Genomic DNA, 1,105,680 nt, shown 5'->3' with positions numbered 1-1,105,680 from the left:
CCTCATCTGTATGCTCCGGCTCAAACAGGTATGGCTCTGGGTCTGTGTCCGCTACAAGAAACTCTTCAAAATTGCGTTCAAAGTCGTCCATTGCAGCTACTATAGTCCAGAGATATTGCTAGGCTAAATAAATAGCTGAGCTCTCTTTACTGGCTACGCTGTCAGTCAGTGTGCGGGCTGGAGATTGGCAGAGCAGAGAGGGGAGGGGGTGCCCGCTAGGTATCATAAACGAGAATGTGTGTATGGAGTGTGTGTGTTACGCTAGAAGAGTCAGAGTTTGGGACGGAGTCTTTTACCCCCCTGGAGTGTTACTGGAGTTTTTGGAGTGCTCAAATAAACTGGCCTTTTTCCCGAACGCTACTCTGGTCTCCTGCTCGTGAGGGATTCATTACAATATCGTAACATGGTTTAGATTTCTAAATAAACATTCACTTCGTCGCTAGATAGACCTACTCCTGAAAAACTCATGTCTGCGCAAGGCTTTTTGTCCCTACGAGGCCACCGTCATTTACCCGACAGGAGGGGTGAGTGAGTGAGCCCTGCAATCTAGAATTTGACCACTGATGTCACTGTTTTCAACGGTTTTCAACCCATTTTACACAGTGGCCCTTTAACCGAGGGGGTGAGCTGCTAAGGGACTCGTGCTGCAGACGTGTCGCGCCGCTGACATGCCCGGTGGAGCCTGGCCGTAACTGCCTCGGACTCGGGACGGGTCGTCTTCGGTCAGGAAAATGCGGTCCGAGCCGTGCTCTAGTGTGCTTACCTGTGTGTGTGCGCTTTGTGTGTGTGTGTGTGTGTGTGTGTGTGCGCGCGCATCGGGGCGAAACTCCGCCGTGCGCGATACAGAGGGCAGAGGAGAATTGTAAACGGCGGTGCGCCGCTGCTAGTTGCATACAGGGGAAACACTGCTCTTTTTGGTATGAGTTCTTCTGGGTCATCGTGTACAGTTGCTTTGCTTTCAGGACTCTCTCCAGCAGCCATTCTCACCTCTAAACTTTTCTATGCTCTCACTCTCACCCGCTCAAGCGTGCCTGTGGTGAGCAGCGGTGAAATGGGTCCCCGCTGAAACACTTTCCCGCCGCGCACGTTCCGGACGTTGTTTGGGCTATTCACCGGTATTGCGGTATATGAAAAATTCATATCATAACGAAAATAAATACCGGTTTTCAGTACAAACCGGTATACCGCCCAGCCCTAGTGTGGCATGGTGCGTTGTGCCTCTGGTGGGGCCACTGCTATCCAGGGGTGCTGTTACCATGAGAGGGTGTACTTAGTCTGTGTTGGTGTTTGGGTCAAGTAGCATCCACATGCATTGCATTTTAACAAGATGATCATTGTGATTTACTTCTTCACCTGTCAGTGGTTTTTATGTTGTGGCCCCTTTTATATAGGAAAAGCCTCAGGTTTCACTGAAATGTCAATACAAGCAGTCATTCAAAGAACAGATCAAAACAGTCTAAAATTTTGATCCAAGTCAGGAATTATGTGATCAACAAATGAATGAACAATACTGTGAATCTTACTAGACACTCAGCGTCAGCTTTTTGTGCTTGACTGTTTTTTATACTAGACAGAATAGACACATTTTAGCTAGTACCAAAAAAGCACTGAGGTTTAGTACCAGCCCTTTCCCCTCCAGAGTAGGTTTACAACCTTTTGAGGATGCTGATAAATTGCAACTATAGATTTTTCTGATTGTGAGACAGATCAGTTGCAGGGAGTGGGCATGTTAAGTGTGTGTGTGTGTGCGTGTGTGCGTGCGTGTGTTGAAGGCTTTCATGCGTTTTAAGAGGCTCAAGGAGGACGATCAAAGGGATCCACTGTGAATGCTGAGCCACCAGCATCTCTGACCTGACTGCCTCCTCTTTGACTGATACTTGAATAAATACACACATGGTCCTCTAAGTTGAAGCCAAAGCCATAGTGTCTTCCAGCAATTCTCTCTCTCACCCATTCACTCTCTCTGTGCTTCACAGAGCGGTCCTCGCTCTCCTCCTCCTCCTCCTCCTCCTCCTCCTCCTCCTCCTCATCCTCCTCCTCCTCCTCCTCCCACCCCCCTTTCACACTCTGTTGATCAGCTCAGGAAAGGGAAAGTGCTCGCGTGAAACCTGAGGATCACTTGCAGACTGAGGAAGCAGAGAGAGCGTGCACATCGTGCTTTATCCTGCAAGGTAAGATGATGCTCAGAGGGACAATTGATAGTGTTAGCGCTCGCACTGGACATCAATTTTTGTGCATTGAAGGATATAAATTTGCGATTTGAGAGCAAACCAAAAGCCCTCCAGTCAGAGCAGCTGATGATCTGTTGATGTTTGGAACTTTTGCTCTTGAAATGGGACCTTCAGGGGGAGTGTAATCATAGTTCTGAAGGAGGTATGGTATCGCTAGGTCATGTTTCATTAATTAATGCCATCAATTTTTTTCCTTTTATTCAGGGATGATTATCTGAAACAATCAGGATATTTATTGGTTTAATTGGTGTGAGTCAGCAAAGGATCATTGCACACCAGTTTGCATTAAAACAATCAACTTGGTATATATGCTCTTACCATCACTAGTCCTGGAATAGTTGGAGGAGTAGCTGGGCTTCTTGAAACAGCTAAGGGTGCATAAGACAAGGATTTTCCGGCTCCAAAAGGGCACGCTGAAATGTCTTGCATTTCATTATGCCCATGCATAACTCGGGGCAAAAAACCACACCAAATTAGCATATGTTCTCAGGTGTATTGCCTGAACTTGACAGTTTGTTTCCGTGGCTGTAGCTATTTGTGTTTTAATGTTTACCAGAGGCCATGAAGGCTAATAATAATCACCTCAACATTCACATCCCTTTGAGAAGTACCCACATAATTAGGCCTGTTTCTGTACAGAATTTACTTCAGCGTAGCAAATAACGACACACTGTATTTAAAAATAGAGAGATTCCAGCCATGTGTTCACCAGCCAAGAGGACCCAGTGGAGGGAGGACCTGCAGCATTTCCGTAAAGACCACGGTTTCTCCAAGAAAGTCCTGCTCAACTGCTGCCTGGTGCGACGCATCATCACCTGGGCCTCCCCAAACCCAAAAGGTACAAAAAACGCAGAGATTTGTGGCTACAGATACCAGCTACGCACAGCTTAGGTGGTGGAATGTGATTTGATTGCCTCTCATTTATAGGATTGTTTGTCAACTTTGTGTTCTAGCCAGAGTGTCAATATTTGTAAGATGAACAAGAAGAAGATGAAAATGAATTGATTTGTCTGGTGAATACAGTGTCTTTTGAAAAAGAAAAAGTAGGGTACCTTGACATTCAGAGTGAAGGACGAATGAACGATTTTTGCATGGAACAGAAGTGGCATTTTAGTGGGCATGGAAGCAGATTTAACTGTTGTTTTGTGCTTGAAACTAATCTGTGAAATTTTAGATTTACTGTATTGTTTGCAGCAAAAAAAAGGGGTGTTTTAAGGGCTGTGTGTTTCCTTTTGCCCAGGTAGTAAAGATGATAAAACCAACCTGAGTAAAATATCAGAGGCAAACAAAATTTTTGTAAGCCTAAGTAGTGAAATTTTGTGCTTATATTTTTCTAAAGACCGAAACAAGAATGCAAGGTTGATATGTATTTATCCCATTGTCACAGCTTTATGTGTCACATTCTGTATCACAAAACCAGTTACCCAAATCATAGTCAAGAGAAAGCTGTCCAAACTGGAGAGCAGTGTGCGGGAAGTCTTAGAAGTACAGTGTGCACTTAAAGAGCACTGCAAAAACCAATGTGTGTAATCTAATTACACATATTTGAGATTAGATTCAACCGTAACACTATACACTCATTAACTGTACTGGAAACCTGAATTCTGACCAGCAGAAATGAAGCAAAAGTCCCAGAGTCCAGAATGTACTTGTCGAAACACTGGTCAGGCTGTCAGCACCATTGAAAACATATTAATGTGTTATTGATCAGTCATCCTTTCACCTTCATAGGAACATCAGAATTTATGATTTTTCTGGAGTGACAAATGATCAGAACGCGTTGCACCACAAGTCACACTAGATGGCTTCAGTAAATTAGTTCTCTTTGAACCTAGATATGTATTGATTACGTCTTGGTTTATGTATTCACACTGGTCTCACAGGATAGGATTTATAGCTATATTTCCTTGCCACTGGAACAGGCAACATGTCAGGCAGTAAAATACAGAATAAGAACCCTTGGCTGTCATTGGCCAAGGCCACTACATCACATTTAGATACACCAGAGCTAGAGTCAAGCCTCTTTTTTGAATAAGGAAAAATTGTATGCTTTTTTTGTCCCTTTTTAAAAGTTTCTTTTAAGTAGCAGACTTTTGAGAACTTTTTCACAAACTGCAGGTATGGTATTTTTCTGAAAGCGTATGTAATGTGAGCAAAGATTTTTTTAGCTTTTGTTTTCTCTTGAGTATTTATTTGGCTGCAGTAAAAGTTATGAGATTGCAGTGTCTTTCCTCATCCGTTGTTGCTGTTCATTAGTGACACTTGCTTAGTTCCCCTGATTGTTTTATCGCTCAGTGACATGTCAAAAGCATTACCATAAAACCTGGAGCTTTTCGTAATTGGCAGGTGTTGTTCCACATTGATATGGCTTGTCAGATAAATGGGTTGTGTTTGGGTATGATTTAGGATGCTATTAAACAGTCATGAAAGTCACCGTAGGGACTAAATGACATCTGCAGTGAAGATTTTTCTGCAGGGGGAAAAACAACAGCAGAAGTACTCCCAAACAGCTGTTCGTCATGAATAAGAGAAGCCAGATTATGCATATTCACCTTTTTGTAGGAAAAGAGAAAACTTTTCTCATTCTGTATTGATTAGATCGGTGTCAATGGGGCAGGTGCAGTCTCTTGATCACATAATCAGTGTAGTCTCTTCTTATGCTTAGCCCTGGGTTGGCCTCTCTCTGGGTTTGTGTGTGTATGTGTGCACCTGCACAGTTGTCATTTGAATCTATCCCTCTTATAACATGCGAGCTGGCGGCCACAGCTGGAGCCACACCGGGACCCAGGTGTTTGTGTCAGGCACATTTGAATTAGACAGAGTGTTGTTTAGACTTTCATTCTATCACTGCTCTGTTTTTATTGGAAACATGCTGCCTTCATCCCAGGACTGGCTGCATTTTCATACCACCTTAAGTTTTACCTCAAGGTAGATGAAACAAGAGCACAGCAGTACTAAAAGAAAGATACGTTTTCAACATTTATTCAGGTCTGAAATTAAACTTTCTCTTGCTGAACTGCTGAGCACTGCTGTCACCTTTTCTTTGCCTGATGTGTGTATTTAACACAGACATCAATAAAACCATGAATTATAGAACACAAATTAACACGGTAATAATAATAATTTAACAGCTACATTGGATTCAAAGCCTTCTCTTGCAACATATGTTTGTTTATAGGTGTTCTCGTCATTAGGCGACATTAAAACTAATAACATAATCCCTTGTGTTGCCCAGAATAACCTCTCAGCACGCAGATGATCACACTATAAACCTGCCAGGTGGCAATCGTACCCTCCGGATGTCGGAGCAGTCTCCAGAAAATGAACATGCTCACTAAAGCAGGTGTTTCTAGAAATACACAGGCCCCATGTTGTGCCTACAGGACAGACTGTTACAAATCCCTGCTGTCTCTGTGATGGAAATAATGACACATAGTACTGGTTGTCCCAAAATTTTTAACGCCTGTTTTGTTGATAATTGACTACATTGACAACATTGAAGAAATATTGCTTTTTATTAAATTTGGGGGACCAAAGCACCACTTACTGTACGCTGCTTATATGTATCATATTCACATACAGCTGTTGCATGTTTAAGCTGAGTTTTATTTTCACTATATTCAGAAAATATGGCAGAATTAGAATCTGAATTTATCACTACTTTTGTCTTGTTAGTAATCCATCGCTGTACCTCATCTTTTCTGCCAGGAGAGGGCAGCAAGCTACAGAATAAATAAATGACTAACATGGTAACAGTGTTTGCTGCATTCAGAGCAGTTCAGTAACAGTGCCTTAAATAACATGTAATTGAGCAAATTTGAATGTAAGATAATTTAAAGTAATCATTTTATTTGCTCATGATAGTAAAACATAAACATGAACACTGAACATGTACATCATTTGCTGCAGCAGTGCCTGAATAAAAAAACAAAAACAACACTGCAGGCCATTTAAAGATGACAATGCTTATTGTCAATAATGCAGCATGCTGCAGTTGTTAACCTGGCTTACGTACAGAGCAGGCACAATATCAACATGAGCGCTGTCCGATATAATCTAATACAACAACCGTTCGTGACAGCATTCCCCCTGAATACATCACGTGTCCCTTTAACACTCAGGTAGTGACACAGTCATAAATTCTGTGAATGTCTGCACTGCAGCAGTCATTCAGTGGCCCCAAATGCACTCACTATAGCTTAGATGTTTCTCTGTGCTGGGCATAGTAGCACAATATTAACATACAATGACAGGTGGATATGAATATTGATGTTCGGCTTGCATTCTGCTTAATGATTGGATGATGAAAGACACATCATAAAACATATCATCAGCAGCAAATGCTACTCGTGGGATTTGCCTACTTGTGTGTTTTGTTTTTTTCTCTCTGGATGCAGTGAGTGTGGATTACAGTAAGGGCTCTTGTATTTTCTGTGGAAGACATGATGGAAAGCTGTTTGACTGGTTTGCTACTTGGCCTCCTTTGTTTGTTTTACTGTTAAAGATGAAGAGAATTTCAACAAAGCAAATTGCTCAATGGAAAATCCACAGTGCAGAGCCATTTCATACCCACCCCAGCCAGTACACCTTTCCACTCTCTGGTTAATACTTTCCTCAGATCTGTATCAGATCAACATAGCTTTAGACATGCAATCTGGACACACTGTTTCCCACTTATGTATACAACATACATATATATATACATTATCGACCTGCATGTCCCAGGTTTCCCCATAGCTTTACCTGGGCAGAATCCTACCACCTTGAGGCTGGCTTTCAGGGTCATGTCCTTTCCAGCAGCCCAGAAATTGCCTGAAAAACCATTCACTTATGTTTTGGCTGAGTCACCAGTATTGAATCCTTATGAGGAAGTTGTAAATTCAAGGTTGCATATGTTCCTCAATCTATTTTTGTGTAAAATGTATTGTGAGAAATCCCGACGCTTCCCTTTACTGATTTGAATTTAATTGCCAAGAGTTAGCTCGCAGTGTGTTGCCATATCCAACAGTGCGACATCATGATGAGAAGCCTTGCTAAAAGTACCCTTAAACCTTGAGAAACAATACCAAACACCGTGATGCACTATTTTGAGGGTAATGTTAAATCTCATTAAGAGAGTCCCGGGGTGTGTGTCCTTGATGAGTGTAATTCTGAACCGTGATATAGCAGGCAGGATTTTTTGAATCAAGTTCACAAATTTGCCAACAGCTTTAGGTCATAGGTCTGCTTTTCGGTAAAGCAACTTGCTTTCCATTTTAATCTGTTTTCCCACTTGGTCAAGAGTGCAGGCCTCAGTGGATCTAAGGTGGAAATGGGAAAAGGCAATGATGGATTAGAGGGGAAGTTGAGGCAGCATGCAGCCTCTCAGATCGGCGGAGAGGGGAAGAAGAGCGATTGCCTGGGGACCGCTGGCTGGCTCAGATGCAGACATGTCCTACTGTTGTCATTCATTTGATTCATATGTTGTGAAAATGGTTGCTGGAGAATAGGGGGGAGGGTTCCAACAGTGATACCTTTCCATGACATTAATCTTATTCATAGCGCTAGCGAGTATCGGTGACAGCCAGAGAGAAAATATTTCACGTTGTTTACAACTAATGGGCTCAGAGATGACGAGAGCAAATTTTTTTGAAATGCAGCGGACAGCGTGTTTCACATCTCTGCATACTTGTAAGCTTGCATGTATTTCACCTGCAGAGCCTCGGATTTATTAGCAGGGTAGTTCTATTCTTTTGGATATAGTGGTTTTTATATTACCCAATCCACACTGGCTATTAGTGCACTTTTGCCTGCATTGAAATTCATGTTTTTTAGAGCGGAAAATAAGTTAATAATCATTGCTTTGTTATGACCAGTTGAAAAGCTTTTTGCTGGTCATTGTGCAATGCAGTTAATACTTTCCCAAACAATTCTATAAATGGCTCAAATATCAACCAGTCGAAAGACACGTGATTCGAGAGGCACTTTCCATTATGTCACACAACACTGAGTCTGGCGTTCTCTTTTTCAGACTTGGCCATGACCTGCACCCCTCTGTTGATAAACAGGGATTTGCTGCTAACAGCCAGGGATTAGTCAGAGAATAGACGACCCTGGCGAACCTTGTTGTTTGTAAAACACCTTAAAGTAGCCTGTTGACAGACAATATCTCTCACACTCCATCCTGTCAATTGGATACAGCTAACTGAGATGCCGAGCAGCGCAACATGTGACCCTGTGCCGGGCATCTTTGTAACCAAGCCGGGTCCTTTTGTCCATGTTATACCGGGAACTCCTTCTACACACGATTAAATATGCATTCGTTGCCACATGCAGGTGTTTTTCCACAGACAGAGGAAGCCACATGTGAGCATATGCACTGCTGTAGAAATGAAACAATGATGTAATCAAACCCCTATCTTTACTCACATTTAAAGTTTCCTTAACTTTAGAAACAGCAGTCGACAGTCTCACATAATGTCTGTGTAGTAGCTGTTGTGGAGCTTTTGAATGTATCATCATATTTTCATCTTTAAAAAAGTACTGAGATTAAAAGAAAAAGTATCTTCCAACAGGTGTCTCTGCTCTGTGGTTAATGGAGCAGGAAACACTATGGAGAAATAAAGGCTCCTAATATAGCTATAGATGACAACATTAGTCTTGAAAAGGTTGGTGTGAAGTTGTCAATGTCATTAATCATCAACTGCTTCTGCATAACTTATCCCCCACCTGGCTAACTTCTTTTCCTCACACGTCCTCCTTTGTCCTCCCGTCTGTCGGTGATACAGGCGTTTGCCGGTAACCTACTTCAGTCAAGTGTTTGTATTCTAGCAGCGGCCTGGGCCCTCTATAAATAGGCCTTCCTGATTGATACTCGGTACAGTGAAACCTCGTAAGCCTTGGGCTGCCGCAGGGCACAAATGACTTTCTTGTGTCTGTGTCACTCGGCTTTAACACACCTGTCCCTGTCACGGTCTAATTTATCTCCCCTGCCTGTTTGTCAGCCAGCATCCAAGCAGCAGGCAAAGGTTCAGTGTCAGGCCTGAAAGACCATGCAAATTCATTCATATCCCCCCACAGAGATGGTGTCTGATAAGGTGTGATGTATTTAATGTTCAACATGAAGGATAAGCATCTCCAAGCTGCTACATTACCGCATTGAGTAAAGGCATTTTAAAGTAACCTGTCGCATGTGTACATGACTGCACACTTTCCTAATCCAAATGTTGCACAGTTCATGACATTTTTACTTCGCTTTTCTAATCTCTTGACTTTGTTCAGGCCTTTTCTGGGAAAAAAACACATGCACACAAAGAAATAACATTTCCTGCAGCAGCAACAGACATAAATTGAAGAACTTTAGTTACCATAAGCAGAAATTCAAAGTTTAATCATCTGGAAATCAAGGTACAGCTCTGAGCTAGAGCCATGGGTTCCTCATTTAAAAAAAAAAATAAAAAAAAGATTGGCAGTGCCCATGCACAAGATTTTTATCGCATTTATTAAAACCCTACTTTAATGGGCAAAACTGCAGACAGAGCAATACTGCTCAGGACATCTCTATCACAGTCTATTATGAAAGATTACTTTGACATTTTTCCATGACAAACGCGCAACATGACATGTTGTTGGCAAGTATAGCACAAGGTGTGGGCACTGTCCCTGATGACTGCATCAACCTGTCACTGTGGGAAGAAGCAGAAATAAGATTGAAGTCCTACTGGGAGCACCCCAGTGAAACTGCCACCTGACAGCGCCAGTGTCTTCAGATTGGTCCCACATGACAAGGTGCTCACTGATATTGTGTCTCCGGAGTGCACGGGAGAAAAATGTTGTCATTTACATGCCATTCTGTGTTGTGAAGTTGCGAGCAGATTGTAATTTTGGTGCAGTTTGGATTGTTTTACCGCAAATTTGATAGGCATGCTGTGTTATTGGCATTTCACTGATAATATATCTTTAAAGGAGGGTGTTTAGTAGCACTTTTACTTCAGTAGTCCCTCAGTTTTCAGTTGTAGACTTTTCAGTTGTAGATTGACTCTCTTCTGATCAGTTTCCATGGTTCACTAGCAACAGGATCCAAATGAAAATACCTTTTTTTTTTTTTTTTGAGGAAAATAAACTCGTTTGGCAAATTTGAATGCACTTTAATAAAGACTACTTAAAGAACTGAAGTTAAACACTTCAGAATTAACTGCCTGACTATCACAGCTGTAATGTGCTTCGTATTTGCTTATGTTAAGATGCTGGATAAAAGCCGTTCTATGGCAGGAAGATATTTGACATTGCTAATTAAGATCATGATTTGCATGATTTGCAACAAGCATCAGTCTTAAAGTAGTAAAAATGATCCATAAGGAAGTAAAAGTTCTGGTTGCAGAAATATTGATTCAGTGTTCAAAACAAGATTCATTTTACAAGAGCCTGACTTAGAGTGGTGCACTTAAGTTTGTTGTATCGTCAATAGGGTGTATTGCTAAAGCTCTAATTGCAGCTCTTTGTTTTTAAGAACACATATTTGCTCTGCACACCTGACTGAAACCAAAATGAATAAATGATGGTAACTTTGCAACCTCATTATGAAGGCAAATTACCACCCAGGTAATAGAAATGATGGGCTGGCCCGAGTATACAGTATGTGCTCACTATCTGATGTACACACGCTTTCTTGTTGCCAGACTTCATTGGTGACGAAATAGCAAGAGCCCACAAACTGCGCAGTAAAGACTTAAAAAATGCAGTTAAAATACAAATAACATTCTGAGAAGCTTTGAGAGAGTAAGTTTTGCCTTCGAGGGGGGTTTTAATGCTATTGCCATTTGAATGCTCTCACAGTTTTATGTGCCAATCCCCTGCAGTTGAGCCTGTGAGTCTAGTGAGCAGAGTTAGATATTGTGTAAGTGGAAGCAACCTCTTACGGCAAGCAATGCAGTCCACTGCAGCCAAGAGGGACCTCTGTGAGCATAGTGGAAGGTGAAGAATAGAACACGGCGAGAGAGACGTTTGAGACAATAGATAATTCGAGAGAGAAAGGATGGAATAATTAGCAGGAGGAATGGTGAGAGGAATAGAAAGGGATGGTGCACATACAGGAATCGAGACAGAGACAGATGGCTGAAGGTGGAAGCTCTGTCCGAAATGCCAAAGAAAAGTTATTTTTTGCTGCTTGAATCTGGCAGCCTGCAACAGAATAAAAACCTGCCCCTCTGAGACACAAGCAGAAATCTGTTGAACAGAGTGGAGCCTGCTGCAGCTGGACCGATAAACCTGGACACGTTTGACTGTAACTAAACCACTGCCAAACCTCTTATATTGGTGTTTACTGAAACATTAAATTAGGAGATGAAAGTTCATATATCGATTACAGTGTGTTTCTGTAACAGAAACTCACTGCAATACAAATGCTTACTCTTATTCATACTATTCACCATGCCAACATATTTACAGTGGCTACATTTACATGCACGCTAATATTCTGCTATTATTCTGAATATGACAGTAGTATGACTTTGATACAACAGCATGTTCGATTTAGATATTCGGGATTAGGCCTTTTTCTGAATGAAGCATTGTGAAATTAAGACACTGGATAGGAGGTTTTAGGAACATCCTTTAGACATATATACAGAACATTAAGAATATTTGTCTCAGTTGGAGTTTTTACAACAGTTTGTGTTCATACATGTGGTGTACATAGACCAACAAGCCAACAGGAGTAGAAATGCATGCCTAAAAGAAGGGCCAACATCTCTGGTTGGAAGAAGAAACTCTATTTTTAACCATTATGAAAGACTTCAACATCAACAGGTTTTGGATATGTGCAATTATCAAAACACAGACCTGTTATATTTGCCATGTTCACCTGTGATTAGCATGTTAACATGCTGACAGCTCGTTAGCACTGAACACACGGTACAGCTGAGGCTGATGGGAAAAAGAAGGGGGTTATACCTGTCAAACCACCCATTCACCTGCCATTGTTTACTGCTTTTAGACTATAGGAGACAAAGTGTTGATAAGAAGCAGTCAATTTATTAAATGCCTCTGATATTTCAAGTATGATTAGTTTTGAATCTGGCTCCAGTGGAATTTTCAGTATATTGAAAAAGAGTCTAAAGGCTTTCAATTTCTGGGCTAAGTACAAAACTGTGGGTCAAAATGGTTTCTTTGGACTGGCAATTGTGTCACTGTGAGAAACATTGGGGAATATTTCATTCAGTTTAGATTTTGAATAGTTTAACCTGTGCAGCACTGAACTGTATCAATCAACGTCTGGCATTTTTAATCAAGTGTGAAGATATTGTAAGCTGTTGTCCCATCTATCATTTGGGAGTTGTTGACCTAGGTCATCTCCTCATGCATACACATTTGTAAACCTCAGATGAAGGGCGTTTGGTAGAACAGTGTAAATTTCAAACATTCACCGAGTTTATCTGAAGTTGCAGTGTTTGAATCCTGCGTGTACATTTTCACCCAGTCCCTAACCTGAAGATATCTGAAAAAATTGTTGGTATTCAAATTGTATTTCTCCCACAGCTCTTAGAAGGAGGAAAAAGTCCCCTTCAAATATAGGTCACTCACAGTGTTGATTCCTTGGTACATCCATTGGGTGAAAACATCTAAACTAGGGGGGTTTGAAGGAGGGGTTGTTTGGAGGGAAAGATATGTCTCTCAATTTGAGACTAAAGTTTAACTATTTCCAGATATGAATTGTACCAAGTATTATAGGATTGTGGTCATGTGTTGATGTACTCAGAGGTACTGGAGACATGACAATTGTGCCTATAAAGAAAGGTAAGCAATCCTCTCTCTCCGTGTTTAGCAAATTGTCTTGCTGGTGTGAGTCGTCTATCCATAAGATTATGGTCTTAATATTCCTTGCCCAGTAGTACAAGAGGAAATTAGCAGTTCAGGTATTTGATCATGCAGGATTCGACTAATTAAAATTTTGACTTGATGCTGTCACTGGATGAAATTGAACATTATTACAATTTCAGCAGAAGGGAACATGAATGTCGACCAAATTTCACGGCAATCCATCAAGTAGTTGTTTATATTTCATTAAAAACCACCCTGATGGCAACCTCATGGTGGTGCGATAGTCAGAAGATGACCAAAGTAGTAGACATAATCCTCTGGGCACAATTGTTCAGAAGTAGCCTGATCGGATTTCAGATATGAGATTGGATCAAATCTCATCACGTAATCTAGTCTTGGTTTCGATCATGATCAGACCTCCAGTATGTGTTGTTTAAAAGTTTTAGTAGGACTGGAATAGTTTATAGTATAGTAATTTGAAAAGTTTATCCTGATCCCAACAGAAGGCTGCATTCAGGGTGGATTTTAGGGACAGAATGTTAGAAAACTTTTAAATTGGTTGAATATATATATACACACATTTATATTTCACACTTGATTTGCTTAACTGTCACAATAACAAAATAGATAAAGTAGATATTAGGCCACTTATTTAGCCTATGTTAAGGATTTTGCCCCATAAAATAATCCCCCAAATAGCTGTCAATAACAAACAAAAATTACGTAATTTTTAAGTTTTAATTAACACAAATTACGTAATTTTTAAGTTTTAATTAATCACAGTGACAGTCAAAAGTCGTTTTTAACAATTGCCTGTCTCTTCAAATAAAGACACTTGTGATTTAAAGTCCAAATAAGAGCATTAGTTATCTGGATCAGGGTGATCCCATCCAATTATGCTTTGAAAAACCGGCACAAAAGTCAGTTGGATTAGTTGGGATTTTGAAATGTGGATCATTCTGAACCAGATAAAACTTTTTGAACAACTGGGCCCTGGGAACCATGAGCGTGTCCATCCAGTAGTTGTTGAGATATTTTGGTGTGGACCAAATTGGTGGACCAACTGACATGACCACCCAAGAGCTATGGTGCTAACATCACTGAAAAGGGCTTTATAGAAAACCTTGCTTAAACTAGTTGGGGGCTGAAAGAAATAATTTGTTGATGCCAGTATAGAAACTAAAGTATGTATTGGCAATACTATTTGAAATTTACAAACGATACTGAGCCTTGTATTGGAAATATTGCATATTTTTTATCAGAGTTGTGCCTTGATTGACCTTGGTGCGTGACTTTGTTATCTCTATGTCCTAGTGAAGGTATTTTTCTTGCTGTTCAGCTGGAAATTGGCATCCTATTAGTTCCCTAGTAGCATTGACCCAGTCCAGGACATTCTTTTTAAATGGCACTTCTAGGTTTTTCTCACTTTCACAGAGAACAAGGTTGGGAATTTCTCACCCATGCAGCTCCACATTAAGGCCAACCTCTATATTTGCTGCTCCACTAATGGCACTAGTCCCATTTGTTCTCACTTGAGGGAAAAACAAGGAGTATCAGTGCTCCCAGAGGACAAGGCCTGTCCTTCTTAAGTAACTGTTGCAGTTTGTGCATGTCGGTCTATCGGCAGACGCGTTGCGCACCCCACAGAAATTGGGTCAACAAACCACACCAGACCTCCTGCAAGAAACCAAACAAAATGAGGTCATGGAAAAGCGAAGGCTCTCAGCTGGCCTGCAGAGCTTTTTAGCATGGCACAATATACGCTTTGTTATGACAGTTAACTCCGTCTTAACACTAACAGAGTCACTCGCAAGAATAAATTGTCTGCATGAGTTCTTGCTGTGTGTTTGTTTGACATTATGGAACTGCTTAAGTAATGGCACCTATTTTGGAGTAATAGTACTAGTTCATTACACTCAGACTGTAGTGTAGTGGCATGGATTGGAGCAAAAAATGTTCAGTATCTAAATTATTTAAAGGATTGTTTAGATTGTCAAATAGATAAGTAACTTTCAGTTCATCATTCATAGATCCAAACTCAAACAGTGCTTGTTTACAAAGACACATTGACTCTTTTTCAGGAAACACTAGTTGGGAAATGGCACCTTTTTGTGAAACAGAGGACATTAGCCCACCACGTAATCCCCTTGTGATGCATTTCCTCGTACTTCTAGGAGTGCTTACTGGCAATCCACTTCTACTGATGAATTTCAAACATGATGGCCTTCCAATAATTACAGTGGTAATGATCATTTGTACTGCATGGTGGTGGGTGTAATTTGCCTATTCCCATAGCAGCGACTGAGTTGTTTTATTTTTCTCATCTTCAGGGCAGTCATTCAGTAAATAGCTTTTTACAAGAGAGAATAGTGCTGTGCCCCCCAGAGTTAAAAGGTTCAAGGGAAGCCTTCATGTGTAGCTGTAGAATAAGTGAATTAAAAGTTTGTAAATAGAATGAACATGTGATATTTTAACCGCAGTATATTCCTGTCCTGTCACAACCTAAGACTGTATTGCATGGTACATTCTTTGTAAGTGTTCAAGTGTTATTCTAGCTGTGGAATAATCTTACTTCCAGGAACACCTTATAGTTGATACATCTATTTGATGACATGTTTTCAAGCTGACACTGCGATGGAATGTATTTCACATCCTCAAAACAAAGAAAACCAGAGCTGCTACCTGTGAGGTATTTTCGGTCAAGAAAAGTCCCAGCTTGGGTTGCAGAGTAAGGTAATTCTCCCACAGTAGTGGGTGGAAGGTACTTTGATTTGCTCAGTGTGTTTTTGCTCTGGGCTGGTTAGTAATATAGGCAAGCATATGCAAAATCCTAATTGTTCCCTGGGGATTCTGAATGACTTGACTTGTGATGTAATGGCAACTGTGATTTGAATATTAAGCAAGGTTATTTCATGCCAAACCTACTGTACATAGCAGCCCCCCATCTGATTACTGTAATGATGTGGAGCATACTAGGAAGATTTTACCCTCGCAATTGCCATTTTGAATGTCATAGACTGTGAAATATTTTCTGGGTGTTGGGACTTGAGTCCAGCAAGGCTGTGAGTCACTGTGAGTAAGGTTTGAAAATTTACACCAACTGAGCACAAATACTGCTAATGAAATTATTAAGATTAATTAACATGTTTTGTTCAGTAATGACAAAGATTTTAAAAGTTTTGAGATAATTAAAAGAACCCTAATCATCCCCTTAAGGTAGCTTCTGCCCCATTCGAAGGATCTCCAATTAAATAGGCCTCATGAGATAACTGTGGGGAATGTACCAAACAATTAGCTCTTTCTCTTTGATCCTAAGCAATTGTTCAAGCACATGTAGGCTTTTTGTGAGTACATTTGTGTTTTTAGGTAGAAGTTAAATAAATCCACCTTTGATGAATTTATCAAATAATAACATCTACTAGATGGTTTGGGGCAAAACATTGTACAGTCATTCATGGTTTCCAGATAATGTATCTTAATGACTTTGGTGATCCTTTTCATGCAGCATCACCACGATGGAGACATTTATGTTTTTATAGGTAAATAAATGTCTGTTCTGAACAGCTACTGTATGGATTGTCATGGAATTTGGTACAGACATTCATGTCCTCCCAAAGACAAAATGTAATACCTTTGGTGATCCCCTGTCTGTCTTACTAGTGCCATCATTGGGTGAAATTCCCATTGCCTCAGCTATACTTTGCATTTTGTTCTAATCAGAAAATGATAGCATACCCACATCCTAAATTTAGACTTTTATCAAGCTCAACCGTTAAACAGCGTTTACCTCAAAGCACTGCTGTGTTACAAAGCTTCTAACATGACACTTAGGCCCAACCGATATCTTATTTATACCCCTTCCCTTCATTTTTGAGTGCCACCTGGCCTTTTGGACTAGTTACAAGGGGTAGTGGCTGAAATATTTCCCTATGAAACCCTTCAATCCCATCCCATCAATGCTGGCATGTACTTAAATAGATGCGATGAGTGTTTCCAAATCTTCGAATAGAGAAGGAATAGCTCAACGTACTCTCCCCATGATTGGCTACTACTTGTTGCCTTTATTGGTTTGACTGGTTAGGTTTAGGCAAGAGGAGTGGGATTGGTTAGGGTTAGGTTGAGAATGTCAGGGTAAGCCAGTCAGAGGCAGAGTAAGGCAAGCCATTCCTTCGTTATCCTAGGATTCACAAATTTGCTTGCTGGACATTGCAAATATGCCGTCTTCTGCTGTGGTGACTTCTCTTGTAATAGGCTTCTTTTGCAGTCGTCCGGGCGCTTGCAATTAGTTTAAAACTTCAGTTTCATACAACCAATTGATAAACAAGTCATCACAACTCATGCGAGATTGGGAAGGCTTGGTTTATTATTTATCATTTTCTTCTAATACCAGAGGAGTCACTATATTAATACACAGGGTCAATCCATTTGTACTTAGCATGTGTTAAAGGAACTCTGAGGGCAGATACATCCTTGTCTATGGTACAATTTAGGTATACAGGTCACTATGATGAACATAAATCCTCCTAATCCAACACCTCCTTCATTTTGGACTGGGGTAGCAGCAGACTTTGAGGAGCACAAAGGCTCTTTTATAGTGCTTTTGTACCACCGCAGATCATAGGACAAGTGATCACATGTGAATAGATGCTACGCTACATCAGTGATCATGCCCCAGTTTATTTAGAAATGATAATGAGAGAAGCTACATCTGGCACACAAGGGTGGCGATTTCCATCAATATTTACTTAAGGACAAGAAATTAAAAAAAAGATGGAGACAGAGATAGAGATATTATTCTTTAATATGAATGGCAACAGTGAAACAACACTGAATTTCTTTGGGCATCTGCAAAGGCTTATATTATAGGATTCATTATACATGTCACACCAAAAGAAAACACTGCTACTAAAGCAAGACTAACTGGAAACAGATCATAAAAAAGCAGAGTTATCTTATAAATCTAATCCAACTAAAACAAATCGTATTAAAATACATAAGAGCAGCGCTATATTCAATTTTGAATGAGAAAGCGTCTAGGTGATTATTTTACCAAAGGCAGCGACTGTATGAATATGAGAACAAACCTAGTAAATATTTGGCACACCTGCTTAATCAGAAACAAAATCATAATACCAAAGCAGAGATTAGGGAATCAGGAGGGGAAAGACATTTTGACAGGAAAAACATTAGTTCTGTTTTTGTATAATTTTACAAATCATTAGATAAATCTGACAGTAACAACACCAAAGAGGATCCCGACAAGTTATTTTCTGAAGTTAAATTACCAACATTAACAGAAGAACATCAACAATCTCTGGGTAGATCTGTCCAGTAGAAGAAAATATTAGAAGCGATAACCCTGATGTGCAGTGGAAAATCCCCAGACCCAGATGGGTTTCTGGTGGAATGGTTTACGGCCTTTGAAAATACGCTCACTCCCTACCTGGTTAATACCAAGACTACCATTTCAACACTCCCCACTATTGTCTTTAGCCAACATCTGCCTGAAGAAAAAAACAACAAAACAAAACAAGGACCTGTATAGGCCTGTATCACTCATTATTGTAGATACAAAGATTATGGCCAAGGTCTTGACTTTCAGACTGGAACCATTAATATCAATAACAGTAAACCCTGATCAAACAGGCTTTATTGAAGGAAGGAGTCCCTTTATTAATATCATAGGCTTCTGAACATAATACAGCTAGCCAGGGATAATGGCTTACAGGATTTTGTGGTATCTCTTGTCCCATTAAAAGCTTTTGAAAGGGTTAAACGGCCCTTTCTTTTTTATATTATGGAAAAATTTTAATTTGGGGCAGATTTCATTGATTGGGTGAAGCTTTTGTATTTGTCCCCCAAAGCAGTGCTTATTACTATTGCCTACTGCTGTGATCCTTTTATACATTAGAGCGTGGAACCCACTAGGGATGCCTGTTGAACCCCCCTTCTGTTCACGTTGGCTATTGAGCCTCTAGCAGAGCTCATTAGAACTATGTCAATGATTAAGGACTTCAGTGTTAAAGGTATGGTGCATATAATTTTGCTATACGTGGATGATGTTTTGCTGTACGTAGTTGACATAGATACTACCTTCCCTTGTCTGCTTGAATGTTTGCAGCAATTTGGACACATATCAGGTTTTTAAGGTGAACTTATCAAAAACTGATGCCATGCCCATTGGTGCCTAGTAGGCTATGCTCCCAGTAGCTTTCCTTTTCATTGGTCACTGAAGGAGATACCTTGGCATAAGAATTGGTCCCTCTCTTAAAAAACTGGTTAAAGTTAAATCTTAAACCAATTATAATGTGTATGAAGGAAGATTTGCGTAGGTGGAGAGCTCTACCGGTCTCTTAGTTAGGCAGGATAAGTATGCTCAAGATGAATATTTTACCTAGGATGTTATACCCCCTAGTGAACTCAATTTTTTTTATGATTTTAGATAAAATGTTTAAAATGGTCAAAATTAAAATGGGTAGAATACAGAGAGGCAAAGAACAAGGGGGACTTGGAGTCCCAGACATGCAACTATACTATTGGGCAGCTAAAATGTGGTATCTTTGTGAATGGGTGAATCCATATATTACAGATACATGGGTATGGAGTCTAGCAATTGTGGTTTACTGACACTAAAGGACTGCCCCTTTTCAAAATCCAAGAAGGTAACACTGGAGGTTGAAAATAACTTCATTGTTCTAAACACATTGAACACATGGAATAAAATTAATATTTGTTTGAAACTTGAGAACCATTTTTCACTTCTTGCTCCTCCACTTCTGGATTTCCCCTTCACTTGCCAAAATGTAGTCTTTAGGGTCTGGTTAGAAAGGGGCCTGGACTGGCTTGTCAAATTCTATGAGAGAGAGACAGTGGATAGACAGCAGGTATTTTTTTTTTTTATTTTTTTTTACAACAGTCACATTTCTTCAGCTATCCTCAAATAAGGCATTATATACCAAAACCATATATGCCCCAAATGTATTTTTCTTTGAGGACATTCTCAAACAACCCCTACCAAAAAGATGTATTTCCTATTTTTATGAACATTTTGGCTCAAATCTTAATCACATTACAGATCACATTGGAAAGTAGTGGCAGATTGACATGGATTGCGAATAGAGGAAAATGTTTGGGCATCAGTTATAGAAAATACACACATTCCGATAGAGTGATGCAATTTAAAATTCTACACAGCCTTCATTGTACACGATTATTGAGGGGCAGGAGCAGGTTTGAGCTCTACTACATTTATTAAATGCAATTTATTAAATTTATTAAATATGTTCTGGAAATGTGCAAAGATACAGAAATTTTGTGGAGAAGTGACAGATGAAGTGGTTGCCTTGATAGGATATTTGGCGCTATCACCTCTTCATTGTATTCTTTACAGCCATAATGCTAAACTGATTGGAATACTCTTACACATAACAAGGAAGACTATTCTCAAATTTTGGATCTTGAAGGACAAGGAGATTCCTCTGGAAAAATTGACTTGCATCCTTCATGACAATATTGAAGGATTTATCAAAATATGGCGACCGGTCTTAGACACGGTGGAACCCTCGGGATTAATAACACACGACTGTAGCATATCCTAGTAATTTGAATGTTATTGTTTCGCCTGGTGGTGATGTGTGTACTTCCATTTACTTATGTACTTATTTCCTCTTGGGTTTTTTTGGTCGTCTTTTGTCTTGTTTTTTGGATTGTAAAAGTAGGGTTGTTACTCCTGCTGTATTTATGTTTGGCTCAGGGTGGTACAAATTATGAAAAAAGGTAGTTCTGTAAATATCCAATAATGGAGGTATATGAAACTGTGGCTGGAACCTAATAACAATAATTATTTCTTTAAAAAAAAGACTAAGATAATATGATGGTTATTGTAATTTTAAGTCTTTGTTAACAAAGAAAATCCATTGTGGGTTTATTTTGTTGCTTGTACAGCCATGTTGCTGATGATTTCTCAAAGCACTTGGTTTAAAGTGTGCCTTTGAAAGACCTCAGTTTGGAGGGTCATGTAACCCTCACACTTCACCCAACCCCTCTATCCCAACACCCCCCGATGTCAACATGCAAGAGGGAGGGGTAAGGGCTAAATGGTAGGGGCAAGGGCTGTATTGGGATTGGGCCATAGTCTTGTTAAAATGGTAAACTGAGATTACAACATACATAGCAGCTGATGCTGTCCCTGACTTGTCCTGTCAGATAGCACTCAGTCTTGTTGAGTTTTGGATTTATCTTCTGCTGTGTCATTTTGCATTCACTTCCTTTTTAAGTGCTCCCTCAGTTGATACAGTCTCTGCATGGTCCATAACAATGGCAGTTAGTGGACCTCTGTGGGTTAGCTCTGAATCATGACATAAAAGGCAGCCACACAGCAGTAAACTCAGTCTCCAGCCTCATATCTTTCCCCCCTCCATCAAAGCTCAGGGCTACCTCTGCCACATTATTAGCGAGCCAAGTAAAGGTGGCCTTGGTGAATTTGCTCCAGCACACTGTGGCTCTTATCAATGATTTAGTGTGTTGGGATTAATGTTCACACCCCATCCAAATGCTCAGTCCATTCTTTGGTTCAGTGACTTCAGGTTTTGTGGGGGAAAAAACTGTTTAAAAGGACTTTAAAGGGGGGAAAAAGTCAAATAAATAGAGACAGAATTTTCCTGGCTGTGCTTGAGGAGATATAAATCCTGTGCATGTACATTGGTCTTTACTGGCTTTCATCAGCATGTTTACAAGGATTCTACCCCCTTATTGGCTCTGCTTAGTCTCACATTCAGTACTCCTGAGAGGCTGAGGAAAGGCCGATTGGCTTCTACTCAGAAAGATTTACATAACCAACTCTCCCATGATTACTATATACAACTAGAGTTGAGCTATTATTTGAAAATGTATCAAAGTAAAAATATTTAAAACAAGCATATTTAAATCGTGAGAGAAAGAGGCATTTGTGTTTCTCTGAGGAAAAGGTGTTTGAATCCTAAACAGACTGATCTGCATGCGGAGTGCCGGGCCAGCATATCAAGATCGATGCCCTAGAAAATCTGTGATTTTTATTCAAACCCAAGATTTGCATCTCATTCCACACTATCAACAACATTTTGAGCGTTTCCAGGCTGGAAATGGAAATACAGAGCTAAAGCTGTGTCCTCATGTGTCACAATTCATCACATTGTGAGTAAAGGGCAAAACAAATGCATCGTTTCTTGTGTCAGTATCTTGTAACTCTAAAGCCAGATTTAGGAGTCAGTCAGACATGCCATGAATTGTTCTGACATTGAAAGTATTCTACAATTCAGTGTTATCCACGTGGTTATGTCCGAATTTTATTCCATTTTGGCTTATAATCATTTCTATAACAGTATTACTGGTTGCTTTATATTCGTAGGGGGGGTTTATAGGGAGGTTTTCTTCGCTAACATAGCATTTTACCATATGAGAGTAAATATTGCAGCTTTAAAATTAATTGCCAGAAGACCTTAACAAGACTCTTTGTTCTTAATATGCTTCATATGTGACAGTACATTTATAGACAGAACAGAGGATTCAGCCCATGTGTCCTTGCAACAGAAATGGTGTTGCTCAGAGACGTAAGCCAATAAAGAAACTGAGGTTCTGAGACATTACCTTAACATTCAACACCAACTCTATTTCAAATAGAAGAAGCAGCACTCTACGGTGTAAAACCATATTTTAAATGTCATTTACATTTCCCTGGTGCCATACTCTGCTCCCTTTTCCCCATTCAGTCACCTCCCAGAATAGAGGTTGAGATTCATGATGTCTGTGACTTTAGTGTGTCACCATATTTAAAGACCCGGCTGGCCTGTAACAGTAAATATGGGGGGGCTGACGCTTTCCAGATCATTATTGTTTTTGCTCTCAGTGAAAACGAACACTGACCCTTCACTCAATCAAACTGAATGATGAGGTTGAGAAGGAGTTCATTACTGTCTCTCGGTATGATGTGTTCATTACTCAGATATATTGTGATTTCCTCCTTCTTTCCTTTTGTCATTTTCTCTTTGCCGTCCTCAGCAACCCTTCAGTGTCAAAAATATACTCAGGCAGATCTCAAATGTCACAAGAAATAAAGATGAGCAAGATCTGTAACATTAGAAGATGGCATTAGTTGTTGGTATCTGAGGTTTTCTGTACCTCTTACATCGACTTTCTAGGAAGCCTCATGGTGTTCTGATCCAGTCATCTCTCTCTGTGCTGCTGTTATGAAGTCCCTCTCCTTCCATTGCAATTTCCAGTTTATTACTGTAAAAGCATGTGCTTTCTTGCTGCATGTATTTCTTGATCTCTAACTAGATTCTCTGCTGTATTCTGGGCTGTTTGGTTTTGGTTTATAACGGAGAAAATGAGACACATTAGACTAGAATAGGAGTGTTATCAGCTCTGCACACATTGTGTGTGTGTGTATATACATTCATGTATACTGTGTGTATGTGATAGTGAAGAGGCCGGTCTTTTCTCTTCTGTATTGTTTCTGCAAACTGATAAAGAGCCAGTTGGAACTTGAAGCTTTTCTTTTGTGGAATAAGAACAAATAAAGAGTGCAGTTTGGGGATGCAGATTATTTTGATGAATTAATTGATTAATTGTTTTGACTAAAAGTCATAAAAAACTACTGAAAAATGCCCTCAGAGTTAGTACTGATATTAAGATTATTTTAGCTGGACCACAGTCCAAAGATAACCATAAAACCTGCAAATGTGAGAATCTATAACAAGACAATGTTTGGCATTATAGCTTGAAATATGACTGAAATGATTAATTAACTTAAAAAAAAAAAATTGCTGTGATCAGCTAATGGATTAATAGACTAATTGCTTCAGCTCCGGTGGACCTTGAAACTTTGTTTGTTTGTTTTGATCATTTGCATTCAATTAATAACCTGAGCTTTTGCCCTCTGTTTGTTTTATAATGTGGAGTTCCTGGTAAATAAAATGGGTTCTGGGAAATTGGGAAGTACACCATTATATGTGGATCACGTAAAGCAGAATGATTTGACAGGCTCTTTTGTTTTTTAAGAATACAGCTGCACTCATTGTTTGGAACTTTTTTTAGTGCTTTAGCCTTGTGCTAACAAGATGCCTCATCTGTTTAAGAGTGCTCACTAATATTAAACGCTGCTCTGTGTTGAGTGAAACTTTACAGAATTGGCATCACCAGTCACTGATGTTCTCAGTCAGGTCACCTGCATGCATTAGCAAGCTACAGGGGCCCCATGAATTAACTTCTTTGCCCTCGCATTATAAGATAGACTGCATGCCTTTCTGTTTGATAAGCCCACCAATTACATAGAAGGTCACCTGCTTTGCTAACAGATGTAGGCAGCGCTGCCTTTGGTGCAGAGCCAGAGGTGAATAGCTGCCTTAATGATGATGCTTGAGATGCACCACGCTTTGTCTCTGTTCAAAATGAAGGTCCAGTTGGCCCAAATCAAATGTTTTCTCCTCTGTATCACACAGGCTTCATTTTTAATGACGGTGAGAAATAAGAACACCATATTGAGTCTGACATTCTCAACTGTGATTTGGTCCACTCTTACATGTGGTAAGAGCGATCTATAAAGTCGTGGAATTCATACACTCCAGGACTTTCATTTCCCCATCGTGGCTGTCTCACATACACACTGTTGGCAGTACCACTGAGCATGAAGGACATTGTTTAAAGGTGGGATAATGAGGTGTTGGACCTCCATAAGGATTTAGAGAAATGCCTCAAGCCAAATTCAAAGCATAACTGGTCTGTGTTTGAAAGCATATCAAAAGAAATGGCAGAGCAGGATCACAGGTGAATGTTGCTGCAATGTCATTGCAAACTTAAGAGCCTTAGGGATCAGTTTCGACATCCAGAGGATATAACAAAAGTAGCATTCATGGTTGATTTGGGGCATGTAACCTTCTTAGATTTGTATTAGATATTGGCTACACTGAAATTATAATGTGTGCGATGGGGGAAAAAAAAAAAATCAAATCTCAACATTACATCCAGAATTGAGCATTAAGGCTTGCAGTGTGAGAGCAGCTTTTGTCAGCAGGCATTAATACAAGATCTAATACCCCTTGAAAAAGAACTGGAAGTCAATATAACCATTTCAGCTTTTCAGCTTGCAATTAAATGCATTTGTCTTTGAAGCAGAGCTGTGCCAAGCTCATTCTGTTAGAAGTTTCTCAGAAAATAAGAGTTTTCCATTACAGGCCCCTTCTCAGTTGTATGTGAATGGACATACAAAGCGAGTCACCCTTATCAGTGTCTTGTTCGAGAGCCTTCATCTCCCCAAATAGCCCCAGCAAGATACCAGAGTGTAGATAAAACACCGCCTGTGCATCCGAGGAGTAATGACAGAGATATACAGTGCTGTGTTCTTACCAGGAGGAAAGTGAGATTGCATTTCAGGTTTGTGCTGTTGTAAGTATCCCATCAGCAGATTTATAATGAAGGGGATTATATCAGTTTTCTGTAATGACCTTTTCAAAACAAGCTCTGCCTGATTCTAAAGAGTGGTAATGAATGCCAATGAAGAGTGACTGCAGTGGGCATCCAGATAAGCATTTGGACAGGGTGCAATTTCAAACCTGCCATATGCTCAGTACCACAATCCATTATTGTGTTGCAATGAACGCAGAGATCTGAGTGGTCTGTAAACTGCAGACATAGCAGGGGAATGGATTTAAATGTGAGGAGGCATCCCATATGCTTTTGAGCAGTGCCCTAAGGGAGCAGTTGTGCTAACATTAGTACACTGATGTCATAAGCAATTCATTACTGTCCTCAGATATCGACCTGGCTCTTATCTGCAGTGACACCTTCCATTGTCACAGCCACTGCTGACGTTATGATTCAGAAAAGCACGGAATTGTTTTACTTCGCTCAAAATGGCAAGCTGCAGCAGTTTTTCCCTAAAAGCACACTGATGGCCTCTTTTATCACTTTGTTAAGGACACGTTTCATTGGCTTGTCAGGGTTTGAAGGTGACGTGTAGAGCATAGTAGAGTACAAGTATGCTTTCATATGTGTGTCACACTGTACTATACATGTACAATGCCAAATCAGAATTAAACAATATGGTATCATCACTAAAATATTTGAACATGTTTAGTTTTGTATTAATTTCTAGTGTTTGTAAATTATTGGATTCCATAAGCATTGCTTTTTTTCCCCCTCCTGCCCTTCAACTCCATTAATCCATCATTCTTCTGCTCTTAAAAATGACCATCAATATTAATATTTGTCTAATTTATATGCATATTTCCTCTGCGCTGTTGACCCCTGCTCCTTCAGAGTTGCTTTTATTTCTCATTTTTCATGTATGTAGCCGCATATTCTGCATTTGTATTAAAACTGAAACGGCTGATCATTCATTGAGAAAATTAAAATTCAATCAAATTCAAATTGAATCATTTATTTATGAAATGAAGTCAAACAAGGCATATCTAGTGAAATGCGATCCCATCTGCTCCTCCAACTTGTTCATTACAGTTTAGCCCTTTTTTGCTTATTCTTGCGTTGTATGTTGCCGCTTTGTCCATGTTTCTGGATGGTTCTGGTAATTTATAGTTTTGGGTGCAGCTGCTTATTGTGTTTAACAGATTAGATCCACCACAGACTCAGTGAAATCAATGATGTCATTGGTGACATCAACAATGGTGCTTTGCACGTTGTTAATATATATTGACCTCTACTAGATGCTGCTTTCCTTTGTCATGTACAATACAAAACATTAAACATTTGGATGGACAAAACAAGCAATTTACAAGTGTCACCTTGGTCTCTAGGAAAACATAATGGTCATTTTTTCAATACTCCCTGTAGGGGTGGGGGAAGTAATCAGTTCTTAGATGCATCGGGATGCGGACATGGATGATTTGGCATTGATTCACAGATGTCAGTAATCGATCATCAAAGTTTTAGAAACAAGAGAGGCAAGGTCAGCGCAGCACTTGGATAGTCTACAGCGAGGCACACGCAAGACTTAACTCATGATTGATCTTCACAAAGGCAGCCGTTACAATCTTGTTTTAATTTAATATCTAAATAATTACATTTGCGAGGTGAACGTGAAGTATGTTGTGGCAGACGAAATACTTTGTATGCCACCACCCAGAGACTAATGTTAACGTAGCGAAGCAGCAATAAACAGTGACGTAAACCAGACTGGCTGACCAACAAGCACCGCAGCATTAACCAACTTCAAACACCTCTGTGAAAAAGAAACTAACTTTCCGCTCAGGCCGTTTTACCTCAAAAATGCCTTCGCCTGGCCTACTCAGTATTTTGGCTTTTTCTTGAGCAGAAGGTGCCTCAGAAAAGCTGCTCTCTGCTGCTGGAGACATTAAAACAACACAATGGAGCATACCGCCTTCCCCCTTATTTTGTTATTATCATACAGGCAGGAAACTAAGATGCTTGCATATGAATTATTCATTTGATTAATACAGTTCACATTTAAGATGAAAAGGCTGTGAATTATTTATTATTCACAGAATGTGAATTGCAAACTATTCCTGGTGAAATATTACAGTATGCAATTACTGGACACTATGCCAGCTGAAATATAAATAGGGTTAGCATGAGCAGCCGCAGATGGCTACAATCCGACCGACACGCCTTAGTTTTAATGCTCGGGTATGGAACCATTTTGGCTATAGGGTTGAAGGGGAAAGGGACCTGGGCAAGAGCCACACTGTATGCAAGTAAATTCATCTGTTTAATTATGGATCACAACACATATAGTATACGCTATGCTTTAAAAGTAGCAAATAGTCACACAGTGAGAAAAATAAATCATGTATGGAAATTAAAAAATGAATCAATTCACCCTGATGCATCAACATTTTATCATTGAATCGTAGCCTTCTAAATTGTAATCTCATCTAATTGTTGGGGTGTCTGGAGATCCCCACCCCAGTGTCTGGACATTTTATCAGAAAAAACAATGAATGAAGACAAAAAAATCAGCACATTTAACAGTATTTAAAAGCTATATTTTATTTTATTTTTTTTTATCTAAAGAAGCATGATAAAACACAAGCTAATAAAAACATAAATAAACATGATAAAATTTCCTTGGGCAAAGTACAAGCTGTTGTCTTTCTGCTGAGTTTGCCTTTGTCAGCAAGGAAAAATGATTATTTATCACTACACATTGATTGGTTGTTGGTACTTCAATAATTTAAAGCCCAGACAGGCTCAAACATGAATCCTACTTTGCTTTGATATGAGTCCAGCCTCTATCTTAATTCCCAGAATGCTAACTTGATCAGCTGAGGAAGATGCAGCATTAATCTTGCGGAGCACTTTATCATCACTAGGGTCAAAGATCCCCTCAGACATTGTTGTTGTTTTTTCCCCTCCTAATATGCTCTTAACAAATCGGCTAACCTTTTTCCTAATGACAGCTTAGCAAAATCGATCAACCTTTTTCCTAATGACGGCATCTGTGTGCTCTATCTCTCCATAAAGGTTGCTATAGCAGCCGTTTGGCTTGATAGCTTTAGAGTGTCTTGCATCTCCTGAGGCAGGGCTTCTCTTTGTTCCCTTTTGGTTGCACAATCCAGACCCACTGTTACATCCCGAAACCCTTACCTTTACATTTCTGACATTTTGAAACCTCAAACAATTCTTTAGTTGACCTGTGAGGTTTTTACAACAATTCAGCTTTTTTAGCACTGCCAGCCTTCGAGCAAAACTATAAACTTCATGTAAGGAAAAGCACTGCACCCATCCCCAGATTTTATTTGGTTCACCCTGACAGAAAGAATAAGCCAGACATAAATGAGAAACCTCACATCTCACTCATCCTTTCCTTTCCAGGAGGATTTTTTTTTTTAAAAGCTGTGCTTAATGTTGATAAAGTATTAAAGTTCTCAAAGGCCAGGTGCTGAAAAATATGTTTAATTTCATTCTGCTGCAGATGGAGGTTTTTACTGCCTCTCATGATATGGTCTCAGAAATCATTGCAAAAGCGTGTTCTGCCCATCTTCCAAGGTTTTTGTTTATATATTTATTATTTGTTTTATGGCTGTCTGCTCCTCTGCTACAAGAATGTCCCATTTTGCTGTCATTGTGCACGTTTGGCAGTGATGCATCACATTACCTCCTCATCTTTGAGTCTCATGAAATTGTGTATTCAGTAAGCAATTCTGGGCCAAGAGCCCAGACTTAAGTGTTCAATCTTAAATTGAATGCACCACGCTTAGTATATAGTATCTCTACTGTTTCCAGTTATTTCTCCCCACAATCTTAAAATCACCTGCAGTAGGAATGTTTATGCAGGCAGTCTCTGTGGATTTATTCCCACATAAATCGGTAAACAGAATTGTTATTGCAGTTATGGTCTTCTCAGCTTTCTATGTACTCAGCAGAATGTCCTGGTGACTCATGTTGAGGAGCTTTTTTTTTATTGCATGTTTTCCTTAAGGAAGCAGTTGTGCTTGGTGGTTGGACCAATGCTCATTTGTGACAAAGGTGGAAGTTTGGCATTTTAAGTATTTAATTTAGCAATGATACAAATCATTAGTGTTTTGTTATTTGACAGAAGACTAAGGCCTCTAGTTTTCCGGCGCGGCACAGGGTGGCGCAGGATGGTGAACCCCGCGCAGAGCTAGTTTCGAGCAGCGCAACCCGAGGCTCAGTTTGGTAGTTTGGCAGAACGAGGTGCGCTGAGATGGGTGTGGCGGCGCAGCAGGGGGAGGTGTCGACAGATCCAGCTTGGCGCAGTGACAGTTTGGTGCCAAAAGGCTTCGCCGAAGGTGTGCTAAAAGCTCGCCAGCTGAAACCAGGTCTACTGTCAGCGCAAGCGGAGTGCAGCCGATGAAGTGGAAGTTTGGCTGACCGGCGGACAGTGCGCACATGTCACCAAAACCTCACAGGCAGGTCTCCAGAATATCAGGCACATCAACGATGTGAATACCCACAAAACCACTATTCAGTGCAACTATCTGCAATCAGCACATAAATGTATCTCTATATCGACTGTCCCGTCACATCTGATGTCAGATCAAAGGGGATTGGCACCGTTTGGCACACGTAATGGAAACCCAACCTGATTTGATTAACACAGCTGCAAACTAATGAGTTCACATCCCTCTCAGCCAATCACAAACAGCCACAGCATCAGATAGGGAATATATATTCAGCATCTGTCATCTTAGAAAAGTCAAAAGAAAAGAAACAGAGTGATACTGCGAGAGAGAAAGAGAGAGCGTGCGCGCACGAGAGAAACGCAACATTGATTTACAATTGTGGTGACCTCTTCCCAGGCTACCTTTGCATCATCAGCCCGTGGAGGTCTGCTCGCAGTTCCGTATATTCGGACACTGCGAGCTTGGACCTCCCGGACCAAAACATCATTTTCCTCCTGGGCGAAGTTTGGCCGTGTGACGCTGCTGCTCTCTTCTGCCATGGCGAATTGAGTAAACTCTCATTACGCCTTCGTGCGGCGCATTTAAGGGCGAGGAGAGGGGCTCATTTGATTGGTGTGATGTATGTAAAACCCACTCCATGCCTTCTCTCCTCCCTCTTTCTGACTTGCGCAGGTAGGAGGGACGGAGGTGGGAAAGAGGAGTAGCTGCGCCATTACATACTTAACATAAAGGTACGTAGCTTAGGTTTAAAAGAACATCGTGACATTAACCTTGAAATTGCTCAAAGGTAACTTGTGTTCACATGCTTCCGACCACTGCCGGAGAGAAAGTCCTGTGCTTGTTTGCCCCATCCGCCTCCCCAACCTGCCTCCTGATGCAGACTTTCACTCTTTATACTACATTCTTCTTTATTTTGGTCAGGCTTTGCTCATGTGATTGCAGCCTGCTAATTTTCATGGGTTATGTATGAATTACTCGCATATAATTACATGGGTTAATTACGATTTCTGGTGCATTATTTTTCCCAGTAATACTTACGAACACTGCATGAGAACAGCCTGTGTGTTAGGAGCTGCAGCTATAGTTTATTACTTGATAAGTCTATTGACAGAATATTAATCTGATCTATACAAATAATTGATTAAGCATTTGTTTATTAAAGAAATATGCCAATCATTTTCTAATTCCAGCTTCTCCTTTGTTAAAGGATTGTACATAGAGAATTAAAATATCTAATCATAAACAACAACAAACTATTTTTTGACATGTCATTGACCAGACAGTTAATTGATTAATGAAGAAAATAATTGATTAATGAAGAAAAAATATTATTAACTGCAGGTCTAGTTGTCTTTTGCAGTTTTACTGGATGTTATAATGTAGTACATAAACACATTAAAGTTCTGTTTCCTTTTAATTCTTTAGTAAAGTTAGTGTTGAGGTTTCCTATTAAATATCTGAATAACAGTGTAGAAGTTCACATTCACTCAATCTCAGCTCACAAGTTAACCTGAAGGAGATTTCATGGAGAAATAAAAAAAAAGGTCTCTTTGTTGTGCATCCACTGGTTGTTTACTTTGACTTCTGTCCCTTTAGAGGTTGTCGTACTGTGCTGACGGCATATTGGCGTTTGCCTTGTTTACCAAAGCTCATCCAAGCTGGCTGTTGGTGCTGAATACTGCAGATATTGCTCATCTCTGTGCACGCTGGTGTTCAGCGATACGTTCAGGTACTGGAGGACATTCCACTCAGCGCTTGTCTAATGAGCCTGCAGATACTGTGCCTGCAGGGTTTGACGAGACAGACTTTTGTAGCCGTGCTGTTAATGAGTTTTCTTGTGTTGTGTATTTGATGGAAACAACAGTTTAATCGTCTCCATTCATTTTTCATGTCTGCTTCTCCCATGGAGCAAATAACAGTAAGTGTTGTTTGATGGAAAACGAATAAATATTAACTAGAAAGTAGAATCAATCCCCCTAAAAATAAAGCGCAATTAATAATTCACGAGTCATCAACAACATATACTATTAAATTGTAGTGGTTGATCAATGAGAGTGAATAAAAGATTGAATTGCCTTACATCCACTCAGTACCTTCATCAGCTATTGGTGCTTCGGTGCATCACCCTACATTAGGAACAAGAAACCCCAAAACAAACAAAGTTAAATCATTTAGAGGCATTCTTTGGTGCATATAGTATGAAACTGATGTGTGTGAGTAGGACTGTGGATGGCCATTTGACAACAGACAGTGTCCTGCTCTTCTCCAACAACTTTCAGAGCCCCTCTCTGGATATTGTCAAGCAGAGTAAGGTGAGTAGGTGGAGCACTTATCCAACTGCAGTGAAGCACACTCCACTGCAGACAGGTGCTTTATAGATTGTGGCTCAGCTCTTGATGTTCAATTTAGTGGCCACATTCCCCGAAGCTCGCAGTTTCTGACCTGCTCTGATGGAGATGTATCACGCACTTTCATTTTAAAGAATCTAAGGTGCTTTTTCCATTTGTCTCTGCAGATGTGCTTTGTGTCACAGTAGAGCTCGCGTCCTTGTAACTTTCTGATTTCCATCCTTGCAGTTTGTTTATCTAATGGCAGACGTTTTACTGCTGTTTAGCATGCATACGTTTTGCAGAGGAAGTCTTTGGTAGTAAATCGCGCCCCCATGTTTGATGACAAGCTGCTCTCTGCGGTTTTACAGCCGATCAAGCTGCTTCCACACAGGAGGAGAAAAAAGCTCTCGGTGGTAATGGTGGCTCCCACCCCCGGGCACATGCAGTTACTGTTTTCGAGATGGATCAATAAATCTGTCAGCTTCTCCCTGAGTGAGGACTATTTCATGTAACTCCTGTCATTGCTGCGGGGTGCAACACAAAAAAGCTTGTGTTCCATCAAAGTCTGGAGAGAAAGAAAAGTTTCTGCGGGACTTTACATTTTCGATGACGGGAAAGGCTTCGAAGAGGTTGCAGGGCCAAATCGACATTGTTAATAATATATGGCACACTACTTTGATTTTCAGCTTCCTCTCTGCTGAAACAGAGGTGAAATCAGTCCAGACTTCACCAAGTAAACTCGTCTGGTAGGTCCCAGGAGTGTCTAGCCAAATCATTCTGCCTCAAGCCTACAAATACTTACATAAGATTCTGATGTTTAAGTTTTTTTGAGTTGGAGTCTGTGTCTTCACATAAACCTTCTTTGTTCTGCAGATATCCCTTGCACGTATCTTTTGTCTTTAAACTTAGTCACACACACCTCAGGATTTCAACATTTGTGTTTGCACGGACCCCAGTTTCCATATCGCTTTACGTTTTGCCTTGACCATACTCAATAAGGTAAACATGACTCATGTTGAGAGATTTTCCTGACTGTATATGGACTTGGAATGTGGTGATTTATTCCACACTTGACACTCAACGGGGGGGTGAGGAGGCCTCGAGAGTGTAGGCTTGTGGGAAAAAATATGACTTTTAGTTAAATGATGTGTTTGCCAGCAACACAGTTCACCTGAATGATGTTGTTTTGGTCAGTGTTTGTTTGTCAATCACTCATGTGAGCAACGGACCATCTGTTCACCTCAGAAATAGTGCGGTGGCAAACCTCATTGAGCTCCGTTTGTCATGGACAGTCGTGTGACCTGTAAATACTCCAGTGTAGCTGCTCCCAGGCGGCTTTATGGAAATCACTGCAGGGGCGTGTTTGTTTATGGGAAACACAGACCGAAATGGAAATCAGTGGTTGGATGACAGGTGATGGGGGTGCACACATGTTGAAATTGAGTGTTCTCAGGGGGTCAGTGTGTGCGTGGGGCTTGTAGAATATGTACCGAATGCAAGTGTGTATGCACAGAAACAAACACGTGTAATTGTTTGTTGGTCTGTAGCGGCAACTGTTGCTGCCATACCCTTAGAAGAAAGGGGCTTAGGTTACTATTTGATTATGGCTTCAGAAGTTCCACTAAAATATCCTTTAACGAAAGCAACAGTCAGACATCAGACATTCCCCTTAACACTGCCATGACTTTGACACCCCCCCCCCCCACAGGTCCAGATGACATTTTTGCTAATCTATAAATGTATATATATATCTGCATATGAATGCAGATTAATTAGAAAAGAGCTCATAAAAATCGAAATCATTGTCAGACGTTAGCCAATGGGTTCCAAGACTGCATCTCCGCCATTGCATTCCACCTCTTCTGCTTTCTACACGGACTGTTAAACTGCAAGCCACCAAAGCCTACTCAAACATGATTGGTCAAAACTAATTGTACTACAATGGAAAACAAAAAGCGTTCAGTCTTCTCCCATTGCCTACAGATTATGACTTTAGTCTTTTAAAGTGATACTGTATATAGCCAATAAGTGCTTAGTTAAGACCCTTTCACAGTGTTTCAAAAGGAGTCGATTGGACAGAGTTTTTAGTAGCTCATTAAGATGGAGATCATCTGATAGTAAGCTAAAATTTAATGTTTGGTGGCTAACATTGAGAAGCTTGTGTCTGTAAATGATCAATTGAAGAAGCAACTTTTCCTTCTCGAACAACAATTGCAAGAGAGTTTAAAAAGTCATTGTCTTTTCAAATTTGTCAGTGATGCTCCCTGCCAAAGTCTATGAAAGCAAGTCATTTCACAAAGGCACTGCTACACCCCACAGATACCTTGTAAATTATTCACCTAATTGAGACACTGTACTAGTTCTCTGCGCCGCTCTGACCCAGTAAGAAGTTTCACACTATATTTCAAGTCCTTGAAATCTTTATTTTTCTCCGAGCACACTTTTTATTCCTGCCTGTGGAACCTCACTGCTCATTCCTGTGTGTGTGTGTGTGTGTGTGTGTGTGTGTGTGTGTGTGTGTGTGTGTGTGTGTGTGTGTGTGTGTGTGCGCGCGCGCATGTGCGTGCTGGCATAACACACCGACAAGAACTCCAAGGTCAGAGTCTGCAAAGACTCTACACAGAGCAGGATTCACCAAAATAGACCTGCCTTTTCTGTCAAGTGACCTGTGGAATATCAACTCCGAGCAAATGTGAGCTCAATATAATTTCATACCAGCGCCTGTCAGCCTGACGGACGTGCAATAATGAGAAAATGTGAACAAATCAGTGTTTTCTCAAGCAAATTCGCTGCAGTTATACGAGCACAGACAGTTAAAGGTTTGAGTTAATGACAGGCGTTTCAGATGGGAGAGCTTGGCATTGATAGATGAGTGCAATTGAGGTACAGTGTGGGCTAATTAGTGGAGAAGATGATGCACTTGGCTGGTCCTAATGTCATCACAGACGCTGGGCGTAGTCTGTCAGTCATTATTAGTACTGACCTTGACATTTGGTCGTAGGAAATCTCTCCAACCTGGGCTCCACAGCTTTTCTCTCTACCCTTCTTCTGTCTCGAGACTTTTTATTTTTGCAGTGTATTCATCACTCCCTCAACCACTTCCCTCTCAAGAGCCCACAATGTACCATTAACGTCGTCCATTACTGTCACTCATTGTTTTAACCTTCAATTACACATGATGCGGCAGGCCCATAATGTACTGTCATTGCTGATTCATTGGTGGACACTTTCCCCTTAATTCTCCTTTATTTCTCTCCTCCTCCTCCTCCTCCTCCTCCTCCTCCTCCTCCTCCTCCTCCTTGGGTGCTTTCTATCTCTCCTCTTCTTCTCCTCCTCCTCCTCTTCTCGGGCCAATCAGGCCACACCTCCATGGCAACCGTCAGTGAGTGTAAAACATCCACAGATGGTGCTGAGTAGAGCGAGCAGCAGGCACACTACGAGATCAAGTGTGGGAGAGTGTGTTTGTTTGTGTGTCTGAGAGAGACAGACACAGAGAGACTTGCTGGATAACCACTGTATTGTGAAGCCAACTGAGTTGTTCTCTAGTAACACAAGAAGAAGAGTAGGAGCGTGTTTGCCTCAGAGGAGTTGCAGGAAAAAAGTCTGAAGAGAAGGAGAGAGTGTTTGGAGGAAGAAATAAAGAAACAAGCCCCTTACCTTCCCCAGAGAGCAGGAGGTAAACCGCCGGTAAGCAAATATTAATGACCTGACAAAAAAAGCACACATCAGACAGCCTTACCCCGGAGCGGTGCAACAGAGGAGCTCGGACACATATACACACAGAGCCACACACGCAAGACGAGCCCCCTTCGCTGCTCTCCACTCACTCATGATCATCACTCCCACAACACGCAGACACAGGGGCCACGCTGACACAACCAGAGGAGTGGAGGAGAGAAGAGGACGCTCACCTTGTCGCGGGACTTTGTCAAACTGAAAGTCTTGGATTGTTTTTATTTTTTATTTTTTACCCTGAGGCAGGAGTCCTCCTTTTTGTGCTGACCTTTCCAAGCCCCCCTCCCCTTCCAGGAACAAAGATGAGCTGCAGGAAAAGATGCAAGCGGGAGATCTTCAAGTTCGCTCAGTACCTGTTCAGACTTGTCACAGGCACGCTCAACACCGGTAAGACTCGTGGTGGACTTTTGAGAGACTCCCCATCTCCATTTGCAGTGATTCTCGTAAATCTGCAGGGATTTTGGTGTTATCCTCTTGGCAGTTTGGTCAAATCTCTCCACTTGATTCACAAAGTTAACATTTGACACACAGGGCTTTGTGAGGACACTTTCATACCACCAATACCTCGCATTATTTAGGCTGTGTGTACAGTAATGCCTGCAAACCCTGCCAGAGCATTATGAGAATTTCCAGAGTGGTGTTGGATTTATTACCCACTTTGCATCATAATTTGAGTGTGTGTAAGTGTGAAAGGACAGACACAGACTGTGTCCAGAGGCAAAGGTGAAATCATTTAAAATGGAAAAAAAGTGATCAAAAAGCTTGTTATGCAGTCTTTTGCCATTGAAAGCCATTTTTAAATGTATTCAAGCATTAGACAAACTCATTGGCTCTGTCAGCTCAGTGTTGCTGTCATCATGCCTCTGCAACCAGAGTAATTTTGAGTAGGCACAGGACGATTGAAAATGCCTGGTCACGATTGTCCTTGCCAAAGTAGTTTTGATTTACGCTAAGCATCAAAATGTTTGTAGAACTCTTTGAATTTTACGCTTTAGCTCAGATGTTTTTGAAAAACAAATATTTTTATTGTATCACAAGTAGGACACATTTTTCTTTATCGAAAAGAGCAATCTTAAAGCCATATCTCATCATCATCATATCATTTTTGAGGCTGGTGTGTATGCAGTCTGTTTTTTATAGAGTTTCTTTTATTGTTGGTTGTCCAGCAGTCTTGGATGCTGCTGGACACGATATTCATGATTATCCCGATAAAGGAAATTCACCACAATCCACTTCCTGTGAGTGCTTTTTACCATGATAAAATCATGTATCGTCCCATTCTTAATTTTGACCACAGTAGGTTTCAGATTTTGGTGAAGGTGTATAGTAAAAAGCACAGCAGTGATGTAAAGCAGTATGCTGAAGCCTAATCCTTCTGAACTCATCCCCAGAAGCAGAAGTTGTTCCATACTTTGTATGCACGCAGCATCATTCATCACTTCTGTACCTGTATCATGCCGCAAAGCATAATGGATTTTGGTTTCCCTTTTGTTCGGCACCCACACACACACACACCAAGAGCTTTTCTAATAAAACAGATAGAATCAATGGTATTAACAAGATTAAATCTCAGATTATAGTGGATTACCAGCAGATTACTCCATGAGGAGTTCAAAACAGGACAAAGGTTAGCAGCAGTGGCATACACTGATACCTGGCACATATTACATCAAACTGGTGCTAAGGGTTAGTTACATGTGTCAGTAAGGCTGCATTGCGATTGCTTATCATCGGACCATACAGTTCACTGTGTGCCTTTTTTTAATACTGGTGAACTCTACAAATGATGCGAAGACACAAGCAGCAAAAACTGACAGCCTTGCTCTCCATGGCTCCTGTTCTGTTCTTGCATTAAGTAAGCTTCGAGCTGTCAAGTAAGTTGTTGATTATCACACTGCATGGGTGAGATGGTGCTATGCCCGAGAGAGGTGCTATATGAACATGCTAATGAATTCCAACATGCTTCTGAACATGCGGGACTTGCAGTGGCTCTTACCTAGTTGTTGTATGTATTGCAGAAAGGGGGGGACTTTCCACATACAGTAGATAGATAAAGCCATGGCCTACTTTCTTCTGTCTCCTTGACCTTAGAGACAGACAAAACCAGTAGGGGGGATGGGAGGGAGCTATGGAAGAGTCTCTCCATCAAGAGGCTGCCCTATTAAAGATGGAGTTGGCTTCAGCTTTCCAATCATACCAATAAATATAGGCTTGTTTCGCCTTAAGGAATCCATCCACTGTATCTGCCCAAAGGAGTACATCGGCTGGTTTCCATAGCTACTGGCAGGTCGTTTAGGTCACATTGCAATACCCATTTGGTGATAGCATGATGAGTATATATTCCGCAGTAATTTCCTTTATTGTCCTCAAAGGTTTGGTTGATTAAAAACATAGCATTGCTTTATACTGACTTAGAGGTTGCCGTGTGTGGGTGCAAAATGGTGGTCCTTAATGTGAGTGTCAGTAGTTATTAATTATTGATCATGTTAAATAAATGGCTGGACATATTTCCCCATGGACAGAGTTCAATTACTGTAGGTGTGCTGAGTAAGAAAAACATTCTTTTTATTGAGTACTTTGTCTAAACAATATTAGTTTGGTTGCTATTTAGGGAACCTCAGAATAAAAAAAAAACTTGAACCACCTGTACCGTAGCTGATTTTCCATCTTTGGAAACCACGAGATGACGATCTCAAAAGTTACGCTGGTTAGACGAGCCTATCAGCTGTCCAGCACATCAAGTAGCTAACCTCTGATGTTGTTATAAAACCTGTTCGACCCTGATCATGCTGAGATGTGCCGCAAAGTTCACTGCCACTTCAAAAACACCTTGGAAAAGCGTGACGCACAAATGAACTCCGTCATCTCTCCAATGCCCCCCTTACATGTGGGATCTCTCTCAAATACAGTAGCCTACTGTACATGAAACTATCATGACATGAGACATGAATTCCCTCTTCCCTCTCACATACTCTGTACCTCTTTGCCAGTCCAACAGCCAACTAGCAAGCTAGTCTATTTATTAGCAAAGTAAACGGCATTGTACTCCTCAGAGAGATTCACCTGGCTGCTCCTGCGTAACTCATACGTGTGTTAGTAGACTAGTCTTTGAATATTGGGGTGACTTTTACGGGACTTACGTAACACTAATGTCAACCTTCCATCTGCATCTGCCATTATCCCACTGTTCCTACCACATCTTATGGCACCAAAATAATAATTAGCCTGCCTTTTGCTTGATTTGATTGGCTGCCTCAGCCAAGTAAGGCATTGATGAGCGATTTGACTCCCTGCCTTGCGCTGAAAAGTTGGGAATATTTTAACTTTAACGCCATGCAAGAGAGGAGCACATGCCAGGTGCTGTATAATTGGAAACAATGCTTTTGCTGAAGAGACACATTTCTACCAATGCGTCTCAGTGTGACTGGGGCCTTCGAAACACATCATACGACTACAAAATAGAGGAGGACATTACCTGTATAAAGTTCTGCAACCCATTATCATGTCATTCATTACACAATTTCCACTTGAGTAGATCCATTTCTCTATAAACACACTATATTAACTTATCCTACACAGCCTGTGCCACAGATTAATATAAATGGAGTTTGACCACAGCTAAGCTGGCTCTGCAATATTTGGGTGACCAGGGGAAGAGAATAATAAATGGAGTCACTTAGCAGACCATGGGGTTTTAATTGAGATGTTCATTGTCCTAGAACGGCCTCACAGTCATTGCTTCATTGATCACTTAGATGCCAAGGCCAGCAAAAACACATATTGTAAGGCAGAGGGTAATAATGTGCGAGATGTAACAGAACAGATTGAGCTCTACATCACATCTGGAATGATTTTTTGTCCACACAGGCTTTTTCTCAATACAGATTTGTGGACCAGAAGTTTGTCAAAGGTCCAGTTTTTACATCATTATCCTTCAGCAGTATTTGTCATACTGATATTAAGTCATAATCTGAAGCAAATTCATTTGATGTCTTCAGTGAACACAGTACAGCAACTGTTTTAGAGATATTGAGACAGTAGGCCGCTATTTGTATTCATGCCACCAGTGCTGCCCAGTAGGCCTTGAATTTTCCAGCTATCGGAGGAAAAAAGGTGAGACACAAAATCACAGATGCACATTCTTCCAGGTTATAACTCCAAACAGCAATGTCAGCACATATCCAGTAAATTGGAAAAGCAGGAACTTGTTTGTTGCTCACACCAGGAGAAATTTTTATCTATTCCAACAATTTCAACCCAGGCTGTGTGACGGACGAGCAGGGAGAGCTACCAGTCCACCAGCGCATCCATCAGGATCATTTAGACGTCCTGAAGATGAACGACTTATGCTGCCTACTTTTAAGTGACAGGTTTTAAGTGTTGTGCAGTGAGACGGCTTTGAACATGTTTTTTCACCTCTATGCAACCACATTACGTTGTATTACACCATTTGTTTTGGATCAGAGCAATACTTTTGGAATCTTGTACCACATCCTCACTGATTGCTTCTTCGCTGAGTGTTTGGCTGTCAGGCGTCTCAGCTTCTGCAATGCATCATCCTCTATTCTCATCAGGACAGGCTCACATGCTCGTAACTGTGTGCAAGCATATCGTAAGACACCACAGCTCCTACCTTCTCACTCTTTTTTTTACCACAGGACTGGTGAAAGTTAGCTTGGTATGACTTTTGATTGTGCTGTCAAAGCTTCGATGAGCCTCTGGGCATTTTAACGTTCTCGTATTGATTTCAGGAAGTTTGATTCAGCTTGTCAATGCAGTAGTTCTTTTCTTCAGTGGTAATGAATATTTTCTTGCTCGTGTTCTTCATAATGGAACAATGCCGAACGACTGCAATGTCTCTGAACTTTCAAATGATTATATATGGGGTGCGCAGGGATGCAGTAAATGCCAAACAAGCATTTCTCTCTCCCTCTCAATGTGTTTACTTTTTGTTGCTAAATCAACTATATTAGATGTTTTGTTTTGTTTTGTTTCTCAACACTGCAAATGATGCTGGTTTCCCACTAATGTTTGTTTCTTGGATTTTGTATATTCCAATTTCATTTTCTGTAAATCCATGCCTTAGTTAGACTGACAGTAAAGTTAGCCCGTTTATCTGGGTCAGGACTGCAAAGGCAACAGGGCAAGCAGATAGACACCTACATCCTTCCCCTTAGAATTTATTCCCAGCTTTCTCCTGCTTTTCTTTAGCACTTAAAGGTCAGCTCAGACATGTTATTGTCTAGCATGTCCCGGGTCAGCCAGGAGTCAACTTTCAAAACAGTCCTTCATCCTAAATGGTTCCTTTTTTGTCTGTGGGAGGGGCTGCTTGAGTTCAAGACGTTGAAGACGTTTTTAGGCTTCTGTCGTTCTTGAGTAATTATAAGTTGAAAGAGGGTCTTATCTGGTGCCAGAGAAACCATAATCAAAGAACATAAAATGCACTCCCGCAAAGAAAAAGTCTGCTCTTTGTGAGATGTGGATGGAGGCACTCATCCAATTCATGGCCACGAGACAACGCTGTGAAAAATGCACTGGGTGACTTTTTCAGCATGCGCTTGGGAGCACATGTGTGGGGGCCTGCCCAATGACGCGAGGACCCGTCTTTGTTTCCCTCTCTTTGGTTTCCTGATGGCTATTAGCAGGTCATGTTCCACCTGTCCCACGAGGACAGCACGTTCAAAGCCCATAATCCCTGACCAAACACTGAATATTTGATACCCGCAGGCAGGTTGGGTTGGCATCACGTCTGCTCAGCGGTGTCCCCGCTCTGAATTGCAAGAGAAGAGTCGCCATTGAACACTGCTTGTTTTTACTGTATCAGCTGCAGTTTAGAGTAGACAGTGTAGTTGTAATGTAAAGTGCAGAGCGGGCATGGCTTTAAAATAGGCGGTGATAAAACATTGCACTGTAGACATTTATTATAAACTAGTGTCTGAGGGCCATAGCTGCTTTCCTAATAGAGAAACCTAATAACCTTTGGACTGTGGATTAACTGCCAGCCTTTGTGCCACTCCTCTAGTAATTTGCTAAACTTTATGGACCTTTGCCACCTCTGCAGAGCTCATAGACATATTGAAGTGGAACAAAATGACCATAAGAGCATCCAATATTTCATTAAAACTTTCATTCTGCGGCTGCTTTATAGCTTTTCTCTTAAATTTAACACAATGTCCAAAAGCAGTTAATGTTTAATGTTCTACAAGGAAGTAGTATGCTTTCTTGTTGTAGGAGATCATTTCTCCCGTGATGTTTGGACAAGCAGAGCAATAACAGATGGCTAACCATGTTGCATAATGTTTCCTTTCACACCCAGTGAGCTAACATGGCATCTGCTTGATTCACCTGACAAACATCAAACTTCAGATGCACACAGATGCCTATGTTCGTAGCATGCAGGACTTGATTGCTTACTGAGATTTGCTTACAATCCCATGATGCGTTTAACTCCATATGAAAATTTTATCTCAAAATCATCCGTACTGCAAGTTTGGGCCAATTATATCTGAGCGCTCCACCTGGTCGGTGAGATTCTTACAGGAGTCTTTGAATCTGGAATCTGAGAAGCCAATACTGCAGCAAGCAGAAGGAGGCTTTAGATGATGGTAGACAGCATTTGACTTTCAAATGCAGAGGAAAAACTTGGATAACAGTACAGTTTAAACACCAGCATCCAAAGGGAGGTGTTTGCTTAACAGTGCAGACTCTTTGTACTCAAAGCATCCTTTGAGAACACTTTGAAAAAAGCTATTTTAGGTACATCCTGCACTGGATTTTCACACTGGTTTCACAAATATGTGAGCGTGAATTGATGAGAATCCACACTGTGTTGTTTTTGTCACTACAGAGTGAGAACATACTGTAATATACGGTAGCTTAACATGTCTTGCGCTAACTTGAAGCAACAGATTAGGATGTTATCATGATCCAGAACATCAAAGCATCCCTGTCGAGGCTTTTGCATAATGGAAAAAAAAGAGCAAGTATCAGTGTCAGTCAGTAACGGCGTTCTTTTAACCTTTCACCGTGACCCCTTTCCCAGGGTTCACTGCCTTTGGCAAGGGCAGAAAGGAGACATCTGACTGTGATATCTGTATCCATATCAGCTCCCTGGCAGGCCCAGCTCAGTGTCTCTTTGTTTCACAGCGTCGCTGCCTTCTTCTGGTTTCTGGTTTCTGCTCCTGTGTTGTAGCACTGATTCTTTGGCTCATTGGGTCAGAACACACGGTGCTTGGCTACACTGCAAGCGTTATCAGAAGTTGCTGTTGATGTGGTACCGTAGCTAAATCCCAGGCTGGTCCACTCAGATTTTCCTTTGCCTGACTTAAAATGAGTGACAGGCTGTCAAGGACTGTTTAAGTACTGCAAGACAATTTGGCCCAAAAGAGAAGAGGGAGTGTGTGCTCAGTGTTGGGGAAAATGATGTTCGGTCTACGACTCTTTGTAAAACCACACTGAAAATATTCTTCGACCTTTCTCTTGTTGAGGTCAGAATTGGGAAGTGGTTGCACATGAATTATGTGTGAATTATTACAAGGTTAAATAAGCCACAGATCCTTCCTTTGTCATTTCTGCTCTGTAGAAGTCCCCCCCCCCCCTCAAAAATACCAATGTCAGTGCAGTCCTTTAATCGCCTTTCTTGCTGTGAAGAAGCAAGTGGAGAATTCCTTCTGTCACTCACCATCCCTGCAATTCCCTACCTTGTTATTAATTACTAGATGTAAATTGAATAATTAGGTAATGATGAGCTTGTCATAGAAATGTCACAGGCATAGTTCATACAAGTGATTACAGCTTTGTGTCAGGGGACTCTATTGCACCACATGGCCTCAAATTTTTACTCCAGCATTCAGCGATGTCTTTAAGTTTCCTGGATTTCCCTTTGTTTTCTGTATTTGCATTCTACATTGGCCCGTCATTATGCGGTGCCACTGTCCATTCAAATTCACCCTCGCCAGCCCATGTAATCAGTTTTCCCATTTGTGCTAATGTTTGTGAACGAGTGTTCTCCTGAGTGGAAAGAATGGCAGGGGTTATTTTTAGTTTGGTCAGCACAGATGAGATACAAAGCGGCTGTGTACGAGGTATTACTTTGTTGAATCCAGTAGGAAACTCACCCCCGTTTGTGTCGGTGAAAAAACAAAACAGAATCATTAGTGCACTTTTTCATGATTAAGTTAGATATTAATAAGAAGAAAGAGGTAGCCTCAGCAGACCAAAGCTAAGCAGCGCAAAAGAACTGCCAAAACAAGACTGTGCCCTTTAAGATGGCAGAGTAGACCATTAAGAGGAGTCTTAACTTGTTTGGTTTGGATTGTTTACTTTGCTCATTGTTGTTATCACCTCAGAGGATTGTTCTATTACTCCAGTGCTTTCGTTATCTGCTCCAACTCTCCCTCAAGTGATCATTACTATTGTTAACTCAAATTAAAAAGTTCCCCCCTTCTGCTTTCACCTTGCTTCCTTTCGCTGGCTCTTTCTCTGTCCATATTATCCTGCTTGCCGTTTCCAGCTTTACATCTCTCCCACTCAACTTTATCTCCTCTCACACTCTGTAATCACTTCATTTAAAGGTTCCGTTGAGGCTATGTGGCCTGCTGTCAGTTGCAGTGGCTGTGTTTTCGCAAAAAGTGAACCCTCTGCCCCAGACGCTGTGCGATACGAGAGACGATGTCCTCTCCACGCTCCGTTAGCTGGCAATTACAGGGACTGCAGCCCTGCTCCTGCTCCCTGCCAACAAAAGAAGAATCAATACACTTCTGAGGGTCGGAGTGGAGAGGTAAACAAGAGGAACTTCATTAATATGCTCTTAAATATTCCCTCATTGCACCAAGCGAGAATCATGCACAACCCATGTTTTGAGCCTTGTCGGTAATGTACAAGAACGTGCTGAAAGTCTGAGTTGAAGCTCTCTCATTGAGCACATCATGTTTTATTGAGACTTTTCTCGCTGCAGTCCCGCAGGAATCTGGGCTTTTGTATTTTTTTTTTTTTTCTTTTTCATATTTCATTTTCCTCGGGCGCCGTGCAGATCCACTGATGAAAAGGGCCGTTCTCAAATGGTTTTCCATGTCTTCTTTGATTGGTTCGAGATTGAAATTTCAAAGAGATCATTCTCCCTCACAGAAAGCGGAGGGCTGCATGAAATGTCAAACGGTTGGATAAACTGAGGCAATGAAAAAAAATGGACAAGGGGCAGGATGTAATTGACAGCCTATGCCTTCAAACTGAAGTTCTGACATTTTTGGTTATAGAGTAATGTGTTGGCATTTTTTTTCTGTGTAACTCAAGACTACATTTGCGGTCAGGATGTGTAGTTTTGATCTAATTATCACATAAAAGACGGTTGCTTTTTATTGCTTTTTAGGAGTTTTGGACAAATGTACAAAACCCAGAGTTTTTGTAACAGCGGCCAAGTTAATGAGGTGCACCGCATCAAGAAGATGTGTGCTTGAGCATCGTGTATCAAGGCAGGTAGCGTAAACAGTGTTTAACTTCTTAATTACACCCTGTTAGCTTCTGTCACTTTGGAGCAGCAACATTTGAGTCTCACTGAGTAAGAGTCAGCTCTTCATCTGCTCAGCTAACCATGTAAAAGCTCCAAATAGAGAGCCTGCACACACACTTACACTTTCACATGCTGTGTATATAGTTCTGTGGAGAGAGTATGGACACATTGCAGCCCTTGTTGTTGCATACACCACAGTGCTATTGGCATCTGAGGCACTGCAGTGTAAAATAGCTGCAGTGTGTTATTGTCAAAAAGGTTGATTTCAGTCAAACAGTGTTGCACTGGTATATTGTGCAAACATTCCCTTGATGCACTGTTTGTTTTTCTACATAGAGATAGACTGTGTGCACTATTATCATATTTTTTTGCAGGATTCCAATTTAATTTGAGTTTCCTGTATGGCCTCAGCTGCCGCAGAGGTCAAGCAGGGAAAATGAAGTCGCTCCATTATAATGGTGTTCTGGTTTTGCTGTGCAGACAGTGGACCCAGCTCAGGTTTGTGGGCGTCGCAGGGTACAGAGGATAAAGTGCTGTTGTGTGACCAGAATATTACTGCCCATCCTCAACACTCAATCCATATATAAGCTCCGAGTCAAGGACGCTACAACCTAGCCACACAGTACAGCTGGGTCTGTGGGAGTCATGACCAAGATTAAGCCCAGATACATTTCCCCCCCCATCAACTCCCCACACCTCTGCCGTAAACCGATGTAATCACTCACTCTGTGCGGCGCAGCTCGTCGTGGACGGCCATGCAGAAAATGGAGCTCCATCGCCATCATTCTGCAGACAGATCCACCCCTGGCCCCATTACTTACCTGGCTAACTCTGTGTCAACAGCGGGCAGGTGTAAACAAGAGGGATGTTGCTCGTCGAACATCACTGTTAGAGCATGGAGCTTAAAATGCCTCCATTAAAAGGCACAAATTAATTGATAAATTGGCCGGAGCGACCCTCATGTGTTGCAGTGTAACTTGTCTGTTTCATTAGTGCTTGTGAGTGTATGAGAGCACCAAGTTAACGCTTTGTATTGTTCTTCAAATAACACTAAAGATAAAGGTGTGGCAGATACAGTATTCATTTTCTAACATTGTCTATATGGATAGATCTGAACTGTGTTTTATTTTGATAGGTGTCAAACTTACAATATTGTATATGTGTTCTATATCAGCTTCGTATGACTTTTTATTGAAGTAATACAATGTTTACACTGAGTGAATATTTAAACTTAAGGCTCCATTGAGCTGAAGAGGTCATTCTTGACCTTGAAAAACAGTTTCACATCAAGGTCTGCTCACTCACTTGCTCTTGGACTTTGAACTGTTTCACACTGTTGGAGAACTTGGAAGAGAGAAAAGAGTGGTCAAAACTAGTGCAACAAAGGGCAAGATATCCTCCCTTGTATGGATCATCTCCAGATACACTCAATCCTACATTTCCCTTATTACAAATACACTGCATCTTTGAGACTTTCCCTGCCTGATAAATGCCCTCAAGTTTTTAAGACTCCAAGCACTGAGTTTATAGTTTAGGCTTTTCTGTTAAATATTTCAAGTCCTGAGCCTAATGCTACATTCACATGCTTATTGTATGGTCAAATTTCCCCAGCTGGGAAGCTCCAGACTTAACGCTGTACTAGGACATCCCCTAAGACTAAAATATTGTTTTACCTGACTAACACCTGGGACACACTGCCTGCGTGAGCAGCACGTGTCCATTGCGAACCCTCTTATATTTTTTTCAGTGCCTGTGTTAACAGGTTAGAGCAGCCACACTGCCCGCGTGAGCAGTGCCGCTCAGGCAAGACATGGCTGCTGCTTATCTGCAGATCATCTAGAGAATAGGAGGCTCACCTTTTTTTTCCAGCAAAAATAGACTGTGAAAGTGGTCTTTTGATAATCATATTGACATTATACCACATTTCGCTCCAGTTTCAATGTCCATATCCATCAAAGACATGAAAAAATATGAGAATTTCTTTTTAACTCGACTGTCAAATAAGTGAAATATTTGCAGGACCGTGTTGTTGACAGTGTAGTTGCTTGCACTGCTCCAGAAATGAGTGGTGATTTGGCTTTTAATTGTAGTAATACAGAAGTTACAGCAGCATGCAGCTCTGCAGCAGCACTGCAGCAGCAACACTGTCCATGTGAACACTTCACATGTGCGAGCCACAGCAGTTCAGGGAGGTAGCTGTCACGAGCTGCTCATGCAGGCAGTATGTTCCAGGTGTACTAGATCACGATATGTAGACAGTCTAACATATAAGAAATAATGTGAGCAAAAAGGTGACACGCAATATGTGAATTAATAAAAAGTTTACTACGATCAGTATCAACCAAATGTTTACTTTCATTTGCCATGTATCTGTATACATGACGTCAACTTGGCAACCTGTGTACCAAAATTTTCGCCCACTGTCTGAGTTGCTCTGACTTGAGGGAGCGTTCACGTGAATTTTCCCAGTCGGAAACCCATTTTTACGATTGTTCCAACACCACATGAACACAGGGTAACACAAGGTAACCCTGGTGATCACTGTAACATTATACATTTTCTTGGACCTAAAAGAGTGCCTTCAGAGACACAGCAGTAATTATGCATCTGTTTTCACAGGCTGAGTATTAACCGTGAAAAGCAAACTTTTGCGGATGAGTTCGAGCAGTGTTTGGCTGCACGGCACTGACTGGCAAAGTCCTTTCTATTCAAGGGGTTAAAAGGAGATGTGTGATCAGGCCTCCTGTTCCTTAACATTTTTACTGAAAGCTCTTCTTTTTGAGAGCCTGAAAAAGCCCAATTCCTGTTATCGCCTTTTTTTTAGTTGAACTTTATTATCCCTTTATTTCTTTTACTCATTTTGAATGGAAATGAACCATTTGCCTGAGAGCAGTGATTCATTAAATCCTTTTATATCCGGTTACACCCATCAAAATCAGCATTTGCATGCTTCTCATCGTCAAATTCTGGGCAGATCTGTCTCCCCTGCATGGCTCACTGAACGATCCCAGCTTGAATAATTAAATTTATTTCCAAACAGCTGTTTTCCCACCAATTAGACATCTAGTACATTTATCTGACCTTGAAATAATATTGCCACACATGTTGCATCTTGAGTCATGGTTTTGTCCGTAAACCTACCTTAAATCTGCGTGGGGTTAGACAGGAGGTTAAACTCAAAGTCCTTGCATGATGAATTAGTCGAAACATTTTGGTGATTTACAGGTTCATAGACAACCAGTAGTGTCTTTATTAATGATTGGTGCTCAATTCCAATCAGTGCTACAATTTAAGCTCAACTTGCACAGCCCTTGGAGAGTACAATACAGATCACATTGTGAAGACAGGTTGTTGATCTGTTTCCTTTAGGAATGACACTGCAAAATACCTCTAGCAGATTAAATGGTTGCAGCTCAATGTGTGAATGTCTCAGAGAGCAAAGGGGGGTGATGTATGACAGACTGAGCAACAGAGCATCCTCCGAGGAAGCAAGGTGTCATTTAGTACGGCTCTTCAGTCTCCTGCATTTTCCACGCACCACCGAAACCGTCGCAAATTCAATTTAAATGCAAAGCAACAGAGGGAAAGGTATTTGTGTTTGCCATTTACAGTACTTCGGCTTCAGCAGTCACTGAGCTATGGCCAGCACAGCTAAGGTCTTCTCTTCGTGGCCGCTGCTCCATGGTTCACACTGACCGTTCTATTGGCTCTGACAGGTTGCTTGATACATTAGATTTATACCTAATGAGGATGGATCACCTTTTTACGTTTGTTCCTCCTTTCAGGTCTTTCGCCCTATTTTTCCTCCTGCTGTCGTTTTTCTTCTCTTCTGTAATTTAACTGTGCCCCCAAAGGATATCTGTGGCCTTTCCTCTCATCTGTTTGTCTTTTTTACCTGATTGTAGTGAACAGATCTTCACTTACATGGCATTATCAAATGATAAAATTGTATTATTGTGCATTAATTAGCGCCATTTATTGTTCAGATAATGGGCTGGTTGGATTCAGTGGTGGCGTTAATTTGATCGATGAATTAGCAGTGATTGACATGGTCTCATGGCATTACCATAAGGATTTCTGTGACTACATGCTACATGTTTTCAGCCCAATGACGAAAGGGCAAATGGTAGTGTATATGATGTTTTTAGTATCTGCCATTGACAGAAGTATTGTTGTAGAGAATGTTGCCAGTCTGCTTCAACCAGGTCATCTGAGGCCAGACCCTGGTCTGTCAGGTCTGACAGCTTTAGGACAGTGCAAACAGGTGGATATTTGTGGTGCTGTCTGTGACAATAAGCCTTGCTGTGGTGTTAGTGGCTAACAATATATCGAATATATGCCACAGGTATCGTCAAGACAATGAAATGCAATCCAGGAAGGCCAGTTTGAGTAATATATCCTTGAGTTTAAAGGCTAATGTGATGCCAAAACACTGCACAACAGCTTGATGAAGGGTTTTACAACTCTGAAAAGTTGTCACAGCAACAGGATGTTCATTAAAAGTCAAACAGAATCTACACGGCAAAAATAGTGCAGTAGCAGATGTGCTCTTTTTGCTTGAATCTCCTCTCGTTCAGCCTGGGGATTCCTGTCCTGTTGTGTACAGTTGTAATATCTTACAAACAGTAAAAACAGTTTCCTGTTTGTGGGGAAAGAGAAAAAGTGTAATCTGAGCTTTGCTGGAGTAAATAGAGTGGAGTCAGTGGAGCGGAGATGGAAACGCTGAGGGAGTAAATAGAGATGCAGACAAAGCAATATTTGCTTCCTGTATTTCCATTCTTGTCCTTTGTGAAATGTATCACTTGATGCCAGGGAATGAGCCGGGAAAACAATCCTCTGAGGTGGCAGTTTCACTGGAGAAGCCAACCGTTTCTCCATGCCAGCGTTAACAAACAAGAAAGAAACTCACCCAAAAACAGTCCTTTTAATTAATTTTTAGCTTTTTAAACTGCTTCTCTTGGCAGTTACCAACAAAGACAGAAAAACAGGAAATATCCATGATAAATGAGAATTACATCTTAATATAGCCACAGTATGAATATCTGTTTGCAGCCCTTTATGTGTATGTGCAGTCATGCACGCTTACTGAATCAAATGATACCAAGAGATACAATCTTGAATATAATGTTGTCAAGCTTTGACAGAGACAAAGAGACATATAAACAAGCAAGGTCACATTATATTCCCCGATCTGCGTGGTCGATGCTTTGATGCACCATTTGCAGTGTATGATTTGAATGTAAATAGTTCCCAAGTGTCCCCATCTTGAGATTAAACTGTTTATCTACTGAGGCAGAAGATAAGTTTGAACTGAGACTTCTGCCTCTGCAAAATTCAGAGCTTTGGCATAAACAGGCCTTCAGGGTCAGTTCAAGAGTTTTGCTTTATAATCATGTTATGTGACCGTGACTATTTACAACTCAAAACCACAGCTGGGAGACTGATGAAATATTCACCTATATTCATTTTCAGTTGACCAATGTTCTTTCTAGACTTAATGAAAATGTTTGAATATGTGTCAGATCATAGAACAAACTCTTCGAATATGGAAGAGAGAACAGTCTCCAGTGGCAGACTTTACTTTTCACATGTTCTTTTTACCACAAACTTTGCATTTTATCAATTTGCATTCACACGCATAATTGGGAATAGGCTTCAGCTCTAGGCAAGGCAAGTGTGGAAGAATTTGAGCAGGTAACTAATCTGCAGTTGTTCTGGAAAGGTTGCTTCTCACACAACACTGATCCACTTATTTCCACTTACAGTCCATAAAAGTGAAATTCAGCTAGCTTTCACAAGTCCCGCAATTTCCCATTCCCCCCTCTTTTCATGCAGCAGTCAGCAAAGGAATGGAGGAGCGATGGTTAGAAGGTATCACAACGCTAATAATGGAGTTAACTTTGGCCTTTGCGAGAAAATCCAGGTTTATGAAAATGCATTCATGAAAGCTTTTCCACCATGTTCTGACACAAAAAAAAGAATCAAACTGTTGACTGGTTTCATTCACTAAGACATTTGCCAACATTAAGTCCTTGGAAAGAGGGAAAAGTCATCAAGCAAACGCCATCACATAGCCATTAAGCTGCTTTTTAACAGTAAATGGCTGGGTATATGCATCAGGCTTACTGAAATGAAACAGAAGATGAATGAGCTTGATGTTGCCATGATAGAAAATGAAGGTCATACAGAGCGCCCTGATGAGTAATTGCATAATTTCAGTAAATACTCACCACTGCAACTTTGCATGTGTCCATAGCAGCATGTGTAGATTTCCTGATTGGCTCTGCATAAAATATATATAACCCCTGGTTTGATCTTAGAGGAGAAGCCAACATGTGGTCTGCTGTGTTGTTTGTATTCTACCATTAAAGAGAAATTTAAAAGACATTTGAATTAGGCTCGAGCAGTGGGGTATCAACCAAGAAGCAAATAGGGTCTTTTTCAAACCAAGTGTATTCCCCATTACGATCACATCACAGCATGTAGATTTAACCATCTATCTTTAAGATTACATTCCGCTTACCATGCAATGCATTATAACTTACCCTTTTTTGAATATAGAACAGCCTGCTGGAGGCTACTTTATAACAAATGTCTAAATTGTAGAGTATTGCATGCATTTATGCATGTGTCTCTATGTAGGTATCGGCCTAGCTGTAATGGCATCAGGATTGGGATAATGTACTATGTCTTATTGTGAAATCCTTAATTGTGTAAGGTGCAATCATAATTCAATCAAATCAGCATACTTGCCCACTCATAACTTCTCCTGCCTCAGATTGGCCTTTATGATTTTTTTTTATCAGAGGTCTGCTTTAACTTTTCATTAGCTTTCTGATTTACAGTCTGTCACTTCACTTAGGCTGTCTGATGAGCGATGACTTCATACGTAAAGGGCAAATATGGTGTTCCAGTGTTCTCTCAGTGGCTGCTAGTGAAGCAGTGTTCTCCACAGTGTGCTGATGGAAAGTGCCATCAAAGACAAGGCTCTCTCTGGGAGGCTGATATTGTCTGTCATGCAGGGGTGGTGGTGTGGGGTTTCACTGTGGTACAGTAGGAGGCTGGATTTCTCTGCCATGTTTCACACTGGTATTGTCTGTGTAATCAGACACTCATTGGTTTTGATAAGGTATTATGAAAAGGATTAGTCGCTAGTGACCAGTTGTTCTCAAATCTCTGATATTACCTGATTTTATATTACACCACATGTTCCCACCATACATAGATTTGGATCTCAGCCAAGTGTTGAATATTTTCTACTGGGATAGGAGACCAGATATCTGTGAATTCTGCTTATTGCAGTCTCATGATTTTACTTAATGTCATTTCCTGGTTTTAAAGACTGTATTATATTTTGGAGACACAATTTTTTGGACTGATTAAACTGTTAAACCTTCATTATTATTGTTATTATTTGAACACAGCACTGACATATTATCACCATACAAAGTTGATGTGGCGAAATGTGTTAGTAAACAGATGCCTATCTACACAGCAAGCAGACACAGGGCAACATTAGCATAGTCATGTTTATGATCACCTTGTGATTGCAATTCTAATATTAACTCCTCCTTGAGCTCTGTTCTAGTCTCTAACCCTGAGAGGTAAAGAAAAAAGCTTATCTCTGTAGCTGCTAAATGCTCCGCTATGCTAGTTGCTAACTTTGTCTGTCTGGTGGTGCAGTGGGGTTATCAAAGCTTTTATTCTGATAAGAATTGCTTGCAGCAGTTGGAAATGGGATTGAGAGCAGTGAAAGTGAACTGGAACAGTAAATCTTCAGGTTGAAAATCCAAAACAAAGATAAAAGGTGCTAAAACAACTCCATAGAGCTGGGGGAGCTGTAGATTTTGGTCACAATTTTTTGCAACATTTTTCTTGTTAAACATAGTAATTTTCTCTCTTGTTTATATCAAAATATTGATAAGGCGAAGCTTTAAAGCCAACTTTAATGGACGCACAAAACCCTTATAACATGCATCACACATTACTGCATTACACATTACTAATCATCATTTTTTAACAATTGCTTGGATAAATTTTTAAAGAAAAATACATACTTAAGTACCAAAGTATCTCCACATTTCAAGAAATTACAGTGCAGAATTTGTTTTGTGAAAGTGCAGATTTTAAACCACTTACCTGTGTGTATAGTATGTTGCACACAGAAATAGGTAAGACACTTAATCCAGTATATGTTTTAGCACTGGCAAATAGTGTGGTACAGAAATTTAGGTCATTAAAGGGACAGTTCATCCCAAAATCAAAAATACATATTATACCTCTTACCTGTATTGCTATTTATTAGTCAAGATTGTTTTGGTATGAGTTGCTGAGTGCTGGCAATATCGGCTATAGAGATGTCTGCCTTCTCTTGAATAAAATGGAACTAGATTGCACTCAGCTTTAGGTGCTCAACGTGACAAAAAATACATTTGAAAAACTCAACAGTGATATCTCTCTCAAGGAACAATGACCCAGTTACTTAAGATAATCCACCAACCTTGTTGTGAGCAGTCTCATGTTGGAACTATTTTCTTGTTACGGAACTACATCTGCCACACACACAGCACAGAAGGAAGGGTGCATCTACTGCTAGCTCACTTAGCATCGCTGAGCTAGCTAATGTTATGGCTCAGCTGAGGACGACACCATTTATGTTTACATCTTGCACTGTCACGTTGGAGTCTCTTGTCCATGAGTAGATGCACTCTTACTTCTTCCTTCTGCGCATTGATACAGTTTGTGGGTGTAGTTCGATAGAAAGAAAATATTCCCTACATGAAACTGCTCACAACAAGGTCTGTGGATTATCTTGAGTATATGAGACACTGCTGTTGAGTTTTAAGATGCATTTTTTTGGCACTTTGAGCACCACAAGCCGAGCGCCATTTAGTTCCATTATATTCTAGAGGAGGCAGACATCTTTACTCCAGATTTAATCCAGATTGATAAAAAGGGGTCCCTTTACAAAGGAGTATTCCTCCCAATTCATCAGACCAAAGGATGCAGAGCATTTTAGGCCTAGAATGAAGTGTGTCCTAGCACCTAACCTTGAGAAAGCCATGGGTGAGAGTAATGAGGTTCCCTTGTGGTAAATTCACCCTTGTAGCTGCAGGAAACCAAAGGTTAAATGTGAACTGCTTTAAATCTGTTCTTTGTTCTGTTTATATTCGTTGTTCTTTTTCCCTCTATAGCTTTACTCTTCAGTGTGTCTCATCTCTTCTAGTATCTGTGGCTGGTTTGTGGAAGTGATGGCGCCAAGCTAAATGATAGTACCTCCAGGTTCATGTGTAATGGAGGACCCCATTACACATGAAAAATGGGCCTTGTTCTGTAATGGCTGGCTAGATCCAGAGCCCGGAGCAACCACAATGAAAATGCTCTAAAGAGGGAAGAAACCGTAGAGGTGATGATTTCTCTGCTAAAGATGCTACGTGATATTTTTTCGTGAGGTTTTCTGAGGATGTGTTTGTAGGTGCTGCCACACAGAAGAATACATTCACAGCATGTCCTTTCTATTGGAGAAAGACTCTGAGGGGATGTGTGAAATTCCATTTAGCTTGACACAGATGGGCTTGTTATAGATCGTTCACGGTGATGCAGTGTTGTTTGAAAGGATAGTATCGGCATATTGAATGATGCTTTCAGGAGGTTATGCTGATTAAGAGATTTGTTTGGCTCAGTCAAGGTGTTAATTCTGGATCATGGAGAGTAAATAAAGCTTTTGCAGGAGAGGATCTATTGATGTTTGTTTTCTTAGTGTTCAAACCGGGAAATCTACCTTTTGATGTGTTCAACTGCACGATAAAAATATCTTCGTCAAACATTCGAAACTCACATTCCCACCTGCAAAATGAATTCACCTGATCATAAAAGAAAAACATATTTGCCTTTGTGAAGCAGGGTGAGTCACATTTGAAATACTTCCTTTAAAGCAACAACATCCAGCCTCGCTACAAACAAAAGGGGCCTCATTATCGACCGTAAGTGTTGGGGTGTCCAGCAGCGCACACACACACAGGAAAACACACTTTCTCTCCAGCAAGCAAACTCGCACAAATGGTCGCAGAGAGAGCAACGACACGTCATATGGAGATCACATTTCCCTTCATGCTCCTTTCCTGCCCCACACTGAGTTCTGAGCCCAGGGCCCTCAAGTGACAACCAGACAAATTGGTCTTGAGGAAGCCCAGAGGCAATCAGAGCACACCGCTTGCCCACAATTACTCGTCATTTAACAAAACGATCAATGTGCTCAGCGAATCTGACCATTGCAAGCTGGGACATGCTAAAATAGACTCTCTGCATGGGTGAGTAAATCTTTGAAATAATGAAAAAGAGAACAGTTCAAAAGGTACAATTCTGTTATGAAAAGGCGTTCAGAGCCCTCAGCTTGAAATATCCTCAGGCTAAGAGCATGGAAGCTGCAGGTAAGGTGTTGTTTCCCCTCCTTTTGCTCATTACCAAAAAACTAGCAGCTCTTATTTCAATCCCTGATGACTAGAATCAAAATCAAAAAGAAACACCAATTACATACATAAGCGGATTAGCTGAATTTGGGCTGTTAGACAATTAAAGCACACCATATATGCAGTGTTAGTCCCATAATGACTGACCGAGACAAGAGTCAAAGAACATTACTTTCCTGCAGCTTCGCTCTGTAGTCACCTCACGTGCTGATTGCCTACCACTGTTTTATAACCCTTGCATGGGCGTAACCTATGCTAATACTGATTGCCCCCACTTTGCAAGTCTGATCATCCAACCATAGTGGTATAATGGGCTATCAAAATAAGTGATTAGAGGGGCTCTGCAAGTTGATTTATATTGCTGTGTCTTTATGTAAACATACAGCACATGCATGTTTGCTGACTTTTAGATGATATCCTCATATGCAGGCTTTCCTCTTTTAACCCAGAACTGCCAGGAGTGTTCTTTCCATAGCAGGTGGTCACTGAGGCTTTAGAGCGCCTGTCACTGGGATTGTGAGTGGGCTCATGTCACAATGGCGAGGCTGCTGCTGCTGCCGGTGGTGGTGCATCTGCTTTGACAGAACAGTGCAAAAAATACTTGTACATTTCAAGGGGGACTTGTGCATGTGTGGGCTGTCACGATGCATCTGCCTGCCATCATCAGCGCTGAAAATGTTGGGCTTTTGTAAACAGATATAATCTGTTGCATGAGGTTCAAGAGGAATATTAGAGAAAAGTTCTTCCTTTATATGAATGAGAAAGTAAGGCATTCAATCTAGGTATGTCGGGGTTAATCGTGGTTACATAACATCACGGTTTCATAACGTCACGGTTTCATAACCGTAAGAGTGGTAGAAGCTACAATATCTAGTGTTGTGATTCCTGCACTGTTGCCTTGTGAAAAAGAATCTCACAAGTCACGTTGTTTGTGTGTGCGGTGAAATCTCCTCTCGCGAGTCACGCAACACGTGTGTGTTTGCTGGTTTGTTTTGTGTGTGAAAAAGTCACGCCGCTCACTCAGTGTTGCGAAGAGGAGCTGTAAAAGAAAATTAAATAAGGGAGCTTACATCCCAGCCTGAAATATGAGTCAAAAAAGAGCCTTAAAGCAGCAGTGTGGAAGCATTTTGGACCAGGAGGGAGTAGTCGACTGTCAAAACCACCAGTTGACACTTTGCATCACTGTCGACCAATTATTCATCTGTGGTTTTAGCACAGTTCAGTAATAAAGCAGATGCATCTGTAGCAGATATGCAGCTGGCGGGGTGCTGTGGGTAGACAAAACACAGGAAGTGTCTCTGGGGAGCTGCAGCATTTATTAGCACAAAAACTGTGAACTCTACTGTATATTCACTTCATATCTTTACTGCTAAACTTAAACTTTCCTCTGCTCTGATCGCTTTCTTTTGTTCGCTGTCACCGTATTCGCTGTCATTGGCTCAGTGTTGCAGGCAATTTCTCCCAGTGGCCACTTGTGGTACTGCAGAAAAAATTCCCCTGTGGTTCAAAAAACATTTTTCCTCATAGGCCACCATTATAAGAGAAACATCTGGAAAACTCTTGCCAGGAAACCTCCAGCTACAAACAAAGTCAATCAAGACTCTATCATGAATTATTGATCTGCGGAGGTTTTATATTTGATAAACTTTCCTCAAGCTGACAAAAGCATTTTAAAAATTCTGTGATATCATCACAATATTAAGTCAATGAGCTGAGAGGGAATTCTCGGGCAGTGCCAGTGGGAGAAATGCTACTGTGCATATTCACTGCACTGCATAGAAGCTGGAAGCTAGAAACGTGTTTTTGGCTTATGCGCCAGACAAGCAACTCCATTAGGAAAAAAAGTGGAATCTGGTATCTAGTTATTATTATAAATCTAAGATGCACACACACAAACACTACATACTGGCTCTGCTGTTCTCCAAATGACCAACACTTCTTTTACATAACCTTTAACTATCATTTTCTATGTTGTACTGTGTTAAATAAACTGAATTTAGGCTTTTTAGAGAAGGAAAGACTCCTCTTATTCTTGCAAGAAAGGTTTAGCCTAATCAGATTGTGGCTAATTTGTAAACAGCCTCTCAGATCTGATCAGGGACTTTGCTATTTCATTACCCCCAGGTGGGTCCTGCTAACATTAGTTAACCCTTACTTGGTTGTATTTGAGAATTGACCATTGTTATTGGGTAAAAACAAATATGATATATCTCCCGAGGTTAATTGACCAGTGGACTACTTTTCATAAGTAGTTGATGGCTACTAAAATGCAGTAGTCATGAATGCCCTACCAATTGTTTTTGAAACAAGATATGCAGTTTGCAAAGCGTGTCAATGAAAAGTGACTGCGAAGGGATCCAACACTTTGAATATGTTCTGATACCTTCAAGATAATCATTCACCGCTGTATGCCAGTGTTAAGTTAAAAAAAAAAAAACTGCTGCTTTCTACGTCCTACATTCTGTATAGCCCAGTGGTTCCCAACTGGTGGGTCGTGGCCCAAAATCGCATCGCGGGGACTCTCAAACTTATCAAGTTTCTAGAAAACACACTTTATTTTGAAGTACAATGAAATTCCAGCACAGAGCTTTTATTTTGAAGTGCCGTTTCCTGCTGTACATTGAGTGACTAATGGACAGCTATTTGACAGAACTAGCTTGATGATGTGGCCAAACGAAAGCATGACGCTGAATGTATTGAACTGTGGACCTTGACCTAATGACCAGGAAGAAATCCAGACCCCATGGCTGAACCTGTTATGAACCACTGGTACAGCCTATTCCCATTTATTATAAATGATTGTAAAGCAGCCAAATGTTTCACCATAAAAACTGACTAACTCATACAATAAAAACTGATTATTAATGGTGAAAACTTTGAAACTGTGATATGTCCTCTGACAGTAATCAAGGTATCAGAATCTCATATTTTGACATCCCTAATTCAGTCGTCCAGTCAGGGTTGCAGCAGTTTTTGCAGTTAGGCTGTTTAAGTCTCCTCACTCTGCAGGTAGGTTGAACTAATACCCATCTATTTATTAGGTTAGATTTATGTATAAGATCACTGAAAGTACCTCTGCTGATCTCTTATTCATAACCTCAGCATGACTCCATTCATCTAACACAGAGCCCAACATCAGTGACGCATACAAAAACACACAGGCTTCATGTTCGCTGTCGAGGCAGTTGTGTTCTCATTGTTATTTTATATTTTGCTTCTCTGTTGTTTTACACCAACAAACAGGAACACGTACAGTAGGAAAACCTGGCCCTCACCTTTTTATACCTACTCTTTACACACTGTAAACTTCATCCGTGAATCACTGATGATTTGTGTTGCGCCATGTTTTTATTGGGTTTAAATTCAATTCCCCTCTTCTGGCAAACAGAGGAATGTGAATAATTGATGTGGAAGCCACGTCTGAGGGCAAGAATAAAAGGAAGCGTGTTCCTGGCAGAGCTTAAAGGTTTAAGATGCTACAGGCGATAGAGTAAATCTTGCTATGAAAGAGCCTTTCCGTGGTGGGATTTTGGTGTAAATCCGTCCTTGTTGTGAAACAGTTTGGCTCTGATGAAACTCACCTGCATTAAGTGAAGTTAAATACGATTCAGAGACCCAAAACTTTGTTGTCAAATTCAGGTGTGAAAGAATTTATATGAGAAAAAAAATAAGCAAATGAGGCATGAATTGTTAATTCTGTACATGTAAAATTAATTTCTAGAGATGGAGAGAACTTCTCAGTGCTGTAACAGAATATATTACTATTAATTTAGCTTTACTGGTTGATTAAAGGGGGTCCAAAACTCATGCGACTCATGTAATTGAGTTTTGTGTGCAGCTGCCACAAACAAAGCTGCACCAAGAAATCCTCAGAAAGCAATATCTGTGCGCACACTTCTTTCTACTTGTTAACAATATTCTCACACATTCAAATGTGCTAATTGAAAAGTTGTCATCTCAAATAACTGGTGCACATTTTTCCATAATCTTAAAATCCTTACCATCGTGCCATGAACTACATCTGCTCAGTTCTCGCATGCCCTCGGGTGAATTGGGTCCATTTCTGTTGCTGAGCTATGAAGATGGGAAATGAAATTCATCGATCGCCTATTGACCCCCGAGCACAGATACAGAAAAGCACTGTGACGCCACAGCTTGACCACGAAATGGGATTTTATGATGGCTGCAGAGCCTGCCCTGTTTGATGCAGACTTTAACCTCTTCTGCGCTGTTTCAGCAAAGGCAGGCGATTGAGAGAAACGTTTGTCACAGTTAAGAATGGGAGTTACTGCGGTACGTTACGGGTGTCAGGACGGCTATAGTACAACATCACCACAGCTGGTAGGGATTCAGTGCTTTCCTAAAGGATATTTCAGCAATGCAGACACCTGCCACAACAGGGACTTCTCCAGCTGAAGGGCTGTCTGCTTACGGCTACAGTATACTAGAAGCACGTTACTGAACTTGTGAAAATTCAAATTGCTGTTGAACTGCTGTCAAACTGCGCTGCGAGCAAATGTCTGTGTGCTCACTGGGACTTGAGGTCTGTGTTTCCTTTTCCTGACACCTCACACCAGATGGGGGGAGTTTGCAGATTGCGGTTTTAAGTATGAAATATGAGGAGACGCTCTATCTTGCTTGTAAGCCTGTGCGCTCATGTAAATACACATACAGTTCTCTCACAAATTCAGCAAGATTATCTCGATGTAATTCATCCTGGAGATGAGCCGAGGGAACGGAAACAAAGAATTAATTGGGAAACCACTGCCCAAAGGAAGTGGATAAAAAAAATCAAGGACACTGTTGACTATTAGCAGGTAGTCTATTTGGTGTCAAGGAGGTCGTCACAGTTGTCCATCATCCATGAACTCATACATGCACTTCCTTCCTGTATCGAAACTTTGGTCATTCCCTCTCCCTCTGGTGATTCCTCGAAAGCAGAGAAGATGATTGGCTATGAGCTCAGACCATGGCAGAGGCTTACAGTGAGCTGCACTGTGTCCTCCACCGGAGATGGATGACATGGTGCAGCAGTCCCTAACTGCATTAAAAGACCCCCACCCCGCCTTTTCCCTCTTCCCTAGAGACCACGCAAGTCTGAGCTCTGGGTGGAAAACTCACCTTGGGTTGGTGTGTATTCGTGTGTAAGTGATGTTCCTCGACATCAGTATGTGTGCGTTTATGTGGTTGCACACCGCCGTGGGAAATTTAGCCTAACTTAATTTTCCTGTTCCCTGAAAATGAACGTATTAACACTCGAGCGCCCTTCGCTTGTACCGCTGTGATGAATGCAGGCTAAACAGCACTCGCTGCAGTTTGAGATAGCCTCGCATTAAAACTGCAATGAGGCTTGTAAACCCGCAGAGTGAGTTACCATAGCCTAATTGACTCCTGCAAACAGCGTAATTGAAATTAGTTGCATAATTGCAGAGAAGCAGGCTGCTTTCTAACATTGTATTCTGATTTAAAACTGAAACCATGAAAAGCAAGTGGTGTCCCACAGTGTTATGGTAGGTGAGTGGAGAAATGCTGGAATGTATTCACCCGCTGTATTTGTCATATACAGTTGGTGGGTGGAAGTAGAGAAGGAATACGTTGAAGCTGAAGCAGAGTACACTGAAGACAGCCCTACTTGTGTATGTATGTGTGGTTTTTGCATTAATTCGATGGCACCACACAAGCAGACCACATGATTCAGAAACTGCACCAGCCTGACAAGCATCAGTGGAGGGGAATTCGGCAGGGGGAGAGATTGGCACGCCTTTAAGAAAATAGTTGACTCCATATACGGATTATTAGACAACTGGCCCCTGGGCAAAGGCAAGGAAAAGGCCCCCAACCCCTCCTACATAGGAGGGACACCCCCTGACTGAAAGAAATGCAAAACAGTCTTGTCTTTTTTTGTGTCTCTTTGTAGTTTTTTTGCATCTCCCTGTTGTTTTGCATGTCTTTATAGTTGTTTTATGTCTTTCTTTGGTCCTTTCATTTCTTTATACAGTTTGTTGACATCTCCGTATAGTTGTTTTGTGTGCCTTTGTAGTCTTTTTGTGTCCTTTTGCTGTACTTTTGCATGTCTTTGTAATTGTTTTATGGCCACATGTTGTTTTGTGGCTCTTTCCAGTCATTTTGAGTCTCTTTGTAGTCATTTTGTATCTCTTTGTAGTCATTTTGTATGTCTGTGTGGTCAATTTGTGTCTCTGTAGTTTTGGGTTTCTTCGTTGTCATTTTGCATGTCATTTTGAGTCTCTTTGCAGTCATTTTTCACATCTTTGTCATCATTTTGTATCTCTTTATAGTCATTTTGAGTCTAATAATTTTGAGTCTCTTTGTAGTCATTTTGAGTCTCTCTGTAGTCATTTTGAGTCTCTAGCAATTCTGAGTCTCTCTAGTCATTTTGAGTCTAGTAATTTTGAGTCTCTCTCTGTAGTCATTTTGAGTACTCTGCAGTCTTTTTGTATCTCTTCATAGGAAATATTTTGTATTTGTAGTTTTATGTCTCTTCATAGTCAATTTGCATGTCTCTGTATTCATTTTGCATGTCCTTGTAGTAACTTTGTGTCTTTGATAGTATCTCTTTGTCATTTTGCATCTTTATAATTATTTTGCATCTCTTTGTAGTCATTTTGCATGCCAATAAGTCATTTGTGTGTCTTTGTAGTCATTTTGAGTCTCTTTCAGTGACATTAACTGGAATTCCCAGTTGCTGTTGTAGCTTAAAAAAACTGCAGCAGAAATTCCGTGTTTAGTTCATGCTGAAGATGAAGAGCAGCTGTCTGTCTGCCTGTGTTTTAATGAAATGTTACTGTAGCCTCAGTACGCTGTGCAGCTGTAATGTGAAGGAAAAAATAAATATTGGATTGGATTTGGTTGGCAGATACTCAATATTAAAAGATTCTGATGGGGGGAAACCAAGCTCTGTGACTGTCCAACAAGAAGTGTTATCATTCATTTCAAACAGATGTTTGAAATGAATGATAACATTATTATTATCCCTCTCACCACATGCTCCCTCACGTCCACATATGTGTTTCCAATGAGCCATTACAGCATTTCTTGAAAATGGGTCTAAATATGCCTTTATCAGCGAGAGCTGCCCGCATCAATATGGCGACTCCGTTGTTCACCTGACTTTTCTCTTCTTCAAATGATTTCTGCACCATTAACTACCATCCCTCAGGGATTCAGAGTGTTTTATGTTCACCTTATAACGAGCTGAAACGTCTCAGGAAGGAGTACACTGTCAGAGCTCAGTATTTACCATGCAATGCATAATTTAGACAGACATTTCTGCATGTCAAGTTAACGCCATGTAATTTTTATGAGTGGGAACTCAACCTTGTTCCTTTAGGTACACCATAGATACACTGGTTCTGGAAATAGCTTGTATAGTGTGAAAGGTCAGTCGCTATAGTATCGTGTGGAGGTGGTTTTAAAGGTTATAAAGTTATCTTGACGTGTCTGTGGCAGATGAGAGTGACTGTGCGTACAGTAGCAGTTACACACAGAGGATTGCTGTGTGATTAATTCATAGATTTGTGCACTAAGTTATGCATGGCTTATGTTGTATGGCGTGCTCACATACGTAGGTGGTTCATCAACTGTATCATCTTACACACCGTAGTGATGTCCGTGGTGTTGTAACTAAATCAAGCATAATGAAATGTAATTGGATTTTCATCCTTTTGTCGTTGCCTAATTGCCTTAATGTGTACACTGAATTGTTACATTTTTCTTTAGTACAACTTTCCCATTACATTAACTGTTTAACAGTTGTCCCCTCTTAGTTTCCTTTAAGTAGCTTTAAGGCTAGAAAAATCATCTTCTTCCACTTTGCCAGTATCTTGTTCTTTATCAGCTTGTTCCAGCTCTGTTGAGGCTGTAGCACACAATACTGATGCGGAGTGAATTATTCGAGACTCAGTATTTTTTTTTTGGCTGCAGCATTTCATCAAATGGAAATATGCAAGATGTCTTGTGCATCATTATATTCACATCTCAAGTTCAGCCTAACACATATGGTATCTTTGGGATATCTGCCAGAATATAAAAGAGCTTCTGGGGGTTCCAACACTGTGGCAACACAACTTGAGTTTGTATAACTGTTTCTAAGCCTGGGGTTGGCAACCCTCAAGGCATGGCAAGACTTGATGTTTTAGGTTGTTGCAAGATATGGGGTGAAAATGAAAAGGCATGTTTCTGTTGCATAAAATTCTACTTATTTTTGTGACCTTTGCCCAGCTTCTTGTCTCCTTTGTTTTGGTGAAATACTGAATAGTTTTGCCTTTTATGGCATCCAAAAAATGATTCAAAAGAAGAGAGCATCACAGCAGCTGGGTATCAAATCTCAACACCCTTTTGCTACTGACTGAAATGGGACTGAACATTATAGTGCCATTCATTCATTTTTTCCCCTGTACCTACTTATCCTGTCAGGGGTTGCAGGGGTGCTGGAGCCGATCCCAGCTGATATTGGGTAAGAGAGGCAGGGTACACCCTGGACAGTTTGCCAGAAAATCACAGGGCTGACACATAGAGACAGACAACCATTCACATTCACATTCACACCTACAGACAATTTAGAGTCACCAATTAACCTGCATGTCTTTGGACTGTGGGAGGAATCCGGAGTACCCAGAGAAAACCCACGCTGACATGGAGAGAACATACAAACTCCACACAGAGGGGCTTCCTCGAACCAGGGTCCCTCTTGCTGCCAATTATGGTGCCAGTTTCAGGCAATTTCATATAGGTAGAATTCTTGTACGGCTGCATTTGTTAAAACATCAGACACCATTTAAAGGTCCCATATTGTTAAAAATCTGATTTCAATGTATTTCTTAATAAAAAGCAGGTATAGATGCTATATAAATACTGTGAGTAGTAGTATCTAAAGTATCAAAACACTGAACCTAAAGAGAAATGGATACAGTGGGTAATCAGAAACTGTGCCTGCAAACGAACCGTTGGGACTTCAGTGAAGTTGTGATGTCACAACTATACTACACTATACAATATAGACTGTGCTGGTACAGTTCGTTACAGTCATGCCCCAGCTGCAGTGACGGTGCAGAGACACCAAGAGCACAGATAAGGAAGACCCAGACACACTAACCAATCAGAGAAAAGTGGGCTTTTTTGGGAGGGAGATTTAAAGTGACAGGCGCTTAAACGTTGCATTTCAGATAAAGGGTGAATAGAAGTATATTCAGGCAGACAGTATGAGAAAAATAAAGCATGTACGTGTTCTGGTAGAAACCCAAGATGCAAGTATGGAAATATTAAATGAAAAACATTCATATTTCTTGAGATAGAATATTGAAAAAATCCCCTTTTTAATATCAGTATTCATGCTTGGGTATTGTATTGACACTGGTAGTAAATAAATTTCAAATGATACTCAGCCCTAAACATCCGTTATTGCTTATGCACAACCTGTGACAAAGGAGCTTTGAATGGTCATAAGCCAAAAGGGTGGGAAACAACCCATCTAAGCCACAGAGGAGTCTGCCATTTTGCTGTTTATTGCCCTCTCCACGTTCGCCTCCACCACTGCTGAGATATCTGCAGTGTATTTGCTAGGGAAGCAATTGTCTTTTCTTTGTCTCAGCATGTGAAGAGACACCAACAGCATTAATCACAGCATTTGTTCCCCGCCGCCAGTGCGAAGTGTGTGCAACTGAATTAGCCTGACAGGATATTTACTGTAGCATTCACTTGGAAGACAATCTGTGGCCAGCAGTGTTCAGCCTATGTCTCTGTCACTGCACAGTAAACACATTAGTGCCATGACAATGGAACATGAAGGTATTAGAAACTAAGAAACTGAACATTTTAGTGGTCCAGTCTTCCAGCATGCATAATGTACTATAGTCCGAGGCCCTTACTGTACATGAAAGTGCATGCTTGTGTGAGTTGGACACTTGGTGTGAGGTTGGTTGATACTTTAGACAGCTTGTAGGTTGTACATATTGATTAGCTTCTAGTTTCAGATCAAAGATTCAGTCACAGACAGTCCACAAGCAGGCGCAAGTATTTTAATGCGAGCAGACATTAGTGATGTGGAGAGGCATGAAACAGGCACAATCTTGTATCCCCTCTCAATCTACGAGGATTAACAACTGAAAGCTTTTGGCTCAAGTTCAGCTTTTAAATTAGATAGTAAACACATCTTTTCAAGGAATGCACCTCTAATCTCATTTTCCACTGCTGCTATTCACATTTTAATCATTTGCTTGCCTTCCTACAGTATATCAGATAAGACTGATAATACCAAAGTAAATCGACTGTTTCCACCAAGCATCGTCATAATTTTTTCTCAGCCCCAGAAAGTGAACTGACTGGCATAACACAATGAAACCAGTGCTGCAGATTCCCAGCACTGACACGTAATCTGGCCTTGATGTGGGAAACATTGCCGCTGGCACAGATATCATTCAGTTTCGGGCTGCAAGCTTGTTTGTGAAGATGGCTTGCACCATGTCTCGCCATTTACCCAGGGAAAAGGGCTTCCCCTCCACTCTCTGGTTTATTAATAGAGAGCTAATGCATGTCGGGCGGGGCTTTAGTGACACTGAAGTGTTGGCATCACTGACACGGTTAGTGTTTCACTTGTCAGTGTTGGTGATGGCCTGTCATCAGAGCCAGCCTAATAGAGTTTAGATGAGATCATGGCCTCAGGCCATGTGTCATTCATGGTACTGTTTGTGACCCAGCACAGCCAAGGGCCGCTCAAAGTTTGTCCATCCAATATGCAGTTGCATTTTTCACCTGGGATTTATACTTGTCTTTGAATGGTACAGTAAAAACATCAGTACACCATACACTCATACATGGGTGGCTCATAAAGCAGTTCCCACATACTTTACTGTATTATGCTACATTAAAAGCATCATCTATCTCTACACTGATTTGCTGAATTCATGCCGGATTGTCACATATAAAACTCAGTTGGCCATGAATAGACTTTAAGTCACTTTAGGTAATTGCTGTAGGTAATTAACTCCTGCATGGGCGTTTGGCACACTGTTTGTGGTGGTGGCTTAAGTCTCCTCAGGACTGAAAAAATATGACTGAAAGAAACTAGGTCTATGACTACAAAGTATTTTTATTTCCTTTAAATATCCTTGCATCATGTGGCGTTCTATCATCCTGTTATTCGGCCCACGACATCCTTTTTCCAATCAGCATGTTTTCCATCACAATGTTTGACAGGTCACCCAGTTCCATGACCTCTCCCCAAAGTGAGACCATTCAAGGTTGCTCAATTTCTGATAAACATGGTTTTGTCTCATACTTGACCTTAAGGTTTGCCACCACATCTGTAGATTTTTTTTTTTAAATTATTAATCAGTTGTCTAATGTATACAGTGTCAGGGAATATTGAAAAAAAGCCCATCACTCATCAACTAATCTACAAATTGTATCAGCACTAAAACAACCACAGAACAGCAAACTTGAATTCTCAAGATCTGTTCATTATGGAACATGGGAACAAGGGAACCTATGTTCCCATGTTCCCATGTTCCATAATGAACATGGGAACAAGGGAACCTATGTTTCCCATAATGCACCCAATGATGACTTCAGACTCTAGCTGTTGGTAAAAGCACATATTGTCCAAATGCCACTAGCTCATAATGCAGGTATTTCTGTAATAAATCCAAGACCAAGCTATGAGCTTAGTAACCCTGATGACATCATCAGGTTCCTGCAGAGCCACATATTACAGGATGTGAAAGACACAACACCACTGCTTTTGCAGGCTGTGCTTCGACAAGTTGCATACTCCCATAATGCCAAGATACCAGTCGATACTTTTAATTAATCAGACCAAAAAGAGAATGTAATTGGTAATTGTTTTTGCTTGTTTTTTTGTTGTCCAGTGGAGCATAAGTACCATAAAAACCTCATTACCAATTCTTTATGTGCTGAGTACACTGCAGTGCTCATTCTCGTGCATGACCTTACTTTCAAGATAAATCCCACTGAAATTTAGCTGAACAAGATATTTGACTGAAACAAAGTAAGCTGATTAAACTGAAAATGTTTCAGTGCCGAGGAGAATTTCTCATGCAGAGGACTAAACTGCTCCCGTACTCTCTCAAGCGGGGCACAATATAGTGCGTCTAGATATGGTGGTGAATGATAATGTACAGTACACAACACTGCTGAAATGAAGTGGAATGAGGAGTAATGCTTATTGCTGTTGGGATTTGGGAGCGCTCACATTCAAAGGAGCATTAAATTATGTTTTCATTTTGCTTCTGGGTTGCTTATTTAGCGATATTTGTGCCCCCAAATGACTGCGGTATGTACAGTACCACAGAAGGTTTTATTGGGTTCATCTTCACACCTCAGGATGAGTTTCATAGTTTTCTTATTCTGAGATGAATCGGTTGTGAGGAGTTATGATTCAGTGAGTGAACGCTGCTCATTACACTGCTGTAATGCAATATCCACTGTGTTAAGAAGTGATGAAGGGGTTCAGTGAGGGAAAACAAAACCAGAATTTTGATGTCCTTGCGACCATCTGTGCACATTCATCATTTTGATTCTGATATGTTTTGGCTTGACCTGATACGTTTCATACCCGATAGAACAGAGAAGCGCCAGTCTTGGAGCTCTATTGTAATTTTTAGATGTCAGTTTGGACACTTTTCGATGTCCTGCATGGCTCAGTGAACACTGATCTGTAACAGTGGGCTCAGTGTCACACGGACAGTGGCTACGTGTCACGGTGTAATAAAAGAATGTGACACAGGCCGTGCCTACAGGGTGCACAATGGCAGCAGGTGGGGCTGCGCTAATGACAGATCGACTCGAGCAGGTGCTATTGAGACTTGTGCCAAACTGTGACTGCCTGGCCTGGCATTCATGTCAGACAGCCTCGTGGTACCGCCGGTGCAGGATGCGAGATAGTTAAAAATCTGTGTGTCGTCTCATCTGCAGTCAAACTGCAGTAAAAAGAAGTTATTAGTTTTCAACTGTTTCTCTGCAATACTGAGTTTGCTGGATGTGCTTCATGGTGCGTCAGAACAACTTGATTTAGATTATGACTCTGGCCAGCTTCTCAGCTTTTATTATGGCTTGAGGAAAGTTCTGTCCTCGAATGCGTCACTAAACGTAGTGCTGAGTCATACTCCTCTTTCTGTTTACAGACGGCAATCGTTCAGAGAAAAAGAGGGAAGAAATAACAGGAAAAATGTGTATCAGTTAAGCACACATACTTTAATACAGTCAAGAGAGTAGTTGCTTGTGTCTTATAAACTAATGGTGCATATCAAAGCCTGTCAAGCTTGCCAGGGATTCGTCATTATTTCTTCTAGTTGTCCTCAAATAGCTGTGGGCAAGGGATAGCAAGGGATATATTTTATTAGCCAAACACATAGTGAATTCACTGGGGTTCAATAAACATAAAAGTGGCTGAGCTGCCGTGCTTGGCCCAGTTGCGGAATTAGGCTTTTGTTTCTGTGCCACCATTCGAAGGGAAACAACCTTTTCACCGGACCATATTTGTGTGTGATTGATGGCAGTTGGATTCGGCGCACACCACGTGGGCCAGTACCCACTGATTCAGACCATCTGGGCAGGTAGTGTAGCCCGTTGTCACTGCAGCAACATATTTTGGTTAAACCAGTCTCAGGATGATAGTGGAGTTGCTTTGCAGATGGAGGTGTAGTGATGGCTGTACAGTAGAAATAAAACGCCGAGTGTGACGATACTGTCAGACTTTTTTTTTTTTTTTTTTGTATTATTGCTGATTGTTTTTGGCTTGCGTCCCAGCCATCCTTCATATATGACTATACAGCACAGAGAGGCTTGCATCTCTCACTCATCATCCCCTGCTGCTGTGGTGTGGCTTTGAAAATCTGCCTCATGACAACCTCTGCGCCCACTGTGTGCCTTATGTCCTCCAAAGACCGTTCTTAATTGATCTCTAATTAGAAACAGCAGGCTGCAGATTCTTTCCAAAGTGAGCATCTGGATGTTGAGCCTTCCCCTGCCAACTGCTGCTTAAATACTCTTGTTTTGGACAGACAAGTGGGTCTTAAAAACTGCTTTCACGTCGGTCTTTTTGAGGTTGCACGTTGCATGTTCTGTGGCTGCTTTCCTGCCAACCATTATTAGCATTCAAGAAGTGCTTATGGCATAATGGAGGATAACCGCAAAGCCATTTGTCTGTTTGGGGTTTTTTTTTCAATGCAGACAAGCAGACAATGCCATTTCCTGTATTGCTGCTTTCAGTATCTTTCTCCCTACGCCGGGGGAAAAAAAGCACTACTCATTAAAAATGTTCACATTTTGTCTCATGTTGATGACTTGCTGCTGAAAAGGCTTAATGTGACCCATTCTCCTACACCCTTTCCATTTCATTTCCTCTTCAAACAGCGCTGCTTTGCTTGCAGTTCGTAGATATTCTCAAGAAAATGTCATAGGAAAGCACTGACTGCAACCCAGAGTTTTCCTCAACTCCCAGCAGCCATCAAACAGACTGGATCATCACATCACTGTGATGTGTACTTTTGCATTTGGATTGCGACCCAAAGCTGACAGAAAAAATTCTAATGTGGGAAATGAAAGATTGATAGTTTGTTTTAGAAAGGGCTCTGACACCTTGCAGTGTGCTTCTGGCAGGCAGCGTGTTACGTCACGGAAAGAAAAAGCACGTCTGCTCTATGTTATTTACATTATTCTTTTTCTTAAGGGCTCCTAATCTTTGTTATAAAAATCTATGTGGCATGTAATGAGCAGTTGTTCAAGGGGAGAGTGATTTTGATCTAAATGGAATCAGAGCATGCTTTTAGCAAGATAGCCCGAGACAGCTCAAAATTAAAGTTGATACCTGGATATGTAGAATGTTGTTGTAGTGCTGCCTTGAGTTGATAAATCAATTGCACCCTCTACTGTCCAAAATGTGACAGTGTATTTTTACATTTCTTACTCACTAATTGCTGCAGTTAATATGCCAAAACAATACACCTAATTTGGGAGATTTTCTTCTTTGCATGCAAGAGTTCAAAACTAGTGAAGGTCAATATTTTAGTGAAAGGGTGTATTTTGCAAACCAAATTTAAAAAATAAATAAATTAATTAATAAATAGCTGTTGGCTGTTGTTGGTGTGTTTGTTGGTGGATAATAAGAGCAGTAAGACCTCACTGCTTTACCTTTTTTACCTTTTTAAGATCATTGTTTTGTACCATGGTATGCTGATCAAGGCACAGGTGGACTCACGCATCTGCTGCAAACCAGAACTACAATCTGACTTTTTCATAGATTACAATTGTGCAGTAGTGGGCTGATGGTATGTAAAGTGAGGGATATGTACACTTTAATACCCACAGCTTGAAGCTTCTCGCTATAACTTCATCACAACAGTAACAGTAATCAGCAATACTCAGCTCTGATTTGGTCTTGTAGCAGCCATAAGCTGGTCATCACTGTCTGCTTGCTGCAGGAGGATAATGTGACACAAATTAATCAAACCCTCTGTGTCAGCTCCTGGCACATAATTTATCAATTTAGAGCTCCTCCTGTCCAAAAAGAACAGGCTCCTACATGAATTTTATTGATCATGTTGGCTCTCTCACTTGTATGTGTCAATCTAACAGCACCGAGGGAGCTGTGGGATACAGTAACTTATGATGTAGTGTGGGGAAATGAGATGGAAGCTCCCATGCCGACTTTTCAGAATTAATTATTTATTGATTTATGTATCTATTTACTGACAGCATCATGACTGTCCACTGCTTAGATACAGATGTAAAGGCTATGCTGTTTGTTTGACTGATAAAGTCAGCAGTGCCTGAGGAAACATGACCATGTTGAGTTGTTTTGCTATGCAAAAGCTGACAGAGATACACATTTCACATTGTTATGCTGCCACTTAGTGGACAATATAAATACTGTTCCTCCAGAGATTAGACTAATCATCCCTGTGGAGAAACTGGGCCATTGCAGAAACAATTACATATTCATAGATTTCTAATAACATAAATAAATATGAAATATATGCCCTGTACCAATAAAATTAAACATTCACAATATGGAAAAAAAGCAAAACTACTTAGGCCTACATTCAGTGCACACAGAATAAGTCTGGAATACAACAACATAAGCTCATTATTAGCTCAAGTTCAATTATTTACTTATTTTAACTTAATAATGACATGCTGAATATTGGGCAGCACGGTGATGCAGTGGTTGGCATTATCGCCTCACAGCAAGAGGGTTCCAGGGTGGAGGGTTCAAACCACCCAGGGTTGGGGAGCCTTTCCTTTCTCTGGGTACTCCAGCTTCCTCCCACAGTCCAAATACATGCAGGTTAATTGGTGAAATTGCCCTTAGGTGTGAATGAGAGCATGAATGGTTGTCTGTCTATATGTTAGTCCTGTGATAGTCTGGCAGCCTGTCCAGGGTGTACCCTGCCGCTCGCCCAAATAGGCTCCAGCCCCTCCAGCGACCCCCAACAGGATAACCAGTTACAGGAAATAAATGATTGAATATGGTATGTGGTTGGGCCCCTAGCATAAATTAAAATTTGTGTGTTGACTTGAACTTTACTTTACCAGATGCAGAGAATGCAAACGCAAATAGTAAATGGCAGTCTAGGGCAAAAAACAACACAGTTTAGGGCTGCAATCGATGATTACTTGCATGACTTACATAATCATTATTCATCTTAAATAGTCTTAAACTCGTGAAAAATGCCATTTAAACTAATTATCTTGTCTCACCAACAGTCCAAAGCCCAAATATATTCAGTATACCATCAAACTGGAGGCAAAATTGGAAGCAATGAATGTTTCTCTTTCTTTTTCCATTAAAATAAACATTTAAACAATTAAAATATCATCAAAGTTGTTGTTGATTAATTTCCTATCAGTCAGCTAATGAGTAAGTCCATTAATGTTTCAGCTCTAGTTCATAAAGATATACACAGAAGACAATGTAAATGTGATTCTGTCTGGCCTCGACATTTGAGGTTGAATCTTTCTGCTCTGCGCTTCACTTATTTGTTTGCTGGTTTCACTTGCTAAAAACATTTGGATTGATTATAATTATTATACACTTTGGATCAGATTAGGCATGTGTCACATGCCATCACTGGTTCACATTTACCATTCAGTAACAGTTCGCTCATGGCACTGGCTTAGTCGGGATTTAATGTAAATGTAGATCTTCAGTTGATTTTAAAGAGCATCTGTGTGCAAATGTTTGTCCACTTACGCACATCCTCACTGCAGCACTCGCTATTTAGAGATTTAACAGGAAAACTCTCGAGAATAAGTCATGTTGATGTACAATGCAGTGGTGAATGCACTTACTGAGAATAAAAGATCTTGCAGTGCTCAGAATAGGATGGTTCCCTTCACTCTTTCCCATGTGTGTCTCTGGTACCTTAGGTATGGCTTTCAAAGGTATAAATATCACTAATGTCTGACACAAACCACTTGTTTTGGTCTTCAGCTAGAGTCACCTCTGGGCACCAAACTTTGTCTGTTTCATCATTCTCCTCTTGCATCAGCTGTTGTTCACAAACTTCCTGTGGTGATGGCTCGACTACATTTCCATTTGCCTTTGCGCACCGTTAGTTCAAAAGACACTGAGGGCACCTACCCACCGATAACTCGTCAGTCTGTGTCTGAGTCACAAACACCTACAGACTACCGAGTTCCTTTTAATGAAGGGCTGTATATGGCATTGCATTGATCACCAGCAAAAAATAGGAGGAAAGGTTTTATGGGGTGAAGCGAAAAAGAGGGCTCGAAGCCCACCACTTAGGATAATGGACAGCTATCTCAAGTATGTAGGTGATCTGTGGGCAGCAGAGCACCTACATACTTGAGATGTAAAAGCATTTACATTGTTAAGCAGATGTTTATGTGGTGTGTTGAACATTAGCCCTTGAAATGACCAGGCCTAATTGTTTTTTTTGCGATGTTATTGGCATATGATTATATTGATGCTCTATATGCACTTAAACTCAACTTCATTTCAATTATGAAACACTTGTGCTGCTATTGCAATTTCTTTTTCGGATCGCAAACAGCTAATCAGATTGTTTTCCTGAAGTGGTGTTGAATAAGCCTCTGTATGTGTGGAGATGATTTACCCCAGAGACATTTGATTATTCCACTCTATTCTCTGGAGTGCCTAATTTAATGAAAACTCATTACTTCTCCAACATAATTAGGCTCCTCTTTGAAAAGCCATGCTTAGCTGATTTGGACCGATCCTCAAACTGGGGTTACATTCCTTAGAGTTCATGCTAAGTGGCTATTCTTTGGTAACCTTCTCACGTTTCTACTTTTGTACGGGTACAACTTAATTTAACTTGCATCTCTCACTGGGATTCCTTTTCATATACATATACACATGAAGACATTTATGTTTATCTGTTGTTTTGCTGGTGCTTTACACCCACAACATATTCTTAATTTACTGTCCAACATGATGTTTAACATGTCGAAAACACAACCTTCTGTTTAAGTCTTAAAATCTGCAGCATTACAGAGGACCACATCCTCTGAGCTCAGTTTTGATCACAAAATTTGTGAATCTTTGAATTGTAGAGAGATGTATTGAGTTTTCACTTCTCATGTTATTGGATGAATTTTAGTCACATTGGTCTTCCCCTGATTTTTAGTCCAACACCATCATCCGGTCAGATTTTGAACTGTCCAGTACTTTGGTTTAAGATAAAATACCTGTAAAACTAACATTGCCATGAGCCTCAGCTTTCTTTTTTTGTTTTGTGCTAAGTAGAAGCAGTGGCATGCTAACACACTAAACTAGAGTGGTAAACATAACCTCATACAAGAGCTTGTATGTGATGTGATGTGGCATGAAGTTGCATACGTACATAACAGCACTGACTTTTACATGGGATGGGAACAACAGTCTCCTGGGTCAAAGTCCTGTGTTTGTTTGACCCATCCACCACCTTGACCATCTCCCTCTGCAGACTTTGTTGCTCTTTATACTCCATCACCTGACTTCCTTTGCCCCTTCATATGAGAGAGCACAACCTGCAGTGCATGGATCACGTGTTCTCAGCCTCACAATTACGTGGGTTATACGGATAATAGTGCATTAAGTTTTGCAGGTATAAGTAGGAACAGCCTGGTATAGTGAATGTGGTGAATGTTTTGAACCTATTAAACATGAGTATGTTAGCATTGTCATTGTGAGCATGTTAGCATTGCATTGCTGTGTCAAAGTACACATGCAGAGAGCCATTAGCATGGCTAAAGACTGTAAAGGTCTGTCCACAACAAGAACAAATACTATAACAATAACTATGAATCAGGGCTGTACAGTGTATCGATATCTGTATTGTGATTTGAGATTAGATGTCTTCTCAGAAGTGTTGTCTTTTCCTGGTTTTAAAGTGATGTAATTTTCTGAACTTACCAGACTATTTCAGCTGTTCTGTTATTTCCCTTTACCAACTTAGTTTTTATTACCACATTATTAATGATTAATTTAATAAATATTTATAAAATTAATTTATAAATATTTTGTGAAAGCACCAATAGTTGACCCTACAATATCTATGTAATGTATGTATGTATGTATAAGTGCTAATATTGTAGGCAACTGGACTTGCTTGTGTTTCTTGAAGACGTTTCGCCTCTCATCCAAGAAGCTTCTTCAGTTCCAAATGACTGGTGCAAAATTTTAGGCTATAAGCTAGTGCTGCACGATTTGATAATGTGTGATAATGTGCGATTGTGATTTGGGTGGACAATATCACGATTTGCGATTGCGATTACAATATAATCAAAAAAAAAATGGTATCAATAGTCTTCTTCCTTGATTCAGTTTTTCCCCTACATTATATGAGGGGGGCACTGACCTGACCTGACATAGTTTATTGTAATGGACAGTGTGTAAATGACCATCAACAGACTGAGCACAGTCAAACACGCTGCTCGCTCAGCAGCGCAGCATGGCACTGTACACACAGCGGAGTGAGCCTGTGTTGCGTTCAGGCGTTGTCACGTAAATGACAAATTCCAGCATGCCATAGCACAGCACAGCAGCATGTCAAGTGGGCTGAAACCGAGCAAAATTGCTCAATTTTTCATTTGTTATTATATAGTTTGTTATGGAGTCCGTGATTTCCCCGTGACACTTACAAATGTTTGCGTAACTGTGCTTTGTTGTTTTATGAGGCTCTGGTGGCTTTCAGTTGCCTCTTTGTCTTCAACGTTACTCTGCTTGGCTTTCTCTCACATGCATGCTTCCTACTTTTCTCTCTGCTGTCTCAAGTGCTGATATAGATTGGTCGTGTTGCCGCGGGACGTGGCAACTTTAACTTTTAAACTTTTACACAGCACATCTTTATGTTCAATGTCGCCGCACCTGAATCCAAAGTATCGCCATGTAATAGACGTTGCGTTTTTTTTCGCCACCAACTCAGCATGTTCTTGGTCGTGCTCAGGCTCTTCTTCAGCGTCTATGTTGGTCACTGCTGCACGCCGGGTGGTCACCTGACCATACGTGCTGCACACCAGGATAGCTTGTGGACATGATGTCAGCAAACTCCACACACTACAGGAGAGGTAGTCACGTCCACAGGCACACACGTTAACATTTATTTACATTAAATCGCAAATCGCAGCCTTTTATATGGTTATGTAATCACACAGCCTGACATCGTGATTGCGATTAGATTACTTGTACAGCACTACTATAAACCCTGTGTGGGTGGGAACCCTTGCAGAGTCATAGGGGTCACGTGAAGAAGCTTCTTAGATGAGAGGCGAAACGTCTTCAAGAAACACAAGCAAGTCCAGTTGCCTACGATATTGGCACTTAAGATTACCATGACCTGGATGACTGAGAATCTTCACCGACAAGTTATGTAATGTGATATTTTATTTTCTCCATATTGCCCAGCCCTACTATAAAGATGTAGTTCTAAAAATTGTTCTAACTCAAGTGGATGGTGGAGTTCACTTTAAGAGGGATTTGATGAGGGGCGACAGCAGCAAAAGTCTGTGGGGACTTGGCTTGGGAACCTGGGGGTCGCCAGTCAAGTCCCTATATGGAACAAATCACAGACTGTAGACTGGTAGCTGGAAAGGTGCCGGTTCATGCTCAAGGGCACTGCTGAGGTGCCCTTGAGTAAGGCACTGAATCACCAACTGCTCGGGGCACCTGTTCATGGGCAGCCCTTTCACTCTGACATCTTTCCATCCCTGTGTATAGGTCCTGTTTGTGCATGTGGTTGCATTTCTGGTCTGTGTGTTTAATCTGCAAATTAACAACAGAGTGAAAAAATTGAATTTCCCCTTGAGGGGACTAACAAAGAAATGCTTTCTCTCTGATTTATCAAAACCCTTTTCTTAAGCTGCCGTCAGCTTTAATGCACAGCGTGTGCTTGGCACTACTGTTCCCAGAACGCTGTCACTTATTGGTCTGGATGCTTACATTGTTATCCTTCTAGTGATCATGTTTGGTGGTAACAGCCCTTAGTCTTGTTTGTTGGCTATTGCAACCACTTAGAGTCACCAAGGAGTTTAAGGGAGGGAGTTTGATATTGTCAGAACAGCTACCACATTTTCCAGTATTACATCTAAGACAAATCACCATCCACTGAGTGGTGTGTTTATCTGATCAGATTTCGGAAAGGTTCGTTTTTATGAACCTCACTGAAGGCAATAAGTGTCAAGGTCGGTATCTACAGTTTTGTACAACCTACTTAATTAAATCTGTCTTTCGTGAATCTGTGTTGAGCCTCGTCTGACCTCAGTGGTGGTGTGAGGACTGATGTCCAAAGTAAGACAAATAGTATCAAGTCAACAGTTGATGCTAAGTGCAGGCAAGACACAAAGCCTGAGTCATTACTTTGAATTGAAACCAAGTTAACATGTTACAGTGAGAAAGCAGCGGTGTGTGGGCAAACAAAGGGATTTTTCCAAGATGGTTGTTAGTATAATAATACAGGCGCCAGTTTACAGAGCCTCCTCTACAGTATGTACCTTACGCTTAGTCTGACATACGTAGGAGGCCTCAGAGCAACAAAGTACACGTAGCCGACAGGAAGCAGGTTAATGGAGGAGGTGCAAATTGGTACTTGATTGCAGTAGTTAGCTTTTGAATTGGACTGCCATCACACAATTCATGAAATGAATTGTTAGTGGGTGGCACGGGGATCTGAAGTATTTTTCATTCTATTTTACTCTTTTGATGTGTCACATCAGACAAGCATCTCTGGTATTTTTCCGTCTGAGCAAAAGGATTAAAAGGGAAAAGATGCGGGCCTTAACATGATTCTGACCTCCAGACCTTCATCATAATCCCGAGGATCTTCCCTAAAGTCGGTCTGAGACCGCCAAATAAGCAGCTGCGGAATGAGCTCTGAAGAGGCAATCACTTTTTTTTATCATGATGAGATGGGAATAACTTCTCTGTGGTTATGAGGACTGAATCAATATTGCATAAGTACACATTCTTACTTTACTTAGTGGATTTTTTTCAGTGAGTGTAGGAGTCAAACTGTCATTCCTCTTTCTGTTTACTGTCTTCTCTCTCTTGGCAACTGCCAGCATTGACATTATAAATCAGAGGGATCCATTATTGTTGAGTTAAATTAAAATGTCTTTTGGGACATCAGTGAAAGCCTGTTGTGAAATAATAGAGCTGTGATTTTATCATCATCTGGTGATTTGAGGACATGTTTCCATTACAGTGGATGGATCAGATAATGTTGATATTACAACAGATATGTCCCTCTTTCATTAATCTGTTTATAAAATGGCTAGTCAGCATCAGTAGGTAGAGGAGAAGCTTGCTTACAAATCTCATCAGTGATTGCTTGTACACAATTTAAATATTTACACCAGCCACTGGCAGCATGAGCTATCAGCTTTTGCTCAGTGTCGTGGACACAGCATGTTTTTTTCCTCCTGCGCCCAGCAGGAGATGTAGTTAAAAGGCAGCTAGTAAGGAATAATGGTTATCTCTCCAGCATGAGCTCTCTCGCCTTACTCCAATCTCTCCCTCCCCGTGTGAGAAGAGATCTGCTGAAAAGGGCGTCAGTACCACTCTCCCCAGCATGTTTCTGGCTCCCTTTCCGAACGCTCAATTAATCTAGGTGCTCAACTGGTACAAAGTAGCTTTTGCAGAGCAGAGATCAGCCAGCAAGCTCGCACTTCAGAGCGGGAAAACAGGGGAAGGGAGGGGGCTGCGCGTCAAAATTCAAAACTCAACGGAGGCACGCATGTGTTACTCCCACTCCTACTGCTTTTCATGCTGCCCACCTATCCGACGTGAATATAAAGGGAAGTTTGGACCGCAGACTTCATTTTTCATGAAAGGCTTGCCAGCACCTCTTTGTTTTTATTTTCTCCATTTTCACTCTCGAGCCATCGTAGTGTGGGAGTGAAAGTCTGTGAAATCTAGCAGGACTTCCAGATCACTAAGCGAGAAAGTCTGGAGGGCATCATGGGGGCTTTAATGGTCATCTTCTCTCTTCAGCCGAAACAAAGGCGCAAGACGACAGGTAGGCTTAACGGGAAGGGGAGGAGGCGGTTTAATTTGATTCATTTTTCATGAATTAATTGCCCAGGAAGAAAAGTAATTGCCTGCTTGAAAAGATTTCTGGTCTTTCTTTGTTGTGCTTCAGCCAGTTGAATTATTGTTAAAATACTCACACAGATAAATTGTTCTTTCTGGGTTTGAGAATGTCCTGCATCAGTCTGTGTGTTTTGTGTTTCAGTGTCCAGAAAGTTCCCCATTTATCGTCTGTTTTCTCTCTAATCCCAACTGAATTCATGTTGCCACACCAGCAGTCCATGAAATTGACTTGAAATCGGCCACCCTTTGGTAAACATTTCAGTCTGAACTTCGCAAACTTGCTTGACTTTTTCCATTTGCCTTTCCCAATATTGATTTTACACTGGCAGCACACGCACGCAGCATGCCACATCGACTCTCTGCCAACGCAGTCACACAAGCTTATGTTACATCTCTGTCTCCCTGCAATAATGTGCTGATCAGCATTACCGTCACAGCTTGTCACTGTAACAAAAGACGAGGAAGTCCGGTCTTTATTAAAGAACAATGAAATATTTAGTGGGTGGCCAGCGGACAATAACCGTTAGAGGTTATATTTAGTGGTGTAGTGGGAGACAGACAGAATGGATGACACTTAAAGTACAGCAAGTCATATTTCACTGGGGTTTTGTGAGAGAGCTTGAAAGCAAAATGAATGAGGGACTCTTTGTAAGTCTCTCAAGCAATAGATCATAGAGCGGGCAGTTGTGTGCACTGTAAGCACATTTCACAGGGACCCAGAAAAGAGAACATGGGATCCAGGTACACGTAACATCTTACAGCAGATAATAGACGTACTTATGTATTGTTTCCAGCTAATATCAAGCAGATGAAGGGACACTGTAACACAGATTGTGTTTGAGAACTGTCGCACAATACAGCAGTTGGTTGATGATTGCCCAAGAATGGTTTGTCCTCAAAAAAGCTGTAGCTGCGCCTGTCAAGCTTTCAGTTCTCACACAAAGCACATTCTGTTTACAATGATAAGAGTGGCAGATTGACTATTGAATGTCATGGTAATTTGGAAGAAAATGTTCCTTGATTTTTTTGCGAGACAGACTAAATCAGACTTTTTATTTCTAGCTGGGGATGTTGGGTTTCAGCAGCTAAAATGGCATCTGTTACTAGCAGGTTTTATCCCTGTAGTTAGGTAACATTAGCTCCATTAGTGCGTTCACACTGACATGTGCGGCAAAATGCAGTGCACTATGAGTACCTGACGATGTATTAAAAGGGTCAAAAAGTTGAGTGTGGAAAGCTGGACACTTCTCACCCTCAATGGTCGCCATATTGGATTTGTAGCACTAGGGGGAAGGACCATCAAGCCTGTGAAAATGGCAGCCAATGAAGCTGCAGCAGTTTCTTCAGTGAGCAAGTAAACAAGCAGATATTTTGGCGAGCAAGAATTGGGGTGAAATGTTGGCAGTAATGCTCAGTCGGGTTGCAATTTGCCATTAAAAAGAAGAGGAAAAAGCAGTGTAGTACTGCGATTGTCATTTCTGTGCAAGTGCACAACAGCCACGTTCAATTTGAAACACTACTCTGTTGAAATTCAAACACTCTGCAAATACTTTTTAATGTTTTCAGCATGAGTATTCTGTAAAAACTCAGACTGTTATTTCATTCCAACATAACTCTGTCTGCAAGAGTTTAGATTTACACTTCAAACTGTATCTTTAACTTTCAACCTTAGAAGAGAATAAGCATTTCAGATCAGGACTAACATAACATAACACTATCCCACAATATAAATATTCCTGATTCAATAAAGAGCTGGGGATCTTTTTTTTTTTTTTACACAACCTGTAGTCCCATAAAATGTAGAAGTCTAAAGAAATGTTCCTTGGACATGATAGCATTTGTTTACATATATTAGAGCAGTTAAACATACAATTTAGTTAATTTCTTATACTTTTGCTCTTGTGTTTTTTACTTTGGAAATGCTATCCCATGCATACTGCTTCAGCATGTTAAGAAATCCAAAGTTTGGCAGGCCAGCTGTTCCTGGTTACAGTTGCTAAGCTGTAATTGGACAATCACAGTTCAAGGTAGGGGTGTAGTAAAGGCTCAATTATCTGAATAACTGATTAGTTCATAGATTAATTAGCTCCGGAGTAATCGACAGACAATTAAGTAAAAAAAAATAAAGTCAAACATTTGCTGCTTAAGTTTCTCACATATGAGCAATCGTCGCTTTTCTCTTTCTTGTATCATTTTAAGATTAATAATTTTTTTTTAGTTTTTAGCTTTGGGTTCATAAAAATGGGATAGACATATCTCACGTTTTGTTTACAAACCAATTGATTTATTGAAGAAAGTACCCAAAAATGAATTGATAATGAGAAAAATTGTTAGCAAGCCTTGTTGATTGTTTCATTTCAGACGCTCGTACACTTACATCCTTGAAGAAGGTCAAATTAAAGTAGTTTATTTTGCAAATCCAGCTCAAAATAGTTCAGTTGAATTTTCTATCATATATTTTGTCAAATCATACTGAATCACACCATGAACAGCTCTTCAGATGAGGACGAAATAATAAAACATGCACTGTCTGAGAGACCTTAGTGCTACTCCACTACCCACTCTAATGCCTTGCATTAATTCTCATAGCTGCACTTATCTGCATGACAAGAGATGAGGGTCCAGCAAGCACCTACAGGAACTTTGCCCTCCAGCTCCTTTTCAAACTCGCCCGGCTCGGCTTTGAGTGTTCCCGCACTGTTCCAAATGTCCCGAGGACAAGAGACGTGCCAGCTACATTATGGTGGTACTCGCTGATGTGTTTAGCCTTGTCGGGCTTTCTGTCAATATTATTTTAAATGTCTTGCCTGTTTGTGTTGTCGGGAGCTGTTTGAGTAGAGTTTGTGTGGGAGTGAGGTAGGTACACTCAGAAGTAGAGCTGTGCGAATGGAAGCAGCAGAACATTAACTGTGACTCAGCTACCAACTGGAAAAATTAATGTTGATGCTGTTTATGGTGGCTTCTAGTCTCTGACAGGAGTACAAAACCTTGATGAAACAGTTGCCTAATTTTCAGAATAAAGGCACTATTGGTTGTTGATGAGATGAACTAACAAGTAATGTAAAGTAAGTTAAATTATGCTGACGTTTGTTTTCTTGAGCTAATTCTTCGTGACATTAACACAAGGGGCGATGGACACATCCAGTGTGTTTCTTGTTGCTGGCCCTGTCTCCTTCCAAGCCTTCTGGTGTTTACAGAACAGAGTGGAGACTTGGGCCGACCACAGGGAGAGCAGCTGTCATGTTTGGGGGTAGCCACGCCACCAATCACCATGCTCGCTCATAGCCAAATCTGATCACATGAAAAACACATTTAGTGCTGACATCCATACTCTTAAAATGAGTAATCTCTGAGCTTTAGATGCCCTAGGTGAGGATAATGGCAGCAAAGAAATGTATTTGAACATAAAGGGTGACGCTTCCTTCTGCACCGTGATACGGTTGGCGGGTGTAGTTCAGTTCGAAAGAAAATACAGTAGTTCCTACATAAAACTGCTTACACCAAGCTCTGTGGATTTCCTTGAGTAACCAGGTTGTGATGTCTGGAAAGACGCATCGCTGCTGAGTTTTTTAAATTTTAGTGCCACAATCCGAGCACCATCTAGTTACGTTATATTTGAGAGAACGCAGAAATCTGTCCATATCTCCAACACTCGGCAACTCACACCCAAACAATCTAGACTGATAAATAGCACTGTAGATAAAAGGAAAAGTAGGTCTTGATGTTGGAGTGGACTGTCCCTTTAAGTCAACTTCCACTCTAGATTCCAGCACCATTTTTAAACCAGTTCAAATAGCAGCATCTTTCAGACACATACTTTGACTGACGCATTTCTTCTTAAGTCTCAATAAAGACCACCCCTAATAGATTTCACTGTATGAACCTTATTCAGAGAAAGTCCCTTTGCCAAAGTCACATAATTACTGTAAAATCGAACCATATGCCCAAACCACTTCAAATTGATTCCATCAATTTTTTTTTCCAAGCCATCTGTCACAAGCAGTATTTTTCACAGACCCACTCATCTTGTTCAGAAGTGCTGGGTGGATGTCACATGTGACAGAGATTTGAGAGAACATTTGGTATGCACATGGTTCCTTAGCACTCTCATCTCACCTCAGGTGCAAGTCTATCGATCCATGTCACACTATTAACTACAAGCCAATGAGAAGTCTTCTAAGGGTTCTGGTAAATGCCCAGTGGTCATTAATATATGGTACATGATGTTCAGAATGAAATTGTCCTTTATGAATTACTCTGAGCCGCTATAGACTGCAGAGCAGCTCTTTGTCGAGGACCAGGTTTATCTTGCATTTTAAAAAGGCATATGGATAAATCTATAGTCTCCCACTGGAAAATTATATTGAAAAAAAGATTTTCTTCTCCCAACAGTTGGAAAATGTCATTGGTGTTATTAAGCCACATGGCATGTAAAAGACTTCAGATATATTCTCTGATATGCAAATGTGAAAAGGCTCCTCTTACATGAGGAGATGAAGAGGGGTCATCTATGCGGCTCCCACTTCCCTCTGGGTTCTCTTTGTGATCAGCAACATGTAATCTCAGCCCTTTTCAAAGTCACTGTGTCATTATACTGTACTGGTTTTTCAGTTCTCTAAATTAGCATTTAAATTGAAAAGAGAAGCCACACCAGTTGGCTTTTTCGGCTGCGAGCTTGTTTTGGGTTTTCAGTCGTGGCGTGGCACTCAGTGCAGCAGTTTGTTCTGTAATATTAATCACTCCACTCCCATAGGGCGCGGTGACCAGAATTAAGAGGGCTCTCTTAGAGCTGGATTAATGACCAGCATCCAGCTCGGAGAAGCTCCGCAGGTGCTGAAAAGTGGGCTTAGTCATGTACAGACAGTGATGTGGCTCACAGTGGGTCATATTGTCATACTGACATCTGTAGAGCAGACACAGATACTTAGAGTCACCCCAGGGTGCAGTCCTGGTTTGCTTTAAAACCTTGTTCCCACCATAACATGGACGGGGTCTGTCTGTAAGACTTTTGTTTCCATTGTCAGCCACATATCCTTATGTTAAAGCTACAGGATGTATGTATGGAAATGTATGTAAAAATACTAAAAAAAGAAATAGGTCCATTTTTTTCTTAAGATTATTAAAAAAATAAGTATTAGTAAAAGTATATATAACTAGGAATATTCATAACCATTAGTTATGATGAAGACAAGGACAGTGTAAATGCTGGTGAAGATTCTCAGTCATTCAGGTCATGGTAATCCTAAATGCTATGTCATAGGCAACTAGACTCAGTATGTTACTGGGTTTGAAGTGCACTTCAAACCCAGTAACACACTGAGGCAAAAGCTTGTTCGCCATAGGGACAAAAGACAAAGAGTATTGTACTGTACGCAGTCCGATGCAGCCAGGAATGCACAGATTTATACATTGGGGAAACTAAAGAACCACTAGAGTGCATGGCGCAGCAGAGGAGAGCCAACTCGTCACATTAAGACTCAGCTGTCCATTTACATCGAAAGGAGAAGGGACACTCCTTCAAGGACAACAATATACACATCTTGGCCAGGGAAGACAGATGGTTTGAAAGAAACATGAAAGAAGCCATCTGTCGAACTGGAACGACCATTGTTTGACAGAGAAGGGGGCCTACGGTGGTTGATAGAACCTATCAACCACCTAAATGCAGTCTTGAGATCCCTCCCCAGATGACTTAACACCCATTTACACCTAACCCTAACGACACACAAGATGGCCGGTTTGGTCAGCGACTCAAATAGGGCCTCAGCGACTCTTTAAGGGTTCACATCCGCACAGGGTGACTGTGTGACTTTGCACCGGTCCGTTTAGCTGAAGAAGCCTCTCCGATGAGAGGTGAAACGTCTTCGAGAAACTCAAGCAAGTCCAGTTGCCTACGACTGTGGTTTTCAAACTTTTTGTGGCCAAGGCCCCCCCAAGCGCAAGTCAAAATCTCAAGGCACACCTGTATGTATATCTGTGCACAATAGCCTTTATAACATGTGTTATCACTCTTATCACGGCATAACACAACAAAAATAAGCAAAAGTAAGAGCTTTCGTGATACTGTTTACTGATTTTTTTTCTCTTTTCTTTTGGTGGTAGGTCGTCTTCGCTAGTGCTTTATTGTATTTGGCTCCGCACAATGAAGCGATCCATTGACCCACTCTCCTTTTAAGTGTTATCATCCCTCACACTGGCTGTCAGTCAGGGTTTTTGATGTGTCACACACTTAAAATTCCCACGTGAATGGCAACAAATATGTTCCCCATATAGACCCGGGTGACTATTGGAATAATAAAAAATCCCATGACACACCTGGATTGGCATCACGGGACACCATTTGAGAAACACTGGCCTACAGTATAGCACTTTAGGACAGTATAATTAATTACTGTGAAAGGAATATGAAGTTAGAAGTCTAATATTACTGAAAATATCAATTCATTTTTTTTAAAGTAAACCTTTAAGTAAATGGTCAAATCTTAGACAGCATATGGCCGATTGTTTTAATCTGCTCTCTATTTGCACCGGAACAGTTCTGGCCTGTTGATCAGACACTTTCTTGAATCTGGTTCAGAGCTTTCAGTTGTTGACTCTTGCAGTTTCCACTTGATGGCAGCAAAATCAAACAATCAAGCTCCTTGCAGTAAGACGAGGTGAAGAAAAAGGAGTGTTTTTAATGGCTGATTGACTGAAATGCAGTGCAGTTCAAACCAACGTTTAAATTATTGCAAAGATCAACATGTGTACATGGTCAGCAAAGAAGCAGGATAGTTCATTTGTCCTGTCAAGATGTAATTTATCAAACCTTATTAAATTCTTTAAGATTATGTGTAATACTTAGCAAGATATCACTCTTCATGAGGGACCTGTCTTTTATAGCAGAGCCCTGAATGGCCTTTAATATTATCCTCTATTAAAACAAAAAGCCTTTGACTTAATTGCATGTGAGTACTCTGTATAAGGTTATGTTCTCTTTCCAAGAAAATGTCTCGCACAACAAATTTGACTGCAAACTCATTGCACTGCGATCCATTACTGGGAATTTAACAAGACCCAGATCACATTAATTTGCAATTAACCGTATTATTTGAAGGTTACAGGCCACCGGGGCCTTCTTGTGTAATTTCTCCAAACAAATGGAAGACATTAATTTGTTTTAATGCCACACTGCAGCACTGTGCTTTCTCTGGAGATGGGCATTCAATTGTAACTTAATTTAAGTGAACGTAAAGACACATATTACTCCTTTTGTGGTGTTTATTCATTTACTTTAAGAGGAGGTTTTACCTGCCATGTTTAATATGAACATCTGACATTGTAACAGAGTTAGCATGTTCTTCTGTGCCAGTGTGGGTTTTCTCTGGGTACTCCGGCTTCCTCCCACAGTCCAAAGACATGGAGGTTAATTGGTAACTCTAAATTGCCCTTGGGTGTGAATGTGAGCGTGAATGGTTCTGTCTCTATGTGTCAGCCCTGTGATAGTCTGGCGACCTGTCCAGGGTGTACCCCGCCTCTCGCCCAGTGTCAGCTGGGATAGGCTCCAGCCCCCCTGCGATCTCCAACATGATAATAGGCTACGGAAAATGAATGAATGAATGAACATTGTAACATTATACATATGGCAGAAAATAAGGAACAGCATCATAAAGTCCCCTGTAAAAAGACCTAAATATAGAAACGAGAGGTATGGCTATTGAAATGGCTAATGGCCCTTGAATACTTGAGGAGTAATTGTAGGAGGAATTGTTCACAACCAGAAAACTCCACTTACAGATATTATAGATGGTTAGCACGGGTAATTTGGCCTTTATAGACATGTAAGCCTCTTGAAAATCAGAGGACTGAATTGTTTGAAGAAAGGAAGTGCTTTCAGCTGCAGACTGAATTTTAGTGAATCGGTACGTTGAGTAAATTAAAGGGTAATGCTGGCAGTGCTCTATAGTTTTATGACTGTCAACGAATCCGATAAAAAGAAAAACCAACAATGCATTAGCGCATCCCTCAGCACTTTACTGCTTACCCATTTTGTGTATGGCTCTCAGCCCCAGTTCGTTCCTACTTAAGATGTAGATCTTTATAAATGGGTGAAACATGTACTTTCATTTTTAAGAAGGTTGAATGATTTGCGAAAACAGCTGGGCACTGTAGTTTTAAGCAAGTGTTACTCACTCAGAAGGGAATAGTGACTTTGGGACTATTGATACAAATTGGTGCGCTAGTGCAACAGGTTGGTGTATGTGGCATTAAGTCAAGAAAATACAGTGGCCATGTTCATGGTAATGACGGATCATTTCAACCAGTAGAACAGTGACTTTCATTTTAATAGTTTTTGGGCAACAATGGCACTCTATGGGATTTGCTCACAATAAGAAAACGAAAAATATCATCAGTCTTACCCTTTAAAAAAGAAATAAAAGTCATCCAGGGACAGCATAAGCAATACTGGATCCAGTTTTCTGTTCAAATATGAATATGTAATAAATTCTTAGCCACTTCATATTGTTTGTTTATTATCATAATCTTCATAATTATCACAATCCCCAGCGGGTATCAGTGACTCACCAACTTATTTTAATTTTGATGCACTACTTTCGTGATATTCTTACAAGCCAGTGTATTTCTCATGCAGTTTGGGGTTGCTGCAGACATTCTCTGTCACCTACAGTACAGTGCATGCTCCCAGCTTTAACCAACACACCACAATGCTCCACACTGGCAATTACCTTCATCACCAATCACACACTGATTGATACAGCATACTGTGTGCTGATGATATGCACAAACCTTGATTATTTCCATTACCATTAGCCAAGGGCCCTTGATTACACCCTATGCAAAGTTGTAAGGTGATTGGAGAGCAAGTGTTGGGAAGTGCAGAAAGTTTCTATGAGATTAGGTCATGCTCTGATATCGGTGTTGAAGAGAAACACATCTCAGGGAATAAAGCAAAGAATAACTTCAAACTGAAACACACCTGGATAGTCTTTTTTTTCCCTCCCCGGTGAAGCTGCATCTCTTACCCTCAAGACTTCTATCTCACCTTATCACTTTTACAAGCTGTGCTCTCTTGGAGCTTCCTACACAGTTGCCTGCCCTGTCATGTCCAGAGACAGCTCACACATACACACACTCACACACATACACTCTTGGGGCTCGGGAGCTATATTTGGTGCTCACTCAGATGCCACAAATAAAGGAAAAGTAACTGATAGTGGGATAAATGAGCTGTCCAATAGCATGCACAGCACAGAGGTTGTTTCCATGGTAAAAAGCTGTGCTAACAATTCCCTTTGAGCTGACGGGCTGTGAAGATGAATGGAGGATCAGCTTCTTGTGTTTTTGTACTGGGCTGTGCTGAATATTACTTTGCATGAAAGACATATTTGGCCTTTTTTGGCTTATTTTGAAAATTTGATAAAAGCTAGAGACTGCTTTCATCTGCTTTTGGCAGCTAGATGTTATAAGTTTATATGGCCCATTTTAAAGACACATCCAGGTCACAGTGTAAAGCAGATGTCTGTTTTAGTATCGATAGGATGTAATGCAGTGATTAAAACGGGCATGTTTTATATGCTGACATGTGAATATACCCTGTAATGTTTAATACAGGATGTTAAAAAACACAAAACAAGCAGTGTTATCTGCTGAGAGAATCAGGAGGCTCCAGATGAATTCTGTTCCTTTGTCTCCAGCAGCCACCTGCTGCTGACCGCAGGCTCATTTCAACTCTCAACCTCCGAGTCCTTTCTTCTCTGCCGTGTTGTCTTTCTCTCTGACCTCTCCCTTGTCATCTCTCCCTTAAGGTTTCCTGCTTTATTTTCAGTCCAGGTGACGGCGAGGTCACATTTGCGGGTTATTTCTCGAGCTGACATTTTGCACTGATCAGTCCGCCTACAGCTTCTTTGTTGAGCCACAGCTCAATCATCCCCGTTATTAGTTCCCTAACAGAGTAAATATAGGAAAGGGGGGAAATCTTTTCACATCAATGGCAAGGCATTTTTTTCTGTAAGTGAAATTACTGCAGCAATTGTGCTATGATTTGCTGCTATTATTCAGGCATAAATCTGTTTGTGATAAGCTGTGTCCAGCCATCTTCAATCTTTCTTTTGTTCTCTTGGGACTATAAAGATAATACGGGGGTTATTATACCTTCAAAGGTTGTCTGTTTTTCATCTGCAGACATTTTATTCGAAATGTGTGTCATGAATTGTGGATGTTTTGTGTAAAACAAAATGGTCTTCTGATTTGTTTTATGAAACACAGAATCCATCATGGATACAATGACAAAATGTCTATAATTAAGCACTGCTTAAACATGTAATTCATACATGTTCTGCCCTCTAATGAGCACAGGGATTTTGTACGCTTCTTTATAATTTTGCAAGGACAAGTTGCCTTTTTGCCCTAATCAAGAGTGAAGCTTCAGGTTGTGGATGATTATCACTAGACAAGGAAAGAAAAAAACAAAGTTATACAGACAGACAGTGCAGAATTGAATTTAAAAAATATTAGGGCTACACACTATGAGGAAGATGCGGGATACATAACGTTGTTGAATATCACAATATTACTTGCAAAATGAACGGATATCAAAGTGAAGTCAGTTCTGCTTTTTTGTTGCTTCTAGTATAATGCTGAAATACAGCAAATTGCTTGTTGAGTGAAAAAAATAAAAGGAACTTATTTTTAACATTATTTTACGAAACAAAATGAACGTTTAACATGGGTCGGCCACCTGCGGCTCTAGAACCACCTGTGGCTCTTTAGCCCCCCCCCCAGTGGCTCCCTGTGGCTGTGACAGAAAATTATTTGTAAATGAATATCATTTATATCTGTTCGTAATGTTGATAGGCTAAATTCGACTTAAAAGGCTGTGTGACCTTTATTATGAGGCTCAGATGTGTTTTATGGCTCCAGACAGATTTGTTTTTCTTTTTGGGCCAAAAACGCTCTTTAGATAGCAAAGGTTGTCGACCCCTGATTTAACGGAACACAAAAAGCACCAATAAAAAATTGAGTGATTACAATTTAAAGTGCAGTTTACTTCTGATACTCTCTTTTAACTAACTCAAAAAAAAAACAAACCTGAGTGCAATATCATACTCTTTCACGACATGTTCAACGTGCAAGTTGACAAAGCAAAAACAATTCAAAAACTATATACCCTGCAGCCCTAGAAAGTATTTTTTAATAGAGATTAATTTGAAAACATTTTTTGTGTACAACAAGATTAAGAGTTGACAGACAGCCAGTAGGTCTCCAGGGTTGTGAGCTAAATGCTAATGTTAGCATGCTAACATGCTAACAAACTAAGATGTCAGGCGATATTGAGAAGACAATGTGATTTAGAACTGCTTCAGTAGCAGCATCTGTCTTGTCTATGGCGATCGCCATTCTTGTTATTACTCCTCACTGGTTCTGGCGCACTGCTTGGCAACGCGTGACAACAGTGTTAGTCTCTCCTGCGCTGACTGGCTAATTGGGTCCCACCAAGGTGCTCATTGGTTGATTTTTATTTCAACTCAGAAACCGCTGGTTCATGTTACAACGCCAGACAAAGCAGTCATGGATTCGAAGGTCAGGACCCAGGCAAGGTCTGATGTTCAATTAGCAGGAAACACAAAGTACAGCTATGGGACTGATATTAGTTTTGCAGGTTTTGGACAAGTTAAAGAATTGACCTGATGATGGCACTAAATGAAAGGCAGTCCATTGAGTAGTTGAGATTTTCCCTCCAAACCACAAATATCAACTTTTTGGACGCATGAGAGGAAAAGTCAGGGGAAGGTTCATGTCTTATCATGTCTGGTCATTTTTGTTCTTATAAAATCTGTGTACTTTTATGCTAATTTTATATTTTACTTGTTGAAACTCTGTGTTGCTGCTATCCCTGGCTAGGTCTTCCTTGTAAAAGAGATCTCAGTGGTACACACCTGGGTAAATAAAGGCTAAATGAATTAAAAAGAAAATCCTCTGGGGACCATGAATATGTTAACAAAATATTATGGAAATCCTTCTAATAGTTGAGGTATTTCAGGCTGGACCAAAACTAAGCTGATAATTATCTTATAAATAAATATCTAAATATCTTCTTTAGGCTCATATATACAAATGTGAGTGAATTTATAATTACCTTGTATTGGTAAATGATGATTTTTGTGACGTTGGTGCTTTTGACCAGTGCACACAACCCAACATCTCTCATTCTGTCCATCATTTGTCACAATGATCAGGTTCATCCCCTGTCTTCCCTCTTTCCTCCTTGCCTCTCTTTTCCATTCTCTCCTCACACCTCCTCGTCTTTATCCTTGCCACTCTGTCTCCCCCCTCCTTCCTCTCTCCATTTCACACACTTCTTCTCCCCCTCCCTCCCTCCCTCCTTCTCTGACTTGTACCGGTCTCTCATCACACCCAGAGATGCAGGGGCTTTTAAGTAGAGTTTAATGGCCTGCAGACTGTGCTGCACGCTGAGCTCTGTGTCTCCGGCCATGGGCAAGCTGTGACCCGTCCGACATGTTGACTATGAACTTGGAGGGACTGGAAATGATTGCTGTGCTGGTGGTTGTGGTCCTCTTTGTTAAGGTGCTGGAGCGATTTGGTTTGTTAGCAGCTGGCTATGACGGTAAGGAAACGGCAAACTCCTTTTATGTTTGGAAGGCGTGGGTTTTTTGCCTCTTTTAGTAGGAGTCAACCACTTGTTGATGCCAAAGTTGAAAGCACAGAGTGTAGTTTGATGGAACTATGTACTGACTGTGAGTTTGTCTGAAGCATCTGCACTGGAGGTTATCATGTGTTGATTGTTTGTATTAAATATGTGATGCAAAGTGCCTGTTAAGATGTTTTAGTTGTGATTCAGACTCATCTTTGTCTATTCCTGATTATAATATTTGATAGATTTGAGTATAAAATAAAGTTTGACTCCGTTTGCTGCAAGCAAGGGATAAGTTTATCCAAACGTCAGTCTTTTCTAGATATGGAGACATTCATATTTTCTCATTTGTATGGTCATCTTTCAGTCTGCCACTCATCAGACTGAAGCTTCTGAGGCTATCAGTCATGCTGTTTTAATTAGATAAGTTGCATCTCTGCATGATTCACCTGACTTTGCTGCTAATTGGCTCAACAGTCACGATGACTCACACAGGCCGAATATTATAATCTGACATTATGCTTTCAATCCTCTGATTTTGACTTTTCACTGTATGTCAACCTCACCTCCAGCTGTCATTTTACATCGAGTCGTCTTCATAGCATCTTGACACTTTGCTTCCACTTTGATGGTTAGTTTATTAAATTTGAATTAAATTAGATTGGATGTGAAAGCTTGCGTCGTCTGTGGGTTGGCTAACGTGTTTATCCAAATGAGAGAGAGACGGTCGAGGGCTGAACGTAATTGTGCAGCAGCTGGAACCTTGACAACCTGGATCATAACCAGGGAGAGCTGGACAGTGCCATGGTGGCATTTGCTTTTCTCTTGTTACCTCAGAATGAAAAGGGGGAAATCAAAATGAGATTAGGTAATGTGTTGCCCCTGTAGGAATTATCTTTGAGAAACCGGACTAATAATGAGTTAGAAAGTAAGAGTGAAGAAATCAGTCTTGTTTTAATGATGAAAAGTTGGCCTAAAGTTGTCACTCTTCAGTAGTGTTGACATAAATGCTGCAAATTGATAGCAGATAATGTGAAAGACGAGTTCTACTGTGTGATTAAACTTTGTTTGTGTTTTCACTTTTCCCCCCATGTTTTCCATGTAGCTTAGCGCAGAACAATGGTTGAAACAGTGCCCACTGGAGATTTGTCAATGTGCCATACGCTAAGATGTCGATTCTTTCCCTTGAAAGTGTGAATCTAATATTCAGTGGTCGGGTCTGTCTGGCACTGGAGACCACCTGTTATTTATATGCTCTACTTAGTGCACAGGCTGCCAAGCTGTTTGCCTTATGCTGGGGCTTTCACAAGTGAGATGCAATTAAATGTCGTCCAACCGGCAAGAGTAAAAACAAAGTTATTTAGATGATTTAATATTTGCTTATGTTACTTGTGTTTCTAAAATGTACTCAGTGCTGTGCCTCCTTACTGGTTTTACTGAAGTGATGTAATGCTGTTTTCATGGTGTCAGATTCCAAGTTTTTGTATGAACGCCCACTTGAAACATGCAAACAACAATCACATTCACAGGTGGGATTGTGAAAATCCCAATAAAGCCATTTCCCTCCATCGTGGTTCCTATATTGTTTGTGTGAGGACAAACTGAGATGTGCAGTTTGTTTGTGGTGGTCTGACATACATAAATCTCCACACATTTTTGAATAAGAATGCTGATTAAAAGACAAATAGATATTTTTGTTCAATAGATAGGTGACTAATCATTTGCACTGCCTAAAATGGACTCAAATGACTGAAAAAAAACTTAATTAAAACCTTAATTGCCCTCAAACTAGTTTCAAAACATTCTGATTGATGTCTGGATTTGTGAGTTGTGCCTTCTAATTTTTTTAATCAGTCCATTATAATTACTATTTTGATTAAGCATGCAGACTATTTTATAAATGAATGTGTCTTGTGCTTATTTGATATATTGATCAATTTTAACTAGAGCTATTAGAGCTATCACTTTGATGGTGGTATTTCTCAAAAGATAGAGAAAGTAGCACGGTATGGCACCTACATGCCACCGTATTGTTTAATACTGTAGTTTGTATGTATGGCTACCGTATGTATTGTGAACACTGCGCTCTTTTGAAGCACGTAGAAAGAGCAGTGACAGTGTTAATGTGGCAGCAAGGATACTCAAATGTAGTCTGATCAGTGGTTTTGATACGGAAGATGAGTGCATTTTCAGAGGTCCAGCTGACCTTGAGATGCTCTTAACTCTATAGTGATGAAAATGGGTCCTTCCGAAAAACGAATCCAACAAGCAAAGAATACAAAATTCGTAGTGCTGCTCATTACTCTGTGGTACTCTCCCACTTGATGGCTTTTGGTTAAAAATAGACCCGCTACACAGCCGGACGCAAATGGCTCCTTTCAGTCTCTGTGCCTCTCGTCAGTGGCGTGACAGTGAGTGACAGTAGTGTGCCACCAGCATGTGTGGACGTGACAGCTGATGAGAGCAGGCTTTGATATGGCAGGGGGGGCTTTTTGCAAATTATTCTCCTGCTGAAGGTGTGTCTTCTATCAGCCAGGAGGGGGTGTAAAAATTGGTTCTAATTACAAATGGACAAAACAGCAATGTGCAGATTGTCACTTACAATTTCAACTCTTTGACTGCAAATTATAGCAGAAGGGGAATTGTTTTAATTTTTTTTCTATGCTCTCTGATTGCCAATTGTTGCATCATCACCTTTTGACCTGTAATTGCACTTTCAGTTCACTTTGAGCAAATATTTGGTAGAACAGAGCAGTGCTTGCGTCCAACTGCTAAACCCAGTGCGCTATCCGTGCCACCAGCTTCACCTGTCACTCCGCTGAGCCCAACCATCTGGACCCCATGCTGTGTGTTGTGTTTGTGGAGCTACAGTACATCTTAAGGCACAGCTGTGACACATTATCCACCCATTGTTGCAGGTTTTACTCTAAATCCTTGCTGTGTGTAGGGATCAGGCTATACGTTCTGTGCGCCCGAGGATGTGTTTTTCTCAGGCAGTATCCGGCACGTTGGTGTGATACAAAGCTGCGATTCAACATGGCAAATGGTTTTCTGTTATTAACTAGAGAACTGTAACTGAATAGTACATCAGTGGATCCACACTGCTCAGGGACACATGTGAGATGATTCAGAAGCCGTGCACGGCTTTAACAATACTCTCAATATCCATGTTCCCCTTTATCACAGAAAGCACATGGTTTAGATTCAGAGAAGAACCTAATATTTTTCACTGTTGATGAACAGTGGAGTAAAGATGAGTTTGTATCATAATAGTATTTGCTTAGAAGATGTCTTGATACATATGGTGCTTTATAACACATGAATTCTTGGAATAAGAGACGCATACAGTACTGTAGCTGAAAGAAATCACATAAGGGGCTTAATCTTTGGCAAGCTGGCTGCCATGGCATGGTTTTTAGATGTGTTTATTTAATACATCCTGTTACTTTTATGGATAATGATAACATATGACAATAGCTTTGTGAGACAGAGAATCTGCCACAATGGTAAAAAACAAGGCTGGGAGATTTTCCTCTGTCAAAACACCAAAAATGTGTATGTCTTCTATTATTTGCGCGAACATTGGCATGAACAGTGTCAGAGTGCATTAAAAGCTCATCGATATAAGCTCATAAGTATATCAAATGTGCTGTTCTTTGAGTTAAAGGGCTGATTTTTAAGTTGGCAATGAAGAAAAGAAAGGTATGAATATGTTTTGGTTTGTGATTGAAGGACGTGTGAGTGTCTGCAAATGTGCCAGCAGAGGGAGCCAAAGTGCACCGTCAGTGTTAGTCCTGTTACACCAGATTCTCGTCTGGTATTGGAGTGGAGAGCTGATGTAAGCAAAGCTGGGTTTCCGCACATACTTTTTTTTTCTTTTTACAATTATGAACAGCATGAATAACTAAATTTAAGAAAAGTCCTGTGCAGATAAATCTGTTTAAATGTCCATAATCCTACAAATAATTTTGACCCCACACAGACATTTGTTTGTTCAGAAGAATATCAACTCAATTTATCTTGCACTTTTAAAAACAATGCAACAAAGCACTTTACAACCAGATAGAAATTAGACAACATTATAATGCATAAAATGTAGTGACATTAACTTGGAAAAAGCATGGCTGCAAGAGGAAATGAGCCGGGCATCTAAAAGCAGGAGAGGGCAAATGTTCCATCTCTGCTCAGAACAGTTAAAAGCAGCATGTCCCCTCCTAATTGCTTGCTTATTATAAATATTTGTAAGCTGAGACTGATGCACCCTTGTGATCTAGCTCGCCACTTTGACATGATTTCAAAGACCTTTTCTTACTTCGGAGGGAAAGGGTGAAATACCCTGCCACAGCACAAACACAGTTTAAACTAATTTGATAAAAGTTCCAACACTGCAGTGATGCTGTGACAGTTAAATACACTTTAGCAGCCATTAGTGTCTAAAATATAGAAATGGGAAGGAATCAGGAAAGTCAGTGGTTGAATAGAGCAATCTTGGCACTGCTCTTTTATTAAATAGTTCATTCATCTCTTGAGTTAGAAATCAAACCCATCTGTCTCTTTTTTAATATTTGTACTAAAAATACTATTCATGCCAGCATCACTAATGTGCTCTTTATTGCCTTCTTTTGACATTCTAAACAAATTAGTTCAGTAAGAGTATTAAAAATTCTCCCAATTTATTATGATTTTTGATAATAGCCCGGAGTCTCAGACAGGTATTACAGGCATAATGTTGTGCCTCATAGCTTTCCACTGAATTAAACAGCGTTCGTAGTGTTTCCACAGGCATTAGCTGTACTCTGTCATTAATCACAGGATACGATAAGGGAGCAACTAGTGACTGATTTTCAGAATCCACGTGTACAGTGCCGTAATCAGTTTGAGGCTCTCTCTGCAGGCAGACCAGATTGTTTTCTGCCTTGATTGAAAAACACTTGAGTTGTTGAGCTGTTTGTTGTAAAGCGTTGTTGATTGTGCATCTGTACAATCAGTGCTGTTATGAGTGCGAGCTACTTTGCTTTGCATTTGGTGAAGCTGATTTCCGAAGGCCACTGAATACAATAGCTAATGAAAAAAGCTAACAGGCTTTAAATCATGTGCATCTTTGAAGTGAGCACTTGAAACCAAAAGCGAACAGCTTTAAATCCTCTGTTTTGGTGACCTTAACCTGTTTACATATGGAGTAGAGTAAGTATTGAGCCTCTTGTCTGGGGGAACTGATCTCTCCTTGTTTCTGCTGGCTTGGAAATGCTCCCTAAACATCCCATCTCTTTCAGCGTGAACTCTTTTAATGGTAGTAAGTATTTGCTAGTTACAATTCTTTGCTTTAGGACCCTTTTATTGGTCTAAATAATAAGAGCTTGTTGGTCGAGAAAAGTTTAATGCCCAAACCAAGATTTTAATGCTATAGTACCAACTCGTCTGTCCTCTGAAATCAATCAAAAACTTCCCCTACTGTTAAAGTTAGAAAAATGTCAGTAAAATATAACGTATTGTATTGTAAATGCATGCAGTTATGGGAAGCATAGTATGAAGAATCCACTTCATTACTTATACTGATATATATTGATAATGGACTGTTTCAAACTTGACACACAAACATTCCCAATGAGTCCCTATCCTGTTAGAATGTTTTGCAGTGTATGTGAATGACATCCGCTGTGAAGATGTTAACATGAACCCAATCTTCTGCCTATCAATGCAATTCCAGTGAAAGAATCTATAGACCAAATCCCAGTCCTATTCACTTCCAGGTAGACAACTGCCGATTGATTAGAATTGCAGGGATATGCAAATTATCTACTCCGTGGTTAAACCTGATAGTCCAACCTATTCGGACGTTTCTGCTGTGCTCATCTTATGTACTGTGTCGCTTGGCCAGCATCTTTGATTAACCCTAATCTACCAGCACAAAGGCGAACATCAAGCAATGTACTTCTGCGGATGGGGACCATAGCAAAATACACTTAAGCCACATAAAAAGACATACTCAGGAGTTATTCTAAGAACCTAATCTTAGAACTTGTTTTGCCCTTTGTTGGTACGAAGCATGAGCTCATGGGAAATGAAGACTTATGCTTTGAGTGTTCTCTCAGTTTCTGCATTTTTGCAAAATTTTCACACATTATTTTGCCACCTCCAAATATAGCACTCCTAGCTTGATTGTGTGCCACACACAAATGTGGTGCTGCTATTTGTTGTTGCATAGTTTGGTGTAACTGGCCCCACTCTCAATAAAGAAGAGAGTACTGCTATTATTTTCAGGATGAACAATGATTAGAAAGGGTTAATTGTGTAATCACCCCCTACTGTATCATTGCCATTAGATTATTTGAAATGTTGCATGTCTTGGACAATGACTGCATATTAAACGTCAATACTTTTCATTTATGTGTGCTTTGGATTTCAGGAAGTTGCTCACCTCTGAACCAGGCTTAGTCACTCATAGTAATATACTGTTTATTTTTTTTAATTCATGTGTTTCTCTTTAGGATCATTAAAACTTGAACTTTATTCTGCCGCCGGCTCTGCTGCTAAGTGATATTTGATCCGCTTCATAGATCAATGAACAAAATGATTCCCGTAATTTATTTTCTCTCATTTGATACTGTTATGGCAAGGGATGTCTCCACACAATTAACTGGAAATGGAATGTTGGAGTATTTAGTAGTGGGAGATTATTAACACCTAGACCAAAGCTTGCCTTAGGAATGCCCCTTGCTTGTAATATTAAGCTTTATGAGTTTACCGTTTATCCTGGCTTTAAGGGTGATCCTAAATTGTTTTAATTCATTCACACTTGTGAGTCAAGATACAATACTAATGCATCATACATAATAATAAGATTATGTTTGTCCCACAGCATGTAGTAGTGTACATTTTAGATGTGAGGGTCGATTTTCAAGAGGTTTATTATCATTTAAATACATTTGAGATCAAGATTGTGACAAGGCAAGAGTCGGATCGGTTGCCTGTTTTTAGTACGTAGCTTTAGTGGACATACTGCACTTCTTGACTCGTAGATGGGAGTAAACACATGCTAATGTACTCACAGAATAGGGTCTAAGAATAATGAAGACTTACCTGTGTCTTTTGCCATTAACCCATTTAATGTATCCTGTTGAGCTTTTGACCATCACCAGTGCTATGGAGCAGTCCTTTACTTCCTGTCAGCTGATGCCATTCACATACACTGCTTAACATTCCAACAGGAAATACAAAGAGACCCATTTAGAAGGTTAATGATTTAACTTTAAAGCAATCTATATAGTATAGTTGTGACATCACAAATTTGCAGAATCCTTAACAGCTCATTTAAAAGCACAGTTTCTGAATATGAACTGTGTGCATTTCTCTGTGGACTGAGAGTTTTGAAACTTTCACAGTATTTATATAGCATTTATACTTGCTCTATAAACAGAAAGACATGGTAATCTGACTTTTTACAATACGGGACCTTTAAAGGAATACTTCACCCACAAAATTACCATTTAGATATCAAGTAGTAATGCAAAATAGCAAACCTTAGCCCCTTTAACACTGCCAGATTTTCGGTGAATGTTGGGCCATTTTGCCGGCTAGCTGCGAGTGTTTAGACACACAGAGCCAGATTGGCAAGTTGATCCGAGGTGCCCATTTTTCCGCCTTGTAGGGTAGACATATTGGTGGAACCTTTTTGATTTAAAAAGAACGAGGCGCCCTTCTGCCACGGGAGGGGCTGTTGATGACGCAGCATGTGCGACCAACTGGCAGTGGATAAACAGGAAACAGCTGATAGCAGGAATGAGCAGCTAGTAGCAAGAGGGAAACGCAAACCTGACAGACACAGTAAAGATGTGGGTAAACTGGGGAGACAAAGAATTGCGCGCCCTCCTTGTCCTCGCAAATCAAGAGGCCATTGACTGTCAAATGATGGGACGATGAAGCATGGGCCAACTTATGAGAGAATCGCCGAAGGACTGACCAGCCGCGGCTTCCCTCGGAGCACGTCACTGTTTACGTCACACGCTGAGCTTCACGTTTTGTTACTTGCTCACGCCCCCCATTGCCCCAAAAAAGGCGCATTCTGTATAAACAAAAGTAGGTAGACGGCATTTCGCTGCACTCCCCGATTTTGTTTTTATACTGCTAATGCTGAAAGAAGATTGGGCTTTCCTGCAAATTTGCACAATTCCTATTTAAAAAGGGCTATTGATTTATGATTGGTTGGGGGCCACTTTTAATAACAGCAACAACAAAACATCTGTTTACAACTTCTCACACAACTCGTGCAGTATAATCCAAGTCTCATTTATCCAGTCGTATGCTTAGAACTTCCCAAACACATGCATTTTCACTAAAACCTTACTATTTAAAACTGAACTGAAAGTAAAACTTACCTATGCTCTCTTTAAAGCCAGCCCCCAAAAGTTTTTTATTAAAATCACATGTGTTTGGGAAATACTGAGCATATGACTAGATAAATAAGACTTGGATTATACTGCATGAGTCCTGTGAGATTGTGTAAACGGTTGTTTTGATATACAAACTTGTTCCTCAAACAATTGATAAATCACTATCTACTATTGCATTTTTATATTGCCAGTGCATATCTTAAACCCTACATGCACATTTTATATTATTGCTTTCATTAATAAACACACTGCTCACGGCTCTGACATACAGCTTCAACAGTTATACGCTCAAATTCATCATTGCTTTTAAATATAACGACCTGTATTGATTTCCTCTCAGTGTTCGTTTCTTGCTGATGAACTACGCTCATTATAACTCATCCCTTGGACAGTGGCTCCAGCCATCCTGTACTCTGTCTGCCATTTTATGTCTCCCTTCTCTTCTGATTTTTTACTGCTCCTGCTAATGCGTAATTCTCCATTTGACCTTTGCACTTGAAGTTTACTTTGACTGGCACTTTGCTGCTGACGGATGGCGCACCGTAAATCCGATGACAGGCTGGCCATGCAAAGGCAATCTGTGTCCTGCTCTTTGCTACGTGTTGTCCACAGTGAGCTGTCAGATAGCCGTGTCAGAGCTAATATGGCTAGACATGGAGAAAAGCAGGTCAATGTTATCAGCTTCAGCACACTGCCCTAAGCTTTGTGGTACTGTCCATTTGCAGACAATGCCATTGACTTTTCTCCTTTACACTAGAACTAATCATCTGGAATGAATTGGGATGTGGATAAAGATCTAGTGGTGTTGCTTGCCAGAGAAGGCTGACGTGTCTTGTGAAAATGACTGGCATTCAGTAAGGGAGGCTAACATTTCCTAAAAGAAGCCATACTGGGCTTTCACTGTAATTTACACAATATACAGCGCAAGACAAAGCATTTAAAGCAAACATCTGAGTGTCATAAAAGCCTCTTGAATATTAATTCATGCTGTTGTATAAGTTTCATTGTGATAAGAATGTGTTTGCTTTCTACACTACGTCCTGGTATGATCACAGCGCACTGTGTAGTTAATTAACCCTGTGTTACACAAAATTAGGGTCTACAGTCTTTTTCCAGTCAAATTTGGCACAGGTACAGTTCTGTCTCCTCTCTGCTTATTTTGCATATGTTTGGTGAATTTTGTTTAACTTGGCAGTGCAGAATGTATTACTTTCAATCATGCAGTTGTTTAAGTGAGTGTGAGTGAATCTAGCAATTACTTTTCCAACTGTTTGCTCTCTAAAATGTCAGAAAATAGTATTAAAAAAAGAGAAAATTAAAGTTTTTTAACAATTTCCCATGGTCACGTCATTTAATTGTTTTGTTAGGCTAACATTCCTAAACCAAAAGATTTTTACTTTTCATACTTTACAAAGAGAAGTATTAAATCTGCACAATTTTAAAACTGGAACCAGATATTTGTTGAAAATGGACTTAAACGATTAAAAATAACAGATAACCAAACAATCAATTGATTAATTGTTTAAGCGCGAACATCACTTTTATGAATTCCGTGAGATAGCTTAGTTAGGGGGGTAAAGAATGAGTGTACATCCTGAATTGTCCCACTGCTTTTGACACACAAAGAGTTACTTTGCTGATCAACCAGCTGTGTGTCATAATAATATGTAGTATGTGTGAAAAATCTGTGGTGCTTGCCTCCCAGTGAAACTCCGCCTGACAACGCGTTTTGTGTTATTTGCGGGATTTTCGCTGACTTGTGGGCTTTTGCTCAAACTCCAGGCTGTTCATAGGCATTTTCGTATTGCCCACCACCCATACTGCCACCACGGACACAAAAACTATAGAAGTGGATCAAGAGACAGACCGGCCCCCTCTGTTTTAAACTCAGAACAAACTCCGATCAGACAGTAAAACTAGGCAGTGCCGATCAAATATAAACGACAGATTCTGTTTCTGAGTTGCTGATTTCTCACTTCAAATATTTTCAGAAACGTGTTTTACCTTCCTGTTTAACTGCGACATTAGATTGTTTGTTAATTGTTTGTTAAAGGGCTAATTGTTTGTTTCCAGCCAGCCACCACTATGTTAGTGGACGGGTTCGCATTACGTCACCGATCAGTGGATGCATGTATTGGTTCAGTGTGGCACTGTGTTTTCTGGTGGTTGAAGCTGTTCTACCTCTTGAGCAAAAGCGAGTACCACAACCCTTTTTCTCTGTTTGCTATGGTCATGTAGCACCCATTTTGAAAGTATTTGAATCCTTCTACTGTACAGACAGCCCAGTTTAACAAAAATACCATCTTTCCACTGGTGAAATAATTCTTTAACTTGCAAATACGTGAACTCGACTTGATAAAACTGATGCAAGTGGAAAAATGATCAGAACAGAGGGGGGAAGATCGTGTTTTTAATACCCATCCAACCCTGAATGATGAGACATCACCACATGATCTGCTTATACATATTTATTGTAATCTTAGTTAACATACAATGGACTGAATGACAGTTGAAGCTGAAATAGTTGAGTCATACTTGTTGATATCTTCTCTTTCGTTTGATCGTGTGGGTTCTGCGTATATTGAGGTTTAAGGGTCGAAAATTGCAAATTCCCATAACTGCATGCATGCTCATGCACCTGGCAGAGTGAGGCTGCGTTATCCAGAGTCCCCAAAGTAAGTCCTCAATATCAGAGTCACCCCATGGCACTCCACGGTTGATTGCACATGCCGCTTCGCTGAGGGTTGCCCCGGTTCACAGCTTATAATTGCCTTCCCCTTCACAGGTGCCGCTTCAGTAAATATGACAGCCTCATTTTAATGTGCCTTGGAAAACACAACCCAAACACTGATGCCACTTTGCATGCCTGAGCAAATCGCTGCAGGTGTCGCCTAATTATATCACCCCCTTGTACCCTAAGCTGATCTGTAAACAGCGGGACAATCTCATCTTCGCCTCTTTGCCCGTCCACCGATTGGCATTGCTTTGATTGATGGCGGTTGCGTCGAAAGCCAGGACCCCTCTCCTGGTCCTGTACTTTCACGGAGACTTACTGCATGCCTGAAAGAAAGATAGCACTTGTCTAATGCTTAATGAAAATTTAGGTCTTGGGGGTTGTTTGGTAGTGCCATTTTTCGCTGTGTCAAAAAAAAAAAAAAAAAAAAAAACTAATAAAAATCCAGAGGAGGTTGTTGCATTCTCAGAAAAAGACTCATTTAAATCACCTCTGGTGTTCATTTTTATTTTAACACAATTTACCTAATAGTCGCAGCATTATGGGAGAAAATTCTTAAAGTTTCTTCACTATCACCTGCAGTGTAGATATCCAACATATTAGGCTTGTTTGCATGTAATAAGTGGATTATCTGTTTATTTCCTTTCCCTATATAACATATGTAACATAACCACTGTTGGTGAGACTGATTCATTGACATCGTAAGGTCGTGTCCTCTGTGTCCACTCTGCCCAGACAAGAAGAGATAAGATCCTCCCCTCGGGAATACTGAGGATAGAAAGTGACAAGACAGGTGGCAGCAATGGGAAAATATGTAATCTTTCCAAAGATCAATGTCTATGAGTCTACAGAGGCAGATGAACAAAAAGGCTGCAGGTTTGTCTCTCAGGCTTATCCTGTTCGTTACAGCGATAAGGACTACAGACATGGTGACATGCCAGACCTCAGTGCAGCTTGACACTTCAGACATGGATCACTGGGAGATGCTGTCCATCAGAGGATAGACGAGGTCTGTGTGAAACCCTTCACTAAACACATGATGGCATGTGGTGATTTGGATGGCGCAAGCTGTCTTGGATGTTTTTTGTGTGGCTGTCAAAAGTTCCAAAAAGAATCGGTTTGTAATTTTAAAAGGCACGAGTCTCATGAGTTTTATATAAAGAGATATTGAGAAATCCAGTAGAGTAATAAAATTAAATTCCAGTCAAAATTGCATCGATTTTTCAATTTCTCATGACAGCTGCTGTGATAGTCCGTACCATCACTTTTCAAATCTCAGCTTCAGTGCCAGGAATATTCAAGTTATTTGTCTGGTGTACATTAGGCCACATGTTCCAGAAGATCACAGTAGACACACGTACTAAAGTCACAGCTCAAAAGAACAAAAACCATTGGTGAAAACTGTCCGTTTGAATCGACATATCATTCGTAGAGTTTGAATCTGGCTTTTCTCCTGACAGTAGGTGAAGGACTGACTCATGCACATATGGCAACAAGGATATGACTGCTATGCTGATTATCATTTTGGACTTAATGTTTCCTGATGTAGTCAGTGACAGCTGGAACCATTGACATCATCTCATACGTTTGATTTTGATGCCTGAAATTGAGACAGTTGACGCAAGTATTGCAGGAGGATGCTAAAAACACAGGCCAAAAGCTCAGTTGAAGTTTGCCTCATAGGAAGCAATGGTTATGTAATTTTGTTTTTGTTTGAGCATTTTGTCCTTAAGTAGAAAACACACATTTTGGATGTAGTTTTTAAGACCCTTAAAACCAAGTTTATTAGTGAAACTTGCTCTGTTAAAGCTGAAATCCATTTAAAGACATCTGAGTAAATCACATGCGAGTAGTTCTGTGTTTAAGTGGTTTATAGTTCTTTTAAAGTTAAATGTTAACCATGGGGTAACTGCAGTAGCGAACACTGAGTCCTCAATGATCTAAATAGTCCACACGTCCTCATTCAAAGGCCTTTTTTTCGTCGAATCTTTGTTGCTCATCTTAGTCAACACTGTTCAGCTTCTGTTTTCTTTTTCCAATTTCAATACAAAATCATTTTAAAATTTCAGTCTTCCAAAAACAAAATAGCCTTGTTAGCTCTGTAAATGCTGGATGTTAAGGTTCTCTATCTGTCAGACCTGCCATGCTGTAACAGTGTTAGAGTGGTGATTGTCCAGAATTTGTGTGACATTAATGGAACAAGATGTGGGGTGTAATATTTACCTGTCAGCAGCGTTGATAGAATCATGGCTCCTCTAATAGTTGGATGGATGCTCCGTGGCATAAAAACCCCATCCCCACTCTTTTTTTTCCTCATATAAATCTCTCACCTCCACCCCCATTGCTTCAATAATTTATTGGGCAGATATAGTATCTCTGTGCAGGAGAAAGGTTATGATTGGTCAATCACTCCTACATGTTTTATTAACCATTGGTCGACCAGGGACTGTTTGGATTGCAAGCCGTGGCAGAGCAAGGCCAGTGGCGATGCATCCCTCTGGCTTTGGGAAACTTGGCTGCATTCAGGAAACTGTGGATTGAATGGCTGTGTGATGTGACCGTGGCTTCATTGATGTAGTGCCAGTGGCCATATGTTGGCAGCACTGCTGTGAGCTGGATGTTGCAGCCCAGAAGTCACTGAAGCATCCGACATTTAGGTCAACTTACACTCAATATACAACACTGTACATGGCAGCTGGGTAAGCTGTTCCTCCTGGGGTTTTGTAAAAGACTTTGATTGACTTGTTTTTGTGCTACAATAGCAGTTTAAATTCATTTTATTCTGTTTTGCATTTTGGCACTAGTGATGCTTTTGAGATGTAACAGAGTGTAGATTTAAAGACATCCTCACCAAATTCAAAATTATTTGTTCTCGAGCTGCTATCACAAAGAGTTTAGCCTGCAGAAACTGATTTTTTCTTTTCTTTTTTTGGCCACTTGGGGCAGCAGAAACAAGCTGTGTGCAACACTTACATATTATCATCTTTAAAGTTGATATGATGAACATGTCAGCAAAACAGTTACTCATTTAAACATCTGGCAATATAGAGCAACATTAGCTTTAATTTGGAGTTTGCTTGCCCCTTGATGAAATACTATTTTGGTCTTTATCAGCTCTGGAGAAAAAAAGCTAACTCTTTAGCTGCTAAATGCTCCAGTGTGTTCCCAAGCTAGGTGCTAACCTTGCTTGCTATTTGGTGCTGGATAGGTAGTGTTTAGTGAGTTTTTGGAAGGTTTTTTTTTTTCTTTTCAAAACAGCTGCCTGCTTCACTTGCAAACGTAGATGAGAACTATGAGAATAAATCAAAAAAATAAAGTTTTGAGCTGGAAAACCAAAAAAGTGCAGCATATCCTCATACAACAGTTCATATGATATCATATGATATAAATGCAGATATAGCAGTTTGCATAATATCTCACAAATTAGCGCAATGCAGATGGCATTGTCACATTGGGGGGTCGTCACTTTGCGTACTTAACATAAACTTCCGACTTGACATGAAATTATGTAGATTAGGTTTGGGAATCGAATCATGGTGACAACAAACCTTAAAATAACTTACTCAAGTTCACTTGGTTTCAGGCCTTTGTTTGTTTGATCCATCCACCACCCCAACCTGCCTCCTTGCACGTAGTTTCACTCTTTATACTACTTACTTCTTTTCCCTCAGTGCATTGTGTACATGATTGCAGCCCTCCTGATTATGTGGGTTAGATACGAATCACTGGCTCAAGATTATTGGTTATTTATGAATTCTGGTGCATTATTTTTTGTAGGTATTCTTACAAACACTGCATGAGAACAGCTTGGACAGTGAGATTAAAGGCGTTAAGATGCTCTGTAGAGGTGATGTTTAATCAAAATCTTCTTTTCTTTCTTTTCACCTGCAGTTTGGACAGTTTGGCAGTTGTTGTAGTGATATAACCTGGAAATGATATCCCTTGATATCCCGTAGACAAAGAGAATTTGGATGGGTTACAATGGAAAGTGCATTAATAGTGGCAACTTAGGGAAAAGAAATTGGCTCTGTAATCACCCTTTACTGGAACAAGTTAATTTCCCCAAACAGGAAGCATACATCACTACACTGTTGTCTGAAGAAGCTTGTTTTTCACTAATTCAATTTCAAGAAAAACCACACACACTCAAACCGTCTTTGGTACAAAATGACCCATAGCCCCCCCCCCCAGCCCCCCATCGTATTTCCCACGAATCCATGCAGTCTCATTCAGTGTGTGTTTTTCACTTTGTATGGATGAGACACGCATAACAAAGTCTCCTCACATGGCCAGGGGCCATCCAGATTAAGTAGGATGTGTCTGCTGAATATTATTTTCTTTTTCAAACAGCATCATGCTAAATTATTCACACACAGATCTTTTTTTTTTAAGCAGGATTATGTCCCTCATTTTCCATTCTGTGTTGTTCAGAAAAGAGCAACAGCTGATGGACCAAATGTAAATGAATGCAAGTGAGTTTTTCCATCACTGGAGTAAGCTGCTACTTATTGACTATGTATCATGGTGAGTCACTGTTTCTGTCGCGGCGCTAAAATGATGCACTCATGATGATTGTAATTAAGGTGGCTTTGCGCATTTGCATCATTGATATACAGCTGACTTTATTATAGCTGGAATTAAAGCACGAACAAACGCAGCAGAGGATGTTTCTGTTGTTAAAATATTCCACTCGAGTTCTAAAAATGTGTTAGAATTGCAAATGAATGAAAAAAATTCATGAGCTTTTACTAGTGTTTTTGGATGCTTTGAGCGTGTACTTAGCGGGGTTAATCATGTGATATTGAGCACAGTCATGGATGGATTAAATGATAATGTTTTTAAGTGAAATCCAGTTATTTCAGAAAGTGTTTTCTGTAAATCTGTGTAGAAACAATTCATGTAGTGCTGGATGATAATGACTATGACTACACAGGGGCAGTAGATGGTGGTGTCTTCACTCATTTGCTACAAACACCGACTGCATGAATCACCCTCACTCTCTCTCGCGCTCACACTCACTCACACTTTGGTTGTTCCCTTCATCACTTCACTGCATCCCGCTGGAATCAAACTCCTTTTGAAAACAAGCGGTTACATTTAATGAAGTGCTGGATCAATGCCATTTTCCCCCCTCACATCAGTGCATGTAAAGACCACTGAGACGTATTGCTCCCCCCAGTTGCCTATTCCCCTTCCCCATCAAACCCGCCTACACTCAGCTTTAGAGGGCTACATTTTTATGTGTGCATTGGGGGGGTTTTTTTTTCGCACCTTTAAGCTTTTTAGAAAAACGTTTTATTATATTACCATATGAGAGAGATTTCCAAAAGCCTATTTTCAACAGTAGTTTGAAGAAAAAGAGATTTATTTTGTCTGTTTGATTAAAGTAGATTATAAAGAACGCCATATAAAAAAGCGATTGTTTTGGCTGTCCATCCTGCTTTTCTGAGTGGAATTATTTTTCCCTCATCATCTTCAACTTTAATCCTTCACATAGACTGGAAATGGTGATTATAATGGTATGGATACAGTAATGTCAAACACTGAATTTTAGGCAACCTTAAGCATTTTAGGATTTGTTTTTAGTATGTTGAAAGTTAATGTAAACACACATAGCTCATGAGAGGTTGTGCATCTCCCATTGTAGCACCACATCTCCCCTGTGCCTCGGTCTTATCTCCCCTCCCTCCTTCCTCGCTCACTCATATCCACTCCCTCTCATCTTCCCTCCCTTTACTTTGCAGTGAGGCAGTCAGTGCGCCTGAAAGAGCGAGAGAGAGCCACAAACTGTCAGAGAAGAGCAGAGTTTGCTCTGCCTGCCTTTCCACTGCTTTCACGTGTCTCCGTATTTGGGAGGAGAGGAAAGAAAAAGAAGAAGGAGGGATTGAGATCAGCTTGTGTGGACTTCCTTTTAGAGTCCGCTTTTCTAAATTCTCAGTGACCCCACGAGATCAGAAACATTTTTAATGACTTCTGGCTCCTCACAAACCTGAGGCAGACACTTCTTGCTCTTAACCTCATCCCATTTTAGCCTAACCCAGACTGGATTTAGGGAGCAAGCGGGCAGTAGGCGGGTGCCAGGAGGCGCCCGGCCCGTGCGTGTGGGCCGGTGTAGCGCTGGAGTTGGTGCAGGGGAACTGGAGCGCAGGGCCGGGTGGCAGCGCTGGTCCTGGTCCTGGTCCTGGCGGCGTTCCCGAGGGCGAGGAGGCCGACTCGGGCTCCGGGTTCGGGTCAGGGAATGGTGGCGTGGAGTGGGCCGAGGGTGGAGCAATGCTGAGCGCTATCTGGGAGACAGAGGGGCTGCAGACGGTGGGCATCGTGGTGCTGGTGTTCGCTTCGATCAAGCTGCTGCACCTCTTGGGGCTCATCAGCTTCTCTGAGGGTAAGACACTAGTGGAGATTGAGTAGGACAGAAATGAGAAGACAGATGACACAGAAATAGAGTTATCACAGCTGAAATAAAAGAATTGCCAATGCATTTTCAATCTGTCATTTACCCACTTTAGTTGCTAGAACTCCTGTGAAATACACTTAAAGTTTCCAAGACAGCCATTCAAAACTTGACAAGTTGATGGAGGTCACCATACCAAAGCAGGACAAAAAACAAATGGACTGCCTCATCTTACGCACTGAAGTTATGAAAATGTGTTATGGAAATGTGACAGAAATATGTGTGAGCTTGTGGTGTGACAGGAGGGAGGAAGATCTCGAGCAGGAAAGATGTCAGTTCAGAAAGAAAATCTTGAGAGGCAAGTTCCAATTGCATTTCCTGAGTTGAAAACTGAGAAATGAGTTGATTTTTTCGTGATTTGTGGGTGTAGTTTCCCTGTTTTTGTGTATATAGTTTAAAAATGTGCTTACAGTCTTGTTAACTCGCCCCAAATTCCCTCGAATAACAACTTTCTCATGTGTAAGCATCACATTGTGCACTCAAGGCAAACCTGTCATACTGTACGGCGCAGTAAGGCTCACGAAGCACAGAATGTCTCCGGCCTAAATAAACTGTTTAGTTTGAACCGGCTGCAGTCATCTCATTAAAATAAAGTAGAGCAGCATAGTAAGCAGTTGGAACTCAAAACCAGCCCATCCATCAGACTACTGTTTAGTAAACACGCCTTATTTTCTAATTAGAATAATCAATCAAAAGTCTCCAAAGCTGAATGCATATTCAGGGGGATGGTAAGAAAAGTGCTTATGTGTATTAGTGAGTAGCTGGAAAAAGCTGACCTGACCCAAGAGATGTTTAGATGGAGCCCCGAGGTGTCAGCGTCTGTGTATTGGCTGTGGTTGTGTTATGTTTTTTAAAGGCACATGGGAGCTGTGTTTTCATGTGGGGGAACTGTGTGGCTCATGCTCAGCGTAACCGTTTACATGCTTCACTAAACAGCAGCGAGTTGAAACTTGCTTCCCCCCCCCCACTCGCTCTGTATTAGCAGATGTAGCCGACATGATATTGATTATCTTCCATGGTGAGATGAAACCAGCGTGTGGAGCGCTGTGTGCCTGATGGTGTGATCTGTATTCCACACAGGTGTCTCAGAGTGTAATTACTTAGAGAATATCTGCTATCTGAGCCCGTGGTATACATGACAAGCAGTCAATACAGGTATTGACGTTGTGCTGAAGTCATGTTCAGGAGAGGGATGGGAGCATGGAATATCAGATGGGGTGGGGGAGGGGTGTTGGGTCTGAAATGTTTTTAGGGAAATAGTCTTGAAAATTAGGGATCATGGAACGTTTCCAACATTTTAACACTGGCATTCACAGCTTTGTGCAGCTTGAAATCATGTGAGTTGCATGTTTTTTTGGGGTGGGAGGAAACTAAACCAGATGCATCGGCATATAAATTATGGACACTAAGGCTGTAACATCCTCAATTTCTTTTTCAATTAATCTGTTGATTACTTCCTCAATGATTCAATTCAAAAGCCTATTTTTATTCCCAAGAGCCTCAGCTGCCATGCATAACTTGTTTTATTCAACCAACAGTGCAAAACTCAATGATATTTATTTGACTATCTTATATGACAAAGGAAGGCATGAAATCTTTACACTGAAGAAGCTGAAACCCGCAAATCTTGGGCATTCTTGCTATAGAATTAAAAACAAAAAACTTGTTCAGTAATTGACTAGTCATTCATGTTACCCAGAGCTGTATTTGACTATAGTTTTCAAGATCGAGTTATATGTGGATTTTCTTTATTCATAAATTCATCCTTGAGTCTATAAAATGTCAGAAAATAGACATCTGAACTGTCCATCACAATTTCCCAGGGCTCAAGATGACATCTTCAGGTTGCTTGTTTTGCTCAACCAACAATTGAAAAACCAAAACCAATTCATTTTATGGTTAAAAAATAAAACAAAAGAGAAACTGCAGATCGTTGTTCAAATGAGCAAGCACTTGTCATTTTTGCTATATGAGACTAAACAATAAATTCTCTGTCCATCTACCATCCATAAATCAACCTGTGTGTAAGATTAGTGGCATCTTGCGGTGAGGTTGCACAACAAAAACTTCTCCCGTGTGTCAAGCGTGTAGGAGGAACCGTGGTTGCCAGCATGAAAACGCAGATGGCAGAAAATCACTATTTGGTTTGTCTGTTCTGGGCTACTGTAGAACAACATGGCGGACTGTGTGGAAGAGGATCCGCTCCGTATGTAGATATAAACAGCTCATTCAAAGGTAACAAAAACACAGCAATTCTTATTTTCAGGGGATTGTACACTAATGAAAACATGGTTATGAATGTTACATTCAATTTCTGCCAATAGATGCCCCTTAATCCCACACACTGGACCTTTTAACTCTAGAAGGAACCACTGCTGAGATCAGAATCAAGGCTTTGCTGTGCAGTGACAGTCCTTAACACTGAGCTACTGCACTGCTTCCCTTTATAATAAAAACCCAGCAGTCACAAGAATTACCTTTGTTGACATTTTTGTAACACAAATCCCCTCATGCAGCTGTCACCTTCTGCAATAACTAAACATGTTTGTTTTTCACCTTTTTATTTTTGGTAAAAACCTTTGGGGAAATGTTTAACTGAGCGTGCACGCTCTGCTTAACATTCATACAGTCAGACATGTCCGCAGCTGGGAGCTGCCCAGTACGATCATGTCCCTCTGCTGCTGGCCACCTGAGCAGCTCCACTGAGGCATCTGAGGATAAAGGTCCCGCTTTAGAGCCTCTGTGTGGTAAATGCAGTTGGAGTTTCTCAGCTGGGCTGCAGATCTGAAGCGGCAACGTCCCCAGTTGCAGAGAGTGAGCTGAGAGCGTGGTCTGGATGCGTTTTACCCTGTCCCATTCTTTCCCGTAGCGTCAGCTGGCAGCAAAGAGACACTGCAAGCTTTGTTACGATCAAGTCGTAGGAGACATCATTGCAAGCAGAGGGGCTCACATCTGACCTGCAGGGACTGTACAACACTCTGATCACTTCTACTGCACATTATAAGGACTTCAGACCTGGAAAAAAAGTTTGTTCACACCCTGTGCCTGCCACTGGCATGCTTCCATGTTGGAAAATATAACATGATCATTGCATCAGCCAGTGTACAATCACCAGAGCATTGTACTGTGAATATGAGCAAGGCCTGGAGAGCAGCATGGGAAGCTGTTCAATGTTGAATTATGAATTTAGTTGGACTGATGTGTGCATGTTTTCCTATCCCAAGGCTAGTATTAGAATTTCCCTGCAGCTGGTTAAGTGTCGGCTCAACTTGGCTACTAAATCTATATAATGAGCCCTGATGTTAGAAATTCTATAGCTTCTGTAGAAATGTGGACCCTCTGTAGTAAAATATCACATTTCCTAGTCTGATTTGTTTAGAGGCATTGCGACATAACAAGGAGCAACTTTCACTCTTTGTTTCTCTCATACACACACTTGTTTTTTCCACACATATGTACATTTCTACGCACAGTCGTGCAATGCAGAGCCATTAGCGCAAAGTGCTGAGCAAAGCCTCATAGGGTGCAGACTAATCAGTGTGTCACACAATGATAAATAATTCTCAGCAACCCCAACCCCATGCCCCCTCAATCACACGCGCATTCACAAGTACACCATTAGTCGAACAGGGATGGAACGCTGTGTCAATTTGGACCCGCCGTCTGCTATTATCGGGCGAGAGCGCAGGGAGTGTCTTAGCGCTGATATCCATCTAACAAACTTCTCGTGTTCTCTGTGTCCTTGATGGGGATTTATGGCTTGGCAGTGGAGAGAGTTAGTGTCAGCACTGACCTGGGACTGTTTTGCTGCCAATTGTGTGTTTTCACTTACAATTATGAGCAGGTCATGGCTGTGGGAGGGTCAACGGGTAGCTGTGTGAGTGTCTGAGTTAAATCACAAAATGCATTTTAAGTATACCCAGATTTAACAACAGTTAAACCAAACCTTATATATAAAAGAGCTGGAGAGTACATCCTCTATGTCACTATAAATTGTCACATTTACTGTAGCATTTTTTTCTTCTGTGTTTCTCCTAATTAATTTCAGTATGACCAACAGATGTTGCTGGACTTCTGGTTGAGACTGCAAGCTGATTAGGTGGTTAAGATTTTTGCTAGATGTCAGTGGTCGCTGTAGCTATTGTTAGTGTACTGACATACAACATGAAATTATACATTTTTACTACTATATGTGTACTTCTCTCAGGGTTTCCCACACATTCGTTTATTTGCGGCAACCCCACCCAGGTGGAGTGTTAATTAGGAGCACTATAGGAATATATATATATAGATAGATAGAGAGATAGATATAGATATCATATATACCATTTAGTTATTTTTGTGTGGTCTAAAAGTTTGCATTCACTCACAGTAGCTGCTCCTCTCATACATCTATCTGATCAGCTCTGAACAGACTGACAGATCTGTTATCCACCCAGTAAGTCACAGACTGCTGCTGGGGGGGAAAGAACCCATGAGGAGTTCCACCCGTGCCGTGTTCATGGACCCACAAAAACCTCAGAATTTAGAGATGGGACACAGAACAGGACACAGCATTTAAAAGAAAAAGAAAAAATGGATCAGAATTAGTGGTGGATGTTTTGTTATTATGATTAACAGAGATAAAGAGACAGTTTTATGTTCAGGTCATCAATACCTGTTTTCTAAATCTGCTAACACAGTTATAGTTAATGGTGTGGATGGCCCCTTAGCCTTGTTTAGTCAAGGCTAAAGCAGATGCAGCTAAGTTGTCATGAGGCATCGTAGGGCCCAGATACACCAAAGCAACTTCAGATAACTTGTGGCAATGAAAGCTGACTGTTTTGTCTCCTCACGTGACCTGTGTCTCGACAAAAAATTGCACGTGAACACACCGCAAAGACTAGAGCCAGCAGCTAACCAGCACATACGTTCTGCACATGTGTGAGAGGAAATAATTCCATAGCAGCAGATGGTGGCAGTCTGCATTTGTCAATCAAAAATGGAAACCTGAAGACCATCTTGATGCTAGTTAGCCAGTTGGCACATTAACAACACAATCCACTGTTGAACGATTAAAGCACATTTACCATGCGCCAGTGAACAATAATGCAAACCATCACGAAACAGTTCTGCTAAAAAAAACTCAGTGGCTAAAGAAAAATATCTTACCTTATGCAACAAGTTTGTTTTGGTCTCACTCCCTCTTGACTTTAGCTGTTTGTTTACTTCCCTCATTTCTGTTTCTCCTCTTGTGTGCTAAGCCGAACTGTCAGCTGAAAAAAAGCCAATGAGGTCCAATGGCGAGGGACACACCAGAGTGACAAGGGCAACAGACGCTCACCGACGGCCCAACATTGACCAATGGCCAACTGCTTGGCGTGTCAGGGCCTTTATTTTGTAGATTTTTCAGCTAGTCGTTAAGATTCAAACCTTGATCAAGCATCATCTTGTTGTCCAGTATCAGATGCAGGAAGTGATCCAGGTTCACTGCCTTCTGTCACTTGAATGGTCACTGTAGGAAGGTGTAAAAAAAAATGCTGGTCTGTGTGAAACAAGTGGCAAAACTTGAGTTTGTAGACTCAGACTTTTGAACATCAACCAAGCCTGTTGAATTTTCATGATTCAAAATTATGAATGACCTTTCTGCTGTTGTTTGGTGGTATTCAGCTGTGATCTAGCAGTTCTGACGTGCCTGTCATTGATAATCACATCATGTGAATATAAAGCTGAAAAGAGAATCACAGTTATGTTTTAGAGTCCAGAGCTCATGCTGTTTGTCAGTTATCTTTATGTCTTCATTTCCTGTTCAGGTATTTATGGTGTTTATAAGCCACCAGTGAGCAATTTGAAACCCTGTGAAATATTAAAGTGTGTGCTTCATTTTGTTAAGTGCAGAAGTGTGTACATTTCCAGTACACACACACTGGTTTATGGGCGTGGTATAAAGTGCATCTTTATTGGATTGTTTTCTTTGTCGAGTCACACATCCATCATCAAAGTTGAGTCAGCAGAAGTGTTTAGCATCTTTTTCATTCTTTCAGATCCAGGCATTTAAGATCTGCCCAGCTAAATTAATTGGCAGTGTCCACTGGGGAAATAAATCTTATTATTACACAAGAAAGCAAGTGGGTTTAAAAGATTAAAATATATAATATAACAATGAGGCGGTTACAGGTATAGTGTAATGTGAGATATTTTGCAAGCAGCACCCCCCTGCTAAATTTAATTGTTTCTCCATGTACCAGTCCATTTAGAGGACAACAATCAACTGACCAATTACCCTTTGGCTATTTTCCATGATGCCTATTGAGAGCGGTGACATGATTGACTTAACCTTTGCCTGAGCGTCCTAAGTTACAGGTCCCTCTGGTGTCTTTAGAGGGGAAGAGGGCACGGCGGAGGAGCTTATTGAAAGTGAGCGGACTCTGCCTGTCAATTTGAATCAGGAAAGCAAGGACGAGTATCACTCAAGCAATCAGTTCCGATGAAAACATCACAGATAATAAATCCTGATAGGAGGCGGATGACAGATGCTTCTTCGCCATGATATGATATGGATGATTGCAGTGCTTAAAGGTTCCCCATGCAGGGGAGCTGGAGGCAGATGATATTCTCAAAGATGTATTTAATTAAATGACCTGTGTGCAGTGCAGGGATGCCGTATGATGTGAAGTGCCTGTAAAGCACCAGCTTATCCTCAGATATTATTAAACGATAACATGAATATGCATACAGTGTGACGTTGTGACGTGAGCCATGGTGCTGTTTGACTGTGCAGATTCTGAGGGCTGTATTAAAGGGAATGTTACATAGTTAAAGCTTAAGTGTTGTTATAAAAAGACAAAAAAAAACTTTAATAAACCTTGAACTTTCTCTTTAGCTTTGAATCTGCCCATGTAGTATTTGTTTTTCAATCAAGGTTACCAAGCAATATGCTCATTCAGCATGATCATGACTTTAATTAGCTAACAGAATGAATAATTATGTTGCCACATGAATCCACCAACAATATTTCCCATAATTAAGCCAAGGACATAGATTCTCATGAATAATGCAGTCAATCCTTGCCAACAGTATAGCTAATTGCATTTTTTTTTTCAGCAGCATTGAATATACCAGGCTTTATAGTCCCTTCTAATTTCCATAAATGGGAAAAAAAAATGTTTGAATGTTTCTTTTGTGAAGCCTGTGCTCTGTCCTCCCAGTTCAGATTGATCTGCTCTGTTTCTGACTCTACCCAGACTGCAAGAGTTCATTCCTGCTGCTGAATGAGAATAACATTTCTGATGAAAGCGAAGTGGTGGAAATTGCGTAGTCTTCCTGCAAACTTGGGTGTGCTAATTTAAAGTGAACTACATATCATACATCATCAGCTGTAAAGCCAGCCAGTCCTAACACACAAAACAATAACATGACTTCTAGAAATACTCAGAATAGATCTACATTGAAAAGGCCACAGCAGCCCAGAAAAAAACATGATACATACAGACCACTTTACTTGTGATACTGATTGCAAATAATATTTCTGATCAAAGTGAAGTGGTGGAAATACCCCAGTCTTCATATAAACCCAGATGGGTGCACTATTGTTAAGAGAGCTGGGACACTGGGATGGAAAGTGCTGACTTTGACCTACAGTGAACCTCATTATAAGTGATTTCTACAGTAAATTGAAAGCATTAACTAGCCTGATATCGCCAGACCAGATCACAAAGTAGTCTGAAACCTCTGAGTTCATTTTTGATTTCCAAGAGGCGTTAACAAGGGGTTATCAACATGTGACATGGCAGTCACACCAGTAGCACCAGCCAGCCACAGCACATTAGGGCAGGTTGGTACAAAGCAATACAAGCATTTGACAATAAGTTCCTTTTTTGGTGTGCACTGTATCCTCTTTTAATGTCAGTGTACCCTGGTTCCAAAGAATCCATGAGCCTCTTAGGTCCTGCATTCTCAATGCTTTGTCTCTCTCCGTCACCCTCATCTCCGGAGCTGTTGTCTGCTCTACTCCCAAAGTAGTCTCCAAGCAGCAGAGGGACCAGGGTGCAAGAGCTAGCTATCCTATTTCATTTAGCTTGTCTCATTTGTGATCTGATAAACGGAGAGAGAGAGCGGGACAAGGAGGGCCAGAGGGAATCAATGTGCTGTGCACAGCTCCACAGTGAAATTAGATTTTCCTTGTTTTAAATAGTAAAAAAAAAAAAAAAAAAAAAAAAAAAATTGTAGCGGTCAATGTTGATATTGTGGCGGGATGTCACAAATAAATCAGTGTATGGGAAACATAGTAATGCAGTTCACACTGACTGATAACGAAACAACAACAACAAAAAAATGAAGTTTTGAAGTCGATTGAGGGGTCACCAACGCATGATTCGACTCATCGCCTTTCATATTTAACATCTTTCTTCCCAAGGAAAAACTTTAAGGGCAGTTGATGGTTCTTCTTTTAGCATCCAGTTCAATGCTAATGTGATGCTAATGTCCTTCGTCTCAAACACGCCTCATATTCAGACAAATGGTTGTCATTGGCTCGGCACGTTTCAGGCCGCTAGAAATCTGTCCAAAGCAGAGGAAGACCAGATGCATCTGCCAGAGCAAATAAAACACAAGCTCGCAGATTTGTCTCGTTCACAGGCAAACAATTAACTGCTCAGAGCTGGTTTTAATCTGATTAAACATCATCAGCTGTAAAGCCAACCAGTCCCCAAAAAACAAAATAGTCAAATAACTTGTCTCAATACTTCTAAATACCCAAGACAAGATCTAGATTGTAAAGTAAAGGAGACACTGATGCACAAAAGATACGCAACAATCCAGAAAAACAATATCATAAATACAGATCACTTGACCTGTTTTAGTGAAATTAGCTGATGTTGCAGACCATAAACCATCCTGTCACAAAACTGGCTAGCACCTTGGTATTGTTGCAGTGAGTAAAAGCTTTATTGTTATAGAAGTAATAAATTAAGTAAAAAAAGTAATCAACCCTCCAAGTCAATTGAGTTCCACTTTTGTTGATTTTCATGGGGAGTTTATCCACTCTCAAATCTCAACAGATGCCATATTGCCTTAGTGTGTGTATTTTGTCTGTGTATTGGCTGAGCCACAGTATATAGAGAAAATTAGATTTTAGTTCAAAAGTGTTATTTTGGGATCGCCGTCTGTTTATGCGCGATACAAACGCTGAATGTCTTGTCAGAATAAAATCCATCAATCCATTGATGTACTTTCTCTCAGTGAGTGGTAGCATCCGTGTTAGTGTACTGTCAGCGACTGGAATACGGATGACTCACTTGGAAGTGAGTCATAGATAATCTCTCCTCTGCAAGTATCTCGAATCCCTTGTCCCCCCTTATAATCTTCAATGTGATTGGAGTAGAAAGGGCAGTGGACCCTTCCTTTCAATGCCGGAGCAAGGTTTTCTTTAAGACAGACACACTTCCAAGTGACAAATGATTGCAATTAAAAGTATAGACTGCTCTTTCCCCCAGATTCCAATAAATGCCTTGGCCCTTGATGGTGTGTCATTATGGCCAGTGTGAGAGCGTGTGCTCCCTCATAAAGAACCTTGACATTCAGTCCCCAGTGCTCCAGTCCATGCAGTCAGTCACGCTTAGTTCAGAACAGCAAATGACAGCATTTTAGTTAACATCCAGACACTGACATTTTATACACTCAAACTGGCTTGTTTAAACTGATTACAACTACTGTAAGTGCATGAGCCAAAACACACTGTAGCAAACTGCACTAATGGCTGACAGCGATGGCTAATGCGTTCCTTTTGCCAGTCAAGAGCTACTGTACTTTGTGCCACTTTATCTTCTGTCTTGCAATTGTTAACCTGAGGGGGAATAATCAAGGCTTCAGTCCATTTGGCTGTTTACACAGATATATTCCCGGTCTGCTTGGATTTATTTGCATCTGCCTTTCATCGTTGGCAGTAAAGCACAAAACTTGGTGTCATGTCCCAGGATAAGTGAATTCATATCTCAGCAGAAAGTTTTAAAATGAGCAATGTTCTTTATTCACGGCTATTGGACAGACAGTTGGTCTTTGAGGTCTCAATAATGTGCCCAATTGGCTTTGGTTTTAAGACAGACCATGCAGTGACCCTGCTTGCCTCTTCCTCTTTTTCCGTAAGTCGATTACACAGCCATTTTTCTTGCCTGCCATAAGGAACTGGCGGCTGTTTTATTAAATAACAGCAATGACATATCGCTCTGCCCGATTCCAATCTTTGGAGCTTATTTGTACTCGGGCCCACCAAATGGGAACAAATGGCAGATCTGTATCCACCTCCCTCATCGTCCATGTGATTTATATGATCTAAAATGAGCCTTTCTCATTACACAGTGGGGACTGTGTTTGAATTACTTTTCTTTTATTGACTTGGATCCTCAGATCTAACACTTGCAAAAGCAGAATTGTAATCAGCAGATGTCCACTGTTGGCAGCTCTGGTATTCTGGATGTCGGCAATAATTTGTTTTGGAGCGTCAGAAAATATTTGGTGCTACAAAGGGGAAATCATTGCACCCCGGGAAAGGCAAAGTCAGCCATTGCAAAAGAGCTAGGTGTTTAATCTTCTGTCCTCAGGCAGATTGGGATATGCATTTATTGTTGCACTTCCCCTCACCTTTTCACAGTTCACTCATTTAATATAAGATGGCATATTTCTGTTGGGATTATTGTTCTGGGGGAAGGGTAAACAGCCAAGTGTCTTCTCCAATGCACATGGTATCACCAGCTTCTTTTAGCAGGCTTAAGTGTAGGTTCACAATATCCCACCAGATCCCACCCATCTCCAGTAACTTTCTGCATGTAAAAACTTCTAAACTTTTTGTGAGCAAGTAAAGCTGAGAACCTGAGGCAAATGATGCTGAACCTACAATATTCCTCGTTGCCAAAACTTCCCATGACAGTAAAGCACTATGAAAGCATTCTTCTGAACTATGGAAGGTAAATGCAGACTAACTGTCTTGCATCACTCCCTTTCCATCATCTCTCCATCGAATTTGGCTTTGCTTCTACTCTTAACATGCTGTAAGTACAACCCTTTCTCATTCCTATGGCATCAAATACGGCAGCTTGGTTGGTGGCCATCAGCGCCTGATTCTGATGCAGGGTAACCTGTAGCATCTATGAGATTCACCAGGCTTTCAGATAACTTAAGTGTAAACCCATCTGCGGCAATAAGGTAGTATAAAGAGTGAGAAAGTCCAAGTAGAGCAGGAGGAAGGGGTGCTAGATGGGTCAAACAAACACAGGACTTTCACCCAAGAGACCAGTGTTCATGTCCCTTGCAAAGCCAAAAGTCAATGTTGAGTTTTTTCCACTAGGTTACATAATTAACATCATGTGACATTCTTCCTAACTTACCTATGTAAATTAAGTTACATAACAAAATGTATTTATTTTAACCCAAACCATGATCGTTTTTCTAAACTTAACCAAGTTTCACGTGAACATGAAAGTTTATTTTGAAAAGACACTATGCCTTTAACGAGCTGAAATTGACATGCCATCCCTGAATGCCCAAAACTGATGCTAGAAGGGCACCTAGAGTATCATAGTTCAAGGTATAGGGTCACTGATCATTTGCTGTATTTGACCAGCTACACGTTAGCATTCCATCATCAGTTCTCCTATGTTTGGAATTTAAAAAAGAGACAGAGGGATCATACGTAAGCAGATGTGTTGACTGAGGCATCACTTGAGCAATACATCAAAATAGCCACTCAACACTGCCAATTTAGTACTGTGCTGGGAGGTGACTCATGCCAGTGGTGTTCATGCAACTTAAAGCGAGCCGGTCAGACTGATATCACACTGGCCTTTTTTTTTTTTCTTCTTCTTCTTGGAATCATGCCAACATGGATAAAATCCACCACTGGCCACGCTGCCAGACACTGCTCATCTGCCGTCCTTGTTTATGTCTCGCTGGGTGTAATTTCAGTTGATTGCTCACTACAAAGTGTCTGTCACATTTGTCCCTGTTTTACTCAAAAACAACACGCAACCTTGGAGTTTAAACACTGGAATGAGGTGTTCAAGTGACCCCGCTGTCTGCACACTGACCCAATAAAAATTTGTCCTAACAGTAAACTCCTATCCCCCTGGCCCTTCCTGATTAGCTTAAATTTAATTTGTCCACAAAGGCTTTTGCCTCTGCATTTGTGTTATTGACCTTATTTGACTTTCTGTGAATGATCCATGTGTACACTGTTACAAATACCAAGTTGACCTTTAGAAAGATGGGTGAGCATAAGTACAGAATCGAAAGAGGTATTGACCAGCCTGCATAGCATGTCAGCAGTCAGCAGTTAAACAACCAGCTATCATCCAGCTGTCATTTTGACTGTGTGATGCCTGTTTGATTTCTCTATCGATGGAATACGATTTCTCTTTAGTTTGAGACACCTGCAAAGGATGAACCTTCAGGAAAGTTGTTATTAACGTTAATTGTTTGACTGTAGTTGCAATGAAATCTCTGTATTATTCATTTAGTGTAAATCCTTAGATGTGAAAGGTAGTGGTTCTCGAATTTTGGCCCAGACACCATCTGTCTCGAGATCTACAGGAGACAGCTTAAGGTGTTAAGAGATTAACACCTGGGAACCACTGACTTTAATACCTGATGCGAGGACAGTAAACATGTCAAAATATTCCTTCCTTGGATAAATCAACTCAGTCGCGTTATCTCACTTTAAATGTTTATGTTGTGTTATTATTCAATGCCATGCGAAAATCTTCCCAAAGAAAACAAAAATATTCAATACAAAGAGGAAGCACTATCAAAAACAGTTTTTCAAATCGTCATTGAAATGAGCTTTAGTTTCTATGTTTATCCAGCAAACAGCGTCAAGTGTTCTTGGTGAGGAACCCCCCATGGAGTAGGATTTTCTCGTGATCCCATTTGAGATTCAGCTCCCTGGTTCTCTCCCAGAATGCAGCAATGAATTACTTCTGAAGCAGAAACCAGTTTGAACGACAACCAATGAGGTGTTTTAAGATGCAGAAAGATGGGAGGGCAGCGCTGGTGACCACTGCAAGATATAATCACTCGCAGAAGGGACTTGAAATGTCCCAGAAAATGACTACTGATTATACTTTGCCTGAGGAAATGATAAAATCAAACTAAAGCCCTAGAATTTCAATTCCAATTTAAATTCCCTTGAGATACTAAATACTAATATCAGCTTAAAGCCCAAAAGTAACTTTTAACATGTCTAACTAAAGCTTTGCAATCATCCATCCGTGTTTACATATTTTGTCCTTAAATGGACAGCTGTAGACACAGAGCAGCCTGTGATGAACTCGATACCCTGAGATTGGTCGGTGATTGTACTTTGTTGTTGTGCCAAGAGTTAGAACAGGCTATATTAGGAGTGAGCTCAGGTTGAGATAAGATCAGTATTGAGTTTGGTTCAGGTGTTAGGTTTGTCAACACTTGGACGTTATTGATGGGAGGCCTGAAATCTGATTCAAGTCAGTTTGATTTGACAGTTCTGCATGTTTTGAGACACAAATCAGGTCATCAGTAACTTAGTGCCTCTGTGGAAACCAGTTTGACACATGTTGCAATGATACACTAACTTAATAACAGTGTTGATTAAGATGATGGTTTATTTACATTAAAATAGTTTGGGCAGAAGTGTCTTGTAACCATAAAACCAATCTGATAGACACAGTGCTACTCTGAAATTCAGCTGCTTATGTTTGGTGTACAATTTCACATGCTTTGCCTTTTACTTGTAAAATGTCTGTACAAACTTTGCACCTTTACCACGTAAAACTTTTGCCTTTGTACCTGCATATATCAGGTGGTGACTGAACATGCAGCTTCTAAAATGATATAAGTCTGATCCGGACTACAAAGTATTTGTGCCATCATTAACTTCTGCAGCAAATCAATGAAATAGGCTGCATTTGACACTGATGATACTTATGTTTTAGTCTGCCATCCTTTTATGTATGTTGTGTGGACATCTAAGACTGTATACATCTGTTACTCATTTTTGATCACAAAGAATGCTAATGATACTGAAGTGTGTTTGAATCAAAGGGTTCATCTAGTCCAACCTCCGGCTACGTTGCTTTCCATCTAGTGTTTCTACTAGTCTGACCGTGTAAATGTTTAATGTCAGGGCTCAACACCAGCATGTTTTAATGCTGATTAGCAAGTGTTAGCGTGCTGACATGTTTATCCAAGCAGTGAACATGGTAATCATTATACCTGCTAAGCACAGATATATTAGCAGTGTCCTTATACATAGCATCACTGACTGTTGTGTCGCCCCATGTCGCCTCTGTCTCAGCCCAAAATGTTCACTAAATAACACTGCAAAGACGACAACCAATCGCCGTCTAGCACATACGCTCTGCGCCTGCATGAGAGGAAATAACTCTCCATACCAGCAGGCAGTGGTTGGTAGTGTATTTGTCATTCAAAAGGGAAACTGTAAGACTGACAACGCAACTTGATATTGAAAGCAAATGATATTTACTGTGCGCTAGCAAACAATAACACAAACAATAATGTTTCTGCTAAAGAGCTGGACTCTGGCGGGTCCAACACTGATGTATCGGCCATAAAGCTGCCGACGAGTGCCAACTGTACAGGACACACTGCAAAAACTAGGGTGACAGACGCTCATCGATGGTGCGATGTTGGCCAACGGCCGACTATGGTTTGGTGTGTCAGGTCTCTTTGGGCGCATTCACACCAGGATAGTCTGGGGAACTCGGTTCAATTGGGCGGGGAATGCTGAAAAATTTCACACCTTCATTCACACTGCACTTTTTAAAATGGATCAAACCACCTGGACAACATCACGCAGTTACAACAGCTGCTCGTTTGGGGGTGGTATTGCCCAAAACGACCACTGATCAGGAAGAAAAAAAAGAAAACCTGGCTCACCGATTGGCCAGGACCGAACAGAAATCAATCCTCTTTAGCCGGCTCGGTCACCACAAAAACACCAAACACCAAAATGCAATGCGCTCTACATCACTTCCTCTCTTTGGTTCACTTTCTCTCTCTGGTTCGCTGGATAGTCCATTTGCATTTCCCTCTGTAAGTGAAGCGTAACAGGGTTCACTTGCAAGTGAAATGAGACCCCCAGTTTTTAAGTGGACCAGGGTTGGCTCGTTTGGTCTGCACCAGAGTTTGAATGAGCGTTCACACCACTCCAAGCAGACCAGGGTTCGTTTTAAGCGGATCAAATAGCACCAGTGTGAATGTGTCCTAAGTCCTCTTGTACTAGAGTTTAAATGTTAAATGTCATGTCTGTCTTACCAAACTTGTAATTCTATAACTTTATTTTGTAATAAGTATAGATTAGTGCTGTTGATTAATTTCCTTGTAGACCAAAGTGAACTACAGTGTCTTTGAAAATAGTGGTATTTGCAATGATTTCAAGTCCAAAAAAACCTATGTTTTAGCTTTTTTTAATTATTTAAAGGGGCTTTCACATCACCTGTGTGGAAACAGGCCTTTCTAGTCAAAGCACTGAGTGAAACAAAGAGAGGTCACTGACACTCATTCAATTAGACTAAGTCAGCCATCAGGTGTAACACAGAGCCTCTCTCCAGGCGTGGTCAAAGCCCTTCAGACCACTACTGAATCTCTACGGGCTCGCATGCTGGGTGCTGCCGCCTGTAACACTATCATGTAAACTGTCAGAAGATAAGTTGTGCTCCCTTGGAGTCATGGCCTACTTTTGCAAGCCCCGCCTTCTTGGCGCCGCGGCACTAAAGGGACAGCGAGGAGCTGGTGCTAAATTGTATAAGTTAAGAGCTCGTCTCAGACACACACACACGCAGGAACACACAGAAGCTTTTGGGAAAAAGACACAATGCCAGTATAACACACAGAGATGGAGCTGTACTTTTTTAGTCTGATAACATTGGGGGAAATGCTTTTAACAACGAAGCAAGTGAGGAAATAAAACGCAAGGTCTGATGAATGCTATCAATCCCTGAAATTAAAAACGATTGCAGCTAATTTCACACAGATTAAACCTAGACTTCCCCCCCATCAGAGATCCATTTACTAATTTTAATTTGAATCTCACACCGAGTAAGGGGCTTTTGCACTTACTGTATTAAATTCATCCGTCCCATGTGGACCCCCAGGGCGTCATTAGCCTCTGTGTAGCACTTACTGTACATACACCCTCATACCACAACAAAGAAGCAGCAAGCTCAGCAGCACCGCTCATCAAACTGCATGCTTCAGCACAAGAACTGACCCAAGATTTATTGATATCAAGCAGCCATTCTCGGTCAACTGAGGACATTTCAGTTTGCACATGATATAGATTTATCAAATATTTATTAGCCACTCTTTTTCACTTCATGGATCCAATTGATTTAGGGCAAAGAGGTTTTACCCTCCAGCTTGACTTTACCTTTAAAATAAATGACTCTTAAATCACAAATCCTGAGGGAGCATAGAGGTTGGACTATGATTGATTAGTGACTCATTTTGGGGGGTAATATTCTCATTCATTATTCAGGGTTTAAGTATTTTTGCAGTTTTGTTGGCTCACTGATGAAGAAGATACCGTGCAATAGACCGTTTTATGGCTCTAGTCTACCAAACTAGTTACGCTGTGGGCCCGTGGTTATTATATTTTGCTGAGGCATTTGTCTTTGTTTATAACCCTTCTAAGGCATTCAATCTCATTCTCTTGTATAGCTGCAGGCAAAAATGGCTAAGGGAGCTTTGTTACTCAGGAGTGGCTATGAATTACATTTCTGATGAGCTGCACAGTCAGCTGCAACCTGCCTTCATAGCAGCCGGCACCCAGACAAGCTGCTGAGGTCAGGTCTTTTCTTTCAAGGAAGGCAAAAGTATGGCATGGCTTATGTGTATGCACGTAATGACTCAATCAGTCAAATGTTTAGACTCTGCAGAATCCTCCATTTCTGCTTGATGAACTTGATTCTTCAGGACAACAACACCCATTTATGTTTTTCTTTTCTTTATCAGCAAAATGGTAACCTTTGACCTTTGCGGGTAAGGGCACCAGAGCACAGCACGAGCCACTCTCTCTACATTATCACACACATACTCAAGCGTCAGATCCATTCTGTCAATACACTAAAAGGGCAAACATTAATCAGACAGCCATGACTGCATGCTCTTTTCCTGCCTGATTAAGCACTGTGTCACTCACACTCTGCTTTATTCCACTTTAAAGATCTTTTTTATTGCCTTCATGTTCGTTCAGCTTTTCACCAACAGTCATGCTTTGAATTCTATTAGCGATAGCGCGGATCGTTTGCTCTTTCAGTCATAATGTTTGAACTCAAACTCACTCATTGTTCAGGTGCTAAAGAATAGACTGAAGCTCACCACATTGTCCTTGAGCTCCAAGCTAGAAAAGATGTCTTTGTGTAATGTTTCCAAATAAAGCCAGCTTGCTGTCAAGACCGATACCGTTTGGAAACAAAGGCAACATCTGTCTAGTTAAAGCTCAGTGAGGGCGCTTAGACGTCTCCTTTTCACTCAGGAAGGAAGGTGTGTGTCAGGCAGGTAACAAGAACAGATGTGGGCTTTACTTTGTCTCTTTATCCTCGACATCTCAAAGTTGTTGTATCATTATAGAGGGCAGTATGGACAGTTCATGAGCTCACAGTGAGTCTTAACAGTGGTCTTTCTTATGAGAGCTTTGTTGTGCACCATTATGTTGGTTACTGTGTACACTTATTGTGCCAGATTTGAGCCGAGAGCTGTAAACCATCTGCTCTGTGTCTGTGCTGTGTTTGACTCTGCCTACTGTAAGGGTGAAAAGGCTGGAGCCTGGTGAGGTTTTAACTTAGCAACCTTCTGCCAGGGGTCCTTGCCAACTTGGTGGACAAGTGTTTGAAAAGATTTCAAAATCTTGCTCTAAGTCAAGTTTGGTCCAGCTGCCTCAATGTTTTTTCTGAGCATTTTCTCAAAGCTTTGGGCAGTTAAATCATAAATAAGGCAGATATCATGTCTATATAAAACAGCTGTTCAAAATAATAGACCAGCACAAGTAACAACAAAAAAAATATTCATTTGGTTTATGTTATATTGTTAGCCACCGAGCGGCTACCATGACTTTTTAGGTTTTTGGTGATATATCTCAACAACTGTTTGGTGGAGTGCCATGAAATTTTGTACAGACATTCAGGGTGGCAAGAGAATGAATTGTGATGACTGTGGCGATCTCCTGAATTTTCCTCCATCACCACCAGGTTGACATTTATGGTTTTGAGGGGAAGTAACTATTAAATGGATTGCCATGAAATTTGGCACAGAAATTCATGCCCCCCACAGGATGAACAGTAATGTTTTGGTGATTCATTTAAGGGACAGTCCGACACAAAATCAAAAATACATATTGTTCCTCTTACCTGTAGCTCTATTTATCAGTCTAGGCTGTTTTGGTGTAGACATGTCTGCCTTTTTTTGAATGTCATGGAACTAGATATCACTACCTGTGGTGCTAAAAGCACCAAAATGTTTTTGTTTGCAAAACTTAACAGCAATTTCTATTTCCAGAAATTGTAACTTGGTTATTTGAGACAATTTACAGACCTTGTTGTAAGCAGTATCATGTAGGAAATGTTTATTTCTACTAAACAACACCCCCAACCATATCACCAGAAGGAAGCATGCATCTACTCATGGACGAGAAGCTCATGCTACTGACAGTGCGAGATGTAAACATTAGTGGTATCCCCTTCGGCTGATCTGTAATGTTAGCTAGCTCAGTGGTGCTAGGTTAGCTAGCAGTAGATCCACATTTCCTTCTGTGGTTGGTAGGTGTAGTTAAGTAGAAAGAAAATAGTTCCTCCATGAAACGCTTAAAACAAACTCTGTGGATTATCTTCAGTAACCAGGTCATGATTTCTGGAAAGAGACATTGCTGTTGAGTTTTTCTAATGTTTTTTTATGTGGCACTTTGAGCACCACAAGCTGAGTGCCATCTAGTTCCACTGTATTGGAGAGAAGGCAGATATCTCTACGGTCAATATCTCCAACACTCATCAACTCACACCAAAACAATGTTAGTTGATACATAGCTCTACAGGTAAGAGGAAAAATATATATTTTTCAATCTTGGGATGAACTGTCCCTTTAAATTGTCATCTGGGGCCATGATCAGGATAGGCTGTAATTTTATCCAATACTTTGTTTTATGGTCAATCCCCTTGAAACTAACATTCTAATTAGATAATGATAGCATGCTAACATGCTAAATTAAGATGGTGACAATGGCATCAGCATTGTCATTGTGAGCATGTTAGCATGCTGGCATTAGCATTTAGCTCAAAGCACTGCTTTTCCAAAACAGACCGCTAGCCTGGCTGTAGACTCTAAGTTATTTGATTTATTGAATCATTTGGAGTATTTTTGACCAGTTTATGTTTTTAGGAAATTCATTTTTAACTTTTGAGAGCAGAGCATCTTCTGGTATTTATAGCCTTGGTACTTGCCTTTTATGATCTGTGTGAACTCACTATACTCACTTCAGTGCACTTTAATGGAGTACAGGCAGGCATATGTGACAAAACCTAAGTCAATATGAAAACAAACAAAAGTATACCCTCAGTTCTGGTATCGATTTTGCGATTTTGCTGAGGACATTCCTACTTCACCGACCAACACTCACAATACAACAACTTTTGTTGGGTATCATTTTTCTCTTGAACAGTATTTTTACACTGAGCCATTCTTCTGCTCACAGCCAATTTTCCACTGGACCTCCATGATGTTGCCGGACCAGGTTGCAGATTTATGACGCAATTTTCACAGCTTCTATTCAATGATGTAATTATTACCACTATGTCCCTTTATAGCCCAGGTTTATAGAGGCCTCTTACAACACCCACTCGCTATCTTGATGTTAGGTTGACTAGCTCTACCTCTGCCGTTACTTTTTACCTGCGATCGAAATTAATTAAGTGTTGCTGTGATTGACAAATGGCTTGCAGTGCTCAAGAGCTCGCCCGAATGCCTACTGCTGCCATCAAACCTCACACTAAATTTTTCAGAATAGCCTGGAGCGGGAGGGGAAATGGGCTTGTGTGCTTTTAGGCAAGGCTGTGAACTTATTACTTAACGAATGTCACGCTCACAGAGTAGTGCTGCATGGGAACATAGGTTTTTTGTGTGTGTGTGTATTGTGGTCATCAGTTCAGTACTTGTATAGACCACTTTAGTTTACTAATCATGCTGCTTTTGATAAACCAACAGGACGGAAAATCTTGTTGGGGAGCCTGTTTGGCTATGTGTGAAAAGAGTTGACACCTGATGAGTTGTCATATTACACCCTGACTGGATGTCACAGGATCCATGTCATATTTAGAGCCTGTCTTTTACACTGATGACCTACAATGTGCTAAGAGACTTGTTAATAAGTAATGTAACCCAGTGAACTCGTTGCTCGTGACTTGCAGTGATGCCATAATTAGACAGCCTTGAACTTGTGCTGCTACTGTATATGTTTACACATAGATACACACAAAAGCAAACGAGAGAACTTCTCTTGCATTTCTTTTCATCTAACTGCATTAGCATATACAGTAGCCCAAAGCACCTCTATGCAACACTATGTGTTCAGATTCACAGAGTCTCTAGCATGACTGGAGTAAGAGTCTACAGCCATCCTAGATGGCAATCAAATAGAGTGGTGCAGGGATGACGTGTTTTTGGAGGCCAACTCAAAAGTTAGGATCACCCTAGTTCCTGTCAACAAAAAGCCAATAGGATTTTTTTTTAAATTCCTGTTAATATATTAGTGAAGAGACACTGACATGTTTTGTACAGCAAGATAATCTTCATAAAAGAATAATAAAATTGTTTCATTTTGGCAACTAAAATATGCGTCAATTGTCTTCAGCCCAGCGCCTTTTGCCAAATGTCATTAGGAGTGGCTATAGTAGTCTTGAGTGTCCCTCACTTCCAAATCCAAAAAAAGAAAAGTATCAGTATGTTTTTGGCATCAGATAGATTTTTGGTCAAAAATGGCTCTTTTGGTAGCAAAGGTTGCCAACTGCCCTGCGTTAGGCTATTAAAAAACTATGACAGGATCCTTTGACTTCAACGTTGCCACCACAACAAGGCTGTAAAGCCGTGGTCAGCAAACAACCCTAGTCTCATTTAACCCCTTGTTAGCAACTGCCTTTTTTAAGACACTTAAAAGGTTCAAGATTCACAAATGGGGTATTTACTGACATATTTTTCCTTGTAGAACAAAACATGAAAATCATTTCTTACAGTCATCTAACCAAAAATCCCTTCCAAACACCCAATGACTTAGGCAAAGGAACCAGAAGTGCTAAAATGCTAACTCATTTCTGGGTTTTAAGACTCATTCCTGCACCACTTTATATCAGCTGCTCACATTTTCTGTAACATAGCATGTTTATTGCAAACCTGTTGTGTGTGCTTGCGTTCGGGTTCATGTTCTTGTTCAATTTACTTAGCATTCATATCATTAGCTAATCTTAACAGTTGTTTTCAAGTCTACCAAATCCTCTCGCTGCCTTTATGAGCTGCATCTTTAAACTAATGGAGTGCAAAAATATGTTGTTGTTGTCCTGAAGAACCAACCACGAGGCAGTCTTGTGCCTATGTGAACTTCTAAAGACCCTCGCCTCTTGCATGTCCAGTTTCCTTGAATGTACTGAGGCTGTTAGTTGCCTGGGTAACCGTAAGACCTGATGTTGTATTTCCCAGGTTACCCTCAGGTTGTCCACAAGCGCGGAGTGAGAGCTCGACTCATGAGGCTCTTTCCATGCTCCACAGCAAAAAAGCCTTCCTCCAGTAATCAAAGCAAGTGGCTCTTCCAAGGCTCTCTGTCTCTCTTTGTGATGATTGTTTTGTTGTTGTCTAAGATGCTTCTCCTTTCTGTGGCTTTTCTTGGTATGAGGGGCACACTCTCAATGTAAGCTTTAGTTGTACATGATTGCTTGAGCTGGGGTTTGGCAACAACATTCATTTTTGAAGAGTTTTTATTTTTCAGCATTTCACATAGAACATTTTGGTTTTACATCAGTAGAAAGAACATCTGTTGAACGTATGATTTGTATGTATACACATTAGATCGTTTAATACTTTTTCCCTAACCTTGTTTGCTGTTAAAATATTCCTGTTTTTCTCCATGAATTTTGTCACAACTGAAAGAATGTATTTGCGTGTTGCAGAATATTCGTCACACTCACACAGTGAACACACAAACAGGACGTCTGATGTTAAACAAGAAAGAAGAAAAGGAAAAAAAACAACTAATTAGCTGATGAGAATGAGATCAAGCAGCTATTTTATTTCCTTATAATAAATTAGTGAACATCACCAATGAATACAAAGCATTAGCTCCACAGCAGCACGTTGATTGTGGTCTGTTAGAAGACGTGGCCTTTTGGCTGTGGGCCACAAGAGTACCCTTGAAGCTAATGAGGCATTTAGACACTGTGTCACACTTCAGGTATACGAGAGGCCCGGCGCCAACAAGACAAGTCAAACGTGGCGCTGCGAGGACAGTGCGGTCGGTGACAGGGCCCAGACAGCATCTGCCATCATTACAGGCCCATTAAAAAGTTTCACAGGGTTCGTGAAGAGGCTCCCTGCCACAAGGACTTTGTTCTGGGGCCTCAATAACACTAATTACCTTCACTGTTGTATTTGGTGTAGAGGAAGAAAAGGGCATTTCGATTTTTTTTGTTTGGTTTTGTGAAGTAACATTTGCAAACAAAAGGACCTGATATAACGAGCAGAAAAGCGGCTTTAGAATGGAATCACTTCAATGGGTTTTCTTTGTTGTCAAGGAGGTTATAGACTTTGAATGTGACATTTTGGAGAGAGGAGTTGTAAATATCTGGGTTGATTTGCTTAGCTTTTGATGATATTTGGAAGTGTAATGGGATATGTCAAATTCTAGCCTCAAACATGTTAATTTGCAAAGACTCACTAGCATCTGTTCACAACTGACCTTCCTCCTCCTCCTCTCCAGACAGCGTCGAAGATGAGCTTGAACTATCTACAGTCCGCCATCGCCCAGAGGGCCTGGAGCAGCTCGAAGCCCAAACACGATTTTCCCGCAAGGAGCTGCAGATCCTGTACCGCGGCTTCAAGAATGTAAGTGATAGGGCCACCATGCATCCTTGGCACCATGCATAATGTACAGCTCAGAGGGCTTTGTTCTCTCTTGGACACTGCTCTCTCTTTGACATCAAAAACATGTTTTCCTTTGATTTTATTTGATTTATTCTTTTTTATACCCTTCTACAGTAAACAGGAAGGTTCAGCTGCTCCATGGTCTTATAGACCTTATCACTGTTCAGCATCCACTACGCTTTATAATAGTGCTAAAAAAATAATCAAGCATCTGATAAATGCTGTTTTGCTGAATCATCCACATCTTGCACTTAATGTTATCATGCCCAGTTGTGCTTACCACAGAAAATTGAATTTTCTGTACATTGTCATTGTGCCAAGAATAATTAGGTCATATCTCCAAGACATTGTGGAAGATTACTGATGAGTAATCAGGTCAAAGTCCTCCAGAGCAGCCCATATAAAACCACCTAACTTCATTGTCACCTCTAGTGTGAGGCGTAATGAGATGACCCAGAATTAACTCAACCCAAATTGTCTGGCTATGAAAGAGAGAGGGAAAAGTGAGAGTTCTGTGACAAAGGAATTCCCATGGGGCTTCAGTTTCCTGTTGAGCCTGCACTCTGCTCCAGCCAAGTCCCTGTAAAGCATGCCCATTAGTCCACTTCCACTTGAGACAGAGTAAGAGGTAAGAAGTGTACTAATGAGGCCTTTAATTTGTGCCGCACAGACTGCCTGGCTTCCTCTAACAGCAAGGGATAGAGTCTTGCATATGTTTATGGACCCCTGTACATATTTCGCATTTTATTTTTAGCTTCTCTAGTGGCATTGCTCAAGGGATGGCAATGTTAGTCGGTAGGTTGATCCACACTTGAGGCCGGCCTGTAATATCTCAACAACAATTGAACTGATTGCCGTGAAACTTGGTGCAGACATTCGTGTTCCCCTCAAGATAAACTGTAATAACTTTGGAGATCCCTCGATTTTTTTATCGAGTCAAGAATTCAGCTTGTCCAGTACTTTTATTTATAACCAAATGCAAAATTGATGACACTCCCATCAACCTCAGCAGTGCTTTGTGTTTAGCGCTAGCTGGCAAATGCTAGCATGCTAACGAACTAAACTGTTGTTCTCAAAGCACCGATGACCATTTGTATATCAATTACTCACCCTGTGTTACGTTGAAAGCATGAAGAAAACTTTGTTTTTCTCGCATGCGTCCAGTCAACGAAGAATCCAAAAATCAAGGAAATTCTTAATGAATTGAAGTAAGGCAGTCAAGGCAGCAGTAGACCAGCAGCTCCTGTCTTCAGTGAAGTAAAATTATTGTTTTTGTCAATGGAGTATGGTTTTGAAGTGAGCACTGGTAAGTTTCACTACCAGTTCAGTCCCCTGTCAGAAAGGGCTGTCTAGTTTGGGAATTACTGAGCATACTGAGTGGATGAATGAGATTTGGATTATACTGTATGAGTTGTGTTTGTGAACAGATGTTTTGATATAGTTTTGCTGTTGTTGAACGTGGACCCCTTTTACTTAAATTCATCAAAATATTTCTTTGTTTTTAGATTTTACTTAAATTCATCAAAATATTTCTTTGTTTTTGGATTCTTTGTTCATCGGAGGAATGCAAGGAAAAATGTTTTCTTTACAAATCAAACACAACATAGGGTGAGTAATTGATACACAAATGGCCATTTAGGGGTGAGGTATTCCTTTAAATACAGAGCTGCTGTAGACTTGTTATTAATAGTTATTTTGTGCTGAGAATAAACCTTGTCATTTTTATTCGTAGTTCATTGCTACTGTTTGGTGACGTTGTGGCAGAGGTCCAAATTAGACCAAGAGAAAGAGTCATGACATTTAAATTGCAGCTACTAAATAGCTTTTGTCTACCGCTAAGTCCGAGGTGTAGCTCATTTTTTAACTGCCAGGGTCAAACAGCTCATCTTTGTCTTACCCCAACCCGGTGACATTGGCAGAGCTTTTAAGGCCAGCCAGACTAATAGAAGCTGGCATGGTTCCCATGATGAGAAATTTGGCCCTTTGTCCTTGTTATCCAGGGTTTCGAAGCAAATCAAATGCCTGTGGGTGGCAGGATGAGGTCATTCGTCTTGACAACAAACTTTACGAGTCATTCACTTGTAGCGCAGATGGTCAAAGTGGAGCTTTGTCTTAGATCCAGCAATATGTCTAACAGGGACCAAAACAAGATCTCTGACTCTGTGTCTTGCTCTTAAGGCAGAATTTGAGCAAAGGTCACCTTAAAGGTATGAGAGAATCCATTGTTTCATAAATCCCTTGACCACAGACTACAGGAAATAACACAATATTGTCCTCACGTCTGGCTAAATCTGCTGGGCTTTCACTGTTCACAGTCCGGGGCACTGCCTCGGGCATTAGATTAAGATCTCACAGTTTCCATCAGCAACGATGCCTCTGTTCACACGTTTATTTCATTCCCCACACCGCTTATTGCCGCATCGCTTCACGAGACTCAGAAAGGAATTTCATGCCTGGCTGCTTTTGCGTTTCACAAATTGTATTTGTGATTTTATTATCATGGATGAGCTAATTTTACAAGCATATCAAATGAATACAAATACATTTTCTGACCTGTCACTTCGGCTAATGAGATTGGCACTGAATAATGTGTAAGATGGAACAGCATGCAAGGGCACGTGGAAAGCACTCTGATTTATCTTTATACACAATGTGCTACTCATTCCAATTGCTCTTTGCCCTTCAATGAGGTTCAATTTGAGGTTAACAAATATACAGATATGAAAACTAATAAAACTCAAATAAATATGTGATATAAGATATTGAAAATAAGGAACTGTAGACACACCTTGCCCATAACTTTGCATGTTAAGAAGTGTATCACAGAATCACTGCTTGTAGAAAAAAAGCAAGTTTGATCTGGGAAAATCCGATTAACATCTATATTATCTGAGACGCTTTACTGAAGTTCTTCAATGTAAATGTAAAAATATCCTAATGTAAATGACATAATGTCCTTAATGGGGTCATTTATTCATCTATCAGTGCCCTACTGATGCAGAGAAAAATGCATTACAAGAAAATAGCTTTTCCAGAAGCTCAATATTAATGACTCATGTAAGGAACAGTGTGTAAATGAGGTCCTGACTTTTAGCTCAGCGATTTATCTGTGTTTATCCTGGCGGGACCTTAAGGAGTTAGGGCTTCAAGTGAGTGTAACTCTTTCACTGAACTTTAAATTGAATTGCAGGGGCAATGTGCTGTACGTGACGATAACTAGATAACACTGTCTTCACTCTCGATCGAAAAACCACCTCCCTCGCCAGTGTCACTATGAGGCTGAAAAGAAAAGATAGAATACAGTCAGATGAATTCTGATGTCAATGTGAGATGCAGTTCAATAATCACAAAGTTTTACTGAACTTTAATTGTCCTTCAGGTTTGTGAGGGTGAGTCAGCGAGGTTAGAAGACGAAGCTCACTTGGAACACAGCCATTTGTATATTACTGTCTCGCCTAATCAGTGTGTTATTAGTGCTGACAGCTGTAATTGCCCATCTGTGTGCAGACACACACACGCAGACACACATGGCGCTGCACAGACGTGAAATTACATGTTTGAAAAATCTCCCTCTCTTCACTATAAGTACTTAATTACATGACATTTCCTTGCACTTCCTCAACAAAAGGTTGACTGTTGACAACCCATTCACCGTAGTGTTGTAGAACATAAACAATGCTCCAATTAACAGAAGCTCGACTAAACAACAAAGAAATACTCTCTGTGTCAAATGTACAAAGATGTTGTGGAGCAACTTCGCTTTCAGGGTGTATATGTTTGATGTCCAACGCTTTCTCCCAAGGCTTAACATCTCTGCAGTGTTTGCTGGAATATGATTTGGAAATTGTCAGTTTTTGGGGAATACTCTTATTCATTTTTATGCTGAGTGTTAGATGAGAAGATTGGTTAGATGAGAAGATTGGTATCATTCTTATATCTGTCTGTTAAAAAATAAACTACAGCCAGGACGAGGTTAGCTTAGCTTAGCAGACGGCAGAGGCTTCAGGAGTCATTAGGCTAAGCCAAGCAAAGAAATTGTTGAGCATGCTAAGGCCCCGATCACACAGAAAGCATTTTAGCTGCTAGTAAATTTTTGTTATTGTCTTTAATGAGAATTAGGCTTTTTGCACGTGTTGCTACGCGACTTGCGTTTCTGCGCTCTAACCCCTGACATTTTTGTCAAACTCCTCAAGTTGAAAAAAACAAACAAACTAAAAGCAGAAAAGCGTCATCTCCACATTTTTCCCATTGTCCAATTGGATGATTAGAGGGGCGGGACTTCTGTGGACATCATCACAACAAGTTCACAGCTGGTAAACAATGTTGGAGAAACTCGTGGTACTTTCTGTGATCCACCCTCTTTTTTAGGGTCTCATGTACCCACACAGATCTCCATTTCTCTGTACCCAACACACTATTTGCTGACAGCCTCTCACCCTCAGCCAGAGCGAGAACAAGTACCCTTTGCCTGAAGGTAACTAGCTACTCATTACTGTGAAAATAAGTAGGTAGTTTTAGCTAACCAAATTAAACCAAAAGGCAGAACATCAACAGAAATGCTTTCTGTGTGATCGGGGCCTAACGCTCTAAACCAGGGGTCTGCGACCTTTGCCATTAAAAGAGCCATTTTTTTTGTTAATTTGAAAAAATCTGTGTGGAGCCGCAAAACATGTTTTAGCCTTATAATCAAGGTAAATAGCCTATTAAATCTAAATTAGCGTATACTTAGGGTTACTAGACTACTAGACTTACTTATGGTCTAAATAAGCATTTTTAATATGTTTTACCACAAGGTGGACACTGTGCAGGGCACTATTTATGATTATTTGGTACTTAAATTTTGCAGATCTGGTAGTGAGAGCAAACAAATCTGTCCACGCACTACTATTTGGCATCCATAGCTAACCAGCCACTGCTATCGAGGTTCAGCAACATTTGGATTCATAGAATGAATTTCCATAGAGTTCTTTTCTCAAAGTCTCAAGGAGCAACCGGACAGGGGCTAAAGAGCCACATGTGGCTCCGGAGCCACAGGTTGCCTACCCCTGCTCTAAACTAAGATGGTGAACAAGTTAAATGTTAGCATGCTAACATGTTAAACATTATACCTGCAAAACTTCAGCATGTTAGCAAAATGTCGTTAGCTAAAAACACTGCCTCAAAGACCAGATAGCATGGCTGCACAGTGTGATTTTGCCAAGTAGGATACCATACTGGATCAACATCCCACATTGCATTCCCGGACCTCAATCAATTTGAAAAACTTAACTTACCTCTAAAGAAGCAAAATGGCACGAAAGACCAGCAGCAATCTGCAGAAATGGTTTTGGAAAGAAAGGGAGGGAACAAGTTGCAGCACACTGATAATGTCAGAAGACTGTGGTTGGTTGATTAAAATTTTGGTCCAGCAGTGCAATGTGGGATGTTGATCCAAGATGGTATTCTACTTTATGTCGTGCTAGCGTGGCTAGCTGTTTCCCGCTGCTTCCAGTTTCTGTGCTATGCTCAGCTAAGCTAACTCTCACCTGCAGCACATTCATGAGAGTGGTACCAATCCTCTTATCGAGAAAACAAAATGTCTGCCTATTCCCTTTAAATTTGTTTGCACCTGCACTTTTCTCCCATAATAATATTCCCCAAAAAGGCTAAATCAAAAATTTCAGCTTGAACAGTTTTTTTTAGTCGGTGCCAAGATCACCAATATAATGCCAGTGTGACTCAGTCTCTCCACTGTGAAGAGTAGTTCTCCACATGCTGCATCATTTGGATTCATATGCTAGTTTACCCTGAGCAGCACCACACACTCCAGACTCTCAGACTTCATTAAAGCAGGTCGCACACTCGCCAATCTACAATATGGAGACAGACATGTGCTCATTCTGTCTCCCTAGCTTCCCCCAAATTCTTGACCTCACCTCACTCCACAAGATAGGCAACTGGGTCTGTGAGACAACAGAAAAGCAGCATCAAGGGATTCATGCAGACAACTTTGCAGCATCCTCTTTGCTTGAAACACAAGGAGCCCGTTTGAAGCGAGACAACAAGGTTTCATCTTTATATTTTCAGCCCCACAGTTCTGTTTCCTGACGTGGCTGATCAAACATGGTCACAGGAAGGAGGAAACCCGGTTTGCCCTGTGATTCTTATGAGGTTGTTCACACTGAGAGAATAGTTGCTGTCTCACATTCTATCATCCAAGAGAAGTGAAGCAAATAACTGGCTGTAGAAACTCTTGTCTTAAGTTTTGCAAACAAAATTGAAATTGATTTTGAGTCAAATCGATTAAATTTTCAGGTGAAGGTCTAGAAAAAAAATAGATGCAGAAGTATATTTCCACTATTTCTCTATTTTCTGGCTGTTTAATTTCTGTTGAAACTGTATCAGAGATGTGTTTGTGTTATTGTTTCCACCCTACATAAAATCTGTTTCTTTGATTTCCTATTTTCTTGTCTAGAAAACCCAGAGACGCATGTGCCTCTCGCTTTGGAAATTGTCTCCATAGGTGGAGCATTTCCTCTCTTCCAAAGATTCAATATCCTGCCAGTGTGTGCTCTGTGCAGCCTCACCAAACAGAAATTGAACCTGCAAAACTAGCTGCCTTTATCATCACGCTGCCCTGAGCAAGGTCATCGTCCGCGTCTTCGGTTGCCCCTTTCTTTTAAAAGAGACAAAAGCATCCTTCTCGAAGGTGTTATGTAAGAGTATTCAGTCGTTTCTACTGAATGCTACCAGGCAGCCACAGGTGGGTGACTCTGAATGGCTGTGGATAAGATATCTATTGAGGCTTGAATGGTTTGCAGCTTGAATACCATCAAACTGAACATAAGAAAAATAAATCGAGATATCCTTGATGTCGCCCTTCTAAATGTATCCTCCCTCAATACTGTTGAATAAAATGATGCAGAGATAAACTGACAACTATTTTATTTATTTAAAGATAAAGACTAACTAAACATCAAACTTAAAGAGTGTTTCATTGTCCTCTCTGTGACAAAATGTAATGTCTGTTGCACCCAACTGTGATGTCACAGTGTACTTGACACACCGCTGGAGTACACTTCTACATCACTGCAGCAATATAACAAGTTTAACCTTGCTTGGGTCCGGACCTTGAAATCCACCCACTCCACTGAGCTGACTTATTGGTTTGGCAGCGTGACATGAAACAGCAGTTTCTCTGTTACAATGAAAAACATCCAATCCTAAGTGCCACAGGCGGCACTGACACTGTTGTCTGGATGTTGTCAAGCAGCGCGCCAGAACCAGTGAGCAGTTATAACAACAATCACAGTGCTACAGACGAGATACTATCAAGGCTGTTGTAAATCGACGTCTTCTAAACATAGCTGACATTGTAGTTTGTTTTACGACCCCTCCACTCTTAAAACCCAGGCAAAGCCAGTATGTTGGCATGGCTACACACCAGTGTGGACTGAAAATGACCTTAGATTCAGGTGGATACATTAGTCTCTAGTAGGGGTGGGAATCACCAGAGGATCGTGATACGATATTATCACGATACTTAAGTCACAATACGATATTACTGCGATTTTAAATATGTTGTGATGTGCTGAGTATTGGGATAAAATATATTAAGATATAGTACGATTTATTTTCTGTTTTCAACTGCCCCCAATGGAAAACTTTGTCAACATCTGTTCTATCTAATAAGATAAAGTCATTGATATTAGTTTGTATCTAAAAAACCTAAAAAGCAATTGATTGTAGTATTGTAGTAGATGACCTAAAGTTTTAATTTGTATTTGTAATATCATGAAGTTATATAATAAAAAAATCTATACTTGGCATTGTGTGACAATACGATATTGCCACACAAAAATATTGTGATACTATGCTGTATCGATTCTTCCCCCCACCCCTAGTCTCTAGTGATTGTTTAAAGAAAATCAAATCAGTTAGAGTTAGACCGAAGATTGAACCGGAGTGCAACATGTTGATAATTCGGTTTGACTACCACGCACAGTTTAACCACTAGAGGTTAGCATAAACAAGATTTTCAGCTGCTGTTAAGTTTCTCTTTAAATATTGTCATCTAATTCATTTTGAAAAAGAAATTTTAAGTAATGTTTGAAAGTTGGCTTTAATTTAGCCTCTTAAATGTTTAAGATCTCCTTTAGACGTATTTTAAGGCTTAAAAAAGAATTTGTCTGAAATGGTTATTAAAAAACAATAAAGGTAAAAAACAAAGATATACTCCCCCGTATTGAAAGAGCTGCAATAACTTTTCATTTTAAAAGTTTAAACGCTGAATGCAAGACGTCTCCTTCCAAACTTAAAACGGGCTTTTCAGTGATGTACTCTGGAGATTTCAAGTTTCAGTCACACATTTAGCTTTAATGCAAGGCTTCTAATATAGGATTGTCTTTAATGTAAATGCTAAATGACCCATGCAGTTCTGTTTTGTCTTCCAGGAATGCCCCAGTGGAGTCGTCAACGAGGAAACTTTTAAAGACATCTACGCTCAGTTCTTCCCACAAGGAGGTCGGTGTCTGCTTTGTTTTTGCAGCTTGTGTTGGCGCCTCTTATCTCCTCTGTGTGCTGGACCGACACAAATTGCCTTTCACTCATGTTTAGAAAAATTGCCCCAGAGTCCGGAGTGCTTTAAGTTAAACCTCCATCCAAGAAAATGTGACAGACAGATAGAGAGGAAGAGGGAGAAAGAAGTTTGTTTGTATTTACGCAGGCTGGAGCTGCTCAGTTTGCGCTCATCATTATGCAAAGATTCTACCCGAGGAACAAGAGAGAAAACATTAGGAGGCTTTGATATATCTGTTCAAAGAGAAAAAAGGCAGAGCAGTACATATAATGGCTCACCACACAGGAAACAATGATAAAACTCTTAGCTCTGAGCATAAAAAAATGCATTCTGATTCTTTGAAGTTGTCCAGAAAAGCTACAAAACTTTGCTTTGAACCATTTTCTTGTTTGCGGTAGGTGAGCTGTAATCACGGCAGATGTTTTTTGATTTCATGTGCATGTTTGTTCTCTCCATAGATGCTTCAACATACGCACATTTCCTGTTCAATGCATTTGACACAGATCACAACGGCTCTGTGAGTTTCGAGGTAAGCCAAGTATTGCCATTGCCAACCTGTCCTTCATATCAGTAACTGATAAACTGTATGTGTTGATAATTTCAACAGTTTCAAAAGAAGTCCACTGAAAGCTCTGACAAAAGTACATCAAACCAAACACTTTTTAAAGTTTCGACACTGAGCCTCTGAGGCTTTACACTGGGGCATTATGTAACCTGCAACCCCGATAATTTTAAATTAGCCCAAGCAAGTCTACTTGAGATGCTATCAAAATGTGATTAATATTTATGAAGGGCATATATTTGCTTATTAGGGCAGAACAGCTGTCATTATGCCAAACCAGAGCTAATGTGCAGTCCATTCAGCTTAAGAGTACAGGGATTCCCCAAGGGCCGCCACACTTTAGGAGATGGTTAATAACTTGAATAATGAGGTATGTTTGATTGATAGCGTCTGCACTATTGCTGTTTCATCATTTGCTTCTAATTAATACCTGACATAACATCCTTGCTGAAGTGTTGTGTGTAACCAGCTGAGATGCTACTTTGACTTTTTTTTAACTTCGTGTTTTTGTTTGTCTCACTGGTTTTTGAGTACTTGTTTATAAAAAGCTTGTTTTTAAATGTGTATATATTATACAGTTCTCAGTGAATCTGGTTTTCTCTGCAGGATTTTGTTATGGGCCTTTCTATCCTCCTGCGAGGCACAATCCAGGAGAAACTAAACTGGGCTTTCAACCTGTATGATATCAATAAAGACGGCTATATCACTAAAGAGGTATGTGCCTTTAAACAGTGTCAACAGTGAATCACTGAAATACGCAAATACCCACTTTTTATATGGAGTAGATTCCAAAGCACGAGTTTTTGTGGAAGGGTCAGTTCACCAACATTACAGCTTTTTCTTGCGAATGTCAGGATGCTAACATGCTCAGAATGACATAGACTGTATAAAAGTAATGGATGAAGCCATCGTGACGTCACTCATTGGTTTGTGGGCTCCCATTTTAAAGCCTCAAAGTTGGCATTTTTGGCTTGTGGAGCCAGAATTGACCATATTTGGACGAGACGGTGGAGCTATAGAGTAGTGAGGGGCACATCTGACAAAAAGCGCTGAGGTAAACCTCGCAGAAAACCTGTCAGTCAGAGCAGCTAACCCTTAATTAATGAGGAAATTAGCTATAGATACCAAAATCTTTTTTTGTACCAGGCTATAAACATGTCTATTTCTGCTGTAATAGTGGGCATTTTAACATAGTGGCCTACAGGGATTGACTCACTTTTGGAGCCAGCCCCATGTGGCCATAAGAGGAACAGCAGTTTTTGGCACTCCTGCATTGGCTTCATTTTTCAGCCCCAGATATTGATGCTTGCACAATGTCAGTGCTTACATGTTGATGTTTAACAAGTCAGAATTCAGAATTTCTTATCTTAGCTTGTTGGCATGCTAACATCAGATTATTAGCACTTAACACAAAGTTCAGGCTGGTGGCAGTATCATGAGTTCTGCAGGTATTTGGTGAAGATGAAAAGTGAAAATTTTGACCTTATGATTTTGCCCTGGATACAAAGTCAGGGGATCACCAAAGTGATTACAATTCATCCAGAGGTGGATCTGAATATTTGTAACACATTTAATCAAAATCCATCCAATAGCTGTGGAGAAGAAGAGGTAATGTCAGGAGGACGCACAGTGATTAGAAAACATCTTCTCAGGATCATCAATATTTGTATAAAAGTTTGTGGCAATCCATCGAATGGTAGTTAAGGTTTTTCAGTTTTGACCAAAAGTTGCAGCCCAACCAACAGGCATTATTACCGTCACTAGAGCTATGCTGCTTGTGCGCCAAAAAAAATCAGTGATAATGAAACAGTGTCCCTGTTACTTTGGATAATCCACAGACCTTACGATAGAGAGAAAAGCCAGCCAGTGGTTGGTATAGCAACAGCAATTTCGCTTTGACCAGTCAAAATTCTTTTTCTCCAGTTTTTTCCTTTACAAGCTGTTTGTGTTTTATGTTGCCTGTTTACAAGGCCAACAGTTTTTAAAAATGGCGGTACCCAGTGCTGCATTGGTTGTGTGCGACCAATCCCTGAACAGTTATGTCACTAATGGTTCCTCTTTTGCTTGGAGAGCACTTACTCTGAATTAGCTGCGGACACACTAAAAGGGGGGTTCTTAGAACTGTGAAAAGTTCCTCCAGTCTGAAAACGCCTAATGAGCAATATCATAGGGAAAGTTTCTAAAAACTGTCGACAGTGAGGTCTGCGGATTAGCCAGAGTTTCTGGGACATTGCTTCAAGTGTCATCTTTCAACGCCATAGTTGAAATTCCAGTCACCTGAGTGATATTATTGCAGAAGTCTGTAAAGCAGACAGTCTCAGGCCATCGGGGTAAACGGCTTTCTTTGTAATTTGGGTGAGCTGACTCTTCTCTGTGTGCGGCAGGAAATGCTAGACATCATGAAGGCCATCTACGACATGATGGGGAAATGCACATACCCTGTCCTCAAAGAGGAGACGCCCCGTCAGCATGTAGAAGTATTCTTTCAGGCAAGTGTGTAATTTGGCAGCACTCACCGCACTGTTATTGTCAGTCACAGTGAAAAGGCTGTTCTTCATCTTTTCCCTCTCTCTCTGTCTCCAACAGAAGATGGATAAGAATAAAGACGGGGTGGTAACCATCGACGAGTTTATCGACTGCTGCCAAAATGTAAGCTGGATATCCCGACACAGCTCTCTCTCTACTGCTGGCACGCTCGCATTTTTCTCATTACATTGTTTTCTTTCTGTGCGCAGGATGAAAACATCATGCGATCAATGCACCTCTTTGAAAATGTTCTTTAACTTTTGGCTGAGTGTGGAGGCTTTGGAAGAGGACATCATCTTAAGCTTGGCCCAATAACTGACTTGGACTCATACTGTGTACAGTGTGCTATGCAGACTTTTGATCATAGATAGAAATATTGTTCATTACTGTGGGCCACAAGTAGGAGTAGGCAATATGGTGCGAACACTCTGGAATACCTTTTGAACATTTTATTGAATAAATTGTAGAACTTTATTACATAAAAAAGAGCTGAATAGAAAATTCAAGGTTGATTTCCAACATTTGTCTCTGGAGTGTCTTTCTGTGTGCCAAACACAGAGTTCTGCAAATTGCATCAGCCTCCAACATTATAAACACGCAGGGAATTCGTGATGAAGGGGGTTTAGACAGGAAGCTTCTATCTCTGTTGCAGCCTCGACTTGTTTTATTTACTGCCAAGTGAAATCACTGTGACTTTTTAAAGCATCAAAAACAAAACCGAACAAAATATCTGAGGTATCTTCAACAGCCCTCTCTGTTTTTACATTCCAGACCGGCTCTCAATTCCAGAGTGTTCTTACCCCCGACTTAGCGAACCATTGTGGTCTGTCGTCTTGCTCTTTGGAGAAAGCATTTAGAGAAAACAAAACACACACATTGTACCATTTTAAACTGTATATATTATAGATAAAGCATTAGATAAGAATTCTGTGAGAACCTTTTCAACTTTGTTCATGTTTACTTGCCAACTAGAATGAGACAACACAAGGATTGTATTGATGTCAAATTCGGACCATACTATCGATGGTTTGTCTACAGAAGCACACAGGTAGCTATATTTACCATGAGTATAACGTTAGACGATGTTATCTTTTGTCATAAGATAAATGCTGCTTTCAGTGTATTTCAGTTAACCCTATGTATTCCCTGTAAAGTAAACCATCTATCAATATGTCTTTAGTTCTGTTTTGGAAGCACTGTTTAGGAGTTTACACTTAGAGCAGTGTTTGAGGTTATTTATATGGTATTACAGTCATTGTACAAAAAACTGTGGGTTGTACAGTATTAAATGAAAGTTTGCTTTCGGGTGAATTTCAGGTCTTTAGATTTGTCCATAGAATTCACTGTTTTTAATCAGTAAGGTCAGGTGGGTTCGGTTGTCGATACAAACACTGTAACTTTGTATTATACTCGTTATTTTTTGGGTTGTTGGCTAATTCGCTTCCTGCTGTTTTCCTCCTCCTCGTCCTGCGGGCCAAAGCCCCAGCTGCCCGCACCTGTCAGCCCTGATTGGTTCCTGCTGTCTGTGATTAAAGCATTGCTTGGCCCCAAATGTGAGCAAACACAAGGCACGCTGGGTGGAAGTCTCACTTACTGACTGCCTGTTGCTCGTTGGAAACTACTGGATCACTGAGAGAAGTGTCTGGACATTATGTAAGTAAGTTACTTAGTGTTTCAATTTGACTTTTTTCTTTTGGGTACTGGGTATAGAAAGTGTCCATCAAACCAGCCGGAAATCTGATATATACTTGAGAATTGGTTGATTTCTGGTGAATGATTTGCAGCATTTGACAGTTTATCATGTTCATTCAAAGTATGTCGCTACACTGTATAGTCACATAAAAATCTCCTCAGTGAGGCATGTTGGTTGTTAGTTTAGTAAAGAAAATGGCACATTTTTCTCAGTTGTGTTCATTTTGCTCATGTTATCAGAGACCATGTGTTTATTTCCATCAAGAAATTGCCATTTTTTTCCTTGATTTGTGTTTGTGTGCCTTACTGTTTGTAAAAATGTTCTCTCTGTTTGGTTGACAACTTTTATTCTCTGAAATATGATCATGAAAAGTAACTGATAAAACAGGGGGGCGGGGAACAAATGTTTGCGACATTACCCATTTCTAAACATATCTACAACAGATCCCAGTGGATGAAGACACTTTCTTTCTGAAAAGCATTTCTACATTTCTTGTGTAAATAATATCCAAAGTCAGCGAGCTCTGACAAAGTGAAATAAACTATACACATCAAACTTTCAAATGTGTGTGAAATGACTTAAGTCACATTAAAGGGTGTAGATATGACATGTGTGCTTATGGTGATGGAAACTACTTTAGTGCACCATACTTCCTTTTAGAAAAAAAATATGTTTAGATTTTGTATTTGGTGTGATGCGATGTCTGTTTGTGTTCCTTTTCAGATAGTAAATTCTAAAATGTACATTACTGGCTCACGTGTATATAATATAATAGGTTTATTAATGCATTTTAGTCTGTGATGTCAACAGAACATGTCCCAAATTACAGATTTTCACACTGTAAGCTTGTAATTTTAGAAAGGACAGTCCCTTTAATTCACTATTAACTACTGTAGTTATATCGTTTTAAGTGTTACATGAGATAGGAGCATATTTTAAAAACCATATTGTGTTCAACATCATGGACCGAAGTATTTTTATTGTCCATTTTATGCAGACCATAGTGTGGATCAAAGAGCAAATGATTCAGTGTTGCCTTTGACTAAAAGTGATCTGGCGCCCCCCTGTGGTGGCAAGAGGAAAACACACTAGCACAAACTAAACCTGGACTGTATTAAATTAATATTGTTTGTTGTGTGTATATTGGTTTTATAGTTTCTTTTGGATATTGTGTCCTTGTAAAAAAAAAAATTTGTGTAATTGTAAATTATCCGAAACTGACTCTTGGATAATGTGTGGTAGATTTCTCACTATATTTGAAAGATGACCACCAATCAGCAGACTGAATGTAAACATTTTGACGACCTTACATATCTTTCCTCTGAAAGCAACATACAGGTCAGAGGGTTTTCGGTGCGGAACATTCACTTAAACTTTCTGTCCTGTACATATCTTTAAGAAACTGAGCAGCAAGAGTTATGTCAAGAATTTAATTTGTTGAGGGTTTGGAATAAAATATACATGGCACGCCAAGACTGTCCACGAGTCAACTCAAGAAACAACCGTCCATATTTCCAGTTCACTTGAAATCACTTCTTCCAACTTAAAATAGTAAGGTACTCAAATTACCTGAGATAAGTTTGCATACAAACCAAAAAAGATAAAAGTCAGCCATAGACCTCGAGGACACATACTTGACATATATACTTGACATATAACAACTATTATATCAACTTAAGGCAGATGGTCATATTTTGAAAACACAAGCTGTGTATTTCATGTACAAAAAGACTTTGTGTAGGCCACACATACACAAAAATATTTATCAGATGCATAACGTCAATTACACAGAGGCGATTACCTCGATAAAAATAAGCAACATGATACAGTATGATGCTTTTGCTGTGCTGAAACCAGGACTGAAAAGTTACGTCACCTTGCAGATTATTAGCGTGACAGTGAGCTTTTTTTTTTTTTTACACAATCTGTTGACAAAATTCAGATGGTCCAATAGTAACTGATGATTTTATTGTCCTGACACTTTGGCACAGGTCAGATTTGTCAGCTGGCACCTTGTTCATAATAATATGGCGTTGTTATTGATTGTTGTGCGACAGTTTTAGTGAAAGGCTTGATATTTGGTCTCTATTTACTCCCTTTGATGCCTCTCGGCACCATCGCCAGTCCATTCCCTTCACCATCCCTTTTTTAGTCCAAATTCTGATTCGTGCAGTGTTGAATAAATCTCATTTTTCATCCACACACGAGTTTGCTCCTCACGTAGAGCAACAGCTGTGTTCATTTCATTGTAATCTCAGAACACCAAAACAAAACGTTTTCTGCGTCACCGCACGCTGCGAAGATCAAGTCTCTGCTATAAATGGTCAAAGAATCTGATTTTTTTTTTTTTTTTTTTTTTTTTTTCCTGGTGTGAACCGACTGCTTTGCATCACTCATGGTGTAATGACAGGGATAATTTTCAGTCCTGGCAGCAGCAGCATTGTTTCTGCTAAATTATGAATAACCTGGTACCGTGGATACGCTACGTGTGTGTGTTTACTTAAGTACATTTTCCACTCGGGCAGCAAAAGTGTGATAAAACGCAGAAGCCTCTAAAAGTCGTTTAAATATTTAAAAATGTATTTGAGCATTTGCTGTTTAAAAAAGAAACTTAAGATTTTAAGATGAGTTGCTGAGACTTGTTACGTATTCAGTCTTCGTGGGAGAAAGTCGTTTACAGCAAAGACTGGCGAACTTTATTGAGTTTCAGAGTGAACGTCGACAGTATTGCCCACAAATAACCCCTTGTCTTGTTCTTGGAAATCTACAAATTGAAATGTAAATCTAAATTGACTGCACCGTGGAGATATATGTATTGCTTATGCCCATGGGCTTAATGCCAAAATACCTTTCAGCCTCAGACGCTGATGTCACTCCAGTCTCTGGGGTCCATCACACAGAGCACCTGTGCGGGAAATGCTGGCTGTGTTGTCCATGTATAACTTACAAGTTCCTAAAGTGACAAGTGGTTATTTGAAGATCATACTGTGTGTACACATTAAAGGGTGACAGAAGCATTTTGGAAAGGCAGCTTTGGATTCTCAGATCTCAGAAGGCTCCTCTTGTTTCCTGGTTTCTTCCTCTGTCTTTGTGATACACCTAAAAAGTGTCTTTCTGTGGACCATCCTTAAGATTCAAATGGAGCCGACTGAGACTGTGAGGTTTGTGCGTGGTCCATTAGATGGCGTGTTTCTCCCAGGCCAGTGATGGCGGGCACACTGAGGCCAAGTGATTGTGGGGGGTGGGGGTGGGGGGTTAAGTGAGGAGCTGCCTGATCTCTCGGTGAACGTAGCAAAGGAAGTCCATGTAGGAAGCGCCACCGTGCAGGCCTTTATCCTCCACCAGGAACTGACGGAACAGCATCTCTGGTTTGTCCTTCTGCCTCACGATTTGGAGCTGAGAAGAGCGGAGGGAAGAAGAAAGCAAAGTGTGATGTGTTTCATGTAAACTTCAATCTGTGTCTGTGCATGTGTTTGTGCTTCATTTGATTGGGATTGCAGCATCAACTATGGATTCATAATAATAAATGTATTCTAACTAAATTGTTTTCTGCAATAAACTGACGCTTACTACTCAGTAGCACTGGGCCTGTAGTACTTGGGGCCACCTTACAGCAATGACATATACCAACAAAATTTCTAATATATCACACAGTTTGTGTTCTTAACTTAAAGTAAACTATTTTAGCCTTTCCATTTTTACAAAAATATGACATGCATTCTTGAGTTGTACTTTGATTTTCTTGTTTATTTAGCAATTTAAAATATTAAATGTGACTGTTGCTGCAGTTGTGGAGGGTGTAGTTACTTAAAAGCTCCACTAGAGGGAGGCAGAGATTGTTTAACAGTTGGCTTTAATTTGTTAATTTTTCTTAGTTTAAAAATGTATTTTAAACAAAAATGCTGCTCCTCTGGTTGACTTACCTTCATAGAGTTCGGCCTCTTTTCAAGCAGGCTGCTGATGATGGATCGGACCTTTTTGGACAACGGGTTGTCTAGTTCTGGCAGCGCACACTGAAAAACACAATTAGAATGGTTAATAATTCACTGGTGCTAGTTCAACATATGTTATACTTGTGTCAGAGAACATTAATATATCATGATGTGTTGATTTGAGGATGTGAAGCAAACAGCTTTGATTTAGTTATAAAATTCAGCTCACTTGAAAACTATTTAACGAGTTTGAGTTTGTTCCTTCTTTGTATGTACCAGTGCCACATGTTAAAGTGTTGTTTAAAACTCTGCTTTGAAAATAAATGTCCATCTTTGAACCCTGTGTGAGGTTTATGTGTTTAATTACAGTATTGTTGACTCAGTTTTGCCCATTTTACAGGTTAAACTTGTGGATTTCATCTTGTATTTGAATGTATCAAATGATTTCCTACTGGATCCAATCAGGATCAGATGTAAGATTTTATTACAGATGTAATCTTCTCTGAGTTATGAAGTGCCTACTTCTCAGAAGTGGACTTGTAATTTCAAGGCGTATTGCCTAACCAAACATCCAGGCATTCTCTCCCCGTACTGTAATGCCTCCAGGCACCGCAGAGGTAAGAAAATGTCTCATCTAATATCTCTACAAACATACTGTTTCATTTAGTTTATGAATGTGTTGAGGGGGAAGTGCTGTTGAGTGAATTCTGACCATGTGTCCTTGCAGGTGGGCGAGGGAGGGCAGGTTAAATATGCTCTGGATGAGTTCCGGAGGGCTCGCTTGGCCCAGCCACAGAAACATAGAGTGTCCGTTCTCCAGCAGGAACATGCCGGAGTCTGTCAGACGCTCCTCTGAGCAGCGCACTTGAGCGGGCAGAGCCTCGCTGCCGACATCAATGTTGTGCTGGGAGAAAAAAGGCAAATTATTACAGCAGTGTCACTTTTTCTTCTATACTGCAGGGAAATTTAGTGAGTTACAGTGCACTCAGTGTGTGGGAGTTTGTCCCGTACCAGTGGGGTGAGGCGTGGGTAGAGCAGCAGCTGTGTGTCCTCCACCCCCATGCCCATGATGGACAGCCTTTGATGGGCTCTGTCATCTGTTGCGAGCTCTGTGCTGCCGACCAAGGGAGCAACTTTCATCAGGCTGTTCATGTAGACGGGGAACACCTTCATGGCATCAGGCAGGATCAGCTACATGCGGACACAGGCGTAAAAACATGACTGTTACTTTCTGAGAGATGGTATCGCATATGCTATGTGCATCAAGGTGTTCTTTGCATCCTAAAAATCAAAGCCTAAATTCAACAAATTTCATTCCAGGTGTTGGCCTGCGCTGACCTGGCTGGCAGCAGAGGGGCTGGCACAGTTCTTCCTGTAGCAGGCCAGCATGTGGGCCGTCTGGTTGACCAGGATCTCTCTCACATTCTTTAGAGGCTGGTTCAGTATGGCGCGGCAGGCTGAGCGGGAACAAGAAAAGGTTAGTTAAAAGACACGAGAGAGAGAGAGAGAGAGGGGGAGGAGAGGAACAGAGGGGCATAACTGGCAGCTAAGGATAAGTAGGGGGATAAAAGACAAAGGATGATAAATGAGAAGAATCAGGGACGGGGAAGAGAGCGCACACAAGGGAGCTGAAGAACAGCTGGACCAATGAAAGAAGGCAAGTGAAGGTCAGTGATACAGCTGTACTTAAGGCTCGCTGTGTGCAGATTACAGAAAGGCTCAGTGACATCTGTATTTTATGTGAAACATGTGGTTCTCATTTCCACCACTTTATTCTTCTTTTACTCATAAGTCAGTGAGTATTAGTAGATTATCAAGTGATGCATGGGGTAACTCCAGCAAAGGTCAAGATGATACCGCAGTACATCAGCAGACTGCGTCTGCACGACACTACAACCCCGGATAAAGAAAGCTGACTCCCTCTTGAAATAATACATTGCTTGTAGATCATGGGAAGAAAAACAACATCAGCTCTGCATCTGTGCTTTAAGTGCAGACTTTAAAGAATGTACAAAGATGGTCACCTGATTTGGCGAAGAAGTTGACGAGTGAGTCGGTCTCGCAGCTCTTGTACAGCTCCGACAACTGCGAGCTGCAGTTCAGACTGAGGTTGTGGATGCGGAGGCGTCGCTGTCCACTGATGGTGGTGTACAGCAAGGCACACTGGGAAACAGAGTCCAAATAGAAGTTAAAACCAATCCTTGGGGATTTAACTCCTAGCAAAACAGCAAACTGATATTGAGGCATATTTTAAAGACACATACCTGTATGAGTGCCCCAGTCTCCTCACTGAGCGTGTCGTCGTGCTTGAACTCTACAGTCACAGCCTTGTCGCAATCCACAGCTGCCATCTCTATATCTGTGGTGTTGTTCATATGGATGGCACCAAAGAACTCGGTGGCTCTGAAACCTGAGGACAGACAGTAGAGTATATTAGAGTAAATTGGGAACTCTTTGCGATGTGTTGGTAGCATACCAAGTGCAAAGTCTTTGGATATTCCTTACCTGTACTGGTACGAACGCGCATGACTGCATCAAATCCGATGCTCTTCTGCACGTCTTTTCTCAGGTCTCTCAGGAAATGCTCCCCGTCAGTCTCCACCTGAATCGGCAGCAAATATTGTATGTGTTATCTTTGAGCAGCAAGTGGCAGTATTGTCACAGTTTGGTCCCATGCCAATGACCATTTGCCCATAAATGCACATTTACACAAGTAATTTAGTCTAATACCAAGAGTGATGATTGACTTAAATGTCAGTTTGAGCCAAAGGAAACAGCAAACAGGATGTTTATGCCACACTAAATTAGATTATTTGTTAATAAGTAATAAAATGCTGGACTGTTGTGTGCCCACATTGTACTGTTATTGTACACTTTATTATAGATTTGTTCCATGTGTGTTCAGCGGCATTGTACAGCCTTTGTATGTGGTGTGTTTGTGCAGTTTCGAGTCATTTCCCATGCTTGTTGCACCATTCCTATGGGACAGGTCCATAATAGACTGTGGGTACTGCGCCAAAGTCATAATGTGGATACAACCAGCTTTTATGAGGCTTCAAATGTCTTTGCCTTTGTGTTAAATTATGAGCGTAATGACAAGAAATAAAAACTGAAGAACTGTGCCTTTTATGTGTCTTGCTTGCAGCGTTTCGTTTGTGTGTGTTTCATTGGTCTTCACATACTGTAAAAAAGAATGCCTGCTAATGTTGTACCTGGAAGTTGTTGTACTTGTAGACGGAGCCTCCGGTGTGCGAGGGCACGTCAGCCATGGTTGCAACGTCTACATACTGGCTAGGAAAGAGGAAGAGATCCACACAGCAGCCCTGCGCCACACAGTCCTTAGACAGCTGCTCGTACACTCCTTTCTGAGGCTGGAACAGGGTCTAAGGAAAAAAACAGAACTTTGGATAAGTCAGCATTCCCCTGTAGCAGCGTCCTCAGATTTCAAAGTTCAAAGATGGCATCCATCGCATCAGACTCCACTCATGCGGATGAGTTCCTGTGCTCACTGCAATTAAGCCCTGGCACTGTGCTTCTGCTCAATCAACAACTGCCTGCAGTCTCTATATTTGGAGTTCAAAATAAGCTGTAGAATTTATTTTAACAAAACATTACTCACTTTCTCTTTCTCTGTGTTGACCAGCTTTTTGTCATCCCTGTTCTTGAGTTTGCCAGGGGCCTCGGCAGTGGGCATGGAGGAGTGGAAGATGAAGAGCTTCCCACTGCATTCTGCTGCCTGGAGTGAAGAAGACGATGATGAGAGAGAGTAAAGATCCGAAAAAGAAAATCAAACTGAGGTGTGTAGTTTAAAGTTTAAAAAGGAATCCATGAGGTCACAAGGTGCAAACATCCACTCCTGCAAAGGATCAGATAATCCTCATAATAACAAACATTATTTACAGAGTACTCCCCTGTGTTGCAAAATAAACTGATAACCAAAGATTGAGATGTAAGCAATACCCAAAATAAAAATATGAACAGGCATGAACAAATACAAAAGCAACAACTGCTTCCAATTAAACTTTAGTGAACTTTTCCTTTACTGTGTGCCAAAAGACTGACCTCATTTTACTGGGAAAGTTTTTTGGACTTGAAAGTAAACACAAACATATCAGGAAGAGAAAAAAAGAAACTTCACTGAGCTGATAGGTTGAATGAGTTCAGACACCGACGCCAAAGTTGGGGGGAAATGTTTTGACAAATTCAAGCAATCTGACTGGGGTGGATTCAGTGCGATTTCTCTTTAGATTATAATTGGTTGACCTTTTCACAAAAACACACAGTTATAAAACACAGCTCCAAAAAATGACAAGTGTGTTAGACGTGCTAACACTGCTGCTAATCAGATGTGGCTTGTCACATAGGATGCTTCCAGCTGTGCTAATGATGTCTGATCTTTCACTTCCTTAAGACAGTAAGACAACAGTCTACATGCAAATTTAAAACCTTTGAAACCTGGAGCGACATCGATTTTTCTTGTAATGCTTTCAGACGCTTTTTGCAAGTATTTAAAGCAGCCACACAAGACTTAGAGACGTTGCAGTCGGCCCTGAGTCTCCCACTTCGTGTTGACAGTTGTCACAGTGTGGCTAACCTTGAATGCCTCCATGCCGGCCTGGATGACAGGAGCAAAGACCGTTTCACTCTCATTGGTGTCTGCAAACATATCAGGGATCTGGTCCAGAAGGCTGGAGAAGAGAAGAATGGGGTTATTCTCACTGCCTTGTCGATTGCCTTCCCACGACAACGTCTGGTTGAAACGTATCCAAGTAAAATACTGTGCATTGATCCAGTATTTTGTCTTTGTCGTATTGTTTTTTTACTTCAAATAGATTGTTCTTTAAATATTTGACTGAAGCCATGTTAATGTCCATTTCAAATTAAACAGTTTCCTGTCCAGTGATACCAAAATATTTTTGTTGTTTAGCTGGATTACTTTAGAGAGTTCTCAGGATAAACATGCCTAATTCTCTCTCCCCTGACAGCATGGGGCATCCAAGATAAACAGCTCCTCCACAAACTCATAACAAGTTGCATCTTACTTGTAGATAACAGCCCTGGAGTCCTGATAGTTGACGAGGAAGCCATCAAGCAGCGGGACAAACATCTCGGCTGTGTCTGAAACCACCATCATCTGGGGCTGGGCCAAAGCGCTCTTCACATTGTAGAAGTGGAGGACCTTGTTGTAGGTGACAAAGCCAACCTTGACGGCAGAGCTCTCCATACCGTCCTCTCTGTTGAGGGAGAGAGAGCAAGCCTCAGTGAATTTGTGGATCTTTCTAGTAAGTCAAACTGTCATCCTGCAGTCATTACTGAGATCTTACTGCATAACTGCTTGCAGGACTGTTTATTAAAAAAATCTAGTTTATTTGGAATGGCCATCCCTCTCAAACTGGAATAACATCCAGTATGGACGTGTTTATTAAGACATACTACATCTCCTTCCTCTCTCTGGGCTGTGCTGCAGAAGGCTCAGCCATTTTAGGACAAACTACATCTTTTGCTTCCCCCTCTTTTAAGACTTACTACATCTCCTTCTTCTCCTCCTAGATATACTACATCTTCTCCCTCTCTCTGGGATGTGCTGTAAAAGACACACTACATCTTCTTCCCCCTCTTTATAAACGTATTTCACTGCTGGGAAGACATTCATTCCATAAAACTGGCCTGTCTTTGCAGCAGAAAGACACAAATGCTTCTAAAGTTGGTGCTACATGACCTGAGGAAACAGAAAAATGGCTATGGCATTTGCTTTCCCTCAAGAGGTAAAAAACCTACAACTACCACAATGCACTGCACCAACAAAACAGTGAGCTAAGGTGAGAAATAGGCAACGCAGTAGTAGAATCTTGGTTCGTATTTTATCAGCACTGCTTAGTTTTACCATTCAATCTCTTTTTTTTCAGCCTCATTTTTACAATGCAGGAAACAGTATGGCGCCCACTTTCTGTTCACAAATTCTTGTATTACAGCCAAACAGTGCACTAAAATATGTTTCTGAAGAACATTTTAGATGAGAAATATGCATTCAATCTGTAATTTGAGCAAGAGCTTCAAACCTAGCAGGGAGATCTGGGCACTGGTAAGATGGAGGGAGGTTTACCACAGTTGATTTACACATACTATCCGCATTGTTGTGGTATAAAGCTGGTTGAGAATCTGCAAGGTATCCCTTTTAAGTTTGAGCTAACATGCTAAGATCCGAAGAGAAATAGATCCAGGTTTACAAAATTCAAGTAAATATTGGTTGCTGAGAAAAACCACTAGATCCATTTACTTGACTGTACTCATGCCTGCTATTTTTTCTCCTTGTCTTTTACTCAGTATTACAATCAAATAGCTTCTAGATTCACACTGAAAAAAAATGAGGGAAATGTTACATATTATATGTCTGTATTTTCCTAATAATTTCCTATTAAGGTGTCTGGAAATAACTATGTAACATATTTGCAAAACCTACAGAGAAGATATGAATTTCCTTGAAAGAACTGCTCAATTTAAACCAAAATGAGTATTCATTTACTTCGAACCCTGAGCAACTTGGTCTGATTTTCTTCAAACAATTATTACTCAAAAAGTAATAAGCAACTTGGCAACAAAAAAAAAATCCTGCAAATTGCACACAAAACCTAGAAGATTCAGGAAACAATAATCATAGAAGTGATAAAAAATAATAATGATGAAAAATAAGCTCAGGAAAAATGTCCAGGAAACAGTTATTTTAAGATAGGTTTTTTTGTACTTTTTTTTTGCTAATTTTCAGGTCATTTTCTTGCATTGTTTTCTTTCCCTTTTTTGCTGTATCTAAGGTAATTTTCTTTCTTTCTTGAACACAAGACCATAAATCAAAACCTTTCACCATCATAGTAATTTAAAAGCATTCTTTGCCGACACTGCCAACTGCAGTTTGTACGTCTCTCTTCTTAAATCATGCCGACACACTAAGGAACATGCAACGTGGGTCAAAACAGTTACTGCAAAACCCTTTGAAATATGCCACTGCTCAACTATGAGCCCACAGCTTCTCTGTGAACATTAGTCACAGGTGCTGTTGGAAATAACAGATTCAGACTGGACTAGTTTATTTGATTACTCTCATACTGTACCAGACAGTGATTAAAAAATACCAGTGATGATTAAAAAAAGTCTACGTCTACATCTGCATTTACTTAAAGTGGGCTCTGGCTTTATCTTGAGTGAATTAAACACACATTTGGCAAAAACTGTAGAACGACATGAACTAAAACGCAGAGTGTCCGAATGCTTTAATTTAGTGCCCGTAAAAACAAAAGTAAAGCTTTAAACACAGAAGAGAGGGCTTATCTTAAATACACTTCTACTAAGTGTTTTAAGGATGATGTCATGGCAGCAGACAAATGGGAACGTACTGCTGCTGGCACTAATGAAGTGGAGAGACTAAAGGACAGTTTTCATGTTATTTTTAGGAGTAACCAGGTGAAGTACATCATCCTCTCCCCCGTGATAAATCAAAAACTCACTTGTGCAGTGATGCTTAGCACAAAACCAGTGTTTTCTGTGCAACAAAGGGTTTTATTTTGGATGGCTTTCAAAGATGAGAGCCTGCACTGTAATATTTTCCATTTCTGGCAGCCTTGGTGCCCTCCCTAACCGATACCACCATCTGCAAACCTTCATGCAAGAATATTCAGCTGATGAGAGCAGATAGTTGGCTTGGTGTTTAAGACTTGAGGGAAGTTCCTTTTTGGGCAAGGCATATGTTTAATGTGAACTGTGGTAGACTGGAGTGTCAGTGTAAAAGATGCATAGCACTTAATGTATCAAGCGTGTATGTGTGTTTTTCTGATATATTGTGTTGTACCTGGGCAGATTCTCCAGCAGAGTCTTCAGCTCATCACAGATCAGTTTGACCAGTCCGCTTTTGATGTTGTTGTAGGACACGTCAATCATAAAGATGTAGGCGGGAGGGTTCGGAGGCTTGTTGTTCTGTGTGAGAAGAAGGCAGCAGGTGTCATGAATAAGTTGCTATTTTAAAATCTTTCCAAGGTCACATGGCTTGTCATGCAGGCATGCAGCATAAAATACCTGATTTCAAAAGGGAAATGAGAAAAAGTGTCTCTTGTGCAAACTTAAGCTCTTGAATAAATGATTCAAGAGCAAACAACTTATTCCTCTTTTCGATCCTGTGTCCTCAAATTTAAGGTCTTAATCATACCATATCAGCAGAGGGCTAAAACCTAGGGGCTGCCTTCCACCTTCCATTTCTGTTATTAGTTCTTGAATACCAGAGATATGATTTCCGTTAGTGCTTGCTTAGAACTTGGGGTAGCTGTGAGAAGACCATGACGGTTATGAATTCCTGCATGGTCGGCAATGGCAATGGAGTGTGTGTGTGTGTGTGTGAGGGGGATTGGTGGTAAGACATTGTTATGTTTCCACAGCTACAAGACAAGACAATCACCTTGCAGGCTTTTGTTTAAGAGCTGCCCAGCAGAGGCTGTTTATACATCTTAATAAACAGAGCAAAAGTAGGCCAGTGGAGTGACTCAGCTTTGCCAGCTTACTCGAACCCTCTAATGTTGTTCTCAACAGCCACGGCCCCCATGGGGATGTGCACCTGATTGGCCTTGCTGTCTTTCCAGTGTTCGCAAAACAACGGAGCTGAACACTGTCTGTTCTGCATTCAGTTTTGAGAAAGCTCATGATGGATAATGTAGGGTGCCAAAAGGTGCCTCAGAAAAAACAGTAATGCAGTATAGATAGCAGTAAAAGATCCTTTAGTAGTTGTGCTGTACCTTGCAGTAGTCAAGGGTGGCTACGAACTCGTAGGATCCCAGTGACAGCTCGGGCTTCTCATAGAAGTCCACCCTCCGGCCCATGTGGTCAAGGTGTTGGAAATAGTTGACTGGCACTAGAGAAAGATAAAGAAATAAATCTGAGTATGGAAGTGTGCCCATTATATAAATAGTTGGCTGCTTAGCCTTTTCTGCATTGTACCTTACCTTCACTGGTGCAGCTACAGAAGCCACACTGGTAGCGACGACCCCCATCAATAAACTGCATGTAGGGACACATGTAGGCCTTGCATCGATTGCAGCGGATTGGGCCTGTCTCGCCGTGGTTCACAACGTATAGAGGAGTCTACACACACAAATAGACATTATGGTCAAGTCTTTAACAGCTGTTCCTAAATAAAGCAGGCTTGTGTGTTGCAATATCAGTGCCTTAAAAGGAAGTTGATGATTATAAGTGTTTAATCCCCTGTGACGTTTCCCATGTTTTCATTAATGCAGTATTTACTGTACTTGGACCGTACTCTTGCTCATCCTACTGTACCATACACACATGTAAATTCTGCTCTGTCTGACACCTCAGTGATTCCATGGCACCCAAACAATACACATGTATATACAGAACATTTGTCTGACGTAGATTGTAAATGCTTAGCATGAAGCTATTTGATAATACACATAGCATAGCACTGTTAGTGAATAACATATGCAGGCCTGCAGATGACGGAAACTGTCTGAACGCTGTTTATTCAAGACTCTCTGCAGGCTGAATTGAAAACTTTTGCTTCAAATGAACTCAACTACCATAAAACACATGCAGACAAGGTAGCAAGTAGGTTTATTTTTAGACTGGAGACTTCCAGGTGGAGAGTAAAAGTGTTTACATTATTTTACAGCTGTTTACTCGTTGCAGAGAACAAAACCTGTTGGATGATAAAGCAATGCATACAGCATCCAAGCACAACAACAGAGCATTAATTAATACGTCTTAGAATTTTGCTTTAATTGTACAGTGTATATGCTCCAAGTCGCACAAGATGGAATCAAATTTGAAAGTGCAAAATACTCAAGTTTGATTGCTTTTGTATAAACTTTCTCCTTTCTTCTTCTGTGGTCCCTGTAGATCTGACATTAGCTAATTAGCCTAAAGCCAGATGAGAGAACGCTAACATTGCCTAAAAAGGCCAATGGGTGCCTGGGACAAGGCGAGTGGAGGGGGGAAATATCTACAGCAGGATTCTTGGACCACATATGATCCAAAAAGGAGGTCATTCACAGGACAGCGTAACTTTTTTAGTGCACGGAGACATCTATCAGAGGAGAGGTAGAGTTGGTGGTTGCTTGCTCTACTGTCCCAAACTGATATTTAGTTTTTTAATAATCTTTTAAAAAAGAAAAGCAGACGTTTCAGTCTCTGTCTTACAAGTAAATGCCACAGTAGGATATCACAAACAAAACCTTGTGTCTCAGTTAAGGCTTTAACTACCTATGAACTGCTGTAACAACTAAAATGAAGATAGACTTCAAAAAATGTGAGATTCGAATAGGAGAATATAAAAACATCCTCCATGGGAAATGCAATCATTTTGTGTAATTGTAATAGTTTTGTGTTACTACTTCTGTCTCCTGTAGTGTAATGAACCTGTTTAGTCTTATGCTTTAGTATCAGTTGACCTTTAAAAATACATGTCCAGGCAGTATACTCTGCTTGATCATAACCAGTCACACCATGGTTTATTGTTTCATGTATCCACATAACGTGCACACACACACTCACTCATTGGCGTATTGTATTGGATGCAGGATCTGATAGGATCTGATGTTCAAGGACTGAAGTGGGAAGTACCTAGGATGTGATAGGATTTGATGTGCATGTCTGACACCATTATGTTCGGGCTTATGTGGGAAGGATTAAAGAGAAGAGCATAAAAGAGAGCACACAGACAGCAAAACTTCAGTCCTGCTCTGGAGCTTGACTCATAGAGTTGTATGTGTTGTTGCCTGCGAACACATTAAACTCAGTTGCACTTGATTCTACATGTCTCCAGTGATTCCTTGACTGCTGAGTATTTCGTTTTAAAGATAGTTATTTTGGACAAGAGCAAAAGTAGTCTAAAAGTTGAAGACGAGGTTGGGACCCACCAGGCCCAATTCCGGGCCCTGAATTCTGCTTCATCACTCCCACAAGTGTTATTGTAAGTTTCATTAGTCATTCTTGAGATGACGGTGTACAGAGTTCAAAAAACCCAACTCACTCTAAGGATGGAAATGCTTTGCTGTGGTGTGAATGTTTTTGCATGCAAAGTTTCCTGTATAGAGAAGTTAGGCCCACCCAAGAAGATTTTTGTCCTTTCAAAAGTCTGCATGGCAGTGCGAAAATACAAACTGATTAAAAATATGTCTGATGCATTGATGAGGAACATACAGAACTGGAGAAAAAAATCAAAATAACTCTTCATCACAGACTCCTCAAGTGATGGGTGCTCCCAACAGAAGTTTGATCAGACTTTATCATAGCAAGTGACGGTGTTGTTTTTAGATAGGGCAACTGACTTTAAGTTAGAAGTAAAACAATGCTTACCTCATTCTTTGGCAAACTGGCAAAGGGTTTAATGATGGAAGCCAGGGGCACTTGGCACTGTTTGGCCAGATCGGCAGTGCAGGGTAGGGAGTAGGTGGTGCAGCGCATGAACCTGGGACTGGCATTGCCTGGGTTTGTCAAAAAGAAGGGTCAGTGACGTAAATATCATGACAAAGCACATTTCTTTTACCACTCCCTTAGAACAAAGTGTAGACTGTTATTATCCATGCATTAATTTACTATCACCAGAAACAGTCAGTAATTACAATTCTGAAGAAAGGTTTGCGCAAAAGTACATTTTGAGCAAGGGCCTCTTAATTATATACTACAAATCACATAGAAATGACTGGATCTGCACAACGTGTACAAGTACACATGCTGTATATATCTGTAGCTGCTCTTTCCAAAGGAAAAAAATGCTTGGAGAGAAGTTTAAATGTTACTACGAGTTACCTTGGTCCTCTGCTGTGAAGTCGGTGGTGACCAGAGGTGGAACTTGTCCTCTGATGTTTGTGCTGTAGACCTGTCCCCCTTGTTTGACTCGGTCATCCTCAATGACTTGAGTCTAAAGCAGACAAGTTATGTATTACAGAACAGTCTATGTCCTTTAGAGTTGTTCAGTAGGTACCGTGTAATTTTAACAAAGAAAAGATTTAAGTTGCCTACATACACCAAGTGGCTGGTTCAAAGTGTGAAATGACGTGTGGTATGTTGATATGTGAAGGTATGCAGTCTCAGGAGGATTAGTCATCTACTCACTATGCTGGGGATAGAGTCAGGGTCCAGTTTCTTCTGAGGTGGTCCCGCCAGTCCTCCTGGTGCTCCAGGGAAGGCTCCTGGCATGCCTGGCTGGGGCCCAGCCATGTGTCCCCCGAACTGACCTGTACATCAAAGCAGGATAGGCTGGCTATTAAATTATATGTATTGGGTACGGTGTAAAGATGGAATTGTACGCAGCATGTTGACTTGATAACTTCTGATCTGACTGCTCCAATACTAGCTATGAGAGCATATTGTTTTGTGTTTATCAAAAGGATAAAGATGGAGATTCAAGCATCACCACATGAAAAGATTAAACATTTTCTGTTGTGAATGGTGATTTTTCTTTTACATATGTTCATTAACTGCCCCTATTTGCTGGTGTTTCTATCTGTCTGTCCAGCAGGTGATGTCTCTTACCACATCATCCATACGCTGAGCTGATGACCACAAATCAGTGTCTCTACCAGTAAGTAACTCAACTGTTTTTGGTTTACAGTGTCACAGTTACCTCCTTGCTGTGGGTATCCTGGTGGACCAGCAGCTCCAGGACCAGGCTGCTGGAAACCTCCAGGGCCCGGAGGCCCAGGGAAGGGTCTACCCATGCCTGCCATAGGTGGGCCTCCCATAGGTGGACCAGCCATCGGTGGGCTTGACATTGGTGGGCCTGCCATCGGTGGGCTTGACATCGGTGGGCCTGCCATTGGCGGGCCTGCCATCTGTGGGCCTGCCATTGACATGCTTGCTGGGGGTGACTGTGGTGGAGACATCTGGGGAGACATGTGAGGTGACTGCGGGCCTGGAGGCATCTGGCCCATTGCAGGAGGAGGGCTCTGCATGGGACCTGGAGCTGCACAATTAAAAAGTGAGGTGAAGAAATGCAATGTGGTGAGAACATTTTCTAATCCCTGTCTTATCCTGTCTACTGATGTAAGATGATTACTTGGCTATGTATGCCACACCCTGCTGTATGATCTGTAGCAAGTATAAATCCTTTAATGGCAAACTTACCGTAGTTGCCCATGTTCATAGCACTCATCTGATTGGTGAGCTGCTGCGTTGGAGGCGGGGCCGGAGAAGCCATATTGTTGTACTGGGACTGTGGAGGTCGTCCATAAGATGCAGAAACAGCTGGTGGAGCAGGATATCTGAGGATTATAAGAACACTTTTTAATACAGCAGGTGCATTGTGGTCTCATGATGTACTTATCACCTGAAGCTGATTTTAACATGCAGTATTAAAGTTTGCTAACATGGTCTGAATAGATATGTTGGGTCTAATCCTTCCTGATTAAAAAACAGTTTTTTACTTGGGCAATCAAGGAGTTTAGCGATTTAGCAACAAGAAAAAACAGACTGCTTTCTTTCTGTATTTTCCCCTACGCATTCTCTTTATGTTGATTTCAAAGAGAAAACTAGCCGTGCCAAACAGTTGCTGTTTAGTGAAGATTGTTACCTTTGTGGATGTGCGCCATTCTGCTGGACATTTGGATTGTACTGAGTGGACACTGGAGGTGGAGGCATACCGGCAGCAGCGGAAACTGGTGATTTCATCATACCTTCAGAAAGAAAACAGACGCCACGTGTAAATGTTATCAGAGGTAAATTCATTCTTGCTTACAATCTTTGATACAGTATAGACTTCTTTCACTGTAAATATATAAGAGAGCTCAGGGTTCTTACAAGGTCAGAGTATAGGCATCAGTGCGGACTGAGACTGCCATTTTAAAGGAATGCTACATACAGCTAAGTGTGTAGTTTGCCTAAACAGATCTCTTAACGTGAAAGGGTTGATCCAAACAGACAACTGATTCCAGTGCTGGCCTGACCTTTCTAAAAAAACGACTGTCAATAGCTCTACAGAAAGTCTAGGGACTGGTTTGCACTTCAGTCATACAGAGCTTGCTTCAGTGTGCTGTGGCATTTAATATAAAGCCAATAAAGTTACTGTATCTTTGCTAGTGCTTCCGGTACCTCACATGTGTGCTACCACAGCGGTATAGCAGCACATTAAATATCTAAAGGCCAGAAAAACAAATTAAATCAATGACAGATAAAACATAATGAACACTATGCTACAAATCATCTTTAGCTGCAAACTAAGCAAACTTAGCAATTGTCAGCTTCTGTTGTGCTACAGAGACAGAGCACTTGCTACAATTGATATAAATCGAACATGAATGAGTTGATCATGCTAGCTAGCACGATTGCACTTGTTAAATGAAAGCCTTCAACAAGAGTTCAAGTCCTTTACCTGCTGGTGGAGCACTGAATGCTTGAGGTGGTCCCCCATAGTGCCCATAGAGAGGCTGAGCAGGACCGGTACCAAATCCACCTTGGTAGCCCCCCATCCCTGGCTGGCCCTGGGAGTATGGGGGTGCAGCAACATAACCCTGTTGACTCATTCTGATGGGATGTTACTGTCTTCTCATGCCAGGATGAATGAGTTTTGACAACCTGTGAAGTTGAAAGAGTGAAATTGGAGATGAAACAGGAGAAAGGGAAACGAGTAATACAGAAATAGAAACTGAAACTTGCTGGTGAAAACATGCCATTTTTGGAAAGTAATGTTTCCATCCTATAATAAGTGTCAATAAATTTAGCATGATTACAAATCCGTACTAACAACAAGTGATATTTGACCTCATGCAATCGTCTACACTCGTGTAACATGGACCTTTGGCATTGCTTATGGAGAGATAAGGCAGGCCTTACCTTGCTAATATTATCTTTGGTGGCTACATGAGTTGTCACTTATTGTTGTGCTGTCAGAACTACAATGCAATGTCCCTAACATCTGCACAATTCCAGTAATAAGGATACCTATATTATACATTACATTTAAACGCACTGGTAGCAAACTGCAGCCTTTCACAATAAAAGTCTCAAAGCAGAGGGCCTATAGACTTCTTCAGGGTGTCAAAGCTTTAAAACAAGTTGAACTTCGGCACAGCTGGGTCAACAGAAATAACAGCTGCGCAGTGACAACTCCGTGAAAGTCCTTTATTACAACATAATAAACCAGTTTAACACATTCTACCCACACTAAACCCACGAAGAAGAAAAATTAACCGTTGTTAATTGCTCAGTTCGACAGTTAATAGTGTCTGCCACTTCCGAGAATTGCCACGTCAAAGACCGTTATGATAGCTAAAACATTTGAGCATCCCTGCCTTCCTTTAAGTCACAGCCAGTTGAAAGGACATACATGTTATCCTCTATCTAATACCATATTTTCTATGACATAAAGCTTAACACTTTGTGGAAAGAGCGCAGTGACATGATAGCACAGCATCTTGTCCAGTGTTAATCACCTTTTGACAGAAAACATCTTGCTAGCTACGCGGAAATTACTACAAAGTTTTCCTTTGCGCCACAAACGCATTCAATTCAAACATACATACCTTCAAATAGAGGATAATATGAAGCAGAATAAGACATTTGTGTTGGCTCCATATGTAAATAATGTCGTAATGGTGTTTACCTGAATATCGGGCAGAGTCCTCTTCACTGTCTATTGCCCTCAGTGGAAGCAGAGTGCCACGTCAAACTCCACTACAGCACCGGTCGCTACGTTGGTAACGCGACGACAAGCACTAGTGTCGACGAGGAGGAAATGACTCACAGTTTCCGGTTGTGCTTTTCAAAATAAAACATTTAATGACGAATAAACGTTCTTACACGATATAAATTACACAAGCACAATACTCGTTTCTGACAATATAGCTATTTAAAGCCAAGGAAAGTAATTTGACGTTCTGTAAGCTTAGTTAGTAATGTTACAGCGTTACATTATGCTTTTATGTTGAAGTGCAAACAGTTACCCTTCTGGCTTTGGTCGCTGTGTTTTCAGCTAACTTGAGAGGGCCCGTCAGTCGTGTCTGGCGTTGTGCGCATGCGTGAAAAAGAGGGACCCCATACACGTCAGCACAGGGGATGTGGACCTGTGCGGCTCTTGTAATGTGAGTTTCATCATTATCTGAAAACTGAATAGTTTTGACTTTCTGTTATGATAAAATCATAACATAAATTCATTTTATAAATAAGGACAACATAAGAAAGTGGTGAGAGATTTTCTTAGCTTTATTGATTAAGCAGAAGAGAGTTCCAGTTGTAGGACCGCAAAACCTGCACATATAGCCTAGTTATATGTATGTACAAGCTGTGAAACAGCCTTTTTTACCTTCTATATTTACACACAAATCATGTCCCGGTGGTTTGTTTTGTTTTTTCTTTTAATTTTTAATTACATCATGGGAGAAAATGTAAAGGATACAGGCTCTATAATTGAACAGTTAAATGAAATTTCTATGGGTGGTTTTATGTGAGTAATTCAGGCTCCAGACCTTGAAAACATTGTCCACGGCTCTGATAGTGAAGTAATGTCACCAGGGGTGTCATAGTAGAGGGGGGAAGTGGGACTTATTACCCAGGGCCTTAATCGGACGGAGGCCCTTGAAAAGTCTGGAATGAAACTTTAGGTTCGTTAACAAGTAATTAAAGCCATTAAAATGGCTGAGAAAATTAGCTGAAAGGCTAAACTTAAACTTGTATTTAAAAAATGGTGGAGGATCTCTGAGACCCCTCTCACCCCTTAAAAACACAAATGCTTACATCCGGCCCTGCATTAGGATTCCTCTCTCAATGCAGACAGAGCCAGGTTGCTGGAGCATGAATGTACACTGTCACATCTTTCCCCACATAAGATAAACAAGGGTCCCAGAGAAGAAAAGAAAGAAAATAAAAGGAAGCAAACTTACTTTAAAAGAAAAAAGTTGCATGAAAGAGATATGGGATCAAGACAGGACAGGCAGGGGGCCCACGTGGACTGCTTTTGCATATGGGTCCAGAATTTGGTGCTACGCCCCTGAATGTTGCTGTAAGAAAGAAATAGGCCTAATTATAAAGCCAAAGCACTCAGATTATGGAGATGATAAACAAGGATGAAATAGGTGTGCCACCCTTCCTGCTGCAAAAGACTATAAATAAGATAAGATCGCGTAATTACAAATACTCTCATGCTGCCATAAGAAATTGCGTTAAAATCTATTTACTGCAGAAGCTTGGTGAGATTTATTTTTCAAAGTATCGTGTCGAAGTTATCCCATGTTTAATAAGATGCCACAGCTGCAGGCAGGCTGTAACATTCAAGTTCAAGAGATCACCATGACAAACCACCAGTTGCATGCAACGCCTGCAGGCGGGTCCGTGCGCCGTGACGTCTCTCGGAGCGGGTTGGACTCAGGGAGAACTCAGATGATGGGGATTATACAGCGGTGTGGTGGAGGTGGTTTTTGCAAAGTGCTGTTGGTCCGGCTGACAGCTCGATGTTCGCGCTGTGGAGGTTTGGCTGAGGAGCTGTGCGCAGCATGGGCACCGGGGATTACATCTGCGTTACGCTGCGTGGTGGTGCACCCTGGGGATTCACTCTGAGAGAGGGAGAGGGGGACACCTACAGACCCTTTTTGGTCTCCAAGGTATCCATCTATGTATCTGTCAGACTGATAGGTGTTCATGTTATTCACATCAAGGTATTAATGTGAGGTGGAACAGCATTATCTGGAAGTTTTACAGAAAACATCCACATTCCTAAATGTGGATTACAAGTTCCATATCTGTGGTATCAGCTCTGATCGAGTTTTGTTTAGGAATTCAGTGACAAAAGTGTGTTCCAAAAGTTGAACATCTCCTGGTGGGAGAGTATTAATTCGGAGCAATGCTTGTCGCTGCATTTTTGTGTGCGTTGGCTGGGTTTTGGTGCGAGATTCCTCGGGACCCTTATATGGTCAAGGCCAAGAGAGAGTGTGAGGCTGAGGGCAGTGGGATCTGTCATCTCTCACACAGACTTCAGCAAAACAGCAAAGCGTTATTCAGACGAGTGAAGAGTGTGAGGAGAGGTATGCAGGGATACCTATGCAAACAAACTAACAAGTAAGCTGAAAGTCATCTGACGTCACTTTAAAAGAACATTAAGATACATGACAGAAAGGAGGGTTGGCAAATTTTGGTTATGCTATTACTACTTTGACTACTTGACATTTGTTTAGGCTGATAATGTGGTAATAAACCTCACAGGTAACAGTAGAGGATTTCAGCTGCCCTCAGATGAAGCCACTTTCCTGATGGTGCTCAACTGGCATGTCAGTTCTTCATACATTTACCCTCATGTCTATGTGAAGTCATCAAATTGTCAGAAATAGAGACAGCTGATATTTTCCTGTGATGTGAACATGCACTGAGAGAGGTACAGCCAGGTGTCTTTACTTTGAAGACCTGCCGAGACACTATATATGGTATAGCAACGCATGTTCACAAGTGCTCAAGCTGACCAGATCCCTCGTCAACTTTTCCTCAACATAGTGAACATGTAAATGTTTTTCTTAAGCTGCATTCCTGCGACATCAAAGCTCCCACCAGAGGAGAGAGAGCACTCTGAAAGCAGCAATAGATCACTCGAATGACAGATGCTTAGCACTTTCAAACAATCAAAGCCATAATTCAGATGTTCATCTGTGACTTTTATTGGGATTTTTGTATGAATATTGTTATTATTTCCACATTTGTTGGCGGGAAATAGTCTTTTGTAATCGTGCAGGTGGATACACATCAACTGAAGCGTCAAACTAGCTCATAAACATCTGGTTAGTTGATTTTAAGAGACTGAAAATAATATTATCATTGATTCTGGCTTTTAATAAATGATAATTGCTCTATACCCTGATACTGCAGGTCGAAATTGTTTCACAAAATCACAAATGTAGACTGCAGACAACTTCAAGATCCAAGCAAATTCTTGTAGATCCACAGCAACCTGCCAAGCCTGTTCATTTTCATATATACAAATACTCCACAAAGTCTTGTACACACAAAATTAGCAGCAACTGTGAGGTTTAGTAAACAAGCCAACACTTAAAGTCGCAGTCCTTTTCCCCATATGGGGGAATGCCCCCTACTTCTAATGTTTCAGTGTTAATTTTCTCTTGAAACTTTACGGTCTAATTCTACACATAAATGGGGTGTTAGAGTATTTTAGCCTGCAAAGAGTCTTGTAAATACACTAAGTGTTGGCCTATTAAAGTGAGGTAGCGACATGATGCTTAGGCCTCAGCGCAGGGTATCTGGAGGTTTTTGTCCCCCTCATCTGGAAGGCATAACTCTAAACATACCTCCAAACTCTTCTTGTGGGAAGGACGGTGAGCCAAGTCTGTTAGTTACAAGTCAAAAAACAAACATACCAAGATCGTGACAGATACTCTCAGTTTAGAGGCTCTCCTGTGTCTGATAAAATGTGTGTGTTTTAAAGCTTCTGTTGAATGTGGTGGAAACTTTTGTTTTGTTTCCTGAGAGAAAGTGATTGTTCAGTGTACTGACAGGCAGTACAGTGTAGGGGCACGGGGTATCCACTCTAAAAAGGTTCTTTCCATATAAGGGAGGCCGTATTTTTCTTCTTCTTCGGAGTGCTGGCCTGAGTACAAAGTGGATGAGGTCACTTTATTTTTAAAGCTACAGAAACTGCACAATGCAAGATTCTTATAAGTCGTGACCCACGAACACACCGACGCACCTTGAGGAAAACATAGAACAGTTTACATCTGATCTTCAGTGCTTGTTTTGAATGACTTTGCATAAGTGAAAAGACTTAGATGCAAAACTCAACCAAAAATCGCTTAACAGGAGACATTTTGGCCTCCTAATTACGAAGGTATGCCATCTTGGTATGTGGAATGTCAACATGCATCAAATCAGTTATGGAGCACTGGATGACAAAACAAATGTAATGAAAGTCTGAGACTTCTCAGAGTATGAACTAATCCAAATGTTATCCCTATTCCATTTAAGTATGTTCATAGCTTGTAATAAAAGTCCTCCTCCTCTGCCTGGGTTATCTTGCCCTTTTCCAGAGCAAAGAGGGCCCTTGTTGCCGATTTCTCACTCCTAATAGTGCACCATAGGAACCTTATTAAGCTGCCAAGCAATCAGCAAAAATGCCACGGCTTCATTCATTCAGCGCCATTTTCCCAGAGTAAACAAAGTGCTTCACAGCTCCTTCCATTACTGGAGTTTTTGGCTTTGTGTTTTCCAGCAAAACATCGACATCCTGGTCCCAGGAGAGAGAGCAGTGACCTCAGCTGATGACTGTGCTAGTTTTTCCCCCTTTTCTGGTTCACATCATCTAAACAGATAAAGACCAAAGCTGCCACTGCTTTATATTTCGATGATATAGTTGTGAGTTGCAGTGTTCCTGGCTGTGGATGCTCCTTGCCAGCTGCAGCCAAAGTGAGGCCCAGATGGACTAAGATGTGACTCACCGACAGTCTTGTTTTCAGCTTTGTGACAAGGGGGTTTTCAGCCAAACCAAAGGTTTTTTTTGTTGTAGTATATTTAGCTTAAGAAACCATAAAGGAGCAGTCCCTCAGTTTATCAAAAAAAATGATACAAACAATAGTAAATGTTGCAAAATGTACCTGTAAGTACATTTAGTTTTATCCCGTTGGTCAAAATCTGTGCTTTCAGTCATTAATTAATCATAATAAAGGTCCAGCGTGAAAGATTTTGGTATACGTATATGTCGGCAGAAATGGAATGCAATGTTCATAAATATGTGTTCATTTGTGTATAATCACCTGAAAATAAGAATCATCGTGTTTTCGTCACCTTAGAATGAGCCGTTTGTATCTACTTTCAATGTCCAACTTCACCACTAGATGCCACTAAATCCTACACACTGCACCTTTAAGTTGTAATTTTATTGACAAGTATTATTTACATAACACCTATGTAGGCTTCTTTCAAAAATAAAAGTACTTCCCAAAACCCAATTTAAGAAACATTTGTGCAAAGTCATCTTAGATCAAATTAAAGTCAAGGATAAATGCTGAGCTCTTGTATAAACACACACGTAATTCAGCATAACACAATGCAGTGCAGTGTGTTAGCAACAAGTTGGAAATTGTTTGCAGGAGAGGGGGATATTGGCTAGAAGCTTAATCTGGCACAATATATATCACTTTTTGTACATGGCCCCTGACAAATGTGATGATGAAATAACTAAACTAACCTCACTGATGCTGGAAATGTTTCTACGCCTCTCCTCTTACGAAGAATACATCCGTGAACAAAGACATTAGATGTAACTATCCTCCCACATGGTGTGAGTCTACCTGTTAGGCAGCTGGAAAATATTTCCCTCAAATGTTAAAAACATAATTACTTAAAGCTGTGAAGGGCAGGAACCGCCAGGAGCTGTGAGGATAACATGATGCAGTCCTGTATTTCCTGTGATTTTCTGTTGTGTCGAAGCCTGTTAAACAGATAATTTGAAAATGGCCAACCCAGGATGGGGGCTTATAATGTTGTCTAATTGGTGGCCCCACATGATGTCGGTAGTAAAATCCGCTGCTGATCACGACAATTTTGGGAAGCACTTTATTGTAAAAACTGGCTATTTATTTGCAATCCTTTCCTGCACCATCACTGGAGACTTTCTCTTTACGCGCAGCATATGACAAACAGGATTAAGACACTAGGTGCTATCTGCCTGCTTTGAACGTTGCCTGACTGCCTGTGTATCTTTGTGTTGTGAGAAGAGACAACGATAAATGTTTCCCCTCCTTTTTTGGAGCAGGAGCGGTTGCTGGGGCCTTGGAGACAAACCTTCTTCCCTGTAATGAGGTGTCCCGATAGACAGGCACACAGGCGGCCTTATAGGGTCTGCTTGCACACTGTTAACTGTTAAAAACTCAGGGATGGAGTCACAGGGGGTTTATCTGAGAGTTAGCAGCCCTATAAAGTAGCTCATAAAATATTTTTGTATATATAGGAAAGTAGGCTCATTTTATTGCCTCAGGCTTTTGTGGTAAAGGTTCTGTCAAAAAAAGGAGGGAAGGTAGTGCTCCTTGTTGATGTTGGCACACTGCAAAAAATAGTTTGCATCTTTCTTTGCAGTACAAGTAATGACACAAAAGTCAACAAGCAACAGAGGCGTGCCAGACAGATGAACTGATTCACTGAGACTGGTTGAAATATGGCTCTGTCTCTGGTGCACAAAACAGGGGGACACAGGGATTCTCCTCGTCCTCCTGCATCAAGAGATGTGTGTGTGTGCGTCGCCATCTAGTGACAAGATTGTTTTACTGCAGGTATCTCAAGTTGGATTCATGTCAATTGAAAAAGGAACGTTTGGTGTGTTATCTCATGTATCCTACCATGTTTCCTCCTTCCTGTCACCTTACCTGCATGACCATAACGTATGAAAACCCAGCAATGCAGGAGAAAGCACCACAGACTGTCTGCGTGTTGTGTTGTTAAACTTAACAGGGTGATGGATGACCACAGTTTTAAGTTCTGAAATGCCTGAGCTGTGAGCTCTTAGCAGTTTCACAATTTATGTGGCTGCTGCTTGCCAGGAAGGTTTTCTTGGTAACGGCAACTCAGATATAAGAAACCTAGACGACTGTTTTTGTTTAGTGCTGATGTGATGGAGTAAACAGTGTTGCCACGGTGGCAGATGCCAAAATAGCATGGTCATTTACACATGTTCAGTGTCAAACATTAACCTGCATTCAATTTGAACTGTGTAGATTTGTATGTAAATTGATTCTTTCAGGGAGAAGTCATAATATGTGACTTCATTATGGTGGATAAATTGAGTTATGGAGTATTATCTTCCAGTGTTTTAGGATTATTTTTATGGCATTTTGCCACTGAGAGGCTGCAACAATTAAACTGGAGATAGTGCACGTGTTAAAACACACAGAAAGCTAGCATTAATATGTTTTGAAGTGGTGAGAAATCTCAAGACACTACAAAGCTGTTTGTTTGTAGTATTTGCTAAATATCTTGACATATTTCCTGAGAGCATATCCCGTAATTGCGCGGTGCTGAAGTCATCATTTATACCCCTCACTGTATAAGTGGCCTTTTGTGCAAAATTTATGGGGTATTTCTCCTTATTAAATCCTCTTATTAATGAACCGTTTTATAGGCCTCAGGAACCAATTACAAGGGAATGAAACCATCAGTCATTAGTTTAACTGTGTAAAGAGGTGCCCTTTAAATGGGTCTGCACAGAGCTGGCCCACAGCAATGATATGCAGCTGCACGGTTAAAATACAAGGTAGAACTGGCACTGTCTGTCTTCATTATCGGTGACACTGTAGTGCATTGTAGTGTGCAATTGAGCAGTAACTTGTTGATCATACACCTCATCTCTAAATATTTTGAATTAATAAAGAAAAAAGGGCCACTACCTCACCTGTCATATCCTTATTTGATATCACTCAAACACTAACGATCCTGTCTGAAAACGTGTATTTGTCTGATTCACCAAGGATGTACTTTATGTAGGATTTCACAGAGAATTGTTGCCCTCTACACACGTTATCAATCATTGCCTGGCTTTAACATAATACTCATGTTAAAGGGGATAACCCATTCAGCATTCCCAGGAAGCCACATTGCATTTGTAGAGGCCGTCAGCATTGCACTTAGCTTAGTGCTAACCACTAACTAGTGTTTAACTGTCTGTTGTGTATACATTATTATTATTATCTTCAGCCTGACTCTTAACCACTGTTGTGCGCTTGCTTTCCCAGATAAAAATGGATTCGTGACACTGACCCAGGGGAGAGGTTTCTGTATTATGACCTTAGTAGCCACTGGCAACATTTCAAAGATGATTTATTTTGACTTCCTGTAAATAGCAGCACTGTCATAGCCAGGCTGTGTGTGAAGGTTAGAGGGCAGTTCTCACACTTGGGGCATCCCCACTTTACAGCTGGTCAGCATGCTTATCTGAGGGAGAACATTTGTTTTTGAGGCCACTGGCAGCTGAGGATACAGTTACCTAATGATGATAGTGAAGCATTTACCCAGGCTGATAATGGACACTGACCTGGTGTGTGATCTGTCTTATACTCTTGCTAAGATAATGTTCTCCACAGGTAGACGAAGACGGTCGCGCCTTCCAAGCTGGAGTGCGGGAAGGTGATGAGGTGGTATCACTCAACGGAGAGCCATGTGCTGATCTCACCCTCCTACGGGCCTTTGCGCTCATCGACACATCGATCGACTGTCTGCAGCTGCTTGTCAAAAGGTAGGGGCGCATTAGATTAATGATAGTGAAGTGGCGCTCTGTGAATTGCAGAAAACACAAGCACAACATGTTTGAAAACGTCTGCGCATGCAGTTACACCACAGCCTCTGACAACTGAGCCGCGCAGTACAACAGCAATGCAAAATAATTATTGCACCACTGTATTAGCATTTAGATAGCATGTTGTTTTATGACCTGTGCCCTTTTGTATTGCTCAACGAACCACTGACTGTCTGTGTATATATAAATGCATTCATGTCTTGCATGTGAATTAACGAGGTAATGTGTGCCAGTCATGCTGACCTTCCAAAGTGGTTCGGCCAAGGTGTTACAGATTTGTGTGTCTGATTGACATGCAGCTGCTCAGCCATTACTCAGTGGGCGTTGCTGTTATCAGAGTGACATGTCCTCAAATATTGTTGCATGTGCTCAGTGTGCCCACGTTTAAACCTCAGAGGGATATATGGTTAACATCAGTATAGTTCTTGAATCTAGAAAATTGTTTCTATGACTGCATGATGATAGAATCCTGTCTCTGAAGACTTGGAAAGCAGATGACCTCAGCTTGTAGCTATCAAAGTGTATTATGATATGTCAGTCTTTCCCATTTGGAGAAAATGAGTAGTCACTGAGGTCCAATCAACTTAAATTCAATAGCTGGAGTCAGAAGTAATGACATTCTGTTATGCTATTCCTCGCTGACCTTGGATGTGGAAATTAGGCAGAGCAATATTGAAATATGATTACTTCCCTCTTCAGTGACCTGACCCTTTCATTTAACTTGCTGCATGAAGATTAGATCTACTTGATTACTTTGAGGATGTCAGCAATGGGAGACGAGCCTTACTTTGTCAACAATCCATTGGCTCTGTTCCTCAGGGATGATGTATTTTTTTATTCAGATATTATAAATGTGTGGAAATCACACCTAGAAAATAGAAGATAATTGATGACAGCAAAAAGTATATGCTTTAAAGGCAACATGGAGATTTTGTATTAATCTCAAAGTGATTGCTCTTATATTGTAGGTTCTTCAAAGAGTAAATTGGGTTTTGGGTCTTGTGCATTAAAAATAAGACATTAGCTCTTATTGATGTTAAAAATTAACAATGGTCACTGAGCGAAGAGAAGTTGCACCACTCACTCATTCCTGTTCTCCCCTCTCCTCCAAAAGATACTGCACCACTCCCTCAGAAGAATCAGAGGAGACATACTGTGGTGAGAGGGATGCCTCTGGTGAGGCTTTAGAAAGCACCACCCTCCACATCTTCTCCCCAAAGCACAGGTCCCAAATCCCAAGGGAACTCTACATATCTGAGTCCCAGGATGAGGCCTGCTATGGGGAATTGGACAATAAGTTACCCAAGGGACCCCAGCTGCTCTACACCGAGCTACACGTTCCCTCATCTGGTGATCAGAGAAGCCGAGAGCTTGTTTATAAGCAAAATGATGAAGGAACACAGCGGTGCTTCTCGCCTGGGGACATGGTGGAGCTCCAGGTGTCCCTGTCTGAGCAAAGCTTGGACGATATGGGCTGCAGCGCCCTCGGGAGTGCTCATGGGATAGAGGGGGAACTCTCAAACAGAGAGGTGGCCGAGACGATTTACACCGCCACCGCGTCACACCACGTACCGCGTCCTGTCAGAGAGCCGCTCGGCCAGCATGGAGTGGTGCTCAGCTCCCCTTCGATGCTGAGGCAGGTGGAGGTCATTCTGCAGCAGCCGGCAGCATCAGGAGCAGGGAGGGGCATCCTGAGTGTGGGTGGCTCCAGGGTCAGTGGAAGTGTTGGATCCCAAAGTGAAGGAGAAGAAGGAGGAGGGCACAGTGAGGGAGTTCCTGGGTCTTTCACGGTCTCATTTGGAATTCCATCAGAAGAGGTGACACCAGCTGAGGAGCAGGACTCTGACTCTGAGGGGGATCAAGACAAACCCAACAAGCACAGGGCAAGACACGCCAGTAAGTACCTATGTACCATTTCCATTTGTACCAGGTAGTGTTATCCTGGTGTGCATTCTTTCTTTATGTGTGTGAGTAATAAAGATCTATTCTTTGAGTTGAGATCTGCATGCTAATAGGTCAGCACCAAATTACATTTGTCTACAACATGTGTGCATTCCAAAGCCTGATGTCAAGTGTGTGTGCTCCTTAAAATAGTGCCTGTCTCTCATTGCCGTTGGAGGAGGGTGTCATTCCTTCAAATGGAAGCATGTACTTCCGGGTCTAACCTGAACTACAGCAGAGTCAAAGGATAGTGCAGAGGCACAGCATAGATAGGGTGGTGATAAACTAAATACAAATAATCAAAAGAAAAAAATGGCTTGATCACATGTGAGAAGCTACTAGACTTTATAAAACGTCTTAAATTATCCATTCAAAGAGGCTTGATAATGAATATGGATACTTTGGCACCCCTCTGAGCTGTGTAGAAGACATAAATATAACACCAGCACGCTGATGATGCCTGCAGAAGTGGCCCTTTGACAGACACCAGCATGTGCTCCCATAGCCGGTTACCTGATCCTTTCAAACTGGGTGCTTTAACTGAGCTAAAAAAGTGAGTCCGTCGCTCACTCCCGCTGTCTCCTCCACCTTCAGGTTAGTCTTGCAGGAATATGAAAAAGGAAGCTTTTGTATTATTTTATTACAGCTTTGTATTGTTGGATGGTTTGAGAGTGGCTTTGTTGTTTGATGTCTGTCATCAGATTGGCCTTAGTGTCAGTAATGTGTTTTGAGAAGAACAGAAGGTTTTCAGTAGAGAGCTTGTGAACCTACAGATAAGGACTGGTAAAGAAGCTCTGGTCTGGGTGAATTTATTGCATGCAGGCTATCTTTAATCTTTCTTAGATCCTATTCCTGGCTACTTTATGGAGAAGAACTACTGATTTAGTGTAGTTCATTGTCTGTGAACAAATGAGGATATTAGACGTGGGTCAGAGGATTTCATGATTGCTTTATGAGTTGATGTTTTATGTCCAACTGAATGAGCAAATGAGAAAAAGCACACAGCTATAGGTGGATAAAGATTATATGCGGTCTAAGAATGTGAAGCGAATAGCTTAGTTCGGATCAGTTCAACCACAGTGCATATCAGTTGTTATTAGTCTTGTTATGTGCCTCTGCTTTTTATGTGAACATTGCATGTACTTTTTAGAGCTTACTTTTTACAGAAGGCTGATATCAATGTGACGTTACATGATGAAATCAATAGCTTTGCATCTTGCTTGACTTTGTTTCGAAACTTAACGTTATCATCTGTCACCATGTTACTTGTGCAAAATCTATTTTTACTCTTCAGATGAGAGCTAAACCAAAATGGGTTCATATGAGGAAAAGAAACTTTATTTTCTGATAGGCATTAAGGATTATGAAAATATGAAGAAAATAGCTATTTACATTCTTACTTTAAAGTAATTAAGTCAATTACAATTACATTATCCTTGTAGATACACTATGTAAGGACAGCCTTGAAGTTGTCCTTGTGATCAAAGAGCTGAAAAGCAAAATTAATGTTTCATATCAAGACATAGAAAAGCAAGCCGTTTCAAGGGAGTTCAATTTGTGTTGATCTGAACTCCACTGTATTTTATTAATACCCATATTGCCAGGTAAAGCATTTATTTTGATTGCCCTATCTATAACCCTTTTTATTCTAAACACTAAACTCTCCTCTCTATACAGGGCTCAGGCGCAGTGAGAGTCTGTCCGAGAAGCAGGTGAAGGAAGCCAAGTCCAAATGTAAACGTATTGCCCTCCTTCTTACGGCTGCTCCGCCCAACCCCAACAACAAGGGGGTGTTGATGTTCAAGAAACATCGGCAAAGGGCCAAGAAATACACACTTGTGAGCTACGGCACAGGAGAAGACGAACCAGAGTTCAGTGACGAAGACGAGGAAAACGAAGACGACAAAGAAGAAACCCACACTGTTGAATTTACCCTTGTGGCTCCAGACGGTTCTGAAATAGACAAGCATTTCCTCACTAATGCCCATAGTAGAAAAGGTGTGCTAACTATCAACTTGGACAGGGGTCTCCTTGAGATTGAGAGGAACCTTAACAACCAAAAAGAGATGGAATGTTTGCCTGAAACCAAGGGCAAAGGTGCCGTAATGTTTGCCCAACGGCGTCAGAGGATGGATGAGATTGCTGCTGAACATGAGGAGCTTAGGCGTCAGGGGATTCCTGTAGAGGCAGTGCAGACTGCTGAAAAGAAGATGGAAGAGCACTCCTACATGCAGTCCACAACAGAAAGCCATGCTTACATGGATGTAAATATGCACCAACAAAGCCAACAACAACCATACCAGCAGTATCAGGAACAGCAGTACTATGAGCAACAGCAGAACTACCAACAGCAACAATATCAACAACAATATCAGCAACAACAGTATGAACAACAGCATTATCAACAACAGCAAGCGTATCAGCAGCAGCAGCAGCAGCAAGAATATCATCAAGCGCAACAGCAAATGCAGCACTATGCTACAAACATCAATGGCACAGTCCAACATCAAACAAGTGAGATGCAGAGTTCTTTCAGCAATCGTACTGCAAAGCCTTTCTCGGCAGACAACATGGTGGCTTATTCTCCCGCAATGAGTGGGACCAATCAAGATTCTGCAGGGCAAGGAGAGCAGATAGCTTCCCGTGATGAGCGCATTTCCACCCCCGCAAGTCGGACTGGCCTTTTGACAGATGCAAAGAGGAGGAATGCTGGCAAGCCTATGTTCACGTTTAAGGAAGCACCAAAAGTGTCTCCTAACCCAGCACTGCTAAATCTCCTCAACAGAAGTGACAAGAAGGGGTTTGAGTCAGGACCTGAGGAAGACTACCTTAGCCTTGGGGCTGAGGCTTGTAATTTCCTGCAGTCTCAAGGAGTTAAACACAAGACTCCTCCACCAGTGGCTCCAAAACCTGTGATCAACCCCATCTCTCCTCCTTGGTCCCCACAGATAGAAATGACCAACCAGGACATGCCTCAACAAGCTGAAAATAGTGTGTCCACACCTGCTGTAGCCCCCACCACAGAGGCTACTCCTGCTCCAGAACTAGAGCCAACCCCTGCACCTGCCCCTGAGCCCTCTCCCCCTCCTACCCCCCAGGAGGCTCTTGCCAGCACCACCACAGAGGAACAGCGCACATGGACTCTTCCGGAGCCTGAACCTCAACAGCAGCCTCTGCAAATGACAGCGCAGGAGGAAAATGGTCACATGAATTCGACCCTGCAGCCTGAGCCTGAGCCTGCTCCTGTGACTAGCTGGGCTCCAGCACAAACACAAGTTCAGCAACAACCATCTACCGATTCTTGGCACCCAGCTCAAGTGCAGCCCCAGGAACCACCTCCAAGTCAGTCACCACCACAGCCACCTTGGGTGACACGTCAACCTGCTCAGACCCAAGCACAGCCTCAACCTCCCACCAGTACTTGGGCCCCTCAAATTCAGCCATCCTGGGCCCAGCCTCAAGGGCAACAACAGGTTCAGCCACCCTGGACACACTCTCACGAGCAACCAAATCTGCAGCAAATGCAACCAACTTGGGGTCAACCTCAAGAACCAGTGGAGCAGCAGCCCCAAGCCCCATGGGCACAGCCATCACAAACAGACTCTCAGCATCAACCACCATGGGTGCAACAACCCCAGCAGAAGCCCCAAGCACAACCTCCTTGGGTTCAGCAGGTTCAGCCAGAATCCCAGCCACAGCCAACATGGGCTCAGCAACCACAGCATCAGGCCCCACAACAAGCATGGCCACAGGCACAAGCACCAGGTCAGCCTCAACCCCCTTGGGTCTCAGCTCAGGCTCAACAGCAACCTTCAATTAATGCATGGCCTCCATCACAAACTCAAGCCCAAGTTCAGCCACCTTGGATCCAAGCAGCTCCAGCTCAACCTCCAGCGCAGCCTCCAGCCGTTTTGAATCCATGGCAGCCAGTACCTGCCCAGCACCCCATGAATTCTTGGGCCCAAGAGCAAAATCAGGCCCAACATCAACCACCTTGGGCTCAACCAGCTCCACCCCAGCCCACACCACAACCAAACTGGCAACAGTCCACTCCAAAGACTCCACCACAACCACCAATGAATACATGGCCTCCACCTCAGGCACAACCGCAGACACCTGTGAATGCCTGGGCACCACAGTCACAACAAACACCCATTTCCACATCAATGGTGAACACTCGTCCTTCTCCAAAACCTTGGCAACCACCACAGCAGACCCCCCAAAACCGGACCCCTCCACCTCCACCACAGCGAATGCACTCTTTCACCATTCGTCAACGAGTTTCATCACCCATCAACCCAATGGCAACTGTCTTAAACCCAGCATCCCAAGGTTCATCTTTCGAGATGCCAGCCGTTCGAGGGAAAGGAGCTGATATGTTCGCCAAGAGGCAGTCTCGTATGGAGAAATTTGTTGTGGACTCTGAGACTGTGCAAGCAAACAAGGCAAGCCGGTCAACATCACCAACTGCTTCCTTACCGAATGAGTGGAAATATACACCAAATGTACGTGCCCCTCCTTCACGGGCATATAATCCTATTCAGTCCCCTTCTTATCCCCCAGCAGCATCAAAGCAGCCCCCTCCAAGTATCCCATCAACAAAAGCCAAGAAAAAAGCCACAGACAAACAGTCTGCCCCTAAACCCCTCAATGTTGTCGATGTTATGAAGCATCAACCCTATCAACTTAATTCCTCACTCTTTACCTATGGCCCAGCAGTAGAGGCTGCCAAGCCACCTGAACCTAAGCCCGACTGTGCACCCCCTAACCCACCTGTTGAAAACCAGCCAATTCAATATGAGCAAATGGCCCCCGTCCAGCCAGGTGGACCATATAATGCCCCATATCCCCAGCAACCATATGGGATGCCCATGCAGCCTATGATGCATGATGGCCACTACCAGCAGAACCCACTTAATGTTTATCCTCCTTCCAATCCTTACCAGCAACCCCCTGTTGGTCCGTACCAGCAAGCATATAACCAACAGTATCAGCAACCTGCCCCACCTGCTTATCATCCCCAAGCTCCCCAGTCTCCAAATGCTCCGTACCAGCAGGCTCCACAGGCCCCTTACCAACCAGCCAGTAGCCCTCCCTACTTGGCAGCTCCCTCAGTACCTTACCAGCCACAGCCTCCCAGTAGCTATGTTGCTCCCAGTTTTCCTTTAGCTGCAAGGCCTGAGTCTGCATCAGGTGGCAATGCCGCAACTGCTCCCAAACCTAAGTTTACAGCTAAAAAGAGCTCAGCCCAGGTGTGGAAGCCTACAGCAGTTGATAAAGAGTGATTCTGGTTGAATCATGACATGGTGTCATGATGTTTGCCTGAGTCAAAGGGTTGGTGCTCTCGCAGTCCACCGCCAAGTGGACTAGTTTGAGCACATAAAACCTGCTTCTGCAGTGACTATCTTCACATCCACCTGCTCTTGTCATTGTCATAGGACAGATTGATGGTTTTCACACTTTTGAGAGCTAATATGAATGGCATAACAAACAAATTGAAAGCATAAGAATAAGAGCGAGATGTAAGTATATCATATCAGACACAGAGGAGCCAGAGTGAACTTAAAATGTTAATAAAGCAGGCACATTTTAACATCGATGTGTATGGATACCTAGAAATCACTATAAATTATTTGAATTTAATGTTAAAGAATCTAAAGTTGTGGTGATATAAGAATGTAGGGGAGCATGATGCTCAGTAAGAATTGAAAGAAAGGAGTGAGAGTGGTAGCAGATAGTGAGAACAGGAATTTGATTTTTGAAAAGAAGAAAATGCTAAATGTGTCAAATCTTATTTGCTTAACAAACAGATAAACAGACAGAAAACTAAAATATAAAAAAAGTCGAACTTAAAAATCCATGAAATGAGTCAAGTAAAAATAGAAATATAGAGTGAGGAAGAAGGGTCAGGTCTGTGGGGTGTAATGACACTAAGCAGAAGGCTAAATTTGCAATGTCAGTGATGTCAGAGTGCAGAGATTATGTAACAACATTGGAGTTTCAAGTAAAGGTCGGAGAATAGAATAGTACTCCTTACTAAAAGTGACTGCTAGCACCGACTTTCTTAAACTTCAAATGTTACATTTGTAAACAACTCATTCTTCAGTGGCCCTCCCTCGTGTCTCTTCCATAGCACCTACTTTAGTGGGTTAGTTTTATTTTAAGCTTTTTGCCAGCTGTTGCATCATGTTAGCTACTATATTTAAACTGCCTCATGAGAGGGAGTGCTGAGGTCCAGAGATAGTAGGCTTAAATTTCAACTTAAGCCAGTGAAAGCTACTATTTCTCAAATCCTAATTGTATTTTTCCAGATAACACAAAGAAATATATATGAATAATATATCTATACATCTTCCCCTGCTTTTGTATCATATAAACAGATGATAAATGACAAATAAAAGAAGAATTATTGAAAGGATAACCAGCCCAGTAATGTTCACAAATATATTTTTGGTACAGGGCTGCTTTTGTTCTTTATATTCTTTTCTTTTTCTTTCCTTTGTGTGTTTCTCTTCGTAGTGCACTTTCTGAATGATTCACTGCAGTGCCATTAAAATGTCTTTTATCCTTGGTTGGCTTTCCTTTCTTTTGTCCTTTGAGCATGCTTTTCTGGGTGTCTTCTATTTCTAGTCACTTTTCTTTTCGTCTTGCTGAATTTCACCACTCATCCACCTGTACTATAAATACTGAGCTATTCTATATATGCCTTGACAAAAAGAAACAAAAAAGCAGCCATGAATAAATCCACTCAAGTACCATCACATTAGAGTAACACTTATACGTACTATCTTTACGCAAAGCCAGTGGTAGGAAACCAGTTTTCAACAATAAAACTAAACACAGTTTGTGCTCCATAAAGAGGTTGTTAACATCAGCCAGAAACACCTCATTATCCAAATCACCTTCTTTTATAGCAGCTGAGGTGAATGCTAGAAAAGCACATTCCTGCAGAGTGACGAACTGATGATGCATTCATGAGGGATATTATTAGACTGGTGACTTCAGTGAATACAGACAACCTCATTGCACAATTCTGGAGGTCAACCGAGTGGGCCCCCTGCTGAAAATATAAATCCATGTTGTGTCATGCAGTTGTAGATAGGGCAGTAATTTGTTAAGTGGAAGTGTGGGTATCTAATGGTGTCTTGAGTTGGCAGGTTTCGATGGCTATATCTGGAGGAATTTGATTCCTACTCAAATGGCTGGAGTTTACCTCCAGCTTTCCTGGTCTTTATCTGAACTACACTTTTTTTTTTTAGTGTTTAATGTTATTATTATTATTATTATTATTATTATTGCTATTGTTATTATTAATACCAGGGTTTACCTGAGATATGATAATCACTAAAATAAAAAGACCAAAAAACAAAAAAAAGAGACAATTTAATTTACAACAAATGAATCAACAAAAAAAATCACAATTGAATGGAATACTGGCATAAGCTGGGTAAAGCATTTTGATAAAAGACGTGGTTCTTAAACTAGATATGCAATGAAATAGAAATGAAACAGAGTAAACAACCAAAAAATACTCTAGGTTCAGAGCCCACACAATAATGGTTTAGGTACTGTGTCAAATAAGCGCTGATACTACTAAACTTTGGAATCTGTTACTGGATATTATCTATGTTTTATTCAGAAAAGGGAAAGCGGATTTTCCACATTTGTTCTTCTCTCAAATGTACTTTTTTTTATAGAAAGAAAACCTTACTTTATGACATTACCATAAATTAACATAAACGGTCTATTTTGACCATCTGTCTCAAAACAAAAGCATCTGTATGCACACCATCCTAGACACCAACCTGCTCAGCTCCATTTCTGAGATATATGTTAAAATGGCAGACATAGTGTAAGGCAAATATATGGTTATTTCCTCAATCCCCATCAGTAGAATAAAAATATACCCGTAGATCATGTACCGATCTACTTATTCCTCCTTGTGTCTGCTCTAATTCAGGATAACACAGCCACGGGTGGTGTAGGCCAACCAGATACCTGAGTCAGCAGGGAGTTTATTCCCCCTTGACTCATTCAGCTACATTTCTCTTTTTTATGACCGCACTCTCTACTCTGTTCTTTCCTTTAGCCATCTCTTGCTGTCTGCTGGTCTTACACACCTTTCACCAGATGATGGCAGCACTGCCTTTTCTGCATGTCTGCCGTAGCCAACAGAATGCGTTACAGATGTGCTCTATCACCCAGCGTGCAGTAAGCCTCGGCTGTAGAGGCACCCTAATACAGATTTTAGCATTGAGCATTTAGAAGTTTCACCATGTCAGTGTCATGCTTTTCAAAGTGTTGCTGCACAGTAAAGCAGATCCAATGAAAACAAGATGAATGAGGCTTATTCTGGGAAGCCAATGCACTCGCGTAAGCCAGTTGTTCTGAGAAACAAGAGAGCAGTCGACTCTGTTTGGACAAATGTTAAAGCACTGGGCTGAGGAGGCTTACTGTGGAATGGACGATTGAGTCCACAATAAGTTTAGAATAATACATTTATGAGAGCTCTTAACAGTTTATTTATTTTGCTGGCTATTTCAGATCTTAACGTGTTTTTACATATTTATACATAGGAATGAAACAGAGAACAAAATTAAACATTTTAGAGTGTTACAACACTTACAAGAAATGTGTTGACAAAGAGCTTCTCTACTTTCCATCATTTTCAAAGTTGATTTAATTTGGCAGACGGGCCAGTCAGCCAAACAAAAATGAACCCTTACTAAAATAAACATGTCTGGATCTTTCTTTACAGGCACTTGGCAGGAGCTACTCGCTTTCCCCACCAGCCAGAGTACCATCAACGGGCCAGAAGTCTGTTTCGGCTTCATCTTCCCCCAAGCCTCTGGCTAAGGCCTCCACAACTACCCCAGTAAGACAGACACCCTGGCTAGAGAAAGGCCGCAAACCCCTTCAGCCCTGGGAGGCCGCCTCTCGGCATCCCCTGGGCCTGGTGGATGAAGCCTTTGCTTTCCAGAGCCTCCAGCAAAGCCTCGCCACAAATGTCCGCTTGGCAGCCCAGCGCAAAATGCTGCCCGAGCCGCCAGCAGAGTGGAAGGCCAGGGTGTCTTATGAAGCCCCACAGAAAACAGGCAGCCAGACTTGGAGCCAAAGCCGGAGTCAGAGTCGAGCTCCTCTGCCGACATTCGGGTCCCTGACAAGGAGCAGTGTCTCGACCCCTGCCGATCGTGCTGGTTACAGCTCCCTGCCCAGACAGTGGCAGCCTCAGAGGTCAGTTACACAGGCAAACCGGGGGCCCTCGGTGTCCCCTTCTGAGTTTAAGAGGCCCTCGGAAAAACAAACTTACAAGTCTGTGTACACCAGCAACACTTGGAGTTGGAGGCAGTAGGACACAACTCGACCTGTCTGACCTTTGATGAGTAAGATCGCAAGTTTCACTGATTCAGTAACACATTCAAGTGCAGTTTCTTTTTAACTCATCACTATCTAAAAGAATAACATTTTTACATTTCTGCTTTTTTTGCTGTCGAATATTTAGTATGAAAAGTTTTAGATGGAATTTTTGCATGCCGTAATCAAATGTGAAAAGAGACGATTACTCTAACAATATGTGGAGACTTAAAAGTGATTTCTGTAACATTAAACTGACAGCTTTGTAGTTTGGTAAATACACTGAAGTGGCTTGTAGATGAGGCAGTGAGTATGTTGTTTGGATATAATGAGTGCAAATGGACGTGTCGAGTATAAAATACGTGGAAAGATTTGAGTGATTGTAAAGTAACAGTACATCTGGAGAAAACTAACTTGACTGTTCAGTTAGGATTTCAGAATATAGTAAACAGGTAATTATGGTGTCCTCAGAAAAGAGATATGTAAGGATGCTAAGAGGGAGGAAGACACAGTGACCCCACCATTCTTGAATTGTTTTGAGCGTATGGATTTGCCATGCATCCTGGTGGATGTACGTATTTAGCATGCAGTGATTGCACACTTTTTTTTTTTTTTGCTGGCTTTGTTTGATTTTTCAATCCATGAAACTTGAGAATGATTACATTTGCAGTGTTTTCCAGATCAGCAAATCATTTTAGTGTCCGAATCCAATTAGCGATGCATTAGAAGTCGGGCTTAAAACTTGGGGGAAAGGTTAGCGCTATAACTCAGCATGTTGTGTGTGTGGACATGTGGTTGCGTAAGCTCCAGTAAGTGAGATTAATTCACTTATTTTCCAGGTGCATTTTAATTAGTGCATTAGCATTTGGCCATAAGACGATGAGATGAGATGAGAGAGCTGAAAATGGGGCATCTGTGCTACCGATAGAGGTTTTCAAAACTCTTTTCTTTGGGCACCTTTAAATTGGCACATGCCAGTTGTTGTTGGGAGTGACCTGATGAGTCCTAATTATGACTACAATAAAAGATTGTTTAGTTTATGATAGATTTACTGGCACTGGGAGAATTGCTTACAGTATGTTAGTGGTTTGTGTGTTTGGTTTGGACTTTTGCTGTAGACTCCAAAGATTAAACTTAGCTTGGTGTTTCCACAGAGTGTACATAATGTCCCAATGTGATTCCCACCGAGCAGTCTCATAAACATAAACAGGATTTATCACACAGCATTGTGTCGTGCCTCGACTGACTCACTCAGCATCCTGACATACTGTAGTGTATCTGTGATAATTACACTGTATTGCTTCCATTCAAACAACGCTTATTATGATCGTAATGCAACACCAGTAATCAATTTCTGTTCCAAACTATTTCAGATATGGATTCACATAAAAGCATTTTGCAAAATAAATACAACCAGATAGCACTATTTCACAAATTGCACTGTGTGTTTGTGCTCTTTGCTCTCTATTCCAAGCATGAAACACTTGGCTCCAGGCCATTTGTTGCTTGCTGTACCATCCCATGAAGCTTTTTGTATGATGTGTTGTCTTGCATAGTCACTCGCTCCGTATCCAGCGGAGGGGGGGGGGTTGGGAGGGGTTGGTAGGGACTTGTTCCCATGGCGACCACCAGTTACATAATAACAGTGGGTACCTACTGTAGCTGAAGCATTAGAGAATGAGAGATAAGGACACAGAGGGGGGATGATAAACAGCAATTATTTTCCTACCAATTTAGATTTTGAAAATGCTGTGCAGGATTGAAATGCTATTAAAAAAGGCGGAGATAGTACAGTATGAGCAATCATCAAGCGCAACACACACAGCTTTAATATATTTCATTTTGAGTATAGGGCTCTTGGTATGGTAGGCAATGTAGTATGCCAATGAACTTGCTGCTTTTAACATCCAACCTTGTGCTTTCCAGCCCCTCTGGGTACTGCAAACTCAACCTGCCTTCCTTTATTTGTCTCTTTTATCAAGTTAAGAATTATATAGGAGCTAAATTAAATTTAGCAAGGTCAATTAAAACACAATGACTGGATTATAAAGCGAGAGTGCACCCTTTTAGGCCTCGGTCCATCCTATATCACATGATGGCATTTAAAACAAATAGTATCTGATTGGCCTGGAGGCCCTGAGGGGGCCATGTTCCCACACTATATGTCACTGAATATATTTATTGTTAGCTGTGCACTGCAGTTCTGGAGTGCTGGTAAAGACAAATCCAGCTGAAACAACTTTATTTTTGATGTTAAAGCATCGTCAGTGGTTTCCAAGAGTGTTGTCAAGCCTTAGGGGGTTTTAAATTCATGTATATTTGCAAAGTTGCAACACTGCAGCAGATTATTGCTTTTTCTATGTGATAAGTGAATTAGTGAAATAATAAAGTTATATTAACCTCTTTTTTTTGCCATAGATAACATACATTCTCGTGTTTCCATAGTCACTGTAGAAGAGATGACCTTAGTGTGTCTGCTTGAGGTCATTTTAAACTGGAGGCTATGTTAGCACATTGTTTCGTAAGAGTTTCATCCATTTTTTCATTACTTTAAGCCATTGCAATCATTATTCTACAGTGGCCAAGCTGTTAAAAAACTTTATATTCAAAACTCTTGCAAATTTGATAAACACAAGTACATTACTGCAAAAAACAAATGCAAAAGCCGTACATCGAAAATGACTCAAAACTCAAAATTTCTGTCTGTTGACATTTATCCATTGTGTTTAGCAACCTACCATAAATTAGCTTCAACAGGCTGTACCTATGTCTCCATCTATAGGTACAGCTGAGGCTGCATTCATCTGTTTGACTTACGTTAGCTACCTGACATAATGCTAATGTTATTGCATAACTAGCTTCGTAATAGCCTAACATTGGAGCACGTAAATATTAAAATATAAAGGTACTGACCAACATAGGGTTGGGTTCCGAACCCCGGGGTGGGGGATGCTCTCCCTGTGTCAGTGAGGGTTTTCTCCAGGTACTCCAGCTTCCTCCCACAGTACAAAGACATGCAGGTTAATTGGTGACTAAATTGTCCGTAGGTGTGAATGTGAGCGTGAATGGTTGTCTGTCTCTATGTTTCAGCCCTGTGATAGTCTGGTGACCTGTCCAGGGTGTACCCACCCCTCGCCCAGTGTCAGCTGGGATAGGCTCCAGCACCCCCACAACCCTTAACAGGGTAAGCGGTTACAGAAAATGAATGAATGAATGATTGAACAACATGGCTCATATGTGTCAATCATGCAGGCCTAGGAATCATAGTTAGCTAGCAAACAATGTTTCATTAATTCTGAACGGGCAAGTTTCATTGTCAGCATCCCTTGACGCTCACTTCCATTGTTGCTTTTGCATTTGTGCTACCAGTTAAAGTGCTTGTGGCTTTCAAATATGCAAAAGCATTTTGGATATGCAGTTTGTTCGAGACACCTCTGCCACCGTATTTGTTCATTACCGTTAGCTGTCTGTTTAAAAAGATTTTACAACCTCTTAATGAACTGCAGAATTAGGCTACAAGTACTCCTGGTTTGAAATCAGTGGTATAGATCCTCTTGCTACTGTAACACTGGCAGGAAGATAGATAACTAGATGGAGGGCAAAGTTGCAGCTCTCTAAATTTAGTCACCCCTCCGCTCGTGGACTACATACCAATGACAACAGTCAGGCTGACACCCACCCACTCATTCAGTCACTCAGTCAGTCAGCCGGGTCAGGCTGCAGCCCCCTGCGCCCACCCTCCCCACGACAAACTCCACTGCTGGGGAGCGCGAGCACCCACACGGGTCGTACTACTCAGCCTGACCCTCTCGCCTCTCACCTTTCTGACTTCCTGCTCTGAGGAGACAGGCACAATTTGAGACTCCGCCCTGAGGGTCCTTCAGGACAGGTAAGCCATTACTCAGGCGTCCCCACAGGTATGCTGTCTAGCTCTAACGTGACACTTGCATTCTGAAGTATGATTCTTTCTACCACCTACTGCTGCTCTCTCTTCATTTTCTTTACACCTTGCCTTATTTTACTGTCACTTTTATTTCAGAATTGTCTTAAATGATATTTAATAAGTATATTTTTAATTAGTTCATGTCCTTGCTTGGTGTTTTTACATGGGGAATATTCTGACTGAACATCAGCATATATGCATAAATCCCCAAAACATGTTTTTGCTTTATATTTACCGATAGGATTCTGAAGTTGACTTCACTGAAATTAAAAGTAAACTTTGCAAACTTGCCTTTTTATTTACAGAGCTAAAACCATTTTGTTCCATTGATTTCCATATGATGAAGTGATTTGCATGGTGAATAGACTTCAGCCACAAAAAGCTCCTTTGCTCCATCAGAAAACTTTGTGAAGAGTATCCTGGATTGGAGTGAAGCATTTGTGTTGTGTTTACTGACACCGTGGTGTAAACTTTCCACTGTGCTATTTCATCCACTGTCTCACGTGTCTGCTGTGACAGCCGCATGTTCTCTATCTGTGTCCTTTCAGCCCACTTGGGTAATTTCAAACATATTGATTCCCAGACCCCTGACACAGCTGGTTGCCATGTCTGAAGAGCATGTGCTCGGCGTTTAACAGCCCAAGGTTATTTAAAGGGATGTGCTAACTTTGCCCTTTTCACTGCCCCGATAAATTCTGTCTGCTTCGGTGGGTCTTTGTGCGTGGTGTGGATGCTCAATGTTGGCCAATCGATGGCCAACATGCAGCCGTGTTGTCTCAGCTTCTGTGTCTCGTTGTACGTTTGAACAGGTTGTACTGATGTGCTTTGTCTCCTGTGACTTTTCGCCTCACCCCCGACTCCCCAGGGGCAGACATGTCACAGTTCTCCACCATGACGACCAGGGAGAGGAAAATGCAGGCTGCAGCAATCTGCAGGGAGGTTCTAGGCCAAGAAGGTAGCCGTATCATTTCCTCTTCACCTACTTGTTTTCTCATCCCTCTGACCTCTCAGTCTTTCTCTCTTTCTCTTGTTGCATCCTTTCTTTGCTTCTGCTTTCACCTCACCTTCTCTTCTTCTCCTCACTTCCTGCTCCTCCCAACCCCCTACCTTGTTTTTTTATCACACATATTAACATAGAAACGGATTTGACACCATCGTACAGTGCACATTTAATTCTCAGACGTATTAACTTTACTGTAAACACCCTGCCAGACTCAGACATGCACCGGACACTGCCACATTCATTTTATACAAGGCATGAGTCCACCATTTGCCAGAGCAGCAGTTGCCAACCCTCCCTTCCGCGACCCTGACTATAAATAAGCAAATGAATACTTTTATGGGCCAAAGTAACGAATCCCTTTGTCGTTGTCCTTTAAACACGCTATTTCAGGGCGAGGACAACTGTGTGGCTGGGTCTGAAGGCTACTGACAGCTGAAAGATATTCTGGCAAATTATGCCCCTCATACTTGGATATAGGCCTGTGACATCTCCATGATCAGCATGCAGTAGCTAGCACGTGGCGCTAACCACAAAACAAGCACTAGACATGAGTGGATTACGAGGGAAGATAATTGCTCATTCATCATATTGGCAGGACTACCAAGTCAGCAGTCCATGTAGAGGGATTTTTTTGCAGCAGGGTTTTATTTCTGTGTGAATATAATTTGTGTTCAATGAGGTTTGATAGGTGGGAGCACAGGAGAAAGGGAAATAAATTTGTCTTGTCAGAGATCAGATCAATTTACAAGTATATAATGTAAAGACAAGCTCTTTAGTCTTTCGTTTGTCTCATTGTGTTGTATAGATGCAGAAATGGATCTGGGGAAGAAAGTGAACGCTCCTAAGGACATCATGCTGGAGGAGCTGTCTCTTGCCTCAAACCGGGGTTCCCGTCTCTTCAAAATGCGCCAGAGACGCTCAGAAAAATACACCTTTGAGAGCATTCAGAATAAAAACAATGAGCAGCTCAATGTAAGCACACACACATGCACGGGGGAAATATAACTCATCAAGTAGTAGGAGTAGTAAGACATTTGGGGTAAGACACAGAACTCCTGTCTTGCCAAGAGTTAGATAAGCAGATCAGGATGTGTGTTAACTATGGAACTAGAGCTTGGTTAGCGTAGCTTAGCACTAGATTGGAAGCAGAGGGAAACGGCTAGCATGGCTCTTTTAATTCCCAGCAAGAAACTCAATAGTTGTATTTCCCTAAATGGCCATTTTGTCAATGCATTTTCACTCCCAAGTTGTCTCATATCAAGGCTTTGTCACACCCCTTGGCACCTGATAGCAACACCCAATAGCATATCTACATGTTTGACACACTGCTGAAACACATTGTAACATGTTTAATGTTGTGAAATGGTTGCAGTTAGGTTTAGGCAACAATACAAGGTGGTTAGTTGGTTAGTTTTAGAAAAGAGGTCATGTTTTGGGTAAAAATAAGTGTTTCTTTATGTAACATAATATGACGTAAATAAGTGAGTGACCTCAGTGTGCCATGAGTGTATGTGAATTGGTTAAAGGGCTGTACACATGCCGTGTCTTTAACCACCTAGAAAACGTGAGGTCGGGCGCTGTGTACAACTCTTGGTGCCTATGCTGTGCCATCTTTCAAGGGCATGGAGACAGGTTTCGTCTGTTACGTTTCGTAACAAGCCTTAACATATTGTCCGTGAGACAGATGTAAAGCTCTAGGTAGCCTTGCACGAAAGTTATCAACTTCTTCTTCATATTTACCACAGACTATTATTTATGGAAGAAAGGAAAGAACCTGTAGGCTGTGATTGGTTGTTCCCCGTCACGTGACATACGGTGCATGCTGCTGCATTCCAAAAGTCAGGGCGCAGCTGTCGCACCCTGAAAAAGAGACGCTCAGGAACACGTCACGACAAGGTTGCTCTGGCGTTTGAGTTCGCCTGCTGTGCGTCTTCATTAAAAACAATGGATTTTAGGGCGCATAAAGACAGCCTGTGTACAGCCCCTAACTCTATGTTTAAACAACGCTGACTTTTGGTTCCATATGGGACGCAAACTGTGATCTCTAAGATGGGACTCTGGTTTTGTTTGACCCATCCAAATCCCCTCCCACACACCCTACGCAGACTTTCTCGCTTGTTATACTTTAGTGTCTCTATTAGTGTCAAATATTGCTGCAGGTGGGTTCCCATTGGGGTTAGCTGTTAGCGTGGTGCATCATTGTCACCCAAAAATAAGAATCCCTGTGCTTTTGTTACATTAGAATGAGCTGTTTATATCTATGGTACATACAGAGCGGGTCTTCTCCATGTAGTCTGCCATGTTGTTCTACAGTAGCCCAGAATGGACAAGCCAAACACTTGCTCTAGATAGGGCCATTTTTGTTTTTGCCTCAGCTACAATAGTTCTCCTACACGTTTGGCACACAGGAGAAGTTTCAGTTCTGGAGCCTGACCTATAGATACCACTAAATCCTACATACTAGACCTTTAATGGGTGCTTTTGGTATCAATATCTCACTGAGGGGCATGACAAAGCAGTGGTATTTTTTCTTAAATACACATACATTTACAATAGATTGATATGGATTACTAAAACACACTTTGATGAAGCGGTTGCTGTAACACTGTCACACTGCCAGAGCGTGTTTTCTATAAGCACAGTCGTCCATTTTCCCCACATCTTTTCTCTCCATCGCTTTAGAAAACATTCGCACAATACCTTACATCCTGACAAAGTGTATGTGGGAAAGATTAGGCACTTGAAGTGTTTATTTGACTCGTGCTACAGACATAGTGTGGGACAGAATAGTTGTTATGAAAGTCTTCCAGCTGGTCATAAGTAGCTTTATTTATGTCCTTTTTGTGTATGGATGGGCAGTGTGCCAAGTCAGCTTTTTTTTTTCCTCCCAGTCGTACTTATCTTAGCCTGACCTGGTCACACATAAAGCAATTAATGTACCAAAGCACTCAGTAAAATTGAATCAAGATAAACTCAGTTTCTCTTTGTTATATCTAATTAATTAGCAACACTAGTTGGATCCTCTTTCATTTAGTTGTGTGGTGGCCTTGTGTACTTTGAATTGCCCTCATGAAGTCCATAGATAAAATAATTATTATGCTCCAGGGAAGTTTTTCGCCTCATCTTTGAAGTGAGAAGAGCTCACATATCTCTTGGTTTGTTTATTGCTCGGGGCAACGGAGGGATTTTGTTTCAAGTTGTCAACATTTCCTGAGGAAGTCCTGGAGTAAATCATCATAAATATCTTTCAGAGGGATGAAAGCTGGATGCTTGTGCTGTGGTACATTTTGTCCCAGCCCACAAAACAATGTTTCTTGAGGAAAAGTGGACATGCAGGCAGTTTCTCTGCCTCGTGTTGTTGTTGGAAAACATGTAGAATCGCGGTTTGAGTCCACATGAAAAAGAGGAGCAATAAAGAAGTGGGGAGTTTGGTTTTGATAAGAATCAGTAAACCTACTGTGCCACTGGTTTACTGTGCATGCAAATTACTTTTTAAAATTTTAATTCAATGAATCTAAATATGCCAGCAAAGTTAAAGCTGTTTATTTTTGCCATGTGCAGTGAGATAGGAAATTGTTGATAAAACAATCTCACCATAGGCTTCACTTAATAGCTGTTCTGGAACTTTCTACCATATTACATGTTCTTCCACAAGATAAATGTTTAAACTGCTCATAAAAATGGCAACTTAGATACTTACACTTCTACAGACTTTAATTTGTGTTTAACTCTTCTCTTAAGCTCAACTCATCTCTTGGATCCTTCTTTTAGAACACAAATGTTTCTCAAACTGAGAATGGGGACGCCACGGACGGCCACAGCGGCGAGAACAACGTGGATGTCGACCAAACACCTACTGTGGTGTCTGACGCACCAGACACAAGCACAGTGCCAAATCCAGACAGCATTGCCCCAGGTAAGGTAATAAATGTCCCCGAAATACAGTATGATATGGTATGTCACAATATGGTCCGATACGATACGATACAATACGATATGATTTAGTATGATACTATCGATAGGTTATCTTAACATACAATACGATACCTTACAGTACGCTATGGTACGATACGATACGATACAATATAATATGATACATTATGTTGGCATACAATATGATATATGATACAACTGTAACTGCCTTACTTTACTTACACTTATAAAGCCCAGTCCTGTATTTTATTTTATCTGTGATTGTCACTGTCATTTCTTCCAAGGTTTTGGCTTCATTAACATGTTTGGTATCGTTTCATTATACTAAACTTCCTCTTCGGTTGTGCATTTGTTTGTTTTTAACTTCACTGAAAGTACAGTACAGCTCATGAGAGATGGTTGTGCTCCTGGTGAATAGACTGTGTGGATGTGCTCTCCACAAAGCACTGGATGTGCCGTGTTTTGATAAGGATTCAACTGTTTCTCATTGTTTGTAGTCACGCAGCCTTTGATCGCGTAGGGAAACATTTTCTTTCTTGCCTGGAATCTGCTGGCCGCAGGCAGAATATGATTACACGTTTTCATTCTCCCTCTCTCCGCCTGTCTCCTTTCTTTCTCCGTCTCTCTATCTTCATCCCACTCCTTTGTTTCACATCCACTCCTCCACATTCCCGCACTTCTCTCCCTCACCTCTTTTTTTTTTTTTTTTTTTTTTTACCCCTCCTCGTTACAATCAGCTTTGACGATCTTCAAAAATTGTTGAGTTTTACCCATGGGAGGTGTTTCCTGTTTGCCTCTCGTGCCACTGATAGCATCAGGTATGTGCTCACATCCTCCCTCGTGTCTTAGTTCTGCCCAGTCGACACAAAACCAATACTGATTTAGGGATGGAGGATGTCTGTGCAGGAGTGGGGTGTTATTTCTGGAGCTTAGGACCAGACACCAACCTTCAGTGTCTCAATGAAGTCACTCCAGCTGTAGCAGAAATCAGGCCAGAGTGCATTAGGTATCAAATGCTAAGAACTCTTAAAATAGCACACTCATCCACCCAGGGGTGCCTGTTCCATGCCCCTGTACTGCAAAATCTCTTAACCAGGCTTCAGTGATACATGTGGTGAACACTTTAGATTTTGATAGAGTTTAAATGAGACAATAATTGGCGGATAATATACTGAAGATGTAGAAAGTCATAACATCAATCTATGGGGTGCATAGCTGTTAAAGCTTTCTAAAAATGTTTGTCTTTAATTACAGGACCATTTTTTAAAAAAATGCTACCACATTTGAATGTTTTTGGAAAAGTAGAAAAAAGATTTAAGAACAAAAGCCAGCCTGCTGTCTCTCTGTCTGGCCTTTCAGGGATTTCCCCAATCGCTCTTTCATCTCCACATAGAGCACATAGAGCTATGTGTGTGACGCTCCTTTCACACACAAAAAAAATAGCAACTCAGCCAAATGTACAACAACAAGAACAATATTCTTTGGCCTCAGAAAATCTTTTACACAATGTTTTGTCATAGGTCCCCCCCCCCCCCCGAAATCTGTAAGCCTCCCCACAGGTCTGTTTGGTCTCTCCTGCTTCCTCCTCAGGGCAAAACATAAACTCAGGAAAGGGGATTGTTCATTGTGAGAGGTTAGGACGTGAGATGACGCCCCGTGTTATGTAATGCCTGAGCTTGCAAGCCCCCCTGAGTGAAGCGCTGGGTTTGAAGGATAGTACTTTGGATAGGCCTCTCCCATCAACACACACAAACTCCGCGGGGAGGCAAACATGCACATACACACACACACACATGGAATTGCAGGGAGGCTGCCCCTTGATTTGTTTTGCTGTGAACTTTAACAAGAAATAAAGGGATGAACAAAGACTAGTGGAAGGTATTGCAGTGTTGCGCAGTCAGACTTGTATTAATGAGTTACATATATGTTTTATGTCACTTATTTAAACAGTGGTTCAGGTTAAATATATTATTCTTATGGATTTTTCCTGTTTTTTCTTTTGTAATTGGAACATTTAATTCTTTTTCCTGACTCATGTTGTCTCTTCTACCTTTGCAATCAATTTTGCAGAAAAGGGTTGCTTAAAATTACTTTAAAGCATAAAATATCATCAGCAGACTGCACTCACTTCTACTCAAGTTTACTCATCATCAGCTAACTGGTCTGTGGTGGTTCACTTCACTGTTTGTGAGGAAATACCCAAAATAGATTGAAGAAATAATGCCTGTTCTTTATTTTCCTTCACTGTCTATGTTGTGAACCCACCCAGGGTACGGAGCTCCTTTGAAAGACGTCCCTCCAGAGAAGTTCAACCTCACAGCTGTGCCAAAGTCCTACCACTCGCCTTGGCAGCAGGCCATCATCAATGACCCGACCCTGGCTGACACTCTCATCACCCATATGCCCGAACCGGAGCCCCGACCAGACCTGCCAGGGTACAAAAGTTTCAACAGGTAAACAACCTTACAGGTGGACAGCAAGTCTTTGAAAGAAAATGTATTTAAAGTGAGCCTATGTGACATTTGGTAGACTGCAGCCAACTTGACCACAAAAAACTCACTCAGTAATGTCTGAAGTTAACATTAGCCACTGTTTATTGCTTATAAATTCAACTTTTCACTCATAAGAGAAACATTGTGATATTTTGTGGTGCAAAACTGACATAGCCTTGCTTTAATTTATCATGCACACAAATGCTGAGTGAGCAAAACAAGTCGTGTCCTTCATCTAACTCACAATGTCCAAAAGTCTAGCTCCTCACTCTCAGCAGTTATCTCTTATGCCCTCCAGTCAAAGCTTGGCTTTAATTAGTTTCATCACTTCAAATGTCACTTGAGCCCCTCTCATTAGCACATGACGATGACTGTTAAAACACTGTCACTCCGTCACCTCCAGGGTGGCGACCCCATTCGGTGGTTTCAGCAAGGCACCCAGACCTGCTCCCGTGAAGCCCCTCCTGGTGGAACCCCTCCCCGACTACCCTGAGCTCCAAGGGGACGCTGTGGTGGATCGACCCTCCTTCAACAGATCTGCTCTGGGGTGGGTGTCAGCAGGCGGTCCAGTCCCACTCCCTGCTGTTTCCCTTGAGCCTGTGCTCCCTGAGTCAGAGGACCTTTGAACCCGTAATGAGGTCACACAGAGATGCTGTCAACTTAGTTGCGGCACCAGAGGTTAATGGTGGACTAGGGGAACGTTTCGGTCAGAACAGAGTCAGGGTTAGAGAAAGTGTAAGGTTATCATGTATGCAGCATCCCGTGGTTTTCCAGGGATGTTAGCTATTGCACTGCTTCATCTTGCTGTACAGTAGGCAGAGACACTACTGGAATAAATGGAATTCATTGTATAATAATGTGCATAAGAGTATTTTATCTTGCAGACACAGGTTTTTGCTCAATAAAATGATGTAGAATGCAACAAGTTCAACTCCTTTTTTATGTTGAATTTCATTTCCTGCCACTAACACTGTTGGGAGAATTATTTCGAGATGCTTCTGTTTTTGGACATGGGTGCAAATCTGTAACATATTCCACAACATTCCTCCCGGTAATGATTTCACAGTGAGTTGATCCGAGCCTCACTGAAGGATCATTTGAGTGAATGATGCTGCGCCTGTGTGTTATAGCCGTATGCAAACCCATCACTTATCGCATCGTGTGAGAGTCCAGAGATACATGTGAGCCACTGTAACATGCCTCAAGGTTACACCGCCTGACAAATCAAATCTGCTTCACTGACACGAGCCGCTCTCACCTTTTGGCGATGCCCAGTCGGAGTAGTGGGGATTGATGGAGGAGCTGCTTGATGAGTTGTGCTCACTTCTTATCTGTCTGTCTGTTTATTACGACAGCACTTAGGAATTTATCACAGACATAACGGGCTAAAGCAAACAGACTTGACTGATTGAAAGTTACCAGCAGGTTTTACAAGAGCTGCACAGCCGATGTGGAGAGAGTTAACTGTATGTTTACTCCACTAGAAGGAGAGCAAAGTCCATTATTTAGCCTTTACTTGAATTTCAAGTTTTTTAATGGTTATATTATATTAAATAATAGCAATATTTTAAATCTAAGTTAATTCATTTTATATTAATTGTGGTTTAATATGATGCAGCATACTTTTAAGGATGTGCTCTAAATGTTTGCATGTACGCACATATTTAGAGTGCAAGAAATATATCAGCACTTTATATTACCGACGTGTCTCTTTACTGTCTTGAACCCTTTTGCACATTTACTACTGCTTCTTAACTGACAATGGTATTAGAAAACCTGAGGCAGTGAAGAAGGTCATATGTTTCACAGCCCTTTTCCAGCTCTTTTATTTTTCTGCAAACCTTGGATATGTAACAATTGTAAGTTATCATGTTGCAGATATATTGAAATTGTGTTTCTTTGTAATTCTTTGTTTCTGTGGCACAATCGTCGCTGGAAATCCACCAATGTCTCTCTAAAAAAAACACACGTTTTGTTGGTTGTTTTTTGTGGACTGCAGCTGGGCAGCTTGGCTGTTTAACATATCAGTGGTTTCTAGAAACATGCAATACCAACATTTTATTCTGGTGACTGGGCTGAAAGAATTGGGCTTGGTGTCAGTCCTCTAAACCAGTTTCTGCTTATTGCTGGTAGATTTTAAACAATTTCTATGAATCAAAGACCTCTTTTGTTATGCTGTTTGTGATACCATGTATTTAAGTTATGTCTACACTTTCACTCAGTGGTTTAATAATAACAGTAGAAGAGTGCGCCACTTATCCTGCAAATAGCTAAAGATTTGGTGAAGTCGCTCACAAAATCTGCATCCTCACGAGAACTGTGTTTGAGCAGGACAAATGTTTTTCTAGGATATGACTTGTCTAGAAGGGAATGTGTTTAATTTTGTTGTTGACATCTTTTCTTTCTCTAACACATGAATTAGGAAATGCCTTTTCAGATTTTCCTCAGAAATGTGACTAAGTCCAGCATCAGCATTCCTCACCTCTGTTGGAGACCCTTTGGAATGTGCAGCTCCCTGCGCCACTCCCATTTCGAGTCCTATTGAATGCCTCCTGCCAGCCTCTCCAGGAGAACGGTGTGTACAGCACACCGACCAGCATCCGACAGTGCCGGTAGCTCTGCCAAGTACCACAGTAAATACTGAGCAGTGTTTATCAAGGGCAGGCATGAACTCTCTTTGAACTTTGATTGTAGCCATTATCAAAATGCAGCAACGGAAATATTATTGGCAGGGACTGTAACATAGGCTGAGGGCTGGGGAGCCAGACGATTCAATTATTAGTCTCAAACTGCAACCAGTTTCCCCTCAGGCGTGTTTGCTTTGGCATGAGATGGCACAGTAGGTAGTGGACACCGGATTATAGGCTGTGAGGTCCACAGTTTGCTGGGGACAATAGGGTGGCCTAGTGTTTAGAGTGACACTCCCATGCTGAAAGGCAGCAATCTAGCACCCTTGAGCAAGAGACTGAACCTGGCATACTTAGTCCTAAATCGCTGTGGATAAGAGCATCAGGGAAAGTGAGGTGATAGCATGGTGGAGCCTTGGTAAGCTCAAATGCAGGGCAGTCCTTTTAGAAAATACTTTTAGAGAGGGAGAAACAGCACATAAACACCTGATATGAATCTAAGACTGGAGTGACCACTTGTTACACAACAACAAGGCTGATAAGATGGGAACATGCCGTGTTTGTTTGTGTGTGTTCAACAGGTGCAAGAAGTGAGAAGGACGTCTAATTCGACTCAGTTTCATCATTCAGTTCTGTGGTTTGTACTCTGTGACCCAGCCCAGTCTGTAACTGAACAGCTGGCCTTCAGCATCTTCCTCAGCAGTTAACAATGGACTCTGCTGCTGTTGCATTCACTGTCATGTCTCAAAGCAAAAGTCCCACGGGCTTCCATCTGCGCACACAGCACCGAACACCGAGTGTGCAGCATGCTGCTGACACAGACGACTGCTAAAAGGTTGAGCCACATGACCAGCCGATAGCTTTTCTCTGAGTATGCACAGGTCGGGTGAGAAAACAAAAGTGGTGTGAGATAAAAACTGCAAGGGCACCGAGCAGTGCCTAGAGGGAGACATACTGTGTGGTTCTCTCAGAGGTTTTAGCACACAGACACACTTTTCAGAAGAGTTAGATTTTAGGTGGAGTTTATGCTCAAATCTTCCACCAGACATGTTGGAAATCTGGGATTAACCTTGTAATATTGTGTTAAAGTGACCTCGTAACATGAAAATCCATAAACAGCTGAAAAGCACACAGCTAATGGTTCGTGAACATTTTCATGACATCTGATGGCACGATGGATTTGTCAAGCATGATGGATGTGTGCAGCAGGTGGTCATTCTCGCAGGATAGTGTAAAGCCAAATGGGATATCTAAAAATATGAGTGAAAATAAAGCATCCCAGGGGTCAGTGGGGTGGTGTTGGGTTGCCACCGAGGTGAGGTGACAGGGTCGGGGCATACATTCCTCTCCTGAAATGACGCAATGGGTTTAACTCATGTTTCACCCTGAGAAAGTTTTCAGTCCGAGGTACCTGCATGCACGTATATCCATAAACAAAGATGACTGTGCTTGTATTTAATTCGAATGCCAGATCTCGTCGTACAAATAATAAATACGGAAAATGATGGTCAAGCAATGTGTACTCATTTTCATCAAGTGCTGATGTTATCCACACACAAAAAAATTTACCGCTGGAGAAACCACTTTATGGAAGAATGCACAATGCTGGGCTAGTAATTAGCCTGTTTGGACAAATGAACATTCAAGATTGTGTTCCTGTTTACTTGCAAAAGCCCCCGAGACCAATTAGAGCTGTGTTCCCTCACAGTAATCCGGCCGCTGACTTTTCACTCTTGGGGCTCATCTATATTCCTGACTGGTCAATATTTGTTAACCTCCTTTCTTTGGTTAATAGTCAGTGAAGAATTATTAACTTACAACTGCTAACACAACCAGTGAGTAAACAAATTGAGGCCTTCAGGTGACAAGTGAAAAGCTCTTTGCTCGACTAATATGGCTGGGAACGAGCAGAAAATACAGCTTTAAATGTCCTTAATGTGCAGATAGAGAGAAAATAGCTCATTCTTGATGATGTTGCCAGGGAGAGAATAATTAATGTACCTTATCTTAGTCAATGAAGGGTATTACTTTCCCTACTAGACAGCACTGAGGCGATAGCATGCTTTTCCTGTGCGCTGCAGCTACCGTGGATACGGCAAACACAGCAGTGAAATATATCACAGTCACTCCTTTGGCTGCACTCCAGAATTAATGTAACATGGTCAACTGCCAAAAAATGATGCTTATGTCATCAACTTTTCTGCAGTAAAACAATGAGCACAGTCCTACTCAGGGGTTAGACTGAAAATGGAAATTACTACAAATGGATAAAGATAAAAATAAATGCATAAAGAAGAGTCTGGGGTGGACAAAATCTCTCACCTGCTCCTACAGTATGAAACACACCCATACTTGGACATCATGTTATGTTTGTGGTAATGCAGTGTCATCACGACAGCACACAAATACCATTCCAGTGAGTAATATACAATGTAGACATGATGAACTAAAGGGAAATGTGTTGTATGCACTGCACTGACATGAATTTTCAGATGTCTCAACCAAGAAGAATACTGAAAAGTGGCTGAACATAAAGTTCTCACCAAGAAACGTTACTTAATTGTACTTGAGAAACGTGAGAAGCGGTTTCGTTCCAAAAAAACCTCATCATTACAGGTTTTTAATCCCCGGTTAAATATAGCAGGAGTTGCTTCAGAGGCGTCGCCTCCCCGTGGCCTCCATTGTGGCGTTGGAGCATGTCTAATCTCTTACGTAACAACGGGGCATTCACTACTGTGTGGTTCCTCATTAGTAGTAATTCAATAGCAACACAACGAATGGTGTTCACAGAAAACATTGCAAGCTTTGCTTTGTTCAGCCATTACACTTTGTGCAGCTTTTGCAGAAAGTGACAAAAGGACATTTTCATTTAAGTTTAGTAACCTTGACTGACACTCTCACAGTCTGAACTCACACACAAATGTATTCTTGACAAATATTCCATATTTGTTTGTGTTTATGCGTGTGGTCAGGAAAACTTGTGTCCTCATATTACTTTTCATTAGTACAAGCTGTTCTATTTGAATTATTTGCATTTCCCATGATACCACACACATCCAGGTTTGCATGCGCGTACACAAACATGCACACAAACTAGGCCATTTATTATTACCCAGGCTGAGACAGGAGCAGATTAAGTTTACATTTTAATTAGACGCTTAAATTTTGCAGCAGCAGATGAGAGCAGCAGCACAAGAAGTTGTAGCTTTACTCATTCAAATTTTTGTGTTTTATGCTACGTGCCCACTGCCCCCTCAGAATGTGTTTAAATAATTCATTATTGCTTTGTGATTAATCAGAATAATTTCTAATACAGTTTAACTCTGCGTGATTAATTCTGTGCCTTGGTCTAAAAAGGACCACCCCAAATGCACAGACTTTTAAAAACAGTTGTATGGTTTTGGCATTGTTGCCCCACTTTCCCTTTGTGTCTCAGGGCTATGGAGTACAGTAAGTATGGATTGAAAAGCCAGACAACAGGGCTAAAAATATCCCACTTCAACTGGCACAGCACATTTGGGGTGAAATGGAATTCAGCTGCTCAGTGACCTAATGGAGTCATCAATGAATCTATCTATCAGACAGAAAAGGGCATTTACAACCTGGTGGCTGTGTAGTGAGAGAAAAGGCAAAATAAAACATGTCACATTAAAAGTAAACTTAATTCTTCAAAATTCATTCATTCATTCATTTTCTAATCGCTTCATCCTCTTGAGGGTCGCGGGGGGGCTGGAGCCTATCCCAGCTGACATCGGGCGAGAGGCAGTTTACACCCTGGACAGGTTGCCGGACTATCGCAGGGCTGACACATAGAGACAGACAACCATTCACTCTCACATTCAATTCAATTCAATTCAATCTGCATGTCTTTGGACTGTGGGAGGAAGCCGGAGTGCCCGGAGAGAACCCACGCTGACACGGGGAGAACATGCAAACTCCGCACAGAAGGGCTCCCACGCCCGAGATCGAACTGGCAACCCTCTTGCTGTGAGGCGAGAGTGCTAACCACCACACCACCGTGCCGCATTCTTCAAAATTGACATGTGCAATAATAAAAATAATAATAATTGTTTATACAGCACTTTAAAAAACAAATTCACGAAGTGCTTTGCATAAACAAAAAAATATTTCAAGAATGACATAGAATCAGAAAATCACAACAATACAAATGGCAAATGAAAATTATAGTGAGAAAAGATCAACTTTTTAAATTGCTTTTGTAATTTGTTTTGCAAAGGAAATGTCGCTGTCAAACAAAACATCCAGGTTTCTGGTTGCAGGTTTAACATTCTGTCTTATCACATAAGACAGAGAGCCAAAGATATTTTGTGGTATAAGGACTGATTTTGGGAGACTGAATGAATTGTTTCTGATTTTTGGATATCCAGCATTTAATTTCTGACAGACAAGAGGTAACTTATAAATATTGTTGCGTATTTCTATAGTTTTAATGGGACATAAAATTGGGTGTCATCTGTACAACAGTGGCACTGAATTTTGCATTTATGTATATGTCCCAGTGGCAACATGTACAGAACAACAAGGGGCCAAGGATGGAACCTTGGGGAACACCACAGGTCCCGGGGATCACAGAAGAGGAGTTCTGTTTAAAGAATAAAGTAAAAATATAAATAAGACTTAAACCAGTCAATGCGGGCGGCACGGTGGTGTGGTGGTTAGCACTCTCGCCTCACAGCAAGAGGGTTGCCGGCATGGGAGCCCTTCTGTGCGGAGTTTGCATGTTCTCCCCGTGTCAGCGTGGGTTCTCTCCAGGTACTCCGGCTTCCTCCCACAGTCCAAAGACATGCAGGTTAATTGGTGACTCTAAATTGTCCGTAGGTGTGAATGTGAGCGTGAATGGTTGTCTGTTTCTATGTGTCAGCCCTGTGATAGTCTGGCGACCTGTCCAGGGTGTACCCTGCCTCTCGCCCGATGTAGCTGGGATAGGCTCCAGCCCCCCGCGACCCTCAAGAGGATGAAGCGGTTAGAAGATGAATGAATGAATGAATGAATGAATGAACCAGTCAATGCCAACCCAGTTTCCAAGAGGATCCAATAGAGTAGCCCACCGAGCATTTTTAGGTCTATTATACGTCTAATATACGTCTAAATGTTCCTTAGACGTCTAGTCTAAAATTGGTCTATCAGGGGTATAGAAATGAAAGTTTTTTAGATGTCTAAATCTTGACTATATCTATACTATACTGTATATCGCTCAACAGCTATCATTATTATTTTAGTTAAGTATTTGGAGATCAGTTATGCACCTTACAGTTGTTTTTTTAATTAATAGTTATCGAATACTGAATTAAAGTGCGACGTCTAAATTCCGTCTAAAAATAGACAGAATCCAGACGGTTGAAATTAGGTCTAAAAAATAACTAAACGTCTAACATCCGTCTATTGCTCAGTGGGAGAATGATCAACAATGTCAAATGTAGAGCTCAAATCAAGAAGAGTCAAATTAAATTGAAAATCACCAGCATCGGCTCTGCATAAAAGATAATTTTTCACTTTAATAAGAGCAGATTTGGTGCTGTGACGTGAGTGAAACTCGAATTGAATTTGACAGAAATCCACTCAAAGTTAAGAACCTTCTCTAAAATGTTTGATAAAACTAGCTATTTACACAGGGGTCAAAGATAGGTCTCTTGAGCAGTGGGTGCATAACTGCATGCTTGAGGCACAAGGGAACACAGTCAGTGGAAGGAGTTATTTAAAATAGGTTAACAAGTGGGAGCAACACTGCTAAAAACCTCCTTCAGAAATCTGGCGGGCAAAACATCTAAAGGGCTCGATGTAGGCTTTAATTTGCCAATTATGTCCTTTCAAGTGCACAGTGAAGGGCCTCACGTTTTTTGAGCAAGTCCGAGGGGCTGCAGTGTGGAGAAGGATCACCGGTGACATGACCAATCTGCTGTTTCATTTCAATTATTTTGTTCACATTGTGGGGGAGGCTTCAGTTTGCTGTTTAGAGTCAGTGGATTTGAAAAGGACTCTGGGGTTATTACTGTTTGTTGTAGTTATGTTGGAAAAATAGGAGGAACCAGCTTTACATAAACACACAAGCTAATTTAACAGAGATCGAGGCTTTCAAGTGAGAAACCAGAGGAGACAAGAATGTCCAGGGTGTGTCCCTGTATGTGAGTGGGACCCTCAAATGAGTGGGCAAGATTTAAAGATTTTACAGTGTCTATTAATTCTTAAGCAAACGAGGAACTTAGAGGGGCAGTATACATGTATGTTAAAATAACCTAAAATTGAGACTCTATTAATTCAAATGGGGAAAAGTTTCAAAAGCTCTATTTAATGTTAAATAAAATGAAATCTACCACTGCTGCTGTTGCTGTTGCTGGTGCTGGTGAAATTATAAAAAGGGCAACACAGGCAAAGAAAGGACACAGGTTTGTCATTTGAGCAGTGTTTATCCACTGTGTTCAGCAGATCTCTTGCTGTTCATCGGGGGCTTTCTCAAGGTGAGAAGTCAGGGCAATGGCACCATCTCTCAGCGGGACGTTTACTGTGTGCACTGTCTCCTTGCAGAGCTGGCAAAGTCTCCCTAATTAATCTTAAATTAAAATGTCCTTCACAATAGCATCACACTTGTGTAGGACCAGGGCTTTGCCAGACTGTTAGATATAAGTTTAATAACAATTTGATCTCACATTCAGATGGTTATACATATAATCCGAAAGTTGCTAACACAAGAAAAGTAGTGAAAACTTTGGACAAGTAGACATATCATGGGGCAGAAATGAATAAATCATACCCAAAAACCAATGAGCCACGATTCTGCAGAAGTCATTCACAGTGCACGCCAGCCAGGCAACGATGTGTCAGTGCAATGATACAGTCATTTTTAGACTTTTGGCTCAGAATACAGGCAGCAATGCTGACAGGGTGCAAATTGTCAGATTCAGCAGCTGGATTGCGAGCTGTCCACCAAGGTCAGAAAAGAAAAGTTTACATTTGTGGAACTTGTTAAAGACCCGATCTGTTTTAGCCGTCTGATCCATAATTTATAGGGGAGTATAAGATATTCAGTGGCAGCACTTCAAAGCAAGGAGGCCCACAGTCAGGGTGGGAATGTCCAACACCATAATGTGAATCTTCTCTATGTGAGCTCAGAGCACCACACTGATACAAAATACTTTTTTGTTAATCCTGTCTAAAAACTTATGAAAAAAAATCTTAACATCAATCCTCCAGAATGCCTACAGGCTGGCTTGGGTTATTTCATCACCGCGTGGGGTTACAAGGTAAATTGAATACTTTCCCACCAAGATCGTTAAAAGCTCACATCACTCAAACTGATTATTACCACACTCTCAAACTTTTTCATATGTCAGGAGGAAGCATTATATGTCCCTCGAGGAAATGTGTGAGGAGGGAAATGCCATTGTCTCCTCAATGGGCCCTTTCAAGTACTTCCTGGGGAAAGGCTGGACCACGCTGATACATTGAGCATGCAGTGAGGGGTCACAATCATTGCATACGGTTTCCTCGGCCTTAATGAGTGACTGTGATGAGTTTTGTTTTGAAGCAGAGGATTTCCTTTAACACAAAGCTTGTTGAATATATGGCCTGATTTTGAGGGGTTTCAAAGAGGGCTTCTAAATCTATATTTCTCATTTATAATCAAGATAACCCAGTCGTTGCATGTTAGAATGTTATCACCGACATTAGAAATGTTTTCAAAATAAATGAATGGAACATCAAAAATATAGTTTATGGCTTTACAGTTATATGCACCGTATAACATGCCCTCTTGTGGAGGCAATCTAAACTACTTATTTTAATTAATATAATCTCCCCAAATTAAAAAAAAAAAAAAAGTGGTCAGCTTGCTGGGGGCCTTGAGCCATGAAACATGATAGGGCTATTACACTCTCGTCCCTTGCTTCAAAAAGGGGAGAAAAGCTTTAATTGCACATCTCTCTCAATGCTTTTCTTTATATAACAGGATCAGGCAGATGGTGTTTGGGTAACAGGAGCCTTACATCACTCTCCTCTGCTCTCAGTTGTTCCCAATCATCAGTGTTATGATTGTATTCACATTGTTGGGGTGTAACTAGGTAGGTAAATGTTTAACACCCCCCACATAAGCATGTTTAATCATTGCCCACCACTCTGCTGCAATGCATACTTTATTTGCAAATGTATGCATGCAGGTTTTCAGGAAGGTGCTGCCTTTGTGACACTTCTGCACCCCTGGATAAAAAAAAATGCATTTTCCAGTTACACTTTTACACAAATTTCCAAGTATGTGATGCATGTTTGCAGTGGGAGAGTTGTAAAGCACGCATTGTAGTGGGCTAACTGCAAACCCCTGCACCATAAAGCAACATTAACGAGCCTGCCAGCAGAGTTGGCGCTCTGCAAATGTTTGAGTGTGTGTGTGTGCTGGAGCTGTGGCAGTGGTGTACAGTAGCATGGCAGACTGCAGTAAATACACTGTTGAAGAGGCGGGGTTTGACATCTCAGCTCTGAAAACATCTCTAATCCAGTATTTCAGGTGCCGAAGTCGACCGAGCGACCACAGCTCACTACCGCCGCGCATCAGCGAACTGCTGCGGAACCGCACGCCTCTGGAAACCGGAATATATCGCAAGTGGACGGACACGGCTGCTGTGTCAAAAGTGGGATTTTTGAGAGACAAGAATTCCCACAAAAGCAAGTGAGAGTGAAGTTTCGTGGTTTTGTGGTTGGTGTGTGAGTTTCCAGCGTGTGGCTGCGTCTTGAAGTGCATTTTCAACCAGGCAGCGACTCCAACGGCTCCTCAGTCCCTCCCCCCGAAACTCAACCAAAATACTTCAACTCTTGCCCTCACTGGAGGATATTACCGCACTTTGGTGTCATTTTGCTTCTCTTAGGTGAGTTGTTCTTTTATTTAACTTTCTCACAAGTGGTCTAGCTCTTCAAACTTTACTAGTTTAAGCTTTGGCAGCTGTGCTTGGGGCGGAAATGTCGCTTTACCTGGAGCTCAGGTAAGTCGGAAACCAGGTAGGCCTAGCATTAGCTGCTTCTACTCGGTTATGTAGCGTTAGTTAGCACACTTGTCAAGTTAAAAAATGCGGTGTGTGAGTGTGTAAAACACTAAAATACTTGTATTGTGATTGTGGCAGCTCATTTTGTATCACTTGTGAACTTATTTGTTGGCATTTTCTTTTGAAAGTCAGCAGTAGTCGCGTTGTTGTTGTCAGCTAGCAGTGTGTCGGTTTATCATTAACTATTTAAAATATGTAGCTAGCTTAACGACAATTAGGCTAAAGTGTCTGCTTGTGTCGTGTTTAATTTGTATTTCAACACACTATTCCCCCAGTTAAGTCAAATATGTATATACAGGCATATAAATATGGTTTTAAGGTAATTTAATAACGAGAAAACACCAGCTTTCCCCTGGTGTTGTGTCACCTCAGGATAAACAAGCACAGTCCAAGCTGGGTGCCAAGTCTCCTGATACGTGCTGGACTCAGAGGTTTCACATTGCGTAATTTCTGCACACCCTTTTCATATTTGGACATAACATCCAGAAGTTCACGGGACCCCCACCCTCCATAGCCTGCTGTGCACCCCTGTGATCTGGTTTCTCCCACTTTAATTCATTCTGGTGATAAGACCCATGAGCAGCAGCAGCAGAAGACCTCAGTCCCATAAGCACAGTGGTGATGAAGCAGTGAGATCATCAGCCCTGTAGATATCATGCACACTCATCCTTTATGTAGAGGGTTATGGAACATTTCCATTAGGATTAACATGGTGAACTAAATGTGGAGGCATGCTGAAGAACCAGTTTTGACAGTGCGCTTTCAGTCACCTCTTTGTTTGCAAGCATGTTGAGCAAGAGTACTTGGGGTAAGTGTACTTTTATTAGGTATTGTTTGCTCAGTTTACTATGTGTGGATCTGCATGTGATAAAGATTGTGACACTTGACTCAGGAGTTTAAGGCTTTTACCTATAAACTGAATTAATCTACTATATATGTATAAAAAGTTGAAGATGAAAAAAGGAAACAGAGTTGTCGGTCATTATCATCATGCTTGATATTTATTGGCAAGCTCCTGAGAAGTGGAGGGGCATTAAGGAAGCAATTACAAGATTAGAGAGGAGGATGTTATATTTCAATCAGATTCGTAGCAGTATGGGATCCTGGAACATGTGCTTTTGTTCTCCCTTTTCCTCTGTAAGGAATAATGGGTGACTCAGTGTGGCGTGGATGACCTGTTCAGTTTCACAGGGTTGAATGCGGTGACCGTGTGCTGGAAAGCGGCAAGCCTTTGAGCAGGAAGCCCACACAGGAAACGACCGCTGCATTGTTGCCTGAAGGCTCAAACCATGTCTGCAGTCTGTAGGGAATGTTCCAGTCAAGTTTCACTGTTTTCAGGGTTGTAGTGTGCAGGGTCATGTTTTATTGCTTCTTCTTGGACACGCAGTGGCGACTTGTACTCAGGCTTTGTGTATTTCAGACTTTTGTGTGTTTGCCCAGCCCTGGCTCTTAATTAAAATAAACAAACCGACAGAAGAGTTGTGGAGACCAAACGCATTAAATCATCGAAAATTAGAACATTGTGTTGACAGTGGAGAGGAAATGTAGAGAAAAATGTTTATGTCCTCCGGTCAGACAGTTAATTCACCACTTTATAAAAAAAAAAGCTAAAGTGGAAGTCTGTGTGGGAGACTGTCATCTGTGAGACTTCTCTGTAAAAATGTGACGTCTTCTCTGTGTTTACCATATGAGTCAGACTCCTAAGAAGTTTGAATGACTACATCTGAAATAGAGAAATCTTTTTTTAACAAGCCGAGCTTTTCCATAGAAAATGGCCACATGCTAATTGTCACTGTGTACCAGTATATGATTTTAAAATTAATAGGGATTAACTCAACAGTTAAGTAAAATTCAGACATGCATATGTAGCAATAGGAGGAGTACAGCCTTTGAAACTGCAGTTTATAACCACAAAAACAGCACAGTCTGTTTCCTTCTTCTGCATTTTTTATTCCATTCATTAGGATACTATTTGTTTTTCCCCCCAGACTTCGGCAGCACACCGCCCAGGTAATTTTCAGATGTAGTTAATGGATCTCACATCATCTGTTCATAGAATAGATTTTGTTTTACATAAAAGTTTGTATCTTGAAACACTTGTTTCCCTGTGACTCTGGCAACAGACTAGCTTTAAATACCATGTAGTTATGTTGTCAGCCTGCAGTTCAAGTTCATTTGTGTTTTGCATAAAAAGTGTGTGTGGAATACTGAAGTGTAGGTGTGGAAAAGATAGAGGAAGATTTTTTCCCCATGTTACACTGTCATAAGACACAAAGTATGATCCAACATAGCTCCAAAATTATTAATCTGAAGGTAACACTGAATTATTCACAAGTTTCTTGTTTAAAATGAGTATAGTTATTATTGCATAAACGCACACACAATTCCATTTTACTAAAAATAGAGGGGGAAAAGATGTGTAGAGGAAAATAGAGGAAAAAAAGATGTGCAGTACTTATGGGAGTTGAAGTTGCTGTTGAACGTAATCCCCCGTAAGGAAAGTCATTCATCAACACCGAGTCAGAGTTGAGGAGTAACAAGAGGGGATGCTCTTAGTTGTCATGCAGATGGATAATGCACCAGTTTGACGGAAAGATATATTGATCTACTTTGAGAAAAAGGTAGAATGTACTCCAGTTTATCTCCTAGTATTTCAGAAGTTGTGGAGAGACTGAGAGTTGTACTGTGCCGTGGGGCATGTTGTGTTTTATATAGGAAACGGAGGATTAAAATTAATTTAAAGGCTATATATGACCCATGAATAACTGTATGGGTTGTAGGTGTTTGAAAGGGAAGAACTGAGAGAGTATTGTCATCTTTTATTGTGGATATTGGGAAGTGAAACTGTGTGCTAAATTGTAAAAGAAAGGTTTCTTTCCATTTCCATGCATCAAATGCTTCTTCAGTCTTTGTTCTGTTCTCGTCATGTCTCTTTATGTTCACATCTTACCGACACTGAATCAGTGTGACTCAATTTACCATGGATTGATTCATCAGCGGCGCTTTGAATTACCATATGAAGGGGATCAATTGAATCATTCTTAATGAGGCTATCCATCAACAGATCACTAATAGATAAATTATAGCATCCGACTCCCCATGCCTTCACACCAGACATGCCCGCATCTCGCTGTCTCCCCGCGCTTGTCAAAGGTGCTGATGCACAACACACTCTTTGGCTGATTGCTCCAAGGTGCTAGCCTTAGCATTTTCCCTATGACAAGGACTTCGCCTGACAAGTGTGCGCGAGCCTTTGTTTATAAAGGAAGACTGGACTTCCTGTGCCGGTGCTGCTGAGAGAAAAGTGAAATTACTTCTTTTGTTTGACTTCCACTCAGATCTGTACAACATTTTTTGGCAACACTGCCATAATGCAGGGAGAGTTATGTTGGTTTTGTTTTTTACCTGTAAATACTCTCAGGTATATCCGTTGATGTCACACTTCTCTTTTTCATAGTTGCCTTAGAAATGATTGCACACAAGCATATATGACAATGACTTTAACAGCTCCTAGCATCATTAGGGTCATTGAATTATTACTATACAGTTATTTAGAGTGATTCAGTTATTATTAGATAACTTTGATATCAGTAAGATTTTTATGTTTGTCACTGTGTTGTGTTGTTGCTTTGTTGTACAGTGTTAAACACACAGGGTCTGTCTCACGAATAGGGCTGCAGCTAATGATTATTTAAATTGTCTTAAATTCTTCTTATTAGTTTCTTGATTAATCAGTAAGTTATTTGGTCTATGTCAGAAAAATGTCGATTAGTGTTTCCCAGAGCCCAATATGATGTCCTCAAATGTCCTGTTTCATCCACAACCCAAAGATATTGAGTTAACTGTCATAGAGGAGTAAAGAAACTGGAAAATAATCACTTGAAATTTTTGACTTTTCTTCCTTCAAACATTACTCAAACCAGTTAATGAAATTAGTTGATGATTAATGAAATAGTTGACAACTTATCAATTAACTGATTTATCATTGCAACCCTAGTCTTGAAGTAGAATTAGTACAACTAGTGTTTTTGCCAGCCATCTTTTGCAAATTAAATGCAGCATTTCGGTCTTAAAAAGACGGTTAAGTACAGTCTGAGTCCCCCAGTTGTAGAAGAAAATTCCACCGACCAAACCTGCAAGTAGCGTTTTTTTGAAACTTGCATTTCAAATTTGATGTATAAAAAAAGAAAATACAATATATAGGAGGACAAATGCCGTGATCGTTCTCATTGAATCACTTTATGAACAAAAATATAACATTAGCATTCAAAATAAAATAAGTAAATAATAGCACAGAAAAAATTGTTACAAACTGGTACAAAGACTCAGCTTTCCATGACAAGTTAATGTTTTGCAAGTATAACAGATGTTTGCAATACAACCAGCTTTCCTCCCTGGTCGTAAAACAGGGTTTCTGATGAATTTTGGGAGGACAGTTTTTCTCAGTATCAGCATTAAATGAAATACACAGTTCTTGTTCAATTTGTGTTTTCATGCTAGTGAAGCCTGTTGTTATCAATCGCTGCAATGATGAAACAGAAGATGTCTCTGTGTTTCACAATAGTCGATCTGTAGATTATATTGGTATGGGGCGTCGGTGGCTTAGTGGTGGAGCAGGCGCCCCATGTACAAGGCTGTTGCCGCAGCGGCCCGGGTTCGACCCCAGCCTGTGGCCCCTTGCTGCATGTCATTCCCTCTCTCTCTCCCCCCTTCACACTTGCTGTCCTATCAATTAAAGGCTTAAAAATGCCCAAAAAATATCTTAAAAAAAAAAAAAAAAAAGATTATAGTGGTACAAAGTGTTCCACTGTGTTGTGATTATCTGGTAATTTAGGATAAATATCTAAACAGTGAAAATTAGTTTTGTTATCCTATTTTCTGCTATTTCAATTGGTTCTTTTTATGATTTAAGTGGTGTGCTTCAATTTGATGTCTTGTACCTCGCTGAATATTACTTTATGCGGCAGTTATGACCTGATTTCCCCAGGGGGATCAATGATTTCATCTCATCTCATATCAAATACAGTGCTCTTGATCCGTCAGTGTTGCATGTAATAGGACTTGGCGTCTTTCCTGTGCTTGAGCTCATAGCTGAATTGAAAGACCAGAGTTGTGTTAGCCATTTGTCCAGGAATCACCAATGTTAGGTTAACTGAAGTCAGGAAAGACACCAGAGTTCATTTTGATTACCCATTGACGTGAACCTAGAGAGTTATATGAAAAAAAAAGTTGTGAGGATCAGGCCGAAGTTAAGGAAATCAGCCTAAAGAAAATGTTCTATTTACCACTAAGACTTGAACCGGAAGGGTGTCAACAGCCGTCTTGGCTTACATTAGGTAATGACGTAAACTTGGCTCCTGGACAAGATTGTGACCTGCCAGTTGAATCATTTTCTCCACCTAGGTTTATAAACAAGGGGGGCTAGTATATCACATGGCTGCATTCACTTGAAGTCAATTATGAGGGATTTGTTTTCAATTTTGAGAATAGTTCTTTTATTAAAAAGTAATAAAACCACAGCATATGAAATACAGCAGGAATGTTCATATCAGCATAACCACCTGTTCAGACAATGTGCATCAGTCTTTCCAACTCTCCAGTCTTTTATCTGTGTCCCTGCTCACAGGTCAGTTGAGCACGCGCCACTTTAACCTCTCTGGATTGTAACTCAGCCAGTCTATGTCTAAAAATGTGCGCCTGTCCTGCAGTGCAAACACTACATGGTGCCAGTCACATGATGTTGTCAGATGAAAGGTGTCATGCTTAATCTAATAAGGCTGGAATGTTTTCTAATTTCTTGTGGGGGGAAAACAGATGTGGTAGAATTGTTAAGGAGTTCTCATAGAAGAAAATTAAATGACAGTGAAAGTGATGTTTGTTATTAAGTGAGGGCAAACATATTAAAGGAAATATAGTATTATATTCCAGAGTTTTAAAATGGTACCTTTTGCCTTAAGGTACCGGAGCATAATCTTTGAAAAACGATGTAATTGAATTGTAGTCAGCAAGTGCCAATTCTGCTCAGGCTAAAAAATAGCTCAACATAAGTGAGCTTGGCAGCTTTCAAGTGGACCACCATAATTTAATCAAATTTCCAGGACCAGAAAGGCAGAGCCATATTTACTCCTGCTGTTGTCAGCAGTGTCACAATACAAAACATGCACTGGCTTCATTCTCGGTGCCATCAAGTGGATGTTGAGGAATGTGGACATGCGGATGTGTGGCTTTGTCTTTGCTTGCTGGCAAATTGACGTGGAGGAGATGCCACACGGTCATGTTGGCCATTGTGCGCTATCTGAACTACACAGGTTTTACTTGGGTGGATGTTCATGTATGTTCCTGAACATGGCTTATGATGCATCACACAACATGTCGGGGCTTGCGATGTCATTGCCCAAGGTGGAGTGCACAGCTTTTTCCTCTTGCACCCCAGCCCTGAAACTAATCCGAAAACAGCAGCTCTTGAGCAACTGTGAGCTGATTGCTCTGGAATGGAATTCAGTCACAAAGCACAGCGGCAGACACATTCGCATGTTCAGTTGAATCATGTAAAGATGGCTGTAAATTCTACATGTAAATACTAAACTCCAGGTTGCACCATTAACCTGCTGTAAGGTTACATTGGTCCAACTTCATCAGCCATTGAAGATTCCTGAAATACCAGGACAGAAATGTTGTCCGACTGGTTTTGGCTGAAACTTTATGTGGTCCTGGAGACTGTCACAAGAGGGAAGTTTCATTGTGCAAAGTAGGGCAGTAGTTTTTTGTCCTCGCTCTGAATAACAAAATGTTTGAGGTTTATTCTTTGGGGTTATTTTTTTTAGGTGTTGGAGACTAAAAGGGTGAATCACCATGTATCACACAAGGAACTATTGCTCATTGTTTCTTTTTTGGTGCTGAAAAAGTACATCTGCTTCAGTTTTCCATAAAGTCACAGGACAAGCTCTGCATCATTTAGAATGACATGAAAGAGTATCCTATGAAAATCACAATAAACACATTAAAACATCCAGGCTGTGACTATACAGTATGTACCTCTTGGAGCATTCACTATTGTAATAACATAGACACGACTTCCACCACCTCACTCAGCACAAACATATTCATCCATCATACCTCTCAAAGTAGTCTGTGTTCGGCGCTGCTGCCATTGGTGCACAGTGCACATTCACTGCAGATTTTCTTGGTCTTTCTCACTATGCTGTTGAAGCTGCATAGACTGCAAGTTTCATAAATTGAACTGCGTCTTCAGTGGTTCGTTGTAATGTCCTCCACCGCTCATCTCGTGTTAAAAATAGGTCAGGCCAGCACTCTTTTGTCGTTGGGTTTAGAAAAGAATGACAGTGCCGGGAAAACTGACAAAACGGGACACAAAAGAAACTTGAGGGAATATTTTTTTTTATATGGAAATTTTTGAAACTCTCGCCACAAATTGCTGACCAACACCTTTTAGTGTGGGCTCTCATCTGGAGCTAAAACTGCAAACTTAAAACACATGGAAACATGGCAGTGTTTACCCAGATGACGTTGCTTTACTTTTGGGATAGGGAACAGGCTGTTGGGCATTTAGTCTTTCAACGGAAGATTAATATAGGTGATTATGATTAAAGCATGTCTCAGGTAGGGTTAGGGTTAGTTCACATGACAGTAAAATGAAGACCTTTGTAGTTTTCTATTTGTTGATCAGCAAAATAAGCACTTTTTAAAACTTAAGTCTAGAATATATCAAAATGTGTGTGAGAGGTAACTGAAGCTAAATTAAGTGGATAAAAAAGAAACAGATTAATCAATAGTGAAAATTATAATTTGTTGCCTTCCAGTCATATGAATATCAAGACGGTGGAAAGACTGTGGTCAGCAGTTACCAATACTTAGAGCTGGGGAAGATGTGTCGGTAGTAACAGTAGAGTTTTACAGCAGTTAATGTTGGATATTATTGCTGCCACCCTTATTTTTGTTTTATTATTTGTGTACAGTTTCAAAATGAATATGAGCTTAATTGTAGTAAACATGTTTATATAAAGTCTGCTCTAGGTCAACATTTTCTTTATTCCTTTTAAATGTCTCCTGGCTGTTGTCACCATTGTTTAGGAAATTGAAATAAATCTGTCTGAATGTTAATATGCAACTGCAGCTGTGGCCAACTTTAGTTTGACACGCCACCAGTGCAAAGGCTGTTTGTAAAAGTTAATGTGTAAACTTTGTTGACATGTCTCAAAAGTCTAATTTGGCTTCTAACCTAGAATGAGCAGTGATATGAAGACTGTAGTCTTAGATGCACTGTGCAGGGTAAGCGATGTTGTTTACTGGCCAAATGGTTAGTGGATGTTCAAATTTCAAAACCCAAAATGGTCTCCAGTGAAAAGAGCAATTAGCATACTAGAAAAACATAGTGATCACACACAAGAAGAAACAGTAGCTGATAGTAAACTCCATAATGTCAAAGAAAATCTCATTTAATCTCATTCTTTCTTTTTCTCCAACAGCCCAGCCTTGTTTGCTGTCCAGCCAGGATAAACCTTCACCATGGATAGATCTCTGAGAGGGACAGTTGGCCACAGCTAAATGCCTTCAATAACATCATGACCATGTGGCAGATTTTGCTCACAGGGGTCCACAGTTCCTTCTAAAACTGTCATGAAGCTTTGTGCAGAGCCGTCAAGACTACATGATGACTGAGGCACATTGCTCCGTAAACAAACCGCATCTCATCAGACGTATCAGACCGCTTATCATCAAAGGCTTCCCAATACAAAGACTTGGGTTGTAATTTCCCGTGTTGATTTTTAATCTTTTTTTTTTTCTTTTTTTTTTAAACTTTTGAAGTAGTGTACACAGTGAAAGCATCTTCTACGTGGGCTGCAGACATGGACTAGAAGCCCATGTGTAGCAGGGCAGCTGCTGCAGCTCGTGGAATAACTTAGCCCCAGACTGTTTGGGAGTCACTCCTTCAGGGGCAGAGGGATTTGATCCCAGCACCACTCTGCCCCGTCGCCGTCTGACTATCCCACCTGTCTAAAGGCAGACCCCACTATCCAATGGCATGGGTCAAGTTCTTCAGGAAGCCGGGGGGCAATCTGGGGAAATCGTACCAGCCGGGGAGCATGCTGTCTCTGGCCCCGACCAAAGGACTGCTGAACGAGCCGGGCCAGAACAGCTGCTTCCTCAACAGTGCTGTGCAGGTAGGTCTGTCCTGTTGCTTTATTGTTTTGTGGCTGGGTTTAATTCAGCATTTCTTTAATGATTAAGCTATCAAATATGTGCATGTTGATGCAGGAAGCAGTTAACTATTTCAGAGTCTCGTGAGCAGGAATCAATGCAGCTTGTGCATCCTCTTATTAAGTTACTGCATTGACTTCTTAAGAGTTAATTTTGGCAAATTATTAAATGTTGGCCTGTTTTTATGAACCATAATATGAGTAGAGTTTCTGTGGATTCTTAAAAAGTCTTTGGGATTTAAAATGTCTTGCAAACCCTTATTTTTTAATATGGTCAGTCTTGAATTTTGAGGTGAGGCCTAGTTGCATGAGAAATACCTCCCCACAGGATTCACTTATTTAAATATGGTTTGGTCTTCAGTTGCGACTCAGTCAAGCTCTTTCTTTTTCTTGTACTGTTTCGAGTGGTTCTCCACAGGCCACATGCTCTCACGAAGGTAACAGGATTAAAGAAATTCACAAATCAGGACAGTACAAATGATGCTAAGCTTAAGACAAATGGCCACGGGGTGTTCAGAGAAGACACAAAGCCCGCTGTTATTTCTGATGGCTGTTAGTGCATAGCTGCAACAGCTAAAATGTGACATGACGAAGAGGAGTGGACTCAAAGCAGAGATAAGGAAGATATACTGTAATGTGTATGTTTTTTAATGTGCAGGACAAACTAAAGCCTACACTGTGAGTGCGAGAACAACAAGAAGAGCTTTATTGTTTTACACTGTTGTCAAAATTTACCGTTCCAAGCAAATTGTAATTAAAATCTATATATTAATTTTTTTTTTAACACAGTTTTATCTAATTTAAAGAAGACAGAATTCTTTGCATGTGTCATGAATTTCACTTTATGAGAAGACACAAAAATAATGAATAGAAAATAAATAAGGGCATAAATAAAAAATATCTCTCTTCTAGGGTTGGGACTCGTTAGGATTTTAACGATTCCTATTCCTTACCGATTCCTTCTTAACGGTCCGATTCCTTACCGATTCCTCTTACCGATTCCTCTTACCGATTCCTACATTATATTCATTATACTTGCTATACTTAAACAAGTATATAATAAACACAAATGCAATCATACAAATACAAAAACTTTATTCTAACTGTTGCACAGTACAATTAGATGAAAATAGACATTTGTCAGATTTAGAGCTTGTATCATCTCCCTGAGAATATATAACAACAAAAAGTGATTCTCTGATTTCTACAGTATTAGTTAAAATTAACCACAACAATGTAATAAAAAATACTTATATGCATTCATGCTTGGGCACTGTTATTTATGTGACAACACCTGAACAGAACACACACACACATTGGCTGTTTGTTTCTACCGCTCCCCTCGCTGGAAGCGGACCTCCCGCCGCCAGCCTCCGCCTTGATTAAACGCTGAAAATTAAATAAAAGAGGGAGACAGGTGTCTCCTATTTTATCTCATTTTGTTATATTTCTCCCTCTCCCCTTGCTGGAAGCGTCGGACCTCCCGTTGCCCACTCCCTTCTCAAACACGGAGGTCTCCCTCTCCGCTGAGCAGGCACGCCCGGCCTTTTAAATAGCCTGTAACCATGACAACTGTGTGACACAAACTCAGTGCTTTAGTAATTAAATAATGTCGGGCTCAGTCGGGTTTGGACAGAAATATGTGGCCCGTGCTGCACTTTTTTAAAAAAGGTCTTAAATGGCATTGAATTTGATTACAAAAAGTGTTAAGCAGCCCTGTGTGATGCAGTTTCTAGTTTGATTTGTTTATTTTTCAATAGATTTCACTTTAAAGATTAATTATCAGGATTTGTCGGAGCAGTTTGCCTTGTGCTGTATTCAAATGCATTATATTGTGTTACCTGTGTTGCTCTAATTTTGTGGAGGTTTTTCAATCTGGACCAAAGTGGTGGACTGACAGATGTTACCATCATTGAAAAGGATTTTAGCTTAAAATTGTGATGTGTAAAATAGTCATATTATGAGGTGCTCTTTACTAAAGTTGCTTTCATTATGGCACATGCTTGTTTAAATTTATTCATTCACTTGTTGCTGTCGTCCCCCACCACATTCCACCCTCTTTCAATTTGACCATCATTTATTTAGAAATATCAAAGCTTAGTCACTCTCTAAATTCATCACAGCTTCCCAGCAGTTTGTTAAAGTATTGAAAGGTTGCTTTTGACTCGCTGGTGAGTTAGTTCATTATTGCAGTCAGCCCTACAGTGAGGTCACTCTCGGAGACTGTGACTCAGAGGGTGAGGCAACCGATGAGCTGGTTGGAGATGATCATTACCTTAGGCTTTGCTTCTGTAAGGGAGTTGTTCCCTGTCGCCCACTCCTCATCCTCATAACCTTGGAGACTCTCTCTTAATGTCTGATTGCCATATGTAACATAAGGCCCAAGGTGTCAGGTTTTTGTACATGAGAGATTTTACACCCAAATGTCATGGTCAGTGTTTGTATTGTAAAGAAGGTAACCTCCTCTTTCCCTTGTGTAGGTACTATGGCAGCTGGACATCTTCAGACGCAGCTTGAGGCAGCTACCTGGACACTTCTGTCTGGGAGAATCCTGCATCTTTTGTGCATTAAAGGTAGAATACAATCAGAAACACATGTAATGGGAGCTAACAAAAAGGTTCTGTTTGTCATTATTAATGTGTCGGCTGTTTGGGTCACACATCCAGACTGTGTATCGAGCAGGGAGGGTGACACAGCTGCTTTTAATAAACAGAATGTCCCATAGTCCATGTGCAAACAAGTTCTTGTTCTCCTCTTCAGGGCATTTTCTCCCAGTTCCAGCACAGTCGGGAGCGCGCCCTGCCCTCTGACAACCTACGTAACGCCTTGGCAGAGACCTTTAAGGACGAGCAGCGCTTCCAGCTGGGCTTCATGGATGATGCCGCAGAGTGCTTTGTAAGTTCCTGTGGCAACGCGGCTGTCCTGAGCGAGGGAGCCTCGCACACGGAGAGAAGGGATGTGTGTTTGTTTGTGTGTTACCCCGCCACACAGTTCGGGTAATGCACTGCAACAAACTGTTTGGCGAGGTCACTGAAAGAGCTTCTGTCCCTCCCTTCCCCTCCCATCAACCCGTGCCACATTGCTGCTAAATATCATCATGACAGGTTATATAAGCGCTGGAGTTGTGTTTGAACCTCTCTGTTTTGTGCTACCATATTATGTCGCATCATTTCTGGGCCTGTTTTAAGTCGATTTTTCTTCCGTCCTTCATCTTTTCTACACATCAGTTCCACGTTTTCTGCTCTTTTTGGCACAACAATGCGTTGTTTGTTCAGAGGTTGTTTTTCCCCTAACTGCAGAGAAATTTTCATCTAGTTGTTGTGTTTCAGTTTTATTTTGACTTGACCCATCAAATATAAAACAGATCCTGCTACATTTTTCATCCTTGGTCTTTCAACCTTGTTTTCCCTCACCCATCAGGATTCATTAGCTTTGTCTCGCGCTTGTGATCAGTTCTTAATAACAGTATACCCAGACAGCACAGATGTATCCTGATTTTATCCCGCAATCATTGTTCACTTATCCACTTAGGAAGTCCAATTACTCAGCAATGGATAAACAAGAGAGAGAATCTTATGTTTATGGAACAGAAGTGGAGAGGACTGTACTATAAGTGAACACTGGGTTCTACAAGTGTGATCATGAAGTCACTTTTCTACTCAGATGAGAAGTTACACACCATATAATGAAGTTACTGTAGATGCAGAGAAAGCAACTTTTGTGCTTTTCTTCTTTCTTCATCTGCCAAGGCATCTTGTGCAAAAACTCAACAGTAACTTTTTTCATCCAAGACTGAAGCTTTGTGCCGAAGTTGTTATCTTTTGTAGACGATCTTAATTCTTAATCCTACGCAGATCTTTGCTTTTGACTGTTCACCATGTAATGCATTGGCAGCAGCGTGCCAGTAGAGAATTTATTTGAGGACTTAGCCAGTGTCAGATTAACAGTCTGTGAAGTTGTGCCTGAAGGCCTACCTTGCAGCCTTAATATTTTATAAACTCACAAGCGCTCCATAGAAACAGGTGGAAGCTAAAATAGAGTATAGCTTGCTCTTTAAACGTGTTCCTTCAGCTTTCAGGTTTACGACGTGACTCCTAAAATTGAACTCTTGATATGTAACGGTGTGTCCCAGCGCACTGCAGTTTTGCTCTCGGAAATAGCTGTATTTTAGTTTAAAGAAAAAATAGCCCGCGGCGCTTGTAAAGACGTAGCTTTACAACAACAGTGTTTGGAAATATTTTGTTTCATTGCTGATGGATGTCCTGTTGTGTCACAGGAGAACATACTGGATAGGATCCACCTGCACATTGTGCCTGAGGAGACAGAAGACGCCTGCACTTCGAAGTCTTGCATCACGCATCAGAAGTTTGCAATGTCACTTTATGAGCAGGTCAGTAGAGCGTTAGAAAGCATAAGAAATGTTATGTATTGCTTGGACAAAAAAAAAGTTGGTGTTAAAATGTGTTAATTTAGGCAGTCTTAATTATATTTTTTTGCTGTTGATATTATTATTTAGTTGTTTGTTAGCACAGCCTCTACAGTAACGTGTGGATGAGCTGAACACACTTGCCAGTGTTAGGATTAAGCAGCAACACACACACACAGACAGGTGCATGAATCACTGTCTGAGACAGTAGAAATCCAATCCGTCATGTTTTGATACTGGGTCGCCCCAGTGGAATAAGGAGGGTGTTTCTGGTCAGATTCCACAGTGCAGCAGCACCAGATAAATCACAGATGGTGTACACATAAATTCCAGCGCTACACACAACACCACCCTTCCCCGCGGCTGTGATGCCCATCACTGACTCTGTCCCTGTCCCAAACCAGTACTATCTCGGAATCAAACAGATAATGCGCCTTTGGACTAAATCCCTCAGGGGCACAGTCAGTGGATTTGGTTCCACCTCAATTTCAGGGCACCCAATCTGGCGAACATTATCAAGGCCTAAATGAGGATTGCCTTGGTCAGAGGGAGATTGATAACTTCACATATTAAACTGGATCACCGATAATGTCAGTCATTTGAATTTGATACCACAGAGTCCACAGTATTTAACTGATAATAAGAATAGCAGCAAGACAGGTCAAAGACAAATTAAGGAGGGTTTTTTGTTGTTTAGTTTTTTCTAGCTGTGACTATTTCTGATCTCACTTTTTTAGAAAACAACCTGCTGACTTGATAATTAGTCCTTGACAGCGGATATGCATGCTGAAGTCACACCTGTGTATCTTTTTTTTGTACTTATCACTCTCCATCTCTCTTCCCCTCTGCAGTCTGTGTGCCGACACTGTGGGGCATCCTCCGACCCACTGCCGTTTACAGAGCTGGTGCATTATGTCTCCATCACCACACTCTGGTAAGGCACAGGCAATATGAGGCTTTCTTTGCCCCCCCCCCACCCCCGTCCAGCTCCACTCTGTTTTCGCCTTTCGTGTCTGTCTTGGCACATTTGTCACAAGGCGATAACTTAACTTTTTAGCTGACTTTTCACACTCAACAGTTTGCTCTCTCCACATGCCTTAGTCTTTATTTGTCTCTGTCTCCCTTCCTCTTACTCACTTGTTTTTCCCAAACGTCTGCTGACAATACTTCTCATCTTTCTCAGTCAACAGACGCTTCAGCGCAAAGATGTGTCATTCGGGGAGCTGTTACAAGTAGCAAGTACAATAGGGGACCTTCGAAACTGTCCAGTAAGTGGTCCACGCAGAGTGTTTTTTATAAGCACACAGTTCATGTCCTTGGAAGAGCAATGTGTAACAAATGCACCTGTGTCCCGCAGAAGCATTTCAGCAGAAATGAAGCTGTTAGCTTTCTTCATTATCTGTTATATGTTATCTGAACAACGTTTCTTTGGGAGTGCAGGGATTCTCAAATAGTTGTTTTCGATATTAACTTTGTTCTTGTACCTCTGAGTGAAACTGTAGTCTCTTTCTGTGTCTTTGTCCTGTTTCTCTAGAGCAACTGTGGCCAGAGGATTAGGATAAGACAGGTCCTCATGAACTCCCCAGAAATAGTTACCATAGGCTTCGTGTGGGACTCTGACCAGTCCGACTTCACAGAGGAGCTTATTCGCTCACTGGGGCCTCATCTCAGTCTTTCTGCGGTGAGTCTGCTTTAACCAACATTTTATACACATTTTACGCTTTGTAGTTTGGTATTTATTTATTTTTATTTTACTTCTTCATAATATTTTGTGGCCAGTATTTCCAGCATAAAAAGAGACTCACAGTTAGAGCATGTCATTGACCTTTTCAGATGAAACAATTAAATATCCAGCAGGATATAATATAACTCTCTAGACATGATTCAGTTTGTCAGTGTCTTTTTGGAATTTGTTCATTCACACAGCTGCCATTTTTTCCCCCATGCTGTTAGAGTCAGTTTATTTTGGTGCAGTCGAACATATGTGGGAAATAAAGTGGGGATTTATTTCTCTGTAAGTCGGGGCTGTTGCGTAAGCAGTCAACGCCCAATGCCCAGTTGGCCAGCGTCACTGATCAAAAAGCCCATGCTGGCCTTGGTCAGCTTGTCAGAAAGCCCCTCCCCTCATTTCTGTGTTTTTCTGAGCGTGTGTGTGTGCATGCCTGTCTCAGGGAACATGTGGGCTGCATAGACGTCACAGAGACGGGAAAAAATAACGTGTTCAAGACTGCTTTTGTTGCAGTGTCTGTATTCAGACATTCTTCATCAAAAGCATGCACATATGTGGGCAAGTGTAACTCCTTTTTCTGTCTTTGAAATCACATCTTCACACACATAAATATGATTAGGGTGTCTGCAGTGTTCACATGAAATATGTATGTTAAAAAGTGGCACATGACTTACTGAATATTCCTTAGCAGCCTGCTCACAGGGGTACACTGTGTCGGATGAGCTTCACAAGCAGTTAAATTGATCGGTGTAGTTCAGATCAGCACAAATGCTCATACGCTTCACACGTTACATAACTTCTTCATTGAAGTCATCAAACCGTTTATTTGACAGCTCCCTCTTAGGCCTTTTCCAAAGCATACCAACAGAAGAATTTGTCAGACCCCACCTCCCACTAGTGTGCCACAAAGGCCTTAATTCATTAAGGAGCGTTTCATGTGACTTTATTGAGTGTTCAAGGGAGCCCTCCACCCCCATCGTTGGCTTTGAAATCTATTGTTTGAGAGAGTGAGAGGGAGACAGAGAACGGGCTATGCAGGAAACATGGGAGTGAGAAACAAGTGATTGTTGCACCAACACTTTCTCCAGATGTTTGCTGAATGCTGTACCCTTTTTTATTTTTTTTTTATTCTTGCTGATATGTTTATATTATTTGTATTAGTATTTCAGCCATCAATAAACCTACTGTCTGAATTAGTCTAAATATCAAGTGCTATTAAGGCACTGATTTAAACCAGCCCTCATTCATATTGATCGTCAAATCAATGCCGGTTCATTCCCTCAGACTTTAATCTATAAACAGATGGAGTAACTGATTCCACTAGCTATCAGCATCACTCACTTGCCTGCCCACTTACTGTAGTGTTGATGCCGAAGAGTAATTGGTGTATATATTTATATGTGTGTGTGTGTGTGTGTGTGTGTGTGTGTGTGTGTGTGTGTGTGTGTGTGTATCTATGGACCCAGCTCTTCTACAGGGTGACAGATGAGCATGCCAAAAAGGGAGAGCTGCAGCTCGTAGGGATGATCTGCTACTCCAGCCGCCACTACTGTGCCTTCGCCTTCCACACCAAGTCCTCCAAATGGGTCTTTTTTGATGATGCCACAGTGAAGGAGGTGAGACAGTGCGCCTCTAGCGATTAAATCATTTATCAGTTAACTACTTTTCATGTGATTAATTGTGTTAGTCATTTATCAAGGAGAATGCCACTCACTGGTTCCAGCTTCTTTAAAAATGGGATTTGCTGCTTTTATTTGTTTTATATCATTGTAAATTAATTGTTTTTTGATTTTGGGCTGTGGGTCAGACAATAGTAGCGAAAGTGTGGAAATCTCTGTGCATGAAAATGTGCCACTCTGAGTTGATAAAATACGTTTGTTTTTTTTTACAAGCAGCAGCAAACAGTAGCAATGTTCAGCTTTCTATCTCTATCACCAAGTCTTTTTATCGCCCAATAAGGGCCACATCGATTGCCCTTCATGAGCCTCTGGCTTGATGAGCCTTTATGGCACTGTAGAGTCAGCTAACCCCCACCCCCCTATTTCTACTGCAGTTTCCCAACTCTGTCAGCCACAAAGTACTGCAGTAGTGAAGTGAAGCTTAACCAGTAAAGATTATTTTACGGATCCCTTCACCGGGTAAAGTTGAGGGGTCACTGAGAATGCTGATTTGCAGGTGCGGGTGGACATACACACCTACACCTTGCAATCTGTGTGAGAAAATATTTGTGTGTCTGTGTTGCCAGTGGTTGTGTGTTTGTGTAAACAGTATAAAGGCTGTGAATCCTTTCATCCATCCCCTCCTCTTTTTGCTAAATATTGGCTTTATTTCCATGGCGTGCACATGTGAGCATGCCTTTTGTTTCACATCCTCACAATTTTCTCGGGGACTGTGGTGCAGCGGCTGGCTGGCTGGCTCTGCGTCAATCCATCAGCAGCTTGTGCTGTGTGTGCAACCCCCCCCCCCCCCCCCAACTGAGATGGAGGAGCCACAGCACTCAGCGCCTGCCAAGTCCGTACCTGGGTCAAAACATGCCAGCATTTCTGTGACTCCCCAAGTCCCAGCCACTAAATGACTACTGTAGCCTGATCACTGCTTTTCCAGTGCATGAGACATTCTTTCTTTAATGAGGATGATTAAATATAGATGAAATACATTTACTTGCATGTAGTTGCAAAAATTGTGTGTTACAGCACTTGTACCTACCAGTATACCATGGCCGAGAACTCTGTGTTGTGAGTACTGGTGGTGTTAAATCATTTCTTGAAATTGATAGTATAACTGGACACCTGACACAGGTGTCATATTTCAAATTATTTAATTCCCGTCACATTAACGTCACATAAATCAGGACAGCGAAACCAGCAACAGTCATATTTTGTTTCCAGCCGGGATGCCCAGAGCAGAGGTTCAGCTGTCTCCTCGCTAGCTTTTTAGTCTTTCAAATACACAGTACAGTAAATGGCAGGAGTAAGAGACTGCAAAGCATTTGCTTCTTTAAATTTTGTACCTATCTCTGCAACATTCCTTTGTTTGCGTTTCCTTTGTTTTGCTTTGCATTCGTTCTCCTTTACCTCATCTCTACTCCTCCTGCTTCCCCCCCCTCCACCGTCATTTGCTTAATTAAGGAGCACATAAGCATCTGTTAGCCTGCAGCCTGCCTTTGTGGTGCCTCTGTGGCGAGACACGCACCTTACACAGCTTAGCTAATGTGATTGTGTGATTTGGCCTCAGTGTGATATATTCACTCACAAATAAGACCATGTACAATGAAGGCAAGGTTCTGTTTTATAGTTTGCCAGTGAATTTGATGAAAGCTGTCAGGGCATTCTCTGTCAGGTTAAGATTGACTTGGCTTGTGACACTTTGGTGATGCCACCAGAGCTGCGCGCATTTTGTAATAAGTTAAAATGCCTTTTATCAGATCAGTTACACAACAAAACTTTTTGATACCCTTTGTCAAATGAAAACAGATGGAGTCACAAGAAGTTATCCTGTTATGTGTACAATCTGTCTGCTCTTTTAAATTGAATTGGACCACGACAGCTTGATTTCCCATTTGGAAAATCCAGCATTTTAAACCCTCTTTAATATATTCAAATTGACTGATTGATCCCCAGGACAATATGTCGATGACATAACATAAAAGAAAGCTTTTTTAAAATTTGTTTCGCTGTGTTTTATCGCACATAAATTTGCAGAATTCCTGTGTCTAACTTGTGAATTGACCACCTTTCCTTTGTCTCTCGCTGTAGATTGGCTCCAGGTGGAAAGATGTGGTCAGCAAATGTATCAAAGGTCACTTCCAGCCTCTCCTCCTCTTTTACTCCAATCCGGATGGGAGTGCTATCACCCCAGATGATGCCTCAAGACAAAACAGCAGCCAGTCTCACTACAAGACCCCTGTCAATGGAGACGTGCAAGGTTTGACCAGTCTCGGTTCTGCATTTGTTAATTTACTATTTTGACTGTGCCAACTTTTACTGGAATTAATTCCTGTCACTGTAGAACTTCTGTTAGCAACATAGTTTTATTATATCAGGGAAGATGAGGTGCTAATTTAGTGTCCTCTTATGGAATAATAACATCAGATTCCTTTGAGAAACATTTATCATGGTTGTTAGTGCTGCTGAGTGTTTTTCTTTGCTTTCACTAACTATAATCCCACCCCAAGTGACCTATTTGATTATAGTGCCCATTAATATGAGGCGTAGGCGTGCAGCTACCTCTTATTTAGTATTTATAGTTGTCAGAATAATGCAGGATGTGGAGGTAATAAAAGAAAAACCCATTTCCCTCCATACACCCAGCTGGAGTTAAGGGTTTGACTAAGAACAAATGTAATTTTAGGAGTAGGTGGAAATTTGAAAAGACATGATGTTTTTACATAAAGTCAAATTCTTGCGAGGGTGGTGCTTTGTTGAAGTCGTGCTTATATTCCCTCGGCGCACATTTAATGAACTGTAAATAAAAAGTTCCTTTCATTTGCAAATCACTGTAAATGGAAATCAAAGACAGACAAACATCAGCAAACCCCCCCCCCCCCCAAACTTTTTAAAGGATGTGTAAAATCCCAGATCATATTAGTTGCCTTTGCAGGCAGTAATGAAAATTTGTTGATGACAACAGCTGAACATCTCCGCTGTTTGGATTATATATCCCTGGATTTGTTTGGTTGGGGAGGTTTTTATCCCCTTTAAAGATCCTCCTCCAACTCTCCATGCTGGCCTCGCCCCAGGTCCAAGCTGTGGCAGGCGCTCACTGCCCATCAGAGCTGACAGGGCGCCGGACCAAACTGGATGATCCTGCAAAAACCAAGGAGAACATTGTGTAGATTTTGTAATTTAAATTCAGTTTCTTAGTTTCAGGTGCAGGCTGTGTGTTTATTGACATGAAATTTATGTTTTATCCTACAACTTAAGTGAGAAGCTTTGGTATGTTTCCTGCATATATGTCTTTAGACTGAAATTTTCATATTTATGTGTTTCCTTTTTTCCTCCTCCGCAGGCATTGAGTCTCCAGTTGTACCCCACAAGAAGCTGGACCTCACCAGGGAGAATCTGAATGCTCTGGCGGGCCAAGGTTCTTTCAAACATAAGACCTCTTCGACCTTTAGCAGGACCAGTGCTCAGACCAGTGGAGGACGGGGACCAGGTAAGAGAGGAAACATGAAAAATGGAATATGTTCACAATGCAATGATAGATAAGAGTCATAACCTAAAATGTTGAGAAACACACTGCAAGTAACTTAATCAAGTGGTGTTTTTTTTTTTTTTTTGAAGAGAATTATTCCAACTTTGCCAGACCAAACAAAACGATGGTTTAAACACACAATATATGCTTGAGGAAATGGAATGACTTGCACACAGTCACACTGTGTGGTGTTTGTAGTTTTTAGCCTTGAAAGTCTGCTTAATTTATAAACATTTTTGTCCGCAGAGAGTGGGACAAGCACAGATCTGGCATAGCAACCAGAGGAAGAGATAATTAAATGTCTTCGCTGTAAAACTAAATCTGGCCATGTTAGTAATACAGGAGGGGATTAGGGACCCTCGTTGAGGCGAGAGGTCACAAAGAGCTGCCGATGCTGCACATACTTAAGTGCATGTAGGGAGAAGAGTGTAAATTGAGAAGAAGAGATTTGCTGAGATAAGTACTGGAAAGACAATGAAGCAAAACCTTGTAAATTGTATCTCCTTTGATATTATTGCACATTCTATGGTTATTATATGGCAGTGTAACATTCTGAAGGTCCTTGAGACGTGTGTGACATTGTTTCCCTTACGCAAAAGTTTGTTGCTGATGATTTGGTGAAAGAAGGGAAGTAAAATGCCTCAGAGCTCTCACAAGCACCACAATTTAAGCTCTGACTCATTATCTTGTGGACTGTTGCACATCTTTCTTTGTTGACGAGAATATGGAGTCCCAAAAATATACTCTCAAAAAGCACCTGGTATGTTTTTTGAAACATCATGTTCTCTTCACAGAGATTCCTGTTGAAATCTCTGACAGTTAACAGAACCACCGTACGATCATGTTTTCCAGTGCCATGACTAATCATTGCCTTTCAAAGTGAAAATCTGCCAGAGACAGAGCAGGGAAGCTTCTGCATGGACATGTTTCCACCCTGCTGCCTTTCCCCTCATGTGGCAGAAAATGTAGCGTATACATCAGCACAATGATGTGCTGTAAAGTTTGCCTCTGTCTGCTCTGCAACTGCTCAGTGCCTTGGGGTGCTGGGGACTAAGAGACTGAAAACAGTGACAAGGAAAAGGATGTAGTGACAATAGGTGACTATACATTGTGCACTAAGATAAAAATAATTTTAATGGAGTCTGCAGTGCGAGTGTATATCCCCACCTGAATCAGCAGAGGTCCAACTGAGATTGGAAAAAAAGTAGTAGGTAATTAATGCTCTGTCCCTCCATTAAGGAAATTGTGGACAATTCCTGATGGTAACACCTGACATCTCTTTTTGTTTGAACAGTGAAAATTGGCACCAACGATCCCAGGAGTCGCTTCAGGGACATTTCTCGAGAAGCCGCCCAGAGAGCAGGAGAGGTGCGTGGGATGCATCCATCCAGAAAAGAGTCTGATAGGAGCGGTCAACGGAGGCCGGAGTCACGCTACAGAGGTTGGTCGCAGCGCGGGGATGTATACATGGGGACTGCACATGCAATTCAACACGTAAACATACACATGGGAATTGTCAGGCTTTAAGATACAAAAGGCTAGCCCTCCACCTCCCTGGCCCTTATGTAACCATCAGTTCGGGAGCAATGTGTCAGAAAGGGGATTAAGTGCTGACGTCTATTGGAGCCTGCCTTCATCCCACTCTCTCATATTCAGAGCCATTGGTTCCCCTTACTGTGGTCTACATGGACATTTACAAATATACATTAGAAAGTAGATCTATCTAAACAGTGATAAATACTGTATGACTTCACTGGAAAGAAATTCACATTCCTACCGCTATTTGTGTGTCCCTTTTGCCTTATAAATTGAGTGTGTGTTGCTTCTCATCAGTTGGCTGATCGGTCGACTCCGTTAATACTCTTTTAGTTCATCACAGCTTCCAATTAAGTATCAGTGAAGGGATTATGGAGCACAATTGTAACACACTCCCAAATCCACCATGTCAACAGCAGTAGCATGTGTTAGCAGCGAGCTCACGTCCCATTATGATTGAATGCAGCAAGCTAAAGGAGGCTAGTGTCGTTGCCGTGATGAATAGCATGGCTGGAGGTGACACTACAGTAATGTAAGTAGTATAAATTTACAGCAGTGGGGCTCATGCCCAGGCTAGCACTTTGCTAAAAAGTCTTCTTCAGAGAAAAAAAAACACTCAAGAAAAGCTTAAGCAACTTCGCTGCTCTGCTCATATCAGACTGTAGGATAACCCCGAGGTATTTATAAATGATTTCTGGCTGTATCGATTCAGACATGTTACCATTCTTTCAAAATCATCCACAGCCTTGTGCACTGTTGACAACACTGCAGAAAAGTCTTTGAAACACACTGGTATCATATAGATGAGCGAAAAATGTGGAGAGCAATGTTTAAAGTGATTTAACTCTGGCACACAGTCAGCAAAATCCAAAGCAATAGGGACTGTATCTCTTGTGGGCTTTCCAAGGACTGACAGTTATATGTAGTATTAAATTCACTTTTTGTACCTTCAAACATGACGTTACCTCAAATCAGATTTTCCAGGTTATTTAGATGACTCCAGTAGAAAGCATGCAGCCTCTAATTCAAGCACTGTCAGCTTTAACTCATGAAAATGCACTGGATAGATGAGCTTTATGATTTAAATTAGGACTCGCACAAGAAAACTATAATGCCACATTTTCCATTTGAAATGACTGATTTTATTTAGAAGACTTAAACACATCTTACACAGACAAGCGAGTGCTGTTCAGAAATGTCTCTGTTGTGTAAAAGAATAAGGGTGTGGGTACATGTATAGCTTGATATAAGTGAACTGGTTTCCAGGAAGGATGTCTGGCCATATATTTTGAAAGTGGCTATTATGGCTGCAAGTGTCCTTGGAATAGCAGACGCACATCCGTTACACACTATCATGTGACGACATGTCACTTTTGGATTCGGAAAGACACACACATGTATGCACATACACACGAAAATACACCCAACATCACTGCTGCCTTTTATTGTGTATCTGCATGAAAGTTTGTAAGAGAGTTGGCTCCCGTCTGTGTACACACCATAGACGAAAGTCGACTGCCGTTGGCTGCAATTCACACCTTCCTGTCATCTGCACCCATAAATGTCAGCAACCCTGTTGTTGTCATGCCCTCCCTTTACTTTCTGCCCAACCTGCACTTAAACACAGTTTTGTGTCTTGGTGTGGAGCTGTCAGTGAAAGTCAGTTTTTGGTCCTATCAACGTTAGAATTTGAATAAATGTTTATATGCTTGAATCTATTTAAAAATGTGTTATGCTGTTCTTATAGTTCAAGCTCTCATGAAACTTCTTGTGTTTAAAACCAGATCCAGGTCAGGACAGGACCTACTCCCGCTCCGTCTCCCCTCCAGAGAATGGCTTCAGAAAACACCTGGAGACTCGTCTGTACAGCAGCCAAGGAAAAGGTCCGACACGGACTGAGAGGACACCCCACCTTGGTGGACGGTCCTCACATGATCCTACTCGCTCTCTCTCGAGGGTCCAAGTGTTGCCCAATGTGCCCAGTATCAGCAGTGGTCATCACAGCCGAAGATTAGAACAACTCTCCAACGGTTATGATACTGACAGCAGCCAAGACTCCAGAGAGCGTCCCGGAAGTCGCAGCAGGTCCAGCCGCCCCTGGAAGCCCATGCGGGAGGCTCTTAATGTGGACAGTGTTATAAGTGGCGTCGGTAATACGGGAAGTCAAGAACGAAGGCAGCATAGCCCCCGGAGGAGACCCAGTAGTCAGTCGCCCACCCGGGACCGAGAGCGAGACAGAGATTTTACGTGGGGAGGCCGAGAAGAGCGCAAACCCAAGAGCCTAATGACCATCTATGAGGATGAGCAGAGACATGAAACAGGTGGCAGCCGAAGCTCGCTGGACTCAGATGGCCGCGGCGGCTACAGTGACAAGGACAGGTCAAAGGGCTCAGCAACTCTAAAAATGCGGAATGACAACTGGAAGATCCAGCGAACTGAATCTGGATATGAAAGTAGTGACAGACTAAGCAATGGCTCAGCAAATCTTGACTCACCTGTGGTAGAGAACCTTTCCTCTAAGGACCTGCGGCCAATCCTTGAGCTGCATCTGACGAGGTAAAATAGATTGTCTGAGTTCCACGTTTTTATCAGCCAGGTACACAAAATGTTGGCGCACAAAGGGCTATCACACAATTTTTGCTGTGTGATGCCAGCGTCAGAATGCTGCTGTGTCATCCCATGCCCCAGTCATATCAGGATTTGAGTCTCAAAAGTGCTGCCATCTTTAAATGATTAAACATTACAAACAAACTGTTCTAAGAATAGCAAGACCCATTTAACATAAATGCACACAAGGCAGATGTGCCAGCCTTATTATGCTGGGCTGTCATTTGTTGGCTTTGTAGTACAGGTCTTGTTTGGAGATAATTATCTCAACTAGCTGACAACTCCTGTACTCAGAGAGGAGAGCCAGCAGATAGCTGACTTCTTCAACCACAAGTGAATTATTCAAGCCCGTCTCTTGACAGTAAATTGGTGAAGCGCTCCTTTGATTATCAATTCTGCAACATACGGTGAAGATGTTCTGGGACGGGGTTAAGGCACTGAAAATGCTTAAAATTTGTACGTTTACTTTGGTGTAATATGGCCTCACTTTTTTTTCCCCCCACCAGTTTTCATTACAATATCTTCATAGTTTAACAGCAGATACTTCAAAAAGAGCTTAAAAAAGGAAACCACATGTGCCCCACAGTAAAAGTCAAGAACAACAATGGATAAATACGTTCAAGAGAAGAATGTTGCAGGAATTGGTATCAGGTTACACTACTGTAAATCAGTCATGATAAAAAAATATTAGTCATTAAGGGTTTATTTCCCCTTTATTGCTGCATGTCTCCATGTTATTCATTTTAAGTGGTTGGTAAAAGATCATGCTCTGGAATATCTTGTGGCATTCCACAATGCATAAATAATTGAATTTATTTTGTATTTTAGGGATCACTTCCTTCCCAGAAGAAGTGATGATTTGAAGGCTGACATGTTGCACTCGACATTTTCCACTGGTAAGTAATTCTCCCACACTTTTATTATTCCATAGCATTTCAAATGTGCAGTGGTTAAATTTTGGGCACATTTAGACTTTTTGTAGGTTTCACCAAAGCAAAAATATGAAATATGTAGCCATTATTTTGTAATTTAAACATGTAAAACCAGAAGAAATATAAGTTTTCAGTGTGTTAGGTAGTGGAAATAAATCACACATTAAAATATCTTTCACAAAGGCTTGGCCATGACATTATACAAATTTCCCCTGCCCGTAGACTTCCGTGTGTTGCAAGGATCTGAAACATTAAGATAGTACTAAGCAATTTCCTTGATTTATTGTTCCATCAGTACTGTAAGGTCACCGCCTGATTGAAGGGATACTGTATGGAAATGAGTGTGCTCTGGTTGCTCACTGACTGGCCTTGACCTTTTTTCCCTGAGTAAAGTTTATGTAATGCAGCACGCAGAGAAATGTACGTGGGCTTAAAGGAAACACCAAGTAGAACACTGGTTTTGGTTGTCTCCTTCTATGCAAAGTCAACACTTTCAACATTATTGGCAGAATAAAAAAACCTGGTTTGTGTCAGGTCCTCTGTCCTTCCTCAAACTTTACATAAAATGTGAAATAGGAAATGGTGAAAAAAAAAAATCTCAAGGACTTAAACCATTAACCACAGTGAATAATGTCCTCTTGCATCAGGAAGAAGACAATTTTAGATCCATGGGGATACAAAATCTGGGGAGGAAATCGGTTTGGACACAACTACTGTTAAAGAAAAAAGTCTGCAAAAAGTGGAATATGATGAGCCTCAAATATGAGTCATGTTGTGCAGTTGCAATAATGGTTATTTTTATCTTCCAGACAGGATGGAGGGAGATTAGATGACATGAATAGCACTCGGGGGTTTGTCGCCTGGACACCCTTCACATTCTTTATCTAGCACATGCTTGCTTGTGACACAGTATCATTTTATCATCATTTTTTTTAAATAAACAGATATCTTGAAAAATACCTGACTAATTCCCTCAACAGGAATTTGCTGTGTTAATCCTGAATAAAAGGAGAAGATGAGTGAGCTTGCAGGGGCCACCCAGCTGTGCCCAGCCGGGCAGAAAATGCCATGACTGGGCCTGTCAGAAGGTGGTATTCAAACACGAGGCAATGAAAATGCCATTTGGTAGCGCTGCAGTTATTTCAAGGTCCCAAAGAGTTCCGACATGCAGCACAAAAACAGCAGCAAGAATCCTATCTGCCTTTAGTTTTATTCAGAGTTGAAAATAGCTTTTACACAAGTGCGCTGAGTTTGGGCAAACGAGCAGAAATGCGTCGTGTTGAATACTGGTCAGTTCGCCTGTGAGCATTTGCACATGCAGAGTGATTCATGTGTAAGAATCCCTGGCAAAAAGACTAACACTTCTATGGCAGGCATGGTTATTTATTCACTGCTGCAGTCTCTCTTTTTTTTTTTTTGCATTTCTCTAAAGGATACCCCCTAAAAATATCACCATTAAGTGTAGTCCTTATCTGATCAAACCTATGTTGTTAATTGACTGCACAAACTTAATTTTTGTACAAAGGTATATGTATTAATACTTTTCTTTACTCACTCAGACTGTTTGCCCCCCAGTGCCTTTAAGGAGATATGACAGTATCAGTATTCAGTACACACTGAAGCAGGTTCATTCGCTAGTCTCCTCTTTGATTGGTATAATTTCACAACTCTTTTGTGTTTGAAAACTATCTACAGCTGTATCTTAGCTTAGTCTTGATTAATTTGATGAATGCTGTAAAATGCTGCATTTTAAAACATCGACCTGGCTGAAAAACTCTCAAAGGGCCTTTGAGTTAAATTCCTGAGGAGCTATTTTCAAATCAGTATGGGATATTTATGCCCCGCTGCCTGCAAATTGTATTGACAAGCTGCAGTTAATGTGTCCTAAGTCAATTTGGCCTGAGTTCAGTGGCCTGAGCTGCAGTTTCAGAGAAGGCTGAGCAGATTTCAGTGTCCCATTAAAGTCCAAAATCCTTTCTAAAAGCACACACATGTGGGCGGGCAGTTGCGAGGAGCTCAGTTGACATTTTGACCACAGGCAGTCATTCTTGTGCTCATTTGTCGCATCAAAGCAGGCTCTTCTTAGTCACCTTATCGACAACCTTTATCCTTGTGAATGAACCTCATTGAGTGACATTACACCAAAACGGAAATGGTAGCAGAACATCCTGTCTGTATCAGCATGAAAGGCCACGGCTGTCAGGAGATAGGGCCAGTTCAACCTGCTATCTTGACAGGAAATCACGCCTTTACTCAATTTGTCCTGATTGGCTCCGGTGTCTCCTGCAGACCTCATTAAGTCCTTAGAAAAGCTCTTATTGCACACGACCACACCATTTTTAAGGTTATGATTACATAAATGGAGGAGATTTTGTTCTTAACTTTGCCCCCATGTACGTATAAAACCTCAAAATTAGGATTCATGTAGAGGATTGCAATCTTAAACAATGCTTATGATGAAAAGTTCAGAAAATGTCCATTGTGATTGAATACATCTTCAACAGTGAATGTGCATCTAAGATTTAGCATGTTGAGAGCTGCAATGCTAGTCACTGTTAATGTGTTAATGCCATGGGGGATGTGTACATATTTCTATTGTGGCATTTGGCTCCCTGTTTCTATCCCCATGCCTTATCAATAGACTCAGAAACAAAGGCTATTCCAAATGTGTGATGACTTTTTTGGACAGATAAAAGTGTCGAAAACTTGACATTTTTTCCAGGGTTCACGTTTCTTCCCCACATAGTTCAGGTCTTAATGAAAAGCCGAACTGCAAATATGCATGCGAGCCTGATTGATGTTCAAGAATTTTAAGTACCCCAGACAGCAGTACGCACAGAACTACAAATCTCAACTTGACAGCCTTAGAACTGAAATGTGTAGAGATTTTTTTTTCTTTTTCCATTTTTTGTCGCATCAACAAAACTTCAAAGGGCTGTCAGGAATTTTTGCATGTACAATTTCTCAAAACCTAGTTTGGGTTTGCTTTCATGATCTGTATAGAGGCACATTTTCTGTTTCCTCTGGGAGCTCCTCACTCTGGCAGTTTGTGTAATTGAAATGATGTCAGATCGGTTCTCTGTTCCCCCTCAGTTAAATGTCCTGAATAACTTTTAGTGGATAACAAACAGGTGCCTCTCTTGAACTTTTCTCAGAGTTATTCCTTCTTTTAGAGTGGAATTAGAGACAAGTCTGTGAGTGATTTACATGAGCAGAGCGTCTCGATACTGACAAGTGTTTAAGGGATGAATATATAGTCGCACACGCAGCGTGGCTCTTAATATGTCAGCCACTGACAGCTCACGCATTTAGCAAGTTCAAGAGAACATGTATGCATATGAGACGGCTTCACTGTCTTTAATCCTGTTGAGCAACTTAACTTTATGCTTTCCAGTTAACATGGGAATGTCAGGGAAATTTTGTTGCACACCACTTGCTTCAGTTTAGATAGCACATTGAATGCCACTGAACCGCAGCCTAATCCATGCAATCACAGTACATGGACGCTTTCCCAGGCAAGTGCAGTAGGCCATGTAAACAGCAGGACACCTTGAGTACATCTGTTTTGCTGGCGTTCACGGTTACATCCCCAAATTCCGCTGAAATAGATGTTTTCTGGAGATTAGCCAGACCCTGAACCAGAAGAATTGATTCACGTTAAATTCAGATGGAATTATAGCGATTGTTTGATGGCTGTTTTCTGAAAAATCTTTTGATTTCCACCGTGACGGACAGGCAACAACAACGCAGCCGCCTTGCCCTTTTGTTATCCAGCTGCTTTCTCCTTCAAGCTTTCTCCTGGCAACAGTGCATGTGACCGTAACGATGAGGGGATTTTCTAGGGACAAAGCATTGTAAACTGCATCCTTTTTTTTTTGCATGTGTGTTTTTGAGAATGATATTGTTGCAGTTGCTTGCCAACATTGCAGATCAGCGTCATCAAATTGTGAATTGCCACATGGACTTACCGGCTTAAAAATGCAATAGTGTTGTGGAAGGGATCTGGAGTCTGGAGTCTGACCCTGGCGTAATTGCATGCCAGCACAAAGGATTTAGCCACTAATGCTTTGAGAGAGCACAGGGGAAAAAAAGAGGGTATGCTGACACATCACAGATGGTCCTCAGCCACTCACTCTCTTCCTTGTACTGTTGTCAGCTGTTGTCTGTCTCAGGCCTTGTAAATCACACCCACCCTGCTAACTTGGCTAAGCTCCACACCAGCCCCCACCTAGGGACCTGTTTATAAACATGTGTTTTTGCAGATCTAATGCGTGAAATCAGCTATTATCTCCAAATTAACACAGCATAATTCTTTGACATCACATTATGACGTTAATCGACTGTTAGAATTTTCCCTCGCTTTCACCAGCGTGCGTATGCTCCAACTTCTAAATCTGCTCGAGTTCATTCAGGGTCCTTATTGTTTCATTAGTGCTGTTAGCTCAAAGCTAACAGGGCCTGGATGTGAACCCAAATTCCCTTTGAGGGGCCACGTTCTTTGGCTGGATCAGACAGTCAGAGTGGTACACAGGGGGCCTGAGGGCGCTCTGCCAGACTAGCTGCTTTGATACTTCCTCTCACAGCACCAGGCAAAGGGCCTCACCATGACCCCAGTTAGATAACATGTCTTTGCTGGAGAGACACAGGAAAAAAAATACTGTAGCCATGTTCGAATAGAAACACATGACAGATGTTACCTAGCTCTGTTTTTTTGACCATCTGGTAGTGATGATGATGAATTTACAAATGAGTGTGTTGTGATATAAAATGCTCAAGAGGCTTTTCTGTTATCTAGGTGAACAAGGAAGACAATCTCCAGATCTGCAAGATGCAGACAGCCTCTCTGGTCAGCCAGTACGAAGGTAAAAAACGACCTCTTTTCTGTAAGTAGTCAGTTGATTTGGAACAAGTAGAATACTGATGTTTTTGTTTATGCTCTGTTTCAGAAGAAGAGCCTTCCGATACACTCCTGGGATCTTGGAAAAGAACAACGGTCTGGACAGTGAACATGAGGAAAACGTGGACGGCAGCCCCGTGAGCCCCGTGCCTCCTTACTTAGCAAAGACCAGCAGTTCTGAGTGGAACAGCTCAGATGACCTCGCTGGACCTTTCTCTGAACAAGAGGAGACTGGCACCGTTGACCCTTTGTTGCACAACTATCCCCCACCTTTACCCCCGAAAACTTTTGGCAACAGTTACGCTGACCCATCTGACGTCCACTCCCAACCACCGGAGGTGCCAACCCGGACACTTTCCAACAGTGAACCCAAAAATGGCTCGTCCCCACTATCGCACACCACCCTCCGTCGGTGGATCGAGACACCTGCCGAGCACAGGCTTTCGTCAGACGCCAGCTCCAAGTCGGGGTCGTCGGACCAGGACAGGAACGATCTGTCGGCCAGCGAGAGTGACGAGAGGTTACCCAGTCCGAAGCCTGGGCACGATGACGGTACAGACTCCCTTGGTCCGGCTGATATAGCTCTTCCCACCACTTACTTCTCTGTGGATAGCTGTATGACTGACACGTACCGGGCCAAATACCACAGGAGGCCTGCCTTGTACATGAAAGCAGAGGACCATACGTCATCAGGGGAGAGTGATGTGGAAGGGAGGGGGCTCCCTTTGCCAGATGTTCAGCCACCAGAGCTTTCCAAAAGCAGATCAGATGCAGGTACCATATGCTAATATAAATGCTATTTATGAGCCTTTTTGTAAATGTTGGCATTGATTACACGTTTCTGCTTTTGTCTTGCAGGCTACCCGACCACAAAGACTACTGCAAAGTGGAACCCAGTTACTCCAAAAGGACTCGATGAGCATGGTTTCCTATGATTTAATCAAAAGACCTTGTCTGATCCGGCGACTGGATGCCAAAAGGAACTGTTAGTATGCAGTATGACGTCTACACAGTTTGACTCCTTCTAACTGGGTTGTGTATTAGCTTATGTACTTGTCATAACAGAGCGTTAGACATGAAACTGGATGCCAAAGAGATTGTAAAAAGAATGGCAGGTGTCCTTAAATGCTATCTTACTGTTTTTGGTATGAGCTACTTAAAGCTTTGAATGAATTGTGAATTTGCACAGTGAAGAGCACCAGAAAGGTACAGAGGAATAAACATGCCTAAAATGCTTAGCTGTTGATCATGTTAGAACTTTCTGAGTTTAAAAGCGAAGGGAAAGGGTTACTAAAGAATGTGTCACAAAAAGCCACTTTACCACACAAGAGATTAAAAGATTTCTTCTACATGAAAAAATAACCAATTTCTTGCAGTTTGACTTCCTCTCACTCTGTGGAGTGCTTTTATTTCTTTATTTAACAACTCCTATTTCAGTGTTATCAGGTGTCTGCCCCAGTTCTTTCTACCAACCTTTCAGGCATTTTTAAAGAACACAAGAGGTTCCAGGAATATTCAGAACACGTTTTTTGGTGTAGATTTTGGAAAATATTGGGCACTCTTTTGGCATGACTTAAAAATGGATCCCAAGGATCCGTGTGAATATGAAGCTTCAGGACGCCCACATAGATTTTTGGCTGATGAGACCTCTTTGCAGGGCTGTTAAGGCAGGGAAATTCTTTTTGGTACATGGAGTTTATTGATCTCTGCGATTAACAGTCGCAATTCTTTCTTTTGTCTCTCAAACTTCAACCAAAGGAGGTCTAATACACCAGTTTATCTCTGACCGCCAGTGTAAGTGTCCAGATCACGGGTAGCTATGTTTAATTGATTGCCGTTTGACTGAGAAGTATGTGGCACATAACTCGAGGCACATCCCTATCTCCTCACATGCACACCTTCACACTTCCTTACATATTTACTGTGTTCTATGTCTTTGCACTGTATTTCTGTATGATTATTTTTCTTCTCACACTCCGTACAGTCATAAGCTTCCATTATTTTTGTCTTTACTCAGCTTTCCTTCCTGTTTCTTAAAACTAGTTCCTATTAGCAGCAAGTCTGCACCGGTAGGACACGGACATTTGAAATTGCCATCAAGAGATAGACGAGGCGTTATTGTTTCTGTCGAGGGGGTTATTAACAGTCACATGTTGTGAATCTAAGTAGTGGACTGCTTTTTGGTTGGAAATGTTTTATATATGCAGCAGACTCTAATGCACAGTGCCTTTTGTACTTTTCTATGTCATGACAAGTTTGAATTGGAGCCATGATTTGTACAATTCTTTGATTTTAAATAATTTTTGTAACATTTAATTTTATTTTTATTGATTAATAATTGTTGAATAAACAATTTTATTTAACCATACCTGTGTCTCAAGCTGTTATATTTAAGAGCACAAAGTTGAGCTTGAACTTTTAGTACTTAGAAGAAACCAGGGGCCATATTCACAAACATCCTGAGAATACTCTAAGAGAACTCCTAACTTAGCCTAATTTTTTTTAGTACGAGTCCTAGGTTAGGAGTGATTTAGGAAAGTTCTCAGAACAACTCTGAACAAGGAAGGGACAGAAACTTTTACCTTAGTGAGCAGGTGTGGTCGACCCCATTGCATGGTGTGATGCGTTCTTTTAACAAATGTGATTGGTTGTCACAGACAGGCCCTTTTGTGACCCTGTAAGGTGTGACAACTCAGTGGAAATGGAATGAACTTTTCCAGTTTTCCAAATATTGTTAGGTGGGAAATGTGTGTGTATCCCTAATGAGATCAACCACACATTATCCCTGCACCATCTAATCTGTGGGATTTCATTTTCTCACTGTCATTTAGCATTTGGAGAATATTTCTCCAACCTCTTTGTGTTTCCACCATTATCTCATCTGTTTAGGAAACTCTCATGCCTCTTAAAAGTCCTCCTCCCTGCTCCGAACACTTTTTCACCTCAGGAGCTCTTTTAAGGTGCGAGATGCTTTGTGAATAACTTTTGGAAAATGTCACAGTTCTAAGAATTTTCTTCGAATTTTGTCGCAACTAGGAAGCTCTATGAATACAGCCCCTGGTCTATGATCAATATAGTCATTTAGAAATTGTAAAGAAGTTCCTGATAATAAACTAAGTCAGTACTGAGTGAATCATTTTTACTGAAAGAAACATGCACAACATTTAAGGCCACAAACGCTGGGAAATATAGTGCTTTGCTGCCCCCTGCTGTCATGTTATCTTAATGCACCTTCTAACTGGCTACCCAACTAAAAATCCCCAGGCTGTAAATCATGCTGTTCTTATGCCACATATACATAAAGCCACCTTTGACTTTAACCAAAAACCTTAATGTTTTCTGCTGTTATATTTCCTGTAGTAAGGGTTGCCCTGCTGGTTTGAGCGATTAAATGGATTTCAGTTGATCCTTTTTTTCCTTTGTTGGCCTTTGAATTGTGTATGTAAAGTATTGCAAATGGCCACCTTTACGAACATGGCCCAGTAACATTCATCCATTCAACATCTAATTTGTCATTCTTGTCCAGATTATTCCTGTTCACTAGATAGTCCCTTCTCTGTAGTGGGGCATCCCAAATTTCACCTCAATACAAGTTCTCTGTTACACCAAAAGGGCGTGACTTATCGAAAACTACCAGTGAGCAATATATTTCTGACTTTAATGTGAGGGAGTGTCCAAGATTGTTAAATTCTCATAAGGGAAGCGAAGAAAGGTCTATCCTAACAAAATGATAACTTGTGGCTCTGTGATTAACTGACAGAGGACAGACTGTATAGATGAGTCTGCCACTGGATCAGAATGTGGCCTGAAAGCGTAAAAGACTTTACATATTTCAAAGAATCACACCAGTTCCTTCCTAAAATACTGTATATACTGTAAAAAAAATCCAAAGTTTGATAAAGGTAGGGTCAAACCTATGTCAACTTTCTTCAAACTGATAGAAAAAAACCATCAAATTTACTTGTGTGATCCTTGAATAATTTGACACAGTGGATTCTACATACTTTCCTTACTCTAATGAGCTATGTAATAATGCTGAAGTACAATCAATACCACAGATTGGGAATTATTATACGATCGGACCATGCTGACACATTTATTAGTTTCTTTCAGAGTAACTTTACAGCCACTTGCACAGCCAATGGATTTAATAATACCATGATCTTGACTGTGAAACAAAGGGATTTAAGGATTATTGTGTTATGTTGGCGGGGTAACATCACATAAACAGGTTTTAATGTCTCCTTAATGATCCGAAGCTCCCTGAAAAGGTCTCCTGATCTTTCTGTTATCCTGACGATTCAGAGCACGAAATAAATGAACATGCTTTTTTCATCCTCAAGAGGGAAGTAGAGGACTTTGCAGCCAAGATAAAAAGATGCAGCTTGATCTAGGCTTTCACATAAATGCACACTATAACTCTTGCTTTATTTCATTGTCACTGCAAGAATCTCTTCATGCGTCTGAATTTTTGTGCACAAAAGTGTTCTAGTCTGCGCGCACTTCATTGACCATTGGTTAAGAAAATAACAGACTGAGGAAACTCATGCCTGTAAAGCTGATATATTTGTTCACTTTTGTACATTTTCATTTTCAAGTATTCGCCCTGAAAATCTTCATTCTCTAGCAGTAACAATAAAGATGATTCACCACAGGTATTTTAGGATTTTACTGACTCTTCAACAGTGCTGGAAATATTCAGAATAAGTTCTTCAGAGAGACGTGAATGTGAATGTGAAACAAAATGGACTTTTATGCTGAAACTAAAATGGCAACCACATAATTGATTTAGAGAAACGGGTCGAGGATGGATTTTCACCCTGCTCATCTGCAACAAATAAACAATTTGTTGCCACTTGTAGGAGCACAACTCACAAATGCAATCAAGAAGGGATAATGATTTTTTTTTTGTAAATGTCAATCCCACACCGGACAAGAACTTCCCTGATGTCCACTGGAGGGAAAACACACAACCATGCAATGTATTCAGAGAATCCTGACAATGTTCTGCCACTCAGTAGGCCTACTCTGCTCCTCACTGCACGGCACGTCTATCATAGTTTTGGTATGCTTAAATCTTAGCTGTCTTCTGGTGTGCGCGTCTTCTCCACCATCCGTCAGAGTGGGACTCAGCCTGTCAGCGTGGGCTCCTCCTCTGCAGCTGCCGTACTTCATTAGGGGCCATCAGCTGAGCTCAGTGCTCCACTGTCAGAGTCAGACTCCTGTTTTCTCATTTCGCCCCTTTTTGCACTCTCTCTCTCCCTCACACACACAAACTGTCCCTCAAGCTCACTCACATCCTTCATCCTCATATGATTTCTCACTCTGTCAACTCACCTCAGTCTTTTCCCTCCTGCTGAATTTCGCCCTGCCCTCACTCTGCACCATCTCCTCTCCCCATGCTCCTTTTTAGCAGACTTATTCCTGCCTTTAAATCAGCATAACCTTTGTGTTTCAGAATCAGCTCACACAGTTGATTTTCCTGCGCAGTGAGAACAGTTTCCATTGTGTCCGCTCCAAAATGTCACATTCAGACTATAGGAATACATGTGTTGTTTCATGCTATGCCTGCTGTGTACATTAGTCTTGTCAAAAAGCCTATGGGATCTTTCCATTGGAGTTTGGAGTAGTGAAGAAAATAAGCTGTGTGGCGAACAAATGTTTATGATACTTACATGTTTTGTTAAATGATCGCCACTTTTATGATCTTTGAAGCCTAAATGCAATCAAGCTACACCACAATCACATGACCCAACATCCCTACCACAATGAGACTGGAAAGTCGTGTTCGGCTGATGAGGTTCTGTAGTCTCATTTAGCCACTTGTTAGCAACTGCCTTTTTTAAGACACATAAAAGCTTCAAAATTTACGAGTGAGGTATTTACTGATGTATTTTATGTTGTAGAACAAAACATGAAAGTCTCTTAAGCTTTTGTTAACCATCTAACTAAAAACCCTTTCACAAAAACCACTGTCTTTTAGACAAGGTAGCTCAGAATGCTAAAATGCTAACTCATTTCTAGGTTTTAGGACTCATTCCTGGAGCACTCTATGAAAAGACAGGGATTGGGGTCCTCTTCCTGGAAAATTTGAGCGCCAAAACCTTAATTTCCTCCATCCTGTTAAATTTTGATGCACTAATCTATGGTGGAAAATCCTTTAATTTAATCTAAATGAAAGTCCTTTCCTACTTTAATGTATTTATGCAGAGGGAGACAAATAATGTGATCCCCTAAAATCAAAGGCTAAAGTTGATAGCCAAATTATGGCCTGTTTTCAATCTTATGTGGGTTGAGGTGAGTTTAATGAAGTTTGATTGCACTAAATTGTGTGCAGGTTGTGTTTTGCTACATACCGTAAAACTTCAATCAAAAGCCTAATCTTAGCTAAACACCCAGTCCCTTTTACTAGCCCGGTGTGGCTACACATTTTGACGCAGCAACGCCTGTCTCAATTAGACGCCTGATCTGGTTGCAAAGCAGTTAATTTTTTTTATAGAAGGTCTTCGGATGTATAAAACCGGGTTGTTGGCTACCTTAAATTATGTGACCATTCCACTATGGAAGTTATTCATATTCCTTTAGTCCGTAAGGGTCCTCAGATCAAAATAATCAAAAGGGTTTCAATATGGTGTTGTCTTACTGTGCCTCGAATAATCCTCATTCTCTCTGATGTGCTGTCTGTCAGAGGTACATCAAAAGAATGATTCATAATTGATATATCCTCAGACCCCATTCACATTTTGGGTTTACTCGACCTTACACTTCATTCTACTTAACTTGGACCTGATGTACTCGTTCGTGGACACCTTTTGTGCCATCTAGTGGTAGTAAGAGCACAATACACTAATCCATATAAAAACAAGATGGCAGTCATCTCTGCCAAGTCAGTCTGCGGCTGATCGCGACATAAAAATGGACAAAGACCAAAACCTGATCACATTTTATGGTTGAAACTTGTTTATTTATGATTAAAAATGTTTGTAGTTTGATATGACAACAGATTTGATCAGTTTTAGCAACAGTAACAAGCTAAGACACTGTTAATGAAGAAGTACTTGTTTGAAGATATTGGGACTTTGATGTTGTCTCCTTTGAGGACTTGGGACTTCATTATCTGTGACAGTTTTTATGTGTTTTATAATTATCTGGTCGTACTGATCCCAAAATAGCTAGTAGAAATTAAAAATGCACACAAAACAAAAGTTTGGGTCTCAGGAGGATATTATCCAAAGCCAAATTTTTAATAAGCAATATTCATAATGGTTCAAATAAACAATTTGATTTTATTTCCCAACTTTGCTGAGCAACTGTTCTGTTTGAAACGAATTAATGGCCTGTCTCATGTAGACACCCATCCCAAATATAGGCCTGTTGATTCCAGTGGGCCATTAATGGAAGTTTTACGGTATTACATATAAAAGTCTGAGGTTCACCGTAATTCTCTTGAAGAGAGAAGTAGAATTCCACCTGCAATGCAGTGGGTCTGTATTCTTGTGACAACCTCTATCTTACCAAATGATTAGAGGCCTCCAACCACGAGAGGAGCATTAGATTATGTCATATCATATTATATTTTGGCAATTTTTATTTTTTCGAATGGAGAAGAAATTGTGTACTCCTACCTACATCATATTCCTAAATGGGACTTTACGAGGAGTACATGAACGCAGCTCACCAACGCACCTGAGTAGCGGTGCCGCTAATTACGAACAGAGTGACTGCGATGGTGTCGAGACCCAGCCGTTAGTCTGTCAATTCGAATACCGAAACCTGTCATTTAAAAGTGACTGTGCGAAACAACTGAAACCAAACGACAATTGGCATTATGAACTTTATCCTGGAGTAATGCTTGGGAATCCCTAGAAGTGTGTTTTAACTGCGGACAAAGTCAAAAAGGCTCCCCAGTTTTCCCAGCACTTCGGCCATGATGAGACACCGACGAAATGGAAGACACCGATAGGACCAGCCCCTGAGTTGGTGAGTCATTGTCTGTTTTGTTTTTGTCCGCTTTTCCTCTGAGAAACCATACCTTTTTATACCTGGAAAAACTTCTAGAACATTCCGGTCTATTTGGTGAAAGTACAATTAGCAATACTCAGCCAACGGTTGTAAAAAAATAGCTATAACGTTACGTTAGATGCAGTGTTGGGGAAGTTAGCTTTGTAAGCTAACAGGGTGTCTACAGGTCCTTACAGAGTCTTAAAATGTCTTAAATTCAGTTTTACAACAATAAGTCCTTAACAGTCATTAAGTAGTCTTAAATTTTAATTTTGTGAGGTCTAAACTACTACATTTCTAATGTTACAAATCTAAAAAAAAAAAAAAAAAAAATCAAAATGCTGTCATTTTACTTAATACTTGCACTTGCCTGTTGGCAAAATGTAGATTGACTTAACTTACTTTAATAACCATATTCCTACATAACACTACTATATTATATATCATACTATATTCCACATAACTTGCCTACAATGCTTACCTGCGATGCTTAAATAAGTAAATCATGATGTGTCCTAAAACTTTTCCTAAATTTGGTTAAAAGGTGTCCTGAGCGGGTCTTTAAAAGCACTAAATTCAGCTGTCTGATACCCGTAGATACCCTGACCTGAATAACAATGTACATGTGATACAAAAATATAACACATATGATACATAAAAGTCACATGCCAGAAAAAAAGGCCACTCTACTGAGATTACTGAAAAGAGTGCCCACTTGTTCACTGGTCATTCATAAACCAAAGTAAATAAAATAAATAGGTGAGGGTACTGCACCAAGCAGGATTACTCAGTTACTCAGGTAACTTCAAAAAAAGCATGCAACAACTTCTCTGAACATTTGTTTGCAAATAGCCATAATCAATACTTCTGACTTACTGTGGTCAGAGAGGGTTCAATTATGGAGATGCAATGGTAAATTACAAAGAATGAATCATTTTTTTTTTTTTTATTGCCTGAAATTGTTTGTAGTTTCAGGAGTTAACCACACAAAAAATGTCAAAGAAAGTAATGTAACTACTTGAATATTGACGCAGATATGAATGTTGTTAAATGCTTAGTAAATGAAAGTACAAACATATTATTATAAACAAAAAACTTTTTAACACTATTTTTTTCTTCAACCATGTGTTCATGGAGGCTGATACCTGTTAGTCGAAAAAAAGAAACTTGCAATAAAGACATATTTAATTATGAGGGAGTAATATGACTTTGTATTTTTTGTATACCTGCAATGAATGTTAACTCTTAATTATAAAAAGCTGAAATCAAAATAATTCTTCTTTGAGAAAATATACAGTCAAAAATATCCTAAGAAGTGGAGGTTTCGATTAGAACTTTATTAATAGTACACATAATCAAAATTTGGTGGCAAGAAATTGAAAACTAGAGGAGAAATTAAGCTTTGGAAATTAAAGATTCTTTGTTCGGGTAATATTTTTTAGAATTTATAATTAATTTGATTTAGGACTGGGCAATATGGAGAAAATCAAATATCACTAATATGGCTAAGTTGGTAAAGGCAAAGCACCAACTATTGTTCAGTAGGGGTGGGAATCACCAGCAGATCCACGATACGATATTATCACGATATTTGAGTCACAATTCAATATTATTGCGATGTTGCGATGTGTTGATTATTGGGACATATTACTTTTGTCAACTGTTAATTATGTCCTGAAAGGAGAACCTTGTCAACACCTGTTTTATCTAATAAGTGAAGTTTTCAGTCTGCTCATCTCTACTCAGCCATCATTGCAGCAGCAGCAAAATGTATTTGGTGGACTGAAAAAGCAAATGATTGTATTATTCTAGTAGGCTGCCTAAAGTTTATTTGATGTATTAGGGCTTATAATACACATACAAAGAATTTCAAGGGTAATGCTTTCTATGTGTATTCTTTGTCATTCTTTTCACTTCTTTGTAAAGGTTGCTCAGAGGGCCAACCTTATAGTCATAGGACTTTGCAAGGTCCCATGAATTTAAAAAGTTTTCACATTATTTTTTTTCCCAACAAAATCCATGACATGAACTGGGAGGTCTTAGGTGAGTTGGTGAAGAATAACCCACAACACAACAAATGAAATAAAGATTATATGACATGTAGGTGAGCTGTCTCCAGAGTCATTGGACTGTATTGTGCATGCTGCCTCACTGGTATAGCTTACTGCAACACTTGATGGAACTTAGCCAAACACAATCCATTTCATTTGTGCTTCTCCTGCTATGACAGGTCAGGATGTCTGCTGTGAAGAATCTATAGCAAACAGTTGAAACGGATTAACCCTTTTAAGTAGTGGTCACAAAATTAAATTTAAAAAAAATGGAACAAGCTACCATTTTAAGTAATAACTGCAGTCTTCTTAAATATGCTGTTGTATTTTCATAGGAATGGAATTGCTCTGCATTCTTGGGTGGCGCCAGCATCTTTGAGGATAGAGGTATGTGGCTTTGTTAGCTGTCATTTTCTGTCACTGTCACCAGTCATTTGTGATCTGTCAGTTGTTCATCATTAGAAATGTATTAAGTACACGTGAAAGACAAATGCCCATATAAAGAGAAGCTCTCGAGGGTGTTTAACAGGGTGGTACAGTGGGGTTCAAACGTCTGAGACCACATTGAAAATGTCTATATTTTGGAAATCGTCAGAAAATTTGAAGATTCAGGAACATCTAAAAAACACGAGGAAATGATGACATGTCAAATTAAGGAGAAATATTTGAGATTCTGCACCATTTCTAGGTCACCAATTAAATTTAAGCAAATTACAAATTTACAAAAGATCAGATCACTTCAAGTTCTGTTCCTTCATTGAAGCATGTGTTCAGATGACACTCAGGTGGATTTAATCTACTCATCTGAGGCTCATTCAAGTTACTCACCTTGCAGCCAGTGTTTGCCTGTTATGTATATGGCTGTGCCTCAAGTTTCCAACACATCATTGCTTACTAGGTGACACTAGTAGTATGGCATCAGAACCAAGTCAAAGTATCAAAGGTCAAAATTTTGTTCTACGTAAAGAGGGGGTTCTCAGAGTCAAACAACAGTTAGACAGAAGGTTTCTATTTGGCCAGTGCATGGAACTCTAAGGGCTCATTTATGCTTTACATCAGATACAGACATGGATGGAGCCTTCTGTCCGTACTCTGCGTTCATTTCGTCCGTATTTGTGTGTGTTGTCTGAAAGCTTACAGATACAGACGAAATGCAGCAGAGATCATGGAGTCAGTGTAGTGTAGTTTAAGTGAGATACGCCCAAATGACATGAGGAAGATATTTTAAAAATGGGGAAATGTGAACAAATTAGTAATATGGTTGAATAAAATTCTCCGTCCACATGTCCTAACGTACTTAATAGCTTCAGAGACCACTGCCATCTACAACACTGCCTCTGTTAGAAGGTACATTATGACAGTCTCCTCCACCGTTGCCGCGTTTGCTGCTGTGTAAATCTTTTGACTCTGCCCACCACTGCCATCTGTAGGCTGTATTTACGCCAACATAAAGAACGCATGGAAGTATGAGGGCAGGGACGTTTACAACCTTTCAAACAGACATTTATTTTTGTACGCAACTGGAGTATAAATGAGCCTCAGAACACTTTGCAAGAACTAGCTACTGGCTGTAGCTCAGGACGTAGAGCAGGTTGTTCTCTAATCAGGAGATCGGCAGGATGAGGCTCCTGACGTCCACCTGTCTGAGTTTCCTTGGGCAAGACATTAAACCCCACATTGCTTCCAATAGCTTTGCCATCACTGTGAGTGCATGTGAATGTTTAAGAGTAACAGGTAGCACCCAGTGTATGAATGTGGGTCAGTGGGTGAATGTGGCATGTAGTGCTAAAAGTGGTCAGAAGACTAGGAAGGTGCTATAAAAATTCAAGTTCCTTCTATTTACCATGAAAACCAAACAAGATCAGGGAGTCCTCACCTTTATAAATGTCATAGATAGCTAGTGAGCTGGCAGTATTGCATAAAGGAATTTTGCTTTCCACTATCTGGTGACTGCATTCTGAGGTGCTTCTCATTGTGAACTCAGGAATTTATTTTTGCCTCGCTTTAATCTTTATAAAATACCATCATTTTAGACATTAACTGCTGGAGTCTTTTTGCAGAACATGGTTCTCACCAAAAATAGATGCTTTGACATTTGTTCTAAAAACAGCCTACACTGACTCAGATGTGTAAATACAATGGATAAGTGCAGATTCTTAAAACTCGAGTCAACAGCGTTATTCCATAGGCTTTGTATGGAATTGCGGCGCCTCTAAATTTTGTTTTGTGTTCAGTCCAGACATACTGGTATTTTTCTTGGAGGCAGCATCTAGTGGCCATTAGAGGAGTTATAGCTGTGGGCATTTTATGTACCTTTTGGTGATAGTGGTTGTTGCTCGGGTGTAACTAGACAGCAATAGAAAATTGTTAAAAAACAAAACAAAACAAGAAATGTATGTTTACCAGTGCTAATGCAGTGCTAAAGCAGTGGCACCCCTGCTTCTGCTGTGTGGTGTGAAGCTTGTTGCCTAGCGTCTATATAAATGTATTTGTTGCTGCAATATATTTTTTTTAATGCTGAACTAACTTGGTTTGTTGCTGTAGGGGGCAACAACATTTGTAAAGTAATGATTTTCTAGCTATAAGCTGCAAGTTTATGATTTTTATTGCTGACTAGATCTCCAGCTGTGAGGAAAAGGATTTCACTGTGTCCCATTTAAGAGGGGGGATTGACAAAGGCTGGAGTGGAGAGTGATAAATTTTAGTTTTGAGATTTAGTGTTGCTTTTTTTGTAAAGAAGTTCTCAATGAATTTGAAGTGCCATATCAATAGTTTAATACAGCTTTTAAAACTGTTAGGTTTAAACTAATTTTTTGTGGCTGTGATTCACTTAACAGCCTTTTTTTCCACTTTTTTTTCAAATGTGCTATTTCCCTCTACCCGCAGTGTGTCTTCCTTTTTCATTTTCCTGTTTTTCCTGACTCGTTGGTAGTTCTTCTTCAGCAGACCACCCTGTGCCCAGTTGTGTACATGTGCGTACACTAACAGGCACACGCAGCCCACGGGCTTCTGTTCTTGTTGTCATCCTGACAAGCAGTAGGCTCAGGATTATGGGTAGAGGCCCTCTTACTTGGGGCAGAAGAAAGTGTGAAATCTGATTGCTTCGGAAGATTTAAAAAATAGGGCCCCGTGAGGTCGGTGGAATCCTAAATACGAGCAGGCTGAAGAAGTATAGCAGTAGGGTGTAGTCTGTTCCGGGGATTTGCCAAATTTTCAGACTTGAGAGGGTGGCTTAATAGAGGACAGAGGGAGGAAGCTGCAGGGTGCATAGGTGGCAATAGCTACTTTTTCCCAGCACCTCTTTTGCAAGTTTAGTTTTGTTAATGCAATTCTGTTAACGTGCTAAAGGATGTTTTTGTGTCAAGATGAATCAAATACTTTGGAGGTAGTTATTGTCTTGGTGTTTTAAAGCTACACATGCAAATGTCATCCCAAATGCATTTCTAATATAAAACAAGCTTTATAAATTACACATGTAAAGTTCAGAGGCAGAATATTTGACACACAGGATGTCTCTTGTGGCATTATCATAATTCATCACTAGGGGGCATTAAAGTATTGTGTGTTTGTTCCACTCTAGCCTGAGACTGTTTGGCAAAACCCACTTGCCAGTTTGCACCATTTCCACTTATGAACCTCTTCCACTTGCCTGCATGAAATGAAATCACTGTAATGACTGCATGGTGCAGAGAAACAGTAGCACAAGAGTGAGAATGAAGAGCTGTCTTTTGGGAAACATATAAACATAGCAGCATGTTTTTTTGTTTTTCTGGCAGTACCAGAGTGGAGGAGGTGTGCCACGCCAGTAGGACACACGCTGAGATTAGCCACATAATGCCAATCTCTTGTCTTACTGGAAGACTTTACAAAGGCTGTCAGAGATCGTACGGCTTTGGTGGTTGAAGGCATCAGCAGCAGCATGGCGTTTTTTGTTGCATGCTCTGCTTCCTGTATGCCTTCCCATCTTTATCTTTTCTGTCCTCACCTTATAATTTAGGTGTCATATTTCCTGATATTTTCCCCTCCGCTATATATAAAATTCAACTCAAGATGGTAGTCTATGACGACATGAGGCTGCTGTTTGTTTTTGTTGCCTTCTCCAGGCGTGTTGTTTCTTTCTCTACACCTGCAACAAACCGCTATCGTCTTTCCTCACCTGCAACAAATCAATATCATAAAAGAAGGAAGCTTAGACTCTATAATACGCCGACAGCAATAACAAGGATTAGAGTGATAGAGAAATGTACAGAGCAAGAGCGAGACAACACTGAACTTGAAATGTGTCTTTCATTAATAAGTGCTCGCTGTTAACTTTTTCTCCCTGTGACTTTTGAGTGTTTTTAATTGCAATTTGAAAATTTTAATCCTTTCTTCAGCTGAGAAAAGTTTTTTCTTTGTGCCTGTGCCATAATCTTCCTGCTTTTCACAGAGGCCACGCTGATTGCATGTTAGTGCTTTGACCCCAGCAGATCGTTTTTGAAAACTAATTTAGGAAACTGTTCACATACTTTTTTTGCTTTGATCACTAAGCCCCCAAAGTTGTTAACATTAAACTGTAAATATTCATGCAAAAATGACATCAACTGTCGAGCCTTTGAAACATGATGGTTCTGTGTGTGTGTGTGTGTGTGTGTGTGTGTGTGTGTGTGTGTGTGTGTGTGTGTGTGTGGTCAGGATTTAGCGATGTTGAGGTAGACAGACCAAATTCTCCTTTGATTAGTTCTGACTACATGTCTTGCTGTCGATTGTTGTTGGTTCATGTGGATTGGCTCAGTTAGGTTTCTATAAATATCTGTGTCAGCAGCTGAATATTACAAAGTTAAATTGATACATCATTGTCCTGCTGTAATAATTTCTTTTAAATCAACCACAGACATGTCTTATCTTTGTTTTTGCCTTGTACTTTTTGCTTTATAAATTAGCCGTTTTAATCAAGTTCCAAGTCTTTATAAAATGTTTACTATTTCGTTTTAAGCGAATTGCCCTTAATATACTTGGGCCTTACTTACCTTTGAAGAACATCAAGGCTGGAAGTTTAACACTTACTTATATATATATATATATATATATATATATATATATATATATATATATATATATATATATATATGTATTCCCTCTTTTGCACTTTAAACCAATCAGTTAAACCTGATGAAAAGAAAGTTGAATATTTTTAAAGGGCACAGCTAATGGGTTGCAGGAGCAGGACTAACAAGTTCTTTGAATTCAAATGCCTCTTAGAATATTATTTTACTGTGAATGTCATATTATAATTACATTATTGGATTATAAAGATCCAGAGTGTTGAGTTAAAGTGGGTTTTTTTTAAGAACACTTTTACAATATTTTTTGCATTGGTCGAAGTTTTACATAATTGCTTGTTTCAAATATATTATACAAGCGAAAGTGAAATATGTTAAAAGGCTGCAAAATGGTCAGAGAAGATGGAATTACTCACACACTCATCAGTGGGTGGCAACAGCATCCTCAGTTCTTAGTGCCTGAGATGATGTGGTAAACACGGGTTCAGGTAGAAGCTTGCTGGATAGAGGACTCAGTGGCTTGTGCCTGGGAGGAGAAATGGGGCGTAACGCATTGTATCCCTGTACATCTAGGAGCGTTGCTTTTGCCGTCTCCCTGGAAACCATTACTGTGCTGCCACTTGCAGCGGTCTGTCACGGATTCAGGTGGAAACACAAGCGTCTTCGTGTGCCAGCGGAAAAGGGAAGGCGAAGTAGAAATGGAGGGGAGCATTTGCAAATGGCTCTGAAGTCTGCAAGCTTAAAAGTGTTGATAACCACGGATTAGCTCTGCCATTTCCCTCGAGCAGCTGTAACTGTGTGGTCTCTTTCTCCTCAACCTTTTCTTTGTCTGCACATGCTGTATGCAGAGTTGCATGTGTGCACAAAGAGTATGTGGGTGATGTGTTTGTGAGACTGGATCGATGAGTTTTATTCAGTTGGATAATTATTTTGTTGTCTTTGTGTGTCATTACCTCCCCCAAGGTTATGTTTTCAGTGCTGTTTGTCAGCAGGTTTACAAAAAAAAAGCTACTGGTTGAATTTCGGTCGCCAAAGAATAACCAGTTAAATTTTGGAGTGGATCTGAGTCATAGGGTGTACTCACGAATTATTTTTCACTTTCCTTAACACTGCAAGATAGGGCACTTATCTTTGGTGGCATCTTAAAATCCAAGTTCCAAGTTAATTCAATCCAAAAGTTAAAATCCAATCTTAAATATAGCCAATTGCAGAAGTATGTTCACTCTTTATCACAATCCACAGGTACCAATATTCCTGGGGGATGGCCTACACAAACGTCATACAGAACGCAGTCATCATGAAGCATTTAGGGATTAGCTTTTGCTATTGATTGCAATTCAGTACATAATAAATGCAAAGCTGAGATGATGAGGTTTCTGGCCGCAAACATTTGCCATAATTCTAATAGTTTTGGAAATATATCCAGGCATATATAGTTCTTGCACTTGCAAGTTTGCATGTCATAGAAGACTAACTATTGGCCTTGGCGGAGGTCGGCCCTCTCTGAGTGCTCTTCTAGTTTTATATGTTCTCTGCATGTTTTGAACCGCTTATTTATATGCAAATACCATAAAGATACTGGGCTGTCTTGTGCTTCAGCATGCTTACCCTGATATTATTTTGCATAACTTGAAGCAGTACAACAAATGTCTTGTGCTCGAGTCCAACCTTGAATATGAGGTCAATAAGGTAATCTATCCCTCAGCCATTTAAAGTATGCTCAGTTTTGCTAAGCATGAAATGGCTTTGCAACTTTGTCATTTGTTTGATGCCAAGGAGGAAAAGCAACCTTATCTTTGACACTTGTTTAAACAGACCATGGATGCATATAATTTGTAATCTCCATCATCCACTCCTCATGTATTTGTGTGAACAGCTTTGGCTGCAAGGATCAGTTGATTGACATTGTGCAAGCAGACACAATTTAATGCTCTCAAAGACTTTTAGTATTCAGAGTGTTTATTGTTCTGTGGTTCCTTTGCATGCTGCAAATTATCAAGCTTGATGCTCCCGTGTTCTTGGATGATCAAAGCACAGAGCTTTATTTACACTATCACTGGGAGTATTGTTGCTAGCACTGCACTTGTTAGGCAGGTATAGTGTGATTGTATTGGCTGAAATGATTGTGATAATCATTAATTATGTCATCCTAAATGGAGTTCACACATGCCATACTAAAAAGAAAAAAGACAATTTCAGTGAGTTTACCACTTGATGTTGAGCTAGTACGTGCAAAAACAAAATACAATACTGCTCCATAGAACTCAGCTTCATGATTTATTGTGCGTATGTACTTTGCTTGAATGCTTTCGGGTGTCAGCTGTGTGGTCAGAGTTGTCCCTTTCCAAAATGGCTCAAATCCCATTGCTCATCTCAAGTGCTTCCAGTAAAGAAGATACCCTTGTAATCATGCACATCATAAACAACTTAATTTTCATTAAGCGTCTTTACACATTATGGTAAATTTAATTTAGACGATCCTATGATTAATGTTCTCAGCTGACTATACTTAAGAGGAGCGGTGGGATAACATGTACCGCTCCTAGCATAGTGGAGGATTACACATTATAGGGGCCAGGTTTGGGCAACAATGCATAAAATGTAATAGGGCTGCAGAGGACCGAATTGTAAATCATTGTTGGGATAAAGACAGGTTAAAGACATTATAGTTGGGGGGAAAAAGCACTGATTATCTGTTGGATGATTTTTTTGGATATTTTTTGTGAAATTTAGATTTTGAGGTTTTTATTTTGATACTTAACTATGCAGCTAGAAGTTTATAGATTATGACTGGAAATCAAAACACTCAAAATGTAAATTAATTACCATTTTTAAGACATAAAAGCCCAAATTTGAATCCTTACAATATTAGGGATTGGCATAATGCAACAAGCCGCTTACAGTGCAGTGCTCTACGCCCTTGTCTTCTTCATCCTACAACGATAATGTCATTCTCATATGCTTATTTCATAGGGAAGAGTACAAGTAAATATTCTTTGACATTTGACAAAACTGTCCACACAAACACATGCATACACAGAGAAAGATCACAACCCCCACTGCTGTCATCAAATTAATTCATTTTGGATTTCACAAATATGACCTGTGATTGCTGGTTGTCAGTAGGGAGGGGGGGCAGTAGGCAGCTGATACATGAAATGATTGGGAGAGTGCAGCGTGTTCCCATTATCTTGTCCCTTGCATTGTAATTATCACTCCTGCTCTTTCTGCACCACTGCTCCCATCTCTCCTCGCCATTGTAATCGTGATTGACTGGTGCGGCGGCCAAAACAGCGCAGTCTGAAAAGGCATCAGACACACATCTCATAACCGCCCTGCCATTTGATCTTCTCCTCCTCCTCCTTCACACTGACTGCTCCTCCATCTCTCCATCCTTCTCGTTTTTTCAGGTTGAAGGGAAGTGGCAGCCAGACGATAAGAAAACATGCTTGTAGATGAGTACAGATTCGACATGCCAGAAGCATGTTGTTCAGTGTTTTCTTATTGGTGTGATTGAATATAATTACAGTTTATGTTCGACCTATGCATGGATTGGTAATACATGCGTTCAATCGTGCTGGGGGTTGTGCTAAGCTATATGGAGTGATGTATATACATAGTTTTGCTTGCAGCCATTCAAGGTACTGGTTGGCGAGAGATCATTTAGAAACACAAATGTGTTGTGGACATAGTTTCAGTAGTGTGGACACTGTCTGCTCAGTTTCCCTTGAGTAAAAAATTTTGGCCTTCAGTTTCATTGGTGCTTTGAAATGCCAGACAGAGTCTTGCTCTGCGACAGGTCTGAATGATACACCTTGTCAGAAGGGGAAGTTCATCAGCAGCCACTGAGAGCACCATCGATTGAGCTGCCCTGAGCCCCGCCAGGTAATGGATTGGATTTATCCCTCTCTGGATAAAGCTTGTGCTCAGATGTGTACACACATGCACGCATGCACCGACACACACATGCCCGCAAATTGCAGTAGTGCTCTCTGCACATTTCTGTGCATTTTACACAATCAAGCACCTAGACATCACACACCACACATACATCTACGCAGCACACACTGACAGCCTGTGTGAAAACTTGTGTGACATTCAGCAGACATTTAGACAGTTGGGATCAAAGGCGGTGATGTATTGTCAGCAGCTGCATGGATAGGGAAAAAACAAGACAAGGAGATAGTACTTTGATAGATATCAGGACATTTGTCAGGCATCTGTCTGCTTATTTTGGGAGTGAGAGATGAGTATCATCAAATCCATATTTTGAGGAGGAAAAACGGCTCAAAGTTGATGGAAGATGTCTTTGATGTGAAGGAGTCACAGCAGCTCAGCTGTTTTCTCGAGTATTTCTTGTGTTTTTGTGGCCAACCTTTCTCAAACAAATATTAAGCAAATCGTCATCAATAAATCGTTTTGAGAGCCATTTAAGCATTTCAAGTCTCATTATGAAGACAAGGGTAAACAGATTGGAAGATGTAAAACACTCGATTAAAGTGGCATTCTACTTGCTTCTCTAAATCTTAAAGAGGCAATGCATCATGAATGTGTCCAACCAAAGATGAGCATAGTTGAAGAGCAAACTAATTAGACTAATCTTTTGCCAGGAGGTTTACCTATAATGGTTATAATCTATGGACTATAATATGATTCAGAAAACACTTAGTGGCAATTCATCTTTCACTGTGCCTCAAGGCAATGGTGTGCGCGTTTGTGTGCATGCATGCATATGCACAGATTTGCAAGGTCTGAATTTATTTGTACTTCCATTGTAACCATCATTGTTAATGCTGAAAACTGCAGAACTGTACTTTCAGAACTCTTTGATTGTGTTTATTGATGAGCAGAGCGATGTGTGTTGATGTTATGAAGTGTAACACTTGTCTGATACATGCTTTTAAAAATTACCTCATCCATCATATATTTTACTCACAGAACGACTACCATGCTTGTATTTCTTGTGTTATATGTTAGAGTTCTTTTTTTAAAAAAAATGGACATTTGAATGTGTCAGTGAACAGAAAATCTGACTTAATAATGCTTTTCAATGGATATGCAATGTTTTTAGAATACAGATGGCTGTGGTCAAAGTTGTAGTTACTGGTTCAAAACCTTGATGGCCCTTGCTAATGAGTCTGTGTGGCTGAAGCATCTGTCTGGATATCTAATATAGCTCGCCATGTGGAGAATGTCATCTACCGTCTGGCCTCTAGCCACAGTCAAGTCTCTACTGGCAGGGTTAACATTATAATTAGTCTACAATCATCATCCTGAGAGGTTTAGTTTACTTTGTGCTGACCATGACCTATCGGAAGTACCATTTTCTTTTCAATGGAAGTTTGTATTATACTGAAACCACAAGAGAGGCAAAAGGGGCTATAGGTGAGATAGATCTGTGCTGCCTTGTTGTAGAATTAAGAAATAATGTATTGCATAGTTTCTGCAGGGATAATTAAAGTGGGGTTATGCAAGGTTTTATGAGTGCGCTAAAGTGTCTGTAATGTCAGAGATGCAGGGTGGTTGTTTATGCTTTACTAAAGTTGTCATACCATTCTCAATAATTCTAACGTGTATTGCGTATCATGCCATTCTCATAATTTCAAAGTGTATTATGTAAAATTATTAGGGCTGAAATGGATGGGTTTTGGTGGGGGAAAAAACATCACTCCTCCATTTCTTGCTTGGAGTGAGACCATGAAACTTGCAATTACTACAGTTTGAGACTTTCTCGGTACCACATAGCCATCATACAGACTTCAAACTGTTACAGTCAAGGGCTCTTTGGGCGCCTTTTCACTCTACGGAAATCAGAAAAACTATGAGCAAATACAGGCAACTCGGCATAAAAGCTAATGAAGCACCCACGTACCCGCTGTCGCAAGGTAATGAGTGTACTTAGCTCTAAGGGAAAGGACATCTCCAAAGGATTTTCAGTGTGTGCCCACTTCCCCAAGTGCTTAATCATGGTGCTTGATTATGAGCAGCCATTAGAAGCCTGTGAGTCAGCCCCACTCATACACTGCAAGGAATTATGGTGTGCTTGATTGAATTCAACATTCTTTGCCCCTGGTCTATGAGAGCTTGCCAAAAGATGGCAAAAAAGCCTACAAAAGCCTCTTTGAATTGGTGTATCACTTCAAGCAAGATGACAAGCCTTGTTTGGACTGCGCTTTTTATTAGCCTCACCTCGTGAAACTGGCTTGCAACCCACCATCTGACTCAGTCACTTTTAGCTCGCTGCGTTTTCTCCACAGGTGGGAGCTGTTCAGTCACTGTCGGTCCAATTCTGAACATTACAGCCCATGGCACCTTTAGGAAAGGAAAGTAATAGCGGCAGCAGATGAGATCTGCAAATAAATGGCCATGTTGCTAGCTACAGAGGAGAAAGGTAATAGCTGCAGCCATTTGAATACTGTCACCACCTGCAGATAGTGTGTATTATAGCAGTATTTTCATATCTGTGTGTGTATTTACAGTTATCTGTGAGCAAAACAAACTGAAATGATCTGGATCTTAAGTACTTGAACAAAAATTAGGGATGCACTAATCCAACTTTTTCTCTCCTGATGCAGACTCTGATACTTTAATTCAGCTTCTCAAATGATACTAAGTACTGACCCAATTCTCTTTCCCCAAATATAATATCTGTATACCTTGTGTGTTGAGCTCATTGGGCCACCCTTACTGAATGAATTTACTGAAAGCATCACAACAAATTTTGTAGTGACAATGACGGTGAAACCGTTAATGGGGCTTAGTTGTATGTAATGAGTTATACTCCATCCCCTTAAGATATTATCTGTGCCGATAATGATCCGGTGCATTTGATTAATAAAGTACAATTCAGCCCCTGGCTATATATCACTAAATGATCAGGCACTTGACCACAACACAAATTAGTGTAACTGATTTTAGTAATACCTAAGTATATAGTTCAAATATTTAACACCAAAGATGAACTTAGTCAATCTTCTCTTACTACTACTACTTCTCCTTTGGCCTCTGCATCCTCTTGCTCTTTTCACTTTGTTTTTTTTCCTTTGAATGGATAAAGTTTGTTTAGGGACCTTCCTCTTTATTATTAGCCTTAAATATATATGCTAAGGAAAGGTAAGACTCTCCCTCTGCCTTTTTTTAATCCATTATCACTCCTGTTTCCTCATCCCATCTCGTGATCTCTCTGTCCCTTTCTCCTTTGTCTCTCTCATCGCGCCACTGTGTCACTGGGCACACCTGCTTCATCCAGCTGTCAATTATAGCACAGAATTACAGACTGGCACACAATTAGGGTCCGCCTCACGCACTGGCCCACGCTGGTAATGAGTTTCCCCAGTCATTGATCAAAGTCACAATCACACTCTAGCCCAGAGTTTCCCAATTAATTTTCCCTTTTTTTTTTTTTTTTTGCGATCCAGAGAGCATCTATGTTGACCCGCCTGAGACTGTTTCTGTATTTACATGCCCAAGCAGCCGAATTTCCCACCCAAGGAAAAAAAGAGATGCTCCAATTCCAAGTCAGTGACTGTTTTTAAGAGAGCATGTGTAGAGGGAGTTTAAATTTGCACGTGAAAATTGTTTCCCACAACTTTGAAGTGTTAAAAGAGGGTGGCTAGCATGCTAACCAAGGAGCCAATGAGGTAGCTGTACAACTGATAAAATTCTTCCACGTTTTAAAAATTGGGTTGTCAACACATGATTTTGAAGGTATTTTTAAAAGCACATAAACTACAGCTGCAGAGGACATATTTGCCATTGCACTGGAGCAAATGTCCATACATTTTACCTCTGTGTATTTTTCCTTATCCAACAAACTCATCAAACTCCTTGGGCTGTTGCTGCAGATCATTTAATAGAGCTCTCATCTGAGAAGGGGCTGCATGTACATCTACTTCTCATTATGCAAGTGTCAAGACTTGAGTAGTGGGCTTCCTTGCAAATAATAGAGGAATGACATTGCTTGTTTGTTTTCCCTTAGATGTGAAATGCGCTGAAGCAGGAGGGAAATAGGTGGCGGGAGGGGCGGAGTGAAGACGAGAGTAAAAGAACAAGCCGAGCATGGTCGCACACAGTGTTCAAAGCCGCCAGGCACAGGTTTCTGTGACTGACAACCTGCTGTAGATGGGAACCCCCCAGTCACACTTTGCTGTCTCAATGAAATTGCCTCAGTGATACCGAGACAGTCTGTAGTCTTATTCTTCTTTGCCATATTCACTCGAGCAGTTATATTGTGCCCTGTCTCTTCTCTGTTTCAGCTAAGTTATTCTAATTAATCTCGCAAGGTTTTGTGAGAAAATATAGAAAACGTCAAATGTTTGAGTTTGAAATGAGGACTCAAATCCAGCTAAGATAGCAATCTTGTGGTGAAGACAAGGTAATGAATTAATTTTGGTTCATGGCTCAGTAGTGAGGAGAACTAGGTTGAGTAATGAGAAGAGGAAGCTGTGATAATGGAAATCTAAATGATTAAAGTGTGTGTTTGCGTGTGGGGGGTGGGGTGGGGGCTGGGGCTTGCAAGAGAGTTGGGGTGGTGTGATTGTCTGCAGAAGCAGTCCTGTGTTGGAGTTTATATACTGTCGTTGTTTGCTGTCCTGCTTGTAAGCATTGACCCATGCTGCGGAAAAAGACATTAATTTACTTTCAAATGCTTGAGATATACGCTGCTTATGTAAAAAGCTGACATTTCAAGTTTAGGTTTAACACATGAAAATGGCAGCTTGAAATATTTGGCCAGCTAAATTTACAGAGATGCACAAGTCTTAATATTGTCTGCCATTATTACAGAGGCAAAACATAAAGACAAATAAAGAACAGTAAAGTACAAGGGAAATGTGTCACACAATAAAAGGGACAACATACTTTAAATTGAAATGTGCTCAAACAAATGATCTTTATCTTATAGTTCAACAGCCAGTGTTTATTTAGGCCATATCCAAGAAATTTTTGATTGTGTACTATGTAAAACATTTGTTTAAGCATTGTGGGGCGCAGAGACAGCATAGCATAAAGGCAATAAACCAGTTTGTCAAGAGTGCATATAATGTTATGTATTATTTTTAATCTCAGAGCTTTAAGACCTCCCATTATAGGTTGCCTCACATTGCACTGATTTAGTATTCTACGCTACTGGAGCCATAACGCTTGAGATTAGTGGGTTAGCAAGGTATCTAGACCTTAATGCCAGAGTTTTCCATGTTACAAATGTGTCTCGCTTTTGACCTGACTGGATCACCATGGTAACTTATGCTGCACAGCTATACTGGTCTGGACCAGGGGCGTCATTCAGCACGGTTACATGCGCACAATAATCAGATAACTGGGAATAATCAGGCAATGGTAATAATCCGATTTGACGCGTTTACGTGCACTTCAATAATCTGAAAATCAGAAAAACCTGGTTTACATGATTCAGTCCTTCAGTTGGATTTCTCCCCAAGCACATGACATAAAACTCAAACTTCCTGTTACAGTAGGTACTCATATCCTTGAAAAACCTTGAAAAGTACGCAAGTCATATTTGCAAAATAAAGCACTCATCATGCTGACAGCTTATATTCTTACAGTACTGCTTGTTTTTATCATTAACAAATACATGTGAGAGCATTCTAATGTGTAGTTTATCAATGTTGAGCCAGTTTTACATACTTTGGGTAGATTCGGAGTAAAAGTATTGCAAAGTGCAATATACAAGTGTATATAAACTTGTCACACAAAGTGCATAACATATAAGTAAGATAAAATTAAAGTGATAATTTAAACACTGAGAATATAAAAATATTTTATGTAAAATCTTTATCTGAAAGGAAACAGAAGCTGTCAGATTAACGTAGTGGAGTAGAAAGTACAATATTTCGCTCTAAAATGTAGTGGAATGGGAGTATAAAATAGCAAAACCCGAAAGAAACCAGATTAAAGGGTATACATGCACCGAATAATCTGACTATTGGGGAGAAAGTTAGACGTGTTTATCTGATTTCTTATAATCAGATAATGACTTTTATCTGATAAAGCCTATCGGATTATGCTGTTTACATGACCACTTGAATAATCAGGTAACTCCAGAAATCAGATAATGATCGGTTTATTAATGTGCATGTAAATGCGCTCATTCATAGACCATTGTGTAGGATCCATACTAAAAGTCCATGTGTGGACAACAGCAAAAAATGGCGTGCGCCAAAACATATTCTGATTTATGAAACCGTGCATACGCCTGCCAGAGCACATTTTCCTGTTATAAATCATAAATCAACTTGGAATTGTCTGCACGTGGATCGGTCTCATATCCTGCACTCGACACGCCCACATTCAACCACAAATGGTTAATGCAAAGCACCTCATGAATGCTGATGCATAGAGATGACCCTTCTCATCAGCGGGTCTTTACGGTGAATCATGGCAATCAGACTGATTGCTTCACGTCGTGCCAAAATGATCACAACAGTGATACCAGTGATATCGTTTGAAGATGAAAGTTTGATAGGTGAACGCAATTTATTTATGCATTTTTGTTATGGCCATCTTGGCCTGCATTGTGATAAGGACTCATATTGAGGATATAGAGTTTAATAATTGTGCAAGAGCTGTCACTGGCTTTATTTCCAGACTTTGCTAATCTACACAATCCGTATGTGCAAGTGGTGAAGATGAATATAGTGATTGGATAACGCAGAGTGTTTGTAGCAGCCACCGCAATGTCTCTACTGTGCTCTGTGTGCGCGCACAGTCGTGTTCACTGCAGCGATTTTACAGACAAAAACCATATGAAACATTGAGTTGAACTTGGTGATATATACTTACATTATTGGAAGATACTGAAAACTGTTGACACTTTGTTTTGTGATATTTGATGTGCATATGTCAACAGTTGTGGTGTGCCCCACAGCTGACCAAGAGTGTCAGCAGCATACAGTCTAACCCTCTGCTCTGCGCTCTGGGAGGAGAATGTGATGGTGAGACAGCACTGATGAAATTTCAAACGGAATTGGATTTGAGATTTGAGTTGGCGTATCATTTTTAAAATGAAAGGTGCTTATGGAAAAGATATGGTTCACCATCACAAGCACAACTTACACTGCTGGATTAAATGTTTATGATAATGTGGGTCTATAAGTAACGTGTGCTATGAAGCGAAATGAAATGTGTGAGGTGCATCATTATACGTACAATGATTCCTCTCACATTTTATTTCTACAATCTAGTTTCAGTTCACTACCTCACCATCTGCATCTGCAATTTTTTCCTGTTTCCAAAATGTTAGTACGCATGGGTCAGAATTCTGCTGTCAAGTTTGTTTTTATAGATAACTTTTGTGCAGGAAATGGTGTACACCTCTTTTAGGCTTTGTTCTGTGCATATGCAACGGTTATAAATGAGACCCCAAGGTTATTTTCAGAGTTACAGAATGAAATCAGCTTAAAAGCACCTTTCACTAATCAGCTCCTTTGGAATTAGAGTCACTCTATAGTCAACAGTCAGTGTATGAGTGATACAGATTCCCAGCTGATTATCATTTATATACGCAAACTTGTTGAGCTGTAACTTTACATTAGAAATCAGAACAAAGCTGTGCAATTACAGTAATGCTTACTTAATGTATTACTTTCCATTTTTTTTCGCCATGGGAACCTACATCAGTGGCCCTTTTTAATGCAGAGATCACGATTACACAGAACTAAACATTGGTGGCATCATGCCATGTAACTCAACACGTGTTGGACAGCACTTTCTAAACAATAATAACGGCATAACGTGGCAATAACAATCCGTTACCATCCCTGTTGTATGGCAGCTGGTCTGGTCCTCTGCTCGGATGGCAAGGAGCTTCAACATTGGTTCTGCGCTGTTACTACCTCCGCTGCTGGCTTAAAGGCGAGACAACTCTGTCCCCTGCTCGCACAGTCATACCTTTTTATAAAGTATGGCGAGATGGAATCACCAGCGTGACATTTCCGCCTTGAACAGGCTGCGTAAAAGGGATAAGAGATGCAGAAAATCTGAGCAAGAATATTGTTTTATTATATTTGCGAGGTTGTTCTTGCTCTGACTGAACTACTGGTTGTATTTGTAGTGTTCCCTGGCTATTTGCCCCCACTGGCTCTAAAATAAGCCTTCTATAAAATCACATACAACATACAATCATAGTTCACTGCATTATTAACCAGTATGACGTTTACTTGCATATGAAATGTGGTGTAATTCCTTCAAACCATACCATTACGTTTCCACTTTGGATCATGTTTTTAATGCTTGATCCTGATTTGCTAAAGTCTATTATACACTGCTGGTATATTGCATCTAATACAACACCGATTAGAAAATTGATTGGTCTATTGGTATTTATAACAGCTGTAATTCAATCACTAAAAATCTATCTATTGTTTATACTATACAATTTACATCTACTGTTTAAAGTTTAAGAGCTCCATAATGTGGAGCTGTCATGTATTGTAAGTATTGAGAGTGCACTGAAATAGATATCTAACTTATGAATTCATACAATTAGTCATTTTCTGCCAGTGTTCCTCTCTTGCCTGATTCACAGTAACAATGTTTAACAGTTTTTATTTGTCATATTCTAAACAGGCAGCAGTAGGCGGCATGCCATAGATCTATTTTGTGCTGCAGCAGTAGAGTCAAATAATGCGCTGAGTGCTCTCCTTTATGGGAACGTGCATGGAGCCTCAGGAAGAAAGCCTGGGTTTACAAAGACACTTGGTGACAACTGTCTTGGTACTGTTATCTCTGACTGGGGTTTTAGGCTTTGTCAAGCCAGCTAACCAAAAGAAAGCCTGGCTCTGTTAAACTTGATTTGTAGTATCCCCCTCTGAAGGTAGTAAATCATAACAGTAGATACATACGAATGATTCCTTGCATAGAAAGTAACCCTATCTTGGCTTTATGGAGGTTTATTGGAATAATATGTAGTGTTCAGGCCAAATATGTCTTTATTTGCAGAATATTATTTGTTTGTCATAACACTGTGTGACTCTGACAAAGGCTTTGGCATTTCATCAGAGCTCCATGGGTGCCTGTAAGGTGCCGGGTGATGTGATTCAACACACATGGTCATTAAAAAGAAGATTTTCTGATAGCATTTATTTGCCTTTAAAGTGCAATTCATCACTATTATGTAGTTCGTCCTGGTGACACAATGAGTTATGACTTATTAAACTAAATGGGTACGGTGGCACTTGTTTAACTTCAAATGACCTCACCCACCACACTTGCTTCCTCTCTGTTGCTGCTGTGATGTATGCAGACACACGTACACATGCATTTATACGTGCACGTACATAAATGCACGCAGTGCACACACACACACACATCCAGCACCTCTGTGGAGGTGTAGACTCAGAGTAGATATTTCCCTAATGGAAAAGCTCATTGCAAAAAAATAACTGTAAAACCAGCCTGCGCTCTGTCAAACTATTTTACAGTGTCAGCACAAATGCGGCAGTCTCTCTTCACTCGGCAATGAAATTTATGGCCATTGATGACTGATTGCATTTCTCCCCCTCACAGTACTCTGAGCCTTTTGAAAGTAACCCAGCAGCACATTAATTTCTCCAAAGTCATCATTTCAAGTGCAGTGACTTGCTGGAAAAATAAAAACTCAGATGAAGAGAGAGCCTAATTTTAGTAGTTCTTATCAGTGCTAGCAATAAAAATGTCCCTAAGTCATAATTCAGACATTTAAAAGTGAGTGTTTTCTATCGATGTGCGGAAGTGTGAGCATGTGTAGTCTTTAATTTCTCTGTAGACACTACATCCGTGACGTCTACATCTGACCACTTTCCTCATTATTGAATCAACCACTGTCATCTCAAATTAAAGGTCCAGTTATGTCATTATGCTCGGAGGACCAAGAACAATCTAAGTGCCTCAGAGCATTCTCAGGAACATCAATATGCAGCATGCATTTAGTGGACCCAGTGAGGTAGACACAGTGGCTCGAAAGTGTGGCTCTAATTAAAGGTCTAATGTCTCATCTTTTGCATGTCTTTTCCATTTCTTCTCTTGCCATTCCCGTTGAATGCAAGGAACGCTCAAGCAGAGATGGACAAAAAGCTTCATGAAAAGACACTGATTAACCTGTCAACTTCCAGACAGGTATCCATTAGGCTCTTTAATCAAAGTCTATATGGCATGAAATTGACATTTTCAACCCACCATAATGCCTCAGGAGAAGCACTGAACTGAACTGATATTGCCCTATACGTCAGTGCACATGTTGCTGTTCCAACCTGTACTTTCATTTGCCATTTTCACGCATTGAAGCTTATGAAACATTTTTTGTTTTGCTAGTCTACATTGAAAAGAAGAAAGGATTTGGGGGGGAGACACATCATAGTGTCAACAGACAGGTTTCACGGAGTGTCAACCAAACTGGTAGCCTAATTGTTAGACATTAGCAAGACTGGGGCACTGTCCTTTCTTCTCTTATTTCTTGTAAGCTCAATGTGTGTATATACTTTACAGACCATACAGTTCACTGAACTAATCCTATTACAATTGGAAAATAATATATACAGCTTAAATTGTGTGAAACAGAATGATTGTAGTGCCACTGTGCTCAACATGACGTAACAGGCAACATGCTGTCTGCCCCATCCAACACCAAAGTGAAACATTCTACTCCAGTGAGACATGCTTGGAGGCAAGCTACGCTAAACTAGCTCATTGCAAGACGGTTAATGACACCATTATCAGACTGGAAATTACGGATCCAATAAACTTACAGGTCTGGTGTTTGGATCCACTTTGATTTCACTGTGAATTATGAGGGCAATGGCAAGAGAGTGGTGGATAAAAAACAATAGTATGTTGCATCTGTGACACAATAGAAAGTTAGGTTACATTCATGGGAATACTTCAAACATGGTAACTCATTAATGCCGTCATCATCCTGCTGTGTTAATTGGTGGAACTAGATAATAATAATAATAATAATAGATTTTATTTATAACGCACTTTACATTTGAATACAAATCTCAAAGTGCACAGTACAAAGGCAACAATAACAATAAAAGCAACGATAACAGTAAAATCGAGCAACAGAACAAAACAATAAAAACAGTCAGCAGATAAAATCAGATAAGATTAGTCAGGATAGGCTTTCTGAAAAAGGAAGGTTTTGAGTCCTTTTTTAAAAGCATCGACCGCCTGTGGAGCCCTGAGGTGGTTGGGGAGGGCGTTCCACAGACGGGGAGCAGCAGCCTCGAAGGCCCTGTCGCCCATGGTCTTGAGCCGAGTCCTGGGCGGGCGCAGACGGTGCAGTTGGCCTGACCGGGTTCTGGCTGAGGTATGTGGGTTGAGGAGTTCGGTGAGGTAGGTGGGGGCTGCACCGTGCAGACAGTGATGGGTGTGAAGGAGGATTTTGAATTCGATGCGGAGGTGAATGGGGAGCCAGTGCAAAGTGTGAAGGATGGGGGTGATGTGCTCATGTTTACGCACTCTCATCAGGACCCGAGCAGCGCTGTTTTGGACATATTGGAGCCTTTGTAGGCTCTTGCCCGGGATCCCGATGAAGAGCGCGTTACAGTAGTCCAGCCTGGAGGAGACAAAGGCATGGACGAGCCTCTCTGCTGCAGGACGAGAGAGAGATGGCCGGAGTTTGGCGATATTACGGAGGTGAAAGAAGGAAGTCTTGCAGATATGGTTGATATGATCGTCAAAGCTAAGATGGGGGTCTAGATGGGGGAACTAGATGAAAACAAGGAGCAACATGCACGCTATAAGCTAATGTTATCCCTGCAGCGTGTAGGCAGCCATTAGCTAAAAAGTTGCGTTTATAGCCCTGCTCTGTAGTAGAAAACATAGACTTTAAGAAAACATGCTTAATGTAATTAATCCCTGTTACAGCCCATTTCAGACTAGCCAAAATTATGATGTTAGTTTTAAAGCTACACTTACCTTGGACTTTTTACGCTTTTCTTTGTGTAGGTTAAAATGCTATTAATAAGCTGATGGCATACTAAAATGTAAGTGAATTCCACCAGAGATAAAAACTCATAGTTATACCATTCTCATATGGTTCTAAGAAAACTCCGGCCAATCATTGCATATAGCCGAGCGTCCTGTCCTGTCTTCCCCATGTGGAGGCCTCTGGCTGACATAACCGCTGATGTACGAAATAAATTAAAAAAAAAACAAAAAACAAAAAAAAAACAAACAAGGAAATTTCTCTCAGAAACATAATTGTTTATTTTGTTTGTATTTGCCTAACTGCAATAACCTACTAGTCAAAAAAGATCATACTTTACAATGTTAGTTTTAAGAAATTCAAAATTTAAAAAAATCAGAATATGTCTCTGGCATTTCTCCTTTGTGCTGTATCGAAAATGCTGACGTGTTGACTGTGAATTTTGTGAACCATTCCACCCCTACTGGATACAGCCATTCATTTTCTAGCCCTTCACGTTGACTGTTTTTTCCTCACTCGAGAGGAATGTGTCAGTGTATAAGACATGATCCTAGGAGCACTAATTTGCTCTCACTGGTCAAATAGAGTTTGCAGTTATCCAGGATTGGAGCCAAAGGGCTTCCTTGCTGAGGGCTTTCCTGGAGTCAGCAGGTTGGGTCATACATCCAATAGTGTCCTGACTTTCCCTTCTTTCCTTCACCACCACTTCTTCTTCTCCTCCCTCACTTCTCTCTTCTGCTATGTCTGTGTCCTTAAGTCACAGGGAGAGAGAGCACGGTTGTTTTGATGTAGGATTTGATAGATTTGTTTGCTGCTGCATTCATTTGCTCTGTATCAGGGAGCTGACGGGCCGTAAAATGAAAATTTGCCTTAGATTTTCAGCATGACTGTTTGGGGGCAAATGTGAAAGAACTCCCCATGCATTCCAGATACATATTTTTCTATATCTTAAAGTGTGTGCGTGCATGCTATGCATGGCAATTAATAGTAAAGATTGTGAGGTTCTTTACTGAATGGAAATGATGGGATTCATACACGTTAAAGGCACTTTTTTTTCACACATCCCCAAAACAGCATTGATATTGCTCAAGAGCTGGTGATACTGTGATAAGAAACTCTTCCAGTTTCACTTATTTTGTTGCTCTTGTAAAGGAACCTCGTGATTAAAAAGTGACAGTTATGGATAGAGTCCTGCTTTTCAGGTAATTAGATTAAATTAAAATGCATGTGCCTCTTGCGATGCCCACAATCTCTAATTAAAATGAATGTGATGCAAACAACGGGAAGCATTTTCCTGTTAGAAAACAAGTTGAAGGAGAGAAAGTCAAACAGCAGGCTCGCCTGTTGTTCGCTTAAACAAGAAACCAGTTGCAGTAATGTCTTGTTACCACAGTGAAATTATGTTATTAATGCAAGTGCTGGTGCACACTATGAAACTTCCCAATATCTTGGCCAGAAAAGTGAAACCTGGACATATGTTTAATTTGGTGTAAACTTTACAATGCCCAGAGGACAAAACACTTCAGCTTGATTACTATGGACTATGGTAATGGCCTTGATCACCAAGGTCTTCCTCTATGTGCTTGTGCTGCTCATGTGCGAGGTGAAACCAAAGCAGACCTGGTTGAGCCACAAGGAAGGTGCTTGTGGAGAGCGCGACACCCCATTGCTCTTTCCCCCCGTGTACCCAGCCTGTGTCACAGAGCACGTTGGATGATGGAGCACTCTCATTCCGAGTTGAGAGAGCGCTGAAGGTGAGAGTCGGCCAGAGACCCAGTTCTTTAATCCTGGCCGGCTTCTGCCACCTTGTTCAGCAAGATAAATGGACTTTTGACACACAGTCAGATCACACACTGGCCCGGCTTTGATAAACAAACACTTGTTTGTTTGCACTTTCCCATCTCCTGGAAGCATCTTGAGCCCATTGGTGAGAGTCTCAACCAGTACTGGAAATGGACTTTTTCTTCCACCAGCCAAAGAGGCTGGTGGATTCTAAACTCTACCAGCCACCATTCACCATTCTGCAATCTAATACACGTTTTCGACAAAAAGTATAAATACAATTTGATTTGTGTTCACTAATGCTTATCCATTTTTAATTCTCTCTCCCTCACACCACACACACACACTCTTCAAATGCAAAAAAGCAAAATACAGATACCCAAACTGCGGTGCACTGTAGATCCATGTTATTGTTTACTCCTGATCCCTCCTTCCCTTCATGAATATAAAGCCGCCTGGTTTGAATGCTGTCCTTGTGCCGCACCTGGACAGCAGGGGTGTTATGTAGATTAATACACATAATGTGGAGCCGTAAGTCCGAGTTCCACCCAGAAACTTTTAGTGGTACACCATTAGCAACAAAGGTTGAGGTTAGTACAGCAAGTGGATTGGTGTGTGCGTCCGTCACACAAGTCAAGTCAGCTTTATTGATATAGCACTTTAAACACTGAGTTGATCCAAAGTGCTCTTACAGCACTCACAGAGAAAAGCGAAAACGAAAGAAAGAAGACAAACATAGCTGTAACGGCAACAGAGAGAGAGTTGTTTAGAAGAAGATGAGGATCACGTGTCGACTTTACTTCACTGTTGTAGAATATGTGAATGGAAACGCATCGAACATGCTAATGCATTCGAACTGTATCATCAGATGTGCTAATCATCAGGATGAGGAAAAAACAAACCAAAGCCCAACTCCTTATCCCCGCTACTTGCAAGCAGCCTATAGGTAGAGCGATTCAGTTGTTGGCCCCCCTTGTTTACCTCCTTGTGGCTGCTAGGTTGATCTTTGGTAAGCCATGTTTGCGAAAGCACAGAAATGACAGAGAACTACAAAACACATTGTGAATGCACAACTATACATATATTATATATCATTGTGTATGTAACTCTCTTCACTACAGTATCAGAAATACAAACATTGATCATTTCAAAGCAACTATATAGTTAACTGATGTAAAAAGTAAAGTGAATTCTGAGGGTTGTCACAAAACAAATCTGTTCCTTATGACAGGACATGTGCAAACATGCTTTCGTGACAGTCCCAACTGTTGGTGTGCTTTGTTGAAGTCCAGGTGTCCTCAGACAGGAAAACCATGGGGGGCAATTAGAGAGGGTGTCCAACACCTGGGTCCCCAAGTTAGATGGGAGCCTGAGAACATCTCAGATGACATTGCCTGCAAGAATGCTCAGATTCACAAGTATATTTCATACACTCTGCACTTGGAGGTATTTATCAGAGATAAACCACCAATAGTCATATTTTCACAGCTGAAACTAAGGATTAGAAGTCCCATATTAAAGAAAAATTGCCAACACAATGTAGACAAGGCTCTTCATATGCAAAAGCTGACGCAGTGTGACAAAAAGTAAATGATTCAGTCAAAGCACAACTCACAGACTGTGTAATTCTAGAGACCTAAAAAGACTATCAGAGTAACGACAATGTCCAGTCAGGAGGAGGGAGGTAAGAAGTGTTTCACATGAACTCAGTAGGAATGCTAAGAATTAATAAAAAAAATAGTAGTTTATATTATCTGGTGTCCTTTTTGTTTTGGAATATGCTCTGGTAAATACCCACCTCCTACATCTTAAAGGTCTAGTGTGTGGGACTTAGTGGCATCTAGTGGTGGGGTTGCACAGTGCAACCAACTTAAGCTTTTCTCATGTGACAACTGTGTAAGTGAACTACAGTGGCTGACATGAAAATGCAAATGGCCCTATCTAGAGCCAGTGTTTGGTTTGTCTGTTCTGGGCCACTGTAGAGACAACATAGCGAACTCAGTGGAATAGGAGCCTCTCCAACCAGTATGTAGATATAAATGTCCCATTCTAAGGTAACAAAAACACAGCTTTTCTAAGTTTCAAATGATTACACACTAATGAAAATATAGTTATCATATGTGATTTAGGGGGATATTATATCACCCTAAATCTTACACACCTAACCTTTAAAGACAGGTGCTTATTTCAGCTGTGAGTGAAACCACAGAGTTCACTCCGTCTTTGTGTGGGAGGGTGTAGGGGCCGAGTTGGAACTGTGCCTACTTCTCTTAATGTGGCATGGCAGCAAGTAAGTGTATAAAAGTCAATTTTTACTCAAGCACCTTGTGAAAGGTTGTAAGGTCCAATTTATAAAGAGCAGCTCTCACGCCCACGCTCCCCAGGCACTGTGTAAGCACTGAAGACAGATCAGTTCAACGAGAGTCAACACCACCCCTCAGCTTTCCCTCAGTTTCCTTATATGTGGGGTTATTATTATTATCTATTAACCACTATGTAAAATAATTAAGGGTATGTGTGTGATGAGTTCATTGTTGAATTAGAAGCATGGAGTGATGAATGAAATTCAACTTACAACATGAAGCAATTGTTTTCCCACAAAGGGGTTGTCTGTCCCTACATATTCTTTTGTCCATTGTATTGATCTATTATTACAAATGTTTCACCATGTTTTGGTGTTTTTACTGTTTCAAAAACTAGATTAAGGCAACAGGAGACTTGATACAACATCATCATTCTATAACATACGCATAACTTACTTTTGTGACACAAGTCCAGACATGAGGCTATGCCTATAACTAAGTGGAATCAAGAAAGCCGCATACATGTAAATATTTTACATTTCACATTAAAATTACAGCTGGGGCATGTTCTAATTTTCGTACTTGTAGTTTTAATAAATTTGAAAGCAACCCACGTACCATAATTCTAAATAATTAAGTAGTCTTGAGATGGTTCTGTTCTACTGCACTGTCTCTGCTCTCCTAAAGTGGCCTGCCTTAACGACAAGCGCACATGTAACTTTAGATATGTTGTGGTATTTAGTGCTGAAGCAATTTACATTTTGGTTTTCAGCCATTGTTCAGAAAAAACAAGCACTTCAAAGATTTTGGGTCCCTAGGACATGTGATTTTCTGATATTTTGTGGACTTACACCGTGTCTTCACAGGAGGCACAGCATAAAAATACATTTGGGGCTGTGCTTTTGGTGCTTATAGCGTGAGTGAAACGCGAGGTGTTATGCAGCCTATGTAGACAACTGATTGTGAAATTCTGGGCTGGCACCAATGTTTGAAATAACAATTTTGCTGAATACCGATACCAATATAACTATATATATTTTTTGTTGTTTATTTTGTTTTTGTTGTGATATATTCCCTCTTTTTTGCCAGGGAACAAAAGAAATATTCATTTTAAAAATAACGGAACTATATTAGAGTCACTTAGATTCAGTCATACACATTTGTCAAACAACCTTTAAAATAAAGTACTTTTACACGAAAAACACTGCTTCAAAATCCTCTTTACTGTATTATTCCCTCTCTGATATATATTTCATATTGCTGTGTAAACATCAGCAAATTTCTGTCAAACAGCTGTATTTGTCCAGGTTTCTGGCCAAAACTTTTATTTTATAATATTTTTTAAAATGTGAACGCATCATGAGAACATAATTTACCTTCGCTGAATACTCAGTTTTACTGAATCGAGCTTGAACGCATCATAATGTAACTCTATGTAACCTCTGTCAGCAGTTGAAGTCCTCAAAAATGTTGTCTGTGTAAACACTTTAAAACTGTGCCTGTGGCTGAAAAAATAAATTGAATTGAAAACACCTAAATTCTGGGCTAATGTAACAAAATATATCTAACTATTTTAACAGCAGGCTTTGCCATAAAGCTATTATTCATGGTCAGGTTTTACCCATTCAGTCAGTAGAAGATCTAAATGCCAGATACCAAAACTGAATTGTGAAATTTGACTTGCTCAGTGGTACCATTGGTTTTGGCCGTACGAAACCAGTAGAGATGCATCTATTTTGCCATCCATCCTTTGTATCTCTCTCTCCCTCTTTCTCTGCGTCGTCTTCCCTCCCAGCTTGTAGCATAAATGGATTTTCATGCATCATCTGAGCGGGTGTATTGGAGTTGATGGAGTGAGGAGGATGACGCGGATTCCAGTCACATAGCTCCTGTCCTGTACCTTTCTGCCAATTCCCTCCTCTTCTGTCAGCTCACCCCCCTTTTTTTCTGATCCTTTTTCTAACCCCTCCTTGTTTGGACAGTTCCCCCTATGTGGACTAAACACAGTGTTGTTGTAAAGCACGTCTGTACCTAGTGTTGACTGAACTGAGGGAATTTAACGTGTTGTTGTATCTGTATTTGGCTAATATACCACATTTCTAAGAATTTGGTATTTAGATATGTGTACATACCTGCATTTTCTTGCCACAAGATATTTCTGCCCTTGCACTGTATGTACAATAATGTTTTATGTATGTTCTCAAGGCATTGAAGTCTGGTCATGACAGGAAGAAATGTAAAATGGAAGATGTATGCATTTTTCCAAAACATGAGACAGACACTGCAATCAGACACCTCCTTCAAAAGCACATGCAGCCTATGTTATCCCAAAGGCTTTTCACTTATTAATAAATGGTAATAACATAATGTATGTAGCAACCACTGAAGCTTCTACTTTATGTCATGCCTGCTAGCCAAGGCCCCTTTGTCTCAATGTTATTGATTTTAATTAGTTTCAAGTTTGAAGTTTGCTGATATTTTGAAAAGACTTTCTTTTAATCTGGGTTACTCCAGCTATGAAAAGCCCCCCTCCCCCTGTGCCATCAGAAAGAATGAGAACTGATATTGTTCCCTTTACCGCAAGTCAGCTTCCCATTTGATTGCTTATCTCTTTTATTAGCTTGATGCTATTACTGGCATGGCTTCTTGGCTTTCATTATCCATTTTTATGCTGCAATATTCTCTTGGAATTGTTATCGTAGGCGAGTTCATCTTGTCGCGTTGTTTATGCGTGATTGATTTGTGGGTTGCTGATCTCGCCCTCCACCCCTTGCTCAGAGCCGACTTGGCGGGTCGACAAGGTTACTTATTCACAGATGATAGACATCTTTATTAGGAGAAGAGAATGCTTTAAAACCTTAAGCGCAGGCATTTATCTGGAGCACGGCATCTTACGGCCCAACACCCGACATGCCCAAACTCATCCATCACGGGTCGGCCGACGGCCCAAGTTCAGCCCGCTTGCCCTCTCTGTCAGCCTGAAGGACAGACCAGGGCCGAAGATGGCAGCAAGAGACTGAGAAAAGCAAGGAGTGTTTGCCATAGCAGGAATAGGCCGGAGCTAGGTCAGTGCCCCCTTTGTGAGGACCAATACCATTACCATTTTTCTGCCCATCAGCAGGATGCACTAGGTTCTGCTAGACGTCAAAGTTTGCTGGATTCTCAGAATGCTTTTTTTTTCACTGTAACATCTTGGAATCTGTATAAATGAGGTAGTTTTTCTCTGCTAGTTTGTTTTAATGTATCAAGCAAAAGTAGATGACTTTGAAAATACTCATTATGGATTCCATTGGAAAAAGTGCCAGCCTTGTTTACCCAGCGGCCCTAGTTTGAGTCTTTATGGATATATGCCTGTGTAATGAAGTTTTTGCCCAGTAGTGATGGCAAATGTCATTAATGCTTGCAAAGATGATGACTTGGAGTACTCACATTAAGCCAAAAATGTGTATGCCACTTGTTTTCTTTAAGACCTATCATTCTCTCCTCCCGCTGTGTATAATGGCACTTGGCATCAGTGCTCGATGACGAGGCGATTTAATTTATCTCTCACTATTTAGTCTTTTCAAATGTGTGGCTTTACTCTGCCAAGGCTATAGTTATCACAATGATCCTTCTCCAGTCAGACGGAAGTGCACGCATGCACGCACGCACGCACGCACGCACGCACGCACATACACACACACATTCTTGCACACTTGGCTTCTGTAGTTGCTGAGATAGCTTGCTCAGCAAAGGCATAGCCTTTCAGGCTCTGTTTCATTCTGGAGCTCTGTAATCCTGTTGGTACTACAGAGGCTCAATAAAGCTCAAACAAACCCCTAACAAGCCCATGAGTTAAATAAATATTATTAGTTAGAGCAGGTGGCTTACAGTTGAGAACTGCATGTTGTGTGTGCTGTTTTTAGGAACTCCGGGGGGGTCTTGTGCCCCATTACTTAGTGGCTCTGATGGCTTTTAACCTTATTGTCCTAAAAGTGAATCAGTGTAATGTAATATTTTGCAAATGAGGGCTATTCTAGGCCTATTCAGAATTTCAACATTTAACATGGCAGTTCCCTTCATCTTTATTGGCCAGCTAAATGGTCTTTTCCCAGAGCTTTAATTATTCATAGATATTAAAGTTTAAATCCACTGGCTCTTGGGTATGCAGTCGTACTGCTTTGAAATAAAGGTCATTAACATTAGATGATATTAGCTTAACTGTTCAGAGATACTTTGTGTCTTTGTCTTGTGGTGCTTAAAATGTACCCAGTGTTTTTCACAGGATGAAAATCTATTTGTGGTCGGCTTGGAAATCACAACTAACTTCTGATTAGGGGAATTTATTTATCAGGGATTCTACAAATCTGGAAACACATCAGCCATTTTTCATTTAACACAAACAAATTCATAATAATGTATGGAATATTAAGTCAAAATTCCCTTTTTAATTGATAAAATACATCCCAGAATGTGCTAGTTTGTAATTATATAGGATCAAGCATTCCTAATTCTGAAGTTTTATACCCTCTAGGAGAAGAAGTCCTTCTTTCTAGCTCGAGGCAAACTTCTGCACTTGAACCTGCCGCTGTTCTCCATCTTTAAACTCGAGACTGGTAGCGCAGTAAGAGGAGGTCACTGTTGAGGGAATTTATATGTGAAATGAAGGGTGCCAGTGTGAGATGCCCGTTTTTTTCCTGTGGAATTTTTGGCAAATTGATTATTCATGCTTGACTGCCATTTTGCATTAGGGCCCCTGATGCCCCGAAGATGATTGCTTACATGTGCTCAACTGATCTATATTTGAAGTTTAATTAGCATTAGAGAACCATTAGCCTCTTTGACATCATAACAGAATGGGAGCTGGAGTGGCTGTCTTGACAGTAATAATTGGTCATTGTTGATTAGATGCAGTCCAAACATTTGGCCCGACTGTATTTGTGTAAAGATCAGGAAATGGTCAGCACATTGTCCTGCACGTAATAGCCAGTTAACGCCAGTCAAAGGCAAAGATACTATGTCTGTAGCAGGTATAAACCTCTCATAGTAATGTAAAAAAGCACAAAAAAATTGACCAGATCGATACCAGCCAAACAAAAACCAAAGCCTACCACCATGAGCTGATGAGATGAAAAGTTCCACACAACAGGCTCTTGCTGGGCTTGGGTGAGCATCAGACTTGAAGACATAACCACTATCAGCGAGACCTTTTAACCGTGCTGTTCCTGTAGTGTGGAAAAGACTCTGGCTGTCTGCTACATTGTAAGTGTGCTAACAGTATGAAAATCTGGCACATTAGGGGTTACATTAATAAACTGTCAGTACTCCAAAGGAAACATTTGCACGTCTCTCACTTAGGTTCAATATTCCAGTGTGCGTGGGGTTGTTTGAAAACCGCCTGAGTCTTAGGCTACACTTCTCTATCACTGCAGTGAGAAATTATCAATATTGCCACAGCCCTGGAGCAGACTCACTTTATTAGATACAGTATGATGGTTCACACAGTGCTCCATGTGAGTGCAGTCCAAAGATGACTCACAAATCTTTGTGGGTTTTGATTAGTGAAAACCATGATTGACTTTTCAGGGTGTGATCGATGAGAGCCCTCACTGCTGATGGTTCAAAATGGCACGCCTTCAGTATTGATAAGCACTCATTGGGGAGAAAAAAGTCTACTTGTTGGATTGCAGGCAGCATCTGCGACTCTCAGGTAATGGAACTGTCATTCTTCCTCTTTCAGATAAAAATCGTCCCCCCCTTTCCTCTTTCCTTCCTGCCATCTTCTGCCATATTAAAAGGGTTATAAATTCAGCAAGGTGGCGACACCATTACTGAAATAACTTGGCTGTTTCTTTTTTTTATTTTTTTATTGCTCCTGCAGACTAAAACAGACAACAGCATGAACAACTAAGAAAAATAATATATTTGCATGACAATACCAAAATCAACCACAAAAGTGTAATCAAATAGAGATGCCACAGTGAGCACATTTTCCCACTGGTTAATACACTCAGAAAACACCGCTGTTATCGATTACACTGGACATTTTAAAGAAAAGATATTCATTAATGAGGCCCAATACTGGTAAAGTGCTTACATTGATCTCCAGTGTTAGATCTGTTTACATTTTACCCTTACTTTAAACCAAACGGAATAGGAACAGTTGGCATGGCTGTGGCAGTGCCTGCTTTTTCAGGGGGTGCTCTCTGCCTGAGGATGACTGCCTCTTCATATATCATCTTCTTGGTCTCCTCAACATTCAGGTTGAAGTCACACAGGTCTGTTAACCTGGCCTTGTGCATAAGGTCCCAGCCTGCTTCTGGCTTGGCTCACTGTAGTCATGCCATCTGTAATTCAGAGAAAAATGTAGATGGCGCTAGGATTGGGCTGGTGTGAAAATTTTCAAGCCGCTTTGACATTAAGCAAAACACGGGACTGGTATACAGAATTTTACCTGGTGACCCACTTGACTTAGCAGATGCTCCTGAGTGGAGAGTGTAGACTGTACAGCATGTTATTTTTAACTTGGAGGTGTATCATAAACAAATCAACACACAGTTGAACATGTGCTTTCATTTCCCCCCTATTACTGCTAGGCAGGCAGACATTAAAGTGCCATAACAAAGTCATGTCAATTAAAACTATAGTGACAGAATATGAAAATGGAAACATTGAGTATTTTTTAACCTACTCTGAACAAAAGTAGTGTAGTACTATTGCTAGAAAGTCATCTGAATGACATCAAATTATGAGGATAGAGTAGTCTTAATATTCATCAAATATACAGAACTTAGAACAGTCAGACCCTACAACAACAACAAAATTAACAAATTAGAAATAATGTAAACTCAATAACACACAATCCCTCACTCACAGATACAGAGAGAGAGAGAGAGAGAGAGAGAGAGAGAGAGATGTGTAAAAGAAAACCAAAATAAATAAAGCCCAGCCATTTCCCTGTAAGTCATAGAAAAACTCAAAAACACACATTCACTCAGTTTGTTCATGCCAGGTTGACAATCTTGACATCAAGGAGACCCTAACACTTTCTCAGAACAGGAGATGAGGAGAGGAAAGCTCTGCTCCTGCGCTTTCATGTTCTGTGCGAGCCTGCATTTGCGAGTAATCCATCCAAAAGTAATGTGTGTGCAAAGCTGTATGAAAGCTTTGTTATACATTATTTTAGTGTAATTTTATCTTTTTTTTTGCTGTGAAAACATTAGACTACCGACAAGTGCTTGGTCTTTTTGGAAAGCCACGATTCCGCTGTTTCATGCGATATGTTTGGCTTCTCGCGGAGAAAATCCACAGAGAAGAACAATCAATCTCCTTACTTTTATTCGCTGTTTCCTCCGGTCACGCACGGGTTAGAGTCGAGAGGCTGAGCTGCACGAGTCTGCTCTCACCTGCGCGCGCAGTTGCATGCAAAGGATTATGGGGAATGTAGTCGCACAGTCATATTACCGGCTCTGTAGGAGAACGCAGTTATATAACTACCGTGGCATTACCACGACGCTATCGAGAATTTATTATTATTATTGTTATAATTATTATCGCGACACTGCGAAATTCGATATATCATTACATGACTACTTCTGTTACATCATAAAAACAAGCCACATAGTTATCAGCTGTGTGCTGGAGATTGTCATCCTCCTACATTTCTAATGTTACTTTTTAAGCAGAAAACACGCATTTTGTATTGTGGTCTTTACTGAAAATAACATACAACACAGCCAATAGCCAGTAGCCTAGCTTAACATTAGCCATGGTCATTTACCTTAACAGGAATGTTAGGCTTTGAACGATTCCTTGTCCATTGTGACACTGTTAAAGCAAGTGACGGGAATAAATAGAAACATAGGATCCAACGAAAGTTGAGCTCAAAACGACAACGCTGCATTTCCTGCAGCCAGGAAGGACATCTCTTGTCAGCTTGAAATTCAAAATCTCACATTGGTGCAGATTTAGTTTTCTTGAGAGACTAACTCTGCCATGTCTTGTCTCCTCACCCCAAAAAAGACATGAACTTTAAAGTAAACAAACAGCACCACTCTCCCTCTCATCTAAAATTTGGTGTCCTTCATGCTGCCAGCCTCGGCTCAGCAGTAAATTGCACACAGCCTGTCAGACACTAGTGGCTCCGTTGGTTCGTTTTTACACATACTATTATGTTAATCATGTTGTCATATTGCTCATTACTAATGCGATATCAGTTGGATTTAGTGCTGTGATGCAGCACAGGTTGCTGATGTAGGCTACTTTTTAATTTGTCAGAGCATGTCAAAATGACAAATGCCAACATAACATTCTACAGATTAGAGTTTTTTTTTTAATTTGATGAACATGGACACTGATATGGGAAAATGAACTTTATGGTGTTATTTCTAGAAAAAAAAACAAACCCACAAGTGTGGGGGCAAGTAATAGATTTGTAATCGGTATATACTGGAACATTGTAACACTGGTAACAACGACCACTGCTGCAAGCCTATAATCAACCAGTGTTTGTTTTACTGCTTTGTGGCATCTTGTCCTGCTTCCCAATGAAAAAAGCCTCCAATGCCAGTGTCTCTGTCCTGCAGTTGACTTAATGTGCTTTTACGATGCGTGTTGAACATATAAGAGAACAGGTTAGACCTTGCACTAATGCTTTTATTGCTAAGTCTTGCTTTTAAAATTAGCAACAATAAAAAAGGTTGACACTCAATTCAACAGTGTTAAATATGTGCAGTATACTGTAATTGCCTGAATGATTGACTTGTGGAAGTGGACACCGTTTCCTGTAAAGAACATGCTTGCTTCTTGCTGCATTGAAAGTTATTATGGAGTTGAAAAGGCTTTTCTATCATCCTCATCATTGTAGCTGTAATTGGATTTAAAGGGTGAGAGGTGTAGGTGACTAACTGCTGTGATTCCCTTGTGTTGTTTTGCAGAGGGGTCAGCGGGACATGTCACGTGACTCATACTGTATTTCTGCGTTCCTCCCTACAGTCATTCTATTTCAAGATGTGTGGGATTATTCAGCCAGTTGACTGTGTGCATGTGTCAGAGAGACATAAGAGAAGGGAAGGAAGGTAAAAACAAGAAGTAAAGTAGGAAGGGAAACAGAGAGTTAGGAGGAGAAGTCTGCAGAGATTCTATTAGGACTGCTATGTACTCTGGGATGTCTGCCAGGTATACAGTTGATAGAGACAGAACGAAGGAGGGAAAGTGAATGGATATTGCAGGCAATAGAGAAGAGCATATGGTCATGGAGTCGACCCGAAACCAGCAGTGTCCCAGTGGACTGACAGTGTGTGCTTTTGCTCTGAGCCCATCAAGTATTGTGGCAAGATATGATGCAAGTCTGCAATTTCAGTATTTTATGTCTCATAATTTTGGAGCATCTGCGATCATATACCAAGAGTTTAATAAGTTGTAAAGGCTACAGGCTGCAAGCCTCTAATTAGTTTCCCATGACTAAATGTGATTTTTATTAACTGCGCATTCAGTTTCCCAAAAAGTCCTGGGTCAAGTCACCACATTGTGATTGTCAGCGCTCCATATTCAGGTGGGTGCTTGTTAGAACAGTTTTCATCAATCAGGTTGTTATCTGATTTGGCACCTGGCTTGATCAGTTGGTACAACATGCTGCCGACATCCCTGATAAATAAACCTGGAAGAGCTATCCATCCCATCTGCCCCTACATATGTCATCTGATGTAACTCGCTGGGATGGGAGCTTACACCTTACTGAGTCAGAATCAGCACATGCTTGGCTGCCAGGTGGTTGTAATACATTCACTCAGAGGCTAATGTATGAATCCTTTTATTAAAAGAGAACGCCAATTAATTTGAGGTTTTAGAGCTCCAATGCACTCTTCAATAGCAGGACTGGATGGACTCTGCCTGTGTGATAGAACTGACGTTCACTTTGTTGGCTGAGAGGATATTTCATTTTGTAAACTTTACTGCTTTTGCTCTTCACTACGTGTCTGTATATACACAAAATGCACCTGGATACAGAAGAAGCCTTTCCTCTCTGTCACACAGCTGCTGCATTTTCAATTTTGCTCTGCAAATAGTGCTTTCTGTATTTCAGTGTGGCATCAATGATTAAAATTGAGGACGCTCACTTATTGGCTGAAGAAATTGGACAGTAGTTATTCTTTTCTGAAGCCCTGTTAGAAGACTTTGCTTTAACTAACTTTGTGCGGGTAATATAGTCATGTCTATTCAGTCCTGATAGCCCAATAAAACATTTTAATACCTTTTGTAAAACATGCAGTTAAAACAAATCTATTCCTGTCTGAAGTGATTTCCCTCAGATTTGCAAGAAGTCGCTGTCATGGTACGCACTTCAAAAGAGGACTCAAATGCAGCACACCAGGCAGGCAGGTTTGAAACAATAAAAAGCGAGCTTTAATGACATAAAGCTAATTCCTAAAGACAAAAACAAGCAGGGAACAAAACTGAGGGAGCAGGCTTAAATAAAACAAAGTACAAATGAGAAACACAAAAACTAAACTGTGAACAAACCGGTAATCGAGGAACACAGGGAAGGAGTCCAGCAAGGAGCGAAGAAAAACAACACAGACGAACTGACAGAAGAGGAGGGAGGCACAAAGACTTAATAAACAAGGAAATTAGGGTGATATTAAGGCTGGGCAATATAACAACGATGTTCAATATATCTATCTTTTCAAGCAAGATATAGATTTAGACAAAACTGTTTATATCGATACAGGGTCAAGTGGCATAAACAGTTCTTCCAAAGAGCCACACTCTCTCACACTCTCTGCCCCACTCACAGGTTCTCCAGCAACACTAAGAGAGACACAGAGCTGTTACTCTAATTATAGACAGATTAAACAGTCTACAGTGTGACATTGGTCTATATGTTGCACAACCTACGCTAAATCAGTCTGTGAGAATGAAATTAGTGCAGTAACATACGTGCAGTACAGCGATGCGCTTCATGTATGGGAGACTGTTGGAAAACATGTTGCCCATTTAGTAGAATATACTGAAATATATATATATATCGCCATTCAGCCTGAAAATACCAAGATATGAATGTTTGTCCATAATGATGGTGCAGACAATCACTAGGGTGGGAAAACACAAAAGCAGCAATTAAAACCAGACATTACACGTAAGGCGTGAACCTATAAAATAAAACAGGAAACAGACTAAACATGAATGAATAACACAAAACATGGAAAATATAACAGAAAACCCCAAACCTAGAAAACAAAGTCCTAAAGGTAAATAATAATCCGCAACACAGCCCAGTCTTGATTAAAAAAAATCAGAGGGCAAGAGGACACAGAGCTAGACTGTGACAGTTTCATTTGAACGTGTCAGAAATCCAAACTGAAGTCTGTAGTCGGATCATTCTGCTGTTGTTCTGTTTAACAGAAGTATACAGACAATGGTTGACTTGTGAGCAATAAGGTACAGCTGTATGTGCATAATTATCAAAAGGAAAGATGTAACTGAATAAACATCATGAGCTGTTTGGATTGTCCTCATGACTAAGCAACTACTATGAATGCCTTAAATGTTTAACAGAACTTTATAAGTTTTTAAATTTTGGTCCAACACTCAGATCCTTCAGTCTCCAGCCAAACAAGTAATCAAAAATATAAAGAAAAAGCACTTTTGTAAAAAAATAACAAATGCATGAACTGAAATTTGTTACTTACTACGCATATTTATGTCATTAAATCAGATAGATCAATCAATAGAGATATTATACAACAAGACTGCATTAAAAATGTAAGCAGTTTAGGACAAGAAGTTCTACCAACAAGTGCTGACCTACGAAAAAAAAAAGTATATAAATAGTGACTTTATAGTGAGCTTAACACGCTATACATTCTTTTGTAATGTGCAGTGATACTTTCATACATTTAAATATTCTAACTTGTGATATTTTTCATACATTCTATTGCAGCTACTCAGCAGTGGCTTTATATCAATATCAAAAAGATAAGGATGCACTGATGTGACCCTGTTTATCATGTGATAAATGCCATAGCCTTATGAGCCTCTTTGGTTTTGAAGGTTGGTTACAATTTATAATGTCTTAATTATCACTTGATTATGGAACTGACAATGTGATCATGAATGACTACTTTAAAGCGGGAATTTAGTAACATTCTGTATGTTTTGTCATACCTGTTCTTGGTGACATTTTTAAGACTACAGTATAAGCACATTGTTTTACAAGTTTTAACCATTCCACACTGAGACTCGGAGTCAGAGTACATTTCTTGCTAACAGCTTAACACAAATAGCTGACTATAAAGTATAAAATGTTCTCAGCGTTTAATATTTCTGATTCAGTTTAGTTTACATATCTCCTCCCCAGCTTCGATTCTATTTAATGCCAGCTGACATGACTTTCTTTATAGGTAAATTCAGATATTCCTTTTTTTAATGTTCATGCACTGCTTTTCAATTACATCCCCATTTTCCACTTCACCTCAGGGGATGGGGAGGACTCCATTATGTGTCCTCTCACACAAAGAAACTTCCATTTTCCTCCAGACTTTCAATACGTCTTAAGCTATGATGGCCTACACATCCTTATTTCTTTTCTGTATGGAAAATGGGGATGATAAAAGTGCAGAGGAAATCCTTTCCTTTTTCATTATTTATTTCCACAATATGTGCTCATTACTTATTATCTACAGTACTGGCAGTTATTATTATATATATTTTTGAATAAACAAGAGATAACTGAAATCCCCCATCTCTTTCCGCAACCTTGGCCCAGACCTGGAGCTTTAGATAATGAATGCAATTAAGGGCTTGCTGCATTAAACCTGCTGGTAAACAGTGGGTTTAGAGCTGCACAATGTTAGACTTATTGTCTGTTTTTAGGGCAGAAAAAGGGGAGATAGCAGACTGTATCCATAAAGGAGACGACATTTTGACAGAATAGAAATTACTCCCACATACAGCAGTTGAGGCAAGTTTTAGAAAAAGGACCTGGCTGACTGTCACTGTAAAAGAGTAAGTACGTTAATTATATTTGTATGGTTATATTAATTATACAAAACAGGGCACATGTAAAGAGTTTCAGCAATTAATTTTCATTAATTAAGGATGCATAGCAGTAAATTTGTCACTTATATCCGATAACTAGTGATTTATCATATTCTTGTGCAGAGTTGTCATTTCATTTGAAAACCACCTTGTGTCTAGTTTGTATCAGGACACTTTTGCTGGTGATGCTTTGGTTAGATGTACATGTCAAAAACGACACTGCTTTAGTTTTACTTGTCCCAATTGTCCTGATTTTGCACAAGGAAATTGTGACCCAAATGATTTTAATTCAAAGGCACAGCGCAATGTAACATTTATTCAAATTAGTTCAAATACCTTAATTGTTAAGCTTTTGTATATAGCAAGTGGATCCAAAAAAGCTCACATGTGATACACTAATGGCCACAGTTGCCAGCACAAACAGTTTTGAATACCAAAAAGATGGACAACAGTTTTCAGAAATACACAGAAAATCCAAGACTATACATTCATGAACTTTTAAAAAAAAAAATCAGAATGGACTGCTTCCTTAAAATTGCACACAGACCATCTATTTCAGGCGGAGGTTGGGTACAGTTCGTTGGTTTGCACCCATGTTCGAAAAGGTATCTTATCAGATTTTGATGTGGACTGCACTGAACTGTCAGTGTGAAAGCCCCCCAAGGTATCCTTTCTGTCTCCAAAACTGTGCAGCCACTAAAGGTGCTCCACAAATCTTTACTTTATGACATGCCTCCTGCCTCCTTGACAGCAAATAACTTAACTTGTATGTGAACATTTTCAGAAGAAGACAAATAACACACCGGTTTAAGCCTCGGGCTAGACAGACCGAGCTAAACCATCATAGCTGGATAGCAGCAGGAAAGCAAAGTTTGTGTTTTTGAGATTGCAGTGCAGCTTTAGAAAGGTGCGTGAAGTCGATATGGTTGACATGTGACTGTAGTGGCACACTGCGAGGCCATTTTATCTGCCGTGGATAGAGGCAGTCCTGTGGCATTTTTCTAATCTGTTTTCATTTTCTAATTTCCTGAGTGTACCAACAAGGTCCCCAGAGAGTGAGTACTTGTCAATCACAGAGTGTGCAGATATTGTGCTCCACTAGAGTCCAGCAGTAATGCTATAATGCACTGCCATGCACAATAGAGATAGTCTTACATGCTCGTCAGATTGATGCAAGGTAGGGTCGTAGTGCGAGGGAAAGTGGGACTCATTACTCACCATAGCATATACCTTGAGTGCATCTTGAAACATACCACCAAGTAGTTATTCAGACTTAGTGTAATAGCAGCTGCAGTCTCATGTTGAAAATGGCCAATCGTTTCTTGCGATGTGCGCGCACACAAACACATGCACACTGTCTCATTCCCAGCCATTTGAGTTAAAATGGAAGTTAAAAGAACTGCTCTGTAACCCATGACACACCAGGAAGTGATAATTGGCCAGCACTATTATGACATTAGATTATGACACCACTCGGAAACCTCCCCCCTAACAAGAATTATAGTGCAGGCAGGGAGCAGTCAGACCTTATTAAAATAAGCGGTTGTAGCTATGAATTCTACGTGTCAGAAGGGGGTACTGACAGTTGTAAGAGCTAAGCTGTCCTAAATCACGGCACAGTTTGCTACTGTAACTTACTACCTGCTGCAAGCCATTTGGTGGACACTGATGCAGAAAGGGATAGATGGAAATGTTTTTACAGTAGCCATGATAGTTATTCAGAATGGCCGGACCCATAAACCCCAGTCATCAGTAGCAGAAGGAACAACTTCCTTGCACATGTGTCAGAAGGGAAATGAATTTGGAATTAAAGATATGGAGCACTGATATAAAATGGAGTCGGTGTAGCAAGGTTTTACCTGCTTCACAGTACACAGTGCAAGACATCAACATGTCTCCTGACATTTTTTCACACACTAAAAAAGTTACAATGGTTACAGCCCAAATTCACTGTGGCCATTTCTGTGTGTTTATGTAAATATTGTACTGTAAAAAGCCTTGCCTTAAACTGTGAGGTAAAGTCTACTTAGTAAGTATGTAAAATAAAAAATAAAACTTAGGTAAAAGGTATCTCTGCTCAAAATCCAGATTCACATTCTTCTCTGTATAGACGCTAAAACTGGAGATGATCATTATAGCTCTGAAAATGTTGCATATAAATACAGTGCTCTCAAATATCCCTGAATAGTAAATAGTCTAAAAGGATCTGCATGCAGGTACACATAAGCCTATTTGCCGAAGGGCAGACTGAGGAAGATCCGCAGGTGGGCTAAATAAAAGCCATATTATTGGCCACCAAAAAACAATCAAATTAAAGCAAATGACACCTTTTCAGAAAGCCGGCGAGGGGTCTGTCAGCCTGATGGAATCCTCATTTCTCTGGACCATTTGGCAGCGAGTTGCACCCCTCTCTCCCTCGTTCTGCCTTAATGGCCATGCTGACAGTGACATGATATTCCACATAAAAGGAGCCAAGAGGAGCGAGACGGGGTGCAAAACTTCCATTAACGTGATCAGAAGTTGTGTTGCTTCAAGGCCTTGTCAGGGTTGCCCATTATCGCCTTGTCTGTTTTCCTCAGTTTAAATTGTGCTAATGCTGTTACTGAGATTTTGTGTTGAAGTGCTCAGTGCATGTTGCTGAGAGGTGTGCCTGCTTTTTTTTTTAAATGTATCAAAAAAAGTTTGTGTTGTGTTCAAACTGCATTAATGATTATGAAACTTGAGCAAACGAGCATGTTTTTACTAATGACACCCTATCATGGAGTACATGATTATATTCATATCAACATCTCATGTCTTTAATCAATTTGGATTCTTCACAAGTAGGAAAAAGTTAGGGAAACTCATTGCCTCCCCAAAAAATGTGTGGGCTTACGTGTACTGTGTTTTTCCAGGCGTGGTATATTGAAATGCACTGCAGGAGGGCATATATCTATGCCCATACATCGTGACACTTGTTTGCATAAAACCGTGCGAGTTTGTGTGTATCCAAGTGTACTAGATGCTCTCCAAACACCCCAGCTCCTCCTCTCGGCCTCGTTCCGTCGGCACAACTTCAGCAGGCTAATTATAGCCGTCAATCACTGCTGTCTCCCCACAGTTTTTTTACCCAGCAGCCCCTTTGTGCCCTTGCCCGCTGCCGCCCACACTGCTTAGAGCCAGATTAGCTACAGCCAGGCGCAACGAGTTGAGCTGCATATGAGAGACAGAGTGAAAAGAAGAGAGGGGATTCAAGGGCTGTTGATGGGCTCACTGCTTGCTTTGATGGAGATAGTTGTCTAGTTCCAATTTGGAGCATTGATGATATTCTGTTGAGCTTGACTAAATTAATGAAAGGTACAGAGTGCCTTAACTATAAAGATACAGACCGAGAGGAAGCTGTGGTAATGTAAGAACATTTTTAAAAGTCATTCCATCCTGTCTTTGCCACCTTTTCCCATCAGTTGCCCATTTCATTTCCCTCTCGCAGTTTCACTCACACACACGTCACAATCTGTATGCCTTATAAGATTGTTTATTTTTTCTATTAAACATTTTTCCCTTGTTATGCTGCCAAAGTGAATATTTAAATGTTAGACCAAGTTAGGAGAAGACCTCAAGAACATTAATCAACATTAATTAAACCCTTTGATTGCACAACCAAGGCAACAGAAGTGGCTTATTATAGGCTGCTGCAGGTATGAGCCTATACTTGCCTGATGAAATGGCATCTCCTCCCTCTTACCCCCTTACACTGCCTTCTTGGATATTATTACATTTTCTGTACCTAGGGGGCAGTGTTGTCTTTCCTTGTCTCAAGTCACAACTACTGTTGCAGTAATATACAAGGATAGGGCTGGATTTCATGTCCCTCTGACCATCTTTGTTGCCCCTCTCTGTTGGGGTGAGTTTTCCCTCGGGCCAACAGCCTTTGGAAGATGTGGGAAGAAGGGGGTCTTCACCCCACTGAGGTGAGATATGACAACAGACAGGACAAGAGGAGTGGTAGGCAAAAAACATGCATATTTAGTGTGTATACCCACTCTTTACTGCTGTGATGAGGGTATGCATAGCATGGGTATGACATAAACTCTTAGAAGGCTGAGATAACCCTCTAGTAATTTGTGTTTAAGGGGTCCAGAAAAAAAGAAAACTTTGGAAAACGTATTTGTAGACCTCCAAAGGAAAACTGTGCCTTGCAGGTTGGGGAATAAGGGGTGGACATAATTACACGGAACTGTCTGAAAATTCTAAAAACACAATCACATTTGTGGTCATGTCATTGGACGATGAATCGCCTCAGTCCTGACTTGCCCTAGAAAAGTGCAAGATGAAGGTCCAACAACTGTCTCTCCATCTTTAATCATAGCAGCAACCATTATGACTGCTGGAACAGAACTGATCTGAAAACAGCAGCTTGCTATCTGCGCCCTGCAGTGGCTCCACTGTGGATACCATTACATGATAAACACCTTTCACTATCAGAGCCGAGTGCAGTGCAGTACTTGGAGTCCAAGAAAGTTGGATTCAGAAATGGCAACAGTAAACTTGTTGGACTGATTCTGTAACTAACTCAGATGTGCTCTGTAAATTTTTTTTAGTCATAAAATGCAGAGATCTAAGACCAGACTTACTTCATTTAACACTCTGATTGTGAATGCATTGAACACATTATACTTCTCCTGCCTGTCCCACAGTTTATAAATTCACTCCTCCAAGCCAAATACCAGTCAGGCATTTTACTGATAGAGGGGCTCTAATGATCGGATCAGGCCAATTTGGTGGGGCAACATATAAAAGCCCCGAGATTATTGGCCTGAAATATACAATAGGCCATTTCCAAATATGGCTTTTACATGACATGCATATCTCATTACTCCCTGAGAGAAGCCAGCTCTTAAGTGTGATTGGTTCTTCAACTTTGCCCACCAAGGAGACCATTTTACTATTCCGACTGGCTAGCTCACAGCAGGGCCGAGACCTTGTGTGAATGAATAGAGGCACATGTCAGTGATGTGTTGCTTACCTGCTGGGCAAACAACTTCCACCATCAGCAATTCTACTTGGCTCTACTTGTACCTGCTGTGAAATTAACTATGCATTCAATTTCTATCAGACAAGAAAATGATCCCCGCTGTCCACGTGTTTTGAGTGCAGGAAACTCGCAAAGGTGTGCAAAGAAGCAAACTATTCAACTGGACATAATATTTGCCTTTCTGCGAAGTATAATATTCATTCTCCGCTTGATGAATGCAATATATCACAGTTGATTATGTCAGAGAGGGGGCATAGCAGCTAATACACAGCGTTTATTTTGTGTATTATCAAATCCTTGTATGAAAATTTGGATTCACCACCACCCTCTGCTTTACCTGCCTGGGGTGGCATCAAGCTTTTTAATCCTAGCCTGCGTCGCCTTCAGCCATATGACTCACATATCTTGCACTCTTTGAGGCTCAAAGCCTTTCTACGTACTGATGATGTCACCATACAGCAGATATTTTACACAGTGACTTTGTAGGTGTGTGCACATGCTTTTCCAAGATATTGTCAGAAACCTGTCATATGGACCACACCACACAGAAATAGAGGCTTTTTTTTAAAGTGTTACTCCACCCAAGATCTATCTTGCACTTGAAACACTCACCCCGCGTAGGGCTAACAAGTAGCCCGAGCTGATTCTTTCATCGTCAATATCCAGATGTTTTCCTCTTATTTAGCTATTTTTGGGATGTTTCTGGGCATGTATCCCCACAGTGCACAGGTGAGGTCAAGACTTCATAAAAAAAACAGTGACCAGGTACCAGACTTTAAGTAACAGGCATCCAAAGGAAGATTGGAAAATCATTGGACACAGTGCCAGACAAAGCTCAATCCAAAACGAGAGTGAATCTCCGGTTGTTGTTTTGCTGGCGAGCACTGATGAAGAGTTGGCCTGTTTTCTGTTGGGTAGGATGGTTCTGCTGGTTAGCTTAGTTAGCTTGCTAAAGTATCGGCTTTTCCAGTAAAACAAATGCAAGGTTCCTACAACAGTACTTTGCAGTGTACAGAACATAAAGGCAGTGTAGGGACGAGGGGCCAAGTTTGAATGCTTCTTACCAACAGTAAGCGTCAATTCCTGCGTGGTATACCTTTTACTTTTGTTCTTAAAGTCAAGTTTGTTGTAGTGTATTTTGTTCTAAATCATAGATTATCCCAGCCAGGTCTTTTTTTTGAATGCAAAATGTAAAGGAGCATTTAGACTGCATTTATGAAATGATATGTTTGAAGTTGTAGCTTTGTGTTAGATGTGTCCTGGTGATTGAAGTTGCTGTATTGATGCTCTGTTGTGCTCTAAGGTTGATGCATATATCACAGCTCAGAGTAGATCAGAAAGACGTTAGGCTACCTTTGAAAGACAATCAATTTACAGGAAGTAAAAACTGATCATTTATAACTTGTGTGTGCTTAGTAACTTGTAAGACCCTATACCACTTGATCCATAGCGTTAGTCAGCTTTGGCCTTTCTGTCCCCTAACTTTGAACATAGTGTTAACATTGTATTTTATTGGCTCTTCAGATTTTGTGACAGTTGTGTGCAGAGAGCGAGCCTGCAAATGTATCCAGAGTGGCTCATAATGTGTATAACTGATGCCCCTGTTAGGCTTGATCTCCTGGGCAGGCAGGTAGGTAGGCAGAGGAGCTGACATTTAGGAGAGACACCACAATGTTGTCTTGTTGTCGGACTTGTGTGACACTTTTATGGATCTACAGGCTAATGAAGGAGCCAGGGTTGAGCCCCCAAAGGTAAAACGGCGGTTTTACCCAGATGAACTATAAAGAAGCTCAGCCATGGGCTGTGTACCGTTGCAAAAAGTGACATTTTTCTGTAGAGGGTTTGTTCTTCAGCTTTTCTTACATCTCTCTCTCCTTTCTCTGTCTTTGTCTCAGTGTTTTTTTCTGTCTGTCCCTCTTGCAGGCTCTAGTGAACACAAACAGCTTTTGCCAAGGGATTTGTGGATGTGTATGAATCGAGACTGAGACTTGGGAGCACTGGGCGTGCCTTTTGTTAATAGAATACGCATGGTTGGGTCTCCCTGGGGCTGTTAGCGATGAGAGGAGAATGAAAATGTTAATGTTTGTGAAACTGTCGTGGATTCTCAAAGACCTCTTCAATTTACTAACATACCCCACAACAGTCCGTAGGAGGAAGAACTAATTTCTTCAGGGGTAGAATACCTGCATTTCATTTCACAACTGCAAGACTGAGTTACATCATCTCCAGAAGTTGGGCTTTGACATTGCAGGTTATCTTAAACTTTTTTTAACATCTGTTTACCTCCACCATGGAAGCCATTTATTTGGCTTTGTCTGTGTGTTTGTTTGTTTGTGCATTTGTCCATTTGTCAGCAGAATTATGGAAAAACCACTGGCCTGATTTTCATGAAACTTGATGGAAGGGTGTAGTATAGACCAAAGAGGTAGCCCCTGAATTTTGGAGCAGGTCTTCATCATGTGGCAAATACACAAATAATTTACTTTGCAATAGACAACATTCATAGTCTTGTTCAGGATTGCACAAGGCTGCCACCTCGCCAAATGATGGCGGCTAACAGTTTAATGCTAACAACAGCAACAGTGCTGACAGAGCCTGGATAGTGCACAGTGCAGAGTGGTGGCAATTGGATAGCTAGTGGGGACATGAAAAATAGAAGTTGGCTGATAAATTAAAGTTCTGAATGTTGTATATTGCACCTTGCTCATTGTAAAATTAGGCATGTGGCCTTGGCAGAGGTCTATACTCTATTAATGATTAAAATAGTGGTGTAATAGAATAGCAGTTATGTATACATATGCTTCATTTCCTCTGTACAGATGTAGGATAACAACTTTATTCCAGAGAGTGTTTGGTGAGTGCAGATACTCCTATTCAGCAATGCCATTTCACACTCAGTTACCCACAACTTGGATCTGACCAGCTTCACCGGAGCAGCTGAGGCATGAGGACATTTGGGAGGGGCAGTAGTCTCTGAGCGAGGGGAGCATGCTGCCAGGTCAATCTTTTTCACCAGGTTATCCATGGCGGTCAGTTGTCTTGTCGTGTCTTGTCCTCCGCTTCTAAATAAGCTTGCATGGACACACAGTGGACTTCTGCCATCATAATTTTACCTTGTGTTTATGATGTAATAAACTTTATCAAAAGTGGCCCGGGCAGATAAGCAAGCAGCGTCGGGTTCCTCCAATATTTAGTACTTGCTGTAAATAAACATGTCACATCAGGAAGATATTATTACCTTTGACCACCATGGTGGGGTAGCGTGGTAAACATTGGCCACTGTTTAATGACCATGTCAGGCTGCCAGAAACCACAAATCAGCACAAGGCCAAAACTGACAGTTGTTTTCACAGGGGTTCACTGGCGCTGCATCATTATATTTTTTTTCTGGCCGAGCTGGTTGTGCGCTAGCCCTCTTTTATTTTCTTTACTGAGGCAAGTTGGGAGGCCGACAAGGGCAGCCACCGTGATGCAATTTAGTTTGAAGAAGCTGGAGGTCCATATTTGGTTCCAGAAGCAGACGCTAGCCACGAGATTATCTCTGTATTTTTGCTGAGTGGAACAAATAGAAAAACAAAGTGAGAGACTTGTTGTTGAAGAATGTGAGGTCACCCACATGTGTCCTTTCCACAGGGCAAGCTCCCTACACCGGATCCTGCCTGTGAATAATCCCAGGCCTAAATTGGAGTCAAAATGTCAAGGTTTGGACCACGATGCTGTTGGGTCAATCTACAGTATGAATCATCTCTCCGAATACAAAACTCCAGAAACAACAAAACCTGTATTTGGACACACACACACACACACACCACCATATGTCGTCACTGACGTCCAATTGATGTATTTCCCATACTTCAGTTTTTGATTTAAGCATACTCACCAAGGCTTTAATTTATACACATTGGAAAAAAGAGGTGTCCTATGGTTTCTCTAAACTCCCCCTTTCCTTCAGCTAGTGTCAGAGGCAGTTCATATTGGCGCGGCAGAAATGGGATAAAGTATTTCAGCAAATATCCATCTTGACAGTCCATAGATCAGAGAGGGAGGGAGCACTTCAATGCGTGTTCACCAGAGTGAGCGGCAGTGTCACAAAGGACGTTTTCCATGCCCCCTCCTGTTTTCACCTCAATTTATTATAGTTGGACAGGTTTTTTCTATCAGCAAACGTCCTGACATGTAGCATTGTGCTTCTTATAAGTAGTCTTTAAAGTTTTTTGCCCCCTAACAATCTACTTTTACTTCTTTTGTGAAGACGGTATGTTTTTTTTTTTTTTTTTTATTCAAGCTTTAACATGTGAAACCAAGAAAATTCCTTTGCTGTCCACTGAACATGTTGTTGATACATGCATGCATGCTCACTGTGGCTAAAATTACATTCAGAGGGAATAATTTATTATAGTACATACAAAGCTAATTTTTCTTTGGCAAAGTCACTGCATGATTAAGAATATGATCTTACATATGAGTTGGCACCTCTAAATATCACTCGAGGACATTATTAGTTTTTTCTTTGTCAGTCAGTCTGGCCTCCAGTTGCCAACTTGACAATTTTGTTGCAATTTAACAGCTGAACAGACACCTTGGCAGCCTTACTTTACAATAGCTATAGTGACGAATCAAATACTTTATTGCCCACCATCAATATGAAACTATTTTGAATCCCAAGGCAACTGCTTACATTTTTGTTGCTGTTGTTGTTGCTACGTGTACATTATTTATTGTCTAATCCACAGAAATCTGGTCAGTGTTGATGCCTCTGTAGTGACTGCACAGACCTGATCATTGTTTTCCCTATTATATAGGACTTGGAAAATTGGAAAATTATTTTTATTTCCATTGAGTCGGTGTTTTTGTACCAATGTAATCAGTTTATTTAGGTAGTCTGATTTCTATTTGTACACAGCCATTAGCACATTTTCTTGAAGACAGTTGGCAAATCTCTAGTTTCTGTCATTGCCAGTCATACACATTTCACTTTCACCATCCACAGAACTAACAAACCAATACAATACATGTTTCTGTTAATATACATTTGCCAAATTGAAACACATTAACTGACACTTAAACTTTATATAGATGCTAGCTTTTGTTTTCATATTTCTCAGGTAGTGTGTCCCTTTGTGCCTGCAGTAAAAAATATGTTTTATTGTGAGTTTATTTTTTCTTTAACCAAACTTGAATCAAATGTTCTCTTTTTGTATTCATTTGAAGACTATTTTTTGATTGTCATATCACAAAGACAAGTAATAATAATTAAGAAGGCAATTCTATTAAGTTAATCCGTGGAAAAACTGAAATTCACAGTATGAATAACCTTGAACACTCTGCACTTGTCAATTTAATGTGCAGTATTGGTCAAAAGACTGCCTTCAAACACAGTTGAGACAAGCAACGACGTTAGACAGTATATTTAACTTATGATTATGCATGTATGTATGCATCATTTTTTGACTTTCAGTGGACTTGTGATTTTATTTATACAGCTCATTGCTGTTACAAGCATATGCATTATATAATATGTAAATATCCACATTTGAGATCAGTTTCTTAAAATGTAAATTTTTAATAAAGGCCTAGTAAGAAATAAAAAACAAAACAGTTGGTAAAGATGATAGTTTCCTATTGTCTCAAAGATTAGCAGCTATGGTCTGCACAAAATCCTGTCAGTTGAAATTTAACCCAACGGTAACTTTCCCTACATTTCCAGGCTTATCTTGTAAAAGTGTTGTTTTTGTTTAAAGAACACACTTTGAGTCTGCGGGCAGTGGAGCAGTCGAACTCTGAGCTGCCAGATATATCTGACCTGCTGACCACATACACCATGGCAGCTTCCAAACCTCAGGGCGTACTTGCCAAGCAACCCACACAAACATCTTGACTGCTCTCTAATGACCGAACGGACCTGTTATTTATCATACATGCAAGCAGTTCCCACGATCATGATCAAACATCCGTAATTACATTAACTATGTGTGGGGTTTATGTGAAGAGTTGGATTTCAGTCCTCTTGTTCGGTGTGTGTTTTTTGTCGATGCTGTGCTTTGTCAAGTGGTAAAACGTGTCTGTCATTCCAGTCAATACAGAGCACTGTGTTTTGACATAAAAAGCCCATACACGTGATGTGTGGAGATTTTTTTTTTATTCTGTTGGTCTGGAGGAGATGGTGAATCTCTCCATAGTTGATGGCTAAGACAAGGTGGTATCAGCCTGACCACTCCAAGTGATCAATATGTGATGGTGCTGTGTGATAACTAATGACTGTCATGGGCCACTCATTCAAGAAAATGGAAACCCATCCTCCAACTCTGAAACAACAGAATTCAATCATTTTTCTGCCCTGAGCAGACATCCACAGTTTTAAAGAGTAGGAGCATAAGAAGGAGTTATACTGAGTTCCAAACAATAAGCTCTCAATCTAAACGCCTTTTAAAGAAGCACATAAAAGGTCATACCTAGATAGACTTGGTTCAAGGCAAACCATTTTGAATATGCACCTTTTTGAAGTGCTTGCAGAGCTTCAATAGGACAACACTACAACAGTGTATTCAGGCAAAGACTGAATTTTTCTTTAGTTTGGAAATTTCTGTGAATGTTTTGGTCCTTTTCCTGCCATGAAAATTTGTAGCCAGCTTACAGTGGACTTCATCACGTTTAGGTGATGAAGTAAATCATCATGTTCCCTCGTCCTTTAGCTAACTCAACAAAGTAAATGTTTTCCTCGTGTAGTTCCATAAACAATAAATCACTGGGGGTGGGCTGATGTTACTTGGCCTCTCTTTTCTCTCACTCATGCTCTCATATATTCTCACACACACACACACACACACACACACACACACACACACACACACACACACACAGCACAGACAACAGTGCTCTTTAACTGTTTTTTAAGCAACCATTTGTCATCCAGCTGTTGCAACGTGGGAAAATTGCAGCCCTACAGGAGGAGGAGATGTGGAGAATGATTGAGAGGTGGCAAACACAGTCACGTAGCCACCTTCTGTAAATGGCCACTTTTCAGAGTCATTAAAGAGAATCCAATAGTCCAGGACTCATAATGGCAGCCAGCGTCTCCCCATGCATCTTTCTTCCTAATCGTCTCTGTTTTTGGTATGGAATCTCTTTAAACTATTGATATCTGGAGGGCTAAGGTGTACCTAACCCAGCATATAATTATCATAATCATCATCATCCTTTGATCAGAAGAAATGAGCATTGGTCGACAAGAAAGATTAATGTGAAATCTTAAATTATTGTCTGGAATACCAGCTGTAGTTGTTTTGACCTTGCATACTGCTGGAAATGGATTTTGCTATAAGTGACTACAGTATTAAATGTATCTCTCAGATTTATGTAGCTACGAGTAGGTTTTGAGAATTTTTGACATTGCTGTCTTGTCTTACTACAAACAAAAACTGATGCTATCATAATTGTTTCTGAGAGACAATTTTCACACCAATGTATTAAATACATTTTTTGAACTACTATTGCTACCAAGTATGAAGAAAATATGTCAAACTTGAGCATATTTGTAGCTACATAAGCGGCACAGCTCTAGGAATGGCAACGTTGGCTAGTCTGTTCTTCAGTCGGTCAACCACTATGGTCCAGGCTGAAATACCTCAACAACCATTAGAATGATTGCAAAGAAATTTGGCACAAATGTGCCTGTCCCCTTCAGGATAAGTTTTATTAACTTGGGCTATCTCGACTTTTTTTGAATGTCATTAGGTCAAACTTTTAATGGATTTATGATCAAATATCTGTGAAACTGACATTCTCGTCAGCCTCAGCTGTACTTTGTGTTTAGTTAAGTTAACATACTAAAATGCTGAACTAAGATATTCAGTGTTATTGTAAGAGTGGTTGCGTGACATTAGCCTTTAGCTCAGTGTAGAGATTACCCTTTGTGAGTGGAAAAATCTACATGTCCAAATGCAGCTTCCTTAATACTCTAGAAAGCATTATGTGGCATAATAACTTCAGTTAAAGGACATTCACCCAACTAACCTGGTTAGTAATACTGTTGATGCATCCCACAGAAGGAAAGGCACTTTTGTCCTTGTTTTAATGCATTGTCAACAATGTTCCTTTTTTAAATCACCCAACTTCTTTACTGATAAGACTGAATAATCTTAAGAAACAGCGGAGTGAGTTGTGACTTAACTCAATTTATATGTAAATGTAATATTTCCTGTGTAATGAGCTTATTGTATTATGTCAGCATCGGCTGGTTTTGTTTTGTGTCATTCAGAATGGCAACTGCAATCAGTATCATTATATTGTGTTCATTTTATTGAGGACGAACAGAGATTTGCATTGTTCGCATTGTGTTGGCCTTAAATCTGTGACAAACTAAACATCTCCAAACAAAAGGACATTGTGAGCATGAAGGGGGACGTCTTTTGTTAACATTGACTTCACATAACAAGCCACTTCAGTGGATGTAAAACGCAATCATTTGTGCGTACATGTATACTTTAATAGCCCTTTATTTTTATTGTCATACAGCTTATTGTACATTCAGCTGAATGTTGTGTGTGTGTGTGATACCATTGCACAATGCCTAAATGGTCCAAGATGTGTGCTGAAGCCTTGTGTGTCAGACACTTAGTGTATAGTAGTAAATATTCTATTAAATAAGTCCCAGTATGTGGTTGTGCATGTATGGGTTTGTGTGTGGTCTCTAGTTATTCATTAAGGCAATCATAAAAAATTGATATGTTTTCAGCACCAGTCCTGTGATACAGTACAGTGCTGTCAGTACTGTATCCTCTGGTGTTTAAATAAGCATTTTAGTGTGTTAACTAGCCTGATCTTGGTAAGTTGTCTTTCATGAGAGGAGCTTCACTCAGGCAATGCCGTAAATGTTTTTAATCCAGCAGCCTGGCAGCACAGCTTCATGTTAGCTCTGAAGCAAAGCAATTAAGCTCATTACTGTGTCTGCATTTTTCTTGCCAACGCAGAAAATGCCACAGAGCTGTGTCATTTTATGTGGCAATTTCTTCACTTTGTACCAAAGTTAAAATGCAGATTGGCGGTGTCAGCAAAATGCTGCGACACAATAACCACTTACAACTTTGCTAGTAGCGGCAATGCTACTAAACTCTTCACGTAGAGAACTGCTACCTGGGTCCAGTATGCATTGGATTCAATTTCATTTTGAATTCTTTTACTGCATAGAGGAACAGGCTAGGGTCAGGTGTGGTTTGGTTCTTCTCAGATTTACTTATTTTCCCTCTCTGATTGCACAAAATGTCAGCATTTGTGTCTGTTGCTAGTAGACACGCAGTGTCTAGCAGGAAAAAAACAAAAGCATAGAGCGTAGCCTTTGCAATGGATTAGCCTAGCAAACTAACCAGAAAGAGAGGAAATAATTCCAAACCTTGGCAAAGGGGCCTTGTCAAAATCCCCAATTATTTTACTGTGGAAAGGTTATAATGCTGTGTGACCTGCAGTTATGCTTGGACAGTTTACCTCTGTATTCTGTGGTTTAGCTGGGAAGGGCTTCATGTGCTGGTACTTTGTGTGGTGTTATTGCTGTTTAACAGAGTAATAGTTTATTGGCCATCACAAGCTTTGTGTGCTTTGTGCTCATGACTGTCCCCTGTACCGTTTAGACCAGGAGTTTTTTGAAATCTGACACCGTGGGTCCCCCAAAAGGCAAAATTAAGACAGCAAATTAGGTGTCAGCAGTTCCTATTTGCAATGGATCAGGGTTATGGGAGCACGGACACCTATCACTGTATTTGTCACCAAAGAAAACCTCTTACTTTCACGTTACACTGTATCTTTGTCTCATATGCCTCTCTTCTCGCCCTCCCCTACAACCCTCCTGCACCCCACTGGAGCCCGGCTTGGGTCTCATTCAGACAATGTTGCATGTGAGCAACTGTCACAGTTGAGTTGGTAAATGTGAAGGCTGGGTGATGTACACAAGCAGTGCCCAGATGGCACCACTTACAGTTGTATAGATGTGTCTACATGTACTTGGGAACTTTTACAAACTCCCATAAATAAAGGATCCTGTCCAGTCCTTCCAGTGATATATTGCAAGAAACAAAGTATTTTGCCATCCCCTTCGTGAGAGATTTTTGAGAGCAGTGCAGAGCTTGTGTGAGTGAACCGGAGCATTATGTCATAGCATGGCTCCATTTCACCCCCAAACCACTTTGTGAATCTTTGAACCCAACCACTCCAGAAGCTGTGATTCACTCCTTCCTTGAGCTGTTGCTTTTGTAACTCCAGTCACGAAACAATAAACATCCCTGACAAAAACTGGCATGTTGGGTTACAAAATGCAAACAAGATCAGTTTACAGAGCCTCATTTAGTTGTTTTCAACAGCAGTGACACATTAGAGGTTTGGTTCTGTGTCTGCCAACAACACTGTAAACAATTGGTACTGATTTAAGAAGGACATTTTGAGATTTATTTTGTAGAAACTTTAGTGTGGCATTTAAGGAAGCCTTGCTGAAAGCGGTAGAGGAAGACAGAGAGAGGCTAAAATAGTGCTGGAGAGTGAGAATGAGTCAGGGAGAGAGGTGGACAGACAGACCTGGTCAACAAACCCTTAGTTGCCTCTTCACCTGACACCGTGTCAAGATACAGACAGCATGGAGGAGGCAGTAGATGGAGGGGTGGAGGGATAGCAGTCAGAGGAAAGGAAAGGAAGCCCAGGCCAGGCCCTGATAACGGAGAGCTGTCGGGGCTCAGGAGAGGAGTGGGAGACATTAGCCAAATCCGGACGGATCACAAGCCTCTGGATGCAATCCAGTTTTGCGGGGCTGCGATAAGGAGGCTGATTATGTGTCACCCATCAATTCGCCCGCCTCCCGCCGCTGTCTCCCTAGCCATAAATCCACTCATGACAAGCTCTGCTCTTCGGCAATCACCCCACTCTGCTTCCTCCCTCTCGCCTTCCCTCTGCTCACTTCTGTCTGCACTATCCTCTCAGTGGTTTGCTGCAGAGAGAAAGTGAAGAAGGGGGATTAAGCAAGTCTCGAAGTGACTGCAAGGATTGGTCCCAAGTAATAGAGATTTAATTGATAGATCCCTTCTGAGAGAGTCAATCTTTTTGATAGGCTGGAGTGCAGTGTGAGGATGTGTCGATAACCATTTATTCAAGGCAACTTAAAAGTAAAGCAATTAATAAAAACATCATGATCAGGAAAGTTGCGTTCAAAATCTCATCTAGGGCAGATTACGGATTATAAGGTCAACATGAAAATAAAGATATCTATTTGTTTATGAACTCTATCTGTTTGTAAATCTTAGAATCTAATCCAGTACTATCATGGGAAAATAAATTGCAACCAGTATTTGGCCTACTGGAAAATTTAAGGGTGTCCTTCTTGCATCTTAACTATAATGGATTACAAATGTTCTATCAGATAATCTGTTATTTTCCAACACTGATAAGGCAAATGTTGATGGATCTTGATGAAGCCAAACAGTTTTTCAGTTTTCACTGGAAGTTTCCAATTATATACTGTAGATAAGTACGTGGGTTATGCTGGCATTGCATGCTATTGCATACAACTTCTTGCAAAGATATCAGTGCCAACATAATATTTTCTTCCACGCGCACACAAAGTTTTCCTTAAATAGTCACTTCAAAGTGGCATCCGCAAATTATGGCCAGTTAAATGCTTTTAGCACTTATTAATTACATTAGGAAACCAAATTGGGCAGCCGAGGTTTGATTTATTACTCAGCTAACTAGTTTTGTCACTCTGGGAATATGCAGATGGGGGTGGATGTTAGGATGTTCACAGAGAGAAAGATGGAGAGAGACAGCATGGCCAAACTTGGCCTGACCCTTCCACACATCTCCGTGCTAACCTGCATCTAAAGTAACAGAGTCCTCTTGACCCCCTCAGGGTGACGACGAACGCATTCTAGAGATGAATAAGCGCAGAACGATGAATAACACACACTTTGGTGCTCATGGGTCAGTCATTTAATCGCTCCTCTCTCATAGTATAAAAGGTCTTGCAGTGTGACATTCTTGACAGTTTGAAATGTAAAATGGCAGTAATTATTTGCAGTAAATTAGTGCAAGAGCTTTAGGCTACAGTTTGAGTTTGTTGTAACGCTGATTTGCAGCAAACTTATTTAAATCTAGGCAACATTCTAACCAACAAAGCAGTGATGGCACTGCTAAAAAATGTATTTACATGAACATTTATTAAATAACCTTTTCTTTCATTAAACCCTAGTTCGAGTCATTTAAATTCAAAGTGGCTTGTTTCACAAATCTTTGCAAAACACTTACTGTTACCTTGGAACTAGTAGTATTAAGTGGTGTGTCAAGTCAATTTTATTTATGTAGCCCAGCATTGCTTCAAGGGGCTTTCAAAATGGTGTCACCCAAAGAACATTTATTAACCTGGGGAAATTGTGGTAGTATAGACTAAATTCTTCCACTCCCTTTATGTGGTCTTTTATTTGTACTTTTCAGTTTATATTAAGGAAATGGCAGTTTTACCTTACATTACCAGACTGACTTATACAGATACATGTTTTGCAGTTTATTTGGTAAAATCAGGGAGTAAAATTCACCCAACTCCTACACGTTTTCTATCACTAGCTGTGCCTTTTAGCCAGTGACTGACAGATGAGCATGTCGTATAAACAAGAGCGTTATTTGATGTGTCCTTGAAGTCACAGTATTGTCAGAAGAGCCATTTTGTATTTAGTCAGGCAAAGTTGTGCCTTAGGTTTTGCTTTTGTTTAACCATTTAATTCAACAGAGGTGGTTTACAAGAACATTGCAGACTTTTTGTGATTTGTCAGAAGAGCCAGAATACTAATTTAATCTTGTGTTACCAAATGTCCTAAAGCCCAAGTTTTGAGACACTGTCTCAAAGACAATATGAGTGACCATCTTAGTAGACAGACATATAAGGTCCTGTATGCATTGTCTGTGAAATGCCGTATCATTTGCCAAAGCTAGTTGTTCCTGTGACCTGTGATGCATATAAATGATTTTGGTAACACTTGAAGGTATTTATAAGGGTGACATGACACTGTCATGAACTTGTTATAAACATTATGTACATGTCATAAACGTTATGACTGATGCCATTAAGTGTCATTCGGTTTTTGTAATGACAAGTTGACATTGTTTGGGTTGTCTTGATTATGACAACTTGACATTAATCAAAGTGACATTACCAGAAGTTGTCTTTGTCATGACAAGTTGACATTAACCAGGATGACATTACCAGAAGATGTCTTTGTCATGACAAGTTGACATTAACCAGGATGACATTACCAGAAGTTGTCTTTGTCATGACAAGTTGACATTAACCAGGATGACATTACCAGAAGATGTCTTTGTCATAACAACTTGACATTAACAAGAAATGCACCTCTTTTTGTGTTTATGACAAGTTGACATAATGATTATTACTGCTATGACAAAGACATCCTCTGGTAATGTCATCCTGGTTAATGTCAAGTTGTCATAATAAGGACATCCCAAACAAGTTTAATGTCAAATTGTCATGACAAAGACATCTTCTGGTCATGTCACTTTAATTAATGTCAAGTTGTCATAATCAAGACAACCCAATGTCAGCTTGTCATTACAAATACCAAATGACACTTAATGACATCAGTCATAAACGTTTATGACATACACATAATGTTCATGACAGGTTCATGACCATGTCATGTCATAGTTGTGACAGTGTCATGTCACTCTTACTTAGATACTCTTACTTAGATACCTTCAAGTAAAGTGTTACCATGATTTTTAGGGCAAACAGCTTATAGCAATAAGCTTTATCATTAGCAATATAGCTAATGATAACATTATGAATGTCCATCAGGGCTTACCCCAAAACATTGCATGTTCAGGACTATAATTAGCAGACACATAACACTATTATTGGTGCCACATTGAGACAGATTTTTCCTTTTTTGTTTTTCATTTTTTGCTGCCTCTTTCTACAGCTAGTTAAAGCATGAGGTTGGTATGAAGGAGTTGTATAGGGCAAGAGGCTGTGAGCATGCTCAGTGGCAGTCACTTTGTTGTCAAAGACTCGAGAGCATTTTACTAACTTTTATCAGTAGCTGCAGGAGTGGGAAGTGAAAAATCAATCATCAAATGTAGAATGTGAAAGCATGTTTATGTAGTTTGTAAAGCGATTTATTTGAGCTACACGAAAAACACAACAATATTATTTAGTTCCTATAACTTGTATGTGAATCATAAAGTAACATTTCTTTATTGTCTTGTCTAATTTGTTTCCATAGTAGTACAGCCAACATGTTGGGGCACCCTTATAATACTTAAGTGAACATGCTTCACCTGTGAAAGTCTTTCTCAGGTTTTCACTGGTCCTATGCCAGCGATGCTCAAAAATCCATTCATGTGAAGACCAAGAAAATCCAGTAAAGTCAAACTGATGTGATTATCATAAGTGCTGTGCCCATTCAATGACTGTCCGTCTGCTGACCCATTCATCCTGTGTTGCGGTTGGTGGTTCACTACAGATCCAGCTTCAGACAGGACTGTGCAAAACATCTGAAATTAAATTAGACATAGTATAGTCTGCACCAGACATTTTTTTGTATTTATATATTTAAATGTTTTTCATATTATATCATATGCAGCAAACCTGGACATATCAGAGAATATTTCAATCAGGAGAGACGACTCCTGTGACAAAAGAATATTTATTTACATGTGCACAAGTATGAGAAATGTAACGAGTGTTTGGCAATTAGACCCCATCACGATGTCATCCATTCCAGGAGGGTGGTAAAGACTAAGATTAGGAAACGCTGACTATGCATTCTAGATGCACGTGGTGGTAATGGTGGTGATGTGATACGATGAAGAGGGAGCGGAGGATCTGGATGTGAAGAGGAATGGGCTTTTGATGAGCTCGTCCTGGGCTCTGGATAAGGTGACTGGAGGTGAACGGGATGGAGGAGGGCGCAACAATTCTGCCTAAAATGACAGCTGACAGGAGCAGATAGGAGAACAGATTTATAGTTTGGCAGCAGCAGCATGAATGGCTGAAGGAGACTGTGGCAAAGTTTGATTGGCTAATGGAGAGAAGGAACACCCATAGTCAGCTGATAGGTGGAAGAGGTGGGAGTGGGATAGAGAGAGAATTGTGAATGGACATAGCATAAAGAAAGTCTTCCCGATTGAACCAACGCTGAGCTTCTTTGGTGTAAAGGTGTGTGCTCGAGGTATTGAAAATTGAGTTTGTGAACATAAAGCTCAGAAAGAAGGCAATGGTGTCAATGGTGGTGATGAATCTGTTTATTCCTTTTAAAATGGCAGGAAATTGTGAACATCTCTGATTAGTGTTAAGAACCAGGTGTAATGTCTTTATATGGCTTGTATTGTCCCACCAACAGCTCAGAAACATAATCAGGCTGAACCTTTATATTTGTCACACTTTCTCTTACTAAGGATTCTCGCATCCTTTTTCCAGATTTGCTCTGATAAATTGCCGTCAAGCCCTGCCCACATGCGTTTCTCTCTTCAACTGCTGCCTTTTGCGCAGCCCCCAGTCATTGCTGCCCCGTCTAATAACTCTTCCCATGTTTAAGCAAAGTGTGTGCCTAATAGACTGCTTTCAAATCACACATCAGGGGACGCTGGAGTGAGCTGAATGTCACAGTGCATTTATCTCCTTCTTGCCCCCCGACCAACCCATCTACGCTGGGACCATTATTTAACCTAAGAGAGGTCAAATCCTCCCTGTAAGGCTTGAACAGAGCATGAATTAAGTTAAATAGTGTATCCATCCATTAAAGTAGCCATTGGCTGCTTTAAAAGCTCTTGGAGCACTACCATCCTGCATCGCTTTATGGGTGTCACACACCAAATGGGCTGACGGCGGGTGTGCCTGACGGCATGTGACTCCCTCACCTGCTGGAGGAGGGGATTGAAGGGCAAGAGGAGGATATGGGGCTGGGATGCTGCTAGGTCAGCACTTGGCATGCCATGAGGGGAGTAATGAGCCTTAGAGAGAGATCTTCCCCTCTTTCCCTCTGCAGTCTGTCCCTCATTTTAGATTTGGGAGAGTTCAACCGCTTGTGCCGAATCTCTTGATTTGTCTTTCTCTTTATTTCACTCACTGAAATTTTAATAACAGATTTTCTCATGGTTTCTATGTTGGCAACAAGAAGGGAGTTTCATAACTTTTGGCATTTAGCTGATGATATTGTACAAAGGACAGTCTAAAATGAGTGAAACAGCAGCACGAACATAGCTCCGAGCACTGAAATCTTTCAATAGCAGTCTCTTGACAACAGACGTGACAGTGTTTTGTAATAACCTTTTAAAAAGGCTCACTTTTACCAGAAGATTGAAATTGAAAAGGAGTGCATTAAAAAGGATATCATTTTTTATGATAAGACTAAAGACATTAGATCGATTTGAGCAGTGAAGACAACAGGGAAAATTACTTGCCTTTTGCATTCTGACTGTAATGTTCAGTCAACTAGCACGAGTTGACGTCACGTGGAGCAATGCAGCAGCCTGAGAAACCAAAGGGTTGCATCTCATTGTTCCATTATCAACGTTAAACTGGATTTCATTGTTAAAAATTCAACAGGCTTCTAAGATAATCTATGTAGAACATTCTTGTGCATTTTGGCTTTGCAGTGAAAGAATTATGCTGCAGGCTAGCTGTTTGCAGCCAACTGGACAGCTAAATTTGGATTTACCCAACAATGGAACCAAGATCCACAGCTGTGTGACCATATTGCATAGAAGACATGGCAAGGCAGGGCTTATTTCATTTTCCCTCAGCCATCTGTGATGTATAAATAAAGCTTCAGTTTTCTGACATTTAAACAACCAAGAACTTAGTTTGTGAAGACAAATTGATAAAATGTTCTACACTACATATTAAGTGACCTTGATAGCTGTGATAGTCTGATCCTATGTGGGGCATTAAAATTGATTTTATTGATTTATTTCTCTTTTTTTATGTGCTTCAACTTTTTCAGAGTTGAAGTAGTGCATCATATTGCACTCATGCCTTTATCTAGGTCTGTGTAGTGTAACAATATTGTGTTGTTTGTCTATCTCTTACAGACAATGGTCTCTACAGCAGAACTCAACAGTAAGGATCGCCTAGTTGTCCGGGGTGAGTAAAATACTATGTTTAGTTTAGTTTATTAAGGATCCCCATTAGCTGGTACCATAGTGACCAACTAGTCTTCCCGGGGCCAGTAAATCCAACAACTCGCTTGTCCAATCTGGCCAGTGGTGAAAAATAGGCATTAGCCACGTTCTGTATGTAAGGTTAGACTGTGGAAAGAGGTACAAAGTTGTGGTACCTCTGAGCCAGGAATGGAGGTAGTAACAGCTCTGAAATAAGGTCTGTGTAAAATGTAAAGCTGCAAAGACTTGACCATGGCTGCAGCGGTTTAGATGTGTTGATTACGTATTATGTTGGCGACCCACTGCAGGAGATGTAAAAGCCAGTGTTAGCAGTTAGCGGGTAACTCAAAGTAGTAGAATAGCTACTGTAAAGGTCCGCAAATTCAATGAGATTCGTAAGGTCCTTACCCTCCCAGCAGAGGATGAGATCAGGCGCTATGTAACAGAGAAGGTAAATGATTGTGATTGACATTTTCATTGTTTTTTTTTTTTGTTTTTTTTTTAAAGATATTTTTTAGGGCATTTTGCCTTTATTGGACAGGACAGGTAAGTGTGAAAGGGGCAGAGAGAGAGGGGGGATGACATGCAGCAAAGGGCCACGGGCTGGATTTGAACCCGGGCCGCTGCGGCAACAGCCTTGTACATGGGGCGCCTGCTCTACCACTAAGCCACCGACATTTTCATTGTTGATAAAGTGCTGCAGCCACATATGTTATATGTCACGGTAGCATTATGTCACGGTTGCATTACATGTCACACCCGTCATGCCTCTTTTGATGAAGGATGCAGGGATGCAGTGTATAATCACACACTAGAGCAGAGTGATGCTGTCGTCATTTAGTTCTGTGTAAAAATGCAAAGAAGGCATAGAGAAAGGACTTTGCAGCGGCCCCATAGCACAATGTCTGTGTTAAAAGGGCTATCATTTTTTTCCAGAGCTGACAACGTAAGTAGCTAAGGAGTGAGCCATCCTGCTTCCTTGCGCACTGCTGATCAGGCACTCAAAAAAAAAAAAAAAATGGCAGCAGGAAAAGACGAAGTTAATGAGGTGAAGCACAAGGGAACATTTCAGTTATCCTGGAAACAGTAGTTTAGTTGGCGTCACTGGATGTGGGTGAAACTTAAACTATGTCTTGTGCAGTTTGCCTCAAGTTTGAGCGCAAGGCGGATAAAACGGTCGTTTTTTAATGAAAATTAACTTTAGTCTTTGCTGTGATTTAATATCCACTTAAAAATAAAACAACGTATATTGGGGCAAGTAAACATTGACTTGGGGCAAGTGAAAAGAAACATGAACTTCTTAAACACCATTGCTAACAATTTAAAAAGTTATTGTTCAGCTTTTCGTTGGATTACAAGCAATAACTGAGCCAGTGACATGAAGGCATCATCCATTTAGATCTGCCAGAGTAAGCCGTCACAATGGGTCTTGGCTCTGTCAACCAGAAGCCCAGCTAATGTCTGGGGATAAAATAAAGCAGCAAGTAACACAACTGCCTCACAATGGTCAAACCAGATTATGCCCCTATAATCAGCACCTCTACCACTACCAGTTTAAAAGCAGGTCTTGGCCAACGACATGTTTTCAAACCTGACATATGAGGCTGTTAACAGTGGTTCAAGGGGATCTTCTTGGACCCTTTGGTGTGATGGATTTTTATGAGGGTCCTTTGCAGGGATATTATTTCATATATATCTTCGTCAGTGACCTATGAAGGTCCAGCTTGACTTAACAATGATCTACGCATGATTTGATTCACATGCAATTTGAGAAAGGTGTGGGTATAGAGGTGTACGTGAATCAATAACATCACCAGGGAAATCAATCATAAACGGTGGCTGAACAGAGGGGAATGTATAGATTTATTGATTGCTTTGCGACAGCACAACTCTTTGAATGCACAGTAAAAGAACCTGGTTAGATGCTTTGTGTCAACACTGTAAGCCAGAGTGAAAAAAAAAGGAATAAAAATGGAATAAATGCCATATTGCCAATGCATTTTTGGCTTTGCATCTGCTCAACAACAGAGTAAGATCTGGCAAGCTTCCATCCCGCAAATGGCCCTATTATTTTTGCTTTGCACCCTCCGGTTACTCTGAATAAGCAGAATTTATCTATGTCAAACAGCCTTGTCTGTGTTGTTCCCTATTTTACCTCTTCGCTTGTTGTAGCTATACGACCACTGCCACCCACGTAAACACACATCCCAGCCCCACCACATCCAGTCAGCCCAGGCTCTTCAAAACTTTCCTCTTGTCAAATGTCTTCCTTGACTCTGCAATTTAGATTTTTGTTGTCTTTAACCTCTGCCCTAAGTTTTGGACATATTTATCTTGTTTGAGACATAACTGAAAATACAGGGATATTTATCTGAATCTGGGGCTGTTGATGTGGTCTGGCTTTATTTCCAAGGATTATCTCTAAGGCAAGGCTCTGTATGGTGTGGGAGTTTAGCAAATAGAGTTGTTTTATTTGTGTTGGTAACTTATGATGTGGCTGCAATCTATTACCCTTCTGTGCAGCTTTCTTTGCTCTCAAAAACAATTTTGAATAGTAGTCCATGTGGATAACATGCAAATGAATGTGCACAGAATTTAAGCGTAACCCTTTAAAATCGCTCTTATCCAGCTTTCAAAAGCAGTGCATAAACATTGCAACTGCATTATGTACACAGTTATCTGCAACACAACTTATAATGCAGCAAATTCATAGAGCATATCTCACTGGCAAAGCTCAATACGGATTGACTGATTTTTGGCCTGGATGATTTTTGGCCACGATAGTCAGCATTTATAAGATTATCAGAATTGTTACTCCTTTCATCCAAAAGCCAATAAAATAAATAAATTGAACAAAGCGCTACTTTGGTTTTGCCCGTCTCTGTTTGCAGTCACTACTGTGTTGCCTCCCTTAATTTCATGTCCACAACACTGATTGGTTGAATCTGCAAAACCACCCAGTGTTTCTGCTTGTAACATTCTGATGTTAGTCTAGTAGTAGTTTCTGGATGTGACCTCAGCTGTTTGATTACAAGATCTGCAAGGAGATAAAAAGGCGATAGATGTAACAAGTTTATCATAGTTTATAAAATCTAAGCACAGATGATCACTGACAATACAGATGTTGTAAGATGGACTTATGTGCATTCAGCTCATGATGGGCCTGTTTATATGAGTCAGCATCACATTTTTACTCTTAGGAAACTCTGCTAACCGCTAGGCTAATTTATGCAATGTAAAATGTCATAGTGCATATCCTCATAATGTTAGCATGTTGTATTTGTGGGGCAAACGCATCTAGCAAAAGACAGTTGTTTGGTCTGTGAACGATATGAGTTATAGTGCAGCCAAATTTTGCACCGTTGTTTTATGTTGTCACAAATACACCATAAACGATTTGAGAGACAAGTTCTACCACCTGGTAATTAGGAAGACGCATCAAGTTAAATGTACCAATAATTTCACTTCAAAGCAACCAAAAAAAAAATAAAAAAAACTCTGCAGACATATAAAAGTGCACAAACTGTTGTGTTGGCCATTTTCGAATAACCTACCCAACAATTACTTTGGCTTTATTTTCCCAGTATGGCTCAACAGTTTCTATCCACAAACTGACCACGAAGAAGTGATTCAACATGTGATTGCTAAGTAATCACAATGCTTTTATATTATTATACTTTGCTGGTGTGTGCACGCCTTGAGTTGAGTGTCTCGATTTCAGTTTTTACCGATGCATTGCCTGTGACGGCACAGATGGATCACAGCTAATGTCTCTTCCATAAACACTCTCTGAGTAATGTTCCACTTGAAATTTTTATGTTTTCAGACAAGAAAAGTATTTTCCCTACGCTTGGTTGGGTTGATGTATAACCATTATGAAGAAGAGCAAAGCCACCCAGTGTAGTCAACCACCAATCAAAACTATCATGCACATATGACTCATTCATTCTCCCTCCCACACAGTTCAGATGGGGTGAAGACAAATAAGGTCAAGTGGCTGACTCAGGTCACGCACTCACACAGAAAACCCCAAAATTAAACACAGGATGATTCTCTTTGTTTTCCCCTCTTTCAGCCTGGTTCAAATGTGCACACAAACACTCAACAGGAGCTGTGTAGGAACTCAAACTGCATTTCTCACTCATCACTGAAACAGTGAAACCACATTCACTTGAGTAAAAGTTGAGATCACAGGATCAAAGAATTTGACCAAGGGATTGATTTTTATTTTTCACGTATGAGGATGATTGCTGATAATATATTAATTAGTGTATTTTTAGTGAGGGGTACACAAGGTGGGGTCTTCTTGAACTTGAGAAGTATTTAGTTAAATTTTAAAAATCATAGTAGAGACTTAATTACTTCATGAACCTTGGCATGCATGTTTTTGGAAGCTTTGCAAAGCCTCATTAAACCTTGTGAGAGTTGAAGTGGACGGTATTGATGCAACCATGCACATGTAGTTTTATAGTGCAATATTGATATGACCAATTGAGAAACTGACAGGAATGTCTGATCTTGGATCAGCCAGCCAATTAAATGCCTGTCAAATCAAGATACGTCATTACATCGATGCAAAAATCAAATAAAAAATGTTCATTGCAACACAGCAGTTATGCTCATTGACAGTCAACATTATGGCCTGATACACTTACAGATTTTAAAGGGATAGCCACCAGAGCATAAACATTGCACTAGACAATATATATTGTCATATTGCCAAATGCTACTAGTGTGATTGCTTTTGCTATTAGATTTACAGTATGTTGAGAAAAGATCTACTGAGAATCATTCAAGTTCCTATGCACTCCAAACCCTCACAAATAGCCACTGTATATTTACTCTGCATTATGCATGAGACATAATTTTGTGCTTTTGAAATATATTTCTCAAAATAGCTGCCATATGCTTAGCATTTAAAAGTCTTGGAAAAGTTCATGTTGATGTTACAGCACTGTACTTCGGCTATAAATCCTTATGAACAAAGAGACAGACGCCGGACAAAGAAAAGGACCTACATGGGATTTGAATCCAGGGCCTTCTTTTTACACTGATTTAGCCGATCAAGTCCTGATAATACTTGGGCTGTAATTTGAATCCAGCAACTGAATGAGGCTGTGAGACAAGACCGCTGACAAATAAGTCACTTTTATTTGGCTGTACCTGACTGAGCATTATGTCAGTTGAATCAGGTTTGGCTGTTCATACAAATAGAAGACAATTCTGTTTTGTTTTTTGTGGGGTTTTTTTTGTGTTTTTATTTTTTCATTTTAAGTAGTAGTGCTCAGTGGGATGCATGGGAAGTGACAGAAACATTCACGTAAAACAAGCTAACTGCGCTAATATCGGAATGTAAATGTGCATCATAATTTTTTGCCGATACTAGATATCAGACAAAAGCCAGAGAGTGTGTGATTTTAAGTTGCTCTGAGCTTTATATCCACCACTTCTAAGCAGAAGAAAGAAGATAATGTTATCTTAGAGCCTTACTGTGCAGAATCTCCCTTCCCCCGTGCCACTGTATCATGTCTCAACAGCTGTATGTGCTATAAGGAACAGCGTGAAAGTCACGAGTGCTCACTCTGTGTCAAAATCTGGGGACCAAAACATCCCTGCACACTGCACAGCCCAGTGACTAGCTAAAAAAAGCAAATTTTGCACATTAATTTGCATGAAGTACTAAAAAGTTTTAGCTTTGGTCAGTGATCTGGAAAAAACATGCAGTCGATGTTACAACATTAGTTAAAGGTATACTATGCAGGAACTGTTGGTTACTGTTCATCAGCGTAAATAAAGGCATATCCAGAATTCACTCTCATTTAGGAACCAGCTTTGGCGTTTCGTCTCTCTATATATTTTATGTATTACTGCTTATGATCTAGCACCTGGTCGCTACCTTTGTACAAAGAGAGCAGGATCTCTGCGGATTTATATAGCATCTCACACTTCTAGTGGGTCATAAATAATGATTGACGGGGGTTACTTTTGAATGAGTCTACATTTCTTCGTAGGAAATTCCTACATAGTATACTTTTAATACCACAAACACGGAATTACTGTCTATTTTACCTTTGAAAAATGTGGAGAACATCTTAACTCATTGCTTTCATGTCTAGACATGGTGTCTACAGCTCCTTTCTTGAGGCTTTCAAACAAAACAAGCTGATCCCCACAAAACAAAGGACTTCTTCAAATGTTTAGCAATTTAAATCAGGTTATTTTCTTCAGTATTATCCCACAGTGATGGTCCTGTCTTCACAGTGTAGTGATGAAATTAAACTCCGCTTTTATCACAACTAAATGAGAGATTTTTGGGACCTGTAGGTTGGTTTATCCTTATCTGTGCTCCTTCAAGGCGAGCATAGACGCCTGAATTTTTCATGGGTGGTGAGAAAAGGAACTTTGATGAGAACTGAGGGTTGTCAGTCTCACATGGGTGTTTCTATATAGGCACAGGTCCCTAGGGTGTCAGGGGTACTGATGTCTGCTGCTGGAAAGCAACAAAAGCTGCATGATGTGGATAAAGAAGTACTGAGCTGAGATGGTTAGATGGTCAGAGCTGGCATTAAACATCCTGGAACAGAGAAAGTCATTGGCCTCCAACTTGTAAACTCTCGGGCTTCGGTTGTAACTCTGGAGGAATTTCTTCAGCAACTTTCCAGTCGGAGCTGAAAGTTTGTACTGCTTACTCTTTCTGGTTTCCTTTACCCATTCTCCCTCACATTCTGCTGAAGTAAATATTATGTGAGGGCTTCAGCTGCCCTTTTGACTGTTCCCTGTGATTATGAATCTAATCTGCAAAGTGAGGGATCTGCAGATCAATGTAATGTTTGAGAACCTCAGTGTGGACATGCTCCAGTTTCTCCAGGATGAAGAATGATTTATTAACATCTCAACAGTGACACTGGCCTTCATGGAGACTTATTGCACTGTTGCACTAGGCTGCTCAGCCATTTGATGACCCTAATCTTTACAGCTTTTATGGTGTTCTTCAAATTCACTCTTAAAATGAAACAAAAAATCTTCACCAAGGTTTTCATGGTCATCCAGCAGATCCAGGTTATGCCAAAACCCATTAGCTCTCATTCCAGGAGATACTCGTCTTGCATTTTTTCTCACATTTTACTAATATATTGAATTGTAAGTTTTGTGCGTTGGAACTATCATGTTGCATCCACTGCTGTGCAATGTAACCCTTCATTATTAGTCACTTCTGTATACCACAGCTGAAATGGAGTCTGCCCACCTTTTGTGGAGATGCTATTATTATTATTCCTTTAGTCAGTTAGTGAACTCAGTGGTAGCACTAGGTTCCCAGCATGTGCTGTAGATGTAATGAAGACGAAATACAGTCAGTGAAGCTTGTCTAGTGAATTAAAATTAGAGCGCAAGGGCATAATGACCAATAAAGCAGCTCTGCTTAATATCTTTCAGAGTACTGATTGTGCACTTAAAAACCTGTGAAAACACAGAATGTTTGTTCCCCTTCATTCCAGCATAAATGACGATTTATTAAAATTATGTGTATGTACATAGGCTACACAGTTGATTGTAAGCCAAATACACTCCTGCCACTGTGTAGTGACAGGACACTAGAGGCTGTGGTATTATATATATATGCTGTGTAGTTCTGTAGAGCCAGTGAATAGTATCTTTGGACAGCATTATTCATCGTAATGCTGATATGGAATTAAAATACCTCATCACTTAAGAGGTTGTAGCAGAACAATGTCACAGAGCAGCCCTGTGTCAGTTGGAAAGAATCACTCTGAATAGCAGTTTCACTAAACTGTGCTTTTTAGCCATTAGCCTCTGCCCTGTTTTAGAAAAGTGAATACAATGTCATTAGTTTTGAGGACTAATGCTTATTGTATTCGTTTTGAGAAAATCTAATATATCATTTGCTAACCTTAGCTAGCTCGGGTGCTCCAAAGGAATTAGCTTAAGTAAAAGCATTTTATCGTTTCTCTTGACTTTATTTAATGTTTGCCTCTGTACTTTCAGTTGGTGAGTTTTTTTGAGGTTAGATACAGTAGTTCAGAGCAGTGGGTAATATCTGACTTTATGCACGTCTTATGTGCATATTTTAAATTGCACTCATGCAGTTCCTCATCACGCTAATCACAGCCATTACATTAGTCTTCACAATTGGGGATGTATCCGATCAAGTTGCTCCAATAAAGCTCTCATCTAACATGACATAGGCTAGTCATAAAGTATTCATCTGATGAGGATGTGAGATAGTCATTTTTCTGCCTTTTTTGTATTTCACCCTACTGAACATAAGCTTGCAAAGGTGTAATTTAGATTAAACGATTGGTCTGCTGCAGTGTTATTGGTTTTTGGTAACGTTGAGCCACTTATTCTTCATTAAGTTCATTCTGCTCATGTGTACATGTAATAATAGTCACATTCTGGAGACTCAATGTCCAGTTATAAACAAAAAAGATTTTATTTCAAAGCTAGACTATAAAATTTCACATTGGTTTGTGGTTATGGTCAGAGTTGGAGGTATGCATGTGGTGGCGATGGTTAAGGTTAGGCTAAGTCTCCACTGAATGGATGTTTTCAATGGAAAAAAGTAGTAAATTGGGATTTGTAAAATATTGAACACAAATCTGTCAACCAGAAATTGATGCCTTAGATCACAGTTTGATGCCAAAGTCATGCATCCGACATCCCCACAAGATGCAGAAGCACACTATGGAGTTCACTATGTGTGAAAACCCATTTAGTTGCCATGACATGTATGCATTTCTTTCGTCTGAACCACCTTTCCCTCGGGTGAATCCTCCTTCAAAAAACTTACAGTAGTACTGGAGGATTGATAGCCAATACCACACTCTGTGACCACTTTCCCAGGACTCCACTCTTTTTTTGCATGGTTGCCCTGCTTCCAGTGAGCGGGTTGAGAGGAGTTTGCAATTATTTTAGGAAAACTGACAATTTGTGACCCTTGGAAGAGACCATAAATAATGTGAGCATACCTCACTTTCTTTTCTACAACTCTAGCCTCAAATAGTATTACTTGAACCAAGTGGCCACGGGATTGGGAGTTCCTTATGGCTGTATTTGCCATAATGAATAGGTCTTGTTTGCATTGGATTTCTTTTTAATTGTTGAAACCGCCTTTCATTGGTTTCTTTAACGCATTCATTGCTCCCATTGGGCTGCGGGCTTATTCTAAATCTGCAAACGATTCTTAAGCATATTTATCTCTGGCTTTTTGGTTTGGAAGAAGGAGAGGATACAGAAATATGATTACTCAGGAGATATTACACATACCTCAATAAAATAGGGTAATAAAAGGATGATGAATTCCTGGCCTTAGGTGGAGCACAGGATTTTGATCCTTTTACATTACATCACTTAACACAACCTCAGCCTGAAATATCTGATAGCTCCTTTATAAAACCCTCAGTTCTCAAAGGAAGGGAAGTATAACATTTGGAAAAGTGGATGTGCATTTGGCAAATGCAGTGTGAAGACTCCCTATAGTCATGTCGGTAGTACCACACACTGAAAGGTAACATTTCAGATGAATTGAGATGGATGTGAAGGGCAGGAGCAAAAAATTGTCCTCCTGTAAAAGGACACTGGTTAGAGCAGTTCACAGTAAGCAGTGTTTTGTTGTGATGAAAATGGATCAAAATATTCCTCACTAGCAGAAAATAAACAAAAAGAGAAAATAAGTACCAATGTGGTGCCCTTTTTTCATCTGATGGTCTGCTGCTGGTCTTGTGAAAGAACATGAGGGTGATTGCAGAGACTCACCTGATTGTGCGTCCCCCACACGAACTCGGCTAAATTCACCCTTTTCAATATCTTATAAATTTTTGGAAGAGATTCTATTAAAATTGCAAGTATTGTGTGATTGTATACCTCCGTAGAATGCGGTAAACTGTGGATTATTACTTTGAGGAGCCTGCTGTGGCAACCACCTACATTGGGTGGATGTGAGGCCTATCTTTGGATGTCACCCTGGAGATTACATTGTTTCTGTTTCCCAGAGAGTTAATGATATGCTTATGCTATGCAAATTTTTCTCACTGTTTTTAATTGTAGTGTTTGCAAGAGCCCACCTGACGTTCCTCCCCCACTGAACTATAAAAAGCTGAAAATTCAATACCATAAACATGTCCACTTCAATATGAGTAAATGATCTCTTCAAAAGTAGAGAGAACGTGGAGAACTTTTAAAGCCTTTATTTTCTGGACTGTGGGCTTGCATTGCATACATATAAGTTGTTGGTTTGTCTCGCTGTTTATGTCGTTACATGCTAATATTTTCTGTGTCTCTTGGTCCTTCTTGAATTCATCATCTTCCAAAAGTTACATTGTTCTTTTTCTGCAGATCCACAGTAAAAGACAGATACTGTAAAGTCCAGTATTTTTAATAGTAATAGTCATAGCACGCCTTGGTGGCATGATGGCTCAGTGGCCAGGCTGGATTAACACAGTGTGTTTCCAAAGAATGTCCTTACCAAAATTGCTGCTGTCTCACTGTGCTATTCCCTTGCTTATGCATACTGCATATAACATAAAAAACAGTCATGAACGTGTGCTGTAAAAGCTTTCCAACTACTGCATGAGTAACTTTTCACATTTAACTGACAATTCTGTGTTGATACCTACATTCAGGTATACGTTCGCACTTAAAATGTTTGGGCAGCAGCTTGCAGGAGACAGCCAAGTGAAATCTTGCGGTGTAGTGTTATTATTTTTAGACCTGGCAATGCAACAAATAATTGATAAGCAAACACATTTTGCCTCAAATACCAATGTCACTCAATGATGCTGTATTTTTGTGATTCGTATTTTAGAAAGCTGTCACAAATTACCCCTGACCTGTGTTGTTCTGGCGCCCCATAGTTCAGGGTCTGTGGAAATACTGCAGCCCTGTTTATGTTAATCACCAGTCTCAAACTCATGGATTGTTCCATTTCTGACTGCTGCTACACAGCTAAAACATAAGGAGAGAAGGAGAGAGTGTAGAAATTATTTTACAAAAAAAGAAAAAGCAACAGCCCACAGTTTCGTTTCAGCTGCATGTCCACTGAGCCTCTAAAATTCTGCTTTTATCGTCCAAAACTGCATTTGTATGTCAGTATTTTGTTCATGCTGAGGATGAAGAGAGGCCGTCAAAGAACTGTCAGAAACTTCCGTCCACACACCGGCACTCCCCTCCACATAAAAACCACTATAACACATTATTCAGAATATTATAGGACGCTATTAAAACAAAGTTGTGATCCAGGCTATATACTTTTACGAGGACGTATTCAGGTTTATATCTCTGATTCATTCTGAACACACATTTGAGCTCAGTCTAACTCACATCCTTTGTGGTGACAACAAATTCCTTAAACATTCACCATATGACCAAACAGTTTGAATGCAGTTCACATAATAATATTTCCACTGGTGCTTTGTTTCCTTACGGTCACACAACCAGAGAACCATTCCCACTCTCTCACATAAACAGTCCCTTTTTCATTCATCGTTGTTATGGATGCCAGTGATTTTTATCTGTATCCTATAATTACTGTTTCTATGGAGAAAATGTTTGAACTTTAGTGTTTATATATGTAATTCAAGTAACTTTCTTGGATGGTTTAAAGCATGCTATTGTGGTGCATCATTGTTACCGCAATGACCGCAACAGTCTTTAAGAGTTGATTCATGGTGACTTTTATAAGAATCATAACAATCCTGTGACCAGTGGTCATAATGTTAATGAATCACTGGTGACACTACTGTGAGATCCATGCTGAGGTGCAGTATGTACAGTCACACATACATGCAAAACCAGCCAACCTTCCACAAATTTTGAGACTGTACATCTTAGCTCAAATTTGAATTTTCTAGACTCAAAACAGATCATTCATTGGTTGATTACACACCATTTGTAACAGCATGCTACTTTGAGATGACCTTCTCTCCACTCCTCTGAACTGATGTTTTAATGATGCATGAAATGTGCAGATTAGCAGTGTTAGTTTTATTTCAGTGCTCCGTGCCAGCCTCAAAATTGGTCATAGGTGCTTCTATGTCATATTTATGAGACTCAAGCTGTCTATTCAAAGAGAGAGGACCTTTTATACTCTTCACATGGGAACAGGTCAGCAAATGTCAATTCCAGTGATTCATATTTCATGTCAGAATTGAAATGTCTCACCCATCCATCATCCCGGCTCACACCAATATGTTTTAGGTATTTTTTTCTGTGAGAAAATTGAAACTTGCATCAGTTGTAGTTATGTCGAACAAATTTTATGTGGCATCAATTGTCTAAGGAAATAAGTGTCTCCACACCTGACTTCCTAGGGGTGGGGACAAAAGTGAAAATCATTTTCACTCATTTACGTAAATTAGAAATCCAACAAAGAAAAGTGCCTTCAGGCAATATCAACAATTAGAAAGAAAAAATGAGTTCTGAGTTAAGTCATAAATTACATTTTCCTTAGAATTCAAATGAGGTGAGCTGTTACTTGGAAGTCGTCGGCGATCGTATCTTTAATATTTCATTGGGGCCAAGAGGGTTCATATTGTTATGGTCTCTTGCTCATCAAGAAAAAAAAAATTGCAAATTAACTTTACATGTTATGCTATTGCTGTGTTTTGATTAGACTTTTTAATGAGCTTTAACTAGAGCCCTGAGCAAGAGCTTTGAAAGGGATTTGAAGTCTGTGATCTTTCTTGCGTCCTCCATAGAAAACGGTGTGTGAGGCAATCCTGAAAGTCTTCCCCGGGCATTTTGACAAAAACCGAACAACGTGTGGCCTGTTGGTTTGATCTGTGTCTCATGTAGGAGGGAAACACCAAAAGTTCTGGGAGTGATCTTGGGATGAACCATTGTCATTTTAATCTCAGCAAAGTGCTCGATGAATGGGTGGATCGATAAAACTGAACTACTGTTTTTTTAGAAGATAAAATGCATGTTTTACTGATTGCTATTAATATTTGTGAATGCGTGAATTCAACAAACTTAAACAACTGTTAGATTTCACGTTGGGCAGCTGGATGCAAACGTGACCATGTGAGTGAGAGACGTCTCTGCTTGCCAGTGGAGTATTGGCACCTGCTTAATGGATGTGTAGTAAATGACCCTCGCTCTCCAGTGTTTGTCAGCATTAACAGCGTTCCTCTCTGCTGAGAGTAATGCCACAAAACTGCCTGTGTGACAGCCTGCAGTGATTTGTCGCGTTCCAAACACACAGCGTCATGACACTCCAATAATGGACCTGTGTGTTTTACTCAACAAATGGCACAATGACTGCCACGATGGGAGAAATTGGCTTCATTTTTATTCAAGCAGAGCAACAGGGCAAGGAAGGTGCAAGTGTGCCACCATCAACAAAAGATGGATCCATATTGATGATGAATTAATGGTGAGGAATGGAGCACTATTGGAGTGTATGCACCTGAAGGGCCTTACTCCTCTGAACAGCTGCCAATACCTGCTCAATAAGACGCAGAGAGGACAAGAGCCTGGAAGTAGAGTTATCGCTCAGAGTTTAAGAAGTTCTGTTATAGCCTCAGGGTCCCTGACATCTAAGCTTTTTTAAGGACAACCACACAGTGTGATAAAGTAATTTTACAGCTGATACTGCCAGTGTAGTTAATGTGATATAAAAAGCCATAACCACTAAATGCATATAAGATTATGCTAGAGTTTTATCCCCTACATGCTTATAACTCTTTAAGTGCACTGTTGCATACAGTTTTAGTCACATGTTGGTAAGATTACTTATTTCAGACATAAGTAAGGCTTCTGTGGGTTTTACTGTCCGACCAACATTATTAACAAGCTAATCATGTGTTTATTTTGATGAGACCAAAGCCATTGTGAGCTCTGACGACGTCCACGCGTCTATAAACCCGCTAATCGTCTTGCAGATGGACTCATAATATATGGCAGGGTGGCGTGTCTTCCTCATGGTGAGCTTAATCAATGAAATGGAGTGGAAACTTTGTCGACATCAGCGGATCTCTGTTCTGTGAATCCAACTGTGGGCGAGTCAGAAGGACACACATGCCGTCCCCGGTGCCACTCCTACAGACATTCCTCCTGACATTATGTCACACGTCCGCCTTCGCACATACACCGTTGCTCATGGCAACTGCACAGTCTTTGTAGACTTGGGGCCACAGAAAAAGCAAAGTTATTTAATTAAATAATCACAGTAATGATTAACAGCCTGTGAAATGAACAAGTAAGAGGGTGAATAGCAGAATGGAAAGGTGCCTTTCACATGTCTCCCTGCTCTGCTCTGACCAATTTCAATGATGTGTGAGCAGTTTTAACATACGCAAAACCAAGGATAGTCGAAAACATCCTTTTGATTGTTTGAATGAGACACAAATACTTTGTATTATACATGTTTTCACACTAAACCGAAACTAAAATGATATGTAACTTTTACTCAATATTATTGTGAAGTGTCTCCTTTAAAGTGAACCTGCTCTAATGCATTTACCTTATTGTTTATCTAATAATAAGATGACCAAATTTGGCACAAAAAAGGCATTTTTCATTTGGCCAAACAACCATAGACTGCTAAAACTGTTCAAGCCTTATGTACTACAAGATACTGCTCACATGATCTACAATGTACTTAAACAACTCTAAATGACTCAAAAACCCCATTTAGTGAAGGGTAGTTGACCATGAAAACACCCATTTAGAAATTTAGTTTTTCCTCAAGGACACATTTCACTGGCTAAAGCCCAGTATATACAATACATGCATGCAATATTGCGGCTTTATATCCTCAGCACTGCCTGTTTGGGGACTGCTTGTGTGACCAGATACAGGGTTTGACAAAGAGGATCGCTTCCTCTGATTTGTGTTTTACAAGATGGTCTTTCATTAACACAAGCTCGTCTTGATAAGTAGTTCAGGTTTTCGAAAAGTTGTTTTAACTTCCTCGCTAAGTGTTTCAAGAATTAAGATATACAGTGATGGGTTGGGTTATGTGGCCAAATCTTCTATCACAGTGTATGCAATTTTATTTCACTGGTATGATGTGTATCATGATATGTAAATGTTCTGTAAACTCGATCAAGAAATGGTTTAAATCAGTGGTTCCCAAGTGGTCCAGCCACGGGGTTCAGATTTATCCTTAGTCATTAGTTCAAGGTCCAAACAGTTTAATATATCCAGTGTCATACTTGGCCATGTTGTCGAGCGAGTTTGCGGTCACTGACAAGCAGCTGGCTGTTTATCCATCTCTCTACAGCAGGAAACCATACTTAAAAATAAAAGTTCTCTGCCAGAAATGAACTGCACTAAAAAAAATAAAAAAAAAGTGTTTTTACAAAATCCATTCAGAATGTACCCATGACCCACTTTTGGACCACAACGGAGCAGTTTGGAACCACTGGTTTAAATAGCTATACCATATCTTATAATACATGATTATTTTCTTCTTTTATTTGGAACTTCCATACAAACAAAAAAAAAAGACCTGCCTCACAAGAGACAACACTTTAGTTAAAAACAGTAAAACTAAACTTCTTTCAAAATGGAAGCTTTATGGTTCCCAACAGTTTTAAGAATGACAGGTTTCTGCATTTAAAACTTCGCTCTCCTCCGTAGCTGGATTCACAAGGTCAGGAGATCACGTTAGAATCGATGCCCTGATTTGCTTCACAGCCAGCCCCAAATAGCTCCCACAGTAGAACTGGTATTGCCAAATCTCTACCAGTGCACAGTGTATACCGTCATGTTGCCTTAAAATCAATACTAATATCAATACCCATGTCTTTTAAACCACAAGGATTTGTTATACAGGACAGTCAATTTCTCACAAGCTGTCAGTGCTGATTATTTTATGCAACTAAATAAATAACATCATTGCATATTGCTGTTGTGCCTGAAGGTAGGCTTATCTGCTGTAGTAGAATAGCTGCTGTTGCTGCTTCTTTTTTCAGCAGGTCACACCCAGTGTTATATAGTTATACAAATATTGACACAATTGACAGGGTATTTGTCAGTAGGTGGAATCAGACAAACTTTGTATTGTTTTTGATACCCAAGCCATTGTTTTTGGCTGGTGTTGGACAATACGGATTCTGACTAGTGGTGCATTTCCAAAAAATGCAAAAGTGAATATACAAACAGGATATAAAATTAGCAAAATAAATTGCTATTGGCAAACAAAAGAGTCCAAGTTAGCATCTGCAGTATTCCACCAAAAGAGATTCACTCATTACATGTTGGAACAAATAGTTTAAGGCACCATTTCTGTATCCTTCAATGCCCAAAAAGATCTTCCCCACTTTCTAAGTTGTCAGCTCAAACTGTTTAACAGGTTGTATTCTTCTCTTCTCCGACTATGTCTTGTAAACAAAATAAAGCCACGGAAATGAGGTTTTTAGAACTGCAAAGAAGCTCAGACTCCCGCTGGCCAGTAATTTGTATTTGACAACTCAAGCAAGCAGTCATAAGTGTACTTTGTGTACAGACAATGTAGGAGTAAACATATTGGCCGGCTGGATGTATGGGCTTGGAAGCCAGATGTTTAGCAAGCATCCAGAACATTGTGCTTATGTGCCCTCTGTGGAGGCAAGATAGTGAGAGTGCAAGGAAAAAAAGGGACAGGAGGAAAGGGTAAGACAGAGGAAAGGGAGCGAATTAAACAAGGTCGAGGAGCAACATATGAACTGTAGCTGAGGGATAAAAGAGGGATCAGTCAAGAGAACAAAAGTCAAGTTAACAAGGTGGGAGTAGAAGAAAATGATAAAAAACCAGGCCAATAGCACATCGGCTTCTTAAAAAGCTATAGTACTCATTACGACTGGAAAGCAAAAGTTCTCTTGTGCAACTCTGCAATAAGTTTTCCAAATGTATTGTGTAAAGTAAATTACTTAAATTGATTATTATACACTTAAGTCCCACAAGTACATACTGTATTAGTCTGATTTAAATGCTCTGATGAGGCGTGCAAGCCCTTCCATTTAAAAACAAAACACAATATTTGTTGCTCAATTTCAGCACAGAGACAGTATGTCATACAGTAGGACTAAAGTCTGTCTCAAGTGTTTCCATGTATTTACCCAGCATATGTTAAAGTGGAGTGGTGGTGGGTGTTGGAGTGTTGGTGCCTCATTTACAAACAGTTTCGCATGCAGAAATTTGTGTTTAAACTGTGTGTACAAACGTTTTAGAAATCTGGGATTTATCAATATTTTCTTACCTGAATTTGTTTGTGCTCTTTGAACAAATTTAGAACCGCCTCAGACCATACTTACACACAAATGATAAAGGCCTGGCTGTCTCAGAAAATGTAAACGCACATCTTTTAACTAAATCTCTTACATACTAAAACTGCAGTTATTTAAAAGCAGACAATATTTGTGTCCCAGTGTCCCAGTTTTTATTTTGTAGAAATTGTACATATAGTCATTTTTGCCCACTGGTTAATTGGTAGCCTTTTAGTAGGCGTGTAATGTTTATAAAAGATTCTGATCTACCTCCCAGCAGGTGTTAAGATGTCATATCTAACCTTGCTGGAAGATTTTGCAGTCCGTTGAAGAGGGTGACGAATGGCTTATCAGCTGTTTCCGACTGCCTTCACCCTCACAGACGCTCACTGACGGTCCGACACTGGTGTGTCAGGGCCTTAATATGTACATAGAAGCACCTTAACCGCTTTTTCCATGGTGAAACTCTGTGCAAACATATTACCTTGTATAAAGAAATAGGGGCGTTTTCACTTTTTTTCAAGGAGTAATTAGGCTAACGTCTAACTAGGTTTGTAAATCGGAAGAGAGTCTATATATTATTGTCTTGTGATGGCAACATAAGAGGAGGACTTAATATATTGCAGTAGGCCTGACAAAAAATATGTAGATTTACTCACCAAAAGATAGCTGGTGTCTCAATAGGCAACTTAATATTGTGGTTTTATTGAGGCAAAACCAGAGGCAGTTTGTAATTTAGTACCAAACATTATATGGAGAGCAATGAAATATACACAGAAAATGATGTATAAAAAGATTGGAACATTTTATTATCGTGGACTACTTAAAGTAATTGACCTTTTCTATCCCTAAATAATATTTCTATTTGTATGATGAGTCATATTGACATCAATTTGCCTCAGTGTGTTTTTTCATGATGTTGCTATCTAGTGACATCATGACACGTATCATTTACATGCTAATTTTTCGCATTTTTTTGTTGCATCATACTATTTTACTCCTACTGTATGGCATTTGTTGGAGAAATTGTTTGATTTCTGTATGAGTTTTTATCCCTGGCATTTTTGCATTCACTCCACCAGAATGTGTCTCTTATCCTGTGCTTGTGTAAGACGGAAGATATTTGTTATATTATTCAAAACACATCTCCTTAAAAAATGCAAAAGTGAAGGTACAAACAGGATATTGTAAGCGCTGCACAGTGCTCTGTTATCAGCCAAAAATTCCATTATACCATCTTCAAGCCTTCAAGAAGCTTTATTTTTATTTTTAGCCACTAATAAAACACGGTGTTAACAGTTTACTGGGATAATACTATTAATAATTTATCAGCATGGTGTGAAAAAACAGTCTTTTGGACATAAATCTGATCTATGAATAAATGACTTGGCGTGCAAGCAATTAGACTTGTTTCTCTTTACTTGCCCAAAGATACAGATGTTAATTTCACATTTCAGAGGGCATCGACAATGTCTCCGAGCAAGTCAGTTCACTTTAACAAGCTTTGAGATAGGAAGACAGTGCGGCATCTGATGTTCTTTAGTGCCTTAAATTAGATTTTTTTTTAATATGAAGCTATAAAAATAAACTGTTCTCCTCATTCTTTCACACTCTTAATTCACTTGACAAATATTTTTAGGGGCTTCTTCATTTTAAAGATGGTATTGCTCACATAAAAAATATTGTTGGTGACATGGTTTTCCGTCACAGTAACTGCATTGTTTATACATTTAATGTGGTTGAGGTACAGCAAGTACAGAGAGTAATAGATGTCAGTGCTCCTTGCTCCTCTATGGAATTGACCCTTTACTGAGTCTTGCCCCTTGAACAGAGACTGGTCATTCATGGCGTAGCATCGGCCAGCTCTGGCCGGGGTCCGACAGCTACATAGCTTTGCTCCATAGACTCTCATGTAATTGCTTCAGATTTTTTAGGCTGGTTGTGTGAATTTCAAGCTAGTCGCGGTCAAACACTGTGTTTCAGGCACGTGTAATAGTAATGCTCATTACCTAGAGAGGTTGGAGGGTGATATTTGACTTTTCCTCCCCATTTCAAAACCAAAATCAAATCAAATCCTGCAAAGCATATGGTTAGTTAGCTAGCAACTGAAGGTATAGTGAATGTATACACATGCTTTTGTTTTTCAATGATTGTAACAGTGGAAAAAAGACCTACCCTGTTTTACAGGAAGAGTGGAGGGAAACTTTCAACCAGCTTTGTGTCAGTGCAGTGTGCGCAGATGTACAATGTGTGGCTTTCCTGGAGCTCCCTGCCTGTCCACCAACGAGGTCTGGGTGCTGGTGCAGTATGGAGGGAAGCCAAACACTGCTCATCCTCACACACTGCAATGACTGCATAGCTGGTGAAAATCAACAATGTTTCCCTTAGTTTCAGGCCCTGTTTAGACGACAACAGTTTCTCTAAAAACGGAAAAGTCTGTCCTTTGCGCTTTAAAAAACTTCTGCGTTTATATGACGACGTTATCGAAACACGGAGCAGCAAAATCTACTGGAAACGCTGTAGTATGCATGCCAGGCCAATGGGTGGCAGTGTAAATGTGCAAAGCAACACCACGGCATGATGCCATGCACCTTCGCTGAAGCGCCTTCCTCTACAACGCGGTGATTACAAACCAAAACAAAGAAGACACAATGGCGAAAGCATGCACAGGTAACTTAAGGAGGTGGAGTTGCTACAGTAATAGATCTACACTTCACTTCAAATCAACAGGGTGAGCAACACAAACAGAGCTCGGCATTGTTGTTGTGACGGTCGATTTTGTCACGCATGCCTAGTGACTGGAACCGTAATGCGCATGTGCGGAAGGTCTCCGTTTTCAGAGGAACTGCATATTGTAAGTTTACATGACAACCCTGGCTGGCCCTGTTGTTTATAGAAAATGAACCTGAATCAGAATAATGGAGATTTGGAATATTCCATGTGTTGCTATCCAGTATCAACTGATCCATCTAACATTTGTGCCGGTTTTTCAAATCAACATGAATTTGGATCACACTGATTTAGAGACAAACTTTTCAAGATTACCATATCTGGATAACCAGTGCTGTAAATGGAACTAGATATCACAATGTAGGCAACACAACAATCACACTTCAGGTACCACTTATTGCCATAGGTGCTGTCAAAGAGACTAAAGCAGAGATATTTGAGATTATAACTTTAAATAGCTATCTGGGGGATTATTTTATGGGGACAACATCCTTTTTATTTTTACTTTAGTTCTACTTTTCACCCTGAACCCACCCCTCTACTGAGCTCAGGATAATCCAGATTTTTTTTAATCAAAGGTATCCCAGTCCTGCTAAAAAGTTTTGAACATCACATACCGGAGATTTGATCCAGATAAAATCCAAGACTGGATTACAAGATCTAACCCTTTTTCAGAATCGTTTTTTTCTTTCTTTTGAACAACCCATTTTCAAGATGTAATTCTATCTGATAGCCAGAATCCAATCAGATTACTCAACTGGGCCCAGGTTCACTTTTACACTGTGAACTGTAGGCTGTATGAGTAGCTTCTGTCTTAAATTTTTTTAACCTGCTGAGTGAGTCTGACATGATGTACATATCCTTCAAACACATATTGTAGACCCTTGGGCTCCATGCTAGCTCCGACAGCTTGACAGATGATCACAAAGGGGCGGGGCTTAGCAAAGGGTCAGATACAGTAGAGCTTGTATACAGTTGACCCCTAATGTAGACCGATAAAATCAACAATCTCCAACATTTCCTGGGATTAATCAACAGCTCTCTGACTTCATGATGCCTATTGGCTATTTGTATTGTTCTGCATAAATATTTAGTATACAGCACACAACTATGACGTAATCTAAAATGTAACAGTGGTTTAAAAATCATTGATCATTTAAAAACATAAAAAATATACTGCAGACTGTGAATACTATTTATACCTACACTTAGGCTTCCATTCCAAAAGATAATCTAACACTATTCATTCTTTATGACGGCAGTCAGATCTTGTGTCCTTCCACTCAAATCCTAATGATTCACTGACTGATTATTCTTCATTAGAATCTCATACCTGGCTGGAGCCTGTCCCATCATCTTTTTTTTTCTTTAATGGCAATTCATATGATTAATTGAATCTATTTTTGTTTTACACCGTGGGTGACATGGTATGGCCGCTTATCAGTTTCCCGTCATTAGGTGGTGGGGCTTGACAGTGGGTCTGCTGGCTTGGGTCGACACGATTTATCGGGATAATGTATGGCCTCCGGGTTTAAGGTTCAGAATCCTTCCCCTCAGGTAATATTTCTTCATTTCTGCAGCCATGGTCCGTCCGTCAGTCTGACGGATCTCCACTCTTAATTGTAATGCTAACCCGCTGGGCCACGAGGCTGCTAAAGACCCAATCAGTTCATTTTTGACCATATAAATTACAGTTTTATTCACAGATATCATTGAAAAGTTCGCCTTGGATGAAATATATGAATTTTTTTGTGTCAAGGAATTTACTGTGATTGAAAATATAGGCCTGGTTGATTCCTGAAAAGAAAAGCTGTAAAGTCCATATTTAATAGCCTCTCAAACACTTATCAATGTTGTCTTCATGTTAGTATGTATGTTTATAGACCCTTATATCAGTTTGAGAATGACAGAATGTGCCGCTCCTGTAATTTCTATCTATGTGGTTTAGTGACGCTTTTGTTTGTTTGAAGTGTTGATTGTGGGACCTCTTTTAAAGTCACACTTCTCCTGTGGATAGAATTTGGATACAGTAACAATTCTGACATTAATTTCCCTTTCAGCAGGCAAGTCATTGTCAGTGTTGTGAAAAGGATGTACAGCCTGTCTTAAAGTAGAGATACTTGAGCTGTGCGCTTTTTACCTGGAATGAATAAACCTGACAGCAGGATCAGACTCTACACTCCTTTTGTACTCCCTCTGATGGCACAGAAGTTGTCCTCGCACTCGCTCAAAGACCTCATGACGAGCCTTGTCCAAGCCAAGATACAAACTGACTGTGAGATTAGCCAGACATGACGTGCCAGGGAAGGTGGGGAAGCTGGTGATAATGCCGTCGGCAGCAGTCTGGGTCAGCTCAGTGCCAGGATAGAGGTTGGCAGGACTGGCATCCCTTACATTCTGCACAGCAATGCAAAGTACCCGGGGGACAAGTGATGTGCAACCAATAACACTTCCAGTGTTGAAATTTGCATTTAGGAAGGGCTGTCTAATGTAATGCAACATAACAAAGTAATGCATGGCAGGAGGCAACCTTACGTTGGCGTCGCTCATTGCTTGGCATAAGTCAGAAACAGTAATTGGTTAAAAGGAAGAGATAATTTCTTGCCATCCCACCTGTTTTTGATTTAATTTTACCCTGTTTGTGTGAAGAGAGATGCAGCTTGAGTCATAGCATGCTCTCTTATGTTTGCCTGTAAGCCAGGGTTGAGAACTCCTACACAGTTTCCCAGTGTTACACCTCTTTACATTCAGAAACTGCAAGCTCTACCAAGTGCTAGCAATTTATTTTCCAAGAATTCCTCCAAACAAAACCGTCACATGTGACAGTCCTTGTCATGTAACAGGTGAAAAATGACAGCGTGTGTACACCTCACACTCGCCAGCTCACATAATGCGCTGAGGTTTTTGAGAGCTTTCACATGAACAGTGCATGCCACATAAGGTGTGTTTACCAGACCGCAGATAATTCAAATGGATGTTGCACTGCATGACAAAGCTCAAGTGAGCAGGACTTAATTTTGTGAGCCATTTCACCACATCACTCACCATTATTCTCTACATTGCCTGCATGTGTAGTCATGTGACAGGTACCTTTCAGATGTCTTGCTGTGAGATAAATACAGGTATTAGTGATGAGATGGACGATACAAAGAACATGTTTTTTTTTCCTGCTTGCTGACCAGCTGCATTTTTTTTCTTTTCTACCCCCTACAGATCCAATTATGCTCACCCTAAATGTGTAGCCTCATTATGATAATAATGAGTTATGCCATGTCAGGTTTTTGTAGCTTTCTTGAAATATATGCATTTTCTTTCTCTGTAGAACTTCAAATTCTCAAGAACACAAAATCATATGTGATTCCTTAGTAAAAATTCAGGAGTTCATCTGTTAGTATGACATAATACAAATAAGTTCAAATTAAATTTACAAAATCAAAAACAGAAAAATAAAGATGCATGCAGAGCAATTACTTTATTAATTGTTGCCTTTTTATCAGATATGGAATTCAGGTGTTTCTCTCTCTCACTCACTCTCAAAAGCACACACACACACACACACACACACACACACACACACACACACACACACACACACACTCACACATTGTAGTTTCCCCTTGTAGTCAGTAGCCCATGACTGTACATTTTAAGGGCAGTGATTTTATCTTTTCCTTTTCTTCCTCTCTCCACTGCTGCAAACAGTTTAACTCGATCTGCTTTAGAGTTAAAGGGTCATATGATACATAATGTTCTGTGCACTCCAACTACAGCTCACCCTCCTCTGTCCCATGTAAAGGTTTAGCCACAAACAAGATACAAGCTTCAGGGTCAGTGTTTCAGGAAGTGAGGGCAGAAAACCACACAGACCATACATTATGCATTAAGACCTTACAGACTTCTCGGAGTGAAACAGCCAAAAACAGAGTAGAAATCCCCCCACAGCTGCAATTCTGCAGACACCAGATCTGCCTTTCTCTACGTGTGGAGTGCGTTAGGTGGTTGGTTGGGTAATGAGACAGATGGACAACACAGATTGCTGACATTAGCCTGCTCTTGATCTAGATCATGATTCCTCATCAAGCTAATCATTTATCAGAAGACTCCATCTTGTTTTTTGGAGGGGGGAGAGGACAAGCTGTGCAGCCCTGGCTGCTTCAACACTTGACCGCGTGAAAAAATGGCGTCATGGAGTGTGTTGAAATGACAAAACATTAGGGGTCTGTTGCAAATGCTGTTTTGACTGAACACATCCTCACACACTTTGGAACTCAAGAGATTTGGCTTCTTATGAAATGTTTTCCAAATTTCTAGCCGTACCTTTTTGCACGGATAAGTGCGCTGATGCTCTTGTGTCGGGCCCACACACACGGCTTCAACCATAGAGGGAGATCTGAAGCTTTACAGACATGCTGTGTCGAGAAATGACTGCTAAGCTATGATGAGACGATCGCTGTCGGGAGGAGGGATTTAGCAAAGGGTCAATTATGTTTATTTTAGTACTTAACGAACTAAAAAAAATGCAAAAAGTACTCAGATGTTAAGAGATAGCTTGCTTCTATGAATACTGCTTGTATGGATGTTGTGGCATGAAACCTGAAAATACTCCAGATGCAATGGCATTGAAACAATCAACTTTGACAGTTTTGGTTCATCATCGTGATGTGATTTCTTTTGTTAATTTTATAACTTTCTGTAGCATTCTTTCGGGAACAGTTGTTCCCATCAAGTATTTACCAGTTTCCTGTGACTCAGAATGGGTTATGTATCACCGTCACCTAAAAGAGCTCTTTCCTTCCCCTCAGAAAAAGCAATATGATTCTGTCAGTCAAAGTATGTTTTGTCAGGTATGAAATGACAACAGTTTTTGTTAAAATTTTCTGCTAAAAATGATAGACTGCACATAGCATGAGCACATGTACAGTTTAATGAATAGGAGTGCAAATATAATAAAAACAAAACTGTGAGCTGATTTTCAAGACCGATACAGCTGTAATATCAGTATTCAGCATTTTGTGTCATTAATGAACACTAAGTTATTAAAGTGGTTTGAATAGACTACATTCACTGGATACTCACACTGTATCTTGCAGAGCTCACATCTCATATCTTTACTGCATTTGCTGAATCTGAACTGAGTATGCCACAGAGCAAATCTTCATATTTCTTGTAATACACCATCAGGTCTGACATATTGGCCTGCTCTATGCCACCCATCTGTTCACAGCTGGGCATAGTGGCAGCAGCCAGCCCAGGCCATAGTCAGTGCCACAGGGGTAGGGGCTGGAAAGGAGGGGGACTGCTCTAATGAGAGGCATCCACACAGCCTCCCCATCTACAGAAATATAACGGAAAGCGCACCAGTGTTTCCCCTCTGAGTTTCCCATCTCTTTTCATGACCTAGTGGGAGATGAATGGCTTCATTTTCTTTTGCCCTCGGTTAAAGTGGCATCTTGTCCACTCATTGCCCCTCGCGCCAACTGATGTTGAGAGAATAAAGAGAAACATGCTGGTCACATGCCAGGGATGGAAAGAGATAGCTTTTTATATGTCAACAGAAAGACGCATGAGCAAAGCAGGCAACATAAAGGCTTGCAGGCAAATTGGATTTGAGTAATGACTCATCCTGTCACAGCAGACAGAGACGTGAAATGAGCACCCAGGACTTTACCAGACTGTGGCAAACTAAAGCAGAACAGAGTAGTCAAAACAAAGCTGGGTTATTTAGTTTGGCATTTGTCTGAGTTTCTGGAGCCTCAGGCTTGTGAGTAAATGTCTTTTTGGTCCTGTGTGTTGCACACTGCAAAGACTAATTAGTCGCTCAAATGATGCAATAGCTCCCTGACTCCATGAGCATCTACAGCAAATGCGTTTTAAGGTAATGTGGGCAAAATGTGTGTCAGTCTCTTTTATATATACTTCATTAGGTTTTTGTTCTTTAATGATCATCCGTTAAAAAAAAGACTATTTTGGTTGTAAACTTGTCATTAAAAGCATTTTTTTCTTCTTTTTAAATGGCACAAGATTTAACACCAGCACAGTCTATAGCAACTACTGCTAAAGCTTCAATTTCAAAGCATAGTCTTGCTTAAACGTGTACTAGGCAGGATTTTGCATGTAGCCCCTAGCCAAATCCAACACGCAGGTGAGGTTGGGACTTCATAAAAAGATAGCGACCAGGTAGTGGCAGTATGCACCCAAGAGGAAGCTTCAACAATTGTAGACACAGTGCTTAAAAAGGGGGGAACATACCAAAGCGGACAAAGCTACTTTCAAAGCGAGAGTGAATCTGGCTTTCACTTTTTCTGGCAAGCGCTGAAGGAGGGGATGAAGAGTTGCACAGAATTAGCCAGTTCTGTTATACAGATAGGTGCCAACGGTTAGTTAGCTTACTTAAGTATCTGCTTTTCCATTACAACAAATTTAACATTCTTACAATATTAGCTTGCATTGTATGTACAAGCAGTGTAGAGAGGGGTTGCCAGGTTTGAATGTTGATTCCAAACAAGAACCTACAATTTCGGCATGGTATACCTTTATGTGATTGTACAGTATGACTTGACACTTTTTCTGGCATATGTCTGACTTTCGTGGATGGTTTGGCCAAACGACACTCGCCCCTGACCACTGAGCCACCAACAACTGTAACTGCATTTGTGTATAAATCACTATTACAGTGCCTGTATCATATTAATTTTGATTTTTGAAGTGATTGCGAGAAATATGGGAAATTATTCATTTGACAAGTGGTATATGCCTGCAGGAATGTGGGTACACAAATAAAATATCCTGAAACTGACTAAGTGTCACTGACCGCTTACTAAAACCAAACCAGTTCCCGGCAGGGCCTTCATAAGATATTGGCAGGAAAATTTTAAGTATAATTTCCTCATAGAAGGTATATTATTGAGTGTAACTGAAAAACTAAATGTTGCAGGGTACAATCTGTAATGATTCCCAACACTGTACCAATGGGAATGTTCAGTAAATATACTCTTTCCATAGGCTAAAGGACTGCATACATCTCATTTGCATGATCTCATATTATACACTCAAATCAAGAACCCTAACCTAACCTCTTTCACTGGAGTAGGGCTGGCTGAGAGCTGATGAAGTGGTGGCCATGATCATGTAACAAAGAGAAAATGGGGAACCTCCTCAGATACTATCATGGACTGGGTTATTAAGTGTGTTGGCACTCTAGAGGAAAGATGAAGATTAATTTTCACATTGAGGGTGGTGTAACTTAGATAGTTGGATAAGTAATAGGAATCCAAGTATACACTGACAAATTGTTTTGGCATTTCGAGTTACATGAGGAGGACACATGATTCCTTGATCTACCCTAACAAAATACTGTAGACTCACATAGCATTATCAGTAACTTCTCTTAGACTCTTGTTCCCTTGGTACTTTGGAAACTATACATTCTTAAACAATATACTGAATATACTTGAGCACTTACCTTTAAAGAAGTCTGGAAAAGACATTTGATCAGTCAAGTCTGATCGCGAGTCACATTGTGCTAAAACATTTTAGACTGAGTAGATACATTTTCATTGGCAGCTCCCTGAAACTTGCCAGCACTGATTAGTCATAATCACCTCCAACCACACAAAAGAGAATAAATGGCAAAAGCTCCTTACTCCATCTCTCCTACTCTATCGGTAGCAACCAGCCTTCTCATCCAATAATGGTCACACTGTGTTCAAGGAATCTTGCCTGAAATCAGTTTTTGTTGATTCATCCTTATGGGGGCTGCATTCACTCAATCAGTGTTGGTACAAAATTTTTCATGTCCCTAAACTTGGTTGGATGAATCATTTTGTTAGATTGTACTGCAATTTGGTTGCAGATAGACTGTAGATGGAGTACAGGCCGTTCTGAGTTGGAGGCTCACTGGCTGCCAGACGGCCATGTCCAGTTTCCAGCTATTATTCAGCCACTGGGAGTCCCCCCTGCCCTGCCTCCTGTCGTCTGACAAGGCGTGTCTAGAACCTAGAGTAAACACGCCCTTTCAAGCACCATTCCTTTAGTTGCAAGGTGTCACCATGAGATGGCACTTTGAAAAATACACTTACACATGAACCAGTGTTTGCCATCCATCTAGTTGTCCATCGTTATAATTCACAAATTTGAAACATGTCTCCACTCATTGTAGCTGTGTTTATGAGTGTTTTCAAAATGGTCTCTCTTTGGCACTGTGTTTGCCTCCCAAGTAAATCTGCTACTTTGAGGTATGCACTGATTTAATTCAGTATAATTTTGTTTCCATAAGATGTAAATGTTAAATCTCAAACAAGGTCTCAAACAATTGAAAATGACGAGACTTTGAGAGCTGTATGTAGGAATGTCTTGTGATTAATTTAAACAGAGATTTGCAAATTTAGTGAGATTACTGTTATCAAAATTGATAATTTATGTATTTTTTTGATATAATGTGTGAATAATGAGGAAAAGGTACAGCAGAGTTCATTTTACTTTTAGCCCACAGAAAAAGATACGTTATGCTTTTAGACATTTACTTTTCTTTCTTTAAGGGATGTGTATTTTACGACAGTGTATTAGACCATTGTACGTTTAAATAAAACAAAAAGAAAATATCTGAGAGGGATAATTCTGATTCTGATACACAAAACTAAGAAAATTAAAAATTATCATTGTATATGTATGAGATAAAAACTTAGATGATATCCAAGATTAAAGTGGTAAATGTATCACACGAAAAAACAAACAAACATGAATTTACAATAAAAAAAAAAATAAAAAATTCTCAGATAGTTTTTTTTTCTGGTCGCTTCATGACCTTATATGACTTTTTTTTTTTTTTTTTCCTTTTGAATTTTTTTAATCCAGATATTACCCCTTTCACCAGCTCTGGATTTCTTTGTTGTAGTAATAATTACATGTTTTGGCCCAAAGTGGAATTACTGTGCAATGTCTATGGCACTCTGCCAAAATCAATATTAAGTGTGACAAAAAACTGTTTCCAACCTTTCCATTAGACATAAGAGTTTATCAGATCCAGCTGCCATTAGTTATGAAGTAAATCTGGCTAAGATTGTTGTATATTAATAAGGCCTATTGGGATCCCATATGCTACTTTCTCTTTGGTGCTAAATAAAGAAAGATTCGACATTTCCTTTGTAGGACACTGCTCCGTCCTTCTCAGTCTCTCTCGCTGCTCGTGTTTTATCTTCACTGTCTCTGCTTACAGTCTGCTCACAGAAGAAAACATCAGTGTTGAGCTCGTCACTAGGGAAGAAGTTTGACTCGAGGGAAGAAAGGAAATCATCAGATTGTCAGTTCATATTTCACTTTGAGGTATAGTTGAGAGAAAAAACATTTCCGTCAAGTGCAATAAGAAGTTGTCTATATGACTAACGGTGGTCTAATAATGAAGACAACACGGACCAATGGAAAGTTGCATAGATCAAACAAATAGTTGATTAGCTGCTGGCACTTCTTCAGGTTTATTTTTTGAGAAGTGCCAATCTAGTTTAAGTTTTGGATAACAAGATCTTAAAGCCACAACATATTGCAACATGGACTATGACGACTTGTGAAAATGGTATCTCATGGCTTTCTGCATCAGAATTCTCCAGTGCTGTCTTCAAACATTTCATCTCTCATCAATATTTACGCTAATTCACAGTAAGTTTCCTCCTAAACTAGTGTTCAACTCTTGAATATACTGATGTGACACCCCGTCACTCTTTATCCAAAAACTATAAGAAAATGCTGCAACAAACGCACAATGGACCCAGTAGCACACTGTTAGTAAATTAGGGTATATTTTCTCTCTGTGTTCTTCCTGAGATGGAATGTCGAATTAGTCAATAAAAAGTGTTGACATTAATCTCATCCATCACTCAAGTTTAAATATAATCTACAAGGTACAAGTTTAAATATCATCTAAAGGGTAAAACAGTCCCATACATAGAAATCCCAGCTGAGGCTCCATCCATTTTTAGATCACTGAAGATTGACTTCAGTTGAACGGCAAGGTGCAAGTGCAGATTTTCAGTATTTGCTTATCTCAAAGTGATTGCCTGCAGTTGCCGATGGGAAATAATGTCATTTTGACAAACACATACAGAAATAAACAGAAACATTTAATGCAAGAATAAACTGAGTAAAGCTGCTGCTCGTCCTCCTATCTTCCTCCTCCAATGCATTTTTTCCTCTTATAGTATGAAATTTCTGCCTGCTCAAAGCTGAATGTTAGTTAATTATTTTTGTATCTTTCACTATGGCTAGAGGCCCTATCAGACTTATATGCATGCAGTACAGATAAGGGCTTATTGGCAGAGAGAAGCGGACGATTTTTAATCATAAATACAGGCAGCTCTGCTCATCAAAGTACCACTGTCTGTAGTTTGTCTAATCTGGTCTTTCCAAACTCACCCCACTTCTTATGTTTTACCAACATGATTTTATTTCTTTCCTACTCTCCCCCTCCCCTTGTCACTTTTTTCTTTTCGCCTCCCCAGTATTTGGATGTTTGTGTGTTACTACCAGCACAGACATTTTTAAATGACTTACCTCACATGCATGGTAGCTCCCCAGAAATGTCTGGTGTAATTTAGTGCCAGTTAAGAGTTATTTACCCCACCCTGTGAAACTGTTTGTGTAGCTGGCATACAATCAAAGCATGCACAGAAACCATTTGGACTCATACATCGTGGACAGTGAGTTAAAACATTTAAAGCACAAGCCAAAATGTAAAAAAAGTTTTATCCAGGCTTTTTTGTCGCATTGGAGGTCAGATTAAGTTGCTCTTGTTCTTGTGTATCTTTGATGTATGTCAAAGCATGTCTGGGAGAGATTGCAAAAGACAGCGTGAAAGCATGCTTAAGGAAAAACAAAAAAAGCCGCTCAACTTTGATTGAACTTTCAGCCGCCATTGCATGCTGTAAATATTAAAGACAGAATCACACTAACAGGAACAGTTGTGTTTGCAACCAGCTGGCATCCTGCAGGCCTTGTTTGGCTGCTTGTTAAAGCCACCATAGCTTCTGTGCATAGAGCCGCAGACCCTCTCAGATGTTAGATGTCTTGCTAGTACTGCAAAAGGCATGACCAAGTTGTTGGCTATTGGCAGGTCATGACCCCTGTTGGGTCCATGCCACATTCAAGGCATTGTTAAACCTTGGAGAAACTCAGTGGTGGCCTTTAACATTCTCATTGAGTTAAAGGCATTTATAAAATTGACCCGGTAATGCACCTAATAAGCTCATTTGTAAGGTGTCACTGGAATACAAGTTGTGCTGTAAGTATTAAACTAATGAACGTCTTATCTTTCAAAATGTCCTTTCTTGGTTATTACATAATACTGAACTATATATGGTGTATCCCTGATTACACAAATGAATGACTGATGGTATTTGCAATCCTTTTTCCCCCTCACCTAAATGTAATCAACTGGAGGGAATGCCTTCTCTTCCTTATTAGAAATAAAGACATCTCAGCTCAAATGTACATTCTCTACTGGATATTGACTCTTGGTAGAAGAGATTATTTCTCAGTTAAGCCATTAAAGTGATGACAGTATTTTATTTACTTTCTCTTTCTTCCCTTTATAGCTGCTTTTTCTTGTCCCTGGAGGGTATAGGCATCAAACCTAATTATTGGTTTTATTAGAATATCTAAATATGTTGCAGCTACACACATGTAGATTGTTCAAAGTGTGATCTGTTGTGTTACTTGCATACAGTAATTGGTATGGTGGTTTTGTTGTTTGTGTGTTTGTTCCCAATGCAGCATACATATTTTGCTTTATTGCTCATCCAGTAAATTAATGAATACAAGATACGGGATTAATGATAAAGGGATAGAAGGGGGCATCATTTATGGTCTGTTATCATTAGTATTATAAGCCTAATTATTCCACAATTTTGAAACAAATATTTTAATTATTTTTAAATTGATTGCACCACAGGCAGTTTGGAGACACACGGGGTGAGCAATCCTAGTTTTGGGAAAGAAGTACAGTGTCAAAAATGCACAATATGTTCACCATATTGTATGTTGTAGACTGAAATTCCTCGCATACTCTTTATGCATACTCTCCCGCAAAATTTGAGGCATGAGAATAACATGTTCCTCTTGTCATTATCTTGGGGAAGGTTAGGTGTTGGCATCTAGAACAACTTTGGTTTAAGATTGGATTAGTCAGTTCCTCCACAGGTTAAGTTTGGACATCTTTACTTATTATCTTAAAGTAAGAATGAAGTTTTGGTCTTCACAGATATTGTATCCATGTGACTACAGCAACTCCAAGTGTGTCGTCCGTGGGATTTTGTTGTATATCTGCATATGTGCATGTGCTGGACATGTACTGGGTCCCCTAATAATGTGTTGGATTTTTGTATACGTAAACCATTTTTGTTACTTTGAGTTCTAGACTTTTGATATTTCATCTTTTTGCCTTGTGTCATTCCATTCAAAGCTCAGCTCACATTTGGGATTGTACCTGCTCGACTCTCTCTGGCCCTGCAAAACAGAGTGGTTGATATTGAAGAATAAAGGCTGAAAGGGTACTCTTATAGCAACAGAGATTTGGTGTATAATTTGAAACCCTGCTGAAATATTTTTATCGTTTCTTTTTGCAGAGACAGTGCACAGTTAAAAATAATTGCACCAGAGTTAGCTAATTTGCATCTGTTGTCCCTGGGTGGGTAGCCAAAAAAATGACCATAGAACAGCAGATATATTATATGAAACAGCACAATACATAAAAGTACATCAGTATGAGATAATGAGTCAAATCATTATAATAATAATATGAAAAACAAATCCAGTAGAGCTCCTACTGTGTGTGGGTATGGAATTTAACTTCCTCACTACTTTAACTGATTGCAGATTGACCCAAGGCTGTGCTTCCAAACTGCGGTACACAGTAACCTCTAGCAGATGCTCTAGTCCTACTGGCGCTGCCACTGCCATGATAGGCCAGGCATCCTCTAAGAGGAAGGGGTGGGAGTTTATGGATAACTTCAAACATCCGGCATGCATCAGAGTAAAATGAGAGGTTATCAAAATTGAGGATTTTATAGTTTTTCAAGATATTACAGTGATAATGATCCCTTGGCTTTTTATCCAGTGCATATGGGACTTGTTTATTGAGTGATCACACAGGCTTGAGTATAGTCACGTCCGCCTGTGACCAGGTTGTTAGGCACTAACACAGATGGGTAAGAATCATAGCGTGTACAGAAAGCTTTGCAGTGGATGGAGACAACTGGTGCCTGATGCTTTTAAAATTATTCACATCAAACCTACAGGGGAACTACACCCATTTTCAAAATATGTGTCTTTCCTATAGTCTGAGACAGTCCCAAATAGATTAGCAAACATGAGCAACTCTCTCCCAAATCAAGAAACATGTTAAAAGTAAATTTGTAATGTCATCAAGATAAAGTCTGAAGCCTCTCCAAAGACAGTAAATTGGGAAAGATGTTAAGCATGACAGTAAGAGCACCAAGGGGAGCATTTTGTGCTTTAGAACTGAGAACACTACAGTATAATAAAGCTCATTTGGATATAAAAAAGAAAACATGCTGCGGGACCGCAAAATCAGGCTCCCATTCATTATCTATGGAGCAGCTCCAGACTTCATACTTGATGGCATCACAGGGTTGCGACTTTATTCTCTGCTCTCAGGCTTTGAGACAGAGTAGGTCATGCTCATAAATATTGACTGAACTTTCCTAGGCCTAGGAATTTTTAATTTAGGTGATGTTACCCTGAACCACTGCTGATGACCCTATTAACTTGTTTTTTGAGAGACAGATTTGTGTCAGTTATAATGCCTTGATATATCATCAGTAATGTTCAGTGATTGATGCTGCCCAAGGTGAGTTGGTATAATTTATTTTATGGGCCTGACACTGTGTTGTCTGTTAGGGAGCAGAGGAGATTTGAGAGGCGTGTAGGTGAAACATTTCTGATATTAACTTTGGTCAGTGGGTGGCATTCAGGTCAGGGGCCTATATATCTTGGTGTAAAAGATGAACAGATGGACAGTGCTGAGAATGCAGACACTCTTTCTTGGCTTGTACGTGTACAGTGTAATTGTTGCCTTGCCAGCTGTCATCAGTGTTGTTGACTATAGTTCTTCAGCATGCTGGCTTTTACAGAGCGGGACAGCTCCTGTCTCATTTTACTCGTGGTTCTGTGCAGACTTGTCTTTTTGGCAATTAGCTTGTTGGCTAGGAAGAGTGATGTAAAGAAATTGTCCATGACGACATTCCTTCCTTTGCCTGTGAAACACGATGTATGAAATGCATCAGCACACAGTCTTTCACTAGTAGAGCAGGGTCTCTGCACGTCAAGGAAATGTGTTCGGCTTGTATTTGGTGTCCAAAGTTTGATGCCAAATTGGTTTTTGCTTGCAGTGTGCTGGGTGACTTGGCATCGACATGTCATTTGGCAGAACTGTTCATCAACTGTTATGTTTCTTCCTGGCTTGAAACAGCCAGTTTACTTCTGCACAATTTATTCCAAGTGAATCTTATGTCATTTGTCTTTGTCACAATACACAAACTACGTGATTTAACTGTAATCATTGTGTGACATTGCCCGCTTTGACAAAAGGCAAATAAAGACAAAGTCGTTTGACAAGTAGCTTTATATTTCCTTATCCAGCACAGTTCGGGAAGGCGGCTGTGTCACGTCACAAAAGTGTGGATGGCTATAGCAAAAGTACAACAGTAGCACAATCTGTGAGCAATGAAAAATGCTGGATCAAATGCATAACCCACATACAATTAGGGGTGTGCGATATGGACAAAAAAAATGTCTTTATTTTGGGGGATTTTGAAGATAACGATAATTAGACAATATTCTTTTAAATATGTGTTTTTAACAGCCTGAGTTATAGCTCATTAATTGTTTCTCATGGATGATATTAATGGAAAAACAACAAACTTAACATTTCTTGCTGCTTTTTTACCTGCTCGCTCTGTTTGACTCTGGTGACGGCGTTTTGTAGCGTCAATTCCGGGTCCATTTGCAACTGTTCAGATAGGCGTTTGTCCCGCAGACTCACCACAAGCCTGTCCCCCACCATCTCATCATTTAGAGCCCCGTAACCGCAGTCCTCCGCCAGGCAGTGCAGCGCCGTAATGAAACTGTCGGCCGTCTCGCCTGTTTCTTGAAGCCGCTGATTAAACTTTACTCTCTCAAAGATCACATTCCTGCGATTCTCTTCTGCTTGCGTCTCCAATCCAGAAGCAATCCGTAGACGGTCTTCCGGTACTGCGAACTTTAGCCCGACAGGCTGGCTGGGACCTATCACTACAGTTGACCCACGTCTTCCGAAGCTGCTGGAGCATCCTTGGGCGGTGTTGCCATGTTGTCTCGCTAATGTTTGTTTAGCAGCAGGCTGACCTGCCGGGAAGGTGCCAGTGAGAGATCATGTGACCACCTAGTCGTACTGTGGCGTGCTGCTGCACACAAGTTACGTAACTCTTGTTCAGTGAATGTGTGGGGTTTCAACCTTTCAACGTGTGTTTTCAGTTGTTTTTGTGAAGTCATTTGCATACTCTAACGTAAATTTGCACATCATTAAAACAACAATGATGATATTATCATTAACGATATATATCGCCCACCCCTACATACAATACGTTATTGTTATGTTCCTGCAATAGCTTTTCACCCACTATATATTACCAAAAAAGTACAATTTCATTACTAATGTGTGGGTCTGACTAACTGTAGATGCTGACCTTTTTTTTCTTATGAAACATGGTGTTTTGTCCTTGGTACTCAACTGAATGAATGAAATTCTTCCCCCACAATAGCATGCTGTGCTATCAGAAAAATGATTGTGTTTTCCCCTTGTTCTATTTCGATCTTTGGTTTCCATTAGTTTATGACTTCTAAATGCAGTGTAAGTGTTGCAGTGAAGTTTGTAAATCCCTCAAAATTGAAATAACTGTTGCAGTTTGGGCGGCAGTAGCTCAGTCCATAGGGACTTGGGTTGGGAACTGGAGGGTTGCCTGTTCGAGTCCCTGTCCGGACCAAATATGGAGCATGGACTGGTGGCTGCAGAGGTGCCAGTTCACCTCCTGGGCACTGCCGAGGTGCCCTTGAGCGAGGCACCGAACCCCCCCCCCAACCGCTCGGGGCTCCTGACCAAGGGCAGCCCCCTCACTCTGACATCTCTCCACTTTGTGCATGTGTGTGTCTTTCGGACCTGTGTGTAATTGACAAGCAAGAGTGAAAACACTGAATTTCCCCTCAGGGAGATTAATAAAGTAAATAAACTTAAATTTTATAAACTTAAACAGTTAATCTGTATGTTCACTTTTCTAATTGTTTATCAAATCACATCCTAAATTTTGTCTCTTTTTTATGAATTTTGCATAATGCCTTCCTTGTTTTCCTATAAGACAAAGCATGATTGTCTTTGTGCTGATGGGGCAACACTGACACCATCAGTATGGGTCTTTGAGTAACCTGTATCTAGGGTTGGGTGACATGGCTTCAAAGTAATATTGCAATATTTTTTTAGGCTGTATTGTGATGAACAATATATATTGCATGTCTTGACATTTTGGAATCTCCTCTAAATTACTCTAGACTATTAGAATACAAAATTATTAAACTACCGCAACAATAAAGTTAAGTAAAGTAGCTACTGTCGTAATAAAGTTAAATAAAGTACTGTTATGATAAGGTTAAATAAAGTATTATTATAATTAAAGAAACCAAAGCAGAACCACTTGTGCTTTTATTTTGAAGCACCGAGCTCCTTTCAGGCTGGAAGTGTTGTGAACCTGAGGCTTCCAGTCTGCAGTTGTTGATCGGAGTTAAAGGAATGTTATGCTGTTACCATGGTACCTTTAAGTGTGAGGACAAACAACTCTCCAGTTCATGTATTACAAGTACTTGCAAGTTGCACTGGTGCTCCAGGGTAGCAAATGAAACTAAATATTCGTGGTTTGGAGCCCTGCAGGTACAAAAACCCATGATTTACCCGCTCACACTATTGTTAAACTCATTAAGTTAAACTGGACCTGCGGCGCTGTTAAATGTGATGATTTATTTACTGTGAGGTGGAAACAAACAAACAGCTCTCTAGTTCATATGTCAGTAGTATTTGCAAGTTGCACTGGTGCTCTATGGTTGCAAAATGCGACTAAATAACAGCGTTGTGGAGGCCTGCAGGTACAAAAACACATGCCTTGCCTGCTCACACACACTATTACTCCGGAGAAATTGGTCTGGATGGGCAGAGGACTGTGTGAGTGTTCTATCATGTTTGTGAGTCTTTCTTTTTGTGTGTGTCATTAAGAGAGGGAGCCATAGAAGAGAGCGATAGAACAAAAACACTGAAGCTATTCTCATGCTCGTGGATTAAGAAAATGACTGTTCAATTTATACTAATTGTTTGTGATATAGAAAAAGACTATATATATATATATATATATACACATCTCATGAGGAACAAGTTGTGATACCTTGAGTATATTCGATATTTCGCCCACCCCTTCCCTGTATCTAGTCTTTCACTTAAAGGGAAATTTCGGTTTATTTCAACCCGTCTCCTATTGTCCTAAATTTGTTTCAAGTCACTAGTGACATAGAAATAATAGTTAGCATGTTAGCCGTTAGCCTAGATACAGCCGTAGCGTCACACCTGTTAAAACGTAATTGAAGGGGCATCCTTTCAAATGCAAAGTTAGTCCACTAAACAAGCTTTTTCTCCACAAAGAGCGCCTCATATCGTTAGGATAAATGTCAGAGAACATATAGAAAGTGACATGTAAACGTGTTGTCTTACCTTACCGGTGTGGTGCCATGTTTGTTGTTTACCATTTAGCTAAGGCTGCAACCAGTCACATTGCTTGCAACAGAGGTATTCCTCTTCTGTGGGCACTGGGGTACAGCATTCACAGGTAACGTTACACCACCGATCTCCAGAGCTAAAGCCTTCCAGCAGCCATTCTGTCGTCGTCCTCTACCTGTTGTGCCTCTCTCTCTCTCTCTCCTCCTCCATTCTTCAATTTCACAAAGCTCTTTGTCAGTGTATTCTGGCTCAAATAAATAAGGGCAGCCATAAAACTCTGCAAAATCAAATTCCTCCTCCACAAAGTCGAAGTCTGGCAAAAAGTCAGCCATTATTTTATAAGTCTTTCATAAAATAAATGAATGAACTTTTCAAGCTACTGTCCGGTTCTGCCTTGCACTTGCTGCTTGTTCTCGCGAGATTTCGGCTGCACTTTGGGAAGCAGAGGTAAATGGTAAACACACCGTAAGGTAAGACAACAACTCTGAAGACCACCTAAATGTGGAATGTTAGTATATAGGCTTTCCACATCGAGAGTCGATGGCCACCCTTATTTATTTGAGCCAGAATACACTGACGAAGAGCTTCGTGGAATGGGACCGGTTGCAGCCTTAGCTAAATGGTAAACAACAAACATGGCAGCACACCGGTAAGGTAAGACAACACGTTTACATGTCGTTTTCTATATGTTCTCTGACATTTATCCTAACGATATGAGGCGGTCTTTGTGGAGAAAAAGCTTGTTGAGTGGACTAACTTTGCACTTGAAAGGATGCCCGTTCAATTACGTTTTAATGGGTCTGACACTACGGCTGTATCTAGGATAATGGCTAACATGCTAACTATTATTTCTATGTCACTAGTGACTTGAAACAAATTTAGGACGATAGGCGACAGATTGAAATAAACCAAAATTTCCCTGTTAAGTTTATAAGGTACCCATCAGCTAATAAGACAAAATAGGCAAGCTAAAAGAATAAAGGCTGAAAATATACTCTTATTACAACTGAGAATTGGGTGTATGGCCTGAAACATAATTTTTTTGTTTAATCAATAATGTTCAGTAACCAATGCTGCCCAGTGTGAGTTGGTATAACCTTTTCATGGTCTTTTAACTTATTTAAGATTCTTTTGTTTGTAACATGTCTACTGAATGGAACATTCGTGGGCGGTCAAGTAAAATATTTAGCAAAGGGGGATTATGGAGGTACAGCAAGCTTGAAAATGGAAGATAAAGACATTAAAAGAAAGAAAGCAGACAGCCTTTTTAATGCTTATATTTTTGGGAGCTGAAATGCATTGTTAATGTTTTGTGGAGGTCAAATAAGGAATTGGTGGGATATTTATTCATTTGTTATGACAGCTGTGTGGAGCTTAATTGCAGGCACAATAAATAGCATTGACAAAAGAGAGGAATGATCACACATTAGTTGTAGTGGTCAGATGAGGCATCTACATCGCATATTCTCTGCTCCATCAGTGATGGGTCACTGATGGAGCAGTATTTTATATCTTAAAAGTACAAGTATTTGACCATCAAAAGTTCTTATAAACAGGCTGTAGTTTACACAGAAAACAAGACAATGTCAGAAATTGTTTAGTTTGCGAACCTCCAATAGCTCTGCATCTCGAGTCAAGCGTATTAACAACTATGATGGTAGTGATAGTGCATGAACTCCTGCTCACCTTCCTGCTTGTCACTAAAGACCTATTCATTGGCAGCGGGTGCAGATAGCACCCACACACACATACACACTCTCACACACTCATCTATGGCTCCCGTGGATCTGCTGGAATTGGTAATGACACGATCCATCTCTAACCCATTTCCAATTCAGCTGTGGGAAATGAGAGAGGATGGTAATGGAATCTCATTGATCTGAGTTTGCTCTCATGTTTATGGTCCATAAGTGTGGAAGTCATTTCTAATGTTCTCTCCCACATTGGATCTTTTTGCATGCTACCATATTTGTGGTGGGCTCCATTCAGCTTTAGAGGTTATGGCAAACTGAATATGGGGAATGTTTTATTTTGAAAAAGTAGCTTTAAGTTTCAAATGGGAATTTTTGCTGACAGACATTTCATTATCTGATAGTATTTGCTGTGTGATAGATGTTAACTTGAAACAGTGTCTACAAGACAATGAGGTTTGCCTCGAGAAAAAAATGAAAGGGAGAGGCAGGGTTTAGACTCTTATTTTGACAGCCGGTATGGCCAATAATATTCCAGAAATCTGGCCATATAGAACAACTACTGGAAATGTGTTTGAAATAGTGATAAAACAGCATACATTGGAATAGACATACAACACTTTGAATTAAAAAACTTGAATATAAGCAAGGGTAAATGAAAAGTGGTGTATTGAAGAGAGTGACTAAGACTGACTATTAAGCATGTATGGTGTTAAGTGTCCCATAACAGTGAGGTTATACTATGGTCTATACTATTGTGGTGTGATATTTTGTGATATAAAATGAGGTTTGAAAACATGCAGTGGTCCAGCCCCTACTTAAGAAACCTGGCCTTGATGGCAGTGTGCTGGCTAATTTTAGGCCCATCTCTAAACTGCCTTTTATCTCCAAAATCTTAGAAAAAGTTGTTCATGCTCAGCTAAAATTGTTTTTAGATGAGCATAATGTCCTGGAGATCTTTCAATCAGGCTTTAAAACTCTGCATAGCACCGAGTCGGCTTTAATAAGAGTTTTTAATGACATTCTCCTGGCAAATGACTCTGGTGACCATGTAATTCTTGTTTTGTTGGACCTAACAGCGGCTTTTGACATCGTGGACCACAATACCCTAGTGGCTCGGTTACGCCACCTAGTGGGCATCTGTGGTACCGCACTGGAGTGGTTCAAATCTTATCTGGCTGACAGAAGCATGAGTGTAAGCCTTGGAAACTCAGAATCCAGCTCTGCTCCACTGCTGTATGGGGTTCCACAGGGGTCGATTTTAGGGCCCCTGCTTTTTTCTTTGTATTTACTACCCCTGGGATCCATCCTGAGAAAGCATGGCATCTCTTTCCACTTTTATGCTGACGATAGTCAGATATATGTGCCGCTAAAAAAAAAAAATGCCTTCTCACTCACACCACTTCTGGCATGTCTTGAAGACATCAAAGAATGGATGGCCTTGAACTTTTTAAATTTTAATGAGAAAAAAAACAGAAGTGATGGTGCTTGGTCCCAGTGGCCTTTGTAAACCTCCCCCTGTTGACTTGGGCCCTTTGGCAGATTTTTTAAAGCCAACAGTCTCAAACTTGGGTTTCAAGATGGACAGTGATTTTAAATTGGATCGGCAAATCAGCTCTGTAGTGAAGTCCAGCTTTTTCCAAATTAGACAGCTGGCTAAGGTGAAACCTTTCCTTGCACAACAGCACTTTGAAACAGTAATCCATGCCTTTATTACATCTCGGCTGGATTACTGTAATGCACTTTATTTTGGAGTCAGCCAGTCCTCCCTCGCACGTCTCCAGTTAGTGCAAAACGCAGCTGCACGCCTGTTAACTGGAGTACGTAAGAGGGAGCACATAACTCCCATCCTGGCCTCCCTCCACTGGCTACCTGTGCACTTCGGAGTCCATTTTAAGATTCTTTTATTAGTTTTTAAATCTTTAAATGGTCTGGCCCCACCTTACCTCTCTGAGCTTCTTCACCCCTACGCTCCTGCTCGGTGCCTCAGGTCAGCTGATCTGCTGCTTCTGGAGGTGCAGAGGTCCAAACGGAAGCTCAGAGGGGACAGAGCTTTTTCCGTTGCCGCTCCTAAATTGTGGAACGAGCTACCCCTCCACATTAGACAAGCCTCCTCACTGTCCATTTTTAAAATTCGTCTAAAAACCCATTTTTATTCCTTGGCTTTCAACTCCGCATGAGACTCTGCTTCTGTTTTAGTGTTTTATGGTTTGTTTTATTTATTGTTTTATTGTTTTTAAATTGTTTTAAAAACAATAAACAATTATTTTAGTATTTATTTCCTGTTAATTATTTTATGTCCCTGTGTTGCTTTGTCTATTTATGTAGAGCACTTTGTTTCAGCCGTGGCTGTTTTAAAGGGCTATATAAATAAAGTTGAGTTGAGTTGAGGTGATACATGTTGTAGAGCTAAAGAGTTGTTTGCCATTTAATCCTATCAATTGGCTATGTGAGCAACACATAGAGGGAGGAGAGCGCTGTAGTGGAGATTTTTGAAAAGTTTGTGTTCTCTCTCCGTCCAAGATAATGAGACAGCTGTGTTTAGATACAAAGCAAAGTGAACTTTTGGCTCCCTTTGATCACTGAAGTGGTTTTTCAGTCTGTGTCTTTTGGCCACAAGCAGTCAATGGATAAGTTTTACCACTGATGTTTGCTGTGACAACAAGCAGCAACTCTGTGTGCAAACTTTTGAAGAACTTAAGCTTGTCTTATTTTTCTCCAGACCTTCTCCTTTCTTTTCCTGTCTCTGTGTATTTGTACTCGTATAATCACGGAAGAGCTGAAATTTTCACCCAAGTCGAAACATTGTGAACCAGAACAGATGTGACTTTACCTCAGTTTTCACCAGCACCACGCCTGTTTCTGCTCTCAGTTCACAAACTTCGTCTGCTGCACTAAATGTGGCGTTATAAAATACAACAGAATGACGCCATTAGACGCCATTTTGACATAAAATCTATCAAAAGACTATTACAAACTAAGTACTTCAACACTTTATTGCAGTTTCTTGAGATGCATGTGGTTTTTGGCATGATCTCCACTGAGTTTTATATATTTAGCAGTCCTTTAAGGATGTGAAATGCCAAATACATAAATGTATATAAGGTAATATAGGTGTGGAGTAGAGCTGAAAAAAGGCAGAATCCCCATGACCTGCTTCAAAGTCAGTGCCTCTAGAAGATGAGCTGGCCTTTCAGTTATAAAATCATGTGACTGTATGATAAGAAAAGCCCTATTACTCTGGATGTTTGGGCCTCGCTCCACATCATCCCAACCACTGTCTTCAGAGACACTCACCCACATACACACACAGAGTGCCCTTAGCTTATCTACCTTACCCTTTACTTGCTGCAGTCCTAAATTCTAACACAATGAAATCCTACAGCGCATTCAGTAATTCCAGCAAGTCTTTTTACATACTCACCCACTTCATATTCTTGGTGAATATGATTGGGCTGACTGTGCAAGACCTCGGCAATATGGCTCCCCATTACATCACAAAGTATCAAGTGAAGTGTGAAATTAACTGATGCGATGATGTGTCAAGATTTCTCCTTGTACATGAGGAGTGAAGAGGATGGTTTGTATCAGTCTATAGACAGGATAGTCTATTTTTTTGCAGCCATTTAAGAAAAAATAAAGTATGACATAAAACCTAGAAAACACTGTGGCCTCTTACAGTTGAGGAAATATGTGAAAACGTCCTGGCAGCCCCTGTGCCATTTGTCTTTTATACAATTAATGAAAAATGCCAGTTGGAAGTCTGCTCCATCTTCTATTGTGGTACAGGGAGTTGGAGTGCATGTGTTTGTACACAGATTTCATTGTTTACTCCACTGTGGCCACCTTTTGGCTGTTTAGTTTGGTGATGTTTGGCTGACTGTATTATATATTTATTCCAACCCAATACTGCAATAACAGCACAACACTTTGCAAACCTACGTAGAAACAGCATTCCTCCGGAGAGCTGCATTAAACATAACAAAACCTAACATGTTGACAATTGTTTTGTTGTGACAAATCAGTTTCGCATTCTGCAGTGCAGTGTAATTTAAAATGGACTAAATCTGCTGGCAGTGTGCGCCTGCCACTCAAATACACACACAGGCACAGCATCCCCAGATAAGTACAATCTGTTGTCCTTTCGTGGTTCAAACCAATTTGTATACAAAGAGATAAGTGTGTTCAAATGGTCTCTATTGGCAGATTTGTGGGGGGAAAATGCTGAGACATACCCCAGAGATTCAAGGGCAGATGAATATTCTCAGACCTTGTGGAAATGTTCATTTACCAAGAGCACAGGGAAAATCTAAAGTTGATGCAGAGCACTGTCATTATCCTACTGGTCACTTTAAGCATTGTTCTGGTGTCAGGTTACCTTGCTTTAGGGTCAAGGCATCCTGGCCCTCTTTAGTGTCTTTGACCAAAAACATCACGACTTCTGCTGCTTTAGTTCTGCCTCACCGCACCGCTTTCTTCTTTTGTGTTACTCCTTTCCCCTCCCTTTTGTCTTCATCTCTGAGGCTGCAGTATTTCCTTATCTTTGTCTCTTGTTTTGTTTATATGAAAACAGCCAAACACTTTGTTTCAGACTCACGCAATGATAGACCACACTTCTTGCATTGACCAGAAACACAAAAGCCACTCTATGCATATGCAACCTGTGCTGTGTGGCAATGACGTGTGCCCAACAGTTATATAGTGACTCACGTCATCGCATAATCAATGGGCTGAATCTAAACACCAGGCAACAATGACACTTTGAAATCATGACGCCTGCGTGACCCCCATCATTTATTTAGTCCTAGTTTAATGAAATGGTAAGACATCCAGATTGTTCACAACTAAGCAACATTGCCACAGTCTTGTGGACTGAGTTAACTGTGTGAGGGTATTGATCCGCTGTGTTGAAGAGCTAAAGGTTAATGTGTTGTCTATCGATCTGAATAAAGCCTTTTACTTAACTCTGCAGACACTGTGTTCAGTAAAGCCCTGCGGGTGCTGTTTGCACCTTTGGCTCCTTTTTAGCTTTTTGGTTTGGGCACATGGCCCAGGGGGAAGCTACTGCTGACTGTATGCATTACATCACATTGTTAGATTAGGTTTAGGACTCCAGAGATTAAGTGCTGATGATACTGTTAAGGTATTTGTAAGAGATGGTTTGAGAATATGTGGAATGGTATTATATAATGATGGGCATGAGTACAGATTTTAAATTAATATGAATTTGTTAAGACAGCAATCATGCTGTAATCTGTCATTAGGTGTCTCCCTTCCCATCATTCTGAGTTAATTCCAGCGATGAAGACCTTGACATTAAAAATAGCCATTGAACAAGTGTGAAACCAGGGCTGTCAAAGAGAGCTGTATAAAGGAGGATTCTATTAGTTGGCATGTGTGGATTTTGACATGGTTAGCAGCTATTCTTGTGTGAAGCATTCAGAAACGTATTTGTATTCATATTTTCTTCCCCAAGGTAAGCCACCGCTACATTGCTTGAGGTCATGGAAAGAGCACGTGGCTTCTCCCTTTGGTGAATATTACTCATACTGTAAATACACAACTTTGTGTGAGCGCTAGATTGCTACTGCGCTGACCTGTGATAATAGATGTTATCCTTGACTCACCAAAGCTGCATATTACATTTTTAATAATTCTTTCAGTGCTGCATTGGAGAAACAGAATGCCAATCGAGATGATTTCTTGGCTGTTGTGGAATACAGAATTGACCAAACCGAAAGATCAAGCTGCAAGAAACTCTATAAAATCAGTAAATCCACTTAATATATGATGGTGCGGGATGTTAAAATTGTTATCACAGAAAAATGTCAAAAATACAGGATTCAGATTGTGTTCTCTGTGGGCCCCTTTTCCCTATTACAGAAATGAATGGTTTCAATATCTGTGCAATGGTGTGTTAAGAACGAACGGAATATCATTAACAGGAAAAGAGGCTATTAAAACATTTTATTTCTCTGAAGGCTTGGAAGTGAATCCTGCCACTGAGCAGAACTACTTTTGTTTACAGAAGTCATGGCATATTCACACCCCAACAATTGATCGTAATTGAGATTATCATATTAAGTACTTGCAGATATGATTTCATTAAGAGGTGTCTTGGATGAAAGAACAATCCAAGTTCTGTTGAATAAGGTACCAGAAATGCAGTTTGATATCAGTTCCCTAGCCCAGGTAGTAATAAGCAAGCCATAAAGACACACACACCAGAAGTGACAATTTCTGAACAGTATACACCACCAACCTGGTCTCATTATGAAGTCGTCTAATAGCGGCGCTTGGGCAGTGAAGTCCACATCAGACACTTATGAAAAAAGCTATCCTTTTACATTGGCATGATAACCTGCCGGTTGCTGTCAGTTTGTAACAGCGCTCGACAGCGTCAGGGAGGAAATGCATCTCGACATCGATGTAAGGTGTTCACTTACGGTATGAATTTAAAGCCAAACCCTGTTATTTTTTTCTAAACGTAACTACTTGTGTTTATTGTTGAAAGGAAAAATAATCAATTTGCGATGTTGTATCGATGTAGTACATTTATTTTGAAAGAGATTGTAAGCAAACTGTACATTTCCTGTGAAAACAGAAGTGTATTTTGAAAAGATACAATGCATGTAACAGGCTGAAGTTGATTTGGCGTCCCAGAACGTCAACAACAGATGCATTGCGGCTACCTTGCGCATTATATCGATGTGAGAAGTCCATGACCAAGGGGTGATATGTGACGAGGTTGGAGTGAGAATGTGTAGACACTACAAATCCAGAGCCACTTTAGAAGAGTTTCGGTCCAGACTTTTGGACTTTCCAGTTTGTTCCGCAGGTGTGAAAACTACCTCCGGACCACTGTCTGGACCAAATGGCCGAAATTTGGTCTGGCCAAAAGAGGTGGTCTCAGTCCGGACCAAATGGAACCATGGTCTGGTCCGTTACTAGTGTGAAAGCATTTTTTTGGATGGTTCGGATTTCGGACCATTCACAGGAAATTCTCATGAACCGGTTGTTCATTTCCACCAGGAGAGAAGTCAAGTCCACCATCAAAAATGAGCCGTCTATGGTCACTCACCTCGACACTGGTCTCTCCCGAGTTGGCAGGGCTTTCAGCATCGCTAACATTGCTAGCTGTCTCCTCCTCCTTTCCTGCCGGGGATGATGACATCTTTGCACAAGGTAGGGCTGGGCGATATGGCCTAAAAAAAAAAATGTGAATAAATGTGAATAAACCCCAGCTTTTCCATGGTTGCCTATATATGGGCACCATATCTCTTGCAATATACATGGCGACTGCATCTGTGATCGCTTTCCACCGGACCCCTTTCTTATCATACGGCTGTGTTTCCCCTACCATCATATTGGATCACAACAGAAGTCATTTAAGGTTACCTTTCCTATAGAACAGGTCTATATCTTGTCCTTTTATTAAACAAACTAAATAGCCTTATGTTACAGGCTGAGCCTGATGTGTGTGGCTTGTGTGTGTGGAGTTGTGTATGTGTGTAGTTGATGTTGGAGGTTGAAATGTTAGTGTGCCAGGGGTGGTGTGTGAAGTCAGACGGATGCGCCCCAGGAAGAAAGTGAGGCATGTGCTATGTTGTTTACATCGAGCAGCCACAGTGAAGAAGCCTGCACAGTTCTGCATGCTGTTTTCGAGTTATTTCCCTCTATGTAAACGTCAGACACTGATGAGAGAGGCTGTGCATCATCCCTGCAGTGCTGAATAAAAATGCTGTTCTTTAACGCAGACGAAGTCCCGTTGTTTATGTGTTGTTGCCACAGCGAGCTAACACAAGCTAAAGGAGCTAATGGTCTTCGGAGGTCCCTTTACTACGGTTCGGGGGTCTGCCAGCTTGGCGTTGTTAACACTTATCACACTTAACACATCTTATTTACACAATGGCATGTCATTTATGTCCCTACACGGTGCGTGTATAAAATCCTCCTCTGCTCTCTGTGTCGCGCATGGCGGAGTTCGGCCACACACACACACACACACACACACACACACACACACACACACAGGTGAGCACACAAAAGCGCTGAAGAACTCGTTCCCTTTCTTGAGAACGAGTTCTTCAGCACTCGCTGCCATGTTCTTTGTGTATCAAGCGCGTGGGGGGGATGGGTGAGCCCACTCTGAACTACGGGAGCCCAGTGTGGAGCGGCGGTGGCAGGTTTTAAATCGAAACTCGATTTTCATTAAAACAAATCGGCCTAAAGTACAAATTCTAATTAATCGATAAAATCGATTTATCGCCCAGCCCTAGCACAAGGTGTAGATTTATATTTAGTTTTTGTACGAGCCTTGAGTATTGTGCTCTATGTTGTTGCTGCAGATGATAGCAATGCCATAATAGTATGAGTAGCGTGGCAATTATTAGAATCGGTTCGTCCATTTTCGTGAGGTAATGTTTGTAAACATTGAGGGGATTTCTACCCGCCTACTTGACGACACGCTGACTTCAGACCCCCGCCAATTTATAAACCAATCGATGTCAAATATGTGGCAAACCCAGGTAGATGAATGTAACTATGTCATGTAAAGTTCTTTAGTCCACTCACAGAATTGCAATGTGACCTTGGTCTGGACTTTCAGGTCTGAAAACGCCCTTAAGTGTTACCTAATTTCCTCAGTGACTACCCAATAACTGGATTGCATAACATGTTAAAACAACCACACATTTTTGCAGAAAGTGCCACAAAACATTAGTAGTGTGGAAAAATGCTAAAATAAAATGCTGCCTGATAGCACTTTAGTACAAACTTGTATTGTAATTCACAGAGTCCCAGTCTCCACCATTTATAAAGAATCATGCTGTGGGTTTGGATGGGGAAACAAGGTTGACTACTCCTACTACTAACAATCTGACAAAAAATAAAATCCTACTGCACTGGAGAAGTAAAACCACCTGTTGAACTTTATGCTAGTTTGGAGAAATTGACCACTGTATAAACAAGAAATCATACCTACTCTGTTCCATATTTACATTTTATTTGTGGCAAAGCATTGTTTATCTTGACCAATGTGAAAAGTCCTGGATATAAGAAATGAAATAAGCTTCTTGTTTAGTCATTCAAAGTTGTAATTGTAAAGCGGATTGGGTGACACTCTAGGTTGCCTTGGTAACAGCAAGTATGGTTTAGGTCCATGTCCTCTGGGGGCACTTATTGAGTCATTGTCAGAAATGCAATAGAAGAGCAAGAGAGATGTATCTGTTTACAGTGCAATGCAACAACTTTTAATAAAGAAGCAGATCAATAATCTGCCTTTTTCCATCGTGCCATGAGCAACCGCGATCTGATTTCATGTTGCACTCAGTGCAGGGAGCTTTCTGCATGATAGCAGGGCACATTGAAGTTGGTTGCCTTGCTGAGGAGTCAGAGGTGTGCGCTTTGTCATCTGCTGCTCCTCATCTAACATCTCAGCTCACAATAGAGGGTGACCCATGTTAGGCCAATTGAACATGTCTAATAAGAAGCAGCAGCAACAGAATGTGTTTGCATCAGCAGCAATTTAAGAACAATACCTCACCGACAAAAAGAGACTTTAAAGAGACTACAGAAAAATTACACTATTAGCTCAGTTTTAAATCGTAAGGTTTTAGTGGAAACACGTGTTTGGGTAATATGACTGGATGATTGAGACTTCATTTATATTGCACGAGTTGTGTGAGAGTTTGTGAGGTATGCAATAAAAAGTTTTCTTTACAAATTTAAGGTAACCCAGTATGATTTAACTGATTTACAAATGGTCATTTTGTGGGTGAGGTATTCCTAATACAGCTCTGACGCTCAGGCCGTCATCAGTGATGAATCATGCAGTCCTTGTCCTCTGTAAATCCTTCATGCATGTGAAGGCAACTTGAATCCTGCGTGGGAATGGCGGACTCCGCCACCAACAATGAAAAAACTTAAATAGTATCAACGTGGGATAATTTCATACAAATCTTAAGGATTATACCGTTAAAGACAATGGGAGAAAGTAAGGAATATTAAAGTGTTGTTGAAGTGCACACATTTAATTTCGTATTCACCCTGTGAAGATTTTCAACTCTCATGATGATCCTCCATGAAGCGTAATTGGTTAAATCTTTTCCTTTTTTTGTTGCATGTGGGAGGGGATTGGTAAACCAAGAGAATCGGTAAACCAGAATACATTATCATCCTGAGTAGGTGGTGAAAACCCCTGTCTCTCATGTTATTATGAGACAGAGAAAAACACCTGTTGCTGAAATCAGCGAGGCTTGCAATTTAATTTTATCAGCCCACAAACAATCACTCATTAGGTAGCTGGAATGATGATGGAACCCAGTCAGCTGTGAAGCTCTGCATTCTAGGGCACAACACATAACAAGAGACCTCTTTTTACATGGGGGAGGAACCTGCTCAGCTGAATCCTCTTTGGCAGGGGGACCCTTGTGGCAGCAGCACTGGTTATTCACAGCTAATGTCATGGTCTTTAATCTTTTTAATACCTACTGAAAAAATAAAGCAAATGTATGTCCAGCATCAGGATTTCCAAATTAATTAAGTCAGCACTTACCTTTTAATCAAACAAACAAGCATTTGAAATTAACTCAGCAGGCCAACTGTTTTGCAGACAGATAGTGTAGAAATGCTTGGCTCTCTATTATAATGCACCTCCCTCACCCAGATGGGGATTTGCCTTTGGCTGATTGGCAGATGTTTAACAACTGGGGACCCAAGTTCAAATCTAATATAGTGGAAACCAACACCGTGTGAATAACAAAGAGCGGGTTGTGTTTTGCAGAGTGGCCCAATGTGAAAGCTTGTTTGTCAACTTTATGTATACATTCATCCAACAACAAAATTCATACATGCTTACTCTGCAGCAAATCAGGTTGTAGGGTCTTCCTTGACTTACAGAACTGCACGTTGGGTTGATAAAACATAATCGCAAGCGAAAACTCTTAAACTTAAAACACAAGATGTCAGTCTGGTTAGGATAGGAGGACTATTAAGCTAAATAGAAGGTATTTGGGACTGTTAACAATGCTGGGGAAGGTAAAGAAAAAAATAAACATGTTTCAGATGTCATCAAAATTACTGATCAATCCGTGCAGTGTTGAAAGCATCCAACCCATGCACAGCCTGTCTGTGTGTAAAATCTCCCTGCACTAGTCTCATCCAACACTCACAAAAAGACATCTGCACGACCTTTGAATCCACTGAAAAACACGAGGCCGCTCAAACACTAAAGCAGAGACTGTCATTTCCCCTTTAGTTACTTGTGGCAGCAAAATAAATACATGAGCTCTCTGTAATCTTAGCAAGTTGACTTGCCTGATTTTTCCCTCAGATACACAAACACACACAACCCTCCCTGGAATGAGTCTGTACTGCCTTTTCAGCAAAAAGTGGAACCAGACAGCAAACTGTCTGGAACATTTAAACTGTTGATGTGGTGTCCTCAAAATGCTTGGGATGCAACTTTTCAAGATATTTATAGATTTATTTTAACATATTGTTTAGCTGAGAAGTGGTCAGTCATACATATAATGAATGTATAATGGATGTGACAAGTGATGTATAAAAGAAGTAGTCAATTAGCAGCAATGTCAGTTCAATAGTATGGAGGCTTAACACAAAAATATGTTCCTTTAATGGTATCAAATGGCGTGAACAATCTTCAGGATTTCAGTGCAGTAAACTGAAGAGTTGCAAAATTAACCGCTCAAAAATATTCTTATCCCGGGTTCAGACTACATGATATTACCCCGATTATAGCCCGATGCAGCTTTGTAAGGTGTCGGCTCGGCTCATGAATTACAATGGGTGTCGTACATGATAATCCATCGTTTTATCTCGTGTAGTGTGTTATAGTAGACGACAACTGATGCCATGTCTGGAACGCCTCACAACGTCTCGACAGAAAGTCTTGCATCTTTGACAACTTTTCCCGTCACAGCTGTCACTTTGACCAATAGAAACACAAAGTGATCTGCTGTCTTGGACAACTGTGTGTCAACAACACCCAGCCTTGTGATTTTTTTCCTCTTGGGATGTTACCACACAGAGTACTGCCATTAGCATCAGGCTACCAAAGAATGTTGTTTCTTTATAATGGAGGAGGATAAAAGGAATAAAATTCACAAATAGTGGCAGGGCTTCTACTTACCACAACTGCAGAGGCTACCAGCTTCATTTGAAACAGACTGCACTGGAAAAAGGCCTTTATTTGTTATTCCCTGTGAATTTTTCTATTTTTACTTTAAATCAACTCCCATTTGCCTTGATAAAGTTAATATATGGCGTCATCATTTCAAACTTAAAACTTCCTGTATCCATTTAGAATTAAAAGCACCTTATAATTTCAGTTGAGAGAATCCCTTCATTTTCTAAAAAGGCTTTTATTGTGAAACATTTGCAGGAACTTGTTGTGGAGGATTCAGTAACTTGCATAGTTTGCATGCGTTACTTCAAATGCAGGTCCTGACATCTGGTGGCACATTTATCGTTACTACAATAACATTCTGACTGGGACATTAACAGCCATAGTAACTAAAATGATCGTAATAATAATACAACTAGGACGACAACAATCTGATGACATCGTGCATGTCGTGAAAGACAACCAGGGATAATTGGTCGTGGACCAGCATTTAGTCTGTCAGGTCTGTCGGCTAAGTCACGGCAAAATTTTGTGACTACACAATAGGGCTGCTTGATTTTTGAAAAAGTCATAAAGTCCCGATTATTTCGGTCAAAACTGAAATCACGATTATGCAAACGATTATGCGGTGCACGTGATGACTTATATTGTTTACACGACGGCATGTCATTTCTGTCTTTACATGGTCGCGCGTTTACAGTTCTCCTCTGCTCTCTGTATCGCGCACGGCGGAGTTCGGCCCCAGTGCGCGCGCACACACACACACACACACACACACACACAGACCAACCTCTCTCGCTCTCCCTCTGCCATTTTCAGCACACTGTTTTTGAAATCTACCGCGATCACCTGCCCCTCGCATTACTCTTAGTTCATCTACTTGATTGGCTCATGGAGTGAATAGAAGAGGGGAGGGGTGGTATTGCGCATGCGCGGCTTCCGTAGAAGTCAAAATAACATCTCCAGGCGTCTGTGACCAAAAGTCATTTACTCTCGATTTCATTAATTTGGAAATCATTTGACCTCAATATTGTAATCGCGATCACCAGACGATTAATTACACAGCCTTACTCCACAATCGCCTAATTTGACAAAGTGACTGTTGGAACAAACAAAAGTAGTCTGAACCTGGTATTAGAGTTTAACTGAAATGCTTAACCATCGTCAATCCCAGTTCATTGCATAAAGATGCCAATGGTTACTCTCTACAATAAATGCCCAAAATTGAAACTAAAAACAACTGGCTTAATTTGAAAACCTTTAATTGATTGCATCAGAGAGGACTTTTATAACTTATTGAGAATGAACTTTAGAAATAGCTAACCAAGACAGTTTCCTTGCCATCATGGACAACAATAATTTGACAACACTAAGGAAGAATAACGAGTGAACTAGACACGGAGTAGCTCCACAGACACACCTTTTAAACACTTTAAACGCTTTTTGTTTTTTCCCTTAGTGAAGTATTATGTCATGATCAGCAAATATATTTCTCATATGGATACATATCTATGTACTGTTCATCTAGTTTCTCCCGTAAAGCAAGGTAATATAGATATTTTATAGAGCAAAGAAATGTAAGTTGTTTTATTGCCCCATTTTCCACACCTGAACCTCTGTAGTCAAAAACTTCCATCAAATTCAGTCTATGATGCCAATCACAACAGTCGCAGCCTGTCCTCCAAAATCCATTGTATTTTCAATTGTCCCCGCTGATCATCACAAAAGAGGCAAGCTACAGTGTGGCGGTGCGGTGGTAAATTGAAAGCGTAATTTCTAACAATATGGGGGCCCAGCGGTAGAGATGCGATTGCCTTGTCTAGATTTCTGAGCAAATGTGAAATAAGAATGGATGTTCCATTCCAAATAAATAAGATGGGAATAATAGTGGGCAAATAACATTCGCCTGAGGTTAGGAAGGCCTCATTGGGCACACTATTTGGAAAAGGACACTTGAACCATTTGGTTTTTATTGCCTCTCCATACTTTTGACAGCATGTGCAATCTCATCTAGAAATTAATTGGAAAATAATGTGCATAATGTGGAAAATAATGTGCATTTGTGTCAATGATGTTAGTTTTACTGTTGGGGCAAGGTACAGGGAACACCTACAGTACAACTTAAGTCTATGTTTAAAGGAATAACAGTGTTATGTATGCATGCTTCAGTATTACATAGATTTCACTATTTCATAGGCACAGCATATATCTTTAGATAGATAGCACATTTAGGTGTACATCAGCGCAGCATTCATGTGTGGGTATAAATAAACGTGAGTGCCGTTTTCTCAGTTTGCCTGCCAAAGAATAGGATTTGTGGAGTTTTTAGTTGCAAGATTAATCTGAACATGCCAAAGTCATTTGCGCACCCAAGTGCCATCTGAAACCCCAAAATGTGGTCTTTGCTGATTTCCCCACAAATAGCTGTTGTCAAAATAATAGCATTCAGATTAAGACTTTCCATTTGTTTCCATGAGTGAGGCTGTGGCTGAGCTAATAAATATCATTGCCATTCAGATAATAGTTTATTTTAGCACAAACACTCGAGAGGGATTTTCCATTCTCTACTTTTTAAAATGCTGCATATGTTTCTGACACTGTCACAAAAGTAGTCCATATGGTGGCATTATTTATCCCAAGTATTAATTCGTAATGTTATAAAAAATGCCATGAAACTCATGACCTCATGCGGTGTACAAGAGATGTGAGCAGCTCTTACAGATACAGCAGCGATTTCTCAAACAGACCAAACAAAAGCAATGCCACAGTAACATCCATCTCTACAATACCCCTTTGACCCCTTGTGGTATTTTCTTTTATAACAGATTGAATCTCTTTCTGCAGCTGGCTCCACACAGACCACAATTGCTCAGGAATTGTATTTCACAGTATGAAAGAGTAATTGATAGCAAATGAAGGGGTCATCTCATTTGAATGATAGAATTAGTTGAGGCCTTAGTGTCCACAGTGGGGGACATCAAGACCAAAGCAATTAGCTCTGGTGGTCAACAGGAGGCAAAGGAGGAAGCTATTAATATGATTATGTAATGGGAACAAAAAAAGGAGAAAAGCAACATTGTCGAGCAGAGAGAAGTACTTTAACATGAAATGGATCATTTTGAAACAAAAGCAGCTGTAAATATTGTTAGCTGGCATTCATTCTATCTCGTTCGGTTTAAAATTAGGCCAACATGTTTAAAACCAGTGTATTAATACTATGAACATGACAACTATGGGCTATTTTAGTGTGTACAGCTGTGTAAACACTTGCAGGTTGCAGAGAGTCTGAAATGTGTCAAAAATATATGTGTGCTAATGGGATAAACGTTTTGCAAAGCAAACCAACTGTTGTCCAAGGCAAGCTTTAATTCAGTGGATTTTTCTTTAAGGAATAGGTATTCATGCAATATATAAATAATATTCTTATTTAGTTCTGAGGTCACTGTAAGACACTCGGAGACTTAAATACAGTATTAATTAAATCCCCAGCTTAGTCTCAGGACACCCGGGGCAGTTACGTTGCATTACTGTAGGAATGTGAACTCTGATTTTCTCATTATAATGTCTTTATTTAATGACAAACCTCTGAAAATCTAATATAACCGTGTGCTTATTTAAAGGCACCCACAGGCGAGACGTTACATGGGAAGTCTGGGAAACAGGAAGTGAACCACTACAATGTCCTGAGGTTATGTGCTTGGATTTATCCCCGAGTCAGTCAGTTTATTTAGCATTTAAGTCACTATTAGTGTAAAGAGTAAGGGACAAATTATATTAAATTATACAGAGCAGGTCTGCAACTATTTTAACCATCAAATTGGGGCTATTAAGACTATTAAATTAAAGTTAATACATAAGTACTGTCGACTTCTTCACTTAAAAGCCTAGTAAAAGTAAGTAAAATATTTTTGAAGTGCATATGAAATCATATTTGTCACAGGGTATTGCTGTTTTTAGTTTGACCTATATATTACAGTGCTGATTTTTATTAGAGATGTTACGATACAATTTTTTCCCTCCCAGTACCAATTCTGTTAACCTGAAATTGTGTATCAGCCGATACTGAGTACAGATCCGATGCAGTTGTGTGAATAGCTGTATACAACGGTTCGTCTGTTCTACTTTGCTTCAATGAACTTGTCGTGCTCTTTTGTGTGATGCGTCTTCAAATGCTTTATGAGATTATTGGTGTTAAAATTGGCAACACTAGTGCCACCCCTTAAAACTAAAGTTTTGCATACTGTACACAAAGGCTATTGACTGGTGGGACCATATTGTCAAATTGCTGACATTTTGCTAACGGCTAGCATTATACTATTTACTAGAAATCAGCTCTTCTTCACTGCACCAAAATGGTAGTTGCCAGTGGCTGTACATTTCCTGTGTGTATTTCCTGTTAATAGTATCAGAAAGGTACACAGACTTGTGCACTTGTCAATACCCGATCCAGCATTTTGGGTAGTATCGGTGCCATTTCTAACACTGGTGCTGGTAGTTGAACAAGTCTAATTTTTAATTTCAATTATATTAGTCAACTAGGATAAATATATTGTTATGTGACAAGAAAGAACTAAACTTCAGGACTTCATATCTTTATATCTTTGTTTCATTTTGCACCTAATGAGCCTATGGAGCATGATATTCTGTTGTGATCCCCCTTAAATTCAAAGGTGCTAGAGATCTAAGAGGACAGCCAGGTTAAAGAAAAGGAGAATGTGATTGCAGCAGGTATGTTTGAATTGATTCATAGAAAAAAACAGTAATATGTGTTATTTTGCGATGCTATTTTTTATAAGCTACCAGCTGGGATTGTGGTGCTGTAGATTGAAAAACATTTTGAAGATTGATAAAGTGCAGTTATTTCCCAGCGCAATGACCCTTTTCAAAAGAACATCTCGGGGTGTCACTCTCAATTAACATTTGTCCCCCTGACGCCAGTGACAAGTTGTCACCCTAGGGAGAAAAAGTTGGTAAAGGGAGAAAATGGTTCTGTAGCATTTTTGATCCTTGAGGGCAAGTGAGGACAGTTTTTTTTTTCCCTGAGCAAACATGCAGTGTTTCCCTCTCCCTGTCCTCTGCCAGATAGCCCTAAGGCTGCCAGAAGGGAAGCCATTGATTATTTAGCTCACAAGATGGACTTTGTGATGTTCAGAGTGAACATATAGCATGGGGAAAGACTATCTGACTAGAAAGATACATGTTTACCTCTTGGGTGTGATCCATTAAATATGGCGCTTTGATGGTGTCAGCTCGACAGCCAACACTCCATTCGTCCTGAAGTCAATCACAGCAGTGCAGAGAAAACAGCAGGGGACATGCATTTCTGTGTTGGCGAGCTGGAGTTGAGATAAATTATAGCTGAATAAAATTAGCAACCTTTAGAATTAGCTTATTTATATTTCAACACGGGTAGTGACACATTTGTTTTTCTGTACAATACTGTGGACACTTGTATTATGGGCCACAAGTCCGACTAGTGGGAACCCTGTTATTACTCTGGAGAAAGTATATATTTTTGAGCTTTTTCTGCTCTCAGCTATTACACAAGGAAGACTAATTGATCCCTACAGATGGCAGACAAGGCAATAGGTCATAAAGCCCAGCCACTTTGCTTTCTCACAACTCGCTATCACTTTCCTCCCAAAGTGCCATCAGCAACAGCTAGGGAAAAAGTCGGCACATAATTTGAGGCCATACGTCTTGGCAGACGGCTACTTTTGTCATCTTAAGTGGACTTCCAAGAAGAAAACACAGAGAGTTTGTTGTGAGGTTCTGACTGAGAACAGCCCTTTTACAGCCAGGGTAAAAAACTGTGGTGGAGAATAAGATGTAACACATGAAAATTAAACCATTTCACCACTATAAAAAGATGATACTCACCTTTTTGAGAGTTATGAGATTGTGACTGTTGTGCCTTAGATTGTGTTACCTTATGTAATTAATACACAGAGCATTCTATCCATTCTTCAGCATTACTCCGTCTTTTTACGTGATAAATGAGCTGCACATCCAAGACATAACACAGTGTGTTTGTAGAATGAAGCTGTGTGAGCAGAGGGAAAAAGAGGACAAAGTCAAAATTTGTTTAATTAATACTTTCCTCACTCCAGCAGATAAAATCAGTAGCTTGTTGCCAGTCAGTCAGCTGACGTGTTATCAACATTTCTTGTGAGAACTCCATTTCATACTTTTACAGGGACCTGCTGATAAGGGTTTGATTTTCAAAAATGATTTAATGGCTTAATGGGATGAGATGATGGGGCAGGATTCTGTCTATATGTATGTATGTATGTAAGTACGTATGTGTGTGTATATATACATATATATGTATAAAAAAAGAGATATATGAATAAACATACACATAGTATTCAAAGTACTAAAATCACTTACTGTTGCTGTGTGTGTGTTATTCATCGCTGCCATGCTTTTCTCCTGGTTATGACACAGAACATTGTAATTGAAATGATGACACAGTGTAAATGTCAGGTTCACAACATGCTACTTTTGCCTCGCTTTTTGTATTCGAGGGCATGTCATGTGAATCCCAACAATTATTTGTCCCAAAATTCATAGAATAGTGAAAAGGATGCCCTGAGCATTTTGTATCTTTACTCATGCTTTATAGCCTACAACCTATACATGAATTGAGCTTGTGTTGTTTGAAGAGGATGGATGAGTGGCATCTGTGTATCAGTTGTTAAGCAACACTTGAAATGTGCAATTGTAACTGTAGAAATCCAAAGGAACTAATACCTCACATTCAGCGCTCTGTTCAGCCTCGCAATGCTAGCATATCTGCCATTACAGTATACAAAAGCATATCCATAGAAACAGAATTCCTTCCATAAAGACCGGAACAATATGACTTAAGGCCAGCCATAATTGCAGGTTGTGGTCGCTAACTGCTCTGGCACACTGTGTGTGATTTTTCAAAGGAAATTGTACCTCTGTGTGCTGTCTGAGGTAAGGACTTGGCTTCATAACAGTAGGAAAAGACGATGCCACACATTTTATAGATATTGACTTGGAGCATCTATACATGGTTACATAAAAACACAAATAGAGGAATCATGTAGGCTGTATATTCTTTCACAGCTTGTAGAGTTTTACCCAGGACAGTCGTTTACTTATTTGAACATTAAAGACGTCTCATTCCAAAACCATAGTGGAGGCCGCATACCTAATATATGGCCTCCACTCTTATGGGAAGGCTTTCCACAAAATTTTTGAACCTGCCAGCAGGAATTTTCTCTCTTACAGCCATAGAGCATTACTAGTATCAGGCAATAATGTTGGGTGATAACGGCAAGCTCACAGTCAGCATTGCAGTTCACTCCAAAGGTGTTTGAAGGCAAGGTTTCTTAACAACAAACTGTTTATTTGTGGGCGTAGAAAGGGATGTTCACATACTTTTGGCCATACAATGAGTATTAGGTACCAGTTTACCTTCATTCAGACACGAGAGGTTAAAATAATCTTTATTATTCGATTTAATGTAACCCTCCTATAACCAATATGTTTACATTAACAGTGGATCAAAGGACTATGAGAAAGGGGTCTCTTTGGAGTGACAACCCACAGAGAATCATTTCCCAACTCTGCAGTTTCTCTAAACTCCTCAGAGTGTTTAAACACTTTCCACACATTCTTTTATGGCTTGCACTGAACTGTTTTGGTTCAGTCTCACCACTGTCATCGACCTCATTTCCAGCCACACCAGGCAGCTGTTTTCAGGCATAAAAACTCAGACAAAGTTAACAACTATCTAGTGAACATAGTGGAACCGTTGGCTGCTTAAGGGTCAGATATTTCCTTGAGGAGAAGAAGGAGCGCGGATATTGGACCTACATTTGTGTGGTTGCCTGAGACATAACTCAATAAATCCTAACGTTGCTCTGAGTCTGCCTAATGTGGAGGAAGCCAACTGTTTGCTAACATGTCTGCCATATTACTAAAGTGATAATTTGGCAATGTTGGGTTTACAGATTGTTGCACTGCCCGCAAATCAAATAATACAGGTCAGTGTTAATTTTGACAAGAATTTTAAATCTAATTTAGTCTTAGGCACTTTCTGAAAATTGTAGTTGGTTTCGTCACATTTTTGTCTGTTTTTGTTTTGTGACATTGTTAGGCCTGGATGTCCTGAATGTTTTATGAACAGCGGCCAACTTCTCAGGCTCTTATGGTGTGTTACCGCTCAGAGGGAACTCATTCAGCAACTCCTCCGGCAGCAGCACAGCGTCACTCCCTCTCCTCTCTCGCCGTGTGCATACGGGAGTCAGTGTCGTCATTTCATTTTGTCATAATCCATTACATTTAAATCACCTGCTGATTTTTATATATATATCGATCCCAGGGTACATTTTTGTATTTGGGAGCTGTTTAAATGTGTAATTTGTGGTAGCTTTTATTTTGTTGTACTATTGATATTGTATACAGAATCTGAGTTTACTTACAAACTAAAGAAATGAGAGATCATTTTTGTTTAGTTTTTACTGAATATTTTACAGCAAACTGTTAGGTTGACATGTAAAACTCTATCACTTATTTTTTTGCAATTGTATGTTCTTAAAGGGCCAGTGTGTAATATTTGGCATGGTTTATTGTCAAATCTGAATCTGAATCTGAATCTGAATCTGAATATTCTACCCATTAATATGTTTATATAAATGTATAATCGCTATAAAATAAAATTCGTTTGCTTTTCATAACCTTATAATTATGCTTTTATATATATATATATCTATATATATATATATAGATATATATATATATCTATATATATATATATATACATATATATAGCAAGGGTCTTGCTTTAGAGAGGTCGCCATCTTACACTGCCATGTATGTACGGCAGACTGAGCGGACAATCCAGCCAGCCAGAGAATACGTTTCGCTTGTATAAATAAACCAACGAAGACAGCGGAAGGAAGGAAGAAGGAGGAGGGAACAGCACAGAGTGTTAATAGTTCGTCGATACAGAGTAGTGAAAGGTTTTTTTAGTTATAAAGTTTGCGAATGGACCACACTTATCACGCAACAGGAGAGAATGAACCCGAACCATCCTCTGCGAGGAAAAGAGGACGCAACTTCACTCCTTGTGATGCACTCTCTGCGGCGCTTTTCCTCCTGATGATATATCTCCCCAACGATGGGAGCACTGAATCCCATTCTGTGCATTCAGCCTCTCTTCTCGCCCGCTCAGCATCCAGGTTCCTCATCTGTATGCTCCGGCTCAAACAGGTATGGCTCTAGGTCTGTGTCCGCTACAAGAAACTCTTCAAAATCGCGTTCAAAGTCGTCCATTGCAGCTACTATAGTCCGGAGATATTGCTAGGCTAAATAAACACCTGAGCTCTGTTTATAGGCTACGCTGTCAGTCAGTGTGCGGGCTGGAGATTGGCAGAGCAGAGAGGGGAGGGGGTGCCTGCTAGGTATTGTAAATGAGTATGTGTGTTTGGAGTGTGTGTGTTACGCTAGAAGAGTCAGAGTTTGGGACGGAGTCTTTTACCCCACTGGAGTGTTACCGGAGTTTTTGGAGTGCTCAAATAAACTGGCCTTTTTCCCGAACGCTACTCTGGTCTCCTGCTCGTGAGGGATTCATTACAATATCGTAACATGGTTTAGATTTCTAAATAAACATTCACCTCGTCATTAGATAGACCTACTCCTGAAAAACTCGTATCTGCACAAGGCGTTTTGTCCCTGCGAGGCCACCGTCATTTACCCGACGAGAGGGGTGAGCGAGTGAGCCCTGCAATCTAGAATTTGACCACTGATGTCACTGTTTCCATTGGTTTTCAACCCATTTTACACACTGGCCCTTGAAATTATTTATTTATTTATTTTTACTAGTTTGTCATATCGTCAATATTGTTATCATAAAAATACCGATATTTCAGTGACATATCACCCACCCCTACCTGGTAATATATATGGAAGAATATACAAAGTATATGCAAAATTATAGTACCTATATAGGAATAGTCCAGTCTTAGTTTTGCCAACAAAAATAAAACCAAGTGATGCTAATAGACATGCTAAGTGAAGCTCCAGGAACACTGAATTTACCTCCATAATCTGGCTGGTGTGCTGCAGATGGCTCTAACCAACTACTATTCTATATAAGTGCGTCAGTGGGCTACCAGTTATCTACGCAGTGTCATCTTTGAAGCAGTGATATATTTTTCTTTGTACTCGCATAAGTAGGCGGGGTTGTGAGAAATGGATAATCACTACAGCCAGGTCTTATAATGGTCGGGAAAACCCTGCTGTTTATTCTGGCATCATGTTGGCTACAATGTTGGTGACACACTTTTGTACACAAACATACATGTAAACATAATGGGCAACATCGAGGTCAGCAAAATGATCCAGGTCATGTCCACATATCGTACGTTAAGTCGATAATGTAGTGCGTGACAGGCCCAATCTAAACAATCATAGCATAGCATTAATATAGAAAGGTAAGCTAATAGGCAACATGATTGGTTATAAAGGAAAACAACCAATGTTTTGAGATGGTTGTTGTGATTTTACTTAGGTTGTCTGTCCAAACAGTGTCAACTTTTTCATCTCGTCGTTTTTCTTCAGGGCATAATGAAAGGAGATTTCACTGTAATTTTATTGGCCAAGTTGTCTTTACAATTTAGTCATGAATTAAAAAGGGTGTCAGTGAATGATTCAACAAAATTTTACAAAATTTGCGTTGATAAAATTAACAATGTTATTATTTTGTTCAACTCTCCACACAGATATCTTTATACTTCTCAGTGTCAGTAAGTGGGCTTCAGGTTTTTGGAATATTATGTGTACAGTATGCTCCATACAGAATATTACAGCAAGTTAGTGCACAACTAGAGATAGTCCCAAGACTAACTAGCCCAGTGTTTCAACTATAACAATATGACATTAAAAGAGAAGCCTGTCTTTCTCAATTTAATTTACACTGTCTGGAAGGGGGTGAAGAAGTATGGCATTTGCGCTTTTTTTCATACTTTCAAAGAACACTATCAAGACCCAGCTCTGAAAAGGAGCTCAGCTGTTTTAACATCAACTACAATTCAGTGCAGCAGTCTCCTGTGCTGTTGAACTCAGATAATTCACTCATTGCATTCTCCTCTCTCTCTCTCTCTCTCTCTCTCCCTCCATCAGTCTCATCCTTTCCCTCTCATGCACGCCTTCTGTCCCCATCCATCTCTCTCCCTCTCACCCTTGCTGCCTCTCTTTCTTTCAGCAAGGCCTTGGAGGGATCTGCAATTACGTTTGGGGCTGATCAGAAAAGGGGATCACTCCAGTGAAATAAATCGCTTCATAACAGCTGCGGTGAAATGGCGCTAATTGCCGATTGATTTGAAGCAGAGGCAGCAGATATCTGCAATGCAGAGCCGCATCTGCCACACTCTCCTCATCATTCCCCTCTCTGATTATCTATTGTTCAGGCTGTTTACTTTGTAGTGATGAGTGGTAAATGGCAGGTTAAGGAAGCTAAGGGGGCCAGACACCAAATTGGGTCCCTCTCAAAAAGACGGAGTGTAAAATTAGACATAATTAACACACCCCTTAGGCAGATTCTCCAAACCTCATGGAGATGGCAGAGATGCAAATTAGCTGTAAAGATACACACTTTATATACAAAAACAGTGATTAAGCCGCCTTTGCTGTACAGAGGCTACAGCCTGTCTTGATTGAGAGCAAATCAACCACTGAAAAACTCATTTTAGTTTTCAGGACTCTGGATGTTTTGTTGCATTAAGCACCATGCCAACAGTGAAGACAGGAAAGCACCACTAAGTTAAAAGCTGCGCCTTTGTAATCACAGAGTAAAAAAATACTCTCTTTATTTGTGACTTTTTGTTTATGCTTCATCATTTAGAATAGATTATTTCCTCTGCCAAAAAACACATCACAGTCCAGTTAGGTGTCTGTATGCTGTTTAAACTGGCTGCAGCGATACAGTAAAGTACTGACTTGACTTGCTTTGACAGGGGGACAAATCCACCCCGTTCTATGTCTGCAACAAACAGCATCTGACATAGACGTGAGCCATCCAAATTAATGGTATGCTGTTCACGTGAAACATCAGACTATGTCAGTGTCAGTCTGTAGTGCTGCAGCTGTTTGTTTGCTTCTCTGCTCAACAAATATTGCTGTCAGATAATTGATTCAAGTGCTTTCTCAGCAAGTGCATTCTGACAACATGGATGTCGCATTCTCTCGGTACTTTATAATGAAGCATCTTGGGTAAAGCCCAAATTTTAGTCCTTGCTACCTGTCATATAGTGAAAAGCTAGTCAGTCTTATCCAATGCTAAGTTGCTCTATGTGGAACTTCAGTTTTGAAGAGCAGAAAACTTTCAAAATTAGGTAGGTTTTGGTTGGAGGGCTAGCTTTGTGTCAGGCCACACTGACTTGCAGCAATACTTAGTCATAAGGCTTATATTGTTGTGTATGATAATGCTAGTAGTAAGTAGCATTAAGGTGTTAAGTAGTACTGTATATCTCAGAGTCGTTGGGTAAAATGCTTGGTACAAATCTGTCAACACTTAAAACGTCCCTTGGAAATAAAACAATACAAGTAGATGGATTATACTGCGACTGAATCAGAGAGCTGCATCAGAGGAATGTGTATAATGTTTCAGTTTACATAAATCAGATTAAGGGTGTGGGAAATATAACTGTTAAGAAGGGGAAAAGTACAGTTTAATCATACTGTCAGCATGTCGCCACATGAGACCATATTTCACGAGGCATATGTTTACGATGAAAAGTTCCGAGTCTACACAATTTATCGTCACTTGTGAAATCGAGTGTGAAGCGAAAGAAAAACACACAGACAAAACTAGGACATAATATTGGTATGTCTGCAGAAATACTGTGCTAAAAAAAAGACAAACAAAACCAAAAAAAAATCCAGATAACTGAAGGAATGCATTGTCAAATTGATTTGTCACTTCAAACTTATGAACCATGGAAAGGCGAAAGAGCTCAACCAGTAATTAGTAATGCTACACACAATGTCTTCCTGCTTGACATTAAATGCATTAAATCTTAAGCTTAACAATGAGGTGGGGAAATACTTGTAAATATATTCTGTTCATCTGCAGTTGATTGGTAAATGCCATCAGTCTCATAAAGTGTTGATTATACATTACCATTTTTATATTGAACTTCCATCATAAAAATGTGTTTTATTAAGTGTGCTCATAACAGAATGCAGTGTGGATCGTGGCCCCCCGCTGAACAGATTGTCTTTTCACAGCAGGTGGACTGCCATTTGCCACAAACTCTTGGAATTGACATCATTACACCTCAATTTTGTGATTCATGTTTGTTCGTAGGCGGCGAGCTATCCCATTTTCAGAGCATCGGATGCTGTTTCCCCAAAAGGGTTTTAGCGATCTTTCTTATGATTCACATTGTCATCAGCATTTCAAGTGTAATGTCGCCTCTGCCTCGACTTAGGCAAAGACAGATTTCTCTAGATGCTCATGTCTGGTTTAACTAAAGAAGTTTATCTGAGAGGAAAAGCAGAGCGACAATGGAGTTCTGCAAAATAGTGTGTTGGCACTTGTCACTGTGACAGACTGTAGGTATACAGCCCACACTAGCTTCAAAAATAGCATAATACATGCAATCCAGGTAGACAATTAGGTAAAATTATGATAATTATAATCAGTGAGGGGTTTCATGTATTGTGTTATACTGTGGGCATGTGTGTTCTCTTACCAGAGAATAACTTTTAAACCAAAACAGCTGCCACACCCTCCCGAATGGCATATCTACAGAGACTAAACATAGTATGCACTCAAACAGCATTTCTCATAATTAGAATAAGACGCATGACACATTTTCCATCTTAAGATTCACTCCAAGTAATCGCCATGATCATTTTGTGAATGTAAGATAATTCAGTTAATGAAGACAGTCAAGTTTTTGTACAAAAGCAACATGAAATCAGAGTAAGAGCCACTTAGAATTCATTTAGAAATAAAGAGTTGTGGTCAGCCCATTACTGTACAGCATTATGCTCAGAATGCAGCCTGTGGGCCAAGAAACATTTTCTGCCACCCCTGAACGTGACATGAAATGCAAGCATTTTATTGTAATCATCAGCATTACATTTTGATACTTTCACTTTCAGTATTTAACGTTTAATGCACTACTTGGCTGTTGCGTCAAACTGCGCCGTCCCAGCAGGCGCCTGTCAGGTTAGGAAAGATCACTTGTAGAATGATACTGGTTGCCTGGCAACTAGTGGTACCTTGGGACTGTTGCCGGATTTGTGTTCAATCATGATTGCCGGTGCTGTTAACTAAAATTAGCAATTTCAGTGGACAACTCTGCAGGTTTATATGAAAGTGAGTTGGAAAAGGCATGGAAAAATGTATGGTTGGGGAGAAAAGGAGGTTTCAGAAATAGTGAATTAATTCTTATTTCAGTGGACCTCGGTGGACTGATGAAGTGATCCATCTTATCTACAAACAGGTTAATTTGTTGCATAAGGTTGCAACTTTTGTGAGAATTAGTAAAGTTGTAACACAGGCAGGTTATATGGTAGCTCACAAAATTGCTAAGCATGTTAAACAGTTCAGTGATGGAGAGTCTGTGCGGGACTGCTTGGTGAAAGGGCCACTGCTGTGTGTCCTGAACCTGTACAACCCTCACTGATACGCTAGTTCCCTAAATAGCACTCACACCCCTTTTCCACCAACATGGAACTGGTTCCGTTCAATTTCCAGCACCTTATTTTGATCAGTTTAGAGCATTTTGACCTAAAATAAGAACCCAAAAAGTTGGTTTTCTGCTGGAACCAAAACTTAGCAGGTTTTTCTTGACCTGAAGTGTGAACTGTGATGACATCAGTGGGCATGTCATATTCTACAGGTTGGAAAGAGAGGATGGAGGAGGCAACAACAACTGAGAAGTCAAGTGAGAAATTGTCAGAAAAAAAGAACATGCAGTGGTCTCTTTACTAGTTGGTCCATGCTTTTTTGGGTTTAAACAAATATCTGTAATGGATCAAAAGTTCACAGTAATCTGCGATTTTGCTTCTACTGTTTATTTCTGTTGTGCACTGTGAAATGGCTTCCGTTGATGGCACATCCTTGATTACAATGTTTCTGCTTAAAACTGGTGGAAACATGGGCTGGTTCAATAGTTAGCATCAAGAATCTAAAATTCCTGAAGAAAGTTCTTTAGGAACCAGGTCTAATTTGGTGGAAAACTTTGATAACCCCTGCTGTATACGATCAGGGGTGTTGTTAAGTAGCAAAACGCACCTATGATACAAAGGTTACATATCCACTGTCTATATATACATCTATGACTTAGCTAGACTATGAAAATGTACCTAAGCAAGCTCTTATTTCTTGCAGGCATTATGGGTGCAAGCTGGCCGACCATGAGAATGGTGTTTGGGTCCTGTGTGAAGCTATAAGTCACGTGAGTTTTTATGTCGTGTTCAGTCAACTGATGGGATTAATGTCAACCATGATCTTTCCTAGCTCTAACAAAGTAGTTCTGTAGCCTAAACCTAACCAGTGACCCCCTTTGTCAAGATACGAAGCAATAGGCATTGGAGTGTAGCGATGAGATCATATTTCACTACAGGTTTTTTTTTCGCTATATCTTTTCTGTAGTTTAAAAACAACATGTAACCTGTTGATAACTGAGCTTTAGAAATTCTGGTAGGTATTGACAGAGCCAGTCTAACTACTACCCCCATTTCCACTCTTTATGCTAAGCATGTTGACGGTTTCTGGGCTGTAGTACCGTATTTAATGTACAAAACAAAATACTCCAAATACTATAAAACAAAATACGAATGTATTTGACATGCTCAATGCACAATAAACTTTGTGCAGCAGGGTCTTTGTTTCTGTGTGCCACCCTGGCACAGAGCGATTCAGTTTTTCCGTGTTGCCAAAGCAGCACTGAATCCAAGTTTGATCCCACACAGCTTCTCCCATTACGTAAGTGTGTCCCCACCACTGGGCCAAGTCGGAGGACAGTGTGGTCAGGCGGTAATAGTCCGTCATATAACCAAAGTGCTATGATGTCAACATAATCACATTGTTTGTACAGTAACCACGATTTGGAGAGCCACACTGTTAGGTCAGTCCTTCCCTATTTCTGGGTCGCTCTATGTGAGAAAATGAATGATGGCACGCTATATCCTTTATGCTGCCAAATGTGTTCTGCTGCTCCACATTCAATAGTTTCACACACACACACACCCTCAACCTATCAACACTAATGACCTCATGCTGAATTTCCTACGTGTTCCATCTCTCACAAATAGGCTAATTTTAGACCACCCACAAAGTGTACACACAGGCACCCACAAAACCAAAATGTTCACCAGACATGATGCAATGCAACTGCAGAACCAAATGCAAGAAATGTGGGAATTCATTCACACAATAGGCCCAAGGCCCAAGTTTCACCCTTTACAATCTCGACTCTGACACTCTTATGGCTCACGAGAGGCAGAGCCACTGAGTTGGCGCACCGCTTATGAGAAAAAGACAAACGTCCTGCGGAGAGCATAGAGATTGGAGCTCCTGTTTTCATTACTTTGGTTTATCGGCTCAATAGTCACCTCCTTTCTCCCAGTGCTAAATGTCCCCTTGATTTGCTCTTCCCGTGCCTGCACCTGAAACAATTCATTAAAAATGAATGAGAAGAAAGCAAAACACTGAGGACTGGGAGATGAGAGGGAGCAGTAGACAGACAGAGTGAAAAAGACTGTAGTCTGAATACAGGTAAAGATTATACGACCATAAGCTATCCAGACTAATATTTCCAAGTGCATAGATGTAGAATTACAACCTGCTCTATCATATATAGGCGTACTTTTGCTTAATCTTTACTGTTAAGTCTTTGCAAATTCCTTGATTTTACTTGAAGTCCAATTTCAAATCTTTTAATACACTTTCCTAATGTATTTATACAGTAATTATACCATGTGTGAATTGATTCAAGACAGTATCTTTGTTGTAATTAGGAGGATATACACCCCTATTTTAGTTTCCTTGCGGAACGGTGAGGCAGTTCACATCTACCCCTGAACCTACCTTATCATTCGCACAGCTGTTTATGTTATTGAATGACTGCTTTTTTCTGAAACGAGAACAAATCTCAAGTACATTCTCAGAGATGTTAGCGGCAATTACAGTCTTCAAGTGACTTAATTTCTCCAGTTACAGTAGTTCATAACTTCCCTTTCGGTTTAAGGGAACCTATACTTAATAGTTCCACAATGAATTTTTGATACTTATGTGCCATTAAGAAATCACTGTGGGTGTTTTGAGAATTTATGGTTGAATATAAGTGCTATTCCACTCTGCTGGGGTATTAAGGTTTACAAGTGGTATTCCAGAAAGGATGATTCATGGAAAAAATCACAGGAAAAAAAAGGGTCATTCTCACTTTGAAGTTGGCTTTCCATGTTGTTGAGCTCCTGAACTTGATGTAGCAGAAAGTGTTTACTTTTGAAACGGCCACTTGTTGATTTTGTGTAATGCTTTCTTCTACATGCCCTTTGTGTTTGTTCCCACTGCGCAACCTTGAAAGCAACCACCAAAGCAGTCATTGCAGTGCCATGAGAGCCCATTTTCATTGCTGTTTAACTTTGATCAAACATAAGTAAATAGTTAAAGAAAACACATATGGACAGTGGTTATTCTAGCGTCCCCTAAGTCAGCCAGAGCAAAACAAGATCCCGTCTTTGCATGAATAAGCCTGCAGTTTCATGTGAGCAACAATGTGCTTCTAGCTCTATCAGATCTGTTTTTGTTTTGTTTATCTTTCCCCATTTGCATCATTATGAGAGGGAAAAAATCTATAGTAGAGTTTGAATAGCTCGGTAATGAGGAGGAGGAATCAATCTTCCCTTCAAAGTAGGCCCGCTGCAGCAATGAGAATATAAATTCACACTCATAAATTCCACACTTTTAGGTCCCCACATCCTTCTTAATGTCTCTAGAGTTTACAGCGGCCTTGTGTGTGATACTCCACAGTAGATGGCCTGGTTGATTTACGGGAGGTTTTCCCCTTCCTATTGGGAGGTAATGGTAGAGATATCCAAGTTAGCCTTCTCTGTGCAAGCTATAAAAATGCTGTAATTGCTGTGTTAATTTTGGGCCAAGCACAAAAAGGATGTTCTGCCGATCCATCCAACTATCAATCTACCTATCATCTCAACATTTGGCGTGTGTGGACCATTATTACATATGCCACATAATTGGGCATAATTAAAAGGAAGCGTAAGTACTGTAATTAATGTCAGTTGTCAAGCTCTAAAAGGCAGGCAGAGGATAATGTTTCCCTGTGGCTTGAGCAAGAAGACCTTTGGAATCAGGAGGCTTGTGATTAATATTACCTGACCTTTCTGCACACACAAATGATGCAGATACTCATTGAAAATCACTCTCACTATCACTTAGAGATAAACACTCATAGGCCAACAATGTTCTTTATTGTCTTTTCTCTCTATCTGTATTATGTTGTTATGTCTGAATTGCAGGTAAAGCAACAGAATAACTAAATACTTTAAAATGTGTCTTTCCATCCAATTGACCATTCGCTTAGCCTCTCCTCTGAAGCGAGATTGCCCAATCATAGCTTAGCAACTGTAACTAGGCACAGCAGGCATCTCTAGCTCTGGATTTCTCCACATGTCAAGTCAGTGAGTGTGATGCTGTGGTAAGAGCGATACTATCGAAAGAGTTGGGAGGATGCCGTCTCTTCCAAAACCAAAAGTGCAAGACCATGAAGATAGATGGATAAAATGTTCCTTTGTTCTGTCATAAGCTACAGATGTATTACATTATCTAGTTTTACTGCCAAGAGGCATATCATTAGAGAAATACATCATTTTGTTGGGTTGCAAGTTACTTTAGGAAAAGTCCCTTTCAGGACTTGTACATCTGCTGTGTGGGAGCAGGACCTGGATGATACTGTATCACATTTTAGTGGCTTTGTCCTGCTCTATATTGTATTTAGACAGGCTGACACCCCAGCAACCCCAGCAGAACTTGTGTTTGGTGTTGTTAGGTATACACATATCTCTCTTTATCCTCAAATCCTTACACTAACTTTAAATGAGCACAAATTTCAATCATGCACATTTATGAAACAACCTTGAAAATAACTTTTCACATGAAAAAGGCCCTTTGAAGCCCGACATACAATGAATCACAATTCCATCTTTAATATCTATTTTATAATACTGTGGAAACATCAACAAATTTCTCCTGCAATTAACTGTATTTGTTCAAATTTCTCATCAAAAACTGTAATTTACAAAGTTACATTGAACACATCATGAACATTAAAATTTACCTTTGCCCAATTCTCATTTTAACTAAATAAAACTTGAACGCATCATAATGTAACTCAATTCAACTGCTGTGAGCTGTTAGTAGCGGCCAATGGATGCTAACAGCTAACATTAACTAGCTCTCCTCCTGCTCATTTCAACATTGATTCTTTGCTCACAATGTAGCATTGCATCCTAGGAAAGATCTCTGTTTATCCCAAACACATTTTCTGCTGTACCCAGAACGACAGGATGCCAGTTGCTTCTTGCCATCTCATCACACAACAGTGAGATCACAGAACCCATTTGCCAAGCAGGCATTGCATTCTTCTTGTACCTGCTCATTAATAGGGATGTCCCGATCCAGCTTTTTCACTTCCGATCCGATACTGATAATACAGCCTTGAGTTTTGGCCGATACCGATCCGATCCAAGCGCGTATTATACATATTCACTTATTTTGTTGTCATGTTAGAAAAGGTTTGATCAAGCCATATTACTCTAACAAGAACAACTACTTAATCAGGTTAGTTAGAATGATTCACAACAGTTGGTATGAGAAACTGACCTGTTTATTGTTAACAGGGGTAAAAAAACAAACTTTAAACTTGAACATTAACATTAAATAAAAAATATAGCTAGTTTGCTTTGGCTGCTTTGGCCCCTTAATAAATAGAAAATAAATCAACACAAGAAATCTTTAAAATGTCTAACATTGAAATTAAAATAGCAGTAAGACTCCACACACTTGTGCTTTGGCCCCCTAATAAATAAAAAATAGATTAACACCACAAGACATTGGCTACGGTTACATGATAGCTTCTCATTCGGAATGAAATAAATCTGAATGAAATCATTCGGAATTAAAGTGTTTCCAGGTAGTTTACATGGGAAATATTCATTCTGAATGAGGGTTTACATGGGAGATCAGTTCAATCGCCTTTATTCAGGTCTGCGCAAGGTTTGGGTCAGGGAAGGTTTCTGATTGGATAGGGGGCGGGGCGGATGTTACGTGTTTACGTTTACTGGAAGAGAACACTGTAGTCCTCGCTCTGGATAACAAGATGTTTGACGACGCCGTTCTTACTTTTAATCGGAATGGCCTTTCATTCCGATTAAAAGTGGAATTAAACTGTGCATGTAAACGTACTGATTGTTGACATTTAACAAACAATGCAGCCTTTCCTTTTCAGTTATTTTAGTAGTGTCAGTGCCAGCCTGGTGCACAGGCACACAATATTGTACAACTGTTTAAACAAGCAATAGTCCATCCACGGCTCCAATTTCACTAATTGTGCCCAAGACAATGCCATCATTGCTCTTTACTTAAACAGTAAGAGTGTAAACCAAATAAAAATATCACTCTCAAAAAACCAGAGCAGAAAACAAATAGTTAGTTAACTAAGTTGACCGCTACTCTTCCTACCCTTTGTGTGTGTCTGCTGTCTGCATGCTGACCTGGTGGATTGATAGTAAGAGCTGGAGCGGATCACTGGACTGCTTGAGTCGCGGAGCACTGGGCTGGTCGGAAAACCTGGATCGGATTCCGTGAAAAACTGGATTTCTTGGATCGGCATTTTTCCATGCAGTCCGATCCGATGCACGTTTTTTGCTAATATTGGTGGCTGATAGGATCGGGACATCCCTACTCATTAATCTCAGTTTGTGGCTGTTAGTCTCTGCTTTTTAGCCTGCACAAAATTGAAGTGACACAACACAAGAACATTAGCCACTGCCATTGGTGAAAATCATCTTATTTGCTGATAGGCCGATGGGGCTAGCAACAAAACATTTTCTAGCCACCTAAAAAAAAGTCTTTCCGACCGGTAACTGCAGCTCTTATATTGCTTTCTTCAAGGCTGCACTGTTGAGTAAAACAGTTTGTTAACATCTCTGAACACAGGAGCTGCTCGTCTATTGCTACCTTTTTCATTTAGTTTGTGTATTGTGTAACGTCGTTTATAACAATAAGATTGGATTTACCAAAGTCACACAACATGACAAACAAACTAATTGAGGCAGCGGTAAACCAGCACCTCCCATGTTCAGTGAACCAAAATGACTGTCTGACAAGAGCATAGATTGGGAACTGAATTCATTAACGGCTTACTGTAGGAATAGAATGTCTGCTGTAAGGTAAAGCCATGAATAACTGTTCAGGATTTTTTTGGGTGGGACTTTTATTAGGTGACTAAAAAAGTTTTTATCTCTGCCCCCCTTCACAGCAGTACATTGCTTAGCTTCCGTGGTGGTGCGACTGTCTGCTTCTCCAAACTGGGGGCGTGACGAGTGACATTGATTGTATGTAATACATTAAATATGGATAAGTACCTCATCTGAACTATCCCTTAATATTAAAACGGGAACATGTTTAAATAACAAAGCCTGTGTAATAAGCAGGGATTGTTGTTTGTTTATGATTCCATATACTGTATACTAGGAGAGAGTGATATGGCCAAAATCTTTATCACAGTATCTGTAGATTCAGTGGAGAAATAGTTTAAAACAAGCATACTGGACTTGATAACATTTGATTATGTTCTTCTTTTGTCTTAACTTCCATACAAACAAAAACCAACTGCTTCACAAGAGACTAAGAACTCAAAGCAGTACATCTAAAATTCTTTCAGAATGGGCATGTTAACGCTCCTAAGAGCAACAATTTTAAATGTTACAGGTTTCTGTCTGACCCAAATCACATCACCTTGCAAGGCAGCTGGATTCGCCAGCTCATGAGATCACTCGAGAATTACATAGCCTGCCCTAAATAACCCCCTTGGTAGAAACCGTATTGCCAAATCTCTACTGTTGGACACATATCTACCATGGCACAGTATTTACCGTACCATCATATTACCTAAACCTACTGTATGCTGTGTGAGAAAAGGAGAGCTCGACACCAGTAACTTTAGGGATAAGTAGAGTACAACATTCAGCAACATCGTTATCTGCAGAATAAACTTATATTAATTACAACAGCTCCATACTTAAGTCTAATGACTGTTGAAGTCACTCATGTCTACTCTGGCACAGATTTTCCAGGGCAGGTTATAGACGGCATGAAATGAAGCTTTGTCCCTATAGATGTCCTTAGCTAAATAACTTAAACGGTGTAAATACAAAGCTACAGGGGAACATATGGTGCCTGTTATTTGTATTCGTGGCCATGACCTGCAGGAGGCCAAAGCAAATAGGAATTCTCGAAATGTGCAATGCCGGGAATAAGTGGGGAACAAGCAGCAGGAAATCAGTTTAATGTGGAACATGCTTTCAGCGCTCTTTTATTTTTTTCTTCTTTAACTCTGTTTGACCCTTGCCACATGAGATGTGAAACGGCATTGATCACGCTGGGTTAACTGGGATCAAGAGTTTCAAGATTTCTTCACTTACAGCTAGAAGCGAGATAATATTATTGATGTACATTTTCCAACAAAAATCTGGGGGTTGTTAATTCCATGTAGGCAATAATATTTTTGGGCCAGTCGAGATGAGACCACATAAAGGAAATCCATGTTGAAAAACATGACTTCAGTTTTGATTTTTGCTATAATAACCTTGTGGTTTATCTGAGCCTTGATGGGTGGCATTTTAATGTATCCAGGTGCAGAGCAACTGAAAAAGAAATCAGGCTTCACCTGCTTTGAAAAGCCCAGTTTTATGGTTTAATGTATGAAATGTATTTCTGTTCACATAAAGCACAATGATTGCTCCCTGAAGAACAAAAGCTATACACGAGCAGTATTCGGAGCACACGTCAGAATGCTGCTTTCAGTGACCGCTCTCCCACACTAGGTTTATTTCCCCAAACCACCTGTCTCATCTACTGTGGGAATACCACACTGTACCACAAAGTAGTAGATCAATTGATGACCTAATGCAGGATGAGAAGAGGCAACATCCTTTTTTTTCCATCATACCACATGGGATCTATTTCCTCTCAACATTAATAATACTCTGGAGCATTAAGGCATGCAGCAAAAGCAGATGTATTCTTCCCCAGGCTGATTCAACTTGTAAGCATTTCCTCTCCCGAAACCCCCTCCCCAGTCCTGAGGCAAAGCATGATTACCCGATTTTAATGAGATTTTTAATGTGATTTTTTTTTTCTCTCTTTCAATTCCTGCAAGACAATCCAACTCTCTCTTATGTACATACAGTGGTTAATGTTTGCCGTCTGATGGTATGCAAAAAGAACACATGTTGACTTCCTCCTTCCCACGCTTCTTTCTTTTGTTTGTGTAGGCCAGAGTTCTGTGTCTTACCTTTTATGTTTGCATGATGTTGATAATCCTCGGGGAGAGGGAATGAAGTAGGTGTGCAGCCGCTTCATTGTCACATCTGAGCACCTTTTACTGTTTTTCTGTTGCAGGGGACTACTCAGTGCCAACTTGAATAGTGTACACGCCACACAGACATGCGTGTGATCATTAATTTGCATCTTTAATATCCAGCGCAATTAATGTATTCAGGGCCAGCGGCGTTGGTGTTAACCAGGTGATACTTAGGAAAATTTTAGTCTCTTTATTGTGCACTTCATTATTTGTTTGCCTGCTTAAAGTCACTGTAGTGTGATAGTCACATTTGCAAATTAATTCATAAACTACTCATGATGCTTAATTTAATTGATAACACCAGAACAGCTAACTAGTATTGCTGCTTATTATTCTGGAGTCTCCTTTTACTTTCAGGAGTATCACAGCTAAGTCATATTTCTGTCGCAGACACTAAATACCAAACATGAATAATTGAGAATGATGTAACTTGACTTTGACCACTTGCTTATAAATGCAGGGGGGTGTTATCTTCACTTATTCAGAGTAGCATTGTACAACAAAACACAGAGTATAACATCAAAGCATGCAATTTAGAAGAAACAAGCACCAACCTGTGTATATCTTATCATTCCTTACACCCATCAATGTAAAGGTGTGGTACTGCAAGTGTTAATACTTACGTTTTGTCATCAAGACTCTGTCCTGCGGTCTGCAGGAAATATTCTCTCAGGTGCAGCTAAAGTAGCAATGCCCACTTGTGTTAACCATAATGGAAAATACATACTTAGGGATAAACATCTCTCAGGTTCATCGATCAGACAAAATCCCTCAGATATATAGCACCTAATGAAGTTGAAAATAGTGGGATTTTGTTGGAAACACTCCACAAAATCCTCTTTATTCTTGACTGCTTTATATCTGCCTAACTGAATCATTGTGCTTGAAAGACCAGGCAAACAGAAGGCCCTCGACAATCCCAACTGCAGTTGGGATATCTTAAGTTTTTAATTTAAGAATTATGCAAACTAATTTTCTTTGTTGTTTTACGCATTGAGTGCCTTTGTGAATTCACAGCAGTGGTGTTTTGTTAATGTTAGTTCTCTGAGAACAGGTGTAAGCCATCATCTTTGTGTTTTGGTGCATTAAATATGTAGGCCTGCCTGTTCAGCTAATCAGGTTGAGCCTAAGCTGTTCTTTTAAGAAAGGCCACAGCTACCATACAGCTTCTTCAGTAGGTTGTACATGAGGAGTACAAACTGCAGGGCTGAAGTGATAACAACGTGATCAAGGTGTCACACTTGTATAATTTGATATGTGCCATGTAAGCAGCATTTTAATCTGAATATTCAGAATGAAGCATTTTACTCAAGGATGTAGGATATGTGGCTATTATTCGTGTTTTAGGAGCAATCTTTAGACATGTATACAGCACATTCAGAACGTGCATCTCAGCTAGGGTTTTTACTGCAGTTTGTGACACACAGCTTGTTGCTTGTTAAGTCAGCTCTGTGCATTGTCATGGATGCATTGTACACAAAGCAACTAATTTGCAGTTTGCAAGTCTGGGGTAGAGGTGCATGCTGAAAAGAAAAGCCCACATTTCTGGTCGGTAGAAGAAACTTAAATATATACCAACTTAAACATTATAAAATACTTTGATATGTGCAAATATCACAATGCCAACCTTTTGAGGAAGGTGGTTTAAGAAATGAAAGAGGGGGGCGATGTTCACATAGTCCAACAGGTCCAAATTCCTATTTTGGAGCAAAGATACAAAATGGTACATACTGTACGGCTCCAGCTGTTCCACTTTTCCATATTGTAACATTATAAACGACATGTTAGGGCATGTTAATCGGAGTATGCACAGCTGCATGTAAACAGGAATATCAGTGGAATTTTTTTTTTTTTTTTTTTTTTTTTTTGCTATGTAAGCAGCTTAGTAGCAATATTGTGTTTTTTGGAGTAAGGGAAAAACCCAAACTATTTTGTGCATGTAAACATAGTCATTGAAAGGGTTCATTGGGTATATACTGGTTTAACATGTACATGCAAGTTAAAAACAACTGCTGTTGTGTTAAAAACAGTTTGTGTAATATAAAGCCCTGTGCATAATTCTGTGTTGGCCTGCCAAGAGTTTGTTTGCCTTGAGTTTAGCCTTTCTGGACTGTACTTGCCCCCACTTATGCTCCCCTCTCTTCCCTCCCCTAGTCTCCATTCCTCGACAATAGGGTCATGGTGCGTTCTTAAGCACGTGTCATCCCAAATAACGGTGAGAGCTGACAGACCCTTGGCTTCCACCTCGCATGCTCGCCTTATATTTGGACGAGACTATGACATCATAGGGCAAAATGCCTGGTTTCCGCGCTGAAATTGTCCTCCCTTTCAGTTTACCTTAACTTTTTCCCACAGCACAGACAGCAGCTGTTCTCACTCCGTTTTTGAATGAAACTCAGGATTTCCTGTATTTCTTTTGAGACTGATGATGACCATATGCCTGTCCAACCAGAGCAAATAAAAGTCACAGGATTTAGATTTATTTCCTTGAGATACTTCATCAGCCAGCTTAAAAGTGGTGGGGTAGAGTCAGCATTGAGCTTGAATAAACACAAGTCCAAGTCATAAACACAGAATTCAGTATCAGCTCATTAGCTGGTAATTTAATATTAATCAAGTAAGCTCAGAGTGTAATAAGCTATTTTGTGCTCACATTAGTATTTTAATTAGGTATTTTATTGAAACTGCTCTGTCATATTATTTACACTGTTTTATCTGTTTTACATTTTCTAATTTGCACACATCTCAATTAAGTTGCAGGTTTGCTTTCACAAAATCAGGCTGCAAGTGGAGCAAAAACAAACAAACAAACAAACAAACAAACAAACAAACAAATAACATTGATAAAATTGCATGCATTCCTCACAAATGCATGCATATAATAGTAAGCTGTTCTAGAAGATAAATATGTAACTTACAGACTCACATTAACAGTCCTTTAACACATATGTGTAAAGAAAAATTGTTACCTGGGGACCTCTTGTCGTGTAGAAATATGCCCCTTATGTCTGTGTTTTGCGGAGTGCCTGTAGACGGGATATAATTCACACAAATTTACCACCCGAATTCCAATATAACCAGTAGGCGATTTGTCAATTTTTAACAAGGGATACAGTCCATGTCGAACTTGCGTTATGAATCAGTGATTCAGTGCCATATAAAAAAAAAATATTTATATATATTTTCTGTGGCTGCAGTTCAGATTTGAGTGAGTATGTCTGCTCAAACATACTCTGTGCTTTGTGTAGTGGCACTTCACATTGCCGCTTTTAATAATCCCCACGGTCTTAAAACATATGATGAGACATTGAGCCGCCTGTGAGAAGAATTAACCTGTAAGAGTCCATTCTTGATTAAAATCTTGCTTTTGATGTCTACCTTGTCTTTCTGAAGAACGCACCATGGAAAATTACTTTTCTCTGACTCTCTTATTTCTCTGACTCGTCTTGCCTCTTCCATGTGTGCGTATCACCCACTCAAGTTGCAGTGCTTATCGGATTGCACAGATTTGATTGGCTGAGTAGCATCATGTGCGATGATTTAACGCGTGCAGTCGGTCGGCAAGTTTCCTGGTTGACTTAACCAGTGCTACAGAGGCAGTATCGGTTAAAACAGAAAGCTTACCCAATAGTAAAAATTAAGCTAATTCGTAGTAGTTCAGTCATAGGTCCGAGTCCAGATAGGATGGCGTCTAGGTCCACACCCAGGGAATGTAGAGGAGATGGTTTTTCCCCCTGGAATTGCATACTAAATAGAACTATAATTATTTCTTAAAAAGCAAACGAATTTGTCCACTCTCTATGGAATTCTCCATTTTCCTCCGAGATGTTTTCTTCTTTGGATTTGAAATCAATAGCTAGCCTCACTAAGGAGACTCAAGACTAGCCATCACAATTGAGATTCAGCAAATTTTGGAAGAAAGCACCAGACTGTAGACGATGACGCACATAGCTGGTAGGTAACTGTTATATTTTACTCAGTGTATAGGCTACACATTGATACAATTGGAAAATGTAAGAGTCACTTTATGGCTAAAACAATGATAAATGAAAATTAAAATGTGAAAAAAATAAAAATAAATAACCAGGGCTAAAGAGCTGCATGTGGCTCCTGTCACCCCTGGCTTAGTATAAGTGATTTAAACTTACATACAGAGCAATATGTTGACGTAGCTGGTAAAATCAATGGCTGGCCACCCAACCAACTGTAGTCGTAAACAAACCAGGGTTATATCTTCCATTGCTTTTGCAGGCGACATAAGCAAAACAAATTGCTGCCAAGACAGCTGAAGAGAGAAGACAATGCACTAGGGAAAAGAGGGGATGGAGGGAGGCATGGTGGAGACAGATTTGAGTAGCAGAAGGAGTGACAAGGCTGCCCATTAAGGCCACTGGTGTATCGAAGGGGTCATTGAGTGTGTGTTGGCGTTTGTATGATTATGACACTTGAAGTAAGCCAGTCTGTGTTACTTCATGAGCAAGTGCCAAACATACATGGACATGTCTGATCAGATTTTAATTGGTAAATATTTTTCTAAATAATCAAAAGGAATGGGACTGAATGAGAATGGAAAATATCCTCAGTAAAAAAAGTACAACCTGGTTAAGTTCTTGAGATATTCCCAAAGTTTCTGAAAGTCAGAGGGAAGGCAGGAATGTGACAAGGATTGTGATGACTCCTGAGCACAGATTTGACATGTTACACAGAGGATGGGTTTCCTTCTCTGGAGCTGGGAGACACTGTAGCAAATGAACTGAGAAGCCTCCATTTATTTTCTCTCTAAATCCTGCTCCCTGTTTCTACTCCACTAACCTCCAATCCCTGCTCATGTAAAAGACATACGCAGCCACATTTTAATAACTGTAAGAATAATTTTTACAGTAAACATTTTTTTTGCAGCATTTAATTGTTGTGATGATGTGGCGTGGGTGCATTATTTTTAAATCTTTGGAATCTGCATACAAAAAGCAGGTTTAGGTGGGTTTCTCAGCCCTATCCCAGGGTGAGGGGCGGGGGGAGACAAGTTTCTTTGCCACAGAGGATTTCCGGGAGCTGTCATTGTAGCTCTGAGACAGCTCTGAATTTATCTGCAGGCTGTCAGTGGAATTAATACAGATAAGGTAAAAAATATGACAAAAGTTTGAAAGTCTGTAGTCGAAAGGGAGCTCTCTCACTGCCTCGTTATATTAAAGAGCAAGCCCAAAAGGGGGGAAATATATCTCTAATGGGTTGCATTTGGAGGCTTACTGTACTGGGTTTGGACGACACCCAAAGCCAATTATATCTGTGCTCTGTCCAAACTTAATCGGCGCCCCGAGCTCTTTAGGCTTTTTACATTTATGTTAGAACCCACTAGAAAAAGTGTTTGTCAAGACACATTGCTGATTTCCCTGCTTCTCTTGTGATGCTAGTGGGCCGCTAGATCTTGGACCTTTTTTTTTTTTTTTGTCTTTGTTTCTGTCATGTTAACAACTTGAGGTTCTTGGGAATTTAATGGGTGCAATAAAGTGACTGTCAAGTTCGGGGGCAAAAGCTTTCCAGTAGCAAAGCCAGTGTCTCATTCCCCAAAACTGTTACTCAAGGTATAACTTGTAGGCTAAATATACACTGCAGCCACAATGCAGATGCTCCAACCATCTGAAGCTTTTGTTTTTAACCTCTGAGAAAGATGACTTGGAATATTTACATTCGATTTTAAGGGGGAGTCGTCCATGCATTGCCTGATCATCCACTCAAATAATTAGCAGAATATTTGAAGACGTAGCTCACAGCAGGGACAGCAGACTGTCAACAAGTCTCCTGGGGGGAATTTCTGATGTGTTTTCCCAAGCACATAGTCCAAACATCCCTGCTAAATTTAGATTGTAGTGTCTGTACCCTCAAATTTTATCTTGAAGATGAGACTTGTTCCAGTTGTTACTACCCTAAATGCCAGTGGTTGCTTTAGTCACCACAAAGGTGAATTAACCTGGTCACTGTGACATCTTTCCTCACAGTTCGTCTCTCATAAATACACAGCCAGACATATTCAAAGCAGCACTTTGTATTAGAAGCTTCAAGATGTACTCTACACAAGAGCAGTTTATTTTTAAATATGGAATAGTTGCCCTAACTCCAAATGTGACAGATGCCACTGGGTATTCAGTGAAACTTTTTTTTTTGGCACAGCTTTACAAACTCTGACTCTTCCTACAGCGACTACGGTACTTCCTTGGATACTTCTGGAAACACTTAACTGGCTCATCTGTTCTGAGAGTAGCATAATCCAATATCTGGGTGGAATTGCTACTGTAATCTTCAGTGTTGCGCTAAGAAGACATGACATCACTTTCAAGTTCTCATTGTTGGCAAAAAATTCACTTCCTACAAAACCATCTGATGGTTCTTTGTATTACTCATCTGGGCATGCATGTTAACATGAGGCTGTTCTCTCTTTTTTTGGCCTTGAACCATACATGCTTTTAACTTAAATATACATCTACTTATAAATACTTTAAAGGCAGGGTAATATCCTCTTGAAGCAAAGCAATGGACACATTTTTCTCAAAGCAGGCATGTTTTAATCCACATTATATATCTCTCAGCCTTCAGATGGCGTGTTTGGAGGAGGAGGAATTGCCAACACAATCTATAAAATCAAATCCTATTAAAGCGCAATAAACAAGAAGACACTAATCCATCCCACGCGTGCCTCTGCCAACTCTGAGCCGGGCTCTCTTCGCAAGACACTGGCTACAGTTGTACTGAGCATTTACCAGTTGCTCGCCCACTCTTTCTCATCAGTGTAAATTAACTGTAATTTAGGTGTTTACCTACTGCAAAGTGGGCTTGATGCTCTCGGATAGGGCTGCAAGATGTACGTCATTTTTCATTAGCTTTGTTATGAATTAGCCATATAACTTCTGTATACTCATGAAAGACATTTTATGTATCTGTTTGGTTTGGGATGTAGGGAGGTGAAGGATAACAGCATGTGTGTGTTTTTATGTTATAGGGCAACATATTTTTCATCTTTAAGTTAAAAAATAAATAGAATATAAATTATGATGGATGAAAAAATATTTTATTTCATGAATAATAGCCATTGAACACCCTGTGCTTGTGTAAATAGCATAATATAGTGATATTTCCATGAGCCTCCGTTTGACAGTGTGATGTGCCGGTATGAGGTCCAGAAGGGCTCGCAGAGGTCTTTACCTTGACAGCTGCACCTTTCAGTGAAATCACTGTTGGTGCCGTATCACTACAGCAGCATTTAAGGCTGACCTCATCCCTAAGATCAAATGACTCAGCAATATTAAACTGCAAGGTGGTCCTACAGTAGGGTAAACCCATAGTGGACACAAGCAAAGCTACCAATCCCATCTCATACACATTAAGTTAATGGACTTTATCAAGAAGAAACATCCATTATTGAATGACATCATAGCTGTACTTGAGTTACAGAACTAAACTAAGAAGGATTCTCGTGAATCTCCATTTTCTGCGTAGTAATCAAACAACTGCTACAAAATGAACACAGTGAATGTTGTGGTATGTTAAATATGTCTTCAAATAGTACTGTTTGGCTATAGATGTTTAATTGAAATGATTCGAACGTTGTGTCTCTCACCCAACTACCTAGCCAGATGCTAACTACCGAACAGAGAATGACTAGACATGACTGGTGAGAGTGTTAAACCAAGAAAATGACTTTGTTTTTGTTTTTTTTGTGGTGTTTCTTTGTCAAATCAACAATTTTTTACCAAGCGTAAATATTACAGACTCTGGCACCACAGAACAAACAACAAAGTTGGCCAACCGAAAGGCATTAATTACAGGAATTTGCCACCGACAGATCTATCAGCTCATGATATCAGCCGTCACCAGCTAGAACTTTCACCTTGTAAAATGTGCTCAGATGACAGGCAAGAGCTAATTAAAATGATCTCTTGCTGTTTAAAATTTCAAAGTGTGCCATCAAATTGCCTGACACAGCAAATAGCTATTAGAGCTGTTTAAACAGTCAAGTGTTTTTGCAGAATGGAGACAAAATGCACAACATTTAGAGCTGAAAGTACCTCCAGGGGGGTTTCTGCTTTAGCCTGGCAAATTGATAGGAATGTAGCGCCTTTGTTGGAAGAATCAGGTGATGAAAAGCTAATCAGTTTCCCACCACAGATAGGTGCCACTTGTGGGTTTTTAGACTGAATTTAGTTGTTTAACAAGGAAAGTGAAAGCTAAGTGTAGTGTGAAATTAGGTATTGGTATTTGTTTCAAAAAAGAGAGCAACTGCTGTCATGCTGCTCAGGATAGTACTAACTCTGTTCCTTCCCTCTGAAAGTCTTGTGAAAGCACTAAAGCCTTCAACATCATCTCCACTGGATACGCTGTGAGCATGGAGAGTGAGACCTGTTTAAGGTAGTCATTTTGGTTCCATGCCTTGACAAGGCAATAATAGCTCTTGTGTATACTTACAACAGGGGAAATGGTGCCGCTCCGTCAGTGTGGCTTCAGTGCGGCTTGTATCATTTTATTTCCCTCTCTTAGGTTGCAGCGTTAATTCACAGTTACCACTGTCACACTGACACATTTCAATTACAGTGACAATTACACTGATAGAAACAGAGAGAGGGAGAGAATGAGAAATATGGGAGCTGTGCAATTCAACTCGCACCACTTTAATGTAGTGTTAGAAAAGGCTAACGTGTGTGTTCATCAGTTTGCTCGCAAGTTTGCACATAAATTTAATTAATCAAGACTACTGCTGTTTTTAATTGTGAATTCTTAATGTAATGGCCCAATGGTGTAAAGTAATTATGTAGCCAACAGCCTCCACCTTGCTGTCTCAGCATCATAAATACACTAGATGGTAGGTTTTACAATTAGCATCACCATGGGGTGGGGTCTACATACACACACACACACACACACACACACGGACGCACACATACAGAATCAAATGAGGCCTGCAATGATAGCCAAATTCCTCATCATCACCGAGATGAGTGAAGCTTCTGCTATACCCAGACATTAACCCGCACGCATCCACAATTTTCTCAGGCTGACACTTCAATTAGGCTAATCCTGCCTGCATACAAAATGCTGCACTCCTTCTCTCTGAACCAACGTTGCTGGAGACATGCCATATTCCTGTGCTTTTTCGCCTGCTCTGCATCACAAGTAGAGGAGCTTTTTCAGCGATGGAGGAATCCAGAACGATCGGTTCCACTTCTAGGCAGAAACACAGAGGAGAGATGCAGGGAAGCAGAGACAGAACGGGCGAGGGGGAGGGAGGAAGGAATAAATGGTGGGCGGTCGAGGGTGGCCAAAAAAACGACAAAGTAGCCCTGCTGTGCGTTTCCTGCTTTTATGTATTCCACAGGCACATATAGAAGACTTGGGGGAAGCCTACAGTGCAAGCTGTTGATATAATAAACAACTCAGTGGTGTTCTTACAGAGGCGTCCACTGTCCTGGTTGGGGGTCTTAATTGTTTCAGTTGCTTTAAGGCACTCAAAAAAGGGCTGTGAAAACAATATAGTGCCAGTTACCAAGGCGGGCAAACTTGGAAATTGTATCAGCCACCCTGCCAGTGGATGATGTCATCACCAATTTGTGTTTTTGCAGTGATTAAAGGGACAGTACACTTCCAAATGTGTTGGAGATATCGACTGTAGAGGTGTCTGCTTTCTCTTGAATGTAATGGTGTAAGAAGGCACTCAGCCTGTGGAGCTCAAGGTGCCAAAAAAAGGAGAAATTCAACAGCATTGTCTGTCTCTAGAAAGCAGTTTCATGTGGGAACTATTTTCTTTTGACCAAACTTCATCCACCAACTGTATCACTGCGCAGAAGGAAGTGTGCATCTACTGCTAGCTCACCTAGCACCACTGAGCTAGCCAAAAGGAAGATGCCAATAATATGTACATCTTACGCTGCCACAAGCACGAGCCTCTCGCCCATAAGTAGATGTACACTTCCTTCTGTGCAGTGATATGATTAGTGGGTGTAGTTAGGCAGAAAAAATAACAGTTTCTTCTTTTATACTTCTTGGAACGAGACGTTGCTGTTGAATTTTTCCAAATGTTTTTTTTTTTTTTTTTTGGCAATTTGAGCACTACAAGCCGAGTGCCATCTAGTTCCATTATGTTGGAGAGAGGGCAGACATCTTTACGGCCGATATCTCCAACACTCGGCAACTCGCACCAGAACAATTTAAATTGTTAAATAGAACTACAGGTATAAGGAAAAATATGTCTTTTTGATTTGTGGGTGACCTGTCCCATTTAACTATAGTCACATTTTGATTGCGTGTTGAATTCCTTGCACTATTGATTATTATGTGTAAACCTATTGTCTTCATAAGGACCACTGAGAAAAACTTACTTAATGTTTTAAATGGCACCTTGTTCCTGTAAAAATACCAGAAGTGCTTGTAAGATATCTTTTTGTACTCCTCAAAAAAGCGTGCAACAGCAGCATTGATTTTCAGAAATAACTTATAGTCAAGTCCAAGTTGGGGAGTGGGATTTTTGTCATTTGACTGGATGACTGATGACTGCACAGCACTGTAACCTAGAGGTAATAGGCTCACCTTGGCATTTGAATTTTCCGTGACTGATTTGAGTGATGCATATAACATACAGTATTTATAACATGGATGCCAGTGGGTATGGCTATGATGTTATGAATGCTAACAAGCAATGGCCTGAGAAAATGTCACAGCCGAATCGGGAGCAATTGCACGAAGTTCCACAAATGTGTCCGTCTGAGTTAGAGTGATTGCTGCCATGTCTAGGTATGGTACATATCAAGACAGCGGGGAAGTGAGAGGCAGTTTTCAGGAGGGAATAAATTGACGAGCGAGCACAGCTGCTGAGTGTTTGTGTTAAAAATGGAATGTAAGTCAAGTTGGAGAGTCCAGGAGAAGTCAATATATTCCACCATTTTCCTTTCCTTTTTTTCTAACGTCCTCGATATACAGAGCAGTTGAACACTTTGCTCCCCAGTACAACCTTATAGTGCAACTCAAACGCTTAAAACAATGGAGCTGGGGAGGCTGTTTTTGTTTTGGATCACCTGTCACTCGATACTCTCAAGTGACCAAAGCTGTCAGCATTACATGGACACTCCACCCCCACCTCCCTTTCCTTTTACTCCCTCCACCGCTCCCTCTCTGGTATCTCTCCTCCCTGAGGCGGTACACTAGGACATCTAGGCCACCAGTGGGAATACAGTAGTTAATCTCTGCTAGTTAAATGCTCTTGTATGGCCCTGAGCAGTAGCAGTCAACCATCCCCTCTTTTCTGCTTTACTTGCTCTCTGGGGAATCTGTTCAGCCCTATTTTAATGTATTACATGAAGAAAAGAAAAGCTTATTTCAAGGTAACAGTTTTGAGCCTGTTTAGTATTACTGTACTGAATTGATTGTTTGATTGTAAGTGTTTGGCACTCTGTTTGTAGCTTGGAAAAAAGAGCAATGATTTTCCAAGTTTCTGTCAGAGGTGCGGTAACAGTGAGAAGACTTCATCTTTTCAGTGTAATTCCATTCTCCATCTGCCACCCATTCTCATTTTAGCAAACTGGACGCAAAATTTCATGGCTCTCCTCGTGCCAAACTGCAAAATCCAGCAGGATTCCCCGCACTCATTAGCACGCACTTAACGAGTTACCACTGTTGATGTCACAATACATTGATCACCCCACAGACAAACCATGGGCTAGTAGATAGAGGTGCCACTAAATGTTTTTTAAATGACAACAATTTCTGCGCTTCAGTAGCTCCAGGTGAGAATCCCCGCCTAGCAGAGAAAATGGAATCTGCCCCCGACTGCGCTGAAGGCCGCCGACTCTTAGCCTTTGCCTTCAATAGTGGATATGCTTTAACAACCTCCCCGGTGTAGGGCCAAAGAACTATTACAACTGTGATAGCAGTTGCAACAAATGAAAGGTTGACTCAGTAGCCTTCTTGAAGCAGTGCCTTAAATTGAATCAATTCTGTCCATTATTCAGAGTGCTCATAACTGATAATGAATTGGTTTAGTGTGAAACATATTAGTAAATTAATGTTTTGATTAGAAGCTCCAGTAAATTTGACTTGACAGTTCCTAATTGTTCCTCAGCGCACAGGTTTCTACAACATTGACTCTCAAAATAGTGTCCTTTTTTCAGCTTCTGTGGTTAAGTATATCATTGCCTGACACTCAAAACCCTAGTAGAGAAGCATGACAGCTTCATGGTATCCCTTATGTAGCTTTATCTAATGTCAAAAGCAAAACTATTGTGAAAAAGACATCAGAACAAAGATGGACAATATGAAAGCCTTGCTGTGTATGAGGAGCCCCCTAAAAGCCCTCTTGCTGTGAAAAAAATGGTGCCTTAGAGCAAAACTGTCTCCACTATCAGCTGAAATTATATACACCCTGACAGTGAAATGACTACCAGCTGGCGAAGAAAAAAAAAAGGGGGGAAAAAAACATTTAATTTCATGACAGCTCATTTTAATTGCATCCCCACCACCACCTCCAACCCCTCCATGAATTGCTTAAGACCACATTAGGCTACAGCATTGCATTAAAGTTTGAACTTACACTTCCTCCACGTCTCTCCCATTATATGCAGGAAGCTGAATTTTCCCATTACAGTGAGTTAGTCACAGCCACTTTCAGTTAGCGGAGCTGCCAAACGCGGAAGAGTTTTATCATCAGAATGTATTATGTAAGATTGACTGCAGGGTGGTGTGCAAGAAAAAAAAAGAAGAAGAAACTCTTGCTATCAGCTCCTGCGTCTAAAATGGAAGAATCCTGTGCAGGGGTGGTCACGGGGCTACAACCATTCAAATGGGCCAAGAGTGCTGATGCGTCCTATTTACCGTGTGGTAATGGATTTGTTTGTGGCCCAAACCCCCCTCCTGTCTCGAAGGAATATTGGGGGCTTAGCTCCATTCACTTTTTGCTGCCCTGGCCATTTATTTTGATTAGGGAATGAAGTCCTCCACAGAGCCATACGCAGAATAATTGACACTGTGTCCTCTGAGGTCACAAAAAATATACCCTTAGTACTTATCCCCTTGGTGAAGTGGCAGTGTATGAAAAGATTGCAGCTGAGCACCGAACTGAAGGTGTATTATTGCTTTAGGTTGCAACAAAAACCTGTCGGGGAGCTCGTAAATTATATTTCCTGTTCTTTTTTTTTTTCAGGCTTGACAGGATAATTGATGTGTGCTGTGAACTTCCCATTGGCTTCAACTAGCCTATATGTTGTATATATTTCTTTTGTTGTCAGTCAGGTCTAAAAGGTCACTGGGGATGCAGGTGGTTTGTTTTTAGGTCATGTTAAAGGGATAGTGCACCCAAAAATGAAAATTCAGCCATTATCTACTCACCCATATGAGGATGGAGGCCCTGGTGAAGTTTTAGAGTCCTCACATCCCTTGCGGAGATCGGTGGGGGGACCGGATAGCACACCTAATGGCAGACGGCGCCCCAGACTAACGTCCAAGAACACAAAATTGAATCCACATAGTCCACATAGTCCATACTGCTCATCCGTAGTGATCCAAGCGTGCTGCAGCCACGGCATAAAAAGTTGTTTCGAAAAACGTCATATGAACTCTGTTTTTAGCCTCACTGTAGCCTGTAGCTCTGACTGCTTCTCTGTGCTCTGCGCTCACATGTGTGCGCAACCAGCGAAAGCATGAGCTTTGCTCACCCGTGTTTACATCATGTGACACATGCACCGCAGGGGGAGACAGTAACAGTAACCACAGAGCTAAAAGATAATTTGCACTACGGTCTTTTAGCAAAGGACAGCCCAACATGTCTGAAGACTTTGAAATTGAGGAGGAACAGCATTTCTTTGTTGAGCCGTATTTGTTTGAGCCCGAGTATATGGACATGGAACTCAGGCTACGGACGAAGCAGCCGCCACAGCTCATGAGCCTAACCCTCAGCCAGCCGCAGAATACCGGAGTCGAGCACTGGAAACCTGGTGGTGTAGTTGTTTCAAATGCAAAGCAATGGCAACGGATGAGGAAAGTCTTAGCTGCTCAGACTGGGAATTGGCGATGCCTGCACTTGAGAATCTGGACATCAGTACTGACGAGACTGCTGCTCTTCAGAGACCGCGCATCACCGATCACCCTGAGCGTGCACACGTGAGCGCAGAGCACAGAGAAGCAGTCAGAGCTACATGCTACAGTGAGGCTAAAAAACAGAGTTCATATGACGTTTTTTGAAACAACTTTTTATGTCAGGGCTGCAGCACACTCGGATCACTACGGATGAGCAGTATGGAGATACTTTGTGGATTCAATTTTGTGTTCTTGGACGTTAGTCTGGAGCGCCATCTGCCATTAGGTGTGCTAGCCGCTCCCCCCGCCGATCTCCGCAAAGGATGTGAGGACTCTAAAACTTCACCAGGGCGAGTAGATAATGGCTGAATTTTCATTTTTGGGTGCACTATCCCTTTAAGAAATAACTTAAGTCCCACTTGTCTATTAAAGAATCTTTAATGTACATATGTTTTTTTTTCCCTAGAAGAAAAGCAGCTGTTTAGAGCTTCTCAAATGTGTTTTCTTAATCCTTCATGCAGCCCAGTCTCCCAGAAATTATGTTTATATACAACTAATTTGAAACAGCGAATATGTTGCCAAGGAAATTTTCTATTATCAAAATGAGGAACTGTTGCTAATTAAGGCAAATGGCAAGTTGCAAAAATGTTGATACTGAAAGTATCAGCAAAATGATAACTTGATAACAATGTGTTTGATTTATTTTTCCTTATTTATTTTTCAAAATATGCATTCTTGCAATCTATTATCCACTTGTACTGACTATAGCCCTTTTTTAATTAACATTTAACTGAAATCACAAACCTTTCCCAATCTTAACCAAAGATTTTGTTGCCTAAAACTTAACCACAGACACAGTGCTGGATGTACTACAATAGGCGCCCTAGGCAAGACTCCCTTGCACCCTCTCTCTTACTTTAATGCTCTTCACATACACTGATCAACAAAAACATTAAAACCACTGGCGGCTGAAGTGAATAACATTGATGATCTTGTTACAATCCAATGTTCTGCTGAGAAAACTTGGGTCCTGGCATTCATGTGGATGCCACTTGTTGCGCTCCATCCACCCAACCACCGTTGCAGACCACCCCCTCATGGCCATGGCACTCCTCAAAGGCAGTGCCCTCCCACAGGATAATGCACCATGCCACACCACAAATACTGCTCAGGAATGACCCGAAGAATGTGACAAAGAGCTAAAGAGATCAACGTAACCTCCAAATTCCCAAGATCCCAACCTGATTGAGCATCCATGGGACGTACTGATAATCTACTGCACAACCCCCAGGACTAAGGTATCCTCCACCAATGCCCTGGTGCCAGACCCCAAAAGATAACCACAGAGGTCCTGTGTCCATGCCTTGACAGGATAGAGCGAAGTCCAATCCAAGGAGGCCCCACAATGGATCGGGGGTACCTCTGGGGCACTAGCACATCCCACGGATGCTCGATTAGATTGTGATTGATAAGTGATATTCAAATGTAATTTCTAGGAAACAGAGTTGCTTTTATGATGTTTGTTTGGGTTTTAGACTGTCGGTCAAACAAAACAAGCCGTTTTAAGATGTCACCATGAAATCTGGCGTGTTGTGATTGCATTTGCTGACATTTGACCAAACTTAATTTAGAAAATCAGTAGTAGGTTAATCAGTGATGGAGAGAATTGTTAGTTGGAGCCCTGGAAGTAACATAGAGGTCAATTTTTTGTTGCACTATCACAGGGAGATGTACTCTATATAGTAATCTGATATTTCAGAATTCAGAATTTTCAGCTACACACCTTTATTGACTCTCTCAACCTACTACAGCCACAACAGTCTGGTTTTCGCCCGGGTCACAGCACCATAACAGCTGCAGCTTCAGTTATCGATAACATTGTCTCCTCCCTGGATAATAAACAATTTTGTGCCGCCCTCTTCATCGACCTCTCAAAAGCTTTTGATACTGTAGATCATAAAATCCTTCTCCATAATTTACAGTCCATAGGTCTTGATGAAGCCACAATTGATTGGTTCCACTCTTACCTTACAGAGAGAACTCAGACTGTGGTCGCTGATGGTTCCCAGTCAAGCCAACTCGTCATCAGAAACGGGTTGCCAGAGGGGTCTATCCTCGGTCCATTGTTGTTCACGTTATACATAAATAATATGGTTATTCCTAATCAATATTCAATCAATTATTTATTTTTAAAGCTCTACTGTTAAAGCTACCAAACTACCTCACATCTCTTCTCTCTTTCAAATCCAGTAACTACAGTACACGATCCAGTAACTACCTTAGATATCCCCTGCATGCGCACAAATGTTTGTAGATCTGGTTTCAGGTACTATGCACCTTTTAAATGGAACGAGTTACAATTGACCCTCAAACTTGAATCTCTTGTTCCTCTTGGAGTTTTTAAAGCTTCTCTATCCGATGTTTTCATGATTCATGTAATTGTTTTTATTAATTCCTTGTTGTTTTGTTCCTGCTTGTGTCTATGTGTTTTTGTTGTTAGGGATGTTGCTTTGTTCTCAGGTCTCTCTTGAAAAAGAGATCTTGATCTCAATGAGACTGCCTGATTAAATAAAGATTAAATAAAATAAAAATAAAAAAAATATTAAACTATATAAATCAATTGATTATTTACGTGTTTACAGCAAACAGCAAACCTAAAATTATCATCTCATTACCTAGGTAGGACCCAGAATTTTTGGTACAAGATCGAATGCTAACACCCCCCCCTCCCCCCCCCCACATCCCATCCACATTCAGAGATTAGTTCCTAAAAGTGCCCTGATGCATGTCCACTCCCAGATGAAGCCAACTAGGAATGAGGAGTGTAGAGGCAGAGAGAGAAGGGGAAGCAGATGGCTGGCCTACAGAGGTTCTGATCACAGGGATATTGGCAAGATGCTGAGCTGGAGAAATTAACCTTCAGAGGTTTTTACACTGCGGCAACTGTTGGCTCATGCTGGATTCCTCTCTAGCCCTCTCTCACTATCTCTGTCGTTTCTCCAGTCACGCTTTTCGCTCAAGTCGTCTCGACCCTATCCTCTTCCATTTTCATCAATTATTACCTCCCTATTTTCTCTCCCTCTTGTTTTACGTGGTCACTCAGTCAAAGAACCCCTCTCTCCTAACCCATTTTCACAGAGCTCGCTGGTAATAATGGGCACTTTAAAGACAAACAAAAATGTATAATCACACTGATAACTGCATTCTTTTACCAGCCGTTTGTGTTTATCTTCCTTTCCTTCCCTTGCAGTAGTTACTAAAAGGTCAAACCCTCATTTTGCTTCTGAAGTAGCTCTAATGTGATGTGCAGACAAAGTCAATGTAGCGTTGGCAGCAGTGTCAGCTCTTATCTGGGTTCTTCATCGTTGAACTGGGAGCCCGCTCGATTGAGGATCCCCATATGGATCATCATCATCAGCCTGCTGCAGGGCATGGTGCCTGTCTTCTCTGCTGCACAACAGCCTTCACCATTCTGCCGGCGAAAGGCCCCTGGGTCGTGCTGCTCGCAGACCCATAGCTGTCCATTTAATTTGCAGCACACAGTCGCTCCAGTTGTTCTGCATTATGCCTTTTGTCCAGTCAAGCCAAGAATCCAGGAAGTGCCATGTCTGTTTACTCAGCTGCTTAGCTCTCAAGTTTAATATTAGCTTTGCTGGCGGTCAGCTGTGACAGTCAATTGGTGACAAGGGTGTGAGCTCTGCCCTTTACAAGTATATGAAATCACTACTAAGGTGTTGCACTTGACATTGTAAAACTCTAAACTGCCACAATACAGTTTATATTAAAGATGGAGCTAAACTGGCTTTAGTTAACCCAATAATTAAGGCTTTAAGAAACCCACTGCACTTGAAAATGTCATCGTGAGGAAAGTGTTTGAATTTAAGTCTAAAATACAGTTCAGCAGGGGAAGCTGTGCTACTTTATCTTCATTGTAGTTATTTTTGGGGTGTGGCAGAAGCTATTTTAAAAATGCAGGAGAAAGGGATTAAAGATGAAACTAGGCCCTCTCCCGTTGTCTTACAGTTTCAAAAGCTGTGACATCAAAGGATTGTAAATAAGGTAACATTTTACAGCCTGTTCTTTGGAAGTGCAATTATGTTGGATACTAAATTGTATAAAGAGGTTATGAATGACAAAAGCAACAATCCAGGAACGCAGAAGAGTGGGGGTGGGAGAAAAAACATTGAATCATGAGCCTCATCTTGTACAATCTTCAATCTTCTTTTGGAAAGCAATTCATATTCTATATATAATAATGTTATATTAAAGAAACAAAAAAAGCAGAACCAAACTGCTACGTTAAAGTGCAACACCCAGACAGTACACAGCGTGGACACACTAGAATTACGATGTAGTTCATCGTCAAAGAAGATGAGTGATTTGCTGTGCAAGACGAAAGTGAATATTTTGACTGCTTGGCATTCAAGCAGTTTACATCACTTTATATACATCACTGTATATAATCAAGCGGCAACCTCCGGAGCTGAGAAATAATGCAAATGCGGACGTGCCAAAACTGCAGTTCCTTGAATGGCCACTTGAGGCTGACTCCAAAATCAAGTCAGTCCCCATAGACCCCCATGTTAAAATGCCCAGCTTTACAGCAGAAATAAACATGTTTACAGCCTGGTACAAAAAAACAGTTTTGGACTCTATAACCAATTTCTACATTCATGACAACTGTACGGGGAGTAAATTTTATATAACTCACCCATTTAAAATGTGTTAAGACTTAAAGTTATGCATAATTAAGGGTGTGGTCACTTTGAGAGATCGTATCCATCAGATCCATCCCTCGCTCTTCTACAGCTTCACCCTCTTGTACACATATGGTCATTTCTGGCTCAAGAAAAAACAAGATGGCCATGGCCAAAATGCTGAACTTCTACTCCAGTACACCAATTGATTTTTCTACAAAAGACATTTAACGAGTGGAGTTAGTCAGGAAATTGTATTTTGATTTTAGTATTCACCTGTTCTGAATTCTTGAATTCCCTGAAACCTCTTAGTTTTTGCACCTAATGTGCACCTGCAGCATTATACATAATTAGAATATTCAAAGCAACGTTAATATGAAGATGGCTGCATGCAGAGCCTAACTGCCAGTAGTGTCTTATTAGTGAAAATGAGTCACAACCTGATACAAGAGTTGGTGAAGTGGGAACAGGTGATTGTTTATCAACACAGGAACGGAGCATCAAGAACACAGTGGGCGGTGGATGCTGTGAGTGTCAGACTTCTTGATCAAAGCAACCTGCCAATATAATTGAGTTCTTTGAATGCATAGTTATGTAATTATATTTGCTGCAGTAGAATCGGGCACAGAAGCTTTTCTTCTTCCAAAACTGAGAAAATAAAAAGAAATGTCTGGTTCTTGAATCCTTTTCGCTACTGTTGACAAAGCCGTCCTGCTCCCTTCGCTTCATTTGGACATGTTTCATCAAATTTAGGGTGTGGAAAATAAAGCACGAGGGGAGGGAGGCAAGCTGTCTTTCTTTTTTTTTTTCGGGGGGGGGGGGATAAATGAGAAATGACTTGTGCGCAGTGTTGTGACTGGCTGGTTGGGTTCGTAATTCTGCAAAAACTGCTGAGAGACGAAGACGGAACATCTGCTTGACACATCTGAAGTGCAGTCTCCGGTGAAAAATAAAAGCTGATGACAGTAGGAGTTCCGTATTTCGTTGTATTGTTGTCGGGTGCGAAGCAGACATCTGCATTGGCGTGATTGCTCAAGAAATCTCGAATCGATTTGGCCGATTTCCATCAAATTGTCAGAAATGAAGATGAAGCAATACTTGTTCTTGCCATGCTGTAATCTGTGAACATTTTCCTACATGTCACATACAATTCTGTATGTGCGGTAATATGTGGTCTAGCATTCAGAGCAGTCTGTTTATTCCAGCTTCCATGTTGATGTCTGAAATCTCAGTGGTCTCTTGATCTGGGTCATCTCCTGAACACAAAAAGGTGTGGGAGGGAAATTGTAAATGAAATGGATGAATCTTGACACAGTTTCGATTAGCATGAAGCTAAAATCATTATACAGCATACAGTATGAGAGGTCCTTCATGAACATTTTCTTTTCAGGGGCACCTTTGTTTGTTTTGGCAGATGCAATACTTGAGTTAAGTTGCATGTTGAGTTTGAGGTGTGATTTAGAAAAACAAACATCAGCAAACAAATAGCAAACAGCTCTTACAGAAAATATCTGTCGTTCTCTCAGTATGTCATTGCTTTTGACACATAATCTCTCCAACAGATTTTTCTGTCAAAGACAGGTACCTCTTGATATTTATTACGTTTCGACACTGCTATGATCTGCTGTTGTGGACTAACATTTTCCGCAGCTTGTTATACATCAAAACTTTTCGGGGTAGACTCAGGAATAATGTCTCTCCAGCTCAGTGTCATCCCTGACAGCATCTGTCATTTGTTGCCATGTGGGATGATATTTTCTAATTGGGTGCATGGATAGTTTTCAGAATCCTGAATAAGTTCTCCAGGCAAGCAGTTATTGACTTCCAAAGTGTTCCCCAGCTGTCAAGCAGTTTAATACTGTTTTTTTTTTTTAAAAAAATCATTTTTTGTTCTTGCAGTTCTCTTGCTTCAGGTTATTGGCACATTATTGTACATCTGTAGGTTTGAGCTGTTGACAAAAATATAGCATGCACTACTGTTATTTTTGGCAACATGTAGCCAGATTGTGAATAGATTTCAGTGGTGACACCTTATGTTTTTTTTCCTTAATGCATGACCAAGTGAGTATTCTGCAGTAGCCTTTGAAAAGGAGCGATTCTGAATATATCATTATAGATAATGTGATGTTAATATTTAAAAGTACTTAGCCCTGGCTATATTCCACTGGCTTGACTTTCAATATAAACATTTTGGAGAGCACAGTAAAACAATGTGTTTCTTTTATATAAGGAAAATGTGCAGGTAGTTCATTTGATTATGCTAAAAGTTAAACCCTTGAGAAGATCAAGCAAGAATCTGGCGATACTATACGTATCACGATACAGGGGTTACATGTCAATATATTGCAATATATTGTGATTAGACTTGGGGGGTTGAAAACGAAAAACTTAGCAGTCATTAACTGGTTATAGGATTCATTGTAGCATGTATGTCATTGTCTAGCCAACAATGTTGTGTTTCTAATATGGAAAGTCCTGCTGGGTTCAAATACTTAAAGTCCATGAAATAATGATTAGATAAGAAAAAAGCGCCCTCCTTGCTGGAGTACCCAGTGACGATGCCTGTTGCCGTGGCAGATAGTGACACATCAGTGGATTGAATGGAGGTGATGTGGTGATAAAACCATGTGGCTAATAAACAGCTTTTGTCATTGGAAAAAGTCATCTCAAGACAAAGTTATATGTGACAATACTCCCAAATAGGGGCAGTGGATAGGGGTGGGCCATGTCATCTTGTTCACGATAATACCATTATATTTATTAATATATGAAAAATTCACATCATGATATTCGCCATATTTGGACTTGTTGACATATTAACGTCATACTGTTACCCACCGCAACAACAAACATGGCTAAAAGCTGAATAATTAGCGACTCTGCGCTGGTTTCAAAAAGAGGAGCAGCTTTAGTACCGTGGAATAAACTGTGGCATCCTGAATGTTTTATGAACAGCCCCGGATTTCTCAGACTCTTTTAGCAAGTTACTGTGAGTTACTCTCCCTGCAGAGGGAACTCATTCAGCGGATCTGCCAACAGCAGCACACCATCTTTCCCTCTCCTCTCTCGTCTTGTGTCGTCAAGTGATGAAACCTTTGGTAATGTAAACCTATATGTTAAAGCGTGATGATTAGAGGAGAAATGGGAAAGCATAAAGGTCCAGGTGGAAAAAAAACACAAAAACAAAACGTCACAACAATTATTTAGGATTTGCTAAAAGAGAAGGAAATCGCCTGATAATTTAGAAATATAGATCCCAGGGTACATTTTTTGTATTTGAGAACTAACTTTAAATATGTATTTAGTAGTAGATTTATTTTGTTGTACTGTTAATATGGTATACAGAATCTCTCTCTGAGTAACTGTTGTTGTTTACAAACAAATCAAAATCTCAATCATTTCTGTTCAGTTTTTACTGAATATTTGAAGGTGAACTGGTTGACATGTGAAACTATATCACTTATTTAATAATAATATATATATAGCTATATATACATTTTTTTTTACTAATTTGTCATATCATTAAGAATATTATTGCAAAAATACCCTGAAATATCGTGATATTATTTTAGGGCCATATCGCCCACCCCTAGCAGAGACATTGTTCTTTTTTATTTGTCCAGTAACATCATCCCCATCACTCGCAGTCACCATCTTTTTTAGCTCAGCCTCCTTTTTCACCAGTGGAGATTGATCTCTGGTGGCATCTGTATTTTTGATGGTATTGTAAATCATACCGTCGGAATCACACAATACTTGATACTGCCAACTGCAATACTGTAAGCAAGAGGATATATTGTTATTTTCAAACCCAATTTTAAGAGAGCTGTTGTCATATAAAGAACGCATCACCATCTGCATACAACTTAACCCTATGGGCCCGAACGACGTATAGTGCGTCCAAATTCACACCTGGTCTTCTCTATTGATTTTCTCCGCGACCGTGCCTCATAGTGAGAAGCCACGCATATCACAACGGAATTGTAGCTTTCCAACAAGGCCAAGCACTTGTCAGTAGTCCAATGTTTTCACAGCGAAAAACAATGATAAATTTAGACTAAAATTATGTATAACAAAGCTTTCATACAGCTTTGCACACACATCACTCTTGGATGGATTACTCATGAATGCATGCACAGAAATGCCACGCATATCACATGAAAGTGCAGGACCAGAGCTTTCCAATGATACCACACACATCATTGTGCTGTCATCCCATCACGCTATAAATACAGATTCATTGTATACAAAATAAAAACCTGACGAATTTCTTTACAATCCATTATACAGATCTTGTTATCAGTCACTTCATATAGTGAGGAATATCGTATCTTACCACGTCTCAGGCTTGTGTGTGTTTCTCCCTGTCTCCCTGCCCCTGACAGGGCTGTAGTTACCCCCCCCCCAAGCCCAAAATGCCCCCCCCATATATAACTGAAACTGAAAAACAACAACAAACTTTGTTTACTGCAAACAAAGTGGCAAATATTATCTTGGAGGACATCATTGCACTTGGTTGACTATTTTCTATGATCTTAGATGTGTATATTGCATGTTTCTTTCAGATAAAACACATTTTTGACTTGTGAATGAGTCAATGGAATTTCTTGCAATAATGAAAAAATACTGGCAATCATGTCCGCCTGGCACAAACCACATGTTTTGGACAGCTGTGAAGTGACAGAATGTCCCACCATCATGGTTCTTATATTGCCAGATTCCAGAGAGTCTCCCCTCTTCAGATATGGCAGAATATGTCATTTTCCAACTTGCTATGGTGAGATACATGTAAAAATGTAAGAATTTAGTAACACAGATTTGTTTTTTTTTTCATTGATATAAAAATTCATATAAAATACAGGCACAGAGAAGGACATGGAATGATGGCAAATCTGGATAGCCCAGATTGTCCTGAAAAAAAAACAAAAACAAGATAAAGCATGTGTATGTAGCCTTTATAATGACTGTGATATGAGCTTAAAAGTAAAGGCAGTAAAAATACCCCAAAAGCGCCTAAAAAAAGTTTACTTTCTATTACAATCAGAATAGTGGGACCTATTTTTCACAGTCCCTGTAACACACAAGCAATATGTTATGTTGAAATATTGTGGTCATGAAACTGGAATTTCTAACTTAATACCTTGAAAAATATCAATCTTCAATACTGTGTTAGACACCAGAAAATTTACATTAAAGACGTAAAATTTCAGATTTTTATTAAAAGATATAACAAAACTATAACATGACAATGATGACCTCCTTTCTTGGGTAGTGGCAATGAACAGCAGAATGACTGTAATAAACTATCAATAAGAGACAGCGAGAAAGCGCAGCTGGTAATGGTGTATATTGATACTGCTGAAAATGAGAATTTAAACTGCTTTAAATATTCAGAATCAATATGTATCAATCAACTGATACTTTTGACAAACACTATGTTGGGGTGGAAGAGTCAAATGGCTGAAGATGCTGTCATCTAGCAGTCGAGGGTTTAAACACAACACAAAATGAACCACTGCTACAAATCTTTGCATGTAAACTGTTAAAAATCAATAATATTTTTGCGAATTGATATAGTATCATAAAACATAATACTGTGATACTCAAGTGTACGGATATTTTCTTGAACCTGCTGTAACACTGTGTCTGTCTGCAACACCTCCTGTGTAGATTTTACCTTTAATAGGAACTGGCACTAAATTTTTAAATTTGTTTGTATTTATGTAAATATATGCATATACAATACACATGATATATATGTATATACTAATATGATATATATCACTTTATATTTGTATTTATATCATTATTTATTTAAAATACAACAATTTATAACTGTACAGCTTTGGCTGTAACTGAAGATGACTCTTCTACCGGTATCAAATCCTGTCCATGTCTAGTTATAATGTTAAATAGTCCATTAACAGTAAATATGATTTAAGATTGGCCATTTATTGTAGCCTGACTTGAGGCTGCTGGTTTGAGTGGTTTCATCCATACATAACAAATAAGCAGGAACAAACAGCAACAGAAAAAGTAGTGTTTAAGTAATGGCACTGAATGCAATGCAATGTGGTTTTAATTCTGAGTTCCAACACTGCACCACTTTGTCGGTATGGTGAACAAAATCTGTGGTAAAAACAAGGCAGCCCTGAAAACATTGCACTTCATCTGTCAAAGGTTCCCCTGATGATTCATTGTGGCTGACATCAGTGACAGAAAAACCAGAGCGATGGAAATCTATTCAAATGTGGTGAGGCTCAATTTCCCCTTTCATGAGAGAACTGTGGATAATATGTTGGACCCAGACCAGTAGGGGGTAAAATAGCTCCATCAGTCTTTTCAAGTCAAAGTGAGGTGGAGGGAAACAAGTGAAACGCCGATGCATAACACTGACATTTTTTAATAGAATTAATTTATAACAAATGGAACTTGTGTCAGCAAAGAACTGATTTTCATACAGACTTCTTTCGCCACCAATGTAACCTAAGTAAGAAAATAAAAAGCACTCCTTTCATTCAGAAAAAGAAACAGTTTACGCTTACAACTAATCAGAGGTAATTGTATGATCTTTTTAACAAGCCATTTTTTTTAATTTTTTTTTTACAATTTCATTATTTAATTTTCAGTCTATGCATCCAGACGAGAGATAGATAGAGAGAGCAGAGAACACAACGTTTATTTCTGTTAATGACACTCCAAGCTTGAATGGCAAAGCCACAAGAACAGATGGTTGGGGGACAGATTTTTCTGAAGTCATCTGCTGGAGTAACCATGGCATCATCAGAATGGATGCTCTTTTTCGCCACAAACTTTTTTTTTTTTTGTCTTTTTCAAGAGTTGATACCTTTTTTGTGTTATTTACATACACACAAAGTGAACGTTTAAGGAGATTTTTTTTTTTTTTTTTTTATAGATGGGTTCAAGTAATATATTATTGGGTTTAGAATCAATAGGGCAGTGCATAGTACAAAGATAGAGAAAGTGCAAATCTTCCTACCAGGCCAGCTTCGGCCATTCTGCAATGTTTCACCCTGCATATGGAAAATCAATTTTTTAAAAACAAGGAAAAACTGAGATGAGAAAATAAACATCCGAGACTTGAACATAATGTAACGTTAGCCACCATGAGGTTAAATAATAGCACTTTTATATCTCAAAAATTATGACAAAAGTAATCAGTTAAGCAGTTGACAAAAGTAAAACACATAGCTGCTTGAGTTAACAAGGGAAAGAAAGCACCTGGAATGCACATCCACAAAGCCATCAAAGAGGGTATGGAGAAGTTAAAGATGCTGCTCAACACGAAGACTGAAACACAACCCAACTAAACCCCAGTCTCTAAGTGTAACGTCGTAAAAAAAGGAACACCATTTAGGATTGTCAGGATAACAGAACTGAAATTTCGTTGCAGATTGTGTTTCTCTATATCTGCTCTCTGTAGTGACACACATGAAGCCTGGGATTCAAACCTAAGGCATGAAGAAGAAACCCTGCGGCGATGACCTGCGCATTAGGCATTCTTTTTGACCAAATCTATTTTTCATTTGACAATTTTAAAATGCGACCATGGTGACAGTTGGTGAAAAGCTCATGACTGTAATGTTTGGGCCTTCATCCTGTTTAGTTCTGAGAGCAGTATTCTGCAATCTCATCCCTGTCTCTATGTCTGGAAATGTTAAATATATGTTTTGTAACTACTGTGTATTGTTGACTGTTTTCTGCCGAGGTCAGTGATATATAAACAGTTGTATTCTAATTCACTCAGCCACAATAAGGCCACTGAAAATGAAAAATATGAGTTTTGAAATGTTCTTATTTGCATATATAATCTCATCGAGTGACAAATGAATACTAAAGGTAAATAAACTATACAGTTACATTTATACTAAATGCCTAGGTTACTCAAAGGATACATTAATATGTTAAATGAAACATTATAAAAACAGGCATAAATATAAGGCACTCTAAATGCAAAATGAAAAAAGAAATGTCATTACCATTGAACGCTTTAAAGAACCACAAGAAAGTGACGTCTTTGTACCTTGCCCTATTGTGTGGAGCGGTGATTGCGGCTGTGTGACCCCTCTGCCTCTAATTACAGACTGTAGGAGAGCTTGGAAAAAAATGCACCAGTGATGCTGTGACTGGCACCTGACATTCCCACTCCCACACCTCAGTTGCGGGGGGAACAACAATGTCATGAGTGAATGACATATCCACATAAAACCCTATCTAAAAACACACATATTTATTGCACAAGAAAAGATGCACTGAATCAGAATACAATTTTGTCCTACTGATGTGCATTCCAGTGAAAAATCTCATTTCATTTCCCCCATAGCACACGACTCTCAATTTGGAAGCTTTCATAGATGATCCATATTTCATATACTTTTTACTCATAAATTATGTACTTTATCAATATATAGAGAATGTTATATTTATGCTTTAATATATATTTCACATATATTTGACAATCTGTACCATATATCTATATATTCATATATCTTATCCAATTCATCAGGTTCTCTCTTGTCATCCTTCTAACATGGAAGAACTAAGATAATCGGTAGCAGCAACTTCATACTTTGCTCATCCCTGTTGATTCCACAAAGCCCCAGTTTATCTTATGGGAGTAATTAAGGTACCATGTATGTGATCATGGACAGAAACAAAACCAAAGAGAAAAATCAAGACCCGAAAATAACTCTTGAACAAACTTACATTTTGGTGGTGTGAATTCTGTTCTGTGCACCAAGTGCAACAAAATGAGGGAAAAATAAAAACAAAATAATAATTAAAAAACAAAACAAAAAAAAAAAAAACAAGCAAAGAGATCCTCTGCAAAATAGCACATACGTCAGAACAGTTCTACAGCTTTAAAAAAAAATAACATTTACGTAAATACGTTTTATCACTTTTTTCCCCAAGCGATAAATTTGTGTAAAAAAAGGAAATTCACACAGTTCAAAAAAAGCACATCAGCTGTATAATAAAGTACTAAAAAACTAAATCAATAATTTTTATTTATTTCATAGATCATTTGAGCTTTACCCTCTCCCAAAATTTAGATGATGAACATTGCGACAGGAAAGGGGTACTTATTCATTATTACTTTAAGTCTGTCCTGCTGTTGTGGACCAAGCATTGTCTTCTTTTTCGATGGGTTGTCTGTGTGTACTTGATTGTGAAACAGATTTTTTTTTTCTTTACAATGTGCATCAAGTTTTTTCCCCCCCGCAATTCTGTGTGCCTCCAATGCCTCTCGTAATGGTTCATAATCACTGATGCATTTCTGACGATGTCATTATTGTTCATTTACTTTTTTGTTGTGTTGGTTTCATTCAGTTTTATGAGCCCCAAAATGAATCCTTGAAGCAAAAGAAAAGGTAATTCCGTACGATGCTTCAACAGTCAGGATTCCCTCGCTTTGTTTCAAGGCGAGGTTTTATCGGGGTTGGGAAATACTTGGTCCTCCGGGAATCATCTTTTTCATTTTTTGACAAGTCATGTCACACATCCAACACTTAATGAGTTGTTAGCAAGGAGTTAAGGAGTACTTTCTCAAGCAGGAATTTATGGCTCAGAAGAGAGGCTCACTGGGTTTTCTTTCCAAAGGGCCCTCTGCTTTTTTCTTCCAATACTGGGTCTTTTACGTTGCATAGTGATCAAAGCTTCCCAGGTACTCCAAGCCAGCTCTGTAGCAGAACTGGTATTGATCCTGGAAACAAAGAAGGAAGGACTTAAGTTCACACACCCTCTCTCTAAGGGATCTTAGGATAGCAAATCCTCTGTACCATTTTTGGTACATTTTGCTTTCATCAGGACTATTGTTATAACTGGATACTAGATTTACATTACATTTGTTAGCTTCCTTTTCCATTGAACCAAAACATTTTTTTGTATTCCAAAGATGCCAAGTAAAATATTGATGAGATGAATTTACAGTGGAGAGCAGCGAAGACTACCACAGAATGGTTCAGATACTGAATTAATCATTGCTTGCTGTTTCCTTTGCAAATATAGTAGGAAAAAACACCTCACCTCTGTCTGCACCATAGCTGGTCTCTGTGTCCGTAACATTTTCACTGTCTGAAAGATGTCTACTACGCCCTCATATCTCATTCGTTCCAAGACAATGCTGAGGGTGATGAAAACTCCAGTTCTACCAACACCCGCGCTGTGTGAGAGAGGGCAGAGAGGTCAGCAGTGAGGCCAGAGAAACCAGACAAATACAGAGGAAGTCATATCAAACAATGAACCATTATGCTAATTGAGTATTTCTGCAAATATTTATCATTTGCAACATGAGAGATATTTGCGCTCAGTTTCATTTTGTACAAATTGGAAGGGATGGCTTGCTGGGTTACACTGACTGAACACTTACCTACAGTGGACAGAGATAGGCCCATCTTGGCCGAACTGCTCTTTTGTTTTATGTACTTGGCCAATGAAATCGATAAAGCCCTCTCCTGATTTTGGCACTCCTTGTTCAGGCCAGTCTGTGAACTGAAACTGCCTTACTGTTCGTGACTGTCCATCCTGGGAACAGAAGGTGGGAAGACAGAGAGAGAATGTACAGACCCGGCTCTTCAGATGCAACAACAGTCAGAAATATGGGCAAAAATGGCAAAGAATAACTGAAGTGAAGTGAAGTGAAGTGAAACTAGGAAGCCAATCTGCGGTGCTTCACACATAGCCAACCCAAGGTAGTTCATTCCATGACCATCTCCGTCATAATGATCCACAGCTTTGTGTGTTTTACAGTGGGAGACAGCATTTTAGAAAAAATCTAGCACAAACACCAAGTTTAAAGCATCAGAGAAAATGTTTTGTTATTAAAGATGCCTGTCATTTTACCTGAATGTATTAAACATGAACACTGAAGATGCTAATTCCTTTGATGTGCTACCCTCGACAGGGTGCTTGGAGAATTGACTTTGAGGGTGTGCATTACTTAAGTGATATTGTATCCCCTTGATAAGGAGAGCAATCCCATTGACGAGACAGTGTAACATGCACTACAAAGGAGGGAGCCTGCGCAATTTATCTGCGTAAGCCTTTGATGGAATTAAAAACTCTGGCAGCTCGCTGCTGCCGGCACCACATTTGTTTTTACACTTTGACATGTGTCATCATTCCCATAAATATATGCTTATGTTACACTTAAGGCCACAGTTTGGTATAAACAAATACTTGATACAATGCCAAAAATTTGAGCTAATGACTAGTGCAATGTTAAAGCTGGTGCTCATGAGCATTCACCATCCAGCATGTTCAATCATTAAGATCTTCATTCCTGGTAAATAAAATCATGTGATTAAGAAATTGCGTAATGGGATTGCAGAAATTATAACAGTCAGTTGTGTGTGTGTGTGTGTGTGTGTGTGTGTGTGTGTGTTTTTTCTAAATTCTTTACAACAGTGACCCACAGTTAAAGTACAGATGCATTCAGTGTCTTCAATGACCCATGGTTAGCTCGTCATCCAGACTCTGAAAACCAATTAACCTGACCAAACTCTAAACAGTAACGATGAATTTAGACCTATGGTTTGACCTTTAAACTTTGTTCTGTGTAACAGTGTCTGCTTACCCTGGCATCAGTCACTTTGAACTCTCTCAGTATATACTGGGGCATGTTATACTCGGCCATGGGGTCCACCACAAAGTACTGGTATCTGGCCGACCTCTCTGCTGGCCAGTACTGGTGGCATTTTTCCTGTAGGGAGCGAAAATAGAATACCACAGTAAGCCACAGCATTCTCCTCATACACTAGCTTCATTGTGTTCATTCCCAGAATTTTTTCAAATCATACTGTTGGAAAGCATTTGTTCTCACGGCTGTATCTATGTATGGTATTTCTTATAAGCGGTGTTGTAACATGCGCTTTTGTGTTCTGTGGCTGGAATATGGAGGTTAATGTGCCAAAAAAATGAGAAGAAAATCAGCATATGCATACCCTGCCCATTTCTCTAAGCTTGGTGAGCATAACGACAATAGTAGAGTTGTGCTCCCAGAGCATTCTCCAGAAGTCCTCTGTGGTCTCTGCCAGTGGTCCCTGTGTGGCAATATAGGCTTTCTGTTGCCTGTGGAAATGCATTAATCACAGGATGGAAAAGGTGTGAGTTAATCAGTAAAAAAATAATGCATTAAAGCTTTCACTGTGAATGGTCTGAAGATGCTTAAAGAGCCTAATTTGTGATGACTGGCTAATACCTGGCAATGGGTCTTGTCTTGTAGAACACCCATTCTTGAGAATTGGGACAAATCATGCCCTACCAAAAAAATACCCTTAAAAGATAACTTATCAACACACTAATTCTGTTTCTGGGATAAAAATATTATTTCTAAAGGATTTATGGATATTTTTTAACTTCCAAACTTCCCAGAAAACCCCCTTGTCCCAAACAAGAATTTACAACTTCAAACAATTCAAAAATGTGTCACAAGCCTTCAAAATATAAAACTAACAGTACGTACTGATAATATTGGTGTAAAAATGTACTGCAACAATCATCTTTCTTTTACAATGTATTTTTTGTGAAAATGTTGTCCCTTTAAAGATGTTTCCCAGATTTTCGTCAGCTCCATCAGATTTCTACAAAAACATAATTTGACCAGGCATAAAAGGGTATAGCTATATCCTAAGGACTCCTTTCTTACTTCTTGGTTTCTGGGAAGGCATGAATGCTGTTCAAGTGCTTGTGAGCTTTGTATTTTTTGATTAATTAATTTCAAAACATTGCTATTAGGTGTGTCTCAACCATATCAGCTCAACTCCGTAGCCCTTCTAATTCAAAACTAAATAAGAATCATGGTTAAGAAAATAAGTAATTTGATTAGCATTGAGAACTTTTAGCTCCTTTGAAAAATAAAATGGCTACTCACTACAGCCTTTGTGAAATTAATAAATCTATAACTTTGTCAACTCTGTAAGATCAGATCTCAGATCTTACCTCTAACATCCGTCATGTATGCTATTCAAGAAAACTGAAATCGCTGGGAGGTTGAACCATTACAAGGTTTAATACTCAATACTTTGATCCTCTAAAATGTATTCCCATAGCCCAATTGAGGAGTAAAATAAAAAGGTTTTGTCCCACTTCTCAAGAATAAGTGATAAATTTGCTGGCTCTTAGATTTCAAAAATGTAGTTGCTTCTATGAAATGCTGAGCCATTTTCGTGTCCAGTGAATTTATGTACTGGTCATCTGATTGGCAATAGATGTCAGAGCACATTGGCACTTACCTGTACCCATCAATGAAACTGGCATTGATGTAGTCAGAGCCCTCAACTCCTCGAATGGGCTGAAGACACACTCGTGTGGACTCGTATGGCATTATGTTAACAAGGCGATTCTTGAACTTGTTGCAGGGGAGATTGGCACTGATGAATCGTGATGTATGGGCTTTAGTGTTAGCTAAACGCTGCATCGAGACAGAGAAAAAGAAATATCTTTGAGCCCTGACATTCTGGTGTTTCTTAATTTCCCTAGTGACTGACTGTGTTTGACATTAAAGGTGGATTGTACATAATAAAGATCTGAGTGCTATGAACAATTGCACACCTTTGGATTCTTGCCAACTCTCGTGAGAGACGGGAAGAATACAAAATAATCTGGTGCACATAGTGGGTGATGAAATCTACACGATAATGGCTGAGAGAGTACCGTGGTTATATACTATTTTGCGTAACCATGAAGTGCGGAAACAACATCAGAGTGATTACTATCATGGCTTGCCTTTGCAGGGAAAAAAATAGCATGTTATGATGAAAAGACAGGGGGAATGGATACCCGGGCGAGCCTGGAGTGGACAGAAGTGCAGTGTAATCTAACCTGTTTATCATCTCTTAGTGAAATCAACATCCATCACAGAGCAAGGAAGTAGATGCGTGACAAGCAAGGCAATGCCATGCGTACAGCATCGCCACAGACTGCAAAGGGCTGGATAAGGATGGTTGAGCCTCTCATTGTAAATGCAGAGAACATTGCATATAGTCCCTCACGCAGCTGTTCTGTGGTGGGAAAACCTGAGTTTGGCGTTTTCATGTAAACCAAGACCCCTGTTAACCAAGGAAGGGGAGCTATGGGAAGGGGAAACCAGAGAAGGAGAATTTATCCAATGCTGGGTTGCACAAGGGAGTCGACTAACTGGAATAAAGAGGAAACCACAGGCCCCATACTGTCTAGCGGGCCTAATGGGAACTGGAAAAGAGTTGGAGAGTTGTACCAAGAGTGGCCAATCAATGACACAGGGGCTTGCATGTGACTAGGAATAAGGGCGCCAATGGGATGCCTGTAAATTCTTGCCACATATGGCAAGTTGTTGGTGTAAAACTTGAGGTCAGGTGAGATGTGCTGTAGGAATCTAAAGCTAAGACACTACTCATTTATAATAATCTCTGACCCCAAAAATGACCCCAATGCTTTTGGCTCAGTAAACTCTTTGTACCTTGAACTCAAGTTCCATGCCGGTGACATTCTCTCCACCTTCTATTTGTGTCAGTTTCTGGATGTAGGCGTATAGGTTTCTGGCGGGCACTTCGGTGGTGCCGCAGTTGACGGCCTCTTGCAGCGCGTCATGTATGAAGACATACTGGTCCTCTGTCTGCACCATGTAGTTGCGCTGGGCACGCATTAGTGTTACGTGCCCATAGATGTCCACAGTCTTCTCGTGCTTGATACGCTCCATCATGGCATCAATCACGATGAAGCAACCTGTGCGTCCCACCCCAGCACTGTAGAAGACAATGAAGAAAGAATGTTAATGGATAGTAGTCTCAGTTGGAGCTATATAAGAAAAGTAAGGTTGAATACATACATTATGGAAAAATTATGTGAATGTCTCTAATGTGACATGTTTGAGGTTCTAGATCATAACTTCTACAAATTAGGGGCAGTCTTTTCTCAACATTTACAAGTGTTTGAAGAACTCCCTTTCTCCCAGCGATGAGGCCAAAAGGTAAACTCTCCGCGCCAAGTTTGCCACTGTAGGATGGACCATTTGGCTTGGAGTGTAATTAAATCTGAAGTGGCACTGTGTGGAGAAGAGGGCTTGGCAGTCACAGCCTTCAGCGGGCTCACTGCTGGCTTTGCAATCTAGTCTCTCCCCTCTGGACCCCACCTGTGCTCTCCAATCCATCAGGACTAATCACTTATGCAACGGCAACATTTAACCTTTATCTCATGGTTCCGAAAAGTGCCACTACAACAAATGCACAGAGAAATGTGGATACGCAGACGCAATTTTGAGGGTATGATTTTTTGAGGGCTTCGCTAATGTGCCGGGCAACTTCTGAGAAGTGCAGCTGACTTCAATTAATGCCATTAGATTAGCACAGTGCACCCAAATAATGTAAGAGCTTTACAAGAGGCACTGAAAGGCAGGTCTCTTCATTAAGATTCACATCGTTACATTAGTGTGTAAAAATGCATGAGTGAAAAAAGCACTCTGACAGAGCGGAAATGTTTTACGGTTTGTCTTTGACCTCTTCTCACAGACCAGCTTGAGACATACTGTACAAATGTGGCCCCCTTCTGCAGACTGCTGACAAATTTAAAACACTCACCCCTGCACATTACATGTTTTAATAGCGCATGCCTCAGCACAGAGGATGTTTTCTGATGACAATTTATTTACCATGGGGCGACATGGTGGTGTTAAATCTTGTTCGTTAACTCTCCTCCCACCTCCTGCAAAGCACGGCATTGACAAGACAGCACCTTGCACTTGGCACTCCAAAGTAAATAGGTTATTCAATCCATTAAGCTGACATGCCTACGAGGTGTGAGCCATGCTCTCGTGCCTCCTCCTTCTGATGGAGCATTTGTTTTTCATTTGCTCTGAGGAGCGGGGAAAGGTTTGAGAAGGAAAACTCAAGAGGGAGTAAAGTTAGTCCCCGGGGGACAAGTCTGGTTAATGTGCCATGCTGCACTGGAACTGTGCTGCGAATGGAATAAAGACACGTATGGGAGTCATTGGCTTTAACAAATGATCTGATGATCACTTTCAAAATGGCTGACATTGGCTGAATGAACTTTTTCCCCCCTTTTTTATTTTTTTCATTTATTTATTTATTTTTTTTTTTTTTAAATAAAACTCTTCACAGCTCTAGGGCGATTACAAAATGTGCATGCAAGTCAAAGAAAGAATCAGGCTGCAAAGAAATGCAAAAGTGTCTCAGGGATATTTGAAGAATGAATCACTTCCAGGTCTGAGAACACCTCAGTCCTTGGGCGAGGGATGCAGAAACTAGACGAGATTTCTCCCTTTACCCCAGCTGTTTCCAATCTGAAAACATTTTGCAGTGCAGACCTGAATGTGGGAGAGTGATGACCTGTGAGAGAGTAAGTGACAAGAGTGACAGCACTGAGCTGGAGAGACGGAGACAGGGGAAGATGAGGAATGGGGGAGGGAGGTGCGGAGACAGAAGGTGGAGTTGTGTTATGCAGGGAGAGATGCTGCCAGTTATCTTAAAGTTGTGTAGTTAGTTTTCTAAAAGACTGCGCAGCAGGAATATATATTAAGCACATTTTTTTCCTAAATGTAAGACCAGGAAATGCTTGGAACATATGCAATATTCCTTTATCGACAAGTGTGTGTGTGGTGGGGTGAGGTGGTGCAGAAAGCCGTCGGTACATTTGGCAGTTGAAGGGGAGCTGGCGGACTGACTGCACTAATGACCTGACACTGCCTTTTCAGCCAGTCAAGACCAGCTGCTTTGGACGTCGACACACATTAAGTGTCAGACTAATATGCTTTCCAGGAGTTTAGGGAATAGGGGATGGGAGAGAGTGCGCAGTTTAAAATACAGCTGCAATGAGTCCCGAGAAGATAAAGCATGAGCAGCAGTGAAAGCAATTACATATGTATTGTTACCAAATCTCTTGCCGTCAGCTAACCTGTCACCATTTCCCCACACTGCCTATTGAACACGCACACATGAACTCAGACTCACCAGGATCACCTCATTGCAGTTAATGGAGTCAATAATAATTTCAGTCCTTGAATATTTTTCAAAATGTGGAAAGTAAATCAAAAAGGTCATTCAGTTTCAACTTGGGGATATGGAATTTTGTTCTGTCAGACAGGCTTTGCCCACTAACTGATTCTTGTCCGTTGTGACAGGCCAGCATCAGTAGGACTGTTTCCCTTGCATGAAACAATGCCATGATGACAGCAAGGTGGAGTTTTGCAATAGTACTCTTGAGTGGTCCCTTTCCTTCCCTGTATTAGAATCACTAAAAACAGGTAAATACACAGCTTCTGTTATAGCTAGCGCTTCAGTTGTTTGCATGTGCCATTTGTAACTGTCCAGTTTAGCTAGGTAGACTACATTCTGCATTATGTGCTGGCTGCCACAGTAATACAGAGAAAGGAAAGAAGACAGGATGAAAATGCAGCCAGGTTGTCAGTTCAATGTTCAGTTTAAATTTGAGTGTTGTTCTATCAAAAGTTTCCATTCTGAGTCACTGGTTGAGGCCAGTGCTCTCCATGACATTCAATCATGACCTTTTGACCTCCTCCGTCACCTCACAACGCATGGGTAGCCCTTCAGCTAGAACAGCAAAACGGTCCCTGACCTGTGGGTTAGTGAAAACAGCAGGAACTCTGAAAGCAGGATATATGCTGTAATGTCCCTGGGAGGCAGATTTCACAAGACATACTGTGTTTTCACCTTATGTTGGAGAAAAGCAGTGGAAACACTTCAGTGCACTTTGCTCATTATTGTTAGAAATGCCTGTGGCAGAGCCATGTATGAAACCTGTAAATACTGTAGAATGTTAAGGGGACCTTTTGTGTTTTTCATTATTTATTTGTATAAATAATGTTACAATGTCAGAACATGGCCAAAGTATCAAATGATGAGGTAAACGTAAATGAAAGTAACCCCTGTGATTTCTCTGTTTCCAGTATTTCTGTAAGGCATGCTACTGCATGTGTTTACATTATGTAGCCTACACTGCTACATGTAGCTACATGCTAACGTCGGGGAAACATAATCTTGGTTGCTGATGTTGTCGATTTCTTCCCCATTTTGGATCACATTACTGCTGGAAATGTTGATTGTCAGGATTTTGGTTTAGATGCCTTTATTAGTGATTTTTCACAATAGACAGTTAGCCACCCTCTGTGGCTGCATCCGATTCGGAAGTTCTCAGTTAATTAAATGGCCATTATCTGGTTTTTAGCCCCGTAGATATCGATTAGAGGGTGCCTGCAATATTACTATTAGGTTCAAAGGCCATTATCAGCTAATTGAATGTCCATTTCATATTGAAAGTTGTGAAACGGTTGGGTTTTTTTTGCCATTTTTAGCAGGGAAAACTACATGGTTAGGTTTAGGAAGATAAACCATGGTAAGTCTGCTAAAACATCCATCTCTGGTTGAAACAAGTCAATGCTGATTTTTGGTTTCAGGTGGGACACAAACCCCACTCTCCTGGGTGAAAGTCCTGTGTTTCTTAAACCCATCTATCACCCCTCCCGCCCGCGCGTTTTACATAGACTGCATGCTCTTTATACTAAGTCACCTGACTTCCTCCTTCGCTTTCGTCATAATTATTATGGCCACAAGATGTCACCACCTATTAGTAAACGTAAATGACCATTTAATGGTCTGATAATGGCCTCCTGAACTTAATAGCAGGTGTGGCAGGCCCCCTCTAACAAATATCCTTGACGCTTATAACCACAAATGACGCAGTCATTTTATTGCCTGATGACAGTCGAAGTGGCTGATTACAGTCATTCTCCCACTTGCAATGACGGTGCAGAGATGCCAAGAGTGCAGATACAGAAGAAACATTAAATCATGTAAACATGTTCCAGTAGAAACCTAAAATACAAGCATGAACCTGAAAATGAGCATAATTGCTCCCCTAAAGACGTAGTGTGTAAAAATGTGTGTAAAAATCTTGTCGAGTCTTGTGGTGTCTATGTGGAGGAATACAGATACTGTAAAATGACTGCGTGGTTATATCTCAGGATCAGTGTGTCCTTAAGTAGTCAGGAGATAATGACAATTATGATAAATGGGCATTTTGCTAATTAGTAATTTACAGAGAATGGAAGCAGCGTGCGGTTTCTTTTAAACAGTTCTAACTTCATACGCCACCAGTGAGAAAAACAAATCCAGAGCCCCTGATTGTTTATTTTTTATGTCTTTATGGTCTTTGCATCAGGGCCCCTCAGCATGTACGTACATAGTAAACTGCAATTTTTGGTGCACCAACTAATTAATCAACTGCTTAAGAGACAGTACGATGTTGTTAATTATAGGGAACAAAGTCTTTTTTTTTTCTTTCAACTGTTGTTTAGTGCTTTTTGCATGTGCATAAACAGTTTTGGCTTATACACTGCAAAATATCTTTATCTGCATTATATCTCTGTTTAACAACAAAACACTCCTAATTTGCAAGCATGTAGATAGAAGAGATGGCTCTGTTTAAAATTGTGGTCAAACATGAAGTGAAGAAATGCCTCTGAAAGGATTTGGAGCTTGGAAAGGACTGCATCTGATAGAGAGCCAGAGGAATTAAAAACTCCCATCTGCAGAGTGACATTAATTCCTGCATTCTGCTTCATTGTAAAAAGTCAGGATTTTCAATTTGAAGCGATTCGGCAACTAGCTCTAATTAACTTCAGCATGTGGTAATTCTAATTCTTCAGTAATCCCCCTTGCCTTTTTGTCACTTTCTGACACAAGTTTGTATCTATTACACTCACTATGGCTGTTTCTTCATTTTTACTGTCTCTTTTCCCCCTTCAGTCACTTGCTTTCTCTGTGCAGAGCCTCTGATGACTTCCTGAGTTGAGAGGAGCCAGAAGTCTGTGTTATATTCCTGTGCCTCTCTGTTGGGAGTCTGGCCGCTTATGTAGCTGAGGGAAGTGAAGTTGGCGTGAAAGTGAAAGTTATTTGTTTCAGATGCAATAACCCAGGGGATAAGCCGAGGACTTGTGGGCTGCTGATGTGCGACATGTTAGTGGTGTAGCAAGGAACGCGACAGGTCTGCGTGTGCTCGTGTGTCAGTGAGTGGGAGGAGATGTTTGAGTTTGCTGAGGGCAATGACACTAGTACTCTTTGTGCTGTTGAAAACACCTTCAGATTTAAAGTGCCTCCTGTGAAAGCTAGTAGGCTGATTTGTTTGGGCTTACGGTGGGCCGCAGTTTACTCCCTGTCAAATATTCGACTTTTAGCAAACATTTTTCGTCTGATTCATGTCTGCTGTCTTTTAAAAATCTCTATCAGTACGCAGAATGATTCAGATATGAAGCTCTAAATAACCATGAATCTATTGTATGCTGTCATATGTATTCATATATTCATTACAGCAAATGGAGAGACCAAAATCGATTTCATGCTTCGGAATGTTTTTGTGAAACCATGTTGTTTCTTACCTGCAGTGTACCACCATGGGCCCTGCATCTGGAGGATTGCAAGCTTTCACCCGTCTCAGGAAGGCCAGGAACGGAGTGGGGTGCTCCGGTACCCCGTGGTCTGGCCAGGCCGTGAACTGAAACTGCCTCACCTCTCTCTTCTCACTGGAGCCATTCTGCATTTTGGAGGTGGAGGAAGGTTAGTGAGTAACACAGCTCACACCAAGTACTTGACAGATGCTGCGGGATCAAGGACAACAAAATCTAAGTGTTCCTTACTTTAAAAAGTGCAAACGTCCTGACACAGTATGTGGCCAGCTCTACTGTGTCTAGTAGTGTCACTTGGATGAGGCCGTATGTCTCTGTCCCTCTTGTAGGCCAATATTGGTCACATTTCACCTGCAGTGGAGAGAAACATCACATTAAACAAGGTCTGGGTAGGAGTATATGAACACTGTCTGCTCTGTAGCTATAACAGATTAGTCTTGACGCATTTCTGTAATTTTTAAATACCATCATCCATTTGGGGCATATTTACTGAGTACGAATGCTCATTTTCAACAGTGCCCTGCTTCACATTCACACGAGTCAAATAATGGTTAAATGAATGAACAAATTCCGCTCATTCCTGCTGACTAGGTTTGATTTCATAATCAATTAAATGGCCTGAGATATTTGTATAGAGCCGACGGAGCTATTAATTGTCCTGACATACTCTATAATTACAAAGGTAACCACAGTTTCCAATCATATCAGCGACTCAGCTTTATTGCCATTCGAGTGTACAGCTTTGTATCCCAGTTAACGGCCAATAAAAAACTGTTCCATTATAGCGTTACTGCTTAGCTGACAAAGGGAAGCACATACTGGTGTTGGGGAGGAAATAACTGGGTTCCAATTCACTTGTTTTTCTTCTTATTGTCCAATAGACCTGATGTGGTTTTAGCAGTATGTTGAACACAATCAAAATGTCATCATGCTCAACAAATGGTGGCCTGGTGGTCTATGGCTGTTAAGATATACGACAAGTGGACACCAGTTGTGCCACTGGAATAGTCAAATATCTTAAAATGTTTACTATCCGCCCATTTCCTAAGCAGCTGTTATAAGATTGACACCAGCAGCAATGAAGCTATTGTGACACCAGGAGAAATGAATTGATTCATAATAGCATTTACTTGCAAATACTCAAGCTTTAGATATGCAGAACATACATACAAAGACAGCTTGAGTGCTTCCCAGCGAATGATACGACTGATTAATATGAAAGACAGAAGCTGTTGGCAGCAACAAAAGCACATTATGCACTACAAATGTCAAACAACATAATAGTATGGAAGCGTCAGGGTGGGGGTTGTCTCGCAGGAATCCTTTACGGCAGAGCCAAGAAGCACTCTTATATCACAAAGCATCTGTAGAGTGAAACGGACACCTGACAGCATGGAGCGCATTTAATTGAGGAATTATGCATTTCACAGTGCCTGTAATGTTGAATATCAGCCAAAGGAGCGTATTTGCTTTGCAGATTGTACAGATACTGCTCTGTGGATTGAGTCAGTGCCCCTGTTAACACTACGCCAGGCTCTTAGAAAAGGCATACAAGTGTGAAGGTCAGTAGCTTATGGAGCCTGTGCGAGCTTTATGTGCTCAGTCAAACACTGTAAGATGTGCAAGACAGAGAGACAAAGTGCCTTTTGACCATGTCAATCGTACAGGAGGAGTGAGTGCATACAGCTCTGCGATGTGGCTTTTTAGGCTGAGCCTTTTAATCACTGATTGTAATCCAGTGCCTTCAGCAGTGCTGGGCTAATGAAGGGAGCCATGCCACTAATCAGTCAGGACTAAACAACAACAGAAAGTGTTGTTGTAAAGAAAGGATTGAGGATATCGGTGGATAACAGGATGGAACTTGGCTTTGCCTAGAGAATTAATACGACAGCATCTAGGGAGGGCCAGAGAACAACACACTGTACAAATTACACAGGAGAAAAAGGACTTCAAAATGACTGTCACTGAAAGAGGGTGATCTAAGTTGGAAGAATCTATTGTGCAAATTTTGATGTCAAAACCAGACCGGAAAAATGATGTAATTGGCTTTGAAATTGCATTTATTTTTGTTTTAGTCAATAACTTGCTTGACTTTGCTCTGACTGTTAAATCATTGGTTATATTTATGAGCATTCCAAAGCTTAAAATAAAACACACTTGCTCCTTTCATTTCATTTGAATATGACTTGGAGAGATGGAGAGCGCTGCAGTGAAATATGGCAGCATCTGTATTTGTGTCTCTTACCCTGGACCTCTCCTCCAGTTTTGTCATCATGACGATGATTGCACTCCTCTGCTCCCAGATCATCCTCCAGAATTCTCCAAACGTCTCTGGCAGAGATCCTTGGGTGGCAATGTAGGCATTCTGCTTCCTGTAGCCATCGATGTAATTGGCATTGATATAATCACTTCCAGGGATACCTGGAGGGGAAAAAAAAGAAGAGGTGTGAGCTATGATTGATTCATAAGAGTACAGGGGTATTTAGATGGTGGTTGTTGGAAACAATTCAACTTTGTTTGTAGAAAAGACAACAGATGTCACAAAGTAGTATTTGCTGCCTCCTAATGTGGTCCAAGTCTTGATTTTCCCTGCAGTTATTTGAGGTAACGTCAGATTCCCTGGCAGATGAAACCACATCAGGCTAGCCTCTGTTTCCTAAAATGAAGTCAGTTAAGCTAGTGTTTCTGTATTAAATTTAAAAATAGCATAAAACAGTGACATTTGGAATCAGTGTTCCAGTCCATGAGGATTTGTATTTGCTATCAACAACACTTTTAAATCCGCAGCTTTTGTGTCCCTCTTCCATATCTGCAACTGACTTGCAGATAAAGCCTGGTCTGTAAAAGTCTATCACCTCACATGGAGAAAAACAAACCAACAAAAAAACTAGCAAAACAATTTCCCCCCCTCCTCCCCTCCTCACTCCTCCTTTCCTTTTGCTTATATTAAATGAAAGGCACAGCAGCCTTTTCGAATCCAGGCGAAAGAGACAGAGCTGACAGCTAGTCAATGCTTCAGGACTGGCAGTTTAGGGGCTTCGTGCACACATGGTCGACCAAGATAAGTCTCATCTGCATGGACGCCACGTATCAGAGGATCCCCTCACTCCAACTGCTCCCCCTCCCCCTCTCTCCCCCAGACTCCCTTTTACTCCCAGGTAACTTATTCAACAGAAAAAGGAAAGAAAATGGAATATGAACACATTCAAAGACCAGCCCACATATTTTTTTTTTTCCAACTGTCCCCCGCCCTCTCTTTTGCTGTTGAAGTTGTCCACACAGCCAGACGGCTGTACATTTCCGTGATGGACAAGGGATAAATGCAATTAAGCCCAGTGCGTTTTCAAATTGAAAAGAAAAAGCAAGAAGAGACATTACTGTGGTTTAATGAGAATGCGGCAAGTTGTTTAATGCACATTTGCAAATGGATTTTGCCTTTGTGCTTTCTGTCACTCAGGATTTGTATAAATTCTACCATTTTCTCTGTCAATATGCTTATTGAGAAATAAACATTGCTCCAGTGTTGTTCAGCACTCAGTAGCCCTCATAGGAAAGCAAAGGAATCTCAAGGGAAACAGAGAGATTTTAGCCTACAACACTGTAATGGTGATAAAGATGATTCTGAGTCGTGGGAATATATACATGTTTAGACATTGTGGATTTGTGAGCAGATGACCACACACACACACAAATTCTGACACTCTTACCATACAGTAGATTAATGAAGATGTCACATTACAAGTTGATTACATTTTATTCACAAATGGCCTCTTTGTAGAATAACAGTAGGCTTGTGACAGCTCCCACACTAAATATAGATCAATGGAAAAAAGACTGAGCTCTTGCTTAACTTTAATGTTCTAAAAAGAACATCGAATTGATGGAAATTGGAGGTAACATGGGATTTACAACAAACTGATACATACTTACTGAAATTAGAAACTGTACAGTTTTGGCAAATGAAGGGTGGACAAAGTTTTTGGGGGATTAACTTTGAATTCCAGTTTAATCCTGCTAAGCGCATGTTTTGTACGGTCAGGCATCTTGGCAAGAGGTGCCTCGTCAGTCGTTGAAAGTACAGCGAATTCAGCGATGTCACGACAGTTAAAGTCCACAAATGTACTCAAGCATCTGAGCGCCTGTATTCTGAAGATTCTGCTGATCCATCCCCACATCAATAAATTCTTAAAGTAGCCGTCTTCAAATTCTGATGTCAAATCCCAAATCCCTTTTTATTCAAAGAACTCAATCAAAGTAAACAATAGACGCATTGCTTGCCAAAAGGCTTTAAGCTTTAGAAGGAAAAGAGGAAGTCCCTCATGTCCCCCTGGCTGAGAACTACTCGCTTGCTACAGCACAAAGGCTCCAATGTGGTTGTGCAGATGTGTTTATATGCCCGGCTAATGGAGTTCCATCAACACTCAAGCTGTGTGTTGTTTCTGAGAGACTGCAAAAAGGGCTCTTTGAGTCTTTATCTATCTGTTTTTGTCACAATAGCCATTTACGTCTTTGTTTATTTTCCTTCGCCCTCCATGGGAGCAGCTCAATGGAAATGGTTAATTAATAGCTGTGTGCGTATGTGCAATTGTGTTTAATCCAATAAACTGGTGAAGGAGCCAGCACTTAACTAGCCATTTCAAAATGGCCTTTCATTCCTTAGAAGCTGTGCTGTACAGTGCAGCACTTTTTAAATGTGCCAGAGACTTACTGGACTGGTTCAAGTTCGGTTTGTGATGGGCTCAAGTGAAATAATGCACTCACATCTTGAGTGAGTCCTGTCCATGTAATGTTACAAGCGATGCTTCGTTGATTGTGTCACTCTGGCTAATGTATTCTTAGCACTTCATTTGTCTTGTGTCTAGCTGTGAGTTTTGTTTGTCAGTTTCAACCCATAACAAATGGGCAAGTGTGTATTTTTGTGTTATTTGAATAGGCACATACCCACAATTAAACAATGTAATGTATATTTCAAATAATAATGTACTCTGCTGTCTAATTATCTTCCGATGTACTTACTGTTCTTGTTTCAAGGTATAAATTATGGTCAAGGAACATGCCATGGCTTCACAAAAAGCAAGTGGGAGGCATTATGAAAACATTACCTCACATCAAGTTAGAGAAACTTAAATCTCTCAGTAAAGGTGCTTGTTTAATCTGGTCTGAATTCCTTTCCTCAGTATTTTTAAGGAAAGTTGCCAGTTTTTAAAGCCACCTCTTTCTCTGCACCTGAGGCATGAAAGTGAATAAGTAGCCTGACGTGCTTGTGTAGGAATATAATTTAAAAGTGCAGCGTAGTTGCGCTCCTGAGGTCTCAAAGATACAGTTGTACTGGCTGTCTGTGGAATCGATACAGCAGTTAGGAGGGAAGATGTTGGTGGGCGGCATACCGTCAATAGCAGAGAGCAAGACTCTGGAGTGGTCGTAGGCAATCACGTTGGCATATCTGTTCTTTGGTTTGTTGACCTCCAGGTTGGAGTGCTCCCATGTGAACTGCTGGCCAGGGTCGATGGACTGTGAAGAAGAAAATTTGTCATTATAATGGAATATTATTAAATGTTCATATGAAATAGTGTATAACAGTGTCGTGCTAAGATTGTATTGCTAAGATTGCATTTAACTGTATGGCTATTGCCCATGAGGTGTTTGTAAAAGATCAATATCAGAAAGCTTACTGAAATATCACCACAGAGCAACTGAAAATGAAGATGCTGTGTTGTATTGCTTACATCTCTTTAAGAGTGTACTTGCAACTCAAGGCCACACCTAGCCTTGTATGTCTTCACAGGTTTACCAGTCCCTTGTTTTTCCAAGGCTAAGAGGAAAGCAGTTTATAAAAGTGAAAGCTGATGATTTCAGTTTTTTGCCTCTGATGTTTCCTTTTTGTCCCACAGTCTTTTTTTCTACACCGATGACACGTGTGGCTGAAAATATTCATTTGTATTAATGCTATGCATGGCATTGATTTCTTGTGTTGCTGTTAGACATGTGTGCACAACAGTGATGCAGAAAGGTTGTAAAATATTGATAAAGTGCTGCTTCATCTCTGGCCCTTTGGCATGAAAGAGTTTGTCTGGCATGAATACTGTTTCCCCTCAAGGTCAAATAATATTTAAGACTGGCCATTTTAAGCTCATGATTCCGTCCAAGTGCAGAGGACTAACACACACTGCATTAACAAGGGCAGGAAAAGCATGAACAAGCAAGAATTTCTAGCCATGCCGGTGAAAAGCTGAAAAAGTTGTGACTATGATATAAAGGTACTTAAGGTTACTGAGTCCAAAGGAAATGATTGTTCTCTGACTGAAGGCTGATTTAGTCCATGAATAGTCCAACCCAGACTTTTATTCTTCTCAGTTAATTTAAGTAGAGTCTATTCTGGCCAAAGAAAATGGGGTGTCAACAGACACTGGAATCTAAGTTGACACTTTAAGTCTGCAAAGCTTAAATTAAAAGTGGAAAAGAGCATTTTGTGGATGGAAGTTTGGATTAAAAAGTGGATAGCTGCCTATTATGAACAATGTGAAGTACACGTTGTCTTTGGCGTGAAATAACCACGACATATAAATGATTAGATTTAAGAAAAGATACATTCTGAATCAGTCACAAAGGAAAAGCTTGTGTTCCGCTGGCTTTCCTCATTTGATTAGTAGAACTTTACGGCACATGCTAGAATACCACACCTGAGACTAGTTCAGCAGAATTTGCTATCCAAGCCCTCTTTCAGCTTTGTAAAGCAGAGATTGATAAGGCTCCCTCATCACCAATAAATGAACTATAAAATATAATATCACAAAGGGAAAATACAAAGACATGAAAGATGGTATTCCATTTCACATTACAGGGGAAATGTTGTGCTTGTGTTTTTAATGACCGCAGACTGCTTTTATGACTCCATCTCCACTGAAAGTAGAAACCCAAGAGCAACAGGACACGCAACAACCACCAGTCACATTAGTGCACTGACCTTGCTTGTAATCTAGAGACAGATCTGAATGTGATCACACTTTCATGACTTCTTTTGGGTAATTTATGGGAGCAATAAATATATAAAGATAAGCTCAATTATTCATTTTTAATGATGGCAAACTTTATAATACCACTATGACCATGGAAGCAGATACATTAAGAGGTATTTAAAAGCACATGAGCTCAATGTGAATACAATAATACATTTTAGCACTGAGTTCTTTATCTGCACAAATCACTTAAAGCAGCAATATGCGGGGGACAAAACCACTGGCTAAGCCTGATATTTTATCAAAATAGGTTGAAACAGTGGGCTGCAACATTGCTCATAATAAAAATCTTTATTTCATTGTGCTTGCAAAATTGCTTTCCACTGCTCTCGAATAAGCACTATGAAATTGGAATTCAGTGTACTTAAGCTGCAGTAATGATTGGGCAGCTTGGCAGCCACCCATGTGGTGACCTCATAGATTCTGGAGCTGTTGCAGGACCCGCAGAGAGAAATGGGCAGAGAAAGGGTGACCATTCCTATCTCACACAATGCCCCTGAACAGACCTCTTGCTCGCATAGTTTTTCTGACTTCGTGAGTATTCGGCAAACAGTAGTTCATCTACAATGCAAAGCCAAAATACAAGAATAACTTACATTGTCTTACTCAAGCTCATGGGGTTTGAGGGGACTGTTCATTTGGAGGTCTAATCAAACGACCCAAAAATATCACCATTGTTCCACGATGCATTTTTATTCTGATAGTGGCCGTACATTCCAGAGTAATGCTGAAGTTTAAGTGTAGATGTGATGATCTGGCTGGACAATTGTAAGTGAATTGTAGCCTTTAAAATCTCCATTATCTAGTAGTACTTTTGTCACTCCCATTGGCATAGCAGTAAAGCATTAGTTTTCTCAAGGATATAGAATACTGAATATCCTTCTATATATGTATTTGCAGTATGTTTACTCCATCTAATACGTTCATATTGTGGGGTGCAGTGCTGCCTTTGATTTTTAGTCCTATTAATTTAATTGGTTGTTTATAATATTGCACAGGGTGATAAAAAATATGAAGTTAGACAGCATTGGGATTGTTATCCAGATTGGATGCAACTTCATACATGTGCTATTTTTAGCGTGATAACATGCTGATATCCAATACAGTGCCTGATGTCACCTTTAAATAGTAAAAATGATGTCATTTAAATGTGCTTTCTCAGTGCAGATATCTCTGTTTTGATATCTTGTGGCTGTCACACTGCTGTTTTTCATGGTTTAGTTATATAGGCCTTTTTCCACATTTTTGACTTGCTTTAAAACAGAAAGCATAGGTGTTATTTATAACATTAATGGTGGCCTTTTTCATCCCGGTTTCTCAGTAAATCATTAGTGAGCCAGCAGGGCCCTGGAACTGGAAATGGAGTGCAGCCATTATTAATGTTAATAATTAGGCTACACCTGTGCGTTTCCTGCTATGACATGTCAAAATGCCTGCTGAGAAAAGGCACACTGACTGATTTGACATCTCTGAAGATATTTCCCATGAAAGCATTTCCCAACTTTATACTGCACTGTTTGGCAGTCATCCACCAATTGTTGACATGTTTGAGCTGCTGTGTGGTTGGCATGGGGATGCAATGAAAGGATTGGGATATAAAAATATTAATAACAGTGTGGGTGTTGACTGAATTGAATTCGGGCTTTGCCCAATGATTGTATATGACGATGGACAGCGTGACAACTCCCCTAAAGTGAAACCAAAACATATCGATTGCCCCCTGGTGGTTGTCTGGGCCAAACTAAAAATTGGAAGTACACATCACGTACAGTTTTTTTTTTCCCCTCAAAGATGGGTTTAAGTCATTTTTAGGTAGTTCTTATCACGCTGATTTGTGTCCAAGTGTTTCATTTTTCTGAAGCTTGGTTTTATTGAGTTATCTGATGCTATAAAAAGGGGGTGTGACATCAGGAGTGACAGCTGTGTGTGTCAGTCAGTGTGCTCCGGATTATTGGCACTGCTCGCGATTGGGTAGGATAGGTTTATGAATGGCAACTTGATAGTGTGGCTCCAATTGCTACCGAGCAGACTGTAGCTCCAAATGACATCAGCAGCACAAGATGGCAGCACCTAAATCCAGGATATTTTGGTTTCATTATTGTACAGCGGGAGGAAGTGGAGACGTGTCATCCATCCTTATATACAGCCCTGTCTGGTTTTGCCCACCGCACTTATAGAGTTGGTAATTTAAGCACCTGGTGCATGCTCCTATGTAACACTCGACAAGTTGTATTTTTGTCTTAATGCCGCTCCACTCTTGGTACAACATTTATAACAACTGTCGAATCAACCTTGGGACTTCCCTGACACTTACCTCATATTCTTGTGAAAACTTGAGGTTGTCGTTGGCTTTCAGGCGCTCTAGATGATCTGCGAGGTCCATAATTGGGATTGGAGGGTGGCTAGCCATACCTGTCAATCAGATGGACTGAAGGTCAGCCAGCAGTCTTTTAAGAGGGAATCACCCAAGCACAAGCCAACAGTGAATCATTAGATAAGCAGCATGTGTGTTTAACAGGGGGAATGGAAGAGTGGATCTTGTTAGGCTAGTTTGTTCACTCAAAGCAGTGGCCATGCTCATAAAGAGAATATGGACACAGAAGCCAATGAGAAGTCACCGAGCACAACTTGCCCCACTGGGACTCTCCCTATTGAGAGAGAAAAACGTTATTCACACGGAAAGCTGCGGTGGATAGTTAGCATGACAGTAAGACACAGACACAAACAAACATCCCAAAAGACAAACAAAAAACATTCAAAATGTTAGGCCAGATGTTGATGTCTGCTTTGAGTGATGACAAGTTTTCAGGCTGTCATTTCAAACTCCGCCTCCTGTGATGACGTAGCATTAACACCAGGTGGATTAGATGTGAATGGGAATACAAGACTAGGCAGAAAAAAGATAAAGAAGGGAATTAAAGCTAAAAAAAAAACAAAAACAAAACAAAACCATGTCAAATGCATAATCGAGACCAACTAACTTGACAAATGGAGGTTACTGGGGTGACTGGACGCACCTGAACCTGTGGAGGAAACGGCGGTGTAATTAAATACATTGCAGATGTCATTAGCAATGTGATGACTACTTTCTTTAACAAACAGAAGGTAAAAAATTGAAATGTGACAAGAAGTAGTTGAATGATTTATGTGTATTCTAAATGGGACATTCATTAGTAACATACAGATCATCATGCTAGAAGCTGGGCTATGCCACCATGCTTATTTCATGGAAATAAGAAAGCGCACAGGGAATAAAAATCCTAGCAGCACGAATCAAAGTTGAGCAACCAAAGGATATTATTTGACATTCACGTTAACCTGAGGATGCTGACATGGTGATATACCACTTGCATAGTCTGCAGTTAAGTGCACTTGACTTTGACTATGTAGAACTGACATTGTTGAATATAGGTGGTAGTCGTGGTGTGTCATCAGCATATTCAAGAGGTGTAGGGAAACAATCAAACATGTAGGGTTTGAACAGCACTGATGCTCACTGAGACACATTTTTGTACATGCTTTCAAAGCCCAGCCTGTGGCCAAAGATCTGCAACTTGAGAATTCAGGTGCCATTTTGACACACCAGATGCATGACAGTCACTCTCTCTCTCTCCACCGAGGTGATGTTTCATTTTGGTTGCCGGCACAAGTGGGCATTAGCTAATGGAAGCTGTGCCTCGTTTTCCCACCCACTCTCACGTCTCTGAAAGACGGTAAAGGGTGTTTCTATTGCAGCCCACTACTCAAAATCCATTTCCACCACTGGGGGACAATGAAAGTACCATTTCCAACACGCCGTCGCTCAAACATCAAGCATCCTTAAGATGAAAATGTCCATTGAGGGGTAAAGAGGTGGAAGAAAGGCTAGAGAGAGTAGGGGAGAGAGGTGGTCTAATGTAGGAGTGCTTCAGGACTTGAGAGAAAGTGGTCACGTGGCTGGGGGGGGGAAATGTTTGGTCCTTTTTGAGCAGCGAGAGAGCCAAGCTCTCAGAAAGGCTGTTGGGGGAAAAAAACTGATGGCTTGAGAGGCGAGTGAAATAGTGGGAGGATGGTTGAGATCACTCTGAGCCAAAAGGAAAAATACCCCTCTGCCAGGTTGAAACAGCCAGTAATGGTCCTAACATCATTGAAGAGCTTTCATAAATATGCATAATCTTTTTTCAAAAATGAGCCTGCAGGGATAATTCATCCTCCTTTCATACGAGCTGACCTGAAAAATATGGCTTTGATATTACTACATTATTGGCAGTCTCTGAACACCTGTCCCCAAAGCAGGCGGTGCCAGAGGAACTCAAACGGCAGTTAAATGTGTCTGTCTCGGTTGGCACAGGGGCAAAGATGCATACCTCCTTTCTGGGTGATAAATGGACTGTGACTCCCATCATTCCCCCAGGCGAGAAAAGGCCACACGACTGGGCCAATACTCGACCACTGACCACCACTCACCTCAGCACTAAAGGTCAGATCGAGTAAACACTAGTGTTTACAGCTTGCCACCACTCTCTCCTTGCTGTCCATACGCATACAAAGTGGAACACAGAGAGCCATGACACATTTCGTATTTCCCTCACCTTCCACAATGCTGCGTCCTGTCTCCTAGCAGCAGGATACCATCCAAGCAGGACTGTGCTATTCTGAGTAAGCATGACAAGTTTTGATGACCTGGATAACCCAGGTGCAGAGGAAGACGACAGCTGCCATGAAACTGTCAAGCTTGCATTTCTGCCTCTTCATTTTCCACTGAGAAGTGTCTCCGGGGAGGAAACTGTCAGTTTTGACCCTCTGTGCCTTCTCTAAGCACCTGTCCACCGTCTACCAGCACCTGCACTGTCTAACTGCTCACTTGTGTAGTGCCAATCTCGCCGCAGAATTGATGGGTACTTTTCAGGACGTCAAGGTATGAGGTTTCAATGTCGGCAGTGGGTGCGAAATCTAATTGTGAATATTAATTATTCCTTTAAGTGAGCAATCAGTAGCATTGGCATCCCTTTCAGTTGTGAATTCACAGTGTATGAGACAGACATCATTTGGAATACATACCAGGCGTTTGGAAGTTGAGGCGTCGAAGTTCAACAGGGTCAGTGGGATGATGCAGTGGCATTTCCTTGCTGTTGGGGAGACTGCCTTTCCTAGCTTCAGATTCTGCTCTTTTTCTGTAGAACAAACAGCAAATTTTTTTTTTTTTTTTTTTTTTTTTGGCTTGGCACTCAAAATTCTTACTGTATAACCTCAGCTTGCCTCGTGGACTAATAAATACTGCAGGCAAATATGTAATTAAGGAGGTGACAGGATTGCAATCTCTCAGTACATAAGGCTACAGGGGGTGGACTAAATAACATCATTACCTCACAGTGTAATGCAATCTAATACAATAGCCCTTAACCCTTAAATGCTACCTTTAGTGCAGCCTAATGTTCAATTGTCAGTGATGGTGTCAGATACAGTGGGGTGTCAAGTCAACTCTATAGTACTCCTGAAACCATTGTTAGGGGTGGTATTTAGATTGCTGTATATTGTAACCCTGTCTTGCTACTGTACAGACAGAAACAAGACAAACAAAAAGCTACATGCTTCACAAAGGTATCATTTACTGCAGGGCTGTGTACTGGATTGTATTATGTTGTAAAGTATCCCTGTTCCAGTCCCCTTTTTCAGTATTTTGAATGCCAGTTATAAGACACATATTTGCAGAGTATCATTTTCATTAGGGATGCACCAATTCTGGGCCTATACGCATACACTGTTTGAAACAACAACTTGGCCGATAGCTGATACCGATGTTTTTTTGTTGTTGTTGTTGCTGTTGTTGTTTATTTTATTTTTGCTGTTATTTATTCCCCATTTTGTGCCAGGGAAACAAAGATATTTTTGTTTAAAGTAACTTTATCGGTCATACAACTGCTTCAAAAGCCTTTTTACTATATACATATCCTCCTGAGACCTGAACTTTTGTTTGGTAGTTTTGTCAAACGACAAACATTATTAATCATATATACGCAAGTTTGAACCATAAAATGTGATCAGGTTTTGGACCTTGGGATCTGCTGCAGACTAACTTTGCAGAGATGGCTGCCATCTTGTTTTCACATGGATTAGTGTATTTTGCTCTAACTACCACTAGATGGGGCAAAAGAGTGTCCACAAATGAGGACAACAGGCCTATGTTTAAGCAAAACAAAGTATAAGGTGCAGGAAACCAAAAATGTGATGTCCTCATCTCTCAGGATCTCAGGAGGATATACATTATCATATATTGCTGTGAAACCTTCAACAAAAATCACCTTCAATAATTTGTTGGAGTTTTTCACCAAAAATAAAACATTAAATGTGAGCACCTGATGATGATGTTAAAATGTACCTTCGCCCAATGCTTATTGTTTCGGAATAGAGCTTGAATGCATCATGGTGTAACTTCTGGTCACCGGCTGCTAACAGCTAAAGCTAACTAACTCTCCTCCTGCCGATTTCAACATGTATTTGTAGCATTATAAGGGAAAAAATTAGGTTGCGTCCCCTGACACATCAATTATAAGTTTACTGCATCCTTTCATCAGGAAGGGTCTCATGGGAAAATCACTGTTCATCCCAAACATGAACCCAAGGTGACGGGATGCCGCTAGTCTGGAGCCCTGCTTTTTCCTGCGTACAACTGATGTGACACAACAGAAAAACATCGGCCACTGCCATCGGTGAATGTCATCTTATTTGCCGGTAGGTGGATGGCAGTCAACAAGGCCAATATCGGCTGATGAATTGGTGCATCCCTATTTTTCATACATTTTCAGTGCACATAATTGTCACCTCTGCTATAAGATGCTATATGTCAGTTTCACAGAAATCAACGTGGCTTGTTCATTTATAAGAATCAACACAGAATTGGCCACTGGCATGGATAATATTTTGGTCACTAGTAATTACAACATACTGTGCGTACAATGGAAAGGTAATACAGTGAATTTTTTGACAAAATGAATGTAAAGATTTATAATGGGAAAAATAAAAAAAATGTGCTTTGATTTCTCAGTAATTGCCTGCTGACAGCTGTTATATATATATAGAATGTCGCTTTGCTAACAGTACGTAACATGTGTTTAACATATGTTCATTTTGATTAAGCACATACTAAGATTTCACGAATGACATCAACTCCACTGGGCAACCAATTTCTGTGTGTTTAGTTATAATTTGTACAATTAGGGAGGAAAGGGGTTTAAAGGGAGTTAGTTATTTTCTACTTCTCTCTCACTCTTACCTGTCTGGTTTGCTGCTCCATTGGTCAGCAAGGAAAGAAATATCGACACAACATTAGGTGGTAAGACCTTTGGCTTATGTAATTGAGAATTCCAGAAACGTTTCTTTAGAATAAGTGAATGACTAACTTTATAGGAGACAAACGATACCAATCATATCTCAGTTTTTCCTTTGCGTGCAAGATTAGTGATGCTTCACTTCAGAGATTATGCTCAATTATGCCGCCTTGGGGCTCTTTGTTTCAAATACTACAGTTTCCCAGGTGCATCCAAGATTCCTACATTGTATCTCTGCTATTTCAAGCAGTTTCAGCTGATTGCTTCTTGTTCAAGCATAAAAGTCTTCTCTTGACTCCTAATTGCTGTGTCTGTCTTTTCCTGCAAATAAGCTTAGCACTGTTAACATTATTGAAATCAAGAATTATGCATACTCAAGACCGATGCATGTGGTATTATAAATGAGAACACGTGCGATCATAATTTTGAATGAATATGTATATATCGAGCATATATCATTAAGTGCGTGCTTCCATTTTAGAACCCTTTTATTTAGGAAATCTATTGGTTTGGTAGCAGACGTGGCTTCAATTATTCTGTGTAGGTGTATGAATGACTCTGATTTATGTCTCTCTCTGATGAAGCTGCACATTGTTATTCCCATGTCCTTTCTCAGAGCTCAACATAACATGGTTGTTGCCCCTTGTTTTGCACAAGAGGAGCATTCTGCCACATAAAAATTGATCTTGACAAGAGAAATATCTCCTGGTTATGCACCGAATGTTCCCTAACGTGGCGGTGACACCAACTTGGTAATCGATGTGTAAATCTGCCTGCCACAAATAGAAAGTCTGAAACCCCCCGCACACACGGTCTTTGTTCACTTTCAATTCACCTTCTGTGTTATCCAAAACTTGATATGAATAGGATCCAAGGACAATAAGGTGTAAGGGAGTAAAGCCGTGTGCAGAAACCTCTAACATTACACTACTATTGATGTATTTTTTTGTCTTCAGCATTGGTGCTGTTACTGATTATATTGTGCTGACTCTTCACTAACTAATCTTACCTTCACCAAATTACTTCTTGAGGACTACTGTGAAATTCTGCTTAGGACTGGACATTTGATTGAATGAACTCTGCAGAAAATTTGCCTCATGGAAAAGGTGAGAAGAGACGAGATAAAGAAGGACAGGGGGAAAATATCAGTGTCTGGACACATGCATGTAAGATATGTGTGTATCCTTGCAAAGCAGGAGGGCATCATAAGGTCAGAGTCGAGATCCAGAGCTAGTCTCCCTCGTGGAATGGGTAGTAGTAAAAGAGGGGGTGGGGCTGGGCTGGCTGGGATGCTTGCCCAGGCCCCAAGGCCTCTCTAAAAGCTGCACACACACATGCAGTGACATGCAGCAGATAGTCAAAGCTCTCCCCTCCTACGCTTGACTGATGAGCAGTGACAGCATGAGGTCTCGCTACCACTAGGGGGTTTCAGACAAAAAAAAAGAAGCTGTTTTGATTCGGTGTGAAAGTGCACTACCGCGAGTGTTCTCCACAGTTTTACATGTGTTTGTTTGTGTGTGTGTGTGTGTGTGTGTGTGTGTGTGTGTTTGTGCGTGCAGGGGGGGTAGATGGATGTGTCTGATTAACTTTCAGTCAACGCACATGTCTGTGTGAAGGATTGTGGGTGTCTGCATTTGATGGCTTAACAGTTTGGGTAGCTGTATGCTTGCATTTACTCATCTGAGATTTAGAGTGTGTGTGTGTGTGTGTGTGTGTGTGTGTGTGTGTGTGTGTGTGTGTGGTGCTGAAAGTGAGGGTCATTGATAGTCTGAAGATCAATGCGCCTCAGGCTTTAAGTTAAAATCTTACATTTAGTGTCTGCATTCCAATGTGCTAATTGAAGATTTGCACGCGTGGCAGTGTATTGGTGTCATGAATCTTCAATATTAAATGATCACACATAAATATTGAGTGGCTCTACATGAATTTTAAGTACACATGTTAAAGTAATAATGTGTACTGTCTGTAGTATTTATGTTAAGTGTTGAGGTAGTTTTCCCATCTGAGCTGGATTCCTGTGCTTTTTGCTCCACTTATGAAACAGTTATGCTTTTCTAATTCTATATTCAGATTATTATTTCATATCCTCACCTTTTGTAGAGTAGGATGGCAATGACGATGCATATGATGAAGACAACGGCTAGCACAGGGCCCACCACCCAGATCAGGCCTTCCTCCTCGTCGATGATCGGCTGGGGGTCGATGTCAGTTGATACAACTGGGTCGGAGTAGGGGCTGGTGGCGTACATGATCTGAGCCAAGGAAAACAAACACTGATCAATATTCAGCATTAGAATCTGTGGTTATTTTTTTCCAACCACCATATGCTGCTTCTGTATACTAAACTTTATCCAGTTCTATGCTCCATCATTTTATCTATAATCTGGTGATTTGGAAAGATATTTTCTTGCTCATGTCATGTTACCACCCAGGACTGAATGCCAAAGGCTACAGTAGATCCAGACATATTTAAGCTCAACATATTCAAAGCACTACTGCGAGACTTCAATTAATTTACCCTCACGACAGAGCATTATCTAACAAGACTCTGACAAAAGCAGCATGACCAACAATACAAATTAAAAGCCAATTCAAAGTTTTGCTGTGTAATTTCTGCTAAGCCTCAGTTTGACCAATCAAAATTATCTTCAGTATCTCTCCTATACAGGAGCCGTGATTGAACTATTTCACATTCTATGAGGAGATAAAAAAAAGGTCTTGTGGGATGAAAATATATGCTTCAGTGGGCAAATTAGAGATTTCCCTCCGTTCGCCATTATCGTTTTGCTCTACCTGAACTCAGGGTTAGTGGAGAGAGCGCGAGGCAGCACTATAGACCCTGCAGCTCATCAAATCCATCATCACGCCTGCGGCTGCCTAATCATGCGGCTTTCGGGTCTTCAGTCCAGACAGACACATGCACACACACACATACACACACACACACACACACACACACACTAGCTGCAGCAGCGGAGATAAGGTGGACCGCACGTAGGACGCAATTAAAGAGGAGCGCTGTTATCGAGGTATTCTTGCGATCAGCTAAGGTCTTAAGGGGTTTCTCCTCCCCAAAGCAGCTAAGGGTCAGCTTCTTGGGCCAGCTGCAGCTTTAAGTTTTTAAGTCAAAGCCTCACAAGGGCTCCGAGTAACACATCTGACCAGAAGCAAACTCCGACCCACTGCTGCGATGCAGTGGGTTTAACCCTCTCTGTCTATTTATGTGTACAGTTTCTAGCACAAAGACCTCAAGATCACAACCACGGGGTATCCAAGAGGCGAACAAGCTCAGGGTTTGAAGCTGAACTCAAGTAATGGATATAATAAATGATAGCAGACTTACGTTTTCAGACATCTCCAAAACAGCGAGCACAAAGAAGATGTACTCCTGGCCATTCTGGAGTTTCTTGTTTTCAAAGCCCCTGTAGGTCTTTCCATCTCCCAGGGTGAAGTCGCTGGGCAGGTCTATGAAGGAAGCAGCGATGTAGGCTTTGGGCTCTGCCTGCCTCCGGAATCGAAGGCCTCTACTTGTACGGTTTATCTCCTTCAGCAGCTACAGCGAGGAGTAAAGAGGCAGACAGTTGATAACACGGCACACACATTAAAACACATCCACGCCAGATCTGTCTATCTAGATTTCTTTCTGATTGCCGAGCTGAAAACGCTGATTGCAATAGGCAGAACATTACAGAAAAGATCAATGACTTATTTCATCTGTTTTTTTTTTTGACTACAAAAGATTGCGAGATTAAAAGATTGTGTGGATTCCCAGCATATAAAACAGTTGAGGATTATCCAACAGCTTCAAACAGTAAAAAAGAGACGGAATTAATTTTTGCTGGATTTGATTAACATTGTTATTTATTTTCCAATTCAGTTTTTCATAAATATGAATGAATGACATGCAAAGCGAGGATGAATTACATTATGTATCAACAAATGGCTTCAAACTACGTTTTGCCAAGCATAACAAACCTTATCTTTCAAAATTTAAACACGAGTATGTTATTGGCAGGGATTATCCAAAAAATTTGGATACCAAGGGACATGTTTCCAATGTCACTGCCAGTTTTCGAAGGGAATTATTACATATCAAACCAATGATTTTTTTTCTTCAACATTCATAGTCTCTAAGATAATTAATATTAAAGCCAAAAATGCCACCTTTGCTCCTTCAATCAACAACAATAATAATAATAATAATAATAATGATAATAATAATAATAATAGGCTGAAAGAAACTGATCAAATGTGCCCTTCATACAAGTCTGTTCCATCTGACTTTAAACTTCCAGTACAAAGCGTGGATCATAATTATGCTAATCAAGCCTGGCTACTTGTTTGGGCGTCTGATTTCATATCTCTCACTTGTGTGCACGAATGAGTGCGTGTGCGCACGCCGTGTGTGGCTGTCATTCACATTGTGTGTGCGTTCTTGTGTGTGTTCTGTTTTGGCTGCGGGGCTGTTGGTGCTGCCCGATAATGTCTTCAATCATCTCTCCTGTCAACACGGCTAAATCTAGCTGCCCTTGGGAAAAGTTGTGAAAAGGTGAGTGCCAATATTGACAAACAAATAAATTCTGACAGAGGGGCGACTTTTGGGCAATCGGTCAAGGCTACAGACAAGGGCCTATAGGCATGAGCTGTAAAGCCAATGCCAGATGAGACATGGTGTGTTTTTTTCTTTTGGCCCCATAGACACGTGATGTATTGTGATGTTTATACAATTGAAATAAATATTTTAAAAGTCACAGTTTCAGAATAAGTTAGAATTTGCCAGAGGATTTGATTTATTGAAGAATGCTTGGCTGAATTTTAATTTTTTGTGACCTGAAGGGGAATAACTTCTGAGAAGTTTTCATTTCTACACATTTCTACGACAGAGACTACAGTATATGCTGCAGCAAATGTGTGGAACCATTAGCTTTCAGTGTTTGACACTGCATCTAAAGGAATACCTAAAATGTAATCACAGCCAACAATACATAGTGATAAAAGCTTTCGTTGGCTAACGCATTAAATCATACCTGCAGTGTGCAGAAACTCCTGAATTATCTCAACCGGCTAAATATAAAAGTTGTCAAGTGTTTTGTGCATACGCAGTAGCCTAGCTTTGCCTGAAATGAGAAGAGACATGAAGGCCTGATGCAGCTCTTCAGGTAATTACCACAGACACAAAGAGGAGGAGGAGGAGGTGGGGATGGGGGTTGAGTTTGCAGTGCACTTGATGGCTACTTCATGTTCTCATTTCCATATGAACAGTGCTCTCTGCAGCTATTTGCGTCAATCAGCGAGGCTCATCTCCTGTTCCTCCTGCCCTCTTAGTGGCCTCAACTTTTTTCCCCCCAATTTTCAGAAAAGAAATGTGAGCTATGTGCACACAGTTATGTCGGCCCTATTAGGAGGCTGTGTACAAAAACTGGATCTTGAAAAAAAGCACTGGAATTTTACATGCCATATTTTCAATTTTCTTTCCTGGTAACCTGAGTCATTCTGACCAGCTCATCCTTTAAACCTACCTCCTCCAAATTCATCTCGTCCGGATTGTCCCAGGGTTTGAAAAACTTGCCAGTACGCTGCTTCTTCAGAGGCACTACCACAATGTAGTATCCCCTGGAAAATAAAATGTAAAGACAGTACATAAATAATCTACATGAGGTCAAAGATCACTGCCACCTTTCAAAAGACACAAGTTCACAGCTTCTATTTGCATGTCAGTGGTCGCTGTTTCTGGCAAAACGGGGTATGACAGCAATAACAAATACAGCATTGCCCAGTGTCTACCATGTCAGCCTGTACTAGGGAGGGGAGTGCTTAGCAGAATCAGATGAAAAATGATGCATAATCATGCCATTAGCAAATTATGCAATTCTTTATCACTTTATTGGGGCTATTTTCCCCTGTTTCCTATTTAATTTAAGCATGTTCAGAGAAGTCAGGCAATACGGTTACACCTCACTGAGGCCCCCCGTGGGCTAATTAGGAGACCTCTGCGAACGCAGAAAAGATACAGAATTAGAGGGATTTTCATCCCTTCATCAGGGTGGCAGGAGAGATAACAGCCTCTGCCAGAGTTTTCTGGGCTTCCTGGTTGGGCACCGCACAAGCTAGCTTTAGCCAGGGAGGCAGTGTGGCAGGCTAATGGGAAACTAATTAGCTTAAGCTCTGGCATGGGAGACACTGGGCCAAGTGCATCCAGCAAGATCAAAAAACCCAAGATGGGTTTGAAGCATCAGTCTACAATCGGATGTGCTCCTTGGCCTTCTGACAACCCTGGGCTTTGTTGAAAGGCTATAAGAGACTTTATAGGGCTTAGAGGAGTGCGCTTAAATGAGTCGGGCTGTTTCAGTGTGTAATGACTGAGGTGAAGTGGATATTACACTGAAATGTAGGGATGAATATAAATGACTCTGTTTTGGAAGAATTACCCCTGACAAGGGCAGCTATCAAGTTATCTTCTTTATTTCCATTCACAGTGCAGCAGTAAGAAATAATAGTTAGTAATGTGGACATCAGCAATGGAAAGAGAAAGTTCAACTGTCTGTGATGTCTTTACAAGTCACATATCCAACAAATTCTAAAATCATATTATGCTTAATGCAAGTTGGCAATTACAAGTCGGGCAGCATCTGGGATCTGGATAATCAAAGTCGACTCGGGGATGGCACTCCTGGAGTTGATTAGGTCTGTTAAAATTTACTGCCTGCCAGTTAGTCTGTGTACAAGACACAGCTAAGAAAAGTGCATTGATTTGACTGACAAGGGCTCAAGGGCGTCTTGACAGATGATTCGAATCATTGACGTTTAGGGGGCTGCAATTAGAAATCACCTTCAGTTTAATCATCTCTACTCACCTTATTTTCTCAGATGTCTGCACTGATGGTAGCTCCACAGTCACCATACCATCTGAGTTGGTTTTACCAATCAGATATGGTTTGGTGCGGAGGATGTCTGGGGCCGTCATGGTGGAAACACGATGCTGCAGACCTCCGGCACTGTTGCCACGATTGGTTAGGAGAAAGGAGTACTGTGTCTCAGGCTGAAGACCCGTGATTAGCTTCTGCGTTAGCTTCCCATCCACCTCCACACTCTGCCCATTATCATAGAGGATCTGTGTGTGAATGAGTTGATGTGTTATGTGAAGTTTCGGTTGTGGATGTTCACTGAATCATTCTCTGTATCATAGTAATACATATGGAAAAGGTTTATTTATCTAGGCAGTGCTCACAGTGAAAGGCTGAGCTGGGTTGTAGGTGTCTGGGATTTCCCAGGTCAGCAACACTGATGTCTTCATGGCAGCTCTCACGTGAAAATTTTTTGCAAACACTGCTAAAAGAAAGGGGGAGCAGGTGATTTAGACACAAAACATCCTCTTTTATCTATCTACTCTACTGGTCCCACACCGGTGCTTACCTGATAATGTCTCCTTCAAAACCAGGCTGAAATCACTACTACACTGAACTCAACACTGTCCTCTTACCTTCTTACCAACACCAACTCTTAAATTAATGACTGACCTTTGCTTGACGAGACACAAAAAGACATACATACTTACTCCATGTGAGTTTATTAAATCATTCTTAGATTAGGGAGACTAAGGGTAGGGCAATATGTTAATACCAAAATCTTGTGGTTGATTCCAGACTTTGTCAACTTCTGCCATTTGAGGCTTTCAGAGGAAGCTGCTGTGGTTGGAAAGGGCTGCGCAGGGAAAGGTTGATTTTAAAAGGGAAAGAGCTAAAAAGGTTCAGGGACTGGTCCTACCTTGATCCAAAGGCTGTGTCCTGAATTGGACACTTGGGCTATAGGGACCAGAGCCCTTGCTGGTGAAGGCACACATTTTAATATCATAAGTGGTATCTGCCTTAAGGCCATCCAGGATGACTGTTGATTCCGGGGCGGTGATGAAGAGTTCCGAGGGACTGCGTGGGCTGTTGATGTCCTTATACTGCAGAGCATATTTCACTATTTGGCCGTTTCGCTCTGCCAGCAAAACAGGTTGCCAGCTAACCTGAATGGTGGAGGTGGTGGCGCCCTCTGCTGTAATGCTCTGAGGGTAGCCGCTTGGGACATCCTCATTTGTGGTGACTTCTTTGACTGTTTCTTCGCCAAAGCCCACCTTGTTGCGTGCAGAAAGGCGAAAAGTGTATGAGGCTCCCTTATGGATCTCTTTGGTAGTGTAGTGGTTCTCTCGCTCGGGGAACTCGATAACAGTCAGTGGATCCACGTCTTTGCGGCCAAAACGGAGGCGGTAGCCTTGCAAGGGACCATGGGTTAATGCTGGGGGATGCCACTGGAGGAGAGCTGTGCCCATGTTGGTTGTACTGACCATTAGCCGTGGTTTTTCAGGAACTAAGACAGTATCAGTGGAGAAAGGGACAACTTAATATGGAGAACCATGTTTCCATCTTATCATTTTTGGTACACAGGCATTCAATATCAGTTAATTATGCTATCTGTCTGTCTGTGAGTACAGCCAAGTACTTTTACCGTGGTATAACACTGTCAAAAGCAGCGAGTGCAAGAGCTGAATTTGGGTGCTTTTTTTTCTTGTCTTTCTTTCAGTTCCTCTCCATTTTTCATTATTTTTGAAAATGCCTACAGCATTGCTGTGTCACACCACTGGGTACGAGTTATTGCAATAAATGAGACAGCAATTAGCTGCATTCACACTTTACACGCTCGATGACAAGAATATTTGCCTCGTGCTTTTTTTCCCCTCATTGGCTGCAGTTTCACAGCTTCACAGAGCAGAAATGCAGTTTCATGTGAAAATGTAGTGTATTAGCAGAGAACCACAAGAGATTTGTCAGCAGTCACAGTTACAATACCTGCGCCAGTGGTGGTGATCAGTTTGGGCTTGCTGCGTGCACCGTCGCCCTTTGTCGTATAGGCTGCCACAGTAACTGAATATGTGGTCTCAGCCTGCAGTTCTGTGATGATCATTTCCTGTAAAGACCCAGGACTTTAGTTGAAGGACACCCACTGGATTATTGCAGATACATGCAAGTACAGAGATATAATGGGATGTGATGTCAGCGTAATCATCACGAAAGACACAACAGACACATTCTCTCAGCATATACTGAAAACTGAGGCATGCTTCAGTGGAAAAGGATAGTGTTAACAAGCGTTCGTAAAAAAACAACTTCGCTGAACTTAATTTAAAATAGCTTTATCAGAGTCAAACCTTTAAGGTCAGTATTAGTGTTAGTCAAGGATTCCATCCGCAGTTTTAAAGGTAAATATCTTAAGAAGATGAAATAGCGCTCAAGCTTAAAACCTTGAGGTCTTGAACTCCTAATGCACAAAAGACACATGCCATTCATGCAGAGGATGACAGCAGGGGAAAACAAGATTGGACTTTTGTCAAGTTTAACTACTCACATGTTCGGTTGAATCATCATATTCCCACTGATTATGATATAAGAATATGGAGAGAAAAGAGACAAGAAATAAGGCCAGGTACAGACACGACTCACTGGTGAGAAAATACACACAGTTTGTCTGCAACCACCAAATAAACTTGTTATTTGATAGAAATAATTGCGGCAAAAATAGCATTAATTACATGTAGACTTCTAGATATAAGAGTGCTCAATGTCTGCATCCAGCAGAATTGTAATTAGTGATAAATCAGTTTAATAGTAATTGTTTTACTGAGTTCAGTTATTGATATGATATGATGAAAAGGAGCTTTTTTCCACTCCAAATAAAAGACTTTGCTGTAAAGGTGAGAAAGAGAATGCGATACTGTGTGTCTGAGAGAAGAGGTGGCTGGCTGAGGAGGCTGTTGTACCTGGGCATCATCAATCAGGATGTCCTTGATGACTGGCTGTCCTGTGGGCTCCCCATTAACCATCCTGACATAGTGCACCTGGTACCCTCGGATCTGACCGTGCTGCTTGGTGGGCATCGGTGAACGCCAGATCACTTTAATTGATGAGGAGTTGACAGCCTCCACCTCAACTTTACGAGGTGGCCCGCTAGGAACTGGAGGAACACCATGGGATAGAAGAAAAAAGGTCAAAATTATAGAGAACCCCGTCACCCTCTTTTTAAATCTTGTCCAAAATCCGTAGCGCAAAATGCTGCAGTGACCAAAAAAAATCACAAAAGTGCAGCAAACTGCAACAAGCACTGCATGACATCAATATTTCAACAATGGTAAGGGGAAAAAACAACAGCAAAAACAGGTCTGACAACTGACCTAATCTTGAAACATTAAAAATGGGTAGTGGATTTTTAAAACATGGAAAAAAAATGTGTTTTGCCAAAATAGAAAAGTGGAGCCAAAGAGGGGCTTCAAGTGTTTCAAATGCTTGAAGCACTGCAAGAATTTTGGCTATGGTGCGAGGAAAAAAATGAATAAAAAATATGATTTTATCACATGAGGGGAGGAAAAAAAAATGGCCTTCAAAAAATTCTTCCACCCTTTGTTTTTCCCACTGTCCAGAACTTGTCCTTTTGCCAAGTTCCTAAAAAATGAGTTATAAAAAATGCTGCCATTCAAAAACACTGCAGAGAATATTTCAAAGTTTCAAAAATGACAGTTGGGATGGAAGTTGGAGGCCTGCAGTTGAAAATGCCATACCATGTGTTGAAATTGAGCAGCGTAGGGGGGAAAAAAAGCCAAAAAAAAAAAAGTGCTTTTGCAAAGTGAATCACAGTTTGTTCGGGTGAAAAAGTGCACAGTCCAAAATGGGCTAAAAGTATCAAGTGGTGACAGTCGTATTAGAAGCAGGCAGAGAGGGTAGAAAAGAAGAGGGAGCTGTAGATATAGGCGAGGTTGTTAGTATTTGACGGGGAAGGTTAAGAGGGGGTGGACTGGATTTGCAGCTGGAGGTTTGTTTTAGCGAAAACATACCATCCTCCTCTGTGCGGATGAGCTGTGGCAGGCTTTCTGGTCCTGCCCCGACATCTGTATGAGCAGTGACCGTCACACGGTACTCTGTCCATTTCTCCAAGTTTTCCAAAAGGTACTGAGAGCTTTCCGGTGGTATGTTGGTGATTTGAAGAGCAGTAGTATTTCCCCCTTCAGTCGCAGCATATTGGATGGTGTACTGTGTTATGATCCCATTTTGTAATTCCACTGGTGGTGGCCGCCAACTTACCAGGACGTTGGTGGAGCTGGGGCTATAGCACTTGACTCCCTGAGGTGGGCCCGAGGGTTCTGGTTGGCGAGTTGGATTTGGTGCAGGTGAAGGGTTTTTTGTTTGGTCAGGCCATTCATTGAGTTGGATTTTTTGTTTTAAAGGAGTTTCAGTTTTTGGTTTGATCGGGGTGATGATGGTAGAATTGACCAAACAAAGGAAAAAAGAAGAGGAAAATAAAATGACACAAATGAGGAAAAAGCACAAGGACTCATGTGGGTAAATAAAACATACTTCAAATCAATGAAACATCACAAATAAAGACGAAACAAAAGGCAAAAACCAACACAAGAGTGTACACACTGAAGATGAATGGAAGGTGTTGATTGGAAAAAGGACAGCTTTAACATATGTAACCTACCTTTGGCAAGAAAAAAAAATTAAAAAAGGGAAACAAAAGTCACAAATCCTAATAATCTACTTATTAGATCCTTTAAATTCTAAAATAAAAACCTAAAATATTTGAAAATACTCAAACAATTTAAGATAAACCATTCCAAAATAAATGTAGTAATAACTAAGACAAATTTGGCAAGCAGTTACCATCAATCCAAAAACATAAAGGTTGATGCTTTAACTATTTAAAACAGAAAAATGTTGTATTTGTCACCAACCTTTCCGAAGCCTGTTGGTTTGTGGTAAAAGCCTGATTGTACAACAGAGAACTTCCCAAGGAGACATGACTGATTTATTAGATTCTGATAACATTGGCATGCACTTTTTGATTTACTTCATCATTTACCTCAGAACATACATCTGGGCAGAGTTTGAACTGTCATACCCACCTGATCCCTGCCCTTGTCTTACACAGACCCCAGATTTATGTCAGATGTGCAAACAGTTCAGTGTTTTTTTCACTTATGGTTGGAGGGGAATTCTGTGACTGCAAATCAGAGTGAGTTCAACTGCACTTCATTTAGCTTTTAATAGAATCCAATTTTTCAGTTTTGACCCGTTACATAAATCTGGGGTCTTTTGGGTGGAAATGTCCCTAACTGTAGAGACAATACTTGCTTTGAGCTTTCTATGATATTGTTACTCCACAACTTTCTTTATTGTAATTTGAATTGAGTGTAAACATCAATGCCGAAAAATGGGAAAATCCCAAGTGGTTCTTGGCAGTGTAGCTACATAGAAAGCTCAGTTTCAAAAATTCTCTACTCTATTATTTCTGGCCGACATGCAATGTCAAGAGACAAGGCTTCCTTAGATGCCCTTTTATTTATGAAAAACAGTAACGCATATGTGGGCATTTCTATAAATAATTCAAGGATTTGTCAGTCATTTCAGTCAGGACTGTTTTTGCACAACAAAGGTAGAGAGGGGTAGTTTTTGTAACCTTGTCTCCTGACTTCACAGGAAAGCCTGGCTACGCTGTCCATGCAACCTTTTCAAAGTGAATACTGCATGGTCAGGTAACACTTATTTACTATTTCAAATGTTTACATCTTTCAAATGCATCAACCCCTTTAAAGAAAAACCATATTCGCTTTATCTGTGCTCAGGACCTTCCTGACATTCTTGTCAATTTTGGGGATTTTGCAGCACACGTAAAATTTGGAATGCATTTGAAAATGTGTTCCTTCCCAAATAGTTTAAACTCTGTCAGATAAGGAAGAAGACCTACGTGTCTGTGGAGTTTCTGCCGAGATCTCATTGGTGTAAGCTCCAACTCCATGTTTACTACGGGCAGCCAGCCGGAAAGTATAAGTAGTGAAGGGCTTCAAGTCCTTCAGCAAGTATGTTGTTGTCGGCTCAAAGCTGATACGTTTCTGCGGGGAGAATTTCATATTGTCAGTTTTTAAATTAAGACAGGGAGTTCCAAATAAAAAAATGAATACAAGTATACTGCCTCCTGATATGAAAATAAAATTCGAAGGTCTACGATTTTGCTGTCAGAAATAAAACAAGGTGTCAGATTATATAAATGAGTTTGACACTCAATTTAGTACACTTCATAGTGACTGACAAATTACATGGTAAAACCCATTCTTCAGAAGTGTCTGATCAAAGTCTTTCTTTATGTTACAGATTTTTCATACTGTATGAACTACTCCTGATTATACAAACATCAGGGATGCAGCCATAGGGCTGTATTTTTTTAGTGTTATGGGGAGACCATGCAAAATTATTGAGAAATGACACCATATAGTTGCGGTATAAATGTACACATTTCTTTGAACATTTAATGCCCATTATCATGTATAGACAAAATAAAACTACTGGACTGAGTCACTCCTACTTTGGTATTGACTAAGACTTGATAATTAGTGCTATTGGTATTAATAAGTTGGAAGCACAAGACAATGATAATGACACGACATAAAAATAAATGCACAAATACATAACACAATCAAACTACTTATATTTTGTATTGTGTTTGTTACAAGAAACTTTTAATGTAGTGACTGGCCAAAAAGACACAAGTCAGGAAATAATTACCTCCTCTTTGTCATCTCTCTTCCTGTATATAAGTTCATATCCTGTGATTTGATTTTCCTGTCCGGTCTGTGCTGGGGCGATCCATGAAAGCAAAATACTTGTTTCTGATTTGGCTTCTCCTTTGAAGTCAGTTGGTTGGGAGGGAACTGCAGTGGAAATGAAGGGATGAATTCATTACTCTCTACATCTCACACTATTCATTATCATTACAGTCATACTTGCACAGATGCCACTTTGTGGTTAGAGGTATTGCTACAAGAACCACATTGTATTTCAGGAGACGCTGTTGTTTCGGACAAACCAGGACAGTGCAGACACACAGTACATGGTTACTTCATGCTGAAAAACTTCTTTTCTAGGCGTTTGAATTTCTTGTTCTTAGTTAACTTTTCAGATACAAAACTATTTTTCCCACTTGAGAAAGCCAATTGAAGTTTTCCCCAACAGCCTGAAGACATTCATGTGTTTACAACTGCAAACCACTAATGAGGATGTGTGACTAAAAAAAACCCCATAGCTTCTAAAATGTTTGTGACACTCAGAGTTTAATTGTGGAGTGTGAACATTTGTTAAACCTTGAATTCGTTCAATTATAGATTCTCTGACAAGGAAAATAAAACAACGCTCACCTCCTGTCTTTGCGATGATTTGAAGGTCTGGGGAAAGAGGTCCGTCACCTACTGAGGTGTAGGCCAAAACCTTGATGTAGTAGGTCTTATTGGGGATGAGGCCCTGGATGGTGACAAAGTTAGACCCCCGAACTATCTGCTTCTCCCAGAGGTTGACGTGCTGGGTGGAATCCATGGTGTAGTAGACTCGATAGCCCATGATCTGCCCGTTAGCCTCCTCAGGTTCATCCCAGTGGATGACAGCTGTGGTGGTGCTCAGCATGTGACCTCTGACCTGCCTTGGTGCCGTGCTGGGTGCCTGCTCAGCTGTTTTGGCCTCGATGCTCTCACTGGGTGGCCCTCGCCCAATGTTGTTCACCGCCACCACCCGAAACTCGTAGTCTGAGTACGGGCTGAGGCCTCCTACGCTGTATCGAGTGGTGGCTACACCATCAATCTCCTTATACGAGTCCTCTGAGTACTTGGACTTGTGTTGGATGATGTAGTAGGACACTGGTTCAGGATTGCCGGAATCCCAAGTCAATGTTATGCTGGTGGCTGTGCGCTCGGTCACCACAGGAATGCCAGGAGCCTTGGGCAATGCTGTGATGATAATCATTACATAAATATTAAGAGAAATGCAAATACACAGCAAGGTTATACCTCTGTAGAATCATTTATTTCATGTTTTGGTCCTTAGAGACTTTATTTTAATTTGCAGATGGTTGAATTATATTGATTACATTCATTTACCAGCCCATTGCACATGATACTGATATTATACAATATATCCTGAGTCATAAGAGACAAATATGTTGTGTGCTTTCTATTAGGTGGGTGGATAGTCTTGATATTGTTTCATTTTTCTGGTTTACATTTGTTAAAAAAACAAAAGTCGCACATGAACTAATGTTTGAGATTAAAGGCTCGCATACCCCATGCTCAGCAGCGAAGAGTGCTGTTGTTGTTAATCTCAGATTTCCCAGTGTTTATCACTTTAATAATTTAACAGGTAAATTTATTGCTTTAATTCCCTACACTGTGGCACATGGCAAAAGATATCAGGGCAATAGATTGTCTTTATATGCCATCTGAAGTATGCTTCTGGGGGAGCTTGCTGCCAGACTGTTATATTGTGACTAATATCTCTATGTTATGTCTAGGAAAAACAAAGCTGAGTGTGTGTATGTGAGTCTGTCCCTTGTGTGCAGGGCGACGCCAATCTGGGATATCTGTCGGGTACGCTGCTGTGTAGATATGATTACACTCAGATAAGTAGCATGCCTACAGAGGACACCAAACAATACCGTGCTCACTACCTTTCACACCACCCCTCAAGCCCCCTCCTCTTCTACCTCTTGCTAACAGAAAATGGTGAGCTTGTGGCTCTGTAGCTTTCTAGCTGAGAGATAAGCACTTCACTATATTCTCAATCTGGCATCTAATGCACTGAGGCCGGTGCCAGGGCTTGTCTGAAGCTTTAAGGAATCCTCCGCAGATGACTTATTGTGGCAGTGAGAGGTAAATAACTTTCTTTAAAGCACCGCCAGTAGTCTCTGCTTAGATAGTTTACTCCTAATATAAAACTGCAAATTGATATATGTATTTTAACTATATGCAGGATTTTGAGTGGGCTATTTTAAAGTCCACTTTTAGCCTTCATATGTCTATTGTCGGAGCTGCTGAAATTTCAGCCTTTAATGATAAAGAAGGAGCAGCTTTACCTTTCACTGTTATCTGTGCCACAGCCTCTATCACCCCCAGGGTTGACATGGCCACACAGGTGTAATTGGCCGACTGCCGGACGTCTGTGAGCTCCAAGACGTTCCGTCCAATGGGCATGTCGTCCTCTGGCGTCAGGTCCTCAGCACCCAACATCCATTTGACATATGGCATGGGCGAGCCCACTGCCACACACGTGATATTGACACTGCCGCCTGGCATGATCTCATTGTCTGTAGGTGGAATGGAGAATCGCGGTGGCACCCGGCGTACTGAATAAAAAAAAACAAAACATGGTGTGAAAACCTAGCAGAAAATGGAGCAGTCCAATACATTTATAGAAAAAATGTTCTGAATTCTCCTTGAATGTTGCCAAAGAAAACAGACTGATTGTTTAACACTTAGACATTATACAATAACAACATAAGGATGATGTTAAAGGTTTAATCATAGCACAAAAATTCAATCTGTGTGATAATTTATGATTGTTTGATGAAGGTTAAGTAAACACATTTGATCCAAGAGATTTCAATGGTGAATGTGTTAACACCAACATGAGCCATGCACAAAACGTTCTCATCATCAGTACAGATATACAGAACTGCACAGTGTACTGGAGAGTTGACAGCACTCCACAGTTGTATGCAAAGAAACAACTTCAAGGCTGCGCACTTCCAGCTGATGTGAGATAATGTGCCGCATCACATCCTCACATCACACAAACAATAATGCTCCTTAGAAGTCACACACGCTCTGTACTTTTCAGGCACAATCCAAAGTAGAAACTAGGGCTGTCAAATGTTATGCATTTACACCTTGGATCAACTTTAGAGTGATAACACAGTCACCCTTAACATGTTTCCCTGTCCTACCTTTACTCTTAAAATTGCCTGTAGACTTTAGAACTCTGCCTGATAGCTCAGAGGATGAAAGTAAAGTTATGCATACTTTCTTTGTACCGGTGAATTCAATGACGAATGAGAGGTCTTTAGCTTATCACAAGAGGACCAATTATGTTGGCGCTTAAAGCATTAACGTGTCTCGCTACACTACGTTCTATGATTGTACAAATCAGTCCGGGCCCGTGAATGAATCAAAATCAAGAACATTAACCGATGCTAATTCAAATTATTTCAACGGGACTGCAGGCCTCAGTACAGTTTCAGATAATGGGTTGAGAGAGCTTATTCAGATTGAAAGTTCTGAGATGTAACTTTACCTTAACTCAGGAACATGTGGCAAAGGTTAAGCACCTAAACAAGCCACGTCTTTATAAAAAAGAGCAAATAAGATGCTTGAAGTATATATACAGTACAATATAATCACTGAAAGAAGCTTTTCAGCTGCGTAAAGTGTGTAGGATTTAGGGGAATCTATTGGCAGCAATGGAATATGATAATTATGTTTTTCTGAGTGTATAATCACCTGGACCCACAAATCGTTGTTTTAGCTTAGAATGAGCCCTTAACTAGCAAAATTGTAACCTAAAATAATTGTTTAATAGTCTAGTCTTTGCTTTAACCCCGAGATTAAACTTACAGGACACCTCATGGCCTAACTTCAAACAAAGATGATTTTTTATTTATTTATTTTATATAGATTTTTCATCTTTGTATTGCTGCTGGCAAGCCTGCAGCCACGACTGGACTTCTTTGCAGATTTTTAAATGACTTTTACCTGACTGCTGACAAACTCTCAACGTGACCATTAAAACGTTATACTGGAAAATATGTACAAATAAATAGTGCTAATATATATATATATATATATATATATATATATATATATATATATATATATATATGTATATATACAGTACAGGCCAAAAGTTTGGACACACCTTCTCATTCAATGCGTTTTCTTTATTTTCATGACTATTTACATTGTAGATTCTCACTGAAGGCATCAAAACTATGAATGAACACATGTGGAGTTATGTACTTAAGAAAAAAAGGTGAAATAACTGAAAACATGTTTTATATTCTAGTTTCTTCAAAATAGCCACCCTTTGCTCTGATTACTGCTTTGCACACTCTTGGCATTCTCTCCATGAGCTTCAAGAGGTAGTCACCTGAAATGGTTTTCCAACAGTCTTGAAGGAGTTCCCAGAGGTGTTTAGCACTTGTTGGCCCCTTTGCCTTCACTCTGCGGTCCAGCTCACCCCAAACCATCTCGATTGGGTTCAGGTCCGGTGACTGTGGAGGCCAGGTCATCTGCCGTAGCACTCCATCACTCTCCTTCTTGGTCAAATAGCCCTTACACAGCCTGGAGGTGTGTTTGGGGTCATTGTCCTGTTGAAAAATAAATGATCGTCCAACTAAACGCAAACTGGATGGGATGGCATGTCGCTGCAGGATGCTGTGGTAGCCATGCTGGTTCAGTGTGCCTTCAATTTTGAATAAATCCCCAACAGTGTCACCAGCAAAACACCCCCACACCATCACACCTCCTCCTCCATGCTTCACAGTGGGAACCAGGCATGTGGAATCCATCCGTTCACCTTTTCTGCGTCTCACAAAGACACGGCGGTTGGAACCAAAGATCTCAAATTTGGATTCATCAGACCAAAGCACAGATTTCCACTGGTCTAATGTCCATTCCTTGTGCTTCTTGGCCCAAACAAATCTCTTCTGCTTGTTGCCTCTCCTTAGCAGTGGTTTCCTAGCAGCTATTTGACCATGAAGGCCTGATTCGCGCAGTCTCCTCTTAACAGTTGTTCTAGAGATGGGTCTGCTGCTAGAACTCTGTGTGGCATTCATCTGGTCTCTGATCTGAGCTGCTGTTAACTTGCGATTTCTGAGGCTGGTGACTCGGATGAACTTATCCTCAGAAGCAGAGGTGACTCTTGGTCTTCCTTTCCTGGGTCGGTCCTCATGTGTGCCAGTTTCGTTGTAGCGCTTGATGGTTTTTGCGATTCCACTTGGGGACACATTTAAAGTTTTTGCAATTTTCCGGACTGACTGACCTTCATTTCTTAAAGTAATGATGGCCACTCGTTTTTCTTTAGTTAGCTGATTGGTTCTTGCCATAATATGAATTTTAACAGTTGTCCAATAGGGCTGTCAGCTGTGTATTAACCTGACTTCTGCACAACACAACTGATGGTCCCAACCCCATTGATAAAGCAAGAAATTCCACTAATTAACCCTGATAAGGCACACCTGTGAAGTGGAAACCATTTCAGGTGACTACCTCTTGAAGCTCATGGAGAGAATGCCAAGAGTGTGCAAAGCAGTAATCAGAGCAAAGGGTGGCTATTTTGAAGAAACTAGAATATAAAACATGTTTTCAGTTATTTCACCTTTTTTTGTTAAGTACATAACTCCACATGTGTTCATTCATAGTTTTGATGCCTTCAGTGAGAATCTACAATGTAAATAGTCATGAAAATAAAGAAAACGCATTGAATGAGAAGATGTGTCCAAACTTTTGGCCTGTACTGTATATATATATATATATATATGTGTGTGTGTGTGTGTGTGTGTGTATATACATATATATATGTATTTGTATTTGTACCAAATTGTATCAAACAACAAATATCCATCTAGTCATATGGGGTTTCTGTATTTTGATGTCAATATAGTGTTATGCATGAATAGCTGACCCCATGGGCTTACAAGGCAGACTCTTAATTTCCATGTACATTGGTGTGAGACCAAATATACAAATTATAGGAAAACATGGATAGTATATTTCTCTTCTCTTTATTTCTCCTTCATACTTGATATGCATCATATAAACTGAACTCATGTGTGTAATATTCAGTCCAGTTTGCCTGATTTTCAAATCTTTACAAATAAAATTAGCCCATATTTTGCCATCAAGCCCAACTTTTCGTTTTCCTCAAACCAAAATCATTCAGGAAGTGGTGCACACAGCTTATCATATGAAGTTTGAACATGCACTTAGAGCACTGGCTGAGACAGTTGCAGGGCTCACCGCAACGTTTGTTGTGCATCGTGCAAAACCACACCTATACAGGTGGAATACCAACTTTTGGGTTGGGTTAGGGTTAATGTTCGGGTCTGCCATGTTACACGGCCATGTTCCTGGAGTAGCCCAGAATGGACAAACCAAACACTGGCACTAGTGAGGGCCTTTGTTTTTACATTATCTTGGAAAGGGAGAATTGAGTTGAGGGGTGTTCAGTTTGTTGTAATCTGCAACCTCATCTCCAGATGCCACTAAATCCCACACACTGCTTTTTTAAAAATGTTTTCACAATTTATGTAGAGTACACAAAGTAATCATTTTGTTACATTAATACAGATGCAGGAAACTATGGTCAGATGTGTTTCTTAGTGCTGAGTCTTAGTTAACCAATGTTTGTGTTATATAAGTTTTCTTGTGATTCATAAGTTTTGCTGATGCTAAACAAAGTATTTTACATTTAATTTCAAAATATAATTGAGTGTGATTCTACAGCACTGTCGATATTAATCTGGATTTAAAAAAACAAACAAACAAAAAAAAAACATATCATTTGACAGCTCTAGCAGATACACATTTTCCCAAAAAAAATTCCAAATAAATAAATAAATAAAAAGCTAAAACTTCAAAGAAAAGGTTACACTTTAAAGTTAACTTAAATGTATAACATTCATAATGCACACGGACGGCTTCAAGGCCTTTTGGAGGGGAGCAAGAGTCCGTCATGCATACAAGAACAATACGTGACTTTGTGAGGCAACCATGTAAGGGAGTTAAGGGGAAGAGGGCTGCTGGGGCAAAATAAGTAGTAAAGGAAGACGTGGTGGCACAGGGTGTGATGGAAGGGTTAGTCTGGTAGCACTACATTGTTGTAAATGTGGCTTGCTCAAGGACCCGGGTGAATTAAGAAACACTTAGAGGAAGGCAACACCATCTTAGGACAAAGGGTAAATGAATGGACATAATAAAAAAGACAATATATTATTCCTCCTCAGGGTTTACTGGGGAGGATTTGTATACAAAAACATTTAAATCCAGATCATGTGGATAACTAAGGGGTTTAGGCATAAGGGAAACACACCAGGTAGTGCTGTTAAACATTTAGGACTGAAATTAAAAGTAAAGTCAGTGTTACTGCTAATGGTATTTGAAGTAGATCACTGTTAGCTAGGGTTAGATCTCGTATTATGTTCTGTAGTGAACCTTAAAGAAAGCTGTTAAGAAATATGTCACCTTTAAGTGTCTGAATACTTATATTTATTGCCCGTTAATAGACCCTGCTTTGTAAACAACCACTATAGTCATTCCTGTGACTGTAAACGAGGTAGATGTGCAGGTATATTTGACTGCAACATAGGCACGCGCTTCCTGCTGCCTGCTACTAATCCACCAAGCCCATTCTGTTGAGCACACTGCAGCTCTCCAGAGAGGAAATCTAGGGGAACTGCTTGCATTATTAAATACAACGTTTCTCTCACTCAATATTTAATTAATATCCAATTGGATCATGCTCCCCACAGACATAATATTATCCCGCTCATTTGAATATCATTACATTTGTCAAGTCTCATGGATAACGCTCTAAATACATCATTCTTTGGCGACTTCCTGCGCGGAAACATCCTCGTCAGAGGAAGTGTATAATCTCTGAGGGCAAGGTTGTTTTTACAGCTTGGCGCTTGACTTTAGTGCCAATTACAACAAAGGATGGATTTTGCTTTAACATATTTTTATCTCGGAGAAACTTCAATTGGAGAGAGCACCACAGGGAAAATTTGAGTGTAGTGATGCTTAAATGGCTCTACGGAGAGAAAGATTCAGCGCTCATATGGAGCAGCTCTGCATCTATGTAAAACAGCAGCTATTAGTTTCAGGAGCCCATAGAAATCAAGGACATTGTTCCCACTGACATTATGTGTGAAATTACTTGTTTTTGTACCATAATTTATGTATTCATTTCTTACCCCTCTTATCCCATCAACCTGCTGTGTAGTCATCAGAGAAACCAAGCAGGAACACTGACAGGGAAAGGGTTTGGGCGAGGGCTGGGGAAAAGGGAATGACTAGCTCAAGCGTAGGAGGCGACCATGCAAATAAACCCTTGGACAGATGCAAATATCGTCCCGACCACCCCACCTCAAGGATGCAAACATGCACCACCTGTTTGACAATCAAGCACTCTGACAAGGACTAGGTGCATTCTCAATGGGAGCATGAACATTGAATGAGCGAAAAGAGTAAAAGAAAAATTGATATCGATAGAAGTTTAAAAAAAAGAGAGAGATTGTCTTTGTGGCAAACAAATGAATGTATTTCTGTTTTGTGTGTTGTGTTCAAAAAGTAAAAACACACCAACCTTCTCGCAGCTCTGAGGGATGTAGGAAATTTGATGCAGAACAAAATGAAATAAGGAAAGGAGAAAAACAAGGGAAACACAGAGAGTAAAAAGGCCATGTTTTAGGTGTTCAAATGCTACTTAAACAATTCGAAGGACCTTCTGTCTCCATGGTGTGGGGGAGTCCCTTGTATCTCCCTGATACCCAGATTACAAAGCGAAAGTCTGACATGGCTGAGCTCAAACACTTTGAATAAAAAAGAGTGTTTACTTTAATACAAACTCTGCCCGAGCCATATGGTTAACTTTTATTTAGATTATAATGAATGCTCTAATATATAATATGTATAATGAGACTTGGGCACTGGATGGTATTTGCTGATTAGAAAAGCTAAACATAGGACTCAATAACATTGTAAAATGGCTATGAAAATTACAAAAAGAATATTTATCTGATACAAATATGTGTATTTAATTAAGAATTAGAATTTAAGAATTTAAATAAGACAATACTTGACAAAACTAAGTTAAACAGTGGGTTTTGTATACATATAAAAGCAAATGAAGCCTTGACTGCTGTGTCCATATAAAAGTGAGAAGTGGTAATATTGTGACTTTAAAAGACTAAAAGATCTTAACCTCTATTAAAAAAAAGATTACTAACAACCAAAAACTGTGACTATGTTTTTACTGTTTTATTTTTACAAAGAGTAGGATTATGAAATACCCTTGATATTAGAATTATTTTATCCCAGTTTTAGCTCTTGAAAATTTTAAATTGAATTTAATTGTCATTAAAACTAGTGAGATTAAAGGCGTCCTTCCAATGTTGATCAATAGGGAGAAAAAAGGCCAGAGAGGATCTGTTCACTGCCGGGGAAAGAGTTGGGACTGATGAAGGAGGGCCGGTCGCCCTTTACCACCTCCGACAGTCAGGTTTGAAAGGCAATTAGTAGATAAACACAGCAAGCAGTCTACTCATTGGTGTTAGACTCAGGATTATCAACAGAAAGGACCAGAAACACATAACAGAGCAGATACTGTAGGTTCAAATCAGTGCAGGTAAGTCAAGTGCAAAAAAAAAACAACGGAAAAAAACAAAACAAAAAAAACATCAAAAACAAAACATACTTACAATGGCCTCACAGGAAATGGCCCCTGCAGACTTTATTGGCTGATTTAAAGGTTCCTCATAAATTTTAAAGAGAAAGTTAACATAATGTTTGACAGGAGCATGCCAGTGTCGTCAACACATGTTTCCTACCTCTGACATAAAGATTCGCTGGGGCAGAGTAGCGGGTTCCATCGTTGTTGGTCGCCACACATTCATACTTCCCCTGGTCAGACTCTTCGCTCTGCTCTATCTGGAGGGCTCCTGGTTGGGAATAGCAAACGAGGTAGCAAGGTATGTTTGGTTAAAATGATGTTGATCGCATCTAGTTCACTTTAAGCAAAAAAGAAAAAAAGAAAAAGAAGTGTTTGACCTCAAGGAGGCCAACATCAGCCACCTTCATTTCTAGTTATGCTTTGTCCTTTCAAGCCTCAGACAGTTTGAGGAAAGTTGTAATTAAACAATGTCCAATAAACTGCACGGATGAAATGCTATGTTCTGCATCTGTTACTATATACTCTATGTTTTAAAGTTTATCCCCCATCATTATCACAGCCTGATCCTCTGGCTGAGGACTGTGTTATCCTACATTAGGTGAGGGATAGCTGCAAATGGTAATCATGCAAGACATTGCAATACAAGTATATTGTTCCACTTAACAGGGCTAAAGTAACAACAAGGGAAGGGAAAATAACACATTGTCAACAAAATCCAAAAGAAATAAAAGGAAAATCACCTAAGTTATCTTCTGTCTATAAAACATTTACCTTGTTGGTGACTTCTTTAGAGAAAAAGCCTGATTACTTATAAGGCTATAGGGTTTTAAAAGACACTCATCCTAACGCCAATGTCCAAAAAATGTCATAATTTCACTTTGAAGAATAGGGGCAAGCCCTTCAATATACAACATGTCACTGGACTGGTCAATATGGGGATGAGTGATACTGCTTCAGGGAAACATGGATCAAACAAAAGAGGTTTACAGTATAAGAAAGCAGCATAACAAGGGAGGACAATTGAAAGAAAGAAATTTAGGTATGAATTTTAGCATATTCAATCACAGATCGAGCGTAACATTCATCTAACTGAATAATTTGGGACTTCATCTAGGTGAAGTAGCTTTCAAAAAATGCAGCCCATACAAAAAAATTGAAAAATGCTGCTCATATATTTGGAAAAATATTAATTGAAGTATTATGTAAGGCAAAACCAACATATAACCCTCTGTAACAAAAGTTTTGACATGCAAATCTTGACAAGAAATGTATGTCGGCACAACTTACAACCTTCTGACAACCCTTAGCTGAAAAATAAAATGCAATTGTATTAGAAGACAAAATTCAAAATATCGACCTGAGCCGACAAGAAGGCAACCAACCACTGCTTTTAGCTTGTGAAAGCTACAAAAGACACCCATAAAAATCCACCAATGGGATCAGCAGTGTGGTGTCACATGACCCAGGGAAAAATGGCTTTATGCATCAACAACTCTCCAGCTTCATGTCACACGGCAAAAATGAGCCAATCAGGTCCTCGCCAGACTCTACTGTTTGCCTTCCCCAAACCCTGAAGAAAAAAAAGTCAAAAAGTAAAATAGTCTCCAAACCCAAGAAAAGTAAGAAAAATAGGTGAAAGAGAAAAAAAGCACCGTAGAAACTTTATCAAAAAAGTGGTTGTTTGGGCTTTTTTGTAGAGGTACAGGAGAGGAAAGCAAATAGAAGAAATGGAAAAAAATAGTTTGCAAAGATAGAAAGAATTCTTTGGGAGAAAAAAGCAGAGGAGAGGCAATGTTGTCTTCAGCATGCCTGCGTGATTCCACAGCATCTGTGCATATTTTTTAGTGCTGAACAAGAACAGCTAAGGGGGAAAAAATGCTTGGTTGTTTTAGTTGGACAAAAAGAGGGACACATGATTCGCTATGGCCAAAAAGAAAACAAAAATGAACGGAAAAAATATAGTTTAAAAAAATAATTGTCATTGGATATGCTTATTTGAGCCAGGGCAAGCATATCGCAACTGAGCTAAACAGGCTCTTGAAACCAGAATACAAAGGAGTAAATAAAGCATAGACAAAAAAAATGGAGTACAAATTTAGTCAACGAAACAGGACAAATAAGAAGGAAGGTCCATATGAACGTAATGGGATTTGGTCTTGGTAAACAGGACAAAAATGGAGGTGATTCAAGTGAATGGATGGGTTGACAGCAAGAATGAATTTGTATTATTTTCATTCTGTGAACGTCAGTTCAGCACTCTTACCTCTTATTGGTGTACCACCTGGGTGGATAATATGAATGCAAATAAGATTAGAAAGAAGAAGCATTAGTACGAGTAGATAGAGGCTGGGGGCTTTGGAAGAAGAATCAAATTAGATTTAACAGGGTACGTAAATAAAGGTACTAGAGGAAAGAGAAAGGAGAGAGAGAGAGAATAAGAACTTTTCTGTACTCTACTGGCAAAGAAAGACAGGATTCATCATAGAAAAATCATAGGTCAGAGAGAAGAACTTGTACATTGATGTACCACGGGGAGGTGCCATTTTGGAAGTGGCAATGGCTTCTGAGGACCATCTACTGAGGGGAAAGACTTTGTGGACTTTGTGTGTGAGATTGAGAGCAGACATATTTAAACAATTTGAGATCCCTTTGCTTCACCTGAGCTAAGCAGAACTGGACACCTCCCTAGAATTCTTGAAATTTACATACCCACTATGCTGGTATTGAAAGATTAAATAAGTGAGTAAGTGGTGGTCAGTGAGTGAGTAACATACATGTGAGGAGAGGTCATTACCCAGGTCAGTATATGACAAAACTAAGATAAGGTTTGGTGATTATAATCTCTAGATAAAGGTGATACTACTGTATATAGCTGGCAGTGGTGGGACACTTGAACACCGTGGGGGTGAGGGAAAAGTGTATGTGCCTCTAGTAGTAGCCCTGCCACTAAACTATCTGTTAGTAAAATGCATGCCATGCATTTTAATAGTTGTTGGAAACATGGAAATTAGTGGGGGGTGATGTGTGCTTTAGAGCTAAGCACTTACCAAAGGATTCTGTAGATTTAAAAATATAGAGAGAAGAAAGACAGCATAAGAATATGATTATATTCTTTAAGTAAGTTTAGTTAACAAAGGTTTCGTTAATGCTTGATCAACTACGTGAATCAAAGTCGCACATTAGAAATGAGGGTTAATTCTACACAGTTCTGTTGAAAACAAGTCAGCAGCAGGTAAGTAAGGTTAACAAGACGGTTTAACAAAGGACAGCTGTGAAATCTGTGAAGACAGGTGGTCAAACATACAAGACTTAAAATTTACAAGTAGTTGCGCTAATGCGTTGTCGTTAGCTGGCACATAAACAACCTGATCTCACAGAAATACGTGAAATGACCACGACCTCTTAACACCACATTCCGTGGTGGCAGCACATAATGGGATGAAATTACATGCCGGTACCACGGAAACAATGCCGATGTAAAGTCAGTTAGGATCCTTTGTTGTGGTTGACACACAAATTCCCTGATTGAACAACGTCACGTCAATCTCGTTTTCCTCAGCGATATCTTTAACATTCCTGTATACACACAAAAACACGGAAGTGTCCTTGATAACTCAACAATATGACAGGTTAATGTCAAGGCCATAAAATAAAATAAATGTATTTTGCCAGCTTTTGATAGCGTAGGGCTTTAAGAGCATTGTTTTGTGGGTGGATGGGGTGCGTTCCACTACTGTTTAGTAGCTGCTGTCTGCAGGCTTCATTCCATTTCTGATTGTCGTCCGTCTGCCGTAACCGAATCCAAACGTCACTAATAAATAAATAAATAAGAAGAAAAAAATAAGGCTGAGTACGGAAGAACCAGAGAGGAAACACCATCACATGGAGCTGTCCGCCCCCGGCCACCCTCCACTCCACCAGGGGAGAGCAGACCCCAAACCAGTGCCACAGAACTGTTATAGAGAGCTCTTGACCTCAACTATCATGTGAGTGTAGTCAACAACTGTGGGTGCTGTCAGATATGGGTAAAATGTGGATAAAATTAATTTTCACCCATTTAGAAATTAGATATTTAAAATCTGATGACACAAGTGTGTTTACCATCCCCTTAAAGTCCACAGTGTACACTCAATTCAGTATTTACAACTTCCAAATCTAGGAAAAACACTTATATTTTTTTTAAAAAAACTACAATTCCCTAGGACCGCGCCATGCAGCTTGATACATATCAGCAACATAGTTGTAATTCTTCTGATTTGCAAAGTAGGGCTCTAAATAGGGCTGAAAAACACACTGCACCTAGATGAATTATGTTAAAAAAAAAAGTAAGGATGATGGCTAATTTTTGATATTTTAGCTAATACGCTAGAAATTGCGTTTTTAGGACGGTAGGTTTTTACGGCTTGTAAAATAGAGTTGTAAAATAGGGTCTTAAAAAGGTACATCTACTGAATATATCTAATATTTAGTAAAGCCGAATTAGCAATGACACTGCACCCAGATGAACTAATGTTAAGTAAAAAAGTAAGGATGTTGGCTAATTTCAGATATTTTAGATAGTATTCTCAAAACGGCATTTTTGGGACGGTACGTTTTTTTGCGGCTTGTTAGAGTCGTAAAAAGATACATCTACTGAATATATCAAATGTCTAGTAAAGCCGAACTAGTAATGACACTGCACCTAGATGAAATATGTTAAGAAGAAGTAAGGATGATGGTTCATTTCAGATATTTTAGCAAGTTCTCTAGAAATGGCGTTTTTGGGACTGAATATTTGAATATATCAAATATCTAGTACAGCCAAACTATCATGTTATTATTGTTATTATTATTATTATTATTATTATTGGTGAGAAATAATAACAGAGGGATATATTTGCCGTTTTAATATCAAGAATCACTTTCGTGTTTTTGTGTGTATACAGGACGTTATTGAATCAGGGAATTCGTGTGTCAACCACGACAAAGGATCCTAATTGACCTTACATTGGCATTGTTTCCGTGGTACCGGCACATAATTTCAACCCATTATGTGCTGTCACCACGGAATGCAATGTTAAGAGGTCATGGTCATTTCACGTATTTCTGTGAGATCAGGTTGCACATAAAGCTGCAAGCTATGTCAACTTTTTGGAAAGTAGAATAATCTCTTTGTATTGAGATACTGAAATCAAACTTGGGGTACTCAGGCGAATGGGTATATTAGGGTATGTCGCAGGCAAATAAAAACAAAGCTGGCATCTACACATTAAAGCAAGGGCTGTAAATCCAAAGAATCAAGGGGTGAGGGAAAAGCCTTATGAAGTTTTACGCACTACTGTGGCTAATTAGTGTCCAGAAACAGGTGTATTTCTTTAACCTAAAGATGCTTATGCTTATGCTTATACAAAGCAAATATTTATTCAGAGGAGGTTAAAGGATCCCTCTTTTGGAAGTAAAATTTCAACAAATGCACAAGGACGATGATTAATTTGCTATTCTACATGTTTTCCTATTTTAAAGTCATGTGCACTCGTTAGCAGATTCTGGATGAAGCCGAATGTTGAATATTAATTGTTTAAAAAAAAAAGGCATAAGAAATGAAGAGAATGGATCCAAAGGAAAAAATACTGCACCAATGCAGTGGAAAGGAAATCAACACAAAACAGCAAAAGAATTCATTGTAAAAAGTCACAGCAGTGAGCAATGAGGGCAGAAGTTAGGGCAGAAGCCAGCAAAACACAGAGGGGGAACAATCCCAACAGCCCATGACAACACTGGAAGACAAAGGGAGACACACATACAGACAGCACACACCGGGGCGTACAGAGAGTAGAGGACAGGAAGTAGTAGAAACAATGCCATTACCTACAAAATTAAAAGCCAAATGAGAAGTTAAATTATGGGAGGAAGAAGAGGATGAAAGAACAGAGGAGACAACAGGGGGAGCAGATCAGATAGAAGGCAACAAGAAAGAAGACTCCCTGTTTTCGTAATTAAGTTTTCAGCAGAGGAAACCTACCTGATCTGAGCTGCTTAATGCGCCCATTGTTGTTGGTGGTGTTGACAGGGAGGAAGTCTTTAAACCAGGAGATGTCTGGATCGGGGTTGCCGCTGGCGGCACAGAGCATGGTGGCAGTGCGTGTTCGCTCCACCACTTTCAACTGTGGGCCCATGTCTATGGTGGGGAAACCAGGGGGCAGCTGGTCCTCTGGAAAAAGATGAGAGACATTGTAGCAGAGGTCAGATTCAAAGAGTCAGTGTTCCTCCTCAAACCATGTGCAGAGCTAATGAGGAGGGAGAGCCAGTGGGAGTCATAGTCATGAGCCTGCAGAGCAACAGAATGAGCGACAGATCTATCTGCAATTGTTGGTCATGTGTCGTGTGTAGTTACAAAGAGACAGTAGAGGAGCAAGATAGAAGATGCTTTATTGTTACAGTGTTAACTCTGTAAGTAAAACATTAATTGTTTCTAAAGTCATGACATTTACAAACTGTTTTCCCTACCCATAATTGGTATTGACAAGGACACAAAATGAACAAAACGTGAAAATGGACGACAGCACAGTTTCATTTCCAAGCAATTAAAAGGAAAGTTCAGGGGTATTTGGGGAAATAAACATAATCACATTCTTGCTCAGAGTTAGATGAGAAGATAAATACCACTCTCGTATCTGTCTGTTTAATTTGAAGCTGCAGCTTTTTTCATACATGTTCACATTCTATGGATCATTTTGTCACATAGATTCTCTGGATTGTAAGTTTATTATGTTCAGGGGCTCTTCCCGAGGTTTTTCCTTATCTGTTACAAGGGTCTGAGGACAGAGGGTGTCGTCTACTGTGCTAGATGTCGACCGATAGTGGATTTTTAAAGGCCGATAAAATGATAGTTTGTAAAAGCCGATAGCTGATTAATTGGCTGATATCACTTTGCTTTGCTCAAGCACGCTAGCACTGGACCCTCTGTTGAAGTGCAGCCAAAAAATCACGAAGAACAATACACTTTGACAAACTCACACGGCAGAGCGGACCTGCTTTCTCTGGACCTTTACCCACTGATCAGCTCCTTTTTGCTCCATTTAACACAACCCTCCCCTCTTCAGCTCCGGGTGAGGATGTACTGGTGGAGGCTACACAGCCATCAGCTACTACTAGAGCCAAGTTCTGCCAATAATAGTTTGTGAAGCGTCTTATCGGCACTGATTAATCGGCCAAATCGATAATTTTGTCAACCTCTATACTGTGCACTACAGATTTTGATTTGTGATATTGGGCTATGTAAATATAATTGACTAACTGAGCTAGGAGTCACCGAAAAAGAATTTTTTGTAGTGTTTTTCTTTAGATAACAGAGAGGAAGAAAGTATATCTACCCTGGCTAAACATGCATTCAGGTGAGGTGGAGCTTTGAAGTTCTTTGATGGTGGCAGGTGGCTTTGCTGTGTTGAATAAGCTGTCTTGTTCCTGCCTGTGTCTCAACTTACCGACTGAACAAGGCGGGCTACATCTTGCTGCCGTTTGAGATGTGAGGAGAAGATAACTCACGTTGCTCCTTGCTCCAAACATGTTCTTTTAGCAAAACAAAGGGAATCAAAGCCGAGAGCAGCTTTGTCTGAAGCTCACGGCTCCAAACAGGAAGTATTTTCGGCTCGCAGCAAGTGATGATCTTTGAGAGGGAGCAGAGTGGAATTTTCCATATGCCACGAGATCTCCGTATGCAGAATGTCTGCCTCTTCGCAAAGTTAGCTGAGTGTAAATCTGCAAAACAAGACCTGCTTATTCTGAATGCCAATGAGGTTTATGTGCACCTTTAAGTTTTCCTTTCCCCGCTGTGATATGGCTAATTAGTGTCTTCCGCTGCTCTTGTAAACGGCACCTTTTTGGAAACACTTTCTTCATTAAATTTTCATGAGGAGACATCAGTCTGGAAACAGCTTTGAGATGCCATAGCCTGCACACAGCCAAACGACAATCATGGCCGCCTTCCAACAATGCTTTTGGGTATCTGGCATGAGAAACCACCTCGATGGATAAATCTTCTCAGAAATAGACTGTATTACAAATGAGTGACTTCAGACTGAACTGCAAAACTTTCCGATGCAACTCTGTGTCCCTGTCTGAACTGACATATGTTTTGTTAGTGATTGAGGGGTGTTTTTTCCTTGCATGTTCTAATGGGCCAATCGCAAAGCAGCATTCTCTTAAGACTTCTCAAACTGGTTTTAATGGATTACTGTCCTCTATAATGTGAATACTGGTCATTTTCTTGGCAGTTGTGCACTGTTAGTTATACTGGGAATCTTGGCCCATGCATCCTCATACATTATGGTTTATCACTGCGTGTCCTTGACATGGTGTGCAATATATATATGTTATCTTTATCCCTTTCAGTATCCATTAAGGTAATGAGAGCTGCCCCGGCTACACTCTTGTTAAAAGTTTGTGGGCATCTGGCACTGTGTTTGCTTGTTGTTTGCACAAAATTGATGTGCTGCTCATTAAAACAATAACCACTTAGTCAATTCACCTCAGTCACACAGTGGCCATATTTAGTTAACATCGTAGTTAAAGTAGGAGAGTGGATAGAACTGATGCCAGGATAACAAAAATTCAGAAATTCCCCAAATGTTCTCTTTTTTATTCTGTCAGCTTGTTTTTTGCCAAGTGTGTATCTGTTTTACAGTCATTAACTGTGATTGCATGGTTATGGATGGTGTGTTCTATTAATTTTAGGTGTTAATGTGATAGGCGTCAAGAACTCTATTAGCTATTAGCTGTGTTTCTAATTTGCAGTGACATAAACACAGGAAATAAAACTGCACTACATTAGGTACTGTGATCGTCATTCATAGAACAGTTTCTCGTACATTTAAAAATATTCACACATACAGTATTTAAATTTAGTGCCTACTCCAGAGGGAACAAAAGCAACAGAAAGAAGGTTGGTCATAACAACGCATCTTCTCTAAAAGCACCACATTAACTATCAAGCAACAGGGAAAAGTCTAATCTGAAAAACTGCGCTGCAGTGCTCATTCAAATGGAGAAAGACATGGAGGAGGGGGAAAGGAATTAATTGTACAAGGTAGCTCCTGTCCAAGCTCCCTTCAGCCTGTTCAAGGTCGAACAGACAATTAGTCGATTCTACAGTGAGTCAAAAGTATACCTGATCAAACACAATAGCCAGAAGCAAGCCTCGGAGCATGGATGCGTGTTGAATATAGTAATTGGATGTGACAATCCATGCGAACTAAAAAGCAAGTCCTGTGAAATTGCAATGTATTCTCAAACAAAGTGCTCAAGAGATCATAATTTAGCTGTCCTTTAAGAAGTCAGAATTGTTCTAGCGCTGCAGTGTGCGATGTCCCTGGTTATTCAGCTCTAAGGAGCAAAGAAGAGGGTGTAGGGTTCGTTTTAAATTGTAAATGATGCAGCTTATGTCAATATGATAGGTTTTCAAAATCAGGATCCTGCAGTAAAACCGTAGTTTGATTTAAACGATTAATTAGCTGCAGCGTGGCTTACTGAAATCATGAAAACATATAAAAAAAGAAGCTGGGTCAGGCATACAAAGGGCACTTTCATCTTCCCTGTCCTATAGAATGTGTGTGTTACATGATGCTAGCCCGTAACTCCAGTGCAGGCAGCTGATATGACTCCAGGCAGTGCATTTAAAATTAATGATCTGTTACAAAGGTTTCTGGCCTTCTCAATGCATTCTTGCTCAGCCCAGAAATGTATTTTACAGCTGCTTTGTGCAATCATGCTCATCTAGAACGGCCACAAAGTCATGACATCAACTGTGAGGTATCTAAAAACTTTTCTTGCATAGGACTTTAGAGTAAGATAAAAAAAGAAAGGAATAATAAACAAGAGTACTTTGACGTTCTCAATCTCACTGCAGCTCTCAGCTATACCCTCATTTACTTCCCAAAGAGAATTACCATTGTGATAATAAATAAAGGGAGGGAAATTGAACACATTTGCTAGCTTGTGCTGTGATTAACAGCTCACGTCAACAGAGCTGCTGCAGCATTTCCCTTACAAGGCAAAGAGACCAGAATGAAATCAGATTAATCACTATGTAATTTGAGCCACGGCGTGTTTGTTGTACGTTTTTGGAGAAGTTGGGTTATTGACAATGTGTTAAAAGTAAAGAATGAAATAATTAATCAACCAGGAGCCAAGCGGCTGGTAGTTTTTCCCATGTGCTATGTTTGCAGTTCCGCTAACAGTCAGGAGGTTGGTTTTCGACTTGTGGTTACATAAATTATCAGCAAGGAGCTACTTCATTACCCCTTTAGGAACCCTGAGCTGCATCCTGATAGGAGTGGAAATTGGACAAGTTTGATTTGCTTGTAGTGCATTTGTTTTTGAATGTGTGTTTTGGGGATAATATACTGTGTGCTGTCTGAACTGAACATACAGCCCCAAGCTAGCTTGTACAATATATGAAAGTCAAAGCTGAAAGGTGAAAATATCAGAGAAAAAAAAGGGTTTTTACAGAGTTTCCTGCTTCCTTCTTCTACCTCGCTGAGAGCTGCAATCTCAAGGACAGCCTAAGACAAGGGCAGTTTCTGCTTTACAGACCCATACTGTATATTCAACAATGGATCTACACACTAAATGAGATGGAAGGGAGAGAAATGCTGAAGTCACCTTCTAGAGAAGTGCTGAGCACTGGTGCTTGATATAAAAAGACTCCCAATGACAATTTGCACACATTAGCCACTGCCAGGCTATCAGGCCATATGAGTGTGCAGTGCCAAGTATGGGAGGAGTATAAAAAGGACATTGGCTCAAAAAGTACCTCAGTGAGCAGATTTCTGCTGAAGACATAAGGCCACTGGACATAAACTCAACCCATTAGCAGATTATATCTATTGATCACTCATACAAAATACGAGCGCACGTGAAATCACATTTTCCTCGTATGAAAACAGCGGCCTTTTTTCTGAAATGGTGCTCGAGTGCAGCATAAATTCAGCACAATGTGTCGCCATATTGCAGTCGGTGCCAAAAAACATACACTCGCAGCCTCAGCTCAAAGTAAACTTCTTACCTGCTGTGGTGTAGTGGCTTGAGTGACAAACTCAAGTAATATCCTCCTTGTTTAGGCTCTAATTAAATAAGCCTAATTGAGTCTCAACAGATAAAGGTACCATTCAAATGTGATCTGTTACTGTTTACATGTTTGCTCAGTTAGCGCTACACCAAGGCACTTGTGTGTATGTGCAGTCGGAGGTGATGTTTACAAGGTATTACAAGACTAATGCAGTTACATCTATGGAGTGGAATTCATTAAAAAGATAGTGCAAGCAGACAGTAAAACTAAGGCCAGGATGTTTGCTTGCGCTTATCTGCTAAGATGTTGACAGCTGTGGGAAACTGTGGCTCCAGAAAACCAAATTAAAAGCATGTTCTTCTCTCCTGCATAACACCTGCAGTGCACCTGCCACTGCATACAGTGGGCGCCGTTTTTTATTTGGTGAATGATGGACTATTCACAGAGCACAGGTTTTGAATGAAGCAATTACTGTACCCAGTGGGTTGGTGTTGCCAAATATTAATAGACTGCTCATATTGCATGTGCTTAAGCTTGTAGGTTTAAAGCTTTAACTGGAGTAGGTTTGGTATTGTATTGTAAATGATGATTAACATTAAAATGCAATGCAACATTAGCATAAAGATGTTGAGAAAACTGTAAATCTGACCTTTCAGTCATTAAGTGAGATGTTTTTTATGTCACTGAAATCACATTTAGCAGCAACATTACTGAATGAGTACAAAGGAATTTAAGAGGAAAATAAACCTTTGTTGCACTGGACGTTCCAAGTGAAGCACTATAAAAACATAAACCTTTCCGGTCACATTCTGGCTTTTGTTCCGTGGTTGCTGCACAAGGATTGGATTTGGTCCCACCCTTTTCTTCCCAGGCGGAACAAGACTTTTCACCCCACAGTTGAGGTTATTCTTCAGGGAAAATCACTGCAAGCCATAATAAGATATATTTGTTGGATGTATTTGAGTGGATACAATCTCCTCAAAGGGGCTGTCACAGGTCACTTGCTGTGGCAGCGCGGTGGAGAAAAGTGTGTGTCAAGACGTATTGTTGTTTGAGGATCTCTCCTCGCCAAAAGATGCTGGATTATGGAAGTGTGGGAATTTGGGGCAGATGTCTTCAAGTCGACACTCTTACATTTTACACTCTCTTTCCCCTGCCCTAAAGATTATCCTTGCCCAGTTTAGGAATCAATCTGATTCTCGCTCCCCCTCCCCAGATAAGATTTCAGGCAGAACAAAAAGACGAGCCACAAAACATTACCCATGGAGTGTGACAGCAGTGCTTATTTTTCTCAGCAGCCCGAGTCAAAACCACCGCACCATAGCATATAATTTCAAGTTGAGGGACACTGATTAAAGCTCTTTCCACGCTCAAAAATCCAAAAGAAGTGAGAAAGAAGATGGGAGAATTTAGCAGGGTTAGGGTGCTAATCATGTTAATCATACAGCACTCTTGCTGCTCACAAGGACATCATTTGGAATTGGCCTGTTTCATGGCCTGCTAATGCATTAGCTGACCTAGATTGAATTAGGACTTGGTGTTTTAGAAACTAGTAAAAGGTAATTAATGAAGAAAATAATTCCATACACAATTAAAGGTTATGGGTGAAAAACTTGTAGTGCATCAGCATCTTAGAAAATCAAATCTTGACAAACATACACACACATACACATAGATAAATTATAAGTATCTCAGAGCAGACATTTTGTGACATGGAGTTTTTTTTTCAAATTGAGGTTGTTGATTTCGAACATATTAACACGGCAACATTGTCCATTATAATTTGTTTACAGTTCTCTAAAAATTTGTTGCAGGGCTGGTTAATACATCCGTTCAGAGACGACCTGAATCCTCTTCAACAAAATGTTCTGTTCGGCTCCTGTTCAACTGACGTATTCAATTATTTTTTTTTCCTTTGGCATGGGAGAGGGAACTGTTAATTATGCTTTTGTTTTCACACAAACAAAATTACTCAACCAAACGTAAGAGCTCTTGATTAACAAAGGCAGACAGCAATTCCATTTTGTGCCAATTCTATGACGGCATCTGTTCTATTTTTCTCTTTCCCTCTCTCTAATGTTTCACCACTTTCACCCACATCGTTGTTGATTTCCTTGCTCTACTTACAAGGTACACTTAATGCTCTGGTTAAAAAGGTGTACTTCTCCAATCTAGTGCCTAATGATTGACAGGTTCTAAATCTGAGCCCACCCTTTGCTTTATCAGCTACCTGCAGCTTGGTTAAACTATCTCAAACTTGGACTCAGACAGAGTTGCTTTACACAACACTCCATCCATCATTCTGCCTATAAACTTTTGCAGAGGTGAAACTTGTCCCCACATCAATTTTTGACCCTGGGACTAGGGCATCCTGATACTTTGTCTAACTTGTGTCCCTTATTTTCAATTTTCACTGAACAACACAGCTGATAAATGGCTACAGTATGTAGACCTTGACCTGGATTAGATGCAACACTTTCTGATAATGATTGTTGCACACATGCTTGGACATTGTTGCCAGCCTTTGATTGTTTTATCACTGCCTCGGGTAGCAAACTTGCAATAGTTAAGATAAAATTGAAAGTGACGACCCATAAAGTATTGTTCATGAGTTGCAGGTATAGACATTCATTTAGAGGGCAACAAGTCTGACAGGCATTCAGAGTATAAAAGCACATGTGCATCTTTGCTGAGCAAAAAGAAGAAATGACGAATTGAAATGCCTGAATTTTCCCTAAATGCCCTCAGAGAATCCAAAGCCTGTATTTATCTCATTGATACATCCCAGTGCTGTCTGGCACATATGTTGTCCAGTCTAAATAAGATTAGGTTTTCCCCCAGAGCTTCCTTTGAGCCAGATTTCCCAAATAAGCCTCCTGGCACCTGCACTGGGTAGATATTGCTTAAGTAATCCAATAATGGGAAAACAAAATGCTCAGCACTTCCATCTAATAAGGCAAACAGTGATGTGTGGTGGGGGACAATTCCGAAATACATCTTCCCCAAGTTGTTTTTTTAAGGGTTCACAGGCTAGTGAACTCCGAGTCAACCTTCAAATTGTTTTAAAACATGGCATGTGTCTGGACTGATGTGGTTTTTATTATTGCGCCGACTGGAAAAGACTCCCGAGAAGCTCGAATGTGAGAGCATGCCCCAATTATATGCTTGGGGCTGCAGTATTTTATGTTCCAAAGCCTTAGATAAACTGATAGGAGAAAACGTTAAGTGGCAAGGCATGACTGCTTTCCAGTTTAGGTTTACAAATGTGCCAGTGCAGGACTCGCAGGTCAAAACTAAGCCTGTTGTATCTAGCAGAGTGCTGGCGAGTTCATGTTTGCTGTAGAAGCCCATGATCCATTTATCTCAACTGAGGATATAAATGTATGTTTCAGTCTTCATAAATAACACTGATAGAGTGGGTACCTCAGAAAAAGGATACTTGGCTTTCCCTCGAAGTTAATGTATGTGTCTGCATGTGTCTAATGTGTAACAAGGCCCTATTTTCACAGAGAAAAATCAGTCATTTATAAACCATATGAGGGAAGGTGAAAACAACAAGAAAACCTACTACATGTTCCACCCACACTAAGTCTGTCAGAAAACTAGAACATCAGTGACATCCACACAGGCGGCATTATGTTTTCAGGTTGTACATCTGTATTTCCATACATTTGTCCCTCCCATTCTCGTGAACATGGTATCTCAAGAACGTTGTGTGAGAATTTCCTCAAATTTGGCACAAACATCCCCTTTGACTCAGCCATAAACTGATTATAAACTGGTGGTAAAAGGTTAACGTGACTGTGACCTCCAGTCTGTCCCATTCTTATGAATGCAGTATCTCAGGAACACCTGGAGGGAATTTCTTCAAATTTGGCACAAACATTCACTTGGACTCAACAATAAACTGATTAGAATTTGATTGTCAAAAGTCACTGGGACCTCACAAACACATTTTTGGCCATAACTCAAGAATTCCTACGCTGATTTTAACAAAATTTCATAAAAAGGTCAAACAGAATAAAATTATGAAGGGATGATATTTTATATCCATGAGACTGTGACATCATCATGTTCTGCAAAAACACTTTTATGGCTACTGATCAATGGCATAACTCAGGAACACAAGGGGAGACATTTGGTCAGATACTGAATTGGTGACACTAATCTTGGGTGCCCACCTTGAAACTGTGCTGATTGTATAGATCTTCCATGCTACCAGGTTGAGGATGTATGCAAAGCATCCTCGTTCACCAAAAAATAAACCTCACTTCACAACGTATGCTATATGAGTCTGGACAGACATGGATACAAACTGCTACTTGACTGGTTGGCGGAGGCATACAACCCCAGGCGGTAATTCTAGTTACAAATGTGCCCCATTATACTGCATTTTGTGTAGTGAAAAACTGGGTTCTTCAGTGCAACAGAAATCAGCAGTAAAAGAGGAGGAGGGGTGGAAAAGCTGGGCTGAGGAAAATATGCTTTAGTTTAGTTCATTAGTTGATTCTACAGGTATGGAGCACACTAATGAATATTACTGTGAATGTGCCACAGTTGGCTCAAACAGCTAATTCCAATTTACTATAATCGAGTTTTAAGAGGAGCAGGCCCACTCCAACACAAAGTGGCATTAAGTCTCTCTGGCTTGGTACCTCTAAAAGGTAGTTCAGTAATTTGCTGAACAAATACAGTCTCTTTGAGAAAACTGCTAATACCCAAGGGCAGACAACGAGGGACCATCTAGTATCCACTAAAATTTTATTTCGCCCTTGTTGCCTAAAGGAGCAAAACAAGAATGGATTGTGAAATACTACCCAGCGTGTTCTGCTGTGATGATGAACGTTGGAACGAAATACAGGAGGGGGAAGGTGAAGGCACAGAAAGCCCTTATAACCCGAGGTTCATGGCACTCTGTCTCGGTGAAAAATAGCATCGCTTCCCCCTTTGCCCTGCACTGATTGTTTCTTCCATAAATCCCCTTTGAGATTGTATAATTAATTGAATGCTGCTTATTTGTCATTAAAAACCCTTGCCTAATGCCTGAGATTATGAGGGAACCATTGTAGAGTCAATCTATTAATCACCAGGCCTTTTTTCTGCTGAAAAACCTTCACAGACGAACAATTCGAGCAGTTGCTCATTCTCAATGACATTGGAAAACTAGTTGTAAAACTCTTAAGTCGACAAACTGGTGTCATGGTACATTATGCCTTTTAAACACTTAAAAATCTCTTCACGAGTATGGTTAAACAAGGCAATTTCATTTGTGGATCACATACTTCACCCTGAAAGACAGAATGCACATTTGCAGTTTTCAGGTATTGCTAGAAAACAGAGTAGACGGTCATGGGATGTCATCTCCCTTTACAGCTGTATTGGGAGGCCTTACACTCACAGGAAACTCGATACAGAAGCAGCTGTTGGGATTTTGGTTGGAATTTGGGTGGAATTTGAAAAACTCAATCCAGGTCAGAAATTCTTGAGAGTTATGCTTCAAAATTACCCTGCCCAGTGTTCCTCCAAGCCTGCCATCCCCCATAGGCGTTTTTTATGGCCATCGCTGCTGGGGCAGATTGGATCAGCCAAGCAGAGGGCATGCAACAGAGATGTACACCACTTTTGGCAAGGCGCCCCTACTCTCCCTAGGCCCCATGTCATTCATAAACATGACGGATTAGCTGTGATATTCCTCCATTTACAACATAAGCGAAGGGAGTTGGAGGAAGAGAATGAAAGCAGAGAGTGAGTGTTAGTGTCGGATGCCCCTTAGGGGTAGTGCTAAAATGGATGGGTAAAGAGGGAGATGAAAAGGAGAGATGAAGCAGGAAGGGCGGAGAGGGGGCCTTTCTCTACAGGCCTGGCTGGGCAAGCAGCAAAGCAGGCAGGAAGCCAGGCACAAAGCTCCATTTACGCTCAGATGCCCCCCCCCCCCACTCCACACCACCCCACACCTCCACCCACCCACCCACCCACCCTCTTCTTGCTTTACAGACTACACGTCAGCTCAGCCAGATGTACTGTTCTGAGTAAAGATCACCTAGGGGGAAGGTGGAGATGGAGAAAGGGAGATTTCAAGACCTTTCCTACCTACAATCATGTCTTTCTCCCACACTGCCATTGTCTTTTGAATTTGCCTTACTCACTGACTTGATATGCCTCGATCCAGCCGAGGCTCATCTGAGACTTTAAAAGATGCTTGATGTTAAAGACTCTCCCTCAATCTGTCTTTGTCTGTCTCCCGCCTTCTTTGCCTTCTGTCTCTCTCCCACCCTCTTCAGGATTTCACTTTGCATATTCCATTTGCTGGTTGTTACCTTGAGCAATGATTCCATTTACTTTAGAAAACAGTGCCCCATTTATTCAGAGTTGGGGAAAGGAAAAAAAAAACTTCTCTTGTTGTCATCTTATCTCCCATCAGCATTTTTTTCTGTTATTATTAGTAATATTCAAAGGAGGAGGAAGAGAACTATTTGACAATGCTTTGAGCTATTTGCCAAACACAAAGCTAAAATGGATGTCGCTTATTTTTCTCAACTCCATGAAACCTACCTTAGGAAGCCTCTTCTTTTTTTTCTAGCTTTTTCTTAACAGTCCATCAACCCTCATTTGATCCTCTTGAGTGCATTAAACATTCACAGATAAAGAGGACGGGGCAGAGAATATATAAACAACCACACACTGCCTTCTCCTTAGAGACACCCCTGTCATGATGAAGCATATACTGCCAGACATCTGTTCTGTTTTCTGTTTCAGGCCTATTCATTGTATATCCGCCCTCTTACCGCCCACTTCCGATGACTATATGATGCTTGATGTGTCAAAGTTAAATAAAATATATGTTTTTGTGTCAATATCGATCAGAAAACAAAATTGAACTATTTAGGTTGATGTATTTGTTTTGTGTTTTCAGGGGAAGCTGATAAAGGCCAGAAGCTGGAGCCAGCAGGGGCTCAAGAGAGTATCAGCAACCAGGTGAGTCTTCCGACCGGGCAGGAAAAAAAGACAGAAGGCAAAACTGTGAGACACTGAGTTGCTTCATTAACCTTCATGTACTATACATTCAGAAGCAGGCAGGTCACTATGATCAAATGGGCGTTTCTAATACCATGGCATATCATTTACCAAAGTCTGTGTATGTCAAGGGAAAAAAAGACGGTGTGAGACTGTTTATGTGTGTATGTGGAGGTGTGTATTACTTTACTAGCAAGAAAGCATCCCATCGGCTGTCAGACTGCTTCCACAAAATCCTCTGAGCTTTAATCACTTTTAGCATTTTGTGCATGACAGTGCCAGATAACTTTATGGGTCACGGCCCGCGACTCTTCAATTTGAACATGGTATCATCAGACTCAGACGAGTACTCTGGGAGTCTTTGCGGTATAAATGTCTCAGGAAACCGACTTCATACAAGTTCACTTCCTCCTCAGAAAAGGAAAACCTAGCACAGGCCATTTCAATAATTGATATAGCTAAAAGCTTGCTACAGGAGAGGGGAGTATAGAGATTATTCATGCTTGCTGACATCCTGCAGAGAAGGACCTCTTGGCTCACAAAGAGCCCTAATGGAAAATGGGGTTATATCAGGCTTTCAAAATTTATCAGATGGGCATTCTCCCCAAAATCGACTGTGGGAGATGATGGGTGTCACAGCAGGCAGTGGGTGGCATTGTTTTATTATGGAAATTACTATATTGAGGCCACATGTTTAACTCTGATGAAACTTGTGATGAGAATATGTAAGGTTCTGTCCCCCTTTTCCATTCATGCAGCAATAAAACATCTAATTAGTCACCCCACTCATCTTTCCTGTACTAATGTAATAATGTATAGACGACTAATTACACCCAAAAAAATCCATTCTTGCCACATCACTTTTTCCTCAGTCCAAAGTTGTTTGGTTGTAATTAGCGAGCAGCTTTACACAGCTTGGAAAGTTTCTCAAGATCATTAGATGCATTAAGGATGACCCTGCAGTACCCAATTAATCTAGTAGAAAATGACTTTTGAGTGCAGCTAAGATCAAAGCTACTAACATTAGCACCCCTCGACTACCTGGCTCAGACTTACACACTATTCATTTTATAACCTTATGTCCCTTCCAGTACAGGCAGTCGAATATTTCTGCTTCATGTTCTGTCTTATAGTCTATCATGTAATGTGCACTAATTCAGATAGTAGTTTATCAAGCTAACTGTCTGATTGGCACAAATACATTTATTTTTGGAGGATGAAGCAAATGTTAGCATGCTAACATGCTAAACGACGATGGTGAATGTATGGCTGTTAAACGGAGGCATGCTGACATGAGCTGGTTCCAAATTGTCCAATCTATCGTAATTGTATGCCATCAAGCTTATTACTTACTTTATTGATGCCCACAGTTGCGCCAAACTCATGCATCTACACTGCTGAAAACAACAAGATTCCTAAATTCTAGGAATGCCATGTATTTGATAGTGTATTCTATGCATGAGTACCACTGCTCCCCAGTGTAAGCAGTATGTCTGTTACTGAGGGTGAATATCCTATGGTATAATGACATTAAGACCACATTAAGACCACCTCGGGAGATTTAAAAACTAGCTGATAGAGACGAGAGGAAGAAAATGTCCACAAATTGGGAAAACAGTGAGATCTGGGAGCTCCTTACCCGCTGAGCAGAGGATCAGGATCAGCCACCACATAACAGGGACGGAAATTATTGTTGTTGCCATACTAATGCTGTTGTTATTGTTAGAGTGTTGCCAACATGTATGATTTATGTCACACTAGAGGCTAACGCTGTTGTTACATGTCACGCTCATCATGCCTCGTGATGTTGGCACGCTGTCTAAAAATCACACACTGGAGCAGCATGATGCCATTGTTGTTTGGTTCTGTGTAAAAATGCAAAGGCTGCACAAAGAAGGGACTTCGTAGAGGCTCTATAGAATGATCTCTGTGTAGAAAGGGCTTTAGTCTTTAAGTTTATTTTATATACCATACGGTATCAAAGATGTTGATTTGCACAGAAATTATTCTTCCAGGCTTTTTACCCTTTCATATTTTGTTATTTACTCTTAAAGTGCAGCACCACAAGATGTGTTTTGCAGTTTGCATTTTAAAATCGCTCATCACCTAATTACTTTGCCAGCACTGTGAGGTCACTGTGGAGAACAGCGGAATCTTAAGGCCAGCGAGGGAAAAAGAAAACAAACAAGAAACACTTTCCTCATTTCTCTGAATCAATAATTATTAATTCAGGAGGCTGTGTTTACTTTTATTAAAACAAATACAGAGCCACAACATGTGCAGAGTTATCTATCATGTTCAGTGTGCGGTCCAAGGGGGGTCTCACATTCATCTTGTTGGCAGCGGTTATGCCTTAAATCATCTCGCATATTATGCAGATACTGATTGGCTTTCACGATTAACCACGCAGTTAGATATAAAGGGGTGTGGGGGGCTGTTTTTTTATTTATTTATTTTTTACCAAGAAGAGATCGATTTCTGTGAGGACAGTCAACTCCATCTTTTTAATTACAATAATGAAGAACTTGTCATCATGTGCTCCATTTTTGTGACGTATGAGAGAGTGAAGCTGGGAATTGAGCGGAGAGTAGCATCAAGTCAGTATTGGCCAAATCCCAAGCAATAACTCTGCCTGTGGATACTTTATGAAACATCTAATGGACGTGAAGATAATTGATGGTCTGTGCAGTTGGTTGCACTCAGTCACTATTTGTCTCAGCATGCTGAGGTGAGAGAGAGGAAAAAGCACGTTGGGTTCTGGGAAAAATGTGCCACAAATAACAATAAATGACTACTTATTCACATGAAAAAGCTGCGAACACCCTAGTAGCTTATGAAACACTAGTATATAATGACAAGGAAAATCATGTCTAACACTTCTACATAGTCTTAGAGGAGGACTCTGTATTGATTGCGCTTCACAGTGGACCAGCCAGTTAGGTTATACAATTCCCTCAGACCTAAAAATGCCAGGAAGTTTACAAATATCAGTGTTTTCTATGTAACAAAAGAGTTAAACTCCTACAGTGAGTCAGCATGTTTCCACAGCACCATTTTTAGAGGAAAAAATGTATTTCTCGAACAAAATTGAGTGTTCCGTGTGGCATCCCAGGTCTCGCCATCTATAGAGCTCCTGCCAGTAAACCGGCGAATTGTATGGTAGCTGCTGGCCCCCTGCAGTAATTTCACAATGGTCACTTGCTTCATCCCCACTGCATCCCTTGCTCCGACAGTCCGAGACAGCTGACACAGCATTTATCTTGCTAAGCAATTTGAGCATGCAGACCAGCTTTTGTTCATCCCTCACTCTGCACTTGTTAGACGGAAAGCATTATACATCGAGAAAACGGTGCAAGAGCATACAGATTAAAAAACGATGGTTAGGGATGAGCATTAAGACACATTTTAAATTATCTTTATCAGTCACCCTTCACAGTATTCTATGGGTTTTTGCAGTGCACGCAGGTCCACACAGTTTACTTTGACCAGCATCTTATGGATATCAGTTAAGTAAGTTTGGAATATAAATTAGGCAGCTTTTGGTGTGTTGTATTAAGTGTGGAGACCATTTCTCTCCAAACAGTGACAAAGAGCCGAACGCATACATTGTCTATGAATAATCACTGATCATGTAGCAGCCCTTTCATTGTATGTGGAAAGATCCGTCTCAGCTACACGGCTTTGACCGTGCCATTGCACCATTCCATACAAATGGAAATGATGCATTCTGTTTTTCCGTCACAGGAGAGCGGCTTCCCATTTTCCGCTCCCACTGTCAAGTTGTGCACAGCTGCATAAGTTTGCACGCTTGTGTGTGGGGCACAGGAAATGGCTGTTGACAGCATAATGGGAGTGTGAGGATGCAATATAAATCCTTAATCATGCCTGAATCATGAACTGCAGCACTCAAATCCACACATCACTCTGCTAGAACTACTGCTGGCAGAGAGTCTAGACCCTGTGAGGCATTTTGGCGACATTTTCAAGTATTTCTTTTGTTTACTTGTGGTTATAAGTGTACAAAGTAGATCCCACTGTACTAACATTTTTTAGTGACAGGTTTTCTTATTAGAGAGTCTCTGTTGATGCATGTGGATACGCAGAAATCTTACAGAGGCATATTCATAAATGAGATCAAACACCACTTCACTGAAATCATATTTCAGCCATGACACCCAAAATGTGCTGTTCCTTCGTTTCTCAATCCCTGCCTGTCATTCTCAATTACAAAGCAAATCAAGACGACCTTAATTCAAAGACACAAGTCGCATATGAGTCGGGTCATCTCGTAGTTAATCAAAACAGAGGGCGCAAAAAAAAAAGTGCACTAAGGAAACCCGTGGCTCGTGCCATGGCCTAGCAGATTTGACTCGGAACATCATTACGTTTCAGGGTTCGCCTTTCATGCAAATCGCTTCCCTAAGCCTGGAAGTTCATTACTAATGGCACTTCCCATCAAGTTAGAGACCCATCCGAATACTAATATCCCCCAGTGCTTTGGATTTGTCACCTCGAGTCCTCTCTCCTCATAGCATGGCAATTACAACAATGTGCTTTTCCTTCATGGAATTAGGCATCACCCCCTGTGGCGAGCTTCCCACAACAGATGCTTTGCAGTCGTTTCCACAGACCATTGGAGCCCAAATGAACTAAACGAACAGTCACTTTATATGTATTAGGCCTGGCGTAGTAGCACTTATCTGTGTTTGCTTATTTATTTATCTCTCCAATCCTGCATCACACACTTGTGTGCAAGTTCAGTGTTTCTCCACTAAAAGGGCCAAAAGGAGGAGAGAAATAATTTCTGCCGGTCATGGTGACAGATCGGACTTAAAAAATGTGCAGTTGCATTTTTCAAACTGCAGTTTATGTCATGTGGAATGATGAGTAGCAAACCAGCAGTGCTGTGTTTATTGTACTGTACGAAGTAGTTTTGGAAGGAGGGAGCTTTTTGGTCTCCTAAATAATATATAATGCCTCCTTGAGGTAACCTTGTGTTACCTCAGGTTGCCCATACAGTAAGATGCCCTCACAGTACAGTGTGTCAGCTTACTCCCAGCTTCCTCGGAGTCATCCCTGTGTTGGGTCTTTGAAGAAGGGAGGGAATCAGTTTGGCTGTGTTGTTGTTGTCTGCAACTGTTGAAGTGGAAACTCAAATAATATGGCAAGCTGGAGTTTATCTTATTACGGTGATGCTTGATATTCTTGTCTGTGGCCGGCACTGTGGCATCATTTTCCTTTTGTTTATGTTTGATTTTCATCTTGCTTCCTTTCCTTTGTCTGCCAAACTATGACTGCTATCACTGCTCATAATTATTATTCTGATTTTTAATTTATTATTTGCACTTCCAGTGTGCATAACAATACATTTCCTCTGTGAGACCTACCAGACACCAGAAGTCTATGAATGTAATGGCACAAACTGTGCAGAGGCTGAATCCCTATTGTGTTGTAGCATGTGGTGACAGAGGGTGGTGAAATAAACATATATAGAAATGTTGCAGATTATTACCTAATTTTGAGGGTTTCTATGTATCCACGGGAGGCAGTGTGAGGACAGGGAGCACACTCTTTTTATTTGCACCAAAACCGAGAAAGAAAGAGCTTTTTCTGTTTTTCTATTTTTTGGGGGGTCCGTGATAGGCCTCTACTCACCTTCAATACATTGATGGGAAAGGAGAGTGAGCAGAAGAGCAAAATGGAAATGGTAATAAACATGCTAATGCTAGGCCGTGGAGCCGGGAAGAGCTGCTTCTATACCCGTCCCTCAGCTATCTATCGGGGTGTGTGTGTGTGTGTGTGTGTGTGTGTGTGTGTGTGTGTGTATGTATGTGTGTATATGTATGTGTGAAGGGGAAAAACAGAGATAGAGACAGAGCAAGAGCGAACGGGAACAGGAAATGTGCACAGTATTGCGTGCGTGAGCGTGCACACACGTGCATACACACACTCACTTTGTGCTCCAGAGTAAACAGGAGAGAGCTGCATGTGAACGTGCCACCTTTCTCTTTCAATCTGCCTCTGGAGACAGTGCAAAGGGCCTTTTGTTGGCTCATTGGTGAGATAAGAAGCAGAGGAGGCTGAGAGTGGGGGGGGGGGCCTTCAGAGACTAGCAGAGCCAGCTTTTTTTCTATAGGATGGAAGCACCCCTCTCAATAGAAACTCATTTGCCATGTTGTGTAATTGTGGTACATAATGGAGCACACCTCATTCAGGCAGCCCAAGGCTTTTTTTCTAAAGCCATTTTCTCCATTCACAGCCAAACAAGTCATGTTTTAGAGAGATATTACTCAGCCTTTTGAGCTCAGGGCCACCACATATTTGCCTTTGAATGGAATGTTGTGTGTAATCAAGATAAAATTTTGCTCAGTGCTTATTATAAAAGAGGCACTGTCAACCAACTTGATATTTGTCATTTGACTTTTATTCTCTCTGGAAGTAAACAAAGTGGCTGACCTTTCCCGCTTGGATTATTACACGTTTGTGTGGAGGAGTGTTGGCTATTAACAGCCAACGGTCACCACAAGATACTGACATTGAGGCAACCTGCGACAAGACTGCGAACCATAAACAATATATGCTTGTTAATCCTATGAGAATACACTGGTTTATTTTCTGCACAGCCAAAAGAATATCAAAGCTGAAGTGCAGAGATGAAAAATGACTGATTTGAAAATTATTGCTGAGCTTTTCCATTAAACCACCGCAGGCTAAGAATGGATGGCTATTTGCATAATTTAACTGGCATCTTAATTATTGTGTCAGGAATCTGTATGCAAATGACTTAAGTCACTTAGAAACGGAAACTTACTTGGCTAAATGGCTAATGGACTAAATCTTATCAAGTTAGAATACACAACGTGAGTGTAACCAGATTCTCTAATTGGGTTTGACTGTACGGTGTGGCAGTGAGAAACAAAGAAAAGAGGACAGGACAGACATAAAACAAGGAAATGTGAGCTTACCTGGGTCAGCTGGGAGAAAAGGGGCATGTTAGTGGTGTGTGCTTTTTTTCTTTTTGGGGTTGCAGAGAAGGACCTACCACGTAAAACAGTGAGTCTGGTGGTAGCGCTCGTCTCTCCAACACTGTTGGAGGCGACACATTCATATATGGCTTCATCTCGGGGCGTGCGCAATGGCTGAATTCTTAGCACTGAACCAGAGCCGTCGTCGAACTCTATCACCTGCAGGTGCGAGAGACAGGATATGTTAAAGGAGATTTTTTGGTTCACAATGGGTGAGGGACCTTCCGCAGAAAAAAAAAAAAGACAACACCATTGAGGACATTTGGCTAACGACACTGATGGTGACTGACACAATGTGCTTCCTATGACAGAAACAAAAGCTGCTGCCTAGCTTACCTTACAATGAACCCTAGTGATTTTGTGTTATAGCGTGAATACTGTGGTTGTATATTGTATATGTACAAAAAGTAACGTCAGGATCTGTGCAGTATTTGCATACATACAGATAATGTGTGGGTAGTGAGCATATTTGATTTGAAAACTTCTTTAGCATCGTCTTTGTAGGTATGTACTAGATCCATTTATTATGTGTTCACACATGCTGTCTCTAAGTAGATGAATTATTCACTGCCTACTACTACTTTGTGCATTGATTGCTAAAATAATCGATGCGGCTGACTAACTTTAAGAATGGGGAAAGTTATCGTGGTCAGAATTTTTGCTCTGATATCGTGTTGTGGAGTGAAATTTTAATCTGAATGTGTCCCACTCTTAAAGTTAACATTCAATCCCTTGAAAATGCATCACACTGGATTGTGTCAATGGGACAGAAACAAGCACAAACAGTTAAAGGTGGCTTGATAAACGGTTACGGACAGTTGTACCATGAGGTGAGGTAGTGGTACAAAAGACAGGACCGACTGTATTAGACGAACGACACATAAAATGCTCACAAACAGGTGTTTGTTGTAGCTTATTCAGCTATTTTTGCATGCTACATGTTGTATACTCACTGATTTTAGAAAGCCCTGTGTCATAACTCAATCTCTTTTAAGCATAGAGGTAGATTCAATAAAGATAGGCCTGAGACCTCCGCTTCATACACACAAACACGCACACGCACACACGCACAAACACACACAGAGGCCTACGAACATTTTTAAAGTTCACAACATATCTGTGCATGTGTTAGTTAACAATACACTTTAACATTTCATTGGCCAAGCTACAGCAGTGTTGACATTCAAGCTGACAGCAGGTGATGGTAAAAAAACAGCCTCCTTTCTTAGTCAAAGCAGAAAATTTAGAAAGGAAGTGAGTGTTCGAAAAGGAAATGGGTTGTTGTTAGAAGATGAGGTGGCAGTGCATGATTGAATGGGCACAGAATGGTGGCAGCCAGCAAGCCCTGTGAGGTAACGAGGGAATGAAAACTAGCGTGTTAGCATTCAGCACAACGTGCAATGCAAACGCGATGAACTCTGATAAGATTAGATTTCTATGGGCATGAGACGCAAAGAAGAGGAGGGAAGAGGTCTCCGAGCTCCGTTAAGCCATCGCTGCTGTGCAGTAGCAAGCAAATATGGCATCTAGAGCAGAGGAGGGGAAAAAGTGACACCATGATAGTCCCGAGGACTGACACAGAAATTAATAGAAATCTTATCAGTGTTCTGCGATGATGTGTTATTTCTCATGGGTATTGAGCCCAAGTGCAGATTAAAGCTGACCAGAAATCAAAGCTTCAGCCAAAATAAGGAGGGTAAGACATGCATTAAGATAAAGATGCCACAAAGCAAAAGGATATTTCGAAGTGAAAGCGCTACTTCCCGTTTCACTTTGCATAAAGCTGGCAAATGTGGCGTGATGCTAATGTAGGTATCTGGGTCACACCACAAGTTGCTTTTTCTTCTGTCCAATTGCTCTTTTCTTGTCTTTTATTTAATTACAAATCTGTCCCCAGATCTTTTGTGTACTTGCTCATTAAAACTCATGCATGTTTAAAAGCCTGGCCAGCATGGTTATTAGAGCCTGCTAATGCGTGGTGGCAAGTCAGGGCGAAATGCAAGTGAGCTGGGCTTGGCGCGATGGATTATGTGCGAGCAGAGCCAAAAGCAGTGCTGAAGCATTCCCATTTTGTCGAGCATTTTACATCAGAACAATAGACCTAATACCTCAAATCTCTGGTTGCTGACTTTCTTCCCCTTCTTGTTCCACACAATCTTCGGCCGTGGATCTCCCGTAGCTTGGCAAATGAAGGACGCCACGCCTCCTTGCACGCCTGTTTGGTCATTGGGGGTTCTTAAAAACTTTGGTGGTGCTGGAGAGAGACAGAAACAGAATAAAAGATAACAAAAATAGTTAGTGAGCATGCTAAGCTTTGCAGACAGAGCAATTAATCTTTCTTATCAAGCCACACGCACTGGAAAGCAACAAAGTTGCAGATTTCAGCATGTGGCTGTTAAGAGGATTGTCTTTGGAGGTCAAGACAAGAGATTGTACTGACTTTATTTTGCGAGTGGAAACAGATGATCAGTGGTTGAGATCAGAAGTTAAAGGACAGAGGGCATTTTATCTCGACTCTGTATTTCCAGTAACTCTTAAATCTCAGCTGTAGGATGACTGACTTAGGGAGCCTTAAGGAGGAATTCTTGGATAAAAGAAACACTATAGAAAGTAAATAAATGATTATAGCCTACTTGATGTTTGATTTTCTCTGTGGCAAGAAATTTGATTTTGGCTGCAAAGCTACATAAAAAAATGCCCCTGTCCTCTTCTTGTGTTTACAACACAGTCTCAGAAACCAAAAGGATCTTCCTCATTAACAAAAAGGTCAGACTCTGTAGGGCTCCCTTCTATTATGTTGTCAGACACAAAGAATAACAATCTGAGCCAAGCAAAAACAAGCTTTTTTTTGTGGATGTACATTGAGAGTGCATATTCCCTGAGTGGTTACATTGCAGCCTGTTTTGCAGCCCTCTCGCTCAATACTAGACCACTTTCAAAAATTGTTGTTCCTATTAGTAAGTTAGGCACAAAACATGGGAAAATAGGATTCAAGTTGAAAATACAAAAGTAACCCTTCAGGTACATTTAATGTAGGGATGTCCCGATCCACCTTGAGTTTTGGCCAATACCGATCTGATCCAAGCGCGTATTATACATATTCACTTATTTTGTTGTCAGTCATGTTAGAAAAGGTTTGATCAAGCGATATTACTCTAACAAGAACAACTACTTAATCGGGTTAGTTACAATGATCTACAACAGTTGGTGTGAGAAACTGACCCGTTTATTGTTAACAGGGTTAAATAAACAAACTTTAAACTTGAACTTAACATTAAATAAAAAATATAGCTGGTTTGCTCTGGCTGCTTTGGCCCCTTAATAAATAGAAAATAAATCAACACAACAAATCTTTAAAATGTCTAACATTGAAATTAAAATAGCAGCAAGAGTCCACACAATTGTGCTTTGGCACCCTAATAAATAAAAAATAGATTAACACCACAAAACATTGTTGACATTTAACAAACAATGCAGCCTTTCCTTTTCAGTTATTTTAGTAGTGTCAGTGCCAGCCTGGTGCTGCTGTTTCCCGGGACCAACAGAGGGGACAAAAAACCACACACAATATTGTACAACTGTTTAAACAAGCAATAGTCCACCCATGGCTCCAATCTCACTAATTGTGCCCAAAACAATGCCATCAGTGCTCTTTACTTAAACAGTAAGAGTGTAAACCAAATAAAAATATCACTCTCAAAAAAACAGAGCAGAAAACAAATAGTCAGTTAACTAAATTGACCGCTACTCTTCCTACCCTTCCCTCCATGTGTCTGCCGTCTGCATGCTGGCCTGGTGGATTGATAGTAAGTGCTGGAGTGGATCACTGGAATGGACTGCTTGAATCGCGGAGCGCTGGGCTGGCCGGAAAACCTGGATTGGACTGCGTGAAAAACGGAGGATCGGAGTTCTGGGATCAGCATTTTTCCATGCAGTCCGATCCGATGCACGTTTTTTGCTAATATCGGTGGCCGATACCGATCCAAATATCGGATCGGGACATTCCTAATTTAATGTCAAATACGAGTAGAATTTGGAAATCAAGACCTCTTGAGCTGGAGTTGGGCTTGAATTGATTAACCACTGGTCAATATAGTAAAAATAATCATGCTTTAAGTGTGTTAAGTGTTGCTCTGGCCTCTTCTTTACAGTTGTTTTCAAAATAATACCATATTATCTGAATGACATGTACTTCATTGTGAATTTGTATGTAATGCATTGTTTCAGCTGCCAGTAATAATTTATAATGCAATTAAAGGGGGACATACATTCTTAAAATTAGGAAAACCCTTAAGTTCAGATCACTTCGCACTTTATTTGTGAAAGGATGATTGTCTGTAGACTTGTACTCTATGTGTCATTCAACAGAAAAGTCGTTTATTTTAACAAGCTGTTGCCCATCACACTGTCCACATACTGTTCCACTGGACATAAATCATGCGGCCACTCAGTGGCTCTAATAACAAGGGCTAACATTTTCCAAACTGTTGCAGAGAAACAGAAGCTTGTCTATCGGTTCAGCAGCAGACAACACTAATCTCTAGAAAACCACCAATTGGAACTGTGGCTGTGCCCTGCACAAATGAGACACGCACCTGATAAGGTCCTTGCAACGTTCTGACCAGCGATGTGAGCATTCTGTTGCTCCTAATTGGTCCCTCAATTCAGCACAACAAGTCAAGTGTAAAGGCAATGAGGATAAAAATGCTAAAAATGCAGGGGAGTGGAGGTGAGAGAATAGCAGAGTGGAACAGTGTTTGCTTTGTGTGGACACGGACATGGATGTTCCCATCTACTGTGGTGGTTTTGCAACACTGTACAATAGCATTTGTTCAGGCTCTGATCTCCATAACAGTGAAGAGAGCTGCAGCCCTGCTACTGCAGTTTGATTTTCAGAATTACAGTTTAAATGATTCTCCAATATAATTGTGGCTTTGTCTGCCATCATAACAATTCTCTGTTTACGTTCAATTCTAAGAATTGAGCTCTGTTTCGCCTTTTTCCCCCTCCAGGACAATAAGTTCCTGCTCATGAGCTGATGTTTCTATTGCATCAAAATCAAAACACATGAAAGTGATTAAAAAAATCAAAGGAACATGTCTCTCCCTGATGAGATTTTGACTTTGAGATTTACATTCCAGTTTTATCATGTTGATCAAGGCTAATTTCAATAGCAATAATGTCATAGCACTAAGTCAGACCCCCCTTGTGTTTTCCTCTGAAGCTCGAGTGCCAGCTTCAGTGGGAGGTGTAGCTCCATCTGTCCCCCTGCGGAGCAACTGTTTGCCTTTTATCAATCACTTCAGCAGGCCATTAGGGGCCACACAGCTGCAGTAATGCCAACCATCTGAATCACCTCATCTGTGTGTGTGAGAATGTGCGATTGTGCTTGTTCGCGTGCCTGTGTGCAGACTGATTTCCCCTCCCAGATTGTACTGCCCAGCAGTGGCTGCAGTGGCGCTGCGAGCGAGGGACAAATTAACCTGCAGGATTCGTGGAGAGGTGACATAAGATGTGTGGTCAGCAATCAAAAGGGCGCACAGATAAACAGGAAAGCAGCTGGGCTTCCACTGGGCAAATGAGTCTGGGAAATCACCTGATTGCCTCATGACATGCGCATGGTCTTGTGTGTGCACACACATTAACAAACCCACACACACACCTCTCAGAGACTCTCCTTCATTCACCGGCTGACAGATCCGACAGGTGGGCAGCAGAGTTGACACTGTGTAATTTGTACACGGCAAAAAGCACCATTATATCTGCATTTGCACCTTATCTCATTGACTTTGCTGGGGTGTGGTGCACATTGGCATCCAGCCAAGAGGGTGCTGATGGGTAATTGATATGCTATTGGGGCTGTTTTCGCTCCGGGGCCATCCATTATGGCTCGGTGCGTCTCCCTACACCGGCTGTGATAGACTGCTAGGACATGTACGGGAGATCAGCACTGGAGGTGAGGGGAAGAGGGTGGGGGGAGAGTCATCGCACAATGGGGAGTGATTGAGGCGTGACATGGAGGTAATGGTGTTTTCACAGACATGGCCGCTGATAGCACCATCATACCCCCATTTTAGGTCTGCCGCTGACAAACATCCATTTTGGTAGACTCCTCGTATGGCTTCGGGTAGACAGAGGCTGATTGAAACCTCTGTTTTCTCCGAACAATGCCATGACGAGCACCTTGACAGCAACCGAAAAGATATGGTCTATGAACATTGTGCAAACTCATGCAGCGCAAAGACACCTTTTACCACAGATTCCTGATTTTTCAGTGCTGGTGTTAGAAAATTACAACACAAAATCGTCTGTAGAATAATAGTGGAAAGATTTATTTGTAATCGTATTAAATTTAATAAAGAATAATTTCATTAACATGGAATATTATCAGGCATCGTGTGTGGACATTGTTTTGCCTGTGATCATATAAGATGAATCTCAATTGAAAGAAGTGCATGCAGTTAAAGCTCCTGTTACCTCTGCTGCATGTTGGCATCTCCTTTGAGAGGTAACCACGAATTAATACCGTGGCTAGGCACCTGTTAATCCAGTGCTAAGCTCTTGCCGGCAAACAAATGAGAAGTGTAAAGCCTGTCACGAGCTAAAAGGTTGGTGACATGGGCCTGTGCCTGCTCTCCCTCGAGGTCATTATGTAACCTTGTTCACATTCGTCGCCATTGGAAAGGAAGAAACTCTTCATAGCATCCCCTTGCTCTATTTTTCATGGATCAACGCCATGTTAATAATTTGGTGGCTGACTGAAAGCCTTTACTGTTCTTAAGAACACCCATGTCCACAGGGCTGAGGGGGCTGGCTGTTGCATGACTGGAAGTATATATTTTTTAATGGGGAGACATAAATGGAAATTGGAAGCCTTCGACAATGTGGGCAGCACATACATAGAACATGAAATCGCATTGCTGTTGCTACTTCTGCATTCCATCCTTAACATTTTGGCCCTGTTTGAGGTCTTTTTAATTACCATTTCTATAAAGTGCTCTGACCAATCAATAAGGGCGTTCTAGGTGATTAGCACCACAATGGGCAGCTTTTCCACGTAACTTCGGGCTAAATGGTTTTCTCTTGAATTCCACAGAAATGTCAGCATTTAACATCAGTGCACTGATTTACCATAAAGCTCTTGGACATGGAACAGTTTATTAAAACTGTGACATGGCAAAAGAAATATACCGTCAAGATCAAGACTATAACCAAGCACATCTCTATGCCAAAGACATAGAGGCAGGAAGGATGTCCCAGACTAAAAATACTAGATGTATGGCAGCACCAAACTACATTGTAAAGGTAGACTACAGAGGTCCTTGACCTTAAATCTAAATGCTAAGAATGTTGTGATCAATTTTCTATCTCCCTGATTAACCCTAACTCTAAAACCAAAAACCAAATGGGATTAGTTTCTTATTTGCAAACTAACTGAAAGTCAGGAAAAGCAAATTATTAAATAAAAATGGTCAGTTAAATAAACAGAGCAGAACATTAAACCAAATCCCGACATGTTACAGAAAGTGAAACTTTTTGAAAAAAGGTGGTACTACATTGACCTTGCATATATTACAGTCTCAGTTTTGCTTTTTGTTGGGTTGAACCCCTCATGAATTACAGGCCTCTACACTGCAGTAGTGTTGTCACCAACCTGGAATTGCTAACTTCAGTACAATACCTTGAAAAATATAAGTGTTTGATACTATTTTCAATGCCACAGAAAAAAAATGACATTGAGGGCATACAATTTTGAATTTGTATGAAAAAATATATATAAGAAGGGTAAAACATGACAACAACTACTTTTCTTTTCTCGGTTAGTGGCAGAGAAAAGCAAAATGACTGTAGTAAACATTAACAATAAGAATAAGCAAGAAAGTCCAGCTGGTACCAACGTATCGATACCACGGAAAATGTTCAAACGGTTTCAGATATTTAGGCCCAATCCTGATACCTCCCCTTGTCCACTACCCCTTAGCCCTTGGCCCTACCCTTAGCCCTTGCCCATTACCCCTTGGCCCTTGAAATGAAGCAACGAGGGGTAGGGGTTGAAATCTTTCCCTAGGAATTGGGACACCACTCACTACATCACCGTGTCGGTTATGTTCACGCATACGTAACTATATTAAACAGGAAGCTGTGAGCCATCTACATTTCCAACCGGCATCTACATTGGAGTCTCCAGTTGAGTTCATCCTACTGATCGCGTTTGCATTATTCATCATGCTTTGTTTGATGAACGACAGACGACAGGGGACTTCTGCTAGCTAGATAGCTAGCTAACCAGCTAACGTGACGAGGCAGCATAGTTATACTAGCTGGCGTGTTATCGTAATGTGAAAAATCCGACAATTTTGCAGATGACAGATGCCAGATAGTGCAAGCTAGCTAGCTAGCTAACAAGCAACCTGGCAACGGTAACGTTAGCAATGTATGAACTTTTTTCCCCCCGTCTCTTGCTCGGTGGTAGCCATGGTGACGTCTGCCCCTCGCTGGCAAGTCAGCATCTGAAATCTCTCACTCTGAAGAGCTAGTTTCATACCCACTACCCCTAAAGTGTAAACATACAACATTACCTCCTTAGCGTTTCCAAGTGGTATTACTGTTGGTGCCACTGGCATGAAGGCAACTATATTGCTTCCTGTTTTCTATAGAGACTAGTAACAAGGCTTTTTTTCTTTTGCTGGCGAGAGTTTCCATAGTTACTTCTGTTGTTCCACTGTCCACCATTTACACTACTTGGGATAGTAACTACTAAGAACTTACTTTGATACTCTTTGGTAACTGGGAATAGCCACTGATAGCTACAGGGTGACACAAAAACGTTATCCAAATCCTGTTTTGGCTGCGTTCAGTTCAAGCCTTCATTTTCCCTGGGAGTTCGTAGCCATTGGCAGACAGAAATGCATAGTCAAAGTGAGGCTTATAGGGAACCTAAAGACGCTAGATGACATCATCTAAATGCGGATGGTGTTATTATTCTGTAGCAGTTACATTGTGCCTTGTCTGTTTCCACTTTAGATACCTGTTGCAGGACCAGGCTATGTGTTGAGTGGACTGTGTCATTGAGGCTAATGATATCATATTTTCTATCATCATGCTCAACTTGGAGGATAGCAGGGTTCAGAGCATCTTGCGGATCTGCATTCATTACAAGTTTGTTTGATATTGGCTTAACTCTCAGCCAAACATTGCATTTAAATACTCAAATAGATCAGAGTCTGGGTTTCATTCATAATGGCCAAAACATTTCAAGTCATCAGGGCTCCGCCATAGACTAAAGTTTGATCTGCCAAGCCATTAAAGAGCATGAATCAAAGAGTGGAGAGAAGAACATTAATAAACCCACTTTCAGTTGGAACCTCTATTCGGCACAGACACCAGTCCAAGACGGCTCGGTTTTCACAATTATACTGACTGACATATTCAATTTCATTTGCATGAAAAGGGCCATTTCCTCTCTGAATCTTTAACTTGCAGGGTGAGGTGGGGTTGTGGAGGGCGATAATTAATCCTAACACATTGGGTGGCAGTCTGAAAATACCCTGCTCCATTTTGGACATACTGGTGGAAGAAAGGAGCATTTAAAGATGCCATTAACCTCATTCGACATCTTTAAGCCGCGGCATATCAGTTCTGTGATATTGATGAATTGTCACAATGGCAGCAAGTGGGACAAATCGGACTGAAAGGGGCTGCTAATGTTGGAAGAGGGTAAAAGTGACGCATGTAGTATATGTGCCTGGAACATTTGACTTAATGTAATCCTTTAAGTATTCTGAAAGTCAATTGTGGCAATATCATTATCATAGTATTTAAATAAAAAAAGGTGCAGAGGGATGGGTTTGTTGGTGATTGTGGATGCAGTTGTGTGGTTCATAAAGCAATACGCTCTCTATGGATTAATTAACTGTCTATACAATGTTTGGAAACATCTGACCGCATGCCAAAAAGAAAACGGACTGTAGTAATGCAAAAACACAAACAGAGAGATAAACAAAAACAAAAAAAAAAGTGGAAAAAAAGAGACGGGAGATAAACCACACATACTAATCAATGGAACGAACACAAGCATAAGCCATTTTCTTGGGGCACTACACAGCTCTCTATCTGCAGCATTATGATAAAAAATGTGTCTTTTGTAATGCTGAGGAAACAAACTCCACATTGTATGTGTTCACAAAGGGTCTGAGCAAAAAGAAAGAAAAGGAATTGGAGCTTAATTAGAACTGTTGGCTGATTTGCATTGCATGCTCATCGGTAATCTTGCCTTAAATGGAAACTGAAATTCTTATTGCAATTAGTGATTACTTGAAAAGGGATATGGCCCCCGAATGATTGTTAATTACTGGATCAGGAATAGTACATTAATTCACTGCAGAGGTTTTAATGCAGTGCAATGATGGGGACCCGCTCTTCCATCAATATTGTGCTGCTTGTCACACATAATGAAGTTCATAATACAAGCCTTCTCCTACACTGCTCCCTCCCCTTCCCAACTGCTTAAATGTGCTCTCTAAGCAAAATTCATAACAGTCATTATGTAAAACTAATTCAATAGAACATACAAGAATGCAGCTTAATGACACATTAATATTGAGACTGCATGTGGATACTAGGGCTGCAGGTCCATTTCGCGACAGGGTCAGGGTCTCTTATTTGGCTCATAAGCCGCCCGAGAATCTCCTGTGAATAAATAAATGCGTATCATCACTTACAACAGGGCTTCAAAGGCAGGGAAAACTACAGCATGCATAATCAGACACAAACTCACCAGCGTATTCTCCTTGCCAAATATTCAGCCCAATGACTAAGGTTGCGAAAATCATATTCCAATGGGACTTTCTTAACCCCAGTGTGTGTTACTCATGCTCAGTGGCACCGCTATGCAAGGTCTCAGCTTCTGGCTAGAGCTCTGCAGGAGTTAGGGCACTTTTGCACACACAACAGCCACAGCTTCAAAAAGAATGGCTAATGCTCTTGTCCCACATTCAGTGCACTGACAGATTCTCTGACAAGACAGGGGAGAGAAGGGCTCTGGAGGTGCACAACCTACCACGCACATGTGCATGCAACACACCGACACACTCTCGCCGGTGTTAGGATATTCTTGCTGGATGGAGCGAGCATTACAAATGGGCAAACGACATTAATAAATTGGGGGTTGTGGGACAATAGAAAATTCTGGAAGGTTCCATTAAATAAATATAAAGGGTTATTTATGGAGCAGTGCTGAGCTTCTTAGTCTGTGTTTCATGGCATAAGATGGAAACAGAAAGGCCCCCTTATTCAATTATCATTGTAGATTCATAAAGGCAAAAACCTTTCAGTTGTGCAATGACAGCTACATCAGTGATGTAGTCTCGTCTGTGGTATATGACAATGTTTGCAGAGGAGAACTTGTACCCTCTCTACCGCTCTCTTCCTCTCTCTCTCTTCCTGTGTCTGTCTCTCTACCAGACACACACACACACACGCTACCGCCATCTCCCACGGGACACATTAGCGAGGTAGAGGGATCCAGTTTGTCACTTAATAAAACGGCCCACTCAAACAGATGGCTTTGTTCAAACGGCCCCCAACGCTTTAAAAGCTGGAACTGAATCGCTGCTGTGGCAAATCAGACACATGAAAGCCCACCTCCCTTTGCGGTGGAAACCAAACAGAAGGAAACATATAAATATTGAATTGCGCCACTGTTGGCGCGAGACCATCCGGCGGAGAGAAAGAGAGAGAGAGCGAGCGAAGCAGGGGGGAGGGAGGTGGAAAACACTAGACCCTGCTGTAGGAAATTCTGAACATCTGGACTGGGGTTGTCAAACGAAGATGCAAAATAATACAGAGGCTTCAATTTCAACAAGACATCTCCCCTCATTCATTACTTGTTCATTTGTGTGTGAATGCACAGATCTGGGGCCAGTTCGTGTGTGACCATTTGAGGGAAAAACAGTCGAGCAAGAAGTATGAAATTTGGATTTGTTTGTCTTGTTTGTTTTTCCTCCAACGTCTGGGGAAAAAAGAGAGAACATAGATAAGTAATTCTAATTGTGCAGGCTTACTCTGTTTGGTAGTCAGCGCAGTCTATTTGCAAAAAGTTAATTATCTGATAGGATAGGCAGTGGCAGCCACTAACACAGAAAGCCATTCGTTCATTCTGTTATCCACTAGGCAATGGAACGATTCATTAAATGGCAGTGCTGCAGCAAAATGGCCAATAGTTATCATGCCGGGGCTGCACAGACTTGAAAAGATGTTAAAAATGGCAAAAGTGATAAACATTGGTCGGCCATGTCAGCTTACTGCCAATGTAATCACGTGTAGATAATAAGAGAGCGTGATTGTGAATGATTCTGATGCTTCTGCCACATGTGATATAAATCTTATGTTAGATTGATAAGAAAATATCACCAGGACGCCATTCGCAGATGACAATCTACAAAGCTGCTGGCTTTACTCTACATGTAGGAGAAATCAGAAGATATGGATGGGAAAAGTGGAATGGAAAATCCAATAAGCAACATATTTGACTGGCTGTATTCAAGAGAGAATTACACTACGCTCGGTCCTGTCCTATTTCTTTATAGCATAAACTTCACATAATTGTCTTTGCCCTCGACCACGGAGCGGAAAAGCTTGCCTCATATTTGTCTCCGTAGGAGCAGGGATGGATTATGTAGCAAATCATTCCAGGGATTCGACATTGTATATTTAAACAGACTCTAATTTTATGGATAAGTAGTGCCAAGCCATTTCCGATGGATGCCAGTTGTCAGGCCATAAGAAGTGACACATTCCCTGCACTGTGTTTTCTCAAGCGCTTACAGGCAAACTAGCTCATGCTCCAGCAATCCCGCTAGATGACAACTGGCTTCCTTTCAGCAGCTCAGATATCCTGCGAATATTCCCAAGTTCAGCGAAAAAAAAGGGTTACACCTTAACCGAGCTTTTTGGGAAAAAATAATAGGCTTTTCAAATCAAATTTTCCCATGTCTACTGTACGTCCAACTATCACAATCTACCGGTTTTCACATTTCCAAAGTTCGGGGAATATTTCACTAATCCATTGAGAATAGATGTAATGGACAATGTGAAAATATGAAACTACAATTAAGGTGCAGTTTCTCAGAAAACCTGAAAAGAGCACTCTTTTTGCACACTGGTCTCTGCAGCCAGTCGTAGTCATGGCTATCCTCGAACCAAAAACCTATTACTGGGACAAAGGATATGAAGGGGAGGTACCACAAACAGTCACTCAAGGACCAAAGTGACCTTTCACAGGCCACTAATTTTATGCAGCAGTGAGGGAAGAGTATTACACATAAAAGAGAGCAAGAAAAATGGCAGTGATTGAAACATTTTTGAGATAAAAAAAAAAAAAAATCACCCTTTTCTCTTTGAAGCCAACAATGAGTGTGATCTGTCACAATACAGTGGTATAAAACCATTCTGAAAACTGCCAGACACCACTATATGATGGAAGTGATTAAATGAGAGCTGTAATACTGTACCTCTGGCTACTAGCTTTACATGCTAGCTCCGAATAGATGCTGATAGAGTTATTGTATGTCTTTATTGACTGGAGCAGCACATTAGCTTCAATTCTTTCAGGGCATGTACAGTATAAGCTTACAGTACTTCACCTCACAATATAATTTTTAGACTTGCTGGCTCCCTGGTTAATGAGATTTTTATCAGAGTTTCATAAAAACATTAATTACTCAGAGTTAAAGTGCTTTTTTATGGTCAAAATATGTCCTCCAAGCTGCTGCATTTGATATAATATACGTCAAAATGCAAACATAATTGTCCAAATTAATTAAATTGAAATGATTATTCTCAATGTTACTTCTTTTATTACATTTTTTAATTAGTTTGTTTTACATTAAATGAGTAACATACACTACTGCGGGATAACACATTAGCTGCGTATTAGCGGGGTTGTTTTTGTCAGCCACACATTATTAATATGTCTCCAACTAAACCGCATGCAGTAAATCTAAGTTGAGGCCTTTGAATTCTTAATTGCGAACCCCTGAAGAAAACGGTGCAGCTCGCGCGCGTGTGTGTGGCTGTGTCTTTGAAGAGCTACAGATGGGAAACAAATGAGGGCGGGTGGTATCAGGGTCAGCCTGGCGGATGGGGGTTTTCACTTGGAAGCAAACAGTGCAGTGTCACCCCAGGAGCAAAAAACAACAACCCCCAGGGGACATAATTAAAATAATCCAGCGAAATTAAGAGCTTCAGATCATTTTTGAAAGGCTCCTTCTTGATGTGTGTGGATGCGGGGATGATTCATCGGGAGATGCGTAGAAGTGTAAAGAGGATGACTCCGTGTGTGTGTGTGTGCATGTGTCTGTTTACAGTGTGTGGGTGTTACTAGACACTCTGCTTTGGAGCCAAAGTTTTAAGGTGCATCCATATTCATTATATTCCTCAACTTGTTAGAAAAGGAAATGTATCATAGTATGTGGTGCTAAACTTTTTAGTTTATTGAAAGGAGTTTTTTTTTTTTTAGTCTGACCAGCAGTTTTATAGCTCGCTCTTTTCGTCGGTTGGTTGGTCGGCTGGTTGGTGGGTCCACAAAAATTTCCCCACACTTTGGCAGCCACTGTGTTTTCCCTAGGAGGCTGAAATTTGGGGATCACATGTATGTGTGCGAAGGTGTGCATTTGTGTCCATGCCAATTGGCTAAAAGGGACCGTGACTGTGGGAGGGGCCTATTGCAAAAAGGTGGATTACTTCCAAATGAATTCACACACTTGCTCAGGATTTTTTGGAAAGATTGGACATGAGCCAGAGGACAGCTGATTAACTGCTCATGCCAGCTGGATGCATGTACGTGGTCACAGCTATAGTATGGCGATTAGCCAAAATACAATTGCATCATACTCGTAAATATTTGCGTCACATTAGCGGTGATTAAAATGAACATGATCAGGGCCTTGAAATGCACCACTCTGGTGATTTTCAGGAAATCTGTCAAAGCAAGTAAAAAGAAACACACGGGCAATTTAAAGTGGTATTTGAGAAGCAACTGACAAAAGAGAAATAAAAAAGGGCGCTAAATACACCAAACCGTTGGCCAAAAAAAATGCCTCTCAGAATTGATGTATACTATATATTTCTAACTGTGTTTCAATTAGTGAATTAATGGAATATTGTGTCATATTTTCTCAGAGGCCGGGTGAAAAAAAGGTTAGATTTCAATAGCTTCCTCAGAGTAAAAGACTGTTGGGGACCGGAGATGTGGCCTTTGGACTGATGAAGTTTGTTGCGCTTCTCTTCTTAGTCTTTTCCACCCTTTGCCAAACTGAGCCTCAGTTGACAGAGCGAAAGGGTACACAAAGGCGCCGGCTTCAAGAGCAAATGTTTGCCAGCAGTAATGGGCTCTAGTCCACTGGATGAGTCAATGTGTGTGGTTTTTGTGAGCATTAAGTGTATGTACATAGAAATACTGTACCGACAATACAGTATATTTAATTGTGGGCCTGAATAATGTGCCTGTGTGTTTGTTAAGGGAGTCATTCTGATCATAAATCAGCCAGATCAGGGTAAGAAAATTCCCCAGTAAAAGTATAAGACCTATCTATCCACAATGCCCTTTTCACAGTTATCTGGATTATTCTAAAAGCACAACTGTGAGTAATGGCTGGGGCTATTGGCTTTTAATGTGGAGTAGTGAAACTGCGAGGAAGAGAGAGTAAAAAGCCAATGACATTGTCACAAAATGCCACAAGGTACTGTGGTCCTCAGTAAGTAATGACTTCATCTGTTTTCTCACATAGATTAAAGGTTAAATAGTAAGACGGCACATTGACTTGGCATGATTGTTAACTTCATGAATATTCTAGGAAATCTAGCACTCTGAAGCACATAAAGGCAACACACAGTCACTGGTTTTTCAGCTTGGAATGAGAGGCAGGTTGTCACAATGTGTGACACTGTGGCATGTATATTAGTTTCCATGTATATGCACATATGTATAAAGTAAGGACATCTCTTCAACATACATCTCACTGAATCGGATATTGGCACTAATGCACTGGCATCCATTCATCTATCCCTGGATGAGATGTTCTTCTCTGATGCTCTTCTTTTTCTGTCCATTTTGTACATTAATATTAGTATTTATATTATCACAATGCAACATATATAAATCATAATGATGGTGGTACATTTTATCATTTAGAAACCATTTGGGGTTTTAATATAGCACAGAAAAACTCAGCCTTATATACTTAAGTGAAAACATAAAAGGTCTGCAATTTTTATTGTTTACTTAAAGGGACTCTAAAACCTACATTTGTGTAATGTACTGGTAAATAGCAGAAGAATTACGTTTATAGCAGGGTTCTCCTTGTTTTTTTTTTGGGAGCAGATATTTTCACTCTGCAGCATGTAAGGCGAGTCCGCTGTCATTAATCATTCCACAGGTGCAGGAGCATTGTCAGAACCCATACGTCCCTTTGCCTTTTCAACCTGGGAGGAAAGTGAAATGGTGTGGGGTGGGGGGGGGTAGCTGAACACGTCCCTAAAAAACAATTTCCCTTCCCCTTCTTCTTCTGCGCCGAATTTGTCAGGAGGGAGAACCAAGTCCAGATTAATTAGATTCCATTTTGTGGTCATCTTCGTTTTTTCCTCCTTCCATGACTCTTTTCTTTTTCTTTGTCTTGCCTACAGTCCTTACAGCCATCCCGGCACCATTTATCACGTTGCCATCTCGACAGTGCCTTCCCCCTTCCTTGCTGGGAAGCCATTAGAGCATCTCTGCATCGCGGCGGCCAGATTGCATTCCGGTCCCCACTCGCGACATTTATCATCTTTTGTCCTAACTTTTTATCTGCCCCTGCCCTGTGTGAAGCCCTATCTGCAATGCCCACTATAATGAAACACTGGGAGGTGAGGCTCAAGTAAATAACCTAATTAAACCTAGCAAACAGGGACAAAGGAGAAAAAAGCACAAAAGGCCTTTGTGAGAATGCCAGAGGAGGAACACTCACAGATGGCAGTGAGGAAGTCGAAGCAGTGATGTGGCACGATGCCCATACCACCTTCTCATCTCAGTATTTATAGTACTCCTAGTGGTGATGTTGTTTGTCCAAAGATGTCCTCTTTATGTGATTTGGACCAACATAGTATGACACCTTATCCTTTTTCCTGACAAAGCATTAATTACACATCAAGAAATGTCGAATGTGAGAAAATAAATGCCTCTGCAAGACAAGGAAATATCTCTGTGAGAAGGCCCAAAGCACTGAATAATGGGCCCTACGAGAAAATCTATCCTTCCTTCTCACTCCCTTTCACTCCTTTCTAATTCTTAGGCAAAAGTCGAGCCAACTCTGATTGGTCTCATTAGGGACAAAATGAAGAATGCCAAGCGTCATAATTATCGGCGTACTGCTGCAAACAGTATCGAGTCAATACAGCAAAATGTCAGGAGGGCATTAGTGGGCAATTATTAATCCATATCAAGCTGGGATGGACAATTTAATTATCACCTAATCAATATTTCCAGATCTTGTACAGATGTAGAGCAGTGACCGGGTGGATTGATCTGCTTTCTGAGAAGCCCTGTGTGAGGGTAGCTGGGGACAGTGGCAGGGCCGCAGTAAACAGGAACCTGCTTCTCTGCATGCATGACCAAGGGCATACGGCATCTTTTGATGATGGACGCCATCTCTGCTGTACCTGAATATGTTAGGGGAGGAAGGAAAACAAGTGGGTATGTCTAAGCTGAAAAAGCTTCCTCTCTCTTGCAGTTGTTGTTGTCGTAGGTTTTTCTGGGGGAGTGCAGTACAGTCTTGGGGAGTCTACAAGTTGTAGCGCACACTTTTACTTATATTTGCTAATTAAAGGGGACCTATTGCGCTCATTTTCAGGATTTTACTTGTATTTTGGGTTTCTACTAGGACGTTTTACATCCTTAAATGTTCAAAAAATACTTCATCTGCCTGTCTTTACTGGAAGACCTGTATTAGCCCACTGTCTGAAACGCTCAATTTCCAGGATTCTTGTCCAGGTCTTTCGTGTCTGTGCTTTTGGCGTCTCTGCACCATCATATCCTCTGTGAAAAATCACCAATAGAAGCTTCCAAACCAAAAATTACACATTCCAACATGCTCTAGCAGGAATCTGATCCAAAATCAGGGAGAAAAACAACATTGATATGAGACCACATATTGTATTAGCTTTTGGATGTAGTAATATCATAAGAGCTGTCTTTTCCTGGTTTTAAAGGCTGCATTACAGTAAAGACATGTAATTTTCTGAACTTACCAGATTGCTCTAGCTGTTTTATTATTTGATTTTACCTACGTTTTCTTGATTTCCACATTAATGACGATTATTTATCAAAAATCTCAAAGTGTACATTTTTTGTGAAAGCACCAATAGACAACCATACAATATCGTCGCAATATTGATATAGAGGTATTTAATCTGAAATATTATATTCGATTTTCTCCATTTTGCCCACCCTAATTGAAAACCACGATAACTGGTTTCCCTGACGTTAGCATGTAGCTACATGTAGCAATATATGTAATGTAAACTCGAGCAGTGATGTGCCTGAAGCAGGTGAGCATATAAAGAAATCCGTCACAAGCTGACGTCGGTTTGTCTTGAAAGTAGAAAAAACGTTCCAACTAAGATTTCAGACAGAGATTACTTTAAAATATATTGACATTATAATTTGAAACTAAGAAAAAACATAATAAGCTCCCTTCAAATGACTCATTAACCCAAATGTTTTTCTCCTGTTCTTCTTGATCCTTGTTCTTCCATTTCTACAAGCATCCCTGACCCAAGACAGGGCTCTGTGTTCATCAGAGTCTGGTGCTACTCAAACATTGTCATTTACTAGCAAAGCTCAAAAAGCCACTGCCTGGTGCAGGAGTCATGTCCTGATGAAATGGGGCTATGAATCATAAAAAAATAGGTAGTTATTTGTGTGGCTTTTATTACCAATTTTCTATAATATTCTATCATTGACAATAATATTGCTTACTTTCTGTTGGTACTCTCTGTTCTCAATGCAGCCTGAATAATTACTCTCATTGTACCTGAAACAAACTATCTCAAATAATGTCAGTCAAGCCTTTGTGCGAGTGATGAAACAAAATGAATGCTGTGTAACAGGCCCTTGTGGATTTCAAAGACACCACACAATGAAGCATGGCAAAACGAAAGTGGCTGTCTTCCACGAGATAGCAGTCATCTTGAGATAAGAATACCGTCTCATGGTTCTGTTTTGCTTTTTTGTTTGCTATTATTGTGACTCCCATCTCCATCCCTGAATCGCTTTAGTCACTATGCAACCAATTGATTACTACTAAGTTGCCTGGACCTGGGTGATTTTCACTGCTTATTGCCTCACTGTCTGTTGCAATGGATTACGATTTTAACATAAGATTGCATTTTCGGCTCACTTTTTCTTACCCGGCGCACATTATAAACCTGCATTATTCTTTCATTTTTTCCCTATAATGCTTCAGTTTCCATTTACTATAATAATACCAAAAGCCAGAGTGCTTCCCTTTGTGCACGCCACTAAAAACTCACTTAATACATGAAGACGTGCAATGTTCACTCCAAGCTTTTATAGAAGTTGCCTGAAGTTGAACTCAACGTCTGATACTTTACAGGCAGAAGTTGACTTTTTTCATTGTGTGTGACAAGAGACTTGAAGTTAGATCAGAAGGGGTGACATTCAATCCAAAATACAATATCTTTAATCTGTTTACCTTTGACTTTCATTACCACATTTAAGATCCTTAAAAAATGGTTGAGATTATTTCATAAGATGTCAGGAACCTTATCATATCTGTAGGATTAAAGTTGTAGACTCCCAGATTACTTTTTGGAAATTATCTTTGAGCTTTGCAGAAGGAGAAGAGTTGTGACTAAGCAGTGAAGGAACATAAAAGAAATCCCCGTAACTCAGATTTGCCTTTCCTTCATTCCTATCACCTTATCTGGTTCGAATGCCTTTGAAAGTCAATCCATCCATTCTTTCAGTTAATCTCCATCTAAGCTCTTTTCTCTCCCGTCTTTCTTTTTCTTTTCTATCTACCTACTCCTAATCTCTGTGTCCCATGATATTTTGAGATTCAATGTCTGTGGCAGGTCTGATTGTTAATCTGACCCTTACCTATACTTTCCTTGTGGCTCACTTATTTTAAATTTAAAGGAACAGTTCAGCCCAAAATCAAAAATACACATTTTCCTTCTTACTTGTCGTGCTTATTATCCGTCTGAATTGTTATGGTACAAGCTGCAGAGTGTTGGAGATATCGGCCATAGAGATGTCTGTCTTGTAACAAAAAAAAATTCATTTGAAAAACTCAACAGCGAAAATTATTTTTACTCAAGGTAATCCACAGACCTTGTCGTGAGCAGTTTTATGTAGGAATTATTTTCTTTCTACCGACCTACACCCGCCAGCTGCATCACTATGCAGAAGAAAGCGTGCTTTTCCTTAACAGAACAGAGGCTCGTGCTTGTGACAGTGCGAGATGTAAACATAATGGCGTCCTCCTCGGCTGGGCTGTAATGTGGACTAGCTCAGTGGGGCTAGGCGAGCTAGCAGCAGTCTGCTGTGAGATGATACTGTTTGTGGGTGTACTTTTTCGAAGGACAATAGGCCCTACATAAAGCTGCTCACAACAAGGTCTGTGGATTACCTTGAGAGACCTGGTCATAATTCCTGGAGAGAGAGATGTTTTTCAAATGTATTTTTTTTTTTTTTTTTTGCCATCTAGTCCTATTATTGGAGAGAAGGTATCTCTGCGACCGAAATCTCCAACACTCGGCAGCTCACATCAAAACAATCTAGATTAATAAATAGCGCGGCAGGTAAGAGGAAAAACACGTATTTTTGATTCTGGGGTGAACTGTTCCTTTAAGGCATCTTACTAAGTACTTTGACTATCTTCTCTGGAAACAAAGTTGTTGTTTGTATATTGTGTCTACAGCACTTAACTACGGCAGACATCACAGAATATGGTTATTTTTAGCATCGGTCGAAGTGGATTATCCAGACCATCTGATCAGTAGTGCTCTTTGGCAGTAATGGAGAATAAAAGCATATTATTACAGATATGCCATATTTTCCATCTCTTGGTTCCATTAGGTACCCAATATGTGTGTGTAGAACACAATACTACTTTTATACATGAATACTGCACAGACTATGAATATATGCAAGACAGTGCATAGCTGCTGGCTGTTGCCATCATATACATACATACTACATGCCCGAGGAATGTGCACATATTGGATGCTGTGTGTGTGGGAGTGTGAACAATAAAAATGAATGTACTTGCATATGCATGCATGGTTGTGCATACTACAGCATGTGTCAAATTGTACCACCTTGTGAAAACCCCCTTAGATCATAATGCCTTTAACTTATTGTCATTATCTTATTTTTGTGTGCATACACATTTAAATGTGCATATAAAGGCAAATAAGTTACACTTATTTTTACACACATGTATTTGATGCACACTGAAAGCAGTTTGCTTACAACACGCATCTCATCGAGGCCTTTCAGTAGCACTTTGCTACCTGCTAACTGACTAATGTCTCCTGGGCGTTCCCAGTCTCCTCCCACCGGAGTTGGTCAAAGACTCCAATAAGGCTGTCCCCGTGGGACTTAATGGCAAAACTACAGCTTATCCTTTCTGTGGACATCTCTCCCTGAATAATCACAACGGGGGGAAAGCACAGCCAATTAAATTGCGCCGTGTAATGAGAGGCAGCAGCTCATGCGGTGTGAAATTTCTGTCAGTGGCAGGAAGGAGACCGAGCAAGTGAAAGGGAATCTCTTCAAGACTCTCTGATCATGTGTTATTTTTTCCTCTCTCCGCGGGGCATGAGCAGGAGAGTGGGAAAATCTTATTTAGATAGTGTACTTAAAGAAATCCATGTAGGCATAAATCCTGACATCATCGAGTCTGCTCAAACAGCCTTCTCCCCTCTTCCCCCACGTACCCCCCAGTACGTGCTCTCTTGTACTAACTATCAGACTGAGGGAGAGATAAAAGTGGGGAGATGAGTGGATTAGAGGATGACTGCATAAGGATTGAGTGAGATCGAACTTGAGAGGCCCAAAAGTTTGTGATGAAATATGTCAGACTGCGTGTTGGCCTTAACTTAATTTGGCGCAAGGTAGGAAAACCAGATGTGGCCCTTTCGAGGCAAATGACCACTCCAAATTCTACTGTCAACCCTCTGTTGTACATTAATTATCTACACTTAACTTGAAATATCCTTCATCATGACTCAAGTGATGGAGGGGATTGTGGTAATTAATTAGTTGATGAGAGAATGATGAATGACATGAAAGACTGCACCAAGGGAGTGTTAAAGCTAAGGGGGAACAGACTTCATGGATGTTATGATGGATGCTGTGTAAACGGCTCATAAATGTCCAGGGACCTTTTGGTAATCGTGTGTGTATGCATGTGTGTGTGAGAATGCATACTCCATGTTCCGAGGCGTGATGGGACGGGCACTTAGAGCGCTGTGCCATTAGAAACAAGACCTTGGCTCAGTTTCAACTGGAAAAGCCTATGGGTCTGGCTGTGGCGTGAGAGCATTTTCGCCTCTCAATGGAGGCTTTCACTCTCATTTGCCATAACTAATAAACCACACTAAAGCTGTGTGTCACAATAAATCTCAGCTCCTCGAATGGCATGACTCACTCGGTGGCGCAGAGAAGCCAAATGGGGAGCAAGCGTAAGTCGGCGAGTGTGTGAATAAGTGCGCAAGAGAGTGAGTTAATGAGTGAGTGAGCAAACAAACAAGTGAGAGGGCGGAGTGACAGAAAAGAGTGACAGATGTAGTGTGTGAGAGAGTATTAGGTGAGAAAGACGGCTCTCCAAAGACGGACTTTGAGCACTCACTCCATCACTCTGCTGAATGTAAATCAACTGTGACAAGAGGAGCTTAGGGCATAAAGATTCCCAATCGGCGTCAAGCATTGGAGAGTGCTGTAGGTAAGAAGGTGGGGATGTAAGCTTTCTGGCTGGGACTGAGAGATTGCCCCGAGGCACTCCATGGAGATGAATGGTTTAGACCATTAACCCCACCGCAGAATCTCAACATACCCCACAGGCACACAAATGTGCTGTGCCGAGATCAGTGCAATGCGTCGCGCTCTACGGACCCCTGGAGTGAGACCAAAGCTCCAGCCTAGGGCCAGGTGTTACCCACACGAGCTCACATGCACGACCACACACACACACACAGACACATGAATTCGGAGGCAGATAATTCAAAAATGCTTTTATAACTGAACTGTTATGTACTATAAAAGTGCAAAAAACACATTCCTTCCCTCCTAACACATAAATCCAAAGAGGCAAGATGTTGGTCTCTTGAACAAAGTGATGCATCCAGTAATATCTGTGGCTCTTTTACTCTGTATTCAAGAATAATTAGTTAATAGAATGACACTTACAGAAGTCATGTAGGCTTTGTCTTCCACTTGGCTCCCTGTAATTTAAGTTCACCTATTTTGCTTATGGCACACAAAAGCCGACTGGTTCTTTGATTGATATTTTAGTTCATGCCACATGTTTAAGATATACGTTTTGATCCCAAACAGTGTTAATAATTGCTGAAATTGTAATAATGGGTCTGCTTTACTTGTACTGAATCAATTAATAAGCCGTGAAGGTACTGCAGGTGAGGTCACGCTTTAGCCAAACCTGCATTAAAAGACAATTTATTCTGGGATACCTCTATGCAGACAGTGCTTAATGAGACAATACAGAGTCGGTAGATAAATCAGCTACCATTAATGCACTCATGCACTTATCCGCCACTTACAGAATATTTTGATCTTGAACGTAATGGACTTGATCCGTAAACACTGTGCCATTTTGACCTATATTTTTGTCTTCAAAGGAGTTGAATGTGAATTTCAAAAAATCAGGCTGTCATCGTCTTCGAGCCCCCGCTCTGTATTTTAGCATGACTTCCCCGTCTTAGATTGCTGCATGTGTACATGACATGTACTCCGGCTCTTCATTGTTCACACTGCACACTGCGGTAAAACATCATCTGTGCAGGCAACGCTGATGTATTTCAGACTTGACTGGTCCAGTAATCCCATTACCGCAGTTACAGCATCAATCTATTAATTGCACTGTCACTGGGGCAATGTCACGAAAACACCTGCATTGTTATACAGTTCACTGGCATAGCGTATGAAGGGTGATCAGATTTAGTATATATGCCAGCAAGGCCAGAATCATGCCAAGTGTAAGCCCAGCAGATGCAAAACAGCTGGCATTGTGCTCAGCTCACCGGCTGATCCCGGCTTCAAAGGCATGCTACAAGGTACCCTTTGTGTGAGAGTGTGTATGTGTGTGAGAGAAAGAGAGTGTGTAAGTATAGACACCTAGTGTGGTGCACTGCGTTAACATGGCCCTCTATTGTTTTTTTTGGCATCTTAAAAGCTCAAAGGACTGAAATCCATACCATTTCACAATATGATAGACCTGGCCATTTCATGTAGAGGTATTCAAATATATAGATTTAGAAAAAGAGATTCTGGGAGTTTGTTCATTGCCACTCAAATGGATTTACAATTTGGATTATGGTGCTTTTGTTCTGTCAATAGTGAATGGTACAGCATGGTTAAATTGCCCCACCATTTTCAAGTCAATGTGTCTTGGAGACATAAGTGCACTTAGATATAGCGTTAGTGGCTGAGGGCTAGCCTTTAATTACCTGCATGTGGGCCTGTACAACATCTCCATATTGTATGTGATTATCTGCTTTTCTTAAGAGTGGGAGGGTCAGGAGTGTGGTGAAAATTGCTTGGCTTTTGTGTGATTCTGTGGTCTAAGTGCGAGGAAAAATGACTGCAATCCATAGATGAGGCTAATGGTCTTAAATAATACACTTGGGTGTACTTGCCAGAGAAATCGGCATTCATGGAGTTAATAATGGGCCTGATACAACCTTAAAACATAATTGCACAGCACATTGTTGACAAGGAGTTGGTACAGGCATTTTCCAGCCAAAGAAAATGATAATGACTTCTTACTCGTTTAGTTCAACCTGCGAGCAAGAAGCATCTTGCATGGCGCTGATAACATTGTTTTATCTCAGATTCCCAGTCTCGTCACAAGGTCTTCATCCAAACAACTAGATGGTAATTAAGTGCTGGCACTCTCAGCGAAGGTGTTTTCACCACTTTTTATTTGAAGTGTGAACGTGATGTGATGTTGATGCTGTTTTTAAAGATGTACTGTGCTAAGACGCGTTTTGAAATGAACGAGTGGAGCCAACAATGAGATTTCCACTTGAGCAGTGTCCGGCAGAATGATGAACGAGGCGGTAGACTCGGGGAATTGCAGTGATTTAAAGTTGGATCAAAACCGTTACAAGTTCACTTCTCCTCCCGCTTTAATGTCATTTAATGCGGACACACGAACATGTAAGCTGTGTGTGTTTACTTGTGTGTCTAATTCAATGTGTTCCAGGCTGTGTGTGTGTGTGTGTGTGTGTGGGGTGAATGTAGGCTGCAGCTCTTAAGAGTACATACTGTGCGTTCATATGTGTGTGTGCTTGAATTAGAGTGTGTGCGTGGTTTGTATGTTAGTGCTGTCTGTGTGGGTATGAGTGTAAAAGGGAATGGAATAGACTCAATTTAAATCAAATTAGCATGCAGGCAAATTAAGCAGAGGGATTTAATTTGAGCTGTTGTAAAAATGCTAATTTCAGTACAGCCCGGAAGCTCATATGCAAATACAACACTATTTTACAATAATTCATATTAGGCCAGGCATGCATAAAGCACACATATTACAGCCTGATGTCATCTGGGGAATTGCGTATCATTAGCTTTCGGACTTGCTACAAGGTGATTCTGTTTAGGGGGGTGCACGTGCATGTAATTAGGACCACTCTATTCATCTGAGACTCTTCGTGTGTGTGCATACTTAGGTATACTTGTCCATCCCAACATGCATCTCCCTGATTTTTTTTTATATGTTCTAACAGATATACAAAACACCACTACAAATCAAAGTAATGATCATCTGCATTCCATCCACAAAACACTACAAGTGACTTTAACACAGGCAGATGCTGTTGGATTGTTACTGCAGAACTACAAAACAAATTACTCCTCACAGAGCAATGGATGCTTCTGGATCATAAATGTGTAGCTTGTGCCTAGATATCTCTTTAGAGAACATATGGGGAACGGGTTTCTTTCACAAAAAGGAGAACACGCCTGAGTCCAATTTTAAGTCGGTGGAGAAGGAGAGAAAAACTTCTATACTGATTATAAAGGGGAACTACAGCCATTTTAAAATTTCATACATGTTATTCCTACGGTCTAAGACTGTCCAAAAATATCAGTAAACATAAACAACTCTCTCAACTGCAGCGCTAAAATAAAATAAGTGATGTCATAGAATAAGCTCATTTAGGTAGGTTTAAAAAAGCTCTGTGACATCACAAGTTTGAGACTTCTCTGGTTTCTGGCTTCAGAGAGAGCAGCTCATGTTCACAAATATTGAATGAACTTTCCTTAGCCATGGAAATAATATATTGGAATTTTTAATTTCAGCTGCTGTTCCCCTTTAAATGTCACTATCTTCATGTTGTTGCATTAAAATGTGACTAACTCTGCCCCCATCCTACCCCTATCTTGCGTTTCCCACACTGCAGTGGCTCAAAAGAAGTGCAGTGTCAATAGACAATTTGCTGTTTTTCATCCCATGTGGTTCACCTTTGATTGCTGGCTCAAAAGGATTTGCACATACATTTGAGGCGCGAGGCATTTGCATGCTTCTGAATACATGGCTGGCTGTAAATAGTGAGAGAGAGATGAGGTTTGGGTGTTAACATCTTAATGTTTAGAGAGGCTGGAGGGGCCTGTCGATACTCATTTGACGTGTTAAAGAGAAGCATGCTGGCTCGCTGGGACTCACCATGCCATCCACCAGCGTGGAGAGGAATCAATTAAAGCACTATTAGGGCCCAGGGTTTGACATGGTCTGACGCAGCATGGGGTAGAAACCGGTGGGTGTTTTCCCTGCCGATGTATCTTGGCATATTTCAATAAGCATATTTATGAAGCTGTATATTTGATGTGAATTTGCTCATTGAGAGAGAGAAAAATAAACAGTCAGCAGTTTTGACTTTTACAGTTCAGCTAATGTAGCTCAATTAGTATAGGTCAATGTGTTGCATACTGTAGTCCAATCACAAAACGATGCCTGGGGGAAACTTTCTACTTCCACGCATTGAATTGAAACACACACTAACTTCTAACACCAGTTTTTTCCTTTCCTCATTTTAGTGTCCGACTCATGAAACAATCTATCGAGTTAATGAACCGCCAAGTTATTTAGTGCCGATGCCCACACCAAAGTTTCAGCCTGATTCATCCCAGCCCAGGTGGACATGCTAAATGCCTCCAGCTCTCCTCTCATTCTCCGACGCTTCCCTTTTTGCATTACTGTTGAGCAAAACGACACAGAGGAATTGTTTGTTGCCTCCCTGCTCTTCCTCTCGCGCGCTCTGTCCCCTTGGCTCACCGGGGACAATTATGCCCTTCTTTCAAGCTATTGCCAAGCCCAATTTGCCACACAAATTAATTGGTCCGCATTTGAAGAGCGAGGGGGACAGGGTGAAGGAGAAAACGAGAGGGAGAGCAACAGAGAGAGATGGCCAAAGACAAAACAATGACGGAGTGAAAACAAACCAACAGACCAAACAGTGAAACATAGCTACACAACCCTCTAAGATCATTTTTGATTCTATCATGTTCTTCCCAGCTACACTCAGGTCTCACTTGGAAACACTCGCAGAAAGAACAAATTTGGTAGCACTCCCATTAACACATTAACAGCTATGTGTGTTTGTTCGGGGGCCTGATTGGCATTTTTCTTGAGAGGGGGCTGCAGTGTCCACTGTGTGGGGTGGCGAGTAGGACTGGCTCCGAGGATCGTGCCATCTGTTGAGCAGGCCGACTCAGCCATTTTCTTGCTCTCACGTGTCTCATATCCTCCACCATGTCCGCAGCCGGAGGCTAGCTCACGCCCAAATGGAACCAGAGCACCAACAGAGGGCAGCTTTCCCTTTGGAAATGCAACCCGAGTTTTGGTGCTGGGGTTTAGTCTGGAGCAGAGTGGAGGTCTTTTTGGTCCTCAGCACACACCACAGATGGGGAGAAAGCCCCAGAGTGTCTGGGCTGGGCATGCAGTAGCACAGTGGAGGAAATTAAGGAGCCGCTCAGTCGCTGGAAGGGGCTATTGCACTGCTTCCAAACAGCAAGGGGACAAGGTGGGGAGAAGACAAAGACGCAGGCGGAAACACATTAGAAAGAAAAAGCCCAAATAAGAAATGAGGAGAAAATTGGCAAGAGAGCGATTAGGAAGAAAAACAATAGAAAGGAGTTAGGAAGGGGAGGAACTAACACGTGCATGTGGGAGATCAGGCAGCGCAGGAACAGAATGGTGCAAATATAAATCCCTGGGCTAATATGCACTGCTTGGAGTGGTTCTGGCTGTGAGCACACACTTGCTCTCTTACCTCGGTTGCAGACAGGACACGCACCTCATCCCTGTGACCTCCCTAACTCCCACACACCCCCTCAGTCATTAACAGACAGCCACTGTGGCTACCTCATGATAAGTTTGTTTTGGCTTTGAAATGATGACCCAGCACAGCTGTTTAAGTAGGGTATGAGGTAGCAGCAGCTGCTCACAGCCAGACGGCTAAAGGAAGGAAATTAATGGGGGGTTCTGGGGGGATGGTGAGCACAGAGGCGTCAAGATTTGGGGCCCGTTGACTGCACTTGTGCAGGGCTCTGTTACATTTGTGCTCAAATGTGTCTGTGGAATGTCTGGACACGCGAGAGTGGAAGTTTTGTCATGACAGTTGTCTGAGGCAAGGTTTTGGCAATAGTGTGGGGGGGGGGTTCTCATCAAATGCTGTTATGTAAATTCACACTAGACTGTGGAAGATGGGAGTTTCTGAAAAGATAACTACTAAAGAGCCCCCTCAGTGGTAACGTTTATCGACTGTTAATGCCGTTTTGGGAAGGTCCCGTAATTAAATTGTGTCAATAAATCCTGGAGCTGCACATAAAACGGGGGATAAACGGAGAATACATTTCTCCGCTTGCCTCTTCCCCGCTGTGAGACATATGTGGCGGGAGGCAGAGAAGAAAAATAAAACACATTTGAACAGATTGCAGGGAACATTTCTCAAGCACAAAGTTGTGAATCTCTCCCATCAATTTCACTTTGCGTGGCTCCGTTGTATATGACCTTGGGTGAATGATCCCTTCAGTCAGAGATATTCAGCTGAACTGAGGGGATTTCAGATGGTGCAAAGGGAGCAATAAAACTTTTATTCATCCCTCTGTGACTCCAGAAGCTAATGATTCATGGATCTTAGTGTAAAAAAAAAAGAGAGAGGGCAGGAGGGGGTGGGGGTGGGGGGTGCTGTGGTGCAGGACCAGAGCTCAATGAGGTTTGAAAACTGTTGTCACACATCAATGGGCAGGTGTCTGATGTCAAGTAACTCAATTCCAATGACTTCTCATGATGAGATTCTTGGCTGAGGTCTGAGCGTTTCTGGTTCACATGGCAGTTTTTGCAGCAGAAAAAAAAAAGTCGTTGGGAAATAGGGACTTGAACACATTTTGATAGTTTGGTGAGATGAACATTAGAGATGGAGAAGCAGAGTTTCATTGACACAGGATTCCTCCAAACTTGTTTCAAGATATATAAAAATACTTTGCTTGGAATAATATTTTGTGTATCACATGGTCCCACCCCCCATTACCTCATTTCATTCATAAAATGTCAAAAGTGAGTTTACTGCATCCTATTGTCCCAAAGGCGTCCTGGGGAATCTCTCTGTTCATCCCAAACATCTTTTCTATTGTCGCTGTGAAAACATGACACCATTCGAGCCAGGCCATGGTTTTGAGCCTGCTCAAAACTGATGTGACACAACAGGAAAACAGCGGCCACTGCCATCAGTGGATGTCATCTTATTTGCTGATAGGCCCGTGGCAGTCAACAAGGCCATGATGTCTGGCCAATAAATCGGTGCATCCCTAGTTGAGATGTCACAGAACTATCTTGTGCGTACGTGAACATTTGAACTCAGATTTAAGGTGAGCACGGACAAAATGTTCCCCCTTCAGCAGTCTTCTAGTGTCAGACTCTGCACATACATTATTCTGCGCAGCGAAGGTCATTTTTGAGTGAAGAGGGACTTTGATATTTTTTATACGATGAATGATAGAGATTCTGTATTTCTCCCACTATTTTCATTATTCACAGAGTGGCCTTAATTTATTAAAATGTAACTGAAATGAATTTTACATTTGGATTTTGAGATTTAAATAAAGAGACTCTCTTATATCTGTAGTAGTGATATCACCCCAGTGTATCAGCAGTCTCATCTTAATGAATACCAGCAAGTGTGTTTGATGAAGATTTCTGCATTTCATAAAGTGTTTCGGTTGCATGTGTGTTACATCAAGTATTGATGTGTCTGATGATGTTCAGTGAGGGGAAAAAACAAAAGCAATCCCACCCTTGCCACCCCACCCCCAACCCAGCAGGACACAACACTTGAGGCCCACGTGAAAGCCAATGGTCCACTTACTTTGAGCGTCGGCGAGGTGGAGGAACAGACCCAGGACAAGCAGCAGCGGCAGCAGCAGCGTGGGTCTGGCTCTGTGCATGGTGGGACAGCTTGGCACCAGCATGCTTTGGCAGCCTCGGTGGCGCTGGCTCACAGAGCCCTGTGAGTCAGTCTGGTCTGATTTCTCAGATGCAGGGTATTCACAGCCTATGCAAGGCAAGGAGGGATGGGGAGAGGAAGAGGGAGAGGGAGGGAGGGAAAAATGGAGAGAAAAAGAGAGAGAGGGACTGAATGAAACAAAGCTGTTTGGCTCCACGGGTTTTATCTATCCCTGCACATTTCTGACATACCCCCACACAGCCTCGGCTGGAGCTGACAGAGGATAGGAAGAGGCTGATGTGCTCACAGGGTATGTTCTGACAGTTCTCTAAATGGAATAGTCACTTCACACAATGCGTGTGCACGTGTGCATGAGAGGGAGAGCGATAGAGAGTGCAAGAGAGAGAGGAAGAAAACCACACAGATGAAAGGGTGGACTAATAAGATTTTGTCTTCACAGCTTTGGTCGCGAGCACCAATTAAACGCGCTGTATAATAAGAGTACATTTTAAGTCCGCCTAAGATCAGTGTTGATATCTGTTTCACATAAAAAGCGCCTCTGTTGCATGTGGGGAAGTACAGGAAATATTCATAAATGCTGAAAGCAATTTCATAGCTCTTCAGTCAGGAGTTAAAGTAAATTCAAGCACTGAGAGACTTTCTTAAAAGACAATACAAGAAATAAATGCTGTCTTTCAGTTACATCATGATAGACGCATTCAATAAACCAACTCATATTTATGCCCCTCACACCACACGTAATCCATAATAGATGCTTTAATAGCTCTAAGTGCTGATACAAAGTGATGGAGCAGCTTAGCTTTAGCACACACTCTTTTTCCAGCGCAGCTCAAACAACAAATGAAATCTATAAGACAGAGTGGCCAAGTGTTGCCATTCATGTTTCAGCCCTTTATCGAAGGGCCACTACATTGGCTGTGAAAATCAATGTGATACAGTGAGCTAGTATTAGCCGCAGACCGGCTCTATCCCTTGTCATCCATTTGCTTAAGTCAGAGCTTGATCCTTAGTGATGGATGCTCTGCGGTAGTCTTCGGCTCGTAACACAGCTCCCAGCTAATCCAAGTGTGTGAGCTTTGATGACACACTGTACTGCTGGTTAGCATGCCGGCTAGTCTGCCCGCATTGTCCTGCAGGATGCTGTTGTTTCAGCTGCGGCGACCGGTTGAAGGCCGACCAGTGCATGGTCTGCGTACCGTGACATTTCTGACACTTTATGTAGCATGAGATCAAACACACGACATGTCAGATCTCTTGAAGTTTTGGAATCTGCAGTTTCAGTAGCTGTCTGTTCTCGAGGCAGCAACTGTGCATATAAATGCTGTTGCTAGAAATAATATTTTATTGGGCTGTTTATCTGCAGATTTGACCACCACCCACTAAAAGAGAGAAAAAAAAAGGGAAAAAAGAAAAACAAGCCCCCCTAAGCCCAATCAGCAGGCCCGATGATGACAAAGTACCTCATTTCCCTGTTACCAATCATCCTCTTTCTTGCCCCTAGCTCTCCCTCTTTCATTTCTGTGGGCTGTAAATGGCAGAAAAGACGGGAAGATAGCGCACCTGTCACACTCGATTTGTGTTGGGGGGAGATAGACACGACTACCTGTCTCCAAGCGCTGCAGGGCTAGCAGCAAGCGCAAGAGCGGGGGACGTGTGGCGAAGGGAATCAATTTGAGGCAATCTCATCCCCCGCTCACACCACCACCGACACACACACACATGCTTTCAAACACAAATGCGTATACATATACATACATTTGAGCACACTAGACAGAATTTTCACATGAGTAGTGTTTGTAGCAACTCTGAATTTGATTAGAATCAACTGAACTGAAAAAAAAAAAAAACAGAAACAGGCGTGAGGGGATAAAGCTGCAGTGTGATCGTATGTAGCGCAGGTACAGCTGTCTGTCTCCTCCGGTTATTGTTTCATGCATCTGCCCCTCCAAATCTAAGTGATAGCCTTTGAGTTAATTAATGTGTGAATTTCCATAATGACATGACATTAGGCTGCGCGCAAGAAACAGCACTCAGCAGCCCTCCCTCTCTCTATTCACGGCCGGCCTGCACACACACCCATTTCCACACACGCGCACACACAGTCAAACACACACGCTGATAGAGGCAAACAAAACCATCTGTATGTTGTGTAACCACCAGTGAGACAACCAAGAGGCCGTGCCATGTGAGTAAATACAAGGAGAAGCTAATGTAAGCACGGCTAAAGCACCCCCCGCTCCCGAAAACCTCGGTTTATACCAAAAATGAAAGCAATTATATTTAGCGTTGATTTGTGGTGTTAATTTTTACAGGAAATTGCACTGCAGATTCCTAACGTGCTATGGGGAGACAAGCCACCTGCCAGACCTGGCAGAGAAGCAGCAACCCAACTGCATTGTTATCTGACAATGGATTTTATCCCAAATACTGCAGCTTTTTTTGTATGAAAGCTTGTTTTTATGCACGCGTAATTACACGTATGAACACACACATGAGTAAAAACGATCCTCGCCATTTATCCGTATAAAAGACTCCCTCAAAGGCGGCGCCACCTTTGCCCATTTTATCCCCAACATGGCCGTTTTGTGTTGCGCTCTGCACCTTCACTTTCATACATTTGGTGGCATTGATGCTTTCCATTGAACATTTATTACAATAGACAGAAAAAACAATCTTGTCTTTCTTCCTGAGCCCCTGGTGGTATTATTGTGTTCCCATTCAGTGGTGCTTCATTCAAAGGATTTTGCTGCTGATAGCAATCATGCATTATTAAACAAAGCCTGACAACATGCACAATGTTAATTAGAAAAGGGGGGAGTGTGTGGCAAGAAAAAGAAAGGGGCTGTTGAGCTGTCTACTCTCTCTCCTTCTCCATGATCCTTATCAGAAATGTGAAAGAGAAGGAGGGTGGGATGTTTATACTCTCCATAATGGCTGGTCTCTATTCTCATTTAAGCGTGTGTGTTTGGTATTCTGGTCTATTTAGAATAGCAATATTATTGAGAAGGAAAAAAACAAAGGAATCAGTCATATTTATCTTATATTCCAGCCATACTGCAATAAACTTGTTATGGGAAAGAATGCAGGCGGAATAGTTATGAGCTCCCCAAAGTAGCAGGTTCACAACATCAGCTTCACGGCAATTTTGTCTTTCCATGTTCTCGCACATACTGTAATATTTTGGCAAACCGAGTACAAAGCAGTGGGGAACAAGTGCTGACACGAGAATGCTATCGATGGTGCCGTTTTTAACAGATCCAACATGGGCTTGAGTGGAGCAGTTGCACCACATTATGCCCATCTCTCGTGCAAGTTGACTAATTTCACTTTGGCCGGCTCCAGGGGCTTTTTAAACGGGGTGTTTTTAATTTCAGGCTCATGCACAAACTGAATTGAACTTAAAGGAAATAGCGGATTCACAGTATGTTATCCTAACAGACCAAAGCAGCCGCAAAAATGCCACCAAATCTATTAAGGCCAATTCCTCTGTAATTAGCTCAACACATGCAAGGACAAAGCAGAGCAGAACTACAGAGGATGTGATCCATACTGCACTGGGTTATAAAAAGTGGCCCAGTATCATGCCCAGCCAGGCACAGCAAATAAGAATTTGTTTCGTTTTATGAGGCAGGACTTTTCTATTTCCCTCCGGACCAGCAGAGTTAAAGAATGCAGTAATTACCCCCCCACACACGCACACTTTCAGACTACAGTGATATGCAGGGCTGTGGCAGTGAGCACACGGGGTAGGCTACTGTGTTGGTACTGCGAAGATCTCTGTGGCATCTCTTTGTCACTTTGCAGTGATGCTGAGAGAGACAGACTCCGCTTCACAAAGAGCTTCTGGAGAGTACTGACACTCTTCCTGTGAAGTTAAGCAGAAGAGTCAGGGCTGCAGTGGGCACAGATTCCACCACCTTCCTTTTGCTGTTGACATGATGTGTAATTACACTATTTTAACTCTGATTAAGGCACAGTGGCTGATGTTTAGGGAATCTGGCATAGTATTTTTAAAGAGTTGCGTATTTACTTTTGATTAACTTGAAAAAACATAGTACATCATTGCCAATATGCTTTAACAGTATTGCACCAGAGCCATTTAACGACTCTTCATTATAGCACTAAATCATAATTGAGACATTATTGCCAACTGAGATGTCATTTTAATCGTATTTTATTGTTGTTTTTCTTGTTTTATTCAGTCTCTGCTTCTTCACTGTATCTTATTTATTTGATATTTTATGCCAAAACCTGCATTAAAAACAGCATTTTAAGAATATTATAGTTATTTGAAAGCTACCAGGAAAATAAATGAGCACCTACCAGCCTTCAATGTGTCATCACACACACTATTTACAGAATACCAACAAGGATACATCATATGTCATTGTATTATTAAGCATATTTGGTTACAATATGGCTGCCTGATGTTCACAAATATTTTACTTTAGATTATTAATGAAATTGTGAAAATTATAGCTAGATTTAGAATTAATTAAATATGAAAATATGTGAAATAATTTAGCGACACACACGTCTCTTTCTCCATCTGTGTAATGGGTGTCAGTGACCTGCACTTGCCTTTTTCTTTGCTCTCTCTTTGAGCCCTTGCCCTGAGATTAATATGTTGTTCTGTGATGGCTCAGGGAATGAGCAGGGACAGGGATACTTAAGGAGTCACTTTTCCTTAAATTAAGGCCTTAAGGTCAAAGGGCATATAAAAGGGCACAGGTTGCTGTGCACTAGCACTTACCCTCATTCAACAGATTTAGTAACAGTGAAACATTGCTGCCTGTGACAGGCACCAACTCACGGTGCCCCTAGCTTTTTTTTTTTTTTTTTTTTAAACATCATATGACCAGATTTATTAAATAAGATCATCAAAGGCAGCTCCCCGACCTCATACATCAACGCCCACCCACTTCCTTTTCCAAGCCCCACTTCCTCATCAAGAGGGGTTAAATTCAGGTTAAGTCACAATGTGTTTTACATGGTCACTGCAGCCATTTCTTTTATCTTTTTTTTTTTTACTGTAGTTCTTTCTTTAATGCCACAGTGTAAAGTCTGTCACTCTCCTCACTGCATTAAGTTTCCTGAGCTTCCTTATGTGTAGTTCTTTTCTTTTCCTAACCGCTCTCCCCTTTTGTTTTTCTCTTCTGTGTGTTTTTTACTCTTTTTTTTTTTTTCATCCACCGCTACTTTCTTCTGCCCGCGATGGTGTGATTTAAGACCGAGTGACAAGGCCGTTTCTCACACATCGCTCCCGATCAGCCGGCATGTGTAATAACATCCCTCAAGCTAAGCTAAGCTATGCCCTCAAGTGCAGCCTCCACATGAAAGACCCTGACAACCACACATCAGAGGAGTTTATTTGCTTTACTTATTTATTTACTCCCCCCCACCCACCACCACCACCACCACCATCACCCCTCCCTCCTCGCCTCCCCTGACCTCCCTCAAACAAGCCTCCCACGGTCATAAACTATCCTTCGGGTGGTACCGCCTGACTTTCTGTGCGAGGAAAAGTCAGGGTTTTACGGTTCCGCCTGCGAGCCTGACTAATTTCTGACAGGCAAATGCTGCCAATGCTGTAACTGATGTCTCTGCTTATATCTTGTTTTCTTATGAATGATCACCCAACATGAAACGCACAGCGGGAAGCTAATTGCATCTGATGACATTTGTCTGTCTAATAATTGGTTTAAAAGCACCTGCTGCGGCTGTAGGACAAGGAAGCTATCACAATCCCATCTCAGATGTGTGTCCGTTGCAAATTAGCGGCAGGAAATTTCAAAGCCATTCCTCCCTTTTTTTTGTTGGCAAAACGATCTGGATTTTGAAATGTCACACCACAAATAGAGTAAAATAGCATTTATTCACCTCGCTCGCGAACACTGTTATTAATCAAATAATATCGTCGAGTCTTTTATGTGTCTCCAATTTCATGCAAAATGCTTGCCGCCGTATATAGACGTTACACATTGTCATAGAGCGCACACTGCTGTAAAAACAAGTTTGTGCCAGAAAACACGGGTCAAGGAGAGGATGTTGCAATTTGAAAACTATTACCTTGTTTGGGTGCAAAGAGCAAGGTTGTGTCCTCATGAGAATTCAGCCCACCCAAACTGACCTTGAGCACACACTTTAGTGACTAAAATCGCCACGTAGCATCAGCTCGCAAACACTCCTCCTCCTCCTCCTTCTCCCACTCATTCTGTGTGTGCTCTTTTTGTTTTCAACAGCCTCTCCTTGACTTTTCTCTCTACCTGGTCTACCTCACCACTTGTTCTCTCTCTCCCTCTCTCCCTCTCTGTTTCTCTCTCTTCACCCATCTTTCTCTCTCGTCCCATTCCTCTCGCTACGTTCCCCAGCAGCTGTTGGGTTCAGATGGATGGTCCCCACAGTGCAAGACCCTGACCTGCAGTCTAGTGACTGATTATCCCAGTGCCCTGTTGTGCTGCTCCCTGAAAGCATACCAACACAGTGCACACACAGGCAGACACAAACAAAAACACACACACACACAAGGTTACATAGCTATTGGGGAAGCTTTGAGGACACTGAGGAGTTTAGAGAGGGAGAAAACACAACATATTTCATCTTTGTCTGCATGTTGGGATCACGTCCTTTGACCTTGATGACACAGGTAAACATATTACCTGTTGAACTCTAATGGGCGCCACTAATGTCTTTTCAATGGGTGGCAGATAAAACCAGTACCCAACACAATCAGCCTTTGGGTGAGCGTGTGAGCTGTGTAAACTATTCAAATGATTGCCTGCTTGTTGAGCGGCCTTCTCTCGTGCTATGTTTGCTTGTCACAGTGTGGGTGGCTACTATAGTACAAGCATGTGCCACTTGGGTCGTGCTTGACCTTGCGCATCAGCATTTAGTACAAGGGAAAAAACTTGTTATCATACAAACAGGCTGAATCTTGGGGAGTCTATTGTTTCAGGAGCAGAGTGTGTGGCAGGATGGGGGGGAAATGAGGAAAAAAATGGTAGACGCAGCAGCAGCAGCAGCAGCAGCCAACCTGGAATGGCTGGGATTAAATTTATGCCGCATGAACAGGGGAGGGCTAAATCATGTTACATATTATGAACCAGAAAGAAAAGGGGGAGTGAGGGGAGGGTGGAGCAGAGGGGTGGAAATATAATGGATAAGGGGAGCAACGAGGCAGAGAGGGAGAGAGGTGGTGAGAGAAAGGGGAATGTGGAGGGGAGAGGAAGGAAGGAGGCGAGGATGTAGGGAGGGAGAGGAGAGCTCGCTGTAGGGTAGAGAGGCAGAGGGAGGGAAGCAAGGGAATGTGCCTCACTGCCAGCTTTTCTCACGCTCCGTCTGTGCTTGTACGCCTAACAGAGGCAGCGCGAGAGAGATGGAAGAGAGGAAAGACAGATCGAGAGAGAAAAAGCAGGCGCTGCTGAAGAGCAGATGATAGTGGCGAGGCCATTCTGACAGTCTAAAGGTATTGTTTCCTGAAGGGAGGGAACTAGAGAGGGGACAGCAGGTGAAGAAATGAGAGAATAAGAAACATGCAAACTCTCCTCACTCTCAAACGCACAAAGCTCAGGTCCGTATCTAATTGTATAGATGCAGCCTAAAACACAAAACTCCTACACATACATGCTCACAAATGTAAACTCAGGAATTCATGTGCACAAATAGACACATACAAGCAGAGAACAGGCACGCATACCCTTTGCACCACATGCTCCTGGCACTTTGACATCTACCCCCAACACAGCAACGGTCTGTGGGAGGATGAATAATCTCACTTCCGTGAGGCAGAGAAAATGAGAGAGAGGAAGGAGGGTGAGAGGGAGGTTGTTCCCAGCCTGAGCTCATGTCGTTTTATGGAAAGTACAGAGCCCTCAAACAGACAAAACAGCATTCCACTGCCACTCGCCGACATGGCAGAAAGCATCACAACAGACTTCTATTGAAAATAACTGAATAATACAGCACTGGGAATTGTGTTGCCCCCTAATACATATGGCATAAGTCAACGACAATATGCCTCCTTATCTTTTCGAAACAATTGAACACCAAGGTACATTGTGCAGCGGTGACATTTTAGTGGCTTTTGTACACAAGCCAAGCCGTTTGGTATGTAAATGCACTACTTAGGCGTACATGAAGGATGTAAGGAGGCGCTTGGGGCATACACGCTACACTCATAGGGCAGCAAAATAATTAAAATGCCAAGTGTCTCCCATTATCTAAATGCTAATTTGCCTTGATATACCCTGAGCTAAAATGTAACGCCACATTATGGTTTGCTGTACTGCGCTAAGGCAATGGCGGGTGAACTTCCCTTCAATTAGCCTAGCATACTGTATGCTATCTGTTGCCTAAGGTGATGCGTCGGATGTTTCAATAACTGCACTCATGATGTGGCCTTAGCAACAGGCCATGTGGATTTCTCATGGGCAGCTGATCTTTAGATATCTAATCTAAGCTAAATTAAAGAGTGAAAATGTTGCTTTGTTTAGGAATGATTTGTGTTGCTATGTCAGTTTTATCAACAGGCTTCAAATGTTGCATAAATGTCATCCTGTCTCACTGTTGTCTGAGTGTCTGCAGCGCTGGTCAAACTGGTGCTCATGAGGACACTGACAGGGATTCTTGTTTTTCAGTGTATTATGGACACTGGTGTTTTTGCCATGACTCAGACTTGATAAGAAAGCCTGAGTCAACAACTGAGAGAACAGACAGGCGGCATTAGAACCCGCAGCTTATCAAAAGCTTTTTGCATGAAAATACATCAGCGCCAACAGGGAGGGCAACGGGACAAAAAAATATTATCACAGATATGAGATGTTTTTGCTGAATACACAGATAGAGGTGAAATTGTGTTGTTTCTGCTTTTCCATCTATATCCTGATAAGACTGTCAAAGGACATGCAGGGTGGGGATGAACAGCATTTTAGAAAGCTGTTTCAATATTTCAGTGGTTCAAGTATCCTTACTAAAGTTTACTGAGCTCTTTGATGTGGCCGCTGCTGATTAATAGGTTTGAAAAGCTGAACTTTTTTTAGTTCTTGGACACCCTTGAAAGGTGTTTTAGCCAAGCTAAGCTATTGTTCTCACGAAAGGCAGAGCAGGCTGCTTGTGCAGCTCGGTCGAGGGAAAGCAATGGTTCACCCCAAGGCAAGAGCAACAATTCCCCCTTTGTCGTTTCACGAAGACAAATGCTTGCCATTGCTACGTTAGCAACCAAACAAGAGCGGTCCCCCCGTCAGTGATGGTATATTGTAGCACTCGAACAAGACATTTTATTATGCTGCTGAAAACGAATGAATAGGTCCTTTTCTCCAGCCCCAGTTTGGAGATTGAAATTCAAATCAAATGCCACCTTCAAACAAATGTCAGTACAGGAAATCAAAACCGTTCTGTCAACGCCTGGCATCAAGCAAAATACACAGTTTGACATTTGGAAGTGATTTTCTCTCCCTCTGTCCTTGTTTCTTGCAAAATTAACTTGGAAATCATTGCAAAAAATGCACATAAGCCCACATCACACGAATAGTCTTTGCTGCTCTCGCTCTACATCTAACATCCTCTTAGAAACCTTTATACAAGCTCCCCCAACCCAATACAATCCACCCCCGAACACTCACAAACATGATTAAGACACTGTCAAGCCTGACATTGCCATCTCCCATGCTGTCAGTGGCCCTCACTGGGAGTCGCTGTTGACTGACTGCCTGGATGTGCCTTATCATTAACAGGGCCGCCTGTGCCACCACGGAGGGGCTTTGATGACAGAAACTAAGGCCCCGGTGCCTGCCCCTCCCATTTCGCCTGCCCAAGTGTCATCTAAATGAGATAGGGCCCAGGAGCTAAGGGATTAGGCACTGCATAATTACCTATTTAAAGACCCTAATTGAGCATTTCATTAAGAGACTGGCACTGAGATTTTGCCAAGGAGGGCACTACAGGGATAGAGACGTATTTGCCTGTGCATGCATGCGTGTATGCATGTGTTTGAGTGTGCGTCGGTGTGTGCGTTGGGGGGGGGGGTGATGATATGAGAATGTGGGTTTGCATATGCCTGTGTGTGCATTTTGGAGCTGCAGCAGACTGTAACCTTGAATTCAAGGGTTACCTTGTTAGCTTGGATGCCTTTCTGTTTACATTGCACTTAGACTGTTTGGTACATGATTGTTCAAGTAAATCCAATATGAATTCACCTTTATAAACTGATTGGCAGTCATGAGTAAACATAGCCCTTTCCGCAGAGGAGTGCTGTGTTATTTCACGTTTAACCTTTGATCATACAAATCAAGTTACATCTTTGCATGAAGGTGGTGTTTTCTGAGATTTTTGTTAGTTCAGATTCTGATGACATTTTTGCTATTGGATCAAAACAAAACAGTTCTTGTCTTATTCGTATTCTGTAATGTACTGATTAATAAGTTACTCTATCTACGCTATGAGTTGGCTGAGTGGACATTTCTCTACTCTCCAATGGTAAGCAAATGCAAAATTAATGAGTTTCTCACTCCGTAGTGCTGATATTTCATATTTCAATGCAGGCTTTTATCATCCTGCTTTATTTACTTGATAAAAAGTGTTGTTACAGGTGAAAGATTACAGCATTCATCCCTTGCTTTCGCCAAAGAAAACTTGTTGGGGAGATATGTACAATCTTTGTGTTAATGTGATGCAAATTCTGCTCCAGTTGTTCCAACTGCTATTTTTGGGCAACATTGTCATTGCCAGACAAATAAAGGTACAAACTCAAGGAGAACATTTGAGAGTACCCGGCTCTGCTGCACATGATGAAAGGAAAACACTACAAAGTTAAAACATTTCCCATCTCCGTGAAGCTAATTGAATCCAATAAAAGGGAAATTTGTGTGCACACATTACTGTTAAGTTTCCTCTAGCCCAACAACAAAAGACGGCAAGTGAGTTAATGCCGCTGACGTTGTCGGCCGTCAAACTCATGCTTTCATTGATGCCACGGAGTGTCAGCCCCTAGGTCTCCAGTGCCACATCTAAAGCAGTTTTGTCAGACAAGAGATGAGATACAAGAGGGATGTGTATCTTTTTATCTGCCTTACAGAAGCTCGGATAATACAATTATTCATTGTGATGTTTACCACTGAAATTGAATTTCTGATGTGGTGAAAGGAAAAAAAAAACGTTACATTTACTTCAAAAGGAGCTCTTATTTGTGCAGTCTTTAAGATCCTCAAAGCTTTTGTGACAAAAAAAACAGTTCAGTGCAGGGAGAATGCTATTCAGTTTCCTACCCCAACATTTTACATTTTTGGGTGGCCACAGATTCCTTTGCAATTCCACAACATGACTGTCTAACTGGCTCATTGACTCTACATATTTCAGTGGTGATTTTTTTGGGAAGGTTTTTAAGTTCAGATCATAATTCTAAACTTAGTTTTTAAATCCACAGTCCTGTGATGGGCTAAAGTCAATGAACAGAGGTGGACTCTGGACGACACCAGAGGCCCCTGATGTTTTGTCATAACAAACAGTTTCAACAGCGACAATTATTAGAGCAGAATGCCAGACCCAGATAGTTTTCTGATGACCAATGTGACCTGATTTCCATGACCCAGCAAGCTGTGACTCTTCTTTGCCCCCTCGTCTCTATATCTGGGATCACAGGGGACGTCGGCAAGTCACTGGCAGTTGGCTCGCGCATGATTGACTTGTTTGCTAAATGACTAGCATCTGAAGTGGCAACGCTAGCTGGGGGCTACTGGAGTCTTTGGGGCAGACACCAGCTGCTAACTGCTACAGATAAACTGTCCCTCCCTCTGGGGATTCATATGAGCACTATGGTGGGAAATGGTGCTGAAGTCTGGCCAAAGATGCTCAGGGCTGTAATGACACTGAAACATCATGAGTCAGTCAGTGCTGTTCTAGCACCAGACCAATTACTCTTCTTTGACATGATGGAGGTTGAAAAGGTTCCTGCGTTAGTGAGGAAATGAACTTGGATCTCATACATGACAGGTGAGAAATCTGTCCGTGAGCCACCAATGATAACAACTCAAAAGTGACTGTTTCAATGTTCATTCATTGTCAGACTGCGGCAAAGGCATCAGGAAATTATACAATATTTCTTTATCACATTGTCAGTGTGAGTATCTAGTCACCTTATGTATCTCAAGCAAAGATGAATCCAAGCAACGTTTTCAGGCTGTCCTCATGCACTATTGATATATTTTCAACAAAGCGTAATGCACCAAAATTTGTGCATGTCCCACATGACAATGAGACAGTAATTCATGCATAACCCACATGTTTGGAAGGCTGCCATCATGTGACCAATAAAGAGGAAAGCAGTCCCGAGCGGACCAGTAAGGAGGAAGGTTAGAGAATACAGGACTTCCATCCCCACCATGTTTCTTTTCGTTAACCATACCACAGTAACTTTATTTGCCTCAACCTAACCTCTGTCACTTTATGTTAATTACGTTAATTTACATCAAGGAAGTAACCTCGTCTGTGGGGCGCCAATTCAGAGAATGTCACAAGAACTGTGTGTGCATTTTTGTAGGATATCATACGAACTTTTGTATCAGAATGTGTTGACTTTTTAACATTGGCACCCTTCGATGTACCTGACTTGAAGACATAGGCACAGAGAGTGACAGGCGTACTAACCGTGTAATCCCAATAAATTAAGATACTAGAACAAATACAACAACACAAGCTTCTGTCAACATATCTGGGACATGAGCCATGGCTTCTAATAATCTTGTTGAGGTAGACTCAGGTGTGCGAGGGGCTGCTGCTGTTGTGATGGCTTTAATGTAAGCATGGGTTGCTGGGTAGGTAAGTTATTGGGTAGGATGCCTTATCCAAATCTCACTTGAAAAATCATCGTCTAACTCCCTCACTCCCTTTGTTGCCTCACAATGAACTTGAACAATGAAGCGCGCAATAAGCTTTGCAGTCTGAAATACATTCACTTGCATAAATGGCAGATTGGCAAAGGGTACACAAGAAAGCAAGACACATAATCTCCGAGAGAAAACCTCTTTGTGTGAGAAAGCGTGCCCATGTGTGCACTCCCTTCCAGCATAAAATTTCGACAGCCTTGTCACCGCTGATTGTTGACTAGAATGTAAGCCTGTATGCTCGATACTGTGAATGCCTGAGATTGAGATGCCTGTGAGTACAAAGACTGTCTTAAGGCTGAGGCTGTACCTTGTGAATGACTGTAATTAGCTATGGGCTTAGACATTTAATTATTGATGAGGCCAGTGTTTGTTCAAATGTTCTATGTTGCCACTGGATTTTGCAAATCCATTTTTCCCCATGACCAGTTCTATATCTTATGTTTATTCTGTCTTGGTTCAAATGCATGACCACGTTTTGACCCCATATGTAGGACCAAACACCAGAATAGATTTAGAAAATATATGCAGAACAGATTTCACACTCTCAGCTGCTGCCCTCTATTGAGACTCTACCATATTCATGGATGATAGGGTAACAGTAAATATGACATAACGTAAGAAAGCCAAATTATTGCATAATGTCACATTTGTGTGTGGTCTTTCCATGCCCAAGTGTGGACCAACCATCTGCTCCCTGTCTGAAAACACCCACGGCAGAATAATCCTCTCAACCAGGTAGTTTTTACTCCAAAGTTCCTCCACAGTTCTGGCAGCAGTGGTGACAGTGGAGCCAATCTAACGGGCGGCAGCCCAATGTGGGCCCTATCAGGTCCCATCTTGGCCTTGCGCATTCCCCTATCTCCCCATCTCAGTTGAGGAGACATCCATCTTGATTTCTGCTGAGTGCCAAAAAGGAATAGCAGGAGAATGAGAGGGAGAGCTGGAGAGGAGGATGGAAGAAAGGGTGTTCACCTGATAAGGCAGCTGGGAATCAGAAGAGGGGATCTTGGGGAGCGTGGCCCCAACGTGCTGGAAAGAGGAACTTCATCTTTATCTAATTACCACAGGGCCGTTTTGCCAGGGTAGATAGCGTGAGCGTTTATGGCGGCCGGTTGGTATCGCAGTACTCACATGCCTTTACAAGCACACGTATTCCCGCGCACAAACTTATGCAGATATGATTAACATTCAAATACACTTCCAGCGTCGCACACAAGTGCAGGCACACACACGCACTCACACATACATGGGGCCCAGGGCTGAGTGCCATAACAGCCCAATGAAATATATTCAGATTAGAAAGGTGTCGCATTACTCTCCAGCCGGATGATAAATACGCGGTTAGCACCATCATTAATCTTGTACCCCTCCCCACCTTCCGCCTCCAGACGCGGTGATGTAAGGGGAGGGGAGCCAGCATACACTGGATGGAGCTAGTGCCTCAGTCAGGGCTGCAGCGGTGCGGCTGGTGCATGCATGGAGCAGCGGCTTGTTCTAGGTCTCGCAAGCACAAGAGGTCAGGGCAGTCTGACTCATTGGGCTCACTTGTAATGTCACTGTTCGGGAAGGCACGCTGCTGGGTTGAATTGAGGTCTTGCTGATTCTTTATTCGGGGATTATCATGAAAAACGCGTAAAACCCCTCCCCATTTGTTGCACACATTCTCTTTTGTTCTTAAGCGGTCCATAGACTCTCCCTGTCATTCTTCTCACATTCACCTCTCTTTCCTTTTGCTCCAGACTCCTCTTTCTTTCCAAGCACACAGCTTTCTACTGCCCCCCCCCCTTCTTTCATCCCAAGGGTTTGCTGACATATTGCCCTGAGCGGCATTTCATCGTAAGTGGCCATTGTCTGGCTAATGAGCAGCATGCATAAAACACTAGAGGGCTGTGGAGACAATGATAGACGTACACACAGAGACAGAAACACATGCTGGGCACAAGGGTGGATTCACCATCAGTGGCTTAAGCAGCATATTTCTCCTGCAAACATCGCCGTGTCCCTCAGGGGAGGCTTCAGACAGACAGTTCAGACGGTGGCACGTTGCCCTTAATACAATCACAGCCCTAGGGATGGGGTCAAAGGTCAAAAGCTGAGGAAATTACGTGTGATAAATTGGCAATGGTGCCACTAGTGTTGTGTATATGTGAGTGGGGTCATCCTCCCCTTCCCCTTCACTGGTGTGTTTGATGAAGTGTATAGTCTTTGAAAGTGCAGCCTGTGTCTCATGCTGAAAGTCAGTTTGAGCAGGATCCTCCCACGTATCCTCATTCAAGTGGTGCCTCTTGGGAAAAACAAGGGAAAGCACTTCATTGGGTTTGGTCCAAAAAGACGACTAAAAATGTTTAACGCTCAGTATGAGTCATTATTGAGTCACCAAATGCTTAAGTAGCATTATATCTTTTTTATCACCTATAGTAACATCTGCTCAGACGCTGATATATGGAAAAATCTGTTGCACGTTCTGTAAATCTCCATTATGAGAAACTTAGAAGACCTGTCGTTGACTAGATTCATTATGTAATTATCAGTGCACCAACATTATGGGAAAGCAGTCAAACCCAAAACAAAACCACTCAACATTACAACAGTTTAATTTAAGCTTAACTAACACTGGCATGGACAAGAATGTTTGTCCTCATCATACATTTTCAACAGAAAACAGATGCAATCCAATGGAGCACTGCAAACTGCGTCCCTGAGAAGTGGTTAGACATCATATTTACAAGATGTTTTGCTGATTCAGAAGTCTAGCAAGAGGAAAGTGGAGTTGATTGAAAATTCACGGCTGATCTCACATTCCAAGGGCAATTTTTTCGAGGGACATTTTCTCATTGTTGTGAGAAACTTCTGTCCACAGTCCAGCCCGCAGTCACCAAAAATACTTTGGACCTAATTTTTGTCCTTTCAGATTCTGGCCTTTTTTCCCCCTCCTCCTGTCTACATTGTGTAATCACCAAGACAGCAACAGGATGAGCTTCATCCTTGCCAAGACCTTTGAGCTCAACAACAAGCGTACACAGGGACTATTGTGTAAGGAGGCCCAATATAAACTCTAGTGTTTCATTGCAAGATGGCTGATTAGCTCTTAAGGGGGCTGTAAAGAATTTGGTGCCCTCGTTTGGGGCTTCACTCAGGAGGCGCTTGTTAAATTAGGGTGATGAAAACTATTGTGCACACGCACGGCATACACTGGTATATAAAATGATACTATAATCGAGCACAAATTCCACACAAAAATTGTCACTCTCGTGCGGTTACCTTGTGTTGAGCCAATTGTGTTACCACTTTTTTATTGAATCTCTCAGTCGCCCCCAATCACTCTGTGCTCCATAAAATGCTGGCAAGTGGATTGGGGCTACTATAATGGTGGCTCAATGCAGAAATAAACTTGTTTTACTGCTGCAAACAAAGTGATGTGACCTGGAAAGGTTGTATTTTTTGCTGGGATAATGACTATATTTTAGAGTCAGGTCTCAGTGTGAACTCTAATTACTTGTCTGGGGCCACTGAGCTACGTTGGTCTTGAGCACTTAGTAATGAAGTCCATATTGGTTCCATGTTTATTAAACACGACATGAATGTGGGGTGAAAATGTCTTTTCTGAGTGCTGATGCTCCAGATTTACCTTCGTTTTTAAAAATTATATATTTCAAGGTCCATTGTGTAGGCTTCATGGGGAGATTTAGCAGATATGAAATATAACACAATAAGTATGTTTTCCTGAGTGAATTATCACCTGAAAATAAGAATAGTCAGGTTTTTGTTACCTTATAATGAGCAATTTATATCTACATAGGGAGCGGGTACTTGTCCACTGAGTTTGCCATGGTGTACCACCATGTTTCTACAGTAGCCCAAAATGGACAAACCAAACACTGGCTCTAGATAGGGCCACGTTCTTGTGTTCAGCCACTGTAGTTAGCAGCCCCTCCAAGATGAGTAGGCAGCATTGGAAAAACAGATTTTTAATGTGAAATTCTTTATTTAGTGTTTTTACCGGATTAAATTACCCAGCCTGTTTACTATGGAGAGAAAAAGACCCCTGCAGATAATTGACGCCTGGTAGAAACCTCATCAGGAATCCTAACCGGGAGTTCATGCTTGGCTCACAGGAGAAGTTTCAGCTGGTTGCAATCTCCAGTTTTCACCGCTAGATGCCACAAAATCTTATACACTGCTCCTTTAAACTAAAATAATCCTGTGCATGGAGTTCAGGTGATTGTCCACTTCTAGAATGAAAAGGTCTACTATATCATGGGGATTTTTACCATCTCCCAACAGTCATAGCAACTGCTGGACCATCTTTTGACATGAATCATATCCACCCATCTTGCTGAAGCCAAATTCCTAACCGAACTTCACCAGCCCTGCCACAAGGTTGAAAGAGATATGTTTTAAGAAAATGTCCTTTGACTTTCACATTTTATATGATTTCATTATCCACACTCTGCAGAACTGGCTCCCAGTTAACTTAATCACTGTGACACCCATTTCTCATAAATATGCAAATACAATACAGACATCTCGAGTACTTTGAGCGCAAGAGGGACTTTAGGCGAAGGCTTGCCGAAGACCCTTTCTCAAATCTCAAGTCAAGTCTTTTGAACACCTCATGTGGGGTGCTTTTTTCCCCCCCCCAGAAATTGTGAAGTTTCTGAGTTCCCGCTGCAACATGTTTTGCCAAAACACAGCATGCTTGCTTGTCACAGTAAATTTAATCATACAAAATGGGAGCACTCTGTGCTGCTCTCATCACTGCCACTTCTTTTGAGTGGTTTTGTTTCCACTGTGGTTAGAATTGAAGCAGATAGAGGGGAGGCACAACAAAGACAGAAAACCAACCCTGCAATCTTAATGAAAATAATATCGTAAAAATGGCACAATGGAGGTCTGGTTATATAGCTAGAAATATAATTTTACACTCAGGTCCTTTGTGTCCCTCCAGACAACTGGCTCACTAGTAAAACAGTCCTCCACAGACTGAAAGGCGGCATGGGTTTGTGAGATGGTAGGGAAAAATAAAAGGGACTCGAGGCAGGAGTGGGGGATTTGTAGGGGTATTAAGGCATTGCACGCCTGCTGGCTTGTGCTTTATCCCACTGTACATTCCAGTGGTGCAGTGTGCAAAACTTTACAGCCCTCAGCCCACAAAAAACGTAAAGAGTTTTGTAGTCCGTGTGCAACTACTATCACCCTTGAGAAGGACCATCTCAATCCATCTACTGTCAGCTGTCTTGTCTCGCCTCTGTGTATGTGCTCGCGTTTCAGCTGATCTACTTCATCTCTGACAGGGGGGCAGAGCTTGTGGACTAACAGCTGGGAAATCTGTGCCCCCCTCTGCCCTTGCGCTCCTCCTCCCACCACCCACTCTTTCTCCCTCTCGCTGCCCTACCAGGTCGGCCTACTGACGGCTAATAAAAGAAGCGGCCCTTGACTGTGAACAGCTGGGTTCCTGTGATCTAACTCTGCAAGCGGCTTGCTGGGGCTTTTTCTCTGTGAGCGGAATAGTAAAACACACAAGAATAGCACAAGAATGAGAGCGACAAATACAGTACACAGAGAGGATTGGAATAAATGGGAAAAAAGGGGCATAAAAGTGGGAGCGAGAGAGAAAAGTGAGAGCACAGACATACTAGCATGCAGCGCTAAGCCAGAGGAAGGGAGCTCAGTGGCTGTCTTGTCCCTAGCTTTTCATGGCCTAACCAGCTAATCAATAGCACAGAGAAACACTATTTCAGCTGGCTCACTGAGCTCTCTGTACAGGAGAAATACTGAGACTGCCAGCTCAGTATCTGTTATTTCTTCCCCCTCTACACTGTGTGACAGCAGTATTTCTTTTAATATATTTAACTGATACACAGGAAGTGATGTATCTTGTAGAGCGGTGAGTGTGCACCTACGCAGGACCCAGACTTGGACGTTAGAGGGAATGCAGTGAGTGGGAGCAGCTGAAGTATGTCATTGAGAAAGCTCTACTGTTGGTATAGCAGAACTACTAAAGTTTTTTTGGCACAGAGAAGAAGTGGGTTTAAAAGGATAAATAATCAAAATGCTGACCATAAAAAAAGCAAAAATAACCATCTCATCTACCATTAATAAAACCAAACACAGAAAGCAGAGTGATTGCAAGAGGCTGTGAGGATTTCTTTAGATATCGGCGCCGCTTTGAAACTACATTCTTTTGGTCCTTTGAGACAGCTTTGATGTGTCTTTAGGAGTGCAGAGACTGTTGGGAATGGATGAGGTCCTCCCCTCTCTGCTGTTGGCATTCCAGTCTCGAGAGAGACGTGAGAGTGGCACCGTTACTCTAAAACAAGGACTCCAGACGGGGCAAGGGTGGGGGCTGTGATGTGAGGCTTAAAATGTGGCAGACTTAAATAGCTGCGCATATGACCCGTCATGCCTGACCTACGCTCTCTTATCACACTGCTGTTCCATAGATATCTTTTCTAATTTTGCGCGTGTGCGCGCGCGTGGACGAGTATGTGTGCAGTGGGGAAGTTGGTGAGTATGAAAGACGACTCCAGATGCTCCCAGCTGGCTGTTGCCCAGTGAGGCTAATACACTTCTGCCTGCCTAATTAGAGCACACACTCACACACACATGCAGAGTCGACCCCTCCTCACCACTCATGTCCCGCTGTTTCAATGGGTTTATGGTAGGAAGAACATATGCCCCCCCTGTGTTTTATACAGGACACACATGCAGACAGCTAAACAAACAACCAGAGGCTTAATTACCTCATAAGGGAGGCCAGGGGTGAGGGCTGCAGATGAGTCACAGTAGCGTAATGTAAAAGGATGTGCAATGCAACTTGGGGAAAATGCAATACACTCTGCTGTAAATGCAACTGATTTGTGGATTTCTGATTAGAGTGGTGACTCAGAGGCAAAAAACTATTCAGCAAAAAAATGATCTGTGATTGCAAGCAGTGTGGGAGTCTAACTAGCTCTTTTAATATCTCAGCTGCTTAGTGAAAACACACAAAATAACAAGACCACCCTTGACGCGCTAAAATGGGGGGGTTTGTGTCGGTTCTCATAGAGAGAAAGGAGCATGAAATAATTAGCTTCTGAATTGGTAGGCTCTCAACGTATGTAAAAGCTGATCAACATATTTTTCTTGTCAGCCGTAACAGAAATTGACTCTGGGTGCCATATGGACATATGTGTGTCTGGATGTGCTTGCCACACTGACCCTTTCTTTAGGCTGTCGAACAGCAACACGGCACTCCGGCGGCAGCAGTACTCCCTCACAACACATCTTGTCAGACATTTCCTGCCAGCCTGTCAACACTGGGCTGTGTGTGGCAGCTTGTCTTTTTTTTCTCCTTTTTTTCTTTTGTCTTGTTGGCGCAAGCACATAAAACAGCAGTATAAAAAACTCATACCATCTGCAGGAAGAAATCAGTACTGAGTTAAACCATGGTTTACATAATTATCTTTAAAAATAAACCCCCTTTTCTTTTTTTCCTTTTTATACTTGCACAACATCTCTGTTATCAGATCTCTCTAAGGACATAATTGTGAAATATATATCTTACATAAATCAATCTTTAATAAACAAACTATTGCCCATACTTATGAGACAAGATATGATAACAACAATAGACATTGCCTACATCTAGCATCAGCATTGCACAGAAGCAGGAATCCAAATAAGGCAGGGGGCTTGTCAGTGCTTGAACATCAGCTTGCAAGTCATGTCTGACCACAAAGCAAGGTCTAAAAGGGTAAATGATAGCCTCAAAACAACACACACAGAAGCAGTGCCAAATGAGGACATAGGGGGAGGGGGAGGGCGGTCCAGGGCAGTGGAGTAACAGAGAAAGAGATCCCAAGGTCAGTGTTCTGGGGCCGGCTACAGACGAGGGAAGAGAGATGGCGTGGACAGATGTCAAAAGTGATAAGCGTCAGGCCTGACAAGCTCCAGCTTGGCTATCAGTTACTACTCCGAGCCTGGGGTCGGGCCGGTGCCAAGACAATGCCAACGCCTCTCTGTGACGATCAGTGCCTCCGGAGGTTGTGCAAAATGGCTGCCGCCATGCCAACGCATTATTTCGAGTCACTGGCTCGGCAGTTTTTTTTTTCTCAAAGGAAGTGCCATCTGTGAGTGACAGCGGGGCCTCGGCCATTTATTTTGAATGCAGTAAACAAAGCTGCCATTTTTGCATTTTGAGGGTCTAGATGCTTGCGTATTACCACCGGCAAGGCTGTTTGTTGTCATGGGAGATATTAAGTGCGGTGTGATGTATATCCTTTCTCCATCTCCATTCATCTAGTCCAATCCATGCTCTCTTATAAGCATCACTCAAGCAGGAGGACAAAATAAATCCTCATTTTCACATTTGAAAGCAGGGTGGACAAAAATCCAATACTCAGGAGAGTGCTTGGTCTTGCTTTAAGCATAACTGCTCATGAGAAGAGAAGGGGGGCATTGGAAAATAAATCAATATCAGGCCATTTACTATGATATTCTGTGGTCATTGACGATCTGTCAAACCATTTATTTCAGAGTCTGAACTGCACACCAAAATCATTTTCCAAAGAACTTTCTCTACATCCAAAACAAATAATGAATAACTCGCAAATCGATACAGTGTGCTTTATTGAGCTCACATGCTTGACTTGAGTCTGGCACCTGGCCAAATTGTTTTTCACTTGCAAGATATCCTCTTCTGTCCCTCCTTTGTTCTGCGTTGTATCAGACTAAATAATAACAAAAAGATGTGGATCTGAAATGATCTGCATGTACAGCGTTTCTGACATGAGCCATAGTAGGAAGACGATATCTCTTTTAGGAACAGCAAGGCTCCGTTGCACCCTGCCAGCTCCATTGAATCACATGTTTCCAGAAGAGAAAAAACAAACCCAAACTTAGCAGACTGATTTGACTGTTGAATATATAGAGGCTCAACAGTGTGAATGAAAAACATCCGGCACCCTTGATCAGCGCCTCTCAAAGGGCCTTGGGTTTCTCAATGGAATCAGCCTTGGCAGTGCCACATCGACCCGGGTCACACCCCGCTGTTCTACTGAGTGGGGCTGAATAAAATCATCGCCGGCAGACTGAGAGCTCGCCAGGGAAGGGTCAACTGCTCTGACCCCCAACGGGAGGCCAGGCCCCATCTTCCTGGAAAAAAAAAAATACTACCCAAAAAAAATAAGCGCCCATGTCAGCAGGATGCTAACAGAATCACTGGGAGAGAGGTTCAGCGATGAAGTTTTGAATGACAGGCAAACTAGCATTTTGTGCAGTATTTGACAGGGCCGCAGACCCAGCTCTTTGAGGAGGTCTGCTTTCAAAGAGAATTGGTCACAAGCCAAAGCAGTTAGCATGGGCTGCAGAATGTATAAGAGATGTAATGTCTTGAGAAAAAATAAGATTCGAGAGGACAAAATAAGAAAAGCAATTTCCTTTTCTTGAAGTGAAGAGAAACATTATGCCTCCCAGTTACAGTAAAAACCGCAGCAACGGGCACCAAGATCCAGCTTCATTCATCACCTGCCTTCATCTCACCTACTAGGGCCTTCCTGTCTGTATAAGCATGACCAAGTGACTACCAATTGTCACTGACCCACTCAACTCCACCATCTAAGGGTCCCTCTGGGGTCACAGCCTCAGTGTCACACATGCCGGTGCACGAGAGAAGGATATTGATTATCAATAAACTCATTAAGAACGAAGAGAAGGACTTTCCGCTCAGACACAACAATTTGTTTCTGTCAAAATAAGAGCTTAGCAGTCAGATTGCTTTCATGGATTCGCTTTATTCTTTTGCCCTTTTGAACTTATTGTTTTCCAAATGAGCACTGGCTCCAAGCCATTTCAGTGATTTTAATATCAGCCATCCCTAGCTATATTTAAACCTAAAAATAGGTACATGTACATGAATGTGCATAATGTAATGGCTTAACAATGAGGGTAATGGAATGACTATATTTCTGATAACACTGAAATTCTGGCAGTTATTCCTGGGTTTGGGACGCTGGCCATTATTTTAGAGAATGAGCAATTGATAGTCATATAGTGTCATATATCTGCTCCTCTTGTGTTGTGCATCTGCTGTCCCTGATGTTCGCTGGCAGCTGACCATATCTGTTTCCATTCCATCTGCATATTATTTTTAATAGGATGTGAAGCTTTCAAGGTTGTCAAATCTGGCACATTAAAATTAACATGCATACTGCCTACAATTATATAAACATATAGGGTCTATAAATATGTGAAGGTTATTTCATTTTCCCTTTACTTATTTTGTAATCATGTCCCCACCACTAAGGTTTCTCGAATGTTCCAACCTTCACTGATGCAGTTCTGTTTCAGGACAGTTTACATCTTTTACTTGGAAGTTAACCTTGCGTTTGCGACCGGAGACGGCCATTTTGTATCTTCCTTTGAACCACTGTTTAGGGAATCCTTCTTGCTGTACTGGGGATGCAGGGAATTAAACTTTCCCAACATATCAATGATAAACTGTCAAGGCATCGTCCCTTTGCACCCGCTATGACGCTTCTGCTCTTCAGGCCCTGGAAAGGATGTGCCTGAAGATCGAGATACCGACTGAGGACGTGGACGACTACTGTTATCGCAGCTCTGCCATTAATAAGATCGCCCGGTGGCTTGTGTCCCGAGGTTTGCTGGTCTGTGTTATCACGCTTCGGGACAATCTAAAATGAAACAGCGCTGGAAATATGGCGCTACTGTGACAGGGGGTAAAAATGGGAAGAAATGTGATGGGCCATGGTGTCAGTGTGGTTAATCGAAAATAATGGCCAGCAATTTATAGTTGCCGTCCTGACCAGCACTGGATGTACTGATGCAGGAGATCGAATTTTAATGTGTACATTCCATCACTTCATACAAGCTACTGATGTTTAGGGCCCCAGCCAAACGGCACATGAATCTACCGGCGGAGGTTATCATAGAGCAGTAATAAACTGGCAAACACTCTAAAAACAGACTCTGCCTGTTGGGTTTGTGTGTGCAAGTGTGTGTGCCAGCATATGTTATAGAACCTTGTTCAACATCAGGCCGATTTGACAGTCATCTGATTTCCACCTGCGGCCGTTGTCATAAATAAACGGAAACGGGAGAGGGAGGAGGTAAGCTCATGGGAGATGCAAATGAAGGACACCTGCTGTGTTGTTGAGACCACAGGGAACCGTGAGACCCATCAGTATTTTTCCTCATTTGACAAGAGTCCATCTAATCTCCCTCTCTCCCTCGTTCCTCTGACTGCACTCCCCTGGTGTTAAACACTTGAAATGGATCCTGGGGAAAAATAATTCCAGATGCTGCACGGTCCCATGGTGCATAGTTATGCAGCATTGGTTTATCCTGTCATATAAGCTACTACAGTCCTGAAATAATCAGAGTAACTGCAGCGTTTGCCAGTATAGCCACTGACAGCAGCAGGAGCAGATCAAACCAACTTAATTACTTATTAATATATGAATTATCCCCTAGTTTTATAAAGAAAAAGTTTGTATTACCATCACTTTTTACAGGTTTAGTACATGCAAATATCTTTTTTTTTTTCGACTGCAGCTGCAAAGTTAATGCAAATTTTTGTGTGAGCAATACTAACACCCCTTTCAGACGAACACAGTGACCCGCGTTAAACCTGCTTTGGATGTGAACCTAAACAGACCGAGCTTTGTGACCCAGGCGACAATTGTGGCTGTTTCATCAAAGGTGTTGGAAAAAAAAAAAAACAAGACAATCAAGTTGAATTGTTGCAGTAATGGAACTGTTAATTACTTTTATTTTAATTACACGCCACTCAATAAACGCAAGATCTCAAATATTGCCTACAAAGCGCCATAAATCCATGTGTGCATTGGTACATAGGGATTGACTGAGTAAATGGATGAATGGCAGACTGGTCTAAATTGGCTCCTAATGCACATGTCTTGTGCTGTGTAGAGAAAAAAAAGGTGGTTATTGGGAAGGAGAGGAGGTCGATGACACTTTCCGCTCCGATCTATGCTGTTAGCAGACTACAAGCGGCACTTAACTAAGACATTACAGAGCCTTTTGCTTTTTTGTGATGATGCCTACCTGGAAGGGACTTGAGCAGTGGCAGACACGTGTTTGCTGGAGGGAGACAGCTACTGACTGTTCTCATTGGTCTGTGGGAACCAGTATCACAGGCCATGGTAAGCATGTGATTCCTGTCGTGTCATATGGAAGTGAGCAAAGCACAGCTTGACTAATCAGGAAAGTGGTTTGGTATGAATGTTATTCAAAGAGCTTCTGATCAGCAGGTCTACACTGAAAGACAGAAATTATACATCAGCTGTGACTCACGCTCCTCAGTATTAGGTAAACTCACTCATCAAGCTCAGACTGTATTGTCGGTTCTCTCGGCTCGGAGCACAAACACTAAATAACCTCCTATCGGGCTGAAGAGGTAGAAATCAGCTGCATACAATTTTTCTTTTACACCGAGTCATTTTCTGCATTTCACTCCTGACGTCAGAGCTCTTAATGAAGACAGCGTAGCTCACCGCTGCCGAGTTCTGCACAGCCAGTCTAAAGATTTTATTTCACTGCTTCCACAGCTTGCCTTATTTCACTATGGCTTAATGAGAGTCGTTTGGAATAATAGGCTTCCATTGAACGGAGGCATCTGCATCCACACAACTCTAAATGAGTGAGCTAATTTCCAAAGATAATCACCTCTCCTGCTGTGTTTTTATGCGGAGATGCTGTAGATTTTTAGCCTCAGATTTAATGAAGTCAAAAATTACCTCCAATCCTCCGGTAAGGTCGACGGAAGCTGAGCACGTCACTAATATTTGTCTTTAAATCGTAAAAGAAAGGGTGTTATTTTCACAAACATGGCCGTTAATGAAATGACTAATGACACTACCCCGGAATATTTGAACATTTTAAAATCTGTAATATTATATTGCCTTTTCTATTGACAAAATATGAATAGTTTTTTCCCCATCAGCACTTTATTGCCTAACAATTGGCTTGTTTTTACAGTTGCGATGAAAGCAGCACCAGGTCACAAGTGAATCAGCCAGTCTGCCATTTAGAGTCCATTAGCATTACTAAACTATGGCCAGATTTAAAGTTTCTTGTCAGACTGTTCAATAAATGTATAGTTAAACCAAACGACTGGCCAAAATTTGAATATATAAAGTTGAATGAGAATGTCCTTCAATTCTGCTGCTGTGAAAGAAATTGGCATAGAGGCCATGCTGAGGGCAGCCATCAGATCCATTAGCTCAGCACATAATCATCAAAACTTTCTTGCTGCAAAGAAATCCTTGGCTTTACTGTCTGCTTGAAATATGCCTCGATCTGTGCTACAGAGAAATTTTGACTGGCCCAACTGAAGCACTTCATGCTGCTGTAGAGACATAAAAAGAACTACAAACGCTTTTTACATGTTTCCAAGAGCAAACAAGTGAGATTTCTTAGGATGCCTGGGTAATGAAGTCCACTGGGACACTCAGAGACACAATTAAAGGATGAAGTGAGCTCTCTTTTTCACTGTATCCTCTATCTCCCTCTTTCTTCCTCTCCACTCTCTCTCTTGTCTTGTCCCTGTGTGTGTGTGAGAGTGTTGTCACTGATGACACAGAAGCTGTGGCGTCATGCAGTCACTGCAGATGGCAAATATGAAGGGGGCAGGAAGGGAGGAATCACTTACAAACAGCGTAGGCCATTTTGACAGAGAGAAACCCTGGCTTGTCAGAACAAATGGGAAAGGTCACAAACTGTGACAATGTAGTAATGTCCCATTCACTGAACTACACTCTCCTTTATTTAACTTCCCACTTTCACGTCAACTAACTTGTCTTTAAAAAAATGTCATGCCCTTTTATTTCTGTAAAGGTTGCACTGGAGGCAGCCACAAGCAAGGGAGACGGAGCTGTTTATCACATTCACTGTGTATTTATGCAGTTAGGCTAGAGAGAAGCTGTCAGTAATTTGGCAACATTTACAGTACTTTTCCCCTCGCGGCTCTGTTGGAGTGGCTGTTGCAACAATTTATACAATATGAAAGAAACAGCAGCAGAGGTTAATTCCCTGGTGCAGTGTTATGCAGGCTGGCAGTCCAAGCGGAGGAGCAAGACAACAATATGGCTAGCAGCTAGCGCAGGACATCCTCCTCACAGCTTTGTGTTTTGCTTATCACAATAGACGGTCGGGAAGGTTTCCAAATAACGGCAGAGGGTGGGAAGATGGGGGAGAGAGAGCAGAAGGAAGGGGAAGGAGGGGGACTGCATTGTAATGTGTTTTCATGGCTACCAAATGAACCTTTCTATAGACTGTGACACAAAGAGCACTGTAAAACACACACACACACAGGCACACACACTCCTCTTGGACTGTCACAGGAATGGAAATCAGCTATGGCAAAAGGAAAATCCACTTGCTGTATTAAAAGCTTGAGGTGTGACGGCCAACATCAACAGCTAAATTGCCATCCGTCCACACATTCTGTATTTTTTTAATGCATATTAGCTTTCTCTCTGAGTTAATACTTTTAAAATAAAACCTGCTGTAATTGACGCCTTTTTTCCTCGTCTAGACCCAAGGCAAGCCATCAACTATGGATGACACTTAAAGCTAGTAAGCCATTTCACAGTCAATCTAAATCTCAGTTTCAACTACAGTCATGGTGGAAAGGTTTCCGTGGAGATTTTTCCCCTGAGTTGCCTTCGAATCATTCATTTGTGTACCAAAGTTACTTTATAGCTAGCGTTTAAATCCATAGAAGAGTGGGTTTTTTGTCCATCCACCTTTCCCTTGATTGTTTCGCTGCCTTGTCTCTACCTTTTACTCTACAACTTTCATTTATGCCTTTCCCAACTCCTAGCTAATCATGTGTATATGTGTGTTAGCATCCTTTTCTCTCGAAACCCCTCATCTAATTCCACCATACCTTTAGGGTATTGACCGAAATAACCCAGTACCAAGTAGTATCCAAACTTCTCCAGTCAAACGCCACCCGCATTCAATGCCTTTTTATACCCAGATCTAAAAAAAAAAGACTATTTGTATGATTTTGCTCATAGCCAATCACCATAAGCATTCTTTGATTTAATACAACGTGTCATTGGCCCACTTCTGCAGCAGCTACAACCCATAAAATTTGTGGTGTGATGAAGTTCAGTGTGCCAAGATGCCATCAAAACATTCAAAATATGGCTACACTACACACCTGTGGCATATGGTGGCATAATACGCAACTGAATGCTTCCATTCAAATGGTGGGTATCGAATGAGGTAGAAAACAAAAGCATCAAATGAAGTACCTGCATTGGTATTGGTCCACTGGTATCAGCATCACTTTAAAGGTACTGGTACCGTCAGTCTTTAAACCTTACTAAGCTCTAATGTCATCCAATTTTTATCCAAGCCTCATATTAGGCCTTTCTACCAAGGGACCTGATCCCAGGCTTATGTGTTACCTGACATCATGTAACCCAAGTAGCATGTTGTGTTAAACTTTCACAGATTGAAGGAGAAAAAAAAGAGAAGGCCGTACCCAGGCATTCCAATTCTCACGTCCAAACTCTCCCTTTCTCACTGTCAAACACACACATAAGGCACGATGGTGTCCGGTTACAGCGACGCTAAAACTCTCCTGGAATGTTTCTTTAGGGTAGATCGACGGGAGAACACATGCAAGGACAAGGTAGGGGTAGGTGGAGGATTAAGTGTGGCAGCTTGGGTTACGCTGCCCTACACCTGACATGGACTTCTCTTGAATAGCGTGAGAAATTTACTGGAAAATCTCTGTGTTAGAGGTCACGGAACTTCTAGTTAACTCTACCCTCTAGGATTTGGGGATGTCATGGCTGGCTGATAGTATTCTCCAAAGTCTGCACCTGGAGAATTTGTATCTGGATGTGAGGTGTGTGATTGGAAATACCTCTCATTGGGCTGGTATAATGTAGCTGTGACTGTGGTGTGACAGCACGACAGGGCCAATTTCTCTTGCTGCAACTCTCATGACTTGATGACTTTCTTCGTCGCATGGCCTATTTCATGCCTGTGCAAATATCTTCATTAAAGTATCATGATGTGGATCTGCCTTACATGTTGAGTCATAAATAACTTAGTGACTTCATGGGGTTTGGTATGTGTAGCTTATTTATGTCTATCTTTAACTCTGAGCTATTTGTGGTATCTTGAGCCATTCTGCATGAACTTCATTTAAGAGTAACCTAAGTCTGCTTAACAGCTCTGGCTAAAACTGCCTTTCTATGTTTAACTGTTGCCATCTCATCTCCCAGTAGATTTGCGTATACACAGGTCCAAATATAGTTAATTGCCAAATGGGTTCATGGGGCTGTAAAAGTGAGTGGATACTGATGCCTTATTTGCTGATTTTATGACTGGTAGTCAGAATGCTTCTCTACTGTGTGGATGCTCGATGTGAGTGAGTAGGAGTGTTTTAATAAACTGCCAGAGCAATCCCTGGTACCCAAGGAAATTTTAACACTGGTATTATTCTATAAATACATAGTTGGGGTCATATGTGCCATAGTTTTCTAGCCTGACTAAATATAAACAAGGCCCGTCTGCGTAGTGTTATCTCCAACGGCGTGATGCAACTCTCCGAAACCCCTCTGAAATAGTTCCTAAAATATACATGAAAAGGGAACGGAAAGATACACCCGTTCTTCTGTGTCGGCTGTTTGAAGACGCAAGCACAACCTTCATCTGTCATCCCTAAAATATCACAACGAGGAAAGAAATAAAGGAAGGAAGGAAGATGGGAAGAAACACTGAATGGAAAAGACAAAGAAGGCTCACGCTTCGGATGGAGTTGTCAGCATTGCTAGCACCACTGAAGCACATCTGTATGAGCAACATCCCTGTTCTAGTATGATGAGAAAAAAAATGACAAAATACCTAAAAGTTTCCTTTCAGGTCTTGGCAGGTTTGAAATAGGCAGGACAAGGAAACGCAGCAACTCACATTAATGTCTAATACTCGCTCATTTTTTTTCCCACACAGAGCTCTGTATTCCCCCCGGGCTACCATTTGCTTTGCAAAATGCATGCATGAAATTCTTGAGACCAGCCTCCCCACGAGAGTCTAAATAATAGATTACCAACACAGCATCCAGCCTGCGCTATAACTTCAGCCCCAACTGTCTGGCCTCATTAGCGAGGGAAGTGTAAAAGATAGCCAGCTGCTAGCCCAGGTGACGGCGCTCAGCTCTGGCCTTTGGCAGTAGTGGCCCACCCTAAAGAGAATATACGGCGTCTCGCTCCGTGCAATTCATCTTGTAATCCGCCTTAAAGCTGCTAAGCTTCCGTTGATGGCAAATGAATGGAGACCAATGGCAGGAAAGATGGAGACGGAGGGACAAGAGGGTGAAAGTTTCAGTGAGCGGCACAGGGAGGGAAGAAAAGGACCAAAATGTGGTAGATTCATCTGAGAGGAATGACAGAGGGAAAGGCGGCTGGTTTGGGCCGTCTGGTCAGAACCAGAGGTGACCTAAGCCATTTTCATCCACTGATTGTCCCCCTTTCTCCCTCCTTCTTCCTCTCCCTCCATCTCTTTTCACTCTCTCCTCTGCTGCTCTATCTCTCTCTCCCCCTCTCTCTCCATGTTCGCTTCCAAATGGCAGTCATTATACCGGACATGAAAAGTCATTTTAGTTCCGCCTGGCTTCTTCAAAGCAGCTAGCTATAATTGCAGATTGAGTAGAGAGAGAATGCTGGGGTTACACAGAATTTAAACATTGACTCCTAACCTTGCAGTGATGCAGGAATTTAACTTTGGATTCAAAAAAAGGGAAGGATAAACGAGGAATAATACAGAATCAATATTTACACAAGGTTGATGTTAGTCAGCCCCAGTACCTTGCCTTTTTCTGTACAATGTTTCTCGCTTTGCTCGTGAGATCCATACGTTTAAACATCTCCCTGTGGACATGTGGGTGCCAGACTCTCTGAGCGGATTGGAGGCACTGGATCCCATTACAACACGTGTCACTTCAAGAATTATGGCACAGATTGGGGAAACACTTCCAAATTATGAAAAATCCATCCACTATTAAATGCATTCCTCATTCGTGAAATTGCTGTGTGGCAATGTCACTGCACTTTTTAATGGAATTTTCTCGTCTTTGCCAATTCCAGTGGGAGTCTGGGAAACGCAAATGGCCAACAAATCTCAATCACCATTGTTCTTAAGCTTAATTTAAGAAAAAAATAAGGTCTTATTTTAGGTTTATTTTATGGAAGTAATTTTATGGAGAGCTGCGGCAGTCACAAACAGTGTGTTGTGTCTGTTCTCAGGATCTATCATTTGTATACAGTCTTTCACATCCCTGTGTGAGTGCGTCTGCTCATATTAGGCGTGTGTGCATGTGCACTAGTGTTTGCAAGCTTGCATGTGTTACAAATTCAGCCCCGAAACAGTTTACAGTCCCAGAGGGTCATATATATATATATGTTGCTCTTTCCCAGTTTACGAGCTAGCCACCAGCCTGAGCTGAGCACCCCTCCCTTGCACTTATCTCTTGCACCCTTCTATTTGGCACAGCAGGTAGCGTAATTGTTCTTGGAAAGAGCCTATCAACTAAAGGCTCCATTTTTGACTTCTCGTCGCAGAGACCTTTATCATAACACCCCATTTTTGCCCGGCTCCAGGCTCTAACCGCAGAGTGCCTCTGAACAAAAGTGTTTCAGCTAAGTCATTCCCTTTTGATGGAAGATGGAGGGGGGCTGAGCGAGGAGGGAGGTGGAAAGATAGAGAATATAGACTGGGAAATATATCTTCTGCAGGAGACCCTCCCCGCTGTCCACTCCCTCAGCCCCCCAACCCATGAAACGCAACCCCTGCTAACTCTCTTGCGAGCAGAAACAAATTCTAAAACTGTCATACTTTAATTGAAATTCCATCACTTGTGTGGCTGCTATTGTGGAATAATTTGATAAAGCTGTGTGACATGAATGCACAGAGCCAACCGCTACTTCTATTTCTTCCTCCAGCTTTTATTTCCTCATTCCGCCGGTTATTCAAATGAACCTCAGTGGATTCTGCTCTCAGCCTTTCCAAAAATTAAGATAAGAGGAAATGAGACAATGGGAAGTGCATAAAAAGAAATAATGTTTTGGGTTGCAACACAATCAGGATGAATGCTCGAAAAATAACACCAAGCTACCTTTTTATACCCCATCACTTTCATTCTGGCAATATTTGAAACCAGAATTATTAGCTTTCACTTGCTCTTCAGTTTTCATCTAATTAGCTTTAACTCTCTCAAAGCACTAATAGTGACAGGCTGTTAGTTGCTAGATGGGGAATGATCCAAAATGGAGGTCAAGGGCAGAATTCCAATCCTCTGCCAGTGCCACTGACCCCGATCCAAATCCATACCAGCATACTCCCTCCCCCTCCATGTCTTCACAACTGGCTACAGGCGTTTGGCATCCATCATATCTCCTGAAACCCAATCTGCAAGCAAAGGACAGCTGCGGTGAAAAGGCAGTCCTCCCTGTTTCTGACACATCGGTACCCCTGCTGAACGCAAAGCCTGGAGGCAGAGCCTCTGGGCAAAGCGTTCGAACTGCGTTGTGCCCAACACTAAATTGAACCATGTTGGAAGTGACACGACGCTTTGCGTGTTAGAATACACACAAGTCAATTTCACTGAGTCAGTTTCACACATCTTGAAATCAGGATGAAAGGATTGGGAAACAGGGCACTTTTTTCATGATTCCTCATGATTTTGATGAGAGTCATCTGAGACACAGAGAAAGAGAGAAGAACATGAGAGAGGACAGAGGGAAAACAAGAGTAACACAAAGAATAGGAGTAAATAGGAAAGAACAAGCTCAGCGATAGCCCTGTGCTCCCTCCACTGCCAAATAATATTTACGCCTCAGCTTTCTGCCCTGACAGGGTGATGGACAGTAGAGGTGATTTTGCCTGGGCGTGAAAATAGGCTTCTTATTATTCCAACCCAGTGGCAACTTGAATATCAATAAAAACTGCTAGCGTTCCCCTATGTGTAAAACCAATGCCCCGTAGCGGTGGTTTTTATCAAGCAACCCACCCTTGACGCTAGTTATGCAGTACTAGAGGTTACGGGAGGAAATGCTTGCCAAGTAAATAAGTGAGTGAAGCGATTGAATAGAGGGGAAAAACACAGCGGGACCGGGGCCAAAGTGAACCAAGGGTAAAGTCATGATCACTTCATTATGCTGGAGTGCAGCTCAGTGTTGTGCGAAATCAAACTGCTTTCTCATTTGTCACAATGCATCAAGCCGGCCTCTGTGAAGCGGGTTCGCATTCGGCTGGAGGCCCCTGGCGCACAGGCGCACACATCGGTTGATGATCATGAGGAAAATAAAATGCAACATATACAGAATGCATACGCCCATGTACAGATACACATATGCAGTGTACAGTACACATACCAACACTGCTATGACACACACTTTACTATCCTCCTGCACTGTTTTCTCCAACATGACCTCGACCAGTCAAACTTCCCCTGCATCCGCCAACCACCCACCCTGCCAGCTAGCCAGCCGGCCTGCCAGTCAGTGGGTAGTTGTTAAGGGCTGTTGCTGGCACAAAATAAGCTAGAATACACCCACTGGATTACAGAGGGCAGGCAGTGAGGGGGGTGATTGCTAACAGACCTATTGGCACTCCATCTCCTCCAGCTCCAACACCACGGCGCCTGATAATTGTGGCCTCTATGTTTACGTATCCATTTTTGTAATGTAAGTGTTGATTTCTCATTCCACACTCGTAATAGGGGCCCTGGCCTTGGAATTCCTGAAGTAGTTCTAACACACACACAGGCATAGGCACACACACACACACACACACACACACACACGTAAACACACATACAAACTTTTTTCTCACTCTTTTTGTCTGCACTTGAAAATAAACCAGTGAGTCAGAGCTACTTGGCTGTGCTAAGACAATGGGACTGTGAGGTGCAGGCACACTTGTTTGTAAGAGGGCTTGGCTTTGTGCCGAAAAAGGACTTGGATAAGGGAATGTTGAAAGCTCCCTTAGTCCTTCAGGATGCCTCAGTTACATTAAATTCACTGCTGTCAAAGAGCTCATATCTTTGAGCTTAACATTTAACCCGCATATGTTGAAGCGCTTGAAAAAACACTTAGCCAGGTCAGTGTAGATTCGAGAAGTCGTACAAGTAAAAAGGACATCTGAAAGACATTGTTGACTTCTCTAACATTCAGTCTTCAAAATACCCCGGTGTCCCTTCCAGACACTGTCAAAAATGTGGGATATGATTTCCGAATGTGCTTCAGGCACAAAAAGCTGGAGAAAAAAGTACATCAGCAGGCACGCAAAAATGGCCCAACTCCCTTATAGGCACTTTCTAAAGCCTTATATCATTTTTCAATTTAATGGCTTGCATGCCATGAACTGTTTGTACCCTTCACACACACGCACGCACACACACAGCTGAAAGCTTGACTCATTTCTCCTTTCATTTCCTTGACACTATAATATAGAATTACCTTTTCACAATTTACCATTTTTTCCCCCCACAAAAAGCTATATGCTATTTTGGAGGATTTAGAAACGCCACTGAGGAAAGGACGAGGGTTTGAGAGAAGATGGCTGCATCAGTGCCGCTTTTCCATGACTAAGACACTTTGCTCCCTTCAGCGACTTTGGACAGCAGCACTTTAAGCGAGCGCCACCTTAATGCATATCCATTTTGCCTCCTCTTTTGAGTGCTGCTGTTGCACCAGCGAAATTGGAAATCGAACGTGTGTGGTGACAGCGTTAATTGCGCCGTGTCAAAATTGGGCAAGTGCTAATTGTTTGAGCTGGGAACTGTAAAACATGAAAGACAGTGGAGGCGCTGGGAAGTACTCTTCCAGGGTGCTTACTGGCTATATTCTGGGAATTGCTTGAGCAAACACACATGCACACTCATTTGCATGCTTGCACACACACACACACCTACTGGCCTCTCCAACACCTCACTAGCCCACACCACCCTCTATCACCGCCTTTTCATTTGGCACAGACAGCAATATATTACACCGCATACGGTCAGGTTGTTTTACACCATAATGCCTCCTTACACATTGCACATTACAAATGCTGAATTTTCAACAAGCTCACTGATACACAGCCAGTTATTTTATGAGCTTTGTAAATGACTATTTCTTTTAAGACTGTTTTCTACATGATGCCTAAAATCCCTTCTTCATGGCTTGTAGCCTCTGTGCTGCATTCCCCTCACTGGCTGAGGAGAATGAGTCCCCTAGTGGCCCAACCGGCACACTGAGCACAGGTGGTGTGTGCACAGCTCTACTGGAAATAAAGGTTCACTTTCACCTGATTGACAGAATATGTTGCGTGACTGACTCTGAGCCTGCCTCACTGATTATTTTTTTTCTCAGCTTTTTGAAACATGTGAGCTCTTTAAAAAGCAAAGTCAACTTTAAACCCCGCGAAAATAAAATAATAATAAAAAAAAAAGTGATCTAAAAATAAGACGGATAAGATGAGAGATCTCTGGAGAGTTGCAGGAATGCACTTTGAAAAATTCCTCACAATCTACTCGCTGAGAAAGGCTTCCACAAGTCTAAAAGGGTCCATTAAATGAACTGTATTTACATGACAGTGGGCTTAAAATAACATTTGAGCTGGCGGCTTTTGTTATTTTTGATCAGATCATCTGCAGCCAAACTCGAAACGCGATATTAAAGCAGTGTAATATATTTACATGAATGTGTGGGGATCATTTAGTAGAAGAAAACACATTTTGTCACAAGCCAAATCTCCACAAACGGCACACCATCACACACATATTCCACCTGCACATTCAAGGATGTAGTTTATGTGCAGATGCATATTAAAACAGATAAATAAGCCATTTAATGTTGCTATTTCATGCCGTCCGGGGCGTTTTACACTGTTATGTGGCTCGGAAAGCGCTGCCTATCCAAGGTTGCGCGCGTTCGTAATAATAAACTCTGCGTAAAACAATTATTGACACATGATTTAAACGGTTATACCCGTCACCACGCCAGCCAGCACATAGCCTGTGTGCGTTAGGAGAATAACGCCAGGCTAAATAGGTGTAACTGCTCACAGCTGATATGTTTGAAGCAACTTCACGAGGCTCTACGCACACCTGAAATCACTGCGGCAGCGACTTCAGTTCCGACTGTCACCATCTCCAAACTCCCAGGCTCGCCAAACACTTACCTTATCACCATTTTGCGGTCAGTTTGAAACTCAGTCTCTCCTTTATTTTCTGTACAAAGAGAGTTCTTGTTTTACATCCAGTTATGACAGTCTAGTCCCGGGGAAAAAAAGAAATCCGTCCTCAGGTTCTTCTTCTTGTTTCCCCCCCAGCGTCTTTCCTCGAGTTGTCCGTCACCAACGCGCTAACGATCTTCGGGGGGCGACAGGACGAAAAACACGCACGTGGAGGCGTGTGTGTGTGATATATTCTCTGGTTTTGGCTCTGTCTGTTTGGTGCTCGTTAGATCTTCATTGGATTGAACGTGGCGAGACTGTGGTTGTGTTTGAAGAGTGCGGTGTGGCTGGGACACACAGCCCCCTCGCTCTCGCTCTCTCTCTCCCCTCTCTCTCTCTCTCTCTCTCTCTCTCTCTCTCTCTCTCTTTCTGTCTCTCCTTCCCTCACTCTGTCTGTCTGTTTGTCTGTCTGTCTCTCTCTCTTTCTTTCTTTCTCTCTCTCCCCCCTCCCCGAGCACGGACTGAAACCCCAGGCAGAGAAAAACGGGAGAATGAGAGAAAGAGAGAGAGAGAGAGAGAGAGAGAGAGAGAGAGGGAGAGAGAGGTGTGTGTGTATGTGTGAGTAGGAGGGGTGACGTCACTCAGCGAGGTCCCACTTTCCCAACTCTCCTGGATCAACTTTCCCCCCCAAGTCCACTGCAGGAATGTGCACTTGGACATGGCTATTTTAGAGGTGTGTGTGTGTGTGTGTGCGCGCGCGCGCGTGGGTGAGTGTTTGGGTCTGACTGCATAATTATTTTCAGTTGGTAAACCATGAGAATATGACTACATGTGTGAGCCCACACGTGTCTGCATGTGTTACAGCTACTGCTATGTTATCATAAGGGAGGGTGAATGCATACTGCATATCATGACACAACTAATAAATTATAAAAAGATTCAATCATTTTCCATATCCTGTTGGGGGTCGCAGGGGGGCCGGAGCCTATACAGGCTGGACACCCTGGACAGGTCGCCAGACTATCACAGGGCTGACACATAGAGACACGCAACCATTCACACTCACATTCACACCTACGGACAATTTAGAGTCACCAATAAACCTGCATGTCTTTGGACTGTGGGAGGAAGCCGGAGTACCTGGAGAAAACCCTCACTGACACTGGGGGAAAAACACAGAGGGGCTCCCCCACCCCAGGTTCGAACCCCTCTTGCTGTGAGGCAACGATGCTAACCACTGTATCACTATCACTGTACCGCCCACATTTTAGGACAGTAAAATAAATAAATAAAAAAATAAATATGGACTTGAACTCTGTCAGACTCAAGCCACAAATTTGATAACTTTAGACTCATCAAAAGTGTGACTCATGACTTCAGTTGGACTTGAGCCTTTTGACTTGAAAATACTTGATACCCTCCCCCAAGCCCAAAGATTAAAAAGTATGCTATTGAAATGTGTGCCACAAATCAATTAATTTCCCTTCATTCCCTGAATCAACTAATGTTAATGTTAATCTTTGTATTTCATCTGGACACAAGACGTAACAATATGCAATATCACTTTGAAGAAAAAGTTTGGAGAAGCTTGAAAACAGAAATATATCGACATTTTTTCCAATGTAAGGTAAGACAAAAATAACAAGACAGGACAGAAACTACTGTTTAAATACAGAGATGGGCATGAGAACTTGAGGATTCGTTTGGACACAAATATTTGTTCAGTGTATAGAGTAATCCTGCCTGACCTCCGACGTGAAGATTTTATTCATTTTCCCCTCTCCCTCTCTCTCTCTCTCTCTCTCTCTCTCTCTCTCTCTCTCTCTATCATGAGACTACTGCTGTGGAAGTGTGAGCTCTGCACCTGGGAACAGTTTGGGAGAGTAGACCTTCAAACACACACACAGTGACAAGGCTAACTGTTAGCATCACAAGGCTAACGTTACCTACCTATTACTAACGGGACAGAGTCGAGCCATTTCAATGTCAGAGTGAACTTGTTGGGACCTTTTAAAGGCTCAGTGTTGGATGCTAGCTGCTGCTGTTGTGTTAGCTCGTGCTAACTGGGCAGATGTTCACTGACCGCAAGGAAAGCGGCTTGGAGATGGCCCCTCAGTGCTGCATCAAACATGTCACGGCAGGGACAGAAAGTTTGCTCATTGTTTTATGTTAACTTTTTGGGAAATAGGCTGATAGGTTGTTCTGTGTCAATTTACATGAAGATTCTTGCATTAGATTTTTTTTGAGAGCACTTGAGTACTCTGTAACAATTTGATGCAAATACTCCAATATGGAAGTTACTTTAAAAGTCCATTCGTAGTTATTAGATCTATACGCTATGAAAGAGCAATGCCAGTACTACTTTTTTATTATTACGTTCAGTCACACTTGTTTTAACAAACTTAATAAATTTTAAAAAGCACTTATGATATTTGTAAATTTAATGTATTGTTACTCTGTTGCTAAAATGGCATTACATTTGGTGAAGAGTGCACAATGACCTGTTAAAGGCTCGACACTCAAAGTTTAGGACTTGGGACTTTTCAGTTTTGACTTGGAACTTGACTAAGGATCTGCCTATCTTGACTTGGGACTTTAGTGCAAAGACTTGAGACTTGGTTGAGAGTTGTAAATCAATGATCTGGTATGATCATGAAGGCAAAATGGCCCTATCTCAATTTTACATTATTAGGCCATATATTGTCCTCTTGGATGATTATTACTGGCGCATTAACATGCAAGCAGCAGCTACCTATGTTTATACTTTAAAATATGCACCAGATTTTAAGTGTTTATTGGAGGTTTTAACATCTTAAGGTGAAAATGACCTTGTAGCTATAGCTGTCGAATACATTTGGTTGAGTAAAAAGTGCAATATTTCCTTCTTAAATGTAGTGAACTATTAATGTAAAGTAAAATTTATTTAATTAAAGTACAGTACTTGAGAAAATCTATGCAGTTAACTTTCCACCACTCGTCCTTAAGCAGGTGAGAGGTGAAGCCTGGCATACACGAGTACCTAGTGGTTGGGGTACTGTCAGCGCAAACTCCATAAAAATGTCATCATGTACAATGAGGCTACTACAACTCATCACTGAGAGCCACAGACACACTATACTGTACGTCCCTGCAGGGATATTGTATTGATTTTGTTGTCGGACTGTGCTTGAATGTGTCTCCATGTCTGTCACCTACCATTTTGTTTATTTTTATCAAAGGCCAGTGCTTCTATACGCAGGAAAGCTGTGTTCACATACCGCATTGTGTACTCCAAGGTCAGCCTGTCGCAGCCAAGTTGAGCAGTAACGGCTGTAATCCATGTGTAATGATCAAACACATTTCATGTAATGATTCCAAGACGTGATTCATTCACGTTCACGTTACTGAATAGACATAATGGTGCACGACAAATGCATAAAGGGACAATATTGCTGCTGATAACACAGTCAAGTGCACGGTCCTCTGATGTAGGGCTACAGAAAAATAACAGCAATGGCCCGGGGAGACAGATGACTATGACCAATTGTGTTTTGAGAAAAGTTGCTTTTGTGGCAGCAACCCAAACCTTCTGATGAACAGCCGAGCCCTGCAGACACCAACATCTAGCATCCAACAATAGTACTCTGAGAGACAGACTACTGCAGTCAGCAGATCTGTTTTCTTACCTGCACTCAGACATGTCATGTATCTGATTGAGTAACTGTGATGGTGATTTATACCTGCAAATTATGCCGAGCTCCATTTTCTAAGGGCAGAATTTGATACAGCCTCCGCATGTAGATTTATAGGCCAAAAAGAAAGTGTTGGTTCTGTGACAATGAACAATAGAGAAACTTGATGAAATTACTGTTATGTGAACTATTGCCCTCGACTGCTGGCTATGAGAAAGCATTGTGGGAGTGATAGCTCATTGTGTCTAGCGGCACGATGTACTGTAGATCACAAATGTCGGATTATCTGACGTTCACTAAAGCAGTTATTCGGAAAATATCCTTATATATCAGGAGTATGGATTCTAGGTTGGAAGGCTGTTGTGGTTGTGAAGAAAATATCTGACACTGAGAAACCTCTGCTCTCATTAATGAAATGATTCCAGTCCTTTAGGTGAGGCATGCTGACATTCACCTACGACGCATGACTGTAAGGGGCTGCTTCTTCTTCTTTTTTTTTTCCCTTTAAATCCCTCGCCCGTATTCGAGTTCTTTGAATATAATTGGATGACACAAGTTATTAGATTTACAATTCTGCTCTGCATCTAACCTTGTGCTTTCATATTCTTGGCACCAGCTTAGCAGTAATACAGCGGCACTTGTTGACAAATGAGGGCAAGGGTAGGATTTATCAAGAGCCTGCCTTGCTAGCCTATCATGGCTGAACTTTGTCGCCCAACAGGACGCGGTAGTCTATAAACCAACTGTCCTTCAACAAGAAGGATCCAAGACAGAGAAACTCGGAGTGCTGAGCTGAGACGCAGCATACCACATGCTGCAAGTTTGCCTATTAATACTGTTGACAGTGGGAAGGCCATTAAACTCGCTTGGCAAATGCTTTCTTTGCTATAGGAAAATGACAACACATTACTATCATGTGAGTCAACAGTGTTTGATATACCGCCCCGGGCATGTTTACATCCATGCGTGTGAGGGTCAGGCAAAGTGTAGCACTGATTGACATTTACTATGTAAATGCGATGCAAATTAAGCTAAGGATTCTAAAGGTTATACAGTATCAATATGCATTTGCTTTGATAAATTATGTAAGCAAATCTTTTGATGTATGTGTTTCACTGTGAGACTGCCCACGCAGTAGATCTGTCTCTCCAGTTATCTTTTTCTTTTCTTTTTTTTGTATCTTAATGCTGAACAATGGCAGTAATAATTTAAATGCCATATTCTATAATGAGTTTCGTTAGGGCTAGTATCGATTAGCAGCTGTCACCATGGATATTTCAGTGTTATGCTGTTTATTATCATGCAAAGTCTCAGATTTGAACTGAAATGTCTTGGCAACTACTGTATAACTTGGCGTTAAATTTTGTACAGACATGCATAGTCCTAACTTAAAGGGACAGTTCATCTCCAAAATGAAAAAATCATATTTTTCCTCTTACCTGCAGTGTTATTTGTCAGTCAAGATCGTTTCAGTTTGAGTTGCAGAGTGTTGGAGATATCGGCTGTAGAGATGTCTGGCTTCTCTCCAATATAATGGAACTAGATGGCACTCAGCGTGTGGTGCTCAAAGCCCCCCAGAAAATACATTTAAAAAACTCAACAGCAGTGTCTCTTTATTGAAATCATGACCTGGTTCATCAAGATAATCTACAGACCTTGTTGTGAGCAGTTTCATGTACGAACTTCGTACTACACCCTCTCACTGTTTCACTGCGCAGAAGGAAGAGTGCATCTATTGCTAGTTCAACTAGCACCACTGAGCTAACTAACATTAAAGCTCAGCTGAGGAGGACACCGTGATTCTTAGCATCTTGCGCTGTCACAAACACGAGCCTCGGTTCCATGAGTTGATGCACACTTCCTTATGCACAGTGATGTGGTTGGCGGGTTTAATTTGGTTGGAAAGACAATAGTTCACATGTACGTTTTTTTGACTTTGAGCACCACAAGCCGAGTGCTATCTCGTTCCATTATAGTTGAGAGAAGGCAGACATCGCGATGGTCAATATCTCCAACACTCTGCAACTTACACCAAAACAGTCTAGATTGATAAATAGCGCTACAAGTAAAAAGGAGATAAGTATTTTTGGTTTGGGCGTGAATTCTTCCTTTAACTTTGTCAACTTTCTTCAAAGTTTCTTCAAGCACAACTAGCAGGTCAAAGCATTTAATTACCTTGTGAAATATCTTAACATCTACCATACCTGTGAAACTTATGACACCTCCATGAGCCTCAAGCTTTGCTTTGTGTTTAGCGCTAGTTAGCAAGTGGTTGCTAAACCACATGTTAGCATGTCAGCTTCTTCACATGCTCACATTAGCATTTAGCTCATAGCACTGCTGTAAGTACAGCCTCACCAAGCCACAGACATGGCTGTCGAGTCTTATTTAAAAATACAGTAAAGTGGTTTTTAATACAAGCCCAGTCCTTGACAGCCCCTTTGTGTCATGCTGCTAGAGCTGGTGGATACCTTGTATTTAATGTTACATTTTCTCTCAGAACTGTCTTTAGTGGTGGCCTTGTGGACTATGCAAGTTACTGTATGAAGCAAATCAATTCATAGATTTGGTAGGATTTAATTTTACAGGGTGCAGTTTTTATCTCCGTGGGGATCAAACAGCTTCTTAAAGTCATACTTTTTCTCTTGTGAATCAGTGTTAAGCTGGCTGGTTCAGAAACAGACAGGCAACACAAGTAGAAAAATCAATCAAGTTGTTCTTTAAGTTGCAAGAAAAGTGGTCTGCTTTTAGTCTGCAAAAAAGGTTTTAAGTGATGCTTGTCAGATGAATTTACACTAAGGACTAGGCTCAGACTGGATTTTGTTGTTCAATAGGCTAAGGTCAGTTCCATTGTAACTCAATCCAATAACTGCCATATCAGTTTAACACTTTAGATTTAGGAGGGCTGACAGCTATTTTAGAGGGATTTTTCTCCTCCATGGACAGCATTTCAATTCTGGATAAATTGCATGGATTTCTGATCATGCAGCCTATTTATAATTCTGCATGCAAAACTGTCAATTTCACATTTAATGTTAGACAGACAGACGTGAAAATACAATATCATTCACTGTCAATCTCGCCATAGCCCGAGGTGCAGGCCTTTTCACCCTTGACAAGTTGCTGGCGAATTACAAATGACTGTCAGTCAAGTCATTACTCTAGTTTCTGCGACCCAAAGACAACACCATGTATAATACTGCGGAGAAGAGGGACAACTTGTCTGAATCAAAAACAAGGACTGTTGTTTTCAGCTCCTCACGCCCCAGAGTTGATACATTTATAGTCCCCACCTCCCCCGCAACCCTGATCAAGTAAACCAGTCATCGTAAAATTAATTTCCCCATCAAGCGAGACTCGCGCTCTTTGGGATAACAATCTATCTTAAGCGGATAAATATAATCCAATGTGTTGAGATTGACTTGTTTATGGCCGCTGCCCAAGCAGTCAAGAGAGGGAGAGAAGGGCGGGGGGGGTGATGAGGGGAGGGAGTGGGGCTAAAAGCGACAAATGCCAAGGTGATATTACACACATCTCGAAGGCACGAAAAATGTAAACCAACACCCAACTGTAGTCCTTGGCTGAGACACCTAATACTTCTCTCCTTCTTAGAATCTGTCAGACATGATGGATGGCTAAGCATACAGCCATGCTTTCATGAGCTTTGATAGCCATAATTATGTACATGATAGGGAAGAAGGGGTTCGTTTATTGGTTCGATGTCAGACAGCTATATACAGAGCCTTACACAATCAGTGAGAACATCTATATAATTCACTTAGTGACCGACGTAAACAGTGACAGTGGAAACAGTGACAGCCGTAAAACATGTCCCCCAGGGCGAAACACTCTTTAACGCCTCCTGCAGCCAGATCATTAAATCAACTCTATTTATGTTTCCAAATTAACCCCCGAGAGAGTTACCTGGACCTATAGTTATATAGATAGTTGTGTTATGACGGAAAGTAAAAGCTGTGCATTATTAATCACATAATAGCAAAAAAATATGTATGACTTCATAAGGAGTTTTTGTGCCACAATCAGGCAGCTCTGCATACTTGGTTTCAATTATTAAGTATTTCTCTGTCACATTAAATATTCATAAGCAACAGTCAAAGTTGGTATTTGGGGAAAACATCTTTGGTTGTTATTTATTGAAAGTTTTACACTCCAAACTCTGCTAATCTGCTTCATCAGGACTTTGTGGATGTAGTTTTGATCAGGTTTGATTGACAGTGCAGGCGACATGAACAAACAACCCCACAACTGTCATCCCATTTCCATTCAAATGCTGCTAACTTTGATAAGTGCGCAGAAATATATGACATCAACATTTTATGTAAAATAAACCAAAGCTGTTTCAAGTTTGGCAGCACCCCATCACTCATTGGAAAAAGCTGATTGAGAAAATAGGTTTTGGACCTGGAGAGAGCTTTGTGGTTATACATTAGCTCTTACTGGTGCTGCCAACAGTTTCACGTTAGATATTAATTTGGAGCAGCTGACTGCAGCCTGGTGTCACAATACCTCCAGACCTGACTGCACGTAGTGTTAAATCCTGGCGAAGCTGACTACATGTTTAGTCTAGTGTGACATTGCCTCAGATTGGAGGAGTTAAGTGTTACATGTGTGATCAGCTCTGATTAGCTTTCAAGCAGCCTTCAACTAGAGTTCCCAAGATGGCACGAGTTCGGCATGCAAAGGCCACAGTAGGGATGCCACAGAAGCAGACATGACTGCAGATTGTTCTGCGCGGAGGCTGCATCTATTCCTCGTGTATATCAGTGTTTATAATCTATTGCTCAGTGTGCAACAATGCATAATATAATGTCTGGCATGGAGAGGGTCACAAGCATATTGTCGATGAAAAACACAATGGACTGCACTCCTAAAGAGGGCAACTTGAACTCTTACATGACCCCAACAGCTCCGCCTGTCACGGGGCACGCTGTGACGAGAGGCGCAAGCTTAGTCATCTGTTCTGGAACTGCTGAGTCATGAGTAGTCAATATCACCTTATTATGATGTCAAGCGGAATCAGATTCGCGACGAGGCTTGTGTATGGGACCTCGGTTTGATTTAGTTTAGCGTTGGCATGGGGTGCAATGAGCTGAAAAGCAATTAGGTCCATTAAGAGATCAACTGGGATAGCGTGAGCAGCCATGGTGTGCAGCAGCCTGCGCGGAGAGACAAAGAGAGATAGAGGTAGCAAGGGAAAGGGGGTTTAGACAGATTGAGTCAACTCCTGCCTGACAGAGTCCCTCTGTGGAACCAAGCTCAGGACACCTGTCCAGTGAAACCATGCAAATTTGAATCTCTGTGTGTATTGCGAGCATATGCAAATGTCTGCCTGATGCAATAAGAACCTAACAAGTCGGCATCAATTCTGCGATTATGAGATAGAGATGGAGAATGAGGAGTCAAGGAAGTGGAAGTGACTGTGGCTGACAGACAGGCTTTTTTCCCAAACTGATCCCGACCCCGCTCGCACTTCACTGCTAATTGTCAGCCTGCATAAAGTCACATTCACAGCTGCGGAGGGCGCCTCCTGTTAAGAACGACGGTATACATAAGCAGATAAACTGTAAAAAGCACTCGCGCACTCTCCTCCATAAGCAGGAAGCATCCGTCACCATGGATACTGGTAGATGCATTAGCCGCTCTGCTTTTGAGTTATATTGTGTGCTGTTTCCTTGCAAATGCAGAACATCCCAAAAGAATGAACATGTGCTCTGTATGCTCTATGGGTATACATATTATAAGCTAGTGCTGCAATGATCAATCAATTTGTTTAATAATCAACAGCAATTTCAATTATCGACTAATCGTTTAAGTTAGTTATTAAGCAGAACTGCTGTTTACAGCTTGTTAAATGTGAAAAATTGCTGCTCTTCCCTGCTTCATATCGATGCAAATTTGGTTTTGGACTGTCGGACTACACAAGCAAGTCTTAGTTAGGTCACCAAGGGTTGTAGACTCTAGATATTTCTTCTATTTTATTATATTGACTATATAACACATGGAAAAGAAGAAACAGATAATGTGATTAAAAGAACATTGCTGGTTTCAGCCCTTTATAGCTAATGGGTTCAAGTCAATTTTGGGAGGAAATGATGGTTTCTCTTTTTTTACTTAGTTCTTAGTTCCTCTATAATTTCTCTGTATTCCCTGAATTCACACGTGTGTTTAAAAAAAAAACTCCTGCTTTTTCCCCTCTGTTGATCTTTTCCCATCTCACTCCACTCCCCTTCATTGTCCTTTCATTTATTTAAATATTCCCTACTCTAAAAGCCTGTCGCTCCCTGTTGCTTCATTTATCTGCCCATTCTCCACCCTCTCTACATCCACTTGTTCTGCTCTCTACCCCTCTGACTTTCCTTCCCCAAACTAATAGTGACACATACCTCATCTCTGTCTATGTCTCTTTCGGCCACTCCCTCTCTCTCCATCCCTTTCCTTTTTCTTTCACCCCCTCTCTCTCTCTCTCTCTCTTTCAGCGTGTGCGGGCTGGCATCGGGTATTTACGAGAAACCTCTCACCATAGCCGATTGATCACGGCCATTGTTTGCACTGGGTCCTCCATTTTACAGTTCAGTGTTCATGAAAAGGAGCTTTTTCCACTCCTATCTGTCACCCCCTCCACCCCAAAATATATTCTCTCCCTCTCTCTTTCTCTCTCTGGCCAGTGATCCCCCACTGACATTTTCACAAGCACACCTTCATCAATTTCACACCCCCGATGCCCTCCTATGCCAGTGAGGAAGGTAGGAGGAGGTGAATTGATGGGTGAGTGCTGACAAAGCTAGCTGGAATTCGAAGTCAAGGAGTGACAAAGTTCTTCAAGTGTAGGACAGATAGGACAAGGAGGGTCATCGGTATGTGTGTCCTCAACAGCTGCATGACACCAAACAAGTGCTCCAATTCAAATATTTCGAGTAGAGTCTATTAAAAGTGCTTTTCATGGTGTTGACCACACTGCCACAGTTTACAGTGCAAAGCGTCTGCATCTCAGCTTACCATTTGCTGCCCCCTGTAGTTTGCATCTTTCTCATTAATTCCTCCAAAGATGAGTCATGCAACTCATGCTATAAATCCAATAACGCAATAAAAGGTGTGATGGAAAAAGCAGTCCAGAAGGTAAACATCCTCTGTGCTCGCTTCCTCCCTTTAGTCTTGGGAAATTAGGCCATTCTATCATCAGCCAACTGGTGCATTTATGAGCTGCTAAAGTAATTGGCGGTAGCAGCGAGATCTCAGCTGAGGCAAAGGTAGCACATTCACCTCAACAGAGCCTTAAGCTAAATGCTTCGATGAAATAACAGAGAGTAGATGGAGGAGGAGGAGGAGGAGGTGAGTGGAGCAAAAGAGAGAAGCAAGGTGCCTCATTCACTGGCTCAGGGGTTTATGGGATTGCTCCCAGCTGTCACTCTGTGTAGTGAATCCGCAGCACCGTAATATCTTAATTGTTTCAAATTAAATGCTCGTAAAATGGCAAAGGAAATGAGTTTTTCTCTCTGGCTAATCCAAAGCAGCCCCTTGACTTACATCTGGGCCCGCTTTAAGTGAGAGGGGGTTTAAAAGGTGGAATGGCTCCCACATGAGGTGGCTATGGATAGGCTGGTGTGGAATTAGTCTTTATAGGTTGTGAACTACGAACCTATCACTGCGCACATGTGAATCACGTGTCTCAGAGCGTCTCTCACCCTTTTTCCTCTCTGTTCTTCGGCTCCCTATCATTTTCCCCGTCTCTACATCTGCTTCTCCCTTTTTCATTCTTTAACATGTGTGCACACGAGTTTATATGTGTACTTATGTATGTTTATGTGGAGGATGTGTGCATGCGGAGGCTTATCATAATAAACAGTCTAAATATCCTGTGGGGATTCACACATTTAGTCTCCCCCCCATCTCCCTCCGGCACTTCTGAGACTCAGCTCATTCCACGGCACACATTCAAATCACTCAACCAGCTAAAGCGCCCTGAATGACATCAGCCTTGCTGTCAAACACACACACATATATACGCTCATGTATGCATGCATGCACACACATAATGCACACACAAATGTTGGCATACATGCAAACACAGACAAGTAGAAAGCCCTTCCCACCTCAGTCACCAAGAATAATCGGTGAATATTGCCTACCGCTCTGTACTCAAAGCATGTACTGTACGTGCGGTTTACACGCCAAACATATGCATTCTGTGAACACAATAAGACGTGCTTCTCATGGTTCTTCTCAACACGATTCCCAGTCTGAATGGTTATCGAAATTTCCCATTTGCCCTCGTTAACTTGACATCTTCCCTTCCATTCTTGTGCAAATACCAGTTCGAAATGAAGCTCCTAACTGGCAGATCCAGCAGACAATTATACGCCATTACATCCGCAAAGTGCTTTAGTGGTGTTGCTGTAGGTGGTGGTGACGGTAGGGGCAGTGAAGTCGATTACCATAAAATGAAACACCAACCGAGAAGGCCTGACACCTCTCCACTTGGAACTAGAGACTGATTGAAAAAAGGGAAAAAAAAAAAAAAAAAAAAGCCTAAGCGTCATTATTGCCTCACAATGCAGGGAGTAGCTTTCATTCTACTCAGCAGATGGTGATACACGAGTGCCGTGGTAAAAGTTAAACTGACAAGTGCTTGAAAAGTTTCTGGCTCCCATCAATATGCCATCTGCAGTTAGTAACATCTAGAGGAAAGCAGAATGTCTACTTTTGACAAAAGTTAGAGTACACTGAGTGTCTTTATGAACTTATCTTTCATTATACAACAGTTAGTTCCGACCAAATTATTTAATCAGGTAAGAGGTTGATAACATCACTGGGACTTTTAACTATATGTATCACTCTGTTGATTACATTAATGGTTGTTCGTTATCTAATATTACCTTAGATTTTAGTAAACTTAGTACCACAAAGATGACGGCCAAACTGCCCTCACCAGGTTGACTGACAGCAGACATGTACTGAACCAAAATATTTTTCATGTCAGCTCCCCAGGAAGAAATCCACAGTGTTTGTATTTATCGACTCGTGGATTTTATTTCCCAGCCCACCATAGCAAGTGAGGGGAATCTGCTGCTCACAGACAGACGGGGAGCAGATCAATCAATGTAGATTTGGTTCAAAAATTAAAAACATATACAGCAGTATAGTTGTTTGATTTAAACAGATGTTTGTGCAGATTACGCTTCACTAATTGTGATAGAAATAGACATGTAGCATAAAAAACGCAGATGTCTCTGCAGGGGGTTATCATGGAGACGACTAAAACCTTTCTCTGAAGCCGAAGATGAAAACAAAGCCAGACTGTTTAATTTCAGTTTTCATAATTCAGGCTTTACCATAGACCTAACTTACACGACGTAGCTAGCTAATGCTAATGTTCAGGAATGTTTATGCGTGCTTGGCATCAGTCAAGTCCCATCAATTGGAGAACTACTTGTGTCGGCTGAACAACATAAATGGTTATTTAACAAACAAATCACCATCTGTTGTCGCTTATTACTGCTAACTTATAAATGACGCTTGTAGAACTGTTGTATAAAAGTAATGTCACACTCACGTGTTGTACTGAATATCATCACGGCTGTGATTCGGTCATAGGCACAAGGTCGCACCTCTCATGTGACATTGTGATATCTGTCAAACTTGTCCCATATGTTTCCTGACTGCTGTATCCTGTACTAGCTATCAGGTTTTTTTTTCATTTGTTTCCAGTAGTTAAACCTGCATTTATTAATATACTTAAATTGCTAATGGATGAAATGATTGTGTATAATGTGAAAGTTAATGCTCACAATGACAGCCCACAGGAGATTATCCCCCAACCTTGCTGTTCCTCTAAGCTATACAACTCAGTTCTTTACTCTCGTTTCCTCTTAGCTCTTTGTTTAGTTCTACGGCCTACAACCTCCACAAGTATCAACCTAGCTTGCAGCAAAAAAAAGTTCAGATAAACCCACTACCTGCCCAGCATGAAGTGATACATAGAGTTTGCCAGTCGTATGTCTGGCAAGCTAAAAGTACAGTTTCTCAGGAGTTGGTGGAGACACAAACAGAGCTAATAAGACAGTAATAATGAATTAGCCAGTGTGGGTTTTCCTCAGGTTCTCTGGCTTCCTCCCACAGTCCAAACACATGCAGGTTAATTGGTGACTCTAAATTGCCCATAGGTGTGAATGTGAGTGTGAATGGTTGTCTGTCTCTATGTGTCAGCCCTGTGATAGTCTGGCGACCTGTCCAGGGTGTACCCTGCCTCTTGCCTAATGGCAGCTGGGATAGGCTCCAGCCCCCTTGTGACCCTTAATAATTTGAACTCTGCAACACAGATGGTCCGTCAGTGCCTACATTGGTTATTTTGCTTATTGTGATGTCATTTCCCTGAGTATCTTCAAATGCTTCATATCCCTACAATCTTTACAACCAAAATTAAAAAGTTATGTTTTCAATAAACTACAGTAATTTTAAAAAAGTATTGAAACTGAGTCGTTTAAGGAATAATACAAAATATGTACACTTTGTTTATCACATTTGCAAAATCAAAAAACAAAACATGTTAATCCAAAGATTTTTATATGTAGAAGCACAAACATATTATTTCTTAATACTCCATAAGTTATTCAAACTATGTACATTATTTACTTTTTGAGATATGGTCTTTTTTTATGAGCAGAGTGCAAAGGCTGTGATAGATTCATCATTCATTCCCCTGGCAACGCCGTGCATGTAGTGCAGTGATGTCATCATGAGCGTACAATGTGATTACAGGGAACTCAGAGGCCTTAGCTTTCTGCTGCATAAAGAATGATTCTTCTTGCTATTGTAGTTATTATTTTAGATCAATATATATACAGGATTATGCAAACAACACTCTCCCAAGGCCATTATGAGGAAAATCTGGCATAATTTAGGTGACATACTACTTTTGTTTGCACATAAGATAGGGTAAAGTAAGGTAATGACATAATGATGGGAAGCCTCATCTTTCTGCTGCAAGAAGAATGAATGCTCTAGCTATTATGGTTCTTATTTTAGATCTCTATAAGCAGGATTATTCAAACAACGATCTCCAGCAGTCGTCCGCTGGATGTCCGTTTTTAAAGGGTTAAAGGATAGGTGGTTACAAAAATAAATGAACATCCTTCAAATGGCAAAAAACCTGACTTTGCTCTGTGTCTGCTGGTTGCTAAAAAGGCAACTTTTTGCAAACACGTCCACGATTACAACTTTGTACGGCGTCTTGTTGTCAGATGTTGTGCTTTCAGCTTGTTGTGCTGCCCCCTTGTGGCCACACAAACTGATTATTGCAGCTTTAAGTGACACAAAGCATAAATGTGATCAGCCAAGCCAATCAAAGAGACAACAAAGCCTGTGCATAAAAGAGGACATGGCATGAAATAGGCATTTCTCACAGCAGACACTTTGACTCATCGTAGAAGCGAAAGCACAGGTGTTACTGGTGACATTAATGATGGCTCCATTCCATTCAAGTGTCCCAGTAAGCCATGACTGTGTGACAGCCAGAATGTCTGTCTTGTGGTTAGACAAATCACACAGAGGCCCAGCCATGATGATGGCAGTATGATTCTGGATACTATAAGAACAGATGTGTTCATCTCACTGTCCCTCATTGAATCCAATCCTCACGTTCTCTCTGTCAAACTCTGCGTTAAGGTCCATCTTCCACTTCTTAGCATCTGTTCCTCGCGCCTGCGAACAGCGTTGTTTTTAATGTACCACAGAGTATTCTCCATCCTCTCCTCCGGTGCTTCACATCCCATCTCTTCCCTCTAATCTCTACTCCTGCTCCTTTCATTTCCATCTCTCCCTGCTCCTCCCCTACCCTCTCTTCCCTTCTCATTCTGTTTTTCTAGCATCCTCATTCCCTTCTCTCTCCCCTCTCATGTCTCTCTCATCACCTCCACTCCTCCCATCCTTTTGGTTTTGTTTCGCCTTTTTTTTTTTCTCTCCCACCTGCACACTACACAACTTCTCCACCTCCTCCCCTCTGCTCCCTCATGTGCCGTTGGATCCTCTCCCACCCTTCCTCTCGCATTTTCTGCTTCCCTCCGTGTCTCTCCCTTTACCATTGTTATTACCTTTTCTGTCCTGTCTGTCTGATTATCTTGTTACCCCTGCTCCAGCAGCAAATTCTCTTGACCCACTCCCTTTTTCTTATCCTTACATCTTCCAGTTCAACATCTCCTTTGTGTCACTTTGACTTCTGTCTTTGCACTACTTAACCAGCCTTTATTTTTCTTCTTTCTCCTCTCCTCTCCTTTAACCTATCTTCCCATTAGCTTTTTCCCTATGCCTCGTGCCAGAATATGCCCTATCACTGCCAGTCTCACACTTTGTCTCACTCTCTCCTCTCCTCTCCTCTCCTCCCTCTCTCTGCCATGTTTGTGGCCTTTCGCTCTGTGCACATCTAATGGCTGGGGTGTAATCCACTGGCTAATCTGCTGACAGCCTGTGTGACAAGGCATTAGCTTTGTGTCACTGCCTACCATGCTGCTTCTCAGCGTGTGTGTGTGTTAGAAAGAGAGAGAGACAGAGAGACAGAGAGACAGACAAAGAGAGAGTCTATGAATGTTGCATGCAAACGGAATATGTTTGTAAAACTTTGCGTATGTGGTGTGAGTAATGGCTTGTGTGTTTGTTGCTCCATGTCAACTGGATGCCCAAGCGTGAAATTGACACTGTAGCTCCTCAGTTTTGTGTGACCTTTCACCCCTTCCATTTTTTCCACTATTTATGTCCACTGCTGCACTTTTTTTCCCCCTCCTCTATGGGTGATAGCAGTTTTAATAAGACGCCAGGTCAGAGTGCTTGTGGATGCAGCAAGCAGACTGGGCAAGACAGGCCAAAGTTGCCTTGTCAGGGTGCCTGCTGCTCTGTCAGGCAACCAGCCATGTCAAATAGGGCTCAGTTTGTAACTAAATATTGGATTTTCTATTATTTCCACTGTAATAGTTGGGACATGATTTCTTTCTTTCTTTCCTTCTGCGGAAGTTTTTATTTTTTGTGAGATTTGGCACCACACTGCTGCACATCTTGATTATAATATTGATTAATCTTTCTTTTTTTAAGTCCATCCAAAGATATTGAATTTACAATAAAACAGAGGGAAGCAGAAAAAAATAAAAAGCTGGAACCAAGGTGGGTGAGTGTGCTTTTGCATGCAGGCATAATCATGTGTGGGCATGTAACTCCCGTGGCTTTGCATATGCTCCACAAAAATCTCCTCCCTCGTCCGATTCGCCAGCTCCACTTCACCGGCGGAGCTCACCTTGCGCTCGCTCACGTTTCTCTCTCTTTTTAGCTTCTGTCCCTTTCTTTAGTGGTCCCCTCCCCTGTCTCCACCTGAGTGATCCTGTTATCACAGCTGACCCTTCGCTAGATCTGTCAACAGCCAAAGAGATTACACCGAAGGCTGCGGAACACATTGGACTCCCCGTTTGAAGTGGGGTGGGGGGGAGATTGCCTGATCCCCTGATGCTGATAAACTGGCCGTGGCTTTGGGGATTCAAGAAGGTCTCGTCGAGAATTGGGTAGGGTGAGGCGTGTGTGTGGGAGGGGGTGCTATAGTCGACTTTAAGTCTACTTCTAATCACTGGGCTTTTCAGAGGGGATAAGGGAAAGGAGAATGGGAGCTTGGTTTGGAATGGAATTAGCCCCTGATGGAGCTGGGGATAAGGTTGTTGGGCTTTGATTTGATCTCACAGTTTGCTTGAAAGCTTTTCAGTAGCATGTTTGATCAAATCTACACTGTGCATTGAACATGCTATACAGCTTGGGTGAAATACAATGATAATAACAAAAAAAAAAAAAAAGCTTTAATAGTCCCTTCAGGGAATTTTTCATTCACTTCACCTTCTACTCCCCTGTGGGTCAGCTACAGAACAGCTGGTAGATTCATTGCCTTTCACAACTCTTCTTTGAAGCTATGTCAACAACAGGCATGTGTCATGCATAGGGTAACCTTGCTTTTCATAGCTGCTCATAATTTATATTATATTAGCTGTATTGGCACAGTAATACCAGTGCCTTCTGCACTGAACATTTTCCAGTTAATGAATCAGAATCCCAGGGGAACTGTGATTCATTTCATTCATGCTAATTTCTGGGTATTCCTTGATCCATCCGTCCAATCTTCCCTTTTTTGACTGTTGCCGCACGGGGGATACTTCTGCCATTCGAGTGAGAACACAGCACAATTATCATTGATTCATGCACCATAAAAGCAGAGCAGAGTGAGACAGACTCTTATGAAATGCGGCTTGCCAAAGTACTGTCAGAGACGGAGGTTTGATGGCTCACTCGTCCGTGGCCTCCGCATCATGTTGTCTTCACCAGCTGTTGTTTGACAGAAAGGGATTCTTCCCGCAGTGTGCAAAGACACAGCTATCAACTTAAGAGGCTTGACAGCAACACACTATGGGGCCGTTTTTCTACTGTATTATATTAGGTATTACTGGCGGAGCATCTGCAAATGCTGTAACGCAAAACAACAGCAACAAATTATGAAGAGAGAAAATATCTGAGAGCAGAGCGGAGCCCTGGCGGTCTTTTTCTCCATAAAATAGCACAGTATTTCTTCACGATTTGGGATTGATATTGCAAAATGTTGTTGTGCTGCTATATGTTTGTTTGTAAAATACACTGTTACCATTTTTTCCCCAGCATTTTATGGTGCTTTTGTGTCATAATATTGTGATTGCAATGGAACCAAGACCTAGAAAAGTGCACCGACCAAATACAGTCCTTGGAAGCAGTGAAAGAAACTGCCTTTTATTGATCTGTCCTAATTACAGGAGTCAATAAAATTTATGGCTTTCAGGCTTGCCAGAAGCCACTTATATGGCATACTGAGTTGAGCAATCACGTCTAATGACAAGTGATCAAATGATATACTGTTCAGCCAAACAAAAACAGTACAGAACAAACATGGAGGGGTATAAAATCCAGTCTGGAGCCACATTGCCAGACAAGGCTGTCAGGGCTGAGCAGTTGTTGTTTTTACACTCTGTGTCTGAACAATTGATAGCAAATCATAAAATAAACCACTACCTACTCTTTTGTGTGGCTTCCCAAAAGTCAACACAGTGCTGTAAATATGACAATAACTGCAACACTTACAAGATCTTTTTTTTTTTTTTTTTTTTTTTTACCAATACCTATTGTATACATGTCAGTATTCAGTCAACTGTGAGCAAAAGGCACAGCATCCTTGCAACTGCACACATCATCATCACTACAAATCAGCATTGTTGAGACTCGGGGCAGTTTGATGAATGCGGTCAAAAACCGCTGTCCGCCTATGTAGACAGTAAAATCCAATGTGCAATACAATGCATGCTGCTGGGCTTGTTGATGCTGATTGTGAGAACAGGGCCGAGCTCCCAACACTTAGTAGATCATCGTAATTAAAACATAAATTGGACGTATTGAGCTGCATGCAGTCGCCAGCGCAGGCTCCAGGGAAGCATTGATTCATGCATGCACTTGGAAACAATTGCTCTGATTTGCACGGAGTAAAATATAGAAGCCTTGTAAATAAAATCAATAGCAAACAAGCTGCCTTGGCTCCTCAAATAGTAGACAGTGAATTACAATCCAGCACATAATGCTGGAGGCATGAGCGAGCATGGGCACATGGGAGAGATGCAAGGTTTACAGTGAAGGCAGGATAAGATACAGTACATTTAAGATACGTGTCTGAGGATAAATCTCTCAACAATACCGAATTATCAGATAAGCGCTGACGGTACGTCATGCGTGTTAGACAGCTGCACAAAAATGTACCCTGCACCTTTCAAGCCAAGAAGTTAGCCAACCCACCCCCACGCAAAGTGCTTTGTGCTGTGTTTCCCATGTTAAGAATCAATCACACCTGCCGACAGCGAACACAAAAGAGGAAAACATGAACCGTAATTTGTCATTTGTTCACAAATTTGTGGAGAAGCAATGACAAGGGAAAGAGTTTTTAAAAGACCAGAGAGACCCCATGAAAAGGCATTTTTGTCAGCCATTTCTCCACTTAATATTGAATCTAAAATGTCCTTGTAACTGTTATATTCATCCACCATCTTTTTTTTTATTTTTTATTTGCTGGCGTGAACAGAACTCGGCAGCGTGGAGTGTTATCTCAGTCAGCCATATTTGTTAGTTTGAAAGCAGTCCTAATTTAGCCTGAATACATAGGAAATTAGTCCTACATAAGATAGTAAAGAAACAAGAAAGCTCTGTGGACTTTGATGTGTATCTGAAGTCTGAATAGTCAAAGTCTTCTGATGAGGGGTAATATAAAGGATAAAGGTCTGGAGTAATAACAGTACTACCGTGATGCAATCTTTACTACATGTAATTTTGTTTGTTGCTGTTTCTAAACTCCAGTGTGTTTCATACTGTCAGATCTACTCAAGAGATTACCTGAGAAATAATCCAATCAAGCAGAGCTGTACAAATCTGGCTATTTTCTGACTTAACTTCAAGTTCAAGGTTCACTTCCAAACTTTTTTTTTCCCCCTCTTGTCTTTGTAGAGCTAATATAGCGTGATGAAAGAACAGAAGCACAAGGGTCGCTATCTGCAGAGGTGCCATGTGCTATGGCTGAAGGAATATTCTCTAAAATGGCTCTGGGCACACACCTGAACCCCGTGCTCCACATTTATAAATTTACATCTCGAAATGAGTCGTGCGTCCGAAGCAACAACGCTGCACTAACTACACAAGTGTGTGGAGTGAATGTTGTTGCAGAAATTGACTTGTATGTAATTTTTGCCTCCTTAATCTTTAGCTAATCACGCTTTGGGCAGTGTCCTTCACTGCTGCTGGCCTCACACTGGGGAAAGGAGAGGGGGTCACAAGTGAATGGGAAAAACTAAAAGAGGGAGGACAGGGAGAGGAGCAGTCGCATGAAGACAGCTACGGTGGGGAAAGAGGCTACAGAGAAGGAGTGGGCTGGATGTATAGGGAAAATTGGATAGGGAAACAACAGAGGGAGGGGAGAGGCAGTCAAGAGGAGATAGCAAGGGTAGAGTGGCAGCAGAATGAGCGAGGGTAGAAAGGAGGGAGATGAAGGAGAGGGGGGAAATTGGAGAAAAGCAAAGGAAGGTGGTGGAGGAAGAGCTTTCCCTCCTAGCCGTATACTGTATCCTCAAAGCGGCTTTCATCCACCCTCACATCAACAGCCTAGGTTGAGAAACCTCTCTGCAAACTCCACGCGCACATATACACACACTCATCATGCCAGAAAGCGTCCTTCGACAGTAATCACCAGTCTACCTTTTGGCATCATACAAAACCTTTTTTTGTGAATTTTGTTGCTACAGACAACTGCTTAAAAAGGAATAGAGAAAGCCCAAAAAGGTTTCCTCTAATTATAGCCCAAATGAGCCTCGTGAGCCAGCTGAGTATTGAAGCCTTTCTAGCTTGAGAGACAAAGCCAAAATGGAATGATTTGCTTTTCTTTTGTTCTACGGGAAATCAAAGGGGCACTCACACAGGTATCTTAGTGCAGGCAGACAGAGAAGACAAACACGTATGCGCAAACATACGTCCCGGTGAAACGTCTCTCCTGTATTACCATAATGCTATTGTATAGGGGCAAATGAAATTTTACCAGGTACATTAAGTATGCACACGCGCTGTAACGCCTCAGCAAAGACACACACGAACATACACACCGCCTGAATAAATTCTAGAAGCAGAGAGGAGACAAAGGAATTAAAGCAAGGCTGACTAACAGAGTATGACATGTCCAAGGCCTATCACTAATTATGCCCCCACTGCTACAAACTGTTCCCTTACCATGATCCACTGAAACGGGAGACAAGGGAAAAGGCTGCAGCAATTACTGCTGAAACCACCCCATAAGTGAAGTGCATGTTAGTCATAAGAAAGTGTCAGGGAGTGGGGGAAATTCTTTATTAATAAAGAGACGGTGCTTTTAGTAAGTTATTAAAGGCTTCTAAAATAATTCTGGAGTTTAAGATTCTGACGGCATTAAAACAATGTGAAAACTTGAAGTTGAAAACAAAAACTGATTGTATTTTTTTAGTTACCCTACTTTGTAAATTGTTCTCAGAAGTGCATGCCGATTGTGCCGGAACTAGGGATGGGCATGAGTACTCAAGTACTTGCTTGGATGTCAGTATTTGTTTAATATATAGAGTAATCGTCTCTAACATGCAGACATGATTTTTATGTATGTTTTTACTACTTAAATGGGTAAAATCGTATTTCATTGTAGAGCTGCGTGCAGTGACAGCTGTGGTGGAGCTCCACGCCTGGGGACCATCGGTAAGAGTGTGTGTGCGCACACACACCCACACACAGGGACAGGGCTAGCTGTTAGCTTCACGTGGCTAACATTACGTAACACTTATGAACAGGTTCAACAACAGTGTCACTATGAGTTTGTTGGGACAGTTTAAAGGCTCTGTGTTGGATGTTAGCCGCTGCTGCTGTGTTAGCTTGGGCAGATGTTGAAGTGACTGGGTGGAAAGTGGCTCCAGACTCCAGAGACAGCACTAAAGTGCTGCTTTTAACCTATGTAATGGCAGCGACATTACGTTTGCTGATTTTTCTAATGTTAACTTTGAATTTTTGGTTTAACAGGCTAATTTAAGCCTTGTTACTCAATTAATTAATTTAAACTTGCACTTGTTTTCCTTTGCAGGCCAATATCTGTTCCTATTATTCCGTTGTTGTTTTTTGTTTTTTTACAAGTAATTAGAACACTAATAATTTAATGCAAGTACTCGAATATGGAAATAACTTAAAATGCTCATTCCTCGCTGTACCTATAGAGTCTCATTCAACAACTTATACAGGCTACTATGGTGGAAATAAATAAGCAAGAATACTTTATGACAGGAGAATTTAAAACACTGTGTGTCACTAATTTCCACATTAATGCAGTAAAAAGATGGAAATCACATCTACTGTTTATCTAGAACAGCTTGCATGTTAATCAGCTTTAGAGAATGTATTTAATGTAAATGTATATCTTACATCCTGACTGATATATTGGTTAGCCGATTTAATCAGCCGATATTGACCTATTATAGATATATTGGTATCGGCTCATATGTTGTCTGATATGCACTGACATGATACATTTATTTTTAATGGAACATAATGCAGAAAAAGATGCTTGGAGTAATTTGTAGTTATTACAGTTCCAATTAATTTTACTGTTTTAGTGGGCTGTCACAATCTTTGTCAAAAATATTTGATAACCAGAATTACATCGTATAAATGCATATATATGTAGTATCGGCTGATATATCAATAACTACTATCGGTTTCAGCAACAGCCCCAAAAATCAAGTATTGGCTATAATATATATTTTAAGCAGGAAGAAATGCAATGTCTATACTGAAGTGGCTTATGTGTCCTTGTTTGGACTGAACTCTGATCAGGTTTCTGGACTCAGCACTGGCTTGCAGGGTGTTCATTGTCATATTGCCTTTATCTGGGAGGTTCACCAGTGGCTATTAACAGCACTAAATGTTCAAAAAAGTTTTGATTAATTTGTGGAGTAGGGGTACAGATCTCTGTTGTAAAACTACTATATGTCTTTTCTATTTCTATTTCACCTTCACCTGTGATGTAATTTTCAATGTAGTTTTGTCCTTTCATGCGTGGTTCTTTCAGGATCACAGGGCATAATTCAACTAAGCAGCAATGGACAAGATGTGGCATCTGGCTCAAGAAACTAGTCAGTTCAGGATGTCGCGTATTCTGTATTCAGTGGAAGCTCCATGTTAATCTAGTCTTTTGCACGGATGAATACCAGTTCCTTTGTTTTAAAGACGGATCAATGTTCAGACACTTTCCCAAAATATGAGCTCTTTTAAGTGATTCTTAAGCTCCAAAATGCTTTCCATGATCAAATCACGGAATGTGATACGTCGCTCTATTAGTCTTTTGTAATTGGCTTACATTGCTACCCAAAAAAACCCCACAAGTTTCCCACCTATTGACCAAACCCAGCCCTAGGATCTCATTTGGGGTAAACAGAGCAGATGAATTGCATCTCAGTTAGAAAATATGGGCCACTCTTCTCTAATGCGGCCCCACTTTGTGGCGACGGCTGATAATACGGCTGTATTTTATCTCAAACTTTCAAGATGTCGAATGTAATCTCAGCAATCACACAACCATGCGTACAATACAAACACAAGCAGCTCCGACTCATTTCGCAAACACACCCACATAGATTTATGTTGTTATCGAATGACCTACATGCCCACTTAGACTTGTGGCACTTCTCTAGTCTTCCCACAATGCACTATTGCATGGGTAACAGAGATGATGGGTGAGGCTGAGATGTTGCGGCATGCCATTTATCTCTGTCAGACGTGGTTGAACACAAGTTCTTATTGGCTGGGCAGGATTCGTGATTGCTAAAGCGGCACCCCAGTCTCTGAGACCATGCTAATTAAACAGTGGGGAGAAAAGAGCAAGAGGCCTTCACTCTCTACCCTCTGAGGCTCCATTCTGCTGCAACCAGCATTAACACACACAGTCCTGAGACTGAGCAGAAAATGGAAACCCAGCTTAAAATGCCATGACCCATCTTTGTTGTGGACTATACAGTGATTTGTGCTTCAGATGAGATTATAAAAGCTTACCTTTCAGCACTCAAGCAACCCTCCCAACAGTTCAAGAGCTGCAGGACAACAACAACAACAATGAAAAAAAAACACACGTTAGCTTACAGTTTATTCACCATCATAAAAGCTGTTATGATAAGAAGTTGATGTCATTTGCGGGAACAAGTTCAAGAGGGTGAAGACAGCAGCAGGTTTTGTTGTTGGGAAATAATTTTAATCACAGCACACAACAGCGCAGTGATCTGCTGCCCTGAGCCTGAGCTCACATTGAGTACTGCCATTGCTTTTTATGGTGTAAAGGGCAAACATTTATTACCCACTGATTACATTTGGCAGGCATATGTGTCTGACACTTAAGCCCTTGTAATTTTCCAAGCCGTTACAAAAACCCCTTCTTCGCCACTGATATTCAATCACTGCTTGATTGTGGTGTATCTAACAGGGATTTCATTGGGGCACAAAAAAGGAATTGTGAGAACAAAGGGGAAATGGGAGTTGGGATGGGGGGCCACTGAGCAGCTTTTTAGTTTAGTAGTAATTAAAATGTGGGCGGCACTCGAAAGGTCAAAGATTGACCAAAAAAAAAAGAGGGCACGTCACTGCTGATTGTGTGCATAAGGCGCTCAAGGTCTTGTAGATTAATACCAAGTTCACTTTCAAAAGGGGAATCCAGAGAGATGGGAGAGAGAATTAGTCATATGACCGATAAACAGCATATCTCCATGCTCTGTTCCCTTACCCCCCCCCCCCCCCCTTTTTTTTTTTTTCCAGCTGGGAGATAAAATTCCGGCTTGGCAATGGTTGCCAGCGCAATTGATTCTGGCTGAGGAATGTGACTGCAGAGTACGAGGGCTAAGTATCTGAATAGCTGCTGTCAAAATGCTGAAGGGGAATTTATTCCTAGTTTATATGCAAGCTATATCATGGAGTTACTGAGACTAAATGGCTACAGTTTGATGTACAGTATGCTGTCATTTCACTGGCGTATAATCACGGAGCTGTTCGAGACACAGGCTTATGGGTGCTGTGCCTGGCTTCGCTGAATGCAGTCAGAGCATACAATCATTTGCTGGGATATGACAAATCCGTTACGTTTCAAAATATAAAAAAAAAAATCTTTGAACTGTTGTTGTAATTGCCAGGGCCGTATTATTGCTCTACGTGTCAGCTTGTTATGTGTGAAAAAGGACATTTTGCAAATCTGATATTCTCAAGCTTAAAAAAATCCATTTTAAATGAATCTTGATAAATGATGCTCGGCATCAGTTGTATTTTGCATTAGAGGGATATAATGCGAGCATCATTTGTAAGGGAGTTAATGAGAAAAAGCAAAACACAACAAAGAGGTAGGAGAGAGGAAATTGGTAGCCCCATTGTGTCTGATCCGTCCCTCCACTAAAAAGGTGTTTTGACCGGTGGGGAATACAGAAAATGATTAATAGGTACACTCCAGCAATCAGCAGGCAATAAGAGAGCCACCTGTCAGAGGTCCCGCCGCCCTTCGTAGATTTATGGCTAATAATTGGCCATGAATGTAGCCAGTCTGGTGCTATCAGAACCTCACAGGGCCAGTTGGTTGGAGATACAAACAGAAGGAAATCAATCTGTTTGTTTTATGCTGAATACTGTGAGAGTATGTGGAGATGAAGAAAATAAATTCCAACTGAAAATCCTTGAGCCTGCTAGAAACCGAGAATAGCTCCAGACAATAAGATTCCCTCCCTAAAATAGACAGACAGTCACATTTAATGGCGCCCAAGCCTGTGTTCATTTTATAGTATGAAAAATGTTAGGATGGCAGACATTACTGCAAGTCACTCCGCAGCGCTGTAAGAGGACACTTAACATTACTAATTGGATAGTTTATTAAAATCATTTGCTGCTCAGCTTACACTCCTTACATCTCACTCTTTAACACTCCACAGAGTCTAATAGATTTAACAAGCGCTGTGTCTTTCCAGCTGCAGTTTGACAACACCTCAACAGGCTCTAGATTATGCTTTAAATATCCCCAAATAATGAAACTAGCACGTGCAACAACTGGGCAAAATCGACATGATGACCTTCTTAAAACACCATCTGTTGCACAGAACAACCACAGCAAGGCAAGATTAGCCAGCGAGGCTGAAAGAGTCACTTTATGTGACACCCACAGTGTTCCGGCGCACTGTAAATGGCAAAACACAGTATCTCCACTTCGCTTAATTTGAACCGCTGTTGTGCGTTCACAATGATTTCATTCAAATGCCAGTGGAAACATTTCTTCGCTATTGTAATTAATAGAACAGTAAGATTTGATGGGCACAAAGGCTGCTGTAAAACACTCTGAAAGGGAGAACGAGAGCACTGTGGACGTTTGACATTTCCATTTGTATCTGTGACAAGCGATCAAGCTTGCAAAGAAAGTGATATTATCCTGCTGTATGTAAACACAGTCTGGGAATATCAGACATGATGAACACTGATGATGTGCCGCCTACCTAAATAACCCTGGTGATGACAGGCCTTGGCGCTCCATTTATTCTTACACTAATGTCACACCCCTCCCCCCTTTACCTTACTACTGCACCTCCCCCTCATCCCACTCAGCATTCAACACTATTTCAATGCCTTCGCTTTATATACTTCTTTTTTTTTTCAGGATTTGAGACATTTCTTTCTCTGCACACCTTGGAGTCAGGGTCACTGTCCTCCCAGCTCAACTCCCCTCCCTCCTGCCCTTCCATCCCTGTCCCCCTCCCTTTCGAAATTCTCTGTCCATTGCCCTCCTGACAGCCACCCATCAACCTGGGTGCAATTTAAAAAGCCCTTCAACAGCTGCCATTCCACAGGGCTGGCTATCAGTCCAGCTGCCAAAGCCCAGACAGGGACTCTGCTTCAGCAAGCAACTTTGAACGTCAGGTTGGTTCCCCCAATTCCAAATAGACTGAAGGTGAAAGACTCTATTTCTCAAAGATTGGTTCAGCTGGAGACAGGGCGACTGAGGCGGAGCTCAGAGGCAGCATTGCTGCTTCCTTCCTGACATGTTACAAGCCAACATCTGGCATGCAGTGTTGTGGTCTGGATGCAAATAGTTTGACTCTGTGACCATGATTTAATAACACCAGCAAAAAACGATGTGTTGAATTGTATTTGTAAACATGATGACGCTTTGAGGGGGGAAAAAAAGAAAGGGAGGATACTGTAAGGGAGGAATATTTGTGGTTCTGCAGAGATTTATCACTTGCTTCTGTGTCTGTGTTAGAGCTAAAGCAGGGTGTGTGCCTGCCAGCCGGCCTGCATGCAAACATTGCATACATTGCTTGTCTAAATGCGCATGTTGCCTGAAACAATCAAGTGAAAACAGCTCACGCTTGAGGCTGGGCAGCCCGCTGCTGTGCACTTCTCTCCACCATATGTCTTTGTCAAAAATATTTGCTGTGCGCCGAATGAGGGATGAAATCAATCCAAGTGCTATTTTCCCAGTTGCTCCTAAAGGCAGCAAAAATTGTACTGATACTTGCCAGATCAGCCCACATTGTCAAATGTAACAACTGGCCACCAGTGACATTCGCAGACAGACCATCTGGTCTCCAGCGTCCCATAGTCGTTTAGGGAAAGAATGGAATGGCTGAAGCCTTTCTCCTGTCTCAATTAGCAACTGGGAGAGATGGATGTGAGAACTACTCTGGTGTTATGGACCAATCAAAGATGTGTGCTATGTGCCAGTTGAAAAATGTGTTGAGGTGGTCCATAGGCACCAGCCGACTAAAAATTTCCACTTAGAAAGACTGAACAGATGTACGTGTTGGCATTCATTTTCCGCGGTTTCACCCACTCAGCTGGACTTGTGGCACTCTATCTCCACTGCCTGAAGATAAAATCAACAGCACAGTGAGGTTGTGTCAAGGCGCTCACTAACACAAAATATAGTCTAATAATAAACTTTGTTAGAGCTGCATTTCGAGGTTGGCAATACTGTGTATGTCATATCTGCTTTATATTTTGATAATCTAATGCAAATACGTTTTCCATATAACTGCTGCTAATGCTGCTGTCTATTTAGCAAAAGGCCAGTTCAGCTGAATTGTGTAAGTGCTGCATATAGCTGAAGGAGTGAAGCTATTTTCAACGGCTGTATCTGGACCGGCTACAGCCATTGTGTCAGGGACTCTTGCTGTCCGCCAAGGCTTTTAGTCCTTTGTGTAGCAGCATCACTTTTGCCCATAGCCACAAGACCACATGAACAAAAGCCTCAGTTGGCTGGGTCACACTGCGATGTACCTGCGGGATGTATGCGTGTTTTGCTAGACCGGGGAGGGTAACTGTTGGGTCCATTAACATGAGAGAGCGCTGCAGCTTCCAAGCTGGAAAAAATTGCCCTAAGCGAGCTGGCATTATGGGGAGGCATCTTCCCTGATCCCATTCAGCAAAGAAAGTTAATGGAGTTGAAGTGGGTCGTCTAGAGTTAAATTGAATCTGCTGCCAATGGAAAGGCTTTGATGTAGCAAAGATTAAGCAATTGTTGTAATTTTATGTGCAAACCCAGAGTACCATCAGCCTCAGAGAGCAACCCTTTTAAAATGTTCTCGGTCCATCAGTGGTTACTTCACTCTGTTGGTAAGAACATGCAGTGGAATACAGTCAGAACTGTACAGCATGTGTTAAATGTATGAGAAATACAAGTTTTACTTTTGATAAGCATAAACTGGAGCTGTACTCGTCTTGTAATCTAAGGATGTTAATGCAGTGTGGAAAAAGGACATGCCATCTATAACGATCATGATAAAATATTTTGTTTGGTCAGCATGTTGTTGAGTGAGGCAAAAACTAAAAAGCTAAGTCAAGGTTCTGAGCATTTGCAGCATCTGTCTCATGGTCCCTTTTTTGTTTTTGAGGAAAACTCGAATAAGGTCACGTGTGTCAGACCTTTTTTACCCCACTTCTCTCAAAAGCTCTAACAGCTCCTCTTTAGCCAACAAGTGTAAGATAAGTCATGGATCTCTGGTGGGATATATCAGTTAATGGTAGAAGTGTCCTTCCCGTGCCCTTCTGTAATAGCCAAGCATCATTAGTGAGAGGGTTAAGAGAGGGCTCAGCCATCCATATGTTTCAATAATTACCTTGCACTTCTGTCAAAGCTCATACAGAAAGACTAAGCTTACATCATTGCACTACAGATAAAATAAACGATGAGGAAAAAGGGTGTCTAAATTGATCTCTCTTCCCGTCAAGTCTCCTTTTCTTGTTGCTTTTCTGTAAGAGCGTTTAAAGCTGCCGAAGGTGAAAGGTACAAATGTTCAGGTCTATCACATGAAAAAGGCTGCGGGTCATGCCTCAGCCCCGGTTGCACAGACAGCAGTCTCTGCACTGTGAATGACACATTATTTCTCCGTAACCCTCACCACTCCCATCCCAACTCCCCCGAATCGCAACCAAATCTATTTTCTGCCTGGCTAGTCTTATGAAACTGCATATATTCTGTCAGATTACTCCCATCATATTCCCATAATGTTTAGTTCTTGGGTGTTTGAGGAGCAGATTTGGAAATGAAGGCCAAAACAACACAGACTGTGTGAGCTGATCAGAGACGGGCTGCACCTCGGAGATTTAACGATGGACCTTTGTGCTTGAAAAATTAAATTCATGGTTTTCTGATCCTGGTATGTGGTGAATACATTCTGAGTTGTGTTTAAGGTCTCAGTGGCACATCTGTATCATAGTATTATGATAATGTACACTTCCTCTAATTCTACCAGATGTCTGCACGGTTACGCAGTAGGAATATAAAACCTCTGTTGCAGATAAACAGATGCATTTTAAGTAGATATTTATTAAAGCTTTCTTTTCATACTTAGAATATGCATCATTTCGAAAGGCAAGCCACCAGTCTTAGGGAAAAACAGCAAATTAAAATGATACTTAATTCAATATTTAGCTTAAATAGATCAATAGGTTGTAATATACCATAAGTGTGATCTCAGGGAGATATTCCTGTCACTGTCTCGTAAAAGAAAAAATATTTTTCCTAAAAGTACATGGGCTATATAACTAACAACAAAAAAGATGATGACAGTTAAAGTTTCATTTGTCGGGAAATTACTTTAATGTCTCTATTCATTCTGAGCCTGAGCTTGAGCCGGTGCTGTGCATAAAAATTGCTGCCTTTGAGACAATAGCTAATAAAGTGAAGAGAATGGTGTATCAGTTCAACAAATCAGAGCTAACGGGGCAAAACTATTTTTATGTGAAACCAAGAGGAAATTACCAAGCCGTTACTACCTTTGACCCATATTAACAGGAGAAGAAATATGTACAAGTGCATTTTTCCTGCCACTCTGGGACAGCAATACAAGCTGCAAATACAACAGTTGCACCCTAATGAAGTTGTAAAAAATGTGTTAACAAGCAGGGAAAAATTTGGCTTTTAAGTTGCTAACCGATCAACTATGTTCACATTCTTGCGCACAGGTAGCATACAAATAGTTAATCAGAGCTTTTTTTGTTGAAAACAGCTTCCTGATTCTGCTTATGGTGAGAGCAATAGTAGACCGGACAAGAAATGTTTTCAACCCAAAACAATGAGCTGATGAAACCCTGAAATGCTCTGTTGACCTGAGCGAAACTGCATGGTTACGTCATAATTCTCTTTCTGGTTCATCACTTTGAGTGACCGTTCCTACATTACATGTAGTAATTTGATCATTTTTTAATCTAAAAATTAGGACTGTCAAAATAGTGGATGAATTCTGATTAGCGGGCGAAAAAATTGACGCTGATTTATTGCATTCTGTGGTGCCCTTTGACCCGGTGTGTTATTGAAGGCCAGGCAGACAAGACGAAGCTGCTTGACCCCGTGAAATGAACATTTACATTTAAAAACACCCAAATGGAACAGCTGACAGGAGCACTGTTCTTTGCAGTTTCTGCAGCAAGGAATTTTGTACCATCGGAGTGCTTCAAGCCTGAAATATCACCTCAACGCAAAGCATTTATTAGCGAACCCAGAGGTCCGAGCTAGCACAGCCTCTGATGCTAGCGCTAGCAGCCATCCACACTCGACCAGGTGTTCAGACGCAAACTGAGCAACTCTACCTGTGATCGACTAACTCCCTTGACAAATGGATTGCAGACCAAGTTTGGTGATAGAGGACAGGGGGACAATTGCGTCCAAAATCCAGCAGCTTTACTACGACACATCTAGCAAAATTCGGTTGAAGTGGAAAAAAAATTAAAGACTTTCACAGCAAACATTGAAGTATGCAATTAATTTAGATAAACTAATCACAGAGCATGTAATTAATTAGACATTTTTTTAATCACTTGACAGCCCAAATAGATATATTAGATTGGTGCAGCTTTGTTTATGTCACCTGAAATGCCTGACTGTGATTATACTGACTTGTATTTGTGCAAAGTTTGTTACTAGTGAGGTGCCTCTTACATTTCTCCACTGAAGGGAGCAATGTGCACTTCCCTAAAATCTGAGATTCAAATGTACCCTGGGCAAGCTAGATTAGGTACATCACTAATAGAAAAGCCAATTGCTGTCTAATACCAGGAACACATATTGACCGGGGGACACACTTCGAGACAACACTGGCAGTAAAGAAACCTGAAACCTCCAGCACAGAGCAGACTTCTCAGTTCAACGAGCGAGAGTTTACAATAGCATAGTTAAAGTTTTGACTGCAAACATGATAGTGTGTGAAGTTTTTGGATGTAAGCCATGTGTAAACCAGACCCAGGAACTTCCTTTCACTATGTACCAAAAACCCCATAATAACCGATATTATTGTATTCTCTGCCAGCCACTGCCAGTTAGCCTACAAGCTAACAGACAACATACCAGTAAACAAGTAAAAAATGCTAACTACACCTATACCAGCCATCTTTATGCATACTGCTCTTTCACCAGTGAACCTGGTGATAGTAGCACTGTAACAACACTGGAGAAAACTGAAAGCAAAACCTAGCACAAGCAGCAGTGGTGGGCGGGGCAATTGCAGAATTCCAGATACTTCTGGACCCTTTTCAGAGTTTTTATTTTTTATGTAGGGAAGCCATGTCAAACTAAATATTAATCATAGCAGAGTATTTTTACAAACTTAAACATGTCTGGAGGGGAACTTTAAATATTCATTGTACACACTTTAAACCTTTGTTTTACCAGTCTTTTACAAAATCTCAACATTTGCTTTTGCAGTGACCTCCTAAACAAGTTAAAAAAGTGAATTCCTGTATACTACAAGATGGAAAAACTAACTCTAATAATTTAATACATTGTTTAACCTGAAAGTGTAATGTCACATAAATGGAAAGGCTTCAGACTGAATAAGAGACATACTTTTGTACTGTTACATTTTTTAAATATCTTACTGTGAAATAAGCTTTGCATTCCAGAAATGCTGACCATTCTGGACCTTTATACAAAGCCCTCTGAAGCATAAAAGGGAAAATGGCAAATGCATCGCTTCAAAAAGTTGGTATTGTACTCACTGTCTTTGGAGAAGCTACAGTGTTTGCAACCAGATGACTACACTGTCCTTGGACACTGCAGTAACATGGGATGCCTTCAACACAGTGTTATGACAAAGAGCTGCATTAGCTTAATGGCCACCCAATAATGGAGAATCTGAATGGGATTTCTTGCTTCACCGATTAATACTGATTGATGCATTTACTATCTCTGTGCTGATGACCATTAAGACCATTTATTGATGTGTTTTGAAAAGAAGCTTCATTCAAAATCAAAAGCAATAAAGATGACAAGATTTGAGCACACAGAGGAAATGTGTTCTTCTTCTGTACAGCACTACTTTCTAAGTGAGGGAAAAAAAATCAGTTACATTGCAATTCAAAGTGTGCTGCGTTCTATCACTTCGATCTTTTTGATATTGTGATACAATTATTCATCAGCCCCAGATTTAGTGTCAGACTTGTTAAAATACGGTCGTTTACTCTAGAACATATCCAATTAATTTCTTCCTCACTTGAACCAACCTAAAAACCTAGAAGATCAGTCTTGAACGGTTTGCAAAATTTTATCCTTGCAAGACTTTGAAAGCAATTTTGCATGAATTTACCACACCACAATGAGTTCTTGCTGTCCTGATCTGAAAAAAAATGTAATGTCAAAAATGTTATCATCATCATCACACTCCAAACGTGAACAGTATTTTCTGCACCACTCTCAAAAAAAGATAACTTTCAAATTGGATATGGACTGAACGCGAGGTACATGGAATGCATCTGTTTGCCCGTGTCAGCATGCTCATATCTGCCTTTACTCTACATGCAGCACACAACTTGTTTCTTGATGCATTCATTCAATCCCCGTCCTATCTTCTCTCCCATGAATGAAAATCTCCTAACGGCACCCCACAAAAGAAGTTGCTAAGCCATTTGGATCAAGAATCTCCCCAGGCAAATCAGCAATTAGAGCCTAAGCTGCCTTGTAAAATCAATTAGGAGTTGTAGTATGTGTTACAGGTACAACACTGGCTGGCACCTCTCTAAATGGACCAAGAAGAGTGGTTTAAATCTGCCATGCAAGAGTATATAATCTGAAGCACTTAGTCACAAAATTTCTATCTTCCTCTCTTCTGAGGAGTGGCTTCCTACTGTAGGTATGAGTTGCTGAAAACTTTTGAGAAGTTTTGACAGCTGGGAGTTGCAATGCAAAGAAAGTATATTCTGACTGCAACGTTGCAAGTTCCTGAGCCCGAAGACTTTATTTTTTTGTCTTTAAGTGAAGTTGTTCACTGATGCAATAAGCTCTCATACATTGCAGTTAACTACAACAGGAACACTGTGGCTTATGTTAATTTGTGTTATCAGTGCAGTGCAATAAAATGTAGAATGAAAATGGCATTGGGGCTAAAAGGCCAGCACCACTGTCTTGCAGCACGAATGGCAGTGGCTAGTTTTCCTTGTGTTTGTGTGGAAGTGTGAAAGTGTTTGTCTCTATGGCAGTAGAAACCTGTCCAATGCATTTCCTTATGTTATGACCCCAAACTTAAGTTAAGCCGACAATACTGGGATATTACATTATTGTAACATTAGCATTCATTCGTGTTTCTGGCTATGTGATGAATGTAAGTCTAAATATTTTCTCTCCTTTTAGCTCTATTTTGGTCTTCACCAACTCCTGAAGGAAATACTCGACTCTTAGGGCCGTTTCATAGTCAAGCAAGCGACGCAAGCGATGCAAGCAATGCACTTCCTTTCATAGTCAACACATTGAACGCAAGTGATGCGGGCGACATTTGAAATGCAATACATCGCTCGCGCAATAGGGGGTAGCAGAGTCACTGGTACATTCTGGCTAGTCAGTACTGCTGTAGCTAGCTAGTACTGCTGCAGGGCACTAGAACTGAAATTTAAAGCGGGGTGTGCCAGTACGAGTTCACAAAGCTTTTCCTCCTCGTGCCCCATATTTCATACCTGCTTCTTCTGTGAATAACAAAAAGTGGTTAATTTCAAGTATGTCGCTTGCGTTATCACCCCTGCTGGCAACGCATGGTTTTACACGCGTCGCTGCGTCATGTATCAATTAAATGGACAACACATTTTGAGACGCAAGCATGCATCATGGCGGCCAGTGCGTCTTGATGCATCCCAATGCGTTTGCGTCTGCGTGCCTTTGCGTTGACTATGAAATGGCCCTCAAGCTGATAAATGATCCAATTTGATCACTAGCTAACCAAGTTCTGTCTGCCATTTGGTGCTGGGCAGATACTGTACAGTGTATATATCAGATGTTTTTTGCAGTAAACAACACTATGGAAGCGATGAAAGTAAAGAAACAGTGTGGTTCTGGGGTGTAAAATCAAAACAATTAGCTGAAAGATGCTATAACGCTGAGCACATTGTCCTCTGTGGCTTTGGTACTACAAGTACTGAAGAAGGCTGAAGAACTGTGCACCTTTTAAAGTAGCTATTTTACGAAATTAGCATGATGTAAGGGATTGTGTGTTCTGCAGAGTACACACAGCATCCCATCAGACATGTTCATTAGCCAGCTGCAGTTTTTTTGCCATGCTCGGTCGAAGCCACTTGCTCTGTGTTTCCCATATGACGCTCAATATTTCAGTAACTCATATAATTGCTCACCCTTGTCTGGTTTGAGTCTCAGACCGACCCTCACTTTCCTCCTAAACAATATTGAGTTACTGTCCTACTCTAAAGATGTTAAAATAGCCTATTACAGTCTGTAACCTCTTTTTCCTCCTCTGTCCTCAGCCTTTTATTAAAGAACACCGTTCCCCTCTTCATTTTGATTCTGTAAATGAAATTTGAAGTTATTGCATTATTCCAGATATATGTGAGGAACAGCTGTGTTTGTTTTTGGGGCTGGTTATAGTTTGAAAATGTTCAGCTATGCCTTTTTGCCACTGTAGTAACCACGGTAACCACAGCAAACAATGCTACTGTATGTGCAGTATGTTTGGCAGAAACATGTTGTGAGCAGTTTTAGAGCAGTACAATGATAGATTTGTTTATTCCAAATATGAACAAAGAATGTATGCATATTATCGTGGTGTATTATTATCATTAGCAGTTGCTGATAAAAGGTACCATAGGTTTGACATTAAAGAAAAAAATCCCTTTGCGTCTTTGTCAGAAGTTTCATCCAAGGTGGCAGCCAATAACACCAATTCAAAGAGAACCCTGACATAGCCATTTGATCCATTGACAGTATAGACACATTGAATGCAGCTTTAAACTTTTGAGATTAAGCATCGGCAAAAAGGTTTTGCCACGGAATATGATTTTGCTTTGTAAGCACCCAGGTCTGAAACTATCAGAACGAGCCATTTATTTCCCAGTGAAAGATGCCTCTTCAACTCTCACCGTGATAATTAATGAGATCGACATTTTCAATTATCTGTTTCCTGCCTTTACTTTGCTGTTGGAGTGCACAGCAAAAGAACAGCTGTTACTTTCGACGGGGTAGGAAGACGGGTGATGGAGAACAAAGAGGGCAGCATCTGCCTCTTTGAAAGATGACGCGCTACTTTTCATCAATATCTTTGTGTGGCATACCACCGCCAGTGCAGATTCTCTCCAGGTGTGTCTAATATAGTTGGACACGACAGTATCGGTTAAGTTATGCAAACAGACATGTGGTTTGTTTAATGCTGCATCCTGGAAGTGAACAGTCGGTAGGGAGGCCTATGCCACAGAAGTAAAAGGCTGTTTGATGCTGTTCAATTTTCCTGTCCTTAGAAATACTGCCATATAGGTAAAGCACTGTTTACTGCATAACTCCTCTATACTCTCCCCAGGGTATGTAGCAGATGTTAACTTCTCTCTGAATGTAATATACAAGCAGCTTTCTTGACATCTTTGCCTGTGTGTTGGCACATTTGGCCATTCACAATAGCCTTTCAGAGTTTTTTTAATGTCTGGCAGAGAATTTTCTGTGACAAAGTGGGTCATGTAGAGGCACGGGGCCCTTTTTTACTTTCACCAAGGTCAGTAGGTCTCTGTTGGCTTATGGCCTATTCAGCTGGGAGCTGCAATTAGGCTGTGAAACCATGTATCATACCGGGTTAGTCACCAGCTTCAGTTGCCCACTAGTACTATACATCACCCCAGTTGCACCATGTTGAGTATTTGGAAGGCCACAGTCAGCCCACAGGGGAATCATTAGTTCATATGTAAATATGAGGAATGGATGCAGATTTCACCTTGCCTGCATGGATCAAGAGCGTAGTAGCTTGGGAATGACGAACAAGGGTCATATAGCCCGGCCACTGCAAATGCCTTTGGTTACTGTTGTTGTTATGATCCTGCATGATAATTGGGGAATGGAAAACAGAGGCGACCCGTGCAGATACCTGCCACAAAGCACAAAGCAATTAAATAAATGACAAAAAGTTGGCATAGAATGAACGACCACCATGTGCTGTTTTTACTCAGAGTAAATGTAAATAGAATTAGGCAGCAAATTTTTGCTTGACTATTTTGCTCATTGTGTCTCGATGAAGTTATTCATATGCTCCTGTGAAAGCTTGGCCCCATTTTCATGTGGTTTTGCATTTGTATAGTTTTTGTGAGAGAAGGCATACCCCGCTGTGGTGAAATAGTTTCACGCTGAGATCAGTGGAGCGCATGTAGTTCAGTGAATGCTGTTGTACATTCTCACTTTTGCACATCAGAGGAGATGCAACAGCTCATTCTTCCTCACTGGGCCAGAGCGAGTCAAAGATGCAAATGTGGGCATTCAAGCATGGAACCCCTGACCTCAGTAGGCAAGTCTGAAATTATAGAACAGCCAGCACTTTCCTTTCTTTTAAAAGAACGTGAAATATGCATTGGCTCATTTATTTATTTATTTACTTTCTCTGCTCCTTTTTTTTTTTACAGGATAAAAAAAAAAACACCCACAGGGCAGATTTTTTTTTATCATCCTGCTTGTAAGAGCAAAAAAAGAGAAATGATCAGAAACATCACAGGGAGTGACAGATTTAGTCTGAATTTCCATGCTGGCATTTTAGACGAGATCATATCTGGTACGCTGAAGTCAGGAGATTTTACAGTCGGGTCAAACCACAGTAGTTCCTCCCAGCAGAAAATGAATAAGAGTTCAGATTCTAACTGTAACATTGGTATACAGGTGTGCACACAAAGTACAGACCCATTTCATATCACGGCAGACAGCAAAGGTTTCAGGCGGTGTGTTTGAGTGTTTGAAGGAAATGTGAAAAATGTATAGCCGGAAAATTCTGCGTGACAAGCAACACAATGACACACTTCTTTTTGACTGCATTGCTGTTCTGCCTCCATGTCAGTGTGTGCTGTTGTCTGTGGCAATTTCTGGTGGCATCACTGTGCACTTTGTGAGTAATAGAAGTATTTGCTTCATATTTTCCGAGCCTTGCAGCATGGTGGGAGGTGGACTACATACAGTAGAATAAAAAAAATCACCCTAAACAGGCAATATAAACAATGATTTTTTTCCTATATATGAATCTACCTGAATATCAACACTGTGCGAGCAACTCCACGGGAAATTTGCTCTGCACAAATCTTATTTGGCTGCGAAAGCGAAGAGCAAGAAAATGCTCCATCAGCTCTCATAAGCATTTCAAAACAGTCAATAGTGTTGAGGGGCTGATGTGTCACACAGCTGGGCTGATATTCAGTGGCCCTTGTGTTGGTTGCTTCTGGGGTAAGAAAAAGAAAAGTAGGGGGGGAGGGGGACTGGGGCGAGTTTGTGCGGCGCGCGCCACGAGCCACCCATGTGGAACGTGCCGAAAAATAATTAGCACAATAACGTGGTGAAAAAGGAAATGCAACTTGAGGAAATCAACTGTTAAGGAACATCTGAGGCCGCAACAAGCTGTGCCTCAGCATATGCTCCTCCGGTGTTTTCAACAATGCTCAATCTTCAGTCCCTGCAGGAGAAAAAGCCTCTATTTATAGTTCAACTCTAATGTTCTCTCAAGATGGACTGGGCTTTGCTTCTTTTCAGTCAGGGCTAATTTCCCAGGTAACGCTGTGTATACTTTCTCAAGTATAGTACATTAACTTCACCATACATATATTATTTTTTTGGTAATTTCCATAGATTACATCAAAAGGAAAAAGCAAACATGTGGTTGCGCCTGTAAAACCGGTTAATGTTATCAAGTTAATTAAAAGCTGGAAACTTTCCGTAGACAAATCACATTTAATTGGAAACACAAACGTGGCCACAAACACAACCATGAGTCTTTGGTTTTTTTAAATAACCTCACTCAGGAAAAAGAGAAATTCAGATGGCAACCTTTAGAAGTCTGTTTTACACATAAACCAGTCTCAAAATTCCACTTACTGTACAGTTTTCAGAACATCTGATAGGGGAAAATCCAGCTCCACCATGCTTCGTCTTACTGTACCACATAACCAGCTGGTACCCTGAGTGACTCTGATTTTATGAAACCTTGAGTCATATACTCTCGGCAGTGTGAAGTGGCAGAACTGCTGTCTTAGTTATCTTGTGTTAACATCATAAAATTGGCCTGGTCAAGCTGAATCCTCAAGATAAAATGAAACAGTCTTGGCCATGTGTGAAGTACTGCTCAGTTTACAGGACACCACTGTCATAGCTGTGATATACTTTAATCTATCACCCCGCTGAGGTTCATTCAGGGGTATTTGGAGACAGTATGTTGGCCACCACCTCATATAATCAGGAGTCCATAACAGCGAGTTGTAATTATCTGTACCTATACAGTCCTCCCACTCAGTCTATTCTGCTGGGGCTTACTGCAGCAGCTCGTCTGAATTGGGGGTATTTATACATGAAATTAAGGTGTAATTAAAATCGGTCTGGTGCTAAAGGGGCTGAAGGTGATTACGCTCATTTGCATAGTACACTGATTTCTTTTTTTAATGCTGCCTTCACAATTACGACCGGTTCTAACACATTTTAGACATCCATCATTTTTAATATTTCAAACAAAACCCAAACTCTGGGATGATTAGAAAAAGTGTTTATGCGCGATAACATTTTGCATTCTTAATGTATCTCCAGGGTAAGGAGGAATGATTGACATGCCACCGATGCTAGTTAGTGCAACAGACTGAATTCTCAGTGTACATCTTTTATTTTTTTATTTATCTAGCAGATGTTTTTTTCCTCCGGAGTGAATTGCTACCACGTTGTTGTAGATGAGATTAGAAAATGTAAGCAATGAAACACGATTCTGGTGAGAATCTGATGAGGAATCACTGAAACCGGACCTCTGAAAATAAACATTAGTATTCAGCTCATTTTTCACAGGCACAACATTATCTAATTTGCTCCATTGGGCTTGTTTTGAAGCAAATGGGGGACTATTATATGGGCTGTAGACCAAGGAGAAACTCATTACTTCTCACATTATCACCGCAAATGTGAGGAGGAAAAACTGAGCTCTGTCGCTTCAGTCTGGTCGCAGGCTAAAGCCTCGGCGCCTCGTCCAGGTTGTAAATGGACCCCTCTCGGCTGATTCGCCATCGCGTCCTAAGCCATCCCTGATATTTGGTGAAGGGATGTCATGACTGCTCCAGCTGTCACAGGCACAGCTGTTCACTTTCCCCTTGAGTGAGCAGAGTTGCCTTCGCCCCGCGGCTTGATGGCGTGTGTACGTATGGGCAAGAGTGTGTCCATGCGCGAGCATGCAGGGATACTGACAAGGTGCACTAGCAACGCAGCTTATTCCAAGACACAGCAATATAAACAACTCTACTCAAGTAAATTGGGAGCCGCCAGCAAGCAGGCTGTATCACTACATGTTTCTCGGCTGTGATGTAAAATTATTTACTCATTGTGGTCAGGGAGGACATGTTTCTTGAAGTGATAGACACATGTTTGCTGTGGATGGGAGTGCTGACGAATAGTGTGCTGCACCCTCCGCTTCTTGTCCAAAGGAACCCGAGGAAAAAAGTGCTGCTGATGTATGCACTGCTACATGATTGATGTTTCTCCCCTTTGGCCTGGGCAAGCATTTACTTTATCACAACACTCTTCACACCATGACTGTGTACCTCTTGAGGTCTAGGTGTCCGAAGTGCTAAAAGGGCCATATTGATTGCATACTGAAACAGTCAGTTATGATGAATGGACACTCGCTAAATCAAATTCGGAGATTAATCGGCCAGCGGCAGTGTCATTAGGGCTTTGTGATGGGTGAATTAATATGGTGATTAAATGAGAGGTTGCTACTATGTCACTGTGTCAGCTTTGACAAGCTGACCCCGGATCAGCTGGCAATGGAGTAAAAGACACTTCATCATCTTGTGCCTATAGAGTGTCTTTGACCTTTGGCATTTACATTTATCATCTGGGGTTTTCCTTACACTTGTACCACAGGATAGTCAATCGTTTATATGAAACAGCTCAGCCATGTGAGGTTTTGAATTTAACCATCAAAAGGAATCCCTGCATAAGCTGAGAAAAGAACCCAGGCGTTTTGTTAAGTCCAACACAGCAGAATGTGAAAAGACTATGAACTGTTTTCTGCATCTATATTGGTAGAGCTAATAAAAGTGTTCTTGGCTGGCAGGAAAATGCAAATGCTGACAAAATCAATGTGCCCCGCTGCCAAATCCGCAGACACTAGCGAGCAGATTTGGCTCATTTCGCAAACAGGCAATACATATACACACGCACATGTATACGCACACTCTCACACACAGAGACAAATCTGTGATACACCGCGTCCCTATGACCCTTATGCTCCATATGGTCAAGAAGAGGGCAGAGAAAATAAGCACACGACTCTGTGGGTGACTGCAGCTTGGCAGCCAGCAAAACCCTGAGGTCCGTGGTGTTGAAGCAACATAGCGATGGTTGGTACAACCCTCTTTTCCGTACCACTGCTCCTGTCCTGCTTCATATACTGTAATGTAGTGTATAAACATTGTGGTTGTGTGGGTACAAAAAAACACCTCCTTTTATCTTTTTTTCTTTTTTTTTTTGGCAGAAAATCACCTCTTAACCAAACCAGATTTGTGCCATCGTAAAAGCAACAGAGCAAACAAAACATACATAAATCATGTATGTGCACAGTGTGTGGCTATAAGCACAGAGCTCCCACAGGGCGCCACATTGACTGTAAAATTAGCTCGCTGAGGAAGGAAGGAGACTGACGTCAATAAAAATGAATGAAAGAATTGCAGATGTTTTACAAATTGACATTTAAAAGATATAATTATGGCAACAAGTGTGCACTGTTAACCAAAATACATATTTTCTCACTTATCTCTACTGAACAAAGACACCTGTCTCTAAGATTTTTGCTGCCATCCCAGTTTGGTGGTGGTGAATGGAATTTCAATGTCTTTAATGGCTGAAATAATATTATTTCAGCATCAGTGTGTCTTTCCAGTAACATTGTCCTGGTCTCTCTGGGTAAATAACAGACTTTGCTGTTAAAGCAACATTATGCAAAACTTGGTAAATTTGCTATTTGATGCCCCTACAGTTTTATATTATACACCATGGTTGTAAATACAAAGTGTTAGACAGCGATGACACGGATAAGGTTACAGCCTTCATTGCAACCTTAATGAATAACAGGGGCGGGGATATACACACACAATAATCGTGGATTTCCTGTTAGCTGAGAGACAGATCACTATGATTACGTCTGGACAGTATACGGTGTGCAACCCTGCATTAGTTTGCTCAGTTACAAATTATACTTTATGCATTGCTAACGGTGTATGAGGTTTGGATTTTTGCGTTTCTTTCAGTGATGTCCTCTTTGCCTCTGCCTCGATATCCGTACTAAGAATATCAAACTAATGGTAGGCTTTTTTGAAACAACTTTACTGAGACAATTATACAACTCATTCACAACACTTTGTGTATATCGCTTGAGTCAAACACACCAGAGGGACTATAGGTTGTAATTAAAGAGATAAAACCGAGCTAGCTTTGTATAGCAAGCTGGTGATGAGTGCTATAGTGCTGTATAGCGCTACGCACTTCTCCTGGGAGATCCTACCTGCTCACCAGAAGTATGTAGTATGTAGAAAATCGATACAGCAAATAATCGCAATATTTTTGTGTGGCAATATTGTATCGTCACAAATCGTCAAAAAATGGCTGAAGTGAGATGAACAGACTAAAAACTTTATCTGATAAGATAAGAGAGATGTTGACAAAGTTTTCCTTTGGGGACATAATTTTCAGTTGAAAAAAGGTAAAAAAAAACAAAAAAAAACAAAAAACGGAATACATCGCACCATAGTTTATCGCAATACTCAGCATATCTCAACATCTTTAAAATCACAATAATATTGTATCGTGACTTAAATATCGTGGCAATATTGTATCATGGATCCTCTGATGATTCCCATCCCTAGTGCACACCGAAGAACAGGCATTTGGGGCATGGAGTGGGAATGAACTAGACTCCATTCTCCTTATTACAAGTCAGTGTTGCATCTAAATGGTGTTGAAACTGATGTTTTAAGGGGAAAAAGTTGCATGGTGTTGCTTCATCACTTTGCATTTTAACTACTTTCTAACAGATAAATACCCCCAATTAAAACTGAGTTGAATTTAAACTGAGGACAACTAGAACTCTGGCTCAAAATATACATAACGCTATTCACATTATCAGGCATGTTTTCAGAGAGGACATGCTGTACAAGCCATGAACAAAGTCACAGCTGTTTCTTTCGCCACTACTGCTACAACTCGTGTTACAAAGATAAATTGCATGACAAATTGTATGTGTGCCATGTTAATATAGTTTCTGTACCACATGGAATTCAGGCAGTCTCTGAGCTCACTTAAGGCGCACTGATGCACTAGAGCAAAGATTGCATGAAAATTCAAACTGAGACTCTAATTAAACCATTACCATCACATCCAAGGCGATGTGACTGGCTTCCTCTTAGCTTATGAATAACTAAGTAGTTGACCACATAAATAAATATCCATTCAAAACCTGTCAACTCAGCTGGCGTGATCAGACAGCTTATATACTATATGTTCCGCCTCCCTGTGTTCACCCCTCTTGCCTTTTCCAGGGGGATGATGATGGGTGATCGGTGTTGGGGTGGTTCAGTGGAGCTGAAAGCACTCTCTCTCCATTATCAATGGGGGAAAAAAAATACGTGCCAATCCCTCCTTTGTCAAAACGCATGCAGCCGGTAGCGAAAGCTTTTATGTCTTTATGTAATTTGTGCCAATGACAGTGCCCCAGAAACATTTTACAGCGTCACTGTTCAGTTTTGCCGATGGAGACCACACAGTGCACTTATCACAAACTACTTTAGTAGATGGGGGCCTGCCCCGACAAATAGATCATCACTCACAAAACAGGAGCACTGGATGACCTCTAGATGTTTTGATGTGTGAAATAATGTTATTGTGGCACAATATTCATAGAGTGTGATAGGCCATTCACATGTGGCCATATCTTCCAAATGGTTTCCTAATTTGAGTGGACAGGTCCACCATTGGGTCACCCGCCAGCAGAGTCATGCATTTGACCAGGAATAAAGCTGAAATCAATTTCCTCTGGTCTCTCTGTGGGGCCTTTTGAATGGCCCTGTGTTTGTGCCTGAGGGAGCACTTACTCCACTTCTGCTGACCTCTTTGTCCTTTCCCCTATGAGCATATCGCTCCCATTGAAATGATAACTGCTTTTCAATCTGTGGTCAAAACAACTGGGCACACTTTTTCAAAAAACCCCAATGGCTTTCAAAGCACTTAACCACAGTTACCAGACAAATGAATTTTAGGCACTTATCAATATGGAGCACAGTGATTGTCAGAAATCAACCTAAATGCGGCCCAAGGGCCATTTCATTTTGACCTCTCTGCTGGTTGGCCACCCGTGTCTTCCTGTAAGCTGAATTACAGGGTTGATGGAATTATATAGCATGTCACAGAGAGCTGCCCTTATTAATCTACCCATATACATACATGTAGCATTGTAAAGCTCCACCTGAAATGAGGCCTCCACTGAAGCAGTGGTGGTCTTGAAGAGGCTGTAGAATGCTCATTTTTTCAGTTGGTGCAAAGGTTCCTAAACTAACAACCAGCCTCCACTTTTGAAGAGCTGCCCTGCCGCTACGTGTGCGCCCTACAACTGCAGCCTGTGAAAAACTCTGTTGAAAATCACCACCCTCAACCATTATCATCTCTTGTTTGGACATAGGAGAGAACAAATTATATGGAAAGAGTGCACTAGACGTGTCTGTGTCGCAAAGCAACACAACTAACTTGGTAAACCACCAGAAAAAAACAACGCAATCTGCAGTACAATGAATGCATGAAGGCCAAGAAGAATAATGTTGCTGAGGTTACCGTATCGTTAATCCCCGTCCTTGTTCAGCATCAACCCAGAATTCAAAACAGTAATCACAATACTGTGATTGCAGTAAAAGAAGATCTTTATGTGTATATAGTGTGTATACAATTTATCCATAGAAGATGTACTGAATTCAGGTGAAGAATAACCTTATTTTAAGTCTTATTTTGATGCAAAGATTTGTACGTCAGCAGGAATGTAGCACAACATGCAGGTAAAAGCAGTGCAATAAAAATATTTTGATCTGAATATTGATCAGAGTAATTCATTCAATCATTATGACCATAATTGTGCGACCCTACTTCAACAGCATAATCAAATACCTGGAATTCAGTAATGGCTTTTGGTTTTCGTGTGCCACCCCAAGATTTTCAGTCTCCCCATCTGGCCACCCCATGACAAATTTCTTGGGGTACCACTGCACTGAAGTTCTCACAACAGACTATGGTCATATTCAGAAGACAACAGAACTAAGCAGCTACATGCTTCAGTGTTTTTAATTGGGCCCGAAGTTGAACTTAGCATGTACTGTAATGTATGTAGTATGTAGAAGGAACAAATGGAAACAAATACAATCATTTCCAAAACTTTGTGTCATATGCAATTGTAATTCAATTACTGTACCACCAAGGAGGCCTGGAATCTGTTGCAGAATGGCTCGTTCCGACTCACTGCTTTGGGTAATGGTGTTTTCTTTGCTCGGGAAATGAAATATAATATCATTAAATAGAGATATGCAGAATGAAGTGTCGACAGATCCATCTTGGGTGCCTGCTCAATCTGTTTGTGGGTGCTGAGTGGCTCCCCAATGACAGATCCAGCTTATCATTGAAACATCCCGCTCATGGAAATCTGGGGATTTGGCTCCTTCGACATTTTCGAGATTTATGGTTGTCAATATGTTGAGGTGGGAACAAAGACAGGCAATTAAGGGAAGATCCTGAAGAATGCTGAACAGTCTATTGCTAAGGATTTGTTGGGAAGATGGGAGGTCTTTTCTAAGGCCACAGATTCACAGATCAGACTACAACCCTCTCCTGGTAATCCACACGCATGCAGGTTCACGTGTTCAATTCGCACCTCTGCAAGGATTAAATCATCCCTGAACACGGCTATCAGCTGTGACTGAAACCATTGACAAGAGACAGCTAGGATTTTCAGTGTTTGCACTAACCCCAAAGATAATATTTGCCGTGGTTACCACTGCTTTTGGCTGCAGATAGCAGTTAAGAAGGGCTGAGGAGGGGAAAAAATGAAGAGGGGAGGCAATAAAGAAAAGCTTTGATGTTGTCATGCATGATTGTGCGGAGGCATCCTCAGGCTTGTGTCAAGTGTGTTGATTTAGTGAGTGCTGCAGAAACGAGAATACAGATGGCTATTTGGGGCTGGGCTCCGAGAATTAGAACCTCTCCGACATCCTTTATCTTCGGTGACACTTCAAATACTTCAGACACGAGCGTCAGATTCTGTTCCACAAGTGTGGCACTATGCCCATTTAATTAATTTACTTTGGGGGTGGGCTGACTGCCATTAGGAGAAGGACTATAGAAAAGGGTACAGGAGCAATTAAGCCTATGTATGGCACTGACCACTCAAGCATTGGAGTCTGTTTGTTTATTCTAAAAATTGTATATAACAAATAAGTGTATCCAGCTCATGTTTATTCATTGGGCACCATTTCCAGTCTTTTAGATAAATAGCTCAAAGGCTGTCTTTAAAAATTCATTTGAGGGAAAGTTTACATTTATAACTTCCCAAACCTGCTCTTAGGACTGATGAATTTTTAATTTCAGCACACCCACGATTGAAATAAAATTCAAAGGAAGGTGTGATGTCACTGAAAAACAAAGGAAAGCCATGTGATGGCTTGGCAATGCCTGCTAATTCTGGTGGCACACAAGAGGTCTCCAGGTGTTTGGGACTTGCCTGCCTCTATTGCAACAGCAGGGCATTCCAAATGCCTAACTGGATTCTGCACCTGAGCTCGGGACTGGAGAGCCAAACAATATGGGGGTGTTTTATTCTGAAACGTAGTCCATGGATCATGCAAGCAGGCACTTAGGCAAAAGGTGACAGATGTTTCCCTATATCAGATCCAGGAAATAAATAAATAACTGCAAAGTGCAACAAATGAGTTGCGTCCACTCCATGTGGTGGACATCTGTGCTACAGACTGCCTCTAGTTGTGGCTTAGGTCCCTTTGTTTTAGTATCAAGGAATGGTTTTGTTCTAAAATATGGAATATATTTTTTTAATATAAAGTGCCTATAAGTGTGTGTGTCTTTATATAATTAACAAAAACCTATAAGAATAAATAAATAAAAAGGAATATGGGAATATATCACTGTGACTGGGCTGGATGGTGGCTCTCTACCTGTTTGCTCTAAAAAATTTCTTTGAGCCTCCAGAATTTAATTTAATATCTGAAACACTGAAATCTTTCAAGGCCACAAGTTAAAATAATATAATTTAAGACATTTCAATATTTCAAGGACCTGCAGTCACTCTGTTGTAACAAGAAACACACGACCTTAACTGAGTTTTTAATTTCCGGTGACGGACAAATTCAACTTGGAGGATTCCATCTGCATGTAAATAGTCTGATGAAAGAGGACCTCTATGTTCTGCCTTCGTTCCATCTTTCTTTTTTTTTTTTTTCTTTCTTTCCTTAATGTGACACACTAGCGGCAGCCTATTGTACATTATACTTGCAAGTCATGCACATTTGGCTAAACACAGCTCCAAGGCATAATGTAATCAGGGAAGCCATATTCTTGTCGCACAGAGTACCCAATATTTTGGAAAATGGGATTCAGCGCATTCTCATCAAACCCCTGGAATGAAATATGAAAATTTTTTATAGCTGTGGTATTTGCTAGAATAATATGCTCGCCAGGTGAATAATCACACTGGCTGGAAGTGACAAACCAGTGTGCTGTGCCATAAATAAGATGGGAATGGGGCATAGGGAAATGATTATTATCCTTTTAGGAGGGTGTTCTGCTGTTACTATTCTAAAATATAATGCTTGTGCTTATACATATAAATTCAAACTCGGGCTGTTTGGCACTATCCAGTGCCCCAACACTCAAAGGGGCTTTAGATGAATCACAACTGTGATGACATGCATCCCCAAACAGTTAAGCCACTGTTTGATGAATGTGATCCACTAAGTACAGTGGATGTGGAATATAGTTGGCAGAGGTTGGCTGACAGAGGATTCTGCTGTAGTAAGCCACAAAATACCCAGTAAATTCAACTGTTTTCTAAAAGCTAGAAAACATGTGTCACTGGTTTTTCCTGCCAATATTATCAATGGAGAACTTCATGGCAACAAGATGAAGAGTCTACAGCCATGCTAACGGCTCTGTTTGGATGCACTTAGGGTATTAGTTTGAGATAAATGCTAACGTCAGCATGCGAATATGCTAATTTTTAGAGGGTATAATATTCAACATGTTAGCATTTTAGTTTAGTTTAGTTTAGTTTGTTAGCATGCTAACACTTACTAATTAGCACCAAAGGACGGTAAGGCCGATGGGAACGTCAACTTTGCAACTATTTTACCTGATGATACGAACTAGACTGTTATTACTTATAACCCTCAGTCTGGGGGAGGGGGAGGTAGAATGTTATACATGTACAGATTTAAAAAATTAATTTGCCCAATTTAAAATCCTGAGAGTGTTTAGCCAGGGCACCCAGTACCTTAGTGGGTAGACTGTGTCCAAAGTCAGCGTCCTTGCTGCAGCAGCCACGGGCTTGATTACAGCCCACAGCCCTTTGCTGCATGTCGTTCACCCCCCCATGCTTGACACTGACCTGTCAAGTCCTAGTTTGGTCCAAATACCAACCCAAGGTCAGAATGAGACTTGGAACAATCAGCTATCTGTCTACAGAATTGCATACTGAACCATTTACATTTATTGGCATGGTAATGACATAAAAATGATTCCTAACCTACAGTTCTGTATGGGTTTGCCAGAACAGTCTGAATAACACTCTGTCATTAAGGTTTGCTATGGTTGTTTATCATTCTGCTCATAAAAAGGCTGCCTCTACAGTAATTGGAAATTCAGCTTCCCATCCTACCAGGGGCGGTGTCAAAACATTTACACCTTGGCTTGCAAATCCGATAAGACCAGATTTATAAAGATAGCGATCTCATCTCTGACTGTTATTCACAGATATCTTCTGACAGTCATGTTTGAAAAGGCCACGACCTTCAGAGTCACTGCTTTGTAATGGAATGAAACCAGTTCGGCTGAATTAGTGAACCACATCCAAGGGTTCAATAACGGACTCCCTCCATCCTGTTACCTTGTCAAGACAACAGATTGATAGGAAACGTATGTTGGTTCAAGTCTTTGAAACGCCACAATGGGGCGGCTTGAAAGAGGATGGATTATGTCCTCTTTGAAACTTGTGATTCCTCAACACTAACCTGAGTCTTAAACTGGTGGATGATTTCTGATATCTCCTTTCAAAGCAAAAAAAAAGGGCAGCTCTGTCACACCAAAGAGGTCAAAGAAATCAAGTGAATCCAAAAGAGCGGTAATACTTTTGGTGGGGTCCATTTCTTAAACTAGATAAAGTGTATCGTTGGAGTAAAAAGAAAAGCCTTGTTTCTCATTTTCTGCTGCTTCCATTCAGCTATGTCGGCCTTATCTTCCATCCACAGCCAACTGTATGGTCCAACACTGCCTTGATACGACAAGTGTAAGATAAACTTGACAGATCAACTTTTTCGATAGTCACCGAGCCCATAAACAACTGGGGCCTCTAATCTGATAATCCACCAATGAAAGATTAGGCGCAGGGAGTATTATTGTGTTGTCACTCTTGCTTACAGGGTCACATGGGCTTTAGCTGCCAGGGTTAGACATCCCTCGGCAAATCCGAGGAAAGTGTCACATCTCAGCAGGTGAGGTGCAGCGATAAGACAGACTGTGGGATATTAAATGGACAAACTGCAATTATCACAGACATTAATGAGAAAGCAAAAATCTACAGGAGGGTGGCAGGGTGGCCTCGTGATTAGAGAGACATTCTGTAGCTGAAAGGTCACAGATTTGATCCCAGAAATAGTCAATGTGTGTCTATCAGCAGCTGTTTGTACTGTGAAGTATCCTCAAGCAAGCGTCTGCGTGTTCTTTTTCTGTATCAGTGGAGTTTCAGCGGGGTTCAAACCTAAATGATAGAAAATGTCTGGTATCAAAAACTTTGATTTATGCTATGAACGACATTAACGCAGCCCACATTGTCCTCTTCTGCTCCTTTCAGTTTGCAATCCTGCTTCTCTGTACATTTCCGAACCTGATATTAACCATCCAGGCAGCTCCTGCATATGCTCACTGCTATCTCGCAAGGAGAGCCGGAGAGTTGGAGTAATTCAAACATTCTTCAAACTGCAATTTATTTTCCCCGAGTTGTAATTATGGTCTATTAAAATGCAAATGATGTCAATGGCAGAGCAGCGCTAATCACTCAATGTCTGTTTATGGGCAGTACAGCCACATTAGAGAGAGACTCGCACAGTGGAGACTGAGATGAACAGAGATCCTCTATCTGTGAAGGATCCAATAAATTAGACCCCTTTCTCAATGTATAGAATGCATTTTTCTCAATGGATGTAAAGATAGTCTTGCCACAAAATAATGTTCAAGTTATATAAAGTTTATGGTTTCATATGTTAGCAGAGTTGCGCCAGCTGTATCTTTAGCAATCTGTAAACATTTCATATGAACATCATGTACCATCTGTGGACTGTTGTCTATTAAGATATGTGACTACATATTACTACATGTTTTGACATTCATTTTGACAGACACACTCTTACTTACAGGCACAGAGGACTAGTAATGTTAATGAATTGATCTGCACACTGTTGTTGGACATTGACATCTGCTGGTATGCAAATTGTAGCTCTATGGATTTAAGAAACCTGTCATAACTACCTGTTACAGCTGGCACAAGGTATCACAACATATGCTGTACAACAATATACAGTAATCATAGTAAGTTAGTCAGTTATTATCTGTGTGTAATGCCAAACATTTGGCTGTCCTTTACGGGAAGACAAGACACCACTATTTATTAAACATCCAAGAAACTGTTAGACTATTGTGTGTACTTCCACATACTTTAAAACAGTCACCCAGTCTTGAGATTTAGGACAAAGCATGTCCTACCAAAAAACAAAAAACACACCCTTACACCCTGTTAAAGGATTTTATATTAAATAAATCTGATTTATAAATTATTTTGAACTGCTTTCATGTATTTAACTTCTAAACTAGCCCCGTGCCAGTACACACCCCTGCTCCACACAATTAAAGAAATGTGTTAAAAGCCTTCAAAATCTAAAACTAACAGCATGTGCTGGCAACATCAATGTAAAAATCTACTGCTATAGTCATGTTTGTTTTAATTTTTATTGTTTATTTTTTTAATTTTTTTTTGTGTCCTTTGAATATGCGTCCCAGATTTTTGTCAGCTCTGTCAGATTTCCACAAAAACATCATTTAATCAGGCATTAAATGGGGAAGTTATACCCAATGGACTTGTACCTCACTTCCGGGTTTCCAAATGCTGCTCAAGTACTGGTTATCTTACTATTTTTTTTTAATAAATTCATTAAATAATACTGCTGTCGGGTGTGTATTAACTATAACTGGTCAATTAAATAAGCTTTAAAGGTTTAGAAATTAGTATTGATTACCATTAAGTGAACTATCTTTGAACAATTAAAATGGCTACTAACCACGAGTGCTGTGAAACTGATAAATATGTAACTTTTTGACATTAACTCTGTCAGTTCTTACCTCCATCCATCATGTATGCTATTCAAGTAAAAACTGAAATCACTGGGAGGTTGGCCCGTTACAGGTTTTTATAGTCAAGACTTTGATCTCTAAAATATATTTTTCCCAGCCTAATTGAAGAGTAAAAATCAAAAACCCAAATAAATATGGTTTTGCCCCAATGAGTACAATGCATTTATGTCAAATAAATAAAGTGTACACTGAATAACACTAGAAAAAAAAGGAAATGCTGCAAGCCTTGATCAAGCCTATCAGATAATTATTCCAACGAAATAACTCTCTGGTCAGCCTGCTTATTTCCACATCAAGTAACCTATTCCATAACGGAGCTACATGTAGGTTTCAGTGAACCTCACAGGATCCTTATGCCATAAACTCAACTGTGAGCAACTTTTGTGCATATTACAATAGCAATAATGTCCAATACTCCATGAGAAAAGCTTGGTATATTGATGTTTTGTATGTCATATTAATATGCGCTAATTCACTGCAACATATAAACACACAAATTAATGTAAATTGAAGTGCTCTGAGTATAATTGGATAATCTCAATAACATTTAGCATTTAACAACACAGCTAATCAGCTATGCACAGTACACAAAAATATTGCTTGCTGATTAAAACTATACGCAGTCGCTGCCTTGGAGTACTGGCACCTTAAAAGAAAAAACAACTGAACAGAGTTTCAGATCAGATTTAATCATTTTGGCCTCTAACACCAAATAATTTGAAACTTCTATCTGAGACATTTTATCTTTGTTTAAACAATCCAGACTGCATGCTATGAAGTCACATGTACACATTCTCTGCTGGGTGGAGGTCCGCGGTTACACATACGAGGCTGATAATTATCCATATTTCAGTGTTTTATTCATGAGTGCATAGCCACGGGTAGAATATGTTCGTGCATGTTAAACTACACATGATTTCCTGTTGGGGGTCATGTGAGTGAAAGCTACACAAGAGCTGCACTTATGGAATAATAATGAAGGTGATGAGCATGAATTACATCTGCATCGTAAGCAACCTATTTCATGTTCTTCCCTCTGCCGTGTGCAATTTCGGCACACTGCTATTTCTTTCCCCCCGTAGTTGATGTTTACACATGTGTATGGTCTGTGCTCCCATCACTTTTGCTATGCATGACATGGAGCCTAGTGGGGATTAATGCTTATCTATAGTACTGTTAACCATATGCCGTGACAACAACCTCATGTCCCCCTTATCACAGGGTTAGCTGACAAGACATGGTGTTATTAATAATCAAAAACCTCTGAACTGGATGCAGCCCAACAATGCAGAACCTCCACTGAAATTATACAAAAAACCCAGAGCTACATAGCAAATGTAAACATGTTTTAAATATTAAGTAAAATTGGGTTTTTGTTTAAATATTAGTCCAGAAAAAGACGTTAATTTGACACTTGAGATATGGATGCTTCGGCACAGCTACATGCGGTCTGATAGGGGATGCCGAACCCTCTGCACATATAAGCATGCTAAGATAACGCTGCATGCATATCAGGCAAATAAACTGTCACCCTGCACACTTTACAAATTGAGAACAAGCCAGCCGCAATAGTGGAGTGCTTTTGTAATCACTGGTGAGAGGATTTGTGAGAATATAAATAGCACTTTCATTAGATCAATACTGTCATCCCTCCTCCGTCGGCTCACATTAAGAGCACAAGCTGGGTAATAATGGAGGACTGGTTGGACACACTCTGTAGCATTCTGTTTGATCATAAGGGGTGGTGTCCCCTAGGGCGCAGTCTCAGGCCTGCTGATAAATTCATCTTTCTGACTGTCCCCCTGGGAGCTCGCCAATGAGTGAGGGACATTGACTTTTCATTAAGGAGATCACTGCATTGGAAATTGAATTTATTTTGGGCTTAAGAACATAACAGAGCTGTTTGTGAGTCAGCCCGAAGGCCACAGAAGAATGCCGATACACCGAGAGCTGATGGAATGTTTTGGTTGACTAATAACGCTCCCCCCTGTTCCCTCTAGTGAAATACATACAGGTGTCAAGAAATAACATGCAAAGTTGAAGACTCTGCTGTTATTATTGGATAGAGTGCGCTATAGTTCTTTTCAGTCGACTGCTCGATGCCTCGTTTAAATGATAAGAAGTGCACGGTTACATAGAAGATGTATTAAAAATTGTTTTCACAGCCATATAGTCCTGAATCTATATAGCATATTTGTGTGGAAAGTGAATTCCATATGGCAGGAGAACAAAGCACACACACGTTCTATTCTCTAACTTTAATATATGTGACACCATTTTTAAAAACAGTTATCATTCAGCAGTTAAGGCAAAATGGACTTACCTACAAAAATGCATGAATTTAATAGGCTCATTAAGTTTATACAGTATATTAGTGTGCATTGCAGGGAATTCAATATTATTTATAGACTGCATTTTACCACCCAAGATCACGAAGGTTCAGCAAAATATCAAGGGTCACTCCCTGGCACTGTACCTTCCACCTATGCAAAGCTTTTACACTTGCTGTAAATTACATCAAGGTGAACTAAAGTGTTTACCCCATTAATTTATTTCAGCTAAAGCCAGAGCGCTGACCCATAAAATGAGCTAAGATAATACTGACCTTAACATGGTCTTCTGCACATGGAGGTAATTGCTAAGGCACCAGATCAATCAATATTGACTTGCCAGTTTTTTTTTTTTAACCCCCTTCCCCACCCAGTATAGCTTGAGCTGAATGTGTAAAATTGGCTTTAGATGGATGGAGAACATATCCCTGATAGTTTAACCTTTATCTAGCTAACATGTTCACTTATCTGTACAATTATAGATTTTGCCAGTCAAGCTGTTTCACAGAAAATCTGTTGAGTGTTAAAAGACTGGAGAGTACAGCCAGGCTAATTGTGGACTGTGTTTAAGTTGAACTCTCTGGAAGAATTAAAACGCATATAACAAGACCGTAGACACTGTACAAGTCGTGTCCGTGCACAAGCTTTACAGTCATATGCAGACTTGTATCTTTTGGCAGAAAATAGCTGATACTGAGCAATAACATTTCAACAATAAATTACTGGGGAAACAGGTAAGCAGGCGCGCACACACACAAACACACACGCATACCTTTACATCACAATCGCTGTGTACTCCAAGGCATTTGATTTCTCTTTAATTTTTCAAGGTAGGGGCACAGACTTAGCAGGCATTTCCATCTTGACTTGATAAATATCACAATCTTCTTTTCCCTGCCACACTGAAGTAATTTATTTTCTATCTCTCCAAGCTATATTTTCCAGTTAATATTTCATTTTTTTTTTCATACAACCTGACAAAGGATGCCACAAGGGATGATAAGAAGTCTGAAACCTTTGCACTCTCGCTCTAGATACAGGATTTACCTTGAGAATTTTTTCGAAGAAATAAGACTTCTAAAATAAGGTAGACACTTAAAACAACACCAGTGTGTTCTTTCTTTGAGCTATATAAGCTATACATCGTCTTCTTCTAATAGCTCATTATGATGAGTTTGGTGTTTGGTGTTGATGTGTGTTTGATCCAAGTTCATAGATGACTGCAGCTAACCACAGGGTTACAACCGGCATTGAGTGTCTGATGAAAACAACAAAACAACATGCTACAAATGTGTTTCCCCTCAGGTGATGCTCACAAAGACTGGCTGACTAGAGTCGCTATTTATAGAGTTTTCAAAACAGCAAATCCTGATTGTGTCACTCAGACCTGTTTTAATACCCAGCAGCTAAACATTCATCATTCATACGCTACAAATGTGCTCTGTTTTGGCTCAGGATTATGAGGAGAGAATTCAAAGTATTAACGTTTTTTTGCATGAAAACTATGATCTCAGTGATTTACAAAGGGGGGCTTGTATTCTTTGCAGCAGAACCAAATTACATGTTCCTTGAGTGATGGGTAGCAGTGTCCTTCTGGCTATTCAACTCGCCCTTAATTTGAATTTGATAAGATTTCTTTTTGAGACATTGTTAGGCTAATGTAAATTTGGAGGGAGGACGTGGGCCTACCGCTGGCTTAACTTTGATGAGGTGTTAATATCTAATATCAAAAGCAGATAAAACCCTTATTAGCCCCAGTGGTCTTGCTAGAGTGGGAACTTATTACACAGAGGAGATGAGACGAAAGCAGATGAAGTAATAAGACTGCCGGGGGCTTTGTTACATGTCCTTAAGCTTTCTGACGGGGTCAACTTAATTTTGTGACTTAAATGCTGAGGGTTTACGGATGCAGACAAGCTGACATTGTTTGAGAGATCTAATTCAGACTCTCATATTTCATAGACTGCAACATCTGGGGGATTACAGTGTCTCGAGCCAGAGGCAGTTTGATAATCGGTTGTCATTTTAGGAGTTGTGCGCCCTTCCCAGCTTTGGCGGTTTCTAAAGGTCTTTGGTTCAATCAAATGTTTGTGAGATTAGTTGGCTGCACTCCTTTCAAGAACTATTTCCATGTGGGTTGGGTTTTAATGTTTGCCTTTAGGCTTTCATGGTAAAACACTCTGAAATATGCTGGAAGACTGATAATTTTGGGCTCTGAAAGTTATTTTGAGAAATATGTAGCCATGCTTTGCCACAATTTAATGGTCAATAAGGAATAATACACATTGTAAACTTAAACCAGTTGTGAAATGCAGTAGTTTGTAACATAAACACATAAATAGGATCATTGGGGCTGGATGTGAACTGAGGATGTGCAGTGAATAAGTAACAAGGCTTAGGAGTATACAGCCATGCTAGTAGCTCTGAGGCTATACTTAGGCACAGCAGTGCTTTGAGCTAAATGCTAATTCAAGTATGCTAACATGCCTATAATGATAATGGTAAGATGCTGATGTTTAGCAGGTGTAATCATAGACTGGATAAAAATGTGGACGTAACCTTGGGTCTAAAAAGTAAAGCCAGTGCCAAAGTGCCTTAAACCTGCATTTGTTCTAATGGCCAGCAGGGGGCAACTCCACTGGTTGCAAAAAGGAGTTAATGGTCTCAGTAGCTAGTTTAAAATCTTTTTCAATACAGCATAATGTTTATTTTGTAAATTATGGCCCCATTTACATCAAAGAGACAATAAACAAAACAAGTCACGTGTGGAAAGTGCTCTTTGGCTCCAAAAATCCAAGATGTCAACAGCCAAAATGCCAAACTTGAGGCTTCAAAACGGTAATCCAATAACCACTGGGTGACTTCACGATGGCTAAGTCCAGTCCTTTCAGACAGTCAATGAGTGTAATGTTTCAACGCTCAACTCTTCAATGTGTTAGCGTGCTAACTTGTGCTAATTAGCGCTCAACACTGAGGGCTCTAGTTTCCCAGCGCAGCGCAGGGTGGTGCAGGGTGGCGAACCCCGCACAGAGCTAGTTTTGAGCAGCGCAACCCGAGGCGCGCTCAGTTTGGCAGTTTGGCAGACCGAGGTGCGCTAAGATGGGTGTGGCAGCGCAGCAGGGGGAGGTGTAGACAGATCCAGCTTGGCGCAGTGACAGTTTCGTTCCAAAAGACTTCGCCGAAGGTGTGCTAAAAGCTCGCTAGCTGAAACCAGGTCTACTGTCAGCGCAGGCAGAGCGCAGCCGGTGTAAGCCGAACTTTGGCTGACCGGCGGACGGTGCGCACACGTCACCAAAACCTCACAGGCAGGTTTCCGGAATATCAGGCACATTAATAATGCAATAAATACCCCAAAAAAACACTATTCAATGCAACTATCTGCAATCAGCACATAAATGTATCTCTATATCGACTGTCCCGTCACATCTGATGTCAGATCAAAGGGGATTGGCACCGTCTGGCACGCGTAATGGAAACCCAACCTGATTTGATTAATACAAATGAGTTCACATCCCTCTCAGCCAACCACAAACAGCCACAGCATCAGATAGGGAGTACATATTCAGCATCTGTCATCTTAGAAAAGACAAAAGAAAAGAAACAGAGTGAGACTGCGAGAGAGAAAGAGAGAGAGCGCGCGCGCACGAGAGAATCGCAACATTGATTTACAATTGTGGTGACCTCCTCCCAGGCTACCTTTGCATCATCAGCCCGTGGAGGACTGCTTGCAGTTCCGTATATTCGGACACTGCGAGCTTGGACCTCCCGGACCAAAACATCAGTTTCCTCCTGGGAGAAGTTTGGCCGTCTGACGCTGCTGCTCTCTTCTGCCATGGCGAATTGAGTAAACTCTCATTACGCCTTCGCGTGGCGCATTTAAGGGCAAGGAGAGGGGCTCATTTGATTGGTGTGATGTGTGTAAAACCCACTCCACACCTTCTCTCCTCCCTCTTTCCGACTTGCGCAGGTAGGAGGGACGGAGGTGGGAAAGAGGAGTAGCTGCGCCAGGCGCACGGTGTGCCAAACTTGCAAAATCCGCCAGGCCACACCCAGTTGGCGAAGCGCAGGTGCGCTGCGCCCCTGCCTCGCCCGGTCTGCGAAACTAGAGCCCTGAGTATGGATTAGGATGGTGAGAATGCATTTAGTTTTGCATGTGTAGTCTTAAACCAGTTTAAAACTTTGACTTCATGATGGCACCAGAGAAAGAGTGAGATATTACAGTTCATTCTAACAGGGACATGACTGTGTTTTCCAAATTTATTGGCATTTCACCCAACATTTGTTGAGACATTTCACTAAAAACTACAAATGTGAACCAAATTTTGGCACCAGAGAAAAGTCAGGGAATTACCAAAGTCGTTAGGAGTCATAGTCTTGAAAACATGAATGTCCTTTAAAAATTTTTGTGCCCATCCATCCAATAAATGTTGAGTTACCTCAGTCCAGACTGTGTTGCACCAACACACAGACAGACCTCCCTAGATCCCTGCTACCAGCAATTTGTTCTGAACGTGTATCTGTTGCTTTTCAGAAGAGAGGATGTTGTTAGTAGTTCAACCTCTTTAAATATAAATGCAGCTTTGCAGACACTGCTGACTTGTAAGGCATTGTAAACTACCTTGCTAGACCTCTCCGGAAAGCACAAAGTAAGCACACTGTTTGTATGCCACCAATCAATGCCTTGGACCAAGAGGAATGAGCTTTTGACTCACTGACTGAGGGACGGCATCAATACAAAGCGTTCACCCTAAACAAGTCGGAAAACACCTTCGGTTCCGGCACTATGTCCCATTGATTTCTGTTCAGCTCAACGCGGATTCTGCAGCATTTAGACATTTAATTCCCTTTCAAGCAAAGTCATTACACAGCCGGGCATTTAATTAAGCAATCACAGCGGTGCAATCTGAATGATTCAGTGTCTAAATGAGGGCCAAGTTGGCAGTGTCTAAATGTGGGCCATGTTGGCATTATTGTGTCGTTACAGCTTCTAATGAAGCCGCTTCCAAAATTTAAGATTTATAGAAAAATACAATTCTTGAGAGAGACGTGCCCTTCTTAACATATGAATCCTACAGCTCCTCAACAACAGCTTACAAAAACAAAGAAAAAGGTCAACATTTTAGGATTCACACGCAATAAATCCACATAGTTAGACTCTTAATTAAGTGCATCAAAGGAGTTTTTGAAATGGAAGGAGCCAGGTATTCACGGCTGACCTATTTCCTCCGCAAAGAAACATTCGAGGGGCATGGGCACAGATGTGTCTGAGGATGTACTGGGGAGGTGTTCTCACCTCTCCACGCCTCTGTGAACAGGGTGACAGTTTATTATGTCTGGATGTGGCCTCTGTGTGCTTGGTTTGCCTTTCCCCAAATGAGCTCAGCTGTAATGACATTGAAATTCAGAAAATGTTCATAGTCGGTCAGTCAGCACTGCTTATTGTGAACGTCGTAATGAAGAACTGCAAATACAGTACTTTGATACGTTTTAATTTTTGCAAATCATTCGAGTCATCAAGTCTTTTCTTAAAGTTGTTGATTGCCCTGCCACGCTGTATCAGCACTGTTTATCAAAAAAATAATTACCCAGAAAAATAGGAAAACAATATTTTGCACTTTGTGATTCACTCATTAAACAATGCTATCAAGAAATGGCAAAACTCCTGCAGCCGATAGAAAACAGACAATTAAATTCATGTCCCATTGAAGCAGCGTGGACAAATAATGTGAATGAGTTTATGGTCTTAAATTACAAATTGCTTACAAATATAAGTCTCTGGTAAACGGAGAATTAATTTCATGGCAGGTTTGCCACTGACGCTGCAAAAACCTTTTTCAGCACACAAGCCGTGTACTGTTCTGTGTGATTCTTTATCGCTCGTCCTCGTCTCTTTGTAGTGGGCAGGTGTGCAGGTGGCACCAGCACCTGCAACTGCACCTGTGTAGTTTGTGTCACAGTATGCTGGCCGTTTGTTCCCAATCATGTTAGTGTGCTCTCTGCGACTGCTCCAAACATACTGGTGACTGGTTTTTCATCCATATTTTTACAAAGCTAAAGAACTTCTGTGATGTAATTTCCTCCTAGTGTCTATAGGGATTTTAAAGGAATAGTTCAACATTTTGGAATAAACTAATTTGCTTTCTTGCTGTGCGTTAGATAAGAATATTGATACCATTCTCTTGCTTCTATTGGACTGAATAATGTATTTAGCTGGAGTCAGCCACCCTAGATTAGATTGGCTAAGCACAGAGGGGGAAACAGCTAATTTGGCTCTGTCTGAAAGTAACAAACCAGCACCTCTAAAGTTCAATGACTTAATCAGTGAGTTTTAGAGGTGCATGTAGGCCAGGCTAGCTGTTTCCCCCCTGTTTGTCGTCTTTGTGCTCAGCTAAGCTAACTGGCTGCTAGCTCCAGAGGGCTGTACCACAAAGAAGAGTCAGGCTCCCTTTGTCTGAGCTGGCTTGACAAACCCAAAAGCCTCAGACAGAGGTAACGGGTACCATGATGGTGGTTATCAACTTGCTCTATTTACCCAGGCTGCACATTCACATAAAATAAGGTTAAATGACATGTCAGCATCTGTAATATGTTTTTAATCATTGAAAAATATGTAAAAGCAATCACTACTGTTTCTTCATTTAAAGCAACAGTAGTGATTGCATTAATATTACCAATTGTGTGAATTCACTACTTAATATACTTATTTTACCACTCTGTTTCTTTCTAATGTGACAGCTGCACGTCCCACAGCTCTGAAACTTCAAACTTGATGCAGTAGATTTAAAGGTTACACTCAACTGCATGTATATATTCTAACACTGTCCCATAATGACGGAGACATGAAAATCACTTACGTTTTTGGGTAAATCAAATACCTAGCACATTTGCTAATTGGTGTTCTATTAGCTGTAATATACCAGCAGTGTGAAACAGACTTCAGCAAATCAGGACCAAGCCTAAAAACATAATCCAAAGTGGTAACATTATGGTATGGTTTAAAGGAATTATACCACATTTCGTATGTATATAAACATCATCCTGATTAAAAATTTAATGATATATAAAAGTATAGACGGCTTCTCTTATGGCCATTGTGGGCCAACGGACCACAGAACACTACAAACACATTCAGTAGTTCAGGAAGAACAACCTTGCAAATCAAATGAAACTTTTTCTGCATCACTGATGTAGGCTACTGTAAGTTCTCATATTCATATACACTATTCAAAGGAGTGGCGAAAGGCACTTTTAGAACGATTTCAAGCTGAAACTCTGAACAAAACTTGGTCCTGACTAGGTTAGATTTTCTGCATAGTTTACCATGGCAATCTAGCCAGGTTAAAAGAGAGCGGCCTTCGTAGGATGGATAACTGACTGAACATACCTCGCTGGCCCACAGATCTTGTTTCACCCTTCAGGTTCCTAGCCTATTTCCTGTGGTATCATTTTCTAATCTAACTCTCAGCAATAAAGTAAATAAGTGTATTTAACAAAATGTCGAGTTATTCCTTCATCTTTTATGCCGGTGAGCATGACCAATGCCAAGTTTACACCACAAGTTTGTAGCCTTGATTTTTCTCTCACTGACAGTTTTTGGAGATCACAGAGAAAAGCCCTAGAGGCAAACTGGTGGTTGCTTTTGTAAGCAACAATCGCTATGTGTGAATATTTAAAGATGGCAGAAATGCACCAATGTGTCAATGTGCTGCAAAGGCCCAGGAGACATCTAGCAGGTTCAATATCCAGACATGTCTGCAAGTCCAAATCCTGTTGTGTGAAATTAATTTTGACCGGCAATGACAGCAGGGACCATCTAATATGGAGAGGAACCATTCTCTTCTCCATATTCTTTGTTTTGTGTCCTTTATTGTTTTTTTTTTTTGCTGCGTCGGCCAGTAACAATTCGCATCACAAGTTTCTTGCAGTCATCCATTTTTGGAGGGAAGAACTCCTGTCTGACTCTTGGTCTTGCTGTCTTGTGATCTGTGTGACCCCTGTCACCGATCACTCGTGTAATGTGCTAACCACAACTTAAAGATGCCCCACTATAAGGTCATGTAATATGATCAGAACGGCAATCTCACAACTTTGAAAGTTGTGCAGTGTGTAGATGCCATCAAGTTATTCTGTGGCTCAGTGGACCAGAGCCCTGTGCCACAGTGATTGTGGAATTATTTCATTCCAAATAGAAGTTTTGCTTGATAATGACACCTGGTGATTTTGCATTTTTAAAAAACTATATTTTCCCCAAACTTGAACTTTGACATTCTAAACTCTGACTACAGATGTTAATCAAAGTCAAGACTTAATCCAGGCCTGATAAGATGCTCTATTTAACAGGCTCGTTTTAGCGGGGGGCTCGATCAGGTGAAATGAAGAGGAACTGATTGCTTGTGGTGATTGTGCTGATTACATTTTAAATTTAAAACTTTCCTGGTACATGGTCCTGAAGAGTATTGCAGACAATGACATAGCGGGCTTAGTAAATGCCAAGGTGCCTGCAATCTCATAGTCTGGGAGGGAAATACCACACTTTATTTTTGACTTTAGTTGTTGAAGTTACAGAACTGTGGCTGTGAGGATGTTGCAAATGGAAAAACAAAAAAAATCTACTCAGGGTAACTCTTTGTATATGTTAGTACTGCAAATAGTCTACAATTCTGATGTGTAGATATAGCTATTTTCCCTCTTGACCAACTCTTTATATCTCTCATTGGTAAAATATATAAAATAACACTGAATTCTCCCCACCAGATCCAAATGCTGAAAATACAATTTTCATATAACCCTTTCTATGTACTGCCCCAGCAGCATTTATCATCAACACGTCTTTGAATAAAACAGTCATGTTCTATAGGACGGAGAGTTCACCATTCCTGACTCTCTCTCATTGTGACTGTGGACAGAATTCACAATGACCGAGATCCGTGTTGCAATTTCCCCCCTAGTCAAAACATTATGGATGCTTGTGCTACAGCTGTCATATAAATGACATTTGAAAATATACGATGAAAGGAATTTGCATGAAATACGGCACGGGATAAAGCATTAGCATATTTGGAGGGGGGGTATTTGCAATTGTGTCTGTGCTCTCTCTTGGAGATGACAGATCATGTCATGTACATACAGTACATGCATAAAGCCCTCCACAAGCTGCTAACTGCAATTTAAAAATCTAAATAATTACAGAAATGAGGAAATATTAATGTGTTGAGAGCAGGATTGTACCGTGTTTACATCCACACAGTGCCCAATGCAGGTCTATAAGGCATTCAGTCCAATCACTGTCTGTAAGCACGAATAACCTTGTGCTAATGCAGGTTCACAAGAGGACTGAGACTAATCTGCGCTATGAAACCAATGTGTAACCCCTTTCAGTGACAAAAACGGGAGACTCACAAATCATTTTACAGAATCACATCAAGTTTTTGCAACTCCTGCATCCCAGTGGGTTTAATATCATGGCAGAGATATCAATTTCAATGCGTAAAATCGCTCTTGATCTCTTTTACATCATTTTGCATCTTTTCCAATTCGTTCTCCAACGACTTGTGTGTTGGTGTGACACCGCGGATTAAGGAGCTAATGGCAAACTCGCCATCTTTTTGACTGCGTGCTGCAGTTGTGCAAAGTTAACTGTGAGCAGGAATATTTTAATGTCGCTCTGTGGCAACACAAACACCATCACCTCCTGAGTGTATTCGCTAAGGTCCCATGACCAGCTGCTCATCCTCGTGTGTTAGGTGTTTGAAAAGAAGGAAAATGAACAGCGTAGTTTTTATCAAAGAAAAATCCTTGTTGTTGGGCAGTTTTTTCGCGAAAGAAAGGTCATCTTTGTGCAGCACTGCAGCAGATTATCTGTATTACAAGGATGATATCCAAAGTAAACGGTCAGAAAGTCATCTCATGAGCATGCACAAGCTTGAATCTGAGCTCTCGCTATCTGGCTTCATCAGTGTATTCCTACTACTGTTGTTCAAAGCTGCTTTTCTCCAACTCTCCCTGCATAACTCTGGAGAGGAGGGAGAAAAGTACAGTAGTTTGAGGTCAGAGTGAGAACAGAGACATTGCACTGTATCCAGCATTTCACAAATCAGGAGAGACTGCTAGTTCACATTTGTTGGCACATTTAGCCAAACACATGAAATACCTCCTGGGTGAAACAGAGAGAACTGTTCACTTGGATTTGTAACCGAATATGTCACTTGTAGTGGTCAGCAGCACACTGCACTGATGGACACTACCCTGCAGATTATATACCTTAAAGACTCTTGTGTAACTGTAGCTTTCGTTTTATGTTTGACACTTTTTCACTTAACGTTTTGCACTACATTTTCCCCCTAAAAACAACTCAAATGCATCACCACACAGCTGGCTTTGTTTACACGGTGCTCTACAGATATTTTGAGATGTTTTTTTCTCACTTTGACTTGTCACCCAAAATGTTTTGTTTTATTCAATAGTTGTTCTGTCAGCAGGTTTGTTGGTTTTGGTTAAGCAGCCGCAAAGGAATAATTACCAAAACTCTTTCGGGCAGGAGTAGTTGTGGGAGTTAACAGATGATGCATTGCAAATATGGAAATGTATTAATCAGAATTCTAAAAGAAGTTTGCAGAAAATAAGTTTTTTTGTTTTTTCAGATTCCTCATTAATTCACTAACTTGTATTACAAATTGAAATGAAGCATTATTTTAATGGCTGTAAACGGTAATATCTCCCAGGCCAATTTAGAGGTAATAGTATGACTTTTTTTTTTTTTTGGCCATTTTGCCTTTAATGGACAGGTAAGCGTGAGGGGGGGAGAGAGAGGGGGATGACATGCAGCAAAGGGCCACAGGCTGGATTCGAACCCGGGCCGCTGTGGCAACAGCCTTGTACATGGGGCGCCTGCTCTACCACTAAGCCACCGAAGCCCCATACTATGACTTTTTTAGCACGAAAATCTTTAATGCGACATGTGTTGTTGTACACCACCTTTCGGGAAGAATTTTGTAATATTCTCTCCATGTTTCCCATTCATATGAAGAAAACAAAAAACAATGCACATCTTTTGATTTAAGCAGGACCACAAGTGTATATTAATATGTGCACATTTTGTGCCTTAAACTGTGTGTGTGTGTGTGTGTGTGTGTGTGTGTGTGTGTTTGCACTCATGTTTGTAACTAGAGGTGTGCATGTGCATGCATATTTTCATGTGAGAGAAAATTGTTCAATAAAAGCACACATTTATTGGTGCTCAGTATTAGTGGTCCATGGTGTGTGATGCTGGGAAATTAGATGGGAAACTTAGCAAATATACTTCATGCATATAACAACAAAACAACAGCAGAAAATCAGTCATTAGTTTTAACAAGGGTAATATAACAACACATTTAATTTGTTATATAGGCAAGTGTGCATATTTTGTGAAGTTGTTTGCCGGTGGAATGCCGTGCGTGCTTCAGTAAAGACGTCAAGGGCGATTAATTTGTTGCAGTTACGACTTGTGTTTTGTCTTACATTGACTGTAATACGTTTGACAGATGTAAGGGCCTATTCACTGGATGTGACAAACAGAGCACATATAAATCAGTTCACAATAAAAATGTGGTTTGATTGATGGATATTAAGAACTCAAGCCAGGATCTGCAACTCTGTTGGACTGTAGTTTAAATGTAGTGTGTTTGGACATTAGTTGCATGTGATGATAAGCAAAAGTTGATTTTCACACTTTCTCAAAGTCAGTGAAAACAAAACAGAGCAGTGATCTCATCGGGGCTTCTACAAAATATCCATCTCCCATCACCCGTCTTGACTTACCTCCTCATCATCTCCAACAATAGTCAAATTTGAGTTATAACAGCCATTATAAAACCATATAGCTCTTAAGATAAACCACAGAGAGAGGAGTGAAATCCGTAGAGAGGCCTACCTTGAGGTCGAAGGTGTGAAAGTCATGGAACATTCTCTCTCCTGAGACCTGTGACAGAGTAGAGAGGGGGGAGGGTTGAGACGTCAGTCATGATTAGGCCACAGTGCAATTACAGAGCAGCTCCTCTGACAGTGATTGATCAATGAGGAACTCCCTTAATGAAGACAAGGACTCAGGGGCTCCCAGGAGCAAATTGGCAAAAGTAAGTAGTGGGAATAGTGTCCCCAGATTGCTAAGGCACTAAGAGGATCATCCCGTCTGGGGCAGCAGTTTGTACAGGTGCATGTCTGATTTCATACAGTCGGAGCAGAAGTCAGAATGAAGTAATACCAAGACTATCAAAAGTTACAGGCATTTTGTCCATCATGGCTACAGTTTCCTGTAAAATTCCAAAATCCTTAATGATTCTGACCAGTTTTTTCAAGGCTAAAGTCATCAACAATAAAAAGTAGGGGAAATATGGAGGAAAACATCTAATTATTTCCAAATATAAACCTTGAAAATTGGTCCTGTATCTCAAAAAATGTTTTTTTTTGTTAGTAGCACTGTCAAGCAATGTTTTTTATTGGTCCCTGTTCCTTTCGTATGTCATACCTGATGCGGGGGTGGATAGTAGCTCATTACAAGTAACACAAATGAGTCAAACCATTTTTTTAAATGAGAAGTACTTTAATGATCCTTTTTCCAAACTCATTATTTACTCAGTAATCTTCTTTTTATTCATATAAGCATTCATTTTCTGTAACCGCTTATCCCGTTACGGGTCGCGGGGGAGGTGGAGCCTATCCCAGCTGACATTCGGCGAGAGGCAGGGTACACCCTGGACAGGTCACCAGACTATCACAGGGCTGACACATAGAGACAGACAACTATTCATGCTAACATTCACACCCACAGCCAACTTAGAGTCACCAATTAACCTGCATGTCTTTGGACTGTGGGAGGAAGCCGGAGTACCATAAAGGAAAAGAAGTCCGCACACCAAAAAAGCTCGAATGCAGATAAAATTTAATCACTTAATCACCTCGCCTCTTGCTGTGAGGCGACAATGTTAACCACTGCACCACCATGCCATCCAGTAATCTACTTTTAACTTCACTACAATTAGCACTGATACCTTTGTTACTATTCAGCTTTAAATGTTGGAATTGACTCTTAGGGAGAAGACCGCGAATGGGGCATCTCTGTTGCAGCTGCCAAGTTTCCAGCTGCGGAAAGAAAGAAAATACTGAGATCTGCTCTTTTAAAAACTCCTCCTCAAGCCTTCATAAGCACATTAAAGTAAGTTACACATACTGTAGGTAAAACTGTTGTAAGCTAGCAATGGTTAGCTTCGTTAATTTTTCATGTGCAACAACAGCACATGCTGTTTTGTTCATTTGTTGCAGTGGAGGTACTTTGAATAATTTTTTAATGAGGTACTTTTTACTTTCCTAGAGTTGGTTTTGCAAATGGTAATTTTCACTTTTAATTGAGTCATTTTTGGGGGGGAGTAAATGTACTTTTACTTGCTTGTAGATTTTCAGCACTATACCCACCACTGATGAGTGCACCCGGTGAAGTAATATGCAGTCTGGTCAATGTATCTATAGTATTTTGCTATTAATATTAACATTTGGGCAATCAACACATTGACAAAGCTGGGTTGTATTTTTATTTTCGTGCTTGATATTTGATGCATCTGATAAGTATCGACCGGCTAGGATTTTATTAGCCTCACTCCCATGAGTTGCAAATCAATCCTCACTGGCACTTTTATCTCTTTTTACACAAAACAGGCTGAACTCGAGGGCCACTTAAACACGACTGCCTCAGTTGGACTGTCAAGTACAGCCTCATTGTTAAAACACCAGAGAATGAGGAAATCAGGCCCTTGAGGCAAAAGCTTCATATGGCACTGTGTTGAAATTCAGTTTTTGATTTAGCCCTGTAATAAACTCCCCGGAAAATCTGGACTGCACTGTAGTCTGACCTACCATAAGGAGGGACACATTTGCTTTCTGTTCTATTCATGCCATGTACGCGGGTTAGGGGGGCGCCTGCCAAAAACAGCCGGCCCTTCGAGGGAGGCATCTGACTGGTGCTTTAACTTTTTTCTTCTCCAAACTTCGCAGTACAAACACACACACACATAAACTAATACTTAGACACAGACATTTACAAGGTCCATAAAAACAAAATCAGATGTACTTTTTGTTTGTTGGTAAAGAAATAGACGAGATGCCTTTACAGATGGTTGGCTGCACGACTCAAACCAGTGGGGAACTGAATGGTGTATAGACTGGGAATTTGGCACATGTTTCGCTGGAGTTACTAATTAATAAGCAGCACGCACTGGACCACATGCTGTGTATTAATAAGTGCAGGTGCATTCCACATAATCTTTTAGTCAATCACAGTGTTTGTAGGCCGCACTGTTCGAGAACTGAATATTCATCAAGTCAGTCATTTAGTAAAATGACCACCTCAATACAAAGACACACACACACACACACATGCACCGATTCTGCAAACAATCCTGTAAAAGAAGAAATTGCTCTGTGTTTATTTAGGTGATTGATTCAGAAATTGATCGGTAGTGGGAGCAAGGCCTGAATACAAAAGAAGGCAACCTGATATAAAGTCATTTCTTTCATCTTTCTAGAAGCGCAGAGTGCTGTATCTGAGCGACTACGAGCTCGCGGTGCACCCGTAAGTTCATACTGTGCCCAAGTGAGACTAGTTCAAACATGATGGCCTTCACCTGCTATCTTTCTACTTGCCTTGAACATCAAGATTACAGAGCTCAAAGTAATGAAAGTGGGAAAGTCAAACACCCCTGGAGTGCACAGCGCCATGCCGTGCTATTTTCCCTCAACTATCTTTCTTTTAAACAAAGTGTGCTCTTCTTTCTTTTAGCCCTCTCTCTCTGTATACATGTTATTAGTTTCAATAGATTTCCATTCATTTCGCTCCATGCTGCCTCTCCTGTGAGCACAGCAGCTGTATCCTCATGTTATTGGCTTGTGATGCACTTTGGTTCCCATAGAAACCAGTCAGTCACCCAGTAGTGCTGAGGGTAGAACACCTCTGTAAGTGTCTTGAAAGTGGTTATAATAGATTCTACTGTATGAGCAGTCTCTGTTTATAACTGGGTCCCTAAGTAATGTGTCGTATCAAGTGATTTCTGTGGAAATGTGAAATTTTCGCACTCTAGAATAGTATAGCCACAAGCACAAGTATGCATGAAAGCACTGAAGGCGCATATTTCCATTGCGTAACTGTAAACACATGATTCGTGCGGGACTTTCTGTACACCACTCTGACGGGCATTTTACTGTAAATTTCACGTTTCAGAGATCATAAAACATTTTGCTGCAGAAGAAGAGCGAGATATTTGTGGACAGTCAGTTCTTCTGTACCCTGAGGTAGCGTGAAATAATACACTGGCTGAACTCTGAACACATTTGTGTACATCAAGGTTGCATTTAGCCAGAGAGACTGAACATCTGAAGGGCTACACCATCTGTTGTTTGCCTTTTATACAATTTCCTTCCTCCTATTTCTCCACATAAATGAACACACACATCTCACCATTTTAACTTTGCTTAGTCAGAGAAGCTTGTATCGAATAACCCTGACATATTAGAACCATTTAAAAATCTGACAGAGAGCTTCAACTTGTAGCCCTCATCTGCATGTGTATTCATACAAGTTCAAGGTAAGACGCTATCAGAGATTTTCAGACTCGACCAAAGATGCAATTTCGTTTTTAATACTGCAGTATAATTTAATAATCTCAAGTCCTGCGCTTTGACAGTGACTTATTAGTCAAATCATATTTTATTGATCCCCTCCTTTATGATCTAAAATTGCAGTAATTTGCATTTGTGGTAGACAAGATGGAATTAAGACCAGAGAGAGCTGTCAGTTTTGATTCTATTTTTTTCCAACCTAATAATGTGGCCTATTTAGCTTTTACAGCTGAAAATGACCTTTTTTTTTCTTTCTTCTTTAACTTTACCCGCTGTCTTTGTCTTGCTATCTATCTCCCTATAACTCTAAGTGACTGAGTATAGGGTGAATTTAATGATTTGATGTTAACAGTGAAATGGGTCCTTGGGAGCTTCAACAGCTGAAAAGAGCAACCATTTGGCCGGCGGACCTGCTTGCCTCAGCACTTAGAGGCACACGTTTAAATGTTCGGCTTTCACCCGGAATGGCCCACAAGAGGCACGCCTGAAGGGGGTTGGGGGTGCGGAGGCTTGATGCTGAGGTCCTGGGGAATTGCATGGTCATTCATCACATTAATGAGTCATGTCACTTTATTTACAAAAAAGGGAGAGTTTTTTTTTTCCCATGGATGGGCTTCGCTATCATGATGCGGCTTTCTGTTAATGTTGGCTGAAGTTAATCGAAAAAAAGGCAATGTAAGAATTAATCTACAGTAGCCCAGGTAGCCAGCAGAGCCAGGCTGATTGCAGCTGAATATCTGTGAGTTGGTTGTAATCTGACACCAGCAAGGTTCAGATTTGGCTGGGTTTATGAGATGCAGACATGGGGCGATTTTGGCTCAGAATCAGCTCCAGTTATTAGCACTTGGGCAAGCTTTGGGCCAAAGGCGGCCCATTCATCATACCTGAGGCAAAAGTCTGTGCAACCAGCTGTGCCCGATGTAGGTCATGGTTGGGCAAGGCAATTTTGGCTAACATGGGAATGTAAAAGTCTTGGGGTGGTTGGTTTGTATACAGAACTGCTGCTTTATGAGTGGTTGTTTTTCTGTTACAGTGATGTATTCTCCATTTCAGATAGATAAAATAACAATCAACAGAAAATGATTATATATTTAGATTTGAGTTCATTCCATACCAACTCGTCCATGACCTCCCAGTTCATGTCATGGATTTTCTTGAAACAACCAAATTGCAAAATCCTGTATATCTACTCCAAATACTTGAATTTTTGACCCAGAGCTAAATTCATCATAAATGCTGTATCAGTACTGAGCTGAGGAGCTACGATTCATGTTTTGTCATGACACACAGAAAAGATGACCTCATCTAGTATGCAACAAACCAAGGTATTACAAGCTGTAATTTGAAAATTTCCTGAAGCCAATGGAAAATGGGCTCAAAAGGTATCACACAGAGATGGAAAACCTTGAAGTCAACATCGTACAAATATTTACCGATGAAATGAAACCACTGATTGTAATCCAGTCTACTGTGAACCGGTGTTTTTGGATGTTCAATACAAATTTCAGTCCAATTGCAAGGTCCCATGAGTTTGATAAAAAGTTTTACATGTATTTTTAAAGGAAGTCAATGGCATGAAATAGGATGTCCTAGATGAGCTTGTATGGAATGACCCTGGACAGATGTAAATGGTTCTGCTCTTTCATAACATTTAGTCGCCCATAGTAATTCAATATATAGCTCATAGTAGCACTTAAAGAAGTATGCATGGTGCTAGCTTCCATGTGGCTGGTGAGGGTTATGATGGTAGATCCTATTCCTTCCTGTGGATGTAGAGTGAAACAGCCTTGGTATGCAGGTTAAGCACAAAGTCAAATCCAACATTTCTGCAAACTCAGTTCCAAATACTGTTCATATCATGTTGGTGGACTATTATCACTAGCTTCCTCCCACACTCTGGTTGCCTCGTGAAAGCTCTGATACAGACAGGGCAGGGAGATTTAAATAGGAGTGTGAGGATATTGGAACTATATGACATTTTTCTTTGCCTGGGAAATCCAAATCTGCGATATTACCATTTCAGGGGTGAGCGGATTTAAAGCACGATGCACTGATAAATTTCAGGACAGGGTGAAATAGATGAATCTCAAGTTATTTACCCTTTTTAATTGGAAATGTCTGTCACAGGGCAGCAAGCCGAGTCCTCTTCCAAGCCATTATCTGTCTGCCTTGATCATTTGCAGGTATTTTATGGAGAGTGATGTGCTGAGTGTCAACGGTAGCTATTGAATTTATTCCTGCTGGATTTTTATAGGCTTAAGAATACAAACGCTGAGGAGTGGAAAAAGCTCGCAAAAGGTCAGCTTGTTAATCACATCACTACATTTACTGTTTTACAGATTCACAGATGAAGACTGATGAGATTTTACTGACAGTAAAGCCAAATCGTTTAATTTACTTTTAAGCTGAACTCTCAAGTTTGACAACCCCTGTGGAGTTCACATGATTAATCTGTCACCGGTTGAGCTTCAAATTTACTTTCATGACTAGCTAACTAGCAAGAACTGTTATCCCCGAACAGGGGTTGGAGCTGTGTTTTCAATAGACTTAAACAAGCTGCCTTTTAGCAAGTCCTTGGGTTTCACTCATAATTGCTCCCTGGGGTCCTGTCAATAGTTTCTACCTGCTCTTGAGCTCTCATTCCTGGGCTGTCATCCTTGCTCACTGCTTGTCTGGGCCCCTGAGTGACACAGCAGCGTCACAGGATGAGCTCTGTTGAAGGATATCTCTGGCTCTAAAGGAGGACACCACTGGGACACTGCCAGCCCGGTGGATGATGTCACACTGTGACAGCGGCGACTACTTGAGCTCAAAACAGTTGGATGTGGACTGCCCAGGGACTGTGGGTGTTTATGTGGGGTTGTGTACCATCGTGTATATGCTCGAGTATGTGTGTGAAACGCTTACTAAAATGAGATCCAAATGCATATCCAGGGAAACTGCCAGACATAATATTCTTTAGAAAAACTGTTTTGCTGTAAGCACAGACACATTCTTGGACTATACTGAGACTCCCCGCACAAAAAACCAAATGTGCATTCTGTACCAACAAACAATTCAATGATCTCATCTCTTATTCATACAGCACTATAAGTCTTGACAGCACCAATGTCTGTGCTAACAAAAAATATATAATACAACAGCCAAGTCATTCTAGTCTGCATTTGTCACAGCAAAAAAGACATCTGACCAAACTCTGATTTAAGCATTACTAGTAATACAAACGTTATCCACCTCTAAAGCAGTCACTGATGTCTTTCGACCATGACAGTACTAAAAGCAACACTTTTGTTTCAGTCTCCTACCCATACAAACATGGATCTCTTGTGACTGCACATTGGCTGCCTGTCCACAGTGTCTAGCAGCAGCACATAAAGGCTCATTTGCACCATCTGCCAGTGGAGGTGACAGGGGCAACTCAAGTGCCAAGGGGCTATTGAAAAAAAAAAGTACAGCTGCCACAATCTACCTGCTCTTCTGTTTTGCATTCTATGGAATATTTCTTGGTTAAATCGGTCTTTTGGTGGCTTTTGAAGGCCAGCGGTGATGAAAGACTGAGACATTGTGCACTTGCACACAGTCACAGCAGGGTTTAGCACTTGTTAGCTAATGTTCTGAGCTTTTCGTGGTGACAGGAGGTTGTGGGAAAGGTCTGCTTTACTTGTGTAGTGTGACTGCATTTGACTGCTATACTGTCTGGTGCACTAAATGGGCAGTATTTCCTGGAGGAATGGTTTTTAGCCACACTAGAGGTATGCATGAAATACCTCAACAACTACTGGATGGATTGCCATGAAATCTCGCAGATGCATTCATTGCCCTGGCAGGATGAATCCAAATGACTTTGGTTATCCCCTGGCTTTTTCTCTGGTGCCACCATACAGTTGACATTGTTATTTTTAGTGAAGTGTCCTGACAACGATTTGATGGATTGCTATGGAATTTTAGACACATAGGCTTGGGTGGTATCACAGTATTATGGTATACCAGTATGATATTCAGTACCGTCCAGAATACAGGCTCATTTTTTTTAACCTCATAAGGAGATGCTGTAATGACGTTGTATTGTATGTAATGCATATCACGTGCCACCAGAGGTCAGTCTCTAGCTGAGCTGACAAACACGGCAAGTGCGAGTGGTGAAGATAATGTTACAGGACTGTGAACACCCTCAACAGCAGAGAGAGACTGCAGGGTAAAGCAGCGTATTTTTACATCTAACTCGTGAATTAAGGGTTTATTCAGACCAAACTAGAGTTGGTAATTGTTGGCCTAACTAAATAGACAACTAATAAAACTAACTAAGATCATTTTGGTGAGCTTTATTTTTTGTCAGTTTGTATGAAGTGCACTTTACCGTAAGCAAACAAGGCATTTCAGCTAGTCTTAGTTCGGTGAAAGAGAGAAACGTGAATTCAGAAGATGTACAGTTGTGTTTGTCTATTTAATAAGAAAAATAAGTGTACAACTATTACCTTACTTTTTATTTTGTGTTTATATTGTGTATTTGTTAGACTGAAAAAAGCTAAGAGAGCTTGCAGAACAAAGTAAATTTGCCAGTTAAGTTTGGGAGGATAGAGCTGCATACAAATACCGTCATATAGCGTATACCCTGGTGAAATTTCAGGAAGGTATGAAAAAACAGATGGTTCCCAGATGATGAATCCCAAGGACCATCAGATCAAAACTGTGATATGTCCAATACTTTAGTTTATGACCAAATGCCTGCAAAACTAATGACAATCCCATTATTATCATTGCAAGCATGTTAGCAAACTGACACTAGATCGTAGCTCAATCTGAAGCACCACCGTGCAGCCTCACAGTGCCGCTTGCATGGCTGCAGATTCTTATTCTTGTTATATCAAGATTCCTCAGTAGACTGATTTCAGTGCAGAATTTGATACAGCTGTCACATCTTCAGTTCATTTAAACTCTGATTGTCAGTGTCAAAGAAAAGAAGAACATGTCCCCGAACTTGCAGATGTACAATGAGACAGTTGTAGACAAATATTGGTGTGCCAACCGTCTTTGTAAAGTGCTGATGAAGCGAGGGATTCCACTTTGATGGTAATTTGAGCACAGACATTCTTAGACAAGGATGTTTCATGAGGGTTGATTCTGTCCCTTCACATCTCTCTCAGGACTTCCCACTTCCAGAAACTTCCTAACAAAGTTAGTGATCGTTGGTGCAATGTGTCATGCTTCTGACGGTTTGATTGTTTCTGTGTTTTCACATGCAGAGGAGCGGAGAGAAAAAGAGAGCTTCATGTGTTGCTCAAGGTCCTTTTAGATACTCCCCATCCCACATCTCCCTGCACAATTAATTTTATCTTTGGGGTATTATCAAGAGGGAGCCTGGCAAAGCAGCATGACAGAAAAACGGCCCAGAACCCCGAGGCCCAGGGTGGGAATTAATCTGTTTGACAAGATCTCTCACAAACGATTTGCCTGGCTTTCCTTCAGTTGGATGTTGCCACTACCCTGCATATCTGAGGGGGTGAAGAATAAGCATGTTTCAAGCATAATGTGGACTGAATCGACTCAAAACGTCAAAGTGAGCAGTGACAGGGTGTCATTGATGTGTATGAAACACGAGAAAAACATGCAGCCGTTAAAGGTGTTGGGAGTTAAGACTGTTAAATGAGCATTAGGACTGCTCATATCAACCATGCAGCCACAATAATTCATTCCTATCACTGCCAACTGACATTATTTCCTCCACAAAGCAGAATCTAGTCATGAATCAAGCTCCCAAAAATGGTTAGCCCTGTTCTTCTCCCGCTTTCCAAACTATTGACATCAAGCAGACGTTTGATGCATTATCTGGGATGCAGAAAATTAATCAAAGTAATGATTGAATAATTATCTCAAGTGCAATTAATTAAACATGCCAATGAACTCATCTTGAACAGCTGTCCTAGCTTCACCACTTAATCACTTGTGAGAATTACCAAACACAAATGGAGGACGCCGAGTGCATGCAATAATCTCTGCAAAGTGCATTGTTTACAAACAGTAATTAATATCACACCGTGTATTAGCAGGCTAAGTGACTGCAGTGCACTTCTATAATTGCACCAGAGAGAGTTGGGTTTCTTCCCCACTCTTGCCTCAGACACCTCTTGTTAAGACAGGAGACAGATTGTAAGACTGAGTGCTGACATTATAGACCGCATTCCGAAAAATTCAACACAGATTTACAGTGTTTTCGATTCCATGTTTTGTGGGTGCCATAGTGCCTTATTAAAATGCCAAAAACACATCATCCCTCATTGTAAAATCTATGATTTAACCTACTGAATGTCCTGGACACCATTAACCTGATAATTCATGCTCAACTCAATTTCTGCCCACCTACTGTAAAATGGATTTATTTTATGTTTCTGTCTGAGAATGTGAAATAGTTCCCACTATATTTGTTGGCAAAGAACTGCCTAAAAGTGTCAGTGAGCTCCCTTAGTGTCTCTAGAAGGGATAGTTGTTACCACGCCAATGTGGGAGTCTGTGGCATTCTGCGATGAGGTAATTTCGGGCATCACATATACGGCTTTCATGGTCCATGGAGCCTGACAGTCACAGCGGACTCCAGGAAATGGTCTGTGTGGTTCTGACATATGAGGGATCTATCTTAGACAGACTAGCGTCTGGAAACAGGAATGAAGATTGACAACGAGGGGCACCGGGCAGCAGACAGCCAAAAAATGAACTGGACAAGAACAGTGACTAACACTTCATATGAGGCCATTTGTGAGTTAAAGTTATGCTTTACTGATTGCAATAATACTGAAGATCTCTAGCCTAGTTCAGCACAATGGACTGCTGTATTATGACACACACACATTATTATAATATCAGTAATTACATGCACTTATTATAGCTTACATAAAAATGGTGCTATTGTCCTTAGAATATGAAACCATTGTAGGATTCTGAATATGAAAAAGGATAATTAGCATTTTCATTATAATTTTAATATCTTTCACAGTACTGTACATTTCAGTGAGTACTGTACCATCAGAGCTCAAGTGAGATACTACAGTAATTAAAATAAGCTTAGTGCAAACTGTGTGCCTCACTGCTTTTCTCCCCTTCTGAACTTCAGAATTCCCATGTATAATGACAACATAGAAAATTAAATGCCTGAGAGGCAAGGTAAGAGATAATAAAATACAACGGTGGTGGTCTTTTACTATGCCCGACAAAGGTTACCTTTTAATTACTATGAAGTTGTGTATTCTCTCTAGTTCACAGAATGTGTACATGAATTAAAAAGGACAAATTGACTGTCAAGGGACATTGCTGCCCAATCTACCATACAAATAATCACCTACCTGTAAGGGTTTATATTGAAACACCTTAGATGTATTTAATAGGAGGACACTGAGACTCTTAAAAAGGCCTTTATAACGAGTTTTCATGTGAGAGAAATTTGATTCAAGAGCAAACATTTGATGAAAACAACACAGCTTGGACACTGGACATAAATCTGCATTTTGAGCCACAGCTTCTTGAAATAAAATGTCACCAACTTTATCAATTAATGTGTGGAAAAGCAATTATCTTGAAAAGAAAATGTGCAGTGAAGTAATGTGGCGGGCCTTAATCATCCCTGTGTTGTTGCAAGAAAAGTTGTAGTTTCATCTTCTCTTCTTTGTTGCTTCTTTTTCTGCCTGTCTTTGCATTTGTGTGTTTATGTCACGCTGGTATAAAACTTAATAGCTTCAAGAATTGCAGATTTTGACTGGGTTAAAAACTTAGTTTAAAGTACACGCTCATTTTTTGCTGCTTGTCGCAAGCAAAGCAAAGCATGCAGTCACTTTGATCATTTTATTGTTTGTCCAAGCAGAGTGCTTTGTTGGAATCGATTTCCCTCCAGTATAATTGGTGTCATGCCTGGTTTGGCTAAATAAGCCATTACACCAGAAGATACTCTGGCAAACTAAAAGGGCATTGCTGACACTTTGCCTAAGAATATACTGAGCAATTACATTGACAAAAAAGGTTTTGGGGCAGTATGCTGTACAAAGCTCTTAGAACAATTTCAAGTAGTATAAATAGGAATTACTCACACTTAGCCAAGACATGTCAGTTTTCTAATCACATGTCTCTTCCGTCTGTGATTTTAAGGTTGCATATGTGCATTATAGACAATGTGGACAACTGTTATTTGCTCGTTTTCCCATTGCGGTCGAGCATGGTTCATGTAACATTCAAATCATGAATGGCAATAACATTTGCTGTTACCAAATTCTGCAATATATCATCTCGTTTTAACTTACGTGTTTTTAGCAGACTTTTACTGTGATTGAAGCGCATTACCGCAAAATGGGTTCACCTCTGATCATTCAGTCACGCTCAGTGAAAGTCTGTAAAACCCCAATTCACTGTCAGCTATCCAGAGGAGCTTAATGTATTTTTGTTAACAGAAAAGTACAAGGTTAAAAGGTTAATATCTGGCAGTGACTACAATTCTCTATGCTATTGTAGCAGCGCATCCCCCTCCCCTTCTCTCTCTCACTCTCTCTCTCTCACTCTCTCTCACTCTCTCTCTCTCACTCTCTCTCTCTTCCAGAATTGTGTTATTGTGTGAGTGCACACTCACACAGATGCACACACACTCATGGTACTCTCTCTCCTCCCCTCAGTGTACAAGTTGCAGCAGAGCTATCCATCCAAACCCGTAGACCATGAAATTAGGTTAAGACGTAAGGCTGTGAATGACACAGGTGTGGATACAAATGAGAACATCCGAATGAAGAAGTACAGATCCAAGACGGCTGATACTGTAGTCGTTATAGGCATTCAGAATTATATTTCACAGCTTCCTCCTTCATTTTATTTAGTCCACTTTTCCTGTTGTGTATTACTGGTCAAGACAGGGGCATTAGCATACATGCTGGGAAGCTGTGCGTAAAGATATTAGGAGCTCTGTCATATTCCAAATCTCATTTCCCATAGAAAACTTTAGAGTCACTCAAGCTTGTCTGCACTCCTCTGCTCCCTTGTATAAATCAGAGCATGTCCTTTCTTCCTTTTTCCTTTTTTTTTTTTGAATACATTTGGATATTCAAATTCTACGGTCTTGTTCTTTTAATATTTTTCCTCCATGTACAAGTTGGATTTAGCAAATGACAAGCACAATAGCTATAATTGCAGCTCCCTCTTTATGATAGTACTAATTTACAAACCATATTTCCAGACACAGCTCTGGTATTGGTTACTTCAGCTAAACCTGGGACTAAATGACTAAATACAGCATTTGCTAAAAAAAAAACAAAACAAAAAAAACAAATAAAAAAAAAAACAACCCATAATAGTACCACTATAGTTAAATCTAAAGAAGGTATGGATTAATTTAAAATGAATATTAATTGTTAGTAGTAGATTGAATGTGAACTTTGTCATGCAAATCAGACACCAACTTAACCATACCTTTTGCCTCACTGTATAAACATCACAATATTTCTTCCATAAACACTAAAATATGGCATTGATTTTATGATTTGCTGAAAAATTTACCACTAAGAATAAAAACTGCGAGGAAGACTGGGCAGTAACATAGAAGGTGATTTTAAGGTGCTTGTAGTGATACAGATGTATGCCAGTATGATGATGTTAAGTGGATCAAGACATAATTTCCATACTGTAGGAGAGAGAGAGTACAGAGGACTTTAAAGAATTAACATATGGAGTGCCACAGGGCTCCAAATTAGGGCCTCATTTATTACATATTTTGCATTGCAGTAAAAAAAAACAAACAAACAAACAAATTGTTCAGGGTTGTCTGCAGCTGATTGCAGAACTATACCACCATTTAACTGAAGGCCTATTTATCATATTCTTGCAAAAGGCCTTTAAATTGGTTTAGCTGTCCATGAGAGACAGCTGCAAGTGATTTCAACAGAGCATTTTACACAGTGATGTCAGACATGAACATTTGTCTCAACCCAAAACGGCCCAGCTTACTGTGAAGCTAATAAATGGAATAGTTGACTGCTTTATAAGGTGCAAATTTTAAGTTCTACCTTAATCGATGAGACGTATGATATGTGTTTATAAAAATGAAAGATGAGTCTATACGTTATGTCTTTTGCCATCCATATCTGTATCAAAACAGTCCCTGCAAATTGATCACAGTGAGAATGTCATGGAATTTCAATTGAATGTGGGGTGGTTATGATAGCTGTGTGAAACATGACAGCTCACACTTTACAGCTAAAATTAAAATTTTCAGATTAATGCAGCTTTTATACTGCTCAATAAGGAAGATCAGTAATTATTTCCTCAAGTGCGATAAACTGCAGGTTGATAGAGATAGGCAAATTTAATGTTGTTCGTTTATACCGAATTTGGCTGTTCAAAATTATGCCAGTAAATTGAAAGCATTGCATTAAGAAAGAAGTGAAGGCCAATTAGTTTAAGATGATTACATAAAGGCAAGTCAATAAAGGTGGAGTTTTTGGGAGTGATTTAAAACAGTGGTAGCGATTTGGCAAGCCTCAGAGCTGCACAGACCTTTCCAAAGAGCATTGATGGCAAACACCCAATCAATCTAGACTTTGGAACAGCCAGCCATAATAGAGCTTTTTGTGTGTATAGTGGAGAAGTGAAGCTCCTCTCCCGATGTCTGATCTTTTTTATTTTGTCCTCACATAATACGAGAAAAAGAATCTTACAAGACAAACAATCACAATGTTGTTAAACCATCAGATTCGTCATCGAAGTGCTGTAGAAAGGGTCACAGCTTTTGAAAGCAACCACATCTAGAGCTGGTAATGTAAGAGCGCCATATTGACTATTGCTTTTACTATAATAGGTATTGACCTGTGCATCAGCGAGGATCTGCTGATGTCTGCAGTCCTTCAAATCCCACCGAGTTCAAACATGAAAAGTTTCTGCACCAATCACCACATAAGTCTGCATTGATACAAAAGACCGCTGAGCACTTAAAAGGGAATGAAATATGTGCAATGGTGAATGTGATATCAGCTGAATCTGATTATGATTGATAGGCCCTTTGGGGCCATGTGGGGTGCATAAAAGAGAGAGCCAAAAATGAATTTGCCAACTAATGATCCTTTCTGTTTTTGAATTATGTTTAACCTGGGTATTCAAGATAGCATGACAGTGGGAATGAAGGAGTGAAAGTGTGAGTGGAATTGGAATGCCAATCAAGGAAAACAAACCCTATACACCACAGCAGCGATTTAACTAATTGCATAGGAGGGCTTCAGTGCACGCTAACGGTGTTTATATACATTATAAACAAATATTAACAACATAATTCTATTCATAGCCTTAAATGCAGCGTTAGCATGCAAAGAATAGACTTAAGAGGTAAATCATCTCATTTAATGTGTCAACTGTTCGTGCCTGTTCACATACACACATGCACACACGCACATATAATACATAAGCACTTGTGGGCTGCCAAAGGGTCAAGTGGTTTTCAATGTGTGCTATGAAAAATCCTGACGCTAGCTAATATTTCCTGATGTGTTCTTTTTATTTGCATACTGGGTGCTGCCTCAGCCAGCTCCTATTGTCAGAGCTCTCTATTTGAATGTCAACACTATTATTACAGCAGGTGATGCAACAGCAGGTGTCTCTCTGCCTGTCTGTCTCATATCCACTGTCTGTCTTCCTGTGCCTCTCTCTCTCTCTCTCTCTCTCTCTCTCTCTCTCTCTCTCTCTCTCAGCCTCTCCTGCTTTCCTTCCCTCAGTTTTGTTTAACAGCTATCATTATGTGTCTGCCAAATGGAATCCACTTGGAATCCACTATTTCTACCCTTTGCGAGCATCTCTATTTTTCTAAGCTTGACATTCTACCACTCTTTCCCACTCACTCTGACTGTAATGGGTGAAACGGAGAAAGCTCCTTGTTGCTGTCTTGCCTCTCTTTTCCTATTGTTTACAGCTGAAGCCTTGACAGTGTTGCTTCAGACTAGCTTGGGGAAAATGGACACTTTGACATTTCACACCCTGAAATGTGGCAGCGCATGGTATTACTAGTAAACACTGTTCATTACTGCCTTGACAGCTGATGACCAAGATTCAACCCTCCTGCACCTGCCTCTGCCAAGAGCGCACACAAACGGGACTTTCTAACTTCAAGATGTTCAGAGCGATCAAAGCTGAGAGGCTGCGTTCTTTTCTATTTTCTTATCCCGTGCTTTTCTGTCTCCTCGTTCTTACTTTCAACCATGTAATCAAGTGCACTTTATTGCTGTCATGTCTGCATAGGTCTGACTATATTTTCAACTCGGGCTTGAGAGACTTCAGGGGTTTGAAATGGGAAGGAAAATATGATAGATTACCTTTTAGAACAGAGAGAATGGCTAAACAAATAGTTTATAAGAATTTAACTTGTAGCCCTAGTTTTGTAATGAATCTGAAAAGTAGTAATAAAGGTTTAATCAATTTGTCTGACACATTTGTCACTAAAATATATATTGTTCAATATGAGTTTGGCATCATGAACTCTCAATTTCCTGTCAAAAGCAATGTAAATTCCAGGATGAGTCATTCATTTTAGGGCTATCTATAAGTCAGTTAGCTTTCTATTTGAATTACTTGTGAAATGTTTCATGAGCTTGTAAAATGGAATAGTAAAACTGTAAAAAATTAATTTCATATCACTGTAGTATGTGTTCTACCAAATGATTGGGACTCCAGCTGCAATTACGACACGGTAGTAAAAGTCTCATTCTTAGATTATACACAGAATAAAATTTAGCTTCAGGTCAAGTGCTTCAGTATTTCCTTATTCAAACTGAATCCCTAATTCACTGCTCATTCATTAAGGCATTGCATTTCTTCAGTTAGTTCAATATGTCATTTTGAGTCGGCATAGATTTGGCAAGCACACTTTAATGAATCTGAAGTGGTCTGGATTGCTTAGAGACTATCACTCCTTCATGATTTACAAGAGGGAGTGAGGTGATTTCATTTTCTTATAAATTTTAATCTGCCCCTCCACTGAGGTGCACAGCTGCTTGCTATGCTTACAGGAACACTATAGGCTACAAAACATGACCACATAATCCCCAAGTAAATGAGATTTCAAGGAAGGTTATGCGAGATTGGTTTATTGATTTAATTCCTTGTAAATATGAGACAAAATTGAGAAATTGTAGAAAACATTGCTAAATTAAGACTTATCTAGTTGTGAGAATGAGACCCAGTCTTGTTGTGGTCTAATTTTTTGATCCAGCATCTTACAGTTTACATCAAGATATTTTTTTTTATGTCAGTGGTCCAGTTTGAGACTGTCATAGAGAAGATAACATTTGAGACATACATAATACTGTATCATCAGCATAATGCCAATACAGAGAGAAATAAATGTACATGCAAAACAAAAAGGGAAGGACCCAGTATACAGCCTTGTGGAACCCCTGTAAACAGAGAGGGACAAATTGTTCTTTATCAGTTTTAATCATCAAAGAAGAAAATGAGATTGAAGTTGTTCAAACATTTGCTGTTAGGATGATCTGTTTAGAGCCTTGGTTGGAGTCCTCTGATTGAAAACAATTATTTGGAGGAGTAACAAGATAAGATAACAAGATCGCCAAATAGCTACTACTCCAAAAGCAGCAGAACTATAGACCTGTGCAGTCTTTATACAAAAATAATAATAATCATCATCTTTTTCATTTAGAATGGCCAAAAAGAGACTGTTTTGATTGTGTTAGTATTCAGTATTAAATGGCTTTCATCATTGGACATGGCTACACAGTAATTCTAACTCATTCACTTGATCTGGACACTGATTTTTAGCTTAATTTATTTATATATATATTTATATATATTTTTTATTTTAAATCATTGATATCTGGATACTTCAAGTGTATTTATGTAGCTGGTACAGATTAATAACCATAATATATTAGACTTGGTTGACAGTATTGACAGTCTGGACAGACCGTTTACCCAAGGCTACCCTGTTGCAAGCCATGGGTATAATATACTGTATTAAGACAGTAATCACAATAGCCCTTTGTGCTGCTGTGTTGCTCCCACAACAGTGTATTCAGAACCGATGTCTTTGTTCAGACGAGCAAAAAATAATCTTACAAAAGTGTTAATCCTACAAATGGTAGATTTATGGGCGAGCTCTCAGATTTAAATAATAGATTTGACCATGAATCACTTGGCACTCAAGAACCAATGATGTAACCAATAACCAATCAACAAAGTGCATTGTTGGAATCATCTATAGCCAAACATGATTCAGGGTCTGTGCCGGTGCAGGATGTGGTCAGAGAGTGTATGAATTTCGGAAATGATTCACCCATCAGATTTTTAATGGTTTCTATGGGGATGATGAGAGTAGACACTTGGACAGTGGTTCATCTTGCACCTCTGTAACATTAAAATTTAACAACTTGAAGGCAGCAAATTATGAGTTATCATAGGTCTTCTGCAACACAGAACATAACATGATTTTTCAGTAATAATATTGAGGATCATTACCAAGGCATTATTCATTTTTACAAATGACCCAGGAGTTATTATATGTTGTTGAAATGTATAATATATGCTGTCATTTTACATTTGATATCATTGGAAAGGCATACACCAGCCTTTGCGCAATCCTGATTTATTACATTCTGTGCCATCATCAATGCAGTTTAAGAACAAAGACATGGTATGCGAAGAACATAACAGAAATCCCTCGGTTATTAAGTCCGTAAGATATACCTGGTAGAAAATTAGCCTAGATTATGCACATATCATATCATCTCACCTCACAGTTTTGCCCTTGAAACTATATGCCCAATCTGTGCCTATGCTATAAATTTCAAATGACATATGAGTTTCATCACTGAAGAGATATGGAATTCATTTTGGCACAACTAAGCATTTTAATGACAGTCACTAATATCATTCATATCTGCAAAATTTCCAGTTCAGTGGCTGAATATTCTCATATCCGGTGGGAGTGGGAACGCCACTATGTCTTCCCAAAGAGGCAACAGCAATATTGCATGTCTTTTGAGTATATGCAAAGCATTTCCCATTTTTCTTCAACAGCGCTCACTCAGAGCAGCCATGGCAAATATCATTAAATGCCCTGCTAACACCCTACCCCCTCTACACACTCACACATATACACAAACAAACACATGCACAAAACCACCTCTCCCTTCTCTGTGCCCGTACTCATTTTTCCCCTTCTTTTTTCTTCCTGGCTATCACTCAGTGGCAGTGCGCGAGGGAAAGGGAGTGCATTGATCTGCCAAAGTGAGCAGCCATTTCACAGGGCGATTCTGCGCGGCGCTCCTGTCCCTGAATGGGAATTGCTCATTTCACCTGGCCGCCTTGCCTTTAGCAGACTAGTGGGAAGCCCCTGCTAGAGAGGGACAGAGGGAGGGAGGGAGTGCAGGAGTCAGGGCCCCGGTCAGGGCTTGGCAGGCGGCAGATAAGAGCTCCTCATGCTGCTCCTGCATGCACTTACCACTGCTGCCGAAGCTCAGCCTCTCTCCCTCCCTGTCTCTCTCTCTGTCTTTCACACACTCACACGCACATACGCATAGCTTTTCTCCACACATGTGAGGCACTAATAATAACTTTGGCGTTCTGGTGAGTCAGCCTTCTTTCCTCAGGCAAGGATAAAAGTAAAACATGGTGCCTTTATTGAGTCTGAAATCACTAACTGTGGAATTCCCAGAACAGGGCTTTAGCTCGGCCTGTATTCCATTCAGTGCCAAGATGCCATGTGTCCACAAGATCTAATATTGTATCCAAAGCAGGTGCTGATAGACTGATAAACAAGCCAGCAAACTATTTATGACATTCACATGGACAACATACAGTACAGGGAATATGTACTTGTGAAAATCAAAACAGTTGTAGCTGAATAACTTCGCTCATTTCCATTTCAATATGGATGGACTGTGTGTTTCATAAAAATCAAATTAATATGTTCTACACAATGTCATGTTGCCAATTTCCACTTTAAATTAGGTATTTCATATACCAACAGTCTTTTTGCAATTAAGTTTATATATACTGCTAATTTGTTTTGCCAATGTTGCTCTAAAGAAAATGCAATAATTGCCTGGTTTAGCTTTTTTTTTTTTTTTCCCCAATGAAGTGCTGCAATTGTGCGCTGCATGCAAGATGTAGGGAGGTACTGGACTTGTTGAGACTAGTTTTGGGAACACAAGCACACGTTGCCACTTCCATTGAAAAAGTTACTATTTATAAATTTCTTGAATATTGTGTTTTATTGAATGCTTTTCACACAATGATAAATGGACTGCATTTATATGGCACTTTTCTATTTTTAGGGACCACTCAAGGCGCTTTACAACACAGGCACCATTCAGCCATTCACAGGATGAATGGCCAAGGTGCCACCTGCTCATCAGATTAACATTCTCACAGACTTTGCGGTGAACTTTAAGGTTCAGTATCTTGCCAGGACACTTTGACATGAAGCATGCAAGGGCCAGGAAACGAACCATCAACCTTCTAATCGGTGGACAAGTGATTTCCCCCCTGAGCCAAAGCCACCTTAATGGCAGTGAGTGGAATTTTGTTTGCATTGCTTATGTAATTGAAAAATGGCATCTTAAAAATTGACAGAAGTCTGGATAATCTAATGCCAGAGACAGATATTGCAATACTGGCTTGGCTTAATACCAGAATTAGGTGAAACACTGCTATTATCACTGCTTCAGAATTTTTATTTGGCACCTTCACTGAGATTTATGCCGTTTTGTCAATTTTTCATGTCAACTCAGTCTGTCTCCAGCAAGCTTAACCTGCATATAAGCGGAGTCTTCAGCATTTCAGTATCTGACTCACCTCTCCATCAGTGACCACCTACCCCTCCACCTCCCCATCCTTCATTTGTCCGAAACACATTCCATCCAGCCACTTCATTCCCCTACTTCATCCTTCACATGTTCTCAAATTTATTTCTCTCTATCTCTCTACCCTGGTCAGCCCACTTCCCTCCCTCCATCTAGCCCTATCTCTCTGCTGCTCTCCTTGCTCAGTGACAGTCTCATCACACTCTATCAATCAGGCTTGTGAGGCCCGGGCGCAGTGCAGCACAGCATCGCACAGTCCTAGTCTGGTCCCATCAGTGCCAGTCAGTCTCCCTCACTCTCTCAGTCACTTTAAAAAGGTTTAGGTTGCCAGATATAGTCTGTTTCCCCCCCTCCTCACCCCATCGCAGGTCAGGAGATGGGAGGGATTGAGCCAGAGTCGAGATTCAGCTCAGCTCTTGATTTGATATCACTTGGCATGTTCTCTGTCCTGCCTCGATACTTGAAATATAAAAATCCGTCTTTTTAAACAAAGATGGAAATGTGGACACATGATCAGCTGGAACCCTTGGCTGAAAAATTTCAAAAAACGTAAAGAAAACGCAGCATGTGGGCGCCCTTGATGTGTCGCATGGAATTTGAGAAAATGAGGAATGATGCAAAACAGAGGTCAGAACATTCTTGTCCTACGCTCATCAGATATTCTTTTCAGTCTCTTACCTGCCGCAGGCCTCATCCTGTGGTTGACGTCTCAGGAAAGAGAACTGCATAAATGAGAAAGACAGAGAGGAACAGGACAGAGATGAATAGCTTAATCAGCCTGTCTGTGGAGTAAAGAGCCGGCATTTCTGTACATGTGTCGCAAAAAGCAAGGAACGCTTCATTTAAAAAAAAGCACCAGTGAAGTTCACTGTACAGTGCTTGCTATAAAAACTTTTCCTGCTATTTTTTGTTCATCTAATGAGTTAATTACTCAACACCATTATGTAGAAAATATATAGTAAAGACATACAGGATGCTTGTTTCGTGACCAAATTTCAGTTGAAGGAACAGAAAATTGCATGTGCACTAGAGAATGACTTAACCGCAGTTATCGATTGGCTTTGTGAATTATAATGAAAACAAGTGTAATTACATTTCCCTTTAAGTAGCACAACAAATTAGGCTTGTGAGTTATTCTGGAAGCAAAAGAGAGGAGAAAAAAAAAAGTCTTGCATTTAATGTGCTGGGAAGATTTTCTCAGGCTATTTTCTTGCTAAATGCATTAGCAGATGCTGCTGTGCCCATACAAGCCTGTGGTCTAATATTCTTGTAAATGATTAGCTACTTATTTAACCAACAGGGTGAAATGTGCTTTGGGTGGTTACAACAAAAATGAGTTGGGGATAAACATTTTTTTTTACAGCTACAGTGGGTGAGCTTTAATTTGACTCATTATCTTTTAAAACGTTATTGTAGGGTTTTATGGCAGTCAAATGGGATGATTAGCGATGATGATTATGAATGTCATGATTACAGTGGTCTCCGTGCCCAAAACTTCTCATTCGTGCTAATTCACTGTCAGCGTTCTGTTTGGATGTAGTTGGCAAATTTCTTATGTAAAATTGGAAATTGAAGCAAACAAACCTTGCTTCAATTTCCAATTTTTAGTTGCATTAAAAGGTTGTCATGAATACTTGTCGAGCCAGAATTATGATGTAAAGTTTTAGGGTCCAAACGTGTAAATAACAGGGGGACATAATTACCCAGGTGAGGATATGGCAGGTCCCTAGCCCCTTCAACCTGACTTCATCAGCAGTGTGTTTTTGCTAAGTTCCTTGTTATCTGCTTTCTCTCTATACACCCTGTTCATGCTAATGAATCCACAAATTAAATTGTAGAACAGAGGAATATTAGGGCGCCTGCCGTTTTGATGTGGTGAGGAATACTCAATTAGGCTGGATTTGGCCCCCGTAATTATTACATTATAGCTAAGATAAGTGTTCAATGGCAACAAATGCTTTGATGGACTCCATTCTGTAACAAAGGCAATGGGTGAGCAAAGACGAAAATGCCAGAACAGAAGAGCGAAGGGGTAAAGGGAGAAAAAAAAAAAGCAAGTGAGAAAGTGACAAGAAAGCTATCGCACGGGAGCTCCTGTCTGCAGCAGCCATATTTCATTACACAGCACCAAAGCTTAGGAGGCAATCAAGCATATTTAGCCATCCTCGTCTCGCCCCCCCAAAGCAATTATTACTCCCCAGTTTTTTACTGTGCTTTGCCATGGGGAAAATGAACCGCAGTACTTATCAGCTCAATGCATACACAAGTGACTGGGGTGGAGGACATGTAGGTGTGCATGTGTGTGCGTGTGTGTGAGCAAGGGCATGCGCGGATGCTTTGTTTATGTTTGGGGGAGGCGTCGGAGGGGAGGGTGGTGGCGGGCTGACCACTAGTGAGCAATAGGTTACCTTTTTCAATCCCATTAGCTCGCTAACATCAGCACATTTAGGGGCAGCAGGCGGAGCGAGTGGAGATACAGAGATAACCATAAACATGTCACCAAAAATGCATTGTTATTTGCATTCATATTGGAAAGAGCCAAATTGATGTGGGGTCAAACAGGGAAGGTGAGGGTTTATGACCTGTGCATAGCTCTGCTGTCAGCAGCTCTGATCTATCGGACCGGCCAGCCTTGTCAGGCTTTACGCCTGATTATATTATCATGGCTGACGATCAATGCGAATGAATGATCGTTCATCCGCAAAGGGGAGTAGAATGAATAAAGCAGAATGTAAACAGGACATTCTTTAGTAACACAGCAAATGGAAATGCATTTCCCATCCTGCAGTCATCTAGTTAAGTGATGCATTGCATGCCAGTGCAACACAAAACACTTTCAAAATACTTTGGCTGTCTCTTGCTCTTTTATTCAGCCTGTGTGTTTTTTGAAATATTATCTAGCAGTAATAGAGTGAAGCGGCAGAACTGTGAAATAAAAAAAAACAAACATACTTCACTATTCTGTGGGTTTTGAGCAGCTAATGTGCACTCATTTGGGTGGCACTGCCGCCAACTGCAGCATTAGTCCCCATCTGGGGACTTGTGTTTTGGTGAAAGTGCTTCTCCATTTGTGAGACTCTTCAGTTCTGGGCATCCTCCCCAAGCCCATAACTCAACGTCCCTCTATCACTCCCATGCGACTGGCTGTCATAATCATCAGCATTATGCTACCTCAATGGGCCTGATTTACAAGTCTGGACATGGCACCAGCTCTGCGCCAAGGGGTAAACATGAGGCTGTTTGCTGCCGCCAAGCCTGTTTCTCCCTACTGCATTTAATGGGGAGGAGAGACCGACATTCATAACAGAAAAAGTAGCTTTTTAGATCTATGATTTTTTTTTTTACATCACTGCAAATAAACCCTTAAAAACATCTTAAAATTACATATAAACGAATGCCTGCATTTATTAGTCCAAACATTTTTGATTAGGAGGAGTTTAAAATGATGTGTGCCTGAGGTTTTTCTTTAATGCAAGGCCCCTCTGAGAGTTACTGATATTTTCTTTGCACCCTCCCCTTCTAACACCCTCCCCACAACGTGTCAAAAGGATTATGGGTTATGTAGCTTTCCATTTTGCTGAATGAAGGGTGGTCAGAATTTTTCCAGCCAGACCTTAGGAGGGTCTTTTGTTTTCCACCTCATATTTATATTTAATTCCTGCCTTCCCTTGCAGAAACACCAGTCTTGTCTCTGTTGCCCAATATGATCAACTGGTTGCCGAAAGTGCCAGTACATCCGTTTTGTGAGACATAAGATCTTCATGCATATAAGTGCATACACTCACACATGTGCCATAATAAGTCAGGCAAAAATATCATTCAAAATCAGCATGGGATGTTGGACCCAGCTGACAGTTAGAAATAATGGAGTGACTCACTTCTTCGTTTTGTTGTGTTTTCCACAAGTGTGCCATTTTATAATTACATTTTCAATGAGCAATTAAGCCTTTGTGAAAATTAATTATTAAGATATGGTTTAAACACCACAGAAAATTATTTGCATTTTTTTCCTCTGTTGGTTAATCATGAATGAGTTGAAACAATTTGATATTTTTTTGTTATTCCGACAAACTCAGAATCGCTTTACTTAAAAAGAAGACAAAGAAGAAATAAAATCAGACATAATTTTCTCTCTAAATTTATAAAATGATAATTTTCTCAAACAGGAAGTACCCATATATATGGTCGAAATTTAAAAAAATAATATGCAGCTTCTGATACTATGAAATTCTGTATTCTGTATTCTGTATTCCGTCTGCATATGCAGCGACTCGACAGTCTCACATTGGTTCAGATATTGAAATATAGCGTCTTTCATGGAGTAATGATACGTCTCATAATATGTCTTTGGACTTTGATCATGCTTTTTTTTTCACCTTGAGGCAGCACCTGGCCCTTCCCTTAACCCTCTCACTCATTCCATAATATTATATTAGCCCATATTCATCCACATATTGCGCCTGCTAAGTGATAGGCCACATAAATCAATTTTTATATATACACACACAATAACTGTTATATGCGGCTTCCAAACCGCCTGCTGATAGCTGCCATTTCTTATCACTCCAGTTGAATATGGCACCGTTATGAAGGCACTTTCACTTGCCGTCCAAATGGAAGAGACTGAGAGAGAGGGAAGGCATTTTTTTTTTTTTTTTTTTTTTTGCTCAAATTACTTAAGCTGTCTACAAAGCTCTTTGTGAAGCTGCATGGTTCTGAAAATTCTCTAAAAAGAGAAGGGAGTCTTGTACAGTGGGGGAAAAGTCTTGATGACAGATAATCACCTTTATTCCTGTGGATTTTGCTTGGTATGTTGTGTGCAGATACTGTGGTTCCTGTGTACGTACACTATGTATTTATTTTTGCGCATACAATAAACTCCTGATGGATATGATCAGGATGCATAAAAAATTCCTGCAGCTTTCTCACGACTTCAGGGGAGGTAATAATATAAGTAAAGCAACATCCTGACTCTTGTTGCGTTCACTCTGTCACAGGGCACATGAATAGACTCCATCCCTCCCTGTTTCTTTATGTTTCTGCCTCTCAAGAAATAGTGAGCATAATTCTGCCATCTGCGGTATTAATTTGAAACGCCTAATACATGAGCTAATCAAGCATGTTTATTTTCCCTTCTTGTTGAGTTGTGGGCTTTAACATTAGTGAGGAAATGTGTATCCCGTAGTTAATGAACGAAGCTGAAATGAGCCCTCATAACTGTGAAGTGAAATCACTGAAAACACAAAGCCCATATCCTCCATCTTTTTCGCTCATAAGGCTCCAGCGAGGGAGCATTTGATTTCCCTCCAAATGGCATCAAGTATAGGTGTTACGCTAGTAGGGAGGGCCCATCGGCGGACAGTGTGATGTTGTGAGACCGTTTGATAGACAACAGCACAGCAGGAGAAAGAGGAGAGGAAGTGGGATTCAGGACTACACAGCCAAGAGACACTTTCTCTTTCACTCTCTTGCTCCCCAACTGCTCCCAGTGCCAGAGACATGGGCCGCTGCACAGACAGATGGCGAGGAGGTGTGTGTGCGTGTGACGCAGGGAGTGTGTGTGTGCACGCGAGCGGTGGGTGGTGACGCCATTCGGCTTTGTGCAAGTGCGAGAGATGGAGTGCAGGAGATATAAGGGGAGAAAATGAAGGAGGGAAAAGCACTGCAGAGGTGTGTGTGTGTGTGTGTGTGTGTGTGTGTGTGTGTGTGTGTGTGTGTGTGTGTGTGCGTGTGGTGACTTTCTCATACAGGCATTAATCCACATGCTCTTTTTTTTATATTCCACATCCAGATAGCCTGTGTACTTCATTACAGCAGCAATAAAAGTTCATTTGCGCTGTCACTTTGCGCTCTCTTGTCATACTGCGCAGGGTAAGGGACCTCTCCTGATGACGAGAGGCACACCTACTGGAAGGAAGAGCTGTGGGTGTGAGGAGAGGAGGATGTGGGTGGAAAGATTCTGTATTGACAGACTGCCATCTACTGGATTTTACTATAATTTCAATACATACTGTTTTATTATCATGACTCCTTTTGCATACAGTGTACGCAAACATGTATTTTCCTTTAATGATTGTGATTAACTGTAATGATGCCAGCTGTATGCACACATCCAACCCTCTATAGACAGAAAGCAACAGCTAATTTACTTTGTTTGTTTTACATTTTTCCTTTCTCAATTTATTCTTTAGAAGATAGGTTTTGCTTCTCACCTGCAGAGCTAAAATGAGCATATTCTTTTAGCATATGTTTAAGAAATTCACCTTAACATGAAGACACTACCAATTAAAGAGACATACTGTATATATTCTTCGATAATGTCAAGTAAAAAGGCGACAAAAAGTCTCTCAGTTTGGTGTAAAGCTAACCAAAAGGCTTAATATTTATTGAACGTTTGCATGTAAATCTATGAGGCTACAGCAAATCAAATGGAAGCCAGTCACTTTAATAATGGGAGGTAAATATCACCCTTCAGATGGAGTCACTTGGAGGGCAAACGGTGATGCACAGCACCATCTTGTGGTTGTATTTCACTGGATAGAGGTTGCCATAACACTTATTATTTGACTGAAAAATAGCCATATATATATTTGATGATTACATTTAGGCAAAAATAGCCTTCTGCTAAAAGTTTGAAGCTAAAGGGGATGCAAATGAACATTTCTCTTCCATTCCTTTAGGGGCTTGTAATCGGATTAAGCATGCCGAGGTTTTAATTGAATGGATCATAACACTTGCTTTTGCCATGTGGACATTTAACCATAGATGCTTGCACTATGATATGGAATGAGGAGGGTTGCAATTAATCATGACTATAAGCAGCCAGTTTTTCTGTTTATTTTCCCCCCCCTATGCACATGTGCTTATATTTGTGTGCTTGAGAGAGAGAGATCTTTTAATGCATTTCAAAAGGCACCACAACCATTACCTGTCACGCGACTAATGAGCAGCCGGCGTGCAGTTAACGGTCATGAAATATGCACCAGACTTAAATACCTCATCCATAGTGCCTTGAGATAAATCCGCGCATTTCATTAAACATACACAGCGGCTCGGCTCGGGCTGCAGAATTATTCCTCCTTTGCAGGGGAAAAAAAGTGAATTTTCTATGCTTGTTTCCTAGTAATCGCAATTCCAGTGTAAGGGAAGAGAATTAGCACTTTTATTGCGACAAATTAGGGAAGAGTATGAATTTGGACCTCCAACACACATTCTCTGATTTGAACTTGCTGATTCACACAGCACACAGTGTAGTATGCACTGTATTTAAGGAAGTAATTTAGAGGTTATCATAAATTGTCTCTAATCATTTAATATTGTCCCTTTTTTTGTATTTCCTGATCTACTATGGCCAGTACTTCAATCTCTAATCCCGTCTGTTTGTGGCTTAGTAAAGATTCACCCTGGGAAACCGCTAGCTGCTATCTGACATGAAACAGATTTGATCCATTTTCCAGAGCATATCTGTCTTTTTCAGACAGGCTGTTTTCAAAAGAAATATGTCAGCAGTCTGGGGGATTATGCTTTTTTTTTTTTTTTTTTTTGCGCTAATCACCAAAAGACCCAACCTGCCCGACATTTCTTTGGTTCGACAATGCAGTGCGCCGAGCAAAAGTCCTTTTCCCATTTAGATGCTTATTTTGATCTTCTTTTATTCTCATTGTGTTGGTACAATCAGATGTATTAACCATTAACTCCGCGCTCCACTGAGTTACATGATTATCTTGTGCAAATGAAAAGTGATTTAGCGGGAAAAAAGCAGAAGATGGACTAATTTCACAACCTTGTTCTATTGATGTCGAGCGAATAGACTCATCATCACTCATCCAGATTTGCTCCTCCAAGAGTGAGCACGAGGAGTTGGCACAGTTTACTCTTTTGGGGGATAAACCATCTATCAAAGCATCCTGGAGGTGAATATTCGGGTAAACATTTTCCCTCTTAGTCCTGCCTCCCTGACAGCACTTCCACACACAGAGAACACACGGTGCTTCATGTGCTCATGGAGGAAATGTGAAAAATTAGATTATATACTGTATGCATCTTTGGAGGGCTGTTTTGTAGGCCTCACAGGCAATTCCTACTATTTTTTTTTTTTTTTTTTTTTGCTTACCGGCTGATGTTGAGAGCACTCAAGTGTAAGCACACAACATGTGGGATGAGCGTGATGGATTCCAAGTATCGTTGGTAGTTATTTGTGGCGTGCCTATAACCACAATTCCCCAGCCACAGCTTATTGCAGGGTGAAGCTGAGCAAGATATACTCCGCGGCTGGCATAAAGCCACTGGACTTTGTAATAATTCATCGGCCAAAAAGCCCTCCATGTACTCACCGTGCAATATTTATACCCCGCTGAATGTATTTTCTCAGCTACATCATCACACAGGCCCAGGGCAGGGATTTTCTCTTCTGAGAACAGGCTTTAGTATTTCAGACCTTAGTTAAATCTGGGAAACAATCCTCTGAATTTGTCCCATGATCACATTCTGTCTGCTTAGAATGATGTATGTGGCTCTGGTGCCAATGCCTATTTTTAGACTTTTTTATATTCCGTATGGTTTTTGATGGCTACATCTAATCCCATGTCTACATTTTCAGATATCTAGTGTATTCACCTGGCAGTAAAACTAAATTATGATAAGCTTATTTTAATAATGCTGACAACAGTCATTTGGGGACTTCTTCTTAGCGATTGTTTACCCAAAGATGGACACTAAACTCATGTGCCTGTCCCTGTATTAGCTTGTCCTCATATTCCCTCTAACAATACGCAGTACCCCATCCAATCCAGTAAACTCTCACTGGAGTTTCTGTCTCTTGTTTGCCTGGGTTTGTTGATTAGCCCTTTCTTTGTCTTTTTCTGTTTCCCTTTTTGTGTGTTGCTTCATTATAAATGTATTTTCTCCCTCCTCGGAGGGGCTTCACACGAAATGTAAATGCTTCAAAATATGGTTTAAAAACATTTTCCAAAGCGGAGGAGTCTTAATGGACAGACGAAGAATAAAAAAAAAAAATCAAATCAACACATTCTCGCTAATGATGGTGCTCTCTTAAACATGCAGGCGATTCATTTAAGCGCAAATGTGTAATGCTGTCATGTTTTGTTAGGTAATCATAAAGCACTAAAACCTTGATTAATAGAACTTTGATTTTTTATTTTCTTTTGGTGATGTGATAAAGTTCTTCTTATCAATATTAAATATGTTTTGTGTGTGAATCCAAACCAATTAGGAATTCACAGTCATCCTTCAGTAATACCAGAAATGAAAGCTAAAGGCTTCAATCTATGATTCTGTTTTTCAAAGTTTTTTACCACAAAAGTGGTAAAAAATTTAGTCAGTGTCATTTTTTATTTATGTTTATATCTATATTTATTGAGGTCAGAACTAAAATTAAATGCAGTGGGTTCTTCTATTAGATGCCCCCCTAATATTTATGTATTCTGTAATATCCATTGATGACATTCAGCCACAGTGCCGATGACACACAACTTTGTACTTCATTTGTCCTTTGTACTTCGTACTTCCTGTACTTCCTAGCTTCAAATAGTGTCAAATGTTTCATTGTATTTCAAGACAATAGTCAAGTCAAGTCAAATAATGAGTGAAATGCAACAGGAACTCTAATGTTGTGTCTCAATTTGCGTTTTTCATACTTCCTTTTCCTGTTTGAAATGCATAAGTCTGTTCACACCGACAAGTATGGCAAAATGTAATGCACTATGAACCCGGATGGTGCACTCATGACAGTCAAAAAGCTGAGTGTGGGACACTGGACACTCTAACTCTTAATGGTCGCCATTTTGACTAACTAGCAGACAGGGATCAGGCCCCCAGGAAGTGTGCCAGGCTTTGAAGCCAGTTTTTTGGTGGCTAAACTGCCACTGGGCCCAAAATACATTTTTCCCATAGATAAACATCGGGAAAGAGATGTCTGTGATCAATGGGAAATGTTTTGATAATCAGAACCCCTGCAAAATGATTGGTTTCTCTGTCAGGGTTTGATGCATTCAGGTTGATGACATTTGGAAAGTCTCAAAGAGCCTTACTATTAAATTATGGTTTCCCCATTCAAGTTAGTGGAGGGCTAAACTGGATGTAGCTGGCTAGGCCGGGGAACTCTCTAGTGCCCTTGCTCTTTGGGCCCAGTGATGTGGAAGCAGCGCCGATCTTCTGGGTAACTTTATGCGCAGCAGTTGAACAGTTTTGGCTTTATGTACCACTGAGCAACTTTCATTGGAATGAATGGGGTCCCATCTCCGACCTTGCATCCAGGTCTTTTCATACATCCATAAAGGGGACAGACTACGAAACGTGTGAAAATGGCAGCATAGGTGAACAAGCAAATAAACTGGCAGATATTTTGGTGAGCAACAATTGCGGTAAAATGTTGGCAGTAATGCGCCGTCTGGTGGCAACTTGGCATTTAAAAGAATATACGGTCAAATATTGCAATTGTCATTTGCATTGAAACAACGCTACCATGTCAAAATTCATACACTGTGCAAGTAAGTAGTGAACAACATGAAAGTGTACAGTATTATCCAAATTTAGCCACAGCGTTAGTCCCAAAATGCTAGCTCTTGACAAAAGTGGTTTGAACTCTGGACCTTTAAGGTTGACACTTCGATTATAAGAAACCTCTACACATTCTTCAATTAAAATACATCCTTATGTCATTCATAAAAATGGAAATTGTCTTTTTCATACCATTCACAAAATCAATAGCTCCAACTTTTTAAAGGCAAAGACTTTGATTTGGTTCAAAAAAGAGGCCCTGGTACATCACTGTCAATGAAAATGCTGTTCCAATTTATTCTGAAAGCTGCTTTTCTCATATTAGAAGCTTAAAGTGTAGAGAAAAATGCTCCTGCTTATTTTGCAATTAAGCTCTTTTTTTTCTCAAGAGTTAATGAGATTAAGTCATAACCAAATTAGCTACCACACATGCTAAGTTTACTATGGAAAACCTTGTGTGAGAAAAACAGCATCCTTATCGACTGTGTGGTGTACTAGAAAAAAAGAAAACATGTTCAACTCACCAAGAAATGAGGCTCCTCTGTTGGGTTCATGCAGGTGCCAACATGCTGCCCGCTGCTGCAGTTTTACCTCGCCGACTCACCACTGAAAAGATTGCCCCCTTTGCCCCCACCTAGGAGATGAGAAAAAGTCAGTGGGATAAGGTTTTTATCTCAAATAATTGAACAGAAAATCTTACACAAACCTTGCCTTCTTTTTTTTTTTTTAAGAAAACAAACTGGAAAGATTGAAATAAAGCCAAATGAGCTTCTACTGTTCTGTCGATAACAGCAGCAAAATCAACTAGCATCAACCCACTGCTCGCCCGAGAGGCTTAGTCCGTCATTTGAAAGCAAAAGAAAATCAGTGGATGAAATGCATTTCTAATATTAGCATGTTTTTCATGGCCTATTTTCAACAATGCCCTTATTTATTTACTGTTGCAGAGAGTGGGCAAAATTACACTTACGGGAGGAAGCACAAACAAATATGTCAGATTTGATATGTTCATTTCATCAGTCTTTTCACAGTGGTGCATTGTGTCTCTCCAGCAACCAGCTTTTATGGGTTTTTTTTTCCACCAACTCTTTTGATATTGTGCACAATATGAGAAAAATACACCTGAGGGTGAATATAAGAAGACCAGATCTCTAAAATGAAAATCATAAAGCTGATCACTAGCACACTTCAGCCTCACTCCATTTTCATACTTCTGTCATTCTGCAGATTTGACTGTAATTCCAGAGAAGCTACTTTAGTTGTACGAATTCAGTGAAGTCTGAGCATGCAAATGACCATTACTATCTCTGTTTCACTTGTGCAGACCTGTGTTTGCAATACAAAATAATGAAATATTGCATTGCCACCCTCAGGTGAAATCCAAGTTCAAAATAATCATCCAAGGTCAATCTAAAAGACTCCACTTTGCATCTCAGTGGTATCCCCTTAGTGTTATTAGGAAAATATCCTGAGCGTTTCCCAACTCATGAGGCTGTATTTGCATAGTATTAACCTCTCAAAAGACATATTAAAGACAGGCCTTAAATCTGACGTGCCTTTGGAATAGCTTATGTGCATTTGCATAACGTTTGCCTCCTGCGCAGGTGATAAAGCAGTATTAAGCCTGGATTACAGTATTTGATTTAGTGTGTGTGTGCGCACGTCTGTGTGAGTGTGTGCACAGTGAATATATACTTTATACTGTGTACCTGAATATGTGCAAACTGGAATCTGTTTTAGCTGTTTTGGCATGCCTTCCTATCGCCAGCAGGGCCAAAGAGAACAGTGTGCTATGCCTGACTGCCATGTTACTCATGTGACCTCATGAAAGTACAAGTCCCTTCAAGCGGTATAATAAATCATCGCAGCCGGGGACGGCCCCCAACACATGCTTAGGTGCACACACACGCATACACACACCTTTTTGTTAGCCGTAATACGATATATCAAATTTAAGAAGTATGGAGACGCAGTCATATCAGGCACCCTGACCCTTGGAGGTGGCAGGATGGACCAGTAGTCAGTTAGGTCAGACCACACATCACAATGGAAGGCCTCTGTCTTAACCTAATGGATGGCCGTACCCATTAAAGTATCCTTGAACGTGATAATTAACCCCTGACCTACTTCCAAGAGAGCTCTTACCTCTATGCCTTAAACAGAAGAGATTACATGGAAATGTGTTCCTGAGGGTTGATTAAAAATATATACTGTTCTTTAACAATATTTGCCATCTTCACATTAATGGAACAGTGTGTAAGCTTAAGGGGGATTAAATGGCATCTAGAGGTGAAGATTAAAAACTGCAACTAGGGCTGGGAGATGTAACAACTATGTGCGATATAACAATATATTTTCAAGCAAGATATAAATTTAGACAGCACCGTTTATATCGATATAGGGTCAAGTTACGTTACATGACGCATACCAGTGTGCACTCTTCACACAGCTCCACCCCACTCACTCACTCATAAGTTCTCCAGCAACAACTTTTTGAGCCGTAACTTGACATGCACCTCTACTGAAATGTAACTACACATCATGGCAAAACAGTCCTCCAGTCTATTTTTGTAAGCTGAAACTAGGGATGTCCCGATCCAGCTTTTTCACTTCCGAATTGATACCGATATTACAACCTTGAGTTTTGGCCGATACCGATCCGATCCAAGCGCGTATTATACATAGTCACTTATTTTGTTGTCAGTCATGTTAGAAAAGGTTTGATCAAGCGATATTACTCTAACAAGAACAACTACTTAATCGGGTTAGTTAGAATGATCCACACAGTTGGTGTGAGAAACTGACCCGTTTATTGTTAACAGGGTTAAATAAACAAACTTTAAACTTGAACATTAACATTAAATAAAAAATATAGCTGGTTTGCTCTGGCTGCTTTGGCCCCTCAATAAATAGAAAATAAATCAACACAAGAAATCTTTAAAATGTCTAACATTGAAATTAAAATAGCAGTAAGACTCCACACACTTGTGCTTTGGCCCCCTAATAAATAAAAAATAGATTAACACCACAAAACATTGTTGAGAGGGGACAAAAAACCACACACAATATTGTACAACTGTTTAAACAAGCAATAGTCCATCCATGGCTCCAATTTCACTAATTGTGCCCAAAACAATGCCATCAGTGCTCTTTACTTAAACAGTAAGAGTGTAAACCAAATAAAAATATCACTCTCAAAAAACAGAGCAGAAAACAAATAGTCAGTTAGCTAAATTGACCCTACTCTTCCACCCTTCCCTCCATGTGTCTGCATGTTGGCTTGATGGATTGATAGTAAGTGCTGGAGTGGATTCCTGGAATGGACTGCTTGAATCGAGGATCACTGGGCTGGCCAGAAAACCTGCATCGGACTCTGTGAAAAACTGGATTGGAGTTCTGGGATCGGCATTTTTCCATGCAGTCCGATCCGATGCTGATGCATGTTTTTTGCTAATATCGGCGGCCGATTCGGATCGGGACATCCCTAGCTGTAACCATTTCCCTCAGTGGATATAAAGCTTTTATTTACTTTTATTTCAGAGATAAGAAACAATAAATTGTTAAGACAATAAAGCCTCCACAAAATAGCATTTTAAGTCTTGTGTGTGATTTATCCTGGCTTCATATGAGCAGAGGAAATCTCCACTATTCGCTAGGCTAATTTAAACAGTGTAAAGTGCCATAGGCTTGTGCTAATAACGTTAGCATGTTATATGTGTTTGGAAAACATGTTTAGCATAAGACAGTTTTTTTGTCATTAAACCTTGTGAGCTGTAATGGAGCCAAATTTTGCAACATTACTTTTTTAAAATGTTGCTGTTGTCCCTGGCTTTATATGAGTAGAGGAGAAGTTCGCTAGCCACTAGGCTAATTTATACAATGTAAAATGCCATAGGCTTGTGCTAAAAACATTAGCATGTTGTATTTGTGGGGAACATGTGTCTAGATAGAGACAAGTGCTTTGTCTGTGAATGCTGCGAGTTGTAAAGCTGATTTGTGTACTTGTGTTTGAAATTGTCTCTATTAAGCCATATTTAATGTGTGTTTTGAATCAACTAAACTTTACAGCACATCAAACATGGGAATAAAATCCCTGTCTTTGCATTTTATTTTGATCACAGTCTGTTTTTATAAAACTGCTTGTTACATCTCAAATGTGACTTTGACTTGCCACTGAAAACATGTCGCCCTTTCATAGAAAATACCCAGATCGTGCATCACCAGTCAGCCTGTAAATACCAAGATATGAATTTTTGTCCATATTGCCCAATGGTAACTGCAACCAGCTGAAACTTCTCCAGGTGAGAATTTCTTTAGTGTTTTTTGTTCAGGAGGTTTTTACTGGAAGCCGAATTATCCGCAGAGTTCTCCTTATCTCCAAAACAAATGGCCCAGGTGACTTAAAGCGGTAAAAACATTGAATAAAGCAGTTTCAGTTACAAATCGGTGTTTCTCCTATACCGTTTGGCACGATGTAGACAGGCAGCTCACCCAGCACCGTCTCATCTATTTTCTCTGATAACTTAATGCGTGCTCACCTTATTTCTGATCTACATGTTCAAGAGGTTTTTACTGGGAGCCGAATTATCCGCAGAGATCTCCTGCTCTCAAAAATAATTGGACCAGGTGATTAAAACAAGTAAACACTGAATAAAGCAGTTTCAAGTTACAAATCAGTGTTTTTATAATGCTGTTTGGCATGTCAGAGACAGTCTTCTAGCCTAGCACCTGCTAATGTATGCTCACCTTTTTTTCTCTGATAACTTAAGATTCAGACATTCAGGGGATTTTCAAAAGGAGCAGAATTATCCACAAAGTTTTGTTATGAGGCCAATGTAAACACACATACGGCCCTATCTGGAGGCAGTGTTTGGTTTGTCTGTTCTGGGCTACTGTAGAAACATGGCGATCTCTGTATACAAGACCTCACTCCCAATGTAGATATCAGCAGCTCATTCTAAGTTAACAGAATCACAATGAATCTTATTTTCAGGTGATTATAAACTAAAAAAGCATGCTCATCTTATTATATTAGGTTTCTGCCAGTGTATCCCTCTAAATGCGACACACTGGACCTTCAAAAGACATAATTCAGCCCAGTAGTCATGCACTGTTGTGTGCAGCACCTCAACTTTTTCCCAATTATGGATGGCCTTCGCTGTAAAAAGACAGCATTTTTCACCGTTAGCAGGTCACTTCTCATTTATTGTAAGCACTTTTAGAAAGTAGACTTTGGAAAGTTTTTTGGCTGCTGGACTCATTGCTATTCTGAACGAGGTCACCTGCGACTGCTGCGAATTCTGCTTTATATAACACAACTCCATCTGACAGGTGTAGGGCACCTACGTACCCACCGCTCTCTGTGAAATGCGCTACAGTGTCATTTAACAAGTGTCTTTAAGACTTTCTCTCTGAGAAGAAACAGCAGATTCAATTTAAATTTAATGCCTTAATGGTTGTTGAACAGGACATTCAAATGGCCTCCAACAGACTATGCGATGCTGACAATTTTGCCGCTGTCATTTACAATACTTCAGGCACAAAGTTAGTCTAACTCACTTGTCTGTACTTAACTGTTTTTGTCTAGCCTTTCCACTGAAGCTGCATTTGTCGCTGTCATCTTTAATTCAAATCACTTTGCCACCTGAGCCTCTGACAAATTTTCGCAAGTGTTCACAGTAATTGCCACAGGGGACAGAGGGCATCATATGTGTGAAATGCTCTGAGTGAAAAGCAGCGTTTGCCTCGTAGCGTTGACACTCACCTATTTAACACACTGGGGAATATACTTGACGCTGCCGGTAAAAATAAGACATAAAAGCGAAGGGCTGTGTCCCAGTAACAAGACACAGGGTTGGAGCAGCTTTGCTATATAATTTGATCTCAAAATAGAATGCCGCAGAACTTTTCTTGCAGGTGCATTTGATAAGTTCATTGGGAATCCTATGGACATGTAGAAGAATGTTCTGGTGTGTGGGGCCTACGGGAAAGTAACTCACAGCAACACAAATGCTCCAATTACAGCTGCACCCGCAAGTCCTTTGGGGGAAACCACAGCACTAGTCATTGATCTGAAAAACAGCGCTGTGATAGAGGGTAACTCCTCTCTGGTTCCAAAGGACGTGAACTGTACTGCTAATGATCCCAACTTAAACATCATTATGATGAAAATAATAACGAGGAGGAGTCATTTATTTTTAATGTGAGACTGATTTTTTGCAGTATGGTTGAGCATTTGTAGTCTTATGTACATGTGAGTGCAGTTGAAAATGCCACTTTGCATGTGACCACACAGTAGTGGGCATTTTAGAGATGATATTATTTCGATAGATGATTCTGGAGATTCAGCGTGTTTAGATTAAGGTCACCTACTGTGACTTTATTTTCTCAGAGAGCCGCCTCTTGTCGTCTCTATGTGCTTGCAAGTGTGCTTAGGCTTCCACAATGTGCTAAAAGCACCTGTCAGTCCTCCAAAAGCTGCGAGAAGTGCGAATGGCTGCATCGTCCACGCAGTCTTAATGTGCAAACAGATCTCTTGTAAAAACAGTCGAGCAGCAGCAGTAGAGATTTCTGTACTCCAGAGGGCACCATTACCATGCTTTATGTGTGTCACTGTGCTTTGCAGAGCAATACCAGTGATATTTCAGGCAATTGAGCATCAGTCCAGTACAGTAGCCAAACAATGTGTCTGTGAGAGAAATGCTGTGCCTCTTTTTTTAATGTGATTACAACAGGACAATCCTCAGTGTACCACTGTAAACACAGCCGTTCTATAATTTATAAAACATCTACCCTGTTTCATAAAAGGAAATCAAACCTAACTTGTTTGCCAAGCTTGACTATTATTTCATATCAAATAATAAAATGTCAGGCAGTCAGGAAACCAATTTACCGTGACTGAACAATAGATCATTTCATACAATCATCTATACCCATCTATACTAACAACATTTAGTTGTTTGACCTTTGATTTGACTTCTGTGGGTTGACATTATTGTCCTGTTGATTTTTTTTCGTGGCTGCTTTGGCATTTGAACATTGAAAACAGGATTTGGTCACAGGTGATTGTCATAGACGGAGTGCTTTGTTCAATAATACAGTTTCAAGGAGGGAGGATCTTACCTGTTTGGAATAATGATTTGCGATTGCTGCCTCAGACCAGAGTGATGAAAGAAGAGAACTCCTCAGAATCTCCCTGGAGGGGGAAGAGAAAGAGAGGTCAATGTGAGTCATGCTTTAGTGTATTGTATCATTGTCCATTTACAACTGAACACTTGGCTCATTGTGCCATAGACTTGCACACACAATCACATGTTGAGACGTATGGAGACGTGCATACTCCAACATACCCTGTAGCCACTACGCATCGCTGTGTTATCAGCATAGTCCCATTAGGTTTTGTAAACATGCTTCATGTACTTTGAGGAGGTGATTTTCCGTTGTGCATAATAAGAGCTGCTAAAAATAGACTCCTGCATGAACGCTGACAGTGTCTCTACCACATACTGGAGACAGGATAGCAGGATGTTTGGATATGTCTGCTTGTAAGTAATAATTTCTGACAGTGACTCTCTTTCATGCGCCCTTAGTTGTGTGCAAGAAAGCATGAATATGCGCCTGACGCACGCACACACACACACACACACACACACACAGATGCACATACATGCCCAGTGATAACCATACAGCACACATACATGGGACCTTAATTGATTTTGTCAACGCCTTGGTTCAGATTGATGACTAGAAAATAATAGGGTGGCAAGGGACCTTAAATGATGTCCAAGGAGCACAGAGGTCCTCCTCATTCTTGAGAACACGCAGACAGGCTTTGTCAAATACACACACATCAATATTAACTGCCTCCCATGTTTGCTTTATGAAATTCCAAGACCAGAGCTCGGCTCAGTAACGGAAGAGAAGCACATGCTTGAAGTTGTCTGATTGCCCTCAAATGTAACAGCGGAGCCAGTGACTGACAGATCTCTGCCTGTGTTTGTCTTGCATGACAATGACACTGATAATTGGTTGTTGGACACCATTGCACACGCTACCTCTACTATCTGCTATCTCCATGCAGTGTTCCGCATCTTCAAAGCACTACAAATGTGAATCCAGCTTGGCTTTTTGCATCTGTAATCTGACTTCACTTTTTTTTTTTTCCCCAACTTAGCCGACGCACTTGATATGCAAAAATCATATGTTTACTTTTGAGATCAAAGTTTCTTTCTCCCTCCCCTTCTTCATTTTCCCCATCTAAAAATGGACTCCTTTCATTATGCAAGCCAACAAAGAGCAGCGTCTGCTCACGCAGCCCATTCCAAGCATACTGATTAATTAGCTTGTATAATTAGCTTAATGATTTGGAGAAACATGGCCATGGCCACCCAAGAAGCTATGCTAATGGACCCCTGTCTATAGCAATTAAAATGCCCATAACTTAACAATGGTGGCTTAAAAGTCCAGATAACTGCTGCGAAAAAAGTAGGTGGTGCAGAAATCGATCTAACATCATATTAGCTGGTGTTGCATTTATGGACACTGTTGCACTTGTGAGACTGTGTTGCAAGTTATGTGTTTGTATTGAATAATATTTTCCACAAGTGCAGACACCATTGGAGGACTGAGAGCTAATGAAGTGTTCTCATTTCTCACTATGACGATTAAGTTTAATACTGGAGGCACATTTGGTGCACTTAGACCTCAAATTAGACTTGAAATGTGATGTAAGATGCTGAAAATGTGAGACCTGCTTTTAGTGTCGCAAGGAGCAAACTTATATTCCATCTATCTCATTATACCATTCTATATATCCTCCGTCTGCCTGTTATGTTAACGCTTCCTCGGTGTGAGCACATACTGTAAAAAGTGCATGAGTTAGGACGTTCAGTTGTGGACTTTACAGTTTCCATTAAATGTAAGTCAAACCAGACAGTATCTCTGCTCTCTGACAGTAGCATCAGCATTCCTGGCTGCACTTCAGACATAAATCGCCCGTTTATGACCTTCCCCTGAACAGTAACCAACAGAGACACCAGCTCCACTCATAAAACCAGCAGAATGTTGAGGTGGAGGTGAAGATATTACTTATCCATACACAACTTCTAAAACGCCAGTCAAGTGGGAGCAGTTAGAAAAAAAAAAATCTAATCCTTATTTGTTTATTTTTTTAGTGCTCTGATTGAATGCTGGGAAGATCACACCCAGTCATAAATGACTGGTAATTTACAGCACACTCTGTTGCTGGCAAAGCACAGGAATTATGGCGCCATCGTGCTTGTATAAACAGCACAGGAAATGGACTGTGGTATGGAGGGTTAGTTCAATGTTTACTGCAGGACCACTGTAAAACCAGCCTCAAGCCTGTGACTAAAACTGGCACTTGGATACAGTAGAAAGTCAGCTACAGTAGAGCCAGGTACCACTTAGGGTAGCACTTCAGTGATCCATTGCGTATACTATGACTTTGTTTACATGCACAAAATATCCAGGTTTTTGCACTTATTCTGAAAGCTGCTGACACAACTAATGGAAGTGAATATTTTGCTAAAATCCTGTTTACATGCTGCTGCGTACACTCCAATAAAAATGTCCTAAAGTGCTGTTTATCATGTCAAAATTTGAAAGAGTGGAATGGCTAGACCCAGTTGCCAATTTGCTTCTTTGCGTCAAAACCCCATTTTTTCTTTAAGATTTCCACCAGCGGTAGACTTGTACATCTGTGCATCCACAGCCTCCATCTTTCATTCCTTCAGTCACTGTCTTGAAAAAGTCAGCATGGCGATATTTGCACATATCAAAAAACCTTTTATAACGTCTAAACGTAGGAGTGTTTCTCCTTCCAACCAGGAATGTGAGCTTTTCTTTCAGGCATGCATCTCTGCTTCAACCTTGAAAACTGTTGGCTTCCTGTATGTACAATGCATCCACGACAATGCACAGAGTTGACAGTAAACAGGCCAGACCCCCTGTGTTGCAAACTGCACCACTCCAAATTGAGACACATTTTCTGAATGTGCTGTTACCATGTCCAAAGAATGCTCCTAAAACCCAGCCATTACCAGCATATCCTAAATGTCCTCATTGGGAAATGCTACATTCAGAAGAAAAGCCTGATTCACAATATCCAAGCAGAATATGCTGCATACATGGCCAAAATCTAATTCAGAATATTGTCTTATTCAGAATAATAATGACACAAGAGTACTTAATTTTAATGGCAATCATGTATTTGCTGCCTAATTACAAATATCATAGAATATTCTTTATGACAAAAATAAAAGTCAGTTGAAAATGTTAGGAAGACTGGGTTATATGGCTAACTGGTTAGCAAACAGTCACCTGTTTACACATCCAATAGACACAAGGGAAGATATTAGTAGAAGAAGAAGATACTGTATTAATCGTGAGGGGAAATTCAATTATTTCCACTCTATTGTCATACACAGACAAACAGAACCTTTAGGTGCATTAAATGGAGATATGTCAGAGCGAAAGAGCTGCTTTTGACAGGCACCCTGAGCAGCTGGGGGGTTCAGTGCCTTGTTCAATGGCACCTCTCCAGCTACCAGTCCACGCTCCATACTAGATCCGTATGGGGACTTGAACTGGTGACCCTCCAGTTCCCAAAGCAAGTTCTTGTGGGCTGAGCTGCTGCCACCCAAATAGTTAATAACCATAGAAAATGACATCTACTGTCGTGCATTTCAAAGACAACAGTTCTGTGTGTGTCTCTTTAGGATTTTATGTTGTTGAGGTAGACTGAAACCAAGTACTCTTTCGATAAGTTCTGGCCACTTGTCTTGTTGTTTTTTTGTTATTTCATTTGGATGGCTCAGTTATGTTTCTAGCAGTGATTCAGAGAAGGGCTAATCAATATGAAAAAATATATATATATCACTGTATTTTTGAGTAAATACCTCTGTCTGTGTTGCAACAATACTGTAGGATTGACTATTCGTGCATTCACACAATAATTACACAATGATATTTTTGTTCAGTCTTTACCAATGTGGATATAATGACAAAGTGGTAAAAGCAAATAATACAACAGCTTCAACAGTCCAGAAAATGACATTATCTTACTGTAATGCAGCCTTTAAAACCAGGAAAAGCCAACACAATATTATGATATCCATAATCTAAGATGATATCTAGCCTCATATCCTGATATCAAGATAATCTTGTTATCTTTCCCAGCCTTAAGACAGCAATATATTAATGGCTAGTTGGCATGCAATGCAAGTGTGGTATCCACAGTCCTCTTTAGTTCTGTTTTGGTCTTCGCCAACTGTTTAGCTGCTAAATGCTTCACCCTGTGTTCAGCAAACTCATTGCTACCTTGTCCCTCGGCATCACAAGTTTCATCACAATATGAAAATGATTCTTTAGACAACAATACAATATCTGCTGATGTCACAAATCTGCCATGAAATGATTTCCATTTGACTCAATTTAGGGACCTGCAATCAATATGGGACAATATCAGCAAATATCGTCATCGTGTTTTTCCCTAGCTGCTTGCCATTATCTGCCTGGTGTTGGCCTCTAGCACTGTTTAAATATTAAGGTGGGATTTATACTAAGCTGTAGAATCTGCGTTGACGTAGAGCCTATGCCGTACCCTATGCCCAGAAATGTACGCATCTCAGCGATGCAGATCTCTCTATTTTTGTCATTTCATCATTTTACAAACAAAGCTTCTGTTCATTTAAATTTTATAGATAAGAAACCGTAAATTCTGATGACAATAAAGCCTCCACAAAAATAGCATTTTAAGTCTTCTGTGTGATTTATCCTGGCTTCATATGAGCAGAGGAAATCTCCACTCGTTGCTAGGCTAATTTATACAATGTAAAATGCCATAGGCTTGTGCTAATAACATTAACATGTCATATTTATGGAGAAAAGTGTGTCCAGCAAAAGACAAATGCTTTGTTTGTGAGTCCTGCAAGTTATAGTGAAGTACATCTGTGTACTTGTGTTTGAAATTGTCTCTATTAAACCATATTTAATGTGTGTTTTGAATGACCTAGACTTAACAGCACTTCACAGAAACCTCTGCTGCCGACTCGTGTTTTGGAGGAGTAACTGCAGAGCCACACAGACACATCAGTGCACATATATAAATGCTCACAGTGGTGTAGGCCACGTACGTAGACAACAGCGTAGGGTTTGCTGCACAAGAGGTGTGCTTTGATGACAATAGTGTCACATCAGAATTTCAAAATAAAGGCATATTTTAAAGATGACAGTCTGTATCAATGTTTTTCTTTGCATCAATGATATTGGATTGTTATATTGACATAGTCATCCAGATCGATGCATACACCCTACTATACAATGGGTTTTAAAAAATGAACAAGTGCAGCTTTAACAGCAGTTGTTTTTCTTGATTAGAGTTTTGTATATTTGTGAGCTTTACCGCCTGTTCTAGTGAAACAGTTTGAAACATCAAAAAGGAGGAATAGTCTTCATTTCAGCGCTGACACAGCATGGCATAGAAAACAGTGAGGCTCCCATCTGTTAAATATTTTCTAAGATCCTGAGGAAAGAGGTGGAACAAAACTCTCAAGACAGCAACTCTTACATGATGCCATAACCAAGTACGGATCAACTGCTAGACCAGCTTTATCTTGCTACGTCTCAAGTGTTACAGCTCTGCTCTAGTTCCAAGTTACCTAACTTATATGATTTATGGATGCCATTTCCAAATTGTTTCTGCAGTTCCAAAAGATTCCATATGCCATCTCCCTGAAAGCTTCCTAATGAAACAATGTATGGCAAATGTGTCATTAGGGTTCACAGCACTCCCAAACACACTAATTGCCACGCAGGCTTGATAACAGTCTGTTTGTGTCTGTGTCTGCATGTTGCCAGCAGGTGCGCTGCTATTCACTTGTGTGAGCTGAACATCACAGTTCCGAGTTTGACACCATTGTGTCAAAAACTCTGTGCTCAGCTCGTCAGCTCTGGTGCGCTGTGCCCAAACAAGCCAGCTAAAAATGAGCACTTGGGAAGTGATCTGCCTTTCGCTTCCCCCTCTCTCTCACTCTCGCTCACTCTGCGTCTCACTCTCTCTCTGTACCAACAGCTGCCTCAGTGGCACAGGGTAGCGTCACTGTCAGACGTAGATGGAATTAGTTATATGGTACATCATATGTCTATTCAGAATTGGCGTCATGCAGCCCAAAAAAGATATGCTTCGGGTGGGAGGAGGTATGATATTTTAGACACATTTGCATAGGTTTGCAGTTGTCAGGCGGATGTTGACGGGATATCACATTTGCCATGTGAGCTGTCTCAGTGAGAAATGTTCCCATCCAAACTCAAAGATGCAAATTCTAAAAATCACTTCATGAAGCAGCAACTTTTCCTCAGGAGTTATGTGGCATGGAAAAATAGGCTTCTGTCGTCCTTTATTGCAAAAACTGAGCATTGTCTTCCCTCTTCTCCTTAATGTTATTGCTAATCCTTTAGATAATAGCTACATTTTTGTCCTCTGCACAAGTACTATTGACAATTTTGAAGCGAACTGAATTTCCTTGTCCATCCCTCTCTCTTAGAATGAAGAATGTGGAAGGCTGCTGCTGCTGCTGCTGCTGCTGCTGCTGTGGTGAAGAATAGGTGAGTACAGACATCTTTGGATGGTACTTCTCCCTTGTCTGCAAAGCCCTCTTATCAGCAGAGTTTTCTATCATGCTGGAAACTTTCCATCATGCTGAAACTGCTCCTCCCCAAAGGCTATCATAATCTGCTCAGCATGCATAATGTTAATCGTTCAAATATCTCATCAACACAACAGGATAAGCATGCTGTCAGTGCAAAGAGGGGAGTGAGTGAGATAATGTGCGGTAGACAGAAAGCAGAGAGGAGGTACAGTGGAAAAGGAGGAAGGGCTTAGGCGGCGGAGGATGAAGAGACACAAAGAGGGTAAAGGGTGAGAGATCAGATGAGATGAAGAAACTGAGAATGAAACAGGAAGGTGCAGCGAGCGAGGCCAGGAAGAGGGAAAACACATTAAGGCTAGAGTGGGAGAACTGCATGAGGAGAAGGAGAGAGGAAGAGACAGGAAAGGAGGGTAGCTCCTCTTAGGAAACTCTACGCCGCTATATTCTGTCCCTTTTTCCAGTCATCTTTGGAGAAGATGATAGCATTGATCATCTTCTTAAAAGGCCGCTTTTCCTGTCACCGTATCACCTCACGTCATTAAGATGACTGGTTGAGTTGCCTTAAAAGGTTTCTCTTATGCCTGGCGAAGGGGAACTGTTGCCTCCCTTCACTCTGCTGACAAACCTAAGAATGCTTAAGTGTCGGTCATATCGATTTTCAGCAATCTGCTGTTATTAGATCAGGTTTAATGAAAGGGGTCAGAGTAGAGGAATGAAATCTACTCAAAATTGTGTTGGATCATGGCCCATCCAGAGGCAGTGGGCATATTCGCATGGACTGAGACTTTGTAATTGAAAACACATGTTCATCAATCAAAACCAGATAATTCCATCACATTCATCGCATCTATGACAGATAGTCTATTTCTATTGTCCTGATACATTACTTCTCCGAGGCTTACACCCCCGGGTTTCCCTGAGGAGTTCCCATCTCAACTCTCATGAGTACTGGGACGAATGAAGTAAATAGATTTTGTTCTCCAGATCGCTCAGATTTCCTCCTCTATAAATCCACTTGTCGCCGCATAAATCTTTGGGAAGTTTGGGCCGCCCTGTGCCTCTGCTTATTAGCCAGCCAGGGATCAATTTATCACCTTTGAGGACAAAGAATGGAGGCGTTTGGGGATTCTCTCTATCCCTTTGATTTATGGAGTCGGAGGAGAGGCAGGGCATTTTTGGGTCATGCAAATTCTTCTCGGCACAAGTGCCTGCCCCTCCTGCCTCCTCTTTGTGCTGAATTAATTTCTTTGGCAGTGAGAGGAAGAGCGGAATCTTAAAGCAAATCAGGTGGTCGGAGTGTGATTGAGAAGGTTAAGCTTGTTCAAGTAAGTGGTAATGATGGCGCCGCGTAAATGCAAGGACCATGTATCAAAGAGAATTATCCACTTGCAGTGATGACTGAAATAAGGGTTGTTGGTTTCGACTGAATTTCCCTCAAACAGACTCAAATTAAGAGCACAGACCTTTCACGCAGTTCTGAACCTTCACCACTAGTCTGTGCTATTGGTCTAGCCAATTCTCCTCCGCTCTTGTGACCCATTTTTTTTTTTTTCTTTCCCATGTGAAGAGCTGCAGGAATGTGGCTGCCCCACCTCACCTGCGCTAAGTGGCTACCTCGTCTTGGCAGATGAACTGCAGCGCCTGGCTCCTACTCTACAACTCCCTCATTTGTAATTGTCCTCATGTAAATGATGGACTGGGGAGATGGGGGCTTGTGGGAAATGTATTCCTTGTGAAGTGGAAGCAGCTCCAGTGAGGTTGCTGGCTTTGCATAGCGGTTACAAGGCAGGTTTGAACCATTGCATCACGTATTGTTTGGTATACAAGTGTGAATCCAGTGTGATTCAACCTCTTATCATCAGACACTGTAAAAATAGGGACCGGGAAGAGGAGTCTCTGTTTTAAGGGTTACAAAATGCACTTGTATGTCAGAATACTCCTTTCTGCAAATTGTGTGTGTGTGTGCATGAGCCATGAGTGTGTGTTTGGACAAATGACAGAAATACAAAGCATTAACACACATTTAGATGTCACTCTGTGTTTGGCAGCTTTTCCAGATATTCAGATTTGAATTCTACAATACCGTCCGCATCACATGCATTTCAAATCGACCCCATCCCCTTCCCGTCTTTGTGCGAAGGTTACTGACAAGTTGTGTGTAGTTCACAACTCACTCGCCACTGCCTTGGCTTTCGTCCACACTCATCTCTCCTCCTAACAAATGAGCCCGCGCCAGCCAGCAGATTTCTCCAACGCCTACCAGTACCACCACATCTTTGTCATGTTCCCTCTCCCGTGCTTTCCTTCTTGCTCGAGCTTCCTCTCCCTCTTCCTCCTTCTACCTTGTTTAGGCACACTCTAGCCTTTTTTTTTTTTGCGTGTGGCAGAGAGCATAACTCGCCGTTTGCTGAGTGGGCAGCAGGGAGCGGAGGAGGAAAGAAGAAAAATAGAAAGAAAGACGCAGAAGGAGGAGGGAGGAAGAGAGTTATCTAACAGGATTAAAGGAGAACAACGGAATGGAGAGCACTTAAAATACTCATGACATGAGCCTTCTTGCAAAAAGGAGGGGATGAGTAACAATGGCTGAATCACTCTTGAGGCTCTCTGTCTCAACAAAATATGCTTTCTCTCCCCTTCTTCTCTCCCTTTCTCTATTACCATCTACGTCTCTCTTTCACTCTTCCCCTTTCGGCCTCATTTTTACTTACTGTCCAGGGGATTTGATGGATCTCAGAGGAGTTGAGTTAATAATGTGAAAGAGAGAGTGGCTTTAATTAACCAATGGAAGAAAAGGTATTCAATTCAGATGGAATGACACCGGCATACACTGTAAGCCTTGGGTGGATATTGTGAGATAGAGGGGGGGAGATGGATGGGGGAGGGAAATCAGGAGGGAGACTGGATAGAGATGAGTGAGAGACGATCAGGAAGTACAAAGAGAGATATCAGGTGTTAGAAGTAGGGGGATGGGGATCTGGTGAGACAATTTCAAACAAAGAAAGAGTGGATGATAGGCAGATTTGGATGAGGATTGTAAGAAAGAAAATCAGATATTTGGCAAAAGGCGGAACAATCCAGTGTGTAGCCAAGGGCTGGGTGAATATATGATGAATTATGTCCTGTCAAGAATTGGGCTACAACAGCTGCTTGGCCCACTTCTGTCCCAAACCAGGGAGAGAAAAAGGAGATAAAACTGATTTCACAGCAAGGCCAAACAAATTCCTTAGTTACCTTTACCGGTCTGTTACACACAAGTGTGTGTTTATTGAGATGTCGACAGCAAATAGGAACAAATACCTTTCCCCTCACCCCCACCGTACAGGAATCAGAAAGGTAGAACAACATGACAAATTTCCTCGGGGCGGATCGAACTTCCGGGAGAGAATAGCACTTCAAACGATCGGCGTGCCTCGCCAGCTTCCCTGCCCGTCTGACTCACCAAGATAGCAGCCGTCTGGCAGCTCGGCCCAAAACACACACACACACACAGACGCGCTCCTTTGCACACAGGTGTGGGAGCACACAGGATTTTGCATAAGTACACACAAGCCCTCTTCTACTGTACTCCTCAAACATCCTATCCCTCTCCTAGAACACAAACACAGAAGCATCCTCCACCTCTTGTAAATGAAGACGTGGCACATCCTTTGTCCAGCACTTGACAACCGCCTAAATTTTTGAGCGATCTTAATGCAGCAAACGAATGTGTTTACACTTGCTATAAAAAGATTCCACTTGGCGCATAATATCCGTGGATGAGGTCCCTGTAGTTGCCGCTGCCTCTCTTTTTATATCACATAACAAACATGTGACGGGAGTGCGAGAGAAACTCTCCAGCCTTTGTAAATAGGGCACCATTTGAATATTTCACTCATGGCTTGTGCTTATTGAGCATTCATTCTTTTTGAATCATCGCTTCATCCAAAAATGGAGAGAGGAAAGTAAATACGTATATGAAAACATATAAATAAATGAGACTGTGAGTGTGTACGCATGTGTGATCCTCTATGCACAGACAGTGTATCCTGTCCTTCTTCTCAGCGAGATATTGCATCCTTGATGGTTACGTAAGGGACGAATTTTACTGATACCGAGATCATGACAGTATATGCACAAAAATAATGACAACTTGGCCGACTGGTAAATTGACTGAGAGATTTGGCTTTTGGTGCTGAATCTCCAAAGAGAAGACTTAAGGAGCTTCTGGGATTTGAAAGTTGAAAGATAAAGGCTCTGTTACACTGGGGATCCGCGAGTGCCTCAATTTTCAGCTCGGCGCCATGACAAGAATCATTAGGCAAGAAAAAAACCTGATGGAATAACTCAAAGGCATAATCAGTTGTTTACAATGGCAGGGGAGGGTGAGGGAGGAGGCAGGAGATGGAACGAAACCTTCACAGATGAAGGACGGGTTTGGAGAAAAAAAAAAAAAACCCAGAAGAGTGACCAGACGGCGCTCTGACATATTCTGAATCCTCGCTGACACACTCCTGATGTGTGACAGCGAGGGACAGATGGGAGAAGCAGAAAGAGAAGTAAATGTAAAGGCGTCAGAGAGGATGGATAGAGGAATAGACGAAGCGGTTGAGGGAAGGATTGAAGAAAAGGTGGGGGAGCAGAGTAGAACGAGAAGCAGAAAATGGACAGATGTCCTGAGAACTCTTTCAAGTTTGCTCAAGTGCCCTTTAGCAAGGCGCTCGGACTGCTCCTATGAAGCTGGTCGGTGGCAAAGAGTACAGCACCAGGGCAACTCCCTGGTGTGAAGGTGTGAATGAGTATGACCTTTTCTCTCTCTGCGACTACTCTCCAAGGCTGTTCCTGTAAATAAGAATGTGCTCTTTGTCAACATGCCTTGTCTCATAAAGAATTACGCTTTTAAGAGAGCAATGCAGAAGGAGAAAGAGGGAACAAGAGCAATGGAGTGAAGAAAAGGCAAAATAGCAAAATAAATCACTAAGAGGATAAGCGAATAGAGAAAGAAACAAACTCTATGACATTGTTTTAGCTTGAGATACAGTTGGTGACATGCATTTACATCAGAGAAGGTCAAAGACGTCGTGCCTTCCATGATTGCAGCTGATCTGAAACCTGTGACGGAGTGAGGCGCATCACCATACACTTGTCAATGACTGACAGAATACTAAAGAGAAAGTCACGTCACTGGAAGGAGGGGGTAGAGTGAAGGAGGGGGTAGAGTGAAGGAGGGGAGACAAAGCGTTGAGAGGCAGCGCTGGGATGGAGGACGGAATATTAAAGCGTGGAGTGTAAACCGAAAGTGGTACAGCGAGACAGAAACACAGCCAGAGAAGGAGAGGCAGTCAAGAGGAAGAAGGGGAACTGTGAATGAATATTAGGCAGAGGGCTATTCACCTGGTGTTGATATGGATGAAGGCGGGAAGGAGGGAGGGAGGGGGAGTCAGGGAGGGAGGAGACAGTCTAAAAGTGGAGGAGAGTGTGCAAAAGAGAGATAGGGGGTTCTTACTCTCCTCTGGGAAGGTCTGGAGGAAAAAAAAACCCAGAAAGACAGGTGAGATAGAGAAAGAGTGAATGGAAGAGAATGTAAGGCAAAATGTGGGATGAAAGAAAAGGAGAAAGCAGAAGAAAAAATTTTGGAAGGAGAGCAGAGATAAAAATAGAGGGGGAGACAGAAGGAAAGACATTCCGAACAAGCCCAAACTATCGCGCCAGAACACACTTATCTCCCAAAGTGCAGACAGTACATTATCGCCACTGGCACTAAAAACAGCCTGAATCATCAATAAATGAAATCCGGCGCAGGTAAACACGACGCAGTGTTTCAAGCACAGAGGTATCAGTGCTGACAAAGGAAGTGTGATGGTGAGAGGATACGGCCGTGCAGACGATTTCTCATTATCTGCCTTGTGTCAGTTATTAACGCCGTGTCCATTCTAACATCTAATTAATGCAGATAGCCAAATGCCAAACCTGATGAAATACCGTGATGAGGGATTAGCTGGAATAACAAACGCTCTGACCGGCATAACTTTGTCTCCCTGATTAGGTGGCAGTGAGAGGAGGGGAGAAGCATTTCTGGATCACTTAAGTCTCTCTTCCTCTTCTATTTTTTTCCCCCCACTTTCTCCTCCTACCTCCACTTCACTGTCCTTAATGAAGACTTTTTCCTTCTTCCATGTGCCCCCATTCTCCCAGCTTCCCTCCCCTAAGTCGCTGAGTGCTGTCCTAATTCCATTCTGATAGATGGAGAGGGGAAGAGGCTCATTAAAAATGGCTTTGCTGATTGTGCTGCCGCTGTTGTTTTTTTTTCCAGTCGAGAGGCGTACGTGTGTGTTGTGTCTGGTCAAGTTTTTTCCAGCTGCTGTTAGGTGGAGTGGTGGGGTGATTCAGCATTTGGTGTGAGGGGAATTGTTATTTAGAGCATTTCCTGCAATGTTTTTCAGCAGAGATTTTTCCCTCACATAAATTTTACATTATATTTAATAAGAAGGGATCAGGCCTGAGAAAACAAGGCAACTTAGATGTAGAAAAGCCAAGGCCAGACTGGTCAAGTCTCAAGCAGGGTGAGGATGTATGTGGTATTTACTTCATGTCTATAGGTGAATAGGGAGATTCAGGAGGGAGATGAGCCACAGCAGACAGTTCTTGCATTTCTTTCTTGGTTTTAAGTGTCCTCTTTCAAACCAAACATAACCAAACTAAGTGCCCTTTTCATTGCGGAGAACACACTTTTCTCACGTTGTCAGGGAAAGAAGCGTTTGCTGTCGAACAAGGAGAGCGTGTTCCTAGATAGCTAGAGTGTTAACACAAGAGTCATCGGGGACTTTAAGTCAAGTCTGTAGATGAATGAGGAAGAGCTCCACATTTTAAGATATACTCTGATGCACTCTCTTTCCAAGAATCAAATGAGAAGATATATATTTCTCTCATGTCTGTGCATGAAATGTGAAGCCAGAGCTAGCAGGATTAGCCTAGTTACGCATAAAAGTAAATAAACTACAAATACCAGCACCTCTAAAGTTGACTAATAAACATATTGCATCTCGCTTGTTAAATCCGTGCACAAACCCAAAATATAACACCAACAAGTTGTGGTCTTACAGGAAATTTAATGTGGGAACTTTTTTCCCTCTGGGCGTAGTGACTTCCTGGAATGAGGTTGCCAGGCAACCAGTGTAGACTACAAAGTAGAGCATGAAACTCTGTAAACCCATCTCTCCATCAAACCCATTTCTATAGAGAATGTGAAGGTACATTCAAGCAATGATACTCAATAACAAAGATAATACATAACAAGGTGCACCAGTGATATTAAACGGTAAACACTGCCCAGCACCTAAGGGCTGTACGTAGGGATCCAGTGTCAGAGGGAATATCTTGTGGTCTCTCTGTCATCAACATCAATGCAGCACTTATTCATAAGCCGTTATGTAATGACCCCATTAACCACCTTCAGCCAAGCAATGCAGACATGTGCCTCAGTAGGGCCTCCTGCAACCGCAACTGCTGAGAAATGCCTGTTCTGTCGTTCTTCTATAGTAAAGAATATACTGTCTCTACAGAATCATAGAGTTGTGTGACATTTCTTCTGTTTTGTATGGCTATTGGGACAGTTCTGTTTTTCTTATGACTTATTTCAAGGGGCACAACAAAGCAAATATGCTTAGGGCACCCAAATGGCCAGCAGCGGTCCTGACACTACCAGTCTTCTAAAAGGGCATGGTCTCCCCTCCTGCTTATCCCCCCACCTCATTTGGAGGTGTTGTCAGCGTAGTATGGATGGATGAAAGCAGATTCAAAACAATAAAACTCGTTTTTATCTGCTAGCTTAATATCTGATATCAACCCAGTACAAAATCATATCAGTCTAATAACATCAAATAACATAACTCTAATCTTTCCTAAAAACAGTTAAAAAAAAATAGCAATAATAGTATTATTAAGCAAAGAAACACAAGTTTTAGTTCGATTTAAACTTTTCATGCAAAAGTCTGTTTTAATTTCCGCATATCCATCGGCAACACTGCAGTGAAACCAGACTGACAGTTCAGCACCACAGAGAGAAGAGATTCTGTGTTGCCGTGAGAGTGGTCTGCCGAGGCATAGACATGTCTCAAAAAAGTTGATTTTCTTCTGATTTATCTTTCTGGAAAAAGTTTATTTTAGTGTCAGTATGTTTGGAAGATATGTGGCTTGTGAAAACTGGGTCCAGTATTTACTTCGGTGGCTATGGGGCAAAAGAATTGGTCATAATCTGTACTTACATTCACTCTTCCCATTTGAATGAATAGACTCAGGACCGCTGCTAGTTTCCTAAACGGGTGGGGCAGTGGTGAAACGCAGATACAGAAATGAATCTAAAGTGGGCTGTCTCAGTTCACCAGTGATCTCTGATTAAACTATGTGGAATGGGGGCACCATCTTGTGAGGCACACACTTTTTTATCTTACCAAAGTGTATGTACTCAGTCCAGAAATGTTCGGATATGTGAATGGAAGTCAGGGTCTGTTATCAAGCCTTGGGCTGCCAAGTTGTATGGATCTATGCTGATGATCATGATTCATTTGTCCAAATATCATTGCTGTAGTAGGTGCAATAAAGCAGCCTGATCCCCACAAGATGGCGCCCCTGTCCAAAAAAGTTACCACAAGGTTACGTTAACTATAGAACATTTTGGTTTATGGATTTGAACTAAGCTGATACAATTATGTAGTGAGATGTAGTGGTAGGTGAATTTTATAACTCGAGAGACAGAGATAGCCAGGCTGGCTGTTTGCCCCAGCTTCCAGTCTTTATGCTAAGCTAAGCTAAATTACTCTAGTTCTATAGCTAATGCACAGGCATGAAATTCAGTCTTCTCATTTCACTGCCAGCAAGAAAGTGAAGAAGCGTGTTCCCCAAATTGATGAACTATTACTTTAAAATGTAATGCCGATTTACTGTTCTTGGATTTACTTGGATCACACAGTACTGGAGCAATTATGGGCTAAATTGGCCAAAATTGACTTAAATAGCACAACAGCTGGGAAACATTGTTATGTAAAGGCCACACGGACGTTCTGGATGAACCATATCATCCAAAGCACAGGTTGTAACATTTGTAATCTGAGATAGACTGTAGAGTTTTACAGATGCAGAAGTCACTTATTCGTTAGACATGTCTGGAAAGTAGTGCAGTAGCCCACTGATATAAAAAGAGATACAAAGAAAGTGACAGGATATGGGGAACGAAAATTATACCAGAAATGATGTCTGTTGATCAGTCCAAGTGTACCCGAAATCTTATGAAAAAGTTGGTATAATAATGCAGTGTCTAACTCTGTCCAGTTGAAGCTTGCTGTGCCTTGCACTTGAACTCATATGGGAGCCCTGTGTTTCTCTAAAACCATCTGTATTTTGCAAGCCCTGTGACAGAGATAATTTCTGCTCTGATTACTGACATTTTGTAATTGCCAATTTACAGTGTCACTGTCTATGAGCAGAATGACAGGTATGGCTGTAACCAATACTGGCACAGTGACCGGTTTTGAGAAAATGTGAAGAGGAGAAGCGTAATTCTTTCTATCAAGCATAAAAGACTGGGGTTTAGGTAAATTACTCTGTTGTTCATCGTCAGGATCACTGATAAGTCCATACCTTAGTGTACTGACAATATTAGCATTATTTAGTTAATCCAGTGTGATAACAAATGCAACAGGAATGAAAGTAATAATATCACAGCTGAGCTATTCAAACACAAAACTAAAATAATTCAATAACTTCTGTTAAAATGAAATTCATCTTAATAATATTTGATTTAATGCAATTCAGAAAAGGCGGTCAGTCTTAAAGGCAATATACTGACACTATTCAGAGAGACAAGAGCAAGACATGAATTTACCGACTGGGTCAAGGATGCCTCTGTAAGACACAAAGCAGACTTTAACTTGAAGACAACCAAGTAAGTCTTGCAAGCTACCAATGTAAAAGCGAATTAAATCCCCATTAGCAGCGTGTTTGCTTGAATAGGTGGATCTGTGATGCTATGGGCAGCTTTCCAGCAGTTTCTCTGCGTGGTTATGGAGTGACATGTCGATAATATGTCATATTACAGAACCACAGTCCCTATTGAGCTGCACTTTTCTCCTATTACGCTCCAGTATTCAAAGATAATAAGGTCCCCTACTGCACTGTACACAAAAATAAATAGCAGGATAAACTTGAAGGATTGACAATTCACAATTGCGTTCATTAAACGCCTTTTCTGAGACTCTGTCAATTGAAGAACGTCCTATAAAAAGTGATGAAAACATTTGATTAACCTGATTGCTTTTTGTTTGAATAGATAACTCTGAAAATAATGAGAATGCCCATCACAGTTTCCTTAGGCCAAAGTTTGCCTTTTGAAATTACCATTTTTCTCTGAACAGTCCAAAACCCAAAGAAATTCCTGTCAAAGAACCAGCAAATTCACATGGCTGAAAAAAATTACAAAAATGAAATCTGAATTTTTTTTCACACTGTGTCCTTTCACTCACTCTTACATACAGTATATCCCCCTCTACACCTTATTCACAGTTCTAATCTGTATAAATAGCTTTCAGCTGCTGTGTCCTCCCACATGAGATCCAATACGCATAATAGTCTTACACTTAAGGGCTCTGCAGCACAGACGTAATCTCACACATATCACTCCTGGGGACAAGCACCCCTTTATGCAATCAGCAGGCCATGAGCTGCATGCATCTGTTTAAATATGTAAAGGTTTGCAACCTACACTGATGCATGCCATTTTGATGCATGAATGCACTGACACAGATGTCTAACAATATAACAGAGCTGTAATCTATGCATGCTACACACGGATATGTTACCACAGTGTAGGTGTGACATCACACGCTCACATGGTTAATTGAAAGGGGCTATTTCAAATATTCATATGCCAGTTTCAGATGTCTCCGTCATTTTGTTGCTAAAATTACCATGCTTTTGTTCATAAAAGTGATTCAGTCCACCATTTAAAGCTTCGCATCACCAAATTAAAGTGGAAATGTGAGAGGAGACACATGGGAATTGTCTCTTCATTGTCAGCTTGTCTCGCTCAGAGTTTGGTTCACTCTCACGCTCTAAAGATGACTGTTTCCTTTTCTTCTCTTTTTTTCCCCCTGCTCCTCGCTGTGCGCACAATGCTGCCAATTAGTTAATGGCGGACAGTGAGGCGAGAATCCAACCTCTTTGCTTCAAACTTAATTCCCCCCACATTTGCAATTCACGGCTGTAAAGAATGTGAGGAAGTACTTAACAAGCCCAGTGCATATATGATTATGGCCCAGGATGTGACAGTGACGGGTAGTGCCGCAGAGAGGACCGCTTGTATATACCACAACGCACACATATTGTACGTGCAAAGACTTAAAAGCAAATATTGAGTTCACCTGCGCCTGGCAGCCAAGGCAATACAGTGAGGATGTGAATATGAGCACAGCAGAAAAAGGCAGCCTATGGCAGAATGTATTTTAATTCATGCCTGCTTTGATGCTTTTGTGGAGTTCACAGGGCCAAAACCATTCAGAGGCAAAGCATTTCTTTATCTTTACATTGCCGTTAACACACGCCCACACATGTGGTATTAATATGTTCTTCATGTACACATGCAAACAACCTGTATTTTTCAACTCAATTCTTATTTTAATCACCCTAACATCTGTATGCAAAGCCGGTTTATGTGAATATTGAAGGCTTTGTGGCGACTGCGTGCGCGTATGGTATGGTTTGAAGGGGTTACAGGGTGAGTGGGGTTTTGCAAGGATGAAGTGCTCAGAATGCATAGAGCATTACACACACATCAAACCTTCCCCAGCAGCTTTTTGCTTCATAGCTACTGCCATGCCCAGTCCGCAGATTTACCGATGACCCTTAATAAAACTGTAACATTTGATAAATTTGTTGAGTGGGAATGATCAGGGTGATAAATAAAGCAACTAGTAGACTACAGCTGTGGTGTCCACTGTAATTGTAATAGTAATGGTGCAAGTCTGTGTGGGGATAGGGGCAAATGGAGCCTGGAGAGTGAGCTGCATGCTTATTGCCTGGACGGGAGCCCTAGTTAACGGCGGTAATGTATTCTCGGGCATCAAAGGCTCAAAGTTGAGAGTTTTAAAGGAGCTCGTCACTATTGATTTTGCACGAAGAGTAGCTTCCCAGGTTCATTATATGGGAGCTCTCAGCCCTTACTTTAGGCAGCGGGGGCCATTGCACAAACAACAGGGAGCTCGGGGTGAGCATTCCTTTGTTGTTTAGAACAAAAATTTGTCACAATCATTTGCTGTTTTGCATTCGCTGGCTATAAAGTATAAGCCATGGCTAATGAATACTATCCGAATGACTTGAGTCCCTGGGGCTTTTTCACAATTAATACACACTTTAATTGAGCACAGAAAAATGGGACCATTTGCTGCTTAGCAGGAAGAAGAAGAAAAAAAAAAGCGAGGATGGGGGCGAAGATGTAATTGCTGAGGTTTTCTCAGCCTTGTCTCTCAAGGAGAAACTGTTTTTCTGCTTGTAGCCTTTGAGTCTTCAAAATTGTCAAAACAGCTAAAAATCATGCATTTTCATGTGTTTTGTTTGGGTGCATTTTGTGCTGTGTACGTGAAGTGTCAAATTTAGTTGTGTGGGAATGCTATGGTTGAGTCATTCAGTATAAAACTGCTTAAAAAGGATGCATATTCATACAGTTATTTTAGGTTGTTTTGGTCCACTTTGTGCAATGGGAGTGTATACAACTATGAAAGGGATGCAAAAATGTATTAATTATGTTTGATAGTTATAGCAGCTGCCTTACCTATCAAAACTTACAGTGAATTCATTCAAACATCAGACATATCTAAATTGCACAGCACAGCTCAGAATGTGCTTGAACAGATGGCCGATTGTTTATGGTGGACTTGGAGAGTATTAGACAGGCAAAAGTGTAAACATCAGTGTGGGCAATCAATATCTCATTAGGGTGTCTGCTTTAGTTCATGTTTTGTCGCTTTGCATTCTCCACACACACTTTATCGGATCGGTAACTACAGCCATTTGGTGGGAAGGGCAATGCAGTACATGGCACAAGATACAGGAAAATAGACCTGCACTGATCTCCGCGTGCTCTCCGCACACTTGCTCCAAGTCCATCATCTAATGATATGATCGGCGGTTTGAAAAACATCCGAGCAGCACAACTGGTTTGCACTCCTGAATTTCTAGCAATGCCATCATCCTTTTTAGCATATTTTTAGACCGAGGGAATCAGGGACACAAGATAGCTCGTGGTGCTGGTACACTGGGAGATAATGCAGGATGAGCCTCAGGCATAGGAGGGCTGGAAAACTCCTCTTGTCACTTTAGATAAGAGGAAAGGAATGGGACTGGTTGCTGAGGGACCAGCTAAGTGCTTGTCGCTGTCCCTTTAGCTTTCCAACAACAGGCAGATGCCCATCTCGCCACAATCAGTTGTGTATGGGGTTCATTCCCACATGGGTAAGAGAGCAAGGTTGATGAAAGTGGGTGTAAAGTTTGCAACTGAATTGCTCTTCAGCTGTCACACTTGGAAATTTTATCTCATGGAAGTGGCAGGGTGGAATAGTGGTTAGGGAGAGTGTCCGTCAGCCAGAATAGCCAGATACGAGGCCATATGTCGGCAGGCCTCTTCCCTGCAGAAGTGTCCTTAAAAAGTGCACTGAGTACTTGGAAACTCTCGGGATGACAGTCTGTCAAAGATAGACTCATAAAGTATGATCTTACATTATTTTAGGGAGATTTTAAGGGGATCTCCGTTAAAACAGGATCAAGTTCAGTTTACCACGAGAAATACGACTCAGCCTGTGCAAACAGTTGCAAAATGTATAGAGATATGAATAATGTATCGGCTTGGGTTGAAACTTCAAATCTTTGGCAGAGGGTGTGTGTTACAAACTGGAGGTTTGCAGCATTTTTGGAGCTTAATAGTGACTAAAATTCAAGCTATGGCTGCCACTGTTGCTCTGTTTTTCATTTGACTTTGAGTCCCACAACTATAGGGAGGAGGTGAAAACTCACCTGTTAAAGCCGTCTTTAATAATCTAAACATAAGCATTGATCAGTGACAAATTTGTATTGACACCTCTTCAATAAACTCACTGAAAAATTGTCCAAATAAACACCTGCTTTACTTTTTGGCCCTCAAGAACGTGTGATCGCACACTAAAAATGCATTTCTTTTCCCTTATTGTTGATTATTGATTTTTGCTCGCTGGTGTTTGTTGTGCTGTTGTTTTAGGGATGTGTAGAAAGAAAGCAGCTCAGAGGGATGTCTTTGGAAGAAATCTGTTGTGGAATACTTAAAAGGGAAGCCATGCTCGTGCCTGGCCACGCTCGATTGCTTGCGTCCTCAGAGACATAGTATTTACAGGCTAGTCTTCTTTGCTCCATGGCAAAGACGAGGCCTAGGTCGAACAGCACTGCTATCGCTGTTAGTATGTAGGTAAAGAATCATATCTGCTCTAATTACCGCTGCTTAAATCCACAGTGATTACAGCACATTTCATTATTCAATTTAGCATGTGTGATCTCATCACATCACTTTCATTTTAACCGCTGTAATAATCTTCCCGGAGGGGATTTTGTTTCATGATGTAAACGCTTCATGTTATTGTGAAATGGAGCGAAGGGGTCCTTCGTAGAGTCAGACATAAAATTCATTAGGAAATAAGTAGTGAAATGGCAGCAGGTGAAATTGCACCAAGTGTGTTTGACCTTGCGGGACATTAAAGGCTTTAGAGGAAGAGGAGCGTCATTACTGACAGACCTGACTCACTTCTCTTTACTTAGCTGTGGGGCCTTGCTCAGGATATGTTTTGTTTATGATGCAGCTTGATTGATAAATAACTGCAGTCACACAGGCACTTACAAGCACACAAACATCCCGCCCACCCACCTTCTTTCATTGGAAGGTCAGCTGCTATCCAAAATGTGTTTATTTTGAAGGTAATTGCATCAGATTGAACAGTGAAATACCGTCACCTCCTGTCGGTCCCTTGGAAGATTAGCACCAAGGCCATAAGCGGGATCGATCAATGTGCCGGCCGGTGCCTGCTTGAGGGATGGGAAGGTCAATGGGTGTGATATTACTCAAGTTGGGGGAGATCTGGTGTCAGGGGCTTTAATTTGGAAGAGGCTAAATAATAGGGATAGTTTATGGACAAGGATAAGGTAGATAGACATCAGCGATAAGATGACACAAGCACAAGAGATTAAGAGCTGTGGGAGTGACTGCCAACCTAGGAAAAACTTTGAACTCTGCAAGACAGTAACTATAAGTCATCCTACACAGGATATTATTGTTAATGTGTATACATTATGCACTGGTATTTTCATAAGCAGGTGTACATGATCTTAAGCTACCAGCTCACACAGAAAGAGCCCCCCTCCTCTCCTTTCAGAAGCTGTGCACATTTTTGTTTCCTTCGGTGCAGTTTTTTAATGCTGAGCACATCCTCCGGCGGACTCAGATCATCACAGAGAAGGAGCTGACTAATCTCAATCCTTAAATTTATTCATGTTCAATAAAAGCTATTCATCAGCTTAAACCCGCCTGTAAGTTCAAACTAAATTTGAACCACCTGGGAGAGATCTAAATGACTCGGAGGCAGTGTGGTTAAGCAGCCGAGGTGGAGGGAGTGTGAAAGGGAACGGCGGGAGAGAGGAGAGTGTCCCCCGAGTGTGAGGCTCTGCAAAGCCAGCAGGCGAGAGGGTGCATCTGTTAGCGCCTCTGTGTGTGTGTTGATCAAGACTTGGCTATTGTCCAGTCACTGTAAACAGTATTACAGGAGAGTTGTCTTTGGCAGGCCATGCACATTGATTATTGATTGGTTAGTGATGCGAGAGGTGGTGGGGGAGGCAACAGAGAGAAGGGAGCAGAGCAAGAAGTATAAAGAAGTTCAGTGAAATGATACATTGAAGCCCATGGATAGCCTGGTAGAGAGCTAGGGCTGAATGATTCATTATTTTTCAAATCAAAATTTGAAAGTGTAATTTTCAAATGGTATGAGCACCAATTTTAGTTGTAATCTTACTTGATTAACAGTGTGTTAACAAGCCAAGGGAAAGTTTAAGCATGGATTTTATCATGTATGACGAACCTGGCCTTCAGAATGTGTAGGTAATTAACATGAATTTTGACATGGCAAAAAATAAATAAACAAATAATAACTGATGTATTTATAGGTTGTCAGTATAGTGTGTGTTTTTTGGCAAACGGTCATGTTGAACTCATACTTGAGATTATATATGTCTACATGTCTTATACACACACATAAGAGAGGCGTTGGATAACAACAGAAACACACACACACTTCCACCTAACATTTAGAAGAAAGTCACTGTCATATAACAAAACATTCTCAATCTGAACTCATCGCATATGTATGTGGACATACCATGTCCACATACAATGTGCAAGGTACCCTGGGTGCGTTGGTTCTTGATGTTCTGGGACATCATGTCAAGTTGTGCCTGTTACATGCATTGTCTTCTTTCAAAATGCACTTCCATTTTCACAGGAAATTTACCGTTCACATACAGTCTCTCTAAAAATAAACACACTGCGTTGGTACAACACTGCAAATTCACTTATTTTTCCTTCAGCAACTAACACACGTGGTTAAGTTTAGGCAACAAAAACATGTGGTTGGCTTTAGGCAACACAAACATAGTTGGCTTTAGGCAACAAAAACGTGGTTGGGTTTAGGCAACAAAAACACGTGGTTGGCTTTAGGCAGCAAAAACACGTGGTTGGGTTTAGGCAACAAAAGCACGTTGTTGGCTTTAGTCATCAAAAATACGCGGTTGGGTTAAGGCAACAAAAACATGTGGTTAGGTTTAGGCAACAAAAGCACGTGGTTAGGTTTAGGCAGCAAAAACATGTGGCTAGGTTTAGGCAACAAAAACATGTGGTTAGGTTTAGGCAACAAAAACACATGTTTAGGTTTAGGCAACAAAAATATGCGGTTGGGTTAAGGCAACAAAAACATGTGGTTAGGTTTAGGCAACAAAAACACAAGGTTGGCTTTAGGCAGCAAAAACACATGGTTGGGTTTAGGCAACAAAAGCACGTGGTTAGGTTTAGGCAACAAAAACATGTGGTTAGGTTTAGGCAACAAAAACACGTGGTTAGGTTTAGGCAACAAAAACCCGCGGTTGAGAGAGTGAGCACTGGGTTAAATATAAAGCTTTAAATTTGATATACCACTGACATTATTTCTATGATGAGTATATATATATATATATATATATATATATATATACTATACACACATATTCTTTTGGGGGGGGGATTTAATTTACAGGACAGTTGTTCACGTGAAAGGGGGAAATAGAGCTACAGGCTGGAATCAAACCCGTGGTCACCATGGCAAGGATAAGGCCCTTGCACATGGGACACCTGCGCCACCAAGTGAGCTAATGGGCACCTTCATTTTTAAACACAGCACACCCCCTGAAAGGGTGAAGCATCACTGAGTCATCTGCAACAAACAGTGGCCACTTGAGTTTATTTTCCAATACCAAGTTACCATGTTACCACGGGAACTGCCTATTGGTTCGACAGCCCATTGGTTCGACACCCCATTGTTCCGACCATATTAAACTCATTGTTCCGAAGTCCCTTCCAAAATCATCATGATGCCCTGTGGTTAAGGTCTGGTTAGGTTTAGGCACAAAAACCACTTGGTTAGGGTCAGGAAAAGATCATGGTGTGGGTTAAAATGAAAAAGAAAGTGACAAACACATAAGCCGTGAGCCTGCTCCGCCTCAAGCCGGTCACGGCGCACCATACGCCCGCTGCGAGCCATTCAGCACCGCGGACAGTCGGACTAATGGGATGTCGAACCAATGGGCTGTTGAACCAATGACATGGACCCGTTACCAAGCAGCCCTGATTATTGAAATGAAATCTGTATGGCAAGGATTCGTCCTGTTGCAGCAAGGACATTCAGTCTTTCTGGCAGTGTTTGAAAATTTGAACATGGAATCTCTCATCTGCACAAAATAGATGTGCAGCAAGCTTTACTTTTTTCTGTGATTTCAACACAAATTTATTGTTAACAATGTAGCATTCTCAGGAAAAAAATAAATAGGTTGCGTCCCCTAGGAGTGTGACTGCGAATTACTGGGTCAGATATGCAGGACCTGCACCTAATAACATAACTGTAATAAGAAAGGAACATTGCTGCATAGTTCAAGGTTCTTTGTGGAGGTTTCTTGTAAACATAGGAAAGTTATGTTAACATTCAGTGTTACTCTCCAGAATACAATATGTGTGTCCTTGAGGTCCAACAGGCATACCAAATGTATTTTCTTACTCATAAAATATTTGCCAATTATTAGAATTGTTCTAATCATACAGTGATTCATTTCCAAGCTTGCAGTCTTTTTCACTGCCATTACCACTTGTCAGGTAGCTGGCAGGTAGCTTTGCTGTTGTCGAGTGTAAATTGAAGACAGCTGGTGTGTAGCGTTTTTGTGATCTCCCAGTTAAACTGTAAAGCAATCATTTCTTTTTAATTCAACGACTTTAAAGTTTTGATATGAGTTGGAAATACTCACATTCGCAATATTGGTCAGAATAATCAAAATTCGATATTTTCTACAAATTGTTGAGCTCTGCGTGGAGCCAAATCAAGAAAGACAGACAGAAAATTTGAAGGCCTGAAGGCTCGCTCTGGGGACTGAGCTATGTCTAAAGTGCAGTGGACCATGAGACTGCACTCTCCACCTCAGTCACACCCTGCTGTCCCTCTCAGGTAAACACGCACAAAAACCCAATGGATAAAATGAGAAAACACACAAACTCACACAAACCAAAATATAAACCTATAGCACCTTGCAGGCTGCAGTGTAAAGCCTGTGTGGAGGCCTCTTGCTTATGTGGGGAAGGAAACAGAAAAGTTCATTCAGTTTATTTAGAAAGCAGCTTGCTGTTAGAATATATAAGGTCTGTCACGAGCTTTTAAGAGCTCATCAAACAAGCCCGGTTTCAAGTGCCGTAATTACTTCTAACATCCGTGACTTGACCCCACCACCTTCAACTGCAGAGGGTGAGCCAAGTGGGTCTCTCTCTTTGTCTCTGTCTCCTCCCCCTACTGTCTCCGTCCCTTCTTGTATCACAGGCAAATGGGAAATCAGGAACATCAATTATTCCGGTAAACAAGTTTGGCCATGTAGAACATTCAATTATACATTAAACATTAATAGCTGGGGCTTATTTCACACATCCATTAGATTGTTAAACATGTATACTCAATCTTATTAATAGAGCTTGAGTGACTTTTTTTTTTTTTTTTTTTTAACCAGGAATTTAATCAGGGAGTTATAATGATGTGATTGGGTGGCATTTTGTTATAGAGAAGCCTTGTCTGAGAGTTTCAGTGCAAAGAGGCAAAGTATATAATGGACAAAAGAAAAGCAACCATTGAGAGTAAGATAAGAGGCAAGGAGAAAAAATACTGCAAGACACACTCAGGAGGAGAAGGAGACAGAGTCTGAGGGTAAGCAATGGGAACAGGAGAGAACACTACACCATGAGCACACACCTTTTAAAGAGAGTGTTGGATGAGGGCTATGGTAGTAAGCCCCATTTCTCTGTGAATAATACACCTCTGAGACTCTGCAGTTAGATCTTCACAAGCCTTAAAAATACAGTGCAGGGACTCAACCCCCAGCGGTGGTTAAGCAGAAGCGCAATATTCATGCTTGGAAGTCTACTGGTTGTTTGCTTTAGCCCTCTGTGTTAACACAGTTAATAAGGGGATAATGGCATTGATTAAAATTCTTTAGCATAAACCATTACTCACATTTCGTCACTGTGTATCATACTTGTAACTGATAGGAGCTGCTCGGTTAAAGAGGCCTTCATGAAGTCATCTATAAGACAGTATATTCTTATAATTTGACATCAGAGAGGGTTTTGAAAGTCATACGAGGCAAGATTGAAGAGATTACACAAAAGACAAATTTGCAGAGATTGTTGATTGGTGTCAAATAAACACTAGCAGGGGGGGATTTTTGTGGTTTAAAGTTACGTAAATAACAACTCATTTATATGGAGATAAAACTGGTTATGATAATATTATATTGGAAAATAGACCAGAGATGCAATCAAACTGTTGTAGTGCACAAACACACAGCCTGTGGAGACTCTTGGTAGCAATTCATATACTTAAACAAACGGAGAATACCAAACCAATCCCTAGAATAAATGTTGAAATCACACATTTCTGCAAACCACAGATATGTTTCATATACGTTTCATATTTGGTGGGTATGTTAAAACTTCACGATTCATAATTGTATTTAGTGTTGTGGATATGCTGTGATTCCCATGTGGTTAGGTTTAAGCACAAAGAGCCCTTGGCCGGGATGAGGAAAGCAAAATGTTTTGGCTTCAAGTACCCAGTATGACAGCTACAAAAAAAAGCTGGTAATGTCCCAAAACACCTGCTTTTGTTGATCTCAAACAGTGGTCTACTGATGTCTGCTGCTTGGCAGCCATATTGCCCATGAATGTATAAAGAGACCTGGAAACACATTGGAAGCTGAGCCCTGTTCATTTCTATGAAATTTGTTCAGTGGGAAGTGAAGCCAAAAAAGTTTGACTTCTTTGATGTAAAATCCCCTGGATCATCTGCATCACTGGGCCCACTTTGGGCTCATGTGACAAACCTGAAAGATGTAGTTACATGGTTTGGCCACGATGTCAAACTGGCCTCAAAGGCTCAATTCAAATGTCCACCTTCTGAACTTGCGGACTGAATCCTTGTCAGTTATACGTAGTGTGACGTATTGACTGTCATCACATAAAGTCTGCGAGGGCGTTTAAAGTGCGTTTAAGTCCAGACATGTGGATTCAGCCAAAGTACTGTTCCTCGCATTTCCTGTGGATCTGATCTTGCCTGCATGTCATGCCATCCATCCCCTTCTCTTCCTGATGAGAAACTCAGCTCATATACATGTAATCTGAAATATGTCATACATTCGAATCATATGACTTAGTTGACAGCCGTGTGAGGCTGTTCTTAGTCACTGTGGTGCTTTGAGCTAAATGCGTATATCAGAATGCTAACATCCTCACAATGGCAAAGCTAATATGCTGATATTTAGTGGGTGTTCACCATCTTAACCTAACTTGTTAGCCTGCTAACATCAGCTAATGCGCAATAAACACAAAAACAGCTATAATGATCACTTAAAGGAAACACAATTAAGGTCGAATCAACTATATATTTTATCATGCTATATAAAACTGGAACTTCCGTTGTTAAGAATGTACCAGTTGTCCCTTTAAGCATCAATTTGATCTAAGGATGATACAGTCAGTTAATTGTCACAGACTGCCTGTCCAATTTTAGCACTCTTCTGGTCTGAACTTGTCCCTGTGGCACTTTATTTGCTTGAAGAGACACAAGAGAGCGGTGTGAAATATAACAGAAAATGGTATTGACTGAGTTCAAGGCCTTGCTTTGAGCTAGCCGATGTGAATATATCACACAGATCAGGCAGGTCCGGGCATGATGCCCAGCACTCTGAGAGGAGAAAGGTTCGCTTCACGGATGTAGAAGTTTACATCAAAAATCAAGTATCCTTTCATTTGCTCGAAACAGCTCCTGTGTCTTTGTTATTTGATGCTGAATAACACAAAAGGTCTTTTCTAACAGGAATGTACAGCTATTAAACAATCAATGGATTGTTTTGTTAAACTCCCAAATGGATATTGTGAACCAGGATCCATTGTTTTTTCCTTTATTGTTCAAATTCTAAAGAAAGAACAAAGTGTTCCATACCCCTCCCGACTGTTCCTCTGCCACCTTTTATCTATTATACATAAAAACAACCAGTGTAAAACGCATCCACTCTACATAGTATTGATACAAATTTAAAATTCAATTAATCATTTGTCCCCATGACAACGTCTTAAAAACACCTCGCAGTGAACACAGCACATCTATAGAGGGTCTACAGTTTTGTAGAGCAGATTTGAAGACAACTTTGGTGAAGAGAGTTTGTGTGAAAGCATGAATAACTCTGAGGATGAAAGTGCATGGCTTATCTGGGAACTCATGAGGATGTGAGCGTGGGTAAACAGGAGGTTTACACTTTTTAAGGGGTGCAGAAATCAACATCTTACAGGAGGCATTGGAGAAAAAAAAAAAAAGTCCCAGTCCTCCACTCCACCCGCCACCGCAGCAGCAGCAAGGGGATGCAATGTGCAAAGAGGCAGGAGACTAGCATTTTCTCAAGCTGAAAGGTTGTTAATTAGTGTTCATCACACTTTCAGGGGGCGTCATTCTAAATTTAAAGATGTTGCCATTGCTATTCTTGTGGATGTGTTAGAAAAGTATTTTTTCCAACAACAAAAGTGGGAGAAGGAAAGTTCTTTGGGTATGTTTTGTAACGTTTCTATATGTTCTGGTCTCCCTTGTGTAATGTATTATTCAGTATATCACTGGCACCATAAGTGTGTGTTCTCCCCACGGCAAATTTACACCTCGTGCTGTTTTGCTGACAGCTTTAATATATGCTTTTTCTCTCACTACCACTTTCTGAAACACTCTGGATGTGAGACAAAGATGGCAGCATTAACCGCACGTACTGTATCACATTGTTTCAAATAACTGCAGTGGAAGTGTATGAGTGGATCACACGAACCTCTTAACAACCTCAGAGCGAGATGTCAACGCCGCATGAGTCCTGTAACCTCTTTTAAGATATTAATGTGGAAATTGAAAAATGGAGGGGACATTTTACAGCACCTCCTAGACAAACGTTAAAGTCAATGTTGAGGGTTATTGGTGTGGGCTTTGGTTCCTGTCTTTGCCCCTCCAACTTTGCTAATCGCTAACTCTGTGATTTAGTAGTCTGTGGCGTCACCTCGAGGCGATGGGCGCCACTGTCGGTCGGACAGGGATACATGGAGATTTGGTTTCCAGCCACTCCTTTCCACTGCCTGTGCCTACAAATGTAATTCTGTCTCTATTCCAAAGAAGTGGTGATGGAGAGCTGGCTCCCTACAGTAACAGCTGGCCTGTGTCTGAGGCATCACATTAAATGATGTCACTGATCTGACACTAATCATGTGTGTGGCTATCTGTTGGCAGTCCAGTCATCAGATCCAGTTGCCTCTAGCAGCACGTCACTTCTATGTCAACTGATTGTTCCACAGCTCAAGGCTGGGGTCTCTGAATTACATAACAGTGAATTATGTGCATGAGGAAGAAGAGTATTTCTAATGGACACCTTACAACCATGAGTATGCAGCCATGGGAGCTGCTCTCTGAGGCTGTACTTTGACACAGCAGTGCTTTGAGCTAAATGCTAACATCAGCGTGCTACCATTCTCATAATGTCAATGGTTACATGCTGATATTGAGCAGGTATAATGCTAGTTAGCATGCTAGCATTTGCTAATTAGCATTTAGTGTGTAATAAATTCTATTGCGGTTCATCCAAAAGTTGTTGAGATATCATACTCAAATCTGCAAATCTGAATCTCACAGTGGTGTTTTAAAAAATGTCGGGATCACCAAAGCCATTAGGATACATCCTCTGGGAACCATGAATATTTGCACAATATTTTGTGTCGCTCTGTCCAGTAGATGCTGAGATGTATCACGAAATAAGTGAACTTTTTTACCTGCTGGTGGTGCTATGTGAAAAGTCAAAGTCGGTTCATCCCTTGGGGCACCATTGATATCTGAACCAAACATTTGCCAAACGTGCAATTCTTTAGCCATGTCACTAGCATGGATGTGTTGTGGATTTCAGTAATTAACTTTAAACTGTTACCAATACTTGTTATGACCATTTAAATCTACCATGTTACAGTCCTGTAGAGCCTCCTGTAGACAAAATACCAAACTAAGGTAGGTTAGCTCAGAACTGATATTTGCCTGCCTGCTAAAATCCAATTATGTTGTAGTAGAGTCTCGTTTTGAATGCTGACAGAACAAAACTCATTATTTTTCAAATGTCAAATCAAAGCAACTGAACCTCCCTTCTATCACCATTTTTCAGGGCTCTGAGTTTGAGTCTGTATCTCATTATAAGTGTAAGAGTTATAAGTAATGATTGTCTTTTTTTCAAGTCTCACATTTGGCAACTGGTGAAAAAAGAGCTGAAGTTAAAATTGGATTTTTATTTTAGAAACAAGTCTTGCTTTTCCTTTAAGGGCCAAAAGGAGGCCACCACCTTTATGTCTGTGCTGGAATATGGTGATGTTTTATACATGCATGCATCTTCACAATGCCTACACATGCTGAATACTGTCTTTCACAGACCACTGAGATTTATTGCAAATCTCAAAGCCCTTATTCAACATTGCTGTCTGTATACTTGGGTTGGATGGTCTGCCTTGTTGGCTCGTAGACTTAACCATTGGCACCATTATTTATAAGGCTATTGTTGGTCTGCTACCTATGGATCTATAAGACATATTCTTGCTAACTGTTCCTTTAGTCCATACTGATATGGAAAAATGGCGTTTGCTGGTGTCTCAGCTTGGAATCAGTTGCAACCCTACCTCTGTCTTTGTGTTTCTAAATTACTTGGAAGCAGGGGCATCTGCCTGTAGATGTTTTGAATGATTGATGAATGTTTTCTGATATGTGATGAATTCTGTAAATTGTTCTTTGTTTTCATTTTAAATTGTTATATCTTTGTTTTATTGTCTGCAACCAACTATGTTGTGTGAAGACAGTGTGTGTGGAAACATTCAAGGACAAGTTGTGAAAATTGTGTTTAGCAAAAGGTCCAAAATAGTCCAAGATCTGTGTAGGTGGAATATCTATATGGAACTGTTAAGTGTAGAATTTCACACCTCACATTTTAGGAGTTACTGCTAAATGGAAACATAATGTTTGATAAATTATTGCATCGCTGAGAGCTAATCAGTTCCTTCCTTGGCTCAGCACCTCACTTTACACCAAAGTTCATGATGAGACACAAACAAGCAAACCAACAGACCAACTGGACTGAAAACATAACCTCGCTGGCAGATGTAATAACTGTAGCATTTGGTTAACTATGACTTCTATCACAATACAAGCAGAAGTAGAGTTCCTGAACTTGAACTCTTGAATCCCTCACAATGCATTTGAAGTACTGTGGTTATTCACTCGCTTAGTGTGAAAACAGAAAAACAACAATGAAGGATGGAGGAGGATATAAGCTGCATCCATTCAACAGTGTACATGAAAGGTACTCCAAGGGAATGTTTTAAAGCCCAGTTCAGACCAAAGATTCACGACAAGACAAAACCGTTTTATAACATTGCAGAGAAAAGTTGCAGTGGTATGAACTGGCCGGTCTGACCTCGACTCAAGCCGGCCGATCGTGTCACCTGCAACTCAGCTGGTAAAATCACCAGCAATTGGTTTTAGAACATAAAACATGTCACCTGTTTCAACAGCCAATTGACTTGTAGTGAAGTCTGCTGGTCAAGTCAAAATGACCGCAGATGGCGTTGTTGAATTGTGGGTCGCTGCTGCTGCTCACTGTATGTGCTTCTGTATCTTGTGCTGGTGACATCAATTGGAGCCAGTCTGCACAGTAGCAATCTGGGTGTATCCAGTTCCCACCGCTACAACTGGCCAATCGTGAGCAGCACCATTGATCATGAGTGTACAGATTGGCAGGCATAGCTGTCAATCATGACATTATACCTCTTATTATAGCATCAAGTACACCAAAGTTATCAGAAAAACAAACACTTGAACATATAGCAGTTTGATAAGGATGACCTAAAATGACAATAAACAATCTTTGGGAAAAATTGATTTGGCATGTACTTGGGTTATCAGTTTGGCCCATGTACTATCAGCTAACATGGAGAGGGCGGGGCCTGTACTGCAGCCAGCCAAAAGGGGGCAATTGAGACATTTTGGCTTCACTTTTAGGGAGCTGTCATGTTGTCCATCGTTATATACAGTGTGTGGAATGCACCCATAGTTTGCAGGAGTTGAAAAGCCAACTGCAAGTGTGTCACATGGTGACTTCACATATGACAATGAATAGGATCCCAAAATTCATTGCAATGGTGATGCACCGTGTCCAAGCATTGCAGCCGTCCACAGCAGAGAGCCTGTTGTAACAGCTGTGAAAATGGATGGTTGCGTGTCTTGACTTTGAAATGACTCCTGCAGTCCATTCTAAAAGACGGGGAAGCGTGTTTGATGAGAAGAAAGCACTCTCTCCATGGCAACTTTAGAAGGATTTTTTTCACAAAGACAAGTATCGATTGGAACTTCTTGAGTTTGATAACCAACGCTTGTCTTTGCAAGTGTCTGAAAGAACCTCACCTCCAACTCTGCCCCCCCATGAAAAATCAACAATGAGTAAGATGAGTAAGATAGCGAATTGAAGCAGCGAGTCAACAGAGATGGACAGTGAAGTGTCACGTCTGGATTTCATAATGATACTTTTTAATCTTCATAGCTGGAATGCTCTGTTCTGCATTGTTGACAGTGTAAATAGTCGAAAGAAAATTAATTGTTTTTTCCCTACAAAACAGAGTGCGAGCCAAAAAGTGAGCTTTAAATAAATCAATTGGCACTGATAAACAGCCCTAGCAACCCCTCTATTATATTGTGGTCATTTTGTATTATTTGGCTGCAAAGACCTTAGCCGACTCATCTCCCCAGTAATAACGTCCTTTTAAATAATCAGTCTCCAATTCTAATCTCCAAGTAAACAGTAATCACCAATAAAGTCAAGCAGCTGCTTGCACTGGCAGTGTGAAAGGGTCCCACACCACACTGTGTTGCAGGATCATCTGGGTTGTTTCCATTTCTCCCTGTCCCTGTTTCTTCTGGCAGTGCTGCACTTGGTACTAACAGACCTTCACTGGCAGTCGAGTGTGCAGCCCGGGCTTGTGTGAGCTCAACCCTGACTGTCCCTCACACACCCCGGGGCTTTGTGAAAAATGAGACCGTGGAGAATGAGATAATAACATTATGGAATGGGAGTGTGTGGATTTGCGGGGGGGACTCGTGCGCGCCGGGAGCGCGTGTGTGTGCGCTCGGCGCGTGCACCTGTAGCCTGTGCGGAACATAATTGTGTCCTCCCATGTGTAAAAACTATCAATCAGGTTCACTTAATGTTGTGTCATTATGGGTAAATTAAAATTCCACAGTGATCGATAGGGTATTGACTGTCATATTATGTGTGTGCAGTGCATAATGATTAATCCTTTTTAACTCATTTCATTCCCAATTTATTCTGGATATTAAGTTTTTGTTTGTGTGTCCAATGGGAAGCGGCGAGATGGGCAGACTCTCAATATTTATGAAAGCATGGCCAGACTACAGAATGGAAATGAGTTTACTGTTCACACCTGAATTAGCATTGTGTGCTGTCAGATAGCCTGATAAGACAGTGAATGGTTCCCCTTGGACTGCTGTCTGCGATTCTGCATGTTAGCTTATTCACACATGCCAGAGCTGCTGATGGTCTCTCTCCCTCCAACCAGGGCGGATAATTGTCATGAATCAGTGGATATTATATGTGTTATGACAAAATATTGGCATGAGGACAAACCAGAATAAAACAAAGCAACTGGAGAGGATATATTATATTTATAATTACACGCCTACGCTGAATGCATTTATATCAGTCAATGTGTAGTTAATTTAGTTTGCTGCATGAGTACGGCAGTGTACTAATGCCTATACATTTCTGGTTTTACTGTAATGCTCACCAACATTATGAGTCACTTTTTTGCTTTATGTTTCAAAAGCAGCAATCAGTTATAAATGCTAATCCTCATTTTTGGGCTTTCGCAGTCCCCACTTTATAATTTTTGATGTGGCAACATATAATTTATGAGACTTAAGCACTGCCTTTGACAACAGTATGATTATATTTTCAAAACTCCCATTTCCTGCCAAATCATGGAGTATCAACCGGTCTCCATTCCATACAGTTTCCCCAAGAGCCTTATAATGATGTGTTTGAAAATCCTCCTGGCTTTATTACAAAGTGCTATTCATTTGAGAGAGGTAGGCACAAAGACAGAGACTGCAAGCGAAAGTGTGTATTCCTGAGTGTGTGTGCGGTTTTTCTTTGTTTGGGCGCGTGTCGGGCTCTGCGCAGTTGTGCACATGACATAGGCACAGAGTGTGTGAGTGAAATTGAGTGAGGCAGACAGATAATCTCTACCTGCCGTTCAGTCTGTGCATTTCCTTGTAAGTGCTTCCTTATTTCTCATTAGGACTTAAGCATGAGAGGAATTAGCGACACTGAGTGAAAGCTGTGCCTGCTTTAATAATATTGCTGATCCAATTTAACAAGACCGGATTATGTTAATATAATCATAATGCACCCAACTCAACTTAGCCTCACTGAATGTCCGCCTTGTAAATTACCTGTTCTGGCTCAGTAATTAATATGGTTCAGAAAGCGATGACATGATTTTACCACCAGAGACACTGATATAGTTCATCATCACTTTGGAGAAGAAATTAATCTTTTCCTGGAATTCTGTTACTTCTGCACGTCCAAAGAGTTTTATATTTTATAACTGCATTGGTGAAAGTGAGTCTGGTGATTTTATTAGATGCATTTGTGCAGATCTCTTCACTAAGATGGCTAAATCTGTAAAGCTCGCCTCTGTGTTATGAATGTGAGCGGTTATTCACTGTTGAACAAACTGTTCCATACTGTGTGGTGTGTAACTGCGTATATGTGTTTGTGTAGGTGGAGCTCACAATATACGGACCCACTAGAAAATATGAAACAATAGAAAACTGTAGAGTAAATAGAATTCTAGTGAAAGAAAAGAAGAAAATAGCAGGATAGAAACAAATAACGGAGGAAATCTAGGGGGAGGAATAAAATCGTGGGAGAGATTATTCACTGCCGTTGACTGTGCAGTGTCAGCTTGTTATTCTTGCATACAGTACCTTGATTTTTTTTTTTCTTTGTCTGCCATCTTTCAAGCGAGGTGATTATCATGCCAAGTCAAAGAGGAAAGTTTGAGAGCAAGAGAATAAAAGAAGTGAGAGGTGGGTGCACGGCAACAAGATAGCAAATTAATGATGGGGTGTAATGCTGCGCTGACACATGTAACAGCCTCTTTGCATCTCAAAAAAATACCAAATTAATACACCGCGGTGATGCCACTGTGTGACTGGCTCTTGTGGCCTGACAGTCACATAATGTTATTTCAACTGCTCTCAGTGAATGAAAAACAACTTTTCAATATCAGTAGTGAAGTCGCGCATATCAGCAGCTTGAAAGTTTCTTTTCAAGGTAATGTTTTTTGGTGTGTTTTGAAGACAGTAGTAGAAACTTCCACAACACAAAGCACCAATTAAGAACTCAAGAAAGAAAAAGCACAAAAAACATGTTCTTTCAAAAAGGTAGGTTGCGGCTAAGAAATCGCACCACCCAACCTTTTCAATTTAATCTAGAAACTGTTGATATGAAATTATGTGACTTTATTTTTTGACAGTCAGTGGTGTCTGGAAAGACACTTCAATAACTTCTACCAGCTGAATGTGTGGTGCATTTCGATGTGAGTTAGCAAGCTAGCATTACCACTGCAGCAAAGCTTCATGGAGCTATTCTGAAACCATCTCCTCAAATGTCTGTCTTTGGAGAGTGGCGACACTGAGCATGCTTGAGAACGTGGTAGTTTGATGATCTAAGAGGAATACACTGCATCTGCCATGTTTATCAAATTGAAGGAATTTGGCACCCAAAGCAATGTTAAGCAGAGGACACACCAAGCTAATATCGAAGAACCAGCAGCGATGAAGACCGACTTTTAATCCAACTCACATCGCCTGTCTCTGGGCCAGACAGTTGCACTTGAACACACCGCTGCGCATGTTCTGTGCAAGCATGAGGGAAAATAACTGTCAATACCAGCAGCTGGCAGGAGTACTGTATTCGTCATTCAAAAAGGGAAACCAGAAAACCTAGCACAGCAAATATGCAAACCGTTGTTCTGAACATGAAACAAAGCAGCGTTCGCCTACCATTTTCACACCACTGTCATTCACCACTTGCTCTTCACTTAATTCATTCCAGATGGCCATGTCGCTGTGAAAATATTTGTGCATTGTAATGATCAGAGACGAGGATGAAAGATGAGAAGAGCTTTCTGTGTGTGCCCTCTTGACTTTAGTTGTTTGCTTCTTTTCCCCCGCTTGCGTTTTTTCTTCTCATGCCCTGATTTGCTTAAGCTTAACAGCTAATCGGAGAGATTTCTCTCACCACCGTCGCCAATTCTGCACAATCGGCTGAAAAGCCACTGACAAGGGCCAGCTAGGGCCGCAGATGCTCACCGTCTTGTCTTGGTCTCAAACAAAGAGGGCTCGGAATTTTATTTCAAGACCAATCAAGAACACAAATGCAGGGATCTCACTATATTGCACGTGCAAAAAAGGAGTGCTGATAAGTTAAACTCCGCTCCTATGTGCTTCTCTGTATGTGTTTGCTCACAGAAAACAAAGGAAAATTTCCACACATAAAATTCCCCTCTGCATTGCCTTTTGGTTATCTTATCAAAAAAATTCTCACTTATACACACACACACACACATATTTACAGTATGGCAATAAAAGAGGTGAATAAGGAGGAACTTTTATTGGTTTTCTGTTGGGTTTTTTTTTTGGGAATGTGGATCTTCCGGATCTATTTGAGGACTGCCTGTGGTGTGCGTGTTCCACATTTTTTCGTTAATGTGTCATGCAATGTGGGACCCACACTGGTCTGGTCTTGACTTGGTCTCAACCCCTCAAAGTCTCTGCCTTTTCTTGGTCTCATATACTCTGTGGTCATGTCTTCGTTTTAGTTTAGGTGGGCTTGACTACTGCAGTATCTGGGCATGGCAACATTGGTAAGGTTAGAGAAAGATTGTGGTTTTAGGGAATGAAATATGTCCAAGTTATAATCAGGGTTTGGCAACTAAAACACCTGTTTGAGGTAAAGGTAAATGTGGTTGCAAGTCTGTGAAAGGACCTGAACTGCGGTCTCCTGCAGTAAAGTCATGACCATCCACAACCAGGACATTCACACCTTTCCTATTGCTGTATTTGGTAAACAGCTTACCACTTCCCCAGACGAAATAAAGAAATGAACAATAAAAGACAGAGCTGAGCCATTGTTGATATGCTCCCTCAGAGCAATTTGTATCTCGGCTTTGTCCTATAATGAGAATAGTGGTGAGATTACAATTGTTTTTCCTGTAAACACAGCAGTTCATTACCCTGCTCATATGTCGCAAGCTTGAATCCAATCCCATGGTCACTGTTGTGTGCTTACCCCAAAGGGTAACCCTTTAGCACGGCCTGTGGACACTCGAGGCCCCCAAGCAAACACAAACCCTACAGTAATTTCCCTTTTTGACCTGCAGGAATGTCAGTGCACATGTCAGAGCGGGGAAAAAAAGAAGCAGCCTGGCTCAAGTTTCCCATCTGGCTTCAGGCCTTAATCTGTAACAAGGGACAGCCGAGGACACATCCTCTCCTGTATTTACAAACCTGGATTCTCCGTATGGAAGTCCCCAAAGGACTAATTAACACAAGTTGCTATTTTGGTGTCGGTCAAGAAAGCCAAAGTAGTATTGCACAGGGAAATGGTGGAGCAGCTTTCTGTGTACATAGAGTTCTGCAGGGTAAATATGGTGTAGCCTCTACAGATCAATGCTTTGCTGCCCCTAACCGTGGCACAGTGAAGCCTTGCTGCACTGTTAGAGGTAATTAACAAGAGGAAACAAACTAATATATCATGCTACCTATTTAAACTCCAGCTCCATAATTTATTTTATTGTGTGAAAGATTGTTCACTTGCTGTGTTAATAAATACTTTATTCTGAATGATGATTTGGCTACATGTCAAAATGTGACTAATACCAAGGCTGAACATGAAAATAAAGTGTTACAGCAGATTTCCTCTTATCCTTGATCAAATGCTTTCAAAACTGCCTCTGTGAAAGAACAATTTAGCTCTTAAATGACCAGTTTAAAGTTATTTTACTCTGTCTGAATGTAACTGTTGTAGAATGGCATACCTTTTCTACTAAACTTTCAGTCTCTTCCTTTATATACATAACAGTGTAACACACTGAGATCAAGACAAGCAGGTGTTTTTCTTTGTGTTGGCAAAGTTTAGCAGTGGCTATCAAAGGTAAATCAAAGAGAGGAGAGGGAGCAAAATGCTTTTAAATATAGGGTTGGGTGGGAGAAGTCTAAATATGATAGGTGATGCTTTTAATGTGTTTTCTGGCTGGTCGACTATTGCATTTGCCTGTGTAACATACATCTAACAAAACAGAACTTATTTAATCACTACAGCTATCATCATAGGCCACGTAATAGGTCATGTTTTACTCATGCTTTGTGCATATAACATCTTCATCTTCTTTCATCAGTTTTATGTGTGCTGCTACAGTCAGTGTACAAGACTCGTGACTGTTGCCAAAACACAGGTGGCCCGTCCAACAGTACTGTGCCTAAATACATATCTGTAGACACTTACAGAGGACTGATGCTGCTTTCACTACTCAACCTACGTAGGGAAGATATTATAGTTTCTTTACTCCATCTGGTAACAAAAAGATATATATATATATATATATATATATATACACACACACACACACACATCCACACTAATTCAAAATATGCTGAAAATAATCCAGTAAAGGAGATAAGATTCCTCCCGCACCTCATCTAACCTGTCCCTTGCTACAAAAACAGTTACACATCATGACCAAGGCTGTGTTTCCACCTGGACAAAGAAGGCAATTGACCATGACTCCAGAAAGAAAAGATCCAGGATCACTACATGGTCACTTGGTTTTGGTAATTGATTACTTACGAATTTGTTAGAGAATTCACACCACTGAAACAGAATATCACTTAAGGGTCTAATGTGTAGGATTTAGTGGCATTTAGCAGTGAGGTTGCAGTTTGTAACCAACTTAAACTTCTGTGTCAAGTGTGTGGGAGAACTACAGAGGCCAACATGAAAACATGAATGGCCCTAGAGACCATTTCTAGGCATCTTTCAGTTGCTAGGAAACCGAAAGATTTCCTTTGGGTTGTTCCACTTCGATTTCCGGTCCAGCCACTGCTGCACGTAAACGGCATACAAAAGACTGAACTGAAATACACACTGGGTCTCATTCATGAAACGTGAGCAGAAGGAATTTGTGTGTAAACTGTTCGCAGACGGAAATTTACGTGCATGTCCGCATCCATCAATATTTTAGTAGCTCCGATCTTTTCGTAGCTACTGACAAAATCTACTCCTGCTCCTGACCACTCGTAGTGCTTGTGTAAATTTAGTAAAGCACATAAATATTGCTTGTCACTATTGTAAATTACAATTTTAACTCGTGCCTCGATGCCTTTGAAACACGTAATCTAAACATGACAAAATATTAAAAATATAACACATTTAGTTAAATTAGTTGGCAATTAGCAGGTTTAAGATCCAGATTAGGTTCATAATTGTGAATTATCTATGTAAATCGACTCAACAGATCACACGTTCTTTCTACATGTTGAATGATGATAATAAAAATATCCGTAAGGACAGCTGGATCACAGCCTCTTTGGCCTCGGTGCCTGGGTGCAGCAGGAGCAGCAGGTGGTGGAGCCACGAAGGGGCACGCAGCAGCTGAAAGAATTATTTGAGACAACATTTTTTTTTGTGGCTTTTTGATCATTTGAAAGAATAAATCTGATTTGAAAATGTTTAATTTATGTTGTATAAAATAGAGCTTTAGGCTATTAAGATTCAAATAGACTAATTTGAGGACGATGCATATAAAACTGCTGTAGGCTATATGTTATCCGTATCATTTGTTAAAATAAATGTTAAATATCTCTACATTCCAACAGCCATCACTGATTTAGAGTTTATCCATTAGGCACAAAACATCTCTGGTTTCCCGTTCCCACTTCATTCAAAACCCCTCAAATGAATCTTCTGTTTGTTTGGTGCCCGCTGTATTTTTTGTGTGTGTGCGTATGTGTTTCTTTGCCTCCAGTTTCATATCAAACCATTTATGCTTCACCTCTGACATGGTTCTTTGTACCACGGAGACAACATTAACAGCATCTGTTACCTCCCTCCAGGCCTTCGCTTTGCCTGTCCCTGTCACACCACTACTAACTGAAGAAAATAAAATGTTTTTTCTTAAATCCACTTCACCCAAAATTATTTCAATCTCCGCTTTGGAAAAATGTTTTTTTCTTTCTTTCTCTTTCTTTATTTGCGCCATGACTGACAGGTTGACTGGATGCACCTACACCTCCTTATATGGTGGTCATTGGCTATTCATGGGCGGGGAGTTTCCCAACAGTGTCCAATTCCTTTATTTGACCATTGCCACACTTTGTGCTGGTTCGTCTCTGTAAGGAAGCAGTAGATTTCAATTTTTGACATCAACATTGTACCTTGTAACCCTTCCCACAGTGTGTATTTCAGTACAGGAGGACTTAAGTTTAGTGTTGTGAATGCTGTTTTCATGTTTCTAGGTGGAACAATTATGTTTGCTAGCGAGCGAAAGATACCTTAAAATGGTTTGTAAAGCCAGTGTTTGGTTTGTCCATTCTGGGCTACTGTAGAAACAACATGGTGGACTGTGGTGAAGATGACCTGCTCCATAAAGAGGGTATCTATAGTCCCTTTTACACTGCCAGATTTTCGGGGAATGTTGGGCCGTTCTGCCGGCAAGCTGCGTGTGTTTAGACACATAGAGCCGGATTGGCGAGTTGATCCGAGGTGCCCAATTTTCCGTCTCATAGGGTAGACATATTAGCGTAACCTTCGTGGTTTAAAAAGAACGAGGCACCCTTCCGCCACGGGAGGGGCTGTTGATGACTTGTGGGAAGAACTGTTGATGATGCCGCACGTGTAACCCACTGCCAGTGGATAAACAGGAAACAGCTGATAGCAGGAATGAGCAGCTAGTAGCAAGAGGGAAAAGAAGATGAGCAACTGGGGAGACAAAGAATTGCGCGCCCTCCTTGTCTTCGCAAATGAAGAGGCCATTAACCGCCAAGTGACGGGGACGGTGAAGGACGGGCCAACTTATGAGAGAATCGCCAAAGGACTGACCAGCCGCAACACAATCATTCTTTGTTTCAGGTGATTATAAACCAATGAAAACATAGGCATAAATATTATGTTACATTACTGCCAATACATCACTCTAATACATACATACAAACTATACAATGTATGTAGGCTTTGGGGTTTAATGGGGCCCGACAACCAATTTTTGTCCCGGGGACCCCCATAGGTTAATCCGGCTGTGAGCAATAAGCTTGGTTTTCAAGTTCAGACCTGATTTGGATGACAAAATGTAATAGTACTTTCATCTAAAGAGAATCCTGCACCAATCCTAAGCTCCTAGTAACAACAAAGAGGCACAAACTGTTTTGAATGCAAGATTTGCTGTGATATTCTACAATGCTATTAAGCATTTGCCTTTGCATTAGATTGATAGCCCAAAAAACTAATTAATTACTGTCACTTTGTGTCTGTCAAAACATTGTTAATCAAAGTAATGACAATGCCATAATTTGCTGGATTTCTATGCTGTGATGTAGATGTAGAGTATGCATCTGAGCAGGCTATGAACACAGCCTGTCACCGCTTAGACACCCACAAAACATGCAACTCTATTACTAACGTCCAGCCTGTACTGTGTGTGGCAGTGCCAGACTGGCAGATGGGTTGGCCACCCAACGACCTCTGACATTAGACCTTCAGAGAGGCAAGGCCATGGATTCAGTCCAGTGGTCTTCATCATTCTCAAATGTTCTGCCAAAATGGATGCAGGATGCTTGAGCCAACTTGGGCCAGATGCTGTCTCAAAGGAGACCATATGACTTCAGCTGATATCCCAATGGATTTTCTTGGTGATACATGAAGCTTGTTTCTGCAGACAGGTCTGGGACATGAAACAGAGGCAACATTGTTCCTGTAGATGCTGAAAATAATATCAAGAGGAACCTTATCCTAAAGATCTCAAAAGTTTTATACGTGCAATATCGCAACCAGATCTTGGACTTGCAAGCTCACCAGAAAAAAAATACTCTCCAACAACATAAACAACACATTTCTGTACTTGAGAAACACATTCTTAGCACCAATTACCTAGTGAACATGAGAAAAGAGGGTGACGTCGAATCAAGTAGATTCACTGATTGTTTCTCAACCAAGTTTTGCTATGGCTGCAGCCTTAATCAGCTGAGCCTGTTGTGTCAGCCATTTGACTGCCTTTGTTCATTTAATGACCAAACCCTGAAGACAGAATAGAAAATTATATTTTTGAAGAGCGGGCTAATTAACGCTGCTTATTAGAGAGACGTCAACACGGGAATAACAATAGAAAAGGGAAGGCTAGAAGGGTTTGGGTGGGATGCATGCTGTGACATATCAGAGGTTTTATACATGAGTTGAAATTTAGCACAAAAGGGGGTGTCAAAACTGAAAGCAAGAGAGAAAGAGTAAATTTAAAAAGCACTGGAGGTGATCATGACACAATATTAATTCTTTGCTGAAAAACAATAAAATATGTAGTCGGTGTAAGGAAATGACGCTGGCCTTGAGGCAAGGTGTCACTAGTCCTGACATGACAGGACTTATACAATTAGGATTTTTATTTTAAGCAGGGGCTATCGCTTAGAAACACGAAAGTACTGATGTTCATAGTGCATTTAGTCTAGGTAGTTAAGGACCCAAACATACCAATATGTAGCAATTTGTTTTTGCCTCAGGAGAGGAGATTTTCATCATTAACAATTCTTCTGCTACTGTGTATCCACACAGGAGGCGAAGCTAATTTTTGTAGAGCGTCTGATTTGTGTCCAATACCATGCTGTCATGTTGGTCCGAGGAAGACTGAGCCACTTGCTCAAGCAAACAAGGCTTTGATTGACATTCAGCTTAATGTAGGAATGCAACACATGGAGGGTCTGGTAAACACGCTTTCCTTCCAATGTTGGAATAGAGTGCCTTACCGGGGTGGTTAGGTTGGGATGGCAGTGGAGGTTGTTATTAGTGGGAGAGAGAGGAAAAACAACACCTTCTTGACACAGACATAGTTGCTGATATTGCCTTGTGATTTCTCTCCAAATGAAAAAAAAAAACACTTTATTTTACCATGCCTGGCAAAAAAAACATGTTTAACACTTAATATCTCCTTAAAGACACAAAAAAGCAATAAATAAAGAATGGAGGTTGGTAAATAGTGTTAAGGAGTTAGGGCCAACCCTAATCTTAGGCATGGTAATAAATAAATAAGCAAATAAATTACTGCAGAGCTTTGAAATCACATAAAACAGATCAAACAGGCAGCACAAGATCTCAAATTGGGCGCCCACTGCCCCTCAGCACACACTCAAACACACACACTTTGTCCTGTGAAGTGAGCATCTGATGCTTGGCTGCAGAAGCACTCACAGAACAGGAAGGCAGGGAAAGAGAGAGAGGACACCTTAATGTGCCTTCACCATATGCTGTTAGCTACTGATGGATGCCGCTCTCCCCAGGCACTGGAGCAACTTATCGCGTTTGCCGGTGACGCTGCCGCCGCTGATAAAGTTAAAGATAAGCCATCTGTTCGTAACAGCAGCACGGCTTCACTTGCAGTGATAGGGGCGTCCAAGTGTACACTGATGCTGTGTGTTATGTCTGCCTTAATTACTGTTGCACAACATTCTTAAAGCATCTGTATGTGCATAGTATGGATAGTCACTGTGCAATTATCTGCCATGATGAGCGATTATTACGTAAATATCAACATTGCGGTATCAAAAATAAGAGACGGGGATCGACACGCTCTGCTGACATAGTACAGTGTCGGCAGATTTTTAAGAGGCGGCTGTAAAAGTGAACACTTGGTGAATCTGTCACTCATGTGTAATTACTGTGGAATGTATGCAAAGTCACACTAACAAGCTATCAGTCACATTTCTTACTAACAACATACCCCTGTGGTAGTTGGTCTTAAAAAAAGAGGAGGAAAAAAATCAACATACAGCAACTTTAAGCTCCCTCAAGAGCTTTTGATAATGCCAGGAGGCTTTTGACACGCTTGAGAAACTCACCATTAGCGAAATGGCCCGTTACCCAGAGGGCACAGCTAAAAGAAAGAAAGCGCTAACATTAAGACCCACCACAGGAACAAGTTATGGTTGTTCTCTAATGGTTTGGGGTTATGATTGCTCACTTGCGCTCCATACAAGCATTCCTATGAGGGCCGTAAAGGCGAGATCATTTCTAAAACATATATTCTGTTACCTTTGACTTATGTATTCTCTCCTTAGAAAGAAGGAGACACCTCTGTACACAAAAATACATACTTTTAGATAATGCACATTATCAAAAAACAGATGATTCTAATTAAACAATTGTTCTTGATATTTCGAATAGTGCATAACAGCATTTTTCCAGGGCATGAGAAACCCAGATGGAGACTTGAAAGTGTTGTATTATCCGTGAATAGCATTGTTCTTGTCCTCTGAGAGATGAATAAACCAGAACCATTTCAGAAGAATCCACTCCTGAGTATTACAAAGCGACCAGTGCTTTGGATACTGTCCGGGCTGGCCTTTTATAATTTTTTTTTTTTTTTTACCAAGCACAGATCTACTTTTAGACTTCAACAGCGTAATGGTATTTGCTTAACTGAGCAGCCAGCAATCACTCTCTTCTGTGCCAGTGTCATATCACTGATCAAGTGTGGCTCAGTTCCTGTCTGAGAGGAGGGCTGCCAGACATAATGCAATAATAACTGGTGCACAGCTTGTCTAAGAGAACCAAGGTCCTATTTCACTGCCGACGATACTGGGATGAACTCTTTGTGCTCTTTCTCTCTCATTCTCCCTCTCCTTACCAGCACTGAAGCCCTTGAGCCTCCAAGAGCATAATGAGCCAATTGTAATTCCTTGCCTATAGCTTTGTATTGAAGAGCGTATGAACAAAAAAAAAAAAAAAGATACTGGACATTTCTACTTCGAGTCAAAAGACTGGGCTTCAAGGAGTATCTAAGGCAGAAACATGCTTTTGCCTTATTATTCCATGATGGGGACAGACACAACTGCCTGTACTAAAATGTAAGGGAGAGATAAGAGAAACTCCAAGTAAAATTCAGATCTTTATCTCTTTTCTCACATCAGCAGCACAGCAGAATCTGGCTGCAAATTGACTTTAGTGTTAATTAATAGCTACTGAATGTCTGGAAATAGGAATAAAATTTGAGTTAAATGAAGAAGGCTATTCCACAGCACTTAGCGACTGTGTCTGCAATGGCCACTACTACCATATGATAAACATCTTTAAAGCATCCATTATCTAGACATTATTTAAAGCTTTCACTGTAACAGGTGGCTTTAATGCGATGTGAATTGCTGACCTTGAAAGAAGGTAAATGCATCAACTAGATGCGATATGTTAAAAATCTAACAGCTTTTAGTCTCGACAAAAAGCACTCCTCTTATCCGACATAGTGGACATGAACCTGCACTGCTCCCCCACAGATGCCTAGTGTGATGTTTGACAGATTTCTCCCTCTCCAGCTAGGCTCACAGTAAATGTCCATCTGGCAGCTTCCCATGGGTACTTATTATTCTCAGCTAGCCAGGGGTTTTCTGTTTCCGAGCAGTCAGCCAGCGCCTGCCTCAAAGAGTTGAGAGTCGGACCAGAACTGCTTGCAGATGCTCTGCCGGGTAGCCAAACAGTGCTAGTGTAGTGGCATGGCACTGGGTTTTCAATTACACAATGAAGTGGCAGTCTGCAAAAACTGTACCGAAAGCCAAGTGCATTGAGCACAACTACATATTTTAGACAAAACACCAGCAAAGTAGTGGTATCATCAAGGTTTGCCAGTTTTCACATTTATCCAATTCACTTGCGCCACCTTGAAGATCAGATGATTGATTTTTTTCCCTTATGAACAGATGCTCAGAGCCGTGGGTAGTGTTGAAAGGTCCTGCTGTCCTGGTCTGAGGCCCTGTTATGGTGGATTCAATCATGCAGTTGACCTCTATCACACTCCCACAGCCCGCTGAGTGTCTCCAGAAACAGTCTGACAAAAACCTAGGATGTTACACTCGTCATGGCATTCAATAGCTAGGGTCGTTTTCACACTGGGTTCACTTGCTTCAACCTGTTCAATTGTTCCCCAGTTCATGAAGCCTGCTGGTGTGCTGTCAGCCTTGTTCACTACTGATACAAACTGTGGTTTGCTTACGTAGTCCTTGTGCAGCTAAGTGTGGCTGTTTACGACTATAGCCGGGGAAAGTGATTGGTGCCATTTTGACATATGGCCCAAAAAAAGAGGTAAAGGTCCATTCCTCATCAAATCCCTTCTGTATTATTAACATTATATTTGTTCTGACGAGAGTGCGCTGCTGTTCTACTAATCTCACACCAACTGGTTGACTTGGTGTATACCAGAGCGAATATTACCCAATTTTTAAGCAAACAGTTTGTGGATTTGGGCTAAAGTGTTGACATGAAAGTGCCTTACATCTCCGGAGCCTGCCATGAACCGACTACAAAGTGAAAAAAAAAGATAAGCAAGTCCCTGAGAGACTATTGTTAAGTTATCCCTTGAGAAAAGGACATCCAAGGCTATGTCAACATATGGACACTGTCGGTGTCCACGCTACCAGTGGTTTCATGTTGACATGTGGAGTTGGGAACAGCGGAAGGGTTCACAGCTTAACATATGAGATATTTCCACACACCCACCACAGTGTGGAAACAGACACCATCCGTGCTATGCTTGTTTAAGTCAACACTGCCGGCGTATTCTTTGAACAATCTGGGCCATTTGATTCTCATTTGAATAAAATTCAAATTGAAGGCACAGAGCACACAATCGGCTTGCCAGTAAAAAAAAAAAAAAAAAAAAAAAAAAACTACCATTGTGTATTCCCATGCACACATGTGGGAAAACGGGATGGGTGAGGACTGCAGAGCATTGCATACCTTACTGAGCAAACAGCAGCATCTTGGTGCTGCGCTCCCCCCCTCACCCACCATCTAACCCTCCTCCATATTTATGCATTCACATCACTCTCAAACACACATGACAACTCAAACATGACTCTCACTCTTGAGAAAGGTGCCATGAAAAATGAGTCTTACCTAGTGTAGAGTACTTGGTCACATCTGTAAGCGGGCCATTGGGGAAAAGTGGGAGCAGGGGAAAGGGGGAGAAAGAGAGAAGAGAAACGTCAGCAAATTACAATGTACAGCAAGCTAAACTTCAATGCAGGCTGAGGCTGTCACTGGCTCCTCTGAAAAATGATGGTGTCCCAGCATTCTACCCGACTGGGGGTTAAGAATAGTCCCCGTCAAGAGGGGGACATCATTTATTAATCGAGGGACATGAAACGTCTCAGATAGTTTCCCCTGAGGATCCAAAGTTGGCACAACTTGCATTAATATTTGTCAGTGATTCAAGATTTTGAGGGTGGAGGCAGAGAGGATGTAAGCACAAACCCAATCTATTACCAGCCTTTTTTTTTTTTTTTTTTTTTGCACCAGTGTAACATAACCAAACAAATGTAATCACACAGACATGCACTTTGGTGTTCCCCTCTCCCCATATGTCTAACTTCGTAGCCCAAAGAAATCTCTCCCTTTTTGCGCTTCGACCTTTGCTACATTTCCCCAAGCTTGTCGGTTTGACAGCCAACATCCGAGGCTCCAACAGCATAATAAAATGGCAGTCCCGCACTACCTGCAAAGACCTTAGGGTGGCCCCAGCACAAACAGTGAACCCGTATGCTTAAAATAAAAAGCAACATTTAGCCACATTTTCACCGTGTCTCTGCCTGACAGTCATATCTCCAAAGATTTTAGAAAGGCACAGACCTGCACTCTCCTCCACTTTCCTGTACCAACTCTGTGGCAGCTAGAGAAATATATACTGGATTTCCATTACAGCACACTTTTTTTACAATTAAAGTGGTCCCTCTACGAATGTACTCTTCTAAAGTACAGTTTTGCTTTCTTGTAAATGTGCAATAAAACAAGGAAATGGAGTGAGCTGACAATAACTGGGTGTAGTGTGAGGGAAATGGTAGACTCAGGACTAAATCTAAGTTGCAGTTGCTTACCGGTGCAGTCTAGTTGTGTTGCTAAGCAGAATTTGCCAGTAATATGATTTATCACCAATGATGTCTATCCCCCTGCATTCATTTACATTTTTGGTGTGCATGCAACAAATCCCAAAGGGATCAACGATGGAGGGTGGGGTGTGATTACAATATCTGTTTTGCTCGTGAGAACAAATCTATTTTCAGGGAGGTGGGGGGGCCCGACTGGGGTTCAATCTCAGGGACGCTCATTACCATTCTGTCTGACACACATTCACACTCGCTGCTACTGTTGTTGCTAAACAGAGAGCTCAGCTGAGGACCTTGAAGCTTCATGCCGGGAAAATTGGACCCAGGGGAGGGGGGTGGCAGGGACTGATGTCAGACTTCAAGAGCCACTAGAAGCACCTGGGGTTTCAATGACATTAGCATCACTGTTGTTTGGTAGAGAGAGAGACTGAGAGACCAAGACACTTGAAGGGACGGCAATGAAAGACAATAATAAAAATGGAGAGCAGACGAGTGCTATGTGGCAGAATTTTAAATGTGATACATTCTGGCATGGAGTGTACAGAGCACCAAGGTTGATGTAAAATTAAAAGTGTGGAGAATCAAACCAAAAATAGAGGCTTTTTTTGCAATGCAGTGGAGATTATTGATTTTTCCTCAGCCCTGTGGTGGAAATTTGGCAGCCTGGCCAATCAAAAGCAGTGGAGGTAGCGTGGGCCTAAGTGGATTAGACTAGTGGGGATGGCGGAGGGGGAATCTAGAGGGAGAAACCAAAGCTCTGGTGGCTTCAATAAACCCACTCTGTGAACCAGGAAAAAGATGGAAGACGGAGACACTTTTTTCACCCTCTCTCACCCTCCTGTTTTAAGCAGATAAGCTGCTTCCAGGGTCTTAGTTATGCTGTGTAGAACCCACAACACGATATGGAAACTTTTGACAAGGCAAAGAAAAGCCGAGAAGTCCGCTCCTCGTGTTGTCTTTTCTATATTGACAAGAGGGATTTGGGGATGTTTGGAGTGGTCAGTGCTGGGGGGGAATTACAAAAAGCCTCTGTGATACAACATAGTGAGCATATCAGTACTCAGACATGGGTTTTAGTGAAGACATGGACTCAATTTTGGGAAGTTTTGCTTGGGCTAGCCGTTGGAATAAGGCAGAAATGGCCATGCCAAGATGAGTAACTGGCAACCACACCATGAACCCTTTTGCTTCCAGATTAAAGAGTTTTTTCTCTTGTATGTGATGTGACAGTTTTATTAGGCAGTTTTCCCTTGTTATTGCCATTCCTCGCCATAACATCTCATGCCAGAATTGGCTGGGGGGGCTGAACACTGGAAGGGTTCTGTAGTGCATAGGACTTTAAAATTATTTCACAAGCTTCTTATGTACAGCCCCATTTACAATATGAAATAAGAGTTCATAAAGACACTATACTTAAAGGGAGTCTCGCCCCAATTAAGAAATGCATGTTATTCCTCTTACCTGTCATACTTTTTCTCAATCTAGATTGTTTTGGTGATTTGCATGATTGGATGATATCGGCTGTAAAGATGTCTGCCTTTACATGAATATAATGGCACTTAGCTCAAAGGGCAAACTCAACAGCAGTGTTTCTTTCCAGAAATCATGACCCAGCTTCTCAAGATAATCCACAGACCTTGTAGTGAGCGGTTTCGTTTAGTTTTCTTTCTACCCAAGTAATCCCACCAAAGGAAAGAGGGAAGCGTGCATCTTCTGCTAGCTCACCTAGCACCACTGAGCTAGCTAAAATTACAGCTGCTGAGGAGGACGCCATTGATGTTAACATCTCGTGCCGTAACCAACATGAGCCTCTCATCCATGAGTAGATGTACGCTTCCTTCTGCGAGGTGATACATTTGGCTTGTTTGTTAGTTTGGTAGAAAGTAAATAGTTTCTACATTAAACTGCTGCTGTATTTTAAAGAACGCAGAAGTCTTTATGGCTGATATCTCCAACAATGGCAACTCCCACCAAAACCTAACTGATAAATAGCACTATACAGTAGGTGAGAGCAAAAATATGTATTTTTGATTTTGGTGTGAACTGTTCCTTTAGAATATGTTACCACAATAACAGTGTACATATTTATTGCTGCCCAGGTAGTCACATCTTGCCCAGCAGGTGAACTTAAATGATGGTTTATCTCACTGATAATTCATGGAGCCTATAATTAAAACTGTCTGCAGATCATCTTATTAGATGTATCAACAACACATATGGCATTTACAGTGTGCTCACGTCTTTCCACCATAAAGATACTGATGTGTAAAGAAAATACGGCGACAGACATTACACTTTGTCCAGAAATGTGGATTAAACTTCGAGAGACATCATCTGCCCTTGGTGGGATATTTGCGGTGCTGTGTATTCAGTCCTCTGAGACTTTGCGGTTCTTGGACAAGGACATCAGTTTCCTCAGGGGAGATTCTTTTTGACACAGCCGGTCTTGACTTTCCTCATTCATCACATAACAGTCAGTGCACCACAGCGGGGACAACACAGCATTTTAAGGGAGTCGGAGGGGCTGGTTTGTTTGGTCACTGACAGCCACACCCACTGATAGGTAAAAATGATCCAATTTGTACCGCTGCTGTAACTGTTTTTACTTAAATATAAGATCTCTATGTATTAACTGTGATCCTCATGAGCGCTACAAATAATAAGATGATTCCAGTGTTGATTCAAGGTTTTCTATGTAGTGATCACAAATCATGCTTTATCTAATAATTACCAGAGGAAATAATTCACCATCTTTTGATCTGGACTTAAATGTCCATAAAGATTATGACTTTTATCTCCCATTACACAAATGACCACAGTATATCGGTTTGATGGGGCTGTTAATCATCCCTAGTGGCTCAATTCGTCTTCGCCAGCCACAGGGAATTCTGTCAAAACCTTTCTCCCCCATATTCCCTTATCCACTACCCTCACTCACCCCTCTGATTTCCAACTCCTCAGAGATGGAGGACTGAAGGTGATCAGAGTAGCAGCAAATTTGGCTCTGAGGTCAGTCAAGGAAAAAGAGAAAGCTGTATTACTCTGCATTTGTTAAGTATCTCAAGTAGCTCTTATCTTTTCTTTCTAAATATCTTTTCCCCTCGTTATCTACAAGTATCTTTTGCCAGGCACTTCTTCTCTGTTTTAATAGGGAAATGTACTGTTAAATGTGACATTTATGGTTCGTAGTGTTATCCTAAGCATGCATATTTCAATGCTATTAAACACTTGATGTGTAAGTGCACTTCCAGCCCACATACGGTATACTGGTATTGAATACCTTGTAAATGTTTGAATAGAAGTATACTAAGCCCCCCTCCTGTAAAAATAATGACCGTGACCTTAGCTTTGCTACCGTATGGTATTAAATAAAGCCTACCACTTCTTTTTAAGGTGTGGGGAGGGGGGCAAAAAAGCCAAACACAGAGATCAGTTCAATAAATGATGGAGCGGCTTACATTGAAGATGGCACAAGCTGAAAACAATCATTACTCTTACTATACTACACATGCACTCAAGCGAGCCATTGCAACGGGAATCTAATCTCTTTCCGCTAGTTCTACAGTGCTCTTTACAGATTAAGTTAATCAGTGGGTCGGCCATTTTTCTCTCAGTGGCACATGGAAACATGTCAATGAAGGCACAAACACACACACAGAAAGGGAGGAAGAGAGAGCGCGAGAGTTGTGTCCCTGAAATGGCTGCAGGACTGAGTGGCCGCTAATTGGAAATCAAAAGCAATGGAGCTGGAAGGCAGCCCGAGAAGGAACAGTGGAACCTCCAGCGCCTGTTGTCGGTCAATTTAGACCGTGACGAGAAAGGCCCCGTTCCTTGTGTCACCATTTAACCTATTCACCAGTGTGGAATGGGAACAGCTGTTTTTTTACAGTACCACATAATGGGGCAAAATGGCTCTTGCTGGCCAAGCTCCAGCTCGCAGCAAAAAGGCCTTAATGTAGGAAGAGAAGGGAGAAGGTGTGAAGCAGACATCGCAGGAGAGAGAACAGTTCTGCCATGTTATCAATGATACTGAGAGAGCTTGCACCCTTCCATCTGAGCTGATATCAACATTACTTTCTTTTTTTTTTCTGTTGCAACAAAGAATTATGAGGCACTGACGGAGGCTACAGATGGCCCGGGCTCACACAGACTGCAGAAGTATCTAGAAGTTTACACAAGTCAGACAAGAAGCCAGATTGGCTCCAAAACTGAGGCTGTTCTTTGAGGGGGGGGGGGAATATTGCTCACTTGTTTTTAATCTCTCTTCGAGGCGAGGTGTGAACAAGTACTTTGTGAGTGACAGCCTGATGAGAGCAGATATAGGAACTCCAAACTTCATCAGGCGGTTGTCAGACTCGTCGCTGTCCGGTTTAAAGGCCGCTCAGGCATGACAGTGCGGGAACGAGGTATGCTTATGTTAGCACCGCAGCAGATGTTCTGTTCATGTCGCAGCTGTCTCCTGTTTGAAAACAGAAGCGCTACGCCATGGCTCTGCATCTCTCAATCCCCACATCTTCACAGCTCTCCTTTTATTTTTTTTTTTCCCCCTCAGGTCAAACTAGAGTCAAATTAGATGATGACAGATGAGCTAATAACTAATTGATTTTGTATATAAATCACTTACAATTGTACACACTTTTTGCTCAAACTGTTAAAATGTTTATCATAAGGATTTTAAATGTATCTCTGGAATGTTAAACAGCGTTCATATGTTTTTTGCCCTAATACCATCTGCCATGCTATACCAGTGCAAATAGGGAGAAAAAATTAAATGAAAGGACAGCTAAATCAAATGCAGCCATAGTCTGATGTACCTTCCCAGGGGCCTTGCCTATCCTCTTGTGTTAAAAAAAAAAAAAAAACTGAGGGGATTTAAGGGACTTTTTCAAATGCAGCTTTTTAAAGAATTCTGCCCGGCAGACCTTGATGAGTGATCAGAAGTTGGGGAGATCAGAGGCCCATGGGCTCTATGCTGAGTTCTGACCCTGAGTTCAGCTACGTAGAGGTGGGATAAAGACTCTCTTGCCTGGGGAGAAGTAGACGGAAGGACAGGATAGAAAGGAAGAAATAAAAAAGAGGGTGAGGCAATAGCCTTGATGCCCATGGCAGCGCAGCACCAGCCTGGCCCTTCATATCAGCCACTTGTGAAGATCGGGGGTGGGGGTGGGGGTGGGGTGGGGGAACCCTACAGGCAGTCGTATGTCGACTGGCGCGATCAAGGCCAGCTAAAAGAGGCCTGTATTGGAGTGGTTCCTCCAGGCTCTGGTGTGAGTAGGAGAGGCAAAAACAGAGAGGCTTTAATGATGTTTGACACTTCGCTCTCAACTCACAAATCAGGTTCCTAAACATTGGCCTCTCGCAACACGAAAACCATTAACAAAGGTCACGAGGACACACCTGACAATTGACTGCATTTCCAAATGAAATTCATCAGGGCCAAGATCACAGTCATTTACGGCCTCATTGCACCATAAACGCTCAAACCGATTGTCTAAAAAGCTCGTACAAAGGAGTCTTTTAAATCTCTGACTCAAATAGATAATTAGACATAATGAGTAAACAATGTGGCCGCGAGATGTGAGCGTGCTTATTGCTTTTTAATTGTGTTTCCCTCTGTGCACCGAGCTAGTTCTGAGAGCTCTGGTACCTGTGTGCGCTGGCCCATGTGAGGCCAGGTGCAGTCATTACCACGGGACAGATGGATCAGCAGAAGTGGTGCTCGTTTCCCTTGCAAGGCAACACGGTGTCTGCCATATGTAGGCTCATCATTAAAATTGACCTTTGACCTTCCAGCGGGTGCCTGTCATTCTAATGGAGTTAATTAAGAATGTGGAGCGATGTGTAGGATGTGGTATTTTCTCTCTGTGTTTGTGGATGTTATTGGTTTGTGAAGAAAGTAATAATGGTGTTTGTGTGTGTACTGTATTTGTGTGCATGTGACACTTAATGTGTGCATCTGTCCGTGTGTGTGTTGGAGAGAGTTGACGCCTGTGCTTCTGTATGCGCGTGGCCATGTCACTGTGCGCATGCGTGTGACTCCAGTGTCAGACGTGTTTAAGTTTTTGAGCTCCTTTTAATATTGCCAATGCAGCTCCTTTGAAAATTCATTAAAGTGCTCCGACCCCTCTGCCATCTGTGCGAGCGAGAGGGAGAGAGCCGTGCGAGGGAAGCAGCTGGGGAGAACGGGAAGATGAAAATTCTGACACGGGCAAAAGCATGCGGGCAAGCCCCCGGACACAGAATGAAGAGCCACTGATATGCCAGCTTTGAACTGCTATTTATTTATTCCAAGACCTTATCTAAAGGCTGGATTCAAATTTAGATTCAGAGATAAGGACTGCTAGGCGGGGTCACATTTTGCTCTGGATAAAATTTGAAAGACAAATGGCAAGCGTTGCGTAACCATGACGCTAATAAAATAATAAAAAAGACAGAAAAAAACAATCCCTTAGAGGTCTAATTAAAAATGCTACACACAATGCTTAGTGTCAAGCTAAAACGCAATTAACTACACAATTACATGTAGTATATTACCAGAGGAAGAGGGCTGCCCGATTATACTCATAAATCTCCATTGCTGATGTAAATTGCATATACCAACAAACATAGCCGAGCCAGATCATCATCATCATACACTGGAGTTTAATGACTTTACGCACATTTGGAACCTTTATGCCTCCATGTCTGACAATTAGCCTGATTTGAGCTTCAATTTAATTCACCAGGACAACTCGTTATCCGTGCGACTCCTCCATAACTACTGACAATCACTGCAGCGAAGCACCTGATTAACAGTGTTGCTGGCGCGCTTCTTCGGGGCTATCTTCAGCAACTGTCATTTCCATGCCAGTTACTTCTCACAATAAAGCAATATCAGTTGCAGTGTTTATGCCCTGTAATCACTTTCTCCTACACCTGATCTCCTCTTCATAAACTCAGCGCGCCAACATTATTGCTGTTATAGTCGGAAATATGGAGCTATGTATTATGCATTAACGACGATCCCCCGGAGGGAAGGTACACACACTTTGATGACACACACTCTTGCTCACGCTCTCATAGACAAATGTCTGTAGGTATACTGTAAATGCATGCCAGAGTGTGCATGCGTTTCCTTGCTTTGTCTTTCCTTTTTCTCACATCTACACACACACACACACACACACACACACACACACACACACACTTCAACATATGCCTCAAAGCATTGGGGTGTAATGGAGGCTGCCTGCACTTTGCCTTGTCGCTCCTTTTCTGACACTAATCAACACCTCTCCTGCTATTAAAAATACCTCTCCATGCCTTTTGATCTGCTAACTATCTCATTTACATGACTGGCGCCCAGCAGCCCAGCAACAGGGCCTGAAGTTGGGGAGGTGTGACGACAGAAGGTGGGATGGAGAGGAAAGGCTGATGGGGGTGAGAAGAAAGAAAGGAAGAGTGGGAAAATAGTTCAGAAAGAAGAGGATAGCTGCTCCAGGAGCAAAAGATCATTCACATAGGTACATTTTTAGTTCAGGATTTGACATTTTAGCATGTGAGGTTATGATTTAAAATAGTTTGGTGCAAAACCATTCATATTTTCAACTATTTGCTAAAAAACCCAGCCAAAAATGGAGTACGGTTTCGAGTTGGTGGGGAAAAACACTGGAATCTTTGCCTCCTTTCCCCTCCACCTTTCTTCTCCTCTTTGCACTACCCCCTCCTCTCTGTCTCCTCTTGGCTGACTTTGTGTAGCGCCATGGGGCTTCCAGTGAGCCTGAGCCTCTTTGGCAAGACCTGTGAGCCTGGATGGCATTGAAGAGGCTGGGATGGTGCATCCAGACGATGGGTGTAGTTGGGCAGGAACGCAGGGAACAGGAGGGTGAAGAGAGAGAAGTAGTCAGCAAATGAGGGAGAGTGGGGTAAAAAGATAGGGAAGTTGTGGGAACCATTGTAGGTGGTTTCAATCATTCTGATGCCATCTGTCCCACTCTATTTTCACACTGACAGTGGATATTTTCCCTGGTGAGACGAGAGGAGGATGCGTGAGAGTGTGTGGACGACAATGAGAGAGAGTGGAGGATGGAATACTATGGGGACAGAGCGCAGCACGTTTTTCTCGAACATATTGTACATCGGAACTGTTTAACCCAGGTAGCTGATTGCATGTATTAGAGCAACATGTTCTCACTCCCAACTCATCAAATACGGCAGCTTTGTCAATGGAACTATGCACCAACTATGATGCTCTAGGTACCTGTCTAGCATCAGTTTGGGATGTTCGAGTTTCTGTATCAGTTTCCCATGTTACATGCATAGTGTCTTGTCCAAAAAACTTACGTGTTCACAGGAAACATAGGTTTAAGGCACTCAAACTACTTGGTTAGGTTAAAAAAAGTCATGTCTGGGTAGAAATAAGTATGTTTGTTACATAACTTATTGCATGTATGTAAGTCAACTAGTATGTCACTTCACAAGATGTTACGTGGTTAAAAAAATCTCAAAAGTGAGCTTTAATTTAACAGGGGACATGTACAGTGATTTCATAGGTGAAAGTCCTGTGTTTGTTTGACCCATGCACCATTCTAACCGCCTCCATACATCACTCTATACCATGTCATTTGCTCTGAGCGTCTAATTTTGCAGCGGATGGGTTTATGCTGGAGTTGCGTTGATAGCCTGGTGCATCTCATACGGACTTTAAAGGATGTCGTGTGCGTTGGCATCCAGCCCAGTCACCAGCATAACATAATGGCATTAGACAGCTCTGCAAGCAATGGATATGTTACATTTATACATTTTATACATGTATCAGTTTCCTAAAGTTATGTAATTGTCACGACATGTATATGAGCTAACTTTGTCTATTGTGGCACTAAAACCAGGTATCTTAAGCCAAAATTAGATCTTTTTCTAACCATAATCACATTTTTTGTGCCTAAAAATAACCACACCTTAGAAACAGTGCTGTTAAACGTAAAGAAATGTAAAGTTTCAACATATCTGTGACATAATAAGTGCTACATATCCATGGTTTGCAGAAACAAACAATGCCAATATTTACTCTAGCACTTGGGTTGCAGTGTCAGACGCCGAGGGCCACTGACCATGCTGCATATTTGATGCCCTGGGAATGAGAAGGGTTTGGTTAGGGCTGCAACTAACGATCATTTTCAGCATTAATCTGTTCAGTATTATCCATTTATCATTTTCCTTTAATGATAAAGTGCATAAAATAGCAAACAATTCCTCAGAGCTTAAACTGGCTGCTTAGTGTATTTATCTTACCACCAGTCCAAAACCCAACAAGATTAACGCATACATGCTAATGTCAGCATGCTAACACATTCACAGTTACAATGGCGTTTTCCATGTTTACCATCTTAATTTAGTTCATTGACATAGCTGCTAGTTAGCACTAAACATAAGTACAGCTGAAGCTCATGGGACTGCCATTAGTTTTTCAGTTATCTGGTCATAAACATGGTGAATAAAAATTCTGACCTGATGATGGCACTAGATGAAACCCTGAAGTTACTGAAATTCATCCTGGGGTGTAGGTTGTACCAAATTTGAATGTCTGTACCACCTTTGCAATATACGCAAAGGTTGTTGAGGTATTTTAAATCTACACAAATTTTAACCTTATGGTGCAGCCAGAGGGAGCATCTGGGGATCACCTCTGGGGAGCATGAATGTCTGTACAAAACTGACAAACAATGCAACAGTTGTTGAGATATTTCAGTCTGGACAAAGTGGTTGAGCAACTGATGGACAGACATAGCCATCCCTGAGGCATGCTGCTAGTGATGCTAACACTGTCGGAAAACAGAAAATTAAATAATTCTCATATTTGGAGAGCTGGTTGTTCTTAGCATATCTTCTCAATAAACAAGTTAGGTACTTATTAAATTATCCTAGTACATATATTGTCAGATAAAAATACTACTTGTTTGAGTTTGTGTGTCTATGTGTGTGGTAAGTCTGTCAAGTCCCCAGTGTGACTTGGAGCTCACTGCCTCTCCTCCACTCTTGAGATGCATTCCACCTGGTGTCATCTCTCTGGCCGGGTGCTGGCACCCACCTTCATCCTCAGGGCATTTAACTCATGGTACCTCTCTGCTTAAACATGCATGAAGTTATAACAGTGCTCCCCTCCACCTCCCAGCTCTGACTGCTATCTCATTTGCTCTTTCAACTGGATCTTTCTCAGTCGCTTTTTGCCTTTGTCTCTTTATGAGCTCAGCTTGACTTTTTTTTTTTCCTCCTCCTCATCCTCCCCCTCCTCTTTCCCCCTTCATTACTTATCCTGCATCACTAGTGTCTCTCTTTCTTTATATACATCTCCGTTTCTCCCTCCTGGATAAAAGCCAGCACTGAAAAGGCCTCTTCATGTCACCCCGGTTGCTTATATAAAAATCCAGCTCTTCAAGATAAAAGGCTACTGAAAATAATACCAGCATTAGGGTTTCCTATTTCACAGCGTTTCAGTTCTGAGGGGTCAGTGAATGTGCCTGATGTGGAATATTGAATATGAAGATGGGGAAGCGCCATAGTGTTTTTTCAGCATGTTTGCTCAGTAAACGCAGTGTTATTGGATCTACAAGGCTGCTATAGCGGTTCAGGGAAAAGGCCACCGCCGGCTTACACCGCACCTCAAAAAGAAATTGAGGGGGAAAATGGAGCAAAATTCAGCGGAATGTAAAGAGGGATTTGTGCCGAATAAGAGAATAGACAGCAGAGGTTCACCACCCAAAAACAGAATGCTGACATAACATTGGAGATTTTTGTGAACACAAACGGCGCTGGATGGAAATTGAAGGGATCACAAAGTCATTAGGATTCATCCTCTGGCCTTCCATTCCGAATTTAATGGCCAAACCATCCAGTAGTTGTTAACACATTTCACTAAAACTAAAAATGTAACATCATGGTGTGGGTGTTTAGGGGCCTTGTGTACAAAATGTCATTGCAATCTCTCCAGCCATTGTTAACACTTTCAATCTGGACCAAAGCGGCCGATCGCATATCGACAACGCCATCACCTCGACTCTTACTTCTAAAATTTCACCAAACATCAAACCATGACATCAGTAGTTAAAATACTCTGACCTCCCAATTTGCCACACATTCAGAAATCAGTACGGTAAACAATAAGGCTGCTTAAGGCTTGGAGGCAGACTGCTGGGACCCAATTCAAACTAATAGTCTAATTAAAGCCATTGATTGCTTATTTTAGCACACATGAGCAGTGGACAGCTAACAACCACCCACAGGACTGGTAATTAACATAAATTTGGAGGTATAGTTAACTTAGTCACCGTTCCCCCACCTCATTTGCTGCGCACCGGTATTGTTTTCCTATCGACACTCTTTGCTTGTGTGACCTTTCCGTGTTGTTCCTATTGTGTTACATGCGCCGCCGCTCTCCTGTGACCGTCACTATCACTCCCGAGCATCTGTGTTCAATCAGCATTCAAATCTCCGTCCTTTTTTTTTTTTTTTTTTCCAAGCGCACACAATGGTTCTGATGATTTGGGAGGACTAGCTGGGAGACTGGGCTTTGCTGAATACCTCTGTGAGAGCTGTCTGGATTTGATGGCCCCCAGCGAGATCCATTGTCAAGATCACAAAAAGTCAGACATTTTACCTCTTCAGGCTCTCTGAGGCATGATTTTATATCCCGCTGTTTGTGAGTTGTGACTCTTGAACTTACTGAAGGGGAACCATATTTAATGAATACTGGTTCTCCAAAGAAGGCGAATAGGTTTTTTGAAGTGAATTATGTGTTTATAAATAAGGTGTGCTCCGATAGAGGACAGCACCTGTCTTGTGACAATATATGTGTGAGGGTTTTTGTCCTACAGTGCTGGTTTTATCTTTCAGAATGGATAGCAATGGGCATATGGGCATATGATAACGACATAATGATAACTGATTGATTGCTTGTGTTATGTATAAAAGACCAAGCAATCATGCTTAAGTACATTTTTTCTACTTACTGAGGACAAATGAAAAGTAAAGACAGAGTAGCAATTGCTAGGGCCAAGGAAAAAATACAGTATTATGCCGTCATAATCTAGCGTGGGCACACACAGCATAAGGAGAAGGGACTTAACCAGTCGGGTATCTCAGTGGACAGGGGGGTAGATTAATTTGAATGATGCCGCAAATGGATCCTCCCAGACTGAGTTAAGCACTAACAATAAGGAATCAAAGGTTAAGCCTCTGCAAAAAAATAATAATAAACAAAAAGAGAGAATACAAATTGTGGATTTGATCACAAGACAATGAAATTTAGTGACAGAGGTCAAGAGGATTGTTGTGGCACAATGTGGGCTGACAGCGCTGTCAGGAAAATTGGCAAGGACACAACTGGTTTTCGTGGCACTTTGAGTGCAGAATAAAAAGCTGAGTGATTCATAATACAAGAAGAAATAGTGGAACAAAACTGCATTGAGAGGGAAGAAAAGTGTCTGACACTTTTTCTAAGGTTACACAGAGTGGCAGTACATTCAAAAGCCACCTAATATAACCCTACATTAGTTTGTTGAATTAAGGAAAAAAAGTCCTTTACAATGTGTAAGTGAGACACTGCAAAGTTGTGCATAGCTTAGAAAACTTTCTTTAGTACTTTATGTGTCTGTTGAATACACCCAAGTGGTAACCCAATTACCAGAATAAATATGGGCGTTGTTCATTTCTGCAAACCATGGATATGTTACATTCAGAATTCTTTATGTTACAGTTTTATGTTGTGACAATGCTACTGTTAATGTGAGGTTAGGTTTAGACACAATAACCACTTAGTTAGGTTTTGGAGAAACAAATGTTTGGGCTTACAATACCCACTTTCGACAGCACAAGCATGGCTGAACATGTCCCAAACTGTAGTTGAAGACACCTGCTTTTGTCACTAAAAACATCACTGAACATGTCCTGAAATGGTGTTAGAAAACATCCGCTTTTGTTGCTACAAAGATTGCTGGACACGTCCCGAACCGTCCTTAGAAAACACACACTTTTGTCACTACAAACACCTCAAGACATGTCATGAACTGACATTAAAAACAACCGCTTTTGACGCTAAAAACATTGCTAAACATGTCCCAAACTGTCTGAAAAAAAACAACCTATTAACCTATTCCCTTCAACCTATTATTAAAAACACCCGCTTTTGTCGATCTCAGACAGAAGTTTATTGTCTACTCCTTGGTAGCTGTCTCGCCAAGGTGTCACGCAATCTACCATCCCCTCCTTCCCCTGATGAGAAACTCATATGTATGTGGAAGCTCATATACATGTAATCTGAATTATGTAACACATATGAAAGGTGCAAATGTAACATGCGGAAATGTACAAAGCCAACAGCAACATTTTATTCTGGGGACTGGGCTGCAATACGTACAGTACCTCCTGACCCCTAGCTCCAAATTTGCACCATAAAATAATAGCCACAGTGTGTGCCTAAATTTGACACAAAAAGGGGCAAGGACCCATCTCTGTCCCTGCAACACAATAGACCCCTCCCAGAGCTAACATGCTGTGCAATGCACTATTGATAATTTAAACTAATTATGCAGAAAGTCCCTGTTAGGTACAGAGTATCACCTGCTGCATATCACACAATGGATCATTTGGCAGCATCCATTACTTTCAGCTGGCCTACGAGCAGGTTGAACATTGAATGCAGTTTGATTTTGCAAAATCTTTTCTACAGTAGACCAACAGTGGGCCTACACAATGCCTAATCACTTGTGTGCACCATATGAGAGAGAGAGGAGGAAGGTTTGTATATACTGGCAGAGAAAAGACATGTATTATGGCTGAGCCGGGCGTTAAGCTGCGTCCAGGTGTTCGCCTCTTTCCAGGTGGCCATGTAATACTCTTGCCGACCCAGATCATGGCAATCACAGAGCTGGCAGAGATGGCTCATTGCCGACACCAATGCAGTGCCCGGGTAATGTGCCAAGTTGGCAGCGACATGCCTGAAAAGCAGGCGGGCAAACAGGCAGAGAGACTCTGACGCTCCTGGAGTGGAAAGATGGTGGAGAACCTTTTCATTTTCTTTTCGGAATTTGTGATAATGGCACAGTCTGGTGCGACGCCTGTCTGATTTCTCTGACTTGTCAGTGTCAGGAGTAGTGGTGGTGGTGCATCATGCTCTGAGCTCTGTGCATCAGATGATGAATGTTTTATCATATCACTTAGTGGAGCCCAATACTCTGTGCCATGCCTCCATCTTGCATTATTTTGATTTTTTTTTTTTTTTTTTTTTCTGTTTTGGCACCGTATTTCTTGTGTTTCCTTGACACCCCCACCAGCTATCTTTTGTCAAAGATTGTCGACATGCTGTATCATATTCACTCAAAAATCCTCAGCCAGAGAGATGATCTTTATTAGCTCAGGATGCCAGAGTTACATGCAGCCTGATTCTGGCCTGTAGTGTCTGGGCGCTGTGTGCTCCTCAGTGTAAGTAGCTTGGCTGGCAGGCAGCCACAGACAAGCAGTGTGTTTCTGCTTGCCATCCTCTCATTTGACTGCATGGTAATTACCGTCTCAATGCGGTAAGAAAAAGCAGCTTTTGGTAGGAGGATTGAGAGAGAAAAGGGGAAAAAATGTGAGGGTGTGTGGCTTAGCAGCTTAATGAACATGTCAGATGTATTTAAACAAATGGATTACCACATCTGTACACACTCGGCTGGATCGCACTCGCTCCAAAACACTTCACAGTCTGTAGTGGCATGGTGAATGAGAAAGACATATAATGGAGATTTGCAGTGAATGGTACAGTTGAAGGAAATATAGCACTCCTGCATTTGTGCATTTAAAGGAAATCAGACCGATGCCAAATCAATTCTGGCTGTCACTCAACTATATTGCTATGACATCTACATTTATATGTCAGCCTACATATAATCTCCTGCTGTTAAGAGGGTGTACCTATAAAATGTCAAACATTTGCATTAAATGTCAGAAAATTTAAAGCATTAAAGACAAAGCCTGTTCCCATGACCCTGACAGACTTTCGACTTGACAGTGAACTGAGATCTTTCATCTTGAAATCTTTTTTATTTCTATCCGTATCTATGTTGCTCCCAGATTCCATTTCGTGGAGCTTTTTGTCCTGACCTTACCTTGGCGCTCACCAGAGCTGTCCATGTCAATACATTGACTAAATGAATAATAGATGCTCTTTTGTGGCATCCTTGTGCCAAGGCGTCTTCTCGGCTTCAGAGGCTCACATGCTCGTGAAATGTGTGTTCTTTGGCAGAAAAAGCTGACAAAATGTCACCACAACATTTTTTGTGTCATATTGAGAGGTTAATGATGAGGGTTATCATTTAGAGGTCGAAAACACTAATCATTTGACCTTTTCTACCTGTCAGATTTGACGCAGAGAGAGGAAAAGCTCGCCGTGTAAGCTGCACACTCCAACATGAACCCTGTGCACTTATATATCCAGATTTATTTCTATTTATAAAGCAATGTGCAAGGTGTAGATAACTTAAGAGTTATATCAGCACACTTGACACTCACTCATGAACCCCGCTCAGGCCCTAAGAGCGTGTCTCAAGCTTTGTTTGTAGCCTCAAGCCATGTTTGTAAAGAAACACTATTGCCAGTCGGCTCTCATGAAATAATCCGTTCTCTGCTGGTAAGGTAATGGTGTAAATTCTCAATAACACAGCATTTGTGAAGGGCTGAAGGGCCACTTGGAAAAATATGCTGCTTTTTGGTGACTTCTTCATGTTGATTCTTTTCTTTTTAAATCAATGTTAAAGTGAGAGCTGCTGTGTGACATTATGACTTCTCACTGTTCTTTCATCACTGGTGCTTGAACTGGAAAAGAAAGAAATCTACAATACTGAATCAACCCAGTCACTTAAATAAATGTTGGCATTGTGCATTTGTACAATCCATTAAATTGTTAAATTTTCATTGTTGTGCATTTCACATGGAGTGCATATGGTAAAACCTTATGTTCCAATTTTCAATTTTATGTTGTAAAAACACTGTGGTTATTGTGTACATAGGTTTAGGTACAAAAAACACCCATCCCAATACTCACACTTCCCCTAAAAATTGGCCCTAACCCTTGTTTTTGCATGTTTAGGTGTCCCAAACTTTAGGGAAATGCTTTTCAGCCCTTAAAATCCCCACTTAATTCGAAGGGCCATGCAATGCACACTTACGAACCCATCTCATCTGAGGGGAAGATTGAATTTCCCAGCATGCATTGCGAAGCTATCCAGCCAGGCGAGTTTTCAAAGAAGATGAGAAAGCCATTGCAAAATTGTAAGTACTATTTTCGCAAATAAACATGCAAAAATTCCAAAATATGTCAGAATGTGTTATGTTTCTGCATATGCATCGTTATGTGTAAGCAATGAGTTAGAATATGAATGCTTGAAAATTGCAAAGTCACGATGTAGCCGACATGAATATCTACAGAGTTACGCATGACATGTGAACACGTCTGTTATGCTAAGTTGCATGAAGTGGCATCCCAATTCGTAGGTAAAATTCCCTACCCCTTAACACTACCCCTTTGTCGTTGAGGGGAATCTATCTGACGAGTGCACTTGAATTCAAGGGGTATGATTAAGGGAAGAGAATTGAGCTTGGCCCTTGTAAGGTTAGGAAAATGTCATATGTTGCCTCAAAATATCCAGTTTGGTCACCACAAACACGGCTGGGAATGTTCCTGTATGCGGTTAAAAAGTACCTACGTTTTGTCTCTACAAACATGGCTGGAAATTTCCTGACATTTCGTTTAAAATTCCCAGTTTAGTCATCAAAAACACAGCTGGAAATACCCCCATGTGTCGTTAAAAAGTATCCAGTATCCATGTCCCAAACTATCGTTAACAAAAGATGGTTTTGTTGGCACGAACATGGTAGGAAATGTCCTTACGTCTTATTGAAAATACGGAGTTTGATGGCCACAAACACGGGTGGAAAAGTCACGACGTGTCCTTAAAAATTTTCAGTTTAAATTGCCACAAACACAGCTGGAAATGTACCTAGGAATCATTAAAAAGTAACTGGTTTTGTTGCCACAAACACAGCTGGAAATGTACCTAGGTATCATTAAAAAGTAACTGGTTTTGTTGCCACAAACACGGCTGGAATTGTACCTACATATCATTAAAAAGTAACTGGTTTTGCTGCCACAAACACGGCTGGAAATGTACCTAGGTATCATTAAAAAGTAACTGGTTTTGTTGTCACAAACACAGCTGGACATGTACCTGGGTATCATTAAAAAGTAACTGGTTTTGTTGCAGCAAACACGGCTGGAAATGTCCTGACATGTCATTAATAACACCCAGTTTGGTTGCCCCAAACACAGCTGGAATTGTCCCTATGTGTCTTAAAAAAAAAAAAAAAAAACATTTAGTTTGCCTAAACACGGCTGGAAATGTGCCAATGTGTCATTAAATAATACCTGGTTTTGTTGCCACAAACGTAGCTGGAAATGTCCCGGTGTGTCTCAAACTATGGCCTGCTGCTGTTTTCTGCTTTACAGCTGTCTCACCGGGTCTCACGCTGTCCACAGTCATCCTCCTCATAATGAGAAGCTCAGCTGATATACAAGTAATCTGAGTTATGTCATTTTAAAAATGTTGATATGACAAGTATGAAAGCTAAAAACACCAACATTTCATTCTGGCAACTGTGCTGATGAACTGAATGGAAATTAAACCAGACATATTGTTAGTTCAGACTATCCTGGTGTAAGAATTCATTATTACACCCTACCTAAATTCTGTCCAACACTGACGTCTGCACACGTGTGGTGTGGTTCACTGTGTAACTTCTTGCTGTGATTCTAACGGACGTGACTCACTTGTTTTAGATGCATTAGAGCAAGATGGTCCTGACTAATCACTGCATCATGGAGCGGTGGCGAGTTGGAGTGCCAGTTCAGTACACATGGGATGGTAGCCTTTACCCAGAAGAGATAGCCCAATTAAACTGACCAATTGGAATTGAGTGAGCCTGGTTGTCTACCTGTTGTGGAGGTTAGAAAATGCCACTTCTACTCATTGCTCATTCTGGACGATACCAGACCCATTATTCTTGCAGTCATTACTAAGCAAAATGTCAATAGCTTATTAGAGAGAGAGAGAGACGTGGTAAGAGAGATGGATGGAGGAGAGAGGGAACAAGAGGGGAGGAGGAGGAAAGGAGGAACCACGAATAGAAAACAGAATACAGAATTTGTCGCTCACATGTAACAAAACAAACACTCATGCAGGTCAAGGCTTAGTGTTTCAGCTTACATGTGACAACAATGGATGCTCAGTTCCATGTTTACGCTGTCATTTTTTGTTAATGGTTTGATAATGTGCCAACACCCACATCATTCTGAGCTTTACCCACCTTCATCTCTCTCTCTCTAACTAACTCGTGCGTTCAACTGAAAAGCTGTCAGAGGCTCATGAAGCATCTCTCCCGAGTCCAGCTGCATGAACATTAAGAAACATCATTCTTCAGCTTCCTCTCTTTTCTCTCTCTTTTCTTTCTTTCCATCACTCCTGCTCTTTTGCTCCTCTGTCTGTTCCTCTCTCAGCATTGTACAAATGTTTCTCTTGTCTAAGGAACCGTTCCATATGTTTGCAATCACTCTGGCTCCCTTGCCTGCACAGATCATTTAGCAGGCTCCCTCATACATTTCAATTAGGCCCACCTAGCGCAGCCACAGACATGGGAAAGCAATATTGATTTCTTGATATCCTGTGCGTGGGTCGGACCAAATTAACGCTTGTACTGGGGAATATGATAGATCCATAACAATTCACTTGTGTTTGTTACCATATGTGTGATATGCTGGGCTTGTTAGTATACAGAGAATTGTCAAGTATTTAACTAATTAAAAGCCATATTCATGACAGCTGTCCCTGGTGCACTCTCAGTATGAGCAGCTCACAAGGCTTAATAATAATGTGGTGAGCATTTAAAGGCATAGCTCTGACTTCTTAGGGTTCCTATGAAAAATCAGCTAAAATAAAACCCTTTATTTTGCCTTAAGTGGCAAAAGGAAAGTGAAAGATGTCTGGCAAGACATAGCAGGGAGCCTTAATGTTTCAAAGTAATATAACCATTTACCAAACGTTGCCTGCATCCTAAAATGTACTTATTATTCAATTACAAGCAGCTTTTTTTTAAAGATAGCTGGCCGGCTGAAGTGCGGTTGCTTTGGGGAGCAGCCGCTGCCTGGTAGCTGTCAGTCACTCTCTGCCACCTCATCCATTCTCTTGACACTCCACTGGAGCCCGGAGGGAGCGATCAGTCAAAGTTCAGGAGACAGGGACGCCACATCAAAGAGCTGATGAGACTTTGGAATCTTGGGACGCTGTATAAAGTTGAATTGTACATCTCACAGTGGTTGCAGTGGCTGCTCTGCTACTTCAATACAGTTTTAAGGTACTTGAACTTTACTAGAGGACATCGAATTTATGCTACTGTGTGCTTATTTTGGAGAGAAATCTACGTATGTTCGGTACATTATTCACCCATGTTTGTTGTTTTCTCGTGCTGCACCATAAAGATGTATTGAATTGAACTGAAGCTACACTGAATTTATTTGTCAGTTGGATACTAGTAGGGCTGCCCCATAATAGTCAACCAAACGACGACCAGAAACGTCTTAAGTTGGCAAGATTTCATTTGTTGCTTAGTCGCAGAAGAAAATAAAAACTAAACAAACATGAAACGCTATGAGGGGGCCTTGACAAAATCAGTCAAAACCTACATAACTGGACCATGTGGAAATTTAATTTAAAGTTTTAAATTTAAATTTTTTTAGTTTTATTTACTTTATTAATCCCCCTGAGGGGAAATTCAATGTTTTCACTCTTGCTTGTCAATTACACAGGTCCGAAAGGACAGACACAGGAAGTGGCCACGCTCAGCAGTCAGACCGGAGTCAGGTTACAAACCAATCACAGCCGACAGATATCTTTGCTTTCTTCTGTAAATATTCAGTCTGATAAATACGGAAAAGTTGATCACTTTAGTGCAGGGCTACCCAGAGCTTAATATCTGTCCCATGGACGACAGGCCTACACACTTATAAAACAGTGCCTGGAAGAAGATCAGCTCTGCACTCAGGATTTCAGGTAAATAGGCTATACAGTAGAGGCCAGATGCAATCTGCTGCCGCACTCTTGAAAGCAGCCACAAAAAAAGGAGTAGTGCCCAGCACCCTACCTCGCCTTTCCACGCAGTTAAACACCTGGCATGTGTTCGGCCTCTAATTTCCAGGGCTGGTTCCTGCTGTTATTCCACAAGCTAGTTAATAACATGTCGGGCAGGAAATCCAAAGTGTGGGATCATTTTGAGAAGGTGAAGGACGAACCCAAGGTGATATGTAAACTCATCTTCATTGGTCGACTACAAACATGACGTATCATCTGAAACATGTCAGTAGCTACATGCCCATTAGCCACTTAGCACAATCATTAGTGCTTTGCCGACAGCGTCATTAACAGGCGGCTCGCTCAGTGTGTGACGTGCACTTGTAGATATAATATAGGCCTATATTAATGAAGGTTCATTAGTACGGTTTTGTATTTCTCTGTAATGTAGCACAGTGTTAACAGTGTTACTGATACTATTCTTTCTCACACCTTCAACTCAAACCATTGTGATTGTATTGGTGACTAGTCGACTCATGACCCTAAATGTTGACTATTGGTCGACTCGGAAAATTTTTAGTGGGTGGCAGCCATAGATACTATTTAGATTAGTAAGAATAGGATTTAACATGCAGAATGTAAAGGATTAATTCAGAAAATATGATGACTTGCCATACAATTAACTACCCAACAATATAAAAGGTACTAAACATTAACTCCACATTGACCTCCTTACTTTTGTACTTTTAAAGTTTACTCAAGCAACACTTCTTCCATCAGTAGTTATACAGGTATTTGAATAAGTGACTATTAATATTATATATGCTTACATTTTCATGTCGGGACAATCTCTCACCCCTCTTGTACAGATGATAACACATGATAACTGCCATAACACGCTTTACTGAACACATCTAACCTGTCTTTGACCCTATTCACTTGAGACTCCTGTCACAGATTAATCCCTGGGCATCACTGTTCACAGAGAGTTAGGTGTGCAACTGTTATTCCATTCACATCAATGCATACACAGCAGCATTGCATAGGAAAAAAAACCAAAATTACATTAAGAAAATTTATGCTAAATAAACTTCAGTTTAATTTGCAGTTCAGTTCCTCTCTCACAAGTGCAAATGCTCATAAATAAACATCAATAATATTAATCCAAAAAAAACAAACAAAATTGGGTCGTGGCTGAATCATATGAGGCTGTCTGGCCGTTCCTTTTACCAACATAGAATTCATTTTAATGTCTCCAATATCTTAAGACATCCCACCCAGACTACCCTCCAGGTTTCATCACATGAAAGCCTCGCTGGGCTCCATGAACTCATTTTGCATACAGATAATATCAAGAAAAAGTATTAGGGAATATATTATAATGAACATAAGGCTTTAGATATTCTTTCTCCATGTTACAGTTTTAAGGAAACTACAAACTCTATAAACAAGGTAAATCCTCTTTAGAATATATTTCATTCATTCTCCCATTTCCACTCTATTACTTAGTAACTCAAATGATTGGTCCATAAATGTTCAGTAAGGATGATTTAGAGTTACACCGGCCTTTAATTCTGTTATGGAGGCCATCTGCAGCTAATGCTGACTAATTGTTCCAGTCAAGTAGATGTCATGGCTTTGCCCTCTTATAAAGATACATGTCCAGCCTTGTGGTTATCGCTATGCATGGGTCGGGTCTAGAGGAGGGGAGGGAGCACCCGTAGTCTGACATTTCTAGTAATTATCTTTATGAAGATGGGAGGCCTCTCAATTAGAGTGGCGTTTGATTAAAACTAATGGCTCTCCCTCCCAGGCCGGTGAGCCAGCTGACAGGGACAGCATCAAGTTCCCCTTTGGCTGGCGCGGGACACTGGGTGACTTTAAAGCAGCAACAAGGAGCTTTTCATTGGTTTTGAAACAGTCTTGATTTAGGCTGACGCCTTTATATGACCTACATAAGCAAACAAGACTATCGGAGAGAAGATTGGATATTTCTATATAGTTATTTTTAAGGCATATCATGGGATTTGCAGAATTTAAAAGGATTCGAACCAATCATAAATTTGCCCTCCTTCTCCACAACAGATGTATGTCTATTCTTTGTATAATTTAAGTTGTGGAATGAGGCTTTGCAGCAATATATGAATTTATGCTGATGGCTGAGACCAAGTTTACTTTGTTTCACCATTGTCATGTTGTTACCACTCTTACATAGCCACAAATGAATACATTACCTCATCGCTATACATCCTGCAAATAGCTGTGGTAAGATATATTAATAGATTGTATTTAAAACATGTGTTACTACACTACTACCATACATACTAGAAATATTAAGCCACATGATTTGCAGCATGGGCTTTCTTAAGGACATTGTTGTCAGCTAAAAAACACACCTTTCTCTATCTTCCACGTGTACACACAAGACACCCTCACTTGGAGGCTGTGTCGTGCCGCCCTGTGTAATGACAATCTTAATGGAAAACAAAACTGGCTCTCTGGGGAGTGTGATGGTCAGGCTGGCCATTACAGAGTCACTCAATAGCAGCTGATTGACTCGCTCCCCTGCTCCGTTATAAGCCTGTTAAGCTGCTACTCAGCGTCAAAGCGCTGCTCTGGGCACTCTCGGTAACGCTGGTCCTTGCCTTTATAGGACACTGGATAAAGTGCTTACCCTGATTTAGTAAAACCAAATAGCTGAAGACCTCATTTGTGATTGGTGGGGATATATATTCAATCAGAGAGGAGAAAGCCCATCAAGCTCAAGGAGTGGTGGGAAAACTCAGGTAGGGTTCAGATAGGAGGTTTGTCATCGTATAGGATGGGCACCAACTGAATGAAAAGTTGGTGCTAGTTGCTGACGGTGGCATTGCAGCATATTCCAATCTTTCAAAAGATTGGGTAGTTTATGAATGCGACATGTCACATTGTACTTTTCACCCCACTACAATTTACCTGAGAGCTGAAGTTAGCTGTGCCGTGCCATAGATTTTACATTTTTTAAAAAAAAAAACATCTGACTTTTTGGCTGGTCGCCCTTCTAGAAAAGCAGTGCTAGTTAGAGCCCTATCCCTTGACCCATTTCAGATGTCCGAGTTTATAGCAGTTCTGCCAACAAACACATTTTCCCCTCTAGATTTTGCCAATATACACTGCTCAAAAAAAAATTAAGAGAACGCTTAATCGTCACAATACATTTTGAATTCAGCCCTTGGTTGATGATTTTGGTTTCCACGGACTGTCGTTGCGTCGTTTTGTTCTAAACAAATTATTTTAATAAAGATTTTCAACTTGACTAATTTGTTCATCAAGATCTAATGTGATTTAAGTGTTCCTTCTTTTTTTGAGCAGTGTACTTAAAATATTTTACAAAAGGCAAAGAGGCAACCTTCCTTTTTTCTACTATCATCTGACAACGGTCCTGTGATACATTTTGTTGTACATTTTGCAGATGACATCTCTATTTTTAATTTAATAGGATTTAGAAAGACTATTGCTGTGTCTCAAATCGCGACTCCTGTACTTACACTTAATATTTTGAGTGCATAAGTGCATTCACACTGAATGAAGAAGAAGATGAGTGTGGAACTATGGACACTTCTCATCCTCAATGGTCGCCATCTTGGCTATGTAGCGGAGGGGGAGGGACCAATTTTCAAACTGGAAATGGCGGCTGAGGACTGTGTGACCGTGAACGTTGCTGCATTGTACAAATACATGTTTTTGCACGAAGCACCACTATAGTGTTGTCGAGTATAAGCCAGCAGTATGTTTACTGGGTTAATTTAACAGTCTGTAATGATTTGGTACCGCGAACGATAACGTGAATGCTAATGCTAGTTTGCTAACTAGCTAATTTGCGGTCGTCATTTCCGGTGAATGCACAATGGCCACATTTGGTTTGAGACAACACTACCCTGTCGAAATTCGTGCACTACGCCAGTAAGTACATAGTGCACATAGTATACTACATGGAAGTGTACTAACAGAAGTAAGGGATTTGAGACACAGCATATTACTTTTAATTGAATACTTTTACATTGATGTATTGGTGCTTTTACTTAAATAACAGATCTGAGCACTAGCTATTCTGGAAAAACAAGATGATTCCTTTTGATGACAAACCATGACTTTGGCACCACCCTTTTTCTCTGTATTTAAGTAGCCTGCAAAGTCATATGTGTGAGTAATATAGGTGAAAGATGTCCTCATTGAAATTTCTTACTGAAATCAAAAATCCATCACCCTAATATGTTAATGTCTACAGCATTGATAACTACCTTTTTAGCAAGTAAAATACATATTTCAAGTACCACTACTGTATTACAATACATATTATTGCCGCACAGTTCCCTAAAATAATGAACCACATTGACACATTATTATGTGAACCCTCAAGTACTTTTTTTGGCAGGCATTTCCCATCAAACGTATTTGATAACTATGTATGAAGCACCCTCCACTGAAGTGGGCACACGTGACTAGAACGGGAGGTTCAGTTCTTTCAGATCCAGTATGTGTGCAAAGCCTTACTGAGTGGAGGTTTGGAGATTATAGAAGCTTGTATTAGCTGAACTCACTGCCATGTCCCTGAAACCATCTTGAGAGTGTCACATGGTCGGCTGTGGTGCTGGAAGGACAGCGTGTGAACATGAAGGGCCTCACCTTTTCAGCAACAATGCTTAGATACAGTGTGGCTTTACAGTGACCCTCAGTTTGTATTGAGGGGTCTAGTGTGTGTCAAGGTAACACCCCTGCATCATTATACCATGTAAGGAGAAAACACAGGATGAATCCATGTATTGGTGCTGTATTTCAGAACCCGTATTGTGTATATTAGTATGGTGTTATGCATCTATAGATCACCCACTCAGAGGTTTGATAAGTAGAGAGATGTTCACCGTTGCACTGAGCTATTATTTGCATGCTTGTGGCCTGATCGTTAGCTTCTGGCCTTTCTCTTCTGACATATCTCAGTGACAAGTTGTTTTTTTCTCCACAAAAAAAAACAAAAAAAACTGCTGACTGCATGTTTTTTGTTTAAAACACCATCCTCTACAAACTCTAGACAACATGGTGTTTGAAAACCCCAGGATAGCAGCTGTTCCCTCAGCACTGGAACCACCTTGTCACAGCATCAACAATCAAATCATATTAAGTCAGTTAAGTTGCGTTTCTTGTCAGTGTTTGGTTAAACGTAACTGGATTTGTGTTTGCGACTTTGCATGCATTTTGTATAGAGGAAAGGACATGATTTGCAGTTTGGAGGAGCCTGCCTGTTTGTGTTAACAAGCACGTACAGTACCCTAACAAAATGGTTTTGTATACACTGAATGCACAGCATAAAATGATTCCCTACCCGATTCAGACACATACACTGACACAGGAGCCTGTTCAAATGTGATTTAGTGAAAAGTAGTAGCCCTAATGTGCACCCACAAACATCCAGGCTCACACACACACAGACAAACCAGCACACACACTCTTTCATCCCTTTCTCCATTTCCCCTGTTCCTTCTACCTCAGGGAATCTGATCACCTCCTGATGTGAGGCTTAGAAACAGTAATGCAATAGACAGTCAACTTATATTTCCCCAGCGAGACAGCCGCAGCTAAAACTTCATATTCTTCAGCGACCACACGGCTGAGGGAGGAGATAGCTGCAGGACATCAAGAGGAAGAGTCAAGGAGACAGATGGGAGAGTAGATAGATAAATGGATATATACATAGAGACATATGCCCATGCCATCCTTCAGTATTCCAGGTTGAACTCACTTGCAGATGCCATAGTAGCATGGTTCATTCATAGGAGTGAAGCAAGGCTAAAAAGATTGGGATTGAGGGCTCTAAAGTAGAGGCAATCAATACCACGGACCTCTTTCACTTGCTGACTGTCAGGCTAGCCTGGCGGGCTGAACCAGCTAATGACACCTAATCATATCAGTGGGAGGAAACTCTAACCACGAGCTTGCCCTAAAATGGTGCATCCCATCAGTCTGGCAAAGTGTAAGGCGAAAAAGTGAGGAGAGGGCGAGACGGAGAGATAAGCAGGGAGAGGAACAGAGACAAGAAACTCTAGCTGAAGCCTTTGTGAATAGATGAAACAGGCAGACAAACATATTGGCTGTGTTTACACGCACACAGGAAAGCAAAGGAGGACACACAGAGTCACAGATGTGGTGCAGCCTACACCGTCCGGCAATATTGCACAGAAAAGGCCAGCAAATGAATAATTACACTTCAGTGTGGTGTCTGGAGACCATGCAGTGCCTTATACTGGCCACTTGGAGGCCATTACACTTACACTGAGAGTGACTGAATGAATAAGACACAGAAAATGTGTTTACGTTTCTGAATAAGTGAGCTATCTTGCATTATTTCTGAAGCCTATTTATTCCTTTAGTTAAGATGTATTTAACGGTGACAAAAACGTCAGCAGTGTCCTTGCCAGGATACAAACAAACAACATAAGGTAGATAACACAAAATATTCCCAGTATCATAGTTAAACAGAATTATGATTACCAAGTAATAAAAACAATTCAAATGGCACCTTAAAGCAGCCCAAGAGTGGTCTAAAACCATAAAAAAAATAGGCCAATTAACACATTAACTTAAATGAGACTGAGATTATAAAATGCCCCAAAACATTTAAAATTTTTGAATCTAGCAGAGAATGCGCCATGCGGAGGGACCAGCACAGTTAAAAGTCCATTTACTTCAGTTCAGTGGGACTTTGGGAACTGTTAATAAATACGCTTCTTGGGAATAAAGACCTTATCTGTTAACACATTTTTGTTGGACGAACTTAAAATTCTACAACCATACTGATGGTTGATTAAGTCATGTATGATGCAAAAATGTTAACATTTGCTGGTCCCAGCTTTGTAAATGTGAGGATTTGCTGCTTTTTTCGGTTTGGTCATTGACATTTGAAGTCTATTGGATAAAAATGAGTCATTTGAAGATGTTCCCTTGACTCTAGGTGCTTGTGATGTACATTTTTTTTAGGGGAACAACTAATCAAAAAGCACAGTCATTGCTACAGAATCTGATAATCAGTGGCAGTAGCTGTACTTCGTCTGTATCCTCAGTCCAGCAACACTTGTCTGCTGTGTGGTTTCATTGGTTCAAGCATCTCTAAGGTTATTTGCACTCGATATCTTGATGGCACTTCATCATTTCTGGACTGACTCATTCCACTGACACGCTCACAAAGAGGGCGCATCCGAACACTGGTACGCTACGTGCGTGCCTGCCCATACGTACACACACAGCCAGTGGAGGATGCACAAATCAGATAGAAAAGAAATGTGACATTAAGGAATTATTAAAGAAATAAACAAAAACAAAACCCACATACACAAATGCTGCTCTGTGTCTGCAAACTGATACAAGTGCACATTTCACTCTGACCGCCCTGACAAAGAGGGACTAAAAGTGATTCATAGTAGGAGGTGACAGAGAAACTAAATAAATGAGCCCAGATTATCCAATGAGAGGAAGTAGTGTGTACACGTGCACTTGAAATCATGCGTGCGTGAGTTTCAACAAAGCCCGATAGTGAGAAGAAGAGAGAAATGCCATCTGAGCCAGAAGCGTGGGAGGCAAGGCATCACATAATACTTGAGGAAATGCATTGGCAACAAAGAGGAACCAGGTGTAATACACTCATGAATAAATATGCTGAGGGCTGGAATTGATCATTAGTGCTGTCTGGGGGAGGGAAAAGAAAAACAAGGATGAATAGAGGCCCTGCAATTTGATAAGTGGTATCGAAGCATGGAAAGATCCTTAAGAGACGCTTTCTATTGTCAGTGATGACACTTGGCTAGTTTTTGCCTATGTCGTCTAATTACTGCCTTTCTTGCTCTATTTAAGTACTTTTCCCCCCAAAAAACAAGCTTCTGTTTCTGCTTTAGGTCATAATTGGATTTTGCCTGCGTATTGCTTTGTATGTATCTTCTATTCTCTGCCTCAGATTTGTCATGTCATACACTGTGATGACGCAACTCCCAAAAAGTGAAACACGAGCCCTTTTCTCGAGAATATATCAGAGTGCACCAAATACACTTTGTTTCCTGCTGTTTTAAAACCGAGCAGGACATACAGTATGCTCCTGGGCTCCTGTCTCATGGTGTGATGTAAGGCCAGGGAACAAAAGGTTGTCTTCCTTGCCTCCGCTGAGGAGTGGAGCAGCACGGTGCTTAATTGGTGCTCTGATCAGAGAGGGATCTGGGCTGAGGGACCCGCAGCTCCCAGCAACACCGTCATCCTGGGAACGCCAGGGTGTTGCTCCTGTCTGTCTTGATTAACGACCTCTCCCTTTGACCCCTCCCATGAGTCCTGACAAGCACCTCGCCGGAGCGGGCGCAAGCACAAATACAAAGTGCATACGCTCACAAAAGCATGTGGACACGCACAAAAATTGCTTGTATGTTGGAGTAGACATACATGCAGTCATGTGGCTGGGTTTAATGAGTGGTTTTCTGAGGAGGAAGCAGAGCAGCAGCTCTGTTTGAATCAAAAGGGAGGGCAAACTTTATTGGCCATTGCTGACAGCACAAACACATGCGCACTCTAGTTTACATTCATCATCCAGCGATGGCCACTCAAATTAAATATAGATGACCCAAAGTGCACCTGTTGTTAGGCATTTGTGGGAAAGTGAAACAAGCAGGCGTGCTGCATATTCCCCACGCAGCCTCATTTTGGCGTTGGTCAGCACCATTTCTGTGTGCTGTTATTTAATCTCAGGCTCCAGTAATAAATCTGATTCCTTCACGCTGACGGCCTCTGCTTGTAGTTTGGGTGCCAGTGAGCACGAGGCAATATGCGAATCAGAAAGCAAGAGAGCTCTCTTTGGAGCAATCAAGGGACCCGCGATGGAACGTAGAAGCGGTAATTGCACTGGAGGCGTCACATTGACCTTCAGTCCACTTCCTGTCTACGTGGTATCCCCAAAGTCTTCAGGGAATCTTAAAGTTTTATTTCATCCCTACCTTAAATTTACTACCCATATACTTTAAAATGCAAACTATGCCATTAGTGTAATGCCAGTGTGTGCAAGTGTGCATATTGTGTATGTGCGTGGAAATCTATATGTTTCCATGGAGCCCAGTTGCCAGAAAGAAATGTTAGCTGTGTATGTTGATGCAAACTGAAGATCTCTTCATCATATCAACATTTCTAAAGTGGCCTAGTTCTTATTACATGTCTATGAAATGACTCCTTCATTGGGAAGTGGAGGGAATGGCGGATAGTGTATGACCTAGGTGAGACAACTGCCAATCAGCACACCACTGTAAGAGACCAGCTGTGTTCATGCCATGAAACTAGATTTTTTTTTAACACATAGGGACAATTCCAGCCTTGTTTTTGGTGACAAAACAGAGTAATCTTGACAAGATCTCTAGACATTACCAGCAATGTCTTGGGTGACAATATCTGGCATTTTTGTCAAGATGTTGAGACATTTCAAGCCATGATTTTGTGAAAACATACATATTTTAATAAGACCTTGGGACATTTGCAGCCATGTTGGTGACAACTAAGCACTGTATTTCTTAAAAAGATGTCGGGACATGTCTAGCCACATTTGTCTCAACCAAACTGAATATTTTAAGGCAACATATGATGTTTTCCTAACCCTAACTAATTGGTTTTTGTGCCTGAAGCTAACCACTTTAACCACAGCGTTATCACAACAGCATATTGAAACGTAAAGAAAAATAGTGTGTGTGTGACAAAGTCACTAATTATGAAATGTACAAATTGAAGATATTCATGGTTTCCACAAATGTACAAAAGTATGATAAAAAAACAGGACACGCACATCCCCGAAGCCCACTGGTTTGGGTGCTGGATCACAAAGTATCAAAAGCATGAAAAAGAAAAAAGCGATCCGCACACCAAAAGAGCTCCCGTATGCATTTTTTTTTCTTTATTTTGCGTGACGTTTCGAGCGTGATGCTCGAAACGTCACGCAAAATTTTTTGGTGTGCAGATCGCTATTTTCTTTTTCCACAAATGTACAACATACGGCTATTGTGTCATCAAAACTTGCTGTTTTTTGGCGGGACATCAGTGGAAGTTACGGCCATGATCATTGTATGAAAACACATTACCCATAGAGTTGTTGAAACATAAAGAAATGTAAAGCTTCACTCTATCCACTCCAGTATACCATACAAAGACGAAACGCACAATACCAAGATTTATTTAGGCCATTGGGTTGCTCCATTCTGTGTGTGTCTTTCAAGCAAATGTCAAGATACATGAGTTGGCTACGTTGTTTTAATAAGTTAAAGACATTGAAGGATGCAAACAGTGTGATCCCAACAACAAAGCCCTATTATGTGTATTTCTTCTTAAAACAAATACTACAATATGCTTTTTTGCCACCATGTTTGAACTGAAAAGGTATCCAATATAAGATCGAGGAACACACAACTGTTCAGGCAGTATAGGAGAGCACTCACATGGAGGCTTCTGCATTTGTCATGAGAGACTAACATGCCACACAGCTATTAAACACACCCTCCATCAGGGTAAAGACGAAGAGCCTTCATCTATAACGGTGCATGCCAGCTCCTCCACCTCCTCCCTTCTATCCCCTCATTGCTAATTATCCAGGAGATGGATTACATCATGGGATCTAATAGAGAGAAGCACCATTACACAAAACCACCCCCAAACACACACATACATACACACACACACTATAGCCCTGACAAAATCACTCAGCCAGTCTGCCCATTTAGTTCCACATTCTTATTAACAAAATAAGGAGGAGTCACTCATTATCATCAGTCAAAAATGTGAACAATGTTAGTCAGGCCTTTAAATCGTGAGGATAGATATCATGTCATGATAAGAAATGATAATATTACACATAATTGCGTGACCTTTAAAAAATGTACAAGCGTAGATTGATGAACTCAGAGATACAATTAGTACAATACAATATATAGTGCATAAATATAGCACGAGCACTTTAAAAAGGATGCCCGCATTCTGATTTCACACAAGTAGAATGTAACCTTTAAAAAGCCGCTCTGAGTTTTTGTTCGGCGTAGCTATTTACAGGGTATCTGCTTCGAGCAAATGTACTGGGTTTGATTCAGTGCAAAGAAACACATTAAAGAGTATTGCCTACAAGTTTCTCTGCAGAGTGTAAGTTAAGTCATGCAAGCGGATTAAAATGTGCCCCGGTGTCTTGTTGTTTCAGAGGAATGAAATTGCCAGGCACTATTGTTGGCACCGCTCATGCCCTTGCTACTTCAATACTGCTCTTCACACTAATCTGGTTATTTGAAAATCACCAGAAAACTGCTGGAAAAATGGAGGAGGGTTGAAAAGGGAAAAAAAAGAAAACACTTACTTTGCAAAAAAAAAAACAACAACTAAGGTGCAAAGAGATCCAAGAACTTGTCTGTGCATGTTGGCAACTCTTAAAAAGCTTTTTTTTTTTAAAACCAAATCCTCAACTCCTGTTGCCATGGCAACCAAGAGAGGGTGCGGGGGGAAAAAGAATCAACATACAGAGACTCATTTGACGCTACAATGTTGGGAAAAGTCACTATAGTTAGACGCAAGACTGGGTTTTTTACTTCACCCTTTTTTTTTTCTCCGATGCCCCGAGGCCAAAATGACATGCATGACGACTTGGTACACAGACTTGTTTATCACTTCCGAGGCGAGGCAGAGTGTATAATGTATCGTGTTTGCTCGGCGCGGTTGTTAATTCACGCTGTAACTAGCTCTCCAAAAAAAATCCTCACGGAGAAATGCAGTCAAAGCTAAGCTGTTCGCAAGGAGTCTGCTCTATTGAAGATACAGCCTGTATGGGGAAGCACTTGCTGCGATCAACTCACCGTCTCTTTGCACTTCACCCTATCTCGCATCCTTTCACTCATCTATTATCTCTGAGTTTCCCTCTGTCTTTGTATCCCTACTTTTATTACTCTCTCCTCTTTGCTCCCCTTCACTGCCTCTCCGTCCTCTCCATCCCTCTAATCCCCTCCCACCTCTCCTCCCAGATGAGGTGGTCTGGCCCTGGCCTGGCTATTCCATTCCCTTCTAATCTCCCACCCCTCCCCCCTTCCCCTGTCACCTGATTTGCACACTTCATGAACTGGAACGTCTCGATGGCTGGTATTCCCCTCAGCATTCGCCCAGCGCGCCATCCCCGAGCTGCCGTGCCACCTTGAACACATCATCAGCCCTGATGACCGTGAAGACAGGCGGCATATGCATGTGCGCGCACACACCGGCCCGCTCGAAAAAATAATAACCACATGCTCGCCTCGCTTGCTCACACACGTTCCCTAGCACTTTCTGCCTCACAAAAGAGCGATCACAGGCGTGCTGTCTAAGTTGCTACAAGCTCTCTCTTGCTCATGCGTGTACATCCTGTCAGGGGACTAGATGGGAGTTTGAAGCTTGATGATGATCATCAAAACAGTCAGAGATGTCTACCTATGTGTTTGGGAAACTAAGCTGCCACTGCCTGTGTAGAAGGTATCTCTGGATGAAGATAGACATTTATTCCCACACCTAAGAGTGCTGAGAAGAGTTCCACATGTCAAAGCTTCACATCAAATTTGTCTTTCTTTCAGGCAAAAAGGATTTGATTGACTTAAAGTTTTATATAGCATCACACACTGTAGTCCCTTGAATGTATACCCCCTCAGAATTTTCCTCAGTGTGCACCCCAACCAGTGACCTCTAGTGCTAATTCACCGGGAAGCCATTCACCAAGGACAACAGTCCCCAGCGGGCTTAGTGCAGGACGCCTGCTTGCGTTTTTGTCACAGTGGGGAGGTCTGAGTCATTGTTCACTTGGCCTAAGCCTGTTTTGGCCGGGGAGAGTCAGGGTGATAGGATGCACTGGAGAATGCCGCCTGCCTCATGATCCAAGGGCTGGCCTAATTTGTAATTACCTTCTGCAGTGTTCTGGAAGACTGCAGTTTGCGCTTGTCCAGGATGTGGATTATCTAGTGTACTGAGATGGCAGGGTCGTGTGCATGCGTGTACACATGCACACGCAAGCACATCCGCACACAAACACGCACCCCCTTAGCGAGACGCTGATGAGTTTCCACAGCCGAGCACTTGATTGACTGAGGCAGCCATGTTCTTAATTCGATTTTCCTGTCATGGTATTGTTAAATTTTTAATCAAACTTCTGTGTGCTACCTGCATTCCCTGCACTAGATTAATTGTATAAATTGAATTTGAAGCTAAGAACAAGTGAAAAGTAAACTTGGATCTGGGCAAGGTTACCAACTCGGCTGCTCTGCTGAAGCCTTTGAAGTAGACGATTCAGTCTGTAATCCAGAAGATGCTGTTTTCTCTTTCTATTTTTCATTAAAAGATGGTAAATTGTATAGAATCAAAATGCTCTGCAGACTTCCTATTCAATCCATACAGCTATTAAGCTGAATAACCCAGCTAAACCAATTTTTGTGTCATAAGACACTTCACCCTATTATGTGTGTGCGCATAGGGGAACTGTTATGGAGGAATGAGGCTGGGGATTAAACATGGATAAAGTACAGTAGCGGTTCTGTTAAGTTAAATACAAGAGTGGGAAAAGAGGAGCTCTTGATTGATCTTATCTTGCAGCTGTCTACCTTTGATTTTTGGTGTCTGACAACATAAATGACTGCACTTGAGGAAATTCAAATGTGTGAAACCATTTTCATTTCTAATCAAAGAATAAAAAATGACAGTCAGTTATGTCCCTTTTACACTGATGTGTTTTACATCAAAAGATGAAGATAAAAACAGCCCTTCTTTGGCAGGGTAGTGTGGAGATTTGGCCCGTCTACATCAGCAAGAAAGGTCAAGTTTAGATCACAGTGGTGTGCTGCAGTGATCCTGAGAAAAATAGGCTCCTTCCATCTAACTGTGAACAGTTTTAGAAGACCAACTGCTTTGCCAGAATAAATGTTGGCATTGTATGTTTGTGCAAACCCAGATATGCTGTATTTGTATTAGGGCTGTCAAAATAACACATACATTTTGATGTATTAATCACAGATCAAATAAAGCATTAAAAAATTAACGCTGATTAATCGTGTTCTGTGGTGCCCTTTGACCAGGTGCATCACTGAAGGCCACAGTGGCTTTGCCACATCATAGAGATGGACGAGAAGACACTGCTTGGCCCCGTGAATGGAACATTTACATTAAAAATATGCCCAGATAGAATTGTAAATAGGAGCACTGAGCATTTTCGTACCATCGGAGTACTTAAAGCCTGAAATATCACCTCAACGCAAAGCATTTAGCTGTGAATTCGGAGGTCCGAGTTAGCACAGCCTCTGATGCTAGCGCTAACAGTCAGCCTCGTCAGTCTACACTTGACCAGGCTTTTGTAAGTCTGCCTGTGACAGACTAACTAACTCACTTGCAAAATGGATTACAATGGACTGCAGACTAGTTTTGGTGGTAGAGGACAGGGGGACAATTGTGTCCAAAATCCAGAAGCTTTACTACGACGCATCTGCCAAAATTAATTTGAATTTAATTTTTCAAATACTTTCACAGCAAAAACTGATGTATGTGATTAATTTACATTAATTGATAACAGAGCATGTAATTAAAAAGATGAATTTTCTTAATCACTGGACAGCCCTAATTTGTTTATTTTTATTTTATGTTATGATATCACTGTGGTTAACGTGATAAGATTTAGGCACAAAAAACACTAGGTTGTGGTTGGAAAAATATTACGTTTTGGCTTAACATACCCAGTTTGATCGACAGTTGAAAATTCCATGAGGTCATGTTAAAAATACCTGGTTTTGTTGCCAAAAACGCAGCTGCAAATGCCCCAATTTTTTGAAAATACCTGGTTCTGTTGCTTCAAACATGACTGTAAATGTCCCTACATATTGTGTAAAAATACCTGGTTTTGTTGCCACAAACAAGGCTGGAAATGCCTTTTTATTTAGCTGAAATATACCAGTTTTTGTCACCAAGAACTCAGTTGAAAATGCCTCAAGGTCTTGTTTTAAAATACCCATTTTTTGCCACAATCATGACTGTAAATGTCCCTGTATATTATTTAAAAATACCCAGTTTGGTCACCACAAACAGGGCTTGAATGTCACTGGTCTCAAACAGTGATCTGCTGCTTGGCAGCCGTCTAGCCTCAGTCTCCCGCCATCACCATCCCCTCCACTTCCTGATGAGAAACCTTGCTCATATTTCATGCAATCTGAACTACATTATTTTGGAAATGTTGATATGATATGTACAGTATGAAATGTACAAATGTAACATATCCGTGGTTTGCATAAACGTGCATTGCCAACATTTTATTTTAGCGACTGGCCTGGCCTTGCAGCTGGCTAGGAAAAGACACTGACTTTGCAGCCTGTGGTCGACTTACAATAAGCACAGATATTGCCAGAGAGAACAAAATAACTGAGGAGGAAAAGAGCAATACGTCCTGGCGGGGTTGACTTCACACATAAGAAGGTACATGCTGCTTTTTTGGCCCTGACCCACATAGAGGCAGCGCCAGGTCTGACCCACCGACAATAGACGTGTACACTGGAAGTGACTGTGTCAGGGTGAGAGTGGGATGAAAGGGGCGAATTACCAGAGCATGCAGGAACCTAGGGCGTTTCACTGAAGGGAAGGACTCTGCCAACTGGCTCGTCGCTCCCACTGAGACGGCTTTGTGACACAAACTAGTAGCCAAATCAGCTGTGCCACAGTGGGATAGCTGGAGGAAGAGAGAGAGGCCCGGATAGAGGAAGGATATGATTAAGGCAGAAACAAAGGAGTGTTCAAGTACTGTTTTCAGGAGTGAATGACTTCAGCTTATGAATTTAGACTTGTTTTCGAGTATCAGTTAACGGGCAACATTCGAAACGCTGAAGTAATTCTGTTTCCCATCTGGTGTCAGCAAGACATAATGAGTAAAACCTGACTGAGCATGGTGTTGAAAGCTTTGATAAAGAGTGCTCCATGACTGCAATCTGTTGCCCTGATATTCACAATAACATTACATCGGAGCAAGCAGGAGTGATGGTCGGTTAGTCACCTTTGGGGACAGACACCCTGAATCCTCTCCAGGTCACCAGCAGGCAGAATTGGGAGTACCGGGGACTACATTAGCTGCAGCGCCACTTAGCCAGGATGAGTTGGTGGCTCTTTGATTCACAGCTTCATTAAGATGAATACTCTTCTGTGTGGAACAACTTCAAACTGAGCCCTGGCTAACACTTGAGACGTGTTATGGGACTAATGGTCAGAGTGCAAAATGTGCAGAGTGCCACTCAATGGCAGTGCGACCAAGATTACTTTGTGCTTACAGAGGGGGAACAAACCCACCAAAAAGTGCTATTTTTTTGCAGTGCAGTTGAGCTAATAAACATTTAAATTAGTTATGCATTGTCTTTATTCACGTTAATTGGACTGGGCCGGTCATTCAATCATTCCTGTGAACAAACCTTAATGAATACAAATGTTTGGATCCCTCAACAACTGCTAATAATACCACTCAAGGGCATAATTCAATTGGATGGCATAATTGGCACTCAGAGTACAGAGACACTGGGGAGCTGCCTCCCCATGGTCCGCACTGGAATGATAGTGTGACAGAGCTGGCAGAGTGTTGGCCTTTAGCTGGAGCCTTTTGCCAAGATCCTGTCTGAGCTATGTAGACCCTGATGGCACTGCTGTCACTACACATAGTTAGGTACCATTGTATTTTAAAAAGATTAAATTGGCCCAAAAGATACTGTTTTTTGGGATTAGCAGACAGTAAAAAATGGAAGGCATGGATATGGCTAAAACAAAATCACACACACACACACACACACACACACACACACACACACACACACATTTAGACCCTCCGCTTGGCATTCACAATGGCTCATTTTGCCAGAGCTAGACATGCAATTATACAATGTAATCTTTTTTTCAGACTGCACAGCCATGGCATTAGGATTAATTTGCAGGAGACAATGCAGGGGCGTGCTCCAATTCAACAACAGTGAAATGATGTCAGCTTCAGCAGTATCCAATCTGTTGGCATCCTCTTCTAACCTCACAATTATGTTAAGGTTGCCCGTGCCTCTCAAGAGCACAGGGGTGACTTTGGACACGGGGAGGTTACAATGAGAGGTAATTGCCAAAATCCACGGCGGAATAGCATGATCTCTCTCTGACACAGATGGGAGGGAAAAGACAAAGAGCCTTATGAATATTTAAATTGCAATTTTCTTCATTTTCTTCAATTGACCCTCTTTTTTTTTTTTTTTTTTTTTGCTTAGCACGGGAGGGAAACTCTGAGTAGACAAGGGTGTCAAAACTAAAGCATGTGGCTCAAGGCAAAAACCAGATCAAACAGCGAAAAAAAAGCAGGGATTTTCAATGTGTAAACTGGATTAGGCCTTGATGCAGCAGGTGAACACTGACAAATGAAATTAAAAAAAAAAGCTCTCCTTTTGTTTCGCCTCATTAAGTCAGGGTACTATCAGAACCAATAAGTCTGCGACAGATATTGGTTTTAAGTGCTTTGTACACAGTGATGATCAATGGAAGTTTGCTTTTCATTTCATAGAGTCATACAAATGTATTACTCCACTGGTGATGAAATATGCTGGTGGGGTGGCTGATTGTGCCGGAGCACATAAACAACAACAGCTTGGGAAGTATATTTCTCAACCACAGACTGTGTTGCCCTTGGTCAAACGAATAACATGACTTCTAAGGGAAGTGGTTCTCATTTAAAAACACAGTGGAGGTTGTGTAATTTAGGGCACTGCACAATTCCAAAAAAATATTAGCTTCTCGAAAAAGAAACTTCAAAAAGCTTTTTTTTTTTGCCTAAAGACTTGTTTTATTAGGTGATGTAGAGGCTAAAATAATGCAGATGACTCGCAGATGAACTATTGATTCTGTCTGTGATAAGCCTGTTTGTAGAAGTGTGATGCAAACTGTTAATCTACGTGGAATTTCCTGATTAACAATATTGTGTTAAAAGCCATTTAAAAAAAGAGCTAATTCGAGAGTCAGGGCTCCACTCATTTCTGCAGTTACTAATCATATCGCCTCCATTAGGCACTAATTATAGCACATGCACAAGAGTGTAAGGGCATAGCTGATAAGGCGGGGAGATTAGCTCAAACATACTGAAAATTGCAAACGCACACAAAGGTAAAGTGTCCACAGAGACAGATAGACAATTATACATACAAATATAGTTTGGGGTCTAAGCAGGGAGGTCTAAAAGAGTCCTAAAACCTGTAACATCTTTTCGTCTATTCCCATGGTTCTCAACTTCATTATGCCTAGGACCCCTACATTGATACACATTAGGTCACATACGACCCCATTTAATGAGATTCCACAACAGGGCTCTATCTGAAAAGATTTGGATATTCGATATATATTTAAGCCCATCTGATGCTTGTTTTGTTTCTGTTTTTCACCATTTCATCACTACTACAAATGCAGCTGTAGCCAGTATCTCACTACTATCCTCATTCATATTTTAAGAAGCTACAAATTGTATTCAGCCACAAAAAAAAAAAGCTGGAAATCAGAACAGAGGTACAGAGAGTTGTTGCATAGCGATGATACACTGTCTCATCTGTTGCATTGGTGTGAACCGGCAGTTTTTTAGAACGTTGCAGAATGGCGCATTGCAAGTAGTTGCCTTTCAACTTGTCTTGACGAGAATGTTTGGTCTGAACTGAGCTTAAGACCTGAATTCTGTAGTTGTCAACTGGAGCTGCAACAGGTAGACGATTAATTGATTAGTCGATTGACAGGAAATTAATTGGCATGTATTGCGATAACTGAATACAAAAAAGCCAAACATTTGCTGGTTTCATGTTTCATAGGTGAATTTGATGCTTTCCCTTGTCATATGTGATAATAATCCAAACTGCTTTAGATTTTTGAACTGTTGGTCGTAAAAGCCATCTGAGGAAGTCACCCTGGACTGTGGGGAATTACACATGGCATGTTTCAGTATTTTCTGACAATTGGCCGTCATCCTCTTATTGTTGTTTATAAAAGTGTCTGTAGAGATTGTTTTGATTAATGATTAATTGCAAAAATAAAGAGCAGATCAGTCATTAAAATAATAAAAGTTAGTAGCAGCCCTATTGTCAACACCTGTGAAGATAACTGTGAAGATAACTGTGAACATAGTGAAACCTGTGATCAGAATATTCACCCTTGTGACTCTTAATCACACTGGGCTCACTTCTATAGTGAATTCAATAGTAAAATTGAACTATTCCCCATTTGCCTGAGGGCCCTGTGGAAACCCCTTAGGGACCCCAGGTTGTCCCTGGACCCCTCGTTGAGAACCATCAGGACAGGATTAGTCGTAAATTCTTTATATAATTAAACAACAGAAAGAAATAATCCAATCCAATCAAGCATAATAATTTTAATATATTTGTAGTCAATTAATAGGAGCAATAAGACTTGTAGTTGTTTTCCTAAAGACTCAAATGTCCTATGAGCAATATCGCATCAAGCCCACCTCTGTCGGCAGTCACAGCTTGCTGTGATTTGGCAAATCCCCTGCTGATTCTCACGATCAACCTGCCAGACAGTTCCTTCGCCTTGGTACACGGCGTCTGTTTGACCTAACATGAGTCACAAACAGGCCCAGCATGGCCTGGCGTGGTGAGAAACACAAGCTCTATGTCTCAATGTCACGGCTGCCTTGCTCCGTTACTAACCCGAGGGCAATACTGCATGCTACCACCAAGTAATGACCAAGTCAGGCCATTCTAATATGCTTTACCTCTGGCTCCGCACATCTCGCCTTATTTAGATTGGAGAAACAGGCTCATTTGCAAATGTGTTTGAATCTTTGCGTGCTGCAGAGAGGGCTTCGCCCCGGGCAGCATTTACTGATCGGCAGCCCGAGCAGAATAGATAAGGAGGGGTTTCATTCACAAAATCCAAACTCACTCAGGGGAGAGTTCTTGTACCATTGTGTTATACGCATATTGGCATGGCCCTGGAACCCCTGTTCATTTACTTGTGCATTCCGCAAAATCCCTCCCCCTCCCCCATATTTCTGTGCATAAGCCATGAATATAAACCAAGAGTAACTTCTTCATAGGAGCATCTCATAAATGAAACATAGGTTGGAGAAATAAGCTCTATTTGGTTTGTAATAACCCCCCCCCATAACATGGTATTGTTATTCACCTTAAGACAATTATTTGCCTTCCACAGCTGTTTTGTGCAGGTGTATTGCCAATAATCCTCACAGGCGTAGAGGCCTCCCTGTGTTGTTAACCCTGCCCAGCCTCCCATAATGAAGGACTGGAAACGCTGCAGGTAAAACTGAGAATGTATTCTCCTCTTCTATCCCCCCACCACATTACCCAGAGAGATCAGACACCAAAAACACCTTCCCCAGGTATCTGATGCCAGTGTCAACAAGCGGTATAAATAATCGCTTTCTTTTTCATCTTATATGTATGATATCTGATCATGCTGGAAATGGGTTGTCTTTTTCTCCCCAGTAAGTGGATGGATGAGGGTTGAATCCAAGCTAAGGGGTCATTATCACAATGACACTCAGGCATATTCATATTTCCTTTGAAGGTACTCCACTCCAGCATCTTTAGCGTCTTCCTTTGTTTTTCCCCAAGATTGTTGTTTGTATTAGTGCTCCTTTTCCATCTCAGCCATCGCCGAGTGAGATTTTGCATTTTAAGCGCGCTGTTTTGATCATGCCAGTGAGCGCGTCATCGAGGCATCTCGGCATCTTTGATGTATTGCATACTGATGGAGCGCGTGCATTTTTTTTTTTTTTTCCCCCGCAGGTTTTAACAATCTCGCAGACTTCCAACTGCTTTTTCAACATGCCAGTGAATCATCTGCCAGAATGTGCACCAAGGGAATATATCTGGGCGTTGATGAGGACAACTTGCAAGAGCAATTGTCATTTAAAGTGCCTCAGTTGAGGCTAAAGATGGACATCATAAGGCTGCTACAATAATTCTACCTTTTAATTAGAAGAGGATGGGAAGGAATTAACTCTAAGGTGTGGCGTGTGGCTTAAAATACACTTCAGCACACAGCTGCCTTTCATGAGGCAAATCAGTTGCATCAACGTAATTCATTATGCAATTTCGAATGACAAGAGCGAGATCATGACGAGGTGCAGCAGCACTGGAAACAGGGTTGGTGGGTTTATAATGCAGGAATCCTTATTGATCCAGATTGGTGTAGAGGAAAGGAATCGATAAAGCTGATCCCTCTCAGTTGATCTTAAGAGAGCCGAGGTGCCAGGTGAAAAATGATCCATTAGAGGGATGTGAAGCTGCCTCAGTGGAGTGCATTAAGTCATTGTTCAAGGCTTTGCTACTGTGCAGTACAGCTGTGTGTATTTAACCCTTTCACTGCTTACTCAGCTTAAGAGGAGAATATCCTCCAGGAGCTCCAAAACAGATATTCAGAATTTTTGCAGAATTCACATTAACTTTTTAAACCTCAAGATATCAGATAGCCATCCAGTACAGTATAAGTCATTATTGTATGAAGACCAGTGTTGTCTACAGATACTGTCTGCTGTCCTTGAGCTCCTTGTTAATGATGTAAATTTATGTATGGGGAAAATGTAGGCAGTGCAGTTACGATAAATCAAAACCTTCAAAACCAAATATCTAAATAGCACTAACTTAAATATAAAACAGTATGAAATAAATATAAAACACTTTCAGGTAAAAATTCAGGCTGAATGCAATATTTTAATGTCCTATCTATATGTCCAAAACAAGACACCGCCAAGACCTTAAATTATTCAGTTCAATTCAATTATGAAAATAATAATAATCTAAAAAATAGAAATGGGGAAAGTATTCTACATTTCTGCTACTTTTATTTAAGAAGCAGTTTATTGGTAAAACATTTATAAGACGGATAAATCCTTGTAGATAAACCATCTCATCTTCAAGTGAGTCCTTGACACAAACATACAGAAAATGCAGCCCATGAAGCAAAAGTTCTCCAAGGTTTAGCCACTCTCACATCCACTGACCCTCACCACCACCTGCCACATGCCAAAACACATAAATGCACTCATATCCAAACACCAAACAGAGCTATATATGCACACTTACATGCGCCTACACATTAGAGACACAATTCCATATCTCAAGTATAAAAGTAGGCTGTGTGAGGATAAGTGGGAAGACGGATAGTTAAATGAAAAGCACTTAAAAAATAAATTGCAACCAGTGAAAATGTCTTCCAGATTTCAATGTTAATAATTTAACGACTCATACATAAAACAGTGATGGGTTCTTTAAGGACACCTCAAAACAATATCTAAAGAGACGACAAAGATTTGTCTCTGAGTTACTGAGATATCTGCATCATCTAGTCTTGGCAATGTCAACTGGGAAATAATTGTTTTCCTGACCTGTAGGGTGAAACAGTTAATCACATGATATAATATTGTCAGGCTACGATTTATTTCTTTATCACAGAGTCAATATGGGGCTTTAGAGGAAGTTGAGAATCAAGCCAGAAACCTAAATAGTAAAATGCCTCTACTTCAAGTGGTGTCTCATCTAAGAAATTAATCAACCAAGCTATATATACACACATCAGTACTTAGAACAGAGGAAAAAGCCCTCCATCTTTGACAAGACAGCTTCCTGACATTGTTCCCTCAGGTGAGCAGATTTCGAAACCTGAGAACGTGAGCACCCATTCATCTATCTACTCGCTCCGGCGCAACACATGACTTAACACGCTGCAGCATCTGCCCTAGTGTGCAATCACCTCGTGAGGACATTTCCTGGACATTAATCTGAGATTACAGTCAAAAACTGTGGCAGGACGAGCAGGGATTACTGTCTCCTCCTGTCACTGTTATTTGGCAGGAACATGGTATGATCACACCTCGGGTATTATCATCATTCTCGCCCACTGTACTGCGTCTCTGCATGTGGTGCTGATATACAGTAGGTGGTTTTAAAAAAAGGTGACTCCGATCACGACGACCATGGATGATACATTACGTGTCATTACATTAAAAACGGGAATGTAATTCATTGGATTTCTTTAAATTTGCAGCCTGTTATTGAAGAGCATCGTTTTCACCCTTGTTTCATGTGGTGTAAAATGCCTGTAATTATCTCTCACACTCTGTATTTATGTTGTAGATTTTTTTTTTTGCAATTACAGTACAGTTACACTTTCTAGTATTTAAGAGTTCGATTTCTTGATTGTAAATTGCACGTTTACCTTGTGATTCTGCAGCACCTAGTTCTGTCTATAGAGACAACATGAAACAGTACATGGCCTGAATTGTCAAGTGAAACAAGCCAGCTAATGACGCCTCATTATGTTACTGATTTTCCACATAAGAGCAGACTGTATCGTTTAACAGCACCAAATCTGACAAAAACAAAACAAAAAGATGAATGAAAATAAGCATGCAGGTCCCTAAAAGCATACTTAAGAGCCGGTGGCTGGCTCTCTGTACGCCGCAGATTGGCGGCTTAGAGGGAAGAACGGAAAAACACACATGTGAAAGTGTGAAAATTCTTTCAAATAACGAAGAAGCCAAGACTGAAGGATTAACAAAGACGGAAACCAAGCCAAAATAAACATCACTACACTTGTTTCGGCCAATTAGATACATTGTATCACATAACATTGTTTCCCTGTCAATTCCTGGACAACACTGAATCTTATCTGTCGAACAAAACTTAAATCTCATTTATCTTATTCCCCCCTGTCAAATGGGCTGTTAAGAGTATGTGAGACAATGCATCGCAAGATATGACATAAGCACACCAGCCTTGGCCAGACAGAGGGGGCTTGAGTCATCACTTTAGATAAGGGTTCACCCTGCCTTGACCTGTGGAGATGAAAGTACAGTAGCACAGCACACCATCTGCTGGACTACATAGTTGTTTTTTTTTCTCCCTGCTTGTAAATGAAATGCTACTGTGCATCCTTTATTAAAAAACTCCTTCTTTTTTATTATCCACAGTGGCAGATCTTCATGTAGGCCACATAGGCAGCTGCCTAGGGCCCTCCCCCCCAACAAATAAGGTGAACATTAGGGGGAAATGATCCAATGATGTAATCATAGAAATAAAACAAAAGTAAAATCAATGGACATTGAACTGTTAGTCATTTTACTAGTAAAAATAATAATTAATAGTTACTTATTATGGTGACAGTGCATGTCAGTGGGGCCATAAAGTGTGTCAAACTCTACAGGAGAAAAAAAAAAAAAAAGATAATAATGATTAAGAAAAAAAAAAAAAGAAAATAGTATAGAGAAATAGTTACATAAATTAACTAAATAAATGAATAATAAAAATAAAGGGGAATGAGGTATATTAAAACCAATCCTAGCTTTACCCACTTGCCACTAATACCAATAAATAGATAATATTTAATGATAATAAATAATAAAGTCAGAGACAAGTGTGTCCCCCGTCCACCGGCAGCGAGGCAGTATCAGGTAGTGATGGGCAAAGCAGTTCTTTAGATGTTACTGAATCACTAGAATCAGTTCATTAAAAACACTCGTTCAAAAGATTTGTTCACCGAACCGTCAAGTGCTTTGCGGGAGGAGCCCTGCGTCTGCCCTGCACTGGTGAGTCTCATTACTGGCCAGCCTAATGTTTTAAGTTTGTTTATCTGGAAATTAAGTCTGTTAAAACAATGGGGAGCTGTGTGATTGTGTTCATGTGGCTTGACTCCTGGCTACATTAGCCGTTAGCTTGTAGAAAACAGTCCCTATGAAAGTGTATCGCTGAGAAGAAATAATTTGAATCACTCAGGGATCGGGGGTTACATCGTTCACCGAGTGATTCGTTCACCGAGTTATTCGACACACGGTAGGCAGTCGCTCCCTGCACCCTGGCTGCCCTCGCGACTCGCAGGTGATTCATCATTCACACGGACACAATCAGCAGTTCCACTCCTGGCCTGCATGCTTGCTGCTGAGCTCAACTGAACTGGGAAATGAACGAATCATTTCCAGAAATGATTCAGTTCAGTACGTTCACTCAACAGATTTGTTCTTTTGAACGATTCGTTCGCAAACGACACAACACTAGTATCAGGGCATCATTGAAAAAAAACCCAGAATGGGTCAGCAGGGGGAGTCCAGCAGGATCAACCAGGTTATTGCTGCATCTTATGGTTATTGATTTGAAATTTGGGCAAAAATATATATTGTTATAACTGTGGTTTCGATATGTTTCGACTACAGATTATTTATTTTTGTTAATACTGTTATTATTACAATTGCAGGTGGGTTGTGTTTCTTTATTCGGACTGATCTGTCCGACTTCGGGTGGCCCCCAGACCCTTAAAGGAGGGAGCTGGACTTATGCAGACTTGATCCCTTGGGGTAAATAAAAAAAAAATGCTCCCAAACTAACTATTTTGAGTACTCCATTTTGGCCCATTCTTTTGTTACAGTAAAATACAACCATACGCTAATCAAAATTTCTCTCTTTCGTTAGCTTAAATGCCTTGTTAATTCATGATAAAACACTTAATTCAAACTTGATAGAAACAAAACAAAACTCACCAAAACCATCTTAGTTTGTTTTGTTAGTCATTGACTTCGTTAATCCAGTGTTCCAGCAATCACCAGTTTTGATTCGGTCAAAATAAACCCTTAATTCCATGAGCTTGATGTGAAAATATGCTAATCTACACGCTGCTTACTCCCACTGTCTCTGCCTCTCGGCTGTCTGTCGAGCAGTGGCTCTCAGTCGTTCTTCCGAGGCAGCTGCAGCAAGTTATGTTTCAGGAAAGATGCAATTAGTGGCAACAAACTAACTAGTGCAGTTAGCTACGGTGATATTTTAAAAGTCACATATTGCTTAAGTGAAAACGTTACATTGCCACTCCACTGCTCATTCAGTCATTACTGCAAAACCACATGTCAGTGAGTTGGTTTGTTGATGGGTAACCAACGGTTACAATGATTGCAATGGCAATGATGCACCTAAGAATAGCTGCCACTTTGACCACCCTGCTATGTTTATTTAAATGGGCATGTCCATTTGCTCTCATTCTGTTTCTATGGATCTAACGCTAACGGTTGGTCTGTAATCGGTGTACCACCTGTAGTCCTGGTAATGCACTTCACCTTAATTTGTGTTCATTAGTGAGTGATCATCACAGTCAGACATGCTACAGCATTGATGGGTATGGTGGAGTGGAGTGTATGTGGAGAGCATTAGAGTAAGAGAAAATGAGGCAAAAGCAATCTGGGCACAGTATGAAAAAAGAGAAAGGTTGCTGATCAAATTTGAACATACCGTATTCTTTTATTGTTTGTTATCTATTATTAGTCTTTGTTGGCGAACAGTTGGGGGGGGTATCAAATATGCTAGGTCCGACTGGATACTTGCTTCAGTCTAACTTGTTTAATGTCTCGCATCATTTGTAGATCAAACAAAGCTTGTGTAAGGCAGTGTTTTACAAAGAAAAGGTAAGAGAGTATTGATCCAACCTATTACTGAACATGTGCGGGGTGGGAAAGTGGCTACATCACGATCAGCTGCCTCTTGCATCTGCCCTCTTTGTTTCAGTGCAGCAGTTCCCATCCAGTAAATGCTTTTTAATAGCAGGAAATGGCTTGAACGACGAGCGATGTGTGCTCTTACCCTGCAATCTTCACACAAAGTGAGGCCAGTGGTTACTTAATGAACAGCTGATTGCAGGTAATAGCGAGTCTTTAGTCAGTAGGTATCGTAAAAGTCAATGCGATTCCTAAGAAGCATTGTTTGTCTGAACATTGCACTGCAAAATGGCATGGTTTCTGGTGGTTCAATCACTTCAGCGCTCGCTTCCTGAATGCACAATGATGCCGTGTACTGTATGCCACTTGAAAAGCTGAGTGAGTCATTTAATCTAGGATGTGACAAAAAGCCATTTGGATTGAGGCATAATTCCAAGTTTTACATAACAAAAATTGTGACTGAATGACTGCCATTTTGGTGATTTTAAACTTCCCGTGAAGTGCTGTGGAATAACGGGGTGCATTCAAGAGGTTTGTTACAAAATGAAACGTGGGAATTGTGTGTCCCTTTCTTTCTCCGTCTCTTTGTCATCAGCTCGGGTACATTTTTGGATGAAGCTCTGTCAAAATCAGAAAACCATACCTAGTGTGAGCAGCTCAATCTCAGGCAGAAATAAAGGAATGAAAGGGTACTGCATTATGCGACTAAATGTGTCCCAAACATTTTGTGCTTTAGCCAAATAGTATGTGCATATGATCCAAGATTTCTTTAGGAGGAAACAGTGAAGAATAGGTTGAAAACCACACCACAGCTCATATGATGTTTTTGTGTGTGTTTTCATTCTTGTAATCAATCAGCATCCACATTTGCATCTGATTAAACCAAAGGTAATCTCCAGGGAAATACTGCTACAGTACATACACCCCCTTGACATTAAGTCTCTGAGCTTGGCAGAAGGGCACCCTCTCTTGAAATATATGCTCTCTGCTTAGGAGCCGCCTGGCTGTCAGTGAGAAGGGCACTCACTGTATAACTGCATATAAACATAACACAAACTGCCAAGTGTGATAAGAACGGGAAGGAGGCTTCAACACCAATTTCGACAGAAGACAAATGACTGCTGGTGGACTTATCATCGACGACTCTTGTAGCTGGAAGAAGCTTTGCTTTTGTTTTTTTTTCCTCCTCCTGCGAGGCCGTTATTTATAGTCCGGGCACTCGTTTTAGTTCCTCCCAAAAAGCTGAGTGTGGGACTGAATGTGAAATATTTTTATGCGAATGTCATTAAATGTTAATGAGCAAATGTTCCCAGGTGGCTTTGGAGCCATGTAAGTACAGCATCGTGGGTTCAAATACAATGCACGCCTCTTTCTCTTCCCTTCTTAAGTATTATTCACACATGCTGTATTTACTGCAGATGAATGCCTCACTTTATACTTTGAGATCAATAACTGAAGAGGCTGTTTCAAACTCACAGGAAGGCAACACATCAGTTTAGTTTGACAACTTTATTTCTCAAGACTTTCTCCTGAGCTAACATTATGATTGAATAAACACACCAACTAAAGGACAATCACGCACAGAGAACAAGCTTACGCCTTTGTTTCCTGCATGTCAAGTCAGTGAAACTCAGCAGCTCTGACTTATGAGTTTTACACTAGCCCCTGTGTTTTATCTGCTCGGCCTGTCAACACCGTGCGGTTTATGCGGTGACGTAGGTACATGGTGAGCAAACCCCTGAGGCCGCTGTCTACTCTGCCACTTGAGCTCCCCTCGTTGTCGACTCAGCATGTCGGACAAGCTCCCTGGGTTGCTACACTGCCACGGCTGACACACTAGGTGGTTAGTATGTATGACTGTGTGTGCGCGTGTTACGAGGTCAGCGGTTGCCAGAGGCCGGTCGCTTGAGAGACAGCGAGGTTCCCAGCGGCCACCTGCTGCGCGGCCCCCTGTGCCGCGTGTTGTCACACAATATCATTGCTAAGAGGGGGGTGGAGGAAACTATAATGGGCAAACAAAGCAGCAACAAAGGAGGCAGTGGTAACCAGTTTGTGCAGAGGGTTATGTTCTGATAAATTATGTAACACTTTTTATTTATGTTTACAGAGTCGTGTTAGGAATGATATCAACATATGGCAATGGGGTGCCTTTACAAGCATAGTGATGCAAGATAGGGGAGTGGTAATTTAGCAGCAGCCTTTTATTTAACAGTGCCACTGCATGTGCAGCTTACACAGCTTTACCATCTAGAGCTGCTGGTGAATATTCCACACCACACTATATACTGTACGAGCAGCCCCCATTCTGAAAAGCACCTCTCGTATCTTAATGAACTACAGTAATGAACTGTGTAAAATTATGCATGCGATTAGAGTTTTGTTGAACAAGCCATTTGAGTACGAGACATAATAGCCCCCAATTTTATGGCTAGATTTACAGGCAGTAATCATCTCACAGTCCCCTCGCCAAATCTCATTCTGTGTGACTGGTGTTCAAGAGCGATTATTTTTTTGTTAATACTCCTGTAATTAAATGCATGCTTAGACTCTGAGTGATTACAGTTCCTGACGAGTAATTGCTCTGTGACTCAGATCGCTGCGAGAATGATAATCAAATCTGCAGAGTTTGGTCCACATGTCCTGAGAACAACTGAATGGCCGTGAGTCACCCCTCCAGCAGCCAGATGATAGTTCCCTTTGAACACTGACTGTATTGACTGTAGATGACTATTAGTATATTAGCATAAATTCATGTGTCTTCCTCCCTTTTGTGACATCCATCCCCGACCACTTACTGACATTTGTGAGAGTGAGAGTGAATAGACAAACTGCACTCCTGCTGTCCTCGCCTCTGAGCAATCGTGGCTTGGAGCAAGAAGCAGCCCGGCTGCCTCCAAGCGTCACACAACACCTTATGGACACACTGCCCACATATCTAAGCATCATGTATACGTACTGATTAAACTTCACACACAAGTTGTCTCTTGCATAAGCGATTTCCAAACGCTGAAGGACGGCATTCACAAAAGCAGCTATTTATTCCACTTTTCATTTGAGAAACAATGCCAAAGTAGGCACATCAATAGCTCTTTAGGAAAAGTTGGAAGCAAAACATCTTGAATAGCTGCCACAAAAACAGCAACGCAATCCCTAAGAGAAGATCTAAATATGAACACAAAGTGAATGTGGCTGATTAAACAGCGGTCCCTTTGGTAAATCCCCACTGTTTTTTTGGCTGTGACATTTTTCACTAACCTGGAAATAATTGCAACTCTCAGCTGTCAGTTCGGCTCTGTTGCTGCACCGTTTTGAGCTCTGTCGAAAAACACCAGGGCCTAGTAACTACACATCACCTTGATGATCCTTGATATCCCACAGCTTTATCAGATCCACAAGGACTCAGTTGGATATCGTGTAAGACAGTAAAGGAGACGAAGAGTTGTGAAGAAAACATATATTAATGGGCTTTAAAAGAAGGGAAGAAAATTTGGAAAATTTATATTTCAATCCTGGCAGTGTCAGTTCCAGAGCTGAAATTATAGAGTTATCAGATTGAGGACAGAATAACATAATAATGATGTGCTTGTTTGAGGAGAAAAATTGCTTACATTGTGTTGCAACAGCAAATTGCTCAGTTCATTTGCAAGAGTATAAAGCGGCAATTAGCATGTGATTCACTGAAAGATGTATGAAATCATCCCATCACAGGAGCATATCCCGTGTTGACTCCTTCTAGGGTGAAATGAGGACAGCTCCTCGGCAGAATTGTGACAGCATTTACTCATGTACTTATCATGACAGGGTTTTGGAACAAATTAGGAGGTAGAAGACACTTGAAACGGGCACTGTGATTATGGGAATAAAGATGGGAAACATGCAGCACTGGGTTTGAAGGTTGGATTGAAAGACAGATGATTGGAGTAGGGAGTGTAGAGAAGACATGACTCTGTCATCTTTTTGACTGTATTCCCCAATTAGCTGTGATAATGCTTGTTCTTTTAAAGGTCTGGTGTGTTGGATTTCCAAGGATATATTGGCAGAAATTGAATATAATATCCATAACTATGTTTTCATTAGTTTAAATCACCTGAAACTAAAGTCCAGTTCAGACCAAAGATTTGCGACGAGACGAGCTATTTGCAGTGCAACGTTGTTCTAAAAACCTGCTGGTTCACACCAATGCAACTAGATAAGATGGTGTATCATTTCAATGCAACAACTCTTTGTACTTTCATTCCAATTTCCAGTCTTTCAGGCTTATTTTGTGGCTGAATATAATTTGTAGCTTCTTAAAATATGAATGAGGACAGTGATAGTGAGATACTTGTGACAGTTGCATTTGTAGTAGTGATGAAACAGCGAAAAACATAAACAAAACAAGCATCAGATAGACTGTATTCATAATAAATATGCCACTATAATGTAAGTAAACAGCGGCTATTTGGCAGTCAATGAGAATGTGTGTGTGTGTGTGTGTGTGTGTGTGTGTGTGTGTGTGTGTGTGTGTGTGTGTGTGTGTGAGGGGGCATAAGCACACACAGCGAGCAGCAGCGACCCGTCGTCTGACACCGGCACACGTGAAGACGGAAACAAAGGGCTTGGCAGGGATGAAGCACCTGCTGCAGCAAGCAAACACGCCGTCTGCAGTCATTTTGACTTGACTAGCAGACTTCACTACAAGCTGATGATCGCTGCAACTTTTCTCTGCAACGTTCTACAAAGGTGTGATCTCATTGCCAATCATTGGTCTGAACTGGGTTTGAAAATAGTTGTTTTTGTGACCTTACAATGAGCACTATATATCTACATACAAAGTGGGTCCTCCTCCACAGAGGTAGCCATGTTGTTTCTACAGTAACCCAGAATGGACAAACCAAACACTGGCTCTAGACAGGGCCATTTGTGTTTTCACATCAACCACTGTAGTTCTGCTTTACACTCAGCACACTGGAGAAGTATTTGTTTCATAGTAGGGCTGCACAACATTGTGAAAAACTGACATTGTAATATTATTACTATATACTGTGACATGAAAAATTATAGTTTTCACCAGATGACTTGAATAGCTGTATTTGGAAATAATGAATCACTCTAGATTTATGAAGGTGTTTTGGAGGTGAGTGCATCTGCACAGAAAATAATAAAAACTAAAAAATAACTTTTTACTCTGAAGAATTTTATGAGGGGGAGTAGGGGAAATTAGGTAGTTTTACACACTGGCTGACTCACCATGACACCATTTGATACCACCATTGTAATACTCTTCCATCAATCCAGGCTAAAGTCAATGACCTGGCATATCATATTAATAATGCAAGTTGCTCACCCTAATATATGGGGGCTTTCTTATATTGCTCCCCTCCAGATCCTGTCTAATTTTGGGTTCTGGTCGACTACTAGCGGGGTGTGCTTTGCTTGTTTATCAGACAGACCTCTCTTGTAGATTAACATTCTGTGGTGAAGAATGAGTGGGAGATGTCATTATAACATTGCATCAAGCAGATACTTTATGTCTTCTGCGCGGCAAACACAAAACACAACCCTTTTTAAGGTCGTTACACTGGAATCTGAACTTATCTCGACGCTTTGTGCCGACTACTGCAGCACCACTGTGTCTGTGGCACTTATGGTACTTTTCTGCACACACAAGCAGGAAAATCTCACTTCCTTTAACAAATGCTACCAGAGTACGTCACACACACACACAACCTGTCTTAAAGGGGAGGGCTCAGCCGGTAAGATTAGTCATGGAAATAAGAAGTGTGGAAGTTTTCCTTCTGTATCAAGCAGCAAATAAGCTGTGGCATGATTTGTTTAAGTTTATTTGCCTTACTTGATGACTACACATTGCAGTGTCAGTGCTGAATCAGTGTATTGTGCAGCCATGTTTTAGGAAACTTATTGACTTTCTAGCCGAGAGTTAGATTTTCAGATAATACTACTATTTAAAGCTTAAGTCTGGGACTGTATTAGTCTTTTACTGAATAGTTTTCCAGTCTCTCTATCTTGTCAGTAAAGAATTGGATTTTATAACTCAGGACAGGCTGACCAAGTTAGCAGGAAAACCAAAGCAAATGGCCACATCCAGTAGTGCAAACTTAACACAACACTTAGTGAATTTGACTTCCAATTGCGGAAAAGTCTCTCTCAGCTCTATATTGTCACAAGGTAACTGTTCAGTCTTTGAAGACCTGGCTTTGGTAAAAAAAAAGGCCTTATGTTCTCTCCCATCTTCAGGCATCCCCTGAGTCCAAGCCCCATCTCTTTGACCTGTTTCTCTCTCTATTTTTTTTTTTCCATCAAGGCTCACTCAGCTGTATCTGTCTTATTTCAGCTCGCGGACCCTCTGGGATGCTCTCATTCCCATCGCCCAGGCTACCTTTGATATTGTTGATACCTCCCCTGCACACAAGGTGCGGAGATAAATTTACACCACGCGCATATAGTAGGAAATTTCATAACCATATCGACGGATACAGTATGAAAGCAGGAGTCCGTTATTAAACACTAGACATTCAGCCAGCCGCATGTAATGAAGAGCCAGCGTGAAAAACACATTTGCCACACAATAAATAAATGTGATTTTATGTTAAGATAAATTGTCCAACTTCAATTTTATGCAAAAACATTCCCCACTGCAAAGTGTTGCAGTCAGAACATCTAAACAGTCCATTTATTTAGTGAAATTCAGGTGGAAATTGTCAGCTAAAGGACTGCATATACAACACAGAATTATTCATATATTAACCAGGGATTTCCATGCCTATTACTTATGTGCTCGGGAGAGGACATGTGCTCTGGTTCCAAAACGTGCAGTGAATTCTAAGCGTCGAAAAAGTGCCTTTCACTCTAATGCAACTCCACGCATGAACCTTATTTTTGTGCATGATGCTTGCCAGATAAATCTCCAGGTTAGACCTCGTCTAACAAGCCAGAACCTGGCATGAAATAGCCACCAATGAGTTTAACATATCCAAAACCCCTTTAGCTCTCAGAATGTGAGAGTAACAGGACTTCACGCGATATAATATCTGGGGTGTGAGCAGCAGTAGCAGTGCATCATGATTAAACGCTTGCGTGGGTCGGAGCGAATGATCTCTGCATTTGTCACCAGAACAGAGCTTAGCGTCCATCAGAGCTGCCAGCGGAGGTGCGTCTGCCACTGAGTGGGAACAGAACAGGCCAGATTGTGTGGGGAGGGAGGCCTTGGCACGTGACCAGGTGCATCTGAAGCCTCTTCTGATCCTCCAATGTGCTGTTGAGCTGCTCTATTCCCCCAACACAACGCCAAACACCTGCTTGGCCCGATTGTCAGACTGAAAGCTCTGTTATCGGCGTGGGCCGCCCAAATGGTGAGGCACTCTGCTTTCATCAGCAAGTAGTATCGAGCAGGGGGAGATGGGCGAGTGATGCGAGTCTGAGAAGGTTTTGAGAAGATGGAGATTTCATGCGGTCAATTTGATATTTTGTTGGGGACAGATTGCTTGGAATAGTGCGGTGTGATAACAGTGTTAGGAATACATACAGCCCATGGATATTTTTGTGCAAATGAAAACACACCTGTGTGTTAATGTGATCCAGCATAATTAGACATGCAAGTTAATTATTTTTAGCTTTGCATCACTGTCTCTCTCAAAAAAAAGAACATGCACCATTAAAGGGAAGACGCCTATCTGTTGTAAATTCAAGTACACTGTATGAAATATTAGCATCTGCTGTGGTGAAATATTTATGTGACTACTATCTATGGTAATTAATTGGGCTTTAAATGCAAGGGGTGTGGGTCGTCATCAAAAGGATACGCGGTCAACAATGTGAGTTGGCTGTGATTGAATAGAGATGCATTTGACTAATGAGAAATTCTGAAGGGAGGCATCCGTCAGATGGAGAACTAATGCCCGATTCCCTCTCATCACTCGAAGCAATGGCAAAAGATGACTGAGGCGCAGCGATACGGCATTCTAATTGAAGGCATATTTCAGAGAACAACAATATGTGCTTCGGGGGGCCCATAGGTATTTTTGCCACCTTGTTGCAGCGCAGCACAGGGGATATGAATGACTAATACAGTCTTTATGTGGAGCCTATTGGTAAGTCATTAAATGACAGGACTCCAGTGACAGCCAAGATGTGAAGTTGTTGGGGCAGCAGGCAGCTTTCAGAGTGGCCGATCACGGCATTTGGCAGGGACGTAATTGATGGAATAAAAACAAAAGTGACGGGAGTTGTTTCGGCTCGACGGCGACGGTGAAAGCATGTTAGACAAAGATGTCTGGAGTGAAAAGTGGGGGTGGGGGAGTGGGAAGGGTGGTGACAGATAAATGAGGCCATCGCTAGCAGAGGGAGGAGGAGGGGAGGAGAGAGTTGCTAGCGAGCTCCCTCGCGATCTGTACCTGCCAAGTCCCTACCCTGAACAGCTGCTAGCAACTCTGAGGATGCGTAGCAGCTCACTCCCTCACCACATCCATCTTTTACAGCTTCTAATCCAACTGCTCTGAGATCTGTTCGAGGTGTTTGATGCAGCGTTTTACTTTCACAGGACTGCGTGATTTTAGCTTCACGGCTCTCATGCATGTATGTATTGATAGACGCTACACAAAACCTTCTTTTTTCCAAACTAACACCCTCCAAATTCGGTGCTGAAATAAACTAGTATGAATGTCTCCTTTCTTTGATTGGATAATGTACATCATTTAAGACTGCAAGACTTGTGATGTGACAGTGAAAAACATTTGCTTTGTGAGCTGTTCTCACACATTTCATACTCACCCTGCCGTGATGGTGTTTTGACAAACTCGCACCTGCCTTGCCACACCAGAAATAGTTTGACTATTATTATCAAGTCTGATTTCAGCTCCAGCACGCACAGCAATGTGCAGCACTCCTCACTTGTCATGCCTCTGATGCATCCTTCCCCCTGTGCCCCCACTCACAAGCTGATGGTCACTCGCAAGCTGCCGCCTGCCATTCATATCCGCTCTCTATGAGTTGCACCTGCAGTGGCGTGTTATGTAACGGGCGCGTCGGAGAGCTGCTCAACATGCCCTGCATTTGCAATGATGCCCTGCCGTTAAAGACATTCTGTCGTCCAGGGCACATGGGTGTTCTCTTATTCATAAACTAAAAAGGGTTTCAATTAGGCATTTGTGGCTGGCCTCCCAGCGGGTTGCATGCTTAAATGAGATGCCTCTGTGGGGAAGATGATGGAAGAGTATCTTAAAAAGTGGCCGGAGAATAGCAAGCGAGACATGATGAAAGAAATCTTCATATTTACAGTAAATTTTTGAAGTTGTTACAATGTTTTTGCCAAATTGTGGAGCTGCATTTTCTTTTTTAATTCCTCTGGAAGTCTGAACAGTGCCCAATTATGCATTCTTTGTTGAGCTGGATGTATTTTTGAAAACCCTGCTGTGAGTATTAAGGTTGATTGCGACAAGTTTATACAATTTTATCGTATCTAATTTTTGAGACAGACAAGGTCTTGATTTGAAGTGTTTAAGTCCAAGCCTCCACCGGGTGCTCTAATTTGAACAGAAGCTATCTCTGGAGTAAATGACAATGAAAACTCCATGTCAAGACGAACACTAGCCAATTAAATCAACTACAAAGGAAGTAGAACGCTGCCATGACTGCGACCCAGATGTAAGCACACACACAAAAAAAATATAAAGGATGGGAAGATGAAAAAGGTGGAGAAAAATAAGTGATGCTTCTCATTGTGGCACTTTTTAGGAAAGAATTGCTGCATTTAGCCAACAGTTCACACCATCTCCAGCATCCAGCTCCTTTGTAGATCCATGGGGCACTTCAAGCAAGGCTGTATTAAGTGGGATCAGGTCATCACTCTGACTGTGATTGCAGCAGAGCTCTGACCTGAATAGAGAGCGCTGACGAGCCCTTTGTTGTGCGGAAGTGAGGAACAATTTCTTTTTGCCGTGACGTCAATAACTTGAAGCTGAAGAAAAAGATCAGGTTTGATGAAACGGTGAATCCCCCTATAGGTGCATTTCAATAGAAGACAAATGTTTGAGATTTTGAAGGAGATTTTGTTATCGGACTGAGACTGCGAAGGGAAGGGCCACAAGCTCTGACTAAACCGTAATGCTCCGGAGAATAAAAGAGACGAATTAGTTGAGCAAAGCAATCGCTCTGGAAAATAAAATGTCCGTGAACTAGTCAACCCTCAAGGCAGGTAGGACAAGTTAAAAAAAAAAAAAAAAAAAATGGCATCTAGCTGCTTCTTTAGCTCTTCCTCAGCATACAACCCATGCCTGTGCAAGCATAGTTTGCCACAGAGTCTATTTAATATGCAGAAGTTGTTAGAAGTCATCCTCTTTTTTTTTTTTTTTTTTTGTTTTTTGTGGTCTGTGGTCACTCTGAGAGAGAAACCGCTTGGCCTTCTTTTTAGCCTCTGGTTTGCCCTGCCTGAACTGCACAGTCCTGCAAATTAATACAAATGACAGGTCGGAACCCTCATTAAACAAAGATACCCAGTGTAGTGTTTATTTAACTGTAATACACCAACAAAGGTGAACTTTATCTACATAAATTTATCCAGAAAAACAACTTTTTCATAGAATAAATTGCAGTATGGCATTAGAAGTGGGGACGACTCATTTTTTTATTTTTTTTTTTTTTGTGCTACAATGCTGAAAATGAGTTCAGTACTAAAACAAATGAGTCAAATTACCAAACTGCCACTTGCTGATCATTAGCTGGCGGAGAGTGGAATTAAGCCACAGGAGTCTCCACAAAGGGCCACTCAAAAACAAAGGACAGCTGATTGAATGGTGTTCAAAAAAGAAAAAAAAAACTATCCATGAAAGAAACTCATTGCAAAACATGTCACCTTCCATCAACCAGTGCCTGTTTTGTAGCATGTTGTCGTCGCATAGAAGCTCAAAGATGATCTGCGGGAAATTAATATGGTTGGTAGATTAAAAAATGATGTTTCTCAGACCTTTGTATTTCTTTAATAGCATCACTGTTGTGTACAATGCGTACTGGCAGCTTACAGACACGCCTGAGCAGAGAGTCTTAGATGACAGTCCTTTGTTCATGACTCCAATGTGATAGAACTCTAAACCATCAGTGCATCTGCATTTAGATCTGCCACAAACAACCCTATATCTGGATCCCGCCATCGATTTGCATAATTGGAGATTGTGGCCGGGTGCTTATTATTCATTGACATGACACTGCGGAGAGGCAGATGGAGAGATGTACTGAACTGACTGTTCCAGTTTCTGTCGGGTAGGGGTGGCTACGCCTTGGCAAAAGGGACCTGAAGAAAACAGCCTCGCCACCCAATGCTACGAGCGACGCTACATCTCGGTCCTTTTTATTTATTTATATGTTGTTGTTTTTTTTTGTTTTTTTGAGTGCTGAATTGTAAATAGACACACAGGCCAATGCCTAAGAAGCACCAGTTGACAGCCCTGTGAACAGCTGGAAAACAACCAAGCAAAATTAGCTCAGTTCTGCCTTCCCCAGACAAATTTGAGGCTTTTAAAAAACTAGCTGTGTGCGGTTTACCAGCCAGCAGGCCTCTAAATAACGTGAAGTACACAGAGCACCTGACTGAGATGAGACAGCGCTGACTGACTGACACATCCATCTCCCCTGCTATCTGTCTGACTGAGGGAGGGGAGCGATCGCGAGTCCCTCATGCATGAAGAAGAGAGCACTGTTTATTAGTGAGGGGAGACAGAGAGAGAGAGAGAGAGAGAGAGAGAGAGAGAGTGAACGAGGGGGGGTGGGGAGGGGGATGAAGGGGAGAAACAGAGATTGCATCGTCTCAATTTAAGTTTGATGAAGGACACAGTGTCTCCTCAGGATGAGCAGAAATCTGTGTCACGTTGGTGTGGTTAAGACTTCAAAGGCGTATAGTGAAAATGTGCCGTGACTTGAAATGGTCTGCACATGCGATTCAGTCGTGACACCGAGCAGGGTTATCTTCTCCTATAGACTCTTATAGTCCTTAAGGATCAAATGCAGACGCGGTGTTATGTCAGCAACAGCTTCTTTTTTTTTTCCTTCTTTTTTCTTTTGTGGTTGATGTGCATATTGAGCCATTACCAATACATATACGTTTTTAAGGACAACTTCAGGAACTGTAAGGACATTAATATGGGAGGAAGGGAGCAGAAAAGGGGGGTGGTATGGTCGTTTTTAGTCCCCTTTTTTTAATCATTTCAGCCTTCCCTTACAATACAGTTACAGTAATAGTTACATCATAGTTACAGTTTCTGAATGGGTTTTATCATGCCCATTATATCAATAGCTAGCAGAACAAATATGGTCATTTTAGACCACATTTGTGTCTGTCTGGATACAGAAGATGGGTCTTGCATTTAATCCTGGGATCTAAATGCGTCCTTGTGATCTCAAGTGTGCCTGTATGATGATCAGATGTAAATATGCACATTATTTTGGCGAGGCTAGTGGACTTATGGATATGGTGGTCATGGACTTGGTCAAGGACTGGGAACACAGTCTGGATTTCATTCATTTCCAAACCACTTTCTGCAAGGGAAGACTGAGGCTTTTTTCTTTTTATCTTAAGTATATACTGCAGCTGCCTTTAAAAGAGCATGTAATGTTGGATGCAGTATGCACACAATTGGGACACACTACTGTTTCATAACGTTACACCCTGAACATTGACCCTCTTGCTTTTAAATCTGTTACCTTGGACATAAAACATGCGCCACTTACTGAGTTCACCAGGGACGGAGATTAACCTGGAGGGCTCGGCTGTTGTTACTTTGCAATGTGTGTAGTTTAACTTTAAAGTTAAATCTGCATGTCTTATAGCGTTTAAAATAGTATATCTTTGACAGTGAAATTACATTGCAGTTGTTTGGAATATTTATGATTATTTTGGTCACTTAATCAATTCATATTCCTATTACTACTATTCAACTGGTCATCAGTTACTCGAATGCGCTGTACTAAATCTTTCCCATATTATATAGTATGGTAATATGGGGACTGGAATGCACAGTTAAGCTGCTGCTCTTACTTGTAGGTTTTGTTGGGCTTCCTTAAGGTAGCTGGAAGAACCAGAGCTCGTTGACATCTCAACTTGCTGGGCAGATTTTTTGACCAGGTTTAGTAGGGCTGGGAACATGTGCATATCTCCCCAGTCTATATTATCCAGACATTTGGGTGCTGATGCAATATGTGTTGCAATTTTAAAGAACTGAATTTCTACAGTTCTTGTGATTCAGTTTAACAATTTATTGCAATTTCTGTCTGCTTTGTTAACACTAGACCACGAGGGAAAACGCTAAATCATATGTTTCCAGAGACTCTATATAATGAGGCATATTTCCAAATACAGCGGGCATCACATGGCAGTCCGTCTCACTCTTTTATTTCAGCAACATCATATACTGCACAAAAAAGTGGTAAATAAACTAGAAATGGATTTTATGGTTGTATTTTTTAGCAGTTTTATTCCTTTGAAACACTTTGTGACCTTGCTCTGTGACAGATGCTTTATTAAATAGACTTGAATAAAAAATATAATCTATACTTCATCTACATTCAGCTGGCCAACTCATCAAGTTAGTGCACTGTTTCCCATTTACTGATTATTTGTGCCACAATATCAGCATTGACTCCCACACACTGATTTTCTATTTTTTTAGTATTCAAAATGGGTAAAATCCTATTTCCTTGTAGGGCTACATGCAGCACATTGATTCGCTCAGCCTCTCCTTGCTCAATCTCTCTCAGACCACAAATGAGACTAGAACTAGCAAACTAGTTCCCCCTGCGGTCCCTCCGCCTCACTCCCCTCTGCTTGGAGACAATACGGTGGGTAGAGAGTGGGCGGCAGCTTCGGAGACAGACCTTCAGTAGCAGATGTAGCAGTGCCCTGTGCCGGGAGTCACAGCGGGCTGGGTCTAGCCAATATAATGGCGGCAACAAAAGCTGCCAATCAGGCTGAATTTGAGTTGCGACAGAAGGTCTGTGTCCTTGGACTGCTGGCTATTTTCTGCTGTCTTGCTTCGGCTTTGTTTTTCTTGAAACTGATATGACGTCATATTACTCATAGATTAGATTTTTTTCTTGGGAGTCTAAACTAGGGTTTAAAGTAAATATTGCTAATGATGCAGAAGGCTTAAAGTGTGAAATATGATTTAGCCTCCCTCCCTAAAAATTTGTGTACAGTCCCTAAAGAAAATGAAAGTAGAATATGTTTTGGAAGTAGTTAAAATGCCATTTTATGAGAGGGGTTATAACGCTGTTTATCCAGAAAGGTCTGCTTCTCCCAAGTGCACGGATGCTGCACATTGAAAATATCACACGACTAAGTGAGCAGTAAATGTCAGTTTGCACTGTACCCATAGCATTTTATTACTGCACAGACATTCTCATGATGCATCCAACTTAAAAAACATCTCCTAGCGTGACAGCAGAGGTGAGACAATGGTATGTGGTCTGATGTGTGAATCACAATGCTGGCACTGTAGTTTGGCTGAGAAGGCACTTTCTAATTTCAGAAACTTGAAGTTGCCACGAATGATTTATATAGCAGGTCCTCTCAGCCAGCAAACCTTTCAAAGCCACATTTCCTGTAAAATTAATGCCGGAGAGACATTAAAATCTTTTTTTTTTTTCGAGGACATGATAAATTTTCAGCTGTTTGCTTTATACATGGACATAACATTTCACAGGGAGCCGTCCTAAAATGTGTGTTTATGAACAGATCAATCAATACATCTGACCTATTACCTGCAAGGGCTTGTCATGGGTACTATTTCAGGTTTACAGCCTTTCAGCGTGAGAGCTCTATTGATTGCTTGCCTCCAGGAACACTTCTGGTGTAAGGACATGAAGGAGGAGGGGGGTGGGGGTGGAGGAGGAAATGGTTCGTCTCCTGTTATTGGAGTTGTGGGGATTTTGATCTGAGGTTCGAAAGAACCACAAGAGCAGTAATGTGTGACACAGCTGTGCCCGGCAGGCTTTTCTTCTCCAGTGAAATCGCAGTATTTACAAGATGACGTAAGTTGGATTTTGAAGAGAATGAGTAAGGTGTGAATAGTGAAAGATTGAAATGAAAAATTGGCATCATCAGAGTTGGCAACAAAGCAGTGAAACATTTACATTTGCCATTTTTTTTGCACAGCAATAGGCAGCCAGTTCTACCAAGGACAAGTCATGCAGCAGCGAGGAAGATAAGGTTCAAGATATCTCTTGTTCCAAAAACAAAAAAATACTTCGATCTATGTCGTTTGACAGTTTGGGTACAGTGTGACATTCTAGACACAGAAGTGAAGAAATCCTCCTCTGTAGTTCAGAATAAAAGATGGCATCCTTACTGTCCATGCTCATGCTATTTCACAGTGGCTCTGAACATGAAGCTGTGCGCTTCAGAACTTGTTTTGTCTCACCCTGGGATGCGGGCGTTTTGATGAAATCAGGCCCAGTGTGTCTGAAGCGTCACGGTCAGAGGGATGCCTACCTATGCAGTGAAACACTAAGCAGTTATGCGCTGTCTGGCTCGGCAAACCATGTTATGTTTCAGATCGCTGATTCCCACGGATAAGCATTTTTGTGTTTGAAGATTCTGGACTGTAAAAATAAAAACAAAGACAGCAACGCAGCAGCACACGAGCATGTTGTTTTTAGTGATGCGGCTTACCAGGTGTCTGTGGATGAAACTGACTGTGGATGAAACTGACATTTTCAAAGGCTGAAATTGCTGTGTGTTGCAGTGCTTCACTAATTGTGCTTCCTTATATTGGATTTAGTTTAGCCGCAATAGGTGTGGATGCAAAGCAAAACGAAGGGCTCAGCAAAACAAGGTGCTTAGAGCGCACGGACTCACACCTGGCACTCAGTGCTTATGGGAAAGAATAGAGGCTGAAATTACGCACACAGAGGAAACATCACATGATGATACCGTATAGCTGAAAATGATGATAGTTGCGATAATGCAGTGGATGGAAAAAATAAAACAGGCAACAAACACCCACACCAATCCACACCTTTGCTGTCCCCCTTCATCAAAATACAGCCAAAGTTGTCATCAATCAATTTCATTTTCACTCCCAGCAAAGTAACTGTGAGGCAGTGCCAGTGCACTGCAGAAATAAACATCACAAACATCAGCCACAAAGACTCTGAGAAGAGATTCTTCAGAGGGTCTTTCAAGTCAAATGGGTGGATGAGGAAAATTAGTCTCCAACTTGGGAGGAAGAGAGGAAAGGGTTCTCTAAACAAGTGGCACTAAAATACAATTTACATTTGAGAGGAATTAAGTTTTCTTTCTGGTGTGCTTGTCATGCTGCAAACCCTCCCATATTTCACATCTCACAGTTTAAAAAGAAATGCTTTTATCTTATCTGTTATATACAAATATTCATATCAAAATTTTAACATATAGTCCAATATATTGGTAGTCATTTGATGCATTGTTGCTCTAAAAATATATGTTAAAAACTGTAAAAATCTCTTCATAGATAACTTTCCGTGTTACCAAATGTAGTGATTTTATCTACGGTCCAGGTTTCAGACTGTTAAGTTAAATATTGAGATTGAAAGTTTATCCTTGACCTTGAAAGCAGCAGTTGGCAAAACACTCTCACCACAAGGGCCATTACTTTTCTAAGTTATCGATACTGTTTTGCCAACTGCTGTTTCCAAGGTCAAGGAGGAACTTTCAATCTCAACTTTCAAGACAACACAGATGAAAAATCCTTAAAATGATCAGGAATATGAAAACTTTACCATGAGCATTGCCATGACAACTGGACAAACTATATCTTAAACGTATCCTGAATTGAATTTTAAATAGCTTAAAAGGAGAGTAAAGTCAGCTTTCTACATTTGGCCAGTGGCTTTTATCTTCCGTTTATTGACACTTGGTTCTCCTTATCCAGTTAAGGTTATCATAACTGTAATTATTCTTGTCAAAAGTCATTCTCGACATTAGCATATTCACAATGCACCTTCACACTGAGCAGTTTCATATCCTCTTTATATTCTACTGTATACATTTAAGCAATGCTACACTGGCAGTACTTCCTGTTTTCCTTTAAATGTACCTACAGCCATACGGCCGTAACAAATTGCTTTCAGTGACAGCGTGATTGGTGTAGTGTATTTTATTTTCTGAACCACAGAACAGAAAGAAGATTTGAGGGATTTAATTTCTCTGAAGAAAGGAGCCATACTTGTGAAGTTATGCCTTCGGTGAAAATATTCCAAGTCTGAGCAACTCCAAAACATTTTAATCATGGCTATAATTGATAGGGAGGACCGTCTCTGCGAATTAATGAATCCAAAAGGGGCCCTTTGATGTGAGCGGGACTGTGACATTCAGATTTGTGCTTGACTGAGTCTGAACCAGATAGCTCCTCTGAAATAGCTGACTTTGGCATTGGCCGGCCATCATCCATCACATTTGATATCAGACAGCAGACAGGTAGATTGATACCCCCGATACATATTTCAGAGAGTTCCAATAGCGAAAGCCTTTGCTCCAGGTCATCTCACGATGCCTAGGTTTAATTAAATCTAAATGTATAATGATTATAGATCAGTGGGTTTCTGTTTACCGGGGGAAAATCAACTTACCTAGAGCGTCTGTGCCAAAGTGCAAGTTAGAGCATATATGTGGTCGTTTAGTCTGTACAATATGACCCTTCTGTGAGTTATGCCACATGGTTTTACTGTAGCCTACAACAGTTTTTTCTCCACCTAATAGAAAATTATTGACCCTGCAGTTGTTGTATCCCACTAGACTCAAGCACAGTGTAATATCTGGTCATATAAAAGGAGAGGGAAAAAATAGGCCGACTATACTGTTTGAAAATGCAGAGTAATGCCTGTGTTTTGAACCGCTGCCCCGCTGTAATGGCCGGGAACAGCATGAGGCCAGGCTTCATAAGCTAACAGGCAGCTGGCCTAGTAGCCTCTGCCGGGCACTGGCTGGCACGGCTGCGTCTTGTCGAGGCTGCTTGGCTTTGTGGGCTTAGTGGTATGTCGATGTGGGGATTCACATCGGTGTGATGAAGGTTCAGAGGCATGGGCGAGATTAGTCTGTGAACTTCCGGGGAACTTTCCATCCACCACCCTTAACTTAACCTATAAAGTACTTAGTTTATATAATTAAACTTCACTTCACTGAGATATTGGTGTCATTAGATTTCTTTCTGTCATCAAAGTGAAGCCCAGTTCAGACCAAAGATTCACGACTAGACAAGTTGAAACTTGCAACTACTTGAATGCACCAGTTGGCAACATTGTGAACAACCTGCCATTTTGCACAAATGCAGCTAGAGGAGAAGATAGCAAATACTCTCTGATTTCCAGCTTTTCAGGCTTATCTTGTAGATGAATACAATTTGTAACTTCCTCAGATATGCATGAGGATAGTGATAGTGAGATACTTGCTACAGTTGTGTTTCTTGTGGTGACGAAACAGCAAGAAACAAACAAACCAACCAACCTAAGCTTCAGATGGATAGTATTTCTGCATATGGCACAATCGTTTAAATAACTGGCGCCTGATAATAAGTCAGTGAGTAAGTATGTGTGACATGCTCACAAACAGCACAGACACACCGTGATACAGAGACCACCATACATGTCAACAGCAACATGAATGGATGGTAAAACTTCAGTTAAAAGCCTGGTTCCACTTAAACACCCAGTTCCTTTTACTAGCCCAGTTTGGCTACGTATTTTGACAAATAAACACCTATCTCAATTAGATCCCTGGTCTGGTTCTTCGAATGTATAAAACCAGGTTGTTGGCTACCTCAAATTATGTGTCCATTCCTCGATTACCCTGTAAGTTATTCATATTCCTTTAGTCCGTAACGGACCCCAGATGAAAAGAATCAAAAGGATTTTTCATGAAAATTAATCAAAGTTGTGAGTGTTGTTTTAAGAGGATAAAGTGATGATGCGTCCGTATGCCGGGTGCCGTATCTCCCCCTCTCTCTGATGTGCTGTCGGAGCCAGATCAAATGAATGATTCATAATTGATATATTATCTGAAGCCTCATTTTTACACAAGTATTCACACTGGTTTAAATAAATAATTTGATTGTATTTCCCATCTTTGCTAAGCAACACTTTTCTATTCTGTCCCATATAGATGTCTTCCCTAAATATAGGCCTGTTGATTTCAGTGATTTAAGCAAATAGTAGCCCAGGCTATTATTTATATGAGATTAACTCGGGCTCGGCGGGGATGGCGGGCTGTTGTCAAAGAATGCCACAATGATGACTTGCCAACTGAGCTGCAGGTGACACCATCGGCCAGCTCAAGGCGAGCTGAGCCCGGCCCGTTCACACCGCTGCAATGTTTCTTTTCAACGTCCTAAAAGAGTTTTGTCTCCACACAAATCTTTGGTCTGAACTGGGCATCAGATGGCAGAATGAAATCTGACAGAATGGAAAGCAAGATTTGCCAATATGTCAACGCACACTAGGTAATGCTCCCATAAACATATATTCAATTACCACCAAGTGATGTTCTTTTTCAGACTTCTATTTTCCCGTCTTTCACGTTCTCCTATCCAGCACCTAATATTTATCGTCTGGATGAGCATGGATTTGTAAACTTCTGTCCATTATGTCACTACCCCATATGATAAAATTAGCAGTTGGTCCAAGCAAATGTAAATTGCAGCTGTTGCTTGCTGCACTTGATCTCTTTAATAAGGTTAAGGGAGCGGACTCGAGGATTACTCCTGATGCAGCTAAAGACAGATGGTAATAGGACATGACCTCAATAACTGCTGAAAGCTGAGGGTGCTCTGACTGCAAAAGAGATCATCTAGCACTGGAGAGGATTCTGCAGCCATTGGAGAAATAAACAGAACTTAATTGACTAAAAAAAAAAGAGCATATTATCACACTATGCTAAATAGGCACATGCACAATGCACATGCACAATCATTTCATCAACAGGTATGCCACAGAGACATTTGCCAGGCTACTGGAGCAGGTCAGAACAAATCCAGTGTGCACACATTGCTCTTAAGGGGGACTTACATCATTAGCTGGATGAGGCTTCATGGTTTTGGACACAGTGCACCTCAAGGCAGAGTGCATTTTGGCACATTTAAGAGAGCTTGGCAGCGTAGTGTACTGTATAGCCTTTGGGAGAATCACATGCTCCAGACAACATGGGCTTGAATGTGTGCGGAGATAGACCTCTGCTCCCTTATTGGCGGAGATTCATGTTCAAAGTCAGTCAAGTGGGAACGAAAGGTGACCTTGAGCCTCCTATAATACAGTCATCTTAAGTATTATCAGCACTGTAAGAATGCTCAACACATTGTTGCCCGAGTCGGGGTGTGCAGAGCATATTTTAACTCTCTGCCAACCCAGAGCATTCTCCGAGATGATTTTAGCATACATCTTGTTTCTGCTGGAAAGGAACACTTCATTCTCCCTGAGATAAATCATTCATCCAGTGATTGACCTCTTTGTGGGGCAGTGATTCTAAAGGGATCTTGACCTGCCATAGCTGATTTGTTTCAAATGTCAACAGGGCTACGAAGGTTCCCTGACTTGAACTCTCTGTGATGAGAGAAGTTAGCAAGACAGAGAGAGAGAGGGAGATTTACCACCACAGATGGAATTTAGCAGTTCAGCATAAACTCAATTTATCATCAGCGCATTATCCTGCCCTCTCCTAAAAGAGTAGGGGAAAAAAGAAACACAACGCTTCTTCGATTAATGACCCTTCCCAAGTGCATCCAAAGGCATTAAACTGTTTCTTTTTGCAATGCATGCCTCTGTCAAAAACATGAAATAAAAGAGCATCACTTCTTGTCAGTGATATATAGTTTACTAAAAACGTATTGCTTAAAATGAATTATCTTACAGTTAAATATGCTCAATCTGTAATTACGCTCCGTAACTTTTCTTAAGCATAATGTTTCTTAAGAATATAGGGTGGGACACACTGTCCCAAATATTCAAAATATAATATAATATTCAAAATGATGTATTGTCTCTCTGTTTCATTAATTTCAAATATATTCCTATTTCATTACTTTTAAATTTGGCACAGATGTACACCTGGACTCAACAATAAGTTAATTAGATTTTTTTGGCCAAAGGTCAAGGTCACTGTGATCTTGTGTCCATCCCATTGTCATGAATGTAATATCTCAAGTGGGCTTTTAAGGAATTTACTCAGATTTGGCATAAATGTCTATTTGGACTCAAGAATGAACTGATTAGAATTTGGTGGTCCAGGGTCAAGGTCACTGTGACCTTGTATCCATCTCATTTTCATAAGGGAATATCAAGTAGGCTTTGAAGGGATTTCCTCAAACTTGGTACAAGAATGAGCTGATATGATTTTTGGTGGTCAGAGGTCAAGGTCACTGTGACCTTGTGTCCATTTCACTTTCATAAGTGCAATATCTCAAGAAAGCTTGAAAAAGAATATCCTTAAATTTGGCATAAATATCCACTTGGACTCAAGAATAAACTGATTTGAATTTGGTGTTCAAAGGTCATGGTCACTGTCACCTTGTGTCCATCTCATTTTCATGAATGCAATATGTGAAGTAGGCTTTGAAGGAATTTTCTCAAATTTGGCACAAATGTTCACTTGGACTCAAGAACTAACTGATATGAATTTGTCGGTCAAAGGTCATGGTCACTGTGACCTTGTGTCAATCTCATTTTCATGAATGCAATATCTCAAGTAAGCTTTGAGGGAATTTCCTCAAATCTGGCACAAATGTCCACTTAGACTTAAGAATGAACTGGTTTGAATTTGGTGGTCAAAGGTCACAGTCACTGTGACCTTGTGTCCATCTCATTTTCACGAAGGCAATATCTCAAGTAGGCTTTGAAGGATTTCCCCTTTAATTAGGCACAGATTTACACTTGGACTCAAGAATGGACTGATTAAAATTTAGTGGTTAAAGGTCAAGGTCATTTTAACCTAAAAAAAAACATGTTTTGCCCATATCTTGAGAATTCATGTAATAGTTATGACAAAATTTGATGATGAACTGATGACATTTAACATCCAAAAGGTCAAATTCTAGTTTAAGCCAATAGGTCTATGCTCTTATTCTCAAAAGCCTCAAACATGTCATTAACCTTGTTCATATCCACTGTGGATAAAAGAAGTTGTTTAAGGTCCGACTAAGAGAACGATCCAGCACACTGGACTTGTATGGTTAAATAAGAGCACTGCTGGCAGACCTGATAGATACGCTCATTCATCCATGAAACCCACAACACTTTGTCAAGTGTCAAATTACACACCGGAAGAAAAAAAAACAAAAAAAAAAACATCCTAAGCCCTGAATGATCTTTTACTATGAAGTCAATATTTTAAGCATGTGAAGAATGGGAATTGTCGGCACAGGGTGTGGTAAATAAATTTGTGATATTTCTCAAGATCTATATTTTGGGATATCTGGTATACCATCTCTGAAATTGCACACAAAAAAACAGCCTCAGAGATCAAGCAGTAATAAATAAATACTGAAGGCTGTTACCTGCGAGCAGCGGGTGGGTGTTTTTCTCAACACTGGAGTGATGTTTTTTTTTCCTTTCTAATAATCTCCAATACAGCATTGTAATTAAAAAAAACTAGATTTTGTAAAACATTTTAAAACTATATTTCTAGATAATGGTCATAAGAAGACAAGCTTATTTCCATGTCAAAAGGATCTTGCTCTTTTTTCATTTGTAATTGAGTTTATAACTAATAAGTAGATTTCACTTTGTGGGTCTACAGAGGAAGAAGACAAAGAGAACAAGCCTAAGATGTCTGTGAAAATGCCAGGAAAGGAAAGGGGGGAAAAAATCTTTCAGGTCCCAGCAGATTTTTAAAGGCCTTGATGATCCTTCCCAGCTAAACTTGGGATTATTTCCGGAGTTGGCAGTTCATCACGCTCGCACGCGGGAGGCGCTGAGGGCGAGAGACTTGTCAGGAAGGCATTCTGCTGCCAATTAGTATCAATCGAGAGGAAAATAAGGGCTGCACTGTTGCAATTTTTTTACAGGGGGCTTTTTTCCCCCCGAAGCTCCACTCCTCCCACATTAGAGCTGTTCGCACCCCTTTATCTGAGTGATCAAACCTCTGAGCCATAACGCTATCTGTGACACGGTATGCCTGATCAAACTACTTTGTGTGAAATTACATTAATTATCACCCATTTTCTCTGTTGGAGAGAGATCGGAATCACAGTAAATTTTGAAGTAGAACTAAACACTGATGGGCCTATATTATGGAAGTTCCTCATTAGCATCATCATTCCATATACTTAAAATATCTTAAAGGTCTATATCATAGTCACTGCATGTAATCGTAGTATGCATATGACATGTCGTGCGTAGAGAAACATGGGCTTGTCTGAAGCCTCATCTGGTAATGGTCTTTATTTGCGCCAATTATGTAAGGCAAGTAAATGTGTGTCATTAGCATTGATAAATATCACCATTACATAAATTACTTGAACACTAATTCAATTGTATGTTAACATTAGGGATAGACCGATATGGATTTTTTTAGGGCCGATGCCGATACCAATTTTTTTCCATCACCCTTCGCCGATGACCGATTATGGACTGCCAATTTTCTTGAGCCGATATTTGGGGCCGATACTGCTTTTGCTCCCTCAATTTACATCAAAAAAATGACACAATGATAACAAATGTTACAGGTCTCAAGTTTAAAATAAGAAACATTTATTGAACAGTAAAAAATACTAAAACAAGATGGAAAGTTGAGGTAGAACAGGTAGAATATTATTATTATTATTATTATTATTATTATTATACATTCAAATAAAAAAAAGAGTTCAGTGCTCTTAAATCTTCCAGTAATGTCTTTATAAAATAAACAAATATTTAAGCTGAAGCATAAATAAAACAACAACTACTGTACACAGTAGGATTCGCTGCATGTGCGCTGCAGGGTCTTCCGGCAACACAGAGCTGCCTGTGGATGCCTGTCTGTAAATCATGCCAGGGAAAAATAAATCTGCGAACCCACATGCGTGTCGGCTGATGCCGATGCAAGTAAAAAACTCAAATATCCGCCCAATATATCGGCCGGCCGATGTATCGGTCTATCCTTACTTAACGTTGCACTAAGGGGTTAATACAATTTCTTTGGACCTATTTTTTAGCCAGTGTGAGTACATTTAAAGGTGTACTGCAGAGTTTTTGACCACTATGGAGCTGGAGGTGGATGACTTTCGCCCGAGAGATTGGTGTTCGTGTCCCGTAAGATTCTTTTTTCCTAAACCCAACCACGTGCATTTATTGTTGAAGGAAAAAAAAAAAAAAAAAAAAACGTCAATTTGTGGTGTTGTACCGACGTAACGCATTTATTTTAAAAGAGCCTGTACGTGAACGTTAAATTTCCTGTGACAACAGAAGTGTATCTTGAAAGAAGACAATGCATGTAACAGGCAGAACTTGACACAGTGTCCATGGACATCAACAACCAACGCACCCAGGGTAGCTTGCACGTCTTATGTGGACGTGGAAGGTCCATGACCAAGCATGTCAATATGTGACGAGGTCGGAGTGAGAATTTATTGCCCAAACTAACGATGCCACAGTTTATTCCACACTACTGAAGCTGCTCCTCTTTTTGGAACCACCGTGGAGTTGATAATACTTTCTCTTTTAGCCATGCTTGTTGTTGCCATGGGTAACAGTATGACATCAATATGTAAAGAAGTGGAAAAATCGCAAGTATCACGATATGAATTTATGATATTAATAATTAAACCGGCATTATCGTGAACAAAATGACATGGCACACCCCTACGGCAGACTTAATCTAATAGCTAATCTTGTCTTAAAAATTTGCTCAGGTTTTATTTATTACCCTTTGATTGTAAAGTTGTGAGCTGTAAGTCAATACTAACCTTCCCAAACCATTTTTGGGGTTTTTGGGAGAAAGACAGAGTTGAATGAGAGAGAGAATGAAGGATTTGCTTCCGTGTTTCTGTTATGTTATGTGGAATTAAACAACTATAGCATGGGAATGTAAAGACTGATCTTGGAGAGGTTTTAGTCTTGAAATAATCTTCCTTCAGGGAATCAGATTAGTTCACTGACGACTAGACTAAAATCTATGACTGTGCTAAACCGTGTTTGAGAGCGCTGAATTAATTTCAACTGCTTCAAAAGACTCATTCAGTCCAGAACTAGGCTTAATCTCTGTGAGAAAAACAGGCCAGTATTAGCTCATAATATGAGAACATCCTACTCAATTTTGAGTCAACAAAAACAAAACATAGATTCAGGTGGTTCAGATACCCACTTCATCTCTTCACTCTCTCCACAACCATCATAGCTGCAAAAATAGACATACTGGGTCCACCGGGGACTGTCAGTTATAGTCCAGAGGTAAAAATTTAATGAGAGTAAAATTCTACTCTAATTTTACTACTAAACTAAAATGATGTGGGCTGTGTGGGAGGGTGGTTATGTGCTAATGCAGGTTCAAGTACACTGTCATGTGTTGACACAGACACACATTGCGCTGTTCGCTACCCACTATTAAACTGTGTCAAACCTCGTTATATTTGAGACCCGGGATGCTCCGGGGACGCCCAAGGTGCATCATATGCCAGAAAGCAAAGGAATAAACACCTCCATCTATGGATGGATGCTTCCTCCTCCTCTCTCCTGTGTGTTCAGTGAAAGCCTCCTCCCCAGTTAGCAGGGAGGAGTCGGGGATCTGTCTGTGAAGGAAGCGTTGTGTAGGAGTTGGAAGCATCCCTGTTTCTGGTAATGTGATTAGCATTTTGTGCTGCTGTAATGCTGCTGTAAGCCACACTGGAGATGAGAGCTTGTGTCCATTTACAAATAAGCTTAACAGCTGTATTTACGTCGACGTAGTCCACAGAGTTCACAGTAATGTTTATCAGGCTGGAGGCAGATTCAGCCATGTGTCATATTATAGTGAGGCCTATGTAAGACAAATTGTTGGCAAGGTTTGTCCAATGTAAGACTTTCAAAGGAATTAACTGACAGTACAGCCCTCCCATACGGACACAAGAGCGGTAGTGATTTTCTCATATAGCCACTACTGTTAATATTATTCTATTTGTAGAGTTGCAGTAACTCCAGAACAAGAAGTCCAGAAGTCAAAATGTACTGAAAAAAGGATGGAATCATGTCCAAATTTCACATCATGTATTCATGTAATGATATATACTGCTTAAATCCATATTTGTTGGCTTGTAGCCCTTCAAAAACACCATTCTCACTGCAGCTGTTTGCTCTCTGGTACAAATCTAATACCACCATAATTGTGATGATTGTTATTTCATCATTATTATTTTATGCCCTTATTGAGTTCGCCTGCTGTGTGCATGTATTTATTTGACGAAATTTAAGACAATTAATCGCTCAAACTGAAGATCTTGTTCAGGGATTTTTAACTGTTTTCTTTTATTTGCTTGATGACATCATTAGGGTTGGGTATCCTTTTGTTTTTTGTTTTTTTTCTGATATCGGTGCTAAATGATATTCTTAAAATGAATGGATTGGATTTCTTTAATTGCAAAGGCATATCTACATTTGAATTTGGGTTCCTTGTTCAAACCTAGCATCGGGGTTTCAGTCCCTGGGGTGGGGGAGCACTTATGTGTGGAGTTTGCATGCTCTCCCTGTGTCAGCGTGGGTTTGCTCCGGGTACTCCAGCTTCCTGGAGCTTCTGGCGACCTGTCCAGGGTGTACCCACTTCTCACCCAGTGTCAGCTGGGATAGGCTCCAGCCCCCCTGCCACCCCTAACAGGATAAACAGTTTGGGGAAATGAATGAACTATCAACAAATTCACCTAATAAATAAAAGCTAAGACAAATGCAATAATTTAACACCAGATAAATGTTGCAATAACAATAACAGCAAAATAAATTTGGAATTGGGATCAGTAATTGTCTCCCTAACTCATAAGGGAGACAGACATTTCTGTATTTAAGCCTTCACCTTAAGTGAGCCTGCTCAGGTGCTAATGGGAGGCTAACTTAGCTTGCTAACCTCAAGGCTTACTATCTTCACTTTAATCAGCAGGTGGTAAACAAGACACAGGAACTTGGCTTGGGTCTTAAGGTGTTGTAGCACTGCAGTTGCAGTGCTGCGTTCAACTTTATACTTTCTACTTTGCTGCAGCCACACTGTCACTGTCACTGTCACACTCACTACTAGCTTGCTCTCCCAGACTCACACAAACTGGCACCAAAATCTGCATTACTGTTCAGCCCAGTGGGTACTGGTCGTACAGGAACCACTGCCATATTGGCACCAGGTTTATGTACCCAACCCTATACAGTACATAATAAAGTATGATGACAGGCATTGGGAGCTTCATTCAAAAACCTTAATAGAAGTTTCCCATGTTAATAAAAAAAAACAAAAAAAAAAAAAAAAACATTTGTTACACTACAATATGTATTAGTTGTTGGGGTCAGCAGGTAGTTAGCCTAACTTAGCATACAGACTGGAAATAGGGATAAAGAGCTAGCCTGGCTCTGTCCAAATGTGACTCGTGCCTGATGTTCACTAATAAAAGCACTGTTACTTCTTTGTTCATTATGTATGAAAACCAATGTGTAAAAAGCCAATTCAGCCTTTAACAGAAGGAAAATTCCAACACATAACCCCCTGAAAATGGAAATTTAGCCAACTAATTTTAGGTTTATGCACAGGTTTGCATTAATCATGAAGGTATAGGGATTCTCTTGCCTTTGAACAGAGCCAGACGAGCTGGTCCCCTCTGCTTTTAGACTAAGCTAAGCTAGGCTAACATGCAGCTAGCTCCAACTACATATTTATGATACAAACATAAGGGTAGTGTCAATCTTCTTATCTCACTCTCAGCAAAGAATCCAAATGAGTTTATTTCTCCAAAAAAAAAAAAAAAAACTTTTCCTCTAAAGTTAATTCCCCAATTTCCACTGAGCCTTTGATAAGTGGACTGTTTGATAAGGCAGCATCAAAGCAGCACTTTACCAATAACCAACGTACCAATGACTCTGTAAGTAATGCGACTGAACTCCATTACAGTGTTTCATGCTTAATATCCGGCTCCTGACAACTTCAAATGAAATGAATGGTGACTCACAACAGAGGCAATCAGTTGCTGAAGATAAGGCAATTCATTTTTTATCTCGCTAGATCAGCCTGCCGTAATCACTGCAACAACTGACTTGTGTATGTGTAGCAACACACATAATCAAATATAACATCTATGTATTGCATCTGGAAGTATGTGTTTTTCAGTTCAGGACAGGTAATGATGTAGAAGAGGAAGGTCAGAAGGAAGGAATTTTTTCATCTTAGTGTAAGCTGACAGATCAGTTACCCTGAGTAGAGTACCGCCTTCCCTATTCCGAACTTATGAAATATTCAGCTGACCTGGAGACAAAGGAAGTGCTCCAGTGACATCGACCAACACTAGCTGCTCCCTGTGGGTCCACCTGAGAGCCACAATGTGTGAATGCACTTAGCAACCTTTTGAGCTCTTAATTGACCCCCACCACCACTCCAAAACGGGTCCATCCTATTACAGACTGTGTGACTGATCATCCACTCTTTTGAAAGTGAATATTAAGTTCCATGCCACAAGAGTTATGGGCAGCCTTGTGACTAGTGAAATGATCATTCTGGGCAAAGGTAATTTATCTTGTTATACTGAAAGCACAAGATTTATTCTGTAAAGAGATTTCGACAGGTTATCTCGTTTTCCACTGTAGCGCATGCTGGATCAAAATAAAGACATTGTATCTATGAGTACAAATTGTTATGGAGATCGACTGAAATGGATATGTCACACAAAAAGCCATCACGCGATCCGTCAGCGGCAGCAAGCAGTGTATAATTTGCAGATGTCTTGTTTCTATCAGTTCAATACCATGACTTCCTTTTTCTAATACCCACACTGACAAGAAAATATAACATCTTTCATTGTGTCACATCCTTAAGCGGAGGTGCCATGTGACAGCCGAAAAGCTAAATCCATTGGTGGTGTCACTCAAACGCTGCGCATTTTGGGAGGCAAATACAGCGTCGGATCACTCCTTGAGTTTGGAGCTTATGATGTATGCAGCCAGTGTTTTGGCCCAGACTGTTGATATTCTGAGACTGCTCTGCCGCGGCAAATTGTCCTTGCTGAAAAGAAGAAAAGTAGAGCGCTTAAACTGTTTTGTGCCCCTAAAAAAGCCACTGAGTTGCCTCAGCAGGAGTCAGCAACACACAGCGAAAGAGAAGGAATTGATTTGTCTTTTACTGTAAGTCAACAGTAATTGACTGTGGTTGAGTACTTAAAAGACATTTCCATCCGCAGAACGCATCGGGTGAAGGGAATTAGTAGCAGTGGGTTGCCTTTGTGTTTGTATGTGTGCTGAATGAACAAGCTCGAAGATAAGCACAGCAGTAATGGCTGATGTTTTAAACGCTCCAGTTTACCAGCAGGTTTGTCATTGTACAGTACATTAACCTCAGTTCCAGAGTCATTCATCTATTTTTAAATATATATTTATCAGCTAATGTCCTAGATGTAAACAAAAATATCAGGCAATCTCCCACATCTGCTCATCTACCTAGACAAAAGTGTTAAGAGCGGAGCATTTTTAAAGCCCAGAAAAGTTTGTTTCCAGTCTTAATTGTTTATTTGTAACATTAAAACTTGTGACTAAATAAGAAAGAATGAGGGTTACAGTTCATAAAAAAACATATTTATTATTGAGAGTTTATCACTTCAGTACCGTAATTGCAAAAACCTTCAAACCAAACTTCGCTTCAAACCAGTGAGAAAAGCAAGGACAAAAACACAAATGCAACAACTTTTCGTGTAAAATAAGCAAGAACTTTTCAAGCTTCAGCAGAAAATTTAGAATCCTGTGAAAGCTGATGTGGAAATGGGTTTTCAGGGCCATAAAAGAGATACTTTGCTGATTTTCAGTCAGCTTTGTATCATATCAGTGTGGAAGTAGCTAATGTGTGAATGAACTGTGGTAAAAGTCTTCCCTTCAGCTTACCAGCACCCATATCTCCCTGCTCATCACTCAGCTTAAATCCACCAGATGACACGTTTCTTTGGGTTCAGGGCTAATGCACATTTTTGTATGCCCACCACCATTAATAGGAAGAATATGGAGGGGGATCAAAAGAGTGACCCGTCGCTCTCTCTCTCCAACTTAGACTAAACTCTGGTCATACGTTAGAACAAGGCAGTGCTGAACAATAACAACTGTAAGTCTGTTCCTCACCGTAAATGTCCTCAGAAACAGGAAGTCATAAATGGATTGCACTTGTACAGTACTTCTCTAGTCTTCTGTCCACTCAAAGTGCTTTTTACACACACAGTCACACACTGGTGGCCAAGGCTACCATACTTGGCACCACACCTGCTACTCAGTAACCACTCACACGCGCTCACTCTCCGATCTAATAGCCATCATAAGCACTTTGGGGTTTGGTATCTTGCCCAAGATACTTCTACCTGTGGACTGGAGGAGCCAAGAGGCGAGCAGCTGATCTTCTAACTAGTGAACGACCCCCTCTACCCTCTGAGCCACAGCCACCCAAATTTTACAAAGTGGGTGGCATACTGCTTCCTGTTTTGGAAAAACCAGAAGCTGAAAATGTCAAGACCAAACTGTAAAACTAGGCAGTATTGGTGTGCCATATCATGTTATTCACTATAATACCAGAATAATTCTCAATAGCATATGAAAAACTCATTTAATGACACTTGCGATATTTAGACTCGTTGACAAATTGATGTCATACTGTTACCCATGGCAACAACAAGCATGGCTGAAAGCGAAATTATTACAGCCTCCGCGATGGTTCCAAAAAGAGGAGCTGCTTCAGTAGTGTGGAATACACTGTGATGTCCTGAATGTTTTATGAACAGCCCCTGCACTTCTTAGGACTCTTTTAGCGAGTTACAGCAAGTTACCCTCCCTGCAGAGGGAACTCATTGAGCAGCTCCTCTGGCAACAGCATAGCTCCCTCAATCTCACTCTGAGTTACCATTGTTCTTTCCAGACTAAAGAAATGAGAGATCATTGTAGTTTTTGCTGAATATTTGAAGGCTGTTAGGTTGACAAAACTTTATCACTTATTTTGTTGCAATTCTTTTTTCAGGCTTTTTTTTTTTTTTTTTTTTAACTAATATGTCATATTGTCAAGAATGTCGCCATCACAAAAATACCCTGAAATATTAGGGTATTATTTTAGGGCCGTATCACCCACCCCTTACCCCCGATTGTGTTACTGTATTGCCTATTTCTCTCCTAAAATGTCCCAAATACAAGAATTTATAAACAGGAAGTGGGCAGGCCTACTTTTTCCTATATTGTAAACAGGAAGCTGAAAAAACTCAAGCAGCAAAACTAAGCAGAGCTGATAAATATGAACCAAGATTCTTTTACTTTGCTGCCTATTTCTCATCTAAAACATTCTCAGAAACATAGCTCAGCTCACTGTTTAACTGTAATTTGAGATTGTTTGTTACCAGCAGACTGCCATTTTGTTTCCTGTGGGAAAACAGCTAAGTTCTCATTACGTCACCGGCAGAAGCATTTATTGCTCCAGTACAGCGCAGTGCATTCTGGTAGTTGTAGGTTTTCTACATCTTAAGCAAAAGCAAATTCCACAGCCCTTTTTTCTGTTATTCTGGTCATGTGGCACCAATTTCAGAAATATTTGCATTTTTCGTACTACATAGACAGCCCAGTGTTATGACAAGACCATCTTTCCAGCAGTGAAATTCTAATTTATGGGAACAATGTCATACTGTATAGCATGCTGATCTCCCAATTATCAGTACTGTACATCATTTAATTGATACCAAAAGTTTAATAAAAAGACTGTGGAATAAAAGCAAAACCATCAACTAAAGTTTTCAAAGTTAGCAAATGACAAAATGGACGTAGCCAGAATATTTCCCTAATTGTGCCTGTTAACTTTTGTTGTTTCAGCACTCCCGTGAAAACTTCTGCAATTAAAAGATCCAAAAAATAGATAGCTCTGATAAGATGTCCTTGGCAGCAACAATGACCATCTTTGATCTTCGCAAGCTGCTCTCTTGGTGGAACAACTGGAAGTAGCTTGTTAATTCTGCAGCCCCTGTGCTTCTCCAACACTCGGCTGTGTGATTCATCTCTCTGCTCCTCGGCTACCACCCTTAAAGTCCTTTTCTCCCACTGCGTCCTTTTTACCACGGGGGCCTGCTTGCATGCCGGCCTGCCTGTGCCTGCCGATGTTTATCATTAGTTCATTAGGGCACAAAATGGCTGCTGTACCCCCCCACCAGCTATTTCCTGACACTGTTTTAGTCATTTTTTAGAGACTCGTCGTCATTTAGACTTCCTGCCTTCCCTACAGCTCCATACTATATCTCTGTACATACTGCTATGCATATCAAGTACATTACTAGCATCACTTACAGTGTTCTTTTCTGTTTTCCTTTTAGTCTTGCATATTTTCACCGTTTCTGCATTTTGACTATGACACATCACACGCACAAATTATGCTTTAGGAAAAAAAAAAAAAAAATCTCCCATTTTCTCATTACTTTGAATGCTAGGGCTGAATTGTTGCTCTTGTCAGCAAGGTGATCAAAGAGCCGTTTGAAATGAAGAGGCTTTCTGTATGGGATTCAAATCTCTCAGCGTCTAATTGTGCTGTTTAGAGAGATCTTCGGAGAGGCTGGATGTGGCATTCATTTTGTTGTTATTCATTCACGAGTAGGATGTATTCTAGCAAAATATTTATGCACTGGGTAACATCAACATCATTTGTACGCCGCCTGTTATGCAGAGATGATATTTGTAGTGCTCAATTTCCTCATACACAGCAAAATACCGCACTGTATGTTGGTGATTCCGTTCAAGTAAGTTGATATTATTTCTGTTTAGCTCGTGTGCAACATAGATTGAAGCAAATGATGTCTTTGGTGTCAACATATATTTCTTGCCGTATGCTAAAAAATTGCTTGTTAAATGTCGCTCCTATGAATATTACATTGCGTTGTCAAAAAAAGGACATGATGTCAGTAATGTTTTATTTCAGCTCCTCCAATCTCCCCAGCGAAGCCACAAATCAGAATTTCATAAAATAGTGATGCTCCTGCGCTGCCAGAGGTGGGTGAAATACATAAAAAAACAAAAGTTTCTATTATAGTGGGAAAAAAAAGTTTCCAACAATTCCTCAGGCCTGTCTGGATGTGAAAGATTCTGTGTTGTTTGAACATGGTTTTTACACTGCTATCATCCTTCTGAGATACTACAGCCTGCTGCTTTGTCTCGGAGCCTGAGTGTTCTGCAGATAAATGCCAGATGCTAAGAATGCAGGTATAACAAGAAAAGTGGAGCTGGACCTCTCACTCAGGTTCAGACAGAACCAATATCCCTGAGCATTCAACAGGGGAGCTGGCATAAATAAAAATGCTGGAGTGGAAATGCATTTCCAAGGGAACACACTCACGGGTGGAGAGGAGAGGACACCCCCTTGAAGGGCTCTTGCTGTTCACTCGCTCGCTAGTCCGCCTGTCACCCGTCCACAGCACGTCACAACAAAGTGGAAGCCATTCCATATTCGACTCCGATTGTCTTGTGAGTCATTACATTCCGCTCAACATAGGGCCTATTTCACTGCTGACACGGCTTGCTGTCACCACTGAATTGCATTGACATTCACAAAGTCTTTCTCCACTGGGACCCAGGCCTTTACATGTGTGTGTGTGTGTGTGTGGGTGTGGGTGGGTGGGTGTGTGTGTTTGCAAGTGCATGTGTCAGTTTTAAATGTATCAGCAACAGGGAATACTCAAAAGGTGCCTATTACACCTCTTTAGCAGTCACTCACTGGAGGCTGTAGAGCACTTGTGGACTTAATTGAACTATTTCAATAGATTTGCAGTGATATCGCTGGGCATGGCCATTTGGGTGACCTATTGAGCGGCGTGAGACTTCAGGAATACTAACCTGTGGGCCCTTTACATGTGGATGTGAGCAACAATTAATCCATTATGCATGAACTTCCTCCTGGGATGGCAGAGAGGAAGTTGGCCAGAATACCAACGGCGGAACGCAGTGTCTCACCCACTGTACAGAGAAGCACTCAGATGGAGTCCCATCACATCAAAAAGACAACTAAATCTATCTAAAACTAGCGCTGCGATGACAGATACTGGGCTGTTGCTGTGCGCTGTAATGAGTCCAAAGCGGCAACAAATGTGGTCGGGTGATGCAAATGTTATGATATTACTGTCATTGTGATGGGCAGCCTGAGAAATGGCTTCAGAATGTGTTCAGTTTCATTTGTGCACTGACAGCACTAGAGGAGTTTGATTTCATAATGAACTGTAGAGCATTCGACAAAGGGGCGAAAAACACTTACGCTCACAAAATGAATAATAGGACTAAAATAAAACAAAATATTGCACTTTTTATAGGTTAGTGGGTCACTGAAGTCCTTGTTTGACAAATGGGTAACACTGACAGGCCATTTATATCCAAGAACAACAATTTTTCTTTTCTTTTCCCTCTATTTTTGGACTGTATATCCATATTGTGTTTTTAGCTTATCGCAAATCACTTCACATCTCTGGCCATTGTTTTCAAAATGCATACAGATTTACTGATTACTTATTTTTAGCTTTATTTTTCCTTTGCAGTCCAGGCAGCCATTGGCTTTCATTTAGAATAAATCAATTAGCCAGCTCTTTAAAGGAACATGAGTTGTGCAATCCATCACCGTTAACATCAAGTCTGCATCAATTTTTGTTCAATGTCATATTATTGTTGCACAGCAGTGCAGTTAAAGCCGCTCTGTATGATATTCAGAGCATTAATATCGCAGCAAACAATATGTGCTTTGTAAAAATATAGAGCAGTAATGGCATCCTGAGCAGAGATTTAGAGGTGTACACAGATGTCATTATCTAATCTGCTCAACCAACAAAATGATCTGTCTCTGTATTGTATCTGTGTTGAATAGAAGTCTAGAATTGAGCATGGTTTACACTGGAAGTCACATTAAATCACCATATGTTGTGTTTTCTAACCTGATGTTTATTGGCAATGCAACTGCTGTGCCTTCAAAGCATCAAATTGATTTAATAACGGCATATAATTATGAAATTTTATAAAGGATGCTTTCTTCAAAGGACTACTTTTATATATTCCAGGTGACTTTTGCTTTATATTTTCACATTTATTTTTTTTCGGTGGACCTCCTTTTTTCTAATGCCACATTTGTTTCATAGCCCTTTTTATATCCATCTGTTTAAATAACCATTAAAGACTTGATAAGGTATTAGAGGATGCTAAGTCCATAAAACCTCCAGCTGATACATACAGTGTGTTACATTTTAAACTGATGAATATTGACTGAAATACAAAGTAAAATGTCTTTTTTTTTTAATGTAGGATATTTACACATGCTTAAACTAAAACTACAGGGTCTAAGCTTCATTTTGATGTATAATTTGCGGGAGAGTGAAATAAATACAGGTGCCACACCAGGCTTTTGTCTTGCTCCTCCTGTCGTTAGCCATCCACAATGATATGGATCAGTCTGAAGACACAACCTCTTACCCATTAATAGTTATTCTGTTGCCCCAAATAATAACCTGCAATTTTGGGAATAAGAATCTGTTTTCATCGCGTTATTTGTGCTTTCTGGAATAACATATTCAGATTCGGGTACATCCCCTCAGAGAATGAAGTCACGCTACGTCTGTTTGTGTTGTAATCCTCGCTTTTCTGTCTTTTTTTGTGGCAGATTGTCGGGCCGTGTGTGCATGTTAGTGCGTGTGAGTCACATGCGTGTAGCCCACTGGCTAGCTAATCAGCGCCGCTCTGCACTACGTTTATACTATCGTTACCACTGAGATCATAAAGCCTTCCTTGCAGAGGTGTAGCGACCTCTCCTCCGTTAGCACAGTTAGCCCTGTCAGCACTGTTGCTGTTTTTAGCACTGTTTGCACTGTTAGCACTATTAGCTGCTAGCCGTCAGCTCAGCCGCCTCCATTTTGAGAGCCATGTCTGAATCATAGATGGAACAGATTGATCTAAAAAGTCTCCATTGTGTTACTTCATAACAACAATGTCACATTAGCAAAAACAATGATGCTGACTTGATGTCCATTATGATGGATTATGTATCTTGAACACAACAAGCATCTGCTAATTGATTTTGATGATATGTAAATGAATGGAAACCAATGGATGTCTGGAAGTAAATGTCTAAGACACAGATTTAAACACTAACCTCGAATGAAGCTAACCTAAAATAGCAATAGCAGGACAATGTATGCAGCATCTCAACAATACTGTAAATATAGCAGAGCTTCAAACATGATTGCTGATACAGGCAAACAACGAAGCACACCAGTCACTTACAAGTCCCTCGAGAAGTTGTATAGGTATTTTCTAAAATCTACTGTAAGTTTTTGCATACTCGCAATGGCACAGGGACACGCAAGACATAAATCCCAATCACCATGCTATTTTTGTAAAGGTACTGTTGAACACCATGGGAAATGAGCTTTCACTATTACAAAGATGACTTTTCCCTTTGTGCTCTAACGGTACTAATGCCTGAAGGTGTATCGTGTTCCAGAGGAGCCAAGGGGCATCATTAAAAAGTTGAGAATTATCTATGGATCACAACGAAAATTGTCTCCAGTTCATTTAGTTCTTCACAGCACATCTGGACATGTTTAACCTATTCCACCGAGCACCGAGTGTAATCCGCGGGGCGTCTAAAAATGAACTTCAAAGAGGAGGGCTTTTTTTTAAAGAGATATCCTTAAAAAATCACACAGAACAGTATGAATCAGACACCCATTCAGTGCAGGGAGGAAAGCGTAGGGGTGGGATGGCATAAGGTTCATGTTAGTCACTGGAAGTAGAGGGAGTTCTCCTGCAGACAGAGGTAACAGAGAGTTCCATAAATGCATTACAATAACCCGCTGCTGAGCAAATAAAGACACAGATTTATGTTTTGTATTCAAAAAAATTCAAGTGAGATATTTGACTGTATTAAAACATTAAAATGAGTCTGGAGCTTGTCCTAGACCTCTCTATTCCAGCCAAAGCTCTTCTGAAATATACAGAATCAAAGCAGCAAAATAAACTGCAATTAATCTCACTGTAACTGTCCACTGTATTATGCCGATGCTTTGGCGTCAGAGGTTGGACTTTATCTGCAATGCTAACCAATTTTACCTGTTAATGGAGCCTTAAGGGTCAAACATATTTGCCACATTGAATGTCCACGGATGGTTGCGGTCATGTGGGCACGCATGCGGTTCTATTCATAGTACAACTGACGATCCGTGTCAGCCCCCAGCAGAAAATGGGAGGGTTAGGAGGTGAGCATGCCGTCCTACTGCTGGCATCGTGTGAAAGTGAAACTAAACAATGCTGCTGGGTTTGGAGTGAATGTCTGTCAGAAATCCAACCTAACTTCAGCGTGATGAGGTGATTGTTGATGGCTCGACAGCGGTGTTTGTTTTGGACTTGACTGGAGTTTGGAAGATGAGATTTGAGCATGTGCAGTTGGCCAGCTTGCTGTGCCTCCAATCCATGTGGTCACATAAAATGGGCTTCACATGGATGATCGTATAGGGACTATGCGGACCCTCGCTGTCATGGGTGGATGACATTTACATCACATGGCCCAAAACAGACCCTGGCGGACACACAGATGCGAAAAACTGTGATTGACCTTTCAAAGGGTTTCCAATCAAGGACCTGGACCCTAATCAAAGTAGCTACACTTGACCACTTGACCCCAATGTTTAGTCTGCTTAAGTAGTGTGAACACCGTGTTCCATACCTGGTCCACTTGAACAGGTGGCGTCAAGTGCAGTGCATGTGTACTCAAGCATGGTTCACATCAGGTGTGAAAACCACCTGTGCCAAAACACAGAAGAGTAGTGCTATTGAACGCAAGTAGCAGTTGGCGAGTAGGGTTGCAAAGCCATTTCCCAATGCCAAAAACCTTTGTTTGCACACAGCACATGGCGATCACATCCTCTGAATTTCACCGCCAAGTAGGAAGGCAGGTGTAGGGGTAATTTGTGGCATTGTCCAAAATATAAACACTAGTAGGCATAAGGCAAAGGTTGACCCCAACGTACAGGCTTGAAATCTTGTGATAGGTGCTACCTATGTACCTTCACCCGCATGTCTAATACAGTGAGCTTTGTTCATGTATCATGATGGCTATTGCTCCTGCCGGGTAGAATGATACCTGTCACTGGCAGATTTCATTAGCCGTAGCAATTAGCATGCATGGCTTATTATGTCTTTGTTAGCTCTGTGAGATTGTTGACGTTTTAAACGTTTCCAGCTGGCTCCTTTTGTAAAAGGAGTCTCAGTATTTGATGGTTGCATGCATGACAGTGTGCTGAAAGGCTGAGGCTAAAGCTACATGTCCTAAAAGTCAGCAGCCTCACCAGTTGAACCAAAGAGAAGACATTGAAATTAAGGAGCAAAATAGTCTTAAAAGTTTAATTAGTCCTAACGGTATGACAGGGAAAAATATACGATACATTCTCGTATAATAACCCTCTTTGACTTGTTTATCCAAGTGTGTAAGCTAAGCAGCCAGAGGTTGAATTTGTGTTTTTGTGTTCATTTGTTTTACTTTTAACATTACAAATAAAATGGGCTCAATAAAGAGCAGGACAGAGCTGCTAATGTTAGCCTAAACTCTGATTTAGTAGCATCCAGAAGAAGCTCCCACACTGTGGAAAAATAAAAAGTAGATGTGCTATGGTGAAAGACGCTTTTTGAACATAACCTGTGACCCCACAAAATGTAGTTAGCTAATGAAATGCTCTCTGGCCTTGGGAGTCAAGCTGTACCACTGTAGCTGGGCATGCTAACATTTGCAGCTCATGTAAGAGCAGGTAAACACACTCTTTAATCAATTTCTTGCACATTTACTCTTGTGGTTTTGGTTATTGTGAGGCCAAAGGCCAGTGAAAACCACCCTCCAGCTCTTTGTATACTTAATATCATTTTTACGGCAAGTCAAGGAAGTCCCGCCACCTGCAATTTGTTTGTGTCACCGCACTGAACTAACATGTTATGCATTGAAGAATGGTTCAGCACTGAATATTGAGAAGCTGGTGACATCAGCTCAGCGCTCGTTGTACTGTTTCCTCTGGCAACAAGGTATGAGAAAAAGGAGTTGGAAAGTCCAATGACAGACGTTCCATGTCAGCTACAGGTGATGCAACATGAGGTTGACAAGGACACTGCAGTGCGGCTACTGAATGCCTCAGCGCCAACCGAGGGATAAGCACTGACAAATCAGTCAGTATTGAACTAACTGCAAAAGTTCAACTCACTCTATTTTTACTTCTTTTATCCCATAATGTGTTACAGTGATTGCATTTTCACATGGACAGCTTATGAGCTTGTATAAGACTCATTCAGAGCAGCGTTACATTCAATCAGACACCCATTCTTGATATGCTTCAGTTCGTCTTTTTTTACTTCACTTGCTGGTGTATTTATATGTGTGTGAATTCAATTTGCAGACAGGCAGGCAGGCGTTCATCCCAACGGGGGTGGTGGTGAAGGAGGTTGGGAAAGGGGGCTCGCGTGGAGGTGGACGAGGGTTGTAGTGCAGAACTACAGAGGAGAATTATTGTTGGCTCTCGCCGTGTCAGCTGTGACAGTGGAGAGGCCAAAACAGCTGCGGTCTACCCACCCTCGCCACCCTCTCCCTCCTCACCCCCCCTCCCTTCCCCCCACGCTCCCCCTAAACATCAAAGGGAGTCTGTGGCACGGCCTCGGCTGAGCTGGCCGGTTGGCTGGAGCTGCTGCACTTAGGGCCATCTATGGTTTAATACTGTATGAAAATCCCACAGTGAAGCTGGAAAGCCACCAACTTTGTTCTTTCAGTTCAGTCGCGTCATCTACCATCCGGCTCCCTCGCTCACTGACACACACCAGCATGCCCCCGGTCCCTTTGCCTCTGTCTCCGTTTCTCAGAGATGATGGTGCTGCAGATTGTGTAATAGCCACTTGCTGGCATTGCTGGACATGCACACTGAGGGACAGAGATGCAGGCGGAACCTGCTGTAGCAAATGTTGCCCTGAAGCTTTCTCTGATCTGCACTAAAGAGGGCTTGTGAATGAATGATTCTCTGACTCAACATGCCCATCGAGTCTGCTATGCACCATCTTTCAGAGGAATTACTCACCTGTATAATCCTATACCTGGGTACAGGGGTATATGTTTGCCGCAGCAGCCACCCGGCAAAATGATTTAAGGCCAACTTTTAAGAAGTTGTACTTTCTGTGCTAAAGATGTCAAAGTTCTGTCGCTATGTGGTTCACATTGTTCTAGGTTTCCAGTTTAGGGGAAGGGAGGTCACTTCAGTACACTGTGAGAGACACAGTGTTTCTCTGAGGGAGGCGCCAGGGCACTCGGCCAGTCAGACACCTGCTGGGAAGATGAGAACGCACCTGGGGTTGGTGGCTGGTGTGTGTGTTTGTATTTATGTGTGTTACTGTGCAAGGCTGTGTGCACATGAGACACGGGTTAGAGGAGCCCGCTGCAAGAAATGCCTATTTTATTTGATTTTCTCAACAGAGAAAAGTATCTCTATAACTTTGTACTTCTTGATTTCCTGATTCGGGATCCTTTATTTCCTCAATCAGGTCTGCACAACATATGGTGTATGTACAGGATGAGGCGTAACTAGTAGTAAACAAGTGCCTCAGACTCACTCCTTGTGCTGAAAGTTGACCAAAAACTAAAAATACTCCTTTTGCTGTTGTACAGCACTCCCAGCAACAAAGTAGAAATGATGATGTATTGTGGCTTTTCTGACAGCTGCAGTTAATTTAAGACAACGGTAAAATTCAAATTGCCTTAATGTTAATAGGATAAGTAACTATCTCCACTCTCTAGCATATAAATGCAAGAATACGATGCTAAAATTTAACATAGTTTAAATGTCCGATGTCTAAAATTTAGCAGGAAGGATTGCAGATTGCAACCAGCTGAAACTTCTCCCGGTTAGAATTCCTCCAGAGTTCATTGTTCAGGACGTTTTTACTGGGAGCTGAATTGTAAGCAGAGGTCTCTTCCACTCCAAAACAAAAGACCCATTAATTCAAACCGGTAAAAACGCTGAATAAAGCAGTTTCAGGTTGCAAATCAGTGTTTTTCTGATGCTGTTTGGCTCATCACAGTGCTAATGTGCACTAACCATTTTCCTCTGGTAAGAGATCCAGATGTTTAGGAGTTTTTTACCGGAAGCTGTTGTTTGTAGAGGCCTCTTCCTCTCCAAAACAAACAGACCCAGTGATGTAAACCGGTTAAAACGCTAAATGAAGCAATTCACATTATAAAATCCAACACTCTTGTTGTAGTGAGGCTGCTAACTGTGGTGGGCAATGCAAAAATGCAAAATTTGAAACACAGAGGTAACACTATCTAGAGCCAGTGTTTGGTATGTCCATTCTGGGCTACTGTAGAAACATACCGAACTGCGTAGACAAAGACTTGCTCCCTATGTAGATATACATGGCTCATTATAAGGTAACTAAAACACAAATATTCTTATTTTCATGTAACCCTAACCCATTGTACAAAAATCTCGCAAGCTATTGCAGGGTTAGCAAGTTAGCATGCTAACTAGGTTGGCTATGCTAATGAGTAAACTTGCCAATTGATGAGAGTATTAGCAAGATAGCTTGCTATTGTTCAGTGACAAAAAGTAAGGATAATAGCATTTTTTTCAGTTGCAAAGTCCTGCTGTTTATGCATTTTCCCTCCTTTTTCCACGTTGATCCTGGAGCAGTTTGGTTAGGTTTATGGTTTAGTTTTGAATAGGCTGTTAAAAAAGAGAAAAAGTGTCCTTTGCAGGTTTTTGCAGATACAAATGACATTATCCTTACTCTTAATGTTAAAGAACAATATTTTAGGCAAGCATACTTGTTAGCATAGCCTACTTAACTAGCATGCTAACTCGCTAACTCTGCAGTAGTTTATAAGGTTTTTGTTCAATGTTACTGAGGATTTTAATTGTATTAACTTTAATTTTGAAAACTAGCTTAGCTCAGAAGAAGTACAAAGGAATTTGTAAAGAAGCACACTGATGATGTCAGGGGGTTGTGATTGGTTGGAGCATGTCCTACTTGGCAAAAATCACATGCTTATATCATATTCCATTTGCTTATATCATATTCCATTTCTGCCAATATACCCCCATCAATCCCACACACTGAACCTTTAAACTTCACAATGACATTTACTAATTAACCAATTGCATAATAGATGGAAGGTTAACACAGACATTAGGTAGAAATTTATTTCTGTCAAGGGAAAATGTAATGACAGTATAAACATATCTTGTATCTATTATCATCCCACCATGTATATTTAAAATAGATAAATAATCAACCCACTATTTGCATGAAGCAGCTTGTGAATATGAATGAATTCCCACATTATCTGAGGCATTATTAAGAACCATCAAAGTTTAATTTGTCTCTACTGAAATTATTGGTTGTCATTCCCACACAGAGTCAGTCACCAGAATGACAAAACTGTATCTTTTATTACCTAATTGTCACCAATAAACATTTCTTCTCCCACAAAATTTGTGTGCAAGTCTCTGCCTCAGTTGTAACAGGGCTGGACAGCTCTCTAGCTCTGTAGAGTATTGGCTGTGATACGAGTTTTTCCTGGGTTAAGAAGGCTGATAAGATACTTTTAGTCCTATGCCTAAAAGTTTGAGCAAAAGGCAACACTTTGAGAATTTCTGACCGATTAGGACGGGCCCAAAGTAGAGACATAATTCTCGCCCTTGAGGCTGAGAAGTTATCATCTATGGTGCTTGTTTATCTCATGTGATGAAGACAGTGTGTGTACAGAGAGCATTAGGAAAGCAGGGACAGTGTGTCAATTTCATATTCAATGCAGACTCCATGGAAAAAAATATTCAAACGCGTACATCAGCAAAAAAAAGGAGGGCTTTTACTCTCTGTCACTGCTCCTTTTTTTCCAATGAGGGGGACTGTGAGTCTTGGGGATGGGAGAATCTTGCTGTCAACTCTTCTGACACTGCCAGGGATGATCGATAGCAAGGTGTAAGCTTAGCAACCGAAAAGACAGGTACTATAGGCTAGACACGGGCTGCTGAAAGAAAGACACATTCAAGGGACATTGCTCTGCTAAAACGAGATCTCTCTCTCTTTTTTTTTTTTTTTTCCCTCCGCGAGCGTCAAAAATGTGTCAGAGTAATGGAGTTGCTCTCCCCTTTCATTAATTAAATTTCAACACCTACATAATTAAGCAGCTCCCGTAATGAAATCTCTCACGCTCGGAGCTGTGAAGAGAGACAGCATCTATGCAGTGATAATGAGGGAGAAAATGTCAATCTATAGGCAAAATCTTAACAAGGCGTTAAAATACGAGATCTTCATTTTCACTTGGAGAGAACATGAAAGGTTCCCACAGTTTTTGCAAAGTAAATCCATTACGGGAGACGTGTCGGCTGTACCCCAGTCTGAGTGATCTAACTAGTGTCAAAAAAATGTACTTTTCAGGGAAAATAAGTCAAAATCACGTGAGCCAAATTCATTTTAGCAGGAGGAATTACGCTTCTTTAGATGTGGCTTGTACCCACGCTCTCGTATAAAATGGAACTAGAGTGGGAAAAAGTGTCTGCATCAGCATAATGGTACTTCAAAACACTTTACAACATACTCAAGTCTATGCATTAGTATATATATCTGAGCTACGTGCACAGGTTTTACTGATTTAATTATTTTCGCCGGGAATATCAGCTTTTCCCCTCAGCCATCAGCACTGATGTCCCACAGTTGCATGTTATTGCATGGCAAAAAAACCTGATTTTCAGTTATTGAAGTGTTCTTTACTGTCCTGTTCCACCTTGGTGACTGCTCAACAGCAACCAAGAATAAAAAAAAAAAGCAAGAAAAAGATGAGATGCATTGTGGGCTGTCTATACATTTTCCTTCGCCTGCGCATGCAGATGTTCCGAAAAATCCCCGAGGCTCTCTTATTATCGCTGACTGGAATATACTTGAGCTCTGTCATTACTTACAGTTTAATGTATAATACACTAGATGGGGGTGCATGAGATGGTAAGCATGAAGACAGAGCAGAGGGGGGAAAAATGTATAACCTTGCATATTTTCCTCCTCTCCCCATTTTCGGCTGAGCCCTGCCTGCCTGCCTGCTTGCGCCCTCACTGTCACACACGTACCTAATCCTAGGAGGGGATTGTCAAGAGTCCTATGCATAATGAAGGTGGATATTTCTCCTCACATAAGTAGGCCGGGTGATGTGAATTGTAGCAGTGTGTTGCAGTTAGTGCACCTTTCCGCAGCAACACAAATAAAGCGTTGTTTGATATTAAACATGAGCAGGGCTGGAGGACTGTAGGAAGTAGTACACGCTGCAGTGTGAGAGGATTATAGGGTTAGGCTGAGTGCCCATTCAGCACATTGCTGTGAGTTAAACACAGGAGAACTACGGTGCACGATTGATGATGTCTTTGAACAATGGGGTCCGGGCAATTACGTGAAATAGAGTATGGCGAGTCCGCTGCATTATGGCACTGATAGCAGTCTTCCCATGTATATCTTCACCCCTAATTAAGAGGGAATGATAGGGTGAAGAGGTCGTGTGGCAAGGGTGTGGATCTCCAGCCCTGAAGCCTGCACTCTTAACAGAGAGACATTTGGGAGTCAGGGCGTAATGAAAGGGAGGTCAAACAGTGGAGACAGGGTTCCTCGGAGAAAGGCTCCACACGGCAGAGTGGGCAGGAGAAATCTCAGGAGGGGTAACGCTGAGATATGAATCTGCTCAGAAAATGAGAGGCAACCTTTGACCCCGAGCCGCGTGCGAGCTGCACGCTAGGTTTCCATTTCAGCAGCTGATCTGAAGCAGCTCAGAGGACTCTGGGAACAATTTAGAAAAAGCTCAGTTTGTCCACAATGTGTGGGGCCAATCGCTGACAGCATTATATTTAGGTCTGCAAGCAGACCCCAAATATTACTGCGAGCACTTTGAAACTTACTCGGAATGACTTTCGAGTGGTAATATGACATTTGCACGGGGACTTTCAGTGAGTCAGCTTTGCATGTGTAGCACTTGCTATGTAAAAATATCCAAGAGGGGGAACCGTTTCCTTGGAAAAAATCCTTCAATCTCATGTTCGAGATCATTTTCCTAGCACATTTTTACTCTATACATATTGTAGCTTTAAGTTAATTAAGTCCTGGAATCCTGCTTTATTCAATTACCAGTGCGTCATGCGGCAGTTCATTGAGTGTACATTACCTCAGCAGGTCTCTGTACTGTAGGTTCAGCACCAAGGACAGAGACTGAGCTGAAAAAAATCCCGCCACAGCAACTCGACACATTTACAGTAATTTCTCGGTTCAGCCTCATTCTCGCTTCACATGTTCCTCTCCTTGAGACACAACAAAGAGATACAAGGAATAGGAAAAAAAAAACAACACAAGAGAAGACAACATGTACTTTGTGAAATGAGATGTCCTTCCCAGTCAGGCATCATCTGAAGCGACGTCAGTTACCGAGGACGGCTGGGATGCATGTCAGCAGGCTTGTAACGGCTCTCTGTAGCGTCACGCTGCCTTGGAGTTTATGTTTGCACACAGACAATGCGATGTAGCTACTGGGGTTGTTTAGGATGTCCTTCCACATAAGATGACAAAAGTGAGTAAATTATTATTACCCTCTGCAGAATGTCCTTTGAAATGAATTGCGGCGAGAAATCTGAGCTTGACAAGCAGCTTTCACTTTGACAGCTTCGACACTTAAACTATGATGTTTATACACTCGGTGCCAGGCGTCCATCACTAACTTTTCCAGTGGGCATGTTTTATTGCTCTGCTCATGATGAGTGAAATGATCGGGGGCATGTGGATATTTGCTGAGCTGTGAGAGAAAGCTGAGTGACCAGTGGTGGCACTGGATGCAGAATACAATTAAAATATCTTTTTCCACATTAACATTTATGTAGCTATGTTAGAATTCCATATTTAAGTCAAGGAGTGTTTCAGGGTGATACTTAAAAAGAGTTAGTGGACAAATGCATTTAGCTTCTGGCAATTTGTAGCAACACCAAAGCTTTTGCTTAGCAGCAATTTGCATATGCATTCATTTATTTATTTATTTCACTCGTATATTAATAATTTAATAATCCAGAGTATGACAAGGATGTTTTATAATCTGCGGAAATCATTTAGCAACCGTTTTTAAGAAATAAGTTTCGGAAAGCAGCGGGTGTTTCATTGCAGTGTACAGTGATTGATTGCTCGGCTGTTACTGAATATAAACAACACAGATAGGGCAAAATAAAATGATTTCATTGCAGAAAACTGACAAATTTGGCCCTGAGGAAAACTTCCGCTCACTGGCCTCTGCTTTTCTTCCCTGAAAATGAGCCTGAGAGCACGTTAAAAGGAAAAGATCATTAACAGAGGCATCTCTTTCATGAGGAAATGCTTGAGAGAGGTCTGGGTGTTTAGTGTGTCCCTTAGATAATTTAGACCTAGGTTTAGCAAATATTCATTAATTTTCCTTGATGATGAATGCAAGAAAAAAGGTGGTTTGGACATTTGTACAGTCCGACCCGGCAGACTGACACATTTGTAGTGTTGTTGCGATGATTTCAATGCAAGATTATGCTCATTAGATCAGAAAGCCTGGGCTGTGAGCTGGAGGAGCTTCAGGACCTTGGACAGCGTGTATTCTCTTGTGATGCAACAACGGGTCGGCTCAGGGTTACAGCAGGGCTGCATTCAGCCCCGACAACACATAGCAACATGTGTACTTAAACAGAACAGTGGTGCATTGAACTGCCTTTTAATATGGTGGGGTTTAATTCAGTTCAGTTGATGTTTACACTGCCAAAGCAGTTGCAAAATAAAAACAAAACCTATGCAGAGTAAGTAAAGATCTTCTAGACCAGTGGTTCCCAACTGGTCCTGCCTTGGGGTCCAGATTTCTCCTTAGTTATTAGCTCAAAGTCTTCACAGTTTAATATATTCAGCGTCATACTTAAGTTTGGTCATGTCTTTGAGCTAGTTGGCTGTCTCTATCAAGTAGCTGTCTGTTACTGTACCTTCACACCAAAAGCAACCGGTCATTCATTTTCAATGAGAGCCCGGCGACTTGGGCGACCAAAGCGACCGGAGGAGAGTTAAAACTTGTTTAACTTTATGGTAATGGGCTCTGATGCGGTTTGGTGGCAACCAATCAGAATGCTGACGTGCTTCGCTGAAGTGGGTCCCAAAGAACAAGCCATGTAACTTTGGTTCCTACAGCACACTGGATATCGACAAGTTTATTACTTGCGTTCGAGACCACTCAGTCCTTTATAATGTGTCGCTGTTCAGTTACAAAGACCAGAATAAAAAGAATGAGGGTTGGGAACGCGTCGCAGAGGTAGTTGGTTGGTCTGGTGAGTTTTAAAGAGTGTAATGTCAGTATCAGAGGAGAGAATTGCAGGCTAATGTTGCGACGTAGCATGCAAGTCTTCTTTGCTTGGTTTGAATGGGATGACATACGTTTTCTGTTTTCATTGACAAACTTTCAAACTTGATAACTTTCTGTAGGCCAGCTATGAGCTTTTTGACTGGACAACAGCAAACAGCAACTATGCTGCTTTCAAGCCAATAATCCGCTTTACGGCTCCTTTAAATTGACAAGCACGATCGAATGTTCAATGATTCACATGATGAGCGACTAGAGCAAGTAAAGCTGCGACTTTGCCTCTTTGGAAGCTTCTAGTTTGAATGTACAGTAAATCATTCACTCTACAGCAGGAGACAGCACTTCAAAATGGAGGCTCTGTGCTGGAAATTTACTGTACTTCAAAATAAAGTGTGTATTTTACAAACTTGACATGTTTGCGAGTCACTTGAGTCCATTCAGAATGTGCCCATGACCCCCTTGTTGGGAACCATTGTTCCAGAAGTTGGTTTACGTATATACACATCTCAGTTGATTGGGTACACCTCCAACACACCCACTAAATGAGAGGAAACACACCTCAAAGCCTGCTGCACACTGTTTCAAGGAAATATGTTGTTCAACCTGGAAACTGTAGTGACATTGAACATCCCCTAGGTCTGCTGTTGCAGTCTCGAAGGAAAGCCAGACATAATAATCAACAATCATTTGATTTTTAATTTCCAATTTTAATCAGACGCCTTCTATTCCAAAAGGCTGCTCGGCCCCTTGAAAATTTAGCAGAATTGACAAGCTATATCCAAATTATGCTTATCGCTATATTGACCCATTTTGCTGTTGAAACTACAATAGGCGCACGCTGTATTGGTGTGCTTTCATCATGCACGCATTCACTGCCAAGGCACACTATTTGTGAATGAATCACTGCGGCTCATCAGCCATGAATGTAAAAATAGCCAGCCGTATTAACTTCATTGTTACTGCCCTGCGAGGCAGCTTCAAGTTGCTCTGATTGACTCTGATTGCCACGCTAACATGCTCTCCCGACTGGCTTTTGTCAAAAATCTCTTCACAGACCTGAAAGCTAGATTGGCTATTTAAAACATACATCTAAGCCCTGTTGAACAGGGGCAAACAGGGGAGTGAAGAGGGCACAGTCACACTGAGAGGCCATGGGAAACAACTGATGAAAAGGAGCCATAAATGTTAAAAGGGAAAATGTGACGGAATCAAGAGGACTACAGGAGAGAGGGGAAATAAGGAGCGGTGAGAGAGGGACGGAAAATAAGAGAACGTGGCGTATGTATGACAAAAACAGGAAGGAAGTGAACACGCAAATGCGAATTAGTATGCAGCAGTTGAAGGGGCCCTTTGAGCCTCTCTCTTGAGGACTTCCTTCCCTCCAGGTGCCCTGTGCCACAACAAGGTAGTGAGCTGGTAATTGTGCCAGAAATGAAGAACCAGGGGTGCTGATGTGCATACATATAGCATGATCCCATGTGCATGGTGTAATCAATATGTATTAGTTTGACTTTTAATAATCCAAAGTGGCACATTGGTCAAACAAGCACCACTGGCCATTAACGGAGATGTTTTGTTACGAGTAATGCTCTTAGTTTAAGGAGATTTTCAGAAACAACACTCATACCTGTGCAGTCAATATGAGGCCACAGCTAGCAAGTGGTTAGCTTAGCTTAAAGAGTCAAAACAGGAGGAATCAGCAAGCTTATCTTTCACAATGGGTGAAAAAAAATCTGCCTACCAGCAGCACTAAAGCTCACTGATTAACATGTTATATCTCACTTGTTTAATCTGCATTGTATGAGGATTTTCTGGCCTTCAAGCAGAGCCAGGCTAGCTGTTTCCAGGCTTTGTGCTAAGCTAACCACCTCCTGGCTTTTATTTAACGGGCATCTATGAGCGTGGTATCGATCTTAGATCTGCTTGATCCCCCTGATTGCTAACTACACAGCCATTCACAAAACAATGATCTATATAAGGACAGCTCCATAAATCTAATTGCTATTGCTGCCACGATCTGCTGCTCCTTCTGCTAACTGCTATTTACGGACCAGTGGCCACAGCTGTGATGCGAGTTTAAAATGCACCAATATGTTATTTGGACGATTAAGTTGTGTTTGGTGTACAAAACCTGTCCCTGCTTAAAATTCTGAATAGATAAGACATAGAGGTAAAAGCCCTGTGCATCAGTACTGGGATGATTCAGACAAGCTGAATTAGCATTCATCAGTGTAATGTCGGATGAATGCATGGGGAAAAAAGTGGCTGTAACCACTGTACTAACTATGCAACACACTCTGTCAGCTGTCTGTTAGGGTTAATGTTGATCAATGGTCGGAAACAAGTGCAGTTGAGAAGTAAATCTGTTTAGTTTTGGCCTTAATAACAAGCAAACAAATAGCTGTGGGAAATGCCAAAATGGAATAGCTGTCTGATTGAGGCAGGAAAGTTAATTTGAATGGAGCCACTGTGTCAAATTCAGTCTTATCATAAAAGATGTTTTCGCTAACCTTGAGTGTCTAAATCTAAAACTCTTAACCTCAATTGCTTGACATTTGTAAACTGAGGCCCAAAGTGTTACCAAATCTCTTCAAAGGAGACCCATGGCGTCTGAGCACTCTATGGAAGCCGTGTTCATCCCAAAGCCCCCTGAAGTGGCTGATCTTTTCATGTGATTGTCACCTGTGTTGACGATGTTAAGTGGCTTTGTTTTCGGTCGACTGCAGAGGGAGCGCACCGGGTGCACGCCTCCTCCAGACACTTTGTGATCTGCCGAGGTACCATGACAACCTGGGACAGGTCTAGAAGGGCTGCTGTGTTTGTGTATGTGTAAGTGTTTGCGAGGATTTGACTGCGGCACACTGGGAGGTGAGGGGAGGTTATGCTTTTGCTGGATAATTAGCATTTGGGTTTGAGATTTAATTAGGGTCTTGGAAGTGTGAGCTCTTCAGGTGACAGAGCTAACAAAGTTTGCTGATGAGTGAGGATGATTGATAAGTGAAAGAGGAAAGAGGTGGAGACTTCTTTTCCTTAAGTCCTTGTTTCCAGTCTTTTATTAACACACAGATCACGATCCCACTACAAATGTGGTTTTCCTTGTTTTGTGCCAATGTGTTCACTCGCCAGTTTTTGGCTTGCCATGAATGGCCCCATCTAGAATCAGTGTAAGCTTTGTCTGTTCTAAGCTATGGTAGAAACTTGGTGATGCAACATGGCGGACTCCGCCACTCCTGCCTCTTTGTAGATACAAACGACTCATTCTAAGGTAATGAAAACACTATGATCCTTATTTTCAGGTGATTAAACACTAGGGCTGCCCTCGACTAAGAATTTTCCGAGTCGACCAATACTCGTCATTTAGGGCCATTAGTCGACTAGTCGCCCGCATGTTTACAATATTAAGCTAATTATTCAATTAAATATTTTGGGCGGGGTAACACAATGGTTTGAGTTGAAGGTGTGAGAAAGAATAGTATCAGTAACATTGTTAACACTGTGCTACATTACAGAGAAACACAAAACCGTACTAATGAACCTTCATTAATATAGGCCTATATTATATCTACAAGTGCACGTCACGATGACGCTGTCGGCGAAGCAGTAATGATTGTGCTAAGTGGCTAATGGGCATGTAGCTACTGACATGTTTCAGATGATACGTCATGTTTGTAGTCGACCAATGAAGATGAGTTTACATATCACCTTGGGTTCATCCTTCACCTTCTCAAAATGATCCCACACTTTGGATTTCCTGCCCGACACGTTATTAACTAGCCTGTGGAATAATCACAGGCAACAAGCACCGTATAGCCTATTTACCTGAAATCCTGAGTGCAGAGCTGATCTTCTTCCAGGCGCTGTTTTATAAGTGTGTAGGCCTGTCGTCCATGGGACAGATATAAAGCTCGGGGCAGCCCTGCACTAAAGTGATCAACTTTTCCGTATTTATCAGACTGAATATTTACAGAAGAAGGGAAAGATATCTGTTGGCTGTGATTGGTTTGTAACGTTACTCCTGTCTAACTGCTGAGCGTGGCCACTTCCTGTGTCCATCCTTTCAAATTAAATTCCCACATGGTCCAGTCATATAGGTTTTGGTTTATTTTGACAAGGCACAGCTCCTGATAGTCTTCTTGCCAACTAATGACCTCTATAATCGACTAACATTTGGCCGACTGTTAGGGGGCAGCCCTATTATACACTACTTAAAACAGTTATTATATTCCATTTCTGCCAATATATCCCCCTGAATCCTACACACTGAACCTTTAACTGACCAGTCAGCAACTTTCTACAGAGGGGTAGCATTTTTTATTTATATTTTGAATCATTTATTAGCACTAATTGGTAGATTGGGGGAACAAATTAAGTCATTTAAGGGTGAAAATTATTAATTCAAGGGTATAAATTACTAATTGATGCGCACAAATGATCAAGAAATTGATAAATGCAAAGCTATGTAGTAAGCCAACTGCACTAGCTACACCAAATCAAAATCCTTGATTCAAATACTATGACTACAAGGGAAATGGACAATAGAGATGCAATAAAAAACCTGATGATATCAATGCTCAGGGCAAAAGAAGCTCATAAAGAGAGCAGTGACTTAAAATGTGGGCCACTGTGTTTTTTTCTGAAGTAATGAGAGCTGTAATATAGCTGATGAAATCGGGACCCTGTGGGCTGGAATTCAGAAAGAGAAGGCATAAAAGCCTTTGATTACAATGCCACTGGCTTTTCCCATAATGCAATAACCTAAAACGCCTCTGAAATCAGGTAGGTATTATATATTCACAACGTCATTCCTGCATGAAGGGTCACACACACTGAAACGTCGTATTAGAATGTTGGTCAGAATTAAAAATCACTGTGGGGTTTGTCTTGTTTGTACGCCAAGGCATAGCATCCATCCTATTTTCTCGCCATAAAAAGCTATTGAGGAAAGCCAGTCACAGGCTGTAGTGGTGGGAGAAGGCAGAGAGGATTGTCTTCTATCCCACACACAGCGGCCTAGCCGCTACACTGAATTAGACGTGGAATGAGATGTTTTGTTGGTGTTATTATGCTCACATTACGCGGATTGCTAGATCTTCCCCACTGGGCCCAGTGGGCTTAGAGCCTGAGAGAGGGGTGGAGGGGAGGGAGAGAGAGAGGGAGAGAAGGAGAAGGGAGAGAAAGGAGGAGGAGGAGGCAAGAAAACCTGCCAAAAAACAGCTGCCTGGCAAAATGACAGGATCTTGGGGGTTTATTCAGGGAGGGGAAGACGTGGGATTGAGTATGGAGATGGAAGAAAATTGGAGTAATCAGGTCCTAATGTGCTCGGGCTTGCAAACATCTCTGGCCCTATTACATTCAAGAAAATAATAAAAAAAAAATGTCAAGCTTCTCACCACTTCTCCCCAAAACATTAAGATGATTAAGCCTCTTCAGTGGTGGGAAAAAAACAATGGCACTTGAAATAATCGGTGTCAGTTGAGCCATGGTCTCGGAATATTAATTGCAGCTTGAGCAGGCAGGGTTTCAGTTTTGCAGGCACACAGCTGTGAAGCTTTCTGTTATTTTTTTCCCTCATTTCTTTCCCTGGCTGTTTATTGTCTTTGCCTGATTAATTCCAGTCTTCTTACTACTGCATTTCTTTCTTCAAAAAAAAAAAAAAAAAGCCAATTTAGTTTTAATAGTCATAGTATGCATATATGCAGATATTCTCCAGGGAGGATACTGATAGGATTTAACTAATTATCCAGTCAAAACTGCTGATTGGCTACCTGACCCAAGGTGGGGTTTAGGGTTAGTTTGCACAAGTGCAACAGTGTGTTCAGAGCATGTTAGAGAGAGACAGAGAACACTGGCTGCCACAGAGGCGCTGTCTAACATAATGAGCTTGATTCAATACAGCATCTCTCATGTCACTCAATATTTAATCAACGCAGACTTCAAATAATGACTTTGTCATGCAGCACAGAAACAGCAACTGGGATTTGTGCTCAGCAGGGACAATCACATTTAGTATTACTCCTTCCACCCAGTGACTTTGCAGGAAATGGTACCCCGTCTAGGTGAGGCTGGTTATGAGTCCGATTACTCCTGAGCAATCACGTCTGCAGCAATAGGCTGTGCATTTATGATAGGGTGTTCCATAGAAAAAAGCCAGACAATTATTTTTTTATGATTATACTGTCATGGTGGTTGTGAATGATAATCGCCAGCCAAGGTGAAAGAGGTGGGGGTTTTTTGTTTTGGTATTTTTTTGGTTTGAGAAATGGAAACTAGAGCCTGTCGCTGAAAAGTCACTTCTGACTGAAAACACCTCACATGTGACACACATACAAAAACCAGCCCTCTCTTCTTTGGTGCTTGACAACACTTATCCGTTGGTGATAGTTATAAAAGGCCTGTGGAGGCTAAGTGTGGCGGTGCGGTTCAGTGCTAACAGCTGACAAATACTCGGGAGGGAGGGGAGGCGCTGGATGGCATTGAGTCTGTTAGTTAATTGGAAGCTGTGCAGGCGTGCTCGTAACTTACCTGAGATTCTCATCGACAAAGGGATCCTTCAGCGGGAGGGGCAGGGCAGGCGTCCAGATGCCCCGATCGATGACTGCCATCTTTTACACTGCAGGAGGGCAGGGCCCATAGTGACCAAGACCGTGAGAGCGAAATTATAGCTATTTGCACGCCAGAGAGCAATGGGAGGAGGGGGGTGGGTTAGCGAGGGTGGGTGGGCTGAGAGACGGAGACTGGGGAGAAAGGCCCCTCCTGGAAAAATCAATGCTAATGACTAGTGAGTGCTGCCACACACACGCTGATACATGCCCGAGTGCACATGCTTATATACACAAATGCAAAGGACACATTATGTAATAAAACACATTTAGGGGCACACACACACCTGCCTAGATCAGTCTGTCTTTCTCATACAAGCACAAGCACGTAGAGGCAGTCTGGGAGGGTTATTGCAGCAGCGGTGTAAATGACTGACATCCAATTAAAACACTGTTAAGGAAGCTGTAGTGATTACTGTCTCTGGAGCTCATCGATTGCTGATGGGCGCAGCTGTCTCATTACACTGCTAACTACCTGGGCCTATTTTTATTTATCTATTTCTTTATTTATCACTCCCTCCCACTCTCACCACAGCTAATGGTGTGGCATTGACCTTTTTAACAACATCCTCCCCCCCTTGACTTATATCTCTCCGGCTCTGCTCTCGCTCCGAGGTGGCAGCAGCGGAGGACGGAGAGCAAAGGAGAGCTTAAGTGGTAGGTGAAAATATGCCCACCTCCTCGGTTGGCAGCGGCGTTGACAGATTCAGAGGAGATAGATTAGATAGCTGATGTATGCACGCGCTGCCTTCTCAGCAGACTCTCTCCGAGTGGAGGGAAGCAGAGCGGGCGGTGACGTCAGGAGGAGCGAGAGAGAGACGAGAGGAAAAAGAACTTATTTAGCACTTTATCCCATATGGACAAAAATACAGATGGAGAGAATAGAAAATCCGACTTCCTTCAAGCATTCATAAATTTAATGAGAAGCTCCCGAAAAAATGAACTTGCAGAGAGATTGCCAGCAGGTGGTATACCAAATCTGCAGAGCTACAAAGAAAGTCTTTAATCTTTAGGAGTCTCTAAAACTCTACCATAACATCATCATTAATGTTGAAGTACAGGTACGCGCAGTCCAACTGTAAAATTAACTAGGCTTTGTGTCGCGAATATTAAAATTCTGTTTTGAAGGAGTGCGTGCGTGTGTGCGTGTGTGTGTGTTTCACTCTGTGATCTCTCCCTCCCTCTCTCTCTGTCTGTCTGTCCTCTTCCTCCCTGCTTCTCTTTATACAACCACTGGCCCAGTTTCTCTGCTTTGCCAAGTGACTGGGAGGAATCAGCTGCCTCTCGCACTGCTCTTTCTACCTCAGCACCACAAGCTCTCCAGACACGAGCCCTTTTGCACTGGTAATGAAGTCCATACAGTATTTACACGCTGAACAGCTGCACGCCACCATGTGTATAACAGACAAAAGCCATAAAGATATTTGCAGGGATGGTATGGCTAAGATGATAGCTGTGCTTGCAATATAGGACTCAATTGGCAATAAAAATTCAGGTGCCATTTTCATTAGGATCAAGCCAAGAGGCAGTAGATCATCATTAAAGTAGGTAAATGCACCCAATTATAACTGAATTAAATATTTTTACCCAATAGTGATGGCAAAGCATCTTATTGTACGATATGTTCCTGTAACGTTTGAGCCTAAATGCACAATTCGTGCTTACTTATAGGGGTGGGAATCACCAGAGGCCCTTAATATACAATGTTATCACGATACTCATGATATTATTGCAGTTTGAAATGTTTTGTGATATGCTGTGTGTTGTGTTAACATATATTGTGACATATTACCTTAATTTTAACTGCATCTATTCTATTTAATAAGATAAAATGTATGTAGCAGACAGAAAAGGCAACTATTTTTTATTCTAGTGGGCTACCAGGAGATAATTTTGTATTCGCAATATTAAAAAAATATACATATAATGAAAGAAATAAATGTGTATCAACACAATATTGCCACGCAAAAATATCGCACTTTGATGCTGTATCCATTTCCCCCCCATCCCTACTGACGTATAGCTCAAAATGACAAATCACTGGCCCTTGTGAACATATTTCAAATATATAATCATATTTGAGGTGCTGAATTGTTGGGCTGCAACTAACAATCTTTTTCCATTAATCTCCAGATTATATTCTCAATCAATAAATCAGTAGTTTAGCCTTTAAAATGTTAGAAGATACAGAAAAAATGTGCTTTCCTGAAGACCCAGGGGACGTCTTCACAATGGTTGTTTGGTCCGACTGACAAGACTTCGCATTTTCATCAAAATAGCTGCCAATTAATTTTCCACCGATGCACTAATTGATTAATCTATCACTCGAGCTCTGCTGTACTGTGCATGTGTGAGTCTTGTGACCAGCTTTTATCTCAAGCTGGCCTGGACTGTCCTCCCGGCCCATTAGGAAACTGTCTGCAGCTTTAAAAGGCGATGACAGGAGCTGAAGTGATTGGCCATTATTAAAGCTCACCTAAACTCCACCTGCTGAGAGTGTGTTACTCCTACTTAGAATATATCCATTAGCTCAAAACATCCAGTGCGTACTCCATTGTTGGATTGTGATTGTGATTATCTTTACATCGAAGCAGAGGGCATTTGCGGGCCTTTAAAGGTGATTAAAATGTCTTTATTTCCACAGCTTTAATTCCAAATAAATTGAATTTCGGCAAACACGTGCGAGCAAACAAAAAATGCCTCCTTGAACATGCGATGCCTCTCTGCTGGCGCAGCTCTGTTAGACAAACGCAGGCTCACAGCTGAGGTGGCAAACACAAAGCCTGCTGGATGCAACAGTGGAGGGCTGAAGGCTTTGTGGCGGAGTGATTTTTCTTTACCTTGTTCCCCACTGTTTTTGATATTGAAAATTTATGAACTGTAACACAGAGTTGGGTTTTGAATAATAATATACAAAACACACACACACAAAAAAAAAAGAAAATACTCAATATTTGATTAGTTTGGATCACAAAGAAATTGCTGTCACAGTGGAACGGCAACAAAACAAGTGTGCGCATGCATTTATCGCGTGGTTCGGGGTGTGTTGCACCTTGTCAACCTGCCGCTGATCAAAGGGCAGAGTGGAAAGACCTGACTGTCAATCACCGGAATAGACTAACAACATTAAAGGCATTTTTCAAGTGCTAACACAGATCAAACAGCTAAGATTATTACTATTACATTATCACTTCCAAGGGTTTTAAATTATGGCTGCAGATCATGCCGACTCCCATTCTCCAAATTTCAAAGTTCTTATAGTGATGACTTGCCTCTATTCAATTTCTACAGAGACCTTTGCATTCATTTCTTGTTTTGGGGTTATGAAACACAACCAGTTCATGAAAGATTAAGTCATATAGCAATTCAAGTGAAAGATAACATTAAGAAAAAAGTTAAAACTCAAGATACAAGAGCACACCAGCTCCAATGATGTGGTTGCTTCTTGGAGACGTGTGAATAATTCATACCCACAGAAATATATTCCTTCCTCTTTCTTGTCTCTCCTTTGTTTCCTTTTCGTCTCCCCTCATGCTTCCGTCTTTCTTTTGTTCTTAATTTCCCTCCCACCCTCTCTTCGCGTCTCATCTGCGCAAGCCCAGGTACTAGGTGGCTGACATGGACACAACTGCTATTAGTCAGACTGGAGCACATGATTATGATGCAGCAGGAAGCACACAATTACACAACCCCTCATTTCGGCATTAGGACACGTCACACTCCAAAACTGTGATTTGGCATTCTCGGCATAACTGAATGAATATTTCATCAATTCATTGGCAGCGAGTGGGAATGAGGGAACGAAAGCGCTTTAGCCCTTGTCATAAGCTTGTTGCAGAGAATGGACAGAGAGAAAACAAAGAATGCATATGTAATTAGAGGGAGGGATTGCCAAAAAATGGCTTTGTGAGGGAGAATGCAGCGGCGGGCTGAGGCATTAACACAGACATTGTCATTGGCAGGCTCATATCGATCTGTAAGCTGGCACTGTGTAACTGAACCGGCAGTGGAATCTAGTGACATGCTTTTTCTCTGTCGGAAGGTGCGACTCTAGACTATTTGTCTTGGTCGGCAAAACACAAAGCTGCAGGGTTACAGGTCTGGGCGGTCACTCGTTCCTTTGGGAAAGTTTCTCAAAGAACTGGTCTGTCCAAGTACAAAGTCAAGCTATGAATACATTCATACAATGTTTGTTACTGTGAACAGTCAGTGTGAGTTTGGAGCATAATGATTGTTCCGTATATACGGTCTGATGCAAAATCATTGATTGATCATTCACACTTTTGGCTAAAACTTTGCCTCCTTGTCTCATGTCTAACTATAGGCCTGATTATCTTTAACTGTCTGTTAAATCCATAGATGGTCACACAACTTAAAGTTTGGCAGCTAGAAAAGAAGGGAACTCATTAGAAATTTAGCCAAGAAACCGTACAGTGAATCACATCCTAGCGATGTGCAGAACTGGCCACCGTTCTGACAGTTACTCACTAATGATGCAATCTACTAATCGTTGTATTACAAGTACATATCTCGAAAATGCAGGAAATTGCATTCTCTCATTAGAAGTCAGCTCTGTGTGCCACAAACATTTTTTTTTTTTTAAATCCCAGCTCCTGGCTTTGTTGTTGCTGTTAGCCAGCAGCAGCTGTGAGAAACTTTCCAGCCTCAGCAGCTTAGCCGTTTCTCCTTCCAGCTGTTTTTTTTCCCTCCCAACACTCCTTTTGGACGGCATCTTGTGTTTTACATGATTGATAGTTTAACAATGAAGAATTGGTTATGTGATCACAGGGTGGAAAAACAGCTTGATGAGAGCATTCTGTGAGTAATCCTTAGCAAACAGCAAATGTGCTGGAAGTAGACATTTGGTGGGCATGGGAATGGTATCAAACACAAGTCGAGCAGTCCTAGTTGGTACTAGATGTGAAGAGTATTGAATCAAGATCAATTGTTACTTTTACATGCTAATATTCCATTACTGTTCTGAATATGACAGTAATCTGAAGTTGATAGGTCATGTAAGCAGCATGTTCCATCTGGATATTCTGAATTGGGCCATTTTTCCAAAAGATACATTTTCCGGGTTTCGGATTGTAGTACCATTCTTTGGACTGCAAGGGCTAGGCAATAAAATGCTAACAATAATTATTAAGATATGATGTTTCCTTGATGGTAGTCTCACAAATGTTCACTAACTCATCCATACAAATAAACCACCCATACCCGTGTATAGGGGGCAGTAATGCACATTACATGTCATTTGCCAGCTGCCCTTAACCAGAAGAAGAAGAAGAGAAAGAGGTAGTAGTAAAAGAAGCAGAAAAAGAGGATACCGGCCAATAATGTGTGCGGTAACTTTATAGCATTACAACAACATTCAACACACTCATTAAGATGTTATTAGTATGACTGTTTCGATGACAGCATGTATGCAGTGCATACAACATTGATTTAGCCGCATAACGTGAGCTACAGTAGCTGTATAGTTAGTTCATCTAATGCTAATGGTAAGTTAGCAAGCTAACGTCAGTGGCCAACTGGCTATTTAATTAGAATGATATGGCATAACAGGACTGAAGGTAATGTAAATAAAACATTTACCATATATTTCCAAATAGTCGCCCGGAGGCAAATAGCCGCCGGGCACCTAATAGCCGCTGGGGGTTTGACCCCATTTTGCGTATTAAACGCGGGCGATTATTTCCTCATTCATTGCCTCATGGCTGTCCCTCCTTGAGGGACTGTTTGCGCTTTTATGCACAGGTTGGTGGTGAAGTGGTGCACATGACTCGTGCTACGGACGGACGGACGGACAGACAGCTACGTATCTAAAACAGGTAATACATCTGGCTACATCTTTCCCACATCAAATATCCGTGATCACCTACAGCCGCGTGCTCCTCTCACTGCGGATGCTGTGATTTGATTGCCCGGTACTCATTGTAGCCCACTCTTATAAGACCCAATAATAATAATAATAATAATAATAATAATAATAATAATAATAATAAGTTACTGTGGACCTATATGCCATGCCTTTTAACAAAATTACCAGAAGAGTTCGCTGAAAAGCAGGTAATGTCAGCCTGAATTAATCACGTGCGTCCCCTGTGAAAATTACTGACATGCATGGGGAATACAGCTTCTACAGGCTTGCCATAGCTTACTGTCAGGACTCAGGGACCAGAATTTTTGATGGCGAACCATCGGAATGGCAATATTTCGGTGTGGCAGCCTGTAACTGTGGGTTAAATGGCCCGTTCGGTTAGTATTCGGATAACTGGGGCTTTACTGGTATAATGCAATAGCACCATGCAGCGGTGAAACCCATGTACACATGTGGGCTACTACATGGGCTACTATTTGTCATTAACACAAAAAAAGGTGCATTTCTTGTTAATGTCAAGTTGTTATGACAAAGACAACTTCTGGTAATGTCACTTTGATTAATGTCAAGTTGTCATAATCAAGACAACCCAAACAATGTCAACTTGTCATTACAAAAACCGAATGACACTTAATGACAGCAGTCATAAACGTTTATGACATGTACATAATTGTGTCATACAAATGTCATAGTGATGACAGTGTCATGTCACTCTTATGTAGATACCTTCAAGTGTTACCAAATTTTTTTTTAAACCGTCTGCACAAAGAGTTTGACATGCTCCTGACCAGAATTAAGATTTCTTTGTCTTTGTTTCATTTATTGACATTGTTTTGATTTAATTGTTATTGCATTGTTAACAATATGATTTCTGTAACTTTTACTCAGGAGCAAAAATCAGCCTTTAAACTCGAGAGAAATACTGATTTGACTTTAAAGCATGCAAATTATCGATATTGATATCTTTACCATGGTAACATTTTCAGCCATATCAGCTAGCCCTGTACAGCACATTCGGAATATGCATATCAACTGGGGTTTTTACTGTCGTTTGCGACACACAGTATGTTGTCCGTTTATGGCCAGGTCTGTGCGTTGTCATGGATGCACTGTACACTAGCCAACAATTTGCAAGGCCATGTGGTAGAGATGTGTGTCCAAAAAAAAGCCCACAATCCTGGTCAGAAGAAGACATACACCTGCTTTTAAACATTATAAAAGACTTGGATATCAACGGGTTTATTTTGCAAATATTGCAGCACAGACCTTTTCAAGAAGGTAGTTGAAGGTCAGGACAAGCCCACACAAACTGTGAAAAAAATACTATTCTGATGCAAAGAAGCAAAAAGGCACATGCGGTTCCAGTCGTTCCACTTTTCCATATTTTGACATGTTAGTGCACCTTAACCAGAGTATGCACTGCTGCATGTAAACGGGAATATTAGTGGCATATTCATTTGCATTAGCCATGTAAAGAGCTTAGTAGGAATTTAGTCTTCTTTGGAATAAGAGCAAAAAACTGCATATTTTGTGCATGTAAACTTAGTCAGTGTTACATACAATTTACAGCCAACAGCCACTGAGCTCTCCTTATAGGAAAGGTGTTGATAATTGCTAAGGGACATATAGTCCCTGCTGTAGAGGCCAGTTTATTCAGATATAAAACCCATACTTAGCATTTTGTTAAAGAGATGTATTCCTGCATACAAACAACTCTAAGGTATATGTCCATTACTGGAAACGGTTTAGTAAGAAAGAAACATATAATTAATCTTCAGTTTTAATGATGAACTAAACCTTTATTTACACATGTATGGTGAAGGTAAAGTAGTGAAAGCACACCAGGTGAGATTTTCCTCTGGCTCTCCCTACACACCACCATCCGCCTACAGTAATTCAAAGTGAGGACACAGCAGCGCAAAACAAAGGTATTTTTAAGGTGTACAATATAGCACAATTCCCTCTACAATTTTCACAATAGCCATCCAATTTCACCCCGCTGTTAGCCACTGATGCCCAAGGAGACATGACAGATTCAGCTCATAGAATAGCACTCTATACCCACTATAGACAGTAGCAGGACTATTAAAAATAAAGCCTGTTCAATTTATATCACGGTGGCATTAACGCTAATGAGTATATTAGTTTCAGACTGTCACTGGGAATAAGAGGCAACATTGATCTCTTGTCATCATGCTCATAATAGATTTTTTTTCTCCCTCCCCCCTTGCATATATTATTGTGCTACTTTCCCCTCAGTTCCTATGGGAGTTGCTTTCACATTTTAATCTCTCCACTTTAAGAAAAGGCAAATGCGCTTTTCTGCACAGTCAATGCTAATCACAATGCTTGCTGCGCTGGTTGTTTGAATGTATTTTTAGTCGGTTGCAAATTTGTATGCAGCGCAACCTTTTGAATTATTGTTTGGATTTCCATACATTCCTTCCTCGCTGAGATTTATCTCCAGCAAAAAAAAAAAAAAAAAAAAAAAAAAAGTTGCTTGCTCTAAACAAACAGGATGAGATCAAATTGAAACTCAAATCCCTGAATAAGACAAGGCAATTTCATTCCATGTACTGTCTCAGCAAGACCTTACAACCCAATGCACCGCCTGGACATTCCTGCACAATTGCTGATATTAAAACTGGATTGGACTCCTACTCCCAAATGATTAAATGACCTGAAAAATCAATGACGCATGGATTACAGCATGGAGCATGTGCCTATAGCTGACAGCTTTCTGCATTCATGTTATTACCGTCATTAGTTTACATTATTTAAGAAAAACATTAAAGGGACGGTTTGAATTTTTGGAAGTGGGCTTGTATGGGGTACTTATCTATAGTCAGTGTATTACATACACTATATGTCAGTAGCAATGCCCCAATTTTGGAGAAGCAGGCTGGAGTCTGACACAGAAGCTAAGTAATGTAATGCTGTGGATGGGGGTCAGCAACAGCACATATTTTAGCCACCTAAAAAAGTCCCACAACTCCTTCTGACAGGCAGGCCATTAACTGCGTCAGTTTACCATCAACGGTAAATCTTCAATTAATAGCCTGGACTATTATTTGCTAAAATCACTGAACTCAACGGGCCTATATTTGGGACAGGCGTCAATATGGGACAGGAATTTAATTCCTTTCACATAAAACTATTGCTCAGCAAAGATCATCGAATATACTCAAACTGTTTATTTAAACCAGTCTGAATATTACTTACCAACACAATATCGCCTTATCCTCCTGTTAAAACAATACTCACAACTTGGATTTACTTTTATTAAAAACATTTTTAAATCTTTTGATCTGGGGACCGTTACGGACTAAAGGAATATGAATGACTTACAGGGTAACTGAGGAATGGTAACATGATTTGAGGTAGCCAACAACTAGGCTTTACACATCTGGAGAGCTTCTTAAAAAAACAAAAAAAAAGGGGGGGAACTGCTTGGCAATCAAACCAGATGTCTAATTGAGACAGCTGTTAATTCATCAAATGTGCAGCCACACCGGGCGTTTAATTGGGACTAGGCTTTTAATTGATGTTTTACAGTATGCTCTCATCAAAGCCACCAGACTCCATTAAGAAAAACAGTCATTTTAGCTTGCTGAACATGGGAGCTGCTGGTCTACCACTGCCTCAGTAAGTTGGTAGTTTATGCTAATGTGAGACTTTGGTGAATCTGAACTAACCATTTTAAATCCCAAAGTCTCACAATAACACAAAACAAAATATCTGTTTGAGGCAGTGGTAAACCAGCAGCTCCTGTGTTCAACTATGCTAAATCACTGTTTTTCTCAATGGAGTCTGGCTCTAGAGAAAATAGAAAAGCTGAATTTTCCTGTAGGAAATCACTGTCTGATATTGAGGGAAAGCAGTGAAAATATTCCTCATATAGTGTACTCTTAAACTGATGTAAATTTTCTGAGGTGGACCTTGTTGTCTATCTCTGTCTAATACACTGACTATGGATAAGTACCCCATACAACCCCACTTCAAAAAACAGAACTTTCCCTTTAATGTTTTAATGCATTTTTTTTTTTTTTTGGACTACTTTTGTCTTAAATGTTTCAACATAGCAGACAGTTAAATATGATGTGTCCAAAGGCAATCAATTAAAGCACCATTAATCTCCAGATATCAATTTAATTACAGCATTCTGCAGCTTAAAATCCTTTTTGGCCGAAGGATATTAAAGAAGTTAGCTAAACACAAATGGTTTGCACTGATTAAGCTTTTATTTTCAAGGATGATCTCTTTGTGCGGAAACATTGCTGCCCCCTATTAGTGTGTATTCTCTATGAATAATCATTTTATGAACATCACCATCAGTGCAGCCATCCACTCAGCCTAGTCCTTGATTACAGAGCCTATTTGACAGACTGTAGAGGACAGTGAGAGTTTTGGCCTTACCCAGGGGACACACTTGGCCCTTCCTGTAAAAAGAGGCCACTAATGGAAGCGGAGGCCCTCGTCTCCACTCCACATTTTTATGTAGGCAATCCAGGCATTTATGGTAATCATAAAGTAGGGCCAAATGGATGGTGATGGTGGGGTCAGCTCTAAGCGCTGAAAAACAGACTGACGCAGTCTTGTTTACAGCTGCTGCGGAGCAAGTGCTGCCACCTCCCTGTAAGTTCAGCCACAGCAGGTGTCTAGGCATGCTTGATGCAAATTAACATCTTGTGAGGACCCCAAAATGGGACCCCCCCTCTTCCCCGCATGCCTGTCTCTGTCGCTCACTCAGTCTCTCAGAGGTTCATAAACTCGCAATGTTTATGAACCTCTGGGGACAGTTTATAAAAAATTCATTGGCTCAGTGGAGCGAGTAGCAAGCTTAATGTTGAATGTTGGATCCCCCCCCATGCCATTACACCACCCATTTCTCATGTGTTTGAGCAAACGGGTTGCGTCTGTGGGAGCAGAGGTGGCATGATAGGGAAGGGAAAGGGTTGCTGGTGATTCATTACTACACTTTATTAATATGCGAGTTTAAGTGTGAATGCTCGTGTTTCTCTGTGGAGATGCTCCGCCGTGATTGTGGCGCAGCCTGGAGCCGAATGCTAATTCATTTTCTCATCTTCCTTGGCCTGAAAATCATCATAGCTGGTAGCGCACGCCGGCCTGCCAGAAAACCACGAGAAGCTACAAGCACTTGTCCTCGCTGTGCCATCGTGGTTGGAAGAGGTAAACAGGCATAATCCAAAAACCAAATGATTGCCGACGTGTGAGCGTTGGTTGCCAGGCGCAGCCAGAGGTGCAGATTTTCCAGCATGCGGCTGTTTTAAAATTGCATCCACTGGGCACAGATGCTTGGGATGCACACGACACATTAACTTCCCTTAATGTGACTGTCACACAAAAAAAAAAAGAAACAAGAGGAAATGCTTTCAGTGTGTGGGAGAAAATGTGCAACGCTTAACGAGTCATTTAAGAACATAATTTTCAATTACGAGCAGGAAAAAATCACTTTGGGTTGAGATTAGATAAAAGACTGTCGTGATGGTTTTACAGTGCGGGGATCATTAAGAGAAATTGTGCTATGACACGGTAATCTGATGTAATGCAGTAGAAAACTGAGAGGGAGGACAAAGAGCAGCCAGTCTAGACATTCCTGTGGGTGGTCTGTTTGATTGGTGGAGGGAGAAGTTCCTCTGGATGTTACATCCTTCAAGGCCTCCCATCCTTTAAGCATGGACAGCTTGTGGTCAGAGAGTTGTGAATAGTTCATAAATTTGTGACGTTTACAAGGAGGTAGTACTAGTAGAGAGAGAAAAGGAGCTCAAATGTGTCTGCAGAGGACATATTAAGCAAAATGGCAGTCACTTCCCAGCTGATCCCCACTGTACGTATGAAATTCAATCACAGATGCAGACCTCTTGTAGATGACCAGGATTATGGGAGCGCTGCTTCATTTTGCCATGCACAACAGACTGACAAGGGCAATAATAATGTGGTTTGTTACAGCCGACTCTTATCAGCTGAATTTAATCTCAGTCCACAGGAATTACATTCAGAGACCAATTCAAATATACCGTTAGACAATGTAATCCATATCCATAGCCTTACAAATCCCCTAGCGCATTAATTCATCCCATACAGTCCACAAGATTAATAGTAGGCCCGGGCGAGATGTGATAAAGCCGGCAGAATACATTGTCCCACTGGCCACCAGCACAGAGGCTAATTTGTATGGCACTCAATGAGAGCGCACAATGGTCATTGTTAAGACTGATCAAATTTCATAGACGCTAGTGCTATGATTAGCTTGAGGAGTAAAGTGCGTTCTCTGATATAAAACCCAGTAAGAGCATTAAGTCCTGTAGGCACTTGAGGAGGAGAGACTGTGGGACTGTTTCAGTGCCGAGGGCAGCAGAGGCAGATCTCTGTGAGGCACAGGGTGGAAGATTATAACTTACCCAATAGCTATCAATTACAGGATAAGTCAGGTGAAGTCTTGACCTGGATTTATTCAGTTGCATCTTTGCAGGGCATTATTACAGCATGAAGAAGTGCCACCTCCTTGTATGTAGGATAGCCACATTTTTTTTATCCAGAATTGAAGCCAGACAAAAATACAATTTCGTACAAGTGCTCCTGTTGCCCAAATTATGCTAATGGGATCTTTGTTAACTCAAAATGGAGTAAACTAGCAACCTATGTTGAAGTGATGTGGGGAAGATTTCGGATTCAACACATAGATGGATAAATGGCCATACAGCACCACAGTGACATCAAAGCCGAAGTCCGCTGTTAGCTTGTAACTCAACTAAACCTGTTGACGCACCACGGATTAACGCAACAATATCAATTCTAGCACATTCTCGGAACCCATCAGCCATTGCGCTAACAACCAGGGTCCCAAATTAACTTTATGATATATCTGCCAATGACTGACAAACTGAAAATAATATACCAGCCCAAATATTTTTCAACCAGCAATAACCGTGCAGGCAGCATGGTGGCGCAGTGGTTAGCATTGACCTCGCAGTTTGCATGTTCTCCCTGTCTCAGTGTGGGTTTTCTCTGGGTACTCCGGCTTCCCCCCACAGTCCAAAGACATGCAGGTTAATTGGTGACTCTAAATTTCCCGTAGGTGTGAATGTGAGTGTGAATGGTTGTCTGTCTCTGTGTGTCAGCCATGTGATAGTCTGGCGACCTGTCCAGGATGTACCCCGTCTGTTGCCCAATTACAGCTGGGATTGGCACCAGCCCCTCCGCGACTCCCAACAGGATTTGTTGAGTATCTGTAAGGCACCGTTTTAGGTTGATCTGCTCCGGCAATGTGCCACCACATATTTGCAGACTCTCTTTGCGGTTAACAGGAATTTCTCCTTTGTGTTACTCAACTCGATATAGTCAGTGTAACTGTAGCAACGGTGGACAGCAGGGGTCAATCAAATAATTGGGATACAGTCACTCGTTGCATGCTGCCACCAGTGTGCAGTCAATGCAAAACCAAACAAGATCAATTAACTTGTGTTGTCGTGATGATAGTTTGTGGTGAAGTAGGACTATTTTAGCAACCAGCCAATAGCGACTGGCCTCATTCGTTTTATTCAGCAACGTAGACTTGTACTCACTTTAGCAAGTTGTAGGTGCTAATTTTGGAACCTGCTGATGATGAAAAGCCCCTGGGTTACCGGCTAATATTTCAGGAAATCCGGTGGAGCAAGGGGGCCAAGACATCCTCTTCCATGCACCAGTCATTTTGGTAAAGTTTTGTCTGCATATGAATTCAGATTTTTTCATTCCACCTATCCGCACGGACTGTTTACCACTCAGGCAACAAACAGACACCACAAAGCTGCCAATACCAAAATCTTGTCCCATCGCCTACAGATTCTGCATACATATACATATATCTGTTTATGGAAATAAATTCTAGCATCAGTTCAGCAGTTTAGAACGAGGCTATGTACTTGCATTTGTATAAATTTGCATGATTTATGTGTTAGTTCTGACTTGTTGAAACTTTTTGTATGTGTGTATAAGCCCTAATGGATACATACACTCAATGTGTAGGACCATGTGCACATAGTACAGTAGGTACAGTAAGTACTGTATGAACTGTACTTGAACTTTGCTTTAGGTGAGATGAAACATGTTTGTAGGTTAATTGGGTTCTTTACAGATTTTCATCAAAGGAAATTAGAGGCAAAAGCTTAAAAAAAAATAGTGGACTCCATCTCCATTGACTTGTACATGCCTGCCCATTTACAATAACTGCATGTCGACGACTTAGTATATCGAGCGACTTCACACCTTTGTCACAAGTCTCCAGTAGCTTCATGCAGGCGTACATGTCTCACTGTAACTGCCTGGGCTTGTGCAAGGGGTTATTTCCAACAGTGCAGTACCAGATGTAATACACCCCCACATCACACTGACTGGAAACAGTGCGCCTCAACATGTCTCACCAAGAGTGTACATCACGGAACTAGAGGAAGTAGAAAGGCAATGTGATTCAAAGTTTACAAGGAGGGCTATTTTTTTTTTTACTGTACAGTGACGTGTCTTCAAAAGTAAGTGTTAAGAAGTGTGTGTGTGTGTGTGTGTGTGTGTGTGTGTGTGTGTGTGTGTGTGTGTGTGTGTGTGTGTGTGTGTGTGTGTGTGTGTGTGTGTGTGTGTGTGTGAACATATGTTCTTCTGGGTCATGCCGCAGTTCTTGAGTGTTTAACCCCTTGCCCTTTCCCTACTTAATGGACTCCCTCCAGACATAACCTCACTTTCTCTGACTCTGCCTGCTCACACACACTCACACACACACTCCCACACCTTGCCATGTCTAATGATCTTGTGCAGAGATGGAGTTGGGATTGGAGGACATTCCTGAAGCACTGTTCTTAAATCATTTTTATCAATGAGGTTTATGACACATGCTTTATAGTGTATAAAGGTATGACGGGGGTGCTGGTGAACCATGCTGCACATGCCCAGCCATGTAAATGACATGGCTGCAGTGATATGTTATACTGACAAGGCAGCGAAAGATAAGACATTCTTATTAAACATGGTGTGAATGATTGAACCCACAGAATATAGAGGTATGGAGGAAAAACTACTGTAAGTGTCTGTATGTATCATTTTATTAGGCCCTCTGAGGTTCACTACCAAGAGTATGTTTTGAAATGCTATGATGCACGATGCAAACCGAGGGCGAGCTCTAGCATTTCAGCCATACAAAACCAGCCAAAGTAAGTCTGAAATATGGTTTTACAAAGCATGGAAATTTATACGTATACATGCTTTCTCAGTCAGCCACTCCACTCTGAGATAAACAGAAAATGTCCCCTTAAGGAGAAGTAACAGATGAACTGTTTGTGAGGTAGTTCAAAGGCAAAAACAATCCCACATTCCGACCACGCTACATAGTGGGGAGGGGGGGGATGCATTCAAGTTGGAGGAGAAAAGAAAGAAAAAGATCTGCTGTAAAGCCATAAAATACAATTCATCTTGTCGCGGTCCCTGCGAGGAGCGTGTAATCGCAATGACACACTGGTGTAATCCATTTAAAACACTTTGGCTCGGGCCTAGGCTGCTTTGACTTCCTCTGCAGGCTTGTGCCATCATCTTCATTTCAGATACGTTTCACTGACTGCCTGCAATTAACGAAAATGTGTAAGCTGCCTTGTCGTCCACCTGCTCGGGCTGCCAGGCGAGCATCTTGTCCTGGATGCATTACATGACTGGCAACAGCGTGACAATGAAAGAAAAAAAAAAGGCACCAAAAGATAATAACCCGCTTGTCTCAGGCAGAGGTGAAGTGCAAGCCTATTCGCTTGTCCACAGACATGTAATCTGTCTCGAGAGGTGCTCTCTCTTCTGGCGCCTCTGCGTTTCGACTTTCTGAGGCACAGTAGACCCACCCAACCTGACTAGGCAATGAGCTTAGAGTAATGGTGTCACCGGAGCGCTGAATCTCATTGAGAGTTGCTTGAGCAAACATTATCTCACACTGAACCGTCGCAATGGTGTCTAGAGGGAAGGTTCTGGTGAGTTATTACACAGTGAGTTTTTAATCTTACAGGAGGAAATACATTTTTGCCTTTTAATGCAAGGGGACCAGAGGGCGACCTGGGTCCACTCTGCATGTGCTTCTCTGTGCATGATTGAGGCTAATTGAACTAATTACGCACTCAGGGATACCAAATTAAACATCTCGCTGGCATTAAACTGCAGATGATTTATACTCACCCATAAACTTTGCCCACTGCTGCAGTGCCCACCACTATTGTGTTTATGCATCGTTGCTTTAATTATGACTATTTGTTAATGGGCATTCTAAGAGGCCTGGAGTATTGGTTAAAAATATTCTCTGTGACGAGGAATGAGGGGAATGATAAATAGTGGTTTCGCTACAGCAATGTTTCTCATAAACAACCTTTAATGGACGTCCCAGAAGACAGCACATCACTCACAGTTGTGACTGGGGCTTCAACTAATGATTATTTACATTACCAATTGCTCTGACAAGCTTTGTTGATTAAACATTCAGTCTGTGATATCAGAGAAAAAGTTAAAAAAAAAAAAAAATGCCAATCACTAATTCTCCAGACGAAAATGTGACAACTTCAAATTGCTCAATTTGCATTTTAAAGAGAGAGTTCATCCCCAAATCAAAAATACACATTTTCCTCTTACCTTTAGTGCTATTTGTCCGTCTAGATAGTTTTGAACTAATTTCTTTCTGCCAAACTACAACCACCATGCAAAAGCAATGCATGCCTCTCCTGCCAGCTCACTGCTAACATTCCAGCTCAGCCAAAGAGGACACCATGTTTACATCAAACTCATTGTAGTTCATGGGCCACATACAGCCCAGTTTGATCATAGATGGGCTGGACCCATAAATCCATCGGACAATAACCTTTAAGCACCATCAGCTCCAATATTTCCCCTTTTTCTGTGTAAAGAATTACAATTATATTCTGTTGACGTTTGATATCTGAAGAAAATAAGTGCAATTTCAACAGTATGTCTCAGTATTTCCACATTCAGTCAGTCTACTTCTCACTGTCATTACATGTGCGTTATCCATTTATTTCCTGATACAGATTCGTTTGAACTGAACCTGCTGATTGACAATATTTTGCACAATGGTCAATATCTTTAAATATGGTTACAATAAGGATTCATTGTTGTATCAGAGAACTGTATTCTGGTCAGGGTGGGAAAGCCTCTGAAGCGGAATTTTACACGAAGTAGGCAACACATTTTCAAACTGGCTCCTGAAACCTGGCACCTCTTAGTCTAGTCATCCAGTGGGTTGGGTTGGACCCTTTGGCGGGCTAGTTCTGGCCCACAGGCTATATGTTTGACACCCCTGGTTTACATCTCGCACTGTCACAAGCCATGAGTAGATGCACTCTTCCTTCTGTGCAATGAAGCTGTTGGCGGATGTGGTTTGGTAGAAAGAAAATAGTTCCTACATGAATCTGCTCACAACAATGCCTGTGGATTATCTTGAGTAACCAGGTCATGACTTTTTGGAAAAGACGTTGCTGTTGAGTTTTTAAAGTGTATTTTTCTGGCACTTTGACCACCGCAAGCCGAGTGCCATCTAGTTCCATTATATTCCAGAGAAGGCAGACATCTCTATGGCCGATATCTCCAACACTCTTCAATTCACACCAAAAAAATCCACTGATAAGTAGCACTACAGGCAAGAGGGAAAATATGTATTTTTGATTTTGGGTTGAAGGGTCTCTTTAAAATCAGATAATTGTTGCCTCTCTGATCACTGCCACTTTGTGTAGGGCATCTACCACCCAAGGTATCAGATGACATTTGGTTCAGAGAAAGATTGATCAACCAAGACAGACAGAAGGTGAAAGACGGAATAGAAGAAGGTGAGCTGACTAAACTCTATGGAGCAACTGTCTAAAGGCAACAACACAAACAATATGTACTGGAAAAACAGACTGATTCCACTGCATCTTATAGGATGCGACACAATAAATATGTCAGTGTATTGCCCATGTCAAGGTGCTCGTTGTGCTTGTAAATAGCAATACAAATTGCAGGTGCCCTGTGGAGTTCGTGACAACTAGTAATGTGTTTATGAGTGGGTCCCTGCTTTGTTTGTTCTCATGCACAAACACACACAAAGTGAGGAACTTAGTGATGCGATACACACTCCTGCCAATGGTTTCACACAATTCCACTGATCTACAGGTGGCAATAATGTGCCAAGAAATGCAGCAATGCACAAACAAAGGCAGTGACAAAGACGACTGCTGAGAAGCAAACATGGATGTAAACAATGCAGGTTTTTCAAAATCTGCTTTGCAAATGTTTTAGGGAGAAGCCATGAAACATGTTTACTGGGCCTCCACGAGATATACAATGAGTTTCAATGTAAGCAGAAAATTTGTTTACAAAAAAAAATCCATGCTGCATCTTTGAGTTGCTTGTTTTGTTCGACCGACTGTCAAAAACCCAAGTGTATTCATTTTACAAAAATATGTAAAACACAAAATGATGCAAACCCAAACATTTGAAAAGCTGAAACAAGCAAACATTTAGTAATTTTGCATGATCATTTTAATTATCGTTCTATTTAATTTTCAATTGATCAGTTAACTGTGTCAACCAGTGGTGTAAAGTAGTTACTCCAGGCCCCAGTGCATGCTACTTCATACTGCATATTTAAAAGGCATGACTGCTCGCTGGACTTGCAGGCATGCTCAGCTTGTCAGTCTTGACAGATTTTGTGCCTAAACTAGCTACTGTATCATATCGTCTTGTCACATGATCAAATAGAGACTTGACAGAAATATCAAAGAAAATACAAAAATTGTCCATTTAATTGAATATTTTTTTTATGTATGTAGTTTGTTCATAGTTTTTCTCGTTCATGTAGAATAAGTATATAATTTTGTTATAGATTGCTAGTGACTATTTTACCAAAAAGAAAAGACAAGAAATGAAACGAGAGGACGAAAATCATGACAGAGATGGGTTGACATTTTTGAGGGTATATAACCTATAGTAAATGACACCATTTTTAATTTAATGTGAGTTCTTTGAACACAGGTGTAGTTCCAATCTGGCAATCTTAATCATTCGCAAGGCCCCCCCATCCCAAAGGGCCCCAATACAACCACACTCCTTGCACTGTCTATAGTTACGTCCCTGGTACCAAGTCCAAGTGGCAACCTCCAGGCTTGAAAAATGCATTGAAGTGCCAAAAACTGCAGTTCTTTAATTGGCCACCAGAGGCTGGCTCCAGAAGCAAGTCAATCCCCATAGAACCCCATGTTAAGATGCCCAACGTTACAGCAGAAATAAACATGTTTACAGCCTGGAGCAAGAAACAGTTCTGGTCTCTATAGCTAATTCATGTATGACAACTGTACGGGGGTGAATTTTTAAATTACTCACTCATTAAAATTTTATCAAGGCTTAAAGTTGCACATAATTAAAGTGGGCTGCTTTGAGACACAGGCTGTCTGCTGATAGTGTCTTTGGCTTCTCAATCATATCCAACCCATAGTGCCAACCTCTTGCCCAAGTATGGTCACTCCTGGTTCCAAAAAACCGTGATGGCTACAGCTGAAATGCCAGACTCGAGACTCTAAAATGGGGCACCACAAACCAATGGGTGATGTCACAGTCGCTACATCCATACAGTGTTTGATCAACACTGACGTTGTGCAGAAGAAGCAAAGCTGTATGTGGTACACTAGTTGATTGATTTCACAAAACAAAACCATTGTAAACATGTCAAACTTGAATTCTTTAAGAACAACCTTATTCCTTCAATCAAACTTGCACTGTTTTATGAACAAAATCCCAGGATTGCTTAGTTCGGCCTACTTGGAACATATCAGTGGTGAGCAAATCTGGTAGTCAGGTAGGCCATAATATGCCAGGTCTTCACAAGGAATTGCTCTTATCTTGCAAGCAATAATGCAAACTCTTTTTCACTCTGAGCATATCGCATTCCCCAAGTCAACAGTTCAATCTCACCTTCCTCGCCCACTTCTCTCCGAGCAGCAGATGCCATTATTTTTCTTGCCCCCACTTCTCTTTCTCCTCACCCACCTTCATTCTGGGCCCACTAGATGGATCGGCTCTCCCTCAATCCATGCTTCCTGTGCGCCTCCTCAGACGGGGGAGATTGATTTGTCTACAGGACGCCTCTGACCTTTGATATGATCCGATAACGGACGCACGGCCCTAACCGAATTAGACAATCAAAGGGGAGGCACATTAGGAGTGAGATGAGGTGTTTCCCTTTCCCTCACAGCATACCTCTGCCTTTTTCCATGATGCTTAGATCCACTGTCCATCTCCTACCCGCCCATAGCAGACGCCCAGGGGAAAATAAAAGATGTGTTTTCAAATTGCACTTTGCCTAAAGGCTCTTTCCGCCAAATTTAATTTTCACCTTACATCGATTTTCCCCTTACTCCCAACCCAATGGATCCTAATGCTATCTATGGTGTATTTCTGTGCTATGCAGGAATACAGAGAGACTTCACTCTGAACAACCGCATGTCAGAAGACACTATACAATATGTCTCAGAGCGTCTGGGGGAGGAAATGATTGAGAAGCTACCCTTTCTTTCATGTCAGGTTTTTTTTTTTGTCTTTCCTATCATCTGGGACATTCCCCAAAAATCAACTTTCAACAGCATCTGTTAACTTGATCTAATCTTATGAACCAGCAGTTTTTTTAATTTAAGTATCTACCAAGCTTGATTTTTTTTTCCCGACCAATAAAGTCCAGATGTATCTGACTAAAACAGCACGGACTTGTTTGCCTTCTGTTGCGAAATTTAGACAGCACACGCAGCATGCCAGATACTTTTATGTCTAAAAATACACCTGGTATCAAGGGATTGTGTGCCTCATCTTATCAGTAGCTGGGTCCCATTATGTTACAGTGAGCCTAAACATGAGTTGGCACTTTTGAATGGTCCAGGTTAAAAAATCAAGGGGCTCTGCAGCCTCTGAGCACTATTTAGCAGGCCTTATCTGTCTGCACGGTTGCTGCGATAGTGCTTGCTTTTTTGCAGATGTGATTTTTGCAGGAATAACTACAGAAATGACTGGGGAAATTCAAAATGGGTTAAGTAGACCTTGCTCTGTTTATAAAGCTTTAATAATTAACGACAGATAATTAAGATCCTCAACAAGCTGCAGTATGACGCGAATCACTTGCATCATGATGTGAAAACAGGAAGCGCTGATGATAGCACATGAATTGTATCATCAAAAAAAAAGACAACACTTCAGCATCTGCCTGTTTTGACATTTTGAGAACCACTGGGGTGTCAGGGCTGAGTGAATTTCCGTGGCAGCCCACCTAAAATAAAATAAAAAAAAAAGTTGACAAGGCAGACAGAAGAAAGGATAGATTTTGACAGATCCCAGGCTTCTTTCATTGGAACATGTGAAGGGGAAAACAAAGGGAGGAAGAGGAGGATAAGGGAAGGGGGTGGCTTCAAAGTGGGCGATGGTGCTGCGGCGCCAACAAATGGTGTGAAAACACACATCAACCTGCATGGATACACATGAGACCTGGTATCACAAGCCACGACACATAACTAGGCTTGTGTATGAACAGAAGGAGGGTGTTTGTGTGTGAAGGGAGGATGAAGCGGCAGCGATAGCATGAAGAGACGCAATCCTCCCCCTTTGGCAAGTTGGTACTCCTTGGTACCATTTGTTTGTCATCTTAAACTGGCAGAGAGCTCAGGAAGCCAGGGTCTTACATAAACCCTCCCCAGTATGGCTCTGTGCTGGGGAACTGATCCCTCCCAAAACCCTCATTGTTATTCTCTCATGATGCCGAGGGATCTGCCGAGCACCCACAGCCAAACCTACAGCAGGGCTGAGTGGGAGGTGGGGGTGCTGTGTTTACATGTGTGCTCTGTCAGGGGACTGAGCTAACTGCACACACAGGATTATAGATGGAACACAACTTCCTAAGCTTGTGCTGTCATTTTATCGGCACATAATCGTGTTTTTGTGTTTTTTAATTTTAAATTCGACTTCATTTTTACATCTCTGTCGTGTCCTCCATGGCAGATTTATTCATAAATAGCCACGCAGACAGAAAAAAGTTATGGATTCCTGTTCATTAATTCTTCCAGGTCTCTTATCCTGCAGATTTTATGCGATCATAACCATTTAAAAGACTCCATGAGACAGGTCTTCTTTGTCAAATTGAATTTCCACACCACGGAATAACTCACCTATCACAAACTGCTAGATATTCATCAAGGGGAAGGGGGGGAGGATATCAAAATGTTCAACATAATAGAATGTAGCACACTTCCAGGGGTGTCCACTTTCCCCTATGTGTAGAGATTACACCCTATCTCCCAGCCGTGGAGCCGATGGGCCTGACAGGGGTTTGATTTAAATGTCCAAGGTAGGGCTTGATCAAAAAGTGTCCTCTTTCAGTCTGATCAAAGACGATGAGGCCTTTGGGCCCTGCGAAATCTATGCTGTGCACTCGCAACCTCTGTATTTACAGTACAGAGCTCGGCTCCATTCCATGAAAAATGCATAAAGCATCAATTGCCTGATCTCTTTCGATCACCTCTGCCAGATATGCAAATAATTTCCTCATGATCCTATGAAATACACGCATGGATTTTAAACATCCGTTCATTCAAGTTCGGAAGGATCTCCACGTTTACTGTAGCACCGCATATATTTTTAAATTACAGCGAGACTGTACTCTATCTGGCAGTAAAATACTATTAATAAATGATATGCTGTGGATACTTGCCCCACTGATCTTACCACAATAGTTGGAATATTTTATATTCAATATGAGGGATCGTTTTTTTAATCTTGAGGGACCTTAGAGATGTTTTCTCTCAAACCAAATAAGGAGTTTTCTCAAAATAAACCCCTGCTTAAATACAACTTTTAAAACTGTAAAATACCCTCACCATCAAACCTGTTTGCTCTTTTCTTTGCAGCAAAACAAAACCCCAGTGCCCATTATGGTGTGGAAAAGAGATGTTGTTCGCGGTGACCTCCAAGTGACTGCTGAAATGGCTCTAAGGTATGAATATAAACATAATAGTGCGAATCTAAAAGCTGCTGGGAAAACAGAGATTGCTTCATCCGCAGGTAAAACTTAGCTTCGTCAAAATATTCTTGTAAGGCATATTTTTTGCCAGCCTTCCTTTTTTCTCATTACTGACCTGAAAGGACAGTAAGAGAGAGGGCTTTGCATCGCTGTTAAAAAAAAAAAAAGAGAAAGAGATGGGGAAGTGTCTGGAATTATAAGCATGTCTGGGATGAAGAAAGAGAGAAGGAATGTTATCTCGAGGTCAGAGGCGGCTGATCTGACAAAGAATACAACAAACTGCCACTCGAGTTCACTTTCCCCCTCTACTTTCTTTCTTTTTTTGTTTCTTCCAAACGCTTTGATTCGCTCTACCCTTTCCCATGGTGGAAGTCCCTCGGATAGCAGCCGAGTAGGTCTAATTGATTTCTCTTGTTCATGTCGGTTAGAGGCAGCAGCATCGAACTGTGCAGAGTACCCTGGCTCCAGCTTGCCTGCATTATTCCTTTCTGTTTTCTTCCTTGCCTCCATGTCCCAGAAGACTGTAATGCCAACACTCAGCATACCAGTGCCCTCTTAAATCTTTCAGGATAGTCAGATAGCAGAGGCATATCACAGCAAACGCATGTATGGAGATGAAAAAAAAAAAGCGTGGTGCAGGACATGCGGCTTACAAAAAGGTCAGGATGTAAGATCAAGTTGGCATTTGCTCTTTAGGAGCCGCACCAAGTCATTATCTAAGCTAGCACCTATGCATCAAAAGACCTGCCAGTAAGCTGTGCTACCATGCAAGATGATACCCTGAATGTACTGAACTACACTTTGTAGCAAATGAATATTCATATTTCTGTCATATAGTAATTCAGCTTTATGAAAAATGTAAAGCAGTTAGTGTTGCTCTTGTAGTGGATTGTACCGTACAGTGCAGATGTTCATGATATTGTGTCCAGCCCATGGCTATTAGCTCAGGCAGGGATTCTGACTCAGGGCAGCACATCCATAACATTCTCCTCTTGTCTTCATTTTTTGTCAGCATCCATCTTTTATTTCTGAGCTCCTGTCATGTCGGAGCAGAGCGGAAGCAACATTGTTTGTTTGTTTGCTTGTTTTCCCCCCAAGTTCAACTGCGCAATACGGACGCAGGTTTTCTTTAGGCAATAACAATACAGTAAGTCAAGCTGAGACGGGAAACATCCACCACAGCCTTCACCGCTGAGATGAATTTCAAATCATGCATCGCTGAGCCTGGGTTAGAACTCCTGCTGCCGTGAGAGTGAGGTTAGGTAACAGGGAATAACAGAGCATTATGGAGCACTGCCATATTTTTTGGTCACTTTGTCATGGCTTCTAGGGTGCACACAGCCAAGCATTAAGAAAAAGAAGTGTACTAATGAAATCAACTTCAACAGCTCCCGTCCGGTAGACCAACTACCTGTAATGCATTCAAATGTCATAGCGATATATTTAAATATTACAGGATTTCATTTGTGTAGGTCAAATATTATTGCGTTTGCCCCGCAGTATTGCTTTGAATACCGTATGGAGCTTGAAACAGACGGCAGTTTACACCGCAGAATTGCCAATCCTGAAATATTGTGACACTTGCTTATAGCTGAATTTCTTTCACTGCATCACTAGCGATGCAAGAAAAGGCCAGGGAACCTTGGTGAGCGTCGGAGACAATATGGTGCAGATCAAATGATGTGATCAAACTGACATCATATTCGCTGCCAGACATGTACAGTATGATACAATAACACAGCTGCTGAGGTCTGGCTTTACCCTGGATGTGTGTCTCTGTCTCTCTCTCTCTCTCTCTTTTCATCCTGGTATCTAAATATAGTACCTTTTTTTAAAATATGGAAAAATAATAAATTTGTCGTCAACTTAAGCCAACAACAATTAAGGGGTGGCTCCATATTGTACTTCACATTTACTCACTTTAAAGGAGCTCCACATGATATTCAGAGCATTATTATAGCCGCAAACCACATCAGCATGGGATGATATGAGAATTTTTTGTCACAGTTATACTGAACTAATTAATTGCAACTAACAATGTTGTGATAATCACTGAAATATGCTTAAAACTCCTAAAAAAGGCACTCAGACATAGGCTGGAATCACTTTACTGTTTGTTTAAAAAAGAATATTGGTATGGCATCGCAGTTAGGAAACACATATTTTATTTAGTAAACATCCTTTTTAATACCGATTTTTAAAAAATCTTTTTAACTATTTGAAATGTCATCATATCTTTTAATACGAAATATGCTGATGCTTAATTAGGATCATCTGTTTTCTTACGTTGATGTGTATGCAGCCTGTTTTTAGAGAGTCTCTTTTATTGTTGGTTGCCCAACAGTATCATTGCTGCTGGACACAATATTCATGATTATCCCGATAATGGAAATTCACCACGATCAACTCACTGGGAGTGTTTTTTTTTTTTTTGGTTTTTTTTTTGTTTTAATGCAGTCCATAATAAAATCATATATTGTCCCATTTCTACAATCAGCTAATGAACAAACGGTCCGGCCATGCATGTATGTGAGTCACTGTGTTTGTATCCAAATGGTTAGCTAATCGCCGCCACTCCGTACTGCACTCATATGACACTAACAGCTGATATTGAGACGGCGTCATCGTGGAAGCATAGCAACCCTCCTTGGTTCCTCCCTGGTTAACACGCATTGTTGCCATTGTTAGCACAGTTCACGCTTTTAGCATTGTCTATGTTGTTTGCACTGTTAGCTGCTAGCCACCTGCTCAGCCACCGCTACGTTCAACCCAGTTTCATACAGAAATCGTCAAATACCGACGCTTGGGCAGTGACTTCACATCAGACACTGATGAAAAAAGCTGCCCTTTCACATCAGCATGATACATTGCCATGTCCCATCAGTGTGCAATGGTGCCAGACTGTGTCGGGGAAACACAGGCGGACAGCAACTTAAGTTAAGGGAGCGAAAAGTCCAACTAGGGCAGGAGGCTGGTGTTTACATCCCATATGAATGTCAAGTCAAACCCTGTTCTTTTTTTCTAAACCTAACTACATGCTTTTGTTGCCTAAACCTAACCATGTGCGTTTGTTGTTGAAGGAAAAAAAATGTGGATTCGCAGTTATACTGACGTAGTACTTTTATTTTGAAAGAGACTGTATGCAAACTGGACATTGCCTGTGAAAACGAAAGTGTATTTTGAAAAGACACAATGCATGTAACAGGCAGAAGTTGACATGCCATCCCAGAACATCAACAAGAGATGCACCTAGGCTACCTTGGATGTCAAATGTCCATGTGGAAAGTGCACGACCAAGCAGGGATATGTGACAAGGTCAGAGTGAGAATGTGTTGCCATGTTGAGAGCCGTGTGCAGACAACCTCTGAATATCATAAAGAGCCCCTTTACAGCAAAACTCTGTGACTTCTGAAAGATGTAATAACATCTTTGTCTTACAAATTATAGTTATACTGTTAGTTACAGTCAGTCTGGTATGAGTAGTAGCTTATGGTGGCTAATGTTAGCGGATGATAGCAAAGTTTAGCTAGACATCGCTGTGTAGCTAGTCAGTTCACTGACTTTATTACTCCTTTCTATTTTTCTAATGTTACACTACGCCTATGGTAGAAAATGAGAAAAAAACACTACCTTAATTAGGTAACAGCCTGCAGTGGTTCCCCTGTCCTACTATATCATATACATCAGCCTTAATAGCGTCGATGTCTCCCGCAGAAGGCAAAAGTTGTTGTTAAACAACTTAATGAGAGTCTGATTTATGACTGGAGCCATGTGCCTGATAAATAAACAGCACAGGTAAGAGGGTTTCATCTCATGCAGCATTTTATAATCAACAGCTAAGAAAAAGGCATTATATTTAAGATTGTGTTTGTGCGGGTGGGCGTGTGTATGAATATGTGTCTGAGTGTGTATATCAAGGTGCTGAATTGAATTCCCATCATTCATCGCTTGCTGTATACAGTGTATGCATGTAATATACATCTCATGACAATTATACACACTTGCGCTTTTCACACATGGCTGGCCACCTCTGCTGTTGTGTGACACGCATGTTTACACAGCTCACTGAGGAGTGATATGTCCTGCCATATCACTGTCTGTGAATCAGAATGAGATGGTATCTTCTGACCGTGCAGCCAAGGGAGTCTTGGCTGCATAGGATGAGAAAAGAGACGAGAAACTTTGGCAGCTAACGCATCAGCTAGCACAAAATGAAGCCCGCCTCATCCAAGAGCATTAAGATGTGGATAAATAAATAAAACATTGCCACCATGAGAGGAGAGGCAATGTGACAGCGGGATATTTTTTTTTCTCCCTGCTTTCATGTTGGCAGGCACAGACATTTTATTTTGGGATGAATCAAAATTTCCTGAAAACGCCTGCGTCAGGTGTATCTAATTATCTGACAGCGCATCCTCATTATAAAACGGCCCCTGGGAGTCGGTTACTCAGTTTGCAGAGCCTTGGACCGCAATCAAGGTGTACCTCGCAGTGAAAACACAGGGATGATATAGCTGCTGCTTCCATGGGTGCACTGCTTCTGCCTTTTTTTTTTTTTTTTTTTTTGCTGAGAATTGGACTAAATGTGTTGTCCTCTCATACTGTACACCCCCCTGTATTCCTTAAATCCTTATGTGTGTGTAAACTCTGCATCGTGTGACATCCAGCAAACATATCTATACAGTAAGACAGTCTGAGAAATGTGAATTGCAATAGAAAAACGGCTATAAATTCATTAGCAGCTGTTATGACAGCCCCTTGCCATCTCAGCCATGCCCCGATTATGTCACCTGGATGAAGTTTATAAACCATAATTACAGCTTACTCCTGTTTCTCTCCAGGGAGGTGCAGCAGGCAGAGGAAAAGTGGGTGTGTTGTCAACACTAGCAGCACTACAGCAACTCATATTAAAGCATAATTAATGGGAGAAAAAGATTTTTTTTTTTTTTTGGCAGAAATGCGGCTATCTAACTGGCACCGCCGGCTGCGGCTCTTGGGGTCACCATGGAGGAGCTAGTGCAACTGTGTGAAAGCAGACCTGTCTCCCCTCCGCTTACTACTCCTAGCTGTTGCTCAAATCCCATCCAGCAGTGATTGATGTGGGCCTGGCGAGTAGTTTGGGGAGTATCACTCAAAAGGAAGACGGAGGGAAATTGCAAAAACGTTGCCAGTTTATAAAATGGGAGCGCTGCTGCTGGGTAACGGATGGCGGGGGGGGGGGCATTCTTACCTGGGACTAATCCTTGAAAAGCTTTGCGAGAAACTCGCCGCCTGACAGCAAATGATTCAAATCCACTTTTGTGCTCAGAAGCGTCTTTTTACACACAGGGATAACTAGCCTAAAGGAGTGCTGTGTTTCAACATTTCGTCATGTTGCAGTTTGTTGTGCGAGCAAGCGGCCCTTTGAAATAGGAGGAGGATGTGTATTTGTCTCCTGTTGGTGTCTCTGCTGGACTTGTTTATTTTCACATTGGTGTTGGCAGTGTTACATTTATGTATTCATTGTTTATCATAGGAACACAATCAGATTTTTTATGATGTCCACTGGGTTTCTATATCCTCTTGTGCCTTGCTATTTTAAGCAAGACACAGACGCACATACACAGATAGATAGATAGATAGATAGATAGATAGATAGATAGCATCAGCAAATCTCAGTCAGAGTGAAGCAATGCTAAATCACAGCCCAACAACACTGACCTCACACCACAAGACACTGATTATCATGACTAAAACCTGTGACCACCGTATGAGGGTGTTAATTCTGCGTGCCCTCATGTCACTGTTTCCTGTCCTTGTGTGTTTCCCATTTAGTTCTTGAAATGCAACAGCACCCTATCTCTTGCTCTGCCTCATGACTGGCAGACCGTAATGCTATTACCTCTCCTCGATGGTCATGCTCACTTAGCCCTCTGTCACTCCGCTCGAGCCAGGGAAGACACATCTTCTGGCTGTGCGAGCTGTCCTTGCCCTCATTTGCTTCTCCTCAGCTCGGCTTGCTACAAAATACCAAGGCGCCCAAACTTTTCAGTTCATTATCTTGCCTTTTTAGAGGCTCTCCTCTTTTTTTGTGCAAAGTATGGCTGCAAATCACAGGGTAATTGGCTATATCACTTGTCAGTAGTAGTCTGACAAATACTCTTTAACACAGAGGAAAGGGCTTGTATAAATCATGGTATTTGGTAACTTCCAAATATAGCTGGCAGTGATGGAGGGCGGGAAAGAAGGCACACACACACACGGGCCTCTGCTGACACGCTACTGCGCATGATCCACTGTCAATCACCAGTCAAATCTGACATCAAAGCCTGTCAGATAACAGCAGCAAAATGGGTAAACCGAGTGAGTCACAGCCCACCCACCGTCTACATCACCTGAGTCAGGAGCACTCGGGCACGCCACGCACGCGCGCACACGCACACGCTCAAAAGGCAAAACCATTCAACCCGCCTCAGTTTTCTAGCACCAAACATTTACGCAAACTTTCTCAACACGTCCCACACTGCATATCCCAGAAATGGCTGCGTGCGTGCCCGTGCATCCTCGAGAAGGGGGGGCTCGTTGTGGGGCAAAGATAAGCACAGTGTGTGTGTGTGTGTTCTAAATGACGATAATAATAAGAAGAGAAATCTGTAAATATCTCGCCGCCATCTGGAGCGTAACGGCGAGCAGCAGACCGGTGCACGCTGCGCGCTACATTATCCATAACGCAGCTTCAAGATATGCAGAAATATGCGCCCTGGGCACCTACTCACATCGCGGCACGACACATAACTTGGAGTGGACACCAAACCGACACTTAATTCCACACATAAATACACAAAGAGCGGCTTTCAGCTGCAATTCACAAACACAGGATGCAGAAAAAAGTCTATACTACTTACTATATACCCAGGCGGTAGAATGCAAAGCCCCGGTAACTGTAATTAAAATAGAAGAATGGGATAAATGAAGGGTGCGCTTGTTTAATGTTTCCATATCAAATAGCTGCATGCATTCTTAATCAGGAAGCTTTTTTTCCTATGATGTGAGGATGTCCACTTACCGGAGCTGTCCGAATAAAATCCTTAGGAAATTCCAGAGGAGTCCCTTCTTTCTTCTCTCAAAGTCAGAAAACAGCAATGCTTTTCTTATTCCAAAAACAGGCCCGTGGTTGAACTGAAAGAGAGAAGAGACCAAAAACAGCCACAACAAATTCCATTAGAACCGGGAGTCCCCCCTCCCTCCCTCCCACCTCACCACCACCACCACCACCCAAAAAGTGTTGACATAACATCTGTGAAGAGCAGCAAACAAAAAAAAAGGCAACTCGTAATAAATTGGCGGAATGGACAGATGGTACCTGCTCTCTTTATCACTGTCGGCAAAGACAATGAGAGCGGCAATAAGACGGGCAGAAAACTGAGAGAGCTGAGCTTTTCTTGGGAAACGCAGCCCCAGCGTGCTGTCAGATTATACCAGCGCGCACACACTCACTCACACACACATACACACACTGCTCCCGGCGACGGCTGGAGAGAGAGGGAGGAGAAGGAAGAGACCGGGGATGGCAAAGAGATGCTGCGCTCACAGAGCTGCACTTCGCAGCCCGGCCGCTTGGTGGCCAGCTCGAAGAGCAGCAGCACGCTGGGATGTTTCCCACCATGCCGGATTTAACAGCCAAATTGTCCTTCAATTAAGTGCTGAAGGCCGACGTCCTCATTAGAAGCCTTTGAACAATCTTAACATCAATGTTAGAGAATATCATCTGCCATCACCACCGTTGTTACTGTTATCATTATTTATCACTGGCAGCACCTGGCAGCTTGCACGCTGATGCCTCTGAATGGTACATCACTATGACCTGAAGCATCTACAAGGCAGTGCTTACAGTGGGATGTAACTAATTACATTTACTCAAGTACTGTACTTAATTACAAGTATGAGGTACGTCTTGTGTAGGTGAGCATTTTCATTTGACGCTTGAACCAAAAACACCTGTAAAATGCTACTGTACTTACACACTAACGCATAGTGATAATAACTCAATCATTTGGACTTTAACTTTTGATACCTTAAGTGCATCTTACCAAGAATACAAGTACCTTTATTTAAGTTAAATTGAGTGTATTGCTACTTTTAAGTTTGGGCTGGCTGGAGAAATATCCCAATATATATTTTTTTACTATATACCTTGATATCGATATTGCAAAGATACTGTAGGGTTGACCATCAGTGCTTTCTCCAGTAATTTACACAATGAGATTTTTGACAAATAATCACCAGTAATGTGGATATAACGACTACACAAGAACAGGAAAATAACAGAACAGCGAGAAAAGTCTGGTAAGTTCGGGAAATTACATCACTTTACTGTAATGTATCCTTTGGAACCAGGACAAGACAACACCAAGGATACTATTCATTCATTCTGGGTGAGAGGTGGGGTATACCCTGGACAGGTTGCTAGACTATCGCAAGGCTAACATATAAGCTCTGTTTCCACAGAGCAACACCCTTTTTTTCTGTCTCCACTGTGAAAAGTTGTGGATGGTGCCAGTAGAACTGTTCCGTACCGTCCCCATATTTGGTTACCCCTCTGTTGGGGTACCTGGCACACCGATCTGGCACTAAAAGGTGGAGCTGTGAACACTGCAGTCCGCTGACTGGTCAATAGCAGATGGTTACTCTGCTCAGGGCTGAGTTTTACATATATTAGTAAACTGTAACTACTGTATAAAATGAAAAGATGTTTTGCGGCCTCTTGCAGCAGCTGTAGTCTGAGAAAAAATGAATCCAGTGGAACGTTAACTTGTAATGTTACTCAGTGCATGAGTTCACATAGTCAATCCATCAGCGCACCTTAAATTTCAATGTGACAACACTGACCATTCCACTAGTTCCACCAGCATTTATATATATTAATCTCAGTCAGATTATGTGAACTGCATAAATCCCAATCCACACTTGGAGAAAAAAAGCATGGCTGAACATCATATCATGGGTTACGGTAACACTAAACCCATGAGCTTGCCTGAGAAGGACGAAATGCACAAACCCACTATTTTTAAATATCCCATGGAGAGAGACTCTCATTGCAGCCTGTTTTATTTTCTTCCAAAAATGTTGGCATGCAGCCTTGTTCTGTGGACGATAAACGAGGTGCAGACTTCCATCTTTGTCACCGGTAATGAGGAAATACATTGAGTTCTGAACGGGGCAGTGAATGACAACAACCTTGCCCACATTTAAGGGTAATAGGGTCTAGGTACCATGTCTGAAGGGTTACTTTTGGTTCCAAAGGTACCATACCAGGAAACAGGGCTTTAGAGACAGACAACCATTCACGCTCACATTCACACCTACAGGCAATTTCGATAGAGTCACCAATTAACCTGCATGTCTTTGGATTGTGGGAAGAAGTCAGAGTACCGGGAGACAACCCACGCTGACACAGGGAGAACATGCAGACTCCGCACAGAAGGGCTCCCCCACCCCACTGTTCATACTCCCTACCTGAGGTTCAAATCAGGAACCCTCTTGCTGTGATGCAACAATGCACCATTGCGATATAATACCGATCTATTGCCCAACCCTATTTTTAATAAGGGACCTAAATATGTTCCACCAGTGAAATCCTATATGACTATATTTACATAAATGGAGTTTTTAGGTTTCACTTGGAGAAATGGTATGCTGTGTTAATTTTACTCCTCATAGCTGGAAAAACACAGGTGTAATGTTCAGTTCTGGTGTGTGTCCTAAAGGACATGGTTAGTTAATATACACTGGCTTACTGTAACAATAGGAAATGCAGCCTTGATTAATGTTATTAGTTACATGTGTGCTTTGAAGAAGGAATATTGCACCCCCTACAGGTCAGATGAAAAATTGGTTCCCTTAGATAAGAAGCAAAATATTTGTGTTCTTTTCTGTATTCATTCAGCTATTTCCTGTTTTGTTTTTGCACAATAGCTTGTGTCAGTTATCATACGAGACTAATGCTAACTTGTTTCCTGACTGCCATGGTTGACACTGGGTCATACAGTATGTGTGATAGTTATTAATACTGCTTTGAAAAACAAAAGTCTCCTCATGAATAGTGTGACTTTTGTTTGGGAGTTCACCTGAGGTGAGAATTTATGTAGTCTATGCCTTTTTCACAGAGGACATTTTGACATGTCACAGTGGGAAAAGCACGGTACATAAATAAATAAATAAAATGCCTGAATTCCATTTAGCTGCTGGAGGTTCAGCATCCTGCATCTCTGCATGCTGGGACACAACTCATCGTTAATGTTATTAGCAACACCTGTGCTTTGCCTGCTACAACAAGTCATAATATCTGCCGTGGAAAAGGCCTGTTAGGTTTGGAGTGTGACCACTGGCAATTATAATGTTGTTCATTCACTTCATTCATGTTCCAAATACTCCTAATGTAAGTATTTGGAGCACACTGAGCATGCAGACAGACAGTGGAGATGTGGATTATGCTGCAGGAGTGGTTCGGGAAGTTTCTAAGGACATGTTGCTTTTTTGCTATAAAACTAGGTCAGCAGTGGAATCCATTGTAACTCATGTGAATCCAAGCTGACTACATCTGCTGTCCTTTGTGAATGAGTAAACCACAAACTTTTCAGAAGCAGTGATGGTTTGATACTGAAAATACAACAGTTTGGTTTTCCTTTAAGAAGATCAACATCTGTATAGTGTTGCATATGCTGTATATACACCAATACAAGATAGTCATAGAGAATAAATGATTCTATTATTTAACATTGGCTACGTATTTAAATGTACTGCATCAATTCATTGTAAGACACACAGGGGAATCTATTCATGACTATGATTTTGACATAAAAAAAAAAAGACTCAAAAGCTACAAGATTAAATAGGGAAGCCCCTCCTTGTAGAGTACCTGGTTCTCTCTGGCTACTCCGGCTTCCTCCCACAGTCCAAAGACATGCGGGTTAGGTTAACTAGTGACTCTAAATTGTCCGTAGGTGTGAATGTGAGTGTGAATGGTTGTCTGTGTCTATGTGTCAGCCCTGTGATAGTCTGGCGACCTGTCCAGGGTGTACCCCGCCTCTCGCCCAATGTCAGCTGGTATCGGCTCCAGCCTCCAACAGGATAAGCGGCTACAGAAAATGAATGAATTATTAAATAGATGTCACAATCATTACAGTTGCAGTAAAAAAAAAGTGCTGGTCTGTTTTTTAACATTCCTCACAGAAGCTACAGCTACAAATGTCCTTTTTCTTCATATGGGAATGCATTTTGAAGGATAAAATTAATCACTGTATTTGTTAACAGATACATTAAAATATTCACCAAAAGATAGGCCTACATATTTTTGAGGTGTTGGTAATATGTACTTAAAGATGGGGAAATAAGTGAGATGTGTGCAAAATTTTAGATTGGAAAAATGTTCCTGTTTTATGATTTTATTTTTTTTTTTAATGATTTTTAATTATGGCTCATTTTCAGGCGTGTGTGGTTCACGTGCTCCTCGGATGGTCCCATTTCCCGAGTTGGGACCTTGGTGTGTTCATGTGGTTTAAGAAATGTTGTATTTTATTGCTCATAGTATTTAAACAACAGTTTGAAGCTTCATATTTCAAAGTGGTTTAGTCCAAGACTTATTTTTGTACCAGTACACCCCCTTAAACTAGCTTCTAAAATGTTGTCATACCTGATAAAAGCTAATAAACAACTTTCCTAACTAATTTAGGTCACTCTACTTGGACAGCAACTATCTAAGTTTACTGGGAACAGAGTGTAGTTCCGTGTTTCTGTGTAGTCAACACGGCAACTCGTGCAGCAAAATTTTCGCCAACTTTCCGACTTGTTGTTCCGACTTGAGGGGGCGTTCAGGTGATTTTTTTTAGTGGCAACTCATTTTTCCGATTTTCCGTCAATTCATCAATGCAGCGCCAGTCACAGGAAGCAGGTGCTGCTAATTGGGCCGCTGCTTCCAGGTGTGCTGTTTTCTAATTATCTGCCAGGATAGTGCGTCGGAGAAACTCCATTATCGAAGAAACAATTAACCGGGCTTTGGAAATTTTCAGTCGCAAGCCCACCTGAGTATGCTAGGCTAGTCATTTACTTATTTATTTACCATTTTAAAATGCGCAGGGAGGGACGACGCCAGTTTTCACGTCAGAATTATAATGCGTCATCAACTCGGGTGAATGTCAGCACCTGTCCTCTGACGGTTTAATGGATTTAAATGACGTGGTGGATTCTTTTAACCAGAAGCTGACAAGGAAAGACGTGATTTGAGGTAAGACTGCTTATATTTTGAATTATATTGGCTGTTTTAGTTTAAAATGTAAAGTTAAGGATGTCAGAGTGTCCTGTAAAGTTTGGTAGAAGTTGCTGTTCAGCTGTCAGGCTTGATATGGATGGAAAATACATGCATTTGCATTCTTTAATATGTGTACAGGCTATATTAAAGAGATGTAAGTGATGTAAGTCCTGGTGGTCTGGGGGCACTTTATCACCACTTGGCAAGAATTCATTATTTTTAGAGTAAATTTCATCTGACTGCTAATATAGTCCTTGTTGGTGTTAGTTAGGATGTTGCCCGTGAGCACGCACAAGGATATGAACGACAGGTCAGAAGGTCAGACTCGGCCCACACTTCCAATGTAGACACTCCAAATCCTCCTGTGTAATACATACATGATTCAGACTTGGCCCAGGTCAGGACTGCGCTTGATTCAGTTCAGAGAAAGAGTCGGTAATGACTAGTGTGAGCTCTGTGCAGCAGGGCAAACAGTTGGGCTTCCACTAATGTTGCACGGAGCTCCATTTGTACGTATAATTGTCCCGGTTTGGGGCAACCCTTGAGCTAATGAGCAGCTGTCCACCGAGAGACAGTCCCTGTGGGGGAAATGAGAAACTGAGTCGACACTGTCACCGGACTGAACTTCCTGACATGTCCTCCATCCATCATCTTCTGTGCAGCTGCCTAAAGGTGCCTTGAATTGGTCTTTCAGCAGATTTTTCTCAGGAGGACAGCATTGCAATTTCTAATGCTGCTGTTACTGTATTCCTGGTGTGCAGAGGAGGAGTATGGTATCCTCCTTTATGTCAATATGTGCTGTGACTGTTCACCTGTTGTTGGTCTGTGTATTCCAACAACATGGGTCAGGGGATATGGCACTGAAGGACTTTGATAAGAACAAAACTGCTGAAGCATTACCTCATAATCTTGCTTGTGTGACTGTGCTATGTTAGCACAGTGAGTGCAAACGTAGTGCAGGCTTTCCAGGCCAATTCCTGACTGATAGCATCAGTAAAATCACAATTTCTTACAATAAAAAACTTGATAATATCAGGTAATTAATTGTTGTTTGCACTCTTTGCAGTAAATACAGCAACTCCTTTTGCCCAGCACAACAAATGTAAAATAGGATGATACACTAGACACCATTATAGCTATGATTGTAAGAATCTATAAGACAAACAGTTGTGTTGTTGTATTTGGGGACAGATGTCCAACCGATTAAGTTTGGTTTGGGTTCAGGAAAGAAGCTGCACAAATTCCACATAGTCTGGGTGGCAATTGACCTGCGCTGACTTTGAGATGGCAGCTTGGTGACAAGGAAGCTGCCAAGCTGTGTGGGGTCAGCAGCAACCTTGCCAGCTCTCCTCCTCTTTGATTGATGGTAGTCTACAGCGAGCACTTCCTTACAACTCTGTTGTCTTGCATACTCTCATGTCAGGGAGTTGGTCACCTTTACAAACAGGTGTTTTGAGGGGAAGCTTAGCTGAGTTAAGTTACTGTGGAGCAATTTGTGTTGAAGGAGGAGCACGATCCAGGAGTCAAGCTGTTTATGTTATTGACCAAGCGCTGTGCCCTGTAAGCAAAATATAGCAGACAAAGAAGATGGGTGAAATTATGTCTGGGTTGCCGTTTGGTCTCTGAGTTGCAGACCTTTCTCAGGCTGCTTGCTGACTGTGAGTCGGGCCTACATAAAAAAAACGGCAAACAGTTAAGTATTACTTTCAACTTTAAAATAACATTGGAATTTCATCATTATGTCTCTGTCTTGCCTCATCTTACTCACACACATCACTCTGCAATAAAACTGTTCTGTCTGGAGTGAATGCGGTATGGTATTTCTTCGACTTTATTTTTCTCCATTGTTATTCTGCACATGGACATATGCATGTTTCCTGTGTGCACAGGGTTTGTGAGAGCTGCCAGCAGTATATCTCTGAGACTGAAACGGCAGGCAAAGCAAATCAATGTTAATCAGCTTCATTCCCCATTTAATTTATGTTTACAAATTGTATCAAATCAGTTCCAAGTGTAACATAGTGCTACACCCTTTGTCTTGCAAACTCACCAACAAAAGTGGTCCAATGTAAGGCTTATTGTGTTGCTAATGTGAAACTGGTATCACTTGTCACCGTGTCAGATCATCCGTTGGCTGAGGGCGGCTGATGTAACCTTTCTATTGATTGCCCAAGGTTGTGCTCTCTATGCAGGAGAGCTGCATTACTAAGGTGCTCTTGACCTTTTGTGAATGTGTCATGACTTGTGAACGTTTCATTAGCCGAGCTTCCCAATCCCCCCCTATGTCACCTGTTGATTGACTACTGGCTTGATTTTTGCTCTTTACCGGTTCCAGTGCTTGGCTATCATTGAGCGCAAAAAAATATCACACACCACACCCTCCTGACATGCTTTGCACAGAATGGCTAACATTTACTTAAGCTATTTAGCATCTACTGGATGAGATACAGACAAGAGATGCACAGATCGACGGGCTAGTGGCTGGAATCTGATGATTTTCAGCTTGATCGGCCATGACCGGTGACTGGCCGATCAGTTTGCTAGTTATTCTAGTTAGCTTTGTTACCAATAAATGTCCATTTGATAGATTTGGTAGTTAATTTCATGGCAGCAAAATGGGGCTGCAACAATTAGTCGACTAATCGATGACTAATCAGCGATCAAAATAATCGGTGACTATTTTAGTAGTTGACTAATCAGTTTGAGTCATTTTTCATAGAAAAGTACCATAAAATTACCCCAAAATACTCTTATTGCAGCTTCTTACGTTCAAATATTGGCAGCTTTACACACTTCCATGATGGTGAACTAAAACCCTTTGGCGTGAGTACGAAACAAGACATTAGATGACAAAATTTTGGGTTTGGGAGAGACAAACCGACATTTTTCAACATTTTAACACATTTTTCGATAAAATGATTCGTCAACAAATCGAAGAAATAATCGACCAATTAATCAGCAGTGAAAATAATCGTTAGTTGCAGCCCTACTGCAAAATGTTTTAATGCCAGTGATTGCAGAGAAAATAAAATACTGCTTACTTGAGCTGTCAATCAAACACAACCTGTTTACACCCTGAGAAATGGTTTGAGCAGCCCAGTAAGCTGTTTTTGAACTCGATTTTCCAATAATTCTGAATTTGTTTTTTCACTCAGATTTTTGTGAATGCCTAATGAGAAACCCATCTTTGATATTTTATATGCATTTTCACTATTTCAAGCCAAGGTTCCAGTGGCTTCAAAGAAAAGCTCCAGTATCGTCAGGAATCTACCAAAAAACCCTGCAATCTGTGCATCTCTCATACAGACAGTGCAGAGCTCTCTGTGCTTTCACAACATCCACATACATAACTGCATGCTTATATATAGGATGTTCTATTACATAAGTACATGCTGTATTGTGGGTGAATGCATTAACTTTGCTGCACCGTTTTATACACGTTATCAATTTTTTTTGGAATTCTGTCACAAATTAATTTGGTGTAGGGTTGAAGCTCACACGTTAACAGATTTCAATCATTATATTATAACTTATAGTCGGACTAAATGTGTAACAGCAGACAAAGTGACACTGAAGGCATGATATTGAAACGCCAGTGAAACCCACTGAGGATAAACAAAATGGGATTCCACTATTTAAGCCTTATTTGGCTCAGTATTAGATTGGGCGAAAATACGTCGCTGGAATTCTGCCAAGTATGCAATATAAATAAAAGTTGAGTGGGTGAAGCTCTGCTCAGTGCTTTGTATCTGATATTCACTTTGGTTCACACAGAAGTAAGGTGATATTTATGAGTCATGGTATTATTCTGGGAGACTAGAATTATTTGAAACGTTCTCTTGCTCATACCCGTTTCAAGAGGCGCAGTTCCGTGACTCCACGGCTCTTTAGTACCTCTTGTGATCACTGCTGGATTATAGGACAAAGCAGATTTGCATATTTTCCTTGTTCCATGCGTTCATTTGTCCATTTTCAGTATGCCACACTCCAGCGTACAGTGTGCTCTGATTTTATTCTGAACTCTTTTGAATATTTGTTGATGTAAAATGCAACAGTATGAGAGGACGGAGTAAAAGGGATGGAGACAGAGAGGGAGGAAAGAAGAGATGGGGGCGTTTACTCACCCCTGTGATGCTATCATTAGCTCTCTTTAGATGGCAGAGCTAAGATCACGCTGGCCTTGCCTAAGGTAAGAGAGATGAGAGAAACTGGGAGATCGGTTGGCAACGTGCCACGCCAAAGCAACAGTACAAATCCCTCTATGTTGTTCTCTGTTTTTCACAAACAACATGTTCATTCCAACAAAAAATTTCACACTGACAGCTGAGTTTGGGGGCCAAGCACCAATGTGAACTCGTCTGTCACAAACAATTATATTGGAGTGAAGTTTCCCTGTCCTCAGAGGTCACATCTCCTGAGGCTCAGACTGAAAGTGATGGAGAACAGTGACAAAATCATTCAAAAAAAAAAAAACCCAAGTCCCCAAGCTTTAACATCAGCTTCATGGTGGCCTAAACATAGATATGCAGCCCCCAGTGTGACTCTACTGTAGTTACAACTTAGAGTCTGTAACTTTTAGTCATGCAATGAGGTCGCATGTATGCGTAGTCCTGCTTGTATGATGAATTTTGAATATTCCTCACATAAAATATTCAAGACACTTGAAGCCCTCCGAGGATTCAAAATATTTACATAACCGCAGGCTTCTATGTATAGAATTTGTGTTATCATGGCTTCTGTGGGAAGTGTAAGAATGTCTGCTGAAGTGGCAGCTTCTCTTTGACTAATCACAACTGGGACTGGTTAAACATATGAGAGGATGGAGGGTGATCCATTACATACATTGCCATCAATTCTTTGTCAAGCCTTAGAGGTCCTTGGCATAATAAGTGTCCTACAAAGGGATCCTAAAGGAATGGGTCAAGGCTGTGATTGATTCTAATTGGACTGATATTTTGGAGACAGTCATCTTAAAATTCCTAATGGATCCCTGCAGAACTTCCTCTCCCGGACACTATAGAATCTTCTTAGCCAACACAGTGAGAATCATGATAGCCCCAGTGATACTGACATCCTAAAGACATTGTCAGTTATGTAGCAAATTAAACAAAGTTTTGCTGGAGGACTGCACACATCTACTCCAATTAGATAACCAGAGTCTGTGTTGCTGTCACATATTAGTCTCCACTTCAGAATTTCGCTCCATCTCTTGGAGCCATTAAGGGCTGCTTGATGCACGCTGACCCCTTATATGAGCTCACAGGTGAGAAGGGACTGACAAAGGAAAAGTGTTTTCCAGCCCAGTTATTTTCTCATTCATTTGCACTTTGAGAAGTCACAGTTGACCAAGCATTGTTAACAGTGGCTTAATGAGATGGGATTACATATATGCCTTGCCAGAATATGTTTACATGCTGTGTAATCTGAGCCAAGCTGCACTGTGCAAGGAATTCCCAAACCCAGTGAAATAACCATACGGCCTGTTTAAACAGTAGAGTTGTTTTTGGTCATTAGCTTACATAATTCATGTATTTTAGGCATCAAGATAACCACTTTACTAAAACCTTCTCCTTTGTGTGCAGCAAATCAGGATGAGCCTGTGTAAAACTATGAGGGCCACCTTTATAAATGTCCACTTTTCCTCAGCAACTCAAGCCAACAACATGGCAGAGAATGTCTTCATCAGACAGCTGTGACTGACTTCTTTCTTTTGGCCTTCATCTTGGTTGCTAATGTCAGCCCGCATTAGCAGAGCTTCATCTACTTTGGCATCGAGCACTCGTTTTGGTGAATAGGGCCAGCCAGACTATCTTGCCCTGCCAGTAGCAAGATCACCCCTCATGGTGATACTGCACTGTGAAGACAGTGAGGCGTAGTTTGTTGGTGATGCTTCGAAGACCTACTTCTTTTACCCAGTCTATACAAACTGCTGTCATTTACCCCTCTGGAGGAGGTTGTTGACTCTGAAGATGACTTGTTCTCCACTGAGGTGGATGTCAAGTTCATTTTAGTATCTTGAAGGGGTGTCCAATTCTACTAGGAAAGTCCCTGTCCCACTGGATGGTCTTTTAGTTGTCAACTTCAACTGGCTGTACTAGCTGGACTGGGCATAGGCTACTGGTGTAACGACAATAAGTCTTGGGAAAATGGGCAATATTTCGGGAGATCCGGTGTAGTGCTGGTCATTTTAGCTAAACCCAATGGGTTTCAAAATTACATTTCAGCTAATGTGTTCTGCCTCGCCACACAGGCTTTTTATCTTTTTTATCTACATGAGTGATAAATACTACTCAGAAAAATGGAAGTTAGAGCACTTTTGATACCGAAATCTTGTCCCATTGCCTACAGACTCTGCATACATATGCAGATATCTGTTTATAGATATGAGCTAAAATTGACCTGTGTCAAGAGACAATGAGCTATTACTGTATGTGGTCCATGTCATGGCTCTGGCCGACTCCAATGTCCAGAATGTTTGATTAGGCATGACTGTCCTCAGATGACAGGAAAGAGACTGGACTGGGCAATAGGGATGGGCATTTGAAGAAATTTCCCTTATCGATAATAGGAAAAATTAACGATCAACTATCGATAAAATGTCCATGACAGAAAATACTAAAGGCGGCATGTTTTTCCTCAATGAAATGCTTATTCCACGACAAACATATAACACAACAATCCTCGTAGACACGGCAAACAATCCTCTTAGACACGGCAAACAATCCTCTTAGACAAGGCAGTTAAATTTTATATGTTTAAACATTAAACAAAAAGATATGTTGCGCTCTGGTGTTGAACACCGGCAGCCGGGAGCTGCGCTCCGGGAACACAGTAACATTACCTGTTGAGACGGTGGGTGATTAACGTTAACCTGCATCGGATGAACATTGTTCAAGTGGTTCATCATTTGGGTTGATGAGTTGTGTTTGTAGATGACATCCGCAGTATTTACAATGAATTTAATAAGTTTTTAAATTGAAATGGCACCACACCAAACTCCGCTTTGAGCGCTACAAGAGCCTGTAGGCATTTGAGCTTTTCTCCTAAATAGTTAAATGTCGCCCCCCCTGGGGCGTCGGTGGCTTGGTGGTAGAGGAGGCGCCCCATGTACAAGGCTGTTGCTGCAGCGGCCCGGGTTCGAATCCAGCCTGTGGCCCTTTGCTGCATGTCACTCCCTCTCTCTCTCCCCCTTTCACACTTGTCTGTCCTATCAATTAAAGGCTTAAAAATGCCCAAAAAATATCTTAAAAAAAAAAAAAAAAAAAAAGTCGCCCCCTGCTGGTAAATTGTCTCATTGCTGCCACATAGTGAAATTCATGGCATTGCTTCAGACGAAACACACTACACAATAGATCCAATAACATTTGACGTTATCGAAAAAAAACATTAACGATTGATTATCGATTAATCAATTAATTATGCCCATCCCTACTGGGCAAGAAGAAGTGAGACCAGGAGATCCGGTGTACCAAATGGATATCTGGGCTAAGACTTCCTCTTCTGTGTGTTGGTAATTTGGCTAATCTCTTTTAACAGATGTAGGCACATAGGGCTGGACGATATGACCACATTTTAATCCAGTGAATAAAAAGTTGGCCAATGCGTTCCACCTCTCCACATAGACTTTTTTACCTACATGAGTGGTAAATACTACTCAGACTACAAATAGAAATTTGAACACTTGTGATCTCGGCATACATGTGCAGATATCTGTTTGTAGAGATTTGTCTGTGTCGAGACAATGAGCTCTTATGAGGCCCATGTCATGGCTCTGGCCGACTCCAATGTTCAGTATGTTTAATTCAGCATGACTGTCCTCAGATGACAGGAAAGAGAGGTTCTTATGGAGGAAGAACAAGCACAGCTGAAGCATCATATTCCCCCATGCTCCTGCCAATTAGCTGTGCTTGTGCTCCTGCTGATTAGAAGATGCCGAGCGTTTCAGTATCCAAAAGAAAGTCTGGCTTCTCAGATGCCACTGCAATCCAAAGTCGCCAGACTGCCCGGCTTCTGACACTTCCCCTCACTTAACCATTAAGGTCCAGGGGGGGGCCACGGTTAACTTGCTGACTCACAGGGATCCCCCCAGCCAGAGATTGAGAAAGCATGACTCGATACAGGAGTGGCTGACCCAGTATGTGTGACATCCAGATGGCAGGCCCAGCAATGTGACTGACTGCATGACTCCACACTCTCCCACCCTCCCAACAGATAAAATGCCCAGCCCAAGGCAGCCACATAGATATATTACATCATAGTTATTGGAGCAGTAATTAACATAGTGTTTCTGTTCTATTAGTCCGCCACTATTATGATTGTGCAATTATGCCTGATGATGGAATTAATCTTGATTTGATAGTTAGTAGGTCATCATAAAAGTATGGAGAAATGCAGGAGACAGCCTCAGAGAAGAGGCCTGTGCATTTGCTGAGCAATGGTGTAATGCTGTATTGTGACTGACATCAGCCTACTCAATTATTTAAATGAGACAAGCATGTTAGCAAATTAGGTTTCCAACGCAAAGTGCTCAGGCAAGAAAAAAAAGGAAAAAAAAGAAAAGTTGAACCAGGGTCAACTTTTGCAGAATTGCAGTGCAACCTCATCTGGCAACACTGTTGTCCAGTCAAAAACATGCAATCACAGATTCCTGTTGGACAACCATTATCTGGGCTGCTCCTGCTGTTGACCTGGCAATTCCTCATATTAGGGGCTTAAACAGACTAGACCATCTGAACAGTATTGTGTCTTCTCACTCGTTATGGACAAACTCAGTATTGGGTTTTGGGCTGACTTCCCACTTGTATTGCTGCACCTTAGACGAGTGGCTTTCCCAATCGAGTCCTGTCTTACTTTACCATCATTATTGCCGTGATAGATGATTCTGTTTTTCAGATCCTTTAATAAAACTACTTGTGTCTCAAAAATTAGCCTCTAGTTGTAGTAATTCAGGTAGCTGCCAAATTACGTTAGACTCAACGACAGACACCTATACACAGCAGGTGGAATTAAAAGGCAGATTGCTCAGTCAGATCTTGTCACTTGCAATAGTTGGATCTGTCCAGCAAAGACTAAAAACATAAGGGATCAACATTTGTAGAAATGTCACATTAATAGATCTGAGAAAATTGCTGTGGTGACAAGCCAAAATTCACGCTGATAGTTACTATTTGTGACTCATACCGTTGATGGCATACATTACAACAAAGGCATGCGTTCTGCTTAACAAGTGATTTAGACAGAGCCAAACAGCAGCTTGAGCTTATTTAACTTTTAGTTTCCAAATGACATTTAATGAAATCATTCTCCATCCATTATCAGTCCACTTAATCTAAAAATATCTAATGACTAACAGTAAATGCCTAGAAGTCAAAATCACTTCCACTCTTTTGTCTTCTGTGAATACAAAGTGAGCACCTGTGAAGCCTGAGCTGCATTAGGAGTCTTCTTTTAGCTACAGCAGCATTCTGTCACGTGCCAGTCATCTGTGGGTATGCAAATGAGGTCAAGCTCTGCTGTATCAGCCCAGTGTACGCTCGTTTTTTCAAAGCCACTTTTCCCTTCATGCCATTTTTATTGCGGAAAGAAGGCGATTTTGTTTTCCTCCACTCAGCCTAGTGCTTAAAGTGTTTGAGGGAGATAAGGACATCTGCATATTGAATCTTTTCCAACCTTTTTATCCTCCCAGAAACTGGTAGATATCAGGCAGCTCACCTGTTGAGATCAGTTTTAAAAAGAGAGTTTTGCAAACATTTACATTTTTACCTTTCCTTTTTTTGCAGCTATAAAGACTGAGATGCTATTTTGAATAGTTTAGTTCAGGCTAAAGTTAACTCGCACCCAAAGGAGAGCATTTTTTAAAAGAAATCTCAATTACTGATCAATAATTAACAATCACTGCGAGCAGACAATCACCAGAGAGGATGCTCTTTGAGATAAAAGCAGATGGCCAATGCTTTGAAAAATGCATCAGAGCAACTGCATAGATGGGTGAGTCCAGACATAATCAAAACCAGTGCATTTCACAAGACAAATGAACCAGAATGGGGTAACAATGTGACAGCAGATGAATATCTGGGCTGCCTCTCTGGCAACATTGGAGACACAACTTTTAACAGATAACCATGACATTTAACAGACGCTGACAACATGGCTGCACCACTGATAATAGCATGGTGCTTGGGTTTTAATAATAGCTCCCTCACACAGCCTGAAGTACTAAAGTGATTTTGGCTCTGGTACCGGTCATTTTGACACCTTAAGTCATAATTATGTTTTTGAGGGACAGTTGTTCAGTGTTGTCTGCACTGTTTCAGCAGTTATTCATTCACCCTGCAAAAAGTCACACTGCACCACCAGATTTTTCAATGTCCTCACAATTGATTTTCAACCAGAACAAGAACTGCTGCTCCACTGACATTATGGATTCTCTGGACAAGAGCTTTAAGACTTAGCTTTGTGGCCCTACACTAAGGCTAGTGAAGGAGTGCGCCTTACTGTACCAATAACAGCCATGTTGTTCCAGGACATTTGGTGCACCTGGATGGCCAGTGTTATTTGGAGGCATCGATCCTGTACGTGTGCCTGGTATTGACAGAAGTGACCACAGATAGGTCCCTAACGTTTGAGTTACGGGGAAATGACTGAATGTACTGGTTCAAGACAACTTCACCTGCTGTGAGGACATTCCAACAATGATAAACATCTAATATACCTTAAACAAAGCTTACTTTATTTGATAGTCTGGCAACATTCAGATTCACAAATTTCATTATTCCTCCTTTTCATATAAAAGCTGTTTTGGTCCAGAGCTGCTTATATCAATTGAGCACATCATTGCAGTTAAACTCTATATTCCTCCCAGTACTGTGAACACAGATGGATAGAAGTATAATTCGAAGACCAGTGTGCGCAATCTGGTGGCTATGCATTTCTAAAATAATCATTTATTTGCTTAAGGGTTCTTAAAAGCTGTGTAAATAAAAAAGCAACTGTTCTCTCGTGTGCTCTGTGTGTAACAGCTCAGTCTCATAATGGCTTTCTTTGCTGCTGCAGTTAAAGTACATGGCTTCTATATTCATTATTGTTCACACACAATCCAGTTTAATGTTTATCACCATCATCAAAGTGGAGTGTGAGGTAGATGATTATATCCTGTCTGATGCAGTTCCTTGATGACAGATTTTGGATGAGTTACCTGATGGTATCAGGGTGATTTTGTTTTGATCCTTTCCCACCAAAATGTAAAACTGAACTTCCCTGAAATAAGCCTCTCCCACTTTAATTCCCACCAGCAAATGCTTTTTGTAACCCCTTTTCCTCTATTTGTCTCGCCACATTGCTGGACACTTGTGATCCCCTAGATATCGATGTTGTAGCGTACATAGTGTGCTTCCCTCACAGCCCTGGGTTTGGCCAGGGCTCCAATTAGCTTCACCCTTGGGCCTTCAGTCCCTTAACTTCAGAGCGACTTTCCTGCGACCATACAGCCATGCCACACAGCAAAGTGTACCTGGTCTTTTTCATCAGAAAAGTAGGCAACTAGTAACGTCACATTGAAATGTAGATTTTTAACCCTTAAAGCATACTAAAATCAAAGGATTGACAAACCAAGTTAGAGGTATTGCTCTGTGTTTTTTGGACAGGTGCTGCAAAAACCTCACATCACTCAAATCTGCCCTGCGCCTTTATGTTAAATTGTAAACAGGTAGCCAATAGCCATGTATCTTCCCTACTCCCATAAACTCCTTGAACAAACTTGAATATTGCTCCTGTGTGCACAGGGAGTGAGAAGCGGGGCTTCTTTTTTGTTGATCCTGTGCTCAGGTTAAGAGAAGGTATTTAAAAGGATTCCTTGCTGTGGATAGCTAGAGGGTGCCCATAGTGCTGGAGTTACCTGCATTGCCTGGATTTTGTAAGTCTGGCTGCCACTGGCCAAAATATTTGTACGTTTTTATCATGTACTAGAGCAGAAACAGCCATAAACTAAGACAGGCTTCACCTTTCAAATCTCTAGCAGCTGCTCAGCACGACATCTCTTCATCACTGATGGCTTGTGTCTCCTCGTGTTAGGCACATAAATCCAGCTTGAGTGCTGAACTGCCTCAGGATTTCTTCAGTGTAATCACTCTGACGCCACTGACCAAAGTTCTTTTGCGCATCTCAAGTTGATGGACTTCTTCCCGCTCAACCTTTGAGAATCTCTCAGCACAACCTCAGTCCATAACCAAGCACTGACATTTCGACATACTCTGCCTCTTTGACTGTCAGCTTCCTTGGTGTGGACACCAGAGTCTGATGCAAACTGTAGGGCTCCTATCTTTGTGCAGCACAGGGCTGCTTGCTACAACCTTGACCAAGAAGCAAAATCCCCATGCATAAATATGACCCTTTTGGCCTGACTTCACAGCAGACAGTTCAGTGCTATGACTTGGGTGTAACATCTGGACTATCTGTCAGGAACAAGCTGAAGTGAACCTTTCAGCTAATCTCTGAAGAACAACACTGATCAAGCACTGATGCCAGTGGATGAATGTACCATTTCACCTCTTGACCTGACTGCCTGGAAGCATTGTGCTAGTCTCGCCACCAGACAATCAGAGATCTCTGCCTTCTGATAGTCTGGGGACACTCCTTCCTAAAGTGTGCTTAACACACCGGAGAAAACGGCCGGCAACAAAGCAACGCCTCTTGCATTTTTTAAAAAGGACACGCCGTTCCGGAAATGTGCGCTCCCCCTTTTCTCGTCCAAGCTTGAAAATGGATGCCGAGAGATTTACCTCCATTTTATCAAACGTGTGCTCAGTCCACAAGATTGTGGAAATGAAGGACTTACAGCGACTTTGTTTAAAACTTTTAACGCAGTCGGACTATGTTTACGAGCACAAGAGTTCAGCGAGCCACCAAAGGACCGCCCTGCGGATTTACTATTGGTTCTGCAACATAGGGAGTTTTTTTAAACTCTGAAATTGTATCCACCCATCTAAACACAAAATCAGGGAGAAAGACATGTAAGCATTGTGCTAACTTGTTGGATGATCAACCCAAAAAATCCTTTCTACTTTTGTAGCTGATGTAGCTGTAGTTGCAGTCTAGAGCATACTAATTAAATATATAACATAAGCATAACCCAACAAAAACGGGTCTGCTGTCCTGTTAAACAGTTGCTAAAAACTTCTGCTTCTAAGCATGAAGAGCTACGAAGTTAACAAACTCACAAGGGTGTTAGAATGCAGCATGTTCTCACTCATAATGGCTCTTTTATGATAAGCGTGAGATATGGAGACGGAGATTGACTGAGCCTTCTGTCCGTACTCTGCGTTCATTTAATTTCGTAATTGTGCATGGAGGCAGTGTAGCGTAGATCAAGCAAAATACGACCATAGGAGTCGACAAATAAATTTAAATAATAGCGGAACAGAATGCATTTGTAATATAGTGGAAAGAATTCTCCATCCAGCTTGATTGGTTGTCCTACGCTTGACACTGTGGTGCTCTAGGTACCCATCTAGCCTCAGTTTTGGACATTTAGGAACGGCGTGTCAATTTCAACTCGTTGCTTGCATAGTGTCTTTTCAAAAAAAAACTTATGAATAGGTTTAATCACCAAAACTACTTTAGGTCTAGGCAACAAAACTACTTGGTGAGGTTTCGAAAAAAGATTGTGGTTGCCATAAGATAAGATTGTTTGTTACGTTACTTTACTTACTAAGTAAATTAAGTAAGTAAGCAATGAGACATATGTGAGGTTTGTTATGTGATGTTAACAGTGTAAAGGCAAAATCCTGTGTTTGTTTGACCCATCCACCACCTCTCTCTCCCCCACCCTAGTCAGACTTTCTCCCTTGTTATACTCTGTCCTTGCTGTGGATAGGTGTACATTGTTAGTTGAAAACCCAGTGCATCTCATACAGATGCTAAAGGGTGCCTTGTACGTCGAAATTACATGCTGATGGCTGCAGACCAAACTGCCACATTTGACACCCAGGGAATGAGAACGGGAGAGATAATTAGTTTCTGTTCAGTCCAGTTAAAGAAGATGCCAGACAAACGAGTGTCATCAGAGCGGCATATGCCACAGAGGTTGGCCACCACAGCCAGAGACTCTTTTATTAATTGCCTGTCAGATGTGGCTCTCAGGTGTGGCCATGGCAGATGGCCTACAAGGCACACTGAGGTGGCTCCTCGCCTCACTGTGTGGCACCTTACAGTTACATGGAGATAATTGTGCTTGGCCAGTTTAGTTGTGCATTTGGATCCCAAAAAACTCCTAATTACCAAGCTGAAGATGTCAAGTTTAAAGTTGCCAAAGTAGCCTTTTTTGGTCAATATATCATAGTCAAGATACAAAACCTTTTAAACAAAATATATTGTTTAGATATGATCTTTTTACAGACAGTATTTCCTGGCAGTGTGTTGATGGGGGGTATCATCAAATCCTGTGAAAGACTTGTACAATGTGCTGATAATGCCCATTGGAGGGAACAGATCAATTCAAAGGAAAGACAGTGAAACGCAATACATCACTGAATCTGTATATCAATAAAATGCACAGTTTTAAGACTGAATAATTCAAGAGTTCTTCCACAAACCATTTGAAAATATAGAATGGATTCCAGGAACAGTGTTTTTTTTAATTAGTTGATTTTAGATGTCAACTCAGTGTCTGAGAAGATGAGATTGCAGTCAGTCAGTCAGTGATGAATGATTGATTTAGATGCGCCATGGGAAAGCATGCGAGCATTATGTTTGTCCATCTTTCTTTTCTTTTTTGTATACAGACATGAGAATATTTTGATTCCAAATACAAAAATGATAAAGATTACCTAAAACATGAATTGCATGTTAGTATTTCTGAATATTAAAATCAGCCAGAACTGATGCAAGTATCAAACTTTAGATGTATTTAACATTTGCATTGATCAGTGAGGTGAAATCAGTTTCACACCAATGTCATTTTTCAACAATGGTGGGTTTAGGCCATAAATGGGCAGTGCTGCTGTTCAATTGTTTGATAGAAAAGACTTTACACTGCTTAGTGTCTGGCTTATGGGCAATGCGAGGATTTACTTGAGTAATACAAGGTTAGTCATAATAGAAAACCCAAGTCATGATAGAAAACCCAATAAAATCCAGTCTTTGTGGGAATCTGGTCTTTGTTTTTGATTGTGAAGTGTTAATGGTAAAAAAAAATGAAAATAAATCCCATTGTCTTATATGTGAATCAAGAAAACAAAACATATCTTAAAATGGATTAAGTTACTAAAATTGTGTCTATTGTCACAGAGGAGGTTACTGAGTGACAATTGAGGTAGCTTTGTAAGGTATTTAAAGGGGCATTCTGTAATTTATTTGACTTTCATTGACCTCTGGTGACAACCAAGAAATTGAAGCAACGTTAACATTAATCTGATGAATCTTGTGGTGATAGATATTGCCAAGAATGGCATGAGTGGGCTAGGGAATTCCAGATTTATATATGCAATGAAAAGGTCATAAATTGTGATGCAAAATACATAAATATATTGCTTTTAAAGAATTAGTTGGATACATGACAAGCAACTGCTAATTTCATTGAATATAGCTGATTTAAGCCAACTTGTAATTGTACTACAGTGTAGTATTAGAAAACCGGCACGCATTTCACACAGTGATGTCTTAATTTCCCTGCTTTGTTTTTTCAACACTTCATGTTAGCAGACTTGAATGAATTTCCCCGCCGTTGTAAAGAAACGCTCCACCCCAGCGCATCTCTTTGTGTTTTCTGCTTTGTCTTGAATCAGAGCATGATGGGAGAAAAAGATTCATCTGTCTCACACATGACAAGGGAGTGAAAAAGATCCCTTCATGTTCCCTGTCGAAATAACCAGAGACGTTTGAAATGATACATGACAGATATTACTGGGATAAAGGTTATTACTCAGTGATATTCCAGAAGTGGTTTCACATTAAACTGTGGCATCAGCTGTAGGCAAAGCCATGTAATAAAGTGAATATAAACCTTGTTCATGAGTGAAATACAGCACCATGCGTCACTGTCACTCGATCAGCGCAATAGTGAGTTAACCCTAAGGAAACTAATCTTACGTGTTTACACATGTCTGGCCTTCAATTTTAGAGACGCACAGTTACTCCTCTACAGTGGGTAACACCTATATTCTCTCAGCACAAGCCCCTGCAAATGTCTGCTCAAGGTCAGACCTCAGAAACACCCTATGACTGATATTGACATTGATTCCCTATAACCTTCCTCTCATGCTACTCGCACCACTGAGCCCCGACCAAGTATCACCAGATCTCAAGATTGACCACTCAAGAATAATATTTATTATCTGACATTCCTCATGAAAACAGAGCCTCTATTTACTTGTGTCAGGCAACGAAGCATCTGCTAGTGCACTAAACTCTACAAAGCTCAAAAAAACCCGCTGCATGGAATGAAAAGGTATAGTGTTTGTGTGAATCTGGTTTAAATGCCTCACGCCCCAAGCCGTTTTTTGGTATATATATTTTCTGTCAACATTGGAGGTAATAGATCTTGTGTTTTCCTGCCTTTGTTCATTCTTTCTCTCCTGCTCTTCAAAAGGAGTGATTTCTCCCCATGTTTAATATCTGATGATATTGGTCTGAGTGTTGGTGAAAAACTCTTGAGCAATATCTTTTCCAGCCCGCCCTCCACCCCCGTCAAAAATTCAATAACATCCCACTAAGTTGGATCTTTGAAGTGACTATATCAACTGACAGAGGCTTGAGGAAAAAAAGTTGGTTGATGTGGAAGGTCTCATACAGTTTCCTCTATAAGCAATTATATCAGAGAAATGTGTCAAATATCATGTCAGAAGATCAAGCATTGAACTCTTCTCTAGGCTCCATGACTTGTCAAAACTGTTGATGCTAAGAGTTTACTCTTGCTTGTTGTTTAGAGTTTAGTTTTTTGTTTTTTTTTATTTGCAACCCACTTGCCTTTTTCATATGAATACCAAAATGAAAAAGGAATATATCGTTATGCACATATAGTTCATTATTCAAGGTTGTGTTTTGTTCCAGAGACTTTACTGTGCCATGAGCAGTGTGATCGGCTGAGGCATAGGAAATTAAATCTCCCTTTTTTTTGTCCCCTTCTACTCTATCCCTTACTTGCTCTCTCCATCTCTGTGTGTATGTGTATGTGTGTGTGTTTCCCTTTCTCTCACCAAACATTTACTCTGCTGGGCACACTTTCTGAAGTGTGAACTGAATTATAGATTTCTAATTTCATCTAAACTTGAGGCCAGTAGGCCTTTGGTGAATAGCATGGATATTTTATCACAAATGAAAAAGTAAATAAAAATACAATAGCCTAAGGGCCTGATGGAAAACCATACTTTTTGAGAGGATAAATGAAGGGAATTTTGACAGTAACAAAGTTTGAGTCATTTCCTCTGGGTTCAGTCTGAAAATAATACAAGCAGGAAGCTGGCACACTTGGTTATAATGTACAAACATCAGGTCGTAGCTTAGGCCTGCTCCCAAAGGCTTTAACCATCCTGCACCACACAACAAACTTACACCACAGTGCAAAGGGGAAATGTTGCTAAATTTCTCGTCCAACCTAAGACCAAGTCCGGCCATGGAGATGCTGATGCATGACTAATTAACTTACCTGTTATCCCATCGGGAGGTCAGCTTAAGGCACTTCAGCCAATCAGGCAGGTCTTTGTTTTACACAAGCTTGCAGTCCATGGGGAAAAGGTTAGAACATTTCCACGCCAAGCAGCAGTGTTTATGGATTGTTTTACTCATTTCTTTCCCCACTGAGTACACTCTCTGGGTTGTTAGCTAGCCTATGTCACACTACCAGCCTTAATTAGAGCAGCATACGAAAGCAGGCATTAGCATACAAATATTTGTAGATGATATGGTTGAGTGTGCATAATGATGATTCCAAGGGGCTTTAGAATGAGACAGAGAAGGGGAGACAGAAAGTCGGAGTGTGGAGAGAGAAGAAGATGATGAAGAAGTGACAGAATTGACAAATAGGGGTAAAGCAAGAGTGAGGAAGCATCCAGTATTTTTTTTTTTTTTTTTTTTACAGGAAGTCGTCAAAGCATTGTTGACAAATGGGGATTTTAAAGCAAAGATCAATCTGTGGTTACCAGTATACTGTTGAATATGATCAGTGTAAGTGCATAGCATAGCTTGCTTTGTGCTCTTGGTCCACCCGTCCTCATTCCCAGGGTGTCAAGTACGACAGCTTGATCAATGGCCATCTGCGTCTGATTCCAACACACAAGGTGCCCTTTAAGGTCTGTAGAAGATGCAGCGGGCTTTCAGCTAACTCCAATATAAACCTATCCATCGCAATGACATAGGAGAAAGAACCACAAAGTCTAAGTGGGGCAGGAGGAAGAGGTGGTGGATGGGTCAAACAAACACAGGACTTTTACCCAGGAGACTAGGCTGGTGTGCCGTGTGAAACCAAATTCAAGGTTGAGTTTTTTCTAACATGTAGCTAATGTCACTTGCCATACATCACATCTGTAGGTTATGTCACAAATAGGGGTTGGGAAATAACCCATTCTTAGATGCATTGTGATGTGGATATGGGCGATTCAACATTGCTTCACAAATGTCAATAATCAGTTATCTAAACCTTAATTAATAATGAGATGCTGCCAGAACGCATTAGGTGGCCCTCAACTGCGAGGTTATTGCAGCACCCCGACATTCTACAGCGTGGACATGCTAGAGTTAACTTTTAATTCCTTTTCACAAATGGCAGCATTTGCAAGTTTGTTTTAATTTAATGTTTAAATAGTTACATTTGCGAGGCGAAAGTGAAGTATATTGTAAATCATTTCTATGCCCCCACCCAGAGACCAATGTTAACGGAGTGGAGCAGCAATCAGCAGCTGATCAACCCACATTGCTGCATTGAACAACTTAAACCAACTCTGTGGTGATGAAAATAACTCTCTCCTTAGTCTGTTTCATCGCAAATACCCTCTCCCCAGCCTGCTTAGCATCTTTGGTTTTCCAGGAGCTAATGTGCAGTGGTAAGGCTGCTCTCTACTGCTGCAGAAGTTAAAACAACATAGTGGAGCGCTCAGCCTCCCCGTCATTTTGTTATTCTCATACAGGCAGGAAACTGTAAGTTGCTTTAAAATTCATTAATTATTGCAGTTAACTTTTTAAAATAAAAGGGCAATGGACAATTTAATATTACCAGTACATGAACTGCAGACAATTTCCAGTAAAATATAACGGTATGCAAACACTGGACACAACGTTTGCATATATATCCGACAATGTGTGTGTGGGGTGTAACCGCAGATGGCTACAGTCCAACCAGCATTCCCTAAATAAATCATGTATAGGAATCCAAAATTTTTATGAATCGAAATGCATTGTGATTTATCGATAATCAATTTAGAAATTGAATAAATGCCCTCTGAATCTTGGTCAAATTGAATCATGATATGCTTGGAGATTCCAGCCACTTGTAACAAATGTACTCATTTTAAGCCAAATCATGATTTGAAGTCGTTTTACTACACCTGTTTGCTGTGAAAATGGAAATTTACTTTAAAAAGACACAATGCACATAATGAGCACAAGCTGACATGGACACTGACACATCCAAAACAAACACCAGAGGGATACCTAAAACATCATAGTTTGAAGCATAGGGCTACTGATCAATCTGCCACATTTGAGAAGTTGGGCATGAGGAAGTGTTCTTTTGTTATAGCTGCTCTAACTGAAACCATTTTAGATTGCGATCAAAGTATCTCCAGTTGCTGCAGGCTTACACTGAATGTAAATCCTGAGGTCCAGATGTGTCTGATATGGACAGAAGTCTTTGGATACTGTGGCTTTCTGCACTGTGTACATACAGGTGGGAAGTCCATATTCCAGTCAAGAAAAGTGATGGGAAGAATGTGCTGTTGTGCTGTGCCCAGTTGATCAAAGTGCCAAAAAATAAGCACATCACAAAGGGCACTGTATTTCATGTGCGACAAACAACAGATAAAGACCCAAGCTGCGACTGTACTGCATTTTACTGCAGTCACTTTCAGTGAAGAAAATTGTGTCTCTGCCTTTTTCCCCCGGTATGATTGTTGAATGGTGATGCAAACTGATGACCCTCTCTCTTTGATTCTGAAAGGCCAACACCAAAAACCTGACATTTATGGTTGATGTTTTTGATAAATGACACATTCTCTGCTATCAAGATCTATTTTTAGATATATTTGAAATATCTGGTTGTGACATCATGTCTACATTTGGTTAAATACTGAAATACTTCTTAACAGTCTAATGGCTAGTAGACTTACCCTTCCTTTGGGTGTCTGCTCTCCTTGCTCTTTTTACTCAGTGTATGCTTCACTTGCATATGTCTTTGATGTGGTGTAGCATTAAAGAGTTAGATATATGCCTCAATTTAAATACACTTACAGCATGCTTGATCAGGACCTCAGCTGCCCGTGACGATCTTAAACTAGGGGTGTAATTATACATTGATCTGAACTGACTATTGTTGTTGACACAACTTTTGACAAGTGTTATTGAGAGTGATTTCTTATGAGTATTTTTACACAACCACCTCTCAGTATTCTATATTGTTGTCAATATGGCTGTGGAGATATTATTGAGGGTGATTCCTTTTGAGTCTTTGAAAGCATACCTTTCCCCCAGTATTTTCCCTTTATTTTTATGGTTGTTACCATCTCTCTGGACAAGTATCACTGAGAGTCACCCTTTATGACTATTTTCACTTTAGAAAAGAGGTTGTAGTCCATCCACACTATTTACAATCCCTGGATGCTTTTCAGACTGTCAACCAACACAGTGCATTTCTATGTTACATCAGCTGGACAGCCATTTTCTTTTTTTCTTATTTAACTACTTGCCCTATTCTTGAAGAACACCTGTGTTTTTATCATCACCAACACCTAGTTTCTTGACCCAGTGCAGCATTACCTTTTTTTTTCCTCACCGATACAAATCATCTTTAAGATATGCCTTTATTTTACAATTCCCTGAATGTTTAGGAAGGAGGTGCACTTGGATGGAAATACTGACACATACATTGTTAGTGGCCAAGTACCGGGCAGATAATGGTTCCTGATGTCTTCTCGTATCAATCACAGGCCCCCAGAATTGAATTGAATTAAAAATGTTATCGTTGCAGACTTCGTAATATCAGAGAGACAAAAGAAGGACAGAATATTGTATCATGATGAAACTTGTGATTTACACCCTTGTCTTAAACCTATAGTGGTTTTTTTGGGTCCAGTTAAGGGGCTGCACCACAAGCTGCAACATTGAAATATTATCACCTTATAAAGTTGATATGGAGAACATGTAAAATGTTTAGGTAGCATTTATTCCATCCCACTTGCAAATGTAAGGCCAGTATTACTGTTTTGATATTGTTATATGCAACATGATCTTTCATTCTTTTTCAAATTATTTTCTGCTTTTTGATTAATTTCAAAAAAAAATATTGAAATTTCTATTTGAGATACAAACAGTCCATGGCTACATTTTTCATTTCATTACATTGGTTATTGTCGTATCCAGATAGATATGGGAATATAAAGATGAGCAACTCCTGTTCTCTCTAACAATGCATCATATATTGGTGAAGAGACATAAATCTGAGATCATTTAAAGATGGTTTGTGAAGGCCTATTTAAAAGCATCCTCAAATGCTTTTATTAGCCTTTATACACAGTACAATCCGTATCTATCCTGATATCACCCACAACCTCGTAATGTTTTATTCCTCCATTTTCAACAACTCCCAGATCAGGCCCTTTTGTCCACTTGGCAATGAAATATAATTGCATAACATAAAATGCCCCCGGCTCAAGATTACCATTGCTACTTGCTTGCGTTACACATCCTTTTATCATCCGTATAGCTTTCTTTGTAAGTCCCAATCGAGCTGCTGTTTAGCATCCCTTGGGGGGTTTTCAGGGACTGGAGTATCTCGCCCAGGAACGAGGTGAGCAGGATAAGTTCAGTTAGATGTTAGCCATGGTAAAAGGAGTTCAGTGGTGCAGTTATGTAGCAAAGTTGCATGATAATGAGCTTAGTGCCTTTTTTGCTCCCCTGTGAATTAAAGAATAGTATCATTTGCATGATGACAAAAGAAAAGATCGCCCCAGGGCCATTGCGCCCTCAGAGGCCATGCAGTCAGATTGAAAATAACCATAGAAAAGAACTGTAACAATAATAGGTTATTTTTTTTAAACATCATTAATGTTCTTTTGGCATTTTTAGAGGTGCACATGAATTTGAGGGGCGCATAGACAAATGCTTGTTTTTAGATTCTGATTTGCGTAAATACCAAAGCCCACTGACAATTACCCAGGAAAAACTGTCCACCCACCATTTGGGGTGATCAATACCTCTGGGACTTGTGAAAGCCAGACGGCTCCCCGCCCTGTTCTATATCAATGTATGAATGCATCTATTTTAATGCTTCCCCATATTATTGATTAACTAATCCACTCGGAAGCTTGGCTCTCCTTTTCCCTGGCTCACTGAGTACCATAACTTAATAGATCCCTTTGGGAATAGTACGCAGTGAACTGTGAGACAAAATGTCAGGCTGCGATTGGCCCTGTGAAGGCCTGCGTAAATGAGAGGAGCATCGGCGCTTGGTTGTATATCCCTGCGCATTTGAGAAAGTGGGAGGTGGGAAAGGGAGGGGAGGCAGGAAGGAAGAGCGATGCCGATTAGGGAGGGATAGTCAGAGAGAGGAAGAGATTCTAAAGGTTCTGTCTCTCTCTGCTTTACCCTGACTCTCCTCTGCCACAATCCAAAGGGCTTCTGTCTGGCTCACATTTTACATTGCTGAAACAAGGGTGTATTTAGGAAAACTGTAAATGTGGCTCTCCCACACTCAATCCTCTGTTTACTTGAGCTGAAGGTAGAATAAGTATTAATGAAATTACTGCCTCCAGTGGATGTTTGCAAATATTGTCTCTGGCATTACCAGCAACCTGCACATGGTTCCCCATTTTGATAAACTAGCCACATTCCACTATCAGAGGAATGGTGAAAAAAGACAAAATTAATTTTTGGTAAAATACATCTCCAAGTTGGCGATTTTTCCATCTTAATGTAATTCATGGATTCAAATGTTTTCATATCCCTTTTTGGACTCATAAATGTCACAGCTATGTTTTGTAGTTCCTGACAGTTTGGCAATGTGAACATGGCTTTAATTGTAGCCGACTTCATTGCTATGACTTGGCCATGAACGGTTATGCATCGCTCTCTGTCCATCTTCTTGATACATAGTGGTTATTATGTTTTAATGGTAGGAAATACATTAAAGCAAGCAAAGCTCTCCCACATGACCCTGGAAACTCTTTTGAATACAAAATACAATAATTGCAATGGTGGTGTGAATAGATTTGTGAAACCATGATCCTTTTTCAGGTTCTAATAAATCTTCCTGCCTTGCTCATAATACTAAACTGTCACACCAGACGTGTGCTGTGCATCAAAGTATAAGTTCTAAAAGTCATGCATACAATTGACACACCCTTGAGATGAAAGGAATATAATAGAAAGAGAGAGCAGTGCTTAATGATTATTTCTCAAGAAAATCAGATGTGGCCCTGTACTAAAAGGACAGATAAAGTGCCTGGAATTTTTGTTTTGTTCAATCATTATGGCCCTCCTGGGTGGCAAATGCGCTCACCTTCCTTTTTTCTAATTACTGTGATCAATCAAATGTGCCATGTATTCTTTGACAGTGATGTTTTTTGAATGCATAAATTGTTGACGCACCATAAGTTAAAAGATGAGCAATTACTTTCTTTTGATATCCTAACACTAGAATTACGAATATATCTTCATTTAACTATGAAAAGGAGATTTGAAAAATATGAAAAAATGTCTTCTTGTAATACAATAATGACCACATGCTGCAGTAGAGAGTGTCACTAAGAAGTTCAACCAGCAGAGTCATCACAGATGTTTGAACAATCCCACCTTTTTGCCCATCCAGGCCAAAACTCCCAAATCCTCTCCAAGCTCATAGCCCAATGGTTTACACTTTGGATTGATTCCTCTCAGCCCTGTTTGAAGCCAACAACCTGTTTCAACAGGAATTACATCACATAAAGGAAGTAATGATTGTATGGGACCTTTGTACACAAGCAGGAACAAATATTTTTATCTTGTCCCAGTCAGGGTGGCAACAGGACAAATAGAGCAGCCCATATGTCCCTTTGACTTGCAGCGTTGCAGCTGTTGGTGGTCTACATCAGGGTGACCTCCCATAAGGTCACATCTGGATCACCAGCAAACTGGAGAAGGAATCATCTCTCAGTTTTCATCTGGATTGGGAAATCAACCAAGATTTACATCCTGACTCACTGCTGCAAACTGCTCTACTGCACATGAGGTCAAAGTCCAATGAAGTTTGTCAATTATCAAAGCCTGCAGTAATTTAGGAAAGAATCTCCAAATCTGCTGCCTTGGCCCAGAGGAGCTTACCAACTACCCCAGTGACCTGAACCACAGAGATGGACTGAAAACCCTCCAAATCTTCCAGCTCCGCTTCCTGTTTAGTGGGCATGTCTGTTGGGTTGAGAGATGCTTTAAAGTCCACCTTTAACCTTTTAATTATTTTCACTGTTGATGGCACCGATTGCTGAAAAGCCTCGGTGTGATGTGCCCCCTCCCTTAGCCTCCAAAGGCTTCTTCACTGCACATGAGGTCAAAGTCCAATGAAGTTTGTCAATCCATGGGCACTGTTCCTCAAATCCATGCAACATTTAAGAGATGTGTCAACCATGACAGCACAAGCGTATCCAAAGCCTGCAGTAATTTAGGAAAGAATCTCCAAATCTGCTGCCTGTGCCAGAATGCACAATACCAGGATCCTGAAACTGAAGCAGCTACATGGAATTCAGCCATCACTAAGTTGATTATTTTACACCTATGCTTTTCAAGCTGTGAAATATCAAAAAGCCTATTGTTAAGGGTTGCACCTGACAGTTATTTATATGATTTTTATTTCTTAATCTGCCTATTATTGTCTATATTTGACTTATCATTTGGTCCATAAAATGCCAGACAGTAAAAAAATGCAAAATGAATGAAAATGAAATTAAAAATGCTTATCAAAGTTTTTTCAGACAGAAGTAACACCACAAATACACAGATCCACTGTCATAGCATTTCGCAATTGCTCAAAATTGGTGAAGCCGTACATTCAGCCTGTTGAGTTAACAGTCTTGGTAATGTTGATTTATCTATTTTTTCCCCCAGATATTTCTAATATTTTCATTTAATCAGTAGGAAGTGAATACAAATATATTCATGTTCTCAAACGCAAGGATATTTCAATGCATGTGTTCCACTTTTAAGATAGCTCGACCTTAAACTTTTCATAATTTGCTTTAAAAAGAAGGTCTGAAAGTGCCTTGCAGCTACAGTTAACTTGGCAACAAAATGGTTCTTATCTGCGACTCCGCTCAGTAAGTGTGTCTCGGCTCTAGAGGTGAAAGACAGAGAGCCATGGATCTCTCAGACTGCTGTGCTAATTAAAGGTATCAGTCATGAGAGATGCATGTCAGTTTATAAGGCGAAGACGCAGACAGGGGCCTCATTTGTCACTGCCCAGATTTATATCCAATAAGAATTCAATTGCTTGGCATAAATGCATGGTTTGATGTATGGTGTGTGTGCGTGAAGGGGGAGCAGAGGAGTGTCTGAAAGAGAGCTAAGAACAGCAGAGTGGTAAAACATTGCTATATCTCCTCTGCCATCTCCATTTCTTTCTCTCTGTCTCTCTCTCTCTCACACACACACACACACACACACACACACACACACACACACACACACACACACACACACCAGGTACTTAAACCAAACTATACCACTGTTTGCACAAGAGCAGCACACTCACTGTGCATTGAAGAGACCACTTGACCTCAGTATCAGGTTACATGGTGAAAACTGGACCATGGGTATGGGTGAACTTGTACTGGATTCATAAGTAAAGCAGAATGATAAGTGGCCACTGCAGGAAGTATGCAGTGAAATGTAGTCACGAACCTATGCATTTTGTTATTCATGTTACAAAAGTTCATGTCACTGGAATACTTGTCTCCACATTATTGAGTTCCACCTCAGCCACTGAGATTTGGTTATGTTAACAGGCCAGTTGTTCAGATAATACACTCTATGCTTCCTTGTGTCGCCCATACTTGTTATTACCTTGGACATAAAACCAAACACATTTTTTGTGACGGTAACAAAGATGCAATTTTCTCAAGTGGAGCAGTGGATGAATCATTTTACCCTCTCCTGTGCCATCGCGATGAAGTTCCCGACAGCTTAGGTAAACAGTTGTTATTTTCTGTGTCTGAGAGCATCACATGGGTATCTGCTTAATAGCCATCTGACGAGGTGATGACAGTTTAGACTGTGTGGGTTGTGTTGCTGGGTATTTCTTCCTCACCATGTCTCAGTCAAAGTTTTAGGTGGTAGTTTGTTGGATTGGAGTGGATTGTTTTAGAGCCAGGAAGATAATTTAGCCAGTCCAAAAAATGATCTGATATGTGCTCATTTGAGATATAGGCATATTTAAGCTGATAACAATTAATAAGACATTGTAGCACGGACATTGCTGTCTCTGTTTTAACAGAAGTAATTGAGACAAATAAATCTGTGAAAAAAAAAAAAAAAAAAAAAATCATGTTCCTCTTCTTTCTTTTACTGGTCCTAATAGAATGGCATTTACAAGAATCCTCTGCGCCTGAACAAAAACAACCAGTCAGCACTGAGGACTCACTAACACAGCTGTATAATGAGGAAGTTTGCCCTGGCTGGTGGGTTGTACCTTGTTTTGGCTCAACTGTTTTAAGTGCGGCTGGGTCACAAACTTTCTCATTTTACAGCTTAAATGTAGGGTTGGGCAATAATACAGTATTATATATATATATATATATATATATATATATATATATATATATATATATATATATATAAAATATTAAATATAATTTTTTAAATTAAATAATGAGTGCTTGTCCAGCACCTATGTATGTGTGGTTGAGTTTTCAATTTAATACTATTACAATTTAAAACTAATAGTAGGCTATAATGTTTCTCTTATAACTGCCCTTAACTGTTGTCGAGAGATGACATTTAATAAAGTTTTCGGATGTGACGTCACGTGACAGCTTGGACATGAGAAAGAGAAGAAAAGATGGCAAGCCACTCATCAAGCCAGTTGGTAGCAAAAAAACCTCACAACTTTAGAACTTCTGCAAGCAATAGCAGCAGCAGCAGATCCAGTGGCCATCAGAGTGGAGGAGGGAGAAGCGCAACCTGAACCACCCAACAGAAGAAGACTCTGGGCATTCTCCTTCAAAGAAAAGCCGATGCGTTGGCAGGTCCAGTCGGCACCATACAGGAGCGAGCAGGAGCAGAGATAACTGCCTGTTGTCATGAGCCTGTTATTCAGGGAGACGGAGACCTCCTCTGGTGGAAATGTGATGGCGGCAGGCGTTTTCCCCTGATGTCGAGGGCTGCCCGAAATTTCCTGTGCGTTTGTGCCACAAGCTCTTCATCAGAGTGCATATTTAGCACCACGGCCAAAGTTGTCAATCCAGTACGTACCCTGCTCCCGCTGGAAAAAGTAAACACGCTGGTTTTTCTGGCGAAAAACCTTGAATACTTTTGAAGCATAGGATGCTGCTATAGTTATCTTTATGCTTTTTTTTTGTATGTCATTTTCAGTGAGGAGTAGCCTGTTCTGATGGACAGAAAAGTTCGGACTTGGAGAGGGTAAACTTTTCAAACTAAAGATAGGCTCTAAAAATAAACCAACGAACAGTGTCTCCTGTTGCGTTCTCAGGATAGGATTATATATGCCCATTTTCGGTTGTGCCTTGTTATTTATTGTTCTGTTTTTCTTATTTGGTAAGCCCTGGTACTGGATGCTGTAGAGCTGTGCTTTTAATTTGATTTATGTTGATAGGTTCTAAAAATAAACCACCAGACAGTACCCGTTGTGGTCTGAGGATACGCTGTATAGCACACATTATTGTTACTGCCGTTATTTATTGTTACTTTTTTGGAAGTGGACTGTAGCCCACAGGCAATTTGTTGTTATTTCATTCTGTTTGGCTGACTGCTGCATTTGCACTTTTTTTAAAAAATTTGTTAATAAAAGTTATTAATGTTGTACATGTTTTGTTGTTATTTTTCAGTATTCTTAGGCCTCTGAAGTGTTTGTTATTCTGTTTCTGAACGGTATAGGCACAAGCCGACATTTTAGCGACTCCCTCTGAGCCCACTTTCTGAGTGATGTTTAATTAGTCACGATAATACTGTATACCCCAGGAAAATGTAGGAAAGGTTTTATGGTAACAAAATTTGGATACCGCCCAACTCTAATGTACGATATATTGATATATTTTCAAGCGAGATTTAGATTTAGACAATGCTTTTTATATCGATATGGGGTTAAGTTGTGTTCCATAATGCATATCAGTGTGCATTTCTCCTCTCTCAGACTCTGCTCCACCATACTTGCTCACAAGTTTTTCAAGTGAGACACAGTAATGCCACTGTGTTTAATCTGTCTGTTGATTAGTCTACAGTGCCACATCAGTCTTTAAGTTACAAGTGTTTTGCTAAATCAGTCTGTGAGATGAATAAATTATCGCAGTAGCACATAAACAATGCTGTGGGCCTTTTCCGTTGTCACTTTTGGCTGTGCTGAGTGAGGCCATGCTGCGCCGATTTGCATTTCCATTTTCAGTTTAGATATGCTGTACAACACCGAGCTGCGCCAGAGATAGACCTTCTCTGGAGAAGGTCCAATAGCCGGGCCCTTGCCCTCAAGTGGATAGGGGTGACATCTTGCCAAATGCAGCAAACCCCCAACAACCCAACTCAAACAAGCCTGTGTTGCAAGACTCTACTCGCCTCTGTCTGTCGGGACCAGAGAGAAAAGCGTTTTTCAAAGTCTCTTTGTACTTTTGAAGCTTCTCACTGAATCTCTGTAATGTGGTTTTTACTTTAGATATCCGTTTTATTTTACTGTTTCATGTTCACTATCAGCCGTATTAGGAGTTGTGTGAAGTTGCTGCTCGAAAACTCAACATTTCCTTATTTTGCTGCTTCACAATAAAGGTTTATACAGAACAAAATAACGGGGGACTTTTATTGTAGAGAATCTGTAGGCAATGAAATATGTTTAACACCAAATTAATGGAACTTTGGTAGCAGCTTTTCTTCAAACAAGACAAGTCTAATCATACCACAGGGAGGAAAGTGAAAGCAGAAACAGCCACAGAGAGATGTTGATGAAGAGCTGCAGACAACAGGCTCTTACTGCATCTCTGCAAACAGCTCACCTCCAACAGGTAAACTTCTTTACCTGCCCTGCTGTAGATTAGCTGTAGATCAGCTTGCAACTTAACGTGTAGCCCATTTTGTAGAAAATACTGCATTATATACCATTAGAAACACTAAAAAGAAGCAGAGGAACATGATTTTTTCACAGATTATCTGTCCCATGTACTTCTATCAGGAAATGGTAACAGTTTCAGCAAATACGACAAAAAGTGTACTAAGACAATCACTATATCATATGCAGTGTATACAATTGTGTATTTGTATGTTGGGTGGAATTTGAGGTTTTCATCTGTGTTTAGTGAATTAGGATATTCAAAAAAGCAGTCTTTGGTTACATGAGCGCAAAATTGAGAATAGTCAATGTGTGTCTGAAATATGGCACACAAATTCTGGCAGTTTGACCAGCTGCTCATTTGGTCCTTGTGGACTTGATGCAATCAGGAGTAAATCCTGAGAAAATCCTACCTGCTGTTTTTGACCTTCAGTCATTGATTCAAAGGATAGGTATTGATTTCCCCAATGGTTTTGGCAGTTTGGTTAAAGTATAGGTTCTGTCTTTTCTCGTTTGTCCTCATACAATATTCATGCGCTCATAATGTAAGTACATTATTGGTTGCAATAATCCTTCCGGCTTTTACTGGGTGTGAAAAGATCCCTTTCTAGCACAACTCAAATGTAAGAAATTGAGTCCTCGTTCTGTGCAAAAACACACCGAAGTGCATGTCATGTCTTGGTTCCTCTTTTCCACTGTCTTTGATATCCACCTGTGATAAACAGTGCTATTTACTATCAGACTCTAATGTGTCGGTGGTTGGTGCTCACTATACAGAGGTCAGACTTTGACACATAGAAATATGTGTGGGAGGTTGAGAAAGTGTCTTCTAAGTGGCCCAAGGACAGAACTATCTATTGCATGATTGGGAGTCATCATTATCACTGGGAGAGAAGTAAAATGAATCCCAGACACATTGTCAGACTAATTTGACTCAAACTCCTTAGGAGTTGGATGGCCATTTCTGCCTCTGTTCTTAAACTGGCAGATTGGCACCCCAAATTGGTTCTCTCCCTCCTTTTGCTGCCCTCAAAACATGGTCCCCTCCTCTCGTCCATTTGTCTTTTGTTGCATGAGTGTCAAAGTTCTTCCAACTAACGTGCACAAACGCTAACAACCATCAGCTCCTTTGTTTTTAATGCCACTCTCGATAGAGATAGACTGTTTCTTGGATTTTCCCCTTTCTTCTTCTTCTTCTTTTTTTTTTTTTTAAAAAATCTGTTTTGACAGTTTCAGACATAAAGTGCAACAAAGTGAGGAGAAAGATCTGGCTATTTCATGACTAGTCAGAATCACTTGATGGCCCGGGGGTAAACTTGCATACTTTCCTCTTGCAGCATGTGGATTTGTCTTAAATCTGTGCCAAACTAGGCAGTGCAAACCTTAAAATGCAGCCAGACACAGCAGGTGTACTACACCACAGGGACAAACATAGCAATACTGCACCACTACTAGTGCAGGTTGGGAATATATCTTTCTTTCTGTACAAAGGTACTGTATGTAGTTCTGTGGTGTGTGCCGTGGTGTGGTTTTGGTGTGAGGTGGGTAGGAGGAAACTTGTGTGTTCAGCTTGTGGCTATTTTTAACAGCAGCTCCCTGCCAGCATAAAGTTAGATGGAAGCCTGCACACTCCCTCTACCTTTGCTTCTGGAGACTCTAGCAGGCACTTACATAAACACATACATGTTAATGCTGGAATTATTAGTTAAATATTTGATTACTCAGTCAACTAAAATAAATCAATGATACATCTGACAATTCCTTAAATGGACTTCATTTACATAATGCTTTTACAGTCTAGCTCTCATTCACCCATTTACACACTCACACTTAAGGGGTTGCCAGTGGCAATTTGGGATTCAGTGTCTCGCTGCAGGACACAATGACCCCCTTAACACTTTGCATTAAAATTCATCACGTATCCTGATTGTATCTAGACGTGATTTAACCTGATTACATTAACAACTGGTATTATTATGTGTCTCCAGTGTCCACATTGAGACTGAGATGTGTGAGGTGTTCTCCAACATTTGCTCAGCCATTGTGTCATGAATGGCTCAGTAGTGATATGAATTGCCAAATTTCACTCGTAAACTCATGTTTGAACATATGAAAGTAGACACTTGGTCTTGTCTCGACTTCATCCACGGTTGTCGTGAATATCCATAACCTCCTGAGACCCTGAGTACTTACATGAGAACATCACATTTTGGGTTTACTTGACCTTATACTTAATTTTTCCCAACTTAGACCTGTTGTCCTCATTCGTGGACACTTTTGTGCCATCTAGTGGTAGTTAGAGCACAATACACTAATCCATGTAAAAACAAGATGGCAGTCATCTCTGCCGAGTCAGTCTGTGGCTGATCCCGACATAAAAATGGACAAGGTCCAAAACCTGATCACAATTTATGGTTGAAACTTGTTTATTTATGATTAATAATGTTTGTACAAAACCCAAAACCAGTGAAGTTGGCACGTTATGTAAATCGTAGATAAAAACAGAATACAATGATTTGCAAATCCTTTTCAACTTATATTCAATTGAATACACTGCAAAGACAAGATGTTTAATGTTCAAACTGAGAAACTTTATTGTTTTTTTTTGCAAATAATCATTAACTTAGAATTTAAAGGCAGCAACACATTGCAAAAAAGTTGGCACAGGGGCCTTTTTTTGACCACTGTGTTCCATCGCCTTTCCTTTTAATGACACTCAGTAAATGTTTGGGAACTGAGGAGACCAATTTTTGAAGCTTTTCAGGTGGAACTCTTTCCCATTCTTGCTTGATGTACAGCTTAAGTTGTTCAACAGTCTGGGGTCTCCGTTGTCGTATTTTACGCTTCATAATGCGCCACACATTTTCAATGGGAGACAGGTCTGGACTACAGGCAGGCCAGTCTAGTACCCGCACTCTTTTACTATGGAGCCATGCTGTTGTAACACGTGCAGAATGTGGCTTGGCATTGTCTTGCTGAAATAAGCAGGGGCGTCCATGAAAAAGACATTGCTTGGATGGCAACATATGTTGCTCCAAAACCTGTATGTACCTTTCAGCATTAATGGTGCCTTCACATATGTGTAAGTTGCCCATGCCTTGGGCACTAATACACCCCATACCATCACAGATGCTGGCTTTTGAACTTTGCGCCTATAACAGTCCGGATGGTTCTTTTCCTCTTTGGTCCGGAGGACACGACGTCCACAGTTTCCAAAAACAATTTGAAATGTGGACTCGTCAGACCACAGAACACTTTTCCACTTTGCATCAGTCCATCTTAGATGAGCTCGGGCCCAGCAAAGCCGGCGGCGTTTCTGGTTGCTGTTGATAAATGGCTTTCGCTTTGCATTGTAGAGTTTTAACTTGCACTTGCAGATGTAGCGACGAACTGTAGTTACTGACAGTGGTTTTCTGAAGTGTTCCTGAGCCCATGTGGTGATGTCCTTTACACACTGATGTCAGTTTTTGATGCAGTACCGCCTGAGGGATCGAAGGTCACGGGCATTCAATGTTGGTTTCGGCCTTGTCGCCACGTGCAGTGATTTCTCCAGATTCTCTGAACCTTTTGACGATATTACGGACCGTAGATGATGAAATCCCTAAATTTCTTGCAATAGCTCGTTGAGGAATGTTGTTCTTAAACTGTTCGACAATCAGCTCACGCATTTGTTCACTAAGTGGTGACCCTCGCCCCATCCTTGTTTGTGAATGACTGAGCATTTCAGGGAAGCTGCTTTTATACCCAATCATGGCACCCACCTGTTCCCAATTAGCCCGTTCACCTGTGGGATGTTCCAAATAAGTGTTTGATGAGCATTCCTCAACTTTCTCAGTCTTTTTTGCCACTTGTGCCAGCTTTTTTGAAACTTGTTGCAGGCATCAAATTCCAAATGAGCTAATATTTGCAAAAAATTACAAAGTTTACCTGTTCGAACATTAAGTAACTTGTCTTTGCAGTGTATTCAATTGAATATAGGTTGAAAGGGATTTGCAAATCATTGTATTCTGTTTTTATTTACGATTTACACAACGTGCCAACTTCACTGGTTTTGGGTTTTGTAGTTTGATATGGCAACACATTTGACCAATTTTAGCAACAGTAACAAGCAGAAACACTGTTAATGAGAAAGTACCTGTTTGTATCCCAAATAGCTAGGATAAATTAAAAATTTCACAAGTTCAGGTCTCAGCATCATCATAAAATCTGTCGTATTGTAGCAAGGCAGTAACCTAGAGAAGGAACCTTTAATTTAAGGCCACACTCATGCCATAGAACCACACTCTGGACAGCACTCTGTCAGAAGACTCCACTCGCGAATATCTGCATGGGACTGAGCTTGAAATGCAACGATGCCAGTGTGTATTTCCAAAGTGCAAAACTGTTGAGAAACAGCTGACATTTGAACATCATAGTCATGATGTTAAATGCATCCTAGCGCACGTTTAATGCAATGCAAATTCTTATTTTAATGTAAATTCAGTCGTGCATATTTGACCATTTCATGGAGAAGCTGCAATCAATGGATGCCCAGCTGTCTTTCTGTGGGTTTTAATCTGGGGTTTTCCAGCCCAAAATTGGTGAAAGGTTTTGAATAATTGGTTGCAATGATAGATGATCGACATGAAACAAAAGTCCCATACTGGTCATGAAGGGGGACATTGTTCGTTGTGGTTGGCATCTTAACTCCTAGGCCACCAGAGGGCCCTGAAAATCTTGGCTTTCAAGCCAAGTTTTAAATGTAGCCAGTCAGTGTTTGTGAAAATTGCGGGATGTTTATGTGGGTGTGCAAAAATCACATGCAGTGCAAATATATTTTTGTATCTTTCTGATCGTGTAATATGTATTGCCCATATACTATATGTTTCTGGCCCATGCAATACATACCCAAAGGTAGGAGGAGAGGTGCAGCCCAATAGCAGGTGCATGAGATGTGTAGTACATGGTGAAGTATTGTCAGTTGAAAAATATAACAAAAGGTCCTGCACATTGTCTTGGTTCAGTTAAAGTAGACAGGGAGAAAGGTCAGGTTTGTTATGACTGAGTCTTCATCCATCTTTCTTTGTTGTTTTATGGAAATCATATCAGTATTTTCAGTCATTGACATGTCTGAAAATATTGATATGATTTCCATAAAACAACAAAGAAAGATGGATGAAGACTCAATCATGTCAGTATTTTCAGTCATTAACATGTCTGAAAGGCGTTATTAATGATGATTTTGGCTTTGCAGATGTATTAGCGGATTGCAGTTAATGATGTTTTAGGTTCGTAGCATAGCTGCACGGTGGCTATATGTAACTTTTAGAATTACATAATCTTTGTTTACTTCTTATAGTGATTATGTGCAGTTATGTTCTTTTTATGCAAATTAGCCAATTATGTTTCATAGTGTTTCTTACACAGCACTTATCCATATACCTAATGTGTGTATGGGCTGCATGCATATTGCAGTTCTCCTCTTGCATATATTTTGTAGTGTATTCAAATATGCTCACTCAGAAATGTAATATTCATATGTGGTACACCGCAGCCAAGTGCCAAAAAAACCTGCTCTTTTATTTTCCTCCAGTTTTATTCTTTCGACATTTTGAGGGGAACGTCTCAATAAAGAAGATAATGCAGTCGTCACTTGTCAAAGAGTTTGTCTGCTTAGCTCTGCTCAGGTCGGACAGTGAGGGTAGGACAGAGTGAGAAGGGCCATTTATTGAGCTCTATACAGATACTCTAAATATCTTCATATGACTGCTGTTGTCACAACTGAGTTAGAATTTTAAGGGTTTTGCGATGTGGAGAAATTTGAGACATGAAATATTGTAAATCTAACACAGTTTATAAAGATACCCGTCTGTGAGTTTGGAAGTATTGATGCTTTGTGATAAATGTTGTATGCTGGTAATCAAATCCTGGCTTGTTTGGCCTTTCTGGTCTCTGGGTCAGCATTTAAGCTGTCTGGCTGTCTTTGGATGTGAAATAGGATTAGGTTTATTGTTGCAGTGTTACCTCTTTTATTGGCTCCTTTTGACCTTAAGGACCCAACAGTTAGCATTGTACGTCATGCACACCCATAACTCTTTTGTGTTGGCATTGTACGATTAATAGTGGTTTCAGGAAATTTATCCTACGTGGGACTTAATTCTGTAACATATCCTTATCCGTTTGTGTATTGCTTCTTGAAAATGCACATACAACGGTTTGTGGTTGCATGATATCTAACAACAAAGAGTCCCTCGAATGGCGTCATCATGTTACTCTATATACTACTTCCCTCTCTACTTCTTTACTGATGGCAGCCTTCCTGATTACATGGGTTGGACACAAAACATTGGCTCGTGATTGCCTGAGTTATATATTCTTGTTCTGGTGCATTACTTTTCATAGATATGTATGAACAGTACATGAACAGCCTGAATCGTTGGTGTTGTTTGTGCAAACACAGGTGTTGAGTCAAATTTATGATCACTTTGAAGGCTGTAGTTCGTGGAGCTGTTGATTTGTACTGTGAGAGGTGTTTTCTGATATTTTTTCCATCCAAATATATCACTAAGAGTAGGCCTAACATTAAAAACACCCCCTCTTTCTTAATATGATAAGTAGCATCATGTCTGTGCAGAACTGTGCAGAAAACTTTTAGAATCAACGTCGAAGGTTGTATCTCTCCTGCTCCTCTGTGCCTCTGCATAGTTAATGTTCTCTGAGTCAAACACACACCGGGAAAAAAACAAACTAAACATTTCAGCTTCTGTCTGAAGTAAGCAATTACTTTGAAATAATTCTAAATAATTATCCTATTTGCTTAGCAGTGCAAAAAGTGTGGACATTGCTTCAAGTTGCAGAAATCTCTAAATTATCTAATTTAGCATTTTTCCATGACATACATAATGAGTTACATTAAGCAGGGAGATTTTGTTTTTGGTAATGAAAAAACAAACATGATGCAGGTTAAATGTAATGCAGTATAATGGAATGAATTAAATAGGGGGGTGGATAGAAGCAGCCATGAGAAAACAAATGCAGAAACAGGCTGAAAGAACTAGTGTGTGTTAAAGCTAAGAAACATATTCCAAGAATGTGGAAGAAAATGGCCAGACAGTGGTGATGAGTGATTGAGTCATCAGTCATGTAACAGCAGCACATAACCAAACCTAGCTTTCTGAACCTCAATCAATCAACAGCAATCAGCAGCCGCTGTGTGAGATTGAGAGATGTGAGCGAAGGAATGTATCTCCTGCTGGGAAAGTCTACATTTTGTTACATTTTCTTTTGAAATAAAGTCAGTAATAGGTCTGTGAAAGTGGCCAAATCTAACGACAGTCATTAAGTTGTCATCAGAAAGACTGGCTGAAGTGCACAAGCTATCATTGGCCCCTCCAATTTGAAGTCATTGAGAAAAACTATCTTTTTCTGTACTGTTATAAAAAAATCTGTAATATTAACCAAACTGCCACAAAATCCATTTCCATAAAAAGTGGAACTACTTGTCTGTCCTTATTTGATCAGCTTTGACTCAACAAAGCACAGTACAATAGGATAGTGTAGAAGTGCAGTATCTGTTCTTCCACTCTTCAGATACTTCATATTTCCTTCCCCTCCTTTGGTTTGGGAGGCATTACCGAAACAAGGCCTAACAACCTCAGCCTGGTAAGCTTGTGAATTATTCACAAGTCTACGGGCATGTATTTCGTTCCCCCATAGTGTGTGTCAACAAAGTCTCACACACACATACACACACACAGATCTCGTCTTCCACTTATTTTGGAATTTCAGAACCTGAACATGTAATTCATTCAGCGTGATTAACTTGAATTTGACGCAATGACTTTGCCTTTGTTGACGTCACCCCACAGCCCATTACATAAGTGAGTTTTACACCTCCTTGGGGAAGGTGTTTTTAAAGATTTATCTGTCTGTGTCTGCAGCCTCACCCTTCTTCTCAGTTAGGGAGGTTGTCTCCGAACTAAATCCGGTAAGGCAGGATTGAAAAGTGTTGATCAAGATGGAGGGGTTCCTGTTACCTTGAGATATCAGAGGTTTTCAATCCTCATGTGTACATCAGTTCTACATCAACACATATTAAGATGTGTTCTTAAATAACTCAGTTTTTGTGATAGAGTTGGGTTGATTTCTGGTTTTGCCGGTCCGGTCTGTTGTACAAGCTTCAACTGTTTTTGATTTCATACAAGTGGCTGATCCAACATTTGTCATTGTGACACATTCCAGCACATTACAAAGTAGCCTGCATCAGCAACCTGTGCTGACGGCATCACAGCACAAGAAGAAGAATTGAAAGAATGTAGGAATAAAAAGCAAGGAAGAAAAGATGATTCACTCTGTTCCTATCATAGTAATGTTAGTCCCTGCAGCTCAGTCCCTGCAGCACTGTTGGAGTCAAGTGCTGTTTTGGCTTCTTGCCTCTGGGTACAGTCGTAGCCAGACCAGTTGTTTGTATTGCTATTGGGTGGGTGAGCAAGTTTTAGTATACCTACATCAGTTGCCGATGGCATCACAGTGCTAAATCCAACTTGTATTGCATGAGTAATGAGCAATATGACAACGTGATTAACACACTGTTTGTTAATGAACAACGGAGTCACAAGTGTCTGACAGGCCATGCGCAATTTACTGCTGAGCTCAGGCCGGCAAACATGAGGGAGATGAAATTCCATGTTGTTTTTGTCTACTAGAAAGTTCATGTTTTTTCATGAGTGACAAGACAAGATGGGGAGGCTTTATTGTTCCGCCATTCATCTGGCAGCAGAGGTAGAAACAGAGTCGAGTTTTATTATGCTCCATTTGGGAGCAGCTGCTGTGTCAAGTGTGACACCTTGTGGTAAAATTAGATGTAGTATGGTCCGGTGTTTGGCTTAATATCAAACCGGTTTGTAAAGTTTTACACGAGTACAACCCTTTTCTTTAACCCCCCACTGTGTCTCGTGTTGCAAGGACAATCCAAGATGTAAAGTGATTCCAGATTGAAACTGCTATCGCTCCCAAATGTATTGATCAGTCTTTTGTGGTTATCCAAAGATCAGCCACTATTATATGGTATAAGTTTTTTTGAATTGTATATCATCAGTGTCAACAAAGGATATCTTAGTGTGTTCCTGAAAATTTTGGAAAACACAAAATACTAGTTTCCCCTCTGTACCACAACTCATGAATTATGGATGTAAACAAATATGCATACAGCCCACTGAGCCCCATTACAGGTTGAATCCTTCTCTGAAGCAGAATACTTGTTCAACAAAGTTAGTTGCCATGTGGCCTTTTTATTGCTTTGAAGAGATACAGTACATACAGTCGTCTTGTGGTCTGTGCCTTTTATCAATTTTTACAGAGGTTAATGGGGTCTGAGGAGAAGCTAGACTTGTGTTATGCCCCATACAGTGGCAGTTGATTTGGAAGTCACCTGACCCGGCTTTGGAACCCTCCTCACACTATGGTTGAACACGGGTCGGTCACGACTTGACCTTGGTGAACAGGCATCTGTTAGAGATAGGATTTTAATTTATTACTATTGATGTTTAATTACAGTTAACTGCCTCCCTTACTTGGGGGTAAATTAAATTAAATGTGATGTGCTTCAGTTGATTTAGCAGTAACAAAAATTGCAGACTTGACCTGTGACAATTGATTTACATGGATTTTCATACAACATGGACATCATATGTTTTCAGCAGCTCCAATGTCATATGTCTCACGTATTAAAAGGCTAAACAAGTCTTTTCCTGTTGCCACTTTCAAAACCTTTTTGACTTGTTTTGTTTTTAAGTGTAAGTGTGCATTAAGAGTTAATTAGAGTGTTGTATATTTTTTATCCAGCCAGTTGAACCAATGTGTTCTATTTTTGTACAATTACACTGAACTAGTCCATACCCATTGAGTGCACAGTTGCCCATGTACAGTTTCACATGGTGTGTGTTTGGGATACAGATCATAGGAAATTGCAGATTAAGTAGTCAACTGAACCCATTAAGGAGAGCAATGTATTCATACAGAGTTTCTGTGAATTGGTAGTACGATTGCTTTATTCAAAGAACAATAGTACCATTGCCAATAGCGGGATAGTTAGTGGGCTAAAACTGGACATTAGTAGTTCAGGTAGCAAGCTGAAAGGCATCTCTGTGCACAGTTTCATGTCTCTATGAGATACGGGGCATGATATATGCCCATTCAAAGTTTGCAATTTCAATCAGTTGCTATAGCGCCCCCCTTTGGCCAATTGATGTAATATTGCTTCATTTGCATCCTCCCATGACCCTCTACCACTGTGCCAAATTTCACATGGATTGACCAAGTCAGTGAGGAGAAAAACGTGGAACAGACACACCCACACACACACACCCACAGACAGAGTTTTCGTCATTATATAGTAACATATAGTAAGATCAGGGTTCCTACGCAAGTATGGAAAAGTATGGAAATAAATTTGATCAATTTCCAGGTATTAAAAAGTATGGAAAATGAAAAATAAAGTATGGAAAAATATTTATTATTTCCAGACTATTACCACTGTTCTAAAATACTGTTTTCTAAAATAGAAAATTAGGTATTTCCAAAAATAATTTAATCAATCCGGATCGTGTTTATGCTGGGCCAAGCACAGTTTGTGTGAGAGCAAACGTCTCAGAAAACATACCGCCCCTTTTACCTGATTGACAAGTGGTATGTCCAGTCCGCTGCCCCATGACCCTCCTCCAGCCCCCCAGGTATCAAGTTTCACTCCAACACTGCACCTTTGACAAGAAGACGAGTTTCACGTGGTTCACAATGGGTAGATGCAAGTTTTTGGATGGCTGGCTTGACAATACAGTATATAAATATTGGTTGGCCAAGGATTCCCAATTCACACACAGAGCTAGATGCAAGCTTTGTGTGAAATCATTTGACATTGCCAGCATGGGGGAGAAGGCGATTCTGAGCCTCATGAAAGGAAAAAACACAGACGTCTCATTACTGCATCGCTTGCACCCAGAGTCCCAACCTTTTTGCCTCAGCCCAGACATTGAACTTACCTGAGTTTTTATTTGCATGCCACTGTAGACACTTGGCTACAATTGCCTATTAAGAATAATTAAATATGATGTGAAATATGATACACTGATATATTTACTCAGATGTCGCATATTCTCTGAAAAAAAAAAAAAAATAAAAATAAAAAACACTGAGAAGTCTGGAAATTAGGGTATGGAAAAGTATGGAATTTTGAAATTCCAAATGTGTAGGAACCCTGTAACATACATATTTTAGAGCATGTCTTACATAGGCCCTTTTGCCCAGTTCTCATGAAGTTATTAGGGACTTTGATATAACACCACTATACTGTCATAAGTCTCACCCAGGGAAACAGCCGAGTGGGTGCCTAACGAGTTTCACAGTATGCAATTAAAAAGTGCATAGTGTTGCTAAATTTAATTTTTCATCGTTTTCAATATAAAACTTTGACACTGATAACCTTGATAATTTTGATTATTTTAATAGTGATGTACAATTTTCATCATGTTTGATCTTAACTATGATCTAGAACTACATGTACTGTGATAGAAGATTTTGTCCATGTTGCCGACCCTTGGAGAAAGCGCAACCTTTTCAACTTGTTCTGGATCATCCTGAAGAGCATCACCTTCTTTCTCTTCATTTACAACACTGACCTCAGTTGACTGCAGGTTTAGTGTTCTTGACGGATCCTCAACATGGTGGTTTTACTGAAATAAAGACAGGATGTCACGCTGGAAGTCAAACACAATAATTTTACTGATAGTGAAGAGCTGGTGAAGCGGTATGAAACGCTACACATCCTGAAAGGGGATATGACCCACAAATAGTCTGGTTACCTTGCAGAGTGGTTTCCACTACTGTGTTCCACTCACCCGTGAAAATGCCCTCTTCCCTCCATGTGTCAATACACCCGCCGGAGACAGGTGAAATGAGTTGCGGTAGCTGCACCTTGTCAAGTCTGCTGTGATAACTGGGACATCTGACTTAAATTCAAACCGTTAGAAGAAGATGGCTCCTTTCCCTGGATGAATGATTTTTTTTCTATAGCCACTATGCATCCCGTCAAAAGGCCTATTATGTGCAGGAGCATCTTGGGTAAAACTGACAATTGTTCGCCTCTGGGGAACATGCTGAAGAGGAGCTGTGATGGTGTGAAAAAGATGAGAATGGCAGAAAGGGGGACAGCAATTATGCATGTTTTTCCAAGTGTTTCCATTAATGTTCATGTTGAAAAAGAGGATATGAGAGACGATCAGCCAAAGAGGGCAGAGGGAGCGAGGTAAATCCCGTCTTAAAGTCTGTTTAATGCAGGGTTGTTTCAAAACAAATACATTCTCCAGCAGCTGGAATATAATTGTCTATTTATACAATTTAAACTGATTGTGTGTGATCGTGTGTGCTGTTTGGGGGAAAAAAAAACCCTAGTAAGGTCCCAGATCCATTGAAGAAAGGACGAATGTTACCACCATATTGAATTTGACTTCATGAATAAAGGGATACTTTTGATTATTTTCAACCAACTCTGTATCACAACAATGAGGGTAATATGTGTAAATGAACAATGGTAAACTTCCCTCCATCGTTTCAGTGCCCATTTCGACCTGCACATTTGCCAGTGAAAATCAACACATCATCTGGCAAATTTTCACTGGCTCTAGGGCTGTTGCTTGATCTGAGTGTACTTCTGCATTCTCCTGTCTGGAAGTGCACCCCTCCCACCTCGCTCAAACTCAGACCAATCTCAGATCAAACGGTAAAACTAAACAGCCTGGTTTTTTTTTTGGTTTTTTTGGCCAAGATGTCTTCAGAAATGTATTTAGTGCCCTGTTAAGCTGTAATAGTGAGACTTTGTCAACAGGAAGCAGATGCCATACTGTTTCCTCGATTGGAAAAATGGAGATCAAGCTGTAAAACTAAGCAGTGCTGATTAAATATGAACCAAGATTCTGTTGCAGCATTGCCTATTTCTCACCTCAAATGTAATCAGAAATATATTTTAGCTTACCATTTAACTGTATTTCAAGATTGTTTGTAACCAACCGGCCCCTACATTGTTACCTGTGGAAAAAAGGCTATGCGTCACCCAACATTGGAAGTGTTCATTGGTCTAGTACGGTGCAGTGCATCCTGGTAGTTGTAGGTTATCTACCTCTTGAGCAACAGCAAATGCCATGGCCCTTTTTCTCTGTTTTCTCTGGTCAACAAAGTCCATTTTTCTACTGTCTAGACAGCCTAGTTTTATGAAAAGGCCATCTTTCCAGCAGTTAAATACTTTTTTAATGATCATTGTGCTCCCCAGATAGGTGATTTTATTTCATTATGAGTCACTCTTGAATCAGGTTCTAAGATGGCGTAAGAGCAAAGCCATTACAACAACAATACTGTTGATTTTTTCAGCAAGGTGAAATGCTCTGTGCTACTATGTGAATCAACACCAACTTTACAAAGAACAAACAGCAGTGCAGCTGGGTGAAGTTGTGGGTTGGAGTCCTAATCCTGCCAAAACAAGCTGTCATCCAATAATCAAACACAGGCTGGATCGAAGGTGGCGGGGATCAACGTGTCAACAACAAGCCTGTCCGACACCGACCGATAGTTCAACATAAGAATTGACCGATGCTGCCCTCAGGGCGTCTAGATCGGGTGGTGAGATTGGGAGTGGGCGCGAGAAAAACAAGCAGCTGTTTTGAGGACTAATGTAACCTAAAACAATGCAGCGCAAGCACTATCAGAAAGTGTGTGCGCAGCTATGAAAGAACACCAATTTGTCCTCAACTTTTTGCTCTGCTGGGAGATGCCATTTGCCTACTTTCCACAAACTAGAGGCCATAAGCATTTATTCTGACCATTCTCCTATAGCTGTACCAGATGAAATAAAAAAAACCTCACTGATATAATTCATGGCTCTCATTATTCTAAAATGTTTATGAGTGAGCAGCAACTTCTGAGCAGACCATCTCCCTCCTCTTGTGATCCTGTTTGCTATCGATTTAACCACCATGCAGCTGCTGCAGGTGCAACACACACACTAGCTCTTAGACAACCCACATTCTCATAAACAGATATCATGGCCCGGCAGTGGTTTCAGAAGCGTGCTATTTTTGTCCCATCAAGCTAAAGTGGTAGCCAGACAGTCCAGGAGCAAATAATCACTTTCAGCGTGCAGTGCGGAAACCGGCCCCTTCCGATGTCACCGATCCAAAGATGTGTGGGAGCGCTCGGGGTCATTATATCCCACTGGAAAGTTAATCTCGCACCAATTAGTTCCAGCCCAGGAGGTACCACCGGGCGCTGTGCTATGAAATGGTGGTATCCTTTGGGAACCCTCCTCCCACCACTCTCTCCCACCTTTTTTCTTTCCACAGATCGACTTCTGCACAATGAAGCGCAGCCTTGCTTTCACACACACACACACACACACACACACACACACACACACACACACACACACACACTCTCCCTCTAAGGTTTTCTGTATTGATCCAGCCATCATTCTATTTTAGCTCTGCAATTACGTCTGGTGATATTACTGGGGGTGTTACATGACTCTTCTAATTGGTGTGTCAATATGATGTCAGAGTTTTTGCTGTTCTCTGATTTGAGCTACCAGTTAAGTGCATCTGATGTAGGTTTTTATTATTTTAAACAATCATTTCTTCATGGTCATGTCGGTGAAGTATGTCCTTATCCCTTTATCATGACGCACACACATAGCTTGTTCCAGCGATAAATGCGTTCTCTGACGTCATTTCAGAGTACACCTCATCCTTGAGTTCATTGCTTATCCTGTGGAGACAAGTTATAACAAACTGGTTGTTTAAGTATGACGCACAGAATTTATTTAAAAAGTTTAATTCAAAGAGCAGACCTTGCACAAGCTAAAAAGCCAGATCTTAGTCCTGGAACACCCAAAACATAACTCACTTGAGCATGTAAAAAAAAATCTGACAATCTTGAAATTTGTTAAAGATTTAACATGCTTGAGTGCAAGTAAAAAACACAATGAATCCTTCGATATGGTTGTCTAAATTACAGTTAAGTTTAGATGCTTTAAATTGGGAGCTGTCTGGCACAGCTATCAAGGCTCCTTGTCAAGTTGATTTGATGATTTTCTTTACTCGCTGTGCATTTCCTCTCCACCCTCCTACCCCGCTTCCACTTTTCTGCTCTCTTTATTTTCCTCCCTTGTTTATCTCACTTCCTTTCATTTCATCATTGCTTGATTTCTCACTTCCAGCCCCTGTTCCCTCCTTCTCCCTCCTTCTCCCTCCTCGCTTTTCTCTCAACAACTGTTTTCACAAGTCTGTGTGACATGACCGGGGGGCCTGTAAACTAGAATGTGACAGATGCAGATGAGTATGTGACAGGAGTAGTTCAGGACTGCTCACTTACACATTGCCCCAACCAACATGCAGGTCTGTCATGTACTTAGCATAGATATCATTGTGAAAGTGCATTTTGACATGCTGGCAGGCTTCCATGAGTCCTCTGTTGGGGTCTGTTTGTGTGTGAAATACTTTCAGTACTGAAGGGTTCCATAAAAACACTGCGCATAAAGGTGTCTGCAGATATCATGTGTAAATGGCTCAGCCAATTTCTGAGTTGATTGAAACATGATAGGAATGGCACACATGAGCTATAGTATGTTGTTATCCATTCAGATGCCTCTTGTGTTGTTTGTTTTCATGTGAATTAATCTCCATAAGTAGTGCTTCATCCGACTATGACTTTGAGGGCTTTATCACATGTTAATGAGTGGTGTCCTATTACTCAGTGTATAACAGGGCATCATTACCTGACAGTTTATTATAAGCCAGGTGAGAAGTATGTCTGTATGTACAATGTTAGTTGATTGCTAAATCCAACCCTTTGGTTGTAATATCTCAACAACTTTTGAATTGATTGGGGTGAAATTTTTGACTGATATTCATGGACCTCAGAGGATGAATCCTACTGACTTTGGTGACTGACTTTTCCCCAAGCATGACCATAAGACTTTTTGTTTTTTTGGTTAAATGTTTCAATGATCCCTATAAAAAGATATCTGCGTATGTATGCAGAATCTGTAAAAGTTTTTGTTTGTAGTCTACGTAGTATTGACCAATCACTAGGGGTGTAACGGTACACAAAAATCACGGTTCGGTACGTACCTCGGTACACAAGTCACGGTTCGTTTTTTTTTTTCGGTACAGTAATGAAAAAAATAGACAACTATTAAATATCTTTTACTTATTGGTAACCTTATTAAAACATACCACCACAGCAGTTAACTCTTTTTACACAATTTTTGAATGAAACAAATATATATAAAATCCTGCTTTTTCACATTGTTTGAATGAAAATAGAAATATAAAAGTGAAAAATAAAATCCTGCTGTTTTTTTAACACATTTTTTGAATGAAAAATATAAATATACATTTCTGCTTTAACAGTTTTACTCAAATAAAAAGTATAGTGCAGCTGGTCAGCTTTAAAGCCTGCTCAGATTCAGTTTTACTAGGAACTTACTTAGCTTTCCCACTTTGTTAAAGTGCAGTAAACAAAACATGCTTATATCTAAAGTGCAGCTTAAACAATTTTACTCAACTCCAATGGCGTTGGTAATTTCTTTAGCGTGATCAGAATGGTCAGGGAAATGGTCTTTCTTTTTAAACGACAACGATATCGTAGTTTGCACCAGATTGCTTTTTCTAGTCATGCCGGTTAACGTTCAAACTCGGGTGGTGTCGCTTTAGATGGGTTAGCATGTTAGACGTGTTTCCAAGTACATACCCGACTGCTGTTCTGCAGTGTCGGCACACTGCTTTTGTCTTGCCCGCTTGTTTATTTCCATCTTCGTATTTTACCTTGAAACCAAAGTGTTCCCAAACGGGGACTTAAGGTTTGCGGGTGGGTCTCGTGGGTCTTCAGGTTCGTCAGGCTCACTTGCCATGTTGTCAAAATGCGAGAATGCGCTGCACAAAGTGAAAGCGGAGATTTACGGTCGGACTCGGTCCGTTACTCAATTATGTCCATCGGGGAACTAGATATTTTAAATGGTTCAGCTCGCAAAAACGGAATTAAAATAAAACAAAATATAATAAAATAATATCCTGCGCCCAATAATTCGGTACAGGGTCGTGCCGAACCGAAAGTCGCGTACCAAATGGTTCGACACACATACATGTAACGTTACGGCCCTACCAACCACATTTGAGCAGCAGATGAGCAATCCTTGTTAAGAGGCAGAACCACCGGCAGAAATGTAATCTCAAAACCCACAGGCTATTTTCTGATGATAATTAAGCTTTTTAATAGTTTTTTTAAAAAGAAAAATCTGCATTCACATGCATACCTGTTTATAGATGTTAGCCGAAATGATCAGCGCATGGAAGAGCAGGCCTCGGCCCAGATCTCCAAAATTATTGGCCTTTGCACCCCAGAGGCTGATCGTCGTCAGACCAATAACCAAGGGGTTTTGAGGTTGATATGTCAACAACTGTTATATTAGATTATCATTATTAGATTATCATTAAATCTGTCACAGAGGGTGAATCCTAATACTTTGTTGATCCCCTGACTTTTACTCTTGTGTCATGATCAGGTTGACGTGTGATTTTCCGTAAGTCATCTTGACAACTGTTGGTTGGAAGGCCATGGTTTGGTTATTATCCGGCAACATCACCAAGTTTGGTTAAAGTTAAAATACCTGCAGAGTTAGTGGCATTCCCATCAGCCTCAGCTGTTCTGTCAGTTTAGTGTTTAGTGCTATTTAGCAAATGTTAGCACGATAACACGGTAAAGTAAAATGGCTACCACTGTCCCCATTATAAGTGCTAACCATGTTAGCACTGTCATTGGCAGCGATAACATATGTTAGCATTGAGTTCAAAGCACCACTGTGTCTAAGTACAGCCTCACAGAGCCACTAGTATGACTGTGGACCAGTGATACTCTACTTATGGCTCATTGGCCAAATCTGGCCCTCCATAGGGTGCTGGGTTCCCCACCAACCAATTTCTAATTCATATTGAAGATCAATTAATTCATTTTTTTGGCCATTGAATGTAAATTAGGTGCCAGAGTGCATAAAAAAGCATCAAAATAGAGTATGTTTATCAATGAAAAAAAAAAAAAAAAATCAGTGCCAGGGCAGGATCCCTGGACCCCCCCAACATAGGTCGAAGCTAAGTGTTCAAGTGTCCTCAAACCATAGAAATGCCTCTGCTTACACCCGACCTATGCAGGGTTTTTGCAACTGGATTTTACTCTTGGCAAAGATGAGTAAGGGCAACAAACACAGAAAGGTTGAGAACAGGCAATTCATTTATTATATATATGATAACTAGCCCCGGGTCTCCTGTCATTTTGCAAAAGTGGCCCCCAGGCAAAGCAAGTTTAGTATCCCTGCTGTTGACTTTTAGTCTTGTTTTTAATCCCATCCAAAATGCAAATATCCTTTACTATACCATGCTGTTCCACTGAAGTCACCATTAACACCTAGCTTTATGTTATTAATGATACATGGTTACATTATAGATAGGCAGTTAATGTTCTTTAAGATATATCACAATTATGTAGTAATCACTATGTAATGACAGTTGTTATTATGTTAAATACCTTACAAAGCCTTATACTAAGTCACCACTAGATCGTAAAATAAAGAGCAACTGACTTACTGCTCATTTCAAGGATTTTACGAGACCGTTGTCCTTTTCCAACATAATTTTCTTTGTGGAGACAAAATAGCCTCAGCAAATTTAACAGTAAGTGCTTACAGAAGTAGGGCTACACCTATCAGCCTAGAAACTAATGTTTGATGTACGGACCTAAAAATACAGACTGCATTTATTTCCCAACCCACTTCTTTGCAAGACTTTTTCTCCATCTTCTCCATTTTTATTCACTTCTTCAGCCTAATTTTTGGGGTCATGGCTGCTGGCTGCCTTGGCTGTGAGGACATTGGACCTCGGTTTGGGGCCCCTCCAGACACAAAGATGTGCTTATGTAGAGAATTGCTCATGCTCCACTGGAGAATTTGGCTGTCTTTGCCAGCCAAGCCTCCTCGTGGCAGATTTGTCTGCTCACTTATTGTGTCTAATTCCTTTTGCCGGCTAAGGAGCTGCCCAGGCTGCATTGAGACCCCCTAAAGAGCCAGACTTAGCAGGTTTCCCTCAAGACTTATATGATGGCACTGTCATGTAAGGAGGCTACTTCTGCTGCCACTGAGAGTGAGAGAGGCACTTTCAGCGATTAATGTCTCTCTCTTTTTTTATCTTGTTATATCATTGCCGGATGGAAGTGAGGTTACATGTCTGACGCAAACAAGATACTTGCAGTCAAGTCTTACTGTCACAAGCTGTCTTGTGCTACAATCATCAAGGCAGTCATACATTCATAAATACGCCATTAGTAGCTGTTCTATTTTTCAGCAACTACAGGGACTGGAATGAATGTTGCAATATGCTGCAGTGAAGGACAAAACAAGTATGGAGAGGTATGCTGCTATTGCTTTAGAATGTCCAGCTTCTTGTCACACAGGACAGCTCTCATGCTGGCAGAGAGGTACAAGTAAATAGGGATGAGTCAGACATTTAAAAACAAAACAAAACACATGCACACACAGTTTCTCAATAACTTCCCTCCTCCTGCCGACTCTCACACGTTCTCACTCACAGTTTGTTCTTTTGCGTACCCACAACACTTCAACATCACATATGAGGATTCTCGAACAAGTTAACTCTGAAAGAACTGCTGTCACCTAAAAGCAAATAGAAGCCAGTCTATTGAAAGTTGAATCAAAGTAAAGGTTTTGGAAAATGTAGTTGATATTTAGTATAAACATTAGCATTAAAGGTATACTCTGCAGGATATTCCTGAAAATATACTGTACAGACTCAAAACAAAAGCAATCCTTCTCAATCATTACTTATAACCCACTCTCAGTGTGTGGTGGTGTATTTATTTGCAGAGACCCTGCCCTCTGCCTGCATTTTCTTATTTTCTTCTTATTTTTCGATATTCATGACATTCCTGAGTTCAGCGCATACATCACGTTGGGACCTTATAAAAAAAGAGTGACCAGGTGCCAGACTGTAAGCAGCAAACATCAAAGAGGAAGTTATGAAAATCATGAACACAGCGCTAATAAACACATAAATAAAGCAAAGCAAAATGCCAAGCAGACAAAGATGGGGCTGGCGACTTTTGATAGTGATACTGTTTACAGTAGTAACAATTGCTGCATAGTTTATCTTTAACATAGTCTCACCTGGCCCGCTATTTTGTCCGGCATTCTGTTCCCCTATTGCACTATCTGCATGTTACCGTTTTCAAAATCCCCTCCGCTATGGGAAATAGCCATCAAACTAACAGCTTACAAGCAGAACATGGCAAATTTTAACAAAGATTTGGATAGTGCAATATGTGAATCGCTGTAAAGATCTTCAGAAAAACAACACACATCGGAAAAGCTCAGACTCCATCTTGCAGGACCCTGATGCCCTGTGTTGATCCATTTTCTGACACAGCCAGTAGGAGTTGATTGGCCACATCTTTTTTATTTCCCTGGCAGCCAGCAACTTTGACTTTAGCATAGTTCTGATTCTTTCTACTTCACACAAGCTTCTGTGATATCATCACTGTCATAATAATGCTCTGCAATCCAAATACAGCTTGCAAATTGATTGTGGTGTCCATGAGTCTAATGAGCTTCGCCAGAGCTGAAGTATAGTCAGCTTCACTTTGAGGGCACTGATGATCAATTTCATTCATCTTCTAACCGCTTCATCCTCTTGAGGGTCGCGGGGGGGCTGGAGCCTATCCCAGCTGACATCGGGCGAGAGGCAGGGTACACCCTGGACAGGTCGCCGGACTATCGCAGGGCTGACACATAGAGACAGACAACCATTCATGCTCACAGTCACACCTACGGACATTAACCTAGTCCCCAATCTGCATGTCTTTGGACTGTGGGAGGAAGCCGGAGTGCCTGGAGAGAACCCACGCTGACACGGGGAGAACATGCAAACTCCACACAGAAGGGCTCCCACGCCCGGGATCGAACCGGCAACCCTCTTGCTGTGAGGTGAGAGTGCTAACCACCACACCACCGTGCTGCCCTGATGATCAATTTATTTGTCTTTTTTATAAGTCTAATCACACAGTCAACATAAGTCTGTCAGACCTACTGGTTTTTGTGGCATTCCTCCCTGTTTTGCAAGGGCACAGTGGCTGCATCATGAGCTCAGCGCTGCCCAAGACAATTCTGATTGGTTTAAAGAATCCTAAACAAGCGAGAGCATTCATTCAACTATAGTAGAATGATAACATGTTCTTCCAGACCTTTCTCTAGCGCTGACACAGCACTGTGGAGATAGGTCTGGCTACGCAAGTCTACCTTTAACATGGCCAGATGTATGCTAATTAATTGTATTTACTGTTTACTGTTGAAATTTGAGAGTAGTTTATCTCTATAAACAGATTGTTCTGGTTTCCATTTGTAGTTCATTTGTAGTCTGAGTAGTATTGACCAGTCAAGTCTGAGGCTGAATGCATTGGCAAAAATGCAATGTTGTAATCCCACCACTATCGTCTGACAACAATTGCTTTATATCCTTTTTTTTTTTTGGTCTTTGTTTGTTTGTTTATCTGCGTTCATATGCAGATATCGGTTTATAGAGATTAGCTGAAATAAGCGGTGCATGAAAGAGGATGTCTTGGCCTGGATCTTCACCTATAACATATGTCTCCAGAAATATTGTCTTTTCCCCCCAGAGGCTTAATTTAACAAATTTAACACAGACACAACCCATAGAAAATTAACTGATTAAAATCAGTTCCCATAATTCCTAAGACATGTACATGAAGGCTATGTATCTCTTGATGTGAACTCTGTTTCAACCTCATCCTTGGAGAGTCCTTGTGTAATTGAAATAGGTATAGTGTCCCCGAGCCCGGCACCATCACCTCATCCTCCATATACAAATGGATTGTTAAATGGACAGCCAGCAAATGTTTGAGTTGATTTTTGTCACCCACAATCTGTCAGGCTGAGCATTCGTCAGTGCACATATTGATTTAGCAATATGGGTGAGATTGGCTGGGAGTTAGGAAGTAGTACATCAAACCACAAATCAAGAGTTCAGAGAACACTCAGGAACAGGTAGTGCCGGACTGAATCTTGGCTGAAAATGACTGAATAAGGATTCTGTTCTGAGCAAGACGTTGTGGTTGGGATGAAGGAATATTAGAGGAGGTAGACAAAAAAAAACTGAAAAATCCATTTCAGCAGTTGCCCATGTTATGTGGAAAATCAAGTGGTGGTATCAGTCTTTCATAAACTAGTTTGAACCATCAAGCCCCCTGCTTGGACTTTTCAAAGCAACATAAAATACTAGCAGAGTGTCAATGAAGCCATCTAATCTGTACCCAAACTGCAGGTGCATTGGTCAAAAAAAAGCTAAATTAATTAAAATGTCAAGGCAAACAGTCTGGAAAATTACATTGAGTTGACATTTCTGCTAATGCCATGTGAATGAGAACATGAATGAATTTGTGGTGTCAAGGCAAATGCACTGACTTGGTTTGCACAGGCTTCTTAAGCACAGAGAATCAATTCATGATAAGTTTGTTTGATTCAATTTTTCAGAAAGATTAAAACAATGCATTGGGTCGTTCTGGGCGCAGTCCAGCCATGGATGACAGGCTGTAAGATCGATTCAGATCCTTTGGAGAACCGGTTCGACTGCTTCACTCACAGCCGATAAAGTAGAGTTATGCAAGTCTTCTTATTATTTGTCAGTCGAGCAGTACAAGAATAATGTGCTTTTGTATTATGATTCTCCGGCTGCATCTGCTTGTACTCATGGGTTCTAAATGAGAATACCATTTTCTGGTTCTAATTGGGTCGATTTGCCTTTGAACCTATCACTGTGCTGCAGGCAGCACCTTCTTTGGATATATTCAAATGAAAGTAGACACCTACAAAGAGCAGGCACACACCTACGCAGTGAGCGAAACTCATACACAAACACGCTCATGCACATAGAGTATACACATATTCATAGGTTTGCTCACATACACACACACAGCATTCATCTGAGGAGTTTCACTTTAGCAGATTGTCAGCCTTTGCAGACAGAGACACGTCAACATCACAGGACTTCTCCCCCCCCCATGACAGGCGTCTCCATGGCACCCCTCAGATCACTGTGGCGCCACCGCGGCAGCTCCTTACATTTCAATCTCCCCTCTCTTCTTCCCCCACAGCTCGAGCACCGGGGTCTAGAAATATGTTTCAGAACAGAAGCAGGGCTTTGCCCACACACACACACACACACACACACACACACACACACACACACACACCCCTTCACAGTGCTCGCTTACAAACTTTTAGAAAAAGGGAACATCATCAGTCTGCATCCATGCAGAATTAAAGTGGGGCACAGTCAGGGTAGGGGTGCATGTCACATCAATGTGAGTATCACACACTACCTCATACTGGGTCACTCCAGCGCGCTGCATCCTGCTGATAGGCAAAATCTCAGTGTCTTAATTTCCTTTCTTTGTGCAGTGAAGGGCAATATGCACAGTTAAATGGTACATGTAATTACTGAATTAATCTGTTTTTATCTAGAATGAGAAATAAAGTGGAATTACTTTCAAGATATTACTCAAGGGATGATTTTTGTTTCTTAAACACTGGACGCTTGTTGCGTCTCGCAGTCTGAAGGTGTATAAGGTAGTTGGGTATCCCCAAAATGGCCCGCAGGTATGAATAAGTGTGAGTGATGAGTCTAATCCCAACAACCGCCTTCACAGACTTAGACACTTTGATGCTCCTTCCTGATAACTCCAGATGGGCTCAGGGCTGTCCAACTGTGGAATCGGCAAGTGCGTGAAGTCTCTTCAGGAGGACTTTTCAATCGCTTTATGCACACTTTCAGGAAGTTGTACGAATTCATGGAAGCAGTTGGCAAAAAGAAAAAGAAGAGATGTAAACAGTGCACTAGCCAGCACCGTGTGTGTTTGTTCATCCTGGCATGGGATGTTGACAGTTTCCAAAAATCTTTTCATTTGATCCAGCAACTTTACTGTACCCACTGAACAGACAGCAGACAAGAACCTGCCATCTCTCAAAGTGAGCATGAAGGAGCCTGATTTCACAGGCCACAGAGATTCCTGCGCCCCTGCTAACATTTGATGTCACAAATTGCTATCTCATTCTCACCGTATTACCATTTCAGAACCTTACACCATCTTATACTCATCTTGCGCACACTGAGCACTTAAGTGGCGCCAGTTAAATGTTGTGAAGGTTCAGCAGTTCAGCCTTGAGGTCTGCAAGGATCCACTCAGTTCTCAGTGTCTCACTCAGGCCAGATCAAAATTATATTCAAATTACAGAGCAATGAAGTGGTTATCACAGGAGAGAATGTGGTGTTTGTAGTAGGGCACAGTGGAGAGTGGATCATACCGTGCTGGGAACAATGACATATCTCTACCCTTTTTGGCTGCAGTTCTTTGTAGATGGTGGTGCGTCAATGTTGCTGCCAGGGCTGGTGTCCTCTCTCTATTAGGGTCTGTTCAGGTTGACCACACTTTGGATCAGGTATAATTATCCTCGGATCTATTTGGCTCAGGTCTGACTGTGCTCTGTAGCCTTTCGGATCAAGTCCAAATTTGTGCACCAGTGAAGACCTCTGCTTTTGAACATAATGTGGACACTGAGGTTGGACCTTTGCCTACCTGTGTTACAGAGCAGTAGGTCAACTTGCAACATGTGCAACTAAAAGATATCTGCAATATAAACAGATTTTATTCACTTCATTACAAAATTACTCAAGTAGGTGGCAAAAAACGGCATAGCAATCTGCTTTATTCTAGTAGAGCAAAAACATGTAAAATGGCATGTTATATGAAAAATGAACCACATTCCATGCAGAAAACAACTTACTGGATTAGCTGAATAGAGCTCATTACTGCAATAAAGTAATCCCTGGCACCCTGGCCTATTATGCTATTTCTCATTTATACTGTATGCTGCAGTGTAATTAAGCAAATTAATCCTTTCACACGATGCATACTCATTTTCTATTAATTACTAAACTGGGAGAACATCTGTAAAGTGTTAGTTATTTGAACTGTAACCATAAATCTTAACATTAGCAGAATTAACGCCACGTGCATTATGGGACTCAAATCTCAGCAAGTATAACAGTATGCATCTCTATGTAATCATCATTTTACTTAACAAATAACACCTTAAAGGAATAGTGTGTATAGATTTAGTGTCATAACGGTGGGGCAGATTGCAACCGGCTGAACTTTTACCATGTTTTAAGCATGAACTTCTGGTTAGGATTCCCTTAGCGTTCCTTGTTCACGAAGTTTTTACCAGGCACCGAATTATCCGCAGAGTTCTCTTCCAGACGGGCCTGGTGAGTTAAACTGGTACAAATCGGTGTTTCCCTGGTGCTGTTAAGTTCGTTGCAAATGGGCTGCTAGACCAGCTCCTGCTAAAGTTTGCTCACCTTTTTCTCTGATAACTCACTTCATGTAAAATCCATGTTCTCGTCACAATGTGGCTTCTAACTACGGTGGCTGATGCATAATGCAAATGGGCCTATCTAGAGACAGTGTTTAGTTTGTCCATTCTTGGCTACTGTAGAAACATGAAACACTGTGGACTCTGTTGAAGAGGACGTGCTCCCTATGTAGATATAAATGGCTCATTCTAAGGTAACAAAAACACAATGCTTCTTATTTTCAGGTGATTGTATACAGAAGAAAACATACCTATTGTATTATATTCCATTTCTGCCAGTACATCCCCCTAAATCCTACACACTGGTTCTTTAAGTACAGAGAGGAAGCACAAGCAGATACATAGCGGGAAGGCAGTTCAAACAATGCATGATGGATTTTGTTTTCATTGCAATGCAGTAAACATGTGGTACCACCCCCGGCTCTCTCGAGGTATAAAAACATGTTATTGATTTCACTGTTGCTGTTCCATGAGGCCTGGTGGCAGCAGATTTCTGAGGGCACCGATGAGTGAAGGCCATCGACATGTGTTGGTGGGAAATGGACCCAGCGAAGAAGCTGGAGAGCACCAGTTTGAAATCCCCCAAGGATCTTGGTTCATATGTTGTCACCTTGAAAAGGCCATTGTATTCACACCAGCCTTGGCGAATATCACTTTGAAATGAAATGATCTCACAAGAAAAGCTGAGAGGTTTGTAGAGCTGTGAGGTGTTTGCTCAGTACCATGCACTACAAATTAGATGACACATTCTTTAAAAGTAAAAAAAAAAGCAGTGTTCATGTTTTTGTCCACTCAGCTCATTAAACAGTGACTGTGTTTGGGGTTTGCAAACGTAGACTCTTCCCAAACATCTGTACAGACGTACACATGAGCACACTTTCAACCAGGAGATGAATAATGATGTCAAAGCAGGAAAAAACAGTTTTTGTACACCATGTTCACTGAGCTGTGGAAAGCACTGATCCTTCTTTCCATGCATTCGGTTTCTATAAATACAGTTTTATGGGTATGTTCAAGAATTGTTCAGGCAATGACACAGGTGAATATGCTCTCTTTTGATCCATTTTATCTCCGTACTAAGCAGATGTTGGCCTTTGGGTACTTTTTAGTGCTTTCTTCAAATCCTGCACACAAACAACACTGTTTATTTTCTATTTTTTTTAAAATTCTAAGACGAGTCATATGATTTTTAGATTCTAGCCACAGTATCTGGTGTCACTCAAAATTTGAGGCATGCTGTCAAATATATAATCTAATGCAGGGGCGAGTGCGCTGGATGCATCTTCATCTTATTAGCTCTGTGAGTCCTCATTTTTTGTTTGTGTGTGTGTGTGTGTGTGTGTGTGTGTGTGTGTGTGTGTGTGTGTGTGTGTGTGTGTGTGTGTGTGTGTGTTTACGCAGCTCATAATGCCACTGAACTGTCCCTCAGAGTAATTAAGAGCTTACCCCATGATCCACTCGGGCAACACGGGGAATTGGCTCCACTCAATACATGCAGGATTCCATCACCAGCCTAGCAAACAAGGAGCCAAAACATTATGTGTTGCACAAAAGACAATCAATGTCTTCATACTGTTCTCCCTTTATCGCGTTAACGGTAGTACTTTTTATGAATGGGACTGGTGACATGCAGCAGAGGGCGGTGGAATCAGTTGAATGTGTGGATCTATTCAGTGACTGAGGTATAATGATTTGCACTCAGTGAGGGGAAATTAGGGATACAAAAATCATAGAAATGAGAGTATGAATCAGTGACTGAGAAGTTGATTTGGCTGTTGTTTAAAACACAGACACTGTTTTGGAAGGGTTTTCTTTTGTGCTTGATTATTCTGAAAGTTGAACCACTGGTGCCCATTTCCCCCCAGCTAAATGTGGGCCCCCTAGTACTAGGGCTCTGTTTTGGCAAGAATTTGATCGATAGAGGGGTTATGATTCAATATGTTATATATATTGTGACACCGTAAGTAAGGTGACATATTGCAATTTCTTAAATCTAATTTTCGGAAAAGGGTCAAAGTGTAAAGAACATACCACCAAATGCTTAAAAGAAATGTTGCCTAATTTATGCAGCCAGAAGCGTGGGATCACAGTCCCTTAACCCGTTTAGAAATACACTCACTGGTGACATGGCAGCAACTCAATTCATTTAGACGTGTAGACAAGGTCAAGACGACCTGCCTAAGTTCAAACTGAGCATCAGAGTGGGGAAGAAATGTGATTTAAGTGACTTTGAACGTGGCATGGTTGTTGGTGCCAGATGGGCTGGTCTGAGTATTTCAGAAACTGCTGATCTCCTGGGAATTTCACGTCCAACTGTCTCTAGGGTTTACAGAGGATGGTCTGAAGACGAGAAAATATCCAGTGACTCACCAGACTCATTCAAGATGATAAAAAGGCAATAGTAACTCAAATAACCACTCGTTAGAACCAAGGTATGCAGAAGACCATCTCTGAAGCAACAACACCTTGTCCAACCTTGAAGCAGATGGGCTACAGCAGCAGAAGACCACGCCAAGTGCCACTCCTGTCGGCTAACAACAGGAAACTGAGGTTACAGAACTAAAACTGGATAATAGAAGATTGGAAAAACGTTGCCTGGTCTGATGAGTCTCGATTTCTGCTGCGACATTCAGATGGTAGGGTCAGAATTTAGTGTAAACACCATGAAAGCATGGATCCATCCTGCCTTGTATCAGCGGTTCAAGCTGCTGCTGGTGGTGTAATGGTGTGGGGATATTTTCTTGGCACACTTTGGGTCCCTTAGTACCAACTGAGCATGGTTGAAACACCACAGCCTACCTGAGTATTGTTGCTGACCGTGTCCATCCCTTTATGACCACAGTGTACCCATCTTCTGATGGCTACTTCCAGCAGGATAACGCACCATGTCACAAAGCTCAAATCATCTCAAACTGGTTTCTAGAACATGACGATGAGTTCACTGTACTCCAACGGCCTCCACAGTCACCAGATCTCAGTCCAATAGAGCACCATTGGGATGTGGTGGAACGGGAGATTCACATCATGGATGTGCAGTTGAAAAATCTGCGGCAACTGTGTGATGCTATCATGTCAATATGGACCTAAATCACTGAGGAATGTTTCCAGCACCTTGTTGAATCTATGCTACAAAGAGTTAAGAAAGTTCTGAAGCCAAAAGGGGTCCAACCTGGTACTAGCAAGGTGTTAGACTCACAAGTCAGTCTTTAGACGCTTTGCTTAACTAAAGACTGATGTCTTTCTCCCTGATTTTGTGTTTAGATGGGCGGATACAATTTCAGAGTTTAACAACTCCCTACGTTGCAGAACCAATAGTAAATCCGCAGGGCAGTCCTTCGGTGGCTCGCTGAACTCTTGTGCTCGTAAACATAGTCCGACTGTGTTAAAAGTTTTAAACAAAGTCGCTGTAAGTCCTTCATTTCCACAATCTTGTGGACTGAGCACACGTTTAATAAAACGGAGGTAAACCTCTCTGCATCCATTTTCAAGCTTGGACGAGAAAAGGGGGAGCGCACATTTCCGGGAGGGCGTGTCCTTTTAAAAAATGCAAGAGGCGTTGCTTTGTTGCCGGCCGTTTTCTCCGGTGTGTTAAACACACTTTAGAAAGGAGTGTCCCCAGACTATCAGAAGGCAGAGATCTCTGATTGTCTGGTGGCGAGACTAGCAAGGTGTACCTAATAAAGTTGCAGGTGAGTGTATCTTGTTGTTCACTGAAGATAAATTACACTGCTTTATAGTCATCGGGGTTTTAAACACAACACAAAATGAACCATTGCCACAAGTCTTGGCATGTAAACTACAAAAAAAGACAGTGTTTTTGAGAATCAATACAGTAAAATAAAATGTAATATCGCAACTCAAGTATATCCGTATTGTTTTGCACCCCTAACCACGTCCAGCTGCTGAGACTAAGGCTGCACAATTAATCTTAAATGTTGTCAAAAATGCAGTATGGCCAAGTGCAATATCCAAAATGCTGAAGCTGCAATTTTTTGATAAAGGTTAAGGTGTCACAATATACCATTATAAATGAAACATTATAAATGAGATGCCCCGGCCTACAAATCATATTCCAGATTTAAGGGAACATGCTTCTTTGTTACAGACCCTAGCAAAAATCACATCATCATCTTTAATCAGTGTTTTTTCAGTGAAAATGAAATGAAAAAAATTACCAGACTAAAATTGCTACTCATATGAAAATCATAATATCTGTCAAAATAATGTTGGTATGCTTTTTTTTTTTTTTTTGGCGTGTCGTGCAGCTTTAGCTGAGACCAATGTGTTCTTTGGGCTCCATCTGCAACTATTGTTGGAATCAGTGTTGGCTGTCTGACGTTGTTATTCTCCCTCCTAGAAACAGATTGTTTTGTTCTGAGAGAAGAGCAGTTCAGGATTTTGGTTATGCTGGTTGTCACTTTTCCCACTTAGAGGGTTGGTGTGTTCAGTGTTATAAGTTTTGGATCTCCCCAGGATCTGTTTTCAGAGAGTGGTATTTAGGGTAAGGCTTTATAATAGATACTCCAATGGGTCACCACATACCATGGGTGTCCTTTGAGTAAACAACACCCTCTAGAAACATGAAAGGTGGCTTTAAAATCTTCTTTCCAGAGGCTGTGTGTCATCAGTTTAGATTCATGGCAGGGTGCAATGAATTGCCGTGATGAAAGCCCCAGGCTAAGTACATAATATCTTAATCAATGTCTCAAATCTGTGGATTGTTGTTTAATGATGACTGTCATGAGGATGGATGGATGGATGGATGGATCTTTGAATTTATTCAGTTGATACCACTTTTTTTTTTCCAAGACAGCTGCTCTTATGAAGAACAAAGAGCTAGGCATGAACACCCTCATGGCTACAGATAGATTTGTGTGTGTATATAGACACACGCACACGCACACACACATATATCCAAACTGTCCCCCGAGCTCTCACCAATTTGAAACAGGCAAGGTTATTCATAAAGAGATAGATGTTGCTTTTTGTTTCTGCTGTCATTTGACAATCCATCTTAATGCATGATAATACTTGGCTGTTGGGTTTCTCCCCGTGCCAGGCTCTACACGAATGCATCCAGTTTGTCTGTTACAGAAGGCTGATGATAAAGACAAATTACTGTTCACAGGTGGCTTACTGTACTTCCCTGTGGCCAGAGAGGTGAAAGGAGGCCATAGTATTTTATGCATTTGACATTATCAAAGGAAAGCAGACTTGAGGTTAAGATATTAAACATTTTTATGTTGCTTGATGATACATACTGTGTGAATTTCTCAGCAGACGTACTGTAATAGGGGCGCAAGATTAATTTAGGCAAATAGTGAAGTTGAATTGTGACTTAAAAATGAACCTAATAGGCCGCACATATATATAAGATGGAGTAATTCTGTTACACCATTGATTGTACCACATATCTGCTTTTTGCACACTAAAATGAGAGGATTTATGAGGACCGCCTTAATGGAAAGTTTATTGCCATTCCATGCTGCGCTAAGGCTCGTCTCCCTCCACCATTTAGCGGAGACAATATATGAGACACTAATGGAAAAGCCAGGCATGGCACGTTAAATATCTTGCACCTTATCAACACGGCATGTGACTGGTATACGGTGAGGCATTACAGTGTTTCCCCCTCATACCAAATCAATACCTCGGCATGTGTAACCCAACATGCGTTGACCGTAATGTCCTCTTAATTAGACGTGATGCAGTATCTGCTGAAATTGCAGTTGTGTTCCGTTCGTGGCGGCTTAACTCAGCCAATGAAAATATTGACTATCTAGACCATCTCACACTATATAGGGCATCTCTGTGTAGTGTGTGACTTTCATCAAGCCTGTGGACAAGGACAAATGATGTAAGAGATGGAGTCTCACCTATTATCTTTGTTACACCTGTACATGAAGTCAGAAGAAAATATTGTACATTTTTTGGAAACCGTGGATAATTTACATTTGCATATTTCATACGTATCATACCAATGTTTCTGAAGTGATGTAGTCTATGAGCTGACGTTGTCAATGGATGGCAGAGGGGATGGTGGATGGCGTCACAGCTCGGTGCAACAGCTACCATGCAACAACAAAAGTGGATTTTTTTTTAGCAAGCTATGGCAGCATTTCCAGTGGCTTATTTAGCCACCAAAAATGGGTGTTTTTTAGCGATCCAATTCTGTCTTTCCACTGGAGATAGTGCCAAGAAAAGCAGGTTTTTTTTTTCCAAGACATTGCTGTATTTTCAGCTGGGATAGTGCTGCAAAAAGCTGTTGTGTTTTTAACAGGGACATTTCCAGTCGGGGTAATGCCACAAGAAATGGCTGTTTTTTGCCAAGTCACTGCATTTCCAACCAGGACTGTGCTAGAAAAGGGGATGTTTTCAACATATCCCTATGCTTCCAGCCAGGACTAGGGGTGGGCATTATGGCCCTAGAATGATATGATGATATTTCAGGGTATTTTTGCAATAATCATATTCTTGACAATATGACAAATTAGTGAAAACATGATAATTAAAAAAAAATAGAATGGCAACAAATAAGTGATGTAGTTTGTCACTCTAACTGTTCGCCTTTAAATAATCAGTAAAAAATTGTTTGTAATCAACAGCAGTACCTCAGAGTGAGATTCAGATTCTGTATACAATATTAACAGTTCAACACAATAAAATCTACCACAAATTACACATTTACACAGCTCCCAAATACAAAAAAATGTACCCTGGGATCTAAATATGTATAAATCAACAGGTAAATTCCTTCTCGTTTTGCAAAACCCTAAAGGATTGAGTTGTTTTTTTTTCCACCTGGACCTTTATGCTCTGCCATTTCTCCTCTTATCATCCCAGTGTAACCTGTGACAGACTGTTATGCTACCATAAATATTGCACATTCACTATATGTATTTTTTTGTCGAACCGCATGCGTCACTTCGGTTTACATTACCAAAGGTTTAATCACTTGAGGACACTGACTACTGTGAGCACATGGCAAGAGAGTAAAGGGAGAGACGCTGTGCTGCTGCCAGAGGAGCCACTGATTGAGTTTCCTCTGCAGGAAGGGTAACCTGCAGTAACTCCGTGGCTGTTCAAAAAAACATTGACGATGCCACAGTTTATTCCACACTATTGAAGCTAGTCCTTTTTTTTTGGAACCACCATGAAGTCGCTAAAAATTTTGCTTTCAGCTTGTTGTTGTCATGGGCAACAATATGATGTCATATGTAAGTATTATGAGGAATGAGTATCATGATAGGAATTTTTCATATGATATTTAGAATTATACAGGTATTATCATGAATAAGATGATATGGCACACCCCTAGTCAGGACAGTGCAGAGAAAAGTGGCTGTATTTTATTGAGATATAACTGTATTTCAGCGGAGATTGGGTAAGCCAAAACATTACCTTTTCTAACCATCACCAAATGTTTTTATGCCCAAACCCAACCACATGTTGACAGCATTGAATCCATATATATACATAAACGTATCCACTACATAATAACATTCAAACGTAACGTATTTGTGGTTACAGAAACTTACAACACCAGCATTTATTCTGTTGGTTCCAATGAAACTAGATGAATGCATTTATATATAAAATAGTTTGATTGCTCACAATTTTACTACAGAAAAATCTCCTTGGACATTTTTACAAGAGTCTGAAAGTGGCATTGTGAAACACTCTACACAGTCAGTGTTTTTTTTGTAGAGAAGCAGGCAGTTGTGCTGATGCCCTACCAAAAGTTGGCCATTTTCTCCAGCTGCCCTCTAATGAGTGACACATTAGTGGAGGCTTGTAAAACTAGCATTGTCATAATAGGCAGACATGTCCTTGTTCCTGTCTATGTATCGCCAGGCACAGTATGTGCTTGTTGCCAGGGGATAGGAGGACTTTTGGGTATTATTCTATCTGACTGTCATGTTCACTGCTGCAGAAACGCAGAATTAAGCATGCTCAAATGGAGCTAATTCAATAATGGACTGCTCCCCAAAAGCAAAATTGCAGAACAGTGACGTATATGCGGAAAATTGTTTGACATGACTAATTGTTAAGCCAATATTACTCAGCATGAACACTGGAGGCTTTGCATTATAATTGCACACACTACTCAGCTTGGCTTTAATAGCATGTTCCAACAATCCAAAATATGTTTAAGAGCAGTATAGACATTTTTAGCTTTGTAATGATCATTTTCAGAAATGGATTGTGTGGATATAGGAACAAGTCATAATGAGTGTTTCCCCCTCTTTTGCTTTTGCATCTTACCTTATAGCTGCCTGTATTGGCTGTGTCTCTAACCCCTTCAAATGCCTCCTTGACTGAGCGGGGCCATCATCCACCCTCCATCCTGATCTCATTTGTCTTTTACAATCTGCACTCGTACATGTCAGGTCATCAGCCTATTTGTCCTCCCCCCTATTGTTAGGCTGAGATGAGTCCAACAGCCCACTGCGGTGCCGGATAAACTGCAATCCCATTTGGGATTCAGCACAAGAGTGAATGGAGTAAATGGAGATTAGAGGGCAGTTGTTGCTGTAAACTGCCATTCATTTAAGCAAAAATGGATTTATTCTCAGTGTGTTGGTGTTATATAGCTGGAAAAAAGTTTGGGCTAGCTGATTAGCTGTAATCCAAAGTACTGCTTATGCGATTAGATAGCAACTGTGTGAATGATGCAAAATTTTGTGCCTTGTGGTTCTTTTAATCCTTCATGTAGCAATGTTTTGTGATGTGTCAGGTCAAGGTTTATTTTTTGTACTGCCTGTATTGTGCAGCAACTCTTAAAAGACAGATTGAACCCTGTAAAAGGTTGTTTCTTGGGCCAACGACAGTCACTTTTATTTTGAAATACAGCAAAATATAACAATTTTTGAGGTGTAACAATAAATAAGTAAGTTGTCAGTGACCTGTCATACTGAACATGCTTATAAACAGGAACCATAAACTTGTCATACTGCGTACAAAACCAGCAGTAATATTAAAGTAACCTTTATCATACCAATGTATTTGTGCTTATCTTTAAATTGAGGCATCACTCCTCCATTGTGGTGTCAGCTACAAATAATCCTAACAGTGAATAATTTGCACCCCACCCAGTCTATTATATAGACTCTTTTACTACTGCAGCCATGGTTATCGTCAATCAAGCCGCACCACAGACCAGTCAAAACAAACCTTACTTTTACCATTTACTTGATCTAGCAATAGCTTAGAGAGACGGACAGAGAAATTGACCCCCAGGGGTGGCTGCTCAATGTCAAGGTCACTGGAGAGTTGTCAGAGCTACAAGGAAAAATCCATTACTGAGCGGGGGAAAGGTGAAATATTTGCCATTCTCAAATGAACAGCAGCTATTTCTTCCCCATTGGTCAGGTATGCACCCTTTGGGAGTTTGATCTGACCATGGCCAACATAATGGCCTTCTGTTTTAAGGGAAATGCATGCAGTTGTCTCAGTAGTTGATGTCCTCATTTGCATTTGAAATAAGCCTGTAGGGGATATGGAGTAGAAGTGGCCTTTGACTGATGCGTCTCGCTATGAAAGTACAAGAGCCAGACAGACTGGAATGTAGGCCTTGCACATTTCTGCAAACCACAGATATGTAACATTTGTGTTTTTCATATGTAGCAGATATGCTGAAACGGTACATTTCTTTACCTTTCAGTTTTTAATGTCATGTTGCAACACTGCTGTGGTTAACATTTAGTTAGATTTAGGCATAAAAATCACTTGGTTAGGATTAGAAAAACATCATATTTAGGCTTAAAATACCCAGTTTGGTCACTACAAACCCTGCTAGGTATGTCCTGAACTCTTGTTAATAAATACCGCCTTTTGTCAGTAAAAACATGACTGGACATGTCCCAAACTCCTGTTGGAAAATACCTGCTTTTTTGCTACAAAGATACCTGAAAATGTCACAACTTCACATTAAAAATACCAATTTTTGTTGCTACAAACACAGCTGGAAATGCCATGACTTCTCGTTAGAAAAATACCTGATGTTGTCGCAACCCCTTGTGAAATATAACCATTATGTTGCTGCTAGGGTTGCAGCGATATACTGATTTTAAGGTATAATGTCATCTAAAAGTTGATGCTTATAAGAGTTGTACCGATGCCGATACCAGTATTGGAAATGCCTCCGATAGTGCCTAAAATACGGTATCAAGTATTGCTGAGTACAGCCTATGACCAATCCGCTACCACGTATTCCCTCACGTCATTACGCATACGCATGCTACAGGCAAATGAAACGGAAATGGAGTGGAGTTTAAAAAGCATTCTACTGTAGCCTTTAAAATGTCTTTTTTTTACCAAATTGTGTGGCTGCACTTTAACCTGTGTCTTGATCTGTGTCAACACTGGATAATAATAAAAGAAAAAGTTTTATGGCATTCATTCTACTATTGTGTATTTATTTCTTAATATTTTACATAGAGTTTTAGGAGATGAGACATACAACAATTCATATCCCATCCATTTTTATTTTATTCACTGGTATGGGATCGGTTCTCGGTATCGGCAGATACCTAAGGTTCAGGGATCGGAATCGGTATCGGGAAGGAAAAAGTGGTATTGGTACATCTCTAACGGTTATCATACTGTGTACATTTGCTTGTCTACAATACGAAAAATAATGCAACTGGACGGAGAACCTCTCCTTTATTTCAGTTATTTTCAAAAGGGGAGACTTTTTACACATACTTCATTAACAAAATAGTTTCAAGTTTTTAATTCTAGTAATAAGATAGATGTACAACCAACAATAACCCTTCTGTTTTCATTCCTTTAAGGGTCATTCTGACTGATAATAATAAAAAGTCTGTAATATTGTGATACCGTGAAACCGCAATATATACGTTCCCGGGAAAATCTCACACGTTACAACCCCAGTTGCTGCAAACATGGACGGAAATGCCACAGCCTCTCATTAAAAAATACCTGCTCCCGTGGCTACAAACATGGCTGGCAATTGCCTGACATGTTGTGACTAAATGTCTGTGGTTTGCAGAAACATACAGGGACAAGTTTTTACTTTGGTGACTGGACTGCGATTGCACCACAAATGCCATCCACCAAAATGACCACACAGGTGAATCAAAACTATGCAAAACAATTTCAACAAAAACTGAAAAATATAATTATACTATAACAATGATGAAGGTAGAATTTCTTGCAGGACTGTTGCTTTACTTTTAGATGTACATATTAAGCTGCCAACTGAGTGTATTTCAGCCAGTATTCATTTTGTCATGCAAACACATAACATAAACAAGCAATTTTGACAAGCATCCATTTACTTTGATCATTAAGAGCAGGACATTTGAATTTCATGTACTGCAATTTTTTATTACTTACTTACTACTTAGTGAATGACATTGATTCGACAAGGTAATATTGGATGATAATATCAAAATTAAAGACATGAGATAATATATGAAAGCTGCTGTTGATGCCCTGTGTCTTTTCATATTCAGCACTAAAAGCTTAGAAGTGAAAGAAATCTACACAACTACAATTTGAAAATGAACATTCTTCAAATGCGCAATTGTTTTTGAAATATCTTTAAACAAAGAGTTTCCTCTAAAAAGTCAAACTGCTAAATTATCTCACTCTGTTGACTTAATTGATAGTGTTTACCTGTTTAATATGTTAAATGAGCTGTTATAATCCTGATGATGTGTGAAAGAGGCCACATAATATTAGAAACTCTCCTGTCAAGCGCAGATTATCTCAAAAATAAAAATAAAAGGATTTGGTGAGGAGTCCGTGACCCTTTTTTTTTTATCGCATTCCTATTGTGTAATGAGATGAAATGATTGCATAAGAGAGACATTTTAAAACTGGGTTACACTGACAGTTCCCTCTGTGAACTGCTTTGACAAACATTCAAAATTTAATCTGTTTATATTTAGCTGCTTCATGATTGAATAATGCACCCCTTTTTACATGCAAAAACAACTGCAGGGTGTCAGCGATAATGAAAAATGGATACATTCAACTTAGTTCCATGCAAAAAAAAAAAAAAAAAAACTTCTCTTCTGCATTTCTCTTTTGCAAACTCAGCCAACCAAATCCATCATTAACAACATTAAATCCATAAGACATCAACCAACCTGAGGAGGAATGAAGGGAAAAGCCAGCAGAATAGCTTACGATTAATTCCATCACTAGCTAAATCCGTTTGTAAAGATTTATGGATTTGTAATTAGCATAAACATGAAGGAGCTCGATAACAATGACATTATCTCTGCTGAACTAATCGGTTTATTCACACATCAAAACAAGGCAAGAGTAAATCTTTTGTTTAAAGACGTATCGTGTCTGCACTGTGTTTGGGTGATAGATACTTTGACAACAAAGTGCGACAATGGTAAGAGCCCACACAGATTTTGCTTGTATCCTGGCATTAGGGTAATCTATGTAGAATCAAGACACTGGCTGACATCAATCTACTGTCAGATGTATTTGGAAATAAAGGCCAAAGATTAGAAGTGATAGATATTTTGCTTCAGTGTGGAAAATGCACCATTTTGCAGGGGAAACTTCCTCACAACAAGCCCTCCGAACAGACCAAACAGATCTACAAAGTGCAATTATTGTGCCACCTGAGATAGCGAGGAATTGCTGTGCCATCTTGCGGCTTCCACCACTGTGCTTTAGAGAAAATCTCTGCACCATCTCTTGATTGACATGATGTCATCTCCTTGTCAAGCACAGGAATGGAGCTCAAGGGTCGGATTCCCTGACGGCTTGGAGCCTGCGGAGAAATGCCAGGGAGCCGGCAGGCACTTGTGTTTTTAATAGAAACCGGGCCATAAAAAGATCTGTCATTTCCTCATTCACTATTTGGGTGACTTCTGGAGGCCATTAAGAGCAACTTTTCTCTCCCTTAGCACGCTACCGCAGAACCATCCCCAGCATGCACTGACAGGAGTCAGTGCACCTGCTTTAAAGGAGAGCCTGGTTTTCAGATAGTTATTAATTTTAAGGAATGACTTGCAAATGTTATGCAAGAGCATCTGTCTGCATTTACATATCACAGTGTGCATGTGTATGTGTGTACATGTAGATGCATGTTGCACACAGACTCTGTAAGGGGCCAGATAAATTATGTTTGTGGACTGTTGATTAATGAGCTTACCATGCTGAAGTTGTTTCACCTTGTTTTCATAAATTTGTATAAACTATACGATGAGGAACACGAGGGAGGAATGCAGCAGCAGCTATGTGTGTGCGTGTGCACGTGTGTAGGCACAATGTTGTCAGACAGACATAGTGAGAGAAAGAAGTACACTAAGTGGGTGAGTGAGTGAGTTATAGAAAATGAGACCCTTGATCATGAAGTACAGTATATGCAGATACAGCATTTCATCCTCAAGTGAGAGCCACTCCATCTCTTCCTCTGCTCTATAAGAGTCTATTTCACCGCATAATGTGTGCAATTAGGTCCTGGCCATGAATAATGTTTCATTTATTATCACAGCAGCTGTCACTGTTTGAACGAGTAATGCATCAGTTAGGGAATTTGTTAGAGAGCTGATGTAAAGGGAACAATATGTCCTGGTTGAATGGAGGTTCCAACATGATTGTTCTTATATTGTGTATTAAGGTGTGCTGTGAACTGACAGGAAATGTACTGGGGAAGTACAGTTTGTGACACCAGGTGATGCCGGTGTTTGTTCTGAGCATCTATAATGGCTGCACATAAGGAATTAACATCTATTGAGGCCATAGGCTACATTAGCTGCGACTAGCACAGCACATTCGGATCTCCGACTGAACTATCTGCTGTTGAGCACCATTGTGGGTAGTGAAGGTCAGAGTTCTGCATGACTGATTTTCAAGACTCACTCCCGAACCTGCACATATAACCAATTAGTTTCGCAACCTGACCTAATCAACTGAAACAAGATCTGAGGCCCATCCCAAACCGCAAATCCTATAATCATCATTCACTGTTCAGATAATTCAGTTAAATGGTAATGGACTTACACTTGCATAGTGCCGTTCTAGTCTTGCGACCACTCAAAGCACTTTTTACACCACGAGTCACATTCACCCATTCACATACTGGTGGCCAAGGCTACCATTCAAGGTGCCACCTGCTACACAGCTTTTAACACACACACACAGGTGGAACAGCCATCAGGAGCAATATGGGGTTCAGTATCTTGCTCAGGGATACTTTGAAATGCGGACTGAAGGAGCTAGGGTTTGAGCCACTGATCTTCTGATTGGTGGACGACAAGCTCTACCTCCTGTGCCACAGCAGTCAAAAGCCTAAAACTTCAAAATGTTAAATCAAATTATCATTATTCTCATTTTATTTTATCAGCCAACACTTGCGATGCAACCCACATATTTCTTTGTTAACCCAGAACCAAACCTAGAATTGAAATTAAGACATACACACTTGTGAAGCACTGCTTTTGGGGATCATCCATGGGGTACTAAACCAGATTTGGGCTCCAGTGTAGACCTTAGGTTTTGACAAAGAGTATGTGAGGCTAAAGAAACAATACACCTGTCTCTGCTGCATTGACTTGGATAATTCTTTTTCAACTGTCCATCATGAATCTGACAGTGTTACAGATGCGCAATGCTAAATCCTACTGGAGGCTACTTGAGTTGCTGGAATAGCTACAGTCAACAAACAACTCTCAAGTGACCTGGATAAGGCATGCCTGCTTTTTTAATGACACCAGTAAGACTAACGTGTACTGATGAGAGATTTTAAGTTTGCTTAGCAGCAGCTTTTTAAACTAAGTGTCACCAATTTAGTCTCAATTTTTGTTCTCCAAACAAGCCTGGAGGTTGCAACATTATCTCCTATTTTTATTTTGAGCATGTGAGCCATTTTAGTACTATAGGGATTCAGACGACCACAGTTTTAAGAGAGGGCACTACTTCTCAGTAAATATAAATTGTGTTCATTTATTTCATCCCTGAATTTCCTTATTGACTTGGGTTTTGGGGTGATTATGGGCTTAGGGACCGTACTCGAGACATGTTTCTTGTGCCCTCATGTTTTCAACATAGACACACGGCAGGCTCGTTCAAACGCCAGAGAGATGCCGTCCTGGTGCACACACGTTTCCGAGTGCCTTTTTTCAGGGTGCAATGGCTGCGCCCTGAACTTTTGGAAGATAGCAGCACACACTGCATATCATAGGACAAAGACCTACCAATCACAGCCGGCAGATATCTTTTCCTTCATCCGTAAATATTAGTCTGTGGTAAATATGGAGGAGAAGTTGATCATTTTAGTGCAGGGCTGCCAGAGCTTTACATCTGTCCCATGGACAATAGACCTACACACCTTGCTTAGCAACCTCAGATGCAACCTGCCGCTGTGCTTTTGAAAGCTGGTGCAAGACACAAGACAAGACAAAAGTAGCACCTAGAGCCCGATCTCATAATTACATAATTTCTTAACGATATACTCTGCAGACATTGTTGGTTACTGTTTGTAAAAAGAACATTCAGACTTTACATTTGTTGGAATGGAAAGCCGATACTTCAGCAAGCTAACTAAGCTTTAACAGAAAACAGACCTACTGTGTGATGCTCTTCATCAACAGTGAAAGTGAAAGCCAACCACAGATTCACGTTCAGTTTTGTTTGAATTGGGTATCGAATTTTGTTCCATAACATTATGTTTGAGGGGGGTTTTTTTGTTGTTGGTTTTTTTTTTTTTTGTATTTTAGTGCTGTGTCCGCAATTTTCATAGCTTTCTCTTGGATCCATGCTGCTACTACTTGGTCTCTCCCTCTTCATAAGCCCCCATCTCACCTGCACGCTGTAATTGGCTGGGGGCTACCCACCAAAAAATGTCCTGACCACAACAAAATAAAAAGAAAACACAAACAGACAGCAGAGACTCGGCAGATAAATACACCACCACACATTTCAAGTGGGTCGTAAGTGATAATTGAGAGGGATTACTTTCTTTAGTCTCTAACCTATTTTAAAAAAAACAAATCTTGCATCTTATACCTTTAATGATTAATTCATTATTAACACATCCAATTAAGGATTAAGGAAACTGCTTGGAATTTGCATGTCTAGTTGCCACCTAAAGGTGTGACAACAGTGTTTGTCATAGAAAATCCAGTTATCACCTCTTAGCTGCTGGTATTTTAATAACAGTGAGGTAGTTATATATCTTAACAAAAGTTTTCTTTTGGAACTGAAAAGCACTCAAATTTCCTTCTAAACTTTCCAGATCTTGTAGTTGAATAATCCTTCTTGTCGATTTGCAGCATACGCTCCTGCAAGCGTGTGCAAAAATTCTCTCAAACAAAGCGAAATCCATCTTTGGTTCAGCTATCTCCCTCCATGATGGTTCTTCCTCGACTTGTTGGAGAGGACCGCTCACACAGGAGATAGCAAGCCGTGGCGGCCGGCCATGAACTTGGCTGCGTTTGCTGACTCAGAGGAGGACATTAGCATACAGCTGCCATTAGCCAGGCTGCAGCTGCTATGGATGCCTTCCTTAGTTTGCTAAAAGGAAGAGATAGTATGTCGGACTCAGAGGGTTCATAAGGCGTGCACTCACAGTCATCAGAGACCTGTGCTGACGCCTTCTCTCTGTCCTGATGACTGATATTATGGTGCTCTTATGAAGCAGTGTTCACAAGCCTTAAGAATGGTCTGGTGTATGAATGCCTTGATATAAGGCACAAACAAAACGTAAATCCTGTCATGTAAATATGGAAACACCTCCTGGCATGCAGACAAAAAAACATAAATTCACAGATTTTTAAGGAAATACGGTCTCAGCAAATAGAGTTTTCTTTAACAGAGCCTTTTGAATTGATTTCTGCTCGTTCCCAATCCACTCTAAGAAAGCCATCTTTTCATGTCTAGTTGAAGCTGAATCACATTCTGTCAGGGTTGAGGTGATGTTGCAGGCAGATTGCTTATCTGTCAGGATCACGGCAGACACAAACAGGTTGCTGATGCTGCTGCTTAAACCTGTCTCAGTCAGGCCTCGATCATCAAATCTGTCCCTGTCTCCCATGATATATTGACAGCATTGCATTTGTCTCCCCCTTCCCCTCCAAGCTGAATTCCTGACCAATCCTGTGCCTGGTTATCGGGCCATCATAAAGAATGTATGACAGGACCTTAGAGCGGTGAGGGATGGCTTCGGTGAAGCCGGTGGGGCTGGTGAAGATGGAATAACGCAGGTGTGGCGGCACATGCCAGCTTGACTTACGGCCCTGATTCCTTTCATGACCACCTTGAAATTTCAGACTGTGGACAGTGTTTGAAAAGTTGTTGAATTGAAAATGAAATGGATTGAAATTTTGCGAACTGGTGGATATTAAAGTTAAGGCCAGGCAAGCTCAGATTCAATTTGACTCTCTCACAATCCACATGTATGTTTTGCATATTAAATGCTATCACCTGAATCCTTGTATTTGAACTTAATAAGATTTATTGTGTTTACTTGGGGGACACTGTTAAGATCTGGTTTGATAATTCTAGAATTCAATTTTGCCCCTGAACACCAGAGACACAGATGGGTTACATACAGCTTACCCATTTACCAGAGAGGTAGAATTCCCAGAAAGTGTTGATTGGTCATGGTCGGAAAACCTCAAACTGCAAGTTCTCTCCACAAATTGTGATCTCAGGAGATAAAGCTCAGCCCTAGATCAATACAATCGGCAGGATAGTGACGTCAAAACTAATTAAGATTGCCTGTGTAGCACAATGGTACCAATCTGTGCTGGGTGGGCCCAGTGTCAGCATGGGCTACTGCAAGGTTATTTTTCTTCCATTGTTTGAGGCTTAGAGACACCTCCACAGGGATCCCTGCAGCCAAGACACTATTATCTGGCAAAGGTTTGGGACAATCACACTGTCCTTCTCTCATTTCTTGTAAAGGTCCCTCTTCAATTAATCTCAGAGCCAAATCTTTTTATGCTCTCCTGTACGGACCCCATGAAAAGGGACTTTTTCAAAGAGGCTTGTGAACAGGTTGGCTTTCTGTGTTGAAGGGGAACAAAGAGGGATTATGTCATGTAGAATAAACTGGGGAAGAGAGGATGTAGCCGAGTGACTCCGATTATGTCCAGATAATGTAGTGTTGTCATGTCTGACAGAAAATGTTGTGCTCGAAAAGAGTGAACATCCACAGGCTGATCTTTACATTTCAGTGTAGCCCAATTTGTGAATCAATTCGATGCATCCACCATAAGTATTGCTCGAACGCGCAGATGACATGAATGATGCCGTCAATGTGAGGAAATTGTTAGTGGCGCCAACTCTAAATAACATAATATTTTTAATTTAATTCTATTTTCAATGCCCGTTCTCTACAAAATTCATGCATGTTTTATGAAATTTCAACTGTGTTCTGACTCCAAACTTTCCAACTCCCCATGATGGGATTAGACAATACAGCAAACGAAGACTTGAGTCACATTACTTGGACTCCAATCTTATTCAGTTCCCAAATTTGATGACTTTAGAATCGACTTGACAAAATGAAAAAATAACTTGCAACTCGACTAAGACTTTTACACCAGTGACTTCACTCAGACTTGAGCCTTGTTACTTGAAAACCTGATACCTCCCCCTGAGTCCAAACATTAGGAAGTATGTTATTTAAAAAGTTTGCCATGAATCAATCCATCAATTCAACTAATGTTAACGCGATTCATTGCCAGGAAGTGGACACTTCATTCCCCCAGGTGATCCGCTTATTTTGAACCAATCCAACAGCATCCAGTCAAGTTATAGGAAAGAACCATGAAGAACCAATGATACGTAACTGAACGCCAGTTGGAAAAAAATATACCAAAGATGATTTCATTTGCATCCAAAAACTACGTGGTAGTTAGCAATTGCTGTATGCACAACATGTGGGTTGAAAATTTCAGATGGAGACGCAACAGCTTTATTCAACATTTGAAGTTGCGCAAATGGTAAGTTTAGGCTAATATTAACTAGGGATTTCCCTGGCGACTAATTTCCCTGTCGACTAAACGGAAATTTTAATTAAGACTCGTCGTCTAGTCAGAAAAAGGGTAAACACTCTGAAAACAGTCAAAGTTTAGCACAATTTATTAAGTATTTGAAACATTGTCCCAAAACATACTGTGTGCATTAAGAGCCCTTTGAAGCCTTTAATCACAATCCTCAACAACCATGTCGGATTTTAAATGCCGCTGAAGTACGACACACTTTGTGCCATGCGGGATGAATGTGAACATGAACATTCAGGCTCAAAATATTGCTTTAACTTCCTGAAGCTTTTACCTTCAACAAAATTAAGTGGAAGCATATCTTGCGAGGTCATTGTCGTGATGAGCTGCGTTACCTTCTCAGACTGGGCGGGATCACAGCGTCTCCGGGTGAACGATGTCAATTTGGGCTGTGTGTGGCGAGCACTGCTAGCAGCAGCAGCCGTTGTTCTGTGCAGGTTAACACTCAAATGCTTGAGTTGAATGTTGTTTGCCCATTGCTCCAGTCGAGTGATTATATGCCAGTTTATTTTCTGACACAGCCTACCTTGTTTTCATTTTCGAGATCAAAGTACTGCCAAACCATGAGAGGACATCTCTCTTATTTCCCACCGCTATGTTTTAAAACTCCAGTCTACTCGTGCATTACCGCGGGGAGGGGGACTGCTGTCTGACGGCTCTGTAGCACCCACTAGTGGCGGGCGGCTGCATGACAGTTAAGCAGCCTTGTACATGAATAAAACACTAATTGGTTTAACCAGCTATCATCAGCTCAACTGCTAATGTAATTTTAACAAACGTGTTATAACAAATTAATACAAATTTAAAGAGCATTCACATATTTTGTAAGTTTAATGTATACAATAATGTTAATGTTAAATTGGCATTACATTTGGCAAAGAGCATACTGTAGCTTGTTTAGGAACTGAAACTTAAAAGTGTAGGACTTGGGACTTGTCTTTGGACTTGTCAGTCTTGCCTCGGGGCTTGAGTGCAAAGACTTAATGAGTTAAAAGCAGTTACATTAATGTTTGGGTGGTAAATTCACATCCAGTAAAGGAAAAATGAAGTCATTACAAAACAGATTTAATGTTTTGCAGGTTATTCCACCTGTGCTATTTGCTATGATAACACTGAAATCTTGAAACTGCCAAAAAAAAAGCTCTCAAACAATTATATAGGTTTCAAACTGACTCTGTGAGGTTATATAGCAAGAGCAAATGCCAGTAAATTTGCAAAGGAGTGCTACATCACACATACAGGTATCAAAAAGCAGCTGCCCTTTGGATCCAAGGACATATCTTGAGACCAAGAAAGAAGAGAGAAGTTAAACATGTACTTTGCTTTGGGATCAGTAAGTCACAACTTAAAAAAAAAATACCAAGGCATACTGCTTTGCAAAAGTTAAAAAGCCTTTAATAAATGGGCTTAGCGCGGACATGTCTCAACTCACAGTCTTTAACAGCGCTTATTAAAAACAAGTGGCAGCTCGCAGATATACCAAGGCTGGTGTCAGCTGCCAGGCAATCAGAGTAGCACTGGATAATTGTCACAGGTGCAGCCAGTAGAGTGGAATGGATATAATTAAGTAAATTCTAACAAGGCACCAATATCTTAAGGTTAGCAAAGTCATCCTGAATAATTAATGGCATCAAATATACACAGTTATGAAGAAAAATAATTAAATAATGACCCTTAAGTTGAGGATCTGAAATGTTTCTCTTTGTGACAGTGTCTTTCATTTATCCCATTTAAAACATTTCTATGGCTTCTATACCTACTGCTTTAAGGTAGTCTAGGTTACATCCATGGTGCTGCTTATAATTCTTGGCTATGGGGGAGTCTTGGTATCCTGGGCAAATGGTATATTGACGCCCAGTGATCATCTCTTTTACTTTTCTTTTTGTTCTCCCCACACAAGAATAGCTCTATGGGCATTGTAGATGGTATATTACATGGGATGCATTGCAGGTAATAAATCATTTTTTAGTGGTGTACATCCTTGAAGGTTTTAGTGTTTTGCATTGTGTCAGTGATTACATCTACCATGTGAGTTTATCAGATGGTGTAAAAGCTTGTGTGTGCATGTGTTGGCTTGATAACAGAAATTACCTCAGCAGTAGTGTTATCATAACTAAAACAGTGGTCATAGCAATGAGAAGCGATGTTTTTACAAGTGCATCCTGGTTTGGTTGTATCGTTCATATATAGTCATGAGGAACACATGTAAGCATGTAGGCGATGCAAAATCAAGTTCGTAACCTTGTTTCCATGTCCATATAGTGTTTTAATATGTTACAAGACATGTTGTGAACATAGGTACAGTTTGAACTTGACAGAGGGTTCAAGAAAATTTAGAGGAATTGTAATGTGTGCAACAGAGGCTTCATTCACATGAATATTGTTAACCAGGATACCAGCTAATGCATTTTCATATCCCGACTAACAGAGGCTGCGTTTTTTGACTGTGTGGGTGATGTTTAAGTCATAATTGTCCCAGCAATGCACTTGTTACCTATTAATTAATGTTTTGTATGTAAATAAAACATGATAATTACCCACATCCCTGTATGCCTGCAAGGGGTTACAATAAATTATTAATAAATTATTAGTTTAATTTTTGCTATAAAAACTATAGATAATACTTTCTTTTTTAAACACCAGTCTGGGCTATGGCTTTTTTTCAGACACCGGTGCTAAAACAATACTTTTGAGATGTCACTGGTGCATAAACGGTGCCTGAACCAATTCTTTAAAAAAATAAATAAATAAATAAAGGAAAAAATGACGCTCAGTGGCATTAAGGAACTTTTGTTTTTATTACAAAGGTAAATTTAAACTTGAAATTTAACAACAAATTACCTCTTAACAGTTTAAAGATCCCTTAAATATATAGTTATGAGTAAAAAACAAAACACTCAACAAATTCACCTAATAAATAAAAGCTTTCACTAACCACAAAAATTTTACACTACATATCAGTCACAGTACTAATAACAGCAAAATAAATGTTGAGTTCGGGTCAATTGTCTCGCTAACTCAGGAGAGACTCAGGAACAAAACATTTCTCCATCATCTGTTTAGGAGCGGCTGAGATTGTCACTACAATGTGAATAGCTAGTCCATCTTAACATTCCACCTTAAGGGAGGCTAACTTTGCATGCTAACTTAACAAACCCCTGCACTTTAACCAGCAGCAGGTACCAGATGTACCAGGTTTTGATGCCCAACCCTAGCCATGGCCGAGCAGTTTTGCCTTGTGCCAATGACAGTCTCCAAAAATATGAATTCTGGCTTCCTGGATTTGTTTCATAACAGACCTAAGGAACCACTCCCATCACACTATGGCAAATTGAGGAGTATCAGAGCATTTTCACCTTCACTTCAGCTTGTTGGAGCTGGCAATCAAGTTTATCTAACATGAGCAACACATTACAAGCTTTTTGATAGCATAGTCAAGCTGAAGGCACGAGTTATCTATTATCATTTACAAGCAGTTTTGTGTGTTTGAGCAGAGTTGAAGGTGAGCAGATACGCTTGAGCTGCAGGGAGACGGCCGGTGGAGATAGAGGTGGGACGAATTTGCATATTGATTTACCTGCACATACTAAAAGAGGCGCACGTGTATAGTAACATCTAAGCTGTTTTAAGGCATGCAGGGATTTTGTTTCCATTGAAAAAACTTGTAAATTTGTAATTTTGATGAACAGAGATGAGTTTTAAGGGTAAAATAAATGCCTAAAGAGGCACTTCTATCATGCAGCATGGAGTGTTGTCAGAATCAAATCACTTTACAGAAATGTATTATACCTTGTGTTCACAACATGTGACTTGTGTTTTATAATGTTTTCCTTTCTCAAACTATGTGGTAAGAATGTTCCTGTGTACCACGCTCCCTCAACTGCTAAAATTAATTTCACTGATGGGACTGCACGACAGTAAATGTTATTTCCAAGAGTAAATCATCATGCAGAAAGATACAGAACAACATTTACAAATCAGTAACCTGCAGTACCATGGAGATGAGACAAATTGAAACCAAATTGGAATCTTAGCGGACTGTATTACAAACTTAAAAATTCACCTTAAAATGCCCCAGTTCGAGCACTTGAGCAAACAAAAGCAACAAAAACCAGCTTGTGTTTATTTGTTACCAACAACAAATATTCTCTCCTTAACCAACCTTGCTTACATGTAATCAGTTCAAAATAACCTTGAAAAATGCAAACAAGGCAATTGTGTTGTGGGTGATTAATTCATTTCGGAATTGCTGTGCCTGACTGCATGTGGAACACAGTAAGATTAATTTAGTGAATTTATGTATTTCACAAAAAGTGCTTTTGGAGTGCAAAGATGAATGTTTATTTGGATAAAGCAGCCAGGATATGATGTTACTCTCTGGCCCGCGCAGTGTATAGGGCCCCACACACACACACACACACACACACACACACACACACACACACCCAGTCAAAGTTGTTTTAAAGTCAAATGGATTGTAACAGGAACCTGAGATGCACTCTGTTCCTTACTCTGAGGATTAGGTAATGTGTAGAACAAAAGACATATGAATAATTTATCGGCCACTGCATGCATTGTGGTCATGCACATACAAGTGTTAGTTTCCGAATCAGTGTGTGAAGCTCTGAGCACGTTTATAAGCAATTTGGAAAAGACCCTTTTAGAGTTTGTTAGATATGTGAAGGGTTAAATTGTCTGCAAATTGATTGTCCATGCAAACCTACTTTTTTCTAAAAAGTATATCAATCCAAAATTGTTGGATTTTAGTTGTGTTCGTAATCATTGATAATTACAGAAACACAATAAATGACATTCTACATCAACAAACAGGACAAAAGCAGCGGCCCACTCTTGCAGCAGAGTTGCTGAGCAATGAACCATTCAGGTGTTTCATGTGATTAATTCGTTCAGTTGATTTGACAAAACCTTTTTGCTGTGTGGAGAAAAGCTACATTATGATATGACTGTAGCTCCCTGGGCCACATTGAGACCCTTTTTTTGCCTTGAAGAAGCAGTGTAATGGGGACTTCATCTTTTTTCTTTTGGGGCTATTCTATAAAAAGGTGCCAGTGTCTGAGGTCCCAGTGGTACCTATTACGGCAGCCTAGTAGTCATTAATCACGGACGAGTAAGCATTTCAACGCAGCGTCCGCCCAGAGTTTCCAATAGCCATTCATTAACAGTTTCCACCGCCATCTCTTTTCTTAGCATCTGCCCCCTCCTCTCCATCGCTCCCACCTGGACTCTACGGAGTTGGTCCTTTTCTTGCTGACATACCTGCTTTTTATTTCCCGTGTTATGTAGAAGCTGTAGACGAGGGTGTGCTCGCTGTTCAGGGCTGTGGAAAAGATGTTAAGCCAACCTTTGCAAAAGTTCTTTGCTTTCTCTTGTCCCTTTTCAAGTTGTTTATCAGCGACTGTTAGATACAGCGCAGGGTGTTTATGTGAAGTACACTGTCTGGTGGAAGCTGACAACATGCTGTCTTTAATTGCATTCATCTATCTAGGATTGTCACCAGGTGTACACGCAGCAGTGAGGCAGATGTGTAGAAATACTTCTTTCTAAATTAAAGACATGAAAATACTTTGAAGCTGCCATATAGTATCAGCACGATAAAAAACAAACTTCTTAAACAACTTGCATTGACTCTCTTCTTCCCATCTGTAAAAACATTTGTCTTCATACTGCTGCCATTTCATTTCATTCAGCATGGGAAAATAATCTGTCAAACATCATGCAATAGAGTAGCCAGTGGGGAAATTATACCCATTATTAATGGTCTCCAAGATCTCTCTGGGGCTTTCCATTATAATTATTGACTTTTCCCCTTTTTGTCTCATAGTGTTTTTTACATTAAATTAGAGCAGGGTCAGCATCTGGTAAAGTAGCAGCAAAACACAAAACCAAAGAATAAATAATTTTGAGGTTGGCAAGGTTTTTGAGTCACAGAAACCGAGACACAAAAACAGTAGCATATTTGGTGGCTTTTATGAGATTCTGTGCTCCATGTGATTTAAATCATTTCTCACAAGCGATGATTAAACTATAAAAGTTTCCCCGGACCTTCAAACGGCCTCCTTTGACTACAAATATCCTTGTTTGTTCTCATAAACAAACCAAACTGGGCCATTTAAAGAAATGTGGGAAAAGTCTCATCTCGACTTTGAGCGGTTTGCTCGATACAAAAGAGCAGCCAGCATTTTAACTGACCTATTTGATTGCCCAAGAGGATGATTGTTGTCCCTCTACTCATTATGAAGACCAATTTACCACCAATTACAGCAGGTGGAGGGACAAAATCATGGCTATCAGGAGAAAACTTTGACCTCGAAACTCATTTTGTATTGACTTTCTCTACGATTTCCTCGCTGATTATGAGTAGACCTTATGAGCTCTAGCTAATTTATTAATTTCAGTTTGATAGTTAAGGTAATAGCAAAAACTCATTATCAAATAGGACTTACACGGCACCAGCAAAGCACTATTTTCTGCTTTCCCTTCCCTTTGAATCGGGCATCAAGCACATTGAGAAGGGTATCTTTGATGGCCAAAAACCTGACAACACTAACCTGAGCGATTTGGCTTTCTGCACTGATTGATTAGGTGGAGCTCTCAGCTTTCTCATTGATATGCATCAGAGAAGGGAGCAACTTTCCTCTCAAAATAATTTGCCTACAATTACAGTGAACCTCCCACCTCGGCAGCACCTTACTTAATATCAGTCACCAGAAGAGGGATAACCCAAAGTGCTGATCAGCAGATAAGCAGGGAGATCCCTCCTCCTCAGCTTACCCCGTGTCATATAGGACATTAACCCTGAGAGTTAGATTTCCCTCGGCAGCAGCCTAAACAAAATGATTGCTAATCATTTGTCGTCTGCTCCCCGGAAGACTGTGGGTGTAAGTCTGCATTGATTAAATGGCAAAAGAGAGAGAGAGGGTGAGAAGGAGCAGCCGTCTTTACTTGACGAATGCAGATGGCAGGGAGAAGTGTGACGGACAGCAGAAATCTGTTAATATAAGGTCACCTGAGGATGAGGCTTCATAACCACACACCGATCAGCCGTAACATTAAAACCACAGACAGGTGAAGTGACTAACATTGATCATCTTGTTACTATGCAATGTTCAGATGGGAAACCTTGGGTCCTGACATTCATGTGGATGCAACTAGACACCCCATGGCAACAGTATTTCCCAATAGCAGTGGCCCTTCAGCAATACAATGCACCATGCCACACCGCCAGGGTTGGAAATTAGCACCAGCCACCAGCCAAATGATGTGAAAATATGCAAGTGGCTGCTAGATTTTCTTCACTCACCAGCCAAAAAAAGCATTGGTAATCAGCTGAGTGGCTGGTAGATTTTGGAATCTATTGACTACTATGGCAGCTGGACAAAAAAGTTAGTTTCCAACCCTGCACACCACAAAAACTGCTTAGAAATTGCCCAGGAAATGTGAGAGGAGCTTGAGATGTTGACCAGGCCAAGCGTGTGTGGGATATGCCAGTATCCCACAACCTGCAGGACTCAGAGGATCTGCCGCCAACGCCTATGTCAATGCCTCAATAGGTCAAAGCCAAGTCCGATCCAAGGAGGCCCCACCGTGGATTGGACTTGGCTCTGGGATAACAGCACATGCCACAGATGCTCAGTCGGATTAGGATCTGGGGAATTTGGAAGCCAAGTCAGTGCTTTAAGTTCTTTGTCAGGTTCCTCAGGTCATTGCTGAGCTGTTTATGCAGTGTAGGGTAATGCTTTGTCCTGCTGGGGAAGGGGGCACTGCCACTGGGGAATGCCGTTGCCATGAGGGAACGTAACTTGGTCTGCAGTGGTGTTTGGGTAGGTCCTGTGTATCAAGTGGCGTCCACATGAATGCCAGTCCCCAATGTTTCCCAGCAGAACAGTGAAACATAAAAGATGATCACTGTTATTCTCTTCATCTGTCTGTGGTTTTTATTTTGTGGCTGTACATTCATAGCTCATGTGCTAAATTTGTGGCTTGAGGGAAGACAAATGTCCCCTGACATCAACATCATAGAAATGAAATTGAGAATGAAACAACACTTTCCTTGGATGGCTTTATTAACTGACATTTTGTATTCATGCTGCTTTAATGCTACTATTAATATTAATATTACCTCTAATACAAAACAAAGTTAGCACAGACTTACATTATTTGAACTTTGGAGTTTCTACATGATCAAGAAATCAAAGGTAAATACTCCTGTGGCCACATAGAGAATGGCACAGCCATTACTCATATCCTGGAACAAAATTAATAGGCCAAAGTCTACCATACCGCGGGTGCATGAGTAATGCAGGGTCTTGGCTGCTGGTACGTTTCAGAACAGAAGCTAACAGTACTTGCCAATTCCACGATAAATATCAAATAGTCTGGCAGCACATTTTGGAAATTGAGCTCCATGATGGAGTGGAAATTGCCATCAGGCTGATGCATTGTTAAAGACAAGCGGGAACAGCTGGTGGCCTTTTCCAAGATAATCCAACTCTTGATGTTTTTTGGACTTCTTGCTTGTAGTAAGAGCCTGTGCCCTCCACTCCTCCTCCCAGCTATAAACTTCCCCTCTTTGGTTTATAAATGAATATGCATTTTAGTCACACAGACATTTTCTGCTCACACACACACACACACACACACACGCTTACCATGCAGGACGCAAAGCCTGAAACAATTTGGACAAGGAGTCTATGAGTCTGCATATATGCAGAATCTTAACTACTGCTCCATTAACTCACAGTAATGATGCATGCCATCCGTCTGTTTGCCTGGTGGTGATTTGGAGATGGCACACTGTTGCATGCCGTATGCCCTCTCTCATTCTGGCCAGAATTCGAAGCCTCGCAATTGGAGGAGAAAGAGCAAAAAATATTAAAGGTGCATCTGAGCTGTAGCGAACAAAATGGTCCGCACTGTTAGGGCTCACAGTTTACGAGTCACAGAAAGGCAGAGAAAATGGGTGTGTGAAAGCCCACTGTAGCTTTTTTCCCCCTATTGTGAAGTATATTTGTCTGCAGCCCCTTTGGAAGGCTCACAAAGCAGCTTGACAACTGAAGACGTGTTTTCTTTATGTGAGAATCAGCCTCTGTGATATGCAGGGAAATGTGCTATTTTTTACCCCCAACTGTTGTTTATGGGAAGCAAGTGTCAAAACTACTTCAGTCTCCAAAGTGAAATTGATAAAAGCAACAATATGAAAAGTGCATGCTCTTATTTTCAATCACTCAGTACTGCATGAGAATTCAAAATTTGCTTGTGTGATTCTGGAAGTCAACCTCTCGCTTTGAAGTGTGAATGTGCAAAATGTATGCAACACTCAACACAAGAAAGCAGATGGATTTCTCAACTGAATTTGCCTCTTATTAAATTATATCGGCACACTGAGTCGCGAGGTGTTCGGCCTAATTACTATTCTTTTGAAAAATACTGGTGTTATTCTAGACTCATACAAAATGGAGGATGATGTTGAGAATAAATTTGTTTTCTAAACTATGAATGCACCAGAATGCATAATGCATGCCAGCAAAACTTTATGAGATTTCCAGGACTGTGTGAAGTATACTCCTCCAATTATGGCAGTGAACTCATGGCACTGACGTGAAAACATGCAGTACCACTCAAGAGAAAGGAGTTCTTTAAAGAGCAATATTTAAGTGATACCCTCTGTTGAAAATGTAATTCTGGTCGTGCCATGTCACATTTTCAATATTATTATCGTACGAAATGAATGGCCCCTGAGAGACTGATCAGTGTGACTAACCTCCTTGTACTGCCTCAGAACCTCATCAGATACAGTCTGTGCTGTATGGTTTTGTGCTTTAGTGCTGTGGACCCATGCAGGAATTTGTGCTTCCTCTATCTACTGAGCAAGTGCCTCGAATACAGTTTTCCCTGCAAAGATAAGAGCTGGATAATACGTTTGTTGTGTCAGTTCATGGAATTACCAGACTTTCCTATTTGTCTCTGACTGTGCTTCTGGATACTTTTCTGGAAGATGCTCTGTATCTCTCTCTCTCTGTAATTAATCACCAGTGGTAGCATACTATCAACCATGCCTACATTTATCTGGATGTTTAGCCTAATGTAGACAAAGGAATTACGTTTTGCCCTTATGATGCCAAGTGGTTAATACGTACAAGCGCGATACAGACGAGGGCTATTTAATCAACGGGCTCCCAGGGCTTTCTTTGCCATGTCAGGATAGTTGGATCTCAGTAATTTGTTTTTTGGAAAAAAGAGAGAAGGACTTCCAAAAGGATCAGAATCAATGTGACGGAAGTGATTTACAAGCATGGGCGCGGGAAGGTGGGACCTGATTGTGTTGTTCCACCCCTTGTCTGTATGAAGTAGTGCAGCACCATCCGTAAAGAGTTGGCTATTTTACTGTAACTAATGGGCTATCTAAACATTTGCTTTAAATTTTGAACAGCATGTCATAATGTGCCCATCAGGAATGTTATGGGGAAAAAAATGTGCAATTGAATTAATTAATCCCATTTTATCATGTCAGGTGATTAAAGTGCAAGGGTCGAGGTCTGCTAAACCTGGGGAGAGACTTGCAGTAGCGGAAACTTATCAACAGCCCAGGCAGGCTGAAAAGGCTGAGACAGACCAGAAAATTGCCACAACAGTTTTGGAGCTGCTATTTAGATCCATAAAATTCCTTCGATGCGAGGGACTTCCATTGCGTTGGCATATCGGGATGGAGTTTTATGTTAGCTAATGGTCAAGCGGACAATGGGTGTCATTCATGAAACACAAGCAGAGCGAATTTGTGCATAAACTGTTTGCAGAAGGAAATTTACTTGAAGTTTTTTTCATTTATCAATATCTTAGTAGCCACAATTTTGTAGGTGCTAACAAAATATACACCTGCTTCCTACTGCTCATAGTGCTTGTGTAAAAAGGGAAACGCACATAAATATTGCTTGTCATTATTAGAAATTAGAATTTTAATCCGTATTGTACTCTGTTATGTTCACAATACAGAGATGCCTTTGGAGCACGACGTCGTAGCGAGACTATGAGAACCAGGTTTCTGACCAAACACTAAACTATCCATGATGGCTACCAGAATGTATAATGATGTAACACTTAACACGTACATCACCTTACCTTCTGAATTTGTTTTTGACTACTGCAGTGGAGGCATGTTGCTGTCTGATTCCTGACAGAGAGGTCTGTCCAATAATACTGTTACCTTCTTCCAGGCCTTTGATTTACTTGTCCCTGTCAGACCACAAATACTAACATAATAAATTATTATATGTATTATAAAATATTTTTTCTCAACTCCATTTCATCCAAAATAACTTCTCAATCTCAGCTTCTGAAACATTTTCTCTCTCTCTCTCTTTCTTTCTTTGCTCCATGTTCGCAAGTTGACAGGATGCACTTGTCCATAGTAATTATCACCTCCATATATGGCAGTCTTTGGCTGTTCATGGGCGGGATGTATGCTAATTGCTGACTAGTAGGAGCATGCTGTCAGTTTATGATTCATGAACATACACATGTGCCCTATGATTAAATCTGAGCTTGTAGGTTTTTGTGCAAAGTAGTGTTGCATGGTGTACCGGTACTAAAATAGTACCACGGTACTAGAGTATTCCAAACGGTACTATACTGCATTTGGAAAATACCGGTACTTTGAAACTGATTCAATTCATTAATTTAGTTAACTTATTTTACTCATTTATGCACACAAACGCCTTTCTTGTTCCTATTGGAGCACAGATTGCACAAGTGGTGTGTATGACAACACCTGTATCAACATTCGCAGCTGGTGCATGTTAAAAAAGGCAAGAGAAAGTCTGCCTCGCAAAGGGAGACAACACGAGACAACACAAACTTGGTGGGACATTTGAGTTACCAAACCATGACGTCCGTACCGAGGTACTTAACGAACCATGATTTTTTTTGGTACCGTTACACCCCTACTATTTATTGTTCTGAAGGTTTGTATCCAGAAGGACTTTTCCTAAGGAAAAGTACCGAAGAGTATCAAAGTATCGAAATTCATATTGGTATTGGTACCGAAACAAAGATTTTGGTATCGTGACAACACTAGTGCAAAGCTACTCATGGATTTACTGATATTTCATGAATGGGACCAATGAGCAAACATTTTTGCCATAATTTGCCCAGTGCATGTGACTGGCTTCGACAAAGAAACAGCTGGATGTCCGACACCATTCAGAATGTAATATGAGAAATTTTGGCACATGCAGTTCAGAGAGAAATTGTGTCTGAGGCGAGGGAGCACACATTGTGTGGACTAAGGGCTGATGGAGTCACTGATACAAGTACATTTTTAGAGCAGTTTTTCCTTTAACTCCTGTAATATAACTTTGAGCAATGTAGATAAAGTTTGGTTAGTTTAGGCAACTATAACATCTTGGTTAATGTTAGGAAAAAGATGTCATAGTAAGTAAACCCTGTGCAGCACCAAACAGCAGACAGAAAAAGCTGGCAACCAGTTAGTGCTGCCCCTATTAGTGAACCCCACTCCTAGTCTATGAAGAGCGTTTTAGTCAACCAAGTCTTTATTGGTCAGTTAGTCAGAGTAAAAAAAAGAAACTCTATTAGGGAGATACGCCTTGTGAATGTCACATTGCCCATGCTAATTATAAACAGACACACTTGATGCTGCACAAAGATGAAAGAGCGATGACGAAAGCAGTGTAGAGAAAACTAACCTAAGAAGACAACAGATGGGAACTCACAGCAAGTCTGGAGACCAGCATATATTTCCAAACTGCTGCCATAGACCCGTGTTTTAAGAGCTTGTCATTCCTTGATGCAGAGAAATAGGACGAGGCATACTTGACAGTGTCAGATCTGCCTGAGAGTTTATCTCCAGCTGAAGCTGCTCAGAGAGAGGATCATGACAGCAGTACAGTATTTATCATTTGTTTCATAAGTTATTGTGTTGGTGTTACAAGTTCATAAATTGTGTGTTGAAATAAATAACTATTAAATTATCTCATTGCTGCTTGTTCCAGCACATTCAGAATCAGTGCTTTTTTCAATGTCAGGCTGCCTGCTTCATTGAGCACTTTTAAAATTTGTATTTTAAAAGCTCATTAATACGGTGTTGACAATGTTGTCTATGACATTTTTTTTCTCAGCCCTGAAACTCAAACCATTTTCTGATGCCCCCAAAAATATATATTTAAATAGTTAAATTATTTTAATAAGCATGCAACAAGAAGTTGACTAATGTCTTGAACTGGCAACCACAAGTCAACTAGGAAAATCTTTGCTTGAGGGACACCTACAACTTGCTTGTGAACAAAGAAGGACATCTAGCTAGCTTTAGCCCCAGTTTTAGTCACCATGTGGTGGAAACCAAAACAGAGCTGATAAAAGAATGAATATTAGCCTCGTCATAAGCAAATGTTGCACTGGCAAATATTTGCAAATACGTTAGCCACAGCAACTATAAGGTTCTGTTTCTGGAATCTTGTTCATGTTAGTGCAGGGCTACCCAGAGCTTTACATCTGTCCCACAGACGATAGGCCTACACACTTATGAACAGCGCCTGGAAGAAGATCGGCTATGCACCTCAGATGCAACCTGCCACCTTGCTTTTAAAAGCTGGCACAGAAAAGGCACAAGAGTAGCACTCAGTGCCTGACCTCACGTTTACCTCACGACGATTGCAGACATGGCATGTGTATGGCCTCTAATTTCGAGGGCTGGTACCTGCAGTTATTCCACAGGCTAGTTAATAACATGTCGGGCAGGAAATGCAAAGTGTGGGGTCATTTTGAGAAGGTGAAGGACGAACCCAAGGTGATATGTAAACTCATCTTCATTGGTCGACTACAAACATGACGTATCATCTGAAACATGGAAGTAGCTACATGCCCATTAGCCACTTAGCACAATCATTAGTGCTTGGCCAACAGCGTCATTAACAGGCGGCTCGCTCAGTGTGTGACGTGCACTTGTAGATATAATATAGGCCTATATTAATGAAGGTTCATTAGTACGGTTTTGTGTTTCTCTGTAATGTAGCACAGTGTTAACAATGTTACTGATACTATTCTTTCTCACACCTTCAACTCAAACCATTGTGTTGCTCCGCCCAAAACATATAATTTAATCATTAAATTGATATTGTAAACATGCGGGCGACTTGTCGACTAATGGCCTAAAATGATGACTGTTGGGCGACTAGGAAAATACTTAGTCGGGGGCAGCCCTACAGATTCACAATTCATAACTATTACTTTTTTAAGCTCTTGTTTTTTTAATATTGTCCGGATTACTTTATATTCTTTGCTTGGAAGGTCATAGTTCTCACTTGTATCATTCACTGATACACCAACCCATAAGCTGCTTTTGTAAGATATCCTAAATTAAGAAAATATCCTTAATTTAGTTGAGTTAATACAAATCTTATATGACATTGTGGGTCCACCATGACAGCATCCTGTTTGGATAGCCATGACTTTTACAAGAGAAATACCACAGGGAGCCGGACAATGAGAACTATTACCGAGTTGTAACATTCAATTATCGGGACTCTCTGAAGTGTATTGAATTTGCCAACCAATTGGAAAATGCTGTTTCCAGTGCTCACTGTGTGCATCTTTACAAGAGACAAACAGAATGTTTTCCCTTCCCTCAGAAGAAACCATCTGGTCTTCAACCAAGATTTTTCCATGTCAAGGACAGGGCAAACTTAAATCAAGACAGTGTTTTCGTCATTCAGATAGAGCTACACATACAGATTGCCCTTGGGGTTCTACCTTTACTTTGTTCCCAGAAAACAAATGTAGAAAATGTTATGACAATGCATGGCATGAGTCTTGGTCCTTTATTCCTTTTTTGCAAGCTATTTGCAAGTATTGCGTCATTAAACATCCCATTATCTTCAAATACATTATTCACAAATGAATGTGTAATCAGACAAATGAACCCACCCCCTGACCTAACCAGCTAGGAATCAGCCTTCACTACCACTGTGTGAAAGCTGCGGTAACACCCATCACAAATTGTTGTAACATTATTGGAACATCCTGAAGCCTGTCAGAGCTGCTTTCTAATGACTGCTTTCTCTGCTGCGTTTGATGAGTGACTTGTCACTCTCTACAGCCTAAACCAGAAACTCGAATGTTTTGATACATATATCAAAACATTCAAAACTGGAAAAGTACTTGAAAATGCTTTTCACGCATCACCTTAAATCCCCGGTAGCTTTTGGGGCGAAAAAGACTCAGCAACAAACTCCTGCTTCGCATCAGAGCCGAGAATAACGTGCACCAGGAGGCAAGAGAGACACTGCATCGGGGACCAATTTACATCATGACACTGTCAAGATGGAGCCTCAGAGGTGTTACATCTGGAGGTGACTTCCTCTGAGCATTCTAAAATTGTGTGTACATATATTTGAATATTATCATCAAGTTCATTCTGTGCTGATCTCCAAAAGCTTGAAAATCCTGGGCACATGCAAATCATTTACTACGAAGATAACTTCCTTGAAATTACAGTATTTCAAAAGAGCACTAAAGCACACTGTGTGGTGGTATTATGTTTAAATATCTTAACATCATTGAGCTCAAAGGGCATAGTAATTGCATCACATTGCAGAATTTGTAATTTATTTAATACTTGACTAACAAGCAGTACTTAAGTTCATTTTCACATTAACAAATCTGCTTTTGAATGTCAAATCTCTCCATACTGTATGATGAAACTATCATTAAATGACAAGAATATGCTGTTACCATCATACCTTTTTTTTTTTTTTGTAGAACATCAAGCTTCCTTTTGAGGCTTTCCTGCTCTGTTCTTGATTCAACAGCCGATTTAACATTCGACCCAGTTTCAGCAAGGCTCTCTACTGGGACACAACCCAGAAGTGTCATACAGCAGAACCAGAATAATAAAGCCCTCCACACTGGATATGAAAGCAAAGATACCCTGTTTATGCTCTATAAATTAACATACAAGCACAACATCTTTCTGTATGGGCGATTTGCCTATTTAAGGCGCACACGCAGTCACCAGCTTGCATTATTGCAATCAATGTGAATGAAAAAGGAGGCACAGAGAAACAGACAGGATAAGTACAGTGTAATCCAGTACGCATGCATCTCATTTTGAAGGCTAATTATGCACACCCTGCCCCTTGGATGTTAGTTTGGTATGGAAATGACAGCCAACAATTTTATGCGACCCTTAGGAATGTAATTAGTATTATAATATAATGTAATTAGTCTTACCATGCCATGTAATCGCACAAGGCTCGGGATATCAATAGTTAATGTGCAAACTGGATCACAAACAACCTGATTACATTTTCTAACTTACTTTCAAAGAGCAAGTAGCAGTCTGCCAGCAGGTCTCACAGGGACTTTAATGTTTTTACTGAAGTTAGCGAAGTACATATTGTCTCTGAGGTGAACTCCGGCTGGCACAATTACCACTAGTCTAATTATAGGAATGCTGATATTGACAATGTAGTCTTCAGTGTGTGTTTAACCTAAAGAAGTCGAGAAATCTAAACATTTATGGCCATGTTGTTGTTCTCTTATAGCCTAGTGCCTCAGATAGTGCCGTCGCATATTAATAAATTGGTTTAAAAGCTCAGAATTTAGTGTCATAGCTGTCACAGAAAGACACTGTACTGTAGAGCAATGGTTTCTAAACGTTGTCATACAATGTTAAATTACCCTTCTGTTACATACTATAAAATTGGTAGTTGCATATCTCCCCAAAATTCTGATGTGTGCCTCTGTGTGAATGTCTGGGTAATGCCAGTAAGTGTAGCTAAGGCTCGATAGCTTGCAAATGATTTTTCAGTTGTCTAAGACCGGTAATTTCCCACGACTCTGCCTCAAAGACAGAGTCATTTGTGGAGTAACATTTCATCCACCACATATCCAGCCACAAGCTTCATTACTTTGTTGCTGTTTGCAGCTGCCCATGATTAAAATCCAGTTTTGGTTGTTTAGCCGGTGTAACAGTACGGCTGATGTCCGCAGCCAAGGAGGGCTCACCTTTTGGTGGGTTGTATTTCCTGGAGCTTCACATTGTTGTAGTATCAGTCATAGCAGTGAAGGTGTTTCAGACTGGAGGTTTGGGGACCTGTTTTCCACAGTTGAATGAGTTTTAGTTCTTAGTTTAGTTATTACTTTAACCGCAGCACCGGTGTTGTTGTCATCTTTCCTCCTGACAAAATCAAAATAAAAGGGAATATTTCCAGCTGCCTAAGGTAAGCATTTCCATCTTCCAAACTAGCTTGCTGCTTGGTGATGTGCCTGTGCCTGTGTGATGTGATTGTTGTATTTGAAGTCAGTGTGATAACAAAAGTAACTTTGTAATGAGTTGTTTGGTTTTGGCATAACTGTAATAGTGTTACTGAAATTTTATTAGTAATTGGTTTGACTACTTGAAAAAAATATTATTATTGTAATGCCTTACCAGTAATGTGTTACTGTCCAACACTGGGTCAAGTTTAAATTTGTACTACTTGGAGAACTGGACGATGCATGTTATACATGCGTATCCATTACTTTTAGCTAAGTAAAAAAAAAAAGAAGTATTTCTACCATTAATGCAATGGCTATTTTAAAGCTATAGTGCGTAACTTCTACAGGTCCGTAAATGTCCATTTCACCCAAGCCACTCCTAGAGGAGATGACACAATGCTGATTAAGCCGATCGGCTCCTCTAACATCTCGCGGTATTTTTCAATATATATCATTTTTAGTTTGCGTGTTGACCGGCGACATTCCCGCGCTGGCGCACAGGAAATGCTTCCTCACAACAAGAAGGGAGGGGGAGGAAGAGCGGAGAGTCTCATAGCAAGAGGTAGAGCACAGGTAGAAAGAGAAAGCAACATGGCGGAGAGCCCAAAGAAGCGGCCGAGACACGATTCAGAAGTGGATCCTACCACAAAGAAAAAGCCTGGACGTTCGGCTGAAGGTCTGTTAGCAAAAAAGGAAAGTGACCGACGGAGAAGGCAAACAAGGATTTGTATTGGCGTCGCTTTTCCTTGGTGTAGAGCCCTGAAGGAAGAATTAGGGCTGAGGGCAGACACGGATGTTGCCTTGCTGCTGTTGGATAAGTAAGTGACTTGGTTTCTAATTATAATATGAGTAGTATGTGTTGCTGTTACATGTACTGGACCTAGTACTTTATTATTTTCTTGGAAATGGTGCAATGAACGTAATGTAATGTTAGCAGCCTGGTGTTCGCCACGTTGTGTAGCGTTGTGTACATGGTGTGAAGCGAGTGTTACTCTGTGTACACGATGTGTGGCAAGTGTTACTCTGTATACACGGTGTGTGGCGAGTGTTACTCTGTGTACACGGTGTGTGGCGAGTGTTACTCTGTGTACACGATGTGTGGCGAGTGTTACTCTGTATACACGGTGTGTGGCGAGTGTTACTCTGTGTACATGGAAGTGCCGGCTTATTTGTTGTAATAACGCATTATCTGCTGGGGGGCGACAGAAGTTATGGACTATAGCTTTAACTATTGGCTTTTAGCTTTAGCTATTTACCATGGCATATTAGGGCCATTTTCGGGGGAAAATGGAGCCAGGGAAAGGGGGGTAATATTCTGAGAGAAAAATTTCCAAGATTAAAGTGGAAAGTTTACGAGAACAAAACTCTGAAAATTCTCAGAGATTGAAATGGTTAATTTTCAAGAAAAAACAAAAAACAACAACAAACAACAACAAAACAAACAGATTTACTGTTAGAAAGTCAGGTGATGTAATATAAAGAGCGACAAAGTCTGTACAGGGAGCAAGTTGTGGTTGACGAATTGGCAAAAAAATACAACTTTCACCTTGGACACCAGGGTTTGTGTCCCCCTGCGAGTTATTCTTCTTAGACTTGACTTATCATTTTCAGATTTTTGGATGTAGAAAGCTGCTGAACGCACACTGTGTACATAAACATTAGCAGAATAGCTAAATAGGCCTGTTCATGATGTCACTAGGACGCCCAGGATCGCCAGCTGATGGCTAGGTGATTTCCCAGATGTCTGCACAATTTTCATTTTGGAACTATTTTTGAACCATAAGGGGACGTTGTGATTGGGCGTTCAAAAAAACACAGTTAATGTCCTGTACTTGTTTATGTACACAGTGTACTTATACATCCTAAAAACTGAAAATAATTAATAATAATAAGCTCATACAGGTTGTTGCAGGCTCATACAGGACACGATACCCAGTCTTCTGGGTGAAAGTCCTGTGCTTGATCCATTCATCTGTCACAGCTTCCTCCCTATGTGGACTTTGTTGCTCTTTATACTCACTAGACTTCCTGGCAGTTTTTTTGTCTTAGTAAATTAACCACTTTAATCTCATAAAATGAGGTGTTTTTTTTCATAAATTTATGACTTTAATTTAGAAAATTCTGATTTTTTTTTTTTCACAGAATATTATCCTCCTTCCCCGGCACTGTATTTATTTTTTATGTTCAGTGTCCCTAAATGTTACATTTAGCTAAATATTACTGTTTGCCTGTTAATTTAGTTATCTATTTTAACAATTTACTTTCAGCTCGCTCAACCAGTGTTTCATAACTTTTAGCTTACTGTACAAGCTTGCTTCCTACAAAGTTTTCATGCACTCTCCATTGCGTTATGTAGCGTTCAGATGTTACAGCTGACTCATTAGGAGGGGTATTTCTTTCTAATCACAGCATGATTTCTACTTTTTTTCTGTTTCATGTGAGTTGAGCTACTCTACAATCTTCCCACGTAGCCCCTGGCAACTGCAGAGGTACCCACTGGGGTAAAGTACCACTGTTTGGGAATCGCTACAGAGTATAATACAAAATAAGACCGCTGTTCTAGTCTTATATGCTGTTTATTGTAGCATAAACATATTTTTTGTCTCACCCAAGAAGTTGATGGGAGACTGTTTCGTATTAGTTCATTGTTGTTACTCATCCTGATGCGCACAAAGCGTAATGAAGCACATAATTCCTCTTGATGCTTGTTGTGATGTTTTAATGATGTCTCTAGTGCTCTCATGTCAGTGATGTAATTACTGTGGCTTGAAGAAGAGTCAAAAAAGTTCACGTTGCCACTGTCAAAATTGAGTTTCTGTCACTGATGCGAGTGTAAAGTGACACACTCTTTACTTGAAATGCATTTAAAATGGTAAAGTAACTAGGTGCAAAGTAAACGGTGTATATGAGATCCATACACGCACACAAACAAGCCTCTCTGTTATCTAGGGCAGCTTGCTGTAAATTACATTGCCTCAGTAGTTGTTTTGAGTGTCTTTGAGAGAGCGTTTCTCTCTCCAAGCATGTTTCCGCTATCCAGTCTCCAAAGTGTTACAGCCATAATTAGCCTAGATTAATGAGGAGGCCACTTCAAAATGAAACATATGAATAATAAAGGTGTTGTTATACAAACACTGTTTCATCTTTCATTGTAATCTTACGCGGCACTCGCATGGGATAGTAAAAAAGCACGTTATCAAATTTATTAAGGCCACGCTGACAATTTGTGCCCGTGAATATTGATGAAGGGGAAAACCACACTTTTTTTCTGCCTTGCCTTGTTATATATATACACAACAGGCTGCGTTTCTAAATGACATTTAAGAAGCCTCATAAATCAATCAAGTCCAGTTTCCTTCTTTATTACTTGGCCTAGGAAAGAAAACTGATACAAACACCTACCGTGATGCATTGCTCCTTTCTCTCTGTCTGACTGGCACTATGAATTGCATTGACACTGGTCAGTATGCATGAAGACTGCCCCCTTTCTACCCTCCTCAACGCTTACAGATAATTAAACCCGTGGGAAAACATTGAGTCTTCTGAGAGATCAGAGTGGCGTAGGGGAATAAAGCTGTGTGGCTCCATGAAATGATCATAATGCAAACACTGGCTTTGCTTCACTCATTCAATGAGGCGTTAAACACCCCTCATATAAACTATGTATATATATGTATTTGTAGGAAAAGTTTACTTTTTAATCTTCAAATTCACAGTGACTCCAAATCTTTAAAGGGGGTTCTAAAATTAGAATCAATTACAGACATGATATTACACATACAGAAATAGTGCAGATAATTGGTGTATTAAGGTTACTCTGTTCACACCAATTTTTATATGTTGATCACAAGCATTCCTGCACACATGAATAAATGAAATATTCAGTATTTTGCGGTGTAGAGTATTACCCACGAGTTGCTGCTAATGGGAAACCTACACCAAATGGGCTGAACGAGTGGAGGTCGCCTCTGATTTCTGAATGAAAGAGCCAACATGTTTCCCTCGTTTCCACGTCTTGAGAAAGCTTCTTTGATGGACCAGTGTTGCAGAAATCACTTGTGAAAATGGCTGCTGGAAAAGAGAATTTAATATTTCTATTTTTGTTTCCTCTCTGTGAAGGTTTCCTAAAATGAGAAACGGCACCATTCGGCTCCCCCTGCCAAAAGAAAAAAAAAAAAGGTTGCTTTGTACTATGTTAAATTTAGCATGACAGGATGAAAGTTAATTTCCACATTAAACAAATGTGCTGATCTCTGATTTTGGAGCAGCAAACACAAAACATTGTGAGACCAGTGAAAAGTGGAGAGAAAGTGGAACAAACTTTCTCTCAGAATCCAGGCCAATGCTTTACCCCTCTGCCAAGTGTTGTTTTTTTTCCACAGTGCCAGTGATGCTCTATGATTAGGTCTTTGTTTGAACTGAGTGGAAGCCCACACACAAATACTTTTCTCTTAATTGGTGTTTTTAAAGGATGAGAGTGGGTAGGCAGAAGACCGAACGCTTTAAGACTGAGGGAGGAAGCCTAAATTTGATCTTCAGTAAAGGCGGAGCGTGACTTGAAGCCACTGATGATCAAGTTGAGCTTTCTTTCTCAATTGTAACTTTATGTGATGCTTTTCAATGCGGCACCTCCTGGAGGAGTAAAACCCCTTCAGGAGTTATTGATAGTTGACCAGCAGGCATTAACAAAGACAGTTCATGTGTTTGGCAGCATGGACCCTCAGGGCCTTGGCAATTCTGGACCGGGCTTGTTTGATCTATAGAGAACACACCGTGGATGTCAGCACCGGGAATGGTTATTTCCCTCGGGGAGCAGCCAGTGGGGACGGCAGAATCCAAGAGGCTAAAAATATATTTGTGAGAGGCGATTACAGGTATGAAGTCGGATGTGAACAGTGGAAAGACTTTGAAATGCAAAATTAGTGTCCGCTCCCCACCTGTCACAGATCCTGCGCTTGAAAAGGGATGATTGTCATCCTTCGTGATTTGCTCCATTTCTCTTGCATATATAGATGTGCACTATTTGATGTGTCCATTACATAACGAGATGTAGTAGGCCTAATTATCTCCAGTACAGCACCACGAAAATTGAGCCAGGATTGACAATGTAGCTCTTGTACTACAGTATCATAAAAGCAATGAGACTGCTATCAGAAACGATACTATCAATTTCATCAGCAGCTGAAATCCAAGCGGAGAGATAATTTCACTGAATAGCTTTGGTATTGTCTGCAGTGCTCAGAATACATCTGCATTAATGTGCTATACCCTTTTTATCTGCCTTTCCTGTGGCCAAATTGCCTTTGGTCTGTAACCCTACGTGTAAGAAAAAATGTTAAACAGATGCTTTCCTTATCAGCAGCCCCTCTAAATTCTTTCTATGTTCCACCTCCTCTTGATTAAGAGTAGCCCTGGACACAAAAGAGCAAACACACTTATCCGACAGGGATCAGGGAAGAAAAATAACCCTCGCCGTGAAGGCACCTCTCCTCCCCTTTTTTTTCTGTGACTTCCTCAGCCAGTGGAGGGAGGGGACAAGCGGTCGAGGAGGACATATAAGCGCGGGGATGAGGAACAACTTGTCAAGATGGTGGATGATAAACAGAAAGCTCCATGTGGGTGGAAGAACTAAGTGATGCAGCTTGCCCCCTGGGTGGCTTTACTCGCGTTTGTAACGAATGCGGCTCATGTCGCATTGGCATTCATCATTCAGACCTTTTTGGCAAGGTTTTACCTTACATAAGTCACAGTTTGTGCAGGATGCGGTCTGCAAGGGCACCTCCATAAGAGCTTCAAAAAACTGTTGACAGAATGCCAGAGTACATTAAATAATTATGTCAGCGAACTCAATGCAAGCTCCTCCATACTTATTTGCAACTAAATAGGTCTTTGTGAAACTGAGCAGAATTAAGCTGCTAAGGAATCTCACAGGGACTTTAAAAGTCCTGGCAAGGAGACAGTGGCTGCCTGTATTATTCGCAGTCTCTCAGTAAACTTTAAAGGGTGAGGTGAGGTAGCATAAATGACACTGGCAAGATGCAATGTGATTTCACAGATCTAAGAATAAACCAAACTGTTGCCTCACCACGCTCGCAAGTACAGTCGCGTTGGAATTTTGCTAATGAAGTGTTGAGGCCAGAAATGTGGTGTATGTCACCACGTATATCGTCTGTCTCCTTCATTTTGTTTCTTCTTGTTTCATTCCACTACAGTTGTCAATAAGCAAACTCATTTTTGTACTGGCAACTTGTGTCAGATTATTTTGTCCTGTCTTTTTTCTTGTCATCTTGAAGAGGAAGTCAGTACACCCATGGGTGGATTATGAGACACTCAGGGCACAGATATGCAAAGGCCCCTCCTTGCGTCTCTTTGTAGTTGTTATGGTTGTGTGGTTTTGTGTCTCTTTGAGGTAATTTAGTTTCTCTTTTTTTGGTCATTTTGTGTGTCTTTTTGTTGTTTTGTGTCTCTTTAGGGTCCCTTTGTGTCTCCTTGTAGTTGTATTGTTCCTCTTTGTAGTTGTTTAGTTTCTCTTTGAGGTCATTTTGTGTCCCCTTGTAGTTTTATTGTTTACCTTTGTATTCATTTTGTGTCTCTTTGAGGTCATTTTGTTCCTCTTTGTAGTCGTTTTGTGTCTCTTTGAGGTCATTTTGTTCCTCTTTGTAGTCATTTTGTATCTCTTTGAGGTCAATTTGTTTCTTTTTTTTTGGTCGTTTTGTGTGTCTTTGACATCATTTTGTTCCTCTGTTGTCGTTTTGTGTCTCTTTGAGGTCATTTTGTTTCTTTTTTTGGTCGTTTTTGTGTATCTTTGAGGTGATTTTGTTCCTCTATGTTGTCGTTTTGTGTGTCTTTCACATCATTTTGTTCCTCTGTTGTCATTTTGTGTCTCTTTGAGGTCATTTTGTTTCTTTTTTTGGTCGTTTTTGTGTATCTTTGAGGTGATTTTGTTCCTCTATGTTGTCGTTTTGTGTGTCTTTCACATCATTTTGTTCCTCTGTTGTCATTTTGTGTCTCTTTGAGGTCATTTTGTTTCTTTTTTTGGTCGTTTTTGTGTATCTTTGAGGTGATTTTGTTCCTCTTTGTAGTGGTTTTGTGTCTCTCTGAGGTCATTTTTTTCCTCTTTGTAGTCATTTTGTGTGTCTTTGTGGTCATTTTGTTCCTCTGTAGTTGTTTTGTGTCTTTGAGGTCATTTTGTTCCTCTGTAGTTGTTTTGTGTCTTTGTGGTCATTTTGTTCCTCTGTAGTTGTTTTGTGTCTCTTTGAGATAATTTTGTTTCTATTTTTTGGTCTTTTTGTGTCTCTTTGTGGTCATTTTGTGTCTCCTTGTAGTTTGATTGTTTACCTTTGTAGTCATTTTGTGTCTCTTTGGGGCAGTTTTGTCTGTCTTTGAGGTCATTTGTTTCTCCTCCTCTCTTTGGGGTTGTTTTGTGTTTTTTAATGCTCATTTTGAGTCTCGTCCTGGTCACTATGTTTTCATTTGCGTGACATTTTGTAGGTGAAGGTCTGGTGGGCCCCTGACACGTTGGGCCCCTGGGCTTGTGCCCGGTAAACCTGTTCAGTTATCCATCCATGACTACACCTTGTGATTTTATAGCATCAAGGTGCAGACATATTTTTTTTTTACCAGTATGCAGTAATTATTTTTCATGTGGACTGAACTAAATGGAATGCAGCATTACTTAAACATGTCTCACTCTGGACACCAAAGCACTTAGTGTATTAAATACAGGTTTGGACAATGGCTTACACAACCCGGGCCCACATAATAAAGAATTAATGAACTATTTGCCAGGGTGATGCATATTAAGCTGTGTTTAACAATCTGTCAGGCAAGGTCCTGACAGCCACTTGGTTGGGATGATAGATTTCAAAGCAGGATGAGACATCAATCACTGTCCTGTGGTGATTGGTTATTTGTGTGTGCGGCGGTGGCCCTCCATCTCGGCGAGGCGAAGGTTGGCTGATTGCTCCCTCTGCCTCTCTACATTCATTGTGGCTACCTGACACCATGTTATACACCCAGCACCGAGCGTGGAAATGCTTATTTACACTTCGGTGGGCCAAGCCTCCACATGCGCAATATCATTTGGGTGTCTTGATGCTGAATTGGCTGGTGTGTCTGTGCGAGTGGAGCAGGTTTAGCAGTCTGGTTATTGCCTCCCTTGCTGCTTTTGTCCATTTATTCCAAGATAGGTTAGATGGAGGAGTGTTGGTTGTTTGTTTTGTTGGCCTGCCTGTCTTCTGGCCCTGCTGCTACGATAGCTGACTGACAAGTGGTTAAGATGTCTCTTTGTGCTTATCAAAAAGTTGGCACATAAGGGTGAAAAGCTTTGCTCTCTATCTGCTTTGAAGCTGCAAGAGAATTCAGGTTTGGGAGCCACGACGGCAGCTGAAAGCAGACATGAAATGACAATACAGTGTATAAAAAGACAGACACTTTTATTATTATTACCTCTAATACCCATCAGCTAGACGTAATTACAATATTGTGAATCAACAGATTTAACTTTATGAATTCAGCTTTGCATAATGTTCAGTATTCCTGCACCCTTTTATTGTAACAGCAAAGAACCATAATATTATCACTAGATTGTTTTTCACCATCCTGCTTTTCCCCTTGTGGGCTTTTTCTGTATCTTGTTATTATCATCATCACTTGTGCTACACATAATTTTGAGGCTTTTTTTTTTGGTAGTAAAACTGTTTTCTGGTTAATATTTTTCCAGTAGCTACCCGACTGTGGAAAAGGGGGCCCCAAATCTTATTATGGCTTGGTATTATTAGAATTTGAGATACATGTAATATATAAAAGTCTGGTAAGCATGGTTAAACCCAAAATGTTAATGTGTTACAGAGAGAAAGTGGCAAATCTTCAAAGCTGCAGAACAGGAAGGAGAAGCATGTTTACTGACTCGGTTTATTTGCCAGATGAGGAGAAAATGTTGTCATATCACAGCGCTCTATATTTTTTCCTTGACAGAAATGGAGCAAGAATAGACGACAGAGGAGAGTACAGATTGAACAGGCTTTCTTGAGGCAGCAGACTTATTTTAATATTCACTTTTTTTCATACTTCCTTGTAGGCTCTCTGTCCCATGATGCAAATGTCATTAATTGTTAAAAGAATTTCAGTATAGCTGTTTTAAAGGGTTATATCACTTTCAGTAGCATTCATGCCTTCCTTGTTTCCAAAAGACTGGAGTAAAAACCTTCTGTAGGTCAAAGTAGGCCCGAGCAGACTGAGGAAAATTCAGCACTATGTCGTCATATTTTATTTAATTAATTGGCTGAATCATTTTGACTTTGCAATAACAACAGTCACCTCTGGGTAGAAAACTGGCTGTTAGTTTTAATTGTAGAGATATGTAAAATCAGCAGGCTTGTTTATTTCTGTTGCCATTTCAGCTGTAACTGTTACATTTAAAGATATTCAGTTAAACACCGTGGTGCTATGCTAAGCCTATTTGATATTCTGTGTTGTCTTGCTAGTACTTTGGAAAACCCGCGCAGAAACTAAACAATATAAAATGTAGTTTAGCAACCTAAAAAACCTACCTAAAATAATCTATATCACTCTAAGTGTACACTGTATTTGGAATATTTTCTCTGCTACACTAACCAATCTAGGCAGCAGCAGGCCACACCAGGAACTCCTGTGTTCTGCTACGTAAAATTACTGTTTTTGTCAGTAAAGTCTGGTTGCTATGAGCAAGGAGGCAAAACAATTCACAGACATTAGCTAGTGCTAGCTAGCAAGTTCTGTTGGCTTGTTTTAGAAAATTGAGGAAGATGATACGAGTGGTGCATTCAGAAATACTCAATCTGGCACAAAGTGGACCATCCATAAATTCAGAGCACTGTCGGAATGTACCATTCGGTTATCCAGAGCACCGCACTCTCAGAGTAAGAGAGCGCTCTCTGGGCAACTCTGTCTGGGGAGACGGAGCAGCAGAGCGCTGAGCAGAGTGAATGTGTGATTAACTTCACTGTCCATCAATTCATATAAAAATATAAAGCTCCATTTCTTCGATCAACAGGTCTCTCATTTTAGTGTAGAGCGTCAGATTGAATTTATGAATGCATTAGCTAATGTGCTAAAAAGTTATTGTTACAGAAAAATCCAACATTCCTCTTAATACCTCCTCAATTTCCAATTAGGTGGAGATGATAACCCATCATCACACATACTGCTATTCATCCCAACAACAATAAGCACCTTTTCCCTTACCTGATACGCAAGCATTTTTGATCATCGTCTCCGTCTCCTAACTTATGGCATTTATCCATAGCTGTCTTTGTTTTTGTTGACGGGCAGTGGCAGCTGGTATGCAATAAAATCTAAGTTTTGAGCCATGAATTCTTCTATTCTGGCTCCCAATAACACAACAAGATGACATTTTAACACTCCTATGTAGCCTCCAGCCCTGTGGTGACGAGTCATGTTTTGCCTCCAGCTAACAAACTGACGTCATTGTGACGTCAGTCCTAAAAGGGTCTATTCCAGTCTTTAAGATTTCACACTAACAGCTCTGCACTGAAACCTCTGTCCCAGGCTGTGAGGCATCTCCTACAGTCACTCTGTGCAGGTAACATTAGCTTAAACTGCAACTTAACAGCAGAGACGAGGCTGTCAGCAGTATCATAAGGTGTCGTCAGTCAAATGTCAAAACCACAACCACGCTGTCTTATCAGAAAAAAGTTAAAAGTATGTCACTGTCATTTCATAATGCTGAATTTCTCATTTGTGATGTCCAGGGATGACTTTATTTCACAACGTAATGCTATACTCACTGATCTGCAGTCATTTACACACTGTTATAAAACAACTTTACTGTTACTGAGCATCAAAAGATTGGGGAGCGTCAAACAGAGAGAGGCGAAAGAGGAATTCCAGACGCTCTTGTCCAGCTGTGATCTCTCCTGGCGTATCGATGCATACATCCTCTTTGTCCTTCATGTAGCAAATAGCTCTCTGAGCCATGCATTTGTGCCATATAACTTTACAAGTTTGCATCAAGAGTTGAAGTTCTCTTCAAATTATTTTGTGCTGAAAAAGGAAGTAGTGGGGAAAAAATGTGCAGGGAATAAATATACTCAAAATGTACCAAGTTCAGAGGAAAAGCTTAAAAGCATGTCAGTACACAGTGTTGTGGTGTTTTTGTTTGGAACATAGTTTCCCTGATGATCACATGTGCCAGATCTCATTCTTTTGACACATTTTCCTGGCCTTTTTAGAGCATTTTTAATGCCATTATTTGCATAATCTTATCATTGTAATGAAGATGTCATGGACACCATTAAGCTAAATTGGTGTCCAATCATCTTGCCTGACATTGAAGTCATGTACTATCTCTGCCTTTACATAAGATGATGAATGATAGAGGAAAATAACATCCACAGGTGCCGCCACCTTGAATTACTTTTTTTGTGATGATATCTAAAACATGTTTTATTCAATAGAATAAATATACATTTAGCAATATGCTGCACCTGCAGGTGATAATGAAGCAAATGCCTTTCAGACTTATCAGACTTATTACCAGACAACCTCCTACATTAGATGAGAGTGGTGTGGTCTATTGTTGTTAGTATGGTCTTAGCTGTAATGCCTCTCCAGATGGCCCTCCTCAATTGAGCTATTTTTTCCCAACACCCTGAAGAAAGCAATGTGGGTGCTCAGACTCTTGACAGTAACGTATATTTTGAGTTTGTTGCTGCGCCCTTCACAGAATTAGTCATAGGCATGTGAGCGTTATTAGTCAAATTAGAACCCTGCTGTGTTTGAAACCACATGAATAATTGAGGAATTTTTAATCATTGTTCACAAACACTGAGGAGAAGTCAAGATAAGTACTCAATGACCTCTCCTTATGCTGTAAGTATAAAAACGTGAGGGCTGTAGACACCTCTATATCAGTGTGCTTGTATTGTCCTCACTATTTTTATCATCAAATATCACTTCTGTACATTCTCATCAACTCAATTATTTGTCTATTATCATACTTGGAATGATCATTTTTAATATTACGGTCCGAGCGTCAACAGCAAAAATGATAACAGCAGAAAAGACATCTGCTTATGTAATTTTGACTGAAGTATATCGAGTACTCATGTGGCGATCAATAACTAACAAGACAGTTTCCCAATGCTTTCGACATTCTCGACATATGAATGACAGATTGATGGGGCTTGGCAGAACAACTTGCATGTCCGATCACTCCTAAACCACACAGCCACAGAGGGCTAAGTGAAAATGAAGCACTAATGCCCCCCCCCCCCCCGGGCGAGCTGTCTTGCCTTGCGCTCAGCGTGACTGAAGATATGACCACTAGATTAATTTCAGTTTTTCTATAGTTCACAGTATTGATGATTCACTGGAATTAAATCATGTGTGGTGCCTGCCTGATTATAATGCCCTTTCATTCTTACAGGGGTCAATGATAATAACTAGATTAGTTGATTGCTGTCTGGGTCAGCCTTTCACTACTATACTGTGTGATTCAAATTCAAGAGGCTCTCTGATTATCTTTTAAATTCGTTTCTGTTTTTTAATGCTTTCATGGTTAACACCTACTTGACTGTGGAGTCCAAAATGTTCAGTACTGAATAAATGAATAAGAAATTCTGAAATAAATTCTTATGTGAATAAACTGTGTAAAATATACAGATTAACTTGTAACTACTTGAAAAATTTTCAAAGACTGAGCTCTTATATTACCAGATGTGCTTTTATTATTCTTAAAATATTCTTTTTTTCGGGATGTCGGTGGCTTAGTGGTAGAGCAGGCGCCCCAAGGCTGTTGCTGCAGCAGCCCGGGTTCAATTCCAGCCTGTGGCCCTTTGCCGCATGTCACTCCCTCTCTCTTCTCCCCACTTCACACTTCACTTTCCTGTCAATTAAAGGCAAAAAATGCCCCCCAAAAATATCTTTAAAAAAAAAAAAAGTTCATTTTTTCCCATTATATAAATTAAATCTATTATACCATCTCATTGGTATCTGCCACACAACAACTTATGTAGTCAGGGATCAGTGACTGCATATAAAGATGGGCACATAGCCAACATATCCTGGCTTAAAGCCGCTGACATCTTGCATTGGTGATGGTGCATCCGGAGTCGGAGTCTGCACAGTAGCCATCTCTGCGGTGTCAAGTTCCCATTGTCCGACCAATCACGAACTGTGCCATTGATCATGACACACACAACTGTCAATCATGATGTCAACCCCTCTTCTTAAAGCATCAAATAACTAGTTCTAACCAGACTTAGCAGAAAAATAAACACGTACTTAAACGTGATAAGAACTACCTTCTTTGGGAAAAATGCATTTAGAGTCAGCACCTCCAAGTCTGAGGTCATGGTCCGGGTTGGGGGAGAGTTACTGCCTCAAGCGAGGGAGTTCAAGTATCTTGGGGTCTTGTTCACAAGTGAGTGTGAGTGTGTGAGTGAGGGTAGAACGGAGCGGCTTCTGCAGTGATGCGGGCGCTGCGCTGGTCCGTCGTGGTGAAGAGGGAGCTGAGCCAGAAAGCAAAGCTTTCAATTTACTGGTCCATCTATGTCCCAACCCTCACCTATGGTCATGAACTCTGGGTAGTGACGGAAAGAATAAGGTCGCAGATACAAGCAGTCAAAATGAGTTTCCTCCGTAAGGTGGCTGGGCTCAGCCTTAGAGATAGGGTAATCACATCCGGATGGAGCTGAGAGTAGAGCCGCTACTCCTTAGCATCGAAAGGGGTCAGTTTAGATGGTTCGGTCATTTGATCAGGATACCTCCTGGGCGCCGCCCATTAGAGGTGTCCTGGGCACGTCCAACTGGTAGGAGGAACATGATGGAGGGATTACAGGGAACGCCTTGGGGTCTCCCAGGAGGAGCTGGAAAGCGTTGCTGGAGAGAGGGACATCTGGAATACTTTGCTACCTGGCTTCGGATAAGCGGTTGAAAATGGATGGATTGATGGATGGATGGAGTCTGACGCATGTCACATTCTGCTAGCATGGAGGGGGTGAGATTTTTTTATTTACCTATACTGCAGCCAGCCAGACGGGCGAGAGCTGTTTTGTTGTCCATCTTTATATATGGTCTAGGGAGGTCACGAAAAAGTAGCAAAACTGCTACCTCATTGCCATCATTGACCTTGTGAAAACCTCCCCAGAGGTTAAATACCAGGGTTGTTTCCACACCAGTTAGACTACTGTCAGACTAGTTCCAGCCTAGTCAGACAAGCATGAACTGATGAAGCCTCTTGGATAAGATGTGAAACGTCTTCTAAGACAAAACCAAGTCCAGCTGCGTTAGATTCAATTGCCTTGAGATGCCAGCAAGTCAGCCCCACCCACACACGCATCAACAGCAGACCATCATTTCCGCTCAAACACAGACCCACACAATGCTGTACCAGAATCAGATACTCTCACATGACAAAGACAAATGCAGATGTGTTAGTACCATACAGCATCTAGACCTGTGTCTGACTAACATTAATAAAGGCAGAGAACAACCAATAATTTAAATTTGTCAGCTGTCTTCGTATTTTAAAAATAGTCAAATAGAAAAAGAACTAGTCCATACCCATTTAGTGTACAGTTGCCCACATACAGTTTCACATGGTGTGTGTTTGGGATACAGGTCATAGGAAATTGCAGATTAAATAGGCAGCTGAACCCATTAAGCAGAGCAATGTATTCAGACAGAGTTTTTGTGAGTTTGATAGTACGATTGCTTTATTGAAAGTACAGTAGCACCATTCCCAATAGTGGGATAGTTAGTGGGATAAAACTGTACATTAGCAGTTGAGGTAGCACATTGAAAGGCATATAGTTAAAGTGCTTATATGTTGTATTGACTTAAAAGTGGGTCGCACTGGCAGAATGACTGACTGACTGACTGACAGATTGACATACTGACAGTTTCTGTGATTATGTACAGCATACCATGCCATGACTTAGTCATACCAAAAATTAAAAAAGAAAAAAAAAAAAACACAAAAAAACCCCATTCAGCCACAGGGGGAGCCACAGCGATTGGTCGCATTTTAGCCATTTTTAAGCATTTTTCTGTTGTCATAGCGCCACCCAGTTGCCAGTTAGAGTTAAATTTCACCTTGAGGCGTCCTGTTCTACATATCAACCAAGTTTAGTAAAAATCAATATGGCGGTTAGGCCTAGATAAGAAATTAGCTCTCTGGTGCCCCCATTTTGATTTTGTTTGATCGGGTCAATAATGGAGGGGTCCCCTCTGATCGATGAAACCCATCCATCCATCCATCCATTTTCATCCGCTTTTCTGGGGCCGGGTCGTGGGGGCAGCAGGCCAAGCAAAGCGCCTCAGACATCACTCTCCCTGGCAACACTTTCCAGCTCCTCCTGGGGGACTTCTCTAAGGCTGAGCCCAGCCACCCCATGGAGGAAACTCATTTCCCGCTTGTATCCACGATCTCATTCTTTCAGTCACTACCCAGAGTTCATGACCATAGGTGAGGGTTGGGACATAGATGGACCATTAAATTGAAAGCTTTGCTTTCTGGCTCAGCTCCTCTTCACTACAACGGACCGGCGCAGCGCCCGCATCACTGCAAAAGCCGCTCCATTCTACCCTCACTCGTGAACAAGACTCCAAGATACTTGAACTCCCTCGCTTGAGGCAGTAACTCTCCACCAACCCGGAGAGGGCAAACCACCAGTTTCTGACGGAGGACCATGACCTCAGACTTGGAGGCGCTGACTCTCATCCGAACTGCTTCACACTCGGCTGCAAAACGCTCCAGTGCATGCTGAATGTCACGGTGTGATGGAGCCTACAGAACCACATCATCTGCGAAAAGGGATGCAATTCTGAGGTCCCCAAACCGGACCCCTTCCTCCCCCTGGCTGCGCTTTGAGATCCTGTCCATGAAGATCACGAACAGGATTGGTGACAAGGGACAACCTTGGCGGAGGCCGACACCCACCGAGAACGTGGTCGACTTCACACAGAGTATGCGGTCACAGCTCTCACTTTGGTCATACAGGGACCGAATGGCTCGTATCAGCGAGCCTGGAACCCCATACTCCCGTAGTACCCCCCCACAAGACCCCCCGAGGGACGCGGTCGTAAGCCTTCTCCAGGTCCACAAAGCACATGTAGACTGGATAGGCAAACTCCCACCCCTCTCCAGCAGCCTTGCAAGGGTAAAGCGCTGGTCCACTGTTTCACGACCAGGACGGAATCCACATTGCTCCTCCTGAATCTGAGGTTCGACAATTGGTCAGAGCCTCCTTTCCAGCACCCTGGAGTAAACTTTACCCAGGAGGCTGAGCAGTGTGTTACCCCGATAGTTGGAGCGCACCCTCCGATCCCCCTTTTTGAAGATGGGGACCAGCACCCCGGTTTGCCACTCTGCAGGCACCGTACCCAACCTCCACATGACACTGAACAGGCGTGTCAGCCAAGACAGCCCAACAGTGCCCAGAGCCTTCAGTATCTCAGAGCAAATCTCATCCACACCCGGCGCCTTGCCACTGGGTAGCTTTTTAAATACCTCAGCGACCTCCACCAGGGATATGGGCGAGAGTTCCCCCGAGTCCTCAGGCTCTGCCTCGTTCTCAGTGGACGTGATGGCCGGGTTCAGGAGGTACTCAAAGTGCTCCTTCCACCGCCCAACGATGTCCCCAGTTCAGGTCAGCAGTTCTCCCTCTTTGCTGAGCACAGTCTGAGATAAGCCCTGCTTTCCCTTCCTGAGTTGGTTAACGGTCTGCCAGAACTTCCTTGAGGCCAACCAGTGAAACCCTTGAGATGTTATACACCTTTATGTGATGAGCCACGCCCTCCGAAATATTCATTTCCTTATAGAAGCTCAGTTTTAGTAAGTTTTCCAACTTTTGCCAAGAGGGAACTTTAGATATTGGTCCCTAGATTATGTTCACCGAGTTTCATGCAGATCGGTCAAACTTCCTAGGAAGAGATCGATTTTAAGTGTTTTTCAAAATAAAATGGCAGAAAATCTATATAACCGGAAGTTCTTGAGACAAAATTGTTACTCACGGGGAGAGGCATCTCTGTGCACAGTTTCATGTCTCTACGACATACGGGGCATGAGATATGCCCATTCAAAGTTTGCAATTTTATTTGGTTGCTATAGCGCCCCCCTTTGGCCAATTGATGTAATATTGCTTCATTCGCATCCTCCCATGACCCTCTACCACTGTGCCAAATTTCACATGGATTGACCAAGTCAGTGAGGAGAAAAATGTGGAACAGACACACCCACAGACAGAGTTTTCGTCATTAAATAGTAAGATAAAACAACAATCCATACAGCAGGTCCTGTTGTGGTCCCAAAAGACAGGACTCAGTCTGCAGGCTCAAAAGCCTTTCTCAGCATGACAAAATATCTTTTTCATTAATTCAAAAGTGAGAAACATATGGCTCCTGTAGAATATCTATTTATTTTTTCTGTTTGACTATTAAGGTAAGAAAAATAGCCGACAAAGTTTGATTTTCAGGTGGTCTGTGTGTAGTTGTAGGTGAGCTAGTGTTTCAGTCTTCAAAGTAACTTGCAAGTAAAACTCAGAAGGTAAGAAAATAGAGTGCATTAAAACTTAGATTAACCTTTACTATGTCCATTTGCTTGCCCGATGGAAGTAAGCATGGACTTTGGTGAGGGTGTGATGTTCAACGTCAAGATTAAGAAATGGTATGGTCCATTTTTGGGGTGTGTAAAATTGTTTTACAAGATTCATCCAGACATGAACATGAAAAAAAATTGTAATATTTGTAATTACAGGTAAAAAGGATACAGAAATGTTTCCACCACCAATCCCTCCCTCCCTCCCAATATGTTGTTTTACCTCTTTGAGGGGTGTCCAATTCTTAATTAAGGGGGTCAGATGCTCCCGAATCTCTGCAATAACCCAAACTATATCTGTGGCAATCTGGAAATCCATCGGTTAAAAAAAAAAAAGGGGGGGGAAAATATATATGTATTTTTTTTCTTCCTTTACCTCTGGAAACACAGCCCGGAGTTTTTCGACTAACGGAAGTGCAGGAGCCTCGGCGATCACTCACGCCCTTAACTTCCGGCGGTGCCCCCAGGGAATCGCCGTGTTCTTTACTAATACTTCGGGTAGAAAACCAGCAGAGTTTAGCTATATATCACATTTTTCACGTCACTATATCACCATGTAGACAAATCTGATGTTTGTTAAGTCTATAAACACAATGACTGAACAAACGTTACTATTTCTGTGTGTTTTGTAATTAACACAGTTATCGTAGATTAGCTGGGCTAATCGTTAGCTGTTAACGTTAGCCGTTAGCGGTCTCTGTAATAACCATAGACTGTATAAAAATAAGGTAATAACTCAATAAACGGTCCGTGAATAAAATATGTTTTCCAGCGGATATCTTAGTTACAACATGAGTGAGCTAGCAAAGCAGTTTTGTGTTGCTATGTGTGGTATTTATTCCATTATGGGAAATCACGATGTCCAGGAAGCAGCAGTGGCTGCAGCTAACAGGGACAGTTAGCAAAGGTAACATCAGGGCGTCATCTGTTAAAAGCCTACCGTTGTCGGGTACGACATGAAACTACTCCAGTTTGCTCAATCATGTTGTAACTCAGACATCCGCTGGAATTTTTTTTTTTTTTTTTTTCACGTTGATGAGATGGCGTTTTGGGTGGAGCGGTCGCTATGGACATGGAGCTCGCTGTTTCTGTAGGTAAACATTTCCTGGGGACACCTGCACGTCCTGGCCACGCCCCCTCCATTGTGATTGGCTAAAGCGCAGCATCGTTCAAACTCAAAGCCCCGCCCTCCCCTCCTCTGTAGTCGTCTTTGACACAGGGCTGCCGACAGATTCTACAATGTAAATTGCAGAATCTGTCTTGAGAGATAATATCTGTGGTTACTCCAGCCAATGGAATCCAACATCCAGCTAGCCAGATGGCAGTAAGTGAGCCTGCTGGACTTGTGGGTGCATTTGATTGGCTGAAATATGAATCGGCGGTGAGAGATGACATGTAAAGTGGAATAAATTAAAAGTAACAGTATGAAATAAAATTGCATTGAAAAATAAGATGTGACATTAAAATAGTGTCAATAAGTGTTATTATGATTATTAGTAACATCCTTTTGAAATAAAATGCAATCAATTAAAAATGAACACCAAAAAAAAGTATTTGTTTAATATCAAGCACTTTTGGACTCCATCAATGAGCAGTCACTTTATTTGGCAGTGTTGTAAATGTAGCCATAGTGGGAGCTTTAACTGATGCCTACAATAGAGCACTCAGCAAAGTTAATGACTGCACTTCAACAAATTGGCTCATAATTTTTATTTATTTTTTTTTTTTTTGGAGATGTCATCAAATAGATGCTGCACATCTTTCCTTATGTACAGAATACTCAATATCAGATAACAGCTAGTACATAGATATGACTCAATGTAATGAATGTAAGCAGAGATCAAGTGCAAATTATACAATTAATTATAATTGTGAGTATTATCACAGTAAAAGCATGTGATGGTTACATTTCAGAATAGTACACATCTCTTTGACATACCCAAAGCAGCCAATACTTTCATCTTGTGAACTATCACCTTTCAGGTTGCCTCATTACATGCCTTGATCTTTTATGCAGTCGTGTAAAAACAGAAGCCTGGCAACGCTTTGATCTCCGGCATAAAAGCTCCCCAAGAACTGACAGCGTTTCAAGGTGGAAATGGCGTTAGATAGACTGCGTTCTACTAAAATATTGTTTGATATTGTGATGCATTATTGACCATGAAACAAAAAGCAAAATATTGACCCCATAAAATATTGAAGAGGATATGACAAAGTGCGTCGAGCAGCGAGGCCGTCCAGAACGCTGTCCCATTGTGTGTGAAGACATTTTATCCGACTCAGGGCCACTGGGAACACATGCAGGTGGTGTAACACTGCCACCGGACTGCCACTTCTTCAGAACACATTAACTGTTTTCAGGCCAGTTATGTGAGAAAAAATTATGGGGTTTTCTTTAACAAATTAAGAATTTGTTCAAAGGCATCAGTAGCTGTAGGACGATTCCTTTTCATGTGCGGTTTGCTGATATTTGCTCCCTCTTCATCTCAGTTGTTCAGACTTGTGTTTGAACAGTTAAACATCAACTCAAACAGCCCTCCATTTGGGAATTACCAACTCCTAAGTGACTTCAAAAGCACTGCCTTCATTTTTACCAACAAAGAACAGAATGTGATGATTCATTCACTTCTTCTTTTTTTTTTTTTTTTTCCTTTTTGGACACATTTTGGGTGATAAGCAGAACCTCCTCTCTATACGCCCATATGGCCATCAACACATGCTGTGGAACAGGATACTTAACAGACAGACTTCAGCTGCATATTTATAGAAACTACCCCAGCAAATGTTTTCATATGATGTCAATCTTCATATTCGCGACAGGCTACAAGTTCAACTTCCTCCCTTCCACTTGTGTCACATTTGCACTTATGTTAGCTCCTGCTAGCTGTTGCCTTCTCATTTGACATAGGTCACACAGGTGTTGATAATTAAGACTGATATTAAATATGCAGAGTTTAATTAACATGTTGATTTTTATTGGCTGTCACTTGGGCTCCTGCTGAGAATAAGAATAACCAGTAATGTCAGGGAAATCAAGGCTTTGGCAAATTGGGGAGTGGGTTCAAACCAATGCAGCTGCACATTTGAGCACTACAGATAATGTTACAGTGGTATTATATGAATAGAAGCCCGAGACTGCTGCTGGGGGGCATCGGAGGATTTTTGTGGCAAATTATTTCATTTCAATTTGCTCAGCAGATTGCTCTGTGGTGATGACATTATCTAATTAATCCATTCTCCAAGGCACCAAATTAAGTCATCTATTGAACTTTGAATAACAAAAAAAGTTTTACACCCCACATGTGACCTCCTAGACATTGAAGCTAATGACCTGCAGCCAGGAGCGGCAGTTTGTCATGACATAATCAGCTTAGCCGCACTTTAATTTAGAAAAATATTGAAAGCGATGAGAAAGTAATGCAAGATGAAGCACTTGTGCTGGCTCCGCCAAGAAATGGAGGGTTCATTAATTCTGACGTAATTACGATTGTACATCCTTTAACTTAATGTTAGCTGTATTCCAAAAGGGTGAAGGACACAGCATTCTTTAAAGATGCTTGGCGCTGTGTGGATCCCAGCATGCGCTCATCTCTATGTTTGCATTTCGGATGCGACTGCCGTGTACTATAGTATCATATGGTATTACATTAATTCCCCTCTATCAACAGTGTAGTGCTCCAGATTCAGAATTTCTCACAGTGTCTCTTTAATTGTTTACCCTTTTTCTTCTGCCGTTCTGTTTGAATATGCATGCAGAGGAAGAGCACTTGTACTCCCAAGGATATATACTGTGAGAGAGTTTGGATCAAAACAGAACTGGCTTAAACTGGATGATGCTCAAAGAGGAGTTAACCTCGTTTTCTGCCTTGATCTGATTCGAAGTGTTTTGAAAGAAGGTGAAGATTTTAAAACTTTAACACATACAGTAAATTGGCTTTAATGATGTGATCGGGTTGCACCTTTGAATTGTTTAGATGCTGAAAGTTATGAGATTTCCAGCAGGCAAGTTGAGTTCATGGCTTTTTGAATATTGTATAGCCCTATATAGGAAATAAGGTAGGAGATCATGAGAGGTAGCAGTGATTGATCTTTACTTCCTCTGCCACAAAGGGGAATATGTCTCCACTAACTGCAAATTTAAAAAGAATGAACTCGAGAGCTGCCTCTGTTGTAATGGAAATGTAGTATGACATCAACAGTGCATTAAGGAGATAGACCTGTTTTGGCAAAGCACAGGGTAATGCTGAAGTGAATGAGGCTGAGTTGGTTTTAGCATCTCTTTCTCCAAATGACTGACATGATATGCAGACGTGGCTCTTCAAATCCTCCTCTCCTCAATTTGCTTTTCAGTTTAAAAGCAACATTTTAATAGCATAGTTATATAATATAGTGACTCAAATGGAAAATCCATCCCAGAGCAGAATTTGCATATCCTTGTCTTGTTTGAACTTGAACATGAACACGAATACAGATTTCTTCCTTCTGCTAGGAACGACAACTGAGGTAAATCTTGCAGGTGTTCAGTTGACAATGAATCATAAAAAAACATGGCTTTTCAAAAACAAAAACACTACCCAAACTGATTTTACATCCTTGTATGTGGAAATGTGTTTGTGATAATGAGACACATTACTGAATTTGACCTATAGACTGTGATATATATATATATATATATATATGTGTGTGTGTGTGTGTGTGTGTGTGTGTGTGTGTGTGTGTGTGTGTGTGTGTTCCGTTCCTCTGTGTGTGATCACAGTGAATTGCTTTTTAGGGTGAATTTTCTCTGTGTGGCAGCATCCATTGAACTACTCTTTGGGATGAGTCCATTAAAAAACAAACAAACAGCAGGCTTAAAGGGACAGTTCACCCAAAAAATCAAAAATACATATTTTCCCTCTTACCTCTAGTGCTAATCATCAATCTAGATTTTTTTGGTGTGAGTTGCCGAGTGTTGGAGGTATCGACTGTAGTGATGTCTACCGTCTCTCAAATAAAATGGAACTAGATGGCACTCAGCTTGTGGTGCTCAAAACACCACCAAGTTAGATTTAAAAAACTCAACAGCAATGTCTCTTTACAAAAATCATGATTGTGTTTTTAAAAAACATCCATAGTTATGTTTTTCAAGCTGTTTTTAGTGGGAGCTATTTTCTTGCTTTTCAACTCCACCCACCAACTGTGTCACTGCGCCGAAGGAAGTGTGCATCTTTTCATGGACAATAGACTCATGTTTGTGAGAGTGCACAATGTAATTACTAATGGCATCCTCCTTGACCGAGCTCTAACATTAGCTAGCTCAGTGGTGCTAGGTGAGCTAGTAGTAGATGCAAGGTTTATTCTGCACGGTGATACAGTTGGTGGGCGTAGTTTAGTAGGTAGAAAATAGTTCCGACATGATACTGCTCACAACAACTGGGTCGTGATTTCTGGAAAGAGATATTTCTGTTGAGTTTTCAAAATGTATTTTTGGTGCTTTGAACACCACAAGCCAAGTGCACTCTAGTTCCATTATATTCAAGGGAAGGCAAACATCTCTACAGTCGATATCTCCAACACTCAACAACTCGCACCAAAATAATCTCAACTGATAAACAGCACTACTAGTAAAAGGAAAAATATATATTTTTGATGTGGGGTAAGATCAGTTCAGTGAAAGATTGAAGAACCATGACACACAATAGTAGAAAGACAGGACAGAAAAGGTGAACTGAATCTGGAACAAATTTGCAAAGGGATATACAATGACCAATTTGCCTCATGGTCGACTAAGACATCCTTTGATGAGTCATAAAAACAAAGTGAAAATAACAGATTATAAAGTTCTCATTTGTGTGGTAGTTTTAAACCTCTGGACGGAAAAAATCAATGGCCGACACCTCCCTCTCGGAAAAGCTGGCGTAAAAACACCATCGAGCGAGGTACTCAACCCCCCAACCGCTCTAGCAGAGCTGCACAGTGTCCAACATTAGAGCGCTGCGGTTGAATCAGGCACTGCCTAAGTGCAAATGTGTGTAGCTGTGTGACCCTGTGATGCTGAAACGAGATTTCATGCTCTCCTCCAGCCTCCTCTGATTGAATGAATCTTAAAAAAAGAAAAAAAAGTTCCTACATGACTTTGATTTTCTTTGTAGATCAGGATACTGTCGAAGTATTCCATGTTAGGGAGAGATTTCTTGATTACAGCTGAGGTGTACGGCCACCAAGTGATTCCATTTTGGGTGGCATCATTGTACAAAACCATGATGAATTACATGTTGGAACAGTCATGTTGGAAGCTGCTTGGTAGTTAAGGTTTTTCTTTCTTTGGTCTTCTCATTTTGTCTGTGTTTGAACAAGTCAAGCTGTCATATTTCTAGTGAGGACAGTTTCTCTTTCCTTACTTTTTAGTGAGTACATGCGATGGTAGACTCTTGCCTCCAGTGACCCTGACAAGAATTCACTCGTAAAGGCAATAAATAAATGATCGGGTATGTCATACAGTAGCAGAACGACTGCATTCTGCTATCAATCAGCACTCAATGGTGTGTATTCAAATAATCCAGACAGTCACTGATTGGTTTAAGTAAAGACAGGCATTAAAGGCTCTCTGTCCTTGCTTGACAGAGCCTTAATATTAATGTGACTCTTGCTCACCCCAAATACTACCACTTTCTTTTTAATCCTGTCTGGCTTTTTGAAGATAACTGCACCTTTAAGGGACTGAGCGTATCTATCAATTCACATCAAAGACGGATGTCCGAGACATTCGAATACCTCGTCTGTCAATAACTGGTAGAAATTCAGACATTTCTGATCGTCATTATCTGCTGCGTCTTTGTTCTGTGGGCAAATGTGCCTGGAATGCTTCAAAGGCATGTTAATCAAGCCCTGTGTGAAGATGCCAGGAGACCAATTACACTCGTGAGCTACACTTCAGCTTTCTCATTTCCCCCGAATCCTGCTGCTCAAACATGGTTATAGCCCAGATTTCTCCTCCACGCCGATGAAATAGTTGACCTTGACAAATAGCGGAATGCAGAGAGGAATTGGTAACATGGAAACAGCATGGGAGTGCATCAACTTCTCTGCAGTTTCTGTGGAGAGCAGCAGTATCAGCTGTGTATGAGCTACACAGGGCTGTAATTTCATGAACAGAAGATAGAGCGGCTTTGTTGCTCAAGGCTTGCATGAATGTGACTGTAGATTGAATTGGTGAAACATTGTGAGGGCGACTGGAAGCACTTGGGCATATTTTCAGTGATTTAACCTGGACCTGATAATACTCAATAACTGTGCTTCAAGGTCCAAGCACATGATTCTGCCACCCAACTTTGAACAGGGAGCATTTTTCTTAACTTTCATAACTGCCCAAGGTCACTTTAATCATCGAGAGCCGTAACTCTGCCATATAAGACATTGAGGTAAAAAGCCAGCCTTCCTTCGGACGCTCAGTTTGCAGAGAACAGATGTGGGTTGAACAATGAGCTCTCCATCCCTCCAGCTGTTTCTTATTGCGCTGTAGGGTGGATTGAAGAACAGAGGAATCTGTCACCAGTGGAAGCTGCATCCCAGTTGGCTTTACGAAGCTACAGCCGCTTCCTAATCATCGTCCGTCCATCCATCTGCCACGTGATTGATATGCCTCCGGATGTCGTGAAAAGGCCCCGGAATGCCCTTCGCGCCCGCCAACCAGCAAGGGCCTGTCTCTGCTCGGCTGGCACTGCGTTCTGTTCACACCAGGACAAACTTTATTTGACCAGAGGGAGGCTCTCGTGATTGATGATTCCACCACGTATCTTCAGCCACAGCAATCTGGCCAGGCTCTACTGCTGTGAGAATGTTTGCGCGTGGGTGTGCATGTGTGTACAGCTGTCTGAATGTGACAGAGAATTTAAAAAAAAAATTCTGATACTGTTTGTGAGTAAGGATATTTAGGACAGAACGAGTTGGTGTGCAGGTGTATGGAAGCATCCAGAGTCGCATGCACAGCTGTAGCAGCTCCAGTTGTTTGTTGTTGGCGGTGCAACATTTCCCAAGCATGTGACAAGCTGCAAGCCCACTCTATCCAGGCTTTGTTAAGGAAAGCTCAAAATGCCAACGGGCTCCCCTCACACCCACAGGTTTCCTCAGCTGTGGCAGTAATCAGCGCTGAGAAGTGCCGTCCACGCCTCGGCGACCAAGCCAGAAGCTTTCTGCACTGCTTCTTCTTCTACTACTTCCTCTTTTTTTTTTTTCTTTTTTTTTTCTTAAATGTCATCTCCCATCGTGCTCATGTCCCATGGTGTTCCTCGGGCTAACAAACATCGAAGCACCAGCGCTCTGTCACTATTGCAGCACAGTGTGGATCAATTCCTGCTCTTCATGGCGAGGTTTAGGATTACAAGTTGATAAGAGGGATGCACTGTGTGTGGACAAAATGGTGTAAACACCTCATGGAAAACAAATATTCTACCTCTGAGCTAACTTCCAATTAAATACAGGCAGATGTGATATTATTAGGATGGATGCCAATTAACAACTTTGTGGAGTAACCTGCACAGTGATTCAGTCTGTGGGCTTTCAAAGCAACATGAGTCCAAATTATCTGTGCCCAAATCACTGGTGCATCAGTTAAAAAAAAATAAAAAAGAAAGAAGGCAGAATTATGTAATATGTCAAGGGAACCAGTCAGGAAAATCATGACAACATATGCCCCAAACGCAGACAATCCACATCAACAAAGAGGGACAGCGGTCAGAAGTCAAAGCTAACTAACCCAGAGGGGATGTGATGGATAAATAAAACTAATTGACATGTAACCTGGCATAACCCACATGTGTTGCGCTGCTTCCAATGATCTTTTGAAAGTAATCTTTTTCTAAGGCAGTTTTGTGTCATTGCGTGTGCCCCTTTGTATCTTCTACTGTGTAGAAACCTAAAGCAGAAGGCACACACACAGAGGCACACAAACACAACCTTAATGACATAAATGGCATGTAATGGTGATGATACAGAGCTGGAGGGGGAAAAATAAATCACTGATGTAATGTTTCCGGTGAAAGCCAGCAGATGAAGTCAATGCGAGGGGCTCCATCTGCTGTTTGCTGACGTGAACTCCACGCCGTGTGTTCTGGCAGAGCTCTCCAGCTGACTCACTTCAGCTGCCTGCCTGTAAACGAAAAGGGACAGCCAGACTCAGCGATGACGCTGAGGCACTATAATTTATGCCTGTGAATTATGGATATACCAAGCAAGTGAAGGCCAATATATGTTTTATACCACGCTCCCCTCCATTTATTTTGGCTGGGGTTATGACTTGATAGCTGGCGCTTCTATTGATGATGGACTTCCTGATTTATCCGCTCAAGTCAACCAGGACCATCAATTAAGGCGCCTTGCCAGGACAGACATGTCGAATGTACTGTCACCTGTTGTTTATGGCAGACTGCGCTCTCGCGAGTTAGCTTCCTGCAGAACGGGGCATTTCTCCACTCATTCCACTCACCGCTGTGATTACTCCCAGACACGAGGCAGTAAAACAATGTGCAATTTGTGCAGCCTCTAAACCGGCTGTGTCTGTTTTCTAGCTTCATTAAAACATTGACTTCTTTTTATCCAATAATCAGAATTATAATGACTGTAAACTGTGAGGCAATCCCATACATAGCATTGTTTTATAACCTCATAGAAGTCGGGAACATATAATTTTCTCACAGATAGACTGAGATGTATATACTATCCATTCCCCTGGAAGCCATCGCCAGCAATTTCCTTCCTCTTTCATCATCCTAAATGCGCCTAAATGGTTTGGGTGGGGTGGGGGTGCGTGTGTGGGGGGGTTGAGCGGCAATAACCGCAACTTTGTGTCAGGAGGGGAATTTGGAATCTTTGATGCTTTCCTTGGCATGAAATGTATTTACAAATACCTTTGCGGGAGCCAATAAAAGGTTTAATATTTAATTAGGCCTAAGGGCATCTCACAATAACAGGCACATTTCTGATCAATGCTATGATAAAGGAGTCTTCCCTCCCTGTCAGTCTGTGTGGGGAGAAAGCCTGGCTTCCTCCTTTGGATGTTACCACAGTTACTTACACTGCACTTTGGGGAGAACAGTTAATCATCAGGCATTTACAACGCACCCCCCGGAATGCTGAGCAGCCAACGAGAGCCGTCGGATTCATGTTTGTATATATTTGTGAATTTTAAGGCCTGTGACTTCACATGATTGCCATGAATGATGAATGGCGAGCGATGATGAAAAATGCATTTAGGGTCTCTTTGTGCCAACGCTGATGAAACTTTCATGATCCCTGTGGGGAAACTGGGCATGTCATAGTGCACTGTGAGATTGGATTGTATAATCAAGAGTCTTAACTCGCCGTAGCCGAGGGGTGTTTTTGAAAGGAGACCCCTTTGGTTTGCCATTTGAGTGTGTGATATAATCACATAGGTCAGACATGTGAGCCTGCTGTTGACTTCAAATCTGGAGCCTAAAAATCTCACTTAGACTTTGTTTGCAAACATTTTTAGTATGTTCTTTCGAGTCTGTCAGCCAAAGAAAGTGCAGAGAAGTGCAATTTATGTTGAAGTCAGGTTTTTCAACTCAAATTGGTTTTCAGCAAGCTTTGGTATTATAAAGTGGTATCTCTTTGAGTCCCACATGACATTTTGCCCTAGGTATACTGCATGTTGCACATCCTTTTATACCATCACATTGTTAGAGCTACAGTACATTTCTTTACTTTTTACAAGGTTGTATAAAAGGAGACATTTCCAATCGAAATGCTATGTAGATCAGAGAGCTTGTTAAAATGACCTCTCTTTGTTTGTCCTTTTGATATTATGTAAAAATCACACTTGAGCCACCATATTTAATAGAGCGTTATTTGCTGTAGTTATTGTCTGTAGCTGTTCCTTAAATAAGGATGCAGCATTTAATGAAGAGCTGTAGCGTTATCATGATGGCTCTGGAAATGACCCTGGGCTGTGCGAGTGTTTTTGCAAAGTCTCCACTTTGTTTTTTCAAGGAAACATCTTGAGACACGTATAGGCTAATTTGGCAGCAGCAAGATGTCAAAGCCCAGCAGCTAGCATCAGGGGAGCATTATTGACTAAGCCTCACTGTTGCGTAAATTAGCACACCTGCTCCGTGGCGCTAAAGCCTTCATTGTAGCGCTATCAAAACACGCAAAGCTTAACAACAGCTGTCAAAGCTTCGTGACAGCTGTCACGGAGTCAACACACTTAAGTTCTGCTTTCTCTGCCGCAAGATTTTTCCTGTGAAACTTTCTCGATGCTGGAAAAAAAAAGGCAGCCTGTCACATTTTCAGTCCCAACGACAGGATGGAACCTCTTCTGCTTTAGTTTTAATCGTAGAGATCCAGCTTGTACTCTTGAGCCACATAGCAATGAGAGGAAATGTGTGCTCTGCTTTGGAGACTTTTTGTTTCGCTGCCACTGAACTCACGTCAGAGAGCGTCAATACCTCAGAGACAAGGCACAAAACATATAAATGCCCAATTATAGTTGCTTCAAAGAGAGATGCATTTAAAAATTAATAATGGGGGGCATTACATAATTCACGATGCTTGGTTATGTAAGCGGCCCAAATATGAAGAACAGACAGGGTATTGTCTCTTACTCAAATGGCAGTGGGCGTGCCTGCATGTCTGTTTTTGTGTCATTGTGACCACTTGCGTATGTTGCCACGTACTTCCTTCCCTCTGTGTGCAATCTATATTTATTTTTTTGTATGTGCATGAACATCTCTCTGAAAGGAACATGTAGCATGGAGACCAGATATTGTTGAAGGCAGTCAACATCTTTTAAAGTTGCTCCGGTGTCAAGGTGCGTTCAGTCAGCCACCCTCCCAAAAGATGTCGACCTGCTCTGCTCTGTCTCCGTGTTGCTTCAGTTCAGCATCAAGGTTGTTCTGCCTGATGTATGAGTGGCTCAGGCACGATGTAGTATTTCCCTCAGAACATAATATATAAAGAGAGGATCCCAAGGCTTGATGAATTATCGCCTTGACATGCCAGTTTTGTGTCTCGCACACAGGTGTGGATAGCCTCAACTGAGTTGTCTTTATTCCTCCTCTTCAAGCCTGATATTGTAAACATCAGCCAAGGTTTTAAACATATGTTTCTCTTCAATATCCCAATCAGAAAGGAAAAAAAAAGATAATTTATTCACATCCATCTGCGTATTTTTTCGGCACTAGCGAAATAGAGGATTTGTTTGCTTTTCAGAAATGGTATAGGATATTATAAAACTGCAGACTGCAGTTGCTGTGAGACAAGAATGGTCTGCTATTGAGATAAATTGTCTCAGTACGGAACAAAAAAAACTGAACTCAAATTGCGATGTATCCTTGGGCAGTGTTCTCAACTAGACCCAGAGTGCAGTCTAGGTCAAGTCTCGGGTTCAGTTTGACACTCTCACAAATAATTGAATTAATCAAGAGCAAGAAAGCTTCGGAATATCCCAAATCACACTCGATGAATTTCATAATAAGACAAGAACAGATGGGGTTAGTTTGGTTTTGGATTTGATGTGGGTTCATGCACTTACTAGCTTTTCAGAACCTCACATTCTAATGCCCCTCATCTTCATATTCATACCCAGAGGACAGGTTCTTAGCAGCTTGTTCTTAAGCAAAGCAGTGAGTCCTGACAATAAGCAAAAGCACTGAGGACCTAAGGGTGCACCGTACACTTCATGGTAGCAATACTTACAGTGCATAGTCTATTGCTTCAAAGATTAAACACAATGTGTGACTTTCCTTTAACAGCTAAAAAAAATGAAATCTTTAATTAATCTTGTTGCTTTTTTTTGCACTATTCTGTGGATTAAGCTGGAATCTACAAAGGAAACAATGACGAATGTATGTGCGATGTAGGTCCTTAATTAGTTGTAGGAATCCCAGTTGGTACATGATTTCATTTATTGTCTGAGGACTAAAAGTATTTCCTCTTGCACTGATCACTCTGAGCTCTGAATGTGATTCATCTGGAGTGCTTTTTTGCGACAGTCTGCATTTCTTTGTTTGCATTCCGATCTTTTCTTAGCTCCCTCTTGTTTCATTATTATTTGGCTCTATTTCCTCCAAGGTGTCTCTCTTTCTCTGTCTGTGTACACCTGCTTCCTCAGTCATTTTTAAAGAGCCCTTAATTCCCACAGAAACCTGCATTTAACTTATGAGCACTTTTGCTTTGACCAAGTAAACCGATTTTTTTTTTTTTACCAGACTTTACAGACAGCTCAGGTCTAGCCCAAATCCATCCAGTGACAGTACTTAAGCTCCTGTCTACCTAGAAAGGTAAGAAAGCAGCTTGATCTTTTGACTAAGGATTACAGAATGGATGAAAGGGGAGAAGAAAGACAGATGGATCGTGCTCTACTTATTTGGGTAGTTTCTCCTCGAATTGCTCGAATGCTCTCTGTGGTGTGATACCACTGCTAATCAATGACCACAAAAATAGCTGGTTAGAAGACTATGCTTTTGAGGATTATTCTGGTTTATCACAACTTGATTGTTATTTTCAAAGCTTTGGTCATGATTGCTATCTGTAATACTCACCAAGTTAAATGCTTAGATCTCAGGATATGGCAACATTGCTTAAAAGGAGTCAGATTTGGAAAAGAAGATGAAAGCAAATGGTAAAATTATTACCCAAACTGCCCAAGGGTGCTTCATCTGAGCTCATTTAAGCAATGCTCCCAGATCTCAGCAATTACTTTGGTGACTAAAATGTTATAGCTGAAAGAAAGGATGGCCAAACCTACAAAAATAAGATCTAAATGGTTCTAAACAAAAATTATCCAAACTGAACTGAAATAAACGACAGCTGCTAGGCTGCTATCAAGATGTCATTTTCAAAAAGTATAAACATTTAGACATGTCATATTTTTTTAGACAGAGATTGCTTTTCATATGCTTTGTATTTTAAAGCTTTCACTCAGACTCTTTGGACCATATCTGAGTCCTCACTTACTGTATTCAAATAGGCTTAAACCTGCTCTGTGCACAGTCACATCACCAAAGCAGCTATAAAAAAGCAGCAAATCTGCACATTAGAGGACCTGGAACCAGCACATGTTTTGGCGTTTCTAACTGCCAGCCATTCAGGATTCCCATTCCATTTTGTCAGGAGACTTGCGAGAGACTGATTTAAAAGCAGTATGGTCAAAATTGATGCAGTACAGGTCAGTGAATCCTAACATTTAGTTACGATAGTGGATCAGGCCCCCAAAACACTGGATTCAGCATTTCAAACCTGGACTCACCCCAAACTCATCAAATACCAATGCTTGGGCGTTGACTTGACCCTCGGCATCAGATACCGACACACCAAGTCACACTTTTGCAAAGGTAGGAGACGCATGGGGAAGCTACATTTTTTGATGTTCTGATCAACTTCCATAGTATGAAGAAAAAGAAAGTCCACATATGGCATTTGAGAGGGGAGGCTGATAGGTGTCAAACGAACTCCGGACTTTCACCCAGGAGAGCTATTATCAATTGCGTTATTTTAATAACAGCATAGTATGTTGGTATGTGTAGCATACCACACTAGTGACGCATGTGACATGGTGTATGTAATGTATGTCAGTAATGTAACATTACGTTAGTAACAAACCCACCACATACTTTTGTTGCCTGGATCTCACCATATACTTTTGTTGCCTAGATCTCACCATATACTTTTGTTGCCTTGATCTAACCATATACTTTTGTTGCCAAGACCTTGCCACATACTTTTGTTGCTGTGATTTAACCACATATTTTTCTTGCCCAGACCTTACCACATGCTTTTGTTGTCTAGACCTTATCACATGCTTTTGTTGCTTAGATTTAACCACAGACTTTTGGTGCCCAGACCTTACCTCATGCTTTTGTTGCCTAAACCTAACCACATACCTTAGTTGCATAGATCTAACCACATACTTTTGTTGCCTAGATCAAACCACATACTTTTGTTGCCTAGATCTAACAACATCATTTTGTTGCCTAGACCTTACTGCATGCTTTTGTTGCCCAGATCCAGCCACATACCTTTGTTGCCTAGACCTAACCACATGCTTTTGTTGCTGAGACCTAACCACATGCTTTTCTTGCCTAGACCTTACTGGATGCTTTTGTTGCCTAGATGTAACCACATACTTTTCTTGCCTAGATCTTAGCACATGTTTTTGTTGCCTCGATGTGACAACATAGTTTTGTTGCCTCGACCTTACCGCATGCTTTTGTTGCCTAGACCTTATCACATACTTTGGGTGCCCAGATCTAATCACATACTTTTGTTGCCTAGATCTAACCGGACGCTTTTGTTTCCCAGATGTAACCACATACTTCTGTTGCTTAGACCTTACCATGTACTTTTGTTGCCTAGTTTTGTTTTTTTTTTGTTTTTTTTTTTTGTTTTTGTTTTTGTTTTTTGGGGGGTTTTTTTTGGTTTTGTTTTTTTCCTACAGTCTTTTTTTAAAGTGGTTGTAAGCATTTAACAAGTGAAAACTGCACATGTCCTGTGAATGAACATTGCATGTAATAAGGGTATACTGACATGTTGTCCCTGAGCATCCAAAACTGACACTGGAACGTCATAGTTTGACATGTAGGGCCGCCTGCTAAGCGAAAGTAATTGACAGGTTGGGAGTAAACATGTGGGCATTTCCCATAATGCAACTCAATAGTGGCTTTTATTAGACCCTCTCTGCCTCTTAAATGCCAACTTTTAGTAAATCCCACATCTTGAGATTTTAACTCTGTCTTTCTGTTAAGTTTTTTAAGTCTAGCTTAGCAGTCTATCTCATGGTGAATAAGCTAAACTTTATGTAAAATGTGTCGAGTGGCCCTTTCATAGAAAAATTAATCAATAAGCAAACTTATTTATTTTTTTTAAAAAAATGTCATTGTCTCACCAGTCACACAACTTGTTACTGTTTTTGTTACTGACAACCATAGCACTGTTTGTTATTGGTGTAATATAATAAAAGGGATGGTGGTACCAGGTTCGTTATGTTACACTAATGAAAGGTGTTTTCCAAAGCACTTAAAACTGACAGAAAAAATAAATGTGGTAAACTGAAGCCCCCTGTGGTGCAACATCCTTTTGTTTTGTAGTGCTGCTGTTTGAATCGATTCACTGTAGAGGAGCACCCAGTCGAATGAAAGAAGCACACCTGTCCTGAATCTCAAAGTGTTATTGTTGCTGTTACTTGTGTTTTGCTCATGCTGTGCCAGCATATTAAGTAATGCAGCATCTATTCATGTTGCCTGCTGGTTATGCATGAGTTGCCACCACAGCTAAACACTGTGTTTTTGCTCCCTTGTAGTTGGTCTTAGTCTCAAAATATTGGTTGTGTCCCCACTGCTGGAGTGTAAGTGGACTTGCCTTTCATTGCCCTTCATTCTGCCACAACTATACTGTAAGTCCTTTATGTCACGTGCTTGCAGAAATGAGATATTCTCTTTCCCTTATCATGTTCCAGCATTTCAAAATGTGCTTTTTTTCCCAAGCACAATCAGACTGTCCCCAGTGCAAACCTCAGCAAATCCCTGCTGGTTCCTTGAAACATCCCGGAAACTCCTTCCTCCTCCAGAGACTGACTGTGATTCCAATTATGAAGAAATATGTACAGGAGATGGGCGACTGTCGCAGGTCCCATGGAAATTTCATTTTAATTAATCTTGGGCAGAAATTGGCAGCTCGGGCATCACGACACTCAAAACAGCTCCCTGAAGTAGATCCAATTTTCTGTCTCAATAGGCATTAAATTAGCAAGAACATTTCCACCTTTGTCACCCCGGCACGCATAACAAATGAAATACATTTGGCTACACGGCATAATGGAGTGCTAATAAATGACTCGCCACCCGAGTGAGGTACAGACGGTGGCAGGTAAATCGCGTTTTGTGGCTTCATCACATCTGGGAGTGTTAAAGAGAAATGTGCAGGAAGGCAGATTTTGGAGTGAGGATGCAGACATTTTTGCTTTCTGTGTGAATTTTGTCAGATGACTCAGAGATCATTTCCTGGGTAGTTTTTAGAATCGTGAAGAGCACAACACTTATGAATGCTTCCTTTAAGGTCCAATAACCTACACTGACCCATTCTGCAAGTATTTGCCATACTATGCCAAGGTTGATTGGCAATGTTCTGCCCTCATCTTGCATTGACTGTAAGTTCATGCATGTGTTTACCCTTTGTCTCATGAGGAATTAGTCTTGGCTGACAGATCTACATCACTTTTAAGAGTATGTTCAACAACTCAACAAGTACATTCCTAAAAAAATGGCCCACGCTTCGTGATATCATTAACACAAGGAAACTTTGCATTTCTTTGTGTTTGGAAGTTGGATTGTTATCAAAGTTTCTACCAAACCAGAGACATGTTGCAGCAACAGATCAATGCAGGTCTATATTAAGAAGTTCTGCTGAATTAATCTCCTTCAGGAAAACTCCAGCACAAACCTGTGAGAGGAAGTTGATTCACTAACTTGTGGGCACGGATTAACGTGTTGCCAATCTATTCTGGGCAAGTTTGTGAAAAGTTGGTATCAGTCACAAAACTTATCACCCCACATGTGACACGGCACAAAGGGAATGTGAGACTTTTTTATAAAGATGTACGTCACCTATGACAATAATCACCAGGAGTGAGGAGCTTATTTCAGACTTATTATATTGTTCATGCATGCCTCACCCTGACAGGCAGTGTACTTCCATCTCTTTAAGACTCTCATCCGCCCACAGAGTGAGGTGAATTGCTCTATACTCTGAATAACTCCACATATACAGCACCTGCTGAGCATTATATGAAATATTTCTCTTTTGCCAAACCTAGAAAATCTGAAATTTTCTTTCAAAGAACATTGTCCTTGTGTTGTGCACGGAGTGACTGTCATCTGTCGCAGTAGAATCCAGATCTGGGAATTTACAAAGCCTTGTCCAAGGCCTTTGATCTTCTGTCTCTTTCTTTCAATCCCTTTATTCCTGGTGACTGGGGGCTTTAGGTGGCTGCCTTGGGAAGCAACATGTAAGGGGACACCTAATGAGGGTATCAGCAAGACCAGTATGTGAAGGAAAGATGGAGCAAGGTGATCGCAGTATGTTGTGCAACTCATATATGAATTGAGAGAAGTATTGGGTGTTTTATGAAAGGAAGAAATAAGCAGCAAAATATGGTTGAGCAAATAGTACCAAGGTCCTGTCACAATATCGCTGGTTGTAGACATTACTGAGAATTAATTAGCAAGACCTCTTCACTGTAAAAATGTAATTTTTGTAATGATGTGCCTTGAGATATATATATAGTAGTATATACTAGTATACTATACTAGTATATAGTATAGTATTTTGTTCACTGGATTGGCCCAAAGCAAACTTAAATTTTATCTATAACACAACAGCATGAGATGCAGATGTTATCAGCCCTTTAATTGCTGTTATCTGTAGTTTTTAGCCTCATAGATATGGCTTTGTATGGGTCTGCCACACTTACTGTTAGCATCAGATGTTGTTGTTAGCTCATTAAATGTCTGTTTGCATATCCAACGTTGTGAAATGGTCGCAGTTTCATGAGGTTTCACTTTCATTAGGTGTAGATGCAAAAACTATGTCGTTAGGTTAAGGAAAACATGGTACATTACTTTAAATGACCCACTCTCATTAAAATAAATCATCACTGACTTTTGGTTTTACATGGGACACAATCCCAACTCTCCTGGATGAAAGTCTTGTGTTTGTTTGACCCAGCAGCCGAACTGGCTGAAATCAAAATGAGGTTGTCATCGGACTGAAACCACTTCCTCAATGGGCATTTAAAAGCCCTTGTTGTTTAGACCAATTAAATCATACCATATTTTATTTATTTATTTATTCTTTATTTGTCTATTCATAAATGACAAGTACAGAGAGACACTGACAGTTGCAGAAGCAATGTTCGATGTACTGTACATGTGTATTTAGCTGAAGCTAATTTCCAACACCAGTCCCTTGATGGGCATTGATAAAATTACATATTACAATTTAAAATCTGAAAATCAGTGCACATAATCATCAAGAACAAGAACAACCATCTGTGACAACCCACACACAAATATTAAAACAGACGAATGAAATAAACAAACTAGAAACGCAAAACATTAAAAGCATTAATTCAAGTACACAAATAATGAGTCATTGGTGTTTTAACCAGGACTTTACTGGTAAAATTCAGTTGGGTAGACCTGAAGACAGTAGTTACACTTGGGTGTGGCCAAAAACAACCACACAGAGACCTTATAAAGCATTGCAAGTTTAAGATAAAAGGGATGAGGATGAGCGAAATCACCATTTGCTAGAAGCTAGCCAGAAAATGACTCAAAGTCTCACCTGGAGCAGCAAAGTATATCGCCTTCTTAATATGTAGGCAGATAGGACCTTCTTCCTGCCCCCAGGCACATCTAACCAATAAGCTAAGCGGGTGTTTTCGTGTGGCTTTTGCATTTTGGTTAGCTCCAATTTTTCTGTGTGAAAAGAAACCGAACCAAGGGGAGAACGCAATAACTCACCCACTGATTCGGACCAGAGCAAAGAAACTACAGGTTGGGAAACTCCAAGTTTCTGCAACTCTCCTGGGGCGGGATAAACACCATTCAAAAGATAGTCCCTCATTTTCTGTTCTAATGATGGTATAGTATAGAATGCCATCTCCCATGGGTCTGCAAGTTGGATGACGTGTGGTAACTACAAAATCATAGTAGGGATGCACCGAATATTCGGTAACTGAATATATTCGGCCGAATATTGCAAAAAAACACGCATTCGGTATTCGGTGGAACAAGTGAAAAGCAAGGCCGAATAATAGCGGCGCGTTTTGATAACGCAATCAAACAGCGTGCGGTGACGGACGGAGTAAAATGTCGGCAGTGTGGTGATATTTTACTCTGTCCGTCACTGCACTCACATTTGCAACTAAAAATAGTTTTGTGCAGGCAAAATAAATCATTCAGCACGCTGTGTGAGTACAGATTTCAACCAGCAGCAGAAACAAAAGGCGAATCCCGCCGGTTGTGGGTTGAACGGGGGTCATAGACACAGACAGGAATGTATTCCTGTCAAATATGGCGGCCATAGTGCTTCGCGGCGCAAGATAAAGCTTACTGGCAACGGAAAAGCCCGGCTCCAGGTCCAATTATTTCCTCTTCTTGGTGTCATGACTGCCCAAAAGTACCTGGACAGCCGAGCCATGGCAGCACACAGGTATGTGACATGTCAGAGGAGAAACAAGTCGTTCACATTTCTCTTTTTCTGGCAGTAACGGCCCACAAACCTCACCGCACTTTAGGGACTGTTCTTTACTTATGAAGGGACTGTTCTTTACTTGTCAGGGCAGAAGGGTGGCTGGTTGATTTTTATTTTATTTATTTATTTTATTTTGATCCCCCCTATGTTCATCACTGATTGATGCTGTTTTTGAAGTATGAATAAGTCAATAAATAATTTATTCCATTGAAATATCATTGATGTATTATAGAGAGGTGATTTTTCTTTTTATAAATGACAAAAGGCACATCTGCCTCATTTTCACTGTGGTATCGTGATACTACTTAGAACCATGTTATTTTCACTGGTATCGTACCATGGGTCCCAATTTTGGTACCGTGACAACACTAGTCTGGAGGGGATTCATCTGCAAAAAGTAATGAAAAACTAAACAACGGTATCCGGTATTCAGTACTCGGTATTCGGCCAAGCGTTTAATTTTATTCGGCTTCGGCTTAGGCCACAAATTTTCATTTTGGTGCATCCCTAAATCATAGCTTATGATTCATTCAGCGATCCATCGTGTCTAGTATGAAAGTGTCTGCATTCATTATGTTTTTGTTTTCTCTTCATTTTTCTCATCTGTATCTTGTATATTACAATATGAAATTGCATTTAAAGTGACCTTAATAAGTTTGTAATTTCAGCAATATACCAACAATCTCAGCAAGATATTTTGGGAGGAAATTAATTGAAAATTACACTGCTGTTTATTCATCAAATTTGTTTCCAGACCTCCACTTACGGCATCTCATTTGACCACAGATAGTCATCCCTAACCTTTTTTTTATAAGCTTTTCCTTCCCTAGCATAGGTCCATTGAAATGTGTTTGTGTTTCTCCAGTAATAATGAGCAGGCTCCATCTTAACCCCCATCCCTGTCATCATCTACTTCTGTGCAGCATTTTAATTGGCCGTGGCTGGCACAACCTTCCAACCCAGCTGTTTCCCTGCTACATCCCGGAGCAAGACTAGTGTTCCTCACTAATTACCGCTGCTGTCTGCGATGATCTGTGACACAGCCAGCTCCCGCTGAATTACCCTCACCTCTCCCATTTACAGTACCTGTCAATATCCTCCCTCATTTTCATACATCAGTGAAAAAATCTGTGAAGTAGAGCGAAGGATTGACCGAAAAATGATGCCCTTTCAAGAGCCTCCCGCAAGACTAATGACTGTTAAAAAGCAATCAAGTGGTAGCAGCAGTCTGGGCGGTAGATCTCTGTATTTTATTGCTAACGCCCGGTCACGGCACCTCTGCTGTTTAAATTATTGCTATGTAAATCACCTGAAGTGCTTTGGTATTGGAAAGCAGCAGATTTAAGATGCTGGTGCATGTGCTAAGTAGACAGCATCCCGATATTCGCGGAGGCCTTCATTTGAGGGACTAACTCCTGCTATTCATCAGCGTGTCAGTCTACCTCGAGCTGGCACTACATTCTGAGAAGTTCACTGGCGGAACAAATGAAGTTCTCTCTGACTCACATATAAAATGCTTATTCTGTATTTCTGCAAAACCGATGTGAAGTGCAGCGCCCAAAAGTTCGAACCAGCTTGTAGTGGAAGCACTGTCATCTTACCTCTCTGCCTGTTCATCCTTTCACATATTTATCTGCAACAAAAAACCTTTGCCTCCAATGTAAAGTTCAGGTGCTTGTTATGTGAATACTGGAGCTATAAAACTACAGTTGTAATGGTTTTACTTGCATCATATTGTCTGTAAACTTTGGATTTGGGCATTTTTAAGACTGATGAGTTAAGAAAGGTCTGGAAAGCCTCTTGAGGTTTTATTTAGGGGTCAGATTCTTAAAGATAAAGGTTGTCGAAATGTTGCTTGAAATAATGTGTCTGTAGTGTACAGTGTGTGTACAGCGGATGGATCCCCACCCAGAACTGCTATTAACACAGGATGCTTGTCTTATCTTTCTATAAGATGTCACTGTCCTCTGCTGGTTTTAAGACGGTATTACACCTCCAGTGTCGAGATCCATTTCAGCTTAAGATTTGTTTGTTTAGAAATAACATGGTTTTCGGGTTTTACTCATTGGGCTTTATGCAGCAAAATTCTCTTAAATTTCTCTTGTTTCTTCTTCTACTTCTCTGTTAAGACAGAATATAAGAGAAGTCAACCCCAGATGCACCAAACATTACTAAGCATCCAAATCTGCTCTTACCCAAGTGTGTTGAATGATGAATCCCACTTGATCATAGGTAACCTATTAGCATAGATAATGCCCCCTAAACACTCTGTCAGGGCAGGTGTTGTGTCCTGCATGGATCAAGATTAGAGAGATGCCACCAAAAAAGACAAAGTAGAAGAAGAACAGTGGAATTGAAGTATTATTAAATAAATTTAAAGCAAACTTGATGTTCCAGACAGTCAATAGTGATGTCACAGGAAAATTAAAATGCCATTTTAGCAGCATTGACGGAGGAAGTATTCAGATCCTTTACTTAAATAAAAGTACTAATACCCCACTGTAAAAATACTGTTCATACTCAAGTCAGGGTGTTTAAGTACTAACAGGAATATGTATTGGGTCGCAGGGGGCTGGAGCCTATCCCAGCTGATACTGGGCAGGTAGGGTACACCCTGGACAGGTCGCCAGACTATCACAGGGCTGACACATAGAGACAGACAACCATTTACACTCACATTCACACCTACGGACAATTTAGAGTCACCAATTACCCTGCATGTCTCCGGACTGTGGGAGGAAGCTGGAGTACCTGGAGAAAACCCACGCTGACACGGGGAGAACATGCAAACTCCACACAGAGGGGCTCCCCCTCCCTGGGTCCGAACCAGGAACCCTGTCGTTGTGAGGTGACAGTGCTAATGGCGGCACGTACAGTAACTGAAATTACAGTAATTGGAATCAATGGACAAAGTGTAGTTAGTATTAAGTCTCAGGAATGTTACTATGAATATAACTGCTCTAAACCATAACAATCCAAGTTTGATCAAATGATATTCATGTATTTTTTATGTTCCTCAAATGTAAAACTTGACTTTCCTCACGTTGGACAACAATTTGTGGACTGTGAAAACAAGATGTTTTTCTCTTATCTTGGTAAGCTTGCACTCAACTACTCATAAAATGTTCTCTTACCTAAGAGAAGAGCAAACATAAGAAAACATTGGTGAATCCCAGAAATCAATTGGCACTGACAAAAGAAAATAAAAAAACAATGAATTTAGGATACAAACAATTTTTTGAATATCTCTTCCTGCATGAGGTCTGTTGTTTATACACTAGCTGTTGAGAATTTGTATGAACTGTAGTCAAATTAGTTGTATTCTGTCACATCTAACACTACTGTTACCCCGCCACTGAGGACAACAATTTTGTGGTGGAATTCAAGCTTGTGACTGTTAATATGCTTATCACAGAAAGAAAAACTCCATTGTGAGAATTAATTGTTTTATTGTTGAAAACTCTCTGTTGTCTTTCCCAGCACATAGGCTTGTACCTTTTGCAATAGAAATGCATTCCCTTATTCCCCGGCTTATTTTGATTCCTGCGGAAGATATGGTGTGAAACTTAATGGAGTTTTTTATTTTCATTCAAGGACCCAAATTGATTTCTCCTCAGCACAAATATATCGGTTATGACCACCACAAATGTATGTAAGGAATGTTGTCACCATGAGTGAACAACTTTATATCACATTGTTGGTCTTTGCATCAGTTTTGGTATTTGATTTGTGACGCCAAGCTGAGAAAACAAAATACATATTCTCCATTGTTTTGGGCTCATGGTTTAATTTTGTAGTCATGGCTGCTGGTATATGCAAATTATGATATGCATGCAGTTTAAGAAATGAAACACAAAATATTCAGTGTGCACGACGCGAGGAGAAAATAACCCCCCACATGCTCTCTCACACACACTCCTCCAGCCCCACACCCCCCAGAGCTTTGGTCATGAGCCTGCTTCATTCCGTCAGCAGACAGTCCTGCAGGATAGACCTCTATTCACTCCCAGCTCAATTAGGTGGTGAACTTTCTCGAAAAGTCATACTGTATTTTTTTGCATGATAAGGTTTTTATACGCTTTTGTTAATAAAGTAATTACATTTAGATGATTTGGAACATGTTATCACATAGCAGTCTCAACTCAAACGGCCACCCACGTTTCTCCAAAATTAATATAGACTAATTTTCACTCTTGTCTTCTTTACGTACTACATAGTAATTCTGGATCAGAAGAGGAGGATTTGTCTCTTAGTTGAAATTATCTATTGGAAGAAATGAATGGAATGAAAATTTTATTTTATTTATTTTGCCACTTTCTCCTGTCGTGTCCATTTAGCTGTGATTGGTCTTTAGTCCAGACTGAACAAAAAATTCTCCAAATTAGTTGACAAAATATGATGATATATCTCAAGGATAGGTGTGTGTCCTTTTACTTGTTTTTAGTATGCATTTTCCACTTGCACATTAAAAAAAACAAAAGAATTAAGAAGAACAAAAAGTTTTTACATTTGCCTGAGGTGGAAAAGTAGGTTTATCAGCAGCAACAGCAAAATACTAAATAGTAAAATGGAAAAAGACTTGGCGACCTGACCCAACTCCTAATACTTACATACAGTAAGGGTACTGGATGGAAATGTACATTAACTCTGAAAGTTCAGTTCAGATTTGCATAGAATTTGGATGGCTAATCACTCCCATCTAACTTTCACAAGTCACATCTGTTTTATCATGTGGCCCAGTCATTCAGAAGTAATCTGATCAGATTTCGGCTATCAGGTTGGATCAAATCTTTAAAATGGGTTGTTTAAAAGAAGAAACATCACGAAATTCAGTTTTGGTTGTTGAAGACTTTTTACTTGGATTGGTATACCGTTAATCATTCAGGATGGATTTCAAGTCAAACAAACTCCAGACCTTTACCTGGAAGCCTGCTGTTTGTGTCCCATGTGAAACGAAAAGTCGATATTTATTTTAATAACAATGTAGTGTGCTAGTATGTGCAGCATACTATGCTAGTGACTTGTGTCAGGTATTGTTTTGTTTGTTTGTTTTTTTCTAAACCTAGCCATTTGCTGTTGTTGCCTAAACCTAAAGAAGTAAATCTAAAAACATGGTCTTTTTTTAACCTACCTTCTAAGTTTATATTGAAAAGCATGCATTTAAGGAGCAGAAACTGTACATATCCTGTGAAAATGGAAGTTTATTTTGAAAATAGACAACACATGTAACAAGCATAAATTCATACACTGTCTCTGAACATCCAAAACTGACACTGTCGGGGTAGCTACCTAGCGCATCTTATCCTCATGAGACCCTGTGTCCTCATATGAGGACATCATATATTGGGTTTACTTGACCTTAAACTTCATTCTACTCAACTAAGACCTGTTGCTCTTGCTCGTGGACACTTTTTGGTGCCATCTAGTGGTAGTAAGAGCACAATACACGAATCCAGGTAAAAACAAGATGGTAGCCATTTCTGCCAAGTCGGTCTGCAGCTGATCCTGACACACAAGTGGACAAGGTCCAAATCCTGATCACATTTTATGGTTGAAACTTTTATTTATGGTTAATAATGTTTGTTTCTCCTTTTAGGACATTGGGACTTAATTATCGTTGACAGTGTTTAGTTAATTCATACTTAATGGGTCCTTTTCACCTCACATAGCTAGGACAAATTAAAAATACATTCATGACAAAAGTTTGGGTTTCAGGAGGAAATTTTGACATGAAGGACCACTGACCAATCATTGGTATTTGCCACGTTGGGGGTGAGAATGTGTTGTAAAAACACTTCAAGTGATCCCACACTGGTTATTCTATCTGTTGTTCTTTACATAGCCAGTTATCTACATTGTAAGATGTAGTCCCATTTAGAGCATGGGTTATCTGGATTTGATAATCTTTTTCGATCTGGGTGATTTGGTCCAATGTTGCTTTGAAAAATTCAGAACAGAAGTAAGATGGATTAGCTAATCCTGGATAGCAGAACATGGGATTTCCAAATCTAAACCATTGTGATCCATATCAAAGTATTTGAACAGCTGGGTCCTGATATCGCTGTGGCTACGTTCTGATAGTTTAGGCACAAACTCATCTTGCTTAGGTTTAGGACAGGGGTAGGCAACCCACATCTCCAGAGCCATATGCAGCTCTTTAGCTCCTCTTTCACATGAAAATGAATCGCTGTTATTTATTATTATTTTTTTAACACTTTCATTTTTATTTATCATTGTCGTAGGCCTAAAGAAATTCTTACATTCTCCAATAGTCACATTGTGTTGCTTATGTACTGAAATTACGTTTCGCCAACAAAACTGTGCATCATATGTCCAAGGCCTGGCACCCTTTCCTCTAAATTTAAACTAAACTAAACTAAACCTCACCAGCAGTGGCTAGTCTTGAGCCTCCTTAGCGAGGCTAGCAATGGATTCCAAATCCATAAAAGTAAAAGCCTTAGAGGAAAATACAGAATTTAATAGTGGGTGGACAGATTCGTTAGCTTTCACCACCATCACTGCAAAACTGTAGTACCAAATAATCATTAATAGCCCGATGCAAAGCAGCCATCTTGAGGTAAAGAATATTTTTGCGTGTTCATTTAGCCCTTTTTTTAATGTTGATAGGCTAATTTAGACTGAATATGCAGTGTTACCATCAAGCTCAAGTATGTGTTGTGGCTCCAGGCAGATTTTTTTAAATTATTTTTTGTCAAAAATTGCTATTGTGATAGTTAGTGTTGTTGACCCCTGGTTTAGGGAAAGGGCGCGGTTTGGGTTGAAATAAGTTCTTGCTTAGGGTTATAAAACTGTCTTAGTTTGTGTCAAAATTACTAAAGTTACATGGTTACAGTAATATCTCATCAGGTAAGGTTAGGGAAAGATCCCAGCCATGGTTGAAAGAAACCAAGCACTGCTGTGCCTAAGTACAGCCTCATAGAGCTGCAAGCATGGCTGCTGTTATACCAAAGATGCCTCAAGCTGTAACTGTGTTATCACATGGGACTCATTCCTTCTGATAGTCAAAATTATTTTTATTTTTCCTTCATTTCCAGAGAAGCAAATGAACATGAGGAAGCGCAGGGGCTGAGGTGAAATGGATGGCATGAAGACAGCCTGTGATGAGAAAGTGAAAGAGAATGACAAGCAGTTGCAGGCATTGTCTTAGAGGAGAGGAGGAGGAGGAGGGAGGGGAGAGACAGAGGCAGACAGTCATATGAACCGCTCGTATAGCTCCCTCCTAATGACTCCCACTGTGCCATTTTTACCAAAGGCAAGGATTACCATTAAGCCCGAGTCACATCTTCTCACATGATCCCCTATCCTGCCCAAGGTTTATTCACACACATGCACCGACGTGAGCACACACAGGATGGTAGAGGGGGGTGAGTGTGGATGAAAGGGAGGTCGGCTGAGGGGTGGTCACGGGATGAACAGGGGATGTGTACACGTGTAGCGCCCACGGCAAAGTAATGCAGGAGATTTCTAACCAAATGGCCAAAGAGTTGTAGTTACAGCTTGATGTGTTAATTTCCATTTCAAACACTGTTACTGCATGACGTGACCCCTGACCTTTTAATGATTGTTGTGCTTACACTGTTGAGCTAATCTGATTTGTATATATTTAAAGATAATTGACAAAAGTAGCTTTAACAGACTACATTAATAGCTAAATTCTCACATGGCAATAAAAGACATTAATTTGGTTACGGCTACCTCTTCTGCTGCCTCTAATATTTATGAATGTAACCGTAATAGGTTCATATTAGCTCTACATCATATTCATATGCATGTATTTGACACATTTATGGCTAAAAATGAGCTATGCAGAAGTTTGGCAGAGCAATGGTAAACTTCTCACAGACTTAATCAGTAAATAGCTGGCTCCTCCTCGACTCCAACATGACCGTAAAAACACTGCAGTGCATTTTCAGGTCAATAGCACTCTGAATTATTAAATACCCACAAGTCTATGATGATGATAAATCATAGAAAATTCATTTAGGGCCAACATAAGACTCTGAGGTCAAACTAATTGATCATTAGAACTATTACAGAATTCATCTTGACATTTTTAAAAGAATTGTAGAAAACTAGACGGGGACTCCAGACAAATTATGTTTAAATGGCCATAACAACCTTGACATGCTAATGGGTCTACTAGTTCTCAAGGGGAACATGGGAACAGCACATACATAAAGAATGTGGCTGTATTTTCAGATGTACTTCATGAGAATGAGCTTAGCACTAGCTTTGTGTAATCCTCGCCGTCCCGCCCCAATTATGACACGATACATGCAGGCTGGAATAATGATAACCAACGTAAAGCACATGTGACTGGGTTAAGAATCTTTGCCTTTCAGTGTGTAAGATCACATTGGGGAAAAGACTGCCCGCCTCTTAGAAAACTGCTGTATTGTTATGGTGTTTTTTATATGCCTGAGGGGCTCATTTAAATGATGAATGGTTTGGTTTAAAAGTTTGCATGCAAATTATTAATACTGACAGCACTGGGATCCTCGCATCCTTTAAAGAGAAAAGTTGGTATGAATATTCTTCATCGGGTGGAAAGAGTACCCATGTCCTTTACTTAACTTAAAGTATCGACATAATAATGTAAAGATATAAGACAAGTAAAAGTCCTGCAGTCAAAGTCAAATTAAAGTACAAATATGTAAAAGTATGTGACTGATAGTATGTATTGTATTATTAGATAATTATTACTGTTGTCTGATGATGATGAGATGGAGCTAGTTTTACTTCATACACAGTTAGGTAGTTTATCCAGTGTTTTCTCCAAAGGGTCACGTGATGACTTTGAGGGATTGTGAGATGATTATCTTTTCTTTTTACTCAAATATTTGATACTTTTACCACTTTGGGTCTTGAACTAGACTTCACATGGAGGTACCAAATATGTTGGGGTTTAATTGGCTATTGGAAATAATTAATAATTATTATTAATAATTAATAATTATGTTAAATAATGTGACTTAATTAACATTAAATCACCTCGTGGGGCACCATTCCCGTAAAGGGAAAAATGATAGCCAGTTAAAGGTATCAGTCTCATAAAATAGGCTAAACTATTAATTTGGAGTTTGATTAATAATTAAATTAATGACAACAACCAAAATTAACGGTAATGCCTGAAGGATTTGGGAGTTCTTGATGCAGCAGAGATTGAGTATTCATTCACCTTTGTGCAACATTAAACAGACAGCAGGCATGATTCCAAAGAATTATATTTATTCACAAATTAGCAAAGCAAACCAAAACGCACAAATTCTAACTTACTATATACAAGCTTGGTGTGTATGTGTGTGTGTGTGTGTGTGTGTGTGTGTGTGTGAGCGAAAGAAGAGAAAGAAAGACAAAGGCGGGTGTGGTGATCAAGTAGCCGTTTGGCCTACAAAACAAAATGGCTGACAACAGAGAACTACCAAAATGGCCAAATCAAGGCTGCTTCAGTTTAATGGGAGGTGTTTGTCTGACGGTGTGGTCAGGACAAAGACCAAGGAAAAGAAGCGGGAACTTAGAGATACGTCTTTGGGTGTAGCTCTGTTGAAAGCCTATTTGTTAATGAGTCTATGTGAATGTGACGCGTGTTGCAAACGGTCTGGATTAGTGCAGAGATTGTTTAGTTGCATGCAAGAATCTGTTTGTGAACAGTATTGGCAAACTAAACACTTAGCTGTGGCGAAGCCAACTAATCAATGACCTAACGGCAACCTATCACAACAATAACTCAGTAAACAGCATGAAATCACATACAACAAGTTAAACAGTCTTGCTTAGCCTGTAAAGCTGTGATAAGCTATGCCCAGTTGTTACATTACCAATCCTTGAATGGATGGAAGAAAGAGTCACTTGGTGGTGTGCTGCTGTTAGCCGGCAGAAGAAGGCTGGGAAGATGTGGTTTCAGCTGCAGTCTTTGTTGTGTCCTTTGTTCCAAAGGTTCTGATCTGAGGAAGCCAGTCGCTCGGGGTCCTTGCAGAGTTAGACGCTGGGTGCTAACTCACTTAGTTCCTTGTTGTTGGAAAGCTGGTTGCAAACCTTGTGTTTGCAACAGAGTCTGTGATCAGTTGCCCAGTCAAGCGCAATATCTTCAGTGTTCAGCTTCAGAGGGAGCTTTGCAAACACAGTGGCTGAGAATTAAACCATCAACAATGAAAAACTGCCCATCCCTCCTTTACTAACAACAGCATACAAGGCAAAGACAAGTAAATGAAAAGCTTGATTTCACTTTCAGTTCTGAAGAACAGTGGAAAGCCGGAGGAACAGGATCTTTTCACGGATTATCTGTCTCATGTGCTACCGTCAGGATGGAGCAGTTTCAGCAAATATGAGTTTTTTTGAAGTTACCCACTGTAACTTTAAGTACTGCACTTGCGTACATTTTCCATCTCAGTTTGGATTCAACATTTGCCGGCATCTGATAGGGCTGTTTCACTGCTAATAGTACTGCCTTATTAGCTTTTTTACTGTTTTTAAGAAGCACTGGTAATCCGCTGCTCCACTCATTAAAGAAATTGTGGACAGTATCATTAGTGAAAGTGAAGCCAACCCTAGCTCTGTCCATTTGGCCTTTCGCCTCGCTGTGTTTGTGTGTTGTGTGTTTATGTCGTATGTATGTTTTTGGCACTGTGTCTATGATTTTTGTAGCTCCCTCTTGAATGCATCCTTACTGTCTGGCACCTGGTTGCTCCCTTTATACTGTATATAGCCCTGACCTCACCTGTGTGCTGTGCAGAGGAACATCCTGAACATAGCAAAGCAAATAGAAGCAGAGGGCAAGGTCTCTGCAGATGAATACACCGCCTTACACTTCTAGTGCGTTGGAAGTGATGATTGGGAGGGATTACAATTGTATAAATCTATGCATTGTTTTTTAGGGAAATCATGCACCGTATACCTTCAATAAAATGTGCAGTCTTTGAAGTGAAAACATCTAACATTGTTTTTTTTCCTTATATGAAAGAACTCCACCATCATTTGATGAGTGAATTTGTGAAGCATCAGTTTGCTAATTAGTGGGTGCTGATCCCCTCAGGATATCTGATACAGACGTCAATTAATGCAACCAAACAAGTGTTGTTCACACTATCCACCGTCCTCTCTGTAACCCAGTATAAAGCTTGCAGTGGATTATGGGAAGAATTTAAGACTTGGGAGGTTTTAGACAGAACCTGCCTCGCTGATCTTGCCCTAGATTCGTACTCCCCGGGGTTATCTCTGTAGGTTTTGTCAACAATAACAACCAGTCATTTTCCCTGTCAGGAAGAATGTCCCGCGGTTATAGTAGCAGCACACCAAAGACAATCAAGATTTTGCCACCGGTATCATCAGCTCATTTAAACGATTCAAATGTTTTTTGTTTCCAGCCCGACTCCGTCACCTGCAGAACACCGAAGCAAATAAACAAACAGTGCACATGCTGGAGGGGCGATCAGAGGGAGAATTCAAATGAATGCTGCACAGCCGGTTCATAGAAAAGGTAAGCAAGAAAAAAAGTACACAAGGAGAGTTATTTATTTATGTTTCTCTAACTCGGGTAATTAAACACATTTTTGCACATGCTGACTCCACTTGCATCACACTGGAGTCTCATTGTGACTCATCTCTATAGGGGCTCACCACCAATTTCGCACAGTAGAATAGTACTACTCTACATGGACAAATAGTTTTATCTGTTCTTCTTTCAGTCTTTGTCAAGTACGCAAAAATAATCCTGATGATGTCATCATCTTAGCATTGGTTTGGAGTTGAAACGTGTGTAACATAATTTCAAACTGGACTAATGAAGCTAGGAAGATAGGGGCATTTACCAGGCATGGAGGGTGTAATGCTGCATTCAAGTCATCTTGGAGTTATCAGAATCGCCAGTTTCCACCTTGTTAAGAGTGTTCACATTAACATCCAGGTTGTAATCATGACTGGGAAACTCTGACCTGTCCCACTTGGAGGCTGAAAATCAAACAAGCATGGATGCCTCGTTTCAGCCGAAGTAAAGCCAAACTTGATAGATACAGTCTGATATGGTAAAGTTGGAAAAATAAGAATTTCCACACTCTTACAGCCCATCCTATATGTGAATGCAGCACAAGGTAAGATGCTTCTGAGCTGCATCACGAGAAGTGGACAAACCATTGCTGGAGTTTGAGCAGTACGTCAAACGTAAAAGTCAGGATAGGTCAACCCCATCGTCACAATAAATGTGTAAAAAAACACCCACATTTATTGGTCTTGAACAGTGAGCGGCTGCTTGGTGGCTGACTGCCCAGACAATTGTGTGTCATGCCATCTACTATCCCCTCCTCTGACTAATGACAAACTAATCTACTGTGATCTATGTCATATGTATGAAATGTGCAGATGTAACCAATGTATCTGGTTTGCAGAAATGTACAATGTTGACATTTTATTCTGGCGACTGGCCTGTAAATGTCGACCCTCCTGTATCAATAATGATCATTCTTTTTCTTTTAATAATTCAAGTTTTTATTGGTTTGAAAGGCTCAGTACATGGCATACATATATTATTTTCTGGGCATGCAAGATTATAGGGCACGTATTTTTTTATAATATGGAGGTGGACTCCAGTATATAAAGAAAAATTAACAAAATGTGACACATATGTCCTCATACATAACTTTAGAGGGTCACATAATCACAAGGCAAGTTCATAATTATGTCTGCTTATCTTCCATTTTAATTTGAGTGCACAGCCACTCTCAAGGAGATTCTCCTTTCTCCTGATTCTACTGAGCATACATTCATAAGATGCTATTTCCGCCATTGCATTAACCCTTTCTTTCAATTCTGGGGCCTTTGTTGTCTTCCAGTGTCTTAGAATAACCTGTCAGACAGTTATTAGACCCACAGTAATAACAGAAAATGCGCACTTGGATACGTCTGGTATTTGCGACCGATCCCCCAGTAAACACAACTTTGGACTTGAACCAAACCAACCATTTAAAATTTCTAATACTCTAATGCAGAGCGGTCTGACCAAACTACATTCCCATATGCAGTGCAGGAAAGCCCCTATTTCAGTTTTACATTTCCAACTGCTATTGTTATTTAGCAGCTCATTCTGTAGAGTCGTAGTGGTGCATGATAATATCTGTGCAGTACCTTTTATTGCTTCTGTCACATATTTACCACAGCCTGACACAATTTTAGACCATCTGTCACCATCAGTTTCTTCCCCAGTGTCCCTTTGCCACAGCAATTTCACATTAAGAGACATATGACACAGGAGGGAGTTGGTTACTTTATACAATTCTGGTGGTAATTTGAGATGGTTTTTAATTATGTTTTCAGCTATATTGTAGCTATAGCTAATTAAATTGCTCCCACCATTCCTTTTTGATAATCTCGTTTCTAGCAAGTCTTCTATCTTAATGGAAGTGTAAAATCTCGAGCATGCCTTAAAGTTCGAGATTGTTTGTTAATGCAAACCTTGTCAAACATTCCTGCTTTTACAAATGTTTCCACTGCAAATCATTTTACAACCCTAAGTGCTTTAAACTGATGAAGTGGATGTTTGAAAGATCTTTTCTTTAAATTGCATCCGATTCACTTTGATTTGAAACATACAAATCACAGAAAAAATCCTGCATTCCTGACCAGTGTTTGTAGAATAAATGCCCTTCATGCCTCCATGTCTCACATGCTTTTGGCAGCACAAGCAGCCTTAAGGCTGGGGGAAGAAGAGGGAGGTGGAGAGAGAGAAACACCTTCTTGAGAAGTCAAGTGACCCGCAATATGATCACCCTCACAAGCACATGAACCTGTGACGCTTTTCAAGATTAGACCCAGGCAGTTTATACAGTGGGAGGAATTTATTTAATACACTGGGACAATCAGGATATTCAGTATTTGAGTTTTTGTTTGATTTTCTTCATCAGACAAACCTGAGAGTTACAAGTGCAGTAGTTGATAAAATAAACAAGATCCACATTGTATTTCTGATCTTGGTTTCAGCACCCAGTTGATCATTTCAATTCCGCAAATGCCTGTGTGCCAGGGGCTCCATTTGCAAAAGGCTACCACTTTATAACAAATTAATTTTCATATAGTGCTCGTAAAGGCGTGCTGAAACCTTGCAGTCCATGTACACACATTAAAGTTTATGTGTAGGCCTGCTCGTTCATCATAATTTGTGTTTTAATCTGAAACTATTTTGTATTTAATTAGACTTCCTCACATTCAGTGTTGGTGACTGCAGAAGTCCAGTGAGGTTTGAGAAGAATGAGGCTATGCATGAGGGATCACACCACCCTCTCTCCCTCCATCCCCAGTAGGAAATATGATGTTATGTGATGGCATCACGCGGGAGTCAAATCCGGGTAGTCATGCGCTAATCCGGTATTTAAGGTCAACGGTTCACTGATTTGGGGGGAAATAGAAGCAGGGGCCTGGGCGCATGGAAGGGGAAGCTTTACACACACTTTGTTGACAGAGAAAACCAGTCCTGCTGTGTAGAAGTGATGCACATTCATTTTGGATAAAGAGTTAGACCAAGTGTATATTTACAAGTGGCATCAATCGGTACAACTGACTCCAAATCAGCCGTGCGTAAACTCTGGCAACCGTCTTTTTGGATAATGTGGCAGGGTTGTGTTTTGGTGCTTGTGGGCGCGGTGGTCGTGAGCGCCCAGTTCCCCAGGGAGTGTGTGACACCCGAAGGACTCAGGAGTGGACAGTGCTGCCCGTCGCCCTCTGGGCTCGACAACGACCCGTGTGGCTCCAGCACGGGGCGCGGACAGTGTGTGTCCATCTCGGCGGACGCGCGCCCGCACGGCCCTCAGTACCCGCACGACGGACGGGATGATCGGGAGCGATGGCCCGTGCGTTTCTTCAACCGTACCTGTCAATGTAACGGGAACTTCAGCGGCTATAACTGCGGCCGGTGCAGACACGGATGGACGGGGCCCAACTGTGACCAGCGAGTTTCTGTCGGTAAGTGCGTCCTTGGGGGAGTCTGGGGACATATTTAGATATGATGCTTTATTGAATATTAACTTATCTGGAGCTAGGAGAGGTCATAGCTGGCAAATCTGGAATTGGGAGGGATGTTGCTCAGTGGCACATCAGCAGATTTTGGCACATTTAATGTCTATTTAACCATTTTTATACAGCAAAACCAGATATTTTTTTCAACATTATTTCAAATGAGGATCCCATGAAGCAAGCTGATATGCATTTGAAAGTTTCAGCCCTGACAGAAAAAGAGGCATTTGATTACATAATTAATTGATCAAAACTGTCATTAACACTGCCTGTTAGGCACAATTCTGTACTTCTTTTCTCAGTCATTAAAAACTGATCCCCAATTAACGCATGACTGATTGCGTTAATCCACTTTCCCTCCCGCTATAATCCCCCAGTAAGAAGAAACGTGATGCAGCTCAGCGCGGAGGAGAAGCGTGCGTTCGTGAACGCGCTGGACCGGGCCAAGCGCACGGTGCACCCGGACCTGGTGATCGCCACGCGGCGCTACCCGGAGATTTTCGGACCTGACGGCAACACCGTGCAGTTCGAGAACATCACCATCTACAATTACTTCGTGTGGACACACTACTACTCGGTCAGCAAGACGTTCCTGGGCGCGGGGCAGGCCAGCTTCGGGGGAGTGGACTTCTCGCACGAGGGGCCCGGTTTTGTCACATGGCACAGGTACCACCTGTTGCAGCTGGAGAGAGACATGCAGGTAGGATACTGTATCAAGAGGGGTGACAGTTTGAGTAATGGCGATGTGTTTACACAATCTGATGGTGCATTTTAAGATAAAACCTGACTGTTTCTGCTCATTTTTAATTTACCAGTGCTAGAATGAGCACATTTGGCACCTAGGCAAGCTTCCTCTGGTGCCTGGTTATTATGTGTATTACTAACAAAAACAAGAGCTAGTAAGAGGTCAGCACAATAAACAACATAGCCAACAAATAACATCAACAAACAATATGAAAATATGGATCCCTTATGTTGGGTGGCCCCTACATTGCTTATTGGAAGATCCGCCACTTACATCTCTGTCCAAAATTCTACTTTACTCTTATTTATTCTACCTAATGTGTTTCCCCACAACTGTGCTGGTGAGGAAACCATAACTGCCAATGCAATTTCACGCCCTCATGGGCAAGCAGTGTGCAAAATGTGATTTTAAGCATTTTAAATTCAATTTGATCAGCACACCATCAATGTAGAGATGGTGTGGAGAAAACACCCACAGCTTTGAATGGAGCTTTTGTGTGAGGGGTTATTAAACTGCACCACATTTGTGTAATTATTTTATCCATCCAGTGGTTAACAATTACCCACGTTTTTAAGTGTACACAGCACAGAAATTAAAGCTGCTGTATGGAGAGAAACGCTCTCTGTGTCTTGTGTAGGTTTATGGTTAAGCTGTGCTCCCTAATTAATCACTCATTGTTTCTACTCTGTTGCATACGCTCACTGAAAGACATGCGAAGTTGGAGGGAGTCCTTAATTTTCAAGTCATGATGCATTAAGACGACTAAAAAATGCTCCAGCTCTCTTGTCCCACTCCAATTAAATCATATATATTATAGCTTATGTGTTGTATTTATCTCAAGTGATGAGCATCCTGCTGCAGCTTCGAAAAAAGTGTCTGTCTTTCCAGAAAGTTGCACCGTTTCCAAATCCATCCTCACTTTATTCTAATCTCCTTCCTGCTCCCTGGCTGCATGTGCATTCTCAATTTGTCTCCTCATGTAGAAATATTATATATTTCACATTAAGTGATTAGCGACCCTAAAATTGTTTCCACAAAGGCTTTTAGAGAACCAATTTTCAGATTTATTCATGCATGGCAAAGAGATATTGTCATCGCCAGTCTTTAAAGCAAATCACAGTGTGTGAAAATGATAACCAATTTATTCTGAGCTTATGACTCCATTACCAAATGAGACTTAAAGGATAGTCTCACATTACCTAAGAGGATGGGGGTACATTATCACCGGCATAATAAAACAAAGCCTTGAGCAAACTCCTAGGCTTGATCTTCACAAACTCCAACCCCTGTCATCCTTCCTTTTATTTCTGTCACACAACCAGGACATGCTGCAAGACCCCTCCTTCGCTCTGCCCTACTGGAACTTTGCCATCGGTGGGAACACATGTGACATCTGCACAGATGACCTGATGGGAGCCAGGAGCAGCTTTGACATGAATTCCCTGAGCACCAACTCCATCTTCGCCCAGTGGAGGGTCTTATGTGAGAGCGTGGAGGACTACGACACACTGGGAACCATCTGCAACAGTAGGACTATTGTTAATCCCCATGTTAAAGACCCTAATGATGTAACAGTGCAGAGAAATTAAAGTCCATTGTATCCGGTTCTTTCTTCCTGTCTCCTTCCAGGCACTGAGACTTCTCCCATCAGACGGAACCCAGCAGGAAATGTCAACAGGCCGATGGTCCAGCGTCTCCCAGAGCCCCAGGATGTGGCGGACTGTCTGCAGGTTAACGCTTTTGACACACCGCCCTTCTACTCCACCTCCTCTGAAAGCTTCAGGAACACTATTGAAGGTAAGTAAAAGGCGTTTAGTTTTCTCATCGTCTCTGTCACACAGGGTTTCTACATGTTTCCATGTTGTTTTTGCAGGCTACAGCGCCCCCAAGGGGAACTATGACCCCGTGGTGAGGAGCCTCCACAACCTGGCCCATCTGTTCCTGAATGGGACAGGGGGACAGACTCACCTCTCACCCAATGACCCCATCTTCGTCCTGCTTCACACCTACACCGACGCTATATTTGACGAATGGTTGAGGAGACACAATCCAGGTTTTAAAAAAGAACATAATCACCTGTTTTACTGTTAGCATGATTAGCTTTTAGGCTAACGTGTAGTATTTCCTTTCAGATTCGACTCTGTATCCTGAAGAGAACGCCCCCATTGGTCACAACAGAGGCTACAACATGGTGCCTTTCTGGCCTCCAGTGACGAACGCTGAGATGTTTGTGACCGCACCTGAAAATCTCGGTTACTCTTACGAAGCTGAATGGCCAGGTGTCCAATTTGTCCAGTCCTCTCACATTTTTGTTGCTCTATTTTCAGCCCTGCCTTTAAATAAATCCAGACAACAAAGGTAGTAATCATCCTCTTCCATCTTTCTAGGTCAACCTTTCACCATGACTGAAATCATCACTATGGCAATAGTCTCTGCCCTCATCGTCGTCGCAGTGATTTTTGCCGCCACCACATGTGCCGTGCGTGCCAGGTCCTACAAGGTGGAAGGCCACCAGCCTCTGCTCGGGGAGCAGTACCAGCGCTATGACGCTGACAAAAGCCAATCTGTAGTATAAGATCCGGTGTTCAAACATGAGCTTCTGTCTTCTCTTTACTTTTTACTGTGACACAGCTATGCAGTTTGTTAAAGCCTGAATCTGTTCTCAGTGGAGAGCATGTGTAGATCCTGAATGCTACAGCATGATAGGAAGTAATCTTTTGGCTGCATTCATGCCCCCTATAACAAAGCTGATGTAGTTCATTTCTCTTCACAAATAGTGCATATGTGAAGATGCATTTTTGTACTGGAAAAGATACTTTTTACGAGTTTGGTTTTGCAAAGATTGCAGTGATTCAATCATTGAAATTTTCAGATTGTGGGACAGTTTGAAAATGTGTTTAAATAAAGTGAACATGGACAGCTGGAGTGTTGGTGTGATAGTGATGCCACCAGGTGGTGCTGAACTGTGACTGTGGTCAGGGCTTTTAAATGTCAGTATCAGCAGTGATGCCCTCTGTAGTTTACTGTCTGATGTTTCACTAGTAAGGAGATCAGGTGTAAAGAACATAGATTCTGATAATAGATGAACAAGTTCTGTAACTTTCTGAACACATTTAAAGTAATGGAGTAGTGCAAAACTAATACCTACAAGATAATTAAAAGTTATAGAAGTTCTACCATGTTTATAGTCTATAAGACTTTATGTGTTGATCTCACTTCACAGTTTAGTTGCACAATGGCATCATAGAGATAAAGTATTAGGAATTAGAAAATGCACTGCCTACCAACAGAGCCGTAATGACCACAAGGGGGTGCAATAGTTCAGTGTCTGAAACTCTGCATGTCCTTGGTAAATCAGACTTGAAGGGGGGTTGTTCTGCTTTTGTTTATAATGATACACTAGGAGTAACCTGATGTATAATTAATGAATGGAGACGTGAAAAGAAAAAAAAATGCATTGTTAACAGGTTGTAATTCAGATCCATCTTTTTTTCTTTTATTTTGAACAAAATGTGTGTAAAATGGTTATTAATGATATTCTGTTTTTACATGTATACTTTCATGCCAGAATGCTGCTGGATCGGGGTGCATGCCAAATTATTTAAATGATTAAATGTGTTGCCTGCACAGTAGTTTGTTGGACTTTACACTGACCCTGGAGCTCATCTGTGCACTTTAGTGTGATTAAAACATTACCAAACTCCCCCAGAATATATTTATACGCAACACAAAACACAACATATCTTGCTCATTGTATGTTATTGGGGACCCATTCCCATGTGTACAGTATTCATGTTTCCTCACCACCGGTGTCACTTCACCTGTCTGGTGTCAGGTTTCAGAGGAAGCTCCCAGTGGGAGGGTCCACGGAGAGCACGTTGTCATGCAACTCTCTCACGACTGGTCAGCAGCTTGAATGGGAGGTCTGCTGGTTTAACAGCGGTGTGAAGTGTTTTTGGCTCGCCACTTCATCCCGTGAGCGTGGAGGACAAAGTTGTGTACCGCACGCGCTCGTCGCAACTTTCTGCCGTTGGCTAGAGCTCGCGCGCGTCTCCGCGACAACTCGCGGCTGTGTCATTCACTCCTCAGCCTGCTCCTATTTCACCCAGAGAAAATCATCTTTCTGAGAGCCTACAATGGAGGAAGATAACAACGTCCTACCTGAGTTGAAGGATATAGAGACTAAATTAGGGCTGAAAGTCCCGGACAGTCTCTTTAGGTCGCTCGCGGGAGGAAAGCATCACGACAAGCTCGAGAAGTCGGCAACGCCGCATTTAGTCACCTGCAAACTGTATGCTAATAATGCGGACTTGAAAAGACTGGAGAGCAAAATGCTATTCCTGAAACAAGAAATGGTAAGCATATATTTCTGTATCAAATTAAACTCAGTAAGTCTTTAGAGTAACTAAGGGAAATATGCCAACCGTTAATAACCATATGGCTACTGCGACACAGCTGTGAAATATAGTTTTGGCTAATTTAAAGTTGTAATTACAAGCTAGTACACTAACTGCATAGTTGTCCATGCTGTTAATCTATCTACAAACATTCAAATGTATGGAATATAAGACTAAATAACGCTACACAAGTTAGTTAATACCTATTTTGCATACTCAAAATGTTAGGAAAGTTCAACTTAGGCTCTCTCTGCTGTATCACATTTGTTGCTGACCAACCCAGAGCGCGCAGGAAATGCATTCACAAGATGCAAAACAGGTTACATATCTACATACTGTTAAATGCAGAGTTCCACTGATGGGTGTTGGGCCTTATTGAGTTATAAAGAAACCGGTGAGTAGGTGAGAGCCATTCACACCTGCTCACTGCAGCCTGCACAGACCCTTTGTTGATAAAGCCTCCTCACCTCAGGGAGCACCCCCCCTTCTCTCTTATTATTCAAAGTACGTGGTGAGAATCAACTGTGCCTGAGTAATTACCTTCTCATGACTTCAATATCAACTACCAGCACTTATAATTGAATTATTTTCTAATGCTATGCTTGTTAGACTGAGGCTTTGTGAGATCCAGAGTCAAAGCAAACCCCCCTTTTAAGTAAGGTCATGAAAGGTATTAGGATTCCTGAGCAGATGGCCTTGTTGACCGAGTTTTACAGACTGTAGTAGAGCTGTGTCATGGCCAGCAGGCTGACTGATCGCCCAGAGAGTTTCTGTTGAAAGGCTTATGCTAGCAATTGAGACCTATAAGTGGCACATTTTGTATTTTCAAATGTAACAAGCTGTACCTTGGTTTAATTCACTTGCGTTGCAACCTGACAGCTGCGCCATCGTTTAGTTGTGCTGGTATGAAAAAAAACTAATTGACTTTCAAAAATTAATTTAGTGTAATGCCTTTAGCGGTCTCTTACTGTTAGACAGCTCATTTTGAATGTGGGCCACCTTGGGCCTCCCTGTTTTTTGTGTCTCCCCTCACAGCTTAATCACTAATCCAATCAGACTGCTATGTTTTGGTGCGCACAAGTCTGGTAGACGCACACACACACACACACACACACACTTTTGGCAACGTGGTGTTTAGCTAGATGTTTACATTATTCAGAGGCTGAAATAATCTACTGCCTGTCGAAAGAGCAAGTGAACTCTGGAAAGGTTAGTGACCAGCTCTTATCGGTTTCATTTGACAAATTAAACATGGTGTTCTAGGTTCAGTGTTAGTATCTAGTACAGAGAAAATTATGTAGAACTAATTGTGTTTCCCAAACTCATTTTGTGGTACCAACCCACTAGTGCCATCTTATAAACATGAGATAGCTGCTTGGACTTAAATCGCAATATGACTCCATCTGCTCGGCTTCCATGTGTGTATACAGCGGGTGGTTATGTTCACAAAGCAAACACACAAGCAGCAGTATGGCTGGTTGCAAATCCACTCCAAAGAAAGGTTGTTGTATCAAGCCAGCTGTCTGGAACACTGTACCAGCCCCGTGTGCCTTCATCTGCCTCGCTGCATTTTGAATGTAGCAGGCTGTTACAGCTGTTGGTCACCCAGTAGACACAGGGGGAATCCCTTCCAGTGACCCCATAGGCTGTCCACTTCCTCCCCCAGTCAATGGCATGGTTTGTCATGACAGGGAGTTAAATCAATGGCCATACTGTGTAGCATTCACAATCCTGGATACACACTGTTTCCTGGCTGTGCTGTTAGTGGTGCAAGTCCTTTTTCGGGTGCCACATAGTTAAGGCTCTTTGTTCACAACAAAGTCTTGTAGTCTAAACAAAACAGCACATAGTGTTCTGACCATGCGAGGACATAAGAATGCAAACAATTGTTTAGGGAAAAAGTCTCACCACAAGGTTCATTTAGTGGCTGATCTGGAGCTTTCCTTCACATCACATGATCTTCAGCAGTAGGAGACTGCACAGTTGTTAAAGAGTTGTCGATCTTTAAATTTCTATTGTTTTCTGGGCACTTTCAGCTTTTGCATCTTTGTTTGCTAAAAAGCCAAGGTCCAACCTGCCAATTAAATCCTTGCTATATGATCGAAAGCTCAGAATAGCTACTTGATTAACCCTGTGGTGAGATTATTTTCTCAACAGCTATTTCCAAAGTCTAGAATGAACTTTGAACCTTAATGCTAACAATGGTTAGTAATGGCTATAGTTCTGGCTTTGTATTATATTCACTTTGATGGTACTTTCATTGTACTAACTCATAGTAGCTATGTTAAAGGAGCAGATTTACAGTAGAGTACAGAGTAGTTCTGAGTAGACTGAAGCCATTGTCTTATCCATTTGTTTAATATAAGGCTACAGCCAGCACTGGGGTAGTTAATGACTTCAGAGTCTCCTGGCAATAGAGTGCTGCAGGGATGTTTATTTCTTGGCCAACACATAAGTTAATATCGTCCCAGTTCCCTTGAAAAAAAAGCCAGTGGTATTTTCCCATTGGATCTTGGACAATGGCAGAAAATAAACCCTGTGGAAAACAAATGTTTATGATACTTGCACGTTTTGTTCGTAAGATAATCTTAACAAATACTGTTATAATCTTTAAAGCATAAATGCAATTGCCAGAAGCAAAAAGCTAAAGTTATGCTTTAAACAAACAACGGTCGCTTGACTTCATCAACATAAAGAGGCTGTAAAGCCATGTTCAGTGTGATGATGCTCTGTAGTTTCAATTAGCCACTTAGCAACCATGTTTTTTAAGACACGGAAAGGCTTCAAAATTTACAAGCATCGTGAAGTATTTTAGGTAATAGGGCAAAGTCTCTAAGGCTTGTGTCAACCACCCACCTTATTTTGGGCATTTAAACCCAAAACCCATTTAAGGAACCCACTGCCTTCTGTACAAGGGAACCGGAAGTATTAGAGCGTTAACTAATTTTAAGGTTTTAGGATGCTATTCTGCAGCACTATGTCACTGTAACACCCAAACTCCAGGAAGTTACTGCTCCTGGCCAAAAAATAGTCTCTTGCAAAACAACACATTTTTGTCTTATGTGTTGATTAGTGAGTTTTAGGGGTCCCATTTTGGACATTTTATTTCCTTCAGATGGAGCTAGGCCAACCTCTGTTTGCTGTGGACTTGTATATAATATACAGATGTGAGAGGAGTATTGATCTCCTCATCTAACTCTCTGTGAGAAAGCAAATAACCACCTTCTCCAAGATACTGAACTATGCCTTTAAATGCTGCATCATTCTCAAGTACCAAGACCTGACCGTGATGTTTTTCTCCAACTCACAGGCACATCTGCGAGCCATCGATGTGAAGCTGATGCAGCAGCTTATGTCAATCAACGAAGGCATCGAGTCCATCCGTTGGATGATAGAAGACAAAGGCGGCGTGGCCAGCCAAGACGGCAGCCTGACGGGCAGCTTGTACAGCCTGTCAGACAGCCAGGACGGTACCTCACTGCGAGGCAGCCTCAACAGCTTGAATGATGCTAACAGTGATGGGTTAGATAGTCTGTCTGTGGGTAGTTACCTGGACACTCTAGCAGAGGACCTCTCAGACAATCCTTCACCCACGGATCTTGACTGTTTTGTGGATAAAACGGTTATTGATGGCGATGGTTTCAGCAAATCGCCACTGAAACTCAGGGTGGAATCAGATGAATACTACTGCTTTGGATAATGATAAGCTAAATGTGGTTACAGAGACTACTGAGATATTATGTGAAGACAGATTTTTTAAAAATGTGTTCTTCACTTTGACAAATTAACACAGTTGTCAAAAATTTTTCTCATTATAGCAGACTTACCAAATGACTCCTGTTACTTTTCACCTTGAAACCAGCTTCCTTACATTGTGGATTGAACTCACCTCAGTAAACCATTGCCACTTAATGTCACACAAAATGCAAGTGAAAACATTAACACTGCTTCATGTCTTAATATTTTATCATACAGGTCAATTGAATTGAAAAGGTGCTCTGTTTTGATATAAAATATGTATTTATTGTGGAGTTGTTCAGTACCTCAGCAGTTTGTCTTCATGGTAAGAGTATTCTTAGCCTAAAATCACTGAAGAAAGGGTTAGTAAAAGTAGCAACATGAGCTGAACTTAAAAGTTCCTTCTTTATCTGTGGAAAATTCAACTTCAACTTTGTGTTAGGTCAGCCACAATCAGCTGATCTAAATGAAGGAGTAGATTAGGATTTAGCGGTCATTTGGAAAATTGGGCATTTAATGCTGAGTGATTCAAGAGGGTAAACTGTTTAAAGTGGCAAGTTTAGGTGTTAAAACAAGTGCAATTTGCTTCCATGCCAAATTCCGAGCACCACCTACTATAAATGTTAAGCTTTTAATGATTTTTACTTCAGTGTTTTGACTGAGGGAAGTTCGTGAGCTAAACCATACTCTGCAATAGTAGAACTTCCACATCCACTCAAGAGATTAGTAGCACATTCAAAGCACAGATGCTTGACTGAAAACCAAAGCTATTTGATTGTCTTATAGATAATTTAGGCCCGAAGCAAAACCCCGTTAATACCAGATGGGAGATTTGTTGAGGGTGAACATATGGGAAACACATTTGCTTCGTGGGCACATTTAAATTCTGCTGTCAGAAAAAAAAAAGGTTTAACGAGAGCTATACATCACTGTACATAACTTTGTTGTTTTAGCTTTATGTTGATTTGTTTGACATTTGTATTTTGTGCTGCCTGCTTTTGAAAGAAAAAAATGTTTTTATTGATTTTTGTTTAATTTGTTGTGGAAATGAAATAATATATTGTGATTTTCCTCCTGCTCACATTGTGTAGGTCGTTCATGCAAACAAACAAAAAAACAGTATCGGTTGTGTCATTTTTAGAAACAAAAGAACAGTTTACCGACCTCGTGATAGAGTCTTAATGAGATGGAAAGTGAACATTGTGGTCATTTCCTGTTTTTGGTAAATTTAGGATAAAAAAATGCCATAGTAATGCAGTTGGACTTTGTGGTGCCCTGAGTAATGTAGTATGGGAGATTACCCTCATTAATTTGCTTTGTCACTCCCTGTCACTTTCTTTTGATAAAACACAAAACCAGGAAGATGATTCTAAATTTGGCAAATTGTTGCTCACTTGAGCCCCTTAAATTCCCCAAGCTATTAGCAGAGGAATGCCATTTTGTATAATACTTAGAATGGCATACAAGTGTTATCATATATGAGGAATCACGTTACCAAAAGCTCATTAGTGTCTATTATGGGCGAAATATTTGGACTGAAGTCATTTGAAAATAGCACCAATCAGAAGTGAGACAGAATTGAAATGCCAGCCATGCTGAATATTTGATGGTCTGCTATGTTCATTTTTACGCATCTCTCTAGCTTCTTATCTTTCATGTGATAATTGAAGTTCCAGACGGGGTATACAGGGAAAGTCATTATAGGAAAGATGAGAACCTTGGTCTCTTTGGCTCGCGAGTGAATGAGTGGCCATGGGGCACAGTACTTCAGTAGTTCTCAGACTGGGAGCTGACATCAGGACTTGGTTTTGGAAATGCTGCCTTGTAGGATTAGTCTTCAATTATTCTCTTTGTCCACAGAGCTGTCTCATGTTAGCATCTCATTTTATTTGAAGCTAGCATCCATGGAGTCATGGATGACTGTGGATGTTTGCTGAATGCGTGACAGTCTTCTTGCGTAATATAAAATGCACAACGAAACGAGTTGGTACACAAAAGACACTTCTGGTGTTAAATTAGTTCCAGACAGATATAATCGCTTTATCCAGGCACATTAAGCACACTTGTAACTTTGTCTCACTCGAAGTGCAAAGCAGCTTTATTTGGTTTTATGCTGCCTTTCCTTATCTCTACCACCCAGAGGCTTTGGCAAGCTTAAGCTCCCTGTCAAGCTGAACCAGGCTGAGGCTAGTAAACCAAAGAGCCTTGTGAATGGCAGCATGACCTCCTTGTCAGCAATTCAATTAAAAACACATAAAGTTCTCCCGACTTCCCGAAATTTCTTGTCTTAACAAATGTAACCATGTCATGACTGACTGATAGGTAATATCCCCTAGGGGAAAATGTTGAGACTAGAGCTGGTGGCCTTGAAATAATTGGATGCACAGAACAGGTTCTGCAGGTTTATGTTGTAATAGGTCTCTGAGTCAAAATTCCTCTGAGCTACATGGTACACTACACATAAACAGAGTTGCCTTTTGGGCCTTCCTCTTTCCTTATAAGTGTACATTTCCTACATGAAAGGGAGAGCCAATTGACCCAGGCTTTGTGGAGAAGACAAGTGCTGTCTTTCATCAAACTGTCCAGTCACATTTGAAAATGTACTTTTTTTGTTCCAGCTGTAAGCTTAAACCTAAATGTTTCCTCCTTCCTAGCGAAAAGAAAAAGAAAGTACATAGCACCATGTAATTGTCCCATTTAGAAAATGTGAGAGAAAATCACAGACCTGAGAAAATAATGAACATTTCCACCGTGCTGCCAAGCATGTGGACTCCCATTTTGAACCCTTGACTGTGGCATTTTGACCGGTGCCATCTTGGTATTTGGAGACATAAGTGACCATATTTATATGTTAGGGTGTAGATAACCCTAAAGCTGAAAGCTACGTTAGCATGTCGCATTTACAGCTATGTCTATCGTGATAATATTATTGCTAATGCCAATTTTTGCTAGCAAATAATGGCTTAAACTATTAAAACAAAATGTACTTATCTGACTCTGGAAGTCAACCAGAAGTCAATTTGTTTTTGTGACAACCTCCGTGGTTTCTGATGTGTTTGCAAAACTCCTCATTGTGTTTTTTTTATTTTTTTGTTTTTTTTTTTCTTTTGGTCCAGAATTTGCTTCAAGTACGTTGAAAAAAATAAACTTAAGTCAGGACCACTTTCGTCAAATAAAACTTAATTTCCATTTGCAGTATTATATTTGGCATTATGGCCATGTTCTGGGGCCTCTCAGCCTTTTCTAGACCTACGCAGAAAGCCTAAGGTGGAGAGAACACACCTCTCTGCCCTTCCACGTGCATATGAGAGCACCCATGCGCCTACATGGAAAGCCTAAGGCAGTGAGAACAGCAGCAAAGACCCCTGGGAACAGGACAGCCAGTGTCAATGACATACAGAAATGACATTGATAAGTTAGACACAATATAAAAAGGAGGAGCTGGGGTGGAGGCAGGTTGCAAAGTGGGTTGCAGAGGAAGCAGCAATAGTAGGAAGACTAAAGCAGTTCAAATAGGGTGTCCTGAATGAGATTTGCCAATTGGTTGCATAGAAAGGAATCACGTCATCTATCAGTTGATCCTCCAGTTGATTGGCTGTTTGAGCTGATGTAGCCAGGATGTTAGATGTTGTCGTGTTCTGCCTCAACTAATGCTATGCTCAGTTTTTGCATCAGATTCAGATGGACCATATGCACTGTGCCACAGAAAGTTAGCATAAAAACATATTAGCTAACAGATTGATGAATGCAATGCAGCTTTATTGATAGATATTTTTGTCAGTGAAAAGTTCAAGGGTATGTTTAGCTAGCTAACATTGCTACCATGCTTGCTGTGTAACATAGAGTGCGTGCATATTGCATCAAAGGTCCATTGACAAAATATTTCATAAAAATGCGGCACGTCTTATAGGTCCTTTTTTTGTCTCTCTATTGGACAGCGAAAAACACACAACAAACACACAAAAGAATACTGTTCTACCATGTCTGTGGTGGTATTTTTGTCCATCTATATAAAGATGAATTTCCTGGGGCGTCGGTGGCTTAGTGGATAGTGCTGGCACCCCATGTATAGAGGCAATGCCTCGCTGCATGTCGTCCCCCGACTCTCTCTCTCTCTCCCCATTTCACACTGTCCTGTCCAATAAAGGCAAAAAGCCCCCCAAAACAGATGAATTTCCTTGCGTCAAACTCTAGGGGCAAACACCATTAACTTTTTCCGAAATATGGACACAAAACACTGTGGAAACAAGGCGTTGGAAGGTCTGTTAATGTAACTAAATGCTCAACAAGACTGTTTTTAGGCAACTAAAATGTTACAATGAACTTTAATGATCAGGCAACAGGAGAAAATGACATCACAGTCAAGTCAAGTTACTCAAAGTTTGTCAATTCTTGTGTCCGCAGGATTACTCACCTAGTTCTTCAGGTGAATGACACCAAGGCTATGTGAAGAGCAAACAAAGGCAAAATCAGCTGCAGTCCCTTGAGTTTGGGAGCAGAGTGCAGAACAATGATTTATTTATTTATTCTGTTAGTTAGTCCTCAGTTACTTCACTTGAGCACAAATAATTACACTGGTGTACAGTGGAGACAGCAGCTTCCAGCAGGGATCCATTAGCAAATTAGACACTAGGGTTGGGCTTGTGCCACAAGATGAAGGGAAACCAATCCCGTCTGGTATCTGGGAAACTGTCACCATGCTACCAAATGAGGATACAGGATATGGGTTACTGGAGTAGGTTTTAGGGGGGGATCAAAAGAGCCAGAGACACAGTGGACCCCTCAGACAGGAAGCCACAGATGTCAAGTAAACATACACAATTGTCAAGTTTCTTTATTCCTGTTCAATTAGGGATTCTCTCTCTGGGCTTCTGGTTTGTTTCACAGTTCAACTTTGAATATACTGGAGAACTCTATAAACATCTTTGTTGTATTATAGAGAGTGCAAGTCTTAACACGGTGGACTTAGGAACGAATGTTGGTGATGGCTCTGCATGCTATGCAGTCATGCTAATGCTTGTGATGGATGTAGCACATTAGATTGACTATGTCAGCCTTATTGCATTCCCAGGCACGAGTAGCTCCATGTTGGGAGATTTATGAAGCCCTGGAAAACTTAATAAGGCCTCTCCCATAGCATGAATATCTTGTTTCGTCTAGGAAAAATACTTAATGAATGTCAAGGTTAGCCACAGCCCTAATGCTGTGCTTCACATGAGATTTTCCACACTGCCGACACGATGACAGTGCTCAACTTCTGATCAAGCAAATACCTCATGCTGATTAGATTATTACATAAGGGGAAGTCATATGTGTTGACCCTTTATGTTAGGAAAGCATCCGTTTTGGGGAAATAAAAACCAAAAGGAGCTCTTGATTGGCTTTCTGCCAAGCTGTGGATCTGTGAATGACTTCTTTGGAGCTTTGTTGAGCGTCTGCGCTCCTGGGAACCACTGTTACCATACGCAGAAGAGGAGACAAGACACTGTTTAAGTCAGTGCACATATTAAACATTAACAATGGCTGCCACTGCTCTCATAAATTAGCTCAGCTGAGATTTAGAAAGAGCACCCTTTGGAAGCTTCTGTAAACATTACACAGACAACATCTGACAAACCCAAATACAGAGAGCGGCCGGCCCTGAGAACATATTTCTCCTCCAGGCTGGTCAGGCTGCATTCCATCCATAGTTCATGGGGTTATTTTTAATCACCATATATTCACAAAGGAGCACGTGATTATTTATCAGATATATTAACAGCTGTAAAGATTACAAATCACCCCATGAGACCCGTGTTCTGGGCCATTTTTCTTCTTGTATTCAGGAATCTCATGGGATGTAACAAATTACATTTGAATTGCCACAGTCTGTAGTGGTGTGCTTGCTTAGTCATCCATAGATTTGTTTATATTGCTGCTCCACACTTTACCTTTTAGTGCTCATGAAAATTTATCAGACACTGGCTCTCTCACAGTATTTGCAACTTCAAACTTAACCCAATCATATTTTAAGTGTTTACTAAGTGGAGACCTATACGTCACTAAATTTAAAGGGACAGTTCACCCCAAAATTTAAAATTGCATGTTTTTCCTCTTACATGTAGTGCTGTTTATCAGTCCAGATTGTTTTAGTGTGAGTTGTCAAATGCTGGAGATGTTGCCTGTAGAGATGTCTGCCTTCTTTTGAATACAATAGAACTAAATGGCACACAGCTTGTGGTGCTCAAAGCGCCAAAAAACAAACAAACAAAAACATGAGAAAATCCAACATCAGTGTCTGTTTCCAGAAAATATGACCTGGTTACTCAAGATAATCCACAGACCTTGTTGGCGCAGTTTCTTGTAGGAACTATTTTCTTTATACCGAACAACACCCGCTAATCATATGACCATCGACTACTCGCTTACCACCATTTAGCCAGCTAAAAATACAGCTCTGGAGTGGGGGACACCATTAATGTTTACATATCATGTTGTCACGGACATGAACCCTCTGTCCATGAGTAGATGCACGCTTCCTTCTACACTGTGAATTGGTTGGCTGGTGTAGTTCGGTACAAGGAAAATAGTTCCCACAAGAAATTGCGCTGACAAGGTCTGTGGATTATCTTGAGTAACTGGGTCAGGATTTATGAAAAGGAACATTGCTGCATAGACGTCGGAACTAGGGGTGCGGGGGTCTGGCCGCACCCCCTGCCATCCGCACCCCAGCCTCTCTACCCACTGCATTACGCTTTAAAAAAATAAAGAATCTGAATTTAAACTCAATTTGTCTGACTTACATTTATCTCTTTCATATCATTAATGCCTAGATCTATGCTTTTGATGTGATACGCAGCCTGCCTGACTACATACAGTAGCCTTGGCATCCAGGATGTTGTGTCCATCCTGCAAACCTTGCAGCCCCAAACCCACTCCATGCTGTCGGAGGTGGAGAAGGCTCATTAAGCTCTGTCTGGCCCTGCCCATATCTGTCGCGGCATCCAAGCGCTCTTTCTCAGCCTTGCACAGGCTGAAAACCTGGCTGCGCAACACCATGATGCAGGAGAGACTAACACATTTGGCCATTATGAACGCTCACAGTGACCTTGTGGATGAAAGCAATGTCTCGACCCTGCTCAAAATCTTCATCAGTAGGTTAACTGAGAGAAGGTCCACTTTTGGAAATGCATGAACCATGAAGCGGTTAGAAGATGAATGAATGAATGAATGAAAGCCCTGAGTCAGGAGCGCAGACTTTTCTTTTTTTCATTCAAGGTTACAAATAATGTTATGTTTCCTAAATGGCTTGATTTAGTTATCAAAGTTTCATTTTCTTAACAATAAAGATGCCGTGTTCATCCATTCTAGTTCTCTTATAACTGCATGTTATAAAATAACTTCAAATCAAATCCTTAATCATTGATAAGTGAGTGCTTCCCCTTCCCCTTCCCCTCCCAACAAAAATCCCGCCCCCCCTCAGAAAATAGTTCCGACGTCCATGCATTGCTGCTGAGTTGTCAAATTTATTTTTGGGGGCTTTCAGCACCACAAGTTGAGTGCATTTAGTTCCATAAATTTGCACTTAGGAAAGCATCCACACTTAGCACTTAGCAACTCACACCAAACCAATCTAGATTGATAAATAGCACTATAGGTAATAAGAAAAATATGGAAATAGATATGCTCACACTTATTTCAGATGCTGTTTAATAATGATGTGAGCTGAGAAGATTTTAAACCACATTTTGCATATATAACACAACAAAGCTCAAATTACAAAATGTTACAAAAATGCTAATAAAGTTAGCTCTAAATGCCTGGATAGTGTTGGGTAGGTTAGCATAATCTCATCTATTATTATAAATGAAATGAACACTATTAACTCCATATGCAAATGTAAATATAACAAAGTCATATCCACATTTACAAACAATATATTGTTGTCGCCACCCCAAACTATTATGTTTGGTCGTAGTGACTTCCTGTTTATGTACAGTGGTTAATTTAAGTTAGCAACCAATTTATACATGACAAGCCTTTTGACCACGACATGTTTCAAAGCATCTATAACCTTTATTGTTTAATAATGTATGAAATGGCAACGTGAAAACAATGTGACAAGTTTGAAACCAGCTAACACTGAGAAGTAAGGACGCACAAAAAGTAATTGATTTCTAAATATCTCAAGCAACACAGTGCTGATATAAGAGAGAAGGATAAGACACGAAACTCTTGGCCTTGAAGAATGAAAACGGTGTTTCAACATTTCAAGCTCCACCACACAGAACTATTCATTTAATTATGCAGTGATGCCAACACAATCGGCAGCTGGTTGTGAAATCATTTTGTATTGAAAGCACAAACTGGTGGAACCAGTTACGATCTGTGACCACCGCTAATGTCAACATATCTCCCAACTAGTAAGATGTATTCCCATTCATGCCAGGAAATAAGGATGGGCCAATTAGTCATCATTAGTCACTAACGAGTGAAACCTTTACATTGAATATCAGTCATTTTACTGACATCATTCTTACAGTCAGCACAGTTTAAGACATTACTATTTATATAACCTGAATAGTGCAGGTAAAGGCATCATGATGAAGACATAAATGGATTATAATGAACAGGTTCAATCATAGAAGTGGGTTCATTATTACACGTGAGTCATCTTCATTCACAAAATAGATGTAGCTCAGACTCAGTTTAGTACTTCCAGTGTTCTCTCAACCCATCTTCCATTCACTGCTCTTTTTACTTTCGAATCTGTTGAGTCACCCTCTTGACACCCTGCCTGTGTTTGATGGCTCCCTGTATTGGGTGCCTTTTTCCTGACCACACTACCGAGCTGTTGAGCCAGCTGAGATTAAACAGCAGGCTACATCAGCCAGGAACCTTCAACAGATAGAGCAGAGAGAACAAAACAATCCTCTATCCCATTTGATCCCCCCTTTTTTCACTCCCCTTTTCTCTTTCTATCCGGGCCAGAAAGCCTTTCCGTGACTATATTAGGAATCAAAGGGACTTCTACAGAAGGCACTGACCCCGCCAGAGCTTTTGAACTTTTTGCTTTGCTCTTTGACAGCCAAGTTGTGAGTCATGAAAGAGAAATACATGTTATTGTGGTTGCTTTGAAGCTTATGGAGGTTACAGTCTGTGTGAATTTTTGCAGCGAGATTGTGAATTTCTATTTGGAATAGCCATGTATTTTATCAGTCCAGTCACCAGAAGAAATACTGGCATTGTACGTTTCTGCAAACTATGGATACATTTTAGTTGTACATTTCATGCGTATCATATCGAGGTTTCTAAAGCAGTTCTGTTTACATGTATCTGAGCTGACTGTCAGTGGGAGGTAAAGGGGATGGTGGATGGTGTGAGACTTAGATGAGATGGCTGCTAAGGTGGAGAACACTGTTTGAGATCAGTGAATAACAAAAACGGTTGTTTTGAGGAAATTTATAGGGAGACATCTGTGGCATTTCTAGCAGCGATTGTGCCATGACCAGGTGCTTTTTAGCAAGGCATCAGCAGCATTGCTAGCAGTGATTGTGATACCAAAACTGGGTGTTTTTTAGCAAGACATTGGCAGGATTTCTGGCAGCAATTGTGCCCACAGCACGGGTGTTTTTTAGCGAGACAAACGTAGCACCAAAACTGTGTTTTTGAGCAACATTTCTGGTGGCGATTATGCCACCAAAACTGGATGTGTTTTAGTGAGACATTGGCAGCATTTCCAGCGGGAACTGTGCCACCAAAACTGGATGTGTTTTAGTGAGACATTGGCAGCATTTCCAGCGGGAACTGTGCCACCAAAACTGGCCGTTTTATAGTGAGACTTGGGCAGCATTTCCAGCTGAGGTTGTGGCACAAACACTGCAAATGTAGCACCAAAAATGTGTTTTTCAGCAAGACATCAGCGACTTTTCTGGTGGTGATTATGCCACCAAAAGTGGGTGTTATTTAGTGAGACATTTGTAGCATTTCCAGCTATAACTGTGATTTTGGCACCAAACCTGGGTGTTTTTCAGCGAGGCATCAACAGCATTTCCAGGGGCAAGTTTGCAAAATTGTTTTTTATAGCAAGAAACTGGCAGCATTTCTGGCGGCATTGTGCTACCAAAACAAGGTGGTTTTTTAGCAAGACTTCACCAGCATTTCTAGCTACACTTGTGGCACCAGAACTGGGTGTGTTTGCAGTGGGACATCAGTAGCATATTCAGCAGTGATTGTGGCACCAAAACCGAGTGTTTTTCAGCGAGGCATCAGCAGCATTTCCAGGGGCAAGTTTGCCACCAAAATATTTTTTTGTAGCGAGACACTGGTAACATTTCTGAGAGCGACTGTGCCACCAAAACTGGGTGTTACCTAAACAGAACCACATGGTAACCACGGCACTGTCGAAATGTAAAAATACGTAAAATTTCAACATATCCACTACAAATATTACACATCCAGGGTTTACGGAGACCTACAAGGCCAACATTTGTTCTGGCAATTGGGTTGATTTGATTGGTTATGTGAAACAAGACAAACATTCCTCTAAAATTGACAAAAACAGCCCTATTAAGACGCTCTCACGTTGATTATTTCTCCTCTGGCTTTAACCAGTGTGGATGAGAAACTGTCAACAACGGACCACATGTAGCCAAAAGGTCAAAAGTCTTTTCAAGTGTTTCCTGGCAACAAGATGACCCATTAAAAGAGCAGAGCTGGGAATACTCCTTGGTTGGCAAACATGGTTGAAAAAATGCCTTCCTGCGGATGACTGCTTTGTAATTCCCTTGACACTCATTCAGGTCAGATGAGGGCAGTTTGGGGTCAACAGGAAAGCACTACAATTGATTGACCTGTAGAGGTCAAGAAACGATCTGATGACTTTGTAGTGAAGTAGTCTGGAGACTCTACCTATCTGCTACATATTAGCTCATGTTTTTTTTTCCTCTGCCAGGTATTATTTTAATACTGGTGCATATTTGCATTTTTCCCATGTGAGCCAGTGTAATTTAATTCAAAAGACAAGTGAGATTTTAAGTGAAAGACTGCCAGCAAGAGAAAATAGCTGTCATAGATCATGTTTGTTGTGTTTACTCCAAGTATTTTTCTTCTTTTTTCTCAAGGCTCAAAGAATTCTTTTGAGGAATTTCTTAATTCAGTTACTGTTGCCTCAAGCTCTTCAAGTCCTTCCTGCAATCTGTTATTTTCTGCTTGTTTGAGTTGTGGATCTTTCTTTGAATTTGCCCTTCTGTCTTTATTACTGTACACAAGAGTATCGCAGCTTTCTTGTCACTATGGGATTCCATTTTTCCAATCGTTCTGTCTGCACTCTCTCATAAACTGTCATCCGTCCTGGGAAAGAGATGTGATCCTCTTGGGAAAGAACAAATAGTGCACTCCCTCATAAACGTCTTCCCATGGTCCTCTCATGGCACTGTTATAAGTGCTAGTAACTGTCTGATGTCCTGTTGTGGAATTAATTTTGTAAAGTCTTTGCAGAAATAAAAACTTGCAGCTTATCAAATATTATCATTTTTGTGTACCAAATATTTGAAACCAAAATTTCTGTATAATCCTTTCATAGCTTATCAAGACACATTCTTAGCTGTCGTCTGCTTTTTGTTGTATCACTGAGTAATTTCCGCTGGTTCTCAGACCTATAAATAATCAGATCAGCATGGTATGTGTTTCCACAATCCGAGTTTCATTCCACACTGACAAATAGACAAAGCAGTTCTTGTCAGTCCTTTCGGCCAGGGTTTGCCAAAATCTGACACAAATTGGGATTCACTGTTCACTTCTGGTCTTGACCCAATATAAAATCCTCTTTTTCTGCCTGGTTGCAACGATGAGTGATAAAATAAAAGCTCCCAGGGCAATCCCAGTTCAAACCTCAAACCTTGATACTAAAACCCTACTCTGAATCTGAAACCTGGTGTAACAGGACCTGGAAGATTTCACTGAAGTGCTTTGGTTTAAGAGGTAAAGGACCTCTAATATCTGAGCGGATTAGGATGCAAAACTGGCATGGTTTCCTTGGCAGCCTCTCAAAGCCTCCTCATTCAAAGCTGGAGCTTCAGTGAAAACACAAGATCATTTCTTCTGGAGCAGGATTTGGATGGTCTCCACCACAGAAGTGTAATTTTGGAAGGTTTAATTACTGTCAGGCTCCATCTATCTGAAAGTTTGCATGCAGAAGAAAAGTGGATTTAGTGTCAGGGTGTAAATGTGGAGGGAAGTTGGAGAGTGTTTCCTAATTTTGATCTTTGATATGATAGCTGATTTATAATCTGTTTAACAAATCATCTCCTTCATGGATGCAAAGACAATCAATCAAGAGCGCTAAATCGTAAATTTTCATCAACGTATCTATTTATGTTAGGGACTGTACGAAAATTATTGGGGTGGGGAAGGGGCTGAACCATATGCCTAATTTTTTTTTTTTTTTTTTTTTTACTGTAAAAACTCACTCATGGTGTAGACAATAGGTTAAAATACTATTTACTAAAAACAATATAAAAAGCCATGTAAAAGTGTCCTTAAAAATGTCCGTGGAAGCAGCTCGAGGATTAAAAACACTTAACCATCTAGGGTTAAGTAGGGTTATCTGGTAGCAGACTATCAAAAATGGCGTCGTGACACCGTGGCTCCACTACTCCGCATTGGAAGTCCACGCATCCACAGGCAACCTGTTGGGAAAGACAGCCAGCAGTCAGTCGTCTACAGCACCATTACCCGCTACCCTCAAATCAAGGTGGCGATATTCAATTGGGCAGAGCTCTCAATTTTGCCCAATAGCTATTATGTGCCATAGTGCTGTGGCCACTGGTCGCTCCTCTGCATGGGCTTCTCTTGGCAGACTACCCCTGAATGGACTGCCGACTGCTGTGCTGTTTCCGAAGCAGTGTAGTTTTGCTGCTGTCCCCTGGTGCTGCTTCCTTCACGCTTCCTCTGCTCCAGTTTTGGTGCTCCCCTCGGACCGTCCTCTCAGGCTGTCCCCCTCTGGCTGTTCTCTCCGATCCAACACACCTGGCTTCTTTATTTCCGTGCTGTCGTTGCTTACACCCTCCTCTCCACCACATCATTGGTTGTTATCCAACTGTCTTGTCCAGTCTTGTCTTGTTGGATGGCTGCATTGTCCATCTGTAAAAGACTTTTCTGCCAGGTGCAGGTATTTAGCACGAATGAAGTTACTAAAATCGCTACACCCATAGGATTATAAAATAAAAGCATGCGAATAAAAACAGTAAAACCAAGCACAATAAAAACATCCAAGATAAAACACAGCAACATATAAAAGCCCAACAAAATATAAAAACATACAGACAAGATAAAACCAGCACTTCCGCCTTATGACACATGATTATCTCCATTTCAAATCTAGACCAGCCCCAACCTGCTAATTTAAGTCCCTCAACCCAACCCGTGATTAAACGCACTGTTACGTCGTTTTGCGTGACATAATGTCCCATTCCAATGTGCAAAGCATTCATGTAGTCAGCTCCTACTTGTTGTTGGTGTAATGCAAAGTGACAAGATAACGAATTTTGCAGTAATTGTATGCCCACATATTCAAAGGAAGTGTCTCGTTGCTGTCAGTCAGTTGCATCATCAGTCTGAAATGATGTTTTGCTAAACATCCTCTACATATTTTGTCAGCTTCCACAAGGACAGGCACCAGCTCGTGCACCTGTGGTTAGCTCATTTTTACCCATGCCAATAGCCATGTATTTTTTACCCCTTGCCCAACTTTTTGCAGGTTACTCAGCAATACCTGCGGGGACCCTGCCTTCCCACCAACATGTCAGAATAATACAACATTGAATTGGTTCAACCCATTTTATCACAACTAAAATAACTAACGATGTACCCCAATATAAAACAATATAAACCCCATTATAAACGTATCTTAATGGAACAATAATTTCACATCGCCACCAACTGCACATTAAAATGAGCTACCAACTGTCAATTCATGGGTAACATAACAAAATTGTGAATTTTCTAGTCATTCAATTTAAAAAAATAAATAAATAAAAAGCAGCGAAGCAAACAGTGATTCCTGACACAGAATTAGTAGGCTAGTGTATATTGACTCACTTCGTATGATACTTTTTTTGTGAAGGTGAGAACAGCTGTTGGGTTTGGGTTTTTTGCGTTCAATTTTGCAAGGGAGAAACTGAAATAAAACATAAATACTCCATCCCACAAATAATTTTTGTACAGTCTCTAATTGGCATGCTCTCAGACAATCAAAATGCTTCTGTTTTTATGTGTCCAGGCTGCTGGTATAGACATTTGAGTTGAAAATAGAATACTTTTGTTATTTTTCCTCCTTTGCTGTAGTGTTCCTTGTCTCCAAACATTTAACCCAGACATTCAACAGTTGGAAACCCACACCGCTGAAATAACACCATGCTTTTTGTCTTGACTTGTCTCCGATTACTCCAGCATTCAGCTCCCAGCCCCCACATACATACCCTGTGGGGATAGCCACCTGTCTCGGCTGACTCCTGGGATGCCTCCCTGGCCTAACAGACAGCTCTTTGTGCTGGGGGGAGTAAAGCCTCTTAGCAGGCTGTTACTGATAGGACTCAGGAGACTGCTGCTAGTGGGGCGGAGTTACAGCAGTGTATTACAGTGATGTCCACCTACTGTCTTTTTTTAAACACCAGTGGTACAGATATTTTCTATGATACTGCTTTGGTGGGGTTTTTTAGAGTTCGTAAATGCAGGGTCAGTGGTACAGTACAGGCCAGCCAAGATGACGTCAGCTTTAAAACTGACCTTAAAGAGTTCAGGCCACTGGCAGCTTGAGTTAATGATTGCCTCTGCACAGATCATCACTTGAATCACTGGTGCGGTACTCACTGACAGCTTGTCTGCTCATGTAGTCAGATGACTAGATGTTCTGCCTTCACCTTCCCTGAGTGCTGCGGCCTTATGGGTGAGAATGTTGTACTTGCTAAGAGGCTAATGAAGACAGATGATCGTGCAGATTGAGGATAGGGTAAAAGCGCTGGAGGAGCAAGGTGGATTTCTTGGCCTTAAAAACTGTGAATGCACTCAGCTGTGAATTACTCTTCTAATGGCTCTCAGGAACATTTCCTCATCCATTTGTACTTGCATGTAAAAGTTCTAAACCTTTTACACTAGTATAACCTTACAGAGATCTAGCAATAGAAATTATGAAAAAAGTGAACTGCCATTTACAAACTGCTTGTAAGGGCTTGGATTAAAAAATAAATAAATTTGAGGTTCACTTGCCAGCTTTTTCTGGAACGTTCAACTGCATGTGTCGTAATAACAAGTGGAGCTAGACAGTAGAAGATACTGGAAATGTGGGAGAAAAGCAAAATGACTAGAAAGTTCCCCAAAGCGGAATTGAAGTAGAGATCACTGTGGGGTACAGTCAGAATCCCTGGAAAAGCTAGTAAGTAAATTTTGTTTCCAAAGAATGTGATCCTGCATGCTCAAGCACCAATTTTGCACTTGAAATTAAACATTTAGTCCACATTTAGCTTTAAGGTGCTTTCACACCTGCCCTGTTTGGTTCGGTTCAATCGAACTCAAGTTTGTGTGCGGTCCCTTTAGACAGGTGTGAACACATTAATCGCACTCGGATGTGCACCACCAAAACAACCGAACCGAGACACTGTTGAAGAGGTGGTCTCTGTCTGGTTACAAATGAACTCTGGTGCGGTTCGTTTGTGGTGAGAATGTATTCCGACCTCGATCTGAACCAACTGCAGTCACATGACACATTGTTTGGGTTAAACATGAGCATGTTACAGTCCTGGAGGATTATTAATGTGCACCTCCTCCTGTTCTGCCTTAATATGCACATTCAGCACATCCAATGCATCAAAACATTGTTTTCTAGTTGGAGCCGCGCCTCGTTTTCAAACTGTATGCTTTGACTAAAATGAACAATGACAGCAATATAGTCCACGATGAGCAGCGCTAAAATCAGCCTGCGTAGTTGTCCCTCCACTGTGACAATAGAAAGTGTGCACTTATCTTGCAAGTGTACTCTTCTTCAACGATTTGTTTACTTTCTGGATTTTTCCCACATGGAAATTCTGACCAATCAAGAGCAGCTTTCTCGTGGAAGACATTTGATCTGGGCCACTTGTAAATGCTGCCATGAGAACATGAACCAACTCGAGGCAATTATGCAACTTTGCAACAAAATTAGTCCCTGATTTTGACCAAAGCAAGACAACTCGTTATATAATAGTTGTTATTCTCCATTAAATGTTGTAAAATGAATTTCATGGGGAATCTCTGGAGCTTGGCAAGCAATGCAACATAGCAGGGATTCCACTACAGCCCACAGTGGGTGGATGGATGCATTACTGCAAGGCTTTACAAAAAGCCTTCTCTTTTGTTGTCGGGATGCTGACATTCCTTCTACAGATGATAGCATTTTGTAGAACTATAATTGTTTGGTGAGGGTTATTTGTTATAATGTGGAGCGTTTTCTTTTAGTTTACTCTGTGCATTTGTTAAATCACTGCAAAGTGTCTACCTCAGCATTCAAAGGAGCTGAATAAAAGGCTTTGAATGCTTCAATTCAACTTAAAGGTCATGTTTGCATTTACATGAAATAAGATGAGCGTTACAGATTCTGTTCACACAACACTAAGCCAAGCCATTATTTAAATTGCTCTATCACATTCCTTGACATGCATTTACAGCAGGTTGGCTGCTCCTTTGGCATGATCTGATTCATCTTGTTCATATTTTTTGTTCCTCTTTAAAATCTGATGCATTCTGGAGAAACTGTTGCACTGATCCTCAAAGGACAGAAAATAATAGGGTGTTCACACAATGCATCATTTCTTTCAACACAACAGGATGTAAACTTTCAAGAAATACGTGTCGATTTTCACGCCACAGGGACGTGAAACCTGTCAAGTCATGTGAAAGTGTCCACTAATGATGTCAAGTGTTTGTAAGGCCCTGCAGCTACGTCTGTTGGCTGCTCCCTCTCTGTACCTATCAACAAACACATATGTGCTGACTTTACTACTTTCACAACAACAGCATTGACTGGGCCAATGTCTGCATTTGTCCTAGAAGTCATTAAATAAATCCTCCGAGCGGGGTAGCAATTTAGCCGAACTAATTCGATTTCATTGTGGCAAGCGATGAGGGACGGCGACGCCTCTGTCGTATGATCTGCCAGTAGGAAACTGGATGAACATAGCAGCATATCAGGAACGCATAAATCAGTTTGTCTGCTTTGAACAACAGGTTCATGCAAGCCTGACGGAAAGTTTTTCTTTAAATACCCTACAGCTTTGGCGAGATGGACGCCTTGTTGGCTGCTGACACTTGTGTGCTCTCTGTTGCCTTTGACATTCTCTCAGGCATACGCTGAGTGAATCTGCTCGTAATCAGACAACGCTGCTTCATAAGTAGCTGAAGGGCATTTATTGTTCAGACAGGATTATCTTTTGGTCCTGAGAGAAACTGTATGGGGCTTTTTTGTGTTTGCATTTTGCAGCATTGCGAAATAGTGGAGTGTTTTTCCTACAGAATATAGTCCTGTATACACACACACTACATTATGATTTACATTGTCTTTGACTTTGTGTAGGTGTGACAGGTGTTCATTTTAAAATTCCAGTCGTTGCCAGTCTTGCCATGCATAAACTGATTCCTTTAAGAGCTCTTTAAAATGTTTTCACCTTGGGTGCATCTGCAGAATAAGCTAGACACAAGCATGTATTTTTATCTTTAGAGGACAAGCAACATTGTCACCCAGTTGCATTTCTTTCCTTATTACTAATGTGACTGTCAGATAGTCATCAATGGAATCCAGTCTGAGAGTCACCCGTGCCTGTTTGACTTTTCATTCGCATTGTTAAGCAGCTGAAGGCATGTGCAGGGGAAACAAGTTTCTTTTCCTTCTTTGCCTGATTGTACAATGACTAGAGGACATGATTACACCTGTTTGAAGCTGGGAATTCACTCAGGAAGTTAAAAAAAAAAGATAAGCAAACAGAGCTATGTGGCATCTGTGATTCTGAGTAAAAGCAACAATGCACAGTGGAGGCATTCAGGTTAACAGCATAAACAGACATGAACCGCAGGGATACATTCACCTGATCAGGGACATGTAAACATGTTTTAAAGCACTGCTGAGGTCTGCGTTAAGCATGTTGTGGTTTCGAGGCAACTGGAAGCCCTCATAAATCAAGCAGAGGAGCAGGGGCGGCTGCAGCACCTTAAGTGCTGTCATGGCAGTGTCATGTTTTTGCAATGGCAACAGAACGACTCAACTGTAAGCTGCTGTTGGATAAAAAGAAAACATTGTGTGAAGTTACCACTGAAATTTAATCATCTTTTGATCCTGATATCTCCTTGATGGTAACTTTGTAAAATGTGCATGTTGTTGGCCCTCTTGATACAATCACTGCCCCCCCCCCCTCCTCTTCTAATTAGTACTGTCTTCAAGAGGCTGTGATGCACTCACTTTTGAAGTTAGCACGAAGGTGGTGGTTTCTTGTGACACTAGGCATCCATGGTACCAGCCATATTGGCATAGCTTGTCAGGAATGGGGCTAAATAACACTCTAAATTTAAGCTATATTTTTGTAAGGGAACAACTGGCATTGCCATTTTCAAGGAGCATTTCCTGGAGTTCCTGGAACTCTCACATCAAGATATCTGAATATAGAAATACTTTAGAAAGGAGTGTCCCCAGACTATCAGAAGGTGGAGATCTCTGATTGTCTGGTGGTGACACTAGCTATTCCTTAACTCTCATATTGACGTAGTTTTCAACTAGCCTATATACTTAAACAGCATTATCGAATTCCTGAAATTCAGTTATGGATTTTAGTTTTGGTGTGCCACCCCATGATTTTCAGATGCCCCTAAGGCTGGGCGATGTGGACAGAAATTCATATCTCGGTATTTACAGGCTGACTGGATACATATTTAAGATGTCACAAGCAGTTTTATAAAAACAGACTGTGAGAAAAATAAAATGCAAAGACAGGAACTGTACTCCCCCCGTTTGAAAATATGCAGCTGCACAACAGTTATGCCCCCAAAACACTAGTGGGTGGCGGGGTTTCTGCTAAGTGCTGTAAAGTTTAGTTGATTCAAAACACACATTAAGCACACGTTAAACCTGCCTTAATAGAGACAGTTTCAAACACAAGTACACAAATCAGCTTCACTATAACTCGCAGCATTCACAAACAAAGCACTTGTCTTTATCTGGACACATTTTCCCCACAAATACAACATGCTAATGTTTTTAGCTGAAGCCTATGGTATTTTACATTGTATAAATTAGCCTAGCAGCTAGCGGACTTTTCCTCTACTCATATGAAGCCAGGAACAACAGCAACATTTAACAAAGGTAACGTTACAAAATTTAGCTCCATTACAACTCACAAGGTTCACCGACCAAACAACTGTCTCATACTTAACACATTTTCCAAACAAATAAAACATGCTAACGTTATTAGCACAAGCCTATGGCATTTTACACTGTATAAATTAGCCTAGCGAATAGCAGAGATTTCCTCTGCTCATATGAAGCCAGGATAAATCACACACAAGACTTAAAATGCTATTTTGTGGAGGCTTTATTGTCTTAACAATTTATTGTTTCTTAACTGTGAAATTAAAGTAAATAAAAGTTTTGTATCCACTGAGGGAAATGGTTTCAGCTTACAGAAATAGATAGGTCTGCCTCGCCTCAGACTAAGGCTCTAAAAAGTGTTGCTGGAGAACTTGTGAGTGGGCGGAGCTGTGCGGAGAGTGTGAGAGAGGAGAGATGCACACTGGTATGCATCATGAAACTCAACTTGACCCTATATCAATATAATCAGTGTTTAAATTTATATTTAGCTTGAAAATATACTGATTTATAGTTATAGTTTTATCACCCACCCCTAGTTGCCCCATCTGGCCAACCCTTTGAAATATTTCATGGGGTGCCAGTGCATACTTTAACTGTGGAGACTTGACTGGTCCAGACCCTTTTTTTTCCAACTATTATTGTGTCTGCCTGAAAATGCAACCTTGCAAAAATGTCCTAACATTCCCAACTTCACTCCTCACCAGTATTGTTTGGCATCTTCAAGCTGTCACCGCAGCGCTACTCAACATATAAGATAATAATTACAGAGTAGCACAAAAGCTGCAAATACACCATGAGGCTTTGAAGGGAAAATTGCGACATCACTCCACACAGGTGGAATTTTACGACTTTATCAAACCGTTGTTCAGTATGACGTCAATTACCGCTTAAGGTGGAATAATGGTTGTGTCATGCAAGGAACAACTTGGTAACATGCCAGATCAAAGACTGCAGAAAGCTCTCAGGGACAACATGTTTGAATATGATAGAGCCATTTTCTATACATCCCAACCCTCCCCCCCCCTCGGCGCTTTAAAATTCACAACAATTGTAACCCCGTCTTAAATAGGGGTTAGAGCCTGGGTCGTAAAAATGTGTGATAGATAACAGGGGCTCTGAAAATGTCATCCTCGTAATACTAACGGGAGCTCGGTATGAATCAAAAGTAAGACATTCAAGTCAAAGCCTGAACAAGTACTACTCTCAGAGAAAAGGTTATTTATAGACCGTCATTTAATTTGACACTCGTTTCAATGTAATGGCATGGGCAGGTTTGCTGAGTGAAGATGGAAAATGGGCTCAAATAGCAGCGAGGGCCCGAGGCGTAAATGGGCTTTCATCACTAGCTCATTTTTCCATCCTGCTTTAAAATCAATAGGATGCCTTTGTTTTTACACGAGCAATGCAGAGAGATGGCAGTCAATAACACAGACCATTAACAAATGTGGAACAAGCACATTGCAGTGGGTTTCTAGATCTTTGCCATGTCACAGTACCATAGTTGTTTGGCACAGTTCCAGTTAGCTTGTAGATTTACCCATTATTTGGGTTCACACTGATATATCTCGACAAATATTTGATGGGTTGTCTTAACATTTTGTATGGACCTTCGTGGTCACCAGAGGATGAGGCCTGCTGAATTTGGTAATCCCTTTACTTTATTCCTCTAGCATATTCATGAAGTTGCTACTTTTGTTTTTTAGTGAAATGTTTCAATTACATGGACTTGGTGCAGATATCCATGGTATCCAGAGCATGAATCTTAATAACTTTCAGAACTTCCTATATTTTATTTAGCACTACAGGCAAGTCAGAATATTCACTTATCCAGTGAAATATCCCAACATCTGCTTGATGGATAATTTTGATACAAATGTTCATGGTTAACGCACAATGTATTCTAATGACTTTGGTCATCGCCTGATTTTTTTCTTAGGCGCCACCATGAGGTTGATATTTGTGATTCTGAGAGAAATGTCTTAACAAATGTTTGATGGATTTCCATTAAATGTCATACATACATTTATATTCTATTTTTTCTTATTTTCTGTACTCTAGCGCCACCACCAGCAGGTCAAAATTTTAATTTGTTCAAGATTCTTTGGTTTATGACCATCTGCAAAACTGACGTTCCTTATCAGCCTCAGCTGTACTTTGCGTTTAATGCTAATAGCAAATGTTAGCATGCTAAAACACTAAGGCCATGTTCAACTTTAGCCCCGTGTGAAATTAGGCTAGTTCAATGACACAGGGGTGCCAACACAGAGGGCCCCAGCAAACAAACATAGAGTCGTCCAAAAATAGTTGAACCTGGCTTAGCTTTTGTCCAATCACAACATTATCCGCGAACGTACTCTGATCAATAAGTGAACGTGCACATTATAGATTACGTACATAAGTATGTTAGCCTCAATATGGCAGCATTTACCCGGCTATTATCATAATGAAAGATAAAATAACTGCAGTGGTGATAACTTTCCAGAGTTGCAAATTCCAATTTCAAAGTATTATAAGCGAATGTGCAGAGTTTGGTGTCCGATAATAAGTCTTCAGACCCATGAAGCTGTTACTCAGACTTGACCTCCTGGATCTTTTTTCATGTCTCATTGTTACCTTGCCCAAATCTCATAGAGCTGCTAGACTGGCCATAGGATGTTGTTCAGTTAAAAGAGCTCTGTACAGTATTTTGAGCGTTAATATAGCAGCAAACAACCATTTGCAATGTAAAGATATAGTGGAATATATTATGGTAACGGTGTCCTGAGCAGTGTTCGTGTGTAAGTTCCATGTGTGTATCCCACTGGCTAGCTAATCACTGCCACTCTGCACTGCTCTCATACCCCTGATATCTGGATGGCCACCCTCCAGTACCCCCAAGTTAACACTGATAGCTTTGTCAGCACTGTTGCCTTGCTATGTTAGCACTGTTAGCTGCTAGCCGCCAACTCAGTCACCTCCATGCTGAGAGCCATGTGCAGACAACCTCTGAATATTGTATAGATGACCTTTAAAAACAACATGAGTTCAGGACTTAATTCTCATAGTATGTTGAATTAAATTAATAAATTGTTTGTATGAAGATAAGGGATCAATATTTGGCATGCATCATTTGATTTAATGCCATCCTTGGTCTATGTCTGTATTTTTAGTCTATAAATGCTGGTTCAACAGCCCTGCAGTCGCGTCCTTCTACAAGGTCAGACATGTGCACCTCTCATGGGCAAACAGGTGATTCTTCCACCCTCAGCTCTGCAAACATTTCCCAGCGGCTGTGTCACTGCATTACTTTGCACACAGCTCATAAAACGATGATTACACACTCTGCCTTATCAGGCCTCAGTCGCGGTGATGTAATTTGAAGCTGTAACTGAAATGCAAACATACCAAGAGAAACACGCAAGGTGTGTTTGAGACAAGCGATGGCCTTATGGTGAGGCAGCTTCCTGTTATCAGAGATAGAGTGTAGTTTACTGCATGAGATGGGGCCATTAAAAACCCGACCTGTCTGCTGTGTTGTTCAGTCTGAGCTGACTCGACTGTTTGTATTGCTAACATGTAATAACTGCACTTTAGGGCTAAACACCAAACATTTAATGTCAGTGTTTGGTGTTCCCTCGCTGAACATGTGCTCTGTTGTCTGTGTAAACAGCAGCCTCAGCCCTCACACTCCACTTTGTGCAAACACGCCAAAGGTGAGGAGGAAATCCGATCTTGCATGATGTCATCGCAGCTTTGGTTAACTCCCAGCTTTATTTTAACAAGAATGCATGAGTGTGTGCTGAGCTGAGCTCCTTGACATGAGCACAATGTAAATCATGATAACATCCAGCTTCCTGCTCGCAAAGTATGACTCTGGCATAATTTGGGGTTATGGAGAAGAAGGAAAGTATGTGTTTGTTTGTGTCTTGACTGTTTACTCAGAAAAATATAATTGTTAGCATCTAAATGAAGGAGCGTGGTTATATATCTTTTTGTTTGTTCTGGAAACAGGACACCAGAGTGAGGTATGTAAAACTAGAGTAAACAAATGAAAACACCATATACACAGCGCTGGATGAAATTTGTCATGCAAAAGGTTTTCATTCTCGTTCCTTGTTCATTCTACTAGCAATAATTCCACACTCCCAGTTGTTGTTAATCAGTATTAGGTAATTTTCCCTCAAGGTTTGGCCTCATTTCCCGTTGTCTGTGGTTATCATTAAACCTTCAATAAAGCTTAATCAAATCTAAAAGTTAATCACACATACTAATCACATAAACAAGAACCTGGCATAATGAGCTGCTTCCTCGCATTCCAATGTTTATTAGTCATTTAATGACACTAATTTACAATACATTAATTCAAGAGGGCAATGTTCGTCTGACATGTTTGTCTCCAGATAGATTCTGTTGTCACCAACAATCTCCACCCAATTTATCTGCAGTTACGCCATCGCTGTGTCAAGAGGAAGAACTGTTAAAGAGCAACTAGTGTCTGCTGACTCAAACAATGCCGAGAATTGTGTGCGCCTATGATGTGCTAATCTTTTTGACAGCTAAGTAAAGACTTAGGGCGACAGAGTCAACATGCAGAAAGGTCAAAGGCTTGCCTCAGAAATATTTTTTCACAGCTATTTCCTTCAAAGCTGGTGGGGGGGGGGTATTGTCTCCCCGCAGAGTGGCGCGTTCATCAAACAGCAATTTTACACCACCGCCCCAGTGGACATTTAATTACGTTTGCCAGTTGGTGTACGTGAGGCCACGTCATTGGGAGGGCAGGCTTTGAAAGGTGACCTTTTTGAGACCCTCTGTTCTCCAAGACAAAAAGTAACTCACCGTGTAAAGGAGATGTCTGATTATGTCTGACTCTTTTCCATGACGGCGAAGAGTCCAAAAGGCGGATCAGGTAGTCAGGAGATGAATTATGTTGTTAAACCAAGCGTGTCTGCTGAGAGCTGTATGTGTTCTCTGTGACAGTTTGATACATCAGGGCAGGTTTGAGGGTGGTAAAATGATTTTAACACTTGTAAGAAAACAAATAAGAACTAGATGTTGTAGAAACACTCACTTTCCTTGTAATGTCATGTGAGGACATGCCTCTGTGAGACTTATGAGCTGCCAGTTTTTCATCTGGAATATTTAGAATAATAGTCTACAGCCAAGCTGGTTGTTCAGTAGGCCTGCACTAACGGCAGGCATGGCTACATACTAATGCTAACATGGCAGCAAACTCACAGTGACAATGCTAACATGCAGATGTTTATTAGGTACAATGTTTACTCTGTTCAACATTTTAGTTTAGCATGTTATCATTCTAAAGTTTGCTATTAACACAAAGTACAGCTGTGGTGAATGTCATTAGTTTTGCAGGTATTTAAGGGGAAGGAGAGGCTATTCTTTAATTATTCCTGCAAGGGGAATGTTTTTTTTTTTCAATCTGTTGATAACCCTAACTATATTCACACACATTCACAAACAAGTGAATACCACGAGATTTGGATTTGCCACCTGGGTTACACCTATATGCATTATGTACGTTTGAAGAGATGCTATAACTAGGCAGTCTCACAGGATGGACAGTTAGTTTAGGGTTCTCTGCCTTGCTTAAGGCCACGCCATCAGTTTTTTCCACATACCAGTCCCTACTCCGTATTTGGTCCATGCGAGTTCTTGAACTCGCAACCCTCTGTTTCTCAAGCTAAGTACCCAAGGACTAAGCTTCTATTTGGTAAGCCAAAGTCTTGGACAAATTAGAAAATTGACCTGATTGTGGTGTTAGATGAAAAGTTACGGCATCAGCAAAGTGATTGCTATTCATCTGGACGGGTACATGAATGTGTGTAACGACAGACAATCATGGCCGTCCAATTATGGTTGAGTTTTCACAAAAAAAGTCTAACTGTTGTGGTAGTGCTAGAGAAAACAGTGGGTTGTCACCAAAGTCATTAAGCTTTACCCTCTAGGGACCATGAATGTCTCTACAACATGTGATGCCAATCTGGCAGGTAGGTGTTGAGACAGTCTCGAAACCCACTGGCTGTCAGTCTGAGAACAATAAGACTCTGGGGGGAATAGCCAATATTTCAGGAAACCAGTGTAGCCAGCAGATATCTCCACCGAGACTTCCTCTTCCATGCGCCAGTCATTTCAGTCAATCTTTATAAACAGGTATTTGCATATGAATACAGATTTTTTTTTTAAAGGCTAATATAAACCTCTATAAATAAATCTCTAGACGATAGCCGATGTGTTCTGAGATTGCATTATGGCCAATGCGTCAAACTGTTTACCTGCCGCTCAAACGTAATTGGTCAGACTTCAATACCAATATCTTGTCCTGTTGCCTACAGATAGTGCATACATTGCAGATACTTCTTTATAAAGGTAAATATAGAGTTTTTTCTTTGGGACAAATGAAAACTTTGACCTGCTAATGGCGTTATTAAGGAACAATCAAGGAATCCCCAAAGTTGTCGTTCTGGGCATCATGGACATCTGTATCCTTTCATGACAACCCATCCAATAGTTGTTTCACTAAAAAACCAAAAATGTCAACCTGCTGGTGGCACTAGACAAAAAGTCAAGGGATCACAAAAGTCATTAAGCTCCATGCTCCGTTAACCATGAAAGTTTGTTCAAAATTACATGGCGGTCCATGCAATAGTGGTTGAGATATTTCAGTCTGGGCCAAAGTGGTGGACTGACTGACCAACTGACTGACATTGACCCATGCCACTAGCATGGCTACAAATTATAGTTGAATTACTGTCAGTTGTGGAGGAACAGGATCAGAATTTAGGGACTTTTCCTGTCAGGTCCATTCTTGTCAGTTTAAGACTGACGCACTCTTCTATCAGAAAAACTTGGGTCAAGGAAATGACATTTACCACGAATGGGTATAGCTTACAGTTAGATTTGGTAGATCAAAGACTCTGGGTAGTGACAATAATTGCATGCTTAGTACCAGTTCTTGGCCACATTTGTCAAAGAAATTCACTGTTTCAAGCCAGAACAAAACATACTTTGACACTGTCATGATTGAAAAAAATGTTACCTCCTTTATTTGCCCTCTGATAATCAAAGCAACTGAGCAAAACCCCTTTCAGCAGTTGAACTAGGATGGTGGTATCCGGTTTGGCTTGTTTGCTGAGTCATAGATGGCCTACTCATCAACTAAAGGTTTCTGTTTGCTTAACTTCTTGATAGCCAGTGTGGAGCTAGCATGAGTCATGACGATACAGAGCTCTGAAATGTTTGAACGAGTGGAACAAAGTCATCTCACAGGCTGAATCTACAGCTGTGGGTCAGACGCTTTAGTTATGGAGTTGACAATTTGCGTGGAACAGGGCATGAAAAGTGTCTTTGTTATAACTCCTGTTTATGAGGTCCAGATAGAAGTCTTGTTCATGGTCACATTCCATAAAAATGCACATAGAGGCCTGATTGACATCTTGATAACACAATCTCTAAAGCGATTTAGGTTTGGCGCCATTGAAACTTTACACCATCTGCCCACATTCAAGCCAAGCGTGACGCGGTGGCAACATCTGATCTCACATCTAAAAGGCTTGTGTAGACAAGTCTTGTGTAAACCAACCAGCGTCTCCTGAACCTGGAGGGAGGCTGGGTAACCTTTAAACCCACCGGGACCATTAAAACAACAGGTGCTTGAGACAAGCTCAGCTGTCGAGTGCTGGCGGTAGCAACCTTGCAGTTTAGCTAGCAGCTGCGGCTAACTGTGTTGACCTCAGGGTGAAGAAGTCACCCAACAGTTGGCAATATACTTCTACTATAAAAGAGTGTTACTCTTACAGCCCACTGAATCTGAACCGACCCCAGGCTTCATTAGAGAAAGGGCTTCAGAGGTTCTGTGTGACCTGTGTGATTAATTGGTAGCCCACATGTTTGCTGTAAAGCGACTTAAGAAATGAACTTCAAGTACAGGACTCCACACAAACGGTGTGACAGGCTGTGAAGCAGCTGTGCTTGCCAGTGTACAGACAGATGGGATGCCATATTTTAATGGAGCGCGCCGGCTCTCTCTATCCAGGCTTTATTGAGTCTCAAGTGACAACAGAGAGTCTATTCAAGCAAGTCCACATGTGCTGTTCCATATCATCCCATATCTATAAATCTTTTTGCATTTAATTTCAACACGTTTGAGCTTCTGACTTTCAACCATTTGCCTCTCATTTAAATGTGACCTCCTGCAACAGTGAATTGCTTTTATCACCTGGTTGGAAAATGTATTCATGTGATGTATGGCAGATGTGATGTATATACTGTACAATAACCCAAGCGTTCGGTGAGGAGCAGTTAGACTGAGTAATAGCTAGCGCACTTGGAGAGCTGCCCTGCGTTTCATAATGCTCGGCTATTATTCATTTAATAGCATTATATTTTTATATTTAAGTTTATCGTCACTCTACAGAGTTTTCTGGGTGGATTTATTTATGAAAATGCAAAGGCGACTGAATCCAAAGGTCACTTTTATTTAATTCAGTGTGAATAGATTCAATACTGTCACATTGACAGTGCTAGAGACACATATTTAAGGTGATAAGACAGAGAACAGACAACTCCCCCATAAACTAGACCACACAACACATGCCTAATGGCTTCAGAAACTACACACTCCATGACTTTGTTTTGGGTAAACAGTAAGGTCGATATGAGCTCAGGTCCTTTATATAATCATTTGACAAGTTAAACACTTCAGAAGAACCACTCATCCACTCCAACATAGATAGCAGGTCGTTTGCTCCTCTGTGCACATTAATACTTGAAAAAAAAAAAAAATCCAAATACTGACATAATACCTTACATATTGGCTTTAGCAGCACTATATTTCAGTGAGTTGGTCACACACACTCACACACACACACACACACAGTTCCTCATTTCGTCAAATGTGCACTCGAAGCACGCTTCTTTGTTTAAGGATTTCACATCTTTCTGTGTATTTACAATATCAGACTTCTGGCCAGCAGCATTTCAAAATGCTCTATTGGCCACTTCTGCTAAAACAACAGTGACTTCATGATAAGTTGATTAACACCAGTTACAGCAGCATCAACCTTTTAGGAAAATCAGCATGATGAATTGCCAACAGCAGTGCAATATAAAAGACGAATAATGCTGTTATCAGCTAATATAGCCATTAGCTAAATTCTGCTAATCTGTTAATTGCCTCACGGGCGTTTTCATGCTGTTTCATGCTCTGAATTTATTGGGAGGTCACCCCTATAAGTGGACCCCAGACTGTAAAGAACCTTGAAAAATAGGCCTCTCCTCTGTAGAAATATTCTGATATTGCTCTAGGGTTCTCTCTGTTGTAAAATACTTGTGTAAATAATGATCTTATAGTCCATTCATTTCAATACAGGAAACCGCAAAATACTTGAATCACTATGTTCAGTGAATACTTCAATCCAGAGCAATGGAATGTAAGTCAGATGAGATAGCTAATGATGTGTTCACACAAAACACAAAGCAAAGTTTCGCCTCACACTACTCCCTGAATATGGCTGCTGGAGTGTTTTTTGGGCTGTTTCACAAATGGCAAATTCGCCCTCAAGAGTTGTGCTAACATTTGTGCTACTAACTGGGGAAGGCAGCTAACGGCTAACTTGGTTCGTAGTTAAGTAAAACCAATAGTTGAACAATTACGAAACAACTCTAATTAGGCTACTTAGAGCATTAGCATGAGTAGTCCCACGGCTTCACTCACTTCAGCAGGATTTATACTTTTGAGTCAAATCAACTCTGTAACTACGGTGTAGGTCTGCGTTGACGTAGACACAGTACCTATGCCGTATCCTACGATGTGCATCTCCCCAGAAATGTAACTACACGTTGCAGCGAGGCAGACCTCCTGTCTGTTTTTGTAAGCTGAAACCATTTTCCTCAGTCGAAATGAAACTTTTATTTACTTTGCTTTCACAGATAAGAAACAATAAATGTGTGAATACAATGAAGCCTCCACAGAAGTAGCATTTTAAGTCTTGTGTGTGATTTATCCTGGCTTCATATGAGCAGAGGAAATCTCCGCTTGTCAAGCAATAGGATTGTGCTAATAATGTTTGTGTGGTACATTTGTTTGGAAAGCACATTTAGTATAAGACAGTTGTTTTGTTGGTGAACCTTGAGAGTTGTAATGGAGCCAAACTTTGTAACGTTACCATTGTTAAATGTTGCTGTTGTCACTGGCTTCCCATGGGAAAAGTCCGCTAGCCACGAGGCTAATTTATACAGTGTAAAATGCCATAGGCTTGTGCTAAAAACATTAGCATGTTGTATTTCTGGGGAAAATGTGTCCAGATAAAGACAAGTGCTTTGTCTGTGAATGCTGCAAGTTAAAGTGAAGCTGATTTGTGTACTTGTGTTTGAAACTGTCTCTATTAAGCCATGTTTAATGTGTGTTTTGAATCAACTAAACTTTACAACACATCATAAAAAGTATAAATGCTTACAATGGCATAAGCTCTGCATAGAGCTGACACACAAGTATAAATCCCACTTTATCTTCAAGCTCTCTTCTGTCTCTGTAAGGTCCTGACAGTGAGTGGTAGAGTGGGTGCCAACAGACGGCAACAATAAGTTTGTTCTCCATTTCATGTCAGGAAAATTTCAACAAGATCTCACCCCTAGTAGGCTTTTGCATCATTGCATCACACAAATTTCTTGTGTAAGTTTAAAAATTTCAGCTTGTGCAAATACCCAAATTTTGCATGTTCTCATCACGTCATTTGCGTTGCCCAGCACAAACTCCTGTCTATTCATGTTTCTGCATTAAGTTTGTATGTGATGTCGCTGCACAAAAAACTTGCTTAACATTTGGTGTGAACACATCATACTATCCTACTATTTACAACCTCTTGGAGATTCATGTAACAACAAATTAAAACTGTATGGCAAACTATAAATTCATACTTCATTTCTACTCTACATATTATTTTGAGAGCAATTGAGGTGACAGTGAAAAGCTCTTTTAGCTTTAGTTATCACAACATACATGACTCTACTTACTGCAGACTTTGTGCATCACAGTGTTCAAAGTTACATTGAGCAATAAACTTCTTCATGATTATCGGTAAATAGTTGTTCCTATTTCAGTGTGCATATTTTCACAGATGAACATCTGCTGACTTTCACACAATCTTCTAGTTGTGAAATATTGCGGGTTCGACTTCTACCGCTAGACACGACATCACACCTGCGAGGTGTGTTGCTATTTTAAAGTTTGTCGTTATAGAAGTGGATTAACTTTTGGTGTGATAAGAAGTTTTGGAAAAGTAGTGAAGATAAATTTGTGCAATTGTGAGTCTATGAAAGCACAGTGAGCGTGACAGTTCCTTTGGTCCTCTTCAGGATGCCGACAGCTTCTTCATGAGTGACGCCCTCCAGGGTCTGCCCGTTAACCGCCATTATCTGGTCCCCTCGCTTCAGGCGTCCGTCCTCTGCTGCTGCTCCCTGAACACGTGCAAATAGAGTTTCATTAACACCAGGCAATTTGTTAATTCTGCAAATGTTAAATGAAGAAATTTGCCAATTACCTTTCCAAAAACAGTTTTAACATAGATGGGCAAGTCTCCATGGGGGCTGCCGTACCCTCCGACTATACTGAAACCCAGGCCGTCTGGTCCTCTTTCAAGATTTATGGTCTTATACTGAGGTGGGCTGATGGAAACATGGATACAGTTCAGAAAGACAGTTTGGTTGCACCTGCTATTACAACATAGCAAAATCGTCTTCCTGTGTAATAACTAGTTCATACCCGAGGTCATCCTGAAAGATGCAGCTGGGTGTCAGACTTGCAGCTGCCTGCTCCTGAGAGGGACCCGTCACGGTGGTGTCGCCACCTGCTACCACCTACAGACGCATTAAAACATACACACACTTTATTTTTTTATTGACAGACTTGCAAGATAAAGACTGATAGCATAGTGGCAGTGCTGCATGAGAGAGTTTTATAGTACTTCAAAGTCTGCCGCTCGTAGCTTTCGACTGTTCTTTTCAGGTAGAAACTTTGTACGCAGATAAAGAATAAAGAACATATTTAACTGGAGATTATCTAACTGTGTCTGTAGGTTTATCTAATTAGAGCAGAGAGGGTGAGAGAACAAGTGTGTGTGTGTGTGTGTGTGTGTGTGTGTGTGTGTGTGTGTGTGTGGTTTGAGACCTGCAGCTGTATTGTGCCTGTGGCGTTCTTGAGCAGAGTGACAGCCTGTGAGTGGGTCATGCCTTCAGCAGGGGTCCCACAGATATTGACAATGCGGTCCCCGATCTGGAAAAGTGAGAGTTTAGCACAATTTAAAAGGATGCATGAGAGGGGAAAAAAACAACTTGGTACATTCAGCAGTGAAGCTGTTTTTTCCATGTTTATGACACATCAGTGTTTGGGTTGGAAACAATGTTAACAACAATGGAAATATGACAAAACTTTGCTCTGTGACCTATTTTGTAGAATGAACACTCAAATGTTTTCTTATTCCCTAAAACTGGTATGAATATGTATCACAACAAGGGTACCGCTTTTTAGAACTGTGCAGAAGTGCTGTTATGTGATTTCTATGATTTCAGTGTTACTTGACAGAAGTCTCTGCATGATAACAGGATGTGGCTGATACTATTTGAAAATTTAATTCACCACGCCACACAAAAGCAAAACTATTCAGTTGAGTAATTTCATTATGTTGCGTTCTCATCTCTCACTCTGGCTGAAAAAAGATAAAGCAGCATGAATATACTATTCAAGATTTGCCCCTATCCATTTCAATGAGCTCTTATGTTGGCCCACTGATCTGAATGCAGGAGTGGGAGATTTATTATCCGTGTTTGCAATGGCTATTGTCCTCCTCCGGTCTGTGTCACACAGAGCTACAATTGTCAGTTTCTCTGTCATTTAACTGCAAAGGTCACTGCTTAAGGCTGTCAGCTCTTGACCTTTGGGAGCCACAAACTGAGTAAAGTGAGTGGGAATACGATCACCATACATAATTAAGATTCACATTAAATCCCACACAAGAATTACTAGCATGCAAATTCTTAGTTTTGTATTCTGCTGGTCGCTGAGTAAAGGTTACTGAGAGGGAGGTGTAAATCTGGTACCTTGAGCTTCTGGGTCTGAGCGGCCAGGCCGACAGGATTCATCATGGCGATAAAGATAGGGATATCACCCAAAGGGCTGCCCACACCCCCTGCTATACTGATCCCCAAAGAATCATTGGGACCTTTCGTGAACTCAACTGTTCTGGTGTCCTGCTGCTCCAGAGCTGTAAAGACGTGCAAAATTATACAATGCATTGGCCACCATTTTCTTTCTTTTTTTTGTGTGTGTGTGTGTGTGTGTGTGTGTTGTTATGAATTAAAATCACTTACCATCAGGACTCCTACTTCGTTTTTCGGGATCACTGGGACGGTTCCCAGAATCCAAGCATGACTGTGAGGCCACCTTGGTGCTGCCTGATTCACTCATCTGAAACAAAGACATTCAGTGTCGGTTCTTCCTTTGTTTTGTTGATTTGTCAGTGTATTTTCAATTAGACATTAAAGGGATAGTTTGGATTTTTCAAAGTAGGGTTGTATGAGGTACTTATCCATATTCAGGGTATTACATACAGGAGATGTTGCTTGGCACGCCCCTAGTTTGAGAAAATGGCAGGAGTACTGACACGGAAGCTAAAGAAACGCATTTTAGCCACCCAAAAAAATCAGTTACAGTATAAGTGTATGCTATATTGAAAATATTTTCACTGCTTTACATTGCTGCAGACAGCCCTTACTGGCAGGGAAGCCATTAACAGCTTCAGTTCCCCATCAATGCTCTTGTCAAAGCCACCAAACTCCATTGAGAAAATGAGTAATTTTAGCTCCATGAACACAGGAGCTGCTGGGCTACCACTGCCACGGTCAGTTAGTTTGTACATGTTATTGTGTGACTTTGGTGAATCTGATCTGACAACTTTAAATGCCAAAGTCACAGAATAACACAAACAAACTCACCGATCGAGGCAGCAGTAGCCCAGCAGCTCCTGTGTTCAGTGATGTTAAATTACTAGTTTTCTCAATGGAGTCTGGCTTCGAGGAGAGCGACATAACAGCTTCAGTTCCCCGTCGGAAATCGATGTCAGATGGCAAGGTGAAGAGCTGCAAATATTCTAAATATAGCATACACTTAAAGTGATATTGAATTTTATAGACGGCTAAAATACATTTTGTTGCCGACCCTCCTAAGCAGTACCCTAGCTTATGTGGTGGTACCTCTCCAAACTGGGGGCATGCCGACTGACATTTACTGCAGGTAATACACTGACTATGGATAAGTACCTAATACAACCCCACTTCAAAAGATCTGATCTATCCCTTTAAATGTTATCTTTCAAAGATGTGAAATCACAGTACCTGACTACTTTGAGACAGCCTTCTTTCCGAGTGGAAGGGGCCTGCCTTAAACCTCCCTACTTCCATTTTTATAGGCCCCACGCAGCACTAAAACACAAGGTACGTTATTTTTAATATAGTCATCCAAGGCAGTTTAAAGCAGTTGTGCCATTCACTAAGTATGTCCTTCTGAGGGCCAGTGCGATAGATGTACCTTGAGTAGTGCAGCCACAGCTTCCTGTGTAGTCGACCTGACATCCTCACCATTGACTGACAGGATCTGGTCGCCCTGCATGAGTCGGCCATCAGTGTCAACCAAACCTCCTTTCACAATGTCGGACACAAACACTCCCGTGTCATTCCTGGTCGGACAGTTGAAAGAAATAACCGTGAAATAGCAGTTCACCTTAACTGTATCATACTGCTGAGTTCTTTTGATTCAGCACTTTCACATTTTTCCAGTGGACCTCTGCACAAATGTGGCTTGCACTTCTTGGGAAGCGGCAGACAAACAGCTGCTAAGATGGAATATTTAATAGCAAAGAGTGTGTTTACCCCCCAACGGTGCACTCAAAAGATGTGTTTTCCATCTTGAATCCAGCGTATGCTTACTGTGAACATGTTGCAGTCAGACACAAAAGTGAGAAGCTTGGAAAACACTTCTTTTAATGACTTCACCTGACTCACGCTTACTTCATGTCCTCTAAAAAGCGTATTGGCGAGAGTTCTAAGAATCATCCTTCACCAAAAAGATGCTAAGGAGATATGAAGCCTTTATGAGAAGCATGTGTTGAGGCTTGTTTGCCTGACTGACGGGTGTCTACACCTACCACAGCCAGCTATAGCGACTGCCACCTGCTTGTCCCTCCTCAGCCTCTCCAAAGCTTTCCCCCCTTTTGACCCAGTTTAGGTTTTGAGGCTCTATTATCTGCCAAAAAAGCAGTGAGTGGTAAACCCAAGCTTAAAAACATCCTTTCACGAACCATTTGGTATTGTCACAGGAAAATACAGCATGCCCTTGTTTGTCTAAAGCTAACAGTCCCAAAATGCGCTAGCTCTGAGCACTGACCTCTGGGAAATTAAGTTAACTGCAGAGACCTGTGTGTTTCCAAAAAGCACATCTCCGCTGTTGGCCTTGCATATCCGAAGTGCAAATCTCCACGTGGATAAAACTACCACGAGCAGAAGCTGTGAAGCAAGGCAACTTGATCATACAATCCCCAGTGCCAGAGACACTTGGCTGTCACAGCTCCTCACCACTAACTGCTAGCTTGCACTTTCCGTTTTAGCCCAGGATTTTAGGTTGTCTGTTATGTTGCTGCCTTTTCCATCCTACTGAACTTTGCAGTTGTTTTTTCCACTTGTGCAGCGAAACCGCTCTGACAGAGGCAAAGATTTACAACTGCATTTAAAGTTGATCTACATACTGCTGTCCAAGCTATTCAACCCATGACCCCAACTTTTACCCTACAGCTGGCTCGGATGTTACTGAATTTTGTATTTTTCTTTTTTGTAATGCACAAACATTTGCACACTTGGACAAACCCAAACACTTATATACACATATAATCAGCAGTGCATATGCACGTGTGGTCTGCAGCCATTCCTGAGGGTTATCCCAGAGGTGAGATCAATCACCACTCTCTACACACCTGACTGTTAAAAACTGTCAGCATGTGGACCAGCAGACCTTGTCCCACATGAGTCTTAACCCATAAATGCTCCATCGAGAATAGAAGCCTGAGTTAAGTTTATGTAAGACGGGCTACAATTTGTCAGCCCACGTTCCTTGTAAGACTCGTGTAAATCTTCAGTCACGGGTCTAATGGGAACAAAAAGCAGCAACATTCCCAGATACAGCCAACAGTGACTGGCAACACACCGCAGTCATGATCACTACTAGTGCCGCTAGAAATGAGCCGCCCAGCCAGGCAAATAAACAATTATTCAACCATAAAATAAGATTTATAGACATCATTTTGTTGTGATGTTTCACAGTTAACTGTGACAGTACAGGGTGTTTTTTTCTATTGTGCTTATTTTATTTTTACTGATGCTAAAAAAATAAATACATTTTTAAAAAAAAAAAAAAAAGAAGAAGAAGAAGAATTAGCTATGCCTGGTGCAAACCAGTCAAGTTGCAGTTACAGTTTGCATCCATGTCTGTGAAAACATGAATGCCTTGCATATATCTTCCCCCCGGCGACACAGACGATCTCTGCAATCAGTACAGTTTAAAGGTGGAAACCCAAAATTAGTGTCACCAATTCAATCTGACCAAAGGTCTCCCCTCCACTTCCAGAATTACGATGTTGAATAATGGCCAGAAAAGGGGTTTTTTCCCCCGAATATTATGATGTCCCAGTGAAGCTGACCTTTGACCTTTTTGATATAGAATGTCATCACTTAATTATTTTACACTATTAGTTATTTTTGTGAAATTTTGTCATAATTAGTGTATGTTGACTGTTGAGTGTGAGTTATGGCCAAAAACATGTCATGTGAGGTCACAGTGACCTTGACCTTAGACCTTAAACCACCAAATTCTAATCAGCTCATCCTTGAGCCCAAATGGACATTTGTGCCAAATTTAAAAAAAACAAAAACAAATTAAAAATCCTGAAGGTGTTTTTGAGATATTGTGTTTATGAGAACGAGTCGAAGAATCGATACAGCATAGTATCGCAACATTTTTGTGTGGCAGTATTGTATCGTGCCAAGTATTGATTTTTTTTAATTATATGAATTATTAATATTAAAATTCAAAGAAAACTTTAGTGAGCCTACTAGAAAAATACAATCAGTTGCTTTTTCAGTCCTACAGATACAGTTTTCTTTTGTAAAAAAAATGGCTTAAATGAGATAAATAGACTGAAGACTTTATTTTGTTAGGTAAAACGGAGTTTTCCTTTGGGGACATAATTCAGAGTTGAAAAAGGTAATAAATCACAATATATCACACCATATTTTATCTCAATACTCAGCTCATCGCAACATATTTGCATCGTAATAATACTGTACCATGGATCCTATGGTGAATCCCACCCCTAATATCTACAGGTTAACACCAAATATAATACTTTACTATTTTAATTTCACCTAGTTGTGTTGAGGGCTCCATAAGCACAAGGCCCAAAAACAAATACAGGGTAGCAAGTCATGACTATACAGTTGGCGGTTTATCTATTGGAAGATCTCAAAACTCTCTTTTTAAGCCTGCTGTGTTTTAAGTGTGAATAAGCTCTCTATCATCTAACTCTGTATATACTGCACCCTGTCTAAATATACAAGCCTTTTAAAAATGATTACCTCTGATCCCGTGATCTGCATTAAAAAAAAAAGATCATACAGTTACTGTCAAACTGTGCTGACTCTCAGATTATTTGCTATTGATTCTCATTATATTACCGATACCATTCTATATCTACTTATTTGTATCTGTAGTCCCACTTTTGGGGTTTATTTGCTCTAATGCCTGAGCTATTTATTTCTACTTGTACTATTAATTGTACATGAGGGTTTACCAAGCTTCCTAATATGCTACCTTTTTTTTGTGACCCCCAAAAGCAGCGTAATAATAAATTCCATGCTTAACATTATGCAGTATTACTAATAACACATGTCTGTCACCTCCTCCCTACGATGCTCAGGCCCAGGCCCTGGCCAGGCTGCTTGTGAAGCTCCACAGTGAACGAGTCCCAGAGATCTTCCTCCTTGTACTGCGTCTCGTCCCTGAAGACTGTCAGACGCACTCTCTGTGGTGTCTGCCGCAGCACATTGATGGCTTCGTCATGACTGGCTGCGCGCAGGTCGATGCCGTTCACCTGTGACGAGAGAGAAGGAGGTTAGTATACACTTTATCTGAGGTTCATTTTAAATGTATAAAAACAGAAATGTTTGGGCCAATTTCCATTTTAGGGCATTCTGCAAAACAGTAAAGCCCTTTCCTTCCGTCTCTGATATAAAATGAATGCAGCAGAGGGCTATAAAAAGTGCTAACAGCCTAATTTAACGCTAAAGCAGAATTTTCCCCTACCCACTGAGGTCACATTTCTTCTTTAGAAACCCAAACTGCTGAGCTATCTGAACAGTGGATCATAATATAAAAATATTACAACACTAAGATCTAACTAGAGGGAAGCAGCCTTCCCACAAAAGTCTGTGAGACCCTTGAGTGGTCAGTTGATGTCGAAACTTCTTTTACCACATTAAAGCGGGGGAAATAGCCCATTAGCTTCTGCCATGGACATGCAAAGGATTTTTCCCATCGCAGCTAATAGCATTGCTGTGGACTGGGAAACCGCTCTTTTCACTTTTCCTCTCTGACCCTGTTTTCTAAACACAACGGTTTGGCTCGGGGACAGAAATGAATAGCAGAGAGCAATTAAGTCATAAGGGTGTGTGTATGTGTGCGTGCATGCATGTGTGCCTCTGATTCAGGTCTACTGATTTGAGCTACCCTAACAAAACTCCTGGGCTCCACCCCTGCCCTCCCTCTGTGACAAAGCATGAGGTCAGATGGAGGGCAAATCCAAGTTGAGCTGGGATACTTAACTTACTCTCCACGTAATACGTACAGGGTTCATACTAGTTGGTGCTTTCCTCTGACTTTTTTTCTGGGAATCACTCACAAACAGCAATAAGTCTTTTGGTTTGAGTGTTTTGTTGCCAGATAATGCTATAACTTTTATATATGTGAGACATATATCAACATATTTATCACACTGTTTGATACTCGACTGAACCTGGGAGCCAAAGCTTTGATGTTATGTCTCCTCAGGCAGCCACGTCTCAGTTATTGCAATGCGTTCAGCCTCTTTTTAATCTAGGTCATGCGAGATGCTCATTATACTGCACCGCACCTCTAGGATTTGGTCTCCTGCCCAAAGCCTGCCATCTTTCGAGGCTGCCCCTTCTTCATAAACTTCATGGATAATGATGGCCCCCTGGAGAGACGGAGAAAAAAAGACAGTGAATAAGTCCAGAGCAGGAGGAGAAGGTGAATGGGAACTGACAGAGACGAAATGAGAGACGTGATGATTTATTTGGAGGAAATGAGAGGGAAACAGGACAGCAAATAGCGGAGGAAAAATACAGACTGTATTAAAGGAGAGAACGATTTAAAAAATTTTGCATTTGGCAGCAGACTGACATTATTTTGAATTCTCATTCTGTGAGTGTACGTTCCCTGACTTCCAGTGTGCTTTCTCTGCACTCCAGTGTGAGTGTCATTTGGGGTTCAGAGGTTACATTCCTGGGCTGGATATTGTCTGCTGCGGCCGAGGCCAGACAAAGAGCTGCTCCCCCAAGCCTGACTGAGCAGACAGAATAGATGGGCCGAGGAGAGGACGGGAGGAGGAGGAAGGCTGTGACAACATCATTTCCTACATTCCTGAGCCGCCATGGCTATTTCCAACCTGGGTTGCACCACCACCAAAGATTCTCAGTGGGTGGCACGTTGGTTGGTAACTTTAAAGTACAGTCATGTAACTTTTTAAAGTTACTACAAGATTAAAGTATATTTCAGATTGTAAGAAGTGCAAATACTTAATTAATAACCTTATTTGTATCGTTATATGAGTTATAGAAAAGTCATATACAGCCTCATTAGCAGACTGCAGTCCATATTATTTTCAGTCCCTACCAGCAGGGTGTCACAGCCTCCCACGATGCTGAGCCCCAAACCCGTGCGGCCCTTGGAGATGTCAATGGTGGTCTCACAGCCGGGGATGATGGGACAGGTCGCAGGGTCACAGGCCAGAGTGGAAGGGGTGGATGAGCGGCTCGGGCCTAAAACAGAGGAAGCATAGAGTAAGCCGATTGATCCATTGTTTATCTTCCTGAATAAGAAGTAAAACGTCTTTAAATGGTCTTACTAGCAACTGCGTCTGGCTCTGGTTGACTCAGGGTAGCTGTGGCAGCAACAGGCATGCTAGGTAGGCTGGCAACTGCGTCATCCGAGCAGTCCCCATCTTGGCTGGATGACTGAGGAAAGGAGAAGGAGGAGGGGGTCTCATTTGTAGAGAACGTTAGCTTCACTGGACCTTTGGCTTTTCTCAGTAGAGAATTGACCTAAAACACAGTAGGATTACTAATCAGACTCCAGCTTTACATCGTGACTAGTGTTGCTTTCTACGTAATTCTTACAAAGAAGAAAACTTAAGCAGATACTTGTCTTTATATGAGACATGATGATTACAGTGACACTGTACCTTTTTCACAGTGTAGCCGAGCACTGATTCACCATTCACAGCTAACAGTTTGTCCCCTGGTTTCATGCAGCACTCCTGCACACAGCAGATCACAGTTTTGTTAGCAACCAACTTTATAATGTACACAAACCATTAGCTGCAGTATATAATACAGTGCATACTTTGCCCGTGTGTCCTTTCACTTCAGGTATACTCTGAATCTCAACTCCAGTCTCAGTGTTCCCCTCCACAAAGGAGATGCCAAGTCCTCCGTCCTCCTATTGAAGCAAGCGCATAGATGGGATTTAAATTGGTACCTTTTGGTACGGTGCATCCAAACATAGCATGCAGACTGACCGATACAGCTTTAACTTGTGCCACTGTGTAATAAAAGAGCACCTCCAGTTAGCAAAAACCAGTATTACTGATGACAGTTGTTTCCAGAAAGATAATAAGCCCCAGCTTCACCTTAGATCCATCACACCTCTGATCGTTTGTTCCTAGTGGGGTATTTTCTTGAAGGGTCAGTTCACTGGAATCACAAATGATCTCTTGTTGTATGTGGTGATGATGTTTTCAGTTTAACGGGTAAGGTTTTTAGATACAGAGGGAGCTGATCTGGAAGGCGAAGCTTTTGATTTACTGGTCCATCTACGTCCCAACCCTCACCTATGGTAATGAGCTCTGGGTAGTGACCAAAAGAATGAGATACAAGCTGCCAAAATGAGTTTCCACCGTTGGGTGGCTGGACTCAGCCTTAAAGATAGGATAAGGAGCTTGGACATCGAGAGGGAGCTCGGAGTATAGCCGCTGCTCCTTCGTTGTCGAAAGGGGTCAGTTGAGGTGGTTCGGGCATCTGATCAGGATGTTTGGGGCACGTGCCACTGGTAGGAGGCCCCGGGGCAGACCCAGAACACACTGGAGTGATTACATATCTCATCTGACCTGGGAACGCCTTGGGGTCCCCCAGGAGGGGCTGGAAAAAGTTGCTAGGGAGAGGGATGTCTGGGGCACTTTGCTTGGCCTGCTGACCCCGCTACCTGGCCTTGGATAAGCGGATGAAAATGGATGGATGGATGGTTTTGGGATATCCTTACAGTGAGATCTTTGTAATATGACGGAGCTGAATGGATGCTGTTATTGGTGGTCAAAGAATGACATTTAAAACAGTCTCTCAAGAATCCGATCACTTTACTGTAGAGCAGTTTTTAGTAGGAACTTTTCACTGGTAGGGATATTTGTCAATGCTTGACACGTTAAAAGTTTGGCAAATAAACCTGAAAACATCTCCAGGCTATAAAATAGACACCACAAGGGGTAAAAATCTGTTCCTCTTTTTATTATTGGGTGAACTGAGTCTTTATGTCCCTTTGGAACTGCTCTTCTCCCATTCACGTGTTGAATTGTTTAAGCGCTGTTTTTATTTGACAATTTTCTGTCTCTTTTCTCTTCCCTGGCAGCTTGTCAGACTTGACTGCTCCTATGTGCTCCCTTTCTCTTTCTCTGTCATACTCCATTAACTTTTTTGTGTCTACCTTCCTCATTATGGCGTTGCTTCCAAAACTTCCTCTCTATTATTATCTTTATTTTGGTATTTGAAAGGAACAGGGTTGTCCTATGCATGTGTATTGGGTGGTCCAGTGTATCTCACCTTCAGCTTTATGCTGTGATGCACATATTTTGACGTTTCGGCGTCGCTGTTAGCAGCAGTTGTTTCTATCTGTGAGGAAACAGTAGTAATGGTTGGTACAGTATGAAGTAAACAAACTCGTGTTCGTGTCTGTTGGTTAGTAGGAGTACGGTGCCGAGTGTTATTGTGGTTTCTGGTTGTCTTGGGAGTTGCACACAGGCATGGGAGGTTGGGAACTCTAGGACCACACAAAAAGACTTTTAGGAGCAAACATACATGTAAACAATTCAGTAGCATGACACAGCGTAAAAACCTAATTACACGAGGGTAGAGTCAAAGTACTAATAATGGTTTGGGTGTGAGTTTTAATAGCTTGTTATTGAGCTGGAATGTCACTCCCCAGCATCTGCATAAAGTTTTTCTGGCGTAGCGTTTGTGCATGTGTGCGACTTGTGTTACGTGTGTGGCCACAAGCGCAGACGTACCTCAGCGTGAGGCTCCACTGTGTCTCCCTCGGGTTCTCTCACAGGTCCCACAGCCATCTGGTTCAGCGCCTCCGTGTTCCTGTTCCAAAGAGTCATAACTCACGTAAATCGTCGCTCCTCTGCTTCGTGACAGCGGAGCCATGATTTACGTGGGCTGATCACAGTGTCTCTTTCAAGGGGGAGGGGTCAGGAAAGGGATGTGAGTTAAGTAGAAGGTTAAGTAGTGTGATCTTGGCAAGGGCTGTTTGAGGAAGGGTCAAGGGTCAAATGTGTCTGACTTGGTCTTCTGTGCCGATATTCCAGCTGCTATGTCACAATTCCATATTGCATACTGAGCTCAATAGCATTTACACGCCATACTAATCTTGACAGGATAGGGGAGACAGGGTTGGTTGTCACATTTATCACGTCTCCCTCCCAAGAGGGTGCTACTACAAACTGTTGGTATTGAATTATTCAGAATTGGGGTCAGAGTTCACCTACAGAGTCATTTCAGGAGTAAGACACTTGACACTGAGGTGAGATGACTTTCAGTGTTTTTGTAAAAATGTAAATAGCCATCTTTTGTGTGTTTCTCTTCTAGGCGTTCACACAGTGGGTTTATAAAAAGACATTATAACCATAACTAAAAAGTAAAAAGAGAGAGCTACAGGTTAGTTTTTTCTCAGTAGAGCCACGATATGTGGTTGTTAGATTGGTCGTTAGCAGAGAATCCTAGTTGGGGATACTTTTCACATACTCTGGCAGTAATCACATGCATTGCTCTTGTTAATTGGCAAATCTCATTCAGGGCACCCTACTTAAACTGCTCTGGCCTGCCTACTGTTGCTGCTTCCTCTGCAAGCTGCTTTGCAACCTGCCTCCACCCCAGCTCCTCCTCGTTGTGTCTGACTTATCAATATCATTTCTGCCTGTCATTGACACTGCTCTGTTCTGTTTCTGGGGGGTCTTTGCTGCTGCTCTCCCTGCGTTAGGCTTTCCATGTAGGCACATGGAAGGGCAGGGAGGCTTGCTTTCTCTGCCTCAGACTTTCCTCAGTTGCATGTGGAAGGACAGAGAGGTGCGCTCTCTCTGCCTTAGGCTTTCTGCGTAGGCCTAGGAAAGGCAGAGAGGCCCCAGAACAGAGCCATACCGCCAAATATAATACTGCAAATGGAAAAAAGGTTTTCTTTGACTAAAGTGGTCCTAGGTGAGATAAGCTTAACATCAAATAGGTAGTCTACTGAGGATACAGTCTTTGAGGGATTCAAATGAGTGACAAAAGTAACAGCCAACCCCGTTCTCCCCTACTGTTTTTGTGTTTAGTGTATAAGAAGTAAGCATTTGCTCTTTAAAAAAAAAAGAAAAAAAAGTAATATTTATTTTTTAAATATATATTCTAGGTGTTTTGGGAGCTTTTTCACCACCGTCAATAATAGTTTTAATTATTTGCAGCTATTAGGAGCTTTTCCATTTCCTTTGTGCATTGCATTGTGGGAGAATAGTATACATTCTCAAAGTTTTGATGATTGATTGCCAATTTAGTGAGCCAATTTAGCAAGTGATTGAGGGCCACACAGGTAATCTCAGTTCCACATTAAACTGCAAAATTGTCCACTGAAATGAGAACTTTTACCAGCAGCACTAGGACTGATGACACAGCATAATTGCCATGACACTTGCAAGGTGCCAGTGCTTGCCATACAACCACCAGCTTTTTGCTGGTTGTGTACTGACTTTAAGTTTTCATAAGGACAGTGGATGATTACAATATAAAGCATGCATTTGGTGTGTTGTTTAGGGGCAGCGCAAAATGTTTCTGAGGGCTGTGGACCGCACTTAAAGCAACTACAGTATACATCTACACCCTCAAAATCTGGGTTTTATGGTGTGCATACTGGCATACTTAACTGTCCACATCACATGGACAAAACCTGTTTAGAACTAGTATGTAGTGCGGATTTGGCGAACTCCTGTAGTCAAATGTTACCTTGATTTTGTGGTTTTAAAACCCCTTTTTACATACACTTAGACAAATGCATACAAAATTAATAGATGACTGAAAAAACTGTGGTTTCAGCTAATAAACATGCTTCTTCTTGTCTGATGTGCACGAGTCTGTTAGTAACCACTGAATATGGATGGCAGTACTTCACCTTCAAGTGCATCCCTCTGTTGAATTACAATGGCTCCCTCTATTGAATTTTGAATAACATTACACTAGACTTGAACTTGTTCAGGTCAGTTTTCGTTATATGCAGTCTGGCAATGAAATGCAGTTGCTGTTGCCATGGAAATTTATTCATAGAGGCTTCAAAAGGAAGAAGAAGTGTTTTCATACCTGACAAAGATGATTTTGACTTTAGATGGAGAGCTCTTGATTATGGAGGATGCATTCTGGTGACTGTGGCCGTAAAGGACTTGCCCATTGATCTGACAGGATACAAAAATATTAAATTAAACACACCTTTTCCCCCAAAAGAAATATGTCACAAAACACGACCAAAAACATAAAACAGTTAGCTTTAAATTCTATAACTTTAGGGAGTCACATATCCAGCTAACTTTGTTTATGAACCCACGAGAGTTTAGAGCCAAAATCAATACACATCTTACCTCCAGCAGCTCATCCCCCACCACCATACGTCCGTCCCTGTTGGCCGCCCCATTGGGGTCTATTCCCACCACGAACACACTCATGCGAGAGCGGTCCCTGTTCCCCGCCAGGCTGAGGCCCAGTCCTGTCTTGCCTTTCTCCAGCTCAATCATGTGTAGGACACCCGGCAGGCTGCCATATCGCTGGATTATGTTCTCTGAAAGAGGCAGGAGAAGTCGTGGCAGACAGATGTAAGCTGACAATACTGCTGAATAGTGCCAGATACATCTTGAGCCTGGGCCTCCGTATCAGTTTGTGTCGTGTTGCTCAAATGAAGAGGGCAGGTGTTAGGACTGGGTGAGACGCAGTGGCACAAAAAGTAAAAGTTCCAAGTGTCAGACAGCTGAGTTTCTATCTCTTTGTCTCAATCTTGTGCCCATTGTTATCCCTCCCCTTCTCACTCCAGCCCCATCTCTCTCTCTCTCTCTCTCCACCTCTTCTGTCTCTGGTGTGTTAGATAGCCCCTGTTCAGACCAATGGGCTCCTGTTGTTCTGGGCTCCCTGCCACTGTTGGACCATCAGTCCTGTACTAATCTCCACAACTCACCTCCCCGGGCCTACCCTCATCAATCTTATCCCCGCAGGATGGGAGCACTCTCTCTCTCTCTCTCTCTCTCTCTCTCTCTCTCTCTCACACTCTCACACACACACACACACACACACACACACACACACACACACACACATTCACCACAGTCCCAGGTGTTTGGAGGCTGGAAGTCTGTCCTTTATGCTTGTTGCCTGAGTTGAATGCGACTGGCTGTGACCTGTTCTCCTTGAGGCTTCAACTTCATCCTACAGTTGACATTAAAGCATCTGCAGGAAGTTAATAGCTTAATTGGGACATTGAGTCCTTCAAGTTTTGCTGAGGTACAACCACCTCAAGCATGTGAATCAGTACTCTTTTATTGCACTCTAGATTAATTTATAAGTAGTCAAAAAACAAAATGTACCTTGGAGGACCTCTAGTGGCAGTTAGGTGATAAAGCATGCCAAAGAAAGTCAGAATATGCTTTCTTTCTCCATTAAGTGATTCTGTGTATGTGAGTGTATGTCTCTATATTCACACAAACCAGGATTTACTTAGGATAGGCCAGTGTTAAATAAAATAAACCAGTTACAAAAACATTAACAAAACAGCCATTAGTATTGTTGTTCCTAACAGAATATATAATTATAACCCGAGAAAAAAGACAAACTGAACTCACTCCAGTTGTATCCAAACTCATCCTCCACCTCCTCCTCCTCCACCTCCTCCTCTGCCTCAGCAGGTCTGCCAGGAATCTCTGTCAGCGTGTCTGTATCAGTCTCTCCCACATGGGGCACCACTGGCAGGGGGAGGACAGCACTGGTGGGAGATGCCTTCGCCGCTTCACGCTTCACCGGCTGTCACGCCGCAGATGGAGTTGGAAAACAGTTTATTAGCGAAAGATAAAGAGAAAGGAGAAGGTTTCATCTTTGCACTTCAGTTTGAATCAACTTGTATGAGGTGTACAGAGAGAAGAAGGCTCTTGAGCGCTGCTGAAGCCATATGCTTGGTTTGCATAACAGCTTCATCCGTTGTGGCAGGATTAGTTAGTTTTAGGGTGAGAAATGATAATGTGATGTGGCTCCATAGATGCCACGGGCTCAAATAAGCATTAGTATAATCAGCCTACTAAAGCTACAGCCTTATAATATATAATAAAATTATGCTTATTGAGTCAGAAATGCTGCATTTAATTGCCATTTATTACTGCTGTGATACAGTGACTGTATATAAAGATGGATGCCACGTCACCTCCTACCACTGTGCAAAAATGAAGCCAAAATATCCTGGATACAGCTACTGCCATCTTGCGCTTGTGACATCATTTGGAGCCAGAGTCTGCACCGTAGCGATGTCAGCGGTATTGAGTTCCCACCCATACACCCATCCAACCAATTGTGAACAGCACCATTGATCACAAGCACATCAATTGACGTACAATCATGTCATTGAACCCCCTTTTTATAGCATCAAAAAACAAATTAAAACCAAAGTTATCAGAAAAAAATAACATATATTAGCTTGACAACTACTAAACACGTCAGTAACATGGAAGGGGTGGGGTTTACGACCTACAGTATATATACAGCCAGCTACCAGGAGGCGTTAGAGATATTTGGCTCCACCTTTAGGGATCTGTCATGTTGTCCATCTTTATATACAGTCTATGCTGTAATTACTTATTAAATTAGTACTTCAAATCAAGTATTCACCCATGAGATGTGCACTTACCTGAAAACTAGATCAACACATCATACTTTTGATTATTTTAATTCTTGTTTAAAAGCAAAATCTGTGTACAAACAAGATATCAAGCTGTCATCCATTAAATGAGTACCAATTTTAAAAGGAAATGGCTAAAATCAAAACACAGAAAGGACAAAACATTCTGATTTCACAAACTGCACAAGGAATTCAGATGGAGGAGATGTTAGGACGTGTTTGAGTGTATGCATGTACAGCATGTTGGAATATATTCAACACACGAAGTGCATTGTGGTACATCAACACATCTGTACAAGCATAGGCAGAAAGGGGAGAGTGGAACGCACAACACAGAGACCCACAAACCTTAAACGGGGTAGGAGTGAAAGGGTTAGTTGGGGAGAGGCGGAGGAAAAGTCTACTGTGACTGTAACCCTCCTACAGAGAAGAGACAAAGGGCAACAACTTTAGAAGACAGCACATTTCTGACAGACACCTGCATCTATTGACAGGCATATGCCAGTGTTGCGTTTGACAACATATTGAGTTCACGATGAAAAGTTGAACACATCTACGTTTAGTATTTCAAACCTGGTCTCTAGTGCAGTGAGCATTACTTTCCTACAGTTGAATGTGGAGCAAACATATATAAAAAAGATAGGAGTTGTCAGTGGAGGGTAATTGCAAACACCAACCTTGTCCTTGCTGTCCCTTGTCATAGCTGCAGCTCTGTCCTCACTGGAGTCTGTTACTGATGACTGCGGCGTATGAGACAGACATGAAGGTAAATCACTCCACTCTACATCACACACTCACAATAAGGAATTTCAAATTAATTTGTCTCACGTATGGAGAGGAAATTTATAACATTCACTTCAATGTCATCATACAGTGCATGATACTATATCACATTGTAATTCCATTATTATTAATAAGTTCATACAAAAGTTACAAGTGTCCTGCATGACTAAAATCAGGACCATATGCTGTATCATGAAAAACAATCTGTTTATAAATGCTACTACTGAAAAAAGCTCACATTTCTTAAATAAAGAAAAACTTGTTTTCTTAAGCAAACTTAAAGCTTGGCAAAACCAGACTCAGAGCAACAGGAAAGCACACAAACACACTCAGCCACGCCAAAACATTGATGTGTTGAGCGAAAAAGCCTATCCAGCGCTACATGTCTATCCAAGCTTGACCATTTCTTCCCAATGATCGAGCATAAAAGGTTTTGCCAGAAAGTCTGGCATTTAAAAAAAAAAAAAAAAGAAAGAAAGATATTGCAGTTTACAGTTTTTCACATAATAGTATTTGTGTTGAGTGCCGACTGTCTTATCAAGTTGTCTTCTTTACGTTGGCAGCGAGACACTCGGGACAATGTTTGAGGGATAATTGGGAGAAATTGGGCCCCTCAAAGCCGCGGACAGGAGGAAAATAAAATGCACTTATAGTAAAAGCCTCGACTGTGATTTAACTTCTTGTTTGGTGCGACAGAAGGACGCAGCAAAGCACAGAAGGAGAGGTATAAATAAGGCAGCATATGTTAACAGATGAGGGAAAAGTATACATACAGAATTGAAATACTAGAATTTAGGATAATAATAACAGGTTTACCATAAAGGGAAATAAAGGTCACATGGTCATGTAACTTGGCTGCACAATATGAGGAAGATATGCAGTACATGATTACAGTATTACTTACAATAAACAGATTTAAAGTGTACTAATTCTTCTGCTACTTTCAGTATACTGCTGAGATATAGCCAATAACTTGTAGAATTGAAATACTAGAATTACCACCTTGCAGTTGTATGCCTTCGCAAACCAGTCAAGTTGCAGTTTCAGATCCATGTCTGACCAGACTCATATAAAGCCATGACAGGTGACAACACTTCAAATATGGATGTTGCTTCAAAGAAGCTACATATTCTAAAATATGGAATGTCTATACATGTAACATCTGTACCCAAGATAAGTGTAACCAATTCAGCATCAGACCAAAAATCTCCCCTTCTGTTCCTGAGATATGATGTTGAAGAATGACCACAAAAGTGTTACTACAGAACTTTTGATGTCACAGTAGAGTTGACCTTTGACCTTTTGGATATAACATCATAACTCAATCATTTTATTCTACTAGACATTTGTATCAAATTTTGTCATAATTAGCGAATGTCTTCTTGAAAAAAATAAATAAATAAAAAATAAAAAAACTGTGTGAGGTCAGAGTGACCTTGACCTTTGACCAACAAATTCAAACCACTTCATCGTCCAAGTGGACGTTTGTGCCAAGTTTGAGGAAATCCCCTCAAGGTCCCCGTAAAGGGATAGTGAACCCAAAAATGAAAATTCAGCCACCTAATGGAGGCTTGCGGCGATTCAAATGTCCAAAGACACATAATTGAAACCACAAAATATCTCCATACTGCTCGTCCGTAGTGATCCAGGTGTCCTGAAGCCCCTACATAAAAAAGTTGTTTGGAAGAACGTCATCTAAACGGAGGTGACAATGGTGTTGTGAGGACTCTAAAACTTCACCTGAGCCTCCATCGGCATATGGGTGAGTACATAATGGCTGAATTTAAATTTTTGGGCGCACTATCCCTTTAAGATATCATATTTCTGAGCACTAGACAGATGCAAGGTCACAGTAACTATGACCATCAAAATCTAAAGTCCAAATGGACGTTTGTGCCAAATTTGAGGAATTCTCTCATGGCCATCATGAGATATTGCCTTCACGAAAATGAGGCAGTTTAGGTCACAGTGACCTTGACCTTTGAATTTTTGGCCATCGAATTCAAATCAGTTCATCTTTGAGTTCAAGTGGACGTTTGTGCCAAACATGAGGAAATCCTCTCAAGGCCTTCTTAAGATATTGTGTTCACAAGAGTAAGACAAATGAAAGATCACAGTAACTTTGAAAACCAAAATCCGATCAGTTCATCATTGAGTCCAAATGGATATTTATGCAAAATTTAAGGAATCCCCTAATGGCCATCTTGAGATACTGCATTCACGAAGAGGCAGTTGAGTTCACAGTGACTTTGACCTTTTACTTTTGACCATCAAATCCTAATCAAGTCATCTTTGAGTTCAAGTGGATGTTTGTGCCACATTTGAAGAAGGGTTCCCTCAAGGCATTCTTGGGATATATTGAATAAACTGAATAGTGAACTGACCAAAAAAAGGCACAAATAAAAAAAGAATGACAGCTACAGTTTAAAGTGCATTTTGTTTCAATTAACCAAAAAAATCCGAGTGCAATGTCACAGTCTTTTGCAATGTGTTTATTGCGCAAATTGAAATCGCAATGACAGTATGATATATTGTGCAGCCCTTGTTTTAGTGCAACACATGGCTATCTTGACACTGAAATGCCCTAATGTGGTAAACCTGCATGCAGACTGATATTTAATAATTAAACCAAGACTCCACACAGACACACAAATGCTTTCTTTCATTCTTCACGCATATCACTTCACTCATTATTGACACAATTTCAAAAAGTCAAGGGGTCAAGTGAAGGACACACCCATACACAAGCAGGCAGACACAGACACAGGGTAGCTTTCTAACCTGAGGGAAGGCAGGTGCTAAGTAGGTTTGATTAGTGCAGCGAAGACTCAACTCACGCTGGCTATTTAGCTGCGGAAAGGGCAGGGGCGGCTTCTAAAAGCAACACACAGGACCAACAAGCTGACAACATGACAAATATTTAATGTGATGGCTGATCCCTTCTGACAGAATTGAATCGGAGGCCATCCGGGAGAAAAAAAAAGAGGAGTGTGTGGAGGACAGAGGCACCTCAGGTTTTATTTAAATGAGTAACCATTAAAGCAAGCGGCTTCCTTGAGGACAGCCATTCCTCTACATCAAAAAAAAAAATCAGAGCAAAGTCTCTTTCTCTGAAATACTTTAACAAAATGTTTCAAAGATTCCTCCAGGCTACCTTGAGATTATTCACTGCTTACAAGAGAAGGATTTGAAACTTAAAGGGAGACAGCATGGATACGCTATTATACTCTCTAGGTGGACCCCAGTGGCTGCATTTAAAAGCAGCATTACTGACCTGCCTGCAGCACTTAGAGGGATCATCCAATCAAAATAATATTTTTCAAACTATTCAGTCCATTTTTATGAATTTTCAGGGACGCTGCAGCTCAATACCATAGACTTTATTGAAAAGATGTCTTCTTCCTACATGTCATAGGTAGAAGCAGTCTTGAGCATGTTTTGACAGCCATCTAGTCACACAGGTACGAATGATTTCCCTTTTTGCTTTTTTATTGTTTACTTGATGAGTTACTTTATAAAATATAGCTCTGAAATTTCAATAACCCCCATGGTGAAATTGCATTAGGAATCTTGTCTGCATGTGCATTGAATGACAGCAATACACACCTTCAGCACAGGAGGTGTCTAAAATACTTTCCACTGCCGGTGACAAAATTGATTTTACCATTTGCAAACCCTTTTGATTAAAAACATCATTGTGGGTCATGTCATTGTTACATTTAGATTACTCTGATAGAAAATAGGATAGGATATCTGGATATTAAAATAAACTCCCGGTTCTTTTTCTCCCAGAAGGAACCTCCAACTCTAGTTCGTCTTTATTTTCCATCAATACATACATTATGTGTATATCAAAGTCAAAGATGCAGTGAAAATGAAAGACTCAGCTAACAGTGCGAGGGGCAGAAAGAAAGAGGAGGCAGGGAGAGATAATGCAGCAAAGATTAACTGTGATGGATAGCTGATGCAACAGAAATGAGAGAGACAAAAAGCAAGAGACAGATTACCTGACACGTGCGGTGTGGCATGCATGTGAAAGAGGTGGTGTGTTTCTCTACGGCAGGCGGTGGACCTGGGTTATATATTGACTCAGGCTGGGAAAGCAGTGCGGAGGAACATAGATGCAGGTTTGAGGCAACTCATAATGTAGTAACAGTAGAAAGAAAATAAATACTAAACATAAGGTGTTGACCTCTTTGAAGGAATTTTCAATATTTTTTGAAATATAGTTAGATGGCATGCCACTCTCGTGCCTGTATGCTAAATACAGAATGAAGCTACAGCCAGGGTATGGTAAGTTCATTTTTAGCATAACGGTGTTAGCCTGGCTCTGTCCACAAATAACAACCATAGACTGTATGGTGGGAAACTGCAGTGTTAATGTGTAAATTAAAAAACTTAATAGGTGCTGATAGGCCAATTATGCCTCCAGACTATAAGCTTTAGCTTTTTACATATTTCTAGCCTTTGAGCTAACTGTCAGCAGGCTGTAATGTTAGCTTCACATCTAGCTAGCACACTGATATGATTGGGTATCAATCATCTCTCACATTAAACTTTCAACCAAAAAAGTGACTTAAAGGACAACTTCGATATTTTTCAACCTGGGCCCTATTTCCCCATGTGTATGTGAGCGTATGATTCATAGGTACAACTCGTACTAAAATTGGTTCAGTATTGAGGGAGGCGGATGCAACCAGGAGCCGCGAAATGAGCTAAAACGGTAACGGGGGCAACTATGTCCCATATAAATTTGAGCATTAAAAGTGCTTTTTTTCGCCACTGACCGGTTCAGATCGCCAGTGCTATGAGTGGAGTCAGCTGTCAGTCAGTGTTGGAGTAGAGAGGGGGAGGGCTGCCCCGCTGGGTACTGTAAGTGAGTATGTATGTATGAAGTGTGTGTTTTTTTTCACCACTGACCGGTTCAGATCGCCAGTGTTATCTCTGTAAATAGTGTACTAAGCGTTTCCCTTACCTCTGGGTTGTGTGATGTCACGAGCTTTGCTCCACTGTGTCTGTAGCTCTCTCTACTCGTGGGACGGCCGTTTTCTTGAGGAAAGTGTTTCGGGATTGGATGTCTTGTCTTCTTCGGCTGGCAGTAGTCATCTTGGGAGAAGTGAGCACTGCAGACCTGATGGTCTGCAAGGCTCACTGTCTGGACACGAGTGTTAGCATCCATTTGTAGCACAACTAGCCACAACTTCAGCATCTCGCCATCCGACAAAGGCAGGCTGTGAAAGTTGTACGGGGTGTTGCGCGACATCTTGTTCTTGCGTTCGGGAAAAAGGCCCGTTTATTTGAACACTCCAAAAACTCCCGTAACACTCCAGGGGGTAGCACGTAAAAGACTCCGTCCCAAACTCTGACTCTTCTAGCGTAACACACATTTCATACACACATACTCACTTACAGTACCCAGCAGGGCAGCCCTCCCCCTCTCTGCTCCAACACTGACTGACAGCTGACTCCACTCATTCACACTCACCACTGCCCCAGGGCCGCTACATGCTATCTACAGAGATAACACTGGCGATCTGAACCGGTCAGTGGCAAAAAAAAATAAGCACTTTTATATGGGACGCATTTGCCCCCATTACCGTTTTAGCTCGTTTCGCGCCTCAATACTGAACCAATTTTAGAATGAGTGGTACCCATGAATCATACGCACACATACACATGGGGAAATAGGGCCCAGGTTGAAAAATACCGAACATATTTCTCAAAATGTTGAACCGTTGCTTAAAGAGTAAAAAACGCTATGCTCTTGTGCTGTTTTTACTCTACTGTGGTAGTTAAGCTAACATTATGCTCACCGGGTGTAGCTAACAATTTTCAAACCTGCATTAACTGATTATTTGGCCACTTGGGACAACAAAAAAGACTGTAAACACAACACTGACAAAAGTGACGTAACATATTTCCAAAAATGTTGAACTTTTGCTTAAAAAATGCTATTCCCTTGTACTGCGTTTACTCTACTGCGGTAGCTAACGTTATGTTCAACTGGTGTAGCTAACATTCTCTAAACCTGACTAATGATTTGGTCTTTTGTGACAGCAAAACAGGCTGTAAACACAACACTGACATATTATTATCTTTTTAGTTTCCTTTTTTTACATACAGTATTTCCAGCAGACACATAGCAACATTAGCATTCATTCCCTGGTGTTACTCTCTTTTTATCTCCGTTATTGGTCTTCAACAACACCTGAGGGAAATATCTGGCTGCTAAATTAAGCTTATAGCTGCTACATACCAACGTTACTGTTGTTGCTGACGTTGTCTGTCTGCTGTTTATTTGCTAGGCATTTGGCATAAATTGGATTTTAAGTTTTTTCACCAAAACCAGCTGCGTGTTATAGCTGAAAACTATTTTATGAGAAGTACACCCTCTGTTGTTGTTAAAAAAAAAAAAAGATTGATTCTAGCTAGGGGTGAAAGAAAAAAGGGTTGGTCAATATATATCGCTATTATATCGATATTGTGATCATAAGTTTCATAACTTACCAGACATAACTAATGATTATGTATCAAAAATCTAATTGTTTAAACATTTCGTAAAAGCACCAATATTCAATCCTACAAAATTGTATCGATATTGAGGTATTAGGTCTAAAATATATATTGCACAGCCCTAGAAGAAAATATCGATACACTTGAGTATCACAATATTGTGTTTTATTGTACTACATCGATTCTCAAAAATAAATAATTTTCTGCTTGATTATTTACATGCAAAGATTTGTGTCAGCTAGCTCCTTAAATTAGATTTTAAAAAATTGCAACATACTGCCTTCCTAACAGTATCGCAGTATATCGCAATATATTGAATGGTTACCCCTGTATCATGATATAGGGGTGAGTGATATGGCCCTAAAATAATCACAGTATTTACGATGTGATATGGTTCTACATGTCAACCTAACAGTTTGCAATGTATCGCCTTGCCTTGAAGCTTACAGTATCACAATATATCCCGATATATTAACCCCTGTATCACGATATATTTTGTATTGTCAGATTATCAACAAAACACAGCGTTAAGATGTTTTTTAGAGTTACCATAGTTGAGTATGATTTTTCATTAACATCTTGCCCCTCTTCGCATCCTTCCTCTGCATGTGCTACAATACATTATGAGTTGCTACAAGGCTTAATGAGTTACCGGAAAGCATGTGGGAATATCTCATAGATGACAATGCAGGTGATTGACTGTGAGAGATCTGACACTGGAGTCAAACCAGTTTCAGCCCCAGCAGGAGACTCCTTAGTCATGCTTTAAAAGCCTGAGGGCACTTTCAAACAACAAACGGTGTTGTTGATAAGGTGATTTTCAATGAGTGTAGCAGTTAGAGGTTAAAACTTGTTAATATATTTAATATGCCACACAGGGTTTGTTGTTGCTCTCATAAAAGATTTCAAAATGGCTTTCTTTGAACTATCAAAAGCAAACTGAGGTTGTAACAGAGGTTGTATATTGTGCATTTTAGTTTTTGAAAGTGCCCTAAATGGCCTGTGCAGATGAACTTGTACGTGAGGTGAAAATGGAAAAAGAAATTGTGACCTTTAGATTATGAGGTAGTTACTAGCAATTGTTCAGATTCTATTATATGGACTTACCCGGGGCCTGTGGATAATACTCTGGACCAAGAAGGAGACAGGGTTGCCTGCCCTGCGTATGGCCTCCACTGCCTCCTCGTGACTAGCATCTCTTAGATCCACTCCATCCACCTGACAAACAAAGAATATATCAGGGAAAAGACTCTGTCAGGCTGTCAGGTACCCACAATCTCCACTCCAAATGTTTTTTTTAAGGATTTCAAACTCTCCTCAGGCTTTTTTGGTTTTCTCAAATGAATGCATCTGAATAAAATAACACAGGGTTAAGTAAATAGTTCGAAAAGAAGTCTTCGGATTTATTTAAATTTTCTTCTACATCCAAAAAACAACTTCAAGTTTATTGGGTCTGTGACCTGAAATGTTCTTTCACCTCTACGATTCTGTCTCCAGGCTTCAGGGTCCCGTTCTGTCCAGCCGGACTGTCCTCCAGGATGTGCTTGATAAAAATACCCCTCATCACCTCTCCGTTGCTCAGCCGGCTGCCCATCCCTCGGCCCCCAACAATACTGATACCCAGGGACTTGCCTGGCGCTCGGAAGAGCTCCACTCTGAGGAAGGTACCAATATCAGCATTTTTCACTTCAAAGCTGTGACTCTGGCACTGAGTTGATGCTGTAACTTTTATTGTACGCTGGGCAGAAAATAAGATTTTTTATCTCAGAAATGTACTTTTCCTAAGTTTCTTTGTGTCAGGGCTTCAAGCTTGTGCCATCATTCTGCTATACAAGGTCTCCAAACCATATCTGTCATGGACATGTTCGCAGAATTAAATTAGAAGCTTAGATGCAGTGTGTACTCACTTCCGAGGTTGGTTCCAGTTGCTGTACGAGGCACTTTCCTCTCCCTCTCCATCTTCCCGTTCAGGGAGGTTAGGAATGTCTCTAGATAAACAAAAGCGGAAGGAAAGGGTTTGATAAAATTAGAAAAAAACTCATGATTCATGATTATTAGGGGTTGATTAAAGCTCTAGGGACAAAAAAAAATGAACTATAGATGTTGTTATATAGCATGACTTAAAGGTACCCTGTGGAATGTTTGACCATTTAGCGTTGTCTTTGCGAGTAGGTCCCTGTTGTATTTATGTCATGTTATACCACTGATTGGCAGTTGGTGGCAGTAACACACAAAGAAGTGCAGCATGATCAAAAAACTGGCTTTGCAGTGGATTCTGAGGAGGAAAATTCATTCAACATGTTTCTTGGACCTCACAATACTCACAATGTGTTCTGATGAGAAACGCCAAATGTAAACATAAGTGGTTTGTTTACAAGGAATCTCTACAAGGCACATTTTAAGTTTACCCGTTTGTAAATGTAATTACATGACAAAAGTTACTGAGGACATACTTTGGATCTGGAACTGTGACAGGAGCTGTTTCAGAGAAGACATCATCTTTAGCCTGCTCTAGGCTGGCCTTGTACTCCTCCAGATACTCTGCTGGAACATATGTAATGCTGAACACACACACACACACACACACACACACACACACACACACACACACACACACAAGTGAGTCAAACATTTCTTAAAGCAAACAGCTTGGCACCACCGCCCCCCCATTTTTAGACACTCCATTTCCCTCCTTAGTGGCAATTATACCCCCGTTCACTGTGAACTCACAGGGCAATTTAACCAAAAATAGAGAACTGGCATTCAAGTGCAAACAGGTACGAAAGCACTAAAACCCCTTTTCACTGCACAAAAGAGCTTCTTTTAAATCTGCCTATTTACATTGAGAAACTTGTTTTTCTCAAACTCCAGCAAATGTACCCGTAAGCAAAAGAGTAACACTCAACTGTCTATTTCTCAAATGCATTCTCCCTATCACTTGCCCAAGGTGAGATGCAATGAATTCTGTATAAGCCTTGACATCTGACTGTTCAAAACAGATGTTTACCTTCATAAATGTCTGAGCAAATCAGGTCCTCTATCACCCACTGTGTGATAAACGTGACAAATTTGAAGGGCGTAACCGTCATTAATTCATGAGCAGGTTACTAATTCATGCTAAGAAATGAACCAAAAGCTAACTGACAAAATCTGACACCCACTTAAAGTCCCATTTCCAAACAATTCAGAGTTGAAGCTGATTCTGAAGGGCACATTAACACATTTAAGTGAAGCTGACAGATCTCCAACAGATGGGTTGATTTGGTTTTTAAACACGACGGCATGCAGACAGAGAGGAAAATTAATCCGACTGAAATAATGAAATGGATGAGTCAATTCATGGACACAGCATGCAGTGAGAGACATGGCAGAGCTTCAATACCAGTGGTTAATATGAAAACAGTTAAGAAGAGAGTTATAAATGGTACAAGAGAAAACATCCAGGTAATAACTGATGTTAGTCACAGAAATAAAAGGAAAGAAGTTAGGTGGCAAGTTAAGTAAGTGATGCAGTCAATCAAGATTTATCCAGACTATATTTGTTATTTAAAGATTTGTGGCCACAGGTCAAATTTAAATAAATTATGGTTCATAAACAGTGCACTGTCACAACATAATTAAAATGTTAATCATTGAATCCGAATGATATTTACAACAGCACTTTCATCAATTATACTTTCTGCTGTCAGTGTTTTGACACTTCACTAAATGGAACTGACTGTCTAATTCTGTGTCTGGATAAAGCTCTTAAAACAGACTGCAGTGAAGCCCAACAGCAGATGGAGAGAATGAGAGGAAGGAAAACCAAAGATGGCAGCTTTTTGCCGAAACGCCACCGGCGTGGAAGTTAGTCATACTCACACATAAAATGGGCACAGATCGTCCTCAGGTGCACAAGCAGATCTAGAATGTGAAGAGTTTGGCTTTTTATGCACCGGAGCTAACAAAGTGCCAAGTTTAGTTCAGCAAGCAGAACTTGTGCAACACCACCTCTAATTTTCTTGTGGAATGGTAATGGCAGTAATAATAACGTCAATAACATAACGCTATGAAAGAGAAATTCATTTATTTTGCTTTTAGAATTACACTACAACTTAAACAAACCTCTTTAACATCACCCAGTTTATAGTAAGAGTAATGTGCATAATCAATTACACACATTAAATGCTTAAAACTAAATATTTGATGCAAGCATTAAATACATCCACATGTATTATTTGTAAGGCTTGTATTTAAGCCGTCCTGATGTGATTGAGGTTGGACCTTGAGGTACATCCCTGTGTAGGAGAAATACAAAGCAGCTCTACTAGCTTCTAGAGTTAAACTGAATAAACGCTGAATATCTCACCAGCATTAGTTTTTCAATAGCAAAGAACAATTTCACAAGACCTTGATACAAGACTTCATACAACCCGGTGCTTTTTCACTACAAACAGAATTTTTTTTTGCAGTACAGAGAATTGAAAACTCAAGCACGACCAGTAGGCAAAGAATGCTTGATAGGATTCTTGACTAATTTGTAATCGCTAATGCAAACTGGTATGTAGTGTAATCAACAATGCTGTATCCTTGCAAGGGTGTTGAACAACAGCACGTTAAGAGGAATGCATATTTAAATCACAATCTATCTATATTGTATTAGAAAGAAATCATTTTGGTATTGTTTTTAAAACTCCGTTACATCTGCTACTTCTATTGAACAATTTTACAATATCTGTCTGTTTGCATTTCTGGCAAAATCATCTCCTTCCTTTGCAGATTTTCAACAATACGTGTAAACATGTGCACTTTGGTTACTGCTGTCTAATTGTATTGTCTTACCCCAGGTCTGGCCCAATGAGTGAATGTCTTCTAAGCATGGCGCGAGCCTGAGCATTGGTCAGGTTGGCTGTGGGCTCTCCATTGATGGCCAGGATGAGATCGCCAACACCCAGACGTCCATCGCGGCTAATGGATCCACCATGGATTATACTGCGGATCAGCATTCCCAAACCATCTTTCTTGGCACTCACAGTCATCCCTTTGAGTATGAGAAACTGTTACACACTAAACTTGGATTTTGATCAGAATTGATAACAAAAAGTAACATTTAAGAGCTTTCGATGATAAATGAACCCCTCAACAATCCTCAAAACATCAATGCCACAAAGAAACATTTGAGGACTAATTCCATTACAAATGCAGAGGTACTCTTAATGTAGTATAATTTTAAAGTTTTACTGATAATTTCCACTTAACCCCTTCTACTCTGCAAGGATGCAGATGAGTTAACCTAAGGAATCCACTGGTACTAATCATGTCATGCTAGCTTATCGGGAAGGGGGCTAAATAACGCTCCAAAGTTAGGCAAAATTTCGATGAGGGGAAAACTGCCATGGCCATTTTCACAGGGGTCCCTTGACCTCTCACCTTACGATATCCGTATGACAATGGGTTCTATGGGTACCCACAAGTCTTCCCTTTACAGACATGCCCATTTTATGCTACTCTCATGCAAATTTGGGCAAAACAATGCAGTTTTTTGCATGCAGTACAAGTGTGGTATTTTTTCCAATTGTATCTGAAGATTTCTGCATACTGGGGTCCCTAAACAGTCTTGGAACTGCATAAATTGGGTATGACTGGAAAGCTGAGACTCTTTTGGATTCAATAAGCCCAATTTTATTCATGTTTGATGATGTCAGCCCCCATAGCAGCCATTTCTGTGTGGTGAGAGCATTTTTTAGAGATGGACATCACAGTACAAAATGATGTATTGTGACCTCTGGGTTTATCAGAGCCTCAAGAAACTTTACAGCCACAAACTAGAGACCTTGGATTCAGGGGATGTATTGCTTTCATAAGTATATTGACGATGAGAGGGTTTGTTAGCAGTTCTTACAGAAATCTCCAAACGTCAAAAGTTTTTGATAGCCAATGAGAGAATGGATTCTTTAATGGTGTTTGTCAAGGTCTTGGAGTATTGATGTAGTATTTTGGAGGGACTGTTGACCATTTTTATCAATTCTAAAGTGCTGATTAATGACTAAACTCAGCACAAAATCTGTTGTATCAACTTATGGGACATGACTGAGCATATGAATGGTCCTCATATACTTCCATTATAATTTTCTAAGCCCTTATGCACTCTTATCTTTAAAAGTTTGAACAGGAGCCTGACCAAAACACAATGTTTATTACATATTTATGATTACAAAAAATTTTTAGCTGACGTATACCACTCCATGTGGCATATACTGTTGACCTACTATCTCCCCCTAAAGATCCCCTGTCCTGCCAATGAAAGACACAAATGGGTCTATGGTAGAGAGGTGTGGAGTGGAAGAGATTAAAAATAAATCTGATTCACAGTTGTGGTCTCAGTTCTGAAACAAGAAAACTTTCCCATATCCCAGCAAATTATCCTAGAAACTGTCACAGTATTCACAAATTTGTGTTTCAATACACTCTCAGTGGAGTAACTTCAGAGTGGCATAATATATTTGGAGACCAGTCTATCTAAAACTTTCAAACTTTATAGCACAGCACGCAGGGATTCTTTTGCAAAGATCATAAAAATAACATCACTGTGTTCTATGTAGGAGGGGATTTTGGTTTTGAAGTCTGTGTGGTATAAAGATTACAAATACAAAACCCAAATGTATTATAGAAATTTTGAATAGAACATGAAATAGAAACCTTCTAAGAGTACTAAAAAGCAAAATAAGGCACTGTTTTCAGTGGGGCAATGAGGATTATAAACAGTGCCTTCATAACACCTATTTGTTTTAGAAACTAAAACTTAGTATTCTCTGAGCCAGTAGCAGCCCCATGGGTCGGTTTTGAAATGCAAATACCCTGTATAGCAATGAATTTACCCTTTCAGACTGGAAAGCAGCCAGAAATTGTCTCTATCATTTTGCATTGAATCTGGCATTCATAACAAAAAAAAAAAAAAAAAAAAATGCCAGCAATGTAAAAGGCCAATACGCCTTTCAGTCCCGCAACCTCATTTACACTACTGTGAATGAAAACAAAATAAATAAAAGAACAAATAAAAGAATGTGAAGAAATTAACACAAACCAAGACTGGAGTTGCCCTTGACAACTGTGATAGTCCTTTCAAAATTGCTCCCCGAGGTCAGTCTTTCCTTGTCACCGTCTTCTGCTGATTCATTCACACCAGCCTCCTCATCCTTGAGGGTGAGAATTCAACACAGTTATTCATGAAAGTTAATGAAAATATTAACTCAGATTCCAAACAAAGCCAGGGTCTCTAGAGAAAACGGAGGTGCAGCCAATTGGCCATGGAAATGAAATGAAAACAAATAGGCTTGAAACTTTGTGTATCTAATGATTAAAAAGAGTTTCACATCTAAAAGGTAATATGTTACCTGAAGAAATTGTTTTCAACAGAAGATCAAGGATGAATTTTTATGAGTTTTTAAAATGCACCTTGTCCTATCTGTGATATTCAAGGCACCCATGCTCATTCATTAGTCACACAAATTACTCTCTGCTCATCTTTTTTCTTTTTATCTCCAAAATCCTCCAAATCTATGATTTCCAATTAGATTTTGTTACCTTGATCAAAATCTTCATGTCTGCAATATCTCCAAAAGTCATGGGTGGTTCATTCTGATAGTGAAGAGACTCCACGGGTTCATCTGGGACAGACGATCTGGTCCCTATCTCAGCAAACGGGCTGTATGAGTTCAAGCCCTCCACTGCTTCTTCTGTGGCCGAGTGCTGTGCCAAGAACTGATCAGAGCTGCTCAGTATGGCATTAAAAGTCGGGACGTGACCTCTTAAACTCGGAGGAGTGAACGAGGCAGACTCCTCCGGGGGGAACGACCGAGTGTTGTCTGCAAGGCCGGATGGTGTTGCAAAACAGGGATGCTCATCCAACAAGTCCAGGCGAGCTGTCAGCTGGGGTAAAACAAAGCAGAGCAGCTGAATGAGCGTTCCACTCTGATAGGTAGACAATTGCCCAACAGGGGGAATTCATCTTGCTCAGTCGCTATCCTGCCCTCCTTGTAATGAGCCATAGAAAAGCCATCAGTGGCCAATAGAGAGCAGCAGAAATTACTGGTGATCTTGAGCTCGTCGTGCACAAAATGTAGTTTTATTGTAACAGCATTTAAGACTTTATTAGAACCAGACTGAGTGGTGATGAATCTCAGCCAGCTTTCCCCTTTGGGAGCCAGGAGAGAAGTATAAAAAAAAGTTAAAATATGCAAATACATAATACAAGTGGGGCTCAAAAAGCAGACATGAGAAGCAGAGTAGAACAAGAAATAGGAGGTTTCATTTCAATAAGGTAGTGCTATAAATTTGGAGTGAACTGGGCTGTGATGACTACAGGTTTAAGTTTTCCTATACTGCAATTATGAAAGTAAAAAGACAATCACAGGGACGGTGTATTTTTGTGTCTTTTGAGAGAATAAGTAAGGAATTGCTGTACTGTAGTGGTATAATATTGGTATGTCTACAGTAAAATCACACCATTAAAGAGTTTATGACATCATTATATGTATATGTAAATGATTTTATGGCATTATCAGAGAGAGGCTGATACAAATAGGAGACACTTTTGCAAATATCTAAGAGCAGGATCTTTAAACACTCCATTAGCATCTAAATTAATTACATTTGATATTAAGTTATTATCATTAAAACAATTCAAACAGGCGTACCCAAATAAAGCTCAAGAAGCCAAGAAATCTGTGATTTTTTTAAACCACTTTGTAAATTAATCTATTCATAACAAGAAATGATATTGTTATTAGTCTGGTTTGGTCTGTTAAAATCATCTTTAAAAGGGCACAGTCTTCCTTAGCGTCGGGAGAGGTGACACCATAGTGCTTTCAAAAAAGGCCTTAAATATATTTTTCTCTGATCTTGAACAGAGCATCCAATGCATGAACACATGAATGACTCTCCTCAAAGCCAGACACCAGAAAAGCAACTGGCACGACTGTAATCTATCAACGCGCTCATGAGAGAAAGAGCTGTCACTGCTTTATTGACAGTGGCTCGGAGGCTGACTTTGTGGACTCACTCATTTGATCTTTAACACCCAGTTGACTTTTATAGGTATGGGCCAGACAGAAGAAAAACATTCATATTCCTCCAAAAAAAAAAAAAAAAAATCACCCCACTGTCAGCGAGCCTGAAAAAGCGGGCCCACCATTTACTGTCACTGAAGTCGATTTGAGATTTATCAACAGACTTGTTGTCTCTCTCTGGAGCTTTCGGGAAAAAGGAGTTCATGATCACAAGAAGACAGAGCTGTCTGACCTCATATAAACATTTGAAATCTGTTTTATGAAATCCCCCAGTACGATAAAATGCCTCACGTTGTCCTGCCACATGCCTGCTCTATTATAATATAAATGTCTAAGGAAAGCCCTACAAGTAAGGTCAGCTGTGACCTTTGGGAAAGCAGTTTGTAGGGCTCTTCTTTGTTTATTTTCCTTATAATTGAATTTCCATTTGGGGAGTTGCTGCTTTTGGGGCACCCAGTGCAAACAAAAACACCAACAAACTTAGTAATGTTGTTACTGCCTTAACAAAGACAAAACATTTCTCGTGACATTTTGGCTCTCGATAGCAAAAGACAAAGAATAATGACTACAAGCTGTAGAGCTCATTGTGACAAAGGGCAGTTGCTGTTGCAGTAACATTTAATGAAGTATGGGAATAATTTCAAGTTGTGCTTTTGATTTCAGTTGTGGATCTTTACAAAAACAAAACAAACTGCTGCTTACCTTGGGCGTAGATGAGTGCAAGTAATCCAGGTCTGCACTACAGCTGCTGCCATGAAGAGCAATCATGGATGCCTGGAAAGTGTCGTCCTCTATCCCAGAGTAAGTGTGATCTAACACCTTCTCATCAGACAGGTCTGCTTCGCTGGTGTCGATCTGTGATAGTGAATGAAAGTAGTGTAACCGACTGGGACACAAAACTGGACTTTATTGCTGATCAATTTGGTGAACTACTTATCTAACTACAATATAACAACATATATGTATCCCTTAATCCCTTAGTGGGTTCTACTTGTCAGAATGATGCTCACATAAGATAACTGTATGCATGATTAGGCAGAAGCAAATATCACGTTAGTACAATTTGTTTTCCATTTTCCATGATGTTCTCATTGATTTTTCAGTTTTATTTTTCCCCCAAACGCTAACTAACCAATGCAGGCTCTGCTCGGTAAACGATGCCCTCAGCCAGTCCTTCTTCCTCTCCTTCTTCAACCAAAATATTGTTGAAGTCAAATGAATGGATGGTGGATGATGATGTAATCTCCTGCTCACCATATGGGTGTGGAGAGTGGGAATATCCACATATTCCCTAGGAAAGTGGAGAAATTCTTTCAGTGTCTCCAGCTTCATGTAATTTGATTTTAGACTTTTTTTATTGTGACCAAATCAAGTACAAAAAAATCGTAGAGAGTAAAAAAACACGTTAGAAGTTATTATTTTCATACACTGATTATAGCATTAAATACTGATTTGGTGCAAAAGTGTTCAGGCAGAGAAATTGCTCAAAATTGCACATTCAACATTTCATATGTATTCTTAAGTCTAGCTCTTGATATTGATTTTGTGTAGCAAGCAGCCTAGACAGGTATCAGAAAGCCAAAAAGGCATACTGGAGGATTACACTTGTCAGACTCAATTTTGAGAGACAATACAACAGAATACCCCTCAGAAGTATATTCCACGTCCTGCAGGAGAGTTGGGTAACTCCACAGAGGCTTCCTACAGCTCTGTAATCCAGCTAACCTTGGCAGCCCACGGGTCTCACAGTGTAATCCAGCGGCAGATTCAATACAAGAGAAATGTAGCTCTAAAGCTGAAGGAATGCGAGCAGTTTTGCAGAGAGAAACATCCCATACAAAGAGTACAGGTGCCTGGAGCGATGAGCAGGCCGTTGGACAGACCCAATATTTTGACAGGTGCCCCGATGTGTTTAAATGTACAAGAGGGTCTGTGATCTTGGAAAGTTCAATAACATAATATATGAAACAAAGGGCGCAGAGCGTTTTAGGCCGGTTGCCTCCTCTGAATGAACAGTGGGTGGAATGCTAAACCGTGCAAGCCAACCTCCACTCTTTTTCCTGCATGAAAAATTCAAGCCCTCGTAATCTGAGCCCTCGACTGGATATTAAGTCACACGATATAAAGACGACCTGACTCACAACCTGCAGTGATAAATCCCCAACATGCTGAACACATTTTACATTTGAAAATATCACAAAAACATGTACAAAACTCTTTTCTTTTTTTCCACACAACATATTCTCCCCTCAATTTGCAGACAGATTTAAATCAAAGAAAAGAGAAAGAATACTTATTTTAATCCTTACAGGCAGTGGTTTGGCAACTCCTATCTGGACCTTTCCGAGGTTGGCTCCCTTCAGGGCCTGGACGGCATCCTCCAGGCTGGCGTTCTCCAGGTTGGTGGCGTTAACATACATGAGCCGGTCTCCTGGCAACAGTCTGCCATCCTGCTCGGCCACACCGTTGGGAACCAGAGATCGAATCACGATCACGGTCTTGGCCGGGTCCAGTGGGTCCTGTGGCGGAGTCAGTCAGTGAGGAGAGGTCACCAGGTGAGCTATGACAGCCTTAAACTTAATTTAGTTAGCATTATACTACTAGAATGTCCTTTTTTCTGTGGAGGCAATTAAATATGGATAGAAAACAATACTCCAACATATCAGAAACTATTGTTTTACCTGGGAGGCATCTTACTGCTCCATTAGGTTATTATAGAAACAATATAATATCTATAGAAATACTAACACGTGGGTGTAAAATAATGAAAATCATCATAAAAAAAACTAACCCCAGGAAGATTTCCCACCTGGTAGTCCAGTATGCTGAATCCCAATCCCCCTTCTCCCTTTTCGAGCTCGATATTCTGGATCTCCAGCTCCCACATGGCCAAAGGAGATCCTATCGCCTCCTCTGTCACATTATCCTGTGTCGCTGCTGCTGTGTTCACCTCTGAGTCTTCAGCAACCAACACGCTGCTCAGGTCTATTTGTTTCTGCAGAGGAAAAGCCCAAAATCTCTATGAGGCAGCATGCCTTCCTCACTTTTACTCCCAACCCAAAGGCTGCTACCCTCTGGTTGTGTTCCTGGCTCAGGTTTCTGGCAGTAGATAAAAGGGGAATATCTTTGGGATGCTCGGGCCTTAGTACATTATCACAGATAAAGCTGGTGAGATGAAAACCCCCTTCCCCAAAGGGAAGCCGCTTTTGATGTCTCATATCTCGAGCAAATGTTGTTGGCTGCTGCTGCTGCTGAGGTATTACTAGAATTGGTCTTAATAAACTTTCAGCCTCCCCTGCTCACTGCTAAGTCTTAATCCATCATGGCTGACAATGTGGAAAGCCAATGGAGCGATTGACAGCTCAGGCTGAGCTAATAACGCTTGATGGGTTATAAAGGAGGGGGAGGACTTTAGGAGCAACGCTCTCCAATCATATTCCCTTGTTTATATGCAGAGGCGGGGGAAACATTTTTCATGATACATTACTGCGTGTTGAGGTGATGTAGGGAGTGTCCCACTCTACTTATATGCATCATCTGCTGCAATAGCCTGCATGTTTTTAGCCTTGAGAGGGCAAAGCTTCAGTCACTTTCTAAAGGTTTTTTCTCTTAAACATAATACTCGACGAAATCTGTGTCATGATGAGTCATCACAGTTGAAAAATCTGCATTTCAGAGATAACACATGAGTAAAATTGCCAAAGCTCAGCAGTGCAAATGCAGTACCTTTAATTTAGACACTGTAGACAAAGTCTCAGATTCTGGCTGGACAGCATCCATGTCAGTCTGCAGGCGAGGGGCGGGCCTACAGCATGTCATGTATACGCAAAGTGGAAGCTCCTTCAAGATTCTGACTACTTCCTTGTGGGTTTCACCAATCAGGGATATACCATTGACCTAAGAAAGGAGAGGTTAGTAGAACAATAGCTAAAGTTTAAAGCAGCTTTAATTGATTTTTGAGACACTCAAGGGCAGTGAACAAAGTTTTACAAATGTGTTAGCCAACAGTTGCATACTTTCAAATCCAGCAGACACAGAGCAACATTTGCATTTATATGAAGTCACCTCTCTGGCCACCTGATCTATTTAAGGGGACAAATTTTTTGAAGTGCGGCTGTATGAGGTACTTATACATAGTTAATGCATTACTCACAGTAGATGACCGTTTCTGACAGGGAACTTTATCTGTGCTCTCCTCAAAGCCAGACTCCACTGACAAAAACAGTAATTTTACCTCACAGAACACGGGAGTTGCTTGTCTACAGCTGCTTTGATCGGTTCATTTGTTTGTGTTATTGTGTGACTTTGTTGTTTCAAAAGGTTAGTTTGATTCACCAAAGTCACACAATTACACAAACAAACTACCGATCAAGGCACTGGCACCTAAACAGCTCCTGTGTTCAACCATAACTGTGTTTGTCAATGCAGTCTGGTGGCTTTAAGGAGAGTGACATAACAGCTTTAGTTCCCTGTCTGAAAGGGCTCTGACAGCAAGTTAAAGCGATGAAAATATTCTAAATATAGCACATAACTGATACAAATTTTTTATGCGGAACTTTTTTTGGGTGGCTAAAATACATACTGCTGCACCCCGCGCCCCGAGCGGTACGTTGCTTAGCTTCTGTGGCGGTGCTCATGTCTGCGCTGACCCTCATCTACTTACTAAGTAATACACTGACTATGGAGTACCTCATACAACCCCACTTCAAAAAAATCTGACCTATCTCTTTAAGTCATTTAGCTCTGGTATGTGTATATGTAGTAACACAAACTAAATGTAGATTCTGAACCTTTCAAAGTATTAACAGCAAAAATGGCAAATGCCACATATAAAGGTTTATACTGTTGTTGATAAAAAGCTCTCTTTCATTTAAGGAACCACGCACCTCAAGCAGTTCATCTCCACTGAACAGCTTTCCACAGCGACCGACAGGTCCCTCAGGTAGAACAGAGCGGATGTAATGATGCCCACTGTTGGCTTCCAGACTGATACCCAGGCCACTGCTCTCACTGAACTTCTCCACCTGAGCTACCTGGGGTATAAAACACAAACATCACATCTCAGTTAGCAGGTGAAACATTTTGCTGTGATAAGGGATTATTATTTCACTTTAAGTGTATTAATGGCTCAATCATTTTTGTAATGACTCAGGTCATTTTTCCCTTAAAGATACCAGTTTGGAGCTGTTAACCATTAGGAAGTAATTGCCCAGGAACCAAGTACTGGTGAGTATAATTTGATGCACGAGAAAAAGGAATTCACTTTGAAAAAGAAACTTACAACAACTTCATTAGTTGGACCCAGAATCTCTTGCCACTTCTTCATTAGTTCCTCCTCTTCAAAGGCTGTTAGCTTCATCCCTTGGAAAACACAATACAAAATTCTTGTATTAATATACAAAACAACATAAAAGGCAAATTTGTGATAAACTATTCACAGCCAGCAAGGCAGCATACATTCCTAACTATTTGCTAAGTATTTATCATGTTTTTGAGATCAGACCCGCAAAAAAAAAAAAAAAAATACAATTTTTATCAGCGCATACTAAAATATTTAAAAACTTCAGCACTGTCTGTGAAACTAACAACAACATCCGTCTCAGTATTTCCTCTCTGTGTGTTTTACTCGTCAGTGTCTTCCTGACAACAATGACCCTTATCTGTCAGATGTGTGCCCAGTATCTCTGCTGGTGTACTTAAAGAAGAATCCCAGCCTCCTACCATGTTTGTCTTCTGTTAGCTGATCCGTGGCTGGGCTGACATCAGATCCTTCACTCTTTGTCTGCAGCGCCTTTTCATCTGTGGTGACTGTAAACACACAATGAAGAGTGAGACAGACAGAAGCAGGCAGCGGCACAGACGCATAACAGTACAGGTACACAGCCACTGGAAAAAAGTCATCTACTTTCCACAAAGAGCACACACACACACACACACACACACACACACACACACACACAAATACACAACAATGCAGAAATTACTTGAAATAGTTTCTTTTTACTTGATACTCTACTACTTCATTCTTCTGAAATAGTTTGAGCATTTCCTATCTCACGTCCTTATTGGTCCGAAAAAGGATATAAAGAACGTGCTCTTGCTGATGTTATCTATCTATAATGACAGACTCTAAACATTCCAGGACTTCAAATATCTGTTTAATGACCCTGGTGCTTTTTTTTTTTTTTTTTACAACTTAATGCTACTGTTTATGTCTTTGGAGTTCCACAGGGCACCGAAGTGGTCGCCCATGAAATTACTATGCGCCCGAGCAAGACATAGTCTACACTGTACATCAGCACCTTTTAAGTGCTAACATAAAACTAATACTAGCCAGTTTGGTATGAGAAAAGGAGCTCAAGAACCTTAAGACTGTCTTGACAACAATTTAAGTGAGTAGTTAAATTTCTTTCGTTAATCCCAACAATTTAACAACCTATTACAACTTTGTACATCAAGCCCATGATCTCATGCCCTGTAGGTTAGCTTAAATATATTCTTACTTACCAAACTATTTTGTGTTTTTAATAAGAGAGTTCTAGGGATACAAACACATATAATACAGGGATACACTAATTTAGTCCTCTTTATCATCTATAATACTCAAAAGCTCAAACCTCTGTAATTGATTTTTTTGTTGTACTGACAGTGTTCACATCCGCCAAGAAAATCCTGGCCTCCTTTGTCTGTCAACTGATAGCTGCTAGTTTTTCTGCAGGTTTTTGGGCTAGAACTTTGTGTTGCCAGATCGAATCACTTTCAAGCTCCATCTATCACTATTGACAACTTATGCAAGTTGCTTTTCTTGCTTCTGTGCTAGCCTGGAGGTCCTGTCAACACAGCGGGGGACGAGGATCTTTCTGTTTACTCTCTGTCTGTTTCATAAGATGTTAACATTTCAAAATGCAAGAAGTTGTTTAAAAAACAAACAAACAAACAAAAAAAAAACCACTAAGTATTTAGTGGGTACCGGCACACATATGCAGACCTCAGTTGTAACTCAGCTCTCAATGTCTTAAATTATGTGGATGCCTGTCAAGTGTTGAGCATCATATGTTGATTTATTACTGGATATATTTCAGGGTCTAAACTTGATGGAAAGCTCTGGGTTCTTTCTTTGCTGTTGAGTCAGTCCAGCCAGTGCAATATAATAATGAATGAGGGTGGCAAGACTTGACAGAAATTGTTTCACAAAGTGTCTTTTCCCTTTTTTTAATGTTAGAAGAAATAGTTTAGTCCTCCTGGCCTCTGTCAGTTATTATTAATAATGACTGCATTTCCCTCTCTTATTAGGAAAAGATTGCCAGTAATGTGGGCGTACTTGTTCTATTGCTGTTATTAGGAGGAGCCCTCTAACAGACAAAAAGTGATTCATTTTTTGGTATTAAGAACGGTGAAAAATGTTTTCACAAAATATTAACAAATAAATCCTTTCTGGTGTGATAACGACACCTGCTGCATATTCAGTAGCGGGCCACCTTTGTCATTAATGAATCAAAATGTTGACATCAATTTGGACTGCATTTGAGTAAAAGTGAAATCAGTGTTTTTCATAGAGATAGCTCTGTTTCTGGATTTTAGCTATATTGATAAAAATGACTGAAATTTCCATTTGGAGTCACTCGTTACTGCATCATCCTGTCTGAGCTGCATTTACACATCAAATGACACCTTTTTTTGACAGGGCGATGAGTAACAAGGAATGTGTTTTCGTCTGTCCTCATTAAATTTCTCGCACTTCATCCCTCCTACCTTGAGCAGCCTCCTCAGCCACCTTCCTCTCCAGCTCCAGCTCCATCATGACCATGGTTGTGGTGGGAATGGTGGTGGAAGGGGGCAGGATGGTGACACTGGGGGCCACGGCGGGGGGGATCTCATCAGGCCTGAAGCCCCGCCGGATCAGCTTAAGGTGGACTGTCTGGCCCGTGTGTCTGAGCACCTCCACTGCCTGCTGATTGGTGTATCCCTGGATGTTTACGCCATCGACCTGCAGAGGGCGATCATTCATGAGCCCGTGGATTAAACAAGGGCCAGAACAGCTTGTGCTGACAGTGTGAGTGTGCTGACTTGCCATCTATATTCTTGTTGATAGAGGTGAAATTGAAACAACATTAATCAAAGTGATTATAAACACCAGCAGGCATAGAAACAGATTGCTGCACATGGGTATTCCCATCTATTTTAGCTATTGGCTTTAATTATTTCCATCATTTAAGACAGGTAAATACTGCATAAGTTAAAGAATTCACAGTCAATTAAGTGTTCAGTAAGTTCCTAAGTAGGGTCCCAAAGCACATTATCATTTACGCTTAGGAACAAAACTTAATCAAGCACATACACACCAGAACAAAACATGAGTTTGTGAGAACTTCGGAAATCACAGGGCAACATTAACTCATGTTTGAAATGATCCAAGAAATTACACACAGTTTAACTCCATTGTTAATGTCCTACAGTAATGCAAAAAAAAATCTTAATTGCTCTGTGTGCCAATTCAAGACTCAAAACACTTTATGAACTATCAGTTAATTGTGAATTATTCATTATGCATCTCATAATTACCCTCCATTGACTAAATGTGATCACTATAATAGATTATATTAAACATTCACTGCATATTTTACCTCATGCCACTGAAGACAGAGGAAATAGTAATAGCTACAAAGAGCATAATTAGGGTACTTACAGCTATTATCTGGTCTCCGACATGAATACGGCCATCTTGATCTACGGCACTGTCTTTTGTTATGCTCTTAACAAAAATGCCAGAGGGCTCTGAGGAGTCAGAACAGGTACAAAAAAATTAAAGAGATGAGGAACATAGCCATGAATCATGACTTTAAATAAGACCCAAGGAGAAGAGCAAACAGATGTTTCACTTTGATGTCAAAAGTCAGCATTAGTGAGCCTGTTTTAATATTACATAAGTCATAAACAATGATGTGATGAACCCAGCGTACTTAGGCTAACCTTGAAAAATAAAGAATTTCGAGCCAAAGCCATTTAATATTCAATTCCATACGATGAATACAGCAGCTTAGAATGAAAGGCTGTCTGTGGTCTGTCCCAATATACTGTGCCTAACTGCTACATTTTAAAGGGAAATCAAAGTGAGAGGATTTTTTAAAGTTGAAATTATTTTGGACAGTTTGGGGGCAGTGGAAATGCTAAAAACACTGACACTGACACTACCTACTATAAATTAATTGGAGCTAATATATGAGCAAACAGTCACATCCAGCAGACATGGAGCAACAATGACATTCTTTTGAAGCTGTGTGTGTCTGTTTAATGCAAGTGCCATCTACACCTGCCGTCGGTGATATTCTCTGCTAGCCTCTCCTAATTTTACTGTCCTGCTATCGTCCACTAAAACGATATCCAATCTGGCGTCCACCTGTCCTGCCTGATTCAATCTGAACGCATTAGCTGTGTTTGCACTCTGTCTCTTTTGCTGCTAAATGCTCCAAGCTATCTTTGTCTGTCCACCATTTGGTGTTGGATAGAAGTAATGTGTGTTGTAATGTGGTTTTATCAGAGCTTCATCTGCTGAAAAGAGCTGCTACGGCTTGATAAAAGCAGAGTTCACTGGCCTAGAAAACAAAACAATTAGCTGAAAGATGCTAAAACGCTACCTGAGCTATCACTATGACCAGCCCCTTTCATATTATACATTTCATCGATTGTTTACAGGCTAGAAAAATATGAGTCATCGCAGCTTTAATGTGTATTTAGTGAAGCACAGAGGTAGTAAACCATCAGTATGATAATTAAATTTAAATGGTCATCTATTCTTTAAAGGCAGTCTGACATTTCTCACCTGAATTTTTATCTCCAACATAGCCTGCAATAGTGATCCCCAGCCCCTGTGTGTTTTTGGTAAGGCTCACATCAAATGCCTCATCCTCCTCTTCCTCGTAGCCCTGTGAAAAGATTAATGGGAATGACAAATAAACCAAATAAAAGTAAAGGATGATTCACTTGACAGCAGAAGAAAAGCAAGTCATGGCACAATGTCATCCAGCTGCACCACGCGGGCACCAAAATACTTTTTTTGTGTACGTTAACAATGAGTGCTTTGAACCTGGTAGCCATAAAAACACTAATGTGTGCGATCAAAAGGATATGATGTCATTCGTAGAGTGAGTCACTGAATTTCATTCATGTTTAAATAGGGCTGAGTGTTGAGAATAGCCATGAAATTGCTGTTTTTAAGTGCGGTTTTTTGAGTAAGTAAAGCAATGTTTGCTCTCCAACGTGTGAGTCACAGGTGATGTAACATGTTATTTTCTTAAAATCCATTTATTCAGAGCTGTCAAGAGTACGAAAAGGATACAAGTGGAGATGAAAGACCTGAACTTTAAGTCCTTAGTGTTCTTGTTTTCAGCGTATACCTCTGTGTGTGTCGGACATGGTGATCAATCATCTGTTTGATCATTTGTTACAGAGAACATGCTGTACTACAGTGATCCTCCGAATAATGAAACCATTTGAGTGTGTGACATTTCCATATTGTAAGAGTTTGTATCAAATGCCTGCCATATTCTTGGTTCAGAGTCAAACAGCCCTTCTAACCTGTTCGTTGACAGTGGGGAGCACCACAGGCATGACGGCAGAGAGGGAGGGATTCTCGTCCACGGGACCCCGAGTAACCACCAGCTTCACCCTGTTGCCACACTGCCTGAGGACCTGCGCCACCTGCTCGCTGCCCATGCCGTGCAGGTCAGTGTCTCCTATTCTCAGGATGTGGTCTCCACTGCGCAGGCGGCCATCCTGAGGTAAAAAAAAAAGTATTTTTCTGACTTAGATCATGTAGCTTCACTGGAAATCAAACCCATAATGACACTCTCAGTTCCAAACAAAAGATGAGAGTGACAGTTAATTATGTGCTTGCTTACAGTTCTTATTATACCTAACTGACAACAGTCGTCTCTCTGGAACATTAAAAAAATGCCTTTTACACTGCATAAACAATGCGAAACTCTCTGAAAGCGAATTCCAAAAGAAAGTGGCAATGCATTTGTGCAGTCACCTGATCAGCTATGCCTCCAGGAAGGATGGTTTTGACAATAACCCCGGTGGTCTTTCCTCCCACAATACCAAAGCCAAGACCAGTGCCATCGTTGACCAGCTCAATCGTTTCCACGTGCTGCCACTAGGCACAGTAAAAGAGAGGAAACAGTAAAGATAATGAATGTACTGTAGAAAGAGATTTATTTATCCAACCAAAAATGTCAGATCAGGCTTTGGCTGAAAAATGCAGATGGTGTTTTTTCCTGAGATATAGTGTTGTCTTGTCCAGTGTAAAAATAGAATAACTTTTAATCAGTAGTTTTAGCAAAGCTGCATTTTTTCTGACACAAAGCAAGTATTTGTGTTCGCTGTGTGTCTTGTTGGATTGCAGGAGCTACTTCTCTGCTCAGTTGTGTCTCTGTGTATCTGTGTGATTATGTTCCATGTGTGCTACACTCAAAGCAAGCATGTGTGTAGGTAGTCTCTTCATGCGGATCTTGTCAGTTTGTGCACCTATTCCACATTTCTTGCAAAGATCTGTTTGCACATTTCTTCTCAAACTAAACAAGTGGGCGTAAAATTGCAAGTTTCACTCGTGACATTAGTGTGAATATGTATCTGTACCGCGCTGGAGTTGGCTGACAGTGTACTGGCAGCAGAAGGCGTGCGCGACACCGCCGGACTGGCCAGCTGAGGTATCGGACCTCTTGCCACCGTGAGCTGCACCCTCTCCGCAGCACTCTGCAGGATGGCTATAGCCTGCTGGTGGGTCACTGTGTTGTCCAGGGGCTGGCCATTGATGGCTAAGATCTGGTCAGCTTCTCTGAGCTTCCCGTCGCTGTAGGGGAGAGGAGTATGCAGTGTCATGGTGAAAGAGCAGGACATAATGCGATAAATGGTGTCAAAGTCTCTGATTCTAATTCTAATTCTGCCTCTGATCAGGTAATTACTCTCATCTATTTCCTCATTTTCACAGAGAGTAAAAGAATATTTCACTGTCTACTCGCTGACAGTGTAACTTTGTCATTTGTTCTTACAATTTTTCCAGTTTTTGTCAAATTTCTCTCAGACAGAAATGTGCAGGTAATAACTACACATTTAGTTATGTTCCTGTTTGAGTAACATTATTGCAAGCAAGCTCTGAGATGTTTTGAAGGCTTGAAAAGTAGTTTTAATTTTCAGAAAACATCAGAAAGCCACAGTCTCTGCAAAAATATTGAATTCAAACAAGTTGTAAAAACGTTCCTTTCTGGTAAAATGGCCAATTTGTAAGATGGAAATGGACTTCTCTAATTCCTTAATTCTATTTCAATTTTATTTCATCGTCCAAATATTGAAAAACTTTTCTGGAATGTTGACTTTATGTGCTAAGATTCAAATCAGTCTTTGAATGATGGCATGTTGATTCTCACATACCAGTCAGCCACACTTCCCGGTTGAATTTCCTGTATGAAGATGCCGAGCTCTCCGCGGTTCTCGCTCTTCAGGCCCACCACGCTGAACCCCAGGCCTCCTGACGCTGGCTTCAGCAGGTCCACGTGCGTCACGAATCGCCCCTGGGTCATACACACACGCATATGCAGTGTATACAATTTGGCCCCATACTGATTCAGCATAGCATCAAAGCTGCAGGCAGCCTTTAGAAGTCTATTTGAAGTGCCTCAAGAGTAAAGAACACAGCGTGCAGCCTGTAGATCTCATCTTTGACTATCTTTGAATATTTGATGTGAGTTAAGAAAGACCTATTCAAGGTAATCAAGCTGTTTATAGATGAGGTGTTGATTTTTGTGTGTGTATTAAAACATATAGGCCAATTAAATGGCTTTTCAGTTGTCTATACCTGTGCCATGGAGTGAATCACGTGTTCGAATTCTTCAGATGATGTCTTGCCATTGATGAGTGTAGAAGCTGATATTTCTGCGTAGGAAACATGACCGCCATTGGGCTTGACTGCTGCCACGTGATCGTCAAGGTCACTCGCACGTGACGCTGATACACTCCCCTGGAAAAATAAAGACATAAACATGCAGTGAGTTACGTTGAAAACAACAGATGTTGCACTGACAGATTATTCTGATTTGTATTTTCACCTTAACATAAATGTTATGCTGTGTGTTAGGTTTCCAGTCTGCAGCTACATAACAGCTTTGTGTTTCTGCAAAATGTTCCTGCAGAGAGCAGCAATTACTGGCGATAATCCAATCAAAGATAATTAAAAGTTCAAAGAAAAAAACAAAATATCATGACTCATTCCTACTGTGGAGGTAAACATTTAGCAAGTTTAATTTTAGACACCAAAACCCTGAAGTCTGAGTGTCTGAAACCACTGGGATGCCAGACAGTTTGTTATCCTACCATGATTAGCTGGATCTATGGCAGCCTAATCCTTCAGGGTATAATGGCTCTTAGCTGATGTTCCAGCAATGACTAGGCTCCAAATACAATATTTCTATCATGGTGGGGGAAAAGCATCACTGGCCATCTGGATGCCTTAATATGCTTGGGTTTTAATTACAGCAATGACTTTACTTGTGTGACAGATGAATTACATGAACGAGACAACTACATAAAACAGTGTTTTTCCAATTTCATTAGCCAAAGGGCATAATGTTTATGACCACTGAAATGGATTCAAAAGGACGGACATAATACACAGCAATAATTTCATAAACACTCCATTTGGCATATGGCATTGCCAAGCTAAAGCTGTCCTTGTGAACTTGCGCATTTGCATTTTGAGAAGTTAACTGCACAACTTTCAGCTTTGGAAACGTGTACTGTAAATTATGGCTCGTTCAAATACAGTCCCAGATTAGTCCTGAGAAACAAAACTCCATTGGACAGGACACATTAGTGCTGCACACTGCAAACAAAAACCCTATGGGCTGGGCTAACTTAGCGTAGCATGCTGCTAAGTTGCTGTCCTCATGCATGAGCTTTGTTAGCTGGGGCCTGGCTAAGAGGATTAAAGTTCCAGTTTGGTTCTTGCACATTTAAGAAATTGTTTCTGCCCCACTTCACACAGCGGCCTCTTTCCCATTGGAGAGTGGGGCCTTGTCGCCATAGCGACATGGGCTGTGCATGGCCTAACTAGCAGAGCCAGAAGACGGACAGTGTGTGTTTATGTGTCTGGCTCTTGTCTCAAAACAAAACAGAAAACGCACCCTCTCTCCAAATTGGTTCTGCTTAAAGGGGGCCAAACAAGTGCAGTTGGGTTTGGGAGCTCTATAAAAACCTAACACTGACTTGTTGCAGTTTTTCAAACACATCTCTTTACCATTTTTACAATGTGGAATGGGTCCATTTCAAGATCTGAGGGGAATTTATGATGAATGGCTGCTTGATAAATTTTGCTTAGTAAAACAAACACACACATCAGCACACACACACACACACACACACACACACACACACACACACACAGTAGGAATGTACCTCTTTTGAAATAAGCTAAATCGCCAGCACACAAAAATGCCAGCAGGGCTTTTATAATCTAAATTCCACAAGGGGTAAAAAGCTCTAGCATCCCTGCCTCCCACCGCATAGCTCACATATTTTCGTCTCTATTTCTCAAACGCTTACCCTGGCCCCTTTCCACTGTGACTTAAGAGCTCCTTCCTTCCACTCAAATGTTCTATTCTCAATGGAAAGAATCAGCTTGAAAAAGAGTTCCTGACTTAGACCAACTATCTCTGCTCGTGTACCCATATTATATCTAGCTCATGTGAACCCTGACAGCAATTTGGCCATAGCAGCAACACTATTGGGGATGGGGATTTAAAATTGGTGGGGGTGTGAGCGAGCCAAAAACAGAATCAGTGAGGTCACCCAGGAAACAGAGAAGATAAAGGCAGTAGCAATTGTGGAGAATATGGGTGTGGGAAATATTGTAGTCTTGCTGTGATACAGGTAATGCAGCACTTTCAGTTGTACCTCCCTCTGATCAATGGTGCCGTTATTATGTAACCACTGACATGTGACTTCAAATCAGTCTTAAAACAATACTTACAAGCCCATATGTACATCAAAGCATTATAACATGCTGCAGTTGTTTTGCTTGCCCTTCTTAATGTGATTCCACAGTCGTGTGCAAAAATGCATTGTGAAGATCAGCCAAAGCTAATATGAGGCTTTAACAGCCTGTGTTAGTTTGATTAAGTCATGAAAGGTCACAAAATTCCCTCTTTGTGTTGATATTCCTTCATAGGTCAGCAAGGAAACACAGTTTGTGAAACAACTAACATGGGAGTACCACCACTTAATTTGGCTAATTCAGACTGCTGAAGTCTTGTATTTCCTACATTGTTATTTGTCGCCCATCACCTACATTGGAACCACTTGAAGAAGTATTTCACTGCAGGAAGGATTCTCTTTTTACTAGAGCTGTTTATGTTAAAGTGTTAATAACAAGTTAATGCAAATTCCTTTTAATGCCACTAATTCTTTTGATGTGCAATTAATGCATGTGCCCTCTGTAATTATGACCCTCGGCCCACCCCATAGTTGGGAAATCAGAAAACGATGCAGCAGTGACGTTGTGGATGGCAAGAAGGAACAAAGCTCTGTGAGCAGATATGGATAAAGAAAGGTGTCTCTTGGTGGCAATTCAACTTCAAAGCCCTGCCTGATGGTTCTTTTAACAATACCAAAGTTATTCTCATTTACTGACAATGTGAATTGAGTTACCACTGGAGTACGTCGAGCTAATTAAAAACGGGATGCTTAGTTAACCTTTACAAGTGTAACACTGGACACTACATTGTGTTAGTATTGCTAAGTAATGTTACATTCAGGTTAATATGTCTATCTGTTGTTGCTTGTTGGGCTTGAATTTGCCATGGTGTGCGTTCAGCATATTTTTTGAGCATACAGTACCTTTGAGGTTACTGTGGAGAATATTCTGGACAGCATTTGTCATCATTTTGGATTGTTGCATTAATACTAAACATACATTTGCATAAATCAAGCATTTTTGTTCACTTCCATGTTGATAATAGTATTAAAAACTCGAAAAATATCCCTTCAAGGTACATTTCTAACAGATAAAAAATGTGGGATTAATTGGGAGTTAACTATGGACAATTATGCTATTAATCGCAATTGAATATTTTAATCGATTGACACCCCTACTTTTTTTTTTATAAAACTGGGCTGTCTATGCAGTAGAAAGACGCAAACACTTTTGAAATTGTTGGTAAATGGGTAGAGAAAACAGAGAAAAAGGGCTGTGGCTTTTGTTTTTGCCCAAGAGGTAGAAAACCTACAACTACCAGAATGCACAGCGCCGTAGCAGACCAATAAACACTCCTGCTGTTAGGTGACGTAATGTAAACTTGTCTGTTTAACACAATGTTGGCCAGCTGGTAACAAACGATCTTGTATTACAGTTAAAAAGTAAGCTAAAACATGTTTCTGAAAACACGATGCAAGAAAAATTTGATCTCAATTTTTGCAGGAAACAGTATGGTGCCCGCTTCCTGTGCACTAAAATATGTTTCTAAAGAACATTTAAGGTGAGAAATAGGTACACGGTAACAGAATTTTGGTTTATATTTGATCAGCACTGCTTAGTTTTAACATTTGTTCAGAGATTCATCTAACTTTTGGGTGGTGGTGTCTCGATCCACTGCTATACTCTTTGTGTCCGTGGTGGCGGCATGTGTGGCAGGTGAAAATGTGGAAGTATATCCTATAGTTTGAGCAACAGCCCGAGAGCCAGCGAAACTCCTCTGAATGGCATGTTTTGCGTCACTCGATGGAGCTTTGCTGGGAGGGGAACAGGGAGATCTAGGCACTGGTTCAACAGAGGGAAGTTTACCACAGTTCATTTACACATACAACCCACACTGTAAATCGGCAAAGTACCCTCTCAAGGATGGGAACTCTTTGTGGCCACTACCAACAGCGACCAGTAACTCTTTCAGTGTACATATGGGCAAGCTAATGTTGTTTAAAGATAAACCTGAAAAACTGCAAACCTATCCTTTAATATCAGAATCCATTGTAACTGACACATATATTCTGATTTTATCTTGCCTTCTAGGTCTGGGTAGGTTCATATCTAAACATCAAAATGTCACCAGAGCTAAGCCATGGGTGTTGGTGTTTGGTGTCTTCATAGTCTGCAGGGTGTAAGCACTTCTCTACACAAACACAACAACTATGACTGTCACTTTATATTACCTCTGCCTGAGTCCCACCTCATCCAACATGATGATAATAAAAACAGATAAACTAGCTCTTATTTCTCATCAAACAGGACGACTTCTCTTTATATTAGTTATGTGCTAACACAAAGTGATGCTGCCATCTGGCATTTTGGCAGTTTATACTCATATACTATTAATGCAGGCAGAACTCTAAATGGCCATAACCTTGTAACCTCTTAATGACCTTTCATGGGGCCATAGCACCCTGGGAACCCAGCACCACTTAGGTGAATTCAGCACTGCCATTCTAATTTAACATGTCGACAGCCTCACAGGCTCAGTAATGAGTACTGCATTGTTTACATGTCAATTAAAACTGAACAACTCTTAATAGGTGAAATAGTATTGTTTATTGTATTATCATGAATGCGTGGGCCTACAGGCTACGATGACAAAACCTGGATAAAGTCAGATATTGTGACATTTACCTGGTCTCTGATTTGCTGGACGGACTTCTGCAAGGCCAGGATCTGGTGGAAGAGGGGGCTCTGGAGCACTGATTTGAGCAGGCTGAGCTTCTCCTCAGTGGGCACCTCCCCCCGCTCCTTCAGTTTGGCCTGGAGACGCTCCACCGCCTGCAAGGCACGCTGTGTATCTGCAATCCGTCGCATATTTCAGTGACAGCGCCGGCCCGAGTGAAGGAGTGGATGCAGGGAGAAGCAGGCGTGGGAGAGATAGAGGTAGAGAGAGGTGATGAGGACAGAGGCTTTATCAGTGCATGGGCAGAGATAGCGAGACGGGGAAGGGTGTTTGGACATGGCCTCATTTTTTCATTTAAATATCCTTATTTAGTTTTGCTTTATGCCACATACTTTTCCAAATATATATATAGTATTCCGTACCTTATTTAACTTATTTCTTTGTTTACAATTATATGTAAATAAGCATAGAGGAGAGATGGAGAGAGCCACACATCTCAACCTGTAGGCTTAGGTACGGCTGGTGCTTGACAGACCTTACTATATTGAAATCACGTAGCATTGGGTTTTGTACCACAGGGGAAAAAAAAAACTTGCACTGTTTGTCTTCAGAATAGCAATGTTTCCTTTTTTTGCCTTTAGGGTCAATGGTGGGTTGCACAGGAGCACTGAATGGGTATCAGGAGGAATAGATAAAAGAAGCAGACCCTCCACAGTTTGCTTGCTGGACCCTGCATAAGCCCCACAATCGAGCAACTCCAGAGTGGCTTGTTAGTGAGGATGGGCCAGCCCAGCGTCATCTGGACAAAAATGAAGCAATTTCCAAAGCTCACCAACTGTGACTAACACCTAATAGGGCGTGCACAAGGTCCAAAGCACTTTTTGCACTTAGAAGCTTTGTTGTTTGAGCAAAGGTTGTAAACAAGCAAATAACACTGAGGCCTCAGCAGGTTTTTTTTTTTTTTTTTGTTTTGTTTTTTTGGCTTGCCACTGGTCCTATGCAGGTACCTATCATTTTCATTGCCCCCGCCTCAGTGAGCATAATGAGGAGTCCTACCAAAATGTGGCATGCATGTGTGTGGTACTCTTTTTGCATTAGAGTGTATTCCAGACAGGCTGGTCCTGGAGCAGAGCATAAGGATGACACTATTAAAATTGTCAAAATTGCAGTCTTCGTTTGATTCACTAAAAATATATCACATTTTAAATTAAATTCCTTACTTCCAAATACAGTTTCTTTAAGTATGAGGTAAAATTGAAATTATTTAATCCTCAATCCTCACACTACCAAAAACTGGTGTGTAGTACACCATTTCCCCAACCTGCACATTACAGTTGGTAGCTCATAAGTACACGGTCAACACGCCAGTCTTGAGAGTGACCACAGATTGCGGCTTTAAAGAAAGAAGCTGGCAGCACCAATTTGGCTCCATGCGTGACAGTTGGACAAATAAATCTCTATGGGGACAAACAAACAATCAAGTATATGGCAACATTATCAGATATGGCAACATTGGCAGTCCACAAGCCTTGAATTGAATCCAGTGCCTCTTACACTGGTTGAGAGAAACTCCCAGTAGGAGCCAAATATGGATGCAGAGCCAGCAAAGACGGACACCCAACTGACTAGACCGAACCCCTCTGCAAAAAATGCTCATTTTAGATATGGAGATTAAAAATAACACAGCGTGCGAAGGCAATATTTCATGTTTTGTCTTGTTTATTATGATGGTATTGAATCTTAATTAAACTGAGTATTGGCGACACTGAAGCGCAGCCTGTTTAATCAGAGATAGAGGAAGGAGAGAAGAACATTTGATAAAAACAGGATACACAGTCATAAACTGCTTTCTTCACAACCATCATTTATTTATCATATATTTCCAATCATACTAAATAACACACTGACTCAGTCTTTTGTACCTGGCTGCCATTAAACAATAAAAGACATTACTTACCCATTGTTTCTATCATTTTTAGAACTCCAGGTAAATGTGATTTCTCCCCATTAACAGCAATTTCAAACTCTTCCCCTTTTCCAAGGCCTGCAAAGAACAACATAATGTGTTATGTCTTTTCCTTAACAGTCAGAGAAGTGAATATCAGGGCACAAATTCACTCATCTTTTTTGAACTTCCACAACACACTTGATACAAACAGGAAGTAAAGAACAACATAATGTGTTATGTCTTTTCCTTAACAGTCAGAGAAGTGAATATCAGGGCACAAATTCACTCATCTTTTTTGAACTTCCACAACACACTTGATACAAACAGGAAGTAAAGAACAACATAATGTGTTATGTCTTTTCCTTAACAGTCAGAGAAGTGAATATCAGGGCACAAATTCACTCATCTTTTTTGAACTTCCACAACACACTTGATACAAACAGGAAGTAAGAGCTGGAACGGCTCATTCTCCTCTGCACCCAACTTCTTAAAACCTCTCTATTCGAAAGGTCAACATGAAAGGGAAAATGGATTTACTTCCGTTCCGTCAGGGCCATATTTATCTCTTAAGAATGCTTCACCATAACATCATAGAGTAACCATTGTGCTGAAGAACTGTGGGCTATTTACTGAGTCCCCAGCGCGATGGTGCAGTGCGTCTGTTTGAGCACACATCGACTGTAGGTTGTTAGTTCCCTTATATTTAACTAATGCTCTTATTGATGGATTAACATTTTGTAATTTACATTCCTGGGACTTCGTTCAGTGCACTTTTGCAGAAGTTTTGTAATATGCACCGCACGTCTGCAGCCGGCATTGAATATGATTATCCATTTTACTCCTATCAGATAAATATAGCCATACTTCTTCCTGAAACAACACTCTGGTGATTAATAATCATATTCAGGCGAACAGTCTTATCAGTTATTTTAAAACTAGTGCAACACCCTGCTTGCATCTTAATAGGGCTGCATGTATTACTTTTTATCATATGATTACCTGCTGATTATTTTTCTCAATTAATCGACTTATTGTTGTGTCTACAAAATGTCAGAAAATGGTGAAAATGCCCATTAGAAGTTCCCACAGCCCAAGATGATGTATTGCAATAGCTTGTTTTATTCAACCAGCAGTCTAAAACGCAAATATATTCAGTTTACTATCACGTATGACAAAGAAAAACAGCAAATCCTCACATTTGAGAAGCTGAATCCATCAAACTATTTGGCATTCTTGCTAGAAAATAACTAAAACAATTAAATCATTATCAAGTAATTGCTGATTTCTTTTTCACAGCTGACTTACCAATTAATTGTTGCAGCTCCACGTCAACATTTCACTCACCAGTTGTAATTTTGAAAATATAGATATTTATCTATTCCTTGATGACCCACCATAGCTCTGCATACATCTGATTTACAATGTTTGACAGACTATACATTGACATGTTGCCATTAACTGACATGTGCTGCATGTATTTATCACAGGCTTGAATCAGACTTTGTAAATATAGCCTGTGAAAGCCTTGACACATCATCTAATGATAATAGGTAGTATGTGTTTTGTATTTGACTAATGCGGTTATCAGTGGTGTCATGGCTGTCAACTCCCATCTTGGGAACATCACACTTGACTTTAGAAGTGGCTTTGTTACGAGCATGACTCAGGGAGAGAGACATTACACGATTAAAGGAGATTGGTAAGACAATTAAAAGCCCTGTATAGGCTCTTAGAATAGCTTCAGTACATGTGAAAACAGGATCACCACAGCACTGGTTTGTTTACGTTCATTTCTTTTGCTTCATCTACCACTTTATAACTTTCAAACTGACTACTGAGCTATCTAAATACAGTATGTGGCCCGCTGTGTTTTATTTATCTCAAACCTGTAAATAATTGGGTTTGTTTTGTTGTACTGGTATAAAATTTAACTTACAGGTTACAGATGTAACCACGTTAAATGTAAAACTTTTAAAGACCTTTCTAATACTACCTTATATGAAATTAAGGTAGTATTAAGAAAAGACCAAACCTGTACACATGCGAGTACTCTTTCCAAGTAAACACTCTGATGTTAGTTCAAAATGAATAGTATGGAAAAATAACAATTGGGTGGGTTTACGTTTAATGTGTTTAATGTAAAAAGAAAACAATATCACATCGCTCGCTGTCATAAATGCTATTTATTTTTGCAATTCTTCGGTCTGTCCAATCCGATCCAAGTGTCACTGGATCTGTCAGGCTGGAGAAAATTTCATGGTAATGTGACTGAAAATATTTAAGACCTATCGAATCTGAATTTAAGACAATTTAAGACTTTTCAAGAGAAAATTTCACGCTAATGTGACTGAAAATATTTAAGACCTATCGAATCTGAATTTGAGACAATTTAAGACTCTTCTAGAGAAAATTTCACAGTAATGTAACTGAAAATATTTCAGACCTATTGAATCTGAATTTAAGACAATTTAAGACTTTGTAAGAGAAAATTTCACGGTAATGTGACAAAAATATTTAAGACCTATCGAATCTGAATTTAAGACAATTCAAAACTTTTTAAGAAAACTAATTTAAGACATTTTAAGACTGCACCCTGGCTTAACTTTTGATAGCGGCTGAATTTTCTGTAATAATATACATGTACAGATACAATAAATTGTTGCGGGAAACAATATTAGTGTTACATGTATCTAGTTATCTTTACTTCTCTATTACTGCTACTGAAATGACCATCCAAATGATGATTCAAATGACTACTGGTATCCAGTAAAATAGAAATATATGCACTTCAGGTTTAATAAATACACATTAATATAGTATTCCAATATGGTCCTGGGGCTATAGCAGTAATTTTGTCTCTGTAGGTTGTTCAGTAATGGGCTTACACCATTTTTTTTCTTGAACTATTACAATAATATGGCTATAACTATATAAATATTAGTTATAGGTGTTGCCTTCAGGGACATGTGTACATATATGTACACATGTATACATATATTTAAGACTATGATTTTTGGCAGTGATTTTGTCTCTATAAGCTGTCCAGTAGTGGGTTTACACCATTTATTCTTGAGCTATTACAATAATATGACTATAGCTATATAAAGTTTAGCTATAGGTGTTGCCTTCAGGGACATATGTGTCCGTTCAAATGCATTGAAGGTACGTGGTTGGGATTCTTAAGCATGAGCAGCAGTGATTGACTCTTAAGGTTGCAGTGGCTTGTAATGATTCACAGAAGGCCGAAGGAAATTAATAACTACTGTTACACAGTGGACTTCAACCCAAAACACACTGGAGCTTCGGAAGGACATTTGCCTCCGAGAATAATCGTTGGTGAAGTCATGTGTGAGCTTTGCGGTGTCCACAAATAGCTAATAATAACGGGTTGTCATTTTGTCGCGCGGTTCTTCTCCAAAATAATGGGCAGACGTCCCAGTTCAACACTTGCTGGTCGTAATAAAGCGTTTACTACAATAGAAGTAAAGGTATTGTTGGTAAATCCTGTCAGGTTTGCTCGTATTTTGAATAAAGTCGCCCAGGCACTTGGGACAATCCGCTTTTCTCAACTCCTCCTCCTCCTCCTTCTTTCCCATCTCATCCATGGAGCCAGAAAGCAACAGGCTTCCGACAGGGACACGGTGAAGAAGTTACACAGTATGGCAGGTTTACGTCACAAAATACCCACGGTGGCTACAAATAGTGCACAGGAAATACTTAATGGTTGAAACGAGACACTAAAAGCAGCTTTAACACCGTCTTTTGTTGCTTAGTGACCCACAGCAACAACAGGCGTCTCAGAGTATTTTCCTCTCATTAGCGACAGTGTAGCTAACAAAGGCGACTCTTGCAAAAGCTGAAGTTGTTATATCCCCAAAGTAACATTCCCTCGATGGAAACTGGTCGGAAAATGATCACTTACATGAGTGTGGAGCCGACAGTTCCCCGGCGGCCAGTATCCTATCCTATCCTCTGTTGTCCTGCGGCTAACGGCGCACTGACTGGGGCTTAAACATGGGGCGTAGTGTAACTCGATCCTCTCTGGACATATTCAGCGGCAGCGGCTCACACAGAGTTGAGCTGGGGCTGAAGCGCCGCTTGCTGGTTGCCCTGACACTTAGGCCTGACATGTTAGGCCTGGCTCCCAGCTCCAGGCTCGGATGATAAAATACTGACACTCAGCTGAGTTATTTCAAGTGCACTGAAAACATTCAGAGAGGAAATAAACTGATAAACAGGCTGGGTGATCAATTACTATTACTTACTGATGGGCTAAAACCATTTCAGCATCTCTACCTCATGCATCTCAGGCAGGGCCGTAACTTGGTTTGAGATGGGGGGGCACAATGCAACAGGGTCTGGGGGTCCTGCCAAGGGGTCGGCGATATGGCCCTAAAATAATATCACAATAATTCAGGGTATTTTTGAGATAACGCTATTCTTGACGATATGACAAATTAGTAAAAAAAAAAATGTATATTTTATTATTAAGAAAACAGTATTGCAACTAAATAAGTGATATAGTTTTACAAGTTTACCAGTTCACCTTCAAATATTCAGTAAAAAATAATCAAAAATGATATCCCGTACTTTGTTTGTGAGCAACAACAGTAACTCAATAATAGTTCAACAAAATAAAATCTACCACAAATTACACATTTAAACAGCTCCCAAATATCACCTGGACCTTTATGCTTTGCCATTTCTCCTCTAATCATCATGCTGTAACTGGTGTTATGATACCATAACTGTCGCATATCCACATATAGGCCTATGTAGTTTTTGGTTGAGCCGTGAGCATCACGCAGGTTTACATCACCAAAGGTTTACGACAAAATCACTCGCTACAAGAGTCTGAGAAGTCTGGGGCTGTTCATAAAACATTCAGAACGTCACAGTTTATTCCACATTACTGAGGCTGCTTCTCTTTTGGAACCACTGCAGAGTTGCTAATTATTGCGCTTTCAGCTATGTTTGTTGTTGCTAAGGGTAACAGTATGACGTCAATTTGTCAACAAGTCCAAATATTGAATATCACAATATGAATTTTTCTTATGATATTAAAAAACATGCCGGTATAATTGTGAACAAGATATTATGGCCCACCCCTAGTTCTGCCTCAGAAAAAAAGTGCTATTTGAATTTCATTTCTTGCATTTATTCACACATTTAGGTAATACAGTAACAAAACAAAAACGTAATTAGGCTGGTCATCATGCTAAATTCTGCCAGTGTAAAGTAGTGCAAGATGAGCTTCTCCTATCAAACTAGGCCCCTCAGGTCTGCTAGTCTGGGTCTTGCAACTGCTCCAGAGTTCAGATTAAAAACAAAAGGTGATCGAGCCTTTTCAGTTCTCACTCCTCCACTTTGGAACAGCCGCCCACTGAGTATCACATCAACTGACTGTGTTCACGTCTTTGAATCTCAACTGAAAACTTCCTTTTACAGAGTGGCCTTTAGTGACAGTTGATAGACTTCTTGTGTATATGAGAGTAAGTGCATCTGTTGGTGTAGGCATATGAATATGCTTATTTTATTAGTATCACTTTTGTATTTTCTTCATCTTCATTTTTGCACTCATTTCAAAGTCAGTGGGTTTTTTGATAGGTTTTTGGCGAACTGCCTGAAATAAGGTCTGTGGTTTACACAGGCTTTTCACGTTTTTTTCTATGACATAAACTATGTCGGTAAATACCCCACTCATGAATTTTGAAGACTTTAGGTGTCTTTAAAAAAGACAACTGCTAATAGGTGCCTAAATGAGACTACAAACATCATCATGCAGAACTCAGCTTTACAGCCTTGTTGTGGTGGTGACGCTAAGTCATGTGACACTTGTGTAGTAGGTTTTTAGCCTAACATTAGCTTTTTGCTTCTGGCGATTGCATTTATGCCTCAGAAATCTTAATAAATGGTGCTAATTTGTGAAAATTATCTTGCTGGTGTAAGTACAGGTGTAAGTATCATGAACTTGTTTGCCACAGAGCTTATTTTTTTTACAAAAATCCAAAGGGCTTTTTGCCGAGGGAACCAGAGCGACGCTAAGTTCCACACTAGCCTACAAACAAAACGTCTTACTTGCAGCACATATATTTTGCATGCATTTGTAAATCCAATCTGATGCTCTACAATAAAATGAGAGCCCTATTGTTCGAAGAAACAAGAAGTTGGACAATGGAAAAATCTCATTGGCTTTTTGTAAAGGGAACAAAGGTGATTTCCACATCAGCCTACAAAAAAACCTCATCCTTGCAACACTCTATAGTGCAAAATATATCCATTGTAGCAGTTTTGGAGTATATCAGAGCAAAATCAACAGCTCAATTCACAGTGTCCTCCCAGGTATTTTAATTTGTACAGCCCAGTTAAAGCACAAGCACATGTTCTAAAAAATACAATAAATAAGCACCAGGGACATCCATGCACTAAACTAAGACATACAGGCCTATATCTAACTTTTATACTATCTATCACTAAGACTAATGGTTTACCAAGTGAGTACCTGCCCTATGCCCCAGCCACCCAGAGGCTCTAGTTTAATGGGTCTCTCGATGAAATATTGTAGTCAGCACTGTACACTTAAGAGGTATTTAGAGACAACATGTACATACACAGAGCACCGCTATCAGGGTCAACAGGGGCCTAACAGCTTATATTTGCTCCAGGGGCCCATATTGTGTTAATTCAGCCCTGCCTGTCACACAATATTTTAGCCTAGACTGTACTAAACCACTCACATAGTTTTCATAGGCCAAACAATGATGAATTACATTAAAATGGATTTGAAGGATAACTACTTAACATGCATGTTTGCGAGAAAAAACCCTGCCAAAATCATGTTATTTTGTCTAAGGCAGCTGGATGAAGTCCTTGAAGTGATAACACTGGAAGACACCTGGCCTCAGTGACCCATAAGTGTCACAGATGCAGTAGTGTTTGTAGTTTATACGCCCTTGAGCAAAATGCTGCGCTCCGTATCTAACTCATATTATAAAGTGAGAATACTACAACTGTCAGTCTTTTCAGACATATTGGAGTCATTGTAGGGCAAATAAGTAAGGGAGCAGACCTGAATTCTTAATGTAGGCCTATTACTAACATTGCTGCAGGGTATCCATTCTTGGCAGGATTCATAAGAACTTCTGTTTTGATTTAGATTTCATCAGTGTCTGATTATGACCCTTTTTTGTTGAATCGGGCATGTCGGGCAGGCAAGAATTGTGTGGTTCATTCTGCAAATAAAACACGAGTAAGCCAGTCCAATACACATTCAGCGTGTCTGTCAACCACACGCAGACTTACTGTAATACTACAAGTAAGATATCATTAATACACCCACATGCTCATACACAGTTAATGCTGACACCCACACAAGTATGTAAAAGCCAAACGTATTAGACTAATAAGCACTCAAGTGTAATAAGCAATATGTGGTGTGAGTTTGATTACAAGTGGAAAGTGAAGTATTTTTAGGCCCAGGAAGCACCTTGGTAAAGGACACGGCATGCTGATAAAACCAGGATTCTCTGTCTGTGTCCTGTTTACAGGATTATGCACTCCATTTCAGGCGGCAATGCGCCATGCTTATCAAATTTGATATGAGCTGTTACTCGAAATGAAATGTATCAAATGCCCACTGGGATAGAAGCTGTTGCCTGTTAACTCATGACTCAGATCTAACAGCACCAAAATAGCATCGCTCTGATTATATTTGCATTGTTTTCTCCTTCATTGTAAGAGAAAAAGAAGGACTGTATTTTGGGTGATTGGCTGGTCAGGTACATGCCAACGAGCTGTTGATCAGCCCTTTGACCCCAACTTCAGAACTTTTAGTTTTCAAAGATCAAGACCCCAGAGGGGAGCAGGAAGGAGCAAGGTCACTGCCTAAGAAGTCATTTCAACAAGGAGGAAACGGATACAAGCTGCTTTCAGAGAGCTGATACTGACTAAATCCCTTCGCCATTTATATCTTTACTTCTACCTCCCTCTTATCCACCCTATAACTCCCCCCCTTACTTTGACAATAAGCCACTTTTATGTGGGAGGTCTGACTCAGCCAAACGCTGAAAAAGACAAGAGATTGAAACAAGAAAGAGAGGAAGAAAAAACATCTCAGCTCGGTGCTAGGCAGCTTCAGCATTTTGTATTTTTATACCTGCCTATCACAGGCCCTCCGCAGCAGTCATTGTGTGAGACCGCTTAGTGACACCAAATCTGCGGTAACTGGATTCAAATCTGCAGTATTTTTTACCCAGCAGCTCCCAGCTTTTTTTTTTCATCTTTGCTCATACTTAGGCAAGGGTTTCACTTCAGTTGTTCATTTCTTTAACCTTTTACAGTAGACCAGTTCAGCATAGTTAAAGGAGCTCTATACGATAGAGCAAATCTATAAGCTGTGTCTCAATTCAAGGGCTGCAGCCTTTGAAGGATGCGGCCCTCGCGGTAGATGTCGGCCACATCCTTTGAAGAAGGCATCAGCCGAACCGAACCGAGTCTCCAAAATGGGGCGATCTGGTCTACTGAGGATTTTCTGGTTGCATCGCCAGTTGTTCTTGCCCCAACCTGTTGGCGTTGCTGTTTCCTAGCAATGAGCTGCACTTGACGAAAGAAGGAGTAAGCTAGTGAGTTAGTTAGCGCTAAATCCCAGAGATTGTTATTATAGATATAGATTTTAATTTAATACTTGAGGAGATGATTCACAGATGATATATTTCAGGCTGATGGAGGACTGTTTTCAGGTAAACTTATTCAATTAAGATTGCTCAAGTTGTGTGCTTTTAGCTAATAGCAATCTTAACAACGGTTAACCGTTAGCTAGTCAACAACCGTTAGTTAACTTAACTTGATATATAATTGTCACCGATGTGCAATGCACGTGGCTGGGCCATGAAGGATTCATCTGTTGCATCCTCCAAATTCTGGGAAAGATGCCTGCGTTTCTTACATTTAAAGGAGTCTTCGAAATGGGACAGCCTTGGTCGTGCTGATGTGTCGCAATTGGTCTTCAAAGGCTGCAGCCCCTGAACTGAGACACAGCTTATGATTCAGAGGTTGTCTACACACAGCTCTCAACATGGAAGTGACTGAGCCAGTGGCTAGCAGCTAACGGTGCTAACAGCGCAAACAGTGCAAACAACAGCAACAATGCAAACAGAGTGACAGAAGTAATGTAAAATGGGGAGGGGGTATAACCACACAATGAGTGCATTGCAGAGCAGCAAAGATTAGCTAGTCAGCGCGGGGACTCACATGAATTAACGTGGCTGACAACTAGCAGAGAAGCTTGGATTACACACACCATTACTCCGGTATAGCTTTACATAGCATATTGATGCGATATTTGCTGCTCCTTTAAAGCTAAAGCCGAATAGGTGTATTTTGTGCCAAAAAAAAAATACACCAATCAACCTGTTATGTGGCGGCCAGTGGGAGATGTTGTCCATGACTAGAGGTGTAATTATTAACATTAATCAAAACAAAAGTATAGCACACCTAAATGGCATGCTGTCATGATTAATGCTATTAGAAACACCTGTTTTTGACAGGTCAAAATGAATAGTCTATAGATAGCTGATATACAGGACTTTGTGTCAGGCACGTTGACATCACTTAGCTGACACTGCTTGATTGCAATTTAGTGTGGTGATTAATCGTGGAAGTGATTATTCAAGGTCACAATGATTTAGCAGTGAAGTGACAACCATCTTTGCCATAAAAATGAGTAGGCTGCTGGAAAACCACACATTTTCTTTAAAGGAACTCGCTTTGCAGATATCATACTTTATTGGATACCAGCTTGGTATATAAAGTCATATGGTGTAATAAAAAAAGCCCTGAAGGAATCACAGATTCAATGATTGACTGCCATATTGGCTGAGTGAAAGCTGGCATTGTCAGCCTGTCTTAATTTATTGCCAATAAATCCATCAACATTCAAATAGCTTTTGAAACTATAACATCCCAAAAAATCTGAAAGTGTTCACTCAGACATCATGACAGTATTTTTCATACAATAGGCTAACCAGAGAATAATGAAATAATAAGTCACTGCAGCTTCAGATGGGGGACTGCATATTAGGTCCCTACTACTAAATAGCATACAACAAGAAAAAACAACTGAAGGTAAACAGGATTTAAAAGCTTGGAAACTAGAGGATAATCCTGACCTACGTGGAATTCTAGCTTTGTGTCTGAGGGTTCTTTGGGGTCATAGGACTGACAATTGAAAGTTTGGCCTGATAGTGTTTTAGAGCAAAGGTTATATGGGTCATAGCTTATCGATAGGTCTGTTCCTTTAGGGAATGTGAATGTGCAGATGAAGTTTAACGGGAATCTAGTGTCTACTTTCAGAGATTTTGGAGACTTTGAGAGGCTTTGTTGTCCACAGGAACCTTGATGTAGAGGGTTATGTCAGAAGAGAGGTCATGGGGTCATCAAAATCAATCAGCTCTGGCACCTTGGGAGGATGAATGTGCACACCAAATGTCATGCCAATCCAAACATGAAAATAAAATCAATTGTACACGTTCTCTGATAACTACTGAACTGTAACCTTCATTTCTCTGGTATTTATTCATCATGCAGGAGTGAACACCTGGCAGCTGGGTTTGCTTAACAAAGTTCCAATATAGTAATCCAGTCGGCAGAAAAAAAGTCGGCATTGTAATGTGTGGTTTAGGCACAAAAAGCCATTGGTTATAGTTAGGAAAAGATCATGTTTTGACGTAAAATGCCCATTTTGGGGGGCACAATCCCATCTGGAAACACAGCAATTTCTCAGTAAAAAAATAAGCGCTTTTCGTGGCGTATCCTGGCAGACAACATAGTGACGTCTCGGTGAAAAACAAATGCTTTTCATGGCATAAAATCCAGTGATGTCTTACGAAAAAAACCAACCGTTTTTCATAGCATAAGCTGGCAGGAAATGCAGATGTGTCTTCCCAAAAAAACAACCATTTTTCGTGGCGTATTCTGGCAGAAGACGTAGTGATGTCTCAGTGAAAAACAAAATGCTTTTCATGGCATATCCTGGCAAGAAATGCAGCTTTGTCTTACTAGAAAACAACTGAATATTTTCTTTCTGTGACTGGGCTGTGTATAGTAAAGGAACAGTCTTCTAGAATATATTTTTCTTACTTTTTCATCATTAATATAGGCAATAATTGAAGCCCTACATAAAATGAAAGACATTATTCCCTCAAGACGAAGACTGGTTCCCTCTTCTGACTCATGCATTCATTAACATGACAACAAATGAAAAAAACATTGACCAGTGACAGAGAGCGAGAAAACAACTTTAGGTCGTAAATGCATATTTTCAGACTTTCACAGTGTGATAAATAGGAGGTGCATTGTGAGTAAATGTGATTGGGGTCAATTGCAGTCAATGTGTGAGAGTTGGCAGCTGTGCAGTTGCTTGCTTTTGCTCTTTGATTGCTAACCTGGCATGGTAGCTTATTACGAACAATTTATTGCTTCTATCTTCTTTTCAAGTTTCTGTAACATCACACTCGAGATGAAATTACAACCTGCATCACTTGAAAGGGCTTTTAGAGAAGTTAAGCGACCCATATCCCCTCAATGTCTGACCTCAGTATATCTGACAGCTGAAATTAGGGTCCTAAAGCCAATATTCAACACTGTGGCACTCTGAATGTCCCACGAAGCCTAAGCTTTTAAATGCACCCTGAGTAACAACAGGTGACAGTGAGCATAATAGCAGTGTTGGGGGACAAAAAATCTGACGAATGAATGATGAATGACATGTCCAAACATTCTTTGAATGCAGGGGTCGGTCACTGCTGAGGAAGACAAAGTCACCTTTGGTTCATTTCCATAAAACAGCAGTTTGTGCCTCTCAACTAATCCTTGTCTATACATCTGAGACTGCATTGATGATTACATTCAAGTCACAGAGCTACAGCATCTGTTTTTGTCAAAGATAAATTGCAAGCCAGACTTTGAAAAATGCTGCAGGTCATTTAACTACACTTACTGCCTTTGTGAAGACATATCCTGTTTCCTCAAAGACTCCTCTATCCAGCTGCAACAAAATTATTCAGCGAGCTGCAAATTAAAACAAAAAAGCTTTGTAACCTGTTTTCCAACTTACTTTTTCTCAGCCAAACAAAGATGGTAGCTGGAAGTGGCATCAGCCCGCGCTCATGTTGTATCAACAAATTTGAAAATCTTTTCATTCATTCATTCATTCATTCATTCATTCATTCATTCATCTTCTAACCGCTTCATCCTCTTATCACTATTTAATATTTAGCGTTATTTCTTATCTTCAGACTGTGATTTATTATCTCAAAACGACTGTTTCATATTGTTCTTTCTTTGTACAAAACAAACTGATACCATGTTTTTTTTTGTTTAAAGGTCCAGTGTATAGCATTTAGGAACATCTATAGGCAGAAATGGCACACTTTTCATAACTATGCTTTTATTAGTTTCTAATCACCTGAAAATACAAATTGTTGTGTTCTCCTTATCTTAAAATGAGCCATTTATATCTCCAGCTGTTCCACAGTTACCCAGAACACATAAATTACACACTATGCGCAGAAGATACAGGGTCCTGCAATGACAACTTGTGTTTTTTGTAGGCTGGTGTGGAAGTGAGCATCACCCTGGTTCCTTTGTCAAAAAGCCCAGTGAATTTTGGACTAAATGAGCTCTGTGGCAAACAAAGGTTTATGGTACAGGTTTTGCTCAGCATTAGTCCTCACATATTAACACCTTTTATAATTTTTGGAACATAAATGAAACCACCAGAAGCAAAAACATAATGTAAGCCCACAAACAAACTACACTTTGGTCACATCGACGACTTTTATTTTTGGCAGGCCGATGTGGAAGTTAGCATCACCCTGGTTCCCTCATCAGAAAGCCCTTTGGATTTTTGGAATATTGTAGAAAAAAAGCTCTGTGGCAAACAAAAGTTTCTAACACTTACACAAATTATTCAGCAAGATAATTTTCATAAATTTACACCACTTTTATGATTTTTAAGTGTAAATTCAATCGACAGAAGTAAAAAGCTAATGTTAGGTTCGACTCTATCTGCGCAACTGTCGTATGACTTAATGTTGCCACCACAACAAGGCTGTAAAGCTATGTAGTCTCATTTAGCCACTTGTTAGCAACTGCCTAAAGGCTTCAAAGTTTATTTGTGGGGTATTTACCTACATATTTTATGTTGTAGAACAACAACAGTCCTTATTTCAGGCAGTTGACCAAAAACTCAAAAAAAAAACAAAAACAAAACACTGACATTGAGACAAGTGCAAAAATGCTAACTTATTTTCGGGTTTACGACTGATTCCCACACTTTAAATGACCACAATAGTTTAAATCTATGCTAGCAGCTCTGTTAGCCTGTACGTAGGCACACCAGTGCTAATTGCTAATGTAAGCATATTAACATGTTCAGAGTAAAAAGGCTAACATGCTGATTTTCAGCAGGTTTACCGTCTTGGTTTAGTATGTCACCAACCATGCTGGTGTATTTGGTCATAAACCAAAATATGGACAAATTAAAACTGTGACATATTGATGGCATTAAATGAACATGAAAGTCTGTTCACAATTTCATTGCAATCCATCCAATATTTGTTGAGACAACAGTGCTACAATAGCAGTCCATGTTAAGTGGCTAAGGTTTTCATATAAGTAGCTTTGTGTTTCACATGGCTAATAGGCTGCATGTAAGTGCATTTGTGCTTTGACATATTTCTCCGGAGAGAAGATGATAAATGGGAGATCAGCTGCTGATTTTTTGTTTTAATGCTCTTTATAATGTTAGGTTAGCCCTTAATACGGTTTGCCTTCTGTATCCAGCTGGTAATTACAATTTTTTTAGGATGTCTTTTTTCATTACACTTTCACAAAGTGGTAGAAATAAATGTTAAGTGTTCTGTGTTTAATTATATGTTTCTGTAACTGGATGACAACACTTTGGAGCCACTTTTGTATCCATGAAATAACAAGTTATTTCACTGATAATTATGTAGAAAGCTTGTGTCTACAGGACAAAGTTACAGTAATGAAATTGGACTTGTGTATGGTCTGCATCTGTTGTATTTAAACTTTTTTTGTGGACATTTTCACACCAAACTTTAAAGATAGAGCATCACAAGAGAGTTGTGGATGCCTGTCATGGTGATAAATAATGTAGTGTTGTTTGTGGGAATGCTTTTAATTGCTTGGGAAGTGGCTGCCATGCTGTATGTGTGACAGGGTGGAGAAAAAAAAGTGTATCTTGTCAAGAAACTCTGCAAAAAACTGTCTGCTTGCCGACTGATCTCCCATGTAGCGATACACATGACCACCTGCATACTGTTGGGCAACCAGCATTTTCAGACAGCCAGCTGAATTTAGGGTTGATAAGAACACGATAAATTAATGTGTTGATGCACCACAGCACAGGAGTGTGTCAGAGAGTTGTCAAAACAGAGAGATGAATATTTCACAATAGTATTAACTATTTGATCAGCTAACCATCACTGTTTTTGTCTTTTTTTATTGTTTATTCAAATCATCATCATCATATAATACATTTATGAAGGAGCAGACACATCAGAGTTCTAGACTTAATTACGTTGTTGATACATGTCATTGCTTGCTTTATCTGTTGCATTTCATTTATGTGCAACTTTCTTGTATTAGCATATACTGCTTTGAGACAGAGGTGAAGTCCCCCCCCCTTCTGGTGTCCCCCATGGGACCTTATTTTGGAAAAAATATGTGTAGTGATCAGCGTATCGTGTTTTAATTACTCCGTGAATCACACATATGGAGTTTTTCATTTTAAAAGATAATTTTGCAAGTCAAAAGGGGCACAGATTGTTGTAAGTTTGTCGTAGTGTCATTAGGTTTGTGTGAATCCATTGGTAGGTATCAGAGCAGTGGTTCCCAACTGGTGGGTCACGGTCCAAAAGTGGGTCAAAGATCCATTCTGAATGGACCCCCCACACTTTATTTTGAAGTACATTGAATATCTGTCTCAGAGCTTTTATTCTGAAGTGCTGTTGTCTGCTGTAGAGTGAGTGACTAACAGATAGCTACTTATCAGAGACAGCAAAGTAGCTTTATGGCATGGCCAAACACAAGTATGACACTGAATATTTAAACTTGAACGAATGATCTGGACCCCGTGGCTGGACCAACTGGGAACCACTGTACTAGAGTGTACCCATCGAAAGCCTAGTCCTGCCATACTGTGGTGTGATTAACTAGCGCTGACCATAACCATGACCTCTTTGTCCCAACCCTAACTGCCTCAGACCTTGACACATCAACGTGACAAGTCAGTCAGTCACAGCACTGAAGGGTGCAACAAGGCCAAACACTCCATCTATCAGCTACAGAAATGGCTCAGTTAACTACATACCTCCTCTCACACAATATAAGACTCCTGGTCTTTTGATCAGTCAGGAAGTGAAAGAAAAAGCAAGACCCGCTGCTCTTGTGAGTACATCCCAGTGCGAAACAGACAGGCATTGTATCACCTTGGTCCGGAGACGGAAAACCTAAAGAAGATGCAAGAAGAAAAGAAAAATAGCATTTAGCTAGCTATGAAAGGTTAGGTTAAAAGACAGGGGGTCAAGATTAGGGTCAGTTTAAAGCCCCGTTTCCACCAAACACTTTTGGTATTTGGAACCAAAAGTAACCCTTCAGACACTGTATCTGGACCCTAGGTCCACTTCGGGTTTCCACTACAAACAGTACTCTTTCATGTGGGCAGGGTTGTTGTCACTCACTGCTCCGTCCAGTACTCACTTTATTTTCTTTTATCAGTCTGCATCTTGTTTATCGTCCACAGACAAGGTTGCATGCTGACATCTTAGGAAGAAAAGGCTTCAGTGAGAGTCTCTCGATGGGATATTCAAAAATAGCGTGTTTGTGCCTCAGGGAAGCTCAGGGGTTTAGTGTTTCGTAGCCCAAAGGAACGACCCTCCCCAATTTTTTTTTCTCTGGGTGAGGACTGGGATATAGCATAATCTGGCTGAAATTAATATGTATATATAAACGCTTGCAGATCGACTCATTACTAAAAGTTTATGTCATCCAAGAGAGACAATAAAAACTAATGGATTGGTCAAAGTTGTCACATTGAAATTGAAGGTATGCCAATGGATTCACGTCATCAACTCATGCACTGAGTTAACATTCCACCTTTAAATTTGCCGGCAGTCGGCCCAGTGAATTGAGTTATTTTCCTCAGTCCACAGCTGCTGCAAGAGGCAGTAAAACATCCTTTCATTTTATAGTTATAGTTTACAAATACATGTAAAACCCTTCATGGTACAGACAGTGGTTACATGAGCCTCAAAACCAGCCACAACTCAGTCCTGAGCAGAGTGACCATCTGCTATTGACCAGTCAACGGACTGCAGTGTTCACAGCTCCACCTTTTAGTACCAGATCTGTGTGCCATGTACCCCAACAGAGGGGGGACCAAAAATGGGGACTAATGGAACAGTTTCATTGGTACCATCCTCAACTTTTCACAGTGGAAACAGAAAAAAAGCGTACCAAACTGATCTGTATCGTATTACTTGGTGAAAAGGCAGCTTAAGATTTAGCGTTACATCTCATGACTTACAATCTAATCACGTCTTCATGTATAATGAGCTATAAAATGGATTATTGCTACATCTGACCTCATATTCATACACTACAATGTCACATTGTAGCAGGGTTCAAATTTACTGTTGCGTTGGTGGGTTTGTCTTGTACTGGTTGTGAGCGTGGTTTGTTGGGGTGTGCTGTGTAGGCGCCAAACAGAATGTGGCTGCAGCTGTATGTCTCCTCGTGAGAGGGAAAGCTATGACATCACTTCTGTGACTTTTGGGTGTGTAGTTCTGTCTTTGTTTTTCTAAACATTTCTGCCTATATCTGACAGATGACAAAGTAGATTGGAAACAAGGAGAGAGAGGGTTATGGCATGCAATTAAGTTCGTAAGGCGGGAATCAAACCCAGGACATTGCAGTTATGCAGTGTGCCCTGTGAGCACTCAGTTACTGAAGCGTCCTAGGTATGTACTCTTCCTAATTAAGTATTTTCACAGTCTTAAACTTCGACAGTTTTCCAGCAAACTGCAGCTTTCTTGACTCGCAGAATTATCTTTGAAACTGACATCACAGACATCATATGTGTTATTCATGGCACAATTTGAATGGGAACAAGAACACATTTGTCTCTCACTATTGGGGACCATGTGTACTTTTATTAAAATGAGTCCCATGGTGGTCCACCAGAAGGTGAGGGGCTTCCTCTGTGTGCTCCTGTGCAGCGTCTCCCCGTTAAAACAAGGCTCCGAACTGACGTTTTTAATGTTTTTGTTTTTTCCCAAAGCAAATGAGATACACTGTGTTAATTAGTGAACTTTAGAGGAGCTGGTAGGCATATTTTTGAATTTCGGAGAGAACTAGGCCCTGCCTGGAGTCTTTATGCTGAACTAAGCTAATTGCCTCCCACTTTCACCTCCTTAAGTAACATTAAAGCACAGACCTGAGAGTAATATTGATCTTTTAATTTAACTCGCAGCAAGAAAGTGATTAAGCATATTTCCCAAAATGATGATTCATTCCTTTCATAATTACAGTCAAAGCAATTAGCCAAAACATAAGTCTAGTTTACTTAATTGACTCCTATCAGGCTACAATTCATGAAGGGAATTATTGTTTTTCCGTTCTTTTCTGTCAGACTGTTCCTGATTGCATCCTCATATTTGATGGCAGATATTTTCTCTACCCTCAAAAAGGTGCTGAATGTGTCTCCATTTAGACAATTGAAAATGTATAATGTCTTTTTATCAACCTAAAACAATGTGGATTGCATATCAGCATCACAGAAACAGTAGTAGCACCATTTCATTTGCTTTCCAGTGATCTCATTTTAAGGTGAAATGCGTGGAAACCCATCCAACCAATGAGAACTCTGAAACAGGAGAAGTAGGACGTGTATCATTCTGTGTGTCTGTTTGAATGTCTGTAGATTTGATCTCTTCTCTCCCAAACTTACCTTTAAATAACATGAATGGCAGTTGTGGCACGGTTAAGATAAATTTAACTTTTCAAAATAAACTTTTGAGCAAGTGTGCAAATTTTGCATGTTGTGCAAAAAAAAGAAGAGTGCAACTAGCAGAAACTGTTCTGAAACAATGTGGGTTGCGGGGGTCTCTTTTTAGCACAAAGCTCCAGTCGTTGCCTTTGTGGTGTCTCTGTGTGTCGATGTGTGTTTTGCTGCAGTGATTTTTGAGGCATGTGGGGGTTTAAACACAGCAAAGGTCAAACCCAAATCTCAAGTAACACACAGCTGCACTGTAGGTGTATTCTTACACTCATGGCATTTCGATATATTTGACATAGTGCAAACATGAACAACTTCTTTGCTTTCACAGAGTTGGCTAAATCAAATCTTGTGACATCAGTGTGATGAGGAATTATTAACAATTTATATGCAACTAAACATGACACAAAGCTTCAGAAACTATGTTAGCCCAAGTCTTGAAAAAAATGAGATGATAAAGACACCAGAAACTTTTAAACACACCCAGGAACAGAGAGTGCATTGCTCTTATAATATCTTTTCTTTCCTGTCTTCCACTCACGCGCGCGCACACACACACACACACACACACACACACACACACACACACAACCTCTGCCTACATGACAGTAGGTGTGTGTATCTACCCTTGCTCCCACACACTCTCACTGCAGACACACAGACGCGCTCCCAATAGAGGAGAGAAAGAGAGTCATCAATCCAGGTTTTAATTTCAGGACATTGAATTATACACTCATTCTTTTTTTTTTTTAAGTTTGTGTCGAAATCATTATACCACTATTCATTAGGACACAAATTAATCTGAAGTGGATAGCAGCCGATATTCTGATAGGGGAATTGTGGTCATCGATTAAATTATTCAAAAAAATTCTATTAGAGCTGAGTCCAATATGTCTTAGTCATCGTATGAATGAGATTTAAAAGAGAGACCTTTACCTTGATCCAAAAAGAGGCTAATACATACACGGTCATCCACACGCCCACACACAGGAACACAGTCACTCACGACCAGCCTGTTGGACAGCACTATGTTAACTGACTCGTGACAGTGTGAAGTTTATTTGTATAGGGACAAGTACGTAGCATGAACCAATGGCACACAACACAGCATTTATAGCCTGTAAGCTAATATGAAATGACCCCTGGTCCCTGGATGGGCCTTTAGAATACACAGGAGACAATACAAAACACAAACTCAACAATAGATTTGAAAAACGCAGAACTCAAGAAAAATACAGAGGTTACAATTCAAGCCACACACTACAACACAATAAAGCACCATTAAACAAAAGCAGCAGATCATTCATGACTACATGTCTGATCCCGTTTAAAAACTAAGTGCTAGACCAGCTTTAACCATTTATGTTTTGATCCATTTAAGTTAATGGCAAGTCAACTGATTCTATTAGTCAATAGCAGTTTTTGCTGCATTGCTTTTTCTAAATGTGGGGGATTGACCATGTTGCTAAAGCTTTTTGCTAAAAACTGTAATATTCCCTTGTTGCAGAATTAAGGCTACAGTGGGTGAAAGAAACGTAGGTGTTGCTTGGTGAAGTTTATTGCAGCTGATGTAATGCTGGATGTAGGCAGGCATGTTATGCCCACTGACTGTGGGTAGCCATGTGCGTGGCACGTATTGAAGTTAAATAGCACCAACTATTCGACACATTAAGAAACATCTACATAACAGGTTTAGCAGTGAGTGGTGTTGAGAGATGCCTAATTTTACCCTGTAGAGCTCAAATCAAAGTAGGTCTCTTTTTTTTTTGTAATAATTATATGTTTTAACCATGACACAACAGAAGGACAGGTTCAAAATGCTATATGTATGCTGAGAGAATTGTGGGTTGCTGTAATCCTTCTTCCTCTTCATACTGGCCACGAACTAACAATTCCTTTGTTGGTCAGCTACTCTATAGGAAATGGGACAAAAGGCACATTCCCATTTCTGTGCTAATGTGTTCTTATGTCTAGCCAAAGCCAACATGTTTGGCAGTCTAAATTAGCCAAATCAATATCAAACTGGTATCTGTATCCTGGAAGTCCCATATAGATTATTGCAACTGATCTGTCCTGGCAATGCAGCTATCTTGATGTATCCCTTTAGGGTGGCTCAACAAGGAAACAGCACCCAGGAAACACAAAAAGGGAATGTTGTAGTAAAAAGACTGCCATTTTTAAGGACACCCACTGAGTCTGACTAACGGATGAAGCCTCGTATTAGCTTTGGCTGGACTTAAGAATGATCTGTTTTCCATTTCTTACAGTGTAGTCGTGGCACTAGGGGATCTCATCACAGCCAGAATGTTAAAGGGACCAGAAACTCTATCAGTGTACATATCAGGAGGACTGGATTAGGATAGGCTTTAAGAAGTCTGAACCTATCCTTAACTTTGCACTTGGCTTTGATGGGAAAGGCCTTGACTTAAAGGTCCAGTGTGTAGGATTCGGGGGTATCTATTGGCAGAAATGATATGTAATATTCATAACTGTTTAGGTTAGTTATTATCACCTTAGAATGAGCTGTTTATGTCTACATACATAGAAGATCCTCTCCGATTGAGTACATAGTGTTGTCTACGGTAGCTCAGAGTGGTCAAACCAAATACTGGGGCCATTTGTGTTTTAGTATATTTGTTGGCCACCGTAGTTCTTCTACATGTTTAGCGCATGGAAGTGCAAGTTTAAGTTCTGCAACCTCACCACTAGATGCCACTAAATCCTACACATCAGGGACTGTATTCACAAACATTCTGAGAGCACTCTAAGAGAGCTCTTATCTTAGCCTGAAAATTTTTAGTAGGAGTCCTAGCTTAGGAGTGATTTGAAAAGGTCCCAGAGCAACTCTGAGCAAGGAAGGGACAGCAACCTCTACCTTAGTGAGGAGGTGTGGTTGACCCTGTTGCTAGGCATGATGCATTCTTTTAACAGATGTGATTGGTTGTCAGAGACACACCCTTTTGTGAGCCTGCAAGGTGTGGACACCCAGTGGAAATGAAATGTACTGCTTACTGTGAAAGTGTTGTCATTGTTAGTGTGATCACTGCTGATTGAACATCGAGACAGACTCAAGTTATCACTGCTGCACTGTTGCTATTTCCAGTTTTCCAGATACCTTAGTGTTGTGATCATGTTTATTTCTGGCATTATAGTGTTATTGCGTTGGGAAATGGGAAATGTGTGCATACCCCTCATGAGATTGACCACAAATATTATCCCTGCATGATCTACTCAGTCATTCAGTGTTTCGAGAATATTTCTCCTACCTCTCTGTCTTTCTGACATTTACTTCTCTGCTTAAGAAACTCTTAACCTTCTTGAATACTTCAAAATACTTCAATACTTCTTCCTCTCTACTCTCTCTCCTCCTTTTTACCTTAATAGCTAAGACATTTTGTGAATAACTTTGATCTTTACAAGGACCTACTCTTAACTTTAAGGAGAAATTCTAAGAAAATATCACAATTCTAAGAATTTTCTTACAATTTCATCACGAGGAGCAACTCTTAGTGCTATGATGCTTTGTGAATACGGCCCCAGACCTTTAACTGTGTCAATGTCTCAGTAGTTGCAACTTGGTTGTACCTAATTTTACTTTTATTGATATTTGATGAATGTTGCAAGACCAAATTGTAAAGCCTTGTTTTTATTGTGGGGTCTTTCCCTTTACATATAGGCATGTAATTTTTCAGCAGAGACTGTCCTCATGTAAAAAAACACAGCTTATGTAATTTGTTCAAATACCTAATACAGCATATGCTTAGTGGAGCAAGTCCTCCAGCCCGTATGACCACATAAGTCGTATGTTTCTACCCTCTAATACGAGTGTGAATTATGACTCCTGTCTGTCAGGAACAAAGGCATACACAAGTAGTGTGACATGGTTGTTAGTGCAGGGGATCAAAGTGGATGGGTAGGTCAAGACCAGCTGTGACTTAAGCAAGGAGATTGTTGGTCAGCTGCATGTGGCAGGTGATCCCGATTTAATTTTACCATCACCTGTATTTGTCTTTTCCTAACCTTGACCAAGTAGTTCCTTAACTTTAAATGCAACCAGGATTGTATTATATGATGAACTTGTATCTAACACTTTTTGAAAATTTTCTCATTTTTATACTTTTAGTGCTAATATCACCAACACTTTTTTCTGTAGGCCACTTTCCTAAGCCAAGTGCACATGCACACAGTTCCCCACAAACAGCTGAAGGAGAGTGTCTAGTTGTCTAAGCACTTTAAGCACTGCTGCATGTGTAAGTGTCAGCACTGTGGAGATGATAATTCCTAGGCTTGCTAGCATGGATAAACAGGGAAAATGGCTTCGACATTATTGGATTCACTTTGCACAACAACTGTCCCCATAAGCCTTAATTTTCCTGAACAGCTTTATATTTGGCAGGAGTTTCTTACAACAGCATGGTGAGTAGCCGTACAGAGGTTTTATGGTGCCATGCATCACTTTATGGTGTTCAATTATGACTGTGTCTCAGGTGCTTAACTCTCTGTATTTAGTAAATCCATTGTTGGCAGCTGGAAATTTAGTATTAGCATGTTACGCACACAATTATACATATTGCCATGAACTGAAATGTTGGTGTTTACAAGGAAATAGACATTGAAATGAGTTTGTCGTTGTATAAATGACTTGGCTCAGAAACTGTTTGTTACATTTTTCACCCTTTCCTTATGCACATATTTATTCATTAACATTTATAGTGTTTAGCTTGTGGCATACTTAAGTACAATTACAAAAATAAACAGAAAAGAACAGACTATCTTCAGCATGAATATCCTTCAATTCTATTTTCATACTTGGCTCCAAATAAAAACTAAGTTTGTGACACTAAATACAATCTTTCTTTCATCAGTCTTAAATTTGTGAATACAATATACCAGCTCAGTCACCAGACCTTGTCATCAGGAGGTGGAGGGGATGGTGGATGGTATAACACTTCAGCGAGATGGCTTCCAAGCTGCAGATCACTTTCTGAAACTAACAAACAAAAAAAACTGCTGTTTTTTTGCCAGACATTGGTGGTGTTTCCAGTAGCGATTGTGCCAACAGAAGCAGTTGTTTTTTAGTGATACATTGCCAGCATTTCCAGCAGCAGTTGTGCCACCAGGAGCAATTGATTAACTATGCCACCAAAACCAGATCAACCAGATTTAGGCAGATATTGGTGGCATTTCCAGCAGCAACTATGCCATCAAAACCAGTTTTTTTTTAGCCAGACTTTGGTGGCATTTCCAGTGGCAATTGTGCCACCAAAAGCAGTTAATTTTTTAGCAAGACAATGGTGGCATGTGCAGTGGCGATTGTGCCAGCAGAAGCAGCTGTTTTTAGCGAGACATTGGTGGCGTTTCTAGTGGCGATTGTGCAAGTGGAGGCAGTTGTTTATTTTTAACAAGACAATGGTGGTGTGTTCAGTGGTGATTGAGCCAACAGAAGCAGTTGTTTATTAAGCTTTACATTGGCGGCATTCCCAGCACTAATTGTGCCACCTAGACTGTTTTTTGTTTTTTTTTAGCCAGAGAGTGATGTCATTTCCAGTGGCGATTGTGCCACCAAAAGTGGGAGTTTTTTAGTGAGACTTAAGCAGCATTTCTAGCTGCGATTGTGGCACCAATGCTGGGTATTTCAAGCCAAAACATGTTCTTTTCCTGACCATAACCAAGTGGTTTTTGTGTCTAAACATAACCCCACGTGGACCACAGCATTGTTGAAATGCAGGTCTAACATATCAGTGACATAATAATGTACAAATATAACATATCTGTGGTTTGAAGAAACATCCAATTCCAACATTTGTTCTTTTGGGGTTGATTAATGAATAATTAATATCATATTAATTATCTGAATAATTAATAAAGACACAAGCATTCACCAGTTCACCCGTTTTGATATAAGTGCACTAGCTTTGATTCTGAATATTTACCAGAGGATTGTAATCGCTCCAACATGTAATGCAGCATGTTGCTATACAGACTGTTTTTACAGAGATGCAAATGCTCCATGATATGTTCACCAGCTATTTGCTAACATTGACTCCTGGCTGATTGGTGTTGGGCAGACAGAATACAGTACTTTTTTCCTCTAAAAACAGCTGCCTGCTGCTGCCAAAATATATGCTGATGAGAGCTGTAAGAGTGAACCAAAACCATAAAGTCCCAGGCCCAATAATGAACTGGAAGACACTATAAAACTCTGCAGAGTTGAGGGTAACAGAAGTCAGATGATAATTATCTTTGGTTTCACCTCTATAAGCAACCCCTGTCACATACAAGTAGTCATGCGGTCAACTTTAATGTAATAATATTGATTATGGCAGATTTAAAGATGTAAATCAGCCCAGGCTCCAATTTATAGAAAACATTTTATCGCTCTGTTCCCTCAATAAGGATTATTATAATGAAAAAGGTTTCAAACCATCTGTTTTTCAGTTTATAATATGAATTTTAATCATGATGTTTGTGTCATGATGAGCGTGAGTATGTGGGTGTTGAATTTGATTTAGTTAAAACACTTCACCTCCAAAATTGAACCCATTCTAATTTTGCAGTTTAGAGGAGGCATATGAAAATTAATGTATTTTATTTTAATTCCTGGAAGGATACTTCATTTGAATTGAAAGGGGTTTTTTTTAATCTGACAGCAGTAATGTTATCTCTGTCTTGAGGAGAGTTAGTTTAGAATTTGCACAAAGAAATTTCTTCCAGCATGAAGTAGGGGGAACAAATCCTTTTGCTGTTCCACTTGCTGTAAATGGTAGACTGACAATAGTAGAATAAAAGGTATTTTTAATGCTGCTGATAGAGATATTTTATAAGCTTAAAATCTGACATGTTGGATTTCTCACAGTAAGCTGTTGATTGCCATGAAGTTGTTGTCTGATCACAGTTTTTTCTTTGTTTTACAACCTTGAAAAAGGGTTTTTTAATACTGACATGTATTCAATAGAAATACCATTTATTCTTGATTCATGATTTTTGATTCGGAGCTCCCATTCCTTTCCAGTTTTCAAAAACCAAACTGCTATATTCATGCAGTTTAGGGATGTTTCCTATCACTTTCATGATTTTCTGTCTTTTCCTGCAATAAAACTAGAAATAGTAGGGTCTAACTTGCCCTCATTTCCATGTTTTTGAAATGCCTTTCCATTTTAATGGAGGACGTGCAAAGCTTTTTTTATACTGTAATCATGAGGAGTGTGTTATTCAAAAGATAAAAAGGAACTGATCCGAATCTGACTAGAATCCTATTAGTCTGGAGGCATCTGCATCCCCAATACTGGTGTAGCATTCATGTTACTGCTAATGTGGAGACTGTTATTTTGTAGTTCTTGTATATTTTATGTAGCCGAGATGGCAGCAGTGTATTAAGGTGTCGCTTTGAAGCTACCTGGTTTATGCAAGTGTAATGGCAGGCAGCTTTGGTCAGTGCTCTACCTGGAGAAATCCATTTGCATCGGGGCTGCATGGAAAGCAGTGCCAGGGAGAGATAACGCTGCATCTTTTCAAACGCAGGCAGCCAGTTATTTTTCATCGGGGCGTTCAGGAGTTCAAGGTGTTTCTCAGACAGGAAACAAGTGCAGAAATGTGCTTTACCAGGTCTGTGTTCGCATGGGCTCATTAGTGGAGCACTGGGTGAGTGATTGGATGATTACTTGTTATTGTTTGATTGTAATTAGGATTATTAAAGTGATTAATTGGCTATAGGATGATTGAGATGTTGAATGCTGGCTTACTCCAGCTGGAGATGTGCAGCTGGCACACTGTTCAAAGGTCACCAGAAACATTTCTTAGTGTTTCTTTTAGCCCACCTTTTAACTTGGGTTTCACATATACAGTGGTTGATGGAGCTTTAACAGCCTCCAGCTAATTGATCGGTATGAATAACAAGCTTCCTGCAAGAAAAAGGACCTTGAACCCGTCTTTGAGGACATGCTGTGAACGAAAACTGCTTGCATATATCATGCAACAGTATTCCCCAGGAAATGTAGTTTATAAACTGATTTACTTTTTACATTGGCAAATATTTTTCATTAAGCTTGCGTATCGACCACCATGGATGGATTATTGAACAGCCCTAGGCTACCAGGCTCAGACACAGGGGCCCAAAGAGTTTGGGCCCTTCCTCTGGCATTCACTTGAAAATGTCATTTGAATTAACATGTACTGACCAGAAGGAGACATAAAATGACCTCAAAGAGACACAAAACAACCACAAAGAGATGCAAAGAAACACAAAATAACTACAAAAATGGGCAAAACAACTATGAAGAGACACAAAGTAACCACCGGGAGACACAAAATGACAACAAAGCAACAAGACCACCAAAATTTGCTCAGAGACACATTGCCTCAGTGAGACAGAAAATTACCTCAAAGGGACCCAAATGACAAAAAGACACAAAACAACCACAAGGAGATGCAAATTGACCACGAAGAGACACAAAACAACCACAAGGGGACACAAAATGACCACAAGGAAATACAAAACAACCACAAAGAAACACAAAACAACAACAAAGAGAGACGAAATGACCACAAAGAGACACAAAGCAAACACAATGAGACGTAAAATGACAAAGAGGAACACAAAACAACAAGGAGATACAAAATGACCACAAAGAGACACAAAACAATCACAAGGAGACACAAAATGACCACAAAGAGACACAAAGCAAACACAGGGAGACACAAAGAGACTACAAAGAGACACAAAACAACCACAGGGGAACACAAAATGACTGCAAAGAGAAATAAAACAACCATAAAGGGACATAAAATGACCACAAAGAGACACAAAACTACCACATGGAGACACAAAATGACCAAAGATACACAAAACAAACACAAGGAGATGTAAAATGACAAAGAGACACAAAACAACAACAAGGAGACACACAATGACAACAAGAAGACACAAAACAACAACAAGGAGACACAAAACAACAACAAGGAGACACACAATGACAACAAGGAGACACAAAACAACAACAAGGAGACACAAAACAACAACAAGGAGACACACAATGACAACAAGGAGACACAAAACAACCGCAAAGACAAACATAATTACCACAAAGAGACACAAAACAACCTCAAGGAGACACAAAATGACCTCAAGGAAATACAAAACCACAAACAGATGCAGAACGACTCCAA

General features: G+C 40.9%; 9 protein-coding genes and 1 long non-coding RNA gene across 56 annotated transcripts in view; 7 read left to right on the top strand and 3 right to left on the bottom strand.

The window, feature by feature from the left end:
- The window catches only part of kcnip4a (potassium voltage-gated channel interacting protein 4a), a 172,484-nt gene extending 24,969 nt beyond the window's left edge, over positions 1 to 147,515 (top strand). Inside the window, exons 2-10 of one of the 7 annotated variants that reach the window (XR_007448563.1) lie at positions 131,464 to 131,559; positions 132,737 to 132,861; positions 141,333 to 141,402; positions 141,916 to 141,986; positions 142,626 to 142,733; positions 144,404 to 144,508; positions 144,606 to 144,668; positions 144,755 to 145,593; positions 146,026 to 147,515. Coding sequence is in view for 6 of the 7 variants with exons in the window: in XM_049567794.1 (XP_049423751.1) it covers positions 2,931 to 3,069; positions 132,737 to 132,861; positions 141,333 to 141,402; positions 141,916 to 141,986; positions 142,626 to 142,733; positions 144,404 to 144,508; positions 144,606 to 144,668; positions 144,755 to 144,802 (729 nt within the window). In the remaining variant the exon portion in view is untranslated. Of the gene's footprint in view, positions 1 to 1,976; positions 2,172 to 2,919; positions 3,070 to 35,661; positions 36,358 to 79,017; positions 79,461 to 109,063; positions 109,693 to 131,463; positions 131,560 to 132,736; positions 132,862 to 141,332; positions 141,403 to 141,915; positions 141,987 to 142,625; positions 142,734 to 144,403; positions 144,509 to 144,605; positions 144,669 to 144,754 lie in introns of those variants that run through there. The other 6 variants (XM_049567794.1, XM_049567793.1, XM_049567796.1 and 3 more) reach the window with 6 other exon arrangements.
- Positions 147,516 to 147,654: 139 nt separating this feature from the next.
- On the bottom strand, positions 147,655 to 165,883 carry sec24d (SEC24 homolog D, COPII coat complex component). Its single transcript, XM_049567792.1, has 23 exons — positions 165,766 to 165,883; positions 164,536 to 164,738; positions 163,738 to 163,840; positions 163,293 to 163,429; positions 162,793 to 163,131; positions 162,282 to 162,403; positions 161,976 to 162,087; positions 161,523 to 161,650; positions 159,152 to 159,290; positions 158,945 to 159,060; positions 158,011 to 158,135; positions 155,213 to 155,404; positions 154,765 to 154,858; positions 153,790 to 153,906; positions 153,383 to 153,553; positions 152,676 to 152,772; positions 152,435 to 152,580; positions 152,195 to 152,333; positions 151,509 to 151,627; positions 151,182 to 151,361; positions 150,883 to 151,074; positions 150,162 to 150,251; positions 147,655 to 149,634 (listed from the first exon to the last, which is right to left on the bottom strand). The coding sequence occupies exons 2-23, from the start codon at positions 164,684 to 164,686 to the stop codon at positions 149,494 to 149,496; spliced, it is 3,150 nt and encodes a 1,049-aa protein (XP_049423749.1). The 5' UTR covers positions 164,687 to 164,738; positions 165,766 to 165,883; the 3' UTR covers positions 147,655 to 149,493.
- A 1,686-nt stretch (positions 165,884 to 167,569) lies between these two features.
- LOC125884419 (synaptopodin-2) lies at positions 167,570 to 187,214 on the top strand. Of its 3 annotated transcripts, none has more exons than XM_049569359.1 (5): positions 167,570 to 167,758; positions 174,224 to 174,375; positions 175,550 to 176,331; positions 178,054 to 180,821; positions 185,135 to 187,214. In XM_049569359.1, the coding sequence occupies exons 1-5, from the start codon at positions 167,651 to 167,653 to the stop codon at positions 185,726 to 185,728; spliced, it is 4,404 nt and encodes a 1,467-aa protein (XP_049425316.1). In that variant the 5' UTR covers positions 167,570 to 167,650; the 3' UTR covers positions 185,729 to 187,214. The 3 variants fall into 3 exon arrangements, with proteins under 3 accessions (XP_049425316.1, XP_049425315.1, XP_049425314.1); XM_049569358.1 differs by having other exon boundaries at positions 178,054 to 180,881; XM_049569357.1 differs by lacking the exon at positions 185,135 to 187,214 and having other exon boundaries at positions 167,574 to 167,758; positions 178,054 to 182,947.
- A 177-nt stretch (positions 187,215 to 187,391) lies between these two features.
- LOC125884420 (myozenin-2-like) lies at positions 187,392 to 197,958 on the top strand. 2 transcript variants are annotated; one of them, XM_049569360.1, is made up of 6 exons: positions 187,392 to 189,619; positions 190,539 to 190,628; positions 191,482 to 191,648; positions 194,448 to 194,592; positions 196,879 to 197,062; positions 197,505 to 197,958. In XM_049569360.1, exons 2-6 carry the CDS (start codon positions 190,547 to 190,549, stop codon positions 197,725 to 197,727), a joined length of 801 nt encoding a protein of 266 aa, XP_049425317.1. In that variant the 5' UTR covers positions 187,392 to 189,619; positions 190,539 to 190,546; the 3' UTR covers positions 197,728 to 197,958. The 2 variants fall into 2 exon arrangements, with proteins under 2 accessions (XP_049425317.1, XP_049425318.1); XM_049569361.1 differs by having other exon boundaries at positions 190,483 to 190,628.
- A 10,246-nt stretch (positions 197,959 to 208,204) lies between these two features.
- Positions 208,205 to 241,681, top strand: LOC125883649 (inactive ubiquitin carboxyl-terminal hydrolase 53-like). 2 transcript variants are annotated; one of them, XM_049568102.1, is made up of 17 exons: positions 208,205 to 208,601; positions 217,262 to 217,957; positions 220,474 to 220,566; positions 220,754 to 220,888; positions 222,270 to 222,383; positions 223,271 to 223,353; positions 223,603 to 223,687; positions 223,954 to 224,100; positions 225,615 to 225,764; positions 227,904 to 228,072; positions 229,156 to 229,302; positions 230,636 to 230,782; positions 232,662 to 233,433; positions 234,313 to 234,380; positions 239,212 to 239,278; positions 239,366 to 240,087; positions 240,172 to 241,681. In XM_049568102.1, exons 2-17 carry the CDS (start codon positions 217,814 to 217,816, stop codon positions 240,246 to 240,248), a joined length of 3,120 nt encoding a protein of 1,039 aa, XP_049424059.1. In that variant the 5' UTR covers positions 208,205 to 208,601; positions 217,262 to 217,813; the 3' UTR covers positions 240,249 to 241,681. The 2 variants fall into 2 exon arrangements, with proteins under 2 accessions (XP_049424059.1, XP_049424058.1); XM_049568101.1 differs by having other exon boundaries at positions 208,206 to 208,601; positions 239,363 to 240,087.
- Positions 241,682 to 247,078: 5,397 nt separating this feature from the next.
- LOC125883900 (uncharacterized) lies at positions 247,079 to 309,555 on the top strand. The gene is made up of 3 exons (XR_007448611.1): positions 247,079 to 247,293; positions 249,701 to 249,752; positions 309,525 to 309,555. It is a non-coding gene; the product is annotated as an uncharacterized LOC125883900 (long non-coding RNA).
- Positions 309,556 to 410,137: 100,582 nt separating this feature from the next.
- Positions 410,138 to 837,781, bottom strand: LOC125884463 (receptor-type tyrosine-protein phosphatase delta-like). 31 transcript variants are annotated; one of them, XM_049569458.1, is made up of 44 exons: positions 837,642 to 837,781; positions 837,345 to 837,457; positions 837,184 to 837,219; positions 705,610 to 705,633; positions 657,917 to 657,989; positions 651,319 to 651,428; positions 640,955 to 640,998; positions 619,717 to 619,764; positions 577,872 to 577,909; positions 517,370 to 517,555; positions 488,812 to 488,960; positions 486,724 to 486,865; positions 467,625 to 467,813; positions 463,887 to 463,904; positions 461,781 to 461,891; positions 454,251 to 454,520; positions 452,548 to 453,129; positions 451,919 to 452,064; positions 451,104 to 451,248; positions 449,191 to 449,496; positions 448,123 to 448,316; positions 447,711 to 447,737; positions 447,155 to 447,272; positions 446,088 to 446,675; positions 445,552 to 445,652; positions 445,178 to 445,434; positions 443,843 to 443,936; positions 441,667 to 441,876; positions 440,415 to 440,575; positions 438,269 to 438,280; positions 436,057 to 436,169; positions 433,998 to 434,039; positions 433,331 to 433,428; positions 429,388 to 429,511; positions 426,246 to 426,421; positions 424,232 to 424,351; positions 423,974 to 424,128; positions 418,025 to 418,310; positions 416,820 to 416,998; positions 415,530 to 415,656; positions 415,163 to 415,288; positions 413,957 to 414,111; positions 413,614 to 413,749; positions 410,138 to 413,290 (listed from the first exon to the last, which is right to left on the bottom strand). In XM_049569458.1, exons 10-44 carry the CDS (start codon positions 517,470 to 517,472, stop codon positions 413,222 to 413,224), a joined length of 5,829 nt encoding a protein of 1,942 aa, XP_049425415.1. In that variant the 5' UTR covers positions 517,473 to 517,555; positions 577,872 to 577,909; positions 619,717 to 619,764; positions 640,955 to 640,998; positions 651,319 to 651,428; positions 657,917 to 657,989; positions 705,610 to 705,633; positions 837,184 to 837,219; positions 837,345 to 837,457; positions 837,642 to 837,781; the 3' UTR covers positions 410,138 to 413,221. The 31 variants fall into 31 exon arrangements, with proteins under 31 accessions (XP_049425415.1, XP_049425417.1, XP_049425418.1 ...); XM_049569460.1 differs by having other exon boundaries at positions 445,552 to 445,649; XM_049569461.1 differs by having other exon boundaries at positions 488,815 to 488,960.
- A 4,486-nt stretch (positions 837,782 to 842,267) lies between these two features.
- Positions 842,268 to 991,097, top strand: LOC125884465 (5,6-dihydroxyindole-2-carboxylic acid oxidase-like). The gene is made up of 9 exons (XM_049569492.1): positions 842,268 to 842,561; positions 983,071 to 983,183; positions 986,308 to 986,653; positions 987,082 to 987,404; positions 988,772 to 988,976; positions 989,079 to 989,246; positions 989,323 to 989,502; positions 989,582 to 989,728; positions 989,837 to 991,097. Exons 2-9 carry the CDS (start codon positions 983,157 to 983,159, stop codon positions 990,022 to 990,024), a joined length of 1,584 nt encoding a protein of 527 aa, XP_049425449.1. The 5' UTR covers positions 842,268 to 842,561; positions 983,071 to 983,156; the 3' UTR covers positions 990,025 to 991,097.
- Positions 991,098 to 991,372: 275 nt separating this feature from the next.
- LOC125884213 (leucine rich adaptor protein 1-like) lies at positions 991,373 to 996,665 on the top strand. The gene is made up of 2 exons (XM_049569064.1): positions 991,373 to 991,804; positions 995,157 to 996,665. The coding sequence occupies exons 1-2, from the start codon at positions 991,586 to 991,588 to the stop codon at positions 995,544 to 995,546; spliced, it is 609 nt and encodes a 202-aa protein (XP_049425021.1). The 5' UTR covers positions 991,373 to 991,585; the 3' UTR covers positions 995,547 to 996,665.
- A 26,623-nt stretch (positions 996,666 to 1,023,288) lies between these two features.
- Positions 1,023,289 to 1,082,489, bottom strand: LOC125883454 (multiple PDZ domain protein). 7 transcript variants are annotated; one of them, XM_049567736.1, is made up of 49 exons: positions 1,082,359 to 1,082,489; positions 1,078,446 to 1,078,532; positions 1,076,497 to 1,076,663; positions 1,071,700 to 1,071,861; positions 1,071,276 to 1,071,415; positions 1,070,484 to 1,070,697; positions 1,069,879 to 1,070,001; positions 1,069,422 to 1,069,619; positions 1,068,667 to 1,068,769; positions 1,067,533 to 1,067,621; positions 1,066,599 to 1,066,833; positions 1,064,568 to 1,064,654; positions 1,064,128 to 1,064,207; positions 1,063,733 to 1,063,879; positions 1,062,573 to 1,062,743; positions 1,061,656 to 1,061,841; positions 1,061,156 to 1,061,365; positions 1,059,979 to 1,060,137; positions 1,059,549 to 1,059,701; positions 1,057,363 to 1,057,707; positions 1,056,863 to 1,056,974; positions 1,054,621 to 1,054,819; positions 1,053,661 to 1,053,702; positions 1,052,253 to 1,052,360; positions 1,051,707 to 1,051,787; positions 1,051,277 to 1,051,454; positions 1,050,907 to 1,051,017; positions 1,046,068 to 1,046,160; positions 1,043,181 to 1,043,243; positions 1,042,852 to 1,042,923; positions 1,041,461 to 1,041,638; positions 1,040,213 to 1,040,409; positions 1,039,938 to 1,040,029; positions 1,037,618 to 1,037,696; positions 1,037,154 to 1,037,222; positions 1,035,685 to 1,035,780; positions 1,035,524 to 1,035,598; positions 1,035,188 to 1,035,383; positions 1,034,956 to 1,035,101; positions 1,034,174 to 1,034,257; positions 1,032,942 to 1,033,135; positions 1,029,526 to 1,029,673; positions 1,029,333 to 1,029,419; positions 1,028,310 to 1,028,406; positions 1,028,040 to 1,028,203; positions 1,027,111 to 1,027,215; positions 1,026,706 to 1,026,800; positions 1,026,485 to 1,026,608; positions 1,023,290 to 1,026,401 (listed from the first exon to the last, which is right to left on the bottom strand). In XM_049567736.1, the coding sequence occupies exons 2-49, from the start codon at positions 1,078,459 to 1,078,461 to the stop codon at positions 1,026,255 to 1,026,257; spliced, it is 6,417 nt and encodes a 2,138-aa protein (XP_049423693.1). In that variant the 5' UTR covers positions 1,078,462 to 1,078,532; positions 1,082,359 to 1,082,489; the 3' UTR covers positions 1,023,290 to 1,026,254. The 7 variants fall into 7 exon arrangements, with proteins under 7 accessions (XP_049423694.1, XP_049423693.1, XP_049423696.1 ...); XM_049567739.1 differs by having other exon boundaries at positions 1,035,188 to 1,035,296; XM_049567737.1 differs by lacking the exon at positions 1,053,661 to 1,053,702 and having other exon boundaries at positions 1,023,289 to 1,026,401.
- Between the last annotated feature and the right edge of the window lie 23,191 nt (positions 1,082,490 to 1,105,680).

This window comes from Epinephelus fuscoguttatus, linkage group LG23 (assembly GCF_011397635.1).
Source record: "Epinephelus fuscoguttatus linkage group LG23, E.fuscoguttatus.final_Chr_v1".
NCBI classification, from domain to species: domain Eukaryota; kingdom Metazoa; phylum Chordata; class Actinopteri; order Perciformes; family Serranidae; genus Epinephelus; species Epinephelus fuscoguttatus.
The sequence above is the reverse complement of the archived record's forward strand: the minus strand, read 5'-3'. Positions and strand labels throughout refer to the sequence as shown.

Coding starts and splice junctions, on each gene's coding strand:
- sec24d (XM_049567792.1), bottom strand. CDS start 164,686: ATGAGTCAACAGGGTTATGTTGCTGCACCCCCATACTCCCAGGGCCAG. Junction 153,907..154,764: donor CCGGCATGGAGGCATTCAAG/GTTAGCCACACT, acceptor TCTTCACTCCAG/GCAGCAGAATGCAGTGGGAA. Junction 150,252..150,882: donor CCCACCTGCAAGGACACATG/GTCAGAATTCAC, acceptor TGTGTTTTTCAG/TGTGCGCTGCCAGAACTAGA.
- LOC125884419 (XM_049569357.1), top strand. CDS start 167,651: ATGGGCACCGGGGATTACATCTGCGTTACGCTGCGTGGTGGTGCACCC. Junction 167,759..174,223: donor GACCCTTTTTGGTCTCCAAG/GTATCCATCTAT, acceptor TGTTCTCCACAG/GTAGACGAAGACGGTCGCGC. Junction 176,332..178,053: donor GCACAGGGCAAGACACGCCA/GTAAGTACCTAT, acceptor CTCTCTATACAG/GGCTCAGGCGCAGTGAGAGT.
- LOC125884420 (XM_049569360.1), top strand. CDS start 190,547: ATGTCACAGTTCTCCACCATGACGACCAGGGAGAGGAAAATGCAGGCT. Junction 190,629..191,481: donor GGAGGTTCTAGGCCAAGAAG/GTAGCCGTATCA, acceptor TGTGTTGTATAG/ATGCAGAAATGGATCTGGGG. Junction 191,649..194,447: donor AAAACAATGAGCAGCTCAAT/GTAAGCACACAC, acceptor TCCTTCTTTTAG/AACACAAATGTTTCTCAAAC.
- LOC125883649 (XM_049568101.1), top strand. CDS start 217,814: ATGGCATGGGTCAAGTTCTTCAGGAAGCCGGGGGGCAATCTGGGGAAA. Junction 220,567..220,753: donor GCATCTTTTGTGCATTAAAG/GTAGAATACAAT, acceptor TCTCCTCTTCAG/GGCATTTTCTCCCAGTTCCA. Junction 234,381..239,211: donor GCACTCGACATTTTCCACTG/GTAAGTAATTCT, acceptor TCTGTTATCTAG/GTGAACAAGGAAGACAATCT.
- LOC125884463 (XM_049569458.1), bottom strand. CDS start 517,472: ATGCTGGTGCCAAGCTGTCCCACCATGCACAGAGCCAGACCCACGCTG. Junction 447,273..447,710: donor ATGATGATTCAACCGAACAT/GTGAGTAGTTAA, acceptor GGGTCTTTACAG/GAAATGATCATCACAGAACT. Junction 440,576..441,666: donor TTTTGGAGATGTCTGAAAAC/GTAAGTCTGCTA, acceptor TCCTTGGCTCAG/ATCATGTACGCCACCAGCCC.
- LOC125884465 (XM_049569492.1), top strand. CDS start 983,157: ATGCTGCACAGCCGGTTCATAGAAAAG. Junction 986,654..987,081: donor TGACCAGCGAGTTTCTGTCG/GTAAGTGCGTCC, acceptor ATAATCCCCCAG/TAAGAAGAAACGTGATGCAG. Junction 988,977..989,078: donor ACTGGGAACCATCTGCAACA/GTAGGACTATTG, acceptor GTCTCCTTCCAG/GCACTGAGACTTCTCCCATC.
- LOC125884213 (XM_049569064.1), top strand. CDS start 991,586: ATGGAGGAAGATAACAACGTCCTACCTGAGTTGAAGGATATAGAGACT. Junction 991,805..995,156: donor TATTCCTGAAACAAGAAATG/GTAAGCATATAT, acceptor TCCAACTCACAG/GCACATCTGCGAGCCATCGA.
- LOC125883454 (XM_049567736.1), bottom strand. Junction 1,051,788..1,052,252: donor GTCACAGTTCCAGATCCAAA/GTATGTCCTCAG, acceptor TTGTTTATCTAG/AGACATTCCTAACCTCCCTG. Junction 1,026,609..1,026,705: donor ATCTTTCAGGATGACCTCGG/GTATGAACTAGT, acceptor TGTTTCCATCAG/CCCACCTCAGTATAAGACCA.